At 45.5% G+C, this 1153433-nt stretch overlaps 3 protein-coding genes across 5 annotated transcripts; 1 reads left to right on the top strand and 2 right to left on the bottom strand.

Moving 5' to 3' along the window:
* Window positions 1-48157: 48157 nt before the first annotated feature.
* Window positions 48158-186750, bottom strand: LOC144753536 (uncharacterized). 2 transcript variants are annotated; one of them, XM_078641201.1, is made up of 5 exons: window positions 186467-186704; window positions 184653-184779; window positions 158528-158638; window positions 123774-124067; window positions 48158-49054 (listed from the first exon to the last, which is right to left on the bottom strand). In XM_078641201.1, exons 1-5 carry the CDS (start codon window positions 186506-186508, stop codon window positions 48363-48365), a joined length of 1266 nt encoding a protein of 421 aa, XP_078497327.1. In that variant the 5' UTR covers window positions 186509-186704; the 3' UTR covers window positions 48158-48362. The 2 variants fall into 2 exon arrangements, with proteins under 2 accessions (XP_078497327.1, XP_078497319.1); XM_078641193.1 differs by lacking the exon at window positions 48158-49054 and adding an exon at window positions 120402-122315 and having other exon boundaries at window positions 186467-186750.
* A 45748-nt stretch (window positions 186751-232498) lies between these two features.
* Window positions 232499-865480, bottom strand: LOC144753527 (guanylyl cyclase C-like). Its single transcript, XM_078641183.1, has 28 exons — window positions 865252-865480; window positions 816749-816861; window positions 806349-806416; window positions 763001-763216; window positions 730944-731065; window positions 713760-713856; window positions 680417-680534; window positions 610568-610703; window positions 606483-606568; window positions 588490-588601; window positions 560578-560659; window positions 515506-515611; window positions 506183-506245; window positions 480385-480456; window positions 479219-479323; window positions 433372-433458; window positions 430850-430982; window positions 420346-420483; window positions 413592-413680; window positions 401157-401248; window positions 379037-379183; window positions 377345-377537; window positions 294652-294826; window positions 286670-286768; window positions 285591-285685; window positions 255556-255632; window positions 240141-241835; window positions 232499-232951 (listed from the first exon to the last, which is right to left on the bottom strand). The coding sequence occupies exons 1-27, from the start codon at window positions 865454-865456 to the stop codon at window positions 241661-241663; spliced, it is 3201 nt and encodes a 1066-aa protein (XP_078497309.1). The 5' UTR covers window positions 865457-865480; the 3' UTR covers window positions 232499-232951; window positions 240141-241660.
* Window positions 865481-1061468: 195988 nt separating this feature from the next.
* ADAT3 (adenosine deaminase tRNA specific 3) lies at window positions 1061469-1102747 on the top strand. 2 transcript variants are annotated; one of them, XM_078641176.1, is made up of 2 exons: window positions 1061469-1061667; window positions 1100818-1102747. In XM_078641176.1, the coding sequence occupies exon 2, from the start codon at window positions 1100823-1100825 to the stop codon at window positions 1101918-1101920; it is 1098 nt and encodes a 365-aa protein (XP_078497302.1). In that variant the 5' UTR covers window positions 1061469-1061667; window positions 1100818-1100822; the 3' UTR covers window positions 1101921-1102747. The 2 variants fall into 2 exon arrangements, with proteins under 2 accessions (XP_078497302.1, XP_078497305.1); XM_078641179.1 differs by lacking the exon at window positions 1061469-1061667 and adding an exon at window positions 1083300-1083366.
* Window positions 1102748-1153433: the final 50686 nt, after the last annotated feature.

The raw sequence follows: 1153433 nt of genomic DNA, 5'->3' as shown, positions 1-1153433 counted from the left end.
TCTTCTCTGACTGTTGTATTCCCTAAAAGGGGAGAGTCTGAGAGGAGTGAAGGCCCTGCTAAAATTGCGGCTATCTGTTGATCTGTGAATGCTAGACAGATCTTATCCATAGTCTAAACTGTTCATATATTGGTATTATGTGCAATGGGAACCACCACAAAGGCCAGGTGTAGTGACGTGTTATGGAGCTTATTATAAAACCAGGGACCCCTATTCTCGGCAAGAACAAATGCTCTCACGCTGAGCCGCCATTCACACTATGTCTATCAACAAGGAGCTTAGAGGGAAAATATGGTCATAGGCCGCCCTTGACTCAACATCCAATTTCCACAAAAATGACCTTCACCCAAGGGCACTGACTAATTTATGTTTTTAATGGTGTACCGTATGTCTCAAGCCATTACAACTGAACTCCCCTCTTTTAATTGATGGGGTAGGAGGTACATCCACATTGTGCCATATTTAAAACTTGCCCGAACTCTTTTGTAAAACAACAGTTGTGAGACAACCAACAACACACACCCAAGTGTCAGACTCAGACAAAGGAAAAAAGTGTGTGTGAGCGAGATGGCACCTCGCGGGTGCACCACCAACGGGAACCTGGCAGGTACTCACCAGGATTGCCCTGATCTCATCATTGACACCATCAAGCTCGAAAGAATATGTGTCCAATAAACAAACAAGAAATGTGTTTGTGAATACGTGCAGTGTGGGTAGACAACGGATAACAAATATGAAGTCAAAACAACATACAGACCCCAAACAACACGGATATCAAATTTTAAATTTGTCTCCTTCGTGTTGGTTGTGGGTACTTAAAAAAGTGAGTGTGGCTACTACTTATCCAACCATACTCTACTTGCCGACATGTTTCATTGCCACTCACATTTTTGGCAATTTCTTCAGGGCGTTACATATTTTAAGCCACTGCATTGGACATACATCGTCTTCACAACTGTGAAATAAAAAACAAACAAAACACACACAGTTGTCAACCTGCCTTATAAAATGCTAAACGTTTGGCATGTCCCAATTGCACATACCTCCACAGTATTTACCCTCGATCAGCCACCTTGTCTCGTACCAGCTGAGAGGACGAAACCCTCGTGTATTTCTTAAATACCTCCAGGCGTGAGTCACCTTTCCTCCCCTTCGGTTATTTTCACTGCAGGGGGTTGAAATGTACCAAGATTACATGCATATTTTATGTTTCTCCTTTCCACATTTCTGAGAGTATGTTTCTTTTTCTACTGTTAGTTACATGCTAAATGTATCTCATTTCCTACTGCGGAGGTTACGTTTCTGTACCAACGAAAACTTCCCTTTTCCCTTTTCATGGCCTGACCCCTTGGTATCGCAAGTATTGGCTTAATCAAATGGCTTTTCTTACTTCGATGTTTACCCATCTTTACAGTCCTTTACACAGAAAAGTCATTCTATATCCTTTTCATGGTTAAACACCTTTGCACCACAAAACAAGTGTTTGATTTATCAAATAACATCAACCCCTGGTGCGGAACTGACTCCCTTGTGTCCCGGGATTTTATTCTCCAACCCAAATATCGGACCCTGTACGCCTTACAGATAGGAAGAGAGACAGCCGGCGTTTCCTCAGCCGATGTAACTCCCTGGTAAACTTCTTCCTCTATTTACACCTCGCGTACTGACGTCATGGCGTAATCTCGCGGGACCCAACGTGGATCCACGTACCAGTTTTGGGCGCCATCTTAGAATGGGGCTAACGTTCAAGTTTAGTATGTTATGTGCCCATATTCCTGTGCAAAACATATCGCAAATTATGGCACTCCATTTCTGGTTTATAAAAAAGATACTTTCATTACACAGGCCATGACCAATATACTTAAGATATAAATCCTTTCAAGCCCAAAAGTGCAAATGTATTCTGTGGTAACCAGAGGGGACAGTCGAATTTCCAATACATTGAGTAAAAATCAAAATCAAAGGGACACCCACCCCTTTAATTAGAATATTGTTCAGATACATGTAATTTCAGAACGCTATGCAAACAGGATTTTTTATCAAAATGTTTGAGGCATGACAACAAATTACCACTACCTTCTACACATATATTCAGAATACCTTCCATATGCAACCTTTATGTTTTATGCAGAATTTTATATGAGCCCGATGATTCAGAAGCTATAGGGCAATCAATGGCCATCAGTACGTGGGCCTAGTTATACAGAAACTGTAAGGCTTCATACACCAAATTTAGGAAGCAACAGGGGGTATCACGCTTATACACCTTCACTTATGGAAAATAAGTATTCCTAACCCAGAATTCAAGCTCGATATGCCCACTTTCCAGCTCTATACCTCGGGGCAGCCAAAGTCTAAGTTATATTAATGTACTGTGTTCCATCCCAGTAATTCGTTAAGCCCTGTTCTTTCACTTTTTTCCTGAAAAACCCATCTTGCCTCTTTAGTGATAAGCAACCGTTCTACTGTTCTAGAATCTATTGTCACTTTCTCTAGAACAACCCACTTAAATGTGTGCTTGTTGCTATGGCAGTGTTGCACCAATTTCGTAGACAGTTTCCCTGCCCTTATTGTACTCAAATGTTCTTGAATTCGCGTTTTTATTTTGCGTGTGGTAAGTCCAATATATTGTAAACCACATTCGCAGTCTAGCCTGTATACCACATTAGTGGTATTACAGTTGCTGAAATGTCTTAGACTCCATTCTTTACCAGATTGTAACGTTACACTTGTCACCTTAGATGTTATAGGACAGACAGAGCATGACCCGCACAGATAGTGTCCCATAGGGACCGTGCTATTCCTTGTTACATTGCAAACTTGTGGGCGGGTATGGACCAATTTATCTTTAAGGTTGCCTGCACGCTTGAAAGCGAACCTGGGTGGCAACATTTTAAAGTCTTTATTTGACAACAACGACCAGTGCTTACGAATAGATTGCCTTATTTTCGTAGCCAATGGGTCGAACGTCATCACCACCGGAAGGCAGTCCTCCTTTTCCCAACGGTTAACTTCCAAGAGTGCACTTCTGGGTGTATTTAGAGCTCTCTTTTTTGCTTGTTTAATAATTTTTGCAGGGTAATTTCTTTGTTCAAATTTGTCAGACAGATCCTGTGTCTGCTCCTTATATATGTCTGTAGTAGAACAGTTTCTGCGGTATCTAAGAAACTGCCCCACGGCAGGTTGTCCCTGAGTGCCCTTGGGTGGTACGAGTCGTATGACAACAGAGAATTCCTATCGGTGGGTTTCTGATGAGGAAGAAGTTTACCGGCGAGTTACATCGGTTGAGGAAACGCCGGCTGTCCCTCTTCCTATCGGTAAGGCGTACGGGGTCCGATATTCGGGTTGGAGAATAGAATCGCGGGACACAAGGGAGTCAGTTCCGCACCAGGGGTTGATGGTATTTGATAAATCAAACACTTGTTTTGTGGTGCAAAGGTGTTTACCAAGAAAAGGATATAGAATGGCTTTTCTGTGTAAAGGACTGTAAAGATGGGTAAACATCGAAGTAAGAAAAGCCATTTGATTAAGCCAATACTTGCGGTACCAGGGGGTCAGGCCATGAAAAGGGAAAAGGGAAGTTTTCGTTGGTAAAGAAACGTAACCTCAGCAGTAGGAAATGAGATACATTTAGCATGTAACTAACAGTAGAGAGAGAAAGATACTCTCAGAAATGTGGAAAGGAGAAACATAAAATATGCATGTAATCTTGGTACATTTCAACCCCCTGCAGGGAAAATAACCGAAGGGGAGGAAAGGTGACTCACGCCTGGAGTTATTTAAGAAATACACGAGGGTTTCGTCCTCTCAGCTGGTACGAGACAAGGTGGCTGATCGAGGGTAAATACTGTGGAGTTATGTGCAATTGGGACATGCCAAACGTTTAGCATTTTATAAGGCAGGTTGACAACTGTGTGTGTTTTGTTTGTTTTTTATTTCACAGTTGTGAAGATGATGTATGTCCAATGCAGTGGCTTAAAATATGTAACGCCCTGAAGAAATTGCCAAAAATGTGAGTGGCAATGAAACATGTCGGCACGTAGAGTATGGTTGGATAAGTAGTAGCCACACTCACTTTTTTAAGTACCCACAACCAACACGAAGGAGACAGAATAAAATTTGATATCCGTGTTGTTTGGGGTCTGTATGTTGTTTTGACTTCATATTTGTTATCCGTTGTCTACCCACACTGCACGTATTCACAAACACATTTCTTGTTTGTTTATTGGACACATTTTCTTTCGAGCTTGATGGTGCCAATGATGAGATCAGGGCAATCCTGGTGAGTACCTGCCAGGTTCCCATTGGTGGTGTGCCCGTGAGGCGCCATCTCGCTCACACACACTTTTTTCCTTTGTCTGAGTCTGACACTTGGGTGTGTGTTGTTGGTTGTCTCACAACTGTTGTTTTACAAAAGGGATCAGGCAAGTTTTAAATATGGCACAATGTGGATGTACCTCCTACCCTATCAATTAAAAGAGGGGAGTTCAGTTGTAATGGCTTGCGACATACGGTACACCATTGAAAACATAAATTAATCAGTGCCCTTGGGTCTAGGTCATTTTTGTGGAAATTGGATGTTGATTGGAGGGCGACCTATGACCATATTTTCCCTCTAAGATCCTTGTTGATATACATAGTGTGAACGGGGGCTCAGCCGTGAGAGCATTTGTTCTTGCTGAGAATAGGGGTCCCTGGTTTTATAATAAGTTCCATAACACGTCACTCACTACACCTGGCCTTTGTGGTGGTTCCCATTGCACATAATACCAATATATGAACAGTTTAGACTATGGATAAGAACTGTCTAGCATTCACAGATCAACAGATAGCTGCAATTTTAGCAGGGCCTTCACTCTTCTCAGTCTCTCCCCTTTTAGGGAATACAACAGTCAGAGAAGAGTGGGAAAAATTGAGCAATTTGAAGAAGAAGCAAGTGAGGATAGCCCTACATGGGGCATTAATGTCTGAATATTACACAGCAGGAGCCGCACCAGCAAGCCTTCTTGTGAGAATAGAACCTAGAATTTTTTTAGATGACAAAAAATTCAGGTTGGATTGGAGCTACATAGCCAACAAATGCACCAGGGATTGGCTAATTCTTATTATTAGTACTGCTCAACGTTTGAGCGAGGAACTATTGAAGGAAATCCTAGAACTTGAAGAGAGTATCAGTCACGATAACACCTTCACGAATGCTAAAGAACACCGTAGCAGAATACAGGAAGACCTAAACGAATATAAGAATTATATGATAAATCAAAACATCAAGGGGCTCCAGAGAAATCTACAAAAATACTCACACGAGTGGGCTTTCTCCTACGTTACTGACTCACACTATCAGTCAGGTCCAGAACAATCCAATCAGGGTGGGCAACGTAGAGGGTGGAGTGGTAGACAGCAACAGAAACGCCCCCCTCAAACTGGACATTTGATAACACATCCCGTGAGGACGAGCAGGACAGGCCTCAAACTAACAGAGTAAAGTTTAATCCCCAAGAACAAAACAACGCTGACCTAGGGACTTTGTTGCGCTCTTCTTTAGGGCAGGGCCAAGGTGCCAACAGGGGGACAGGACAAGTAGGAAGAGGAAGGGGGCGTGGCAACCGTCCTCCCCCCCCCAATGGCAGACCTACTCCCCGCGACAGACCCAGAGCAGAGGCAGACAACCGCTGTGAACAGCATTGTGGTAAATTTGTCAGATTACACCTTGTCAGAAAGTGAGGAACGAGTTCTAAACAAAGGACTAGGTTTTGTCCCTACCCCCACACATGACTCTTTTAAGTGTAGAGTTGAGTTTTTGAAACAGTACGAAAGATTAAATTGAAAAAGTTTTTTGCTAACCAACCACGGGAAAACCAGGGTGGGTTCAATACCAATCTTAGAAAACCTTCTACCTTTCTGCCACCGAGTGGATCGGTTGGTCCAGAAATTGTTGTTTTTGAATCCAAGGTCTTGCAAGACATTGAATTACTAGAAACAAAAGAAAGGAATACTAATTACAAAAATATGTCCAGACAGGATTGGGAAGCTGTGAAAAGCTTGCAGAACCATAAAGATTTGACTATAAAAAGTGCCGATAAGGGTGGTGCGGTAGTTGTGTTGAACACCTGTGATTATGAGACAGAAGTTTTCCGGCTACTTAATATCCGGGCAAACTACCAGCCATATATCAAAGACCCCACCCCTGAATTACTCACAATCATAATAGAAATGGTTGGAGAGGCGAGAGAGAAGAAGTGGATCTCCTCTAAGGAGGCGGAGTTCCTGGTGAATACCAACCCCAGAACTCCCGCGTTCTACATTTTGCCAAAAATACATAAGCCGGCCCGGCTTCCGCCGGGCAGGCCGATTGTGTCTGGCATACAATCGGTTCTCGATCAGTTGTCGCAGTTCGCAGATTACTTTCTGCGAGAATCTGTTGTAACACAAAAATTGTTTGTGAAGGATACTATGGACATCCTAAATGTAGTAAAGGATATGGCATTTGATCCGTCTGAGGAGATTTTAGTGACCATTGATGTTGAATCTCTGTATTCCTGCATTCCCTAGGACGCTGCGTTGGTAGCAGCAGCGCGTGCCCTGGGTGTGCAGGAATGGTTTTATGATGCACCCCAAACCTTTGTTCTGCAATGCATTGAATTAGCCCTAATAAGAAACTTTTTCAGTTATACGGACAAACTGTTCCTGCAGACCACTGGGACCTCTATGGCGGCTACGATGGCGCCCTGTCTGGCCTGCAGATATGTGGGCCAGTTTGAAGAGCACGTGGTCTACCCCTCCACCAATCCCTTCAAAGACCAGGTGCGTCTTTGGAGGAGATATATACACGACGTGCTCTGCGTCTGGACTGGAGAAGAGTCCAGCCTACTGGAATTTCTAAACTGGCTTAATATGCAGGATGACAGCCTTCGTTTTACTTGGTCCTACAGCCGGGACGCTGCAGTCTATCTGGACTTGGACATCAAAGCCAGCGAGAGTGGCCTGATGACAAGTGTCCATCAGAAACCCACCAATAGGAATTCTCTGTTGTCATACGGCTCGTACCACCCAAGGGCACTCAGGGACAACCTGCCGGTGGGGCAGTTTCTTAGATACCGCAGAAACTGTTCTACTACAGACATATATTTTATTATTTATTATTTTATTTATTTAAACTTATAACGCGCAACAGCTACCCGCAGTGGGTTTCCCGGCGCCAGGGACAGACTCAAGAAGAGAAAAAAAGGACAGGTACACTAACTAGTTTATATGAGCCCTCACAACCTACTGACAAAGCCAGGTTTTGAGACCCTTACGGAATCGAAACAAGTTAGTCTCTGTCTTTAGGGCCATAGGTAGAGCATTCCAGGATTTGGGACCTAAGTGGGAGAAGGACCGACCGCCCATCTTTACTAGTCTAAATCGCGGAATAATGAAATCACCATTCTCTGAGGATCTTAAGGTACGACTTGGCTTGTATGGTTGGACTAGGCTCTGTAAATATTTTGGAGCCGAGCCTTGTCTAATTTTAAAGAGATAGCACATAGCTTTGAATTTAATACGGCTCGGGATCCTGAGCCAGTGTAGATCGCAGAGTGCATGGGAGGCAGATGTTCTCCTCAGAACATTGCTAAGAAGTCGGGCAGCCGCGTTTTGTACAACTTGAAGTTTATTATTAGTTGTCGAGTCTGCTCCGAGATAAAGAACATTGCCATAGTCCGGAGGGAAAACAACTAAAGCCTGGACTACAGTTCTCTGGGTGGAAGGGGGCAACATCCATAAACATTTTTGTAACCATCTCAAAGTAGCAAAACAAATGGACGCCACTTTAGTGGCCTGCTGCCTCATTGAGAGCTTTTCATCAATGAGAAAACCGAGATTGCGTACTACAGCAACAGGCTGGGGAGTAGACCCCATATCACTGGGCCAGTGCTGGGGGCCCCAGAGATCTTTGTTCTTGCCTAGTATCACAACCTCGGTCTTGTCCCCGTTTAGTTTGAGGAAATGACTCTGCATCCACTAGGCAACTCGTGTCAAGCCTAGCTTCAAGGCTGAAGTTTTATTGCAGTCACTACTAGAGAGGGAAAAAACAATTTGGGTATCATCGGCGTAGGAGAATAAAGTGAGCCCAGCGTCCTCCACAATAGTGGCCAGGGGTCTAACGTTGATGTTGAATAATAGAGGACTAAGTATAGACCCCTGGGGCACGCCATACGCCGATGGACAAATTGCAGATGCAGCTTTTTCAGAAAAGACCTGGAAGGTACGCCCACTTAAGAAGGAGGCAATCCAGTCCAGCGCAGGACCATCTACTCCCAGGGACCGAAGAGATGCAAGAAGAATGGAATGGGACACAGTATCGAACGCAGCACTCAAATCCAAAGGGTGAGTGCAGATGTTTCACCGCGATCGATACCGTGTCGCAAACTCTCGTGACTCCTAGGAGTGTGGTTTCAGTGGAGTAGTGCGCTCGGAAACCGGACTGGGAAGAATGTAAAAACCCCAAACTCTCAACAAGATGACTTAACTGTATATTAACATGCCTTTACAGGACTTTGGAAAAGAGAGGCAACAAGGAGATAGGTCTAAAGTTGGACAAGTTGGACACATCCGCTCCTGCCTTCTTGAGGAGAGGAACAACCATCGCATGTTTCCATTCCTGCAGAACATAGGACTCAGATAGGGATGAGTTAAGAAGTTTCATCAGTACACGACGAGAGCTAAGATCCAGTAGTTTCAATACTTTAGCAGGTAAAGGATCACGTGGGGAGCCAGATCTGATGCTGTTCAGACAAGAGGAAAAGGAGGCATCGTCAAACAGTTGCCATTCCGTGAGCTTCACAGCTAAAAATGGTGATTTCTCTAAAGTCAGTACAGAGCCTCACAATGAATCATCAACCATAGTAGAGGGGCTTAGGGAATCATAAATACGTTCTACCTTGGCAATAAAAAATTCAGCTATGGAATTACATTGAACTTCATCCAATGCAGGGGGGACCGGGGTCGTATCTGCTCCTGTTAGTTTCTTTACCACAGAAAAAAGTGTACGGGGACAGTTTTGGGCATGCGTCACCGTGTTAACAGTGTGGGCTGCTCTCGCCATTTTACATTGTTTATGGTACTCTTTTAGAGCTTCCTTGAAAGCTACTTTACGGGAGCTGGAGTAAGAACGTCTCCATTTCCTTTCGAGGGCCTTGCAATTAGCCCTCAGGAGCTTCAAGTCATTAGAGAACCATGGCACAGGAGGACGATGAGACAAAGAATGATTAGGAGTCAGGGGAAGGAGTTTGTCAACGGCGGCACTTAGCCATTGGGATACTAACGTGTTCGACTCCGATACAGGCATATCAGTGCCCGGGAGAGTGTCACATAGGTGCTGGTTAAACTTCGTGATGTCAAGTTTACTCCACCGACGTATATGCTCGTCCCTTCCATTACAGCCCTTGGCCATAATCTTGGTAAGAGGCAAGGAAAAGTGGACAGCATAATGGTCCGACCTTTCCAAAGGACGGGCATTCAGTGAGCACTCAAATGGAAGATTGGAAAGAATAGGGTCCAACAAATGCCCAGCAGAATGAGAGGGCCCAGAATTGCACAATGAGATGTTAAGGGCTTCCAGATCTGATAAGAAGTGTTTACTAACGGTGCAAAGAGGATCTTCTAAATGAAGATTGAGATCACCAAGGATGGTGAAATTTGCAGCCCTCAGGGATAGTGGGGCAACTCTTTCGGGAAAGGAAGTCGTCCAAGTGTTGGAGTTACCAGGAGGACGATAGACCAGGAGACCTGACAAGGTAAACTGAGGGCTAATCGCTAATTTGAAAAGCGCAGCTTCACATCCAGGCAAGGAAAAGGTTTCAAACTTACAGCTATAACTGGATTTGAAGATTATCGCGATACCCCCTCCTTTGCCAGTATCTCTATCCTTCCTTACCATGACATAGTCATTGGGAATGGCCATGGCAATATCTGGTCCGGAGCTCTCATGGAGCCAGGTCTCAGTAAGGAAGATGGCGTCCGGCCTCTCATCAACTATAAAGTCGTAGATATTATTTTTATGTTTGGGAATAGACCTACAATTTATGCTCCAAAACTGGAGTTTGGGGCATGTAGAAAGAGTTTTAGTGGTCCTCGGTCTGCCACGCATATGTGTTCGTTTCATCGCCTTGCATCTGGTCATTTTCCCCGTAGAAAAACCACAGCCATGACAATTAAAGTTATGAGCTGGCAGAACACAAGATGTACAATTAGTATAAGGAGAGGGTCTGAAAGATTTTAGTTCCTCACCAGTATACTTACGTACAATAGTTCGATGGATGAATGCGTCCGGAGTCAGAGTAGGGGTTATGGCCCCTGGGCCCGTCGAAGCGCGGACGGGCGCAGACGGGCAGGACTCTGGTTCGACTCCGGCGCGAATGCTGCGCGACCGCTGCGCGTTACCACTGCGCGTGTCCATGACAGGTTTATGTAGGGGCCTCGCGATCACGCCAGAGCACTCACAAGATGGCGCCGCCAGACGTCCCTAGCTACCCCCAAAATGGCTGCCAAAAACTAATGTACCGGCCAGGGACCCGCTAAAACAGCGGTGGTAATGCCAAATTATAGTGCAGGTATGCGCTATTAATCTTATTAAAATCAGGGGTTAAGAAATTATTTTTAAACGAAAATATGCACAAAACAGGAAAGTTTTAAAATACAATAGCTTTGCAGAGGTTAACTCGCCCAGAGCGCAAGTAGCACAAATGCGCGGCGTAACATAAGGGTACCTTGTCCAAGTATAAGGAGCAGACACAGGCTCTGTCTGACAAATTGGAACAAAGAAATTACCCTGCAAAAATCATTAAACAAGCAAAAAAGATAGCTCTAAATACACCCAGAAGTGCACTCTTGGAAGTTAACCATCGGGAAAAGGAGGACTGCCTTCCGGTGGTGATGACGTTCGACCCATTGGCTACGAAAATAAGGCAATCTATTCGTAAGCACTGGTCGTTGTTGTCAAATAAAGACTTTAAAATGCCGCCACCCAGGTTCGCTTTCAAGCGTGCAAGCAACCTTAAAGATAAATTGGTCCATACCCGCCCACAAGTTTGCAATGTAACCTATGGGACACTATCTGTGCGGGTCATGCGCTGTCTGTCCTATAACATCTAAGGTGACAAGTGTAACATTACAATCAGGTAAAGAATGGAGTCTGAGACATTTCAGCAACTGTAATACCACTAATGTGGTATACAGGCTAGACTGCGAATGTGGTTTACAATATATTGGACTTACCACACGCAAAATAAAAACGCGAATTCAAGAACATTTGAGTACAATAAGGGAAGGGAAACGGTCTACGAAATTGGTGCAACACTGCCATAGCAACAAGCACACATTTAAGTGGGTTGTTCTAGAGAAAGTGACAGGAGATTCTAGATCAGTAGAACGGTTGCTTATCACTAAGGAGGTGAGATGGATTTTTCAGGAAAAAAGTGAAAGAACAGGGCTTAACGAATTACTGGAATGGAACAAAGTACATTAATATAACTTAGACTTTGGCTGCCCCGAGGTATAGCGCTGGAAAGTGGGCATATCGAGCTTGAATTCTGGGTTAGGAATACTTCTTTTCCATAAGTGAAGGTGTATAAGCGTGATACCCCCTGTTGCTTCCTAAATTTGGTGTATGAAGCCTTACAGTTTCTGTATAACTAGGCCCACGTACTGATGGCCATTGATTGCCCTATAGCTTCTGAATCATCGGCCTCATATAAAATTCTGCATAAAACATAAAGGTTGCATATGGAAGGTATTCTGAATATATGTGTAGAAGGTAGTGGTAATTTGTTGTCATGCCTCAAACATTTTGATAAAAAATCCTGTTTGCATAGCATTCTGAAATTACATGCATCTGAACAATATTCTAATTAAAGGGGTGGGTGTCCCTTTGATTTTGATTTTTACTCAATCTATTGGAAATTTGACTGTCCCCTCTGGTTACCACAGAATATATTTGCACTTTTGGGCTTGAAAGGATTTATATCTTAAGTATATTGGTCATGGCCTGTGTAATGAAAGTATCTTTTTTATAAACCAGAAATGGTGTGCCATAATTCGCGATATGTTTTGCACAGGAATATGGGCACATAACATACTAAACTTGAACGTTAACCCCATTCCAAGATGGCGCCCAAAACGGGTACGTGGATCCACGTTGGATCCCGCGAGATTACGCCATGACGTCAGTACGCGAGATGTAAATAGAGGAAGAAGTTTACCGGGGAGTTACATCGGCTGAGGAAACGCCGGCTGTCCCTCTTCCTATCGGTAAGGCGTACGGGGTCCGATATTCTGGTTGGAGAATAGAATCCCGGGACACAAGGGAGTCAGTTCCGCACCAGGGGTTGATGTTATTTGATAAATCAAACACTTGTTTTGTGGTGCAAAGGTGTTTAACCGTGAAAAGGATATAGAATGACTTTTCTGTGTAAAGGACTGTAAAGATGGGTAAACATCGAAGTAAGAAAAGCCATTTGATTAAGCCAATACTTGCGGTACCAGGGGGTCAGGCCATGAAAAGGGAAAAGGAAAGTTTTCGTTGGTAAAGAAACGTAACCTCCGCAGTAGGAAATGAGATACATTTAGCATGTAACTAACAGTAGAAAAAGAAATATACTCTCAGAAATGTGGAAAGGAGAAACATAAAATATGCATGTAATCTTGGTACATTTCAACCCCCTGCAGTGAAAATAACCGAATGGGAGGAAAGGTGACTCACGCCTGGAGTTATTTAAGAAATACACGAGGGTTTCGTCCTCTCAGCTGGTACGAGACAAGGTGGCTGATCGAGGGTAAATACTGTGGAGTTATGGGCAATTGGGACATGCCAAACGTTTAGCATTTTATAAGGCAGGTTGACAACTGTGTGTGTTTTGTTTGTTTTTTATTTCACAGTTGTGAAGACGATGTATGTCCAATGCAGTGGCTTAAAATATGTAACGCCCTGAAGAAATTGCCAAAAATTCGAGTGGCAATAGAACATGTCGGCAAGTAGAGTATGGTTGGATAAGTAGTAGCCACACACACTTTTTTAAGTACTCACAACCAACACGAAGGAGACAGAATACAATTTTATATCCGTGTTGTTTGGGGTCTCTATGTTGTTTTGACTTCATATTTGTTATCCGTTGTCTACCCACACTGCACGTATTCACAAACACATTTCTTGTTTGTTTATTGGACACATATTCTTTCGAACTTGATGGTGCCAATGATGAGATCAGGGCAATGCTGGTGAGTACCTGCCAGGTTCCCGTTGGTGGTGCGCCCGTGAGGCGCCATCTCGCTCACACACACTTTTTTCCTTTGTCTGAGTCTGACACTTGGCTGTGTGTTGTTGGTTGTCTCACAACTGTTGTTTTACAAAAGGGATCGGGCAAGCTTTAAATATGGCACAATGTGGATGTACCTCCTACCCCATCAATTAAAAGAGGGGAGTTCAGTTGTAATGGCTTGCGACATACGATACACCATTAAAAACATAAATTAGTCAGTGCCCTTGGGTCTAGGTCATTTTTGTGGAAATTGGATGTTGAGTGGAGGGCGACCTATGACCATATTTTCCCTCTAAGCTCCTTGTTGATAGACATAGTGTGAACGGCGGCTCAGCCGTGAGAGCATTTGTTCTTGCCGAGAATAGGGGTCCCTGGTTTTATAATAAGCTCCATAACACGTCACTACACCTGGCCTTTGTGGTGGTTCCCATTGCACATAATACCAATATATGAACAGTTTAGACTGTGGATAAGAACTGTCTAGCATTCACAGATCAACAGATAGCCGCAATTTTAGCAGGGCCTTCACTCCTCTCAGACTCTCCCCTTTTAGGGAATACAACAGTCAGAGAAGAGTGGGAAAAATTGAGCAATTTGAAGAAGAAGCAAGTGAGGATAGCCCTACATGGGGCATTAATGTCCGAATATTACACAGCAGGAGCCGCACCAGCAAGCCTTCTTGTGAGAATAGAACCTAGAATTTTTTTAGATGACAAAAAAAATTCAGGTTGGATTGGAGCTACATAGCCAACAAATGCACCAGGGATTGGCTAATTCTTATTATTAGTACTGCTCAACGTTTGAGCGAGGAACTATTGAAGGAAATCCTAAAACTTGAAGAGAGTATCAGTTGCGATAACACCTTCACGAATGCTAAAAAACACCTTAGCAGAATACAGGAAGACCTAAACGAATATAAGAATTCTATGATAAATCAAAAGATCAAGGGGTTCCAGAGAAATCTACAAAAATACTCACACGAGTGGGCTTTCCCCTACGTTACTCACTCACACTATCAGTCAGGTCCAGAACAATCCAATCAGGGTGGGCAACGTAGAGGGTGGAGTGGTAGACAGCAACAGAAACGCACCCCCTCCAACTGGACATTTGATAACACATCCAGTGAGCGCGAGCAGGACAGGCCTCAAACTAACAGAGTAAGGTTTAATCCCCAAGAACAAAACAACGCTGACCTGGGGACTTTGTTGCGCTCTTTTTTAGGGCAGGGCCAATGTGCCAACAGGGGGACAGGACAAGTAGGAAGAGGAAGGGGGCGTGGCAACTGTCCTCCCCCCAATGGCAGACCTACTCCCCACGACAGACCCGGAGCAGAGGCAGACAACCGCTGTTAACAGCATTGTGGTAAATTTGTCAGATTACACCTTGTCAGAAAGTGAGGAACGAGTTCTAAACAAAGGACTAGGTTTTGTCCCTACCCCCACACATGACTCTTTTACGTGTAGAGTTGTGTTTTTTGAAACAGTACGAAAGATTAAATTGAAAAAGTTTTTTGCTAACCAACCACGGGAAAACCAGGGTGGGTTCAATACCAATCTTAGAAAACCTACCTTTCTGCCACCGAGTGGATCGGTTGGTCCAGAAATTGTTGTTTTTTAATCAAAGGTCTTGCAAGACATTGAATTACTAGAAACAAAAGAAAGGAATACTAATTACAAAAATATGTCCAGACAGGATTGGGAAGCTGTGAAAAGCTTGCAGAACAATAAAGATTTGACTATAAAAAGTGCCGATAAGGGTGGTGCGGTAGTTGTTTTGAACACCTGTGATTATGGGACAGACGTTTTCCGGCTACTTAATATCCGAGCAAACTACCAGCCATTAAACAAAGACCCCACCCCTGAATTACTCACAATCATAAAAGAAATGGTGGGAGAGGCGAGAGAGAAGTGGATCTCCTCTAAGGAGGCGGAGTTCCCAGTGAATACCAACCCCAGAACTCCAGCGTTCTACATTTTGCCAAAAATACATAAGCCTACCCGGCTTCCGCCGGACAGGCCGATTGTGTCTGGCATACAACCGGTTCTCGAACCATTGTCGCAGTTCGCAGATTACTTTCTGCGAGAATCTGTTGTAACACAAAAATCGTTTGTGAAGGATACTATGGACATCCTAAATGTAATATAGGATATGGCATTTGATCCGTCTGAGGAGATTTTAGTGACCATTGATGTTGAATCTCTGTAATCCTGCATTCCCCAGGACGCTGCGTTGGTGGCAGCAGCGCGTGCCCTGGGTGTGCAGGAATGGTTTTATGATGCACCCCAAACCTTTGTTCTGCAATGCATTGAATTAGCCCTAACAAGAAACTTTTTCAGTTATAAGGGCAAACTGTTCCTGCAGCCCACTGGGACCTCTATAGGGGCTACGATGGCGCCCAGTCCGGCCTGCATATATGTGGGCCAGTTTGAAGAGCACATGGTCTACCCCTCCACCAATCCCTTCAAAGACCAGGTGCGTCTTTGGAGGAGATATATAGACGACGTGCTCTGCGTCTGGACTGGAGAAGAGTCCAGCCTACTGGAATTTCTAAACTGGATTAATATGCAGGACCACAGCCTTCGTTTTACTTGGTCCTACAGCCGGGATGCTGCAGTCTATCTGGACCTGGACATCAAAGCCAGCGAGGGTGGCCTGATGACAAGTGTCCATCAGAAACCCACCGATAGGAATTCTCTGTTGTCATACGACTCGTACCACCCAAGGGCACTCAGGGACAACCTGCCGGTGGGGCAGTTTCTTAGATACCGCAGAAACTGTTCTACTACAGACATATATAAGGAGCAGACACAGGCTCTGTCTGACAAATTGGAACAAAGAAATTACCCTGCAAAAATCATTAAACAAGCAAAAAAGAGAGCTCTAAATACACCCAGAAGTGCACTCTTGGAAGTTAACCATCGGGAAAAGGAGGACTGCCTTCCGGTGGTGATGACGTTCGACCCATTGGCTACGAAAATAAGGCAATCTATTCGTAAGGACTAGTCGTTGTTGTCAAATAAAGACTTTAAAATGCCGCCACCCAGGTTCGCTTTCAAGCGTGCAAGCAACCTTAAAGATAAATTGGTCCATACCCGCCCACAAGTTTGCAATGTAACAAGGAATAGCACGGTCCCTATGGGACACTATCCGTGCGGGTCATGCTCTGTCTGTCCTATAACATCTAAGGTGACAAGTGTAACGTTACAATAAGGTAAAAAATGGAGTCTGAGACATTTCAGCAACTGTAATACCACTAATGTGGTATACAGGCTAGACTGCGAATGTGGTTTACAATATATTGGACTTACCACACGCAAAATAAAAACGCGAATTCAAGAACATTTGAGTACAATAAGGGCAGGGAAACTGTCTACGAAATTGGTGCAACACTGCCATAGCAACAAGCACACATTTAAGTGGGTTGTTCTAGAGAAAGTGACAGGAGATTCTAGATCAGTAGAACGGTTGCTTATCACTAAGGAGGCGAGATGGATTTTTCAGGAAAAAAGTGAAAGAACAGGGATTAACGAATTACTGGAATGGAACAAAGTACATTAATATAACTTAGACTTTGGCTACCCTGAGGTATAGAGTTGGAAAGTGGGCATATCGAGCTTGAATTCTGGGTTAGGAATACTTCTTTTCCATAAGTGAAGGTTTATAAGCGTGATACCCCCTGTTGCTTCCTAAATTTGGTGTATGAAGCCTTACAGTTTCTGTATAACTAGGCCCACGTACTGATGGCCATTGATTGCCCTATAGCTTCTGAATCATCGGGCTCATATAAAATTCTGCATAAAACATAAAGGTTGCATATGGAAGGTATTCTGAATATATGTGTAGAAGGTAGTGGTAATTTGTTGTCATGCCTCAAACATTTTGATAAAAAATCCTGTTTGCATAGCGTTCTGAAATTACATGTATCTGAACAATATTCTAATTAAAGGGGTGGGTGTCCCTTTGATTTTGATTTTTACTCAATCTATTGGAAATTCGACTGTCCCCTCTGGTTACCACAGAATACATTTGCACTTTTGGGCTTGAAAGGATTTATATCTTAAGTATATTGGTCATGGCCTGTGTAATGAAAGTATCTTTTTTATAAACCAGAAATGGAGTGCCATAATTCGCGATATGTTTTGCACAGGAATATGGGCACATAACATACTAAACTTGAACGTTAGCCCCATTCCAAGATGGCGCCCAAAACGGGTACGTGGATCCACGTTGGGTCCCGCGAGATTACGCCATGACGTCAGTACGCGAGGTGTAAATAGAGGAAGAAGTTTACCGGGGACTTACATCGGCTGAGGAAACGCCGGCTGTCCCTCTTCCTATCGGTAAGGCGTACGGGGTCCGATATTTGGGTTGGAGAATAGAATCCCGGGACACAAGGGAGTCAGTTCCGCACCAGGGGTTGATGTTATTTGATAAATCAAACACTTGTTTTGTGGTGCAAAGGTGTTTAACCATGAAAAGGATATAAAATGGCTTTTCTGTATAAAGGACTATAAAGATGGGTAAACATCGAAGTAAGAAAAGCCATTTGATTAAGCCAATACTTGCGGTACCAGGGGTTCAGGCCATGAAAAGGGAAAAGGGAAGTTTTCGTTCGTAAAGAAACGTAACCTCCGCAGTAGGAAATGAGATACATTTAGCATGTAACTAACAGTAGAAAAAGAAAGATACTCTCAGAAATGTGGAAAGGAGAAACATAAAATATGCATGTAATCTTGGTACATTTCAACCCCCTGCAGTGAAAATAACCGAAGGGGAGGAAAGGTGACTCACGCCTGGAGTTATTTAAGAAATACACAAGGGTTTCGTCCTCTCAGCTGGTACGAGACAAGGTGGCTGATCGAGGGTAAATACTGTGGAGTTATGTGCAATTGGGACATGCCAAACGTTTAGCATTTTATAAGGTAGGTTGACAACTGTGTGTGTTTTGTTTGTTTTTTATTTCACAGTTGTGAAGACGATGTATGTCCAATGCAGTGGCTTAAAATATGTAACGCCCTGAAGAAATTGCCAAAAATTTGAGTGGCAATGAAACATGTCGGCAAGTAGAGTATGGTTGGATAAGTAGTAGCCACACTCACTTATTTTAAGTACCCACATCTAACACGAAGGAGACAGAATAAAATTTGATATCCGTGTTGTTTGGGGTTTGTATGTTGTTTTGACTTCATATTTGTTATCCGTTGTCTACCCACACTGCACGTATTCACAAACACATTTCTTGTTTGTTTATTGGACACATATTCTTTTGAGCTTGATGGTGCCAATGATGAGATCAGGGCAATCCTGGTGAGTACCTGCCAGGTTCCCGTTGGTGGTGCGCCCGTGAGGCGCCATCTCGCTCACACACACTGTTTTCCTTTGTCTGAGTCTGACACTTGGCTGTGTGTTGTTGGTTGTCTCACAACTGTTGTTTTACAAAAGGGATCGGGCAAGTTTAAAAAAAGGCACAATGTGGATGTACCTCCTACCTCATCAATTAAAAGAGGGGAGTTCAGTTGTAATGGCTTGCGACATACGGTACACCATTAAAAACATAAATTAGTCAGTCCCCTTGGGTCTAGGTCATTTTTGTGGAAATTGGATGTTGAGTGGAGGGCGACCTATGACCATATTTTCCCTCTAAGCTCCTTGTTGATAGACCTGTACAGTGACCAACAAATACCATGCCAGCATCTGAGACATGAGAGTGGCGGACACACACAGTGCCAGTACCTGAAACAGGAGAGGGCACAACTGACACAGTGCTACTACATGAGGCATGACAGCGAACAACAGACACAGTGCCACTATCTGACACATGAGAGTGAACTGCAGCTGACCCACTAGGACCGCTGAAATGATGAGCCACAGGGCTGTATGGGCCAGGAGGCAGGGGGGGTCGGGGAGCTGGGGACAGCTGTACTGGAGCGACATTGGGGTGGTCAGGTGTCAATGGTGTGTGTCTACGTTTCTTAGGGATATGTAAGGGCACCCTGGACATGACTGCACTGGTAAGTGGTGCGGCCTCATCTGAAACATCACCCATCAAAGGTGGATCATGTGCTGGTGGGGGTCTGCTCTCTGGGGACGTGCTGGACCCTGCTTGACGTTTGCTGTGGGCCTGCCTTCTGCCCTCTGCATCATGTGTAATGGGGGATGCAACAACAGTGTACTCCTTCCCTGCTTCTGCGGGGCGTGGATGGGAGTAGAGGCCTGGGGGGACTCCACCGCTGACACATGTGTTTTACGTTCCTTCAACAACATCAGCCTCAGGGCAGCCAGGGGTGATGTATGCCTGTCCTTGATGGAGCTCGTGTCTATGGGAGAACCCTTGGCCCTGGGTGTGCCTTGGCCGAAGGAGGTGTCCTGTCTCTGGAATGTCCCTGATCCCTGGGCGATGCCCTGTCCCTGGGAGCAGACTTGTCCATTGTAGTGTACCTGTCCTTTGAAGCGTCCTTGTCCTTGGGAGTGTCCCTGCTCCTGGGAGTTGCCCTTTCCTTTGAAGCGACCTTGTCCTTGGGAGTGTCCCTGCTCTTGGGAATTGCCCTTTCCTTTGAAGTGTCCTTGTCCTTGGGAGTGTCCCTGCTCTTGGGAGGTGGCCTTTTTTTGTAGTGTCCTTGTCCTTGGGAGTGTCCCTGCTCTTGGGAGGTGGCCTTTCCTTTGTAGGGTCCTTGTCCTTGGGAGTGTCCCTGCTCTTGGGAGGTGCCCTTTCCTTTGAAGCGTCCTTGTCCTTGGGAGTGTCCCTGCTCTTGGAAGGTGCCCTTTCCTTTGAAGCGTCCTTGTCCTTGAGAGTCTCCCTGCTCTTGGGAGGTGCCCTTTCCTTTGAAGCGTCCTTGTCCTTGGGAGTGTCCCTGGACTTGGGAGGTGCCCTTGCCTTGGGAGTACCTTTTGTGGGGGATGCCTGTGTAACATGTGAATTCATTTTCCCCCAACCACCCCTTGAGGATCCTGTGTGTCAACTCCAGTGTAGCACACGTCGTCTTCGGTGAAAGATTTCCCTGTCCTAGGGGATGGTGTCTGTGCCCTCCGTGCCCTGCCTTGCTGCCTGTGGCTGCTTCCAGTGCAATAACCTGAAAATGAGGCCTGGTCTGAAATTTCACTCTCCCCTGAGACATCAAAAGGTGTGGATGGGGGAACAGAAGTAGCACCCTGTCGATGAGACTGTAGAATGGCTGAAGACGCAGTGTTTGCTAATAACTGAACTGTTCTGTGGAGACCAGCAACATCGCCATGCATCCCTTCCATGAATGCCACCACCTGCCCCAACTTCCTATCGTGGTCTTGGAATGCATTGATCATGTTGGTCTGCCCTACACACAGCTGTCGCAGCAGATCAACAGCCTCAGCACAAAGTGCACTTTGTGTCACAGGGGCAGGGGCTACGGTGCCTGCGCCGAAGGCAACTCTGCTCCCCCTACTCTGGCGAGCACGAGTAGTACTTGTTGCAGTTGGTGGCAGTGTGGGCCCTGTGTGCTGTGTCCCGACTGAAGGTGTTGATTGCCCACTCCCTGTCTGTGACAACAGTGCTGACTCACCAACACTGTCTGAAGATGATGACAATGGTGTTTCCACATGTGAGTCCTCAGGGACGGATCTGTCCCCCTCTCCTGGGCTGCCCTCTTCAGTGTCAGTCTGCGTGTGTGTGATCTCGGATCCGGATGCATTGCCACAACTCATCTCCGTCGTCTGTGGGTCAGTGCCCTCTGCCAAAGCTGAAAGAGAGAGAGAAAAGAGGTTTACCTAAGTGCCACACTCACGTCCTGAAGGTTTCAAAATCACAACTTTCCTTACAGTCGAATAACATGTAGCACCCATCCTGCACACAACCCACCCCTACCAGACATCCTCATATCAAAGAACCGGGGGTGGCTGTGAAACATGTACATCATACAAACAGGGCAAGTGCATGCAGACCACCACACAGGTCATGCCATGGGACCACAGACCTCAACGGCATGTCCTGGAACCCTCAACTACAAAGCAACTGGTATGTCCACCTGGCGGACATGGATGCTACCGCTCACTCCGCTAATGGCACCAACATGCAATTGCAGCAAAACAAACGCACCACGGATGTCACTACTGTGTCTGAGCACCAATACATGCATGCACTCACAAGTCACAGACACATACAGTCTGCTTATCGCTAGTTTGCTGTTGATCCCCTCTCAGCCGGGCGGACAGGTCAGGATGCGTCACAGCAATGATACGGTGCATTAGAGGGGTCATGGTGCATCGGGCAAGAAGGGTTGATCTTGGAATCATCCCCAGTGTCATCTCCACAACATTCTTGCTGAGCCTGAATATGTCGTCCCAGCGCTTGTGGCAGTGTGTGTGTGTCGTCTATTGCACACCCCCTACTGCCCGTACGTCACGTGCTATGGTCCTCCACACGGCCTTGCGAAGGTGCAGCTTGACCTACCATGATGGGAGACAAGAGGGGAACGTCAGTGGACAGTTTGACATTCACAAACATCGTAGAAACACGTCAAGCTTGCAGAAGCCAGGAGTCAGTGACCACCTCATGCCCACCAACATGTTCCCCACTGCACTTACCACCTGTCCGGGGGCACCGTAGAGCCGTTCATAGTGGCTGAGCACACCGTCCACAAGGACATCCAGCTCTGCTGCGGATGAGACCGGATCTCTCGCACTCTCTGCATTGCAAGGTCCAGGACTGTGGCACTACAGCAGCAGTTGTTGGTTAGCTCAGCAGCAGCAGGTCGAGGTGATGGTCGCAGGCAGCAGTTGTTGGATAGCTCAGCAGCAGCAGGTCGAGGTGATGGTCGCAGGCAGCAGTTGTTGGATAGCTCAGCAGCCGCAGGTCGAGGTGATGATCGCAGGCAGCAGTGGCTGAAAGCAGTGAATGTGTGCTGCAGAAATTCACACATATATAGGGCCCTGAGCTCATATCAGTGGCACACATCTGCAGCAATTGGTTTTCCCTGAATGCCTCATTCAAAAAGAGCCAATGACTAGCCCTGGTGTGGCGGTGCACGGCTTCCGCTATTTTTGAATGCGCATACGCGCCCCGCGTTACCTGTTTCCATTGGCTACATGTGCACGGACTGTCAGGGTCACACACCGACAATTGCATGTGCGCACTACCGCGACGCGGTGCATCATTTGAAAAATAATCAATCACTGGCGTCGCTATGGCGGTGCACGCATTCCGCGGGGGCGGAGCAGACTAACAAATACATTTGAATATGCAATTCCGAAATGGCAGTTGATACCCCCCTTAAAGTCACATTGCAGCACCCACCGCAGACCGCCGGTCCTGGCCGCTCACCCACCGCCAGCACCCGGCGGTGGGTGACCGGCCACGACCGGCGGTGTGTGACTGGCCAGGACCTGCCGTGGGTGACCGGCCAGGACCGGCGGTGGGTGACCGGCCAGCACCTGGCGGTGGGTGACCGGCCAGCACCCGGCGGTGGGTGACCGGCCAGGGCCATCCATGCCATGGTGACCTCAATGGCCAGGCCGCTCACCCACCGCCAGCACCCGGCGGTGGGTGACCGGCCAGGACCGGCGGTGTGTGACCGGCCAGGACTGGCAGTGGGTGACCGGCCAGGACTGGCGGTGGGTGACCGGCCAGCACCCGGCGGTGGGTGACCAGCCAGGGCCATCCATGCCATGGTGACCTCAATGCACAGGCCGCTCACCCACTGCCAGCACCCGGTGGTGGGTGACCGGCCAGGACCGGCGGTGTGTGACCGGCCAGCACCCGGCGGTGGGTGACCAGCCAGGGCCATCCATGCCATGGTGACCTCAATGCACAGGCCACTCACCCACCGCCAGCACCCGGCGGTGGGTGACCGGCCAGGACCGGCGGTGTGTGACCGGCCAGGACCGGCGGTGGGTGACCGGCCAGCACCCAGCGGTGGGTGACCGGCCAGGGCCATCCATGCCATGGTGACCTCAATGCACAGGCCGCTCACCCACCGCCAGCACCCGGCAGTGGGTGACCGGCTAGGACTCGCGGTGTGTGACCGGCCAGGACCGGCGGTGTGTGACCGGCCAGCACCTGGCGGTGGGTGACTGGCCAGGACCGGCAGTGGGTGACCGGCCAGGACCGGCGGTGTGTGACCGGCCAAGACCAGCGGTGGGTGACCGGCGGTGGGTGACCGGCCAGGACCGGTGGTGGGTGACCGGCCAGGACCGGCAGTGTGTGACCGGCCAGCACTCGGCGGTGGGTGACCGGCCAGGACCAGCGGTGGGTGACCGGCCAGGACCGGCGGTGGGTGACCGGCCAGGACCGGCGGTGTGTGACCGGCCAGGACCGGCGGTGGGTGACCGGCCAGGACCGGCGGTGTGTGACCGGCCAGCACCCGGCGGTGGGTGACCGGCCAGGGCCATCCATGCCATGGTGACCTCAATGCACAGGCCGTTCACCCACCGCCAGCACCCGGCGGTGGGTGACCGGCCAGGACCGCCGGTGTGTGACCGCTCAGCACCCGGCGGTGGGTGACCGGCCAGGACTGGCGGTCTGCGGTGGGTGCTGCAATGTGACTGTAAGGGGGGGTATCAACTGCCATTTCGAATTGCATATTCAAAAGTATGTGTTAGCCTGCACCGCCCCCGCGGAATGTGTGCACCGCCATAGCGACGCCACTGAGTGATTATTTTCAAATGATGCACCGTCGCGGTAGTACGCACATGCGTTTTGCGGGGTGTGACCATGATGGTCCTTGACCATACAACATATGTCATGCACAATTGCAGGATCAACGATCAACTTCTGTGTTGGTGGAAGGCGTCCACACATGGCGTATGTACACACACTGCATGTCTCCGCACACATGTAATGTTGATAGTTGTACATGTGTGTTGGGACATGTCCAGAATGCTGCAAGAATTATAATGTGAAGTCAATGGCCCGTGGCCACGTGTGTCTTTCATGTCCATTTTTTGCATGTGTGTTCATACTATTGACCTTGCCAGTGGTTAACAAAGGCTATTGATGTGCACTCACGTTGCGTTGGCGGACACACGTTTCCATTTGTACACATCTACACAGTACATCAAGGGTGTCTAACCACATTCAGAAGCTGTTGTGAGTGTGTGGTTTGTGTGTGCAAGTAACAATGATGGGGGTATACATGCATTCTGTATATGCGTATGTGTGTTGGCTGTTGTGTGCCCCAGCATTGTAGGTGGGGTCATGGGTGCATGAAGACAAGGAGGGTGTGTTCCATGTTCGTGTTGTGTGTGCACGTGCATGTGTGTCTGTGGTGACGCTTGTCCACATTTGGGCCCTCAGTCATGTGTTTTTGGCAGTTCTTTCGACATGTGTGCACTTTACATTGGACATGTTTGCACACATGATGTTTTTTGTGGGTGAACATTGTGTGTAGTTATCTGTATTGCCTTATATATTGGTCACGTCACACATATAATCATTGTCTGCAACATGTCCTATTTGCATTGTGTTGGTCAAGATGTGATAGTGTGGCACAGCTATGCGTTGTTGGTCAATTGACATCTGCTACCATCTACTCCCCCACAGGAGGGCTCCAAATGTGCATCGACCATACACTGTGCTGGAGGACATGGTTGACGAGGAGGTGATCCGCAAATTCCGGCTTGATCGACGTAGATTGCAGGAGCTTGTAGCCCAATTGTCACCTCATCTGCAGCCATGCAGGACATATCCAGGAGCTATTACACCCACAGCAAAGGTGATGGCGGCACTTCACTTCTTTGCAACTGGTACTTTCCAGTACACAGTTGGACATGCCGGGGAGATGTCACAATCCATGTTCAGCATGGTACTGCGGGATGTTCTGAATGCCATGATGCTTTACAAGGATGATTACATCCATTTTCCACGGCCAGCAGAGTTGGCAGCAGTCAAAGGGGACTTCTATGCCCTGGCCCAGATACCACAAGTAGTGGGTTCCATTGATGGCACACATATTGGTCTCATTCCACCCCAGGCACGTGAACCTGTATATCGCAATCGAAAGCACTACCATTCGATCAACGTGCAAGTGGTGTGCCTGGCTGACAACATCATCTCCCATGTGTGTGCCAGATTTCCAGGCTCCGCACAGGACTCACACATCCTGCGGAGCAGCATTGTCCCCCAACTGATGGCTAATCTGCGTCCAGAACGTGCGTGGCTTGTAGGTGAGTATGCTGTGAGGACAATTGTGTTGTACGTGTGGCATGGTGTTCCCACCAATCCTGGTAATGATATTTGTGTCGGTCATCCCCCCACCTAGGCGGCTCTGCGTACCCAAACCGGCCGTGGCTGCTGAGCCCCATACGGAATCCTACTACCCCTGGTGAAATGCGTTATAATGATGCCCATGGGAGGAAATGTCGAGTAGTGGAACGTACTTTTGGACTGCTGAAGTCTAGGTTTCGCTGCCTGGATAAAACCGGAGGGGCCCTGCCATACTCACCAGCCAAAGTATGCAAAATCGTGATTGCCTGCTGCATGCTCCACAACCTGGCCTTGCGCAATAACATTGAACTGATCATGGACCCTGAAGACCAACAGGTTGCTCCGCCTCCCATCCCACCCATGTCCACTAATGAGGATAGTGGTGAGGAAGAAGGTGTGGACCAGAGGCGTCAGCTCATTGATCGCTATTTTCCTTGAATGTGAGTAACTACCTCTTGTGCATCTAGACAATGCGTGATGTATGTTTGCTGGTGGAGTGTGGATGTGGTGTGTCTATGCTGCCTGTTCTGGTATGTTCTGTTTGCAAATGTGTGTGGTAGATGGTGACAATGCAAAGCTCCCTGATGTGTGTCCTGTGATCCACTTAATTGGTGATGAGTGTGGTTTGTGGGATGTTGCAGTACAGTGTGTTGTGATGGGTGTGAATCACTTTCCTTACCTGTGTTTGTTGTTCTCTCATTATCCCTAGGTCACTCCCACAGAGGCATGATTCTCAACAACATTGATCCCTGCACCTGGTAACGACAAATTCTAAGACAATCATGTGATTAAAACATGGAGGTCACACAGCATTGAGTGTTTACGTGATGTTTATTAACAGGTTGTGGATTGATGTTTGTGCATATTTACAATTAGGTGTTGGGGGGGAAGTGAGAGTTGAAGGTCATGGCAAATGAAAACACTGTGGGGACACCACATTGTGTGATGTCCACCTAGTCCAACAGACGTGTGCCAATGCTTGGCATTGTGGGGCAGGATAGTTCGCAGGGTGAATGGCAGGCTCAAAGAAGGGTGAAGTCAGTTGCGGCCCCTCTTCGACCGGGTAGATGGGGCATTTCCATTGCTCTCAGCTGATCCAGCCTCGGACGGCCCCTCCGTCTTGGAGCCGGAGCGGAGACAGCTGTGGGTGCAGGTTGGTCAGGGGCCACCTCCCTGTCCGTGGCCTCAGGTGTGGGTGGCGGTGGTGTTGGTGACCTGTCCCGCTGGGCACTTGGGTGAGGGGGTGGTGGTGTGGCGCGGGATAACCAATCCCTCCACAGAGCAGTTTGCTGGCCCATGAGGTCCACAATTTGCCCAATGCGAGTGTCAATGGATCGCAACAGCTGGCTGCTCTCTTGCGAGTCTTGGTGGGCCCGATCGGCATGTGCCTGCGACCGCTCATAGGAGGCATGGACTCTGGCGATGGCTTCCAGGGTCTCGGCCCCAGGATGGGGTGGGTCTCCTTCCCGACCTCGCCTAACAACTGCACTCCTGGTTGTGAGCTGTGGCCTCACCTGTGTCTTCTCCCGTCCACTCTCCCTGCTTGCCTGGGATGTTGATGGCCCATCATCGGGCGATGGGTCAGGCAGGGTGGCACAGGCAGGAGTGGTGGTGGAGGTGGTGGTGGTGGTAGCTGCACAGCTCACAATGGCAGGTGTTGGTGTAGTGACACAGGCCAAGGTGGTGGAGGCCGAGTCTGCTTGGGCCAGCATCGTCCTCTGCACCCAAGCTGTCAATGGGATCGTCCCCAGAGAGTCCGGGCTGTGAGGGGGCGGCTGGTGCTGGCGGTTGCTGCTTTCGCCGGTCAAGTTGCGATCACCTGCGGAACAAGATTTTCAGAATCAATGCTGTGGACATGACATGTTTTTGGTACCAACATTAGAAATCACTATGGAATCAGGACATGGTTGTTGTTGTCATCATGTTGTTGTGGTTGACAGTACAGGGCAACATGGTGGCGTGGAGGTGGGAAGGCAATACTTGGATATGTGTGGTCCTGTCCTGCTATTGGATGTTCCCCCTGTGAAGATGTCTATCTATCTGTCAGTTTGCAGGAGGAGATGCACTGGTCAGCAAATGGTGGGCGGACTCAATCTTGCTCTGGGATGAGACATGGGGGCCTGTGGGGAGTTGTAGTGCTGGTCTCTCACACCCCCCAACCCCCACCCCCTCCATGTGGACATGGGGGCCTGTGGGGAGTTGTAGTGCTGGTCTCTCATACCCCCCAACCCCCACCACCCTCCCTGTGGACATGGGGGCCTGTGTGGAGTTGTAGTGCTGGTCTCTCACACCCCCCAACCCCCACCACCCTCCCTGTGGACATGGGGGCCTGTGGGGAGTTGTAGTGCTGGTCTCTCACACCCCCACCCACTTCTCACACACCCCCACCACCCTCCCTGTGGACATGGGGGCCTGTAGGGAGTTGCAGTGCTGGTCTCTCACTCCCCCCATCCACCTCTCACACACACCCCACCACCCTTCCTCTGGACATGGGGGCCTGTGTGGAGTTGTAGTGCTGGTCTCTCACACACCCCAACCCCCACCACCCTCCCTGTGGACATGGGGCCTGTGGGGAGTTATAGTGCTGGTCTCTCACACCCCCAACCCCCACCACCCTCCCTGTGGACATGGGGGCCTGTGGGGAGTTCTAGTGCTTGTCTCTCACACCCCCCCAACCCCCACCACCCTCCCTGTGGACATGGGGGCCTGTGGGGAGTTGTAGTGCTGGTCTCTCACACACCTCAACCCCCACCACCCTCCCTGTGGACATTGGGGCCTGTGTAGAGTTGTAGTGCTGGTCTCTCACACCCCCCAACCCCCACCACCCTCCCTGTGGACATGGGGGCCTGTGGGGAGTTGTAGTGCTGGTCTCTCACAACCCCATCCACCTCTCACACACACCCCACCACCCTCCCTGTGGACATGGGGGCCTGTGGGGAGTTGTAGTGCTGGTCTCTCACACCCCCCACCCACCTCTCACACACACCCCACCACCCTCCCTGTCGACATGGGGGCCTGTTGGGAGTTGTGGTGCTGGCTGCTTTGACAACATGCAAGGCTGGGAACGTAGGAGGCAACATTTGTGTTTGGTCATGGTGGGTGCATTTGAGCCCAGGACTTCACATTTGGGTGATTATGTGGCCCACAAGCATGGATTGGAGCCTGGGAGATGTGTCTTGGCAGTTGTGCAAGGCAGACCATGGCAGTGTGATAGTGGTCATTGGTTTGTACTTACCAGCCTCTAGTCCCTCTTCGATTCCTTCCAAGCTTTCAGGGTGCAGTATGCCCAGCACCTTCTCCTCCCATTCTGCATATGGTATGGGCTCCGGGGGAGTGCCGCCGCCAGTGTGGTGTGCCCGCAGGTGGTTCTTGGCCCTGATGCCTTTCACCCTTGTGTTGAGGTCGTGCCACCGCCTCTGGATCTCGTGTTTGGTGCGTGGCACGGTCCCTGACGCATTGACTCTGGTCACTATCCTGTCCCACATGTTGTTTTTGGTTGCCAAGGTGGTCTGCTGGACTAGGGTACCGAAGAGATGTGGTTCGACATGGATGATTTCATCCACCATGACCTTCAACTCACTGTCTGTGAACTTGGGATTTTTCTTTGGTGCCATGGTGTGTGATGTGCAAGGTGTTGGTGGGGTGGGGTGGGGTGGGATGTGCAGGTGTGTGGTGTGTAGGGATGGTGTGTTTGTGTGGTGGGTGTGTCTGTGTGCAGGCTGTATGTGTGTTTTTGTGTGTCTGCTGTTAGTGGTATTCTGCCTCTTGCTTGCAGCTATGCTGTGATGCAAAGGAGTTTGGTTGTGGGAGGGATCCATTTTATAGTCTGTGTGGTGGTTGTGTCCCAATGGTTGTTGCCAGTCAGGTGTTCTGTGGGTGTGGTGACTTGGGTGCATTTTTCGGTGCTGGGGGGGGTGTCATTGGGGCGTGTAGTTGCTGGGGGTGGGTGTTTCAGGTGGGTGGGTGTCCTGTTAAGTGTGTTTTCTATTTACTTCCGTCTGCCATTTTGTAATCGGTTTGACGCCAGGGATGGTGTTTGTGTGGTCCTTCCGCAGTCATGCTCCGTTTGTAGATGCATTGTTTCCTCTGCGGTAGAGGAAGGTGGTGAGTGCCATTGGAATGGCGGCGTTATCCTAATCGCGCGGCCGGAGCCTCCGCAGGTATGGTGGCGGTTGTGCCTGTTCCCGCGGTCATGTTCGTCCGCGGCGGATGGTGTTTCTTTGGTACCGTCCTCTTGCGGCGGTCTTTGGTGTGCTCCGTCCGCTGCGGACGGTGTTTGATGTGATCCGTCCACCTCGGTCGGAGTTTCTTGACATTATTATCCTAATCGCAACCGCGGATTATCCGCGGTGCGGTCTGGAGTGTTTTTGCCACGACAATGGCGGACGGGACACATTTCCGTCCGCCATCCTAATAGGCCCCAAAGTGTGCAGTCCAAAGTTTCAGAAATGCTTTCTTTCGTTTGAGGACATCCACAAACAACTTAGTAGTTGATTAATTATATGGCAAAACGAAGTCGCCCAGAGTCACCCAGAAAGTTCCCGAAAGTTGATTGTTGTGTTGAAAGGGCCTTTTCTGATAGATACACCTGCCTGGGGATTCCTCACCTTTTGAATAACCCCGATGCCAGCATTCCACTGAAATTCTTTTCTTCGCTTAGGGGCGTCATAAGAGCAGGGCTTAGTTTGTGACTCCATTTTGCTGTGATAATTTTGCTTTCTCCTCTTCTTCGTGTTGCAGTGAGAATGGCTACTACGAAGAAATCGTGTTTCAAGCCCTGCAGGGAGTGTGGAGGCCATATGTCCATTACAGATCCCCACGATAACTATCTTTGGTGTCTTTCTTCCGACCACAACATCGAAGGGTGTTGGTGCTGTCGGAAGATGAACCCAAAGGAGCTGAAAGAACGTGAGGCCAAACTATTCATGGCTCGTGCAAAAATAGAGAAGAGGGTTCGAAAGCGATTGAAGTCGTCGACCTTGCATACTTCAAAGTTGAAGAAGCATAAGAAGTTGAACAGAAGATATAGACCACAACGTCGTTCTTCGAAGGGCAGGGCTTCGAGATCAGCCTCTCCCATACAGCGGCGTTGTGAAAAAGACTATCTCTCCGTCTCCTTCTCCGCAGATGACTCCGGCCCACTCTCCGGTGCCCTGGGATTCTCTGGCGCCCAGAGGCTCACCGGCATCCAGGAATCTCCGGATCTCCTGTTCCTACAGCTTCACCTGTGCGCGCACTGATGTCTCCTGCTCCGCAGCCTTAGCCCCTCGAACACCTTTGGAGGGATCCAGACCAGGGGAATTCCGATCTGTATGCTCCTTTGCCAGGACCAGGATCGTATCCTTTGCATTTCCTTAATGCAATGTTTGGCATGTTTGCCATGGCAACCTACCCTACCGGTGCGCCTTCTGGCCTCGTGGGTCCGTTTGCCGTTAATTTGGGCATTCCCCAGCAGTATGTTCAGGCACCTTTCGTGCCTTTTATGCCAAAGGATCCATCTTGGCAGTTCCCGGCACCGCTGTTTTCGACTCCAATACTTCACTCACCGTCGCCGTCTGGTGTTGTGCCAGTGTCGTCCCAGATTTGATCGGCGCCTTTGCCCACTTTGGAAGGTCCTACTTTGACGCCGGTGCCGTTATCACCGGCGCTTCGGCTGATGCCGCCAATCTGGAAGCAGCGTTCCAGGAGGGAAGTGCAAAGACTGCTGGAGGAAGATGAGTACCAGCAAGAGCAGGAGGAAAGGAGATTCTCGACTCCGTAGACGAATTCAAAGGTCTGCGTGAGGCTAGTGGCCTTGATACATCCCCAAGGCTTTACCTTCACAGGATGAAGCTCCTTATCACTTGGTCATCAGAAAAGCTGCTGAATTGTTGGACCTTCAGTTGCCCTCAGCTGAGGTAAAGTCAAATATTCTAACTGAAGTGTTAAATTCTCCTTCCTCTTCAAATGAGCCTCTGCTGCCTTTCAATGAGGCATTGCCGGAACCAATAATGGCGGTGTGGCACAAACCCTTGTCTGCCCCTGCAGTTACTAGATCAGTGGCAAGAAGGTTTAGACCACCTCCTGGTGACCCAGCTTTCCTTTCTGCCCATCCATCTCCAGAAAGCTTGGTGGTTCAGGCTTCTTGTTCCAAACAGTCAACTGGATCCTTCCCTACCACCCCGGGGAATAGGGACTCGTAGAAGTTAGAGCAGTCGGCCAAAAAGGTGTTTTCCTCAGCAAGTGTGGCTCTGTAGTCAACGAACGCCACATGTTTGCTAGGAAGGTACAATCATGCTCTAATGGACTCTGTCAAGCAATAGGCTCCTAAACCTCCTGAAGATGATTGTGTTCATTTTCTTGAGGAACTTTCATATTCACAAGCAACAGCCCGCCAGGTCATCCAGTCGGGTTTGGACACAGCGGACTCGGTTGCCAGAGTCATGGGTTCCTCGAGTGCTACTAGAAGGCATGCCTGGCTTAGATCGTCAGGTTTCTACCCTTCGATTGGTCAAGGTTATTTGGTACCAAGGAGGACTCTGCGCTGCAGCGGTTCAAGGACAGTAGGGCTACTGCAAGATCCTTGGGCCTGCAGTCCCAGCCCAGGAGCTCAGGATACAAAAGGTATCGGGCTTTAGGAAGGCGGCTTCCTTTCTAGGCCGTCAGCAGCCTCAGCAACAGCAGAACCCTCTGTGTAGGTCGCACAGAGGTAAGGGTAGAGGCAGTCGTCAGGGATCTTCTCAAAAGCAGTCTTCCTCCTTCCCTGTCCCCACCACTGGTACCACAGGAAAGCAGCTCTAGATGCCCCATCTCGAAGCATGCTGGTCCTGTAGGGGTCGCGTGTCCCATTTTCTACAAGATTGTAAATCGGTTACCTCAGACCGTTGGGTTTTGAATCTTGTGGAAAATGGGTATGGCCTAACTTTTCAAGAGTTTCCACCTCCTTACCCTCCTTGCCAGGGCTGGTGTTCAGAGGGCCATTTGCTGCTTCTGCAGCAGGAAGTTCTTGCCTTACTACAGAAAGGTGCGATAGAGGTGGTTCCATAGCAGGAAAGGGGACAGGGATGTTACTCCCGTTATTTCCTGATTCCCAAAAAGGACGGCCGGCTAAGACCAATCCTGGACTTCAGGGTTTTGAATTTTTACCTCAGGCAGGAAAAGTTCAAGATGTTGACCTTAGCTCAGGTTCTTTTGGCGCTGCAACAGGAAGACTGGATGGTGTTGATCGACTTACAGGATACATATTTCCACATTCCTATTCTGAAGTCGCAACAGAAGTATCTCTGGTTTAGGGTTGGGTCCAACATCACCAGTTTGCAATCCTCCCGTTCGGTCTCACAAAGGTGATGGTGGTGGTGGCAGCACATCTCAGAAGGTCGAGATTCCTGTTTTCCCCTTTGTGGACGACTGGCTGCTCAAAGCAAAGTCACCAGAGATGGTGTTGCGTCACTTGCAGGCAACAATGCAATTGTTGCTCAACTTGGGTTTCTTGATAAATGTGCACAAATCTCACCTGGTGCCCTCTCAGCGCAGCCTGTTCATAAGGGCAGTACTGGACACTACTGTGGGGTCGATTCCGATTCGGGAAAAAACGCTCCGAATAGCCGTTCGGAGCGTTTTTCCCATACGAATCGTACCCTGCAACGTCCCGCGTACATACGACGAAGTACGATTCGTACCAGGAGCCGGACTCTGTACGAATCGTACAGAAGACCGTACGACTCGAATCCCCGTACGAGTCTCCGTCGGAACCTGCTGTACGCGACATCTGTACGGCTCGCGGCTGGTTTTTACGACCCAGCAAGTACGATACGTGTCGGGTACGCACCGTACGACCCTTTTTTACGGTAGCCGAAAACAGACGTAAAAGCAGAGTTCGCACCGAAACAGGTATGGAACGCCCCCCGGGTATGGCGCGTACCCCCCATGATCGCAGGGGTACGCGCCGTACCCCTGCGATCATGGGGTGTACGTGCCGCTCACCCAGCGTACATGGGGTACGCACCGTACCCCATGTACGCTGGGTTTACGGCGCGTACACCCCAGGATCGCTGGGGTACGGCGCGTACCCCTGCGATCATGGGGGGTACAAGCTGTACGGTGTGTATGTGATTGTGCGCTTTTCCGTACGAATCGCCCTTACCTGACGTGGTCCGTACGACTCGCGTCCTGATACCCCGGTCCGGATCGTACTCGTCGGGTCGTACGGCGTGTGTACGAGTCGTACGGAGACAGCTCCGGATGCAAATCGTACGGACGGTAATTTTACCGGATCGGAATCGGCCCCTGTATGTTGAGCTTTTCCGCCACCGCAGAGGATTCTCGACATTCAGGAGATGATTCCTTTGTTTCCCGATGGAGCGGTTGTTCCAGTCCTGAAGGTCCTATGCCTGCTCGGTCTGTTCGCTTCCTGCATTCTGTTGGTCAGCCATGCATGCTGGCACATGAGGGCGCTCCAGTGGTGACTCCGCAGGCAGTGGTATCAGCACAATGGAGATCTCGGGAAGGTCAGAATCTTTAGAGACACTGTAGTGGAGCTGACTTGGTTGAGTGTGCAGGGCAACCGGTCTCAAGGAAAGTCCTTTCATCCTACTCCACTGGTGGCCACAGTGATCACGGATGCCTCCACATCTGGGGATCTGGAGATCAAAGGTCTTTTGTCTCCAGAGAAAAGGTTGCTTCACATCAACCTTTTGAAATTGTGGGCAATATGTCTGGCTCTCAATGCTTTCCTTCCCTCCCTTCGCGGTCAGTCGGTTCAAGTCCTGACGGACAACACTACCACAATGTGGTACATAAACAAACAGGGAGGGGTAGGGTTGTATTGTCTCTGCACAGAGGCTCTGGTCCTGGGCTCAGGGCCATCAGATTTGTGTGATGGCAAATCATCTGACAGGGGTGCTAAATGGGAGTGTGGCCAGTCTCAGTCGGCATTTTTTGGCCTATCATGAGTGGCTGCTTCATTCAGAGGTGGTCTGGCACATTTTCAGGATGTGGGGGTTTCCTTGGGTGGACCTTTTTTCCACTCTGGAGCACGCACACTGCCCGTTGTTCTGCAGCCTTCAGTATCCGATGCAAGGAGTGTTGGGGGACGTGTTTCAATTGAATTGGAGTTCCCAACTCCTTTACGCGTTTCCTTCCATACCCTTGATTCCTTGGGTACTGAGGACGATTCGCCAAGACCGGGTCCAAGTCATATTGATCGCTCCAGATTGGCCAAGGTGGGTGTGGTACACAGATCTACTTCTCCTCTCGTCGCACCCTCCGCTCTGTCTCCCTTTCAGAGCAGACCGCCTCTCGCATTCACAGGGGCAGGTTCTATACCCTCACCTCCAAAGCTTGCACCTTCATGCCTGAAGATTGAACGGGGCAACCGGAGTTCTTTCTCTCTCCCACCGGATGTGGTGAATGTTATTTTATCGTCCAGGAGACACTCCACTAAATCTATTCATTCCTCTAGGTGGTCCAAGTTTGTGAAATGGTGTGGAGAGAAGTCTGTTGATCCTTTGAAAGCCCACTTGTCTGACATTCTAGGATTTTCACTTTCTTTGGCCCAGCAGGGTTGTGCTGTGGCTACAGTAAAAGGCTTTTTGTCGGCCTTCCTCTGTTTGCCAGACCAGTCATCTTTATTTAAGTCTCCCATTCTTATGAGGTTCATTAAGGGACTCACCAATAAGTTTCCTCCCACTGCCTTCGTTATGCCACAGTGGGATTTGAATGTAGTGATTACTTTTTTGATGGGTTCTCCTTTTGAGCCTCTTCATAGTTGTCCGTTGAGGCTTCTTTCTTTTAAGATGGTCTTTCTGATCGTCATTACCTCAGCCAGGAGGGTAAATGAGCTTCAGGCTCTTAGTTCTAAACCTCTGTTCTTAACCATTCATGCAGAAAAGATGGTTCCCATGATGAGGGCTGCATTCCTGCCTTAGGTGGTTATTCCTTTCCATTTAGGACAGTCTATTACTATACCTACCCTCTATCCTCCACCTCACCCTTCTAAAGAGGAGGAGAGACTTCATCATCTGGACCTAAGAGGGCTGTCAGCTTCTACCTGGACGGAACCAGGGACCTACGGCGGGATGATCAACTCTTCGTGGGCTACATCTGATGAATGAAAGGCAAAGCTGTCCACAAACGAACACTCTGCTGGTTGATCATCTTGTGTATCAGGATCCGCTACGCCCTGGCCAAGTAGGAGCCTCCTGAAGTTATTCAAGCTCATTCCACCAGAGCTAAGTCTTCTTCTTCTGCTTTGGCTTGGGGTGTTTCTGTTGTAGACATCTGTAAGGCAGCAACATGGGCCTCCCTCCACACCTAGGTGAAGCATTACTGGTTGGATTTGGAGGTTTGGATGGAAGGCCATTTTGCACGCTCTGTACTGAAGGATTTTTTGGTATAGGCAGGTGGACACCCTCCTCTGGGAGAGGGACAGCTTGGGGATTCAATTCACAAGGTGAGGAATCCACAGGCAGATTTATCCATCAGAAGAACAATTGCTTACCTTTGGTGATGCTTTTTCTGGTGGATACAGTATCTATCTGCGGATTCTTCACTGACATACCCACCTCCCTGTTGTCCTCCTACATATACCAAAAAAGTTCTGTCTGTCTGACGTCATTTTCTATTTGTCATTATTATGCATACAGTTTGTTGCTAGAAAATGTTTTGGTTATTGGTTTTCCTTTCTACATATGTATATACTATATGTATTTGTATATATATTAGGTATACTGGGTATACTTGTGTTATGTTGTCGGTCTGCCTGTTCGCCTTTAAGGCACAGAAAAAACAGGTGGAACTGATGTCGGCACGCCGACGAGGTCTTCTTATGGCTCTGGTGATGTCATACAGAGTCACGAGCAGAGCCGTGCTATTCTGACGTCCTCATCGACATGGGAGAGCTAAAAAAATAATTTCCATGGAATGCTGGTGCAGGGGTAATTCAAAAGGTGAGGAATCCACAGACAGATACTGTATCCACCAGAAAAAGCGTTACAGAAGGTAAGTAACTTGTTCATTTCGTACCAAATATTTAGTGAGGTTGCTGCCCAGCAACTTACATGAATTCAAACTTGAGAGCTTTGGGCACACCATCCTTCTATGTTGATCGCACAAGTGTCTCTTTTATCTTATAGTATGATTACTCCAAAGCCAAAATTCTAATACGGGAATGTCAACAATGTCTTTTTTAATGGATCTCTGGGTTTAGGACAAGATGGTTTTTGAATACTGGGAACAACTCAATGTTCAGTCTCAGAAATCATCACACGTAGAGTAGAATTTTCTGCCCTGGTCATTTTGGATTTGAGCTGACAACACCTTTTTCTCCGAAGCTCCACGGAACTTTGTGTCAACTGTGGGCTTTGAAATATCATTCTACACTCAGTCCTACTTTAGCTCCCACTTCTTCTTCTGTCCACCTCTGCTTAGGCACTAGGTAATTTTGAGAGCTTCCTTAGAGCAACGCTTCTTTCTTTTGATTCTAGGTGAGTGTCCTTCCCCAAAAGAACTCTGGAGGCAGATAGCTTCATCTAAGTTTGCCTCTTTATGCCATGGCACTGTTTAACTTGGATGGTTTTTCCCCTTTCCTGTGTCCCCAACCCAGAGGGGGAGTCTTTGATGCTCACACAATTTGATATAACACTTGTAATCTGTCTTTTGGTAAATTCTCTTGGATCTTCCCCTGCTGCTGTCTGTGGTCCTTACTTGCGTTGTTACTCTACCCACTTCTGCGGCGAAAGGTACCTGAAGTCTGTTCTTGACAAGTTGGGGTTTCTTTTCCATTTTGGTGTGGGCCATAGGCTGACTTTGCCCAACACCAGTTTTACATAGAGCTGCCTCCTTCTTCTCATGTTCGTATAAAAAATTAACAGAATTATGCTCACTGGACTATCAGTAGATGAACATACAATGGTCAACCAAACAGGTTGTTCCCCATCTTCTTCGTTGTGATTATGACCTTTTCCAAGAGCTCAATCAATGTATGTAATATCGAAGTTAGTAATATCGATATCAAATATATCGATGTTACTAATATCAATATCTATATTATTGTTATGTATTTTATTATGTATTTAATATGTATGTGTTATATGTTTTTTGTTGAGTATTTTACTTGTTTTAAATCATATGTATACTATTTTTATATGTTAATAATGTTTTTTAAGTCAATTTTGTTTTAGTACCGGAGCGGGTTGTGGGTGTATAGGGGAATAGGGTGGAAAGTAATTTAATTATACTAAATTAATTATACATTTTTAGGAATCGTTGGACAGAATATCAACCCTAAGGTAAGTAATATCGATTTTTTTTATATCAATGTATGTAATATCGAAGTTAGTAATATTGATATCAAATATATCGATGTTACTAATATCAATATCTATATTATTGTTATGTATTTTATTATGTATTTAATATGTATGTGTTATATGTTTTTTGTTAAGTATTCTACTTTTTTTAAATTATATGTATACTATTTTTATATGTTAATAATGTTTTTTAAGTCAATTTTGTTTTAGTACTGGAGCGGGTTGTGGGTGTATAGGGGAATAGGGTGGAAAGTAATTTAATTATACTAAATTAATTATACATTTTTAGGAATTATAAATTATTTTAAATTCATTTTTGCATTTAAGTTCTGTAGCGGGTTGTGGGTTTATTTTAATTGTAATTATGTAATGAGTTATTTTCATTTATTGGTATTGATAATTATTTAATGTTTAATTAATTATTAATTGGTAATAAAAAATGTAATTGGTAATTAATTTTTTTATTGGTAATTATTTTTTTAATTGGTAATTAATTTTGATTAAATGATTAATTGGTAATTATATTAAGCGTATTAATTTATTAATAGTGTGTTGTGAGGTTATAGTTTAATAGGGTGGGAAGTAATTTAATTGTAATTAAGTAAATTAGTGTTGAGTATTTATTATTATATTATTGTAAATCAATTAATAATTGGTAATAAATGTTTAATAATTATGTTATTTTTTCAATGAATTGGTAATTAAATTTTCTTTTTTTAAATGTATTTGTGCTAATCAATAAATTATTGTCAATTCATTATTAATTGCTAAATGTTTTTAATAGTTATTGTTTTTGCTATTTATATTTTTTATTATTTATTTTATTTTTATGTGTTAAGATATTTTTAATAATTTTTATGAAATTATATTTATTTTAATTGTTGACTAATTATTAATTGGTAATCATTTTTTAATTATTTTTTGGTATTGTTAATTTGTTGTAAATGAATCATTAAATTGTTATTTTTTACAGAAAAAATATTATTTTTAATATTAGTAAGTTGTTTTGACCCCTATGTTATCCAACACTTTCCCTACTGTTGCACCCTCTGGAGTTGGAATAGTAATTTTTACCCCTACGCTATCCAACACTTTCCCTACTGTTGCACCCTCTGGAGTTGGATAAGTAATTTTAACCCCTACGCTATCCAACACCTATTGTTATAGTTAATTTAGTGTGTAATTTATTTTAAATTATTTTTTAAACTTAGTTATATATAATTTTAACCACTACGCTATCCAACACTTTCCCTACTGTTGCACCCTCTGGAGTTGGAATAGTAATTTTAACCCCTACGCTATCCAACACCTATTGTTTTAGTTGACTTAGTGTGTAATTTATTTTACATTATTTTTTAAACTTTGTTATATATAATTTTGATATTTTTATTTATATTATTGTTGTATGTGTATGTATGTATTTATAAATTATGAAAAAATGTTTAGCAATTGATAAGTTATTAGAGTAATTAATTGTAAATAGTATATATTATATATATGTTTCTTTTTTTATATGTATTATTTATAATGTTAAATATATTTTTAAGTATGTTTGTTATTTATATGTATTATTTATTTAACTTTATATTATTTTTAAACATAAAAAAACGATATTTTTTACAACTATATTTTTTACAATTATATATTTTTTTCGATATTTTTACACTTACCTTAATGTAGATTCTGCCTATGATATTTTTGATGTCGATATTTCCAACGTTGATATTCTGTCAGTGATTCGTTTCAGGATATCACCCCATATTAGCCAGGCTAGCTTGACTCCAGTGGCCTGAAGAACACAGGACCCACGTCTGGGCATACCCGTCCCACTCGGGGTAACAAATGCAATAAGACCGATTTGCATATGGCTGGGTTCAAACTGGAATGGCATGGGGAGTAAAAAAAAGAATAGATTTAGGCACAGATCTCTGTACTGGGGTGAATATATGACACTGTTTTACATTCTGTCTATCAATTGTTCTTTTTGCATTTGTCACCCCAAGTGGGATGGGTATGCCCAGACGTGGGTCATGTGCACTCCATGCCACTGGAGTCAAGGTAGCCTGGCTGATGAAGGGTGAAACCCCGAAAGTGTTCCCAGGATGCTTGTTTCCAGTACAGGGAGGACCTGGCCTGGCAGTTCAGACTGGACTCTTTCCATAGGGAGCAAGGTCAAGACTGATTTGCATATGGCTGCGTTCAAACTGGAATGGCATGGGGAGCAAAACAACGAGAGATTCAGGCCCAGATCTCTGTACTGGTGTGAATGTATCCATCCATCCATCCATCCATGTATGACATTGTTCTGCATTCTGTCTCTCAATTGTTCTTTTTGAAGATATCAAGCACAGGCACCCCTCGCACCAACATAGTGGTAGCAGCCTTAGACCTAGTGGAATGGGCTCTGAGGGCTTTTGGAGTCTGCTTCTTATACTGTGCACATCGGATCTCAATGCAGAAGACTATCCACCTTGACAAGGTCCAGTTCTGCACAAGCTTTCCTTTCTTTACTTCATAGATCCCTTCAAAAAGTAGATCTACTCAATGGTCTTTGGTATGATCCTTGGTATGATCAATGTAAAAAATCAAGGCCCTTTGGGGGTCCAATCAATGGAGGTCTTCTCCTATATCAAGGGGGCCAGGGGGAGGAATGTATGCTAGTAGATTGGTTCTTTTCCCAATGCGGAAAGGAGTTATAATTTAAGATGGTTAGAAGACTGCCCGATCCTTAACATGGTATTAGTGTGACAGTCTCCAAATTCAGGAGATGCAGCGAGCAGCTATGGACAGGCTCCAAAAGCATACATATGAGGTATGTTAAGACCAAGTTAAGGTCCTCTGTGGCATCACAAATGGCTTGGAAGGGAACATGTGTCAAACGTTTAATAAATCTCATGACAATAGGGGATCTAAACAAGGAAGTCTGACAAACCTAGAGCGGAAAGGGCAGACAAATGACCTTTCCAATGTCCACTGTAAGACCTTGCTGGGCTAAAGACAAAAAACACAAGGACATCCCACAGCTTTCCCTGTAAGAGGTCAGTGTCCCAGCCTTCACACCAGGCTACAAAGTGCCCCAGGCATAAATAGATTTTGTGGAGGGAAGTTTACAGGCAAGGATGACATCTACCACTTCAGGTGGCAGATCGAAAGAGTTCATTGTCGCTATTCAACCTCCAAGCACGGAGTTGTAAGTTGCATAGATCCAGTGAAGGATCCTACACCCTGCTGTTGCGACGAAAGAGCTTCCTGAAGTGGCGGCCTGATCAGAGAAAAGATGCTTATGCACAGGATATCAGTGTGCTACACTATCATGACTCAATGTAAAACCACCAGGATGAATTGGGCCCAGTCATTCTTGATTTTCGTTAGAAGTTGAAGCAGGAGAGGTAGTAGCAGGAAGGTTAACAGGAATTCTCTGTCACATTTCAGCTGGCATGTATCTCATTATAAGTGTTCTGGGAGCAGAAACTTGAACGCACAAAATTGTTAACATAGTGTATTCTCAACAGAGGAAATAAGATCTAGCCAGATCTCTCCGCATCAGTATAAGACGCACTGCGCCAACTCGGAGATGTAGACGCCACTCATTACCTGCCAGACTACATCTGCTGAGTTAGTCCACTCAGGCATTCAGAGACCCGGCGAGGTGGCTGGTGACCAGGAAGATGTCTTGGTGGTTGAGCCAGATCCCAAGAGGCAAAGCCTTTTGGCACAAGATTCAGGACCCTACAACACCCTTGTTACATAGCAATGGTGGTGTTCGTGATTCACTCACCTCCCCTTGACGGGACGGCAGGAAGGCCTTCGGAGTCAGATGAATAGCCCGTAGCTCCAAAAAGTTGATGTGGAACTGGCCCTCCACTGGAGACCAGAGGTCCAACAGCAATGCATCCGTCACCACTCTTAGTACTGGGAATGGAAAGGAAAGCTGCCTGCTGCAGGACAGATTGTGACCAGTCAGTCACGACTGCAGATATTGAGGCATCTCCTACGAGACCTGGATGGTGAATAGGAGCCTTGAAGCTGAGTCCATTGCGATTTCAAGTTCCACTACATGGCTCGCAAGTACCACCTAGCGTAGTTAAGAAGGAAGATGCACAATGCTCAGAGACTAAGCTCACTCAGAGCCACCCTCACCTTGAACCAGGTCTATGCCTGAATTATCTGGATCATAGCTCAAGTTTCCCAGATTCGTTGCAGTGAAGGAAAAGCATTGAACTCCACTATGTCCAGGATTGCCCACGGAATTAAAGCATCTGTGATAGAATTAGGTGGGGTTTTGTCTTGTTTATGACAAACCTAGTTCTTTAATTGGGATAAAAAAAGGTGTGCTGGAGTCTATAAAAGGGGCATGCTTAAAGAAGCATAATCAGGGAGCCTTTTTCAAAGCAATGTGTTCTATCTTCTTAAGGGTGTGGCTTCAACGTGTTAATTAAAATCATGTGCTTCTCACAGCATGCCATCTGACTGGTATTTAGGTTCAACTTCGTGAGTTTTCTGTTATTGCATTCAGATATGTCACAACAAACGTATATATGTAAAATAAGCAAGATCTTTTGGCTTTGCCAGTGCTTGTTAGCAGATTCAGATAAATGAATAACAACGATTGTGTTGTGAATAACTAGTATTGAAAATGTTTCAATTCTTCAAATACGAGACTGTGGATTAAACATGACTGAGGTCTGTAAAATGGGTAGTGGCCTTTAAAATGTAATGTCTGTTCTGCCCTTCATGCTACTTTCTTCTGAAGTTGCTCACCCTGTTAGACACTTAGGGCCCGATGTAGGTAAATTAGATTTACCGATTCACAAATACCGAATTTTACCGATTCGATATTCATGAATCGGTAAATCTAATGTAGGTCATTTTTCGGTAAAAAAATACCGAATCGGTAGGATTCGGTATTTACCGATTCTGTAATTACAGAATCGGTATTTGTCATTGATTCCTATGGGCCTTGAAGCCCATAGGATTCAATGGCAAATACCGATTCGGTAATTACAGAATCTGTATAATTACCGAATTGCCAAGGGGGACAGGGTGTCACTTTGACACCCTGTTGCACCCCTGTATGTGGCTTGTGTGCCATGTGACACACATACATGCCCTTAGGGCATGTATGTGTGCCACATTGCACAGGTGTACATGCACAGATGTGCATGTACACTAGAATTCGTTATTTACCATGCAATTGTATTACATGGTACATAACGAATCGGTAATGGCCTGTGGCACTGTTTTCTGTGCCACCTACATCTGTATTTACCGATTCGGTAAATTTACCGATTCGGTATTTTACAGAACCGGTAAACTTACCGAATCTTTAAATATACCGATTCTGTATATTTTGAGGCCCCTACATCTACATTAGCAAATACCGGTCGGTAACGGCCGAAATCGGCCGTTACCGACCGGTATTTGCCGACCTACATCTGGCCCTTAGACTATATTCCTACCAACATCTTTCTGAAATCCTCCATCTGCATATCTCACACTTCATCTCGTTATTCTTCAGCACCGTCTTTTCACTTTCTCCTTCTGCACTGCTTTTTATATCCTTCACTTAATCACCCCCTCAACTCACAACCAATCCACTTGCCTGTAAATAATGCATTTTTATTTCCTTTGACACTGACATATTTACACAGCTGTGTACCTCCTTCACACACTTTCCCACATACAGTTGGCACCTTAATCTGTGCGCCCTGAAGAGAGGCCATGGATTGGATGTGCATGTAGTCTGCATATCTTTATGACCAACTAACAGGCAATGTGAGAAACTCGCACTGACTTCAGCCTCAACTTTAGAGCTCTCAATCACATGCGGTCGTTACTACCCATCCACAACCTGAACTTACTCAGACACCTGGTGGAGACTCATCTGAAAGTGTGCTCTACACAGAAGTCATACGTTGCTTGAAAAAAACCTACTGAAACTTCTTGAAAAAGGCAAATAATTCTACGGAATGCAAGATGAAATAAAGCATGTGAAATGCAATGAGGGACTGCACCACGGCCAAGGAGTACATTACAGATTTTTACAGTCATTGCTGAGATTTTGTGCCATGAATATAGATCCCAATAGGCAGGACCCAATCCACTCAAAGCTATTGATAAACCCCAATGATGTGAACAGTCTTCAGAACCCTGTTAAGCAGAAATTGTGAGCGTTTATTCCTCCTTTCTAATATTTTCATTCAATCCCATCAAAGGGCAGATTTTCCTCATTAATTAAAGATACCACAGTGCCAGTTGGTTTGTGTGAGCGGAGTTCTTTTTATTGATGTTAACACATGTTTTCATCCATTTTTTGCTCATTTTTCATTTATCTTCAGCACCCTGTCCTCGAGGTATTGGAATATACGAACTCCTGAACTCCGGAGATGGGAAGCAACCACCTCTGTCATTTTTGTTTTTATATGTTCTTAAGTGGAGTCTACCTTCTTTCCGAAGAAGAGAGACCCATCAACGCTCATACCCATAAGTGATACCTGTACACAGCCAAAGAATGTGATGGAGCTCATCCAGGTTTGTCTACAGAGGGCAGCCCTTGTCACCGCCTGCACTACCAATGTAGTCCGTGGTATTCACACCGACACTGATAACACACTCGGCTGTGTACTGCTCATCATGCATTGTCGGTGCCAGAGTGGTACTAAAATCCTCTGGGACTACGGAAAACATCTTGCAGGCCATGCTCCAAAAGGCATGTATGTATCAGCGCAGATAGACTGTGATCACGTATCACAGAGCCAGGCTGGCAACAGAAAATATAAGTTTGCCAAAGGGCGCAAATCTTTTGATGAATTCTCCATTCATAGGATTGGTCAGAAATTAATTGAGGTTCAACTTACTGGTCGAGGCCTGTACAAAGAGACTCTGGAAAGGAGTGCTTCGTGAGACAATCCGGATCACCAGGCATCGGCCTTTGCCATCAAGTCACCTGCCGGTTAACAGGCAGGCAAGAACTTGGTTTTGACCAGTTAGCCATTAGGGTATCTTTGAGGGCATCACTAAATGGGAGTAAGGACTCAGATGCTGCTGGCACAGGCTGCAGATTTTTATGTCAAAACATGTGTCTTGGTCTCAGCAAAGGTAGTATAATTCAAGTAACCTGGCTGGCTTTTATATCACCACTGAGAGCGATGCACTTTTTTTCTGTTGGTGAGCTATGGGGGAGAAAAGCTCTGTCTCACTGGAGGTGTCAAATCCACTTCCGTTCTGTAAACCTGTGTCAAGCCTACTGTGGTTCTGTATAAGGTATCATCAGTAATGAGAAGGGAGCAAGCCATCCTCCTCACCACCATCTTCATCATCATCAATATCCTGGGCTAATCCATGGAATGGCACAGAATCAGAGCCAAAACGATCATGATGCCTCTGCAAATAGCTGCGAAGTGGTAGAGGCATAGATTTAGAGTCGGGAGCACGACAACTGGTTGCGCTATATATAATTTTATAGTGCCACATCGGTCAAGCTAAAGCCACTGTCAATATGGGATCCAAATTGGATATCAGCACAAGGTCATTCTCTAGCATTGGTGGGCTTGGGATTAGAATTGGGGTGGTGGGAACCAGTGTCGATCCCTGGGTCAGAGTGATAATCTGTTTGTATGGGCCCGGTAACATGGAGTAAGGGAACAATGTCAGGAAGGAACCCACTTGTGGTAATCCAAATGATACCCCGGTGATTCTGTGGGGCTAGAAGGCGCACGGTGGAAGCTAGAAGGGCGCTGAAAATTTGCAGCATGGCTTCTTGGAAGGCCTCAGTCTGGAAGGCCTGAGTATCAGGAAACTCAGGTGCATTGGGACTAACTGTGGAATTAGTTCTGTGCTGATGACCTCGTTGGAGTGAGCCTACCATCATGAGGCTCTCCCGCGTTCCCTTTGGATTGAGAGTGGTGGCATTGAGTTGAGTCCCGCTTTTGTTTTTATTTTGGTTGCTTGTGGTTGGACTGTGACTCAATTGATGATTTCAAGCAGGAAGTGGAGTAGTCGCCAGAACGGTCTTTTGACCAGGCCTGTGAAATGCAGCAGGATCTGCCCATACTGCTGTGTTCTTGTGTTCAGCAATGTGTAACTTCGACCCCCAATCTTGAAAAACCATTCGGTCCATTTATCACAAGAGGTAGAGTTCTACAAAAAGCCCAGGCACCGTAGGCACACCTCGTGTGGGTCTGTGACTGAAATCTGCTTCCTGCAGTTGCGGCACAGCTTCAATCCTGTTGCGTTAGTTGGGTGCATCACTCTGTAGTACACTATGGAAAAAGTTTGTGAGTCGTTGGAAGACCGAAAAGTCAGCAGTGGAGCTCCATATCGGATTTGGAAGGCGTGGAAAGAATGGAACAGATGACAACATTCGGGGGTGGCACTTAAATGCAGCTCTGCCCCATCACTTCTGCAGAGGTATGGAGTCAGTGCAGAGCCGCAGGAACACTGCTACAAAATTCCCTGGATCCAGTCTGGCGTCTGTGGGCTCTAAGGTGAGGAATGTATGGTTAAAAAGACCAATCCAAAACCCACATTTTCAACCAAACAAGTCCTGAAGAGGAATAATCCAGGCGCTCAGGAGCACAGCTGGCTTGGGCCCAACAGACAAACATTCAATGCCCAACTTAAAGACATGCAATTCTTGGCCCAAATGAAGGGCCCCTTGAGTACTGCAAACAGAATATGCACCAAAACTATGCACTGACACATTAACCTTGGCGACTCATTATTTCAAGCATGTGAATAAAATACAAGAACTGCAGAAATGTGACCCCAGCCACCAACATCAACATTATGAGGAACCCTTTATCCCGTTCACAATGTTAATCTCCTAAACAGCGCAGGAAACAATTCAGTTATGCTTTGAACACTATACAGTAGGTAAACATAAATATTCAACATGCCTATGATCTAAGACATATCTGTTTCATTATTTTTAACTCCTATGCAAATTTGTAGGTCTATAATTTGGCTCTTGGATAACCAACTGATCTTTGCTGTATTTTGTGATCCTATTCACCTCTCCTACCACCTCTTCACATTTTCTCATTTTTTCTATCAATCACGCATGAACCCAATCAAATATCTCAGCCTAAGCACCCAATTTATATACTGGCGGGAAGAAAACTCCATTCGGTAGCGACAGAGTTTCCCTCTCTGCCATCATAGTGGCCTAATTTAATTTCTGACTGACTTGGCCATGGCGGGGACTACTTCGTTTTCACCGCCCACAAGTTTGCACGGCCAATTTAGATGGGTGGACATTTAGCGACTTTTTTACTGTTCCTTGCCGCCAGGCACAACCAGGCGGTAAGGGACAGTACATGCTATGCCGGCCATTGGAGAAGGTGAGGGATGCATTATTTACTTTCTTTACAAAAAGAAAATCCTGTTTTAGGATTTTCTTTTTGTAAAGAAAAATAAATTACTCGGTGTCCTGCTGGCGCAGCTCCGTAGTACAGAGTAAAATGAATTGACAGGAACCGGCAGTTCCTGGCAATGCTTTTGTGAATGACCCCCTACTTTCTTGTCATTTATAAACGAGGCAGTCGGCCTCTCCACCATATGAACAGAGTAATTTACTCTGTCCCCATGGTGGTATGGTGGGCTGCCCGCTGTGATTTAAATCAGGCCCTAAGTTCCTAACATTGGATAGCTCTCTGCAATACCATGCTCCGAAGAAACCTTGTGGTAGTGTGCAGCGCTTTTACAAACCTCTTAAATATAAAAAAAAACGAATTTGTGGCTTCCACCATCCATAGGACTCTCTTTCCTAGAAATCTTGATTTTAGTAGTATTGGTATGAGGTGAATGCTTTCCTCCAGTCCTAGTGCTGTGCTGCTCCAACTACTTCATATTTAGAGACTTTGCAAACTCCTCTCCATTTATGCGGGCAAACTCTGCTTCAGCACCTAAGATAGAGTTCTGCTTCCTCCTTTAGTAGCCTTCAACGCACATCTTCTCCTTCTAGCTAAAGCTATCAGCCTTGCCACCATTAAGCTCATCAAACCTCTTAGCGACACCCACCTTTTCTTACTACAGCCAAGTCGGGAGGCTCACCAAAAAACACATCACACTCTACTAAATCTTCATCCTAGAACTTAAGTGAGCACATGTCACCTAAACCCCTAGCTCTCGAAGTCTCACCTGATAGGCCCCTAGACAAATGCTGCACTCTGCTAGTGCAATATCTACCTTTCATTAAGCCACCCTGAGCTCAATTAAATTGTGGGTGCTTCATACTTTTTGCATTTCTCCGATGGAATAGCCTCCTTGCCTAACTTGGAACTAAATCCTCCCTTGCTGCTTTTAAGTCAGTTTTTGTAATGTTCATATATCTCCATTATCAAGACCCAGCCCAGTTGACCAAACGCACGGTGCCCAACTCTAATCAAATGATAGTGTATATATTAATCAGTCAACAATCTTATGTTTTAATACTGTCAAGATAATCACTTGTCACAACACCGTATGCAACCACACTGCCACCAACTAACCAATGTACTGACCTTAATACTGTGTACAGTAAATTTTTTAACAGTTCACACTTAAAATAGAAAATAAAATACAAAACCATGGGATAAGGATCTCTCTATGACTGAAACACTATAGTATTCAGTCTATTTCTAATATATGTAGCTCACTGTTTTGTTGTGCCTTGCTATGTGTTTTTTGGTGTCCTAAACGAGTGTCCTTTCTACTAAAGCGTTTTCCACACACATTGCACGGATATGGTTTTTCCCCAGTATGCCTTTTTTGGTGCCTGTGCAAAGCTCCAAGTTGATTGAAGCTTTCTCCACATATTTCACAGTGAAAAGGTCTTTCTCCAGTATGTACTCTCTCATGCTTTATAAGACTTGATATTGATGTAAACTTTTTTCCACACACAGCACAAGGGTGTCTTTTTACTCTGGGTGGTTGCCGACACACACGATAGCTGATCGTTGGGTCCGTTGTTTCATTTTGTGGTTCACAATTCTGCAGTGGGCTTGATTCGAATGGAGCAATGTCATTTATTACTCTCTTGTCAGGTATATAGAACGGTTCTGATCTCTGCACGAAGGGCGTTGTCTGACATGCGTTGAAAGAAGTATGTTCAGTACTATCAATTTGCCAATGTGCAGGTGTCTCTACACTCATTTCACACTTGCTTCCATGTTGCATGTAGGTAGCAGAAATTCCTCTCTCTTGTTCCATATTGGTTACATTTACTTCGCTTTTTTTGGTCGTGGATTTGCAAAGACTTCCTGCAACATGATGCTTTAAAGAAATGCCCCCTTTTCTCTTTCCGTTCTTGTACCGATTACCTGCAGGAATGAAATTAAGGAATATTATACGTTTTTAACAAGAGGAAATGTGCACAGATACAATATTTTCACATTAAGCAGTGAGTACTGTCCAGCAGACCTACAACAACTGCTAAGTTTCCCAAGTTCATGCGTGTTGTGCTGCTCCAGTCCAGAATTTCCCCCCTGAATTCTGGTACTTGTAGTCCTGTTTTATAATGAAAAACCTGGACTGGTGCAGGACATTATGCACGGACCTGAGAAACTTGGCAGGGTTACAGGGAGTCGATTGCATAATACAATATGACAGATTCGGGTGCAGGTCTTGCAATCTCATGCCTGAGATCAGGGACAGAAAGGCCGATTGATGCTGTGAGGTGACACAATGAGGACACTGAATGACTGTGTGTAAGAAGATATCAGGCCTTGGTCCTGCTTGAATTGGAACAATTCAGCCCGAACAACCAGGCTAGGGCCACGATGAACGAAAACACAAGTAAGCCTATACCAATTTTTCCCAATTTGGGCTTCATCAGTACACTGCAGCTCGAGTTCTCTGGCACGGTGAGCATGGGACCCATGCATAGGCGTAACCGTTGCAATTACAGCTTCTCACTGAGAACAGCAAAAAAGTGATGTGTAGAATGTTTGGATTGGTATCAGCCACTGAGAATTACTCGGGTTACATTCCAGTCAATCTCTTTTTTTCCCACCTTGCCAGAATGAAAATAGCCACATTCAAATCAGCACTCGACCTGCTCAAACATGAACAGAATATTCCAATCTGCCAGCCCAGCTCCCAACTGAATAGGAACACAAGCCGCCATGGGGGATTAACAGTGCTATTGAATGTTGGCAAAAACAGCATCTTTTCGAGATGATTTTCGTATTACATCTGATAAGAAAATTGCTTCATATCTTTACCCCAGGAGTTAAGAAACAACCAATATAGAGAAATTGTAAAGCCAAAGAAACAATACAGGAGCATGTGGTCAGCAAGCAAATTAACATAACTATTTCACTGTAGGCCATTAATGAAATTAGACCTACAGTCTGAGGCAATGCATTTTTGAAGACCAAACACTTAGTTTTAATGACACTTTATGTACAAATCTCATTAATAAAGTGTTTGTGAGTTTCCAATAAGAAGGAAGGCAGGTGTAGAGGAGAAGTGTTGGAGGAAGGAGCAAGTGGGTGCATGGGAGGGGCAATTATTGAGAGACTGAGGATAATTTAGTAGGGAGAAGGCTGTGTGAGTGTGTGGGGCGTAACGTTTTAATGAGAAAAGTCTCAGAGTGCATCTGAGATAGAGAGAGACATCAGTTTGTAACAATAATGCGTGAGAAGATGCAACCAGAAGATAGAAGAATGAAATTTGTGAGCAAAGAAAGAATGAGAGAAGGTACCCCTCTTCCTGAGTTTTTTCTCAACCTTGAGTTTTCCATATTTTACTCACTTTTCTGCACCACTTACGTGAAGCACCAAGTCTTGAACAGATGCACACATCAAGTGCTTGACACAATGGCTGCTTCAGTTTCCTTTCTTTGAGTTGTGCCAGAAGAGTTACCGTTCTTCTTCAAACCAGCTGTATAAGTGTGAAAGTAGTAGGTATCTTGTAGAAGGATCATGGACCGGCGGACTGGCCGGCACGACTAACTCTAATGTTTCTCTCCCCTACTAGGTTGTGTAAGCACCCACTTTCTGGGGGGGGCTAATTTTCAAGGATAATCAGCTTCTGTGCATGACCAAGGGCATAGGACGTGTGGCTGGCTAGGAGCTTAAAACTAATTGGCTCCGCAAGCCCAGGCTCCAGCAGGTAGGACAAAAGCCAGCCAGGCATAAAACTCTTCTAGCGCACAAAGAAAAGGAAGCAGCCAATGTAAAAGGAATAGAATAGTAGCCCGTTTGAACCAAGCACTAAACATCGATGAAACCACAGCTGAAAAGAACTTGGAAGTGGTCCATCTCCTGCCTATTTGGTTGGAGAAAAAAAAAACGGGGGCAATAATATAGACTAAAATCGTAATACTCAAAGAAAAAAAGATTTGACTGCATTGTGAAGCAGTGTTATGGTATAATTTAGAGCTTTTTATACTGAGAAACAGTATATAGGTGAAGACAGGAACAGGAAGACTACAGTACAGGAAATTGAGGCCTTAGATTAGTTTATGGAATTAGCACGCAATGAATTGTGGGAACAGCTACCTTGGATTATGCTGCCATGCTCATAATGCATCTAGGCGGTTTCACAACATGGCACCCATCCAGTATGTCCCTTCCGGTTCTCGCTGCCACTTACTGGTTCCTACAACCTTTTCATCCCAGAGTCCATGGGGTTCCACTGGGAGTGGTGTTATTGTAACCAGGTAGGGCACAACTTTGCGGTTAATACAACAGTTTTACTCCAAAGGCTGAATCCATCAGGGAGTGTCATAGATGGACGGTACTGTAAAATATTATCTACAGCTAACAGCACACATCTACAGTGTAAACTTTGTTGATGTTGCTGCTAGTAATAAATTTAGATAAAACCTCAAACATACCACTTGTTTTTTTGCTGAAGCTTCTGTATACATCACCCAACCATTCAATAGTTTATTTCAAGAGCCCATACCCATGAAACAATTACACAATCATCATATCCAAAAACAAGTTTTTAAAACAATGACTAAATCTTGTAACACACTAGGTTCAGCAGTATATAAAATATGGTAAGGTGATCCATAAAATCACTCAGAAATGTAGTTCATTTCAGACCCCATTTCATGTTCCTAATATCATATTGTAAAAGTTCGTACTAAGAAAAATCAGATGCAGTGGGTCCTAGGACTATTAAAAAAGTGCAACATACGTGGAGCAAGGTCATTCTCATAGTACTTTAGAGTATTCAAAAAAAGTCCTCACATATTTCTACTACAAGAGCAGAAAGAATGGTAATAAGGGTTAATGTTAAACACTTATCTCTAACTGTCAATGCCAGATGTATAAACTGTGATTTACCATAAGGTCTATGGTGCCGGATTTAACTGTGCAGAAAGCTCCCATAAATGTCCTAATTCTTATGTGATCAAAAAGTAGGACATTTAATTTAATTCTGAGTTTAGTAGAAGATAGACACAGCACAAAGCGGGCTTCTGTTTACTCAGTTTTATTGCAATGTTGTCAAAATAAGTTTGAAATTCACTTGTAAGCATGAGTTGCTAATGGCAAAGGATCTAATCTAAACTTTGGATACAAACCTTTACCAAATTTGAGCTCAATGTTACCTAAACATATTTCAAATCATAGTGTACATTTAAAATTTTAAAGGAAATTCCAGAAGGCCACATAGTGGCGCCTCCAGTAGCGCACCATTATCCACATATTGCCAATAGGTTATTTTTAGAGAGGCAAAATGATGAAGAGGTAATCTTATTAGGATTATTCCTATATGGCGATATGTTTAGTCTCTTAAACGTTTGGCCTGTGGCCCAAAAAATAACAAATTATATGCTTTCCCAGATTGTCAGAACCTTTAAATGAGGCGCATCATATAGTTCTGTTGCTACATGTGACTAAAATTAGGCCCATTATAATAAGGGTCTTAACTTTGCATTAGGGTCTAGATTCTGGATCCTTATATACAGAACGGATAGAATTAAAATGTTCGGAAAAAGCGATGTACAACTACTTTCAAAGTATTCCTGTACATTCCTGTAAATTCCTGTACATTTCAAAGTATCCATGTTCAGAACACTACAAAGGTAAGACTCTTAAAGTGTGACAGCTTTCTGGTGTCTATAAACCTCCATAAGGGATTTTAAAAAAAGCTAGGGTTCCAGCCTTCTGGCAAATCACCAAGTAGCATTTTCCCTATGGATAGCTATATGAATACTCTTATCAACTGTTTAGACCAGGAACCATTTGCTGCCAATAACATGCCCAAATACTCAAAATCATTGACACTTCTTAATCTGACATCCTCCAAAAATAAAGTATATTGCAGGATCTCTGAGGCTTAAACACCTTATATTTTGTTTTTGCTGCCTTAAAAGAAAAGCCCTGATTCAAGTAGGGTGACTCGCCTGATTTCTGGATCATTACTGAGTCTACTGCATTGTGAATGGAAAAGTGACCCCAGGTATCATCAGCCATAACTTTACAATTTATATCTCGTACTTCATTATCGAGCATTTAACCCCAAAAGTTAATGAGTACACAACAATACGCGTTGGATACATATCTCATGCATTTGGTGCGTTTCAGGTGTATTAATGATAAAAACCTCTATGAGCTATCATGTGTCAAATATTTTTGGTGTCTTTAGCCCAGCTGAGGTAAGTTCATCAACTATTGTATCTTACATTGTACCTTTTGGGATTTCAAAATTGTTTTATTAGATTTACATGCTTTTATTGTCCTTATTATTTGCCTAGGAGCAGAAAACTGCATTTCACCTGCTTTCAGCTTTTATTATGCTTCATTATGTGTACTTTCCCATTTCATGGGCTGGGATACCGAATGGAACCTAGATGCCTTTATCTCCAGAAAGGAAGGGTCATGGAAGGACTTGGAAGGAACGGATTCCACAAAGTGGACTCCAGTGTTGTAGATGAGAGGTAAAGACTCAGATTTCATTATTGTGTCACATTTAATTCTTCTTCGGTTGTTAGCTAATTGAAATTAAGCCCTTTTTGGGGAAAATAGGAGGTAGAATTGATGATAACAAAATGCTCAGCATTTAGAATTAGAGAGTGCAGTTCATGGTTGCGCTCTGGTCTTATATCATAAAAAAGATACAGATGTATTGACTACTCATCCTTCTTGTATGTAGGTTTAGGTATTACATCAGAAATGGTACGTCCGTTACAGGGAGGAAGGCAGTCCGTAATATTAGATTGCATCAACTCGAGCAGCATTCATTTGGGTGATGCCCGAGAATTTGTCTTCTTACTCCTGGAATACAGTTAATGGTTTGAAAATTAAATTTAAATCTTCAGCCATCAGTACCAGTGTGGCAGAATCTCGGTCCAAAAGTGTGCCAGGTGTCAAAATAGTTTGAAATTCTTGGGCCTTCCAGTTATTGATAATGTAAATATCATAAATGGTGAATAGAGAACACAAGGTCCCTCTTGAAAAATTACATTTACACACTATGGTCTGGACTACATGTCTCAATCGCTTGTATTAAAGAATTTAGATTAACCTTAACGCAGATAGTATTTCCTCTAAAGGGGCGATCTTTATTAACAGAGAAAGCTTCAGCACTATAGTTAGTACAGCTCTTTATAAAACTAAATGTAGTAGCCCAAGTCTCCTGGAAGACACAAGTGTAGCAACTGTTAAAAAATGCCAGCCATTCAAGAACATTTAGCTTTTATGGGAGACCAGCAACATTCCACAAAAGGATTGCAATAAGAGACAGTCAGACACCTCTTTCTAAAGAATTTCTCCAATAAACTCTCTAGAAGAAGCTTTAGACACCAATGGTGGGGTGTGGCAGGAGGTATTGAGGGTATACAGCCAATCTACTTCCTCAAGATAAAGAAGAGCTCCTGTATTTTCATGTGAAAAACAGGGCCAGCTAAGGTCATTCTCAGATTATGTAAATTAGAAAGGCTAGGATTCTGTGTCAATGAGCTTTTTACTTGTGGTCTAAAAGTGAAGCAGATTTTAGCTTAGCTGAATACTAGACTCATCTGAAGGAATCGCTCTTGCATCAAGTGTTAACAAGCCACCTCTTATCACTAGGCCGTCTGCCATTAGATCTCTATAATTACAGTATTCAAGATCAGATGAGACATATGGTATTAGTGATGTCAGATTTATTCACTGAATAGCAGTGTCTCACACTTCAGACGCAACGTTTGGCCTTATTTATAAGCGAGCTTTGGTTTTTCATCTTTCCTTGAGGTAATTTAGTCCACTCAGCAATATGAACTGAAAACCTCAAGACTTCTTCCATTTAAAAAAGTCCCCATTCAGGAACTATATCCCATAGGCTAACTACTGAGTTGATTTCAACCATTAAATAGTATAATATTATGGGGCGGGGTAGATTTAATGAATTCTATCCATCCATCCGCCTATCCGCTTGCACAACTTTGTCTTTCAATAGCATGTAGTACTAAGGGTGATTTCATAAGGACTTTCTCAGAATTTCCACCAACACTGGGATGAATATTATGCAGGTTCAGATTACAGTTACTATACTAGTAATCTCAGGTCCACTAGGAGAAGCATATTTAGTTATCTGTTTGGTAAAGATATTTTTCTAGGGGACACCTGCATCTGCTACCATTACGTAATACTTACTATACTATTTTCCTTATTCTATGGAGTTTACTCTTATCACGAGATTTTTATGAATTTGGCATTTAAGAACTGAAAAGCTCCCTGGTGGGTATGTTTGCAGGGTAATTTTTGGTACCTTCTGTCAGGCAGTTGCCAATCATTGTTAGCTGATAGGAAGAATTTGCTTCAAAGGCTCAAATTTCAAAGTGATTCCTATAATTCACAGTTGATACATTTGTTAAGCCTGATCGTTCTGAATTCTCGTGTAGAAATGTATGAGAATCAAAGGTTGTATTTTTTTAGAGTTTAAATTAGACCGGAGTTGATTATACTAAGTTTGCTAAGCTGCTTTCTCAGTGGTTTAATATCTTCTTTCATCTATAGCTCCTTTAGTTCTTCAATCTCTTTTCTTACAAATCTAGTTGGTCCTTCTAAATAGGTGCTGGGGCATTTCATTTGAACTTGAAAGGGCACCGAGAGGTACTCTACCTCATCCAATAAGGTGATTAATGTGGATAGGTGAAACTCAAAACATCTGGGTGGCCTTTTCAAATTATTACCCAGTAAAACGCATACAATTATACTTAAGAAAGTGGGTGACAACAGAAGGCTTGTCTCAATTTAAAGGTGGTGTCAAGTATGTAGTAACAGATGATACTAAGTCAGTGCGTTCAAAAGGTGCCTCACACTTGTGTGAAGATTGCGCTTCATATGCTACACGTATTTCTTCTGCACAATATACATTCAGCAATGTACAATACATGAGCTTTGATTTGAAGACACTCTGCCATCTTGCCTGCTAAGGTGAAAATGTTTTATTTTATTGAATTGACCGTTTCCCTTATCAATAAACATAAATTAATGAATAGTATATGGCGGTACATGTGTCGAACATTGAAATATACTGTTCACTGCATACCACAGTTACAACTGATATTGCTCTTTTCAGATTGTTACTTATAAAAGAGGCTAGCAAGTGGAAGAGAAACGAAACATCCAATCAGTGTATTGCGACCTGCAAGTATATTCAATATGCACTTTTCACTAACAGAATATCTGTGTTTTAAACGGTTTACCTTGATGCATTACAGAAATAATGGATACCTATTAAACACCGCTCACACCAACCATCCAGTCAAAGTACAAGTCTATGAAGGCATCTCAAGATACCAATTTACCACCATAATAAAAAAATGTGATGATCTATTGAATTGGCTTTCATCTGGAATAAAAATGCCTTCAATTGAAGTTTTTATATAATGCTAGAGTTATGAGATCCATCATGGTGTCATACAGTCTGAGGCGATATGATGAGGGGTGGTGCTTCAAGAAATGTAAAATAAGATTATTCAGTGTAAGCACAATATCCATGCAGACCAAGAAATATGTGAATAAGGTCATGCAGAGGCACTGAGGTCTGTTTGGCCTGGAGGTGTGGGAGAGTGCTAAATGCGATCATGCAGAACTGCCATGAGGTATGTGTAAACTGAGGTAGAGAGTGAAGAGAGAGCTGAGATCATGAAATGCCGCCATGAGGAGCTAATTAAGAAATGCGGGCATGGCTTGAGGTCTGTAAAAACTGGGCAAAGTATAAAATGAGGCCACAGGCCTGCCATGATGTGTGGATTAGGACATCCACAGTGCAAACCGAGGGGAGCATCAAATGCCAGCCTGTTTTTAAGTGCTGGCGGATCCAACTCTGATACAGTAGTCATCTGACCCCAGCCTGATGCTGTCTACCACTTTCAAGTTGGTAGTTTCATGCTACTCATTTTAAAATTAGTCAACCATGGTGAGAACATGTGCCTGGGATTTTAATTGTGTCCCCTTTTGGTGCTTAGCTGTTAATTTTGTTTTATCAGGAAAGTGGTCTTATCAATACTCAAGCAAATACATATACATGAGGCAGATACATCAACATTATGCTACTTACCATACTGGCTAAAAAGACCACACCCAGTGTATGGGAATGGCTAGAGGGGATGAAAACTTCTATAGAATTATTACAGTCTTTGCAGCAGTTCTGACTTGCGTAATAGTATTTGGGATGCGCCTTAGGGGTGGTGTCATTCCTTATCTGCAGCTTGGATCCTTGATTTTTCAGTTTCAATGTCCAAGGAAAAGTACTTGGAATCTTTCCAGAGTGGCTGGATGTGCTCTGGTGTTGATGAGCCCTAAAGTCAGGAACTTTAATTAGGGGCAGTGTGGATGGCAAATACTACCCTAATACAGTTTGCAACCCTAGAGATTTACGATTGGAGATTCTAATTGTAAAAAAAGACGATCTGAACATGGGTTTAGCCTTTCTAAGGATGTGCTGAAAAAGGTTGAGGACTCAATTCCCTCAGAATGTTCTTCTCATACATCATTTGCTACCTTCTAAAGGAAACTGAAGAAGCTTTAGGCTACAAATCCATCCTAGGGGCAATTTAATGTTGGCCCTTACCTTGATAATCTTACTATCTCTTCTATGGGTACAAATTGGCATTTGTTTCCTAAAGCACCCCCCACCCAAACTGAAAACTCCATTCCTTTAAAGGCCAATTGCTATATCACCTATTACTTCTAGGACACTTCTGTAGATGGGTAAATGATACAGGCTACACTCGTTGAGTTTAAAAAAAATAAAAGAAAGAATCACTCAAAATGTGCTTTCAATACATATCCCTTACATCATCAAGGTGGGGGCCTACAGCCAAATGGCTGATGACGTAAAAAATAAAATAAAAAAAGAGACACTAAAACAACAAAAAGGCAGCATTCCGAACCCAACCACTATAGCGGAATAATGCACAGCATTTGAAACCAGAAACTCTTCACGCTGCAAAAATACCCCTACTGGTAAGTACCAATTTCGTTATGAGCAAATGGAGGTATTATGAATCTATTTGCTAACTTATTGTTTACAGATAATTACTGTTCTTAAAGCTATAGCTGCTTCACTTATCCATATTGTGGTTGTCACTATTGTAGATGGAATATTCTTGTATATCGATATTTCGAGCATGATATAGTGACTCCCATCCTCAACCTATTCAGGTGTGAATAAAGCTTAGAATCAATGATAGACTGAATATTAATGAGTGTGGGTGCAACCTCTGCGTTTCCGCTTTTCTTAAATTATGCATGTAGAGTACTCAAGTATTCCCTCTTCTATGAATTATGTGTAGAGAGAACTTAAACTGAGGACAGGCCGAGGCGTGGTAAAAGGCTCCATATTGTCTTGCCTCTTGTTTAACATGTATGTGTGTCCACTTGCCTAAGATGTTACAGACCACTGCCATGGTTTCAGCTGGTCATTGACAACACCTTGAGTAGGACTCGGGGTGAAATATAGGCAGCACATTATAAGTGGATTAACAAAGTATTAGTTAGAATGTGATGACCTTAAAGCCAAGGTCCTGCTAATGAGATTAGATCAGTACATGGCCTTTTCACTGAGCTATGTTCCTAGGACAAGCTTCTGGGTCAGTGCCAAGAATGTGAACTTCACTTGAGCTGAAAAGTAAATTCTCCTCCCCTCTAAAAAAATCTATTAATAAAGTCTGTTGTTTGCAGAAGCAAAACACTATGGGGTCGATTCCGATTCGGGAAAAAATGCTCCGAATAGCCGCTCGGAGCGTTTTTCCCGTACGAATCGTACCCTGCAACGTCCCGCGTACGTATGTTGAAGTACGATTCACACCAGGAGCCAGACTCCGTACGAATCATACAGAGACCGTACGACTTGAATCCCTGTACGAGTCTCCGTCGGAACCCGCTGTATGCGACATCTGTACGGCATGCGGCTGGTTTTTACAACCCAGCAAGTACGATACGTGTCGGGTACGCACCGTACGACCCTTTCTTTACGGGAGCTGAAAACAGCCGTAAAAGCAGAGTTTGCGCCGAAACAGGTACGGAACGTCCCCCCACGGGTACGAGCGTATCCCCCATGATCGTAGGGGTACGGTGCGTACCCCAGCGATCATGGGGTGTACGCACCGTACCCCATGTACGCTGGGTGTACGCACCGTATCCCGTGTTTGCTGGGTGTACGCACCGTTCCCCATGTTCGCTGGGTGTACGGACAGTACCCCCGCGATCATGGGGTGTACGGACCGTACGGTGTGTATGTGATTGTGTGCTTTACCTTACGAATCGCCCTTACCTGACGTGGACCGTACGAATCGCGTCCTGATGCCCCGGTCCGGATTGTACCTGTCGGGTCGTACGGAGTGTGTACGAGTCATACGGAGAGGGCTCCGGATACGATTCGTACGGACGTTTTTTTACGGGATCGGAATCGACCCCTAAATACATTTTTGGGCTTGAAAAATTAACTGAGGTAAAATTGGGATGACAGACCATGTAGGACCACTTGGAGGCTCATGAGCCTCATTACATAAGTGCCTTCAGGATGCCATGGGCATTTGTACCCATTTCGTTCTTCCATGAACCACTTCTAACAGAAGGGAGTGCAAAAACCTGTGTGGCCCCTTATGCAATAATGGTCATGGAGGTGCCCCTTTTGTACTTTGATAATATCATAGAGGTGTTCCTCCTTGGCATGGGTGCATAGCCCATTGCATTGGAAGGAATGGGATTGCTTCTACAAGTCAGAAAGACCTAGTTCTGCACACTAAAGCCATACATGTTATAAAACAGATGTAGCACTGACCACCCAAAGCTCTTCTAAACAACAAAATTATGGATTAATTGTACTCAAGAACCTGTCTTTATGAGCTCAAGCACAATTGTAAACAATCTTGATAACCTTTGCACAGGAAAATTTAAAAAATGTATTATGAGATGAAATAGAATCCCAGTTACTGGTTTAAACAGACATTTGAGACAGACAGATTACCAAATTGTCATCAATTAAACAAATACCCATAAACACCCTCCTTCAAATCAGAACCTCCATGAAGCCCTCTTCATACGTTGAGAACCCCATCCGTATAAACCTGTAAAAGGCCTCAGAACATTACTCCATAATCTTGAGGGAAATCAACATCTTTCTTGGCAAAGATGTACTGCCCTACTCTGTCAAGCCTAGACAGATTACACTCCTACTGAAAATAAATGTGGTCACTTATGACTTCCAAAATCTGAGTAGGAATGTTTCAGCCTTTTTTGCAGCCACTTAGGGAAATAGGCTTTCACCAGGGCTATTATCTGTGCTCCAGGAATATTAATTTAGTGACGCAGTCTCTAGTCCTTTCCCTATTATTTCAGGACATATACATGAACTTATAGTACTAATTCCAGTGTCTTCATCTATTTTGTGGGGTAATTTTACACGTCATAAGAATCAATGGATGACCACATGCAAACCTAGTTTTTGACTGCATGGTTTTCAGCTGTTTCTTCAAACTGCTGATGCACTGACTCCTCGCATTACTCCCTCCCATTACTTCAAACAGACCATCGGGGGAGTCTGACTAGATAGCTAGTCATGCCCCGGCTGGACAATTGTAGCACCATCTACCAAAGTCTTCCCAAAATCCTCTTTATTAGGCAACAAAGGCTGCAAAACTAGGCATCCAGAATGAGCATTAACCTACACAAACAAGCCCACATCAACCCTCTGAAAGTAGTACTTCATCGGCTACCAGACGAATCCAGGATCAAATTCTACATACTCTGCATCATCCACAAAGTGTTCTCGTAAAAAGGGCATATTACTACAGAATTTAGATCCTTGCTACAGCTTAGCTAGAAATTTTCTCTCACTGGCTTTTGATCTGATACAGTAACAGAAATTCCAGTACGTGAACCACATAGACGGATCCATGGGAGTAGAAGGTCGAAGACGAAGGAATGACCCTCAACCCTTCCTTGAGATCTGAACCATATCACATGTTTTAGGAAACTCCTGAAAACCGAACGTTTGAACTTGCTTTTAACAGCCCTTTGAAGCAACTAAAACAAGGACAACAAAACATTAGCCTATGTAATTGGATGCATCATGCACCTATAACATTTCAGATTTGTCGCTGTTTCTATCCCCTTCTACACTCAAAAGAAAAAGACAGGTTACATTTGGAGCATTACAAAACTCCCAAATCTATAAATACATTTTGTTTACTTTTGTAATTTGAAGAACCATAACAATTCTTTTGCATTCTGAAAATCCTTTTGCTTTGATACTGAAAGGTACATTTTTGATGCTACTATTATTGATGCAACAGTTTATTTTCATTTTCAAAAAGAAAATCAGTAATACTTTAAAAGTGCATGAGGAAATGATCATAGGCGTTATAATTTTGAACCTTCGATATAAGACCCAATGTTGCGATACAGTCATGAAAAGCCTTCTTATTACTTAATAGCTTCATGGACAGTTATGCTTGTACCATAATTTACTGCGCTTTCTGGCTTGATTGTGGCAGAATCAGCTTTGCCTGCTCACATGCTCTCCAAGTGTAACACTCTAAACTCAAAAGTGTTGCGCTAATCCCAGGGAAAGAAATTTTAGCAGGGCACTTGTATTATTGTTGCTGTTTGGCAAAAAGTATTTGCATCTCTGGAGGACACACTATGCATGGGTGCCTGAACAAAAATTGAGAAACTACATTTACATAGAGGCCAAAGAACTCTAAAAATATTTGGAAATGTCAGCGGCTGTCTTGAAGATCACAAGTATACGTTTTTGTATCGTCAAGAGCATCCTTGCTAAGTAATCAAGATACTTTGGTGTTGTAGCCAGGACCTTGTTACCAGACCACGTGAAAAACTTGGAGATTGTTTCCATTTGAAAAGTATCACTGGCAGCTGAGAATGAAAGCAGAAGAGAATTCTACGGTATTAAGTGGATTTAGGCTATACATTTAAATTGTTTAAAGCACTGTTTCAGAGATAACCTCGAAAGGATGTAAACTTTACACTTTTGTTATACATCTGGATTCTAAGAAACGTAAGGAACGGAAAAGATCCTCGTTATCTTTAAAGACTGCTGATATTTTAGATGCATTTGTTTAAATGAGAGATAGTGGAATGTGTTTAGGAAAGTGATTCATGTTGAGCAGTAAGAACTACATACCCCTTAGGAATGTTGGTTTATATTTCAGTTGAAGAAGCAATGTTGAAAATATAGCAGAACCTGAGCGCGTGTACTTGCAAAAACATGAGATAGTGGTCTTTACCACAAAAAAGAGTGATGTTGTAGTGGAGTGCACGTGTTACAAGGCCTGTTACATTAGCTTTCCTTAGAGACTCCTAGACTGTAAGTGCTTGTACAGGTTCTGGCAGGTAGTTCACAAAACCTTATTTCACTATAACAGGCATCTGTGTATATTTCTATTGCATTATGGATTTGAGCTGTTAACTGCTGACTCTTACCTCTTTGGCAGAGGCTGATGTAAAGGCTCTGTATTACAGACATGTTCTCCTTACACTGTCTGCATTTCCTACCACATTGTTGTGATGATTACCAGACCCCACTGCCAACCCATCTGTTGGTGTACCAAAGATTTCGCAAAGATAGCTTCCTTTCCATAAAAGACAGTGATTTAATGTAGATTTTGTTTAAGTCAAAAGCTATAAATCAGTTTCTTACCAATTGTTCAAAGCTTTTCACTTCTCATGTTTCACCCACTGCTGGGCATTAACTAGCATGGTTAATACCAACTGAAGTTTTTTATGTAAAATTTTAAATAACATTATATTACCAACATATGGAATTTTTAATCTAGACCTGCCCAGATATAGGCTCCACAACACTGAGTGAAACTACGTAATCAAGGTAACTAAATGTAGTGTTAGGATAGCAAATCTAGATTTTCTTATGTATGGTTACCTGGGTACCGCAACAATGTAGTGGAAGTCTATGTGTAGGCAAATATTCTTGCCCTCGCAAGTTTTATATTCAACCAACAGAACAGAACCTCACTCCATAGAACTATGCTAATACAACAATGTATAAAACTGGCTTTGTCAAATGAAGGTGAATTATTCATAATATTAGGGGTTTATTATGCATTTGCCCTCTTAATCTTTGTGTACAAAAAATAAAAATAAAATGCATACAGCATAGTAGAGAGCGAAAAGTTATATAAATACAAAAAGTGGATAACCAAACCTAGAGATTTTTCAGAAATGTGTTTATCAATGGGACTTGTATCAGAACTCTGGACCCCTGAGCTTGGGATATATATGAATTGAAGACTATGACGTGGAAAGGTGTATTCATTCACACATGCTATTCAATGTAAGGGTGGCATCTCTGGGATAAACAAAGGCTGCAAAGGTTAAAAAAAATTCACTGAAAAAACTTTACATCCAAAAGCTTGCCCGGAAGGGTGTCTGCCGGGCCTGTACTATCGCACAGTACAACCTTATGGAAAATCAAAAGAGTAGGACCATCCTGGGAGTTAGAAACATCTGTGGCAGGACTTTATTGCCTTTAGTCTGACAATCTGTGAGCACTCAGGAGTATATCTTTTAGGCAATAAATCTGAATATCACTCAGTAAATCCCAGATGCAGACAAAGTGTGCATTCCAACGTTTCAGAAATGCTTCCTTTCATTTGAAGACACCCACAAACAACTTTTAAGTCGATTAATTCTATGGCACAACAAAGTAGACTCAAGTCGTGGGGAAAAATGTTGAAAGTTGATTTTTGTGTGCCTTATTTAGCATTAGATATTGTGGGAAGTTGATGCCCAGCACCTCTCAAGGGTACAGTCTTGAGTGCTCTTCTATGCTGATCCTGTGGACATCTTGTATATCCTATACTTGCTCAACAGCGAATCCTCATATCAAGCAATGCCAACAACTTATTCCTTAAGGCTTCTCTGGGTTCAGGCTGAGGTGGTTTTGGAATATTGATATTTACTATACATTGTGTCTCAGAAATCATTGTACTGAGAATAGAATTTTCTTTCGTGGTAATGTTGGATTTGGGCAGAAAAGCATCCTCTTTTGTCTACATCCCTTTAGGTCCTTTGAGGGCTTTGAATTGTCATTCTTCCTGCTGTCATATTGCAGCTCACCCTTCTGCCCCTTGTCATCTTACTGACAGCAATGCTTCCTTCTGTTGATTCTGGAAGAGTTACCTTCACCAGGAGATTTCTAGAGGCAGTTAGCTTCATCTGAGTGTGCCTTTTTATGCCTTGATATAACACTACTAATCTGTCCTTTGGTTCGTCCATTGGGATCTTCTCCTTCTGATGTCTTGAGTCCTTTCTTTTGATTCCTTGCTCAACCAGCTTCGGGCCTAAAGTCACCTATTTTTGTGTATATACGCATTGGACATAGGCTGTCTTTGCCCATAATACTTACCTTCCCCAAGTATTAGAACATGATTTGATAAGAAAAAGATGTAGCTTTCTTTGGATACTTATGATAGAGCAAGATTTCGCATATTACGCGACTTGCTTGAGTCATGAACCTCGAATCTGTTATAACCCGGTAACAAAATTGTATGTTGTACTAATTTCCTTTATTTTTTTGAATGCGCGTGTATCTTAGTGATGCTTGCCTATGTGTTTTACTAATACGATTAATCTGTGTCCTTAAAATGGCCGCCGTTTGGAATATTGCTTCTGCGCATGCGTTAGTCACACTCGCGTGACGTGACGTAGTTGTAATTCTGGAGGGAAAGGGTGCGCATGCGTAATAGCCACAAGATGGCTGCTTATGTATTAACGTGGTGAAGCTCGTTCAGATGCTCTCGTGTTATTGTGTATTGCACTAATATAAACCCGCATAGTATATTTTTACAGTGAAGAAACCTAAAGTACAAAATCATGATATGCAGTAAGGAATATGCTACTTACCAGTATGCATCTGTTCTTGGCATAGAGAGCTGCAGAGTGGTACATTTATGAATAGATCGCCATCTGGTGTTGGGCTCGGATGATTGCACTTGTTTTTCTTCTGGAGAAGTCTTTGTCGTCATCGATGACTCCTCCTCTTGGTGTTAGTGCGCATGGGCATCGGCTCCATCCTTAGATTGTTTTGTCATAGTAGGGTTAGATGGAGTAGTGTAGTAGAACACATAAAGATATGCCCATGTAAGTGTATCTAAATAAGATAATGTTGGGACAGACACAGGTTTCCGGGGAGGCAGGGAGGGCATGTACCACTCTGCAGCCCTCTATGCCAAGAACAGATGCATACTGGTAAGTAGCATATTCCGTTCGAGGCATATGGGCTGCAGATGGTACATTTATGAATAGATTGTACAGCAGTTACCTCCCTAGCGGTGGTCACCAGTGTCTGTCGCAACTGTTTGAAATAGAGTTTTTAATACAGCTTGGCCCACTCTGGCTTGTTGTGTAGCCTGCACATCAACACAGTAGTGCTTTGTGAATGTATGTGGTGTAGACCAAGTTGCTGCTCTACATATGCCATCTAGGGGAATGTTCCCTAAGAATGCCATAGATGCTCCTAGCTTCCGTGTAGAATGAGCTCTAGGAGGAACAGTTAATGTTCTCTTTGCTTTAATGTAACATATTTGTATACATCTTACAATCCATCTAGCGATGCCCGCTTTAGAGATAGGATTGCCCTTATGTGTTGGGGAAAATGCTACAAATAGTTGTTTAGTTTTCCTGAAGTTTTGTGTCCTTTCTATGTAGTACAAAATGGCTCTTTTGACATCTAGTGTATGTAGGGCCTTTTCTGCTACCGTCTGTGGCTTTGGAAAAAAGACTGGTAGTTCCACCGGCTGGTTGATGTGGAATGCTGAAATTACTTTAGGCAAGAATTTTGGGTTTGTTCTAAGAACCACTTTATTCTGGTGCAACTGTAGGAATGGTTCTTGTATTGTCAATGCCTGTAATTCACTTACTCTCCTGAGTGAGGTAATGGCTATAAGGAAAGCCACCTTCCATGTAAGGAATTGTATCTCGCACCTATGCATAGGTTCGAAAGGTGGTCCCATTAGTCTGGTGAGTACTACGTTGAGGTTCCAGACCGGGGAAGGTGGTAATCTTGGTGGAATGACTCTTTTAAGGCCTTCCATAAAGGCTTTTATCGCTGGCACTCTGAACAGGGATATATGCTGCCTGTTTTGTAGGTACGCTGCTATAGCTGCTAGATGTACTCTGATAGATGTGTACGCGAGATTACATTGCTGTAAGTGTAGTAAGTAGCAAATAATCTCCCTTGTTGATACGTCCAGAGGGTTGATATTATTAGTTGTACAGTGTATAGCAAACCTCTTCCACTTAGCTGCATAGCATGCTCTGGTGGTGGGACGTCTCGCTTGTTTAATTATCTCCATGCAATTTGGGGGTAGATCTAAGTACCCAAATTCTAGGATTTCAGGAGCCAGATCGCTAGGTTCAGTTGTGTGGGATCTGGGTGCATTATTTCTCCATGGTTCTGTGTAAGGTGCATGGGTAGAATTCTTAGCTTTTGGTGTGGCACTTGTGAGAGTTGCAGGAGCGTGGTGAACCACGGTTGTCGTGCCCACGTGGGTGCTACTAGTATCATGGTCATTGAGTGTTGTTGCAGCTTTCTGACCACTAATGGGATTAGTGGGAGAAGGGGAAAAGCGTATGCAAATTTGTTGGACCAATTTATCCATAACGCATTGCCCTGCGACAGGTGGTGTGGGTACCTGGACGCGAAGCTTTGGCATTTTGCGTTCTGATGAGTGGCAAAGAGGTCTATCTCTGGTTGTCCCCATCTTTGGAAGAATGGCTGCAGTATTTGTTGGTGCAGTTCCCATTCGTGTATTTGTTCCGACTGTCTGCTTAAGATGTCTGCTATCTGGTTTTGGACTCCTGGTAGGTGTTCGGCTAACAGATAGATGTTTTGAGGAATGGCCCATCTCCAAATTTCCTGTGCTAGTCTGGATAGTTGGAGAGAGTGCGTCCCCCCCTGTTTTTGAATATAATACATTGCTGTCATGTTGTCTGTTCTGATCAGGACTGCTTTGTTGGTAACATGTATTTGGAAGGCTTTCAATGCTAGAAACACTGCTAGTAGTTCTAGATGATTGATGTGCAGTCTTCTTTCCTGCACACTCCACCTTCCTTGTACTGTGTATTTCTCCATATGTGCTCCCCATCCCGTGAGCGATGCGTCCGCTGTTATTGTCACCTGTGGAATTGGTTCTAGGAACGACCGCCCCTTTGCAATGTTTGTTGTGTTCCACCACTTCTGAGAGCGGTGTGTGCGGTCGTCTACCAACACCAGATCTGTAATCTGTCCTTGAGCCTGATTCCACTGTGTCGCTAAACATTCTTGTAGCGGACGCATTTGTAGTTTGGCATATGGTATTAGCAGTATGCAGGATGACATCATCCCTAATAGCTGCATGAACACCCTTGCTGTTAGTGAGTGTTGTGGTTGGAATCTTTGAATGATTGTAAGCATTGTTTGGATCCTGACTGGATTGGGGTATACTTTGGCTTTTTCTGTGTCTATAGTAGCCCCCAGATATTGTTGAACCTTGCTTGGTTGCAGGTGTGACTTTGTGTAGTTCACCGTGAACCCTAGCTGGTGTAGCAGCTGAATTGTCTTTTGTGTGTTCTGAAGACATTCCTCTTGTGACTTGGCTTTTATTAGCCAGTCGTCCAAGTAGGGGAAGACATGTATTTGTTGTCTTCTTAGGTGAGCTGCCACCGCTGCTAGGCATTTTGTGAACACCCTTGGTGCCGTTGTGACACCGAACGGAAGGACCTTGAACTGATAATGTTGTCCTTCTACCACAAACCTGAGGTATTTCCTGTGGGCTTTGTGAATGGGGATATGAAAGTAAGCGTCTTTTAGATCCAGTGTAGAAAGAAAGTCCCCTTTCTTCAGTAAAGGAAGTACTTGTTGGAGCGTGACCATGTGGAAATGTTCCGAATTTATGTATGCGTTGTGAGGTCTTAGGTCCAGTATTGGCCTTAGAGACCCGTCCTTTTTGGGAATTAGGAAGTATAGGGAGTATACTCCTGTTCCTTGTTGGTGCTGTGGAACCTTCTCTATGGCATGCTTTTCTAGCAGGGATAGTACTTCTTGTTTTAACAGTGTCAGGTGATCTTGTTTCATTGGACGCTGTTTGGGGGGGATGTTTGGTGGGGTAGCTGTGAGTTCTAGGCAATAACCATGTTGGATAATTTGTCTCACCCACCTGTCTGATGTGATGTTTTCCCAGACAGGTAGGAACTGTGATAGGCGTCCCCCGACCGGTGTTATATGGTCTGGGGGGAGCTGTATGAAGTCACTGCTTTGGGGTTGGAGAGTTGCGGTTGTTGTTGTTTCCGCGACCTCTACCCTTGTTGTTGTTACCTCTGTAACCACCTCTAGAATTACCTCTGGGTGATGTAGGAGTAAAAGAGGTTTGTTGCTGGCTTGTACCTGTATTTTTTGATCCTCCTCTATAGGTGGACCTACGAAAGGAACACCTTTGTGTCGGCTGTTGCAATGCTCCCATTGATTTAGCCGTTTCCGTATCCTTTTTCATCTTTTCTAAGGCCTCATCTGTCCCTGTGCCGAAAAGTGTTTTCTCATCAAAAGGTTGGTTCAGTAATGATGTTTGTACTTCTTGTTTGAACCCTGAAACCCTAAGCCATGCATGTCTCCTTAACATGATGCTTGTGTTTATAGATCTTGCTGCAGTGTCTGCCGCGTCTAGGGCGCACTTGATTGAAGTGTTAGTAATTAACTTCCCTTCCTGTATGAGTTGATCTGCCCTCTTTTGATGTTCTTTAGGGAGATGTGTGATGAGTTTTTCTAATTCATCATAATGCACTCTGTCATACCTTGCAAGTAGTGCTTGTGTATTAGCTATGCGCCAGCTGTTTGCCGCTTGAGATGCTACTCTCTTGCCAGAGGCATCTATTAGCTTAGACTCTTTGTCAGGAGGTGGAGCTTCTCCTGTAGATAAAGAGTTTGCTCTCTTACGAGCGTTTGTGACCACTAGTGAGTCTAGAGGAATTTGTCCTTTAATGAATATTGGGTCTTTTGGAGCTGCTCTATATTTCTTATCAATTCTTGGGTTCAGTACCCTAGCCCTCACTGGGTCTTTGAATATCTCTGATGTGTGATTGAGAAGGCCCTTAAGCATTGGTAGTGTTCCTGATGTTCTTTGTGCAGCAGGTAGTGTTTCTAATAAGAAATCCTCTATTTGAGGTTCTGCATGTAGCTCTACCTTGTGGTATTTTGCTGCTCTATTAATGAGTTGCGCAAAACCAGTATTATCATCAGGAGGTGAAGGTTTTGACGGATACAATTCAGGGTCGTTATCGTTATCTGACCCTACATTGTACTGTTCCCATGGGTCTGCCTCCTCTGGGATTGTGTCTTCATCATCCCCAAGATGTTCTCCCTCCCCTGTGTCACTTTCTACATCTGTTGTAGGTGTAGATGGTCGTGTGGGAGGAATAGTTGGCCTATTGTGAGGAAGAGGAGAAGAGGGTGTGTCTCTAGGTTGTGGAGAATGGGGGGGAGTTGTATTTGTCCCCATTGTTCTCTTCTTCGGAGGAGTTTTTTCGTCCGACTGTTCATTCTTCCTCTTTTTAGGTAGTTCTGTGACTACCTTGCCAGTTTGTGGATCAATAAACAGAGTCTTTTGTTTAGGATCGGTTTTATATTCCTGTGTCGGTACCGCAGTTTTCGGGTCCGAAAGGTGTTTTTTCTTCTGACTGTCCATTTGTATTTTCGGCACCGAGATTTTATTCGGATCCGATGTTTTCGGTGTCGAGGATGTCCTCGGTGTCGAGGGTGTTTTCGACGTCGAAACGTGTTTCGGTGTCGACATGGACTGTTTCGACTTCGAGCTTTCCTTGACATGGAGCTTCGGTGTCGATGTGGGTCGTTTATCGGAACCACCATGATGGGAGACCGAGTGTTTCGGTTTCGGTTTCGTTGCCGGGCCCGAAGGCGGGGCGTCGGAAACTTTTTTCGTTTGTCTGACCGGGCTCGAGGGCGGGGTCGACACCGTGCGGGGTCTGTTCTTTGGTAAAGGGACGTCGTCACTCACGGTTTGCTGGACGTCGATTTCTTCGACGTCGGACTCGTCCGCTTCTGACCCCGCTTCGTCGACCTCCTCTTCCTCCTCTTCTGGGTGCTGGTCCTCGAACAGCTCCGGGATTGCTTGTGACTGCATTCTCGATACCTCGTGTCTTCGGGCTCGACGGTTTCTAATCGTCGATTTTGAGGAAAATGCTGCACAGGCCTCACAGTCCCTGGATTCGTGTTCAGGGGACAAGCAGAGGTTGCACACCTCGTGTAGGTCCTTGTGTGGGAACTTAGCACCACACGTTGGACATTTTTTGAATGGAGTCCTTTCCATGGACTCCGGGCTGGACTACGTCGAGCTGGTCTTCTCGTAGTCGTCGTTCTTCGAAACGCGTCGAGATGGAAGTGAAGTCGCGTTCGATAACAATACCGTCGAATTGGAAAGGGTTACGTGCCGAATATAACCTTCTTTATCGAAGTCGGTCCGGAGCGCTTCGATCCTCATCCGAACCCGATGGCGGAAAAAAACAATCTAAGGATGGAGCCGATGCCCATGCGCACTAACACCAAGAGGAGGAGTCATCGATGACGACAAAGACTTCTCCAGAAGAAAAACAAGTGCAATCATCCGAGCCCAACACCAGATGGCGATCTATTCATAAATGTACCATCTGCAGCCCATATGCCTCGAACATTCATTTATTTCTATGTTTTAATTTGTTTTCGCTTACTTTTCATGTACCGCGATAAATGGGGGGTCTGAATGAGCCGAGAACCATCTTGAAGGTCCCTTCTGCGCATGTCGCGCAGCCAGGGAGAAATGTCCTTGAGCAGTGGAACTCAGCCAGCTGGCAGCCACAGTCAAGATGCTCCTGCGAAAGCCACCTCTGACCTAGGAGGATGGAGCAGAATTTGTTCTTCGTTTGTAACAATTGTAATTCTTCATTGTGTTCTGTGAAACTTTTCGTGGGAACCCCAATCCTGCTAGGCGGATCCCTAGAATGTAAATTTGGGCTTACAATAGTCTGTTCTGATTGGTGTGTTAACCTAGCCTACTTTGGGACCAATCAAAATTGTGGATTCTGACACTTTGCAACATTGGGGGGTGGTACACTGACCCGAAAACAGTATATCTAGCCTAGGTTCAGCTAGAGAAATTGTCCGACTTGTCTGAATAGCTGACCTGTCACTGACCCAACGCACTCAATAGGTGACTGAATTTACAGAGCGCTGCGGAGCACTCTGACCGAAATTGACCATAGACTTTAAGGGTTTTACTAAACCTTAAGTGCTGGCGGAGCACTTTGCTGGGGAGTTCGCTAACCCAATCGGGGTTCTGACTGATAGCTGCAGAGAGGGTGGAGCGCAGGCGTTGCTTCCAAACTGCGGGTGCTGGTCGTGCCTTGGTGGTCCTGTCCTGATCCTAATCTGGGTTTCCTGTCCTGTCCTGGGGTGTCCATTCTGCACCTGCTGTCCCATTGATGACTGCTATTCCTTGGGGTATTTCCTGTCCTTGACTGATCCGTGGCCAGGGTTGGTTTTCACACCATTCTAGGTAAATATATAGATAGGGCTGAGAACTCTATACTGCACCTTTCTATTTTCTGTCTTTGCTTCAATAAAGACATACCTTTGCACATGTTATAATTTCCATGTTTTTCGCAATCTACTATATGAATGACCATTGCATTTTTCATAGCATGTTCCTATGTTACCCTACCTTTTAGAGCACAATTCTCTCCATACTGTTTATGAATTTAGATGTGGTTCATAGTTTCTCCTGAATTCTATTCTTGCAATAATAATATTAGAATTATAGCGTGTTCCACTTCTCACCCTTCCGATAGATGTATAGGGTTCCTAATTTTCCACTCGTTTCCATGAAGTACGTCCCAATAGTATAATTCTAGTACATGCAATAAGTTTGCTCATTTATTGATGTCTATTCTTGAGTTTCAGTTTTAAGTCTACTTAGCGTGTTCCCTGTCGCACTATTTACAAAAATTTTAATGATTGCCCTTACACTTTTCTTGTATGGTTATGTTCTTTTTGTTATCTTGATTATCGATTGCCTTTTAACTGTAAGCCTAATGCTCTCAGAAACTGATTTCTAGATAAAACCTTTAAAACTTCTCAGTTGTCCGTGGTCATTTTATGAATATCAAAGGTATTTTAAAGTTGGGTTTTGTATTTTGTCTACCTTTCTTCACAGCTAGCTCCCTGATCCATTGTGGTCATAGGTACCCGTAACGGTGGATTGGTAAGTCGGGTACATTAGAATACAATAGGAAGGAATCAGGGTTCCTGATGGTAGATTTGTGAGGTCGCCTGATTAATGTATATGGTGATTTGAAATCTATGGGCCCGAAATCTATATGGTGAAATTGTTGGTCGGGTGACCCACGATCTCTATCAGTAATTTTCTGGTAGCAGAGGTAATGGTTAGGGACTAGTTAAAGTTAGGTAGGACTAGTTAAGCTAGATAGGTTGGATGCTGCTAAGTTTTTATAACATTTTATTGCTGCTAAAAATAAACGTTTTCGTGGCTTGATCACCCACGTGAAATGTTTGCTTTGAAAAATTATGAAATGTTTTAAAGTGTTTTTCTTATTATTGTACTGATATATGTATTAACCCACTCGTTAGTAAAACGTTAAATGTTTGTCTGGAATCCCCGGGGAATTGTATAGCGAGTGGTGAAGAGAATCCACTTGCTTTGAGGTCACTTACTCCAGGAAGGTTAGTGCAGGTTAGGTAAAACTGGAAGCACTAACTAGGGTTTTTTCTGAATATATGTTTGAATAAATGATTGCTACGAGATCATTGGCAAAACTTCTCTCGTGATCTAACCTAGTAAGAGTCACAGTGGAAGGAGTAGCAGGTTCGTCGGAGCTTGAGTGATAGCAAAGGGGTTCGCTGGTGAAACGTTGGACTTAGAATATATCCCAGAAAAGTGGATGAGTCTAAGGAAGTAACGGGTTCCCTAATGCTTGAGTGAAGGGTAGGCAGAAGAGATCTATCCGTAGTGTGTGAAAAGTAAATGGAAGTAGTTTACTTGCAGTGAAACAAATCTTTTCTGTCTAGACACTTGAGTACAGTGGCGAATGTGTATTCGTTGTTAAATAACCAAGCACTAGCACTTTAGAAAGAAATAAAGTTTCCGTTACCTTGTGAAGGAGGGAGTCAGTTGCGAGGCTGCTCTGACGTCACTCCGTGCCGTGCTGGGATTGGTAGACGCAGCGGGTGTGTAGCGGAGCTGGAATTGTAAAGGAGGGGTGAGTGCCGAAGCGTGAGAACCTGTCTCACGAAAGGCCGCGCACCCATTGGTCGAGATTATTTGAATTCGTGCATTTCATTGGTCGCACGAAAATAAGAGACGCACTAGGATTGGGGGTGATTTTGTAAACAGAGTCACTCGAAGAAATCGTATGTGGCATTCGTACAGACCGCATACTAGACCTGATCCGCGACATTTAGGGTTTGAGAACGATCAGTGGAAAGGTCATAAAACTGACATTATGTACGGAAACAAGAGAAAATTATCTCTTGTAAACAAAGTAAAGAATTATTTCAAAAAGGACAAACCGATTAGAACCAGAGAAGGTGTTGTCATTCCGCCACCGAATACTCCCGCATCTTTCATGATGTTTGATAAAGGGTACCACTCGTGTGTATGGTTGGAAAATTGGGTGGAGTACACGAAAGATGACGGAGTATTTGCTTTTCCGTTAGAAGGTACATTTAATGGCAGAATTCTATTTAATTTGAGAACCCGAATGAATGACTTACATCCCAGACCTAGACTAACACAATACGAAGCACTAGAGGAATGGGAAATCGAAGCTTTTGAAAGGGATAAGCCCCAGATGGATAAAGGGTTGACTAAATTGTATCCGAAACTAAAACAAGAGACCCGTGACAAAAAGATGAAACAGTGGAGACAGAATATGATAGTAGAAGGACTGTTTCCAATGATGCCAGTGGGTGGTCCTCCTGGGGGGGAAAAGAAGACAGAAAAGTGCAAACATTGGGTGCCTATTGGAGAATCGGATGATGAATTATTAGATGACCTGTTTATGAGAAGTCCGCCTCCTTACAATGAAAGAAATAGACCTTCCAGTGAGGGGGATAATTCTCGAAGACCTCCTCTCCAGGAAGAGGCCATATCTGCCAGTGTGGGAGGGGGTTGCTTCATACCTCCCTATACCGAGAGTTTAGGTCCCGTAGATGCAAGGGATATTTATCCAAGAATGCCAGCTAGTGGGGACGTAAGATACTCCAGTGAAAGAGACTTTTGCTCTAGATCTCCCTATGAAGATGAGGCAAGACCATCCAGTTCAGGAATGCCGTTCCTAAACCCTCCATATGAGGAAGAACCAAGATCCCTAGGCACAGGTACTTTACCCCCAAGACCTAGTTATGGTGAAGGACCCAGAGAGACACCTCCCACTGCCCCGAGTTGTGCTCCAACTTTAACCCCACAAATATTACATGACAATTCAGTCGAAAGGATATTGGAGGACAGAGAACGAGAGGCACTAGTTAAGCAGAGAGCTGAAATAATTCAGAGGATTTCTCAGTTAAATGCAAGTCCCGAGTCTTTAACAATCCCGGTTACTATTGGACCAGTGGTTCCATTGTATGGGGATCGACAGGGAAGTCCAAGAACTCCAGTTATTACCCCAGTTGTAGCCCAACCGAGATCAGAGCCCTTAATTGTAGATGACTTAACAAGTGAATGTGAGTCTGAAGTTTCACTAATGGATCTGCCCATTAGGGAACCAGGAAAAAGGATGCAGAAAAGACATAATCCTTTCAATGCGAGGGAGATTCAAATGGAATGAACTTCGGGTACTAAGAGTGTCACGGTAGTAACTCCTGAAGAAATTGAGAGATGGAGTCGAGAATTAGAAAAACAAACTCTTCAGTCGAAACCTCTAGATCTCTACAAACTGAGAGTAGAAATAGAAGAACTTATGGCAGGAAATGTAGGATTAGATCGATTAAATACCTACACAGAAGAAGAGCTGTTGTTTATCTGCAAGAGCCTTACTCGAAATGCCAGGGTACTCCATGAAAAACTAACTGACACTGCAGCTAGTATGGGAATAGATATCTCGAAATCAAAACCTTTGCAAAAACCGTACAGAGCAGATTTCTCAGACAAGGATCTGGAAAACCTGAACATGTCAGGGAAGAAGGCACAGGTCAAAGAGTTATTGACAGTATTACAGAAATGGGGAGATGTGGACAGGTGGAAAGCCAGGTGGGCCAAAAAGAAAGAGGAGGCTAGATCTAAACAAGTGACTCCTCAATTTGTTCTAAAGGAAGCTGATAAACCAGAACAGTTATGTCCTATGCGTGAAGTGCCAGGTGGAAAATACGTACATGTTCCATGGTCCAGACAGGATATTGTGTCCTTTACAAATGATTTCCCAAAATTACGAGAAAAGCCTGTGGACTGGTACAGGCAGGTGGAAAGGTTTGTAAAGGTTCAAAAATGCCTGTGGAAAGATTTGGATGGGTTCTTTGATATTGTGGTTCCGGTAGACTTATGGACCGAGTGTAAAATAGCCATAGCTTGGCCTAGTGAGGAGTATCCGAGGGACTCTAGAACAGGGGAACCCTCTAAAGAAGTGATGAGAAAATATGAACAAGTAATTCAACATTTGAAGCTAAAAGTGCCCGCAAAGGAAACTGATTGGACAAAAATAGATAGAACCACGCAGGAAAGGGACGAGACTGTGCACTCCTTTTATGAAAGACTGTTACAGGTGTTTAAAACATACAGCAGCATAGATAACATCGAGATGAAGGATATGACACACTTCATTTACAGGTTTGTAAACGGTTTAAGACCCGAAATTTGTCAGTGGATTAAAGATAATAAAATATGTTGGCAGTCTAAGAAGATAGATGAGGTCCTACGGTATGCCAAATACTGTGAGGACGAGATGGCAGATAAGAAAAAGGCACTCAAGGAAAAGGTGATGTGGGCACAAGTAAAGCTCGCAGAACAGCCGGAAAAGCAATTAAGTAAATTGAGTAAGAGTACCCAAAATCAAGGCCCTGGGAGTGGGGGAAAGCCCAAAGTAAAAATGAGCAGAGAAGAAGCTAAAAAGAAATTTCCCTGCCACCAGTGCGGGGAAATTGGACATTGGCGAGACGAGTGTCCATATTTACAGCATGATAATACCCAAACCCTTGATTTAATTCCACAGACGCAGAATGAACAAGCATTTGCAATGCAATAAGTCTCGCATTAGGAAAGTTTGAGCTATTGGTATTGTAAATGACAAATATTTTATTTATGTGTTGGTTTTGAAAATAGTGAAAATTAATAGCTTTGTCATTTACAATGCCAATAGTTTTAACTTTCGCAAACGTGACACCTATAGCATTTGTAATGCAATATGTGTTGTATTTACATGACTTAGATGTATTAATATTACAATTGAAAATGGCTTTTAATTTTTTTAATAATTAATACTTAAATAAAGGTTATTGTAATTTATAATGGCAATAGCTTAAACTTTTGTAAATAACTTTTAATTTCAAAGTATTTTTATTGAGTTTTGAGTTTTAAAACAGAAAAAACAGGCAGGGCATAGCAATGAACAATCAGCAGGCAAGCTAGGCAGGCGAGACAGACGGACACGTCTTCTCTAATAAGCATTAGGTGAGCAGTATGATCATGCCCAGATGGAGATGCGTTGCCCGGAGATCGAGAGCGGCCCCTAGTTGGAGCAACAAATAAAAAAAGCCAGTCCTGAATACCCGCCTCCCCCCCTAACACCCAACTCGAACGCCCTCCCCCCACCCCACCAGTACACCATTTTTCATAGGAATCGTGTGAGCTACAGCTAATCTAAGTGTATCAAGGTATCCCAGGTCGCGTTTGGTCCACCATGCAGTCTGTAAGGCGTAGGATGCGAAGGTATTTCGGGCAAGTGATTTCATGGAATTCCCTGGAGAGCAACGTCAGGAGCGGTTGCCAAGTAGTTCGGAATGAGTCAGATGTGTGTGTGAGCGTTGCCTGAATCCGTTCCATACCTAACGTGAACCACAACTTGTGTAGCCAGCCAGTGTGGGTAGGTGGGATAGTGGAGCCCCAGAGCGACAAGATGTGTTGTGACGCTGCCTGCATAGCGATGCCCATCTGTTTGCCGCGGGCTGATCTCAGGGGGAATGTAAGCGCATTAGGGAGCCCTAGGAGTGTGTATGCTGGGAAGCGTGGGATCTCAGTGTCGAACGTGGAGTCAATGTCGTCCAGGACAACTTTCCAGTACTCTTGCAAGGCGGGACATTCCCACAGGAGGTGGGTCAGTGTGCCCCGGCTGCCGCATCCTCTCCAACACAGCGCGCTTCGGGTCGGGTTGCTTTGATTGAGTCTCGCTGGGGTAAGGTGCCAGTAGATAGCCAATTTTATCGCCGATTCCCTGGCTTTGGTATTGCGGGTAGTGTGGGCGGCCCTGTAGTATATGTGGGTCCAGTCTACGGGGGAGAGAGGTCTTCCGAGCTCGGCTTCCCATCGCCGCTGTCCAGCAGTTTTAGCAGGGTCGGCAGCAGGGGAGAGCATCCGATACAGGTCTGAGATAAGATGTTTATCTGAGTCCTTGGACACAAGCCAGCGTTCGAACGGCGTCATTTGCCGGCCGACCAAAGGGGCAACGTCCGGCTGCAAGAGCCAGTGGCGGATTTGGAAATATTGAAACCTGTGAGGTTTATCCACTCCATAGTCTCGCGAAATGTCGGCTAGAGAAAGGAACCCCTCCACATCAAAAAGGTGCCCAGCCGATCGGCAAGGCGTGTCACGCCATTGCAGGTAAGCTCGAGTGTCCGTGCCGGGCGGGAATGCGGGGTTATCAAAGAGCGGTGTAAGCGGGGATGGGAAGGTCGTGAGGCCCCTTTTGACCGCTACCATATCCCAGGTCGCCATAGTGGTTCGGGTGATAGGGGAGCGGAGGAGATAACGCGGTCTGTGCTGGCGAGCAAGAAACGGTATCTTCTACAGGGAGGTCTGTGCCATGGCCCTGTCCTGAAAGAGCCATCTCTTCTCTGATTCGGGCCGGTACCACTCCACTAGATATCGAACTTGCGAGGCCTGGAAGTATTGCAGCAGGTTTGGGATTCCGAGGCCGCCCTCGTCAACAGTCCTGTGCGCAACTCGTTGATGCAGTCTGGCGCGTTTCTTCTCCCACACAAATTGGTGAATATCGTGTTGGAGGTCAGCTAGCATTCCCCGTGGCGGGGACACCGGGAGGGTCTGAAAGATGTATAGTATCTTGGGTAGGACCGACATCTTTACCGCCGCGATCCTGCCAAGTAAGGAGAGGGGCTGCGTTGACCAGTGCGCAAGATCGGCCCGGATCTGGGATGATAAAGTAGAGTAATTGTGATTGACTGTCGAGATCGTGGAGGAGGTCAGGGTGATCCCTAGGTATGGAAGCCGATTGGTGGACCGCAATTGGCATCCGAAGGTAGGAGATGGGTTATTAGGAAGAGCATGGCAGCCAAGGGGCAGTATCAGGGACTTCCCCTGGTTAACCTTGAAACCTGATACCGCGCCGAACTGTTCCAACTCCTCCAGAAACGCCGGTATGGAGCTAGATGGGCGGTCCAAAGCGGCGATTATGTCGTCCGCGTACAGTCCTATCACGTGGGGTTCGTTGCCGAAAGACATTCCCGTGATGTGAGGATTGTCGCGGATTTTCTGCGCTAAAAGCTCCACATATAGAGCAAATAAGAGGGGTGAGAGAGGACATCCCTGGCCGGTACCTCTCTGTATCTCGAAGGGGTCTGACTTGAGGCCACCCAGCCGGACACGGGCCAAGGGACGGTGGTAGCAGCTCGCGATCCAGGCCTGAAACCGGTCGCCCAGGTGATAGCGCCGTAGTACAGCACGTAAATAGGTCCAGTCGACACGGTCGAAAGCCTTCTCTGCATCGATGGCTAATAGGGCAGAATCTGAGACCTGAAAATGAGCTTTGTCCACTAGGTGCAGGAGTCTTTTGGTGTTGTCACTGCACTGGCGGTTTGGGACAAAGCCCGATTGGTCTGGTTCGAGGATGCCCGGGAGGCAGGGACCCAGGCGAGCCGCCAGTACCCCCGTAAACAGCTTCAGGTCTAGATTAAGTAAGGAGATGGGGCGGAACGCAGAGCAATGCGTCGGGGGTTTGCCCGGCTTAGGCAGGACCACGATGTCGGCAGCAAGCATATCGGGCGGGATGGAGCTCGGGCCTTCAAAGGAATTAAACAGCCTGGCGAGGATAGGCGCCAGGACTTGGCCAAAGGACTTATAAAAGCCCGACGAAAAGCCGTCAGGGCCCGGGGATTTAAGCGGACGGAGGTGCGCAATGGCAGCGAGGATCTCGTCGGTGCGAATGGGGGCATCTAGGGCTTCCGCGCTCGCCGAACACAATGGCGTGATATCGGCAGATTGCAAATAAGTGTCAATAGCTGTTGGTGATGTCTTATCCGCGCTGTATAGAGAAGCGTAGAAGGAGCGAAAGGCTGAGGCTATCTGAGCGTCCTCAGTAACTGCATCGCCGGCGTCGTCCAGTAGCGTCGTGATTTTGGAGCGTTGGAGTTTGGCTTTCAAGGCGCTGGCCAGGAGCCGGCCAGTGCGGTTACCCCCCACGTAATACGTGTGACGGAGGCGAAGAGCAGCAAATTCTGCCCTGTCGGTGTCGAGGCTAGCCAGCTGAGCCCAGGCAGCCTTAAGCTGGCACCAAATTCTCGGGGCACCGGTGCGGCTGTGAACTCTCTCCAACTCCGCTACTTTGTCGGAGAGGTCGCCCCTCTTTTCTTTGCGAAGTTTGGCATCCGCAGCTGAAATTGCAATCAGCTCCCCTGTAGGAAGGTGGCTACCTGACTATGGATACCCCTGATTTTTTGCCTGTGTTTAGCTGTTTAGCTGTTTTTTTTTACTTAGTTGACCTGGTTCCCTGCTAATCAGGGCCCCAGGCCATCTGCTCTCTCTGTAAAATGGATTCCATGTACCCTAGGTACATACCACAATTGGAAATGGACTCCTTGTCAGCCCCTGTATAATGCACGAAACATAAGAAACGAAACTCTGGACCCTTGGACCTCCTACTCAACGTGGAAGCCCGAAGAATCTCCCTTGTGGTCAAGGAGTGACCACCCTGTGCAAACAGGCACCATCCAGCCCTCGACGTCTACTTTATTGCAGTTCCCGCCGGAACTCGAGCGACAGAGATCGACGAGATCAAGCTTGCCTGCCTTCCAACAGCCCGATCCACAGTCCCTGCAGAGCTGAGACCCGTGGAGGCGACCGGAAGCGTGGGGCACGCCATCTTGAATTGACCACGAGACGCTGACCGTGCAGCCCACGAGTGACCCTCGAAGCTGTACACCGGGGTTTGAGAAGCCCCCACCCTGAGCCACTCTTGCACCGAAGTTCAGCCCTCCACACTCGACGAGTGCTGCGTGGGGCCCTTCTGCTCCATTTGGCTCAACGCGTTGGCCCGGTCACTTGCCAGCTGGCTAGTGGTCCCTGGGCCGACGAAACTACGAATACGACTTGTGATTCTGGTGACCCCAGACTTGCACCAGCTCCCCTGAAAAGGAGCCCCCACTCTGACCCTCCTGGTTCGAGTGAGAAGCAATCTCCCGGTTCCGCGTGGATTGCTCTTGCCAAGTGTTGTTTGCTCCAAACTTGAAGCCGACTGCACCGACGGTGAGAGCCTTCGTGGGACAGATCGTGACCCGCTTCTGGACGTCGCAGATGCCCCAGAGCCCACGTGACAGCGGAGAGAAGCTCCTCGACGACCACCTGATTGCGCCCGACATTGCCTGGTTCCGTCCTGGTTCCACCCTGGTCACTGCTGAGTGACCCAGACTCTGTCCCCTCTGCTTTCAGGTACTCTTCGACTTGAGTCCACCCTTGGACTCCACCGGACACTTCACTTTCACCCCGCCGGCAGCCCTTTCAGCTTCAAGCACCAAGAGCCTGCATGACGAAACCCGACTCAACTTCGACCCTGTGCACCCGCTTCCTGTGGGTGAGGTAACTTTGCTCCGCCGGTGTTCCCACACTGGTACACATCTCTAGGGTCTGTGTCTTAAGTTTTGTTCCTCTAGGTTCAGCGGAAGTGTCCTTAAACTCTAACTTTACAACTTTTACGCACCATTGGTTAACATTGGTGCATGCGTGCGCTTTCCGCACTGCTCCCGAATCCCGTGGGCCGTTCCCGACTTCAGCATTGCTTGTCCCGACTGCTCCCAGCGATTCCCTAGGCCCAACCACTGTTCGAGTGGCATCTCTTATACCACTTGTTTAGTATATGGTTTGAGTGGCCACCCGCCCTCATCCATAATTGTGCAACTTTGTATGTTTAAACTGTGCTTTTGATTTAACGCTTGTGCCCCTTTATTCATAAAGAATACTGGGGATTGTTTTTAGTAATAAATACATATATTTGTATAATATATACTTGTGTGGTGTCCTTTCATTTGATATTACAGGATTGTATGTGGTAAAACAGCTCGCTTAACACGACCTCTTAAGTTAAGCCTTTAGGCTGCTTAGTCCATGCTACCCCTAGGATAGCTTGTCTAATAAGGTTGACTTACAACCAGACACCATAAGGGATTGTTTGGTCTGATAACAGGTGGTTCCAGAATTGGAAACATCACCTATCAGGCCAACTTCTCACATCCCCCCTAACGACAGCCTTCAAGGCTCCCCACAAGGACGACACCGACACACCAGGGGTGTCGTTGATGGCCAAGTAGTCTGATATGCATTTATGAAGCTGGTGGGCTACCGCCGGCTTCTGTAAGAGGGTTTCATTAAGCCTCCACGACCCCGGAGTGCGCGGCGACCTGGGCACGCTAAGCGTCAGTTCCACTGCCTTATGGTCGGAGAGGGCTGCCGGGACAATTGACACTGTGGCAATGTGGGGAATGAGGCCCGATGAGCCCAGGAAGTGGTCTATGCGTGCGTAAGTGTGGTGTACGTGTGAGTAAAATGTGTACTGCGTTGTGAGTGGGTGTGCATGTCTCCACAGGTCTGAGATGTCTCTATCATGCAGCCAAGTGATGCCCTTCTGCGAAATCGCCCCGGTGTCCCCATAGCGGCGCCCTGACCTATCCTTGTCGGTATCCATGACGAGGTTGAGGTCCCCCCCTAGGAGCATGTGGGTGTGAGGTGCTTGAAGCGTTTCTGAGATTGCGGATAGCAAGAAGGATTCCTGACCTGTGTTGGGGGAATAGATGGAGCCTATCGCGTAAGTGGTGTTGCTTATCTGGAAAGTATGGGCTAGAAGGCGTCCTTTAATTTCCCCTATTTTGGCCCCTACCTTGCCTTTGAAGCGCCGTGATATGAGTATAGCCACCCCAGCCTTCTTTGATGGGAGAGAGGAGAAGAGTTGCTGTGGGAAAGCGCGGGAGCGCAGCCGGTGCCAGTCCTTAGCCAAGAGGTGGGTTTCTTGCAGCAGGCAGACATCGGCTTCAGAGTTCTCTAGGTAGGAGATGATAGCCCTGCGCTTAATCGGATTGTTGAGTCCCTTGACATTAAGAGACAGGATTTTGAGTGTATCAGCCATCACTGAGGCACGTGGGGGCGAACGGGCTCAGTAGTGCAAGACGCTGCGCAGTGATGGAAAATGTAGGCAATCCCTGGTGTGTGCAATGATCCCATGGCGTACTGGTCCCCCCCAACAGTCCCCCCCCCCCCCCCAGGGCCACCCTAACCCCAACAGAGTGGACCAGCCCAACCTCCCTCAAGTATTGAACCCCCAACCCCCAAACCCCCCGCCCCCTCCCAGAACGATCCCCCCAACAGAAACTGGTAAAAGTCTCGGGCCTAGTCGTGCAGGGCACAGGTCCGTAGAAAGTCAATGAGAGGGGTACCATGGCTGCAGCCCAGTTGGCAGCTCCCCGGCCCAGACCCCAGTCAGACCATGTGCGAGTGAAAGAACACCCTCAAAAAGGCCAATGTTCTACAGATCAGGCGCTGTGTTATCTGCCACTTCCTGTACTGCTGCTTCACGTTCCTGGGCGACTGTGGCTGGGTCTGGTTTCGGGATAGGTCTCGGCGTTCTCCTCCTGCGGACCGTCTGCCAGCCATCTCTCGTAGGGCGAGACGGGTCCTCCTGTGACCGGGACGGAGAGGCGTCTCTGGAGGGTGAGCTTTCCGGCATTTCGATCCCCAGTAGAGAGCAGGTGTCACGAAGTGATCTGAGCTGGTGAAGAGAGCCGTTCCACTTGAAGATCAGACGGAACGGGTGACCCCAGGAGTAGGGTATCCCAGCATCTCGCAGGAAGTTCGTTGCGGGCCGGAAAGATTTGCGCTTTTGTAGTGTGATGTTAGAAAGATCTTGAAAAAGGGCTACAGGGACATCTCGAAATCTGATGGGTTGCGCTTTCCTGGCTTCACGAAGGATGCGTTCCTTCAGGGGAAAGTCCGGGAGGAACGCCAGAATGTCCGGAGGTGGTGCAGGTGCTCTGCATGCCATGCCTACCCTGTGAGCCCTGTCAATGCGGATTTCAAAGTCGCTCGGCTCACCCAGAATGTCTCTGAACAGGTCTTGGAGGTAATTGGTCACATTGTCCTTTTCAGCTTTCAATGGAACACCCCTGACCCGTATGTTATTCCGCCTGGAGCGGTTCTCCAAGTCTTCGGAGTGCGATTGTAGATCCACCTGCTGATCCTGAAGTCGCAGGATGTCCTGCTGGAGTCTCTCCACCTCCCCACTGCGGGAATGATCAGCGTCCTCCAGAGAGGCCACCCGCTCCCCCAGGCCATCAATGTCACGACGGATTTCGCGCTGCTCCCCCGCCAGGTCCTGTTTCAAAGTCTGAAAGTCTTCCCGCAGCGTGTTGAAAAGGGAGGCCAGGAAGGTTTTAGTGATTGGAGCGGAATCGTCGTCCGGCGCTTGGGGGCTCGCGGGAGGCTTCGGGGACGGCTGTGGTTGGCCTTTGTCCCCTTTCGACGCCGCTTTGTGCATGAGTTCCACCACATTCCGGGTCCCTTTGCGATTAGAGTGCGTCATGATGTTCAGAGAAGGGTAAGGGGTCCATTCGACGGGCGTCTTCAGGGGCTGTCGAGTGATCGCCCAGCCACGGGTGCGAGGCCAATCGTGAGGGGCAGCGGGGGACGCGGAGCCGGCCCGGGGCCAATGCGAATGGTCAGGCTCGGCGTTCCGGGAGGAGGATCCGCAGGCCGTTCCAGGGGCGGCGAACTGGGGCAAGAGTTCTTCGTGGGGGGCTGCAAAGGCGGTGCTCGGAGTGCGTAGCAGCTAGCAAGGCAGCGATGATAGCGGGGATCAGGTCACTCGGGCTGGGGCCAACGCGCTGCGCCGAGGGAAGTTGTGCTCGGTGGAGGGAGGGCGGTGCAAACTCAGGAAGAGCGCCCAGACGCTAGGCCAAAGAGCAGCGCAGAAGGCCTCCGTCGGACTACCAGCAGGAGGACGGTCCCTCAGGTTAGACGTCGCAGAGAGGTCCCAGTGTCTGAGTGGGGGACCCCGGTGGCTGATAGGTGGCAGGCAGCGGGCAGAAAGCCGGAGTCTATGGCCCGGTACAGCGTTTGGCAGGACTGCGTCCCCGGCCGCCGCAGCCGTGGGTCACCCACCAGGGAGTGCAGGGGGGGGGGAGAGCACTCGGTGGTCCAGATCGCAGGGCGCAGCTCACCTTGTGCCTCCCGTCCAGGAGACTGTGTCCAATTCGGGGAGATGCGGCTAGGTGGAGTCCTCCGTCGCCGGTGCTCTTTCTCCGTTGGTAGGCCAGGGGGTGGGGAGGCTCCGGGGGATGCCCGGTGGCGGGCTGTCTTCGCCCCGTGTGATGCCCACCGTGGAGGACGTGATGGGCGGCGATCCCTCCGGCCGCCCAGCAGGCCCACGCCGGGGCGCAGAGTAGTCAGAGGCCCCCAGCGGGGCTCGCAGGAAGCGGAAGGGCCGGTGTGAGGAGGCTTCAGCGCAGTTGGGGCTCCCCCGCCGGGGGCCGGAGGTGCAGGGTGGAGGGTGGTGTGTCTTGGGGGGCGGGCGACCGGTGCCCCGCCCGGGGCGAGTCTCTGTGGGGGCGGCGGGAATGGTCTTGCGCTACCGTCCGGTAGGCCCACGCCGGGGCCTAGATTGTGCAGAAGGCCTCCGTCGGACTGTCCAAGGTCCCAAGGGGGCGGAGCTGCCTATCCCGGCGCGCTTCTCCGTGGGGGCAGCCGATGAGGTGGAGGAGGACCAGTGGGTATACGGGGCAGACGGTCAGGTTTCCGCGTGGGGGAAGCTCCCGCAGGCCCGCTAGGAGGAGGCCCGGGTGGTCGCCTGAAGGCCCGCGCCGGGGCCTGTAGTTGTCGGTCGGCCGCCGGCTGAGCCCGTTGTGCCCGGAGGAGGCCGGGAGTGCAGATCTTCCGGGCTATCCGCTGCTAGGCGTCCGGATCGCCCCTCTGTAGCTCGCCGCCTGCCTGTAGGGCTCTCCGGCCCACCGTCCGCAGCCGCTGAGGTGAGGTAGTGCGGCGGAAGGGCTCTAACCTTCGTCGCCAGCACACAGGCCGCGTCAGTGGCGGGAGAAGCGGGGCGCCAACGGTCGTCGGCGCAGAGAAACCCGTCTGGCGATCCTCTAAGTGAGCAGGGTCGTTGTGCGCTGGGTCCGTGCACTCGGGTACAGCCGGAGGCCGCCCGATCGGTTGTGTCTTCCGGTCTCTCGACCAGGCCCGGCGCCGGGGTCTCGCTTGGCGCCCTCCCGCCGGGAGGGCCGGTAGCGGGTGTGTCTGGCACCTTCTTCTGCATCCGGGCACGGGTCTGAGAGTCGGGGCGATCCGCGGACTGCGTCCGCCCAGGAGTGCAGTCGGAGGGCTCCGGTTCGGCACTCTCCTCAGGACTGAGTCCTACAGGTGTCCAGGCTAGGCCCAATGCCGGGGCCTCAGGTAGTGGAGTCCGGCCGGGGCCGCAGGTGGTGCTCGGGCCCGTCGGACCCGTCGATCACCCAGGGTCAGCTTGTCCGCTGCGTCGGCGGTCCAGTTGGCTCTCAAGGTCCCTGGCGAGGCAGAATCCCACCCTGGTGGTGCGTCATCAGACCGCAGCTTCCGCTGGGCAGCTCGGCGCCGCCATTGCGCCGGTCCCGCAGGTCTGGCTTTTACGCTGCAAAGGCGCCCGCTGCCGCCGCTGAAGTCGGCTAAGAGTGCGCCGCTACTTGGCACAGCCCCTCCGTAGTAGTGTGAAGGAGTTACCGGGGGGTTTTGCAGCTATTACTCGGGATTTTCAGGGCTAGGGCCGGGGAGCCACGCGAAACACGTCCGCTCAAGCCGCCATCTTAGCCACGCCCCCCGACCTAAACTCGTAAATAACTTTTGGGAAGGTTATGTTCATTGTATTTTATCATGATGAAAATCCAGGAACAGCAGTGAAATATTAACACCTTTTTGTGATATTTATAATAAAGCTTGAAACATTGACAGAACATATTAGAACCAGTTGTTGTTGAATAGTTGCACAGAGTGATGTGGGGCGTTCCGTGGTGCTGAGTGATGCTGTGGCCTTCAGTGGTGGCGAGTGATGCTGTGGCCTTCAGTGGTGGCGAGTGATGCTGTGGCCTTCAGTGGTGGCGAGTGATGCTGTGGCCTTCAGTGGTGGCGAGTGATGCTGTGGCCTTCAGTGGTGGCGAGTGATGCTGTGGCCTTCAGTGGTGGCGAGTGATGCTGTGGCCTTCAGTGGTGGCGAGTGATGCTGTGGCATTCAGTGGTGCTGAGTGATGCTGTGGCATTCAGTGGTGCTGAGTGATGCTGTGGCATTCAGTGGTGCTGAGTGATGCTGTGGCATTCAGTGGTGCTGAGTGGTGCTGTGGCATTCAGTGGTGCTGAGTGGTGCTGTGGCATTCAGTGGTGCTGTGGCGTTGAGTGGTGCTGAGTGATGCTGTGGCCTTCAGTGGTGCTGAGTGATGCTGTGGCCTTCAGTGGTGCTGAGTGATGCTGTGGCCTTCAGTGGTGCTGAGTGATGCTGTGGCATTCAGTGGTGCTGAGTGATGCTGTGGCATTCAGTGGTGCTGAGTGATGCTGTGGCATTCAGTGGTGCTGAGTGATGCTGTGGCATTCAGTGGTGCTGAGTGATGCTGTGGCATTCAGTGGTGCTGTGGCGTTGAGTGGTGCAGAGTGATGCTGTGGCGTTGAGTGATGCTGTGGCGTTGAGTGATGCTGTGGCATTGAGTGATGCTGTGGCATTGAGTGATGCTGTGGCATTGAGTGATGCTGTGGCGTTGAGTGATGCTGTGGCATTGAGTGATGCTGTGGCATTGAGTGATGCTGTGGCATTGAGTGATGCTGTGGCATTGAATAATGCTGTGACGTTGAGGGATGCTGTGCGCTGAGTGGTGCTGTGGCATTGAGTGGTGCTGTGGCATTGAGTGGTGCTGTGGCATTGAGTGGTGCTGTGGCATTGAGTGGTGCTGTGACATTGAGTGGTGCTCTGGCATTGAGGGGTGCGGTGGTAATCAGTGGCACTGAGTGATGCTGTGGCATTGAGTGGTGCTGTGGCGTTGAGTGGTGCTGTGGCGTTGAGTGGTGCTGTGGCGTTGAGGGGTGCTTTGGCATTGAGGGGTGCTGTGGCAATCAGTGGCGCTGAGTGATGCTGTGGCGCTGAGTGATGCTGTGGCGTTGAGTGGTGCTGAGGCGTTGAGTGGTCTGTGGTGGTGAGTGGTGCTGTCGCGTTGAGTGGTGCTGTGGCGTTGAGTGGTGCTGTCGCGTTGAGTGGTGCTGTGGCGTTGAGTGGTGCGGTGGCAATCAGTGGCACTGAGTGATGCTGTGGCGTTGAGTGGTGCTGTGGCGTTGAGTGGTGCTGTGGCGTTGAGGGGTGCTGTGGCGTTGAGGGGTGCTGTGGCATTGAGGGGTGCTGTGGCAATCAGTGGCGCTGAGGGATGCTGTGGCGTTGAGTGGTGCTGAGGCGTTGAGTGGTCTGTGGCGTTGAGTGGTGCTGTGGCGTTGAGTGGTGCTGTGGCGTTGAGTGGTGCTGTGGCGTTGAATGGTGCTGTGGCGTTGAGTGGTGCTGTGGCGTTGAGTGGTGCTGTGGCGTTGAGTGGTGCTGTGGCGTTGAGTGGTGCTGTGGCGTTGAGTGGTGCTGTGGCATTGAGTGGTGCTGTGGCATTGAGGGGTGCAGTGGCATTCAGTGGTGCTGAGTGATTCTGTGGTGCTGAGTGATGCTGTGGCGCTGAGTGATGCTGTGGCGTTGAGTGGTGCTGTGATGTTGAGTGGTGCTGTGGTGTTGAGTGGTGCTGTGGTGTTGAGTGGTGCTGTGGTGTGGCGTTGAGTGGTGCTGTGGCGTTGAGTGGTGCTGTGGCATTGAGTGGTGCTGTGGTGTTGAGTGGTGCTGTGGTGTTGAGTGGTGCTGTGGTGTTGAGTGGTGCTGTGGTGTGGCGTTGAGTGGTGCTGTGGCGTTGAGTGGTGCTGTGGCATTGAGTGGTGCTGTGGCGTTGAGTGGTGCTGTGGCGTTGAGTGGTGCTGTGGCGTTGAGTGGTGCTGTGGCGTTGAATGGTGCTGTGGCGTTGAATGGTGCTGTGGCGTTGAGTGGTGCTGTGGCGTTGAGTGGTGCTGTGGCGTTGAGTGGTGCTGTGGCATTGAGTGGTGCTGTGGCATTGAGGGGTGCAGTGGCATTCAGTGGTGCTGAGTGATTCTGTGGTGCTGAGTGATGCTGTGGCGCTGAGTGATGCTGTGGCGTTGAGTGGTGCTGTGATGTTGAGTGGTGCTGTGGTGTTGAGTGGTGCTGTGGTGTTGAGTGGTGCTGTGGTGTGGCGTTGAGTGGTGCTGTGGCGTTGAGTGGTGCTGTGGCATTGAGTGGTGCTGTGGCGTTGAGTGGTGCTGTGGCGTTGAGTGGTGCTGTGGCGTTGAGTGGTGCTGTGGCGTTGAATGGTGCTGTGGCGTTGAGTGGTGCTGTGGTGTTGAGTGGTGCTGTGGCGTTGAGTGGTGCTGTGGTGTGGCGTTGAGTGGTGCTGTGGCGTTGAGTGGTGCTGTGGCATTGAGTGGTGCTGTGGCGTTGAGTGGTGCTGTGGCGTTGAGTGGTGCTGTGGCGTTGAGTGGTGCTGTGGCGTTGAATGGTGCTGTGGCGTTGAGTGGTGCTGAGTGATGAGTGATCACTGTCTGCATATGTGCTTTTAACGCAGGATGGCCCTACGCACGCCTTGGAACCTAGAAAGAAATCCCTGGGTGTCCTTGGGAGTTACTTTATTTTCAAGGCACCGGTTGCCTAGTGAATAAATACCCCTTCGTACCATAAACGAAAACATCTGTGCCGCCCAGATGTGGGGCTGCAGGTAATGTAAGCGAGTGAAAAGTGGAGCTGCAGATGTATCGGAGGGAAGTGCTGGTGTAGTGGCAATTGGCTCGGATTAGAGCAAGAAATGCACAAAGCAGGACGTGAAAACCACGTCTGTTTATCTCGGGCCGCATTCCCGTCCGCGAGCGCTTTGGTTTTCACACAGAAGCCGCAGTGAGCGCTTGTAATAGGCGGGTCAGTCAGTAGGGAGCGCTCGTCATAAAAGTGGCCGCACGTAGCGCGGAACCGCTAAGAAAATGTGTTTATCATGAGCCGGTTGTATGTTTTTAACTCAAACGGAGAGGTTTCCCTACTGACCTTCTGCACAACCAGCCCCTCCTCTGCCTCCCGCCCTTCCACAGCGGGTGTCACTTCCAAGTTTAAAAAAAAGGAATGTAGAGGATTTTTTGGGGGGCGTGAAGCAGTTTTATATAGCACAAACTCGACCCGAAGGTATTGAAGCGCTTTACATAAGCACCAGTTATCTTACAGTCATTTTTGGTAGGCTTGGGGAGATAAGTGATTTGCCAATTTTCACAAGATGTTGAGCCAATCCCGAGACTCAAACCTGGTCCCACAGCTGCAATGTTGGCCACTCTGGCCCTTACGCCACATCCAGTCACGCCTCAATCTACAGCCCGTACACGACCTGAGGCATGAAAATCTCCGGCATGTAAGTCGTGCAACAAACGCCATTTAAATAAATGCTAAAGTCTCTTCAAAAATCAAAAACATTTATTCCGTTGGGGAAGCATATCACAAACTCTGAGAAGCATTAATTAAAAATGTGACATTTTAAACATGAAGTTCGAAACACTCATGATGTCCGACTAGACGATAATGACATTAGTGAACTAAGAAGTCAGTTGTTATGCTGACTATATGGCATAGATTTTTTTTTTCAGTTGCCATTGGAAATATAAACAGTATATGTTCATCATACAAATATCATCATACAAAAAAGATGGGAAAAAAATCAAATGGTACATTTTAAGACAAAGCGAACAGGAAAAGGAGAGAACAAAGAACATTAAAATATAGAAATCACACCTATAGGCAACACTATAATAAATTAAACCAAACAGGAGAGGTTTTTGAACAGCACACTTCCAGTATGCATGTCTTTTAAGGGGCTTTCGTTCAATAATTAAGAAAAACAAGTCGGATGGGGGTGAGGGGAGAAGGGGAGCGCTCGCGAGGAAGGAGGGGCTGTTCTGCTGGAGACGGCTGTAGAGTAGACGGAGGGAGATGGCTTCTGGAGGTGCCGTGAGTACGGGTGCCTGAAAGGGAAAGAGAACACGAAAAACAAGTCGGATGGGGGTGGGGGCGGGGAGCGGGGGAGAAGGGGAGTGAGCAAGTGGGAGGGAGGCGCTGGTGAAGCGTCGCGCTGCAAGAGCCTGGTGGGGGGGGGCGGGGTGCCAGCGAGTGGGAGGGAGGAAAGGAGCATATGGGGATGGGGTGTGAGTGAGGGGGAGCAGAAGCCTTTGATGGTGGTGTGCAAGGCCAAGCGCGCGCCGGGGGAAGCTTCATGCTCCAGTACACAACATGCATTGTGAGAAATCCGCTTGGTCAAGAGAGTTTGTTCTAACACAATAGGTTTCAAGTAATAAATTACTCCACCTAAAAAACAATACATATATTGGGAAATATCAACCCATCGTCTTTAACAGCTGCCCTATGTCCGCCCAAGACTATAAAGCAGTGTGCTGAGAAAACAGTTCAGCAGATGACAAAAATCACCCATTGTTCTTTTGATACAAGTTTGAGCTCAGTATCCTCAAGACAACATGGGAGCCACCCATCATCCAACGGCACAACTAGATTCCAAGTAACCAGCCATTTACAGATCAATCTGTAACATATGCACAGGTGACTATCAGGCTGGATGCAGACCCAATAGGAAGCTCGCTGAGGTGCACGATAATCAGACAGGTTAAGCATCACATCTTTAGTATCCATCAGGTTGTCTGCTTAACATGAAACTATCTGTTTGGTGTCATTTGGGGAGATCCAAAGCTCCACCCTTCTTCCCGCAGCCATGGTGCTAGTGGCTTGATTGCGAGTGAAAACAAGAGGGTGATAGAGAGAATCCCTGACGTATACACCTTCAAATTCTGAACGAGGTAGAATATGTGGAGTCCTGTTTTCACTCTAGGCATCGTCTCTGTGTACAGTAACTTATCCATTGTTCCATACGTCAACTAAAACCAAACTTCCCCCACACCAAACCTCAGTTCAGAGATTTAAAAGCCTGCTCTTAATCTAAGGCCAAAGCGGTACAAAAGGGGGTGGTAAAAAAGGGGGTGGTGATGGACGGAGCATCTGAACCAATCAAACACTCACACCCAGTCAAAAGATCTGGGTTTGATCCATCACCGTTCTTTAGCCCACTCTGCCACCCCAGTTCAGATATGTCTATATGCAAATCAGTCTGACCCTGTGCCTCATGGGAACAGTCCAGCCTGAACTGCCAAGCCTTGCCTTCCCTGGACCGGAAACAAGCTTCCGAGGACCGGTTTCTGGCATTACAGCCGTCTTCTAAGGCCAGGCACAGAGAGCCCAGTGCGTGGCGTGGGGCATGTTCAAGTATCATTAACAATCACCCTGGAATAATCCCACCCTGGTCTACGTGTGTTAAGTTTCAGAAGTTCATGGTCTGTATGTGGCTATTTCTTTTTTGTGACAGAGGTGGAATCATCCAAACACAAACGTGCAGGTACATATTCCAAGCAAAAAAACTGTTGGACATGTTTTAGATCCCGGCAGGCAGGTCAGAGCAGGTCTTTTTCTGTATAAACAGTGAAAAGTTAATGGGACGCAACCTTTACAGTCCCCAACAAAACACCCCTTCAGCGCATGTACCTCAGTTAAACAATATTAATGAACGGTCTCACTAGGAACGTCTGTAAGATTTATATGAAACTCGTAAATAATTCACATATAAAAACAGATGTACAATCTGCATCGAGGAAACGATGATATCAACAAAGCGTTAATTCCTAAAAAGAAAACCCAATATAAAAGTAACAAGCATTAGAAATGAAATCGGGCTCGGATTTATTTGAGTTTGAGCTAATGGCATTGTAAATGGTAATGTATTTTTGCTAAGTGTTATGGAGTGTGTTAATGTGGTGGTGGTGGTAGTGGTAGTACTGGTGGTGGTGGTACTGGTAGTACTGGCGGTGGTGGTAGTACTGTTGGTGGTGGTAGTGGTAGTACCGGTGGCTGTAGTAGTGGTAGTACTGGTGACTGTAGTAGTGGTAGTACTGGTGGTGGTAGTACTGGTAGTACTGATGGTGGTAGTACTGGTGGTGGTGGTGGTACTGGTAGTACTGGTGGTACTGGTAGTACTGGTGGTGGTGGTACTAGTAGTACTGCTTGTGGTGGTACTGGTAGTGGTAGTAGTGGTAGTACTGGAGGTGGTGGTACTGGTAGTGGTAGTACTGTTGGTGGTAGTAGTGGTGGTGGTAGTACTGGTAGTGGTGGTACTGGTGGTGGTGGTACTGGTAGCAGTAGCATTGGTGGTGGTGGTACTGCTGCCCGTAATACTGGTAGTGGTAGTATTGGTGGTGGTGGTACTGGTGGTGGTAGTACTGGTGGTGATAGTGGTACTGGTTGTGGTAGTACTGGTACTGGTAGTACTGGTGGTGGTGGTAGTACTGTTGGTGGTGGTAGTGGTAGTACTGGTGGCTGTAGTTGTGGTAGTACTGGTGGCTGTAGTAGTGGTAGTACTGGTGGTGGTAGTACTGGTAGTACTGATGGCGGTAGTACTGGTGGTGGTGGTACTGGTAGTGGTAGTACTGGTGGTGGTGGTACTGGTAGTACTGGTGGTGATGGTACTGGTAGTGGTAGTAGTGGCAGTACTGGAGGTGGTGGTACTGGTAGTGGTAGTACTGTTGGTGGTAGTACTGGTGGTGGTAGTACTGGTAGTGGTGGTACTGGTGGTGGTGGTACTGGTATTGGGAGTACTGGTGGTGGTGGTACTGGTACCAGTAGCATTGGTGGTGGTGGTACTGCTGCCCGTAATACTGGTAGTGGTAGTACTGGTGGTGGTAGTACTGGTGGTGGTAGTGGTACTGGTTGTGGTAGTACTTGTACTGGTAGTACTGGTGGTGGTGGTAGTACTGTTGGTGGTGGTAGTGGTAGTACTGGTGGCTGTAGTAGTGGTAGTACTGGTGGTGGTAGTACTGGTATTACTGACGGTGGTAGTACTGGTAGTACTGGTGGTGGTGGTGGTACTGGTAGTGGTAGTACTGGTGGTGGTGGTACTGGTAGCTGTAGTAGTGGTAGTACTGGTGGGGGTAGTACTGGTATTACTGACGGTGGTAGTACTGGTAGTACTGGTGGTGGTGGTACTGGTAGTGGTAGTACTGGTGGTGGTGGTACTGGTGGTGGTGGTACTGGTAGAGGTAGTAGTGGTAGTACTGGAGGTGGTGGTAGTGGTAGTACTGTTGGTGGTAGTACTGGTGGTGGTAGTACTGGTAGTGGTGGTACTGGTAGCGGGAGTACTGGTGGTGGTGGTACTGGTAGCAGTAGCATTGGTGGTGGTGGTACTACTGCCCGTAATACTGGTAGTGGTAGTACTGGTGGTGGTGGTACTGGTGGTGGTAGTGGTACTGGTTGTGGTAGTACTGGTACTGGTAGTACTGGTGGTGGTGGTAGTACTGTTGGTGGTGGTAGTACTGGTGGCTGTAGTAGTGGTAGTACTGGTGGCTGTAGTAGTGGTGGTACTGGTGGTGGTGGTACTGGTGGTGGTAGTGGTACTGGTTGTGGTAGTACTGGTACTGGTAGTACTGGTGGTGGTGGTAGTACTGTTGGTGGTGGTAGTACTGGTGGCTGTAGTAGTGGTAGTACTGATGGCTGTAGTAGTGGTAGTACTGGTGGTGGTAGTACTGGTAGTACTGATGGTGGTAGTACTGGTATTACTGGTGGTGGTGGTACTGGTAGTGGTAGTACTGGTGGTGGTGGTACTGGTAGTGGTAGTACTGGTGGTGGTGGTACTGGTAGTACAGGTGGTGGTGGTAGTGGTAGTAGTGGTAGTACTGGAGGTGGTGGTACTGGTAGTGGTAGTACTGTTGGTGGTAGTACTGTTGGTGGTAGTACTGGTAGTGGTGGTTCTGGTAGCGAGAGTACTGGTGGTGGTGGTACTGGTAGCAGTAGCATTGGTGGCGGTGGTACTGCTGCCGGTAATACTGGTAGTGGTAGTACTGGTGGTGGTGGTACTGGTGGTGGTAGTACTGGTGGTGGTAGTACTGGTGGTGGTAGTGGTACTTGTTGTGGTAGTACTGGTACTGGTAGTACTGGTGGTGGTGGTAGTACTGTTGGTGGTGGTAGTGGTAGTACTGGTGGCTGTAGTAGTGGTAGTACTGGTGGTGGTAGTACTGGTAGTACTGATGGTGGTAGTACTGGTAGTACTGGTGGTGGTGGTGGTACTGGTAGTGGTAGTACTGGTGGTGGTGGTACTGGTAGTACTGGTGGTGGTGGTACTGGTAGTAGTGGTAGTACTGGAGGTGGTGGTACTGGTAGCGGGAGTAGTGCTGGTGGTGGTACTGGTAGCAGTAGCATTGGTGGTGGTGGTACTGCTGCCCGTAATACTGGTAGTAGTAGTACTGGTGGTGGTGGTACTGGTGGTGGTAGTACTGGTGGTGGTAGTGGTACTGGTTGTGGTAGTACTGGTACTGGTAGTACTGGTGGTGGTGGTAGTACTGTTGGTGGTGGTAGTGGTAGTACTGGTGGCTGTAGTAGTGGTAGTACTGGTGGCTGTAGTAGTGGTAGTACTGGTGGCGGTAGTACTGGTAGTACTGATGGTGGTAGTACTGGTGGTGGTGGTGGTACTGGTAGTGGTAGTACTGGTGGTGGTGGTACTGGTAGTGATAGTACTGGTGGTGGTGGTACTGGTAGTACAGGTGGTGGTGGTGGTACTGGTAGTGGTAGTACTGGTGGTGGTGGTACTGGTAGTACAGGTGGTGGTGGTGGTACTGGTAGTGGTAGTACTGGTGGTGGTGGTACTCGTAGTACTGGTGATACTGGTAGAGGTAGTAGTGGTAGTACTGGAGGTGGTGGTACTGGTAGTGGTAGTACTGTTGGTGGTAGTACTGGTGGTGGTAGTACTGGTAGTGGTGGTACTGGTGGTGGTGGTACTGGTAGCGGGAGTACTGGTGGTGGTGGTACTGCTAGCAGTAGCATTGGTGGTGGTGGTACTGCTGCCCGTAATACTGGTAGTGGTAGTACTGGTGGTGGTGGTACTGGTGGTGGTAGTACTGGTGGTGGTAGTGGTACTAGTTGTGGTAGTACTGGTACTGGTAGTACTGTTGGTGGTGGTAGTACTGTTGGTGGTGGTAGTGGTAGTACTGGTAGCTGTAGTAGTGGTAGTACTGGTGGTGGTAGTACTGGTAGTACTCATGGTGGTAGTACTGGTAGTACTGGTGGTCGTGGTGGTACTGGTAGTGGTAGTACTGGTGGTGGTGGTACTGGTAGTACTGGTGGTGGTGGTACTGGTAGTGGTAGTAGTGGTAGTATTAGAGGTGGTGGTACTGGTAGTGGTAGTACTGTTGGTGGTAGTACTGGTGGTGGTAGTACTGGTAGTGGTGGTACTGGTGGTGGTGGTACTGGTAGCGGGAGTACTGGTGGTGGTGGTGGTACTGGTAGCAGTAGCATTGGTGGTGGTGGTACTGCTGCCCGTAATACTGGTAGTGGTAGTACTGGTGGTGGTGGTACTGGTGGTGGTAGTACTGGTGGTGGTAGTGGTACTGGTTGTGGTAGTACTGGTACTGGTAGTACTGGTGGTGGTGGTAGTACTGTTGGTGGTGGTAGTGGTAGTACTGGTGGCTGTAGTAGTGGTAGTACTGGTGGCTGTAGTAGTGGTAGTACTGGTGGTGTTAGTACTGGTAGTACTGATGGTGGTAGTACTGGTAGTACTGGTGGTGGTACTGGTAGTGGTAGTACTGGTGGTGGTGGTACTGGTAGTGATAGTACTGGTGGTGGTGGTACTGGTAGTGGTGGTACTGGTAGTGATAGTACTGGTAGTACTGGAGGTGGTGGTACTGTTGGTGGTAGTACTGTTGGTGGTAGTACTGTTGGTGGTAGTACTGGTGGTGGTAGTACTGGTAGTGGTGGTACTGGTGGTGGTGGTACTGGTAGCGGGAGTACTGGTGGTGGTGGTGGTACTGGTAGCAGTAGCATTGGTGGTGGTGGTACTGCTGCCCGTAATACTGGTAGTGGTAGTACTGGTGGTGGTGGTACTGGTGGTGGTAGTACTGGTGGTGGTAGTGGTACTGGTTGTGGTAGTACTGGTACTGGTAGTACTGTTGGTGGTGGTAGTACTGTTGGTGGTGGTAGTGGTAGTACTGGTGGCTGTAGTAGTGGTAGTACTGGTGGTGGTAGTACTGGTAGTACTGATGGTGGTAGTACTGGTAGCACTGGTGGTGGTGGTGGTACTGGTAGTGGTAGTACTGGTGGTGGTGGTACTGGTAGTGGTAGTAGTGGTAGTATTAGAGGTGGTGGTACTGGTAGTGGTAGTACTGTTGGTGGTAGTACTGGTGGTGGTAGTACTGGTAGTGGTGGTACTGGTGGTGGTGGTACTGGTAGCGGGAGTACTGGTGGTGGTGGTGGTACTGGTAGCAGTAGCATTGGTGGTGGTGGTACTGCTGCCCGTAATACTGGTAGTGGTAGTACTGGTGGTGGTGGTACTGGTGGTGGTAGTACTGGTGGTGGTAGTGGTACTGGTTGTGGTAGTACTGGTACTGGTAGTACTGGTGGTAGTACTGTTGGTGGTGGTAGTGGTAGTACTGGTGGCTGTAGTAGTGGTAGTACTGGTGGCTGTAGTAGTGGTAGTACTGGTGGTGTTAGTACTGGTAGTACTGATGGTGGTAGTACTGGTGGTGGTGGTGGTACTGGTAGTGGTAGTACTGGTGGTGGTGGTACTGGTAGTGATAGTACTGGTGGTGGTGGTACTGGTAGTGGTGGTACTGGTAGTGGTAGTAGTGGTAGTACTGGAGGTGGTGGTACTGTTGGTGGTAGTACTGTTGGTGGTAGTACTGGTGGTGGTAGTACTGGTAGTGGTGGTACTGGTGGTGGTGGTACTGGTAGCGGGAGTAGTGGTGGTGATGGTACTGATAGCAGTAGCATTGGTGGTGGTGGTACTGCTGCCCGTAATACTGGTGGTGGTAGTACTGGTGGTGGTAGTGGTACTGGTTGTGGTAGTACTGGTGGTGGTGGTAGTACTGTTGGTGGTGGTAGTGGTAGTACTGGTGGCTGTAGTAGTGGTAGTACTGGTGGCTGTAATAGTGGTAGTACTGGTGGTGGTAGTACTGGTAGTACTGATGGTGGTAGTACTGGTAGTACTGGTGGTGGTGGTGGCACTGGTAGTGGTAGTACTGGTGGTGGTGGTACTGGTAGTACTGGTGGTGGTGGTACTGGTAGCAGTAGCATTGGTGGTGGTGGTACTGCTGCCCGTAATACTGGTGGTGGTACTGGTGGTGGTAGTACTGGTGGTGGCAGTGGTACTGGTTGTGGTAGTACTGGTACTGGTAGTACTGGTGGTGGTGGTAGTACTGTTGGTGGTGGTAGTGGTAGTACTGGTGGCTGTAGTAGTGGTAGTACTGGTGGCTGTAGTAGTGGTAGTACTGGTGGTGGTAGTACTGGTATTACTGATGGTGGTAGTAATGGTAGTACTGGTGGTGGTGGTGGTACTGGTAGTGGTAGTACTGGTGGTGGTGGTACTGGTAGTACTGGTGGTGGTGGTAGTGGTAGTACTGGAGGTGGTGGTACTGGTAGTGGTAGTACTGTTGGTGGTAGTACTGGTGGTGGTGGTACTGGTAGTGGTGGTACTGGTAGTGGTGGTATTGGTAGCGGGAGTACTGGTGGTGGTGGTACTGATAGCAGTAGCATTGGTGGTGGTGGTACTGCTGCCCGTAATACTGGTAGTGGTAGTACTGGTGGTGGTGGTACTGGTGGTGGTAGTACTGGTGGTGGTAGTGGTACTGGTTGTGGTAGTACTGGTACTGGTAGTACTGGTGGTAGTACTGTTGGTGGTGGTAGTGGTAGTACTGGTGGCTGTAGTAGTGGTAGTACTGGTGGCTGTAGTAGTGGTAGTACTGGTGGTGTTAGTACTGGTAGTACTGATGGTGGTAGTACTGGTAGTACTGGTGGTGGTGGTGGTACTGGTAGTGGTAGTACTGGTGGTGGTGGTACTGGTAGTGATAGTACTGGTGGTGGTGGTAGTGGTAGTGGTGGTACTGGTAGTGGTAGTAGTGGTAGTACTGGAGGTGGTGGTACTGTTGGTGGTAGTACTGTTGGTGGTAGTACTGGTGGTGGTAGTACTGGTAGTGGTGGTACTGGTATTACTGATGGTGGTAGTAATGGTAGTACTGGTGGTGGTGGTAGTACTGTTGGTGGTGGTAGTGGTAGTACTGGTGGCTGTAGTAGTGGTAGTACTGGTGGCTGTAGTAGTGGTAGTACTGGTGGCTGTAGTAGTGGTAGTACTGGTGGTGGTAGTACTGGTATTACTGATGGTGGTAGTAATGGTAGTACTGGTGGTGGTGGTGGTACTGGTAGTGGTAGTACTGGTGGTGGTGGTACTGGTAGTACTGGTGGTGGTGGTAGTGGTAGTACTGGAGGTGGTGGTACTGGTAGTGGTAGTACTGTTGGTGGTAGTACTGGTGGTGGTGGTACTGGTAGTGGTGGTACTGGTGGTGGTGGTATTGGTAGCGGGAGTACTGGTGGTGGTGGTACTGGTAGCAGTAGCATTGGTGGTGGTGGTACTGCTGCCCGTAATACTGGTAGTGGTAGTACTGGTGGTGGTGGTACTGGTGGTGGTAGTGGTACTGGTTGTGGTAGTACTGGTACTCGTAGTACTGGTGGTGGTGGTAGTACTGTTGGTGGTGGTAGTGGTAGTACTGGTGGCTGTACTAGTGGTAGTACTGGTGGCTGTAGTAGTGGTAGTACTGGTGGTGTTAGTACTGGTAGTACTGATGGTGGTAGTACTGGTAGTACTGGTGGTGGTGGTGGTACTGGTAGTGGTAGTACTGGTGGTGGTGGTACTGGTAGTGATAGTACTGGTGGTGGTGGTACTGGTAGTACTGGTGGTGGTGGTACTGGTAGTGGTAGTAGTGGTAGTACTGGAGGTAGTGGTACTGGTAGTACTGTTGCTGGTAGTACTGGTGGTGGTAGTACTGGTAGTGGTGGTGCTGGTGGTGGTGGTACTGGTAGCGGGAGTACTGGTGGTGATGGTACTGGTAGCAGTAGCATTGGTGGTGGTGGTACTGCTGCCCGTAATACTGGGAGTGGTAGTACTGGTGGTGGTGGTGCTGGTGGTGGTAGTACTGGTGGTGGTAGTGGTACTGGTTGTGGTAGTACTGGTACTGGTAGTACTGGTGGTAGTACTGTTGGTGGTGGTAGTGGTAGTACTGGTGGCTGTAGTAGTGGTAGTACTGGTGGCTGTAGTAGTGGTAGTACTGGTGGTGTTAGTACTGGTAGTACTGATGGTGGTAGTACTGGTGGTGGTGGTGGTACTGGTAGTGGTAGCACTGGTGGTGGTGGTGGTACTGGTAGTGGTAGTACTGGTGGTGGTGGTACTGGTAGTGGTAGTAGTGGTAGTATTAGAGGTGGTGGTACTGGTAGTGGTAGTACTGTTGGTGGTAGTACTGGTGGTGGTAGTACTGGTAGTGGTGGTACTGGTGGTGGTGGTACTGGTAGCGGGAGTACTGGTGGTGGTGGTGGTACTGGTAGCAGTAGCATTGGTGGTGGTGGTACTGCTGCCCGTAATACTGGTAGTGGTAGTACTGGTGGTGGTGGTACTGGTGGTGGTAGTACTGGTGGTGGTAGTGGTACTGGTTGTGGTAGTACTGGTACTGGTAGTACTGGTGGTAGTACTGTTGGTGGTGGTAGTGGTAGTACTGGTGGCTGTAGTAGTGGTAGTACTGGTGGCTGTAGTAGTGGTAGTACTGGTGGTGTTAGTACTGGTAGTACTGATGGTGGTAGTACTGGTGGTGGTGGTGGTACTGGTAGTGGTAGTACTGGTGGTGGTGGTACTGGTAGTGATAGTACTGGTGGTGGTGGTACTGGTAGTGGTGGTACTGGTAGTGGTAGTAGTGGTAGTACTGGAGGTGGTGGTACTGTTGGTGGTAGTACTGTTGGTGGTAGTACTGGTGGTGGTAGTACTGGTAGTGGTGGTACTGGTGGTGGTGGTACTGGTAGCGGGAGTAGTGGTGGTGATGGTACTGATAGCAGTAGCATTGGTGGTGGTGGTACTGCTGCCCGTAATACTGGTGGTGGTAGTACTGGTGGTGGTAGTGGTACTGGTTGTGGTAGTACTGGTGGTGGTGGTAGTACTGTTGGTGGTGGTAGTGGTAGTACTGGTGGCTGTAGTAGTGGTAGTACTGGTGGCTGTAATAGTGGTAGTACTGGTGGTGGTAGTACTGGTAGTACTGATGGTGGTAGTACTGGTAGTACTGGTGGTGGTGGTGGCACTGGTAGTGGTAGTACTGGTGGTGGTGGTACTGGTAGTACTGGTGGTGGTGGTACTGGTAGCAGTAGCATTGGTGGTGGTGGTACTGCTGCCCGTAATACTGGTGGTGGTACTGGTGGTGGTAGTACTGGTGGTGGCAGTGGTACTGGTTGTGGTAGTACTGGTACTGGTAGTACTGGTGGTGGTGGTAGTACTGTTGGTGGTGGTAGTGGTAGTACTGGTGGCTGTAGTAGTGGTAGTACTGGTGGCTGTAGTAGTGGTAGTACTGGTGGTGGTAGTACTGGTATTACTGATGGTGGTAGTAATGGTAGTACTGGTGGTGGTGGTGGTACTGGTAGTGGTAGTACTGGTGGTGGTGGTACTGGTAGTACTGGTGGTGGTGGTGGTAGTGGTAGTACTGGAGGTGGTGGTACTGGTAGTGGTAGTACTGTTGGTGGTAGTACTGGTGGTGGTGGTACTGGTAGTGGTGGTACTGGTAGTGGTGGTATTGGTAGCGGGAGTACTGGTGGTGGTGGTACTGATAGCAGTAGCATTGGTGGTGGTGGTACTGCTGCCCGTAATACTGGTAGTGGTAGTACTGGTGGTGGTGGTACTGGTGGTGGTAGTACTGGTGGTGGTAGTGGTACTGGTTGTGGTAGTACTGGTACTGGTAGTACTGGTGGTAGTACTGTTGGTGGTGGTAGTGGTAGTACTGGTGGCTGTAGTAGTGGTAGTACTGGTGGCTGTAGTAGTGGTAGTACTGGTGGTGTTAGTACTGGTAGTACTGATGGTGGTAGTACTGGTAGTACTGGTGGTGGTGGTGGTACTGGTAGTGGTAGTACTGGTGGTGGTGGTACTGGTAGTGATAGTACTGGTGGTGGTGGTAGTGGTAGTGGTGGTACTGGTAGTGGTAGTAGTGGTAGTACTGGAGGTGGTGGTACTGTTGGTGGTAGTACTGTTGGTGGTAGTACTGGTGGTGGTAGTACTGGTAGTGGTGGTACTGGTATTACTGATGGTGGTAGTAATGGTAGTACTGGTGGTGGTGGTAGTACTGTTGGTGGTGGTAGTGGTAGTACTGGTGGCTGTAGTAGTGGTAGTACTGGTGGCTGTAGTAGTGGTAGTACTGGTGGTGGTAGTACTGGTATTACTGATGGTGGTAGTAATGGTAGTACTGGTGGTGGTGGTGGTACTGGTAGTGGTAGTACTGGTGGTGGTGGTACTGGTAGTACTGGTGGTGGTGGTAGTGGTAGTACTGGAGGTGGTGGTACTGGTAGTGGTAGTACTGTTGGTGGTAGTACTGGTGGTGGTGGTACTGGTAGTGGTGGTACTGGTGGTGGTGGTATTGGTAGCGGGAGTACTGGTGGTGGTGGTACTGGTAGCAGTAGCATTGGTGGTGGTGGTACTGCTGCCCGTAATACTGGTAGTGGTAGTACTGGTGGTGGTGGTACTGGTGGTGGTAGTGGTACTGGTTGTGGTAGTACTGGTACTCGTAGTACTGGTGGTGGTGGTAGTACTGTTGGTGGTGGTAGTGGTAGTACTGGTGGCTGTACTAGTGGTAGTACTGGTGGCTGTAGTAGTGGTAGTACTGGTGGTGTTAGTACTGGTAGTACTGATGGTGGTAGTACTGGTAGTACTGGTGGTGGTGGTGGTACTGGTAGTGGTAGTACTGGTGGTGGTGGTACTGGTAGTGATAGTACTGGTGGTGGTGGTACTGGTAGTACTGGTGGTGGTGGTACTGGTAGTGGTAGTAGTGGTAGTACTGGAGGTAGTGGTACTGGTAGTACTGTTGCTGGTAGTACTGGTGGTGGTAGTACTGGTAGTGGTGGTGCTGGTGGTGGTGGTACTGGTAGCGGGAGTACTGGTGGTGATGGTACTGGTAGCAGTAGCATTGGTGGTGGTGGTACTGCTGCCCGTAATACTGGGAGTGGTAGTACTGGTGGTGGTGGTGCTGGTGGTGGTAGTACTGGTGGTGGTAGTGGTACTGGTTGTGGTAGTACTGGTACTGGTAGTACTGTTGGTGGTGGTAGTACTGTTGGTGGTGGTAGTGGTAGTACTGGTGGCTGTAGTAGTGGTAGTACTGGTGGCTGTAATAGTGGTAGTACTGGTGGTGGTAGTACTGGTAGTACTGATGGTGGTAGTACTGGTAGTACTGGTGGTGGTGGTGGTACTGGTAGTGGTAGTACTGGTGGTGGTGGTACTGGTAGCAGTAGCATTGGTGGTGGTGGTACTGCTGCCCGTAATACTTGTAGTGGTAGTACTGGTGGTGGTGGTACTGGTGGTGTTGGTACTGGTGGTGGTAGTACTGGTGGTGGTAGTTGTACTGGTTGTGGTAGTACTGGTACTGGTAGTACTGGTGGTGGTGGTAGTACTGTTGGTGGTGGTAGTGGTAGTACTGGTGGCTGTAGTAGTGGTAGTACTGGTGGCTGTAGTAGTGATAGTACTGGTGGTGGTAGTACTGGTATTACTGATGGTGGTAGTACTGGTAGTACTGGTGGTGGTACTGGTAGTGGTAGTGCTGGTGGTGGTGATACCGGTAGTACTGGTGGTGGTGGTACTGGTAGTGGTAGTAGTGGTAGTACTGGAGGTGGTGGTACTGGTGTTGGTAGTACTGGTAGTGGTGGTACTGGTGGTGGTGGTACTGGTAGCGGGAGTACTGGTGGTGGTGGTACTGGTAGCAGTAGCATTGGTGGTTGTGGTACTGCTGCCCGTAATACTGGTAGTGGTAGTACTGGTGGTGGTAGTACTGGTGGTGGTAGTGGTACTGGTTGTGGTAGTACTGGTACTGGTAGTACTGGTGGTGGTGGTAGTACTGTTGGTGGTGGTAGTACTGTTGGTGGTGGTAGTGGTAGTACTGGTGGCTGTAGTAGTGGTAGTACTGGTGGTGGTAGTGCTGGTAGTACTGATGGTGGTAGTACTGGTAGTACTGGTGGTGGTGGTGGTACTGGTAGTGGTAGTACTGGTGGTGGTGGTACGGTAGTACTGGTGGTGGTGGTACTGGTAGTGGTAGTAGTGGTAGTACTGGAGGTGGTGGTACAGGTAGTGGTAGTACTGTTGGTGGTAGTACTGGTGGTGGTAGTACTGGTGGTGGTACTGGTGGTGGTGGTACTGGTAGCGGGAGTACTGGTGGTGGTGGTACTGGTAGCAGTAGCATTGGTGCTGGTGGTACTGCTGCCCGTAATACTGGTAGTGGTAGTACTGGTGGTGGTGGTACTGGTGGTGGTAGTACTGGTGGTGGTAGTGGTACTGGTTCTGGTAGTACTGGTGGTAGTACTGTTGGTGGTGGTAGTACTGGTGGCTGTAGTAGTGGTAGTACTGGTGGCTGTAGTAGTGGTAGTAGTGGTGGCTGTAGTAGTGATAGTACTGGTGGTGGTAGTACTGGTAGTACTGATGGTGGTAGTACTGGTAGTACTGGTGGTGGTGGTGGTGGTACTGGTAGTGGTAGTACTGGTGGTGTTGGTACTGGTAGTGGTAGTACTGGTGGTGGTAGTACTGGTGGTAGTGGTACTGGTAGTGGTAGTACTGGAGGTCGTGGTACTGTTGGTGGTAGTACTGTTGGTGGTAGTACTGGTGGTGGTAGTACTGGTAGTGGTGGCACTGTTGGTGGTGGTACTGGTAGCGGGAGTACTGGTGGTGGTGGTACTGGTAGCAGTATCATTGGTGGTGGTGGTACTGCTGGCCGTAATACTGGTAGTGGTAGTACTGGTGGTGGTGGTACTGGTGGTGGTAGTACTGGTGGTGGTGGTACTGATGGTGGTAGTACTGGTAGTACTGGTGGTGGTAGTACTGGTGGTGGTAGTACTGGTGGTAGTGGTATTGGTAGTGGTAGTACTGGAGGTCGTGGTACTGGTAGTACTGGTGATGGTAGTACTGGTAGTGGTGGTACTGGTGGTCGTGGTACTGGTAGTACTGGTGGTGGTAGTACTGGTAGTGGTGGTACTGGTGGTCGTGGTACTGGTAGTACTGGTGGTGGTAGTACTGGTAGTGGTGGTACTGGTGGTCGTGGTACTGGTAGTACTGGTGGTGGTGGTAGTTACAGTTTGTAAGAACCAGAAGTGATTTAAAGGGTTTACATCATATTTGTAAAAACATAACGTGCGGCAATAAACACCTAAAACTGTTTATAGGGCAGTCCTTCTAAGTCAGTTAATGGCTCTTCGAGCTTGGAAGGGTTTGAGCACATCTTAACGCAAGCCTTTGTGAGCACATTTTAGCCCAAGTGGAAGAGAGTCCAAATCTCTATTAAATTCATGACATCATGTATGATTGTAAAATTGCAGAGGACAACCGCGTTCACTACGGAAGGCCCAGGTCTGCAATCCGATTGCAGAAATCCATTAAGGATGAACATCAAGGGCTGGCTGCGGCCGCTGCTCTAGATTTTTTCCATTATGTAGATAGAAAGCTATGAAGCACACAGCGTCACGGAAAGTAATAAATTAATGCTCTATTGAATTAAGAAGTATGAGAGGAAAGGACAGCAGTACATGGACGGCTCCGCGCAGGAGGAATCGGTCACGAACTCTGCATCCTACCATTGAGTTTTTTCTCTATCAACGAAAACACGCACTATAAAATGCAAATCCGTTCCCATTATTACCAGTCTTAATGCTGCTTACTCTTTCCGGGTTCGTCCTTTTTGAAAAAGAGGAATATTACGCCACGCCAGAGATCAGAGCAGAAAAACGCATTTCAACATCAACAACGAGCCCTAACCAGAGAGACAGGAGATTGGGAACGCGCGCGGCCGGCTCCGATCGCTTTCCTGAGCGTGCGTGTGCCAGTCTCCTGGGAAGCAGACCCGGCAACTATAGTATCGCGCCTGCGCGATGCGCATATGGCTTCGCCATATGCATCGCAGGCGCGAGACCTAAAAACCAAGAAAGACCCAGCAGCAGGTAAAAACAATCCAAGTGCCCCGAGCGCCAAAACCGAATATTAAGGGAAAATCACCGCAGGGTGACGACATAGAAATCTGGGGAGGCAATGAGAACAGAAATGCAGCAACTTCGCAGTATTTATTAAATGACACTTTCTCTGTGATGACCAGTACTGACGGGGCCTGAGAGGGGAGGACGAGGAGTGTGTACTTGGCGCCTCCTTGCCGGTAGACCAGTCAGGGCCATACATTGAAGGAAAGGTTGATGGAAACGATGTCACCTTTCTATTGGACACTGGTGCTACCCGTTCTACTGTGAGAACAGCGGACGTTCCAAACCTACCCCTCTCGGGAGAAGCGATCCAGGTAGTAGGTGTATCTAATCAATTGATTAGTACCCCAGTTACTGAGCCCATGGAGATTACAATAGGGAACTTTAAAGAAATGCATAGATTTGTCGTTTGTGACACTAGTCCAGTAAACTTACTGGGACGTGATTTGTTGTGCAAAAGGAACTGTACGATCTTTTGCACACCAAAGGGCGTCGAAATTCAGACCCCAGACGAAGATGGCATCTACAAGTTAATGTTAATCAGACCTGACTCAGAAATTAAACGAATGACTATACAAGACTTACCTGAAGAACTTCAACAGACAGTGAAACCAGAAGTATGGGACTTTACTGGAAAGGATGTAGGATTAATGGCAAATGTAGATCCCATACAAATAGCCATGAAAGAAAATGCAGTTTACCCCAATACCAAGCCTTACAGAATGAGTGCCGAAGTGAGAGCAGGAGTTGCCATTGAAATACAGAAATTGTTAGAAGCAAACATCATACAAGAAGTGATGAGCAGCCCGTGTAATTCCCCCATAATTGGAATCAAGAAACCTAGTGGCAAGTACAGAGTAGTACAGGACCTGAGAAAGGTAAACAAGATCGTTGTTCCTTGCTGTCCTATTGTCCCGAACACCGCAGTGATCCTGTATCAGATTCCTTGGGATGCTGAGTGGTTCACTGTGATAGACCTATGTCATGCATTCTTTTCGATCCCATTGCATCCAGACAGCAAATTTCTTTTCTCATTTGCTTTCAATAGTCACGTGTACCTTTGGAATAGGGTCCCCCAAGGGTATACCGAAAGTCCCTCTATCTTTAATCAGATCCTGAAAAAGTGCCTTGAATCCTTAGTTTTACCTGGAAACTCTGTTTTGGTGCAGTATATTGACGACCTCTTGGTGGCGTCTAAAAGTCATAGAGAGTGTGTGATTGATACCATTGCCTTACTGAATCACCTAGGTGAAAAGGGACATAAAGTGGCCCCTGAAAAATTGCAGTTCTGTTCAAAATCAGTGAAATATCTGGGGCACCAGATCGAAAAAGGCATCAGAAAAGTCACTTCAGAGAGAGTCAGAATAATTCAAAAGATGCAGTTACCCCGTACTCAGAAAGAGATCAGAATGTTCCTTGGGGTTGTAGGTTACTGCAGGCAATGGATTGTGGGATTCGCAGTCCTAGCAAAGCCTTTGATAAAAATGACAAAGAAAGGAGCAAAGGACCCAGTTGAATGGGATGATGAAAGCTTAACAGCATTTACTAAATTACGAGATTGTCTGTGTACAGCCCCTGCTTTAGGCATGCCTGACTATTCTAAGGAGTTTGCCCTGTTCTGTGACACACGAGACAATTGTGCATTGTCAGTCTTAACCCAGGAGCATGGGTTGATTAGGCGCCCAGTGGCATATTTTTCTGCCTCTTTGGATCCAGTGGCTGCTGGATTACCTGGGTGTCTGAAAGCGGTAGCTGCCACTTGCACGAGCTTAGAGCAGAGTGAATCCATTGTAATGGGACATCCTGTAACTGTGTATGTTCCACATACAGTTGTAATTTTACTGACCCGAACCAAGACTCAGTATCTCACCCCTAGTCGGCTGACTAAATACGAGAGGATTCTCGTGGGTGCTGCAAATGTAGTTATTACTCGGTGTAATATCCTGAACCCAGCCACCCTACTCCCTGACTCAATGATTGTAGAAGATGAAGGAGAGAACGAGCATGACTGCATTGACCTGACAGAATTCAGTACTAAACCCCGCCCAGACATTAAGGAAACACCTTTGCCTGTACATGATGAGGATTTCTTTGTGGATGGCTCATGTATGAGACACGAACTTGTAGGCCTAAGCGCTGCTTATGCTGTAGTCTCTTTAGACAGCATTAAAGAAGCATCATGTTTATTTGGAGTAAAGTCTGCACAAGTAGCCGAATTGATAGCATTGATAAGAGCTTGCAAATTGGGAAAAGACAAAAGAATAACAGTGTATACTGACAGTCAGTACTGTTATGGGGTTGCGCATGACTTTGGCCAATTATGGCTACAAAGAGAATTCCTGACTTCATCAGGTACCCCCATTCGGAATGGAAGGGTTGTACAAAATTTACTGGAAGCAATCCAATTACCAAAAGAATTAGCAGTGGTCAAATGTGTTGCCCATAAAAAAGGCCTTGACGCTGTATCTTTGGGAAATGATTTTGCTGATCAAGTGGCAAAACAGTGTGCTAAAGATCGCATGTCCATAAATATCAAACTGGGAGGGACTGGAAACAGCTGCCAACTTATGGTGTTTGAAGAAGTGCCTACCTGGGATGAGGTGAGAGATTGGCAGCATGCTACGCCATTGAAAGAGCAAGAAAGGTGGAGAAAACTTGGTTGTCGACCAAGAAGTGAGGATGGTGTCATTGTGGGCCCAAATGGTATGCCTGTGTTACCTAGACAACTGCTTGCCTCTATGGCCAGATTGATACATGGAAATTCACACACTGGTAGGGATGCCATGGTTCTGGTGTTTCAGCAAACCTGGTATAATCCAAAGTTCAGGAAGGTAGCAGAATCACTCTGCCAGAGGTGCTTAACATGTCAGCAGTTCAACGCTGGTAAAAGAACAGTAGTTGAACTGGGGAAAATTGGAAAATCAGGGGGTCCCTTTGTGAGAATACAGATTGACTTCATCACCATGCCTCGTTGTGAGGGAAAAAGATATGCCCTTGTCATTGTCTGCCTGTTTTCAAAATGGGTGGAAGCTTACCCTGCCACACAGAATGATGCCATAACCGTAGCCAAATTGTTACTACGAGAACTAATACCTAGGTTCGGGGTTCCAGTCACTATTGAATCAGATAGAGGAAAACATTTTCAGAATAAGGTATTCGATCAGCTCTGTAAAGCATTTGGAATCACACAAAAGCTGCACTGTGCATATCGTCCAGAGGCTTCTGGAGTAGTAGAGCAAATAAATGGCACTATAAAATCGAGATTAGCAAAAATGTGTGACTCTACTGGCATGAACTGGATAACTGCCTTGCCTCTTGTACTGATGGGACTCAAAAGTATTCCAGACCGAAAAACAGGCCTAGGCCCCCATGAGATCCTGATGGGAAGAGTGATGAGACAAGCATGGGTACCAGGATACAAACTGTTAAGCATTACTGATGATTTGGTACTTGAGTACTGCAAGCAACTGGGTGACCAAGTGCGTTCTATCTCTCGCCAGATTGGGGAAGACGCCGTCGCCGACCCGACAACTCCAGTTCACAAGTTGGTTCCTGGTGACTGGGTTAGAATCAAGAAGCATACTCGTTCAAGTTGCCTTGCACCGAGGTGGGGAGAAAAGCGCCAGATAATACTGGTGACCACGACAGCAGTGAAGTGTGCAGGCGTTCCCAAGTGGATCCATGCCAGCCATACACAGAAAGTAGTTCCAGACGAGGAACCTGGAGCTGAAGGTTGTCCAGCTGAGGGGTCTGCAGACGCCGGTCCTGAAGTAGCTGATGACGAACAGCCGAGCACCAGCCAAGATGATTGGATACCCATAATCGACCTAACTGAAGACCCAATCAGAACAAGAGAGCGAACCCAAGAGGATAGAGAGTGGAATAGAGAGGAAGAGATAGGCACAGGCGAAGACCCTCAGATCATTGAGATTCACGTCAAATCTGAGGAAGAAGAGGAAGGTCAGACAGGGACAGAACAAGTGATCGATACTCCTCCACTAACTCCTGAAATTGAAAAGGGACAGACTAGAACTAGTACAAAAGTTAGAGCAGAAGAAAATCAAGAGATCGAAGTGCTTGAACAGGATCAGATAGAATTAGAAGAACGTGTTCAGGACACAGAAACAGAGACACTCGAAAGCCAAAACCAAAATTCACCTGAACCAGGCCAGCTTAGTAACCAGGCAGAAGAAATAGATACAAGACCTGGGACTAGTCAGACAGGAAGGGAAGAGACAGAAGCGGAAGTGCCACAGACAAACGAGAATAAAAGAGCGTTAGAAGAAAGCCAAATCACAGTGCCAACTAAAAGACTCAAGAAAAAGAAACATATCGCACCAAGATACATTAAAAGACTGAGACTGAGAATAAAAACAGTAGAAGAAAAACTTGCAGAAAGAAGGAAAAGTCCTCGAATTGCAGAACAAACTGGAGAAAGCTCCAAAAGAAGGAGTGATCGAATAAAAAGACTGAACGAAAAATACCAAGATCCTGAATGGACATTTTTAATTTTGGAAGATTTTGAGGATCTTGATATAACTGACGAAAGTGACGGAGAACCGATTGCTGATCAGTCTACAGAAGAAGAAGACAAATTAACCTGAAGTTGCGCAGAGTAAGCTAACTGTGCAAAGTTACAAAGAGGGGTTGAGAAATCTTCTTCTGAACGAAAATGTCTGATTCAAACGTGAATGGAAGGCCTAGACGCAGTTGTTGCAAAACATGCTGCCGAGTATGTATATGTAGCATAGTTATAGTGATAATAATTTGGATAGGACTAACAGTTTTCATTCCTTATATGGTAAGCAAAAATACTAATATTGACCCTACTCAGACTGTGACTACTGACACTGAAGAACTGACAACACGAAGTGTAGAAAGACGTGAAAAGGCACTCAGACAAACAAAACGAGACTTAGAAGCATCAGATGAGGAAGGACTACATTATCATGGAGTTAGAAACCAGACACAGTTAAATGTTTTCGCTAATCTTTTAGTGCACTATGTAGAAACTATGGAAATAGAAGACTGCTATGTCTGCATGAAGCTACCTACTTCTGTAGCTGAAGGCGTGACTTATCATCACCTACCTTTGACCTATGGAATTTCCTGTAGCATTTTAGCTAGTTTATTTTACAAAAGAGGACCGTTACAGTACTATTATTCTAACTCAGACGTGATATTTTCTGAACTTCCCATACGTGGAAATTTGAATCCTGTACATACTAAAAGTGACGTTACACGTTATATGGGAGAATACTTTCTGACAATAGGTACTATAGACTTAAATGAAGCACACAGAGATAACTTGACCTGTTCATTACATGAACAAGAAAAAATATTTTTAAACATGGCAGAGAAAAGAAGGGAGAGTTTCCAAAGAAAAGCTAATAACAAAAGACAGAAAACTCCTAAATGGGCTGAAAACATGGAAGGCACCTCAAATGGTGGGAGTGGTCCTGCTTTGTTGCTGGATTTCGAAAGGAAAGGGAAACTTTGTCTTCATCGCGAGAAGACTAGTTATTATAATAACATTTTCATTGGTTCCAGTCAATGTGAACACAATTACAAGGTAATTGGAGGTTGGGGTTTCAAAAATGGGTCAGAATCTGTGTTTCCCGGAATTTATTATATATGTGGAAACAAGGCTTATTTCAAATTGCCGGATCACTGGTATGGAAGCTGCTACTTTGGCATTGTCTTCCCGAAAATATACCATGTGAAGGAAATAGCTGGAAGCAATGAAAACACTAATGGCATTAGTGCGTAGTAGAAGAGAAAGCATAGGTGAAATAATGGGTAGTATTTTTAGTGCACTGATACCTGGAGTGGGAGTGGTTCTGAACACACACAGAATTTGCAAATTGTCCACAATAGTGGATGTGCTGTCTACTGACACAGCTCATGGATTCTTACTGGTCAACACTGAAATGGTTGCGATCAGATCAATGGTTTTGCAGAACAGACTTGCGCTTGACACCTTATTAGCAAAAGAGGGCGGAGTCTGCCGGATGCTGAAGGCGCAACATTGTTGCACTTACATACCGGACAAAAGTGTACAGATTAAAAGATAAGTGAAAAACATTACTAATTACGAAAAGGAACTCAAACCACTGGAGGTTGACAGTGCCTGGAAGAGACTTGTTGATGGTCTCTCCAATGTAGGTCATTGGTTTGCTAATTTAGGTAGAAGTTTATTGTTTAAGGTGCTGATGCCAATTGGAGTGATAGGTCTCATCATTCTCCTCATATTCATCTGTTGCAAATGTCGCAAAAACACAAAGAAATACACGGTGGATAGAAGGAGTGTGAAACGGAGTGTGGATGAGCTTGAATTGGAAGAAATGAATAATCAAATTTACAAAAAGGTGAAAAATTCTCACCCTAGCAAAGATGTGAAAGAGAAATTGAATCGCTTGTTGGAAGAGATTGAGATGCATAAAGTGTGAGAAAAGTTGGCATCTGGTTCCATTTTTATTTGTGATGATAGTAAATATCATCAAAGAGGGGATTGATAGAGCAAGATGTATGTTGTACTAATTTTCCTTTATTTTTTTGAATGCGCGTGTATCTTAGTGATGCTTGCCTATGTGTTTTACTAATATGATTAATCAGTGTCCTTAAAATGGCCGCCGTTTGGAATATTGCTTCTGCGCATGCGTTAGTCACACTCACGTGACGTGACGTAGTTGTAATTCTGGAGGGAAAGGGTGCGCATGCGTAATAGCCACAAGATGGCTGCTTATGTATTAACGTGGTGAAGCTCGTGCAGATGCTGTCGTGTTATTGTGTATTGCACTAATATAAACCCGCATAGTATATTTTTACAGTGAAGAAACCTAAAGTACAAAATCATGATATGCAGTAAATTCATTTATTTCTATGTTTTAATTTGTTTTCGCTTACTTTTCATGTACCGCGATAAATGGGGGGTCTGAATGAGCCGAGAACCATCTTGAAGGTCCCTTCTGCGCATGTCGCGCAGCCAGGGAGAAATGTCCTTGAGCAGTGGAACTCAGCCAGCTGGCAGCCACAGTCAAGATGCTCCTGCGAAAGCCACCTCTGACCTAGGAGGATGGAGCAGAATTTGTTCTTCGTTTGTAACAATTGTAATTCTTCATTGTATTCTGTGAAACTTTTCGTGGGAACCCCAATCCTGCTAGGCGGATCCCTAGAATGTAAATTTGGGCTTACAATAGTCTGTTCTGATTGGTGTGTTAACCTAGCCTACTTTGGGACCAATCGAAATTGTGGATTCTGACACTTTGCAACATTGGGGGGTGGTACACTGACCCCAAAACAGTATATCTAGCCTAGGTTCAGCTAGAGAAATTGTCCGACTTGTCTGAATAGCTGACCTGTCACTGACCCAACGCACTCAATAGGTGACTGAATTTACAGAGCGCTGCGGAGCACTCTGACCGAAATTGACCATAGACTTTAAGGGTTTTACTAAACCTTAAGTGCTGGCGGAGCACTTTGCTGGGGAGTTCGCTAACCCAATCGGGGTTCTGACTGATAGCTGCAGAGAGGGTGGAGCGCAGGCGTTGCTTCCAAACTGCGGGTGCTGGTTGTGCCTTGGTGGTCCTGTCCTGATCCTAATCTGGGTTTCCTGTCCTGTCCTGGGGTGTCCATTCTGCACCTGCTGTCCCATTGATGACTGCTATTCCTTGGGGTATTTCCTGTCCTTGACTGATCCGTGGCCAGGGTTGGTTTTCACACCATTCTAGGTAAATATATAGATAGGGCTGAGAACTCTATACTGCACCTTTCTATTTTCTGTCTTTGCTTCAATAAAGACATACCTTTGCACATGTTATAATTTCCATGTTTTTCGCAATCTACTATATGAATGACCATTGCATTTTTCATAGCATGTTCCTATGTTACCCTACTTTTTAGAGCACAATTCTCTCCATACTGTTTATGAATTTAGATGTGGTTCATAGTTTCTCCTGAATTCTATTCTTGCAATAATAATATTAGAATTATAGCGTGTTCCACTTCTCACCCTTCCGATAGATGTATAGGGTTCCTAATTTTCCACTCGTTTCCATGAAGTACGTCCCAATAGTATAATTCTAGTACATGCAATAAGTTTGCTTATTTATTGATGTCTATTCTTGAGTTTCAGTTTTAAGTCTACTTAGCGTGTTCCCTGTCGCACTATTTACAAAAATTTTAATGATTGCCCTTACACTTTTCTTGTATGGTTATGTTCTTTTTGTTATCTTGATTATCGATTGCCTTTTAACTGTAAGCCTAATGCTCTCAGAAACTGATTTCTAGATAAAACCTTTAAAACTTCTCAGTTGTCCGTGGTCATTTTATGAATAACAAAGGTATTTTAAAGTTGGGTTTTGTATTTTGTCTACCTTTCTTCACAGCTAGCTCCCTGATCCATTGTGGTCATAGGTACCCGTAACGGTGGATTGGTAAGTCGGGTACATTAGAATACAATAGGAAGGAATCAGGGTTGCTGATGGTAGATTTGTGAGGTCGCCTGATTAATGTATATGGTGATTTGAAATCTATGGGCCCGAAATCTATATGGTGAAATTGTTGGTCGGGTGACCCACGATCTCTATCACTTACATGAAGCTCCAACACAAGTTATTTCTTACAGCTGTTACCATTTTTTGTAGCCCTGTTTCTGTGTACTGCTAGGTGGAATCAAGCGACTCAAAGCTGACCCCATACCGCTCGCAATGTAATGGAGGGAAGCCGCATATAAGCAATACCCATGGAAGTTTCCTTTTTCATGCCTTCAGACACAGGTGAATAAATGTTGAAAACACTGTGTTGATAACTTGGGGCATGTTTTTTTGCAGCTGAAAAAGAGCCCACTACACAGAATCGGAATGTGAGAGGACAACGAGGAATATGTGAAGAAAGAATGTTACTGAAGATTAGTAGCTTGTTCTTTTGACGGATACCTATAACTGCAGATTCTCGCCTTAGAATATATCCCAAGGCAGAGGTTCTGTGGAGTGGGTTCAGATCAAACACATTGCAGAATTGAGAAGGTGAAAACATTATTGCGTTCTGACCTAGCTGTCAAGGCAGTACTGCTTTGTGAAGAATAAGTTACTTACCATTGGTAAACCTCTTTCTAGTGGATACTCTATCCAACCATAGTTTCCTCACCTTGTGAATATTCCTCCCCAGAGCAGGTCTGTGTGCCAGCTCTCCTCTCGCTGCCTTAAGCATTAGTGCTTCTTCCTTGGATTGGCCCTCTGTGTTCTTGCAACCTTCCTGACTTTGTTCCTGCGCATTGATATTGTTTGTTGCCCATCTGCGCCCAGTGCCAGGAACCCTGGTTCTACCACCCCGCACAGCAGCACTGCTGCAGTCCTTCGAGCCCTGGATCCTGGATGCATCAACAACTGCTGCTGTGCATCTCCACACATCACCAGAGGACCGTTCTCCTGCTAGCACTGCCACTTCACCTGCAACACCGAAGCAAACAACAGCGCCAGAGACGCCACAAACACGACTGCATCCACCACGCCGACCAGGACCGAAACGGAACAACTTCAGTGCCTTCTACACAACGCATGATCGCTCAGCAAACATGACACAAAGATCTGGGACACAATGTTATCCCTCACCCCGGGATGAAATCTTCCTCACTGAGAACTGGCTGAACCCCACCTCCGCGCCGGCCATCACCACCCCTGAAGGCTAAAAGATAACAGACAGGGACCGAACCAACAAACATGAAGGTGGAATCGCCATCACCTACAAGGACACCATCCACTGCATGACATCCTCAGACAACTTGACCCCGAAGAAAAAGCACCTCAACTTCCAACTCCACACAGATGGAAAAAGCTCCATCAGTGGCACCCTCGCTTACAGGTTACCAGACCCAAGCACCAGTTTCTGCAAGGCCATCCTCGACCTCATCGCCCTGGTCGCCATCTACTCCGAACACTACATCTTCCTTGGGGATCTCAACTTCCACCTTGAGGATCGCAGTGAAACCAACACAACCAACCTCCTGGAATGCTTGAACAACATTCGCCTCAAGCAACTTGTCACCGAGCCTACCCACATTGCAGGACACATGCTCAACCCCATTTTAATGCCCAGTGACAGAGTAAAGCACAACCACGTCTCACAGCTCTCCTGGTCTGACCACTACGGCCTCCACTTCACCATCCTAGGACCTAATAACACAGGCAAAATGTTCATTGCCGTCTGAAGATGTTCTATGCTGTAATCTGGTGATGCAAGCCAGAGTTCAACAGCCAGTTGTCGATGTAGAGAAAGACTGGTACACGCAACCTCCGTAGGGACATTGCCATCACTGACATCATTTTCGTGAACACCTTAGGGGCACTGGTAAAAAGGTGACCACAAAATGCTCCATGAGTCCTGCGGGTACAACGCCAACATCCAGGCTCCAGGGTACAGGGCAGCCATGACCTGGGCCAGAGTGAGCATCCTGAATGTGTCCTTCCAAAGGAAGGTGTTTAGAGGGCAGAGATCTAAAATAGGGTGAAAGACTGCATCCTTCTTTGGCACAAAGAAGTAGCGGAAGTTAAACCCAGTTCCTACTTCTAAGGCCAGAACCCTCTCTATGGGTCCTTTAAACAAAGGTGCCAGCAGTTTATGCTACAAAACTAACGTGTGATCGTCCGTTAGACGTGCTGATGGGTGTCAAAGGGGTGGTGGGGGGGGGGGGGGAGAAGAAAGAAATGTGCGTTAGTCCTGGTGGACATGTTTGGTGGACCTATTCTTCTGTAATGATGTCTCACCAGCGTATGAGGAAACATCAAGAGACACTCTTGGAGGAAATTATGACAGCCATTGAATGGCATGTCAATCAAGGAAGCCTGGACATTCCCTGATAAGTCTGTACCCCTCATCCAAGCATGGTGCCAAGCCACCACATTCTTGCCCTTTGCCACACCTAAACAACTGGTTGTGTCCAGACCAGACCAAATAACAAATGTTGCTGAATCCCGGCCATCCTGGATGGTTTGGGCTAAAGACGCCCATAGGTCTTCCGGAAAAGCCAGTATGATCTGATCTCCCATGTACCACAAAGTATGAGTGTATCGACCCAGGATGCAGCTAGCATTGAGATATGGTAAAGCAAGGATGGCAGAAGAGAACATACGCATGCCAAAGGTTTAGATGTGTTTGGATTTGCGGTCAGGAGGGGCCATGAGCAAGGCATCAGGTGTTTACTCTGCTTGTGGATGTCTGTACCATTGTGGATATCTGTACCACTAAACTCTCCAGTATTGGGTGTTAAGCCAGGAAGTCAGGGTTGCCTAGCACTGGTATGTGGTGAGGAGCTACCTGCCATTTGAATGGGGGCTCCAAACATGGTTTTTCTCAAGAGGGTATCCAGGCTGGAGAATCTCTGTGAGGAGGTTGGTCATTACGTCCATGGGAGGGAGCTGCAAGTCCAAGAACTCTGCAGCCCGTTGCATAACAATGGCGAAAGAAGACCTCTACTCTGTGGCAAGACCTGGGGCAGTGACCAGTCCAGTTTCTGGGAAGGTCCAGACCACTGGCATCCTGCGTTTCTGCGTGCATACTGTGGGACAAATTTCTTATTACAGTAATTATTGTCGGAATCAACCCCAGTGCTGATGTATTGTATGAGTTTGGCCATGTGGTAAAGGCAATTAGTCAGAGTCGAAGTGTTGGCTATTGGCTGTGCTTCTGTGAGATCTAAACTTGGCCTTGAATGAGGAGGATTGGAGGCCTGTTCAGAACTAGAAATCGCTATATAGATGAAGGATCCTCTTCTGGCAGCATCAGTGTCGATTTTACGGGAGCCAGTGTAGGGAGCTGGAACCGAAGTTGGCACCGAAGCCCCAGCAGAACCCACAGCAGGTTCAAGAGGCACAGAAGCCACAGAGGGTAAAGTCACAAGTGGGACCATGACTGGAGGCATCTGTGAATCCTTGAGGGCTGAAGGCACACCAGAGCTACCCAGAAGCAAGCCAGATATTCACAACATGGCCTCCCTAATGGCCTCAATGAGCTGCAACGCTGCTAATGGCAATTTGGGTTGCATCAGGTCCAAAATCGAAATGTGGCACGTTGAGGCCCTCGTTCCATCTCTGGAGTTCAAGAATGGTGGGAATGGGCAATTCATGTTTGAACTTTTTGTACTTCTTCTTTCACTTAACCAAAGGCATTGATTGCAATGAGGGTGTGCTGCTGGAATGACTTGGACCGGTCATGGTGTGGAGTCTTCGATGTTTGGTGACGTACTGTTTTGCCTTGTAATCCAGTATGGCCTTCGAGTTCATTTGGTAATCACAAACCTCGGATTCAAGTTTCAACCCCTAGGTACCAAAGGCGTACCTCTTGGGGAAAATCCATAGACATCTGTTTGCGACAGCCCCTACAAGCTTTAAGCCTTGACGTTTTGTGAGGCGGCATATTGCCTTCGCACAATGGTAAAAATACTCAAAGATGAGAGGGGTAGAGCTCTGGATCCGGGTCTGAAGGCGTGAAAAGAAAGCAAATGACGTCAGTGCACCTGGGTGGCGCTTACATGCAGACTCGCTCGTAACTTTCCAGAATGACATTGGTGCGGAAATGTACGATGCCACCTACCAGATAGGTATCTTAGGAGTACCCACTTTATTTTATAAATGTATTTAATTTTATTGTATGTGTTCATGACTATTGCAAAATGGTAGAAGAATACTATTCCTTTGTATTCACTGTACTGCTGGTTCTATATCTCTGCTACTGTGTTACAGTTGTAGCAGCGCACTTATTTTACATGAGAAGAACAACGGTACAATACATTCTTATTGTAAACATGCTCGACTGTTTCTTCTGTGTATCTCTCGGAGAGCGAAACAAGCAAGCACGAGTGACAGGGTAAAAATAGTATATTGTTTCCACGAGTCTGAGGTTATTATGTTCTGAAGTTGCCAAAAACTAATCTCTCTGATAACAGGAGATTCTAGTGGCACTGCGAGCTAGCTAATGCGAAAACATAGGCTGACATATTCGGTGGGGATGTACAGAGTCAGTTTGCCACCAAGCCCACAGTATATGTTAACCGTAAATAGCATAGGTCCTGAATGAAAGGGTACTATCGGAACTACACTACAGCGGTTTGCCTGAAAAATTTAGCAAGGCCGAAGGACAAATGTCTTTTTACAGTGACAAAACAGAAGGGCGCCCAACAGCTTAACCTGGTGGGAGGGTTCAGTGCCCTGGGCACCAGACCAGGCTTAAACTAGCCCCAGCATCCGTCACAAATTTCGTGGAGGGGCATCTTTGGTAAGGATTTAGGTAAAAGATCAAAAGTAGTTAATTGCAGCTGCATAATCTCCATACATGAATTTGTAAGTTGCGTGGATTCAAGTAGGGAACCCCACTCTGCTGCTCAGACAGGAGGTCTTCCAAAAGTGGTTGCCTTATCACAGGACATATTTTAATGTTCAAGAGTTCTGGGGAGCACACTATCCTGTGGAGCCACTAGGATAAATCTGTCCCAGTCGTCTTTGATCTACAGAAGAGATAGTAGAGGGAAGAGGTACAGGAGTCTCTTGTCACACTTCATCTGGAATAAATCTTTTTATGAGTGTTCATGTGGAAACTCCAATGCACAAAATTGTTGATAATGTGTCCTTGACAGTAGTGACCTTCGTGTCTTCTCACTGGCGTCAGAGTGGGAAGTGTGTTTGCGCTTGGACTTTGACTTGATCAAGGATTTCAAACAGGAACTGGAGGAGTCATGGGTACAGCCACCTGGACCAGGATGGGGCCTGAAAATTTGAGCGGGAGCAGGCTCTGCACAAAGACCATGACTTCCAGTATTCGGAAAAGTATGACTTTGCCTCCTAGTCTTGTACTGCTTTTGGGTGCAATTATCACGCAAATCAACCCAGGCATGAAAGGAACACCTCATGTGGGTTTGTGATTGAAATATGTTTCCTGCAGTCGCAACACAGTTTGAATCCTGTGAGTATGTTGGAGACATAATTTCCTGGCAAATTCTGGAGCAAAGCTCCTTATCAACATTGGAAGGTGAGCACTTAAATAAAGGAACTGATGTGAGCGCACAAAGGTGGGTGCCGCTTAAATTTGGCCAGCTTTGTAATTTGCTGGGCACTATGAAGTAAGTGCGGAGCTGCATGACGCCAAATAGCAGCACGCAGGAGCATTGCTACAACAGTCTTTGGATCCATTTAAACACCCGGGGATATTCTAATGTGAAGAATCTGCGTTTAAAGGTATCCATCCAAAACCCACCTTTTCAACCAGCCAAGTCTTGTCATGAGAACCCAAGAGCATGGTAGAACAGCAGGTATATGCCCAGAAGAAAAGTATTCATTGGTCATCTAAAAGACAACCAATTCCGGGACCAAATAAAGAGCCTCTTGAGTACTGCCAACAGAATACATGTCAATCCTTCACAGACATACTACCTTTGATGACTTCAACTATGTAGAAATGGAGCCCCATCTGCCAACTTCAACATTATGAGCAACTTGGAAATCGTTCACAATGGAGGTCTTCAAGAGTATCAGGAAAAAATACAGTTATGCAGTTATACAGGAAAAAATGTAAACAATCAAAATATATGTAATTTCAGCCATATCTGTTTAATGATGTTAATTCCTATCCAAATTTCTAGATTATGTGTATTCGCCCTGGGATACCCAATGTCACCAGATCTTTGCTATGTTTGATGATGTTCAGTCTCCCCTACCACCTCTTCACATATTTTCTCATGTTTTCCATCCATTACGCATGAAACCATTTTAAAATCGGAGACTTTCAAAGTTTTCTGACATTGGATTGCTCTTCACTAGACAATACTCTGAAGAACCTAGTGACTGTGTGTACTGCATTTACAGACTTCGTAAATATAACATGTAAAACACAAATCAAATTCCTGGCCTCCACTACCCCCAGTCCGCTCCTTGCTTCGATGTCTTTTTCAAATCATATGGTTACTCTTCCTCCAAAACGAATCTAGGCATATAATTTATTTCAGTATGAAGCAGCCAGTCTCCTCCAACTCTCATTCTGGGCGGCTTCAACTACTCATATATGGAAGGTTTACAAACATCCCTTCTTTTGTGTGGGCAAATCCTGCTGCAACACACAAGGTCGTGTCCTGCAACACCCTCCTCTTTTAGCAAGTTTCAACACACAATTTAGTCTTAGCTAAAACTATCAGCTCTTCAAATGTCTTAGTGACACAAGCATGTTTTCGTACTGCTTCCAGATCAGAAGGCTCACCCCAAAACACAGGACACTCTACAAAATCCTCATCTTAAAACTTGGAAAGCATGCCACCTCAACCCCTAGCTCTCAAAGCCTCACCAGATAGGCCCCCATACAAATGCTGTGCTCTTCTAAAGCCACTGTCTAGCTTTTATTAAGCCGCCCTGAGCCCAATCAAATTTTGAGTCCTTCAAACTTTGTGCATGTCCCACTGGAATAGCCTTCTTGCCAAATTTGGAACTGAATTATTCCTCTCTGCTTTTAAGTCAGTTCGTAATGTCCACGTCTCCGTGATAAAGACTCAGAACAGATCTCCAAACTCACTGTGCTCGACTCTGACCACATAATATCATGTACACATTAATCAGTCAATAAACATGTTTTCTTACTGTCCAGATATCAGTACACACTCTCGCAACACCTTATGCAACCACTGTGCCATCTACAACCAAATGTACCGACCTTGATACTATGTAAAGTACTTCCTTTAAGAGTTCACATTTAGAATACAAAATAAAATACTAACACATGGGATCAGCATCCCTAGGAATGAAATACTGTAGTAGTCAGGCTATTTCCAATATATGAAGGTCACTGCTTTGTTGGGTCTTACTATGTATTTTTTGGTGTCCTAAAAGAGTGTCCTTTCTACTGAATCGTTTTCCACACACATTGCACGGATATGGTCTTTCCCCTGTATGCCTTTTTTCGTGCCTTTGCAAAGCTCCAAGTTGATTAAAGCTTTCTCCACATATGGTGCAATGAAAAGGTCTTTCACCAGTATGTACTCGTTCATGCTTTATAAGATTTGATATTGATGTAAAGCTTTTTCCGCAAACAGTGCATGCATGTCTTTTTACTCTAGGTGGTTGCCGACGCCCAGGATAGTTGATCGTTCGGACTATTTTATCATTATTAGAAGTATAAGGTTCGCAACACTGCAGTGGGTTTGATTTGCATGGAGTAATGTCATTTCTCACTTTCCTCTCAGATACATTGTGTGCATCTGATCTCTGTACGGAGGGAGCCGCCTGACATATGTTGAAAAGAGTATGTTCAGTACTATCAATTTGCCAATGTGCAGGTGTCTCTACACTCATTTCACAGTCACTTCCAGATTGCACGTGGCTTGCAGAAATTCTTCTGTCTTGGTCAATATAGGCTACATTTAGTTCGCTTTTTTTCGATGCAAATTTGCATAGGCTTGTTGCAATATGATGCTTTAAAGAAATGCCCCCTGTTCGCTTTCCATTCTTGTTGCGATTACCTGCAGATATGAAATTAATGAACACTATAAGTTTTTTACAAGTGGAAATCTGCACAGTTACAATACTTTCACACTGAGTATTGGGTAGTGTTCTCCAGCACTACAAAATGGGGTTGATTATGTAATACATCATGGACGACAGAATAGCCAATGTACGCTGGGAAGTGAGTCAATGAGGGCCTTGCATAGCTGAGCCTAAGAAGACAACATTGAGAAAACTAAAAAGTGATAGGTGAAATGCCTGAACCAATCTGAGTCCCTGTAAAACTTTTGTGGCAATAGAAGGGCAGATGGTCTGCTGCCAAACGAACTTCATTATTTCACTGCACTCCATTAATGAAATTAGACTTATAGTCCGAGGGAATCCATTGTATAAGACCCAACACTTACTTTTCATTCACACTTTATGAACCAATCTAACTAATAAAGTATTATATGTTCCCCTTAATAAGTGCATTAATTTCACGGTTGCACACGAGCAGAGGTGTAAGAGAATTGCTATTTTATACGACCACGGACCACCCATTACAAATGGGTAATACTAATGTATTCACTGTCTGAGAGCTTTAACGTTATTGACCGAATACTCATGATAAGAGTCACATTTTGCTCCAACTGCTATTTTGAAGCGAGCAGTGCCTCCGAGATGTTTCCACTCCTAAGTCAAATGCTGTGAAGACCTGATGAAGTCAGGAAGAAGGCAGACTTGTTTATGCCAATATTGAAAAAGAGAAGACAGATTGCAAAATAGGCAGACATCAGCTCTGAGCTGGACTTAGTAGACATGTTTCAATGCCACGGTCTAGTGGAATGGTGTGATAATGAATATTACTGCTCGCAGAAAAACAGGTCTATAACAAATTTCTTAAACATGCTTTCAAGAGGGCTGTACAATTAAGTAAATCACTTAGAAGAAGCATTTGTAGTTAAGAAAGTCTACATAGTTATTGTTCCCACTGAAAACAAAAGACACAATGTGTTATTGGAACCTCAATTTTCTTGAGGTACCCATTCCAAAATGCTCATATAAGGAAAATGACTACTTGTGTTGGCATGACTCAATGTTTTAACGTCCAAATTACCTTATATATAGTTGATGTTGTTCCAACAACTGTCTTACAATCGTCTCAGGTTCCTCACCTGTCTCCTCCACAGCTACAGTGCACCAACCGCCATCCTCCAGTTTTGTTTCAAAGTCTCCTATGGAGGAACTACAAACCTTGATGTGCTTGAAAGGTTTACAATAATCCGCTCTGTGCTGTAAGAGTTTATTGGCCTTAGTTCACTATCTAAACCTCGACACATGGCTCCAGTGAGCACTGTTACTGACACACACAACAGTAGGTCTAGGAGGCCAAGGACCAGTAATAGAATTATTTAGACAGCAAGAAACTCCATGGCAGATGTCTCAGTAGATATTGTATCATTGTGACCCTCTGCATGGGATGGATTACTCACCTAAACTGTTAGAGCTTTCCCCTCTCGGATAGTCTTCAATGCCAACTGGAGAGGTCTCTTCCTCTTCCTTAATACCGGTAAATGCAACCGGGGGTTTAAGCTCCAGATATTCACTTCTCTGGTACTCTTGGCTGCCAATGGGATAAGTCTCTCCCTCTTCATTAATACCAATTGGTGAAACTGCTGGTTTAACCTCTGGTCTTTCACCTCTCTGGAACTCCTGGGCACCCATATGATCGCTCTCTCCCTCTTCATCAATAACGATTGATGTAAGTAGTGGTTTAACATCAGGCGCTGTTATGAAAAAAAAAAAAAATATTCGTACTTGTATGACAAACAAAAGCAAAATAAAACATAATGATAAAGAACTACACACAAGTAAGATAAAAACAGCAACTGCTTTTTTCACCATGGAATTCCCCTCGAATGTTTTTAGACCTTAAGTCTGCATAAATTAAAAAACCTATTCACATTTTCTCTACCAATTCACAGTTTTTCCTTTATGGGAGAGCATGGTAAATTGCTCAGTCAATCATGCAACCTACATAGGTTGTGTTCACCATTAAACCAATCTCAGAGTAAATCATAAAAAGTGTAACTAATTACACTGTCAAAAAGAGCAGAAGACATTTGATGTACACTCAAAATAATACCATGTTAACCATTGGCTACATCAACCAGTAAACCAGTTATGAAAAATTAGAGTATACCTGTGTCCAGAGTGTGAATTTTTTTGCCATTTGCCAATATGCTAGGGGAGACATTAAAATCGTTATAACACCTGTCTGGAGGGAAAGGACAGGTGGGTGCTGGCGTGCTGGCTGATGGACGCATGGCATGGAGTTCAGATTACCCAGCCCAGGATCAAAGAAATAACCTCTGCGCTTCTGTGCTGTGCCCACCTGCAAAACTGAGGAGCAGCACCTCACATCACGAGGGGGAATGGGGCATCAATGCTTCTGTGACGCCCATGACAGACTGTGCTACACTATGGTCCCTGAAAGCAGAATTCAGCCTGGCTGCAACAGTAGCTGCTGGGGAGCCTGTGGTTGTGGCCTTGCCATTGTAGGAAACTGCCACTCTGTACAGTGTACTACAATTAAGTACACTATGTAGAGAGTGTGAGAAATCCCCAAAAGGTAGGTAGAGGTAAAAGTAGATAATACCAACTCTCTTTTTGTGGTAGTGTGGGCGAGCAGTTAGGAATATCAGAAGGTAATGTTAAGCATTTGTCGTACTCTTAGAGGCAATAAATGAGACACACACTCAAGAATAAATCAGAGACCAATTTACAAAAATATATCCATTTTATATAAATATCAGGACCATAAACACAGTTCAAGGATAAAAACTTTCAGAGTTATGAATTTTCAAAAAGTTTGATAAATATATATCACTTCTATGCGCAATTACGCACCATAGGAAACAATGGGGAAAAAGCAGAATACGGCATAGAAATTCAGGCAATACTTTCACGAAGGTCACACAGGTAAGTACGGTGGGTCTCTTTAGAGGGAGAAGGTCGCAAGGGCCTGGGACTATAGGAGCAGGTCTGGTTGGTCGGTGCTGGGGCCGGTGGGACCAGGTGCAGAGTAAACAAGTCAGCAGGAGTCGTGCGTCTTGAGGTCTTCGCAGTCAGGAGCAAGCATCTTGCAGAGGCCATCTCGGGACAGCTGGGCCACCCAAGAAGCGGGTCTTGGGTGCCTCGACATCCCTCGATGGGTGCTTGCTTCTGGTACTTCAGGAGTCCAGAGTGGACTCTTTTGCTCTGTGTTTGCCATTGGGGGTCTGGTACCCCAGTATTGGTGTGCTGCGGCTCCGGTAGGTCCTGGTGCCACAAACTTGGCAGGGAAGCAGATCTGATCCACCAGAGCTATTGTACCTTTTCTCGCTTCAGTACTGTGTTGAGGTTGTCGGGGAGCAGCACACTGACAAACCAGACTTCAGGAGTTTGGTGCCTGTGGTGTGCCGGGGAGTGATACCTTCACTCCAAGGGAGCTTTACAGCGATTACTCAAAGACTGGAGGAGCTCTGGGGTTCTTGAAGTCCTTTCAGGTTTCAGGACACAGCAGCAGCAGCTGTCAAGTTTTGAGAGCAGCAGGCAGGGTTTAGCACCTTTTTCTGCTGCAGCAGGGCTTACGTTCTCGAGCAGCAAGTCTTCTTTGTCCTGGTCTTCTCTTATCCGTCAAATCTGATGTTCAGGTCTTAGGGAGCCACCTAAATACTGAATTTAGGGATGTTACAAGGGGAGACAGGTAGTAGCCAATAGGCTACTTACCTCTAGGTTGTCAATACCGTCTAGCGACCACTTCCTGTGGGAAAAGGCATTACCCTAGCCTTCATATGAGGTTTTCCAACCATCTCAGGATGGTGGAATTTCAGGAGGTTCATATTGCCTGCCCCGTCGTAAAAGGTAGTGCAGGCTAAGGAGGGACCCTCCGCCTATTCTAACTGATTTTCCCATCTTTCCTCCCACCAAAAGTGAAGCAGGAAAGGGGGTTCGGCCTCCCCCACTATCTGGAGGTTCCTGGATTGGATAGCAATGGCGGCATTGCCTTTGAAGCTTTCTGCCCAGGAAGGCCATCCTGTCCTGGAGGAGATGTGAAGCACCTACGCCCAGAGCAAGCTTTTGTCTCTGCCCTCTGAGAGCGCTGGCTCTCAACCTATGAAGTCAGAAACATGTCTTGTAGTGGCAGGCTGGCAAAACAAGTGAGGAACCACACCAGTGCTTGCTAGGGTTTCAGGGGACCCTCTGAAAGGGTCTCCTCTGTGAATGTATTAAAAAATCCAACATTGGCATCAGTGAGGATTTATTAAGACAAGATGTTTTTTTACCAAACACCTTAGAAATCAGTGAAGTTATCATGGAGCTAGGAAACTTGTGTATCCAGCCCAAGTATTTTTTATGGCATCTCTGTGCATTTGCAACATCTCAGAATGGGCTGGACATTATAGGGGCTTATCAGCTCATACGGATATGCCCATAAATAGGATATAGGGCACCCAGCCTTAGGGCTAAAGGCCTGCAGTAGGGGTGACTTACATATATCCTATGCAGTGAATGGGAGCCATGGCACACAGGGCTGTATGCCATGTTGACTTTTCGGATTTCTCTGCACCAAGACACACAGCCTGCAATGGCAGAGTGCATAGCCTTCGTGAGGGGAGGATGCGATGCCACAATAAGTGCTGCAGCCCCAGTGGACCCTCTTCAGTACCCATGCCGTTGTTACCAGGGGTACCATTTACTAGGGACTTACAGGGGTAACAGAAGTGGTGCCAAATGTGGTAGATTTTTAGTGGAAGAGGACTGGTACTGGGAACCTGGACAGCAGGGACCCAGTACTCTACAGCTGAACTTGCATCAAAGCCAGGCAAAATGTGGGGGACTATTGCAACAGAAACCCACTTTCCTACACAGTCTGGGCCAACAGAAAAACCGGAGGAGCGGAGATTTGGAGGAAGGACGGGAGACACGGCTGAGAGGAGGTGAGCTCTGTTCGCTCTTGCTTGTTTCCTAGCAGATGCTGAAGCTAAGCGGTAGTCAGTCAGAAGGCTCCTGTGCATTGGAGACCGTGACTTGTGATATTATAGCGAGGGTCACTATGGTTGTATTCTGATGATGTATTGGTGGGCTGGGGAGGTCTCTATGTCTTGTAGCTTCTGGTGTATTTCCCTTCGAGCGCCCACTAGTTGCCCAATCGCCGCTCCACGTACTACCATCTTCATGGCATCCCAAACTACTAAATTCGTAGAAGCCGTGTCCCAGTTTTCAACAAAGTATTTGCCCAGTGTCTCGGACAAGGACGCCATGAAGAGGCCATCTTCAAGTAGGGGCGGGTCTAAGCGCCACGTGGGGACCGGGGTAGGTACCTTACCCCAAAGAAGGGTGGACGTCTGGGGCCTATGATCCGAAAATGTTTTTGCCAAATACTCCGGATTTTCAATTCTGGACAACAGCTGTTCAGAACAAAAGGAATCGGTCGACCCTGGTGTGGAGCATGTGTATGTGGGAGTAATGAGAGTATTCCCTATCCTCGGGGTGGAAGGAGCTCCAGACATCCCGCAAGCCCCACCCCGCTGCCCATGTACGAAAGAGCTCCGTCAATCTAGCGACCCCGCCACCTGTAGAGGGGAATGTGATCTGTCATGATCCAGATCCATGATCATATTCCAATCTCCACCCAATATCCAGGGGGCAGTGGTCCAGTCTGCTAACGCCAGTCCCACTCTCTGCAAAAATGTATCCTGATCCAAATTCGGGGCATAGATACACCCCAGCACTACTGGTGAGCCATCTAGCGTACCCTTCACTAATATGTACCGTCCCTGATCATCCACCCTCCTTTCTACCTCCAGGAACGGTGTGCCATGTCTAATCCAGATGGTTGCGCCTCTAGAGATAGCAGAGTATGTCGTGGACAAGATCGTGCCCCTCCATTTTTTCCTCAATTTAAGGGCCTCTGATGTAGTAAGGTGGGATTCCTGGAGAAAAGCTATCTGAGTGTGGTTCTCAGCAGGAACACGTATATCCTGTGTCTCTTCTGAACCGCTCCAGCCCTCTCACATTCCACATCGTGATCCCATACTTCCCCTTCTTATCAGCCATAGTCAAAAGTGTGCCTACTCTGCAACCTCCACCGCCCACCAGCCAGAGCCCTACTTAACAACCGCCAGGAGAGTACCCACCCCCACCTATAATGCAATAAAGAACCAAAACGGCGCAGCTATAGAACCAAGCTGGGCCCAACAATTGAACAAGTCTCGAAAGGACCAAAAAGTCAGTGCGTTCGCCATCGGGGGGTTGGCCGAGCACCATGTCAGTCTTCACTTGCAGCCCAGCGGGCTCCGCCAGCTCTACGGCATACTGTTCTTGGGGCAATGTTACCAATGTGTAACAGGGGAAATAAGTCCCTGACCACCCGTGTTTCACATTCTTAACAAGTTTCATCCGTTCTCGACCAGGTGTAGCAACAGGATATTGACAAGGGCATCAGTATCAGCATCAGCCACCCCTATGAGGTCTATCTCCCTCCCCAGACCCAACAGCAGTCACCGTACATTACATTATCAAATAATAGAAAAATACAGTACGGTTTGCAGTCCGTTCAGCTACTTCCGGTCAAGACTTCGTTCTCGCAGTTATCCATCACCTCATCAGCTGTGCGGGGCGTTACAGTGGGGAATAGGAGTACGCTATGGTCCGAGTCCGAGTGAACCGTACTATCCTCAGAGTCCGTCGTGATCTTCTTGGGGTTCTCTCGGAAGGACCCTGCCATCGCCAAAGTGTCCAGTTGCGTCTCCTTCTGCTGTTCACGTGATGGTCCGCACCTCCGTCCACTACGTCTCGACCTGGGGGGCCTCTTCTCCTTCGTGTTCTGGGTGTCACTCGATTCCGCTGCGTGCAGTCCCTGTGAGGGTCCTTGGCTCCCGTCCATTCCCATCACTTCCAGCCACTCCTCGACGTCCGCCGGGCTCTCAAAGAAGTGGGTTTTCCCATCGTGCATGATTTTGAGACGGGCCGGAAACAACAGTGCGTATTTGAGGTTGGCCTTTTGCAGTTTCCGTTTCACCTCCAAATAGGACGATCTTTGCTTTTGAACCATGTTGGTGTAGTCCGGGTAGAGGGAAATTTTCTGATTGTCATACTGAATGAGGGCCTTCTCCCTAGCCTTTTGCAGCTGTATATCCCTGTCCCGGTAGTTCAGAATTCTCACTATAACTGGGCGTGGGGGCCGTCCAGCAACAGGATTCTATGCGCTCTCTCCACGCAGAAATGAGGTGACAAACCCTCGTCTGCCACATGGTCCCGAAACCATTGTTTCATAAAGTCTGCAGCTCGAGTCCCCTCGCAGCGTGACAGACGACTCTTGACCATACATTATCATTGACCTAGGCTAATGATTGGCTACAAAGCTCTTTTCAAGGCTCATGCCCTCCAACATTTTCCCTGTTTGTTATGAAAAATATTCTGAGTCTCCTTCATGAGACTTGCACAAGTTTAATAATAATAATAATATATAATAATAAATAATAATAATAATAATAAGCCTGTATTTGTGAAGCGCAAACTAATCACCCCTAAGGGTCTTAAGAATCTGGGGGCCGTCGGGGAGATTAAGCTTAGAGTCACATGGTGCTGGGCTGACCTGTCGCCGGGGATCTAACCGCGAGTCCCGTGTTCCGCCCTAGCCGCTGCGCCACACCTCTTCCCAGAAACCAGAAACATGCCAGGCCTGGGGAGATATTAATTTCGTTAATTCTGGATGATAGGGTCTTTCTTCCAAAGTCACTGAATCCTCCAAATCCCCTCTCTGTACTCTCATTCCATCTTCAGACTCCTGTATCCTTAACACATTTGGTCATTAGATGTATAACAGGAACTCAGATTTTGAAAAAGAGTGCTATAGTATTGCGACATACATGTCTTGTGTTTGCAGTACATTTCCTTCCTCGTCTTTAAGTACCATTATCTGTTCCCTGTCATCTAAATTGTTATCAATTAGGCTAACAGACGACTGGGTTTAACCCAGTCTGCACGTTATTTAACTGACACCACTCTGTAATCCAATTTATATATGTTATTTGTGAGTTCATGGTGTCACTCCTTGGCCTGCATCAGTGTTTCACATAACTGTGTGTCTGTGACCACCCTCCTATTGAGTTGGGCTATTTCCCTTTCAAGAGCACTGATTCTGTGTCTTAGGCCAAACTTCACCCCATATAATGTTTTCATGCACATTCCACAAATGTACACCTTGAAGGTATCCCATTCTATTCAGGTGTTATTTTTTAGGCTTCATTCAGTTTGAAATATTGTCTGATGTGTAAATGTATTGTTTCCCTGTACACCCAGAGTCTAGGGCCTCAATGCTCAGCTACTAAGTCGGGATGCATGGTCTATCCTATCCCCATAGAAACACAGCCAGTTCCTGTGTATGGTTTGGCACAATTTTTACCAGGTATTCTGTTCTAATCAAAACACACCAGGTGCTCTGAGTATAGTATCAGATTGGATCTTCAGTGTATTTATGGACTTTCAAATACTGTGTGTATTTCCTTTGCACCTGGTGTGCTAGCCACCAGGTATCCTGCAAGTGCTATTGTGCCAGCCAGGCAGCTAGCGCATCTGAGGCTCTTGCTGTGCTTGTATTAGGAATCAGTCGAAAGGCTCAATCTAATGCCCTATACACTACTAAAGTCTCCACCCCAGATAGATGATGTATGGATTCTGTATGTCATCTGCTGCTGTAATGAGTGAAAAAGTCTTCATGTATTGAGTTGGGTGCATACATACTAACCAGAAGCAGAGATTTTGCATTCAAATAGCCATTTACAAACACATATCTGCCCTCAGGGTCAATGTCAACTTGTTGCATTTCGTATGGTGTCCCCATCCATCACCCCCACCTTGAGGGATAAGCCCCTACCCTTTCAGTGGTACTTCTGCTGTGCTCCGAAATGTTCCCATTTTCTTTAAGTAGGTACTGCTGTCTGTTTTTCCTAGTGCATTTTACTCCCTCCGATTTTTGTCAGCAAGGAAGCAGAAGGCGAGTAGACACAAAGATAAGGAAAAGATTGTTGTTGCCCAAGTTAATGAGCTGCAAACTTTAATCCAAAAGAAAAAGAGTGGCAATGCCCTTCATCAATAAATCCTTCAATCAGTTCAGGTTCCAGAGGTTCATCTCGGTATGCTATCGCCAGAGTCTGCATACATTCATGGCCAGATAAGTACACGGTGCCTAGAATGTGCAGTCCAGAACCTATGTTTCCATTCATAACTCACCGTATGCTATGGCTCCCACATATTGCTTAGATTTATTTGGGGAAAGTCTGTGGAGGGCGGGATTCATTCAAGCAGTCACTGCCTGAGATCTATTGACTTTTTATTATACCGTTAGCCTCTAGTCCGCTGTGTGCTCCCCTTACTTAAGGTTCAGGTGCTCAGTAGTGCATACTGTTCCTGCTAGCTCATGTCCTTTCTAAGCAGGTAGTAGGGGGAGAGCTGCAGGACAATTCTCTACTATTGTGGCAAAGGCAGGAGGCAAATTTCTCCTGCCCCCCACTGGCTAAGCTGCAATAACTGAGGCCTTGCCTGCACCACTTACTAAAACTTTGATCCAGGTTTCAGGCTTGGGGGCATCCACTTACATAACCGCCTCTCTGGAGAGAATTTATAGCTCCCACAGTGAGCACCACCTCTGCCTTGCTTGAAAATGTGTAGGGCCTGGTCCCTGATACATCTCTCTGGCCACTTACACCGTACTCAGATAAGGGCATGGCTTTGCCCCAGTGAGTATATCTGTCTCATGCCCAGCCGGTCCATTTCCCTCCTTTGCCACACGCTCGTCCCTCAACTAGGCCACACTCCTCTCTTTCACTGCCACGGGTCCACGGAACCTCCAGGTCACCGTTGAGGATTCCACAAACAATACTGGCGCAATCAAAGCCCTGCTGATGGAGTTGGCCACGCCTGCAGTGCTCAGAGATGGCAGGATTAACTGCTTTGGTGCTAAAGCTCTGGTCCAACAAATCTAGTAGGCCATGTTGCTCAAGCCACTCTGAACATAAGGTAACTATCAACTTACGACTTCTACTGCCCTTCTCTGCGAATGGGGCACTTTCTTCAAGAAGTAAGTTAAGCTTTGTCTCTCGAGATGTATTCAGCCTACTGATATATTGTAGATCCAGGTATAGCCAGTCATTGGTATAATTTGGGGAAAGTAGGTTGTACATCTCTTAATCACCAACAGTGTAGTGTTTACCCCTATTCTGCCACTCACTTGCTCTTTGTGTTCCTTTAAACTGCATGACAGTTGGCCATTTGTGAACGCCCTTCGGGCAAATAGCCCCCTTAAGGCCACTAATCATCGTGCTAATACTCTATGGATTCAGGCAGCATTAGTAAACACTTGTTATCTTCATAAAAATACACTACACATATTTGTGCTTCTTAGGGAGGAATATTTGGATAAACTTTTCATCACTGAGACATGGAGGAGTGACCGTAATGCTCAGGATATTGTTCCTGCTGTCACTGCGAGCTATTTAATCGCACACCATGATAGAGTGGGTAAGATGGGTGGGGGCGTAACATTAATCTCTAAACGCTCTCCTAAACCTCTTTTGAGACTCCTGAACTCTGCAGGGCTGAATCCTTGGGCTTTTGTTTTTCTCCTTTAGGTTACAAATCTATGTCTAGAATACTAATTTATTGTCCTCCTGGTCTGGCTACCATTGTTTTGTACTAATTCGATGACTGTCTGGCCAGTTACCTGTTAAAATATAAAATTTTCTCTGTACTGGATGTTCTGAACATTCATTTGGACAAGTAAGAGGACCATCATGCCTCCCTTCTCTTGGAAATTATGTCAGCTTTAAACCTAAAGCAGTTTATGAATAAACCTATCCACTTTGCAGGTCATCTGCTTGATCCAATCTCTTTCAATGGCTTTACCAAGGTTGTAGAGGTTTTCAGCAACACCTGGTCGGATCATTCTACAGTGTATTTCTGATGGTCATTGGAGCATGGCCCCAGATGCAGAAGGCCTAACTCTGCACTTCCTTATCATAACTGGGCCACGGTTAAGACTGAGGAAACCATCTCTATCTTTAATAACACTGCTCCGATGTTCTCTGTTAATAATAAAGCAGATGCACTGGTACTTAAAGCCTGGCTAGGTAATATGGCCGACCAGGTGGCACCCATTAGATCATGTTTGGGTGGTCAGCGACAGCCAGCATCGCTGCATTGCATTGCTGCATTAATTTAAGCTGAGGAGCTTAAATTAATGCAGCAATATTCCAAAAAGCTCGAGCGAGCTTGACGCAAGCTTTATCTGTCTGTGGATAAGGAGCGCTACAAACAGGAGCTATCTGTTTATCACCGAGGCATATAAAATGCCCAAGCAAAGTACTTTACTAATTAAATTGTTCTACCTAAAGAGGTCTTTAAAATCACTAAGCAGTTTACCAACCCCCACACTCTCTCTCAGCACCTGGAAGCCTCACCGAATCTCTGTTCTCAACTCTCTGGCTTTTTTTAGAACATGATTCTGGGCACTGTTAGGTCCTTGTAAGCTGCTGGTACTAACAATAGCATTGACTCTTATAGTTCAGATGGTCGAGGAGTATCCACTGCCACTAATAGCAGTGAGCCAGTATGTTCTCTAAATCAGCCCTGGACAGTTCCTCTTCTATGTTCTTGCTTCCTTATAGAGTTTTTCCCATTTCATAGGACGATTCTGATCATGCCTTTAGAGCCTGTAAGTAGGGGTTCCCAGACAACCCCTGCCCTCTCCAAATCTTGGGTGCTAATGCGGAGGCCATATACTCTACCTGAATGTGTTGATAAACAACTCATTGAGCCAAGCCTTTGTTCCTAGTTGCTGGAAGAACGCCAGATTGGTTCCACTGCTCAAAAAACCTTCGGCAGATAAGTCCGTCCAGGCCAACTACAGGCAGATTTCCCCGTTACCAGCCTTTTCTAAGATCCTCGAAAAATTCATCAACATCCAACTTTCCAGCTACCTTGATGCTAACCAGTTGCTGCACCCTTGACAATCGGGCTTTCGCCCTGGAAACCTCACGGAGTCTGCTTTGGTTGAGGTCTCAGACACTATTAAAATGGCTGTGGACAATGGGAAGAAAATAGCCATGCTGCTTTTAGACCTTTCAGCTGCATTTGAAACGGACTCTCATCCTATCCTAATGCAACGCTTGCGGGACATCAAGTTGGGTGGGGCCGCCCTAGCCTGGCTGCGTTCCTTTTTATCAAACCGAGGTCATTGTTGCCATAATTTGTGACAGACTGCAAGTCCATTGTTCCCCAGGGCTCTGCCTTGAGTCAGTCTTTGTTCAATGTCTACACGCCCCCTTTGGCAGTCCTGGTGGAATCCTTTGGAGTGCAGATCATCTCTTACTCGGACGATATGCAGATTATTCTATGGGACGTGAACAACTCTGGTGCCCAATGCAGATTTGAAGCGTCTGTCAGCAGTGTTTGAATGGATGTGCCAGAGTAACCTCTTGTGTAATTAGAACAAAACAGAGGTACTGGATTTGGTCCCATCCCTCCCAACCCCCACCCCTTTGTGGGGTGATGACTTTTGGCCTAATTCTGCTACCTGTCCTTAAACTATGGTGGTTAAGAACCTGGGAGTGAAGTTCAATAGTAACCAGTCCTTTAATCCACAAGTGGAGAGCACAGTTGGCATCTGCTTTGGCCTTCTCTGGTTTTTGAGGAGGGCTTTGTTCCTTCTTCCTGCTTCTTGTCGGAAGATGGTAGTCTATGCCCTCATAACATCTCTGCTGCACTACGCTAATGCATTATACTGGGTTTCTCCCTGTACCAAATTAAGAGACTTCAGCTGGCGCAGAATGCTGCAGCCAGGTTGCTGCTCAACATTTTAATGAACATTTCTGTTCAACGCCATCTTAAGGAGATATATTGGCTTCCCATACGGGTGAGAGTGAAGTTTAAGGGACTGGTGCTTGCCCATAGAGCTTTCTATGGTATAGGCCATAAATACCTATCCAAGCGGCTCCCCTGTTATCATCCTTCCAGAACGCTTTGTATGGCTAATGCATTGCTGGCTGTTGTGCCTAAGATGAGGTGGAAGAGATGGGAAGGCACTTCCTTCTCGGCTCCTGCAAGCTGGAATGCCCTTCCCTTGTATCTTTGTGCTACCAAGGATGTGGACTCTTAAACGTAGCCTGAAAACCTGGCTTTTTAATGATGCCAATTTGTTTTGTCTATCTAGTGGCAAGACCAGGGACCTATTGCACCTGTAGCGCGATACTCTATAGAGTAGCTACGCACTTTACAAACACTATTTGATCGGATTTGATTAGTGGGGAAACATTTAGCATTCCCTGAACTGCGTCTAAATCAGATAACATTAAGGCCTCTAGCATATGATAGTACTAGCATTGATAAATAGGCTGAGGATTTCAGTCTGGTTGTATATTGACTGGTGGTGCTTTTGTAATCTTACAGCATGACAGAGACCTGGAGTGTGCTGAAAACAGCCTCAGGACTGGAGTCCGGCATCAGAGCCGGGGCCAGTGCCATCACATTTAGGACTGGTGTTTCACATGTAGGACTGGTGTGAACGCAGAAGCCAGAGTGCAAGTGTGAATCTGGCATCACAATGAACCCTTGAATGGATTTCATAGGGTCGGTTGATGCTGAGTAAGGGCCTGCCAGCAGAAGTCCAACAAGAACCCCTTGCAGCTCCATGGGGCCTAGAGGCAACGCAGAGAGAGCCTGAAGCCTGAAAGAAGCCTGGGCTCCTTGAAGGCTGCTCTTTGCTGCAAAGTCTATGATGAACTGGGAATTTGGCGCTGAGACCAGTTGCAGGACTGGATCAGAGTAAGAAGACGCTTATGAGGTATGATCTTTCAATCGATGCCCTTGGGGCTCCTCGCTTGACTGAGTGCTGAAATTGGGCCATATCCTGCTTAGGTTTCTTTCGCTTACGGCACATCTTTGACATTTTGGAAGACTTCAGGTAGAAACTGGACTTCATGTGGGACTGTGGTCTTGGATGAGATCCCATGCTGCCTTGCAATGGGACACATTTTTCGATTGTGGCCTCATCTTATGTTCGGCAATGTAGAATTCCACCTCTTGCTTCCAGATTGCCTTAGGATGCATGAAGGAAGATTTATCACGACTTTGGGCCTGATTCTGATGCAGTTAGGAAGGCCTCCTAGTGACATTTGCTCTGTCCAAATCGTAACGTGTCTTTCTGACTGATTCGGATAGGTTTCCGACCGACTGAGTACGATGGGAGTTAGGAATATCCCAATCCGAACCTGATGGCATTCATGATGATCAAGCTGTACGGAGCAGAATCGTACATCTCTACAGGATGTGTTTCTGAACGACCAATAACAATGCTGGATTTAGACAGCATTTCTGAATCATGCCGTCCAAATCGAATCAACAGTCGGAATTAGACTTTACGGGCCCCCATGCACCCTAAGCCTTCCTAATCGGGCCCGTGGGGATATCCATGGGTCCCCCTTACCAGCCAAGCACAGTGTGGCAGGCATCAGGGGGTGCCTGATTTTCCCCAGCCACCCCTTTCTTCAATGGGAGCCTATGCATTTGGTCGAACATAGGCTCCCATTGAAGTCAATGCGAGCCCAACCAAATCATATCTGGAATCATCCGGATGAATCTTACTCGGTTGGTCGGACTATCCCGATCCGAATTGGTCGGAAACCATTCCCAAACCATATTGGGTCGGAATGATTTCCTAACCACCTCGGAATCGGGCCCTTAGAGTTGTGACCGATGTCTAAGCACCAAAGACATACATTGTATGGGTTTGTAACAGAAATCTGCTTCCCGTAGTCACAGCACAACTTAAATCTTGTCCTTTTTTAAGGAGGCCAGGTAGGTAGTAATCTGGTATATCTCTGAAGGAATGAACATGGATCTAAAACCTGATACAATGTGTGTCATTGGTAGATCTAGCTTAGGTAGGTATAAAAAAAGTGACGGTAAAAGATCATCTTGTGCCAAATGTTGTTTTGTCAGTTTATGTAACCATCCTTGTAGTGCCTTAGTTAGCAGCATCTGAATGTTGTGGATAGTTTCCATCTCATGATCATGTACTAGTTGTGCAAACCCTCCTGCATGCAACTTCTACAATGTTTTGTTCATATTACCGCCCACGATTACGCACTAACCACCTTTGTTTTTTTTTATACAAATCATGGGACCATTTCATCATGTCCTCAGAGCCTCTTTTTTGATTTCACACCTCAAATATTGGAAATCTAAACCAATTCTTGTTGCATGATTCTTTCAAAGATTTCAATATTTTTTGATATACTGACAATTCCAAAGTGCTTTACGGTTCCCAAAAAATCAGTTCATCAATAGGTTTTCCTTCTGGCTTAGAGAGCAAGAACTTGAATCTTCTGCTTTTTGCTTTTTTACTCCTCCTTCATGGCTTTTTGTACTAATGTCTAAAGAAAGATATTCCATTTGTGCGAACAAAGTCCTGTCATTTTTTATGTATCTTGTGTTCTTTTTAGTTGAATGATTTTTGTAAACCTCAGCCTAGTTGTAAACACATTCACTCTTAAGGTTTTATGCATCTTGTGTAAATGTATGTAATTTAATGTATTGAATTTCTTTCTTGTACTGGTCTGGTTTCAAAGTGTTGGTTGGTTTTATCGATTTTTTTTTAGATTTGTTTTTCAATAGCCTCTTTAATTCGGAGTGTGAGTGTATCTAATATATAAAGAAAACAGAAAGTAAACCACGATGACCTGGAAGAACAATGGTAATATCAGACTGGGTATGTTTATAGTACTACAGAAAAAACACTCCCATCTTGCTTAGGCAAAAGAAAGGAGGTTGTGCCCCCCCAACATGTATCACACTTATTGTTCAGAGGCATACCGCTTGGTACCCTCGGTGTCCTCTTGCATGCCTGCAACCAGCTGCCTACGCCACTTCCGGAGGAGATGAGCAGTCCAACTACCTTTGACAATGTTGCAGACTAGAGAGCACTCCTCCAAAATGAGAGGAGGCAGACCCCTACAGTAGCGCAGCCAGTTGAGATGCAACCACAGAGGATCCTAGCAGGTCTCCCCACTCCAAAACCCAATGCATTTGCAAAGTAGAGGTAGGGGTTGGGTGAATAAATGAGCATGGTGCACCGAAATCCCAACAGTGAGTGAACATTTCAACCTGTAGAAAACTGTTGCAACTGGAAAATTCGTTGGAGGAGTATGTAATGCTTTAGTGTGGTCAATTTTAGAAAAAGGTGATGCGACGTGAAACAAGAGTTAAGATGAAATGTAAAATCATTTTCAGATGACTGAAATTAATTGAAGTCTATTGATGAATGAATACTATGTTCCAAAAAATATACAGAAATGTTAGTGTAATGTTAATCTTGGAAAACTCTGAAGGTTTTGAAAAGAAAAATCAATCACAATCAGATAACGAAAAGAGTAGTGAAGAAATTAAAGAATTGTTCCTCCTTTATTCGGGACAAGGTTTCTGACATTTCTTTTCACCGTGCTTTAATATGGGGAGGGCAGTCTCATTGTAACCAGTTTAAAATACAGGGAAGAGAGTGTGCGCCATTCTCCAAATATACCTCATTGCTACTTTTCTAGGTGCCTTTCAAGACAACAGGAAATAAAGTGTCAAGTAATTTCAGGATCCAAACATTGGATACAATTGCAGCAAAGCAACATTAACTTTACAATTACACTTTTGTGCACTTCCAACCTTCAATGCAAAAAACTACAGGTTGTCGAGGGGGTCTGATCAGCAAGTGCACTACTACTGCAAGAGTTTACGTGTAGCCTGTACAAATTATTTCACAGAAAGTGAGGTATCATGATCTGTGATCAATTGAGTCTGCTGAGACTAACAATGGTTGCAAAAGAGGAGATACTCTAAAACGGACCTCTTCCACTATCCGAGAAAGTGCATGCCTGGTAATAAACTCATCATTTACCTCAGCTGCGCACACTCTGCATTGCGCCATTTCACAAAACTCAATCATCTCTCCCCTCTTGTTCATCGTCTACATACTGGCCATGCCCAACCAGATAAGATAATTCAATCTCACATGTTATAGTTATGCAGGTGACACACAAATTATCCTGAAGCTGGAAAACCTTTCTGACCTGATGCAGATGCATCTAAACGAGACGAGAGCCTTCTTGCAATGGATGAATGGGTGATGACCAACGATCCTAAACTCGACAAAAATTGAGATAATGACCTGTGTACAATGAGACATCTACCAATTTACACCAACATGGCCCAAAAACTGGAGGCTCTAACAGCAACACTAAAGGAAGTAAAAAAAAATTCTTTGACTTATCAGGGACTCATAATTATTCTTGACCATATAGGTTGATGAAACGATGAGGATAACTTTCTGCACAATGCAAATGCTAAGACTTATCTTCTCTCCCTAGTTTATCACCAGAAGCTACAGGTCTTTCTCACTCACCCTTTTAATAATGTACTTTTTTTAACCCTAATTGCTCGCTGATTCACACTACAACATTTACAGGATCCCAAACTCTGCACCAAGACTGCTATTAATCCTAAAACCAATTGAACACAAGAGATCAGAATTCCAAGCAAAACAGTACCTGTCAGTAGTGAGATGCTCTGCCTTTAAGGCAGAGGCAATCGATGGAAAGGCTTGCAATAATCACAAACGAAACTCCAACAAATATTACTAGAATAGTACATATGCTTAAGACTGGTATCACAACTCATCGTTCCTTCGTATAAGGGAAAGACCATCAATGAAACAACATTTTCAGTGCAGACAAAATCTAAAGAAACTTCTTGACAGCCTAAATAAGAAATATACAGTGGCAGCTAAAGGTTTGTAGAGGATGAAAACCGGTATCTTCCCAAAAGGAGGATCTATGACAATTGGATCCCCTGACATAACGGATAAAATTCATGGCTGGAACAGAACATCCTGCCCAAGACTGCCTGAAGGTCACAGTAACACCACAAATGGGCTCTATGATGGCCAACTGCAATTGATGCAGGCTGTTTGGAATGTCCTCTACCATGACTGTTGTTAATCAGTGCTGCTCGGTGACAGGTGTACTTGATCGGAAGTCCTGATAGCCAAATATCACAGAAATCACAACTAGACGGCACCAAAGCCGAATGATATCAGTACATGCTGCACAACAGTTATACCTCCTCTGTGCTCCTGATATAACACTTCTGGGCCCATTGACTGTTATTTTACAAGACTAGATCTAATTTAGGACACATAATATGGTCATAAAATAATAATAATAATACAATAATACAGATGCTTGTAGAGCGTGAACAGCTACCTCAGATGAGGTGTCCCGGCGCTAGCGAGTCCAACGGCCCAGGGCGAGTAGACAGGGGGAGTTCAAGATTATTGCATAAAGAGCCAGGTTTTTAGAAGCTTCCTAAAACTAGCTTCTGTAGTGGCAGATTGGATGGCAGGGGGCAAAATATTCCATAGCTTAGCAGTGCCAGCAGAGAAGGACCTGCCTCCAAGTCTAGCTTTCCTCACACGTGGAGTGGTTAGCTTGAGCAGGGAGTTTGAGCGGAGCTCTCGTTTTTGGTGGTAACGGGGAAGTCGAAGTTTTAGATAGTTGGGACACGTGCCTTTTAGTGCTCTGAAAGCCAGGGTAAGCACCTTGAACTTAATTCTGCCTGCTACTGGCAGCCAATGCAGCTCGTGCAGATGCGGAGAGATATGCTGCCTAAAAGGGATATGTTTTATCAATCTCGCAGCCGCATTCTGCACGATCTGTAAGCGTTGCACCGCATAACTGGGCAGACCGAGAAAGAGGCCATTGGAATAGTCAAGGCGAGATGTGATTGTTGCATGAACAACCGTTTTTCGACACTCGACTGGTAGCAGGGGCAAAAATTTACGTACATTTCTGAGCTTGTGTAGGCAACCAGCGGTAAGCTGTTGTATGTGCGGCAGGAAAGACAAATTCTCATCCCATCTTACTCCTAGGTTTTTTGCATGCGTCCCAGGAGATGGGGCAGAGCCCATTTCCGTTGGCCACCAAAGGTCCGGAGGGGGGTGTTTGAGTTTTCCAAAGAATAACACCTCTGTTTTGCTCGCGTTCATTTTGAGTTTATTAGTGTTCATCCATTTGGCCACGTCACGAAGACAGCCCTTGATTTTACTAAAAGCTGTCTCTGACGTGTCTGTAAAGGGGAAGACCAATTGAGTGTCATCCGCGTATGATATAGCCTTGACCCCCCATTTAGCAATCAAGGTGAAGAGCGGGGCCAGATAGACATTAAACAGCAGAGGGCTGAGTGCTGACCCCTGTGGGGCACCACACCTGAGGCTTTTAGGTTCAGAGGAGAAGGGGCCCAGAGCCACTTTCTGGGACCGATCTGTAAGGTAGGAGTGTAGCCAGTTAAGTGCTTTGTCTCCAAGGCCAATGTCCTTAAGTCGAATCAGCAGTCTGCTGTGATCTACCGTGTCAAAAGCGGCGGATAGATCCAGGAGCACCAGCATAGCTGATGCCCCTGAATCTAAGGACCACCTGATTGACTCGGCCACCTCAATGAGGGCCGTCTCGGTGCTAACGCCGGCCCTAAAGCCGGATTGAGTTTCGTGTAGGGCACCGCTTTCTTCAACAAAGCTGTTAAGCTGCCGTTGGATTAATTTTTCGAGCATTTTGCCAGGGGCTGCCAAAAGGGAGATGGGTCGGAGATTGCTCAGGTCATCCGGCGCACCTTGGGGTTTTTTTTTTAGCGGGAGAAGAGTGGCCTGTTTCCAGCACTCCGGGAACATACCTGTAGTGATGGACGTGTTCCATATATGTAAGAGGGGAACTGCGATTTCGTCAGACATTAATTTCCACAGTTTAGGTGGGCAAGGATCATCAGGTGCCCCCGATTTGCATTTTTTTATTTCTTTCAATGCCTCGGAGAGGGTGATGGGCTGAAATTGATTTAAGGAGGAAGCGGATGGCTCGGAAACTCCGGGCTCAGCCATAAATGTCGGCTCGGGGTTAGTAAAGGTGTCATATACTTTTAATATTTTGGTGTCAAAGAAATCGGAGATGGTTTCACAGAGTCTTGCGGATGGGATAATATCCGTTTCGATGGCTCTTGGCTTAAAAAAAGATTTAACAATCTTAAAAACCTCCTTACTCGATTGTTCCGCCTGCTGGATGGAGGTTGCAAAAAAGATTTTTTTTAGCTTTTTTTATAGATAAATGTTAGGCATGGAGGGCTTTTTTATAACTGGTTTTGGCTGTATCGCCATAATTCGCTCGCCAAAGGCGCTCCAGTTTTTTGCATTTACTTTTTTCGGCCATCAGCTCAGGGGAGAACCACGGGGCAGAGGGAGATTCTCTGCGTGACGTAGCGATTCTGGCCGGAGCGATAGAGTCTACTACATTGCCAATCCACACGTTCAATGATACAGCATCGGAATTAGCATCCGAGGTAAGGGGAAGGGAGTTAGCTCGGAGTGCCTGGCAGAGAGTGTCCGTTGTTAAATTATCCCATTTTCTTCGCACATAGGAGCGTTTCCCTGTGATCTGAGACTGGGAGGAGATTGAAATGGACAGAGTGATTAAGTAGTGATCGGACCAAAGCAGTGGTATCGGCGAATTAGCTTTTGTGTTTGATATGTTGGAAAAGAAAAGGTCCAGCATATGCCCCGCCCGATGCGTAGGGCCTACAATAGCTTGAGTTAGATTGGCCGATTGCAGGGTAGAAATGAGGTGAGTGGCCTGTGGACAGTCAAGATTGTCGGCGTGAAGATTAAAATCACCGGCTACGATATAATGCGGGTGGGCTAGGGAGTTTAGGACTATAAAGTCCATAAGCTCACTCAAAGATGATGCCGGGCAGTCCGGGGGTCTATAAATAATTAGGCCTGTAAGGGACAGTTGGGGAGTAATTTGAAGGCAGAAGTGTAACCCCTCTGTACCTGGGAAAGTAGTAGGAGTGGAAGACAGCAATGTGTATTTTTCGTTGTAGATGAAAGCCACTCCTCCACCTCTACGGCCTTCCTTTCTATTAGAAAAGCTCAATTTAAAACCTGGTGGGATTGCTAGTGAGATGGATGCCATGTTGTCCTCATTAAGCCAAGTCTCCGTAAGGCACAAGGCGTCCCAATTAGAATCCGCTATAAGTAAGCATAAATCATCAGCATGCTTGGGAAGGGATCTGCAGTTCAGTAGACCGATCCTAAGTTGGGTAGAGGAGGTAGTGCGAGATGGTTTACTTGTTTTTATGAGAGGTGGAACTATTTGGGGAGAGACAGTGCCAAGCGACTTTAGGCAGTGTGGGCAATGAGGCGGAAGATCCTGAGTCATCAGATTGAGCTCAGGCAATTGACAGGGAGTGGCGGCGTTCAGAGACTGTAGCTCCGCACTAGACCAAATAATCCTGTGATTGTGTGAATGGACACGGACAGCATGGCTGGCGCTGGACGCGATCCGGTCGCGGACCACTAATCTACCTAAATCAAACCACTGTGAGAAAACCACCACCAGTCCACCTAAAGCAAACCAATTCAAACCAAAGAGGACATGCATGAAAACATTTACCACATGTGGCTGGGATTCAGGAGGACTTTAACAAATCCACCACTGCATGTTCCACCCTAATCCCTAACCGTGTTTAAAACTGTGCATTACTCATATAGAGAATATCTGTAATACACACCAATGACTATGAATTCTATCCTATCTCTAGCTTTATGTCTCGTCAGAAGCTCATAATTTACTATCTAGAGGGCCTAACTGCTCTATACAGCAAGGAGGTGGACTGAAAACCCACAGTAATCACAATAAACCAAACATGGGATTTTCAAATTATAACAGCTCTCTAATTATAACCTTAGCACACCCTAATTATAACCTGAGTGCACCCTATTTGTCTTTAATCACACCGGCAAGTGCAGCGACCCAAGACATACCATACAAGTACCACATCCCTCATGCACACCAACGAATTGCTTCCCATATAAGCTCATAGCAAACACAACACCCACTGACCTCAGACTCCTCAGCACTGAATATGAGGCTGCTGTAGAGTCAGAAGAAGGTGACAGGACAGACCATTGGAACATAGACATAGCATTGTAAAAGAGCCGGGCCTGCGAATCCCGAGAAAATGTTCACATTGTGGTCCAGTTCCAGACTGGGTGTGAGACGGCTATGGAAGTTCTAAGGCGTGCGGTGCCCAAGGGAGCAAAGGTTGAGATGCAAGTTTTAGAAATTAACAAGTAGAAGCAGAAGGACCTCCTATGCTAATGTAGCAACTCTGCTCATCCTATATGCTCCTTTATTGTTTCACATTCATAAATAGTAGAGGTGGATGAGTTGATATGTCATAGAATTTAGTACCTGGACACCTGTGTGTAAACCTCAGCTTACATCTTGATCAATTACACAAATCACTATCTCCGATGCCTCCACTTTCCCATCTTTCGCGTACTGGGACCACCTACAGGCAATTCAGCGCTCAGTAGGCTCTAATCAAGAAAACAAAGAAAGTATAGGAGGCCCCCTGATGTGAAGATTCAGGGACCAGGGGAATAAGCTAAAAAAGGTGGAGATGTCCCAAACAACGAAAATCCCCCGTGGGGTTGAAATATGGGAAATTCTAACACCCACTGCACTATTTTACTGCACAACCACCAAGTGTGTATCTAAAGTCCTGTATCAATACGCAACATTTCTGTAAGACCTAAACAAAATGACAGTACAGCTTCTTAAAGTACTACAAGAGATAAATTTTGCATAAAATTGCACATGATTTTATTACATTTGATGGTTAAAAAACATTTTTTACTATTATCAAGTAATATCTGGAGAAATTACAAAAAATCGGTACACAGTATACAATATATTGCACAAATAAATTAAAATGGTTCAAAGGAGCAATAGTCTGTGGAGACTATCCAATAAACGAACAATTAAAAATATTCTTGAAAGTAAAAGTCGACGCGGCGTTTCGGTTAAAAACCTTCTTCAGGACAGTTTCTATAAGAAAACACAAAATTACTTAAGCAATACTAACAACATACGTGCAATGTCTTTAAACGGGTATAAACAATCTGACTGTTGTGCACTCGCATATCGAGAAAACTCTATGCAAAAAGAAGCTCTATGCTCACAAAGTACCTCCCTGATCATTGTTATTGTCTAGGTTTTGTCAAAAGAGCACTATGTCATGCATAAATGGTAGAATGACTGTACAGGAGCAGCCAACTAGATGGAATCTAAAGATTTAAACAAGTCTCGGCGTGCCGGGAATGCTTTTAATTCAAAACAGCAGAACCCCAGACGCTGTGATCGGAGGAGCAGGGAGGCAGGTCCTTTTTCTTACGGTAAGCACACGATGGATGGTGTGTCAGCAAGGCGGTTTCCGAGTTTTAGATAGTTAATGCCTTCAGGTTCTTGAGAGAGGATATATTAGCCTGTAACAATGTTAGATTGTCAAATTTTGTTAACGGGCTATTCGATCATTAGGCGGTATGCTATTGGCAGTTTCTTTAGCTGTAGTATTCTTATGGACGCATAACTGTAATTACTGAGTATGAGTCTACTCTGGCGAAATAAACGAGTAGTTCTTAATACTCTAATGATGAGATCGATACAGAGATAGATAATAGCGTCAACGGCTCAAATGAATGAGTATAGTTAGTAATACAAGCGTATATTGATTGTAAGACAAGACACAATTAGTAGTTTCTTATTGGTAGTAAAATAAATAAAGATTAAGAGCTAACAGGGAATTATTCATATCTCTACATAAGTTTCTAGATACCGTGAGGATCTCCCGATATCTAGCAAGAGCTGACGAGGCATATCTAGCACGCGGCTACAGGGATTGACGGAGCTCCCTTTCTTGGTGAGTCTTAAAGGAGAAGTACGACCCATTAAGACCTGCATGTGCAGATGTACAAGAGTCATGTGAGCCTCTTTTTTTCACAGAATGAATACTAGTAACACTAATAACAATCGGTGGCCCCTCTGACGCAGCACGGACTCAACTGATCTGTTTATAAGGTATATCCCTATGCAATTGTGATTAAATGAATAGGATAGGAGCATAACCATGTATGATATATGAGATGAATTCAAAAATACTCCTTTGTTTTTTCGATTCTATAGACACTATCAAGCACAACTAGATCCAGCTCTATCATTTGGGCAAGTTGTCGTCTTAAGTGTGGACCTATATCAGGACCCCATTTTAATACTTGATCTCAGTTATCAATAACCTGAGTATGACACAGAAATTCTGTTTTGAGGTAAGAGAGCCTTACCTTATTGATTACATTCTCCTCTTTTTAATTGCGTATTAGCACCTTATTTTTGCGTGCTATTTTTAAATGAGTTTTCTTGATAGTGTGATATCCCACTTGTCTACTGGCACAACCATCAATATAAAATAAAGGATGTATTCCTTATATTTGAGTAGTCTGCACAAATAGATTCCATCTAGTTGGCTGCTCCTGTACAGTCATTCTACCATTTATGCATGACATAGTGCTCTTTTGACAAAACCTAGACAATAACAATGATCAGGGAGGTACTTTGTGAGCATAGAGCTTCTTTTTGCATAGAGTTTTCTCGATATGCGAGTGCACAACAGTCAGATTGTTTATACCTGTTTAAAGACATCGCACGTATGTTGTTAGTATTGCTTAAGTAATTTTGTGTTTTCTTATAGAAACTGTCCTGAAGAAGGTTTTTAACCGAAACGCCGCGTCGACTTTTGCTTTCAAGAATATTTTTAATTGTTCGTTTATTGGATAGTCTCCACAGACTATTGCTCCTTTGAACCATTTTAATTTATTTGTGCAATATATTGTATACTGTGTACCGATTTTTTGTAATTTCTCTGGATATTACTTGATAATAGTAAAAAATCTTTTTTAACCATCAAATGTAATAAAATCATGTGCAACTTTATGCAAAATGTATCTCTTGTAGTACTTTAAGAAGCTGTGAATGTTCATATTTACTGTCAATTTGTTTAGGTCTTACAGAAATGTTGCGTATTGATACAAGACTTTAGATACACACTTGGTGGTTGTGCAGTAAAATAGTGCAGTGGGTGTTAGAATTTTCAATTTTTCTATTCAAGAAACACCTGCTTTCTATGTTCACATTTCATTATGGCTGCATAGATGGGAGCTGAATTGAAAGAATTTCTGGTCTATTATATTGGCCACACTGGCATAGCAATAAACATGTCAACGATATAATAAGCATCCTCTCACAGGAATCCAACTTAAACATTTCACTGGAAAGCATAAGACCACATGGATATTGCTGAGATATACAAAAGGAAACATGTAATTTCCCTACTGCAAAATGAGTCTCTTAAGAGATATGCATTGTTAATTGCTGGGGCACTCATCATGAGAAAGGGTTATCTTCAGAAAGATTTTGTAAAAAGAGAGATGTTTTTTATAAAAACTATCATGATACATGATGGTGGAATCATTAAGGACATGGGCAGATAAATATTCTGTTGCTGAAAAAATAGTATTTTCTGCCATTTCGGCATATCAGCTACAAATAAAAGGTTTGCAGTGAATAATAACTGCCATTGGAGAGGGAAGAAAGCCACATCTAATACTTAGTAGAATGTCTAAAGCATCTGGTGTGGCTTGCTGCAACACTCCTTTCAAACGTGCTCACATCTGCACATGAGCCGCAATACAAGCTCCTTACCATATTTGGAGTCTGTGGTCCTCGTCAGGAGTAAAAAAATCAAATAAAGCAACGCCGTAGCACAATATTTGTTGGAACAATGAATGAATAGAGTGGCAGAAAAATTATGACAGCCAAAAGATAAAGTCTGGGTGTCCAGACATGAGTCAATAATCATTTGGATAGTTGTGCATAATTGTTGATGCCTGCAGTGTAAGTTTGGGAGACGTGTTCTCACGGGGAAAGGACAGCAATGATGACAATACTGCTTTTGCATCCCACAACGGTCACTCAGAAGAAGATACTTGCTTGTACTTAGGCAGTGGAGAAGTTCAAACCTCATGTTTGGGGTAAGGAATTTAATTTACACACAGATCAAAGACCTCTGTTATATATTCTGAATAGTTGTAATATTAATTACACTAAGACAAAGAATAGGTTGATACGTCTGAGTTCCAAACTATTGGAGATTTAATTTGAAATGGAACATATAATGGGGGAGAAAAATAAAAAAGTGGATTGCCTTTCTAGTTTGTCTATTTCTGATGATACCAAAAAACAATGGAGAATAAAGAGGACAGTTGATGTTTGGTTACTAGCGTATATTTGTCTGAGAACAAGCATATAAATGAAACAGAATGGAGAGATGAAATTACCAAAGATATTGAACTGATGAAAGTTATGGAATTTGTTGTTAAAGGATGGCCTCTTGAGAATTCTTTATCACAACACATTCAACCCTATAGTAAGCTTGAGAATGAGCTTTCAATAGAGAATGGTTTTCTTATTAGAGGAGACAAACTAGTACCACTGTGTAGTATTAGAAGATGATTACTTGAGATTAGCCATGAAGGGCATCTGGGTATGACGTCAAATAAAAGGAGATTAAGGGTATGTTATTGGTGTTCGGCTATGGACAAAGCTGTCGAGTATGGATTGAAAAATGTGTAGTTTGTCGTACTAATTATAAGGAGTTACCATGTAGGAAACCTCCAATAAGACAAGTTGGATGCCCGAGAAAGTTTGGGAACAAAGAGTGTAGATTTTCTTGGACCTTATCATGTTCTATCATTTTAACAGAAATAGGTAATTGTGTTGCCGGATTATGTTTCAAAATGGCTGGAAGTGAAGTTTGTGGGAGAACCAAACACCAAGCCATGATACAGTTTCTAACAGATGTGTTTTCTAGAGGAGGATGTCCTTTTGAACTTTTTTCTGATAATGGAGTGCACTTAATTTCAGGTGAGATTACAGAATTTCTTGAGGTTGCCGGTATGAAACACAAAGATGTCGGGTGTGTCATCTCCAGAGTAACTGTCATGCTAAAAGGATGGAAAGATTGGTATCAGAGTGCATCAGAGGAGCTTTTTTTGTTTGGGATTTTATGTGGCAGACTCTTTGCACGTAGTGTTATGGACATTACGCAACACTCCTCATAGTGCTAATGGGATCACGTTGTTTGGGTCTCTGAAGGGGTCGCATGGCTAGTGACAAGTTAATCCCTATTTAGTTATGTAGGATGAAAGGCAAGTTGGAAGTTGTGTCAGAACGTACTCAGCGTAGAACACTTGCAAATGTCAGAAATAAAAAGATTAAAAAGTCAGATAAAAATGGTAAAATGGTGAAAAAGGGAATTTGAAATATGGACCTGTTAACCGCATCGCTGTGGCAGCTTTTCCCGCTGTACGCGGTAATTTTGAAAATACCGCGTTACATGACGAGCTCAGCTCGTCATGAGCGCATGGCAGGTTACGCTCATGACGAGCTGAGCTCGTCATCAGCCTGGAAAGGGTTAAAGAAATTGATGAAGTGAGTGCTGACCGGTGTACTGTCATGTTAATCAATGGACAATGGTGGAATTGTGAATGTGTCATGACAGTAGATGTAAGTCAGGAGAAAGAAAATATTGAATGTGGAGTTGAGGAGAAAAGAGATGCAAACTTTTCATCAAAATTGAGTATGCATAGAGAAGAAGGCTGGGGTCATCCTCCCAGTGAAAGACAATTACATAGCATATTCAAGGATGTTGTTATGTCTAGGAAGTGAGACAGTAAAATATTTCCCAAAAGCTTTGTTACATTTTGATGTGCTCCTATTGTCTTGATGTACCAATCTGTGATAATGACAAGTTCAAGGACTTTATTATACATTTTGAAATGAAGAAGAAACTATGCATTATACATTTTGAGGTCATAAAATGTTTTAACATATTATATAATAGGTCAATCGAGCGGTTATTCTTTATATAGTGATTTAAACAAGTTTTGTTACAGTTATGTGAAAAACTGTAAGTGTGGTATGATGTAGTTTTATCTGAGTGGCTTAACATATCAAAATTCTCAGTGTGTGTGAGACATCAAAAATTCTGGAATGATGAGCTCGGAGGGGAGAGAAGTGACAGATGGAACTGGATAGTACTCCGTTGTGCTGCTGCCCCTTTTACTCTATTAATACAAATAACCATTACTTTCAGCTGAAGTAAATCTGGTGAAGATAATTTAATTCGGAAGCCGGCTAAGCTTGCAAGTTTAAAAAACATTTTTATTGTGATACACAAGTATAGGTGCTTTGCAGATGTTTCTCATAGGCTATCAATGTGGACGTGTCTGTGCGTCAATTGTTTCTAAAAGCATTTTTTTAAATGAGTTTAACGTTACAGCTCTGCCGCTGCAGTTAAGTCTGTAATCTTGCCAATTAATGTTGCAGAGGCTTCATGCATCAGAATCACGAGGGACAAGGTCTGGTTGGAAGATTATGTCTAAAACACATTTTATAATTGGCTCAAAGGTGTTTTAAATGATGCCTTTCGGTGGAATGTTTGTCAGAGGTGAATGGCCATGTTTCAAATGCTTTCTATTTTAATACCTGTCCATGTTGCCAAAGAATTGCCTACTTTCATATATCAACTTGACCTGTGGGTCCCACGAGTATATCAAGGTGGCTCAAGCCATATGTAAAGCTTTTTGCCTGGACTTTTTGTCTTACAGTCTCCTGCGCTGGGGTTGCACTTGTTTCACTATGGTTCCCGTTGCCAACTGCGGACTCTGGGGTCATGGGTTCCACCAAAAGGGATTACTAGCCACTCAGGAAATTGGATCCTGGGACTGATTTAAAAGAAATAAAACCCAGACCTGCATTCAAGATATAAAATAGGTAAGTAATATAAAAAAAAACGAACGAGTAGTAAAAAAAAAAATACCAATACAATGGGTGGGGGGCAATGTTTCTTTACCACCAAGTAACCAAATTTTACACTGTCAGTAAATAAAGCATTAGACAGAAGATTGTAAATGTCACCAATGTTTTCCTAAATGCACCCACTGTCATTCTGCACACAGAGCTATATATAACTGCGTCCCTGTTTGGATCATTTGAAATGGTCCCTTGTCAAAGACCCACCCAGACTAGAAATATTGCACGGATCCTTTCCAGCATTCGATTGCTTTGAAAAATATTGTTGCTTCTTTGACTAAGTGAAATGTCTCCCTGCTTAGTAAAGACAATTCTAGATAGGGCTGGCTCACGGTATTTGAGTGCGGAAAGTATAAACATCCTGCCTCTGGGGTATTTTTATCAAGACACACGGTCCATGCAAATGCCGAGGGTTGTTAGCAATCGTGTACCACAAGCTCAGGGGATATATGACTATTCTGTCCCAACTTTTAATAGATTCGAATTGTTTAACAATCTGGAGGATATTGATTGACTGGGTCTAGCGTCCCAGCCAACCAACGCCTCCTCACGATTGGTTCAGGAAAGTAGTAGCAATTGAGTGTATAACTCCCGTGGTAGGGGACGCAGAGTGTCCCACTGCAGCAGCCTGGGCAGTCTGGTCACACTGGGGTCCTGTGTCATCGACATGGCCCCACCCTGTATTATCAGTGATAATGTTCTACCCTTTTCCACGCTAATTTCTGATTTAGGCCTCCCATTAAGTACACCTTTGGAGCCTTCCGCAGTTCTCAAAATAGCATCCTGGAACGTTGCAGGGCTTAGAAGTAAATTAGTCTCTACGGAATGGACCACATTTATTGAGGAACAGGATATCATATTTTTTCAAGAAACCTGGGCAGTGGACAAGGTGTTCTTTGAGGGATATATTAACTTTTCTAAACCAGCAGTTCAGGGAGAAAGGGGTAGACCGAAGGGTGGCTTGTCAATCTGGATTAGGCAGTCCCTCTCCCACAATCTAGAGGAGATTGTTATTGATTCACGGGACATTCTTATTCTCAAGCTATCCTATGGCAGTACCCAGGACATTGTATTTATTAATGTTTATTCTAGGGGTCTGCAAGACGGGAAGTCATCTGATACAGTAGACCTCTTAGATGTTTTTTTAACTCAACACAGAGAGAATAGTAACATTATAATCGCAGGGGATTTTAATTGCACTTACGAACCACTTGATTGTGAGGATATGAATCTTAGCTTTGAGGAGAACGACCAGTGGTGAATTCTACCGCTGGATCTTTCTCCCATAAAAAAGTGGACCAGAGCAGCTCTCCAGCTAAAAGCTCTGTGCCTAGAACATGGGTTAAGAGCAGCCAATGGCCACACGAAGTCCCACAAGTTTGGGGCCCCAACATTTAGCAATGGGCATCGTTCTAGTCGTATAGACTATTTTATTATCAATATGGAACTTTGGCCAGAATTGCTTGATATGATGGTGGTTGCCCGGCCTGAGAGTGACCACAACCCACTCTTAGTTTCAATGCGAGCTATTGCCCTTAAAAATCTGGTAGGACCGCAAAATAGTCTGGATTTCGTAGAAGGCCACCTGACCAATGACACCAGACGTCTTAAATGGTGCAAGGTAGCACTTGACCCAGAGAAGTTGCAAGCTATGAGTAACCTTGTAGCTAATTACATTGTTACCCTTCAGGTAAAGGCTGAATTGGGGGTGGCTAGGGATGGAGTTGCACAAACACACAAGCATCTTTTTAATCAATTGAAAGTTTTTTTATCACACACACACACAACTTAAAAGGTCCAGTATCATCTGTGTGCAAAGCAGCATTGTGGTATAACTCCAAATGTCGGGCTGCTTACAAATCATTGGTTGCCGCAATTAGGAGTAAGAACCAGGCCTCTATAAGAGAGAAGCGGCAGGGTTACAAGGTAGCAAAATTCAAGGCGAAGCGGGAATGGGATGAGCCCCATTAGGCGTAACTTCTCCTCGTATGCTCTGGAAGGGATATGACACAATTTTGGCACTTGGTGAAATGGGGGAGTGGGGACCCTGGTAAAGCTCCCACCAACCATGTGGAACCGGATCAGTGGATTTGTCACTTCAAATGTCAATTTGCTATTAACTCGGGCACTCAGGACACCTTTGTTGTGCCATCATCCTCTCCTCCACTTAGTATCTCCAGTAAGGAGGTAGAAGTAGCCCTCCTTAAAGTTCCCAAAGGAAGGGATCCGGGTCTAGACTGTATTCCTGCAGACCTTTCTGTACAAGATCTGGCATCCTGGGCAAAATATATCCAACTTTTAATGAATGCCATTGATCATGAGGGAGCAATTCCAAGTTCCTGGGCTGGTGCTGTCACCCTTCTCATTTTTAAAAAGGGGGACCGCTCACTACCAGGAAATTATAGACCTATTGGCCTGATCGATTGCATTCAGAAAGTTGTGGCTAGAGTGATACTAGGGAGAATACAGGCATGGATGGACGATTGCCACATCCTATCAGACCTACAAGCTGGCTTCCGACAATGTATCAGTACAGTGGATCAGGTGTTAAGGTTCATTCTCATCTATTGGCGTACTGTTACTCTGGGGAGAGGTTCCATCTACGCAGCATTTGTGGACCTTAGGTCTGCATTTGACCTAGTCCTGCGCTCCAAACTGTGGCATAGCCTTTTAAATTTGGATATGCCATTGGAGATTTTTTTCTTTTGTCGTTAAATTGCATACAGACACCTATGCCCAGGTTAGGTGGGATAGAGCAGGTCACACCACCGACAAGTTCCCAGTCGAGAAGGGTGTTAGGCAGGGGTGCGTCCTTGCACCCACTCTATTTTCCATCTATATAAATGGGGTATTGAAATATTTTGAAAACTGCCCAACTGATGCCCCCAGCTTAGGTGGAAAAAAGATTCCACTCCTAATGTTTGCCGATGACACCCTTATCGTATCCAAAACAAGACAGGGTCTCCAACGTGCCCTGACAAGATTCGAAGAGTTCTGTGAGGATCATGACCTCGTTGTCAATGTTGACAAAACGAGTTTTATGGTCCTCCAGAACTCCTTTAAACACATCGGTGAAGTTAGGATGCAGGAAGGTGTTCTGTAGCAAACAGAGACTTTTTCATATCTTGGGGTAACCCTTGACAAAAAGATGAGTTGGAAGCCCCAAATCGACTGTCTCATGGTTAGACATGCCCAACTCTCGGGTGTGTTGCTTAGGGAGCATAGTCGCTCCTATACCAAACCCGTGGCCCCAGTACTGCAGATTTACAATTCTAAATTCAGTGCCGCAATTTTGTATGGTTCGGAGTTGTGGGCGCATGCGAATCTGGAAGCGCTGGTGGTAGCACAAAACAAATTTTTAAGATTTTTAAAGGGTTTGCCGCAATCAACCCCCCTAATTCCTCGCTATATGGACCTGGGGTGTCACTTCATAAGAGATGTTGCCCGTTATAGATCAGTATTATACTGGAGAAGACTCTAGGTGACTATGCGTTGGCCGTGCGGGAAATTCGGGATATGGATGTGAACAATAAAATAGAGTGGTTCAGGGGTGTCAAAAATATTCTCAGTGAGTTGGGATTGAACCGGTTGTGGACCTCCCCAGAGGGAAGTGTCTTTCCTTCTAAAACAGAGCTAAGGACAGCCTATTGGCACTGAATCTATTCCCGACAGTATACATCTTCAAGTAGTCCTACATTGTCAAGCACCTTCCTATATATTAAATCCGAACCTAATTATGAACAGTACTGGGATTTAATCTACTCAACTCATGATCGTAAATTATTCCATCAGTTTAGAGTCGGTACTTTACCCACCAAGGTCTTCACTTCTAAGTGGTCTAACTTGTATGCCAGCAATAGTAAATGTCCTTTTTGCCCAGATAGGGATGAAACGGTGGGCCATATGTTATTTGCATGTTCAGCGTATCACAACCCGAGGAGATACTGGCTAAAACCCCTGTGTACTTTTATGGGGACCAGGGTCCACAATGAGGCATTCAGATTATTTAAATCCGCAGTGGATGGCCCTTATGTGATTGCCCTAGATAAGTTTTTGGGCTGGGTGTGGGTGATTCGCTGGTCTGCAGGGAGGCGTACGTAATTTTCCTCCGCCTTTCTTCCCGTTTTAATATGTGCCACTTGCTTGTATATGAATTTTAATGTATTGTTCGATGCTCTTTTTAAGGTGAACTGTTCTTGGTCCACTATATAGGTGGGTTTTAGTGTTGCATTCAATTATTTATAGTTTTACCAAAGTTTATTATAGGATTCAGCCACAGTCGGGTGTATCGGAATAGTGTAAGTCTATTGATGATTTTTAGACCCTGTGTTTGTACTGTGTTGACTTTTGTGATTTTTTTAAATCGAAATAAAGTTTATAAATGAAATGAAATGCAATGGGTTTTTTTTAATGGATGAGTAAATAAAAGGCTTTGGCAACGAGCATTCATGTTTAGATGTTGAAAGCATAGGAGATATTAAAGTAAATAGATTGCTAGAGTACCACTAGACAAGTGGTAGAGTCCTTAAACAAGTCAGCAGGAGTTATTCTAAGAAGAGCCCTAACAATCCCTGAAAAAAAAACGGAAGGAGAAAGACTTTGCTTTTTTGAGGTGGCTTCCAGACCAATAAACGGGGGCAGGCCACCAAAGATTACCGTAAACATACCACACCCTGCCTCAAGTAGCCTTCTTTCACAGGATTAAGGATTTGGCTGTTGAAGATGTGGATGCTGTGGCTACCCCTGAAAACATGGTATCCAAACCAACCTCATGTCTTAAGTTGTAATATGGGAAATGCCATTCTCATTCAACCCAACCGACTTCAATGTTTCAGCATTGGTTTCCATTTTTCCAATATCTTCATCCGTATTAGATGAAAATAGAGAAGAACTGGAGAGCTATAGGTCAACATTTTCTGTAGTAAATTAATTTTGGTGGAAGTAAGCAGTCATAGAGCCTGTTTCATTATAACTTATGGGAATTGTTATGAGCTACCAATTCCATCAAATCTTTTGAAACAACGATAACCCGATCCAGTGTCATAATCCAATCCTTTGGAATCTCCTTCAAAACCTTGCTTTAATTTCTAGGAAGAAAATCCATGAACACTCCAGAAAGACCCATACAGCACATCTAATAGAAGCTCAGGAGCACTGTGGAACTTGCTTCACAGAGGGACACCGATGCTGTCTAGCAGACCTAGTTAGTCAGAAAATCCCCGAACTTATTCCTTTTGAGGAGCCAACAAAGTCAACAATTTGTCTGGAGGGGTATTATTTAGGACAGAGAATAAGGGGTGTGACCTGTGATTTTTTCTGGCTTAGGAGCCCTCAAGAATATCTCGTTCCAGGTGCAGAGGCTGACTTCTATCCTTACATCAATGGCGGAGAAAGCCTTAGCAGTGAATGTCATGGAAAACTATGCCTAAACACCAAAACAGATAGTCGGAAAATACCTAGACACTGTATGGGCAGATGCTGATGGGAAGTGTACATGATGGAAATCACATATTTTACCTAAGGGATCTTTTTCAAAGTCATAAATGGCCGAACAGTTTTAGAAGCAGATAAATACCTCCCATGGCATTTCTGCTGTGGTGGGAACCTGAAACAGAAGGTTCTTGTTTTAGTCCCTGGAAACTACAGCTTGACCCTCACACATGCTCGCTATCTTTCAGTTTCCTATGTGGACTCTCATGACATATGCGGTTCTCAGTGGTGTGCGACTCTGAAAGACAAAAGCCATGAACTGAGTGTTCATCCTCTCAAAATTTCTACTGTTATATAAAGCATAGGGGCCAAAAGTGCGGCTGAGAAAAAAATTATTCAAGAGAAAAGTACAAAACAGAATTCTCCAATCAAATTGCTAACACAAAGTTGTTCAGTGAAGCAAAACTTTTTTTTTTAACTTTATTTACCAGTTTCAATAATAAACACAATATCATTACCAGCTCAAAAGACAATAAAATTTGCACCATTACACTTTATTCGACAGATGTGTCTGTAACACGTGAGACATAGCTCTGAATGTCTTTTTCGTTCTTTGCTCAACATTACGTTGTATACATAGTAATACGCCCTGATTAAGTAGAGTCTTGCCATCATACGCTTGTATCGCAGTGAAATCACATTCCAGAAGTTGTGTACTCGCTAAAATTTGTGTATCCCTGTTTGGTGTGTGAAGAAATAGTGTGTCAATGTTTAGCCAATACCCGCAGGCACAATCCCGCTATGTGGCCGCATGTGAGATTGTGATTGTGTTGTGGCTGTGTATTGTTTAAAAGGACCCCAGATATCCCGGGGACGAGATTTACAGGGCAACGTAGACGCATAGAGAGCATAATTGTACTGGCAATATGCGAGACTGCGCAAGCAGTCCTTGCATGTGGTTCCGCCCTCTGCCCCCATTGGAGTGCAATCACCCTTTTTTCCAACAGCAGCCCCAACGCTGTGAACCTTCAGACCGGTTTGGGGATGTTGAGAACATATCCCAGTAAAGCTATGGCCAGTGCAGGGTCTATGTCAAAATCTACCATGTCCCCCAATGTGTGGAATATTTCGGTCCAGAATTTACCTATTTTGGGACAAGTCCGTGCCAGGTGTGCAAAGTCTGCACGTGGGGCTCTACATTTAAGGCAGCAGTGGGGTCTGTCCGGGTTATTTTGTGTGACAGTTAAGGCGTGATGAAGATTCGCTGTAAGATTTTGAAGTGGAGAAGCAGTGATGTAAAACTTCACACTTGTGTCCTTTACAGAAAACATTTACCTAAGACAGGTAAAGCTATGCTCAGAGATGCTCAGTTTATCTAGAATAAACATTACCTGCCTACCTGACACTTAGGTGCAGTCTGGAAATTGAAGTTTATAGATCCTTAAACAGGCAGTGTAATACTTACAGCACCACTCCCTAATTTGTAATTTTGTTCTTGTGCATAAATATAGATACACTCTTCAGGCAACTGTATTTTAGTACTAAAATGCAAACTACACTTGGCTCTACAAAAAAGACAGAAAACGCTGTTTTCTGAACAAAATCCTTTTTTTTTTTTTTTTAAATGATCATTTTATATGACAAAATGCGCTCTGGGAACTAATGCAAGAGATCTCCTAAAGTAATCTTTTCAACATCAAAGAAAATTTCACATAGAAGAACGAGGCCCAATTCATTCCGAAGTACAGAATGACTTGGTTCCAATATTATTTCCTTCAGTATTACTTGAAATATTACCCCCCGCCCCATAGAATTGGCAGGTGGCGCAAATAGTGCATCTTAGACAATGTGAAATAAGAAGAGGAAACCCGGCTATTTCTCTTGAATATTCAAAGATCTCGCCTGCCCCTTCCACTCACCTGAAAAAGGATTAACTCTGTCTCCTTCGTACAAGTCTTGAATGTCTTGAGGACACAGGCCTTCCTTTTTTTTTGGTTTTAAGGAAAAGACAGAGGTCGCAATCAAAGGACCTATGATGATAAAGAACACCAACATTAGAAAAAGGTATTGTTAAAATACCAAATATACCTGTAGTTATTGGGAGACTTATAGCGGTTTCATTGCTATTATTTGAAACACAAATTTTACCAAGGTCGTGCATAAAGTAAAGTAGTTGGAAGGTATAGAATAATAATATCAGAATACAACTACATATTGAGATATATACAATCAACTTTCTCCTGACAGCTGTTACTCCAATGCCTTAAGTAATTGTTTGAGATACTGAGTTAAATTGCTATCTGTGAAAAAAGAGATGTTTGTGCATGAAAATAGCGAAATTAATAGCTATATCATTTACAATGCCAATAGTTAAAACTTTCGCAAATTTGACACCTATAGCATTTGTAATGCAATATGTGCTGTATTTACGCGACTTAGATGTATTGATATTACAAATAACAATGGCTTTTAATTTTTCTAATAATTAATACTTAAATAAAAGTTATTGTAATTTATAATGGAGATAGCTTAAACTTTTGTAAATAACTTTTGTGAAGATTATGTTCAGTGTATTTTATTGTGATGAAAATCCAAGAACAGAAGTGAAATATTAACATCTTTTTGTGACATTTGTAATAAAGCTTGAAACATTGAGCGAACATATTTGAAGCAGTTGTTGAATGGTTGCACAGATTGACGCGGTGGTGGCGCTGAGTGATGCTGTGGCATTCAGTGATGCTGTGGTAGTGCATAGTGATGTTGTGGTGCCCCTGAGTGATGCTGTAGTGGTGCTGAGTGATGCTGTGGTGGTGCGATAGATAGAGTGAGTGCGATAGATAGAGTGACGGCAATAGATAGATAGAGGGAGGGCGATAGAGTGAGGGCAACAGATAGATAGAGGGAGGGCGATAGATAGAGTGAGTGAGTGCGATAGATAGAGTGAGGGCAACAGATAGATAGAGGGAGGGCGATAGAGGGAGGACGATGGATAGAGTGAGGGCGATAGATAGAGTGAGGGCGATAGATAGATAGACAGAGTAAGGGCGATCGATAGATAGACAGAGTGAGGGCGATCGATAGATAGATAGATAGATAGAGTGAGTGCGATAGATAGGCAGATAGAGTGAGGGCGATCGATAGATAGACAGAGAGTGAGGGCGATACATAGACAGATAGATAGAGTGAGGGCGATAGATAGAGTGAGGGTGATAGATAGAGTGAGGGCGATAGATAGATTGAGGGAGATAGATAGATAGAAAGATGGAGTGAGAGCGATAGAGTGAGGGTGATAGATAGATAGAGTGAGGGCGATAGATAGATTGAGGGAGATAGATAGATAGAAAGATAGAGTGAGAGCGATAGAGTGAGAGTGATAGGTAGATAGAGTGAGGGCGATAGGTAGATAGAGTGAGGGCGATAGGTAGATAGAGTGAGGGTCGATAGATGGATAGAGTGAGCGCGATAGATAGAGTGAGGGCGATAGGTAGCTAGAGTGAGGGTGATAGATTGATAGAGTGAGGGCGATAGATTGATAGAGTGAGGGCGATAGATAGAGTGAGGGCGATAGATAGAGTGAGGGGCGATAGATAGAGTGAGGGGCGATAGATAGAGTGAGGGCGATAGATAGAGTGAGGGGCGATAGATAGAGTGAGGGGCGATAGATAGAGTGAGGGAGTTAGATAGATAGAGTGAGGGTGATAGATAGATAGATGGATAGATAGAGTGAGGGCGATAGATAGATAGAGTGAGGGCGATAGATAGAAAGATAGACAGATAGATAGATAGATAGTGTCATTATGTGGCGTGTAATTATGCGGCACAGAGTGGTATTTGGAGTGTATGTTGCATTGAGCGCAGTGTGAAGATGTAGCATATAATTATGTGGAACTGAGTGGTATTTGGAGTGTCTGTTGCATTGTAATTATGTAGCATATAATTATGTGGCACTGAGTGGTATTGTTTGGAGTGTGTGTTGCATTTAGTATAGTAATTATGTGGTGTGTAATTATGTGGCACTGAGTGGGATTTGAAGTGCATGTTGCATCGAGTGCAGTGTAATTATGTGGCGTGAAATTGTGCGGCACTGAGTGGTATTTGGAGTGTATGTTGCATTGAGTGCAGTGTAATTATGTGGTGTGTAATTATGTGGCACTGAGTGGTATTTGGAGTGTATGTTTCATTGAGAGCAGTGTAATTATGTGGCGTGTAATTATGTGGTATTGTGTGGAGTGTATGTTGTATTCAGTAGAGTGAAATTATGTGGCGTGTAATTATGAGGCACTGAGTGGTATTTGGAGTGTGTGTTGCATTGAGTAAAGATGACATCCACGTTGGGCTCTCTCTACCTTCCGTAGGTAAGAAATAAATGATTGAATTTGTCCAAGAAAGTTACAAACTACTAAATTCAATCCTTGCTGTATTTGTGTAGCGTCACTGAATTATAAGTACTGTATATGTGCGATGTTTATTTCATGTCTTGGCAAATGGGTTTAGGTTGGGGACTTGACCACGCCAGTACACAACATCCCAGCACAACAGAGCCTTCAACATTTAGACATTTATAATAGTCTTGCTAGGTATTGCCAATACTTTTCCTAGGTTTTCCTTTTATAACAAATGCGTAAAGTAACATATTGAATAATAAAAAAAGGCACACCAAGTATTAGATTGTTTATCGGCACTTAATAATATATGGGGTTTTTTCCACTTCAGAAGACTTAAAGGGTTAGACAGCTCGGCCAAGTTATAACCATCTCAGCTGCATGTCCATGGGCAGGCGCTTAACCCACCATCCTGCCTACAATGTGTCTAATCTAGCACACCCAGTGGGAATTTAGGGTCCTTCCACCAGAGCCATGTCGACTACCTGGGCCATGGCTTCAAAGAGCTATGTTGCAGATTTGCAATGTAGCGCCATGGGTGTCTTGTTCTACTTCTATCATGCATGACTGCCCAGAGGTGGGTTAACCTCATGCACTGGGGTTTGGCTACATAGTGCAGCAGGTTACCTTGACCTCTTATAGTCTTCTTATATCAGTTTCAATAAATCACGTATGTTCTGGCTTTCTAGTGATTTAGGTAAACAAATTGGCTAGCTAGCATTTGGCAAGTAAATTCTGGCTGTCTGGATGGGTCAGTGAGCTGAGCACTTCCTGTCGAGGGCTGTGATTAACTAGAAAGTTTGCATCCCGGCAAAGCCCACTCTACCCCCCCCCCCCCCCACCCCCAGAGGTCAGAAATATGAGCACCAACTTCGATTGAGTATTATTAATTATGTATGCAATATGTTCTATTTAAAGTGCTTTGGATAGAAGATCGATAATAATATTGCATTAATATACACATGATTATGTATGGGATGGGATGACTAAGATTACGATAAAAAAATGCCTTAATACTTGCTGGTGATCTAATTGCTCCAACTCACTGTTTGGAGTTTTGTAGCCAATCAAAGACTGTGCAGGCACTGCTCTGCTGTGGGAGGAGCTTATGAAAAGCAAGATGCTACATTTAGGTATTAAAGAAGGTGCAGCTGAGAGCCTGCCTCGTCAGATAGACTCCCATTGTGAATGGGTAAGGGTTGGGAACAATAAATCAGAGTAATGAGATTAACGGAAAATAATCGAGGCATTACAGTATGACGTGTTCAGGGGATAAGGAGTGCTTTCTGGCAGCCTGACTCCTCACACCGGTTGTAAATTTGGTAATCAGAAGTAAATGCAACGGAGTGGTCAGACCAGACACAAGGGCTGATGTCTATTAGACTAGCCCGTGGTTGCGAGGTCCAAATGAGGTCCAGGATGTGACCTTTGGTGTGAGTGGGGCCATCGACCAGTTGATGGACCCCCACCAAGCTCAATAATGTCTCGAATTGGCAGGCCAGGGGCTCTTTTGGTATTTTATCCCAGTGATAGTTGAAGTCCCCAACCACAAGCAGTCATTGATACCGTGTGCAGAGGTCAGAAATAATCTCCGAAAGGAGATCTTTGAAGCAAAGGGTTGACAGCGGGGGACGATACACTACCAAAAGCAGAAGGCAGGAGTTTTGGAATAAGATTTTAACCCCAAGAATGTCTGCATTATCAATATTCTCTGCCACTATTTTGATAACCATTAACTGCTTCTTAAAGAAGATGGCCACACTCCCTCCTCTTGTTTTATCTCCACGGTTATGCCACAGGACATCAAAATCTCCTGGTAGTGCTGCGATAATGTCTGGGACTGAAGTGTCCCCTAACCAGGTTTCTGTGAGTGCCAAAAGTTATATGTCCCCATCCTGAAGGAGTGAAAAGACTTCAAGGTATTGTTTTTGTAGGGAGCGTGTATTAAGATTCGCCATCTTCAACCTTGGCTGGCTTTTAGATGCAATGTTTTTGTGGTGTAATGGAGGTGGGATTGTATGTCTGTCCCCTCCATTTTCCCCTCAATATTTTTTCCTCCCTTAGCTTAGCTATAATGTTGCTGCTCAGAGCATATTTCCCTGAGGTTAAGGACTGTAGTTCTTTCGCAGAGTACGTCAACAATTGGCATGGGGTCCTGGCCCCTGGGCTCGGTCGGCGCACCTGCTGCGCGCGTCCGCTACAGCGTGGCAAGTTAGGTGCTCCCATTCCGCCCGCCAGCCACGGCCTCTTATCCACGGGCTATCTGGACGAACCCACTAGGAAAGCCACATGATTGAACTTATCTTCAGCAGCCCAAATATGCTTGACATAAACACTCCATAACCTTTAGTTAGGATGAACACTTTTTAGCTACATTTAGAAACACAGGAAATACAATAAAAAAAAGTTGAAATCAGCTGGGCAAGAGAGAAGTTATTCCAACTCGCCACTCACACGCCTAGTCAAAAAGCCACAAATTAAACAGACCCTCCAGGATTTTGCGATTTCGCAATTTGCTGCGAAATCAGCACATTTGAAAATATGCAGCGATTTTTACAAAAGTGCCCGCGAAATTGAAGGAATGCGTCTGGAATAGATTATTATCATATGAAATACCACAAAAAGACCTGCACAGTTGCTCAAAGCTGCGTGCACACCGAAAAAACGTGAAGTCACGGTTCTCTCAACCTTTCTTGACTGCCTCAGCTCCTTGCTATTATTAGACCGCTGTTCTTGGGGAAAAGTTGGTGCTTTCGGGTGCGCAGGTGCTCTAATTCCATTAATAGATGGTCTAAAGCCAGACACAGGAAGTATTGATCTTCAAGATTCTGTAACTCATTCTTTTGAGTTTTGGTCTGTGGTGGCGTTGATGTAACTGGTACACTCTATTTAATTTTTAATATCAGGAAAGTGATTCCGAGGCCTTTTGGGCGGCCTGGCCATGAAATTGATAAAGCTACTAAAATACGTGTACTTCAATTAAATGCTCTAATCCATGTTGTGTGTAAGCGGATGTGCCGAGGAGAGTGCACATTGACAGAAAGAGGAACCGTCACACTTTATCTCTCATCAGTTAGCGTTAGCACACCCTTCGAGATGTAAACCTCCAGTGTTAGGATTAAAATGGCTGTTCTTACGGAGTCAAAAATGAGCTTTCAGCACCTCCAGCTGGAAGCGGAGGAAGACGAAACAGCTCAGTTGTTCTCTTCATACTATCACGGGGGAAGGGGTGGGATAAAAGGTGGAAGCGGCTCGTGACGAGGAGCTGCACTTTTGCATTTTATATGGAAAGTATCTTTTTGACACACTTGCCTACATGGACGCGCATCAAAAGAAGTGTCTTTGGCTATCAGTATGAAATAAATACTCTCTTCTCCAGGAAAGCACCTGTCACCTTTCTGACAACATGCTTGTACTTGCTCCGACTCCTATGGCAGCTGGTGGTACCGGATGAGTACTGGAAGAGAAAACACCATAAAGGGAAATAATGTCTGTAGATGTTTAAAAGAGATAAGACGAAGGTTGAAAAAAGAACTTTCAGTCGCTTAGATGCTGTACGTTACATAGGTTTGCCTGGAGTATGTGAAATCTTATGTGTGTGTCATGCATGCACCCAACATGGCTATATCTGTTATCATACAAGGAGCCAACTTCCAGCGTAACCACCTCCTGTGACCATAACCAGTTCTAAACAACTACTCCAGTCAAAAATAAATTTTTCCAGCATAACATTGTATGTACTAGGGGTATGGAGAGAGTCTGACTCCAATAAAGTTTCTTGTAATCTGGGTCTTAAAGTAGACAGGACAAACGTGGCAAAGTTAAGGGGAATGTCATGTCCTTTAGGACAGTCCCACCATGTACATATCAATGACATACATTTTGTCCCATCCACACGACATAACGGTCCTAACACATGTGACCTTTTACCTAGTAGCTTACTTCTGTCTCTACGGCATCAGGCTCTTGGTGCCCTATCTTAATCCATGTACCTGACGTACATAAACATGTCCCCAGGCACGGTAGATTTATTCTGTATAAGGTTCACCACTTTTTTCATCCATGACCAACAGCCAGCTGTGCATGATCATGTTCGTTTTAAAATGGATTAGCAGAGGATTAGCAAATGTTTTCAAAACATATTGATTCTAGAAGAAACCCTGGAGTGACCACTGTAGTATATAAGACCCTTACTCTCCCTTAAACAGAGAGACTCTGCAGGCTGATCCTTCGAGAGGTAGAGACCTGACAACCCTTGAGGGGTGCCATCCTCGACGCAGAGATGGGTCCTTCATTCAAAACCATCAGGTGAGGGATCAGCACTTCCCCGGGAGATTCTTGGCTCCATTAGGATATATCCTAATATTTACATACACAGGCTTTACCTACATATCTCGGTTAGTACATTTAGGTAGGCTGCACACCGTAGGAAATGAAATGAAAGTGGGTTTTGTAAAGCGCATTACTACCCGAAGGCCTCTTAGCGCTGGTATTGGAGTAGGCCAATGGTATTGTTTTATTTAATCTGTTTATATTCATCTTAGTAGCACTATGGAAGAAATGTATTTACTATTTATGATATTGGTGCTAGCGATCACATTTGACTCTTCCTGTCTTTTGATTGTCGCAGCGAATAGGTTTCAAACTATACTGATGCTTGATCAATAAATAATTACTGAAACCGTTCCAATCGTCATTCTATGAATATTCTGAGAAAAGTAAACACGAGTGATTGAGCGAAAGATACCGTATTGTTTTCCACAATACCTGAGGAATCAGGGATGTCATATGCAGTGGTTGCCAGAAACTACCCATACCACTGTAGAACACAGGGGGGTGGTAGTGGCACCGTAGAGCTAGCTGGTCTAACGGCTGACTCATGCTGTGGGGGTGTCCAGAGTCTGTCTGCACACCAAGCCCTCAGTTTAGGTCATCCAAAACGCGCAGGTCCTGGGGGATCCTAAGAACTACATGACAAGAGCAAAAAATCCCACCTTGGGCTGAAAAATAGAAAAAGCCTCTACAATGGTGTATGTTGGCCGAAAATTGGATGTACGAAGGGCAGACGGAAATGGAAGAATATGTAGGGGGCTTAGCAACCCTCCAGATATATATTATAATACTATCTTCATTAGTAGGATTGTATGGGGACATGCGTTGTTGATGGAGCAACCTCCATTGGGCACAGATTTGTCTAGAAAAGCCCAGTGAATAATCCACGGTCCATCGTGTCATAAATATACAACTACTGCATGATTTGAATAAATTAATACTCAACCAGATAGAGATTGCTATGATATAAAGCGGTGTTTGCTGTTACCTGTTTAAATGGTCTCCGTCTGGATTACAACAATAATAATACAAAAAGATTATATATTTATAAAACAGAAGCGTTGACCATTTTAAAAATGGAGTAGTGAAAAATACAGTGGTAGGTGCATTAACCGTACAACTATGAATGTTATGAAGGCAATTAAAAAAGGTTCAGTGAGTGTACTTTTCAGGGGAACATATTTATGAAAATTAAATTATTTATGGTGTTTTAAAACTAAATGCTGACCAGATGGGATTTTGCAAAGATGCACTACAGGTACATTAACGATTTGTAGAAACTAGATTATTAGTTGGGGAGGTTGTGAGCCCTTTCCAAGCAGTCAGTCCAAAATCTTGTCAGGTTCAATGCACAAGTTCCATAAATAAACCTTTCCTCAACCCCTGGTAGTAATGGCATAGAACAGACATTCTTAATTTAAAAAAAAGTGTGCAAAGTATTTAGCACTACAAATATAATTAATAGTTACAAAAAAACAATAAATTAAAAATCACACAACCAATTTCTAGAAATTGAACAAAATGTCATTAGAAAAGTTATGCCAAAAAGATTATAATCCAATAAGGGGAACCAGAGGTATGAATGTAAAAAATGTTTAGGACAAAAAGCACCAAAAAACGTAAAGCGTCCATTATAGGTACCTGTTCAGGGTGGAACATGACCTAGGTGTGATTTCAGGCTGATAGCTATGAAGCGTGGGTCAGATGCACCAAATGGGTCATTGAGTGAACAATATTACCTTCTTAGACTCTGAAATGGAATTCCGAATCCTCCAGCTTGGTAAGGTTGAAGGCTGTATCTGGCAAACTCCTCTAGAAGCTGGATAGCCACTGGATGAGTTGGCCTGGTGGGATATGCTCAGAGAGGGAAAATTCCAATTTTGAGCCTGTAATACTTGTGTCGGGCAAATACTTGATGTCCCATTGCCCAGTCAAGATTCTTACCTTTGTACTTAATCTCTTTTTTGAAGTTCATAATCCTTTAGCAGGGCAAGCCTGAAGCTATATCTTATGGAATCCTCTCAAAATCAGACACATTTGCTGCAAGGTCCAGCTGAAGCGCTGGAGGACTTAGAAGTCTAAAAAAATGTAAGTTCCCCCCATTTCAGATTTTCGGGAGCAATTTATGTTTGTCTCTACTAAAGCTCGCAGGGCCTCAGGGACATCACTTAGAAGCCAGGAATCACCGTGGCAGACACCACCAACAGGGTCCAGTTCCTACTGGTCCCACCAGGAAAATGTTTTACCACACCTTCAGGGGTATATAATTAATATTGTCCAATGCCCAGTACATTTTGTTTGGGGATCAAAGACAAGTTATAATGCTTATTTTGTACACTGGACAAGTAAGCCTAACCCACTGCAGCACAACCCCCTTGACTGCCAGTTTACAGTACAACAGTATGGATCTGTGATCAGTGAAAGACACTGCCTGCCACAAAGACAAGATGTGTATCCATATATTTAAGTAGTTTGAACTAGTACATATGAATCATTATTACAAAAAGACTTTACTATGAAGGTGAGTGCTCTAAAGAAATGCAGTGAGATGACCCAGCACCATTAACAGTGGTTCTGGTGTAAAAAAGTTTACAAATGCTTGCAAAATTTTATAATCTCTAGCTACTTTTATTGTTCCTAGATTGCTCCCTGATTTAAAGTAAATGCATTCAGAAGCATGAAGGCAAAACTACTTTTAAAATAACATGTACACAAAAAAATCCAATCTGTAAAAAGGATTTGCTAAACTATCTTGCAACTTTAAAAGCAATTTCTCTGAGGCATCATTTAGTAACACGTATTTGGTTCATGCCATTTTTTTGTTTGAAAGAAAGCTCCTTTGGTGCATTTGCAGGTATATGTCCTTGCATTGGTGTTGATTTAAAATGTTCAGGAATTCCCAAGAATTTATAAAAGTAGACCTGGAAAACTATTTTGCTATGAGTTTTCTCATGAGTAATTGTGCACAAGTATATTTGTCAATTGAAAATTCACTTCCCACAATGAAGAATGTTTTACCCCTGCTGTTGTCAGGAGGAAATTACTAACCTTTCCCAATGATTGTGGAGACTGGATAGTAGTTGGTGGATTTCCTTAAACATGTCGTTTTGTGGGTGTGCATAGACTCACATGGCATTCAAACCCAGAAACAACCACTTATTGCTTACTTCCTACCCCTTCCGACCCAATTAAGAGTTGCACAATGCTGGCAATGTTCTAAATCCACAGAGCTACAAACCAGTACCATACAGTAAAACCCTATCAATTTTATTTTTTATTTATTTCTTTATAAAGTTTTATATAGCGCAAACTTGATCCCGAAGGATATCAGAGCTCTTTACAATTTGAGGCAAAGGTAACAAATCAGAACATTAGTCTAACATTGGGAATCTAATGGGCATTGAATGATACTGCATGTCTTCCTTTTTGATGTGAATGACATAGGATTGTTAATGTTTCATTTTTTGTTTCCTTTTATTCATTTATGAATGAGAATGATCCTATTTCCTTTTCCCTACTATGCCTCTTTGTTTAACTGATCACCATCCAACTACCCAGTGACAGAACCAGCCACCAGCCAAGCCCACTAACCAACAAGGCAAATTACACAATTTATGAGCCAAGAAAACGACTTGACTAGCATTTAGGGCAATGGCCCCAATCCATCAGCAGAGCGTTCAAGATAACCAATGTCAGGTATGAGTGGAATGCTGACTTGACTCCTGCTTTGTACATTACATTCTAGTACTAGGAATTTCAAATGCATTTGTGTATGTAGAAGACTGCAAAGTAAAAACCAAATTGAAGAATCTCACGCCTGCCATGGAGCCACCTTAGAGTCCTCATCCGCCAGGGCCTTGCAATTACGAGTTTATGCCCACGGAATGACTAATAACCTTGCAGACCTGGTTTTATTGAGGGGGATTATGCACAGTATTCCTCTTTCCGTGGGTATTATCACTCACATTTGCCACTTCCTCTGGGCATGTTGTAAATGGGAGTGGGAGGCTGCTGTCGATCAAGGGGGAGAATGACAGATGGTGGAGGATAGCAGTGGAGACTGCAGTCTGGCAGGGAGGAGCACTTCACTCTCCACACGTGCTCTGGTTGAGGGTTGGTTGGAGCAGGAAAATTGGTCCATGCTACAATGCAAAAGCTTCAAAGCGATTTTACTGCCCAGTAAAATCAAGTCTGTTATCGCTCCAGGAAAATCTGAGTGCTGGAACAACAGCCCATTCATGAGTGAGCAGAGAAGAATCCCAATACAGGAATTGAGTTCCGCTCAGCTCGGATTCAGGCCTTTGCAGATTTGCAGAAAGCAGCAAAATCAGAATCTAGCTGGAATCCAAACCAGGAGACTCAAAGAAGCTGTTTTCAGATATCTTATATAATGAGAATACTACTATAGTTTGTCGTCCCCCTGCCTGGCACAAAAAGGCACAATATTCTTTTTAGGTCTCGCCTGGCGTTGCAGTGTGCATGCATTGATCTCGCCATGCGAGGGCTTCTTGGAATGAATATGGTTCCAGAAGTCGTGTTTCCGCTCCGCCTGCAATTTTCATTGGCGTGCGTCGTTTGTCGTCAGTGATTATTCAGAACATACTTTGTTGATTGTACTTTGTTGGTTTTTAGTCCCTCCTGGTTGCTACCCTGTACTCTTTTGGCCCCGCCCACCGGGACTGGATCTTTTACTGGCAGCATGACACTCTCTCCTTCATTGGTCAGTGTAAGCACTTTGTTTTTTCATTAAGGAAAAAGCCTTTCCGCGATGGCGACATCGCGCTTTCAATTAAAGTGAAAGCGCGATGCAAATGTAAACAAGCGGTTGCCTTTGCGCGATGTCGAGAGCTTGTTTTAAGTGTATTCATCTTTAAAAACCACTGAGTAATGTTATGATGTTTCAATTAAAAAAAAGCAGATTTCAGGGAGTGCGATCATGCTTCTCCTCAGTGTGAGGAAGATGTTGACGTTTTCATCGCCTGTCGCTGCATCCAGAAGTGTCCTTTCTGACAGCCTTGACAAACGGCACCTTCTGTTGTCTTGATTGGAAGCTTTTGTGTGCGCACATCTGACGTGACATCTGGGCCCTGGACAGGAGGCCGGAGCTGGTGGGGGAGGGGTCATGGGATGCTTCATGACCAGCACATGGCCGCGCAGGCAGGACGGAGTGATGTCTGTGGGGCCTCGAGCGCACTGGACCTGTTCTGTGAGTCCAGCTCGGATGCAACACTCCCGGCAGCACTGTCACTCGCCGTCTTCGGTCCACATGCCCTTTCCGTCCGAGGATCCACGGTCTTCTATTGGTCTGTCAAGTCAATCTTTGCCTGGACTGGATGATCGACTTTCGGCATCTCTTTTCCAGTGTTATTTTAAGGATTTTTGTGGCTTGGGAAAGATAATTTATTTTAGGGGCATGGGGCTGTTCCAAACAAATTCACATTTTATTATCCATTTTCTTCTATTTCGGGCCCACGCGCTGTTAAACAAACTTGTATTAATTGGGTCATACATAAACAGTTAAAATAGGTCTTGCCAGAGGATCCTAACACCCTTAACCTTATACTTGGGAAAGCTGGACAGGTGTGCAGAAAGAAGAGAGCTGTTAAGATATATTGGTAAGGGGGGGAGAGGGGGGCTTAAATTGTCCCCTGGGCATTTGCCCGCTTTGTCCATGCCTTAAAAGTCCCTGCTCTCTTCAAAACATTAATCGGTCTATGTGTCTATGTGTCTGTCCACAAAGATCAACTTTCTCCCAGTCTTCCTAGTAATAAAAATGAATCTGGCTGCTTGTCTGTCTAAAATTACTTGCATTCTTTCTCTCTCTACATAAAATAAATCGTTCCTTCTGTCCAAAATGCTGTGTTTTTCGTCTTGGGTTATAACAAGCGCTGACAACGCTAATATATCTTGGTGAGTCTAGGGAAATGAGCAGTCCCCTCCTCATCAACCATACTAAACTGGTTCTGTGACGAGTTTCTCCTCTCACTGGTCTGCCACCAAACTGTCTATAATGTACGCTGGTGCCAGGCCTCACTTACTACTTAGCTATGAAAAGGCAGGCTTCATGCACCCTGATCACTTTCAAGTTAATGACGTTGCTGAACCCTTCCCAAATGCCCTTCCTGAGAGAGGATGAGTCACAAACCTCACACCCAGTTCTTCCTGCCAAAAGGTTCAAGCCGTTGATTCTGCTCTGGGAAAAGTTTTCACATCTCACTAAGAGGAAAGCACTGAAGTGGACAGCTGCTGTCAAACTAATGCTAATAAGCATAATCAAGCTTCAGGCAGGCAAAGTCTAACCTTTTAAAAGTGACCTACTAAATGTTTATGAAAAATCCAGCTTCACTATTGTATTAGATTTTAAAAATATTAAAACAGTGACTCAATCATTACTGTAACTTATCCCAAACCAAAATTAAGAAAAATAGAATTTTAATTGCACTTTACTTTTCCTCACAGGATAACCTACAGCCCTGAATTCTAACTATAACCTCTGGGGGCTGTCACTGTATGAATATGCCAGCAAGAAATGATTACATGTTCCTCTTTTAAAAACGAAGTACCCTACCTTGTGGCCTACAAGGTCAACTTAGAGATGACATATTTCTTTTGACACATTTGCATGCTGTTTTAATAGCAACAACAGCCAGGCTACACATGTAGGCCTGAAGCTATGTTTTTCATGGTCAGCCTAGTGGATGGCACAGCATTTGCTTGAATCTACAGGTGACATTTACCTTTTCAGGCCACTGGTGTATTTCTCTGCACCATCTACTATGGCCTTAAGGAAAAGTTAAATATGCCAACTGGGGATTAGCCAATTTTAACACATTTAGGTGTCAGCCCGAAAACACTGGGAACTTGACAGTTAGTACCCCAGTGTGCAGCGTTAAAAAACCAGCAGTAACCGTCAGTAACAAATGGGGATGACCACAGCATGGTGTACATTTATTCTGACGTTTTCAATAAGTGTGCATTTAAAGGAGTGGCTCATTGTGGGATTAAAGGTGCTAGACATGTAGGTGTATCTGGGCAGTTGGTCCCATAGGACTCTTGCAGTACCAAACATTTTTAAATTAGGGCCTCCTACTTGGCCGAGCGAGCATTTTCTCCCACCAGCGATTTCGATACCAGAGGACTCATCCCATGGTACCGAGCAATTTGACTGGCTGGCCACAACAATGAAATAAATGTAGTAGCTGCCATTACAAGACTCTCAGACTTGGTCCCCAAGTCCTACAAAAGTTTGAAAAATAGAGTATAAAGGGACAGGGTAGGGAGACCTCAGCCCCCAATAAACAACTCCAGAAGGTAAATTTCGGGTTGGGGTACAGAGGTACTCCTGCAGGACCCTGAGTGGCGTTCCCATGAGCAAATGCTGTAGTCGCAAGGGAGCCACAGCTCAAGCTTCAATCCCATGGTATCGCTGTACCATGCAACTTCACAGTGAAAGCTTGCGCAGTACCGCTGTACCATGGAGGTGAAGATTGCATTGTGGGTGCGGCAGGATTAATGCAGTACCCCCCAAAAAAGAGAGATGAGAAAGCATGTTGAGTGACTGTGGGTGGGTTGGGTGCCTAGTGGGGCGTGTGCTGCGGGGGGGGGGGGGGAATCGGGCACTCAGTGGGTGATGAGTGCCAGCTGTGGGGTGCTCAGTGGGGCGGTTAGGCTATCTGACCAGGCCGTGTGCAGAAATCCCTGAAGCCGATCTCCGACTGTGCACAACTAAAGGCCATGCGCAGCAGGAATTGGCCGCTGGGCTTAGGCTTTATTTAACCAGGCCTTACTACCAACCTCCCATCGAGTACCCAATCCCTTGCTGCGCACAGCCAAAGACCCGATGCCAGGTCCTTTGGACAAGCCCTTGTTGCGCCGAGTCAGCGGTCTCCAGAGTCAAATCAAAGTTGAGTCCATTGGACCACATCATTGAGCCCTGAGATTAATGTTTCCAGATGGTAGATCCACCACTATTCAGAATACAGAAGCTTCTTTTCAATATTGGAAGGCCCTTTCTCAATGACTGCCCATTCAAGATCTTTATCGGAGTGACCCATTTCCAAAAACTGTCCCACAAGCCTTGTGGTTGTCTTCTTACATCTTATGGTGCTCCTGTGTTCATTGATCCTGATCTTCACTTTACGGGTCATCGTCCCCATATATCTCAAGTCACATGGGAGTGTGATCATGTACAATAGGTTTGTAGAACACAGTTGCTAAAGTTCTTAAGTAAAATGTCCATAATAAGAAGGGGGAGAGGATATCGCCCTACTCCAGCCTCCCTGTTCAATCACTGAATATCACATAAAGGAGAAGGAAAAGGAAGAAGTGTACAAAAATGTGTATACTTAGAAAACACTGGCACCTGTACAATGTGGAAAAACTGCCCTCACTCACAAAATTGTGGCATGCTTCATCATAGAGTGAGCTACAGACACCTTTGCGCAGACCAACACCTAGGGTGGAGCAACAGGGAGGGGAAGACAATACAAACAATGAGATATTTTGGGATCATCAAAGAAAAAATGCAGATAGTGAAGGTTAAAACTAGCACAGATGTACCTAATGCCAAATTTATTCTGGGGCCATCTGGCTAGATTAAAAAACGAGAAGGATGGAGGTGAAAGGAGAAAATTAAGATTCCTTCACCCCTCCTTTACTGCCAAAGTATCTACATGTTTCTGCTGCAGAAGGTGTGCTCATAAAGAAGAGGTCACTCGGCATTCATCAGGACACTTCGGGACCCATAAAGGGAGGCCCCTCTGATCCTACCTCCGGTATCTGTGGAGAGTGCTCATAGTCATGCAGAGATACCTTGAACAACACACAAATCGTACTCTGAAATACAAAATGAGAAATAAAAAACATTCACTCATGTGCCCAAAGACACAACTGTTGAAAGGTTATAGGAAGACGTATTTCCTACCCCTACTGTGCCAACAAACAACACTCACCATACATACAAGCGCCACAAAGGAATTTATAGACCTCAGTGCAAGCTACATAATCCAGTTTGGACACAAACACACAAATGTGCAAAATCTACACATCCGCAATACCCATATGGCATGTTTCAGGGATTCATCCATTTAAAAACATCCAAATAACACGGTTGTTTCACAAAAGTCAAGGGGGACTCACATAGTTTCATAGATAAATGTTCTAGAACTGGCAAGGTGTGGGGGTGACCCCCTGTAGTCACACTCTGAAGGAGAAACAAACACTTATGTACATATATACTTGATGGCATTTGTATGCTAAATCACTTGTATGGTATCGATATGGAGACGGAAAAATGGTAGATAGTCTCCTGAGCACTCCAGCTTGACTTTCCGAAATGCCCGAAAGAACATGGTGATCATGATCAGAAATAACAGGTTAAGAACGGAAAATATTCCCGTTTATGATAAACGGCCTCCAACAGAGCCATGCGGAAGAAAAAAGGTCTAGAACCCATAGCGTGTTGCAAGGTGATCTACGGTAGCCAAGGGTCATGCCTTGGGTCTTTTATGTACCAATTTGTCCTTAAGGGACTTTCCCCGTTTAAAGGAGAGCATTGGTTTTTCAAATTTAGAGAGCCAGAGGCTAGCATTTGCCAGTGCTTGTTAACACTTTTTTTGTATCATGTCATAATGGATCCCATACATGGTTACACAAATTAAGCTGTCTTTTTTTGAGTTTTAACAAGTTTGTAACAATTGGTCTCTTTGTCTATTTAAAGCCCTTTTCGCTGCTCAATCGATTATCTTTGTGGGGTATTGTTTTTCCCAAAGTTTATTAGTTAATAAATCTTCATGTTATTTGAATCCCATATGTTGTGAACTAAGCTGATCCTGTAATGACAAACATCTGTTGTGACTGGCATGGCAGTTTTTGAAGAGACACTCTTCAAAGATGTGTACTCCTCTCAGGGATACCTTGTATTTGATCTCCTATAACCTCTGAAGTGGGATTTGTGATAAAACAGTACAACAGTAAATAGTGGCCGGTTTGTAACTGTTACTTCCATGACCCTGAGCAATCCTTTGTGCTGACAAACTACTATTGCGACTGTCATAGCCTGTTTTTTTTAACAGACACTCTTTAAAGACATTGAGGAAAAGTGTTCTTCTGATCAGCATCATTTGTACCGGGACTCCATTGCTTTTTCATTGCCATCTCGTGTCAAACACTTCCACACGACCCACCTGGTCATTTCTGCTGATGCCTGAGGAAATTCTAACTGACACGACAAAAAACATCTTGCAGCCTGCATTTCTGCCCAGGAACTGTCGCACACCCGACTCCCCCTGTTCTTTGCAGTTCAACTGAAAGCCACGAGACACTCACACCCTGAGTAAATGATTTATTTTCCATCTCCTGCTCCCAGCCTGGTAAACATCCTTGACACCGTGATCAGGTTATCTGGACAATGGTCTGACTGCTGGCCCTTGATCAGGGTGATTAAACAATGACTTGAAAGATCAGGCTTTGATCAAGGCAATTGAACAATGACCTGAAAGAATGAGCCTTGATCAAAGCCGAGTGAACAATGATTTGTGTACAAAGCCTTGACCAGGTCACCATCTACAAACATCGTCTGGATCTGGTTATCAACTGCAAACACTGCCCTGATTAAACAATGAACTAACAGCCAAAAGACTGAAGTGAAAAAGTATAAAAGGCTTGTAAGCTGCAGAGTGAAGCAGCAGCCTCCTCTGTCTTGTCTCTGACTAGCTTGGGACTCTGTACCATAGCCCGGGCTATTGAATAAATCTGGGTTCCTCCTGCAGACGAAGGCTCCTGTGTCTCCTTTTACTAAGTATGGAAGGTATGGAAGACTTGGGCGGTTCCCCCGCCGCCAAGACCCAGTAAGTGGGTTTAATCGGTTCTTCAATATTTCCATCTTCCAACGCTCCCATATATTCTACTCATCCTATATTTAATCTCTTAACCCCACCAGGAGGGAAGTGTGCTGGAATAGTACAGATACTTTTTCCAGCAAAACTGCAACCAGCTCCTCATATACTACAAACCCTATGAACCGTCGCAATACGCCATGATGCACATGCTTGAACGCGCCCATACAGTGAACTCCCTTAATTACGGCTCAGAACGGAAGTCGGCGTCCACTATACAGAAGACCGAGGTGAGCTCCTTGAGAAAGTAAGTACTTTTCTGCACATTCACCTTCTCCAGGTTTGGAGTCTTTTCCAAGGAGCTTATATATAAACAGTCCACATAATTGTTTTTGGTGTCTGTCTTCTGATTAAGACTGAAACATCTGCACTTGTGCCACCGGTATTATATATCTCAAACCGATTGTAGTAAGCTAGCTCTTTATATGATACATCAGAATGAGATATATTGTGTAAAGAGTCCAGGGGTTCCCTTATGAGTGAACATGGGGCTTACGATGGAAATCCCAAGATGTTCTATTAGGGCGTAGTGTGGTCAAGCAGCCTTAGACTTAACACAGAGGAGTGCAAGATATCTGAAAATATACGCAATGGTGAATAAATGAGACACACGACTCAAAAAGATGATCCATATCAATTTATAAAAATAGCAAGTATCTTTATATATTTTTTGGCTTCCGAAGAAAATGATTCAGGTAAGTACATTTATAAATAAGAATATTTTTCTGTTCAAAAAGTCGACACTGCAATTTTTGAGTTCTGCAATGTTAACCTAGTGGAGGAAAGTCATATGCTGTTTATGGGTTCTTGTCAGCTACATAGGGGGTTCTTGTAAGCGATATAGGGGACCCTTCTCCAGAAGTTAAAATGAGAGGTGGGCAAGGTCCAAGGCAACACCATCAGAACACGACCAGCAGCACTAGGGCGACCAGGTGTTGAGGTGCCAGAGTCAGATGTCCAATGTTATCCAATGGAGAACGGTTGCGGTAGAAAGAGGCTGCAAGCGGTACTGTGTGACCAGTTCGGTGAAACCAACGAGTGGCTTTGGTTCTTGCGGTGTTTGGGGGCAATGTTGGTCCTCTTCTCCTCGGGGCGGGGCATCCAGGTGCAGATGGTCTTTCGGGAGTCCGGTTTCTCTGTCCAGCAACACTCGTGGTTGAGAAGTCCTGTCAACAGAGGCTCAATGCAATGTCGGGAAGTTCACGAGGAGCCGGAGTCCTATTGGTCTGTTTTTGGCTGTCTAAAGGATGAAGGGAACAGTTCTGCTGTCCATCTGGAGGTCTTGGTTCCTGGACGTAGGCTGGCAGGTCTACCTGGCTTTGGATACTCAGCAGCTGCAGAAGAAGTCGACTTTTGGTTCAATAGGTGAAGAGAGCAGGCAGGTCGGCAGTGGTGCCAGGTCAGTTACAGGGTCTTCTGTTCTTGCTGTGCGACTCTTCTCGTCCATCTTCTTTCTTCAAGTCATCAGGATCTGCTTTACTGGTGCCAAGGGCTCCCCTAAATTCTCAATTATGGGGTGTTAGGAGAGTGGAGGGTAATAGCCAATGGGCTCCTGGCCCTTGGAGTCACTATGCCCCCTACATCACCACTTATTATGGGAAGTGGGCATAACCCTGTCCCAGAATTCCCAAGTATGCCATCACAAAGATGGATACTTCAAGAAATGTGTGCCCACCACAGTTTAGCCCAGCTTAGAGGAGGTACTAGTCTGGGGGTGGCACACCTACCTAACTAGCTAACCGTGTCTCGGGTGGTAGAAACCATTCAGGGACCACCCCAGTGGCTGATAGGCTTTCAGGGGGCACCTCTAAGGTGCCCTCTGGGGGCATGTATTGGTAAATCCATCACTGTAATCATTGTGGGTTTACCAATACAAGATGATTGACACCAAACATCTGTATCTACAGTGAAGCCATGCTGTAGCTGGAGTACTTGTTTCCCCTAGTGTCCAGCACATGTTTTAAAATGGCTTCCCTAATCACTTGTACTGGCAGTAATATGATTGACCAGCACAGGGGCATATCAGCTAATGCAGGCATGCCCTCACATGTAATATTCTGCTAACCTTATAGGGGACTGCTCTCTTCCCTTCCCTTGCACAGCTCCGCCAAGTAGCTGCTGCCCCCCCTGGTGCTGGGGACCCTCAGATCAGGAGTTTGAGGCCCTCCTCAACCCACAGGCTCCCCCTCGCACCTCATCCCTGGTGGTATAGTGGTAGAGCATCACTGCTCTACTGCTGGGTAGCCTTTCTGGCTCTCTCTTTTTCCTGCTTTTCCTGCTTTTTGCCTTTTTCTCTACTTTTGCCCTTTTGCCTTTTTCTGTCCCTTTTGCGGTCTTGCTTCAGCGATCCCCTACAGCCCTGCCCCCCTCCAGTGACTCTTCCAGCTGCCACGTATCCCGCCTTCCAGCCCCCCTTCACACTACTTAATGGCGGCCGCACAGCGGGCGCACGAAAGGCAAGCATGTCTGCACCCATTGCCGCCTTGACTGATCCCAGCACCACGGACCCTGGTTCTCCGACCTTCCACTTATATGACACCAGCACCCTCCTCGCCCTCAACACAGGACACCACACCGCCTGCCACCTAGCATCACCGAAGGACACCCAAGGACCCTTCTCCTGCCGGTGCAGCCACACCTTCGTCCACACCAATGTGCTAGCTCCTCCAAAAGCACACCCGACCGGCTCAACTGCATCCTCCTCAACACACACTCCCTCCACAAACGTGCCACAGAAATCTGGGACCTCCTCGACGCCACCTCTCTCGACATTGCCTTCTTCACGGAAATCTGGACCAACCCCTGCTGTGGTCTGAACATCGCCACCGCCATCCCTGACGGTTACAAAATCACCCGCAAGGACTGCATCGACAAACCAGGAAGAGGCATCAACATCGTCCACAAGAACACCCTCCGCTTGACCACTCACTCGAACGACCCAACAACAACCATGGAACACCTCCATTTCCAGATCCAGACCAACCCCAACACTACCATCTGCGGCACCCTCTTCTAAAGGCATTCTGGCCCCCGCCCGCCCTTCACCGACGCCATCGTAGACCTCATCGCACCAAAGGCTGTCGCATCCACCGATTACATCCTGCTCGGCAACCTCAACTTCCACCTGGACATCCCCAGAGACCAGAACACCCCAACCCTTCTGGAGAACCTCAGCAACATCGGACTCAGCAGCTAATCAATGCTCTGACCCACACAGCTGGACACACGCTGGACACATGCTCGACCCAGTCTTCTCCACCAACAGGAACATCACCTACAGCCACACCACCGAACTCCTCTGGACCCACCACCACTGCATGCACTTCGCCTTCATCACTCCCACCATTCACCACCACCTTCACCACCCCTCCCCCCGACATCCACATAAACCATCACCTCAGCATGCAACATTCACCAAAGGATCTTCAACTAGGCCGACACTCTGGCACCCCTCAAGAAGGCACCAGGCAGGCTACACTCCAAGAAAACAAGCTGGTTCACTCCCGCCCTCCACGAATCCGGACGCACCTGCAGACGACTCGAGAAGAGATGGAGGAACAACAAAACACCGGAAACCGGCGCAACCCTCCAATCCACCATTAACGCATACAACCTCCTCCTCAAAACCACAAAGGAAACGGCCCTCCAAAAGACAATCAACGCACACAACAGCAAATAACTCTTTGCCGTCGCCAAGGAGTTTGCCAACAGCGAGATCACTGACATCTCACCCTCCCAAGACCTCTGCAACAAACTTGGCGCCTTCTTCCACCACGAGATCAGGCAAATCTACAACAGCTTCGACAACCAAGACCCTGTCACAACACCAGTCACCACCGCACGCAACCTCACCGCACCCTAACAGACCCTGCGTAACTAGACTCTGCTTACCACAGATGACACATCAATACCATGAAAAGCATCCACTCCGGAGCCCCATTGGACCCATGCCCGTATCACATCTTCCATACAGCAGCCACCTTCCTCGCCCTAGAGCTTCGCTGCGCCATCAACTGCTCTATTGAATCTGTCACCTTCCCCGATGACTGGAAACACGCCGAGATCAACCCCTGCCGAAGAAGCCTTCTACCGACCAAACAGTCCTCTAGAACTTCAGACCCATCACACTCCTCCCCTTCCTGGTCAAGGTCATCGAGGAAGCCATCAACGCCCAACTCTCCGAGCTCATCAAAGAGAATGAGGTCCTGGAGATCTCTCAATCCAGCTTCCGAAGTAACCACAGCACTGAGACCGCACTACTCCCCACCACTGAAGACATCTGCTCTTTCCTCGACCAGGGCAAAACCGCAGCCTTCATCCTACTGGACCTCTCAGCTGGATACAGTTTCCCACGGCACCCTACTCATGAGACTCCACGATGCCAGCATCCGCGGCAAGGCCCTGGACTTGATCCCCTCCTTCTTAACCGGCTGAACACAGCGAGTCAGGCTGTTTTCCTTCCTCTCAGAGCCTTCAGACATCAGCTGTGGAGGGCCCCAGGGCTCCTCCCTGAGCCCCATCCTCTTCAACGTCTACATGGCCACCCACGCGGCCATCGCCAGAAACCACGGACTCAACATTGTCTCCAACGCCAAAGACATGCAGCTGATACTCTCACTCACCAATGAACCCACAGACGCCAGAATCAACTTTCACCGCAATGAAGGCCGTTACCACCTGAATGAAAGACAGCTGCCTCAAGCTCAGCCTAAACAAGACTGAAGTACTCATCCTGAGAGCCGCCCCCTCACCCTGGGACTACACCTAGTGGCCTGCCGCACTGGGAGCCCCTCCCACCACCACGGACCATGCATGCAACCTCAACATCATACTGGACTCCTCGCTTATAATGAACCGTCATACCAACGCCGTTACCTCATCCTGCTTCCACACGCTCCGCCTGCTTCCAAAGACATTCAGAAGGATCCCCACAGAATCTAGATGACGGTCACCCACGCACTCATCACCAGTAGACTCGAATACAGCAATGCACTCTACGCCGCCGTCACCCAGAAAAAGCAAAGGAAATTCAGAATGTGCAAAATGTCACAGTTAGGCTGGTTCTCAACATCCTCCGCCGCAGCCACATAACACAACATCTCTGACAACTCCATTGGCTCCCAGTCAAAAACAGAATCACCTTCAAGCTCCTCACACATGCATACAAAGCTCTCCATGATGTAGGACCAGCATATCTGAACCACCGCCTCTCATTCCACTTACCTGCCAGACACCTTCACTCTCACTCTGCCCAACGTGCCCAGGCCACTGTCCCACGGATTCAAAAGACCAGAACCGGAGGAGGATCTTTCTCCAACCCTGCCGCCAAGACCTGGAACACCATGCCCCTCCTCCTCAGGCAATCCCCATAGCTGACCCAATTCAGGAAGGATCTCAAGACCTGGCTCTTCGACGGAACCTCCATGCCCAGACGGACCCGCAGCCCCCTCAGTGCCTTGAGACCCACACAGGTGAGTAGCCGCGCTTTAAAATCTCCCGATAGATTGATTGATTGAATATTCAGCATCCAGCCTTAGGGCTGTCAGGCCTGTTGTAGGGGTGACTTATAAATATTACATGCAGTGTTAGGGGTCATGGCACACAGGGATGTGTGACATGTCATGCTTTCACTTTAGTCTCCACCGAGACAAGAAGCCTGTGATAGCATGCCTGCATGTGCTTGGTGAGCGGTCCATTAGGGTGGCACAATTTGAGCTGCCCTTAGGGACACTCTTTAGTACCAAAGGCCCTCGGTACCAAGGGTACCATTTACTAGAGACTTACAGAGGGTGCTAAAGGTTTTGCCAACTGGGGGAAACAATTTTACTGTTTATGGAAAGAGCTCTGGCTCCGGGGACCTGGTTAGCAGGAACCAAGTGCCCTTCTAGTTGAAATCACATCAGTTACCAGGAAAAATGTGGGGCTGGCCATGTCAAAAAGGGCTAGTTTCCTACACTGAGCATTAAACAAGCAATTTACTTTACCACTGTCTATTTGTATACAGTGGTTTAAATAGCGGTTCAATATATACAACATGTCCTACCAGCCAATACCATTTAATATACACGCTATTCTAAAAACTTTGGGATGTGTTACTCGGTCCATTTGCATGCAGTGTTTTAACAAGTCATCTAACACAGGTTTCGTTTTTTCCTACTACAGTATTATTACCTGCTCTGAAAGTCTACCGGGATAGTGCATCAAAACTTACGGTTGTACATTATTAAAAAATCTCAAAACATATTGCAAAACAAATTACAAGCTTTGATGCCCTCATCTAACTTTAGGAGAGCCTTACTATTTACCAACATTAATTAACACAAAGGAAGATGACATTTTTAATGATTTGCCCTTATAACTATTTTTATTTGATAAACAGTGTGGCACCTGTGAAGGCACCCCCTAATATAACCATGATGGCCAGAAGTACCCCGGAATTGGGTAAATACCAAAAAAGCAAAGTATGAATGCATGTTCTCACCTGCTTGTAAAGACACACATATTATGTCTCATAATATGAACGTAGACACAAAAAACACGCAATATGTTTGTGGATTTGCTGTGCACACGAGTGGGTTAAGTAAGTTGTGATTGTTTTTATTTCGGGAATATGTCATCAACATGAATTGGAATAATTTACGGATGGTTATATGCACTTCACTAAGATTTTTTATGTATTCTTTTGGTTTTTTGTAGCATCACCTGAAGTTGCTTATTGTGACCACAAAAGTTAATTTTGAAAGCATCGCGCCTCATTCACATGCATGGAATGTATGCATTAGTTAGGCAGGGAGATCCCAATCCCTGAAGAAGACCGTGACCTGTAGAGTCCTAAGATACCGGACATAATGTGTTGGCAACCATATGTGGATAGGTGAATCATATCTCTTCTCCATTTGCCCACTTACACCATTTTGTTAAGGATACCAAGTTTACCCGAAAATTAAAATAAATCCCTTGGGTTTACCCTTAGGCATTCTTACTTTTCACCTGGACTCCTGCTACCGTCCTGATAGAGTGTCTAAGAATTCCTGTTAAGGTTAAGTCCACCAGAGTGGTACTGACCTACTCTGCACACTGAAGGTGTCAAGGATGAAGCATGTGACCTCTCCAACATCTCGCTTGATCCCCTCAGGTGACCTTAACAGCACTTTGTAGTATAGGTTATTCACTACTCGAGCACCAGTTGTGATATATATGTGCACTCTGCAACTCAGACACATGCACACGGAGTTAGACTGAGGGACCTGATCATGCACACCATCATAATACAAGTAGCATGTTAGGATTTATGGAAGAAGGATTCTACAAGAAATATGTTAAAATAAATGACAAAGAGATAATAAATAAAAACTATAAAAAATGTTTGACCAGAAAAGTCACATTATATTTTAAAGGTAGGTCTACATTTCCATTAAAACACTGTGGAAATCACTGAACGGATACATGGCTTGGTTCTGACTCAACCATATAAAACGAATGAAATTCCCAAGTTAAGGTTGATGGCGTCAACCGGACCTCGTGCCACCCTCTTTCAGTAATATATCCAATGTTGCTGTACTATGGGAATCACGTGGATCTTGGCCTTTGCACTGCAGTAATAACTGTGTGAATGTGTGTTTATCCGTACAGTTTCTCCAAATAAGTTAGCGAACAAAATGTATTTTCATGGTCATGGCACATACAGTACACATTCAGATATGCAGAGTGTAATGTGCTATTTATTATCACGGTTAACCAATTAATTGCGGCGGCAATTCCGTTGCGGAGTGGGTGGGGCCACGTCGGCCATTGGACGTGCAGAGTACTACGGAGGTAGTGCTCGTGACATCCGACAAACGCATGGAAGGGGCTAAGTGTGGGGTAGGGTCCAGGGTCAAAAACAGGCGAAACTTTGAGTGGGTCATCATGATGCCCCTCAACAATGGTAATAAACAGCATATTATACTCAGCAGAGCTGCATGCATGTTTATGCTATGCTGTACTATTTTTTGAGAGGCAATAGTTATAAACAAAAGTATGTAGCCATGCACAAGATGTTAAATTCATGCATTGAAATAGAATCACAATAACTACGCTACAAGGCCCAATTTTCATCTTCTGCCAACTGATTGTAGAATGGAATCTCTGAGATAATAAGCACAGTTTTTAAGGTCAGTTTTGCTGTACTGCGATAATAGTGAGGGATTTTGTCCTTTGAAGTGTAACAATAAAACAGTTTAAATGTAGTTTGCAATATAGTTTTTCTAATTAATGCGTTATTTGGCCAAATTTATTTTCACTGGCATGGTATATTATGTGCATAAAAATGTAAATATGCAAGTACATACAAAGTTATTGTTGTCAAGAGAATTCTAAAAACAGTGATTAGGCAAAACAATGTTAATGTTAAATAAAATATATGCATGTATAAATTTAGAACAAAATAACTTCACCCAAAGCAATCAAGACTTGATGGATTTCCTTCATCACATTTCTGTAAAGATCTTTCTGCCAACGCTGTAAAAGCTTCCACTCCTCCTCAGAAAAACGGGCAACAACATCACAAAATGTGACAGGATCCTGAAACACAAAATGTGACAACAGATTTAGCATACTCTTCCCTTTGTTCTCTACATTGTTTTGATGAATTAATTTAACGTCTGTAATCATGTTTCTTTTGTCTCCGTTCAAAGATCCCTGACACCCTTTGAGACCAGAAAGTGCTTGACAATTTTGTTTTTTAAACAGTGCTCATTACATGCTAGTTGGAAAACTGCAACGAAACTTGAAGAGGTTTCACACTCTACTATGAAAAAGCCTGAGTGAACAAGATCAGTTACTGCACTTATTTGTATTGTACTGTATTTATTTATGTAGTCAATAAAAACCATTACACAATCATTCATTCCTTACATTTCACAAAATGTGATTTATTAGTGGGGTCCTGACTAGTCTTTTAAAGCGGACCTAAAAACTCTAATTTAAAACCAATATAAAAATTTAATTAAAGCAGTTCTTGTGAGGCCTTGATTCGAATGGTTGTTCTTTAAAAACTAGCCACACTGAGTGTGGCCATTTTCCTCAGGTCTTTGTGTGGTCCCGTTATTTAAAGTGCTACTGTGCTGAGGTACATTTTAATTTGAATGTCTTCCTTTGCGTTGTCCCAGGGTTTAAAGTGCGCTGTCTTTGTTCTTTTGTTTAATCGCTCTTACAACACTAATTTCTATTGATGGACCTATTCGTGTGGGCAATGCATTCCTGGTGGAGCAAAATATAACTTTACCTTCCTCCTCTGGTAATGGTGTCAGGAAAGAAATTGGCTGTTTATTTTTATATTTTTAGCAAGGTGGTGTAGGTTGGGGGCTCTCCACGGTAGGTCTACAGCAATAGTGCATATTTTTTCTATCAAATCGAAATTATTCTGTTTAGTACTGTTTTTTCCTTTGGTATGTGTTCACTGTGTCACCATACTTTCGCTTTTTCTGCAGATATGGAAACTCTATAAATGTTCTGCTATCAGAATAAATCATGATATAGTATACACGATTGATAACTTCAGTAGAATTAAGTTACCATGTGCAATACGACCTCAGCATAGCTGTCAAACTTCAAACGCTATGTCACAAGGGTCATAAAATTTCCAGTACTGGTGTAACACCATAAACAAGGTGTACGCAACACGATGGTGTGAGGGGAGGGGAGGGGGTGATTTGTCGGAAGAGTAGACTTGCCTTTGTAGGAAGCATATAGGTGCAGTGATACTTATATTGTGTCTTAGGTCGCAGCTCTTAGCAATGTAATGGAAGAAAGACTCGTAAAAGTTACATGCGTTCAGATCATATAACTAGATGGCACCTACTATTTGGACAGCTCGTCCAGTGTTAAGTTTATAGTGTTTTATTTGGCCTCATATGCTTCTTGGGGCAATCAGACCATCCACTTTGTAAATCTTGTCTCTTTATTTTTGTGATTCTAAATCACACGGACTGGGCCAAAGGGCAACAGGGAGCTTTACAAGATAATAGTCACCAAACAATCACATCAAGAATACATTAGAGATGTAACCTTTAGGGGGGGAGTGAGTGATGAGATAAATTCAGGAGTAAGTGGGAGATAAAGTTCCCAGACAGTTGCTGCGCCCAGAGAGGATGGACCGAGATAGGGCAGAGATTCGTCTGGATGGACTGCATTACAGTTTATGTTCTGCATACCCCGGCAGTCGAGTACTCTAGCAAACACCGAGACCCTCTACAGGATATTTACTCACCTCATCTGCCTCCTGCCTAGACAACTGGTTTGTAGCAGCCATTATGACAAGCAGCGTCTCCCCGAACAGCCAGGACAGGCAGGAGGCTCCTTTTTTATTATTATTAATTAAAATCTACTTGTTAAAAAAAATTGTGTCTCTGGCAGCGCAGAGGCCTCTACGGTTACACTTAAAAATCCAGGGCATGCGCACAAAGGAGACACATTTGCGTGCTAGTTAAACCTTTTTGATCATGCTTGTTTCATGGACACTGCCTGCATACACAGAGCAATATGAGGCCAGTCGGAAGCTGGCGCTCTCGTTAAGACACTGCTCGCCTGCGCATGCTCACGGTGACGGTGGCTCTTCTCAGATCGATGCTCTGGATCATCGTCAGCTCGGTGTGCCACTGGCTCGGCCTGCGGAGGTCGAGGTTTCCTGCTACGACCGGGACGTCAAACAGCGAGTAGGCCACCAGCCATTGGAGCGCTTTATTTGAGAGCACCAGACTACGTTACAAAACGGTGGATGCATTTATGTTATTTTAATGCACGGGGGGACTAAGTGAATTGCGCAGAATCACAGGACGTCGCGCCAACGCGGAGCACTCGAGCCCTCCTTCCCCAACGTAACAGCCCTGTACCTTAGGCCACGTCTCCCCAACGTCAATGAGAAGTAGACGAGCCAACAAATTAACAGGGCGAGCAAGACTGTACAATTGCCCCTTGGTTCAGCCCCCCACTCCTCAAGGGGAGGGGGATAGTGGCTGGACCGGGGGTCTTAGTAGAGACCACCCCCGAGGAGTAGAACCCGGACAGTAGTGGGTGAGGATAAGGGAATGGAGGCAGGGAAGGAGCTGGACCAGCAGAGACTCTACAGATAAATGATGAAGAGGCAGGTCTGGTATTGGAACAGCATAGTTAGTTGGAACATGTTAGGAAATAGGATACATGGAGGGAATAATAGCTGACTAGACAGTGAATGTAAATCTGAAATGATAACCAAGAACATATGTGAACAAGAAAAAACCAAGACCATGAGAATGTATTACTGTTACCAAAATGCAAATACAATGTGTTTAAAAAAAAAAAAAAAGGGCAGGTTTGGGGGGGGGGGGGGGGGGGGGGAGTTATTTTTATTGATATATTATTTTCTCACATCTATGTATACCAAGTTTATACTGGAATAAAGCGTTTTAACGATTCATTATTTACCTTTCTGTGTTTTTGTTCTACTCAATAGAGTGTAAAACCGTGTGGGTCGTAGGGCACTCTTACGTGTCCAGGGCTGCAACCAGAGCTCACAACAGTGGGTGGAATGCTGCATTCCTGTTTGAACGTACAAGTGTGAAATGGTTTGGAAAGGCAGGGTTACAGTGGAGAGAATTGGACAGTGTCATTCAAGCATGTCGCACCCACTCAAAGGACCCAGATGTTTTAGTAATTCGTCTAGGGTGAAATGACCTCCCAGTGATGGGGAAGTGTTATCTACTACACATGTTAAAAAAAATCTCAGCAATTTAGCCAGGAGCATGGATGCCACAGAAGTTATATGGTCTGAAATCATTCCCAGAAGGGTATAGGCTGGTGCTTGCTCCCAAACGGGCATAGAGTTGTCAAGGAGGAGGCTAAACAGCCTCTTGGGCAAATTTCTGTGCGGGGCAGGTTTAAACAGAATTATGCATAGCCTAATTAACTTGCGGCAGCCACACTATTACAATGCAGATGGGGTGTACCTATCTGATACTAAGACAGACATCCTGCTACGGAATATACAGGCAGCATTGAATGCAAGGGGCTGTTGGTAGTTTTAAAGAATTGGCCCGTGGGGGGGATTCGCTGGCAGCGAAAGCTCCCAGCGAGGCATGGCAGAACTTAAAAAGCGATCCAACAAGAAATAAAACAGGTTGGAAAATGGGAACAGGCCACAAACGGGACAGTCAGGACCCAGGGGGGTACTGGCAAGCGCCCCCAATGGCCTTGTTTAGGGGAACCGGAAGCAAAGAATTAAGTAGACAATTAAGGGCAGAACCTGTGACAGGGAAATAGTTGGGTACCGGGTCTTCGCAGAGATGGGTGGGGGGGAACGTTCACCCAGGGTCTGCTGGGCTGGAAGCACATATGTTTGCCACGTAACAAAAGTTTGATAACACGGAAAAAAGTAACCCGGTCGGGTTGGAAGCGAGCGCTTACCCAGAAGGAGATGCGGGGACACCGGAAGTGAAAGGTCACCCGGCCGGGTCGGAAGCAGATGCTTACCCGGGGCGTGTGTGGACACTGGAAGTGAAAAGGTCATCCGGTTGGGTTTGAAGCAGATGCTTAACCAAGGGGAGTGTGTGGATACCGGAAGTAAAATAGTTACCCGGTTGGGGTGGAAGCAGATGCTTGCTCGGTGTGAAAGTGAAAGGTTGCATCCCGAGGTGATAAGTCAAATGGACCGGCACTGAATGTAGGGCACAATACTTAGCTTGTGGGTCAAGGACACAGGCTTGCCTAATAAATAAATGTGTTTAAAGTTTAAAGGATCGCTTGTAAGTTGGAAAATGCGTATTAAACTGCGGCCTCATTTCTTCCATAAAACTGAATTTGGTGTGGTCTGAATATAATGGGATGCGGGTGGGGTGACTAAGTGGGGGGTGGGGTGCCGCTGCTATGGTCTGGCTTGGCTAGAAGACAGTGAGTGGCCTGGCTTGGCCTGTGCACGAACTGAGCAATGAGAAAGTTTGGCTTGTAAATAGTGCAATAAACGTAACAAACAACGGCAAACCCAATAGGTCTCTCCCTTAATGTTTTTTCTATTTTTGTTATACAGTCGTGTGTGTGTGTATTGACTGTATGTGTTCTTATTATATAGTTTTTATTGGTGTGCACAATAATTAATGCCAGATGAATGTTGTGAGTTTGTAAATAATGCGACCCAACAAATCTTTTTTTGTTTGTTTTGATTGCATATAAAAATATTTTGAACTGTAACTTATTAAATCTTTTTAAAGCTGTAAAATATTGTATTTACAATTTTGAATTTTATTTAAAAATTTCAATAACCCAATATATCACTTAAGCGCACAAGGCAAGCTCAACAGAAAAATGCTACACAATAGTGGACGTGAAATAATAATTAATACAACACACCACGTTTCTGATATAAATAAACCCTTTAAGATATACATCGAAAAATGTAAAGGAAAGCCTCACTGTTTTTAGATGACAGTAAAACACTTTCTGATATGGAAATACATAAATAAGGAGGGCTGCCTTTCATTTTCTAAAAAGCAGATTTATAACATAATGTAAAAGTAAACAAATACATTATTATAATGCACCACCGTGCCTCGAAATAAAACAATGAGTAGCAACTGATTTGTGAAAGTTGTGTTTTAATTGGCTACGGTTAACATAGCCTTTAGGCTACCTTTAGCACCCAAGCTGATTGTTAATTTATCCGCACCTTTTTTGGGTAGAAGAGACAAGGGTGCTCCAAGGAGTCTGGAATGGCATGAGAGGGTTGAATAGTTTCGAAAGGAGACAACTACTCTATACTAAAGAAAAAATTAGTATAGCAGTAAAGATTACGACTTTTTTTTTACTTGCTGGATATGTGGATTTTTTTAATACGTAGACATTGAGAGCCGGATTACGAGTTTGGTGGACAAGGTTACTCTGCAACAAACATGGCGGATATCCCGTCCACCAAATTACCATTCCATTTAATCCTTTGGAATTTGTAATATGGCGGACAGGATATCTGTCAGATTTGTGACAGAGTATCCCATTTGCTACAATCGTAATCAGCCCCTGAGTGTTTTGCCGTATATAACAGGATGGGAAGCCCTTAGAGACTGGAACTTAGGGCTTGATTACGATGGTGATGAAACCGCCACTGACAGTCTGTCAGTGGTGGTTTCACCCACTGTGTGCATGTTTTACGCCCGTAACATTACAATGGATGAGTCTTTGGTGGTCAAGAAGACAGACCTTCATGGTTCCGATGGGCTCAAGGAGCCCGTAAGACAGTCGGAGGGGATCATATCCCTACAATGGCACCGCCGTAGGGATTATGATGTCCCTGTCCGCCTGACTTTTTCATGGCGGGTAACCCGCCATGAAAAGGCAGGCGGAAAAAGACCTTGGGGGCCCATAGCGGCCCCCCCCTTCCCTCCTGCATACCTGATTTGGGCACTGGGGGGAACTTATGGTGCCCCCTAGATATCCCTGCACCTTGTGGCAGACCCCACATGGCGCTTGCCAGGTAGTGCAGTGATATGTTACATGTCCTATTTTTAGACTGCTGTGGGTGCTGCAGCCAGCAGCATCCCCTGCAATGTAAAATATAGGTATTCAGAGCGCTGTGGTGGCGGTCACTTTGTAATTACCTCTGAGGGACCACCGGCTTGTAGGCGGGCGGTCCTACTCCCCGATACAATATCCGTCCGCCATTGTAATCAGCCCCACAGTTCTCAAGCTGGCAAGTTTGATGTAGCTATTACAATACATCTGCTGTTCTTTACCTACAGACGTCTTTTTTGCAAGTTTAAAAAATCGCTAAAAGACATGCTAATTTATAGATTCTGAAAAAGCAGATCAATTACAAACAGTTGTCAGCAAAAGCTTTATGAATTAGCAAACCGTGCAAGACATGCATTAACCCTAAACAAAGAGGGCATGCAAGAGATAGAGAGAAAGAGTGAAAGGGAGAGGCAATGAGAGACAGGAGAGATTTAAGTGGGACGGATTGGAGGGGACAATATGTTTTGGATTTGAGTGGGGCAGATTGGAGTGGAGCAGACTGTTTTGGATTGGAGTAAGGCGGATTGCATTGGGGTGGATTGGAGTGGGGCAGTTTGGAGAAGGGCACATTGAAGTGCGGCGGATTGAAGTGTAGTGAATTGTTTTGGATTGAGTGGGGTTTATTGGAATTGGGTGGATTGGAGTAGGCGGATTGTTTTGGATTGCATTGGGCAGATTGGAGTGGGGACAATGTTTGGATTGGAGTGGGGCGGATTGGAGTGGGGTAGATTGCTTTGGATTGGAGTGAGGCAGATTTTTGGAGATTGGATTGGGGCTGATTGTTTTGGAGTGGGGCAGATTGTTCTAGATTGCTGTGGGGCAGATTGGAGTGGGCCAAATGTTCTGGATTGGAGTTGGGCAGACTGTTTTGAATTGGAGTGGGGAAGATTGAAGTGAGGCAGATTGGATTGCGGCAGATTGGAGTGGGGTGGATTGGAGTGTAGTAGATTGTTTTAGATTGAGTGGGGCATATTGGAGTGGGGTGGATTGGAATGGGCCAGATTGGAGTGTGGCAGATTATTTTGGACTGAGTGGAGCATTTTGTAAGGGGGTGGAATGGAGCGGGGCAGATTAGAGTGTGGGGGGATTGGTGTGGGCAGGTTGTTTTGGATTGCATTGGGCAGATTGAAGTGGGGAGAATATTTTTGATTGGAGGGGGCAGATTGTTTTGGATTGGAATGGGGCAGATTGGAATCAGGCGAATTATCATTGTGGCGATTTACGAGTAGGGGGAATTATCAGTGAGGAGAATTGGAGTGGGGCAATTTGTTTTGGAATAGAGTGGGGAATATTGGAGTGGGGCAGTTTGTTTTGGATTTGAGCGGGGCACATTTTTGGGGATTGGAGTGGGGTAGATTGTTTTGGATTGCAGTGCGGCAGATTGGAGTGGGTAGATGTTTTGGATTTGAGTGGGGCAGATTGGAGTTGAGCAGACTGTTTTGAATTAGAGTGGGGCATATTGAGGAGGAGTGGGGCGGAGTGGAGTAGATTGTTTTGGATTGAGTGGGGAATATTGTACTGGGGCGAATTAGAGTGGGGTGGATTGGAATGTGGCAGATTGGTGTGTGGCAGATTGGAGTGTAGCAGATTCTTTTGGACAGGGTGGAGCATATTGGAAAGGGGAGGATTGGAGTGGCACAGATTAGAGTGTAGGAGTATATTCTGTGGGGTTGCAATGCCGCCAGACGTCTATTAACTGCCAGTGCTCCAGCCATTCGTGCAGCGCCCTCTCAGAACCGTGGGTGCCCCTGGGAGGGGAGGAAATGAGCGGCCCAGCGGCCCAGCGCTGGATCAACAACACAGTTAAAATCTCCACCTATTAACCATGGTAATCCATGGCAACAGGATCATTTATTAGATAAGGTGTCAAAAATGTGGCTTGGTCAGAGTTCGGTGCATATATTGAGCCCGAGAGTATACGTCGTCCGTCCAGACAGCCTTTCACTAGGACGTAATATCCTCTACATTTATGAAAATTTTAACCCATAATAAAGCCCCCGTGCATATGCAGAATGGCCATTGGCAAAAATCTCCCCCCGCCAACGTCTTTGGAGTCTGGTTATTTTGGGGAGTTTCAAGTGTCTTTCTTGCAGGAAGGCGATATGGGCAGAATGGCGCTTAAGGTATGAGTAAATAGAATATCTGCTCGCAGGTGTGGGAATGCCTCTGACATTCCAAGTGTATATATAGTATATATTAGTGGAGATCATTAGTATATCGGGAGATGATCTTGGGTTGCGCTAAATTGATAGTTTGCATGTCGGCATGTGCCTGGCGCAGGTAGGGGAACCTTCTCAATTGCAGACTCACACATACTACATGACAGAAGAACGTAGTTAAATAATAAAAAAAGAAACAATAGTCAACAGACTGCAGTAATTCCATAAAGGCGGGTGTACAATAAGCATCTGTCTAAACCGTGAACCAAACCATTACACCTCAGTCGGCGAGTTGGGGCACGCCCTTAGGTTGGCAGGGGGATGTGGTGCAGGGAGTGTAGTCCCCCAGTATGTAATGTATCGAGCACGGTCAGGTAACTCACATGCCCCACCCCGGTCCGCATATCGGCTTCTGCATAGGAGCAGAGCTCGACCCTTAGGGGGGGACAAATGCAAGAGAGTTGTGGGATACGCATTACACAAGGACTAGATTCTTCTTCTGTTAAACATTGCAGACTGATGTTCACTGTAATGTACTCATTTAGCTACTTGCATGTCCTCGGGGTCCGGCCAGGGATAAACATCAGGCCGCACAGTCCCCTTCCAATCATATGATGTTATCTGCTGTTTGTGAGGTTACTTCAGGTGTCCAGGGGAACCCAAGAAGGAATAAGTGGCATTAACAGAGTCCTCGTCACTGCCACGTTCTGCGGGGCTATCACTAGATTCCTCAAACTGCAGAGGATCCCCCAATGTAGCCATCGTTTGCAGTGCCCTACGTTGGTCCAGTAACATTTGCTCTATGCCAGGTACTTGTCCCAATTTCGATTCATGCTTTCTGTGTCATCTCCCTTGGTGAAGTCCATGAGATTCTATAACCTGCGTTTCTCCATGAAGCCTGGGAGATGCAGGTACTTAGCTCAAGTTTACAGAGTCCAACCACTCCCAGGCCACAGTGGGGGTATCGAAGGAGTGTGTCTTTCCATGTGCCACAATTCTCAGAAGTGCTGGTAACAACAAGGAATATTTGAGATCAAGATTGCGTAGACGGCGCTTCACCACTTGGAATCAGTTCCTTTGTTTTTGCACTGCAATGGTGTAATCTGGGAAGAGCATAACGTGGGCTTTGTCCACTTGTATAGACTGAAGTTTACGAGCTTCCCAAAATATTGAGTCTCTGTCTTTATAGTGTAGAAAGCGAAACAGAAAAGGCCTCAGACTTGAGCCCAGTGGGGGAGCTTTCGCCGGAACTCTTTGCGCCCTCTCTACCGAAAAGTATTGCAACAGTGCCTCTGGCCGGAACATATCGCAAATCCATCTCTCAACATAATTAGTGGCGCCCTTTCCTTCCATTCCCTCCGGCAGTCCCACCACTCGTATATTATTTCATCTGGAGCGTCCCTCCACATCATCCAGTCTGTGCTCGAGGGCATGCACCCGGCACATTAGTTCCCAGAGGGAGGTCTTTGCTTCATGGGTTTTGGGGACTACTGCCCCCAAAATATCCTCCATTGAACAAGTCTTGTCTGCCAACTTATGATGGTCCGCGTGCAGCAAGTGAAGATCCATTACTGAAGCATCAATTTTGTTCTCCAGCAGGGACCTTGTCTGTTCCAATGACGTCCTCAGCCTTTCCACGGGCGCAAATACTGCATTCAGTTTGCTGACCATTGAGTTGGTTAGCTCCATGTCTGCAGGTTTGTCTAGTGAAGTTTGCAGGGTCTGAGCGGGCCAGTCCCAGAGAGCAGGAGGCCCACCGCACCAGACATGGAAAACCATCTCTGACATCTGAACAGGAGAATACTGCTCAAGGGTCCTGCTGTTAGTCACAACCCAGTCAGACGCTGTGTCTTCGCTAGAGCTGCAGTGATTTGGGAGCGCAGAGTACAGCTCAGCTCCAGCAGGTGGCACCACTAGAAATATTTGAGGAGGAAGGGCATCAGCGCCGATTTATGGCTGCAAACATTGAAGGGTCCACTCAATGGTGCCTTTCGAGTAGCAGTGGGCTGGTTGTGAGAGTGGTTTCTTATAATAAAGGTGTCTGTACTATGGGAGCGTGTGTCCCAAGTGCTTCGGCATATTGTCACACTAATTTGGCTTTGAAACTTCCGGATGCTCTTATAGGTTTCTGTTGGACCTATAGTCCTTATGTATGATCCTAGTCCTGCTGGGAATGAACTCATGGGATTCATTTATAAAGATAGTTTTTTTATTGTCTCAGAAAATTTCTGTGTGGAATTTAATCAAAACAAGAAGATTTATAATTAAAAAGCAGAACATATCTGTCATAATCAAATTGAAGAACAACTTCTATTGCCTGATCATAGCTGTCATAACACTCAATTTCGCCAAACTGAGTTTTTTTTTTGTCATTGTGCAAAAATACAGAATATATATATATATATGCCAACCAATTCCCGCTACTTCCGACCACACTTGTGCTTCGGCGAAGAAGGAACTCGGACCACCACAGCAATTTCAGGCAAGATGTAAGTTTATTCGCGTTCCTCACACAGCCTACAACGACGCGTTTCGGGCTTCCAGAGCCCTTGATCACATATATATATATATATATGTTCGGCTTGCACCTTGATCACGAAGGCATACATGATCAAGGCGCAAGCCGAAACGCGTTGTGTTGTGGTGGACGAATAAATTCAATTCGATATTTACTATCCGTGTGACAAAAACCACCTCTTTGTCACTGATGTTTGAAGTAAATTTTAGGTTGGCATACCTAAAATTTACTTCAAACATCAGTGACAAAGAGGTGGACTTTTTAGATGTGAAAATCTATATAGAAGCGGGGAGAATCAACACAAAGCTACACAGAAAGGCCACAGCAGGCAACTCTACGCTTCATGCGTCAAGTGCCCACCCTCAACATTTAATCAAAAGCATACCTTACGGGGAACTACTAAGAATAAAATGAATATGTAGCACCCCAAACCAACAGGAGGCATGTACACGAGAGGCACTTGAGAGATTTAGACAAAGGGGTTACTGTATATCCACCCTTAATCAAGCCCTTACCAAAGTCACTATGAGGCCCAGGGAAACACTTCTAGCATCTACCAGCACAACTGTAAACAACATCAAGGAAACCAACACATCTAGGCTCATCCTTACATTCAATAAACAACATCGCCAAATCCGATCTATCATTAATCGGAACTGGCCGATTATATTGACGGATGCAGTTCTAGCCCCTGATTTACCTAGTACGCCAACCATTACATTCCGTAAAGGGATGTCAATCAAATCCCAAATTGTGCGCAGCAACCCAAAAACAGTTAAAAGTAAAAAAACTACCTGGCTACAAGCCAGACAAGGTTTCTGTAAATGCTCATCCTGCAGGGCGTGTAGATTTGGCATTTCCACCACCAAATACAAAACTCCCTTCAGTCCCAATGAGATCAAAATCCAAGGTAATTTCAACTGCAAATCCGAGTACGCTGTATATGTTATGACATGCACCTGTGGCCTCAGATATGTGGGCAGCACAAAGCTACAGGTGCATGTCAGAATCCTGCAACACCTCAGGGCAATCGTGAATAACGATACAGCGTACCCGGTCGCCAGGCACTTTAAAGCAGTGCACGGCAATGATCTCAAATACCTTCAGTATTTTGTAATTGCTGCTATTCCTGAAAATCCTAGAGGAGGTAACAGGGAAAGGGCCTTAAGACAACTTGAATCCAAAATCATTTTAGAACTAGACAGCAAGTCCCCGAAAGGGCTGAATGATAGAGAGGACCTCCACAACTTTTTATAAAGCCATTTCACCAGCAAAATCTAAGAATTTAAACTATAGAGACTTGATCCTATAGTCACTGTAATAAATATCTTCTTCCCTGCCCCCCCTTTTTTTTATTCTGTTTTAATATGTATATTAACTTTTTAATATATATATCTTTTAAAATAAACTCTACATATGAAAAACATTTCTTTCATTGTTATAGAACATTTGCACATTCTGCACTAATCACAATTTTTGCACTGTCTAGGCACTTTTTTCGCTCGGGTAATACTTGATATGTATTGGATTATCCAATTATTTGCACAAAGCGATGTTTTGCACATACTGAATTTATTCAGGTATCAATCAATCCTAGTACTGTAGTGAATTTGTAATAATACTTGTAATATTCGCTAAATCAAATTTTTTAACAAATATGGTATTGATGTATGTATTGATTGATATGCAACACCTTTGTACCAATTCAAATATTTTATGATGAAATGTATTATTCTATCATACACTCGGTTTTCAAAATTTATGAAACTGTAGGATTTTAAATTCACAACCTTTATGTACTGTATGGATTTTAGCATTCTCGCAGGCAATTAACATAATCAAGTTTCTCCCGCACAATAGATCTATTTGGGATGACAAAAAGACATTGTTTTATTCCATGTCTTAAAAACAAAAAGTGCTGTCAGTATATCTTCTATGTCTATAGTATCACACAGAGGTGTAAGCATCACACGGCATAAAAATAGTAAGCGTACTGCGCTTCCGCCAGTGATCAAGGATACACCGTTATCCGAAACGCGTCTGACGAGGCTTCTAATAAATCAAGACCTGCCAAACACGCAAATTGGTGTCCGTTTCCATTTCTCCAAAGCATCGCCGGCTGGTGTGCAAGGGACGACTTGGGAAAGCAACTTTCTGGGTATTATCCCGCGGAAGTTGGTTGATTCCGCTAACGGACCCCCTCTCCCGGAAGAGGCAGCCGCCCGCAACCCACATTGGACTCCTATCCTGTAAGGATAAATGTATATATTGGTGTTTAAGAAATAGGTAATACAGAGCCCCAAGTAAAGTAATCATAACCAAACATGTAGAGAGAAGTGACAATGAAGTGACTTATAAGAAAATAAAACACATTAACAGAGCTTATTGTTATATACACGGACGTCTAAATGCTTATTTAACAATAGAAAATAAGCGACCAGATTGTTTTCTGGTGCTGATGTCTAGAGACTGTCATTTTGTCTGTGACAATAAAAACTCTCTTTATAAATGTGTTCCAGGTCTACAGAAATGAGGGTGCCAGAAAGAGGAGTAGATAACCTGGGGATGCAATTTGTCCCATTGGTCACAATGAATGCAAGCTCACCGTGTGCAGCAAGTGCAGACCCTACGTATGATCCTAGGCCTGTTGGGACTGAAAGAGTGCCTGCTTCTACAGAAGTGAGGGTACGTGAAAGAGTAGTAGATAACCGAAGGATGTGATTTGTCCAGTTGGTCCCAATGAATGTGAGCTCACCAGTGAGTGCAGACCCTTCTATAGTACAGAATGGATTCAGCTCTATAAGGTCTTTTCTTGAACTGGCAGGTATGGATTCCCCTGTTTTGGAAACTCTCCCGAATGTACTAAATAGTACACCCCAAGACAGCACTGCACAAAAAAGAACTTCTGAGAGTCAACATTTATTTCACATCCAGGATTTAATTAGTATGATGATACAACAACATTTAATTTGTTGGCAGAATAAGTCTGTCAATGAAATTCTGCCTTACGCAAAGTATTGTTTTGACGAAATAGAGATGAAGCACAACAAGTTGAAGGCTCAGTTGATGGTAGCATAGATGAAGGCTGTTCAAATGGACTCCAGTGCAACAAAGAAAGGGAAGTGATTTTTCCCATAGATCCCAAGTTTGAAGTTGATGTTGCACTTTAAAGAAGGCAAACCCATGTCACTGTTGTAACAAGTTGGGGCCTTGGAAGAGCGAATGTCGCTTTAATCCTGCAAATCAAGAACAGAATGGAGGTTTTAATCAACCCCAGGGTAATATTATGCAATCCCAGAATGTGGCCAAATCGCAGTACTATGATGCAAGTACCACAGCCCGATGCCACAGCACGCTTAAATACTGCCTGTTTTAATCCGAACAAAGATGTGAGTGGAAATCAGAATATGTGTCATCATAATGGCCCATACCAACAGTTTCCCGTATTTGACACATTTAATGAGTATGGCTCAAATCAGTTCTTATGACTGTGCCTGAGGGGAGAGGAAGTCTGTACGATGGGCGCAGTCTTAGAGGTGGACTAGAGAGGACAATACCTTGATACTGATGTAGATGGCCATAACGTCACTTTCCTGATTGACACTGGTGCTACCTGCTGTACTGTGAGAACAGCTGAGGTTTCAAACCTACCCCACTTGGGAAAAACAATCAAAGTTGTAGCAGTTGAAAATAAATGATTGTCAAACCCCCTTACTAAATACGTGCCTCTGAAGATAGGAACATTTGAAGATAGTCTACTATTTGTGGCATGCGATCTAGTCCTGTGTGCCTGTTAGGACTTGATTTGCTGTGAAAGTTAAGTTGCACCATCTATTGTACACCAAAGGGGATTGAGCTTTAGACAAACAATGAGGATATTGCCTTTAAATTGGCAATCCAGAACTTGTGCGTCTCACTTTTCCCCATGTTGACAATGGAAAACCTACTGTTAGGTCTCAGAGATACAGTGAGAGACTAAGGGGGTCATTAGGATGGCGGATTTCCTGCATACTCCGGGCCGGCGGAAGCCACCGCCGGCCCGGAGTATGCGGGAAATCCGCCGAGGAGGCCTGAAAGACCCACCGCCAAATCAGGATGGCTGGTGGGTCTCCCAATCCGTCCGCCGCTTTTCCACCGTGGTCGGAAGGCGACCACGGCGGAAAAGCAATAACATGGCTGGCGGTGTCTATCAGACACCGCCAGCCATATTAGGATGCAGGGTGAGTCATGCTTTTCCGCGGCGGCTTTTCCGCCGTGGAAAAGCATACGGACAGTCACTTTGGGGGCCCGTTGCGGGCCCCCTGGGTGAAGGTTGCGTGGGGGGTGCACATGGGGGGTACCTATGGTACCCCCCTGCCCTTGCGTGCACGAAGCGGCAGGCACCACGCGGTGCCTGCCGCTTTGTGCATGCAAATGCACACCTTTCGTTTTTTGCATTGCGGCGGATGCTGCTTCAAGCAGCATCCGCCGCAATGTAAAACATACAGGATGTGACCGCCAGGGTGGCGGTCACATCCTACTTGCTATGGAGGGACCGCCGCTGCCCATGCGGACGGTCCCTCAAACTCAGGGGTGGCGGACGGACGCAAGTCCGTCCGCCATCCTAATGACCCCCTAAGTTTGGGCTTTTTTCTGGAACGGACATCGGATTGCATCCGAGGGGTTGAACCAGTCTGTATCCAAGTTAAGCCAAATGCCAAATACCCGATAACACCACAGTATAACCTGATGCCTGAGACACTTACTGGAGTTACACCTGTGATTTAGACTATGATTGAGCAATGCATTTTGAAAGAGATCCTGGGTAGTCCATGTAACTCACTCATCATGGGCTTGTAGAAGCCGAGCGGTAAGTACCGCATAGTGCAGGATCTCCGTAAAATCAATAACATAGTGGTTCCTTGTTGTCCCATGGTACCAAATCCACCTGTGATATTGTTTCAGATCCCATGCGAGGCTGAATGGTTCACTGACATTGACCTTTGTCAGCCTTCTCTTCTTGCCCTCCATGAGGAAAGTCAATTTGAGTTTGCTTTCCGACTGGGAAATCGTGTTTTAATGCCGTACCGTGTCCCACAAGGGTATGCAGGTAGTCCTTTCATTTTCAACCAGATCTTGAAGAAGAATCTAGAATCTCCGGTCATGCCCTGTAATTCTGTCCTGGTCCAGTATATCGATTACCTTTTGGTTGCATCCAACACTCTGCCTATAAACCTGATACAATTGTCCTACTTAACCATTTGGCTGAGAATGGACATAAAGTGTCCCCAAGCAGGTTGCTGTATGACAGAACATTTTGGGAAAGGTGCGGGAAAGGTGTCACAAGAAAGAATCTGAGCTTTGGCACTATTCTAATATTATTTGTTTGTTTTTTCAGCCAACAGTGCGTTGCCTTGTGGCGCTTGTAGTTTTGCTTCTAACAGTTTAATTATGGTCTCAGAGCCCTAGGATACATAGGACTGTCAGCTAAAATGGCAGAACTGGCTTGAGATATTACACAATATAAACCCACTTGTAAGCTACGATTTAACAGTTTATTAAGTCACCTTCTCCTTTCGTGTAGTTCCCACTAATCCGTAGAACCTGCTCGTTTGTTTGGACAACATAAACTTTGGTTGAGGTGACTAGACTGATTCAGGGCACCCCTGCAGGATATGTTGGCCTAGAGACCAGCTAGCTCACAGTGCCACCGTAAGCCCCCTAAACTTACCAGGGAGCGAATGGTTTCTGGCAACCACTGAACATGACAACCCTGACCCCTCAGGAATTGAGGAAACAGATCAGAAATGTTTGCTCAGTCACTTGTGCTTACTTGTGCGCAAAGAAATATATAGAATACACAGTGGGACGTTTTCAATGTATTTATCAAACCAACGGTGTTCTTGTATACAATACATGTGCTGTGATAATCAGTAGGCAGAAGCAGATGAAAGTGATTACAAGCACCAAAAGCGTAAATAGTAGTTCTACCATCGTGCTAAAACAGTGTATATATGCAGGCATATAAACAAGGCAGTAATCAGGAGTACTTCTACTATGCAAAACTCTACCCTAAGTTTGTGTGGGTGTAGAGCCAAGAATTCCCAGAGGAACAATCTAACCCCATTACCTGTCAGGAGAGAATGTAGGAGCCTGTCTTGGTCATGAACTGGCGAACCCTTCACAGAGATGTCAGACCACTGCATAGTGAAGTTTCAGCATGCAGGGACCCTCGGTGTCAGCTGAAGTGCCTCCTCCTCTACTAATCTTTTGGGGTGCTCTTTATTTATATTAGAAAGCAGCCTTGTGATGTGCGTATAGATTAGTGATGTTATGAATATGTAGATGTTATGTTATGTTATGTTATGTTAGGAAGAATTTATAAAGCTCGCGGACACCAAAGGTTTCATGGTGCTGATCAGATGAATGTTGATGGGGCGGGCCAAGATTAGTAAGGTTGCACAAAGAGCCATGTCTTCAAGGCCCTTCTGAAGCATTGCAAGTTGTCACAGTTCCTAATTGGGGATGGGAGTGAATTCCAGAGCCTCGGTGCCAGGTAAGAGAACCTTCGTCCACCCTGCCTTTTTAGTTTGATGGTGGGGGTGGTGAGGAGATGATGGTGAGCAGATCGGAGGTTACGTGTGGGGGCATATTTGGTAATCCGATTTTTCAGAAATTTTGGACTCGTGCAGTGCAGTGTTTTAAATACTATGCATCCTGTTTTAAACGTGGCACGATGTACTATGGGCAGCCAGTGTATTTTGATCAGAATAGGCCTGGCCGATTGCCATTTCGGCTGCTTGAAGAGCAGTCTTGCTGCCTGGTTCTGGACCATTTTTGGCAGTTAAGCAGGCCCTAGGGAAGGCCAGTGTACAGTGAATTGGAGAAGTCCAGGCGTGACAGTACCAGGGCAATGATCACTTGAACCAGGGCTGGATAGGATAGTAAGTGTGAAATGTTTCTGATTTTGCGCAGTTGAAAAAGGCTGGTGGAAACCACGCTGCCCACCTGTCCTCTCATAGTGAGATCGGAGTCTATAGTTACCCCATGACTCTTCACGGAAGGCGAGGGCGCTGGGGAAGGACCTAATTCGGCCGGCCAGAAATGGGGTCCCCAATAAGTGGAACTCTTCCCAGGTAACACCAGCTCTGTCTTACCGAGGTTGAGCTTCAATTGGTTTGCATCCATCCAGTGCTTGATGTGACACATTGTAGATTGGAATTTGGTAGGAGACTCCAGCGAGAATACAAGCTGGAGATCGTCTCGTAATTGAAGACCGTGATTCCCCTGATTTTGAGAGAGTGAATCAGAGGCCTGATGTAGAGGTTGAATAATAGTGGGGACAGGGAGGAGCCCTGTGGGACCCCACAGGATGTGGATCGATTTGGGGCAGTGAAGTTCCCAAGACGTACTGCCTGAGTTCTATCCGTCAGAAAGGATTTTAACCACTGAGAGGCAGCGCCCCGTATGCCAGCTTGTTCAACACGGTTCAATAAGATGGTATGGTCAACTGTGTCGAACGCTGCCGATAAATCCAGGAGCACCAGGGCTTGCGGAGTTCCTGAGTCAGCGTTAGCCCTTAGGGTGTCCATCACTGCCAAAATAACTGATTCGGTGGAATGAGACGGGCGGAAACCAGCTTGGTTAGGCTTCAAGTAATCTGTTTCCTCAATAAACTTAGAGAGGTAGCTAGTCACACGGGCCTCCAGAATTTTAGCAAAGAATGGAAGGATTGAAATAGAGCGATAATTGGAGAGGTTAGAGGGGTCAGTTCCGGATTTTTTAAGGAGAGGGACTAAGGTGGCATTTTTAAAAGCTCTAGGTACTTCTCCCTTACTTAAAGAGTTGTTAGATAGCACTGTGACCCTGTGGGTGAAGATAGAACAACTTTTGTACATAGTACGTAGAAGGGCCTTTTACAGGATGTTTGAGGCATCATAAAATGTGCAAAGCTAGATGTGTAAACAAAGCAGTTTCATAGAAACAAATCTAACATTGTTGTGACACAAATATGTGAAAAGGGTCGATACATAAAACCTATTTAAAAGCCAGAAGGACATAATAAAGTAAACTAATAAAAGTTTTATAAAACTCTTAAAATCATCTAAAAGCAAGCTTCCCTTTAAAATATTCATAAAAAGGCCTAACAAAAGTCACTATACTATTTGAAATCCCAAGCACTCAGAAAGCAATGGTGCTTAGAAAAATAAAGCAAAGAGCTGTTTTGATTCATTTTGTTTTAAAAAAAAGGCCACATGGTTTCCACCACACAGAAAAGCTAAATTGTTTATATGTTCCGCGTGACAGATGTAACATTGCTGTTGCCTACAATCACAGATGACGGTCCCAGAGGTGCACCTTGAAGCACGTTTATGGAGCAAAGGTGATTCCATCCAGTTCCCACAGCAGCCACTGAGAAAGGAACTGCACTCTGTAAACGTATTGTAGAGCTGGTGTCCAGTTCACTAGTAGCCAAAGCATCCCAGGGTGGCTCAAAGAATGCATTCATCAGCAATGGAATACGCTGGGAACAACAATGCCCATGGGCCTTTAAGGGGTCCACCAGCACTTCAAAGTCCAGAGGTGCAACTGATTGTGATCCTATGCATAGATTTATTACACATTTGTGGCTGCAAAGCAGGCAGTTGAATCCACCTTGTACACGGTAACGCCAAACAGGCCTGAAGGACAAGAACCAGTGCTCATTTAGTTCTCAAAGCCGAGGTGTGCTAAAGCAGTGTACCATGCGCTCACGGCATCGCAGCACAACCAGTGCTGTCTCCATCTTGGGTTGAACTGGGACGCCCATTTCTAAAATTAAAATCAGGATTCTCGTCACAAATAGCAGGTCAAATTTTTGGTGCTTGTAAACCAGAGATGTATCCATGAAGCAACAAAGTATGTGTTTTTCAGCCAAAGATAGAGGGCATACACCCGTATCTTAAAATGGAGAGGCAGTGGGGGCAGCTCGAGTTCACTTGAATCTGATGAGTAGTCATCATAATGCACGAAGTAGCCACACGTGTATTGCACGGTAAGCTCCTCCTTGCAGTTCTTCTGCTTCAAGCGTTCCACTGCACCGCACGTTCATAAATCAGCTGGCCTTATCAATCCCGTGGTTTCAAGCGATCTGGCTAATTTACTTCGCCTTCTCACTCAGTTGCAGCGTTCACTCAGTTGTTATCACCACACTCCTTCTAATTCCTCCAGGTTTTGACCCCTAGCACTTAACTTTCCGCCTGGCATCTGCCACAGACACCTTGTTGATAAGGAAATTCTCTGGACACTTTTATGTTCTTACTATTCTCTGTCTGCTTTTTTCCAAATTGTTTACAGGCAAAAATCATTTTCTCAGGCATGTAAAGATTATGTCCTGATGATGATCCCAGTATTTCCCTTACAGGATTGAAACGTCATCGACTCACTGTACACCCCATACACAATCTAATTTGATATTCAAGATTAACGGTGTCGTTCTTTAATCTTACTTGTCTTATTTTCTGTACAACATACAAGCCTTCTGCCCTGCCTGGCCGTTGTTTTTTTGTTTTTGTGTTAAATTTATTGCATTGGATGCAGGACTGTGTCCCACTTTATTGTTTATTCTCGAAACTTTAAATCATTACATTTTTACTGTCCAGCTGGACAGAATCAATATAGTTCTAACTTGAGTCTATATTTATCTCTTTTCTTGCATTTTCTTGTCAGGGACTACTGTTCTTGTAACTTAAGTCAAGCTATTTTGGGCAGCTCAGCAGGTTTTGTAGAACTGGGAGATGACTTGATCTGTGACATATTCACATAGACGTTGTCAATTTTCTGAATTGATATTTCTGTACTTGTTGATTATACAGTTGTAGCTGTTTCAACAGGAAGAAGTAGTACTTCATTGTTGTTTACAGCTTCTTTTTGGAAAGGGGAATCTTCTGTAGTTATTAAAGCTTCCATCTGAACTTCATGAATGTCAGCGAGAGGAGTGCAGCGGCTACCCAGGAGCCCACGCAGCCTACTGTTGAGAATCGGCCATATAGTGTGGTTTGATCAGATCAATGGAGACAACCTTTTGTGTCTGCGACCGGCAAGAGGAGAAAGAAGTACAGTTCTGGTACCTTCAACAGCCAGGACAGCTCCGAATTCTTTCTTGTCCACAATTGTTTCCCTGATCAGGTCCCCAATCTTCGGGACCCGGGCAGTTCTTGCCGGTATGACCGTCACTTCTCCAGTGGCGGTGCATTTTTTTGGGACATTCCTCTGAGCGTCTCAGAATTCATTGAGTTCCTGTAAAACAGCCAAACGTTCAGTGATGTCAAATGGTGTTTACGCCACCACTGTGCTAACATTGTCAGGGTCTGGCACCCTCATTCTCACATCGAACAAGAGTTCATAAGGAGTATAATGGATCTTCGTGGCATTTTATTGAGTGCCCACTGGACCCCATATTGGTGATTGAACCAAGTGCCACCTGAACTTAATACCCTTGCTGTTAAGGACTGCTTTAAGTGACAGTTTTTCCTCTCAAGCACGGAATTTCATTCAGGATGGTAGGGGGAAAGAGTACTGCAAGGCCACACCCAAACTTCCCATGGCTTCTTTGTAAGCCCAAAAGCTAAACGCCAGGCCTTGGCTGAAATGTTGTGTGCCAATTGTATTTACGCAAACACAAACTTTATTGCTTGATTTGAAAAACCTTTGCAAGTTACAAAAGATAAAAAATATTTAAAAGCATACATATGTAAAAAATGGAGTGCGAATTCCAGTCCAGTGTAAATAAAAGTAGCAAATATTATGCTGATGGAAGGCCAATTGCAAATGTCCAGATGAAGTATCGCAGTTCCTTTATAACAGTTTGAGCGTCAGCCGAGAACTGTGGCCAAACCCACAGGAATCTGGAGCATGAATCCACTGCCACCAAGATGTACTTGTAAGCCCCATCTGAATGTAAGGGGCCGCAGTGATCCAAATAAACAACTGCCAGAGGCTTGTCTGATATCAAAAGAGATGTCTGAGGTGGATGTGCTATAGTGAAGCCTTTCATCTGCTGGCAGATGTTGTATTTCAGGACAAAGCCCATGGTCTGTGTTGTCAGACCAGACCACTAATAGTTCTGCTTCAGTAGCGAAACTGTAGCTGTAACCCCTGTGTATGCGGAATCCAGACCCTCTTGTGCAGCTAGTATTAATCTTAATCTGCAACCTGATAGTACTCTATCCCGCACTCCTGGAACCTGAGCATAAGAAATGTTCTGTGCATCTAACTTGTAGGAGTACTTGAGTGGAAAACCTTTTTTTGCAGGTGGGTGTTGTTGTAAGCCGCACTGACAGCCACCATGATGTCTGTCTAATCTTGTATTCAAATGAGTGATTGCAGCAACGGCAGCAGTACGGACTGTTGCCTTAGCAGCTTTATCAGCCATAGAATTCCCTTCAACGTGAACTCCAACACACTGATGACTCAATGTATGGATAATATGAGACGTGGCAAGCATTCTTTCAGCTTCACCACCTGTTTCCAAAGCAGCTTGTGCTTGTTGTGCAACCCTTGGAATCTCGAAACTCTTTCTGGCCCCAATAGTGAAGGTATTCATTAGAGGACTGGACACAGTAGTATGACTCACACACTATAAGAGTAAGGAATTCTGGATCAGTACTTTCTAGTGCCAGTATCAGGGCTTTGAGTTCTGCCAGCTGCACTGTACAGTCCCTTAGAGACTGAGTGTGTGTTTTTTCAGGTCGGAACTTTCTGTCATGCATGCGCCCCTTTACAATTGTGCAAGCTGCAGAATATTGGTGTTGTGTCCCTACAGCAGGCTGAGCAGATCCATCAGTATAAAATATGTATTCACATCAATCAAGAGGCATTATTTCATTCGGCAGAGGATATTCTTGTTCGTACTGCAGGAATGCTTGTGTTTGTAATGTAGAATCGAATCTGTAGTCTACACCCATTGAATCCATCCTGGATGTAATGCTTTGGAATTTGGAACGCTTGCTTTAGTAACGGCCTCTAAGGTTGTTACCGGGGTAACAATAATTATGCACTTACCCTGAGCTAGTGCTCTCTCTCCCACTACAGCAGTCTGTGCCTCTGTGAGAAATTTCTCAGTGGGTGCAAAACACATTTCAGCGTTTGTGTACATATACGTGACTTGTATGTAATAGGTAACGTATCACCTTCATTGAAAATGATATAGGTGTACCCGGTTGGCCCAGCGACTACGCGGATCACTAGATTAGTTGTGCTTACACGTGTGTGAAAATGTTTGGAAGCTATCATGATAGCTTGTATGGAACGTAAAATGATTGTGTGTTCCTGTGTCCAATGGTTGATTGAAAAATCTGGTCCGAATAAATCGTAGAAAGGTTTTACTCATTTAGCGTTACCCAAAATGTATATACTACAGGAGGTTGGAGCAGTGTGCATTTTTCTAAAAAATGTACTGCCAGGTTTTTGCCTACAATTGACAACTTGTATCCCATGAACAGGACATTGAGATGAGCAATTTTAGATTTTTTTTAATTAAATTTGTAACCCAGGTGAGCGAACCCAAGAATGATGTGATTCACTCTAGCCAAATGTTCCATCAATTCATTGCCTGTCAGATAAATATCATCTATATAGGATAATGCCTCCTCATCAAAAATTTGAAGAAACTTTGTTACCCCGACTCTTCCTATACCATGAGGTAAATAGCAAAATTGACACTGTGAACCTAGCAATGAAAATGCAGTCAAATATCTAATTCCAGGCGCTATATTCTGAGAAAAAAAACCATTTGAGATATTTAGTGATGTTTTGTATTTTATCAGGACAATGTTATTTATTAGTGCGGCACGATGTGCATTTTTTACTGCAAATGTGCATGTTGAAGTGTTCAAATGTCTGTAGTCTAAGACTAAATGGTATGAATTGTATGGTTTCATTACAGGAAACAAGGGATTATTCATGCGTGAGGTACAATTTTCTATTACACCTGGTATTCGAGTTGTTCTAGGATTTCCCTAACTTGTTTGTTAGCCTTGTGCTTTATTGGGTATTGTCTATGCGGTTGAGGAACTGGTGTTAATGGGATTTGGTGATGAGGAGAATCATCATCCCACCCAACATGATTTCGATAAAATGCAGGAGGCTAGCACTAATGCCCACTCCTTGGCATATGAATGTTTAACTGATTTTGGAACAAGGTCTGAGAAAGCAGGTAACATTACCATTTCTCCCAGTGGGCACTACATTACGAACTAAGGTGGCCAATCCTTTTCAGCCAAGAGAATGTCATAAATATATGTCAGGTACTCCCAAAAGAGAGCTTTGATATTCCTGGGTATGCTCCTGGATATGTCCCCCTCCATTTGGAGTGTTATTTTATATAAACGATGTGGGAAACTTACCCTTGTATCAGGTGTTTCTACCGTGATATGCTCATTCAGCGCTACTACCACCAGATAATCCATCAGGTTCTGGTGAGCTATTGTGATTTCTGCCGCACTGTCCAGCAGTAGTCTGGGCATATTTTATTTGAATCCCTGCTACTTTCTTCTTTTTGAATTGAGGTTTTTGAGTCTTTGGTTTGTCCTCTGTAAGGATGTCGTTTGAAGTGCGAAGTGTTTCCATTTTTGGCTTCACGCTCTCTTCTGATCTGCACTCTGACCGCTCACCTCTCTCCGAACGTGTATTGGATGAATCCTGAAAGGAACAAGAGGAACGTGTATCAGTATCCTGATATCTGTCAGGCTTTCTAATATTATTGTGGTTACTTAAATGATATTTTTTGTTAGTGGTCTCCTGCTGAGGAGACCCACCTCGTGCTTATTGATTTGTTTATTGTCCCATGTCTTCTTGGAAGAATCAGGTGCTTGCTTAGAGTTATCCATTCTCAGAATTACTCTTAACCTGTGGTATTTCAGGTCTGGCACACAAGTGTTGTGCCTATCGTAGCATAGGTTTCATCGATAATTGTGGGTAATTCCCACTCCTGCTGTGCAGGAGTGAATTCCCTCAGGCATTCATTTATGACCAAAGCTGCTGCTTCCCCTTTTATGTTACTTATCATAAACATTAATACTGCGGCAACATTGCCCATCAGTTTAATCCCTAAGTCCAGGGCAAGTCCTGCCCTGTTCTCATTGCGTACTTGTTTCAGTACCTCAGGAAAAACTGCTATTGAAGGGATACCATAAGTTCTGGTGTAAACTGCAGCAAAGACTGTGCCCCAAGTGGCACAATATTCCACTGGGGGAGCCATCCCCAGTGGCATACTAATTGTTAATATCTGGTGTTTAGCCTGCAGTCCCGTTTGGGAAAAAATGCTTAAAGATGACTTGATTTCTGTGCTATCCAGAACGGAATTTCCTCCTGACCTTTCCCATAAAGCCAGTCAGAATTTGAGGGCTGATACCTTGTGATGAAGAGAAGCATGATGAACCTTACGTGATGCCCCGACAGTGGAACACTTTCCCCCTTACCGCTCTCCATCTCCCCTTCTGTATTCACAGACGCTTTCTGAGGAACACTGCGCCTTTAATACAATAGCACTTCCTGGTTGCGTGCGAGGGTCAGCTGACCTACTGAGGCTTAAAGTGGAAGTCCCCGAAGAAGCGGCATTCTCGTGGGGACCCTCGGAGGTATTGGAGCCGGAGCAGGAGAAACAGCTTGTGGAGACCTTCGCGATTTCACCTTGGAGCAGCCTGGAATCTTTGACACAGGAAGAGGAGTCAGCAAGGGAAAGAAGAGTGTTCCCGATACCGGAGATTACTGGCGGTGCAACAGACAGGCAGCCAGACCCTAGCTGGCAACACGCGGAATCCCGTCGCAGCCCCGGAGGGTCGTGGCTGTACAAGGTACAGGGTCGCTTTGGACGAGTCTGGGGGCGTATTGCAAACAGTCCCAAGGGAGGGAGTGCCAGCTAATAGAGAAACCTAACCCAACCGGCGTTGTCAGCAGCCTTCCGACATTGTGCATGTAAAAACACTGGTGACGGTTTTTGGTGAATATTCCTTGCACTCCCATGCTTCCCGCGTCAATAACAGAAGGTAAATCACCTTCCTGACAACTCCTTAGTTCTTTTCCCTTTATCCTGTGGTGTACCCGGCCTCGTGGGAGAGAAAGAAGCACATCATATCTGAGTCCATCTACCTGTGTAGGAGAGAAGAACAGGAAGCCGGAATCCCAGGACTACAATTCCAAGAATTCCCCTGTTTGATCTATCTGATTAAAAATCGCATAGTTAAAAATCTATCTGCTGCCTGGTCTGCTTCTCCACCGCGCCACACGTGGTGTCAGAAGTGGGATCATTAGTTCGCCTCATCATGAAAAATGTAATTCAGTAATTGATCCGCGGCCAGGAAAAATTAGAATGGGCAGTGGAAAAACAAGTGAATTCCGCCCAAGCAGACCGGGAACTATTAAAGGACAGTCTGGCAAATCAGGCAGAACAAATGTTGAAGGTAGAAGTCGATCGCCTAGAGTTGACCACGCAGTTACAGATAAGAGCTGGGACGGTCCTAATATCTCCCTACAAAAGTATAGTGCAGGAGAGGATCTGGACGCATTTTTACTGAACTTTGAAAGAGCAGCAAGGGCGTCAGGGTGGCCCGAAGCTAAGTGGCCTTTTTCCTAGCTCCCCTTCTCACAGGCGAAGCACAAGCCGCAAATCAAGTTGCCAACCCTATTGGGCATACACCATATTACGAAATCAAGAAGATAATTCTAGGCCACATGGGGATGGACACAGAAGCCTACAGGGTCCTTTTTCGGAAGGAAAGAGGTTCGACATCTGATAGCCCAAAGACCTTATATTTCAAGCTAAAAGCCGCTGCAGATAAGTGGTTAAAACCTCAGACCCACTCTAAGGACGAAATCAGTGCAATGATATACTAAGAGCAGTTTATTGATGTCCTCCCCTTCCCCATCCAACGTTGGCTTAAACAACACAAGCATCTGAGCCCCGAACAAGCGGTAGAAATGGCCACTACATTTTACAGGGCTCATACCTCAGGCTTTACCATGGGATATAGAGAAATCCAGTCATCAAACCCCTTATCCGAGAAAACCAGAAAAGAAGCCAGTGAAATCCATACCAGACCCTGGGAAATCCAAACCATTCCGCTTAGAACCACCCCCTCTGAGGAATCCTCAATGTTTTGAGTGCGGTGAATGGGGACATATCGCACGGAATTGTCCACGGAAGAAACCCCAGGAGGAGCCAATGGATATTGGTTGCATTCCGCGTTCCATCCTGTATACTGCAGAAATGGGACCCAGTTTTCATGTAAGTGTGCAGGTACAGGGAGTACGGGTAAAAGCATTACTCGACTTGGGGTGTCGACAATCTGTGGTACTCCATTCCATTGTGGCCCCTATCAGATGCGTAAATGGGGATGTTAGGGTGTACCCTGTAACACAGGTCCCGATCACACTTCCGAATGGGCAGGCCAAACTTGGGGTGGTACCGTCCTTTCCTGAACAAATGATTATGGGGCAAGATAATCCATCCTTTTTGCTTATGTTAAAAGATAAAGTGCATACTCTTAAGACCATAGCACCAGTATCAGCAGCTTTATTAACACAGGGCCCCTAGTTGTCCGACAAGAGTTTCAGATACACCCAGAAAAACGACCCGACTCTCCAGCATGCCTGGGAGTATGCCCGACAAACAGACCCTCCGGCCAATCCTACTTTTTCCCTATTCATGATAAAACAAACTGCTGTATAGGGTTGGGAAACAGGCGGACACACGTCGTGTGAGAGGGTCAGCTGACCTACTGAGGCTTAAAGTGGAAGACGCCGAAGAAGCGACATTCTCGTGGGGACCCTCAGAGTTATTGGAGCCGGAGCAGGAGAAACAGCTCGTGGAGACCTTCGCGATTTCACCTTGGAGCAGCCTGGAATCTTTGACACAGGAAGAGGAGTCGGCAACGGAAAGAAGAGTGTCCCCGGGACCCTAGCTGGCAACACGTGGAATTCTGCCACGGCCCCGGAGGGTCGTGGCTGTACAAGGTACAGGGTCATTTTGGACGAGTCTGGGGGCGTATTGCAGACAGTCCCAAGGGAGGGGGTGCCAGCGAATAGAGAAACCTAACCCAACCGGCGTTGTCAGCAGCCTTCCGACATTGTGCATGTAAAAACACTGGTGAGGGTTTTTGCTGAATATTCCATGCACTTACCTGCTTCCCGCGTCAATAACAGAAGGTAAATCACCTTCCTGACAACTCCTTAATTCTTTTCCCTTTTTCCTGTGGTGTACCCGGCCTCGTGGGAGAGAAAGGAGCCCATCATACCTGAGTCCATCTACCTGTGTAGGAGAGAAGAACAGGAAGCCGGAAACCCAGGACTACAATTCCCAGAATTCCGTTTGATCAATCTGATTAAAAATTGCATAGTTAAAAATCTATCTGCTGTCCTGGTCTGCTTCTCCACCGCGCCAGATACCTGTGGCAGCCAATTCGGGTTTTGCAGCCTCAGCCATCCACACAGGGTTAACTATGAGTGTTAGCATAATGTACTGTATGAGATTTCTATAACTGTTTACTAGATCTTTGTATAGTGTTGTTATTTCTGCTGCATCTAAATCATCAAGATTAGGATGTGGTGTATAAGTCACTCCTTTACTGAGCGGACTGAGTCTCACATTTTGTGTGGTACGGGGGAGGGCGCCTTTAAACCAACTTATGTGTTCTTGGCAAGTTAATGGAATTTTTGTGTCCACATATGGAAAGTATTCCTCTGGTGTTTAATCTTCAATGTAAGTGTGAAACAATTGTATACATGCATCCGCAGCCGGGAACTTAACCCAAGAACAGGATACCTCTGTTCTGAATACTTTGTGTGCCTCAATCACGAAGGTAACATCCCCACCCTTTGCCAGGATGTCGTGATGTAATAATTTCATAGTAACTACATGTCTGCAATTCTCTGTAATCTCCCCTTGCACTTTTGGTTGCGGAAGAGGGCGCTAAAATTGGCTCTTAACGCAGATGAAACTCAGCTGATTTTTACATATGATAAAGGAATCAACTTTGACGGGGCAATGATTAGGTGTTGCCTCACAAAGGCTTTTAATTGGCTTAACCAGTTCGCTGCTAGGCCTTTTCCGCCTGTGCTAAGCCTTTTTTTGGCTATTTGGGGTAATTTGCGCTTGTGCCCCTGTAACCTTTTGACCACATAAGGTATCCGCGGCAAATTTGCGTCCTTTTCTTCCAACATTATGGGGATTCTAAAGGTACCCAGGGTTTGAGGATTCTCCTGGAGGGGACCCAGAAATTAGCCAAAATCTAGCTATTTTTTGGGGGGGAAATGGGAAAAAAGTGCTGCAAATGAAAGTGTCTGTTTTTTCCCTGCAAATGGTATCAACAAAGGGTTTGTGGGGATGAAATAACAATTTTCCCAGTTTTCAGGGACTGACAGCATTTTTTCAGACAACCAATATGTTTTACACAGTTTTGGCATTTAACTGGGACATAGGTTATTTTTTGCTATTTTTGTAATTTCAACCTTCTTCCAGTTAATGTAGAAATGGGTATGAAAGCAATAATGGATCCTGGAAAGCTATACATTTTAGAAAATTATACAAAATTCAGAATTCAGCAAGGGGTCATTTGTGTAGCTCCTTCAAGGTTTCTTTGTAGAAACTAACAGTTGAAAATAGGAACATTTGAAAATGAGTTGAAAAAAACAGTGTGCCAAAGTTTTCAACTGTAACTTCTTCTAATTATGACAAATGTTTAGAAGCAATATACCGTTACATCTGCTGGATCTTTCTGGTTGTGGGGATATATAGGACTTGTAGGTTCACCAAGAACCCGACGAACCCAGAGCCAATAACTGAGCAGTGTTTTGCAATGTTTTTTTATTATGTACCTGGTATGTAGCAATTCATTTGGAAAAATATATACAGTGAAAAATTGGGATGAAAGACACCTGTATATTTCGAAAATTGGAACAAAATATAGAGTTTAGAAACAGTAGCTATTTGCACATTTCCGAAATTGTGAATACCCATACTAGCATGAGAATTATAGGACATTTTTCAAAGTGACTTCTTTTTTTCACATTGTCTTTCAGTTGGAAGGCAGAAATGCATCAAAAGTCAATAGGTAATAACAGTTGCTCTACAATTCTGTGTTACCATAAGTCTCCCGATAAAAATGGTACCTCACCTTTGTGGGTAGGCCTAGTGCCTGCAATAGGAAACGGCTCAAAATGCAATGTGGATACACCACATTTTCACAGTGAAAACGGACCCTTTTTTTGCAAAGTGCCTAGCTGTAGATTTTGAAGCCTAGCTCTGCCGGCACCCAGGGAGACCTAGCAAACCGTTATATTTTTCAAAGCTAGACACCGAGGGGAATCCAGGATGGGGTGACTTGTCTGGCTCTCACCAGGTTCTATTACCCAGAATCCCTTGCAAAGCTCAAACTTGGTAAAAAAACCTAATTTTCGTCACATTTCTGTGGTGGAAAGTTCTTGAATCTGCGTGGATACACAAAATGAGGTATCATTTTACTCGGGAGATCAAGGGGAACACCAGGTGGTAGGACATTTGTGCCAGTACAGTGATCCCACACAAAAATGTGTAGAAAAAGTGCTTTTTCTCAGCTGATGTTTGCAGGGGATTTTGGGTAGGGAAACGTTGGGGGATCCACGCAAGCCATAACTCACTGGACTCCCCAGAATGTCTAGTTTTCAGAAATGTGTGAGTTTGGTAGGTTTCCCTAGATGGCTGCGAGCCCGGTGCCAAAAAAACAGGACCCCCCTGCAAAACCAGGTGGTTTTGTGATAGGTAATTTTGAAGTCTCCACAGTACTATTTGCGCCATTTCCTGTTGCAGCCAATGTGCCTACCCACACAAGTGAGGTACCATTTATATCAGGAGACCTGGGGGAACGCTAAGTAGCAGGGAATTTGTCTCAGCCCGGTGATCCCACAACATTCCCACACAGAAAAGTGAGGAAAATTTGATATTTTTCAGCAACATTTGAAGTTTGCAGGGGATTCTGGTTAGGAAAACGCGGGAGGATACACACAAGCCATACCTCCCTGGACTCTCCAGGGTGTCTAGTTTTCATAAATGTGTGGGTTTGGTAGGATTCCCTAGATGGTCATTGGGCCCGGGCCAAAAACCCAGGTGCCCCCGCTGCAAAAGCAGGTGGTTTTGTGATAGGTAATTTTGATGTCTCCACAATAAGTTTTTGGCCCTTGCCGGTCGCGGGTACTTGACCCACCCACATGAGGGAGGTATCATTTTTATCGGAAGACTTTGGGAAATGCGGAGTGGGTGAAATTTTGTGGATCCACGCAGATTTCAGAACTTTCCATCATAGAAATGTGAGGAAAATGTGTTTTTCTTGGCAAAGTTTGAGGTTTGCAAGGGATTTTGGGTAAGAGAACCTGGTGAGAGCCGCACAAGTCACCCATCCTGGATTCCCCTGGGTGTCTAGTTTTCAAAAATGTATAGGTTTGCTTGGTTTTCCTAGGTGCCGGCAGAGCTAGGGTTCAACATTTCCAGCTAGGCACTTTGCACAAAAGGGTCAATTTTCACTGTGAAAATGTGGTAAGTTCACGTAGCGTCTTGTGCCATTTCCTGTCACGGGCACTAGGCCTATCCACACTATCCACACAAGTGAGGTACCATTTTTCTCAGGAGACTTTGGGGAGTGTAGGGTGGGAGGAATTGTGTGGATCCACACAGATTCCAGAACTTTACATCACAGAAATGTGAGGAAATTGTGTTGTTTTTTTACAAAGTTTGAGGTTTGTAAGGCATTCTGGTAAGAGAAACAGGTGAGAGCCACACAGGTCAACCCATCCTGGATTTCTCTGGGTGTCTAGTTTTCAGAAATGTGTAGGTTTGCTAGGTTTCCTTGGGTGCCAGCTGCGCTAGGACCCAAAATCCACAGGTGGGCACATTCTGAAAAAAAGTCTGTGCCTAGTGGGCTTTCTGCCGCCCTAGGGAGGTAGAACTTCGGGGGCTATTGCCTTGATATGCCCCCAAGGAGGGCAGACAGACTGTGGCTATTTTTTTTGGATGGGTGGGGACATCGGGATGCCCATTCTTGGCAGCCCCCACTCCTATGTTTAAAAAAGTCTGCATAATCACTGGCGCCTCGTGGGCTCTCTGCCAGGGGCTACTGCTTCTTGGGGGGGGGCATAAAGACTGTAGCATCTTTTTGGGGCTGTGGAGGCATTGGCATACCCATTCTGGGTAGCTCCCATCCCAGAATTTTGATTTTTCTTTACCCCTTGTGCCTAGTGGGCTTTCTGCCCCCATGAGTGGGCAGATAAGGGGCTATTGCCCCCATCTGCCTCCAGGGGGCAGAAATACTGTAGCATTTCTTTTTTGGGGTAGGGGCAGTGGCATGCCAATCCTGGGCAGCCCCCACACAAATGTATATAAAAAAATCCCAGGTGCCTTTCTGAGAAACACCACCCCGTACATGCCATTCTGAGCAGCCCCTACCCCGAACTTTGGGGGGAAAAATCCCTGGTGCCTAGGGAGCTTTCTGACCCCGGGGGGCAGATAAGGGGCTATTGCCCCGTCTGCCTCCCAGGGGGCAGATAGACTGTAGCATTTCTTTTTTGGGGTAGGGGCAGTGGCATGCCAATCCTGGGCATCCCCCACACAAATGTATATAAAAAAAATCCCAGGTGCCTTGTGGGCTTTCTGCCCCCCGGGGGCAGATAAGGGGCAACTGCCCCCATCTGCCTCCTGGGGGGCAGAAAGACCGTGGAATTTTTTTGGAGGGGCATTGGCATGCCCATTCTGAGCAACACCTGCCCGTACATTGGAAAAATAAAAATCCCTGGTGCCTAGTGGGCTTTCTGCCCCCCGGGGGCAGATAAGGGGCTGTTGCCCCATGTGCCTCCAAGGGGGTGAAGAAAGACTGTAGCATCTTTTTTGGGGTGGGGGCTTTGGCATGCCGGTTCTGGGCAGCCCCCACCCCTGGCCTATAAAATGAATCCCTGGCATCTAGGGTGCTTTCTGCCCGGGGCAGATTGGGGGCTACTGCCATGATACGCCCCCCGGGGGGGCAGAAAGGCTGTCTGGCAACATGGAGCAAAGGCCCTTGCCCAAGCGGCCGCTCCCCCCTCCCTGGTGAATAGTGGGTGGATCCCTGCTAGGGTATCGCCCTCCTGGGGTGATCCCCAAGCAGTGATCCACTAGGGAAGGGTACCATTGGAAAGGGGAGATTCTCCATTTTCCAACGATACCTCTCCCAAGTGTTTTGGTGCTTGGGGCTGAGATAGCCCCACAAGCCCCGAACCATTGAAACTGAAACAAAATTTCAGTTTTGTTTTCAATGTAATGGCGACAGCGCGCCATGCACGCGATCGTCAGTACAGTGAAAATCAGCAAAGGGGCCCCCCCAAAAAATGGAAATCCATCTGCTGTTTTCAGCAGAGGTATTTAGTGCCCCTGTCCTCATGACGGAATGGTTCCGTCATGAGGACAGGAGCACTGGTGCTCATGACGGAACCATTCCGTCATGAGCACCAAGGGGTTAAGATAAATCAGCTGAAGTGTAACCCAGACAAAAAAATTTCTTTGGACAACCAGAAACGTACAACTGAGCTCATATTGGCCAAAAGATCTGTCGCCCCTGCCCACGGCAAAGGAGAAGTCAAAAATTTAGGAATTGTAATAGACAATGCACTCTCCATGCGCTCTCAGATCCAAAATCTAACTGCCGCTTGCTTTGGGATACTCCGCATGTTTAAAAAATTCCTGCCGCTGCTATCGCTTGACAGCAGAAAGATTGTAGTGCAGGCTCTGATGTCATCAAAACTCGATTATGTAAACAGTTTGTACCTCGGTCTTTCCAAATGTCTTATCCAGCGCCTACAAGTGGTGCAAAACGCGGCGGCCAGAGCCATCACGAGGACCAAACCCAGATCAAGTATGACCCCCATTTTAAAGTAGCTACATTGGCTATGCATGAAGGAACGGAATGATTTCAAACCGATGATCATCTTTTAAAAGCTTTTTACCGCTTAGGTGCCGGCTACCTGAATAAGCGTGTTAATCACTACATTCCATCTAGATCCGTAAGATCTACAAACGCTAACCTGGTCATTGTGCCCAAAATATGCCGTGCCCCCATGGGAAGCAGATCCTTTGGCTTTCTAGGCACACAGATGTGGAACAGCCTCCCTGAACCTCTGAGACTAACCACAGACATGCTATCCTTCAGGAAGAATCTTAAAACCTAGCTTTTTAAAAACAAATTGGTAACTTTTTTCGCATTTCTTTCGGCTGCCATGCACCAGGACATTTTAGTTTGAGTAGCTGCGCACTATATAAATACACTATTTCATTTCATTTAGAGAAGCTACTTCTTCTCTACCGGCTTTTCCGTTTATGGACATTGTTTGAAGAGAGAAGGATTTTAGTAAATGACTTTATCGAAATAAGGTTTGCAGTTTATCAGAAATGTGTCTCCTACAAGCTTGAATAACCTACAGCCAATACATAGGGTATACCTACTTAGCTGAGGCGAATTTTCCTTCCCAGCATGGAAGTCCCTGGTTTGGAGGTGAGTAGGTTTTTTTGAGAAAAGCATAACTGATCTACTCACCTAGACCGTTAAATAAGAACCCAACCAACGTTAGCGGTGCCATGTCATGTAGTTCCCGCTAATCTGTAAGACCTGCACATTTGTTGAACAACATAAACTTTGGGTGAGATGCCTAGACTGATACCAGGCACCCCCGCAGGATATATGGGCCTATAGATCAGAAAGCTCCTAGTGCCACCATAATCCCCCCTAACCTCAACAGGGAGCAAATGGTTTCTGGCAACTGACGAACATGACAACATTGACCCCTCAGGGATAGAGGAAATAGATCAGAACCCTTCGCTCAGTCACTCGTGCTCAGAGAATACACAGTGGGACGTTTTCAATATATTTATTGAACCAACGTCATTCTTGTATAAAATGCAAGTGCTGCGATGATCAGTAGACAGAAGCAGATGAACGTGATTACAAGCTCCAAAAGCATGAGAAGTAGATACAGTTCTACCATGGTGTTAAACAGTGTATATATATGTAGGCACATAAACAAGGCAGTAATCAGGCATAATCCTACTATGCAAAACCCTACTTTAAGTGTACCTAGAGTGTGTGTGGGTGTAGAGCTTAGAATCCCCCCAAGGGACGATCCAACCCCATTACCTGGCAGGAGAGAATGTAGGAGCTCGTCTTAGGCACAAACTGGACACCTACTCATAGAGATGTCAGACAGCTGAGTGGTGAAGTCTCTGCATGCAGAGACCCTCTGTATCAGCTAAAGTGCCTCCTCTACTAATGTGTTGGGGTGCTCTTTATTTATAATAGAAAGCAGCCTTGCGATGTGTGTACTGATTAGTGATGTTATGGATATGTAGATTGCCCTGTCGCCTCGTGGGTGAAAATAGTACGACTTTTGTACATAGTACATAGAAGGGCCTTGTACGGGATGTTCGGGGCATCATAAAAATGTTGTGCGAAACTAGATGTTTAAACAAAGTAGTTTCAGAGAAACTAATCCAACATTGTCGTGCACACAAATATGTGCAAAAGGTCATGGTGGAAATGTTATAGTGAAAAATAGGACAATGTAAGAAATGATCCGCTACGCTACATGGGCCTAACCGGGGCACATAACACTCCATTTCAAAACTGCTTGTTTCATGCCTAAAATCAAAAGTAAACTTTGTTTACTTATGTTGAGTTCACTCTTTTACACATGCACATCTTGCATTAAAAGAGTAATTCTGGGTTTCACAGCGATTGGGCACCCTGAACCGAACTAAAGGGTTCCATAAATGGGACCTAATCGGGATCTCCCATATCAGAGATCTGTGGGGGTCTGAAGGAGTCGTGTCCTTTGCCTCCCTTCAACACACATACGAGCTTGCACAGACAGAATATTTTAGATACCTGCAGGTCAGGCATTCCCAACAATCCAACATCCCACCAGGGACCATGCCCCCGGACGCGTCCCCCATGGAGGACAGACTGCTTGATGGCCACCTGCCCGAGCACGCCATTTCACTCACATATAAAAAGATTGTCAATCACTCCCCTGACACACTGCAACCCCTTAAAGGGAAGTGGGAGGCGGAAGGGTTAGAAATAGATGAGGAGGAGTGGAGGACTGCTCTAGCATCCCCTGGGGAGGTGGCCATTTCGGCTAGACTTAGGCTCATTCAGCTTAAAATTTTCCACCGAGTGTACATCTCAGAGACTAGACTGCAACTGATGGGTCGCAGTGAGAACGGCCTTTGTAGGAGGGGATGTGGAGGGAGGGGATGTTCTTCCATATACTGTGGGATTGCCCAGTGCTCCAGCCCTATTGGCACATAACTTCATAGGTGCATGCAGGTAGTGTGGGAGGCGTAGCTACGAGTGGAGGCGAAGAGATGCATCCTGAACATTTGGGAGCCCACGGATCTACCGCCCCGTGGGAGGATCTGGGCCACACTGGGTTTCGCAGTCGCAAAGAGAAATATAGCCAGGCTATGGGGGGCAAGGGAACCGCCGAAACTAGGAGCGTGGAAAAAGGACATGGACTGGTGCATGCTCCAGGAGAAGACAGTATACGTAGCCAGGGGGTATCCCCGTAAATGGTCTGGAATATGGTTTGCATGGAATGAGTACAGGGGCTATATATGTGAGCCCCCCCAAAGTGCCCCAATTGACGAACCGCTCGCATTATAAAATGTATTAACACTGCAATGCGATTATTACTGTGAAATGTACATTGCTGAAACGCCCTGAAACCTGAAGATATAATATGTGTTGAAATGCCTAAATGTGACAATCACCACTGTTTTCTGTTTTTCTAAAATAAAAATATTTAAATAAAAAAAAAAAAGAGTCATTGGCAATGTGGATAGATTTTTCTTTTGTGCAGTGGAATGTTTTATACCAAGCTTAATAACACAATAAAGGTACAACATGGACAGCAGTGCAACCTTCTGGAAAACAAAGAATAAGTAAAGGACAGGCGGCAGTTGCAGAAGGACATCACACAATTCTCTCACACATACAGGACAAGCACCACTGAGTGGCCATTATTCGAGTTAGTGAACCACACTCTTCTGCTGTGATAATTTTATTACTGACTCAAGTCACTTTCTTTTTTTTCCTATGTAAGCCAATATTTTTATAGATGGAGCAACATTATGGCCTATACAACTACACACAAAAGATATTACTGTACAGTGTGCATCCTGGACTGAATTATTTTAAGGTGCTTGCAATATGATGATCATGGAAAAGGAGGCAGAGGGTAGAAAAATAATTATGAAAAGAAAGGACGGTAGTGGTGTATCCAAATTGGAAAAAACCGCACATTCACACTTTGTAGTAAGATAGATTACAGTGCTGGATTAATGATAAATCTTTAGTGTTCAAAGACGGAGTGCTACATAGTCCACAGTCTCCCACTACCAAGAGAGACTGATGACAATCAAAGATTGGCATTCACAAAGCTACAGAAAAGTGGTCAAAGGGAGCACATTCCTAAAATACTGCTGTACAGAAAAAGACTAATAGGTCTATCTTGTAATTAAGCAACACTTGAACTATAGTTGATCTATAGTTTCAACATTTGGACGGGACAAATAAGCGGGAAAGTTAAATTTTTTTCTTTTTTCTTTATAGAAGATCCAAAAAAAGGTAGAGTTGAAAAGAAACAGCCGACACGTGTTTCGTCAGTACTGTATGTTAGTACTCTGACTTTTTCAAGGCAATGTGAATGAGGTTAGCGCGTTACATCCGAGGTATTGCCATGTCCCAGTCAGGAGATGTAAGAGCGGCCATAATAGTTAGCATTAAGGTCAAGCAAGCAGTTGTAAGGGACAAGAGTCCATATAATCCGATGATATCTCCTGAGGCAAATGTGATGGGCTGTCAACTAGTGTAACATAAGAGCGTTCCCCTAAGATTGTGAGGGCAACAAGTCTCAACAAAAAATGAGTCATAAGAGAAGGGGTTGTGAGGAGACCATATATAAAGTAAGATGGTTTAGTGTCCCAGTCAAGCACAGCTCGAAAGAACCTAAAATTTAACTGTTCAAAATAAGCGACGCCCCTCCAATAGCATGAAGAAAGATATCACGAGTAATATCGAGTTTATACCACGTAAAAGGTTGGATGGTAATGTACCACAATCAGTAACATCAAGAGAACCTGAATTTGGCCTCGGATTCCGTTATTACGTGGAATCTTTCATTACGCGACCGCTCCCCGACTGTTGTGGGGTTGGGCTCTAGCGTGCTGTAATTGTCGGTGAGGGACGTCGCTCACTCTAGTGGCCAAATTCAGGTTCTCTTGATGTTACTGATTGTGGTACTTTACCATCCAACCTTTTACGTGGTATAAACTCGATATTACTCGTGATATCTTTCTTCATGCTATTGGAGGGGCGTCGCTTATTTTGAACAGTTACATTTTAGGATCTTTCGAGCTGTGCTTGACTGGGACACTAAACCATCTTACTTTAATATATGGTCTCCTCACAACCCCTTCTCTTATGACTCATTTTTTGTTGAGACTTGTTGCCCACACAATCTTAGGGGAACGCTCTTATGTTACACTAGTTGACAGCCCATCACATTTGCCTCAGGAGATATCATCGGATTATATCGACTCTTGTCCCTTACAACTGCTTGCTCGACCTTAATGCTAACTATTATGGTCGCTCTTACATCTCCTGACTGGGACATGGCAATACCTCGGATGTAACGCGCTAACCTCGTTCACATTGCCTTGAAAAAGTCAGAGTACTAACATACAGTACTGACGAAACACGTGTCGGCTGTTTCTTTCCAACTCTACCTTTTTTGGATCTTCTAATACAGAAAAAAGAAAAAATTGAACTTTCCCGCTTATTTGTCCCATCCAAATGTTGAAACTATAGATCAACTATAGTTCCAGTGTTGCTTAATTACAAGATAGACCTATTAGTCTTTTTCTGTACAGCAGTATTTTAGGAATGTTCTCCCTTTGACCACTTTTCTGTAGCTTTGTAGAAAAATAATTGTCCAGGGTCGCACAGTTTGGTCAAGCTGAGAAGCTGTGACTGAAACGAGAGTCTCTGGGTCAGGACCCTCCAACTATTTTTTTATCTGGGACCAACAAATGCTTCTGACTAGACTAATTATGTTATGCAAGTATATTCAAAATATAATTAGTTTTTTTTATAAGACTGGCCAACAGCAGTGGAAACACTACTCTTCAAAGAACAGCTTACACCTTGAGCAGAAACTGGGAAAGCATCCCTCCTTCAGAGGAATGGTTTAGATAGGATGCCATTAGCACAAGTTTTTCCTTTCACTGCATAGGTACAAATTGGGCAGAAACAGTGCACGCTTCCCTCCATCAGAGGACAGCTATAGATAGGGTACCATCAGCACAAGTTGTTCTCATCACAGGACTGGTGCAAATTGGACTGTAGCAGTGCAAGCCTTACTTTCTCAAAGAACAGGGACTGCATGAAAAGAGGAGCGCAAGCTTCCCTCTCCAACTGAAGGCAACACATGCAATGATCCAATTCCCAAAGAAGGACTCCAACAGAGTACATTAGTAGAAGCTTTTATCACTCACAGATCATGTACAGTAAAGGCATTAATGGCGTGTGAGTTACAGGCATATCTGCTGAGTTCATGCTTCCCACAATGAGAGGAATGTATTGGTGGATGAATGAGTGAATATGCAAGTTCTGACACTATTCTCACTTAGGTAATTTTCAGAGTGAGCCTCCTGAAAGTCCTGTTACTGTCACTTGGAGACCTGCTGTTAGCGTTGTTTGTTTGGTGTTCCATGTATTGAGAAGTAGTCATTACTAACTAGGGGCCATATGTATCAACACATTTTCCCATAGACACAGAATGGGCAAAACCCTTTGATACATCTGGCCCTAGGTCACTGTTTATTCAGAGCAGCCCGGCCACAGCCTATGTAAGGATGCTCTAGACAGGCCCACGGGTGCCACCATGTTTGAAAAGGTTTTGAATGCGTGTGAATTAGATGCTGTGGAACGCCATCTTCGGAGCGGCACCTGTTCAAAATGTTCAGTGCCGCCAGTGGTCTTGTTTCACTGAGAGCTTGGTCATTCTGTGCGAACGCACCAGAGCTGTTCTTAGCTGACAATTAGGGCATATGTTCAGGGGCATATCGATCAACTGGGCATCAGTTGCAGTGGCAATTGGGGCCCTCGGCACGTCAATTGTGGGTTAATTTTGCTATCCAAATTATGGTTGGGGGTCCATAATCTTTGCTTGCCTGAATGTCCATTGGTAAAGCAGTGAAAGTGGTAAACACATGCAATGTTTTTAGGTCTCGCGACCTATCGATGCGCGCATGCGCATCGAGCGGAGCGAGAATTCAAGTGGCGAAAATTCTCGTGAAACCACCAGCTTTTTGCTGGCGTTTTCATCAAGTTCACGTGAACCACGTGTTCAAACATGAACGCGCATCAGCCTCCCTCCATTTGCCGCACAGCACATCAAAGGGCTTCGCCCAGCGTGCGCTCTGCGGCTTCTCGGCTTCTCCTCCCCTAATTACGCCGCACACAGCCTTCCTTGCATTTCTCCTCCCCCTCCCCAGCCAGCTTCCCCCAGGCTGTGTTCCCTCATCCCTCGCACCCCCTCCTCCTTCAGCTTTTTATCGAACAGGTTTTCTCAAGCTGTTCAGTTTTGCCTCTCGCTTCCTGCTTTTGTTTCTCCACCTCTACGTTCTGAAAGATTTATTTTTAACTTCCGGCACCCTGCTTATTTCACGGGACAGCCCAGACCATCGTTTATTTGTTTGTGTGTTTTTTTAACCATGACTGACCTTTTAGTTCTGCTCAGTCTCCGGGCTCTTCCTCCTGACGCTGCTTTCGGTTCTGAAGGAACATGTGTGCAGACTACAGATCAGAGCCATCTGGCCCCCGCCCCCTCCCCTAGCTCCCCCCGCCCGAGGCAGCTTCCCCTGCACAGCTACCCCCAGGCCGTGTTCCCTCATCCCTCGCACCCCCTCCTCCTTCAGCTTTTTATCGAACAGGTTTTCTCAAGCTGTTCAGTTTTGCCTCTCGCTTCCTGCTTTTGTTTCTCCACCTCTACGTTTTGAAAGATTTATTTTTAACTTCCGGCACCCTGCTTATTTCACGGGACAGCCCAGACCATCGTTTATTTGTTTGTGTGTTTTTTTAACCATGACTGACCTTTTAGTTCTGCTCAGTCTCCGGGCTCTTCCTCCTGACGCTGCTTTTGGTTCTGAAGGAACACGTGTGCAGACTACAGATCAGAGCCAACTGGCCCCCGCCCCCTCCCCTAGCTCCCCCCGCCCGAGGCAGCTTCCCCTGCACAGACCTGCTCTCCGAGGTTCAATTATTGATCCTGTTTCCGGTGCCTGTGTGTGTCTCAGCTTTACTCTGAAAGTGGGAATTGACTGAACGTGAGAAAAACACACACAGCTACTGCTGCCTTGGAAGACTGCCAAAAGGCGCTTATGCTGGCCCCGAACTTGCATTTCTGCATTTTCTATTCTAGTCTTTTAGTTTCACTTTCAGCAACGCGCACGACAGCAGGGCCAGAAGACTTCTTTTTTTGTGCCTATTTATATAGCGCCAACTCGACCCGAAGGTATTGGAGTGCCTTACATGGGCCCCGTATTTGCTTTACACATTTAGGCACGGGGAGATGAAGTGATATGCCCAGAATTTGACCACAATTTGCGTATTTCGTAAAGTTTAAACTGTTGAGGGTAGGGGGAGTTAAACGCCTTTGTAAATCGAGGACTGGACCTGCAAACTGATGTAGTAACACTTCTCAACAGGAAATCTGAGAGGCTTAAAAAAACAAGCATTGGCATTGCCAATAGGTCTCGCTTGTGGGACCTTATAAGTATTTAGTTTTGCAGCACAATATCCTTGTTGCATAATCGGATATTGTGCTGCAAAACTAAATACTTATAAGGTCCCACAAGCGAGACCTATTGGCAATGCCAATGCTTGTTTTATTGGTAAACTTGACCTTGTATGTAATTGCCAATGCAAAAATAGCAGTACAGAGAGCTACAGTGAGTATGTGCACAGTGTCTGAGCAGGTAGTTAAAAGCTACGAATAGAGATGATTTCACTCCAGGGGAGGGGCGGCGGTTCACCTCACATCCACAGGTGCAGCAGCTCATACATTTGCTTCTCAGCACCTGTGGGAGTAACTTTATAAGTATGCTTGTCAGGGGGATGAGACAGGCTCCTGCAGCCCCTACAGGGTGGTGGGGAGAGGAAGGCAGGTATGGCACCAGTCAGATTAAAGATTATGAACATCTGCAAGATACAGGAGTCTCAGGGGTCCCTCACCACTTTCGGTGACGGCATCAATTTGTGTTACATCACTGGTGCTTGTCTTCAGTAACTCTATAATGGTTCTGTATGTACTTGTCATACTGTATACCTGGCTGTTTTGTGTCATTTTGTGTTCATGCCACATATGTGTGTTTTTTATGTCTTTTCGCGTGTCTTACCATATGTGAGTGTGTAATACATTGGGTGCCTTTTTGTGTGCATGTCGGTGTGCATGGGTGAGCGGGTGTGTATGTTTAAATGGTTGTGTTTGTGTGTTAAAGTGTGTCAGATTGTCTTAATTTCTGAATTAGTGTGTGTCCATGCATTTATCCAACTGATATGGCAAACTACCGACCCATATCCCTCCTCCCGGGGATTAGCAAGATTACCGAGAAACTGGTGAATAGTCAACTCTCCCGATTCCTCGAGACAAATAACATCCTACGGCAATCCCAAACCGGGTTCCGTCCGGGACACGGTACAGACACCGCCCTTCTTGCCGTCATCGAGGAAGCAAGGCGCATTCTAGACTCAGGAGGATCAGTGGCAGTGATCCTCCTGGATCTGAGTGCCGCCTTCGACACGGTCAACCACCGTGTCCTCCTCCATCGGTTGGCGACAGCAGGGCTCACCGGGATGGCACTCAGCTGGATAGAGTCCTTTCTCACCGGACGCACGTTCCAGGTCTGGGACGGTGAATACCACTCATCCACACTTCCACTCACCAGCGGGGTTCCTCAGGGCTCCTCCCTGAGCCCCACGCTTTTCAACGTGTATATGGCCCCTTTGGAAGATGTGGTATCACCATTCGGGATAAAAATCGTGAGCTACGCTGACGACACACAATTGGTCGTCTCCCTATCCCAACTAGACGACCACCCAGACAAATTACCAAACTGTCTCACCGAAATTCACGGGTGGATGTGCGAATCGTCATTGAAACTTAACGGTTCCAAAACCGAAGTGATGCTCATGGGCAAACAATGGGCGACCATCCCCCCGGCGATCTGGCCAGACGTGTTCGGGAAAATCCCCACCCCGAAACACGAAATCAAGACCCTCGGAGTCTGGCTAGAACCCGATCTCTCAATGAAGACCCAAGCGGCCAAAACGGCCGGGACCTGTCTTGGGCTTCTGCGGACTATCCGCAAAATCTTCCCCCTTCTACCGCCCGTGTCCAGGAAACTTCTAGTTCAGGGCCTCATAATGTCACGGTTAGACTATAGCAATATGGTCTACCTGGGTGCGCCGGAAGCTACCTTAGAGAGACTGCAAAGAGCCCAGAATGCAGCAGCTCGCCTAATCATGAGCGTACCTCCCAGAGTATCCGCCAAACCCGCTATTAAGGCTCTGCACTGGCTCCCAGTCCGCCAAAGGGTGAAATTTAAAGCCATGTGCACGGCCCATAAACTAATCAATGGCTCGGGACCTGCGATTCTCAGCGGCTTGGTCACCCCTTACATAGCACCGAGAGCTCTACGGTCTGAGAACGAGCACCTGGCCAATATCCCCAAATTCAAGAGGACACGTACCGGAGGCCGACGTTTCTCTGTAAAAGCGTCCACTGGTTGGAACTCCCTCCCACGCTCCCTCAGACTGGAGCCCAATTACCTGACGTTCAGGAAAAAACTTAAAACCCTCCTGTTTCCTAAATAAACCCTTCTCCCTTATCCCCCTCAGCAGGATTTAATCTCTATAGCGCGGGGATGCCCTCGGGTCACCAGGCGCTTTATAAGTTGCTAAAATAAAATAAATAAATTTATATATTCCATGGCGTGTCTTTTTGTCTGTGCAGTCCTGTTTACGTATGCACGTGTTTATCTATTAAAGATGGCATGTCCATTTAGTGGCAGCTCGCTGTCAAACTGATTTGAAAAGTCATGTTATGCCGCGGGAAATTGTGGGATGGCATTCAGCTCAATGCTAGTAGGACAGTATCCGGAGAGATGAGAAGCTTACACAGACATATCAGTATGTGACAAGCTATAAAAACAGAAAATACTGGCCTTTGGGCGTTGATTAAAACATGCTTTTAAATAATCTTGTAAAAAACACTTTTGCTGTTTCTAAGCGCTATAAAGGTTTGTATACAGTGTAAGAAATTGGTGTAGTAGTTGAGAGGGATGAGAACCCATCTCACATAATAATGACTACTCCTTATCAGGGTGAACTACAAAAATGGCTACATAAACCTGTGCTTAACTCTTTCTAGTGGCTGGGCAAAAAGCGGTCATGCCTAATGTAGTGGCAATGTGTAAAGTATTTATGAAGTATTCAAACAGTAATAAAATGAATAAACAGCATAAGAAAAATCTCAACCCAATTCAGAAAAAGAGAGTACATTTAAATAAATAAAATGGCACAAAACAAGAAAAATCCAATAAGTAGTACCAGCGATATGAATGGTTAAAGGTTGAATGATTAAAGTTTGAATTAAAAATAGTGCCAGAAAGCACAAAGTGGCAAACGTGGTTATCTGGCCGTGCATCACAGGCAAATGTTAAGGCTGACTGATATGGAGCACGGGTTGGATACAGGGACCAGGTTCGTTCCAGTGAAAAGTTTACCTTCTGAATCAAAATCTTTGAAGGAGAAAAAGTGGTCATCAGCGAGTCATTGGCAGGGTAATCTGTAAACTTAATCTGCAAAAGAGCTAGACAATGGCAGGTTGCTGAAGAGCGGGTCCGGGTGCGGTTGTTGACAGCAGCAGGAAAGATCTGAACAGGTGAAGTCCCAGGCTATGCCCAGGTCGGCCTCAACATCAAGTTACTGCTTGGCGTCGGTCTCAATAAAGCCCTCTATGCGTTCGGACTTAGAAACTTGTCTGGAAGTCATATCTTCAACGGGGCAAACAGCATGTTGAGTCTGACCAGTGATCTGATGTCTATGACTTCTGCTTGAAGGTGCACCCACTTACCTGACGGTTTTCTGGAGAAAAAGTAGGCAAAATGTGTCTAAGTTCCAGCTTTTGCAGTTTGGTCAGAAGGAGTAAACTCTAACACCAGCCAAGGGTCCAGGACCTGGGGAAAACACTTGGAGGTTAGGACTCACTTTAACAGAGTCTAGCAGCAGGGTTTAGGGCAGGTCCAGTTGAAACTTGTCAGCTAGGCATATGCAGAGCGAGAGCCCTTTGGAAGCTTGTCTGTAACTCAAACAAGTGGTCGTTCAGATTCTTCACACCGCAGGGCAGCCCTTCTGATTTTCCACAGGTCTGCTCTCTCACCCTTTTATGATTCAATTGATGTGGATTATCACTACCCATTTTCTCTATAATCAAATGTATGCCTACAATTCTCACAACAATCATGCTCCTAATTTGTCAGAATGCTATCATAAACCAACATAAGGAACATTGTGGGCATCAGTTATTATCTGTGTTTTAATGCAGACAAGGCACAGATTCTTCATTTAGGGTTAACAAAATAACAATCTTTACATGGCTAGATGGAGTCAGTCCACGCCCAAACTCAGAAAGACCCATCTTAAATCTGAGGCCTATTTTTGATTCGGTCTTACATTTGAACCGCATCTTGCTGTCATGGTGAAGGCTCCATATTATCATGTTTGCAACACATCTGAGATTGCCCGTTTCTTGAGTTCTGCTAATCATGTTCTGAGGATTCAGGCAGTTGCCTCATTACTAGCAGTTCAGAATAGGGCCAATCGTTTAATACAAGGTCTTAAAATATAGGACCATATTTCTAAATATTGTGCTCACCTTGGCTGGCTAGATATGAAAGGTTTAATGAAGATTAGCGTGCTCTATTTGGCATGCAAATCATTTTGGGGTCAGTCTCCAAATTACTTGGCCAATTATTTTCTGTTTCAATATCCTAAGAAGATATTACGCTCCGCCCCGAAAATGTTTGTTTCTATATGACAGAACTTCAAACTGGACAGTAAATGTCTCAAAAGTTGTACCAGAATATCATATACCAAAATATCATTTGACAGAAATATTGTCACCTAAATACAATTTACAAAAATATTTTTCCATGGTGTTAGTTATAGAAATTCTGCACCCAATGGTGTGATATTTTTGTAAACAATATTTAGAAGACAATAATTCTGTCAGATTGTATTTTTTCTAACGATATCCTGACATACAGCTGTTTTTCCTCTTGAGTGGACTAATCCAATAATCCTTAAGAATTGAAGGTATTTTGTTTCGTCAAGAGTAACAAAACACCATGAAATTAGGAGGGCGTAAAATTGTCAAAGGATGCTCATTTATAACAAATTTCAAACAATCTAATTTTATGTATAAAGTCTTATGGACTGAGAATTGACACAAACGTTACAGAAGACTTACAGACATTTTTATCATTCTGGTACAAAATTATAGACTGTTGTTTTAACATGTGGTCCGGTCCATCCTTGCTCCCTTTGAAGAAGACAGTAATAAAAATGGAAAAAAGACTGTTACTTGTGGTAGAGGAAGTCTCACAGACAATAGGTAGATTTAACTAGATATTTGGACGTAAGGTGCGTGATTTTAACGTTAAGATACAGAAGGCTTACTAATCATTTGTAAAAACACTTGAAGATGTGAGATGGTAACTCTAAATGCGATGTTCATGTGGTCCCTCTCTGGTGCCTTGAAGTAGTCATCTATAGAAGCAGTCTGTTCCATCTGTGTGACTTTATTAGAAATAAGTTTGTATGTTGGGCACCACTAAAAGGCAGATTTGGTTTAGTAAGATATTTAGGATATAGTTATGTGCCTAATCTGCACTGTTAGGAGCAAATGAACTTCTAAGTCTTTGTTAGGAGTCTGGAAGGGAAATAACCCCTGAAGGATACTGCACCCCTTAATTTAAGTATTACCAAAATCAAAGATTTTTGGGTGGACATCTTCCACCTGTTGAAAGCAGGCAGAAAATATCGCCTCAGAAGTCTCTGGTATCGGGAACCACATGTAGCAAAGATTTTTGTATTTCTGGGTCTGCATAGATAGTTCTTATTCCATGGCCGCAAAATCGGTGCTACCCAGTAACTGGGAGGTGGGAGGGAAGAGGTTGAGAATTAATATCTCTGGCCCAGTCTAATTACCCCGCACCTCCCAATAAAGGCTTTTTTGACAAAAATAGATACTCTCTGTCAGAGAATTAAACTTGAAACATGAGAAATCAGAGCACAATGTGGTTATAACAAAGCTCTAAAATCAATATGCAGTACAACTGTGCGATATCAGTAACTCACCCCTTGTACCAATATGTGGTGGGCAGTGTGGCTTTAGTGACTGAGCTGTCTAATCAAAATGTACTGAAAATGTGAGCTTTAGCGATCACGTTTTCTAACATGTATCTAAAGTAACGTAAATGACCAACTTCAATATTCACTATGTGAACAGAGAATTGAGGTGCATTATCTGGGATTTTAAATCAGTTTTTGTTCGGCAAATTGAGCACCAATGCCTTAAATACATTATCAAAATCTGGTGAGAAGGCAAGACTTCAGTAACTGAGCTCAGGCATCCATTTTTTAACAGAATTGATTGCTCTAATAATGTAGTGCTATATTTAGTATGAGATAAGGCAGTGAATTTTCATTTGAAGAGATCTATAATAAATATTAGAGTAAGACTTCAGTAACTGAGCTAGTATAGGATTGTGAAGTATCAGTGACTGAACTCTAAAATCAAGGTCACTGGAATTATGCAATTCTGCAGATGCAGATTTTTCTCACAATTAAGGATTTACCACATTTGCCTCATAATCCATCATCTGTTGCATAATCTAAAGATTTAAACAAAAACAAATAGTTTCTAGCTCAAATAGTTAATAAAAACTTGGCAACACTTGTTCCAGTGCAATGGAAGGCCCTTTTAATAGGTTATTGCTGAATATGGTTATTAAATGTATACTAATAAGGTGATTATTTTGCCATACAGTGATACCATGTATAAAAATGATAAGATAGTGAATTAATAGTATTAAAAAGTGTGCCACATTACACCAGATAATTTGCTTTTTCTTGTTACGTAACATAATTTAGTCAACCCTCCTGCGTAATTTGCTCTTTCTCTGCAGCATAATTCCAGTGGTCCGTTTTTAATAATCAATATGTGGTGAAATAATGAAGCACTAGAGTTATTATTCTAGAAATGTTTTTGTATATGGGATTGAACTTTTAGTGATTGACAAGTGGGGGAGGTTGTGGTGAGCAAGCTTTATAGTAAGTGATTGAGACTTCGGGCCTGATTTAGATCTCGGCGGATGGATACTCTGTTACAACAGTGACAGATATCCCATCAACTGAAATATAAATCCCAATATATCCTTTTTTTTTTTTAAATTTGTTTTATTGTTGCATCAAAGTATACGGTACAGTGTAAATAAGCCGCTGACGTGGCCTCAACATTCAGCCATGCGTGCAACGTGTTTTTTGTTTATACATCTGGTACAAATATATAGTTCCTCCAGTAATCAGTACATATTGAGCAATCATGTTTGCAGGTTAGGAGGCAGTGAGCCTGCATAGCCAGGAGGATAGTGAATGATTACAGGAATATAAAGTCCCGTCTCGAGGGCGTTGGATCGGGGTCTGTACAGCCCATATAATGGTGCTACCAGAAAACGGGGGGGGACAAAACTGTGGGGGGGAAGCATGTGGGCACTAGCGTGGACGAAATACCGGTGAAGGGCGCCGGGGAGGGGGGGGGGGGCCCAAGGAGCTATTCAGCTTGCACTTAAGAAGGGTGGGAAGTCAATCAGGATGCATCAGGAACCCACCCCGGGGAGGGGGACACCAGACAGGCGTCAACGGTCTTCTCGGGCCGGGGGGGGGGGGGAGTAGGTGGGTCACCCACTTGCGTGGACTGTCGGAAACTGTAGAGGAGCATGGCCCATTCCATGGATATGGGAAATTTACGCGCACCCCTGGCTTCTTCTTCTCTAAGGGCATCTTCTTCCGCCGCCGTCGTCCATTTACTGACCGCCCCCGTCCATGCTGCTATAGGGGGACCTTCCGGGGATCGCCAGCGCATGGCTATGCATCTGTTCGCTAGCAGGAGCGCTAAGGACACGAAGCGTCTATGTACCGGGGCTTTCTTAGGGACATGAAAGATGCCTAACGCGCTAGATTCCCAGGTGGATAGTGTAGTGAGACCTGTCAGTTCTGATAGTGTGTTGTGTACCGCTCGCCAAAAGGGGTGAAGGTCGGGACAGCTCCAGAACATGTGGCGAAAGTCTGCAGCAGGGGAGCAGCATCTGGGGCACAGGAATGGCGTGGAGGGATAGAACTTCTGCAATCGCGCTGGGGTGAGGTACGCCCTGTGTAGGATATAGTATTGGATGTTCTTGAAGCGGGCGTTCCTAGAGACGCGCTTTGGGGCTTCGAGCGCTTTAGTCCACTCCGAGTCGTGTAGCGCGCGACCTATGTCCTCCTCCCATGTAGCCCGCAAGGTCGTCAGGGGTGCGTGTGAGAGTTCCCGGATGGATTTATACAGCCAGGTGACTAAGTGGCGTCCCACCCCCATACGTAGGACAGCGTGTATTACTGGATGCGTGTCTGGCTCGCCAGTACGGAGGTTAAAATGGGGCTGGTATCCGTCAATCAGCTGTTGATATCTGAGAAATTGGCCCGGGGGGAGCCCGTATTCAGTGGTCAGGCGGTCAAGTGATTTTAACTGGCCTCCCTCAAAGAGCGACTCCAGATCCGTGATGCCACATTGCGACCATGCGGTGAAGCACGTAGCCGTGAAGTAGGAGTCTTGCCTGGGGCTGCCTATCAATGGCAACAACGGGGAGTACGGAGGTCTATTGGGGGACATTCGGTGGATCCGCATCATGCACCGGCGCGCTATCGCCACTTGGAGGGGATACGTGTGCCACGGCTTGGTGCCCGGGAGAAGAAGACGGGTGAGTTCCGGGGTTGCGATTCTGCCGGTCGAGGTGACAGTCTCCTGAGGGTAACGATCCGCTGTCCAGTATGACAGCCATTGGAGTTGTGCCGCGAGGAAATATGACTCAAAGGACGGAACTCCGAGTCCTCCCATCGTCGTGGGAAGCTGGAGGGTTTTTAGGGCGACCCTATGGCGCCCCTCGCCCCAAATAAGGGTCCCCAGGAGGGAGTCTACATCGCGGAAGAAGGATCTGGGTGGAATCACCGGCAGATTCGTGAAGTGGTAAAGGAGTCGGGGAGCATTACCATTTTGGCCAGAGCTATCCTTCCTATCGGGGCCAGTGGGAGTTTATTCCAGAAAGCGACCGCCGGGCGCAGGCTGGCAAGTGCCTTGCGGTGGTTCCCCTCGAAAAGGTCAGCTGGGGAATCGTACAAGCGGACACCGAGGTACCGGGGGGCTTCCGCAGACCATGAGAGGTTATGCGCTCCGAGCCCGACTTCCCGGGGGGGTAGGCTCGGGTGTAAGGGGTAAACTGTGGACTTGTCCCAGTTCACCTGTAGTCCCGAGGCCTCTGCGAAGTCCGCCAGCGTCACCCCTATAGAGGTCAGGTCCGTATCGATGTCTCGGACGTATATGAGAAGATCATCTGCGTACATGGATACGCAGTGCGTGCTGTCCGCAAGTGGGATGCCCCAGTCCACACCTTCCTGACAGAGCCGAACCGCCAGCGGTTCGACTGCTAGCGCAAATAAGAGAGGCGACAGGGGGCACCCTTGCCTTGTGCCTCGTCGGACTGCGAACGCCGGTGATATACGTTTCCCGATACGCACCCGTGTGGTCAAGTCGGTATACAAGAGGCGTGTGTACGCTATTAGCGTCGGGCCGATATTTAGGCGCTGCAAGACTGAGAAGAGATAGGGCCAGGTGAGGGTGTCAAACGCCTTCTCCAGGTCCATAATGAGGCAGGCGGCGCGGGGGAATCTGCCACGTACCTGGTCTTGAACGTGGATGATTCGGCGGAGGTTCTGGGAGGTGTTCCTCCCCGGAACAAAGCCGCATTGGTTGGGGTGGACCAGCGGGCGTATGACTTGCGCATAACGATCAGCCAGAATTTCCCCCAGGATTTTACAGTCGGCCGACAGGAGCGTGATGGGGCGATACGACCCCATGTGGAGTGGATCTCTGTGGGGTTTGGGGAAGGTGACAATCACGGATTCCCGCAGTGACTGGGGTAACCTCCCCAGATGAAGAGACGCCCCGAACACCCGTGACAAATGGGGGACCACTAGGGGAGAGAATGTCGAGTAGTACTCCAGCGGGAAGCCGTCCAGTCCCGGCGCTTTATTCCGGGACATGGCACGAATTGCCTGGGTGATGTCAGAGGGTTTTATCCTGGCGTCCAGGGCACGTTTGTCTACATCCGATATTGCGGGCAGTGTCAGTGGATCCAAAAAACGTTCCACAGAGAATGGGGAGTATTGGGCTGGGGTCCCGTACACTTGTGTATAGTGACGTTAGAACGCTAGGAGGATCTCGGCCTGCGAGCGCACCAGTACACCGTCTAGATCGACAATATCCGTGATTGGCCTGATTTCGGTATCCTGCCTCGCCATCCAGGCCAGTAGTGCTCCAGTTTTGTCTCTGTCCTTATGCACCCTAGAGGCGTAAGCCCTAAAATTGTATCTTCGGAGGTCAGCGCAGGCAGTCTGATACTTCGTCTTAGCCTTGGCCGTGAGCGCGGCGTGTTCCATCGAGTCGTCAGGCCGTTTAGTGAGCGCGGCCAGAGACTGTTCTGTAGCTCGGAGCGTCCGTTCCAAGGTGCGTCGGACTCCCACCACCTGCTTGATGCATTCTCCCCGCGCCACCACCTTAAACGCGTCCCATTCCACCAGTACCGACGATGCCGTGTTTGTGTTATGTGTAAAGTAGTCGCGGATGCTGGTTTCGTGTGTGTCTCTGAATACTGGATCTGAAAGGCAGTCCCTAGGGAGGCGCCAGGTGGGGACAGGCGGGTGTGGGGGGCGCCAGGTTAGACGGATGATGTGAGCGTCATGATCCGAGAGGATCCGACCTAGGTAATCTGTGGATGTGATCTTAGGGAGGATTGGTGCAGAGCAGAGGAAACGGTCCAGACGGACCCTGAGGTTATGTGGAATCGAGTGGAAGGAGTAAATGCGAGCCAGTGGGTGCAGGTGTCGCCATGCGCCAGTGATTGCCCAGTGCGTGGTCCATGCCCTGAAGAGTGCTGCCTGTCGGGGAGCCGGGGAGTGTGCGGGGGGAGGATGCGAGCGGTCCAGGGCGGGGTCCAGTGTGCAATTAAAGTCACCTCCCAATACCCACGGAACTGTAGAGAACTGGGCTAGAACGCCCGTGAGGTGGTCCCAAAATTTATCCTGGTCCGTGTTGGGGGCGTAAATGCTACCAAGGAGTATACCCTGGCCATCGAGTATTCCCTCTAGAAACGCATACCTGCCCTCTCTATCCACCACCCGCCGGAGCTCTCGGAAGGGTGTACCTGGCCTGACCCAAATTAACACGCCGCGCGCAAACGCTGAATAGTGAGTGGCACAGAGGGTCCCTCGCCATTTGACCTGCAAGCGAGTGAGTTCGGTAGTGTTCATGTGTGTCTCCTGCAAAAATGCAATACTGGCTGACATACGTCTAATGTATGAGTAAACAGAGTAGCGTTTGCTGGGCGTGTGTAGGCCTCGCACATTCAGTGTAAGGACATTAATGTCTGAACGTGAGTCTGCCATTCGTACGGTGTCGTGAGTGGGAGAGGGACCCCCCTGCAACCCCCGTCGGCCGCCAGTGTGTATGTGTCACGTGTACTCCTAGTGCGCCAAGCTTCCACAATCATGGGGGAGGGACTAAGGGAATTAACAACAGATAGAACCTTGGGTGGGAAACAGTCCCAATACTGAGGATATCTCACCGGGGGTGGCATATCCAAACTAGTGTCCCACTAGGGGAGAAAAATACAACGGATAACAGCGGGGGCGGCAGCATGTGTCGCTGCTGGGCCTGTGCGCGGGTCGGGCTCTTGTAGGAGAAGCGTCTATCGCTCGCAAGCGCTCACAGTTATTAGACAAAGCAGTCTAGGCTCCTAGACGTCGCGCAATACAATAGGCCACCATGAGAAGGATATAATAGTGGAAAGTTCATCCATCATGAAGAGGTGCCAGGTCGGTCGGCCAGGGTAGCTTCCAAGGTGTGCGCCGTAACAAGGGGGGAGGAGATTGGTCCAATCCCCGACATTGTTCCGTCACTGTCCCGGTCTTTCTCAGGGGTGAACAGGTGCGGTCGACCCTCCAGATCCGACGCTATGGGTGACGTGTGCAGTTCGGTCACCACTCTCAAGGCATCTCGTCGCTCCTGCATGATCTGCGTGAGGTCGGGTGAGCCCGTGGGGGATGATGTCTGGCTTTTGGGGCGGCCTGATCGAGTACGGCTCGTACCTCGTCGTCTGGGGCGTCTGAAGTCGTTGTTGCGAGCTCTCTGGGGCCCAGGATTAGGGATTATTGGGCAGTGAAACTCAGTCCAATCCTGTGCTTCCTCCGCCGTGTTGAAAAAGAGGGCTTTCCCCTTGTGCAGTACTTTCAGGTGGGCCGGGAACAGCAGGGAATATTGAAGATCATTTGCGCGGAGACGCCTCTTGACGTCTAGGTAGGTGGAGCGCTGGAGTTGGATCTCTCGGGCATAGTCCGGGAACACCATAACGTGCTGATCTTCCACTTGGAGGGGGCCCCCCGTTCGGGCCGCACGAAGCACCGCATCGCGGTCTCGGAAATGCAAGAATTTAGCCAGCATGGGTCGTGGAGGGAGGCCCGGCTTGGGTGCCCGGGCCGGAACCCTATGGGCTCTTTCAATGGAAAAATATGCCGACCTTTCCGCCTCCGGTGTGAAAGATTTGGTCCAGAGCTCCATGTATGTCAGAGGGTCCGAGTTCTCAATCCCTTCCGGCAAGCCCAGAACGCGGATGTTACAGCGTCTCGAGCGCCCTTCCAGGTCCACTGTGCGTTCCTCGAGGGCCGCCACGCGGTGCAGGACCTCCTTCAGTGCCGCCTCTTGTGTTTTCACCGCAGGCTGTAGTTCAGTCACAATCCGTTCTCCGTCTTTCACTCTGTCCGCCAACTTGCGATGGTCGTCGCGGATTAAACTGATGTCCGTTGTCAGGACACCCAATCTCTCTTCCATTGATAGGCGGGACAATTCAATTGCCGCCAACACCTGATCCAACTTTGCCGACAGTGTGGGGTCGGTTTGCGACGCGTTGGCTTGCGTCCATGTTCTCGTTTGCGGCATTCTCTCGGGGGCCGTCTCGGGCACAGCCGTCGTCTGCGTGGGCCTCGTTTTCCCCATGAGTGCGGTCAGAGACGGGGAGGGCCCGGGCCTCCGTGCACCCCGTAGTCAGCCGGCCACCTTTCCTCTGCGTATCCGGGTAGGCAGTAGCTCGATGCAGGTCGGGCTTCTAGTCCCACTTGGTCCCGGGGCAATCACTGTCTTCCTTTTAGGGGACCCCCGCTAGTTCGGGGCGCGAAGAGCAATTTGTGGCTGCAAGGGGGTGACAGCCCTGGCGTCAGGAGATACGCATCAGAGGGGCATTGCTCCCACAGTCCAGGCTTCTCCAGAAATAGGGTGCTTGTAAGTAAGGTCGGGCTCCGCCCCCTCAGGCGACCCCGGGGATCGAGGAGCAGGCGAGCAGGGATCGGGGGGCGGGGGCTCGGGTTGATGAGCGACCCCGGTGTGGTGTGTTCTGCCTCGGGGTCAGTGGAGCATCATGTCTGCAGGGAGGAGTCCATGCCAATCAGGGCGTCCTGGTCCCTGCGGGCGCCATCTTAGGGCCAGGCACCCGGGTCCACCGGGCCACGCGATGCAGCAGGAGCTTTCTGGCTCCCCCCCCCCCTGAGCAAGGGCCAACGCCGTCCACGACCCCTCGGCGGGCCCCAGCGGGGACAGGAGGCCGCCGGGGCGCTGGCGCCGAGACTCACAGGAGGAGAGGGGGGGGGGGAGGAGGGGCCGACACCCACCGCCTCCAGGTGGGATCGAGGCCGTCCGGGGGGTCCCAGCGTCACATAGGCGGTACCTCCGTTAGTGTCTCCTGGTCCGCGGCGGCGGGCTGAGCAGTGCTGGGGTAGGCTCCCGGTCACGCAGGAGCGCCGATGCAGTGATCCCTCGGGACAGCGGCCGCCATCTTGTGCGCCGGACCGCTCCCGCTATAGCTAGTCCGGCTCGGTCCAGGAGCCCGTGAGGCGGTCACTCCGCTCCCCGCTGGGGCACCGGGGCCGCCAGCCGTCCTCCCCGCCGAGGGCCGCCGCCCCGGGGACAGGTCCTCAGTGGCGTCCACCGCAGGCAGAAGGAGCCGCGCCCGCCATCTTGGACACTCGGCGCCCGGCTCCGGCGTCGATGAGGGACGGGACGGTGTCCGACGCTCGTCCGCAGCCCCCGCAGCTCAGCCAGAGGACGTTCACCGCAGGTATGCTTCAATGGGGTGATTTTTGTAGGCTGAGGCTCCCAGCGATCTCAGGAAGTGGGCACGATGCTAGCCCGATCGCGGAGCCTCAGCAGGACACAGCCGCCATCGTGGCTTGCCTAGCCACGCCCCCCAATCCCAATATATCCTATGAGATTTATATTTCGGCAGACCAGATATCCTTCAGCTTTCAGACGGAGTAACCCATCTGTTGAGATCTAAGTCAGTTATTTCTAAAGACAGTGGTCCCTAGACAAGGGTTAATGTGAGTAAACAATAAATATAGACCCAATCAGTAATATTTTTTACTGTTGTCCAGCCGGACAGTTTTTTTTTTAATATGCAGCTGCTTAAATATATACAAAATAAAGCAAGAAACAATTAAAGTGGGGCACAAGCCTGTATCCAACTTATTGGGAAGGACGTACAACATGAAAACAGAAAGGCTCAGTAAATTGTTTGTATGGGGCACATTTTGATATGACAAACAAATTATAGTCGAGACACCATTACACAAATCAGGCCCTTAGTGACTGAGCTTTATCATCAGAAGGTGGGAAGAGGCAGAGGCTCCCTTGACTAAGTCCAAGTTCTATAAGTGATAAGAGGGTGAGGTTTCAGGTATTGGACTCTACAATATTTCTTTTAGATGGTCAGGCTCCAGTGACTGACCTCTGTTGTCAATAAGTTTAAAGCTGATAAATCCTCAGTAACTAAGTATTGCATTAACATACAAGACACAGTGAGACTTCAGAGAATCACCTCTATAATTAAAATGTTGCATCATTCTGAGGCTCCTATAACTGAGTTCTCTACACAGAGAAGTGCCACTGTGTGTCACATGATATTAGCTCCCTTCACACGGTCACTGGGTGAGTAGCCGATTTCACACAGTGGTAGGAAAGGCCAGCTGGAACCCACTGCAGAGAATGTATTTCCAGATCATCTGATTCAAGACTCTGAGCAGTCGATGTCCATTAATGGGTGTGAAAACACCTCTAGACATCGGCAGCAGACTCAGAAAGTTTTATTTACCATGGTGTGTGGAAAATTTGGGGAGAGGTTAGAGGGAGGCCGCAGAAGTAGTGCCTCTCAATGCACTTTTAGGATGAATACACGCCCTTCTAGGTCCCCTTCCCCTCTCACATTGAGAAATTTCTTTTGAAGTTGGCAGATTGGGGAAGGAGAGAAGTCAGTGAATGGTCACTGTATTCAAAATGTGGTAAGAAGACATGTAGTGACTAAACTCTGTGGTCAATGTGAGACAGTGAAACATGGTGCACTTTACTCCCTTTGCATTATGTTTGTAAAGTTTCAACCTGCACTGGCTGACTGCTGGTCTCAACATGTCATAACAGGGTGAGCTTTCAGTAACTGAGCTCTATATTACATATGTGGGAAGAGTGTAAAATAACAGTGGCTTAATTTCTGAACAGTCTATAATTTCAGTTTTGTAAATTGAACATGCTTCAGTCTCTACTATGCCATTCTCTCATTTATGATAGCACAATGTACTTCTACAATTAGAGCTCACATTAATATAAAGTAAAACAACTATGGCTAGTTTCGCCCCAAACATGTTTGATTTCTCCTCCAGTTTAAGCGTATCTTGGCTACTCTAGATGACCAGCCCCCTCAGCTTTAATCTCACAGATAAGTGCTTGAATTGTCTTCTGTGTCCAGTTGAAGGTATTCCAGGGTGCCCCTTCTATAGCTTGCAACGCGGAGTGGCTCTTGCGCCCTGAAGCCTTCCTTCTCTCGCTTCTTCAGTGACTCTGCGATCTTCTCAGCAAATTCAGCCTGAAGACGCTGTTGATTTTCACTGAAAATGAAACCAAAGCATTCTTTTATCACATATGATTTATATTTTTTACCTCGAAACTTGACATGGCACGATACAATTGTTCAGGGACATCATTCACAATAAAACAATAAACATTTAAAATAGTTAGAAACAACTGTAAAACATTGGGTGTCCAATATTAATGAACACTACTCAACATAGTTGATGGTGGTACCAATAAATGTATACTTAAATATATCTGACGCCTTAGATTTTGGCATATAAAGAATATCTTCTCTGACAGGGAGCTATGACAGATGCTGTACGAGCCAGGTGATCAATTTTAAACTGTAGCTTAGCCTCAGAAAAGAGCACATGCAATTTCTCAGTGACCACAAGCATATTGGCAACTTTCTGGCTGCGAACAGGTTTCAGCATGAGTTTCCCTCATTGCTTGGAATCACCATCGGCCAGGATGGGTGCATCATAAAGAGAACTGATCCATTTCTCAAGCATCGGAGTGGAACATAGTTGACCTAACTGAGTGATCAATAATCCCTTTCGTCAGCAGGACCACAACAGAATTATTTCCTCAACCTCCAGAAGAAGGTTGTAATCAAACGAAATATTCTGACTATACAGCAGAGGGCGACCCAGTTCCTGACAAATGCCTCTCACTTCATTAGAGGGTTTTACATTGGCAGACACATGTCAACCTCCGCTGGTGGGTTGAATTATACCCCACAACAACTTTAATCTTACTCCTGGGAGACTAAATAAAGTCTCAGAAGGTCAATCTAGGCAATCGCTTTATATAATAGATATTTTCCCTCTGCACATTCGCCTCACACCTGACAAACTTTAGGGAGTGGCATCACCCTCAGGAACAAACACCATTCAAAGGAAAAAAGGAATCCCCAAAGAACTCCCCATTCTTGATCTGCTCAACTGTAGCTCACACCCAAATCAAAGTGATTGGTGAAGGAGAGGCCCGAGGATGAAGCATGCCACTTAACTGGAGGGTGAGGGCCTTCGTCCTGATACAACGAGGTGCATGTTCTCATTATGTCCTCTTTTTCCCCTTGAATAGACTGTCAGTCTTATTGTGTGCAGTAATTTGAGTGGGACGTTAAGCTGACTGTATTTGTGAACCCACGGACCTCCATGGCACTTGCATCATTAAGACTACAATGCAAGTCAAAGTCAATGGCCCAATGTACAAAGCCATTTAGCATTTCTTAACGGGCCGAATCGCTATTTCAGCCTGTTAAGAAATGCTAAATGGCCTTTTCAGATGTACAAAGGGTAAAAAAACATCGCAATTTGCTATTTCAACACTGTAGAAGATTTAGGAATTGCAAATAGTGATTACCGATTCGCGATTACTCAAGCACATGTACAAAGCATTACCTAAATGCTAATAGGGCATTTAGGAAATGCAATTACCTTCAACTTCAAGTCAATGTTAACCATGTGCAAAATAATATGCATTAAAAATGCATTTTTTTTATTTTAACATGCAAATTGTGCATTTAGGAAATGCAATTGCCATCAACTTCAAGTCGATTGTAACCATGTGCAAAAGGATATAATGCATTAAAATGCATTTTTTTATTGTAACATGCAAATTGTGCATTTAGGAAATGCAATTACCATCAACCTTAAGTCAATGGTAACCATGTTCAAAAGAATATAATGCATTAAAAATGCATTTTGTTTATATGACATGAAGTGCACATATGCCCCTAGGGCGTGTGTGCACTTACACTTGCACTAGGAAATTCGGGGTGCTTCCAGGGGGAGTTTAGGCCCAGAGGCACCCATGGCTCTGCGTTTCTTAAATTGCGATTTCCTATTAGCACATTGCAATTTAAGAAATGCAAACCATTTCCTATTTCGCCCATAGGCGGGAATGCAATGGCATTTCCTATTTCCGATAACCTAATAGCGACTCCTAATCTGTAGGAATTGCTATTAGGGAATCACACATTTTGTGCATATTCCTTTGCATTTCTTATATAGTGATTCTTACAGAGTTGCCATTTAAGAAATGCAAACAGGAACCTTAGTACAGCTGGCTCAATATTACATATGTGGCCATTGCACAAGACCTTTGGAATTGTGCTGTATCTCACCATGGGCCAATGCCCTGTATCTGTAGCTCTAACCCTGAAGAATATGGCTTCATGTATCCAAGTCATTGCCCACTGACCACAGATAGTTGACCTTCCTATGGGCCTCTGGTAAGTACATGGGAAACTTTGTAAAACCACTGTTGTTGAATGAAGACTTACTAATCCCAATAAATGCAGCTTGAAAAATGAGTAGAAATGTTGAGCTTGTTTGCCATCACAGTACTGACAGCTGGAAGCCACACCTTTTCCCTAGTGAGCTTCTTTGTGGTCTGAAACCGGTGTCACTCTTGTGTGCTGGTTTGATGATCACAGTTACCTTAAGGCCTTGGGTTCGACTAGTTGTGCTCCTCAGAAAATGACTGTGAGTTCATTCATGTAACTTTACGTTGAATGAATCTTGACATTATTTACACACCTCTATTTCTGGGATGTATCACTGTAAGTGTTTCCTGCAGGGAAGATTTACCAGAAAGCTAAGTTGATGGGCTACAACACTGATGTACTCTCTGGCCATGAAACGTTTGAAAAGATGTGTGGGTCACAAGTGCCCATAGCCTGTATTTCTGAATTGATCTCCGGTTCCTGATGGTTCCATCAGGAGATATTTGAATTTGTGGTTTTATAATACTCAAAGCCCATGCAGTGCCCTATGACTTCAAACGTAGTTCATTATTATTGGCATGGTGAGCCATCATCCTGTTCAAATGGCTCAGACCCCCGTCCACAAATGCCCAGATGCCTTGTATCAGTGCTCTGAAATTGGCATGCCTAATTTTGTAGTAGGAGCCCCTGGATGATGATGTAGCCACCCATCATTGTTCTATTTTTCCCTCCGTAGTCAAGGTATAGGGCGAAACCGGTCCTAGGTTGCTTGTGTTCGGGGTGGACTGTTACCAAAAGGAACAGGGTCAAGACTGATTTGCATATGTGTGGGTCTAAACTGAGGTGGCATGGTGAGCAGAAGAACAATGACTTGCAGTGCTACACCAAGCTAATGCCAGTGGTTAGATTTATTACAAGCAACCTCCTATCACCTTTTGTGTGTTTCATGTACCTCTCTAAGTGGCATGGATATGCCCAGATGTGGTTCCCATGCTCACTGTGTCATTGGAATCAAGCTGTACCTAGCTGGTGAGCCCATAACTAGGGCGAAACCGATCTGGGTTGATTGTGTTCCGGTTCGGGGAGAACCTGGCTTGGCAGTTCGAGCCAGACTGTTCCAGTGAGGATTTGGGTGCATTATATGACATGGCTGTGTGGCCTTATTGTGGAATACACTCACAAAAACTGTCTTGGGTCCACTCAGGCTCATGTGTATCACCTTTGCTGGGCTGCTCTGGCTTCGAGCAGCAAAACGTTTGACAAAGGAACTTAGTGTAAAACATTTAACAGCACCAAACAACAGAATAAAACACAATGTATAAAAAGAGAGCATATTATTATGAAATTTTAGAGGCCTTGATCATAAAAATCCACTGGAAGGTTCCAGAGATATGAATTTTTAAAGCATTTAATAACTTTTAATGCAGGGGTCTCCAACCTTTTATGTAATGAGACCTACTTCTGATCAGTTAAAATCTTCGTGAACTACTGTAGGCCAAGTAACTTGCACATTCTTACAGATATCCCTTAGCCCAGCTTCATTAACTTTAAACCTAATGTCCATGGAGCACGATACTATGGTTTGAACAAAATACTGTGACTAGAGGTACTATGATAGGGCTGCCATGTACATCAGTGAGTACATGGTCTGTGGGGATGTATGAATATGTGTGTGAATGAATGGGATATATGTGTATGGGTAACTGGGAGCCACTGCTCTTAGAGCAGTGAAAGAGGGAAAAATAAAACCAAGCGTTATTATCATTTTATTTTTGGTTGCTGCGGGGCTGGTTTAAGGTGGGGCAGACTGGTGGCTCAGAGAGGAGGAGTGGAGTACGCACACTAAGGGGCGATTAAAATGTCGGTCAGAAAGCCTCCGACCATTGGTCGGAGGCTTTCCAACTGACGTCGTCGTTTTCCACTCCGACCACCAAATTACAATGTAGGCGATCGGATTTGAAACCAGCCCGTCATTCCGGCTGGATTCCCACAGGCTCAGAGAGCCTGTCTGCTAGTCAGAGACTGGTCCGTAATCCGATTGGATGATGTTTCTGCCATTGGGATTATGATGCTCGGTTTCTGACAGGCTTTCCATGCTGGGCTTTTCAACATGGAAAGCCTGTCGGAAAGCGTCTTTGCCGCCCTGTTCATCCCTGCCATGCGGTGCAGGAATGAACACAACCACCCATTTCCCTATGGGAGCTTGTGCTACAGCCGGTTTCCATAGGGAAATGTGAGTATGTGACAAAACCATGTACAGTCTCATCGTAATTAGGTCCGGAGACGGGAGGTCGGTCCCGATTCTGGGATGAAGCCGGTCAGAGGCAACTCCGACCGTCATTATAATTGGCCCGTAAGTGCGCATGAATGCTTGGCCAGCCAAAACTGCCGGCCAAGCAGTCATGCTTGCTTTGCATACTCCCCACCAGGTTGTAATGGACAGCCTGATATGGAATATGCACAAGCTCCCTGTCCCGATCTGAGCACCGATCCAGGGCACTCAGACCAATTACAATGCTACATTGCAGCTTTGCGATTGGCCAAGGGGAGCCTGTGTCCCTGGGTGCTTCATCCGGACTGGTGTCAGGAAGAGCGGAGGAGAGATGGGGCTGGCAGAAAAGGTAAGTGCATTTTTTGTTTGTATTTTCAGACACTCCTTTGTCCCCATCACGATTCCCTACTAGCCGCCACGGCTGAGAGCGTATGTCACATGTACTTGTGGCACAGGTCATTCCTTTCACCATATGGGGCATCATTACAAGTACAACACAAACCATTTTTAAATGGGATAAATTTAAAATGCAGAAAAATGTCCAGCAAAGATTTTCATAATAAGGAACATTTTTCTGCACTTGATGGAACATTTTTCTGCACTTCAAATTTCTCCCATTTAAAAAAATTGGCTATTTTTTCAGTTATAATTATGGCAGACTTGACAGTGTGACTATCAGCCACTGGGAGCAAGATGCCAACTGTCTGTAAATGAGACACTTTGAAATGGGAGAAAATTCAACTGAAGAGTTAACTTAATCATTAAGTAAACTCTTCAATTTAGTTTTGTCTCATTCAGAAATATTATTTGGTTCTCATGCTCCAATATTGAGTTGAGAACAACTTTTATTTAACAGTTAAAGACCTCAGTGCATCAATTCTGAACCTCTGTGACCCACATAGGTCATAATTCTGAGTGGAGCACTGCTCATTATTGGTTTTTTTAAAAATGTATTTTATTTTAAAAGTTTCATATAGCGCTAGCTCGACCCGTGGGTATCAGAGCCATACACACAGTAAAAACAGAACAAAATTGCATTACATAGTAGGAAGGCAGTAAGAAAGCAAAACAGAGATAAAAAATACAACATGAAAAATAGGTAAACAGTGCAGGGGAGAGAGAGAAAACAAACAAAGTTGGCTAACACAGTCCGTTCACTAACTATCCTTGAATGTCAAGAGAGAGAGGAGTCAACTCGGATATTGAAGTTTAGGTTCGTTGGCGTTGGCTGGGAAAGTATTTGTTGAGGAGATGGAGTTTCAGGTCCCTTTTGAAACAGGAGTAGGAGGGGTTGCATCTGAGGACTCTAGGGAGAGCGTTCCACATCCTGGGAGCGTTGCTAGAAAATGATGGGTACTGAGTGGTTTTCTTTTTCAGTTTCAGAGGGATAAGAAGGAGTGAGCTGGAGCTTCTCAGAGTTCTGGATTTTCCTGCTCTTACCAGTTTGTTGTTTAGGTAGCTGGGGGACTGAGAGTGAAGAGTTTTGTGTGTGATGCATTAACAGGCTCTGCTATCAGCAGCCTTATAATAATGTAAAATAAACATAGCCTTTCCTTTACTTTAAAAGGAAAACACAACACTTATTTATTGCAGTTCTTAGTTAAAATGAACTCAAGGCTAGGAGCTACTCTGAAGGTTATTGAGAGCTACTGGGAATGGTCAACAAAAAGTTTGTTCAGCAACTCCAGCCCATGTTGAGTGACTACATCTGACAGGGCGGTGGTCTAGGAGGCGAGGAAGGTTAATTTGGACAGTTACCTGTCCACCAGAGTCTTTTGCAGTCCTGTTCCAGCCTTTAAGAAATGACCACTATAGACGACAATGGAATTGTCCTGATGCTGGGAATGCAAGAGGGAAAGATGCTTAACCGCATGCGCGCTAGCGGTTTTCCCGCTGCGCGCTGCGTTTTTGAAAAAGCCGCTTTACATGACGAGCTCAGCTCGTCATCAGCGTGCGAGCGGCGTAACTCATGACGAGCTCGTCATGAGCGCCAAAGTGGTTAAAGATGCTCCTGGTGCTGTGCGGTTGAATGAGGTGAGTTGTCCTCGATCCACGGGGGCGACTTTTACCATGGAACTTGGGCTCCCATGACGTCTTCTTTGTGACAGTAAAAGGCCAGCTGTGGCTAGGCTCTTAATCTCGTGACACAGCAGTCACAGCAAAAATGCTTGGTGGGGGCTAGTGTCCCTTTTGGTTGACAAATCCGGGCTCTGATAGTACTCCCGGGTTCAGTGGACTTGGGTACAACTTTTGACCATTGTGGATAGGTCACTTTGGGTGCCTAGCGGACGGTAGCAGCAAAATGTCTGCGGTGGCTACCAACTTCCTATTTTGGGCTTCTTCAGCTCTTTTGTCCCTGGAGCTGGTTCCAGGGGCGCAGCTGACTGATCCTTGTAGTCACTGCTTCTATCTGGGGCTGGGATCAACTTTTCCCCGAGTCAGGAACCACAGGCGCAGTACAAAATTTACTAGCCCAAAGTGCAGCAGGTAAAATCCTTCCGATGGTGCAGCCTCTCTTCGTGCAGCTACAAAGGCAGCAGGGCAGTCCTTATTTGGTCTTCTCTCCAAATGCAATGTGTAATAAGTTCCAGGGTGCCAGGCATGCCCATTTTATCCTGGGAAAGTGCACCCAGGGGACAACAATGGACTAGCAATTCCCCTCCTCTTCAGTGACAACGTTTTGGTGATGTGTGGCCCTTGAAAATCCCAGAGTGCAATATTCTTGCCACTCTTAAGATGTCGAGACCTTCTCTTAACTACGAGGAGCTATGTAGCTACTTAAGGGCTACACGCCCATGGGAAAACCGCTTTGGGGATGGGTTTTCTCTCTCTGTCCATGTCTCCAATTTGTTGGCATGAACAAAAGGTAGCCTGCTCGGTAGTGTTATCTTCAGCAGGCCTTAAAAGGCCACTTCCCCTTTGAAGCTCGCCTTTTGGGCTAACACCCTGAGTGGCCTGCCTGGAAGAGGTCACACCTAACTCTGTGTAAACTGCCTTTGTTCCTAAGCCTGGGAGTCGTTCACATGTCTCCTCAGGGGGCCAGAAAGCTCTGTGTGTGCTAAAGCCTGTGTGAGGCCACTGGACTAGCTTGGGCACAGATGCCTCAGTGCACATTCCGAGTTGAGAACAAGCAGATAGCAGTCCAAATGGGAGCAAAAAGGGGGCAGCTGCAAAAAGCCTGTGACCTCACGCAACCCCTCCCCCTCAGCTAATACGCCTGGGAGACCTCAAACCAATTGGGGAGTTTCCCTGACCATTCAGCGAGGAAGGATGTAGGAAATTGGCTGTCCTATTGCAGGGCTTACTCTGCCGTACATATATTCCTCCCGGGGAACTGACCTACCTCTACTTTGACAGGACACATCCTAAACTAGACTTTAGCTAACACTCTGCCTTTTCCACCCTTGTCTTTTACTTTGGGTGTGGAGATACCTACCTCCTCTAACCCGACCGTAGCTATGGCAACACCTAGCTAACACAAAGATGTTATCCAGCACTGCAGTAACCCCACCATAACCTACAGGGTCAGGGGGCCTACTTTGCTTCTTGTCATGGGGTCTGACCCCCATGCTACAGACAAGGCTGCCTTAAAAGCAAACATCCAGCAGAGGCTACTGACAGATGTCAGTGCCCAGAACCACACCCTTAGCTTTCCACTAGCAGGTGGATGGGCTATTTTGGGGATGCTTTGGGTTCTTGGAGCCTCTCTATTGTTTCAGAGTGGGGGGCTACCACCTCATGTGGTAGACACCCTTCGTACACCCTTTCTTCTGCCAGCTCAGGGGTGACACCTTGTTGGTGAGCCATTGTCTGACTCTTCAGGACTTCTTGGGAACAGGATAGACCTTCCAGTGCCAACTTTGGCGTTCTCCCTTACTGGGATGGATTCCCTTGGCTCCCTGAGTCTCTTGTTAAGAGTTGCCTACCTTTCTTCTTTTTGCCTTTCTTCTGAGGCCTAAGTCTCCTATTCTTAGGGACAGGACCGTTAGGATCCTTTGGAGAGGCAGTGCCCTGGGCAACTGCCCCCTCTAGGCTCAGGCCAAACTCTGGGAGGTCATTTCCTAGGAGGCAATCTAGGGGAGGTCAGGACTGACTACCACCCTATGACAGCTAAGGGTACCCCCTATCTCTAGGGTCGCTTAGGCCACAGGAGGTCTGATAGTGACCTACCCTGGGATAGCCCTTACTCTCCTGGAAAATACTGGTCTCGGGACAACAACCTGTTCGCCAATATGGTTTGACTGGAAGATATATGTCTCTCAGGGCAGTGACTGGGATCCCATTCACCTTGATGTGGTGAAAGTCTTTACTACCACCCTCAGGAGTCACCAATTCAACATCAGGGCCCTTTCCCCAGTTAAAAGCTACCAGGATATCCTCATCAGAGGAATCCTGCTCAAAGGCTACACTGGCTAAACCAGCGGTAACCTTTGTCTTGGTACAGACTGCATCCCCTCTGTAGTGCTTTGTTTTATGACAGTCAAAGCAAGGTCTACTGTCAAAAACCTTTTTTAACCCTGGGCCCCCAATACTCTGGTTGCTTGATTTTCTCTTTCTCAGGGTTCTGGGTCTCTGAGTCAAGTTCCAGCCTTTAGGAAATGACTGCCGTAGAGAACAATTGAGTGGTTCTGATGCTGGGTATGCAGCTCAAGGATGATCAAAGATGCTCCTGCTGCTGTGCAGTCGACAGGGGTGAGTTGTGGTGGAGTTCTAGGTCCACGAGTGAGGTAGGTTGACTTTGGCCATGAAACTCTGGGTCCTATGACATCCTCTTTGCGACAGTAAAGCGGGGCAACCGATCTCACGACAGAGCGGTTACAGCGAAAATCCTTGGTGGGGGCTATTGTCCCTCTTGGTTGACTAATCCAGTCTCTAATGATACTCGCCCACTCTCTGGTTGTGAGGATTGTCTTTGTTTTTTGCACTGGTTCTTGACCCTTCTTGCCTTTTTGCATTGTATCAGGTTCCTATTGCCTTTAGCGTTTCATTGCGTCAGAAATGTTTTTACATTTAGTACTGCTTTGCACTTGGCTATCACTATCTTCTGCACGTCTCTGTACCAGGTTGTCACTGCCTTTAGTGTTGTCATACTGCATGAATGAAGGCTCTGTGTTAGGCTGTAGAAAGAGGAAAAAGCCTCTCAGAAATGTTTTTTTGCAGGAAGGTGCCCCTTCTGCACAAAAACAACTCTGCCTTCAACACAGGAGCCCATGCACCATTGTGCAAGGGTGCCTGCGTTGGCAGTAGGCTGCTAAAACGACACAAGTGCAGGAGGAAAGGACAGGAATGTGCCCTATTGGATAAACACAGCACATTCCTGCACTTACCATGTGAAGGAGGACAGCGCAGCAAGTTGACGTGCTGCGCTGCCCTGCACCACAGCGATAATAAATACGGCCCTAAGACTTTAATACCAACCCTAGCTTTTTAGTGTGTTAGGATGTCCACACAATAGTATTTGGTGAAGTGTTAACCACATAGCTGCCTTATAGATGTCAGCAATATGGATGTTCCATTGGCTCCTTTTTTCGGATGGAATGTGGCTTTGACGGGGCAGGCAAGGGTCTCTTAGCTTTGAGGTACTTTCTCTGGATGTGCTTGCCAGACCACCTAGCTAGCCTGTTTCGATAGAGGACAGCCCTTGTGAGATTTGCAAAAGCAAAAAAGAGTTACTGAGTCTTGCAAAAGGGTTTGATTGTATCAATGTAGTACATGGTGGCAAGTTTAACATCAAGTGAGTGTAAAGCCCTTTCGGATACCGAATCTGGTTGGGGGAAGAAACCTGGGAGCTCTATTGTTTGATTAAGGTGGAAAGGAGATGCCACTTTGGAAAGTAAACTGGGATCAGTTCTAAGTACAGCCATGTCATTGTGTACTTGGAAGAAAGGCTCTTTTAGTGTGAGGGCGTGTAGCTCCTTAATGCACGTTGAGGAAGTAAAAGCAACCAGGAAGGCAATTTTCCATTAAAGGAAGTGTAGGGATCACAAGTGCACGGGTTCAAAAGTAGGGCCCATAAGTCTAGTGAGGACCACATTAAGGGTTCAAACTGGGGCAGGTAGAACTCTTGGTGGGATGATGCTTTTGAGACCTTCCATAAAAGCCTATATGACAGGGATCCTGAATAGTGAAGAGTGTTCTCTGCTCTGCGTCTATTGTGCAATAGCAGCCAAATTAAGGCATATAGAGATGTAGTCAATGCCTTCGAAGAAAAACTAGTCGCAAACGTCCAAGCCCAACACTAAATGACAGAAATATACAGAGAACGTGTATTACACCTGCTATGACCAAATCATTCCTGCACTCCCTGTATAATAGGAAAGGGCTAGGGAACCTTCAGCACGTTACCTTAGCAGTGATCAAGATGTGTGGATGGCCATAGCTGTCATAGGTCGGAGAAAGGCAAGGACTCAGAAGAAACTTCCATGGGTGAGGGTTATGTTAGGAGATGTATTGATTCTCCATTGAGTCGGCAACGGTTCCTGAGCTGGGACTGCATAGCTATTCTCACTCTGGGAGACATTCTAGGGGGCAGAGAGATTTGAGGGATTTCACTCAACTCTTGGAGGAATATGAACTACACCCCAACCAATATTACAGATATCTGTATCTTAAGGATGTAACAGACACTTAAGAAGAGGACTAGACATAAATTCCTAAAGAGATCCCTTTGAAAGAAGGATTTTAAGGGAAGCATTGTGGAAGGATGTGGTTTCAAAAATCTATAAAACACTTACTGACAACACTCCAGATAGCTTGCAAAAGCTTAGGGAGAGATGGCAAGACCTAGTTGGGCTTGAAGAAAAGGACTCTGATGATGCAATAAGACACCCAAGAGAAGTTTTGATCCCCTCCAATTTCAGTTTGATTCAACTCAAAATATTATACAGAGCTTATTATCACATGATGACATTGACCCCTACAGGAACTGGCCTCAAACGTAAAAAAGAAAATGGTACTGTTGCACCCAGCTTATGGGAATGCAAAAAAGGTCAGGAAAGAGGTAGGGGAAGAGATATCAGCGGTGGAGGGCAAATTGATCCAACTGGTGCTAAAGTAGGTCATTATGGAGATTCTAGAAAAAAAGGGCTTAACAAGATAAAAAATCATATTATGTTACATTGGGGTCATGGTGGCCAAACACAGCATTATGAGATACCATGGAAGCTACACTACCCCCACCTTGGAACAAAAAGCATTGGGAAATAGCTAAAAGGGGAAAGAGGATGCTTAGGAAATCACCACAAGACAGAGGGCTTGGATGAAACATTTGGGGTTAGTGGACGATTAAAGAGCTGGGGAGGAACTGAGACAACCTATGAGCTGATTCCCCAAGACTAAGTGTATGCATTGGAAGTAGCAGCCAAGTGATAATCAGAGGACAGGATTACATGCTAAGGACTGCAGAGATGTAGGAATCATGAACACAATTCTGTGGAAGAAGGAGCACATGAGAGCTTAATTTGTCTGGTAATCTTCAAGATAACAAGCTTGCCAGTGACACAATTGTGTATTGTTGTGGTACGAAATGAAAAATCAATAAGAAGTGTAAAAAAAACACCATTTCAAACTTTGCAGCATCCACTGTTGGCAGCAACGCCACCATTACCAGCAACACTACCACCATCACCGTGAACACCACCACTTATACTACAAACATTGTTATGACAATTAGCACCGCAGCACTATCTTTACTTTCATAAGCATTACCATCCCCACTTCCCACCATTATGCACAAGCACAGCTATCAGTATTACCACAAAAATGATTTAGCAAAAGCATTACCAGAATCACCATTCACACCACCACCACCATAACCAGCACCATTACTATTTTTCAGCTATAAACATCATTGCCGAACGACCACATATGGTGTTAACACGCACACATACTTAGTACTGACACTGGTGGAAAATAAACAGCAACTAAACATGTGCCAAGTAATAGCAAACGTGCACACATGCTCCAATCAGCATGTCGGCTATACACTAACAGGACATTGGAAGGGATACCACCACCACTCAATAGAATAAAACAAACTATAATGGAGGTTTAAAGCAGTGACAGGGTCGGGAAGGGGGTGATATGTGGACAGGGTAAGCACTGGGAGGTGCCATGTAGCAAGCAGATATGGGACGGGGGAGGTGGGGGAAACAGACAGCAGTAACAAAGGGAAAAGCAGTGACGGAGAGGGGGTGATCTGTGAAGGAGGCATGAGGGCGGGTTAGAGTAGAGGGAGCTGGTAAAAGAACGATCACTGTATAGAGTGCTGAAAAAGAAAGAAAAATGTAGGTCCTAAAATGGTCGTAAACACTGGAACTGTGGATCATTAGAAGTACTTGGTCCATGCTCTGAGGGGAGGGCTAAACACAAGAAGAGGCATGACCATGCATGCAGGGAAACATAATGACAAAGAATATAAGACACACAATGGAGCGAGTCAATGGGAAGCCTGTGGGCTGAAGCCCACAGATTAAACACAACATGTCTCTTCTAGACAGCATATGCACGGTCTAGCCGAAACCTAAACAGATCTAAACATATTGGCTTCTTCAATCTTTGTTTCTTTGGTCTCATGAGTGCTCACCTACTTATTTTAAATAACCGGCAGAGTGAGCTGGGCATTTATTTTACTTAAACAATAGAAATAATGATGGTGAGTTTTCCCTAAAGACAGCGTTTTTCTAAATTCTATGAGCAAAAAAAGAGAAAGGTAAAAACTTGTTGTGTAATATAGTAAAGTCAAAGCTCTTGTTCATCTAAAAAAATCAAAAACCAGCACAACCTCTGTGTGGTTAGTCCACGTCTAAACTAGTGAGCTAGACCAGGGGTTTGGTTATGGCACCATCTGGAGTATCCGTGTGTAATGTGGAGTTCTTTAGTCCGTTGATGGAGCTGACTCAGTAGTTCATCCTTTTGAGGTACCAGGCGGATGTGGCACCCTCAAATCGACTTTTAAATACCAACCTACAACAATATTAACTTGCAGTCAGCAGATGTCAGTAGATGTGACGTTAAGATAGTAAATCTCTCCCCTCTGTGGCCAAGTGGCTTACCTGATCGACATTGTACTAGTTGATATCTTGTTGTCTAAATAGTTCAAGGTCAATATGTGTGTATTCAAAATGTTCGCACACAACCAGAAGGTAAATGTAAAAAAATCAATTGTTATTATTGGTTTACTTTGAGCTGTGATGTCTGCAGAACATTGAACTCTCTGGATTCACAAGGCACACCATTGATCTCTACTTACATTGAAGGTGGTGTCGGCAGATTGTACTCCTTGTCCTTCTCTCCGGTGAGCCAATAAGTAGTCTCCAGTCCTTTTCCCTGGAAGAAACGAAATTGACACATATAAAGGAAGATGCAATAGACACAGTTATAGATCTTGTCACTGTTCCCCCATATATATGCACTGACGTTCCAACTTATAGGATTCCTTATTGTAGTTTAATTATCTTGGGGATCCTTTTCCTAAACTTGTCGATCCTCCTCCATCATGCAGGAGGAAGAGGACCCCCAAGAAATCTAATTTTCCTTTTTTATTTTACAAGTAGGTGTGTAATTGTAACTCTTGTCCATGAGGTGGTGTCCCTAGTTACAGTTCCCATGTAGACCTTGTCTTATGTGTAAGCATATCTCCCATATATCATGTATGACACCTGTAGGAGGCAGGGAGGTAGCCTCAGAGTGTGTGATTGGGGTGCAACTTGCCCTAAATCAATGCTATATGATAGTTGGGTCTCGAGGCCTTAAGTCGGTTCTTCTATGTCTGTATTTGTTTTTGTCATTGTCTTCAATCAATCAATCTCATTGTCTTGATTTCGCTAAGTTTCAACTTGTTAATTTGTTGGATCAGGAAGTTAAATATATGTAGTAACTGGCTTTCCAAAAAGGTAGCAAATTTGCATGTATAGTGGCATTTCTTGAATAAGTGAAAAATGACTACTTTTTAGAATTCACAAACATTGCCAGTTGTAGTCTGTGCCAGTTTTGCAGGCATACTATTGGCAATCAAACACCCAAAAAGTGATGGGAGAAATACTTGTAAATAGTCTAACCACTGGCAATCACTCAGGTTGGCATTCACTCACTGTGTCACTCTAGAGAAAGGGTCTGCTATAGGGTTTGGGAAACAGAGTAAAGGCAGACAGGTTGGTGGAGCACTTTACGTCTGCCACCCTGCTTTTACTCTGCCCACCAAATTTAGAGATATCCGCCGACCCCTGGACATGACTACATTATGATAGGCACCGTCCTCGAAGCAGTTCCTGTCACTGTAAGAAAAGTTTGACAGATGGCTCGGTCATCATCATCAACTTTATTTGATCAGTTTCCGTACCAATCATAAAAGTTCCAATAACAAAATGGAATACACATTTACAAGGTATTAGGTCAATAGGAACAGCTTTTAAAATAATAAAACCAACTTTAAAAGAAAAAAGATAAAAATAAATAATTCATTATAAACAGGTGTGCAATTTCCTAGTCTTTACAGAATACGTTAAAACGATCTAATAAAGCAATCAAAGTAATTCATTTTCATTAATGTGCATTTTCCTAGTCTTTAGAGAAAGGCATAAAAACGGCACCACAAAGTAACAGACCAGATGATCAGGCAACATTCTTAGGAAAAACAGACCCAGACAACATTGTTTAAATTTATAATTGCACATGATAGGAAGTAAAAAAAAAAATCAGGTAATCAATATAATATTTACAAAAGTAGAATATGTGAAAATCAGATTGCGGGGAGACGCCGTCGCAGGGACAACAAGATAGGGCCTGGGGAGAAACATTATTTGTTGGGTAGCCCAGCATACAGGGGATAAGTTTTAATCGAAACCGAGTTAAAATGAATCTGTGACGTGGATTTTTCACAGTCGACATATAAGTCGATTGTCCCGCTGTAAACTGCGGGCCATCAAGATGTGCTTGAACAGTATATTTGCTACTATTGGTTTTGAACCTGTTTTTACCCATGAGGGATAGGAAACGTGTTTTTATAATTTTTCTCCATATACTCAAAGCAATTACTTAGTGTTTCATATAAGGTTCCCAATCCCAGAGCAAATACAATCTTTTGTATATACATGATCCAAGGGATCCTCTGTACATGTTCTAATGTAAAGCAATCAATGATGAACTGCTTTGTCAAGTTAATGGATTCCCTTTGCCATATAGAATGCCAATAGAGGATTGGCGCCATTCCTATCTGATCAGCTATGTAGGGGACATCCAGTTCAAGGTGGCAGTTAAAATTTGAACAACTATGAGGAAGGCCCACCATTGTTTTCCAGAAGGCATCTTCTGTCGTTTGTATGGCCACTGAATTAGCATGGCGACATACTCCGGCTCCATAGGAGGCTACCGAAGAGGATTTTGCTTGGTATACTTTTTTTACAATATCAATATGTTTTGATCCAAGTTTATTTGTTGAAGAAAGTATAGCGTTGTTACATTTTTCAAGGTTCAGCCCTCTGGTATTCACCATTGGGGACAATGTGGCCATCCTGTCAAATGTCATCCCTAGATAGGAGAACTTGTCTGTCTGTGCAATTTTGTGCCTCGCAATATGAAAGGTACAGGCATTCTTAGGTTTAGAACCTGTCACTAAGATGGACTTCGCCTTGTTGGTTTTAAGGTCCAAGTTTCCTATAAAAAGAACATATGATTCTATCAGCTTCTGGAGTGCTATGCCTGTGCATGCGATTAAAACCGCATCATCAGCATCAAGGAGTATTGGAATGCGGACTTTATTCATAGAGGGAACATCCAGGGTCGAGGCCAAAAGGGGAGCCTCAACTCCATTTGTGTATAAAGAAAACAGGAAAGATGCGAGGACACACCCTTGATGTACCCCCCTGGTAATAGGAAACCATCTTGTACACTCTCCCTGCCTTCCATATCGGACACAAGCTGCATCCTTCGAATATAGCTGTCTAATGAAGGAGATGATTGCCTCATCAACGCCCATCTCCCCTATAATCCTCCGTAGATGACAATGGGCAATGCTATCAAAGGCTGCAGATAGGTCCATGAAAGTCAGGTAGACGTTGCCTTGTTTTGCTTGTGTTTATTTAGCGACAAGCAGGATCAGGTTTAAGCATTGACCATGGGTACCTTTACCCTTCCTGAAGCCATATTGCGAAGGAATCAGGACCTTGTTTACAGTTGCCCATTCCTCCAGCCTATTTAGTAGTACTCTGCCCATGTGTTTGGCAGTGCTGTCCAGGGGAGCTTGCTGTCAAACTTTTCTAAAGATTTTTTAACGTTTAAAAACAAACTTCCAAAGTGGGAGTTTTAAAAAAAAAGTATATATATATATATATATATATATATATATATATATATGTATATCACTCCCAGCATTCCCTTATCACCTCCAGTCATATATTTATATATATATATATATATATATATATGACCCCCACACCATGGCCCCCCGTTTAATTAGTAGATGAGCCCCGGGAAGTAGTGGTTCCAGGGGCGCAGATGGGTGCCATGTGGCCACCCCGCATAATTAAAAACAAAAACCTCAGGGAGGTGGTGGTCCCCAGGGTTTAATTAAACCCCTATTAGGGGGGCCACCGTGCATCTTTAAAAAGTTGCCTCTGATCCGTGGGTCCACCCGTGAATTCATGGCATAATTCAATTTTAAAAAACTTTTGAGCCCTCATCCATATATGGAGGTCAGGGTATTCCTACCCGCCTCTTTTCTTTATTTGTGGGGCTCAGCTTCAAGCTGAGTCCCAAGATGGCTGCCAACTCTTCCTGGTTGAAGTGTGGGCAGCCAATCAAACTACAGTACAATCAGCAAGTCCACTGCAAGGACTCGCATTCCAAGATCTCTATATTTTTTCAACTTAAATATCTCTGAAACTACTGAACGGATTTACACCAGCATCTAGCTTTCTGCCAAATTTGGTGGAATTCCATTCAGCGGTTCGGGCTGTAGTAGGGTTCAAAAACGGAATACTCCCCATAAACATAACATGGGGAAAACGTTTTTATGAGACTACCATTTTTCTCGGCCCATATATATATATATATATATATATATATATATATATATATATATATATATATATATATATATATATATATATATATATATATATATATATATATATATATATATATATATTATATTATATATATATATATATATATATATATATATATATATATATATATATATATATATATATATATATATATATATATATATATATATATATATATATATATATATATATATATATATATATATATATATATATATATATATATATATATATATATATATATATATATATATATATATATATATATATATATATATATATATATATATATATATATATATATATATATATATATATATATATATATATATATATATATATATATATATATATATATATATATATATATATATATCCTGAATGCTGTAGTGGGTTATTGCAAGAATAAACCGGATGGTGGTTTACTGTCGAGTGCGTCCTCAATGCTTCCGGGCGTTTGGTGAAGAATTGGTGGACACGGCTGCCCTGCCGTGGAGGACGGCACCATCTCCGCAGTGAGGAGAGGCTGCGGCTTGGAACTGTGTCCAGGCTGGTGAAGCACCACAGTAAGCGGCATTAGTCTGCCTGCCGCAGCACTCTGGACCCTACCAAGGGAGTAAGAAATGTCTTAATATATGCAGATGTTTCCATGGAACCTACTAACGGTTTGATTTCTTGCTCTTTCAGGACTACAAGTCTCAGCATGCAGTGAAGGACTAACAAGCACGAAGCGAGACCCACTGGGGGTCAGCATGCCGGAAATGGATAAAAAAGAGCCCTCCATGATCCGTCTGTGACTGAAGCAGCCTATGAGTGAGAGGCGTTGGCCTCGAAACCCGTCAGACGATAAAGAAATTAACTTCTGGAGTGCTGTAGTGGGTTGTTGCAAGAATAAACCGGATGGTGGTTTACTGTCGAGTGCATCCTCAATGCTTTCGGGCGTTTGGTGAAATATATATATATATATATATATATATATATATATATGGCTTGAGCTTGAAAGGATCCCAGGGAGCCCACCCCCGGGGCTGAATACTTGAAGCAAGAGGGGCTATGCGGTTCCCCTCCCTGAGCCATTAATGTCCCTATCCCCCTGGGCCTGCTCAGATGCCAAAAATGTTTTTTTTTGGTGGTGGGGGGGTATTTTATATAGTGCGAACTTGACCCGAAGGTATCAGAGCAAACATAAATTTTTTAGGCACGGGGAGATTAAGTGATTTGCCCAGAATCACAGGATGTTGAGCATCCCTGCCAAGACTCGAACCTGGTTTCCAACTTGGAGGGTCGACCACTCTAGCCGTTAGGTCACATCCTCTATGTCGCAGTGAAACCTATGTTTGCGCTCCCTTGGCAGGAGCATTTTCAATATTCTCACCAAGCGGAGGAGAAGACCAAATCCGCTACCAGCTGGTGGGAGCTTCAAAAATGCTCCCACCTGCTGCCACCGGATTTTTGATCTGTTTCCCTGACTGTAGTGAAGCGGGCAGGGAAACAGATCAAAAGACTGATCCAGCTCAGAAAGAAGGCAAAAAGCTGTGTGCAGCTGCAGGTTTGCTGTATGAGGCCTGGCCACTGGCAGAACCCTGCATCCAACTCGCCGCCAAGCACAGTGGGGGTTGCATTTACGTCTGGCAAATAAATATTACTTTACGTTAAAAAAAACTAGAAATCGACTGGAAAAAAACAAAGGTTAAAGTTGTGTTATGGTTAGGTGTGATAAAAAACCTGTTTAAAAATACCATAGAGAGGAGGAGCTTGGCGGGCATCCGAGATGGCCGCGTGAGCACAGCGCTCCCCGGACCCCCGCCACTCCCGGCGTGATATCCTGAACATATCCTGACTCTTTACGAGGATTTATGTAGAGGACGCTGAGCTGATTGCCCTGGAACTTTTGTAATTTGATTTGGACCCGGGGTGCCGGAGTTACGGTGATTCGAACTTTCGGGCTCCGCCCTCGAGGTACGCCCGGGACTGGGTGAGGCTCTGTGGCCGTCTTGGAGTTGAACAACAGCGGCAGGGGGATTCGACTTGTGGGTCCCCCTCCTAAGTTTCGGTTTCGTTTCTGCCTCAGACTGAGACATCTGGCAGGGGAGTCTGGCCTGGGCTGGGTCCGGGGTACGAGACGGCTGTCGGACCTTTGGCTGGCTTATTCTCCTATCTGACTGGCCATATACTAGTGGTACCCTAACGGCGGCCCTTTGGTCCCGAAGCCCTACTTTCCTGTGGCCATTCCATCGAGCCTGGTAAATCTCCTGGTGACGCAGTTCCAGCATGGCGGGCAGAGGGGACCGAGAGACTCGGAAGACCAAGACGCCCCTGCGTGGGGGCCCGGTCCAGTCTAACGTTATGGACCGTTACACCCATTCGAAAGGCTCCCCCGGAGCCGCCCTGCCCGGATCAAGTACTGCTGACCACATTGTGGACGCGTCAACGGAGCCGTCCTTGCAGGACATCATGGGCGCCATTTCTGGCATGAAGGAGACGATAGGCCAACAATATGAAGCTTTGGCCCACAAAATCGACACCGTGGCCATTGATGTGAACTTGATTCGAGCCGACCTATCGAAAACCAATGAGAAGGTGAAGTCATTGGATCTCAAGTCATCCAGCCTCACGGCAGACGTCTCGGAGATACAGACGGAGATCGGCAACCTCCGTAGGGTGAACGATTTCATGACCCGGCGCTTGGGGGACTTTGAGAACAGGGCACGTCGCTGTAATGTGCGCGTGGTCGGCGTTCCGGAGAATCCAGAACCTCACTCTGTTGATCTCCTTGTTGAGGACTTGATCCAGAACTACCTCTCTCCGTCTGGTCTGAGTAAATTTTTCGCAGTGGAGCGTGCCCATCGTGTTCCGGGGGGCCAGGGTAAGCCAGGTGCCCCGCCGAGACCTATTGTTGCGAAACTCTTCCATTATAGGGATCGGGACGCTATCCTGCAAGCATCACGTGTGAAGGGCCCTGTGGCCTTTGAGAACGCCACGGTGAACTTTTATCCGGACTTTTCTCAACAGGTCCAGAAACAGCGTATGGGCTTCCGTGGTGTCAAGAAACGTCTCCGGGACATGGGGTTACGCTACGCTATGCTTTTTCCGACCAGGCTGCGCGTTGAGTACAATGACCGAACCTTCTTTTTTGATCGGCCTGATTCTGTGAATGACTGGCTGGACTCTCTGCCTGACCGACCTCCTGCGACTGAGTCCGCTGCCCACCCGGGTGGTGCTGAGGGTGGTGTGGAGAGCTGAACAATTCGTCTACACCTGGGCCCTCGTATAGAGTAAACTCTTCAGGGACTCTATGCCTCAGTGCCTCTACTGTTTGTGTGTTCTCCTCATTATCTGTCTTGCTCAGGGTGGCGGGTGGGCCAGAGCCTTTCCTCCTCTGGGGTCTTTTTGTAGAATGGGGGTTCTTGGGCGACAGGCACACTGCATGTTGGGGTGGCTTTTTAGCATTTTGCAGGGGTGCAGGGTGGGGGGTGTTTTTTCGATTGTTGGGGGGTGGGTGGTTGGGACGTTCGATGTTTGTGTGTTATGTTCTCAAGGCGACTCAATCTTGCTTCTGATGTTTTTTGTGTCATGCTCATTGCAGAGGGGTTTCGGCGTTGCTGTGTGGGATGGGGGGTAGCGGGTTGAGGTTTGTTTCGTGGAATGTTAATGGTCTGGGAGATCGCATTAAGCGGAGTGTGGTGTTAAAATGTTTACGCCGTTTATCTCCAGATGTTGTTTTTCTACAGGAGACGCATTTGGTGGGCAATACTTGTTGTGCGATGAATAGGTGGGGATATCGCCTTGCCGCACATTCGGGGTTTACCACGGGTTCCAGGGGGGTGGGTATCCTTGTTCGGGCTTCCCTCCCCCTAGCTATTGATGATGTGATCCTTGATGATCGGGGGCGTTATGCTGTCCTCGTGGGTCGTTATGAGGGTCGTACCCTCTCCTTGTTTACTGTTTATGTGCCCCCCGGCCTACAGACCTCTACCTTTTCCGATTTGGGCAGTGTGTTGTTAAACCTCCCTGACAGTACTCTCTTTATTGCAGGTGACTTTAATTCTGTGATCTCCGGTCTACACGATCGTTACCCCCCTAGGGATACTCCTTCGGCCCAACAGTGGCTGGGTGGGTTTTTGGACACGTTTGGCTTGGTGGATTGCTGGAGGCTTCTGCATCCTACCCAGCTCCAATACACTTTCCATTCGGGGGCCCATGGGAGTCTGTCTAGACTGGATTATTTCCTGATGCCCGCGGCGCAGACGCCGGCGGTGCATGAGATCAGACACCTCCCCCGGGGCATCTCCGATCATTCTCCGCTCTGGCTTTGTTTTGGGATTGGGGTGGAAGCGACGGGTCGAGTGGCTCCTATTAACCCCTGGTACCTTACCTCCCCTGAGACCCGCAACCTTTTGACTAAGTCTTTGGATGCCTATTTTTTAGACAACGAGGGGTCCGTTTCCTCTGCGGTATCCCTATGGGAGGCCTTTAAGACGGTGATTCGTGGGCAGGCCCTATCCCTTATTGCTGAATCCAAGAAGGCTAGGAATCGGGAGGTGGTGGACCTTGAGAGAGAGATTGCGGAGAGGGAGGCCGACTTAGAGTCGGATGTCACATCTGATAAACTCCACGCCCTGAGTCTGAAACAATTTGCTTATAAGTCCTTGGTCACGGATGCGGCTAAACTGATGTTTCGGGAACAGCAGGGTCGTCTGTATGATGTGGGGGACAAAGCGGGTAAATTGTTGGCGTGGTTGGATAAGAAAGAGAGAGCGAATCGTGTGGTGCCTGTGATTCAGTCGTCGAATGGTGTCGAAGTGACGGACCCGGTTGGAATAGTTGAATGTTTTGCGGAGTATTTTCGTGTGGTTTATACCCCTGTGTCTGGACGGGATGTGGCTGACTCTCGCCTTTTGTTGCGCGATATAGCTTTGCCCAGTGTTTCCGATTTAGACCGTGTCTCGTTGGAGTCCCCTTTTACTACGGATGAGATAGCGACTGCCATTCGCTCGCTCCGTTCGGGCAAGGCCTTGGGCCCGAATGGGTTGCCAATTGAACTGTACAAGCTACGCCCTGACAGGGTAGCGCCCTATCTTTGTGCCATGTTTTTGGAGTCCCGGGAACGGGGTATTCTCCCGTATGACCAGCGTCTGGCTACGATAGTCGTAATTCCCAAAGACGGGAAACCGCGGGACCTTTGTTCGTCTTATAGGCCCATTTCCCTGTTAAATGTTGAGCCTAAGGTCCTGGCTAAGCTTCCTGGCGACCCGCCTCTTGACGGTCATTAGTGGCTTGGTTCATCCGGATCAATGCGGATTTATCCCACATCGCAACACGGCTCTTAACCTACGTCGTCTCCACGGTGCTGTTGCGAGGGCGGGGCTTCTGACGGAGCCGGCCATTTTGGCCTCGTTAGACGCCTCGATGGCCTTTGACACTGTAGAGTGGCCCTATCTTTGGGCGGCTCTCGGAAAATTTGGTTTTGGACCTGAGTTTATTGGTTGGGTGAAGTTGTTGTACGTTGAACCCTTAGCGCAAGTAGTGGTGAATGGTAGAGTTTCTGTCCCCTTCTGTCTTGGTAGGGGGACCCGTCAGGGTTGCCCCTTATCTCCATTGCTTTTCGCGCTTGCCTTGGAACCGTTAGCTGCGTGGCTTCGATGGGAGCCTTCACTCAAAGGGATCCGTTGGTCACCGGACTTTGAGGACCGCGTCTCACTTTACGCGGATGACATTCTTCTATATCTTACCTCCCCGCGTAAATCTTTAAATGTCTTATTTGATGTTCTTACTTCGTTTGGTGCTAACTCGGGCCTTGTTATTAATTGGGCTAAGTCCTGTGTGTATGTTCTTTCGGGTGTTTTGCCCCCTTTGCCGGACAGATTTCCTATCCAGGTAGTCAAGTCTGGCTTCAAGTATTTGGGGATTTTTATTACCCTGGACCCCTCACTCCGGTTTGAGCGTAATCTCCTCCCCCCGCTTCTTAGACTGCGACTGGATGTGGCCCGTTGGCGTAAGCTACCCCTCTCTCCTCTGGGTAGGGCAGCTCTTTTTAAAATGATGTCCTTGCCGCGGTTCCTCTACGCACTTCAAAATTCTTATGACGACATTCCCGCTACCTATTTCCGAGAGATCGAGAGTCTGCAAAGGCAACTGATTTGGGACGGGCGTCCACGTATAGCCCTTGCGAAACTTACCATCCCTTGGTATGACGGGGGCATGGCGCTCCACGACATCAAGAGATATTACTGGGCTGCCCAGCTATCTGCCATTAACCACGCGATGTATTCGCCGGGTCGCGATCCGGCCTTCGAGATGGATAGGTTCCAACTGCCGGGAGGGGATTTTAATAGAGCGCTTTATTCTAGATCGGCCGGGCGCCATCTTACGGGCCCGTCCAGGACCGCAGTCAATGTGTGGCGCACCGCGAATGTGAGTTTGGGGTGGGAGAATCGACTGACACTGGCGACTCCGCTTTATGCTTCTGAACGTTTGGGGTGTCTCTGGTCTACTAAGGGCTTTGAACGCTGGGATATGATTGGGATTTGTAAGGTGGGTGATGTCTGTGTGAAAGGTAGCGTGAAGTCATTCCAGGGCCTTAAGGCAGAATATGACTTGAGTGATAGAGAGTTTTTCCGGTATCTGCAGGTCCGGCATGCCCTGGCCTCAGTTCTGACTCCTGATGTGGCCCTGCCCGAGTCCTCCCCCCTTGAAGATCGTATACTAGATGGACACCTGCCCGACAGCACTATCTCCCTGATTTACAAAAAATTGATTCATAGTCGCGCTGATTTGTTGGTCCGACTCAGGGAGATGTGGGTCGGTGACGGATTGGAATTAGATGACGAAGACTGGCAGTCGGCACTCTCCTCTCCGAAAGAGGTCGCCATTCCTGCCCGTCTTCGTTTGGTGCAACTTAAGATCCTCCACCGGGTGTATGTGACTGGTCCGCGTCTGGTTGTAATGGGTTTTTCCCCGGATGGCTTGTGTAAGCGTGGCTGTGGGATGAGCGCTACCTTTATGCATATACTTTGGGAGTGCCCTGTGGTAGCAGCCTACTGGGTGGATGTACTTGCGGTAATGACTGTTGTGACTGGTGTTACCCTGCGGCCTGAGGCCCGACGATGCCTGCTGAACGTGTGGGAACCCTCCGATTACTCTGTGGCCCAGACTAGATGGGCGACCTTGGGTTACATGGTCGCGAAGCGTGACATTGCGCAACTCTGGGGCGCATCCAGACCTCCAGACGTTTCGGTGTGGGAGGATAACATGGACTGGTCCATGTTCCGAGAGAAGACCGTCTATGTGGCTATGGGCAGACCCAGGGCATGGACGAAAATTTGGGGTCAATGGAATGCATATCGTGGAGAAATTTGTACCCCTCCCTTGGTTGACGCCTCCGATGTTACCCTGTCTCCCTAGGCTGATGTTCCCGAAATTTTTCATTCTGTTTTAGGAATTTCCTGTCCTCCCTGCTTCCCCCCCCCCCCGGCTTTGCCGAGTCTCATTGATTTACTTTTGTTTTCCTGATTAGTGGCCTTCCCCTCTGCCATTCGGGCTGACTTGATTGCTGCATTCGCCTTGTTTGGTGTTCGTTATTTTAATGTTTAATACAGAAAATTGTTGTGTCCTGTCCTATGTTTGGAGCAATATTTACTCTATGATTTCGGCCTGGCCACGGAAATGATTGTTTATTTCATGTGTTGCGCTTTGCGAATTAGCGGCCACCCCGTGTGGTTGTAGGCCCATCTTTGTACTTTTTATCTGATTGCTCAATAAAAGTTAAAAAAAAAAAAAAATACCATAGAAATTCACTGAAAACAACAAAAAACAAAGGTTGAAGTAACGTTATAGTTAGGTGAATTTGTCAGTGACAACATTAACGTTGTGAACTAAACAAAAACTCAGAAATTCACCAGTTACTGCTAACTATAACTTGAGCCCCTGACATTGACTGCTTATAATCTCACATATGACATCCCTCATTACATGTTCTATGACACCATTTATGACATCATTGATGATATCTCAAATGACATCATTGATGACATCACTGATCACATCATCCAATGACCGTGCTAGTTTGTTTCATAATTTACATAATGGCGAGCAACTACCATATTACTTTTCCACCTATTTTTGTACAGCCAAAGTACAAAAATATTGAATCAAAAATATCGATGTAAAAAATATAGTTAGTCAAAATATCGAATTTTTTTAAATGCTTTAAATTTATTAAAAATTAATGAAATAATAAATATAATTAACTTAAACATACTTAAAATACTTAAATAACCTTAAAATTAATAAATAATTAATGTAAGTACAAAAATAAATAATACAAATCGATTTGTTAATACATACATATATATATATATATATATATATATATATATATATATATATACGTAATATTAATAAAAAATTTACAATCTTTTTACCGTAGGATATGGGAAAGGGTAAAATTTACTATTACCACTCCAGTGAATGCAACAGTAGGGAAAGCGTTGGATAGCGTAGGGGTAAAAATTACTATTCCCACTCCAGAAAGTGCAACAGTAGGGAAAGCGTTGGATGGCGGGAGGGTTAAAATTACTATTCACACTCCAGAGAGTGCAACAGTAGGGAAAGTGTTGGATAGCGTAGGGGTAAAAATTACTGTTAGAAATGGGATTTCCAGTTGGCTGAGGCTTGCGCCAAAGCCAGGCAGAAACCACCACTCTAGTCAGGGCAAGGGAGTTACACGCCAAAGATAACCCCTGCTCACCCCTAGGCAACGTGACACGAGCAGTAAGGCTGATCCCCGGGGTAATGTAAGATAAGTATTTGCGCACGAACCCACCAGCAACAACATCCCAGGCCCCCCACAAAAGGAACTCCACACAAGGTATATGTAAAAATAGCCTTTGTATTGCAAAACACATTCGATAATAAACACACACTTTACAATGTGCCAGGGGCAAGGGCAGAATTTACAGGGGTAAATTCAGCAAGTCCACTGCAAGGACTCGCATTCCAAGATCTCTATATTTTTTCAACTTCAATATCTCTGAAACTACTGAACGGATTTACACCAGCATCTAGCTTTCTGCCAAATTTGGTGGAATTCCATTCAGCGGTTCGGGCTGTAGTAGGGTTCAAAAACGGAATACTCCCCATAAACATAACATGGGGAAAACGTTTTTTTGAGACTACCATTTTTCTCGGCCCCTGCTTGACGGATTACCCTGAAACGTTCAGCACAACAACTGAACCAAAAAGGGGAACAAAAGTTATTGGCAAAACAAAAAAACGCTTTTCCTGTGGAAACTTTGGTCCTAACCATAACTACCTACCAACTAAAGCCAGTAAGTAACATATTTATATATATATATATATATATAAATATATATATATATCCTGAATGCTGTAGTGGGTTATTGCAAGAATAAACCGGATGGTGGTTTACTGTCGAATGGGTCCTCAATGCTTTTGGGCGTTTGGTGAAGAATTGATGGACACGGCTGCCCTGCCGTTGAGGATGGCACCATCTCCGCAGTGAGGAGAGGCTGCGACTTGGAACTGTGTCCTGGCCGGTGGTGCAGCACAGTAAGCGGCATTAGTCTGTCCACCTCAGCACTGTGGACCCAACCAAGGGAGCAAAAAATGTCTTAATATATGCAGATGTTTCCATGAAACCTACTAAATGTTTGATTTCTTGCTCTTTCAGGACTACAAGTCCCAGCATGCAGTGAAGGACTAACAAGCACAAAGCGAGGCCCATTGGGGGTCGGCATGCCGGAAATGGATAAAAAAGAGCCCTCCATGATTTATCTGTGACTGAAGCAGCCTGTAAGAGGCGTTGGCCTCGAAACGATCAGGCGAATAAGGAATGTAACTTCTGGAGTTCTGTAGTGGGTTGTTGCAAGAATAAACTGGATGGTGGTTTACTGTCGAGTGCGTCCTCAATGCTTCCGGGCGTTTGGTGAAGAATTGGTGGACACGGCTGCCCTGTCGTGGAGGACGGCACCATCTCCGCAGTGAGGAGAGGCTGCGGCTTGGAACTGTGTCCAGGCTGGTGAAGCACCACAGTAAGCGGCATTAGTCTGCCTGCCGCAGCACTCTGGACCCTACCAAGGGAGTAAGAAATGTCTTAATATATGCAGATGTTTCCATGGAACCTACTAACGGTTTGATTTCTTGCTCTTTCAGGACTACAAGTCTCAGCATGCAGTGAAGGACTAACAAGCACGAAGCGAGACCCACTGGGGGTCAGCATGCCGGAAATGGATAAAAAAGAGCCCTCCATGATCCGTCTGTGACTGAAGCAGCCTATGAGTGAGAGGCGTTGGCCTCGAAACGCGTCAGACGATAAAGAAATTAACTTCTGGAGTGCTGTAGTGGGTTGTTGCAAGAATAAACCGGATGGTGGTTTACTGTCGAGTGCATCCTCAATGCTTTCAGGCGTTTGGTGAAATATATATATATATATATATATATATATATGGCTTGAGCTTGAAAGGATCCCAGGGAGCCCACCCCCGGGGCTGAATACTTGAAGCAAGAGGGGCTATGCGGTTCCCCTCCCTGAGCCATTAATGTCCCTATCCCCCTGGGCCTGCTCAGATGCCAAAAATGTTTTTTTTTGGTGGTGGGGGGGGGTATTTTATATAGTGCGAACTTGACCCGAAGGTATCAGAGCAAACATAAATGTTTTAGGCACGGGGAGATTAAGTGATTTGCCCAGAATCACAGGATGTTGAGCATCCCTGCCAAGACTCGAACCTGGTTCTCCAACTTGGAGGGTCGACCGCTCTAGCCGTTAGGTCACATCCTCTATGTCGCAGTGAAACCTATGTTTGCGCTCCCTTTGCAGGAGCATTTTCAATATTCTCACCAAGCGGAGGAGAAGACCAAATCCGCTACCAGCTGGTGGGCGCTTCAAAAATGCTCCCACCTGCTGCCACCGGATTTTTGATCTGTTTCCCTGACTGTAGTGAAGCGGGCAGGGAAACAGATCAAAAGACTGATCCAGCTCAGAAAGAAGGCAAAAAGCTGTGTGCAGCTGCAGGTTTGCTGTATGAGGCCTGGCCACTGGCAGAACCCTGCATCCAACTCGCCGCCAAGCACAGTGGGGGTTGCATTTACGTCTGGCAAATAAATATTACTTTACGTTAAAAAAAACTACAAATCGACTGGAAAAAAACAAAGGTTAAAGTTGTGTTATGGTTAGGTGTGATAAAAAAACCTGTTTAAAAATACCATAGAAATTCACTGAAAACAACAAAAAACAAAGGTTGAAGTAACGTTATAGTTAGGTGAATTTGTCAGTGACAACATTAACGTTGTGAACTAAACAAAAACTCAGAAATTCACCAGTTACTGCTAACTATAACTTGCGCCCCTGACATTGACTGCTTATAATCTCACATATGACATCCCTCATTACATGTTCTATGACACCATTTATGACATCATTGATGATATCTCAAATGACATCATTGATGACATCACTGATCACATCATCCAATGAGCGTGCTAGTTTGTTTCATAATTTACATAATGGCGAGCAACTACCATATTACTTTTCCACCTATTTTTGTACAGCCAAAGTACAAAAATATCGAATCAAAAATATCGATGTAAAAAATATAGTTAGTCAAAATATCGAATTTTTTTAAATGCTTTAAATTTATTAAAAATTAATGAAATAATAAATATAATTAACTTAAACATACTTAAAATACTTAAATAACCTTAAAATTAATAAATAATTAATGTAAGTACAAAAATAAATAATACAAATCGATTTGTTAATACATACATACATATATATATATATATATATATATATATATATATATATATATATACGTAATATTAATAAAATAATTACAATCTTTTTACCGTAGGATATGGGAAAGGGTAAAATTTACTATTACCACTCCAGTGAATGCAACAGTAGGGAAAGCGTTGTATAGCGTAGGGGTAAAAATTACTATTCCCACTCCAAAGAGCGCAACAGTAGAGAAAGCGTTGGATAGCGTAGGGGTAAAAATTACTATTCCAACTCCAGAGAGTGCAACAGTAGGGAAAACGTTGGATAGCGGCAGGGTAAAATTTACTATTCCCACTCCAAAGAGTACAACTTTAGGGAAAGCATTGGATAGCGTAGGGGTAAAAATTACTATTCCCACTCCAGTGAGTGCAACAGTAGCGAAAGCGTTTGATAGCGTACGGGTAAACATTTCTATTCCCACTCCAGAGAGTGCAACAGTAGGGAAAGCGTTGGATAGCGGGAGGGTTAAAATTACTATTCACACTCCAGAGAGTGCAACAGTAGGGAAAGTGTTGGATAGCGTAGGGGTAAAAATTACTGTTAGAAATGGGATTTCCAGTTGGCTGAGGCTTGCGCCAAAGCCAGGCAGAAACCACCACTCTAGTCAGGGCAAGGGAGTTACACGCCAAAGATAACCCCTGCTCACCCTCTAGGCAACGTGACACGAGCAGTAAGGCTGATCCCCGGGTAATGTAAGATAAGTATTTGCGCACGAACCCACCAGCAACAACATCCCAGGCCCCCCACAAAAGGAACTCCATACAAGGTATATGCAAAAATAGCCTTTGTATTGCAAAACACATTCGATAATAAACACACACTTTACAATGTGCCAGGGGCACGGGCAGAATTTACAGGGGGTTATATACATGGGACAGGGCCACCTGGACCACTGTCAGGAATAAGCACTTTTAGAACATAGAACATATAATAACTGGCGGCGGATATGGACCGTACCTTCCGTTCTGGTAGCGCGGGATAATGCGAGTGATCTCCTCAGTAGGCCTGAGCGGGCAGTGGCGACCCGCGCACTACAAGCATTTGGTTGGCGCGACCAAGGTGTGGGGTTCAGAGGAGGAGGGGGGCAGGGTGCGGGCGGCCCAGTGAAGCGGACGCGGCTCAGAGGAGAGCGGCGCGGCTCGAGGCATGAGGGCGGCCCAGGCACAAGCTGCCGAGGTGCAGGATGCGGGCGGCCCAAGCGGAGCAGAGCACGGCTTCACAAGGAGTGGTGCGGCTCTTGGCGGGGGCGGCTAGGCACGAGTTGCAGGGGAGTGAGCAAGGCACACTTCAGGCGAGGCCCCAGCGGCCCAAGGAGATCAGACAAGTCCCAGCAATTTGTCAGGGAAGGCACAATAGAGTCCACTGGTCCTGGGACTCTGGTCAGGGGGCAAGCTCAGTATCAGGCCCTTGGAGATAGTTAAGCACCAAATAATCATTTAGCACACAACCAGTAATCACTGGTAAGAAGTAAGTACCACCTACGCAACCCTAACCACCTTAGGAGAATGTCACGCAGGGAACCAGGACCTCACTAGCAACACCTGTACTAGGAAGAACAACCACCTAAGTATCACTATACATTTAGGGGTATAAACATGAGAACATTACACATGATGCATCACAACATTCAGAGGTGTAGGAGAAGAAAACACATGATGCATAAACATACATTCAGCGGTGTAAGGAAAGCAACTTTGTACATGATGCATAAAAACACATTCAGAGGTACCAGAACACAGGGTGCGCAAAACATACAACACATAGTACATTTCCTAGCACCCTAAGCATTAGCGCATGAATCATAATAGCATATAAATCACATTTAGCGCAGAAATCATATTTAGCACATAACTCACATCAAGGTCCAGGTTGCGCCACTGCGCCAAAACCTAAACGTGGCAGCTGCCCACTTCTTGCTGGGCAGCTGAGGACAGGGACAGAACAGGACCTAAACGCTGCAGCTGGCAATAAGTGCTGCGCAGCTGGGGAAGGCCAAGGTTAGGGAGGAAGGAGTGCGACTCACTCCTGAGTCCAAAGTACAAGTCCCTAGGAGGAAAGAAAACCTAAACGGTGCAGCTGCCCACTAATTGCTGGGCAGCTGGGAAACAACAACACTGCGACAGGGCCCTCACTGGCCCCTAGAACCAAAACTGCGCCAAAGGTTTGGAGCCACCTGCCTCTGAAATAAACATGTGCGTTGGAGCCCTCTGGCTCTAGGAACTACTGTGCCCCCAAAAGGTAGGATCCCTCTGGGCTCTTTAGAACAATACATGTGCCCTCTGGCTGCGCAAAACTGAGCCATCTGGCTCTAACAATAACTTGTCCCCCAGTCCCTCGTGGGGAGTGTAAAAATCAACGGGGCCTCGTGGGAACCCGCAGGCTCTGCAAAATGTCACCTGGTGGAACATGGCTGCACATCAGTGAAGTCACGCACGGGCTCTAGGGGATACACGGGCCCCCAGGACCCCCCACGCGGCCCTTGAAATGAAGGGGGGCATCAGATGAGCGGCCTGTAACGGCGGGTCCATTCATTCAGTCAAAGAAACACTTGTGCCACTCTGGAGCGGCCCGCTTTCCTGGCGGGACCGCTCCTACTCTGCCTCTCCCCACCCGGACCCCCTGGCTGCACTCACGGGCTTGGTGGGGGGGGGGGGTTTCAGGCAGACGTCCTTCACCGGCAGCGGCACACGGGGCTCTTCCTACTCATGGGAGCCCCGCCCGACAGTGCCTTGGTTCACCTGACCCCCCATCTCGGGACCGGGTCTTAGAGGCGAGCCCTCCAGGCTCGGGCGGCTTCTCCTTCTCGGCGGCGGCGGGCGGGACTTCCTGTAAGCAAGCGGAAGTCCCTTCCCACTCCAGGCGCCCGGCCGCCTGACTTCCCGTTTTCGCGGCCATTTTTTTAACGCGGCTCGGGCCGCGGCTTTGATTTTTGGCCAGAAAGGAGGGGTGGGCACCCTCGGTACTAAAATAAAGCATAGAAGCGAGGTGGGCACTCGCTAAGGCACCCATAAACGGGGTGGGCACCCATGTATAAAAATAATCCAATACCAATAAAGACGCAGGGTGGCACCTGCGCACTCGGGGCAGACAAAGGGCAGGAGCGCTTCCCTCAGAGGGAAAACGACAGCGCTCTGCCCAGAAATGGAAAATAATGTGCTCTCAAGGCGCTGGGGGCACAGACAGCACCAGGGCCCTAAGGAAGGACCCCTTAGGCAACTAGGGCCCCAGCAACACGATCCTCCGAGGTAAAGAAGGAATCCTGGGGTAGGGAAAGCAGAGCAGGCAGCTCCTAACAAAGAAAAAGTCCTCCAGTCGCCCCAGGCAAGGCAGAAGGGTCCAAAAGAAGTCCATCAGCAATCCAGGGGCTGGGCAGGGCCCAGGGAGGCAAGCCTTCCCCTGGTCCCCAGCAGCAGCACGCCCCTGGTAGATTCAAGTGTCAGAACAAGAACATTTTACAAGAGGTCACAGCCTCTTTTTATACACAAAAATCCCTTTGTCTAAAGGTGCAGGGTGGGGGCAAAACCAGGCGCAGCTGGTTTGGGAGCACTCTTGATGGGCTCAGCCCCTCTTACTATTCACTGGCCATGCTGGGGTCATTAGACGCACCACAGGGGGCGGAGCCAGCATTGTGTGGGGAAACCCAGCCCTATTCAGGTCCCAGGTGCACTCCTCCCCAGCCATCAGCATGCTAATCTCAACACTCACCACCGGGGCAGACCCATCCTGACTCCTGGAGCCAGGCTCACCAGCCAGCTCCAGCCAATCACACGCCAGACACAAATTACACAACCATGCCCACTTCTAGAAGTGGCACTTCCACACTAGACACAATCACGCCGCATACATCATTGCACAGCATTTAATCACACGAGTCCGCACATACCAAACTCGCACCTGCACTCCCCACGCATCAGGAACTACCAGGGACACACACATTCCCCATGCATTCCTATGGGAGGGCAGGCAAATCTCACACGCGCACTCAGAGCACACGTACTTTACACTGCGCCACAGTGTCAAAGTGTGCAAAGACCAGAAATCACCACAATTATTTAATAATACCAGGCAAAAAGTTCAGGGGTAAACCTGTCAGAAGGGCCAAGTCCAACACAACCCCCTTCCAGCCAAAATGCAGGGCAGGCCAATCACCACTGTGATGGACTTCCCTGCTTTGGGCGATAGAACACGGACGCGGGCCCGCACTGCAGAGACACCCTCCGGATCTACGCCCTGTTGTTCCACAAGACAAACACATACTTTAAAAAAAAACAGGCCCAACCAGGCTACCCCACGGTACTCCTTAGTTGTCCACGGCCAGGACCAGGCCCTAGGCCACCCAGATACCACTGGTCCTTGCCAATCAACAGAGTGGGGGGTAGTAACCCCTGGCCTACAATAGCCATTCTCCACCCTCCTTCTCAGTGTAGTTCCAAACTACCACTGAGCCTCCAACCTAGGGTCCGCACCCTCAGGCTGACCAGAGGTCACGGGCAAGAATGCCCCACCCTACCTCTACTTCTGGGGTTGCGCACTCTCCCAGGAGAAGCACCCTCCAGAACACAACTCTCCCACCAGTTCGGGACCTCACTCCCTCAGCAGCAGTGACTGCAGTCAGACCAGCACAAGAAAGGTTTAGTGAGGCGTTGCACTTTGCGGGTTGCCAGATGCGGCGCAAGCGGCGGCTCATGGAACGCGTCGAGACGGGGACGGCGAGCGGCATAGGCTGCGTGGCCGAATGCAGACGCGGCTCAGTGCGGTGCCTACAGGACACCAGGGTGGTCATGACGGGGTCACAGCTCCCTTAACTGGTCTACCACCTGAGATTCAGATTCACCGGTTGCACAGGGGTCAGAGGCGAGGTTTCCCTCCCTCTGTACCCCCTTCCAGAGTTCTGTACCCTCCCACTGTAGAACAGGGTTCATCCACTTAAGGTAGGCCCCACCTGCTCTCAGGGTAGTACCACAACACTCAGCCAAGAACCTTAAAGATCCCTGCTAGGCCTGTACCACCCCTTCCTGGAAACACAGGGTCTCTTCACTTAAGATGAGCCCCACCTGTGTTCACAGGGGTACCCCTAGAAGACAAACCGGCCAGGACACTGGCTACAGTCGCCCTGCCGTCCAGGACAGGCAAACACTTGAACCTGTCTCCCCAAACTAGGGAAGCTACCCTTTGGTTAGATGCCTGGCGCACCAGGACTTCTACAAGTTGAAAACAAAAATCTAAGACTTTTTCCTCTCCTTCAGCAGCAAGGCAACCACTGCAGGCCAATCCTCCAGGTCAGGGACAGTACTCCTCCATACAGCTTACCCGGTTCCTTCTCTTCAGGTAGAAGTTCCTTCTTGTAACTTCAGGACACTGCTTACAGTTGCCCTTACGTCCAGATCCGGTAACACCGGCTACTGGCTCCCCAACCTGGTCAGATGCCTGGCGCACCAGGACTTCTTTGAGGGTGACACAATTAATGTGTTGTGTACAAGTCTGCCAGACACTCAGGACATAAGTGGCATCACCATGGTCACTCCCCGGCGACACAACCCTTCTGGCTGGCCCCTGACCCACTGGTTCTTCCACTGGGGAGTCTATCCCCCTCGCACCCCTCCATCTGGACTTCTGCACCCTCCCAACTGGAGCGGTACTGCCAGACAACATAACTACTAGAGCCCTGCTTACAGGCGCTCCACGTTCTCTCCACACTGGGAGAGCCCCCTCAAAGGACGCTCTATACGGACATGCTAGGCTCCCTCACCTGGTGTTCCCAAAAAAAACACCCAGACTACGGAGACCGGGCTTGTGCTCCTCTGAGCCACTTCCACCACCGGGCTGGAAGACCAGAACTTTCCTTAGGGTCACTCCCCAACAAATAACACAATGGCATAGGGGCAGGGGAAACTCCCTTGACCTTCAAGCCCACCCGTGAAATCCAACACATATCCATTTATTCAGCAAGCTCCCCATTCCAGAGAACTCAAACCACTTGTTCAGTGCACCACAACATTCATCCCCCCCCCCAGACTAGTAAGGCAGTTTTTACAGCCCCTGATTTCTCAACCTGACCACACGTGACACAGGTACCATGACTCTGGAAACGGGACGGGGAATACATGCACTGGACACACTTATGCTGCCACCACTGGATCCCACCCTTCCTGGGGAATCCAGAAAACTTACACTGCACTTAGGGGACAATCTACCCTCCCGAGCTAGGGACACCTAACTCACAGTGCTCAAGAAACACATTTCCCAAGAAATGACATTTAGAACAAATTTAAAAACAATAATCCCTTTCATATGACTATCTAAAATGCAGAGTTTTGTAGTGGAGCCAGTTGTCGCTGTGGTACTGCGCAAACACAAATCCAGATCCCTTCCGCTGCTTCCAGTGTTAGAAATGGGAAAGCGTTGGATAGCGTAGGGGTAAAAATTACTATTCCCACTCCAAAGAGTGCAACAGTAGAGAAAGCGTTGGATAGCGTAGGGGTAAAAATTACTATTCCAACTCCAGAGAGTGCAACAGTAGGGAAAACATTGGATAGCGGCAGGGTAAAATTTACTATTCCCACTCCAAAGAGTGCAACAGTAGGGAAAGCATTGGATAGCATAGGGGTAACAATTACTATTCCCACTCGAGAGAATGCAACAGTAGGGAAAGCGTTGGATAGCGTAGGGGTAAAAATGACTATTCCCACTCCAGTGAGTGCAACAGTAGGGAAAGCGTTTGATAGCGTACGGGTAAACATTTCTATTCCCACTCCAGAGAGTCCAACAGTAGGGAAAGAGTTGGATAGCGGGAGAGTTAAAATTACTATTCCCACTCCAAAGAGTGCAACAGTAGGGAAGGCATTGGATAGCGTAGGGGTAAAAATTACTATTCCCACTCCAGAAAGTGCAACAGTAGGGAAAGCATTGGATGGCGGGAGGGTTAAAATTACTATTCACACTCCAGAGAGTGCAACAGTAGGGAAAGTGTTGGATAGCGTAGGGGTAAAAATTACTGTTAGAAATGGGATTTCCAGTTGGCTGAGGCTTGCGCCAAAGCCAGGCCGAAACCACCACTCTAGTCAGGGCAAGGGAGTTACACGCCAAAGATACCCCCTGCTCACCCTCTAGGCAACGTGACACGAGCAGTAAGGCTGATCCCCGGGGTAATGTAAGTTAAGTATTTGCGCACGAACCCACCAGCAACAACATCCCATGCCCCCCACAAAAGGAACTCCACACAAGGTATATGTAAAAATAGCCTTTGTATTACAAAACACATTAGATAATAAACACACACTTTACAATGTGCCAGGGGCACGGGCAGAATTTACAGGGGGTTATATACATGGGACAGGGCCACCTGGACCACTGTCAGGAATAAGCACTTTTAGAACATAGAACATATAATAACTGGCGGCGGATACGGACCGTACCTTCTGTTCTGGTTGCGCGGGATAATGCGAGTGATCTCCTCAGTAGGCCTGAGCGGGCAGTGGTGATCCGCGCACTACAAGCATTTGGTTGGGGCGACCAAGGTGTGGGGTTCAGAGGAGGAGGGGGGCAGGGTGCGAGCGGCCCAGTGAAGCGGACGCGGCTCAGAGGAGAGCGGCGCGGCTCGAGGCATGAGGGCGGCCCAGGCACAAGCTGTCGAGGTGCAGGATGCGGGCGGCCCAAGCGGAGCAGAGCACGGCTTCACAAGGAAGGGTGCGGCTCTTGGCGGGGGCGGCTAGGCACAAGTTGCAGGGGAGTGAGCAAGGCACACTTCAGGCGAGGCCCCAGCGGCCCAAGGAGATCAGACAAGTCCCAGCAATTTGTCAGGGAAGGCACAATAGAGTCCACTGGTCCTGGGACTCTGGTCAGGGGGCAAGCTCAGTATCAGGCCCTTGGAGATAGTTAAGCACCAAATAATCATTTAGCACACAACCAGTAATCACTGGTAAGAAGTAAGTACCACCTACGCAACCCTAACCACCTTAGGAGAATGTCACACAGGGAACCAGGACCTCACTGGCAACACCTGTACTAGGAAGAACAACCACCTAAGTATCAATATACATTTAGGGGTATAAACATGAGAACATTACACATGATGCATCACAACATTCAGAGGTGTAGGAGAAGAAAACACATGATGCATAAACATACATTCAGCGGTGTAAGGAAAGCAACTTTGTACATGATGCATAAAAACACATTCAGAGGTACCAGAACACAGGGTGCGCAAAACATACAACACATAGTACATTTCCTAGCACCCTAAGCATTAGCGCATGATTCATAATAGCATATAAATCACATTTAGCGCAGAAATCATATTTAGCACATAACTCACATCAAGGTCCAGGTTGCGCCACTGCGCCAAAACCTAAACGTGGCAGCTGCCCACTTCTTGCTGGGCAGCTGAGGACAGGGACAGAACAGGGCCTAAACGCTGCAGCTGGCAATAAGTGCTGCGCAGCTGGGGAAGGCCAAGGTTAGGGAGGAAGGAGTGCGACTCACTCCTGAGTCCAAAGTACAAGTCCCTAGGAGGAAAGAAAACCTAAACGGTGCAGCTGCCCACTAATTGCTGGGCAGCTGGGAAACAACAACACTGCGACAGGGCCCTCACTGGCCCCTGGAACCAAAACTGCGCCAAAGGTTTGGAGCCACCGGGCTCTGAAATAAACATGTGCGTTGGAGCCCTCTGGCTCTAGGAACTACTGTGCCCCCAAAAGGTTGGAGCCCTCTGGGCTCTTTAGAACAATACATGTGCCCTCTGGCTGCGCAAAACTGAGCCATCTGGCTCTAACAATAACGTGTCCCCCAGTCCCTCGTGGGGACTCTAAAAATCAACGGGGCCTCGTGGGAGCCCGCAGGCTCTGCAAAATATCTCCCCTGGTGGAACATGGCTGCACATCGGTGGAGCCACGCACGGGCTCTAGGGGAGACATGGGGCCCCCGGGACCCCAAGACCCCCCACGTGGCCCTTGAAATGAAGGGGGGCATCAGGTGAGCAGCCTGTAATGGCGGGTCCGCTTATTCAGTCAAAGAAACACTTGTGCCACTCTGGAGCGGCCCGCTCTCCTGGCAGGACCGCTCCTACTCTGCCTCTCCCCACCCGGACCCCCTGGCTGCACTCACCGGCTTGGGGGGGAGGGGGCGGAGGCAGACGTCCTTCACCGGCAGCGGCACACGGGGCTCTCCTTACTCATGGGAGCCCCGCCTGACAGTGCCTTGGTTCACCCGGTCCCCCATCTCGGCACCGGGTCTTAGAGGCAAGCCCTCCAGTCTCGGGTGGCTTCTCCTTCTCGGCCGCGGCGGGCGGGACTTCCTGTAAGCGAGCGGAAGTCCCGCCCCGCTCCAGGCGCCCGGCCGCCTGACTTCCCGTTTTCACGGCCATTTTTTTAACGCGGCTCGGGCCGCGGCGGTGATTCTCGGCCAGAAAGGAGGGGTGGGCACCCTCGGTACTAAAATAAAGCATAGAAGCGAGGTGGGCACTCGCTAAGGCACCCATAAACGGGGTGGGCACCCGTGTATAAAAATAATCCAATACCAATAAAGACGCAGGGTGGCACCTGCGCACTCGGGGCACAAAAAGGGCAGGAGCGCTTCCCTCAGAGGGAAAACAACAGCGCTCTGCCCAGAAATGGAAAACAAAGCGCTCTCAAGGCGCTGGGGGCACAGACAGCACCAGGACCCTAAGGAAGGACCCCTTAGGCAACTAGGGCCCAGGCAACAAGGTCCTCCTAGGTAAAGGAGGAATCCTGGGGTATGGAAAGCAGAGCAGGCAGCTCCTAACAAAGAAAAAGTCCTCCAGTCCCCCCAGGCAAGGCAGAAGGGTCCAAAAGAAGTCCATCAGCAATCCAGGGGCTGGGCAGGGCCCAGGGAGGCAAGCCTTCCCCTGGTCCCCAGCAGCAGCACGCCCCTGGTAGATTCAAGTGTCAGAAAAAGAACATTTTACAAGAGGTCACAGCCTCTTTTTATACACAAAAATCCCTTTGTCTAAAGGTGCAGGGTGGGTGCAAAACCAGGCGCAGCTGGTTTGGGAGCATTCTTGAAGGGCTCAGCCCCTCTTACTATTCACTGGCCATGCTAGGGTCATTAGACGCACCACTGGGGGTGGAGCCAGCATTGTGTGGGGAAAGCCCAGCCCTATTCAGGTCCCAGGTTCACTCCTCCCCAGCCATCAGCATGTTAATCTCACCACTCACCACCGGGGCAGACCCATCCTGACTCCTGGAGCCAGGCTCACCAGCCAGCTCCAGCCAATCACACGCCAGACACAAATTACACAACCATGCCCACTTCTAGAAGTGGCACTTCCACACTAGACACAATCACGCCGCATACATCATTGCGCAGCATTTAATCACACGAGTCCGCACATACCAAACTCGCACCTGCACTCCCCACGCATCAGGAACTACCAGGGACGCACACATTCCCCATGCATTCCTATGGGAGGGCAGGCAAATCTCACACACGCACTCAGAGCGCACGCACTTTACACTGCGCCACAGTGTCAAAGTGCGCAAAGACCCGAAATCACCACAATTATTTAATAATACCAGGCAAAAAGTTCAGGGGTGAACCTGCCAGAAGGGCCAAGTCCAACAATTACTATTCCCACTCCAGTGAGTGCCACAGTAGGGAAAGCGTTGGATAGCGTAGGGGTAAACATTACTATTCCCACTCCAGAGAGTGCAACAGTAGGGAAAGCGTTGGATAGCGTAGGGGTAAAAATTACTATTCCCACTCCAAAGAGTGCAAGAGTAGGGACATTTTTGGATAGCGTAGGGGTAAAAATTACTATTCCCACTCCAAAGAGTGCAACAGTAGGGAAAGCATTGGATAGCATAGAGGTAAAAATGACTATTCCCACTCCAGTGAGTGCAACAGTAAAGAAAGCGTTGGATAGCGTAGGGGTAAAAATTACTATTCACACTCCAGAGAGTGCAACAGTTGGGAAAGTAAATACTTCATATATGAATAAAAATAACTTAAATGTTAATCCCAAATACAAATTAATTAAAAATAATTAACAATTTTATATAATATAATAATTAATCAATTAAAAATAGAAGAACAAAAAATTATTACAAATAATTACCAATTAATACAAATTATTTACCAATTAACAATTAAAAATTATTAAAAATTACAACAAAACACCAATAAATAAATAACAATATTTAATTATTTACAATTAAATTACTTCCCACCCTATTCCCCTATAAACCCACAACCCGCTACAGAAAATAAATTAATAACATTAACATAAATATTAATTAAACTATTAATTACAATTAATTACCAATTATATTTTAATTAATTACCAATTAAAAATTTAAATATCAATGAATTCAAAATAAATAGCAATAAATACATTTAAAAATGTAAATAATTATATTTAAATTACTTCCCACCCTATTCCCCTATAAACCCACAACCCGCTACAGAAAATACATTAATAAAATTAACATAACTATCAATTAATCAATTAATTAAAATAATTACCAATTAATTATTAATTAACAATTAATTCAAAATAAATACCAATAAATAAATTAACATATTTAATTAATTATAATTAAATTACTTCCCACCCTATTCCCCTATAAACCCACAACCCGCTACAGAATTATATTACGCAAAAATTAAATACCATAAAATTAATTAATTAAAATAAATTATAAAATAAATATACACTTTTCACACATACACTAACGTAAAAATACTTAAAAAAATGAATATTAACCTACTTACCTCAAATTCAATATTTTTGTTGTCTATATTCTGTCCATTCTATATTTTTGTTGTCTATATTCTGTCATTCTATATTTTTGTTTTCTATATTCTGTCCATTTATTATTTTGTCCATTCTATATTTTTGATTCGATATTAATGCTATTCTATTCGATATTTTTGTAGTCTATATTTTGTCCTTTCGATATTGTGTCCATTCTATATTTTTAACTCGATATAAATGTAACTCGATATTAAAAACTCGATATTTTGAGTGTATACCCCAGCCAAGCATATTACAAGTTTCCTCTTCACTGCGCTTTTTATGGCGGTTCTACCGCCATGAAAACAGTGGCGGAGGGGAAACAGGCCCCCAGTGCTTCACGCCCTGTGGATGCACAAAGGGGGGCGTGCAGGCACACCAGTTCCTGCACGGCATGGACTTTTCAGTCCACGCCATCCAGGAACTGTTTTTGGCATTCCAATTTCGGTCCCTATTTTCAGGGCACTGCTGAGGAAACATCAATAACAAAGCCCGCCAGACAGGAGGAAACTCAAAATCTGGCGGGTGGTCTGACCATGGCTTTGGCAGTGTGGCAGCAGGGTGGACCTACCGCTGTACCACCAAAGTCATAATCTGGCTCTACGTATTGTAAGCACCCTTTAGTTATTAGGCAGAATTGTGTCAGTATGACAATTTCTATGTAACATAGAAGACTGTGTGCACCAGGTATAAGACAATGTCCATGTGCTTTTTTTGCTTCATAAAATGGGCATCTGTAAAGTGTTCACCTCAGTATGAAGGCTGTAGGTAGTATGACCTTTAGAACCTTCAGACCTTAGTTATTGTAAGAGAACAGTCTCTCATTGGACAAGTACAGCATAGCGTGTACACCATGCTTAGTTTTAATACTCTGTGGTGTATTTCTCATGAGAGTTTCACTGTTGGTAAACAGTGTGGTACAGAGTAAACTTTCGCAATAGTGTAAGCAGTGCTAACAGAACCTATTTCCTACTTATATCCACTTCCTCTCCCAATATAGTGTCAGTGACTGTCATGGGTTTGATACAGGTAAAGAGTGTCCGTAGTATGACATTAGTTATGTAACAGGGCTTTGAGAATCTGGAGAATCCTGGGTTTTCCATGAACTGTTGTGTACAGATTGAACACAGTGTGCAGAATAGGGTACCCCCTTCATAGTCAACATGAATTTGGTACCCAAAAAGTATATGGTATAGGGTCAATGTTGCAAATAACACAAGCTTGCTTTACCTATGGGGTTTGTATGGATGATAGCATTAAAGAGGCTTAATATTATTCTGAGCTATTTTGCATTTACTTTCATAGCTCGAATGGCATTCCTGGTTACAGAGCAATGTGTACAAAAGAAGTTTGGATGACGTAATTAGTGATGTCATCAATGATGCCATTTGAGATGTCATCAGTGATGTCATAAATGATGTCAGAACATGTCATAAGTGATGTCATATGTGAGATCATAAGCAGTGCATGGTAGGGCGCAAGTTATAGTCAGCACTTATAACTATAACTGGTGAATTTCTGTTGTCACTGACAAATCCACCTAACTATAATGTTACTTTAACCTTTGATTTTCTCAGTGAATATATATATAAACCACCCCTTTTTGGGGGGTTGGCTGCCCCAGCCTGCTATTTTATAGTGCTTTTTTATATTGTGCTGTTGTATATTTTTGGGGCAACCACTCCAAATTCTCCTTCTTTGTAAAAAGAACACCCTTTCCTCACATCACCTCAGCCCCCCCCTTGAACCATCACAAACCATTTCCCCCTATATCTGTATGCAACCCTTAACCCTAAAATAGCACCCATTACCTCCCTTTAACACGACATATCCCTTAACTCTAAAATCACCCTTACCCTTCTTTACCTGTATTCACCCCTTAACCCTAAAATCACCGTTACCCCCTTTACCTCTACCAACACGTCAACCCTAAAATCACCATTACCCCCTTTACATCTACCCACCCCTTAACTCTGAAATCATACTTAGCCCCTTTACCTCTACCCACCCCTAAACTCCAAAAATAACTCTTACCCCTTTTACCTCTACCCAACTCAAAACCCTAAAATGACCCTTTCTCCCTTTACCTTTACAAACCCTTTACCTTAAAATCCCTCTTACTCTCCTTTACTTCTTATCACATCTAAACCTTAAAATTACCCTTACCCATTTTTTCACTACAAATCCCTTAACCCTAAACAACCCTTTACCTGGGGAGTAAAGACTTAGCAGTAAATGCACATGAATAGTAAAGGATGAGGAGTAAAGGCTCTACAAACTAAAAACTGTGGAGTAAAGATTGCATACCTTTCTATGTACCTGTTCTGTAATGAATGTTACATGTAGGCAGGACTTCCCTCTTTCACCTGTTTTACCTGTAGGAAGGCTTTCAACCGTCTTGTAGGTGCTCGCTATCGCATTTGGGTTTCCCCCAGAGGTGTGTAAACTGTCTTATGTGTCTGATCTACAGTTGTTTTCCCGACTCTCTGGCATGCTATCTGAGGTATGCTGTCTTTCTTTTGAGTATGTTTTGTGAATGGATGGCTGCCTTTTGAGTTGCATACCTATACTTAGGTTTATCCTCTCTCATATGCGCTATGCAGTTAGTAGATAGATAGATATCCTCTCTTATATGTGTTACATAGATAAAAAAAATTAATTCCCATTTTTACCTTCAGATAGGTCTCTCCTCTCATCTCATACTGGAACTTGCATTCTGTCCTCTGCAAGATGTCAATGGTTGACTTGCTGACATGAATCCGTAGAGCTGAAAATGAAACATGCATCACAATTAACTTGCTTTCCAATGTTCAGTCTCCAAGCACTTATCTCAGAGTGCTTCCCTTTAGCTCACTTTTTATATAATAGGATCCTTATTTTTATCAAGAAGGTTAGGTAAGGAACGAGGATCAGATTTATTCACCAGAATTAAAAAAGAATTGAATCAACTTGTCTCTATATTCCACGGGATAAACTGAAATCAAATGATTCCATCTTTCATTTCTACCGCCTGAGATCATTGTCACCCTACACTTAAAATGTGGATCTTGCTGTCTTCCTGTGCCTTGAGGTTCAGATATTCTAACTGGCCACCCTACAACAAATTATCACACCAATTTGAAATCACAATATTTCAGATTGTTGTTTCGGACTATGACATAGCGTCCAGTGTAGAGAGGCAGGAAGGGCATCTTGTGGTGTTCCATGATGTCTGGTACACCTTGGCAGGATTAGACTCCTATAATGGCCAAGTAAAAGAAATGTGCCACGGTATGAAAAAATATCAGCTGTCTGCTAGTCTTCACTGTAGAGTTTCTGTGACTATTTGGCTTGCCTCTGGAATAGTATCTAGGGAAAGTAAAGTGTTAGTACCACACCAGGAGAACTGTGAAAGGAAAACATGTTCAGTTAGCAACAAAGGAAGCAAATGAGGGCACCAGTAAATGGACTTAGGCAGATAAATGTGGACTACTGGTGAGGAGATGAAATACATTTTATGTTAGTTAGGAAATCAAGAAACTAAAATCTAAACTCAATATGACGTGGTAGTGCTTTCAATAGATGTATGGTAACAAATTCTTCTCTCCATCCCCAGGATTTCTCACTGCTGTCTAACCTCCTCAATGCATCCTAGGTAGATCATGTCCCGTTTTGCTCTTTGAATTGTCAAACTCAGAAAGTCAGTACACTATAAATTAGAATGCATCTGTAGGTGTACGCATGTCAGTGCAAGGCAGAAGAATGTGCTTACGCAGACCAGTTGATTCCATCCTTGAGGCTGTGTTCACAGTATCGCCAAATAAACAATAGCGTGGCATCTTGATCCCAACTACACCAGCTGCACATGGGCCTGATAGAGAAAAGGACAATCAAAGTATGTTAGAAGATCAAACAAAGAATGAGGAAGAACCAAACAAACTTACTGCTGCTTCAGCCACAGGCGCTTTTAGAATATATGCCAAGGATGAGTCAGTTTTGAAATAGCTTTAGATGATATTTCTCACAGCATCTTCTAACAGAACCAAACAATCTGATTCTGTTCAGGGGCATGTTCTTGTAGCTCACTATAAATTAGTTTGTGGGCATTGCTTCTGTTAGTCATGAAATTGTGAAGAAGGCACTGGATGGGAATCATAGTTTAATCTTGTAAATAGATGATTGAGAAAATGAGAAGAGGCAAGCTTGCAATCCATACAAATGTATTGTTTCCATAAAGTAAAGCCGTGGGAAGACATTAATCTTTATTTTGCATGAAAATTAGAGTTCCAATCCCCCTGTCCCTGCTGAAGTAAGCTCTGTCTGCTTCTCTAAGGCTCTGGTGGAGAATCATAATTGAGACCAACTGGAATGCGAGGTAACCAAGCCACCGAGATACCAATTTTAAACAACAATACCTGCTGAAGGTATTGCTGAGTAGACAATGACTGCCCCTAATGTGAAGAACCGTCATTAAATTAGTGGGAAAGTGGTGTGGGTGAACTACCAAACTTCAAAGACACTAGTGCCATTGAACAGAATCCACTCCATTCACTAACAGAATGTGAAGTGGAAGATGGCTTATATACAACCATTAAGGGAGCTGACAGGAAAGACCATAACATTTGAAAATCTTGTACAGCGTAGAATCCCAGAAACAGGCCTGTGAAAAGATATCTTAGTATCTCAGATGGGCATGTAGCCCAGGAAGACTAAGATGACAGAGCGAGGGAGGATGCCCACTACATTACTAGTTGGAAAATGTTTAAGGTAGGATGGAAGATTCCGCCCGGGTGGGTGCATGCCCTTTTACATAACAATCAAGTTTTCTCAGTTTATACTCTTCTGTAATGAGTTCATTCCACACTTTATCCTTGTTTCAAGAATGATATTTTATTTCAAATTTCTTTGTATTTCTTTATTTCATTCTCCTTTGAATAAACCATATCATAATTGCTTCATGGTCTTTTTAGATTACCCAATGCATTTCAGGGCTTGAATATGACCCTTCCTCAGGGGTCTAGGTAGGAAAGAAACAGAAACTTAATGAGCTAGCCTCATGCAAATGTATATTATTTTCATACACATGTATACTAGACATAGGATTCACTTATATACAATTACATACATCTTCGTAGCTAATAGTTATCAAACGTAGTCTTCTTTACATACATAGTCTCAGGTTAGTGGCCAAAGTGAGAATTTCACTCGTAGGATTATCGAACTGTGGTGTGAATCTTACAATCATAATGGTAAAAAGAGTCATCAGGTTAACTGATCGTGGATAAGCCGAATCGTAAAGATATAGCTGCATATAATCAATATATTTGTGGTCTGGTGTATCGGAGGTGGGAGCTATGGCGTGCTAATAGGTGCCGAACTGAATCAAGGGTTCGAAGTCGCTGATAATAATAGTGCAACCAAAATACAAACAAAGTGGATTCTGACTGGGCTGGGGAGTTCATAAGTATTAAATACTTTAAACCGCTAAAGGTAGACTTACTATCCAAAGAAGCTTAGTCGGGTTCGGCGTTCTCCCGTTCTCCCGTCATGCGCGGTCTCGAGATTCCAGTGACCAATAGGAATCGGTTTGTTAGAAATGTGTTGATATCGGCTATCAAAAAGTGGTTTCTATTGGGCGGGAAGGTATCATGTGATCGCGATGTGATCGAGGAAGTCAAAAATGTAATATAACTAGAATGATTGACATGATCCTAGTCTTAGACTAGTGCGGTACATTAATATCACCATGTGTATGAAAATAGCGAAAAATATAAATATAAATGTGGCGAAAAATATAAATGCCGAAAGGATTAAATGGCGAGCAGAATTAAAAAGTGGATCAAAATTATACATTGAATATTAAAAGTATGGGTGTGTATGGAGTGTGACTCCTTTATATGTTCACGAAGAGAAATTGTCGGCCATCTTGGGTGAGGATTGATTCAGTTATACTACCTGTCTAGGTTATGCAGGTTTACAAATACATTCATTTATAACAGTATTTACAAAAAACACGCTAATTCAATTCTGTCGTTGAATCCTTGGGGACAAAGAATCCCCATCTTCCGTATCCAATAATATTCAGCTCTAAGTCTTTGTTTATAAGGATCTGTGTCTCACTGTATGTTTATTACTTTCAAAACGGTAAATCTGAGTTGCGCAATATTATGACTCATTTCTTGCCAGTGTGTAGCTACAGTGGATTTCAGATTCTTCAAACGTGTATTGCTTTTATGTTCTGTAATTCTTATTTTTATTTTCCTTTCTGTTTGGCCTACATATAGTTTTCCACATGGGCATTTTATTCCATAAATAACTTTTTGGTGTCACATGTGCTGGAATGTAGCAAAGCGATTTTTTGTCCCGTCATTTGATGAGTAAATATTTGACCTTAAATTACATTATTGCAGTGAGTGCAATTTTCACATCTTTGCATTCCCTTGTATACTTCCTTTGTGTTTTCCTTTTTTTGGTTGGTTAATAGTTCTTTTATGTTTTTCGATCTGTGATAAGCAAAGGTTATTCGTTCTGCAAATAAAGGTTTCAAATCAGTTTCTTGAGTAATCAATGACCAGTGATTCTTCATTATTCTGGTGATTTGTTTAGCTTGTGAGTGATTTTATTCAAAAGATACATAGACGATATCTTTATACTGTGGAAAGGAGACAAACATAAACTCGTGGAAAATATTGAAAAATTGAATACAAGACATGAACGTATCAAATTCACACATCAAATTGACAACCAACAACTAGCGTTTTTAGATGTCTTGATCACCATTGAAAACAATAAAATAAAAACCAATGTTTACACAAAAAGTACAGACCGAAACAGCTGTTTACACTTTGGTAGTTTTCATCACTACTCTCTCAAAAAGCACTTACCCACATCACAATTTATTGGACAAAAAAGAATCACTTCAGATCCCAATGATGTTTCAACTACTATTGACAATCATATCCAAAAATATCTAAAACGAGGATACCCCAGAGAAATGCTAGAAGAATCCAAAAAGAAAGTAATGGTTATGAATAGAGATGACTTACTAAAAGGCAAAATTAAATCTGACTCCAAACTTACAGTATGCATATTAAAACATTCAACACAAGCTAAACAAATCACCAGAATAATGAAGAATCACTGGTCATTGATTACTCAAGAACCTGATTTGAAACCTTTATTCGCAGAACGAATAACCTTTGCTTATCACAGATCGAAAAACATAAAAGAACTATTAACCAACCAAAAAAAGAAAAACACAAAGGAAGTATACAAGGGAATGCAAAGATGTGAAAATTGCACCCACTGCAATAATGTAAATCAAGGTCAAATATTTACTCATCCAATGACGGGACAAAAAATCGTTTTGCTACATTCCAGCACATGTGACACCAAAAACGTTATTTATGGAATAAAATGCCCATGTGGAAGACTATATGTAGGCCAAACAGAAAGGAAAATAAAAATAAGAATTACAGAACATAAAAGCAATATACGTTTGAAGAATCTGAAATCTGCTGTAGCTACACACTGGCAAGAAAGGAGTCATAATATTGCGCAACTCAGATTTACAGTTTTGGAAGTAATACACATACAGAGAGACACAGATCCTCATAAACAAAGACCCTAGAGCTGAATATTATTGGATACGGAAGATGGGGAGTCTTTGTCCCCAAGGACTCAATGTCAGAATTGAATTATCATGTTTTTTGTAAATACTGTTATAAATGAATGTATTTGTAAACCTGCATAACCTACACAGGTAGTATAACTGAATCGATCCTCACCCAAGATGGCCGACAATTTCTCTTCGTGAACATATAAAGGAGTCACACTCCATACACACCCATTCTTTTAATATTCAATGTATAATTTTGATCCACTTTTTAATTCTGCTCGCCATTTAATCCTTTCGGCATTTATATTTTTCGCCACATTTATATTTTTCCCCACATTTATATTTATATTTTTCGCTATTTCAATACACATGCTGATATTAATGTACCACACTAGTCTTAGAATAGGATCATGTAATCATTCTAGGTATATTACATTGTTGACTTCCTCGATCACATTGCGATCACATGATACCTTCCGCCCAATAGAAACCACTTTTTGATAGCCGATATCAACCCATTTCTAACAAACCGATTCCTATTGGTCACTGGAATCTCGAGACCGCGCATGACGGGAGAATGCCGAACCCGACTAAGCTTTTTTTGATAGTAAGTCTACCTTTAGCGGTTTAAAGTATTTAATACTTATGAACCCCCCACCCCAGTCAGAATCCACTTTGTTTGTATTTTGGTTGCACTATTATTATCAGCGACTTCGAACCCTTGATTCAGTTCGGCACCTATTAGCACGCCATAGCTCCCACCTCCGATACACCAGACCACAAATTTATTGATTATATGTAGCTATATCTTTACGATTCGCTTATCCACGATCAGTTAACCTGATGACTCTTTTTACCATTATGATTGTAAGATTCACACCACAGTTCGATAATCCTTCGAGTGAAATTCTCACTTTGGCCACTAACCTGAGACTATGTATGTAAAGAAGACTACGTTTGATAACTATTAGCTACGAAGATGTATGTAATTGTATATAAGTGAATCCTATGTCTAGTATACGTGTGTATGAAAATAATATACATTTGCATGAGGCTAGCTCATTAAATTTCTGTTTCTTTCCTACCTAGACCCCTGAGGAAGGGTCATATTCAAGACCCGAAATGCAGTGGGTAATCTAAAAAGACCATGAAGCAATAATGATATGGTTTATTCAAAGGAGAATGAAATAAAGAAATACAAAGAAATATGAAATAAAATATCATTCTTGAAACAAGGATAAAGTGTGGAATGAACTCATTACAGAAGAGTATAAACTGAGAAAACTTGATTGTCATGTAAAAGTGCACACACCCACCAGGGCGGAATCTTCCATCCTACCTTAACCAGCTTTAATTAGAGTGCTTCCAGACAAAGCACTGGGATGAAGTAGCACGAAACCTACACAGATAAATAAGAGTACTATAGAATTAATAGAGTGCACCAACGGACTTTCAATTTGTTTCTAGTTAGAAAATGGCCCTCTCTGTAGGGTCACCCCCAAACCTTTTGCCTTCCTCTCCTACTTTTGCTGAATTAATGTTTGTTGGCCTCAGGACTCTGTGCACTTTACCACTGCTAACAAGTGCTAAAGGTCTTGTGCTCTCTCCCTAAAGCACAGTATAATTGCTTTACACCTGTTTGGCATATTTCATTTACTTGTAAGTCCCTTGTAGAGTGGTATACCATGTACACAGGGCATGTAAATCAAATGCTACCCATGGGTCTGCAGCACATATTGTGCTACCCACCTAAGTAGCACTCTAGAACTTGTCTGAGGCCAGTCATTGTAGCCTGACTGCAATGTCACATTTCTATGTCAACTTGGCATTTAAAACCCCTTGCCAAGGCTTAAACTCCCCTTTTGTTACATATTAGTCTCCCCTAAGGTAGCCCTAGGTAGTCCATAGGTCAATGTGCAGTGTAATTAAAAGGTAGGACATGTACTTTTAAATTTTACATGTTCTGGCAGTGAAAAACTCCCAAATTTATTTTTCACTACTGTGAGGCCTACCGCTTCCATATGATCACATTGGGGATTTCTTATTACATTTAATAAGCTGTAATTCCTAATTTATACCACGTTTGGTACCTATGCATTTGTTATGATAAACCTTCTTTAATGGTAAAGTCAAATGCATCCTTACAAGTTTGCAGATACCACTTTTAGAAAGTTGGCATTTTCCTAACCCTTGTGCCAGCGGCTTGCTTTAGGTCACATGACTGGGTGCAGCTGACAGACTTTGTGAATTCCCTCCAGACATTCACACACTAGTGGGATTAGCTGAGCCTTAATGGGCCATCAATTGGCAGGATGGGGATGGGCAGAGCTGAGCACAGTCCCACTTGCACCTAAATAGGCTGTGGTCAGCCTCCTCACAATAGACCTAATGACCCTATATTGCAAAAAGAACAATTGATGGACAGAATGCAGAACAATGTCATACATTCACCCCAGTACAGAGATCTGGTCCTAAATCCATCGTTTTTTGCTCACCATGCCATTCCAGTTACGACCCAGCCATATGCAAATCAGTCAGGACCCTGCGCCCAATGGGAACAGTCCAGCCCAAACTGCCAGGCCAGGTCCTCCTTGGACTGGAAGCAAGCATCCTAGGACCGGTATCAAGCTTTCAGCCCTCATCAGCCACAATAGCTTGACTCCAGTGGCATGGAGAGCACGGGACCCAAGTCTGGGCATACCCATCCCAATCGGGGTGACACATGCAAAAAGAACAATTGATGGACGGAATGCAGAACAATGTCATACATTCACCCCAGTACAGTGATCTGGGCCTAAATCCGTCGGTTTTTTTCTCACCATGCCATTCCAGTTTGGACCCAGCCATATGCAAATCAGTCTTGACCCTGCACCCAATGGCAACAGTCCAGCCCGAACTGCCAGGCCAGCTCCACCCTGGACTGGAAACACGCATCCTGGGACCAGTTTCAGGGTATCTCACCCTTCTTCAGCCAGGCTAGCTTGAATCCAGTGGCACAGTGAGCAAGGGACCCACGTCTGGGAATACCAATCCCACTTAGGGCGAAAAGTGTTACAGCAAAAAAAAATGATGGACGGAATGCTTGCATTTGGTTTTAATAGTAATTTCTCCTCAGACCTTTGCAGGATCGTCTCTTCTCCTAAAATGAAATATGAACTACGAATGTCATATATGTGTAATGGGACTAATGCAGGTTACCTTTTCGTACTTTGTCATTTTGCAGTGTGTAAAATTTAAAACTTTTGTTACAACAATAAAAATATATTTTTTAAAAAGACCTTTGCAGGAGTAAAGCCATACCTACAGCCCCTAAACATGACTAACCCTTTTACAGGCACAAAACAGCAACAAGCGAAGAAGGGGCATATTGTCAAGAGATATATCGCCGCTTTTCGGCACATAGCACCGAAAAAGCGGCGATTATTTTATCTCAATATTATCAAGGCGTTGCTAACATACATTAGCGCATGTTAGCAGCAGATTTTGTAATGCATCTCATGAAAGCGATAGCTATCGCTAATGAGAGGCAAAGTAGTCTTTCCCTCCTAAGACAACATGAGAAATGATTGCAAAACCAACATTGCGCTTTAACAACGCGGCCCCTGAACAGCGAAGCAATAACAAAAGGTGGGCTAAGCCCCCATTATCGCATGATTCTAACGCCTGCAAAAAACCTGACTTAGCCTTATTGACTATGGGAGGTGGATTGTATGGTTAAGTACACACTATCGTATCAGCGATCATTTCTATTATCGCTGCTCAGTTATCTCTGGATTTCTCACGATAATGGGTGCTTTCGCCACTATCGCTGGATTTCTTATCGATTTTGAGATGAGAGTTGATAATACCGAGCTTTCACGCCGATGATATCCAGAGATAGCAGGCGATAGGAAAAACAGCGCTAAGCGCCCTTTGCTATAATTATCGCAACTCGTTGGTAACATGCCCCAAAAAGTAGGACCTCACCAAGGGGTAATAAAACAGACCATGCTTTACAAAGTCAAGATGGTTAATGTCTAGTAAGATTGTAGAGTGTAATTGTTCCAGTCAAGACTGTCAATTGGTGTTTCTTCTGAGATACTTTATAGGGTGCTACTAAGTGTCCCCCCCTCTCCCATGATCATATCCCCTCATACCAGAGTGAATCCCGATGCGTATCCACACCGGCAGTCCTGGCAGGTGCTGGAGCTGGAAGGTTCCCATAAAGCTGAGGATGTCCAGTGCCATACGGCAGATATCCACTGCGTGCCGGTTGCCGTTCCTATCTGGTAGTCCACTGGCCACCATGTAGGCATCTCCGATGGTCTCCACCTGAGGACGTAATACAGATGGTATAGCACACAGGGTTTAACATGATATGATCAGGAAATCGTTAAACACATAAAAATGTATCACTCTAAAGAGTAGTTGCTATAGTGACCTGAATCATCATTGTAATTTTTTTAAATATCCTCGCTTTGTGTTCTTTTTTACCTGAAAATAGAAATGATTGGTGTTCCATGTCCTTGGGACCTGCCCTGCTGCTAGCAAAAAATCCAGATGTGGATAAGGTGCAGCTTAGAGGCTTTGTTTAACTATATTTGCCTTGACATGGATCATTTACACGATGCTTTATGAAAAGGGTATGCATTTTGGCAATCTAATTGGGATATTTAGTTAGCCCTTTAAGGGCATCTTGAGAATTTGCAAGCATAGCTTGGGGGTACATTTTAGGTATAATACAAGATCTGTGTAAATTATTAAAGTATTTGATAAGTATTTTAAAAAGTTATGTTATGGGAAAAATGTAAGTCAAGATACATTGAAAGCTGTATTTAAACACGTTTTTTAAGGCAGGGTAGTCAACCAGAAGAGGAGCTGTAAGTCACACCCATTGAATGTTAAGACATGTTACATGAAGAATGTCAAGCATTAAGCAGTCGACTTAATCCTATTTACCATACAAAATAAATCCTACATGAGAAAACTTTGACTCCATATCAACAATCACATTGACGCCTTGCTAGAAACCACAAAGACGGTTTTCTAAAAGGACTGTCACCCACATAATCAATGTGGCATGCTTCATCATAGAGTCCATCATCAAATGTAACAATGCATCTGGATGAACTCAGTCTTGTTCAATGATCTCTTGATAGTGTTGGGCAAAAGGGATCTTCAAAGAAAGTGTGCTAAAACTACCCATCAAGACTGTTTAATTACTGTTGTCCCCTGGCAAGCCTGGAGAGGACTGGCACTTCTGCATCTGTAGGTCTACATGTTATCCGCACCCGTCGGGGTCATACGGCCTTCTTCAGGACCAAACATCCCTAATAGTTCAGAGGGCGGTGGAAACCTGTGATGTTTCATTGATTGAAAGTAATTGAGTCATGAATACATGCACACACACACACACATGCATACATATGTTCCCAATGGAGAAGGCCAGGTCGTTTTTCCTGGTAGGGTTTTTCTGTGGTCCCTTTGGTGGCAAAAGATGTCTGTCCTTGTAGCCAAACCATCCAACTGCTTGCTGTACTTATTGTGTCTCCTTGCACCTTTGAATTCTTTTAAAAGCAGTCACATAGAACAAGAGCTGTGATTTGTAGACTTTGTGGGGCATATTTACTGGCCCCTTGCACGGCCTTTTAAAAAAGATATCTTTTAAATATGACATCATTGAAAACATCTGCTTGTCTACCAGGATTGAATTCACAGTGCCTACATTAAATAATTTCCCCAACAGATCCCTCTACCCCGCTTTCCTTCTCTTGATGGTACATAATAAACTGTCAGCTACCAACCCGGTACGATGTCATCGGGAAATGGTATTCCAGCCCTAAAAACAATCTAACAGTGTATCTCACACATACCATGCAGCACATGCACCAGGTAGGCCTGGATCACATCGAAGTTGGAAAAGGGTAATAGGTAGCATGCTTCATTCGAACTTCCTCGTCCACTTCCCATTCCGACATATCCTTGGGGAGACGACACCAGCTATCTGATAGGGATATGTCTTTTTTCAAGGAAGAGACCCAACATCAGGAACTTCCTAATTAGTTTCTTGTTAGTGGGAGGGGGGATCAGGCCTAGCAAAACATTATGAAGTTTCACTTGTATGTCCCAACCAGTGGCCTATATCTTTCCAGTACTGTTCCAAGGAGGGACATTGCCTCACTATGTGCAAAAAATCCGCTATGGGGTGTCTAAAGCGAGTATGTAAGTGGCCAAGTTCCTAAGGCAACTTGGGCTGTAGGGTGCATAGCTATATAGGAATTACATAATTTATGAATCATTTGCAACAATGATTATTCGTTCCAATCAAAATTATTTCTTTTTATTCTTGTCTTTACATATTTTTCGGAAAAAAATGCAATTTAAAGCATTGCACGCAAAAAGTGTTTTTTTTCTCAATTCAATTATTAAACAGCATTCTCTATATGTGTTAACAATAATTATATAATGACAATATTTAGAGAACCGACGCCCAATGCATTTCGGGACAAACTGTCCCTTCATCAGGGGCAATTAACCATCAGACTTCAAATAAAACACCCCTTGAGGCACCGCAAGGCCAACCAAGACCTTTACGAGATGTATACGGACCTCCTGACTTCAATGATAAATGACAATGCAGCAAATGTTTGTCCCCGGTATTTCTGCTACCCGACGTGCTTAGTCTCCAGTCACAATTCCAAATAAATTAGCGAGGGCATTCAGCTGAGCGGCCGTTGTAAACGTTATGTTGGAGTTTTGGGGTTAGATAGGCCTGGTGTGTGTAGTTAAATTAGATCAATGTAAATAATGCTTTGAGCTGACTGTTTGGACTCCAGCATATATTTATTCCCATATCCGATTGGATAATGTTTCCCCCATGGCTGCCGCCAATCTGGCGTGGCCTTTTAAAAAAAAAATATTTATTTTATTAGGTTTTTGAAAGTACCACGTGGGCGAGGGCCCGACATAATCCACAGGAAGGCAAAGTAATACAGGGTTACCAGACATGGAAATATCAATGGGAACAGTTCGTATACATAACAAAAGAGAATAAACTGAAAACTGCACGCAGACTTTCCCACCCCATCCACATTGGCAAGCAAATTTCAATACCTGCATATACCAAAAAAGATAAAACAATACTTTGTACATTGTGGTCTGTGTACTTTTACGGGGATTGTGCTGGAAGTGGAGGAAGGTCAATGCCCCGGTATGTAGCCCATCAAGACCATATTTTTCTATGTTTTTTAGGGCCACCCCTTGCTTGAAAAAACGCCATCTCTGCACCCATGCATTTGTCTAGCACTCTTTGCCACTTTCCTATTGTCGGTGCAGAAGTACCCTTCCATAATTGAGCAATATCACGTTTGGCGATTGTGGGGGGAGAAAGAGTAGGTGTTGCTTATATCGGTTCCTACCTATGTCTTCTGCACTATGAAGTAAAAACAGTAGGCATCGCGCGGAAGGACCCAGGACAGCACCTCTTTAAGGCACGTTGACACCCTAAGCCAGAAGGGCTGTAAAGCCACACAGCTCCATACCGTATGGAGAAATATCCCCTCCTCTCTGTGACAGCGTAAGCACTGAGGGGAAGCCACAACTCCCATCTTCCAAAGACGAAGACAAGTGTAATAAACGCAATGAACATACTTAAACTGAATAAGACGGTATCTAGACAAGGACTAGCTATCGTCTCCGCCCAGTCATCGTCCGTCAGGTCTGGGATGTCATCCTGCCACATCTGCCTCGTTCTATGTAGGGTCGTGTTGGAGTGCGTCGTCAGCATCTGGTATATCTGTCTTATTTTGTGTGCACCTAGATCACCCATAAAAAGGCGGCCTTCTAGCAGATGAAATTCAGGGAGGTCGGTCATGTTTGCAAGTTTGGCGGTCTAAGCACGACGTAGTTGGAGGTACCTATAGAACTGGGTTTTATGGAGATGGAACTCCTCCTGCAGTCGCTGAAATTATTTAAGGACGGTGCCCTGCATATTGTCCCCCAGAGTGGAAATACCAATCAGGTCCTATTGGCGGAACCCTTTCAGTGCGACCACCTGATGTAAATAATTACCGTACCATAAGGGCGTCGCCTGCTTCAGCCGCATGCGCCATCCCATTCGCCAAACTGTATACCGCCACAACCTGATCGTTGTTCGGCTGGCGTGTGGTAAAAAGTAGAGACTGTGCGCTGTAGAGTAATTTCAAAAGGGGAGTCCTCCCCATGGCAGCATGTTCTAATGTGAACGCTGGGTCCGTAGGTGAATTATACCACCAGTCGTTAATGATTAACAGATGAGCCACCACGCAGTAGGAGTATACGTCTGCAGCAGCGATGCCTCCACAATCGGTGGATTACGCACAGGTCTGAAGTGTCACTCGAATCGCCCCTCCCCCCCATGAAAGTTTCATATGTATGGCATTAATTTGCGCAATAATATCAAGAAAGGACTAGCTTAGTTGTGTTGGCGAGACTCAGAGGGTACGTCTGTGGGCAAACCATTTGGTTTGGTCATGAAGCCCTCACCCACCAACCTAGTTGGTGGCATGCTTCCTCATCAGGCCCACCACAGTGACACCGAATGTGTCCCGGGTGTGCTGCGACTCCAGATTACTGAGGAGCTGGTATACTTACTGAGTGTGCTGTGATAAGTGGGTGTGAACGTGATGTTAAAAGCTATGCAGGTGGTCCCAGTTCCCGAGGGTATAAGGATAATTTTAATATCTGGGCCCCTGCTAGCAGATAAAAAGGCAAATGGACGTTGTGGAGTGAATTATGAGCTCCTACGTCCTATGTGGTCTACATGTTTCAGCCAGGCCTTTTGTTTACAACTGGCTTTCCTCAGGACCAATGAGTATGTGTGGGTGATAAAGTAAATAAACTATATTAAGTGGTTGGTGTGTGTTAAAAAAGTGTCGCACTCGCTAAGGTGCTATACGTGTTAGAGGGGGATTCCCTCTGCTTTACTGTACATATAACATAGAGACACAAACAGACATACAAGGTAGAGCCAATGAGAATTGTATTTTTGTAACACAACATGTCGCCGGCTTCTAAGGTGCGTGAATGACCTAGAGCGGCAGGTAGAACGTGGCCATGAGGATTTGCATGGCAGGTGTGATTATAGCGTTATTTTACAGCGTAGTGGCGGTGGTGGGCTAAACAGTGATGCGAGCGTAGCGTGAGGTGCAGGTAAGTATAATACATAATTCCTCACACTTGCTATTTGCTGTCACCTGGCAGGGAGAGAAGACCCTAGGCATTGTAAAAAGGCATAGGTTAGGGCTGAACCTGTGGAAGAAAGATACTGCTGCTTATGCAATTGGTGTCCACTAGACCAAAGAAAAATCCACGGCCGACAGGCAACACGATCTTAAACGCATGGGGCCTACCTAAAATAACAGGCCACCAACCCTGTAACAACTGTAGTGTCTGTCATTTGACCACCCCTTCCAAGACACTGTCCCTGGAAAACGGCAAAACCTGGATACAACGCCAGTTTACCAATTGTAACTCATCCAATCTTGTGTACCTCATCACATGCCGGTGTGGTCTCAGATACATTGGCATGACCACCCGAAAAGTCAGAACCAGGATGACTGAACACAGAAGCACCATGCGCTGTGGTAAAAACATCAGTAAACTGACACAACACTTCCTCACCCAAAATCACACCCCAAATGACTTTACATGGACAGTGATTGAACAATTCGCAGTATCTGACTGTAATGAGAAAACTCTTCTCACCAAAGAACAGCGCTGGATATACCGCCTCTCTACACATATAGAGGGGCTTAATGATTCCATTCCGTGGAATGCGCTGTCAAACTAACCATCCCCTTGTTCCATTCCTAGACTCGCTCTGACTCGTGGTCTGTCCCAAGTCTGTACTATTTTTAATCCCCTCTAATCTCGTTTTAACTCTTATTTTTAAATTCACCATCCAGTCCCCATCACGATTGGCATATAGGCCTATCCTTTTACTTGACCGCAACATGGTTAGTTACTCCCTAGCGCTGCCATCACCACTGAACCGCACTAGCACGTATTGCGCAAGCGCACCAGCACAGAGTCTATACTCCGCGCATGCGCGAAACCAGCATTGACCGCTACCAGCACTTGTCTAGCACACATGCGCAGTACGGGAGATGACTCCATGCTTTCTGCGCGACCACACCCTCTATTTCCTGCCCCAGGTGCTACGAATGAAACAGGCTATTTAAAGCCGTCCTCGAAGCTCTAAACTCTCACTCGGGACACCGGAGCAGGACGATAGGTCGCAGGAGCACGCAGATCGGCAATTCCGTGAGTAACCATGCTGATTCACCTCTACGATCTGGTAAGCAGCAGTATCTTTCTTCCACAGGTTCAGCCCTAACCTATGCCTTTTTACAATGCCTAGGGTCTTCTCTCCCTGCCAGGTGACCCAGGAGGCTTTAACAGCAAATAGCAAGTGTGAGGAATTATGTATTATACTTACCTGCACCTCACGCTACGCTCGCATCGCTGTTTAGCCCACCACCGCCACTACGCTGTAAAATAACGCTATAATCACACCTGCCATGCAAATCCTCATGGCCACGTTCTACCTGCCGCTCTAGGTCGTTCACGCACATTAGAAGCCGGCAACATGTTGTGTTACAAAAATACAATTCTCATTGGCTCTACCTTGTATGTCTGTTTGTGTCTCTATGTTATATGTATTGGTCCTGAGGAAAGCCAGTTGTAAACAAAAGGCCTGGCTGAAACATGTAGACCACATAGGACGTAGGAGCTCATAATTCACTCCACAACGTCCATTTGCCTTTTTATCTGCTAGCAGGGGCCCAGATATTAAAATTATCCTTATACCCTCGGGAACTGGGACCACCTGCATAGCTTTTAACATCACGTTCACACCCACTTATCACAGCACACTCAGTAAGTATACCAGCTCCTCAGTAATCTGGAGTCGCAGCACACCCGGGACACATTCGGTGTCACTGTGGTGGGCCCGATGATGAAGCATGCCACCAACTAGGTTGGTGGGTGAGGGCTTCATGACCAAACCAAATGGTTTGCCCACAGACGTACCCTCTGAGTCTCGCCAACACAACTAAGCTAGTCCTTTCTTGATATTACTGCATATAAACCAGGGGATCCGGACTAGCCTATCTAGTCCTCTCTCTCCATTTTGATTTGCTGATTAATTTGCGCAAACCACACCCGCGGTATATGATATGTGAAATTCTGAAGACGGTAGAGAACCCTGGGGAGAGAGACCATTTTAAAAATGGCAGACCGTCCATATAACAAGAGAGGTAGGGAAGACCAGATAGCTGACTCATCGCGAAGGTTGGTGAAGAGCGGATTTATGTTGCGTGCCCACGAAATCTGAGGACAGGAGGACACAAATACTCCCAAATTTTAAAAACCTTCCGTGGTGTGTTTTAACTGGGATGCCCAAGTGCCTCTGCCCTGATGGCCACAGACTGGAAACAGCGCTGATTAGCAGGGTTAGTGTGGATCCAAGAGGTCTGGCCGATGACCTGGAGGAACTGCAGAATACGTGGGCCTGAGATCCAAGGGTCGGTCCTAAAAAACAGGACATTATCTGCGTATAGCGCAATATGGTCCGGCTGAGAGCGTGGCCAGTCAAAGCCTCTGAGTGATGAATCCCCACGAACCCACGCCACTAGGGGCTCCACCGCCAAGGCAAAGAGGAGAGGGGACAGGGAGCAGCCCTGCCATGTGCCTCGACCAATAGGGAAGAAGGGAGAACGATGGCCAGCGATATGCACAGTAGGCGCACGTATGCTAGAAAACGTGGACCGAAATTAATCACTTCTAGGAGTTGGAAGAGGTACTCCCAGCTGAAGGCCTTATCTATATCTGCCAAGAGTAAGGCGGCATGGCATCCCAGCTCCGGGGCCAAAGCCATAGCATTGTGAACCCGGCGGATGTTATGTCGGGTGGCCCGATGTGGCATAAAGCCAGATTGGTCCAAATATACTAGATCCTGAATGCATGACCGCAAGCAGTCCGGCAAGACTTTCCCCATTAATTTTGATTCGAAGTTGATTAGGGAGATAGGGCGGTATGAGGACGGATCCTCTGGTGGACGGCCGGGCTTTAAAAAGAGGACAATTTCAGCTTGACGCCAGTCCCGAGGCAGTAGCCGCTCCTCAAGGGCCTTGTGGATCGTTCCCAATAAATGTGGGTCCAGCGTGGTCATATGGGAGCGAAGGAACTCCACAGGGAACCCGTTAGGACCCGGATCCCGACCTGGACGCATCACGTTTACTGCGGCTGTTAGTTGGTCTATTGTAATGGGGGGCGTCTAATTGGTCTTTTATCTGATCTGATAGCTGTTGAGGGGGGATATCCCGTAGGAACTCTGTGATGAGATCTCCTGAGATCTGTTCCCTCTGGCTATACAGCATGGAAAAATGACGTGCAAATTCCTCCACCACCTCCGTGGGGACTGTACGAAAGGCACCATCACTAACCCTGATGGGTGGAACTATGGCCGGGCCATGCCCGGCTTGACATAATCTCTGCAGCATTTTACTGGATTTTTCCCCCACTGGTATATCCAATGTTGAGATGCCAACCATATTTCTATCGCCTCCTCTGTAAGGTGATAGTGTGGCTACTGCTGTGCAAGGGACAGATTTCTCAGAAGAGTCGGAGTGGGCTCTAACAAGTATTTCGCTTCCAAGGAAATGCACTGGGCCTATAGTTCGGACCTATGAGTGGAGCGCTTGTGCTTGTCGTTAGTCCTATAACTAATGTCCACCCCCCTAATAGTAGTTTTCAGGGCCTCCCAGAGGGTTACTTCAGAGGGGGAGGAGTCAACATTTAGGGTAAGATAATCGTGAATCGCAGTGTGGAGACACTCCTGGTAATCAAGATCCCGCAGATGCCACGGGGACATCCGCCATCTGAGGGGGGCTTTTGAAAATTTAAGAGCAGTGTCACAGTGACTGGTGAATGATCTGATAACCCTCTCGGAAGATACGAGACCTGGGAAAACCTGTGGACATAGCTCCGTGGTGTGAACAGGTAGTCTAATCGAGACATAGAGCCATGTACCGCTGACATGTATGTGTAGCCTATCTTGGTGGGATGGTATTCCCGCAATAGATCCGCCCAACCCAGTACCCCTGTAAGCGATGATAATTTAGAGGTACCTGTGGGGGGAACCGACCCCGATCCCCGTCTCCTATCGATTGGCATCATAATGTCATTCCAATCGCCACCTAAAAGGGACAGAGCCTCTGGGAGTTGGTCCCACAGACGTGTCAGTCCTTCCACAAACGCAGTCCCAAGGGGCTGGGGCGTATATACACTGCCCAGCATGAGCGGTTCACCAGAAAGCGTTCCCGTCAGGAGAACGTATCTACCCCCAGGGTCCACCCAAGGTTTAGTATGGATGAAGGGGACATGAGCATGAATAAGAATAGCGGTCCCACAGGAGCCCCGAGTGAAACCTGCATGAAATACCTGTTGGAATCCGAACCTAGTTAGACATGGAGCCTTATTGCCTAGGAGATGAGTCTCCAGCAATAGAAGAATGTCGGCCCCATATAGTTTAGCTTGCCTGAGGACAGCCCCCCGTTTGACCTTGTTGAGCAGCCCACGGACTTTCAACGTCTCCACCGTCAGTTTACTGGTATGGGAAACCGTTGCCTGATGGGCCATATATCTAGTCTGGGTCTAAGAGTAATGGTCTGCCAAGTGAAGAATGGGATGTGTGTCTGCCTGTATAAACAACAAAAAACGTAACTCTACATTCCTGAACCCCCCCTTCAGTATCCCCCCTCCCGATACTGCCAAGAACTAGGAGCATCTGTCACAGTGAGTGGCACCCCAAGACCCAAACAATGGATCCCAAGGCCCCGCTTCCAATGGATCCTAACCACCCCAAAGATTGTGTGGGCTTTTGATACAATCTTCGGGAAATCTATCCTAAGGGTCTGGTAAGCCCCTTGCACTGCTGTTGTGTCACTTTTTGTGACGCAACGGCAGCGCAAACCACCAAATCATATTTAGGAGGCCATGCAAAGCCACTTTGTGTTGCATTGTATGGTCTCATGGATATGGAGTAAGGCAACGCAGCGCAGTGCAAATCAATGCGTTTCCTTACTCTGTGCTAGTGTTCCATCAGTGCTGCGGTTGGTGTTCCCATGCAATACCCATGTATTTTGAGGCATCTCCAGATTTACAAAGCCATGTAAATCTGGGGATGCGCCAAAACCTTACTCCTCCCTGGGGGAGGTACAGCAAGGAGAAATATATTTATTTCTCCTAGTTCTTTCCTCCCAGGATTGTTTTTGTGCAGGAAGGTGCCCGTTCCTGCACAAAAACAATCCTGCATGCAATGCAGGCTACCTTGCACTATGGCGCTCGGCAGCCGAAGCGGCCCCACCCTAGGGAAAGGACCAGAATGCATCGTTTGCATTATATACAGCACATTCCTGTCCTTTCACTTTGACGCAAGACAGCATACCAAGGTGATTTGCTGTGCTGCCCTGCGTGAAATCCCCATAAATATGCCTGAATGTTAAGATGTCTTACATGAATTATGCCAAGCATTATGCAGCCACCAAAGGAATTTGTTAGAATTAGCTGATGATAAGATACAGTGTCAGTTGTTGAAATTTCATCTAGAGACATGAGATTTGCTAAGATGTAGTCCGTTCAGTTCAGTTCATAAACTTTATTCGGGTGCCTCAGTACCCATAAAAGCACAAAGTCATTATAAACACAAAAGAATACTCTGTCGGTTAAAAACATAACAATATAAAATTACATACCGAATCTTGCATGATTATTAGTATTTCTTAAAAACCGCCTGTTAAAAATAATTTTGCTCAAATTTTTCAATTATCTCAGGAGGCTCACAGATCCAGCATAGACTTGTGTGTTCTGATAGCTATTCTAAGAAAAGTGCATGTGAGAAAGATCAAATCTGTATCATCCAGGGTTACTATACACATGTAGGCCTCGTCCAGACTAATAGGACGTCTCTTTTTAAAATAAGAGTTTAAAAGCTGCATGGAGTATTTTATATAATACTTACAGAAAAATAGAAAATGTATAATTGATTGACCACTCCTCCCGTCACACGGGCATGGTGTTTGGTTAAGATTGGGGTGGTAACCAAAAGGAAAACAAAGTGCAAATCTGAAAGGTTCCAGTTCTAAACCGGCATATTAAACTCCTCTCCTAATGACTCATAGGTAAAGTCAGATATATATGCAGGGGGTAGCAAAGCTGTTCAATAGACATATAGTAGCGCACAGATGTTTTCCCAGATTCGAAAGCGATCCTCTCTTTATTATATAAAGAGTAAAAAGCATTTTGCAGTTCCTTTTTGGGCACTGCTTCAGCAGTGCTAGGGTCTAGAAAAATATGTTCATTATTAATACTGCGCAAGCTTTGTTGCACACCTCTTAACCATGGGATTTCCATCCCTTTGTCGCACTTTAAGCAATCGCTAATGATCTGACGGGTGAGGGAAGTCGCTTGGTTTTTCCACACTGAGAGCCAAAAAAGAGCTGGACGAGCACGAATAAAATCAGATATGAAGTTAATATTAAGATCCTTGTGGCATATATATTGGGGGGTCGAGATTGGGACCCCCAACAGTTTCCTACAGAACCAGTTTTCTTCCTGTTGGATACATGAACTTTTTGCTATGCCCCAAATCTCAGCACCATATGTGGCCACCGGGATACACTGTAGTGTATACATTTTCTGAATTGCTAAAATGGCCCCGGTGGTCTTGGGGCGAGGAAGGTTCAGGATCGAGTTGCTGGCCTTTGAGAACTTGCTCCTGGAGTGAGCTAAGTGCTCCCTCCAGGAGCCGTTCGCAGCAAAGACCAACCCCAGATAAACAAATGAACGTGTACAGATCAATTTTTGACTGCCTACTGTAATATAACCTATCTCTCGCTTCCCTGGTCCACTGCACATTAAAAAGGATTTCTTAAAATTGACACGCAGGTCTAACCCATCCATATACTTATTAAAATTTTGGACCAAAATACGCAGAGAATTAGGGGTGCGGCTTATAAGGACCGCATCATCTGCGTATAAAAGTACGGGGATAGGTTTCCCATTAATTATGGGGACATCTTGGGTGGCTGTTTTCATAAAACTATTCAGCCCATTAATATAAATGATGAAGAGAAGGGGGGCAAGGACACAGCCCTGTCTGACCCCCCTTCCTACATCAATTGCCCCTGAAACCTCCCCTCCCATACCGATCTTCACCTCTGCCTGGAGATCTTTATGAAGATACGCTAGAAAGTGTACCAACGGCTCATCCAGCCCGCCTGCCAGAAGGATTGTCTACAGCTTCGCCCTGTTAAAAAGGTCGAAAGCTGTGGACAAATCCATAAATACCATATAATCGGTGACCTCCGTGCAATGGTGTATTTCCAATAACCAAATTAAGGTTAAGGCATTGTTCGACTGTTCCCACCTTGCTCCGGAAGCCTAACTGCCATGGTTCTAAAATATAATTTTCCTCTGTCTAGGTTAAAATTTTGTTATACAGAACTCTCCCCAATATTTTTAGGGTGTTGTCTATTAGGGATATAGGTCTGTAATTATACGTCTGGGACCTGTCTCCTTTCTTAAAGATCGGTACTATAATACTCTTGGCCCATGTGACGGGTAAATTAGCAAGAGTCAGACTATTAAAAACATTCAGAAGCAATGGGGCCCAGAAGTCGGGGATCCATTTAATTAAGTCAATTGGGAACCCGCCTGGTCCCGGGGCTTTGTTCCCTAAACTCTGCTGAATGGCCTCCTGTACTTCTGAAATAGTTATCTCTATGGGGGCTAAGATGCCAGGTACATACATTTCTGCCCCCGATAATGGGGTGGCATATATTTCTGAGAAATGGTTTACCCAGGCAACACTAGAAATATTACAACTGATCGGGGTTGATAACTGGCCCATTGATCGAAGATCCTTTACTGCTGCCCAAAAAATGTTGCCTTTTTTTGTACTGGCCGCCTCAGAGAGAGTTTCCCAGCGTTCAGTCAGGAGGGCCTTCTTTCTGTTTGCAATTGCCACAATATATTCCTTTCTGGCCAGTTGTACGTCCGTTGCACACCTCGGATTGACTGATAGTGCCCTACGTAGGTTTCTATTTGCCAGTGTGCATTCATGGTCGAACCTTGGGCTACTTTCTGCTTGGGGTGCCGGTTTTGATAATAGTGTTTCTACGGCTTGCCATTAATTGGTAAAATCCTGGATTATCTCTGTCTGTGGGGATTGCAGTGACAGGCAGGAATCAATAGGATGCATGTTGCCCTTGATTAATTCCCTAAATACTTTACCACTATCAACCCCCTTCCAGTGTAATCTTAACTTATCAATCGATGGCTTCAGATTAGAAGCTCCGCATTCAATCTGGAATGCGGGTCTTGGGGTGGAATTCATCAATATTCTGATAGGGTTATGATCCCCATGGTGCGATGGAATGACTTCTGCTGCTTTTAATTGATCTTCAAGTAAAGGAGAAATAAAAACAAAGTCTATCGAGGAGCAACAGCCCCTACCCCTGAATGTTGGTTGCATATGGTCAGTTGTGTTTGGCCCGCCCACCAGATCCAAAACATTACCCAGGTTATATGATCTTAGGAGCAGAGCAAGTTCGGCACCCCTACGAGCTGATTGCCCGGATAGCCCGACCCTCCATCGAGCCCCCTGCTAATGATTTTCGCATTAAAATCACCCCCCAACAGAACCCCTATTGGGTCCCCCTTATTGGACTGTGTATCCAAATTTGAAATAAAGTCAAAGAGCCCAATACATTTTCCATTTGGGACAGAGCGAAAATCATTATTGTAAAAATTCACCAAATAAAAACAAACTCGCATTTTGAAAAGCACAGCTTGATAATTTTGGCTGCGGGTTGGAATGACCTTAAAACTCCCGCCAGCAGCCACGTTAATCCCTATAAATAGGCCCCCCAAAGGTCTGCCTATCTTGGGTGTTAAGGCTATCACACTAAAACAGTGGAACCCTTCGATGTACAGCTCTTCTGTGGCCCAGGTTTCCTGGAACATGACAACGTCATGTTTCTTTATCAAGCTTAGCCAATCTTGGTCTTCAATCCTTGATCGTAGTCCCCCCACGTTCCAGCTTAGGACACTTAAGTCAGCCCCACTGCTACCTCTGGGTATGGCTGTCCTGTCTGTAGTTTTGTTGGGTATAAGGTTTGTGCCTGACATTACCCCTTCAAGGACTTGTATGTTGAGTGCCGGAGGTGATAGTCAGTCCTTACTGTCTAGGTTGGAGAGTGCATGGAACCTATTAATTGTTGGCGCATATGTTTCAGAGCTCCTTATTGGTAATACTAAAGGTTTATAAAAGTAGCCCAAGGGAAGTGCACTAATGTCTGTTGTGGCGGCGAATGTCTGTTCTCTGATGGATAATAGACGGAGGACCATTTGTGGTCTGCAAAAATTGAGAACAATACAGTCGCCTTCAATGCTCTTATTCGATTGGCCAACCCACCCCACTCTCCTGACCATGGCCAACCCACCCCACTCTCCTGACCATGATTATTTCATCAATTAGATGGGGATCAAAGTTTTTATGATGCCACCTGGAGGGGTCTCTCAGTAAGATCAGTATTGGACGCAAAACCAACCCCTTGCCTCCCACATGATGCGCATAGGTTAGTTGGAGGAATAACCATAGGGGTGATGGTACTTAATGGTTGCGTCTCACTATTGTGACTGACCGCTACAGTTGGTATGGATTTAGTTACAATGGTGACATCATTATTCAACTTTCCCCCATTTAACTCGTCCAAAGATAAATTAAGAAGCAACAATCTCCGCCAGAGCAAGTCAAATTTTTTGACAAGCTCCTCCCTTATGCAGTCCAGTCTTGATTCGAGCCCTTCCATTTTAATTCATCTTTGGCCACGGCAGAAGTTCCCAGTGAATGGAAGCTTGCAGCGGTCAAGCCTCTCCAGAAAAAGGCTTTGCCTGACCCGACCACTCTTTCCAACCTGCGTCCTATTTCCCTGCTCCCTCTGGTGTTTAAACTGACGGAAAAGTAAGTTAATAACCAGCTTACGAATTTTCTGGAGGAGAATGACATCTTGCACCCTAACCAATCAGGGTTCCGCTCGAAACATTCCACCAAATCAGCCCTGCTGTTTACGGCAGAGACCCTATGAATGGCTGTGGATCAGGGAAAGAAGGCCGTCTTGATTTTACTCGATCTATCGGCGGCCTTCGATACGGTCTCACACACCATCTTAGTGGACCGTTTAGTTAACGCAGGAATAGGAGGAGTGGCATTGGCGTGGTTCAGAAATGTTCTCAACAATAGGCGCCAAGTCACGGTACTGGGCCAGTTTCAATCTGAAGCTACGGTCCTCAGCTCAGGGGTCCCCCAGGGCTCCAGTTTGAGCCCTGTACTCTTTAATCTGTACATGGTGCCCCTGATTGCGCTAATCGCTTCCTATCAGATTAGCACAATATCGTATGCTGATGACACACAGCTTATTCTGGTCCTGGATAGGGAACTGCCTGGGGCCGAGGAAAACCTGAAAAATTGCCTAACGGCCACATTTGAGTGGATGAATAACAATCACCTCAAGTGTAACTCCGGTAAGACGGAAATTCTGCCGTTCGGCTCTCAAAATCTGTTTTCCCCGAAAGACTGGTGGCCTGACGATGCTGAAGCCCCTCCAAATACTATCTCTTCTGCTCGAAATTTGGGCATTAAATTCGATGACCAGCTGTCTTTTAAACAACAAGCGGTGGCCGTGGCCGGCACTTGTTTCTATATTATTAGATCTACTTTTTTTTAAAAACTTTTTTCCACACTATAATTATGGGGGATTTTAATATTCATCCTTGTAGGCTTTCCTGTCACATAGAAGATACTGATTGTCCCACTTCAGCCCACTACCAACACTTCGAACACAGCCCTAAAGGTCACGCACTGGAAAATCTTTTATCTAGTGTGGATCTTTACGAACCGGGGTTCAATGAAAATTGCGACCGTGTCATGACATACAGCGCTAGAAACTCCGAATCCATAATTGATTATATTTTTGTTTCCCCTGGTTTATTAAGTTTGGTTTTCTTTTACAACGCAGTTGTGGCTGCGTTCAGTGACCACAACCCAGTCATCCTTGAGCTCGCTAACTCCGTTGGCTTACTCAAGGAGGATATAACTAAAATGACTGAGTTGGCTGTGCGGTCCACGGACCATGGTAGAAGGGTGAAGTGGTCTAAAGTAGTTCCAGCTGAGTTCTTTAATAATTTAACATGTAAAGCCCGCAAAGAATTGGATATCTGTCAAGACAACTCAAAACAGGGGGAAGAAGTAATTACCGCCTTTGCCACCATGTGTGCTTTAGTTTCTGAAGAACTAACGGCCAAATCCAGAAAGAAGGCACAACCACTTAAGGGTTGGTTTGATAGGTCTTGCTCAAAAGCACACAGCTGCCTCCTGGAAGAACTAAAAAAATCACCAAGGGATAGGGGGGAAGTTGCCAGACTAAGAAAAGAATACAATAACATCATCCATGCACGCAAAGACGCACTCAAAAAGGACGCTTGGGCCTCACTAATGGAAAAGGCAACTTTAAGAGACAGCGCTAGCTTCTGGGCCATTATAAACAATCCACTTTTTTCCGGAGAAGCAAACGATAACCTGGAGGCCAATATTAGTGAGGAGGACTGGTTAGCGCATTTCAAAATCATCTATGGGAGCGATCATGTATGCGAAACACCTACTTTACTCACAACCAACTCACCCAAGCCAGCACTCTCCTTCACTACGGAAGAAGTAGTAAAGGCCATAACCAACACCGTAGGGAAGAAAGCGCCAGGCCCGGATGGTGTCCCTGCCGATATGTACAAGGCCAACGCCCCCTTCTGGGCTAACATCTTGACCAACGTTTTCAATGCTGCCACGAATCACAGTTTCCCTGTCTCCTGGTCACATGCTACCACCATACCTATCTTCAAGAAAGGCCAAAGGGGAGACCCAAGGTGTTACCGCCCCATTTCACTTATTGACTCGTCGTTTAAAATTCTGGGGAAAGTGATACTGGCAAGGATTGATGAGTGGGCTGTCAATAACAATATCTTATCTAACGCCCAATATGGGTTTCGAAGGGGAAGAGGGACGGAGGATCAGTGCCTCAACTTACATTTGATCCTGGGTAAATACACAGTGGCATCCAGTGGATCAATCTACCTAGGGTTCATGGATTTGTCCACAGCCTTCGACCTAGTGAATAGGTCCAGGCTGTGGGAAATCCTTTTGGACCTGGGGATGGATCATTCCTTGGTTCATTTTCTGGCTGAGGCACATCGGGATCTAGAAGCCTCCATCAGGATGACACAGGAGGGAGCCTGCACTGCTGGCTTCAAGTCCACTAGAGGGGTGCGACAGGGGTGCATCCTCGCCCCAATGTTATTTACATTATATATAAACCACCTTGAATCCACATTGGAGTTGGCAACATTAGACGTCCCGCGTTTTGGTGGACTGTCCACCCCGGTCCTCCTCTACGCGGATGACGCCGTGCTTGTGGCACGCACTCCCCTTGGGCTACAAAGATTACTGGCAGCCTTCGATACCTTTATGACCTCCCTTGATTTAAAAATTAACATAGACAAGTCACATGTCATGTCAGTGGGTGGGAGAAAGAATAAGAATTTGAAGACTTTTTTTTGTGCCAATACACCGATTTCTAGCGTAAAAACTTTCACCTATTTGGGGGTAGTTTATGACGACAAGGGCACGTGGGCACCCCAAATAACGGTCAAAATTAACGCTATGAAAAGATCAGCAGCTGCTATTGTCGGTTTTTCAAAACGTCTGGGTGGCAAACCCACAGAAGCAATGCTAGCACTTTACAGAGTGAAATCTATTGCAGTAGCAAGGTACGGGGCTTCCATTTGGGGTTATACCAACAATGTAGAAGCAATCCAGGTTGAAGAAAACAGGTTTTTACGTATGCTGTTAGGTTTGCCACAATCCACAGCCACCTTTTCCGTTCATACGGAATTAGGCCAGGGGTATATAAGTGACACTATTAAACAGTCCCCAATTTTGATGTGGTTAAAAACGTGGCTGAACTTTAACTTACTTCTGAACCACACAATTATGAGGGACTGCTTACTCTTGGACAACATGAAAAATATCCCGTGGCTTGCATACATCAAAAATACCCTAAGCTCCCTGGGCCGCCCAGATCTATTCTACAAACCGGACTGCATTGTTAAAGATGACCTGGAATGGTTCAACGTGTCTTTTATTAAAATGAGAGAAATGGAGCGGGAGAACTGTGAGCTTGTGAAACCCACTGTGAGGGAGCACTATATTTCTAAGTCTACACTGGCCATTGAACCTTACTTAACGGTAGTGTCATTTCCGTTACATCGCTGGTTATTAACTAAACTAAGACTTAACCAGATTCACTTCCTGTTAAATGACTCTAAGGTGTGGGCTAAGCCCGAGGATTTACCTGTCTGCAAATGTGATAGTTACTCTCTGCAGGACACTATACACTTTATGTTTTTTTGTAGTATTTATACCCTGCCTAGGAAAAAGTATATTGTTCCGTTGCTTAAAAATAAGGGGTTTGTTCAAGCCAAACCTGCTCTATTTTATCTAAAAAAATTAGATTCACCACTAACAATGTTCAGTGTCGCAAATTTCCTGGTAGCTGCCTTTCGCCTTAAAAAACGTACCGGAAACAGTTAATATAACAACATTGGCGACAATTTATGGAATCATTGAAAAATTGCTGCATTTTTTAAAAAACTTGTAAATATTTTAACTGTTCAATTTTAACAGCGACATCAATCCAATGTAACCGTACCCCCTGATTATGCATTTTGTACTTGTGTGCTTTTTATGGTTTGTTATGAACCGAAATAAAGTTGTTTTGAACTTGAACTATATTATTAGATCCTTGAGGAAGTTTTTTGATCTTCTTCCCTTGTCAGCAAGATAAACAGTGGCAGTTGTTCTGATAACATCCAGACTGGACTACTGCAACGGCCTGTATGCGGGAGCAAATAAGTCCGTTCTCCACAGGCTGCAGATGGTCCAGCATGCAACTGCCCGTTTGGTGTTACGCTGGCCTCGCAAGTCATCTGCCTCGGCCGCGCTTAAGGCGCTTCATTGGTTACCGATCTGTAAACTGATCCTGTTTAAGATTCTTCTGATTAGCTCTCCAACAGCAAGGGCCTAGATACTTGTCCAATGGCTTCAAACGTTATCAGCCCATGCGCTGCCTGAGGTCTGCAAATCAGAACCTGTTGGTAACACCTAGATTTAAGCTGGCGACCAAAGGTGGTAAATCTCTTTTTTTCCTGGGTGCCAAGGCCTGGAATAAACTCCCGCCGCAGCTTCGATTGATGTCCAATGAGAGCCACTTTAGAAAGGCACTTAAAACTTGGATGTTTTCCCTTACTGACGCCGCTTGCAGAGCACTGGTGTAAAGTATATTGTAACTAAGTTCGCCTCCATTCCCCCCAACCTATTCCACCTGGGTTGGCGTTAAGCGCCAAGATACTCCTTGGAGTGGTAGTAGCGCTATAAAAGTGTACATTACATTACATACATTACATTACATTACATTACATTACATTACATTAATGTCCAGGGTTGCAGTACCCATATCTGCCACATAGCGGCCATGCTCTAGGCTGTCTTCTGTCTGTGTAGCAACAGAATTTGTATTCACAGTCTCAGCCACTTCTAAACTGCTACTGAGAGCTCCTTTGTTGGCATTTTTAGGTCTCGTAGAGAGACCTATTGCTGCTAAACCAGAAAAAAAATTCTAACAGGCGGATTTCTAACAGTTCACAAGAATAGAATCACGTGACAAGCTCCTTATGCACGAGCTTGCCCGAGCCTTCCCCCTGCCAGCAGCATTTCTCCTGCACTCGGCCCACCCCCCTCCCTCTCCATATGGTGGGCTCTGCCTCAGGCCAGCATCTCTCCTCCCATAATTATTCACTGCAGGGCCTGCGTCTCGTCACCTTTCCTCCCCCTGCGAGCAGCATTTCTCCTGCACTCGGCCCACCCCCCTCCCTCCTTGTATTACACGCACTATTCTCCAAATCATGAATACGCGATCCAGGCTCACACGAGTTAAATGCTGCACAGACAGTAATCTGCCAAAGATCACAGGGCGTGACTAGCAGTTTATCCATCACTTGAGCTCAAAGCATCGGAACCACAATAACGGGGTCTTGTATTCACTAGGGCTCCCGTATTACACTCTCAATCTAAAGCTTATAAACGCATTGAGGCAGCGTTATTCACTTTTATAGTGGATTTTCGTATGGAGTTGACTTGTGCATTATATACGTTTGTGGAAAATGCATCACGCCCGCGCACAAGCCCTTAATTCATAGCCGAGCACGCAAACAGACACAGCGCCTATTAATTTACTTATTTTTACGTGCACCGAAGACTCACTTGCTTTCTGAGTCCCCTTTGTGACTTGTTTACCAGTATGTGTCCAGCTCCAGGCTGAGCGCTCGAGGACAGTAAACTCGGCCCACCCCCCTCCCTCTCCATATGGTGGGCTCTGCCTCAGGCCAGCATCTCTCCTCCTATAATTATTCACTGCAGGGCCTGCGTCTCGTCACCCTTCCTCCCCCTGCCAGCAGCATTTCTCCTGCACTCGGCCCACCCCCCTCCCTCTCCATATGGTGCGCTCTGCCTCAGGCCAGCATGTCTAAGGGCTGGGGACGGTCCCACCCCACCGCACGTCCCCACGTGACTTGTTGACATATGGCCACTCATGCAAGCAGATGCCGCCACTAGCCTGACTAGTGCATTATGTACGTTTGTGGAAAATGCATCACGCCCGCCCACAAGCCCTTAATTCATACCCGAGCACGCTAACAGACACAGCGCCTATTTATTTACTTATTTTTACGTGCACCGAAGACTCACTTGCTTTCTGAGTCCCCTTTGTGACTTGTTTACCAGGATGTGTCCAGCTCCAGGCTGAGCGCTCGAGGACAGTAAACAGATGCAGTCACTCTATGGCTAGAGGGAAAACTTTTACAAGGCGCACGCCGCACAAATATTGTGAAAGGAGAGAGAAGTATCCTTGTATTACACGCACTATTCTCCAAATCAAGAATACGCGATCCAGGCTTACACGAGTTAAATGCTGCACAGACAGTAATCTGCCAAAGATCACAGGGCGTGACTAGCAGTTTATCCATCACTTGAGCTCAAAGCATCGGAACCACAATAACGGGGTCTTGTATTAACTAGGGCTCCCGTATTACACTCTCAATCTAAAGCTTATAAACGCATTGAGGCAGCGTTATTCACTTTTATAGTGGATTTTCGTATGGAGTGTTTACAATCTTAGTTTGTGTGATAAGGACAGTTTACTCGAGCGAAGGGGCAATATCTTTTATTTGTTTGTAATGGAGTAGATAAACTTACCAAAACACTACGCAAGGCAGCCTTCTATCGATCAATTACACTCCAAAATTAATTTAGAAGATGCAGTCACGCAATCTCATTGAGAAATACCCACCTATACTACCTCTTGAGATTCTTAGCACGAGATGTTTCATTTTCCAAGGGCAAGGTAGCTGTAAACATTACTTTGTCACCAAAAACAGTTACAGCGCAATTTTTTTTAGCAAGACTCGCATTTCTAATCCCCCCTGCATCAGCCTCCCACAGGCTTCCCTCCCCATGACTTCAAAGGCTCCCCCAGCGTGCGCTCGGCCGGCCTCTGGCATTTCTCCTCCTCTAATTATTCACTTCACTTTGGCCGCCAGGCCCTGACTCACTTGTTTGTGCATGGAAGGTCGGTTTTCCCACACTAGTATCTACATGACATTGTGTGTTGTATAAACATATATGTGAACTTCCAGAGCCCCAACTGTTGTAGGAAACGGGTATATCGAAGATCTATCCTGAAAAGACCGCTTGTCCTTGATTAGAAGTTGGTGAAGGAGCCCCTTGTTCTTAAACCGCTAATAAGCACCTGATTTCGCTTAGGCACAGAAGTGGCTCCTAGAGGTAGTTTTTCCCTCTTCAGTATCCCTCTGCTTCTTGACATGTGCTCCAAAAGTAAGTGGCATCTTCCAAGCATATAGAAGAGGTCTCTTTGCTTCTATCAGGATCGCCGCATTCTCCTCGGTCGTTCCCCCCTGAACTCGAGAAATATAGCATAGCAAAGCATAGCATAACAAAACACAACCTAGCATAGCATAACAAAACACAACACAACATAGCATAACAAAACAAAGCTTAGCATAGCATAACAAAACACAACATAGCATAGCATAACAAAACACAACACAACATAGCATAACAAAACAAAGCTTAGCATAGCATAACAAAACATAGCATAACAAAACATAGCATAGCATAATAAAACACAACAAAACATAGCAGAGCATAACAAAGCATAGCAGACCAAAACAGCATAGCATAAAAAAACATAGCATAGCAAAACACAACAAAACATAGCATAGCATAACAAAACAAAGCATAACAAAACAAAGCATAGCATAACATAACAAAACATAGCATAACAAAACATAGCATAACAAAACATAGCATAACAAAACATAGCATAACATAACAAAACATAGCATAACAAAACACAACAACACATAGCATAACAAAACACAACAAAACAGCATAGCTTAACAAAGCACAACAAAACATAGCATGGCTTAACAAAACATAACAAAACATATAATAGCATAGCAAAACACAGCATAGCATACCAAACACAGCAAAACATAGCATAGCATAACAAAACATAGCATAGCAAAACAAAGCATAGCATAATAAAAAACAACAAAGCATAGCATAGCATAACAGAACATAGCATAACAAAGCATAGCAGAGCAAAACATAGCATAACAAAACATAGCATAGCATAACAAAGCATAGCCTAGCAAACACAACAAAACAGCATAGCATAACAAAACATAGTCAAGGGGGGTGGGGCACGCCGCGGACATGCACAACGTGTTTACCTTATTGCATCATGGTAAATGAAGTTTTCATGGTTGCTTGCTTCAGATAAGTGAAGTTTCATGGCCAGTGCCCATATTCCAAGTAAAGTTTCATGGCCAGTGCCCGTATCCCTATACACGTGTTTCGAAATTCCTTTCTCTTCAGTAGGGAAAAAGTTCATAGGTTCTTGTGCATGCTGCCGTCATCTTATCAGGATTATTTATTACCACTCTCAGCATGCAGCATGCAGCATGCAGCATGCACAAGAACCTATGAACTTTTTCCCTACTGAAGAGAAAGGAATTTCGAAACACGTGTGTAGGGATACGGGCACTGGCCATGAAACTTTACTTGGAATATGGGCACTGGCCGTGAAACTTCACTTATCTGAAGCAAGCAACCATGAAAACTTCATTTACCATGATGCAATAAGGTAAACACGTTGTGCATCTCCGCGGCGTGCCCCACCCCCCCTTGACAACAAAACATAGCATAGCATAACAAAACAAAGCATAGGATAGCAAAACTAAACATAGCATAGCATAACAAAACAAAGCATAGGATAGCAAAACAAAACATAGCATAGCATAACATAAAAAAACATAGCATAACAAAACACAACAAAACAGCATAGCTTAACAAAACAAAACATAGCATGGCTGAACAAAACATAACAAAACATAATAGCATAGCAAAACACAGCATAGCATACCAACACAACAAAACATAGCATAGCATAACAAAACATAGCATAGCAAAACAAAGCATAGCATAATAAAATACAACAAAACATAGCATAGCATAACAAAGCATAGCAGAACAAAACATAGCATAGCATAACAAAGCATAGCATAGCATAACAAAACATAGCATAGCAAAACATAGCATAGCATAACAAAACATAGCATAGCATAACAAAACAGCATAGCATAGCATAACAAAACAAAACATAGGATAGCAAAACAAAACATAGCATAGCATACAGCATCACTCAGCACCACCACAGCATCACTCAGTGGCACCACAACATCACTGATCTCCACCACAGCATCAATCTGTGCAACCATTCAACAACAACTGGTTCAAATATGTTATCTCAATGTTTCAAGCTTTATTACAAATGTAACAAAAAGATGTTAATATTTGACATATGTTCTTGGATTTTCGTCACAATAAAGATACACTGAACATAATCTTCACAAATGTTATTTACAAAAGTTTAAGCTATTGCCATTATAAATTACAATAACTTTTATTTAAGTATTAATTATTTAAAAAATTAAAAACCATTGTTATTTGTAATACCAATACATGTAAGTCACGTAAATATAACACATATTGCATTACAAATGCTATAGGTGTCACATTTGCGAAAGTTATAACTATTGGCATGGTAAATGACAAAGCTATTAATTTCACTATTTTCAAAAACAAACTTAAATAAAAAAATTGTCATTTACAATACCAATAGCTCAAACTTTCCTAATACGAGACCTATTGCATTGCAAATGCTTGTTAGCTTTCTGTTTGGGCTTAGTATAAGTTGTTTTAGCAGCGTTTTTCTTCCCTTTGGCTGATGGAGCAACTGACGTGTGGCCTTTGGCAGTTTTTCGAGCGCTCCCCTGGGTGTTGGTAGAGGGTGCGCTTGAGTTAAGAGGGGCCTGGGGTGGTGAGGATTGCAAAGGTGGGCTCGGGGTACTAGGTCCTGCTATCGCCGGAAATGTTTTTAGAGTGGCCGGTGTATTGGGTTCAACTTGGCCCCCCATTGACAAACGTGATTGTAAGGCAGCAGGGTCTAGGGACAGTCTCCTCTCTGTCATCTGGATCTCGTGCATGAGTACTGACTCTGCCCTTAGGATAAAATCGTCCAAAGTTCCAGCTACCCCTCTCCGCTTACTCATTGTAGGACAGGGAAGGCTTAAAAACCCAGAAATGGTAATTCTGACTTTCAAACTGCACAATCACAATCACTGGTGGCAGAGCACTCACGTTGTCTTGCTCTTTGGTGTTCCTGCTTTGGCCGCAGAACCTAATGGGGCGGCCCTGCCCAGCCTCCTTTGGCCTCTGACGGCCTTAGATGGGCCCGCCCTTGGCCAGGTGCCGCCCGCGCGCGTCCCGCGCCGCTGGGCTCGATGTTCCTTATGAGCGCCTCCTGGCGCTTCTCTAGCGCGGTGGCATCATGCGCGTCACGAAGGTTGCCGGGAAGTGTAGTCCGCTGACTCGTGGCGGTGGCGGCTCCCCCAGGACCCCCGGTAAGCAGCAAAAGCAGTTCAGCAGGTAAGAGCTTAACGAGGCTTCGCGAGGTTGTGTCCTTTGGAAGTAGTAGTTGCAATGTCCGGAAGAGTGTGGCACAATTGCTTGACATGCGACGCCGTCTCTCTGTAAGGCAGTGGCTGCAGGCTCACTTAGGCCACTGCGCCCGCGGTAATTTGGGTTTGCCGGCCGCCTCAATTAATAGTCACCCTCCAGGCTCAGCAGGCCAGTGAGTCCCGGGGCTGGGTTGTCCAGTCACGGTGACACGCAGACTCTGCCCTAGCGGTCGCTGCAACCTGGGAGGGTCACTCACTCTTCTCTGGCTCCATCAGGTCTCTGGCATTATTCAATCGAGGAGGCTGATAGCGCCTGGGGGAACCGGTGAGAGCTGTGCTTGCGGCAGGCAGCGCGACTCTGCAAGCGCCATATTTAAATAAATTAGCGGAGCAGCACAGATAAGATGTAGTCGTCTTTTAGGGTACTGAACTCTTATGAAAATAATTCATCTCATACATATGGGTTTCTAAATCTCCATTGTATAATTTTGATTTGTTGATGTGATAATGAGTTTAAAACAATTATAAATATTTGTGATCCTGCATTTTGGAGAAAAGTGGAAAGCAGCAATATCTGCATTGTGGGGCAGTATGGACATGCTGGGGTATTCTGGATCCTGGTATATGTTTTTATTGTGAAAAGTGTGTAAAGTGGGGAACTAAAGCGGGAAACATCTGATTTAAAAGGGTACCTCTTGGCCTCATTTTTAGTTTGGTAAAGCAGGAGCTCCTGGCCAGCTCTACTGTCTGACACCTTTTTTTTTTTTTAACTTTATTTTTGTCATTTTGTGAAGATAAGCAAACAATAACATCCCCCCAATTGGCATCAAGAACATCATATATGTACATCGACTGACTCATTAAGGCACGGTAAGCAGGCCGAGAGCCACACTGAGATACATAGTTACCCAAGATACATTGTAAAGAAGCAGACAACAGATAACATTCTGTAACCATGGGGCTAGGCCCTACTCTTCACCCCACCTCCACCGTGGCTCCAGAAGCGTCCCCATCCTCCTCTTCAGTGCCCGAGCCCCTTGGTGAGAATAGCTCTCCACCCGTTCCGTCTGAAACACTCTGGGAGGCATGTTCCAAGACCCCTATCGTGGCACACATCACATGCCAGGCCAACAGGTCCTCCTGCAGCTTCTCGTCCCTCCTACTGCTCTGCATATGTGTCTCCTCCGCTAGGGACCACTCCCGCACGTCACTCAGCCGCCTAGGAATCTCCGGGGCCCTCTGGCCCATCCAAGTAATCGCCACCCCACGCCTGGCCAGCACTAGCATCAATTGCATCAATGTATAAGCCAACTTTCGTTTCTTCGGTTTAGGTACCAATGCCAACAAACAGTGTAAAGGTGTCAAGGTGATACAGATCCCTGTCGTGGTACTAATGTGCTCCACCACCCTCCCCCAAAAAGACTTGACCATCGGGCACCCCCAGGCCAGGTGTCGGAACCCCGCTCCCCCCGCGCCACATCTGGGACATACATCGCTCCTACCCAGGGAATAACGTTGCAACAAGATCGGAGAGAGATATGTGCGGTGCAGGAAATTGAAGTGGATCAACTTGAAGCGCGCATTACACGAAACTTTCCTCGTCAGGGCCCCTATACGCGTGTGTTGACCCTGCTCTAGCGGGGCGCCCAAATCCGCTTCCCAGGCCGCCCACGCCGGTGGGACCAGCGGAGCAGAATCCCTACGCATGGCCGCATACAGCAGGGAAATAAGACGATTCCCTCTGCCACAAGTCAATAAGATGTTCAGGGTATGAGTTACTGAGGGAATCTCTGGATACTGCGTCCAGAGTGACCGCACCATCTCTCGGAATCCCTGGTAATGCAGGTACTGACCCCTACCCAGGGCAAACACCTCCTCCGCCTGTTCAAATGTCAAAAAGGTGTCAGCTGGATATAGATCTCCCAAGGTCTCACAGCCACCCTCCCGCCAGGCTCGAAAGAACATCTGTTGCTCCATCAATACCACCAGAGCCAGGATCCAAAGCGGCAAGTCCCTATGGAAGGGTGCCGCTCGGAGCACCCTTTCAGCGAAGCGGTGCCAAACGTTCGCCTTCTGTCTCACTATGTAGGGCAGAGTCTCGCTTGCTCCCCTACCTTTCATCAACGCCACCCGAAGCTCCTGCACAATCACCCTACCCGCCAGTAGCTGCGTTTCCCAGATCTCCGAATCTGTAAACCATCTGGCGGCCGGCAGCAGCTGCGCCGCATAATAGTACAGATCAAAGCGCGGGCCTCCAGGCCACCCTCATCATAGGTTCTCACCACCGTGTGGAGGGCTACCCGACTGCGCCTGTTCACCCAAAGTAGGGACGTAAGGAGCATATTCAGTGTACGAAAGACCCTAGGAGGGAGGGCGCACAGCGTATTTTCTAATATATAAAGTGTCGTAGGCAGCATCACCATCTTAGCAACAGCTAGTCGGCCTATGAGAGACAGCGGGAGGGTGTTCCAAAAGGTCACGGAGCGCTGTAGGGACTGGAGCACCCTATCAATATTGCAAGCCAGGGATCTCTCCTCCGTAGGCGCCACTTGTATCCCCAAGTAACGAAAACTATCCAATTCCCAACGGAGTCCAAGCTCCGGCAATTCGTCCCTGGGCACCGACCCGAACCCCGACAATGGATAAATCGGAGACTTATTTCTGTTTAGTCGCAGTCCCGACGCATTTCCAAACCGATCCAACTGACTGAGCAACACCGGGAGCGCCTCCATAGGGGCCCGCAGATAAAACAAAGCATCATCTGCATACAAGGAGACAATGCTACACGTGTCCCCCACTTGTATGCCCCATTGCGACATCTCCAGTCGGATCCGGACTGCCAAAGGCTCTATCGCTAGAGCAAAGAGGAGTGGTGAAAGGGGACACCCCTGTCGTGTACCCCGTCCCAACTGCCACTCCTCCGAACGCGCTGTTCCCAGTCGCACCCGGGCTCTGGGGGAGCTGTACAAAATACGGACCCAGCGGCAAAAGTTCGGACCCAGGCCCACCATGCGGAGAACCTCCTGCAAGTAAGCCCAGTCCACGGTGTCGAATGTCTTGGCTAGATCTACCGTCTGGTCCTCCAACCCCTTAACCTCATGAATAATATGGTTCAAACGCCTCAGGTTCATGGCGGTATTACGCCCTGGTATAAAACCGCATTGGTCCGGATGGACCAACTGCGCCATATGCGGGGCCAGCTGGGTGGCCAATAACTTAGTCAAAATGTTTGCATCAGTATTGATCATGCTAATGGGGCGGTACGCTGAGGGGTCAAGCTTGTCCCCCCCCTGGTTTAAGGAGCATATAAATTTCACCACTGGACATGCTCCGCGGGAGAGATCCAGCCTCGAAACTCTTGGCATAGACCTGCACCAAAAGACGCTCCACTGTGTCTCCGTACTCCCGGTAAAACTCCGGTGGGAAGCCATCACTACCCGGCGCCTTAGCGCGTGGCAGGCGGACTAAGGCTGCCCTCACCTCATCTGCCGTCAGAGCTGCATCGAGGTCCTTCTGCGCGTCTACAGACATAGAAGGGAGGGTCAGCCCCTGCAAATAGGGGGAATAAGAGGCCTCAGAGACGTCCGGGTCCGCAGTATACACCTGTTCAAGGTGGGCTCTAAGAACCGCGAGAAGTGCCCCTTCTTAGTGGACCACTGTCCCACGGGCGTCCCGTAGAGCCACAATGTGTTCCGGGTTCTGCTCTCTGCGAACGATCCAGACCAGCAGACGCCCCGATTTGTCTCCTTCTCTATGAAGCCTCTGCCTATATTGGCCAAGGGTGTACTTATCCAGACGGTCTAAAATGTCATGGACCTTCCCCTGTGCCACGCGTTCGTCCACTCGCTGTAGGTCGTCAGGAGGCCCCGCAGTCTGGACACGCAAAAGTCCCTCCTCAGCCGTCCGCAAGTCCTCGAGAAGCTGTTTCCGGACTCCGTACGTCAATCCCATACACGCTCCCCTTACCACCGCCTTCAGAGCCTCCCATTTAGTAGCCAACGGCAAGTCTCCCACCCCCCAATTAAGGTCCACATAGTCCGTCAGGGCCTTCTCAACATGTGCCCTACCCACGGAGTCACGGAGGATATCCACCGGAAACCTCCAAGTACGGGGGCGGGAAATCGAATCTCCCCATAGCATCAGGCAAACCACCGGGGAGTGGTCGGACAGGAAGCGCGCCTGGTGCGTTACTTTCATAGTCATGCTGCTCTCTGCATTGGCTACCAGCACTCTATCGAGGCGACAGTGCATGTTGTGTGTGGGCGAAAAGCAGGTATAGATATGCAACATCGGATTGGCCAGCCGCCAGATATCGACGGCACCTATTCTCCATAACCTCGTGAAGCCGCAGTGTCATTCGGGGCTTCGTGCCCTCCCTTGGCGGAGACCTATCAAGAACCGGATCCAGCACACAGTTAAAGTCACCTAACCAAAAAAGGGGCGCTCCCAGGTCATCAATCAGAACATCCTGTAGAGCAGGAAAAAAACCTGGATCATCCACATTCGGGGCATAGGTATTCAGAAGGGTAACATCTTTACCATCCAGCTTAGCTCTAATGAATAAATACCTACCCTGAATGTCCGCCTCCACATATTGTACTGCGAAGGGGACCCCGGGAGCCACCCAAATCAGTACCCCTCTAGCATAGGAAGAATAAGAGGAGTAGAACATCTGGCCCGCCACTTCTTACCCAGCTTCTGCGCCCCCTCCTCAGTGAGATGAGTCTCCTGAAGGCAGGCTATCGCAACACCATGCCTACGGAGCTAAGACAGCACTCTGTATCGTTTCATACAAGTACCTAGCCCCCTCACATTCCAGCTCACTAATTTGTGACCAATTGTCTCCTATGTGTCCCGCCCCCCTTACTACATACTCAGTGTACCTCCAGTCACATGCCCGACGTGTCATACATGCGATGCCTACAACATTCCCAAACAACAGCCCCCCTCCAACCCCAACCCCACCCACGAGCAATATACTAGCAACAACCAAACCTGCCGACATGTCCTTCCCATGCTGGTGCCAGGACGTACACATCTTCCCCATCAGTCCCCCTCGCTACCCCCACCCACAAAAGCCAACAAGACAACCACCCCCCCACTCAACTCCCCACCAGACCGCCCAATAGGACCTAAAAGAGAACACCACACCGACCCAACTTTGAAGGAGTGCGGTAAGCGCCCAACCCCCCGACCCCAACCGCCCCGATCATCAGCATCATTCAGGGCCCCCCCTCTAACGACAAGAGCCCCCTTACTGTTCACCAACGATCAAGTATCATGGTCCAGAGTCCAGCATTCTATATAGCGCCAGGGCCCCTCTTCACGACAGTCCCTCCGGCACCTGCCCCTGCACTCCAGCCATCTCCGGGATCGCTGCACTAGTCGGGGAAACCACCTCCACAGTATGCTGCAACGTGTCCGGCACAAGGATCTCCCCAGGGGAGGAAGGTCGAGACTCCGCAGGCACTTGGTCCGATTCCGCCGGGTCCATGCGAAGGGAACCATCCTCTCCCACTGTGACTCGGACGCCCTCCACACTCTCATCTGTACGGGACCCTCGACGTCGTCTCCGACTGCGTTGCCTCCTCGGCCTGGTCCCCCACGTGCTGATGGCTCCTCCCCGTTCTCCAGGAGTGAGGGCATCCCCCCCGAATCTTGAGCCATTCCCAAACCTCCGCGGGAGCTTCAAAGAAATGTGCCTTCCCTTGGGAAATGACCTTCAGCTTCGCTGGGTAGAGCAGCATATACTGCAGATGCATCTCCCTGAGATTTTGTTAGACTGCCAAAAAAGACTTGCCCTGCTCCTGAGCCCATTGTGTGTAGTCTGGAGAAATGGACACCCTGGCATTCTCAAAGGTAAGGTCCTTAGATTCCCTTGCCGCTCTAAGGATGCAGTCTCTGTCGCGGTAGTTTAGGATTTTGGCAATGAGGGCTCGCGGAGGAACTCCAGGCGGTGGGGGAGGGACCAACGCCCTATGGGCCCTTTCTATCACAAAGACATCGGACAGTCCCTCAGGGCACAGAACCGTACGAATCCAGTTCTCAAGGAAGCGTTCCGGGTGGCCTGCCTCCGCTCGTTCCGGAATGCCCAGCACGAGTATGTTACTGCGACGCTCTCTCCCCTCCGCGTCTTCCGCTCTCCGCTCCAGGGCCTCCGTCGTGGCAGTAAGCTGTGAGACCGTTTTCTTGAGGGACTCTACCTCTCCCTGCAGTTGAGTAATATTCCCCTCTGCATCCCTGAACTTGTCAGCCACTTTGCACAGGTCAGTCCGCAGGAGGTTCACGTCGATGGACACCGTCTCGATCTGACGCTCCAAGGCCGAGTGGGACCCCTGTATGGCCTTCAACAATTCCGCCCTTGAGGGCTCCTCGGGTGCTGGATCCCCCTCCCCCTGCCCAAACTGACGCGCGAGTCTCTGTGAGGGGAGCCTCTGCGTAGTGTATTGTGTTATGGTGTTGGGCTGCGCAGCCCTAGGCGTTTTATCCTTACGCATCATGAAGGCCGACCAAGCACCGTCCAGGCGGTCCCAGCATCCTCCCTGGACCCCCGGGTCAACAAGCCTTTGAATGTCCCTCCTGCGTCGGGCTCCAGGCGCCTCGGCCCACAGTAGTCAAAGCCAGGCCTTCCACTGTCAGAGTATGTCCCAGCCAGTTCCCAGTGTTCGGCTCCTGGGATACCCGTGTGTGGAATACAATTGGACACCCCCAGGGACTGACTGCCACGCGCTGCACCGCGGCCTCCAGGTGCTGCCCACAGAGGTATTCACTCCCCCGGTTGCAGCTCCGGACTGGGCACAGGCCGTCCCTCCTCTCAGCAACCAGGCCGCCGTCCTCCATCACCGCTTCCACGTCTGGGGGGGAGGCCCGATGACAGAGGGCCTCCCGGTCACACGCAGCAGACAGTTCACTGCGGTAGGCCCTATCCCCGGCAGCAGTCGCAAGTGGCCCTGTCCCGTCCGGACAGGCCCCCACCTCACCTCTAGGCCTGGCGATGCAGCGAAGGAATGGGGAATGGGCCCCACGCAGCCAGCAGGCCCCCACACCAGTCCGGCGCTCCGATCACCTCGGAGGGCCCCGATGACTGACCCCTCAGGCTAGGCCCCAGCTCCCGGTCATAGCAACCGGCCCAGGCGGCGTCTCACAGGTTAGCCCGTCACTCAGCCGCAATTCGCTGCTCTTCTTCCCACGGGGTCCCCGATGGCAGTGGGACCTCCGGTAGGCCCTCGTCCGCGGGCCGCCACTCCAGGTCCAAGCACCGGCCTCAATTAATGTAGGCCTCGTCGCTACGGCCCCTCGGTCTAGGCCCAAGCTCCCGGGCATAGCACCCGGCCCAGGCGTCGTCTCTCCGGGCAGTCCGTCACTCAGGCCGCAATTCCCTGCTCCTCTTCCCACGGGGTCCCCGATGGCAGCGGGACCGCCGGTAGGCCCTCGTCCGCGGGCCACCCTTCCAGGTCCAAGCCCCGGCCTCAATCAGTGTAGGCCTCGTCGCGAGGCGGGCAGGCCTCCTCCTCCACTGCGGGACGATCCAGAATCGGCCAGGACAGTTCCACGGGCCCCCTGTGGGCAGAAGGCCCCGGCACCACTCCAGAGCCCTAGGTACAGCGGGGGGGCCCGATGACAGCGGGTCCCCCAGGATTGCTGAGGTCCGATGTGCGGGGCTAGGCCGCCGCCCCCGGCCCCCAGTAGTCACAGGACCAGTGCAGGCAGGTCAGGCGAAGGGCCCCTCAGATCCGGTCGGCAGCCTCCTCGAAACGGGACAGGGGTGAGCCCAGTGCAGTCCGGATTCGTGGGCACCACGAAAACTCGCCGGCGGGCACTCAAAGGATCATTAAATCAGGATATAAGCAGCGGCCGGCAGGGAGCCGAAGGAGCTCACGCCCTGTCGGCCATGCTGCTTGGCCACGCCCCCCTACTGTCTGACACCTTTAAACTAGTGACCTGTCCACCAGAGTGCCACCAGTTGGAAGTGGAAATAACGCCCCCCCCTCCATTTAAGAAAAAGCTGCAGCCACAGCTATTCCATGCCCAAATCTGCCCTGCAAAGCATAGCAGCCGAAGGCAGGGAAAAGGAAATATGGTTTCCACATGTGGGTAAAAACACACTCCTTGCATATCAGAGTTATTGTTCTTTAGCTCACTGAAAAATACTCCAACTTTGAGAGGGGGTTGCAAAGGCCCACCCACCCTACGCCCCTTGTGTGGCTCTTCAGTCTGTTCCTTGAGACAAAGTTCCCCAAGATACTGAAAACAAGTAACTTTATTCTTAAAATATTCAACAGGACTTTTTTGCCCTGATTATCCTCACAAAGGGATGTATGACAGAACAACGCGTACCGTTACAATGCGTACATTTACGATGCAGGTTTAACAACGCAAGTCGTTACGACTTGCGTTGGGGGGCGCTGGATAGTGAATAGTTTAATTTACTATTCCAACTCCAGTCCCCGTGAATAGTAGGGAAGGTGTTGGATAGTAAATAAACTATCCCCTATCCTAGAGCGCCCTCCAGCGAAAGTCGTAACGACTTTCGTTGTAAATCCTGCGTTGTAACGGTACCGCTGTAAAGGATGTTTCCCTCACAAAGTAGAAACAGTACTAGCTTTCGTCGTGTTTAGACTCGACTATGCAGATTGGCCCAATACGGTACTTCCGGATTATCAGTCAGCCTATTAAGGCATCAATAAAAATTAAACTGACAGATATTATTGGTCTTAAAGAAGTGGGAACATATTACTTCGGAGCTCGTATTTACTTGTTATCAGTGGAAATGAGAATTCAATGTATGGTTTTATACCTTGTGCACAGGACATTGTTCAAAAGCAATTCGTTCTTGCTGAGAGAGAAGTTGAAACCTCACTTCTCGATGAGAAGCTAATGATCTCTTAATTTGAACCTCCTAACTGTCCAAGTGTGCAGGCTAAATTACTCAGGAATTAAACATTTTCCAACCCAAGTATTGAACACTCTACCTGTGCAACCCCAGACACTGTTAAATCAGTTTAAATTCGGAAATGTTACAAAAAATAGGGCCTGATTTAGACTTTGGCGAACAGGTACTCCGTCACAAACCATGACTACTTCCTTTCAGTGGCGGCTGGAGACATTTGAAAGTAGTGAGGCTTAAAACAATAGTGGGACTTCACTGCGACGAGCGAGCGTGAAAAAGAGTGGGCAAATGGTGTATTTTCAAGCAAACCATAAGGTGTGAAGAACAGCTCAGACAATATACCATACACTGTTGGTTATATGTACATTTATTTACACATGTGTTTCACCTGCATCACCCCTTTTCCCACACACGTCTTTAAAATTCTCACTACGCAAAACACAAGTGCTCTAAGCACCTCATCATATACCAAGCACCGAAGCACGTTCTATGCCCACAGGTGTTCTAATCTATTAAACATACCTGCCACACTGGTGTTATACTTCCTTTGCATTATACACACACAGGCGTTCTAACACTTATGATGCACCGCACAGCTGCTTTATGGCTCATAACCATACATCACAGGCATTCCAGGTCACTCACCATTATGCTTCCCAAGCAGATTATGGCCTCTAAATGTTCTTATAATTTCCTCTACTGAAATACCTCAAACCCAAATTCATATAATCATCGTTTCAGCATACATACGGTTAATTATTTCACTTTCATCGATTCCCACGTTAAGATAACTCCCTCAGAGGTGTGAGGACATCGCAGTGACGCATCAAATTATGATTCCTTTCAATAGTGACCATTTACCCAGGCATAATAGAGGATGGGCCAGAGCCAAGATTAGGAGGCCCGGTGTATTTGCAAATGAAAGGATTAGCCATACAAATACATGCACTATGTTGAATACCTATTGCTGTCCGACTCTGGTGCAAAAAGATTATCTGGTAAATCAGAAGAATTTACTTGAAATGTCAACCGAAATACCAACTGTAAACCTCCTTCATCCTGCATTAGCCTTTCAAGCATTTTGGATATTTTAATAGCTTAACCAAACTGAGACGAAGGAAAGGTGGGACTATCACTATTTTTAAAAACATACTTTAACCAACGACGAAGGACTACTGTTAACTCACGTACGGTGATTCCTGCTGAGATTGTGATCAGCATGTTTGAACGGAGCCAGTGTGGGGATCAATACTAATAAACCTTGGTTCATGCATGATATGGAAAAACATATAAACCTAAGGCAATCAAGAAAATAATACGAATGTGCTAACCCTCCACCACATGTTATATGCCCTAAGATAAAACATAAAGATTGAAGTGTACACAGACTATCGCCAATAATATAAGAAAGCATAAATGCAGTTAATGTAAATGTTAGGACACTCAACCTACTCGCCAAATCAGCGCTATAAACTCTTACATTATATATCTCCTCATTGTCAGTCGTGGCTCGCGGGGGGGGGGGGGGCGCTGGTGGGGGGTGGGGGGGAGCGGGTTGGTAAATATAAAAAGGAAAACGTACTCAGCCGGTCCGCACCACCTCTGCTCCCCTTGACGCCTTCACGTCGGCACTGGAATGGACTGGCAGCCCCTCTCAGCCAATCCTGGCACTGCCAGCAGCGTCAGGATTGGCTTAGGGCACGGTTATTCTTCGCCCGCCACCTGCCCATTAGGAGACCGAAGGGCTCCTAATGGGCATGCGCAAACAAGTGAAAACACGAGTGCGCATGACTGGGCAAGGGCAAAAAATGTGCCCTCTGTCCCCACTCATGCGCACTTGTCTTGTGCTGCTGCCTGTTGCCCCCCACTGGTCTAACAATCATGTCAGTCAACATGACGCCAGACCGCCCACCCCCTTCAGACTCTGAAGGGGTGGGCGGTCCGACGTCATGCTGACTGACATGATTGTAAGTTCTCCCTCGGCGTCTTTGAACTTAAGTAAACTGATTCAGTTTACTTAAGTTCAGAGATGCCGAGTGTGCTGCGGGCGTGGGGGCACGCCGGCCTGCTTCCTTTTCATCTTATTTACAAGAACATTATATCATAATGCTTGTTTGTCTGCCCTCCCCGCTTTTAACGTTTTTTTCGATTATCCTGAAAAGTTCATCATGGTGCATAACGCCTACGGATTCCTATTATGGGAGCAACTAAAAACCGTCATTTTATGAACAGTGTCCACTTTTTATCCTTTTTTTATTTTTTTATTTAAACGATGCCTGGCTATTGCCAATCTAAACAAAGCACATTATAAGGTGCCTTTCCATGTCTATGTGGAACTGGCCGAATAGCAGTTTCGTTTTTGCTCTCTGCAGCAGAAAGTTAGCACGTCTTATTGGCACTGTTCCAAGTTATCCTATATATCACAGAATCTTTGCCTGCATAGGATGGGCTTGGTGTTCCCTGCAGGCAGGGGCCTAGTTACCATTTGTAGAGCAGGTGCGGTGGCACTGGGCCCCAGACACCTAAGGGGCCACTGAACACTGATAAGTGCAGTAGAGGCCGGTCTGTAGGCGAGTGGCAGGGTTGGGGGGACAGACAATGGGAAGGTGGTGGTGGGGGGGAACGGACAACGAAGACACCATTTAAATAAATTGGGAAAAAATAACTTACCTGCCCCCGACGCTCTTCTGCTCCATTGTCTGCGCTGCAGGACACAGGCTCCCGGTGTCCCATATGGCCAATCGCGCGATGCTCTCATGCTTGAAAGCAGCATCAGGGTTGGCCTGAGCGCCCTGAATTTGTGCTCCCGGAGAGACTGGGAGCCTGTGCTTAATTGTCTACAGCAACGGAGCTGGGTTGGAGACAGCTCAGTGCGCATGTCGGTTTGGCTGGCCTGAGACGGCTGCCCAAACCGGCACGCGCACTGATAGCAGTGCCCATCACTCTCTCACAATGGCCCTGCCCCAACACTCGTCAGCCCTTAGAGTATGAAAAATAAAACCTGCTTTATTATCGTTTTATTTTACAATTTTGAGGCTGGCGGGGTGTGACGCTCCTCCGGCATAGCGGAGGAGCCGCCAATTGATAAGTTCTTTATTTTAATACCCCAACAGCCCTTAAATGGGCCAGTTTTCATGCTTACACCAGGGCCCATGGCATCCTTGCTACACTACTAGCTGCAGGTATGTTTGCAGACCTTACAGGCGAGACATGGACTCCCTCCGGCACTCCTTCCTGCTAAATTATGAGTCCTTCATGCTGGAGCAGATTGCTGACTTGGGAACTGTGGTCAAAGTGTGTAAAATAAGTATGGGAGCTGTGATCTTGAGAACAATGAGGTGGGGTCAGACACTTAGTTAAAACAATTGTAGTGTAGTTCCTATTATCCCAATAGGCTCTGCGCATTGGAATAATACCTTCAATAGTATAGGCCTAGACCGGACGTTAACTAGGTCTACTACTGTCGATATTAGACTTAAAGTTTTGGGTTTGCCAGCTAGCTCAGAGTTCACTAGAAACTTTCTCGAATGTTCAGGAAGGAATTAACTTCCCTGATTAGACAAGAAGGGATTTAGTTTCTGACAACCATAGAACATGACAACTTTGCTCTCCCCTAATCAAGAGTGTATCTCGAGAGTCGTGTGAACAAAAGGCAATTTATTTTACTCAGTCAGTACGTGCATTCTTAGTCTTATCAGATTGTAGAGAAAAGGAAGAGACGGGCGTGTTCAATAAAAGATGTTATTTATTGATCAGTCTCTTTTCTCGTACAAGAGAAATGGATCGATATTATTGCAATACTTATAGTTAAGTAAAGTGCATACATTAAAAGCAGAAGTATAAAATAATACTGTAAAAACATTGATATGGTTTCTAAGCCATATGAAGGTTTAAAATGAATAAAATATATTACATACACATATACATTTGGCTAATCGTACTCAACTGGTGTTTCTAGCTACGCCTACCCCGTGTACCTGACCTAAGCCTAATACGTGGGCGGGAATAGAAAGTTACAGTTTAAGTTAAGTTTGTTTTTGCCAAGTGACTGACTAAAGAATTCTCTGTGAGGGGTTATTCAGTTCTGTACCTGGAAGTTAGGATGAATGAGTGATGGTATCTCTCGTCTCTGGTCTCGATATTCTAGGCTGCCTGCGAGGGCTACCCGGAAACGCCGGTGCTGGATTTCTCGGCAGGAGAAAGCAGCTGCTCTCAGCGCGTCAGGAAGGCGGGGCTGCGCCAGCGGGGTCTGCTCTGCTCTGGGCTTCGGCAAGTATGGCTGCTCCGTCTCGTCACCACCGCGTGTGTTTGCATAGGGCAATATCGGTAATATTTATACCTTTAAGGTGCCGAGATTGACGTAAGGATGGACATAGATACGTCAATAAGGATGTCATACGACCAGGTCGTTAGCACATTCTTTTGCTGAAGTTCTCGGTGAAATCAAAACAATGGCCGCAGGGTTTTTCCCAGGTCTGTCATAGGTTTGATTTGTTATGAGAACTCCGTATGCCTTATCAGGGGCTGGAGGAATATCGCTTGTCTAATTAGATCGCAAGCGTTATGACCTAATCAGATAACACATTCCTGTGCCGTAGTGTGGCTACGTCAGATAACGGTATCTGCATCATGGGGGTTTGCTGCCTCATGGGCTGACTGCTAGTTAACTTGTTAGTTTGCTAACCAGAATAGGGTCAGGAATAGGGGGATCGATTCAGAACCTATAGGAATACATCACACCCACTCCACGCTAACTATGGTCATATTTACTAAACTATGCATAGTAAAACATAGTACAACATACTATAGAGTAGTGTGTATACCTTACCACCCCAAAATACATAAATGCATTTTGAAATTTACAAATATACGGAAAAATTGCAGTCATATGTATTGTATGCACTCAAGCTGTAGAATAATGCTAAAGTAATCACGCATTTGTATACATTATTGCTATTCGGTATATGAGAATTTACACATGAAATGGCTCTTAATACAGAAAAAAAAGTTTGAGACCATTTCATCACAGAATAAAATATTCATGAACATGCCAGCGGGCAGCTAAAGTCTATAAGCTATCTAAGTTTAGAAATCTTAGTTCTCTAAGAATAGTTCTTACTTTAAGCAGAAGATAGTGTCCCGAAAAATATGCAAAAATATTTTGGGGCTGCTGAAAAAATTGCTGTCCGTGAACTGGAGGGAAAATTGTTCATGTTACTTTATTATTAAAGTTGAAGGCCAAATTCAGGGAACGCCGTGTACGAGTTTGTTCAAAAGTCTCTATTTCTGTTCTGGTGAGAACATCATATCATTTAGGCTTTCGAAAAAGTTGTCAACAGCTTCCTGGGAGAGTTCCACTAACTCGGAAATAGGTGTAACCATGCATTCGTGCGCATGATTGTCTCCATTGACATTCTGATTTGGATTGCTGACAGAAGGTCGTACCTGATCGATGCTGCTTTCATCTTGAACTTCACTACCCCTTAATCGTAGTGGTGAAGCTTCCACGAATGCCGTCATCAGGATTGGTAGCCTTTGAGGGCAGCACAAAGCATGAACCTTGATTGGGCTCAACAATGTTTCTGCATCCATTGGCGCATCCGATTGTAGCGTCAGACAGGTGTCTAACACGCATTCTTCTCCGCATAGCAGGCACCTTAATACAGGTAAAACACATCGTTGCCACATTGGTCGAAATGATAGAAACCAAGTCATGTTCAGGTCTCTAAGCCGGGATAGTCCCAGGATTCTTGATATCCGGTCCCGGTATCCAATGGCTAGGATTGTTTCTTCCCTTGTCGCAGGTGTTCTGTCTGTGACATGGTTTGCCATAACGAAATATAAGGACTAGGAATAGGATTCCTGCAATCAGTCCTAAAATGAGGGGAAGTCCGCCAAAAATCGAATGGACGAAATCTGGAAAAATACCCAGTATGGCTTTGAATGGTGTTAATGCCATCGAAAATACTGTCTTAAATACTTTTGAGACACCGCTGGTATCAGAAATATTTAAGATTTCATTCAGGATTTCTGCGAAATGTATGGGGAATTAGTTGATAACAATGAATGTATCTCTGCAGTCGTCCTTGCGACTTGGAGATCATACGTTTCTTTTGATGACGTGAGCCTTGTCGGCGTCTGTAGAAGCACTGTTTTCATTCTGCTTAAAGTATCTATTCGAATAGAAGTAATTTTCAAGTTGGGCCATGCCCTTGCCTCCCTGTCTGGAAAGGAGCTGGGGAACAATGAGTGTCCACAGCACTTGACCTTCGCAGTCGTAGTTACGAGATAAGGAGTCCCGGGCATAAGACTACAACATCTGCGATCTACAATTAGAATGTAACTCCCTTATAGAGTCTTTGAAAGAATGGTTCAATCTCTGTTGCAGGTGCGCCTTGCTGGTGACATGAAAGGTTATTTGAGTTCCCTTCACAGGCTCCATGCAAACTAATTCCGTTACACAGAAGTGTACCGCTTAGTGACATTGCACAATTATTGCCACTAAGAAACACTTTCTGTCCTTTATTACTGACACATGCATGTGAATAGGGCAGGTTCCATGTTGTTTTTATGTACCCTTTTCCTAATTTTTCATACATGCCAGCCTGTATATATTTTTGGCAGTATTGAAACCTGAAGGTTGATATTGGAATATTAATTATCCCATGTATTATCCATTCACTGACAGGTCGTTCTGACATTGTCACTGGTAATCTCTCAAGTTTCTCAATGCTCAGGATTGTATAATCAGCTCCCTTTTGGGCCATACTGATTTGTCTATCAGTAAGGTTAAAGATATGGAATAGTGACGTTGTGTTGATTAAACGCCAAGGCACATAGCCTGAACGCAGATTTTGTAACGTCCAGCCAAGCTGTACAATAGAACGCAATTGAGACTGAACGTGTTGTAGCAACAGTAAGTCTTGCGATAATATGTCGATTGCTGAAGACACAATGCTGTCCAGAGAAAAAATTCTGAAGGACAGAGTCATTAACCCATTGTCCACTACAGAAAGTGATTTTTCCAAATTAATACGGTCAATTTCCCGTATTCTCTCTGCTGTTTCAATTTGAGTAACCTTCCAGGCCTCATTGTATGCTGCATATACAGAGGCTGCTATGAAACGCTTTTGACGCTGTTTGCGTGGTCCCATAGTGAAATCACGCAAGTCAGCACCATCAGTAAGTAAAGTTAGGTGTTGCTTAATTTCTGCCAGTGTGGAAGTTTGTAGCCATTGAAGGCATAATTTGCCCACACTGTAGGTGGTTATTATCCCTGGGTGATGTCTTTGAGGATATCTAGGGTCTGGCCTGGTCATTTTGAACCCCTGTGTTTTGTTCAGGAATCTGTCTTGACAGTTATTAGTATCTGTGGGCCAGATCAACCACTGTTTCCAATCTGGATGTGTTCTGTTTTGGTTTAATACAAAGTTTACGTCTATCTCTTCTTCTGAAGAACTATTGGTGTTCATTGTTGGTTTTGGAATAGACGGTTTATTTAAGTCTTTGATTTTGGCTAGGCCAAGACAGGTGGTTTGTTGAACAGTGTCATTTAAAAATATAATTTGTTCTGGGATCATGCAGGCTCTAAACAAAGATTCTATACCCTGTACTTGCCATTCTTTTGTGCCCCAAACACTTTTCAATTCAACATTTTTGTCCCAATAATCAAAACCAAAAGTATTCATTTGTTCAAAGAAGGAATCTGAATATATCAATTTTGTGTTGGTTATCATGGTCTTTGTCCCTGTCTTATTTGACAATTTGAAATAAAATGTTTCAGCATTACTTATGTTAAAACCTGAAAAATATGAATATTTGTCGTAAACGGTTCTTGAGCTCCCTTTTGGAGGTGTTGCACAATGTTCCCATTGATTATAATTTAAAACATTTCTAGGTTGTGCAGATCTATGTAGAAAATGGTTACCATAGTGGTTATAACAGTACATACTATCATAATTTGTAGAACCCTGCAAATAATCATGTTTGGTAAATTTAGCAGACATTACTAAGTCAGACATCATATTATTAATGCTTTCGAAGTCCCAATCATCAGCAAATGAGCTCGGTTTTACAAAGTCACTCAAAGAGATCTTAATTTGGTGTGGATATTTCAGGATCTCAACCGGACCATAAATTTCGTAGTCAGTGTTGTCCCATGCTACCCCACCCGGTATAGGATTGGCTGTGAAGTTGGCTGAAGAAAGTTCTCTTTTCTCGACGTGTGAAGATGTGTGTGGTTTGAGGATCAAGTTGATTTTCTGACTTGCTGTGTCCATTTTAGCATATTTTCCCTCAATGAAGCGTCCCAAAGTTGTGGTATATAAATAAATAATACCGGATCTAGGTTTGACTAGGCATAGCAATAACAGATAGCTCAATAAATAAGAGTCAAGATTCGAGGTAGTAGGAGTTTGCAGGTTTATTACAGCATAAGGACAGGAACAGGACAACCTGCATAGGAATAGGATGGCAGGGCCCGGCAGCTGCCGGGGCTGGATCTGGGATGAGCGCGCTAGCATTTAATAACAATACGCAAGTATATATAGTAAAACAGTTGCATTACAGTACATATGATAGGCGGAGCGGTGGGTGGAGCAAAGGGTGTGACGCGTAGCAGTCGCGAAAGCTAAGGGTGAAAGTAGGTGTAACAGGGCGTATATATAGACATGTGATGCAAACGTAACAGAATATGTCATGAATGGGGCGGAAACATGGAGGGGGCTACCTAAGGAGCCGGGACCTCTAACCTAATGGTGTGCGCAAACTAGCAATGACGTGTTACTAGGAGAAGCTGGGGGCTACGAACTCTGTGCTAGGAGCAGAGACTGAAGTCTGGAGAGTCAGGGCGACATGTACCTAAACAGTATCTAGTATCTGATGTTTAGAGAACATGTTGATATAAACTAGAAGTCAGGAGGAGAAAGGCTAACAGACTCTAAGACTGGTGCATGCATTATTCTACATGTAGTGCGTGATGAAGAATATTAAATGACCATTAATACAGTATTTCTCTTACATGGAGACGTAAAGGCTAGACTATGACGGTAACTATTGATGCGATTCAGTAGCTTTAGGAATGCAGAGAAGGAGGACTGGACTGATAACTAGAATCATAACATACTCTTGGCAGACTCAGAGGCAGAGCCAGGCTGAACCGGGCACTGCGAGGCAGGAAGTAAGTGAAGGGTCAGGAACACAGGTGGGGGCCGTGTCGCTCCTCAGCGAGGGCTTCAGGAGACAGGAGCTGAATCTGGCGTCCGGGCCCTTTTGAGGCCTAGGAACGGGGACTTTACAATGAAATAACGTGCACACTGAGAGACGTGGCAACGTAGCTTTACATAGGCCTGATATTCGTATCATTCACGAGAACTGGAAACAGGCATACTAAAGGTGGACACAACTATAATTGCGTCTTTAATCGAACATGGGGAATACATATGCATATTAATCATGCACACATAACATATGATGGAGGACGCGTAGGGACACAGAACATGGCAAAATTTACTTTTCCACATTCCCTCCTTGTCACTACGTTTCCATCAGGAAACATCAATATTCATGATACCATCTATCATTTCATGCAGTATCATTTGCTCGTCTCGAATTGTCTTGGAACGGGATTTAGAACGGGGCTTGGGACTAGGAATACAAGAGGTAGCACAAATGCCGCAAATCGCAGGGCCACATTGTATACAGAGGCAGCAACTGAATATGGTCGCTACTGCAATACCTAGAAAGGACAAGACTTTCCACCCCCAGGCGGAAATTATATTCCAGAACCAACCGGACCATGTCCAGGTGCCTGGATCTTGGTGTATCAGATGGGCAATTTTATGGAGTCTGGTTATAGCTGAATAAACAGACGGCGCGTTGTTTGGAATGAAAATGCAGCAACTAGATCCGATGACTCTACATGCCCCGCCCCTATCGGCCAGTATGACGTCAAGGACGAGACGATTCTGGAGCACGACAAATCTCATAGCAGATTGCTCTTCGGTTAAGTTACCTAGAGCAGAGGCAGTCTCATTTACTACAGCTTCAAGGGTTCTGGTTAACCTACGGATTAGCTTACTATTCTGGACAGGTCCTATAAAGAAGAAGAAACCTCTATTGAAATCTGTATACTGTTCTAGAGCAGTTTCAGTATAATCGACAATTGGGGACTCGATCTCCCTTCTATGTCTAATGTGTACTAGATGTGTATTTCTATGATAATCGGATGGGGCTAGGAAAACAGGTGGCAGTAGGAAGGCAATGTAACAGGTTCCATCCCAATCGAGGGGCAGACGAACATATGCAGTCTGACCACAAATAAAATAAGAATGACGTGAGGCTTTGAAAATAGATTTCCCACTGTCACTATACTTGACAATAGTAGTACAATCACTATGCCCTACTAGTACGGAACCATTATTTCGGACACATAATTCGCCTTTGACTGGTAGTACTGAAATAGCAGGTAAGTCTGGAGTAGTATCAGACTGAACATTCAGGACCATAAAATTCGAAGAATAATTACCTAAATTGTAAACTTCATTTTCTAGATCTAACCCTGTTCTGTGGGGAAGACCTTGCTTGTCTGGGAAACATGTACTGTTAAGAAAAGACATATCTGTTGAGGATGACGTTAACGTGGACCATGCTCCACACGAACCATTATGTGAAAATGGATAAGGAAAGAGTGGCAGAACTCCCTTCGGTGTCTGGAAAGGGGGGAGTCGACCACACACCCAACAATTAGTGGCATTGCTGGTCTGGTGTGAATAATGTAACATGCGGATAAAAGAATTGTTACGCATAGCGAGGCGGTAAGAGAGTTCATGAGGAGGCAGATCACTAAACGGGTGCTCTACTGTAACATTAGAAGACTTATTTACATGAGAAACTGGAAAATACAGATAAAATGCATAACTGGTGCAGGAAATCATAATGCTGAGAAATAATATGAAACTTAGAAAAACGATACATCGGATTGAGTTTTGACTAACTCTCTCACTATGGGGGTCTATTTTATACATGTCAGAAACCGGTCTAACCGTTTCACCTAGGGGAGGACTTAGACAATCAAACTGGCTGACTTATTTTACTAGACCTTAACTTTTTCTTATACTCCTGTTGCGGAGTTGTCTCTAACAGGGAGGGTGCGGTATCATTGTCTTTTGCGGGACAGTCCTTAAGAATAGTACTTTGGCAGTCCTTGAAATGCTCGGAAATGTTCTTTGAAACTGGTTTCAATCCATAAAACTTCTTGATGTGCGATAGATGCACCCAGCCTTTGCGTCCCTCCAACTTCACGGCTGTACGGGTGGCCAGGAGGACCTGTCGGGTCTCCTTCCAGCGAGGCTCCAGCGGACTTGAACGATCGAAATTTCGCACTAGGACCATGGATCCGGGAACGATTTCATGCGGTGCCACCTCGGTATTGTCTGGAAATGCGGCGGCAACCTGTGAACGACAAGAGTTGAGGGCAGACATCAAGGAAGCTAGGTAATCTGTCAGCATATTACTTGAAACATCGGTAATACTTCGGGGTCTAGGTGTACCCCACATGTTAGGGGGGCGGCCGAAAACGACCTCGTACGGGGACAGACCTGATCTGGAATGTGCGACCATGCGCATATAAAACAGGGCAACTGGCAGAGCTATTAGCCAGTCCACGCCTTTCTCTTGACATACTTTGGCGATGCGAATTTTCAGGGTCTGATTATGTCTCTCTACGAGACCGGCTGCTTCAGGATGGCGTACACAATGGAACTTCCACTGGTACCCTAACAAAAGGGACACGTGTTTCATTAGCTCGGATGAGAATGGCTGGCCGTTATCAGAATACACGACTCTAGGGAGTCCATAACGTGGGAAGAATTCACGAACCAACTGCTTGGCAGTGGTCGTGGCTGTGTAATCTGGGACTGGATATGCCTCTGTCCACCTGGACAAAGCGCATACAACTACAAGGACATACTTGAAACCTCAACATCGCTCCATCTGAATGTAATCCATCTGGAGGACTTCAAAAGGGTGGTCAGGGGGCTGGAATCCACCTTGTTCCACCGGGACACTTTTACCTGGATTGAACTGACAACATATCATACAGGTACGGACTTTCTGCTTGGCTGCAGCTCGTAAATGCTTGTTGAACCAAATGTTCTGGATACTGTCTAACATAGCTTTTTCTCCTAAATGTGCTGGACTATGTGCGGTATTAACAATGACTTGAACCATAGAGTCGGGGAGAAACCATGTGGTTTTACCCTTCGTTAACCATCCTTGATCTGTCTGGACCCCTCCTTGTTCGGACCATTTCTTGATTTCATCGGGAGTAGCATGTAACTGGATATCTATGACATCTTGAGTAGGGTCCTTAACTGTCATACATGTAGTCTGATCTGGAGTATGTGTCTGTGTCGGGTTAACTAACATGTCTGGAGTCTGTGCTGTAAGCTTGGCTGTGCGATCTGCCAGATCATTACCTTGAGAAATAGTGTCAGTAACTTTCGTATGTGCTTTGCACTTCATGATAGCAATGGATGTCGGTAAATGTATGGCATCTAACAGAGCCTGAATAAGGAGACCATGCTGAATCTTGGTTCCATGAGAAGTCATGAAACCTCTCTCCTGCCAGAGCACTCCAAAGTCGTTTACAACTCCAAATGCGTAACGTGAATCGGTGTAAACATTAACTTTCAGGTTCTTGGCGTGTATGCAGGCTTGAGTCAGAGCAACTAGCTCTGCTGCTTGAGCAGACAGGGTGTCAATACGGTGTGTTTCAATAACTTCAGTGTCAGTAGTCACTGCATACGCAGCTACTAGTTCTCCTGTACTTGTTCTCATGCATGAACCATCCACATAAAGTGTCAGGTCGGAATTTGGTAATGGAATATCTGTCCGATCTTGTCTTGGCTTTGTCGTAATGTTAACTACTTCCACACAGTCGTGTGTGGCAGGATTTGGATTAACTGATGGTAACAGTGTAGCAGGATTTAGAACGTTGCAGCGTCTGATTTCTATGTGTGGCTGGAACAGTGTCAATTCATAACCTGTTAAACGTGCAATTGTCAAGTGCTGAGTTTGTGTTCGGTTTAAAAGAACTTCCACAGAGTGTGGAACTTGTACTGTCAGGGAGTGTCCTAAGACTATGGAATCACTTTGTCTGATAGCTAGTGCTGTGGCTGCAACTGACTTGAGGCACGCAGGCAGAGCCTGGGCTACAGGATCTAATGTGCTCGAAAAATAAGCACAAGGCTTGTATTGTCCTGCTTGATCTTGTGTGAGAACAGATAATGCTGTACCTTCACGTTCAGTAACGAAAAGTGTAAAAGGCTTACTGTAGTTCGGTGTAGCTAGGACTGGAGCTTGGCATAGGGCTTTCTTTAACTCATTGAAACTAAGTGTATGTTCAGATGTCCAAGGGAGGACAGTCAATACGGCTGCCTCCTGGGTCGTTAACTGTATCAGTGGCTTAGCTAGAAATGCATACTGAGGAATCCATTGTCTGCAATAAGAAGTGAGGCCGATAAAAGCACGTACCTCCTTCTGGGTCTTGGGCTGAGGAAGACTCGCTATTAACTGGATACGGTCTGGTGTCAACTGCCTACCCCTCTTGGACAGCAAGTGGCCTAAGTAGATTACTTGCTGGACACAGAATTGAAGCTTCGAAGGGGACACCTTGTGCCCCTTCTCGGCTAGGAAATACAAGACTGTAAGTGATGCTCGCTCGCAAGCACGTTCAGAACGGGCTGTGATCAGTAGATCATCGACATACTGGAGCAGGGCAGTGTCAGTTGGCATGTGAATGTTGTCTAGTTGTCTCTTAAGTGCTTGACTGTAAATACTAGGACTTTCTGTGAAACCTTGAGGAGCTCGTGTGAACATATAGCTCCTTCCATTTAAACAAAATCCGAAAAGAAACTGGCTGTCTGGATGAATAGGGACACTGAAAAACGCGTTCTTGAGGTCTATGACTGTGAAAAATGAGGCTTCGGAATCAATGGCTGTCAATAGGGAAGAGATATCTGGGACAACTGGGTACTGGGGAATAATACATTTATTAAGTTCTCGAAGGTCAATCACTAATCGATATACTGGAGGTCCATTTGGATCAGTACGTTTCATGACTGGAATGATCGGAGAATTACATACATTGGAGTCAGTTTCTACAACTACTCCTTGAGCCATAAGCTCGTCAACAATTTTGGATAAGGCTGCTACAGCCTCAGGTGGCAATCTGTACTGTCTGATTCGTGGTAACACTACACCTGGCTTGAGAGTCACACGATGGGGTGTGATTTGCATAAAGCCAACATCAGTTGGACCTCGCGCCCATAGATGCTGCGGAACATTAGACAATCTCGGATCAAAATCTCGTAATACATAGTGACCCTTGAAGTCACGTAGGAACAATCGTATTCCCTCTGGGGAACAGCATATAACTGCACCTAACTCTTTCAGTGTCTTAATGCCTAATAAATTTTCTGGACATGACTTCGTAAGTAACAGATCAGTAGTGCGGGACAGTGGACCTACTTCTAGAGTAACTGGCTTTGAAATTTCATTTACGATAGGTTTTCCTGAAAATCCAAGGGAAACATTTCTAGAGCCTGAGAGCGGAGCCCCTGGAACTTCGGCGTGACTTATAGTGGTCCTACTTGCCCCTGTATCAATCAGAAACTTTCTGTCTTTCCCTAGTACTTGACTGTGAACATAGGGACCTTCTTGATCTACAGGTATCTCGATGAGAGGCAAGCCTACCTCCCTCTCTAGGCTGTTTCATGAATATGGCTGATACTCTGGATACTCGGACTGGGCATACTGGTACATCTGCTGTGTAACATGCTGTGTTGCAGCGATGGGCTGCGGTACAGTAACTGTCTGTGGTGCATTCTGTGGCTGAATAGTCTGTGAAACTTGTTCATGTCTAGGCGGACGTGGTCTTTCTTTAGTCTTACCGGTGGCTATGTTGTGTTTCAGAACTGCACACTCGTTTATAAAATGACCTGGCTGTTTACAATAATTGCAGTTCCCTTTAACGGGAGCTGCAGGGTGACTGGCTTGATTCGGACCCCTCTTCTGACTGTCTTGAGGAACAGATTGTGCAACTAGTACTTTCATTTTCGTGTCTTTCATACGTTTTCTCTCATGTTCTTGCTCTTCTCTGATTCTATTCTGGTGATATTGAAGCATCTGTAACATCTGGGACGGGGTATTAGCTTGCCAGGTACTTTCGACTTTCAAGACTCGATTTTTAACTGGTGGACTTGAATTCTCGACTAATTTAGTAACAAAAAGGTGAGGGTATGACTCGCTACTTGTCTTGAGGCCACTGTTGATGCTAAAACATTTCTCAAATCTAGAATAATAATCACTAATATCTTCATCTTGTTTCTGTTTACAGGCTGAGATTGCATCCCAGTCTTCCTTTTTAGTGGTTAATAATCTGGGCAAAACTTGAATCAATAATTCTGGTAATTCTTTACATTTATCTCCAAGACCGGTACCTGGTACTCGTGCCTTATCTTCAGCTTCGAGAACTGCCCAATCGATCTTTTTCTCTCCCACCTCCCAATCTTTTTCCTTGAGTTTTTCATATACCCCTGCGGGCAATAGGACTTTTAACATTTTAATAATGTCTGGATACGTGTATTCTCCCATACGGAGCATGTCCTTTAATTCTCGGTGGAACCCTGCTGGATCTTTATCATGACAGGGAATTAATTTTTTCATCTCTAAGAGTTCCATCTTTGTAATCGGGGTGTAAACAAACACTCGTTGCATTTCACCATCTGTTGTCCTAACTGGGTGTACTTCTCGTAACGGATTCTGTCTGTCTATGTAAAAGGGCTTATTTTCTGGGGGTGGGACATGAACAAAATGCGGGTTCAGAAACATACTATATTTGTGGCGCTGTTCTAGAATGTCACTAATTAAATCGGTACCTAAACCTTTCCATTTATACTGGAGTAACTCGTTCAGGACATCATGTAACGGACCTGGATCAGAATGTTGACCCTCATACAATGTAATGAGGTGCTGGATCATATACATACCCACCAGTCGTTGCTTGGCTGGGGGCAATTTCAGAAACATTTGTGCCACTATTTCGTCTGGAAAAGTGGTAGAATCAGTAATCCATCGGACTGCTGATCGGACTAGTTCTTGTTCATGCATAGTACTTAACTCGCTATAACCGATTCGTGATTTCAGAATATGGTCGGTAGCTTGAAATACTTGTTCTAGAGAACCTTGTTCTGGTGTTGGACGATGGAAAGTTGACTTGTGTTCTAGGCGTAAATGTCGGTCTGGAAATCTAGATTTTCCTACATACGCTATTCTGGCGGGATTCTCGTCCTCTACCTCTTCCGCAGAGTCATTTTCTTTCTCGCTTACTTGTGCTGCTTTACGTTGGTCATGTAACCTTATTATTTCCTTACGAATTTTCTTATACATACTCTCTATACTACTGATAGTCTTGTGCTTACCCTCGGCTATATTATCACTCCACTTTGTCAGGACTTTCATTTCGGCTTGATTTTTGGTCTGATAATCTTGTTCTCGTATTAAACAATTAATCAGAAACTTTAATAGCATGAGCTGGATCTCAACTTTTCTTTGGCACATGACGTCACTAATACTTTCTGGATCATCCCCTGTACGAATGAAACGATATATTCTGTCTAGATCCTCCTTCATATTCGGTAAAGTGACTAGGTACTCGGTCACCTTTCTCACGCGTAATGAATATAGAACCATATTATCCTCGCCTGGGACTGGATCATAGCCACATTCGGTAAGGGTTTTTCTTATTTCTGCAACAGACTGATACCTGGGCGTACGCTGTGACGCTTGTGCATGTAATTCGGCTAACGTTAAACGCTTGTGTGGCGGCGGGGTTCCTGGAGGACCTCCCCCTGCGGCCCCTAAACTAGAGTCGTCTACTGATGCTCTTCGTGCTGGCAGAGTGGGAAGTTGAAATGCGGGCTGAACTTGTAGGACGGGCTGGACCGGGGGTGCCGTAGCAGGTACTGCGGTGTCTGGAGGAGCGGGAAGTGCCTGATTTACAGGGACTGGCGGAGCGGGATTTGCATATTCTGGGACTGTGTCGTCCAAATAGGACGAAATGAAAATATCAGCTGCGGTCGGTTTGTGACGTAGCTTGGTCGGAACTAGTGGTGGCGGAAAGTTACTGGATGCCTCCGGGGTCGCTTTTGGCAAGCCCTCGGCAAGAAGAGGATACATACCCTTAATAAGAGCATGCCTCTGTCTGTCTGACTGTTCGGCTTTAACTCGTTCACCTATCTCGATTAATTCTTTTTCTTGTGCTCGCTCTAAGGATTCTCTACTTAATTCAGACTTTCTGATTTCTTTTTCGGTTCTTTTATGAGATTCTTTGCGCCATAACTCAATGGCATCTTTCTGTGACTGTCTGGCTTTCTTTTTCCATAATGCCTCTTCTACTCTCATGATGCACTCGGCATCCCACGTACCTGATGCGGGCCATCTATACTTTTCCTCTAACTGTTTGGTATACTCTACCCATAAATCTAGATACAATATGGCGCTTATGCCATGTTTCTGATACATAAAATGACCTGGACTGTCCCTAGGCGGGACAGGAACTGCTGCTTCTAGCAGACCTTTTCTGGTTCTTAACTGACGCAGTTTTGAAAATAGCGGCATGACTGAACTATAATCTGGACACAATACAATACACAATAAACACGATAATTACTTCACACTCATACCACGACATTAAAGTACATGAAGAACATTTAAAATAACAGTTCGAACAGAATACTTCCTGGAATACGGAAAACAGAATACATGAATTTTCTCGAGAACAGAACTGACTAGAACAGGAACTAGATGCACTGCTAAAACAGTACTAAACTTACCGGTCTCATAAAGAGACACGTCAGGACCCGCATCCACCGAAGTGGACACTTCGTTTTGTGGGTCTGTGTACCACCAACCCACGGACCAGAGTCAATTAGATTGACCCTGTCTAGATACTACCCCAGTAATGGTACTCACCGGGCAGCAAGAACGGAAGGCCTCAGACTGGACGGGACTGCTTCGACGCCGGACGGACGAACTTCGGACTTCTGTTACGGGTGGGCCTCCGGATACCTCGGACCTTGGACTCTCGGCTTGGGCTCTGGTCGGGACTCGCCGCGTTCCTCCACCGCCTCGTCTGGATGCTGGACCGCCACCTCCGTCTCCTCCGTGGGCCTGAGGGATACTTGAAGCAGAAATATCTGCCGGTGCACGATATGGTTCCGTCACGGCTGCAGAGGGTCAGGGGGCCGGCGTGGCTTCACCGGCGCGTGGGGAAAGGGCAAGTCCCTGTTCGGGCGCCATTATGTGGTATATAAATAAATAATACCGGATCTAGGTTTGACTAGGCATAGCAATAACAGATAGCTCAATAAATAAGAGTCAAGATTCGAGGTAGTAGGAGTTTGCAGGTTTATTACAGCATAAGGACAGGAACAGGACAACCTGCATAGGAATAGGATGGCAGGGCCCGGCAGCTGCCGGGGCTGGATCTGGGATGAGCGCGCTAGCATTTAATAACAATACGCAAGTATATATAGTAAAACAGTTGCATTACAGTACATATGATAGGCGGAGCGGTGGGTGGAGCAAAGGGTGTGACGCGTAGCAGTCGCGAAAGATAAGGGTGAAAGTAGGTGTAACAGGGCGTATATATAGACATGTGATGCAAACGTAACAGAATATGTCATGAATGGGGCGGAAACATGGAGGGGGCTACCTAAGGAGCCGGGACCTCTAACCTAATGGTGCGCGCAAACTAGCAATGACGTGTTACTAGGAGAAGCTGGGGGCTACGAACTCTGTGCTAGGAGCAGAGACTGAAGTCTGGAGAGTCAGGGCGACATGTACCTAAACAGTATCTAGTATCTGATGTTTAGAGAACATGTTGATATAAACTAGAAGTCAGGAGGGGAAAGGCTAACAGACTCTAAGACTGGTGCATGCATTATTCTACATGTAGTGCGTGATGAAGAATATTAAATGACCATTAATACAGTATTTCTCTTACATGGAGACGTAAAGGCTAGACTATGACGGTAACTATTGATGCGATTCAGTAGCTTTAGGAATGCAGAGAAGGAGGACTGGACTGATAACTAGAATCATAACATACTCTTGGCAGACTCAGAGGCAGAGCCAGGCTGAACCGGGCACTGCGAGGCAGGAAGTAAGTGAAGGGTCAGGAACACAGGTGGGGGCCGTGTCGCTCCTCAGCGAGGGCTTCAGGAGACAGGAGCTGAATCTGGCGTCCGGGCCCTTTTGAGGCCTAGGAACGGGGACTTTACAATGAAATAACGTGCACACTGAGAGACGTGGCAACGTAGCTTTACATAGGCCTGATATTCGTATCATTCACGAGAACTGGAAACAGGCATACTAAAGGTGGACACAACTATAATTGCGTCTTTAATCGAACATGGGGAATACATATGCATATTAATCATGCACACATAACATATGATGGAGGACGCGTAGGGACACAGAACATGGCAAAATTTACTTTTCCACAAAGTTAGTATCATGATGAGCCAAAGTATGAGGATAAATGCACCAAAACCCACCCAAAATTCGATCCATGGAGAAATCAGATATGTTTCTTTCAGTTTTTTCAAAAGTTCTTTAGCTTTATCTTTAAAGGTTTTTGATGATGGCTGTGTCTTTGATTCACTGAAGCCTTCAGAGGAATCATTGAAGTTTATGAAGTAGCCGGATGCAGTTCTGTCAATAGTTCCAATTGCTTCAGGATTAATGTTTCTTGCATTTTCACTTGGTACTTCATTGTAGATTGGTGTGTCTCTGCTAAATGTTTTTATTTGGGTTTTCAGAGGTCTAAGTTCCATTGCATTGTTGCATAGTCCTTGTTGTTCTTCTGTAGGCGTTTCGAATGTGATGAGCCTCTTAGTTAGGACCTCTGTACTGGTAGCAAACCTTGGTGTTCTGCTACTTATTGGGAGTCCACTTGGCCTACTATTTGTTATTGGCCACATGATTGTGGTTTTACCAGGTCGATGGATACAACTCGGTTCTCCTTTTTACCAGCAAGTGGCGGTAGTACAACTGATCTTGTCCCGTTGACAGACAAGACAGGAACTGCTTTTCTGTAAGAAGGCCCAAATTCCTTCTTTACCGCGATCTTTTCTCTGACTAGATCCCCGACTTTTGGAATCCAGACAGGTCTTGCTGGGACAGGTGGTGGTTCTTCAGTGGTTGTTGGCTGTTGTTTCAACTTTATGTTGCTCAGGTCTTTTCTTGTTTTGTTTAAGTCCTGCAAAATAGCCAAACGGTCTTTGATATCAAAGCTTTTTTCTTTCACCACTGAAGTCTGACTATCAAGGTCAGAGATCAACATCCTAGTTCCAAATAATAATTCGTACGGACTGAATCCCCTCAGAGAATTTCTTGGCAAGTTATTTAGACTATGTTGGACACTTATTAGATGTTTGACCCACCCAGCTCCCGAACCTAATATCGTTTCTGTTATAGATAGCTTTATGCCTTGGTTTTTTCTTTACACCATCCTGTATCCCTCAGGAAGGAAGTGAGAAGATTCCCGCTGTGCTATGCTCATTTGGCCATGTTTCCCCTCAGGCTGGAGGGCTAGAGTGAAAACAATGGTCAAACGTAGCATGCTCTTAGCGTATATGCCATTTAGACTCGCAAATCTTTGTATAACAGTCCAGACGTCAGCCGAGTGCTGGTGATCTACAGTATAAGTGGAAACTAGCCTGTATATGTTAATCACAAGCCTTGCTTTTTACTCTTGATTTTTTCTGGAGTGAAACGACGAGGTATTACACTGTTTCTTTCCCCACTGCGATTTCTGTTGCAGTTTGGGCAGTTTTTCACAAACATGGTGTGATGCAGGCTCATGCCTGGCCACCAGTACCGTGATTGTAATTCTTCCAGAGAATCTTTTAGTTTGAGGTGTCTGAGACCCTCGCCCATATGTGCGTCTGCGATTAACACGTTTCTCCTGTCCATGTTTGGAATCACTCTATCCCCCACTCCAGGGATTCGAGCAAAAGGGACGGAGTTTGCATCGATTATGTATGTATAATTGAGTGGGTAGTTGATCGGTAGCGCTGAGCAGTCGCCTTTTGATGACGTTTTTACCGCCAGCACTGTTTCACCGTCAATGTATTTTAATGTACGCTTTTTTCGAACTACGGGAGCTGATTTAGTTGCTACCGCTGTGGCTGTGTCAGCCAATGAATTCCCTGCAACGTGAACGCCATCACGCTGATGACTCAGTGAGTGTGTCACGTGAGTCCTTGGTAGTTCTTTCTGTAAAAGAGCTATTTGTTCCCAGAGCATTTTCTGCTTTATTGGTGCATCTGTGTCATCTTTGTAACCGTTTTGAATCCATGTCTGCAAATCGTTGTTATATGAATTGACGCAGTAATATGAATCTGACACTATAAGTGTCGGGAATTCGCGATCCGCATTATCTAGCGCCATTTTCAAAGCTAATATTTCAGTTTGTTGTTCTGAATTAGTTTCTACTGAGTGTGTTTTTGTTAATAGAGGTCTTAGTTTACCTCCGCGCCACACTTCTTTTGTAATCCCACATGTGGGGTTGTATGCTTGTTCTCCCCAAACGGAGGGTTGAGCATGTCCGTCTGTATAGATTACACAGGCGTAATGTCGTAAAGGCAGAATGTCGATTGGCAGAGGGAATGTTCTTTCATATTCTAGATTTTTTAGTTCCTCTAGTTCTGGATCAAAGTAGTAGTATACTTTGTCCGTTGTGATTGAATTCACCCATTGTATCCATTCCGGATTCAATGTCGTTGTTGGTAAATTACATGGGGTTGTTAATGCCTCAAAGGCTGGTTCTGCTGTTCTGACTGTGATGTGTCTACCGTCCGCTTGATCTTTTTCTCTAGCTATTGCGGTTTGAACTGCATGAACAATTTTTTCTTTGTTGCTGAATTTCTGTTCAGCTTCTGTGTACAAGTGTGATTTGAATGCAATTGGTACCTTTTCTCCCTCATTAGAGGTCAGGTATGTGAATCCGCATCTTCCTGGGATGACTCGAATCACGAGATTGCGTGTGTTATCACGTGTTTCTAATTTTGTTTTAATTAGCATGTCTGTTTGTAAGGATCTCAGAATTTCTGTGTGTATTTGAGTCCAATTGGATCTTTTAAAATCTGGTTTTATCAGATCATAAAGGGGTTTGACCCTTTCTGCGTAATTTGCAATGTATGTTCTTCCGAAATTTAGGAAGCCTAGAATTGACTGTAGGTTTTTTAGTGTTCTAGGTGCTTGGAGTACGGCACATTTTTCTAGAAAATTGTCAGCCAGGCTTTTGCCTTCACTTGATAATTCATATCCTAGGAACAGGACTTTCAGATGGGCAATTCTGGATTTTTTAAAGTTGAATTTGTAACCCTCTGCTGCGAACCCAAGTATTATGGTGTTCACTCTCTTCAAGTGAGTCTCCAAGTCATCATCTGTTAAGTATATGTCGTCGACATACGATAATGCTTCGTCGTCATATATTTGTAGTAATTCTGTTACTCTCGCTGAGAATACTCCCGGGCTGTTCTTGTACCCCTGGGCTAACCGACAGAATCGCTTTTGAGTGCCATTTATTGAGAATGCAGACAAATATCTGCTCTCTGGTGCCATGTTTTGACAAAAGAATCCATTAGAGATGTCTAAGGTTGTTTTGTATTTTTTGCGCACTATGTTATTCATTAGTGCAGCACTATGCGAGTTTTGCACTGCAAAAGTTTTGCAACATGAGTTAAGGTGTCGGTAATCCAAAACTAGACGATATGAATTGTCTGGTTTGGAGACCGGAAACAAAGGGTTGTTCATTTGTGAGGTGCAAGTTTCAATCACCCCCTGGTATTCTAGCTGATCTAGAATTTCTTTTACCTGTTTTTTAGCTTCTTGCTTAATTGGGTACTGCCTTTGTGCAGTAGGTTGTGATTTTAACTGGATTTTGTGAGGAGGAGAGTCCTCATCCCATCCTACGTGATTTTTATATAAAGCAGGAGCTAGAGCTACTGCCCACTTTCTAGCAAGTGTGTATTTTTTATGAATTGGGATGTGATTTGAGAAGGCAGGCATAATTATTTCTTCGCCATGAGGGCACTCCCTGACAAACTCTGGTGGCCAGTCTTTTTCAGCTAGAAGGATGTCATAGCCCTTGGAGAGATTATCCCAAAACAGTCCCCTTATTTTTCTAGTCTTATCCCCCTCTATACGTAATGTTATTTCGTATATTTTGTGAGGTTTGCTAACTCTGGTGTCTGCAGTTTCCACTTGAAGATATTCATTCGTGTCCACTGTCTCCAGATGATTCATAAGGACTTTGCGAGCTATGCTCACTTCTGCTGCGCTGTCTAGCATTGTCTGAGCCCATTCTCCGTTTTTCAGTTGTGTCCTCAGTATTCTCGGCATTGTTAACTACCTTGATACTGGCTACCTTCTTTTTTGGAAATTGTAATTTCTTTTTTAGCTGAGCAGGTTCCTTGTCTTTGGACTTGGCGTGCTCTTCTCTTTGTTCTGATCGTCCTCTTCTTTCCGATTTCTGCGAGGAAGTCTGAAAAGATTGAGAGGGACGTGTATCAATGTCTTGATATCTATCAGGCTTTTTTATATTATCCCTATTTCTAAGGTTATATCTTTTCCCAGAGGGGTCACTCTGGGGTGACCTGTGTCTTTGGTTCGGAGATTTTTCTCTTCGCCTAGGAGACCTTCCTCTGGACTGGAATTTCTTTTCTTTAGGATTGGATTGTTTGTTTCCATCCCAGCTCTTTTTCTGTGATGTTGAATTATTATTAAAAAATATTTTTTCAGGACTTTCAATCAGTTGTGGTTTTACTGGTATTCCACCTAAACTATCTCTACCTAGTTCCTCATAGGATTTTTCTATGATTCTGGCAATTTCAGCTGGTTGGTCTGCTATATCTGTCTCCTTTAACCTCTGGCGGATCGCCACGTTTCCTGCTTCACCTTTTATGTTGGCTAATAATATAGCCGAGACCTGCTTGAAGTCTTTTAGTAATTTCATACTAAGAGTTAAAGCGGGTTCTGGACCGTATTCGTCTTGAATTTGTTTTAGCACATCTGGTATTACCGAAATGGATGGAACACCGTGCGTTTTTGTGTAGATGGAAGCAAAGACTGTACCCCAAGTGTCACAGTCCTCAATGTGTGGTGCGATTCCCATTGGAAGACAGATAGTCAGAATCCTGTGTTTTTCTAATGGGGTGGTGTCAGGAAACACCGCCTCTATTTGGGTGATTTTCTGTGCCAACCAGAATGGTATTTGTTCCCGTTTAGCCGGTACTTTACCTAGGCAGGATTGTATGTTCTGTGGTGTAATTTTATTTGTGTTCCCCTGGTGAGGGGTCAGCTGTGGAATTTTAATCGCTGGTTGAATTGTTGAAGTCCGCATCACATACTGGACTAATTGTCTGTGTATTTTTATTAATTGTTTTAGCTGTGTTAAAAGGTTTGCTGCAGACATCCCATCGATGTCTGGATGTGGTGTGTATCCGGCTAGGACCGGCCACGTTGCTCCTGGTCTACCTAAAGGACCGAGCCTGGTGATGTGATTATTATGTTTTAGGGCGCCATCAAATAAGAGCAGGTGCTCTTGAAATTTGAGTGGTACTTCCACCTCCTCGAAAGGAGTGTACGTTTCAGGAGGTTCCTCTATTTTGTAATAGTGGAAGTACTTTGTTACAGCATTTGCTGCTGGAAAATGTATCCATGAATAGTATACCTCTGTCTGCCGATATTCGTGTGCCTCAATTACGAATATGACTGTACCACCTCTAGGTGTCAGTCCATTTTCTATAAGTTTTAAGGTTATAGATTTCCTTTTGATGACCGGGATGAGTATTATCTCCGGGTCTACATTTTGTAGTGCAGTATCAGCTTCTGCTATGTCAGCTGCTAATCTAACTGCCTCTCTTTCTTCATCACTGTCTACCATTTTACCGACAGGATGGTTATTTTGTTTGTTTGCAGATCAGGTTTCTTATGGAAACAAGGATTAGATGCACAATATTTTGGAACGGTTTATCCTTCAACGTTGACTAAACCAAGTACCATACATAGGAGTTTCCTCCTGCGAGGTTTGGCGGATATTACCTTTCACCCACTCCAGACGTCTTTGGAGTATTATGGGGAAAAAGGGGTCTGAGTGAGAAAGCACGACTGAGTTACTCTAAATGTCTTACGTTAGTTTTATCGCCCTTTCCAAACGCGTTGGGCGCCATGTAGTGTAGTTCCTATTATCCCAATAGGCTCTGCGCATTGGAATAATACCTTCAATAGTATAGGCCTAGACCAGACGTTAACTAGGTCTACTACTGTCGATATTAGACTTAAAGTTTTGGGTTTGCCAGCTAGCTCAGAGTTCACTAGAAACTTTCTCGAATGTTCAGGAAGGAATTAACTTCCCTGATTAGACAAGAAGGGATTTAGTTTCTGACAACCATAGAACATGACAACTTTGCTCTCCCCTAATCAAGAGTGTATCTCGAGAGTCGTGTGAACAAAAGGCAATTTATTTTACTCAGTCAGTACGTGCATTCTTAGTCTCATCAGATTGTAGAGAAAAGGAAGAGACGGGCGTGTTCAATAAAAGATGTTATTTATTGATCAGTCTCTTTTCTCGTACAAGAGAAATGGATCGATATTATTGCAATACTTATAGTTAAGTAAAGTGCATACATTAAAAGCAGAAGTATAAAATAATACTGTAAAAACATTGATATGGTTTCTAAGCCATATGAAGGTTTAAAATGAATAAAATATATTACATACACATATACATTTGGCTAATCGTACTCAACTGGTGTTTCTAGCTACGCCTACCCCGTGTACCTGACCTAAGCCTAATACGTGGGCGGGAATAGAAAGTTACAGTTTAAGTTAAGTTTGTTTTTGCCAAGTGACTGACTAAAGAATTCTCTGTGAGGGGTTATTCAGTTCTGTACCTGGAAGTTAGGATGAATGAGTGATGGTATCTCTCGTCTCTGGTCTCGATATTCTAGGCTGCCTGCGAGGGCTACCCGGAAACGCCGGTGCTGGATTTCTCGGCAGGAGAAAGCAGCTGCTCTCAGCGCGTCAGGAAGGCGGGGCTGCGCCAGCGGGGTCTGCTCTGCTCTGGGCTTCGGCAAGTATGGCTGCTCCGTCTCGTCACCACCGCGTGTGTTTGCATAGGGCAATATCGGTAATATTTATACCTTTAAGGTGCCGAGATTGACGTAAGGATGGACATAGATACGTCAATAAGGATGTCATACGACCAGGTCGTTAGCACATTCTTTTGCTGAAGTTCTCGGTGAAATCAAAACAATGGCCGCAGGGTTTTTCCCAGGTCTGTCATAGGTTTGATTTGTTATGAGAACTCCGTATGCCTTATCAGGGGCTGGAGGAATATCGCTTGTCTAATTAGATCGCAAGCGTTATGACCTAATCAGATAACACGTTCCTGTGCCGTAGTGTGGCTACGTCAGATAACGGTATCTGCATCATGGGGGTTTGCTGCCTCATGGGCTGACTGCTAGTTAACTTGTTAGTTTGCTAACCAGAATAGGGTCAGGAATAGGGGGATCGATTCAGAACCTATAGGAATACATCACACAATCTAAGTGAAGTTCAGCTCTGCAATAACATGAGGAGGGTAAAATAGGACAAGGTAGTTTCTAGTGAAACAACACTAATTGACATAAGGGTATCAGTCTCAGAGACTCTTGATGAGATACGAGTAATTACAACACAGCCTAAGATAAATGAGAGAATAACCAAGCTCCTTGAGGGTCTGTTTAGTAAAACAAGCACCTTCTTCTTAAAACCGGCTAATAGTTCAACTAACTCGAAAAGTAAAGACATTAGTTGGTATAATAAGGATTGTAGGGCAGCCTATAAGTCATTAGCGGCAGCCATTAATTTGAAGGATTACACTGCAGTTAAGCGTGTCCAGTATGAATACAAATTAGCACAAAATAAATCCAAAAAGAGATTGCGATGAACAGAGGTGGGCAGACCTCTACCAGGCTAGTAAGGAAAGTAATTCCCAGTCTTTTTGGCTTAAGGTAAAATGGGGAAGAGGGGGACAGGCTCCCACGCTGCATAATTACGTAGATCCGGAGAAGTGAGTTTCCCACTTTGCTACGTAATTTGCCTTGGAGTCAGGAGGTGAACTCGAGGCTACTTATATCACCTCATTTTCTGGTTCAGTGTTAGAATTTGATATAGGGGAAGTCAAATTAGCTTTGAGTTCAGTTGCTAATGGCAGAGCACCCGGCCCGATGGTGTACCGGCGGATCTGTTCAAGAATGATAAAGTAATCTGGCAACAAAATATTCTCCTCTTAGTGAATGCTATAGCGAGTGGGGCAGCTATCCCATATTCATGGAAGGGTGCAGAGATCCTGCCAATGTTCCAAAAGGGAGATCGCTCGTGCCCAGGCAATTACAGACCTATCAGTCTCATTGATGCCATTCAAAAGATCATGGGCAGAATGTTACTAAACAGAATGCAAGACTGGATCGATGATAATAAGACATTAACCCCATGACAGGCAGGATTTAGATCTAACGTGAGCACAATAGACCATAATAATAATAATAATATAATAATTTTATTTTTGCATAGTTACTTAAAACCATTGCAATACAAGAATAGGCTAAGAATAGAGAAAATAAAAGTACAGTTCCAATAGACCAGGTCTTTCGGATTGTTTTGATTTATTGGCTTGTCGTTGTATCGGCTGGTGGCACCATTTATGCAGCCTTTGTGGACTTAAAATCCGCCTTTGATCCGGTTTCGGAGTAAACTTTGGAGGGTATGTAAAGATTTGGGCATGCCGGCAGAAATGTTATTTGCTGTAAAGCAATTACATACAGGACATTTTGCCCAAGTACGCTGGAGCACCCAGGGCAACAAAACTGGTCCATTTCCAGTATTGTAAAGGAGTGCGTCAAGGGTGCGTTCTGGCATCGACCCTATTTTCATTATTTATCAATGGTGTTGTAGATAATTTTCCTGCATTCCCAACTGATGCACCATCCCTTGCAGGTGTCAAAATCCCTATACTTATGTTTGCAGATGACACCCTGATTATTTCTAAAACCCAGAGTGGTCTGCAGAGGACCTTACTAAGATTCGAAGAGTTCTGTAAAGATTGAGGGTTGGAGATCAATGCAGAAAAAACTGCATTGCACTCCATTTAGAAGGGGGCTTCTAAATGGAGAACTGCTGGAGCAGACTGATGTTTTTAATTATCTGGGGATCACGTTGGGGAATAGACTTAATTGGAATTACCAGACAAACACCCTGGCCCTAAAGCATAGTCAATTAGCGGGTGCTTTGATGAAGGAATTTAAAACCTCCCATACTCAGCCTATGCACCCCCTGCTTAAGATATATAACACTAAAGAATTAGCCGCTGTCACATATGGTGCGGAATTATGGGGTTTTAGTGATATAAAGCCACTAGTCTTAGCACAGAACAAATTTGTGAGAAGTGTTATTGGACTGCCACGGAGCACACCCTTAAAACCAGTCTTCCATGACCTGGGTTGTGGTAGACTGGAAGAGGTTGCTAAGTTTGGTCCAATAGCGTACTGGCGGAGACTATGGACAACCCCTGAGCTGTCTCAATATGCAGCTGCTTTCAAAGATGTGTGGGCCTTAGACACCTCATGTAAGATCAAGCGGCTACAATCTTTGAAAACGACACTGGCCAGTATGGGTATGAGACACCTGTGGGAGGAGCCAGAAACCCATCAATTTACCCCCAAAAGAGAGATGAAAAGACTATACTGGTCTATGGTAATAAATAATAACATCACCACCTCAGAGTCCACATCATTGATGGGCGAATATATAGAGAGTTTAAGCCCCGCCACAATATGAGCAGTATTGGGAAGTTATCACTAAACCCAGGGATAGAAGTTTATATTTTCAATTCACGGTAAGCACACTACCCCTAAATGCATTCACATGTAAGTGGAACAGTGATAATGATAGTCTGTGTAAGATGTGTTTGGAGCATGACGAAAACTATTCACACATTCTATTTGTCTGTCCGGAATATCGGGAAACAACCGTTACAACGCAACTATTACAACAAATGTCTTTTACAACGCAACTATTACAACGCAGGATCCATTACAACGAACTACTATTACAACGCATTTTTTTACATCGCAGATGCCTTTACAACGCATGCCATTACAACGTAAGTATTGGTAAGTATATAATTATATTAAAAATGTTATAGGTTTGGGTTTTTGGGTACAGGGGTATATTTAGGGTTTAGGGCTAGGTTTGGGTTTTTGGGTACAGGGGTATTTTTAGGGTTCAGTGCTAGGTTTGGGTTTTTGGGTACAGGGGTATTTTTAGGGTTCAGGGCTAGGTTTGGGTTTTTGGGTACAGGGGTATTTTTAGGGTTCAGGGCTAGGTTTGGGTTTATGGGTACAGGGGTATTTTTAGGGTTCAGGGCTAGGTTTGGGTTTTTGGGTACAGGGGTATTTTTAGGGTTCAGGGCTAGGTTTGGGTTTTTGGGCACAGGGGTATTTTTAGGGTTCAGGGCTAGGTTTGGGTTTATGGGTACAGGGGTATTTTAAGTGTTCAGGGCTAGGTTTGGGTTTTTGGGTACAGGGGTATTTTTAGGGTTCAGGGTTAGGTTTGGGTTTTTGGGTAAAGGGGTATTTTTAGGGTTCAGGGCTAGGTTTGGGTTTTGGGGTAAAGGGGTATTTTTAGGGTTCATGGCTAGGTTTGGGTTTTAAATAAAATTAAATTAAAATTAAATTAAATTAAATTATATTCATTTTAATTACTTACATTTTTAAAAATATTATATACTTAACAATACTTACGTTGTAATGGTATGCGTTGTAAAAGCATCTGCGATGTAAAAAAATGCGTTGTAATGGTAGTTCGTTGTAATGGATCCTGCGTTGTAAAAATTGCGTTGTAAAGGTATGCGTGCTAAAAGTATGCGTTGTAACGTCATACATCCGGAATATCAGGCTCCACGTAACAAATGGTTGCGTCCACTATGTAAAAACGTGGGCGTGAGGAGCAGTGCCATTGCGCTGAGAATATTGCAGACTGACACTGGTTCCCAGAGTGTAGTTGCTGTTGCTAAATTCTTAAGTTGCTCATGGTCAATCCGGGAAAGAAAAATGGCAGAAACAGGTTTGAACACTCTAGTTTACCTAAATCGGAGTTCGTAAAGCAAAAAAACAAGAATGTACAATGCAATAGGTTTCGCATTTACGTGAGTTTGAGCTATTGACAGTGCAAATAACAATGCCTTTTTTTTTAAACATAAATAAAAGGCATTGTTATTTACAATGTCAATAGCTCAGACTTGTGTCAATGCGAGACCTATTGCATTGCAAATGCTTGTTTTCATTGGAGTGATTCCACCACAAGGGGAACTGACTGCTGAAAGTGACAGATGGGAAGGGCGCGGCGAAAGGTGGGGGAAGGGCATGGAAGAAACAGGTGGGGGGGACGGAGACAGGTGGGGAGCAAGGACAAGCAACATGTGCATATCAACTAAGATTCGGGGACTTAAACACGAAATGTTCACTACTGGGCTATGGAGAGCATTAAAATACCACTAGGGCAGAGACTAGTGAATTAGACTGGGGGGGGGGGTGCGTAGCTAGGAAAACATCTGGAGGAGGTGAAACTGTCATGTGGGGGAAGGCACTGAACATACGATATGATTCTGCACTTATTCCATGTCACCAGCTGCCACATAACCACTTCCAGAGCTTTCATTGAATAACGTGATGCATTATGGGAGTTGTAGTCCTTTTTTCTATGAATAAACAAATTGTATACTAATCTACCAGAATGCAGAAGAAAAAAATTCAAAGAAAGCCTAACTCTGGAATATTTGGTCAAATGGTAATCCTAGATGGGCGGGGGGGCATTAATGAGGCAGATGGACGAGGGTGGGGGGAGGCGAGGGAGCTGCGTTACCTTCCAAACTGGCAGGACCTGTTTCTGTCGGGGAGGCACAGATATCCATTTACCTTGCTTTCAGCCCCATGGCCCTTGTTTTCAGGTGCTTGGGAGTGGGGAGCTCGGTGGGGGCGTTGTGGGGGTGCCGATGAATGAGGCACTGTGAAAGGAGAGGGTAGATCCGATATCTCTCCCTCTTTGTCCTTGGTTGGCAGCCCCCCAGGGGAAGCACAGCCGGGAGCGGTTCCTCCATCCAGACCTCTGATGCCCTCCCCCCCTCCTGCCCAGGAGGAGGGAGGGGGAACCTGCCGCGGGGTTAAGGAGACCCAACCTTCTTTCACAAACCCTAAAATAACCACCCTTCCCCCTCCCCCACCAAGGTGAAATGGTTGCAGGGATAGATCTGCCCGCGTGGGAACATGAAGGGTACAGAGAAAGGTGCGCTCCGGAGGGAGAAGGCAGCTCTGCAGTTCCCCTGTTCAGATTCTCTTTGTTTGAAGGGGGAGGTATGTGGGCAGCTGGAGTGAGGTGGGTGGAGGGGTAGGAAGCTGGCATCGGTCCCCATCAGCAGCAGAAGCGGCTCCTCTTCCCTCCCTTCCTCTTTCCTGTCCCTCCCTTTCCTCCCCCCCTTTGTTTCCATCACTGCAGAGCCTACAGTGGGAATAGGCGATGGCCAGTGAAACAGCGTCCAGGTGCAGTAAACAGAAATCAAAAGCTGGCGCTATCACAGAGAGGGCACTGCGTGACTGGGGGTTGACAGGTCAGTGTAGAGATGGCTGTGTGTGCTGTCCGTGCATACCTGGTGTAGGGTCTTATCGTTATTCACACCCCTAAAGTATAGTAACCATAAGCACAAATAATTGAATGTGTATTCTAGCCGATGCATGATTTTATTTCCTTACTGTGCACGAACCAACTTTCAAATGCCATAGGATACATCCGGACACCTCTGAATAAACTAATCAGGGAGAAGGGTCGTTATCCCGGAACTAACAAGTGTCGAATGTTAGTTAACAAGGTTCGGCCGTGAAACCAAAACCACGGTTGTAGCGCAGGAGACGCTGTCGCCGTGCTCGTGCACGTTGGCTGTCCCTGCGCTAGCTGTGATCTGTGATGAGAAGACACGCCGGAAGACACGCCGAGCCGAGGTACGGGATGTGTGTGTGAGCGCCGGAGTCTGAAAACGCTACATTGAGCAAAAAGTCAGAAAAGGCAAAACCTTTTTTCCTCATGAATGTTGTTTAAACCAGTTTTATCCGGTATTAAACCTTCCCAGCAATGGCCCCAGAGCCGTCAACCCAGGCGAAAACAAGTAGAAGACCCCCAAACAGCCAAAAAGCAAAAGTACAGGTGATTAAAGTTTTAATTATATTAACTTGTGCAAAACAAAGAAAGACAGAAACACAGGAATAAAAGTCAATAAGTACGAAAAAGAAAATGTCTGAATTCATTGGCTCATTTTCAGGCCTCGGTGTCAGGGAAGAAGAGTTCGTCCTCATACTCTGCGAAATCATCAGGCAGGAATAGGTCAGTGTCACCTAACGCAGAAGAAATTCCCTCATCTAAGTTGCTGTCCTCCTCGTCTTCTTGCGTCGTGCGATCTGGTACTTTGAAATCTGGTGGTATGAGGTGCTCATTCATCTTGATCATTGTCAATATCTCCACATTTTTGGGCGAGAGGCGGGTCCGTTTGCAAGTTACAATGCCCCCAGCAGCACTGAAAACACGTTCAGAAGACACACTTGCGAGTGGGCAAGACAAGTAATGTATAGCCAGGCGGGAGATCTCTGGCCACAATTCTTTTTTCCCATGCCAATACGCCAATGGGTCAGCATTAACATAGACCTCTGTTAAGTCATTCAGATAGTCCTGCACCATCGACTCAAAGTTCTCCACGTTTCCTCCACTTTGCTGAATTTTCGCTCGGACCTTTTCAGAACCATAACCAATCTCAGCTAGCCAATCCTCTTCATCACCCGATATTTCTGTTGTGTCTGGTGCAGATGATGCGGTTGCCGGTGTCTTTAACGGCTGAGAGGTCACTTCTGCCACAGCCACAGGTGCAGAAGTGGAGTCTTCTGACTGGGGATGGCCTGCTGATGCTGATGTACTGCCTTTTCCTTCAATTTGCTTCCGTTCTCTTTCAAACCTGATGGCTGACCAGGCTACCCAACGTTTGTACTTTGTAGCATCTTCATCACTAAAAGGAAATAATGCAGAGCCTGCCAGCGCCTTTTTGTAGCGTGGATGCAGAATAGTAGCACAAATGTAATGCTGTTCTGAGTGGATCTTTTGAAGACGTTCATCGCCACGTAGACGCTCTAATAATTTCTCCGCCAAATGAAAAGCGTCTTGCTTTTCTTTATCGTTTTGAAACTTTGAAGACACCGCCTTCAGTTTGTGCTCCAGCATGCGCAACAATGGGATAGCTTTTCCCAAATTACAGTCCTCCCTGCTGACTGCACGCGTGAAGAACTCAAAAGGACGAAGCATGTCTGTCAGGCTTTTAACTAGCTCCCATTGCGCCGCATTTAACCTCAGGTCCTCCTTCACAGCTGTACCCATTGTTAAGAAATACTGATCGAGTACAACAAACAGCTCATACAGACGCTCAAGCATGTAGAAGGTTGAGTTCCAACGTGTTGGCACCTCCTGGATGAGTGTTTTTACTGGCATTCGACGTTCATGTAGCAGGCTCCTCAGATGCTTCCGGGCCTTAAAAGAATGGCTGAAATGGTTGCACATTTTTCGGCAGGTGACCACTAACTGGCATGCTGGACTTTCTTTCTCCAAGAATTTTTTAACAACCAGGTTTATACAGTGCGCCAAACACGGCACTCTGAAATAGTCACCCAGTTCCATGGCCTTAACTACATTGGCGCCATTATCCGTGGAAACATAACCAATGGCGCGTTTTTTTGGAGACAGCCAGTGAAAGACCTTTGTGTTGAACTCATTCAAAATGTTTTCTGCTGTATGACGTCTCTCCAAGCCAAACATGGCTAGTGTTGCATGTTTCCGAGCAGCTTTAAAAACTTGGTCCAGGTCAGCACCTGCGTTTAGCTTTGCTTTAACCCCTGAAAAAGAGACCCAGTGTGCAGTGATGCACATGTAATCAGTGCCTGCGCCACTGGTCCACATGTCTGTTGTGAGATGTATAATGTGAACAGCACTCTTCTGCAAAGCTGCCCCAATCACCTCCAGCACATCTTCATGTAGTGCTGGAACCGCAACTCGGGCAAAATAGTACCGGCTAGGAACCTTCCATTTAGGGCAGAGCGCTGCCACTAATTCGAGAAAACCAACCCCTTCGACAAAAGAAAAAGGGAGAAGATCCAGCGCTAGCATTTTAGCCAGCTTAGTGTTATACAGACGCACCATTGGGTGGTTGCGGTCATATGGCGCGTCTGAAAACAACATTGTTTTAACGTTGCCCTGGACCATTTTACGGGACGATGATGACTTCTTCGACCCAGTTACGCTCGCTGATGAACTTTTTCGCATTGGTGTCTCACTCTGTCCCACACTCTTAGTGTGGCTCCCAGGGGTACTGGGTGTAAGTGAAGTGTCGTCCTCCTCGTCATCATCATCAGATGGAACATCAACGTTTTCTCGACTTGCAATTCGGGCTTCCTTGATCTGCTTTAGGTGCGCAAACCATTGGACAGCGTGCTGTCTCTCAAGATGACCTCTCTGGCCTCTAGTCCCATAGTTGGTACCAAGCTTACCACGACTAACTGCAAGCTTACAAATGGCTATGTTTTCCCTTTTTGTGGAAACACTAAAGAAGTCCCAAACTGCGGACTTGAAATGTCTGTGGGGGCCGGAGGAGGCGATACTGGTGGTGGCCGTGCTGCTAATGCCAGATGAAGTGGAGGATGTGTATTGCTGAACTTTACTATGTTGTGCACTTTCACCACGACTAATTGAGGTCGAGGTGGATGGAGGTCCCTTCTGGCGAGTAAGAAATATGGAAGCGGTACGTTGTGGTGTACTAGTTAACATCAATGATTCTGGTGTTCCCATTGCCTCCTCGTCGACTTCATCATCACGCTCAGCAGCTTGTCGGGCTAGGGTCAAAATGTCTGTTTGCTGCATGCCCGCTGGGGCTTCAGTGACGTTAGTGATGATGACTGCGTCGTCGTCGTGAGAGTCTTCAGCAGCAGGAGTATACGCCACTTCTTGTTGAGCGTCATCATCACACTCCATAACTTTGAGAGTTTCGACGACCTTCCTTTTACGCTTAGCTACCTTTGTCAGATCATGGTGTGCCTCCTCAACCTCACACTCAGACGGCAGTGGTGCTGGTTCCCAAGTAAGATCCATATCATCAGAAGGAGGTGGGCTTGAAGAAGATGTAGACACCAACACCCTTGATCTTTTCCTTGCTCGGGATGTGGACGACAATGAATGATCATCAGGAGGAGTGGCTTCCTCGAATGATACCTCGGCTTGATTCTCGATTTCCAGATGTGCCCCTACTTCTGGAGGAACAACTATTGTGGCCACTTGTTGTGCCCCTCCATGCACCTCTGCTTGCTCCTCTCCTTGCGCCGCCTCTCCTTCCACATGTACTTGGGCTTGTACTTGCACATGTGATTGTTGTTGCGGCTGTGGTTGTTCAACACTCGTCAGATGAGTTACAACAACCTGTGTAGAGCTCCAAGAAGAACTGCAGAGCACTCGAGAAAACCTGGCGCAGAGACCCAACACCGGACAACATGACTGCCCTCAAGCTCGCCACCCGAAAACACCACCAGCTGATCCGCGCCACCAAGAAAACCGCATTCAAGGAACGACTGGACAACAACGCACACAACAGCAAGGAACTCTTCAACATCGTGAAAGAGCTCTCCAACCCCAACGCCGGAAACAACGACATCACCCCTTCGCAAGACCTCTGCAACTCCCTCGCCTCCTACTTCCACAACAAGATCGCGGACATACACAACAGCTTCAGCACTCAACCAACGCACGCCACGACCGAACCACCGCCCCCCACCACCACCCTCCGCGCCTGGACCCCGATCAGCACCGAAGACACCATCCGCACGATGAACTCCATCCACTCCGGATCTCCGACAGACCCCTGCCCTCACCACGTCGTCAACAAGGCCGACGCTGTCATCGCACCCCACCTGCGGGACATCATCAACACCTCCTTCAACACCGCCACCTTCCCGGAGAGCTGGAAGCACGCCGAACTCAGCGCTCTACTCAAGAAACCATCAGCAGACCCTACCGACCTCAAGAACTACCGCCCCATCTCGCTGCTCCCGTTTCCGGCCAAAGTCATCGAGAAGACCGTCAACAAGCAACTGGCCGCCTTCCTCGAGACGAACGGCTCCCTCTACCTCTCACAGTCTGGCTTCCGGGCCAACCACATCACCGAGACCACCCTGATCGCAGCTACAGATGACATCCGAGCCTTGCTCGACAACGGAGAAACAGCGGCCCTCATCCTCCTGGACCTCTCCGCGGCCTTCGACACTGTCTGCCACCGTACCCTAGTACAGCGCCTCCGCAACGTCGGAATCCAGGAGAAGGCACTGGAGTGGATCACCTCCTTCCTCGCCGGAAGGACACAGAGAGTCCCCCTCCCCCCGTTCAGATCGGAGGCCACCGAAGTCATCTGCGGCGTTCCTCAAGGCTCCTCGCTCAGCCCAACTCTCTTCAACGTCTACATGAGCCCCCTCGCAGACATCGCACGCCAGCACAACCTGAACATCATCTCCTACGCCGACGACACCCAGCTGATCCTCTCCCTCACCAACGACCCCGCCAGAGCCAACCTGCACGAAGGGATGACAGACGTAGCCAAATGGATGTCGAACAGCCGCCTGAAACTGAACTCGGACAAGACGGAAGTCCTCATCCTGGGATCCTCACCCTCCGCCTGGGACGACTCCTGGTGGCCCCCCGCCCTGGGCAGCGCACCCAAACCAACTGACCACGCACGCAACCTGGGCTTCATCCTGGACTCCACCCTCTCTATGACCAGACAAGTCAACGCCGTCTCCTCGTCGTGCTTCAACATCCTGCGAATACTACGCAAGATCTTCCGATGGATCCCCACCGAGACCAGGAAGACGGTCACCCAGGCCCTCGTCACCAGCCGTCTGGACTACCGTAACTCCCTCTACGCCGGAACCACCGCCAAACTCCAGAAGAAACTCCAGCGGATCCAGAACACCTCAGCACGACTCATCCTGGACATCCCCCGCCGCAGCCACATCTCCGGACACCTGAGAGACCTGCACTGGCTCCCGGTCAACAAGAGAATCACCTTCCGGCTCCTCACCCACGCACACAAAGCCCTACACAACCAAGGACCAGGATACCTCAACAGCCGCCTCAACTTCTACGCTCCCACGCGCCAGCTTCGATTGACCAGCCACGCCCTCGCCGCCGTCCCCCGCATCCGAAGAGCCACCACAGGAGGAAGGTCCTTCTCCTACCTGGCCGCCAAGACTTGGAACTCCCTTCCGACCCACCTCCGCCTGACCCAGGACCACCTCGCCTTCAGGAAGCAGCTCAAGACCTGGCTGTTCGAGCAGTAGCGGACCCCCCCCCCCCCGAGCGCCTTGAGACCCTCCGGGTGAGTAGTGCGCTATACAAATGCTCTGATTGATTGATTGATTGTGTTGATTCTTGAGGCACATTGCTGCTACTTTCTTGCGATGAGCCAACATCACTGGTCGATGGTGATTGAACAACTATACTGGCTGCCTCTGCAGCACTCAAGGGCTTGGACCTAAGTTGGCGTGGTTGTGGTGGTGGCACTGAGCCCAATGGAGCGGAGGTGCTGCTCCCAGCTTGGTCCCCAGCAGACCCCGCTGCTGCAGCTGGCGTACTTTTTTTTCCCCAAAAAATGTGGCGGTCGTCATCACACCAGTCTCCTTGGTAAGTGGCGCCACTTGCTTCTTCTGCTCCTTACTGGCAACTTTCTTGCTAGAGGAGCTACGGGCAACTTTTTTTGGGGCCATCTTCTTCAGATGTCAATCTGAACAGCAGGCCGCAGTTGCACAAGTTGCAGAGTTGTCTGTGGCCACACGTGACGTTGTGCTGCACACACCACAGCAGGACTTCTTCCTGGCACTGGTGGTTCTCTTGTGCACCTACAAGCAATGGAAGACAGAGGAACATCAGTTATACACCCCAAAAAGTCGAAAAAACACACAAAAATCATCACAATCCCAGCCCATCCATGGCCTCAATGGTGTTTAAATCCAAGAAGACACCCCACAGAAAGACTAGGCCCATGCAGCACTCACTACCCCTGGGTATAATGGATGAAAGCTAGGCAAAATAAGTGCAGGCCTCAGACACTGCCTCTCTTCAAAATTGGCCCCTTGCACCCCAAGCACATGTTGCCTGTACCAGCACTCAAGATGGCCACCACCACCCACATGGCCAGTCCAAATCAACAGTACACCCCAAAAAAACCGAAAAACACACAAAAAGCACCACAATCCAATGCCATCCAGGATGTTTACATTAAAAAGACCCCACAGGCAGACTCAGTCCATGCACCACTCACTACCCCTGGGCAAAAGGCCCCACCAGCAGCCCCAAAAAAACGACAAAAAACACAAAATTCAGCACAATCCCAGCCCATCCATGGCCTCAATGGCGTTTAAATTCAAGAAGACACCCCACAGAAAGACTAGGCCCATGCAACACTCACCACCCCTGGGCAAAGGGCCCCACCAGCAGCCCCAAAAAAACGACAAAAAACACAAAATTCATCACAATCCCAGCCCATCCATGGCCTCAATGATGTTTAAATTCAAGAAGACACCCCACACAAAGACTAGGCCCATGCAACACTCACCACCCCTGGGCAAAGGGCCCCACCAGCAGCCCCAAAAAATCGACAAAAAACACAAAATTCAGCACAATCCCAGCCCATCCATGGCCTCAATGGTGTTTAAATTCAAGAAGACACCCCACAGAAACACTAGGCCCATGCAGCACTCACTACCCCTGGGCATAATGGATGAAAGCTAGGCAAAATAAGTGCAGGCCTCAGACACTGCCTCTCTTCAAAATGGCCCCTTGCACCCCAAGCACATGTTGCCTGTACCAGCAGCACTCAAGATGGCCACCACCACCAACCACATGGCCAGTCCACATCAACAGTACACCCCAAAATAAAACGAAAAACACACAAAAATCACCACAATCCAATGCCATCCAGGATGTTTACATTAAAGAGAGTGAGACCCCACAAGCAGACTCAGTCCATGCACCACCACCCCTGGGCAAAGGGCCCCACCAGCAGCCCCAAAAAAACCACAAAAAACACAAAATTCAGCACAATCCCAGACCATCCATGGCCTGAATGGTGTTTAAATTCAAGAAGACACCCCACAGAAAGACTAGGCCCATGCAACACTCACTACCCCTGGGCAAAGGGCCCCACCAGCAGCCCCCAAAAAACGACAAAAAACACAAAATTCAGCACAATCCCAGCCCATCCATGGCCTCAATGATGTTTAAATTCAAGAAGACACCCCACACAAACACTAGGCCCATGCAACACTCACCACCCCTGGGCAAAGGGCCCCACCAGCAGCCCCAAAAAAATGACAAAAAACACATAATTCAGCACAATCCCAGCCCATCCATGGCCTGAATGGTGTTTAAATTCAAGAAGACACCCCACAGAAAGAGTAGGCCCATGCAACACTCACTACCCCTGGGCATAATGGATGAAAAGTAGGCAAAATAAGTGCAGGCCTCAGACACTGCCTCTCTTCAAAATGGCCCCTTGCACCCCAAGCACATGTTGCCTGTACCAGCACTCAAGATGGCCACCACCACCACCCACATGGCCAGTCCAAATCAACAGTACACCCCAAAAAAAAACGAAAAACACACAAAAATCAGCACAATCCCAGCCCATCCATGGCCTGAATGGTGTTTAAATTCAAGAAGACACCCCACGGAAAGATTAGGCCCATGCAACACTCACTACCCCTGGGCATAATGGATGAAAAGTAGGCAAAATAAGTGCAGGCCTCAGACACTGCCTCTCTTCAAAATGGCCCCTTGCACCCCAAGCACATGTTGCCTGTACCAGCACTCAAGAGGGCCACCACCACCACCCACATGGCCAGTCCAAATCAACAGTACACCCCAAAAAAAACGAAAATCACACAAAAATCACCACAATCCAATGCCATCCAGGATGTTTACATTAAAGAGAGTGAGACCCCACAGGCAGACTCAGTCCATGCACCACTCACTACCCCTGGGCAAAAGGCCCCAACAGCAGCCCAAAAAAAACGACAAAAAACACAAAATTCAGCACAATCCCAGCCCATCCATGGCCTCAATGGTGTTTAAATTCAAAAAGACACCCCACAGAAAGACTAGGCCCATGCAACACTCACCACCCCTGGGCAAAGGGCCCCAACAGCAGCCCCAAAAAAACCGACAAAAAACACAAAATTCAGCACAATCCCAGCCCATCCATGGCCTCAATGGTGTTTAAATTCAAGAAGACACCCCACAGAAACACTAGGCCCATGCACCACTCACTACCCCTGGGCATAATGGATGAAAGCTAGGCAAAATAAGTGCAGGCCTCAGACACTGCCTCTCTTCAAAATGGCCCCTTGCACCCCAAGCACATGTTGCCTGTACCAGCACTCAAGATGGCCACCATCACCCACATGGCCAGTCCAAATCAACAGTACACCCCCAAAAAAAAACAAAAAACACACAAAAAGCACCACAATCCAATGCCATCCAGGATGTTTATATTAAAAAGACCCCACAGGCAGACTCAGTCCATGCACCACTCACTACCCCTGGGCAAAAGGCCCCAACAGCAGCCCCAAAAAATCAACAAAAACACAAAATTCAGCACAATCCCAGCCCATCCATGGCCTCAATGTTTAAATTCAACAAAACAGTTGTATCATGCACCCATAACCAACCCTGGTCCTACTGGATACTGTGGCTACCCACAATATATTTTATTTAATTTTCTGAAAAAGTTCCAAAATTGTAGTTGCAGCAACTGTAATGCCCCAAACAAACTTACTTGTGAAAGTTGATTTCTAATCCAAAAGTGATCCAAAGAAAGTCAAAAAGGCCTCAAATCCAAATATCCAGCAGCACCCACAAAAAGTAATCCTTCCAGGTCAAGGTCCAAATGAAAGTGACCAGCACATGAAGAAAGCACTGGGAGGAGCCTGCTGGACAGGAACAAGAAGTTGGAGACTGTGGGGCACTTCCTTCCCCCCCCCCCCAAAATGGACTCCTTGCAAAAAAAAAGTGCATGCAAATGTCAACCTGAGGAGTGATTCTGATAAAAATCATCATTTTCTGAAGGTTTATGCTGTTTGCTGGTGGATTTCTTGTGCAGAATTGCAAAATCGCTATTTCGCGAGTGCGAGATTGTTCCTGCCCGCCGCACCTACGTGTTCGCAATTGCGAACTCTCGCGATGCGTGCTGTGCAAGGTAAGGTGGCAAGCCACGATTACGTATTCGCGGGCGCCAACTCCCGCGGGATCCCGCAGCAAGATCCAAAATGGTGCAGCACTCGCAAAATATCGAGCAAAACAACTCGGCAAACGCTGAATGACGGAGAGTGAACGCCGTGCGCCACGCCGCGCGCCGCAATATTGTATCACCAAGCAAAAAAATCCGCCGCGTGCGAATTGACGGATTTTCGGCAAATTCGCGAGAGTTCGCGGATTGCGAATTTACCGAAAATCCGCAAAATCCGCGAGCGGAACGAATTTTACGCCCATGCTTAATCCTCTATCCTAGGAACCCCATTCTGTGTTATAAGAATATAGTCTATTCGTGAATACGAGTCGTGAGAAGCGGAATAGAATGTATAATCTCTGTCTGTGGGATTCTGCAATCTCCACGCATCAATGAGATGGAAGCGCTTGCATAGGTTAATAAAAGCTTTATGTGATTTGCTCGGCCTGAATGGACATCGGGAGTCCCTATCTAGGATAGGGTCCATGGTAAAGTTGAAGTCCCCAGCTAAAATATGTACGGCCGACGTATGTCCTTTTTTAACGCAATTACGAACTTCAGATCAATCTGTTTTATTAATCATCATTTTTTAATGTATGGATTTTAATTAATGGATTTTTTCTCTTTTTAACATGATTGATATCTTTTTTATAAGCACACATTGTATATAGATTGTAGCATCTTATGGAAGGTTAAATGCTCCTTTTATTGTACATTGTCTTTTATGATCTTAATTGATCGAAATAAAGATTGACTTGACAATCTAAATGTTCGGGATCTATTTTATTGGCCTTTTATCAATAGGTAGCTGCACATGTCAAGTAAATTTTTCTGCTAGGAAAGCTCAGTTGATTAATGCAATCACTTGAGACTTTTCTGTGGGTTGCCATGGGGTCACTGATCAAAATCCTGACTGGCGTTTTGGGGAATAGTAACGTGTATTTTAAGTATTCTGAGGGCCCAGACTGTGACAGAGAGCACTGTAAAGATGTATGCCAGGTGTTTAAACAGTATATTACACACAGTAGAAGGTGGTCTGTCACAGTTTACATTTTTTATTGCATACAGTGTGAAACAAGATGCTTGCAGTATAATATAGGCTACCACAAAAAGTGCAGAAAGATCCAGGCCCAGATTTATCTTTTTTTTTTTTTTTAAACAAAGTTTTATAAGATGAGTGCATTACAGTACATTATCGAGCATAACACCACACACAGTTTTGTTGCAACAGAATGAGTCACATACCTGTAGGCATACCAAGCCTAATATTATTCTACCGTGTACAGCCTTTGAGGTACAATGCGGTATGGGTGTAGCTGACATCCATTCAAATAGTACTGTGTCCGCATGCCGCTTTGCATTCGATTTTTAGAGAAAAAAAAAGAAAACAAGAACCAACAACCACCCCCTCCCGCCGCCCCCCCCCCCCCGAGGCTCAGTGAATAAGTAAGCATACAACATTATACATAGTCCATGTCCTAGTTTCCTGCCCTAGTGTCTGCCTGCCAGCTATGCACTTTCCCACCTGTGACCCATCAATCAGAAATCCTGGGCCTAGGTTGTAGGGCCTGCCTGACTACATACTTGCGCGTTGAGGTAGATGTGGAGTTCAGAACGGGTGATTCTATTAATAAGGACAATAGTTAATTTTTGTCGCCAAACCCATTGAGATCCATATTAGCACTACTATACTATGTTTTCGAAAGGCCCAGTCTGGTGACTTGAGAGGAGGTGAGAAATACTAAGCATATTCCTTATATCGGCGATATGTTATATATGTCACAATCCACGGTGGTGGTTTGCCTTCACTATCAGACACATCTCCTTGAGAGTGGCAATCATAGCATATCATCATGTTGGTCTACTGCATAGTTTAGAACGGTCCCTCTCTGCAGCTGAGTAACAAAGCATTTACTATTGCCAATATTCTTGTTGTCGACCAGTTCAAGGAGGCATTACTTTCTCAACCAAAACCTAGTCTGGCTATCTTAGTAGATCTGGTGTTTCCTTAAAAAATATGGGTGCCCGCAAAAATGTGTGCAGCTTTGTGTCACTTGCGTGACATAGCCCCGGTATGAAATCTTAGAAAATCAGGCTCTATATCTGGTACTTGGAAATGAATCTAAAGAGGAGCAGTTATCTTAACTCCAACACTGCGACCGTCAGTGAAGAATCATTAAAGGGCCAAAATCAGCAGGCCAATAGGAGGGGTTTCAAAAAAGTCCAAACTTCCCGCCAACAACCAGGATCTATGTCCTCTCTGTGTTAAGCTTTAGCCAGTGGTGGTTCATCTAGTCCCTAACCTTCAGCAAACACTCCAGGAGAAAGTGGTCATTGTAAGAGCCACCAGAAAGCCTCAACAAAGTCTGAGTGTTCTCCCTGTAAAATGAGGATTTTAGGCCACATGAACAGATCAGGGCCTTAAAAAACAAAGTGATGGGGGGAATGCTTGTATTAATCTCAGCCACTGGCGATTGCTTAAGCCACAGTCCCATCCATTATTTTTCTCTCACCATGCCACCTCATTTTAGATCCAGCCATATGCAAATTAGTCCGGACCTTGCTCCAATGGGAACAGTCCAGCCCGAACAGCAGGGATAGGTCCTCCCTGAGCCAGAGCACAAGCAACCCAAAACCGGTTTCAACATAGTTAGGGCTCATTAGCCAAGTATAGCTTGGTCCCAGTGGCACAGTGAGCACAGGACTCACATCTGGGACAGATTGTTGCATACTTTTGGCTAATGCATAATTTTTATACATTTAAGAGTCTTTAAATTCTAAGATGATTACTTCTTTTAAAAATACCTCTCCTTCAAATTCTCTATCAGTGTTAATTGTGTAAGAATAGGCCCTTTCCAGCACTTGAACGAATGTAGGTATTAGTTTAAAATGTATTCTACTCAGGGAGAGGCTGAAGCTCAGCAGCCCTTCTAACCAGAACTGGCAAAGCCAATGTCTGCCTTAAAGCGGTTGAGTTACTTGCTTTGCTCATGCTCGTTGGCACTGCCATGACAATGCACGCATCAAAGCACTAGCACAAACCGGCAATTATAGAATAGGTTTTCAGTTAAAGAATTCAACACTTCTAAATACCCATATGTCAAATACCAAGCTGCCTAGTCTTGATTCCACCTCATGCCTCTTTTCCACCACCCCACAGTTACTCTCTCCTAATCTCACACTTGCTGGTTCTTTTTTATCCCTGTCTTTTCTCTTTGCCACTGTTTCCAACCTTTCCTTCGTCCTTTTTTCACCCTTTTCTGCCTCTCTCTCTTGCTGTGAGTCAATGTCTAATGATGAAAAATAAGTTCCAGTACACCAGCAACCGCCATCATAAATTAAGCATTGCACTAATTTATTTATTTATTTGTAAAGCTCCTGAATCACCCCCGAAAGGGTATCTCTGCGCTGTGGTGGTGCTGCAGCAGCCGTAAGACGGAAGATGTTAAAATAATGCAGTTTTAAGGAACCTTCTGAATTGGAGGTGATCAGAGCATTGCCGTAGATGCATAGGAAGCTAGGTGAAAGAAAGCTTTCCCACCCAGTCGCGAATTCTTGAACCGCGGTACGATAAGCAGAGATTTGGTACCTGAGCGGAGAGACCTGGAAGGTAGGTACTGGTTGAATTTTCTTGCAAGATAACTGGGGCCTTTGCCATTCAAGGCCTTGTGTACAATACAACAGATTTTACGTACCAGGAGCCAGTAAAGTTGTTGAAGGAGGGGAAGGGAAGCAGTTCTAGAGGGGGCGTTCATGACAAGGTGTGCTGAAGTATTTTGAACCACCTCTAGTCTGCTTAACGAGGCCTCATTAGCTGAGACCAGAAGAGCATTGCAGTAGGCCAAGCAGCTTAGTACTAATGCCTGGTTGAGAGTTTTCCATGTGGACATCGGGAGGAAGGTGAAAACTCGCCGTAGTAAGCCAAGTACATGAAAGCAGTAGGCAGCAGTGGTTGCAGTGTGCTCTTTCATGGTCAAATCCTGATGTAGGCGTATGCCGAGGTTCTCCATAGGCCACCAATCTGGAGACCACAGCAGTGTTGCATCTCCAAACAGCATAATCTCAGTCTTCCCTGAGTTTAGCTGGAGGAAATTGTTCCTCATCCAGCTAGCTATGGCTATCATACCTTCCGAGAAGGAAGACTGGGCATTAGAGGTGGATTTGTTGAATGAGAATAAAAGCTGAGTGTCGTCAGCGTATGAGATTGGTATGAAGCCTAATGTTCTGAGTACGTCCGCAAGAGGGGCCACATAAATATTGAATAAAGTGGGACTGAGACAGGAGCCCTGAGGTACTCCCTTAGTCAGTCCCATGGTGTTTGAGCGGAAGGGACCCATGTTAATAGTCTGAGTGCGGAGGGAGAGAAAACTCGCCATCCACCTGAGCGCCAGTCCTCGGAGTCCGATTTCTTTGAGTCTCCTGAGTAGGATCGGATGGGAGACCGTGTCGAAAGCAGCTGATAGATCCAGCAGCACGAGAAGTACTGCTTGTCCACAGTCCAGGGACTGGCTGATGTTGTCGCTAACAGCAATCAAAGCCGACACAGTGCTGTGGCTAGCCCTGAATACGGATTGCGATGAATCATGGCATCCCATGGATTTGACATGGTCAGATAGACGTTTGTTGATGTATTTTTCCAATATCTTACTCAGGAGGGGAAGAAGAGAGATAGGACGAAAATTGGATAAATCATCCATTGGGGCACTGATGTTCTTGTGGATAGGAATAACTTGTGCCGCCTTCCATTCCGCTGGGAGATGTCCCTCTCTCAATGAGAGATTGAGAATTGAGCAAATGTGCTGTGATAGGTGTTTGGAGAGCATAGTGGAAATTTTGGCTGGAATAATATCCAGCAGGGAACCTGATTTTACTGTAAATAACAGTGATTCCACCCCATTGTTGGTGAGAGGAGGGAAGTTTTCCAACAGCTGCGCCTTAATTATGGTGGAAGGACAACAGGATGCCAGAGCCTACTCCGGTTTCCCGGCTGCGATGATTTTATCATAGATCAGCTCAATTTTCTGTGTAAAGTGTGGTGCAATTCTGTCACAGAGTGCTTGAGAGGGAGCTTCCTCATTATTGCAGCCTTTTGGATTGGTAAAGGATTTAAGGATTTGGAATAAGACTTTAGGGGCTTTCCCTGCCTGACTGAGCTGTAGCGTGATATGAGCTCTATGAGTTATTTTTATATTTTTGGGGTATCGGGTCAGGGCAGTCTTATGTTTCTCTTCATCCTGGCCATTGTGGGAGCAGCGCCAGTGTCTTTCCAGAGTCTTACATCCCCGTTTTTCCATCCGTAGATCGGGCGAGAACAAGGTAGTCTGGGGCCGCCTAGGCATGCTAAGGTAATGTTTCAAAGGGGCTAAATAATCAATGGCTGTTTTTATAATGGAATTGTATCGAGCCAGGCATTCCTCTACATTATCATACTGCATGTTCCAAGAGGTTGGAATCATGTCCTGAAATAGGTTTGGGTGATTCTGTGCCATTCTCAGTGAAGATGTTGAGAAGCAGGCGGGGGTATATTGCCCCCCAGGGCCTAAAATATGGAGGTCAATTAGTGTGTGGTCCGTCCAAGTAAGTGGGCAAGGGGGTTCGCAGAGGAGATTGGGAGAATTGGTGAGGATCAAATCTAATATATGTCCTGCTATATGTGTGGGGCCATCATTGATCTTATCAAGTTTTAAGGCGTCTAGGTCAGCCAGGAGCATAGAGGCATCTTTATTAGTGGAGCACTCACTATGTACATTCAAATCTCCCAGAAGTAAGAAATTCTTGGTGGACATGTCATGAGGGGCTATTAATTCCATAAGCTGGAGCGAGAAATTGGAGATGGGGCCGGGAGGACGATAGACGAGAGCACCTTTCCAACTGTATTCTGATAGCAGGTCCATCCTGAAAACTAAGATTTCAATCTTTTCGTGGCACTGTTGCTCGAGTATTGAGACTTTAATGACATCTTTATGAATAATTGCTATCCCTCCACCCACTTTGGACTGTCTATCTAGCCTTTGGATGTGGTATCCCTCCGTGAGTGCCACTGCAATAGCAGGGGTGGAGCTAGGTTTGAGTCAGGTTTCCATCAGGAAACCTATATCCGGGTTCCAAGAGGAAAGTAGATCCCAGACCTCTACTGCATGCTTTGGTAAGGATCTAACACTACTTAAGAAACCCTTCCAACTGTGAGTAGGATTGCTCACAGGATGCTTTAAGGCAGTTTGGGAGTGGGTGGTTACTAGAGGGGGGGCTGTTCCCCTGGCCGTGGTCAGAGGCCCTGGGAGCACAGTACTTATGTTCCGGTCTTATGCTTTGGAACTGGCAAGACTACATGTGAAGGGCCCCTCCATAACCGGAGTACCCTAGATTGATCATGTTGGTTGGAAGAGCAGATCAACAGCTTGCCTCATCTGATATCGAGGAGATCCTGACTAGAATATGTACGTTTCTGTCTGATTTTCTGCTCGACTCCAGGACAGGCAGGGGGCCTGGCGACGGCTGGGCGCAGACGGGCGCAGACGGGCTTGACTTTGGCGCGCCTGATGCACGCAGGGGCTGCGCGTTGTGTGCAACATGTAGTTTTATAGTGGCAGTGAGAAGCTACTCCTCTGACCTCCCACGTAGCCTGGAAGTGCCCTACAATTGTTTCCGCTGTCTCCCTCCACGCAAACGGGAACTCCTGCGGTGGACCAGGGAGTAGTGCGGAATGCGAGAGATGCGGCCCAAGCAGTGGGAAAGAAACAGAGAGAAGAGGAATGTAGGGAAACAGTTAAACTGCTCTGAAGCATGCAAATAGTGCAAAGAGCGTTTTTAAAATAAAATTGACAGCCATGTTAGCAGCCTTACTCCAGTGCGTCCACTAATATCCAGATAAGTGGAGCATACCCACCAGGACTGGGAATCAGATCACCTTACTCATGCAATATATTAACAAGCAACAATTACTGAGAGGGGTGGTGCTCATGTCTGTGTAAAAGCTCACACAAGTGCCAGGTCAGGGTGATCCACTTTGGTTCCAGACTCAACTTTGGTGATTTCCAATGAACAAAGCTGAAACAATACTTTCGGGTCTTTTTGAAAAACTCACAAACACACACATACACACAAACACCCACCCTCATGCTGGCAGTACCTTGTAGACGTCATGGTGATCCAAGATGTAATCAAAGTTTTTGTAAACGCCGTTGAGCATGTCCACCACTTCCATGGGCATGCTGTACTTGCAGATAGTGGTGAAGCCCACAATGTCGCTGAAGTAAATGGTGACTTCCTCAAAGAGCTCTGGTTCCACCCTTCCCGTCTCCTTCAGAGACTTCACCACTGGCCTTCGGAATGCAAAACACAAAAAATCTTTGAGTGTGGTGCGGTCCAATATGCAAAGCAGTTTAAAAAGCAAGGATGGGTGAGAACTCCAAAAATGGAATGAGGAAAACATTGTCTGCAGTGAAGAACAATGCAGAATGTAATGCTGAACTATTTACAGAGGGCACGCAAAGCACTAGAACAGAACCTATGAGGGCTCATTATTACTACGTAGTTCAAATAACTCATGGTAGTGACATTAATTCTTCTGCAGGGTGAAGATTAACACACAATGTGAATGAATACTATTCTATATGGTGCCTTTATAAAAAAGAAATGAAAGAAAACTCTAATCGCCAGTAGACACTAAGGGCCTCATATACAATGAGACTGCGCCACGGGAGCATCACTTTTTGCTACACTCTGGTGGCGCAGGGGCCTGCTCCATATTTACCAGGCAGCACTATCCTACTTTGCTTGGCTTAATGCAGCCTTGTAAATATTGTTCCATTTAACACAGTTTTATGCGGTAAAGGGACGTGCAATGGGTGTTGCTATGGGCGTTCCCAGCAACATCCATGGCTTTTTGACACTGCCCCAAATTTACGAGGAATCGTACCTCTGAGGCAGCCCCAAAAACATACGCCTCCCCAGGGAAGGTGTAAGGGAGGCGCAAAGAGGAGAAATACCTATATTTCTCCTCATGTTTCCTTTTTCTATGTGTGCTGCATTCTACAGCACACATAGAAAGAGGAAAAAGCCTTTTGTGATTGCTTTTGTGCACAAAACAATCACCCCTGCAACACCATGGCGCAAAGGTTCCTGCGTTGGCGCATGGCTGCCAATTGTGCGCCATTGCAGGTTAAAAGGACAGGAATGGCCATATCTGATAGATATGGAACATTCCTGCCCTTTTCTTTTGCCGTAAGGCAGCGCAGCAGGAATGCCTGTGATTTTACCCTACTGTAAAATCTTATGAATAAGGCCCTAAGAAAGTAAATGTTCTGTACTTCCCTCACCGGCAGGTAACTTTCAGCTATGTCTCCAACAAGTGTCTTTACCATTGATGATCCTACTGAAGCAGTAGTTAATTTGTTCCTGGAACTGTATGTGGTGGACACAGCACCTTTCTATTGCGCCCAGGGACTTTATTTTCATCATCAGACATTGGCCCAGAACAAGAAAGAGAAAGGCAGAAAAGAGCAACAGTAGTAGAACTAGAAAGATCAGTAAAAGCGACAAAGGGAGAAAACAGAGAATAAAACAACCAGCAAAAGTGGGATAAAGAGACAGGATGTGTAGCATGGTGGTAGAAGTAGGCATGGGGTGGGTTCCTAAGAACATCTTTCAGCCCATGAACCAATTTATTTAAAAATTAGGCTCAGACTGATGGCGAGGGGAAAAAGATAAACTCTATTAACTCAGTAGGAGAAGGCAAAGCTTACACTGGGTGAAAGCTCCTGGTTAGGGGAGTCTTACATAAATGTATACCGTATATCATATGACAGACAGTTGAACCTACCCTGGAAGCAGCATGAAGTTCAGGCGGTCGGCGCGGTCCCTCTCCGCCTTGAACAGCTCAGTCCGCTCCTCCACCAGGTGCTCCAGGTTCCTGGAGTAGAGCTGCAGTCGTCTGATCAGGGTGTCCATGTAGCTCTCATTGGTCTGACTGCGGAGGTTACAGCAGATGTGAGATTATTTGGTAGCAAAGGGCACATGTAGGAGGCGCGTAGGACTAGTTGCTGATGTGTACCGCAAATTGGCGAAACCACTATGATACTCTCCTGGGTAAAGTAAAGCTGAGCTACTATACTTGTCAGGGAATCACCCAGAAAAATTCCATGCAGAAGCATGACCAGTGAGGTGCAGATATGTACCATTATGCGTTAAGAAAGATAAGGGTGTTGGGGTCTTTCTTGAGTTAAACAACAGTGAAAATCGTATTGAAAACGATGAGTTACCTACCAAAATGATCCACGAATATTTCACTGCAGGATGTATGCCAACGCATTCTGTGTGAAGGTATTTGTCCAATGGTGAAATTATGATGCTATTTTGCCCTTACCCCGTTATCTTTCTCTCTGCTGCTTAGCGCTCTTCAGTGTTGTTGTGGAAAAACAGTGTGGGGCATATTTACGAGGGCCTTGTGTCATGCTTGCATCATGCAACACTGTACATGCACAACACAATTCTCAAAGCGACATTTATGAAGCCACGCAAAGCCACTTTGCGTGGCTTCGAATGGCTTCTTAAATATGGAGTATGCAACGTAGCGCAAATCGATGTGTTGCATTACTCTGTGCAAGAGATGCGTTCCATGGGCGCTGCAGTTGGTGTTCCACACGCAAATACCATTTTCTTTACACATTCCCAGATTTACCAACCCTAATTATAGGCCTTCCCAGGGGAGGTGTAACGAGGAGAAATATATTTCTCCTCCTTTTTTCCTCTTTTTATGTCTGCTGCATTCTGTATGGACAGTATGGACAATAATATCACTAAGGGAGAGCTACCATATCTGACCTGAAAAAGATGCCCTTAACATAGGAACATTGTCTTACCCCATTCACATGTGCAACAGGTCAAGCTACAACCTGAGCAATGTTGCCATCTCTAGGGATTTGGAAGCACTGACCTACTGGAAAAAGAGAAGCAACATCTTTGGCCTCACTGTAATCAAAATAAATCGATCAGTAGGGTCTTGATACAACATCCCCAGATGTAGGGGTGTTTATTCCGCACCCGGGACTTAATCAGGAGTCCTATTGGGTACATGGTGCAGAATCTACGGGATACTGGTTTGAACCCTGGACCTCCCCTAACTAATGAAGAATTAACTGCTATACTGAAGATAGCTGGTAGTAAAGAGCCTTCTCATTATTTATCTCACAGAGTAGCAAAGTGTATGCACTGGCTGTGGATGCCAAAACTGTTTAGGGGACATAGGCTGGAGTAGACACGTAGATATCCAAAACAACCCCTTTACCTCTCTGATTGTTAGAGGAGGGAGTCTGTCTACATGGTATGTCATGGCACAGCAGCAGACTTGATGTAGGGATTCAATTTACAAGGGATGATCTTGAAACACCAAAACCTCCATATTGAAGGACGTGACTTCATCAGGAGGCTATGAATCCATTGCTGCTTCAATATAGAATGATATCTCTGCAAGAGAAACTATGACATCATTGCTGTCTTTATGTAGAAAGTGACATCTGCATGGGAGGGCATTGGACCACTACTTCCAGGGCATGGGAAAGGTTGTTTGTATTACAGGTCATCAGACCACTGCTGACTTGGAATAGATGTCTGCATGGGTAGTTGTGGCACCCCTTACTGGCTTGAAAGAGAAGGACTTCCCGATATGAGAGGGATGACACCCACAGTATTTGAATAGGAAGGCATGTCTGCATTGGATGCTATGGCTATCGCCTTTGCAAAGGAGGAAATGTCTACATGTGAAGCCATACCTACGGCATCCTGTGCAGAGGACAGCATGGCTTCATGCGAGGCCTTTACACTGATGTAGTCTCCATATTGGACATTTAGGTGGCATGGGTGGCAATGAACCACTGCAGACCTGGTGCAGGAAGTTCAGTCTGAAAAATCAGTCATGATGCCACTGTTCCACCAAGTTAGGAGATAGCTGCATTGAAGAAAGTGACACTACTACAGCATGGATAGCAAGCCGTCTGAATGAGAGGATCTTGACAATGATGTCACCTCAGCTTAGGAGGGCATATCAGCGTGGCAGTCCCATGACACCACTGCAACCTCTACATAAAAGATCATTGGCGGCTGGTGACATTTGAAAGTGGCAGTGCGAAAAAGTTTAGTATGACATTTATATAGTGAGCGACGCGAGCAAGCTTAATGGACAAACGTGGGGTCCAGGCTGGGTCCTACTCCAAAGAAAAAATTGAAAAAAAGATTTGCAAATAGTGCATTTTAAAGCAAATTAATTTAGTGATAAAGCAAGGCTTATAAAGCAGTGGGAATGTATAGTCTTGAAATATTAAACACATTTAAAACTGCCCTGTATTTTACTGCATTAATATGTTCAACAGTTACTGTGATGTGCAAATTGTACAATGCAACAACTTCAGCCTTTTAAAGTGTGTGCTTGCCCAGTGTCTTGCAATGCATGCAGCATCAGCTTTGGAAGAAAATGCTATAAGCAGGCTTTGGGAAAGATCAGACTCACAGCTGCTGGTTGCAATCAGCCATATAGAAATATGTGACGAAAGGTCTTCAAGCAGGATCACAAATGTGGGGGCTCTCTAAAAGGGAACATGTAAAATACATTTCTGTGATTACCATAGTGTGCTACTCAACCAGTATTTTGGTGGTTTCTCACTGAGATGTAATTACATTCAGATATATAACACATATAACACAACTGACCTACACCTAAAACCTGTCAGTACGATTGGTTTTGTCAGTGGTTGTTAGCTGTTTAAGATAAATGAGTGACAACAAGGATTTGTAATAAATAATTAACCTTCAAAATGTGTAATTTCTGAAATTTCAATAGTATTGAGGCTTGTGGAAGGAGTTTTGGCCTTCTGTTATGTGAATTTTATATTAGATGTATATGTCCTTTTTCTCTGCACATCTTCAACCACCTCTCTTTCCTCTTCAGCACCCTCATTTCACTCTTTCCCAAATGCACTACCTCACATCTCGCTCACTTCACCACTTCCAAACATACACTGCACTCACTCACTCACATTAAAGCTATTTATTTCCCTTTGCTTTTGCCCTGTAAATATTTTGCAATCTGTGCACCCCATCACACACATTTTCACAGCATTGCAATTACAGCTGGAATACGATGACATGACCATCGTTGTGTGTGCTCTGCGGAGAGGCAAATCTACTGAGAAGCATTTTGATTTGACTTCAGCGCCAGCGTCAGCATCAGAGCTCGCAATCAAAGCCCCTCATAAACACCTGGCACGGCTCAAAGTATGAACGGAAAAATACAGAAACAACATGATTAAATAGCTAACTCTTTAGGAAGGCAAGATTAAGTAAAACTTGAAAAAAAGAGGAACTAAACTGTTCACATGCATTTCCTTAACATTTTTAACACTCACTCACTGTTCATAAATCAATCCATGTTTTTGGCATTAATGTCATCGAGGACATGAAGATAGGGCCAGTTTTAATGTTATACAGCAGATAACTATCTACTGTGAGCACATATCTCTCGCTTTGTGCTTGTCTCGGATATTTGGATCAACTTCACAAGGGAACAGGGGCCAGATGTACGACCATTTGTTGCGCTTGCAAATGGGAAATCGTCCCATTTGCAACCGCAAAATAAGTCTGCCCTATTTTGCGACCTCTTACTGACTCGCAAAATAGTGTTTGCGACTTGCTATTAGGAAGGGGCATGCTAAAGGCGTCCCTTCCTAATTGCAACTCACACTTCAATGTAAGATTGTTTTGCGGCCAAAAACACTCACAGTTTACCACCCATTTCAAATGGGGACCCCTTCCCCTTTGAGACTGCCATTGAAAATATTTTTTAAGAGCAGGCAGTGATCTCATGATGAGAAGCATAAATGAGGCGTTTAACGATATAGCTGTGGTTTACGAAGAGTGCTATCTGGGCATCTTGTAATTTGGTGTTATTTCACATATAACATACATTCTGAGTCCCAGAATATCTGGGTGCAGATCTACAAAGATTTGAGGAAATGCAGCAAGAAAACTAGCTGTGTTGTCTTAAATGGAGAGGGCAGGAATGCCCCATAACAAAAACAATCCTCTGAGGGATTTTCCTCTTTCTATGTGTGCTGCAGAAATGCCTCAGGGCTGAATGCAGCACACTAGAAAGATTAAATAATGAGGAAAGATAATTCTCCTTGTTACACTTCTCTTGGGAAGGAGTAGAACTTTGATGCATTCCCAGGTTTACCAGTGTTAGTTAATCTGGGAATGCGCCAAAATACATGGGTGGATGTGTGTCAACCCCCATGCTCCACCAATGGAAAGATTTCCCAGCACAGAATAATGCAAGGCAGTGACTTGCGCTGCCTCGTTTACACCAGATTTACAATACCATGCAGAGCCACGCGAGGTCGCTCGGTGTGGCATAGTAAATCTGATTTAAGAGCTGGTGTTGCCTTGCACTCCCTTGCATGTCACAAGGGAAACACAAGCTCTTAATAAATTGGGCCCAAGATTTTATCAGGTGATGGAAAAACAGATCCCTAATCCAGGGCACTTGTAAATTGTAATCACCAATTTACAAGGGTTTGTCTGCCATGAAAGCTGTAGCACCACTTCTGCCTCGACTCAGACAATGATGTCTGAATGGGAGGCGTAACATTCCTACCACCTCGACTCAGAAGGATATTCCCCCTGCTGTTAAACATGGGGGGAAATAATTTAGAAAACCAACATTCTTGTCACAAGTGATCCCTGTCCAACACTTTCCTGCTGCATCATTAAAAATAGCAATCTGATTGTTACACCACAGAAGAGGCTGTTTGTGAAGTATGAACTAAAACATTGTAATGTTGAGGGGTGCTTCATTGAAGACCATGGAGTGAAAAAAGACCAATTATGGCAGGTATATGTAATCTGCTTCAGCCTTCTAATGCTTGTCTTTCTGTTTCTTCCTTTTTAGTTTATACCATTCTACCATTAGTGGGTGGAAATATATAATTGCATTTTTTTTTTATTCTTTATTGACAAGCAGGTCAAGGTGATCAACAAATACAATTTTAACAAAACATATAATATAAAATAACGGTACAGATCAAAATTACAAATAAAGTAATGCCAGACTCTTTGCATTACACATCCTTCAAATGTAGCCATAAGACAGAACAGAGAGCAAATGGATAAATGATATATAATCCTGTATCAACAATGACAAAATGGAAAAACACAGATATATTCCCTGAGGCCTACTACTATTAGTGTCTTCTGTAGTCATGTACTATTCTAAAAAGGTGCCCCAAATTTTAACAAACTTCCTGGCTGCTTTTATCCCCCGGTTCCTTGCAATTGAGCCGTCCATAGTATAGATTTCATTAACTAACGCCCACCATTCCATTGTATGAGGAGGGTTCGGGGAGATCCAAGCTCTCGCAATAACCAATCTAGCACTGGTCAGAAGTATATTTAACAAATCTGTGTTGGTAGTGCTAGAGGGATATATAGCAAGTAAAGTTGAGGCAGCTGATAATGCAGAACTAATCACTTTTTTTTATATAAAATGTTTTCTATTACCGACCAATACCCTGTTAATACCGGACATGTATAGATCATATGTACAATATCTGCAGCCACCAGCCCACACTTAGGGCATTTAGTACGGTCGCTGCTCAGATTGTTTTGTGCCCATTTGGAAATTCTCAGTGGTGTATAGTATAAATGAGATATTGTTCTGTACGATTGAAGCATTAGACTAGATGAATGAGTCACTTTATTAATGTTTACTAAAGCGGCTGTAATATTCTGAGTTGTCACATTAAATCCTAATATGGAAGTCCATTTTATCGCTAAACGAGGAGCTTCATCCAGCTTGTTTTGATTTAAACCAGTGGCGGTGCGTCCATGGGGGGCGTTGGGGCGTTGCCCCACTAGCCATGGACGACCGCGCAACATGTAAATGTAAATGTAAATGTAGTTGAGCTTATATAGCGCACAGCTACCCGCAGTGGGTGTCCCGGCGCTTGCTTAGGGAACCCTTCCTGGTATTCCCCTGTGAGATATCAGGGTATCCACAAGGTGAAAGTCAGGCATCCCGTCGCGAGGGGCCGTTGTGGAGATTAAGCAAGCTGTTGCCCAGAGTTGCAGAGTGTGAACCCGTGAGTAGAGGAGGCACCGGGGCGAGAATTATCGAGTCCGTGGAATTTTTTTTAGCCCAAGACCCGCCGGGGCGGGGAATTGAACCCTGGTCCAGGACCGATCTCAGATTCCGGGTCTGCCGCCTCTAACCCCTGAGCCACACTTCTCCACATGCATGCATGCATGATTTAAAATCATAGGATTTTGTGAAATAAATCATCGCGCTATCGTCTCCGGGACAAGCCCGACGGAATCGGGCAGCGCATAGGAAGTGGGCCGTCGGGGGCGGGACTGCGACATAGAGTGTTAGCAGAACAGCGGAGTAACTGCAGGCCAGTCAAAATACTGAGGACTGCTGGATTTCACATGCGCAGTGTGTACTACAGTAACTGTACACACTGCGCATGTGAAATCCAGGAGTCCTCAATATTTTGACTGGCCCGCGCATGCGTACAGTGGTCCCTCCCTCCCCTAACCACTAAGAGACACAGGCAGGGACCCGGGGCCCTGGTCTCATCATGGGCAGATAGCATCCTGCTCGTAGGCCAATCCTGGCGCAGTGGCGCTGTTAACGCTGCGCCAGGATTGGCTGATGCAGCAGGATGGTGCCGCACTTAAGTGAAAGTAAAAGTAGTCACTAGAGTCAGAGAGTCTGTCTGAGAGAGTCCGAGAGTGACTCGTCGTCGTGTGACACTGTGTGTGTGCCACTGCCTACGGACGGTCCCCGTCACCACCACCACCGCGACACCGCGTCCTCCACCGTAAGTTTTTTACTATGCGAGGTGGGGGCCTCCTGACCTGACGACCTCTGCCATCCCTCCCTAACCAGTGCCAGGCTTGCTTCCTAATCCTATCCTCTACCGTACCGTCCGTCAATGTTGCTGCTTGAACTTTAAAAAGGGCAGGAAACTTGACGGGTTTTTTTCAAAGCGCTTTAATTGCTCCTTTAAATGGGCTAAGTAGCGCTTCTTTCTTAACATTGAGCACGTGACCGTTTTCAGAGCTTCAATATATTCCAGGGCGGCTACCGAACTTTAATCCTGCCTGGTTATCCTCGCTCCCAGTACAGGGCTCGCAGCTGCTCTCCGCACACATCGGTATCCTTAAATCCTTAAATTCACACCCTTGCCTTTCTTCTTGTGTAGCACACGAATGCGCTAGAGTATAGGCTATCAAAATTATGCTCTGCAGTGTGCCCTTTGACCCTGCCCCCATCGCCTTGCAAGTCCCAGTTCATTCTAAGAGCACCCCCGTCTCAGCCCAAGCCCACAGCTCCAGGTCCTACAGCCAGTGACAGCTCCCCCCACCCCACCCTCCTCATCATCATCTCCATCGACAGCATCCCTATCCCCCCTCACCATAGTGACTGCACCCCTGCCCATAAAAACTTCAGTGACTGCATCACTTCACCATCACCCTAATACCTGCATCGCTCCCTCTCTCCCCCTCCCGCGCCCCACTGACTGCATCTATGCTCACTATCGCCCCCAGTGACTGTATCCCTTTCAGCCATCACCACACGACTGCATCCCTGACCAGAGAGAGCACCGGGCATTAATAATCGGATCAACCCCTGTCAGAGAGACTTGAGATTTAAGCGCCTATTTCCCCCAATCCTTCTTCCACAAGGCAATCCTTCCTTCTGTTATGTCATGTTATTGTAAAAGAGATATGCCTAGAACTGCATTGCCAACTGTGTGTCCTTAGATTGCTGCCTGTGGCAAACATTGCCATTAATCTAAAGTGGTCAGCCTAGGTCCACAACCTCCTTATTGGCTGAGTTAATTTCTAGCCACTTCACGATGGCATGCCGCTAACTCCTTTAATCCATCACCATTATGAGCCCCAGAGCAAAGCAGCATAGAATTCAGTTTACTGTGTGGGCAATATAAAATATGCTTTGGTATTCTTGCTGTGTTTGTTTTTATTTTCAGCATTTATTGTATTTCTGTAACTTGGAGCAAGCCATATTTGGAATTTGATCTTTTTGGTAAGAGAGCTATGTGGGTACGTGTTTATTTGGTAGGAAGCTGAAAAACAGTTTGCCATTTAGAAGGAAGATTGCTTCTTTTATGATATGTCATGTTATTTGTGTACAATAAAATCTGTTTTGGCAAACATTTTGCTATAAGTACTTTATAAATGTACCGTTTTGCATGAAGAATAACAAAGGACCACTCCTATCTTTCTCTCAACCCTACAGCTAGCTTACCCAGGAGGTGTTTTGCAGAGGGCAATGGGAAGTGTGCACATAGAGGGTTTCTTACTGCACGTGGAGAAATTAAATTAGAGGGTACATTGGTGTGTACTACGTTTGTGGCACGTTTCCAGGCAAGTTTTCAACCTAGTGATTTTCCCAGTCACATGCACACAGCTGTGTACTGATCTGGTGCCTTCCTTTCCCCTTTGGTGATGTTATCATTTGGGCTTGTCAATCACGGTTTGGGGTACTTTTCGACTATTTTGGCTGTGCACATGCTACTGTTGGATTATCTACATGCCACTTTACTATCTGGCATCTTGGATTTGGACTAAGTTCCATTTGGTAAACTATCTTCACACTATTTCGCTGTCAGCCATCTTGATTGTGTTAAGTTTCATTACACAGAATATCCTCACTCTGTTTCCTTGTCAGCCATTTTGGATTGGCCTGTATTGTTTACTTTAAATATAATTGCATTGGATTTCCATAAGCACTAGTGTATCTTCACAGCCTTTGATCTGCAGGCATTTTCAGCTGCTTCATCTTTTGCTTCTGCTGCTTATGCTTCAAGATGGCTTTCACTCATCACTTAGTTTAAATCTCGCCATTTTCACAGCATCCTATAAAACCACATGTGAAGTGGAAGTCATGGATATGTACCTGTTGAAATGTTTCTGGGCATAGATGGTGAAGATTTTGAAACCAATCACAAGGCAGCATTACTTTTCTGCCACCTCGGTCAAGAAAGACAACACATCTTTGACAATCTTCCCATTGTGAATGCTCCATGTGGATTATCCGGTGATTGGGACAAGTATGCCAAAAGCATTGGCAGACTTGAAAGGAACTTTTCTGAAGAACCTTAAACGTTAAAATTTCTTCAAGAGGAGGTAAAGCCCAGAGGAAACTGTAGAAGAGTACACTGAGGCATTTTGCTTCTACAAACTATTTTGGGGTTTCTTCTGCAGCTTGCTCTAGTCAGAGAGAGTACTGGGGCATTAATACTCGGATCAACCCCTAGGCAGCTCTGGCCAGAGAGAGCACCAAACACTAAGACGTGGATCAACCCCTATCCTGCTCTAGTCAGAGAGAGCATGTCAATAAGCAGGAAAGGAAGGTCCGAGGCCAGGTATTTGCTCTGTTTAAGAACCTTTGCCTCAAACCTTTCAATCGCTTGCTGCCTTGCATCATTGGTAAGGTAGTTCAGTGGGCCTACTGCTGAGACTTATGGCTGATAAAAATTTCGGGGGGGAGCTAATTTTTCGGCCATAGGCAGAGGCCTCGTTAACACATACATGGTCTTTTAAAGACCTGTGAAGTGTTAGGGTGCGGCTGGCAGTGGCAGCTCAAAAACTGTCTGCTCGGGAAGATGTCTCAGCCGGGCTGACACACACAGGGGGGGGCGTTGAGCACAATGGCCGTTGCACGCCTGGTGGGCACAGAGGAAGAACATGTGGGTAATGTGTGAAACTTGAGTGAATGAAACAGTAGAAGGTGACACCGAGCTTCTCACATTTAGCTAAAAATCAGAAGCCCGGACATTACACTAGCAGAAAGGGTCATCATGTTATCCCCAAGTGCAACTGGGAAACAAAATACTGCACGGCGCAGTGGGGGGGGGGGAGGGTTCGGGGGTTTGATGACTGGAGATTAAATTCATCCTCTGTACGTTCCTATTTAGTGGGATAAGAAATGCTGTCCTGGTTTTTCTGGCATAGGGTGCAGAATTTAGATACAAAAAGTAAATATGTTGAATGGTGATAGTTTGTGACCTGTTTAGTTGGTTCATTTGTTGTTTGCAGCTTAAATAAAAACAATCTGTGGGGTTCTCAGCATTGTATCTTGAAGTCTGTTATGAAGCTCTGTGGTTATACTGATAGGGTGACCAACCGTCCGTAAATTTCACGGACAGTCCGTAATTTGGACCTCACGTCCGTTGTCCGTGAGGAAACATTTTACGGACGCCTTTTGTCTGTAATTTTGGCCATCACAGGGAGCAGCACTGCTCCCCTGTGAGAGGCCTCACCTTCCTGATGGGGCGCCTCGCGCTCCTCCTTGAGCAAAAGAGCAGCCCCTCCCCGCCCATTGTCATTCTGTATGGGGCTGATTGCCACACACAGAATGTCAATGGGGCAGTCTGGGCTGGTAAATCATGTGGTGGCCTCCTCATGCCTCGGTGTACAGCAGGGCGTTCTGTAAAATAAAAGGCAAAACGCTAATGCTGCAACTTTAGCAACGTGAGAAAACAGTGTATATAAAGAAGCCTGTAAAATAAGTTAAAAAGAACGGGTTATCGTTCTTTCACTGTCTCATCATTTTTTAACTCAAATATTTTCAATATTATATCCAACAAAGCCATGGTTGCTCCTTTTTTTTTATTTTAAGCAACTAACAACCATTGACAAAGCCAATAGTCCTGGTTTTTGTTGGTGTAATGATACTTGCTGTACTATATATCTGGATGCAATGACAGAAACAACATAATACCAGTAGGGCGGAACACTACGCTAGCGCTGATTTTTAACCTAGGTGTTTTAAACTATGCCCTTAATTACATCGAACACCCCCTTTGAAGAGACCCCCCAGTTTTTTCCACCACTTCAAGCCCTGGAAACAACACCATGTCACAGTCACCTCACTTCCTGGCACTGTGCATCATGTGTGACTCATGACTTCTACGTTTTCAGACTGCCTATGTGCAGGGGCATAGTGAACTTTCCCCCACCCCACCCCACCCCTTGCTTTAGGAACTACAGCGAGGGTGAAGTTCTTCATGGGCCTCTTCTGTCTGCAACTCTGTAGACAAAGGCTCAGCTCATAATGTGAAAAGGTGGGTGAGTAAATAAGTGAAGGAATGTGTGAATGGCTGGATGGATGACTGAAAGGATGAATGGATGAATGAAAGGGTGAATGGATAGGTAAAAGAAAGGATGGATGGGTGAGTGAAAGTATGGGTGAGGGAAAAGGTAAATAGATGGATGTATTGGTGGAAGGGTAGATGGGTGGGTAAAAGGGTGGATGGGTGTATGAAAGGATGGATGGATGAGTGAAAGCTTAGATAATGGGCGAGTGAATGGGTGGATAGATGAGTGAAAGGAAGGATTGATTGAATTGATAAGTGAAATGGTGAATGTATGGATTGGTGAGTGAAAGGGGTAGATGGACAAAAGGATGAATAGATGAGTGAAGAAGTGAAAGGGTGGATGGATGAGAGAACGGATGGATGAGTGAAAGGATGGATGAGTAATAGGATCAATGGATGGAATAAATGAATGGATGAGTAGATGGATGGGTGGATGATGGATGGATGGATGGATAAGTGAAAGGGGGATGGAGAGAGAAAGGGGTAGATGGACAAAAGGATGAATAGATGAGTGAAGAAGTGAAAGGGTGGATGGATGAGAGAACGGATGGATGGATGAGTGAAAGGATGGATGAGTAATAGGATCAACGGATGGAATAAATGAATGGATGAGTAGATGGGTGGGTGGGTGATGGATGGATGGATTTTTATTTATTTGAACTTATAGTGCGCAACAGCTACCCGCAATGGGTTTCCCGGCGCCAGGGATAGACAAAAGTAGAAAGAGAAGACACAACAACAGTACAATGAACCAGCTAGAGCGACAGGACACATCTATTGGAAGAGCAAGGTCTTAAGTTTTTTCCGAAAGCAGAATAAGTCGGTCTCTAATTTTATGGCGATAGGTAGTGCGTTCCAGGATTTGGGACCTAGATGGGAGAAAGACCGACCCCCCATTTTTACAAGTTTGAATCTAGGAAAAATGGATGGATAAGTGAAAGGGGGATGGAGAGAGAAAGGTTGGATGAATGACTGAAAGGGTGAATGGGTGGAAGGATAAGTAACTGGGTGGATGGATGAGTAAGTGAATGAATGAATGGCTGGATGGGTGAAAGGGTAAATGGCTGGATGAATAAGTGAATAGATGGATGGGTGAAAGAGTGGATGGGTGAAAGAGTGGATGGATGACTGTATGGATGGATGACTGAAAGGGTGGATGGAGGGATGGATGAGTGTAATGATGGATGGAAGGATATATGGTGGATAGGTTTGCAAATTGTTGAATATGTTTGGATATAAATGGGCACATAGATGAAAGGACAGAATGAATGGTGAAAGACTGAATAATAGATAAAAGAATGATTACACCTTGTAGCACCCATTATCTTAAGTAGCATTTCCTATACATTGACTTTCACGTTAATATGAGTCATTGTCTCTATATAATGTGTGTGATGTAACACACTCTGACACCCTGCCCTACATAATTGGGATGAGTAACACTATAAGAGAAATTAAATACACATGAGAGACGGTCTAAGTGAAGATGAGGGGCACTATTGAAGTGTGATAGCAAGGCAGGACTGGCCGGACCGGGCATCTGGTGTTTCCCTGGGAGGCTGGAAAGGAGGGGGAGCGGTTTTTTTACTGGGGGCTGGCACTGCAAAGTTCCTTATATATCCAGTAGTTTTCAATCAACAATAAAAGCGGCTTCACTTATATTCAGGTGTGGTTCACCATTGCCTGGTGATTAATGTACCTGCTGGAGCGAGATGCGAATTTTGAATTGTCTAAGGCAGCAAGCTGCAGCCATACTGAAAAACCGTGAAGTGCACGATTGTAATATAAACCTATTTTGACTTGTACTTAGATGGTTGTCTATTTACTTACATATATACTATTGCGCGACCACCTCTGACGTATCTGTAAAACTTACCTTTTGTCCCGAAGTTTTGTCCTGAATTTTGACCTTTTGTCCTCAATTTTTGTCCTGAATTTTGACCCTTTGTCCTGAATTTTTACACTCACCGTCCTGAATTTGCACCTATGCCAGTTGGTCACCCTATATACTGAATAAGCAGCTACCTATGTTATATGACAGCTCTTTAATAATGTAATACCTGCACTTTCACAATTGCTTTATTAACCTTCCTGCTTTCTCAAATTTGCTTGAAAATGCACCATTTTTCCACTATTTTTTCAAAATTTTCTCGGGGGGAAATTCCCCCGAACCCTCCTTAGAGGGTTCAGGCTCGCTCGCTACGCTCGCTCGCTACGGTGCAGTATGATTATCAGTTTCCGTCTCACCACTTTCAAATGTCACCAGCCGCCACTGATTTAAACACTTATATCCCATACTAATTAATGATTTCCGATTTGCTGAATAAAAACAACTCAATAAATCTGAGCTACTTACAGATATCAAGTTCATCTTACGAATTAAACAGTCCCTTATTTGAATATACTTAAAACGCATCATTTCCGGTAATTTAAACAAAAGTTTCAAAGTTTCAAATTGTAAGAAGCCACTTGAACCATGTAAGTCTCCCAGTTTTAGAATACCATATTTAGCCCAATCTCGTCCAGTATTATCACTAAAAATCCCTGGAAGTCCAGGATTACCCCAAAGTAACAGGTCAGTGTGAAAAAAAGAAGTCTCACAATTAATCATAATCATATTCCAGATACGTACTGCATCCCGTGCGGTCTTGAATTTTACACGTTTAAAATATTTCGGGTCCTGCACTTTTGCCAAAAATTGTTTTGCCTCTCTGCCAAGCATAAATTGATGAAAAAAAAATTGCTTAGAACTAGTAAACAGACTACGAAGCCGGTTCAAAAAAGAAGCAAAAAAGTAGGCTCTAAAATCAGGGAAGTTAAGACCCCCTTTTTCCAATGGTAATTTCAGAATTGCCATCGATCTTCGAGGTTTCATATAGCCCCACAAAAAGCTATTAATAATGCTGTCCAACTTTTTAAAAAGCAAATTATTAACGCGCAGAGGAATACAACGAAAAAGATATAAGAATTAAGGCAAGATATTCATTTTAATCAAATTCAATCGTCCCAACAGGTTAAGCGGAATCTTATGCCTTTTTTTAAAAGAGCTGCCACTTCTTTCAATAAAGGTTCATAGTTTAATAAGTTTATATCCGAGATCTTTGAAGAAATTTTAACCCCTAAATAAGCCGCAGCCAAACAATATCCTGGAACTTGAGGATTGGACTGGTAATTCATTATAACTTGCGTTTTATTCATGTTAAGTTTGTAACCTGCAATAGCCCCAAAATTATTAGCTTCTTCTGAGATCCCTACCAGTGCTTCTACCACATTAGTAGTGTAAATGGCTAAATCATCGGCATAAGCAGTGATTTTCAAAGTTTTGTCTTCATGATGATTTTTATAGTATGTTACAAACTGATCCATTATTTGTACTGGCTGAGTATATGATATATTATGAGGGCCTTTAATGGATTTGACTAATGTTGTAGCTCGGTCATCTGCCACCTTGTAAGCCAGGGCCTTTCCTACCTTATCCCCACATTCATATTGTGCCAATTTATATTTAAGCAGCTTTCGACTATTATTTTCCCTTAAAGCACATTTAAGGGTCGAGCGTGCAGTCACTAGTTTAGTTTCTAATTGTTCAATATCTTGCGCCCCCAAACCACCAGCTCTCAAATTGTCGGCTAATTGTTTTTCCAACTGCAAAATACCATTTATTACAATCTTATCCTTTTTCCTTTGTTCTGCGTTTTGTTTATATACATACTGTTGCACGAGCCCCCTGATAGAGGTTTTACAAGCGTCCCAGACTGATAAAAGTGATGCACTTCCTAAATTGATTTCAATAAATTCTTTAATATGCGCCTTCAGCGTTCCGACAAAAACTACATCTGCCAATATATATCTAGGAAAGGTAAACAGTCTAACTTCCGGGACCCTTTGTATTATACTGAATGACAATAAAATTGGATTGTGGTCCGACGAGACCTTTGGAAAGATCTCCATGCGTCCAACCTCAATAACCTCATCTGATGCCCACGCCAAGTCTATTCGTGAATACAGTTTGTGGGGTGAGGAGTAAAACGTATAGCCAGGTTGATCTGGATACAAGTTCCTCCATACATCTTTTACATTGTGTATCCGAGCTAGTTCTAATATCGCCGCCCTAGTTTTACGCATGCGTCTAAATAGACCTCTCTTAGTCACATCCTGTTCATAGTTTAGCACGCAGTTATAATCCCCCATCATAATAAGTTCCCCCTCCCACGAGAGCAATTCAATATTTAACCAATCAAAGATGCGCGGGTCATCAATATTTGGCCCGTTTATGGCACAAAAAACAAATTTACGGTTCTCAACCTGCATTTGAGTAATGGCCCACCGGCCTCCATTGTCCGAAGCAGTTTTAATCACTGCCCCCATGGTTGCTTTTTTTTCAAGATTGCAACTCCCCTAATGGGAGCGTTAAAAGTAGTGCACACCACCACCTCGTATCCCAGTTGACTCAGTATTTTCTTGTCTTTAAAGCAAATATGCGTTTCCGTTAACATAATTAAATGTGGATCATACATTTTAAGTTCCTCATACACCATGCGCCTTTTGTTCTTGTTATTCAAGCCCAAAACATTCCAAGCTAAACACCTAAATTGCAACATTATAAATTCTTAATAAAACAAAACGTTCTGCACCTCTCATTAATTGCCATAACATTCCCTGTCTACAGTTTCTAACGTTAACCACCTGTCCTTTTCTTTTTCTCCCCCCCCAGCCTCCCCCCATACCTGCCCCAGGGACAGCACCCTCAATTCTTCTCCTGAGCCTCCCTCGAGGCCCCATGAATCCCTCCCCCCTGTACCTACCCGGAAGCCTCCCTCTATCTTCTGCTGCCGTTTGAGGGGCAGCCAGTCAGAGAGGATTCTCCTAGAACCCCATCCCTCTGTATTATTCTCATACAAAAAGAACAAATAAAGCGCCTATAACCCATTTAAGAGTGTAAACATACCCAAAAACTAAAAAAACATTTTTGTCAATTCTTGATGTCTATAACATCCATGATAGCTTAGTCCTGTGAATCTTGTTTTCTTTTCCCCACTCTTTTTCTTTTTTCCCAATATGTTTTCCTCCCCCCCCCCTTAATTACGTTTAAGAATCCATTTTAGAAAGATATTGTTCCGCCTCTTTAATATCGTGAAAAAAGTGAGTGTGTCCGGACTTTATAACTTTGAGGCGGGCAGGCTCTTGAAGATAAACCGTTGCTCCACGAGACTTAAAGGGATCGATTATTTTACGTAGCCCCCACCTTTTATCCATAGTAGCCTTGCTGAGGTCTGATTTTACAAAGAAAGTCAGATTATCAATTGTCACTGGGGTGTTTGATCTAGCTTTGATAGAAACAGCTTGTTGCAGCAAAAAATTACCAAAGTAAATTAAAAAAGGCCGTGGATATTTGCTTTCTTGAGATCTCGGAATGATAGGGAGTCTATGTGCCCGTTGAATTTGAGAGTCCCAGTCCCAGTCAGACAGATCCGGGAATGCCCTCTGTAGCATTTTTACAATGTATGCCCTTGCATCTGCTCCCTCCGATCCTTCGGGTATTCGAAAAAGTCTCAAATTTTGGCGTCTTTGCCTGTTTTCCAAATCTTCCACTTTGTTCTGCAAACTCTCTATTTCATCATTGTGTCGATCTGAAGTGACAGTAGTAGTGGCTAAGGTTTCCTCCACATCTACTACTCTTTGCTGTAGTTCTTCTATTTCTTTTGTTACTCCACTCAATTTACTAGTGACTTCCTGAAGGCAACTGTGTATTTTGCTATTGTCTTCCCTTAGTTTTGAAAACTGTTCTTGTACATCTTGGCGATGGTCCATTAATGTTTTCAAAATTAAATCCAGAGATGAGGCGTTAGCAGAAGTCGATATATTAGTAGGAAACGGCGGAGGTGAAATAGAAATGTTAGATGGTACCATTACCTCACTATGGGGAGATGTAGAGACGAGTGATTTATCGTTTTGACTCAATGTAATGGGTCCAGTAATGTCCTCCCTTGGGTTCAAAATTGGTAGTGTATTCACAGGAGCAGGTGAAGCCGGAGACGCAGGAGGAGTCGCTGTGGTAGGCGAATTATCCACATCTAGTCCTATTAGATCAGAACTCTCGGGTAGAACAACTTGCGAGTTTTTTAAATTAGTTTTGAAGATTTTCCCTGCAGTATGATTATTTTCGGGTACATCTAATGGCAGATTTTTCGGCTCTCTTTTTTTTTTTTGAACCCACTTACTCAGCGGGCTCTGCTCAGCAATCAATTTCCCTCCACTAATAGTAGGTATTAAGGAAGTTAATAAGGCAGCAGGGTTCATATTCTTCCCTCCTTTTTTTGCTTTGTTTTTTGCTTTGCCTCTTTTTTTTAAAACAGAGGATCTGCTAGACTTTAGAGTGCGCTGAGTTGTATTCAGTATCTTTGTCTGCATCATCAGTGTCCCCTCCTTCCACCAATTCCTCATATTCCTCGTCATCAATGTTAGCCTCCGGAAGTATCTCAGTCTCATCCTTTCTATCCTTAATCTAGAAACAACAATGGTCCCCAAGAGTATATAAATTCAGAATCAGATAAACAATAGCCCACAATGGGAACTATATTGGCCACTGTCCAGCCGGACAGGGTAGTTTATTTTTTACAATGAAACAAATATTGGGGTGTGGAAGGGCACAGTCCTGTACCGTTCTTAGGAACAAACAGGGAGAGTTTTTAGGCAAGAAGTAGCATGATTGGCCACTTGTAATTCAGTAGACATTGAAAGTAGTGCCAATAAAAGTGCTAGACACAGCGTAAATCAGACATAATAGTAGGGCTGTGAAAACACTTAAAACAAGTCGACGTTTCGATCCCTTATGCTCAACGTTGCGGGATCATCATCAGGACTAACAATACATACATTTGCTTGCCTGGTATAAACATTTAAACACACAACCGCCTATTAGAAGAAAGATTAAAGAGGAAGGTTGGGAAACAAAAGAAAGAAATATGCATGAACCCACTTAATTGTACTCTGAAAAAACTGACGCTGCACAGTATTCGGAACCGACTTATCGTGTTCGTTAAATCCATGCAAGTGGTATCATTAGCCTTGGAACACGTGATTGTTGCAGTCTGTGTCTGTAGCCTTGAGTCACACAAGTGGTGAGGTAAGTGACATGTGTGTGTGAAAGATAACGCTTTACTTTGATTACTGGGATCAGCAAAATTACTTAAATATACATATACTTAAATATACATCAATATTACTAAGCCATTTCCACACAGCGTCCGCATTTATTCAGCATTTAAGGGCACTCGTGTCCGCTTTTGTATCATGCACATTCGTGCTCACACATTCACCACCTCTTAGAGTGACCGCTTACCCATATGGGTCGGGGGGTTTTCAGGGAATTTTAGTTAGTTGAGATAGGTCCTCGTTTTGATAATCTCCTGAGTAGTGGGGGGTGAAAAAATATAAGCGATATATAAGCGCTGCGGGTTCATTTTATTAAATTAAAAGATCACATGCAGCAGCAGAGGCTATTACCTGTTTAATACAGGTAGTTCCGTTATGTCCACCTCATTTCCATTAGGACGGAATTTTCTATGGGATAAATACAAGGGCAGCTTTCAGTGAGGGGATTGGCAAAGGAGACCGGAGTTTTAGAGAAGGAAAGCGAGCTTACTCCTTTGCCAATCCCCTCACTGAAAGCTGCCCTTGTATTTATCCCATAGAAAATTCCGTCCTAATGGAAATGAGGTGGACATAACGGAACTGTATTAAACAGGTAATAGCCTCCGCTGCTGCATGTGATCTTTTAATTTAATAAAATGAACCCGCAGCGCTTATATATCGCTTATATTTTTTCATCCCCCACTACTCAGGAGATTATCAAAACGAGGACCTATCTCAACTAACTAAAATTCCCTGAAAACCCCCCCGACCCATATGGGTAAGCGGTCACTCTAAGAGGTGGTGAATGTGTGAGCACGAATGTGCATGATACAAAAGCGGACACGAGTGCCCTTAAATGCTGAATAAATGCGGACGCTGTGTGGAAATGGCTTAGTAATATTGATGTATATTTAAGTATATGTATATTTAAGTAATTTTGCTGATCCCAGTAATCAAAGTAAAGCGTTATCTTTCACACACACATGTCACTTACCTCACCACTTGTGTGACTCAAGGCTACAGACACAGACTGCAACAATCACGTGTTCCAAGGCTAATGATACCACTTGCATGGATTTAACGAACACGATAAGTCGGTTCCGAATACTGTGCAGCGTCAGTTTTTTCAGAGTACAATTAAGTGGGTTCATGCATATTTCTTTCTTTTGTTTCCCAACCTTCCTCTTTAATCTTTCTTCTAATAGGCGGTTGTGTGTTTAAATGTTTATACCAGGCAAGCAAATGTATGTATTGTTAGTCCTGATGATGATCCCGCAACATTGAGCATAAGGGATCGAAACGTCGACTTGTTTTAAGTGTTTTCACAGCCCTACTATTATGTCTGATTTACGCTGTGTCTAGCACTTTTATTGGCACTACTTTCAATGTCTACTGAATTACAAGTGGCCAATCATGCTCCTTCTTGCCTAAAAACTCTCCCTGTTTGTTCCTAAGAACGGTACAGGACTGTGCCCTTCCACACCCCAATATTTGTTTCATTGTAAAAAATAAACTACCCTGTCCGGCTGGACAGTGGCCAATATAGTTCCCATTGTGGGATATTGTTTATCTGATTCTGAATTTATATACTCTTGGGGACCATTGTTGTTTCTAGATTAAAGCTACCCACGGTCCCCGGACAACCGATTGGGTTCCCTTGTTGTTACATACATCCTTTCTATCCTTGTCATCACAAAGTTTATCAGCCTGGCTATTGGTTCTCTCATCCGCTCTTTCCTCGGCTAGGGTCGGTTCTGTGATTTGTGGAGCTAGTGTAGAGGTTTCAGTTAAGTTGTCTAGAATAATCTGATCAGTTAGAACCAACTTATTCAATCCAGGATCATTGATATTGTTGCTAAGCGTAGTCTTATCTACAGACATTTCAGCAAACGCCACTACACCTTCGTCTGTATCCTTTTGTTTGTCTTTTTTTTAGTAGTTGCTGTTACTGTTGTGATATTGCCCTTTGGAGTATTTAGGACTATTGAAGGAGGTGGAGGTGGAGTGGTTAGTTGTTTGCCCATTGGTTTCTCCCTCAGTCGAGTAATCCTTGCTTTTACTGCTGGTGAAATCGGTTTGAGTGTTGGTAAACACACCTCGTCCGCTCCTCCCTTCACGGGGGTACCCCTACCTACTTTGGCTTTAGTAAGCTTAGGCGCCATGAGCACTGTTTCTCTCCCTACTCCCTTCTCCCGGCAGTGGGCATCTCTTTTTCCCCCCCTCTGTCTTATCCAATAGCTCTGCCTTGTAAATATCAGAATTGCCAACAATGGCAGTGCAGTGCGGTGCAACAATATAACAATATAGAGTAGTAGTGTTGTTTAGTATTAATAGTATTGTGATTGTATGGCCTAGTATGTCCAGTTTGTGACTCTCAATATGCAGTTTTCAGGCCCAGACTTCAAAGACTTCAAAGACTTCAAAGACTCGGACTCAGACTGACCCCAAATTCACCAAATCTTTCCCAAGCTCCAACAGCGAAATTGCCTTTTTTAAGTATCAGAGCCGCAGTAACAGTAACAGTAACGATGCAATGCAACAATATCACTTTGCAACTCACAGTTTCTCATTTCACTGTTCACACTTCGCAGTCTCACGGGTTCACAGTTTCAGTTTTACAGTCCTGAATCCCCGGTTCTTATCCCCCGACTCACAGCTCTCAGCAATTCCCAGCTCCCCTGGCTCACGGCGCCCGGCTCCCAGTTCCCGGCTCGAAGCTCCCTCCTCCTACCTTCTGACTCGACTCTCGATCTTAATCCTGCTTGCAATGACACCGGCACCAGCCACCAAACACGCCGTCAAGTTTTCAACGGAGTTGCAGAGCTGCGGAATCTCTCCAAGTTTCTCCGAGCCCTGAGCCCACGAGCCACGAGCCACCTGAGCCTCAAAAAAGTCCTGAATTTACCCAACGTTCAGTGCTTTTCAGTGCTTTTCAATTATATTGAAGCGTAAAGAACTTTTGTGTAGCGTCTCGCAGCACCACGCCTCACACAACGGCCAGCGCCCAGCGCCTCGCCGTTCCAAAAAATGCTTCAGCTGCAGCGCGTTAGTTTTTTGCTCATACTGCTCATACTGCTTCTGCTGTTGCTGCTAGTATATAATTCTCTTCTCAGTGGTTGGCAGACATCAAACATTAGAGCATCGAGGCTTCTCAGTGCTGCAACGAGCTGTAGTTTATAGTGATCAACACAGCTTTTCCACGACATCAGCCATCGTCGGTACCGTCGAGGGCAGGGTCCTAACAGGGGCATCCTCTCTGTGGCGACTCTACACCGCCATCTTGCTTCCGGAAATATATAATTGCATTTTTGCTTTTCTGTCTCAGACTACACCAGTTGTTAAAGGCCCTTTCCTTTATCATAGGACCTCACACTGGCTCTGGCCTGTAACTCAAGCAGAGGGCCTTTAACACATGGTATAGCCCTTTACAGCAGGCTATAATGCTATAGTACAAGAATGACGAACCACATTATGACCTCAATTAAATAAAAAATGCTGCACAAATTTGAATAAACATTTGTTAATAATGAACACTTGTAATCTATAGAGATACTATTTATGCACCAGTTGCTTTTTCATTTGTATATTTTCTAATCCTCACTGGATTTCTATCACAGATTTAGGTTCCCTCACCTGAATATTTTGGCCAGGGTATTCTCAATCTTTTTGAAGTCTGGCCTCCTCTCAGGATCCTCCTCCCAGCAGCTCTTCACCAGCAGGTAGACCTAGATGCACAATAGCAAGGATTAGTGCAATAAAACAATGAGGACTTTGACTATAGAGAAGATACACCCCAGCAGCACTATGTTTTTGTTTAGACATAGCCCATAAAAATCCTGCAGAAACAGAATATGAGACACGCTTTTAATACTTTTTTATCAAGACACCTGAATCCAATTGAGCTAAGCCAAAATGTATCAAACTGTTTACGGTTGTAAAAACTGCAATTCACAAAATCACATGCTTTGTGACTGCAAAAAGCAAGTTGCAATATACAAAGAAAACAGTACAACTTTCCAATTTCCAAAATGCTCTTTGTTATTTTCTTACTCGCAAATGTACCTTTGGGCTGATTGGAATGTGTTACTAGGAGAGTGTATGAAAAGAGTGACACTCTTAACAACCTGTTGACCTGATACCAATTCCCTTAAAGTGATGGTATCCTACTTGTAGAGTGGAACCCCACACCCTGAAGGACAGCTTTTACCTTGAGAACATGTGTGTTGAGCATCATGAGAGTAGACACTGATTCAAGTGACCACTGCAGGCTCCATCCAATGTAATTTCCTGAATGGCAATTTTTTTAAGGTATCAAAGAATGCAGATGGAAGTCAGATAGCCCCCACAGACCTCCGTCTCTGCATTTACAGTCATTTGAGAAGAGATTCATACTACTGGGGCAGGAATTCTTGCAACTCCCTTTGAATTCTGGTTTTGTGCCACAATTAATAAGCACACCAGTCGCAGCACAGAGCTCAGGGCAGTTACAGTGAAGTACGTGTGCTAAACACGGATTGCTTGAGATCCGACTTACAAATATCGGGGGCTTTCTGACATTAGCACGAGGGAAAATGCTCAGTTCAAATTTTGTGTAGCTTGCACATTGAAGAAAAGTATAGATAATCTATATGTATGATTTCCTATCTGTGATGCTTTTAGAGTTGAGCTATGGATTTACCCTGCTTGACATTATGAATTTAGACTCATGATTAATGAGTGTTGTCAACGGACTGGGTAAAAACCTAAGAGGGCCAATGATGTATGACAGAAATCTAATGTGACAGAACCAGAGCAGATTCCCAACACCATCTCCACATAAAAAATCTTGGAAAATCTATCATGCAAAAAAGGTTTTTGTGGATTGGATCATAGTCTGTGCCCGTGCAGCAATGCATTCTTGCTAATATGATGCTCAAAGTTTCAAACACTTTTCCAAATCAGGTACTCTTCTAGATGTGGCTCGGTCAAAGAGCTAGGAGGATGTCATGGATCTATTCCCGCTTAGTATCAGAGAGGAAATATTTCAGGAGCCCCCACAGTTCTACCAAGGAGCTTTCACAGGCAGTATACCCCTTCAAACCAATCAACCATTGCAACTGCCCATGAGGAGCTCAGAACCAATTCTACTTCATTTTGAGGGAAGCCAGCCAACAATACTGATGGAGAAGGGAATACTCAAGAAGAAGGGTTGGCTTGTTTTCTTAACTATAAACATAAAAGCAGAGAGCCACCTTGGACTGATCACTGTGAATGGTTGAAAGTTAGGATTACATTTAGGTTGGGAACCTGGAATGGATAGGCACCCTAGGATATGATCACACCATGTCTCCTAAGCTAAAGGATCTTATATTGGAATCTGCAAATTACTTATAATCTGCTGTAGCAATAAGTAGGTGTTGATATGCAGTCTGATTAATGGACTTGATTGCTGAGATTTTACAACGGGCTACAATGAAAGTGGAGATTATTGAAGGTAAGATGCATGGACAGATGTACAACAAAAGTGAGATGTAACCACTGAGTAATGTAATGAGGTATTATTGGAAAATTCTGCAAGTATCATTCATTCACTAGGTCCAATGATTCTTAAGGAATCATTGAAGATTTTGTTTGATCAACCAATTTGGACTCTTGCTCTGTCCATCATTGTGTGGTTTATAACATATGAACTTAAAAGTTTATAATTTCAAAACATGTCATGAACCTTGCCTTGAATGTAGCTGCTAATTGAGTTCCCCTGTGTTTGATGATCCTTTTTAGGAAAATCATGGATATGAGATTTGATCCAAAAATATTCCTAATAAATCTAAGGCTGTTCGGAGTTTCTCTGAGGAAATTAACTTTCTACGTTTTATGAAATAATCTAGTACCACTAACATAGTAGTAACTCTGTCTAAATTTGGTTGTTTGACTATAAAATCCATAGAGACTATTGTCCATGGTTGTTGTGGGGTTATCTGTGGATGTAAATGGCTGACAAGTCTTGTATGATTACATCCGGCGTGGGAACGTATGATGCATTGCTGAATGTTATTACTTACAGATGTCTGTGGATTAACTAATACATTTCATTATTTTGATCATCCTTCCTCTTCTGGGATGTACTCCAATGAGTGAATCATGGCACTTCAGTAATGACTGTTGTTGGCTATCTTTTTCAGGTAAATTCAGGAAGTGTCCCCTAATTAGCAACGTACTCTCTAGTTTACTTAATTTGGGTTCTTAGTGAATTCTTTGTCCTACAGCTACATTTCAGTGGGCTTACCCCAGAAGGTTGGAATCTAGATCTAGCCTTCATATGTGGCTCAGAGCATGCAAGGAGGTGTTGAAGCCGGTAGAGTTCCCTTTGTCTGAAGCAGTACAGTGACTGCTTTACCATGCCAATCAGGCATTCACATAATTCATGGGCTTGTGATACAGTAGATTCTTTTGAGCCATCCATAACATCTCCAGATGAATGGCTAATACTAAATAGTACCTCCATCTCCTTTATTCCTAACATTCTCAATCTTAGATTGTGTAGTTGTGCAATGTAACCATTAACATTCTGAAAAAGTAAACCAAAGGGGGAACAGCATCTATTTCTGAACTTCCCTGAAACAAAATGGCTGCCAAAAGCATAAAAACAGCATCTGTTTTTACAACAAAGGGCTACAGGATTTCTCAGTCTGAGGGTTAAAGTTAAAGTATTCTCTGAAGTTTGTAAACGTGTGCATGTTCCCATTGACAGCTAAAGAACTCTCCTATTCTTGTCAACTTTGTAATAAGGTAATTAATGAATTGACATAAATGGGGAGCCCTAAAAATCATTGCACGTTTGACGGAAGTAGGCACAGCCATTCTTCAACTGCTCTTTCTTTTAACATGCCCATACTAATGCCTTCTCCAGAGATGTGAAAACCCAAAAAGGTTATATGTATAACTTCAAACACATACTTGGCAGTGTTTGCATGGAGAGTGTTGTCTCAGTACTTTAGATTATTGACCATGTAAATGACTATGTATATGTCCAGTAAGTCACAAAAGATGTCACCGACAAAGTATTGGAAAGCAATAGGAGGACTGCATAACTCAAAAGGCTTTACAAAATATTTGAAATGGCTGTAGCTAGTACTGAATGCCCTCTTCAACTGATCGACCTCTGTGATTCTTACCAAACTGCTGTCTCTGCTGAGATCTGGTATTGGGACAATCTTGGCATTTCCAATCTGATCAAAAAAAACAGAAATGAGAGGTGGAGCGTATTGGTCATTTAAGGTTATTGAATTCAATTTGTAGTAGTCGATATGAGGGCAATATTCTCCTTCTGGCAATGTTGATTATTGAATGAAACATTTTCCAGATAGTCCTTCAAAAACTGCTGCAAATCTTTCTCTTTCTTCATGAATCAAGGGTTGATTCTTGGCTTCTGGACTAAGTCAATAAATGAAAAAATTTCCAGATGGAGTAAACTCAATCAGGTCCCTTCTTTCGAAAACATCCTAGAGACTTCATATGCAACAGGTAGTAAGTAAATATTGACACTTTCCAATTCTTCCAGTTCCTCAGGATTGTTCAGTTATGCCTGAAGTGCAAAACAAGGTAATGTAGGTGACTTCTAGGCCTCTCAATGAGGGTTGCGCTGAGTCTGATGTATCTGGAAGAAAATATATTTGTTGGCACTGTCACTCTATCTGGGGGTTATGAAGGCTTAACCATGTTGTGTCACCCGGGGACTACAGAAACAGTTAAGCACTGATAATACCAAATTGGAAGGATTTCAAGTGTCCATTTTACACCACCATAAATAAGCAGTGGTTTTGTTTCAAGATGGATATCACCCACAATTAAAGGGGTACCAATTGTCCTTTTATGGTATTCTTCTCCAACATAGGAAAGTGAAGAAGCTTCTGAAAGTTCTGGTCCATTAAGCACTCTGAAGTCTCAGAAGGGTACTCCTTGGTGATGTTTGTAACAACGGTATGTAATTGAGTTGTTTTGTTCACACGCTGTTCTTTTAATGGTATGCTTAGCTTACATTGTCATTCTCATTTCAGGAGTATAGACAGTCCTGTCTTATGATCCTTTTCTTCCACCGTGAGAGGTTTACGTTTATTACCAATCTGAACTGGTTCTTCTGTACACAGAGCTATATCTGTATTCACGTTTTTGCAGGCTGCGGTGTCTCAGCTATGATTCAATTTGCAAAGTCAAATTGAATAGTTCTGGAGCCATAGTGGGTCAGTTAACCATCAGGGATAGAATGTCCTTCAATTAGTCTTTCAGCCCTTGGTAAAAAGCTGCAGCAGCAGCATTGTCTTTTGATGAAACCTTAGATACAAGTTGCTGGAAACTAATAATTTGTGCTTCTAATTCCTTATTGGCTGGTTTTAGAGGCTGTAAACCAGTGTGATAACCTGTGAAATCTGGCACTTCCTATAGAAGAGATTAAAGGCCAAAATTTGATGGCCATGAGCTATGCATCAGAATTAAAGGGGTAGCAGAAGCAATTGCATCTGTTGGTTAGATAGGATCACATTCAGGAGATATGATGTAGCTGGCACTGTGTGACAAAAGCCTGAAAAAATCAGATCATCTGAATATTTATCTGGTGGGGCAAAAAGGATGTTATGAATGAAGGACCCACCACTTGTGAGACACATGGATTTACGGCTCTTAAATCATCCATTGAACCAGTATATACAGAGGAAGACCTGTCTGCTAAATTGGAAGGACAAATCCTGTTGAGGTAGCACACATTAATTGATTCCATAAAAATACTTTTTCTTGCCGGGTAGTAGTAAATTCCTCCTGGGAATATGGCTCTCAATCCTAAAAGTTTCATTTGCCTCATTCAGAGGTGCTGAAAGTGTTTCCCATGGCAGAGCCACAGCCAGCTATGCTGTCGGAAAACACCCTTATGGGCACACAACCTGCAGCTGACATGGTAGGCCTTCCAATGGCTTGTGAGCCATGTTTTTCTTATGTGGGACACCCTTGTGCTATGAGGGTGTGTAATTTTTAAACAAGTGTAATCTCGCATAAAACACCAATTATTGGGCTATGCGCATCATGGCTAATTTCAATTTTCCTTCTGCCGAGTGCATTATTTTCATTTGCAGGAGTCATGGTTCGATCAGAAAATATCTCACAGGAAATGTAAAACTGGATGTATAACAAGGTGGCATGGACTAAATTTGTATAATTTCACAACTACATAGACCTCCATAACTACTAAAAGCTTATGAACCTGAATACACTGCAATAATGAGACAGAGACCTTATATGACATTGATAATTTACGTAAAGAATCTCTCTGCATCTGGGGGCCAGTAGGGACTCCATAGCCCAGCACCAATTTTACCAGAGAGGTGCCGTCGCTTGTCCTGCCATGCCCCGCCTGCCACTCCAAGCACTCAAAAACACTCCAGCCCTCCCATGGCACAGAAAAACGTACGGAATCTCGCCACAGCTCGGGCCAGTGGAAACTTTATAACCCAGCACCAACTGTGCCAGGAGAGGCACCGTCAGTTACCCTGCCTTACCCCGCCTGTCGCTCCAAGCCCTCAAAAGTGCTCCAGCCTTTCCGCGGTCCGGGACGGACATGGGCCAAGCCCGGGCCCAACTTCGCCCGTCATCTCCCAGAAGAGGCTGGGCTTGGCCACCTCTCTGATATCGGCTCTTTCTGGAAGGTATGTGTGACTGTACCATTGTTGTTGGAGCAAAATAATAGTGCTCAGTCTCTGGTGGACCTCTTGTATTCCTGGTTCCCTATTTAATTCAGAGCTGGACAACTAATTTATGTTGCTATCTTATACAAAATAGGAAATAGGGAAAAGAAAGGCACCTGAATCTGCTATGGGGGCTTTGCTTTAAAATAAATCAATTGCATCTACTAGCAATTTTAAATCCTGCACCCACCCCATCATCTACATGACCAAGCTCTCAAGAGAAAACTCTAACTGGAATCTTTATGAAGCATTGTGGGAAATTGCGGAATTTGGTTTGCCCCCAAGCAGGTAAGCTGACAACTTCTACAATTGGTTGTGTAATAACTGCTCCTCTCCAAATAGAAATTGGTACTGGTGATCCGAATGTAGAGACGGTTTCTTATGAACTTGCAGTCCTCTGTACTAATCGGTACTCTGTTTTGGATGCAGAGGAATCCGAGACCACATGCCAGTCCCCATGCCAGTCAAATCTCTCTAGAGACCTCTTGTCTCCCCTTAAAAACACTGACCATCTTCCCTTAGTGGTCTCGGACATAGTCAAGCTTGTGAGTGTCCTAAAGGCAAACTTTGAGGAGCTTAAGGTCTTAGCTCAAAACTGGCAGGTCAATTTGCCACAATAGTTCAACTACTCCAGCAGCTAGTCACGGACTACCCTCAACCTTAGCCTACTTTAAACCAGCAGTTAACAACTGTGTTAAATGGCCAGAATTCGCAACCATTTTACAGTGGTGCAGGTGTGATGCTGAAGAATCCACCTGCGTCCACCATGGGTCCACAATGTCACCTAGCAGATCCCTTTTTCATCCTACCTCACATATAAGAACGTCCTGTGAGAGAATTGGGGCAGAGCTTACTGAACAAGTCCAGGCTACTCGTCCAACCTGGCCTGCAGCTTCCAAAGAGCATCTTATTCAGAACCCCCCCACCTCCCAGAGAACCCTCCATAAGTGTATTTCATTCCTCTCTATGGATGTCCAGGGCAACCCTGGTTGGGTCTATAGTGGTGCACAATGCTCTAAGATTACAGCAAGGTGCCAGTATGGATCACGAATCCTTAACAAACAAAGTGATCCATTGACTGTGTTCTGTTCACAAATGAATATAAATTATACTCCAAGACATTGTAACACGCCTGGAGAGGGGCTCGACAACATTTAAATGTTTCTTTTTACTCAAGTCATGGCAGATGATCTAGTTGCATTGGAGGATGGTGCATGTGTCCTGGTCTTCTTTAACCAGACGCTTTTGACATTGTTGACCACAAAATACCACTCAACACTCCTTCCGCATGTATGGGCTTCACTAACTCTGTATTCAAATAGTATGCCACATCTCTCCAAAAGATAACAGTATGTCTAAATGGGCTTTTCCAAGTCTCCTCCGCAGTATGGGAAATGGTCTAAAGACAGTGTTACTCCCTCCAAAAGTCCTTTCTGTGCAACAAATTACATAGTACCTGTTATTTGCTCCTGTTTCGATTTGCATTAGTATTCTATGCAAAGCTAAGTAGTTCTACTTTGAGTGACTTCAGTTGATCTGGCACAGAATCCTAGGGCAATTTGTGCCTCAATCCCCTGGTTACACCCACTTTGCATAGATTAGCACGGGATGCTTGCTGTGCGACAGAATGCAGTTTCAGCACTGTGCAAATTGATCGATGCTGTCCATTGCACCCATCTGTGCCACTTAGGAGTCCTTTGCATCAGGCGGGCGCCAGAGCTAAACTTTAGTCGGTCTAAGCCCTTGAACAATACTTTTTAAGTTTCAAAAATAAGTTTATTCAAGAACAGCAGTTAATCAACAATACTTCGTACAAAGAATCAGTTGAAGAAAAAACAATACTTTATCGCAAGCACAAACGTAGTGAAAGCTGAGATTGAAAGAACTATTTTTTTTAATTAAGGGGGTTCTGGCGTGGAGTTTATAATGGAAAAATCACAACTGAAAGTATCAGAATGCAAGAGCGGATGAAATGATTGGATGAAGTCTTCACATCTAACGTGGGACAACTGTGCAAGGCAGGATGAGATGTCTGAACCTGTACCATGGCAGGTGCCATCTTTGCTCCCTTCTAGTAGCTTAGACACATATGGCCATATTTATGGCAAAGTAACGCAACACAGTGCAGCAAGTCACTGCGGCACTGAGCTGCATTACAGGGAAAGGGCAGGAATGCACTGTTTTTAGAAGAATACAGCTCATTCCTGCCTTTATCCCTGCACTAGAGCCGTTTTGGCTGCCTAGCGCCAATGCAGGCACCCTTGCACTATGGTGAAAAGTTGCCAGTGTTGTATGCAGGATTGTTTTTGTGAAGGATGGGGCACCTGCATGGCCTGGATTTTTCTTTTCTTTCCTCTCTGGCTTTACCTAAAGGCTGGGCAGTCATAGGTCTAACCTCCACCTTCCTGCCTTGTCCAGGAGTGTGAGAAAATGTTTTGATCTGCACATGGGCAGCTACATTCTGCCCTCCCGTTGCCCATCCCCTCAGCCACGTGGCCTTGCTTTATGGCTAGGAGTGGTTCTTGCTCTATGAAACACCCCTCTATTTACTATTACCCAACAGCAGAAGGGTGAGATTTTTTGCCCACATTTCCCCCTAAGGGCAGTGGGTGCTTACTAGTCCCTACGCTAGATTGCCAAAATATGTGGGAATTTTCTCCCCATTCCTCCTTTCTTATTCATTGGCGACCAACCAGTGGTTAAAAAAAGAGGAAAAGTCAACAGCTAGCTCTTCAGCTCTCCTGAAGCCTGAGGCAGGCCACGAATGACAAAGGCAGCTGACAACTGCCTCTGCACCCTGCTCACAACAGCATACTAGGGTGACTACCTTGCTTGGAGGTAATTTAAATTAATCAATCAAGCTGGATTTGTATAGTGTGGCTAATCACCCGCGAGGGTATCTAGGCGCTTAGAGCAATGCTGCTGGTGGATCAATTTCTGGACAATGTCTGTAAAAATGTGATACAAAGGGTCAAAATTCAAGGCAAAAAGTCAGATCTAGGGACACATCTGGGAAGGTCAGGCAATAATATAAAATTCTGTAAATAGAGAGCCAACTCAAGTACAAGTCAAAATATTTGTTAATACTTTGGCTTGTATAATAGCAGTTTTGTGCCACTCTGGCATTTCTCCTATGAGCAACAGGCTGAGGGGCTACTTCCAGAGTACGATGGGCTGCCATAACGCAGCCATGCCGCAATAACACCACTTTCGGCCTCCAAAGAGTGTAGGGCTGATTTGATTTTTGTTTTCAGGTCTGGCACTACTGATATAGGAGCAATATTTCCCCTGTTGTGTATACTCACTGCCTGTGGTAGATTACACTATGCTGTTCAACATACTGTATCGACAGTTCCACATTCAATCATGTCCTGTCAAAAATAATTAGGTAAATAACACCCCCACCAAATACATTTTAAATGCAACGCATTTTAGAAAACGCGCATTTCTTGCATTCGTACCTTGTACTCCTTTCATTCTCTCGCTCTCCCCTTGACTTTTCTCTATTATTTTGTCATAATTTATTTCCTTCTCTATATTGCACTATTTGTTTTTCACTTTCTACTTTTTCTCTCAACACACTTAACCATCCATTTCCCTTACTGTTCTCTCTTTCCTGTTTTCTTTTTCCCCACATCCTTCTTTATTGTGTCCTCCACTGTCTTATTTACATAAGTGTCCTCCTCCTTCTGTCTTATCTTCTATCAATTCTCCTGTTTTCTTTGCCTTCACTATCTTCTTTTTCTTACTCATTTATTTGTTCTCTACTTCTACTTATTTCTTGTGTGTTATTTCTCATTGAATTCCTTTTCTAACCCCTCTTCTGTCCCTTCTTAAGGGACAGCTCAGCTGTCAGCAAGGGCAAGTGTTATCAATTTGATGAAATACATATTGCATGGTCTTTGGCTCCCACCCAAAACGTTTCTCAGTCTCACCCCATGCTGTTGGCTATTTGGTATATCATTCCGCATTCTAGGAAGTGCATCCATTGGCTCATTTTCTGACAGACCCCCAATATTAGCTCCCTCCTCAGGGGCACAACTCTTGAGGCTTGACATACAAGCATCATATTTGGATCCATCCTCTCCAGGATCTCCACACAATGTCTCTCACCCAGACTCTCTGATTGTTCCAGATCATTGAGCCCAGACAGATTTCAGGGATCCAGCCTCCTCAGAAATCACACGCCTATTAGTGATATCAGGGACTTTCAACCAGATTCTGACCACACTGTCCATCTTGCCCCCCATTGTTGTGTGAAACTAACAATTATAGTGTTCACACTAGGCCACATCAACACTGCTTCCTTAAACGGACAACGTGAGTATGCAGTTTCATCTTAAGGATTTTGGGGGCCCTGAGTAAGAACATTTTGGGTGCCCCAGGTTGGAACAACTTGGAACTGTATTGCCCATTTTCAGCTAAGTCAAGTCCTATATTACTGAACAATATTGAATTATACATGAAAGCCTGAGATACAGAAATACACATAAGTGAGTTAGAGGGGGCCATGGAAGGTCAGGGCTCTAGGCTTTTACCCACTTTCCCCGCGTCTCTATCCGTATGCACAAAAGACTGCACACACTCTATGAATACTACCCTTCAATAGCTAATAATGACCTTGTCACTGCATTCAGCTGCCCATTCTCTGTAGGGAGGTACCACACCACACTATTGATGACTACTGATACTGGGGACACTCTTTCTTGCAAGCATCTAGTTTGGCTTTGATGCCAGTTCTACAGGAGGGTTATATAATCTGTGTACATTCATGCCTTTCTATTCTGCTTTGTTGAGCCTCAAAACCACCTTTGTTTATCTGACAATGAAACACTCACAAGGTGGCAGTCTGCCATACTCAGAAATGTGATTGCAACACCCTCTATTGCAGCAGAGCAAAACAAAAGGAATACAGCCAAGGCTCTGTGGTATCGCAGGGTCCCACGCCCATGTAGGGCACATAGACACAATGATAGTGCCCCCATTTTGTGTGTCCAATCTCACGAACTAGGTATGAAGCTCTCCCTTTGCTTCTTTCAGGCATTGCCACCCCAATTCTCCGTGCAAAGCGGTCTGTCCGGTTTAGACTAGGTATATCGAAGCCCGAATATCGACGGGACCAAATATTGTTATAGTAAAATCGAATGACAAAATAGCGAAAAGTCGTTTTCTATAATTAACTCCACGTGTACTTACTATTGTGATATATATATATATATATATATATATATATATATATCTTCAAGGCAGGTAGATGTGGAGTTAGGAATAGTAAATCCTTACTTTCTCTGTGTACCTCCTGTTTGATATTTTGTCTCTCAATATTGTTGTACCAATATTCTGTCTAGTAGGTATTCGGGAAACAATTATCTGCCCCAGAAGTGTCCACCACCTACAATGGGATGTGAAGCAGTAACTAGTGAGATATGCCTTGTCACTCTAAATTGCACTCAAGTCCACTGCAGTATTATTGTGTGGTTAACAAATGATCACTAACTAGAAAAAACAAAGGAGTACGGTAATGGTTCAGGTCTATGGGAAATAAATAACATACAGAACCTCCCCAGTGTTGCCCAGCAACTCACCAATGCAGATGGTAGCCCTCTGTGATCATTTGCAACACCCACTGCCTTTCAAGGATCTGAGGGTCAGGGTCAAGCAATCCTCTCCATCTGCTACACCAGATGGGATCCTCAACTCAGAATAATCGCTCCATCCCGCTTTTTATACCCACCGAGTCCTTTGTATTAGGTGGGATGCCCTGCATTAACAGGGTAGTCGTGTCCCCCCCTCTGGTGGACAATGTCAATGTCAGGCCAATATCAGGTCCCTTTCACCACTGCCAGTAATGGCAGAGCAGGTCTACCCCATGGCAGCACCCTCGTGTGCAGCTCTTCTTTGTTCTGGGACCAGCTCACAACTCCAAACTCCTTGAATCTTCTACCTTAACCCTTTCACACATGCAGACTGCCTGTCCAGGGGTTATAGGCCTCCACCCTTGTATCTTGCATCAACCTCACTACTTAGAGAAGGTAGATTGATTAGTTCATATCATGTCTCTAAGCGGGTGCCTACTTGTAAGGAAGGCAACCCTATCCAAAGTAAAATTGCTCAGACTGATGTTGAGCAGACCATTATTTTTTTACAAAAGCAACTATCTTGTCCATCAGAAGCACATCCATAATGAAGAAGAGTGTCCAACAGGCCATTTCTCCAGGTTGTAGATTAATATTTCCTATATATTGCTGAAAGCTCCTCTGGTAGGGCACCACAATGTTTACAAGTATCTATAGTTGCTGGATCAATTCTGCACCTTTTATTCGTCAGTTGAAGCCTACTATGCAACTTTGATCCTCACCTCTAGTTCCTCGTTCTGCACCGATTCCATGCTCAGATCTGGGCGAAAAGGAAGGAGATCCTTTGCATGATGAACTCGACACATTTTTTCTATAGAGATGGGAAAGAAATGGGTCAACATGCTTACTTTTGTTTCACAATTGAAAATACATCTTATTCAGAAGGGTGGACTGCATGTTGTCATCGCCTAAAGGCTTTAGAAATCATATTTGGAACCTAAACAAGAAGTAGGCCAGACTGATTTTCTTTTTTTATGTTGCTTTCTAAATATTTATCTTTAACCTTGCGGGAGAAGTAAACCCCTGTTGGGTACTTGCTGATGCACTTTATGCATTCAGCACTTCATATCTATACAGAGGTAACCTTCCAATGCCACCACCTTTTGATGCATGACTAATGCAGCTATTACACTTGTTGTCTCTCACTCAAAGCTTAGGCACAACAACGGATGTCTTGCCTTACTACATTCCTTGGGAATATGGTTCTCTCTACAAGCCTGCTTATCTTTGAGAAAGTAAGGAGGTCCTTATAATTGTTTGAACAAGAGATAGTGACTTACTGGTATGAAGGCCAAGAAGGTCTCTCGGGTAAATGTGTAGGCATGTATCTATTCTGTTAGATAAGTGATAGAGTCACAGCCAGTGCTTGATTTGAACAGCTGGCTCTCATATTTGGGGACCTGCACTTCTCTTTCTTCATCAGACATTAACTGAAAGCAAGACAGGGAAAAACACACAAAGCAGAAAGACGGAGGGAGAAAAAAAGACACACAAAAAATCACAAGGGGAGAAAGCAGTAACTTGCGAGAGCGAGGCAAAGGCATACCTGTCAACTCACACGGGGCCACAGTGTGACACACGATATCGGCTCCCATCACATAGTCTCCAGGTGAGGAGCCGATATCACACGGTGGCAGGGAAAAGAAACTGAAAACCACTATAAATAGTGGTTGTCCCAGTGATGACTGCCAAAGAGTAGCACGGGTGGGACGGAGATTGAAAAATAAATTAAAATAAACTTACCTTGCTGCTGGATTGCCGCCTCTCCTTGCATCGTCCTCTAAAGCAGGAAGCACAGGCACTCTCCCCTAAGCAATGTAGCATTGTGATTGGTCTGAGCTCTGCAGATTTGCACATGCAAAGTGCGCAGGACTGTTTGGCCGGCCAAACCATCATGCTCACTTAAGTGCCCACCGTTCCTCCCCTTGCTGGCTGTGACAACAGCCAAGCCCCACACCGCCCCATAAAGATGCATGAAAAAGAGAAAATTCAATGATAATGACGTAGTGTTACTATCATTTTATTTTTCCTTTTTCCACTGCAAAAAATGCAGAGGAGCCGCCACTGGGTTTCCCGGCTCATTTTTCGAGGCTTTGCACTGCCCTCATCCACTAAGGGGTGTGAAAATACCCCAGGACAAGGGCACCAACCTCAGCAAGCTTTTTTTGGGGGGGTGGGGCTTGGGGTATCGGTGGGGTTCAAAGGCCCCACACCCTTCACGGCTCTGCCCCCTCCTCACCCAGTGAGATTGTTCTTCAAGTTGGCAGGGAAACAAAGGGGCAGCGAGTGTCTGGTAGTTGATCACAGAGGCATGAGGTAGATTTAAGACTACAGAGCCTTATTAATTTGCACGCCGACATTTAATTGCACCGGCCGCAGGGTAGTGAGTAGCAGTGCAGGCTTTAGGGTGGTACCACTGGTGCTACCACACCGGCACCAAGTTTGCAAGGGCACCATTTGCGCTGTTTCTGAAATTAGTGCCATTGTCTGTCTTTCGTGTGCATGATGTCACCAGTTCTGGTCATCAAGACCGACAAAAGCGCTCACAGATGGCATCCAGCCGGATACGAATTGTTTTATATTAACATCTGGCCAGAAAGCCACATCTTATTTGAATTATGCACTGCAATGAGTGTGTTGGTGCTACTCGTATCTCCCTCCTTCCTTTAAAGACCTCCTCCAAGCCGAGGGAACCAGCTTCACACTACATACAGTTAACATCCACTGGCCACTCAGCTTCGGACCACAAGTGAGCGCCGCACTCACTCGTGGTCCAGGACTCACACTAGCGCAGAGCACAGCACTGGCACTACAGCAGGCAAGGCAACTGTGGTTCAGCAGCACGTACGTTTATATCATGACTAGTGCTGAGTACAGTGCTGCTCTGACAAGTCTTCTGTCCTTTGATGTTACCCTGGCAGCATTTATGGCACATGTGAAATGCATGAGAGTGTTTGTAGTGTATCAACAAAGAAGGATACACTGTTCACCAGGGAGGAGACGAATATGTGAACCAAACACAAATCCCCCTTTTGGAACGAAAACCCTCACACACCCAGCAAGCTAGGTCTCATGCTTCATCATATGGGTTTTGCTCCTCGTCAAACTGGCGCTGCAATGTCTGACAGGCACCCATAAAGGGGCTCTTTACCGGAGATCTTTTCTTCCTGCCAGTTGGTGCATGTGGGTATGAGGGCTCTAGTGATGGTGTAGACGTGAGAGGTGGGTGAACATTAAAAAAGGTTAGGTAATCCACTGGAGCTATTTAAGGATGTGGTTATCTACCTTAATAAAAACAGTGAGGTGAAGATACACCCTGGTGCAATGATCCAGGCGTGTAAGTTCTACCTACAGGTCGACATGTTTCATTCTCTTAAAGCAATTCGTCAGGACCAGGTGAAAAACAACAGTGCTACACGCTCTGGTAGGGGACAATACTACCATCCACAGGATACTCAAGTGCAGGCCGATAGGTCCTGCTTCATCCTAATGGGACCCTATTAGGAACTATCATATGCGTCAACAATATTCTCTCGCGTTATAGGCACCTGGATGGTAGGTACCCTGTCCGCAGAACGAACCACACCCAAAGACCTACCCACACGGAGTCAGGAGGACAGAGAAGCCGGAGCCATGAGAGTGTGTGTAGTGTGCCTTACTGACCATGACACTGCCAGAGCCAATTAGCCAAAGGACCATCAAGCACAGATCCAAATGCACTTCTCATTCACATAGGGGAACCCTGCATGAATAGTGGTACTTCTCGGGGGCTGCCATTTACAGCGTCTGCCAGAGTTGAAAGTGACAACTGAAAAAACAAGTGTCCCGAGTACATTTTGGTCTTTTGGAATGTAGAAGTTGTGCAACAATGAACATTAAGGTAATACAGCGTTGACTAACATTGGAAACTTTGTTTGTTTCTGACCCTTCCCCAGCTCACCTGTAAACCACCCCATTTCCCTGCAGGGCAGCAATCTGTGCCCTCTGCGCCAGTATGGGTTTCCAGTGCTGCTATCTTCCTGAGTAATACGTGCTGGGAATTATGGTTTGTTGAGTGAAAGGATGTGAAGTTAAAAATAAATCCCTACTGCGGGCCATTGCAGCAGAGTGAATCATTGTAAGGCCTAGCTATAGCTCTTGGAACATCTGTTTATTTGTGTGGTGTAATAAGACAAAGGGTAATCCCTTTTGAAGTTGCGTGACTACGTGTGCTACGATGTGCCCTTAGGTACCTGTATTACATCATTCTTTGTGTGTGTGACTCTATGATTATGCAAATCAGTGTTTATGTATGTTTGTGAGGAATGTATGACATTACAATGCATACATTTACAACACATGCCTTTACAACACAGTGTTTACACCACAACATCCCTTACAATGCATACATTTACATCAAATGCCTTTAAAACAAATTTTCTAAAACTACATTTACAACGCATTCCATTACATCGCATTATACCTTTACAACGCATACCATTACATTGCATTTAAGGTAAGTGTTGGATAGTGTGGGGTCAAAATTACCATTCTAACCCCAGGGGGTGCAACTGTAGGGTAAGTGTTGGATAGTGTAGGGGTAAAAATTACTATTCTAACTCCAGGGGGTGAAACAGTAGGGTAAGTGTTGGATAGTGTAGGGGTACTATGCGTTGTAATGTTATGCGATGTAATGACATGCGATGTAATGCCTGTGTTGTAGTGTCATGGGTTGCAATGTCATGTGTTGTAGTGCCATGCAAGGGCATGGTTGCGTTGTATTGACATGCGTTGTAAAGGATGTTGCAATGTAATGACTGCGTTGTAAATATAGTGCAATGTGATGACTGTGTTGTAAAGGTTGTTTACCGTTTGTGAGACATGTGTCTGTATGTAGAACTTTATATCTGAGTGCACTGTGTGCCATAAAATCGGTGAGAACAGCCAGTTTATTTGTTCAGAGGCTTACAAAACTCATCCTGAGTTTATGGTGTTTATGAAAATGTTGAAAACATCACTTACCTTATTGGATTTGACACAACCCTTTAATCTACAGTGCTTGAAAGCTTGTTTGGTGGCTTCCGTGCTACACATGCCTACGGTTACGTTTGATGGTGAAGTATATATTACATGTCCGGCTGTGTAAAATACTGTACCAGTGCATCAGAATAGGCCTCTCTGTATAACTGTACGCTTGTATGTGAGTGCATAACTCTGGATGAGATTGCTGGTGTGAGTGCTTGCAAACGCAATTGATTTTCTTTGCAGTTTAATTGGTGGACGCACTTAATTATCCTGTTTAGTGCATACCATTGTGAGTAGAGAACTTTCCCAGATTACCTTCTTTACATTTCTTCACTCAGAGATAATGAGAATGGGGAAAGTGATTTGCCACAGCTGTGCCAATCATTGTCATTTTATTCAATGTGTGTTTTGAAATGCTTTGGCATCCTACATTGCGGTGAGTAGCACTAAATGTGTGAGAGGGTCTAGAAAGTGATAAGGGGCAACGTTGGAGAGTGGCAGTGCGGGGATCCTTGGAGAAGAACATCATAGGGGGCGCGAATAAAGTTTGTTGCACCGGGCGCCACCAATGCTAAGGTCGACCCTGGTAGGAAGAGCTTTGGGCACCGGCACTCATTCTTTTACACACCAACCACTGGGCATAGCAGTGACCACTGACTTATTATTTTATACTTTTGATACAAAACCCAAGGCAATCACATGCTGAAAACAGAAAGCAGGAAAAAAACAACTCCTGACCCCTCCAAACGAATGTATGATGTCACAACGCAAACATTTACAACGCATGCCTATACAACGTAGTTTTTACATCGCAACATCCATTACAATGCATGATTTTACATTGCATGCTATCACAACGCATACCATTACAAAGCATATTACTTTTAGGGCAACAGTAGGGTAAGTGTTGGATAGTGTAGTGGTAAAAATTACTATTCACACTCCAGTGAGTGCAACAGTAGGTTAAGTGTTGGATAGTGTAGGGGTAAAAATTACTATTCCCACTACAGTGAGTGCAACACAAGGGTAAGTGCTGGATAGTGTAGGGGTAAAAATTACTATTTCCACTCCAGTGAGTGAAACAGTAGGGTAAGTGTAGGATTGTGTAGATGGAAAATGTACTATTCCCCATTACTTACCTTATATTGCATTGTAATGGCATGTGTTGTAGTGACATGCGTTGTAATGACATTTGTTGTAGTGACATGCAATGTAATGGCTGCGTTGTAATGGCATGCAATGTAAAGGATGTTTTGTTGTAATGACTGCGTTGTAAAGGTAGTGCGTTGTAATGACTGCGTTGTAAAGGTTGTTTCCTTTCCAAACATCAGAATTATAACAATCGATGGGTCAGCCTTCGTATTTGTAGCAAAAACGGTGGCATACTATAATGCCAAACTTATCCAGCCTGATCTGCATTTCGGTCAGTGGTAATCAATTATGAGCGCGCATTATTGCCGTACTTGTGGTGCTGGTGATAGAAATCAAAAGAGAGAAGGGTACGAAGTTCCTTGGTGGTATATTAACCACCCTGTATATATACTCTAGGTAGTGAGGAGGTGGGGAATTCCTCCTATCGGAACTAAGGCCCTCACACACCCAGCAAGCTAGGTGTCATGCTTCATCATATGGGTCTGCTCCTCGTCGGGCCGGCGCTGCAATGCCCAATGGGCACCCATAAAGGGGCTCTTCATCGGAGATCTTCTGTTCCTTGCCGTATAGGTGCCGTGGGTGTGAGGGGCCTAAGTGAATGTAGATGTGAAAAGTGGGTATTAAAACAGGTGAGGGAGTCCTCTATGGTAAACTTTATTCTGATAGGGTCCCAACCTGGTTAAAAAGGAGAAAGGGGAGGGGGGGCTGTTTTGGTATAATGTGACAAAAATCGCGCTCATCCCCCAGATGGTCAACATGTTTCTCGCCTCAGGTTGTCAAAAGTGATCAATGGAGATTCTTCAGGACCGAGTGAATGATAAAAACTATCTACAATGGGTGACAAGGTGCAATGCTACCTACCACTTACTGTTCCCACGGGATAGTTACCTGAAGGGAAGGAAGCCAACCTATTCAAGGTATCTAGTTGTGCCTCATCAGTAGCAGCGCAGTATTAAGACACAGAATGTAGTGTCTCTGCTCCCGCTTGGAGCCTCGTGGCAGACCTACCCGCTCCGCTGCAACCAGGAAAGGTGATGGAAGGGAATGTGTGAATTTAATAATATTACCAGGAATGGCACAAGGAATATCAGCACCACAAGCAAATTTCTCCCACTCAATCTACAGCTCCTGCTTTTGCTGCCCCTGAAGTGTGGTGCCCTAAGGAGACTGCAAAGACATGTCTTATGATACCACTTTGTTCATTTGAAAAGAAGCAATTAACATGCATTCATTTCTTAAACCAATCATGCTCCTTTGAGCATGACCAGAAAATCTATCCACGTAACTGGGCACTAAATGAAAGTTGCTGATTATGGTTACCTTTTGGGTCTCGACAGCATTCGGTGTAGAAGGTTTCCTTGCGCTGGATGATCTCTTGAGCAATGATTCCATAGCTGTAGACGTCGCCTTTCTGAGACACTCCTTCCTGACGAAGGTGCTCAGGAGCCACCCACAGGTCTGGGGAGAGAAAAAAGAGAGGGAAAGATGTTCAGCTTAGGGAAACATTCACCCCTGGTTCTGAAATATTCAGCATATGGATTTTTCAAACAAGCTTTTAATGGTCAACTATCATCCAACATATGTATCAATTGACCAATCTCTCAACTAAATGACATCACCCAATAACATTATCCCATCCAGCCCCTCATTAGATTGAAAGCAGCCAACATAAAGATTTCCAGGACAATCTCTGAGTGAGCATAGGTCAAATCTGTCAAAGGAAAGAGATGACCCAACATAAGTATCAGCAACCCAAATTATTAGTGGAAGATCAACTAACATGACCATATCCTGGTCAAGGACTCCCCAAATAAGCCATTATTGACCTCAGATTGTCTACCAAATGGATCTCATGGGCAAGCTCTGGGTAGATGAAGATGTCTAAACATAAGTATCACCTAGATATCACAAAACACCCTGATCTTCTGGGCAGTTTTCTGTGGATGAAGATCACCAAACATTAGGATGTCTAGAACAACATATCTATGGCAAGAGACCCCTAAAAGAAGTATTCCCAGGCAATATCCTAGAGGATTAAGATCACCCAACAAAACAATCTCCAAAACAAGAGCTCTTTGGATGAGGCAGCTAAATTACCTCACATCGTTCACCTTAAGCCCTCCTTTCAATTACGTCATTTGAACAAAATCACAGGGGCAGAAGATGTTGCATCACGAGCTATATAACCCTAGTGGATTAACAAGACATTACATAAAACCACTGTTAACTTCAAAGGCAGGTCATTGTAGATTTATTTTTATAAACTAGTTTTAACTGAACACTCAAAGCTGCATCATGTTAACAGTCACTAATAATATGCATATGTGCAGTACTAAAGATAGCAACATAATGCTTTTATGATTTTTTCCTTATAGAAATCGAATAAAGCTTAGTTTGATTTGATCATAATGCAGTCAGTCTTACATTTTACAAAACCAATGGTCATTAGTTAAATCCCACAGGTGGTAAGGATGTACTAAAGGACTGATAATGCACCCCACATATTCCTCTAGTATTTCTATTAAATGCACCACAAACATCCAATGAACTTAATGGAGCCAGCTCGCCCCACAGGACACCACCTCCGCCATGACCTCGGACCACTCAGGTGCACCAATTGACCCATGCCCTCACCACATCTTCAACCTAGGCAAAGCCAGAATCTGCCACGTACTCACCATCTTATTCAACACCTCAATTGATACGGCCATCTTCCCCAAGAACTACAAACAAGCAGAAGTCAACACCCTACTAAGGAAACCATTGTCATACCTCAGCGAAATCAACAACTATCAACCGATCTCCCTGCTCCAATTCCCGGCTAAAGTATTAGAAAACGCCATCATCCAAAAAAACTCTCCTCATATCTGGAATGGAATCTCCTACTCAACTCCTCCCAATGTGGCTTCTGCAGCAACCATAGCACAGAGACAGTCTACCGATGACATTTAAGCCCTAATCAACCAATGAGAGTCTGCGGCTCTGATCCTGCTAGACCTCTCAGCAGCTATCGATATGTCTCCCTCCACGCACTCATAAGAAGGTTGAACAACATAGGCATTCAAGGAACTGCTCTCCGCTGGATTGCCTCTTTCCTCACAAGAAGAACTCAAAAAGTCTGCCTTCCCCCCTTCAGCTCCGAATACATGAAATCATCTGTGAAATACCACATAGATCCTTGCTCAGCCCCACCCTCATCAACACATACATGACACCTCTGACCAGTATCATCAAAACCCACGGACTCAACATTATAGCCTACACCACCAACACCCAAGCCATCCTCTCCCTCTCCGAAGATACCAGCAATACCAAGACCAACTTCCAGAACTGCATGAAGCTCAACATGGACAAGACAGAGTAAAAGATCTTCGGAAACAAAAGCTCCCCAAGGGACACCTTACTGATGGCCCTGAGAACTCGGACTTTCTCCTACCCCCAATGACCAAACTAGGAACCTAGGCATCATTCTGGACAACAAACTAACCATGATGACTCAGATCAACTCCGTCTCCTCCTCCCGCTTCTTCATTCTCTGCATGCTTGGGAAGATATTCAAATGGCTACCCCAAAGCTCAAGACACACCATCACTCAGACCCTCATCTACAGCTGACTGGACTACGGCAATGCTCTTCACGCAGGGATTGCAGCTAACTACTACAGATCATAAAGAACATCACATCCAGACTCGTTCTAGATCTCCCTAGATAAACCCACATCACCTCCTACCTCAGGGAACTCCACTATCTCCCTGTTCAGAACAGATGCCAGTTCATGCTCCTGACCCATGCATACATGGCCCTACACAACTGTGGACCCTCCAACTTGAATCAACGCATGAACTTCCATCAGCTCAGCAGATGCCTCCACTCTCCTTCCCTTTCTCTAACCTTCACTCCCCGCATCTGAAGTAGCAGATGCAGAGTTCTCTCCATCTCCTACCTAGCAGCGAAGACATGCAACCTGCTACTCTATCGTCTCCGGGCCTCCCCATCTTATCCAGAGTTCCAAATGTCCCTGGAGACCTGGCTATTCAGCTAATCAACTGGACCCTGTCATCGCCTGGATACCCTCACGGATGACAAGAAACACTCTACAAATCTGATAAAAAATTTTTTTTTAACTCTTTTTATTAGTGATAAAACATAAACAAACAGGCAATAAAAGGCAATACAGCTGGATATGTGTTCAAGGAGGGTGGAAAGCGCATCACAACTTAATACAAATCGTCAGTGCAAAGGGGGGGCAGGGGGGAAAGCAGAGTCATAATACGTTGGGGCTTAGACAACACTAGGAATGTCGGGTCAGGGGGAAAGAGGAACATCCAGAATATCGGTGAGGGGAGGTGTACATATATCACCCCGGTATGAGTTCCATTGGCCCCAGATTTTACCCCACTTCCTAGGTCTGTCGCGTGCCACATACACCATTTTCTCTCTAAACATACACCAATCCATGTTCTCCTTCCATGCCGAAACAGTGGGCGGTCTCTGGCAACCCCACAACTGTGCAATATCTGTCTTGGCGACCATATTCCCAAGGGTCGCCCACTGAGTCTGCGCCACATCATAATCAGTCAGTTCCCAAACATTCAGCAAACAACGCCTGGCTTCGGGCAGCAGCGTAACACCCGTGACCTCCTCCATCACTGCATGCACTCGACTCCAAAACACTACCACTTCCGGATACTCCCAAATTATGTGGAGGAAAGTACCAGTTAAACCGCATCCACGCTTACACAACCCATTCACAGAATAACCCATACGAATCAGGCGAGGGCCAGTCACATAGATCCGATGCAGGATCTTAAGCTGCACGAGTCGGAGACAGGCCGGAATCGCGACCTCCTTGGGTGAGGATATCGCCGACTGCCAGTCCTCATCATCCAACTCTAGACCGTCGCTGGTCCTATCTGAGGTGCACCAACAGCTCAACACGATCGTTAATCAATTTCTTATATATCAAAGAAATAGTGCTGTCTGGAACATATCCGTCAAGCACCCGTTCTTCGAGTGGGGATGATTCCGGGATAGGAACACCTGCAGGAAAAACCGAACTCAACACGTGGCGGATCTGTACATAACGGAAGAACTCCTTGTCACGCAGCTCATATTCTACCTTCAACTCCTCAAAGGTCTAAATCCTACCTTTGGCCCAAATATCACTCACCCTACAAATACCGATCATATCCCACTTCTCAAAGCCTTTTGTCCTCCACAGGCTACCCAGTCTTTCAGACGCATAGAGCGGAGTTGCCCGGGTCTGTCGATCCGTCCATCCCATTGCCGCATTTGCACCCTGCCACACTTGCACCGCTATCTTAGTAGGACCCGAAAGTTTCCCTCCAGCAGATTTGGAATAAAACGCCCTGTTATAATCTCCACCCGGTAGCTGCCACTTATCCATCTCAAATGCAGGGTTTAACGCAGGACCGTACATTCCATGATTGATCGCTCCCAACTGGGAGGCCCAATAGTATCGCCTAATATCCGGAAGTGCGATACCGCCGTCATACCAGGGAAGCGTCAGCTTGGCGAGGGCAATACGCGGACGCCCACCCCATATCAACCGCCTCTGCAGACTTTCCACCTCCCGGAAATAGCTCGCCGGAATGACATCAAATGTGTTCTGAAGCGCGTATAAAAACTACGCCAAAGACATCATTTTGAAAAGAGCTGCACGCCCGAGGGGGGACAATGGCAGTCTGCGCCAGGCCACAATGTCAGATTTTAACCGTTGGAGCGGAGGAAGCAGATTACGATCGTAACGGACAACTGGGTCTAATGTAATAAAGACCCCCAAATACTTAAATCCCATCTGCGTCACCTGTATGGGGCAACCGCGCGGCAAAGAAGGAGTGTCACCCGAGAGTACGTAAACACAGGACTTGGTCCAATTAATCACAAGGACGGAGTTCCTCCGAAACGAGTTCAGCACATCAAACAGTACAATCAACTACTTTCGAGGCGACGTGAGATACAACAAGATATCGTCTGCATAGAGTGATATTCGATCCTCAAAGTCTGGGGTCCACTGAATACCCCTCATCGATGGCTCCCACTGCAGCCAAGCAGCCAGGGGTTCCAAGGAAAGGGCGAAAAGAAGTGGGGATAACGGACACCCCTGCCGCGTGCCCCTCCCCAGAACAAAGGACTTAGAAACCCAACCATTCACCACAATCTGAGCCAATGGTTCCTCATACAAAAGTTTTACCCAGCCGATGAAACAAGGACCAAAACCAAACTTTGCAAGAGCAGCCCAGAGATATGGCCATTCCACTGTATCAAAGGCCATCGTAGCATCCAAGGAAGCCAAGATGGCCGGTTCACGCAGTGACGCTGCTCTCGCAAGGACGCCATGCAGGCGCCGCAAGTTCAATGCTGTATCACAATGTGGAATAAAACCAGATTGATCCGGATGGATCAGGTCACCGATCACCTTTATCAAGCAGTTTGCCAGCAATTTTGCGAGGATCTTGGGCTCCGCATTTAGGAGCGAAATAGGCCTATAGGATGCGCAACGATCCCGCGGCTTCCCTTCCTTATGAATCACAACAATGGTCGCAAGTCGCTGATCACGGGGAAGGGAGCCGATGTCTCGCGATTCCAGGAATATATCACGAAGATACGGCGCCATTTTGTCAGGACTCAGCTTATAAAGCTCAATGGGGAGACCATTAGGGCCCATAGCTTTTCCCGAACGGACGGAATGAATAGCAATTGCTACCTCGTCAACGGAAAGTGCTGCGTCCATCAGATCCCTATCTGAATCCGATAGGCAAGGCAACGCAATGTCTCGTAACAGCAGATGTGAGTCTTCCTCTGGTCTATCGGAAACTGGGGAATACACATTTCGAAAATGTTCAGCAAAACACTCCACAATCTCAACAGGATTAGTCACTCGCACTCCATCAGCTCTCTCAACCACAGGAACCACACGACTCGCCCTCTCCTTTCTGTCTAACCAAGCAATCAGTTTCCCAGCCTTGTCTCCCACATCATATAGCGGTCCCTGCTGCTCTCTACTCATAACTCTAGCAGCGTCCGTTACCAACGCCCTATAATCAAGTTGTTTGAGACCGAGGACATGAACCTTATCATGAGTGATACCCAACTCCAAATCCCCTTCCAGCTCAGCTATTTCGGTCTCGAGGCGGACCACCGCCTCCTTTTTGCATTTCTTAGCGCCAGCGATTGACGATAGCACCTGTCCACAGATAACCGTCTTGAAAGCCTCCCACAGCAAAACAGAAGAGGACACAGACCCCACATTCTCAGCAAAATAGCGATCCAGAGACTTGACCAACTCTGCCCGGGTTTTGGGGTTACGGAGATACCAAGGATTGATCGGGCCACTCGACCCTCAGCTCCCATCTTCGTGTCCATCAAAAGCCACAGTGGGGAGTGATCTGAAATACCCCTGGCCAGGTGTCTAACTTCCCTAACCGAAGAGGCCTGTGCCGCTGGCAGCAAGACATAGTCAAGTCTAGAGAGACTACCGTGAGCACCAGAGTGGAAGGTGTATTGCGCCTGTCCCGGATGCCGCAGCCTCCAACAATCTACCAGTCCCAACGTCTCCAGAAAGCCACCCAACCAAGACTGTGATCTCGTGAGGTCCCTGGGGGGGTAGCGGTCCTCCCTACTGGAGACGACACAGTTGAAATCTCCACCCATCACCAGAATGCCCTCCGGAAGCCCCAGAACTACTCTCCCCAAATCAGCGAAGGTCGTAGTCTGCAGACCAGGTGGGACATATACAGCAAGCAGTGAGACAGTCTTCCCCTCCCATCTACCAGTGAGAGCAGCATAGCGGCCCTTGTCGTCAAGGATTATGTCGTCTACCTCCAGGGGGAGGGAGCTCCTAACTAGGATACCCACCCCCCTAGAACCAGTAGTGAATCCGGAGTGTGCAACAAGACGATATCCTCGCCGATTCATAGCATGGCATGTGTTTCCGATCAGATGTGTCTCCTGCAGTAACACTACATCAGGGGAGAGGCGTCTCAGTAGCTGCAACACTACCCCACATTTTATCCTATCCCCCAACCCGTTAACATTCCAGCACAATAACTTCAACCCCCTACCCCCATCCCGGAAGTAAATGCAGAATCCACTCCACAGCGAACACAGCACCCAGATCCAGAAGTAAAACAATGCGTTGCCTTGAAACAAAATGAGACACACCCAAACCCCCCCACCCCCAACAAATACCTGAAACACCCCCCCCACCCTGCACCCCTGCGTTAGACTCAAAAGCCACCCCAACCTGCAGTGTGCCTGTCGCCCTAACATTAAACTAGTCTACAAAAAGAAACCAGGAGGAGGAAAGAGACCCACTCCCCCCGCCACCTCTGGGTATCCCACCATAAGTAACGTAAGTGTAAAACTCATCGAACCACAGCTGCCAGTTATGCACAATGTCCGGAAACCAGAAACCACTTCTCATTCTTGTTCCAACGGGCCACCTTCAGCTCCTCCAGAATGTTCCGAGCGATCGCGCTGCATAGGCAATGTATCAAGCCAGTCACTCACTCTCTCAGGGCAGTCAAAAAAAACGTCCGATCCTCGTATTCAACACGCAGCCGAGTTGGGAAAAGCATCGCGTATTTCATACCCATGTCTCTCAGTCGTCGCTTCACCCCCTGAAACTTCATCCTTTGTTTCTGAACGAACTGGGTGAAATCTGGGTAGAAGTTCACCATAGTGTTTTCAAACTTCGTGGGGCCGCCCACCCGTGATGCCTGCAGGATAGCGTCTCTATCTCTGAAGTTAAAAATTCTGGCGATGATAGGCCGCGGAGTGGCGCCCAGCTTCGGCTTCCCACCCGGCACTCTGTGTGCATGTTCCACCGCAAAGAAGTTGCTCAGGCCTTTGGGGGCGAGATGATTTAGGATGAGGTCCTCCACAAGGAGATCTGCGGCTGGTTCTTCCGATTTTTCAGGGACCCCAATAATACGTACGTTATTGCGCCTGGCCCGGCTTTCAAAATCCTCCAGCCGGCGAGCAAAGAGATCATTGGAGGATCGCAGGTTGCGAACCTCCATCTGTAAATCGGACACATCAGTCGTAAGGCTGGAGGTCTTCAAATCTAAGGATTTGACCTTTTCGTTAGTCTTTGATAAGTCCACCCTGATCAAATTGACGTCGATTGCCACAGTGTCAAGCTTTAGGGCCTGAGCCTCATATTGTTGGCCAATGGAGGTCTTCATACTAGCAATGGCACCCATGACATCATGCAGGGTCAAATCATCCACCGCGGCTGAGCCGTCACCCGCCTCTTCCAGAGACCTACTCGCACCACCGGGGGACCCCTTAGGATGAATATAGTGATCCATGATATTCGATTGAATAGTACCCCCCCGGTGAATGGTCTTGGTCTTTCGTTTCTCGCTATCGGGTTTGCCCGCCATATTGGGTGTTTTGCCCCGGAGGGGCCTTTGAGACCTGGTAAAAATGACTCCTCACGATTCACCCACCGGGATCTCCAAAAGTGAGTTCAGCAGGATATCCCACGACCAGAAACAATCAGCAGCTGGCACACGGTGAAGTTGCGGGGTCAGGCTGCATCCCGGACTGCCAGTGCGGTCTTGAGATCGGAGGAGGCTGAGGAACTAAAAACGAAACCGAAAGCTAATTCCAAAGTTGTGAGCAGGACCCCGTAGGCCGTTGTTGTTCGACAACTGCCTGGGCACCACAGTGACTCGAGCCCCAGGTAGTTCCATGGAGCAGGCCGCAAAAGTTCAAAGTATCGTAGTTGCGGTTCCCGGAGTCCAAATCGATTTCTGAAAGCAGCTATTATATCAGCTGGGTTGCGTCTTCAATAACCCGTCGTCGTGATCAGGATAAAATTCAGGATAGATGCTGGAGGTGGCGAGGATCTCGGGAACTCTGTGCTCACGCGGCCATCTTGGTTGCGCGCGAAGCTCCTCCCCTACAAATCTGATAATTAATGGCACCAAGTTCCATTATTTTTAGATACAGCTTTTTTTAATGTAAGGACGGTATTGGAAATGGAGAAATGATACACTGAGTACTGTCATAACTTATTTATTTATTTTGTATAGTTTCATATACTGGACCTCAGTCATGTCAGAGGAATGAATATTGAAAGGAAGGTCAGCAATTATATATATAATATAAGAGTAGAGAGAGTGATGGAGGTAATAGGTCAGGCAAGCCACCTTGAGCACACATCAAACCTCTGTCGGAAGCCAGGGAAGCATCATATGCCACTAGTTATGATTCCATTTTTCTGCAGTCGATTGTAACCAGTTGTCGTACAGCTGTATAACTACCCTAAAGATTTAATAATGCTGTAACAAAAACGAAGAGCACAACCCTCTCTGTTACTGTGTATGAAAAGTCAGTTGAAAGACCTTTTCAGTTCTTCTTTTGATTGATTATCTGTACAAGTCTCTCAATCGTATATGCCTCCTATAAAATACCATTAAGTCAAAGTGCATCTGAATATATTTAGGCTGCCTGGAGGTAAGGAAAATATATTTCAACAACCAATCAAAATAAAAAGAGAGCTACTGGATACTTGTCGTAAGCATTAACTAGTCATCGACTTAAATGTTCATTTAAAAGTGACTGATACATTCAGTATACATTGTTTAAAGAGCATCCAGGTTTTATTTTCTTCAGAAAACATTTTAGTATTTTTAATTGATGTATTTATTCTTGACTTGTAATAGTACATTTTAAAGGCTATCCCTTCACAATAAAGTACACTGTTTTTGAGAATATTTTCAGTTTTTTGGATTCTGTACTATTGTTGGGACACCCTAATGAAATTAAATACATGTGACTGAAATCCGAAACAGATCGACCTTTGCAATTTGTCTGAAATGGATCTCACTTTTGTACAGGTTCACAAATGAAAAAGTAATCCAGAAGGGTCTTGACCAACATAAGAAGGATCATCATATTAAAACTCACAAGCCTCTCAGAGAAAGAAAGTTAAACATTTTGTGAATGGCCTTTCGTCCCTGTGCTTTACCATACTTGAGCTTACCATCTACAATCAGGACTGTAGGAGGTCATCATTTACTCAGTCCATGTTGGCCTTAGTACTTGAGAATCTCTGACCAAGTTGTGGTACTAATACATATCCTCCAGTATACTTCTGAACTCATTCCCCTCAAACAGGTTCATTGGTACTGAAATTCAAACAAACTACCAGCTATGGGCCTTGTTAGGATATCAGTCAGACTGCCATTGACAGGCCATCAGTGGCAGTCCATCCAACATCCAAAGCATCGGTTCGACCGCTGGATTACGATGCCGGTGGTCAGAGCGATGATGTCAGAGGGACCAACCGCCGGCTCCGATAGGATCAAGGCTCCCGTCTCGGTGTCAGTCGCAGGCATATTCCCTACAATGGAGGCGGTGCCTGCGGAGGCACCGCCGTAGAGATTAGGGTGTCCCTTTCGGATAGCCTTTCCATGTCTGCCTTTCTGGTATGGAAAAGCTGTCGGAAAGTGACTTTGGGGCCCCTAGCAGGGCCCATGTCCCCCTAGGCCTCCGCTGTGTGGCCTGGGGGCACATGTGGTGCCCTCCAAACATCTATGCACTGTGAGCCAGGCATCACATAGTGCCTGGCACATAGATGTTTAGAAACATACTCTTTACAATTGCAGCTTGTGCTGTGGCCCTTTTCCGGGCCGCAGCACCAGTCACAATGGTAAAGGCTATGTTTCCGACCTCCATAAAATTGCGAGTGGAACCGCTGACTACCTGTCAGGCGGTTCCACTCCCGAAACGAAGTCGGTTGGACGCGCGTCCGACCGACATCGTAATAAGGCCCTATGTTTTGAGTTACCTCTTCTCCAGGGCAGAATAGTGTTGCAGCCAAAATCTGTGATCTTCACCACCATGCGGCTGTCCACCACACAGTTTGTGGACTTAAGACGTCCATGGACCTCAGTTTTACTGGAGTGAAGGTAGGACATGCCCTGTGTGGGGAAGAGAGAGTGGCATACTTTATTAGTTTATGCACTTGTCTTTCAGATCAAGCGACAATTTTTTTTTCAATCAACAAGAAAACCATAACATTTTATGCTTTAAAAAAATACACAAAGTACATTTGTAGGTTCACAGTAAATCTAAATGAAACAATTTTACATAGATATTGGAATTGTACGTGACCAATGTATTCCGATAAAAAAGTGAACTTTTATTTCAAAATGATCTATCTTCTTTTAAAATGTTAATAATAACATTATCACATCAAATGTATCTGACTTGTCAGGAATTGTTTTTTGATTTAAAATCTTGCAACAGAATAACGTTTCACTGATTAATGATTCAGGGACTCATAGTCTTGAATACTACGTGGAATTCTGCAATTCCTTAATAAAAACTTGTCCCTATTTCCTTCATAATCGGTGACTTGTGACACACCCCGTCCCCAGTAATAAAGAAATGATGTCTGAGGTTTCAATGCCTGCTGCAAGAGCCAGCCGTCCAGGTGTAAGGTAGGTCAGATCACGGAACATTTTTAAATTAGCTGTTTAAAGAATGAAAACAAAATGTTGCTTTTCTTTCATCTGCTCTGTTTTTTTAGCTGTACAGTTACAAGCTGAAAGTAGATATGTATGGCAACTTGTTCATTTATTGCACTCCTTGAGGAATTAGAGAAAAATTAGAATGTTCTGCATGATTATTCTGCACTTTTGTTTTTTAACTAACCTGTATTAAACTGCCTCTAATATATTTTTGCAACAAATATCTAACAGCTTTTTGATGAGTTTAATTTAGCACTAGAGACTATTTATTCTTCATGTTTGTAAACATGGCTTCCTCTTTCATAAGAAAGACTTACGCACTAAGGATTTAAGTTTTTTTGTGGGAAAGGTGATGGTGTAAGCATATATTTTAAGGAATAAAGTACCCCCTGCTGTACATAATAGGGATATTGCAAGTCGACTCAGAGTTCCTTAACCTTATAAATGAACTCAGCCTTTGGCCTTGTTCCTCAATATGCTATCCCATATTTTACATTTTCAATATGTCAGTTATTGAAATCACCTTTAACCCCTTCCGTGCTCAATGGCCGACGGGAGCACTAGCTCCCTAGTGCTGCTGTCGGCCAATGGCCAATGGAGCCCCGCCCACCTAATAGAACGCCCGCACTGCACTGAAATAACAGCTTGACTCCAGTGGCGTAGTGAGCAAGGGAACCACGTCTGGGCATACCCTTCCCACATAGGGTGAACAGCAAAACAAACAAGATGATGGACGGAATGTTGCACAATGGTAAACATTCACCCCCAGTCACAGATCTGCGTTTAATCCATAGTTATTTTGCTCACCTAGCTACCCCAGTTCAGACATGGCCATATGCAAATTAGTCTTGGCCCTGTGCCTCAAGCTATCCTGGCTGAAGACGGCTGATAGCCAGAAACCGGTCCTAGGATGCTTGATTCCGGTCCAGGGTAGAGATGGCTTGGCAGTTCGGGCTGGACTGTTCCCATGAGGCACAGGGTCAAGACTGATTTGCATATGGCCATGTCTGAACTGGGGGGGCTTGGTGAGCAAAATAACGTTGGATTAAACCCAGATCTGTGACTGGGGGTGAATGTTTTGCCATTGTGCAACATTCCGTCCATCTTCTTGTGTATTTTGCTGTTCACCCTATATGGGAATGGTATGCCCAGATGTGGGTCCTGTGCTCACTAAGCCACTGGAGTCAAGCTATCCTGGCTGAAGACGGCTGATAGCCAGAAACCGGTCCTAGGATGCTTGATTCCAGTCCAGGGTAGAGATGGCTTGGCAGTTCGGGCTGGACTGTTCCCATGAGGCACAGGGTCAAGACTGATTTGCATATGGCCATGTCGGAACTGGGGTGGCTTGGTGAGCAAAATGACGATGGATTAAACCCAGATCTGTGACTGGGGGTGAATGTTTTGCCATTGTGCAACATTCCGCCCATCATCTTGTGTGTTATGATAAAGCATGTCACGATAAAGTGACTGAGGCGTCTAATCCAATATCTTTGGCTATCCAGGAGTTACATGGAAAAACCTTTCTTCCTATGATAGGATCAATTTTCTTCCTCTCTCTTCAAATATTCCAGTTGCTTTCGTGTGTGACACAGTCCAGTAATATAACAGAAGTCTGTTTGCTATTCACTGTTTTTCAACTAATGGTATGGACAAGCAGATCCCCTGAAAAAGGCAGTTTTGCTTCAGGATTTTCTTCCTCTTGATGCAAAGAGAAAAAACTGAATTCTGGCCCAGTCTTAATTGGAACCAGTATCTGTAAGCAGAAGGCATGAGAGTCATGACATATTAATGTTGCTGACCCTTCCATTTCTCTCTCTATCTCTTAGTCTTTGCTTACCTTGGCAATGTCGTACAACACCGATATTTTAAACTCCCAGTCCATGAAGGTGCCATCAGGATAAGATATTTTATCGTTCAGGACATCCTAAGAGGTGAGAAAAAACAGTTGAAGGTAACCGAATAAGAACCGTTCTTCTCATGCAATATAACATGACTGGTTCTTTTCTCCAATGTATGTAACAATAACCCTGCTGGAACATAGAAAAGTCTCAAAAGGGGGATGACTTTCCATATGGTGGCTGCACAATAATAAAAAGTACATAAATGTGTGAAAGGTAATGTTTTGTTATATGTGAGCAATAAAGGGTATGTAACACCGTTTTTAAAGGAAGAGAGGTAACTGTGTGTTGGGGCTGGTAACTCACCAGGGATTTGTTTTTAAATAAAATGCATTCAAGGTCCATTTTTGTTCTGTTTGTGTTTTTCCTGACTGGAAGTTTAACCTGAAAAATACAGACAGGCTATACCAGCTGTTCCCTTTTTTATGAAACCAGTAGGATGAGAAAACACTGCATGGTATTAAAAATAATATTCTTGAGCTGAGGCTGAGATTCCACGTGGAAGTTAAAAACATGCTTTTAGGAAAACATTACCCACAGTTTCTAAACATACACCTTTTTCGACAAAGTCTACATGAGCCTCTGATAGGTTACCTTTTCAGCTAGGTTTATACTATACAAATTCCACATACATACAAACATACTGATGGATTGTGCTTACAGAAGGGATCTTGCATGGTGAGGGCAATGATAATAATGTGTCCATGGTAAAGGCATTACTCTTTTCACAGAAGAATCATTTCGGTGCTGCAGGAGACAGCAAATTGCGCTAGCTGCCTTGGCCTAGCTGTCGGCAGCCAGTTGTCTAAATATCAGAGAGAAGCCTTGGCTTAGCAGGCACAGAGCATGACAGTAGACACTGAGGCTGGAGATTAACTATGACCAGATGAGAGGAGACTGCATGAAAGTTTGATAGATAAAGCTGTCAACTGGCTTAGTTTGAGAAGGTATTTCTGGATTTTTCGTTTTTGATCACCTGGATTTTGACCTTTTACTATGGGAGAGCCTCATAACCTGTGACTCACACACAATAAACTCATGGTAAAAAGGGACTGGACGTGTTTACTGCCAGTTTCCACTTTTTCAGATAAGGCCACTGAGACGCAGCAAGGAAAAGAGGCCCTTGGCTGGTTACACATGAACACGTGTGCACACGTGAGAGTGCTGCACGTGCAAGACTCCTGTTGTGCGCAACCCAAGAACTGCGCACAGGTAGCCTGGAGCAGAAGAGACTGTACATAGTTGGGTGGTGATCGGGAATAGGCCTTACAATGTGGGTGTACACATGTAGGGAAAGTTGGTGTGTTTTACTGTCTTGACTGTAGTGACACTTCATTATACTTCTATGGGAAAAGCTGCCTTGGGCAAAGCTCCAGTTCCCTGGGGTCCACAGACTCCAGGGTCGCACCAATGTATATAGTAGTCTGCATGAAAATAACAATTCTGTGCCGTTCAAAAGTCTGTCTGTACAGCTTTTGGGTCATAGATGTAAGGTCCAATTCCTGCTGAAACTACCTGATTCATATGATGATATTGTTACTAACTGAGCATGCTGAAAGGGGTGGTCAAAACAAGGCCATCAATGCAAGGTCCAATTCTGGTTGAAACTATCTGATTCACATGATGATTTTGTTACTACCTGAACATGCGACTAACACTTTGTAATCTGTCTGGAATTTCATATCTATGGTAATTGTAATGGATTTTAATCAGTTTTTAGCTTGATAACATTTTATATTATGAACTGCTTATTTTTAAATGTTGAATGATACTTTTTGTGCTTTTATGATTTAATACTTTAATTGAATAAAGCAAATATTGATTGATTGATTGATTGATTGATTGACTCATTTTCTAATACTTAGCTGGTAGGACAGCTTCACACTCACCGGATCACTGACATAATATAGAATGCCAAAATATCGACCTACCAAAATATCGAGGTAAAAATATAGAATACCAAAATATCGACCTCCTATCTCCAAACGGGTAAGTACAAAAATATTGAATCAAAAATATCGATGTAAAAAATATAGATAGTCAAAATATCGATTTTTTTTTAAATGCTTTAAATGAATTAAAAATTAATGAAATAATAAATATAATTAACTTAAGCATACTTAAAATACTTAAATACCCTTAAAATTAATAAATAATTAATGTAAGTAAAGAAAAACATACACATTGATTTGTTAATACATATATATATATATAAACATAATATTAATTAAAAAATTACAATATTTTTACCGTAGGATAGCGGAAAGGGTAAAATTTACTATTACCACTCCAGTGAGTGCAACAGTAGGGAAAGCGTTGGATAGCGTAGGGGTAAAAATTACTATTCCCACTCCAGAGAGTGCAACAGTAGGGAAAGCGTTGGATAGCGTAGGGGTAAAAATTACTATTCCCACTCCAGAGAGTGCAACAGTAGGGAAAGCGTTGGATAGCATAGAGGTAGAAATTACTATTCCCACTCCAGAGAGTGCAACAGTAGGGAAAGCGTTGGATAGCGTAGGGGTAAAAATTACTATTCCAGCTCCAGAGAGTGCAACAGTAGGGAAAGCGTTGGATAGCGTAGGGGTAAAAATTACTATTCCAACTCCAGAGAGTGCAACAGTAGGGAAAGCGTTGGATAGCGTAGGGGTAAAATTTACTATTCCCACTCCAGAGAGTGCAACAGTAGGGAAAGCGTTGGATAGCGTAGAGGTACAAATTACTATTCCCAGTCCAGAGAGTGCAACAGTAGGGAAAGCATTGGATAGCTTAGGGGTAAAAATTACTATTCCAACTCCAGAGTGTGCAACAGTAGGGAAAGCGCTGGATAGCGTAGGGGTAAAAATTACTATTCCCACTCCAGAGAGTGCAACAGTAGGGAAAGCGTTGGATAGCGTAGAGGTAAAAATTACTATTCCCACTCCAGAGAGTGCAACAGTAGGGAAAGCGATGGATAGCGTAGGGGTAAAAATTACTATTCCAACTCCAGAGAGTGCAACAGTAGGGAAAGCGTTGGATAGCGTAGAGGTAACAATTACTATTCCCACTCCAGAGAGTGCAACAGTAGGGAAAGCGTTGGATAGCGTAGGGGTAAAAATTACTATTTCAGCTCCAGAGAGTGCAACAGTAGGGAAAGCGTTGGATAGCGTAGGGGTGAAAATTACTATTCCAACTCCAGAGAGTGCAACAGTAGGGAAAGCGTTGGATAGCGTAGGGGTAAAATTTACTATTCCCACTCCAGAGAGTGCAACAGTAGGGAAAGTGTTGGATAGCGTAGAGGTACAAATTACTATTCCCAGTCCAGAGAGTGCAACAGTAGGGAAAGCATTGGATAGCTTAGGGGTAAAAATTACTATTCCAACTCCAGAGTGTGCCACAGTAGGGAAAGCGCTGGATAGCGTAGGGGTAAAAATTACTATTCCCACTCCAGAGAGTGCAACAGTAGGGAAAGCGTTGGATAGCGTAGAGGTAAAAATTACTATTCCCACTCCAGAGAGTGCAACAGTAGGGAAAGCGATGGATAGCGTAGGGGTAAAAATTACTATTCCAACTCCAGAGAGTGCAACAGTAGGGAAAGCGTTGGATAGCGTAGGGGTAAAAATTACTATTCCAACTCCAGAGAGTGCAACAGTAGGGAAAGCGTTGGATAGCGTAGGGGTAAAAATTACTATTCCAACTCCAGAGAGTGCAACAGTAGGGGAAGCTCTGGATAGCGTAGGGGTAAAAATTACTATTCCCACTCCACAGAGTGCAACAGTAGGGAAAGCGTTGGATAGCGTAGGGGTAAAAATTACTATTCCCACTCCAGAGAGTGCAACAGTAGGGAAAGCGTTGGATAGCGTAGGGGTAAAAATTACTATTCCAACTCCAGAGAGTGCAATAGTAGGGAAAGCGTTGGATAGCGTAGGGGTAAAAATTACTATTCCCACTCCAGAGAGTGCAACAGTAGGGAAAGCGTTGGATAGCGTAGGGCTAAAAATTACTATTCCCACTCCAGAGAGTGCAACAGTAGGTTAAGCATTGGATAGCAGGAGGGTAAAAATTACTATTCCCAGTCCAGTGAGTGCAACAGTAGGGAAAGTAAATACTTCATATATAAATAAAAATAAAATAAATAATAATACCAATACAAATGAATTAAAATACTTAACACTTTTATATAATATATTAATTAATCAATTAAAAATAAAAATAAAAATTAATTAATAAAAATAATTACCTACTAATACAAATTATTTACCAATTAACAATAAATTAATTAACAATTAGAAAATAATTAAAAATTTGATAACATTAAAAAAAAAATAGAATTACTTACAATTAAATTACTCCCCACCATATTCCCCTATAAACCCACAACCCACTACAGAAAATAAATTAATCAAATTAACATAATTATCAATTAATAAATTAATTAAAATAATAACCAATTATATTTTAATGAATTACCAATTAATAATTAATTATTAATTATTTCAAAATAAATACCAATAAATAAATTAACATATTTAATTAATTCTAATTAAATTACTTCCCACCCTATTCCCCTATAAACCCACAACCCGCTACAGAAAATAAATTACTAAAATTAACATAATTATCAATTACTCAATTAATTAAAAATAAAAACCAATTATATTTTAATTAATTACCAATTCATAATTAATTAACAATTAATTCAAAATAAATACCAATTACATATTTAATTAATTATAATTAAATTACTTCCCACCGTATTCCCCTATAAACCAACAACCCGCTACAGAATTATATTACGCCAAAATTAAATACCATAAAAATAATTAATTAATATAAATAATAAAATAAATATACACTTTTCAAACATATACTAACATAAAAAACACATTAAAAATTTATATTAACTTACCTCAAATTCGATATTTTTGTAGTCTATATTCTGTCCATTCTATATTTTTGTATTCTATATTCTGTCCATTCTATATTTTTGTAGTCTATATTCTGTCCATTCGATATTATGGGTAATAACAACAAGAGAGAAAGGGCAAGAATCGGCACTCCTATACCCCAATCAATTTAGTAAGCAACAACAAAGGAGTGACTAAGTGAAAAAACTAAATAAACCAAATGGTAATCAAAACAAAAATGTTGTGATGTCCATCATTATTACTCCATACTAGGCATAGGGTAGCGTGCATAGAAATCATACACACAACCACAGATACCTGCCTGGAGTATTTTATAGCTGTCTCCCCGTGAATACCCCTAGTCCCCCTTCACAGGAGGACACCTCATATGGGAAATACTAACCCAAGAATATCATAGGAGGGAAGAGAAAGATCCCTTCTTTTTATGAAGGACCCTCACTCACCACTAATTGGTGACATGCTTCATCACTGGGTCCCCGCTAGGGTGACCGAATGCCCCCACCAGCGTGCTACAACGCCTGATTACAGCGGAGCGGGATGTGGTGAGTGTAACAGTGCCCAAATTAGAGTGTGATAATAACTATGTGCAAGGTATTTAAAAAATCAACGGTTGTAACCTTTACAAAAATCTTTAATAATGGCCAACCTGCATTGGATTAAAAACAAGGTGAACGGACTGTCAAGGTTCTAAGCTACGGAACCTGAGTTCTGTTAGATATCAAAAATCGGTCAACATGTTTCTGCTGCTTAAAGTGCAATTAGGCTCTCACGATGGATTTTGTATTGAGGGCTGTCAATCTTCATATGTTACAGTTGTGCAGAAAATCTGGTTCTTGAATAGTGCAGTTTCACTAAGATGTTATGCACAATCTCACTCAGTCCTCGCCCCACTTCAAGAGCGGTATGAATAATGCGTATTTGTTAGTACCAGGAAAGTGAAAGCATGGATATCTGGTGGTAGCAGCTATTTCCACAACCAGGGGCAAAGCAAAACCTTAGACAATAACGTAGATAATTTTGAGACATTCACAGTAATATCATGATTCTTGTAACAGTGTTACTCTGACAGTACCACAAATTTAAACTTCCAATAACACCAGAATCTGTGTTTTTTCATGTTTTCCCAATTTCTAAAGTTGAAAAGGGAGCACTATGTTTTTTTTCTCTGTAATAACTGGCATGGACTTACCCTGCAATAAAGCGACATCACCATGTTTTTTTATATGTTAAGATAACATTTTGGGAAATTCAAAAATGTGTTAAATGCATGATGTTGGATCTGGCTCTCTCTGCGGGTTCCCCACCAACCTTTACGCTCCACTTTTTTTACTGAGTTTATTGTTGTTGGCATTAGAACTATATGAAATTTACCACTGCTACCCCGTGCTAGAGTGTTTGTGCTCTCTTCCCTAAAACAAGGTTTAATAGGTTTAGACCCAATTGGCATATTTAATACACTTGTAAGCCCCATGTAGGGTGGTATACCATATACACAGGGCCTGTAAATTAAATGCTACTTGTGGGATTGGAGCACTTATTGTGCCACTCATTTGACTAGCACCCTCAAACATGTCTTAGGCCTGCCATTGCAGAAGTGTGGCTCAGTGGTTAGAGGCGGCAGACCCGGAATCTGAGATCGACCGTGGACCAGGGTTCGATTCCCCGCCTCGGCGGGTCTCGGGCTCATAAATTCCACGGTCTCGACAATTCTCGCTCCGGTGCCTACTCGATTCACGGGGTCACACTCTGCGACTCTGGGCAATAGCTTGCTTAATCTCCACATCGGCCCCTCGCGGCGGGATGCCTGGCTTTCACCTTGTGGATACCCTGCCGGGGTTTCTCACAGGGGAATACCAGGACGGGTTCCCTAAGCAAGCGCGGAGATGCCCCAGGGTAAGTCCTGCGCTATATAAGTTTCATACATTTACATTTACATTGCAGCTTGAGTGCAGTTTCAAACTGCCATGTCGACTTGGCATTAAAATCACTTAGCCAAGCCTTACACTCCGATTTTACATGTCACACCTAAATTAGGCCTAGGTAGCCCACAGGACAGAGTGCAGTGTAATTAACAGGATGGACATTTAATTTTAAGTTTTACATGACTTGGTGGTGAAAAACGTTCAAATTCAATTTTCACTACTATGAGGCCTACCCCTATTTTTCATTACAATATTAAAAATATCACTTTTAGAAAGCTGGCATTTTTCTGCCCTTATCCCTTTGTGCCTGCAGCCTGTCTTGGGTCACATGACTGGGTGTGGCTGACAGTTAGACTTTGTGAATTTCTCTCAGACAGTCACACATTCATAGAATTATATGTGCCTCAATGGGTCATCTGCTGCAGGATGAGGATGGGGACAAAGCTAAGCACAGCCCCACTTGCAACTGAATAGCCTTTGCTCTGCCTTCTTCTTACAAAGAGTCTAACAACACTGTATTGTCACTGCAGCCAGCTTGAGCCAGGGCAGGAGAGTCATGAAATTCCATGCACTTCAAAGAACCTTTTGAGAAGCTTCTCCCACCTTCCGGAAGAAGAGCATCAGGGTATAAAAATAGGACCTTCAGACCTTCTCTTCAGGACATTGCTGGACCCGCGGAAGAGCTCAGAGGACTGCCTGCTACTGTGACCGGCTGTGCACTCTGTCAGACTACTGTTGTACCTGGAAGGACTACATTTCTGCCTATAACCTGCCTTGAACCCCCGGAGGCCAGCCCTTCTGTTGAGCCCTGCATCTTCACCTGTACCCAGGACTACCAGAAGTGACTCCAAGGGCTAGTTTGCTGGCCTACTGTTCAGAGCCACAGGGCATAAAAGCCCTTGACTATCTTCAACTCATACCTGGACCCAGCCGGAGTGGTTCCTGAACCTCCAAGAGGTGTACAACTAGTCCTGGACTCTTGTTTGTGATGTTGATGGTGCCCAGATGGACAAAAAACAAAACCGAGGGCCATTTGGGGACCCGGACCCACCGGTTCGCCTCCCCACCCGAGATGTATAGCCATCAGATTGACTTTGCAGCTTCTCCCCGTACATTCTTCTTCACAGCAGCAAATCCTTTTCAGCGGTCCTTCACCAGAGGGGTAACCAACCTCATGGAACTGTCTTTTGCCAGAACTCTCTGCCTCGTCCCACTGGAGATTTTCGACATCCATTTGGGTGACTTAGTCCAAATGTAGAAGTCTTCACCGCGGCTTTGACCCAAGGCCATCCAATGAAGAATGCTCCCGCGTCGAACACCTCCTGCTGCCTTCACCCGCTGAATTTAACCTTCTCAGATATTTTTTCGCAGACTTTCTTCTAAGTCCGAAGATAAGCGCTGACTGGGCCCAGTCCACTTCTTGTATCCAAACTGCGCTCCTTCAAGGTCGGCGATATTTTTGCACGACTAGAGGTCCATGGTAGGTGCTTTGGTATTTTAGGCGCTAGTTTTCATTCATTACTTTCAAAATTAAAAACTTCAGTTCTACTGATTGAATTGTTGTCATTTTATTGTTAAATGATTCATTAAAATGTACTCTATTTTTCTAAACTAGTTTGGGATTTTTCTTGTGTTGTGTTTTCACTTTACTACTGTTTGTGTGCTGCATAAATACTTTACACATTGCTTCTATGTTAAGCCTGGCTGCTGTATGTGCCAAACTATCCAGGGTTAAGCATATGTTAGTTTAGTGACTTTTCGTGGTTCACCCTGTAAGGGACAGTGGCTATTGCTTCACCAGGGCTCACACCCCTGTCAACCAACAACCCAACGTCTCACACTTGAAATGCATGACATTCTATTTATTAAGCATTTACCACAATGTGTACACTGTTGACAAATACTAGATGAGGGCCTTAACGTCAAAGTGGCTGGACAACATGTATTTATCTTTTTCGTGTCTCAACATGCATGCGTGGTGGACAGACATATCTGTCACCTCTATGTTGGGGTCGTAATCTGTGCTCTTAGGGAACCTGGTACAATTTGTTGGCCTAAACTGACTGAACAATATCAGTGTCAATAAAACCTCATTAGGAACGTACTAAAAAGAGAAGATGGGAGAACCTGAGCACAGCTCAGAAATTGGATCAGTATCCCCGAGATTCAGAGTGAAGCTTCGAGTTCCCTGGAATGATAAAGCCATATGTATAGTTTCAATCTGGCTCTGCGGATCTGCATCTTTTCTAAGTTAAGTCTTCAAAATTAAGCAGGCTTTGATCCCTTACAAGAATGGCAGTCTTAGAGACTAACATGGATCCCAAAGCACACATGGAAGCTAGTTGCAATAGGTACTTACTTTCGAAAAGAGTGCAGATTCAGGAGTAGAACTCAAGCATATTCACTAACCCACCCAAAAGGGAAGGCAGGGCTGGCTAAAGATGTGGGCTGTTCCATTTCAAAACAATGTTATGATAATTGATGCCCCTACAAATAAAGATAATCAAGTGTTTGCTTCACGTACAACTCCACTGAGAATACACTGCTTGCTATGGTACATACCGAAAAAGGTTCTAATCAGTCTTAAAGGCCAAACGCATGTTGGTCAGACTGCCATAGATAAGCTCAGTTGTTTTATTCCAACAAGGTTTAACAAGCCTTCTACTATAACACAGAGGCCCATCATTTTACAACACAATATATGAAGATTATTGGTTTTGCAGATTAGATGCACCTCAAACAATGCTAGAGTATACCCTATTTTGGCATGTTGGGTCAATAACTTGTCAGGCAGGACATGAGATGCAGGTGGTTTTGCAAAGTAATACAACAGAGTATGCAAACAAAATGGTTCGAAACTAAGGGTATAAATTGGACTGTGGTCCCAGGTTTTTTTTAAGGATCTCTTCTTCTTGAGATAACTATTATATTATTCACCTGACTATTTTACATAGAAAGTTATCTGCTTGCTTCTACCACACTTACAGGAAAGGAAAGGATGAAACAATCACCAAACCTGCTGTAAGGATGGTGTACTAAATGTTTGATCTACTATTAAAAAGACCTATTTGTTTCATTGTCGCCTGACTGAAACTAGATCTGATAATTAGGTATTACAGAAGTCTGTCTTAAGCCTAGGTACATGGGCCTGGTGGACACATTAGTTCTTCTTTCATGTAGGTTGTTAGATCCACGAGGGAACAGTGGCAGGAGCTTTGCTTTTACTCACACTGCATTAATAACCAAAGGTTGAGGATTTAGCTCAACACCTATTTTGAACATCTAGCTATGGAAAAAAAACCTGGTTACAATGCCTTTTTTGTTAAGCATTAATTACTGAGGTCAGGGGCTAGAAGACAGTTTTCTAGATTTTCTGCTAACTACCTCAAGGCATTACAAAGGTACTCCAACAGAGCAGTAGTGCTATGCAATATTAATGTATGTATTTAAAGAACAGCCCATCACCCTCATTAGCCCTACCCATATGATTCTGGAAATGCTGGACTTACATCATATATGACAAGCTGTGCACATTAGCGGGCATCAACTAGACCAGAGACAGCCCATCATTACAGGCGACCCACAACTCCCATCACTTTTATTCAAAGCAGGATGAGTGAAAGGCCACGCTGACCAACACTCACCATGTCAGGGTCAAGCAACCAGGTGCTTTACATATGTTAATGCGCAGACACCTGGCATTCTAAATCAAGTTTTGCTAGGCTTAAGATCTCACAGGTCTGGGAGCAGTGACATCATTAGCCCAGCAAAGCCCTTTAAGGATCCTTCCTATCATGATGAGGGGTAAGATCACTGATAACCCCAGGCGCTACATGTTGAAGGTCTGAAGGGCCTAGTGATTGTCTATCAGTGACTCTCACATCACCATTTCCTAACTTGTCACAGAGCAAGGTGGGCTCTGTAGGTCAAATGATGCCCACACACTCAGTGATGAGTTAGGGAAGTCCTCCTCTCGTTTGATAACCTGTATCCTGCTTTCCCTCCGGAAGCCTCCATATTCAGGTTAAAGTTCTTCTCTCTTACACAACCCGCTGATCATGTCATCACTGCTGTGACCCAGTAAGTGACTTAATGAAAGTTTGGGTGCTTTTGTGTATGAATATATGTGTTTTTGCATGAGTGCGAGTGTGTGCATGTATGTGCTTGTGAGTGGGTGTGTGTGAGTGTGTGTATGCGTTCATGTGTGCTTGTGAACGGATGGTATACATATGTGCGTGCATGCTTGTGAATGGGTGGGTGTGAGCATGTGCGCTAACGTGCTTGTGAATGGATGGTGGGAGTATGCGTGCATGTTTGCATTTGTGAATGGCTGGCTGTGAGTATGTGGATGCGTGTGTGCTTTAAATGGATAGGGGTGAGTGTGTGCACATGTGGATGCTTGGAAGTGAGAATACGCTGTGGGCCTGATCCATTACTTCTGCAGGTTACCAATCACCACTGAACTTGAATGGGTGATAAGATAGAAAGTACATTTATCGCTAATACAACAAACATTTGCAATGCAATCTTTCTCATTTTTGTGAAACCTAGACCTATTGGCGTTGTAATTTGTATTGTATTTTACTAGAGAAGTCTAGAGGACTAAGAGTGAGGAATTACCACTGGGAAGAGAGACACAGCTGCAGCACTGCCTAGAGGACTTAGAATGAGGAATTGCCACTGGGACTACAGAAGCAGCTGCAGCGCTGCCTATATGTCTTAATATGTGGGAATTACCAATAGGACCAAAGAAGCAGCGGAAGCACTGTCTAGAGGACTTAGAATGAGGAATTACTGATGAGACCAGAGAAGCAGCTAGCAGCATTGTCTAGAGGTCTTAAAATGAGGAATTACCAAGGGGACCTGAGAAGCAGCTAGCAGCACTGCCTAGAGGACTAAGAATGATGAATTACCACTGGGAGCATAGGCACATCTGTAGCACTGCCTAGAGAATTAAAAATGTGGGAATTACCAACGGGACCAGAGAAGCAGCTAGTAGCACTGTCTAGAGGACTAAGAATATGGAATGACCACTGTGACCAGAAAACTAGCTACCAGCACTGTCTAGAGGACTATGAATGATAAATTACAACTGGGAATGGAGATGCCCCAGCAGCACTGCCTAGAGGACAGAGAATGGGGAATTACCACTGGGACCAGAGAAGCAGCTACCAGCACTGCCTCGAGGACTTAGAATTAGGAATTACTGACAGACCAGAGAAGCAGCTAGCAGCACTGCCTAGAAGACTTAGAAGGAGGAATTACAGACAGGACCAGAGAAGCAGCGAGCAGCACTGCCTAGAAGACTTAGAATGAAGAATTACAGATGGGACCAAAGATGCTACTAGCAGAACTGTCTAGAAGACTTAGAATGTCCCGATCCATGTAGGGGACCATCCCCTACCCCAATAGGTGCACATACCAGTGTTTTTGTGACATTACTATACAGAAGGAATATAGGGCCTCATTTACTACAAAATGACGCAGAGTTGCGCAGCAAGCCATTGTGCAGCACTGAGCTGCGTCATTTTAAAAGGACAGGGATGCGTCATATTAACAACAATGTGAGGCATCCATGTACTTTCCTCTGTGCTGCTGTGCAATTAGCTGCCATGCGCCAGCACAGGCACCCTTGCATCATGTTGCAAGGGTGCCTGCGTTGCGGGGATGATTGTTTTTTCACAGGAAAATAAACATGACACAAACAGTGGTCACGTTTACAAAATGTGAAGAGTTAACAAATAATTTTTGTCATTGGCTAATAGGCTTTGAATTAGTGCGTCAAAGTTGTTTTAAATAAAACAGAAAAAGGATTTTTTTACCACAAAAAGTGCACATTAACAAATAATGTTTGTCATCAGCTAATAGGCTTTGAACTAGCGTGGGAAAGTTGTTTTTTAAAAAACTGAAAAAAAACATTTTAGCTACAAAAAGAGCACAATATACTATAAGTCTTTTGCGGTTATCCTGCCTTAATCTCGATTATACTTTTAGCTGTTTTAATCTATTTTTAGCCCTAATTCTTTTTACCCTTATGCTTCGTTGTGTTTTGCTATTTTGCACCAGTTCTGTGAAATACCTGTGTGGGAAACACCTTTGTGGGAAATATAATTAGCAGATTGTGCCACCTACGTTTGCCGACTTTCCGCGCACTTCGTTTGCGCTCTCTTTAGTTTTTCTCACCAGGTTCCAGCCCTGTTCCCCCACGGCTGTGTGTCATTTGCGCGCGGAGGGCGTCGTAAAGCCATCAGGCCAGCCACACTATTTAAACTCATGCCGTGGTGGACGTGCACAGGGGGCGCACATCTGGCGCGCCAAAGGCAAGCCCATCTGCGCCCGTCTGCATCCGGCCCGGAGCCAGGCGCCAAAACCCCTGCCCATTTTTCTCTACAACCCCGTTTCACCTATTCCTCTCAGGCTGTTTTAAGACTCAAACCCACCCCTAACACTTGCTCTGTCAGGTCAAGGTTCCAGATACATGCATTATGCATTGCACTAACTTCCAATTTGATAACATTTTTACCTCTCACCCACGGACAGGGCCCCACCCTCTGTCTGGTATGGATGCCTCCTATACTCCGGTATGCTTTAAGACCATCTCTTGTCCTCCCAAGGAATTTCGCTGTTTTAGCCTTAATTGTAGCTCCCTTCCTAAACATCAGCTACACCTATTTCATTTCCTCGTTGACACTGATCCTGATGTGGTTTTTAGGTCTCGTGACCTACAATGCGCGCAAGCGCATTGAGGGAGCGAGAATTCAAGTGCTCAAAATCCTCGTGAAACCACGGGCTTCGTTCCTGCGGTTTTCTTGAAGTTCATGTGAATCACGTGAGCAAACAAGCACGCGTATTCACGGCCGCACAGCACATCAAAGGGCTTCGCCCAGCGTGCGCTCTGCGGCTTCTCCTCCCCTAAGGCTTCTCCTCCCCTAAATAATCATGGCTGGCTGGCCGGCCGGCAGGCCGGCCCCCACACACCATCCCTCTCCGCTCTCTCCCCCACGGATTGCCCATGTACGTCTGGCAAGACCGCCGAGAAAACATCATGTGGCAGGCAATGTGCATTAAGGTAATGTCTTCATTCTCCTCCCCCCGTGCTTAGGTAGAGTTCCCGTTTTGTAACACTGAGGCTTGCACTTCATTACTTGCAAGTCGAATAACAGACATCCGGAACAACTAAGCTGCTTCCCCAACTCAGTGCTGTAAAGATGTGCTTCAGAAATAAGTGAACTGATAAATACATAAGTGCGCCGCAATAATTAGCAAAAATACAAGGCCGAACATGTGACAAATGCTTCTGTAACATTCACACGGTTCAGAAACCAGATGCAGAAATGAAGCCCGCTTAACGCCTTCATTCTCTCTTACGGTCCGGGATTTTCATTTCTCCATGTGTGATGTAAAGCGCTGAGCTGCCCAAGTGGCGATGTTGGCGCTACATAGCTCCCGTAATAAATAAATAAATATATCCTGGTGGCCCGGGCCTGGCAAAGATACGACGGGTAACGGAATGAAGTGCATTGATTCATCGAGTTTAAAAAGGGTTGACGTAACAGATTGATTGTGCTTTTTGAATTTTAAGTGTGAGCTTGCACCAGTAATGAACTTAGGCATGTGTAAGGTAAGCGTTGCGTACATTGTCTCAGCATACGGGCGCGTTTTATGTGCATACTGTACATATGCCTACGTTTCATGGAAAAGGCGGGTCTCTTAGGAAAGAGCTGCAGGAATATAATCAGCAAGAACAGAGCCAAGGTGTTCATCACGCCAGGCAAAATACGACCTTGCCGCTGGAGCGCTCTTCAACCACTAAAGGGCAGTTTTCGGGCCTTTTCTTCATGCATAGCGCCACCACGCGGTGGTGCGCCGAGGATGCTGCCTTAACTAGCCTCAAGGGAGTGCCAGTCACGGTATCGTGAACATTTCTTACGCCAGGCACGCTCAGATGCATAATTTACCATGTGTAACGTACTCATCCCCTCACCCCTCTCCTGGCGTTGCCAATAGGTCTCGCAGTAGGAAAGTTGGAGCTATTACAATTGCAAATAACAATGCATTTTTTTTTTTCATTTTAAAAACATAAAGGGCTTTGTCATTTACAAAACCAATAGCTCCAACTTTCCTACTGCGAGACCTATTGGCAACGCCAGTGCTTGTTTAAACAGAAACCTGGCTTCATGATGGGTGCTTGCTAGATGTGATCACAGCACTCCCTAAGAACTTTGTGCTGCTAGGTATCAACAGACCTCAGAAAACTGGTGGTGGTATTGCCATTGTGTTTAAAAAACTTTATAATTGTAAAATTAAGGAATTCATGATTCCAAACTGTGAAGCCTTGCTTTTTCTATTCCTTTCTCTCCAAAATTTTCCTTCTCAGGTGCTCTTATCCATCGCCCCCCTGGGCCACTTAACAACTGGGGCTCTATCCTTGCCGGATCACTAACCCTCCATGTTCTTCGGTGTCAAATTTCTCAGTGCTCTGCGATTTAAATTTTCATCTTGATGATCCTAATAACAAATCAGCAATAACCCTCATTGATGATCTGAAGATCCTGAGCCTTTCGCTTATTAATTCCCTACCCACTCATTCAGCGGGGCATCACCTGGGCTCTATTTTCTGTAATCTACTAACTTTATGTATGGCACCTCCTATTCAACTTGGTTGGTCTGACCAATTTGCTGTTCCTTTCTCCATCAAATCTTCCCCGGTCCCTTTTTTCGACCTTCTGTCACGCCAAAATGGAGGAACTTTTCTAAACTCGATATGAAGGCGCTCAATAAGCATCTCTCGATTACAATCCCTACTATTACATCTCGACCGGACCTGGATCAAGTCTTGGTACATCACTGGCTGTCGGAGGCTACTGATTCTACTCTTCCTCTCTCCGCCAAACCCCAACTTAGAGTGCTCCCCCCTGCTCCGTGGTTTACGGACTCTCTCAAACTCGATAAAAACACTTCAAAGTCTTGGAGAGACAGTGGAGAAAGCACTACGCACCAGAGGCAAAGGTTGCCTATCTGGAGGCGCTAAAAAAATACCATGTTCTATGCAGATCAGCACATGCTTCCTACTATACTGACAAGATTATGAAGACCCAAAACTGTCAGAAAACTCTATTCAAAGTTGTGAAAGAACTTTCCGCATCTAGCACGTTTCTGCCGTCTCCTTCACTCTCGCTACATCAATGTAACAAACTTGTGCTGTTCTTCCACAATAAAGTAGTCTATCCACCGTCAGCTTGACTCTGATCCTTCCCTTTAAGACAACCTTATCTTCACTAACACTCCATTCTCTGCTCAGAGCAACACTGTCTCCCAGGTCTCCTCATCTGTTGAGTCTCGTCAAATTAGGGCCTGGCTTCCATTGAACTTTATTTCTCTTCAATGTTTTCGGGAACCCTCAAGTCCGGCTCTCCTTTTGATCCTCTCCCTCCTTCCAAGCACAAACTTTTGGACAGGTCTGTCCTTGGCGTGATTCTTACGCTCCTCAAAACTTCTTTAAGCCTAGGGCAGGTGCCCCGGAATTGGAAACACGCTCTGGTGCTCCCTTTGCTGTAAAAGACTGGTCTTGACACCCTCACATTACCGTCCTATATCTCTCCTTTCAACCTTTTCCAAAGTCTTGGAAAGACCCATCAATTCCCAACTCTCCTCACATGTGGCATTGCACAAGTTATTCCATCCCTTACAGTTGGGTTTTCGTCCTGGGCTTAGTACCACATCGGCTCTGCTTGGTGTTATGGAATATTTTAGGCAGCAGCTTGACTGTGGTGGTACGGCAGTGCTCATCTTACTGGATTTGAGTGTGGCCTTCGACACAGTCTCACACTCCATCCTGGTGGATCGTCTTGAAGCCTCTGGCATTGTAGGAGTGACCTTGCAGTGGCTGATCTCTTTTTTAAAGGATCACTCATTCCAAGTCTTCTCTCATACCACTATATCAAACTCAGTAGCTTTAACATCAGGAGTACCGTTGGGCTCGATACTGAGTCGTCTGCTTTTTAATCTTTATGTTGCCCTTTGGCGGACATTGCAGAAAAGTCTGGGTTGACCATTTTCTCTTAAGCAGATGATACTCAGATCATTTTCTCGCTTTCTTCTGCTCAGCATCAATACCCTTCATTGCTCCAGCTTGGACTGCGTAATATTTCTTTGTGGATGTCCAGTAATGCTTTAAAGCTGAACAGCTCTAAAACTGAGGTCCTTATTCTGGGAAATAATCCTGAACTCTGAGGAGCTAGCCATTGGCCTGCCTCTCTGCGGCCTTTAACTGCTCTGGTCCCGAAGGCTAAGAACTTGGGTTTTATCATTGATAATAAGCTCTCTCTCAGAGCCCAAGTGTCTAGAGTTACAGCAACTTGCTTTGCGGTTCTGAAGTGGCTAAAAAAATCCTTTGGTTAATTCCACCCGAAGCCCAAAGAACTGTATTGCAGGCATAGGTGATCTCCAGACTTGACTATGGCAATGTATTGTACTTGGGCTCAGCTAAGTACCCCGATCCCCGTCTTCAGCTTATTCAAAATGCGGCTGCTTGCCTGCTTTTTAGGTTGCCTCAACACGCCTCTGTCGCCCCTCTGCTCCATCAACTTCATTGGCTCAAGGTAAACAAACGCATTGAGTTCAAGGCTCCATGTTACATTTTTCGATCTATGCATGGCTTGGCACCCTCGAACATAAAAAACCTTGTCAAACCTTACCTACCCACCCGCCAATTGAGATCGGTCAGCCTTTCTCTTTTCTCTGTTCCCAGAGTGCGGCTGACCCGCATAAGAGGCCGCTCATTCTCCTACCTTGGACCTAAACTGTGGAATTCTCTTCCTTTGGAACTTAGGATCTGTCAGTCACTTTTAGCCTTCCTTAAAAAGTTAAAGACCTGTCTTTATAATCAAGTTTAGTTCCTTTGCTCCACTGTAACTTTGCATGTCCTGCTTAGCACCGGGAAACCCTGTTGGGCATCTGTGCGCTTTATAAATCTTTAAAATAAATAAATAAATAAAATATGGTAGTAAAAACAGTGGCATTAGCGTACAATACATCGCATAGGGTTATGGAACTAGAGACCAAAAAGGAACATTCTTTACAAAATGCTGCAGCCTGCACAGAAATAAAATAGTGCGTAAACACAAAGGTAAAAACCCTTTAAAGAAACGATTCACGTAATGGACCTATACTCCGGGGGAGGAGCGTGACCTGAAAATGTGGGACAAATAAAGGTCATAAACCAATCAAAAGCAAGCTTTTACGAATGACACACACTTGAATGAATCACCAGCAAGGGGCGGAATTAAAGCCCACATGCGAACACAGCATGCTTCGCAGAGCTCAATATGCTCTGCCTAGGCTCGACCTAAAAAAGATGATCTCCACCAAGAACCTTAAGTTGTAGTTCTTCACATAAATAAATGAATTTCTTGCCATGTGAGAGGGAAAGGCACAAGATCAGAAAGGATCAAATCACATTTCCACCAATAACCTTCTACCAGTCTGGCTTCTGTCCAAATACGGTATAGAAACTGCTATCCTACTGATAATAGAAGATGAAGAAGATACCTGCCTTTTATTACGTCTCAAACTCTCAGCAATGTTTGACACACTTGATTATTCCTCACTTCTTCAAATCCTGAAAGCTAGAATGGGAGTAAAAGGAATTGTCTTAAAGTGCTTTAAATCATTTTTCACCTCAAGATCTCAGTTTGTAAAAGTGAAGTATGTTATATCAGATACACACCCAATAAGACTTAGTATTCCAATAGGCAAGATTTTCTCCCACTACTTTTTTGACCTACACGTAAAATCTCTTACTTTAATACTTCAAGATACATCTATTAACCTGCAACAATATACTAATGATTCCTAGCTTTACCTTCATGTCTCACCCCCACTAGCATAACAAACTTGAAAATCGTCATAGATAAAGTAACCAAATGGATATATTCACGTTCTCTAAAACTTAATCCGACCAAAAGTGAATTCCTTTGCCATTCTCAAATGACTATTCTCCTCCAATGCAGAAATGGCTAAATTCTTTACATCCACTTGGGATTTCACTTCTTTCTTTAGTTTCACATGTGAAATTACCTTGGCTTGATTATCAACAAAAATCTAAATCTGGACAGTCACGTTGCCATACCAACCAACGAAGCCTCTTATCAATAACACCTACAAAGGAAACTAAAGCCATCAATCACCCATTCAGACTTCAGAAACATAGTACTGTCTGTCACTAATGCTTATGCACCTCGATAAAGGAAATACAGTTATGGCAGGTGTTAGACCTGTCAGCCCTAGGGTGGTCTTTCCCTATTTTTTTCGCCCTTGCCTCATTTTTCCCACCTTCTTTTTTTTGTTGGCCCTTAGGTATCCGGGCACCTTTCCATGGCCAATTCATATTAGGGTGCAGGTGCTCTCTACTCCAAATATGGCTGCCACTGGCCCTTGCTACTGCAGCGTGGTCTTTTTCTAGTAGCACCCTAGTTGCCAGGAGCTGGCTGGGACCCCAAACATTGTTGCAATGCCAGCCTGCCATCGGCTGCCCATAGATAGAGTGGGGAAGCTCCTGGAACCTTCCAGAAGAAAGGCGGAGATTATTTTTGCCGCCTTAGAGAGTCGTCACCTGACCTGGGCATATATAAGGAAGGGAGGGAAACTTTTTTAGTCAGTTGGGGCATCACTGACCTGGGGGACCCACGCAGGGGATTTAGGCGGTAGGGCCTAGTCAGGGACCTATGCCACTGGGAGTGACAGGGCTGGGGTGCTGCCTCCCAAGTAGAGTGAGGAACCCTGAGCTAGCCCACTGATCTGGCCCAGCGGGAGGGGAACCCAGGGACCATCTACAGTGACCTGCTGACCAGCCCTCAACTCAAACCCCCCCTCGAGAACCTGCTATCTCCTAAGGGCGGCAGAACAACCAAGCGCCGAGAAGACTCCTTTCTTGTGTTACCAGGACTACTGGGGATCAGCCAGGTACTGTGCTGTGCCACTTCTGCCCCCACTCTGTCTTCATCTAGGCCTGCACTGTCCTGCCTTGCCCCCATGCCTAACTGCCTGGACTGCCTGCTAAGCGCTTCCCCTACTTAGCGCTAGCCTCCTGAACTGCTTGTCCTGCTAATTCGAACTGTGCCCCCTCCAGCGCCCCCCTCTGTGCCTGGAGAGCGCTGGATCCCTGCCTCCTGGTGCCTGCTGAGCGCTCCCGTCCTTGCACTCGAACTCTATATGGTTGTGCCCCCAAGGCGCTATACGTATCAAGCGCCCTCCTGCCTGCCAGCTGCGGGCCCCCCAAAGTGTTGTGCCAGGGAGCGCTGCCAGGGAGATCTCACCGCTGCGGCCCGGGAGTCCATGGGGCCTCCGCGACATCGTCGCGACGCGCCGCCCTTTCGCGGAGCCTGCACCGGCGTCCTTGCCCCTCGGCGGCCCTCGGAGCCAGGAGAGGGCCGCCGCATCGTGAACTACCGGTAGGCCGCTCTAGGCCTCACTAGGCCCGACGAGGCCGGGAACCACCATCACGGGACGGGGGCCGACGGTCGCATCACTAGGCCGCGCCGCGCATTGATTGGCCGCGTGGCTGAGCCCCTGGCAAGCGAGCCGCGGATTGGCTCTGGGGCTCGGCACACGCTGTTGCGGCCCTGCCATAGGCCCAAGTCACCCCGCCCCTTCACTGACGTGCTGGACTGGTCCCGAGGCCGTAGGAGACTACGGGAGGCCCGGGACCGGCCTTTCAGCAGTGCAGGGCCCCTAGAGATCTTCACCGGCCTGGAGAGAGCGAATCAGTGGGCCAGTCACCGGAGGGCTCTCTGAGAGGAAGGAGAGCCCTCCCCTTCTGAAACCGCCGCAAGGGCCGAGAAGGCCGAAGATTTAAGGTAACCTCTGGGAGGAGGAGGGCGGCAAACTCGCATGGACGCGGGGCCTCCAGGGTGCCAGAAGGAGGCTCCGGGAATGGCCCTCCCCCCGGGAGAACTAAGACTGGGCCCCGTGAGCCCGAATTGGGCCCCTTTGAGCACTGGACCGGGGCCAGGGCCCCTCAAAACACTGTGAGGGTACACCGGAAGAGTTAGCCCCTGCCTGGGGGTTCAATGATATGTATAATCCTGCCTGGTGCGAAGGTTGATCTACATCAGGAAGTGGTTACTCCTGCTCAAAGAAACTGGTTTACTCCTACCTAAGGAGAGGGTTATTGCTCACAAAATCAGATGTTGCCTGGTTTCCTTAGGCACTGCGTATTCTTGCATTGATAAAATGCTCTGCATTTGCCCAATGAAATGGTCTATTTTCGCCTACTGAACTCGTTGATGCTGTAGTAATGACCCTTGATTTCATTTAATGCACAGTTTATTCCTGCTTGAGAAAATGCTTATTCTTGCATACAAAGTTCTTTCCCTGCCTAGTGGGAGGTGACCTGCTTCCTAATGAAAAAGTGGTACTGCCAGGTTTCTTAAATACCCCCAGTTATCTACTAGGCTGTGCCTTTGATGAAAGGTTTATAGAGAACTGCTATATTGATTGTTGACTTACCCCCTTTACTACTGCAATGAAATGGTTCCTGAAATGTGCCGCAGTGATGATGAAATGTTCCCTTTGCCCTCATGATGAATTGCACTATTTAATTCTTGATGCCTTGATTATTGAGTACCCTGCATTTTATTCTAGATAAAAAGCTAATGTTTTAATTCAACGCAACTGGTGTGGTCTAAGTCCTTGCGTGCACTTATTGTCTCAGTGGATGCGTGTGCTGTGTAGTCACTAAACACCTAAGCTTTCGGGTCCCTACCTGCTCGAGCCAGGCTACCCCAGGGGACCTGGTGACCTCAGTTCCTACATTGGTGCCGAGCGGTGGGATTCAGGACCTGTGACTATACAGCACCCTCCAGTGAGACGGAGTGCACCGCAATTAGACTGGACACCTATCGTGACTACAAGCTTGCTCAATTGACCCCCCACTGTCTAGCCTGCAGAGTGTGTAGGGACCTGTGTTGACCCAGCATTGTTACCTACGTCCTAGCATCTTTCCTTGATTTTATCTGCGTCCCCACCTGGCAAAATGGAGTTCCAGCTAGCCGATCTGGAGGAGTACACAGTGGTGCAGCTTAGGGAATTTCGTCAGGGGAAGGGGGTGCCGGTTGGGCGGAGAGCCGCAAAGGAAGAACTCCGTACCGCCTTGAGGGCATGGGTAAGGGCCCACCCAGGGGAGAGAGGGGATGGGGAACAGGAGGGATAGGTCACACAAGGGGAGGCGGGCCTTCCAGAAGACCCAGGCCTGCTCAACATTGATATGTCTGACAATATGTGCCAGGAAGACGTTCCGGGGCAGGGAGTAGTGTATCTAGGGGGAGTGCGTCGTCGCAGGAGTATGAGGACAGGAGGGAGGAGAGGCGATTGAAGTGGGAGCTTGCCAAGCTAGAGCACGAAAGGGAGAGAGAAAGGGAAGATAAGAAGCTTGCTTTGGAGAGAGAAAGATTAGCTATGGAAGAAAGGAAATTGGCGCACGAGCTCCAGCTGAAAGAAATGGAGCTGCTAGCATTGCAGTTGGGTGCGCCAGGAAGTCCTAATGGTGGCAGCGTACCAGGGGCTCAGCAGGAGCCCAGATTCTGGTTACCCAAGGAGGTGATAGAGAGCTACACGAAGGGGGATGACATTGTTAGGTGGTTGGAGGCGTATGAAGTGGCCTTGACCGCCCATGGGGTGCCCGAGAAACATTGGGGAGGTGGCCTGTACAGTTATATACCTCCCGACGTCAGGGACACCCTCCTGTACTTGGATATGGCAGACCAGTTCACGTATTCCCCCATGAAGGAGGCGCTCATTAAAAAGTTTGGCCTCAACCCCGAAAGGTACCGCCAGAAGTTCAGTGGCAGCCATAAGCTGTCCACGCAGTATTGGGTGGATTTTTTTGACTATGCCCGTAAGGCTCTGGATGGTTGGGTGCGTGGCAGCGAGGTGCATGATTATGAGGGCCTGTACAATCTTTTTTTGAGAGAGCACCTCTTGGATAAATGTTTTCCGGAGCTGCGCCAACATCTGGTGGACCGCAAGCTGACTGATCCCCGGGAGCTCGAGGAGGAGGCAGATACTTGGGTTAGCACCCGGGTGTCACACAAGGGCCCCGGGGGAGATGGCCCGAAAGGCGGACAGGGCATCCCCCAGAAGAAAGAGGGGGGAGATAAAAAGAAGGAGTTCTCACAAGGCCCACAAACTAGACAGTTTGGGAGAGGAGTAGGTACCCCACCTCAGTCCAGTTCCCCAAAACCCACTTACCCTGACAAGAGTCAGCAGCCAAAAGTGGTCCGGTGCTATGAGTGCGGAGAGGTCGAACACTACAAGGGAGATGCCCAGTGTCGCAAACGACCCCCAGCCCCCACTAGTGGCAAGAGTCCCGGGGTGGCTAGTGTAGCGCTTGGGATGGAGCTGCCCCTAGATAGGGAAGGGGAGTGGACAGGCCTGACCCTGGTATCACTTGGGGATAGAGAGATGGTCCCAGTGACGCCCTTACCATTGAATACTGCTAAGTACCAGCAGAGGGTGAAGGTCAATGGGGAGGAGGTGGACGCTCTGAGGGACACAGGTGCCAGCATGACCACCGTATTGAGGTGGCTGGTGTCCCCTGAGCAGGTAGTACCTGATGTGTTTCATCCGGCCGTGTTGGCTGACGGCAGTATGAGCTACTATCCCGTGGCTCAGGTTCCCTTTGAGTGGGGAGGAGTTCGAGGCCCGTTGAGAGTTGCGATAAGCCCTGCCTTGCCTGTGGACTGTCTGCTAGGTAATGACCTGGAACATACCGCCTGGAAGGAAGTGGAGTTTAAGGCCCACACTGAGATGCTGGGGTTACCAGGGTGGACTTGCGTGGTCACGCGGTCCATGGCTGCCCGGCAAGAAGCTCAACCCGGGTTGGAGCCTGAGACAACGGCCCAACCCAATTCTGGTCGTGAAGAGGAGAGTGTTGTGGAGGACACACCCCGTGTGATGGATGGGGAGCCCGCGGTGGTGCCCCCGTAGTCCGTGGAGGTGGATGTCGTTCCCGTGGGGGACTTGCCGACCCTTGCCGAGTGGCATGTGGAAGGAGGGCCTACCCGGGAGGAATTCTGTCGGGCGCAGAAGAAGTGCCCCACGCTTGAAGGCATGCGGCGACAGGCCGAAGCCCAAGCGACTGATCAGGAGACCGGCAATTTTCACGTGTACTGGGAGGATGGCCTCCTTTGCAGTGAGCCTAAGGTTCCGGTGCATGGATCCTCGAGGGCCTTAGTGGTCCCCCAATGCTACCGGGCCTTTTTGTTGGAATTGGCGCATGAGATACCTTTTGGCTGGACACCTGGGCCAGGACAAGACCTTTGCAAGGCTAGTCCCACATTTTTATTGGCCCAGGATGAGAGTTGCCTCTGACACCTATTGCAAGACCTGCAAACTTGCCAGGCCAGTGGCAAGACGGGGACCAAAGTGAAGGCCCCATTGGAACCACTCCCGGTGGTCGGGACCCCTTTCGAGCGGGTCGGAATCGACATCGTTGGGCCGTTGGACCCTCCGACCTCTGCGGGACATCGGTTCATCTTGGTGTTGGTGGACCACGCCACTCGGTACCCGGAGGCCATCCCTCTGAGAACCGTTACTGCACCTGTGGTGGCGCGGGCCCTGATGGGGATATTTACCCGAGTGGGATTCCCCAAGGTCGTGGTGTCGGACAGGGGCACAAATTTCATGTCGGCCTACATGCAGGCCATGTGGAAGGAGTGCGGAGTGACCTATTGGTTCTCCACTCCTTACCACCCCCAGACTAACGGGCTCGTAGAGCGCTTCAACAAGACCTTGAAGGGGATGATCCGGAGCCTGCCAGAGGACTTGAGGTGGAAATGGGACATCCTCCTCCCTTGCCTGCTGTTTTCATACCGCAAGGTACCACAGAAGGGAGTCGGGTTCAGCCCCTTCGAACTGCTCTATGGCCATCCCGATAGGGGGCCCCTCAGTCTTGTCAAGGAGGGGTGGGAGAAGACTTCGAAGAAGCTTCCCCGTGATGTCGTCAGCTACATGCTGGCATTCCGCAGCCAGATGGCCAAGCCGTGGAAGGAAGCCTCAGACAACTTGGAGGCTAGCCAAGCCGTCATGAAGGAGTGGCCGCAACGCTCGGACGGTGGAGTTGGACGCTGGACAGAAGGTGTGGGTCATGGAGCCTGTGGAGCTTAGTGCCCTCCAGGACCGGTGGACTGGTCCGTACAAGATTGTGGAGCGTCGAGGCCAGACCACCTACGTCGTGGATTTGAAGACTCCCCGTCAGCCCCATCGGGTGCTCCACGTCAACCGCCTGAAGCCTCACTATGAGCGATCGGAGCTGGCTCTCCTCATGGTGACAGATGGGAGCGAGGAGGAGGAGAGTGAACCTCTTCCTGACCTTCTGGCGGCAATGGAGAAGGATGGTTCAGTGGAGGGAGTTGTCCTCTCCCCATCCTTGACCCCAGAGCAACAGAGGGACTGCCGCCAGGTATTGGCGCAGCACGCCTCGTTGTTCTCCCTCATGCATGGAATTACACATCTGTGTATCCATGATGTGGACACAGGGGACAGTCCGCCAGTAAAAACCAAGTCTTACCGGCTGTCCGAGAAAATGAAGAACAGCATCCAGGGTGAGGTGGCCAAATTGCTGGAGCTGGGGGTGATCGAACCCTCCAGCAGCCCGTGGGCTAGTCCGGTCATGCTGGTGCCGAAAGCGGCCCCACCGGGCACCACACCAGAACTTCGGTTCTGTGTGGACTATCGGGGGTTGAACTCTGTCACCAAGACAGACGCTCACCCGATCCCACGGGCAGATGAGCTGATTGACCGGCTGGGAGCAGCCAAGTACCTCAGCACCATCAACTTGACATCAGGGTACTGGCAGATTGCCATGGCCGATGGAGCGAAGGAGAAGACAGCGTTCTCCACCCCGAGGGTCACTTCCAATTCAGAGTGATGCCCTTCGGGCTCAGGAATGCTCCGGCCACCTTCCAGCGGTTGGTGAACCAGGTGCTATCTGGCCTGGAGTCCTTCTCAGCGGCGTACCTGGATGACATAGCTGTCTTCAGTTATTAAAGACAACAGAGGTCCTCAGGACATTTTTAAATGAACAGAAAAAGATGAAATTACAAACCACAATCGGTACTATAATCAAATTTCCAAACCCAGCCGGGTGAGGAAATGTTTAATTTAAGATCAAACGGAATTGGGTTGACCTGGAGAGGGTCAAATACAAACATTTAGATAGGGCACAATCCTGTACCTATCCTACGAGGGAGAAAAACATAGTAGAAGAATTAAGTAAGAAAAGAAGAAGGTTTTTTCAGGCAAGAGGTTTGGAGCCAACTGTCGCTTGCAAATTATTAATCAATTCAAACAAGTTTCGACATACAGTATTTACAGAATAACATACAATTGAATTTCCTGTAATACTGTTCAAGCGTCAACGTTTCGATCCCCTGGCTCCTAATGAACCGGGATCATCATCAGGACTATTTTAATCATTGCCTGTTTTTTTACGAATGCCTGTGGGAGTGAAAGGGGGGAAAAAATAAAGAGACAACATAAGGCATCCGCCCAGTGTAGTAAGAACATAGAAACAGTTATCGTAGCGAGAATTATGTGGATGGTTCCGAGGCCATAGCATATATGTCAAGGTACAGGTTTATGTGGCAGGTCTGTAACGTAATCATGCGAGTAGAAAAAAACGCCCGGTGAACAAAAGGTTTAAAAGGTCGACCTGGTCAGTGTGAGTGGTCCGCCGAAATGATTAGCTTTATCGTGATCAAGCGGTGAAGGTAGTGAGGTCCGTGAGCTAATGGGTGATTGTTGGGGTATTCAGATGATCCAGTCAGTGGCCATTGGGTGGCGCCAGAGACGGGGGAATCATTTGTTGTGTGCGTGCGTTAGAGGTGCCCGTGGGGTGGTTAGGTTAAATAAAAACTGTTTGGCACATGGGTGGCGTCAGAGACGGGGGATTCGTTTGTGGTGTGCGTGCGTCACATGTGAAACGAGGTGCCCGTGGGGTGGTTAGGTAAAATAAATTAAAACTGTTTGGCACATGGGCTGTTTCACAGTTGGTATGGGTGAGTGGGAATATTACTCGACTTGTAACATTCGTTCTCCGAAGTGGGTCGGTGGGTAATAGAACATTCCCCTCATGCAACCACCCGGATTCGGTCAGGGGCATCACTAACCTGCCGAGCAACGTGCTTGGTCCAGGTCAGGCGCCTTTGTAGGTGATCAGGGTACCGAGAGTGTACGAGTACCTAGAACAACGAAATTAAAGGGGTCAAGGACGAAGTGGTACCGGGTGTGGTCCCTCGTCTAGGGTCCCGGGGCTAATAATTACCTGGTCAGGGTCGAGGTTAATTTTGCCTCGCGGTCGAGTAGTCCTTAGTGGTGTTATTCGGGGGTGGGAAGTGCGTCCTTAGATATGGAGCCGTGTTGATTCGGCACCCGAGAAGCTGCAATAGAAAGTTTACAAATGGGGGGGTCAGCAGAGAGGTCCCGGGGGGAGGTGCTCGACCCGCCCAAGGGTGCCGGGGCTAAGAATGACCTGGTCAGGATCGAGGTTAGATTTGCCTCGCGGTCGAGTAGTCCTTGGTGGTGTTACTCGGGGGTGGGGAGTGCGTCCTTAGTTATGGAGCCGTGTTGATTCGGCACCCGAGAAGCTGCAATAGAAAGTTTACAAATGGGGGGGTCAGCAGAGAGGTCCCGGGGGGAGGTGCTCGACCCGCCCAAGGGTGCCGGGGCTAAGAATGACCTGGTCAGGATCGAGGTTAGATTTGCCTCGCGGTCGAGTAGTCCTTGGTGGTGTTACTCGGGGGTGGGGAGTGCGTCCTTAGTTATGGAGCCGTGTTGATTCGGCACCCGAGAAGCTGCAATAGAAAGTTAACAAACGAGGGGGTCAGCAGAGTGGTTCCAGGGTGAGGTGCTCGACCCGCCCAAGGGCTGGTGCTTACCTTGAGTAGCCGTGTAAACCGCGGTGGGTTGACGGTGGAGACTAGGTGGTCTCTCTCCGCATCCCTTCCAGCGACGATCCGCTGTTCGGGTGTTGTGGACTGGCTCACCAGAGCTTATAGCTAGTGGTGGAACAAAAATAGAGGGAGGACTAGCCACCCGAGGATTCTCTAGTCGCCATTTTGGAATGGGCATGAGCCGCCGAGTGGAGGAAGGGCTCGCCCTGTATGATTGACAGAGTCAAGGGCCATTTTGGAGTGGTCAGATCTGTGAATCAGGGTATTTTGGGGATGACGTGATAGTGATTGGGTGACGTGGACGGGTCATTTATGATGACGTGATCGTGATAAAAATAGGTGAACAGGCAAGTGGGTTTGAAGAAAAATTCTTCGTGGTGATGCAACGTGCTCCCAAAGTTCAGAAGACCGCCCTGTGGAGCCCTGTCTTTAAGCACATCTGAGTGTTAATACAATCTAGTATGTACATGCCCAATTGTCAATGCTTGAATTTATACACAATATAAAATCCAAACGCACTCCAGAAATACATAATTAGTGCGATGAAATCGATTATTCATGTTAGAGGTGAAGCCTCTGGCAGTTCATCCATTTTTCAATGTTGTTATTTACAGAATGCAGACAGTATTGCAGAGTGGTGAGGACAGGCCATAACCGACTCAGAGGAGGGAGGTCCAGTCCTCTGTCCGATTTAGTCCATTGCGGGTAGAGTCGAGCAATATTATGCATTTCAATTCTTCTTTGTTTAGGAGACTAGCCATGCTGCCTCCTCTTTGGGGTAGTTTCAGTGCCTTTAGTACTGTCCAGCGGATGTCATCCTCGTCATGGTTTGCATCAGTGAAGTGTTCTACCAGCGGAGCGTTCGGTGTCTTGCATCTAATGCGGCTTCTGTGCTGGCAAATACGTGTCTTGATTTTTTGTGACGTTTGACCCACATAAACATTTTTACATGGGCATTGAATAAGATAAACAACATTATTGGTGTTACAGTTTGTTAGAGTATTACATCTGAAAGTAATGCTGTTAAACTCTAGTGTTTTGCCTTCAATGGTTAGATTACACACAATACAACCCCCACATTTGACATGTCCAACAATGGGGGACAGACCCCATCTAGCTTCAAGAGTGGAGGGTTGGTCAGAACACGACAGGGCTGCTCTGACCAAATGGTCCTTTAGATTCTTACTTTTTTTTAAAGCAAAGAGAGGGCGCTCGATCTCAAGGATGCCTGCATTGAGCACAGGCCAGTGTTGTAGGATCACTTTCCTCAGTTTATTAGACAAGGGGGAGAAAGTTGTTACGCATGCTATCCTATCCTGATCTTTCTTTGGGTTTGGTACCAGTAGTGTTTCTCGGGGACGGTACCATGCTCTTTTCAAAGCGTTTTTTACAATTTTCCTAGGGTAACCCCTATCTTTAAGTTTGTTGGCAAGGATGGCACTCTCTTTGAAATAGTCTTCCCTGTTTGAGCAATTTCTCCTAATTCGAAGAAATTGAGAGAAAGGTAGCAAATCTCTCAGGGCCCTGGGGTGATTACTGGTGTAATCCAACAGCGTATTCCTCTCAGTGGGCTTTCTGAATAAGCGTGTTAGGAGTTCACCTTCATGGCGGAAAATTGTTAGGTCCAGGAAGTTTATAGAAAACTTATCAGATGAGGATGTGAAGTTCAAGCCCGAACAGTTGTTGTTCATCCAGTGCATAAAATGGCGTAGAACATTGACGTCGAAGCTCCATAGAATGAAGATGTCATCAATGTATCTACGCCACATGATGATACCGGCGAAGAAGGGGTTGGATGGTGTCAAAATAACCTGCCTTTCTATTTCATCCATGAATAGTATGGCCAAATTTGGAGCGAAAATTGCGCCCATGGCAGTCCCCTTTATTTGTTGATAAAAGAGGCCCTTGAATGAAAAGAAGTTTCTGGTAAGGCAGAGTTCCAATAGCTGGCAAATGAATGTAGTAGGTACAGCATGGGGGCGTGGGCGTGTGTCTAGGATCTTCTGTATGACCTGAAGTGCAGCAATCTGCGGTATATTAGTATACAGAGACTCCACGTCCATGGTACACAAGGTGTCAGTGGTGGGGTTAAAAGGATGATGTTCGATCAAATTTATCATGGACATGGAATCTCGTACATAGCAGGCTGTTGGCGGGACAAAGACTTTAATAAAGAAGTCAACAAATGCCCCTAGTGGTTCCAAAATTGAACCGCATGCAGATAAAATGGGGCGTCCTGGTGGTGTGGTAATATTCTTATGTACTTTAGGCAGTGTATATATTACAGGGGTCCTGGCGCTTTTTACATTTAAGTAGTTAAATTCCTTCTTAGTCAGGAAGCCCTTTTCTACTGCATCCAGTGTGACCTTCCGTATTAGCTCCTGAATTTCTTTGGTGGGATTAGATGCTAACCTGAGGTAATGATCTTTATTGTCCAGCTGTCTTTGGATTTCTGCTGTGTATGAATCACGGTCTTGTATAACAATTCCACCGCCCTTGTCTGCGCTTTTAATGACTATCGAGTCATTAGTTTTAAGGGAACTGATGGCTTGTTTCTCCTTAAATGTGATGTTGTAGGGTATGAATTTCCTTTGTTGTTGTAAGTTTGAGAGGTCTTTAAGGACCAGTTTCTCAAACGTCATCACCTCTGATGGTAACATTCCTGCAGATGGTAGAAAGGTTGAGGGTGGGCGGAAAGGGGTATGTGCCTTAATTTCAGATGAGGGATGGATCTGAAAAAATGCCTTCAGTCTGATGCGTCTGAAGAAGCGTAGGAGTTCAGTCTGGACCTCCACAAAGTTAGGTGCTATTGTCGGAACAAAGGTGAGGCCCTTCTTAAGGAGGGAGAGTTCATCCATTCCAAAATGGCGACTAGAGAATCCTCGGGTGGCTAGTCCTCCCTCTATTTTTGTTCCACCACTAGCTATAAGCTCTGGTGAGCCAGTCCACAACACCCGAACAGCGGATCGTCGCTGGAAGAGATGTGGAGAGAGACCACCGAGTCTCCACCGTCAACCCACCGCGGTTTACACGGCTACTCAAGGTAAGCACCAGCCCTTGGGCGGGTCGAGCACCTCACCCTGGGACCACTCTGCTGACCCCCCCGTTTGTTAACTTTCTATTGCAGCTTCTCGGGTGCCGAATCAACACGGCTCCATAACTAAGGACGCACTCCCCACCCCCGAGTAACACCACCAAGGACTACTCGACCGCGAGGCAAATCTAACCTCGATCCTGACCAGGTAATTCTTAGCCCCGGCACCCTTGGGCGGGTCGAGCACCTCCCCCCGGGACCTCTCTGCTGACCCCCCCATTTGTTAACTTTCTATTGCAGCTTCTCGGGTGCCGAATCAACACGGCTCCATATCTAAGGACGCACTTCCCACCCCCGAGTAACACCACTAAGGACTACTCGACCGCGAGGCAAAATTAACCTCGACCCTGACCAGGTAATTATTAGCCCCGGGACCCTATACGAGGGACCACACCCGGTACCACTTCGTCCTTGACCCCTTTAATTTCGTTGTTCTAGGTACTCGTACACTCTCGGTACCCTGATCACCTACGAAGGCGCCTGACCTGGACCAAGCACGTTGCTCGGCAGGTTAGTGATGCCCCTGACCGAATCCGGGTGGTTGCATGAGGCGAATGTTCTATTACCCACCGACCCACTTCGGAGAACGAATGTTACAAGTCGAGTAATATTCCCACTCACCCATACCAACTGTGGAAACAGCCCATGTGCCAAACAGTTTTAATTTATTTTACCTAACCACCCCACGGGCACCTCGTTTCACATGTGACGCACGCACACCACAAACGAATCCCCCGTCTCTGATGCCACCCATGTGCCAAACAGTTTTTATTCAACCTAACCACCCCACGGGCACCTCTAACGCACGCACACAACAAATGAATCCCCCGTCTCTGGCGCCACCCAATGGCCACTGACTGGATCATCTGAATACCCCAACAATCACCCATTAGCTCACGGACTTCACTACCTTCACCGCTTGATCACGATAAAGCTAATCATTTCGGCGGACCACTCACACTGACCAGGTCGACCTTTTAAACCTTTTGTTCACCGGGCGTTTTTTTCTACTCGCATGATTACGTTACAGACCTGCCACATAAACCTGTACCTTGACATATATGCTATGGCCTCGGAACCATCCACATAATTCTCGCTACGATAACTGTTTCTATGTTCTTACTATACTGGGCGGATGCCTTATGTTGTCTCTTTATTTTTTCCCCCCCTTTCACTCCCACAGGCATTCGTAAAAAAACAGGCAATGATTAAAATAGTCCTGATGATGATCCCGGTTCATTAGGAGCCAGGGGATCAAAACGTTGACGCTTGAACAGTATTACAGGAAATTCAATTGTATGTTATTCTGTAAATACTGTATGTCGAAACTTGTTTGAATTGATTAATAATTTGCAAGCGACAGTTGGCTCCAAACCTCTTGCCTGAAAAAACCTTCTTCTTTTCTTACTTAATTTTTCTACTATGTTTTTCTCCCTCGTAGGATAGGTACAGGATTGCGCCCTATCTAAATGTTTGTATTTGACCCTCTCCAGGTCAACCCAATTCCGTTTGATCTTAAATTAAACATTTCCTCACCCGGCTGGGTTTGGAAATTTGATTATAGTACCGATTGTGGTCTGTAATTTCATCTTTTTTCTGTTCATTTAAAAATTTCCTGAGGACCTCTGTTGTCTTTAATAGTTGATCACCCATGGTCCAAAGGTACTTTTTGGGTTCCCTTGTTTATATGAAATTGACCTGAGCGCAAACGCTGGTTTGCAAGGGTTTACATTCTGTCCAAACTCTCTTGTTTGGGTTCCCTAGTACTCATTTCCTTACTTCTCTACCCTGACACTCTACTTACACGGAGAAATCCAACTCCTTTCTTCTCCTCTTTGGCGAGGCAATTATGTCATTTTTAGCTCCTTTATACACAGACGATTATATTAAACATCTATGTTCTGGCCCTTCCTTGCTTTCAGATAACTCGGATATCCCCAACCAGACCAATAGTTCAATACCAGAACAACTAGAGAAACTAAGGAAGAAGCAAGTCCGATTACAACTAATGATATTGATGCTGACGGACTACCTCAAGGCAGACGTGATCCCCTTAGGCCTCCAGGTCCGGAATATACCAGGCATCTTTACGGACAACCCTAAATACATATCAAACTTCAGTTACATAGGGACTACCTGCTCCCGCCACTGGTTGGTATTAGGTATCGACATAGCTACCGAAACGTTAAAATCTTTAGAGGTAGAAATCGCGGACATCCTCAAACAAATAGAGGATTCCAATGATACAACAGAGAGCAAAAAACTCATAGAACAGGTGGACAAGACTGTGGCAGACTTTTATAGAATCGAACAAAACAAAAAATCAAACAAGGTCAAAAAAGACATAAAATCTTACAATATTGAAGTGACTTATCCCTATCTGCATAAAGACTTCTATACTAACAGGTCATATACTAATCCTCAACACATCAGACCGTGGGGAAGATTTAATAGGCGACAGAACCTGGTGGGCTTTTCTGATACTTCTGCCGAATCCTCTGATAACTCAGACGCAGGCGAAGGCTCTAGCACCTCAAGACGGGGAGGGGGGGCACACCAAAGTTCCATTCCTTTTTTACAGAGGGGCCAACAAGAACCGCCACAACGTGCGCGGGTCAAAAAAAAACAAAGATGGTTCAACCCTCCGGGGGAGCGGAGAACCAGGAACAATTACTACCAATGGTAACACCTGGCCCCGCACAAACTGACACGATTCCCATCTTTAATCTCACTAGTTACTTGCTAGCTGAGGATGAACTCTCCCTCCTTAAGAAGGGCCTCACCTTTGTTCCGACAATAGCACCTAACTTTATGGAGGTCCAGACTGAACTCCTACGCTTCTTCAGACGCATCAGACTGAAGGCATTTTTTCAGATCCATCCCTCATCTGAAATTAAGGCATATACCCCTTTCCGCCCACCCTCAACCTTTCTACCATCTGCAGGAATGTTACCATCAGAGGTGATGACGTTTGAGAAACTGGTCCTTAAAGACCTCTCAAAATTACAACAACAAAGGAAATTTATACCCTACAACATCACATTTAAGGAGAAACAAGCCATCAGTTCCCTTAAAACTAATGACTCGATAGTCATTAAAAGCGCAGACAAGGGCGGTGGAATTGTTATACAAGACCGTGATTCATACACAGCAGAAATCCAAAGACAGCTGGACAATAAAGATCATTACCTCAGGTTAGCATCTAATCCCACCAAAGAAATTCAGGAGCTAATACGGAAGGTCACACTGAATGCAGTAGAAGAGGGCTTCCTGACTAAGAAGGAATTTAACTACTTAAACGTAAAAAGCCCCAGGACCCCTGTAATATATACACTGCCTAAAGTACATAAGAATATTACCACACCACCAGGACGCCCCATTGTATCTGCATGCGGTTCAATTTTGGAACCACTAGGGGCATTTGTTGACTTCTTTATTAAAGTCTTTGTCCCGCCAACAGCCTGCTATGTACGAGATTCCATGTCCATGATAAATTTGATCGAACATCATCCTTTTAACCCCACCACTGACACCTTGTGTACCATGGACGTGGAGTCTCTGTATACTAATATACCGCAGATTGCTGCACTTCAGGTCATACAGAAGATCCTAGACACACGCCCACGCCCCCATGCTGTACCTACTACATTCATTTGCCAGCTATTGGAACTCTGCCTTACCAGAAACTTCTTTTCATTCAAGGGCCTCTTTTATCAACAAATAAAGGGGACTGCCATGGGCGCAATTTTTGCTCCAAATTTGGCCATACTATTCATGGATGAAATAGAAAGGCAGGTTATTTTGACACCATCCAACCCCTTCTTCGCCGGTATCATCATGTGGCGTAGATACATTGATGACATCTTCATGCTATGGAGCTTCGACGTCAATGTTCTACGCCATTTTATGCACTGGATGAACAACAACTGTTCGGGCTTGAACTTCACATCCTCATCTGATAAGTTTTCTATAAACTTCCTGGACCTAACAATTTTCCACCATGAAGGTGAACTCCTAACACGCTTATTCAGAAAGCCCACTGAGAGGAATACGCTGTTGGATTACACCAGTAATCACCCCAGGGCCCTGAGAGATTCGCTACCTTTCTCTCAATTTCTTTGAATTAGGAGAGATTGCTCAAACAGGGAAGACTATTTCAAAGAGAGTGCCATCCTTGCCAACAAACTTAAAGATAGGGGTTACCCTAGGAAAATTGTAAAAAACGCTTTGAAAAGAGCATGGTACCATCCCCGAGAAACACTACTGGTACCAAACCCAAAGAAAGATCAGGATAGGATAGCATGCGTAACAACTTTCTCCCCCTTGTCTAATAAACTGAGGAAAATGATCCTACAACACTGGCCTGTGCTCAATGCAGGCATCCTTGAGATCGAGCGCCCTCTCTTTGCTTTAAAAAAAAGTAAGAATCTAAAGGACCATTTGGTCAGAGCAGCCCTCCCGTGTCCTGACCAACCCTCCACTCTTGAAGCTAGATGGGGTCTGTCCCCCATTGTTGGACATGTCAAATGTGGGGCGTTGTATTGTGTGTAATCTAACCATTGAAGGCAAAACACTAGAGTTTAACAGCATTACTTTCAGATGTAATACTCTAACAAACTGTAACACCAATAATGTTGTTTATCTTATTCAACGCCCATGTAAAAAAGTTTATGTGGGTCAAACGTCACAAAAAATCAAGACACGTATTTGCCAGCACAGAAGCCGCATTAGATGCAAGACACCGAACGCTCCGCTGGTAGAACACTTCACTGATGCAAACCATGACAAGGATGACATCCGCTGGACAGTACTAAAGGCACTGAAACTACCCCAAAGAGGAGGCAGCATGGCTAGTCTCCTAAACAAAGAAGAATTGAATTGCATAATATTGCTGGACTCTATCCGCAATGGACTAAATCGGACAGAGGACTGGACCTCCCTCCTCTGAGTCGGTTATGGCCTGTCCTCACCACTCTGCAATACTGTCTGCATTCTGTAAATAACAACATTGAAAAATGGATGAACTGCCAGAGGCTTCACCTCTAACATGAATAATCGATTTCATCGCACTAATTATGTATTTCTGGAGTGCGTTTGGATTTTATATTGAGTATAAATTCAAGCATTGACAATTGGGCATGTACATACTAGATTGTATTAACACTCGGATGTGCTTAAAGACAGGGCTCCACAGGGCGGTCTTCTGAACTTTGGGAGCACGTTGCATCACCACGAAGAATTTTTCTTCAAACCCACTAGCCCGTTCACCTATTTTTATCACGATCACGTCATCATAAATGACCCGTCCACGTCTCCCAATCACTATCACGTCATTCCCAAAATACCCTGATTCACAGATCTGACCACTCCAAAATGGCCCTTGACTCTGTCAATCATACAGGGCGAGCCCTTCCTCCACTCGGCGGCTCATGCCCATTCCAAAATGGCGACTAGAGAATCCTCGGGTGGCTAGTCCTCCCTCTATTTTTGTTCCACCACTAGCTATAAGCTCTGGTGAGCCAGTCCACAACACCCGAACAGCGGATCGTCGCTGGAAGAGATGCGGAGAGAGACCACCGAGTCTCCACCGTCAACCCACCGCGGTTTACACAGCTACTCAAGGTAAGCACCAGCCCTTGGGCGGGTCGAGCACCTCACCCTGGGACCACTCTGCTGACCCCTCCCCGTTTGTTAACTTTCTATTGCAGCTTCTCGGGTGCCGAATCAACACGGCTCCATAACTAAGGACGCACTCCCCACCCCCGAGTAACACCAGCAAGGACTACTCGACCGCGAGGCAAATCTAACCTCGATCCTGACCAGGTAATTCTTAGCCCCGGCACCCTTGGGCGGGTCGAGCACCTCCCCCCGGGACCTCTCTGCTGACCCCCCCATTTGTTAACTTTCTATTGCAGCTTCTCGGGTGCCGAATCAACACGGCTCCATATCTAAGGACGCACTTCCCACCCCCGGGTAACACCACTAAGGACTACTCGACCGCGAGGCAAAATTAACCTCGACCCTGACCAGGTAATTATTAGCCCCGGGACCCTAGACGAGGGACCACACCCGGTACCACTTCGTCCTTGACCCCTTTAATTCCGTTGTTCTAGGTACTCGTACACTCTCGGTACCCTGATCACCTACGAAGGCGCCTGACCTGGACCAAGCACGTTGCTCGGCAGGTTAGTGATGCCCCTGACCGAATCCGGGTGGTTGCATGAGGCGAATGTTCTATTACCCACCGACCCACTTCGGAGAACCAATGTTACAAGTCGAGTAATATTCCCACTCACCCATACCAACTGTGAAACAGCCCATGTGCCAAACAGTTTTAATTTATTTTACCTAACCACCCCACGGGCACCTCGTTTCACATGTGACGCACGCGCACCACAAACGAATCCCCCGTCTCTGATGCCACCCATGTGCCAAACAGTTTTTATTCTACCTAACCACCCCACGGGCACCTCTAACGCACGCACACAACAAATGAATCCCCCGTCTCTGGCGCCACCCAATGGCCACTGACTGGATCATCTGAATACCCCAACAATCACCCATTAGCTCACGGACTTCACTACCTTCACCGCTTGATCACGATAAAGCTAATCATTTCGGCGGACCACTCACACTGACCAGGTCGACCTTTTAAACCTTTTGTTCACCGGGCGTTTTTTTCTACTCGCATGATTACGTTACAGACCTGCCACATAAACCTGTACCTTGACATATATGCTATGGCCTCGGAACCATCCACATAATTCTCGCTACGATAACGGTTTCTATGTTCTTACTATACTGGGCGGATGCCTTATGTTGTCTCTTTATTTTTTCCCCCCTTTCACTCCCACAGGTATTCGTAAAAAAACAGGCAATGATTAAAATAGTCCTGATGATGATCCCGGTTCATTAGGAGCCAGGGGATCGAAACGTTGACGCTTGAACAGTATTACAGGAAATTCAATTGTATGTTATTCTGTAAATACTGTATGTCGAAACTTGTTTGAATTGATTAATAATTTGCAAGCGACAGTTGGCTCCAAACCTCTTGCCTGAAAAAACCTTCTTCTTTTCTTACTTAATTCTTCTACTATGTTTTTCTCCCTCGTAGGATAGGTACAGGATTGTGCCCTATCTAAATGTTTGTATTTGACCCTCTCCAGGTCAACCCAATTCCGTTTGATCTTAAATTAAACATTTCCTCACCCGGCTGGGTTTGGAAATTTGATTATAGTACCGATTGTGGTCTGTAATTTCATCTTTTTCTGTTCATTTAAAAATTTCCTGAGGACCTCTGTTGTCTTTAATAGTTGATCACCCATGGTCCAAAGGTACTTTTTGGGTTCCCTTGTTTATATGAAATATAGCTGTCTTCTGTAGCACCTGGGAGGACCATCTGCAGCATCCCCAGGAGGTGCTGCAGGCTTTGCAACGTGCTGGCCTCACCATCAAGGCTAGCAAGTGCCAGATTGGACAGGGATCTGTCGTCTACCTGGGACACCGGGTGGGCGGGGGTAAGGTGCAACCCCTCCATGCCAAAATTGAGACCATCAGGGCCTGGGATCCCCCCAAGACCCAAACTGAGGTCCGAGCCTTCCTCGGCCTCACTGGATACTACCGCAGGTTCGTCAAGGGATATGGCACCATCGTGGCCCCCTTGACCGAGTTGACGTCCAAAAAGCAGCCACGCAAGGTGATCTGGACGGCTGCTTGCCAAGAGGCATTTGAAACACTGAAGCGCGCGATGTGCACCGCTCCGGTGCTGGCCACTCCGGACTTCCTGAAAGAATTCATCATGCAGACGGATGCCTCAGGGCATGGCGTAGGCGCTCTGCTATCGCAACTCAACGACGACGGCCAAGATCAACCTGTGGCCTTCATCTCCAGAAGACTCCTCTCTCGGGAACGGCGATGGAGTACCATCGAGCGGGAAGCCTTCGCTGTGGTCTGGGCCTTGAAGAAGTTGAGGCCATACCTTTTTGGCTCTCACTTACTGATTCAAACTGACCACCGACCCCTTCGCTGGCTCATGCAGATGAGAGGCGAAAATCCCAAGTTACTAAGGTGGTCCATTTCCCTACAGGGGATGGACTTTAGGGTGGAACATCACCACGCCAATGCTGACGGTCTCTCCCGGTTTTTCCGCCTTAGTGACGAGAACTCCCTAGAGGTTGGGTAGCTCTCCCCTCTTTCAGCTGGGGGGGAAGCATGTTAGACCTGTCAGCCCTAGGGTGGTCTTTCCCTATTTTTTTCGCCCTTGCCTCATTTTTCCCACCTTCTTTTTCTTGTTGGCCCTTAGGTCTCCGGGCCCCTTTCCATGGCCAATCCATGTTAGGGTGCAGGTGCTCTCCACTCCAAATATGGCTGCCACTGGCCCCTGCTACTGCAGCGTGGTCCTTTTCTAGTAGCACCCTAGTTTCCAGGAGCTGGCTGGGACCCCAAACATTGTTGCAATGCCAGCCTGCCATCGCCTGCCCATAGAAAGAGTGGGGAAGCTCCTGGAACCTTCCAGACAAAAGGCGGAGCCTATTTGTGCCGCCTTAGAGAGTGGTCACCTGACCTGGGCATATATAAGGAAGGTAGGGAAACATTTTTAGTCAGTTGGGGCATCACTGACCTGGGGGACCCACGCAGGAGATTTAGGCGGTAGGGCCTAGTCAGGGACCTATGCCACTGGGAGTGACAGGGCTGAGGTGCTTCCTCCCAAGTAGAGTGAGAAACCCTGACCTAGCCCACTGATCTGGCCCGGCGGGAGGGGAACCCAGGGACCATCTACAGTGACCTGCTGACCAGCCCTCAACTCAAACCCCCCCCCCCCCCCCTCAAGAACCTGCTATCTCCTAAGGGCGCCAGAACAACCAAGCGCCGAGAAAACTCCTCTCTTGTGTTACCAGGACTACTGGGGATCAGCCAGGTACTGTGCTGTGCCACTTCTGCTCCCCCTATGTCTTCATCTAGGCCTGCACTGTCCTGCCTTGCCCCCATGCCTAACTGCCTGGACTGCCTGCTAAGCGCTTCCCCTACTTAGCGCTAGCCTCCTGAACTGCTTGTCCTGCTAATTCGAACTGTGCCCCCTCCAGCGCCCCCCTCTGTGCCTGGAGAGCGCTAGATCCCTGCCTCCTGGTGCCTGCCGAGCGCTCCCGTCCTCGCGCTCGAACTCTATATGGTTGTGCCCCCGAGGCGCTATACGTATCAAGCGCCCTCCTGCCTGCCAGCTGCGGGCCCCCCAAAGTGTTGTTCCAGGGAGCGCTGCCGGGGAAATCTCACCTCTGCTGCCCGGGAGTCCGTGGGGCCTCCGCGACATCGTCGCAACGCGCCGCCCTTTCGCGGAGCCTGCACTGGTGTCCTTGCCCCTCGGCGGCCCTCGGAGCCAGGAGAGGGCCGCCGCATCGTGAAACACCGGTAGGCCGCTCTAGGCCTCACTAGGCCCGACGAGGCCGGGAACCACCATCACGGGACGGGGCCGATGGCCGCGTCACTAGGCCACGCCCCCACCGCGCATTGATTACCCGCGTGGCTGAGCCCCTGGCAAGCGAGCCGCGGATTGGCTCTGGGGCTCGGCACACGCTGTTGCGGCCCTGCCATTGGCCCAAGTCACCGCGCCCCTTCCCTGACGTGCTGGACTGGTCCCGAGACCGGAGGAGACTACGGGAGGCCCGGGACTGGCCTTTCAGCAGCGCGGGGCCCCTAGAGATCTTCACCAGCCTGGAGAGAGAGAATCAGTGGGCCAGTCACCGGAGGGCTCTCTGAGAGGAACGAGAGCCCTCCCCTTCTGAAACAGCCGCAAGGGCCGAGAAGGCCGAAGATTTAAGGTAACCTCTGGGGGGAGGAGGGTGGCAAACTCGCATGGACGCGGGGCCTCCAGGGTGCCAGAAGGAGGCCCCGGGAACGCCCCTCCCCTCGGGAGAACTAAGACTGGGCCCCGTGAGCCTGAATTGGGCCCCTTTGAGCACTGGACCGGGGCCAGGGCCCCTCAAAATACTGTGAGGGCACACCGGAAGCGTTAGCCCCTGCCTGGGGGTTCAATGAAATGTATAATCCTGCCTGGTGCGAAGTTTGATCTACATCAGGAAGTGGTTACTCCTGCTCAAAGAAACTGGTTTACTCCTATCTAAGGAGAGGGTTATTGTTCACATAATCAGATGTTGCCTGGTTTCCTTAGGCACTGCGTATTCTTGCCTTGATAAAATGCTCTGCATTTGCCCAATGAAATGGTCTATTTTCGCCTACTGAACTGGTTGATGCGGTGGTAATGACCCTTGATTTCATTTAATGCACAGTTTATTCCTGCTTGAGAAAATGCTTATTCTTGCATACAAAGTTCTTTCCCTGCCTAGTGGGAGGTGACCTGCTTCCTAATGAAAAAGTGGTACTGCCAGGTTTCTTAAATACCCCCAGTTATCTACTAGGCTGTGCCTTTGATGAAAGGTTTATAGAGAACTGCTATATTGATTGTTGACTTACCCCCTTTACTACTGCAATGAAATGGTTCCTGAAATGTGCCGCAGTGATGATGAAATGTTCCCTTTGCCATCATGATGAAATGCACTATTGAATTCTTGATGCCTTGATTATTGAGTACCCTGCATTTTATTCTAGATAAAAGCTAATGTTTTATTAATTCAACGCAACCGGTGTGGTCTAAGTCCTTGCGTGCACTTATTGTCTCAGTGGATGCGTGTGCTGTGTAGTCACTAAACACCTAAGCTTTCGGGTGCCTACCTGCTCGAGCCAGGCTACCCCAGGGGAACTGGTGACCCTAGTTCCTACAGCAGGCCTCCAAAATCTTCAACTGTTCCTCTCCGGAGCTATACTGCATGCTGCTGCCTGGCTCTCTACAGGCACCAATCATTTCTCCAACCTTGCAGGTCCTTCACATGGGCTGAAACTGTACTGGTGGAAAGAGAAGTTTGAGTGTTGGGAAATGAGGCAGGGATGGAGGTGAGAGAAGTAATGAAGCATTACTTGAAAGAGTAACCTCAAGGAAAAGATGCAAAGCAGAGAGTTGGGAGCAGGATAGAAGGTAGGTAGACTAGACAGTATGAATGAATGGGCAAAGAAAGGAAATCAAAGTACAATTCTTGATAAGCGTAGGAAAAACACTATACACTAATAACCACCGATTTTTTCAAGATTTGGAAACAATGAAAGTACCCACCGGAATTTACAACAAAAATAAAATATAACGAGAAAGCCTAGACTTGAGTTTTTCATGATAGATTCCTCTGTACCCAGTAACAAATTTCACTGTGGTATCAGTAGTTACATAATTATGCTAGAGCAGAGACGTCATTGTATCAAAGGAAATGCATTACTGTGTCTACAGGGGAGGTGACATGATTGTACCAGACTGAATACGTTATTGAGTTACAACAAACATATCATTTCACTAAGGGCAGGGACATCATTGGACCATGGCAGAGGCATGATTTGACCACACATGAGTAGTTATTAAGGAACAGCAGGACATTATTGTGTCACTGGAAAGAAGTGATTATGCCACAGAAGAGACATTTCAGAAACAAAAATGAGGACATTATTGGGGCAAATAGAAGGAATGATTTGCCACAGCAGAGTTATTATTGTGCCACATACTGGAATCAGTGGTCCCAGAAATGTGACAGGGCTGCACAATCTGAAATGATAATGCCCTAGCAGAGATTTAATTGGGGTACACAAGGGAAGTGAAAACGCTAGAAGCACAGACATCGGGGCAATCAAGGGAAGAGATAATACCACAGCACAGACATCAGTGAGGCACACAACAGAAGTAATACTTCTACAGCAGAGACATCATGGATACACTAGAAAAGTAAAGGGGCTATCACATTATTAGGTCTCACCATAAAATTATTGTCCTAAACCAGATATGTAACTGGGCCACACACAGAAAATCATCCCCCAGCATATATACAAATGAGTTATGCAAAGCAGGTGATTCTTCTAAAACTTAACTTTATTGGGCCAGGAAAAGGAAGTGATTGTTCCACACGAGAGACATTACTAGGATATGGCAGAAATATGACCCTCTTACTGGAGATACGATTTGAGCAGTAACATATACGCCTTTTTTAAATGCTACAATATGTTTACATTATTACTGATTCCTTTGACACCAGGATTGCGTTTTGGCCCCACTTTTATTTTCACTATTTATTACCCAAGTTGACGCAACACTAAGACAGATACCTGCGGATGCCCAATTGATAGACGGAAAAGTTGTACCAATTTTGTTATATGCAGATGATGCTGTTTTATTATCACGTACCCCAATAGGCCTCCAGCGACTTATCAATAATTTTGTATTGTTTATTAATGGGAGAAATCTTTTAATTAACAAATCAAAGACCTTTGTTAAGACGTGTGGGAAGAAAGCCAAGTCAACTAGGACATTTTTTGTAGATAACACTAAAGTGCAATCGGTCAAAATGTTTTTGCTACTTGGGTGTAGCATTCGCAGGGAACGGGAAATGGTCACACACACACAAAAATGTGCGCTATAAAATGAGCAGGAATACTAATAGTATTTTCAGATTTTCTACAAAACTGGTGGACCGAAGACTAAAAGATATGGTGGCCTTTTATAATGCTAGGTGTGAATTCTCTGCATTATATGGGGCAGGAGTTTGGGGTAATCATTGTGAAAAAAAACTCCAGCATGATGAAAATACTTTTCTCAAACGTTTGCTGGGTGTACCAACATCGGCTTCCACTGAATTAATACATCAGGAAGTGGGAATCAACTACATTTCCGACTTAGCTGCCCTACGCCCCTTGCTATTATGGCTATCTATTTGGTCCAAAAATGAAACCCTATTTACGCAGTCTATTATCAAAGATTGCCTGAAGCTGGACCATTGTTCCCGCATCGCCTGGCTAAGATTCATCCACCATTGGTACAGTCTTTTGTTTAATTGTAACATCCTTGTGGAGCCAGAGTATGCAGCCTCGATAACAAAAAAGGAGCTAAAAGTAATTTTCTTAGCTCATAAAAGGGAGGCTCGAGGGAGACTGATTGGGGAACAATCTACCCTTGTATTTTATTAGCAATTAAATCTTAGAAATGGCTTCCAGGCATACTTAACTGAAGTGAAAAGAATTTCCCATCGCTTCGTAGTGACACGACTTAGGTTAGGAATTGTTCACCACCTTGTGGCTTTTCCGACTATGAAAAAAAGTACTAATTCTGTATGTGATAACACATCCAATCAAAGCTGCTGTCATTTCTTAATGTTTTGCAAATGTTATTCTTTTATAAGTGAGTTTTATCTGAAACCTATCTTTTTCAAATATAATGTTTGGTCCACTAAAAATGCTATGAAGTTAATGTTTTCTCTGTAAGGCCCAGATATTTGTTTTTATGTTGCATCTTACATTTTAAAATGCATAGCTGCTAGGAAATCTATCGTCCTCTGAGTTGATACATTTTCTAGCCATGATTTAACCAATTAAGATAGTACGTTAGCACTTTATACATTTTGGGTGAAAGTCTTTGTTTATGTGTCTTACACTTAATAACTTATATGGTAAAACAGAAGGTATAATGCTATAATTTTACTAAATTTAGTATCAATAGCACATGGCACTTTTTGCTAAATTTGCACGAAATGCATATTGTTGGCATATGGCACTTTATTGCGAAATGTGCACATAATGTGCCAATTGATAGCACATGTCACTTTGGAAAACTTGTACGAAATGTGAATTAACTATACAAGGTACTGTATTGCGACATTTGCACATTATGTAATATAGAGAGCATTCAGCACTTATTTACGATTTTGCACGAATCCTATTAACCTATGTTATAGATAAAGCCTCTCAGGTTGTTTAGAAATATTTGTGAATTTAATGTGGGCTGACAATAATATTATTGTATTTTAATGATTGCTTATATGGTTCTACTTTACAAATCGAATAAAGCTTTGAAACTGAACTGAAACTGACACCAGGATTCAAACTGCAAATTAGGCAATGGATAATGAAAAGAATGAGACGCCCATCCTTATGAATACTACATTGCAATAAAGTAATAGTCCACCTGCTCTCTCGGAACCTAGCTTTCCCTCCAATCACAAGTTGACTGTATCTTTTGCCTTTGAGGTGGTACAGCACTCCTTTTCCATTTGGCTAGATACGCACTACACAAATACCAAATAGGTACATAAACACAAGTAAAATGGCAACATACTCTCCCAGGCATAGTTCAGAGAACATTGAATTGCAAACCATAGACTTTCTATAATTTAGCCTCCTCTGAGCATTATCCGTGCAGAGAATTACTCAGGGGCTTTCACTCTTAGAAGCTAAATTCAAACCTGCCAATCCAGATGTGTGACTGTCGGTGTTCTTCTACATGTGAATGTTATCTCCAACTAAAAGTAAGGAATGAGTCCTACTAAAAGTAGAGGATGTCTCACCTGCCAACTGAAGTCTGCAACAGTTCATGAGATATTGCCATGACACTGGAGACTGGATAGTGAGGTCTTAACCCAGAAAAAGCTGTTGTTGCTTGCAACCTCTGTAGTAGCTCATGGGAATGTAGCATATTCAGACAGAAGAGTGGCAGAGCATTTACTAACACCGAAGGATCCATCTACTGCTGCATACACCCTCTGCATGCGCCCATGACTAGGCCTGTATGAGATTACTATTGGGCCCACCAAAACTGTGAAATAGCAAATTTTGCAAAATGCTTTTTGAACAGAAAATGTCTGATTCAAACAAATTCCTCTAGGAGCTGTTCCCTTCTCTTCGTTTTCATGCCTTTTGCAAGCAAGATATGCCCTTGCATTCAATGTTCACGTGAGATGCAGCAAAATGACTTTTGCATAAATTACTTGAACATTTGATAACAACCTGCCATTGCACACACCCCTTCCTGTAAGATGGCATCATGTGTCAGTCCTTACCCGGAGGGAGCCCCTGTCACAGTACTCAATCACAGCAAAGATCATGGCATCCATCTTCACTGTTCCATAGAACTTGGTCAAGTTGTAGTAGTCAATCTGCAAAATCTACAGAACAAGAAACCAAAATTTGAAAATTAGGAACTTTCTACAGCAGCAAAACTGATAAACTCTTGGGCTAAACATGTTGTTATAGGGAAACATCTATTACAATGCAGGCATTACAACGTAGTGCCTTTACAACGCAGTCCGTACCACAACTGTGACATTACCAGAGTTCCATTACAACGCAAGTCATTACAACAACTATCTTTAGGGAATGTGGTGTTGGACTGGTGTTGGATTGTAAGTCCAACACCTTCCCTACTGATACACTTACTAGAGTTGGAATAGTAATTTTAACTATTACAAAGTCCAGTGGTACCCTAAAGCAAGTCGTTGTAATGACTTGCTTTGTAATGGAACTCATGGTAAGTACACAGTCGTGGTATTGACAGCATTGCTAAGCCACGCATGGTTTTAGCATTCATTGTAACAGATGCTATTCGTCGTTATAGTCTGGAAACTGAACAACTCCTCACATATTTGAAGGTCTGAAGTTGTTCCTGCCAATAATACTTGAAAGTGGAATCGTTTGGGATTCATAATTTCACAGTACCAAAATATAGCTTCAGGAAGCACGGCAAAAGTATGTGAAAAGTATTATTGAGAGTGATATGTTGTAACTTATGAACTGCAAGTAACTGAGGAATGTCTGAGACAAAAGAAGTAACTTACTGAGCTATCTACATAAACTACACGTCTGTGATCTTCATGGTACACCTTGTGTTTTGCAGCAGACACCTTAACCCTGTTCTACTTTTCTACATTTTTTTGTCAAAACTGTTATTAGACAAACTCCATCAAGGGCATTAACACTAGAGTTAGCTTGGCATTATTATGATTGTGTTTTGATTTCCTTGTTCCAAGTCAATTCAATATGGAACTCATTGGTGTGATTGCCTTGCATGGCACTTGTAGGTGGCTAGGTCAACCTAATGAGACTTTTTGCCTAAAAGTATAGGATTTCATGGGTGTCTTAACAGGCAATTTTAAGGTATGTGTTCTGTATTAAGCCCAGCCATGTGACCCCATTTCCTAACTAAGACCAAAGCAAGGCTTTTGTTTACCTTATTGAGGGCGATCTTCTGCCTCTCTGTAAAGTTACCATCATTGTGTTTCAGGTCCTTCAAAATAATGACCTGAAAAAAGTGAACATAAGATGAGTCAATGAGGTACAGTGTTCGTCATCGAATGCCCTCTAAGATTATCAACATAGGTTCCTAGGAGAACATGTACATTGGAGAACCCACCAAGGCACACCTGGCCATCTGATCCATTAGAAAATACAGTCACAGGAATAGGAGGACGAGACATGAGAACAAGGCTTAGGACAATCTTGTGAACAGGAATTGAAGGTACAGAAAAGGAAACTAGAATAATAGTGACAAGAAAAGGGCCGAAGAAATTGAACCAAGAAGGACAGAGAGGGGTGATAATGTTGCAACAAAACTATTGTTGGGAAAGGAGAAGAGATCCAAAGAAAGAGAATGAAAGAAAGAGAAAAGATGAGTGCATGAGAAAGAAGGAAGAAAGAGCCAAAAAAAGTAAAGAGATGAGATAGTGAGAAAACTGAGAAAGAGAGTAAGAAAGAACAAAAAAGGGACTAAAAAGAACTTACGAAAGACCCAGAGAGTGAGTTAGTGTTAGCAACATAGACTGACAATAACCAAAAATCATTTTCTTCATAATTAGTTCCCTTAGCAGAATGTAAGGTATAAGTGGAAATAAAAAGGTCGTTAGGATGACACAAATATCAGTAATCTAATGTGGGCTGGTATGAACACATTTTTCAGCGCCTCTTTTTAGCAGAGAACAACCTAACAAAGATTTGGAATCGCTATCTTGTAGTACGTGGGGATCATGGGAGGGCTGCTGATAAATCCTGATGCCAGAGAGAAGAGTTGCCCCCTTTCTAAGAGACAAACATCACATTTAATACTACAATGTATACCTATGTGTGAGGAGGTCTCCGCAGAAGGAGGCAGAGATCTCTACACATAAAAGAGGATAGGTGGAGGTGTAGACCTCGCATGAAGGTTAATGAATACCATTTTGTGGTATGTTAGTAGTACTATGGTATTGCTAGTAACATACGACAAAATGCAGTTTGTGAACAGGATCCCTGCGATTATATTATTCTGATGTTTGTCGAATGTGTTAAAAAACAGGTCACGTCCATCATGGGAGAACGCTTAGCCAAGAGACCATATCTAGCACAATAGAAAACGTGTAGATCAAGCACTGGCTACAGTGGTAACAGAAAGGCTTCATCAGACAGTCTCATTTGGCAATGGAAGATGAATGAGAAGGTCTTTAGAGACCTGCTTTGAGGTAAAGTATTAAGGGAAGGCCCATGAAGATATTACCTGGGATATGGTTGTGATGCAGTAAAAGCTTTCATTAGAGGAGATAGTTGTGCGCATCACTCCCATTGGTATTTTAGAGAAACAAAAGACAGACGATGTAGAAACACAAATGTCCGAGTAGGAGGTATAACATTAATCCAGTTCTTCTTCTAGAATGTATAGAGTTGACAGCGGTGGGGTTGGGAGGGTGGTGGTTTGAAGCCGTGCTAATAGGCAGCTTGACTGAAATTAAATCAATACAAGACCAAATTCAAATTATGCAGTACTTTATTTGCCATTATAATTTTAAAGATTTTTCGTTTGAACACACAATAACTCTGACTGGGCAAAGGTTTTGCCTTGTTAAGGCCAATTTATTACCCAAGTACAGAACTCAGCAACTGAAAAGTGACTAGTTAATCTTTCCGAAGGATCTGCCACTGCACATCACCACACATGGCACCTTTTTGGAATTTTTGATCTATGCTGAGTGTGGTAAAACTATAACAATAATGAAAAATACCACAGCCATTGAATCGCATAATGACCCTGCTAATGGGTAATGCAATAAATAACCTGCTGGGCATAAAGCAACTTTACTATGATATGAGGTAAAAGGTGATAGATTCTCAGTATAGTAGCTAAAAGCTGCCCTTGCACATAGCCATATAAAGTGATCAGAGATAATACTTGCATGAATAATTCTTCATCTTTTGAAAGTGAAATGTCTTCGAACCTTATTCTTCAGCTCTATACCAATCACAATTATATGATTCTGTGAAACAAGATAAGGTATGTACTGCAATCTCTCACATGTCTGACAACAAAGCCCAATCAAATCCAGACTCATTAAGCTGCGACAAGCTGATGATACTGTCTATTTACCCTTGAATGTAGATGATAAGGCTCGCCAATTATCAATCGTGAAAGATCTTTCTTATGCTGGATGAGTAGAAGGCATTTGATAAGGTTAACTATGGGTTTGTTCAGAATACTACCTACTGGAAGGTCAGTTTAAAAATGCATGGAGGTGCTGATGAAATGTGTAAATTATACCATTGTATTAGGAACATAAGAGCAGGGTCAGGACTGATTTGCACAAGGCTGGGTCCTAACTGGGGTGGCATGGTAGGCAACAAATGAGGGATTGTGATATGGCCAGAATGATTGCCAGTGGCTGAGATTAATTCAAGCATGCGACCCATCACCCTATTTTTGATGCCCTAAGTATGCTGGGTATGCCCAGACGTGAGTCCCATGCTCACTTTGCCAATGGAACCAAGCTATACCTGGCTGATGACAATTATAAGGGCAAACTCAGTCCTGTGATGCTTGTGCCATGGCTCAGGAAGGATCTGGCCTGGCAGGACGGGCTTGAATATTCCCACTGGAAAATGGTCAAGTCTGATTTGCATATGGTGGGGTCCAAAATGAGGTGACATGGTGGGCGAAAACAATGCATTGGGAGGCAGCCCAGAGCAGTTGCCAGTGGCTGACTTTGATTTAAACATTCTATGCATCATCTAATTTTTAAAGCCCTGTGGGTGATGGGTATACCTAGACGTGTGTCTTATGCTCACTGTGCCACTGGGACTATTCTATACCGGGCTGATGAGCCATAATAAAGGCCAAATCAGTCTTGGGTTGCTTGTGTTTCGGTGTAGGGAGGACCTGGCCTTGCTGTTCGGGCTGGACTGTTCGCATTGGAGCAGGGTCAGGGCTGGTTTGCATATGGCTGGGTCTAAACTGAGGTGGCATGGTAGGTGAAAAATGATGCATTGGTATTCAGCCCAGGGTGCTTGCCGGTTGCTGAGATTAATTTAAGTATTCTATCCATCATCTTGTTTTTGCACGGACGTTGGCCCCATGCGCACTGTGCCAATAGAACCAAGTTATACCTGGTTGATGACCCATAATGAGTGCAAAGTAGCCCTGGGTTGCTTGTGATTCGGTTCAAGGAGGACCTGGCCTGGCAGCTCTCCTGGACTGTTCACATTGGAGCAAGGTCAAGACTGATTTGGATATGGCTGAGTCCAAACTGAGGAAGCGTGGTTGGCGAAAAACGATTGATTGCCAGTGGCTGAGATTAATTCAAGAATTCCATCCATCACTTTGTTTTTGATGCCCCCATTTGTATTAGAAACAACATTTCCTGTAGAAACAATTTCCAGATACTTAAGTTCATATATATATATATATATAGGGGTGGAAAGATAAAGCATTTTCACTAATTATGCAATTCATTGCCTCCATTAAATAGGACTAGACTAGGCCCTTCATACAATGAAGTAACCCAGTGGGCAGAGCTTTTACTGCACAAGATCATTATGATCAAGGGCCCATATGTTATTGAAAAATTAGTTGTTAACTCCCAACATGGGTTTATTCCAGGCAAGGGGACTACTCAACATACAAGGCAGGTAATAACTTTTTTCGATGCAGCTGGCACCCCAGGAGACTCTATGGCAGCGATTTTTTTAGACGCTGAAAAAGCTTTTGATAGAGTCTCCTGGGAGTACCTATGGGGGGTACTGAGGTGGAATGGCATTGGCAATAAATACATTAAATTAATTCAGACGCTTTATAAAAATCCCACAGCCAGAATTAGGGTGTGTAGGGGGCACTCTGTAGGAATTAGTATTGAAAGAGGAACAAGGCAGGGTTGTCCGTCATCACCCCTTTTATTTGCTCTATATTTGGATCCTTTCTTGCGGCGCTTAGAATTGAACTGCAGGATTCCTAGGATGAGTCTGAACGGTTGTGAAGCCAAAACACTGGCATACGCGGACGATGTGGCTATTTTAACCCCTTATCCGGAGGAGGCGATTGTGGAAATAGAGAATGAGGCAGAACTGTTTGGGCGAGTTTCTGGATATAGCTTGAATAAAGCTAAGACCCAAATAGTCTGCAACCAATATGTACAATATGGTGGAGATACTAGGATGGTAAAATCTGCAGCTTATTTGGGGGTGGAAATATCTGCGGATTTAGATACAGTAGTGCAGAATAATGTCGCTCCCTTATTAGTGAAGGTAAAATTGGATCTGGAACGGCTTAACAATCTACACTTGTCTTTGGTTGGGTGTACAAATGCGATAAAAATGCTCATACTTCCAAAATTTCTGTATTATTTTAGGGCAATTCCGCTATTTTTTGAAGCAAAATGGTTTCTGGCATTAGAAGGAATTCTTAACAAATTCATTTGGGCCCATGGCAAAACACGGAGGGCGTATCGATATATGACACTCCCTAGAGAAAGAGGTGGTTGGGGGGCACCCGATTTCAAATTGTACTACTGGTCTGCGGCTATTCAATGTATGCAAGGCTTACTAGGGGGGGGTGAAGATCCAAGGGTAAGGGATTTGTCCTCAAGAATATATAAGGTTGTACTTGGGGAAGAGGTGGACAATTGCTTTATATCCTGTGTAGAATATGGGCATTTTAAAAGGACTAGATACAAAACGGTGGAGGCAGGAGTTAAGATATGGACGGCATTTATGAAAAAAGTTGGATTAGGAAGGTTTAATCGATACACCAGGTTGTTTAAGAACAGGTCATTCCCAAACGAGGTATTTGGGGACATAGTAATGGAAAGATGGATGCAAAAGGGGGTAATAAGTATTGCAGATCTTCGTGGACTGGAGGGTTTAGTTACTTTTTTAGAATTGAGCACTAAGTTTGGGTTGAATAATAAGGATATCTTTAAATATCTGCAAATTAGAAGTTTTTTGGGGAACAAGCAAGGTGGATCGGTTGGGTACAATAAAGTTGAGATTATGGAAAAAATAAGAGTAGGGGGGGATTGCTCAATAAGAAGCCTATATGCTAGCTTTGTATGTGGTATGCAGGATGATATGGATAAATATAGCAAGAAGTGGGCAGGAAAACTAGAAGGGGATCTAGGGTGGTTTCAGGACTCTTTGGATTTGGGGCGCACAGTTCTTTGCTCAGCGTCTCTACAGTCGCAACACTACAAAACCATATATTCCCTATACTATACTCCAGCAAGGATAGCAAAGTGGGGGGGGGACAGAAGGAATAACATGCCCGAGATGTAATTTAGGAGAGGCTGACATAATACATATGTTCGCGCTCTGTCCACAGCTACACACATTGCTATGGAACCTGGAACACTTCTTAGAGGTTTCACTAAAGATTAAGCTGGAACTTAAGCCAGTACACATACTCTTAGGAATTGTACCAGAAGAAGGGGAAGGGCACCAAGAGTGTGTATTTCTAGCTATGGCAGTATATAGATTATGCATCGCTAGGGCATGGTTAGATCTTAATCCTCCTACACTACAAGTATGGTTGGCTAGTTTGTTGTCCTTATATAACCTGGAAAAGGCAATATATGCAAGGAAAGGTAGGAGGGGAAGGGAAAGAGGGCTGCGGATTTGGAAGCCAATAGCAGATTGGCGTAGTGGGATAGGATAGGATGCATACACATGAAGGATATACCTTGAAGAAACTAAAAACTTAGACTGGTATTTGATGTCAAAATGTTTTTCAAGAATGAATCTTATAAGCTGTGTATGTACTATACTTTGCTTCTCTTTTTTCTTTTTTTGGTTGTTTTTGTTCTTGGGTATAAATGAATGTATTTAATATTACTCTGTACTATGTTCCGGTTATTATTGTGCTGAGTCTGAAAGGAAAAAAATAAAATATATTTAAAAAAAAAAAAAAAGGGCCCATATGTTCTGTCACAACTGAGTTTTAGTATGAGGCTTAGAGGCAATGGAAGACGTCATAATTTGGCATAAATATGTTACTCCATGCGTTGTCAACAAAGTTGGGAAAAATTCCACCCAGGGATTATTCTTTGACTCTTGCCACTGAGACAGGATGTTCAAGAGATGACCTTTTCAATGAGTCCTTTCCTGTGTTCGATAAGTTCATTTCAAAGAACCAATGCAGGTCAATCTTGCCTATCCAGGCCTGATTCGTGACAGATTTTGCTTTAAATTGCAAATTTAGGTAAAGTGGGTATGTTTCTAAATACAGAGAACTGAATTTCCTCAAAGCTTGTATGGTTCTAAAGTGAAAAGTCTTGAAACTATGTGATAACGAAGACATTAACTTAGTTGTATTTACTTGTGGCACAGGGTCAGCTGATGAACTTTATACGGTTGTAATATAGTTGCATAATGCAAAAGTTAGTGAAGTACCTTCCTCTTTACCATGGACAAATGATAACATGGGACCCTAATGAAACCAAGCTCATTGATAACTATAGGAGGAAGGTTAAACAGAGGTAAATTAACCATGAACTAGCTGTTGTTGTGTGTCGATTTAGATACCGTATATAGGTTTCCCGATGTATGCCCTTATATAGGCACAATTCACATTGGCCTTATTTAGGCATAGAAATCCAACCCTTATTTAGGCATTATCCATGCTAACCAAATACAGGCATGGCCACCTGCATCCTTCCATCCACGTCACGAGTTCTTGGAAAACCAGACTCTTAAGCCTTTAGGACTTCCCCTTGTTTGGATTATTGATTTCTCAAGAACTCATTTATTATGCATGAACATCTATTCCTTAGGGGTTCATTCATGACGTTCCTCTGCCCGACTTTTACGTCAATACCGGCATTTCTAAACACCTTCAAGGTATAAATATACCCTCACTTGCCATGGCAAGTCACGGCTGCATACATTGACAGCTCGCCACGGCAAGTTCGGAAGGAAGTCAAGACCCTCCGGAAGCACTGACCAGACGCTGTCATCCTCCTTGCAGAGAATCCAGCTCCAGTGTTTCTGACCCCCCTTGCAGGGTGTTAGAGATTGAGACCCGGAAAGAGATTCCAACCGCTCTCATTGAGGAAAATTGAATTTTGCCTTGTCATGTGTGCCTACGTGTTCCCCATCCTATGTAATATGTGCATGATCGATATGCATATATCCCCCTATGATCGATTAAAGACGCAATTCTAGTAGTGTCCAACTTTAGTATGCCAGTTTCCAGTTCTTGTGAGAGCAACGAGTATTAGGCCTATGTTGCCCACGTTTTACATTATGCACGTTAATTCATCGTATTGTCCCCGTTTCTAGGCCTCAAAGGGCCTGAGCACCAGATTCTAGCTCCAGTCTCCTGAAACCACTCCGAGGAGCGATGCAGCCCCCACCTGCATCCCTGACCCTTCGCTTACTTCCTGCAGCGCGGTGCCCGGCCTGGCTCTGCCTGCCTGTCTGCCAAGAATATGTTATGCTTCTAGTTATCAGTTCAGCTCTCCGTCTTCACATTCCTAAGCTAACGAACCGCATAAACATCTCCAGTTATAGTCTAGTCTTCCTGTCTCCATGCAAGAGAATTACTGTATTAATATTCCATAGAAGATTCATAGCACACGCAATACACGAAGAATATATGCATGCACCAGTCTTAGTGTCCCGTAGCCTTTGCTCTGATAACTTTTAGATTCTATCAACATGTACTCCAAACACAAGATACCAGATATGCTATAGGTACATGTCGTCCTGACATCACAGACTTTCGTCTCCTCTTCTAGTGCAGAAGTCAGAGCCCCCAGTTCTCCCAGTCACACGTCATAGCCCGTTTGCGCGCACCACTAGGTTAAAGGTTCCAGCTGCCCAGGTAGCCCCCTTCATGTATCCACCCATTTATGACACTTCTGTGACGTTCTCATCACATGTCTTTGTGCACGCCTTCTTTTCACGCCCATGTGTTCTTATCTTACGTTTTGTCACTTGTTACGCCTACTGTATGTAATGTAATTGTAACGTTTTACTATATATACCTTGTACTGTTAATGAGACGTGGCAGCTGCCAGTCCATGCCATTCTATTTCAGGCTGTTCCGATCCTGTCCCTTCCCTTATGCCTGATTAAAGCCTGTTAGACTCAGATTCCACGGATCTTGCCTCTTATTTATTGAGCTATCTGTTTTCATTTAATGTATTCAAAAATAGTATCGGTAATTAATTATTTATTTACCACATAATGGCGCCCGAATAGGGACGAGCCCCTTCCCCACGCGCCGGCGATGTAACGCAGGCCCCCTGACCCTTCTACAGCCGTGACGGAACTCTCCCGTGCACGTGCAGATATTTCTGCGTCATCAAGTCTCCCTCAGGCCCACGGAGGAGACGGAGACTGCGGTCCGGCATCCAGACGAGGCGGTGAGGAATGTGGTTCGTCCCGACCAGAGCCCAAGCCGAGAGAGCAAGGTCCGAGGTATCCGGAGGCCCACCTGTTTCTGAAGTCCAAAGTTCGTAGTCCGACGTCGTAGCAGTCCAGTAGCAGTCCAGTCCAGTCCGAGGCCTTCAGTTTCTGCTTCCCGGTGAGTACCGTTGCGGGGGAAGTATCTAGACAGGTTCATTAGTTTGTTCCTGGTCCGATGGGTTTGGGTACACAGATCCAGTCCGAAGTATTCACCTAGGTGGATACGGTATGACGTGTCTCTTTATGAGACCGGTATGTTCTGTACTGTTTTAGCAGTGCATCCAGTAATTCTAGTAAGTCCGTTCTCGAGAAATTCAAGTATTATGTTTTCAATGTATCAGGTAGTATTCTGTTCGAACTGTTATTAATGTATTTCTATGTCGTGGTATGAGTGATTTGTTTGCCATTCCATTACTGTGATTATTGTGTATTGTGTTTAGTTTAAGTACGACCCGATTATGCCTCTATTTTCGAAATTACGTCAGATCAAAACCAGAAAAGGGTTACTCGAAGAATCAGTTCCTGTCCCTCCTAGGGACAGTCCTGGACATTTTATGTATCACAAGCATGGCTTAAATGCCATATTATATCTAGACTTATGGGTGGATTACACAAAGGATCTTGAAGAGAAATATAGATGGCCTGTAACAGGTACATGGGATGCCGAGTGCATCATGCGAGTAGAAGAAGCATTATGGAAAAAGAAAGCTAGACAGTCTCAGAAAGATGCCATCGAGTTATGGCGCAAAGAATCTCATAAAAGAACCGAAAAAGAATTCAGAAAAGCAGAGTTGAGTAGGGAATCCTCAGAAAAAGCCCAAGAAAGGGAACTTCTAGAAGAAGGTGAACGAGTTAGAGCAGAACAGTCAGACAGACAGAGAAATGCCCTTATTAAAGGTATGTATCCTCTTCTTGCCGAGGGCTTGCCGAAGGCAACCCCGGAAGCACCCTGTAATTTACCGCCACCATTGGTCCCGATTGAGCTACGTCATAAACCGACTGCAGCTGAAATTTTTCTTTCGTCCTACTTGGACGATACAGTCCCAGAATATGCAAATCCTATTCCGCCTGCTCACCCGCAGCACCCTGTTAATAATGTAATTCCTGTTCCTCCAGCCACTGGTCCCGGGGACCACGTTAATGTGCCAGTACCCCCGGACCAGCCCACATTAAGTGTGCCCGTTTTGCCAGCCACTCTACCAGCACGTACAGTATTAACTGACGATTCCAGTTCAGGAGGTGCGGGGGGAGGTGCTCCTATCACCCCGCCTCAAGTAAGACGACTGACGCCGCGAGAAGCAGCGTTACAGCGTACGCCAAAAGTGGCTACATACGCAGACCTCAAGCGACTTCTTACTGACTGTATATATGATCCAGTTCCAGGCGAAGATCACATGGTATTATATTCAGTACGTTTAAGACGGGTTGCCAACTTTTTGGCCACCCTGCCAGACATGAAAGAACATCTAGACAGAATATATCATTTTGTCCGTACAGGAGAAAATCCAGGAAGTATTCACGAAGCTATGGCACACAGGAAAGCCGAGATTCAAAATATGATTTTACAGTTCTTGATTAACTGTTTAATAAGAGAGCAAGATTATCCTGATAAAGACCAAGACGAGATGAAAGGCCTGACTAGGTGGAGTGACAATATAGCCGAGGGAAAACACAAGTCACAAGGTAGTATAGAAAGTATGTACAGGAAAATTCGTAAGGAAATTATAAGAATACACCAGAAAGAGGAAGCAAGAAGAACAACCGAGAAAGAGAATGACTCTTCCAGTGAAGAGGTAGATAGCGAGAATCCCGCCAGAATAGCGTATGTAGGTAGAACTAGACTTTCCGACCGACATTCACGTCTAGATTACAAGAAAGTTTTTCCTCCTCCCGTACCAGAACAGTGTTCTCTTGAACAAGTATTCCAGGCCACCGATAAAATTCTGAAATCACGAATAGGTTATAGTGAGCTTAGTACCATGCATGAACAAGAACTAGCCCGATCAGCAGTACGATGGACTAGTGATTCTACCACGTTTCCAGATGAAATAGTGGCCCAAACGTTTCTGAAACTGCCCCCAGCCGAGCAACGTCTGGTGGGTATGTATATGATCCAGCACCTCATTACATTGTATGAGGATCAGCATTCTGATCCAGGTCCTTTACATGATGTACTGAACGAGTTACTCCTAAACAGATGGAAAGGTCTAGGTACCGATTTAATTAGTGTCATTTTAGAACAGCGCCACAAATACAGAACGTTCCTGAATCCACATTTTGTTCCTGTTCCACCCCCAGAAAGGAAATCATTCTACATAGATAGACAGAATCCGTTGCGAGAAGTACATCCAGTTAAGGGAGAGGGGGGTGATCTAGAACGAGTATTTGTTTACACCCCTATCACGAAAATAGAACTTCTAGAAATGAAAAAGTTAATACCCTGTCACGATAAAGATCCAGCAGGGTTCCACCGTGAACTAAAGGACATGCTCCGTATGGGAGAATACACGTATCCTGATATCATTAAAATGTTAAAGGTCCTGTTGCCTGCGGGCATATATGAAAAACTTAAAGAAAAAGAATGGGAGGTGGGAGAGAAAAAGATAGATTGGACCGCATTAGAGACTGAAGATAACACACGAGTTCCAGGTACCGGTCTTGGGGAAAAAGCTAAAGTATTGCCCGAGTTATTGATACAAGTCCTGCCAAGATTACTAGCCACGAAAAAGGAAGACTGGGATGCCATCTCAGCCTGTAAACAGAAACAAGACGAAGACACTAGTGATTTCTATTCTAGATTTGAGAAATGTTTCATTATTAATAGTGGTCTGAAAACAAGTAGTGAATCGTATCCACATCTTTTTGTTACCAAACTAGTTGAGAATTCTTTACCACAAGTTAAAAATCGAGTACTGAAAGTCGAAAGTACCTGGCAAGCTAATACTACGTCACAAATGCTCCAGATGCTCCAGTATCACCAGAACAGAATCAGGGAGGAGCAGGAACATGAAAGGAGACGTATGAAAGACACGAAAATGAAAGTACTAGTTGCACAGTCTGTTCCACAAGACAGTCAGAAAAGGGGTCCGAATCAAGCTAGTCATCCTGCAGCTCCCGTTAAAGGGACATGCAATTATTGTAAACAGCCAGGTCAATATATAAACGAATGTGCAGTTCTGAAACACAACATAGCTACTGGTAAAACGAAAGAGAGACCACGTCCGCCTAGACAAGAACAGGTTCCGCAGAATGCTCAGACACCGCAGAACGCACAACAGACAGTTACAGTACCGCAGCCTATAGCTGCCACACAGCACGTTACACAGCAGATGTACCAGTATGCACAGTCAGAATATCCAGATTACCAGCAGTATTCATGAAACAGCCTAGAGAGGGAGGTTGGCTTGCCTCTCATCGAGATACCTGTAGATCAAGAGGGTCCCTATGTGCACAGTCAAGTATTAGGGAAAGACAGAAAGTTTCTGATTGATACAGGGGCAAGTAGGACTACCATCAGTCATGACGAGGTTCCAGGGGCTCCACTCTCAGGCTCTAGAAATGTTTCCCTTGGATTTTCAGGAAAGCCTATTATTAATGAAATATCAAAACCAGTTTCCCTAGAAGTTGGTCCATTGTCCCGAACTACAGACTTGTTACTTACGAAATCATGTCCAGAGAATTTACTAGGCATTAAGACTCTGAAAGAATTAGGAGCAGTTATATGCTGTTCCCCAGAAGGAGTACGATTGGTTTTGCGCGATTTTAAAGGTCATTATGTATTACGTGATTTTGATCCAAGATTATTGAATGTACCACAGCATTTATGGGCGCAAGGTCCAACTGATGTAGGTTGTATGCACATTACACCCTATCGTGTCACTCTGAAACAAGGTGTTGTATTACCACGAATCAGACAGTACAAATTGCCACCTGAGGCTGTAGCAGCCTTATCCAAAATTATTGACGAGCTCATTGCTCAAGGAGTAATTGTAGAAACTGACTCCAATGTATGTAATTCTCCTATCATTCCGATTCTGAAACGTACTGATCCCAATGCACCTCCAGTTTATCGATTAGTGATTGACCTTCGAGAACTTAATAAATGTATCATACCCCAGTACCCAGTGGTTCCAGACATTTCTTCCCTATTGACTGCCATTGATTCCGAAGCTACGTTCTTTACTGTTATTGATCTCAAGAACGCATTCTTTAGTGTCCCCATTCATCCAGACAGCCAGTTTCTTTTCGGATTCTGTTTAAATGGAAGGAGCTATAAATTTACACGAGCTCCTCAAGGTTTCACAGAAAGTCCTAGTATTTACAGTCAAGCACTTAAAAGACAACTAGACAATATTCATATGCCAACTGACACTGCCCTGCTCCAGTATGTCGATGATCTACTGATCACAGCCCGTTCTGAACGTGACTGCGAACGTGCGTCACTTACAGTCTTGTATTTCCTGGCCGAGATGGGGCACAAGGTGTCCCCTTCCAAATTGCAATTCTGTGTCCAGCAAGTGGTCTACCTAGGACACTTACTGTCCAAGAGGGGTAGGCAGTTGACACCTGACCGTATCCAGTTAATAGCACATCTTCCACAGCCCAAGACACAAAAGGAGGTACGAGCTTTTATCGGCCTCACTTCATACTGCAGACAATGGATTCCTCAGTACGCATATCTAGCCAAGCCACTGATACAGTTAACGACACAGGAGGCAGCCGTATCGACTGTCCTCCCTTGGACCCAAGAACATACACTTGTTTTCAATGAGTTAAAGAAAGCTTTATGCCAAGCACCTGTTCTAGCAACACCGAACTACAGTAAGCCTTTTACACTTTTTGTCACTGAACGTGATGGTACTGCATTATCTGTTCTCACACAAGATCAAGCAGGACAATACAAGCCCTGTGCTTATTTCTCTAGCACATTAGATCCGGTGGCCCAGGCTCTGCCTGCGTGCCTCAAGTCAGTTGCAGCCACAGCTCTAGCTATCAGACAAAGTGATTCCATAGTGTTAGGACACTCCCTGACAGTACAGGTTCCACACTCCGTGGAAGTTCTTTTAAACCGAACACAGACTCAGCACTTGACAATTGCACGTTTAACAGGATATGAACTGACATTGTTCCAGCCACACATAGAAATCAGACGCTGCAACATTTTAAATCCCGCTACACTGTTACCTTCAGTTACTTCAAATCCTGCCACACATGACTGTGTGGAAGTTGTTAACACCATGACAAAGCCAAGACAAGACTTGACCGACATTGCATTACCTGATCCCGACCTGACACTTTATGTGGATGGTTCATGTATGAGAACAAGTACAGGAGAACTAGTAGCCGCGTATGCAGTGACTACTGAAACTGAAGTTATAGAAACACATCGTATTGACACCCTGTCTGCTCAAGCAGCAGAGCTCGTCGCTCTGACCCAAGCCTGCATACGAGCGAAGAACCTGAAAGTAAATATATACACAGATTCACGTTATGCATTCGGAGTCGTACACGACTTTGGAGTGCTCTGGCAAGAAAGAGGTTTTATGACTTCTCATGGAACCAAGATTCAGCATGGCCCCCTCATTCAAGCTCTGTTAGATGCAATACATTTACCGACAGCTATCGCTATCATGAAGTGCAAGGCACATACGAAAGTCACTGACATTATTTCCCAGGGTAACGACCTGGCAGATCGAACAGCCAAGCTTACAGCTCAGACTCCAGACATTCCAGTTAACACGACACAGACAGACATTCCAGATCAGACTACTTGCATGACAGTTAAGGACCCTACACAAGACGTCCTAGATATACAGTCACATGCTACTCCCGATGAAATCAAGAAATGGTCTGAACAAGGAGGGGTCCAGACAGATCAAGGATGGTTGACGAAGGGAAAAGCCACATGGTTTCTCCCCGACTCTATGGTTCAAGTCATTATTAACACCGCACATAGTCCAGCACACTTGGGAGAAAAAGCCATGATAGACAGTATTCAGAACCTCTGGTTTAACAAGCATTTACGAGCAGCAGCCAAGCAGAAAGTGTGTACCTGTATGATATGTTGTCAGTTCAATCCAGGTAAAGGTGTCCCGGTGGAACAAGGTGGATTCCATCCTCCTGACCACCCTTTTGAAGTCCTCCAGATGGATTATATTCAGATGGATCGATGTCGAGGTTTCAAGTATGTCCTTGTAGTTGTATGCGCTTTGTCCAGATGGACAGAAGCATATCCAGTCCCAGATTACACTGCCGCGACCACTGCCAGGCAGTTGGTTCGTGAGTATTTCCCCCGTTATGGATTACCTAGGGTCGTGTATTCAGATAACGGCCAGCCATTCTCATCTGAACTCATGAAACAAGTATCCCTTCTGTTAGGGTACCAGTGGAAGTTCCACTGTGTACGACATCCTGAAGCAGCTGGTCTCGTAGAGAGACATAATCAGACTCTGAAAATCCGCATTGCCAAAGTATGCGCAGAAAAAGGCGTAGATTGGATGGTAGCACTGCCAGTTGCTCTTTTTTATATGAGAATGGTTGCTCACTCCCGTTCAGGTCTGTCTCCTTATGAGGTAGTGTTCGGTCGTCCCCCAAACATGTGGGGTACACCTAGACCACGTAAAATAACTGATGTTGACAGTAATATGCTGACAGATTACCTGGCTTCCTTGATGTCTGCACTACTCTCTTGTCGTTCACAGGTTGCCGCTGCTTTTCCAGACAACACTCAAGTGAAACCGCACGAGGTCATACCAGGCGACCTCGTTCTGGTTCGTAATTTTGATCGTTCAAGTCCGCTGGAGCCCCGTTGGAAAGAACCAAGACTCGTCCTGCTAACAACAAGGACGGCTATCACGATCGAAGGTCGCAAGGGGTGGTTGCACTCCAGTCATGTGAAGCGATTTCATGGACTTCGGCCAAAAACTTTTTTCAAAGACTGCCCCGTTCTCAAGGACTGCCCAGATACTGACTTTAAACTTCCCCTGTTAGAGAAAACTCCGCAGCAGGAGTATAAAGAAAAACTGAGGTCTAGTAAGTCAGCCAGTTTAATTGTCTAAGTCCCTCTCGGGTGAAACGGTTAGACAGGTTCCTGACATGTATGAGATAGACCCACACAGTGAGAGAGTTAGTCAAAACTCTAAGAGAATACGCTATTGTAAGAACCTTCGAAGTAGATGCATTGTTACTCTATTTTTCATGTTATTTATGAGTCTTATGGTTACCTGCATAAGTTATGCCTTACATCTATGTTTTCCTATTAATTCACATGTACATATGTTTTCTAATGATACAGTAGAGCACACTTTTAGTGAACTGCCTCCTCACGAGTTATCCTATCGTCTTGCCATGCGCAATAATACTTTTATCCGAATGTTACACTATTCACACCAGACCAGCAATGCCACTAGTTGTTGGGTGTGTGGTCGACTCCCCCCTTTCCAGACACCGAAGGGAGTTCTGCCACTTTTTCCCTATCCGTTTTCACACAATGGTTCATGTGGAGCATGGTCCACGTTAACGTCATCCTCAAATGATATATCCCTTCTGAATAGAATATGTTTCCCAGATAAGGAAGGTCTTTCCCATAGAACAGGGTTAGATCTAGAAAATGAAGTATATGATCTAGGTAATTATTCCTCGAATTTCATGGTTTTGAATGTTCAGTCCGAGACTACTCCAGATTTGCCTGCTATTACAGTCCTACCAGTGAAAGGCGAATTATGTGTCCGAAAGAATGGTTCAGTACATATAGGACACAGTGATTGTAATACTGTGGTCCAGTATAGTGACAGTGGGAAATCTACTTTCAAGGCCTCACGTCATTCATATTTTGTGTGTGGTCAGACCGCATATGTTCGTCTGCCCCTAGATTGGGATGGAACATGTTACATTGCCTTCCTACTGCCACCAGTTTTTCTAGCCCCATCCGATTATCACAGAAACACACATCTAGTACACGTTAGACATAGAAGGGAGATCGAGTCCCCAATTGTCGATCAAACTGAAACTGCCTTAGAACAATATCAAGACTTCAATAAAGGTTTCTTCTTCTTCATAGGTCCTGTCCAGAATAGTAAGCTAATACGTAGGCTAACCAGAACCCTTGAAGCAGTAGTGAATGAGACTACTTCCGCTCTAGGTAACTTAACTGAAGAACAATCTGCTATGAGATTTGTTGTGCTCCAAAATCGTCTCGTCCTTGACGTCATACTGGCCGATAGGGGCGGAGCTTGTAGAGTCATCGGATCTAGTTGCTGCATTTTCATTCCTAATAACGCACCGTCTGTTTATTCAGCTATAACCAGACTTCATAAAATTGCCCATCAGTTACACCAGAATCCAGGCACCTGGACATGGTCCGGTTGGCTCTGGAGTATAATATCTGCCTGGGGATGGAAAGTATTGTCATTCCTGGGTATAGCAGTAATGATTATATTCAGTTGCTGTCTCTGTTTACAATGTGGCCCTGCGATTTGCGGCTTGTGTGCTACCTCTTGTATTCCTAGTCCAAAGTCCCGTTCCAAGAAAATTCGAGACGAGCAAATGATGCTATATGAACAGATAGATGGTATCATGAATATTGATGTTTCCTGATGGAAACGTAGGGCACAAGGAGGGAATGAGGAAAATTGAATTATGCCTTGTCATGTGTGCCTACGTGTTCCCCATCCTATGTAATATGTGCATGATCGATATGCATATATCCCCCTATGATCGATTAAAGACGCAATTCTAGTAGTGTCCAACTTTAGTATGCCAGTTTCCAGTTCTTGTGAGAGCAACGAGTATTAGGCCTATGTTGCCCACGTTTTACATTATGCACGTTAATTCATCGTATTGTCCCCGTTTCTAGGCCTCAAAGGGCCTGAGCACCAGATTCAAGCTCCAGTCTCCTGAAACCACTCCGAGGAGCGATGCAGCCCCCACCTGCATCCCTGACCCTTCGCTTACTTCCTGCCGCGCAGCGCGGTGCCCGGCCTGGCTCTGCCTGCCTGTCTGCCAAGAATATGTTATGCTTCTAGTTATCAGTTCAGCTCTCCGTCTTCACATTCCTAAGCTAACGAACCGCATAAACATCTCCAGTTATAGTCTAGTCTTCCTGTCTCCATGCAAGAGAATTACTGTATTAATATTCCATAGAAGATTCATAGCACACGCAATACACGAAGAATATATGCATGCACCAGTCTTAGTGTCCCGTAGCCTTTGCTCTGATAACTTTTAGATTCTATCAACATGTACTCCAAACACAAGATACCAGATATGCTATAGGTACATGTCGTCCTGACATCACAGACTTTCGTCTCCTCTTCTAGTGCAGAAGTCAGAGCCCCCAGTTCTCCCAGTCACACGTCATAGCCCGTTTGCGCGCACCACTAGGTTAAAGGTTCCAGCTGCCCAGGTAGCCCCCTTCATGTATCCACCCATTTATGACACTTCTGTGACGTTCTCATCACATGTCTTTGTGCACGCCTTCTTTTCACGCCCATGTGTTCTTATCTTACGTTTTGTCACTTGTTACGCCTACTGTATGTAATGTAATTGTAACGTTTTACTATATATACCTTGTACTGTTAATGAGACGTGGCAGCTGCCAGTCCATGCCATTCTATTTCAGGCTGTTCCGATCCTGTCCCTTCCCTTATGCCTGATTAAAGCCTGTTAGACTCAGATTCCACGGATCTTGCCTCTTATTTATTGAGCTATCTGTTTTCATTTAATGTATTCAAAAATAGTATCGGTAATTAATTATTTATTTACCACATCATTCTAAAGTATGGAGCAGACTAGAACCTAGAGGGTCTTTTGGCAAATCTTGGCAACACCAATCCAAATTATAGCTAAACTAGACTATAGAAAAACAGCACCTACTTCTTACCTCGTACTACACTTAGGTTAGGTACACTGCTGTAGAACTAGCTGGGAGCACCAGATGAGTATTCACATTTTAGCCTGTGTTATTTATGTATGTATTTTTATGAATATATGTCATAGCTACAAACCATGCTATTGCAGTATTATTTTATCTTACTACGAACGCTGTACGTATTATACTTCGCATTCTGTCTTACGATTGTAGCAGTTCATATCTCTTGCACAAGAAATAAGATTGTTCAGTAAACCCCTTTTATTGAAACGACCGTCTACCTATTTCTATGTAAACTCTGTAGAAACGAAGCATGCACGATTGACTGAGTAAAACTGTTATCTATTGTTTCCACGATTCTGAGACTGTTCCGATTCTAAAGGGAAACAAAGTTGTCATGTTTATGCGGTTGTCAGAAACTAATCCCTTCTTGTTTATTCGAGAAGTTTCTCGTGACCTCTGAGTTAGGTGGCACACACAAGTAATTAAGTTTAATGTACTCGATAGAGGCATACTGACCTCAGTCCTATGCCACAACTATAGTGTATATTATTCCAATGCACAGAGCCTATCAGGGATATAAGAACTACACTACACTGTGTCTTAATCAGCATCCTTTACCAAAGATCACTATATATGCTTTATCAAATTAGAGTTTAGACTCTACATCCATACCATCTATTTGGAGATAATTTGAGGGTTCTCCTTTTTAAAGAGGGTGTAAAATTGGACTTTTCCAGAAATCTGAGACTGAGGTTGTATTGAATAAGATTTGAACAGGGGAATCCGTACCCCACCTCACCCTGATCAATAGACATTATATTGGAATTCAAGGTGACGCCATCAAGTGGAGCGCCTCCTTCCTCATCGGAAGAACCCAGAGAGTCTGGCTACTACCGTTCACCTCGGAACCCAAGAACATCATCTGCGGCATTCTTCAAGGCTTATCCCTCTACTCACTCTGTTGAACACCTACGTGCCCCCCCCCCCCGGCCAGCATTATCAGAGCCCATGGATTAATCCGTTCCATCCCTAGGAGAAAATGGTTACAACCTCAGCTGTGGTGCTGGTGTGCTCAGGACGTTACCATTATGTCCTCGGCACACCAATGGGAAATCACTCTGCTGAGGGATTTCCTTTTCATTTTTTTGCTTTTGGAGGTGGAGAAGAGTTTTCCCAACCTCCTGAGGCATTTAATTTTTTTCAATGTAATGACGATCGTGCACATGATGCGCTGACGTAATTACAGTGAAAATGAAACTGAAATGAGCTGATCGTCTCATTTCAGTTTCACTGTTTTGGTGCTCGTGGGGCTAGTGAAATCCCCCGAGCACCGAAACACACGGGAGGGGTATCGTTAGAAAGGGTAGAATCTCCCCTTTTCAATGGTACCCTTCCCAATTGGATTTCTGCTTGCGGATCACCGCAGGGGGGTGATCCCCAAGCAGAGATCCACCACTAGACACCGGGGGGCAGCCCCTTGGGCAGGGACCTTTGCTCCCCCCCCAACTATTTTGGGCACTTGGGGCAGAAAGCACACTAGGCACCAGAGATTATTTTTATTTGTGTATATATAGGGGTGAGGGCTGCCCAAATGGGCATGCCAATGTCCCCACCCTCCAATAAACAACAGGGACAGTCTTCACACCCGGAATGGGAATTCCAGTGCCCCCAAACAAATAGTCACAGTCTTTCTGCCCCGCTGGCGAGCACATGAGTTCAATAACGCCCTATCCCCCCCCTCCCCATGGAGGCAGAAAACCTACAAGGAACCAGGGATTTTTTAATGTAAATTTAGGGGTGTGGACTGCCCTGAAGGGGCATTGTATTGCCCTCACCCCACCCACAAATAGGCACAGTCTTTGGGGCAAAAACCCACTAGGAACCAGGGATTACATTTCTATGACAATGCAGGGTTGGGGGCTGAACACAATGGGCATGCTAATGTCCCCACCCTTCAAAAAATATAGCCAGAGTCTTCCTGCCCTCGGGGCGAGGGGCAGAAAGACAACTTAGCAACAGGGAGTATTTTCTTTAGCCAGAGTAGACATAAGGATGCCCAGTATGGGTATGTCAATGCTCCCATCCCACATAAAAACGAATGGACAGAATGTCTGCCCTGCCTGGTGGGAATATGGGGGCAATACCTCCAATCTGCCCTCCTCTGTTTGGCAGAAAGCCCACTAGGAAGCCAGTGACTTTTTTTTTGTTAGTAGTTCAGGGGCGGGGACTGTCCAGAACGGGGATGCCAATGCCCCTACCCCCTCCAAAAATAGCCACAGTCTTTCTGCCCCCGGGGGGGGGGAGAAGGGGGGCAGAAAACCAACTAGACACCAGAGATATGTTTATCTGCATGTCAGGGAGCGGACTCTTAGGCAAGGGTCGCTCCCCTTTTTTTGTGCACACATTTTGGCCCTTTCTTCCCCCTTTGGGGCCAGATCAGCAATATATTTAGGCTCATCTGCCCACAAGGGGGCAGAAAACCACTAGACACTAGCGAAAGTTTTTGTGTATGTGAACTGGAGCTCCGCTGATGGTCTGTGTGTACTGGCGTTTGGCTGGCTGGGCGTCTGTGTGGACTGGCACTTAGCTGGCAGTGTGTGTGGACCCGTGCTTGGCTATCAGTGCACGTGGACTGTCACTTGGCTAGTGGTCTGCGTGGATGGTACATGTCTAGTGGTGTGCATGGACTGTCGTTTAGCTAGCGATGACTTTGGATGGCGCTTGGCTGGTGGTGGGTGCGGATGCCGCTTGGGTGGCGGTGTGACTTGCATGGATCCTCCAATGTTTTATTAACCAGAATCCCCAGCAAACCTACATTTTTCTAAAAACTCACACTTTCCTCACATTTCTGTGTGGAAAAGTTGTGGAATCACCGCCTCAGCACACACTTCCCACCACCCAGCGTTCCCCTTGGTCTCCTGATAAAAGAGGTACCTCACTGGTGTGGATGCTCAAAGCAGATAACCTAAAATGAAATAATGAGGGAGAACCAAATTGGGTCCAAAAAGGTAGTTTTAGACTGACTCTGCTTGGGGCACCCACACAAGTGAGGTATCATTTTCATTGGGAGACTGAGGGTAATGCTGGGTGGTAGGAAACGTGTGCTGGCGTGGTCATCTCACAACCTTCCCACACAGAAGTGTGAGTAAAATGTGTCTTTTTAGCTACATTGGAGGTTTTCAGGGGATTCTGGGTAAGAAAACATTGGGAGACTCACGCAAGCCACTGTGTTAGCGGATTTGGAGATGCAGTTGGAGACGTTCTGGAAGGCTAGTGCGTGGTTGGTGGTGGGGTCCGGTCTGGTGGAGTTGAAGGTGGTGGTCCATTGGGCCTCGGTGACTCTGCTATGCTGGGGATCGCGGGTTTGGTGGTGGGTGTCAGTGAGCTTGCCATGGTAAAGTGGATGATGCTGTGGTATATCCAGGTTAGCTCAGTTACATGAGAGAACTTGATTCTGTTACTGGCTGTGAAGAACGCATCCAAAGTTTGTTCTGCTCTGTGTACGGGGCTGGTGACCAGCTGTTTGAGGCCGATGATCCTCACGCTCTCCTGGAGGATTGCAGAATTAGTGTTGTTGGGGTAGTCAAGGTGGTAGCTGAGGTCTCGAAGAAAGATGTAGTGTTTGGGGTCGATTGCCAGGGGGGGAGATAAAGCTGGCGATGGCGTTGTAGAAGCTCGGGCGGGGGACTGGGGGTCTGTAGGTGAGGGTCCCTCTGATGTTAGTTTTAGTGTCTATTCTGATTTAGAATTTGAGATGTTACATGATAGAAGAGATGTTGTCTGCGGAGGTGGCACATTGGAGGGTGTCTTTGTGGATGATGGCGATACCTCCCCTGTGCTTGTTGGGGCAGTCTGTGTGTATCATCTTGTAGCCGTGGGGCGTTGCAGTCGTGACATCGATGAGGGGATGAGCAGGAAACCGACAGACCTCAGTCCAGAATGCTGATCCTCGCTGCAGCAAGCCTCGGCACATCTGTTCGGAAAACAGAGTAAGCTAACCCTTAAGACCCTCTCCCTACCTCACAGTATCAAAAGGGGCTGATATTATGACAGGGCAGATCCCCGGGGTGCAGGGTCAGGCAGGATCCTAGTTCGGTTTTTAGGAGCACCCCCAAAACATGTGTCATGCCATTTGCAACATTGCCACGGCCTACAGGTTATGGGTGTCAAAAATTACTGCTAGTGTCCCAGGACCAGCATTTTGTCATGATTGTCTCCCTCACAAAAGACACAGTTGTCCTCCCTTATGCCAATAATTATTTCCAATGAACATTTGTTCACAGTTGACCCATATGCCAATGTCAATAATTAACTCTGATATGTCTGTTTCAGTATTTTAACATAGATGCCCAATATGCCAAGAATTGCCTCTAGTACGCCAGTGCAATATTTTGTCTTGGGTGTCCCATATGCCAAGTATTACCTCTAGTATGCCACTGCAAAAGTTTGTCACAGGTGCCTGTCACCCTATGTACTGCCTCCAGTATACCAGCACCAGCATTTAGCCGTGGTTTCCTTTGCAAGTCAAGATTAGATTAGATTAGATTTAGTATGCCAAGGCCAATGGTAGACTCACAAACAAAGCACTGCTTTCTCACTCATGCGCACATATTAACTCATTCGTACTGGTTCTCACTTATACTCATTCATTCTTGGCATCTTGCACTCATTCAATCTCACTCTTTTGCACTCACTCTTACTCTCAGATATTCTTACTCATGCCTTCTTCCTCACTCACACTGGTGTGCACTCTGTTACTCTCACATTCTCATTCTCAATCAGTATCAATTATTCTCATTTGAATATCTAATTTCCATCCACACTTACTTGCACTAATTCTTACTGTCAGTCATTCTCACTCACTCTAACTCATTCACTCTCATTTACTACTTGTGTCTCTAATATACTAACTTTCACTTACTCACACATGCTCACACATAAGCATGCTCTCTCTCACAAAAATTACACTTTCTCCGGCATGCATTCAACATACATTTAAGAGCTTTTTTTTACTTACCTCAGTTACCATCAAAGGTACTGTGCAGTCTCCCAGTTCTCCATTTTTATTAAACATATACTGAATAATAAATTGTTATATACTAATAATATAATAAACTAGGATTGATAAGCCAATAGGTCTGTCGGTGGCTGCCATCCTTTTGACTTTGTCAAACTTTATTGTTGAGGAAGCTGCTGGGACCCTCCTCAAGCTAAAAAAAATACCTAAAACAAAAATGTATTTGTATTCTGAAAAACACACAATGTCCCTGGCACTGAAAGGAGCTAGTTTATGCGTATGGGTAAACTCATTGTGAAAGGTCAGAATAACGGCTCTCACATTGAAGTTCGCCAATGGCTGAAGTCTGCTGACCATTGATCCATGTGATAGGCTGTGGAAGCTGGAAGAAAAATGAATATGACACAATAGCAAACTAATAGACTCGTCGAAAGTCCATAAAAGTGAGTATTAAACACTTAATTTTTGTAAATCAAAAGGCCTGCACGAACACCAGACTTATGAATGTGCAGGAAAAGGGGTCACTGGAGCACCAACACCCTTAAAGGCAAGCTGCCTAAGTGTTTCTAGCCCTGATTTTGCCGCCTCTGAAATGGGTCACAATGCAGTGCCAGGGGATTCAAAGGATAACCTGGGGTCACAACTGCAACCCCTGGCAGCCCCTAAATGACATTCATCTCAACCATCACACCACTATTGCTCTGGCATCTCCTGGAAAGTTATAGTCTACCCTGGCCAATCCCAAGCCTGAGGTACAAGGGGTCCTCCTCCTACTCCTCTCTCCAAGTGCAAGAGTAGAATTACTCCGGAGAGCCCTTTCATGCAGAAAATGCAAGTTAAGTCCTGTATATAGTTAGATCTGTAGCGGTTAGCTGCTTCATTTGTTGTTTTGAATGGAACATGGGCACCCTGGCCAGTCTAGTGAGATTCTAAGCACCTTAACCTTGCTGACCTTCGATGAACTTAGTGGGAGAATATGTCCTGTTCTAGTTCTTTCCAATGGATATTGACACTTTTGGTAATTGTAAGGTCTCTATTGAACCATTGAGCTGAATGGCAACTACAGACTGTCCTTGGGGAAGTCCAGATATTAAATATAATATAGATAGGATTCTCTCATTGAGGGTGTGGTGGTGATATTTTGTTTTCCTGATATTACTAACAATAGATGTATATTTACTGTTTGGGGAGATCTCCATCACGCTATATACGATCACTTTTATTATTGATTTGTTCAATGAACCGTTTTAATTCTCTAGCAAACAAATCTAATTAAAGTTGTTACAAAAAAACTAACATTGAGAGTTACTGATTCTTCGCTGCGGTACCCTTCCTAGAAACACAAGAGATGACCCACAAGGGTGGGGAACATGCTCCCACCTTTATAGTCCAAATACAGACACATATGTGATTTAGGGTCTGGTCTTTAAAGTTCATGTTGGGGTTGACAGCACCTTAATAGCGCTCTCTTCTCTGCACTCCCCTTTGTTAAAGGTACAGTATGCCAAGCAGGATTGTCTCTGGTTTTGAGTGGTCCACAACACAGGCCAAGGGAGCTCACACCTAGCTGTCTGCCTCCACGGAAATATGCAACACAAAGGTTAAAAAGACTAAGCCTTGCTCACTGATAGAATCCCTGGTAGTGCCAACATTATCAGTACCACTATCTTCCTGACAAATAGCCCAGGCTCCTCTGGCTAGTAACTCTTCCTCAACCTAGGGACCTTTGATGTGCACAGAAGATGCTCTGCTACTCTCTCTTGAGTGTGTGTGTTCCACCATGCCCTCTGAATATCAGCAATACACTTCTCCTGTCTGGGGTTTGCAGTCCTCACCTCTCCATCGTCTGCATACCCTGTACTTCCAAAATGGAACCCAGAAGTCTCCATCTTATGTACCATCCACAGGCACACACATGCATCTCAGCATCCACATGCAAGTATCACGAGCTGCCCAAGCATGCACACACAAGTATCATGCTCTGACCGGTGCTGCAAACAATCCTTGCAGGCAAAGTGTAAGTTAATTACACAGACTTTATACGAGTAGGCCAGTTAGCCCCTCTCCTGTGATACAGGTGAAAATGCCTGCTACTCATTCTACTGAATACAAAAATGGGTATGCTGCCACCACCGTACTCATGTCACTTAACTCCAGGTAAGGGCAGTAGCCCCCTACATTCAGGAGGGTAGCACATGGTGCACCCATCCCAATCTAAACAAACTGCAAGACAGTCCTAGGTTATGGCACACACGCATTGTCCGTGTTCACTCATGACCAAAAATCAGTACCAGGGATCCAGATATTGTTGCAGATAGGCTTTAGAGAGACAGAGTGAAGGAAACAAGAAGACAAGTGGGTGGGAGCTAGAAATCCCGAGATAGACCTACATTCGCAGAGAAGTAAGGTCTGACTGGAAAAAGACTAGTGAGTTTAGCTTACCTTTTTGTCATATTTGCCTCTTCTGAGCCTCTGAGCCGTGTCCCGTCTCTTATCATCGTCAATCTAAAAGAACAGAACATATTATTACATTTCTATCTTCACACGGTCCCTGGAATTGCCCACTCATTTATTGCTTGCAATATAGACATAAAGAAATGGCATTTTGGGTGCCAAGACTTCAATTTAGGAGGTATCACCATTTTCAGGATATTTCAGTGACCCAGATACAATTCAATGTTCTTGCAGTGATTTCCTTGATCTGAGCAGTACTGATAAAAAAGATACTGTCAACACATTTATTCTATGGCACGATGAAGTAGACAAGGCATCCTTAAAGGAATAAATTAACCGTTTCACTGAACATGTTTCCTAAGTAGACACGAATACTAGTTTTTTCTTTTAAAATCATCTTTCTTGGTGTTTTCCCAGGCTATACATAATACAATCTGCAAGTTTTATTATACAAAACAGTTCAGTGACATTTACACATTGGACGCTTGGTGGGGAACTTGGCGTGTTGGTGTCATTAAAAAAAGAGAACCATATCTAATCTTTTGTACATGTCTATGTATATTGTCCACTTTTTAATCAGCAAATAGAAAACAACTGACTTTTCTTTTCGTTTTGCGTCTATGCTTTCACACCAACCAATTCACAATGAACACAAACTATGCGATCTCAACTAACCCATATGTACTATAGGATTTGGGTCTTATATGAGCCAGGGTGGCTGTTTATGTGTATGCTTTTCGGAGGACAGCGGGAGCAGTGAAGAGAAGGAGGAGGGTGTGGGGAAGAGAGAGAGGGCAAGGGGGGAGGACATTACGCCCATCGCGCTTTCTCATGCTCAAGAGAGCTGGAGACCTAGTCAAGTTAAGCCTGACCTTGTCTGGATAGGTGCCCTTCTTGCACGCTGGTATATGTTAGTATGGTATTGCTATTGCCAAACATGGGAAACCCACTCATCCTTGGGAGGAACTAGGTGCATTCAGTTTGCCTTCCACAAACGACAAGTACTCCTGCCATTGCATGGGTTTGGTCTATGGGGGGTCTCAGGGTGCCTTCAGCGTTTGTGTTGTGTGCTCTGCCACCAATGCCTTTCGAAGATCCAATAACCAGACGCACGTGTTGGGAGCTGTGCTCGATTTCCAGGACATGGCTATTCTTCATTTTGTTAATGCCAAAGCCAGGTCTAGGAATTTATTGATTTTTTTTCACGCTGCAGTACGCTTGGTGACGCCAAGTAAGAAGTGTAGGCCTTGCACTGGGATTATAGTGTTGGTTGCTTCCACTAGGGTTGCCGCGATCTCGCTCAAGGAGGTCCCAAGGCAGGGGCACGACCACACCATGTGGAGAAACTTTGCATCCGTACCTGAGCATCGAGGGCATATGTCGACCAATGTAGGATACATGCAGGCCAGTCTGCGCGGTGTTAAGTATGTGTGGTATAAATAATTAAACTGCGTACATTTTAGTCTGGCATTCGTGGATGTAATTTTGAGATACCCTATACACTGCGCTCACTGCTTATCACTCATGGTGGTTGATAACTCAGAATCCCAATACTCATGGAGCTTTGCCAATTGGGGGCTAGGACCAGGCTTAAGGGAGTTATATCTCGCTGTCACCGCATGTCTGTCCATTCCATGTGTAAGCAAAGTCGGCAGCACCTGTGATATTTCCGGCTCTGTCGCGACGTTCCCCCATGTTTGGTTGAATTGCCGCGCCAGTAGTGTATAAAGTATAAAAGTACCCTGTGTGATACCGAAGTCCTCTATCAGCCCTTCAAGGTTCTGTAGCTGTGCATCCACAAATAAGTCACCCCAGCTGTCCAATGCTACCCCTGACCAGGACTCTAATTCCGGGCGGTCATGACAAGCATTTGCACCGGGTAGGATCTTGAGTGGTAGCATAGGTGCATATGGTGATGCCTGGTTTTTAGCCATCACATGTCTTAGCCAGCTATGCCTGGCTGTCGTCATTAGCAGGCTACCTTGCCTTTTTTTGTATCGGAGTAGTAGAGTCCAATATCCATTCTATTATAGCTGTACATCTTAAGCGAATTGCCCAGCTGGACATCTCTGTCACCTGGGCACTCTCTAGCCATCTCATTGGCCACTGGAGTTGTGCGGCAGCGTAATAGTACTCATAGTTTGGTGCCCCCAATCACTTGTCTGTGAGTGGCAGGTTCAATTTACAAGTGCCACTCGAGACCTGGAGCTTCCCCATATAAGCACCACCAGAAGCACCTCCAGTTTCTTAAATATACTCCGAGGCAGCCTGTTTGGGAGAGCAGTAAAAAAGTAGAGAAGCTTTGGGAGAAGCAGCTTTTTGGCAATGGTCACTCTTCCCATAGGGGACAGGGGGAGACTGCGCCAGAACGGCAGCGTTGCCCGCGCTCTGGATACTGCCTTACCCAGGTTCCCATCCATGAGGTCTGCGCTTGAGTGGTAGATCTGCATGCCGAGATACTTGAAGGTGTCAAATTCCAATGACAGTGGAGTCCTGTGCATGCCCTCCCTTCGATCCAGTGGGATCGCTTTCATGGGAAAAACTACTGACTTAGGCCAGTTAACCCGAAGGCCTGAGGCCTGCGCGTGGGCATCCAGTAGTGTCATCAGACCCTGCAATACATTCCCCCCACCAAGGTAGACCTGTGCAACATCCGCTTATAGCGAAATTATATGCCACTGCCTATCTGCATGGATACCCCAGTCCAACACCTGTTATCGCAGTTTGCATGCTAAGGGCTCCATAGCAAATGCAAATAGGATAGGCGACAGGGGGCAGCCCTGTCTGGAGCCTCGCTCAATGACAAACTGTGGGGTTATGTTGCGACCTGTTCTTACTCATGCCTGCAGGTTAGTGTATAGTATATGCACCCAGCGCAAGTATGTGGGTCCAATGCCAAATTTGACCAGCACTTCCAGCAGATACTGCCACCCTAGGGTGTGAAATGTCTTTTCAATGTTCAAGGCTGCAACCAGGTGGTGTCAGCCTCTGCCTGGGCCCAGTCCAGTAGCCTGAACAGCCGACGAAGGTTCAATCCGGTACTCCTCCCCGGGATAAAGCCGTTTTGATCCTCATGTACCAGAAGGGATGCCGTTTCTATAAGCCTATTAGCCAACACCTTCCCCAATATTTTATAGTCGGCATTTAATAAAGACAGGGGTCGATATGATGGCATCCGCAGCGGATCCCTACCTGGTTTAGGCAGTACTACTAACAGTGCTTCTCTTAGGGATGCTGGGAGCTCTCCTCTGTCATAAGCATCCTTATAAACGTTCAGTAACTGGGGCACACGTTTTTCATAGTATGTAGAGTAGAACTCTGATGGCCAGCCATCAGTGCTAACTGCTTAATGGCATCTAATATTTAGTCCTCTGTAATAGGTTCCTTTAGCAAGAGTCATGTTGGGGTTTTGTGACCTGCCGAAGCTGCACTGGTGCCAAGAAGTGCTGTATGCAGGGGAGGTTATCAGCTACTGGCACCCTGTACAAAGTTGTGTAGTATTTATAGAATGAGTCATTAATTGCTGCCTGTGTGTTTACTAGCACTCCTTCGTAGGGGTGATGCAAAACCCTTGATAAATATGCCCCTCGCTTATTTAAAGAAGCCTTTCATCTGTAAACTATTACAACAGTGCCTCTTTCGGCTTTTACTATTGTTACCTTTTAGCACCAAGAAACCTTAAGGAGCATGTATGCTGCATAAATAATATTAACATAACATAGCATAACATAACATTTCTATTCCCACACCTACTGCTGCCATAAATGACAGACTTGACCTTAAATCAGTTTGCTCTGGAGATATTGTCACATATATGTTAACATTCCCATGCATACTGTAGCTCCAAGAAGACATATCACAATATGTCAACAATATATGGGTGAGAGATGTGAAATTCTATGTCAGGACCGGAGGTGAGGATTATGCTATTCTTCTTTCACTGGCAGCCATTTAAAGTCAAAGTAAAATAACTACCATTCCCATGGAACATTAGGAATACAACAGTTCAAAACAATAGAGAGTCCATGGATAGAGCGTCCCACCCATCTGCACAATCATGGGGCTCCAGGCTCCTTATAGTTCTCTGTTACTGTCCATTCCCCCTCTTTCTTCGCTGCTCGCAGCCAGTTAAGTCAGCTTTATTACTCTCTGCTTGTATTTATAGACTGTTCTGATCTACTTGATAATTTTGTTGTATGCCTTCGGGCGACCATTGTTTACATGGTATACGCTCTCTCGAGCTGCCCTTTTCCCGCGTTGCCTTTGGTGCAGGTCTCACTGTCTGTCACAGCCGAGCATGGACCTGCACGTCAAGCAATTTCACCGCTGATGCGCATCCATCCCGGTTTTGCCACTATTTTGACCGCTTTGTAATTCCTTTTATTTGACTGCTTCGTCATTCCTTTGCAGGTATTTCATAGCAAGTCACCCGCTACTTGGGTTGAAGAGACTCTGGCTGTGGGAGCACCTGAGCTGAGCTCCCTAACTGCTGCGTATCTCGGTGCGAGGCGAGGCGGTGCACTCCTCACACCGCGTGAGTGCCTGTGCGCACCCTCAACCCGTGACGCGTGAGCTCTGGATTCCGCGCATGCCGCGCATTCCTGAATCCGAGCCAGCGCTGCGGGGAGCCTTGTTCGCCTGTCTCTGAATGCCCATTCCCGGGTCTGAATTTCCTGCCATTAGGCAGTGTTTTCTTCCTTGTTTACACGCCCCCGCTTAGGGCCTGCTTACACACGGGTCTGTATTCTGCCATTAGGCAGGTTTCTTCAGTGTTTCACACCCCGGGGGTCTGTATTATTAGGCCACCTTACGCTTGCTCAGAGTCTGTAGTGCTGACCCTACTGAACTACTGGGACCCTTGTTAGGAAGGCTGCCCTTCCACTTTTAGCACCAAGGCTGTGGTGTCCCAGGGCTGCCAGCCCACCCATCCGCGAACACTGACCGCCCCAAGTTGCGGCTGACACACAGCCCCCCCCTACCTGACACCACCCGTCTACCATACTTACCTGGTACAGGGTTACCTATTCCAACACTGTGGAGTCCTACCAGGATGACTAGGTGCAGGAGGACTCACTGCGCTACAGTGGGACGACAATTTCTATGATACAGTAGATGCATCCATCCACTAGGCGGTCGCAGAAGCCATGACACCCCTTGAGAATCGTCTGTCCTGCCAGATCGCACAAGCCTGTGAGAAGCTGTCTAATGCCACCCAGGCCTTGCCGGCCAACCCCACTTCTGACGAACCACAAACTGACAACCAGCCTCCACCTGCCAAGCGTTCCCGAGACACTGGGTTAGATAGGGGTGCCTTAGACCGCCTCTAGCAGGCGTTTCTAGCTAGTACTTTCCTGCCAGTGCACCACACTGACCCAGTCAGGAGACAGGAGATTCCAACAAACAGGATTCATGAAGCGTCCTTGCTGGCTGATCTCGAGCGACGAAAGAGAGGGAATGGACAGTAACAGAGGACTACACTGAGCCATGATTGGTGCAGATGGGCTCTATCCATGGACTCTATTGTTTCGAACTGTTGTATTCCCAATGTTCTATGGAAATGGTAGTTGTTTTACTTTGACTTTAAATGGCTGCTATTCAATAAAGTGAAGAAAGAATAGCATAATCCTGGCCTCCGAATCCTTAATCGAATTGAAACGTTCCGTTACGATATCTAGGAGATTTTTCATTCTCTGCACTATGCTGTACTTGAGTTGGTACTGGATCAGGAAACAATCGGTGTGCCATACAACCATAACAACTCCCCCAAAGACTGTAGCTCCAGGGACATTGCATTAGGTCAATATGTGTTCACAGGTATTCTGGTGATCTTTTCAGCCAGAAAGTAGGTTTCTCACACAGATCAGTGCTCCAAGGACACACATTACAATGGGTTAATACATTACATTAAAGAACTCTGGTGACCTTGACAAGCTAGGTATTAGCATCTCCACAAATGCTGCAGCTCTAAAGAACACATTACAATAGGTTAATAGGTGGCATGAAAGTACTCCAACAAACCTATGGTGCATTCATTAGCATTCTCACGTGTAGTTGGGACAGTCAGCCTCATTCCCAGAGAGAAAGTAGAATAGTGTAGTACCTGCTATGCACTATTGTAGGCACTTTATGCTGGAAATACCTTCGGTTCATTTTAGTCAATTTAGTGGTTCTTTTATTGACCTCAGGCGGTTGGCAGACTATGTAAATTACACAAACATTACACACCTACACTACATATAGTTTGAAAAGGCCCAGGGGAGATCCCAAAAGGTCCAGTTCGATAACTATGTATTTTCCACTTCCAATCTCTTATGCAGTGTTCACCGTTGCTCAGCCATGTCCCTTCTTTATAATTTGTACTTGTTACCCTATCGAAAACTCTTCGACAATTGTGGATCACGGCATACCTATACGCCGATGGCATGCAACTGACATTTAACTCACATGATAGTCTTCCTTATACCTCTTCAGGGGTAAATGCTATCATGGTAATCGTTACGCAATGGATGGAAAGAAACCTTTAAAAACATAATCCCTTGAAATCAGAAATCCTTCTCGTCTATGACAGATGTCAACCTCTGGACTGTCATCTTTGGTCTTCTGACCTTTGCCACTGCCCTAGCCCGGTAGAGGAAGTTCATGATTTCGCAATTATCCTAGACTCTTAATTCAATTGTTAGGCCTAAATTTATAAAGTCATCAGTATATGCAGTCTTCAGATAAGACTACTGAGGAGGATAACGCCACTTCTGTCCAAACCTCACAAGATTATAGTGGCAAACACATTTTGCACAGTCAAGACTAGATTATAGTAATTCCCTTTACTTAGGGCTGCCATTAAAGGAGCTAAATCGAGTTCAAAAGATTCAGAATTCCCTAGTGAAAGTGATTTTTAACTTGAGGAAATTCAGTCTCACAACAAATTAAAATGCTACATTGAATACCAATTATGAAACAAGCCTCTCAAGAATTTCTGTGGCATAGCATCTTCCTTCCTCTCGACTACATTCAGAATATATGTCATCAACAGACCGCTAAAATCTAGCAACAAGGCTCTCCTAGTCATTCCATCCTTCAAATACACCGGATTGGAAGGCAGATCTTTCAAAGTTCAGGAAGCCTGACTCTGGAACTCAATGCCACCCGACATTCGGGGCATACCTGGCATGTTAAAATTCAGAAAGGCGCTGAAAAGGTCGCTATTTACCAATTACACCCATCTTTGCAGGCTTCAATTAAGTTTTCTCGAAGACTCCACCTATGTGCGAGTGTAAAGAGACTCCTTAGTGAGAGTGATAGCTGCACTGACTACAAATATCCAAATAACACAAGATAATGGACAAATCTCTTTATTAGGTGCAATAACCCACTGAGCAACATGATTTTCTTCTAAAATGTTCCCTTTACTCAGGTACTTTGTCCCCCTGCATAGGTTGCCTGACATGCTAAACTTTGAGCCATGAAAAGTACATAATAGACATTTTGCAGTTAGTCAAAGAGTAACACATAATGAGAATTCGCAGTTGAAGATGATTTGTGGCCATTAAACCCCTCCAATACCCCATCCCCAATATCCTATAGTAAATATTGCAATTTCTATAGCGACTTTCCCTGCCACAAAGAATGTGAGAAACTGGAATTAAAATAACACCTCTAAAAGTGATGCAGATTCGGTTTAATCCTCTATCAGTCCTTGAAGTGTTGGCGTTTCCTTATGATTGCCGAATGGTGACTGGCTATTTTTTTAATTTTTTTACTGGAAGCCTTTGAATATGTGCATTTCATTTGTACATAACATGAGTCCCCATTCCGAGTTATGTAGATGGTGTCACCAAAGCGGACACTACCCATAGTTTTATCAGGTGCACAGGGGCGGCTCTAGGCTCATGGCGGCCCTGGGCAGGGAGCGTAGGTAGGGGGCCCCTGAAGATGGGGTCCGGGCGGGGCGGAGCGCGGAGACCAGTGAAGGAGGGGGGGGTCAGGGTGTTTGAAAGTGGAACAGAGCCGGAGGCCGCCAAATCCCTGCCAGGGGCTGCCACGCAAATATGTATCCATCCTAAGAGGATTAGTATATTAAGGATATATATTGGCGTGGTGGGGTTTGGTGGCCCTGTGCAAGTGCACGGCTTGCACATGCCGAAGGTCGCCACTGAGGTGCATTCCTGCACCCGGTAAAACCACATGATTTTCTTTACATATTTTCCAGCTGCTTAAAGGAGGTGATAAAATTGTGCAGAAAAGGGCCCAGAATCTCAGGTTAACATGGGATAATGCATATACTATTTCCAGGTCCTGAATGTTATTCCCCAGTCTGCACCCAGCAACCTGTAAGAGCTAGTAACTGGGGAGGAGACACTGGCCAGAACTGGTAGATCTTTTCGCAGTTTCTCCCCTTCTAATTACTGGCCATCTAGTCATGGGGACCCCGGGTAATCATACATCGGTTAGTTTAATGAGACTATCTGACTATAAATATAAAATTATTGATATTTCTGCATCGTTTAAAAGTATGTTGAATACAGCACATGAGGATCTATTGGATTGTTTTTCTTATGAATTATTGCGATTGCATGATTAAAATACTTGAATCCTATTGTATACTTAATTTATATCTACAGTCACGCATGCTATGAACATAATATTTTTGACATATGAATGAAACTAAAAAGTGTTTCCCTTTAGAAACGTCACCCACTGTGGTCAGTCTACAGTGGATAAGGTGAATTCTGTCTCTAATTACTATTGGAAGAGGTAGTCTTTCTCTGTTAAACAACTATCAGGTGCTTCTATCTTGAGGAGGTCCCTGATGATGAGTAGGCTAAACTAGGGTGATGCATTTTCTTCACCCAGTGAATACCAACACCCCTAGGTGCATTTTACCAGCTTCTGTAAATACTGCATATTCTGAGTCGAAACTCAGAAAATTGAGATTTCATTCAAAACATTTGTGCTCACTACACATTTCCTTATGGATCAGAAATTTTACCCATATTTCCTCTTCTTAATTGTCAGTCTGCTTGTCCTACAAAGGGAAAACTGCGGGGGGTTTGTTAATTATCGCTTTACACACAATTGAGATCCCTGCACACACTTCAAGGATTGCATCTTGGGCTCCAACCTTAATCAACGATTTGCATTTATATATTTCTGCTGAAGTTAACAATGTGAAACAATGTGAAATACTGCTCGAGGTGCAAACATTTTGATAGGTGGTATTTTACTGCTCTGTAAGTCTGCTAGGACCTACTAAGAGGCTGCTTCATTTTGATTGGTCTTGCTGTGGACCCAACTAGAGGCTCACCCGGGCATACCTTGAGGCTGATGTGGCTGGTCTCATTGGTGTCCAGAGGAAGGATCTTATCGCTTGGAATGTGGGTCCACTTCTTCAGGCGCAGCTGACTGTCCTTGCGGTACTTTCTGTCTCCAAGAAAAAGAAAATAAGTGTCACTGAGAGGGTAGAGAGAGGGCCAAACTGTGGGCTTCCTGACTACTCTGGTAGGGGAGTAAGGCACTAAAGGGGAGATTTACAAGCATTTTGCAATGGGTTAGCATCACAAAGGGACACTGACTAGCTTGTTTTGCACTGGAAAGCTCCCTCAAAGTAGTGCAAAGCAGCGCGAAGCACTGCTTTACGTTACTTAGTGCAGAGGGGGCGTTACATGGATGGTACATGGGCGTTCCCATGCTACCACCCATGCCCTTTGACGCAAAACCATATTTACAAAGATTTGTAGACATGGTTTTGCGCCAAAAGTTAAGGCTCCTTCAAAGAAGGTGCCAAAAGAAGAGATGCTTTCATTTCTCCATGCTTTTCCAACTCAGCAGTGTCTAGGCATAGTATTTTGTTCAAAAAGGGTACCCTTCCTGTACAAAACCTATGCTATGCTCATGCACACAACCTAGCGCTATGGCGCTAAGGATTGTGCATGGCACACGGCTGCTGAAATCAGGGGCGGGGTAGGGAAAGTGGAAGACGAGAGCTGTATCTCTGAAGACATGGCGCTCTCCACTTCCTCCCTGTTGCACAACAGAGCACAGCCTCGCTGGGGGCTGCGCTGCATTGCGTGACTTTTTTAAAAATTTCCCCCTTAGGGACTCATGGACAGGACACCAAAGGAGTGCCGGTGGAAACCCATTTAGTCTGCAGCCAGATCCCGGTCCCATATGCGTTGAGTATTCTGCCAAGGAGGCATGCTTTTCACATGGGAATCTTTCCTGACTGCATGGAAGATGGGCATCTAGAGGGTAAACAACCCTGGGGCTTATTTACAAGCATATGAAAAACAAAAATCCGAGATATCGGATAGAGAACCTAGCTGGTAGAGTTGATTACGATCAGTGATAGATGTAATCATGAAAGAAAAAATGTCCTTTCTTGAGTCCCCTCACTCAGTGGAGTTTCCTCACGGTGACATGCTTCATCATTGGGGCCATCCCAACCCGCTGCGGGGTGAGGCGTGCTGCGACTTGCGAAATACGTAGGAGCACTTAAAGTGAGGAACTATGTGTGGTGCAGTGACATGTGAGGGTGGAGTGGTGTGAATTAAAAATACCCAACTAGTGGGCGGAATTACTTTATTCATGCTTCTAGTCGATATATTAAAAACAGGGCGGGTATCTAGGTGTTCCTGGTTTTTAATGAGTCAGGAGCCCTAGAAGAGTGCCAACATGTTTCGAGCTGTACCCCTAAGCTCTTCATCAGGACTCCACAGAGACCAGCCCCGTGTGTACCACTCCTAAGTGCAGTGAGAAAAAATGCCTATCAATGAGCATTCAATTAAACTTTATACATACGACATAACAAGTATTCAGTCGTTATGTTTCGTTAGGCTGTGCTGAGCCTCATGGTCAGATCGGGGAAAAGAAGGCCCGCAAAATATTTGTCAGGATTCACTGCTCGCCTTTAAACCTACTCGGTGTCCCACGAGACTGGCAAAATGTTTCTTGTCTTATTTGGTGAGTATCTCATGCGGCCATCTTGCGTAGCCACCATTAGACTTTTTACAGTATTTATGGCATGCAATGTACACATAAATAAACAGACTCGGGCTGATATACAAAAGGATTTATGAGTACAGGAAGTAGTATTGTAGTAGTAGTCTTTTATGTACTCTCACATGCCTTTATGAATTGGTTACAAAATGTAGACTTCCCTATTAGTAAAAGTGCCCAAAAGTCCAGTCCTTTCTTTTATGAATATTTCAATTTTATTTGTGTTTTAGAAGTTTAGGGAAAAAAGAAGATAACTACCGAAGTCCCCTTTTACATGGCATTCTAAATCGGCCCAATGTACTTTCTCATTGTCACTGATCCATGAAGGGTGCAGAAGCATGACATTTATTATAACTATGTGCAGTTGGCACACCCTGTGGGCACACTGCGGGCATATTTCCAAGTCCCCCGCCCCACCACAACATCACTTAATGTGGCTTAAAACTGCCTTGTAAATAAGGCCCCTTTCACGCTGTGTTTAGCGTGCAAGGGAGGGAAATGTGTGTTGCGATGGGCGTTCCACCACAACACTCATTAATTTTGATGCTGTCCCCTATTTACAAGGGCAGCGTAAACAGGAGGCAGCACCAAAATTAATACCAGGAAACCTGGACATAAATAGGCAAAAAGAGGAGAAATGTTTTATTTCTCCTCGTTTTTGCTGTTTCCATATGTGTTGCCTTGTGCAGCATATATAGAAACAGCAAATTGCCTATAATTGTTTATCTGCAGAAAGGCCCCCTTTCTGCACATTAAAAATCATTTTTTTTTAAAATGCCGGATTGCAACTTCTATGTGTGCGCATTAAGCAGCACACATAGAAGGTACGAAACAGCATTTAAGATTGTTTATGTGCAGGAAGGGATACCTTCATGCACATAAACAATCCTTCCCCTCAAAGAAGGCACTCTTGCTCCATGGGGCAAGGGTGCCTCATGGCTTAGAGATGCAATGCTGGGTGCTCAGGGACAGGGCGCTAAGGCAAGGATTCACGCGATAGCGTGACCTTGCTAATAGGGCAATACAATTATCGCCGCTTTCCGGACGAAAACGGACGCTAAAGCGGCGATAATTGTCTTGATGATATGTCCCTTAGATCTTAACATTAAACACCGCCCCAGAAATGGAAGGGCAGCACTAACCTATTACACTGACACTCGGGTGGGGGTGACAAGTTGTAACTACTTTACTAGCCAAATGTTCTTGCGACTGACCTCAGATGCAGGCAGAAGGCTTAGGCTGCCTCGAGCCACCCCCCACTGCAATCATTTTGGTTTGGCAGCAGTGGCCGGTTAGTTCAGGCAGCCTGCCCGTGTCCTCTCCTGGCAGACACTGCAACCAAACCGACGTTCATTGAGTGAAGGCAGTCATTCACAGGTCATGACTCCGACGACATCCTGCACTGCACTCTCCTGACCGGGCTCGGCTATATTGAATCGTCCGCGGGCGGCCGGCCTGTGTTAGCAGTAGTCAGTCTGCACTGCTCGGGTCAGCACCTGGCCACTGCGAGCAGAGCCGGGAGTGCCATAATGATTGTAGCTGGCGGCCTACATAGTCCTGGACCCCGCAGCGCTCTGTCTAGTAGGAGACAGGACATGTAGTCCCTCTGCGGTGCCACAGCCAATGTACTAAACAGCCTGATATTCTCAGTAGTAGCTAGTTGGCATTCTACCAGGCCAGACGTGACATCAGGCTGTCTTCGAGCTCAGCTGCCTCAAGTGACTCAGCTGAGCAGGCAGCATGGCGCTGTGGGATTTGAATAACCATAATACATTGTAACGCTGACTGTGAACTTCTTCGCGCGGCATTAGTTCTCAGCATGCAGTCCTGCCAAGTGCCATGGAGCACGCCAAGCCTGCGTGAGCAGCCGCCTGCCAGCTGCCACACAGGTTTGTAGCGTTCAGTTCCAGAAAGTTACCATGCAAACATGCTTAACAATGCATTTCAGTGCGGTGATGCGGAGCACCACACTTAAATGCATGTGTCTAACGCCTTGGCAGGATCGGTGCCTGCTTTTCTAATGTGACTAAGCGTGTCGTTAGCCTTCTTGGCTTAACAACACGTTTCACCACTTTATTGTAAATATGCCCCTGTGTGCCTTAGTAGGTATTTGCATTTCAAACCAAAGATGGGCCCAAAGTAGGCTCCTTTGCTTTGTTTTTCTCTGCCCATGCTGTTCCGATGGCTGTCCCCACATTTTGGCATAAATGCATTTCCAGAGCTCTCCCGTTTTGGAAATTCTCAGGAAGCAGAACAAATTAGCATATTGCATTACACCACAGAAAGTGATGTAATTTACCTCTTGATGACAAAGACAACAGGAGAAGTATTGTCAGTGGAATGACGAAAAAGGTCATAAATGTCAAATAAATAAAATACCACCAAACCCTGCTAAAGTGGTCGGGTGCCTTCCAGGACTAGGCGGCGCACTTAGAAGTTGTTTGCTGAAACCTAAGCGTGATCATTTCACAATGTGAAGCAACGCATGGGCAAATATTTGAGAATTACACCAAGGTTCTGATGCTGAATGTTCTGAGAGTAAGATTGGTCACACTCGGAGTTTATAGACAAACGAGGGGCTGACTCATACATGCTAACGTTTAGTAGTGGAAAGGAAGGTGATTTAGAAAATAAAACCGGGGGAATTTAATTTTCTCATTTACTTGCATTTAAGTGGAGTATGTTTTCCGCCTCAGAAATGTGAATTAAAGCTTTTTTGGCTTGAAATATCGGGAGCTCTGCCACGCATGAATTATTTGAATATTTGTGATATTATGATTATTCAACAGATTTCAATTGTTGTCCTTCTCTGGAGTGTGGTTTACTTTGGTAGTGTTCCTTGTTCCAATGAGAAGGCTTTAAAGATAAGCAGTGTTTGCTTCTGGGTCTGATTATTATCTTGGCAGATGGTATATCATGTCCGCCGTATTACAAGCTCCTCAGGATATATTGGAACTTGTAATATGGCGGACGGGATATCTATTTGTGACGAAGTATTTCATCCACCAAGATCATAATCAGGTCCTCTGCCTTCGTCACCTTAAGAGCAGCGGCGACTTCTCCACTAAGGCGGAGAAGCGTCGCCCTACTTCTCAAAAGGAAAAATAAAATGATATTAATGTATTGCTATTATCATTTTAGTTTTCCTATTGTTGGCTCTCGGGCGGGGCTGGCCAGAGCAAGGGTAGGAGTGGTTTACACGTCCTAAGTGCGCACGACTGCTTGGCCGGGCCTCTTGGTGTCAGCAAAAAAGCCATCTGATTACCTACTCTGAATAGGATGGTGGATGGATGGCTAACTTCCGACGGCCCATACTACATCGGGGAATATGCCAGCGGCGGAGCCGGAGTATGCTCAGACTTTAACATACTTTTGGTCTGCCCACTTCTCAATGAGAGAGTACTCTGTCATCGCTGTGACTGAGAGTCCTCTCTTCAAAACTCTAGATCAGAGCTTTAGAGCCAAACGGCCATTTGTCATTGTAAGAAAACAGGCTTTATGCAGGTGTCACCCCACTTTTTTCCCCCATTTGGACCACAATGCTGATGTTTTTTTATTCTGAAAGAGCACTGGAAGCTGCTAACCAAGCCCTGTTGCCTGTGCTCTCTCACTAAAACTGATACATGTAAACAGGTAACCCCATTTAGCAAGAGCTTTAACCTGCTTATAAGTCCCTGGTAAGTGGTACCCAGGGCATGGGAGTTAAAGGGGTCCACAGGGCCTGCAGCACTGATTGTGCCAGCATGAGTGTCCCAAGTAAACAGATGTATGTATGTATGTATGTATTTTAATGCTTATTAAGCGCAGCTGTCACCCAGCGGGTATCCTGGCGCTGAGATCAGTTCCACCATCTGGTCTACAATTTATTCTGCTCTAGGGAAGAGATAGGTTTTAAGGTCCCTTTTAAATAAAATCAAGTTTTGTCTGCTCCTCAGTGTTAAAGGTAGAGTGTTCCACATTGTGGCGGCCGTAAAACTGAAGGCGCGGCCGCCCATTTTCACTCTGTTTATTCTTGGGATTTTCACTAAGAAAGCTGAGGCGGATCTCAGGGGTCTGGCAGCCTGATACCACGAAAAGAGGTTTTGCAGTGGTATTGGTCCTTGACCATGCAGAGCTCCAAAAATCAGGCATAAAGCCTTATAGGAGATCCTCTGCTGGACCGGTAACCAATGTAAGACTGCCAGAGCTCCGGCAGAAGAGGCCGAGCGAGGCAAGGACAGGGCTAGTTTAGCCGCCATCTTTTGAACCCTTTGTAATTTAAGGATCAAGACCTTTGGGGCTCCTAGAAGTAGTGCGTTGCAGTAGTCTAACCTACTGAGAATGGTACTACGCACTACTTCTACTCTGGCTTCCCGCGGGAGAAGCGGCAGTATCTTCCGTAGAGCACGGAGCAGGCCCATACATGTCCCAACAGTTCTGTTCACCGAGACGTCCAATTGCAGGTTCGACTCGAACATGACTCCCAGATTGCGGGCCGAGTCTGCCGCCTCCACCGAGCCTGGAATGGAACTAGGCCAGAAGTCTTCCGGCAATGGGCGAGGGAGTCGGTCTGAAGAGCAGTGCAATATCTCCGTCTTTGCGCCATTGAATTGGAGTGAGTTGGCTTGCAACCACTCTGCTGTGGCCGACATACACTGATGGAAAGTGTCCCTCGACACTGCCTCTGAACCCTCAAAAGAAAAAATCAATTGGGTATCATCGGCATAATTGATGACTTGAATACCGAAAGACCTTATAAGTTGTATCAGGGGCCGGAGGTACAGATTAAAGAGAATCGGACTTATCGCCGACCCCTGGGGGACACCCTGGTTCACCTGGCGTATGGCAGAGCGGAAAGGTGGTAGTGTTACTGCCTGTTGTCTGTTATCCAGATATGATGATAACCAGGCTAGTGCCGAGCCCGTTATTCCCGCATTACAGAGACGGCCCAAAAGGACCTCATGGTTCACCGTGTCGAACGCGGCCGACATGTCAAGCAGTACTAAAAATGCTGACTTGCCCCTGTCGACACGCGTTCGCAGATCATTCAACACGGTAACCAAAGCAGTCTCAGTACTGTGGCCCGGTCTGAAGCCAAATTGAGCTACATCCAGACTGGAGTTGGATTCCAGGAAGTTGGCCAAGGCTCTCGTAACCCACTTCTCTAAGATCTTTATCGCGAATGGTAACAGCGAAATAGGCCTATAATTGGCTGGACAGAGGGGGTCCAAAGTAGCCTTTTTTAGCAAAGGTGTTACAATTGCTAACTTCCAGCAGTCTGGTACAGATGCAGTAGCTAACGATTGGCAACAGATTGAGTGGAGCGGGGGAAACAGCTCGCCCTGGAAGGCCTTCCAGATCTTGTGCGGCATGGGATCAAGAGGAGAGCCAGATGATACACAGTTAGCCAGAGCACAAAACTCCTCCAACGAGGGTATTGGAAAGCTCGGCAGCTGACAGGCAAACTCCTTGTTGACAGCAGTAATGCCATTGCAGACTGCGGGAGCAATGCAAACTGCTCGAACTCGGCTTTCCGCCCTTACCATGTGTGGCAAAGTCAAAGCACTAATTTTAATATATGTTAATTGCAAGCTTTTATGCCCCTAAAATTGCCACTTTCTATTAAGGGCTAGTATAAGTGATCAAGGGGCCATAGGATAACACAGCTGCCACTCGGGCATTCCCAAGGTTGCCAGCTCCGTTATGGTCCCACTGAAATATGTCCTATTTGATATCAAACAACTTGTCTCATCACCCCTGACATGATTATTTTCATGTCGGATTCGATGTGACATGCACACAGGTTGCTACCTTAGAGGAAGACTGATTCCCTCAAACCCCTCTGAGAGCCAAAGGCAACTCCAGACTCCCCTGGACTGATTGCACTATTCACCTGCACTCTGCAGGTATAAACAACATCCCAGAACCAAACAATTGCTGGCCATCGAGCCCTCTGAGGGATCGCCCACAAGTAGATGATCTAGTGCATTGTGGGAAACGTAGTCCTGACCTCAAGCACATTTCATAGGGCTACCACTTTCCCCCCAGACCTCCGGATGTCAAAATATCTTCAAGCTGAGCTTACCACTGCCAAGGCTTGTTGGTGGCCAGCCCTGCTACCACTACCTTCACTCAGCGCTCCAACCCAAGGGAACTCCACAGCACCTTCAGCTGACCCCCTCAGTGGCCCCATTGTTGACGTTTTGCATCCGTTTTCTTGCCAGCACTGTATGAGCGGTAAAACCAGCTCCTCCTTCAGCACAAGGGACGGCCAGAGCATCTCTGCATCTGAGCCCTTCGAGTTAGGTAAAATTCAACTGACTGTTGTGGTCTGGTCCTGGGACCTGAATCACCTTATCCCCCACGGGGTTCCACGCAACTCAACCTGAAAGGGACAGATTGTAACTAGCGCTTTTTACTATTGATTGCAATACTAAAGCTCTGCAGTATTGACTTGCACTGATTTATTGTTCCTTCTAAAATCCATACCTCCAGGTACACACACCTGATTGTCTTCATTTTGGTGTTTACATTTATATACAAATCTGCTTTCTTTTTATAAATTGAAGTTGGATTTCTTTCACGTCATGTCAATTACTCATCGCCCATGTTGGTACTCTGAAATGCTTAACACATGTTCTTCTAGTAAAGTCTGACTGCTCTGTTCCACACTACCAAGACTGAACTAAGGACTTATTATTGTGAAACCAAGGACCACCTTTTAGGTATCATGCAAGTATTACATAATTAAGCCTAACCAGCCTCACTGCGTAATACTCCACTTTCCTACAGTCAGTACACCCTGTAACTCAAAGACTACCTAAACATGACGGAGAATTATTCTATCACATTGCTGAAATCCCTCAGTATGTGAGTAGGTGGGCAAAGTTGGAGCCAGAGGGATCACCTGGCTATAAGTGTGTGCCTGCCCACCCCTTAGGGAGGCTGGTGGTATGACAGACTGTGAGCCTTATCTGCCTTCTTCCAGATACTGGCCAACTACATTAAAGTGTTCCACTTCTCCTTAGTTGAAGTGGCAGAGAGCCTCTTTACCTCTTGATAAATGGATAGACCAAGCACCACATGGGTACACTGGCACTGAGGCACACAGCTCCCTCTTCCAGTCACCATGTACTCACAATGTCTGATCTCAGAAGATGACACTTGAGCCGGAAGCCTGGGAACCCTCGACCATGGACTGTCAAACCAATAAGTAAGTAGTGGAGAGGTGGAAAGGTGAGCAGGAGCCCAAAGTTATATGATGCTCACTGTGAACTGTTGTGTGCTTGCATGCAGTACAAGTGTGTTTGTTTGTGTGTGTGTGTTTGAGTGCAGGTGTATATGTACATGTTTACATATGTGTGAGCGAGTGTGAAGATTGGCTCTTGCAGTGGTGGCTCGTAGGGAACGGTGCTGGGGGGCAGAGTCAGGGGGGCAGAAAAAAATACAAAAGTATTACCTGTGAACGCCGCTGCCTCTCCTCCGTCCTCTTCTCTCAGTAAGAAAGCACTCAGGTTCCCAGACTCTCCCAGCCAATCACAACACTGCCTTACAGCAGCGTTGTGATTGGTCTGAGCGCCGTGGTTCGGTGCTCAAGGAGGGATTGGGAGCCTGTGCGTGTTTTCCACCCAGGCTGTACAATACAGCCGGTGGAGAACATGCACAGTGTGCATGATAGTTTGGTCGGCCCAAGACAGCCGGCCAGAGTGTCATTGGTACTTATGGTGCAGCCACCACTCCTCCCTCTGATGGCGTCGCGCATGCCCAGCCCCGCCCTGCCCCACCGTAACATGGAGCTTAAAGGTAGACTAAAAATACAATAATAATAACGTTCTGTTATTATCATTTTATTTTTACTTTGCTCAGTTCTTAGAGCAGTGGGGCAGCGGTCCTCCACCTCAGCGGAGGAGCCGCCCCTGGGCTCTTGGCATTTTTGGTGGTAATACGTGGCATTTTAGGACTAATCATAGTAGGATAGTGCCCTTTGAGGGCAAAATGCTGTTCCCGCCATATTTGTGGTAGTTCCTAGCATTGTGTGGCCTCTCATGATGTATTTGTGGCCATTCGTAACATTTTGGGGACGTTTGTGGCTGGATGGTGCACACTGAGGGCTAAATGCTAGTCCTGAAACATTTGTATTATTCTTGGAGTGTTTGAGCCTATATCACTGTTAGCCACCATGCTAACAGTGAAGGTCATTACTGGCATATTGAGGCATCCATGCCTTGACATTTGGGATACATTGGCATGTAAGGCAGAGTTTATCAACTCGTGGGAGTAGTAAACGTGAGTACTTGATGCCAATGATACATTGAGGTGTGAACAATGAACTTGCCTTTACTAAAAAGGAAAAGGTGGTATTTGAGGACTCAAATGTGTATTTTTTCATGAAAATGCTAAACCGTTATTTGTGGTAATCATGTTTTTGTTGCCGAAAAGAAAAGCATTTATTCAATATCAAATGTATGCATTTTCATGATAATTAGTGACAAAATTACCGTATCTCCAAAAATATTTCTGAATGATAATAGTTCCCACTATCGAGAACATTTGATCTCTGTATCCTCAGTGATGGCACTTCTGCATGAGTCTGTAAAATCTGTATGTATTGCCTGAGATTGTAAGGATAGTTGTATTTTTTGTTTTTCCGCCTCCCCTTCCAAGGAGAGATTCTTTTTTATTACACATGATGTAGAATGTATTTGGAAGGGGCAGGTTGGGAAAATGAAAGGAAATGAAAAGTAGAATTGTAGATTTATGTTATGGTAATTGATAGTCCACAACAAAAGCATGTCCTGCACTTTATTTTGCTTATGACTTTTCGGACATTTGTTTATGATAACTGTGGGGAAGAAATGCACTATTTTAACAACCATTTTCTTAAATTATCTTAACGCAGGCGAACCAGAAACACTTCTGAGGATGGCCAGGCTGAGCTGGCAGACCATGAAAGTAGTGAATTCGCTCATGAGTGCGTCTTAGCAAATTTCTGGGAAAATGTACTGTTAAATGTGCTATTACAACACATTTTGTAAGCTAATCTGGGGAAGAGAGCGAGTCGAGAAATCCAAGGCATATGTTACAATCCACAATTTTCAAAGAGCTCCGCACGCCACTGAACTTTATACTAATAAACAATCCAGTATTCAGTCAAAATATCGAGTTTGAAATGTCAACTTACACTAATATCGAGTTTTAAATATTGTGACAGAAATATCGACAGCAAGAATATCGTGGTCAAGAATATCGACTACAGGGTAAGAAATATCGAATTTAAAAATATAGAGGTCATTAATATAGTTTGCAAAAATATAGTTGTTTAAAATATCGATTTTTAAATTAGTATTATGTATTTTAGTATATATTTAAAATGCATGTGATGTATTTTTATATAAGAATTGTTTATGTTTGTAAATTTTGCGGTTTTTTTGTTCGGTAGTGGGTTGTGAGTTTATAGAGGAATAGGGTGGGAAGTAATTTAAGTATACTAAATGAATGAATATATTTATTTATTAATATCTTTTTAATTGAGATTTCATCATGTTAATTATGTTTTTAATTTTTTGGGTAAATTTAAGGAGCGGGTTGTGGGGTTTATAGGGGTAAAGTGTGGGAAGTAAGTTATTTTTAATTAATTATTAATTTGTTGTTAATTAATTCTAATTACTTAATTGACAATTAATTATGGTGATTGTGTAATTAATTTTAGGTGTGGATTGTGGTTTTTTTAGGGGTGAAGGGTGGGAAGTAATTTATTTTTAATGACTTAATGATTAGTTGATAATATTAATTAATTGATGAATCATGGTAATTGTGTAATTAATGTTAGGTTCGGGTTGTGGAGTTTATAGGGGTAAAGGGTGGGAAGTAATTTATTTTGAATTCATTAATAATTAGTGGTTAATTAATTAATTGACAATTAATTATAGTTATTGTGTATTTAATTTTAGGTGCAGGTAGTGGGGTTTATAGGGGTAAAGGGTGGGAAGTAATTTGCTTTTATTTATTAATAATTAGCTGTTAATTAATATTGATTACATAATTGACAGTTGATTATGGTAATTGTGTAATTAATTTTAGGTTCGGTTTGTGGGGTTTTTTAGGGGTAAAGGTTGGGAAGTAATTTATTTTTAATTAATTAATGATTAGCTGATAATTATTAATTAATTGATAACTAATTAGTGTCATTATTTAATTATTTTTTGTGTGTGGGCTTTGGGTTTATAGGGGTGAAGGGTGGGGAGTAAATAAATGTTACTTACTTTATAATTAGTTGTTAAATATTATTAATTATTTAATTGAAAAAGGTTTTTAATTGTGTAATACATTTGTTCACAGTTGAATTTTAGGAGTGGGTTGTGGGGGTTATAGGTGTAAAGGGTGGTAAGTTAAGGACATTTTATGTGCTTTCATTTGTTTTTTAATTAATAATATTTGTTTAATTGATAATTATTTATGTTAATTATGCAAATACATTTTTTTATTTTCGTTGTGAGTTGTGTGGTGTTATGGAGAGTAAGTAAATAGAATACATTTATGTAATTAATGTTCTTGTTAATAAATAATTTCTACAGAAAAATATTTATTTGTTTGAAAAATATTTTTTAATTTGATTAGATATAATATTTGTAGGTATTTGTGATATGTATTTAACATTACAATATGTTTTTTATATTAAATATATTTTTATTTTTAACATATTTATATTCGTGTCGTAAGCGGGCTCACTTGGCAGTTTGTGTTCCATGCGCAGAAGCGCGTCTTCGAGCCGTTACCGGCTCGCTCTGTTTTTGCACAACGCGCTGGAGTGCGTCTTCGTGCCTTCAAGGTCCGCTCGTACAACGCGCTGGAGCGCGTTTCTCTGCATTTACTGGGCTTGCCTCACCTGTAAGGGGAAACACGCTGGAGCACGTCTGCAAACTTCCGTTAAGGCCCCCCCCCCTGACTTCCAGCAACAAGCTGAAGTGCTTCCATGAGCCAGACCTCCGCTTGGACATAACGTCCTCGTTTTTGGGGGCTTTTTCAAAGATCCAGTGGGAAGCGCTGCAGCCCCAACTAATGAGCCATTGAGAGGCTCGGATTTCCCTGTCTGTTTTCCTTTCACACAAATACATCCTCAGACTGCCGCACTGAAAAAAGTAAGGCTTGGAGGAAGTCCCATACTTCATTTTGTTTATCTAAAGGTACGCAGGAAAAGCATACCTCTCCACTTTTCATTGCATTGCCAGTTCTTTGGATTTATGTACTTCAGTACCGAAGAGAATATTCACAGCTAAGTACACCGTCCACGACTGGAAGAGGCTGTGCTGGGCAATCCCTCTTGGCTGTATCTCTCCGCTGGTTCTCAGTATCTATTGCCTATGGCCACCCAGACAATCAGGACTTGTGGTCATTGAGGGAGGTAGCATTGACTCCCTTTTTTTCCCTTTTTTTTCTGCTGTTCCGCATACTACTTTGGCCAGAACTATCCTCATAACCCTCATATAGACTCATATAGACTCTTGCTGGGGACCGTGGTGGAAACGCTGGACTAATGTTACGAGTAGCCTTACACTCGGGGTTACACATCTGTTTCTTTTGCACTTATTTATTTGTGACACTGTATTGGCACCACATTCTTAAAAAAAAAGAAAAAATAAGTTATGGGGAGGCGAAAGCTACAAACCGCCTCTGCAGGAGCAAAGGTTAGCTCCAATGCTACCGTTACGACACTGGACTCTTTTCTGCTGAGGGCGGCAGCTGTAATTGACAAGGAGATCGAGTTAGTGAATAGACGCCTTTCTAGGTCACCATCCAACAGCTTGTATCCAACACCTGTCGTACCCCTGGCAGAGGCTATCACTGAACCCCTGAGTTCATCCATCTGTTCTGGGTCACGTGACGGCTCTCACGCGAATGATGGGTTACTTTCTTTGCCGGAAGCCCCCCTTAAGGCTACGCACAGGCCTCTTTCTCCCGTTATCATAATAGAAAACAAGGAGAGTAGTGTTCCTCACTCTTTATAAGGGAAAGATGGTAACTTTACAAAAAAACATGTGGATACAAATCTAGCTCCTTGTAGTGAGAGCTCTCAACTGCCTGCAAAGGGGACTCCTAGACAAAGCGTGGGCACTAAAAGGAAACTCAAAACTATTGGGGGCAAAGCGAAGAAATCGAAATCTAACCCTGTCACCAAGCCCACGCATCTGTGCCAGTAACTACGAATGTAGATCCTTCGGTAGTATCAGAAGCCTTTAAAACTATAATGACTAGTTTATTGGGCACCAAGCTGGGCCCCATCCTTTAGAGGATAACAATGATTGAGAAATGCTTAGCAGTGCATAATCGGTCTGATCAACTTGCAATCCCAGGCATTCTTAGTGATAATTTAGGACCCAGTATAGTAACTGTAACGGATTCAGGTTTACGTACACGCTAATGCCCACAGATCACCAACAGGGAACAGCCACGTACCCAGTGTCCGATGAATCACGCAGCTCGGGGGGAGGCAGTCATACCGAGTGAAAGTCAGGTAACCAGTAGGGTTCTGCCTGTACATCAGCATGGGCTAGACCCACAACCTATTGGTGGTCGGCAAGTGGACCTGCAGGGGCACCCAGTGGAGAAATCACAGTGCTTACCAGTTATTCATCTCTCACCTGAATCGACACCCTATGTAGTGATCCTTGGGAATGTGCCGCCGCTCCCACCGGGTATTAATGAGGATTTTAGCCAGCTTAAAAATAAAGTACTTCACTGGTTATCTAACGATACCACAGTGGGTTTAAGGGCGGAACGAAATATCATCATGGTGTGCCGAGTTAGCTGGATAGGATGCTCGTGGAAATCTGGAAGGGGTGACTGTGTTATTGTGAATTTTAACAGATCATATCTAGCTGAAAGAATTCTATCTAGGTATTTTCATTTTGGCCCACTGAAGCAAGTGGTCTGTAGTACAGGCTCTATCGTTGTTTTTTTTTAATAAAACAGATACACAAAGGTACATTTTAGGGACTAGCAATATGGATGCTCCCCAAGACAGGTGGATTAAAAAACCTTATGCGGTAAAAGATCAATGGTTTCCACTAGCAGCACGCAGTCTAAACCAGTCAATAGGGCACTACTCTGCCCCTTCCCTAGAGTTATCTAATAGATATTCTACGCTATCAAGGCTGGAGTAGTGCGACTGACTACATAACCCTGTAAAGTCCTCTGTAGAGATAAAGTCCAGCCCCAGCAGAAGGCTCCAATTGTGCAAAGTGTGGTGGCCCCCGCGTATTTAACAACAATGTTTTGTCGTGGAACATTGCAGGTCTGGCAGATAAGTTTCAGGACCCCATTTGGCAGCAGTTTGTCAAACAATTCTCCATGATTTGTTTCCAGGAAACTTGGTTGGTGAACTGCAATTTATTTTTGGAGGGATTCAAGGCCTTCTTTGTCCCAGCCTCTTCGTCGGCATGTGGTAGAGCTAAGGGTGGTATGGTTATTTACATATCTTTGGCTGCGCACTGCCAGATTCAGATCATCCCATCTTCAAGTTTGAGTCTTCAAACTATGGTATTGAAGATGGGGATTACCAGTATGGGCCTGATTAACTTTTACAACGCGACGACAAGTACCCAGGGGGAATGTAACATCACCCAGCTGGGTTCCTACATAAGGCAGTCCTGTGGTTCCTTATCATATAATCTAATGGTGGTGGACGATTTTAACATCCACCCTTGTGGAGATCCAAGATACACAAGTATGGCTGATCTGGGCTGCCCCCGAATGCTAGGATTTCACTTTGAACACTCCACTCAGGGGTAATTATTGAACAACTTATTCAATTAATTTGATCTAATGTCACTAATGTCACTTTCTGTCCCACGTAAAAAAATAACTTTTCCTTCTTTTAATGGGAGAGGTAGCGGATCTTTAATAGATAAAATTTTTATTTCATCTACCCTTCAGTCTTTGTTTTGTGGGTTTACTATTATGGATAGTGTTTACAGCGACCATAATCCACTCTGTGTGCAACTGAGTGGCCCACTTTTATTTAAAAAAAATCTAGGGTGGTGTTACCGGGCACGCTAAGACCAACAGACGGTAGGCGCTGTCTTAAATGGTCACAGGTCTCCCCTGATGCCTTTTATGGTGTGGTAAGAGATTCCTGTGCTGCTGAACTAGCTCTCTGTATCTTGCCGGGTACTTCATCGAGGGATGTCCTCAGCGCCTTTAATGTCATCACCATTACGGTAGGGGAACTTTTAAGTGCTCCTGCACGTAAGGTAGCCATCCAACTCCCAGATGGTTTGACTCATCTTGTTCTCAGGCGGCGCAGAAGCTGAGGGAGGCCTTGAATGTTACTCCTAGAAACCATCTACAGATACTTGCCTGTCATAAGGAATATAAACAAGTACTGGCCATATGCACGGGTGTCTTGAAGGAGGAGGCATGGAGGGAGTTGTTTGAGATGAGCACACTTGGGAACAGCTCAAGGTTCTGGGGTATTATCAATAGACCGCTTTTTGAGAAAGATACAGGGGGTGACTTAGGCTCCCACATCACTGAGGAAGAATGGGTGTCCCATTTTCAATCTATGTTTAAGGGCCCTACCGATCAAACTCTTCAGGCAGACAGGGTCCTTAATATCGCCTCTGTGGTTTTCGAGCAGAAAGAGGTTAAGGCTGGGATTGCTGGCATGTCAAGTAACAAGGCACCAGACCCGGACGGCATCCCACCAGACCGCTTCAAATCGGATCCATTCTTTTGGGTACTGGTTCTTGTGGCTGTGCTTAACGCTGCAGCTAGGGACAGCTGCCCTGATTCCTGGGACACTTCAACTATTGTGCCAGTGTTTAAGAAGGGGAACCGCAGTAGCACCTTTTGCTACAGGCTGATCTCCCTTCTTGACTCAGTGGTAAAGGTTGTGGGTGGGGTGTTATTAGAAAGATTATCTTCCTGGGCAGAGGAGCACAAGATAATCTCTGGTATTCGATATGGGTTTCGCCCAGGGCGGTCAACCGTGGCCCAATGCCTCAATCTTTACATGATTGCTCGCCCAGGTACGATCTACATGGCCTTCATGGACCTTACATCCGCGTTTGATTGTGTCAACCGGGTCAAACTGTGGCAGTCCATGAGGACCATGGGGGTGGAGGGCAATATCGTTAACTTCTTAGAGGATCTGCACAGGGCCACCAAGGCCAATGTTTGATATGCCCAGGATCTTCATGTCTCTAGGGATTTTAACATCGGGAGAGGGGTACTGCAAGGCTGCATTTTGGCCCCTTTTTTGTTTGACCTCTATATAAATGATCTGGATAGAGTATTGGCTGATACAGGGGCAGATTTTCCGTATGTAGGGTTACTGGGTCTCCCTGTCCTACTATATGCGGACGATGCAGTCCTTATAGCCAGAACCGCTAGGGGCCTTCAATCCCTGCTTGATACCTTCCTACATTTTATGGGGGCCTGACATTTAGCAATAAATAACGCGAAATCCTATATACTGCAGGTAGGGATGCAGCCTAAGAAAAAGTTTCTCTTTACAGTAGGTCCCAAGAAGGTCCCTCTGACGACTGCCTTTACATATTTGGAGGTTTTATTGGACGATCGTTTGAAGTGGAGGCTTCTTATCCAAAAGAAAAAGGGGAGCTTACAAGGGTAAATGCGGCTATTTTCAACTTTGCTGCAAAGTTGGGCAAGCGCCCAGTTGCAGCCCTGCTGAAAGTCTATCAGGCCAAACGTGTAGCTACAGCTTGCTATGGTAGTGAAAATTGGGGGCATACTACAACAGATACGTTGCAGGTGGTTGAGAACACTTTTTTAAAGCGCTTGTTGGGCGTCCCAAGCGGTTTTTCGAACTTGGTGGCTCATGAGGAATTGGGGGTGCCTTTTTTATGTGACACCTTGGCTATGCGCCCCTAGTGGCTCAAGTGTTGGCTGAATAAGGATTTAGCGATCAGCCAGCAGATTATAACCAAATGTATGAGTCTTGACCACATCTCTTGTATACCATGGCTGAAATATATTAAAAGTTGTTTTGAAGAGTTGGGGCGCCCTGAACTTTTCTTAAAGCCTGATTCTATTGCACAAAAGGATGTGGAGTTTGTCAAGAATGCTTTTAGCAGTCTAAGGTAACTAGAAAGAGACGAGCTAGAAGTGCAAAAACCTAGGGGATCATTAGGATGATGGGCGGACTTTGTCCGCCTGCCATCCTGTCGGTATTCGGGACCGGCCCCATAAGGGCGGGGGTCCCGTGGGGGGTATTAGGATGTGCCCGCCACAGTGGTGGGCACATCCTGCATTTTTAGCATCGTGGTGGGCGGTGCTCTCTGCACCGCCCGCCACAATGCTAAAAATGCATTTCAGCATTTGCATTTAAAAAGCGTCAGGCACCGCGCGGTGCCTGCCGCTTTGTAAATGCAAATGAAGGGGGGTACCACAGGTACCCCCCGTGTGCACCCCCCACCTATACTTCACTCTGGGGGCCCGCAGGGGGCCACCAGAGTGAAAACCGCATGCCTTTCCTTGGCAGCATCGCCGCCGCGGAAAGGCACCTAAATACAACAATCATAATATGGCTAGCGGTGTCTGATAGACACCGCCACCATATTATTCCTTTTCCGCCCCAGCCGCAAGGCGACCGGGGCGGAAAAGCGGCGGACGGTCTTTCCGTCCGCCGAGGTCCCCCCCGCCATACTAATATGGCGGGGGGGAAACGAGTGTGGATGTCGGGCAGATTGCCCCGCCAGGCTGGCGGTGGCTACCGCCAGCCTGGCGGGGGCAATCCGCCCGACATCCTAATGGGCCCCTAAGTGTTCGCAAATTCCTGTTGCTAAAAACAAACCCATCCACGGAGCCTTATCTCCTAGGGTCACTGTCTACATATGAGCGTTTTTAATTGTCCAGGTTTCGTCTGGATTTTTTCCATTTGTTACTCGCTGTTCCGAAAGGGTGCAGTAGAGGACAGGTGTTATCACCCTGTGGCTGCGATGGAATGTCTCCACAGGATCTGCAACACTTCATGTTCTTTTGTAAATTTTAAGAGGTACCCCGGAGATATTTTTTACTCCCCCTTTTAAAGAAGCTGATTTTTAACCAGGTTCGCCCAGCGCTTCTGTATCTGCAATTGTTGAAGGCTGACAGTATCTTATTCATAGTGGGTTATTTGAAATCTTCGGTTAGAACCAGGTCCTGTCTGGACAATTAGCAACCCTTTTTGGTAGAAGGTACTCTCTGTTTTAATGTTTAGAATATGAGTCATACTAACGGGGCCTTTTTTTCCTCTTTTATTGATATGAACTGTATTTTGTATGTCATTTTATTGTATCATGTTTTAAATGAAATTTGGAGGTTTTTGAAACGTTTATGGTTTTCTGTACGTGAAACCGGATAAAGTCGATTTGATTTGATTAACAGATTTATATTTTGTATTTTATTTTTTAAAAGATATTTTTATTTTGTTGATGATATTTTGAACTTACTGGAGTGAGAATAGTAAATTTGACCCCTCTGAAATCCAACACTTTCCCTATTGATGCAATAATTGGAGTGGGAATAGTACATTTTGGCCCTCTGCTATCCAACACTTTCCCTACTGTTGCACTCACTGGGGTGGGAATAGTAATTTTTACCCCTCTGCTATCCAACACTTTCCCTACTGTTGCACTCATTGGTGTGGGAATAGTAAATTGTATCCCTCCGCTATCCAACACTTTCCCTACTGTTGCACTCACTGGAGTGGGAATAGTAGTTTTTACCCCTCCGCTATCCAACACTTTCCCCGCTGTTGCACTCATTGGAGTGGGAATACTAAATGTTATCCTTCCGCTATCCAACACTGTCCCTTCTGTTGCACTCACTGGAGTGGGAATAGTAGTTTTTACCCCTTCGCTATCCAACACTTTCCCTGCTGTTGCATTCACTGGAGTGACAAATTTAAGTGTAAAGATTTTTAAATAGTTTAATATTTTCATCTATAATAGAATGTTTTTTAAATAGATTTTAAGTTATTGGTATATATATATATATGGACATCAAGGCCATTTTAAACCGGACACTCTGCGTCCAGCCCTGCGCAGCAAGTTTACATCTGGACTGAATTCGATTCCACCCCCACATATTATCAGTGACAGCAAGGTGATTTCTGGGAGTTGTGGTTTCTACACTACTCCCGCGGCTATTTTGGTCATGTGATGGGGAGGTGCCATAGCTCCCGCCCATGGGAGTGTGCAGGACTGTTAAGGACTCAGGTGGGGCAGCACCTTGATTTCACAGCGGCATCCGACGAAGGCTCAAGGGAGCCGAAATGCATCATGCCACATGCTGTTCCATTAAAGCGGCTCCAATGAATTCCCCTGTGTGGCCTCTACCTTTCGTGATTGGAGGGGTTTTGGGTATATATATATATATATATATATATTACCTACTGGCGGTCGCCAGTAGGTATATATAGTTAGGATTTTTTCTCTATGGGATTTTTGAGAATTCTATGTCTAATAACTTTGGCGTTTATGGACGGAATTGGCTGAAATTTTCAGGAAAATGGAAAATTTTGTTTCTGAGCAGCCCCTGAAAATTTGGGGGGGGTTTGTCAAGGGGGGGCCGAGAAAAAAGGGGGGTCCCAAAACGCGTTTTTCCCATGTTAATTTCCATAGGGCGGTTGGCCTCACTTTTAGCCCGAACGGCTGAATGGATTTGCACGAAACTTGGCAAAATTGTAGGGACTGGTAGCCCGATGTGCCTTTGCTAGGTCTCAATATATGTGCTCCAGTGGATTTTGAGAAATTAACGTTCAAAAAAAGATATATATCTGTTACAGAGCTCCGGGCAGCGCTCCGCTTCGCGTACTTTTCGCGTTACGGAGCTTTGCGAAGCGAAGCTGATTGGTTCTCCGGCGTCTGTAAACATTCCAAACAGTCCGTAGCGGCCGCCATCTTGTCTCTCGGTAGGATCGAGAGACAAGAGGAGGCCAAAGCGAAGGGGCAAATGACCATAAGGGGGCATAGTAGATCCTCCCTGACCCCCTAGGTTTGATGTGGAGGCTTTAAAAGGGCTCCGCGGGGCAAAAAATAAATAAATTAATTAAAAAATCGGTTTTTTTGGCTGGGGTGCGCCCGGTTCGCGTAACGGGAAGCGGACTGGGGAGCGAACTACAAGGAAACAAGAATGATTGACTTTTAACTTATTGTATGCTTATAGACTTTTTTTTTTCTTTTTTTTCTGCTGAGTGACGTCTCGGCCTATCTCCACGGGATGCAGTCCCTACCATCTCGGCGTTTAAGCCCAGGGGGACCGGTAGTGTGGGAGAGATAACGTCTGTTAACGTTCGATTCGAAGGAAATCAGGAAGTGTTGATAAACATTGTCTGCGCCATCTTGCCTTTTTTCAAATGCCACACTTTTGTCGTGCACGGCCGCCATTTTAGATGCCTTGACCAGACCCACTCTCTGCACGCTGTCGATCCTTAGCATGGCTCCCCACCCTCGCAAGCATCTCCCCCAGGCACTGGTCACCCCCGCTCTCTGTCTTATGCATGGGCAATAAACCTCCCCTCATCTGCGCTGCTCTTCCCTGAGAATCACACCCTGTGCCCGCCCGACACCTCCCTTTCGCCCTATTCACTACCGCACCCTCTGACACTCCTTTTCCTCTGTGTCCGATTGTCCAGGCCGGTCCCAGGCTATCAGCTAGCCCTGCAGATGTAGTTTATGGCCCCAGCTGTAAAGAATCACCCCTCTTCAAAGGAGTTACAGTAGATCAAGGCCCCCACACGATGAGATCCGTCACACCACACGCGTTCCTACTATCTGAAAACCATCCTGTATTGTGATTGGGGAGGGGACCGAGCCTGAAGCGGAAGATTCCAGGGATGCCTCTTTGTACATCAAAGTTTTTACAATTATGTGTCACATTAAAAATATATAGCACTCCAACAAAGTAGTAGGATTATAAAACTTTAATAACTTATAAATATATACAACGCAACAAAAACAGTAAAAAAGGAAAAAAGAAGCAACAATGGTCAGTAGCTGTGTTTTGTGCGAATAGTCCCAAGGCAGCACAACGTGCTGAGTTCTGGACGGCACCCAGGTGATGTTGCCTGGGTGCCGCACTGGTTTTGGGTATCCTACAATGCAGCTCCGAAAAACGGCGTGGGGCGTCCCGGGGGGTGGCTCGTCAGTAGCGGTCTGTTGTGCGAATAGTCCCAAGGCAGCAGAACGCGCTGAGATGTGGATGGCACCCAGGTGATGTCAAGTAAGTTGCCGCACTGGTTTTGGTATCCTACAATGCTGCTCCGAATAACGGCGTGGGGCGCCCGGGGGGGGGGTGAGGCGGCGTGAACGGGCCTCCCCAGGTGGAGGCTCGTCTGCTGTAGTGGGGCGCCCCTTTACCGTTTCAGTTGCCATTCCGCTCGCTTTTGGTACACTGTGCCAAAATCCGCCATTCAGCTGAGTTGCGCCCACTCTTGCGGTGCAGCGATAGGCGGCTGCCACAGGACTCTCAAAATGGCGGCAGGCTCTTTCCTTTTTGGGCCTGGTCCACTGAAATGGCCCTGGGACACCTTGCAAATCGGACGCTTGTCTGCTAGGTCTTGGACCCCATTCTCGAAAGCGTCCCCTCAGCCTTGAAGATTCTACAAAAGTCTTGGGGGCCCCCGACTCCTGCAGGCTTCCGGTGGGGAGCGGCTGCCATGATTGCTCGCGGAATGACCACGGCGGAGCCACGAGATGGTGGTGCTTTCATGCTGACGCCAGCTTCAGTCTGAAACATCCAGAAACAAGGTGGAGCTTTCATCGTTTGGGAAAAAAAAAAAGTTTTCATCCAATGAAAAGTGTTATTTTTAGGTCATATGATCAAGCCTTCCATCATTAGGAAACCAAAAGTAAAATGAACCAATGAAAAGTTTTATAAACAAGTCACATGACCTGTTATGCGGCATAGGGTATAAAAAGCGTAGAAAATCCGTTGGCACGTGAGGCGGCGTCAGTAGCGGACCGATGTGCGAATAGGCCGAAGGCAGCACAACGCGCCAAGATCCGGATGGCACCGAGGTGGGGTCCAGCAAGTTGCCGCACTGGTGTGGCCATCCTACAATGCTGCGCCGAAAGTCGGCGTGGGGCGCCCCGTTGGCCTGTGAGTTCGCGTCAGTAGCGGACCAATGTGCGAATAGGCCGAAGGCAGCACAACGCGCCAAGATCCGGATGGCACCGAGGTGGTGTCCACCAAGTTGCCGCACTGGTGTGGCCATCCTACAATGCTGCGCCGAAAGTCAGCGTGGGGTGCCCCGTTGGCCTGTGAGGTGGCGTCAGTAGCGGACCGATGTGCGAATAGGCCGAAGGCAGCACAACGCGCCAAGATCCGGATGGCACCGAGGTGGGGTCCAGCAAGTTGCCGCACTGGTGTGGCCATCCTACAATGCTGCGCCGAAAGTCGGCGTGGGGCGCCCCGTTGGCCTGTGAGTTCGCGTCAGTAGCGGACCGATGTGCGAATAGGCCGAAGGCAGCACAACGCGCCAAGATCCGGATGGCACCGAGGTGGGGTCCAGCAAGTTGCCGCACTGGTGTGGCCATCCTACAATGCTGCGCCGAAAGTCGGCGTGGGGTGCCCCGTTGGCCTGTGAGGTGGCGTCAGTAGCGGACTGATGTGCGAATAGGCCGAAGGCAGCACAACGCGCCAAGATCCGGATGGCACCGAGGTGGTGTCCAGCAAGTTGCCGCACTGGTGTGGCCATCCTACAATGCTGCGCCGAATGTCGGCGTGGGGCGCCCCGTTGGCCTGTGAGCTGGCGTCAGTAGCGGACCGATGTGCGAATAGGGCCAAAGGCAGCGCAACGCGCCAAGATCCGGATGGCACCGAGGTGGGGTCCAGCAAGTTGCCGCACTGGTGTGGCCATCCTACAATGCTGCGCCGAAAGTCGGCGTGGGGCGCTCCGTTGGCCTGTGAGTTCCCGTCAGTCAGTGGGGGTTGTTTGAGGATCTGACTGCATTGGAAAGCAATGTGATGCTGTGCGTTGCCCCCAAGATGAAGGTTCCTCGGCTGCAGTGGGGCGCCCCTTGGTGTTTCACTCGCTATGCAGCTGAGTTGCGTGCGCACTTGCGGCGAATAGGCCGAAGGCAGCACAACAATATTTTCGAAATGGAAGACACCACAAGGCGCTGAGATTCGGTTGGCACCGAGGTGGTGTCTAGCAAGTTGCCGCACTGGTGTGGCCATCCTACAATGCTGCTCCGAATAACGGCGTGGGGTGCCCGAAGGGGGGGGGAGGCGGCGTGAACGGGCCCCCCCAGGTGGAGGCTCGTCTGCTGTAGTGGGGCGCCCCTTTACCGTTTCAGTTGCCATTCAGCTGAGTTTCGGCCGCTCTTGATGCTACAGCGACAGGCGGCTGCAACAGGACTCTCAAAATGGCGGCCTGTTCTTTGGATTTGGGCCTGGTCCACTAAAATGGCCCTGGGACACCTTAGAACTCGGACGCTCGAATTTTTTTTCCTTTCCTCTACATGCAAAAAAGGTAAATGCCCGGTACGTTACCTGCCTCATCTGCCACGATGTACTCTCCAGAGGAACCGAAAAAATATATAGTTATGGTAACTATACCATGCATCGTCATATGGAGAGGTGGCACCGATTAATTATAGTGCTGCACAAAAGAGAGATTTGGAGGAGAACCCCCGACTTGCCAGTACATTCACCAAAGAAGTGGCACTGACAGCATCAGAGGCAAGGGAAACGGTCCCAAATATTTAGAAGAACTTTGGAAAGATTAAAATGACATGTTTAGATTGTGGCAAATTAATTTCATGTGGACAGATGAGTGTTACTCTAATAAATACAGCATATGAACATCATCATAGTCGATGGTTGGTGGAGACATTTTGACTATATCCTGGACCTGCCCGTCCTCGCCCAAAATGGCGCCGGAATAAATGGGACTCGTAACTCCTTGTTGTGTACTGGTTGCACAACCTTGATATCACGAGATACGTATGCAGTTTTGAAGCACATGGCGGGCGGGGACGAGAATTGATTGAATATTTCGACATCCCTATTGATATTAAGTTCTGATGTGTTATTGATTACTGTACTATTGAAAGTTCGAATTAACGTCACCCATGGTACTTGCCCGCAAATGTATATCTAGATAATTTTATTGTAACTGGCCCTGTCGTATTTTAATTATAAAATGTACGTCCACCGATTCCGCAACTGTTAGACACCTTAGTTCTTGCAACCTAATGGCCCGCCCGTTACGTTCCTCTACAGTGTAAATGTCTACTCATCATATACGATTACAGTTTGCTCCGTGGCCGGCCCCACGTGGTTATAGGCCCGTATTTGTATACTGACATTTTCACAATAAAGGTTTTTAAAAGAAAACATGGTAGTAGTATTTACATTGGTAAAGTTTTTAATAATAGTCACTGTTTTAGAATCAGTAAAAGGCAAGTGAAATAAAGCAGTCCAATTACATGAAGGGTAAAAGGTATAATACGCAGGAACGCAGTAAAGATAAATGGTCAAGGGCTGTTGTGTTTTCTACTCCTGCAACATAAAGTGATCGATAAGAATCTGATATTCAGGCGTATCGGCGACTAAGACAGCAGGCCGAGCCTCTTTTGCTCAACGGCTCCGTCATGGGACGAAGAAACGCCCTTTTTCTCGAAAAAGGAATATATTTTACTTGCAGGAAAGTTGTAAATTTTCCGGGAAAGTACATTAGCCTGGAACATTATAACATATGTTCAAGAAAAAATAATGTTCGAAAGTAATAAAAAGCATAATTTTTAGGTCATATGACCAAGCCTTTCATCATTAGAATAAGAAAAGTAAAATGAACCAGTGAAAAGTTTTATTAACAAGTCACATGACCTGTTATGCTTACGTTACGCGCTGCGCGCCGCGCCCCGGATCGCTTCCGGGAAGCTGCGCTTCGCGCACCGGAGCACTTCCGGATGCGCTAACGCGGCGCGTCATATGACGCATTACGCGACAACGCAGGTCCAGAATATAGTCAAAATGTCTCCACCAACCAGCGGTCGGAACACAACCCCTTTCAGCAGGCTAAATAGTTCTGTTAAATGACAACAGAAGGGACAGGCAACAAGAACCATCAGTCAAAGAGGGGAGGACAAGTTCTTCTCTACCGGGTCACGTTGGGGCGCTACCGGAACTGATCGAATTGGTAGTCTACAGTGTTTCTGGATGTTTCAGACTGAAGCTGGCGTCAGCATGAGAGCACCACCATCTCGTAGCTCCGTCGTGGCCATTCCACGAGCAATCATGGCAGCCGCTCCCCACCAGAAGCCTGCGGGAGTCGGGGGCCCCCAAGACTTTTGTAGAATCTTCAAGGCTGAGGGGACGCTTTCGAGAATGGAGCCCAAGCTCTAGCAGACAAGCGTCTGAGTTCCAAGGTGTCGCAGGGCCATTTTAGTGGACCACGCCCAAATCTGAAGAGCCGGCTGCCATTTTGAGAGTCCTGTGGCAGCCGCCTATCGCTGCACCGCAAGAGCGGGAGCAACTCAACTACATGGTGAGCGAGACGCTGTAGTCGAAAGAGCGGGCGGTAAACAGCTGAATAGCGGAAGAGGCACAGTGTAGCAAAAGCGGGCGGAATGGCAACTGAAACGGTAAAGGGGCGCCCCACTACAGCGTGTCTTAGGTGAAACGGATTGTGGGACAAGGTCAAGAATGGCAGAGTCACCAAAAGGCAAAAAGTTCCGCTTGACCCCGGGAGCCAGCCACCTATGTCGGGGCGATCTCAGGCCACACCAGGGCAACACGACTTGGGGAGGGGGCCGGAGCCAAGCGCCCCCTCCGAGTCCGCGCCATCACACCGTCCCTCGGGGGCCTCCGTCAAGCGGTTCAGGGTGGCACCGCATCACATTGTTTTCAAATGCAGTCACGTCCTCAAACAGCCCCCACTTACATTGAGAATAGTGAAGCTGTAGCAAGTGCAAATAAGCTTCAGACAGTGTTACAAGCACTCCTCAAAACTTTGAACTATCAGAGTGCATGAGTTTCATGCTCGATCGATTGAGCTAGCCAGATCGGGCAACAAAAAGTATAAAATAGTTATGTAAATAGTTATTTAATAAAATGTTTTACCCTGTTACTTTGCTGGTGTGTTGTATATATTTGTAATATTTGCATAGAGTTTATCGTTATTTTGGGCGGGGTGGGTGGCGGAGCCGAGCTGTCTTGCAGCCATCATGGTGTGGAGCTCAGTTCATCTCACTAGTTTTGTATTTCTCATGAGGGGTTGTTCCTAATGTTTCTATTTTAGCGAGGTCAAAAAGAGATCCCATTAGTGGCCTACTGATTTTGCTCGATTCCTTTTGTTTTTTACACGATTTTTCACTATCTGCAAAGACTAAACAGAGTATTGCGACTCTGTGCTTGTTTGTAAATAGAGAATGAACCAAAGAGAACCAATTCTAAAACAGTAAATGCTTGGATAACAATCAATCAAATGGAGAGAGAAGCAGGCACGATGGATTACAACGGGGGCAAAGGCCTGCGTTAACTACCCTTCACTATCTGCAAAGAGAGAGTACTCCTAATAGAAATGAGGGGGAGGGGGGGGCAGCATTCAAAGCAGATCATTGTGCATAAACACGAAAATGTTTTTACTTACCATGTACTTGACATTCGACAGCTTATGATATTTGCTATTAAAAAACCATTGAAATTCACTGAAAAAACCATAGGTTAGAGACCATATATAGTTAGGAATTAGCATTTAAAAAACCTTGAAAATTCACTGAAAAAACCATAGGTTATAGACCATATATAGTTAAGAATTAGCATTTAAAAAACCTTATTTTACTCACACAAACCATTGAAATTCCATATATAGTTAGTTGCACTAACTATATATCGCGCACCCGCAATCCACTGCTGATGATGTCACATATTACATCATTCATGACATGGTCAGTGACATCACTGATGACATCACTGATGACATCTCAAATGACATCACTGATGACATCACTGATGACATCTCATTTGACATCATTCTTGTGCTAATATGATAAACCTCTTCAGACTCTAATATAACCTTAGATACACTCAGTGTATACAGACACTCACACACTGTCACTCATCCATGGAGTTACTCACACACCTAGTCAGTCATGCAAAGAAACAATCTCACCTCCATTTCCTCAACTATACAGTTATACACACCTTACTTATTCAAACATATACTAACACATATTTACTCTCTTATACAATCCCTGATACAAGTTCACAATGATCCATACAGCCACTCACACATTCAGTGGCTCTCATGCACAGTTATTTATATATGCCAACTCTCACATGTACTGTGTTTTACATATGTACTTACTATGACATGTAGCATTGAGATATCCATTCACTCATCAATACACTCATGCACACAGTCAACCGCCCATGTAGCTGTTTCCACATGCACTCTTGAACTCATACACCTAGTGAATCAACTGCTCACACATCTATGCACAGAGTCACACACCTCCCAGCCACCCCCACACAAACTCAATCTCCCATACAAATACTTGGGCAACCAAGCAATAACACATATAACCTCTCGTATAGCTAATGATCAACACATGCAGCAGTTTACATCACAACAGACATACTGATGCACATATTCAGACAGTTTAGTCACTAACCCATGCATTTAGTACGACACATTTATTCACTCACTCATACAGTCAGTCACGCACCTACTAAATCCTTCATCCAGACACTTATACATCCACTCATTCTTCAATAAATCAAACATATTTAAACTTTACAGAAACACACAGTCACTGGATGATGTCATCAGTGATGTCATTTGAGATGTCATCAGTGATGTCATCAGTGATGTCATTTGAGATGTTATCAGTGATGTCATTTGAGATGTCATCAGTGATGTAATCAGTGATGTCATTTGAGATGTCAGTGTGTGAGTGTCTGTATACACTGAGTGTATCTAAGGTTATATTAGAGTCTGAAGAGGTTTATCGTATTAGCACAAGAATGATGTCAAATGAGATGTCATCAGTGATGTCATCAGTGATGTCATTTGAGATGTCATCAGTGATGTCATCAGTGATGTCACTGACCATGTCATGAATGATGTAATATGTGACATGATCAGCAGTGGATTGCGGGTGCGCGATATATAGTTAGTGCAACTAACTATATATGGAATTTCAATGGTTTTGTGTGAGTAAAATAAGGTTTTTTAAATGCTAATTCCTAACTTTATATGGTCTATAACCTATGGTTTTTTCAGTGAATTTTCAAGGTTTTTTAAATGCTAATTCCTAACTATATATGGTCTCTAACCTATGGTTTTTTCAGTGAATATATATATATATATATATATATATATACATATATATATATATATATATAGTTAGGATTGATTTCCATAGGGAAATCGCAACATTCTATTGGGAATAACTTTGGCGCCGGTTGAGGAATCTGCCTGAATTTTTCAGCAACTTTGCCTGTTGGGGGGGATCCGTGAAGCGGGGGCCGAGATAAAAGGGGGGTCCCATAACGTGTTTTCCCCATGTTAATTTCCATAGGGCGGTCGGTTTCACTTTTAGCTCGAACGGCTGAATGGATTTCCACCAAACTTGGCAAAATTGTAGGGACTGGTAGCCCGATGTGCCTTTGCTATGTCTCAAGATATGTGCTCCAGAGGATTTTGAGTAATTTAGGTTCCCAAAAATTTATATATCTATAGCCGCGCCCCGGTACGCGCACCGGGGAGCGCCACGGGACTGGCGCACGAAAAGCTGATTGGCTCTCGGGTGTCTGTAAACATTCGAAACAGTCCGCAGCGGCCGCCATCTTGTGTCTCGGTAGGATTGAGACACAAGAGGTGGCAAAAAACAAAGGGGGAAATTACCAAAAGGGGGCAGGGTAGACCCCCCCTGACCCCTAGGTTTGATGTGGGGGTCATAAAAGGGTCCCGCGGGACAAACATTTTTTTTATTTTTTTTCGATTTTCGCGGGGGGAGCGCCCGGTACGCGTACCGGGGACCGTACCATGGGGAATAAAGAATGACAGTTTTTCCAAAAATTTTGCATTTTTATATAAATTGGAGGTAGTTCTGAAAATAACTTTTTTTTTTATTCTTTTTGTTGTTTTATATTTCTTTATTGTTTTTTGAATTTTTTTTACTTTTTTTGGCTTTTCTTAACAATTTTATATTTTTTTGTAGTTTTTCTTGGGGTCAAACAAAACACAGGGAATTGCAAACAGCTCAACTGGAGCAAAGTGATGCTTTGCTCACCATATGAAATTGTTTTGTTGCAATATTTGCAAACAAATTTAAAATCTCCAAATTTAGTTTGGACATTAGGGACCATCTCCCTAGCCTCTGCATCCAATAGAGTGGGTTGATTGGAGGCGCTTGAAGAAGAAGGATGGGAAGGGTTCTTGGTCAGTTCCCTGACCTCTGCTGCCGAATAATTGTTCGGGTGCTTCCTCTGCATATGTCTTATCATCGTGTGGTTCCCAAAAGAATACTTCTTCTTTGGGTTCCCTCTTGACAGTTCTTGGCCACAGATGAGGCAAGTCACCTTAGCTGCATTCACCTTTTTTGCACCCCTTGGCATCTTGTAAAAGTTCCAAATAAAATGTTCTTTGGGTCTGTATGGGGGATTGTCCTCAGGCAGAAAGTCCCTCTCCACCTCCTCCTCTTCGTCCTCCTCTTCTTGTTGACCACCAATGTGGTCTTGTGGTGGTCCTTGTGGTGGTGGTGGAGGTGGTGGTGGTGCAGATGCACCTGCAGCTGCTACTAGTGAAGCCATTTCTCAGAGAATGAATGCAGGTCTTCTTCACTCAAAAGTGAAAATGAGGAAAAAAGGTGGGGTCTTTCAACATTTAGAAACCAAAAGTGTTCTGAACCAATCAAAAGTGTTATTTTCAGGTCACAAGGCCCGACGCGCTTACGCTACGCGCCCCGGGGCGCGCCCGTAGTCGCGCTCCGGGCCGCGCCCGGGGGTGCGTAGCATAGGCGCGTTAGGACGTTGCGCGATCGTATGCGCTCGCGTGCTTCCGGGTGCGCTTACGCAGTGCGTCATATGACGCATCACGCGGTTACGCGAAACGTCACAATGTTGTTTTCGTTCGCGGGAATAGCGCTCCCGGGACGATCCCCGGTACGCGCCCTGGGGCGCGCCGTAATATTGCGCTTACCCGTGCGTTCACCGGTACGCGCCCCGGGAGCACCCCGGGGTTAAAAATATATATATATTTTTAAATTAACATATTTATACAATATAAAATTCGTTATAAAATGTTTTACTTTTTACACCTATAGAGATTTGCTATTAAAAAACCATTGAAATTCACTGAAAAAACCATAGGTTTCACACCAGTTATAGTTAGGAATTAGCATTTAAAAAACCTATTAAATTCACTGAAAAAAACATAGGTTTCACACCAGTTATAGTTAGGAATTAGCATTTAAAAAACCTATTATATTCACTGAAAAAACCATAGGTTTCACACCAGTTATAGTTAGCTGGAAATTTTACTGGCATAAAACCAATGAAATTCCCACGTTATAGTTAGTTGGACTCACTATAACTTGTGCGTGCAATGCACTGCTGATGACGTCACATATTACATCACTCATGACATGGTCAGTGACATCACTCATGACATCACTGATGACACCATCCAGTAAATGTGTGTCTTTCTGAAAAATAAATATTAGTGAGTAATGTTTAAATATTTAAATATATGTATTAGTGTTTCACTTTGTGTATAAGTGGCTGCATGGGTTGGTGAGTAGCTACATGTGTATGCATATGGGTTATTAGATGTTTTTCTTAGTATCAGTATGAGTGTTTGTATGGTTTGCTGGGGGTATTACTTAGCACGTAGATGCATGAATGACTGACTCTCTCTTTGTATGTGTTTTGAAGACAGCATATGTGCAGGACTGTATGGGTGGATGAGTGTGTGTTACTACATATGTTTTAATCTAGTGTATGTGAATATTGATGTATATAAGTGAGTATATCTGAGAGTAAGAGATTGTAAGAGTTCCTATTTAAATTAGTATGTGTTTCTATAAGTGATTGTTTAAGAGAGTAAGTATGTGTAAGTTACCTTAGAAGTAAGGTGGTAGTGTATATATATATTCACTGAAAAAACCATAGGTTTGACACCAGTTATAGTTAGCTGCAAATTTTACTCGCATAAAACCATTGAAATTCCCACGTTATAGTTAGTTGGACTCACTATAACTTGCGCGTGCAATGCACTGCTGATGACGTCACATATTACATCACTCATGACATGGTCAGTGACATCACTCATGACATCACTGATGACACCATCCTTGTGACCGAGTGACAGGCCTCCGTCACTGTAATATAACCCTTGAAACAAATATTCAAAACTAGAAACTAAAATTTTCAAAAAAATTGAGATACCCATACCAGTTACAACAACCAATCCAGTAATTCCACCATTTATATACACATCCACAAATTCACTAACAGTTCTATGTAGTCACTCATACATATACTCACTCATCATATGTAGTGATACACCTATACATCCTGTTACACACCGGCAGTCATCCAAAAGTTACTCACACACATACTCACACATGCAAAAAAACTATTGAACATCCATTTATTTGCATATACAGCTATACACACACTACCACCTTACTTCTAAGGAAACTTACACATACTTACTCTCTTAAACAATCACTTATAGAAACACATGCTTATTTAAACAGGAACTCTTACAATCTCTTACTCTCACATATACTCACTTATATACATCAATATTCACATATACTAGATTAAAACATATGTACTTACTGATAATGACACTAGTGAGACAGTGATTCACTCACCAACACACACATATACACACTCATCCACTCATACAGTCCTGCACAAATGCTGTCTTCAAAACACATACAGAGAGTCAGTCATTCATGCATCTATGTGCTAAGTAATACCCCCACCAAACCATACAGACACTCATACTGATACTAAAAAAAAACATATAATAACCCATATACATACACATGTAGCTACTCACCAACCCATGCAGCCACTTATACACAAAGTGAAACACTAATATATATATTTAAATATTTAAACATTACTCACTAATATATGTATTCACTAAGATACACTTAATAAGCCAGTTAACCAATCAATTGTTTTTTTAAAACATCCATTTAGACACTTATTTAAACATTTATTCTTCCATCAACTTTTACATATACATATATAAAACATATTTATTTTTCAGAAAGACACACATTCACTGGATGGTGTCATCAGTGATGTCATGAGTGATGTCACTGACCATGTCATGAGTGATGTGATGTGACGTCATCAGCAGTGCATTGCACGCGCAAGTTATAGTGAGTCCAACTAACTATAACGTGGGAATTTCAATGGTTTTATGCGAGTAAAATTTGCAGCTAACTATAACTGGTGTCAAACCTATGGTTTTTCAGTGAATATATATATTTGTTCGATTTTTATACAATTTTAAAATTATAAAATACATTAAACTTATTAGTTGAATAATTGTTTTTAAAGTAAATATTTATATATATATGTAATTATATGTGTGTTTAACTTTTTTAAATTAAGTGTATTTGTTATATTTATTAAAATGTAAATTAAATCTCATTTGTTTTTCAATTCATTTTATTCTTTAATATATTTATTATTTATGAATATATTTTATATAACTATAATAAACAATATTTTGTACAACTATATTTATGACATCAATATTTCCCCCCGATATTTTTGGACTTAACATTATGTAATAGGATGCAGATATTTTTGACATCGATATTTTGGTCACGATATTTTTGGTATGGGTATATTTTGGGTGTCGATATTTTGTCAGTGTATCAAACAATCCATAACAAGTACACCTAGATAAACATGGCTTTATCCCCTGTATATGGAAATAATCACTTAGCAAACATTCAGCAATATGCAGTCCCACATTATGTTCCAAAGAGAAAGAGTCCATTCTTTATTTCCAGCCAAGGGTTGCACTTCCACACATCAAGTAGGCCAACTGGCCTGTGGCGAATAGAGTGGCTAGTTTGGTAGCAAGGAGAGCTTCTTAGCTTTGACAAGTGGCAGTGAGGAAAAAGTAGCAGGTTGGAACAGCTGCACCGTGGTTGCCAGTGGATGATAAGCCGACAGAGCTATCGCCACAGAGAGTATGTGTACAGGAGGTTGGGGGCTACGTGCAGCAGGCTGCCACCCAATCACAGCTTTATTCTACGTACTTGGTGCTCCTATTACTGCACCCCTCTCTGTGCAATACCAGAAGGAGCAGAGAGAGATGCAAGGTGACAGAAAACGTGGTTCTCCCCTCAGCATAGACAAGGGTCCATATGTGCAAACCCACACAGAGTTCTTCTAAGCGCTAACTTCTTACGTAAATACAGCCAAAAGGGCATGTATTTACGTGCACTGGGCTGCAAGTATGAGCAAGCAAATATACCCCCAAAGGCTCAGCTAATGAGGAGGAAGGGGGCTTGAAGATGACTGATATACCCACATCAAAAGCAAAAAATCATCCTTCTTCTGCTCCGCCCTTGACAACGCCAAAAACCGCTCCAAAGAACTCTTTACCATCATCAGGAATCAAACTTCCATCCCTAAGGCATCCAACATAGTAGCATCGAAGACCCTGTGCAAAAACTTTGCTAGTTTCTTCAATGAAAAAATCGCCAAAATTGATCGCTCATTCAGCACGAATCCTTCACCCAACCTCAACACCCTTGTAATCCCATCTATCCGTTGGTCTTCCTTCCAGCCGATTAAGGAAGAATTGATAAGCAATCTTATCGCTGCCGCTAAACCATCATCTCATTCCCTCGATCAACTGCCCTCGAGACTGACAAAGGATATGAAACTCACTCTAGCCCCAATCTGGGCCAAGATCATCAACAGCTCCTTGAAAGAGGGCTTCATCCCCGACTGCCTCAAACTAGGACAAGTCACTCCTCTTCTAAAAAAACCTGGCCTTGATCTCACTGACCTGAACAACTTCCGCCCGGTCTCAAACCTTCCGTTCCTAGCCAAAATTCTGGAAAGATGCGTGCTTGCACAATTAACCCAACATCTGGAGATTTCCAATCTATTGGACCCGCACCAATCAGGGTTCAGGAAGGGCTGCAGCACCGAAACCGCAATCCTAAATGTCCTAGATGATCTGCACATGTCACTCGACTCCAACCAATGCAGCCTTCTTATCCTCCTTGACCTCTCGGCTGCATTCGACACCGTGGATCATTCCCTCTTACTTAATGCCCTCCGAGAGAGAGCGGGCATCGAAAAGACAGTCTTAAAATGGTTCTCCTCTTTTCTGAACAACCGCACCCAAAAAATAAAGATCAACAGCTTCGAATCTGACCCCCTCCCCGTCAGCAGAGGAGTCCCCCAAGGGTCAGTACTCTCTCCACAACTCTTCAACATCTACATGGAACCCCTCACTTCACTCCTAAGGAACTCCAACATCCCATTCCACCTCTACGCAGATGACACCCAACTACATTTGAAAACCACCTCGATAGCAGACATTCACAGACTAAATGCGACACTCATGAAGGTCCAACAGTGGCTCACAGCCAACCACCTCAAACTGAATGAAGAAAAAACAGAAGTTCTCCTAATATCGAACAAAGATGAAAACCCACAAATAGTGGAATGGCTCAAAGCCTTAAATGCTCTCAATGTCTCTCTGACACCAACAAACTCCGCAAAATCCTTAGGAATCACCCTCGACTCCAAACTGGACATGAACAAACACATCTCTAATACCGCCAAAAGCGCATTCCTGAACCTGAAACTTCTACACAAGATCAAACCCTTCCTCCCCCTCAAAGACCTGAAACAGGCCACCCAGGCACTTGTGCTTTCCAGAATAGACTATGGCATCGCAGTGCTGACGGGAACGGCCAAGACGCACCTGGAACCACTCACCTCCACCCTCAACGCAGCAGCAAGAATGGTCACAGGAACAAAGAAATTTGACCACATCTCCCCAGCACTCAAAGAACTGAAATGGCTCCCGATTGTCCAAAGAGCCAACTTCCGCACAGCCTGCCTCACTCATAAAGCCCTACATACAGGCAAACCGGAATACCTGGCTTCTAAACTCAAAAGGGCGGGTCAGTCCAGGAACCTCAGAAGCTCCAGCACACTTTTACTCATCCCTCTGAAATCACAGAAGCGAAAAACATCTAATAAATCCTTTGCGGGGAATGCCCCCAGAATCTGGAACTCCATCCCCCCTCATATCAGAATGACTGCCTCCTTCCCGCAATTCAAATCGCTACTCAAAGCCTTCTTCCTTGAACACTCTGGTGCCTAAGATGACCCTCATACGGGACAATGGTAGTCAGCTTTCTAGCGGAACCTTGAACAATTTGATTCTCGCCAGATCACCATCCCTTACTCCGCTCAAGTTACTGTTGCACGGACTCTATTTCCTGCTTGTTGTTGTTCTATGTATATTTGCTATGAAGCGCTCTGATACCTCTGGGTCCAGCTAGCGCTATACAAAACTTCAATAAATAAATAAATAAATATTGCTGAGCCACTAACTGCCCCACGTGCTGCCTTTCTGTGCACCTAACCTGCAGCCCTCTAGACCCTCATCCCTCCTGCAGTGGACCGTGGTGTTGTCACAGGAATATCTGGGGGCTCTGCAGACACAGAACAGTATGAAAGGGGGAGCTCCTGCCTATGGTGCCCTATGTGGCATTTACTGTAAATAACATATGACGGGACATAGCTAGAGAAATGACATCAACTGTCAAGTGATAGGGTGTAGCTGGTGTAATATCCGCAGCGGTCTAGTCGCTGCACGTACACGCATCCCCACATCCGCAGGCCAGGCGTGGCCTGCGGGGTTGAATAAAAGGAGGACGTTCGCTCGTGAACGTCACTTCCGACTGGCAGACAGTGTAGGAGTGGTTTGTCGGCCAGCGCATAACCTGCCCCCGCGCTGCATCATAGGCCAAGGCAAGGCCCAAATCACCCCAGCATTGTAGGGCACAACATTGGCGACGAGCGGAGGGAGCCCAACCCTCGCCCGTGCACTGGCGACTACAATGGAGCAACCTGCTCCCTCATGCGGTGCCCACCGTGTGTCCCTTGGCCGCTGGTGCAGCCTGGCCGGCCCGCCTGCCCTTCCCTACCCCTCCACGCCCGGCTGCTGGGGACCCCTGCAGCTGACCGAGGCATGCGGCGCAGCGGTGTGCGGCATCGGACCGGTAACGCGACTAGTTGCCGTATCCCACGCATCCCGCGTGAGCCGCGGATCCGCGCGACACCCTGCCGATGCTCACGCATTGCGCGTGAGGCATGGAAAAGTACTGTGGGCGTCTCCATCTGCGCCCTGGAGGGAGTATAAGCCACATTCCGGCTTGGGAAGGACCCCAGCCGCGACCTTGACCCTCTTCACGCCACGGGACTTCTGGAGGACGCTCGACGGAGCCGAGGTAGGCCGCCCGCTGCCACGTGGCATCACCAAACCAGCGCCTCAAGGGAAGCAATCAGTAAGGGCGCGCAAGAACCCGCAGAGCCGTAAAAGGGAAATAGATAAGAAAAGAAAAGAAAAGGAAGGTTATCCTGATGGGCTGCCATCATGGGGGACGAAGATACACCTGCTGCCACCATTAACATTCTGTTTCAACACGCGGTGTCTGGGGTATTGGCACCGTTCAGTGAAATGGAAGACCCATCCACAGCGTCGCCACGGTGGAAGATATGGCTCGAGAGACTGGAAAATTACTTCGTAGTCACGAGAGAGACAGACAAAGCAGTGAAAATGTCGCTCTTACTACACTATGCAGGAGATGAGATATTCAGACTCTTCAAACACCTGCCCAACACGGGGCCGGCAGATAACTATGACGCTGCAGTGGCGGCCCTCAACGGTCATTTTGACCCACAACTGAATCTGGACTTTGAAGTTTTTCAAATTGGGACAGGCACGTCAGAGGGAAGGTGAGACCATGGATCAGTTCTATGCCCGCGTACGGGAGCTGGCCAGCTCCTGTACTGACGAAGACCAACCGAAAGCCATAAGGAGACAGATCATACAAGGGTGTCGAGACAAGACACTGAGAGGATCGATATTACGCAAACCAGGGATCTCACTGGAGGACATTTTAATCCTAGCCAGGTCTCATGACCTCTCGAATGTCAGGGCCACCGCTATGGAGCAAGCACTCCACAAACCGCAAACAAAAGCAGAATCCATCAAAACGGAGAGGGCAGATGCGGTAAGGACCCAGCAACGTGAACCACACCAGAAAGGATATCGGAGAGACCCGCCCCGGACGCGGTGCGGATATTGTGGACACGAGCCCCACGCGGCCAAGGATTGCCCAGCTCAGGGAAAAACCTGTTTGAACTGCGGAATTCCAAATCATTTCGCAACAGTGTGCCGAAGAAAGAACACGTCAAAATCCTTCAGGAAGCCGCGGACGCCAACCAAAGCCATTCGGCAGCTGTCCCTAGCCGAATCATCGTCACCAAAGACAGAGAGACACCTACCCAGAGTGGGTGACGATTCAGAATCCGAGGATGAGGAGACCTACATCGTCTCGTTCGCGCGAGAACTCAAACAGCGGCGGCGACCGCAGCCCACGTGCATTGTACAGATGGCGGGAAATGAAGTCAAGGCGATAATCGACACCGGAGCCACTGTGAATGTAATGGGTCTGCAACAATTCAGGAAACTACGCCCACGGCCCCAGATACTACCATCCAAGACAAGGATATTTGCTTATGGAGCAGATACACCACTACCCCTCAAAGGAAAAATCACGATACCCATCCAGGCCGACGAGTCAGAGGTAATGGCGACAATTCACATAATCAACAGAGAGGCTGACACATTGCTAAGTAGTCACACGGCTGAAGACCTGAAACTGATAGCGTTTGCCAACCACATCAGAGAGCACCAGGTAAATGAGCTACTGGGACGATTCCCCGAACTCTTCCGAGGCTTGGGCTGTATAAAATGTGAACCAATCAAGCTGCACATAGACAGGTCGGTCACTCCCACTGCCCTGCGACACCGCCGGATACCTTTTCACCTACGTCCACTGGTAGAGAAAGAACTTGAAAAGTTAGAAAGCAGGGCGTCATAGAAAAGATCACAGGACCCACCCCGTGGGTATAACCGATGGTGATTGTAGAGAAGCCCAAGCAACCGGGTGAAATACGCCTGTGAATCGACATGCGGTTACCAAATGCTGCAATACGGAGAGAGAGACACCTGACCCCCACGATGGATGACATCTTTGCTGACGTGAACGGGTCAAAGTGGTTTTCGAAGATTGATTTGAACGCTGGGTACCACCAGCTGCCATTAGCGGAGGAGAGCAGGTTCATTACCACGTTCAGCACCCATCTTGGCCTACGACGGTATAAGCGCTTGAACTTTGGTATTTCCTCAGCGGCGGAGGTGTTTCAAAACACCATCAGAGAACTCCTTTCTGGTTTGCCTGGGGTAATAAATGTCAGTGACGACATCCTGATACACTCCGCCACCGCATCGGAACATCACAAGCACCTTCGGGATGTCTTGAAGAGACTGAGTGCCCATGGGGCAACCCTCCACAAGGAAAAGTGTCAATTTTTCCAACCATCCATCGAGTTCTTTGGATACGTTTTCAACCAGGAGGGTATCCAGGTAGACCCAAGGAAGTCCAAAGCCATCAAGGATGCCCTAGCGCCAAAATCCCCGACGGAAATCCGAAGCTTCCTCGGGATGGCCACGTACTGTGGCCGATTCATACCGGGCCTGGCAACTCGGAGTGAACCTCTACGAGCGCTGACCAAGTCAGATGCCATCTGGCAGTGGGGCCCGAAGGAAGACGAGGCATTTCAGGGAATCACAGACGCTCTCCTGGAGAAGGCCACCCTCTCATACTTTGACCCCACGAAGCGTACGGAGGTGATAGTGGTCGCCAGCCAAGTAGGCCTTGGAGCGGTTTTGACCCAAGAACATGAACCCGGCCAGTGGATGGTGCTAGCATTCGCCAGTAAGGCCCTCACTCCAACTGAAACCAGGTACGCCCAGATCGAGAGGGAGGCCCTGGCCATCAAATGGGCCTGTGGCCACTTTCACCTATACCTGCGAGGACACTCCTTTGTCATGGTCACTGACCACCAACCATTAGTGCCCCTCTTCAAAGGGACAGCTCCACACCCGCCACCTCGCATAGAACGGTGGGTGATCCAGCTCCAACCATATGAGATGGAAGTCGTATATCGGCCGGGGGCCAAAAACCCTGCAGATTTCTTATCATGACACCCGTCTACACCAGCACCAGAGGCAGAAGACGACGATTGTGAGGAATTTGCCCAGTGGGTAGCGCTCACGTCGTGCCCCCAAAGCATGACGATAGAGGAAGTGAAGGAAGCAGCCTCCAACGAAAACATCTATCTGAGGTCGCTGCAGGCGGTTCGAGAAGGGTCGTGGGCTGACTACCTCTGCCCACCCAACTCCTGGTCAGCGGGAGACAGAGAGTCGCTCACGAAGATGTGGCGGATCCGGCATGAACTGAGCGCTACCGAAGAAGGGGTGCTGTTGAGAGGATCACGTCTGGTCATTCCCCAGAGCCTGAGACACAGAGCCGTGCAACTGGCCCATGGGGGCCACCAGGGGACGACGAAAATGAAGACACGAATGAGGGAAAAGGTATGGTTCCCGGAGCTAGAGAGCATGGTGGAGGAATATGTGAGGAACAGCATGGCCTGTCAGCTGACCAGTGACCCTGAAAGACCAGTACCCGTAATCACTGAAGAAGCCTGTACTTCTCCCTGGACCAAGATCAGCATAGACTTTGGGAGTTTCCCAGGGGAAGGACACACATTAGTGGCCATCGACGCTTACTCGATGTACCCACTAGTGGAGAAGGTGGCGTCCACGGCATTTTCACACGTGGGGCCGGCACTAGAGAAGATATTCTCCATGTTTGGGTATCCATCAGAGGTACGGAGTGACAATGGACCACCCTTCCAAGGGGCTGATTTTGCCATGTTTCTTCGACAAAGGGGGATCCAGCACCGCCGCATCACGCCCCAATGGCCCCAAGCGAATGGGGACGTTGAAAGATTTATGCGGACCTTAAACAAAGTATTCCGGATAGCAGTGGTGGAGCAGGCTGACCCGGAGCAGAGGCTACACGAATTCCTACGGGAGTACAGGAGCACCCCTCACTGCACCACCCAGAGCAGCCCATGGGCCCTTATGTTTCAAGGACCACGAAGAGACCTTCTTCCCAGTGCCCCGGGGTGGACACCAACCCCAAGTGCCATTGGTGAATCTCAAGAACGGAGGCGCGAAGGGAACCAACGAGCTAGCTGTTGCAGAAAAGCCATCCCCAGAAGGGTAAGCCCGGGAACCCGGGTGCTCATTCGGAACAGACGTCCAGGGGGAAAATTCCAAACCCGATACGAGCCGGGCTCCTGGACGGTCACATCTACAAGAGGAACCATAGTCACAGCACAGAAAGGAGGTGAGAAAGTATCCAGGAACACCTCCTGGTTCAAAGCCATTCTGCCAAGGGACAGACAACCATCTGAGGAAGGCGAAAGGGAAACCGACTCAAACGTGGCCGCAGCGCCCGAAGAAGAAGAAGATAACCTAATGGTCGGGAGCCAGGCAGAAGGACACGAACCAGCACTAGTATCTCCAACACCTCCCGTCATGGCCAGAAACATGCGCCAAGATGCCGAAAGCGGTAGGACCAGTTCCCAGCGTTACAGCCTGCGGCCCAACCCACCACCAAGTCAGAGACTGAGAGACTGCCTGCTGAAACCTTGAAGCTGGTGACAATGGACTCGCAAGTACCTGGACAGTTGTGTTTTCAAATGTTTGCATTACGAGACTGTTTTGTTCGTTCAAATTATATAGTTGGATAGGGATGTAATATCCGCAGCGGTCTAGTCGCTGCACGTACACGCATCCCCACATCCGCAGGCCAGGCGTGGCCTGCGGGGTTGAATAAAAGGAGGACGTTCGCTCGTGAACGTCACTTCCGACTGGCAGACAGTGTTGGAGTGGTTTGTCGGCCAGCGCGTAACCTGCCCCCGCGCTGCATCATAGGCCAAGGCAAGGCCCAAATCACCCCAGCATTTTAGGGCACAACAGCTGGGAACATGATGGCATTGGCTTGTCGTATATTTGACACCTAGGAACAAAATGGCATCGACTGGTACATTAAGGAGAACATCGTGCAACATGATGACAATGACTGGGAAAATAATGGCATGAGGACAACGACAAGCGCATAAGACGAACTAAGATGTGCTACAAATGAAAGAATAGTATTTGGAATATAACATTTTTGTAATTGATGGAAATACCAACCTTATAATACTGGACAAGATGTGTGCATTCCAAAAATATTTAAAGGGATTTTTTATAGTGAATTGTTGACATTGATTAATGATGTTATATCATAATTCCATTGGTGGTACTGGTAGTGAGCCCTTTCCTCCAGATATGATGGTTAATTTTCATCTATATTTGCGACACTTGGCCCTACACCTTGCACTGTTTGTCTGGATTTGGCATTAAACTGCAAACTTCCTTGGTTTAATGTAATTCTTCTGGGATAGTGCCTCCTGATTAGCAGCGTCTAGGAAACCCTGTACACACAACGACCTCGCTCGTACAAGAACAACACATTTTCAGAAGACTTGGGGGGATATATACAAGGAAGTGGAGGAGAGAGGTGTTAGCCTTCCTGGCTTAACGCCTCTCTCCTCCACATCTGAAATGCAAGGCTGCACCATATTTACAAGAATGTGGTGCAGCCTTGCGTTTCCCCCTACAATGGCGCTAAATTTAACAACTTAACGCCACCGCAGGCACCCTTGCACCAGAGTACAAGGGTGTCTAGATGCAGGGGAGGATTGTTTATGTGTAGGAAGGTGTCCCTTACTGCACATAAACAATCCTAAAATGCCATTCTGTCACATTCTTGTGTGCTGCTTCATGCAGCACACATGAAAGTGACAACATTGATTTTTTTTAAGTTTGTTTATGTACAGGAAGGGACACATTCCAACACATAAACAAACAATGGCATTTTGCTTTTCCCACTTGTACAGCACAAGGCAGCACACATGGAAAAATCAAAAACGAGGAGAAATAATGCATTTCTCCTCGTTTCGCCAACTTAAGAGCAGTTTTTACCTGGTCTTAATTTTGGCGCCGCCTCCTTTGCACACCACCCTTGTACATAGGGGGCAGCATCAAAATTAATGGGTGTTTCGGTGGAACGCCCACCGCAATATACACTGTCCACCCCTTTCACGCTAAGCATAGCGTGAAAGGGGGCCTTATGTACAAGGCATCGTTAAGCCACGTTAAGTGACTTAACACTGCCTTGTACATAAGGTGCAGCCCCTATCGTCACCACAACGTCACTATAGGTGACATAGTGGTGGTTATAGGGGCTTGTACATATGCCCCATACTCTGGTAGAGTACTGCACATCCTCTACGTCTGTCATAGTAGGGTAGGAGCATTCTCAATTTAATTTTTTTCCACCGACATCTAGAATATCCTAGCATGTATAAATCAGAATCATTTAGAGAAACCCCGGCTGTCCAAACCTCAATAAAGTCATTGAGTGTGGCTTTCACACAGGTGAGGTAACGTTCGCAACTTCTACCCCATCCCCTCAAATAGTGGTACCTACCGCCTCCAGGTTGACGCCTATCCCAAAAATGTCCGACTCTTGCTATGAGGCAGCAGCTCAATAAGGAGTGAAGTAGGGTGGGAACATGGGGACAGGTGCCAGGAACCTTCCTCCAGAGCCCCCCAAGGGTCCACCTAATTAAAGACTTTGCTGAAGTCTCGTTATGGAAAGAATGAGGCATTCTGGCATGGCTGTGGGCTAATATCCGGAGCTGATCATACTCTTGGGACGATGACGAAGTTGAATAATTTCTGATGCCCCAGAAGTCACCGACCCGGATTAGCAGCTCGAACACTGGTGACTTGCAGATCAACACGCTCTATGCTGCCCACACAAGAATCAGAGAGTCTGCCTACTGATGACTCGTTGCCAATCTCTGCACCTCACAGCCGCTGAGCATGGCTTGAGCCCTGGGTATCTATCTGCACCTGAACCCTAACTAGTCCATACTAGTGGGCTTATTTACAAAAAAATGATGATGAGCGGCGCAGTAAGCCATTTTGCTGCGCCAAGATGCTTCATTTTAAAAGCACAGGGATGTGTCGTATTTACAACAATATGACGCTACCTGTGCTTGCCTCTGTGCTGGTGCACAAGTGCCTACCATGCTCTAATGCAGGTACCCTTGCACCCTGGTGGAAGAGTGCCTGCAAGGCGTGGATGATTGTTTTTGTGTAGAAAGGGATACCTTCCTGCACAAAAACAGACACCTTCCTGCAAAAAAACAATCACAAGAGGTGTTTTCCTCTTTCTATGTGTTCTGCAGAATCCAGAATGCATAGAAAGAGGTAAAAAAAGAGGAGAAATAAATGTATTTACTCCTGGTTGCGTCTTCTTGCGCCTCCTCTGTGGAGGCGTAGGATTCTGACGCATTCCCAGGTTTACGAAATGTTGTAAATCTGTGAATGTGGCAGAATCAATGGGTGTTGAGTGGGAACACCCACAGCAACACCTATGGCACGCCTCTTTCACGCCAAGTGATGCGTGAAAAGGAGCCGTATTTATAAGGCCATGAAAAGCCATGGAGGGTGGTTATTCGTGGCTTGAAAATATGGAGAAGCCCATTGCGCTGCTCGTGCGTCAATAAAAGTGACGCACCAGTGGGACAATGGGCCTGTAAATAAGTCTCTATGTATTCACTGAGTTGCTGAGGGTCGCGTCTAACCTCAAGAAGGGGGCTTTGCTCCAACCATTAGTTAGATTATATTACCTTATTCTTACTTACTGACCGAAGACACACAGATGTACTTCCTCCTGGGCCTTTTAACAGTGGCTTGCCCAGTGTCCTGCAACACAGTGTACCTGACACAATCATATCTACAATTAACACACAGCTCCCGTACATAGTAAGTGAGGCAGTCCTCCACCGCATCAACGTTTTTTTGTAGCCTGCAAATTGTGTTACAAAAAGGGTGGGCATGTTTTTTAAAGGCCCCGGGTACAGTCGCTTTGCAATAGTAATGTAATATTTTGTCAGTACCCCTTAAGAAATGCATGTAAAATTTTTGTTTTTTATTTCTGTGTAATTGAAAGCTGAATTTCTACTACGGGTCTGCAGGTAGCACACATGACATGGGTCTGGTTGGCAACTTTGGGCATGCATTCCTGCCTCTGAGCAGCAGCAAACAATGATGTCTGAGGTTACTGACAAATATTTCATATGTTAACTCTAATTGAGTACAGTAAACCCGAGCTCGCTTATCATACCTTAGCACCAACAAGGCAACGACGAGCACAAATATCACTGTAATTGTCAAAGTAAAGATGGCAATCGTCAGTATGTGAGGTCCTGAAAAGGAGAAAGAACAAACTGTGAGCATCGTAGGAATACAGTGAGTCTAAAGAAAGGTCTGAAGCATCATCTCACATAAACATTAGAGTCACAACATAACTCCTTGCTCCTGCTGGTGTTACCTATATAGGGACCATAAGATTAGCTTCTGAAATATCATCACTGCTGAGTTAATGCTAGAAAATGTACTTATCAGCTTGCCCTCCGTGCTGGAAACCAGTAACGAAGGTGCTCATTATGATGGCGGGAGGACCGCCACCGCCGGGCCGGAGGAGGCGATCCTCCCTCTGTCACAATGAGATTTACCCACCGCCAAATTAGGATGGCGGTGGGTATCACGATGGACGCAAAGTCCGTCCGACGCTTTTCCGCCGGTGGCAATCGCACCGATGTGACCATTTCCTGTTTGGACTCGTACCTGTACTGTGTTGCCGCCCAATCTGTGAGTAAAAACGCCGTCTTCACTCGCAGCCTCCCTGTGTCCCAGGAGGGATTGACCGCCCCGCCGCTTTCCTACATCTTGCAGCACCCGCTTCGCGGGTGCCGCTGCGCGGCGTGTGGCGTGGGGTCGAGGCTGCTGGAGTGCTCGTGAGACGGAGTAGGGAGGAGAGAGCACCGGGATCCAACTGAGGGCGCGTGCTGCAGGGACTCTCAAGACCAGGAGTCCCTGCGCCGCACAGGTGTGCACGGCCGCGCCCCCAGTAAGACACGCCCCCCGGCTGACCAGAACTCTTAAGCAGGAAGACACCCTGTTTGACGTGTGACCATTTCCTGTTTGGACTCGTACCTGTACTGTGTTGCCGCCCAATCTGTGAGTAAAAACGCCGTCTTCACTCGCAGCCTCCCTGTGTCCCAGGAGGGATTGACCGCCCCGCCGCTTTCCTACATCTTGCAGCACCCGCTTCGCGGGTGCCGCTGCGCGGCGTGTGGCGTGGGGTCGAGGCTGCTGGAGTGCTCGTGAGACGGAGTAGGGAGGAGAGAGCACCGGGATCCAACTGAGGGCGCGTGCTGCAGGGACTCTCAAGACCAGGAGTCCCTGCGCCGCACAGGTGTGCACGGCCGCGCCCCCAGTAAGACACGCCCCCGGCTGCAACGCCCTCCTATTAAGAACAGCGCCCTATCGCGTAGCGGGACGCGAGCGGGACGCCGAGCGAAGCCCGGGCAAAGGGCGGGCCCTCTGTGGCCCTCAGAGGCCAGAAGAGGCCAGGGCTGGGCCACCCCTCTAAAGTCGCATCCCGCATTTTGTATATCAGGCTATCACCTGGACTTACTGGTACTAGTCAAACTTATTTACGCACTTGTGGCTACAGACTATGAGGAAGACCGCTAAGAAGCCCAAGATGCCCATTCTTAGATCAAGCACAAAAACGAACACGGTCCCGCCCCCGCCCCCGCCTTTACCAACTCTAACCGCCATCGACATAATGCTTAAACAAACCATAGGGGCGGTATCTAATGCCATCGCAAATACAGAAAGAAGAATGTCCCTACCACCTGTGACAATCATCCAGGAAACCCAGGAATCCCTCATCAATTTATCTGAGACCTCCCGAGAGCTGGCAGAGGAATTTGATACTAGCCTGCCCCTCTCGCCTTCTTCTTTCGTCGAACTACCTTGTGCCCAGGCGCCTGCCGAAATCAGTAGTGAGAGATCTGGCGCACAAACAAACAACCATAATAATAACGCTTATAGTACAGAGAAAATCTCGCACAAGGAAGGCTCTAAACGCGGGGGCAAAAAAGGATCATCAAAAACGAGAAACCATAATCTGGTAACGCCCATAAACCCATCTACACCGGGAATACCCTGTTGGATTACCAACATGGTGGCTGACCTCAAATCGGACCTTGAGCATTCCATCACTGTGCTGCTAAAACCCCTCATAGCCAAAATAGACAGATTAACATCACTCGTAAATAACAGGGGGAATGGCCTAAAAACCCATTTAGCGCAAGAAGGTGGTCCAACAAAACAGAATGATGCCATATCTAAAAGCTTAACCAAAGATAAGGCCTCCACAATTCCTGACGTGGCAGCAAAGATCTCCAATAGAGGCCCCCAAAAAAGTATCAAAGACACGCAAAAGGCTGCTACCACACCGAACACAGGTAAAAGCAATAAACAAATAACCACGGAAAACAACAAATTACCCCCGGGACCCTCCCATACATTGGAAGGAAATAAAGCTCAAACCCCCAAAGTGATCCCAAAGATCAATCCGACTCCATCCACAACAACTACCAAAGATAATAAAACAGCTACTCGCTTCAGGACAATTAACCTCCCGCCCGAAGCATTGCCCTTTGTAGTTGTCCTAACCGGAGTTCCATCTTTAAGGGAGGGCCAACGGGAATCACAAGTAGAACTGAAAAACAAATGTGCACAGTGGTTACAAACACACAGACCCCTGCCCCCAAATATCCATGGGGAAATCCTATCTGTAAGAAGGGGGGAGTGGATTGGCAAAGGCATCAAGTCCATAGCAGGGGACATAATCACGGTAAATTTTAGAGATATGGCAGCAGTCAATTTTATCTGTAACGCCCCCCCCCCCCCCCCGAGCTATACCCGCTCACAAATTCATCCGGTTCATCTATCTTACTTTTACCCCTTCGCATTCCAAAGTTCAAGGCAGAGCAACAGACCACCACCGACCAACATACCTCACATGGGCCCCCAATATGGACCTCCTCAATGGCAAAGACCAAACTTTGTCATGCCAAATTACGATTCCTCCCTAATGCAGTATGCACACTGGAATAGGTTCAGCACACTTGAACAGGTGGACTGACAGGGACGGGATAATCAATCCCCTAGGAGCTTAAAGTGGAAGGAGGTAAGCCCACCATCAACAGGAAGGAGAAAGGGGGTAGACAACGGACCAGAACTGGTGTCCGGTAAAGGAAGCAGTATCAAACCGCCGAACACAAGTCGGGGAAAAGTAGAGGGGACAAACCCCCCAAAACATGGGACAATTAACAAACAGAGCAGACCAGTTGCCCCCAGCAGATTAGCTGCTCCCAGTTCTATATATCCCAGCCTTGTCACCCCAATGGAAGCGGGAAAACACGCAACACTTCCATCAGGAGACCCAAAAGGAACCCCAAAGGAAAGGACCCAAGCAAACCTACGAGTGGTATCCTGGAATATCGCAGGATTAGCGGCCAAATTCGAATCACAGGACTGGCTTAGCTACATAGACAAATTCCACATTATATGCCTGCAAGAAACCTGGGCTACCGAATTAAACGATTACAGCTTGGAAGGCTACAAAAGCTTCTTTGTTCCAGCTAAAAAAGTAACTTCCGGGAGAGCTATTGGGGGACTCGCCATATATGTCAACTTAGACATTAAGGGCACCTGGTCTAACATCAAATGGGCCTCACACTATCTCCAAGTACTAAGGTTCACCTCACCAAGATTAACCTTTTTTCTAGTTAATTGGTACAATGCTCCTGCAACGACGGAGAAGGGAATAGCTGTAATTGAACTAGAAGAATGCCTAAGTAATTTGAATCGTTTAAATAAGACACCAAACCTCCCAAGCTTAATATTAACGGGAGATTTTAACTGCCATTTATGTGACAAATTAAAACCCTTCAATAAAGACTGGTCTAGATGCACTTTAATGAAAGGCCCACATTTTGCACATTTAAAAGAGGGATGGGATTTAGAGAGACTAACGAAAAGGCATAACCTAATTCAAACTCTAGACCTCGTGGTACTGGGCGAAAAAGGAGAACTCACCCCAACGTACAAAGGAAGAGGTTGCCACTCCTACATTGATTTTATTCTAGTCTCCCCCATTCTAAAAAGAAACATCAGCAACACTATAATCGAGGCCAGCAGCTTTAGTGATCATAACCCGGTCATTATAACAATTGAAGGTTTTGATTTTAACCCGTGTCCAAAGAGATCTGACATCATGGAAAAAGCAGTGGACCAGGGAAGAAGAATTAAATGGGCCAAAATTGATGGGGACAGATTTTATAAAACATTATTAACAGAGGCCCAGCTGCAATAGATAAATGTCTAGACCCAAGTGTGTGTGGTGCTCAGGTGGTCAGGGCATTCGAAGAAATTGCACAACACGTAAATAATTCCCTAAAGGCTACTGGGTCTAACAAAATGCCCTCAAATCCTCGCTGGTTCGATTCGATTTGCACCAAGGCGCTCAAAAAACTGAAGGTAAGCCTCCACTCTAAACCAAGGGACAAGATCATGGTGGCACAGAACAGAGCTGAATATAAAGAAGCTCTGAAGAAACGTAAGCAAAGCCTACAAAACCAGGCCTGGGAGGACTTAAGGGATGCTGCCGAAAGGAAAGACTCTGTAAGCTTCTGGAAAGTGATTAACTCCCCATGTTTCCAGGATCAAGGGGCACCAAAAATCATGAACATCATCTTGCCGGAGCAATGGCAGACCCACTTTCAGAGTCTATATAATCAATCAAGTCACCTAACCCTGGAGGATGTACCGAGGGATCATCAGCCGGCCAAGTTAGACTTCTCTCTGAAAGAAGTCGAAATGGGAATAACTGGGCTCAGTAAAAATAAGGCGCCGGGTCCGGATGGAATTCCACCAGACCTATACTTAAGCAGACCCGATCTGTGGGCGCCGTTGCTTACTAGGGTACTAAATGAGGCAGTGGTGGCAGGACTGCCTCAGTCCTGGTCAACGGCGACCATAGTACTAATCTACAAGAAAGGGAACCGAGATGACCCGCAATGCTACCGACCCATTTCGCTCATAGATGTGACAGCAAAGGTATTAGGGCGTGTCATCTTACAGCGACTGCAAGACTGGGCCGAGGAGCATCAAGTCCTTTCGGAAATGCAATATGGCTTCAGGAAAGGCAGATCTACCACCGATCAATGCCTAAACTTATATCTCCTGACAGCCAAATATACCATCGCCGGGAAGGGGTCCATTCACATGGGATTTATGGACCTTTCAGCGGCGTTCGATCGTGTAAACAGGAGAAAGCTATGGTCCATGCTATCAGAATTAGGAGTGGATCAACCGCTAGTTGACACCCTGCAAAACCTCCACCGGAACACCACCGCAAGTGTGAGGTACAACCAAGAGGGTAAAAAGACCGATCCCTTCACTTGCACGAGTGGAGTAAGGCAGGGATGTATCCTCGCGCCCTTTCTTTTTTCCATCTATATCAACTCGCTGGAAAAAGATCTCCTTAAACTCAAGGTGGACTCACCCCAAATTGGTCATCGTGCTGTACCTGTACTACTCTACGCCAATGACGCGGTTTTGCTTGCCAGAACTCCCCTAGGACTGCAGAAACTGATTGATGGGTTCGTCATGTTCATGGATAAACTGGACCTGGCAACTAACTTGGAAAAATCTTACATCATGTCATCAGGGCAACCCACAAAAGGGTCTTTTACCTATCATATCGGGTCGCACAAAATAGACCAGGTCAAGACCTTTTCATACCTGGGGGTACTATTTGACCACCATCTCACTTTTAAACCCCTGGTAGAAAAGCATTCCATGGAACTGGCAGCCTCAGTAGGAGCCATTATGGGGTACGGGCAAAGATTAGGAAAATGGTCTCCGTAACAAATATTGAACTTGTATAGGTCAATCTGCTGTGCGAAAGTATCCTATGGTGCAGAAGTGTGGGGCTTCCTGGATAATAAAGTACAGCAGATCCAGATAGAAGAAAATAAATTCCTGAGGAGAATCCTGAAAGTCCCCCAGAGCGTATCGGCCCACATCATCCATGAAGAAGTAGGAGAAACCTTCATAGAAGACAGGATTAAAATTAAACCCCTCCTGGCATGGGTTAAAGTATGGACCAACCCAGAGGCGTCCCTAAGAAGACAAATCATAGGGGACTGCCTCAAAAGAGACAAAGGTGAAACCATTCCCTGGCTGAAATACGTTAAGAAATCTCTAGTTGAAATTGATTGCACTAACCTCTTTACATCCCCAGACTCCATAACACCAGAGAGCAAGACCCTGATGAAAAAACTCTTTTCAGCACAGCTCAAGTCGTCAAGGGCAGAAAAAGAAAACCATAAACCCACTAATCTTTTTATAATGAACTTACAGTGAAGCATGGCATGGAACCTTATTTAAGGGTCATGTTTAACGCCCAGGATCGCTTCGTCATGACACGTTTCAGAATTAACATGCTTCATCACCTCCTTGCGGTCCCGGCTGGGTTTACTCACACAGTGGAGGAGAAGGGTACCTGCGGCTGCGACCACAGGTCTCCGCAGGATACCCTTCACTTTGTTTTACTGTGTCCTTTTTATACTATGCCAAGACGCAAGTTCCTGGTGGGGATTTTGAAAGACCTAAAGTTTAAACATGCAAGATTGGCCTTGAGGTTCTTACAGGAAGCGGAGGATGCTTACACCCTTTTTTGCACCACAAACTTTATCCGAATGGCAATAAGACTGAGGAATACTAGAGAAACTGGCCCCTAACATCATTTGTCCCCTTGAACATTTATATTTATAATCCCCTGGTCTTTTTAGAGTGTCAGATAATTTTAACATTCATATTTCTCTATGAAAAATGTATTGACGTTTAAAAAAAAAAAAATTGTGTGTACTTTGTACTTGTGCTTTTCTGGTGTCTTTTTAAGAACCGAATAAAGATTACAAATGAAATGCGTGGCGGGCGGAAAAGGGCCACTAATATGGTGGTGGTGCCTAGCAGGCACCGTCCACTATATTAGGATGTGCCCTGGTAGAGGCCTTTCCATGGCGGCGATGCCGCCATGGAGAGGCTGGTGGGGATTGGGTTTGGAAGCCCGTTGAGGGCCCCCTTTGTGTGGGGGGAGGGCGTAGGTGCACTAGGGGTACCCATGGTAACCCCTACATTTCCATGCACACGGTGGCAGGCACCGCTTGGTGCCGCCACGTTGTACATGGAAATGCACATCGTGGCATTTTAACATTGCGAACGGTGCTGCAGCCAGCAGCTAGCAGCACTGTCCTCAATGTTAAAAGGCAAGGATGCGCCCGCCATAATGGCGGGTGCATCCTAATTGGGCAGGTGGGACTGTTGAAAATTAGTACGTTTTGGTGAACATTATCTGCGCCATCTTGCCTCTTCCCCTGATGCCACACTTTTGTCGTGCGCGCCCGCCATTTTTTTAAGATGCCCCGATCAGAGCGAACCCTTTTGCATGCTGCTGGCCCCTGACATAGCCCTTCGCCTTCACTAAACCCGCACGCTGACCACCCCCTGCTTGCACCTGCCTTGAGTCATAAACCCCTCTTCGGCGCTGCTCTGCCCCAGGCCCTCATCCTGTTCCCAGCGCGACACCTCCCTGCTTCCCTTTCATGATCTCCGGCCCTCAGATGCAAACCCCCTTTTTCCCTGTGTGCCCGTTTTGTCTTCCCCGTTCCCAGGCCGACACCCAGCTCTGCCGATACCATTCCTTGCCCCTCCCCGTACAATAGAAAGCTTCCCCCATCAAAGGATCCCCGGGTTGATCAAAGCCCCCACTCCATGAGATCCGATCAAACCCCCCACATTCCGTGAATCGGCGGAATATCCAGCTGCGTGATACTCATCACCTGTTGTGACTAGGGTGGGGACTTCAACTGTAAATGTGTGTGGGAACGGGCCCAAAGGGGGATCTGAGGATGTCTTTCTGTACATCAAAGTATCGACGAGAATATGTTACATGCAATAAAAAGATAAACTTGTGTATAAGAGGCCAGGCCTCAGGGATGCAGTTAGAGCACCTCAGAACGATACCTTCTGTCCGTTTCGTTGTGTTCTCCTCCGGAGAGAATAAAAACCTTGTTTCCTGCTTTCCTGTCTCCAGCGCCTGCCTCTTCATTGATTAAATAACTAGAGGGTCACAGAGGCAATACCGCCGGGCAAATATCGATTGCCCCAGACCCGCCTCAGGTTTTTACAATTGGCGTCCCAAGCGTGGGGCCCATCAGCGACTCGTGGATCCAGTGGGAGAGGTCCCGACGACAGAGTGAACGACTGCAACGATCGGGAGAGCTCTTGCCCAATAGACCCTCGTCTGGCAGCCGATCATCCGAACTTCACTAGTTCCGAACAGACCTCTCTCGAGTGATCTACGGTCCTGACTGGGGACCATCAGGAGTGCCGTGAGAAATACGAGAAAAAGAGGACGATCGGGCGCTGGATTCGGAAGACAAGAAACTGTCCACATGGTCCGGGTAAGGTCGTGTAATCACGACAAGTTGCGAAATGATTGCTTGATTGCTTGATTGTTTAAAAATACTAGTATTGCTCTTTTTATTTATTTGGAGATTCACTGTCTACAAACGGAGAAACAACGGGCTCTCTCTTTGCAAGCAGTGGAGGATAGGTAGGGCAGCAGCCGTGCTTATTTTTTCTCCCCCACTCAATAATTACTTGAAACTGAACTGTTGTTCGCAAAACTATTGTTTCCTGGAGATTCCCTGTCTGCAAACAGGGAAGAGACCACCCTTTTTGCAGATAGTGAAAAGGGTAGGTAACGCAGATCTTTGCGGACCTACTCATTCTCCCCATTGTTATTTATTGGTCTTTTTATTATTTTTGATCCATGAGGTATTCACTGCCTGCAAACAACGTTGAATAGAAATATTCTGTCCGGTCTTTGCACCTAGTGATAAGATAGGCAGTGCTGACTTTTTAGTCCCTCGTTACGAGCCGTCATGTCTGTCTTCTCCCCACTGATTAATAGCCTGTTTAGCCCGGACCGAGTATTAGAGGTGGACCATATAGCTCCACTAGAAGGCACCCCTAATAAGGACATGTTCATAAACTATGGATTAGTCACCATAGCCTATAATAAATTGTGGCACAGGTATACCGAAGATAGTCAAGACAAACAGTGGCCACTGGCAGGATCCTTTGACCTTGATAAAATAGAAACGTTAGAAATAGCCCTTCGAAATAATAAGACAACGCCAATTATGCTCGACAGTCTCGGTATGTGGCGCAGAGAGGCTATGCAACGACAGAGAAAAGACGAGGACAAACCAAATAGAGAAATATACCGACAGGACAACCCCAGGACATCGCTACCCACAACTTATCCCCCGACACTATGCAAAAGACGACCAGACTTAGGGCCAGCCCAATGCGCTTTTTGTAGGTATGTCGGACACTGGAAAGCCCAATGCCCGACTCTACTGAGCGTGAGTAAAGGCAAAGGGCCGACAGGAACGACAGACCGGCAGTACAAGAAAAAGCGCGAGACAAAGAAGAACCCGACTTACATAGACAGACCAGACAGAACCACCACGTTTGATTATGCCCGATGGCACAGATTTCGCCAGGACAATTTCAGCGGCATGCTCAAGTTCTCCTAGGTCGGGCAACGTCAAGACGGGAACCCAGCCTCGTTTCAAATTCACAGACGGAAAGAGATAATTATGACCAATAACTGTTTTATATTCGTCTTGGGTCTTTGTATGTCGTACTTGTACTGTCCCCCCCCGTCTGAGTTTGTGTGTATGTAATGTACAAATCTGCGTCATCCCTCTACACGTGTTTCCGTGTTACTCAACCTCTGTTAGCAGAAACTTAGCATAAAAACAACCTGAAAAGAAAGAAATGGTAAAACAAAATCCGTAGACCATTAATGAACTTGAACTTTTAATTTAACACAACAAACAAGGAATAATAACGGTAAACTGTAGAAAATGAAAGTCAAACAGAACATTCGCCCCCCCCCCCCCTCATTCTGGAACCTTCCAAAGTAGGGCAGGGTTACGGCTACGCCCAACCAACGGCAACCCATATAAGGCGGGCCCGGCCGCCAACTCTTGGTCAGGAAATCTTAACGTATGGGGGAGCCGGAGGAGAGGCAGGAGCCAGCAGCCGGGGCAGTTGTAGGTAGTCCCGCCACATGTCTCCTCAGCCAGCCGCAACGGGCCTGGATAGACTTAAGTAGTCCCGCCACATGTCCAGAGGAGAACGAGGCACCTTTTTTTTCCTTTTCTCTTCCGTAACAGCCGCAGCAGCTCTGGACGGCGGGATGTCCTGCACGTACCTCCACAACAATTTGTCCAAGTTGGGCTGGGAGGGAGAGGCGACGCGGACGAGCCTCTCCCACCTCCACCGATAGGAGGTCTCCCAGCCCCCGGCCCGACGCCGAACACCCCCAGTCAGGCGATGGTGCCAATACTTCCACAGCACCGAACACACCATGGTGGCACCCCAGTACTTGCGCAGCACTGAACGTGCAATGGTGGCCATATTTTCGGAACACCAAACCTGCAATGACTGCACTGATACTCGTGCCGCGCCGAATGCGCGCCACAGGTGGCCATACTCCCACAGCACTGAGCACAGGACTTGGGGAACACCGGATGTGGAGAGACCTTCATGCGGGGCGATGAAAAGGAGCGGCATGGAGTGCACCGGGAGAAGGAGACGATGCGGACGAGTCTCCCTCGCCCCCCCCCCCAGGTGGGGGCATCACAGCTGCACCCCAGCTGAACGTCCCGCTTTCACACAACAGGGACCTCTTCCGTTCACTCCGAAGGATCTCTCCCACTCTTGCAAACTCGACGAGAGTGGCCCCTGTAGGGCCTCAAAATGGCGTCTGGGTCCGCTGGAAGGCGGGCCCCGGCCACTAGAGTAACTTTGACCAGCAATATAACTCGAACATTTGCCCCTTGGAGCACGAGCCCCCATCTCCGACAGCATCTCCGCAGCCTTGAAGATCCTACAAAGGTCCCCGGCGGAACCTTCGGCCTTTGCAGGCTTCCGGTAAGGGACGGCTGCCTTGATCGACAACGAAACAAACATGACATTGCCACTCCTTCTGTTAGCATGAATTCTAGAACTGCCGAAAAGGACTCTGGTCCAAACTGCCAGTAATGGGAAACATTTCCCCCTGATGCTGCTTCCGGACTGAGCCGGCCCCGCCCAAAATGGCGCTGGTATCAATCGGAACTTACGAACACCTCGTGGTGTTCCTTCGCACTAATATAAACTTGATGTTCTAAGATTTTATATGATCCTTTGTACACTTGGCTAGAAAAGACAAGGAGAACTCACTCGACGAACAGTATGAAAGGATCCCCGTTACAAATGTTGATTACAAATGTACAATGTATTATATTTTTATAACTGATGCAAACCTCATTTACGACGCTCACGTACGGTATGCATATAGGAAATCTGATTACCACTATTATGATTATGCTTCTAAATTATGAAAATAAATGCCCCCGAACCCCCAGCCAATTAATAGACGTTTTAGTCTCTTACAAATGAATGAGTAAAACTTTCCGATGTTTTTATTGCTGCAAACGACACCCCCCCACTGTACGCACTTTAGCCATTGCCACGACCGGCCAAATACGACCGCACCCTCATAATCCTCATGCTGAAATGATTTTGCAAAATAAAGTTTTTGAAACTATGGACGGGTATTGCATGCTTTATTTTAAAAATGTGGGGTCGGTGGGAAAGTTCTTTTCTGTGCACCCTACTCTGCTCTCTCTTTAAGGTTAAAAGAAGATGGTTGCCCAGCCCTGGAGGACGGATCAGATTGACAACACGACACTCCGCCTTCAAAGTACGCGACTGACTCATGAACTCTCGCGTAGAGGAAGACCTTGACTTCCAAGGATGGGTAAAACGAACGGTGTAAATGAGGGAATGTAAAAGGAGGGTGAAATGAAATAACGTAAATGTGATAAAGTACAACGTTCCAAAGTATCAGGGAACGGAGCTGACCCAAGAACCGAAGAACCTTAGAACGCCACAGCATTGAGAGAGGTTTAAGGATCCCGATAGTGAGATACATCCTTTGACTAGATACCTCGCACTAAGCACCTCCGGTTACCTTTTTACGTTTCCCCGCACACGACCTATATGGACACACTACCCCCCTCGACTCCAGAAACCATATCCCCGGGGACCCTGCCCCGAGGAGGAAAGACGAGTAAGAGGTAAGTAAAAGACTTATGAACCCATGTGTTTGAATATGCGCGAATGCTGTCTCCCCCACCCCCTTTTTCCTCCCTCTGCAGGTTACATCAGAGATTACAGCCGAGGTGTGGCGAAGATCTGAAGCCTTGCCATGTCTAATACACGAAGCGGACTAGCGCCGCAAGGTGGTGTCTAAGCACGCCTGCAAACTACTCACGTATCGAACAAACCCGGAGAATTAGCGCAACCTGATAAAAAGTGATCACCCTTAAACCAGACCGGACGAATGAACCCATGTCACGTATGATGCGAAACTGTGAGGGAATGTGTGTGTGTGACTGAGGCGTCGACCCAACTGGTCGAAGGACCGAGAATGCGAGAAGTGCGACAAAATGGTACCTCCTTTCTTCTTTCCTTTTTCTCAAGGCACGTCCCCTCTACCCTGTCTAATGCTCAAACTGCATGATTACAAGATTCTAACGCAGACCCGTGAATGCCCTTTACTGTGTAATGCACTAAATAGCCTTTCTTGAATACACCGCCACCCTCTCTGTTGCACGTGTACTATTTAGCCTGCCGTTGCACTCTCTCTCTCTCTCTCTCTCTCTCTCTCTCTCTCTCTCTCCCTCTATTTTTGCACTCCCACTCCTCCGAGTGATTAGCCCCGAAATTGGCAGACTGCCACCCCTAGCACACCACCTAATTGGCTTCAAATACCGTCAGTATTTGCACAAAAACTTGTCTTTAATACAATCACCCTGAAGCCGCGTCATTACCTCTCCTTTTCCGCTAGAAGTCAATGAACCGAGGTTGGGCCGTAAGGGAAAGGACAGGTAAGACGACAGAGGTTCCCTAATCTGACCCGAAATAAGGGAACTACCTGTCAACGGCTCCTATGGTATAAAACAAGGACCTCAGAATACGCGACCCTCCCCTCCCCGAATTGTCGCAATACCCAAACCAGAAAAATGATCACCCCTGTTACCCCCCTGTATCAGCCGCCCAAAAACTGGAATTATGAAACTACCCCTCATTTCCGGTTGTAAGAGATGGGTCGATTTATGCCCTCACCACAAGTTTCCTATGTCCCTGGTTGTTCCCCATAAAACCCCTGTCCCTCCTAATTAAGTAATCGGGCTGTAAAAGGTTACGTAGGATCCAGAGTGATGTTTTACAAGGTTAACGGACTAGTCCAAGGTAAAGAAATCATCGAAATGAACCCCGTAGTAGTTGAAAGGCAGGATGCATCGATAGAAAGGAAATGTTTAGCCATGTTCGTCTCTCAGCAAAATACCTGTGTAGTACTATGTTGACGACTCACAGTACCCTTTGTAAATGTAAAACTCTAGAGAACGGCATATCTTTGCCAGGTTCGTCTCACGAAGGTGGGTCACTATCAGATGAACTGTCGTGACTGTAATAAATAATTGTAAAGGAAAGTCATAGTAAATCCAACAGGCCCGTCACCGGTCATTCATATGCCAGTTGTGAGCACTAATATAACGGGCATTTTTCATTCTTTGCCTGGAGCTGGGAGAGAAATAGACTTTTTGATTATCTTCATCTGCAAAATCTCTAAAGACTGTCTTTTCAAACTTGTTTAAGGGTACTACTGTTGGAGGAGAGAAGGACCGGATGTGGGAGCACGAGGCCTGACTACAGACTAAGGAACACCTGCGACATTAGCCAAGGCGAGACCACGACAGAAAAGAGCTGCAGGACGAGGCACTGTTTTCGACAACATGAGAAGAAAGGGTCGACCTGATGCCCCTGCTCGATGTCCAGTGTCTGTCGACAAGTCCCCGCTCTCTGAATTCGGTCACACGCCCGCCTATTTGAAGTCTCTCGTTCCCCTAGTTTGTTCCTAATTTGGCCTTGCTCCATCCCCCTTTTCCTCTGACCTACCCTATGGACTGTTTCGTACACTCTTCTTCCCTCTGAACTTTCTGACAATCACTTCAAAGGACACAGGGCGAAAAGGACCTTTCCGACCAGAAACGCAAGGAAAGGGTCGTGCCCTGCAACGCAGAACTTAGAACAGAGCTGGACTTGTAGCTCCACCGCCGGTGCTCAACAGCGCCAACGAAAGGCAACAAAGAATGATGAGAACTCGTTAAAACTTCGAACATTTGACATCCCCAATCGCCGTTTCTGCTAGACCTCATTTCTCTCCCAGCCGCCATCGTATTGATCATGCTCCAATCCGAACCTGATATATATGTAATAACCTGCCAGTATGAAATATGCTTGCTGCTCTCGCTACAGAATCGTTTTTGTATTGCATTCCTATGACTTTCCTGCTAAACAAATTGATCAAAGTTTATCAAATAGGCCCACCTCCTAAAAACTAGAAATGTTAAAATGTATTGTTTACAACTCTTTTCCTCTAGGGTTCCTACCGTTTTCTTTCTCATGCCCACCACAATAGAACCGAGTAGAAAATGAACCAGCAAGATGTCTTGAATATGTTAAAGGGAGGACTGTTGAAAATTAGTACGTTTTGGTGAACATTATCTGCGCCATCTTGCCTCTTCCCCTGATGCCACACTTTTGTCGTGCGCGCCCGCCATTTTTTTAAGATGCCCCGATCAGAGCGAACCCTTTTGCATGCTGCTGGCCCCTGACATAGCCCTTCGCCTTCACTAAACCCGCACGCTGACCACCCCCTGCTTGCACCTGCCTTGAGTCATAAACCCCTCTTCGGCGCTGCTCTGCCCCAGGCCCTCATCCTGTTCCCAGCGCGACACCTCCCTGCTTCCCTTTCATGATCTCCGGCCCTCAGATGCAAACCCCCTTTTTCCCTGTGTGCCCGTTTTGTCTTCCCCGTTCCCAGGCCGACACCCAGCTCTGCCGATACCATTCCTTGCCCCTCCCCGTACAATAGAAAGCTTCCCCCATCAAAGGATCCCCGGGTTGATCAAAGCCCCCACTCCATGAGATCCGATCAAACCCCCCACATTCCGTGAATCGGCGGAATATCCAGCTGCGTGATACTCATCACCTGTTGTGACTAGGGTGGGGACTTCAACTGTAAATGTGTGTGGGAACGGGCCCAAAGGGGGATCTGAGGATGTCTTTCTGTACATCAAAGTATCGACGAGAATATGTTACATGCAATAAAAAGATAAACTTGTGTATAAGAGGCCAGGCCTCAGGGATGCAGTTAGAGCACCTCAGAACGATACCTTCTGTCCGTTTCGTTGTGTTCTCCTCCGGAGAGAATAAAAACCTTGTTTCCTGCTTTCCTGTCTCCAGCGCCTGCCTCTTCATTGATTAAATAACTAGAGGGTCACAGAGGCAATACCGCCGGGCAAATATCGATTGCCCCAGACCCGCCTCAGGTTTTTACAGGACCGCCGCACGTCTGGCAGGCAGTCCCAGCACCACTATGATTTATTTATTTATTTATTGGCATTTGTAAAGCGCAACATATACCCTGGGGTGTCTTGTCGCTGATTAATTTGCCAGCTTGATGTTAATTAAGCTGCCTTGCTCAGACCTCTGTTCTATACCGAGAACTTATTTATTGAACAGCCAGGTTTTCAGTTTTTTGCGGAATTGGAGCAGTGTGGGACATGCTCTGATGTCCTGGGGTAGAGTATTCCAGAGTTTGGAAGCTACTACCACGAACCGTCGGTCTCCCCAATTCACTGTTCTGGTGCGAGGTACCGTTAGTTGGTTGGTGTTGGTGGAGCGCAACTGGCGTGTAGGTTGGTAAGGACGTAGATGGTCTATAAGGAACTGCGGGCCCTGTTTATTTAGTGCCTTGTAAACAATGCACTGTGATTTAAATCTGGCTCTGTTCTGAATCGTCAGCCAGTGTAATTTTGTTATTGCGTCCGAGAGAGGAGCAAACTTAGGGATTCCCAGAATAAGACGAGCTGCCGCATTTTGTATGGTCTGCAGTTTTTTTATGACTCTAACTTGCGAGTTGATAAAAAGTCCATTACAGTAGTCTAGGGATGTCAGGACTAATGAACTCACCAGTGTTTTAATGGCAGTTGTAGGGAGATAAGGACTTATTTTTCGAATCATGCGAAGTTTGTGATGGGTTGTGGAGGCCACTTTGTTAGCATGGTCCATGAAATTTAAATGGTCATCGAAAAGTATTCCTAAGTTTCTTACTTTAGTCACCGGTTTGGGGGGGGGCACCAAACGTTTGGGGCCACCACGAGGCGGGCCATTCCGGTGAGAGTTGTCCAAAAATCATTACCTCGGTTTTTTCAGAGTTAAGTTTTAGGCAGTTAACTGCCATCCACTCGCCTATTTCCGTCAATCCTCTCTGGAATCGTTTAGCTACCTCTTCTCCATCACCTCTTATTGCCATAACCAATTGAGTGTCATCCGCGTAGGAGGTTAGGCTCATCCCATGTGCCTTGATGACATTGGCCAAGTCCGACACATAGATATTAAAAAGTGTCGGACTCAGGGATGAGCCTTGAGGTACACCGCACGGTTGTGACAACTTAACAGATTGGTAAGGGCCAAGAGTGACGGCCTGCGTTCTCTCAGAGAGAAAGGAAGCGATCAGAGCTCTTGCCGTAGAGGAGATGCCCATCTTCCCGACACGGTCGACCAGAATACTGTGGTCGACCGTGTCGAAAGCTGCTGAGAGGTCCAGCAGTACCAACACTGCTGTACCGCCTTGATCTCTTATTATTCTTACATCATCGGATGCTTTAATAAGGGCGGTTTCGGTCCCATGGTATTTCCGAAAACCATACTGAGTGTCGTCTAGCATCTTATGAGTTTCAATATACTCAGATAATTGTATGTTCATGGCCTTTTCCACCACTTTGGCCATGAACGGGAGACTGGCAATAGGTCGATAGTTTTTTAGTTCTAACTTATCTGCTCCTGATTTCTTGAGCAGTGGTTTGAGGAGTGTGGTTTTTAGATTAAGGGGGTATATCCCTGAGAGCAGGATGGAGTTGCAGACTTGTGTCAAGATTGGTATAATCGAATCCATCACCGGTAAGAGCGCCGACAGTGGGCAAGGATCCAGCTTGGATCCAGTTTTGACTGTCGACACAATTTTTAATACCTGATCCTCTGTTAATGGAATAAAATTAGTGAAGGATGATGTTACTATTGGTTTTGAAACCTCCTGGATAATGTTGGGGACCTTGGTGTGCGTGGTTTTAGCCATGAAAGATTGATAAATATCATCCACCTTAGTAAAGAAGAAGTTAGCCAAGGCATCGCACATGTCTTGGGTTGGAGGTGGGGTCAGATCGGGGGTGTTACCCGAGAGCGTTTTAGTTATATCATATAACTTTTTGCTAGAGTTTTTTGCCTGCTCAATTTGCATCATGTAGTACTCTTTTTTTGCCTTTATAATCATGGCTTTATATATTGCCAAGGCATCCTTGTATTTAGTTTTGCTTGTTGGATTGTAAGTCTTTCTCCATTGTCTTTCCCAGTGTCTGTTCTGTTGTTTTTGTGCTTTTAGTTCATCCGTGTACCATGGTGCGGTAGGGGTGGACCTGTTCTTAGATAGTTTCTTGATGGGGGCTAACGAATTCATGGCATGTCCCAACCAGTCGTGGAGTTGTTGTACGGCCAGGTTGGGGTTAGCCGATATTAGCGGACAAGTATCGTCCAGGTGCTTTTTTAGGTCCAACTGGTTGACATTGTGCCATGCTTTAAAAGATGTAGACTGGGGGAGAGTAGTAGTTTTAGCTGGGCTTTTATCCATAACCAAGGTACAGAAAACCGCATAGTGATCTGTCCATGGCATCGGAAGGATATCGCGTACATGGAGCCCCTGGACACTTGAGAATATAGCATCTAGAATGTGTCCAGCTTGATGAGTAGGTGATGTAACCAACTGATGTAACCCCAGGACTTCCATGTCCGTGATGAGAGCTTGAGTCTCCTTATGGTTAGTGTCGTCTAGGTGGAAGTTCAGATCACCTAATACTGTAATCGAGTCCTCTAGTGCCAGAGATTCCAGGTGTGTACTAATGCTCGTTAAAAAGCCAGTTTTGACTCCTGGGGGCCTGTATATAAGAAGCCCTTTAAAGTTGAAGTGTGGGCTAAGTTTGATTGAGAACATCAAGGCCTCGCACGAGATGTCCTGTATTTGGGTCACTGTTACCTCCAGATTTTCTCTGGCTATGATGGCGATCCCTCCACCTTTCTGTCTAGGCCTATCTTGTCTATAGGCTTTGTAACCTGTAGGTGTGGCAATGACCACGTCCGGATCGGACGAGTCGTCTGTCCAGGTCTCTGTGATGAAAAGTATGTCTAGCTTAGAATCTGTTATCAGGTCGGCGATCTCCTGGCTATGTTTACATAGGGACCGTGCATTAATGAGGGCTATGGCAACATTATTAGATTTAGGGTGTTGTTTTGGGAGGTTCTTCTCGCCTTGACTCGATATCGTAAAGTGGCAGTGAGGACAACATTTTTCGACTCTGTTAGGCGTTTTACAGAAATCAAATGTGGTACAGGCATGGTTCATTGGTATTCTCAGATTAAGGAGGACGTCCTTTGGGTAAACCATAGTGGGATCTTTAGGAATTGGGCCAGGGGTCGTGGCCCTCGGCCCGGTCCCGGCACAGACGGGCGCAGACGGGCGCAGACGGGCTTGCCTTTGGCGCGCCGCTGGCGCGCCCGCTGCGCGGACGGGATGGTGCCATGTTTTTATTCGTAATTGGGCAGAGGAGGGTGGGAGGGTTCTATCCACTGCAGCGCTGACCTTCCCTCACCAAGATGGCGCCTCGGGTGGGTCAGGTGAGGTCAGGGCGCCTGTTAGCAGCGCGCTTTGCCTGGCGACTACAGGAAACCTCTGGTGAAGTAATCTCACCCACGAGGTAATGTGACGTTAAAAAAGCACTTTTTAAAATATTTTACAATTCCTAAAATCCTCGTTTGTAAATCAGCGACGAGATGTAGAATTAATCAGTATTAGCAGGTATAGGAAGATTCCCCCGGCTTTCCGCCTCAGGGGAGAACAAGAGCAAATTACCTTATCCGACCCTGTCCCTGCCTTAAGTATCCTGGGAGGGCGGGAGGGTTCTATTCACTGCAGCGCTGACCTTCCCTCACCAAGATGGCGCCTCGGGAGGGTCAGGTGAGGTCAGGGCGCCTGTTAGCAGCGCGCTTTGCCTGGCGACTACAGGAAACCTCTGGTGAAGTAATCTCACCCTTGGGTAATGTGACGTTAAAAAAGCACTTTTTAAAATATTTTACAATTCTTAAAATCCTCGTTTGTAAATCAGCGACGAGATGTAGAATTAATCAGTATTAGCAGGTATAGGAAGATTCCCCCGGCTTTCCGCCTCAGGGGAGAACAAGAGCAAATTACCTTTTCCGACCCTGTCCCTGCCTTAAGTATCCTGGGAGGGCGGGAGGGTTCTATCCACTGCAGCGCTGACCTTCCCTCACCAAGATGGCGCCTCGGGAGGGTCAGGTGAGGTCAGGGCGCCTGTTAGCAGCGCGCTTTGCCTGGCGACTACAGGAAACCTCTGGTGAAGTAATCTCACCCACGAGGTAATGTGACGTTAAAAAAGCACTTTTTAAAATATTTTACAATTCCTAAAAACCTCGTTTGTAAATCAGCGACGAGATGTAGAATTAATCAGTATTAGCAGGTATAGGAAGATTCCCCCAGCTTTCCGCCTCAGGGGAGAACAAGAGCAAATGTCCTCCCACCATCATAATGAGCCGCTAACTTCTCCGTTCCAACTGGAACACAGTTGAAGGGTTTGTGAATATATGACTGCGGTGCAAACACCAATGCACTCTAGGGGCTGTATTATACAAGTGCCCCGGGGGCGCAACAGGTGTTTTTTCACCCACTTTCCTTGCCCCAGAGGCACTTTGGTATTATAGAAGGGGCCACAGACTCTTGTGCGGCCCCTTCTGTAATACCAATAGCGCTGGCACACATAAAGCGCCAGCGCTGTCTTCACAGGGCATTCCCTCATTTGCATGGGGGTGTGGCCCCATGCAAATGAGGGAATCCCTTTGCCTCTGCGGCTGCGCTGTATTACAGATGTGCGTGCAGAGGCAAAGAAGCTCTCAGGAGGCGCACTGACAGTAGGCCACCTAAAAGGTGGCCCACTGTCCGTGGTCCCCCTGATGGCAGCCCTCTGGAGGGGGCAAATATATTTTCAAAACTGTCACCCAAAACAGCGCAGCAGGCAAAAAGGCTGCACTGTGTTAATTGACAGAGAGGGAGCAGGACAGCGCCATATCTACAGAGATATGGCTCTCTCCTTTCCTGTCCCTAGTGCAGGCGCTGTTTTCAGCTGACGTACGTTTGGCACACACCTTTAGTGCCATATCGCTAGGGTGCGGCCTGAGCCCACGATAGGGTACAAAATACTATTCCCAGACATTTTTTCTACTTTGTATGTGTGCTGCACAGTGCAGCACGCATGGAAAGTCGGAAAAGAAAGGAGAAATTAAAACATTTCTCCTTTTAACGCCTCCTTTGAAATGGCGTTAACTTTTGGTGCTGAACCCTGTCTACTATTATTTGTAGATAGGGCTTTGCGTCAAAAGGCATAGGTGGTTGCATGGAAACGCCCATCTACCACCCATGTAACGCCCCCTTGGCGCTAAGTAACGAAAAGCAGTGCTTCGTGCTGCTGTGCGTTACATTTAGGGAACTTTTCAACGCAAAAGAAGTTTTGCCCTAGAAAGTAAATTGGGAGAAAAACAATGTGTGCTGGTTAGTGTCACTTTTGTGAATCTAACTCAGCACAAAATGTTTGTAAATCTATCCCCATGTGTGGTATAAAATTAGGATCAAAGCGGGATAAGGAATACTGAACAAATATTAATGTGGACAGTAAAAATAAAATGAGTTGAGATGTGTCTATGTGCACAGTTTTGAAAAGCAATGAAAAGTTCAAAGAAATAAAGTGACAGAAAGAGGAGGAACAAGTTGTTTCTCTACGAGCCCGGAGGACAAGGAAAGCAAATGTTATGACAGGGGCCTCTAAAGCACACTGCTTTACCAGTATCGCTTACAATAGCATATTAATTGTAATGACAAACAGTAGCAACCAAAGTGCAAAACTGGTGACCACCCTGTCATCTCATGAGCATGATCCAGAAACAAAGTACAATCATTGACCGGTACATAAATTCTAACAATGTCATCTGCTGCACATCCCATCAGTCACAGTTCAAGTATCTTCTTCAGTATCAGTTGTATTGTCTACTGATAGGGACACCGTGAGTTACAAGTGGACTCCTTCATGGCTCACATGACTATGAGATAGGTATGTTCTAGCTCGGTCTGTGAGAAATTTTAATTACGCTTGTGAAATTTCCAAATTTCAATTTGTCTAGGTTAAGCCTAGCGTATTATGCGTAAATTCCTAAAATTTATAATTCCACAATATTACATAATTTTTGCATGAGGGTGATTGGTTTTAACAGAAAATGTCTTGCCAAGATACATTTTAAACTTGAAACACTCTCCTGCCAGTATGTTGCATGACTTTTTTATACATGACAATCCAACGCATGAAGTTTTCTTGCAAGATGCCGGCAAACCACATTTGATGGAAATTTGCTCCAATGCACCTTATTTTTGCAACTTTTTACAAAAGTTCACAAAAAGAATGGCACTACCTCTATTTCTAACAAATGTATCCTGGGGGCTCGAACTCCTGCAACCCACGACAAGTTCAGAGAGGACCTTGCTTGACAGTTCGAGCTGGACTATTACTATTGGAGGAGGACCATGGCTGATTTGCATATTTGTGGGTCTTCTTTAAGGTGCCACCGTAGGCAAAATACGATGAACTTGGATGTGGCCTGACTAATTAGTATTGGCTGAGAGAAATTCAAGTATTCTCTATATGCAACGGTTATGTCTAGAGGTGGAATCCTTGCTCGCCGTGCTTTTGGAACCAAGCTGCACCTGACTGAGGAGGCCCAAAAAGGCTGAAACCAGTCTTGAGTTTCTTGTTGAGCAGCTGAGAGAGGACCTCGTTTGGCATTATGAGCAGAATTGCCCCCATTGGAGCAGGACCGAGGCTGATTTGCATATGACTGGGTCTAATCTGAGGTGGCATGGGAGGCAAAAAAACGATGGACTGGAATGTGGCCTAAGTAATTACCAGTGGCTGAGAATAATTCAAGCATTTCATCATCACTATTTTGGATTCTTCATGAGGAGTATTAAGTCACTTTGAAAGTAATGTTGTTTCTACAAGTATTTTTTAAGATACATCGGATAGTCCCTGTCCAATATAATGATCTGTAACTCATCTTGTGCTGAGTAACTGTGTCAAACACTTATTGAACCTACAATATCTTAGTAATGACTTATTGTTTGCCAACATCCTAGATTGTATAGGCAGTATCAGTTCACAGGTGACTGCATAGAGTACAATTGATACCAAAAAAAGAGTAGAAAGAGATTAATTTTAATGTGCCCTAAAAATGAACTACATTTCTTTATCAAGTCCCAAGCTAGGGACGAAACGCGTCATGGCTGCCCCATCTAGTTTGTACCTGTAAATAAAATAGACTGAAGGAATTGCATCTGCTGTGGTCCGTGCTCTTCATTGTAACCTGTGAAAGGAACTACGAAGCCGAAGAGTTTCGCTCAATTCTTTACATATATATATATATATACGATGTGCAATGAGTGTCTTTGTTTGAACTGAATTACATCATCCCAGCATAAGTTACATAGTGGATCGACACATTCTGCCAAGTGATGGGTCTTAATCCAAAATGAATCACATTTACATGTCAAGATCAGTCATACGACGACTCAGTACAAGTAGGAAATATTGAATCCCTCATAGAAGTCATAGATGATATTGTGCATATTTCCAAAATGTATATGCGTTTTCGGAGGTTGAGATGGTTGTCTTGGACTGAACCAAAGGGCTTGGAGCTTTTAATAATGGCGGGTTTGTAATTAGTGCTTCCGGTTTTATGGTATTTATTTTTTTGACATTTCCGTCTGTATTTATCCATATTTATTTTTTGTCAATGTTGTCTGTATTCATCCATATTTATTATGGGTTTTGTGAAACACATAAAGCTGAAACTGGTATATTTCCACATTTATTTAACCAATAAATATGCAGTTATGTTTGAAAGCCTACCAGGATTCAGAGATATGAACACCCGCAGAAAATAAAACAATGCACTTATACAAAAATATGCATATTTCAGTATGTCTTGTGCATATATACTGCTATAAAAGTCTCTTTACTAAAATTCCTTTCTTTTTTAACCCCCCTTACCTATCAATCCACACAGCTATTGGCCTGGCAGTCATGGCAAAGTGTATTTAGAATCACTCAAAAAGCACCCGATTTTCGTTTTTATCCACATTTAAAAATAAATACAAACAAGAAAATAAATAGTTTTCTATCTGTATTTATCTGTAAAAATCAGCACAAACGGAAAACAGGGGGCCTTAGTTGTAATCAAGGATGTTTGCGCAGAAATATTGGAAAGGTTAGCAGAAATGGGCAGGAGGAGTTCAGTTTTAAGGGGATTGAGTTTCAGTGGGTACCAATTAATCTTGTCCTGGATGTCAGCCAGCGTTTCAGCTAGGTGAGAGATAGCTTCCAGTGTGGAGACTCCAAGATAAAAGTTAACTGTCATCAACTTTTAGATCAGGCGCTATGATGGAATTACTTGGTAGACAAAAGGGGATCTAGTACTGGTTGAAGAGTGGGCGGGATAGTATTGAATGTTGAGGAACTCCAGGATGTGGGAGTGCAGCATCAGAGAGAGGAGGCTATCTTGATTTACTATGATCAATTGGTGAGGTATGAGGTGAATCAGTGCAATACCTTACCCACTATATCCATGCAAACCTTCAAAATTTCTAGTGGGGTACCATGACTCACTAAATCTAGTTTGAAGTAGATTTGACAATTTAAAACAAAATGTGGGTCAATTTTTGGTGGGGTGACTTTGAGCTTTGATGTAAGTGGTCCTAACTTCGGAAATATGTTAATTACACTTACTTCTGTCACTGCAGAGATTTTCAAATTTGAATGTATGTGATTTTGGACACGCCCACATTAGTTGAGATATTTCTCTTTCCTTGGGGTATTAAGGGGAAGAATATCTGGTTTTGACCTCTTTTTCTTTAACCATTAAAATGATCGGACTGCATCTCATTATATTGAGCTGTTTGATCGCTGGTCTCCTGATTGACACAAGTGGATGGAATTTGGAAGTTATGCGAGAGACTGGGTTTGGTCAGGTTTAGGTTTTTGGAGGAAACCGGTCCCAGAATGCTTCTTTCCAGTCCAGGGAAGACATGGTTTGGCACTTCGAGTTGGACTGTTCCCATGAGGCACAGGGTCAAGACTGATTTGCATATAGCTGTGTCTGAACTGGGGTGGTGAAGTGAGCTAAAGAACGATGATGGATTCAACCCATATCTGTGACTGGGGGTGAGTGTTTGAAAAGTTTCAGCGCTTCGTCCATCATCTCCTTTTGTTTGCTTTGTTCACCCTAGGTTGGCAGGGTATGCCCAGACGGGGGTCCCTTGCTCACTTTGCCACTGGATTCATGCTAGCCTGGCTGATGAGGGCTGTTAGCCCGAAACCGGTCCCAGGATGCTTGTTTCCGGTCCAGGGAAGACATGGCTTGGCAGTTCGGGCAGGTCTGTTCCCATGAGGCACAGGGTCAAGACTGATATGCATATAGTTGTGTCTGAACTGGAGTGGCGAAGTGAGCTCAAGAACGATGATGGATTCAACCCAGATCTGTGACTGGGGGTGAGTGTCTGAAAAGTCTCAGCGCTCTGTCCATCATTTCCTTGTGTTTGCTTTGTTCGCCCTAAGTTGGCAGGGTATGCCCAGACGTGGGACCCTTGCTCGCTTTGCCACTGGATTCATGCTAGCCTGGCTGATGAGGGCTGTTACCCAGAAACCGGTCCCAGGATGCTTGTTTCCGGTCCAGGGAAGACATGGCTTGGCAGTTCGGGCTGGACTGTTCCCATGAGTGACTGATTTGCATATAGCTGTGTCTCAACTGGGGTGGCGAAGTGAGCTGAAAGTGTCAGCGCTGTGTCCATCATCTCCTTGTGTTTGCTTAGGTTTTTGGTGTCATAGCCCCAAGTCATCACAGGTTTGGGCAGATGTTCTTAGTTTCCAAAGTGCAAACAAAAAAGGCATTTGGGAGTGAGTTTGACCTGTTTCAACAGAAGCATCAATAGTCCACCATGAAGCTACCCTTTTTCCACAATTGCCATGGGTGAGTTTCAATGTTAAATCAAGTCATTGTTTAGTAGGAAAGTGGGTAGGTGGTAGCAGCGCAGACTGAACTCTCCTGGAACTAAGTTATTTTTCGATTGAATCAGCTGAGCAGCAGCATGTTTAATGCATTGATCGGTGGAAAGGTGGTTAACTGCTGAAGGGTGAAAAATGATGTGAATTTAGGAGGATGTGTGGAGGTCTACACAAGTTCCACCACAGTAGCCAGGTTCGGTGAGGAGGAAGGAGGCCCTGAGGTGGATGGACATGATTCTGAGGCTTAGCAGTCACACCCAGTTACAAGGGTAGGGACGGATATTCAGGAGAGTAAGTATAACAAGCCGTTATTCCTACTGTATTTATTGTTTTCACAATGGCCCCTTTTCATGTAAGTACTCCTGTTTCATGACATGTCTGATATGTTGACTCACTTACTCAGATTAATTATTGGTACAATGTTTGCATGACAAGATAAATAAATAAATCTCTTTAAAAAAAGTTCTACCACCGGACACTGGAGTTTCAAAAAACGATGATCTAACAATGTCTCCTAAATAGAGGGGTCTTATCAGGTAGTTTTCTGTAGATGTGAAAGATGCAGAGGTTACCTCATACAACGTACTGAGGAGAACTAAGGCATAACTGTACATAAAAACATTTGGCATTTCTTCGCTCTATATCTGAAATACACTAATGTCTACTGAAGAAGTCAGAGGGCATCCCACAATGACAATTAAAGACCAGTAATCATCCCAGAATCCACACGAAATATGTGATACCAGGGCTCCTCTGGTGGTACTAAATGAGTAACAGGAGGGGTTCTTGCTGACACCTGCTGAAGGAATTAGGCTGGATTTGATAGTTTTAACCTAACACCTCTAGCTGCGTCTGACCACGCCTCTCAAACAGGTCACAAAGCGGTTTGTAGTACCAGCTAAATGACTAGCGGAGTGTCTGATGACAACTAATGAAGAGGTCAAGAGACATCTGATAGCAGTAACTGACTATATATAGTGGTGTCTGACCATTCCCATTGAGGAAACAAGGGTGTATTCCATAATACCAACAAAGAGAAAGAATAGACCTGATTTGCATGAACCTGCGCTCTTCAACGCACAGGGATGAAACTTCTATACACCAAAGGCATTCCTTTGACCGCCTTAGTGTTACTTCGTCACAAAGGTACTGGACTGTCCTACTTCATTAGGAACGGAGTGGTATGAGCACAGTAGGCTACTGGTATGTGGACGGGCAACTACGGAAGTTTCACGAGCTGATGGAAGATTACACCCTCAACATTTTCTGCTTTACTGCAAGGTGGCTGCTGCAGTTCGAGGAGCATAGGGGTGGTGAATGTTTGAACCAGCTGAACTTGCCTATCTGAAGGATATCTGCCCAATGTCAGTCCAGTCGTGGGTGATCAATCTCCTTTATAGATCCCTTTTCTCCCAGGCTAAATGGGAGCTATTTTGCCTTCGAGAGTGACGGTCCTCTGGCATGAGCCTGGAACTATCAGGTGATGAATGTGCAAACATCCTGACCAAAACCCCTCACAATCCCAGCAATGCGCAAATCAAGCTGATTCAATGTTATCACCCACATAGGGTGTACCTAACCACTAAAGAGATTAATAGTTTGTTCCCAAGAGCGCAAGCGGTCTGTCCGACATAGCAGCTGGAGGGGCTGGACTTCTACCATATGAGTTGAGACTACCATTCCTCACACCTTACTGAGAAACAATGCTAAACCTTGTTAACTTTGCAACAGCATGACACTTCAACAGGACCCCAACAGTCTGTCTCCTGGGGTTGTTCGCCAAGCCCAAAGCTAAGTTGAATACTGCTAAATTTGCTGACTTGGTCTTTGTCCTACCCGGGGGCACTTATCCATGTTATGGAAATCCCCCAAGGGACCCTCCCTGCAGGGATAGAGGCGGGAGTTGTCCAAATGTCTGACTGAAAGGGGTTTTATTGAGGGGGGGCTCATTGAGGGTGGAGATTCTTAGAGGTTGTTGCAGCTCACGCGTACACAAGCGTGGGGCCAGAGACTTCAAGATTGCTCGCCCATTGCCGAAGACAGCAGGTTAATGTCCCACTGAGAAGGGATTTCCTCGGACGCGGATGAGGCGATGGACCCCAACGCACGGGCTTAGGCTCCCTCGCCTCAATACAATGCTTCTAAGCCGATGCCACAACAGGTGTACACCTGACCTCACTACACCCTCTTCCCACCACACCACACTGACAATACAACTAAGTTTGAAATAGCCTCTCCATGGCAGTTTTGATCATGTTTTTTATTTTACTTAGTTGCTGTTCAACTGGGTCTCTCCCCTCCTCTTCCGCCGCCTTCTCCAGTTGATTTCTTAGTTGTAGCTCATGTACTTTGTTTGCACCAATCATTAAGATGACACCCTTGATTGTGGATCGACCTTTCTGCCATGTATAAATAATGCCTGATTACGCAACCTTCTATTGCAGGGATACCACTGGCAGCTTTTCTGTACTGTGTGCTAACAGTCTGTGAAACACTGTTCCAATAGTACGGCTGCAAGTTATACATACATTTTCAATAAAACATGGTATAAAAAACTTTTTTTAAAACAGAGAAAGAATAGACGCGTAAACAGGACTAATAGAAAAAAATAAAAAATTGAAAATGGCAGAATCTTTACATGCTGAAACGTGTGTGCACAGGCTGTACATACAGCGTTTGGAAAAATTCACCTGTGTCTGGAAGGTCGTTTGGAAGTCGATGGTTCTTCCAGACGAAGGACGGACTGTCATCCAACACTGTTGTTGTGTTCCTACTGGTGTCAAACTGCAGAAGGGGGGTGTACTGTAAGGAGGAAAAGCATCATCATTTACAGTAACAAGCCGCTCCAGTGCCCTCTCTCTATCTTAAAGTTTAGGAGCCAGATGGAGTCAATTTCAGGTGCCCACTAGCCTCTCAAAGGTCCTCGACACACAAGATGGTTGTAAATATTAAACAAGCATGGATTGGAGAGTCAACAAATTCACATAGAAGTAAAAGAATCAAAAGCATTTGATATGCAAGTATATTTCATGCAAGTTAGGATTTTCTCAATAGTGAAGAAAGCAATGTAACCGCAAATTTCAATGTTCGATGCTGCATAAAATACTAATATTGTATTTACTGCCCTCTCTGGAGTGCCACAAACAGAACATGCACATTATAAGTGGCTATCGCTAGGGCATATGGTGCACACTACTTAATACTAAGCATTCATTTACAAATATGCACAAGTAAGCAGGTGGAAATACCTATGATGACACCCACCTACTGTCCACACTCCTGGTGAGCCCTGAACCCTAAGACCATGATACCCCCACACAGCAGACACAATAGAAGGGGTTGTACTTATCAAAAAGGCAGACCTCCTGGCTTCGTCAGGGTGTCATCACATTCATAAAAGCGGGTGTGCATTATAACAGACCAATTCAATATCAGTAAAACTACAAGTGATGATACCATCTTCCAATGACAATCAGAACGTGTAATGACTCATTGTTAATTTAGTGATAATCAAGAAAATATTCCCATAATCTTCATTAAAATCTATAAAACACCAATATACATTTTATCATTATCAATAAAGCACTACCATTTCAATAAAACATGAGCATGAATATTCTTACACTTTTGAAATGCTGTAAGCTCAGCCTTAATAACTACCAACAGGTGCCAGATGCGCCCGCCCCGCTTGCAGCCTCCGAAAAAAAGCCCAAGCTCTAGAAATGTTTGAAACTGTACGAATTCTCTCCTAGGGTCACACATTTACCCCTCTCCCCAAGTGACTATGGATGGCTTAGAAAAAATGTTCAGATGTGTTCCTGTGGTGCACAGACACACTCCTGGAAGCCACACAAACATGTAGGAACATACTTGTGATGCCCCACTCTCCCTTTGGCACCACAAGTGGAATATGTAAATTATAAATAACCCTCACAAGGGCTTATGGGGTGCTCAAGGCCCTAGCTGATAATAGCTCGGCTGCAGCCCCTTGATGCGGGGAAAGTTTATTTTTGTTTTTTTATTTACTCTGGGATTGGTGCACTGGTCCCACGTGGGGAACGTACATCATTGTTTTTTTGGGGGCTGCTTGGGAGCCCAAAGCCTCCACGACTACTGCCGAATCCCCACATAAAAGGAAACACTCATCCCGCATGCAGGGGGTTGGGAGATTAGAGGCCTGGTGCTTCCAGTCCCCGACAAACATGGAAGGGCTACGAGAAGTAGAGCCTTGCTAATGTAGTTCTTGATCCCCGGGGAGTTAGGGGATGCTAGGGGCAGATATTGAAGTAGCGTGGCGTCGCTCGCTTGCGCTTCCATTGCTCCTTGGATGGTGGAGGCAGCGGCTCCCAGGAACTAAAATACAGATGGGGAGGAAGCTCCACACACGCATGGACATTGCAAAAAATACCAGGAATAGCGGAAAAGACAATACACACAGTTGACCCCATGATGACATCAATGGAAGTGACATCATATGACCTTTGAGCTTGTTGACATAACAACATGTGACACCATGGGATCTTTGAACCTGACATCATAGAAGTTAAAGACAGCAATGAGTGCGATTTGAAACATTAAGTACAAAATGGATAAAAGTTTCTTAAAGAGGAAATGGCATATTTTAGTTAACACACAAATATTAATTAGGCTGCTACTCTAAAATGCTGGGAGTGCAGCCATCGTGTGTCAGAGAAACAACAGTCACATTTAAAGGTGGAACCATCATGTATCAGATACAATTGCATGCCCAAATCATAACTTCAAAAGCCAAATCACTGCCACAAAAGCATCTGCAATTGCAAGTTTCACACAGAACCACAAATCAAGAACAGCATGAACTCTCGCACTGCAAGCTTCCCTCTCACACACAGAGTGAATGCAGAATAGGCAGCAGCAGTGCCAGCACCCAAACTGGGGTCCAGGCTAAGCCTAGCATATTATGTAGGAAGGCCTAGGTTTCAAACTACAGAAAACTACAAACCACAAACTTACTGCTACTGTTTGTGGATGGAATCGAAACAAGCAACATGCCTCAAACACCTCAGAATAGACCTTTGGAGAAAGCAAAGTTACTTATTACCTATCCACATTTTATTGGGGGAAATATCTTGCAACTTGAACTGAACAGTTTCCGTTCCCATCTCTGTCAACCTACAAGGATTACTTGCCATATGGCAGATCAACACTGCTTCCTCAAATAAGACACAGCCTCCTTCCCCAATTACTGAACATTCTTGTGCCCACAGGCCATTTTAGAGGGGCTGGGTATGAAAATATGAGAACTATAATTATCACTCTTGCCCTACAAGTATTCAAGGAATATCATTATGCAGTGTTTGCCTAATTTCCTGCCTCACTTTCTCAGTTTCAGGCTATAAAGGCCTTTGATTATGTGGTGCAACAAGAGATTTCTTGTTCCACCCCATGCCGTCCATTGACCGTGCCAAGCTCATGAGCTAACGTATCACAGGATAGTACGTGTCCTTGGACCACTGAAATTTCAAAGTATTTTTGTTGGAAAATGAGGCATTAGTTGTGAGACCTGCACAAGTGATGGGTCTACATTTGTCCTTCTCTGGGAACCAAACACCCTATTGTAGAGCTTGACTCTCAGAGGGTAGCGTTGCAGAGCAGTCCAAGGCCTGGTCAAGAGAGGTGGTATGGGCTAGTAATCACCATTTCTTCCTGTTCTCCTCACCAGTCACTTATTACATTTGCTTCCTTTTATTCTGGTGCCTGACTTATAGCTATGTACCCAGTAAGACTGCCAGCTCTGACCTGCAGTAGCCCATCTCCTCCCTCCTGTGACACAGACAGGCCTCAGGGAAACCCCAGGGATACCTTACAAGCCCTTGTAATCTGTCACTCGAGATTGACATGGCAGAATGCTAATCATTGCCCCTCATCTTCCACACGCTGGGCATAGACTTGGCGCTATAGCTTGTAAGAAGGAGAGGGGTTCTCAATTTCTAGCAAAGGTGGGGATCACCGACCGTAGGGCCGCATGTATCATTATTTCAAATAGCGATTACCTAATTGCGATTCACAGCGAATCGCAATTAGGTAATTGCTAATTAAATACATGAAACTCCATGAGTTTTGTTTAGCGTTTCCTAATGGGTCGCAATTTGACCTACCTCATTAATATTAATGAGGCACGTCGCAACTTGCAACCCATTAGGAATCGCTAAAATCATAGGGATGGTGGCCTGCTGGGGTCAGCAGACCACCTGTCTGTGATTGTTTTTAAATAAAACAATCAGTTTTTTTTTTTTTAATGCAGCCCGTTTTTCTTAAAGGAAAATAGGTTGCATTTAAAAAAGAAAAAGGAAAAAAATTTAATTTTTATTTTTCAAGAGCAGGCAGTGGTCGGTGGGACCACTGCACGCTCTGAAAAAACATTTTTATGAACATTCACAAAGGGGAACTGGTCCCTTGGGGGCCCCTTCCCATTTGTGAATGGGTTACCACCAACTTGAAGTAGGTGGAAAAAAGCGGATATTTACCTACTGCATATTGGCCACAAAACCTTCCTACATATGCTGCGGTTCAGTATTAGGAAGGGATGCCCTAAACACGCCCCTTCCTAATACTGAATTGGTATGCATTCACGATTCTAGATTGCTATTCGGTACCATGTTACCAAATCAGAAATTGGAATTCATACATACCAAAATGCATTTTACAGCTCACAAATAACCTGATTGGTAAAATTCATGATACATGTGGCCCTTAATTCTTTAGAAGAGAGTTACTCCTGGGTGATAGCGGCACTGAGTACCAGGAAGTTAACATGTAAAGCTGTCTTTGACTAACTAATCGACCATCTTGGTAAGCATCATCATTTCTCTCATTTAATGCAACTGGCTCGATTCTGCCTAAGAGCATCATTTCGAGGATGGGCTAAGTCATCTCCATTGCACCAACAGAGGGCAGCCTTAGACCAAAATATGTTCAAATGTTCTTTCAGTGCACATTACTCCATGTTATTACTTAACATTTAACATATCTACAAAATACTAACAGCATCTTTCTCTTGCTGCTTCACTGTCTGTCACAGCATTAACAACTACTACATGTCTGTTCACGTGTTAAAAAACGGTCAATAAAGAACGCAGTGCATACTCAGCCTTTCATGCTCCCTCTAGGAGTTGCACCCGGACTTAGGGCCATATGAATCAACAACCTGATTTGCGATTCTCAAATAGCGATTTTTTAGAAATCGCTATTTGAGAATCACGAATAGGGATGTATGTACAAAATCGAGGGAGGGAGGGAGGCCCATAGGAATGAATGGGAAGTTATTCTCAATTTGCAATTCGCAATTTGAGAATCGCAAATTGAGAATAATTTCAAGGGTGCAGGGGTGTCCAAAGGACACCCTGTTGCACCCCTGAAATAAGCATGGAAGCACATGTGGTGCACATACGCTTCACATTGCACTTTGAAAAATGCAAAAAAGTGCATTTTTCATGGAATTCGCAAATTACCACCAACTTGAAGTTGGTGGTAATTTGCGATTCATTAGGGCCAATTTGCATTTTTTTATGCTTCTTACATTGCATTTAAGGAATCGCAAAATTTGAGATTCCTTAAATGCAATTGCAAAATAAGGATTCGCAAATTTAGCGATTCCTTATTTTGCACGCAGATTTCTTTGCTACATACCATTTAGCACTAATGCGTTTGCAAATGCCGAACGCTTGATATATATGGCCCTTAGTCACTGGCTTTATATCTTAGCAGAAAAGGCTGAATAGACAAATAAGGGGAGTATTCTAGATTGTTTAGGGGACAGTTACTTGGCAGAGCTAGGGGGAGGTTAAGGTTGCTGCTTGTACCTCCCTTGGTGATCCAGTACCATTAATCCTGATTTAAATTACGTATGATTGGACTCATATTTTACAACCCTGTAGGGGTTCCAGACCATAAGGTCTTTTGTCCCTGTCGCCAACACTTCCGCCAAACACTCTTCTTTTCCTGAGCCTAGATTTGACTGTACCAAGGCCTGATTCTACTCGTTTTTGGGATTTCAACATTCATGGGACAGCACAGATGCGCCTCATTATGTCTGAGTGAGATGAATCTCTCTGCCATTCCTAATCCATGTAGAGCCTACCTTCTGTCACCTCTTTACACTATGTCACTGCGGCTGTGGGCCCATGTGAAGTCAACACTCTCTTTCGCCCTTCTTTTCTGGGGTACGCACTTCTCTGTAGGATGGGAAGGCGTCCCTCCCTCCAGGGCCTACTGGATGTGATATGCATCTCTCCCTTCTGTGAGAAGTCCTTACTTCCCAATCAAAGGCTCGGGGGAGCTACCTAGGTCTCGTGCCGATGGAGAGAATGGACTGGGGTCCTTCCATACGCACTCAGAAATCATTCTCCCTTCATTTTTCTGTCCGCCCTTCAGCCAGTCAGTCTCCTGTCATTTACCGGGAGCAAATTGAAGGCGTAGCGCCAAGAGGGATCATACACGTTCTCCGCAAAGTCCGTGCTTCTGGGGTCCCCCTCCCACCTGCAGTGATTTAATGTCCCGAGGGCAAACACAGCGGCTCCGGGCATGGCTCTACGAGTCCAGAGGGCCCTCCCATGACTGCTGAGGGAGGGGCCCAGGCTTGGCTCTGAACTGCATCCCAGGCCGTCGCCTCGGAAGGAAGGTTCCAGCTCCAAACACTAACAAGATAGGTCGTCAGGGAAGTGGTTGTTACCAGCCTGGACACCCTATTGTGACGTCACAGGCACGCAGCCCTGCGTGCTGTGTCACATGATCAGCCTACTGTAAACCTACATCTCCAGCGCACTCAGGGCAGATTTACGTTTCCTGGCGCATCCCTGCAAATCAGCAGGGATGCACCAAGAAAGATGCGTGATGCAAGTTTACCCCTGCGCCATCACAGATGCGCCACATTTATAATGCGGCGCATCATGGCACAAGGATAAACAGATGTGTGTTGCATCTGCAGGCGTAAGGTTGGCGCAGTGCTGGAGTTGTGTCGCAGGCGCGACGCAACTTCAGCACTGTTCCAACCCTGCCTATGAACAACATGGTACGTCAAGCCTTACGCCTGCTTCAAGCAGGGGCAAGGTTTGACGCAGCAGCATCGGAAAAGTGACTGAGTGAAATCTTGTAGATTTCACTCAAGCACTTTTCAAAGGCGTTCCTGAGACGGAACGCCTCCCCTGCACCGTAGCGCCCACATGAAACCTGACGCAGGTTTCATGTGGGACAGGGCTTTACAGCGTGACACATCTCCCTAAATGCGTCACGTTGTAAATAGGGCGCAACATGGCTCATGGTTTATGCCGCAGATGCGTCACAGAAATGACGCAACCGCGGCGCAAATGAGGTGCAAGAGGCTTGTAAATCTGCCCCTCAGTCTTGCACACACATTACAAAGTACAATATTACACAGGAAAGTCACAGGCCAGCTGTAGCCCACCTGGCATTGCAAATGGATACACACCCTGGTAACATGCTGTACAAATACCCCTTAAAATAGGAAACTGTGGGACCAGCTAGAAAATCCTACTGGTTTCCATGATCCTTAGGCTCCTAGGAAAAGCCCAGGATGCATTGTAGTGAAGGGGATCTTGGAAATTCTCCAAGGGTGAGGGGTTACTCTTGCTCACCAGGTATAGGGTCTACCTGGAGGCTCTAAAGACCTCATGTTACAGCAGCGACATGACCATGCCGGAGAAATCTGCCATTGCCTGCTTTGCCCTACATTGGTCTGGGTGCCACTGTAATACAGAAGCAATGCCAGAGGTGGCTGTGGTAGACAGTAGAAAGGTGGTGGCAGGATTAGGCCTATGTGGAGGTGTGGACTGTTTTAGGACTAGTATGCCCATATGTATAATTTATTCTGACGCAGGTCAGATACTGAACCTGTGCAAATAGGTACTCCCTTTTGCTTTTAGATTTGGTTTTAAAATGCAGTGGTGTTTAAGACTAAGCATTTTATATCTCTGTATCAGATTTTTCACATATAGGAGCTTCTCATGTTACCTGATTTACCGGAAACATTCTTAACTTACGTCTAAAATACTCCCTTGAACAAGCAATAAGACATATCAATTCAGGACTGAGATGTTGTAGGTAATGTCCTCTGAAGCTCTATGATGGAATCCGGTGGCATCATTTACATTCCTTTTCATGTGAAGGGAAGCTATTGTAGTTGGTCTGTATTTATCTATCCCTGGTAAGAAGGGTAGCTGGTTTCTTAGGTGTTTCGAAAGTGACATTTTGTGGCCTGGCCTCATTTTATTCAATTTGATGTATAATCAAATGCAAGCTTGCGCCCCTTTAAGAGAGACCGATGTATCCTCCCTACTGGTCCCAGTGGATCAGTATATTCCTGTATAAGTGAAACCTGGCTTCACCTCCTTCCTTTCCTATGGCTCTCAGTCCACCAGGATAGAGCTAGATAAGTGAACCCTGCTGTAGGTCTCACTGCAGACAGTTCTAGTTGTCTGGAAGACCTCACTGTATCATTTCTTTAAAAAAACTCCAAAATGCAGAGCAAAATAGAGAGTGAACTTTGGATAAGGCCCCTACAGCCATTCATTTTTATGAGTTTTTCAAGGTTTGCCATTGCTTGGAAGGGCTGTCCTTGGAGGACATGGAATGTTATGGATGCTTACATTATCTCATTTGTGTACCAATTAGATGTTTTAGACTGCAAATTCAACATGATGTGTAACTTATAATTTAGAGTGAATGTTTGTTCTTTTATGTATTTACTTCGATGATGTAACAATATTATAATTCGCCTATGTGTGGTTCTTTTGTTTAGAACGTGTGTGTTGTCTTGATGCCATAGCTTGTTGCAATGACACAATGTGTTTCACAAATCACCCGTGCCATTTAATTTGCTTCACTGTACTCTCATAATACAATTTTTTTTTGGGGGGGGGGGGGATCCAGGGGATATAGCGTTTTTCATAGATACAAAAATAATAATGCTCCCATGTCAAAAGTACCTACTATGCAGCTTAACTTTGCTAACGTGGACCTTTCAGCCAGGGGCAAGACACACAAACGTGAAATACTATTATCTGACGCTTCCACTAACTAAAAAGCAAGACCTATAATCTTTGACAATGTTTATGTCCCTCTTCCTGTCCTACTCTCAGCTAATCAGGACAAAGCTGCATAAGTGAAACCTTGGGTCTATGACCTCCAGTGTTGCAAAAGACTCTCTTTTTGAGAGAGATGCTGAAGTAACTGCACCTGTATAAGGTTGTAATTATGCACGACTGTCTACGCCTATTTTAGTGCACAGAGTACCGTAAGCCCATAGAATGTGCATAAACGTGCTCACTACAGTGGATGGCTGTGCATCTTCTCAAATACCAGCAAAGATGCAGGTCTTAGAATTAGCAGGATGGCACTGGAACCTGTTAGCCCAGTCTTTGCCCCAACAACTAACTTAGCTGGAGAGTCCAAATGCCTCTCGGGCTTTGTCAGCAAGATCTTATGGATCCATCCTGGACTCCGGACTATCCATAGTTCAGCAGCATCAAATCCAGGAATCTGTGTTTGACTTTATAGTCACAGGTTCCAATTCTGGTGAATTCACCCAACCTTTCATCCTTCTCAGAGGGAAACATCGGTTACATCGCAGTGTTTACACCGCAATACCTTTACAACGCGGGTATTACAACGCAAGTCATTACAATGACTTGCGCTGGATGGCGCTCTAACCTAAGGAATAGTGTGATTTACTATTCCAACATCTTCCCTTTTGACGCTGCCTCAGATTTACAAGGAGGTGTAAATCTGAGGCAATGCCAAAGACTAATGCTATGCAAGAGCAGGCATTACAAAGGCAAAACGAAGAGAAATACTTTTATTTCTCCTCATTTTTGCTTTTTCTATGTGTGCTGCAACCTTCCTGCACATAAACAATCATTTACTGCAACACAGGCACACTTGCACTATGGTGCAACGGTGCCTGCCTTGTCACTAGGCAGCTAATTTTAGTGCTAGAGCTAGGGAAAATGCAGGGATTTGCAGTATTCTTGTGAATATAGCACATCACTGCGTTTTGAAGATGACGGAGCGCGGCGCTGCCAAATTTGGTGCAGCTCCGCACTCATAATTTATTCTAAACTTCTGCTTCTTGACAACATGAAGGTTCTGGCTAAAGCAATCCAATAATTGGCTCTTTTCAGAGGTTTCCCCAAACAGTCATCAATATCAATTATCTGATTAATGTCAGGTTCTATTTTCAATCAATCAATGCTTCACCCTACTCATTCCTTTATATATCTAAAGAGTGTGTCCAAACCTGGCTGGGGACAGTCCAAGTCAATTATTACAAAAGGCCTCTTAACCCCTTGGCCACGGTGGTAATTACGTCGCGGCGCAGGGGGGTAGCGCGGCGCCGCCGTGCTCGTGACGGAACCACCCCGTCATGAGCCACGGGCGAGATGTGCTCATGACGGCGTGGTTCCGTCACGACTCCGCCCACTCACTAATTCGCCCGCACAGGGGGAATCAGTGCCGAGTGGTCGGAGCGGGCGCAGCATGACAGAACCACGCCGTCATGAGCACAAGCCGCCCGTAGCTCATTACGGCGTGGTTCCGTCATGAGCAGGGAAGAGGTTAAGCCCAAAGGGCCTATTAACGAGAGTTAACAGCCATATTGGAGTTATAAAATCCACAGGAACACCACAAATCTGCTTAGTTGTACACAAAGAGATTTTGACGTATGAATGCAAATAACGTTTTTGGTTGAAACTCTGGCGTAAAATAAGGAATTATGAGGGGAATCACATCCCAGAATTACACATCCCCCTGGTATGTCTTCATGTCTCATGGGAACGTCGGGTTTCCACGTGTAAGCTCGTCTCCAGGAGTTACCTGAACCACCCCTCCCCATGTATCGGTAACTCCCGGAGGGTAGGGGGTAGATTTAATGGGGGTCAACAGTGTCATAACGATAAATCATGGGGGGCCCTGCATAATGTGATGAGGGGCCCTTGAGTCTCCGACATCCCACAGGCATTCAATTGCCTTAGGTTGATTAGGGCCCCCTGAAGGGTTGGGTCATCCCTGAAGGGTCGGTGATCCTCGCACTTCAGGGGCCTGCATTACTCCCCTGCAGGTTATTCATACTGAGGCCAAAGTATCTTTATGTGGAAACTGATTAATTTGAGTTGGTGGTTTCCAGTGCTCAACACCAGCACTTAATTGTCAACACCGGCACTTGCTCCAGTCTGCCATATGGTGGTGCTATTTATCTAATTTGGAGATGAGCACAACAGTTGTTTATTAATGCAATATATATTAAAAATGACTAATACCTGCCATACAAGCCATTCTTATAGCTTTGGGAGCCTGCAATAGTTTGAATTATCACACTTGTAGGAGTGTGATGGTTAGTACTTGTGTTTGTAGTGTTGTTGGCAGTACCGGCAGGGGCAATGGCTGTTGCAAGCTGCAGTGCCTCCTGGTGGGGCCCTGGCACTTATTCTTTTTGCAAATTAAGCACTGTGTACAAATAAGTAAACTCTTAAATCTCACCTCTCTGTTAAAGTGGAAACGGGTGCAATGCATGCCTCCACATAAAAAATAAGCCCATATCTCTTTGGTGTCTGATAGAGTGTTCATGAAAATGATGTTCATGGCACACAAAGACAGCATGCATTCATTATTGATGGTCGAACTGTAAAAAAGTCTGAAACGTATGCATGTCTCCTCTACAAAAATGCACATGATGGTGCAGTTCGCCATCTCCTCCGGGGTGATATAGAGTACGAACATCTGATCAGTGCCTCTCGAAGTATAAAAGTACGTCTGCTTCACCTAGATTGTGCCGGCACCTGTTTCGCTCCTGTCAGTGTATGTAAGGATGTGTCCCTTATGATGTGTTCACACCATGGGCCGTATTACGCATTTTCATTGTTTGCGCCCAGTGCACCTTTTAAAAGGTACGCTGGGTGCAAACAATGAAAATACACCATATTTCGATGAATGCACTGCCCCAGTGCAGCCGCGAACTTGCACTGCCCTGGGTGCAGCGCATTCATGTAAAAACATGGAGCGGTTGCTCTGTGTTTTCACAGTGCAGGTGGCAACCCGCCTGCCTTTTTGAAGTTAGTGTCGGCACCCGCCTGCAAGGGGTCGCTGAGGGGTCCATAGGACCCCTTTTCCCACCTCCACCTTTTCCCACCTCCAAAGTGCTGCTCTCAGGGAGCACACTCACAGTGCACCACCTTCTAGGTGGTGCACCGTGAATGCGCACGTTGAGACCTCCCCACAGACAGCCCAGAAGGACATCCGGGGTACCGACGGACAGCGCGGTGCTCCGTTTTACCTGCGCTGTGGCCAGGTGAGGTGGGGCAACTTTTTCCTACGATATAGGAGAATTTCAGGTGATATAAAAAAAACTTTTTTGTTTCACTTGTTTTATTTTCACCTAGCAGTAGCATTAGTCATGGTCCTGAAGAAGCAGTAGGAGACCCCTGGGCCCCGTTGTAACTGCAGAAACATGTCGACCCAACATCTATCCTAGTAGTCATTTGTTTACACTACTATGCACTGTTTTTAGCTTTGGGAATGAATAGGTACCTATTAAAATACTTATTACCTCTTCATTACCCGATTTTATAAGGTTTCACACCAGTCACTTATTATTTTCACTTTTTGAGCACTGCTAGTCAGATTACCAATTGATATTGAGACACACGACACTTGCATTAGGACGTACTCGAGAGATTAGGCTGAGGTTTGCCAAATCCTCCGAGGGTACAACCACTTACCTTCATGACGAAGGATCCCAAATGATGCAGGGTGGTACAGGTCGGAAATCTGATGGGAAAATTTTTTCTCCTTGAGAAAGTACCCTAGGTTTGATTTCGCTGTTGTACCTCTATCTTTTAGGTCACGCTCTTTCAGATACACAGTTAGTTCATTTCTCTTTGTGACCCATTGCTACTTGTTGTTGGTAGATGCGCACGTTGAGAGCCTCTTTTCCTCTGCGCCTGCTTGTCTAATATGGCGCGGGAGCAGAGGCAAAGGAAGTCCCTCATTTGCATAGGGCACAGACCTATGCAAATGAGGGGACACCCCCTGACGGTAGTGCTGCCGCTTTAAGTGCGCCAGCGCTATTGGTATTACTGAAGGGACGCACAAGCGTCTGTAATACCAACGTGGCGCGGGGGAGCAACAAGTGGGCGCAAACGCCTGATGTGCCCTCGGGGCACTTACTGTAATACAGCCCCATATGTTTCTGAAAGGAGAACCCCAAGTTACTCTTAACAGTTCTCAGTGGCAAAGCCAGAATGTCGTGGGCTCTAGTAAAAAAGAAAGGAAATGCCCCCACTAACCACTTTTGAACTGTAGAATACAGCAATGCTCATGGTTCAGAAGGCCCCTCTGCCTTCAGCTCACTTGGTTCTCTCTGAGAAAGGGATTTCCCTGCTACACTAGTTATCCAAGGAGCCCCAAATGCGGTGTCCCAAGGACTCAGGGAAGCAGACGAGGAAGCACCTCTTGAGTTGGTCTGAAAATTCTGATGGATGGGAGAGTAGTCCTGCACCTCTCTTTAAAGTTGACAAGATTCATAGGAGCCTGCGTGTCATCACTCACACAGCTATGGGTCTGCCAGTGTTCTGTGAAGGTCTGGTCACCTTATAGAAGACCTGTACTGACTTGCATTGTAGGGTAGCTCCCTGGAAAGGTAAAGTATTTTCTTGAGCCCATAATATGGAAAATGTCTAGGTCAAGAGGAGGCCTTACTTTTTACTTTTTTAAAGACTTTATTTACCATGTTGGTACGTGTCAAAACATTTCAGGATAGAAGTTCACTGCCAGCATCAGTACAATTGAAATAACAATCGAAAATCTCGCTGGTTAATATTATACATTGGACACGTCATGTGACTTGCAGAATAAAGGGCTCAGCAAAACACCTAAACACAGTCCCATAGGTCCTCCTCAGTTGTCTACATAGAGAAGGTGCTAGGAGAAATACATAGCTAGTAGCAAGATGCGTGTAATGAGAGGAGGCCTTACTTAAAAGTATATAGTCATGGAAACTGGACAGGACACTAGGCCCTGATAGGCTCCCCATGCCATCACTAAAAGACAACAGACTAGTCAAGCCTCTTGTTCAGAGATTCTCGAGGTGAGGTTGTGTTGAGACACTCGCCCTTCCAGGGGGTTGAATGTGACCAGTGGTAATCACCATGTGGATGGAATGGCACAAACAGCACTGCATAGTTTGTGCACACTTTTAGTATTCTTTCAGAGAAAGCACTATGTTCCTGCTCTGCTCTCTGTAGGCCTATAGGCCTACTTCTAAGCTTGAAGAGCACTTCCACTTAAAAGAGCTTCGCTGAGATTTCAGTCGCATGATTGCCATTATCCAGCTCAACGGGGAAGCCCAGCACCATCTGTCTTCTACATACAGCATGTGCTACTGTGAATGCTACCTTGCAACCCCAGAATGCATCATGCTGCAGATCAACCAAGGGTAGTAATATTTTTTCTAATCTCATCTTGTGCCAGGGAAAACGTAGCCTCTTTTATTAGGAGCAGTGGGGACAGGTCATCCACATTGGAAGGGATTCCCTACATCCAATCATGTGAAGATCAGTCTGTTTCCTCTCAAAGAGAGCACACATACTTGTTTGATGTCTATCTAAGTGTGCTTCAGTGTGAAGCGCATTAATGTCTCTATTCTTCCAAAGAGTGTGTTGTGCTTGAGTGTTATCTGTTGAAGAGAACATGATGGTGGGTAAGGAAACAGGCTTTTCGCAGGTTTTCTCCAACTTATTGCCCCCGTTTGGACTATTAACTGCTGTTTTTTTTTACTCTGAGAGTGCACTGAGGCCTGCTAACCAGACCTGAGTGCCAGTGTTCTGACCCATTACCAAAGTTATGTTGAATTGGCTATACCCAATAGGCAAGTGCTCATTTATTTATATATAATCCCTAGTATTGGTACCCAGGGTCCCAAGAGCATGTAAGGCAGAGTTTCCACCCAGGGCTGCAGCATTGTTTGTAACACAATGAGTGTGGCAAATGACAAAATGAGTACCAGCCTGCCACTGCAGACTGGAAGAGCAGGGTGTATACTGCTTGTTTGACTTTGCCATTAAAACCTCTACATTATCAGATATGGTTGTACAATCCAAGTTGGAGTCGCCAAACTTTTTCAAACTATACAAAGGTTTTCAAAACTTTTGTTGATCAATGCTTGTTTGCTGTTGGATTTAAAAGTATTTATTTCTCCTAAAATGTGTATCTCTTAAACCCTACGGTGGATTTTGATGATCAAGGACTCTACAAACTCATATAAATATGCTCTATTTTTATAATTTGTTGTTGTGTCTCTTTCTTGTTGTTTGGTTGTCTTATTCCATTGCTTGGTGCTGTTAAATGCTCTATACAATGTTCATTTGCTAAGCCTTGCTGCTCAAAGCCACAGCTACCCAAGGTTGAGGTAAAGGTTTGCAAACAAGCCTGACTGAAACCAAGACAGTTTTTGCCAGTGTATTGTACGATAAGGCCCCACATCCATATCATATAATACACCCAAATCCTCACATGGTGGATTTCATAAACACCTCTGTTCTGCTACTAGGAGCAGAAGCCATGATGTTCAACATCAAAATCAGGAATGTGTTAGCCTTTCCTGGTCTGCTTCTCTACAGACAGCCTGGACCCAAATCCCCATTTTTGCAAGCACTACAGTCCATGCTAGAATTGTGCTTAGACTCCCCCATGCTCACCATATTAGGGGACTTCAATTTTCACCTTGAATGTAGTGATGATGCTTATACTTTTGTGTTGATAGACACTCTGAAAGCCTATGGCCTTACTCAGATAGTCTTACAACCAACTCATAAGGCACTTCACATGCTGGATGGGATCTTTACGAACAACTCCTTTATGAGTATTGATAAAATTCCCCCACTTACATGGTACGACCATAAGGCAATTTTCTTTAACCTACCTGAGGGGCCAAATAAAGACCCGCCACTGCCACCTCTGCCCACAACCAAAGTTCGGCCCTGGCGGAACATCCGGCTGGAGGTGCTCCAGCATAGCAATGTATTTGCCCCAGATCAAGCATTGTTTGATAAAATTGCCTCTTTCTTTCAGTCAATGGTTCAAGTAATATATCAGGAATTAGAGAGCCAGAGCCCTGACACCCCCCTTTCAGGCCACACCTACAGAAGACATGACATCCAACACCTGCTATCTAACCAGCTTCTCCTCCTTGACACCCGACAGCGTAAATTACCTATTACTGGCTTTCAAGTCTGGATCTCCAACCGACCCATGTCCGCCGGACATCATTCATGGTGCCTCTAACAAAGTCAGTACCCTACTTGACCCCCTTCTAAACAATGTTAATAACACTGGTGTCTTCCCGACTTCCTGGAGCAATCCAATAATTGGGGTCCAGATATTTTAATACTGCATAAAAGTCACTCCAGAGCAGAGTTGTTAACGGCCGCCTGTAATTTCAGCTGCTGATTTACTGAGCAGACTGACAGGCGTAATTAAAGGTCTATCATTGAGTTCCTGCCACTGGAGTGACTTTTATGCAGTATTAAAATATCTGGACCCCAATTATTGGATTGCTCCAAACCTGTAGCTGTTGGAAGTTGGAAACTTTATCCATATGCTAATTCAATGATGAATTGGCCGGCAGTATTACAAGATACTGTACGCTCAAAGTAATTCTTGTCCTGAATATGACCGCGTAGTTTCCATGCGGTTGAAACGCCGTCGACGCTTTTTGTGGCCATAATTCATAAAGGACACATTATTTGGTCTATGTTGTTCCTTCCTGTATTGATAACGTTTGTCTGTTAGCCACTAGTTTGGCATGTGAATTGTATGTTTTTGTTTTGCCAACTCCTTTTTGAGCGCTATTGTTCTTTTTTGAACTTTTTTAATGAAAAATATTTATATAATAAATTATAACTGTCTTTGAAAATTTGTCAATGTGTATATATAGGCTTCTTCTTCCTTATTCAGCGTTTGATCCTAATGTTTAGTGTTTCAGTGTTAATTGTGATCTCTTTTTTACCTGAACCTGCTGTTAGGTGTAACAATTTACCGTCCCTGGTTCAGGGTAGTTGGACAGCCCCTCTAGTCTGTCAATGAAAGTCTTGGAAAAGGCCATTAAGGTAGAGCTCATGGACTACCTAAATTACAACAACCTTCTAGACCCTACACAACATGGCTTCCATTCGGGCCACTCAACGGAATCTACATTAATCATGGCCATGAAGGAAATCAGATGGCAATGGGGCAGCAGGCCTATCCTGATCCTACTTGACCTATTAGCCGCATTCGATACTGTTAATCACACTGTACTTACGCGACGGCTAGAGGCAGTAGGAATCATCGGAGGCACGGCGCTCACCCTTCTCACCTCCTTCCTCTCTGCTAGAGAACAGAGGGAGTGCTGGGACACCCTAGAATCAGGCAAATTTTATCTCCCTGGCGGAGTTCCGCAAGGCATAGCACTCTCTCCAACATTGGTCAATATTTATGTGACCTCATTGGCTAAACTAATCAGGGACCATGGCTTTTTGTTAGTATCGTATGCTGACGATACTCAAATTATTATCACCATTGCTTCAATGGCTGACTCGGTGGCGGACAGTTATCATAGCTAGTCTTGGCCACTTCATCAAATGGATGCATAAGAATTACTTAAAACTAAACACGGATAAGACAGAGGTCATGGAATTTGGAAATGGTCCTCCTATCTGGACCCAAGCATGGTGGCCAGCAGTGGCTTGGGCCTGTCCTGTCCCTGCCCTATGTCACATTCAGCTCAATTTCTCCAGGCAGATCAATCAGCTGACATCAGTGTGTCATTTTCTTCTAAAAAGGCTTCGGAAAATCCTACCTTTGCTACCCGTGGATTTGAGAAAAATGGTTGGGATGGCTCTTATTCTCTCCCGCCTAGACTATTGTAACGCCTTGTACTTAGGTGTTGACAAACGCCAGCTGATGAAACTTCAATCCCTACAGAATGCAGTGGCATGCACCCTTCTAAATATCCCAAAATATAGTCCTATCCCGGGCGCAATCAGAGACCTGCACTCGCTCCCAGTTAACCAGAGAACTCAGTTTAAGGCACTGTGCCTGGCTCATAATGCCCTTTATGGGAGGTGGGGGGGGGGGGCTATGACTACTACAAGCTATTCCAATTGCATGCCCCCTGAAGGATGTTAAGATCTGCCAATAAAGCCCTGGTTCACGTCCCCAGAGTCAAGAAGACCAGATGGAGAAGCAGATGTCTATCTTTCTAGGCATCTAAGCTTTGGAATGAGCGTCCACTCAATATTAGGCTGTTATCAGCTAGATCACAGTTTAGGAGTCAAGTGAAAACCTGGCTCTTCCCTCCCCAACATTGATCAAGCTCCTCCTGACTTCGCCTCTGTCCTGCTCTCCACAGCGCCAAGACGTCTCGGCATTCGTGCACTCTATAAGCCTGTACTTTACTTTACTTACCTTCTTGCTGCAGAGCGGGACACAGACGCAAACTTGGTTGGTGCCTGTCGTACTATAGAGTGCACTCCTACCCAGTTGGTGTCTGCCAAACTATACAAGAAGGATCTTCTTCTTGCCTCTACCAGACTTTTATATTATACCTGATTGGTGTCTGTCAAAAAGTACATGCAATCACAGAGTGTGCTCATACCTGATTGGTGTCTGTTGAGGTATACAAGAGCGTCAGGTTCCAGTCTCGGTCTCCAGCATTGTCCAGGATCAGAGGCCCCCAAACACCTAAGAAACGGAAACAGTGATGTGAGTACAAGGCAGCATCAATCTTAGGGCCGGACTGGCCTTCTATTCCATCGGGCACTTCCATGGTGGGCTGGAGCCACTGGAGGCCAATTTTGAAAGCCCAGGTCGCTGCTGGTGCATGTGTCAATTATCACAACTTACTGAGATTAACTGCAGCAGGTAAAGGGGGTGTCAATAGAGATGTAGAGATGTCAGAGAGGTGTGAGAGTAGATGGATGGAAAGAGAGAAGTGCGAAGAGAGGAATGGAGGCAGGGCTGATTTGACCATTTTTACCAGTGGTGCTTTTGGTTCCACAGCGTAAACATAAACAAACTGCAACAGCCGCAACTTAGCAACATTGCTGCAACCTATGTTCTACTGGTGAATGAATGAAGCTTTATATAAGTGGTGTTTTAGCCCTTGAGCACTGAGGATATGAGTGAGGAGAAGATGTCATATTCTGCTACGGTGTTTCTGAAGTGAAAGCTGCCAGTGCAGGGGTCTGCCATACTCTGCTCTCCCGTTCAATTGTGCTGTCTCTTCCCAAGACAAAAAGTTGTTTAAAAAACGATTTTCACTTTCTGGGTTTACTGTCTATGCCTGTGGTTGTTACAGTTACAATTTGTAGTTTTAGCCTGCCTGTAATTGCATATTTTATCACCTGTGTTGTGTTTTAAATTTGTGGTTTTCCCTGCCCATGATTGCCTCCATTTAGTGTGTTGAATTGTGGGATTTGCAGTCCAACCTCTGTAGTTTGTCCCTCTCATTCCTTGGTGACAAATCTGTCTTCCCTCCAAATTTCTCCTTTGCTCTGGGCTTAGACCTGTGTGCTAAATCCGTGCACCCCCAGCCACCATTTTGTGTTCACAAGCCAGTGAGGCCAGCCCCTCTGCCTCCCCCCCCCCCCCCCCAGCAACAGGGATTTTCTACATCAGAGGGTGTTTCCGTGAGCTGTTTAAACTGTATCTACTGGGGCCTGTGCACTTTGTTTTGTTTGGCTAGCAGGGGGAGTAAAGCTTTATTCAAACAGTATTGTTAGATTTAGAGTTAGTGAAGCCTTTACCTGCAGAAGTCCAAAGTTGTGGATTGAGCCTGTCTGTCTCCTAGGAGATTCTGAACAGGAGAAGTAGCTTCCAACTCCCTGGCCAGCAAACCTTGTCTGAGGTCGCTGGGACCTTATATGGTCTGCTAGTGGTTGGCACATGTGTACACCGATTGGTGGTTGTATCTGGTGTTTCTATTGGATTAGGGTTAATGTCCTCATTGGTTGGGTATTTAAGGGTTCTGATTGGTTTCTCGGTCTGTGATTCAATCATTGTAGGGTTGGGACTAGGACTAGGGTTAGGACTTCTATTGGAAGTAGGGGCTAGGGCTTCCTATGTTATTGGTTGCTGGGAGTAGGGTGGGACTAGGGCTAGGGTTAGACCTTTAATTGGAAGTAGCTATTTAGGGCTTCTGGTGTGATTGGTTGTTGGTCCAGTTGTGGGACTAAGAGTAGGGTTAGGCTTTCTATTGGAAGTAGGGACTAGGGCTACCTGTACCATTGGCTGCTTGGACTTGGGTTGGGACTAGTGGTAGGGCAGGCCGACCTGCTGTAATTACACCTAACAGTCCACCTTTTATCACTAACAAACATATAATGATCTTTCCATCAGTTGTAAAACAAACACCCTCCTCTCCCTTCTACCATAATAACACTAACACACACACTGCACACCACCACACTTTGTAACTCTTGAAACAAACCTGTGTAAGATAAACACTCTCACCTCTACTTCATTCCCTCCTACACACAACATACACTCTACTCATAAACACATCACCACCCCCTCAACGTCACAACCTCCTCCCACAAACAATACTACACAACCAAATCCAGTGCATGAAACATATACATCAGCACCCCTTTTCACTACACCTCAAAAGCAAAACATATCACACACCAGCACAAGATCTTCAGAGCGCAACACCTCATAATACTTACCATCCAAAACCCCATACCACTACTATGATCGCCAAAATAGCGCTTTCTAGACTCTCTCCTGCTCTACCCCTCCTTGCATTATTTGACACCTCTTTTTACTACACCGATCCCCTAAAACAAACCTTTCTAAACTCTCCCCTCTGACTCCTTCCCTCCAAAACTCCTTTTTACTCACCCAAAAGCCTCTTCCTACTGCTAAGACCTAAAAAATAAAAAATAAAATCCTTCACTCTTTTATCCCTCCACTATCCTTTTCAATCAAAATTAACAGACTAACATGTTCACTTCTCAAGTTCCATATTCCATATTCAACTATACTAATATACTGCCCAAATAACTGAATAACATATCTACTACTCAAATTACTTCATATTTATACTATTCTAATTTTCAACACTAATCCTTTATGGGTTCCGGAGTGGCGTGCTACTCGCCAGAAAAGCGCTTCAACACCCATCAGGGGTAACAAGTGTTATATGAATGCAAATCTTTCTTCCCCTTTTATCCCTCTGCTATCCTTCTCACTCCAAGTAACAGACTAATATCAACCACTGAAATTACCTCATATTTCACCATATTAATTCACCACTAATCCTTTATAGGCTTCCTGAATAGTGTGCGTCAACAAGCGAGCGATAAATAAATACAAACCTTTGTCCTCCTCAATCCTTCTGCTATCATTCCAAATCCAAATAACTGACTAACCTATCCACCACTTAAAATGTACTTGCATGTTTCACTATACTAATTCAACACTAATCCTCTATGGGTCCCGGAGTAGCGTGCTACCCGCCGAAAAAGTGCTTTGAAGCCTCGTCAGGGGTAGTAAGCGCTATATAAATGCAATTACAATACAATATTAAAATAGAGCTAAAGAGTATCTGTCAGCTCCTCCTGTAGAGGAGGTGTGCCCTCTTGTGGTGAAGAGTTAGATTACAGCATAGACCTGATATCCTATAACATAGTATCCTGTGGCTTCAATTGTGAGAACTTGAAGTTACAGTCAAGAGGATAGTTATAGGCGCGTCTACAATAGAAAGAGAAGTGCAATTGCGCCCTTTAGTGGAAAAATGATGGATTACATCTACCTAATTTGTATGGCTCCTCATTTAAAGGTGCTTTGCAGTACATGTGAACAATCCAAAAACTGCTGTATATAGCTCACAAATCCTCAAACAAAATAACAAATTACATGAACTGTCCTCCAGTGGTCAGAAGTGCAGGTACAAATGATATAAGATCTCACTCTGCTGTAAGAGTAAGAGACTATGCTTTATTTACTGTCACTTTGAAGTGGGAATATCATTTACAGATAGATGATGCCCCCACTCTCCCAGCACCATCGTTCCTCCATAGATCATTGTGTAAAGTCCAACCCACATTTATAAGTGATGAATCTATGTGCTTTTTTCCAACTATACTTTTGAATTATTGTTTGTCTGAATCCTTTTCCTTTGAAAACAACTTAAATTTTCTTGACCTTTTTTGCATTTTGCTTTCTTTTGTTCTTGTTCCCCCTTCTCTTTCCTCCACTGCCCCCCCTCCTCTCTGCATCCTTTGCTCCTTAATGATGTGCTGCTGTATCTGACATTATTTCTTCTTCAAAAGTAGTTTTTAGCTACCAATGGCACTTGTCAGAATGGTAGCTGTGCCAGCATTTTTCTACTAAAAATGTTTGGATCAATCTGTGTTCCTGTCAGTTGTGCCTGTCGAATTGGGAGTGGGACACACGCGTATTTAAATCAGAAATCTCTGATACTTCTGTGGTTTTGGTGTCCACAAAATATATATTGACAAGCGGCTGTCTAACCCAGGATGGCTTCTTGGACCAGGCAACGGACTTTACAGTATATCAACTGCATGGTGGTTGGTTGGTTGTGGAGGCAGGGGAAAATCGGGCAGATTGAGCAAAATAAATCTGCTCCAGTAAGCCATGCCACTGGTACCCCTGCCGTCCCTCTCATCTGTTCCTTGGTGTCTCTGAAAACCCTTGTGCTTCGCCCGATCACCTCACCTTCTATAGATAGGTTACGAAACTGATTAAGGAAGGCCTCAGGTGTGATCTGGACGTTGTTTTCCAAAAGGTTCTGAAGCACAAATCCAAAGAGCAGGACACTCTCCAGGTACCCCAAGACGTAGTCATTCTGGAGCTGCAAGAGAAGAAATCTGGTGAGCAAAAACTTGGGGTTGGGGCTCAGTACAAATTGCAACTATATTCAAAACGCCACAGGACACTGTAGTTCTTCGCCCATAACATGTCCAAAACCATCTGGAGAACATTTTTTTTCCATATATTTTTTTTGCATTTTAACAGGGCATACCATTACCATCTGGTCTTCTGTAGATGCGACAAATAAGGAACTCTCCCCAACTCCCCCCAACTGCTCTCCATGATTTTCTGAACCATCCGGAGAATATATGGTAATTGGCGGGTGACAGGGGTGTTCATTACAACTGTTGACCTCTTTCTGCTGAGAAGGCTTCTAATTTTACCTTTACATTTTTAATAAATGTGCGTTGTCATCAAATGTAGAATCATATATTTAATTCATCTAATCATATACTTAATGTCACAGAAGATGTTACCAAAGCCAGAGTTCTAAAGCCTGGCCTACGATTTTAGGGTGAGAAGACAAAAATCTGAACTTGGTTTTCAATGGAAATCACATACTTTGCCCAAAGCTTCAGCTGTCACCCCTGGGATTTGGACAGAAGAAGCTGTCCTCTGGGTTTTGCGCAAAAGACAATGGAGAGCCTTCTTTTAAGGATCTCAAAGCACTACTCCATGCCAGACTCACTGGCCTCCCTGCTCTGGCTACCTGTCAAACAGAGGACCCAGTTTAATGTTTTAAAGTCCTCTGTATGGCCCACTGAGCTTTACACAATAAGGGCCTCGGCTGCTACAACACCTGATAAAGCCTCATGTCCCCAACAGGACTCTGCGACCTGCTGCTTCACGTCAACTGGTGACACCGAAAGTCCAGACGGTGAAAAGTGGTGGTCAGTCTTTTGCTTTTGTCGTCCCTAGACTATGGAATTCCTTGCCTGTCAGGATACGCAAGATGGAAGAGGAACCAAGGGGCTTATTTACAAGCCCCTTGCGCCGTCCATGCGTCACTTTTAGTATGAAAAACTGTGACATACCGACAACGCAAGGGGCTTGTGAATAATCCCCCAGGTTTCTGAAAGTAATTGAAATCCTTGTTATTTCTCTAACTCGAGGGTGAAATAGGGTCTGAACATTTTCCTTAGTGTTCGGAGGCCTGTTCGAGTAGCTGTACGCTTTAACAATGCATGGAATAGTATAGAACTGTGGCGGTTGCCCCTCAAAGGGCGGAGGAGCGTCGCCCTGCCTGCTGCTAGCACAGCAGGCACATTTCAATAAAATGATGGTAATTTACATTACCAATTGCAGACTAGAGGCTGCCAGTGGGGTCTAAAGTGCGCATGTCAGATTGGCCGATTGTCATCCAACGGCCTGTCCGACATGCGCACTTCTAACCGCACCAATCCCTGCAGTGATAAACTGCCCTGGGATTGCAGGCATAGGCCCCTAGGCTCAAGGGGAGCACTGGGTTAGCCTGCTCAAACCAATTGTGGCGCTTCTCTAATGCCGAGAGAAGCGCCAGGATTGGTTAGGTTCACGTTGCTTTGGTGCTTGGCTATTCAGAGCACTGAGTCAGGTTTTATACGTTGGAGAGGAGTTGATAAGGACTTCAATTTCCTGATTAGGGTTGCGGCGGTTCTTTTTTGACGTCGAGGATCACTGGATTGCGCTTGGTGCAGCAGTCTTGTCCTAAAATGGTGGATATCCCGGAAGATGCGGACTTCAACTCGTTGTGGGAGCAGCGCGAGAGCCCGGAGGACCGGCAGAGCCAGTGCAACAAAGGTGGCGGCGTGATGTAAGTAAAAACAGAAGGTAGATTTAAGGGTGTGGGTTATGTCCAGTTTAATGGTGCAGCCTGCAGGCTACAGAACTGCTGGGTAACCCGAAAGGTGAGTGTGAATACCTTGTTTACAGCACAGCAAGAGCTTTCCATTAGCTATCCATCTCGTAGGATCTAAGAGCCGTAATTCGAAATTTTAATAATAATTTTTTTTCTTTCTTAAAAGCACATAGATTGCATCTGAAAGTCATTAGAACAGTGGTTCCCAAACTTTTGACTCCTGAGGACCCCCATTGAGTCACCACTGGAAGCCGGGGACCCCCAAGCAATTTGTATGAGTTAAATTTCAAACATTATAAGAGTAATTCAAAAAAAATACACACGTGTACACACAACAAATACTCAAAGTACTAAGGATTTTGGGGCCAGATGGACGACCATTTCATTTAGCGCCTCGCAATTGGCGACACATTGCGAGTGGCAAATTGCGAGTCGCTAAATGAAATGTACAACAGTGTGTTTAACACTGTTTGGGATTCCCAATGGGGTCGCAAATTGCGAGGTTCATTAATATTAATGAGCCTCTCGCAATTTGCGAGCCCATTGGGAATGCCAGCCCTCCCAGCGATGGTGACCTGCTGGGCTCTGCAGGCCACCATGTCTCGAGCTGCTTTTAAATAAAGCTGATTTAAAAAAAAAAATGTAGCCTGTTTACCATGCATTAAAAAAAGAAAGAAAATTAAACGTTTTCGTTTCATTCTCTAAGGGCAGGCAGCGGTCCCTGGGACCACTGCCTGACCTTAAAAAATAATTTTGCATGCATTTGCACAGGGGAACGGGTCCCCTGGGGACCACTTCCCATTTGCGAATGCATTACCATCTACTTGAAGTAGGTGTTAATTGTGACTGTTTTGCGACCGCAAAACATTTGTACATGGTTTTGAGACTCGCTATTTGGAAGGGAATGCCCCTTCCAAATAGCAAGTTGCAAAACCTATTTAGAGAGTCGCAAACAAATTGCGACTCGCTAAATAGGCTATGTACATGACCCAATAGGTTTTTGCATGCGCAAATGGGTTCGCGAACCCGTTCGCGCATATAGAAACAGATCGTACATCTGTCCCTTAGTATCTTATATTGAAGTAATAGCCCCTCAGTCACATGTATTTCATTTCTTTTATAGCATCTCTCATACCATTGTAGGATGTCAGAGCACTTTACATCACACACATATAGAGACATTAAATTATACATGTAAATCAGTGTGTATATAAAATGTTTAAAGAGTGCTTGGTCTGGAAAAGCACAAACTCAGGATTCAGAACATAACACAGTGGCTAGCATTGACTTTAACATTAAAAATGTATTTCCACCCAAATATATCATTTTAGCAGCATCAGGTTAATCAATAACTGGGACAAAATATAAGTTACTAACTGGTACCCTGCAGTTTGCAAGCAGCTCTTTGATGACAATTTATAGGTCCCTCTGCTAGATTGCGATTGTCACTTATGAAGTGCACAGTAACAAAAGAAACTCTGTGACAAAAGCAGTAACCACGAACCTAGGCACATAAAATACTGCTTTTTAAGATGCATGTTACTTGTTCTTAGCAGTAGGCACAATAACCCTCTGTGCTACATTAGTTAAATTAAAGCTGCCACTGAACAAAACTCTCCTCGCTCTCCATCAGGTACATTAATCACTGGCATTCTCTTGACACTTTTATTGTTGCTGGAAAGCTGCTAATTATACAAGAAACGTTTCTGTGCTTTTAAAACTGTTGCCTACGGACCCCCTGGGAATGTGTCACGGACCCCTGGGGGTCCGCGGACCACAGTTTGGGAAACACTGCATTAGAACATGCACGTTCTCTCTGTCCTCTAATGGCACCTCTGCTCGACTAATTTGTCGTCGGTTATCCAGTCTGTGAAATGAAAACTGCTTGGGTCAGACCCTCAGGCAAATATGTTACACTCCATCAAGTATTCCTCACAACACGGTAAACATTCTCATTTCTCACTTTGTGCATCTTGAGTGCATTTCGCTCTGTTCCACAGTTGTGAGATTGCCAGGAGAGGGTACGTTCCGCTGTGTACAATGCACATCCTCTTAAAAGACTCCTCTGACTTTTCAGAGGCCTTTACACGTCTGTGGATTAATTGCGCTGCATGAATGTAACTATGGACAGCTGGAGCGCTATAGTGCACTGTGGCTGAGTGAGTGGAAAGGGAAATAATGGATGTACGGCATTACGATGCGTACTTTTACAACGCGTGCCGTCACAACGCGGTTTTTTCAAAGCAAGTCGTTACCACGACTTGCGTTGGAGGGGATGCGGACTTAGGAATTTTTTAACTTACTATTCCGACACCAGCCTACGTACAGTAGGGAAGGTGTTGGATAGTAAATTAAAAAATTCCTTGTCCTACAGCGCCCTCCAGCGCAAGTCGTGGTAACGACTTGCGTTGAAAAGACCGCGTTGTAACGGCACGGCAGTGTGACAGCTGTGTCGTAAAGGCTGTTCACCGGAAATAATAGGAGGGGGAGAGAAAGAGAGCGAATGAGTAAGAGAACAGGCAAAAGCATTTATTCACTAAAATGACTTCCCACTTCTTTCAACCTTCGCCCCTCAAAAACCTCCTATTTGTTACCTGGGAACAAAAAACATGGGTTGGGAGCCGAAAATTCAGAAAAGTAAACATGTCTCTATCTGATCACAAGGAATGGATGCCTCAAGCATTGGTTTGCGTTTAGCACCCTGATCCATTCTGGGATTTGTAGTCCTGTTACACTTTAGTTGATTCATTAGAACTAATCCATTTGAAAAATTAACATTTGTAGAAGAAAATCTCAGGATGCAGCACTGTATTCTTTGTCACATAGACTCTACTGGTACTTTGGCTCTAACAGCCCTGCAGCAATATTTGAATGACTGTTTCTCTATTTGAAAGTGTGTTTTTTCCACTTTGCGCCATCTATGCCTAATTTATCACTATAGGACGAGGAAGCAAAAGACACATATATGATGGATGGAATGCAGAGCAAATCAAACATTCACCCCAGTTAACAACAAACCTGGGTTAAATCCATCCTTCTTTTGCTCATCATGCCACCCCAGTTTAGACCCAACCATATGCAAATCAGTCTTGACCCTGTGCCTCATGGGAAAAGACCAGCCCGAACTGCCAAGCCAGGTCCTCCCCGGTCCGAAACAAGCATTCTGGGACCGATTTTGGGGCATCACCCCTCATCAGATAGGCTAGCTTTAATCTAGTGGCACAGAGAGCCCAGGACCTCGCGCACTTTGGGCAAGAAAGCAAAAGACACACAGATGATGGACGGAATGCAGAGCAAATCAAACATTCACTCCCAATCAGAAAATCTGGGTTAAATGTATTGTTCTTTTGCTCACCATGCCACCCCAGTTTATACCCAGCCATATGTAAATCAGTCTTGACCCTGTGCCTCACGGGAACAGTCCAGCCCAAACTACCAAGCTATGTTCTCCCCAAACCGGAAACAAGCATCCTGGGACTGGTTTTTAAGGCATCACCCCTCATCAGCCAGGCTAGCTTGAACCCAGTGGCACAGTGAGACCAGGTCCCACGTCTGGGCATCCCAGGCGCACTGAGGCGGGAAAGCAAAAGACAGACATATGATGGGCGGAATGGCAACATTTATAATTGGCCTAAGTCTAGCAATATTTACATTTGGGCAAAGTTCTATAAAAAAGAAGACATGCTAAAATACACAAATATTCTTCACAAAAGACTAACACCCAACAGAATAAATCTTATGGCCTGATTATGACTACGGCGGTCCGACTGCCATATTATGAGCATGGCCATTGGACTGCCATAGGACCTCTGCTACCACCAGGGAACCTTAATCCCTGGTGGTCTTGCAGCTGTCTGTCACTCGCATTATGCTGGTGGTGCCGCTTCGGTACCACCATGCATATTACGAATTTCATGGCGGTGAGCTCGCCAAGAAAACTGTGGCAGTGAGGAAACTAAGGGGACTGGTGCAATAGGGCCATGGGGATGCATGCAAGGGGTGAACATGGTGTGTCCCACTGTATGCATGCAGCCCCAGTATCTTCATGGCACGGACTTAACAGTCCATGCCATGAAGGAACTTGCTTTGGCATTCCCATTGCAGTGCCTTTCTAAGGCTCACTGCCTGGAACTGCCAAAACACTTCCCACCAGACCAGGAGAAAACTCCTAATCTGGCGAGCAGTCTCAGTACAGCTGTGGCAGCGGGGCACTGGTATGGCAGCCCGCTGCCACACCGCCAACGTCATAATCAGGCCCCTAGTTCTCAATGTTTCTTCAAAACCAATATCTGACTGTTTGAACTTAGTACTACAAAGGGGCTATCGTTTGCAATTAGATATGATTCTAATCTAATTGAGACATAGATACAAGTATATACATTTACCAGAAAACTTCAAGGGTAGGCTATTTTCTCAAACCCAGGTAATCTTGCCATCAAGGATTATGGCACTTGTAGTACCAAAGGTGTGATATACCTTTTGAAATGTTTGTAAGTAATAAGGAACACAAATAAAGGTTTACTGACAGCTCGAAAATACATTTCCATCATCAAAAATGTACAAAATAGCAGAATAAATATCTCATAAAACAACAATTGATTAATTAAGGAATGGTACAAATGAATACAATCTATTACATAAATTATGAAAATAGGTACATTACACCACAACATCTTCCACTATACCTCAATTTACTATAGTTGTGCTAAAAATATTTGCCTAAAAGACCATGCCACATAGAGAATTTTAGAGACTGCCACCACACCACAACCACCGATGAAGAATCAGTCTTGCAAATTTCAAGTGTGTTTACTCAATTTGTAAGAGATAAACACCTCCAGAAGGGAGCAATCCACCTGTGCCTAGGAGTTTCACACAAATCAAACATATTAGGTCTGTATAAGAGATTAATGGTGTAGCAACACTTTATGGAAGCAGGACAGGTAAGGTTTCAAATTTGTGAACTTGTTAAATCCTCACAGAGAGGTGAGTACTTTATGAGAATATAGCTACAGAGAGTGGTTTGGTGTATATTTAAATTACAAACCTTTTGCCCTAATGGAAAAAATGAAATAATGAATTTGAATTAATTTCTTTAAAATTGTTTAGAACTTGTCAGAACTACTATGGAAAAGAAATAAAGATTTGGGTACAGGTCACAGGTGTAAGAAAAACTATTTAATTTGCAAATGATTTGGATGAAGGACTAAGGTATGGTTTGCAAGAACATGGAAGAGAGGAATGAAGTTATTGGAATTTTTAGATAGGAAAGGGAATGTGATGTGGAAACTATGAATTACAAAAAACAAGAGAGGCTGTATGCTATGACCTAGTGTGAGAGATAGTAGAAATTGTAAAGATATACCAGATTTAGAATATTATATTTCCCTGCATTGAACCTTATTTGAATTTGAAACAGCACTAAAAATGGATCAACACCTTCCACTCCAATCACAGCAAACTAGAGCACATTGGTTCAATAGTTTCATTGACACGTTATGATAATTTGTGGATTGCCATAAGATCCTCTCCCTCCCATTTCTGCTCAACCTTTACTGGATGATATTGATGCACGTTCTGGAAAATTAGCATATCCACTTTTTGAGGGATGTAGATGACCCCCAAATTCTCAACAATTTAGAGAAGAATTAACATACTCACCCTAACATTACCAATGACCTTGAATGTATGTATGATGGTATAAAATAAATTGTCCTTTACCTGAATGGAGCCAAAACTGAAATACTAACAATCAGTGGAACCTATATCATGGATAAGGTACCTGAATACCACATTCAAAATATTGTTTGATCAGACTATCTGGACAAAATATTATGAGTACAAAAATATCATAAGACATTATATCAGTTGTGAGTGCATTGTTTCTTGTCTTTATTAATAATATCAATGTTTCAAATATTTTTACAGACATATCATGGTATTCAAATAGTTGTAATGCTATAATGTTTAGCAATAATTGTTTTGTTATGTTATATTTTTGTTATATATTATTTTTGTTGTAACCTTGCAATGTTTGATTATTTTTTGGTTGTGGGTATTTTGGAAATTAGGGTGTTGTGTTTTATTGAAAGATTTTGTTTTATTATTATTATTATTTGTATATACAATTATACAATGATGAAATTTGTTTTTATTTCGTGTGTATAAATCAAAATGTATTGATACATTGCAGGTTATAGAGTACATTGGGGGAGTGATAGTTTTTTAATATTATAGTAATATCAGGAATTTCTAGGGGTTCTAATATAATGTTTCTTTTTTAATAACGGGTTACTTTTGAAGGGTGTGTATTTGGGTGGCTGGTGTTTTTATGACCAATTTGAAATAGTTGTATTAATTTGAAAATATTAAATGACCCTTTTTCTTAACTTTAACTAGCATAGCCACAAATCCTGTATTTATTCAATTGTGGGAGTTTATGTATTTTAAGCAGCACCATTTTAATGTATTCTTCAAATGAGGAACTGAAGGTTTATCAGTGGCTTAGATGGATAGCATTTTAGTGTGAAATAAAACAGTTATTACTTATATGCTTGTGATGGTTTTTAAGGGTTGTGTTTATTGTTTTAATTTAAAATATATTAAAAATAGGGTACATTTGTTTGGAGTGCTGAAATTTAGATTTTAGTTGAGAATCTACATTTTCTTGAAGATATGTAAGATTTTATGTGTTTCATTAATTCTAATTGAATGTGTAGATGGGTTTGTGATTTATTCACATTAGCAAATGTAATGTTTAGGAGTTTGTTTTAAATTAAAAATATATCATATTTGAACCACACATTTTATATTTTATAAAAAAGTATGTCTGAAATAAAAATTATATTTGAATACCCACAGCACCAAATCTCAGACCTAACCAATGTTTGTTAGACTAGGAGTTAAATAGTGATTCTCTCCATTCCTTAATTTAGGCACTTTCCCCAATGTTTGAGAGACGGGAGAATTAATAATCAATCTTGCCCCCTTTATTTAGGCAATTCCCTAATTTTTGTTGAGTTGCAGCTAACATAGTACATCGATTCCCTTTCATTCATGCATTTTCACAAATTTTATTTGGATTGGAGTTAAAATAGTAAAATAGTGAATTCACCCCACCACTCCAATGTCATTCCAGTACAATATTAATTGAGGTATATGCAAAAATAAAAAGGTGATTTTTTTCTAACTCCATCCCAAGAAACATTGAGCAAAGTGCATAACTGAAGGGGGGTGCAGGGTTATACCATTCTAATTTCAATGCAACAAAAATATTGGAAACGGAAATTTAAGAACTTTCCACAATTTATGCTTGTTCAGTTCTGCACTTTTCTCAATTACAGCAGTATATAACATCTCTCCCAAAATCAGTACATTCCTAAAGTATATTTCACCACTTTATCTATGCACTTTCTCCAATGTTAGTAGAAACAGAGTTAGAATAGTAAATCAGATGCCCTTCATTATCCACTTCCCCGATTGTTGTTGAATTGATTGAACTAAGAAATGAGTAAAAGCAACCCTTGACATAGTGTTTTGCTCTAATTAGAGCTCTTCATAGAGGTATAGCTTTGTCCAGACACAAGGGAGCCCCCAGTTTAAGTCAAAATAATAACCTTTCAGGCATAGAGTGACGCATATGTATGCAAAAAAAGAAGCAGAGAACTTTGGGTAGTTCTCAAGTTTAGGTGGAAAGTAGTTCCCGTATAGAGCACTCTCAACACCAGCGACACTCTAGATCTGCTCAGCTCACCTCAAAAGTCTGCTTTTCTATCAAACTCTTTAAGCATAGGATTAGCACAGTGCCATCCATGCTGAGATAGAAAGGGACAACGTCTTTCGCCATTTCTACAGCAAAGTCTTTAAACATAGGACTAGCCCAGTGCTGTCCATGCCAAGCTGTAAAATGACAAAAGCCATTTACCACTCCAGGCACAGTATTACAGCTTTGAATTGGTAAAATACCAATTCAAGCCAACCTGAAATGAGTAATACTGGGTGTCTGGACAAAGCTTTACCTCTCTGAAGAGCTCTAATTAGAGTGAAACGCTGTGGCAGAGGTTGCTTTTACTCAAAGGGGGGAACGTGGTCTTGTGGGGCATCAATCTGTACGCAAAAAAGGCAAATAGACAGCTTACTCCCTCAAGGAACTACATGAGATCTAGTAAGGGTGCATATGATGAGGCTACAAATTCTTATTACAGCAGAATTGACCACTGGAGACATCAAGACATACTGGGGAAGGAGGAGTATAGGTCCCTCTACAAGAAACATCCAACGGCACCATGTTTTTACATGCTGCCAAAAATTCACAAAGACAAGGTCAACCCACCTGGAAGACCCATTGTGTCTGCTATTGGGAGCCTAATAGAGAACACATCCATCTTTCTGAATGCTTTCCCTTTTCCATATGTCCTCAGCTTCCCCTCCTATTGCAGAGGCATCACTGATTTTATCAACAAGATTGAGGGAATTACATGGCAAGAAAACTTGTGGTTGGTAACAATTGATGTAGTGTCTTTGTACACGTTTATCAAACACAAGGATGGCATCAATGCTTGCAAGCACTTCTTCAGAGACCAATCTATCTTTCTGTATGAACAATCATGTATGCTAATTGACATGCTGACATTTTGCCTTGACAACAATTTCTTCCTTTTTGAGGACAGGTGGTATAAGCAAGTGGTCGGTACCGCTATGGGAAGCAGCTTTGCGCCAAGTTATGCCTGTATGTTTTTGGGATGGTGGGAGGAGAAGTTGGTTTGGACTGACGTGAATGAACATCTAACTAGGCACATTGTGTTTTGGACCCAATATATCGACAACATCTTTATGATATGGGGTGGTACCAGAGCAGACTTGGATAAGTTGTTGAACATGCTAGGGGACAATAAGGTGAATCTCCGTTTCACGCATAATTATGATCAGCAGGAGATGGATTTTCTGGATGTATGTGTACAGGTCAGGGATGGCGTTGTGTCAACCAATTTATACAGAAAGGCAACTGCAGGAAACAGTCTTCTGCATGCCAAGAGCTACCACCCCCTAAGTGGAGTATTCCATATGGAGAGCTAATAAGGGTCAAGCGCAACTGCAATACTGATGTAGGTTACCAGAAAGAGCAGAATACCATGCTGCACAGATTCAGGAAGAGAGGTTATCCCGAGAGAATAGCAAGTGAGAAAGCAGCCTCCCAGGACAGAGCGGCCCTATTGGTAAAAAGACCGGGTACCAGGGAAGAAACGATGATATCAGAATGATAACGGACTTTAACATTGTGGCAATGGCCAGTCGGGAAACTTTTAAGTAACACTGTCACATTGTTAAAAATTATCCAGTGATAGGAGCTAAGGTCAGTTGGTATCTAATGGTCACGTATAGAAAAGCACGATCCCTTAAGGACATGCTTGTCAACAGTTATATGGGCACAACTAAACAGCAAAGTTGGATACAGCAGCATAAGGGTTTTTTTAAATGTGGAAAGTGCAAGGCCTGTAGCACAAGCAAAAACAGAAAAACATACCCATTACCAACTGGGAAAACTGGGAACATAACCAAGTTCATAAACTGTAACACTGACTACTGTGTATATGCTATAATATGTCCTTGTGAGAAAATGTACATAGGGAGTACCATCTTCCCTGTGAAGAAAATAATTTTGGAGCATATTAGAGCAGTCAGGAATGGGGATCTGAGCTACTCTACTGCACGACACTGGCTGAGATACCATGATAATGTGGAAAAGTAAATTTTGCCATGTTCTGTGTCCCTACGCTTCATCCATCATATGTTATGTGTGCATGACCAATATGCATATGTTATTCCCCATGCCTGATTAATGACGCAATTCCAGTTGTGTCCACCTCTAGTATGCTATTTTCCAGTCTTCGTGAATACTACGAATATCAGGCCTATGTAAAGTAATGTTGCCACGTTTCTTAGTGTGCACGTTATTCCATTATAAAATCCCCGTTTCTAGGCCTCAAAAGGGCCCAGACCACAGATTCAGCTCCTGTCTCCTGAAAGCCTCGCTAAGGAGCGATACAGCCCCCACCTGTATCCTCGACCCTTCACTTACTTCCTGCCTCGCAGTGCCCGGTGCAGCTTGGCTCTGCCTCTGAGTCTGCCAAAAGTATGTTATAGTTCCAGTTATCAGTTCAGTCCTCCTCCTCTGCATTCCTAAGCTACTGAACTGCATCAATAGTTTCCGTCATTGTCTAGCCTTCTCGTCTCCATGTTAGAGAAATACTGTATTTAATGGTCATTTAATATTCTTCATCACGCACTACATGTAGAATAATGCATGGTCCAGTCTTAGAATCAAGTTAGCTTTTCCCCTCATGACTTCTAGTTTATATCAACATGTTCCCTAAACATCAGATACCAGATAGGGTTTAGGTACATGTCGCTCCGACCCTTCAGACTCTAGTCTCTGCTCCTAGCACAGAGTTCATAGCCCCCAGCTTCTCCTAGTAACACGTCGTTGCCAGTTTTCGCGCACCATTAGGTTAGAGGTCCCGGCTCCTTAGGTAGCCCCCTCCAAAGTTTCCGCCCATTCATGACATATTCTGTTACGTTTGCACCACATGTCTATGTATACGCCCAGTTACACCTATTTTTACTGTTATCTTTCGCGACTGCTACGCGTCACGCCTTCTGCTCCACCCACTGCTACGCCTACTGCAATGTAATGCTATGTGTTTGCGCTATGTATATAAGTCAATGTTTTGTTATTGAATGTTAGCGCGCTCATCCCAGACCCAGCCCCGGCAGCTGCCGGGCCTTATTGTCCTATTCCCATGCAGGTTGTCCTGATCCTGTCCTTATGCTGTAATAAACCTGCAGAAACTCCTACTACCTCGAATCTTGACTCTTATTTTATTGAGCTATCTGTTATGCTATAAGTCTAGTCAAAAATAGGGTATTATTTATTTATTTACCACATAATGGCGCCCGAACAGGGACTTGCCCTTTCCCCACGCGTCGGTGAAGCCACGCCGACCCCCTGACCCTCTGCAGTCGTGACGGAACCATACCGTGCACTGGCAGATATTTCTGCTCCAAGTATCCCTCAGGCCCACGGAGGAGACGGAGGAGGCGGTCCAGCATCCAAACGAGACGGTGGAGGAACGCGGCGAGTCCCGACCAGAGCCCAAGCCGAGAGTCCAAGGTCCGAGGTATCCGGAGGCCCACCCGTAACTGAAGTCCGAAGTCCGAAGTCCGTCGTAGTCCAGTCCCGTTCGAGGCCTTCCGTTCCGTGCTGCCCGGTGAGTACCATTGCTGGGGTAGTATCTAGACAGGACCAATCTAAATTGACTCCTGGTCCGTGGGTTGGTGGTACCCAAGCCCACAAACGAAGTGTTCACCTAGGTGGATACGGGTCTTGATGCGTTCCTTTTTGGGACCGGTATGTTCCGTACTGTTACAGCAGTGCATCCAGTAACTCTAGTCTGTTCCGTTCTCGAGAATTCTGTTCTGTTTCTGTTTTCAGTATTTTCAGGTAGTATTCTGTTCGAACTGTTATGTTATGATATTGTTTAATGTATTTCCAATGTCGTGGTATGCCTGAATTGTTTTCCCAATTGTTATTGTTTTTCGTGTATTGTATTGTGTTCCGATTCAAGTTTAGAATGCCGCTCTTTTCCAAGTTACGTCAGTTAAAAACTAGAAAGGGTCTGTTAGAGGAAGCAGTTCCTGTCCCGCCTAGGGACAGTCCAGGTCATTTTATGTATCAGAAACATGGCATAAGCGCCATAATGTATCTAGATTTATGGGTAGAGTATACCAAACAGTTAGAAGAAAAGTATAGATGGCCCGTATCGGGTACATGGGATGCCGAATGTATCATGCGAGTAGAAGAAGCATTATGGAAAAAGAAAGCCAGACAGTCACAGAAAGATGCCATCGAGTTATGGCGCAAGGAAGCTCATAAAAGAACGGAAAAGGAAGTCAGAAAGTCAGAGTTAAGTAGAGAATCCCAAGAACGAGCCCAAGAAAGAGAATTAATCGAGATAGGTGAGCAAGTCAAAGCCGAACAGTCAGACAGACAGAGGCATGCCCTTATTAAGGGTATGTATCCTCTCCTTGCCGAAGGCCTGCCAAAAGCGACCCCAGAGGCACCCAGTAATTTCCCGCCGCCATTAATTCCGACCAAGCTACGTCACAAACCGACCGCAGCTGATATTTTTATTTCGTCCTATTTGGACGACGCAGTCCCCGAATATGCAAATCCTGTTCGTGCTCCGCCAGTCCCTGTAAATCAGGCACTTCCCGCTCCTCCAGACACCGGAGTACCTGTTACGGTACCCCCGGTCCAGCCTACAGTTCCATTTCCCACTCTGCCAGGACGTAGAGCCTCAGTAGACGACTCCAGTTTAGGGGCCGCAGGAGGAGCTACTCCTCAAACCCCGCCGCCACACAAGCGTTTATCGGCACTCGAATTGCATGCTCAAGCATCACAGCGTACTCCTAAAAGTAATAAGTCTGTCACAGAAATCAGGCAAGCCCTTAACGAATGTGTCTATGATCCAGTTCCAGGCGAATATACTATGGTTTTATATTCCTTACGTGTAAGGAGAGTGACCGAGTATCTAGTCACCTTGCCGAATATGAAAGAAGATCTAGACAGAATATATCGTTTCATCCGTACAGGGGATGATCCAGAAAGTATTGGCGAAATTATGTCTCAAAGGAAAGCCGAGATTCAGCTCATGATATTAAAGTTCCTGATCAATTGTTTAATAAGAGAACAAGATTACCCGTCCAAAGATCCGGCCGAAATGAGAATCCTGACAAGGTGGAGTGATAATATAGCCGAGGGTAAGCACAAGACCGTCAGTGCCATGGAGAGTATGTACAAGAAAATTCGTAAAGAAATAATAAGGTTACACGACCAGCGTAAAGCAGCACAAGTAAGCGAGAAAGAAAGTATCTCTGATCCTGAAGAGGAAGAGAACGAGAATCCCGCCAGAATAGCGTATGTAGGAAAATCCAGATTTCCAGATCGCCATTTACGTCTAGAACCCAAGTCTATTTTTCAACATCTAGCACCAGAACAAGGTTCCCTAGAACAAGTATTTCAAGCTACCGATCACATTCTGAAATCACGAGTCGGTTACAGTGAACTAAGTACTATGCATGAACAAGAACTAGCCCGATCAGCAGTCCGATGGATTACTGATTCTACCACTTTTCCAGACGAAATAGTGGCACAAATGTTTCTGAAATTGCCCCCAGCCGAGCAACGACTGGTGGGTATGTATATGATCCAGCACCTCATTACTCTGTATGAGGGTCAACATTCTGATCCAGGCCCGTTGCACGATATCCTGAACGAGTTACTCCAGTATAGATGGAGAGGTCTAGGTACCGATTTAATAAGTGTCATTCTAGAACAGCGTCACAAGTATAGAACGTTCCTGAACCCGCATTTTGTTCATGTCTCACCCCCAGAAAGTAAATCATTCTACATAGACAGACAGAATCCGTTACGAGAAGTCCACCCAGTCCAAGGGGCGGGTGGCGTAATGCAACGAGTGTTTGTATACACTCCAATATCAAAGATGGAACTTCTTGAAATGAAGAAATTAATTCCCTGTCATGACAAAGATCCAGCAGGGTTCCATAGAGAATTAAAAGACATGCTCCGTATGGGAGAATACACTTACCCAGATATCATTAAAATGTTAAAGGTCCTGTTACCCGCAGGGGTGTATGAAAAGTTAAAGGAAAAAGAATGGGAGGTGGGAGAGAAAAAGATCGATTGGGCAGCTCTAGAAGCTGAAGACAAGGCACGAGTACCAGGTACCGGTCTTGGAGATAAATGTAAAGATTTACCAGAATTATTGATTCAAGTTTTACCCAGATTATTGACAACTAGGAAAGAAGACTGGGATGCAATCTCAGCCTGTAAACAGAAGCAAGACGAGGATATTAGTGATTTTTATTCTAGATTTGAAAAATGTTTCAGTATCAACAGTGGTCTCAAGACAAGTAGTGAGTCATACCCTCATCTTTTCGTCACCAAATTAGTCGAGAATTCAAGTCCACAAATTAAAAACCGAGTTTTGAAAGTCGAAAGCACCTGGCAAGCTAATACTCCGTCCCAGATGCTCCAGATGCTCCAGTATCACCAGAATAGAATCAGGGAAGAGCAAGAACACGAGAGAAAACGTATGAAAGACACGAAAATGAAAGTGCTAATTGCACAATCTATTCCTCAAGACAGTCAGAAGAGGGGTCCGAATCAAGCCAGTCATCCTGCAGCTCCCGTTAAAGGGAACTGCAATTATTGTAAACAGCCAGGTCATTTTATAAACGAGTGTGCAGTTCTGAAACACAACATAGCTACTGGTAAGACTAAAGAAAGACCACGTCCGCCGAGACAAGAACAAGTTTCACAGACTCCTCAGTCACAGAATGCACCACAGACAGTTACAGTACCGCAGCCCATTGCTGCAACACAGCATGTCACATCACAGATGTACCAGTATGCACAGTCCGAGTATCCAGAGTACCAGTCATATTCATGAAACAGCCTAGAGAGGGAGGTAGGCTTGCCTCTCATCGAGATACCTGTAGATCAAGAGGGTCCCTATGTACACAGTCAAGTATTAGGGAAAGACAGAAAGTTTTTGATCGATACAGGGGCAAGTAGGACCACAATTAGTCATGCCGAAGTTCCAGGGGCTCCGCTCTCAGGCTCAAGAAATGTTTCCCTTGGATTTTCAGGAAAACCCATTGTTAATGAGATATCTAAGCCAGTTACTCTAGAAGTAGGTCCATTGTCCCGCACTACTGACCTGTTACTTACTAAGTCATGTCCAGAAAATCTATTAGGTATTAAGACACTGAAAGAGTTAGGTGCAGTTATTTGCTGTTCCCCAGAGGGAATACGTCTGTTCCTACGTGACTTTAAGGGTCACTATGTGTTACGAGATTTTGATTCAAGATTGTCTAATGTTCCACAGCATTTATGGGCGCAAGGTCCAACTGATGTAGGTTACATGCAAATCACACCCCATCGTGTGACTCTCAAACCAGGTGTAGTGTTACCCCGAATCAGACAGTACAGATTGCCACCTGAGGCTGTAGTAGCCTTATCCAAAATTATTGACGAGCTCATGGCTCAAGGAGTAGTTGTAGAAACTGACTCCAATGTATGCAATTCTCCGATCATTCCAGTCATGAAACGTACTGATCCGAATGCACCCCCAGTATATCGATTAGTGATTGATTTGCGAGAGCTTAATAAATGTATCATTCCTCAGTACCCAGTTGTTCCAGACATCTCTTCCCTGTTAACAGCCATTGATTCCGAAGCCATGTTTTTCACTGTCATAGACCTCAAGAATGCATTTTTTAGTGTTCCAATTCATCCAGACAGCCAGTTTCTTTTTGGATTTTGTTTAAATGGAAGGAGCTATATGTTCACACGCGCTCCTCAAGGTTTCACAGAAAGCCCTAGTATTTACAGTCAAGCACTCAAGAGACAACTAGACAATATTCACATGCCAACTGACACTGCCCTGCTCCAGTATGTCGATGATCTACTGATCACAGCCCGTTCTGAACGTGCTTGCGAGCGAGCATCACTTACAGTTCTGTATTTTCTAGCCGAGATGGGGCACAAGGTGTCACCTTCGAAGCTTCAATTCTGTGTCCAGCAAGTGGTATACTTAGGACACTTGCTGTCCAAGAGGGGTAGGCAGTTGACACCAGACCGTATCCAGCTAATAGCGAGTCTTCCCCAGCCCAGAACCCAGAAGGAGGTACGTGCCTTTATCGGCCTTACTTCTTATTGTAGACAATGGATTCCCCAGTATGCATTTCTAGCCAAGCCACTGATACAGTTAACGACACAGGAGGCAGCCGTATCGACTGTCCTCCCTTGGACATCTGACCATACACTTAGTTTTAACGAGTTAAAGAAAGCCCTATGTCAAGCTCCAGTTCTAGCTACACCGAACTACAGTAAGCCTTTTACACTTTTCGTTACTGAACGGGAAGGTACAGCATTATCTGTTCTCACACAAGATCAAGCAGGTCAATACAAGCCCTGTGCTTATTTTTCGAGCACATTAGATCCAGTCGCCCAGGCGTTGCCTGCGTGCCTCAAGTCAGTTGCAGCCACAGCACTAGCTATCAGACAAAGTGATTCCATAGTTTTAGGACATTCCCTGACAGTACAAGTCCCGCATTCAGTAGAAGTTCTTTTAAACCGAACACAAACTCAGCACTTGACAATTGCACGTTTAACAGGTTATGAATTGACACTGTTCCAGCCACACATAGAAATCAGACGCTGCAACGTTCTGAATCCTGCTACACTGTTACCATCAGTTAGTGCAAATCCAGACCCACATGACTGTGTGGAAGTAGTTAACATTACGACAAAGCCAAGACAAGACCTGACAGACATTCCGTTACCAGATCCTGACCTGACACTTTATGTGGATGGTTCATGTATGAGAACTAGTACAGGAGAACTAGTCGCCGCGTATGCAGTGACTACCGACACTGAAGTTATTGAAACACACCGTATTGATACCCTGTCCGCTCAAGCAGCAGAGCTAGTCGCTCTGACACAAGCCTGTATACATGCCAAGAACCTGAAAGTTAATGTTTACACAGATTCACGTTACGCATTCGGAGTTGTACACGACTTCGGAGTGCTCTGGCAGGAGAGAGGTTTCATGACTTCTCATGGAACCAAGATTCAGCATGGTCTCCTTATTCAAGCCCTGTTAGATGCCATACATTTACCGACATCTATTGCTATCATGAAATGCAAAGCACATACGAAAGTCACTGACATTATTTCCCAAGGTAATGATCTAGCAGACCGTACAGCCAAGCTTACAGCACAGACTCCAGACATTCCAGCAAACATGACACATACTCCAGATCCGATTACATGCATGACAGTTAAGGACCCTACACAAGATGTCATAGATATACAGTTACATGCTACTCCCGATGAAATCAAGAAATGGTCCGAACAAGGAGGGGTCCAGACAGATCAAGGATGGTTAACGAAGGGTAGAGCCACATGGTTTCTCCCCGATTCTATGGTTCAAGTCATTATCAATACCGCACATAGTCCAGCACATTTAGGAGAAAAAGCTATGTTAGACAGTATCCAGAACATTTGGTTCAACAAGCATTTACGAGCTGCAGCCAAGCAGAAAGTCCGTACCTGTATGATATGTTGTCAGTTTAATCCAGGTAAAAGTGTCCCGGTGGAACAAGGTGGTTTCCAGCCCCCTGACCACCCTTTTGAGGTCCTCCAGATGGATTATATTCAGATGGAGCGATGTCGAGGTTTCAAGTATGTCCTTGTAGTTGTATGCGCTTTGTCCAGGTGGACAGAAGCATATCCAGTCCCAGATTACACAGCCGCGACCACTGCCAAGCAGTTGGTTCGTGAATTTTTCCCTAGATACGGACTCCCTAGAGTCGTATATTCTGATAACGGCCAGCCATTCTCATCTGAACTCATGAAACACGTTTCCCTGTTGTTAGGGTACCAGTGGAAGTTTCATTGTGTACGCCATCCAGAAGCAGCTGGACTAGTCGAAAGGCATAATCAGACTCTGAAAATCCGCATTGCAAAAGTCTGTAAGGACAAAGGTGTGGACTGGTTAATAGCTCTGCCAGTCGCTTTATTTTATATGCGTATGGTCGCACATTCCAGATCAGGTCTGTCCCCGTATGAGGTCGTATTCAGCCGCCCCCCTAACATGTGGGGTACTCCTAGACCCCGAAGTATTACCGATGTTTCATGTAATATGCTGACAGATTACCTAGCTTCCTTGATGTCTGCCCTCAACTCATGTCGTTCACAGGTTGCCGCCGCATTTCCAGACAATACTGAGGTGGCACCGCACGAGATCGTTCCAGGCTCCCTTGTGATGATCAGAAATTTTGACAGATCAAGTCCGCTGGAACCACGTTGGAAGGAGCCACGTCAGGTCCTCTTGACCACCCGAACTGCCGTCAAGTTGGAAGGCAGGAAGGGGTGGGTCCACCTTTCTCATGTAAAACTTTTCAAAGGATTGAAACCAGCGTCTAAAAACATTTTCCAGGATTCGAAAGACTGCCAAAATATTGCTCTTAAGGACTGTCCCGCACAAGACATTATTACAACCCCTCCCTTGTTAGAGAAAACTCCGCAGCAGGAGTATAAGCTCAAATTAAGGTCTAGTAAAATAAGTCAGTCAGTTTGATTGTATAAGTCCTCCCCTAGGTGAAACGGTTAAATTGTTTCTGACATGTATAAAATAGACCCCCATAGTGAGAGAGTCAGTCGAAGTTCACTTCAATGTATCGTTTTTCTGAGTTTCATATTATTTCTCAGCATAATGATTTCCTGCACCAGCTACGCACTTTTCCTGTGTTTTCCAGTTCCTCATGTAAATATGTCTGCTAATGCTACAGTAGAGCACACGTTTAGTGATCTGCCTCCTCACGAATATTCTTACCGCCTCGCTATGCGCAACAACACATTTATCCGTATGTTACATTATTCACACCAGACCAGCAATGCTACTAATTGTTGGGTGTGTGGTCGACTTCCCCCTTTTCAGACACCGAAGGGAGTTCTGCCACTTTTTCCTTATCCATTCTCACACAATGGTTCGTGTGGAGCATGGTCCACGTTAACGTCATCCTCAACAGATATGTCTTTTCTTAACAGTACATGTTTTCCAGACAAGCAAGGTCTCCCCCACAGAACAGGTTTAGATCTAGAAAATGAAGTATATAATTTAGGTAATTATTCGTCGAATTTCATGGTCCTGAATGTTCAGTCTGATACTACTCCAGACTTACCTGCTATTTCAGTACTACCTGTCAAAGGCGAATTATGTGTCCGTAGTTATGGTTCTGTACGCATAGGTCATAGTGAATGTACTACTGTTGTCAAATATAGTGACAGTGGGAAATCTATTTTCAAAGCTTCACGTCATTCTTATTTTATTTGTGGTCAAACTGCATATGTCCGTCTGCCCCTCGATTGGGAGGGAACCTGTTACATTGCTTTCCTACTGCCACCTGTTTTTCTAGCCCCATCTGATTATCACAGAAACACACATCTAGTACACATTAGACATAGAAGGGAGTCCCCAATTGTCGATTATACTGAAACTACTCTAGAACAGTATACAGATTTCAATAAAGGTTTCTTCTTCTTTGTAGGACCTGTCCAGAATAGTAAACTGATCCGTAGGTTAACAAGAACCCTTGAAGCTGTAGTTAATGAGACTGCCTCTGCTCTAGGTAACCTAACCGAAGAACAATCTGCTATGAGATTTGTCGTTTTGCAAAATCGTCTCGTCCTTGACGTCATACTGGCCGATAGGGGCGGGGCCTGTAGAGTCATCGGATCTAGTTGCTGCATTTTCATTCCAAATAACGCGCCGTCTGTTTATTCAGCTATAACCAGACTCCATAAAATTGCCCATCTGTTACATCAAGATCCAGGCACCTGGACATGGTCCGGTTGGTTCTGGAATATAATTTCCGCATGGGGATGGAAAGTCCTGTCCTTTTTAGGTATTGCAGTAGCGATTATATTTAGCTGCTGCCTCTGTATACAATGTGGCCCTGCGATTTGCAGCATGTGTGCTACCTCTTGTATTCCTAGTCCCAAGCCCCGTTCTAAATCCTGTTCCAAGACAATTCGAGACGAGCAAATGGTACTGTATGAAATGATAGATGGTATCATGAAAATTGATGTTTCCTGATGGAAACGTAGTGACAAGGAGGGAATGTGGAAAAGTAAATTTTGCCATGTTCTGTGTCCCTACGCTTCATCCATCATATGTTATGTGTGCATGACCAATATGCATATGTTATTCCCCATGCCTGATTAATGACGCAATTCCAGTTGTGTCCACCTCTAGTATGCTATTTTCCAGTCTTCGTGAATACTACGAATATCAGGCCTATGTAAAGTAATGTTGCCACGTTTCTTAGTGTGCACGTTATTCCATTATAAAATCCCCGTTTCTAGGCCTCAAAAGGGCCCAGACCACAGATTCAGCTCCTGTCTCCTGAAAGCCTCGCTAAGGAGCGATACAGCCCCCACCTGTATCCTCGACCCTTCACTTACTTCCTGCCTCGCAGTGCCCGGTGCAGCTTGGCTCTGCCTCTGAGTCTGCCAAAAGTATGTTATAGTTCCAGTTATCAGTTCAGTCCTCCTCCTCTGCATTCCTAAGCTACTGAACTGCATCAATAGTTTCCGTCATTGTCTAGCCTTCTCGTCTCCATGTTAGAGAAATACTGTATTTAATGGTCATTTAATATTCTTCATCACGCACTACATGTAGAATAATGCATGGTCCAGTCTTAGAATCAAGTTAGCTTTTCCCCTCATGACTTCTAGTTTATATCAACATGTTCCCTAAACATCAGATACCAGATAGGGTTTAGGTACATGTCGCTCCGACCCTTCAGACTCTAGTCTCTGCTCCTAGCACAGAGTTCATAGCCCCCAGCTTCTCCTAGTAACACGTCGTTGCCAGTTTTCGCGCACCATTAGGTTAGAGGTCCCGGCTCCTTAGGTAGCCCCCTCCAAAGTTTCCGCCCATTCATGACATATTCTGTTACGTTTGCACCACATGTCTATGTATACGCCCAGTTACACCTATTTTTACTGTTATCTTTCGCGACTGCTACGCGTCACGCCTTCTGCTCCACCCACTGCTACGCCTACTGCAATGTAATGCTATGTGTTTGCGCTATGTATATAAGTCAATGTTTTGTTATTGAATGTTAGCGCGCTCATCCCAGACCCAGCCCCGGCAGCTGCCGGGCCTTATTGTCCTATTCCCATGCAGGTTGTCCTGATCCTGTCCTTATGCTGTAATAAACCTGCAGAAACACCTACTACCTCGAATCTTGACTCTTATTTTATTGAGCTATCTGTTATGCTATAAGTCTAGTCAAAAATAGGGTATTATTTATTTATTTACCACAATAAGAACGCTAACAGTGTATCTTTCTTTGGTGTTGAGAAGATGGCAGCAAGCCCTAGAGGGGGTGACCATGAGAAACAACTGAGGGTCCTGGATTCAAAGTACATCATACTCCTCGACACTAATAACCCCTTCGGTCTGAACGAAGATGAGGAATTTTTTGTCCAGATAGGATGAGTACAACTTCTGACTTATTGACTTTCTCCTACTTTCATGGTGATACATGATTTCTCTGTTTATACTGTTTCTCGGGGCGGGCTCTCTACCTTGACACAGTATCAGCAGGTTGGAAAACTTCACAGGAAGCACAGCCTGCCTTAATTCCCAAACCTGGGTTGATATACACTGTTATCTTACTATTTCATATCTCCTGACTCCCTCTGGCTGATGGCCGCTGACCTCTTACATGATAGCATGTCATCCTGCTTCCCTTGTTTCCTCCCCTTTTTTGTTGTTTTATTTGTATTTTTTTTAAACTCTTTTTATTAAACACATAGAAATAATAGACAATAATTGCACTGAGTCGCCAGTCTGCACAATAAATCAGTTCACATCCTCCTGAAACATGAAAAAATCAACAATAATAGCGACATTTGGGTTTAAGGATCTTCCAACACTTCTGAATCATCCGGTGATGTCGGGGGAGTGCATATGTCGCCTCTGTTGGCATTCCAGGGTCCCCAGATCTTCCCCCATTTCTTGGGTCTACCCTTTGCCACATACACAGCCCGCTCTCGAAACATGCACCAATCCAAATCATCCATCCATTTCCCAACCGCCGGCAGCTGAGCCGCACCCCACAACTGAGCTATGTTACGCTTCGCTGTGCTACATGCCATCGTTGCCCACACCTTCCCATGAGAAGTAAGATCAGTCGGGTCCCAAACATTCAAAAGACAACGCCTTGCTTCCAACTCAAATCTCACTCCCCACACCTCTCTCACCTTGATATAAACAGCCGACCAATATGTCTGAACATGGGCGCACTCCCACAAAACATGGAAAAAGGTTCCCAACTCACCACACCCTCTCCTGCACTCTCCGCTGTCAGCCAATCCCATTCGCACCAACCGAGGGCCAGTCACATAACTGCGATGTAGAATTTTTAGTTGAACCAGGCGAAGCCTCATCTGGACAGCCACAACCCGCGGAGAGGCCACCGCCTCCCTCCAGTCCTCGTCCTCAAATAGCAAACGTCTGCCGTCCATTGATCCCTCAGGGCCACCAAAGGGTCCCCTGCATGATTAACTAGCTTCCTATAAATCAAAGAGATCGCTTTCGTCGGGAGATAACCATCGAGCACCCTATCCTCAAGCGGGGAGGCCTCCGGGGGGCATCCCTACAAGGGGAATGTTGGCCAGCAGCGCATGCCGAACCTGAAGATAACAGAACCTCTCACTCTCGTGCATCTGATACCGTTCTTGCAGGGTCTCGAAGGGGAGGATACCAGCATACAACGCACTAGTGAGTTCTCCCCCAGGTGCCTGACCACGGTCCATAATATAACCGGGGTCGAGCGGTGGCCCATAAATAGCTTGATTAACCGCCGCAAGCTGTGACGCCCAATAATACCTCCTGATGTTGGGTAAGCCAATCCCGCCATCGTACCACGGTAATTTCAACTTCGCATACGCTAAGCGGGGTCTCCCTTCCCAGAGAAGTTGCCTCTGAAGAGACTCGATCTCCTTGAAATACGACGGAGGAACTGGGTCCATAGAGTTCTGGAGCGCATACAAAAAACGCGGGAGAGCCATAATTTTGAACAATACTGCCCGACCAAGAAGAGATAGGGTCAGCGCCCTCCAGCGATCAACATCCCGCCGAAGCCGAACCAACGGGGGCAACAAATTATTGGAATATCTAATCCATGGGTCTAGTGATATAAAAATGACTAAATATTTCAAGCCTACAGTTTCCAGCCTGACCGGGCAGTGCAGGGGGACGTCTGGGGGCTCCCCACTCAAAACGAACAAGACCGACTTAGTCCAATTAATAGCAAAGCCTGAATATCTACTGAACACCTCCAAAACATCAAAAATGCCATAAGCGATGTCCGGGGAGGTCAAATACAACAAAATATCGTCTGCATAGAGAGATATCTTATCCTCCCAATCTGATGTCCACCAAAGACCCCTAATCGACCTGTCCCACCGGACCCAGGCCGCGAGCGGCTCAAGCGCCAAGACAAAGAGCAGAGGGGAAAGAGGACATCCCTGCCTGGTGCCTCTCCCCAACACAAAATCCGCCGACCTGTGGTTTTTCACGACTACTCGGGCCAGAGGGTCTGAATACAAGAGGTGAACCCAAGAAATAAATTCCGGGCCCACCCCCAACTTACCCAGGGCAGCAAAAAGATAGGGCCACTCCACCCTGTCAAAGGCCATGGTGGCATCCAGGGAGAGCAATACCGTCGGCACGTGTATCTGTGACACCCCGCCAACATCCCCATGCAATCGTTGCAAATTAAGAGCCGTGTTCTGGCGGGGCATAAAGCCCGATTGGTCCGGATGAACCAGTGTGGTAATCACCTTGACCAGGCGGTTTGCCAACAGTTTCGCCAAAATTTTGGGTTCAGCATTCAACAAAGAAATCGGCCGATAGGACGAACACTCAGTTTTCGGCTTGCCCTCCTTATGAAGGACAATAATATTAGCCACTCGCTGGTCATATGGAAGCCGACCCCTCTCCCTACTGTCCAAAAACATATCCTTCAAAAAGGAAGCCAGCTTGTTCGCATTGACCTTGTATAGTTCAATCGGGAGCCCATTCGGGCCCGACGCTTTACCAGAGCGAACCCCCCTAATTGCCTGAGCCACCTCGTCATTAGTAAGGGGGGAATCAAGAAAGCCCCTGTCATCATCCGAAAGAGCGGGCATCAGAAAGTCCCTAATCATTTCTGAGTTCTCAGCCTCTGAATACAGACACTCAGCTGCATAGATCCCCTCATAATAATCAGCAAAGACGTCCACAATTTCCTGCGGGTCTGTGACCCTATCCGCACCAGGGGACTGAAGCACCAGGAGCAGTCGCGACGACCAGTCTCCCTTCTCCAACCAAGCTCTCAATTTTCCCGTCTTGTCTCCATGCTCATAAATCCTACTTTGAGTGTCCAGCAGCTGTGATCTAAAATTATCACGGGCCAGTGACCGGTATCCATCTGTAAGAAGACTCAAGCGATGCAAACCCCTCCGGCGTGGACGCACGCGATACTTCCAACTGCAACACATGCAAATCCGATTCCACCCTATCCATCTCAGCACGCGCTTCCCTTTTCTTGCCCGAGATAAACGACAGCAACTCCCCCCGTTTTATAAGCCTCCCATAGGGAGCATGCAGAGGACACAAAGTCAACGTTCTCCTGGAAATACCTGTCCGCCACCCGCACTATCTCTCTCTTAGCTCCGGGGTCCCGAAACCTCCAAGCGCATATCGGGGCAACATGCTTTGTCGTTTTATTTTTAATTTTTCACCTTCGGCTTACCCTCCACAATATCCGTAGCTATCCCCTCCTAACAGGACCCCACCTTCACTTTTGAGTTTAGTACTTTTTTGCTTAAGGGTCATTTTGTGGGATGCACCCTGTCTCCAATAAGGATGACCTGTTCTCTCTTTATTTTTTAGGACCAGAAGATGTGGCCGAATCCAATCTGGGTCGGAAAGCACTCCGACCGGGCCGGATCCAGGGTGTTTTCTGACCGATCCGGACTCCTGCAGTCCGACCGAGCGAGTACGATGCGTCCGTATGCTGTCGGACTCGGTTCGGTCAGACTCCCATAGAAGTCAATGGGTGCCGGTCATACGACGCGTACATGGGCTCCCATTGACTGAATGGGTACGTCGCAGACAAGTGCGCCCCCTACAGTGGGTACACGTCGGTGCCATCCGCACCGTACTTGCTTGTGTTGTAGAGACCCATGGGCCTCCCCCTGTGTCCGAGTCATAAGGCTGTGGGTAACAGGGGGTCCGATGCAGACCCCGAAGTCCGACTCCGAGAGCTATTGCAACTCGATCCGGCTGTCCGATTCGAGCATCGTACTAGCTCGGTCGTGAAACGTCTCCATTGCGTGCCACGGTTTGCTTGTGACCGAATCGTACGGAGCGGGTCGGACCCAGAAACGATTCCGACAGAGATTTCACGCTTGTTCGCATCGTACTTCGACGTCCGGACCTGTGTACGACTCGGACGGAAATCCAGCCTCCGAATCGGATCCCCTAATGCCGACCCGATTCGGTGCCCTTCCGACCGAGATCAAAATCGGCCCTGATGTGTTGAACTTTGTGAATTTGTTTATACTTGGGCTGAAACTTCACTTAGTCAAGAAAAGGCCACTTGGCCATCACAAAGTGTAGCCACAGGGCATGAATAAGATTAAATAACGCTGTTGAATTGCAGGGTTTAACGTGGACCACAGGAGACGGCGACCCATTTATAAAATGTGTTCTACTAAGTCTATGCAATTGCCATATGCCACTCTATATGTTTGTGTTTTTTTATATTTTCTTACTATCACGTGATTTAGTGGCTAAAGGTTTTATCTGAAGTCAGATTAGATAATTTTGTAATAATATGTTGAAAAAAGTTCATTTTATTTAAATGCGTTAAATCCCAGATCGGCTCTGTAACTTTACTCCAGCAGAAAGTCTTTCTTTTGAATGAGAAACTGGGAACAATACGCATAGTATGTTTTCCATGTTTATACATCGTGACTAAATCACTAAGGTCCTTTTTCTATGTTGTATATACACTTTATATGGTGATCACAAACTGTGAAATTTTGGCTTGTAAAGAAGATCGTCTGATCGAAACGCGTCACCAATAACATATATTATTTACACTGACCCTGGAGTGCAAATCTTATTTCCTGGTGAGGGAAGTGCTCACGGGAGTTTTCTTGAATTTACAGCCGGGATCCAACACCTGGAGTCCGACCCACCCTGAGTGGAGAGGAGCTTTCTTTATATATATACTAGCAGCCCGTCCCGACGTTGTCCGGGGTTGAAAATGTATGTGTGTAATATTTGTAATGCTCAAGTGTAATTTAATTTGCCTTCTGTGTGTTTGTACGTTTTGATTTTGAATGATTTCCTGGCGTGAGTGAGCGTTTTCGATGGCTGGTTTGAGTAGCTGCGCATTGCCTGTATTTGTATCTCCTTGGTTGTGTGTTGTTTTTGATTGTAAGGTATTTGTTGACATTAGAGGGGTGTTTTTGTGAGCGGTGGTTTGAGTGCCTGCGTGTTGTTGTTCTATTTATGTTTTTAGTTTTGTGTCCCGGTGAGTGTGTGAATGTGCGTTAGCGAGGGGTTTTTTCGTTGCCTGTGCGTTGTCGTTCTATTAGCGAGGGCTTCTTTGACTGCGTGTGCGTTGCCCGTATCTGTAGTTCCTTCGCTGTGTGTGCGTGCTGATTGTGAATGTTTTTCCGGCATGAATGTGCGTGCGTGATGATGTGGAATATTTGCCTTGGTCGGTGTAGCTGTGCGACGGAGCCGTTTATTGTAAATCGCAAAGGGCCCAAAACAGAGTGAAAGTTTGACGTTATGGCAGTTCGTCAATGTTTCCGGACGGCGCTTTTTTTTCTTCTTTTCTTCCTTGTATTCGGTGACACGTCCAATCATCAGAAAGGTATGTTTGTGCGTGATTGGTGTTGGTAGGCGTGCCCCTTTTTATGCTAATTAATAGTACGCGGCGATTAACAGGGCCATTCGGTGACGCCTCCAATCATGATAAAGGTATGTTGGTGCGGGATTGGTGTTGGTAGCCGTGCCCCTTTTTATGCTAATCAATAGTACGTGGCGATTAACAGGGCCATATGATTAACGTTGCGCATGAGTTGGGGCTTGCATATTGTTGTTAGTAATTGGATATTTAGTTGTGCCTACTTGGATATTTACTTGTGCCTATGTCGAAAGTTGCGCTTGAAGCCGCGGCGCTTCATTTGTAGTAGGCGCCGATTGGGCTTCATTTGTAGTACGCGCCCATTTACCCGCCCATATGATTGACGCCCACGATACACCCACATTGATTGATTGTAGTGTGGCCATTTGTAGTAGTTGCCGATTTGTAGTACGCGCCCCTTTACCGGCCCATATGATTGACGCCCACGATACGCCCACATTGATTGATTGTAGTACATTTACTACACCATTATGCCATGCCGAGGACATTTACTATAGCATAACGCCCCACAACCACGCCCACGACACGCCCACACCCACTGCTGTTAAGGTGGTGAAGTAGGAGCTTGATGAGACGCCACACGCCACAGCATAAGGCCCAAAACCACGCACACGACACGCCCACTGGAGTGAAGGTGGCGAACTTGGAGCTTGATGAGACGCCACACACCACGCCCCCATGCCCCACGATCACACCCACAACACGCCCACTGGAGTTTAACACGCCCACAAGGGACTACTTTACCCCCCTATGTTCTTTGACCTTTCCAATGTATATGGTGGCCAGCTGTATAGCCTATGTCCATCTGCTGAACCTACCCTTTACAATGGTGTATTGGGTGTTGTGATTGGTGCTGTACTTCTTGAGTTTACCCGCCTCAAAGGTTCCCAGTTCTCTCTTTATAATAGTAGTGTGTACATATATATATATATATATTCACTGAAAAAACCATAGGTTATAGACCATATATAGTTAGGAATTAGCATTTACAAAACCTTGAAAATTCACTGAAAAAACCATAGGTTATAGACCATATATAGTTAGGAATTAGCATTTAAAAAACCTTATTTTACTCACACAAAACCATTGAAATTCCATATATAGTTAGTTGCACTAACTATATATCGCGCACCCGCAATCCACTGCTGATCTTGTCACATATTACATCATTCATGACATGGTCAGTGACATCACTGATGACATCACTGATGACATCTCAAATGACATCACTGATGAGATCACTGATGACGTCATCCAGTGACTGTGTGTTTCTGTGAAGTTTAAATATGTTTTACATATTGAAGAATGAGTAGATGTATAAGTGTCTGGACGAAGGATTTAGTAGGTGCATGACTGAATGTATGAGTGAGTGATTAAATGTGTCTCACTGAGTGCATGGGTTAGTGACTAAACTGTCTTAATTTGTGCATCATTATGTCTGTTGTTCTGTAAACTGCTGCATGTGTTGATCATTAGCTATACGAGAGGCTATATGTGTTATTAATTGGTTGCCCAAGTATTTCTATGGCAGATTGAGTTTGTGTGGGGGTGGCTGGAAGGTGTGTGACTCTATGCATAGATGTGTGAGCAGTTTATTCACTAGGTGTATGAGTTCAAGACTGCATGTGGAAACAGCTACATGGGCAGTTGACTGTGTGCATGAGTGTATTGATGAGTGAATGGATATCTCAATGCTACATGTCATAGTAAGTACATATGTTAAACACAGTACATGTGAGAGTTGGCATATATAAATAACTGTGCATGAGAGCCACTGAATGAGTGAGTGGTTGTATCGATCATTGTGAACTTGTATCAGGGATTGTATAAGAGAGTAAATATGTGTTAGTATATGTTTCAATAAGTAAGGTGTGTTTAACTGTATAGTTGAAGAAATGGAGGTGAGATTGTTTCTTTGCATGACTGACTGGGTGTGTGAGTAACTCCATGGATGAGTGGCAGTGTGTGAGTGTCTGTATACACTGAGTGTATCTAAGGTTATATTAGAGTCTGAAGAGGTTTATCGTATTAGCACAAGAATGATGTCAAATGAGATGTCATCAGTGATGTCATCAGTGATGTCATTTGAGATGTCATCAGTGATGTCATCAGTGATGTCACTGACCATGTCATGAATGATGTAATATGTGACATGATCAGCAGTGGATTGCGGGTGCGCGATATATAGTTAGTGCAACTAACTATATATGGAATTTCAATGGTTTTGTGTGAGTAAAATAAGGTTTTTTAAATGCTAATTCCTAACTATATATGGTCTATAACCTATGTTTTTTTCAGTGAATTTTCAAGGTTTTGTAAATGCTAATTCCTAACTATATATGGTCTATAACCTATGGTTTTTTCAGTGAATTTCAATGGTTTTTTAATAGCAAATATCATAAGCTGTCGAATGTCAAGTACGTGGTAAGTGAAAACATTTTCGTGTTTATGCACACTGATCTGCTTTGAATGGTGCCCCCCCCCCCTCATTTCTATTAGGAGTACTCTCTCTTTGCAGATAGTGAAAGGTAGTTAACGCAGGCCTTTGCCCCCGTTGTAATCCGTCGTGCCTGCTTCTCTCTCCATTTGATTGATTGTTATCCAAGTATTTACTATTTTAGAATTAGTTCTCTTTGGTTCATTCTCTATTTACAAACAAACACAGAGTCGCAATACTCTGTTTAGTCTTTGCAGATAACGAAAAATCGTGTAAAAAAAAAGAAAAGGAATCGAGCAAAATCAGTAGGCCACTAATGGGATCTCTTTTTGACCTCGCTAAAATAGAAACATTAGGAACAACCCCTCATGACAAATACAAAACTAGTGAGATGAACTGAACTCCACACAATGATGGCTGCAAAACAGCTCGGCTCCGCCACCCACCCCGCCCAAAATAACGATAAAGAGCGGCTGCCATGATTGGTTGCGGAATGGCCACGACGGAGCTACGAAATGGTGCTGCTCTCATGCTAACCCCAGCTTCAGTCTGAAACATCCAGAAACACTGTAGACTACCAATTCGATCAGTTCCGGTAGCGCCCCAATGTAACCCGGTAGAGAAGAACTAGCCCTCCCCTCTTTGACTGATGGTTCTTGTTGCCTGTCCCTTCTGTTGTCATTTAACAGAACTATTTAGCCTGCTGAAAGGGGTTGTGTTTCGACCGCTGGTTGGTGGAGACATTTTGACTATATTCTGGACCTGCGTTGTCGCGTAATGCGTCATATGACGCGCCGCGTTAGCGCATCCGGAAGTCATCCGGGGCGCGCAGCGCGTAACGTAAGCATAACAAGTCATGTGACTTGTTAATAAAACTTTTCATTGGTTCATTTTACTTTTCTTATTCTAATGATGAAAGCCTTGGTCATATCACCTAAAAATTACGCTTTTAATTACTTCCGAACATTATTTTTTCTTAAATATATGTTATAATGTTCCAGGCTAATGTACTTTCCCGGAAATTTTACAACTGTCCTGCAAGTAAAATATATTCTTTTTTCGAGAAAAAGAGCGTTTCTTCGTCCCATGACGGAGCCGTTGAGCAAAAGAGGGTCGACCTGCTGTCTTAGTCGCCGATACGCCTGAATATGAGATTCTTATCGATCACTTTATGTTGCAGGAATAGAAAACACAACAGCCCTTGACCATTTATCTTTACTGCGTTCCTTCGTATTATACCTTTTACCCTTCATGTAATTGGTCTGCTTTATTTCACTTGCCTTTTAATGATTCTAAAACAGTGACTATTATTAAAAACTTTACCAATGTATATACTACTACCATGTTTTCTTTTAAAAACCTTTATTGTGAAAATTTCATTATACAAATACGAGCCTATAACCACGTGGGCCTGCCACGGAGCAAACTGTAATCGTATATGATGAATAGACATTTACACTGTAGAGGAACGTAACGGGCGGGCCATTAGGTTGCAAGAACTAAGGTGTCTAACAGTTACGGAATCGGTGGACGTACATTTTATAATTAAAATACGACAGGGCCAGTTACAATAAAATTATCTAGATATACATTTGCGGGCAAGTACCATGGGTGACGTTAATTCGAACTTTCAACAGTACAGTAATCAATAACACATCAGAACTTAATATCAATAGGGATGTCGAAATATTCAATCAATTCTCGTCCCCGCCCGCCATGTGCTTCAAAACTGCATACGTATCTCGTGATTTCAAGGTTCTGCAACCAGTACACAACAAGGAGTTACGAGTCCCATTTATTCCGGCGCCATTTTGGGCGAGGACGGGCAGGTCCAGGATATAGTCAAAATGTCTCTACCAACCATCGACTATGATGATGTTCATATGCTGTATTTATTAGAGTAACACTCATCTGTCCACATGAAATTAATTTACCACAATCTAAACATGTCATTTTAATCTTTCCAAAGTTCTTCTAAATATTTGGGACCGTTTCCCTTGCCTCTGAAGCTCTCAGTGCCACTTCTTTGATGAATGTACTAGCAGGTAAGGGGTTCTCCTCCAAATCTCTCTTTTATGCAGCACTATAATTAATTGGTGCCACCTCTCCATATGACGATGCATGGTATAGTTACCACAACTATATTTTTTTTCGGTTCCTCTGGAGAGTTCATCGTGGCAGATGAAGCGTGTAACGTACCGGGCATTTACCTTTTTTTGCATGTACAGGAAAGGAAAAAAAAATCGAGCGTCCAAGTTCTAAGGTGTCCCAGGGCCATTTTAGTGGACCAGGCCCAAATCCAAAGAACAGGCCGCCATTTTGAGAGTCCTCTTGCAGCCGCCTGTCGCTGTAGCATCAAGAGCAGCCGAAACTCAGCTGAATGGCAACTGAAACGGTAAATGGGCGCCCCACTACATTTCAGCATTGTAGGATGACCACACCAGTACAGCAACTTGCTAGACATCACCTCGGTGCCATCCGGATCTCGGCGCCCCACTGCAGATGAAGTGCCTCTCAACTATGAAACCACCACGGTGACATCCGGATCTTGGCGCGTTGTGCTGCCTTCGGCCTATTCGCACATCGGTCCGCTACTGACGCCATCTCACAGGCTAATGGGGTGACCCACGCCGAGTTTCAGCATTGTAGGATGACCACACCAACTTGCTAGACATCACCTCGGTGCCATCCGAATCTTGGCATCTCAACGCCTAGTGGTATCTTCCATACAGAAAATATTGTTACGCTGCCTTTGGCCCCATTCGCACATCAGTCCGCAACTTAGACATCACCTCGGTGCCATCCGGATCTTGGCATCTCAGCGCCTTGTGGTGTCAGTCAGAAAATATTGCTGCGCTGCCTTTGGCCCCATTCGCACATCAGTCCGCTACTGACACCATCTCACAGGCCAATAGGGCGCCCCACGCCGACTTTTACCATTGTACGATGGCCACACCAGTGGCACAACTTGCTAGACATCACCTCGGTGCCATCCGAATCTTGGCATCTCAACGCCTAGTGGTATCTTCCATACAGAAAATCTTGTTACGCTACCTTTGGCCCCATTCGCACATCGGTCCGCAACTTAGACATCACCTCGGTGCCATCCGGATCTTGGCATCTCAGCGCCTTGTGGTGTCTTCTACTCCGAAAATATTGTAGAAAATATTGTTGCGCTGCCTTTGGCCCCATTCACACATCAGTCCGCTACTGACACCATCTCACAGGCCAACAGGGCGCCCCACGCCGACTTTTACCATTGTACGATGGCCACACCAGTGCCACAACTTGCTAGACACCACCTCGGTGCCATCCGGATCTTGGCATCTCAGCGCCTTGTGGTGTCTTCAAATCAGAAAATATTGTTGCGCTGCCTTTGGCCCCATTCGCACATCGGTCCGCTACTGACGCCATCTCACAGGCCAACGGGGCGCCCCACGCCGACTTTCAACATTGTAGGATGGCCACAGAAGTGCGACAACTTGCTACACACCACCTCGGTGCCATCCGGATCTTGGAATCTCAGCGCCTAGTGGTGTCTTCTATTCCGAAAATATTGTTGCGCTGCCTTCGGCCCCATTCACACATCGGTCCGCTACTGACGCCATCTCACAGTCCAACGGGGCGCCCCACGCCGACTTTCAGCATTGTAGGATGGCCACACCAGTGCGGCAACTTACTAGACACCACCTCGGTGCCATCCGGATCTTGGCGCGTTGTGCTGCCTTCGGCCTATTCGCACATCGGTCCGCTACTGACGCAAACTCACAGGCCAACGGGGCGCCCCACGCCGACTTTCAGCATTGTTGGATGGCCACACCAGTGCGGCAACTTACTAGACACCACCTCGGTGCCATCCGGATCTTGGCGCGTTGTGCTGCCTTCGGCCTATTCGCACATCGGTCCGCTACTGACGCAAACTCACAGGCCAACGGGGCGCCCCACGCCGACTTTCAGCATTGTTGGATGGCCACACCAGTGCGGCAACTTACTAGACACCACCTCGGTGCCATCCGGATCTTGGCGCGTTGTGCTGCCTTCGGCCTATTCGCACATCGGTCCGCTACTGACGCAAACTCACAGGCCAACGGGGCGCCCCACGCCGACTTTCAGCATTGTAGGATGGCCACACCAGTGCTACAACTTGCTGGACACCACCTCGGTGCCATCCGGATCTTGGCGCATTGTGTTGCCTTCGGCCTATTCGCACATCGGTCCGCTACTGACGCCGCCTCACGTGCCAACGGGGCGCCCCACGCCGACTTTCAGCATTGTAGGATGGCCACACCAGTGCTGCAACTTGCTGGACACCACCTCGGTGCCATCCGGATCTTGGCGCGTTGTGTTGCCTTCGGCCTATTCGCACATCGGTCCGCTACTGACGCCGCCTCACGTGCCAACGGGGCGCCCCACGCCGACTTTCAGCATTGTAGGATGGCCACACCAGTGCTGCAACTTGCTGGACACCACCTCGGTGCCATCCGGATCTTGGCGCGTTGTGTTGCCTTCGGCCTATTCGCACATCGGTCCGCTACTGACGCCGCCTCACGTGCCAACGTATTTTCTCCGCATTTTACACCCTATGCCGCATAACAGGTCATGTGACTTGTTTATAAAACTTTTCATTGGTTCATTTTACTTTTGGTTTCCTAATGATGGAAGGCTTGATCATGTGACCTAAAAACAACACTTTTCATTGGATGAAAACTTTTTTTTTTCCCAAACGATGAAAGCCCCACCTTGTTTCTGGATGTTTCAGACTGAAGCTGGCGTCAGCATGAGAGCACCACCATCTCGTAGCTCAGTCGTGGTCATTCCGCGAGCAATCATGGCAGCCGCTCCCCACCAGAAGCCTGCAGGAGTCGGAGCCCCCAAAACTTTTGATGAATTCTCAAGGCGGAGGGGACGCTTTCGAGAATGGGGTCCAAGACCTAGCAGACAAGCGTCCGATTTCCAAGGTGTCCCAGGGCCATTTCAGTGGACCAGGCCCAAAAAGGAAACAGCCTGCCGCCATTTTGAGAGTCCTGTGACAGCCGCCTATCGCTGCACCGCAAGAGTGGGCGCAACTCAGCTGAATTGCGGCTTTTGACACAGTGGACCAAAAACGGACGGAATGGCAACTGAAACGGTAAAGGGGCGCCCCACTACAACAGATGACACTCCACCTGGAGAGGCCCGTTCACGCCGCCTCCCCCGGGGCGCCCCGCGCCGTTATTCGGAGCAGCATTGTAGGATACCAAAACCAGTGCGGCAACTTACTGGACATCACCTTGGTGCCATCGTTCTGCTGCCTTGGAACTATTCGCGCAACAGTTTGCTACTGATGACCCACCCCCCCGCGACGCCCCATGCCGTTATTTGCTGGGTGGCAACTTACTAGACATCACTTTAGTGTCATCTAGATTTCAGCGCGTTCTGCTGCCTTGGAACTATTCGCACAACAGTTTGCTACTGATGACCCACCCCCCGCGACGCCCCACGCCGGAAATCTGGACGTTGTGCTGCGTTGGGACTATTCGCACAGCCGACCGCTACTTCGTTGTTTTTCCCTAAAAATGTTTATATGTTATTACTATTTTTGTTTTCTTGTATATATTTATAAATTATTAAAGTTTTATAATCTTACTACTTTGTCGGAGTGCTATATATTTTTAATGTGACACATAATTGTAAAAACTTTGATGTACAAACAGTCATCCCTGGAATCTTCCGCTTCAGGCTCGGTCCCCTCCCCAATCACAATACAGGATGGTTTTCAGATAATAGCAACGCTTCTGCTGTGACGGATCTCATCGAGTGTGGGCCTTGATCTACTATAACTCCTTTGAAGAGGGGTGATTCTTTACAGCTGTGGCCATAAACTACATCTGCAGGGCTAGCTGATACCCTAGGACCAGCCTGGACAATCGGACACAGAGGAAAAGGAGTGTCAGAGGGTGCGGTAGTGAATAGGGCGAAAGGGAGGTGTCGGGCGGGCACAGGGTGTGATTCTCAGGGAAGAGCAGCGCAGATGGGGGGAGGTTTATTACCCATGCATAAGACAGAGAGCGGGGGTGACCACTGCCTGGGGGAGATGCTTGCGAGGGTGGAGAGCCATGCTAAGGATCGACAGCGTGCACAGAGTGGGTCTGGTCAAGGCATCTAAAATGGCTGCCGTGCACGACAAAAGTGTGGCATTTGAAAAAAGACAAGATGGCGCAGACAATGTTTTTCAACACTTCCTGATTTCCTTCGAATCGAACGTTAACAGACGTTGGGGCATATTACCAAAGTTAAGCGATATTTATCCCTAACGATGCTTAGCAACGATTTTTTTACCGTCAGAAATTATCGCAGATAAACCTTGCTATTATCAAGGTTTATCGGAAATACGATAAAAAACGACCGCAATGCATTAATATCGCTGAAAACTCAGCGATATTCATGCATTACCGAGCTAATGCTCTTAGCCATGTTATCCACCTCCCATTGGATAACATGGCTAAGAACTGCTCAGGGCAGGTGGTAGCTTTTGGAGATATTCGCGCTTATCTCGAATATTTCCAAAAGTTGATAATAGGAGATAGTGATGTTAGCGACTGTTTCCAGTCGCTAACATCTTGGCATGCCCACTTTGCATGTCATTAGTGATAAATATCACTCACATGCAAAGTGGGGCCCAAGATGGTCGCTATATTCTACTAGCCGTCGCTAACTGGTGTTAGCAACAGCTAGGTAATACACATACAATTTTATCTCCGCGAAGCGGAGCGCTGTTACAGATATATATCTTGTTTCTGAACGTTAATTTCTCAAAATGCACTGAAGCACATATATTGAGACCTAGCAAAGGCACATCGGGCTACCAGTCCCTACAATTTTGCCAAGTTTCGTGCAAATCCATTCAGCTGTTCGATCCTACCGAGAGACAAGATGGCGGCCGCTACGGACTGTTTGGAATGTTTACAGACACCGGAGAGCCAATCAGCTTCGCTTCGCAAAGCTCCGTAACGCGAAAAGTACGCGAAGCGGTGCGCTGTTACAGATATATATCTTTTTTTGAACGTTAATTTCTCAAAATCCACTGGAGCACATATATTGAGATCTAGCAAAGGCACATCGGGCTACCAGTCCCTACAATTTTGCCAAGTTTCGTGCAAATCCATTCAGCTGTTCGATTATTATTATTTTTATTTTTTTTGCCCCGCGGGGCCCTTTTAAAACCTCCACATCAAACCTAGGGGGTGAGCGACAATGTACTATGCCCCCTTATGGTCATTTGCCCCTTCGCTTTGGCCTCCTCTTGTCTCTCGATCCTACCGAGAGACAAGATGGCGGCCGCTACGGACTGTTTGGAATGTTGACAGACGCCGGAGAACCAATCAGCTTCGCTTCACAAAGCTCCGTTGCGCGTAAAGTACGCGTCCTGGGACGCTGCCAGGTCCGCTGTTACAGATATATATCTTTTTTTAAACGTTAATTTCTCAAAATCCACTGGAGCACATATATTGAGACCTACAAAAGGCACATCGGGCTACCAGTCCCTACAATTTTGCCAAGTTTCGTGCAAATCCATTCAGCCGTTCGGGCTAAAAGTGAGGCCAACCGCCCTATGGAAAACTCAATGTTAAAAACACGTTTTGGGACCCCCCTTTTTTCTCGGCCCCCCCTTGACGAACCCCCCCCCAAATTTTCAAGGGCTGCTCAGAAACAAAATGTGCCATTTTCCTGAAAATTTCAGCCAATTCCGTCCACAAACGCCAAAGTTATTAGACATAGAATTTTCAAAAAACCCATAGAGAAAAAATCCTAACTATATATACCTACTGGCGACCGCCAGTAGGTAATATATATATATATATATATTTTTTTTTTCTCCCAAATGCCCTGAGCTTTGCAAAGGTCACACAAAGCAGCTCTTTACCATCCGGTTTAGAAGCCTCGAGGCTGCTTGCAGTTTTTTGGATCCATTTCTTTTCTTGATTCCTTGCTTAGTTCCCCGACGCGTTTCGAGGCAGAACGCCTCTTCCTCTTGGGGGCTGCACAGAAAAAATGAATGCCTCACCAGTTTTGTCTCACTGATTGTTTTATTGAGAACATCGCCTCCATGGGCGTTGCACACAGTTGCCCAATGGCATGATGGTCCGTGTAGTTCTTGGGGTGAGTATTATATATAAAAGTTCATTTGAAAGTTCATTGTCTCTGTGTTTTTGTTAAAGCTTATTATATCCTTAAGTAGGCTGGATTTCAAAAGCTGCAGGCTTCGTTTTGCCTAGAGCTACATGCTTTCACGGAAGAAAGGGTTTCCTTCCTAGCCTTTCCATATAGTTATCGGAAATGGTGCTCTTCTGCCACGGCCAGGACTGCCGTGTGCTTAATCTTCCTCCCAAATGCCCTGAGCTTTGCAAAGGTCACACAAAGCAGCTCTTTACCATCCGGTTTAGAAGCCTCGAGGCTGCTTGCAGTTTTTTGGATCCATTTCTTTTCTTGATTCCTAGCTTGGAGGCATTGTTCTCAATAAAACAATCAGTGAGACAAAACTGGTGAGGCATTCATTTTTTCTGTGCAGCCCCCAAGAGGAAGAGGCGTTCTGCCTCGAAACGCGTCGGGGAATTAAGCAAGGAATCAAGAAAAGAAATGGATCCAAAAAACTGCAAGCAGCCTCGAGGCTTCTAAACCGGATGGTAAAGAGCTGCTTTGTGTGACCTTTGCAAAGCTCAGGGCATTTGGGAGGAAAAAAAAAAAAAAAAAATATATATATATATATATATATATATATATATATATATGTATATGACGCTCCAAATCCTCCCAAAACTCCAAAGAAAGGATAAAACAGCACTCGGAGGGCAAAATGTTGCCAACACGCTAGATTTTATTCAGCGGAGAGGCACACACAGACGCGTTTCGGCGTGCTGCCTTCGTCAGTGTGTGTTACACTGCGTTTAGTGTCGACATGTTTTTTAAACATCATTTTGCCAAACTCACATTCGGGACATCAACAAAGAAAAGGGACTCATACCACAGACAAAATAGGGGCGGCCATCTTACAGTGTTGACTGCGGTTATTAAGACAGAATCATCACCATATATGTGAATAACATAGAACCCACAGATGGGTAATTACCCTATTCTGATTGCGGTATATATAGTATACATATTCCAAAATGGAAAAGATAATCAAGCCGTGGATCGGCTAATGTCCCTTATCAAATAAATCGATACAGTCCATCAAATTATAAGACTTCAAGTTCGATAACATTCCATTAGAAGTTACTTATAAATAAAATTAGAGGGTTCATAAGGCTGGATGCTATATGCGTGGCGGCAGGTAGTACAATTTGACAAAATACAGGAAAAATTATCTATAGTTATAGATATAATAATTCATCTCTGTAAAAAAGTAATCATCCAACAATCACTTGAACAAATCACTTGAAAAATAATAATGCATCATATTTCAGTTCATACCAATGAGGTTTGATAATTCCAATTTCTAGTGGCTTTCTTTCAGATGATATAGATACACACAAATCACAGTTATCTAAATTGAATTGCCATATCTTCAAAGACACATTGTTAGTGAAGGGACTTATATATATCATGTGATCCCGTTACAGATTTTTGATCCCAAGGTGTCATCAGATAATAAAACAGCATATCTCTCACTGAAAACTCAACAATATATGTACACATAGCACTATTCTTCATCTGACAGATTTTTACTATCTCATATGCTAGTGTGGGGCCTCTTTATTGCAGATCCAGTGTCAATCAGATAGGTCTTATCACAGCTATATCAGACTGATATGACATATTGGATCTTCTTGTTATTGTTAGGGATTAGAGTTAATTTATTTCCCCAAGTGAAAGGCCATCTCCTCCCCACTATTTAGACCTTTCGGAAATTTTGTTGAAAGATCTACGATGTATCTAGATTCTAATCTCCTTAACCTACGTAGACGATCACCACCACGTATATTGGGAGGCACAATGTCCAGACCGAAGTATTGGAGTTTACTGCGGTCCTGCTTATGGGTCTCCGCAAAGTGGCGAGCCACAGGATAAGCCTGGTCCACTTTGTCAATGGCTCTTAGGTGCTCAAGTATTCTTAGCTTGAGCTCCTTGATCGTACTCCCAATGTAGCGTAAGCCACATGGGCACTGTAGACAATAGACGGTATACTGCGTGCTACAGAAGATGAATTTGTTAATGCTCATTTTTCTACCTGTGTCAGCTATGATGTACGAAAGGACAGGTTTGCTACCAGCGCAAGCTTTGCAGCGGCCGCAGGGGTAAAAGCCTTTTTGGTCCCTCAAGGTATTAATTCTCTGAGGCAATTTCTCAAAGTGGCTGGTCACTAGCATGTCGCCTATTGATCTAGCTTTACTGAAAGTTAGGAGAGGATGGGTCGGTAGGTCTTCTTTAAGCACATTGTCCGTTAGGAGAATGTGCCAATTCTTTTTTAGCATCTTTCTTAGATTCTCGGCCCCTGATGAATAGGGAGTTATTACTCTGAATTTTCCTGTGTTGTTACCCGTTTCCCCTCTGTGTCTACCCCGTTCAGGATTAGTAGTCAAAAGGGTATGTCTTTCAATTTTCCTTACTCTATTTAGGGTGTTACTTAGTAGTTTTTCTCCGTATCCCCTGATCTTAAACCGGGATACGCACTCCGAAGCAGCCGCTTCGAAGTCAGCCTCTCTAGAGCAGTTTCTGCGAAGCCTAAGTAGTTCCCCATAGGGGATACTTTTGATCAGTTGGGGAGGGTGGCTACTGCTGGCAAAGAGTGTAGAATTGCCAGCAGTTTCTTTTCTGAATAAGCTGTATAGCCTATGTCCATCTGCTGAACCTACCCTTTACAATGGTGTATTGGGTGTTGTGATTGGTGCTGTACTTCTTGAGTTTACCCGCCTCAAAGGTTCCCAGTTCTCTCTTTATAATAGTAGTGTGTATATATATATATATATATATATATATATATATATATATATATATATATATATATACACACACACACACACACACACACACACACTCGTACCTTGTCAATATGATAGCCTTCACTACTTTGGCCACAATGTTTTGGCTCCACCATGTGTCTCCCTTGATGTTCTGATGGAAACTACCTGGGCAGTAGGTCTCTCAGAGATCAGTGCACTTACCCTAGATGGGAAACAGGCTACATCTAACTTATGTTAAAGCCTTTGCTCCATATACACAAAAAAGGGAAAGGAATAGTAAGATGGCTATCCTTAGTCGTGTCACATTCTGCAAACACAAATACTGGAGAAACTGTAAAGCTCCTATTTTGTGTTTTGGAGGAAACCACCAAACTTGTGTTTAAGTGGAAACTCAACACTGCTGTGGGCTTTGGGCGATAAATCCAAACTCTGCTTTGAACTTTGGATGAAAATACAAGACTCTCCTATCGATTTTCCTAGAAACACAAACACTTCTCTTCTGTTTTGGATGAGGACCCAAAACTCTGTTTCTTGTTCAATCAATCAATCATGGGTTTGTTGAGCACAACCACTCTCCCGTAATGGGAGGTGGGGGGGAGGGGTTTAGGATGGATACAGCAAGTGCTGTTCTTAGAGCTTAATGGAAGCACCAAACTCTGCTCTGGAAGTTGGATGAGAGGCGGTGGTTGGCATTGATTCGATGGTTAAGCAGCAGTTTCTTGCTCCCTTTCATCATTAAGATTTTCCGCTCAACTGAGCAGTAGATGGTCTGATTTTAGCTTGGAAATAATATGGTGGCCTAAGTTTCACCATATGAGCCTGTGTAGACTTTACCACCCTGTAATGAAGATGAGTGTAGGTGAATGAGTCTCATCTGACAGTTCAGAAAAACAGGAATCAGTAAATAGGTATAGTGGGACCTGGCGCATCACCTGCAGAGAAGAATGTTAGGCTGGACACTCATTCCAGCCTACACACACCAGCAAGAACAGTGTCTTTCACCACACACAGTGCCAAACAAGAAAACAAGAAAACACCTGCTTAATCCGAGCTACAAAGCAAAATTAATTGAATAGCAAACAACCTCTAGGCTCTTTGTAGCCAGGAGGTTCGAGGAGCCAAGCAAGACTGAATGGCTATCACAGATGGCACGCTGAGTTCAGGGAGATGGTGGGAAACAAAGAAAAGAGACAGACATCTGGGATATTGGTTTAGGTGCAGTGATCTAGCAATAGCAAGCACTGCTCCCTTGACAGAAGTCTGTTCCTCCATGAGCCAAGAGAGGAGACAATTATGTGAGTCCCTGCTATAACGGAAGAAGGAAAATAAATGTTCCTATGGTTCTAACAATCTGCAGCAGAATGGCAGAATGCAACCTGGGTACCAAAAACAGCTTTCTTCATCGGTGGAGGCTTGAGCTAGAAGGAGGCTGGTTCCTTGTTTTCTGGGATGAAGAGGCTGGAGCAGAAGGCAGCCCATCACAATCTTATGGAGATTCTGTTCTCCCTAGACTTAGACACTCTTCAGGCTTTGTGGTGGTAAGCCTCAATGCCCACAATGCTCACAAGCACACATCTCTACATATACGCTATAGGATTGGCAGTATCTTTAGCCAGTTTATGAAGTATGCAGATCTCAGGCCCAAGGGGCTCTGAACTCAACACAGGCAGTTCTCATCATCCAGGTGCCATGTTCTCAAAGATGTCAGTCATCGGACACTGCAAGCAAAATCAGGCTATCTCATACCATTTCCTTGTCAGCATAAGTGACTGCGAGGCCTATCCGGTCTAAGTCTCATTTAGTCAAGCTACCAGCAGAGTCACTACTCTCATTAGTGATCAGGTCACTCTATCTGTAAAGTGTGAGCGAGAGAAAGATAGGGAGGTAGAGAGGGTGAGCCTGAGTTAATAAGGAATAACGACTGGCACAAAACTTGGGGAAGCTAAGAAACATGACTGTGCCCGTGTCTGAGCCAGTTAGATCCCTCACGCTTGCCAAGAGTTAAAGCCCTGCACAAGGGATACCCAGTGCCAGTGCCACTGGGAGAGGAGCGAGGAGCAAGGACTCCAATTCCCAGCCTCCCCAGGCCACCATCATCGTTGCCGCGCCCGGAGGCACATAAATGGAATATACAGCTCACGTGGCGCGGGCCGCACTGGGTGAAGCCGATCTGGACTGCATCACGGAACCTGAATGTACTGCCCCAGGACTCCAGAGCCTTCTGACGCTTTCGGGTGGAACAGGTCTGGCTTATCTTAGGAAATAGTGATCTCTCCAGCTTTCCTTACACTCACATCCTGCAACTTGGTGTTTTTTGTGCTGTTCCTAATGGACTGGTTGGCTCGATTCCTTCATCTCCTTTACCCTCAACCCAGCCCTGAACCTTTGCTTGTCCTTGTGCGAATTGTTCAGATTTCCACAACCTCGCTGTCTTCATTAAGACACTTTGTCTGTGGAGGGCGACTGCTGGGCTGATTCAGTCAATTTTAAAGTGACTAAGGGCCATATGTATCATTGAATTCGCATTCGCAAAGGCCGAAATTCGCAGAATTTCAGCCTTTGCGAATGCGAATTCGCAAAATGGTATGTATGTATGCAAAATCATTACAAATCAAGGAATCGGAAAAAATGTGATTCCTTTTTTTGCGAAAATGGCCAATCTGCGATTTTCCTGCAATTCCCTACTTTTACGAGTTCTTAGTTTGCGATTTTCACAAACGGAAAATCGCAAAAGTAGGTAATCACAGGAACATCGCAGATTGGCCATTTTCGCAAAATAAGGAATCGCAATGGTATGTATGAAAAAATCGCAATTAGCGATTTTCGGAAAATCGCAATTTGCAGAATAGCAATTACCACCAAGTAGGAGCAGGTGGTAACCAGGTGCAAACTATTTAAGCAGCAACAGAATTCCACAAACTTGTTACCAAAATAACGGGGCTTTACCTGATAGCTAGGAGGATGCGTCTGAGAGCTGCTGCACAGAGGAGGAGACGCCAGGAGAAGATATTCCGTTTGTGCGTCAGCATCTCCCAGCGCCTTGAGGAGGAGCTCTACACCCACTACAGGCTGGATGAAGACAGCATTAATGATTTAATAGCGGACCTCTGACCCTACCTTGAACACCCCACATGCAGGACAAATGCCATCTCCACTGAAATCCAGGTCCTGTGTTCAATACACGTTGGCCTCAGGAAGTTTTCAGGATGTGATTGCCTCAGCAGGAGGGGTGTCACAAAGTGCCCTTTCGCGATTCTTCCATGCCTTTATAGATGCCATGGTTCAGAGGATGCAACATCACATTTACTTCCCCAGCACCCCACAGGCACTAGCCCAGACAAAGCAGGACTTTTACCAAATCTCTCAATTTCCACACGTGATAGGATGCATAGATGGCACACATGTTGCTATATCCCCCCCCCCTCAAGCAATTAGTACATCTTCAGGAACCAGAAATGCTACCACTCACTGAACATTCAGGTGGTGTGTGATGCCAAACACATCATGACTGACATAGTAGCAAAGTATCCTGGCAGCACACATGACGCATTCATCTTCCGTCACAGTGGGCTATACCGTAGACTCTCAAGAGGGGCGTTTGGCGAGCGATACCTACTTGGTAAATACCGTTAGACATAGGGTACATATGTACTAACTACTATGTGCAGTTCACTGACTAACCATTTACATTTCAACCCACAGGTGACAGTGCATATGCAGTCCGGGATTTCATCTTTACTCCCTACCTTAATCCCATCAATACTAGAGAACGCAGATACAACAGGGCACACATCGCAACCAGCGGCACCATCGAACGGACCTTTGGGATCCTGAAAAGCAGATTTTGGTGCCTCCATAAAAGAGGAGGTGCACTCCAATACAGCCCCAATATGTGTTGCAAAATAGTGGTAGCATGTGCCATGCTGCATAATATTGCCACAAGAAAAGGCACACCAGTGGAGCTGAGTGACTCAGGATCCTCTGACATGGAGGGGCCTGGACCAGGACGTATGCTAGCTTGTGTAGCTGTTACAGCAGATGGGCGCCAGAGGCGTGATGAGATTGCGCGCAACTATTTTTAGGTAAGGAAAAATGACACAATGCCAGATCTTGTAAGTGTGAATGTGGATTTTAATCCTTACATGCAGTAAAAATAATAACACAAAACGTTCAGGCAAAGTAGTTATACTACATATGTTTGGCACATGTTTCAGTCACAGTGCTATTAAGAACATAGGAGTGAGTTCAAAGTTCGATGTTGCACAGCGTGATGCTAATTGGAAGGTGTATGCCTATTGTTCCGGCCACTACGGCGCCTCTCCAAGATGGGTGGTGGGGTGGTGCTGCTCCGACCTGACTGCACGTCCTCCTCACTTGGAGTTAGAACTCCAGGCCCTGTTGTGCGTACTGCCCTCAGCTCATCAACAGCAGTTGTAACTTGCAAATGTGCATTTGCAATATCCTGTGTGGCATGTTTAAACTGGTGATGCATCTCGATGCTGCGCCTGGCCTAGATACGTGTGGCAGAGGCCAAGCGGTTAATGGCCCGGGTATAACGATCTTGGCGTTGCAACGCTCTGCGCCTAGCGGCACGCTCTGCGCGCTATTCCTCACATACCGCCTGCATGCCATCCCACAGTTCATTCCTCAATCCCCTGAAGCCTGCCCTCACTTCTCTTTGTAACAGTTTCATGTTTTTGGCTTGCAGGCGCTGCACCTGCAACATATTGAGTTTGAGCCCGGCAAACACAGAATCTTCGCCTCGACCTTCATCATTGATAGTCATGCGCTGTCTGCGCCTGGCACATGATGGTCTGGTGCATGGACCTCTTGCTGTGGCTGTGTGGTATCATTTATCAAATTCCCAACACTATCATCTGCCTCATCCTCCAATGGTGGTAGTGGTCTCACAATGTGTCTCCTCTGTTTCTTGTGAGTGGTCACGGCGCTGTCCTCCCCATCAGTGTGCTCATCATGGCCGGCATCTCCTGAGTCTGCACCTTCATTGACTGTACCACTGCCTGTTGGCTGTGTTGAAGATGGTGCTGTGGACAGAACAGCACACATTAATTTACTGTACTCACTTGCACTGTGTAAATAAATTCTTTTCACAGTTTGGGTTTACATTGGTTCATTGTTTCCCTTTCCTGACCTGCAGATTCTGTTTGACTTGTTTGGCTGAAAATGTTCAACTTTTTTTTCCATGTGACTACATCTCCCATAATGCATTGCTGTGTCTGCCTGTGTCCCTGCTCTGGACTACCTATCTTTTTTCCTGCCCCTAGGTCACTGCTGGGGGGTGTTGGGGGGTGTAAGGAGTGTGAGGGCATGCTTCTTACCTTTTCCAGATGCTGGTTGATCAGAGCTGTCCAGATCAGCCACTCCTCCCACACTCTCTGGTTGCAGTGTCCCCTCCACCAGTTCCTCAAGGGGTGTAGAGTCCGAAACAGAAGAGGTACCACCACCGGTTTGCTTAGACTGCTCCAGCCTGGCAGCCAGCTTCTCTTTTGAGCGCAGGCGCAGGTAATACCAGCGCTTTCTGAGGTCCTCCACACTCCGGGGTATCACCCCCACAGCATTCACCTTTTGCTGGATGTCCTCCCAAATTCGCCTTTTACGGCTCTCTGGCACCTTCAGGGATTTTTTCCCAAACAAAATTTCATGGTTTGACACCATTTGTTCTATCAAAGGCCCCAGTTCAGCTTCAGAACATTTTTGCTTCCTTTTCCTGGAGCATTCACCCTCCTGCTGCTGGGATTCCTGACTGGGCGTGTCTCCACTCTCTGCCATGTTGCTTCAGGAGCACAGTTCACTCTCCCAAACACACCTTCACTCTGCCTCTGACTCAGAAACTCAGGTGCAGCATGGGTAGTCAGTCACTTCCTGGTTGTGATGTCATCATGCTGCACCAGAGTTCCTGATTGGCTGCTTTGCGAAATTCGCAAAATTGCGATTTTTTTCCCGTTAAGTAATCGCAAAAATTGCGATTTATCCGTTAAAAAATCACAGATTTTGCGATTCCTTGAGGTTAAGGAATCGCACATGGACATTTCGCAAAAAAATAACGATTTATAAGGAATTGCTATTTATTTGCGATTTCTTTCATACATACCGATTTGCGATTCTGAATTTGCGATTCCGTAAAAATCGCAAATAAGGAATCGCAAATCGGTTCCTTCATACATATGGCCCTAAGCATTTTAACAATGTGTAAAAGTAGGGGGGTGCCTTGACCAACAAGTAAAGAACTCCTGAACACGGTAAGCACCATGGACGCTTTCTTGCAGCATGCTGTTGAAGTTCTGGACAAAGAGATCGAATTGGCTGTCAGACGATTATCTCGCTCACCTTCCCACTCACCCTCCCCTACTGGTTTCCTCTGCTGCCCTACAAGCTGGCTCTCAAACCCAGCTACAGTCCCATCAAGTAGGTTTGGCGGACATGTCTTAAGACCAGGCTGGGGGTATAGTTCTACTCTCACCAGTCGTTGCCATACGGGTTGGTGCCCAGTCATCAGCCTTTAGGTCAGGCCCTGGTGTGACTCCTGGCAACGGGTTGGGCTAAGGAGGCACAAAGAAAAAGTGCCCCTCGTTGGAGGGCCCTTGCAACCGCAGAAAGAATACTGGACTACAGTCAACTTCAGCAGTACACTAAGTAGTGCCTAACCTAGATGCTATCTTGTTAGATATGCTCGAAGCACCCTGTGTCAGCACTTGATACTAAATTCGACCCCATCCTACTTCGACTCTCTGCGCTGGAAAAAAATCATGTCTGCTATGATAGCCTCCTTGCAAAGGGACCGCGCTCCTCTTGCCATATGTTTCCTGCCCACAAAGACTATGAGCTCAGACACCATCTCCAGTCCTAGTGGGAGTGGCACGGGGATGGAGTTAGAGCAGTGTCTATTATGCCGCAGTCTAGTCACGTGGCAGCATCTACAATGGCATCAACCATGACCAGGATTGACCCTCAGGATCGACCAGCCATTTGTAAGGGGGAGAGTACCCTGAACCCAGTCTCTTCTCAGTTTCGCCAACTTCAAGACTTTAAAGTGGGCGGATTGTACAGTTCTGATGATAAGTGGGAGGGTGGGAAGCCACGCCCCCTGGGGACATGAATAACTATTCCCCCATCTAGGCTCTGTTCACCTCCCACCCGAGTCCTCTCCGCTTGTTGTGGTGTTAGCTAATGTCCCGAGCCTTGATCCCGGGACCAAGGACGTTTTTTTTCAGCTGAAGAACAAGGTGGTGCACTGGCTTAATTCCAACATTGGCCCTGGGCCTTTGGTAGAAAACCAAATACTTATGGTGCGCCGGACACAGTCGGTGGGTAGCACCAAGGAATCCTGGTCTGGTATTGCGTTATTATTAATTTTAACAACTCTGTCACGGTAAACCGAATTTTAAGTATGGTTGTGCAGTTTAACTATAGGTGCTGGAACTCAGCAATCTTGGTACTCCCGCTGGGATACTTTTATAGACCCAATCATAATCAATCAGGGTCTGAGCGCAAGCGGCTTCAAGAGGTGGGCCATAGGTGCCGTACAGAGGGGATTACAGGTGTAAGCACAGCAAATAGGTTTACTCCTCTGAGCTCACTGGAAGATTGTGATTGACAGCGCGTGGGTCCTTCGGACCCTGTGGCATCTGTAGCACAGGGAAATGTACTGGCCCTGGAACAGGTATTGAGTGTGAATAGAGGGTGCAAATTTCTCTCCTGGAACATCACGGGGCTGGCGAGTACTATCAAGAACTCTGAATGGTTGTCCCTTGTTAGGAGTTTCGATGTGATATGCCTCCAGGAAACTTGGGCGGTAGAGAACCATTAAGAGAACCATTATCACCTGGATGGCTATACAACCCTCTTTGTGCCAGCCACCCCGTCCAGGCTAGGGAGAGCTAAGGGGGGGGGGTTTATCACCTTTGTCTCACTAGCTGTCCTCTGGATCTCCGTTACATCACTATATGTGTCCCCCAATTTACATGTGATGTTGTAGTCTAGTGGAAAGAGCAAGCTCCTTTTGGTAAATTTTAATAACTGGGAGTTACACACCTGGATGAGGGTAACATAACTCATCTGGGGTCTGTAATTTGGGATAGTATCTTGAAAGGTCAGAGTTACCACAAATTTTTTTTAACAAGGGACTTTAATATTCATATGTGTGGGGACATCAGGCAAGGAGTAGTGGAAGCTATGGACTGTGATCAACAAGCAGGCCTACACATGGAACATACACCCCAGGGTATTGAACTTATCTCCATTCTGCTTGAATTTGATGTAACATCGGTCATGAATAAGCTGCCCCCGGGGAAAACAGACATTACAACCACCGTTATTGGGAGAGGGTGTGAGATATTCACCTTTGTATCTACTCCTTTTTATTCCTTGGTTACTGATTTTTCTGCCAAGGCGAGTGAATGTAGTGACCACAACCCCATTTGTGTTTCAACAGGATTCTTCAGAGCACACAGACATATCAAGGTGGGTGGGGGGGAAGGAGTCCCTTTTAAAGTGGTGGAAGCGGGAAGGAGTATAAAGTGGGAGTGTATTGTCTCAGAGCTACTTCACGAGTCCCTTTTAACTTAGTGTCGCAGAGAGTTTGCCATCTGTCTTGATGGTGAGGAAAGTGCCTCGGAAACATGTCTACTATCAGAGGGAAGTTACTACGGGCCCCTAAAAGGGGCCGTTAAGCAACTAGATCAAATATGGTTTTACTCGGCGTGTTCCCAGGCTTCCAGGTACTTGAGACAGGCCGTGGGTGTTAAGACCCGAGATCTGGTGGCGATCAAAGGCCTACGTAGAGCATACAAAGCCGCTCTAGCAACTCGCAAGTGTGCCCTGAACGAGGAGGCCTGGACTGATTTTGTGGAGGCATGCACACTACGTAATAGCTCAAAGTTCTGGGGCATTATCAATAGCCCACTTCTATCTGGAGATAATGTTAATCTACTGGAAGCCCAAATTACAGAGGACGACTGGATACATCACTTTGGGGGTATTTTTCAGTCGGACACCCAGCCAACTGAAGGGCAGGAAAGGGTGAAAGGCAAGGCGGAACTTGTTTTCACCACACAAGAGGTGAGAGCCGGTATTCTAGGACTGTCTAAAAATAAGGCCCCTGGGCCAGACGGGATCCCACCAGATATCTACATCGCTCATGTAGAAACCTGGGTGCCTGTCTACACAGCTGTTATTAATGCTACAGTCCAGGTTGGCCACCCAGATTCTTGGGCCTTATCGAATATAGTCTGGATATTCAAAAAGGGAGATCGGGACAGCACCCTTTGCTATAGGCCCATTTCTCTTCTGGACTCTGTGGTGAAGGTGGTGGGTAGCATGGTACTAGACAGACTTGTATCCTGGGCTGATGAAAACAACTTTTTAGCCGCGATTCAATATGGCTTTCACCCAGGTCATTCCACTGTGGAACAATGTTTAAATCTGTACATGGTTCTGAACAAGTACACTGTGGCTCGTTCCAGTCCCATATACTTAGCCTTCATGGACCTGTCCTCAGCATCTGACTGTGTCAATAAGTCCAAGGTGTGGCAGTTGATGTCCTCCATTGGCATTGACAGTAACATCATTTTATTTTGGGGCGATTTTCACTGAGAATCAACAATGGTAGTCCGTTATTTAAAGGACCTGAAAGTGTCCTGTCAGTTTGACATTAAGAGAGGGGTGCGCCAGGGGTGCATATTAGCACCCTTTCTTTTTATTCTATATATTAACTCCCTAGAGAAGGCCCTTTTGGCCACAAATGCTAATTGTCCTCAGGTAGGCAAGCGTAGCCTGCCAGTCCTCTTATACTTGGACAACGCGGTCCTCTTGGTGAGGTTAGCCAGGGGTCTACAACTCTTACTGAATTATTTTGCCTCTTCATGGAGGACCTGGACCTGTCGGTTAATCACACCAAGTCGTTCATCATGCAGCTGGGACCTCGTAAAGCCAAACATTCTACTTTCAAACTCGGACTCTCGTCAATACCCAAGACCAATGTTTTCTCCTACTTGGGAGTAGTGTTTGACGACTCCCTGAGTTGGTGCCCCTTGCTTAACCGGAAGAAAGGGGACCTAGTGAAAGCTTCTGCAGCCATTTTTAACTTTGCCAGAAGAGTGGGAGGGAAAACAATAGAGGCTCTTTCGAAGATCTATCAAGCCAAATGTATTTCAAAGGCCTGTTATGGTAGCGAGATATGGGGCCACATTGGGGTGGGGCCCTGCAAAGCGTTGAAAATTCTTTCTTGCAACGGACCCTTTCCGTCCCACAAAGGACCCCGTCCTATGTAGTGCACAAAGAGTTGGGGATGCCTTTACTCTCAGATGAACTGGCCTTCCGTCCCCTGGCTTTGTGGCTTAAGGTCTGGGCTAAGCAAGAAATACACCTAGCAAATACGTCCTACGGGACTGTCTTTCTCTTGACCATGTCTCGCGCATCCAATGGCTCCAGTATATAAGATAGGCCTCTTCAGGCTAGGTAGAGCAGAACTATTTGCTAACCCTGAGCGAGCGCATATGTAAGATGGAACTTGCTTGGGCCAAGAGTGTTTTTAAAGAAGGAGCCGCTGTGAAAGAGAGGAAAAAGAGCTGTGTAAGCCTAGTGTGCGTAAGTACATTGTGTTAAAAACTGTGCCAACAACCGAACCATATCGTTTAGGGCTTAAAAGCATTCATGATCGTATTTTTTACTGACGCAGTTTCGGCTTGACCTCTTCCATTACCTTTTGGCACACCCTCATGGCTCACACAGAGGTCAGTGCATCATGCCCTGTGGCTGTGATGGTGAGTCTCCTCAGGACATGATGCACTTTTTAATGTTTTGTAGTTTTTATGCTGTTCCTCGAAAGTTATTTATTATTCCCTTTTTCAAAAAAGCAGGTTTTAGGAGGGTGAGACCAGCGTTTATCTTTTTATAACTCCTCTCTAATGATACTGTTTTGTACACGCTTAATTTTTTATGGGTCGCTGTCAGACTCAGGTTAAGCTGCAATTAATTTCTGTATCGTAATTCATGTATTTTTATCTTGTTTTTAGATTAACTTTGACGTATCATATTTGTCAATTTGTAACCTGGTAGATGTTTTACTGATGTCTGTATGACTTTTATGGTTTCATTCATAAAACCGAATAAAGTTTGTTGATGAAGATGACTGGCACACAAAACTCTGGTGTGACATATGGGTGAAGACAGCAAAAAACAGCAAATTCCTTGGTGGATGTTGGACTGATGCACTAATCTCTGTTCTAGAAATGTAATGGACACACCAGACTCTACTCTGGGTTTGAGAAACCATACAGTGCTCTGAGTTTAGGGAAGAGATGCCAAACTCTACGGTAGGCTTGGTCTGGAAAAACCCCTTCTCTGGAGTTTGGGATAAATCCACCAAACTCTGCTCTGAGATTTGGATGGAAGAAAGAACTGCTTTGGTGCTTAAGTAAAAACGTCAATCTTTTCTTTGGGCTTCGAATGGAAAAAACACATGCTGCTCTGAGATTTGAATGTAAACTCCACTCAGACCTTTGTCTGAAGTCACCAAACTCTTGATCTGGGCTTTGTTCAGAAAGAACAGTCTCTGCTCTAGGCCTTTCTACTGTCACCAAACTCTGGCTGTCATTTGGGTGGACCTCTCCCTCATGGACAAAATACCTAGTACCCGGATCAAGTTCAATGCCTACATGTCTGAAATTGCCCACTGAATGAAGACCAATTGTCTTATGCTGAACACTGACATGATCCAAATCATGATCTTTGAGAAGAGCACTTCACTGTGGCACTCCACCTGGTGGACAACAACGCTATGACAGATGCCCACTACTCACTCTAGGAACCTCGGGATCGCCATTGACAGAAAACTCGCCATGAGGGCCCAAATCAACACCGTCACCACCACGTTTCCATACCTTGAAGCTACTTAGGGAGATTTTCAAATGACTCCCAATCAGCACCCCGAAAACTGTCACACATGCGCTTGTCACAATCAAGCAGGACTACAGGAATGCCCTTGGAGCAGTGTAATTTTGATCCCATCATGAGATACTATAGGAGTGCATCATAATCATAATGTGGAGGAGTGTGGCTCAATGGTTAGAGCGGCAGACCCTGATGCAGAGTTCTGGCCAGGGACCAGGGTTCGATTCCCGCCTCGGCGGGGTCTCGGGCTCAATTTCCTCGGACTTGTTAATTCTCGCCTCGTGCCTATTCTAGTCACGGGTCCCACGCTGCAACTCTGGGCAATAGCTTGCTTAGCCTCCACACCGGCCCCAACAGCACTAAGGATGTCTGGGGGTGCCCAGGAGTGGACACTTCACAGGGAAAGCCAGGAGGGGTTCCACAGCGGTATGAGTATCAGCGCCAGGAAGCCGTATAGGCGACACCGCAAGGTGACCATCTGGTGACAATGTGCTTTATAAGTACCATGACATGACAATCATGCGCAGTCAGCACTCAAATATATTATATGTGCTTAATGTTACTAAGAAAAGATGGAAAAAAAAATAAAAAATTTATGAGACTAATAACTGTATGCATATCAATCAATCAATCAATCATAGCATTTATATAGCGCGCTATTCACCCGGAGGGGTCTCAAGGCGCTGGGGGGGGGGGGTCTGCTACTGCTCGAAGAGCCAGGTCTTGAGTTGCTTCCTGAAGGATAGATGGTCCTGGGTCAGCCGGAGGTGGATGGGGAGGGAGTTCCATGTCTTGGCTGCCAGGTAGGAGAAGGACCTTCCTCCGGTGGTGGCTCTGCGGATGCGTGGAACGGCGGCGAGGGCGAGGCTGGTGGATCGTAGCTGGCGGGTGGGAGTGTAGAAGGTCAGGCGGCTGTTGAGGTACCTGGGGCCCAGGTCGTGGAGAGCCTTGTGTGCATGGGTGAGGAGTCTGAACGTGATCCTCTTGCTGACGGGGAGCCAGTGCAGGTCTCTCAGGTGTCCGGAGATGTGGCTGTGTCGGGGGATGTCCAGGATGAGTCGTGCAGAGGCGTTCTGGATGCGTTGGAGTTTTTTCTGAAGTTTGGCTGTGGTTCCGGCGTAGAGGGTGTTTCCGTAGTCCAGTCGGCTGGTGACGAGTGCCTGGGTGACCGTCTTCCTGGTTTCGGTGGGGATCCACCGGAAGATCTTTCGGAGCATACGCAGGGTGTTGAAGCACGACGACGAGACGGCGTTGACTTGTCTGAGAGAGAGGGAGGAGTGCAGGATGAAGCCCAGGTTGCGTGTGTGGTCCGTTGGCTTGGGAGCGGTGCCCAGGGCAGGGGGGCACCAGGAGTCATCCCAGACGGAGGGCGATGATCCCAGGATGGGGACTTCCATCTTGTCTGAGTTCAGTTTCAGGCGGCTGTTCTTCATCCACTCGGCGGCGTCTTTCATCCCTTCGTGTAGGCTGGTTCTGGCGGTGGTGGGGTCGTTGGTAAGGGAGTGGATCAGCTGGGTGTCGTCGGCGTAGGAGATGATGTTGAGGTTGTGTTGGCGTGCGATGGCTGCGAGGGAGCTCATGTAGACATTGAAGAGGGTGGGGCTGAGTGATGATCCTTGTGGTACGCCGCCGATGACTTCGGTGGCCTCGGATCTGAATGGGGGGAGGCGGACTCTCTGGGTTCTTCCGGTGAGGAACGAGATGATCCACTCCAGTGCCTTCTCTTGGATTCCGATGTTGTTGAGGCGCTGCACGGCAGACCGTGTCGAACGCTGCGGAGAGGTCCAGGAGGATGAGGGCCACTGTTTCTCCGTTGTCGAGCAGGGATCTGATGTCGTCTGTGGCTGCGATGAGGGTGGTCTTGGTGCTGTGGTTGGCTCGGAAGCCGGACTGCAAGTGGTCGTGGGATCCTTTCATCTCGAGGAAGGCGGCAAGCTGTCTGTTGACGGTCTTCTCGATGACCTTGGCAGGAAAAGGGAGGCGAGAGATGGGACGGTAGTTCTTGAGGTCGGTGGGGTCCGCTGTAGGTTTCTTCAGGAGGGCGCTGAGCTCGGTGTGCTTCCAGCTCTCCGGGAAGGTGGCGGTGTTGAAGGAGGAGTTGATGATGTCCCGGAGTTGAGGTGCGATGATGGAGTCGGCTTTGTTGAAGACGTGGTGGGGGCAGGGGTCGGTTGGTGATCCGGAGTGGATGGTGTTCATCATGCGGGTGGTGTCTTCGGTGCTGACCGGGGTCCAGGCGCGGAGGGTGGTGGTGGGGGGCGTTGGCTCGGTGGTTGGGTGCATGGTCTGTGCGCCGAAGCTGTTGTGTATGTCGGCGATCTTGCTGTGAAAGAACGAGGCGAGTGAGTCGCAGAGGTCTTGCGAGGGAGTGATGTCGTTGTTTCCAGCGCTTGGGTTGGAGACCTCTTTGACGATGCTGAAGAGTTCCTTGCTGTTGTGGGCGTTGTTGTCCAGTCGTTCCTTGAATGCTGTCTTCTTGGTGGTGCGGATCAGCTGGTGGTGTTTGCGGGTGGCGTGCTTGCGGGCAGTCATGTTGTCTGTGGTCTGGTTGTTGCTCCAGGCTTTCTCGAGGGTACGGCAGTTCTTCTTGGAGTTCTTGAGTTCGTCGGTGAACCAGGAGGCTTTCTTGCTGCCGGGTCTGCTGGGAGGGGTCTTCAGTGGTGCAAGGTTGTCAGCGCAGTTGGTGATCCACTGTGTGAGGTTGCTGGCTGGCATGACTGATAAAGGTTTTTGTAATATTTACATATTAATGTGTTAGGGGAAGTTAACGTTTATATGTGTCTCATTGTGAAGTTAACAAACAGGATGTATATGTGTAGATTCATGTTTTAACATTTATACGCATAACAAACAATTATATCCATGTGTGTGTATTGAAATAACATCTCATGCTTCTTTGCAATTTATTAATGCATTTAGAAGCTGCGTTTGTTATTTGTGTAGAAATGTGCACGTATTTGTAACCCTTTGCACTGCTAAATTGACATGAGTTTGGGCCTTGAGAACCATTCAGTTCAAGATCATGTTTAAAGCCTAACATTTAATTTGTATTTAACCTTCAACTTCGAATATATTTGCTTGTATTTTTGTTTACACTGCAGGTGTGGCCAAGCCTTATTAGTTAGCATAAAAATGTTTTGTTTTCATTAGATAGAAAGGTATGAGAAGACAAAGGTTGGCAAGGAGAAACACGACAACAAGTAAGGTGGCGAGTTTCCATGGAAGAGGAGAAGAATGACCATGGACGAATGAAGTTGCAACTGATCGATGAGGGAAAGGTGGTGCAAGTATCAATTTTTTGCTGGAATCATTGAAAAGGACTAGAGAAAGTACTGTGGGATTGTCACCATGAATGCATCTAATATCTTATGCTGTAACTTGGTGAGGGTCAGAGAGACATTTTAGGAGTTCAGGGGAGCAGAACTATGCTTCTGCTTGTGTGGCTTTATGCTATGTGCCCCATGGTTGGAGTGCCTTCCACTGAAGAATCCGACAGCTGACACCTTTGAAATTTCACCTTTATTCAATGCTTCTTAGTTTAGAGCTATCCCTATAAGGTAGAGTAGGGAGAGATAATGTGCTTGTGCTTACCTTTGAGAATCATTTGATGCAGTTTAATACTCAATTCTTTTTCCTATTATTTGCAATGTCCTTATAGAACTAGTCAGCTGCTTTGTGCTGTATAGGGTGAATCTCTTTAGGAGATTTTAACTCATTTTGTTTGTTTTATAATTCTATATGATAATGTTGAGGCTGGTCTCTATCGATTTGCTTCTAAATTTATAATTAAATCTTACTAATCTCAGATTTAGTTATCAAGTGGATTATAGTGTGACCAAATTAGTTACAGTGCATTGAGATTCAGGGCCTCATTTATGAAGTTTTGGGGCAGGGCAGGAATCTGCCATATCTATAAGATGCTGTACATTCCTGCCCTTTTATCCTGCACTAGTGCACAATGGGTTGCCAACGCAGGCACCCTTTACCATGGTGCAAAGGTGCCTGTGTTGCGTGGCTGATTGATTGTGTGCAGGAAGGCGCACCTTCCTGCACAAAATCGACCAAGGTAAAAACGAGGTGATATGAAAACATTTCTCCTTTTTACATCTCCCTAACACAAACCCTGGGCTGGCATTAGATTCTGACGCATTCCCAGAGTTTATGACTTCTTGCAATTCTGGGAATACTTCAGATTGCATGAGTGTTTCATGGGGAACACCCACAGCAACACGTATGGAACGCCTCTTTCACTCAGTGTTCTACATGTAAGGGGCACATATTTACAAGGCCATGAATATATGGCCTTGTAAATATGCTGTGGCCCATTGCGCAACAAGAATGTAAAAAAAAGCGAAGTGCTGGTGGTGCAAAAGTGCTGCAAGGGGCCGCATAAATGAGCCCCTCAATTGTGATTGTTTTCTCCCTCTTACCTCTCAAGCTGGTAGAAAGACCATCTGGTTGAAGATAAATGTTTTAGTGGGCTCTCACCCTCTATGCCAGGATCAACAAAAAACTCATCAGAAGGCTGCAGAACACTCAGAACTTGGTGGCAAGAATCTCTACTAACATCTCACGCTGCACTCACATCACACCACACCTGAAGAAGCTCCACTGGCCCCCGTACACAAACAAGCACAATTCAAACTCCTCACCTACACTTTCAATACACTACCAAGCACTGGCTTAGCATACCTCAACAATGGAATCTGCTTTCGCAAATCTTCTAGATATTTCTGCTCATCCGCACTCCTAATTCCACACATCTCACGCATACAGACAACAAAATCTGGTAGTCACGCATTCTCCTACATCACTCCTAAAGTGTGGGATGTACTCCTCCTCACTTCTTGAATTCCGCAAGAAGCTGAAGACCTGGCTTTTCAAGTAGGTGCACTAGGCCCTACCGTTGCCTAAACTTCTTACTCGGCCCGGGCAGAATTTTAATTACGCCAAAGTAATCGGAGTAATTTTAGTAATTCAGAATAAGTCTTTGATGCAAAATTAACGATAATAACTCAATTATGCCCACTTGCATAATTAAAAGTAGTTTGATTGACAAAATCCTACCACAAAGGCACATTCAGTGAATAAAAGCAGCTTCTCTCACTACTATTTATGTTCTGTTACATTTATTGCTTTTTTGTTAGCTAAAAATGCATCATTGTGGGGGCGTGGCTTGGATGCCGCGCAAGATGGCCGGCTGATCGCGGAGCTCCGCCGAACCGGGACATCTTCTTGCTGTTTCTGGATGTTGCGGGACTGGTTGCTCATGCAGCCTCCTTCTTTGAGCGTCGGAACCCACCGGGATTTGCATGGTGGTTCCTAGACGCTTCTTGCTGCCATTTTTCTATCATTTCACGACGTGAGTGTTGCACCTCACACAGCCTCACGGAGTCGCCATTTCATGATGCACCGAGGCTGATTAGAAAGCCGCGGCTTCCACTTGTTATGCCGGCGCTTCTTTGAAGGCTTGTTTTCTGCTGCACCTGGACCTCCAGTGATGACCACGATGCCATTCTCTACTTTCTGCTGCTAATGGAGCCTCCCCCATGGTTTTTTACCGCTTCTGTCCTTCTGTGGTGAGCGTTTCCATTTACTTCACGATGACATCTTTCTTTTAGCTGCTTTCTCCTGCCAGCCAGCACCATCTTCCTTCATCATTTATAGGGGCATTTTTCTAATAGCGTTTGCCTACCTGGTGGACCTTAATTCATCCTTGCTTTGTATGTTGCCCTGGCTAAATGGACCCTTCTCAGTTACTACTATAATAATTGTTACGGCTGCAACTTCTTATCTCTGCTGCTGTCAGTTCCTCCCTGTGGCAACCCCTGATGTTTGACAACATCTGTAAGGTGCACAAGGTGTGCGCTTCCGCCATTCCACGCCTCACCTGCTGCCTCACATTGCTGTCTTGCGCATCACCATTTCAAGCTTCACCTGTTGCCAGTCATTACCGCCTTCTACTACGCTTCAAAGTTGCATAATGTGTTGGCCCCCCTTCACTTGTTTTCTTTTTTAGTGTATTTCCCTGGAGTTGCTGTTTCTCCTACCCACAAGTCTCAACATTACTTCAACAGAGTTGTCTTTATTACTTCATGACTATACATTTCGATCATTTTTTCCCTCATGGTCAGGCTGCGCAAACCAAAATTTGTTTTTGCTCCTTCCACGGGTGCCTCAGGGTGTCCCTCTAAGGATTTGGGTGCGTCCACCTCAAATACAACAATGGCTGCCTCTGCTCCTCATCGTTCCTCCACTGTGCAGGCCTCTTCAAATAAATCTTCATCTCCTGCGTCCTCTTCTAAATGATTAAAGCAGGATCCTCCCTCGCCAGATAAGTCTTCCTCTTCTTCCTCTATAGATTTGATTTAAGAGGAAATTCGCGCTTTGCGCCCTTTCATTGAGGAGACGAGTAAGGACATGCAACTCTTAAAGGACAAATGGTCAGCCATGGACGTCCGGATCTCCTCAATTGAACAGCACGTTCCTGACATACAATCCAATTCCCAACGTATTGCTTCCTTGGAAAAGACGGTTGTCTCTCTTCAACAGCATACAGAGGACTTGGAAAATCGTAATAGGAGGAACAACCTACGTATTTATGGCCTTCCTGAGTCTCTCGAGGGGGATGATCCAGTCACCTTCTTCACCTCCTTTCTTCCAAAGCTTCTGGACATGCCACCATCTACCTCCATCAGTATTCAGAGAGCTCACAGACTTGGCCCGCGTACTGCTTCTTCTACAAAACCCCGTGGTGTCATCATCCTTTTCCTGAAATGTACTGATCTTCTCTCGGTCCTTGCTGCGGCTAGGGACAAACGTCATGTTTCCTGGCTAGGTCAGCGTGTATTTCTGACCCAAGATGTTTCTAATGCCACGGCTTCCAGACGGAAAGAGTTCCTTTCTCTTCGACCCTCTTTGCGCTCCCTTGGGGCACGTTATGGCTTGTTCCACCCCTGCATTTTTAGAGTTACACACCAAAACAAAACTTGGACATTTCAAGACCCTGGTGAACTCCGGAACTTTATCCTTTTGCAGAACAACGGTGGAATGGAGACCTCTTCTTCTTCTTCTAGTGGCTGAACAAGTTTGAGGAGCTCTTTGACTCAATTGTCTTTGATTCAGTTGTTGGCTGTTCCTTGATTCTTCTTTTTATCTCTAATCTGTGGATATCTTTTCGTTGGTTTATTATTCATTTTAAATTGCTTCGTGCTCTCCTATGCTTCTATTTGGCTTCTTTTTATTTTGTTCTACTCTCTTTTCTTTAGTGTTTTATTATCTCGCAGCTTTAGTTTTGTACCCATTATATATTGTATTGTTTCGTTTTTGTCTTTGGCACTAATTTTCTCTTTTTCTTCTCTCCCGCAGATTTGTACCCTATTGTTCCCTTCATCTTGTGACATTCCTTTTGTGGTTCTGTGATGTCCCGGTGCAGTTGTGTCTCTGCTCTACGTTTGGTTCGTCTTGTTAAGCATCACTACTTCCCCGTCTTCCCCTTGTATTTCCCTCTCAGGTATGTTTTTTGCAGTCATCCTTATGGATTTGTGCTGTCTCCTCTGTCCTTTTTCTCTATGTCTTTTCCCTGATGCTATCTCCTTTCCTCTACCCCGTCTCTTCCCTTCCCCCTCTTGTATTAATTTTTCCTTTCTTCTCTTTTCCAATTTTTCAATGTTTTGCTCATTAGTATTTGCTTGTTTTTTTGCACTATGTTTAAGTAATATGTTTCCATTGTTAATGCATTCAGAGTCGTTAAATTTCAACTGTTTACTCTGTTTTAATATTTAAAGTTGTTTCATGGAATGTGAAAGGTTTTAATAATCCTATTAAGCGGCAGAAAGTACTATCTCACCTCTCCTCATATAACCCTGACATTGCTCTTATCCAAGAGACCCACCTCTCTGATGTTGAATCTCTAAAGTTGAAAAGACAATGGGTTGGTACTGTGTTATTCTCTCCGGCCCCCCATAAAAAGAATGGAGTTGCCATTTTGATCCACAAACGACTCAAATGCAAGGTTGTACTAGAAGAAAAAGACGATAAAGGACGTTGGGTATTAGCTAAATTACTTATCAATGCAATTCCTATTACCTTGTTTAATGTTTATGGCCCCACACACTTTGACTCTTCCTTTTGGCCCACAATCACTTCCAAATGCATCCAACATAAAGATGATTGTTTCCTTCTAGGTGGCGATTGTAATCAGGTAGTTGACCCCTTCTTGGATCGTAAATCCTCTGTCCGCTTCACCCCACATAAGCCCCATAAACAGTTCTTGGATACTATTGCACAGGCCCACCTGGTTGATTCTTGGAGACTCACTCATCCAGACACTTTAGATTTCTCTTTCTTCTCTCCCCCACATGCTTCCTTCTCTCGTCTGGACTATATTTTTCCTTCCTCTTCTCTATCCCAAAATCTTTTATCTTCCTCTATCGAACCGATTGTCATTTCAGATCATTCTCCTATTGTTACAGACTTTGACCTCCTTCCCCCTCTTCCTAAATCATCTCGTTGGCGTTTTAATTCCTCCTTACTAACTGACCCTAATTTCTCTACATCCTTCCGCTCTTTTACTACTGAATTCTTTCAGCTCAACTCTGACCCTCATCTCTCTCCACATGTTTTATGGGATTCTTTCAAAGCTACAGCCCGGGGATTCATTATTGACTTTGTTTCTAAGAGGAAAAAGAAATTTCTCCATAAGCGTACTGTTGCTTTAGTGCATATTAAATCCTTGGAACATCGGTTTTATACTTCTTCCCCCAAACATATGCCTTCTGAACTCCTTCAAGCTAAAATTGCCTTTAATAAACTTACCACTGATTCGGCTTCCTCCTTTCTTCTTCGTAGCAGCGCTCGCTACTATGGGGGTCGTAACGAATCGGGCAAATTACTTGCTAATTACCTCAAGTCGCGGAAAGAACGTACTTTCATAGATTCCATCTATTCCCCTTCTAATGTTCTCCTGCACACCGATAAGGATATTTTGAACCAATTTCAATCTTTTTATAAATCTTTGTATACTCCCGAAAATCCCCCTTCACCTACTCTTCTTCAATCCTACTTCGATAATTTGCCTAAACCTGATGCGTCCCAACTTCACTTCTCAGACATCGAAACAGATTTTACCCTACATGAAGTTTCCACTGCATTGTCTTCCCTTACCAAAGGAAAAACTCCAGGTTCCGATGACTTTCCGGTTGAATTTTATTTACACTTTTCTGATCTTCTTTTACCCAAACTTCTCTCTATCTTCCAGTCTTTTTGCTCTACTGGTCTTGCCCAAGGTTCATTTCAGGATGCCACTATCTGTCTTATCCCTAAGGAAGGTCGCGATCCGAAATTCTGTAAAAATTACCGCCCTATCTCTTTGGTTAATGTTGACTATAAACTTTATGCTAAACTGTTAGCCATACGTCTTGACCCCTTCATGTCATCCCTCATTGGGTAGGAACAATGCGGATTTGTTAAAGGTCGTCTCCCATCAGATAATTCCAGATTGTTCCTCAATGTTTTAAATAAAGCCTCTTCTCTTTCTATCCCTCTAGCAGCTATCTCTGTAGATGCTGAAAAAGCCTTCGATAGAGTTGATTGGTCTTTCCTACTTGCTTCCCTAAAATGGCATGGTTTTGGTCCCAAATTCATTTAGTTTATTTCTTTAATTTATTCTACTCCCAAAGCTTCAGTCCTGGTAAATGGTCAGCTTACTTCATCTTTCACACTTCAACGTGGAGTTCGTCAAGGTTGCCCTCTTTCCCCACTTCTTTTTATTTTAGCTCTTGAGCCCTTTCTGTCCTCTATTCGTAACAATTCTTTGATTTCTGGTTTTCCATACTGAGATCAACAATTAAAATTATCCGCTTATGCTGATGATATTCTTTTATTTATTTCTGATCCAGTTTCTTCTGTCCCCTCTTTGTTAGCTGAGTTTGAGAAGTTTTCTCTTGTTTCTGGATATAAAATCAATTCCGACAAGACCGAAATTCTTCCCTTGACTAAATATTGTCTCCCACACTTCTTTACCTCCACAGGCTTCGCTTGGAATAGTAATAAGATAAAGTATCTTGGAATTCTTTTTACTAACTCTATCTCCTCCTCCATTAAACTTAATATGAAAGCAGTCATCTTTAGAATTGAGCGATTGCTATCCTCTTGGAATCCTCTCTTTCTTTCCTGGTGGGGTCGTCTTGACTCTGTCAAGATGATGATCGCACCTATTCTGATTTATTTGCTCTCTATGCTTCCTGTCCACATCCCAGCCACTTACTTTCACCGCATTGACTCTATTATATCCAAATTTCTGTGGAAAAACAAAAAACCTCGTATATCTTTAGCGATTCTTCGCAAACCTAAATCAACTGGAGGAATTAATTTTCCAAACTTTCAGCTCTATCACAAATCCTTCTCTCTTCGTCAGGCTTCCCGATTGCTCTCGTCAGAGTTATGTCCTTTTTCTCCTCTTTGGCTTCATGTTGAACGTTCTTTATTATTACCCTTTTCATTTCAGGATGTTCTTCGCTTTACTTCTAAGTCTCCTTATACTATCCCTCCTCTGTTCATTCATTCAATCTTTATTTCGGCCATATGGCCATAAAAGATATGCAGCAACAGTAAAACATGTACTATCATGATAAAATCCACAACAATAACAAAGCAGCACATGCTATACACTATAAAATCATTCCTGAATATTAAACTACCAGAGTTACATTTTAAAAAACAAATACAAATTTGGGATTAACTCGAGGCCTGTGATTTCAAAATGCGAGTGCGGGTATGCCAGACATTAGTGAGGAATTTTGCCAGTACAAACACAGTTAAACTCGAAGCATCGGTTTTTAAAATTCTATACATTGGCAGGTACTCTCTACAACCAAAGTTCCTTATAAGTGGTAAAAGCCAGTACTGCCTAGCTTTCATATAGGTTGGACAAAACAGGGCCACGTGTAGATCACTCTCCTCCGCATAAGAGCATGTCGGACACTGCTTAGAAAGGGGCGGGGTTGTCCAGGAGCTGGTAAAAGATCTGAAGGGCAATGTTCCATATCTCCATTGGAGAAACAGCTTCCTGGCCAACACGGGTGACATAGCGTCCAAGACCCTTTCCAGCCTGTAAGAGTCCTTGCTCAGCATGAATACAGATGTTAATGATCCCTCCTTCTGGCCGTCCATGGCGGATGATAATTTCTGGTCGTGGAAGACCTTAACCAAAGTTCTGCGTGGGATGCTTAATGAGGCGTTTGCGGGGTCGGACCAGAGATCGGGGAACCCCAATGTTGTGCATGATTTTTGGATGTATTTTACCCAGGGGATTTGTGAAGCTTTGGGATGGGTTAGAAGTTCACTCAGTTCTGCCCTATAGGCAGATAGTTTTTCACTACTCCACAGTCTTTGCCAGAAGACTATGGGTCTGAGACCTATTTCATCAGCTATTGGTCTCAGTCCCAGATCCAGCCTCAGAGGAAGGAGCGGGGTGCTGGCCGGAAGTGCAACTATCTGTCTAATGAAATGGTTCTCAGTTGCCGACAAACTACGAATTGATGTGTGTCCCCACAATTCCGCCCCATACATAGTGGCGCCCCTAGCCTGTGCTTTATAAATCTGTATGAGCGGTCCCAAAGGCCGGTATGTCGAGCTCTTCATCATCCGCACAATACCCCCAGTGGTCTGCACTAATTTGAGGTTAGCTCTAGTCTGATGTGGCCCCCATGACATAGTCTCATTCAAGGTTACACCTAGATATTCAAAGGTGGAGACTCTCTCAAGCCTTGATGCTCCCAATAGTGGGTTTGGGCGCAATTTCTGACCAGGATACAGGACCATAAATTTTGTTTTTGTGGCGTTGATTTCTAGACCCCTATCTGTACAAAAAGCCACAAAAGAGTCAAGGATACGCTGAATCCCCATTGGGGTTTTGGACAGGAGCAGGGTGTCGTCTGCAAACATAATTGCAGGCACCCTGCTGCCGTTCAACTTTGGGGCATCAGTGTTTTCAGTACCATTCAAGTGGGCGATTACCCCGTTGACAAAGAGGCAGAACAGGGTCGGTGCAAGCACGCAGCCCTGCCTAACCCCCCTGTCAATGGGGAATCGGTCCGTCAGTTCCCCAGACTTCCCACACCTCACTCGGGCATAATTGTTGTAATGTAATCTCTGTAAGATTATCAAAATGTCCGCAGGTACACCCATCTCTGACAGGACACTCCAAAGTTTACCTCTGGGCACCAAGTCGAAGGCGGCCCTTAAATCCACAAATATTGTGTATAAACTGCCGCCATCGAATATCGCTGCCCTCCAATAGATCATATTTAATCTAAAAACCTGGTCCACTGTTGAAACCCCCTTTCTGAATCCTGCCTGAAAGGGGCTAAGGGCACCCGTTTCTTCCTCCCACTCCTGCAGTCAATTCAGCAATACCCTACCAAGCAACTTTTGTGGAACATCAATTAGGCTGATTGGTCTATAGTTGGCTGGAAGCAGGGGCGAGCCCTTCTTATATATAGGAACCACCTCTGCCCCCAGCCAAGTGCTTGGAACCTCCATGCCGCTCAAAACTCCGTTAAACAGAGCAGCAAGGTAGGGGGTCCAGACGTCGGGTTCCTGCTTGAACAAGTCCCCAGGTAGGCCGTCCAATCCTGGCGCCTTGCCCGATGTCAGACCTGCTATTGCTGCCCTAACCTCTCCCACTGTTATTGGTTCTCCCTCATATACTGCCTGGCCACCCCCGGCATCATTCGTGGTTTCTCCCAACTCAGAGCTGTAAAGGGATTGGAAGTGGATCTGCCATACCCCTGGTGCGATGTTAGGCTCGATAGCTGAGTGGAGATTCCCCGACCCCCCATTCACCACTCTCCAGAACGTCCTGTGGTCTCCTTTCACAAGAGAATTGTTCAAATATACTTCTTCTCTTTTGAAGCCTTTACTTTCCCCATTGATCATTTCTCGTGAGTCTTTTCTACTTTCACCCATTTGGTACAACTCGCTTATCCTTTTGCATAATAGACCCATTTCCTGGTCCTCTTGGAGATCGAAAGGTATTATTTGGGTTCATCATCTCTTTGATGGCTCTTCACCTTGCTCCTTTCCTCAATTTCAGTTACAGTTTCACTGCCCTCGTTCCTTTGCTCAGAAATATTATATCCTTATGGAAATTCTCCTTGATCGCTATTACTCTCTCCCTTCTTCAGAAATAACTCCCTCTCCTTCCCCTCTTCTTTCCATACTATCCACTGTTCCTAAAGCCTTTCTTATCTATCGTTTTTCTCTGCTCCTAACCCTGACCGCCCCAAATTTAAGATAGAATTATCCTGGGAGAAGGAGTTGGCTTGTTTCTGGTCTATCTCTCTCTGGGATAAATTATGGATTAAAACTTTGAAGACCTCTCGCTCTGCATCCCTTACTCAGTCCATCTTTTTCTTCTATCATAGACTTTATCTTTCTCCTCTTTCCCTGTCTCGTTTCCTTTCTTCTTCCTTCCTGCTGGACATGCAATACCCCTGAAGCTGATCTCTTTCACCTTTTCTTCCTTTGTCCCTCTGTTCAAGTTTTCTGGAAACAAGTTTGGTCTCGCATCTCACAAATCTTTACACTCTCTGTTCCCTATTCCAATTCCCTTATCTTTCTAGGAAGTCTTTCAGACTCTTTGGATCTTCCTCCACATTCATTGGGTCTCCTTGATCTCATGCTAGCCCACGCTTTTCAACACATTGCCTCCAACTGGAAGTCCCTTACAAATCTTTCCATTCGTGGTTGGGGGAATCTCCTCTGTAACTCCCACAGACTTGATGTTGCCTTTGCCTCCTCTTGTAAACCTCCTCGCAATGTTGAGCTTTATTGGTTACCCCTTACTTTGTATTTAGATCAGTCTGTCAACAAAGGTTATACTCCACTTTCCTCTGACAATTGTAAGCCCCCTTGAACATATGTGCTTCTGCCTGCAGTTTTTGTTCTCTAAATTTCACAGTTTTGGTTTTTCACGAATGTTATAATTTTACTCCTACTTTTAATTATTATGCATTTGTTTTTGCTTTTTCTTGCCGATACCTGTTTATTCCTATAATTACGTATATATATATATATGATTGCTGTTAACAGGATTTTTATTCCCTCTCTTCCCTCCCTTCTTTCCTCCCCCCCTAAAAAATTAGAAAATGCTTGGATTTTTCTTTGTGTCATCAGTAGTTTAATATTCATTGTCATTTCTTATTTTCTCTTACTCATTTTGTTCCTACTGATGTCACCTTGCTGTTTTTATATCCTGTTGATTCAATAAAGCTTTCAAACTCAAAAAAAAAAATGCATCATTGTGTCAATCTTTAACACAGGGGTGCATTTTGCAATCAGAAACTTGTGCAAAATGCTGGGAGTATGTAGGTGGAAAATCCTACCCCAATTGGGCATCTAGCGAGCGGCTGCTTCATGTTTTGTTGCATTTAATGTGTTTGTTTTTTTAGAGCAATATGCCTCCTCACGTCCAATTTTGATGCAAGGGGGCATTTTTGCGCAAAGGAAAATAGCGCTAAAGGCAGAATTACTCTTCTCACAGAATTCCATGGAAACTCACAGAATATTTTGATAATTCCACATGATTATGCTTTATGGTATTACGCGAGTTGCGTCAACCCTCGCATCTACTAAGCACCAGGACACCCTCCTGGGTGAGAGTGTGCTCTACACATCTGTATAACATAACATAACATAAAGGTCAGAACTGTGCTTTGGGCCTTGGATTGAAACACCAAGGGGCATATTCACAAGGACGGAGTTAAATTTATCGCCACTTTAACGGTAGGAAACTGCCGCTAAAGCGGCGTTAATGGGCATGATAATAGGCTCTTGAGAATTCCAGAGAATTCCAATAGAAACCCAAGTTTACACCAGAACATGGGCTTCTATTGGAATTCTCTGAAATTCTTAAGAGCCTATTATCAAACCCAATATCGCCACTTAAGCGGCAGTTTTCTGCTGCTTAAGCGGCGATAATTTTAGCTCCGTCCTTGTAAATATGCCCCAAATCATTCTGGGCTTTAGAGGGAATCATCAAGCACTGCTCTGGGCATTGCATGTCAACACCAAACCCTGCAACATACTTTCAATAGAAGCATTGAATTCAAATATTGGCTCGGGTTGGAGCTACACTACTCAGCTCTGATCTTTAAATAAAAACACCGAATCCTGAGCACTGGAAGAAAACACCAAACTCTGCAATGGCCTTTGGAAAGAAAGACCAATCTCTGCTGAAGTCTTTAAGTGAAGACACCAAGAATGGTGGATACAAACACCAAACCTGTCAGCTTGCATTTGTTCTAAAAGCCAAACTCTGCTCTGCACTCTGGACAGAAATACCTAACGCCTCAAGTGAAAATTCTATTGAGGAACGCTGTAAGTGCCGAACACACACCATTGCGAAACCAGCACACTCTTTGAGACAAATCTTGTGCTCATACAGGTTCCTACTCACCTCGAACCACAATAGGCGGGGTTATAAGAACATCTCGCCTACGTTATTGTACCATATACCTAATGAGGATGTGGTCAGTTGGCTAGACTGACGACTTTGGTGCTGGAAACCAGAGTTCGAGCCTCGGGGTCACGTCCACATCCTGTGATTCTGGGCAAATCAAATACTCTCCATGTGCCTGAATGTGTAATGTAAATACGGTGCTCATGTAAAGCGCTCCAATACCTTTGGCTCGAGTTCGCGCTATATAATTATGCAAAAAAAAAATGGTATGTCTCGGAATATTGTGACCTAACTATCATCTGCGAAAACATAGCATTCTAAATATTGTTCGCAAAAATATTGCCCCATTCGCGTTAATAACACATCTATAACCAAACCAAAAGCAATTTGTTTATGTGAGACAATATTTTTGTTATTGATGTTCTGAAATGCAATCCACTTAATAGGGGACCTCATTTCGATTGGGAGGACCGTGGAAAATATGGAGCGACGGTGGTACGTATTGCCTACTTACCATTAATGTATGTTCTGCGGTAAGCTCGAGAGAACTAGAGTTCGATTTTGGTGGCATTGTCAGGACCAGCACGTTCTGCATGGAGGTATAAGAGGTCTTGTTCTTGAAGTAGTCCTCGCTGGAGAAGGAAGAAAATTGGAGAATTAGGAAACTGGATAGGGCCAGATTCGTCACGAGATTAAAACACCCCATTCATTTATTTATACAGAATACCACTGCAGAGCAGAGTAAAACTTGAACGATTACCTCATCACATAGCCCCAGCTTCACAAGCCAAGCACACTGCAGGCCACAAATGTAAGTAAAATCCACTTTTGATCGTATACTGCACTATTTCTAAACACATCGATTTGTATCTAACATATAGAAAACTGGCTAGCGCCTATTGCTTTAACATGTTTATACAAAGACTGTAGGTTAATGGGTTTCCCCGAAATTTGTATTTTCTGGGGTGTAACATAGGATTACTTTTATACATTTGTCTGGCAGCTAGCAAGGTCTGACCGAACTTCCCCAAGTCTGTGCATGCATTGAACCAAGAAAGTTCTGTCTCAGGGAGAGAGGACAGAGCAATAACAAATGTATATAGCGTGTAAACTACACGAATTCACACAATTGTCAGCTGTGTAAGGAACACAGTAATGAGATTTGGACGTGGTCATGGCGCCTAAAAAATGGTGCGAAATACATTGTTTTCACCACTCTGGGACATATTTATTTCAAATGTGACACAGTACAGCTCAGCAAGTCAGCTTGCTGCACTGCGTTACAATGAAAGGGCAGGAATGCACCGTATTTATCACAATACGGCAAATTCCTGCCTTTTTCCAGGGCTGGTGCACAATGTGCTACCTAGCGCCAACGCAGGCACCATTGCACCATGGCACAAGGGCGGATGAATTGCATGCAGGATTGTTTTTGTGCAGGAAGGGACCCCTTACTGCATAAAAACAATCCCCAGAAGCATTTTCATCTTTCTATGTTTGCTGCAGAATTCAGCACACTAGAAAGAGGAAATAACAAGTAGAAATGAAGGTATTTCTCCTTGTTACGCCTCCTCTGGGAAGGCGTAGTATTTAGGAGCATTCTCAGGTCTGCCAGTAATGGTAAATCTGGGAAAGCGCCAAAATTCATGGGTTTTGCATGAGAACACCAAAGCAGCACCATGGAACATCTCCCTGGGGGAGAGTAACGCAACGCAGCGATTTGCACTATGTTGCATTATTCTGGCCAAATCAAGCCACTGCTTGGCTTGATGAATCGCATTTCAAGGGTTGTGTGGCTTTTGCACTACACAACATGGTGCAAAAGGGATGCAACCTGTGCTAAATATGGCCCTCAGTTTCTAGGAATGCCAGAATCATGTTAATTCACTACAAATATATTGCATATATCTTCCCCCACAGCTGATGCACAAGATAAAGTTTACACGGATATATGGCCATACTGTACTACTGAAGTGGACACTTTTATATGTGATTGTCCACCTGCATTGGTGGGAGGTAGTTGGGATATTAAATGAACTGACAGGATGGAATATATAGGTGACATCCCAGGTGTGTCTAATGGGTGATATACACCTGTCATATGGCTTGTACTTTCTCCAGTAAAACTGTGCGTTTGGACTGGTGCAAGACTGATTCTGAACACCCTTTAGGATATGCTGGCCTATACTCCGGCTAGCTCACATTGCACTCTCTGCAACCATAACCCTACAGGGTAACTAATGCTTGGGCAACCGCAGAACACGACACCCCTGATCCATCAAGGAAATCGTGGTAACAGATCTAGAACCCTTTTGCTCAGCCACCTATGCTTACCCAAAGAGATACACAAGAAATACATAACATGCAGTTTCGTTATTTTTTGAAGCATTGTAATTCTTGAGTAAAATATTTGCACTGCAATGATTAATAGAAGGAAACAGAATAATGTTATTAGCATTACAAGCATGGTGAAAAAGATGAATAACTCAACCATTTTGCAGATTACAGAAAACTATATGCTTGCATGCAAGTACTGTAATTTAGTGTATTCGTACCTAATGCATTCTACCCTATCGTGTCTAAGGTGAGGGGATGTGCCGAATCTGTGTCGGGTGGTTTAACTCCCCTTTATCTGTGAGCAAGTATGAGCAAGCTGCCCATCTTGGTGTAGAGGAGGACAAAATCCCTCACATGAGTGGACAGGAATCAGCTGCGCTGGAATTCCAGCATAGACGACCTCTCAGTGCCAGCGAAATGCTACTCTGAATAAACAAACACTTTATGGCATATATATATTAACATCATCCATGATCTCAAGCCGAAGCTCTAGTTAGACTGCAATTGTTTATTCTATTATGATAGCTTAGTCACTCAGCAGCCAAAAGCAAATAACAACATCTTATGTGCTGAACTTAGCCCTTGTTCAGATTGTTCAAGATGGTCTGCTATAGTGCCTATGAAATAGTTTTGTAAGCAAACTGAATTGGAGGAATATTATCCTGTATATGTGTATGCATGCAGATTAATGTGTGTCAAATGTTATCGTCTTAAAGGGGAGAGAGAAGACAATATAAGAACGTGAACATGTAAAGATGGCATTTCTTAACCAGGCCTAATGCCTCCACCTGACACCTACTTCGTGGACGAACGACAAAACCAAGCTATCTAATTATAATGCTAAACCCACATAAAAGCATTAAAAAACTCTTAAAACTATAAAAAGGTACACTACACGCTTTGAGAATAAAAGCATACAGAAAGCCATATTTAGAAAGTCTAAAAGCATTTTTTTTTTAAATACATTAAAAGTCGTGCATAAAACTGGCAGATTGTTTATGTGTTTCAAGAAGTAGATGAAACATTGCTGCTCTCAAGTTGAACGCGGCAGGAGCGATGAGATGCATAGTGCACATTCTCAGTAAAGCGATAGACATGAAATGGATAAATGCCAAAACTAAAGAATACTTATTTACCAGATGCCCACGCAGACCCCGCATATACATGGTCCCGAAAATTCACAAGTCATTGCTAGACCCTCCCTTGAGACCAATTGTCTAGGGATGTGGTTCGATTCATGACTCACTGGGACGCTATTTGGATACCTTTCTCCAGCCCAAAGTACAATCTTGCCCCACGTACATACAGGACACCACCCATCTACTCAACATCTTAAGAGATGTCCCTGTCCCACCCGATGGGCCAGTTTGGCTGAGTACAGTGGATGTTGTTTCACTGTACACCTCCATTCCCCACCTGGAGGGGATAGAGGCCATCGAATGGGCATTATTGAGAACCGATAACATCAGAGCCAACCGCATTTTTTACTTGAACTACTGCACTTTTGTCTATTCCACAGTTATTTTCAATGGCAAGGACGGTTTTTCCTACAGTCCAATGGCACATCAATGGGCTTTTCTGGAGCCCCCATCTATGCAAACATTTTCATCATACGAGCATGAGCATATTCTGACACAACCCCATTGGACTATGAACCTGATTGTGTTCAAATGCTATATTGATGATATTCTCATCATATGGCAAGGTTCGCGTTCTGACCTTGAGAACAATATCCTACAGCTAAGTTCAATCAACCCACGAATTCAATTCACTCACCACATTGACTCTCAGCAAATCTCCTTTTTGAATGTTCTGTTAACAATATCCAATGGTGCCATTGAGACTTCCATCTTCACCAAACCCACAGACCGCAACAATGCTCTTGCTTACCATAGTTTCCACCCATGGTCACTAAAACGTCATCTACCCTACTCACAGTTTTTGCAAATCAAACGCATCAACTCCAACCGTTGAAGACTTCAGAATACATGATATTGTGTTCCATTGATTACTGAATAGTGTTAATGATGTATTACTTTTTGACAAGTGTCAATTACTCTCCAGGTAGTGACCTGGATATATTTTCACTTTAAGTATAAAGGCATAGCAGGGCCTTTTCCCCTGGTGCACGCTAACAGATGATTGGAAAACTTTAACAAGCATTTCCCCACTAATGTTTGAGTTAGTTTACTGAGTGCATCTTTGGCTGCGCTTACTTTAAAAACAAGATACAGGCATTAAGGTTTCACCATAGAACGCAAACAGCTCGAAGTGTCTGTAGCCTTCAACTCAGTAACATTATAGCTCTAATCTGCAATTGCCCATGTAGTACAGAAGACATGTAACTCCTCATGATGGCAATTGCAGACAACACTATGTTACCCAAAGAGTACATTCTTGTAAATAGAGTAGTCATACCATTATCTACTATTGCAAGAACCCTTTCCAAATTTGCCCTGTCCATTTTGCCCAATCTGTCAACAGCTTCCTGCTGCAAAATTTTCCACACTTCATTGTATATTGCATACAGAAAACGCTTTTGATATGGTCTTCGAGGACCTAGTAAAAAGTCCTGTAATACCATGTCATCAGAAAGAAGGATCAAGCGTTGTTTCACCTGAGACAACATTGAGATTGTTACACAATCAAGGCACTGTAAATTGCCACCCCTGAGTATTTTGTCTGCATATATCTTAGATCGGGCCAACTGATCTTAAACCCTTTGGTCTCGCACAGAAAACGAGCCTGACAACTGTTAGTAGCTAATGGCCACACTAACCATTCCCTCTGATTGGTGTCTGAAGAATTGTATGAGTCATTAGAAGCATAATGCCTGTTTCCTCCATGTAATTTGTGAGTCACTGCTAGTTTGCAAACCAGGGGCTAGATATCCAGCACCTAGTTTTAAATAAGTTAATATACCCACCTGGTTATATCCCCCAATGAAGCGTATAAAGAACCAGTCAAATTAATGTACTATTAATTTAGCAATACTGCCTAATACCATGAACATACACCAAGCCATATGTTCATGGATGTTGAAAATGTAATACTATATTTTATGTATTAAGCCGGCACTGTTAAACTATCTCATCACTGTAACTACCATAGTCAGGAGGAAGTATTGTTGGGGTTTCTTTCAATGTTTCAGACTATTGTACTGTTATAAGGACATGAAACAATTACTCTGTAACGATGTGTTAAAAAATACGAGAGTGGAAATGTTTTTTATTAAGAATTACTGGACAGGCAATAGGTATCACCCATCACAATGGAATGACAATGTGAAAAACAACAGCTATTGGCAAAGCAAATAGGCCTCGCCTGTGAGGTTTATTGGCTTTGTACATTTATTTCTAGCCAAGCCTGCTGTGCAATGTCTGAAAGTTAGTTAAAAAAGCACTATGGCGCTGTAGCGCTCCCCATGACAGCGTGCTTTTTTTTACTTTCACCCATGTTGCACAGCAGCTACTGTACAAAATGGCTGTTTTTTTTTTTAAGCGATATGAAGCAGCCAACATTTACCGTGTCATAGCTCTTTCATTTCCTTTGCTTTCAGTCATGTTGCACGCAGGCTGCTCTGCTGTGCAACATGACTAAAGAAAACATGACAAAGCCTATAGATTGTGAATAGTCAAGACATATTGGCTTTGTCAATCATTTTTTTATTAGTTAACCTTGCTATGAGAATTAACTTAGCTTCTACCCACAGGAAGAAGTCATCAAGGGGCAATGTCCATGTTAACATAGCACAGCAGGAGCATTGTGAACAAAGTCCATTTTCACCTTCTACTGAAGGTGACAGATTCCAAAGTTTCTAAGAGGCAATCTGGAGGGGTTGCTGCACCTCCCGCACTCACCCCCCAACACATTGGACACACTTTGGTGGTGCACCAGGCCATCGTGGGGCCACCACAAGCAAAAGAAAATGTAGCCCTTGTAGGGAATGATGGGAAGCTCTTTCAACATCTCGCTCCTCTCTTTATTTTCTTTGGCCTTGCGTCTCAACATTTTTTTTCATTTTCATTTTTTATCATCCCAGCCCAGGCACCTGTGCCCACCAGGCACGGGGTTCTGAATTGCAATGGGTCAGTGTGGACACTGCCACCTGCCCCAGCTGGCTGCCCATGAGGCTGGCACTGCTGGTTGTCAGCATGCAAACCGGCACCAAGTTTCTCCCCGCCTGCTCCTGTGGACTGGATGTTCTATGGCGGTGGGCACCCTGGTCCCATCAAACACAGGCTTGGGGAACAGGTGCAGCGAACCACCTTGAGGGTGGGAGGTGGCAGCAATCCCCCTTTCTGATTTCTGTCATGTCCTTGGAGATGGGGTTTCCAGAACGTAACTACTGCAGTGGGGCCCAGGGGATGAGACCCTGGACGCTGGTCCCATGTACGCCTCATCCTCAAATCAATCAACAATAGGGATGTGATGATCCCTGAAGGCTTGACTCCTCTTGGGGTGTTTGTGGAGTTAGTGTCAGAGTGCTATGCACCTATTTTCTTTCATGTCTGTTTGTCAAGGGACAAAACCTTCCCCAGAAACATCTGTGGCCCTAGAATGCTGATTTTCATCACCCTTGGCTTGTTTTGAATCTGGCAGCAACCTAGTCACCAGGAGCATCTTCAGGCCTACGGGCCACTAAAGAAGTACTTTTCGTACTTTTCATGGGGAGCTGGAGTTTCTGGCTCACTGAGTCAGACCTGGGCTATGCCTGGCTCCTAGTGCTCTTCTCCTGCTGGTGGTAGTATCTTACACAGCCCCTCCATAACCAATCAGCAAAACACACTGCCAGCCACACTCCTGGTCCCCGAGACTCCTGGGTATGTGAAGTGCACCAGTGTGCTAGTCAATTCCAGTGCCAATCCACAGAGGTCCTAGGGGAACTCCAGTGCCACTGGCCATGGAGAGAACCATCCTAGTCCTGGGAGTCAGCTGGATTCAAAGTCCCAACCTCCATCCTTGCAGAGCATCAGGTGGCTTCTCCTTCCAATTGGGCATCCTTTTACTATCATCGCACACAGGTCCAGGATCTTTTCAGCAGTCTCTACCTTGTGCAAGAGTTTTTAAGCAGGGGTGGATGGTTTTAGGGGTCGGGCACCCCTAGCCAATTATAGGATGCTACCTCACCCCTCCACCCCTGTCCCAACCCTCCTGTACAGCATTCTGGGACAATCCAAAAATAATGACTTCCAGTTGTTTCGGGTAAGAGTTTTTTTTGAGAACCCCAGCAGCAGCATCTTTATCTTAGAAAGTGGACACTGTTGGTTAGAACACTTAGTCCAAATACTGTGAACTTAGCATGAGTGAGACTCTGATAGTGAGACTCGTTCACAGTCAAAGTCTAAAAGAAGGGTGCTCAATTGTAAAAAAAATTCCCGAGGGCTCAATGTGCTGAATCCATTTGCTACACCAACAATTCCTTTTGAAATGTTTGGCTTGCTTGTTTGAAAGTATTTATATTTGTCATGGCAAATTGAAAGCACTAGTGTGTATCACTTTCTCTATATTTAGTTAAAGGGTGTGCCTTCAAGCCCCACTGAACTTCTTTACATTGCTAGCAGTTTTTATTATTTTATAGAATCAATGTATTATGCATGTCATTCTGAAGGGCCAACAAAACATGTGGGAGAAGGTCAGCATTCAAATGTTTGAAAAGCATTGGTCTAATAGGATTTGAGGAAACGTGTGGTTTCAACGTGAATTCCAGGAAATGTCAAGTGAAAGCAGATGTGAACCCGCCGAGTGTATTTAAAAGATCACGAAGAAAAGATATCAATTGGGATACATAGAATTGAATGAAGCAATCTAAAAACGAAATTTTCCGTACTAGTTTTTATTTAAAAAATCAAGAATTATAAATGGGCTCAATACTAAGTACTAAGAATGGAGGTTGATTGTAGCACCATACAGATTTCCTAACAATATATTTTGAAAGGAGAAAGATATTGTTGATGCTTTCCTCAGTGAAAGAGAATCGAATAACAGGAAGAATATATCTAAATTTCTACTGTGGTCTCCTATGCAGATGACACACAGTTAGTAGTCACATTATTGGACAACTCTGCACAGGACGCTCTCAAATTTAAAGATGATTTAACAGCTATTGCGGACTGGATGTCATCATTATAAACGTTATCCGGTTATTATTAATAAAAACAACCATAAAAGTACAATCAAAATTGCAGCATTAAAAAACATTATTCATTGCTAAATTAATTTCCGCAGTCTAAAAACATTTTTAAAAAAGTCAAAAATAGATGCAATTGTTAAAATAGTATCTAATTTCTGCATTTCTAAAAATACGGGGCGGCACCGATTTACTTCCATAGACTTCAGTATGGGCACAATCAATCTCTTCCGTGGCAGTGTATAAAACTTACAAAAGAATAAAATATGTATAACTGATTGTTCAGAAAGCTCGTCACAGGTGAATTTACCCAGGTGTCGTGTCCAATTATTCATATCAGGGAAGCTGAAGATTCTAAAAATTATGTTTAACCTGAAGCGTGTTAATAAGAACCTTTCGCAATCACTCATATATAAAGTTGTGTATGGTTGAGGATTGCTAGAGGTCATTATTAGTTGATGAGCAATTACTGTCTTTTTCTTCAATTCGTCATTGGATCTGATCTCTTCCAAATACTTCATACCTTGGTGTTTAAGCTCTTTTCTAGGGATGTGACACATTGAGAGACGGATCGTCATAGTACTCTAGACAGCTCAATTAAAAAAAATATTTTTTTACATATGAAAGCCATCCTATCCTGCTCGCATGTTCTAAACTTATCGCATCCTTTAGGATAGTGCGATTCAGGGCACACTCCTCGGTGGTCCAAATCCTGTGCCACAACAATATCGGCTGGACCTTGATGATATCTTCAATATATGATAAACCAAGTTCCATATGGCAAAAATATGTTGAAACACTCTCTGGTACACCTAGGAGATATCTCAGAAACATATTTTCTGCCAATTGGAAACACTTCACGTTGGCATATCCCCATATGCCTACACCATAGACAGCAGTTGATACACACGTTGCACTATACATTTTTATAAGCTGTCTAATTGGCTTTTTGCCTATCTTTTTCGATTTTTTTTAAAGCCATTATGGCTTTACAGAACATCAATCTTCTTGATTATATTGCATTTGAGCACAGTCCAGATTCTTCAAACAATATGCCTAAGTATGGGAAAGTGGGGGTGAAGTCCAAGGGACTTGAATTAATATACATAGTTTTTTTCCGTTTATTAGCCCCAGGACCACAATTCATACAGAACGTCTTGGTGCAGTTCATTTTTAGGTCCAGATTTGTCATATAAGTGTGAAAGGATGTTATCATTTTTTGCAGAGCGAGGGGGGTCCTGCCCATTATGACCGCGTCATCCACGTACAGGAGTGCAGGGATTGATCTTTTTGCTACCATAGGCATGTCCCTGCACTCCTGAAGTAAGGTATTTTCCAGGTCATTAATGTAAACTAAAAATAAGAAGGGAGCAAGGACGCACCCTTCCCTATGCCAAATGATCTAGTGCACTCCCCGTTTTTGCCATAACGGACTGTTGCCGTGGCACCAGAATAGAGGTCCCTGAGAAAATAAATTATTTTTCCATCCACCACCAAATTTTCTAATATCAACAACAATTTACTGTGTGTGACGCAATCAAACGCTGACGTTAGGTCAACAAAAGTAAAAAAGATGCGTTCAGTCTTGGTATATTTTTCTTGTAGGATGAATAGGTTAAGCTCCTGATCTACAGTACTTAAGCCTTTTCGAAACCCATACTGAAGATCACTAATGGTTGAATTTTCGTCCGCCCAGCTTTGTAATCTGCTTAAAATTACTCTCCCAAAGATTTTTATGGATGAATCCAATAGTGAGATCGGGCGATAGCATGCACAGGATTACCTATCTCCCTTCTTAAAAATGGGAACGATAATAGATTTAAACCATGATGGACTTAAGCCCCTCTCAGAGGTAGCATTAAATAGTTGTGTTAAGATAGGGCCCCACAGGTCTGTATTATTTTTAAACAGATCAGCTGGTACTCCGTCTGGGCCTGCCGCTTTCCCTCCCTGTCTTGCTTTTATGCTTGAAATCACCTCTTCCACAGTTATATCCAAATTGGATTTCCTGGTCAAACCCTCTGCCCTCTCTACCGCAGTCATTGTAGAGTGTATTTGATGCTACACAGGTAATACACTATACAATTTGGCATAATGATTTACCCAACCACCTCAGGAATTGCTATTTCAATTCGTGCCTTGGTGTTATCGTTAGAAAATGGGGCATTCACCGCTTTCCAAAAGGCGGTTATATCCTTACTCTGTGAAGCCTCACAAAGTGCATCCCAGGCATCCATTTTAATATCTGCTTTCCTTTTTTTCAGCGTTATATTATGTATTTTCCGCAACTCCCTGATAAGTATAAGATCACGCGGGACAGCATTCAAGGCACGCTTAAGTTTAGAGTGGGCCTTCGTACATGCTGTATCGAACCAACTCACAGTTTTTTCCTTACGGTTTCTCTGTTCGACCCATAAACTATCCTTGATGTATGTAGCAATCAATAAAAAAATTAATAATACACTGGCTATCTGAATTTTCATCCAGGCAAGCCATAATGCTGGTTAGGCATTTTGTAATCAACTTGCATATAAAATCTTCCGGGATTACCTTACTCCATTTTAAAGAGTATCCGTTTTGTCTGCTCATAATTACATCCGGGACGGTCTGCCTGATCGTATTATCTCCCCCAGAATCAAAGTGTGGATCTAATATCTCCATAGTTAGCGGGTGATGATCACTGAGTGCTATGTTAAGGGTATTACAGGTTTTAATCTGCCGTCCATATCTAACAGGAAATAAAATAAAATCAATTATTGTGGCGGCACCCCTGCCATTAAATGTCGGGACAAATGAGGACTCCTTTGACAAATTTCATTGGTGAAACCCAAGTCGCATGAGAGTACAATATCATTTAAAAGTTCCCCGCAAGTAGTGTGCTCAAAATGGGTTAGGCTGGTATCCTGATCTAGCATAATTCCACAGGCACCCTGTTGTCCCCTTTTACAGATGGAGCAATTAAAATCCACTCCCCATATGACAATTACTTCTTTGGTACTTATTTCCATCACATATTTTATGGCAGCACCCAGTGTTTTCACTATTCCTTCAATCCTATCCACCGGGATATTATTATAGAAGTTGACAATTATCAGACACAGTGATTTATTAATATGAATCTTAACCATGTGATAATATCTATTGTTCAACACTAGATCAATTCTCTCACATTTGAGCTGATTTGATATATACGTGCACAGGCCCCCCTTTGCCCTACCATGTATTGAATTTATTGCTGGTGTAAATAATGTTTTAAATCCACAGATGGCAGGCCTCTGTTACCCATGTTTCTTGGAGACTTAAAATATTGTAGTTATTTATGGTATCAATCCATAAGCTGTTTGTCAGTTTTGTTTTTAGGCCCGCAACATTCCAAAAGATTATTCGCCATCCTTTCTCATTAACTGGTGGATCATTGGAGTTAGCCAGACCTTTCATCATTAACAATTCCCTTTGTGGGTTCTTTACTATAGGATGTCTCTTAAGGACGTCCAATTCTACATGATTACATTCGACTGTCTCCTCCGTGGGGTTGACAGAGATAGTATACTCCTTAGTTTCACTGGGTCTCTTCCCTCCTATGACATCTCTCATATGGGTGTCTTGTTCATCATGATTATATTCAACTGGACCCTCTCTGGGAACTTTCGTTAGACTAGTTGCCCGATCATGTACTCTTTCAGGCAGGTTTGGTATATGTTGATCCGTAGCTGCCTCTGTGATGAGTCAGTCCACCCCCTATAAACCTGAGAATGTGTCAAATCGGTTAGAAGTAGGTATACTGAATCTGAGGCCAGCTACGCTATTCCCATTTGAGTTTCCAGGTCGATGCCTATTTGCTGGTATAAATGTAGATGGGGTAGAAATGGCTTAAGTCACACATATATATACCTCCATCTCCTCTTTGATACTTCCAATCTTGAATGTAGCTAATTACTCTACTGTCCCTAAAGTTTACAATGATTGAGTCCCCCCGTGAGTCTTTTACTCTGTGCCCCACCCAACTTACTCTCCGTAGATGCAGGATTTTACCATCTATATTTGGCGGAAGTGGTCTGTTCTTATTTAACCAGTATGTTACTTTGTTCTTCAATTCCTGGTACCCTTCTACTTTCTCATCATTCAGCTCAGGGACACCAGATAGGACTACAACGTGAGGAGCTGCCTCTGGCGGCAAGTCGATGCGTTGTAACATTCTCTTTGGTTTTAAGTCATCTGCTCGTTCCCCACCTGTATGTCCCAATTTATTGGCCTGTCCTACAACTCCTGGCTCCCCAGCCACTCGAGTGCCATTTCCAATTTTCGGGAGGGCCGATGTATTCACAAGTAGTGGGATAGTCATATTATTGGATTCATTCGATAGAACGTTCCTAGTAATTATATTCTGTATTTGTGTGTTGTCTGACAATTTCTTTAATAGTTCGGTATTTGCTGTTATTACTTGCTCTATAGTTCCCAAATTCGTTTTACTCTTTCCACAAGTGGCACTAACAGGGACTTCACTAGATGTTCGATATTCTCCATTAGGTCTTGAGTAAATTGGGGCGGGGAGTGTTGGGGCTCTAGCAATTTTTCTTCTATATCTCCTAGGGGTTCTTTTGAGGGGCTGGTATGGTTCAATGCAGAATTATTACCTAGATCCGGGTGAGATTGTATCAAAGGATCTTTTGCTGTTCTGAGTGTTTTGGTTGTTTTTGCTGTTTTTGCCCACCTGCCCTTATGACTATCCCCCCCACGTTTTCTTATTAGTACAGAGCTTTTCCTTTGGCCTTGATTTTGCACATTGCTTTTGCTAGTGGGCTTCTGTGGGACACATGGAGCAGACTCTTCGGGAGTAACCTCTAGGACTGATTCAGTGCTTAAGTCACCTCTAGTCGTCTCCCTATTTAGTTCCGGAGGTGCTACCAATGTTTGCGACTGTGGGTGATTCCTAGTTGCCTTGCTAACATCTTCATCTATACTATATTTCGTTGGAGTAATGGCTGACTGTATCAGTCCCAAAGAGGAACGTTTGTTATAAAGGGGGTCTAATGACAGGCGGCGTTCAGTTATCTCTATCTCACGTTCTAAGACTGAGGCAGCCCTGATTATAAACTGATCTAACGTCCCTGTAATACTCCCGCCCACTGTTGCTTTCCTACCTTTCCCTGAACGTGAATTCATTTCCCCTATCTATATATTCCAAGATGTTTATCCAATTACAAAATCCTGTGGCACATACTAATAACAGTATAAAGTCCAAACTTATAAGAGTCAAGAGGGTGGGCTTACTAATAGTAAGAAGGAAAAGTCTTACTCGAATGTCCTCTTCGTAGGTGTAAAGGGGTTGGCCCAGCCCAGCCTCCTTGGTCTCTGACGGGCACAGACGGGCCCGCCCTTGGCCCGGGCTTCGACCACACGTGTCCCGCGCCGCGGGAGGTGCAACGATGTTTTTAGCGCCTCCGGGCACGCTGGAGAATGAAGTTCCCAAACTCCTAAGCGGCAAAGATGTCACGGTGGCGGCGAGTTGGTGCTCCTCCGGTCCTGATGGCAGCCCTGAAGAGCCCCCAATGGCAGCTTGCAGCAGGTAGGGATTCGGCAGCAAAGCAAGGTTGTCCCGCGCCGCGGGAGGTGCTGCGATGTTTTACGCGCCTCCGGGCGCTTTCTGTGACGCGTTCCTGTGTGCGACCCAGTGGCACGCTGGGGAATGAAGTTCCCAGATCCCTAAGCGGCAAAGATGTCGCAGTGGCGGCGAGTCGGTGCTCCTCCGGTCCTGATGACAGCCCTGAAGAGCCCCCAATGGCAGCTTGCAGCAGGTAGGGATTCGGCAGCAAAGCAAGGTTGTCAGCTATTGCGGACGGGATGTCATCTAACTGTCTTCAATTGAAGGCCAGCAAATGTGAGATTTTGGTGGTTGGAAAAAAAAACATCTATGGAGTGAGCACTGGTGACCGCCCACCCTGGGTGATTGGGTTGACTCTGCATTGACCTTTCATTGACTTTCAGGCTCAAACCAAGCGGCAGCTGGAGTCTGCTTCAACCTCTTGCGTGGTCTTAAACCTCTATAAGGCTTTTTCGATGCTAACACCCGTCAGGTTATTATCCAGGCCACTGTACTATCCAGGCTTGATTATGCCAGCTTTCTGTACCTAGGGGCTAACAGAGCTCAGATACATCACCGACAAAGGGCACAAAACGCTGCCATGTGGATGCTCCTCAGCCTGTCGAGAACCTGCTCTATTTCTAACTTCGTTAGCAAACTATACTGGCTTCCAGTAGAGAAACCTATCAACTGCCAAGCCCTCTGTATCTCCCACAGAATTCTGAATGCCCAATCCCCCAATATCTTAGCTGCTCTTCTCAAGCCCTACACACCCACCCGCCAGTTCCTCGGGTAAAGAGAGCAAGGGTAGGAGGGCGCTCTTTTCTCCTTCTTGCCCCTAAACCTTGGAATTACCTCCCTGTGAGCATCAGAAGCATTAAAAATCATGTGTCATTCCGAAAAGTGATCAAAACATGCTTCTTTCCCAAGTAATCTGCTTCCCTTTCATTTGCCCTTTATGCCCTGCTGTTTGTTTGAATTCAGCGCTGGGACGCACCTTTGCCGGGGCAGCCATGCGCTTTATAAAAACATAACAAAGGAGGATTAAAACTTAACCAAAGCTGTGAAAATTAAGGAGAATCAATTTAAATATAGAGATTGTTTCGTGTTCTTAATATCATTGTTTGTCCTGAAGAAGGTGGAGTCAATAGTAAATACCACTGAAATGCTGCATCAACAATTTTTTTGTTGCTAAGAAATATGGATTTAATGTTATATTGTACAATCAGTTTTCCTTCTTTTGGTTTAAAAAAAAAAGAATTATTGTTGTATTTTAATATTGTGCTATAGATGAAGAGTTAGAAGGTGAGACAACCTTTACAACACAGTCATTACATCGCACTACCTTTACAACCCAGTCATTACATCGCAACATCCTTTACATCGCATGTCATTACAATGCAGCCATTACATCGCATGTCACTACAGCGCATGTCATTACAACGAATGTCTCTACAAAGCAGACATTACATCGCAAGTCATTACAGCGCATACCATTACATTGCATAGTACCCTTACACAATCCAACACTTTTCCAACTGTTGCACTCACCGGAGTTAGAATAGTAATTTTTACCCCTACACTATCCAACACTCACCCTACTGTTGCACTGTCGAACACTTACCCTACTGTTGAACTCACTGGAGTTAGAATAGTAATTATTACCCCTACACTATCCAACACTTTCCTTAAATGCGATGTAATGGTATGTGTTGTAATGGTATGCGTTGTAATGGTATGCGTTGTAATGGTATAATGCGATGTAATGGAATGTGTTGTAAAGGTAGTTTCTAAAAATATGATGTGAAAGAATGCGTTGTAAAGGATGTTGCGATGTAAAAACTGCATTGTAAAGGCATGCATTGTAAACGTATGCATTTTAACATCATACATTTGTTAGACGTGTATTAAATTGAAAAGTGATATCCTTGAGAAAAATACACTCTAGAGAATTTTTATATATGATGAAACAAAAAAGTCCTTTATGACTTTGTCTTTTATATGTTACAACATGAAAAATTATTTTTACATGAATACAGGTTTCACTGTTTAGTGTTGAATTTTTGAAGAACAGTGAGGGATATAGATTTTCTCTCTCGATTGATATTAAGCCTGAATGATGGTTAAAAGTTGATGTATGATGGTGGAGAAAAGGGAGATTTTTTTCATTAGTGTTTCCATGCAACTCCCATGGTTTTTGATGCATTCCCAGATTTGCAAGAACTTGTAAACCTCAGAATGTGCAAAAATGTTACACCTTCCCAGGGGAGGCATAACTAGGAGAAATCTCTCTATTTGTCCTCGTTTCTTCCTCTATGTGTGCTGCAAAGAAAGAGGAATATGATTCCCAGGATTGTTTTTGTGCATGAAGGTGCTCCTTCCTGTACAAAACCAATCCAGGTTACAAGACAGGCACCCCAAGTGTGCCTGCATTGGAGCTAGGCAGCCAAAAGGGTGCCAGCACAGGGGAATGGACAGGAGTGTGCTGTATTGCCTTAAATACAATGCATTTCTGCCCTTTCCCTGTCACGCAGTGCAGCACAGCATAGTGACTTGCAGCACTGCTCTGCGTGACTTCCTCATAAATTAGCCCCTTTCTCTTTAACCCTCATCAACTGCAGTGGTGTAACACATAATATGACAAAGAGCTTCTGAGACTCCCGGACCTCACAGATATTCATAGGCCTTAGGCTGAATGGGGGCCCCAGTGCCGCAGAGTCTGCAAGGGCCTGCGTTTTGCCCATGATTAACCCTGTAGCCTCTGTACTGTTCCCTACATATGTGCATGAATCGGCTTTCTTTAGTTTGTAGTTATGAAGGCTACAATGCCATACATTGTAAGCTTTGAGGTGCACACAAGAACAATGAGATATTGGGCAAAATGTACAAACCTTTTCCGTTGGGTTTTCGTAATCTTTTTTATTAGATTAACTTTTTCTACAGTGCTGCTTTGTGTTACTCTGCGTCAAAGGGATATTACATCGGTGGTACATGGACATATCCATGCTGCCATCCATGCTTTTTGATGCAAAACCCTATCTACTAGCAATAGCAGACAACGTTTTGCATCAAACAAATAACACTACTTTGAAGCAGCCATTAAATGGAGAAATACATTTCTTTTTCCTCTCTTTTCTGACTTTGCATGTCTGCTGCACTGTATGGTGCAAATGTGTATGGGTGGTGCTCAGCAGCCTGAATGTACACCGGTGCTAGGAAGAGGAAAGTGCCATATTTCCAACGATATGGCACTTTCCTAATCCCCCCCCTTCACAAAGCACAGCACAGTAACTTTGGGTGCTGCAATGCGTTGCGTCACAGATTCGTAAATCTCGCCCCTTGTGCCGAGGAGAAGAGGAGCGCAAATAAAGCTTTATAGCCATACATGGGCTACAGGCAGCATTTTTCACATAGGCATCGAAGCAGTATGGAAACTTGTGAAGGGCGTTTCAATGCAGGATTATTGGCTCGGCCTCAACGGTGCAAAAACTAAAATCCTGCTCCTGGTTGTCTGACCCAGCGCAATCCGCCTGCAAGAACACAACCGAACCGAAGACCCTGCAATGCATCCTCCTCAACGTCCGATCCCTCCACAAAAATGCCACCGAAATCTAGGACCTCCTCGACAGCACTACCCTGGACGTAGCATTCTTTACCGAAACCTGGACCAACACCACCTCGGGACTGGACATCGCCATTGCCATTTCCCTTCCCCAAGGATACAAGATCACCAGGAAGGACCGCCCCATCCGCCCTGCAGGAGGAATCGCCATCGTCCACAAATCCACCCTCCGCCTGAGCACACTTCCTGACGAGCCCACAGACCTGATGGAACACCTTCACTTCAAGATAATGGCCAGCTCTACCTCCACCCTCCATGTGGAGAAGTGTGGCTCAATGGTTAGAGCGGCAGACCCTGATGCAGAGGTCTAGCCCGGGACCAGGGTTCAATTCCCCGCCTCGGCGGGTCTTGGGCTCAAAAATTCCACAGACCTGATAATTCTCGCCTCGGTGCCTATTCCAATCATAGAGTCCCACTCTGCAACTCTGGGCAATAGCTTGCTTAATCTCCACAACGGCCTCCACAATGCTAAGGATGCCTGGCCTCCACCTTGGGGGTGCCCAGGAGTGGACACCTCACAGGGAAAGCCAGGATGGGTTCCACAGCGGTATTCGTACAAGTGCCTTGAGACCCTTGCGGGTGAGTAGTGCACTATACAAGTATCAATTTACATTTACATTTACACCTACCGACCTCCTGGACCACACAGACTTTTCGCCAACTCCATCATGGACATCATCTCCCCGCATGCCATCGTGTCCACCAACTACACCCTACTGGGAGACCTCAACTTCCACCTCGACAACTAACTGGACCCCAGCACCACATTCCTCCTGGACAACCTCCACAACATTGGACTCCACCAGATTGTGACCGAACCCACTCACTCAGCAGGACACACCCTCGACCCCCTCTTCATAACAGGAAAATCCATCACCTTCAGCCACACCATCATATTCCCATGGACTGACCATCAATGCATCCACTTCACCTTCAGAACCCCCACTATCCACAGACACCAGCACCTGCTCCCAGGAAGAAACTGGACCAGAATCACAGACGACCAGCTAACCTCATCACTCAGCAACTCCCCCCCAACCATCGTGGGAAACCACAACGCCAACACAGCAGCCCAAACCCTGCACAGACGGGTCTTCGACAGCGGCAACACCATAGGCCACCATAGCCCCCTCAAGAAAAACAACAACAGCCACGCCAAGAAAGCTAGATGGTTCACCACCAAACTTCGAGAGTCCAGACACACTTGCCGCCGCCTCGAAAAGGCCTGGAGGAACACCAAATCCACAGAAGCCCACAACAACTTCAGAGCCACCTCCAACGCCACCACCAACTCATCAGAAAACGAGGAAAAAAGCGATTAAAGACAGAATCTCCACTCATGCGCACAACAGCAAATAACTCTTCAACATCATCAAGGAGTTCGCCCAACCCACCAGCGAATCCACCAACAACCCTCCCTCCCAAAACCTCTGAGACAAACTCAGCACCTTTTTCCACCACAAAATCGAGAGCGTCTACGACAACTTTAACGAAGACAACCAACACACTGAACCCTCACCAATCACCCGACACCTTGAAGCCAGCGATCGACAACTGGACAGCTCTCACCACCGAAGACACACTGAAGATGATGAAGTCAATCCACTCCGGGGCCCCCACGGACCCCTGCCCCACCACATTTTCAACAGAGCCGCTGACACCATCGCACCCATGCTCTGCCACACCATCAACCGCTCCCTGGCAATCGCCTCTTTCCTGACGACTGGAAACACACTGAGATCAACCCCCTCCTGAAGAAACCCTCGGCGGACCCCACCGACCTAAAAAATGACAGACCCATCTCCCTGCTCTCGTTAGCAGCGAAAGTCATTGAGAAAGCCATCAACAGCCAACTTGCCACATTCATCGAAGAGCACAACATCCCAATCTGGCTTCAGAAAAAACCACAGTATGGAAACCGCCCTCCTTGCCGCAACAGACGACATCTGTACCTTACTGGACAAAGGAGAAACAGCAGTCCTCGTCCTCCTCGACCTCTCAGCGGCGTTCGAAACAGTCTCTCACCGCACCCTAATACGCAGACTCCACGACGCAGGGATCCAAGACAAGGCCCTCGACTGGATCCGCTCCGTCCTCTCTTGCACAGCGCAGCGGGTCAGACTCCCCCCTTTTCTCTAAGACCCAACACCTACCGCCTCCAGAGTCTCCCAGGGGTCCTCCCTCAGCACTAAGCTTTACAACGTCTAAATGGCTCTGCTCGCCCCCATTGTCAGAACCTACAGACTCAACATTGTGTCATACGCACTCGACACCCAACTCATCCTCTCCCTATCGAACAAACCTAACACCGCCAGACACAACTTTCGAGAAGGCACGGAAGCCATAGCCAAATGGATGAAAAACAGCTGCCTACAACTAAACACAAACAAAACAGAAGTACTCATCAAGGGCCCAAACCCAGATGCCTGGAACAACACCTGGTGGCCCCTCGCCCTCGGAAGCCCACCCACCCCCACGGATCACGCACGCAACCTGGGAATCATCCTAGACTGAAAGCTCAAAATGGACCGCCAGATCAACTCTGTCTCGTCCTCCTGCTTCCACACCCTCTGTCTCCTATGTAAGACCTTCAAATGGATCCCCCTCGAACACAGAAAGACCGTCACTCATGCCCTGGTCACCAGCAGGCTCGACTACGGCAACGCACTCTATGCCGGAATAAACAAAAACCTCACCCGCAAGCTACAGAACATCCACACATCGCAAGACTGGTCCTCAACCTGCCAAGCCACAGCCAGCACCTGCGCACACTCCACTGGCTTCCCATCGAAGCTAGAGTCACCTTCAAGATGCTAACCCACGCTCACAAGGCCCTCCACGACACCGGACCAGCATACCTGAACAGCCAACTCAAATTCCAAGCACCCCAAAGGACCCTACGATCAGCCCAGCTCTCCTATGCCGTGGTCCCCCAACCCAGAAAGACCAGATTGGGAGGCCGCTCCTTTTCCTTCCACGCGGCCAGTGCCTGGATTGACCTCCCTCTCCACCTCAGACAGATAACACCGCTCCCCATCTTCGCAAGAAACCTCAAAACCTGGCTCTTCAACAGACCCCCTTCTTGATGGAGTGGAACCTGTGAACACCCCCAGCGCCTTGAGACCCTTACGGGTGAGTAGTGGTGCCTAACAAACATCTGATTTGATTTGGTTGTCAGTACTGCCAGCTTCCTGTTACCTCGGCCTAACATACTGGGCACACCGCCTCAACTCCCCCATCTCTTGTGAATCAGGCATACAACTTATAGTTAATGTATGAAATAAAATGTAGAAGGCAAGCTATCACCCAAACAGGGCATCTTGTCATTGGGGGCTTGACCACCAGAAGAAGAGTGAGAGATGAAGTACTTATCCTGAAATAGCCAGGTTTTCTGAAAACGGACTTCTTTTTGAGGTGGCGTAAAACAGCGGACAGGGATTTACAGATTCCAGCACTGAGAAAATTAAAGGAGCGTCCTCCCACTCGCTCATGTCTGGTTTTGGGAATGTGTAGCAGATAGGAGTTGGTGGACCTTAGAGCTGTGGGAAGAATATAGGGGTTCCTCCGGCATCCTAGGTATTGAGGTCTGATTTTGTTTAAGATGTGAAAGACCATACAGCCTGACTGGGCACCTATGTAGATTGGTAGTTGGATATTGAATGCCATAATGGTGCGTTCAGAGCAAGGTGTGCCACTACATTTTCGATTCTTTGTGAGCATTGCATACTGTAGTTCATGAACCCAAATATAGGGAGTTTGGTTAGTCTAATCCTGAAGTCACTAATGCATGAACAATGGCCTTCCTGGAAAAATCGGAGAGAAGAGGAAGACATTTTTTAGCATTCTCAAGATGGCAAAACAGGATTTTGCCATAAAGGCAATTTGGCCCTGCAATGAGAGATTGGAGTCTAACCAAACCCTAGGATTCTGGTGCTTTCAGAAGGGGCCGACTCAATTCAGTTGGCCACCATTCATTGGACCAAACGGGCATGCTTTTTCCAAACCGTAAGATCTCAATTTTACCACAATCGCATTTTAAATAATTTCTGTTCATTGATTTGGTTACCTCTGATAGAAAAGATTAAAAGGAGGTGCATGTGATGGTTCAATTATCTACAATGGATACAATGGATATAATCAGCTGTGTATCATCCACATAAGAAATGATTTGAAATCCAGAGGACTTGACCTCGTTCAAAGTCTTGGGCATTGAAGTACGGAAGACAGACCGACTGAAACCTCTGTGCCAGAAAGTAGGCAGGTCAATTCAAGGCTAGGCTACAGTCACCAATGTTCTTGAGACTTTGCAATAACATATACTACAAGACTTTGACAAAGGCAGTCAACAGGTCTAACAGTTGCTAACATACCATGATCCAACAGGGCTCTCAGATATTCCATGACTGCCAGAAGGGCCGTTTCTGTACAGTGGGTGGGTCTGAGGCCCCCACTGAGTGGAATCGAAGAATATTATTGGTTTCAAGATGGTGCTTGGTTCGCTTTTTCTACAGTTTTGACAGGTAGCTGTAGTAAGGAGATAAGATGATCATTTTTTGGGTTAACAAGTGGTCTGTAGCATGCTTCCATGCTGGTGGAACTATAGCTGTAGTTGGGGAGAGTTCGCGGAGGTGTCAGAGAGGTGGCCCAATAGTGTGCCTAATAGAGCCATAATCTAAGGAGGGCACATGTCTTTTGGAGAGCAAAATCTACAAGCTTGTGAAGTGAAAGCAGTGTCCTCCAAGGTAATCAGGGGGTACTTCCCTAAAGGGGGACTAAGTTAGGTTGCCATTAGTACCTACCCAGAATCAGGGGATGAGGGTCCCAAAGATCTGGCATCAATCTTTATTATTTTATTATGGAAAAAGTTTGCAAGCTTGTTGCATCAGTCCTGGGGTGGTAGGATTCACTGATTTCAGGCCTCAGAGCGAAAGGATTTGCTCACAATATCAAACAATTCTCCTGCCCCATTATTAGAAGAATCTATTCTAATGGGCAAATGGGAGTCGTGGATTGAGCAAAGCTGTTTGTGGTATTTTATTAGCGCTAGTTTAAAATCCATTTTGTCCTGCAGGAGATTTTTGTGTCTCCAAATCCGCTTGAGTGCCTTTTATTTCTTTTTTTCCTGAGAGGGGAAGCCTCTGAATGCCAAAGGGTGGAGGCTCAATGGTGTTGCTTGCGCGAGCAGAAAAAGGAGACTATCTGATCGAGTGCCTCACCTATCCATCTATGAAAATCGATGATTCACATCACTGAATCAGAGACATCATCATCATCATCATCAACTTTATTCGATCAGTTTGCATACCAATCATAAAAGTTCAAATAACAAAATAAGGTATTAGATCAATAGGAACAGCTTTTACGAGAATAAAATCAACTTTAAAAGACAAAAGGTAAAAGGAAATTATTCATTATAAACAGGTGTGTAAGTTCCAAGTCTCTAGAAAATACGTTAAAATGAACGGATAAAACAATCATAGTAATTCATTTTGGTCACAAGTGCATTTTCCTTGTCTTTAGAGACAGGCATACAAACTTAACCACACAGTAACAGACCAGATGATCAGGCAACATTCTTAGGAAAAACAGACCCAGTCAACATTGTTTAAATTTATACTTGCGCATGATTGGAAGTAAAAGAGAATTCCAGTGCTCAATATTTGAAGACGATTCAGAAAAGGTGGTGGTGATGGACAGAGCATCTGAGTTAAACAGAACACTCATACCCAGTCAAAAGATCAGGGCTTGATCCATCACCGTTTTTTAGCTCACTGCACCATCCCAGCTCAGAACCCGGCTATATGCAAATTAGTCTGACCCTGACCCAGTGCATCATGGGAACAGGGCAGACCAAACTACCAAGCCAATTCTTTACTGGAAAGGAAACAAGCTTCCGGGGACGGGTTTCTGGCATTGCAGCCGTCTTCGGCCCGGCTTGCTTGAATCCTGATGGTGCAGTGAGCAAGGGACTCATGTCTGAGCATACCCTGCCACTCCTATAGTGGCCAAAACGATTCAGAAAAGGGGGTGGTGATGGACAGAGCATCTGAGTTAAACAGAACACTCATACCCAGTCAAAAGATCAGGGCTTGATCCATCACCGTTTTTTAGCTCACTGCACCATCCCATCTCAGAACCCAGCTATATGCAAATTAGTCTGACCCTGGCCCAGTGCATCATGGGAACAGGGCAGACCAAACTACCAAGCCAAATCTTTACTGGAAAGGAAACAAGCTTCCGGGGACCGGTTTCTGGCATTGCAGCCGTCTTCGGCCCGGCTTACTTGAATCCTGATGGTGCAGTGAGCAAGGCACTCATGTCTGAGCATACCCTGCCACTTCTATAGTGGCCAAAACGATTCAGAAAAGGGGGTGGTGATGGACAGAGCATCTGAGTTAAACTGAACACTCATACCTAGTCAAAAGATCAGGGCTTGATCCATCACCGTTTTTTAGCTCACTGCACCATCCCAGCTCAGAACCCGGCTATATGCAAATTAGTCTGACCCTGGCCCAGTGCATCATGGGAACAGGGCAGACCAAACTACCAAGCCAATTCTTTACTGGAAAGGAAACAAGCTTCCGCGGACCGGTTTCTGGCATTGCAGCCGTCTTCGGCCCGGCTTGCTTGAATCCTGATGGTGCAGTGAGCAAGGGACTCATGTCTGAGCATACCCTGCCACTCCTATAGTGGCCAAAACGATTCAGAAAAGGGGGTGGTGATGGACAGAGCATCTGAGTTAAACAGAACACTCATACCCAGTCAAAAGATCAGGGCTTGATCCATCACTGTTTTTTAGCTCACTGCACCATCCCAGCTCAGAACCCAGCTATATGCAAATTAGTCCGGCCCTGGCCCAGTGCATCATGTGAACAGGGCAGACCAAACTACCAAGCCACTTCTTTACTGGAAAGGAAACAAGCTTCCGGGGACCGGTTTCTGGCATTGCAGCCGTCTTCTGCCCGGCTTGCTTGAATCCTGATGGTGCAGTGAGCAAGGGACTCATGTCTGAGCATACCCTGCCACTCCTATAGTGGCCAAAACGATTCAGAAAAGGGGGTGGTGATGGACAGAGCATCTGAGTTAAACAGAACACTCATACCCAGTCAAAAGATCAGGGCTTGATCCATCACCGTTTTTTTAGCTCACTGCACCATCCCATCTCAGAACCCGGCTATATGCAAATTAGTCTGACCCTGGCCCAGTGCATCATGGGAACATGGCAGACCAAACTACCAAGCCAAATCTTTACTGGAAAGGAAACAAGCTTCCGGGGACCGGTTTCTGGCATTGCAGCCGTCTTCGGCCCGGCTTGCTTGAATCCTGATGGTGCAGTGAGCAAGGCACTCATGTCTGAGCATACCCTGCCACTCCTATAGTGGCCAAAACGATTCAGAAAAAGGGGTGGTGATGGACAGAGCATCTGAGTTAAACTGAACACTCATACCTAGTCAAAAGATCAGGGCTTGATCCATCACCGTTTTTTAGCTCACTGCACCATCCCAGCTCAGAACCCGGCTATATGCAAATTAGTCTGACCCTGGCCCAGTGCATCATGGGAACAGGGCAGACCAAACTACCAAGCAAATTCTTTACTGGAAAGGAAACAAGCTTCCGGGGACCGGTTTCTGGCATTGCAGCCGTCTTCGGCCCGGCTTGCTTGAATCCTGATGTGCAGTGAGCAAGGGACTCATGTCTGAGCATACCCTGCCACTCCTATAGTGGCCAAAACGATTCAGAAAAGGGGGTGGTGATGGACAGAGCATCTGAGTTAAACAGAACACTCATACCCAGTCAAAAGATCAGGGCTTGATCCATCACCGTTTTTTAGCTCACTTCACCATCCCAGCTCAGAACCCGGCTATATGCAAATTAGTATGACCCTGGCCCAGTGCATCATGGGAACAGGGCAGACCAAACTACCAAGCCAATTCTTTACTGGAAAGGAAACAAGCTTCCGGGGAACGGTTTCTGGCATTGCAGCCGTCTTCGGCCCGGCTTGCTTGAATCCTGATGGTGCAGTGAGCAAGGGACTCATGTCTGAGCATACCCTGCCACTCCTATAGTGGCCAAAACGATTCAGAAAAGGGGGTGGTGATGGACAGAGCATCTGAGTTAAACAGAACACTCATACCCAGTCAAAAGATCAGGGCTTGATCCATCACCGTTTTTTAGCTCACTGCACGATCCCAGCTCAGAACCCGGTTATATGCAAATTAGTCTGATCCTGGCCCAGTGCATCATGGGAACAGGGCAGACCAAACTACCAAGCCAATTCTTTACTGGAAAGGAAACAAGCTTCCGGGGAACGGTTTCTGGCATTGCAGCCGTCTTCGGCCCGGCTTGCTTGAATCCTGATGGTGCAGTGAGCAAGGGACTCATGTCTGAGCATACCCTGCCACTCCTATAGTGGCCAAAACGATTCAGAAAAGGGGGTGGGGATGGACAGAGCATCTGAGTTAAACAGAACACTCATACCCAGTCAAAAGATCAGGGCTTGATCCATCACCGTTTTTTAGCTCACTGCACCATCCCAGCTCAGAACCTGGCTATATGCAAATTAGTCTGACCCTGGCCAGTGCATCATGGGAACAGGGCAGACCAAACTACCAAGCCACTTCTTTACTGGAAAGGAAACAAGCTTCCGGGGACCGGTTTCTGGCATTGCAGCCATCTTCGGCCCGGCTTGCTTGAATCCTGATGGTGCAGTGAGCAAGGGACTCATGTCTGAGCATACCCTGCCACTCCTATAGTGGCCAAAACGATTCAGTAAAGGGGGTGGTGATGGACAGAGCATCTGAGTTAAACAGAACACTCATACCCAGTCAAAAGATCAGGGCTTGATCCATCACCGTTTTTTAGCTCACTGCACCATCCCAGCTCAGAACTCGGCTATATGCAAATTAGTCTGACCCTCGCCCAGTGCATCATGGGAACAGGGCAGACCAAACTACCAAGCCAATTCATCACTGGAAAGGAAACAAGCTTCCGGGGACCGGTTTCTGGCATTGCAGCCGTCTTCGGCCCGGCTTGCTTGAATCCTGATGGTGCAGTGAGCAAGGGACTCATGTCTGAGCATACCCTGCCACTCCTATAGTGGCCAAAACGATTCAGAAAAGGGGGTGGTGATGGACAGTGTATCTGAGTTAAACAGAACACTCATACCCAGTCAAAAGATCAGGGCTTGATCCATCACCGTTTTTTAGCTCACTGCACCATCCCAGCTCAGAACCCGGCTATATGCAAATTAGTCTGACCCTGGCCCACTGCATCATGGGAACAGGGACAGACTAATTTGCATGTAGCCAGGTTCTGAACTGGGATGGTGCAGTGAGCTAAAAAACGGTGATGGATCAAGCCCTGATCTTTTGACTGGGTAGGAGTGTTCTGCTTAATTCAGATACTCTGTCCATCACCACCCCCCTTTTTGAATCGTTTTGGCCACCACAAGCGTGGAAGGGTATGCTCAGATGTGAGTCCCTTGCTCACTGCACCATCAGGATTCAAGCAAGCCGGGCCGAAGACGGCTGTAATGCCAGAAACCGGTCCCTGGAAGCTTGTTTCCTTTCCAGTAAAGAATTGGCTTGGTAGTTTGGTCTGCCCTGTTCCCATGATGCACTGGGCCAGGGACAGACTAATTTGCATGTAGCCAGGTTCTGAACTGGGATGGTGCAGTGAGCTAAAAAACGGTGATGGATCAAGCCCTGATCTTTTGACTGGGTAGGAGTGTTCTGCTTAATTCAGATACTCTGTCCATCACCACCCCCCTTTTTGAATCGTTTTGGCCACCACAAGCGTGGAAGGGTATGCTCAGATGTGAGTCCCTTGCTCACTGCACCATCAGGATTCAAGCAAGCCGGGCCGAAGACGGCTGTAATGCCAGAAACCGGTCCCCGGAAGCTTGTTTCCTTTCCAGTAAAGAATTGGCTTGGTAGTTTGGTCTGCCCTGTTCCCATGATGCACTGGGCCAGGGGCAGACTAATTTGCATGTAGCCAGGTTCTGAACTGGGATGGTGCAGTGAGCTAAAAAACGCTGATGGATCAAGCCCTGATCTTTTGACTGGGTAGGAGTGTTCTGCTTAATTCAGATACTCTGTCCATCACCACCCCCCTTTTTGAATAAATATTTGAAGACGACACTCAACGCAGCAGCGAGAATGGTCTCCGGAATTAAGAAATTTGAGCACATCTCTCCAGCCCTTAGAGAACTCAGATGGCTCCCAGTGGAGTTGCGAGCCAGTTTCATAACAGCCTGCATCACGCACAAAGCCCTGCACACAGGCAAACCAGAATACCTGGCCGCCAAGCTCACCAGGGCAGGCCAGTCCAGGAACCTCAGGAGCTCCAGCTCTCTACTACTCATCCCTCCGAAAACGGGCAAGCACAGACCCTCAGCCAAATCCTTTGCTGGTAACGCTCCTAAAATCTGGAGCTCCATTCCTCCCCACATCAGAATAATACCCTTGTTTTCAAAATTCAAGAGGCTACTCAAAGTGTTCTTCCTCGACCGTACTCGAGGGAACTGTCTCTCCAGTTTTTCTAAAACTTTGAGTTTGACAACACAGTCGCAACTCAAGATTCCCTCTGGGTACAATCATTTAGATGACCTATTCTGTACAATTGAACATTTGCTAACTACTGTATATGATGTACATGTTGTGAAGCGCTCTGATACTAGCGCTATACAAAACTACTAAAATAAATAAATAAATATTTACAAAAGAAGAATATGTATAAATCAGATTGCGGGGAGACACCGTCGCAGGTTCAACAAGATAGGGCTTGGTGAGAAAAGGTATTTGATGGGTAGCCCAGCATACACGGTATAAGATTCAATCGAATCTGTGTTAAAATGAATCTGTGACATGGATTTTTCACCATTGACAGATAAGTTGATTGTCCCACTGTACACTGCAGGCCATCAAGATGAGCTTGAACCGTATATTTGCTACTATTGGTTTTGTGCCTATTTTTACCCATGAGGGATCGGAAACAAGTTTTTATATATTTTTTTTATATACTCAAGCAATTACTATTTCATATAAGGTTCCCAATCCCAGATCAAATAAAATCCTTTTTATAAACATGATCCGAGTGATCCAGAAGGCATCTTCTGTCCTTTGTCATCCGGCTCCATAAGAGGCTACCGAAGAGGATTTTGCCTGGTATCATTTTTTTTACAATATCCATCTGTTTCGATCCTAGTTTTTTTGAAAAAGAAAGTATTGCGTTGTTACTTTTTTCAAGCATCAGTCCTCTGTTATTCACCATTGGGGACCATCTGGCCATCCTGTCATAGATATGGCCTAGATAGGAGAACGTGGGTGTCTGTGCAATTTTTCACCCCGCAATATGAAAGGTTCAGGCTTTTTTAGTTTAGAACCTGTCACTAATAAAAAGACTTAGCCTCATTGGTTTTAAGGTCCAATTTTTCCATACAAAGAACATATGATTCTATCAGCTTCTGGAGTGGTATGCCTGTTTGTGTGATTAAAACCGCATCATCAGCATAAAGGAGTATTGGAATGCAGACTTTATTCATAGAGGGAACGTCCAGGGTCAAGGCCAAAAGGGAAACAGGAAAGGGGAGAGGACACACCCCTGACGTACCCCCCTAGTAATAGGAAACCATGCTGTACACTCTCCCTGCCTTCCATATCGGATACAAGCTGCAGCCTTCGAATATAACTGTTTAATGAAGGAGATGATTACCTCATCGACGCCCATCTCCCTCATATTCCTCCATAGATGACAATGGGCAATGCTATCAAAGGCTGTAGATAGGTCCATGAAAGCCAGGAAGAGGTTGCCTTTCTGTGCTTGGGTGTATTTAGCAACAAGTAGGCTCAGGTTTAAGCATTTATCCTGGGTACCTTTACCCTTTCTGAAGCCATAGTGAGACGGAATCAGGACCTTGTTTACAGTTGCCCATTCCTCCAGCCTATTTAGTAGTACTCTGCCCATGAGTTTGGCAGTACTGTCCAGGAGCGAAATGGCCCTATAGCTTTTAGGGTTGGATTTATTGGCCTTTTTAAAAACAGGTATTAAAATGGACTTCTGCCATGACTCCGGTGGGCCAGTAATCACTATTGCGTTAAAAACATTAGTGAGAAATGGGCCCCAAAGATCAGGGTTTTCAATAAAGAGATCAATCGGGGTTTCATCCGGTCCCGGAACCTTGTTACTACCACACTGGGAAAAGGCGTCTTTAATCTAAGTTAAAGGCAAGTAGAGGGTTGGTGATAAATGTATATTTTTTTGGGGGGGGGGGGGGTAAAAGCATTCCTTGTGTCTTTCCTTCAATTATTTTTGTAAAATGAACTACCCAGGATCCCTCATCCACACAACTGTCCAGATTGGGATACGTTGGTGGCTTAAGGAATGGGGCATTAATTACTGCCCAAAAATCCCTAGAGGTCTTCGAGACAGAGGTGTGATATGATTGTTCCCACGATTCTTTCCATAATATATTCAGGCTGTTCTTTCTTGCTATTTTATATTGGTGTTGAGCAAACTTAACCTCTACTGCATCTCTTGTGTCCCTCGTCAGGCACTGATTTAGAATTGCTAACGATTTTGTGCAGTGTTGGTCGAACCAACCCTGTGACTTTTTGTTTGCGCTCCGCCAGTTTTTGTTAGATTGTTTCTAACCTCTTCCAGAATCATCTCAAAAGCTGCTCCCACTCCAGCAGGCTCACTATGTATATTAAGGCAGGTCATAATTTAATTTTGCTTAATTGCTACAATTGTGGGGATCAACTCTTCTTTATTACTTTTCCCCCACTTCATGATGATCCCATTTGTCCTCGCTTTAGTGAGGGTTACTTGTATAGTCTGTTTGGCGGCAATCCCTTCCTAGAACCATTGGCATGATATGTTGGCATGATCACGAACCCCAAAAAATGTGTTTTAATATCTCGAAAGGTACATTTTAAAGATGCTGACACTATTAAAAAACCAATGGTAGAACCATTGGAGGTAGAGCCAAAGGTTTTTTGGAGCTGACCTGTGATATCAGAAAAAGGATTCATGATCTCTAGATCCCTGGTGATATTAAGTGTGTCACCATCGGGATTGTGTGAAAAATGGGAAGATCTGTCTCCGGTCTCAACCGCTAAACCACATGTCATGTTTGATGAAAGATAGCAGCTATGTACATTAAAATCACCCACCCATAAAACACTTGGGACATTCTTGTGGTTGTTAAGGTATTACATTTTCGTTCAAGTACATCCACAATCTTATGCATCTCAAACCCAAAATTATTGTTAAAATAATTTATACCAAGTACAGTGCTACCGCCTGGGCCTTTAAGATCCAATATGTTATAATATGGAGAGTCATTGTGGGAAGATAGTACTTCAAATCTTAGAGTGTTTTTATAAGTGTCAGTATGCCGCCCCTTGCTTGGCCCGAATTTGATGAAATACCCAGAGTGTAGAATGAGCGGTAACCGTATAAATAAATGGGACCTGTTTCCCAAGTTTCTTGAAGGAAAATAAGATCAAAGGAAGTGATATACTTGTTCCATTCCTGGTCTGTCAACTTCTGGCCAAGACCTGCAATGTTCCATGTAATGGTTGAAAGTCTGTCATCACTCCTCTGAGTCATTAAAGATCTCAATCTTATTAAGTGCATCTGCAAAGTCCAAATCCACTTTAGACCAAGCACCGTAGAGTCGACTTGGTTGTGGGAGCGGGTTCCTGAAGGAATCTAACCACCCAAAAAAAAGAATGATGGAATGATCCAACCAGTGAAAAGGAGAGGGAGAGTAACATGTTAAGGATATTAAATTGGTAAAGATATGGTCCAGCAAAGGGCCCACGTTGAGTAGGAGGTTGAATGATCTGCTCTTGTCTGATGACATAAACAAAGTCTCTAAAATTATTAAGATCTGTTAAAATGGTATGGTTGGTCTATTGAGGGGCTAAAGGGGTTGTTCAGGCAATAACATTTTCCAAGGGTCCTGGTGGAGGGTAAATGAGCTAGCCCATAAAATGAGAAATTGTTAAGATTAAGTGAAAACATCTGCTGGGGCCAGGTCTAGAAGAGCGATAGTTATACAGGTGATTTGATTGGAGTGGATGATGGCTATGCCCCTACTCTAGACATACTAGACCTATTAACAGGATTGATTGCAACAACTTGCTGGAACAGCCTGCCAGAGTGCTATTTGATAGCAAGTTATTGTCCATTCCACACACAAGAGTGGTTTACAGTGTACGTTTTCCCGCCATCTACAGTTGCTTAAAAGGGGATTCTACCATTGATTTAGTGCTCTCAAAAAATTAAATACCTTCAACCAATTCCTTTAACAGTGCATTCACTGGCCTCTCCAAAGTACCTCTCTCAATACTATGCAACCCACTTTGCAGGTCACTTGTTGTTTGGCCTAACAAAATAAAATGCTAGCAAGCAGGCCTTGAAATACTGCCACTGGCATTCTGTGAAAAAACATCAACTTTTAAAGCTCTCTCTCTTGTACGCATGGAGGTCAATGGCTGTTTATCGAAAATCGGATTGTCTTCCGGAATCAGTAGATGAAGTGGGCTTCCTTCATCTTTACAGGTGGATTACTGGTTCCCACCACCAGAGTCCTGCTTTTGCATTATTTGTCTCTTATATGTCTCCTACTGCAAAGCACTGTGAGGCTCCTGTATACTGGTTATGAGAGCTTTACAAAACCCCATATAAAATAAATACAATATAAACTGCTTCCAGGTGGACAGAGAAGCCACACAAAGAACTTTGTTATGGTGCTCCTCATGTGAATAACCGTATCACTGCAAACCCAGAGAAGCCAGTGTGTCAAATTAATTACCGTACTGTTAAATATTAAAGTGAACACAAGTCTTACACTTTCTATAAAGTCCTACCATAACACAACATTCAAATTTTTGGGTACCATTTAAGTATTATTGTTATCTGCAGCACACATAGAAAGAGGAAAATACCTCAGGGGATTGTTTTTGTTCAGGAAGGTGTCTCTTCCTGCACAAAATCAATCCTGCTTACACTGCAGGCACCCTTGCACCTGCATTTGCCCTATGCAGCACGTTCTGCGCTAGCGCTGGGAAAAGACAGGAATGTGTAGTATTATGTTAAATACGGCACAGCCCTGCCCTTTCTGTGTCCCGTAGTGCAACACAGCTAGGTGTCTTGTATCCATTTTTGGAGTTAGTGGAATAAGAGCAAAGAGGTTATTATCTAAGGATAAAGGGCCAGATATAGGAAGGCTATTACCGGTTGGTAATGGCCGAAATTAACGAATTTCGGCCTTTACCGACCGGTAATAGGCTTTCCGGATGTACGGGGAGCCGAAATTAAGGATTCGGTAATTTACCGAATCGGTAATTTAAGGAATCAGTAAATTACCGATTTCTTAACCTTTTCCATGCTAATGACAAGGTGAACTCGTCATGAGGCACACTGGAGCTGTGCTCATGACAAGGTCAACTCGTCATGTAGAATGGGATCTTGGAAATTTCAGCACCCAGCGGGAATTGCCTTAGCATCCAAGGTGTTAAATACCGATTCGGTAAATTACGGAATTCCTAATGTACGGAAGACTTAAATGAGTGCTTATCCCATGTTAGGATTCGTTATTTACCACCAACTACAAGTTGGTGGTAAATAACGAAAAGAAAAAAAAAGCAATTTTATGCAAATTGCTTCAGTACCATGTTGCAGACATACATGCCCTTAGGGCATGTGTGTCTGCAACATGTGCACCCATACACAATTGAGGGGTGCAACAGGGTGTCAAAGTGACACCCTGCCACCCTTCAATGTTTTCCCCCTTTTACCGAATCAGTATTTACTGATTCGGTAATTTCCATTCATTCCTATGGGCCTTCAAGCCGATAGGAAAGAATGGCAATTACTGAATCAGTAAATACCGATTCGGTAAATACCGATTTTTACAGATTCGGTAAAACTTACCGAAAAATGACCTACATACTCTTTACCTATTCTTAAATACCGAATCGGGAAAATTCGGTATTTAAGAATAGGTAAATAGTATTTACCTACATCTGGCCCTATGTTTTAAAATGTAATTAATTGTGTCTGCCGCTTATTGACGAATGGAGAACCCGCACATAAGTAGATAATAATATTTCAGCAGAGGAAACCTTTGTTAATCATAAATGAAATAAGAATGCAGAAAAAACAAATCGATTACTTACTTAAACATATCAATCAGAATGATGACAATTTCTGAAGAAACTTTGTTTACTTCCAAGATATTTCTGAGATTCTCAGGGTTTCCACACAAGAGTATCACTGGGGAGAAAAAAGAAAACATGTAACATACAGGTTGGGGAGAATAGAAAGGAGAGTGGTAACACCTAACTCAGGATGTTGCATAGGCGCTAGAAATCAAAGACAGTGACATGAAGAAATAATACAAATCCTATACGTCCACCATCCTACTTTAGGATGGCCGCCACGTAATTGTAATTGGGTACTCCGTTCCCATGTATTCTCCCTGCCAGGTACAATTGTGTTTGTAAATTACAAGAGACAGGGCCAATAAACGTAATGCGACAGTACGTACACAAACACACCATTTGTATGTCTGACACTACTCGTGACAGAGCCTGCGAAAACACAGAATCTACATATTTGACACTACTAGTAACAGAACCTACAGAGACACAACATTTAAGTATCTGACAAGACTAGCAGTGGAGTATAGGCAAACACACCACTCTATCTGACTCTAAGGGCCTGATTACGAGTTGAGTGAATATTTTTTGTCCCTGATATATAACGATACCACGGGTATGATATTTATTGGGTACGATAAATAACACCTATTACGAGTTAGTGGGGAATAACATGCAGATTTGGGGGTTTAACGCTCTAAATTCCACATGATACGGTAAATTCCAATACGTTTTCTCCTGTTTGCTGAAATTTAACAAAGGTTACGTTATTTAATGCATCTGATAAATATCGGATGTGTTAAATACCTTCAAACTCATAATTCCGACCCATGCATAAACAGGGGTTAACGCATGGGTCGGAATATTATGAGCAACTCGTAATCAGGCCCTTAGAGTCTCGAAGCCAACACGAAAACAGCGTGCATGTATTTGACCATTTTAGCATCAGATCCTAAACAAACACACTTTGCAAATATCTGATATTACTACCAAAAGCCGCATCCAAATGTCTGACACTACAGGCATCAAATCCTACACAAACACACCTTCCCACTATCTGACACTACTACTGTCAGACCAGGCGCGGTTCGTCCATTGGGGCGTGGGGGCGTAGCCCCCCTGCCCGACGCCGCCCGCAGCTCCCTCATGACAATCATGTCAATGAATCAACATGACGTCAGACCGCCGGGCGGGCGTCATGTTGATTGATTGACATGATTGTACAGGCGGCAACACAAGTACGCATGCGTGGGGACGGAGGGTGAATTTTTACCCGTGCCCACGCATGCGCACTTGTGTATTTGCGGCCTTGCGCATGCCCATCAGGAGCCCTAATGGGCGTGCTGCGGGCAAGAAGGTACCTGTGCCCTGGCGCCAGGATTGGCCAGGGGCGCTGGGAGCCTGTGACGTGTGGGGAAGAGAGCCCAGAGGTGGTGCGGACCGGGACCGGCAGCAAGGTAAGAGTGTGTGTTTTTCTTTTATTTTAAAGTGTTTAGTGCGAGCGTGCGTGTATGCATGAATGTTTGGTGGAGAGTGTTGTGAATGGATGTGTTTGTGTGTATGCGTGTGTGAATACATTTCTTTGAGTGGTGTGTATGTGGGTGGGGGGGGTCGCCGCCGGCCTGAGTGGCCTGGGGCCCGCACTTGCAAATCAGTTTGCGCCTCACCACTGTAAAATGCCACCAGCCGCCCCTGTGTCAGACCCAACACAACACGTCTTCCAAACATTTGAAAATATTTGCATCAACACATACACAAGCACACCATCCGAATATCTGATGTTTCTAGCAATAAAGCCTACTCAAAGACAATGTTCAATTATCTGACTCTGCTAGTGTCAGAGTCTGGGATTAAGCTCAGGAACGCCCTCACATCAGGCTTCTCCATGTCTCCCTCTGCGTAGGTGGATAATATAAACAAGCATTTACAATGCAATAGGTCTCGCAGAATTAAAGTTTGAGTTTTTGGCATTGTGTATGACAATGCGTTGCATAACATTTTTAGCAAACTTTGAATTGGTGAGCAGTGACATTGAGTGCTCGATAAATTCTTTTAGTGTGTGCAAGAGTATGCTGTTCTTGAAAGCAGTGTGGTAGAGAGTGCAGGAATTTGGGTGACATGAGCAATGTGGATGGGGTGAGAATACAGGAGTGAGTGTAACTCGACAAAATGTGTTTAATTGCATACCAGTGAGATATGGAAAGCTCTGATGATGAACCGCAGGCACGGGCTCACAGCTGCTATTATTCACACAGCTCTGATGATGCACCTCAGGCACGGGCTCACAGCTGTTATTATTCACACAGCTCTGATGATGCACCTCACGTACGGGGCTTACACAGTTATTATTCACACAGCTCTGATGATGCACCTTACGCACGGGCTCACAGCTGTTATTATTCACACAGCTCTGCTGATGTACCTCACGCACGGGGCTGACGCAGTTATTATTTACACAGCTCAGATGATGCACCTCACGCACGCGGCTTATGCAGTTATTATTTATATAGCTCTAATGATGCACCTCACGCACGGGGCTGACGCTTCCTGAAAGTGCCTGTATTTCTGAGCCTCCCTTGAAACTCGAAAGAGAGGCAAATAAAGCATTTGCTAATGAGAATATGAAGGAAAGGTTTGCGCTCTAATCACGGCCACAAGAAATCAACAAAAACGCAAAGCCAAGTCATCTGGGCATTTAGGGACTGATGCTTCAGCAAGAGGGTCTGACTCAGAGATTCATAAACAGAAAAGAGATCTAGCACAATGAGATGATAAATGCCACTAATTTGTAATGTTCTTAACAAGTTTTACTTTAGCAAACAATTTAATTCTATACCAAGATGTGAAACAACTCTGATTTATTTATGTTCAACAATCCCAGGTCTTCCACAAATGCTGGACAGTGGCAAGACAACTCTCTATATTGCAATACAAACAATCAGGGAGACAGTCCATGGACTCCTTAGCCCTATGCCCTTTGCACCGGAGTGTGAGAGGTATGAAGGTGGCTGCTTGTGGTACAGGTCTCTCTCTCTCTGGGGTGCTAGACTGCCCACTGCAAGATGGCCGCTATGCCGGTTGGCGATACAATATCAGCAAAATATTATGCAATTTGCGCTGAAGGGGACTATAATGAGAGGTAGCTGATGGGCATTACAGGAGCAAGCTATTGCAGAGACCCGAAGTTACTCGGAGCAAGAAATCACAGGGGATCTGAGGCAGTGGTCCGCAGGGAGGTTGCTCTTGGCTTGTCCAGCTCCTGTGCAGTGACGTGCCTGCACTGTGCTTGATCCATCGAGAAAAGAGGATTACGCAGCTCTGGTGGGTGGTGGAGAGACAGAGTGAGAACTAGGTTGAGAAGCCTGCATCCTGCGACCCGGGAGCTTAAGTGGGTTGGAGGTTGCAGGGTGCCGACACAGCCCTCTCTTGCAAACACGGTGGCAGCAGCCGACTGTTCGACGATGACACTGAGTCAAACCTCAGTGTTAAGTACTGTTGAATATTACTGCGCTAAAGTCACTACCTGGACAAGCCCTCTGGCAGGGACTACAGTGAAGCACGATCACTTCAGAAGACATCACTGATTTTTCTCCCACCTAAAATAAACTGCAGGACATCGACTGGCCAGGCATTGTGGCTACTCACCAGACACCCGGCTAAACTACAACTAGGCAATCTCAGACCTTGGCAGCTATGCAACAGTGGTTGTAATTTTAGGTGTCTAAAATGAAGGGTACTCACCACACGCCCCCAGCGATTCCCTCAACGACCTAGAGAACAAGACGTGAGCGAAACTGAAACCTTCCGTGGGGCGGGACTTCCGTCTTCGGAAGCCCACGCACGCGCCCACGGAGTGCATGGCCAAACAAGCAGTGCTGGTGACGTGGGGCTCCCATGCCCGAGGGAGAGCCCCGCGGAGGCTTCAGAACTCTACAATGGCGGTAAGTGGGGCTTAGTTGTAGGGGGGAGGGGGGATGCGCTTGTGTGTGTGTGTGTGTGTGTGTGTGTGTGTGCGCACCTGTGTGTGTGTGCGGTGGCGGCAGGGGGGGGAGGGGGGCCTCTGTATGTGTGTGCGCGTGCGTGTCTGTAGGTGTGCTCGTGTGTGTGTCTCTGTGTGTGCGCATGCGTAAGCAGGGGGAGGTGTGGCTGTGTGGTATAGCTTTCCAGGAGAGGAGACAGGAGCTGGGCACAGCGAGCGCGTTCACGTGCGCGTGGCCCGCTCAATTCCGACTCTTGAAGAAGCGCGCGGCCAGCTCCTGTCTCCTCTCCTGGAAAGCAGAGTCGCTGACAATAGGTTCTCTGGCGAGACCGCCATTCGCGCGGTTAACGCCACGAGACCTAAAAACGAGGAGGGTGTCTGCTCTGTGATTTGAATTGGGATATCAGCAGAGTAAAAACAGTGAGCTGAATAACAGTACAGCTCAAATAAGAACCATTAATAGCGTTTTATATTTACTTGACTTTATCTTGGTTATTTAGTGTAAAAGAACTGCACAGTACCCCTGCTCGCGACAAGGATCCATGTCTATCAAACCAACATATGTTCAGATAAGCCAGTTTTGTGGGGAACATAACTACTCAATTCACATGTGTACAGGTATTGTCTTTCTTTTTTCCGGCTTATACAGCCTGAGCTATGACTCAGCCCGAGTTGACTTTTATGATTGATATATGATTGATATAAGAATAGCATGTATGTTACTTGAAATACTTTTGGAGCTCACCCTGATGTTACACAGCTCCGGCGCCCACTAGGGGATGTCTCCTCTTTTAAATGTTCTTGATGCTCTGTTTCTGTACAGTCTGCCTTGCATAGTGGATGACTATTCCACTGTCAATAAACAGAAATTCTCGTTCTGTATTTCACACATCTCACAACAACACAATGGCCTTAGGGATACCTGTGCATAAAGCAGCACACATAGAAGTTGCAAATCGCCATTACAGATTGTTTATGTCCCTTCCTGCAGGAAGGGACACCTTCCTGCACATGAACAGTCATTTCCCACAATGCAGGCACCCATGCACCATGGTTCTAGGGTACCTGCGTTGTTGCTAGGCAGCTAAATTTAGCACCAGCGCAGGGGGAACCACAGGTGTGCGCCACATTCTTTTGAATATGATGCGTCCCTGCGTTTTCAGAATCTCAGAGTGCAGCATTTTTAACTTAATGCCGCGCTCTGCCATTCTTTTGTAATTATGCCCCTCAGAATTCACCAGTCAGTATGGAAGTATATGTACAACTTGACCTCATGAGCAAAGTCGCTACCTAGGAAGGCCCTTTGGCAAACATTTGAAGTCCTGTCATCACACCAAAATCTAGAACTGGAAGTGCTGGGACCCCACAGTGACTTGGAGGTATCACCTGTGAGCAGACAGGATTGGCACATGAAGCTTGGTGCCATGGAGACCTAACCATTCCCCTGGCTCAGGAGCAGCATCTTGTACATCGGATGTATGACGTTACTCCGCATACCGTTACAACTACCTACCATTACAACGCGACCATTACAACGCATACCATTACAACGCATAGCGCTTTGGGGTGCTGGATAGTGGTAAGTATAATTTACTATTCTAACTCCAGTCCCCGTGGACCCTAGGGAAGGTGTTGGATAGTAAATTATACCATTCCCTATCCTATAGCGCCCCCCAGCGCAATGCGTTGTAATGGTATGCGTTATAAAAGTAGCGTTGTAATGGTAGTGCGGAGTAACGAATGCGTTGTAACAGGTGCATACCTGTACATCTATTGCCAAATGAAAGAGTCACGAAACTTAGGTGTAGGATGGGTCTGAGACCCCTGCTCTTTATGGGGCCAAGAACTAAAGAGGTCTTTGATAAACAGTGCAAGGACTTCCAACTTCAAGGCATGTGCAGGAGAGGGCATCTGGCAGAGGGAGGGGGTTATATGGTGGAGAGCAGAGAAAGGGAACGGTATAACTGTTACAGATAAACTGGAACTCATAGCACTTGACTGCGATCTTCAAATTCGCTGTAACGTAAATGACCCTGCTCCCCAAAAGCATTTGATAGAATTGGAGTACCCAAAGAGGTACTGAGGCATCAGATTCAGTGGAAGATGGAAAAGATTGGAAGGTGTTGCAATTTATGGAGCGTGCATTCCTTAGGTCCACCCGTAACATGTTAAGAGCAATATAGTTGCTGGGGGGTGCCTGAGCTAGCAGGGAAATGTGCCGTTGCAATGAGGATTGCCTTCTTGAGGAGCCCCAGAGACAACATTGCTGTTGGTGGAACTGTTTCACTGGGGAGGCCACACCAGCAAGCATGCCTTATGAAGGCTGTTCTTAATACTCTCCAGGAAGGAGTCAGTCTTCTCGACAAAAAAAGTGTCTTAAGAAGGAGGGGTCTGCCCATTAAGATAACCGACGGGTATAGATTTTGCAGATGCAGTTCAAAACATGCCAATCAGGAGTTCGGCGGATGCAGCCTCACATGGCTGGTCACAGATTTTGCAGATGCAGTCCCACATTGGCTGATCAGGAATGTTGAATATATAGTGCCACAAAGTAAGAAATGTGTCAGATGGTGCCCTCCGTGGGCTGATTGGCAACACCCCATCACAGCAGTGACTGGGCCATGACAATCACATTGCAGTGAAGTCACGGTTTCCACCTGGAACAGTTGGGAAAGTCTCTCTCCACCAGTCCGCTTCTTCTGGGCAACCTACTGCCACTGGAGACGCCCTGGACAACGCTCCTTCCAGGACAGTCTTTTCTCCTGCAGCGTAGGCAAGCACCTTCCCTCTCTCATCACTTGGCAGGCTTCTACGCATCTCATGACAGGTACACAGCTTCTCCAGCTTATCCAACTTCTGTGAGATTGGATGCTACACAAACACTAGCCCAGATAGCACTGCAGCCCTATAACTACTCCTTAGCAATAGAAGACTTTATACTGGGACGAAGTGGGGTTGTTGGGACCCTCTTTTATACACAATTGACAGACAGGTGATATGGATTCACTGTCTAAAACTCTAGAACTGGTTTAGTGTAGGTATTTTTTCAAGTGTCCTTTCCAAGCTGTTGTCCAAACACAACCTTCGTATAGAGTAACACTTGACACAGTAGGTGTGCCTTCACCTTGGAGCACCCACACCAGAGCCTTAATGAGTTGTGAGGTTTCTGCAACTCAAAAGGAGCAATTGGGGAAAAAAAGGGCAGGCTTCACTCTGAAGGCTTCCTCACATTTCACAATAGAGACTGCAGATCCCATCCCTCAACCAAAAGGCAGTGCTCAGGAGGTAATCAACAGCTTCATGCTAACCAAAAGCCCTCATAGAATAACTAAAAAATAATAGCTGTGTCCGTCACTTCACTTCAGTGTCTAGATGTCCTTCCTGCAGACACAGGAATGCTAAAAATACACTTTTGCTATCTAGGAGCACAGTCCTCACCCCCCATCTTGTGCAAGGCCAGGCACGGGGCATCCAAAATGGATTCCATTGACCACCATTATTCCTGCTCATTCAAGCACACCATGCAAGTACCACACAGGCTACAGATGTCAACATGCTTTATACGTTCTCTGAATGTTTGTTCGAGGGAACTGGACAAAAGCATTGGAGCAGAACTTTTCCCAAATTGGCCAGTAGACCTCCACGCTGTTGATCCAGTTTAAAGGTGTGGCTTAACCATAGTAAGAAGAACTGCTTAGCGCTAGAGACTACATCGGTGCAATATATGGCGAGAAGGCTTTATTTGCGCAATACTTTTTAAAAACTCACGTTGTTTGGTTCTTTGTTCACTGAGCTCTTTTTAAAAATCACTTCGCCGCTTCCCCGGTCCACCGCTGACTTCTGTCAGATTGTTGTGGAGGGAGGTCGGGTTGCAGAGGTCGCCGGAAGTGAGTAGACTTCCCGCTCGCATTTGGGGCAGTTCGCGCTCTAGTGGTCCGGGGCTGGACTACAAAAGGGACGAACCTGCAGTCACTCTGCCTTAACCATAGTAAGAAGAACTGCTTAGCGCTAGAGACTACATCGGTGCAATATATGGCGAGAAGGCTTTATTTGCGCAATACTTTTGAAAAACTCACGTTGTTTGGTTCTTTGTTCACTTAGCTCTTTTTAAAAATCACTTCGCCGCTTCCCCGGTCCACCGCTGACTTCTGTCAGATTGTTGTGGAGGGCGGTCGGGTTGCAGAGGTCGCCGGAATGTGAGTAGACTTCCCAGTATACATCCGGGTCAGTCAGACGGCCCTCAGGTATATAAGGAGATGGCTACCAGGGAGCGCAGCGGCCGTGCGCAGCTGGCGTGCCGACGGTGCGCCAAAGGTACGCCAAAGGTAAGCCCGTCTGCGCCCGTCTGCGTTCTGGCCGGGCGCAGGGCCAGAAATGCTGCACCACCGCCCAACACTATAAAATATAGTAGGGAGGAGCTTCTATCATTACACACTAGCAGCTCCTATGCCTGTCAGCACTTACTGGACTTATCCCTATGGAAGGGCCCTGTTAGCTGTTGGGAATGTAAGAGAACCTTTCCTTTCTCACAAATCTCTGCACTCACAGTTGGCTGTAAATATTTGAAAGGGGGTTTAATTAATGCAAGATCCATGTCTAAACATGCATTGCACATCTATGATCTAATAACTGAAGACGATATAGACTGTCTTTTTATCACGGAAATGTGGCTTAAATCATGGTGTAATCCCGACATAGTTCATGCCCTACCGCCAGGATATCATATACAAAGGGTGGATAGAGGGGAAAAACGGGGTGGAGGAGTGGCTATTATCCATAAGGACTCCTTGAACTGCGCCATGGTTGAATTTCAGGATCTTAAAGGGGCCGAAGGGATGGGCTTTCACATCAAGGTCAATGACACCTTCACGTTGCAGGTGCTCTGATCTATCGCCCCCCCTGGTCCTCACAAGGAATTTCTGGAGAGTATTGGGGATGCACTTAGCAACCTGGCACTCCGTTTCTCCAATTTTTCAGTACTTGGGGACATAAACATCCATCTGGACTCCCCCACAGACCCGGCAGCTATCTCATTTAGAGATACTATGGAGGTACTAGGTTTTGTAACACTCACTATGAATACCACTCATAGGGCAGGACACATTCTTGATTGTATTTGCTCCAATCTTGCCACACTTAAAGTCAAGCACCCCAGAATCCAGACATAGTCAGATCATGCTTTGGTGCCTTTCAACCTCTCACTGGATGGGAATGTGAGGGGCAAGCAGTCTGGAAAGAGCACTCAGGCTAGAAAGGAGGGATGGAAAGCAATCATTTGCCACCCGGAATTGAACTCGATGGCTAGTGATTGTAGGCCCCCATGATAGAAAACCCGGAAATAGACAATAACACCTTCAGGGAGTGGATGTCTCGGCTCAAAGCCAAAGCGGGCCCTGCTAAGGCCAGGATTAGGCCTGTCCATAGGAGATTATCTGCCCCCTGGTTTGACCAGTCACTAAAAATAAAACAAGGAGAGGTACGCAGAACCGAACGCAGATGGCGGAAAGATTATCATGAGGAGGAACGCTGTAATTATAAAACTGCTAGGAGCGCTTACCACGCTCTTATCAAACGAGCAAAAATCTAATTTTACACTACAGCAATAGAAACGGCCAACAATAAACAAAAGGCTATCTTTAAGATAGTAAATGGCTTTAACAACCCCAAAATATTAGTGCAGGAAATCCCACCCTCTGAAAACCTCTGTAAAACAATCGCAGACTTCTTTGAGCAAAAAGTACAGGGCCTTACAAAGGATTTTGCAGCTCCTGTTAAAGAGTTAGGGGAAGTTAGCAAAACGGGGAATTGTCTGGCGGACCATTTGGAGATTTTTCGGCCGATTAGTCTGGAGGAGACACACCGGGCAATACTGGCAACCAAATCAGGGTCACCGTTTGATCCATGCTCCCCCTCGCTCTTATATACACTCGTTAACATTGTCAACCCTGAAATTAATATTATTATAAATGCATCACTGGCCACGGCCAGCATCAATTCAGAATGGAAACTGGCGGCGGTCAAACCACTGCAAAAAAAACAGCTACCCGACCCCACCACACTGTCCAACCTTCGACCAATTTCACTGCTTCCTGTGTTATGTAAGATAACAGAGTCTTTTGTAAACAAACAAATTACCAAGTTCTTGGAAGATAATGAGGCCTGGCACCCAAATCAATCAGGTTTTAGAGCACAGCATTCCACCGAGCCAGCCCTCCTGTTTACCACCGACACCATCCGAATGGCCTTGGACCGGGGTAAGAAAGCTGTCCTGATCCTGTTGGATCTGTCAGCAGCTTTCGACACGGTCTCACATACCATCTTGATTGACAGGCTAGCAACATCTGGCATAACTGGAAAGGTCCTGGAATGGATTAAGAACTTTTTAAGTGGCAGGCGGCAGGTGATCACCTTGGGGGACTTTTGTTCGAAGGAAAAGCCACTCACGACTGGAGTACCGCAAGGGTCCAGTCTTAATCCGACACTTTTTAATGTGTACACCACCCCTCTGATCAGGTTGATATCGTCTTTTGGCATTGATGTGGTTGCATATGCCGACGATACCCAACTGATCCTAGTCCTTGATAAAGACACTCAGGACTGGGAAAAAAATCTTAAATGTTGCCTGACAACAACATTTGACTGGATGGGGAAGAACCATTTGAAATGTAACACGTGCAAAACGGAGATCATGCCAATAGGTCCACAAAATGACTTTGTCCCTGGATTATGGTGGCCGGAGAATGCAGAGGTACCGCCTCACACCACCAATGCGGCTCGTAATCTAGGTATTAAGTTTGACATCGCTCTGTCTTTCAAGCAACAGGCATTGACAGTGGCAGGGACCTGTTTCAATGTCATCAAGGGACTAAAAAAATTATTCGACCTACTTCCTTTGGCAGCTAGGAAAATGGTAACGGTCGCCCTCGTGACATCGAGGCTAGATTACTGTAAAAGCCTATACGCAGGGACTAATAAAGTAGTTACGCACAAACTCCAGATGGTGCAACACGCAGCAGCCAGGCTGGTGTTGAAATGGCCAAAGAAATCCTCGGCATCACCCGCATTAAACACCTTGCACTGGCTACCAATAATCAAACCGGTCCTTTTTAAGATCCTGGTTATTACCTTTAGAGCTTTCCACTCTCAAGGGCCAAAGTACCTACGGGGCAGGTTTTTTAGGTATCACCCCGTGCGTACTTTGCGGTCCTCCAATGCCAATCTGTTGTTAGTCCCCCCTTTTAGACTCAGTACAAGGGGTGGCAAATCGCTACCAGTACTAGGGTCAAAAGCCTGGAACATACTCCCCCCTCACCTTCGGGCTCTTGAGCGAGAAGCGGAATTCCGAAAGGCACTGAAAACGTGGATTTTTTTATTTGCCTGACACATGTGCTAGAGCACTTGTATGATAGTCTGGAAGAATCATTGTAAGCAGCCTGACCAGTGTTTGGATCTTCCTGGTAAGTAGTGGCGCCTAAACGCTCCTTGGAGCGACAGCTGCGCGGTATAAATACGACATTACATTACACAAATGATCCTTAAAACAATATATGCTGCCGCCACCGGTCTATGTGATATAACCAATGGCAGAAAAAGTACTCCTCTATCTGAAATGAGGTCATGCTTGGTGCACACCTCCAGGTCACAGAACAAAACCAGACCTCAACAAACATGTCCAGGCCTAGACACGAGCTAGATTAGCATGACTCCAGGGCCAAAAATTAAAAGTCACGATAACAGATACTTGCAGTTGAGTACTCAGGGTTGGGGTACTTGCCCATTTAAATCATACCTCAACTAATGGTACTCGTTCTAATGTGCACTGTTGCAAATAAAAATGTTAACATACTTAGTTGTTTGTATTCATGATAAATTAGTATTTATTTAAAAAAAATTCAAATCCTCATAAAACATATACACATACACAAATTCAAATCAAATTAAAAAATGACGTAATTCGTTACAATGGACCATAAAGGTTTAACATGTGCACATAATACTTTAAAGAGGATTTTCATATCCAGTTTATATAGTAATTTGAATAAAATCACTAAAACTCCAGATTACATAGATTGTAGGCACTTTGCAATTTACAAAGAAAACTAATTCTACATGCTCAATACCCTGGACTATAGGCTTTAATATCCATAGTCAAATTTCATCAATATCAATAATTATTATATATAAAAAATAAAAAATACAAATCAAAACATCAGTTTATCTATTGTGACTCATAACGTTTTATTATTGACATGGCCATTCTAAAATAGTTAGAGACAGCAGTGCAAATAGGAACGGTAGACAAAGAGTGTAAAATTATTAAAACAATCCATGTAGGTACAGGGGCGGATTTCTCTCAAATGTGGGATTAAGAATTGTGCCCCCTGCTCTTTGTAAAGGGGGCAAAACAGCATAAAGTGCAAAGTGCACTGCACTGCTAAATTGTCACATGGGCAAGCGGTGAGTTTGTCAACCCATCCTGACTGTGTGGGGTATGCCACTAAAAAGTGCAAAGTGCTTAGGTGAAGTCTGGTCATAAAAAATTGAGTCTGTGCATTAATAGTAAAGGGTAAGTAAAATTGCTGTTGTGTCGGGGACAGACCTAGGTGGCATTACGCTTGCAAATACTGGCAGTGCAGAATTGCCTCAGAGTAGTGTGCTTCTTTTTTGATGGTTTTCGCATTTGTATGGATGCTAGCACGATTATCATAGTAGTGCCCCAGACCAATTACGTTGAATTTTTCTCTCACAAATCGAAGCCGTGGGAATCGCCAAAGCATTATCAAGGTTGATACAATCCTTGATGACTTCCCTACACAAATTATTTCCTAGAAATGTCAGAAATATACATTCACCCTTCTTTCTGTTCACATCACAGAATTAAAGTCTTTCAATTATTTAGGTGCAAATGTTCTGTTCTTCCATGCCCAATGCATTTCAGGACATGCGTCCCATCATCATGGGCCAAATTCAATGTAGAAACTGGAACTGCACTCCAATTCGTTATGGAGATGAACATGATCTGAAATAAATGTGAAACCTCAAAGTCCAAGTTAAATATTGAAAAAGTAAATGCTTGTTTCTAAAACGCTTTAGTTTGAAGATTACGACGACTGAAAAATTACAATTCCAGTGTCGATCTCCATAACGAATTGGAGTCCAGTTCTGGTTTCTACATTGAATTTGGCCATCATTTTAATTTGGTCACCTTCGGCTACAATGGCACCCGAAACATTTCCAAAAGGTATAAGCAACAATCCCTCCTCATGCTGATAATTTATGAGGAAGGTAGGACCTCCCCACCCGAAATAGCTGGTTTTGTATGCATTTCCTTCTTAATTTGGCACCATCTATTGGTGATGCCTTAATATTTCTGTCTTACTTCACCTATGGAAGCACTGGCTCTTTTGGCAAGAAGGTCTATATAAAAGATAAATTGTTAATATATAGGGATGTTAGACCTGGCACCTTTCCGTGGGTCTCCCTTCCATTTTTTGCTGTTGCCTCAAGTGGTTTTGCTGGTGTTAGATGCTTTGGGCACTGTGCCACTGCTGTCCAGTGCCACAGTGCAAGTGCTCCCTATTGTAAATTGATTTATGGATTAGTGGTGACATGATTGGCTGATTTGGTTTACTGATCAGACCCTGGTACAGTGCACTGAGTGTGCCCAGGGCTTGTAAACCAAATGCTGCTAGTGGGCTTGCAGCACTGGTTGTGCCACCCACAGAAGCAGCCTGTAAAAGTGTGTCTCAGGTCTGCCATTGCAGAGCCTACGTGCAGTCTGGTACTGCCATGCTGACTGGGCAAGTGCACCCACTTGCCAGTCCCTAAACCTTCTCTTTTCTTCATATCAAACACCCCTATGGTAGGCCCAAGGGCAGGGTGCATTGTAAGTATACGGTAGGACAAGCCCTGATGTGTGTGGCATGTCTTAATAGTACATTACAGCCATTTTCGTTGTTCACTATTGCAAGACTACCTATTCCTCCTAGGCCAGAATGGTCAGTTAGATTATTACATTTTATAATCCTAACTGACTCAGTGAACTAGGTAGAAGTATGCCTGAACTCTGAATGATAAAATGCATCTGTTAGTAAAGTTGGTTTTAACATTTTGTGTTTGAAAATACCACTTTTAGAAAGTAGGTCTTTTCTTGTCTAACCAAGTCTGCCTCTGCTATGTTGTGTATTCCTTGTCCGGAGTTTGAGTGACAGGAGCTGGGGGATTCCAGGAGACAGGGTGAGTCAGCCCAGTGGTGAATAGAGAGATCTGCATCTAGATGAGAGGAAGGAGTTGCACCTGGGACCTGAATAGGACTGTGCCTTCCCTCCACAAGGATGGCTCCACCTCCTGTGGTGCGTCTGATGTCTCTGCCCTGCACTGTGAAAGGAAAGAAGGAGTCATGTAAACAGACTGCTCCAGGACTGACCAGAACTGGTTTGAACTAGGCAAAGGCCCCTCTGCCCTCAGAGGACAAAGGATTTTGGAGTATAAGTACTGGGACCCTGATCCCAAGAAATTAGATCACTTTTGGACAAGAAGAAGAAACCTTTGCTGAGGAGTGGAACCAGAGAGACTGAGGAGAGACTTCCCTAAGCTGAAGTGATGCTTGGGGAATTGGCCTGCAGTGGTTGCCTGACTGCCAAAGAAAGGAGAGAGGAACTTTGTGTACTTTTCATCAACTCAAGGACCTCCAGCTGAAGTCTCAGGGACAACAGACTTCACCCACCCGCTCCCCAAGAGTTCTCTGGAAGTGCCTGCAGTTGAGCTGGACTTTTTGAGGACTTGCGTGTCCCAAGGAGCTGGAAGCGCGACTCAAGAACAGGAAGCGTGTCGCCGAACTGCCGCTGCTGCTTCACAACATGAAGCACCTCGTATCGCCGGAGAGGAGGATCGATGTCACAGCAGACGCTGCCGCATCACCGGGAAGCGTGTCGCAGGAGAAGAGGATCAACGTCGCATCAGACGCCGACGCATCTCCGAGAAGCGTGTCGCAGGGCCTGTCGCGGCTTATGGCCGGAGAAGAGGATTGATGTTGCAGCAGACGCCGCTGCATCACCGGGAAGAGTGTCACAGGGCCTGTCGCGGCTCGCATTGTTGTCGAAGCAACTCGCATCGCCAGGAGAAAGGATCGACATCGCAGAAGACGCCGACGCATTACTGGGAAGCGTGTTGGAGGGCCAGTTGCGGCTCGCATCGTGTAAAGCATCTCGCATCGCCGGAGAAGAGGATCAACATCGTAGCAAACGCCGCCGCATCACCGGGTAGCGTGTCGCATAAAGAAGAAAGCGCCATCTTTATATCTTTGCACCAGATCTTCAACGCATCACCGTCCTTGCGTGTCAGGGACTACCGCATCACCTTTCTTGAAACACTTTCGTTGCCCTGCGTGTCGCATCTTAAGGTACATTGACTCAAAGTGCCGAATTTTAAGAGCTAAGGAGAACTAAGCTAATTCTACCATTTTAAGTACAGTATTGTGGATTTGTGTCGTTTGTATTCTTGTGTTAAATCTATATAAAAGATACTTATTTTTGATATAAGACCTGTGTGGTGTCCATCTGTAGTGTTGTCACTTGATTACTGTATGTGTTCACAAATGCTTTACACACTGCCTCTGAGATAAGCCTGTCTGCTCGTGCCAAGCTACCAAGGGGGTGAGCAGGGGTTATTTTAGGAGTGTACCTCCTTACCCTGACTAGAGACAAGGGTCTCTATTTGTCACAAGTACCTACCCGTGTCAACTAGAGACCCCCAAATCTAACAAGGGAGAATGGATGAGTGCATAAACAAAGCTTTCCGGTATGCAATCGTGGTGGTTGTACCATATGTAGCAGATTTGCATATTTCTTTGCCCAAAACCCATGTATTATGCATGTGGGCACACCGCTAACATGCCAAGTGAAATATCATTGATACACCCATATTTTAACCCTACTTATCTAGACTTCTACCACAAATGGTCTAGAGCTGGAATTAGAAAGTTAAATGATCCTAAGTTGAGAACATATATGGTGTGCTAGTTACATGGAACAGAGGGTCATATTTACAAGCACCTGTCCCTACAGGAACGTCACTGTGGCGATAGGGGCTTCGCCTTATTTACAAGGCTGCATTACCTGGCTTAACGCCTCTTTGTAAATAAGGCACACTTTCACTATACTTAGTGTGAAAGGGGTTGGCAATGTGTACTGCAGTGGGAATTTTCGCTGCAACACCCATTGATTTTGATGCTACCCCCTATTTACAGGGGTGCCAAAACCTCGTCCCACTCTGGCATTGTGCAGCACACATAGAAATAGTGAATTGCCATGAATGATTGCAGCACACTTACGGGGAAATTTACTAAGATTTTGCATTGTGTTTTCGTCACAAAAGTGGCGCAAATTGGCACAAACTTTTTTACAATTTACTTTCCAGCGTTAAACTTGTCTAGTGCTGGAATTAACAGAGTAGTAACGTGAAGCCGAGCTGCTTTGCATTACTCTGCGTCATGGGGGCGTTCCAAGGGTGGAGCATGGGCATTCCCATGCAACCACCCAATGTTTCTCACTCTAAACCCAATTTACTAAGTAAAGTAGATTGGGTTTAGCGTGAGAAAACTGCACCCTTTTCAAGAAGGCGCAAGGAAGGAGAAATACTTTCATTTCTCCTTCTTTTTTCGACTTTGCATGCATTTCGAATAGGGTGCTCTCCTCCTCTCTCCTTTTCATGTAGGGCAGCGATGCATCTACACCTGCCGCAATGCTCTACGTGAAAAGTATGTAAATCTTCCCCATAGGAGTTGCAAATTGGCATTCTGGATTGTTTACATGCAGGAAGGGACACCTTCCCGCTCATAAGCAATCATTCCCTCAACGTAGGCACCCTTGCATTATGTTGCAAGGGTTTCTGCGTTGGCGCTAGGCACCTGAATTTACCACCAGCGCAGGCGGAGGTGCACTGTATTATTGTAAATACTGTGCATCCCTGCGTTTCTACAGTGAATGAGTGCGGTGTTAGAAATTTTGGAGCTAACCTGTGCTCTGCCACTTCCTTATACATATGCCCCAGAGTTTCTATACGTTCAAGGGGGTAGGCAAAGTAAGGGACAGACGTAGGGCCAGACAGAATAATCTGGTATATATAGTGTTTTAACCTTGAATGTTCACTCTCTGGATGCGTGAAAATATGGGGGATACAGAAAGGCTGGAACCTTGGAACTCATCTTCGACCTAGGCACTTACCGTTGCTTTTACGTTCTGGGGCTGAAAGTATCTTCGTAAAATGTTCCTCCGTTCTCAAAACCTCCTTGAAATTCAACGCTTTCTTGAAATGGCCGATATCAGCTTCCAAGGCGTTGATGTACCTGAAAAAACGAACCCGGTGTCAGTCAATCAGAGTGCAGCTATGTAGGGAACCTACAAAAGTGCAACACTAAAAGGAGCAGGACTGCAACCTACCGACAGGTTAGTGGTGATAAAGCGAAGAGCGGGGCTAACAACAGGACTTGGATACAGGAAACCATGAGACGGCAATAAGGTAAATAAACACAGTGCTGTAATGTAGGCTACAGTATAGAAATAAACTACCAGTAGCGGCTCCTGGAGGGAGTGCTGCTGAGCGGTGGCGCGGGGAGGGGCCGGGTGGGGGTAGTAAAAGCAATTTAATTTGTTTTTATTTATTTATTTCTTTGCCTAAATCCGATCGGCTTTATGCCGGTGTGTACTACCCCCACCCTGCCCCTCCCCCGCCCCACCCCACCCCACCGCCCCGCAGCACTCCCTCCAGGAACCAATATGTAGGAAAAGACAACACTGTGATAAAGGAAATAAAAGAAGCACAAGAAAGGAATCAGCAGAAATGTAACAGGAAACAGCAGGGTTTCAGCATAGGGAAACAAAAAGACTGCGATGTAGGAACCACAATACAGGAATCATCAGGAAAACAACACAAGAAACAGCAGGGCTGCAATGTAGTAAATAGCTGTTCCATACACAGGTGACAGCAGGACTGCAATACAGGAAGCAACAGGACTGCAATATTGGAAACCAAAGAATCACAACACATTAACCAGCAGTACTGCAATGAAGGAAACAACATAACTACAATACAGACAATAGCAATACCATATAAAGGTAAACACAGGACTGCAAAATATGAAACAGAAAGACTGCAATATAGGAAAACCATAGCTTTAATATAGGAAACATCAGGACAGCAATATAGGAAACAGTGGGGTTGCCATATAGGAAACAGCTGGATTGCCACATAGGAAATAGAATTAAAGCTCTACATGAATCTATAGAACTGCAATATATAAAATAGCAGGACTGCAAACTGGGAAACAAAAGGACTGCGATTAAGGGCACAGCAAGATCTCAATATAGAATCAGTGGGACTGCAACAAAGGAAACAGCGGATCTGCAATGTAGGAAAAACGAGCACTGAAATATAGGCAAAAACAGGCCTGCAATTTAGAAAACCAATGAGGTGTTAGCTAGGACACCGAAGGCCTTCAAGTTAGGACTCAGAATACTGTATTATAGGAAACGTCCCTACTGCACTATAGGAAACAACAAGGTTCATTGTTAGGGGACAGTAGTACTGCAATCCAGGAAACTGCATCGGTGCAATATAAAGAATGACAGGACCAACATTCAGGAAACTTCAGTACTGCAGAAGAGAAAACAGCGGCGCGCAATAGAGGCAGGTGCAGGACTGCCAAATAGAAAAGGCGGGAGTGTAAAATGTAGGAAATTACAATGCTGGCTGTCGGGAAAGCAAGGGTGAAATGCAAAAAACAGCTTAGCAGCCGGATTTCAATGTACGGCATAGCAGTACTGCAATGTAGACAGCAGCACGCCTGCAATTGTGAAAAGGGCAGGATTGGGGCTGTATGCAGCTGCGGCCCGTGCAGGTAAGAACAGTGGGGTAGCAGGGCCGTGTGAGGGGGGGGATTTCGACTGACAACCACGAGGGTAAATTCAAACAATTAATTTTCCCTTGTTGTCATCTGTCGAAATACCCTCCCACCCGGCCCTACCGCTCTTACCTGCACGTGTGGCGGCTGGCTGCAAGACTGGGCATATCAGCGCTGCAATATAAGAAAAAGAATGATGGCAATGTATAAAGAAAAAAGCTTTATGTTTGGATATTAGAGTGCTGCAATATATAAAATATCAGTGCTGCAGGTGAAAAGAAAAGTACTGACAAAGTCATTCAGTCTGGTGTTGACTGCCAGCTTTTTTGGCTTTGTCAGGGTTTGTTTTGTTTTGTAATGGTTTTTGCAAAACATTCTTTATGAGGCAGCTGCTGGGCCCTCATCAATCCTAATAAAACACGGACTGAAAGTTAAAAAAAATGAGGGGTCTCAAGAAGGAATCATTGCCATAGTAGCCTTTGGCGCTTACGGGAACTACTTTGTGTTTGGATGCGCTCCTTGTAAAAGGGCAGAATGCTGTCACTCACAACAAAGTTAGCCAATCGTTGAAGTGGGCTGACCCATTGTCCCATACTGTATGCTGTAGTGGGAAAATGTGAAGGTCACAATAATTGACCAATGGGGGCAGAAGGTTGGCAGAAAACCCCTGTATGTAAATTTAGTATACATACAATTTTAGGAAAATCAAAAGGTCTTATCTAATTCCAGACCAAGACCAACGAATAGGTTACAATAAGGACTGCAATATAGTAAAGACAAGACTGTAAAAATAGGAAATCTCAAGGCTCACATTAGGAAACATCAAGGCCACACTACAGAAACAGCATGGTTACAGGCTAGGAAACAGATTAGAAGGCAGCAGAACTGCAACATGGGCAACAGCACACCTACAGTACTAGAAACATCCGGTGGTTCTCAGTCTAGAAGCCTGCACTGCTGCTGTTTGAGAAACAACAGGGTTGCAGGAGGGGAAACAACAGGAATGCAATAAAAACAAGCATAAATGTAACACATGAAAAACCAATAACACAATATTAGAAACAGAAGGACTGCAAGACAGCAAACAATGTATCTGCAATATAGAAAAGAGTATGACCGCAATGCAGACAAAATTAGTATCGCAAGATGGGAAACAGAAAAATTGCAATAAAGAAACAACAGAAACAACAGGTCTGCAATGTCAGAAAGTGCAGAATTGCAATATGAAACAGAGCACAATTGCACCATAAGAAGCATCATTATTACAATATACGAAGCAACAGGATGGTAATGTAGAAACTAGGAGACCTGTTAAGACAGGACACAGCAGGACTGCTGTAGGATGGGAAATTGCAGTGCTGCAATAAAGGAAATAGTTGTACTGCGGTGGGGGAGGGGCTTTTGAAAACAGTAAGCGTACTATACAGGAAACAGCAGAGCAGCAGTTTAGGGGCTGGGGTACAAAGCCTTTTGACTTTAGCAGGGTTTGTGACTGCAGAATGTTTTTTCTAAATCTACTAAACACATTTTGTGATTTGGTAACATGATACAGAATCACAAAATGGGTTTGTCAACTCTCAAACTTAAAAAAAATATCTTTTCTTTTTAAGTGATGCCCAGTTTTATTTAGTTATCACAGACATGATGGTCAGCTGACCCTAGCAGGCAATCTACCTTGTGATGGTATCCAATTGTAGAGATTAGCAATTTTGTGGAATTACTTATACCTACAAAAATTGTTTCATAACATTCTTTTCCATTTTCCAGAAGTCAATGCACAATTTGCAACCACTTTTTGCAAATGGTAATTTCATACACCAAGTCAGGCCTTAATTTCCCTATTTAGATATTTGTTGATAATTGTTAGAGACCTGGCCTCTAAAAGGGGTTATCTCTAGACTTTTTGCTTTTTGGCATCACATTTTTGACCGATTTTTCATTGACATTAGGACTCTACCACTGCTGATCGATGCTACAGTACATATGCTCTCTGTGTAAATTGTGATTCTGACTTGTTGTCCAGGATTGGCATACTTGATTTTCTGGTAAGTCCCTAGTAAAGTGCACTGAGTGTGCCAGGGCCTGTAAATCAAATGATACTAGTGGGCCTGCACACTGATTGTGCCAACCACACCAGTAGTCTTTCAAATTTGTCTCAGACCTGCCATTGCAGTGTCTGCACACACAATCTCAGACTGCCATGTTGACCTGGCAAGTGCACCCACTTGCCAGGCCCTAACCTTCCCTTTTCTTACATGTAAGGCAACCCTAAGGTAGAGCCAAGATGCCCTAATTGGTAGGGTGCAATGTATGTGAAAGGTAGGACATGAACTGGTGTTACATGTCCTTATAGTGAAATACTGTGTATTTTATTTTTCACTGTTGAAAGGCTGTCTGTCCCATAGGCTATCATTGGAGATGCACTGTAACATTTTCCATATGTAACTTTCAATTTGGAACAGCTGGAGATTTGGAGTATAGGATCTCTGAACTCAAAATTTAATGACACACCTTTAATAAAAGTGGTTTTTAAACTGTGTGTTTGAAAATTCCACTTTTAGAAAGTGGGAATTTTCTTGATTAACCCTCCTGTGTGCCTCTGTCTGTTTGTGTATTTACTATCTGCTTTGGGAGTGACAGACACTGGGGATGTGCATTCTCTCTAGACAGTAACAAGGGGGGTTGAGTTGTGTCCTGCGTTTCCTGGGCAACTCATAACCAGGCTGAATAGTCCCCCTTGCATTTGGAGTGCTGAAGGGAGTTTTCATTAGCACCTGAATAGGCTATGTCTGCTCTACACAAAGCTGTGTCCACCTCTTGTAGTGACGCTGGACCAGGGAGGACAGAACTGTTTTTTACTGAGCTTGGAGACTCTTGCAAAGAAGACTACAAAGAGGAAATGTGGTATAAATATTAGACCTTAATAGAGCGACAAATTGTATCCTACATGGGATACCTCCTAGGAGTGAAATGTAAACCGCCTGTCGTATGCACTCAGATATTATTCAGTGCTATTGGTGAGACTAGATTATAGAGGAAATGTGAACCAAGTAACATGTTCTTGTGAAATTAACACTGATTTAATGTGAAACTTAACAAATGATTCATATAATTGTACTGACCACGTATGACCAATGTAACACACTGATATAGGGCTCATTAGTGATGTGACGCATTGACACTTTAAATGTATTTTGAATGTTTGTTAGGCTAATGATGTAGTTACTATAGACGTGCTAATATAGTTTAGTGAATGTTTCTATTGAACATGTTAATGACTTTAAACAAATACTAAATGTGAATTACATGGTACAATTATTATTTGTAGGCCTAAATCCGCAGCATGTTTGGAATGTTCTCGTTTCTGAAATTAATGCTTAAATTCCCATGCGAGTCTTGTACAATGTTACTAGTTTCCATATTTTGCATTGCAACTTGACAAATGCTTTGTTAGTGAAAGGTAAGGGTATTATTTTCATTAGGGAGTAGAGGAATGAAGTGGAATGAAGGAGTTACAGTTAGCTAGGACTGGCAAAGATAAGGTGAAGGGAGGTGTGTTCACCAAGGAGAAGGAGAAGAGACCAAGGACGAACTGTTGCAGAGGGGCTTACACGAAGAAGGCCATGAAAGGAATCGACGTCATGGAAAATTTGTGGCTGAAGCTTACCGTAGAGTACCAGTGAGGAAAGCATTATGAGACATTTGCTGAATACAATTTTGAATATATGATTTATTGGAGACATATGCCCATTTTCCATCTTGCCTTTTCAACAGATAGCACCTATTTTGCTTCTGTCCTGCTTGTGGCTTTATGCTGCTTGACCCATCTGATGGTGGAGTGACGTCTTAGGAAGGCTCTCACTGCTGACACATTTTCCTCTTTCAAACCTTTTGCTTAAATGCTAAATTAAGGATGCCACTTCTAGAGTTAGAATAGGGATAGCTAGAAATAACTGTTTTTTTCCAAAGAAGTGCTGATGAAGGGGAACCTTAACTCTTGCTTTCTGATTATATGCATAATAGTAATTGAACTAGTTGTTCTTTTCTTGCTGCACCGAGTGAAACTCTTCAAGAGATTTGGATTTCTTCTGTTTCCTCTGTATCTTTATACTCTAATGCTGAGATTCGTATATGTCCAACTATTTTTGAATTTTTATTGAATCTTGACTATCCTTCATTTGGTTGTTGACCGGAGTTATTGTGTAGCCATATTGAGCTACATTGTATTTTAAACTGATTTACACATTTTTGCTCCCCTTTACACTTTCATGCTGCTAAAAAGAACCATCGGAGGATCGACATCGGAGGAGTACTGAGCAAATGAGCCCAGGCCCTTTCAACCTGAAACACTAGAACTTTAGATCACTTCTGGAATGAAGAGGAACCTCTGCCAAGGAGAAGAGCTGAAGAGCTGTATGGAGGAGTACTGTGTGCTGCTTGTTTGGGTTGAACTGCAGTTGCTGCTTCTACCAAAGGGAGCACAAAGACTGGAACTTTTGCTGTGAACCTGCTTATGAAGAATTTCCAAGAGCTTGTGTATGCTTGCCTTATGTTCTGACGTCTCAGGGACACAAACACCTCACCACCAGCATCCTTGAACTCCACTTTTGACACTCCACCGCCACACGGCCAAAGAATCAACACAGCACCTGAAATATCGAGTCCTGTGCACCGGTCTCCAAAGTTTGTGATCACTGCACCAACTGCACCGCAGGCCCTGCTGTACGGCTGAAAGAATCAACACCCATTGGCCTGTGACTGAAGAAACTGATGCAGCGCCTGCTTGCCGCCACGACATCGACCTCCAGCAAGTCTTGAATTTGCACACACCATACCTGTGCTACAAATTTTTCAACGCATAACCCACAGACCAGAACCATCTTGAAATTAGTGCATTACTTCCATCTACAGTCAGGATTAGATGTTTCATTTCTCCTGCGTGCAGCAGAACTGTTCCATTGCTTCCCCAAGGAGATAGGAACTGACACATCACTGACACATCACTGTGTTCTCCTCTGCGGCTGTTTCGCCTTGTGGAGTTAGATGCAATTGAGGTAGTTTGTGTAAAAGGCACGCATCCATAGTTTTCTATAGACAGAATTGCTTGAAACCTATTAAAACTCGTTTTTTCCCCAGAGTTTTATATAGCGCAAACCACACCCGCAGGTATCAGAGCGCTTTACATAAGCACCAGTTACCTTACAGATGGACACATTCATTTTTGTCAGGCACAGGGAGATTAAGTGATTTACCCAGAATCACAGAATGTTGAGTGTCACTGCTGAGACTCAAACCCAGTTCCCCAGCTCCGAGGTTGACGGCCCTAGCCATTAGGCCACATTCTCTCTATTTTGCATTGTGTATGTTGGATTTTTGTTGTTTGGTCTTGTTTGGTTTAGATAAAGATACTTTATTTTTCTAAACTGGGGTAGTGTCCACTTGTAGTGTTTTCACTGCGGTACTGTGTACTTGGGTACAAATACTTAACACGTTGCCTGTGTAATAAGCCTGTCTGCTGGTGCCAAGCTACCAAGGGGGTGAGCAGGGTTTATCTAAATTGTGTAACTCCCTTATCCTGACTAGTAGCAATTGTCCCAACTTGGACAAGGTGCATATCTCTTTTAACTAGAGACCCCCCTTGCTAACAATAGTAAAATCATTCCTATGCTGCTTCTAAGATCAAACAATCTAGTCTGGGAGCCCGGGGACTAACAGGAAGAGAACGAAAGAGGCAGAAAGAAGGGGAAAGGACGAAGGAGGGTACCAAGCTGCAAAACACATCAGAGGTGGAGAGGCTAGGTTAATATTCATTGAAGTTTTTGATAATAAGATTCATTTTATTGTTTAAGCTAATAAAGTCAGAATCTAATCTAAGTTTATTTAGGAGGTCACTCAATAACTGAGCTTCTTAGTAACAAAAAATAGAGCCATCAAATTATGTTCTCTTTATGTTATATAGGCAGACTTGGGCAGTGTTGTTTGATCTCCGTCATCTTGAAAGTCGGCAGTAGGTAATTTGTTACTAGATGTAGTTCTTGCTGGTTTTCCAGAAAGCACGATGGAACGGCTTTTACTCCACAGATAGGTAGAGTAGTGTTGGCCATAACCAGCCTCATTCAACCAGTCACACGTGTGTGTAGCAGAAATAATAATTCCTTAATGCAGAACGAGGTCACAGCAGCAGGATCGGAAAGTCACTACCTCAGATAGTGAGATCAGGAAAGGCCTTCAGATCCTGAGAGCTCTGGACAGTATACTTATTATTATTTTATTTATACATTTTGCAAGAATACAAAAAGAACAAAAATACAAATCTCAATCGTAGACGGAAATGAAAGAGCAGGTCACATAAATGATACGCTATCCAGCGTCAGACTGTAAAATTATAAAGAGGGTAATGGCACAGTGGGGTGTAATTCTGTGAATTGTGTGTGTGTGAAGGCACCCTGGGTGGCGAAAGCCGGGGCTGTTATTTGAATTTGAAACGCGACCTAAGCAGAGTTATTTGCTTCATAGGAATTTTTAAAAATATATTGAGACTGCTTTTAATATGTGAATGTCCATTTTTTAACTATTAGTAAAATACTTCTGTGTCTTTTTCTGATTGCACATTTGCACCTCATCGCCCTACCTCTCCCTGTTTTTCCTCGCCGAGCCGATCTTAGGGCTGGTGCGAGTCAGGAGAGGGCGCCATCTTGGGGGGGAAGGCAGGCCGAGCGCTCTAGTTGCTGGCTGCCTCCCGCCCTCCCACACTATTTAGGAGTTTCCTTTTCTCGCGCGCACACAGATTGAATTGTGTGTGTGTGAAGGCACCCTGGGTAGCGAAAGCCGGGGCTGCTATTTGAATTTGAAACGCGACCTAAGCAGAGTTACTTGCTTCATAGGAATTTTTAAAAATATATTGAGACTGCTTTTAATATGTGAATGTCCATTTTTTAACTATTAGTAAAATACTTCTGTGTCTTTTTCTGATTGCACATTTGCACCTCAGCTCGCCGTACCTCTCCCTGTTTTTCCTCGCCGAGCCGATCTTAGGGGTGGTGCGAGTCAGGAGCGGGCGCCATCTTGGGGGGGAAGGCAGGCCGAGCGCTCTAGTTGCTGGCTGCCTCCCGCCCTCCCACACTATTTAGGAGTTTCCTTTTCTCGCGCGCACACAGATTGAATTGTGTGTGTGTGAAGGCACCCTGGGTGGCGAAAACCGGGGCTGTTATTTGAATTTGAAACGCGACCTAGGCAGAGTTACTTGCTTCATAGGAATGGCCTGAGATTACTATCCAAAATCTACAAGAAATTGTTAGGAAACTAAAATCGGGCTCCCCGGTAGATCCTCTCCCTGTGTCAATACTCAAGAAACTTGACACTAGGCACTTGTCTTTAATCTGTAAAATCTTAAACCAGTCCCTTGTCTCTGCCACTGTCCCTATATCATGGAAACATGCTAAGGTCACACCATTGTTGAAGAAACCTACGGCTGACCCTAAAGTTCTGGGTAACTTTCGCCCGATCTCCTTGTTACCCGCATTTTCCAAACTTTTGGAAAAACATGTTTATTACCATCTGGCCCACTACTTAGAGATAAATGACATCTTCCACTCCTCTCAGTCGGGCTTCCGACCCGGTTACTCAACCGAGACTACCTTGCTGGGGGTCGTAGAACATCTGCGGAGCTTAGTTGACAAGGGACTCACTGCTGCACTGATATTACTTGATCTCAGTGCAGCATTTGATACCATCTCGCACAGTATCCTGCTCAACTCCCTTTTTGATGTTGGCATAAGGGGAATTGCTCTTGAGTGGCTAACCTCTTTTTTAGATCAGCGCTCTTTCCAAATTAATTCTAACATAGGCACCTCTGGTGTCTATCAGTCCCCTTATGGTGTCCCCCCGGGCTCGGTGCCTAGCCCCCTGCTTTTTAACTTATATGTGGCCCCTCTTGCCCGTATCGCCGAAAATGAAGGCCTAACCATGTTTAGTTACGCTGACGATTCGCAAATAATCTTCTCTTTGTCCAGTACAAACAAGGACTTACCTTCGCCCCTGAAATCTGGCCTTGCCAAAATCGCAACCTGGATGCGGACCAATCTGTTGAAACTTAACAGAGAAAAAACAGAGGTTCTAATCTTTGGCCCCAGCCATGATCTATGGAATGCCTCCCACTGGCCATCCAGCATGGGCCCTCTTTCCATCCCATGTGACCAAGTCCGGAACCTAGGTATAACTATCGATAAAGGACTTACGATGCAGCCTCAAGTTGGAAAACTTACTGCCATGTGTTTTGTAATCCTGAGATGGCTCCGTAAGATTATATGGATGCTCCTGGAAGACACCAAGAAATCTGTAGTCAATGCCCTAATTACCTCTAGGCTTGACTACGGGAATGTCCTTTACCTAGGGGCAACCCAAGCTGTAATGAAACGACTGCAGCGTGTACAATATGCTGCGGCCCGTCAATTGCGCAAGTGCCATAGAAGAGAACACATGTCGGAACACCTAAAAATTTTGCATTGGCTTAAAATTGAGAGCAGAGTAAAATTTAAGACTCTCTGTTTCATGCATAAGATAAAATTTGGTTCTGCCCCAAGATACCTAAAATCCCTAGTTCATGTCTATCTTCCCACTCGGCATCTCAGATCCTTTTCTCAGGGCCTCTTTAATGTGCCTAAGGTCCGGCTTTCCAGAATGGGAGGCAGGTCCTTTTCCTACCTAGGTCCTAAGTTATGGAATTCCCCCCCCTAAAATTGCGCACTGAAACTAATCTCGTTACTTTCCGTAGATCCCTGAAAACCTGGCTGTTCAACCAGTAAACCTGGCCTGGCTATCATCTCCCTCCCCTCCTTTCCTGCACTCAATCTCTCTACCAGCGCCGGGAAACCCTTCTTGGGTAGCTGTAGCGCTATACAAATCAAATAAATAAATAAAATAAAATAAATAAATTCTCAACAGCGAATAATATATCTCTTCCCAGGGCAAGTCGGACCAGGGGGATAACCAAACATGTCTCCCGTTCATGGAATGGGGAATGTCAACCATGTCACAATACCTGTACATCAAATATGTATTAAACAATAAAGAAATACAAACATTAGTCATCCCGCATTTCAGCCTCTCCCCGGTGTGACTCCTGATATTGTGTAAATTGACCCCAAAAACTTAATGGTCGGGAACATGGTGGAAGCAGCTCATTGTAGACGTCCAACTGAGTGTTACAATACACCATATCTTTTGCCCATTCAGCCAGTGTTGGTATAGGCCCTCACATCCATCTCATTGCAAGCCTACGCTTAGCTCAAAGTAAGCCCATAGTGATCAGTTTGCGCACTTTTTTCTGCAGAGGTTTCGTGTAGCCTAGCAGCACTAATAACGGATCAGGTGTGCTAGATATGCCCAAAATCTCAGTCAGCGTTGGAAAGATGTGACTCCAAAAATCAGCAACAGGGGGGCACTGCCATGCCAGATGGTAAAAACCAGCTCGCGGTATGTCACAGCGCTCGCAGCCATCTGATTCACACAACCCATATCTATGTAGGCATTGTGGTGTATAATAAACCCTATTCAAAAACGCGCCAGCGTATGTCTGCCATACAGAGAGACATTACGAGTGACCTTGCAACAATAAAACCACATATCATCCGGACGTTGGTTCCCAATATCAGCCTGCCAGGCTAAACGGGCCTTAGAGTATGGAGATATCTTGGTCTGTAATGCCGAAGCATATAGTTTAGAGACTAATTTATTAGGGGACAGGCAGCGGAGTAGGATGTATAGAGGAGGAGTTTCCATAGGTTCCGCCAACTCATCTCCCAACACCGCCCGGAGAGCAAGCTTTGTTCTGAAGAACTGAAACTGTGTTAACGCAGAAGGTGTCTCCTTATTCACTATTGCGTCATCCCAGGTAACCATTCTGCCGTTTGTAAAGAGATCGCCCATCTCAGACATACCTAGACTTTGCAATGATCAGAGCATGCCTCTTTCTGAGCTAAAAGCGTACCTGTGTCAAAACTCAGTTCACATACGAGGCGAATACAATTCAGCTCCAGCGACATCACAAGGAGGACATGCCATGCATGTACCACTGAATTCAGAACCCCGCAGCGCCTGTTTGGGGCTTTGGTTAAGAGCCAATGTAATGGCTCAGGTGCAGTGGCAACCCTCTCTATATGTGGAAGATTCCGGGGACCATGAACCCAGGCATGTGCGTGTGACACCTGTGCGACCAGGTAATAGAGATCAAAATTTGGAGCACACAAACCACCAGCAGAGCATGGCAACATGAGAGTATCCAGCAAGACCCGCGGCATTTTGCCCGCCCAAGCTAGTCTAGACATCAATACACATAATTCCTTAAACATGTGACGAGGAACCACTATAGGAATATTCATGAAAAGAAAGAGAAAGCAGGGTAACACCACCATCTTCATCAAGGAGACTCTCCCCACCAGCGAGAGCAGGAGACAAATCCAGCAATCGACATCATCACTCAACTTGGCAATTGCTCTACCATAATTTGCTCGGATCACGAGGTCGGCATCTGAATGGACTTGAATCCCCAAGTAGCGGACCGGGTCAGAGGTCCACTACAAATGGTAATCTAACTGTGTGGGAGTCGTGCAAGGAGTCAAAGGGAAAATCAACAATTTGGCCCAATTGATTTTTAACCCTGATAGCCCACCATATCACAGCACCTCACGAATAACAGTGGAGAGATGTACTTCTGGGTTTCTAATGTAAAAAAGCATGTTGTCCGCGTAGACTGACACTATTAAATTATAGTTAGGGAAGCGGAGGCCCCTATGGCCATGATATCCTTGCAGTGCTCTCAACCAGGGTTCAGCAGCTAAAGCATATAATAGCGGGGACAAGGGACAGCCCTGTCTAGTGCCCCGTGAAATAAAAACAGGATCAGAAACCATATCTCCAACATGGACTCGAGCTACTGGCTAATTATAAAGTACCGCAACCAATTGCAAAAAGCATCACCGACCCCCATGCGATGCAGCACAATGTAAAAAAAAGACCATTCAATAGAATCAAATGCCTGTTCGGCATCTAAGAAGACCGCCGCAGCAGGGACTTCTGGGGGGGTATGCTGAAGGGCCCCAAATACCGTCCAGAGATTATGCGAGGGTGAACGGCCCTGAATGAACCCTGCCTGCTCAGAACCAATCAACTGAGGAAGCAGCGGGGAGAGAGGATTAGCTAGAATCTTAGCAAAGATCTTAGTGTCTACATTCAGCAAAGATAGCAGACTATAGGAGGTGCACTTTTGCTGGTCCTTATCTGGTTTCAATAAAGTAATGATCAGGGCCTCCCATATGGTCTGTGGCATGACCCCGTCAGCCCCCATCTCCAGGAACAATGTGGCCTAATGGGGAATCAACAGATCACTATAGGCTTTATAAAATGCCACTGTGAGCCCATCCTGACTAGGAGCACTACCCTCCCTCATCGAGTTCAGCACTAATCGTATTCCTGAGTGTTCAATGGGGTGCATCAAAAACTCCCTGTGCCAGTTTTGAAACCTGGGCAACTCGATATACTCCAGATAGCATCACTGGTGGAGACTTTTGAGCTATATAGCTCTTGATAGTCATTCCAGAACTGATTAGCGATATCTACCGGATCCGTCCAAGCAGAACCATCAGCGCCTGACAAAATGGGCACGCCACTGGATTCCAGCCTATGTTTAGCCATTGCTGCTATAACCGAGCCAGGTCGATCTGCCTCACCATATGATCTAGCTGTAGCATATTTGCCCATATGTTTTACCTCACTGTCTGCTTCGGCATTAAACTCGTCTATTGTGGATTTCAGGAGTTTGTGTAATTGTGGAGAGGTCTCCCGTGTCAGCTCTTCCTCCAAAGCAGCTATCGGATTTCTAAAAGTTCTAGTCTATCTCGTATTGACCGAAGGACTCCCGCATGTTTACTGATGGCTATGCTCCTAATATAAGCCTTAAATGATTCCCAAACTGTAGCAAAAGAATCTACTGTGCCAATATTAATCATAACAAATTCTGAGATTGCCTCATTTTTTTCTGCTTTAAAAACTGTGTCTAACAGCGAATAGGGAGGGAACCACCATAAGAAGGGAGGAGGCCCTCGCGGAGGTATGGAAAGAGTAAATAAAATAGGTGAGAGATCAGAGAACGTTCGAGCTAGTACTGCACAATCCTATACCCTGGGAATTAAGGCTAGCGAGATGAACCAGTTATCTATGCATGTGTGTATATGTCATGGGGTGCCGAATAGTGTGTAAACGCCCCTTTAGCATTTGAGCGAGTACTCCACACGTCCACCATTTGCAGTTGTACAGAGATATCAACAATCGCTCTGGCAGCAGCCAATGGGGTTCTCATTGGTCCCTTAGAGCGGTCTGGCATTGGATCCAAAACACCGTTGAAGTCCCCACCCCACACCATCGATAGTGGGGAATGCACCTTAATAGCCTGAAAAAGGGATTGATAGAACTGCGGATCATCAGAATTCGGGCCATAGGAGTTTACTACAAGTAGATCCATAAAGGAATTATACCAGCGGGCAATGACATATCGACCAGAAGGGTCCGCTTCACAACATTCAATCCGGAGCTTCGCTCTGGGGTTAACCCAGGTCATATCGCCCCTAGAGTGAGAGGTGAAGCAGGCGGCATGGTAAACCCCCAAAGTACGACTCCCCGTCAACAGACTGCAGCTCGGATGTAGGTGCGTCTCCTGCAGTAAAGCTATATCCACCTCCTTTCTCTTTAAATAAGCCCGAATTTTGCACACCATTCTATGGTCATTAAGACATCTAACGTTTCACGTCAAGAGCTTCAAACGTTTTCTATGATCCATATTGTTGTATAATCAGCATATAAAGTGGGCAAGTGTCTGCATAGTACCCACCACCAAGTGACTGAACCACCATCCAATTCAAGGAGCAAAAACACAACATGTGACCTGCAAAATAAGGATTATCATATAAAATCAAAATAAATCCCCACATTGCCACCCCACCTCCACGGCATGCATACCCCAACTGTGCAGAGGCGACGAACACCCATCCCTGTTTCAAAAAGGACACAACCACCACACATAATAAAAAACACAAACATCAAACCCCAGGACAACATCAACAATGGGTAATGCTTTGGGGCGGATGTTACCCAGCCATCTCAAACTTCACCATCCTCCGCCATACCACCTTTAAGCACACAATAAAGCTTCACTTTTAAAGGAGAAACCTCTGAGCGGGACCAGCTCAATCTACATTTCTGCAATATCGTACACTAATGACACCTTACTGAGCAACAGTCCTGTAAATGTAAAAGCTTTCCATCCTTAGTGATTAAGCCCACTCAGCAACCAGGGAAATCTGGGTAGCGTCAGCTCAATAAGCAGTTCTGCAAAGTACAAAGGGAGAACCAGAGTGATCTTCCTCCTCTGAACTCCACTCAGTCATTCTCATCAAGATTATGGGCGAGGCATGACCGCCAGCATCTTCACCATGGTCCTTCCTGCGCTTGCCAGCCACCTTCCAGGTTTTGAGAGCCTTTTGCAGGGTCTGCGGATCTGTGAAAATTCTGGGTTTGCCATCAAAGGGAACTTTTAGGCGCACAGGGTACAGCACGGCATACTCGATTTGGTGATCTCTCAACTTGCGCTTTAAGGGGTACAAATTGTCTCTGGGGTTCCTGCACATTGATAATAAAGTCAGGAAAAAGGGAAAGAGAGGAATCCTCATAGTTCAATGTGCCCAGTTCTCTCGCCCTGCGTAATGCTGCATCTCTGTCACGGTAGTTGAGAAGCTTAGCTATAATCGGACGTGGGGGAGCGCCAGGCTGAGGTCTTGGGCCCAGAGAACGGTCCCCCCTCTCTACCACAAACATAGCAGAAAAAACTTCAGCGCCCAGCAGTGTTTTAAGAAGTTGTTCAGCAAAAAGTTCCATGTGGTCCGTAGCTGTTGATTCTGGTAGGCCTGTGATGCAGAGGTTACACCGCCTCGACCTCAACTCTAAATCTTCTGCCCTGTTCTGCAGTGCTACCAGAGCATTCTTGACTCGTCGCTGGGCCTTAGTGGTGTCAGTTTGGGTTTCTTCTGTTTCAGTAATGCGGAGCTCTGCCATTCTGTCCATCCTGCAGGCCAACGTGTCGATTTTAGCATCTATAGCCGTCAGACCGTGCTGCATGGATGTGATTATTTGTTTAATGTCACTCACAGGGTCCTCCGCTGGTTTTTCAGCATTCGCCGAATCCGCAGTATCCTCTTGACGCATCGATGTACACTGCTCGAAATTGAGCTTCGGTTGGGACTTATCTGGTTTGCCCATGTTTGCGCTGTTGGTATGTGCAACCGCCTCAGTAAGTGTATGCCAAGGACCGTGCCCCCCTGCGCACCAGAACGGCAGGGCGTGCTCTATGCGGCCCGTTTAGACCACGACGCGCTAGTAGGACAATGGGCACGGGGGGGAGGGGTAGAATCGCCGGCAGCGTTGTCCCTCAGCAGGTATCACCAAACAGAATGTCCGCCTCCCAGTTACACAGCAGTTACGGCGCCAACAGAGCTCAATCCCACAAACAGAGCCGCCAGGTCCCTACCTGTAGGCAGGAGCCCAATGTGAGGAAACTGGAGACCCAGCTCTGACAACAGCAGGGACTATCGCAGCACACCAGCACGGAGCAGGCGTCTCAGTGTCACAGGATTATGCGGGCAACAGCGGGGGTCTCATTTGCAGCAAATCCGCAGAGCTGCAGTGTAGGCAGCAGGAGCGAGTCTGCCATGCTATAATCACTCACCTGGCCCGCGGCCCACAGCTTCCGGGAGCGCTCGGCTCACCGTCCTATCCACGGCATTTAGGATCATCGCCTCGACCCTCCACGAAGCCGCAATTCCAGTGAGGGATCGCTGAAGGCCCACAGCACACTCACCGATTGTGTAAGCAGCTGGCTCACACAGGGCTCCGCAGCACGCACGCCGGCCAAGTCTTAAGGCCGCAAGCTGATGCAAGAACCGGCGGCCCAGTTCTCCCTGCCTAGTGTCACTAGGCAGGGTTGGGATGCCTTGATAGCTGTAGCGGGAGGCCGGGACCTCTTCAACAGGCTTTCCGCTCCCCTGCAGTGTACGAGAAGCTGCAAATTATGCCGGATTGTGTTCTGGGTAAAATACTTGTGGCAATGGAAGGGGACCATGCAGCATGGCTTTCTGTACACATATGTCCCTGTCTATGAGGGAGGCTACAGAATTCAAAAGAATGAAAGGGTCCGCATGGAGATGCTACCATGGCAGCTATTCCTGGAAGGGTAAAATTGGTTAACAATGTGGTTGCCAGATGACTTTGTGCCCTGGAGGGTAGAAATATTCTCAGGTGTGTTGGGGGCAAAAGGTTTCAGCGAACACTTTAAATGACAAGTGTGCACAGAACACTCACTAGACTCCTGGAATGAGTGGAAACATAGCATTGCTTTCTTAGAATTTTTCCCAGCAGCCTTTGAAATGAGTCTTCTCTGGTGAGGAAGTGACCAACGAAAAGTGACGTTCATGGTGGACAGTGATGCAATTTTGGGGGTAATCAACAATATGATGACTGCACCCTCCTGTGGTAGTATTTGAATAGGAAGCAGAGTGGAGACCAATGCAATGACATGACAACCTCTCAGCCATCAGGTCATCATTATTCAACCTGTCTCGTACATGCTCAGTGAGAGTAATCTTTTCCTCATGCAAAGATTTCCACCTCTCACTACTACACAGTGGGCTGGATGTTCAAACATTTTGCGCTGTGTTTGTGTCACAAATGTGATGCAGACCAGCACAAAATGTTTTTTTCTGTTATTTACTTTTCTCTGAAAAATTGCCTAAAAGTAACGCAAAGCAGCACGAAGGGCCAAGGAGACGTTACATGTGTGGTACATTGGAGTTCCTATGAACGCCTGTTAACCACAAAAGAGATTGTGCTACAAAAGTATTGTAGCAAGAATATTATCAATAAAAACATTGTGTCCCATTCCCCTTTCCTTATTGGTGTTTGCTTTGTTGATCTCGCCGTGGGACGATACTGTGCTACAATATTTCTTTTTCTGAGAAGTAAACATTTTCTACACCATAAACCTTGCATATTCTGTACCTTATGGGTATTCTTCTGTACCCTATTTATTTCAACCATATTGTTTTTGGCATGGCGAGCTAGACGTGAGTTAGAGCATCTCCTGCCCCCGTGAGCTGAAATCCTTCCCATATCCTGGTGGATTAGTGTCCATCCCCGCACGAGAGGGGGTTGAAACCTCCCCTGGTCCCGTGTTGCTGAATCGTATATAGATCGGTTTTCGGCGGACCTAGAAACCAGTCTTCTTCCCTGGGGTGAAGGCGACCGCACTCTCGACCAAATGTCGGCGCGGCTGAAGTCGGCCTGATTGCCTGCTGCTGGCCGCCTGTGCTAGGTTGGCCCCCGCCGCGCAGACCAGTGCAGAGAGGCTGCCGGCGGCCCGACGATTCTGCTATACTGCGGAGAGCCCCTGGGGATCATGGAGCTGGAGGTGAGGCCCCACAGACGCCTGCTAGTTGCTGCCTAGGGAGGTGCTCGGGGGCAGATCGTACGCGACCCCCGGGGCTTCAGAGGGCCGTGGTGGGCCGATGTTGACGGAGCTCCTCCCGACGGCGTCAGTGCCTGTAGTGGCTTGATCCACGGACCGGATCACAATATCTACTGATCCTTCACGAGGGACCCCTTTGGGAGGAGGCAAGGGCCTTGCGCCTCAAGGTTACCCGGATGACGAAACTGGTGTGGAGGGGCCGGCGGAGCGAGGGGTCCATAGGGATCGATATGCTGGGGGAGTGTGCCCGAACACCTTGTGGGACTGGTGCTGCTGACAGCGACCGAAGGCACGCGGCTTGTGGACACGGGACCTGAGGGGGCCGACCCCGGCCGGTTCTGGCAGTGCACCCGCTTGGGGAGGACGGTAGGCGACCCCGTAAGTTGCATGTGGCCAGACTGCTGATTGCAGGGGCGTGGGTCTCTGTGTGTGGAGGAGCTGCTGAGGGAGGCTAATTCCTGTGCTCCTGAGACGGCCTGTGCTGGCGGATGCCGCCTTGGTGACTGATGCGGGGACCACCATAAGTGCACGATAAGGAGACACGAGGGCCACAGCTGGACCCCTGCTAGACGGCGACTCCCGCGGCGACCTGGGTGGCCGTGGGGCCTGGGGTGGAGTGCCCAGTGGACTTCTTCTCCGGGGAACGCCAGACTGACCGGCGGGCTGAGAGTGGTGAGCTGCCCACGCATATACCTCCCAGGCCTGACCTGGCCTACGACAGAGTTCAGTGTCAGGGGTAGCGGTGTGGTGACTTTTGGCAGGACCATACTGGAGATGGGGAGAGACAGACTCATTAGTGGAGCACAAATGAACAAAATTATGCAGTACACGGTACCAGGGCCGCCATCGTTGGAGCACATCAGGCCGAATCCAGAGCAGGGACTGCCGCAGGGATCAGTGGCCCAAGATAAGGCTGACATCCTAGAGGCCATTAGAGACTCGTGAGCGGCACTGGAATAAAAAATGGATGGCACAGTTATGGACATAAATCACCTGCGCCTGGACCTACAGAAGGTGGCAGACCGTGTCACTACCACGGAGGGAGACCTGACCTCCCTGCAGACGGAGGACCAGCATTTCCAAGCGACGGTGTCCGCACTTCAAGAAAATACCTCTTGCCTTGAGGATGGGGCAGAGGATGCTGAAGGGCGCTCAAGAAAGAACAACCTCCACTTCTTTTCCGGAGAAGGCAGAGGGTCCGGCGGCGGTCTTATTTTTGGAGGAACTGATCGGTGCCGCCCTCCCGGGTCTTCGACTCTCCAAGATGTTCGCGGTGGAACGGGCCCACCGCTCCCTTGGTCCCCCCCGAAACCAGGGGTGCCGCCTAGGACTCTGATCGCACGCTTGTTTAATTTTAGGGACCAGGACACGATCCTGCAGTTAATCCGCAAGAATGGTTCCCCAGGTTCGAAAACCATGAGATCCATATTTACCCGGATTACACCCAAAAAGTGCAGGACCTACCGAACGATTTTCTAAGGGTCAAGCAGAGACTGCGATCTTAAAATACAGCCTGATTTTCCGGGCTCGGCTCCGAGTACAATACAATGACAGGGTCCACTTTTTCAATACCCCGCAAGAGGCCGTGGAATGGATGGATTTGTTGGGCCTGGCGGGGCCCCCCCAGATTGCTCAGAGGGACGCATCGGTGCACCGACGGCCAGAGCGGTGCTCCACTCACCTGAACTGCAGCCAGGTGGAGTGATGCATTATTCTCCTGCCTACTAGTGTTTTGGAGGATATTGAGTATGACCTGAATTTCACAGGTGATATGAATTTTTATTTTTAATTATTGCAGTAGCAAAAAAAACACACCGGTCCTGAAGAAAGCAGTAGCGTAGTTTATTTGCCATAAATGCTGAAACATGTCGACCCCTCCTGCAAACAGATATTTTGTTAAATCTGTTGGTTTCTCATATTGTTTTTAATGTTGGAAGAATTGAGAGACACTATTAAAAATTTCAATTTCTACTCACTTCTATCCAATTTTATATACCTCACACCTTCACTTTATACTCTTGCACTGCAAATCAGTTACCCTTTTAAAGATATGAGATTGTTGGTATCACCCATTTAAACATACATCTACCAATGGTTGATTGTCTGTCACAATAACATCCAGTGACAGGCAGCAAATATAACAGGTCCACAAGCAGGCGTCCCTGGTACACTGAGGGAGACAAAACAGGACGCCTACTGGTGCGCCTGATCAGGGATGAGACTCAGCCCACCCCAATACTAGCCCTTAGGTCCGCACAGGGTCGGGTGGTCTATACCCAGCAGGAGACAAACATGGTCTTTGCCACACACCTCCAAAAAATATATTCCGAGCCCACTGCTGCCCCACAGGCTCTGGAGGCTCACCTTGCCGAGGTGGACCTGCCTTGCCTTGACCCGGATAGTCAGGAGTCCCTGGGGGCGCCATTTCGGGGAGAGGAGGTGAGAGCGGCGATCGCGCATTTGAAGACGGCTAGGTCCCCTGGCGCAGAAGGCCTGGCGGTGGAGCTCTATAAAGAATTCGGGGGAGCCCTGGTTCCTAGGCTCCTGGATATCATCCTGGAAGCTGGGGAGACGGGTATACTACCTGCCTCCATGCGTGAAGCGCTGATTGTGATGATCCCCAAGCCGGGGAAAGATCCCCTGCTCCCAGCCTCCTATAGGCCGATCTCCATGATCAATGTCGATCTGAAGATCATAAATCAGGTTTTGGCGAACAGACTGCTTCCGTATCTTAGACGTCTCTTGCATGACGACCAGTCTGGTTTTAGTACAGGTAGGAATACGCTGCGGAATATCCGTCACCTGGCCCACGTCATGCAATCCCTAGAGGATGGAGCTGAGCAGAATACACTGGTATTCCTGGATTCGCTCAGGTGGGAATAACTGTGGCAAGTGCTGCTGAAAATGGGGATCGGTGAGGGGTTTGTGAATTGGGTGAAACTCCTTTATACTCGGCTGATGTCGAGGGCCCGTACGGGACGTTATGTCTCGGTTGCCATTTCAACAGCAAGGGGGACGTGGCAGGGGTGTCCACTTTCCCCCTTGCTGTTTGCCCTGGCGATGGAGCCATTGGCATGCCATCTTAGTGGGGTCCTCCAGGGGTGGGGTATTCGAGTTGAAGCCATGGAACATATTATATCACTGTATGCGAACGACGCGCTGGTGTACCTGCGGGAGCCAGCCCATTCACTTCTGATATTGATGGCCGATTTGCCGATTTGCCCAGGTTTCTGGACTGTGTGTCAACAGGGCCAAATCCCAACTGTACCTGGTGGGGTCAGAGGCTGACCGGGATGGAGTCCAACTCCCCGAGGTGGGGATCCCCTGGGTTCCCGATGTGTTGCGTTATCTCGGGATCTGTATAAGTAGGGACAGGGAAGTTTTTTACCAGCATCATATGGGGAGGATCCTCAGAGGTCTCTGAGGCAGCATTGATTTCTGGTATACGCTTCCTTGCTCACTGAAGGGGAAGATTGCCCTTATTAAAATGGTGGTATTACCCCGATGCCTTTACACAATGAAAGGCTCCTTCTTTGAACTCTCGCACCCGGTTTTCAAGGAGCTTGATTCGCTGCTCCTGCAATTACTTTGGAATGGCAAATGCTGTTGGGTGAGCCTGGAGGTCATGAAACGCACCTGGGGTAGAGGGGGCTTAGAAATCCCTGATCTGGAACTTTATTTTGTTGCGTCTCAATTACAGAACGCAGTGGCTTGGCTTGACACGGACCTCTCATGGGAACGTTCGCTTCTAGCCAACACTTATGGGGACCGACAGCTGGGCGCACTTTTATGGTACTCGGGTAGAAACCAGAAGCAATGCCCCTCACTAGGCGGATTGTTGGCAACCATCTGGGCCAGGGTGGTTAAGCGAGTTATCAAGGTGAGACCATTAGCCCCAGAGGCGGACTTTTGGCTGATGCTGCCTTTTGTGCACATAGAGCGCGTCATGTCTACTGACAAATGGAAGGCGGACGGCTGACTTATGCTATCGCATCTCTACCCAGAACAGCGGTTCATTACGTACCAGGAAGCAATGGACTCCTTTGAGTTAGCACAAGGGCAATTCCTGCAATATGCCAAAATAGCGGCAACGGCACACAGCTATGGCCTACATTCCCGGATGACCCGGAGCACACACACATCCTGGTCACAATGTTTACCATGGTGGGAGGGTGGAAACTTGTCACACACTTGTATAAGGCTTTAAGGGAGGGCAGGACAGGTACACCTCTCAAGGTGGAAGGTAGATGGCAAGAGGTGAGCCCGCAGGAGAGTACGCCGTGGGAGTGGGAGAAGATACATGAGGGATTGCCCAAGGAGGCGGTCTCCAATAAATTTAAACAGATACAAAACAATATGGTTCACATGACATACCTGTCACCCAAACGCCTACACACCATTGACAGTTTGAGAGACCCGAGTTGCCCCAGATGCCACTATGACCGGGCAGATTTCGCACACATGGTTTGGTCATGTCCGACGATCCAGGGATTTTGGATAGCAATCCTGGAGGACCTGCATAGGATAACAGGGTGGAGGGTTGGCTTGGAGGTGTGCACTTGTATCCTTGGAATGATTCCCCGAGACCCTAAACGCAAAACCAGTAGGAAGTTCCTGGTATTGGGACTGGTGACGGCTAGACGGCGAATAGCAATCCATTGGCTGACACAACAGGGGCCACTAATAGCAAGCTGGAAAGTGGAACTGAAGGAATGGGCATTGGCGGAGGAGGGGGACATAAGTAGTACTAGGAGGGATGCCAAACTCCCGGAGGTGTTGCAGGCATGGGGGTTAATGGTCCAAGAGATAGGGGGAAGTTCCCCTAGTTCTACACAGACGGTGGCCACTGGAGATAATCACGAGGGAACGGAGTCCCCCTTACAAGGGGAGAGTCGGGAGGAACCCCCAAATTGACGGGATGTTTGCTGGACCACGAGATGGGTGGACCCGGTGGTGGGGTTTGGGCGGGGTGGGATTATTTACAAGTTATATTGATTAATAATGATAAATGTTCTTGCTGATTGATGGTTTTTGATGGTTTAATACTCACTTCAGAATGTGTTGCTTATTGTTCGGGGTGGTCCATGAGATGTAACTGTTTACATATACAAAGTATGTCAGAAAAATGCAATAAAGAAAATTAAAAAAATATATTGTTTTTATTTACTTCTGTTTTAAAACAATAAAAAAAAGTTTAACATATTGTGAAGGTATCCAAATATAAATATAGATTTACTATTCTAACTCCGCATCTATGCAGCCTGAACATATATGTTGTCATAGTGCGTATATGTTGAATTAAGTATAGTAAGTTTGAAGTTACTCATACATATTTATCTTTATAATATTTTTGTTCTTAATATTGTTGCTATATTTCTGTAGCACAATATTTAGGATTAAATAATACTCTGATATTTGTAAAGCGCAAACTAATCACCCCTAAGGGTCTCAACGCATATGGGGCCATCGGGGAGATTAAGTAAGCTATTGCCCAGAGTCACATGCTGCTGGGCTGAGCTGCCGCCGGCGATCGAACCGTAAGCCCTGTGCTCCGGAGTCAGCAGTCCTGGCCACTGCGCCACACCTCTCGCACGATATGCCAGTGGTAAAGCCTGTAAAGGTTAATGATAAAACAACTGGAAATTGAAGTTGGGGAAATGATCAAGGAGGGCATTACAACAAAGTATTGTAGCTTGATTTTTTTCAGAGGGTTAGGGGAACTGAGATGATGTTAAATGAAATGAAATGAAAGTGGGTTTTGTAGAGCGCATTACTACCCGAAGGCCTTGTAGCGCTGTAATGCATATCTCTGGAAGTCTACTGATTTACTTAGAAAAAAGGAAAGGTTTAAGAGTTTTGCGGAATTTTAGAAGATTAGGCTCACTACGGAGCGTGGATGGTAGAGAGTTCCAAGTCGTGGCAGCATTCAGGGAGAAAGAGCGTCCGCCCCACCTGGCCCGTTTGATCTTGCGTGTTGTTGCCAGATAGGCCGTGCTGGAACGCAGTGATCTTTGGGGATGGTAAGGGGTGGCTAAGGAACAGATCATTGCGGGGGCGTTTTTCCACTTGGCCTTATGCATTATGCACATAGCCTTGAATTTTACTCTGGCTTGGATGGGCAGCCAGTGTAGATTTCTCAGGGCAGCGGTGCCAGAATGAGGGACAGGCCTAGCAGTAGACGTGCTGCTGCGTTCTGAGTGACTTGCAGATTTTTAAGTGTGCTGGTCGGTGCACCCAGATATAAAGCATTCCCATAGTCGAGACGGGACAGGATGATGGCCTGGACCATTATCCTGCGGGCCTGGAAAGGGAGAAGTGGTAGGATTTTCCGCAACATTCGCATCAGCCCGAAGCAGGTGGCGGAGAGTATTGTGGCTTGCTGGTTAAAGCTAAGGGTATCATCCAGCCACATGCCCAAGCTTTTGATTTTCTTTTTTGGCTCTGGGGGGGGAGCCCATACAGGGTGGCCATTGTAGAGTTGGTCTAGGGCCGACTGTGTTCCCCAGGAACATCAGTTCAGTTTTGTCCCCGTTAAGTTTTAAATGGGAAGAGGCCATCCATTTTGTGACTGCTACTAGGCAGCTGTTCAGGTTAGAAGGGGTGTGTCCTGGCTGATTGAGGGCCACCACAAGCTGGGTGTCGTCAGCGTAGGTCACGATTTCAAAACCAAAAGGGTGAACGACCTCCGCTAATGGTTGCATGTAAATGTTAAAAAGTGTGGGGCTCAGGGAGGAGCCCTGAGGCACACCTTGATTGAGAGGCCAAGTTTTGGAATGAATGTCACCCTCCACCACCTGGAAAGTTCGATTTTCCAAAAAAGACTGTAGCCACGAGATGGCGCTTCCCGTCACTCCAAGCTGTTTTAATCGGGAGATAAGGATGTTACTGTTCACGGTATCAAAGGCGGCACTTAGGTCCAACAGCATGATTGCTGTGGTGCCGCCTTGATCCATGTGCTTGCGGGCTAGTTATGTGGCAGTCAATAATGCCGCCTCTGTCCCCAATTGTGGGCAAAAGCCAGCTTGAGAATCATGGAGCAGATGGTTGGCTTCCAGATAGAGCATAAGGCTGGTGTTGATATGTTTCTCAAGCAGCTTACCTACCCAAGGAAGAAGTGAGATGGGGCGGTAATTGGTCATTTTTTCTGGGTCAAGGTTTTTTTTTTTAACAAAGCCCTAACTTGTGCACATTTCCAGGTTTCTGGTACTCTCCCTGTAGTGATTGACATATTTACAATATTTAAAATCGCTGGTCTAATGGTATCCGCGACTTTCAGGAGATGGCGTGGGGGAGCAGGGTCTGAAGGGGAGCCTGATGTAACTTTCAACATAAGAGTATTTAGCGAGTTTTCTTCAAGCAGTGGGAATTCAGCTAGCTGGCAGACCGTGGTTGGGGGAAGGGTATCTGTTCCCGCTGGGTGTTGGCTGACCGGGTCGAATGATGAGGAAATGGCTTGGATTTTTTGATAGAAGTACTCTGCCTGTCTGTCGCAGCGAGTCTGGGCTTCACGGGGGTCCTGCAAAATTGGGGGGGGGTGCTGATCAGGGATTTTGCTATCCGGAAAAGTTCCCTCGGGGAATTGGCAGACGTTGTAATTTTTTCCTCGTAAAATAAAGCCTGTGTCAGTGTAATTTCAGCTTTATATTTTTTGATTGCCTCTCGGTGGCTGCTTCTGTCCTGTGCCTTGAGAGTGCGTCTCCAAGTTCTCTCTAACTTCCGGCAGTTTTGTTTTAGCTCGGGGGTAAACCAAGGTGATTTTTTGGACTTGGTTTTCGCTTTAAGGGGTTTCTGAGGCACGATTGTGTCTAAGGTGGTCTGTAGCCAATTGACATAATGGATGTAAAGTGTGTCTACGTCAACCCCAATCTGCCGAGGGGTAGTGGAAAGGGAATCTGCCCACTGGTCTGTGGATAGTTTCGCTCAGTCCCTCCCTCTTAATATGGCTCGAGGGGGCGCAAAGGGGGGGCTAGGAATGTGCCAGAGTAGTGGGACCTAAAATGATCGGTCCATGGGAGGGGGACTGGGTTCCCAGTCTTAAGTCTGTGATCATTGCTTAGGACTGCATCTAGCAGGTGACCTTTGTTGTGCGTAGGTTCAAAACCCTTCTGAACAATTTGTAGGGCTGCAAGATTGTTTGAAAAGATGGTAGCTTGCGGATCCATAGGATCGTCTAAATGAATATTTATGTCACCTAGGACCGTAAAATGAGGCAGAGAGACGGCTGATTCAGCGACCTTAGAGGGAAGGAGGTTCATAAAATCTCCCATTTGGCCTGGGGGGCGGTAGATAAGTAGGCCAGAAAAGGTTAAGGTAAGGGATAGGTCAAGTGCAAAGTTCATACTTTCGCAATTAGGAATTGTCGCAGAGCTAGTTCTGCATTGGTAACAATCCTTAAAAAGTATGCCTAATCCTCCTCCTCTGCCCTCTACCCTGTCGACCCTGTGTAATCCGTATCCCTTCTGTAATATGGCGGCAATGTCTGGGTCAGCTTCTTCCCTTAACCAGGTTTCCGTTAAGAATACTGCGTCAGGGTTAATATCCTCGAGGAGGATAGACATTTCCACCGCGTGTTTGGTCAGAGAGCGACAGTTTAGAAGAAACATTTTAAAAGGGGGTTCGACAGTCTCGAACTGCTCCAGTGTGGGCCGTAGTGCGTATTGACAGTGGGGGCACTTTTTCACAGATGAATTAGGATGTATGGAATGGCGACAGGAAGCCTCTAAATGGCATATGTTTTTTTAGTAGGTCAGGAGCATACCTTATCAAAGTGGGCAGATCCTCAATAGATTGAGCAGGGGGCCTGGTCCCTGGGCGCTGCAGGGCAGGGACGGCCGCAGACGGGCTTGCCTTTGGCGCGCCGCCGGCGCGCCCGCTGCGCGGACGGGATGGTCTACCATTTTTATTCATGTTTGAAGGAGGTTGGAGGAGGGTGGGAGGGAGGAACAACTAGAGCGCCAGCCTTACCCTTCACAAGATGGCGGCAAGGTGGATCGAGTGAGTTAGTTGCCAGTGCCTAGTAACAGCAGCGCTGTGGCAGGGTAGGTCAATGAACAGCCTCGGAGCGACGCAAGTCTCGCGCCGAGGTGAGGAATGATAATTAAAAATTGCAGGCTAAAATATTTACAATTTTTAAAAGCGTTATTTTTAATTCAATAACGAGCGATCAATGGGTTTTTAGGTAATTCAACAGGAAAGAGCAGAGAACCCCCGGCTTCCGCCTCAGGGGAGAAGTATGCAATACAACGCGGAACTCTAGTCACACCCTTAGGTATCCTGGGAGGGCGGGAGGGAGGAACAACTAGAGCGCCAGCCTTACCCTTCACAAGATGGCGGCAAGGTGGATCGAGTGAGTTAGTTGCCAGCGCCTAGTAACAGCAGCGCTGTGGCAGGGTAGGTCAATGAACAGCCTCGGAGCGACGCAAGTCCCGCGCCGAGGTGAGGAATGATAATTAAAAATTGCAGGCTAAAATATTTACAATTTTTAAAAGTGTTATTTTTAATTCAATAACGAGCGATCACTGGGTTTTTAGGTAATTCAACAGGAAAGAGCAGAGAACCCCCGGCTTCCGCCTCAGGGGAGAAGTATGCAATACAATGCGGAACTCTAGTCACACCCTTAAGTATCCTGGGAGGGCGGGAGGGAGGAACAACTAGAGCGCCAGCCTTACCCTTCACAAGATGGCGGCAAGGTGGATCGAGTGAGTTAGTTGCCAGCGCCTAGTAACAGCAGCGCTGTGGCAGGGTAGGTCAATGAACAGCCTCGGAGCGACGCAAGTCTCGCGCCGAGGTGAGGAATGATAATTAAAAATTGCAGGCTAAAATATTTACAATTTTTAAAAGCGTTATTTTTAATTCAATAACGAGCGATCAATGGGTTTTTAGGTAATTCAACAGGAAAGAGCAGAGAACCCCCGGCCTCCGCCTCAGGGGAGAAGTATGCAATACAACGCGGAACTCTAGTCACACCCTTAAGTATCCTGGGAGGGCGGGAGGGAGGAACAACTAGAGCGCCAGCCTTACCCTTCACAAGATGGCGGCAAGGTGGATCGAGTGAGTTAGTTGCCAGCGCCTAGTAACAGCAGCGCTGTGGCAGGGTAGGTCAATGAACAGCCTCGGAGCGACGCAAGTCTCGCGCCGAGGTGAGGAATGATAATTAAAAATTGCAGGCTAAAATATTTACAATTTTTAAAAGCGTTATTTTTAATTCAATAACGAGCGATCAATGGGTTTTTAGGTAATTCAACAGGAAAGAGCAGAGAACCCCCGGCTTCCGCCTCAGGGGAGAAGTATGCAATACAACGCGGAACTCTAGTCACACCCTTAAGTATCCTGGGAGGGCGGGAGGGAGGAACAACTAGAGCGCCAGCCTTACCCTTCACAAGATGGCGGCAAGGTGGATCGAGTGAGTTAGTTGCCAGCGCCTAGTAACAGCAGCGCTGTGGCAGGGTAGGTCAATGAACAGCCTCGGAGCGACGCAAGTCCCGCGCCGAGGTGAGGAATGATAATTAAAAATTGCAGGCTAAAATATTTACAATTTTTAAAAGTGTTATTTTTAATTCAATAACGAGCGATCAATGGGTTTTTAGGTAATTCAACAGGAAAGAGCAGAGAACCCCCGGCTTCCGCCTCAGGGGAGAAGTATGCAATACAACGCGGAACTCTAGTCACACCCTTAAGTATCCTGGGAGGGCGGGAGGGAGGAACAACTAGAGCGCCAGCCTTACCCTTCACAAGATGGCGGCAAGGTGGATCGAGTGAGTTAGTTGCCAGCGCCTAGTAACAGCAGCGCTGTGGCAGGGTAGGTCAATGAACAGCCTCGGAGCGACGCAAGTCTCGCGCCGAGGTGAGGAATGATAATTAAAAATTGCAGGCTAAAATATTTACAATTTTTAAAAGCGTTATTTTTAATTCAATAACGAGCGATCAATGGGTTTTTAGGTAATTCAACAGGAAAGAGCAGAGAACCCCCGGCTTCTGCCTCAGGGGAGAATAATTAAAGAGAATTTTAGAGTGTACAACAGGAGCCAAGTGTGCTTATATTGGCTTGTCCTGCTTCTACCTAAAGGTGATCTTTAGTGCCTTTAACCAGAGTGTCTGGACAATCTGCTACCCAAGGAGCAGCAGCTGCACATACGAAAACTCTTACTGCACACCAGGAAGCCGAGGACCTCAGTTTAGAAGAACAAAGTGGACATTGGGTGAAGCTGCTGTTTAGGTGACTGTGGGTTTGTGAATTGGATCTTGTGAATAACAGTGGAGCAGGTTAAATGACTGTGTAGCTATGGGGCAGGGACAGCAACCATAGGCTAGAGGTCAAAAGACTTTTGGGTAACGGGGTCACCATATGCAGGTCAAAGGTTGCTGGGGATAATGGGGCTGTGATTCAGGTTGCAGTAAGGGTACAGTAGGGTGCAGTTTAGATGACTGTAGTAAGCAGTGAGCCACGGAATAGAAGACATAGCGGCTGTGGGACAGAGCATATGGCGTCCGCAAATTTAGTAGGATGGCTGTGGAGCTTTGGGGCTGAGCCAGTGATTTAAGATTAAACAACTGTATGGCTGCGTGGGTCGGAGGCAGCCACTCTAAAGCTAGAAGAGTGAGAAACTTTTTATTAGTGGGCAACGGGCCAGTGAAAGGTCTGAGCAATTGTGGGTCTAGGGACAGGGCCTGTATGTTTAAGGATTTTAAGGCTGATGACCTTGCATCAGACAGCAGAGGATATCAGTTTAGAGAACTATGTAGGAATATCTGGTCACAAAATACAGGTCATTAATTGTCACTTGTGTTTTTGTGACCAGTAAATATTTTTAAGAACCGACCTATGTATTAAGGAGTCAGTTCCTAAACACTTTATTGTAGTGGTTCGCAATCTGACCTACCTCAGGAATAGGTCACGAAAAGTGACTCCCTACAATTGCAGGCCATCACAGGGATGATGGCCTGTTGGGGCTAAAAGACCACCATGTCTGTGATTGGTTTTAAATAAATCAAACTTTTTTTTGTTATTACTGCAGCCCATTTTCTTTGAAGGAAATGGGACTACATTTGAAAAGAAAGTGTTTTTTTGTGTGAAGACTTTAAAAGTTTGCAGAGGTCCTGTGCACCACTGCCAGCACCTAAAGAAACTTGTTTTTAATGCACAAAGGGGTGCCTTGGAACCCCTTCCCTTTTGCGAGTGCATTAACACCTCCTTTGAGGTGTCGGTAAATGTTCAATGTTTTGAAACTCATAAAACATTAACAGATAAGATACCGAGTTGGTATTTGGATAGAACGGCAGCGAAATGCCCCTTCAATATCCATTCAGATTCCTATTTTAGTAATCACCTTTGTGACTCATAAAATGGAATTAGTACATAGGAAAAAGCATTTTCATGATCACTGATATGAATCTGAATGTTTAACAACTGCTAAAACTCTTTGTTAATCTGGCCCTATGTGCTTTGCTACAAAGGGCTGTGGGCTTTAGGCTGAATGACTAAGGTGATGTAGGTCAAGATGCAACAGGACATAGGTTAGAGAACTAGGGGGCATATTTAGGAGAAAATATAAGGTCAAGTAGGTAGATCAAGATGCAAGAGTACATAGGTTAGAGAACTAGGGGGCATATTTATGAGAAAATATCGGAGCGCAGAGCTGTGCCAAATATTGCAGTGCCATGCTCTGACATTTTCAAAACTCAGGGATGCGCCATATTCAAAAGAATATGGCGCACCTCTGTGTTTTCCCTAGAGCTGGCGCAAAATTTAGCTGCCTAGCCCCAAAGCATGCACCTTGCACCATAATGCAAGGGTGCCTGCGTTGCAGGGAATGATTGTCTATGTGCAGGAAGGTCTCCCTTTATTACTTCTATGTGTGTTGCATTCTTCAGCACACATAGAAGTAGTAAATAGTCATTATTTAATTATTGTTTATGTGTAGATAAACAGCCATTAATGGTATTTTGATCTTTCTATGTGTGTCACAGAATGCAGCATACATAGAAAAAGCAAAAACGAGGAGAAATAAAAGTTGGTCTCATCATTTTGCCATTCTAACACCTGTTGTTGAGTGGCATTAGTTTTTGGTGCTGCCTCTGGTTTACACCTCCTTGTAAATCTGGAGCAGCATCAAAAGCAATGGGTGTTGCGGTGGAACCCATTGCATGCCCCTTTCATGATAAGTGATGCGTGTAAAGGGGCCTTATTTACAAGGAGTCGCTAAGCCATGAAAAGTGGCTTAACACCACTTTGTGAATATGGATAAGGGCGTATCGCCACCAGAACGTCACTAAAATGACGTTCTGGTGACAATAGCCCCTTGTAAATATGCCTGTATGTGTCAAGAGGCAGGGGATGCAGATTAAATGAAGCCTATCAGTATGGGGCCCTTAAAGGCACAGATTAGAGCGTCACAGTCACACAAATACCTTCAAGTAGTATGGATACCGCCAGTTCATATTTTCTATAGCAAGATAGGTTAATCTGAGGAAAGCCAATGAGCCTTAAGTATTACATCTCTTGAGGAAAACAGAAAGGTGATGCGTGGAATGCCTGACTTCGCCACTGGTAATTACTCAGGGCCACATTCTAGTCCATTGTTTTATATGCTCACTATGTCACTCCAGACAAAATCTATCAATCACTGTTGGGCCTGCTCCAACAGAAACAGTCCAGCTGGAACTGCCATGCCAGATTCCCTCTAGACAGGAGTACAAGCAAACTCAGACTGATTTCTTCCAACACAAACACCCCTGGCAAACTTCCTCCCTTTCTATCCTCTCCCCTTAAAAAGCGGAGGCCATACTGGCTCTAAAACCATGGCTGAGGTTCTCACCACATGCAATCCTCCGTGTTGTCGGGCTTCTTGTAAATGTAGATGGACTCCCACGTGTGGGGCTTTACTGAGTGGTCGCTGAACTTCCAGAGATCGTGAAAGAAGGACGTCAGTTTTCTGGCTGGGGTCATGACTCGGGTGAGGTTAGTAAGGAAGTCACAGGACAATCCGAAGCTTCCGGCTGAGATCATGGGCACCCCTTTGTTAGCGTTAAGCCTAATGAGAGGAACGAAAGTAAAGTTTAGGGAACTTGATGGTTACGGAATGGCTGTCACAGAACCTGGGATCACAGAAGAAAGCAGTGCATTGAGGGAAAAAATAAGCTTAGTTAGCCCCTGAGTCACAACAGTGACAGGATTCTGAAGGACCAACCTCCAGAGATTGAACAATCTTCACTGTGCATCACCCCATTGAAATGATCCCCATGCTTTCACTGTCCCCATCTCAGAAGCATGGGCTGCATTATCTCTGTGTCACTCTCCACAGAACAGTCATATTACAAGTGAGGTCCCAACCCTTGCCCCACACTGCTTCGAGGTTCCATGGTTGACCTTCAAATTCCCTAAGCTGACTCAGCACCACAAATGTTTTTATTTTATTTTCTTGCTTACTGCGTTTAAATAGCTGGAAGAAGTCAGCATCTAGACACATGATGCGGGATGAGCAGATCTGCACCCTTATGCCAATCCAATTGAATCTTACAGCTGAACATCTGTGTAAAACTGTGACACCCTATCAAATCAAACAGTCATACAGGTGTTTAACAGCATGCACCTTACATGATGGCTGTGGGGATCTGTATAAGCGGCTGCCTTTCTTCCAGAGGGAGTTGGCAGCAGTTTTGCAGTTATTCCAGCACCTCTGCCTGCCCCATAACCTCTGGTGATTTGCAGCTTCTTGGGGTGCCATGGGGTATCTGGAAAGTCAATCACTCTCTTCTCTTGCCGGACGGGAAACACTTAGGTTTGTCCAGAAGGGACGCTTATTTTTCCATGTCGGTCATTCCAGGTTCCTGCTATTTTATAGTCCTACACCCAGGACGGTAGGTCAGATTTATAAGCAGAGCACAGGATTATATACTGCTGTCTGTCATGAGACAGGTGTGTTGGGTTGAGTAATGTGCTATTGGTAAGTGGCAGACAAAAGCATGGTATTGCATATCATGTCTCTAAATGTGGCTATAGAAATTGCAAGATCTATTCAACACTCCGAGAAATTTATAAAAGAAATAAGAGGAAATGATAAAGGAGACGTATTTAGTGTTCCAACAGATGGAGACAAACAAAAAAAAAATCCACACAAAAGAATGAAAATCGTACTAAAAATGATTGGAAATTTAGAAATACAAAAAACGAAAAGAGGAACAATCAATGGGCTTGTTTCAGATGTGGAAGTCAAAGTCATTTGGCAAATTTCAAAATGTGTCCAGCTATTGATAAAATAAGCTCTAAGTGCAACAGGAAAGGTCATTTCAGCAAATTTTGCAAAACTGTTAATAAGAAAGTAAATGTTCAAGATTGTGATGATTATGAATGTTCGTATGAAAATGATATCAAAACTGTCATTAATATTTGTAGCAGTGAGGGTGTTAGTAGATTTCCATCCTGTGACATAACTATTGATGATCTCAAACTGAAGGTTTTGGTTGACTCATGTGCATGGTATACTATAATTGGTCTTGATGTAGTCAAAAGTAATTGGCCTGAAAAGGAATTATCTAAACCTGGTATTACACCTGGTGGTTACTCAGGGCACAAAATTGACTTCGTTGGTTTCTTTTGGGGCAATTTAATGTTTGCAGGTCGCTCAACTTTAGGGAAAATGTATGTAGCTAAATCAGGACAATCTCTTTTGGGATGGCCACACCAAGAACAACTAGGAATTAGACTTGATCCTAGGGCTGATCCTCCTGTTTACGCTATTGATTCTGTTAATACTGCAGAAAGCGACCATAACAGTATTTTACATCAATTAAAGTTAAAGTTTCCTGATGTTTTAAGTGGGAAACTGGGAGAATAGAGTGAGAAATGTTCCTGTCTCCTACAGAGATAAACTCAAAATCCTACTTAAAGACTTATAAGAAAACAATATTATTCAACCTATTGAATCATCACCATGGGTTTCTCAGATTGTGATTTCAGTTAAATCTAATGGCGAGCTTAGATTATGCGTGGACCTTCGCAGTCTCAATAATGCAATTTTGGTTGATGCTCATCCATTGCCAAATCTACATGAGATAGTTTCCACGTTAGCAGGTGCACAGGTATTCTCGTGTATTGATTTGGCTAATGGGTACCATCAAGTAGTTTTGGATGAAGAATCAAAGAATCTTACTGCTTTTATCACACCGGAAGGTCTTTTTAGATACAAACTCATGCCTTTTGGCCTTGCAAGTGCGGTATCAGTGTTCCAAAGGCTGATGAAAGAGACTCTTGAAGGTTTAACTGGTGCCATCGCCTTTCAAGACGATATACTTGTATTTGGGAAAAATGTTGAGGAACACGATGAGAACTTAAAGGGAGTAATATCGGCATTATTTGTTAAAGGACTTACCCTACGTCAGAGCAATGGAGGTAGAGTATTCAGGGCACACCATCAGTGGGATGGGAATCAAACCCAAGCACAAACATGTAGAAAGCATTCTTAACGCACCTGTACCTTCTTCTAAGGAACAATTAGTAGCTTTTTTAGGTCTAATTGAATTTTATCTAAAATTTATACCCAATTCTTTTAGATGCCTTGTAAAGAAAAATGCAACATTTTTATGGTCTTGTGATATGACAAAAGCATTTTAAATTTTTAAAAAGTTTATAGTGGATGCTCCATGCTTGAAACCTTTTGTACCTGGTAAAAGATATATCATTATGGTTGATGCAAGCAACACAGGATTAGGTGTTGTTCTCATGCAAAGAGATTATGGGAAAGAATGGATAATAGCGTATGCGTCAAGAGCATTAAGAGATGCTGAGAAACATTACTCAGTTATCGAAAGAGAATACTTAGCATGTGTTTGTGGGGCACAAAATTTACCATAAAAACAGATCATAAACCTCTTATTTACATGATGGCACCAAGCGGAGGGCGAACAATGTCTGCATGTCTCGCTAGATTAGCATCAGGAGTGCAGTCATTCCAATATCAAATTGAATATGTACAAGGTAAAATGAATACTCATGCAGGTTGTATGTCTAGGTTACATTCTTCCATTCATGATCATATAGAGGATGAAGAATGCGAGGTTGCTTTAACCTCTCATGATGTAAACTTAATATGTGGTGAACAAATGAATTTATGTGAAAAATCTTGGTTACAAGAAATGGAGAAAATGGAGAATTAACAAATGTTAAAAAGTATATTTTGCCAGGCTGGCCTGAGCAAAGAAAAGTGTCTGGCGACATGATGAGTTACTTAAAAGTACAAGATGAGTTAGCAGTTAAGAATGGGTTACTTATGAGGGGAGATAAATTCATTCCTCCTCATTCATTGAGAAATATAATCATTGGAATTGCACAAGAAGGCTATTTAGGCATTTCTTTTACAAGGAAACGCATAAGAGAATCCTTTTGGTGGCCAGGAATTGATGTAAGTGTGGAACATTTTGTACGTATTTGTACAAAGTGCGCCAATAGTGATAAATCTGCTGTAGCTTTACGTTCTGAACCCTGTCCAGTGGAATATCCATCTAGTCCATGGCGAAAACTTGGTCTTGACATTATTGGACCTTTTGGTGTTCTATCTGTTCAGGAGAAATTTGGAATTGTTTTAATTAACTATTTTTCAAAATGGTCAGAAGTTAAAATGGTAAAAGATGTCACGTCCAACAATGTAATAGAGTTTTTAGATGATGTATTTTGCAGAGAAGGGATTCCAGAAGAGGTGGTTACCGATAATGGACCACAATTTATTAGTAAAGAAATTGAATGTTTTTTTCAGAAGTGTGGTATTGTGCGTAAGAAAATTGCTGTTTTCCACCCAGTGGCAAATGGTCAAGTCGAGCGATTTAACCAGGTGGTAAAGGAAGCTATTCAACTTTCTGTAAGGGGTGATTTGAATTGGTGTAATGCATTAAAATCCATGGTGCTGTCATATAGAACTTCACCTAATTCTGTTACTTTAGTTAGCCCGTTTGAGCTTTTAAGAGGACGCCAACCAAGTACTAAACTTACTTCATGGTGGTTGAAAAAGAATCTGAATGAAGGCAGCCATTTTTCTAATGTTGATTAAAATTTAGTTAGTTGCAGAGTAAATGCATACAAAGAAAAAATTGAAAAAATGGAAAAGAAACAAGGGTCTATAAATAAACAAGAAATTTCAATTGGAAATTTAGTTTATATAAAAAAAGGAGGGAGTTTTAAAAGGATCTCCGAGTTGGTCATAACCGAAAAGAGTTGTGGAAGTTTTCAAACATGCTGTCAGGGTAGAAGGAGGCAGTGTATGGAATTTGAATAGGGTCTATATATTTAAAGGAAAGAGATTTTCAGAGTGTGAAAGTGACAGCAATGTATTTTTGAATATCACATTACACAATGATGAATGTCAAGCACCTAATGTTTCTGGTGTTTCTTCTACAAGAGATGTTAGAGCTCATCACTTACCTGCAAGGTACAAAGACTATGTTATGAATTAAATATTTTGCAGAGAAGAAATATGTCATAAATTAGTTAATTGGTAAAATGTATTTTCTATTCAAGCTATATATATATATACATATATATATATTTGTTGTATTTTGTTTGTTTGTTTAATTTATAAGGGGGGAAGGTGTGTTGGGTTGAGTAATGTGCTATTGGTACGTGACAGACGCATGGTATTGCATATCATGTCTCGTGTCTGTCTCGTGTTGTGTGAAGAGTGTTCTGTGATGGTGTTCGGGTGCTAGCATCTTTCAAGATGGAATGGGGGTTGGAGGTGATGGAGCGAGGTTCAGAATGATATTTTGTTCTGACTTGCAAAGTTAAACTTTCATAATATTATAACCGTATTAATAAGCATGAAATGAAATGTACTAATCAACTTAGTTTAAAATGCATACACGACATAAGGGACTAACATATATGCTTTATGTTGCAACTGCAAGTACGTGAAAAATAATAAACTAACCTTGTCTATTGTCTTTGTCAATATTAAATGCGGCTGTTTAATTAATGGCATGTGCTTATTTCGTGTGCTTATGTTATGTCTTTATGTGGCATAAGTTCGAGGAGGATCCTGTGGCCTAAAAGAAGAAAGTAAATATAAATGCTGCTTTATGTGCACAGCTAGGTAACATAAATTAATGGGTTAACATTTAGCAAAGGGGTGGGTAACAGAATGGGTTTCAATACTTTAATTAATTAATGTCTTGTGTTTGTTTGAATACTAGTTTCCAAGGGAGAGGCTTAAGGCCTAGCGTTTTAAAGATGGTGTTGTCGAGTCCTGTCCAGAGAAAGCAAGAGCCCTACATGGAAACTTTTATCACGTTGAAAATATTTGCAAAGCCAATTGAAAATTGTATTATACGTGCTCTTGGAAGAACTAAATCAAGGACGGGAACTGGCAAAGATTGCCAAGCTAAGGAAGTCACGGCCTGTGACTTATAAAATGTTTCGTTTTGAGGAAGCTGCGTGACTTGAGAATAAGAGACAATGGACTCTAAGAAAAGTCTGATCTAGGCTTCGAGAAAGGTGATGACGCCATATGAGCTGACATCAGTCAGCCAATAAGAACACTGGATGGCAGGAGAAAAATATACTTTTTGGTGAGATTAGCTAGACAGAAAGGTATAAAAATTGCCCCCATGGGCAGGAGGGCGCTTCTTGCTTTCCGATTCCTGAAGGGCGTGACGTGCTGAAGGACTTGTTGGCGCACGTAAGGATAATAGACTTTAATGACTTTTCCTTTTAGGTGGAGCGAGTTTTAGACAGGGAAAATAGAACTTAGGGGATGGAAACTGTTTATTTTACTTAGATCATACTAACTGATTTTGCTTTGAATTGCCAGTCTAATATGCTTTTCCTCGAATAAGCTGCTAATAAATTGCTAATAAATAAAGATTTAATCAAAATGCTCTTTCTTTGAATAAATAATTAATAAATAAGATTTTGAAACGACAAGCTGGTCTTGTTTATTCATGATCTTGTTACCATCAGTTGATCCATTTGCCTTAGTGACTTAATTAAATGATAAATGTTTTAAAACCATGGTAAGAAATGATAAACTGCAGTTGTATATAAAAGTGTAAATAGTTTTGTAAAAATTTCTGATTAATTAGGTCACATGATTCAGTCGCTCAGAAATTGTCTCGTTAGTTTATGGGCCTTGGTAAAGTGATTCTTGATTAATGGTGAGTATTGTGGAGTTAGGTAGTGTTGGTGAGACAGTTTTTCATTAGGAGCGCTGGATCAAATTCTTGGTAGCAGAGTTACGGTTACTATGGTAACGGACATGCTACATGGTAGTTACATAGGAATGTTGACTAAAACATGTTAAGTCTGTCCAGTTGTTATATGTAGGCGAAAGGTTTTTTCCAGCAGTGTGAAAATTTCTAGTCGTGCCGGCAAGAGTAGTGTGACAAGTGAAGTTACACAGTGCATTTGTTCTGTTTCAAAATAGTGGTATTGTCATATATCACTAGTGTTGTGGTCGTACAGCACAAGTTTAGGGATTTTAGGTGTGCAAGGTAGAATGTATAGTGAGGATTGTGTATGAAATTGTAGCTTTCGAGTACAGGGACAACTGTCCTGCTTTAAAACTCAATGTGAAAAGAGTAATAGAATTTATCTTAGCTTGAGTGAAGGGTAGGGTAGCGTAGTTTATTCTTACTGGTGAGTGAGGATTTCTATGGTTGGTTAAAGTCCTACCAAGATTCATGTATGTATGGTTGGGGGATACTTCCCGTTTGAAAGTGCGTAAATGATTTTGTAATATACGATCAAGTCAAACTTTTAATTGTCACTTTAAGTGCATTCAGAGGGAAATGAGTTTGTTATTACCAGCTAGAAGGGTAGAGTAAAGTAAAGCTACTTACTTTATCACCGAATGAATATTCTGTGAAAATAGCGTTGTCTATTTCACACAAAAGAATACTTGAATGACTGTAAAAAACTATCACTTTATTTTAGCGAAACAGACAAATGGTTTGTTTTTCTGTGGTTACTAACTGAATTCTATTGAAAAGAATTGTAAAAAATGGCGCTGTGAAAATATTTTGTAAAGGAGGGGTGAGGTTACGGAGAGACTCTCTCTATGCCCGAAGCTGCAGCGGCAGTGTATGTCACGCTGTGATTGACTAGCATACGTCACAGTATCTGTGCACTGATTGGTTCATGTGACTTGACAAGCTTGCAGCTGATTGGCTCTTGCAGAATAGCAGTAATTATATTGGTTGAGCAAGGTAGTGACGTAGCTTAACCTGAATAGCTTGTTGGTGAGTTTCGCGCACGGATTGGTTGGGTTTGCGGAACAACCAGGAAACATTTACGATCTATTCCGAAGTAAAAGGATTTGTTTATAAACATGAGTTATTACTATATGAAAGAGGAAAAGAAGCTTACATGGCTTCAGAAATTGAAAAATATTTTTAAACCTGATAAGAAAATTGAAACGCGAGGTGGAAGATTAATTCATAAGTACAAAACACCCGCAGCTTATATGTTAGGTGAATATGGTTATCATACTTGCCTTTGGATAGAGAATTGGATGGAATATGCCAAAGCTGATGGTGTATTAGCATGGCCAGAAGATGGGTCATTTAATATTAAGGTTTTGAAAAACTTAAGAGAAAAAATGATGAGTCTTGTACCAAAGCCTAGACCTACTCAATTTGAGGCTTTAGCGGAATGGGAGGATGAGATGTTTGAATTAGAACGAGAAAACAGAGGTGTAACAAGAGGTACCAGATTAGACATTAACAGGGAAACTCATGAGGATAGAATGCGTTGATGGAGACGTGCTGACATGTGTGATGGTCAGTATCCAACTAGATTTAGTGAGGCAACTAGTCAAAATAATGCTCAAAAGAAAAGTAATAATGTAGAAGAGAGTGAATTAGAAGAGCCAGTTTTAGAAGAGATTTATATTACAAAACATAAACTGTCACCTTATCAACCAGTTCATTTTCTTCCCCAAGAGATCCTCCAGGAACTTCTCCAAGTGCTCCTCCTAGAGAAATTATTGATGAGACACCACCCAGATTAAATCAGAATAATGTACAAACTCCTGAAAGAGTAGAAACCAGAACTAATTCCAGTATATCTGGGGAAAATAGAAATTATCCTGAAACTCCAGTCCAGATAAATGAATTCCCAAGAAATGTAACAAGAACAGAAAGATGTGAGGAAACACCAAATACTTCAGAATATATTCGATCAAAAGATGAATTAATACAGCAGTTAACTAAAAGTATGGAAGCAGTAACGGTACCAGTAACGATTGGTCCTGTTCAACCAGTTTTTGATCAAAGGGAAGTTAGACATTCAGCTTTAACTGTTCCATTAAATGCAGAAATCCAGAAAGTGGCTGAAAAATCTTACTCAGATTATTCTGAAATTCACCGAGAGAAAACAATGATGCCTGATTTAACTTTTAATCAAAGTCCAACATGTAGAACACCAACTGGTGCAGAATCTGATGCTGGTTCTCCAGAAAAGAGCATTAATAAAATAGATTCAACGCAAACCCCGAAAACTTCAGAATTTAAATTACTTGATGTGGCAAAATTAAAAGCAGATTTAGAGGAATTAATTATTGCCACAATTGGACCTGACAATTTAAAGCTATATCAGGATGATGAATTATTTTTCATTTGTCAAAGTATTCAATGGAAAACGAACATGAAATATGATCAATTAGAAGAACTAGCAGTTGAATTAGAAGTTGATTTGAGTAGACAGAAAAATTTGGGAAAAAGTTACAGAGTGGATTTCACTGAAAGAGACATTGAGAACCTGAATACTACGGGAAGAATAAATCATATAAAAGAATTGAATGTGTATCTAAAAAGATTAGGAGATTTAAGTAAATGGAGAATTAAATGGACAAAGAAAAGAGAGGAAGAAAGACGAGAAAGAGGTGAAGTAGCAAATCAGTTCCCAATGAGAGAAATAGCTGGTGGTGGGTATGTGCATGTTCCTTGGACAAGACAGGACATTTTATTGTTCACTAATGATTTCCCCCGGCTGAGAGAAAAACCTGTGGAATGGTATCGACAGGTGGACAGGTTTATTAAGGTTTCAAAGGTTCTGTGGATTGATCTTGATGGATTCTTTGACATTGTTGTTCCATCGGATCTTTGGACAGAATGTAACATTTCTGTAAGTTGGCCCAAAGAAGAACCTGCTCGAGATATAATAACAGGTGCTCCATCATCAGATGTTATGGATCTGTACGATAAAGTAATTGTGTGGTTGAAAAACAAGATTGCCCCAAAAGAAGTTGATTGGGTTAAAATAGACAGAACAAATCAAGAGCCAAAAGAATCAGTACATTCATTTTATGAAAGATTTCTGCTGGTATTTAAACAATACAGTGGCTATGAAAAATTAAGTGAAAAGGATATGAGCCACTTCATATATAGGTTTGTTTATGGTTTAAGACCTGAAATTGGCAAAATGATTAGAAATGGAATTGTTGGTTGGCAATCACTATCAGTTGATGATATTTTGAGAAAAGCAAAATACTGTAGTGATGAAATAGATGCCAAGCAAAAGAAGCTAAAAGAAAAAGCTGTGTGGGCACAAGTAAAAGTGGCTGAACAACAAATTGCAAATTTGGAAAACAAAAATGTTAATCAGAATCAGGGTAAATTTAAAGGTAATTTTAATAAGCCAAGATTGATGGGTAATATTGAAGAGTTAAAGCAAAAACTCCCATGTTTTAATTGTGGTGAAATTGGACACTGGAAGCGTGAATGTAAAAATCCACCCAGAAATTTTAAAAATGCATCATTAAATCCAAAGATGCAGAATGAGATAAATCTGCAGCAACAGCTACAGCGACAGGTAGTGAATCAGTAGAGTCAGATTCCACAACCGCCACTTCCAAACTGTGTGAATGTGCAGCGATACAGTACCGAAACAGGATTCTGCGGAGGTGAACAGGTAAACAGACCGCAAAGAGTGAATGTGCCAAATGTTTCTCAACAATATTTGATGAAAGAAAATGGAGGGAGTGATTCTGATGATTACTTATGACGGTGCCTGAGAGAGGAGGAAGAGTGTGTGCTTGGAGCCACTCTTGAGGTAGATCAGCCTGGTCAATTTGTTAATGGTAAAGTGAATGATGTAGAAATCACTTTTCTAGTGGACACTGGTGCTACCCGTTCTACTGTTAGATCAGTGGAAATAGAAAACCTGCCTCTCTGGGGACACTATCCAAGTAGTTGGCGTAGCTAATCAACAAATTAAAACAGATTTAACAGAACCAGTCGAAGTTGAAATTGGTCAATTTAAATACAAACATAGATTTGTAGTTTGTAACAGCAGTCCTGTAAACTTGTTAGGAAGGGACATACTCTGTAAGATGAATTGCAAAATATATTGTTCACCGGATGGTATTGAGCTTCAAACACAAGAAGATGATGGGCTTTATAAGTTAACAATGTTAATGGTTGAAGCAGAGGAAAGTAAATTATTTCCTGCATTTCATAAAGATAATCTTCCAGAAGAATTAAAAGAGACAGTCAATGCTAAAATGTGGGATTTGACAGGAAATGATATGGGTTTGATGAAAAATGTAGATCCAGTTAAAATTACAGTGAAACAAGGAGTAGATTTTCCAAACATTCCTCAGTATAAAATGAAAGCAGAAACTATTGAAGGTGTCATACCTGTTATTGACAAATTCATAAAACAAGGTGTACTAAAAGAAATTGAGAGTAGTCCATGTAATTCACCGATTTTGGGGATTAAAAAGCCAAACGGAACTTTCAGGATTGTTCAAGACCTGAGAAAGGTTAATCAGATAGATGTTCCATGTTGCCCTGTTGTTCCAAACCCAGCTGTAATTCTTTATCAGATTCCGCATGATGCAGAATGGTATACAGTTATTGACCTTTGTAATGCATTCTTTACTGTTCCATTGCATCCAGATAGCCAGCAAATTTTTGCGTTCAGGTTCCAAGAGCGTATATTAGCATGGTGTCGTATCCCTCAAGGGTATACAGAGAGTCCATCTATCTTTAATCAGTTGCTAAAGAAATCTTTGGAGAATTTAGATTTGCCTGGAAAATCAACATTAGTGCAGTATATTGATGACCTCCTTGTGGCTGCAAAAACACGAGATAACTGTGTAACAGATACAATTACTTTGTTAAATCATCTGGCAGATGAGGGACATAAAGTGTCTCCTGCAAAATTACTGTTTTGCAAACAGGAGGTAAAATATCTTGGTCACAGAATTGCAAAAGGAATCAGGCAAGTAACAATGGAGAGAATAAAAATGATTCAGGGAATGCAACCTCCAAAAACGCAAAAACAGGTCAGGATATTTCTAGGTATGGTTGGTTATTGTCACCAATGGATTAGTGGATTTTCAGTAATTGCAAAACCACTGCAGAGATTAACAAAAGCAGACATAAAAGACCCGATTACCCTAACAGAAATTGAGTTAGAAGCTTTTGAGCAGTTAAAGAAAAGTTTGTGTGAGGCACCTGCATTAGGTATGCCAGACTATGAGAAGGACTTTGAGCTGTATTGCAGCGAAAGGGAAGGATGTGCATTATCAGTTCTAATCCAAAGACACGGAAAACTGAGAAAGCCAATAGCCTATTTCTCAGCAGTTCTTGATCCAGTTGCAAAAGCATTACCAGGCTGCTTGAAAGCAGTGGCTGCAACAAGTGTAAGCCTTGAACAGAGTGAGGGAATTATAATGGGATTTCCTGTAAAAGTTTATGTACCCCAGTCAGTCGAAATTCTTCTTACAAGAAGCAAAACACAGCATTTGACAAGTAACAGGTTAACCAAATATGAAAAAGTTATTCTGGGATCAGATAACGTCTCGATTGTGGGATGTGTGAATTTAAATCCTTCCACAATATTGCCTGATGGTACTGTAACTGAAATCAGAAATGAGAATGACATTGATCATGATTGTTTGGATGTTTTAGAATATTGCACCAAACCCAGGCAGGACATTAAAGATGTCCCATTACCTGAATCAGATTTTGTTTACTTTGTTGATGGATCATGCTTGAGAACAGATGAAGGTTTTCTGAGAACAGCATATTCTGTCTGCACAGTTGCAGATGTAGTTGAAGCTTCCTGTCTCGAAGGAATTCGTTCAGCTCAAGTGGCAGAATTGATTGCTTTGATTCGTGCTTGTGAAAGAGCAAAAGAGTTAAAAATTACCATAGTGACTGATAGTCAGTATGGATATGGCGTAGTCCATGACTATGGCCAGCTCTGGTCTCAAAGAGGTTACTTAACTTCTGCGGGAACTCCAATAAGGAATGCTAAATTGGGTACACAGTCAAAATATCGAGTCAATAATATCGATTTGCACTAATATCGAGTTTGCAAAATCGAAGGTATGAAATATCGATGTAGTAAATATCGTTGTGAAAAATATCGATTTGAATGTATAGTAAATAATATCGAGATAAGTAATGTCGATTATAGAAATATCTATATATATAATGTAGAAATGTCAAAATATCGACATTTAAAAATATATGTGTTTAATATATTATTAATAATAAATGCTAAATACATTTGCTATAATGTTTAATTATAGTATAAAATATTTATATAATGTATTATATATTTTAGGAGCGGGATGTTGGGTTTATTGGGGATAAGGGTGGGGAGTGTATTAAAAATATAAATATAAAAAATAATAATTAGAAAAAAAATTCATATAAATTAGATTTCGAAATTTAAAATTTGAAATATGAAAATAGAAATTTGAAATGATCTAAAAATTTTAGGAGCGGGATGTTGGGTTTATAGGAGATAAGGGTGGGGAGTGTATTAAAAATATAAATTTTAAAAATATTATTTAGAATTTTTTTTACATATAAATTAGAATTCGAAATTAAATATTTGTAATATGAAATATGAAATTCGAAAATATATTAAAAAAAAATTAGGAGCGGGATGTTGTGTTTTTAGGGGATAACGGTGGGGAGTGTATTAAATATATAAATAAAATAAATAATAATGTAAAAAAATATCATATAAAATAGATATCGAAATTTAAAATTTGAATTATGAAATTTAAAATGTGAAATTAGATATTTGAAAATCTATAAAACTTTTAGGAGCTGGATGTTGGCTTTATAGGGGATAAGGGTGGGGAGTGTATTAAAAATATAAATATAAAAAATATAATTTTGAAAAAAGTTTTCATAGAAATTAGATTTCAAATTTAAATAATTGAAATATGAAATATGAAAATATAAATTATATAAAAATGTTAGGAGCGGGATGTTGGGTTTATAGGGGATAAGGGTGGGGAGTGTATTAAATATATAAATAAAATAAAAAATTAATGTAATAAAAAATTTCATATACAATAGATTTCGAAATGTAAATTTTGAATAATGAAAAATAAAATTTGAAAAATGAAATTAGAATTTTGAAAATCTAAAACATTTTTATGAGTGCGATGTTGGCTTTATATGGGATAAGGGTGGGGAGTGTATTAAAAATATACAATTAAAATATAATAATTTGAAAAATTTTTCATTGACATCTGAAATCAAATTTTAAAAATTGAAAAATGACATTAGAAATTAGAAAAATGTTAAAATTTGTTGGAGTGGGATGTTGGGTTTATAGGGGATAAGCGTGGGGAGTGAATAAAAAATCTATAAATAAAAATATATTTTAGGACATTTATAAATATTTTTTTGAATTTTGAAATAAAATTTTAGATTTTGAATTTTCAAAAATCAAATATCTAATTTGAAATTATCAAATAAATATTAAAATTTCACAGTGGGATTTTGTGTTAAATGGGATAAGGGTGGGGAGTGGTTACAATATTTATATAGAGATGTTAATATTTAGTCAAATAATACTATAGAAATATGAATATACATTTAAAATTTAGAATTTGGAATTTGAAAATTGAAATTAGAACTACAAATAAATGTTTATGAGTGGAATGTTGCTTTTATAGGGGATACGGGTGGGGAGTTTATAACAAAAATCTACATAGTTAGAGTTCCCAGCACCTACGCTAATTAAATGTAGATTGGAGTTGGAATAGTAAATTAAATAGGTTCAGTGTCCACCAGCTACCCTAATTAAATGTAGATTGGAGTTGGAATAGTAAATTAAATAGGTTCAGTGTCCAGCACCTACCCTAATTAAATGTAGATTGGAGTTGGAATAGTAAAATAAATAGGTTCAGTGTCCAGCACCTACCCAAATTAAATGTAGATTGGAGTTGGAATAGTAAATTAAATAGGTTCAGTGTCCAGCACCTACCCTAATTTAATGTAGATTGGAGTTGAATTAGTAAATTAAATAGGTTCAGTGTCCAGCACCTACCCTAATTAAATGTAGTTTGGAGTTGGAATAGTAAATTAAATAGGTTCAGTGTCCAGCACCTACCCAAATTAAATGTAGATTGGAGTTGGAGTAGTAAATTAAATAGGTTCAGTGTCCAGCACCTACCATAAGTAAATGTAGATTGGAGTTGGAATAGTAAATTAAATAGGTTCAGTGTCCAGCACCTACCCTAATTAAATGTAGATTGGAGTTGGAATAGTAAATTAAATGGGTTCAGTGTCCAGCACCTACCCTAATTAAATGTAGATTGGAGTTGGAATAGTAAATTAAATAGGTTCAGTGTCCAGCACCTACCCTAATTAAATGTAGATTGGATTAGGAATAGTAAATTAAATAGGTTCAGTGTCCAGCACCTACCCTAATTAAATGTAGTTTGGAGTTGGAATAGTAAATTAAATAGGTTCAGTGTCCAGCACCTACCCTCATTAAATGTAGATTGGAGTTGGAATAGTAAATTAAGTAGGTTCAGTGTCCAGCACCTACCCTAATTAAATGTAAATTGGAGTTGGAATAGTAAATTAAATAGGTTCAGTGTCCAGCACCTACCCTAATTAAATGTAGATTGGAGTTGGAATAGTAAATTAAATAGGTTCAGTGTCCAGCACCTACCCTAATTAAATGTAGTTTGGAGTTGGAATCGTAAATTAAATAGGTTCAGTGTCCAGCACCTACCCTAATTAAATGTAGATTGGAGTTGGAATAGTTAATTAAATAGGTTCAGTGTCCAGCACCTACCCTAATTAAATGTAGATTGGAGTTGGAATAGTAAATTAAATAGGTTCAGTGTCCAGCACCTACTCAAATTAAATGTAGATTGGAGTTGGAGTAGTAAATTAAATAGGTCCAGTGTCCAGCACCTACCCTAATTAAATGTATATTGGAGTTGGAATAGTTAATTAAATAGGTTCATTGTCCAGCACCTACCCTAATTAAATGTAGATTGGAGTTGGCATAGTAATTTAAATAGGTTCAGTGTCCAGCACCTACCCAAATTAAATGTAGATTGGAGTTGGAATAGTAAATTAAATAGGTTCAGTGTCCAGCACCTACCCTAATTAGATGTAGATTGGAGTTGGAATAGTTAATTAAATAGGTTCATTGTCCAGCACCTACCCTAATTAAATGTAGATTGGAGTTGGAATAGTAATTTAAATAGGTTCAGTGTCCAGCACCTACCCAAATTAAATGTAGATTGGAGTTGGAATAGTAAATTAAATAGGTTCAGTGTCCAGCACCTACCCTAATTAAATGTAGATTGGAGTTGGAATAGTAAATTAAATAGGTTCAGTGTCCAGCACCTACCCTAATTAAATGTAGATTGGAGTTGGAATAGTAAATTAAATAGGTTCAGTGTCCAGCACTTACCCTAATTAAATGTATATTGGAGTTGGAATAGTTAATTAAATAAGTTCATTGTCCAGCAACTACCCTAATTAAATGTAGATTGGAGTTGGAATAGTAAATTAAATGGGTTCAGTGTCCAGCAACTACCCTAATTAAATGTAGATTGGAGTTCCAATAGTAAATTAAATAGGTTCAGTGTCCAGCACCTACCCTAATTAAATGTAGATTGGAGTTGGAATAGTAAATTAAATAGGTTCAGTGTCCTGCACCTACTCTAATTAAATGTAGATAGGAGTTTGAATAGTTAATTTAATAGGTTAAGTGTTTAGTATTAATTAAAAATTTCTTTATATTGGATTTGGATTAGTAAATGTTTTATGTTCAGTGTCCAGCATCTACTTAAATAAATTGTAGATTTATGTGTGAATAATAAATTGATAACAATAGTTCATTATATATGTAAAAAATTATAAGATCTATATATATATAGTTAAAAATATTTTGATTTTATATATTGGTAGTCATTATTTAATAATGGGTAGTAGACAAAAATGACACAGTTTTAAACAAAAATGTTCTTTATTTGTTCATATAGTACATAAAGCAAATAATACATGTTTAATTGATGATTTTATACAATGTAAACAAATAAATAAATCTAAATTGTCACAAAAATTTTTGATTTTGGATACTTTTCCAGTAAAGTACATTTTTGGTATATGTAAATAATATAGTAAATGAGAAAACATTGAACAATATAATATATAGAGTATATATATTTTAAGAGAAATTACAATAAATCAAAATTGTTATTAAATGACATAGTAATACATTTGTAACATATAAATGTGAACTTCAACATATGTTATATATGTAGATATATTTTCAAATAACAACATAGATATTAATTATTGTTAATATCATAAATGTATTTTTTAATTTTTTTAAAAATAATACCTGTTATATATTTTGCATTTATTAATATTAATTTTATAATATTAATATTAATACATTAAAAATATTAGTAATTTTTTTTATATAAATACTGGAAAAAAACTTTTATTTTAACACATTGTGTTTTTCTTTATTATAACATTAAATATTAAACTATATTAATAATTAATGTTATTATAAAAAAATAATATAAGAATAATATTGTTATAGAAAAAATATTAATACATAGCATAAATGTACAAAAATAATTGATACAGTTTTAACAATTTTCTACTAGTAAAACAAATTTATTTGACATTTATTTCACTATTATTTTGATAATACTATCATTTGGGTCTTTTATTTTGTAACCGCTCTTAGTCTTTTTAGGTCATTTTAGAAGATTCAAGCTCGCGGTTGGAAGCTACTCCACGTCTGAGAAGGTAAGAGTGGTATTTGTTATATTTTAACAAATTTAAGTACAATTTGAAGGTAGTAGTTTGTTATTTATTGTTGGTGGACTACTATGTTAGGGTTAACTTCGTATGTAGTTGGTTATTAACCTTTTTACGTTTTCTTAGCGTCCCGGGAGGAACATGGCGGCAGGCTGACGCCTGTTGCGAGAGCTCCGTGTCCAGGGAGGCTTCTCTCGAAAACTTAGGCGGAGATGACGGCACCTAACGGTGAGCAGAAAATGTGAAATCGCGCTTTTAACAGTGGCGCAGTGCTAACGCACACTTTCTTTTCCCCTACCTTGTTTTTTCTTTCTTTTACGAGGAGGGGGGTTTCACTTATCGAGGCGGGTGTGCCTGTGCCTGCATCTTATCCGCACTAGGACCCTGTGATCTACATCGGCAATGGTCAGGATCTGCAAGCAAGCCTGCCTGTTTGGAGACGCTGGTGCTGACGCTGTCTCTGTCTCTGCTTTCGTGGTTTCAACTCGGATCCACGCTGCGGAGGGGCTGAAGGTCGGGCAGGGAGAGGAATACAGAGCCGGCTGGAATCGAGCGCGGCTGTCAGAAGTCAGAAGAGGCCGAGGAGACCGGACCTGCTTGTGGAAAAGGTCGAGGTGGTTTCTAGCCCGTGTGTACCTCAGTGCTCCCTTATGTTGTGATTCCAGCAGCAACAGCAACAACAGTAAACGGTCAGTGAAGGGGGCATCGGGGCATAAGCTGGGGTCTGAGCTCCTAACTCAAGGAGGTGGCGCTTATTTAGTAAGAGTTAATCCCCCCTGGGTGGTGTCTGGGGAGCCCGGGTGCGCTGGTTGTACCGATCAAGTAGATAATGCAGATACTGTAGACACTGCCATAGCTACCTGGTACTCGGTGCAGTATGAGGGGATGGACCTGGGCGCAATTTCATTCTCTACACAATCACACCCCCCTTGCCCTCGCCCACAAGCAGATACAGCTGGCAATACAGTGGGAGCGAGGTGCGACACCCGGCTACATACACACCCTGCGCTCCCTGCACCAGCAACCCAGGTGGCACCTGGCAGAAACAGATACCAGCTCTGGTCCTATCTTGAGCAACAAAAGTCCGAGGGTGGGTACCAGAGTGTGTCTAAAGCAACAGCAACACCACTCACCCCAAAGAAAAAAGGGAGGAAGGATAAAGAGAAAAGGGACCGACCCGGGAGAACAGGCGAGTCCCAACAAAAAAAAACTGCCTGGCACGCTCCCGCCAAAACCCCCACCCTCTCTAAAGGCATATTTCAAAATTATGGAGCAAGTTGTCGACCCTAAGGGGGAAAAAACACCCTCTCCGTTCCTCTGCCTCCGTGCCCAACAATTTGGTTAGTACCTCAAACGTTAAACCCACTACTGAACTCAATGGGTCTCAGTCGGGCAGCAGGTACACTGTATTAGCTGATATGGAGGATTCAGTGGACATAGCGGATATAGAGGACCAGATGGAAAACGAACAAGAAAATCAAACAACTACGGCGGGGCTGGTTTCAGCTATTAGTCATGAGGAGATGCCTGCAGTAAGAAGGGTGGAAGTGGTGAAAGCTCATGGTTCAGCAGAAGAGGTAACAGGGGTTAAGATCCCCGATGGAGGCCTCTCACAGCTTGAGGCACTCCTCTTCAACCTTAGAGGGGATCTACTGTCCAAATTTGATACCTCAGAAGCAAACCAAAAGAACATACAAGATCAGTGCGCTAACTTGGAGACTAAATTAGACGATGTTTGTAAACGGACTACTGTGTTGGAAGAAGATGTCTCTTTGCTCACAGGGGCTTCCAAGAGGCATGAAAGGGATATCGAGACCCTTAGAGCTCAGAATAGGGCACTCCAGATGGACGTAGAAAGGCTAGAAATCCACTCTAGAAGGAACAACCTGAAGTTCTTAAAGATTCCGGAAGGCGTGGAAAATGGGGACGTAAAGGGTTTGGTGTGTAAGCTCCTCAGGGAGGGAGTGCTCAAAGACGGTCCTGAGATAGACTTAGAATCAGAAATACAGAGGGCGCACAGAGACCCTTTTAGGCGCCACGCCGACAGAGCCGCCCCGAGGAAAATCTTAGTTAATTTCCATACATTTACTGTAAAGGAGCTGATTCTGAGCAAGGCATTGTCAGATAAAACCCTCCAAATAGGCTCAGCTCACTACCTCATCCGCTCTGATGTGGGGAGGGTTACGGCCCAACGACAATGGGAACTGGGTAATCGGATGCCAGATTTAAAAAGTATGGGCGCTCAGGTGCAGATGAAATTTCCGGCCTTCTTGAGGGTGGTATGGAGAAATAAAACACATAACTTCACTTCCCCCGAAGAAGTGGACACCTTCTTAACTTTAATGCGAGATAGTTCCCATTAAGTATATAAAAGTTATCCAAGGGCAGGCAGAAGCGATCAACAATGTAAAGTTCCCCACACAATGTTAGAACATAAGTTCAGGGAAATAGTGGGTGTTGATCAAATGTCACAAAGGATCAAAGGATCTTAGGGCTCTAAGTATCATAGCTTATCCTTACGGCTCTTGCCCCTATTATCCCCCCCGGAGTAGTATAAAAAAAAAAAAAAAGGAAAAAAAAAACATCACACATATCGGTGGGAAAATAAATTAAAAAAAAGAAAAAAAGGGAGCGGGGGAGGAAAAAAAAAAAATGAATTTTTTAATAAAGTAGATAAACAAATAAATACATAATTTTTGCACAAAAAAGGGTAAGCTGAGCTTATCCATATAGGTATACACATTTAAAGTAGAATCACATTTTTGGTGCCTACCTTTTGTTATTTTTGGAGGGAGTATCCGACTGGGTACGGAGAGCTCTCACATGGCGACATGATCGCCAAAACAGGTATGGGGGGGGTTCCTCAGGGGAGGTGGGTGGGAAGCTGGGGGGTGGCAAGGTTGAAAAATGGAAAAAATTATCCTCATATATATAACAGAACACTATACTTACTGGGTGCTGGGTACGCGCCTTTTTCTCTAGAAATCGGTTCTTATGGCCAATATGACACATAAGTTAAAAGTTTTTAGTTGGAATGTAAATGGATTGAGGGATAGGAGAAAGGTACACAGGGTAACAGATTATTTATACAATTCAGGAGCACACATTTGCCTACTGGAGGAGACACACCTAGAGAAAGCAGAATGTAAGACGGCATTTAAAAAATGTAGGTGGATCCAGGATATTCTCTGTTCTGAACAAAGTGGTAGCACAAGAGGGGTGGCTATATTAATCAGAGCTAATGCAGGGATTAGGGTATCGAGGTGCGAAACGGACCATTCTGGGAGATGGTTGGTGGCTTCGTTAACAACAGGACAAACTCCCCTCACCTGTGCAGTTTATTATGGGCCTAATCAGGACGCGCCAGGGGCCCTCACGAAACTAAAAAACAGCCTAGTAGAGACGGACGGACCGGTAATTATAGGGGGTGATTTTAATCTGATATTTGATAAAGATCTAGATCGAACCTCCAAAGTTAGATTCACTCCTCCCCAAAAGTCCAGACTGGAACTCAAAGAACATTATGAGGGATTTTAACCTCATAGATATCTGGAGGCTCAAAAACACAGGGAAAAGGGAATATTCTTTTTATAGCAGAAGACATGGTCATCACTCAAGGATAGATTTTTTTCTACTCGATAAAACCCTTTTCTCGGCAGTAGACACCATATCTTACGCCCCGGCTATCCTGTCCGATCATTCTGCTGTCGAGATAGTAATTCGACTTAAACAGCAGATCCAGCAGAGAAGGTGGACCTTAGACAGAACACTCCTTCTGGAAGAGGCAGTTAAGCAAGATCTGGCAACTCAGTCAGAAGAGTTTTTTAGGACTAATGTTGGGTCAGCAAGCAAACAGATAGTCTGGGAAACATATAAAGTCTTCATAAGAGGCTGGTTGAGCACCCTGACGATTAGGAGGAATAAGCTTTCAAGAAAGAAGAAGGAAGACCAACTTGTGAGACTTAAATTAAAGGAACAGGAACTCCAGAAGGCTTCCTTAGGCCAGTTAGAGACTAGACTCACTCTACAAAAAGAACTCGATATCCTACGGGCGGAATATCAAGCAGAGCTAGACAGAACCTTGAAGCACAGGTGGGATGCGAGTAAACTCCAATCCTTCTCATACGGGGAGATATGTGGTCGCCTCCTGGCGTGGAAGACCCGAGTGGATAAAACTAGGAATCAGATCGATAGCTTATCCAAGGCCAGTACAGGGGAAACCACATACGATGATGATCTCATTAGAGAGGAAGTCAAAACCCATATGCAATCCCTGTATAGCACTACTCTGCCCCAGAGTGGACGGCAGGCTGGAAACTGGTTAAGATAAGTCCAGCTCCCCGAATTATCAGAGGCAGACAGATCTTTCCTTAGCTCCGAGATAAGGGAAGGAGAGGTAAGGGCTCAGATCTTAAAAATGGTTAATGGCAAAGCGGCAGGTCCCGATGGGCTTCCGGTAGAGCTATACAGGACCGTTATAGATCAAATTGGTATAAGCTTAACGATATTATTTAATGAAATCCTGCTACGGGGAGAGCTGGCTCCTAAGTCTTGGGCGGAGGCCACAGTCACTCTAATACTGAAACAGAATAAAGATCCTCGCAAGGCAGAGTGGTAAAGACCTATCTCTCTACTAAATGTAGATTATAAGATCTTCGCAGGGGTATTAGCAACAAGACTGGCCAAGACAATCAAATCCATTGTCCACTGTGACCAAAGGGGGTTTATCCCTGAGCGGCAACTCAATGAATTAACTTTCCAAGTCATTGCTGCAATAGATGTCGCCATTGAGAAAAAGCTGCCCCTGACTATTGTAGCTGTTGATGCTGCTAAAGCATTCGACCTGGTAGAGTGGGAATATCTATGGCTGGCTCTGGCAAAATTTGGTTTTCCCGTAATTTTATAACCGCGATTAAATCCCTATACCATGCACCACTAGCTAAAATTTTAGTCAATGGCTCTCTCACAGATCAGATATGTATAGCTCGAGGAACCAGACAGGGCTGTCCCCTATCCCCTCTTTTATTTGACTTGTATATTGAGCCTTTTGTTTGCTTACTTAGATCGGACCCTCTTATTAAATCATTTAAGATTGCTGACCTGGAATTAAAATTTGCACTTTATGCTGACGACCTGTTGATGTACACCTCAAACCCGGGAGCAGCCATTCCTAGACTAATACAACTAGCAGAAAGTTTTGGCGAGATCTCTGGGTATTCAATCAACAAGGATAAAACTGAGATCATGGAATGGAATCAGGGGGTAGCCACGGCAGGTTGTAGGACAAAAATGAGATATCTGGGAGTACACCTAGTCAAAAAAATTGAAGACATCCCAAAAGTCAATCTGGACAGGGTTATAAAAGATACTACAGCCCTACTCCATCGCTGGTCATCTCTCCCATTAAATATCTTTGGGCGGGTGAACCTACTCAAAATGATTATCCTCCCTAAGATCACATTTCTATTTAATTCAATACCCTTATCCTTTCCCTTGATAACAATTAAGAAGCTACAAGGGAAATTGGGATCCTTTATCTGGAACACGAAAGCCCCTCGAAGAGCTTGGAAGAAGCTTAGAAGAAGCTTAAAGACTGGAGGATTAGCCTTCCCTGACCTACACATCTACTGCCATGCCTTTCACTTCAAACATTTTAGACTTATGGCCGGCAAAACTGACCAAACCTCCATGGGTTTATTATTTCTAGCACTATTGCAGGATATCCCCCAGGGACAGGACTCTTTCTTGTTTAAGTTTGGGGACCCAAAATTCTTCAAGAAGGTCAGGCTTAGGACTCTGGGGACCGCGATCAGAAACTGAGTATTTGTCAGGAAGAGGCTTAATATCCCCTACTATGCAGAGCAGGCCCCGATATGGGATTCCCCTGGGACACCAGCCTGTCTTGACGACCAACTGTCTCGACCATTGAAGGCAGCAGGACTGGAACACTGGGGGGACCTACAGGAAGGAACCCAGCTCCTGACATGGGACGCTCTCTCCAATTTGACAGAGGGATCACTCACCAGGTTCAAGTACTGTCACGATTTCCCCGACCGCTGGTAAATCACTGCCTGCTCTTTTTTATGGAACGGGTTGGGAAACTACAAATCCCATGATCCTTTGCTCTGCGCGCTGCTATGACGCGGTGCGACTAAGGGATTAATATGGCGTCTTACGGTGGACGCGCTGCCGATTATTCTGTTTGCTGAGAGAGAGTCTTAGCGTGTGTCCTGGTTTCGTGCTGGAGGTTCTTCGGAGATCGGCGGCGGTAAGCGTTGGTCCGTTTGGTTTGGATCGAGGTTACCGAGGTGGGGCTTAGGAAGCGCCCATTACGAGCGCTGTACTTTAGCGCTAGTGGCTTGTGAGTCTTGGATTAACCTGGTGGGGCTTAGGAAGCGCCTGCATCTGAACGGTCCCCAGGATTCTTGGCACCCGTTTTCTGGATTAACCTGGTGGGGCTTAGGAAACGCCCATATCGTGAACTGCCAACCAAGTCTCAGGTTTTCCATTACGGAGTGTGGTGCTTAAGAGTGTGAATTACTTTGTTGGAACCTGGTGTTCGTGTATTAGTTATACTAATAACTTCAGGGAGCGTCTTGCTCCGGTTTGTGCAGGACACCTGGGCTTAGGTGCCGCAGAACCAATCATTGCACAGTACTGACATATTAGCGCTTACAGAGAAGGATCTGTAAAGACGCTTTGTTTGTTTTGCTTTATGCTGGGCTTATGATTTACTACCTTTTTGCTCATTTGATCAACAACCTGCTTAGGGAATGTATGCCATAACTTGGGGTTGACTCTCTCTCTGCAATACCCCAGGAACATTCGTTTCTTACATTTCCTCGGAGGGGGAACATTTGGTTATGATCTGCAGTAAATGAGAATTCTTGTCCTTCCTTTTTGTTCTGGGCAGAGTTGGGTTATCTTCATCCTACGTCTGGGTAGGTGTCCTTTCAGTTTCAATAACCATAAGGTCCAGCTCAAAGGAAGGGAGGGAACAAGGGGGGTTTTCTAATGTTCTCTTTATTCTATCTTCTAGCAGCAGAACCAGGGGATTTAGAAGCCGCCCTTTAGATCGTTCCTTTGTTTATACAGACCTGTAGGAAGCAGGTGAGACAGCATGTGGTATATTGATTAGCCTGTTTTCTAGCTTAGGGTTATAGGTGCACTTATCCCTTGCTTCTGTACTTACAGGTCGCGGTTCCAGTTGCCCAGCTGTTCCCCTCCGGACCTATATTTTTCCCCCGCTTGATCTCCTTAACAGTCTGTGACATTTTACAGTCAGACTTGGGATGATCTAAAGGTGGGCCCCCTTATAGCATCAATCCAATCCTGAGGAGCAACCACGACAGACCTGACAGAATAATCGGCCTAAGAATATTTGCTCCTCCCGGTTGGGTTGATACAAGGGATGGCTACTTTAGAGGAGGTACTAACCGCATTAGGCTTAGTTCAGGCAGAATTAGCCGCCTCCCGCCAGGAAACGGCCGCGTTGCAAGCACGGATGGATGCTATGCAGCGGAACCCGTTTGATGCAGGGAACCCTGCCCCTCAGGCTACCTCAGTGGTGGTAGAAATGCCATCCCCTGTTCCCTTAGCACCCCCGGAACGGTTTATGGGAGATAGAAAGAAGGTGCAGGTGTTCATGACACAGGTGATGATGCATTTCACCTGTAAGCCCAAATGTTTCCTTACCAATCAATCAAGGGTTTCCTTTCTCATTTCCTATTTAGGGGGAGAAGCAGCTCAGTGGGCGGTCCCTATTGTCAGGAATAATGATGGCATCCTGTATGATTGGGACTTGTTTCGTGCCGAATTTGAAAAAACTTTTGATAGGAGAGCTGAAACCTTCTCCGCTGATAAGGAGTTGCTTGTTCTTAAGCAAGGCAATTCCGATTTAGTGACCTATCTGAACCATTTTAGGAGATTAATCGCTGAAACTGATTGGCCTGAAGCCAAACAGATGGTTCTGTTCTACCAAGGGCTCACAGACAATCTAAAAGACGTCATAGCACAAGTTGAACCCCAGCCTACCACATGTGCGGCCTTCATTGATTTGGCCTTACGCTTGGATCACAGATTGAGAGAGAGAAAAGGGGAGACTGGAAGAAAAGACAGACCTCTGGTGTTTGGGGAGAAACCAACTAGTGGGGATAAAGCCGAAGGAAAACCAGAACCCATGGACATTGGAGTGGTGAGAGCTTCCCTCACAGCAAGTGAAAGAGAACATCGCCGCAAATATGGGCTGTGTCTGTACTATGGGAAAAAAGGTCATTTCCTACGAGAATGTCCTGTGAAACCGAAAGGAGGACGCTATCGTGCAGGACAAGGAGTAGTATCCACAGTTGACAAGGGGTCGGAAAACTCCGAAGCTTGAGTCCTAAGGAAGGGAGGGACTCAAGTGCACATTTCATCCCTTCAATAACAGAAGAGGACCGAGTGGGAAACCAGCTGTTCTTTGTGGACATCGAATTATGGATCGATCAAAACCCTAAGCAAGTCCGTGCCATGGTAGACTCCGGAGCGACAGGTTGCTTTATGGATTTGACAGAAGCCCGGAAGTTGGGTGTAACTCCATTGGATAAAACTGTCTTTGAAGATGTGTTTGCAGTAGACGGTCATGTGTTAGAATCCGGTCCTATCACCCAACATACCCCGGAGTACGAGATGTGGTATGGGGGTTATCACATGGAGCAGCTTTCATTTAACCTCATCCAGGCCCCTACCTATGGAATAATATTAGGACTCCCTTGGCTGAAGAAACACGAACCCACTATAACATGGAAAGAACAGACTTTGGACTTCACCTCCTCGTATTGCCAAGACCACTGCATCAAGGAGAATCCCAGGCCCTCAAGGGTACTAGCGATGACACACACAGTCTCTACAGCCGCTGAAAAAGAGGTGGAGCTACCTCGATGCTACCAGGAGTATGAGGAGGTGTTCAGTAAGGGGAAAGCGGAAGTACTACCCCCGCATAGAGAATATGACTGCTGCATTGATTTAACACCAGGGTCAGTTATTCCGTGTGGCAGAATCTATGCGTTGTCACAACCCGAAACAAAACATCTTCGGGAATATTTGGATAACCTTCTTGCTTTGGGATTCATCAGACCATCAAGGTCTCCAGCGGCTTCCCCGCTTTTCTTCATTCCAAAGGCCAATGGGGAATTACGCTGCTGTATTAACTACAGGGCGTTAAATGCCATAACAACCAAGAACCAATATCCACTCCCATTGATACCAGTGTTATTGGAGCAAGTGAGATCAGCTAAAATTTACACGAAGTTGGACCTGAGGGGAGCCTACCATTTAGTACGCATCAGATCCGGCGATGAATGGAAGACAGCGTTTAAAACGAGGTATGGGCTCTTTGAGTACCTGGTGATGCCCTTTGGGCTATGCAACGCCCCTGCCTCCTTCCAATTTTTCCTCAATGAGGTATTGCGAGACTACTTAGATATATTCGTAGTAGTCTACATTGATGACATTTTAATATACTCGGATGATGAACCAGAACATGAAAAACATGTGAGTCAAGTGCTTGAGGCCTTACGGAAAAACCAACTGTACTGCAAACTAACGAAATGTGAGTTTCATGTCACAACGGTGGAATTCCTGGGAGTCATGCTCACTCCATCAGGGCAGATAATGGCTGAAAGGAAGGTACGGGCCATTGTGGAGTGGCCACGACCCAACACGGTTAAGGATATCCAGAAACTCCTAGGTTTTGCTAACTTCTATCGGAGGTTCATCTCGCACTTTTCAGATTTGGTAACACCTCTCACAAGATTAACCCGGAAGAACACCCCTTTTGTATGGGGAGTCGACGAGCAAACTGCATTTGATCGGTTGAAAACCGCGTTCACGTCGGCCCCAATATTGGTCCATGCTGACCCAAACCTCCCCTTCGTGGTAGAGGCTGATGCATCAGAACTAGTGGTGGGAGCAGTTCTTTCGCAAAGGAGTGAGGACACCGGTCATCTACATCCCATCGCCTTCATGTCTCGCAAGTTAAATCCTGCAGAACGCAACTACACTATTGCGGAGAAGGAATTGCTAGCAATTAAAGACGCCTTCACGGAGTGGAGGCATTGGCTGATGGGCGCCTCGCACCAAATCACAGTTTATACCGACCACCGTAATTTGCAGTTTATGCGTGCCGCACGCCATCTCACCCCCAGACAGTTGAGATGGATGCTCTTCTTTTCTGAATTCCGTTTTGTGGTTACCTTTCGTCCGGGATGTGACAACCGGAAAGCTGATGCTCTCTCCCGTCAAGAAAGTCACCCAGCATTGATGGAGTCTCCCGAAACCAGCATCATCGAACCCCGACAGGTGGTAGGGGTGATCCACACGGAAGAATTTCTCCACAAGGTCAAAAGAGGCATTCAGACCTTTGCGTGGAAAACATGGATACGTTTACACCCGGAATGGAGAATTCGTCAAGGGTTGCTGAGGAAGGGGTCTCAGTTGCTTCTCCCCACACTTGCATTGAGACAACAAGTTTTTAAGTGGTGTCACAATCTACCATGTGCAGGACACACTGGAGGAAAGAAAACTTTGGAAAAAATGCTACGCACCTATTGGTGGCCCTCCATAAGGCAGGATGTGTTTGCTTGGGTTCAACGATGTGAAGTATGTTCGCAGGCTAAAAGCGATCATCTACCAGCACAAGGGCTGTTACAAACGATGCCCACGCCTGTGAGTCCTTGGGAGAGTGTTTCAGTTGATTTCGTGGTGGGACTCCCTAAAGATCAAGGGATGACTGCAATAGTAGTAGTCGTGGACTTCTTGACCAAGATGGGCCACTTCATTGCCTGTAAAGGGGTTCCCACAGCTAGTCAATTAGCCCATTTGCTGCTCATTCATGTCATTCGGTTGCATGGCTTGCCCAAAGTTGTTGTTTCCGATAGAGGGGCACAATTCACCGCAAACTTTTGGAGGGTCTGGTGTGATCGATTGGGTATTGCCTCTTCTTTGTCCACCAGCTTTCATCCGCAAACGGATGGGCAGACCGAGAGGTTAAACCAGACCCTCAAGCAATACCTGAGGTGTTTTGTTGATACCACTACGGAGGCATGGGTGGATTGGTTGTGGTCTGCTGAGGTGGCATATAATGATGCAGTTCATTCCTCTACTTTGTACACCCCGTTTTTCTGTACGTATGGGTTTCATCCCAGATTCGCCCCCTTGAGTGTGCCGGTCGCTGACGCTCCAATCCCACAGTTACAGTCCAGATTAGTGCAGTTGCGGAAAACAGTGTTGCAGGCTAGAAGGAACCTTGAAAAGGCGAAACTAAGGTACAAAAACCAGGCTGATAAACACCGTAGGCACTGTCCTGAGTACATGAAAGGGGATTGGGTGTGGTTGTCCACTCGGAACATCCGTTTCAAACGGTACAGTGTTTTCAACCCTCGGTTCATTGGTCCTTACCAGGTGATTCGCCATGTCAACCCTGTGGCGGTGAAATTGAAACTCCCCTCACATTTTCGGATACACCCTGTGTTCCATGTCTCGCTGCTCAAGCCGGCTCGGGGTCCTGGTGCTACGGCCCCTGCACCTGTGAGGATTGAGCAGGACTTTGAATACGAGGTGCGGAGCATTCTGGACGCTCGTAAGGTGAGAGGGAAACTCCAGTACTTGGTATCCTGGAAGGGATATGGTCCAGAGGAGGACTCTTGGGAACCTGTTGGTGCTATTCATGCTCCTAGACTGGTGCGGAGGTTCCATTTGTCGCATCCTGGTAAACCTGGTGGCAATCAGTGAATGTCGTGAGAGGGGGTGTACTGTCACGATTTCCCCGACCGCTGGTAAATCACTGCCTGCTCTTTTCTATGGAACGGGTTGGGAAACTACAAATCCCATGATCCTTTGCTCGGCGCGCTGCTATGACGCTGTGCGACTAAGGGATTAATATGGCGTCTTACGGTGGACGCGCTGCCGATTATTCCTGTTTGCTGAGAGAGAGTCTTAGCGTGTGTCCTGGTTTCGTGCTGGAGGTTCTTCGGAGATCGGCGGCGGTAAGCGTTGGTCCGTTTGGTTTGGATCGAGGTTACCGAGGTGGGGCTTAGGAAGCGCCCATTACGAGCGCTGTACTTTAGCGCTAGTGGCTTGTGAGTCTTGGATTAACCTGGTGGGGCTTAGGAAGCGCCTGCATCTGAACGGTCCCCAGGATTCTTGGCACCCGTTTTCTGGATTAACCTGGTGGGGCTTAGGAAACGCCCATATCGTGAACTGCCAACCAAGTCTCAGGTTTTCCATTACGGAGTGTGGTGCTTAAGAGTGTGAATTACTTTGTTGGAACCTGGTGTTCGTGTATTAGTTATACTAATAACTTCAGGGAGCGTCTTGCTCCGGTTTGTGCAGGACACCTGGGCTTAGGTGCCGCAGAACCAATCATTGCACAGTACTGACATATTAGCGCCTACAGAGAAGGATCTGTAAAGACGCTTTGTTTGTTTTGCTTTATGCTGGGCTTATGATTTACTACCTTTTTGCTCATTTGATCAACAACCTGCTTAGGGAATGTATGCCATAACTTGGGGTTGACTCTCTCTCTGCAATACCCCAGGAACATTCGTTTCTTACATTTCCTCGGAGGGGGAACATTTGGTTATGATCTGCAGTAAATGAGAATTCTTGTCCTTCCTTTTTGTTCTGGGCAGAGTTGGGTTATCTTCATCCTACGTCTGGGTAGGTGTCCTTTCAGTTTCAATAACCATAAGGTCCAGCTCAAAGGAAGGGAGGGAACAAGGGGGGTTTTCTAATGTTCTCTTTATTCTATCTTCTAGCAGCAGAACCAGGGGATTTAGAAGCCGCCCTTTAGATCGTTCCTTTGTTTATACAGACCTGTAGGAAGCAGGTGAGACAGCATGTGGTATATTGATTAGCCTGTTTTCTAGCTTAGGGTTATAGGTGCACTTATCCCTTGCTTCTGTACTTACAGGTCGCGGTTCCAGTTGCCCAGCTGTTCCCCTCCGGACCTATATTTTTCCCCCGCTTGATCTCCTTAACAGTCTGTGACATTTTACAGTCAGACTTGGGATGATCTAGAGGTGGGCCCCCTTATAGCATCAATCCAATCCTGAGGAGCAACCACGACAGACCTGACAAGTACTACCAGCTGTCTGGTTGGTGGTCAACCAGAAGGGAGGGCAACAAAACCCCAAACCCAAGATTCGACGCTGTAACTAGAAGAGGAAGGTGGAAGAGTCAAATTGCATACTGGTATACATCGATGCTTGAGGAGGAGGATGTAACTGAACCTGAACTGGAAAAACTCTGGATGAATAAGCTAAGTACGGATATTATTAACATTAGAGACTGGTGGCTTGACTCCGTTGCTATTCTACATTCAGTAGTTAAACCCGCAACGTTAAAAAGAAATCATCTATATACTATGTATCGGGTTTATATAACTCCTAAGAAATTAGTGAAGATCACCAAGCTAGAGCATTGTTGCCCGAGATGTAGCTATCCGGAAGCTGACGATGTTCACATGTTTGCTGACTGTCCCGAATTGAAAGGTTACTGGGAGAAAATCACCGATTTCCTGGGAGAGGTTCTAGGGGTCCCCTTGGTAATAACTACAACTACCATCCTGACGGGGCTGGGTATGGGCTATAACATCAATGACCCCTCTACAAAACTTGTCTTTTATGTCATCCTCCTTGCAAGGCGAGAAATATGTAGAGCTTGGAAGGACATAGCCCCCCCACCTTCCCATGCTGCTTACGACAAATCATCCTTACCAGTAGGTCCGACTTGGCATGCGATCCCACAAGTTTGGTTAGAATCTGGGTGGCCCTCGAGGCATGGTAACACAGTTGATTGGTTTTCCAATGATTTATTTGGAGCCTTGCCGGTTCCCTTGACTCCAAAGTAGCACGGGGCACCAGTAAAACTGTGAAACGGAGTATGGATGGGAAAGCAGTGGCTACTTGAGGGAGTAGGTTCACCTACCCCGCTTTTGGTCATGCATAACAACAAGGGCCGGATCAGGACGACCAAACAGCGCAAAGGTTACCAGTTTCCCATCAAGACTTCCAATAATGGTATATGAGGATTACCAAAAAAAAAGAAAGAAAAAAAAGAAAAAAGAAAATAAAAGAAAAAGAAAAAAAATATTAGTAACATTTTTTATATAAATACTGGAAAAAAACTTTTATTTTAACATTGTGTTTTTCTTTATCATAACATTAAATATTAAACTATATTAATAATTAATGTTATTATAAAAAAATAATATAAGAATAATATTGTTATAGAAAAAATATTAATACATAGCATAAATGTACAAAAATAATTGATACAGTTTTAACAATTTTCTACTAGTAAAACAAATTTATTTGACATTTATTTCACTATTATTTTGATAATACTATCATTTGGGTCTTTTATTTTGTAACCGCTCTTAGTCTTTTTAGGTCATTTTAGAAGATTCAAGCTTGCGGTTGGAAGCTACTCCACGTCTGAGAAGGTAAGAGTGGTATTTGTTATATTTTAACAAATTTAAGTACATTTTGAAGGTAGTAGTTTGTTATTTATTGTTGGTGGACTACTATGTTAGGGTTAACTTCGTATGTAGTTGGTTATTAACGTTTTTACGTTTTCTTAGCGTTTTCTCAGTAACGGCCTTGGAGTTCTTGTGTTTGTGGCTTGTTATTTATTTTTGGTTAGATATATGTATGTTCTAGTTATTAATAATGTATTATTCTACGTTTTATGTGGGTGGGAATGTTTATTTTTCTCTTGTAGGTTTTTGGAAACAGCCTTTTCCGTTTCCGAGCAGTTACGTTTTTTTTTTAAGAAGTGCATTTCAGTTGTTGTAACTGATATGTGTTTTACACTTCGTTTATTTTTAGGGTTTCCTGGAGCGTTTATTTAAATTTTGTACCATTTTCGGGTTTTTGATGGATTCAGAATTATCGAAATATTGGGATTTCAGATGTATTTTGAACAGTTGTATTTTTGCATTTTATTGAGCCACTTTTTTTTTATGCTGTGGATTTATTACTACATGGATTGTTATGGATCATTGGATTTGCTAATTACGTTGTTGCGAAAAGGTAAAAGCATTTATAATATTAAAATTTGTGGGTTGGGAAATGTTCTATTTTAAAACTATTTATGTTGAGTTAGATATTTTTTTTGCCTAAAAATTTATAAATATTTATAATTATTAGACAAAAAAAATATCTTATAATTTGTGAATAAGATGTTTTTGCTAACATTTAAGGCATTTTTTAGATGTCCAGAATTATTTTAGGGTTAGTGTTTTGGCTATCATTTTTAAGTATTCTAGTCCTCTTGTTGTGGGGTAAAGTTGTACTTGTTGTTGTAAATATTGGTACATTTGGGCTGTTTGTCTTAATAGTTTGGGCTTTAATTGTAAAACAGATTGCTCCATTCTTAATTCTTGGAAACTTTGTTCTTTTTGTATTGTTGTTTGGAGTTTGTGTAGTGTAGGAGTTGTTCGGCCAGTTGAAGATAGAAATGCATTATGCCAACCCTCCACTGCGTTGTTTGTCTTGGCTTCTTGGTTTAGGGTTGGTAGATATACATTCCACAAAGGAATTAGGAATTTAGGTTGTCGTCTGTGGCCTGACCTGTCTAGTCTCCCCACCCAGGTGTCCTCAAAATAATCCAAAAGTGGAGCCAATTTTTGTTCATTTTGTGTATAGAAAGGACTTTCTATTAAAAGGTTATAGTGTTCAGCCACATCGGTGATTGGCACGTATGCTAGGGCAATGAGGTGTTTTATTTGGTATGCAAATGTAATATTGGTTGCATATTCAACACTAAGGGGCACATTACGATGGTGGATTTTCCGCATCCTCCGGGCCGGCGGAAGCCACCGCCGTCCCGGAGGATGCGGAAAATCCTCTGCGGACCCATCCAAGACCCACCGCCACATTAGGATGGCTGGTGGGTCCTGGTTTCTGTCCGCTGCTTTTCTGCCGCGGTTGGCTTACAACCGCGGCGGAAAAGGCCTAATATGGTGGCGGTGTCTCTCAGACATCGCCAGACATATTAGGATGGCTGTTATAACATGCTTTTCCGCGGCGGATTCTCCGCCGAGGAAAAGCATGTGGATCTTCACCTCGGGGGCCTGTAGCGAGCCCCCTGGGTGAAGGGGGGTGGGGGGAGCACATGGGGGTACCTATGGTACCCCACTGCCTTTGCGTGCACGAAGCGGCAGGCACCGCGCGGTGCCTGCCGCTTTGTGCATGCAAATGCACTGCTTTCTTTTTTTACATTGCAGTGGGTGCTGCTTCAAGTAGCACCCGCCGCAATGTAAAAAATACAGGATGTGACCGCCAGGGTGGCGGTCACATCCTAATTGCCATGGAGGGACCGCCGCTGCCCATGCGGACGGTCCCTCTTACACAGGGGTGGCGGACGGACGCAAGTCCGTCCGCCATCATAATAGGGCCCTAAGTGTTAATTTTTGCAAATGTCTCCATAGACATTGGTTAAAATGGAAGTAACATCCTTGTATGGATGTGTGGGGATATGTTTTAAGGATAGAATTTATCATTGCTTGTTCAAAGTCTATTACAATATTTCTGTGTATGTAGAAGTTTGTTTGTTTGGTAACAAAGAATAGATGAATGGTATGCAGGTATTATGGAATTGCCCATGTATAGTATATAATTGATAGAATGGTTTAGGGCATATGCTAAAAGTGCCATCCATCATCCATGTTTGACTATCTGTTAATTTTTTTAGGTTGTTGTTTGTAGCAAACATTATTATCCTTTTATCTTTGTTGTTGTTGTCGTGGAAGATAAAAGATTCATCATTATGAGTTATGGTAAGCTCAGGTGGAATTATGACCTCTTCAAAAGTTTTAGGTGTTGCTATTGTTGATCTACTAGATTTTTTGGTTCTAGCTATGGTTCTTTTTTATAGCAGCTATAGTTGGTAACTGACCTATTGCCTCTCTAGGTACTCTAGGTATTAATTCCTTAAGTATTACACTTGTTGGTAGGTCAGAGGTGCTGCTTAGTTCCTTAATATTTTCAAGAGTAGATCTAACCTCTATTTCTGAGAGATTAGGTGGATGGTTATGTTCAGTGTTATTAATTACACTAGTTTCTCTGGTTGTTGCACGGCCACAGCATTTGTTAGAGTAATACTTTGTACATTTCCAGTTAACGTTAAGGTCTTTTTGTTTTTCTTGAGTATAAGTATACCCCATATAGCATAACAAAAATTTTCCTTTTTGAGATGTTATAAATCTTGCATCTTCTGTCATTGTTGGTTTCTTAAATCTAGAAAAGGTGTATTAAATAATATTAGAAACAGTAGTTTTTATTAGAAGAGTAATTAATTAAGTATGTAACATTTGTGGGTACTTACCTATTGTAAAGTAGTAGATTTTAAAAGTAGATGTATTTGTTGCTTGATGCTTTAATAGATTTTAGTGGTCTGTGGAAAGAAAATGAAGCATATTTTAGTGAATGTTTATATGTGTATTTTTATAACACATTTGGTAAGGTACTATGTTTTATTAAGAAAAAGTTTAGTACATTTAATCTGATGTAGATATAAGTTTAAAAAAATACCTGTTTTAAATTTAAATAAAGTCAAGTATTAACATTTTGAGTGTTTAAAAGACAAATATTAGTACTTGGGCATGTGTTCTATGCTTACCTAGTTTTAAATTTTAGTTGTTGATGGTAGAATCTTTGTTGTTATGTTGCAGCTTTAATTTTTAAAGGTATCTGTGGAAAAAAATAATGGTATGATGAATATTTTGTTTAGTATTTATAATAGAAGTAGCTTTTTTTAAAACAAGCATTTCACATTTTCAGTATTTAAAACATGAGTTTAATAAAAAAAAAATTGACATTTAAGTAGGAGTTTATGAGATAGTTATAACATTTTTACTACTGAATTAGCATTTCCTTAGTGTTTAAAGAAGACATTTAATAGACTTACTTTTTAGCTTTGTTGTTGTAGTTTTCTAGAAAATGTTCATCTGTTTGTTAACGTTGATTCTGTTTAGGATATATGAAGAGATAGATAGAAAAGCTGTTTTAGATATTTACAATGAACCGCAGGTTGCATTTAATGTAACATTTTATCCAGAAACATAAGATTACTTACTTTTTGTTGATTTGTAGTATTTTCGTATAAGAAGAATCTTTAGGGTAGTAGAAATATGTGCTGTTTTCCTTGAAGCTGAATAATTTCTGCTGGTTTTTGAGTCTTAATTTTAAGTCTTTATATAGGGTATGTTTAATTAGTGTTTGTTTGTGATTGGTTAGAAACCTAGAAAAGAGTTTCTATTGGTTAGTTTGAATTTTTTTCATTTAAATCTAGTTTGCTGAATGTGAAATGTTTACCCAGAGAATTAGTGTATTAGTAAGTATTTTATAAATAATAGAATTAAATAGTATAGCTTAAACATTTTTATAATATTAAAATAAATATGTGTATATATTACAAATGTTAGTATTAATTGTTTGTATAGATTTAGTAATTTATTATAATTATTTTAGAGAGATATATTTATTTAATAGTGTTTAGTATGTATATACCTAGTTATATGGGTATAATGTTAATTTATTTAATGTGTATAATGTTTCTAAAAATTGTTAGAATAATTTTGAGAAGTCGATATTTAGATAATGTCGATATTTTTGATGTCTATATTTTGGTAATCGATGTTTTTGTATTGTGGTATATATAATAATGACTGTCGATATTATTGATTTCGATATAAGTGTGGTCGAAATTTGTGTAGTCGAGATTTTTGTATAGCGATATAGTTAGATCGATGTTTTAGTAATTTTATAAATAAGTATAGGGTGTCGATGTCATTGTAATCTATATTTAAGACACGATATTTGTGTAGGTCGATTTTAGTGAAATCGAAATTTTGTCAGTGATTCGCTAAATTGATCAAAAGATTGATCTATGGCATTCAGCTACCAGAAAAAATCGCTGTTGTGAAATGTGCAGCGCACAAAAAGGGCGATGATTACATAACAAAGGGTAATGCCTATGCAGATGAAATAGCCAAGTATTGCGCGAAGAATAATTTTTCAATCAATCGGGAAAAAGACAATGAACATGTTTTGAACTCACTTATGCTAACATCTGTAGTTGAGACATGGCAAGGAGTAAAAGATTTACAAAATGAAGCAGATGATGAGGAAAAAGACACATGGTTAAAAGCAGGTTGCAGACAGCGAGAAGAAGTTGAGATTTGGGTTTACAAAGATGACAGACCAGTAATGCCAAATAGCATGATTGCAGACATGGCTAGAATGTATCATGGTCCAGGTCATATTGGAAGGGATTCAATGATTAGATTGTTTAAACAAACATGGTACAACCCAAAGTTCAGAATAATTGCAGAATCTTTTTGTCAGAGATGCTTGATCTGTCAACAGATGAACCCAAACAGGAAAACAGTTGTGAGTATGGGAACCATAGGACGGGAGGGTGGTCCTTTTACCAGGTTGCAAATGGATTTCATTGACATGCCACCTCATAACAAGTTAAGATATGTCTTAGTGATAATCTGTTTGTTTTCAAGATGGGTGGAAGCGTTCCCAACACATCACAATGATTCAGTTACTGTTGTAAATTTGCTTTTAAGGGAGATCATACCTAGGTACGGTTTTCCAGTGACTATTGAAACTGAACGTGGAACACATTTTGAAAACAGACTATTACAGATGATTTGTGAAGCATTGAATATAAAACAAAAGCTGCACTGTGCCTATAGACCAGAAGCATCAGGTGTTGTTGAGCAAGTAAATGGTACAATCAAGAATAGAATAGCTAAAATGTGTCTAGCTACAGGAATGAAGTGGACAGATGCACTTCCACTTGTTGTCATGTCTCTGAGAAGTACTCCTGATAAAAAAGACAGGTCTAAGCCCTCATGAAATTGTCATGGGCAGAGTCATGAGACAAGCATTTGTACCAGTAGGTAAATTAATGAGTATAAATGATAGCGTCATTTTGGAATACTGCAGGAACCTTTCTGATGTTGTGACTTCTGTGTTCCATCAGGTGGGAACTGAAGTGATAACAAGAGAAAAGGAGCAAGCTCATGATCTGTTACAAGGAGACTGGGTGAGGACAAAAGTACACCGGAGAAGAAACTGCCTAGTACCCAGGTGGCAAAAGGCAAGACAGGTTATAGTTGTCACAACAAATGCAGTAAAGTGCAGAGGTTTGAAAAGGTGGATTCATGCTAGTCACACCATTCGTGTGCCACCACCTGAAAATCCTGACGAAGGTGACACTACAACTGATTCAGACTCTGAAGAAGAACCTGAAAGAGATCCAGATTCTGAAGATCGACAAGGAAGTTGACATCTGGAAAATTCAAATGCGAATGAGGCATTGAATGAAGATAACTAAGAAATTGTGACACTAGATTCTGAAAATGATGAAGATCTGCTAGAAAAAGAGGCAGAAAAGGAGTCTGTAAAAGAAATTGTTCAAGATCAGGAGAATATTGAAAAGCAGATCGGAAGCTCTGGAAGAAGGAACGAAAATTCTGAAACTGGGAAGTTGGAAGTAATTCAAGAAGAAGACGAGTTACCGAGTACCAGCTATAAGGATGATGTTCCTAACAGAGTGAAACTGCCGAGTAAAGAAGAACCTAAATTTAGATTTGAAATCTCAGAAACTGAATCAGATAAAAGTGATGAAGAATCTGAAATAAGAAATTTTAGGAAAAGAGCTTTGAGAGAAGAGTGTAATTTGTCTGAACCAAAGAAGAAGTTATTTGGAAAAGGAGATAATTGGCCTAATGAAAACGGAAATCTAAAATTCAAATTGGTGAACAGATCAAAAGAACAAATTAACGAAGTCTCAAGTCAGAAGAGTGATTCTGAAAAGATAAATCAAGCAGGAAAGAAAATAGAAGTAATTAGCAATAGAGCAAAGAGAGTAGTAAAACCTAATCAAAAGTACAAGTCCCCTGAGTGGACTTACATAATTATCCCACCAGTCGTGGAAGTAAATAGTAGTAGCCAGGAACATTTAGATGACATAAGTGACAACGATTGAATTTGATTCCATTTAAATTTATTTTTGGCATAAGGCTGAAGAAATTGTGTTAGGTGACACAAGGTCGAAGAAATTGTGTTATCTGGAAAAACACATTGATGTAAGACGCAAGGTCGAAGAAAAGCTGTTAGAAAGTAGGGTTTTCTTTAAAAAACAAAAAAAATTAAAATAGGGGGTATAGTAATTTTTTATTTTTAAATTTTTGTTTTTTTTGTAAGGCTCTTGTTCTGAGTAAAAGATGCCTTCTGTTAACAATAACTCAAGATGTTCCATCTTTAGCAGATGTTGCAAAATGTCTTCTATTTGTGTGATTCTAATAATCTTACTCTGGTTAATTTTAGCTCTCATTTTTCCTTTTGGAGTTGACAAGGAGTTGTACAAAGCTAACATGACAAGTAAAGCTATGGCTAAACAAGATAATCATGGTGCAGCAGGCAAAGCTAACAGAGTTATTGATCATAAACCAGAGATCCACCAAGATAGATCTGTTGGTGATTTTTCTAGTAATACTTTTTAAAGACTTTTATCTGAATATGTTAAGGTTATGGATGTCAAAGATTGTTATATTTGTGTGAAATTGCCCGCTTCTGTTTCGGAGGGGGTGACTTATAACATGCTTCCCCTTACTTATGGCATTACTTGCAGTGTGATAGCTAGTTTCTTTTATCAAACAGGTCGTTTAGAGTACTATTATTCGAATTATGATGAAATCTTTGCAAATTTAAAAATTGATAAAAGCTTGAATAAACATAAACATGCTAAGCAGATGAGGGAATTTTTCATTGTAACTAATGAACGGACCTATGAGTATGCTTTTAGAAACAATTTAACTTGTAAGTTGAGAACTGAAGAAAAATCCTTTTTTAATCTGGTTGAAGAGAGGAGGGCAATTTATAAAAGAAACGAAATGCTGAAACAAACCAAATCTAAGTTTTGGCAGATTGAGGATGAAAAGCTTAATGGTAGAATAGAGAATGTTGCTATTCACATAGATAAACCTGTTAGTGGAAAGCTTTGTATTAGAAGAGATAACATGCTTTTTGACAATTATTTTGTAGATGCTAGTCAATGTGAAGATACTTATCAAATTTTAGGTGGATGGTGATTCAAAGGTGGCAAGGATCCAATTTTTCCTGGAATTTATTTTGTGTGTGAGGACAAAGCCTACTACAATCTCCCAGACCACTGGTATGGGACTTGCTATATTGGTTTAGTTTTTCCAAAAAATTTTCATGTTGACAGAAATGCAAAGGGTTCATTTGAAATCAGCAATCATCTGAATAAATTCAAAAGAGAAAGTTTTTCAGAAATTTTGGGAGATATTTTTGGTGCAGTAATACCTTTGGTGGGTATAACCCTGAATGCAGTTAAAATCAGAAAATTGTCCACAATTGTTGACAGATTGTCTACTGATACTGCTAGTGGTTTCCAATTAGTGGATACTGAACTTATTGCCATGAGATCTATGGTAATGCAGAACCGTCTTGCTCTTGATATTCTGCTAGCTAAAGAGGGAGGAGTTTGTGGAATATTACATGTCCAGCATTGCTGCACATATATTCCTGACAAGAGTCAGAATATTGAAATGTACATTAAAAATATTACTGAGTTACACACAGAAATAGAACCTTTAGAAGATGAAGATTTTTCAGAACGTTTGAGCAAAAGATTTGCAGCAATTAAAACCTGGTTTCAAGAGATTGGTAGTTCAATTTTAGGCAAAATACTGACTCCTTTATTAGTTATAGTCTTTGTGATACTTTTGTTAAAAATTAGTTGCATGTTACACAAGAGAAAGAAATATCTAAGGAAGAAGAAGAGGATTTATAAGCTCAGAAAGGAACAAGAAAAGGAAATAGAACTAGAAGAGTTTCGTAGAACACAATACGAGAGTTACAAGCAGACAGCAGAATGAACACTATAGAAACACTAATACAGTGAATGTCAAAACATGTTCAAGGGTTAAAATTTTGCTAAAAATTTTAGGTGTAGTTTGGTGATTTTGAAATCACCAGATGAGGGAGTTGATGGAGCGAGGTTCAGAATGATATTTTGTTCTGACTCGCAAAGTTAAACTTTCATAATATTATAACCGTATTAATAAGCATGAAATAAAATGTACTCATCAACTTAGTTTAAAATGCATACACGACATAAGGGACAAACATACATGCTTTATGTTGCAACTGCAAGTACATGAAAAATAATAAATTAACCTTGTCTATTGTCTTTGTCAATATTAAATGCGGCTGTTTAATTAATGGCATGTGCTTATTTCGTGTGCTTATGTTATGTCTTTTTGTCTTTATGTGGCATAAGTTTGAGGAGGATCCTGTGGCCTAAAAGAAGAAAGTAAATATAAATGCTGCTTTATGTGCACAGCTAGGTAACATAAATTAATGGGTTAACATTTAGCAAAGGGGTGGGCAACAGAATGGGTTTCAATACTTTAATTAATTAATGTCTTGTTTTTGTTTGAATACTAGTTTCCAAGGGAGAGGCTTAAGGCCTAGCGTTTTAAAGATGGTGTTGTCGAGTCCTGTCCAGAGAAAGCAAGAGCCCTGCATGGAAATTTTTATCACGTTGAAAATATTTGCAAACCCAATTGAAAATTGTATTATACGTGCTCTTGGAAAAACTAAATCAAGGACGGGAACCGGCAAAGATTGCCAAGCTAAGGAAGTCACGGCCTGTGACTTATAAAATGTTTCATTTTGAGGAATCTGCGTGACTTGAGAATAAGAGACAATGGACTCTAAGAAAAGTCTGATCTAGGCTTCGAGAAAGGTGATGACGCCATATGAGCTGACATCAGTCAGCCAATAAGAACACTAGATGGCAGGAGAAAAATATACTTTTTAGTGAGATTAGCTAGACAGAAAGGTATAAAAATTGCCCCCATGGGCAGGAGGGCGCTTCTTGCTTTCCGAATTCCTGAAGGGCGTGACGTGCTGAAGGACTTGTTGGCGCACGTAAGGATAATAGACTTTAATGACTTTTCCTTTTAGGTGGAGCGAGTTTTAGACAGGGAAAATAGAACTTAGGGGATGGAAACTGTTTATTTTACTTAGATCATGCTAACTGATTTTGCTTTGAATTGCCAGTCTAATATGCTTTTCCTCGAATAAGCTGCTAATAAATTGCTAATAAATAAAGATTTAATCAAAATGCTCTTTCTTTGAATAAATAATAAATAAGAATTTGAAACCACAAGCTGGTCTTGTTTATTCATGGCCTTGTTACCATCAGTTGATCCATTTGCCTTAGTGACTTAATTAAATGATAAATGTTTTAAAACCATGGTAAGAAATGATAAACTGCAGTTGTATATAAAAGTGTAAATAGTTTTGTAAAAATTTCTGATTAATTAGGTCACATGATTCAGTCGCTCAGAAATTGTCTCGTTAGTTTATGGGCCTTGGTAAAGTGATTCTTGAATAATGGTGATTATTGTGGAGTTAAGTAGTGTTGGTGAGACAGTTTTTCATTAGGAGCGCTGGATCAGAGGCTATGCGGAGAGAGAATCTTCATTAAGTATTGAACTGTGGATCTGACAAGACCTTGAATGCTGATTAAATCCCTCAGAACTGTTTTCCTGCCTCTGTGACTTTTTTCACAAGGTACGTACCTGTTTATTATTGCAGCAACTGTACGTCATTGCAGCCAAAAGTGAATTCAGGTCACTTTCCTGGGAGGACGCGAGGCCCTGGCGCACGTCAAAGAAGCTCTGCGTGGTTACGTTTTTAGACTGAGACCTGGCCTCGAGCAGGCCCAGATTAGGGCAAGGAGTACCAGTGCTTAATTCGTAAAATATTAAGTGCAGGGGCCCAAAGCTTTCCCCAGAACCCCGTGGCTGACGCTGCCGAATGCTGGGGTTGCTCATGCCATGGGTGCCTAGTCTGGATTCCACCTCATACCTTTTTCACTCGCCACCATACAGTCTCTGCCTATTTTCTCACCTTTCTTTTTCTTCCAAGCGTTCTCCATTTACTATCGTTTTCTGTCTTTCTTTTCGTCCTCATTCCCAACTTTCTAAATTTCTCTTTCCTGTTCAGGGTCAAAGTGTGATAATAAAAAATAATTGCAGGACCCCCAAAAAATAGTGCCGGACCTGCAACCACCCGCTCAAATTAAGTACTGTGCAACCCTCACAGTTAGAAACATAGACGTGGACGGAGAAACGGAGCAGAGTAAGTACTAGTCCCTGAATGGTTTCAAGATTCCGGTGACTGTGATGAAATAATGAGACTGTTCCACGGGGAGGAGTTGAGCTCGTGCCCACTGGACTGAACCACTTTTGTACACCAGGGGATCTGTCTTAATAGTTGCCCAGGGAAAAGAAGCGCCCACAGATGCTTTAAAGTATCCTTTAAAGAGAAAGGCAATACTGCTCTCTGTGCCTTCTATAGACTTGGAGACCAAGCTGGTGCTACGACCAAGAAGTCTGAAGGGTGACTAGAACAGGACCTTTCTGGGTTTTTGATGGGCTTCTTTCCACTGCACCCCCACTGTGCGGCCTTCAAATGTGGCTTTAAGGCGCCCAGCCCAGTATGTGTATCAGTGTCTGAATGAAACACTCCATTTCGGTTTAGTATTGTTGCCTCCTATCAGACGCAGAATCCAGCTCTAGAGTTTCTGAAACCGCTATACAAACTCCCCAAGAGGCACAAGGACAATCCCATTAGCAGACATCCGCCATCCCTAGGTCAGACACCTCTCAGTAAGGACAGTGACCAGAAAGGTCATCTTCACTAGCCTGCCTTAGCATATATTGCCCTCCACTTACTATAAAAGAAAAGCATTTATCTTTGTACAAATACCAGAAGTTACCTAAACCCTTCACCAACACTGGATGTGAAAAGATGGCTCAACAAGGGACACATATTAACTCTCAAATAAAATCCATTGAAGAAGGTTGAATTTAGCAAAGAGGAAACGTATTTTTGAGGTATAACATCCTACTGCTTTTTGGGTTGTGCACTTTCATCTTCTCCAAAAGGGTACACTGTAGGACGGGTGATCTGTCCATCTTTGTTTACATACTAGTGACTGACGTCCAAAATATACTCTGGTACTTACGTCAGCATCTGATAAGTGGCAAATGAACAGGTGGGACCGAGGATGATGCAGCCCAGTCTGTCAGACCTCTGTGAAAGGAAAAAAAATGTAATTCTCAGAAATTGCATTTGTGTGTTACAAAAAGTACACAGTGTCAGCAAGTCCAATTTATTTATTTTATTTTTATTTATATTTGGCTTCATGTATCACAGGCTATGCCCCCATAGGCATCAGAGTGCCGAAGAACGAGAGAAGGTAGTATTTTTAATCCAGGTGCAATTTTTATACTGATGTTGTTATAATATAGCCTTATAACCCGTCATAGTGGGCTATACAGGCCATTAATGACCTGCTCCAGTGTTCACTGGCGAGGACCTTTAACAAATGAGCAGGACTTTAATGCGGTATAGCTCAGCTACAGAGGGCTGTAAGTCTTTTAGAAAACTCTGTTACTAGAGGGCAGAATGTTCTAACAAATAAAACAAAGGCCCAAAAGGAGGAATTGAAATCCCAGCACCGTGAGGCCTTTTATTCACAGCAACAGCTGTGAACGACATTGGAATGTTGGAGCTCTGGGCTTCTAACCGCCATTAGAATCTAGGAGCATTCCACTGTCTTCATTGGAGCGCCCAACATTCCAATGTTCTAATACATATTACAAAATGAATATTTAGAACATGAGAACAATATTGAGTGGCAGGTCCACAGAGGAGAGAGAGGGTAAAAATCTGTAGGTCTGGCTCTCAGTAGCATGATAGGGTTTCAACAGCAGTCACTCTTGAAGAATCTATTTAGCATTATGACATGTAATGGGTATATGAGTCAGGTCACTCTTCTGTCACTCTTAAGTGGACCCTAGCAAACAAAGTCTGAAACCTGGGTGGCATTTCCAACTCTAGATAACAATGGGAATATGCCATTTACAAGTTGGATATTAATCTATTATCTCAGCTCAACTTAATTTGTATGACAAATGTCTACAATATTGTAAGTATCCACGTAGGAGTGTGCTATCTGTCCACAAACCACTTCAGCATGTATAAACATCTTATGTAAACTCTAAACACACAACAAATGTAACCTCCATATATAAGGAATTGCTCAATAAATGTGCATGAGATGCTGTAGGAAATTAGGATCTACTTTAACCCCTTCCACGCTCATGACGAGCTGGGCTCGTCATGAGGTAGCCTCCTCGCACGCTCATGACGAGCCCAGCTCGTCATGAAACATGGGAATGAGTAAATCCCAGCACAGGAGGGGAAAATGCATAGCATCGATGTGGTTAATGGGTACCCCCATTTTTTTGCCTGGGGCTATGCTGTTTCTGACTAGTTTGACTGGGATCCTGCTAATCAGGACCACAGTCTCTGTACTTTCTCCCCTAAATTGGATGGTAAGTACCTAGGTACATCCCAGATTGGCTACTGGCATGGTACTGAGGTACCCAGGGCATACGTGCACCGGGGGTTCCCCCTGGGCTGAAGCATGCACTATGCCACACCTGGGAGACCACACAAACTGATAATACAGGCCTGCCATTGCAGCCTGTGTAAGCTGGTGCTAGCACCACTTGCAAAAAATAGTTTTTTCTATATCTGAGGTCACTGCACTTAAAACCTATAAGTCACCCCTAAAGCAGGCCTTTTCAATCCTCACAGCAGGGTGCCCGGTTCTAAGTGCTCGGGTGCCCCTGCATGAGCAGGACACCCCTACAACCTTCGGAGTCCATTCTACCGGGTTGTAAGTGCCTCAGCCATAATGATATATAGAGTGGCAATGTGTCACTATGCGATGACCATCTCTAAACTGGCAGTAATGAACCCTGTCATTTTTGGTATCAAACATGTTGGAATCATACCCCGAACACTATAACTGGTGTGGGAGGTATGATCACATGCACTGTAAATCCCCTCCAGGAGGCCCTCAGTGCTCCCGGTACCAGTCTTCCAGAACCAGACAGCAAGCTAGGGTTGCTGCTGGCCAGAGACATGATTCTGCCCTCCTGCTGCTGAGCCAAGCTCGAGCAGGGAAAGGTAGAACATTAGATATCCTGCCAGAGGGAGGTGTGACCACCTCCCAGACAGGGTTTAGTTTATTGGGACAGAGTGGGGGTGTTTGCCAGTGCCACTGAGACTGCTTGAAGGCAACACTTGGTGCCTTCCTTGCATACTCCAGTTCAAACCAGTTCAGGGAGCTGTTGGCTCCCGCTCTGGCGCGAGACTGGACAAAGGACATGAGAGTATCCTCCCCACTTTCCAGCCACTCCTCTGGGAGAGACCCCTGAATCATCCCAACCCTTTCCTTAGGGTACTTAAGGGATTACCTGTGGGTAGGTCCCTAGATTCGTTGTGGGATTTGATTCTGATTCAACTCTGCGTCATCTTCAACCGTCGGGACACTGTGTCAGACTGACAGCATTGAACTTTGCTTTGGGAAACCGAGACTGCAACCAGGAAGACTTTGTCTGCTCCGAGTCTCAACAACCTGCAAGTCAGCTGCATCAACCATGTCCGTGCTCCATACAGGTCTCTCATAGGGTCTGTGGACATCCAAGGCATCCGAAGGAATCTCCCTTGGAGTGAAAGAGTCACTCCTCTGCATTTGCAGGCACCACAACGTAGCTGATCGGTTTGCTGATCCCGGGCTCCTACCGACTCCAACAGGTTCAGTAACACAGGTGGGGGTTCTGCAACTCCCTCAAGGCCTGCCCTGTCTTCAGACCGAGCGTTGCCTGGCCATTGCTAAGGCTGGGCGACACTTGCCTCCAGAGATCTTCGGGTCCTTTCAAGGGTCCTCTTTGAATCCAATTGGCTCCCCTGTTTGCTTGGAGTCTGCTCCGACTCACTTGCACTTGGTGAGTCCCTTGGACCTTGCTGGTCCCGACTTTGCCCCTTTTTCGCTTGCCATGTTGTTTTCAGTTGCCAAGGCTTGTTGGTGCTCCCGACAGACACCGACCCCTCAGACTCTCGACTTCCGACGTGGGACAGCTCATGATCGGTTCCTGATCTTCCACATCGTCACCTGGTCTGCACAGCTGCAGCTCCAGGGTCATCGTCAACTCTCCTACATCTCCTGACATCGGTGGGCGTTCGTCTCCTGTGCCTCCTGGGCACTCTTGGGTGGTACAGACGCTTTTCCCTCCGCTTGCAGGTACTTTTGCCCTGAATCCACCTTTGGGTTCCACCGGACACTTTCACCTTCTTCAACAGCGACAACTTCCTGAAGTCCTCCATTAAGTTTGACTGCGGTTCCGGACACCACTTCACACCTGTGCACCCAGTTTCTCTGGTGTGGGTATCCTGGTTCCTAAGGTATCCATGGATGGAGTGGTTCTCCAAACTTTTGTCTTCCACTGGGTCTCTTCAGGTCCACTGGAAAGGGTCCTTCTTCTTCAAAATTGTAACCACGACTTACCCATTGACAAGAACAAAGCACGCAGTTGTGTTCCCACTCTGCACACGGCCTCTGAGGGGTTCCTGGTTACTTACCTGGGGTGGTTCCTTGGGTCCCCAGCACTTCTACATCTTCTGGGTATAGTCTTGACTTGGGTCAAGGTTCTCAACTCACTATATTAGTATATGGTTTGGTCCACACCCCCCCCCCAAGTGACCACTGTGTATATCATGCTGCTCACCTGTTTTCTGCGCAAAGTATTGTGTATATCTCCAGTTAGGAGAACTTTGTATGTGATAGTGATATTCTTATAATAAAAACTAATTTTTATAAATATACTATGGTTTCTTTTCACTTAATCTATACTAATCAGATTACGTTCTGGTAAAACAAGCTACTTTACACTCCTTCTGGTCTAAGCCTGAATGCTGCTCTCCACAGCTACCACTTAAAGACCTGTCTAAGACCACTAAAATAACCATAAGGGTTGTATGAATTCGTGCAGGGTGCTATACTTACATAAGTGAGGACCATATACTAAGCCAGCTTCTCACAGATGCATATTGTAAAATGCATGAATGATTGAAAACAACATGATAAACTGTGTGATAACTTGTGTATGACTAAATCACTAACAGTTGGCTTCCATGGAGTAGCGTGACACCTGTCTTCAAAGTGCTACAACTCCTCATCAGAAATAGTAAGAGCTATATAAATATTCATACGGATGGAGCAAGATGGAGAAACAAATTTCTGTGTACTCCTTGTAAAATCACACTTCCATAATCATAACTTGAACTAATTGAGTGATGTGTGAAATTAACCAACCTAGAATAAAAATCGCACCTACACAGACATACGTGGGAACTAATTTTGCCTATGTTGCCATCATAATTAACTAATTATGTGATTCTGTCGTGTCCTAAAGTAATAAGCAGCTTTGAAATAATGCAGCATAAATGTGCTTTTTGTTTACGTATTTTGTGGCAAAACGTGAAGGCAGGTGAGCATATTATGCCTAAATGTTGCTTATTTCGCTAGGTAACTACTAATAGGGAAAACCTTAGTACGGGGGAGGTAAACGAGTTAGATTTCCAAAATTAACGTTCGTTTGTGTTTGTTTCTATGATAGTTCCCATTCTGGCCTGTGAGGCCATAGCTGTTTTATTGAACTGCGAATAGAAGATGAACTGAGCATGCACAGCCAAAGTCCGAGTTCGAATGCGAGCTATTTGTGCCTGATGTGAATGCAGTTCAAAGACGGTGTGGCCTGAAAGTCCAGATAGCTGCCAAAAAGGATGAGCACAATGGTTCTGAACGTGAGAAGATTCCATGAAGTTGCTAATTGAGAACGTGACTACGCCGGACATGGCTTAAACAAAGAACCTTTTAAAATTTAGCTGACGGAAGAAAAAAAATGAATATTGTAATGATGAGGTGATGCTCATACACCCCAAATTGTCCGAACTTGAATTTAGGCTGAAAATTACTCTTTTAGATAGATAGAGCTAGTGAAAAAGGTATAAAAAGTGCTGGTTTTACTGAGGGAAAAACTAATTTTCGATTTCCTCCAGAAATGCTGCTGCTATGCTGATTTTCCTGAGATGTAAGACTCTGAATAATTTTCTATTTTCCTTGAATGAGAGATGTACTTTAGTTGAGGGTTTTAATTAAGGACGTTAGGAGAATAAAATGAATTTTGGGAACTATCTGTCTTTTGCTAGTACTTGCAGTTCTGAAATCTAAATAAAATGTCTATTTCTGAATTTTGAATTTTCTAAAAATAAATGAAAATAACTGTTTGAGATAAAACTCTTATTCCTTTAAATCTTGTTTTTGAATAAAGAAATAAAGTGAATAAACTTTTAGACATGCTAAATTTGCTTTTAATAAAAATTAGAAAAATGGAGAATTAAGCTGGTCTTGAGTTTTCCTACGCCTAATTTTTTTACTAGCAGATTCGTCGACCACAGTGGTGGCGTGTCTAAAGAAATCTTGTGTTAATAAAAACCATGGTAAACTAATTTAAACTGCAGATATAAAATAGTATAAATATCCAGTTTTAGTTTAGACACTCCGCTATGATACTGCAGCTCTCCTTTGAATCTCTCCAATCCATGAAGTAGGATGGAAGTGTTTTTGTGAGTGACTCGCAGTGTTATGGGCCCCACTAATGAGTACATGTATGATTTTGTACTTCAGGGAAAGGTGACATGGTTTAGAAATTATTTCCGGAGTAGCGCTGCAGCAATACCATACCATACTATACATATCATACCATATTTTAAATATTAAGGTCATAAGTTCCAATGGAAAACATGTTACTTGAGATCCTAACAAGTTTCCCACTGGAACTAGTGACTTTCAGTAGGTGGAGCAGCCCCTTTGCATAGGTCATGACACTACAAAGCCATTGAAAGTGTTTCCCCAACTCTCCATGTGAGACATAAGGGGCAGTTACCCACCAATCATCAGCCCCTTTGCCAACCGGGAAAGAAAAATGGCAGTCCCCAGGGCAGCAGAAGAGGTGCTTCTTTCACAGCGTATCAAGTGGGGTACTAGTTTTAGCAGTAGAGGTGGGAGAACACTGTGTGGTAGGAATTTTTAGCATTCTCAGAGTTTCTGGAACTTTCCTCAAAGAAATATGAGGAACATGTGTGATTTTGGCCAACGTTTGAGGTTTACAGGGCATTTTGGGCAACCTTGGAATCTCCTGGGTGTCACACTTACTTCACTAAATCCAATCCATGGACTTTATACACTGAACCCACTGAATGTCACCTTGGGGCATTATCCCTTCTCAGTACCAACCATCAGTTGGGCACTATGCTCACTCAATACCATACATGGACATTGTACTCTCTCAATACCAACAATCACTGGATTTCCCGACTCAATGTCACCTTTTGACATTAAACAGTCTCAGTGCCAACCAAAAATGGGACCCTAGACTCACCTAATACCAATCCTAGGCACTATACTCTCTAAATACTAACCATCACTGAGACAACAGACTAACTCAATAGCATCCATGGACTTTATACTGTCTGAAAACCAGACACCAGTGATGCTGTAGTCATCTGGATTCAATATTGTTGCGGGTCATTATTCATAACTCGATATCGTGTGGGAACACTCTTCATCACACTATGTTGGCCTGCTGGATTTAGAAGACTGCTGTTCAAGTTGAAGAAGACTCATGACAGCCAGCCACAGTCAGATTTGTCATTTGCTCCCTGTGCTCATACATACCCAGAGTGTTGGGTGGCAGGGTCCTCCTGACATCTAAGAGCTAAACACACTTCCCTGGAAAGAACTAAGCAAGAGAGTGGCCTCTCGCAGCACTCCTAAGAGCACCGGAGGCCTGCGCTTTCTCTAACCTAGCTGTTAAAGACAGGTTAGAGAACTTCAAAATGCGCATGTCTGGATTGGCAAAGAGACGTGCGCAATTTAAGATGCATAGCTCTCTGCTGCTGCCACTTGGCAGCACTGGTCCCGCCCCGTCCTGACACTTGGTTCAGGATGAGTTGCTGAAATAAACTGGTAATAAATTAACTCTATTACCGTTTTATTTTTAAGCTCTGCGGCTTGTGTGGCGACGCTCCTCCGCTGAAATGGAGGAGCCGCCCCTGCTATTGGGCTCGTACACTGCTGGTTTACATCATGCAGTACTTAAAAAAAAATAGCACAAGTGTAACTTCGCATTTATCAACTGTGTTAATAATTGTGAAGCTTTATCTGGTGCCAATCCAGAACTCATTTTCTATACAGCTTAGGCCTTGATTGCTCTACCCCAGATTCTAAGGTAAGCCAAGGTATCTTTGTTTAGCCTATGTATTCCTAGTAACTATCACGTTAGTCAAGTTTGCTAGCAGTGCCCCCTTTGGGATGGTGTCTACACTGGCTATTCTATCTCACTGGGCATTTCTCTGGTGGGCTCTAGCATCTGGAGCAGTGCTGAATTTGGGCAGGTGGTTGCCTGTGAGAGCCATCAGCACTCATTTTTGGAAACCGGCAGTTATTTTTCTACATCTGACATAGACTAAGAGCAAGGTGCACAGAAGACAGAAAGAGGAAGAGAAACACATGAAAGCCGTCAAAATGGGAACAAACAGGAACCTGCGAGAGAGGGATAAGGATAAAAGGTGTACCTGGAAGCAGCAGCGGCTCTTCCAGCAAGGTGGAGGAGCGTCACCCCACTGCTCTTAGAGCAGTGCAACATGCAAAATTAAAATGATAATAACACATTGTTATTATCATTTTATTTTCTGCACAGAGCCAGGTCGTGGAGGGAAGGGGCGGGGCTGGGCTGGTTCATAGGAGGAGGAGGAGTGGTACGGGTACTACGAAGTGCCAGTTGTAGCTGGTGCAGGTAAGCGCGGTTGGGCGCGGTGAGCGGGACGTGGGAAGTCGACAGACAATGGGAGAGGGGAAAAAATAAAACCACTTATCTTGAACTCGGCAATGCGGCGAGCGCAAGCTCCGTGGTTTAATTATTTATTTTATTTTATTTCCCCTATCCCGTCGTCTGTCGACTTCCCACCTGCCATCCCACCCCATCACGCTTACCTGCACCTGCCGCGACTGATGAGTGCGTATGATGATTTGACCCGTCGTCTTGGGTCGCTCAAATGTCATGGGCACTTGGCATTTCCCCAGCCGGCTGTGCTGCACAGCCGGGAGGAGAACTGGGCACTGCCTGAGTGGCCAAACAGGCCGATCAGCCAATCACGAAGCTGCTATCATGCTTGTGACAGCAGTGTTGTGATTGGCTTAGGGGATCCTGGGTAAGCATGGGCGGAAAATCCGTTCCGCTCGCGGATTTTGCGAATTTTCGGTAAATTCGCGATCCGCGAACTCCCGCGAATTTGCCGAGAATTCGCAAATCCGCGAGCGGTAGATTCCGGGGGCAAAAGTTGAAACCTGGCTGGCCTGTTGTAACGGTTTTACGATGGCGCCGGCAAGCTGCCAGCGCCATCCTAAAATAGTTACTAAGTTAGCTTCAACAGGAAGCTCTAATAGATAAAATAAAGCAGGTGCTCGAGCACCTGCTTTATTTTATCTATTAGAGCTTCCTGTTGAAGCTAATTTAGTAACTATTTTAGGATGGCGTTGGCAGCTTGCCGGCGCCATCGTAAAATAGTTACAACAGGCCCTTCCTGTGACTTCAGTGACTCATTCATCAGCCCAAAAACAATCGTGAGCGTCGTCGAGGCTGGGCATGTGTGCCTTCTTCCCAAATCTACCGTCGAAAATCAGCTGTGCCTGTGATGCTGGATAGAGGCCTTTGCATCCTTAACTTTCACGAGCGCAATCCTCGTGCTGTTCCTGTGGCCAGGAGCTGAAGGGACCCCTGCACCGCTCGGGGCGATTGCATAGTAACACACACATGGTCGCTGGAACTAGTAGAAGCTGAAATTCAGTGACTCATTCATCAGCCCAAAAACAATTGTGAGCGTCGTCGAGGCTGGGCATGTGTGCCTTCTTCCCAAATCTACCGTCGAAAATCGGCTGTGCATGATTGTGCACTCGCATGGAAGCCCCCCCCACACACTCGCAGTGTGCACCGTCTTCCCGCCATTGACCCACTATGATGGACAGCTCACCCAAGGGACCCCTGCGTCCCTCGGGGCGATTGCATAGTAACACACACATGGTCGCTGGAACTAGTTGAAGCTCAAAATCAGTGACTCATTCAGCACTGCAGCAGGGCAAATCCGCGGATCCGCAAATCCGCCGATTTTGCGGATCCACGATCCGCAAATCCGCGGATCGTGGATCCGCAAAATCCGCCCATGCCTAATCCTGGGCGCTTCCTGCTGCCCGGAGGCAAGAGAAAGAGGGCGGAGGAGAGGCGGCGGCCGCAACCAGGTAAGTTATTCTTTTGTTTATCTCTCCACTACCTCCCTCCCCCCCACCGCTACCCCAGTTCCTTAGCAGCCACCACTGTCTGAAAGTGGATTAAAGATGCACAAGAGGGATTCAAGACTGCACATTAGGCGTGACAACTTTTAATCAGAGATGTTTTAATGCATGGGCAAAGTGGGCAATTATCTTCCTTCCAAGTGGCTCCCTGGGAAAGTGAACCTTCTCTCCATTTGACGTCTGCTATTCTAGTTTCTGTCTATACCTCTCTCCAACTCTGCCTACCTCTGTCTGCCTATGCTATGTCATTTTAAAGATTTTTGGGCTCCCAGGAAAGGCATATTTCACCTGTTTTTGTGTGACCCTGTTAAAGATTAAAACAATTTAGTGTTGTTTGGCATCATATAGACTTGAATTAGCAGAACATGTTTTAATAAAATGCTAAAGTGTTCTGTATAGGGGCCTCAAAATTTGTTTTGCCAAGGGTCCCCCAAAATCCTTAAAATGGCACTGCTTCTAATAGCGCTGACACTCATTCTTTTACAAACGAAGCACTGGTCTTTAGGCCACTTCTGGCACCTCGACCACTTTTAATTGCAGCAGGCACACTAGGGGTCATTGTAGAGAGGGAAAGGAAAAAGAGTTGACTAAAAAAGAGTGGAAGGAAAGAGGAAAAGAGGCCAAAGCGAGGAGAGAAGAGAGATAAGGATCAAGATAGAAAATTGATGGATCGAAAGAGAGATCGAACGAGGAAGAAAAAGCCAGGGATGGTGTGAATTGTTTTTTCCATGCCCGTTTTTGATTCCTAGTCCGGCCATTTATCTGTTAGCACACATGCCTATTGCAAGACCCATTCCTATTTCAGGGATGTGAAATAGACTGAGGACTGGTGGTATGCAGGCTAAAACCAGAATAGTCAATGGATGCAATTGCCAGAGGGTACCAGACACACAAACAAGCTACTTAGACCTCAGAAGATGCCTGTGCCTGTTGCTGGTGCATTAGACTTTCTAAATCCCCTTGACCATGACACTGTCTGAGTCCCAAGCCTGGGACACTGCACAATGATTGGAATAAATTGTTTAATGATAATATGTCCTACTCTCTCTGGTCCACACATCAGTGGCACTTCAGTTGCCACTACCAACCCTATCACTTACGGAGAGGTCCTTGAGCTGTTCCACGCCCTCACAAGTGGTGGAGACGCATCCTTTAGACGCATAGATGGAGATGTCGAAGCCATGGTAGGAGGCGTTTAAGCTGATATTTCTTCCTAGATGGAAACAGAAATGAGAATGGGATTAGAGTAAAGAGTTCAGAGGAGTTCATAAATAGGTGTGAGCGTAATCGGTGTGAATCTGGAGAAATTAAACATAGTTTTAAGAGATGCCAAACCTCACATTAAAAGTTACTCAAGTTAACTTAGGAGACTGGTTTGAACAGAAAATGATTTTCAATGAGACGCTTTCTGAGTAAACCAGTCTCCCGTGGACCAAATTCATGCAAAATTGGACACCCTTTGGTTAGCTAGAAATTTGGGAATTACACAGGATTATGCCCAAGTGATAAAAATTAGAAATAGATTTACTCATAACCAAATTTTTTTTATATCAAATCCCTTAGTGTAGGGGACAGTACCAGGGTGAAACTTGTGTTACTGTGTGTATTGGTCAAATCTGTGATTCCCCAGTCGGGCTCCCTGAGGTGTATTGGATCATTTTAATTTAAGTAAAGAGGATCTAAACAGGCAGGAGCAAACTCCTACAGTGAAACAGATTAAAATACAAACCAGGTGAACACCTGCAATAAGAATGTGCACAATAGCAATCCTTGCTTAGTGTCAGTTTCATTTGTTCTTTGTGTATTTGTTATGATTTAAGTTCTCGTAAAATAGACATTTTGAGAACTTGGGATCTTTGTCCTTTTTTCCCCAAAATGTGGTGATCAGACACAGCTCAAGCTTGCACATGTTGCTCTATCAACGGTTGTAATAGGTTACACGTTAAAAATGGCATTGTTTCCCACTTATAAATGCCCTCCCACTACCACCACATCAACACGAGACATAGTGCCCACACCGCCATGCGCTCCCCCCGCTAGCAAAACACACTTACATTTCCCAACAGAAACTCATGAGACATGTTTATGGGAAAGAACTGCTGCAGGTTTATTGCATACAACACAGTTATGGTATGACGTTCGTTATGGTGGGTCATCTTACAGGCGATCCAAAGCAGGCAGCCCCTCGCTGTCCCGCTTGCCTAAGGAGCCATCTTTGCACGGCGAGACGATGCTCTGACTGTGCCTTTATTCCACTTTTGTTATACTCACGCCCCGCCCCCCCTGTTAGGGCGGGGCGATGTGGCACACCCCCGGTCGGTTCAGGCCCCCCGACTGCCCGAAGGACTAACGGGGCGCCGTCGCGGTTTCCCGGAACCTCCTTCGGCTCCAGGTCCTTGGCTCAGGCACCCTTACTGTGCCAGGCAGAGGTACCCTTACTGTACCCTTCTGCCGCAGAGGTACCCTTACTGTCCGTCTGCTTCCAGATCGCCCTGTACTCCGCCAAAGCTCTGGAGGAGGCCCCTGTCGATGACAGAGCCCCCCACCAAACATGCTACTTACAACCTGCCGCTAACAAAGCCTCTTGTACGTCTAGGAGGAAAATATCCATACCCAACCCAGACACGTGCACCCCGACGCTCTCGATATAACAATCAGTTCTTTTTTGATGAGAGCGTGCCTAATCAACCCCAATTCCCGTTTTTTCATGAACTTCTGCGTGGACCTGTTGACCCTCCTGCGGGACTGTTCTATTGCCATCTGTGAACGTGCGCCCCTCCATGCTTTGCGGGGGACAATTTCATGACCAGAATGACTCAGTAGCTCCTAGCCTTTTCGTTAAGCAGCCACGCCCTTCTGTATGGCCTGAATCAGGGACCTCCTCCCTACTGCGGCCAGATCGATCCCTCCTAAGTGTATAATGAGAATATTGGGAGGACCGGCATGTACTATCAGGCATTGTTCAAGCTCATTTCCCAGCTGGCCCCATCCCATACCAGGAAAACCCAACCACCGAATTTGTGTCCTTGCGAAAACCAAATTCCCTCTATTGGAAGTCGCCCATCGTTCCAGCCTGGGAACGTAAGAATGGCCCATCACCCACATGCAACAGTCCGCTGCGAAGAGACAAGACAGTTTTCCAGAAGTCATTCCTTTGCTCGCCTAAAGTCTAGTTACTTGACTCTTTCTCACTCCGTAAACATGAAAGGGGGTTACTTCAAATTAACCTATTAGTCCCATTTCCTGGTTTCGCTTACTATGCAATAAGGTAGCTGTTTTCCTTCGGAAATGGGATACAAGGGCTCGGTGGGTGATAATTTGCATGATTTTAGTTGGTGCCAGTGGAAACCAGTGATATTGGTACCAGGAAGCAAAAGTGCTGGGAATGTGAAAATTCCCTGCCGCAAAATAGTTTTCTTGCTGTGTGAGCACAGCATCAGAAGTAATTATGACAATGGAGTTACAGTCTATTGTCCTTCCAGTTTTATGTTGTACAATGGTATAATTGCTAAAGGCCTTTCCAAGTTTGGTGTACAGAAAATCTCTTTCTGGCTCTTCCAGAAGTCGTCTCCTTGTTTGCCTGGGGTCTAAATACTTAACTTTTCCTCACTCTGTGACTTAGGCTGTTATTTGAACATGTCATATTTGTTCACCTTCCTTGCTGTTTGCTTAATGAGCAATTCGTTCGCTGTTTTCATCCGGAATTAGTATACGGGGGATCGTATTCCTTGTACCTGTGTTTAGTACTCTTACGTAACTTGCACATGTCACTTTTCTCTTGAAACACACTGTTCGCTACCTCGCAACTGTTGTTTGCCTTTGCTACTTGCACAAGTGCCACCATTGCCTCCATAACGTTTGTTCATGTGCCGGAGTGTCTCTCATATATTGCAGTATTTCACCTCTAATTGTATGCTTTTTCTCTTGCAACCTGCACACTTGTCATTTTTTTCTTTTCCCCCTGTAATGCACTGTTTGCTACCTCATCTATTTTGTTAGCTCACAATTGTCACTTTTGCCACATGTAACTTACGTCTGCTTTTGCAAGTTTTTACCTGTCATTTACTGTTCCTGATGTGTAGCGCTCACACGCCCCCGGGCGAGGTTCGCGCTATATAAAACGCATAAATAAAATAATTTAATAAAGCAAATGAAGGAATGCCCCAGCTCAGGATGGCGTGTTCACCGCCAAGCATGCATAATTCATTTTACGGTGAGGGCCAGAAAAGTGGCTGTGACTCCTGCTAGAGCACTTGGTGTTCAGGCTCCTAACTAACTGTCATAGCTGAAACATATGTGCGCTGAAACAACTAATCTATCGTGGCTGAACATCTGAGCGCTAAAACAATTTCCTTGTCTTCTCTGTAGGGGGCTGTCCTGCGCCTGCAGGGGTGGTCTGAATAATGATGAAACCTGATATGGTAAACATTCTTATTTAACATGGTCCCTGTGGTGAGCACCTTGGCACATCACTGGTCATATATGGTGCTGACTCAGCAGTTTAAACGCCGCTTGGTATGCTTTTTTCCATGTTTTTTGATCATTTGCATTTGCCACTCGACCAGTTTCAGGCTATATAACTTGGACGGTGCAGACTAAACAATGATTGCAGGACTGAGGCTCGTTGTTTGCAGGTCAGGCAGAGCAGGGCAGCGCAACTGTACAAACAATATTGTGAAAAAACCTCTTGCCAGCTCGATAATTTAATGTCACATATTGTACAATATCAAAGCTGACCCACTGAACAATCTGTTTCTAGTGGGTCTGCCTATCTTAAATTAAGCGCTACGGAAAGTAATGCAATTCTGCAACCGGTGATACATGTTCCTGAATATGATTCCAAATTTAGAAGGACCAAGTTCATTCTGCCATTTCTGCTTTACTACTCACTTACTATGCGACGGTGGTGACGAATATGATATTCATATATAGGGCATGCGCACTCCACGAGGGCCTAATCCAACTCCTCAAAGATGGGTAATGCGAGTATTATGCTATAGACATGTTATTGGCAGTTAGAGAATACTCGCTCACCATAGGCTTCCTGGCGCACAAAGCGCCTGTCCACGGTCAACCATGACAATCATTCCAGCGATTGTTTACACGGAGCAACTCCCAACTCTCTTATAACAATGAGAGTATCACTCTTCCATTTGCCAATTGTTATCATTCCCTGACCCATGAATAACTGTTACCTATATTTCGTGGGGGAAACGCACTGCATAAAACAAAATAATAATGATATATTCCCCATCCCTATTACTCTAGCTATCAATCAGTAGCACGGAAAGGTTGCATGGTCTGGCTTATGTTTCTATTGCTATTAACGATCACCTCGTTTGTGTCGATGGTCCCCGACTGCGGGTTACGCGAGAAACTCTCGTTTTCCTTACTGACCAATCTCCGTGAAAACCCGTGATCACCTGGTCCGAATGTTGTTATATTTTGGAAAGCAGCACACAACGTGCTACGACATCAACTTGGAGAGCAGTTACTCATAAAGCCTAGCTACACGGGACTTGTGACATGTCAGGCCGCAGCATTGTGCATTAGTCTATGAAATAGCATGCACTTTTACCCGTAGGCGTCAGCGCTCTACACAATAGGACCCGTTGTATTACAACAGGACGTGTTTAGTTCCAGTTCCAAATGAAAGTTAAATAGGCTGGTAGCAGGCTGTGTTATAACATAGGCGCATGCTCAGCTTCGGGCGTCTTGGCGTTAACTTAAATAACAGACGAGACACATTTTAGAGGGAAATTAGGTCCCTTGAAAACCATTGGGAATCTTAAGAATTAACTGAGAGAATTGTTTTCATACTAGCATGAAGACCGTGGCCCCTTACCGTCAGGACATCTCGCCCTTACCCGCCCTCGGTAGGGCGGTACACTCAACACTTTGTTCCAACCTGACTCCCTGCATCGATCATGCAAGGGCGTGCGCGACCATTGGTTAGGCTGCATTCACAGGGCATAGCTCGAATGGGAAGGCACCCACACCCTTCGCGATCGGACTTCCGTGATTTCCATTCGGGCATCCGGCAGACACCACACTGGCGGCATTCAAACTACATTGCGTGCCATCAGGGTTACAAGTCCCCCCGTGCTAACGTGGCCAGAGTACACTCCTGTGGTTCATTGGTTGTACACAGCGCATGCCAGTAACTCTCGCGTTAAGCAGCGCTTACGTTACATACAGTGTCCTATTCTACTGGACTCCATGTCCGGCAACGGCCCTCGGTACGAGTGACCCTCCCTCAATAATACCCGCTAACATCCCCACTGCACCGCACAACTTTTATTTTGTTATTAATTCTGATCGAATGCGATATTATATAGCGCGATCTATACTCGAACGTATTCTACTGCACTCAATTACGTATCCCCACTGCACCGCACGACTTTTATTTTGTTATTAATTCTTATTATATAGCGCGATCTTTACTCGAACGTATTCTACTGCACTCAATTACGTCCGACGTCTGCGATGATACCCGTTATCATCCCCACCGCACAGCACGGCTTACTCTTTTTATCTATTGATATTGCACGCAATTTTATATAGCGCGACCTCTTCCCAAACCTGGAGGCATGCAGGTCGTTGTAAAGGACTGCTTAAATGCCTATTGCGGAGATTAGCAGGAAAATATTCCAGGCTTGTTGAGGTAAGACATGTAGGACCAGACATATTAGCTTTGCCAATGCTTGTTTACAAATGGAATTTGGTATTCGTTTTAGAAGAAGACAGGGACATGACTTATTAGAAGAGTTTGGCAGCATGTGCGCCTGCTGATTTATTTGCCGCAGATCACTAAAATTCTCCATTGATCGAAATTTCCGAATGCGAGCGATAATCCTGTCGAGTTTCGATAGGTCAGAGGTCACAGCATGACATAGCTGCAGCAGAGACATATCGCATCAGGTAGATCCGCTGCCTTCAGATAGATCGGCATTCCTATCAAACGTTTAGCAAAGTTTAGGCCTAAAAGCGAGCACGCTGCAGGCTCCTAGGGTTATGCTATTTTATTATAAGGGCAACGAAAGTTCCTGCAGATGGGGAAAAGTGCTGGATACAGGTTCAAATGGACGCTAAGGCCTTGATATGGGTTAGGCGTAATGCATTACCGAATGCCTGGGTAAAGTATTCGTACATTTAACGGCCCACGCGTTGTTTGCGCTACACATTGCACACAATAATTATCCCATAGGAAAATTAATGTATGCGGTAATTAAAAACTCACTTATATGTATCACAGAAGTGGTGTTTCTGCACTGACTGCTGCTTATCTTTTCCTGATATATCACCCATACCAAATTATCAAGATGCGAAACCATAATCCCGTGAATTGTGCATTCCCTATAGGGTTGTTACTACCTTTTACTCATTTAGGTTAGTAGGCACTCATAATATTAAAACGTTGCCAGGTAGTGAGACAAAACAATCTTGAACTCTGTCTGGAGCTGGGGCACAACAACGCGTAGAATCCCAGACTTCTCTAAGGTGGTGCCGTGCTGTCCATCGTCACCCCTGTAGCAGAAGGGATGTTTATAGAGACATAACAGCTGACTTTGACAAACAGTTCACCTGGGATATATATAACTCATCATGCATCTAACCTCATTCTGCATTTGAATGGAAGCATACATGAACATTTGGGCCATGCCTTAGTTGCTTCAGCTGCAATGTCCGAGACATTCGAAACATTAGGGGATGAACCGCGTGCGCTTCCCACAGAGCGCCTAACAAAGGGGGGGTTGGAACGAAGGACCGATAATGGCGGTCGCATTTATGGCGCCAACACAGTCCCCCCGCCAATGCAACATGATCGCCCATAGTTCAAGGCCGCCTAGCGCAGAAACCGTCAAGCATCGACCAAAACTATTTAGAGGCAGCGGCGGTTTGGTGCCAGTAGCGCCGTGAATGGCTTTCGGGACACGCACAGAAAGCAGCAGACAACGGGCCACAAGGGCAGACAGGTGAACTGCAGATGCTATGGTGGGCTCTCTGAAGTAGTTAGCCAACCATTTTAACTGGGCTGAAGCTTTAGGCCATATCGCAATGGAAATCTATGTTCTAACTAGCTTTTATTTAGTTTTGAAACTATATTGATTTTAATCAACGCAGGGTTATTAGCCCTCTTCAGAGTGCAAGATGGACTTTCTGGACTGGTTTCCTTACATAAGAATTCACTTAAATATATACGCTTGGTCTCATTATTGCTGCCCCCACAAATATCGTACATGATATATTGCACATTTGACTCGTAATTTGTATTTCGGTACAAATTAAATGATACCACATGAAGCACAGCTAATGAAGGGCCTGATTTGTGTGAGGCACGTACGCTGCTCCCGGTTAGAGGCAGCGGCGGTTTGGTGCCAGTAGCGCCGTGAATGGCTTTCTTACACCCGCCGAACGCATATACCGAACATCAAGCGTGTCTCAGCTGAAGTGGCGACTGGATATCAGCCTGACCGGGAAACATGTTTCCTCTGAATTTATAAAAGATCAGGGTGCTAAGGGAGCTCGGTGAGGCCTCTGAGCGCTATCGTGTGCAACCAGACATTCGCTCAATAAGACACACGAGTTAGAGTCTGAACTAACATGTTTCCGCGAAAAAGCGGAAGACATCGGAAGCATCGAGGGGAAGAACAACTTCCGGCTACAACCACCTACACATGGATTCTCCCGGCGGAATCGGGGCACGCGGCCAATCCGTTGAATTTAAAAAGGTGCGGCTAGGCCCGTGCGGCACTGGGGGCTGGTTTCCTCATACCCGCGAATGTCCGCCCGGCTCGTGACCCGCCCCCACTAACCCCCCCCCCCGCGGACGATACCACAGGGCCCCGTACAACCTGGTCATGCCCAGGGACGAGGCCGGGGGGAGGCTAGTTGGGAGCCCATACCGTGCTTGATACCGACGATCCGACGGCGCGAACCGGCACAACAGCGCAGAGCCGGGGGAGCCACATGGACGTGAAAGAGGCCGAGCACTGGCGCCAGAGACCTAAATACCCGAGGGGCGCCCCTCCTCCCAAGTGGGCCCTCCCCTTGTTATGATCTGGAGGTGGGCGCCAGGAGGGGCGTGACAGAGCTGGGCTCGCGTGTCGTGTGGGACTAGGGCGCTGCCCCGCCCATGCTCCCCTGTGGGTCGCGCGGACAGCGGCAAAAACCCACATAGGATCTAAAACAGGTCAAGATTAGGCGGATTGTGCATAGAGAATTTACAAAAACACACCAGTGCCCTCCACTCCTTTCACGTTTGTCATTCCTTTTATGACTACCTTTATTTTGCGAGTGTTTTTTTTATTTTTTTACCATCGCTGTAGAAACAAGACAGGGATGGTATTTCCAAGAAGGGAATTGTACCGGACTCTGCAGTTATCTAGTGCGATACATTTCCCAATGCTGGCAGGTCAAACCTGCTGAAATGTACCGGGAAAAATATCCGGCAAAACTACAGGGACATGCAGAAAGACACCGAATCCCGTATGTTATGCCCCATTTTTGAGTTTCAACTCAGAATAGGAGGTATTTACGGGACTCATTAAATACGTCACTGGGTGTGTCGATGTTTAACAGGCCCGATAAATGTCTCACGCCCCTCCACCACACTGTGGGTTGAGGCACACCACATATGGTGCCTCCCTCCACAGTGGCCGCCACTTTTCCACAACCACTGTCCCTGGCATTGTAAAGATCTCTTGTTTATACCACGTTCTGGAAACACAGTGACATTTGAAGACAGCTGCTTTCCTTGCCGGGTCCAGATCTAAACCACATAACATGCACTTGTAAATATTTTGATGTGCATTAAAATTAGTAAAAAGTAACATTACAGGAAATAAGCCAAGCGTTGTCCGGGAGCCGTATCCGCTCGGGTGTTGCAAGGCATGTGTGTAAATATTGTCTCGGCAGATGGCTGGCTCGCTTGTGTTTTATTGGTTTCTGCTACTGCCCTGTCCGTATCCTCAGCTCTTCATATTGACATATTGGAAATCCTCAGTGGAGCTAAACTTCTCCAGGAATCATAACTCTGGGCACCAAGAGAGGGCAGTACTACTGCCACTCCCTTAGCTGTTGACACAAATGTGTGCCGCAAGACCCCTTTCTATTTCTATTCTCCTTGGCATTTCTTTTTTTTTTGATTTCTGAAATTTTTTATTGTATATAAAAAATATATATTTACATGGACAAGGCTTATACATGAGTGGAAGAAGAAAGTAGGTGGAGGAAGAGAAAGAAAAGGGAAGAAGGAAGAGGGAGAGAGAGAGGGGGGGGCGGTAGTCCGTATTCTTGAGGTTGTTCGATGGCTCGGTATTCCAAAGTTCGGATTCCATTGTACATGATCCAAGGGGCAGCTTGACGTTTTGTCATGTCTCTGTGTTCGCCCGTATCTTGCCCGTATCTTGCCCCCCGCCCCGGGCCCGAGGGGAACAGTAAAGAGATATAGTAGGAGTTGAGAGGTGTGCAGGGCATTTTGTTAACGCATAGGTTCCAGCGTGTGCCTTCAGTTACATCTTGTTCAAACGCCTATGGCGGCTTATGTGATGATAGGTAGAGGTCTAAGGACCCCCACATGGTTGACTGCTTGTGCGTTTTCGGTGTGTGTTTCGCTGTGATGTTGTCTGCCCCCCTTAGGAACGTGACCCAGTTGAGCCATGCTTGGGGTGCCGCTTTTGATGTGTCCTTCCAGTTAGTTAGGACTATTTTAACTGCGGCTGTCAGCAGAAGGTCAATGAGGTCACGATCCTCTGTAGTTGTGATGGTCTGGGATGTGAAGCCTAGGGCTAGGCTTGCGAAGTCTATCTGTATGTCTATACCTGTGATCTCATGGATGAGTGTTCTGATTCTTCCCCAAAAGTCCTTTATTTTTGGGCACTTGAGCAGGAGGTGTTCTAAGTCTCCCCTCTCCTTGTCGCAGTTCCAGCATACATCGCTGTCTCTAATACCCAGGGTGGCCAGTCGGGCCGATGTCCAGTATGCCTTGTGTACTAGCCAAAATTTCGTCTGGTTTAGTGTCGCCGTTACCTTTTTCCTAGTTGTGGATCTCCACAGCTCGGCTTTCTCCCCCTCCCTTAGTTCTTCCCCTGCTGTCTCCCCCCAGAAGTTTGTGACTTTGTCATTAAGTTTGGTGTTTTTGGGGCGGAGGACCTTGTATAGAAGTGCTACCTGGTGCCCTAGTGTGTTTAGGCTGGCAGCGAGCTGTATTATCGATGGTATCTGGCTGTTGAGGTTCGCCTTCCATATTGCGACTTTTATCTTCAGGAAGTTGTAAAGTTCTATGCTGTGTAGGTTGTGGTTCCCCTTTAAGGTGTCAAACGTTATGTCCGCGCCTCTGTCCTGGAGGTCTTTGGCTACGGAGATACCTTGGCTGTACCATTCGTGCATGTCTAGAACCTTACCCCTGTACTTAAGGGTGGGGTTGTGCCAGATGGATTCAAAAGGACCCCCCCTGATGCTCGTGTTTAATAGTTTGTCTACCTTCAGGAGGGCTCGTTTTGTGTTTCTCAGGACTGGGTTGTCTTTAATTGCTGGGTGTCGGGTAGCTGTGAGGAGGGTGATGGGCTTCATGCCTTTTAGTAGCCCTTGTTCAAGTGATAGCCATGCTGGGGTGTAGTCCTGTCTTGGGTCTAGCCAGTGCAGTCCCTGTCTAGCTATGCACGCTTCGTGGAAAAGTTTGAAGTTTGTCATGTTTAGACCACCCTGCTCTTTTGATAGTCTGAGCTTGTGTAGGCTAATTCTGGGCTTTTTCCCTTTCCATAAGAAGTTGTTCAGTATTTTGTCTACCCTTTTGTGGAAGTCCTCTGTGTTGGTTAGTGGGAGCATGGTTAGCATATAGTTCACCATCGGTGTGAGCATCATTTTTATTGTTTCTACCCTTCCCCACCATGTTGTGAATTTGGGGGACCACCCGTCTACTTTGTCCTTAATCTTCTGTATTGTCGCTTGCTCATTGTGTTCTAGTGTTGTTCTTAGGTCTCTCTCAAAAAGGATGCCTAGATACTTAATGGGTTTCTGCTGCCACGTTAGGTCTGACGTTCCTAGTACTGTGCTTGTTGTGTGGATGCTCAGAGGTTTGCACTCTGATTTGTCCTTGTTGAGTTTGTACCCTGAGACCTGGGCGTACTTCTCGATGGTGTCTGTCAGTGCTTTGATGGATCTTTCTGGGTTTTCTGTCATTATTAAAACATCGTCAGCATATGCTGCTAGCTTGAAGTTCTCCCCCCCTATCGGGACCCCTGCTATGTCGTCGTTCGTTCTTATCATTGTGAGGAGCGGTTCTATTGCCAGTAGGAAGAGGCCAGGTGAGAGTGGACAGCCTTGTCTTGTACCCCTGCCTAAGTTTAGTATGTTTGAGGTGCCGCCGTTTACTACCACCCTTGCTTTGGGGCTACTGTACAGCGCCATCACCATCCTCCTGTAGTTTGGTCCTAGCCCGAACTTCCCCATGCAGCGGTCTAGAAAGGGCCATGAGACTCTGTCAAAAGCCTTTTCGGCATCCAGGGCTATCATCACAGCCGCTTTGCTGCTATTGGCTGAGTGGTTAATTATATGGCATAGTAGTCTGGTGTTATCGTGGGACATTCGGTTTTTGAGATATCCAACCTGGGAGTTGTGTATGAGCTTGGGAAGATATGTGTTGAGTCTATTGGCCAGTATTTTTGCGTATATCTTGCAGTCTACATTTATGAGTGAGATCGGCCTAAAGTTCTTCGCCTCTGTTGTGTCCTTCCCTTCCTTTGGTATGACAATTATGTTTGCCTCAGCCATTGAGGGGGTCATGCGTCCTTTGAGGATGCAATCCTCAAATACCTGTTTCATTGTGGGTTGGAGCGTGTTGAGGTATTGCTTGTAAAAGCCTGCCGTGAATCTGTCTGGTCCTGGTGCTTTGTTGTCTTTTAGACCGGCCGTAGCTTTCCTTATCTCTTCTTCCGTTACAGCTAGCTCTAGGGTGTCTCGTTCTCGGTCTGTTAGTGTGGGTGTGGATATGTCTCTCAGAAGTTCCTCGCCCCCGTCCTCTTTTAGCGCCTCGTCTCTTGTGTATAGGCCCTCATAGAAGTCCCTGAAGACCTCTAGGATGTCCTTGTTGGCCGTTTGGGCCTTGTTATGTTTGTCTCTGATTGCCCCTATTGTATGCTGTTTTTGTTTCCCCCTTAGATAGGTTGCTAGGTTTTTCCCCGCTTTGTTTGCAGTGCATAGATTAACCGATTTGTATTTGGTAATCCAGGTCCCTGCTCTCTCGCTCAGTATTCTGTTGAGCTCATACTTTCGCCTGGTCAGGTTTGTGAGTGTGTTGTTGTCTTCTAATCTAGCAATGTGGCTGGTCTCTAGTGCTTTGATCTCTTTCTCAAGTTCGGCTATTCTCTTGTTCCTTGTTTTGTTCATTTTGCCCTTGATTGACATGACTGTACCCCGTATAGTGGCTTTTAGAGCATCCCATAGTACCTCTCTGGGTGTCTCTGGTGTATCATTGATTGACAGGTATTCTGTAATTGCCTTCTCTATCTCTGACTTCGCTGAAGTGTGTTGGAGAAGGCTGTCGTCGAATCGCCACCTGCGGGTTGGCTTTTCGTTGTGTCTGCCTGATAGGGATAGGCTTATGTGTGCGTGATCTGATATTGTTGTGGGTCCTATTTCTGTGTGGTCTATGAGGTGGGTGTGTGTTTCTGACATTAGTATATAGTCTATTCGGCTGTAGGAGTTGTGAGGGTTAGAGTAGAACGTGTACTCTCTGGCGTCTGGGTTACTTAAGCGCCATGGGTCCTTCACTCTCAGTTTGGAGCATAGATTCTTAAGGATGTTAGGGCTAGCTGTTGAGTGGCGTCTGCTGGGGTGCTTATCAATCGCTGGGTCAAGAACTTGATTCATGTCCCCCGCGATGATCAGCAGGTCGTCCAGTGGTAGGGTGTGTAACTGGGCCCCTACCCCCTCCCAAAATTGTTTACCCTCGCTGTTAGGGCCGTATATGTTCGCGACGTGGTAGGTCTCTCCTGCTCTCCTGAGACTGGTTACCAGTGTCCTGCCTTGGGTGTCTGCTTGATAGTTAACTACTTCTAGGTTCGAGTTTTTGCTAATTATTGTTACTACCCCATTCTTCTTGTTCTGTGCTGGAGATCCCACCACCTCCCCTATCCAGTTGGCTCTCAGTCTTGTGATGTCTGCCTCTTCTAGTCTTGTTTCTTGGAGTACATATATGTCGCTTTTAAGTTTCCTGAGATGCTCAAGCACCTTCCGCCTTTTCACCGGGCTGTTGAGGCCTTTGACATTTAGGGACACTATTTTGATGTCTGACGCTATGCTATTCTGGCTATTGTGCGTCATTAATGCTTCTTTGCGTTCGCTGTGCCAGTGGCTCTTCTCTAGGTGCTTTTGTTCTCAGTGTTGTAAGTCTTTTCGTGTCTCTATGCGTGCGTTTGCTCCTACTAGATGTGAGTGTAGTGAGAAGGAAATGGAAATGGAAGATGAAGAGAAGAAAAAGATAGTCAGTAAGCCCATGTATAGAACCTCCCTCCCCTCTCCCCCCCGCCCCGCTCCCCCCCTCCCTCCTTCCCGCCCCCCACCCTCCCTTACTTGCTAAATGGGTGTGCGACGACAAAGTTCCTCTGCTCGCATCATCCCTGAGGTAGAGTTTGTTTCCTTTCTTTGGCTGTTGGTGCGCCTCTGTGCATGGGTCTGCTGCTCGGCTGCTTGTCTGTCTCTTGCACGGGCCCCCTTTTACCTTGGTGTTGTGTAGAGAGGTAGAAATGATGTTCTGTGTTTCCTTGCTGGAGTTCTCTGTACGTCCTTTACTCCGATTGTTCGCTCACGTCTGGTGAGGCACTTCTTTTCGCTGCTCCTGGGCTTTTGTTTTCTTCCATCTCTTCCACTGGCGGCCCTTGCAGGTATCGCCTTAGATCAGCTGGGCATTCAAAGAACATTGTTTTCCATTTGTCTGTCACTTTGAACCTGGTAGGGCTCACGAAACTGAAAGTGGCGCCTCTTTTACGCAGTGTTTCTCTGAGGGCTAGGAATCCCTTTCTTAGCTCTACCGTTGGCTTCGAGTAGTCTTGGGTCAGCACTATCTTGTTGCCTGCCCACGCCAGGTTTTGGTTCTTCCTGGCGAAAGCGAAAATAGCTTCTGTTTGGCTTAGTCTTAGTGGGTTGCATATTATTGCTCTTGGACCCCTGCCAGTGGTTGGTTTGCCCGATGGTACTCTGTAGGCCTTTTGTATCTCGAAGCCTCTCTCAAAAGTGATGCCTGTGAGTTTGGGGATCATCTCCTCAAGCATGGCAGCGCACGAGCCTGCCTTGTCCTCTGCTCCCTCTGGTACGCCCAGGATCCTAACGTTGCCTCTTCTTGCTCTGTCATCTTTTTCTGCTAACTGTTTTTGTATGGCTCTTGTGGCTGTTTGCAGTTCTGTTATGGCCTTGGTGTTCTTACTTGTATCATCTTCTGCCGAGCTTATTCTGCTTTCTGCAGCTTCCATTCTCGTGTTTGTTCTGTGGAGGTCCGCTCTTATGGCCGCCATCTCCAGTTGCATGTTCTCCACCTTGAGTTTCGTCTCTCTCCCAACTTCATTGCCTTCGTTTATTCTTTTTAAGATGGTTTCCAGCGTGATTGTCTCGCCTCGCGTCTTTGAGGGGGAGCCTTGGTTGTCCATTTTTGGCTTTTTTTGCTCACCCAACATCTTCCCCTCGTTGCCTGGCATTGTACCGATGCCTCTTCTTGATAGGATGTTGACCAACCGGCCCCCTGCTTGGACCACCTTTGGTAAGTTCGTTGACTTTGGCTCAGGTGAGTGGGTAACTTGCAGTCTGTATCTGCTTGGCTCTCTGATGTGTCTCGTTCTCGTCTTAGCTTTAGGCCCTGCCAGCGTGTGCTTTGTCTCGTTCACGGCTTTTTAGGCCGCTGCTTCTTACTTCCACCGTCTTCCCGCGTCTCCGCGTGTGAGTTTAGGTGCCGTTCCAATGGGTCTTGGTGCCAGCCCCCGTTTTGCGTGGTCGAACCTTGTGTTTCTAGTGCCGGCTCGCCCTGCGCTCCATTCTCCTTGGCATTTCTAAATGGACCAATGAAGACCAAAACCAGGAAAGTCAACGGATGCAATGGCCAGAGGTACCAGATACAAAGAGGCCATGGCGCCAGCTAGTGCACAGCAGTGACTTTATGGCCCACAAACAAGCTCTGGTGGAACAGGGAGGCAGGAAGAGAGAGGCTGAGAAGCCCAGCTGTCCCCGGATGCAATGGCGCCACATTTTCTCCCACTCACGTGGTCGGCTGAGGGTTAAACAGTTCCTGCCTGTCAAAAGGCATTCACCAGGCATCCAGGCATGGGGGGGGGGGCACCTGCTGAGGTTTAGGCAGTGTGCCTCGCAGCCATGAACACTTCTGTCACAGAAGGGGAGGTGATGAGATTTTCTGTCAGCCCCCCCCGTCCCCCCCCGTACCAGTACTGCTGTACCATGGGTATCAGGTAGGCTGCACAGAGGCCAAAGGTGTTGGGAAGAATGGTGCCAAATGTACCTGAGAACCACTGCATCTATTCGGGCACCACGGCGGCCAGGGCACAACTATTGCAAGCCACAAGCCCTCCGCTCTCATGTCAAATGTCAAGGCAAGCCTCATTGTTTATGAAATGGGGATGGCAGGGGGCTACTGCCAACAAGGTTCTGGGATCGAAGGTCCCAAGGGCCACACCTTAAAGCAGTGGCGTAACATAAGACCCCGCAGACCCCGCAGTGCCAGGGAGGGAGACCCCCTCTGTTTACTTTGTAGGTGGGGGGCTCGTTTCGTTTTGCCACTGCCTTAAAGCCTGGTTGATTCATCCAAATGCACCATGTAATTATGAGCCTTATTGTCTCCACTCATGACCTAGTGGCTATGGAGTCATTTCCTGCCAGATTTAGACAAGTGGCTAGGGCTCAAGGAACCTTGCGGAGCCTCGAAAAAACGGTGGAAAGATAGCTCAGGCGCTCATGTGAGATGTGGTGCCCTGCAGGACAGGAGTGGAACCTTGCAGCACACCAGGAAGGGATATGGGTGACCTCTACAATAGCGTAGTCCCTAGAACAAGGCTAACATGAATCAGGGTAGGCCCAGTTCCATGATCATAAATATTGTCGGTGAGAAAATTGGAATGGTTTCTAGACCTCCATTCATTCTTTAAATTGGTTGGTTTTTTTGAGGAGCCAAGATGGCGATCGGAACAGTCGCATAAACGCCTCGCTCCGTGATCCTTTCCTCCCAGCCATCTATCCTGTCTTTAATCCTGTTTGGGGCGTTCCGAATTTGGTCACCGGGGAAGAGCCTTCACTTACCGTCTGTTTCCGGGGCTCCGGCGTGCAGTGGTTTCTGCGTTCTGCCCTTGTCGTCCTGCCGGCCTTCCCGGCCCTGACGCCGGGGCCTCGAGTGCAGTGTCTGCCCGGAGGTGTTCGGAGCGCCGGCGGTCCGGACCCGGTGGAGAGACCCAATGGTGGGAGCCTGAGAGCCGCGGGCCAGAGAGACTGGAGCGGACCCACCCCCGATAGTGGGCCGCCCCACATGCCCGATTTCCTGCCGGACCGGAGAGAGAAACCGTGTTGTCCGGCGCCCCTTGGGAGAGACGCCCACTCCTGTTGCTTGTCCCGCCTGGGATCCGGTGCTGGGCTCCCCGAGAGTTGTGGGGAGCACACCCTTTCTTCTGGTGACTCTCCTTTCTCCGCTGAGCGCCATCCGCCGCGGATCTACTGTGTGTCCTGGGGCCTCCGGCACTCATGGTGGACTTGGAGGCGGACGAGATAATGGCGGCGGGCGATGTACTCAAGATGGCGGATGGCCTCTCAGAGTGTCTTCCTCCTGGAACCAGGGACGTTGCTCCATTTGCTCTCCCCGGCCCTTGCTTGTTTTGGGCGGCCCCTACAAGGAGTTCTGTCTTGCTTGCCCTGGCTGCTCTACGGATCGACCTGTCCTTGCAATGCCGGGACTTGGAGTTGCGGATCGCCGCCATGGTTGCTCCGCCATTTTGTGATGCTGTGTCGTCTCCCCGAATTGGTTTCGTTGAGCCTCCTCCAGCTGCTGTGCTGGACTCTCCTGATGGTTGCTCGATTCTATGGGATCAAGTGGACTTGAAACCGATGCTGCAGTGTTTCCTACGTCCTGATTTTTTTGCTTCGTGCTGGACGGCCCTGACTTTGTACTTGACCACGTGGATATTTGGTGTACTTTTGCATTCTGACTGCAGCCGTATTTTCCTGGCTGCTCCTTGGTGGCCGGGACGCTGTTCCTCGAGGATTCCACTTGTTTTCCCTGACTGGTATGAGCCCACTGTATCGTACTGTTTCTTGGCCATGCCGGGGTCTGGCAGTTCTGCTCTTCGTAGAAGTGGACAGGGGTGATCTTGCCTGGGTGCCTGCGGGACTTTCGTTTTGTAGATGGCATCTCCGGGCTTCATTATTTGGACAGTTTCTGTCTCCATCCTATGTGGGGGCTTTTCTCGGTGTCCTTTTTGACCTCGATTGTTGATCCTTTGTTGCGGGTGGGGAGGTGTTCTGCTTTCCGATCGCCGGCTCCTCTCCCCTCTCTCTCCTTTTTTCTCTTCTTTTCTCTTTTTCTCCTTTTCTTTCTCCGTTATTTCTCCCTTTCTCTTTTCTTCTATCTTTCGGGTTTTCTGGGGCGACAGGCACGCTGTTTAGTGGGGTAGGCCATAGCCATTACAGTGATGTAGGGTGGGAGGGGTGTTTGTTGTTTTAGCTTGTTTTGTTCTATGGTCCCTTTCTGCTTCCTTTCTAGGGGGTGGGCTATGTCCCTTTTTCTTCCTCCTTCGTTTTGCAAGTGTCTGCACTTTATTCTTTTCGGGGCGGGTGGGCTGTCTATGTGGCGTCCTATTTAATTGTTTGCTACGATTTGTCCTTGATTTTTGACCCCTTTGATGGGCATAGGATGTCTTTGGGATTTGCCCTACTATGGTTACCTGATTGCGTGGGGGGCTATATCCCTCCCGTCCCTCCCCCCTTCTCTTCTGTCTATGTTGCATGGCGCACTGGTAGATATGGCTGCTACCTCCTCTATGAATATAAAATGGAACCTTTCTTATCCTGGCGCCTACTGTGCTGCGACTTTATTTCACGTCTATATTGTATTCAGTTTGCCATGCGCATTGTTGTTGCTCCTTTTTTGCCTCTCCTGCTTTTGCGGCCGGCCCCTGTGGTTGTAGGCCTGCGCTTGTACTGATACGCATCTTTCAATAAAGGTTTTTAAAAAAAAATAAAAAAAATTGGTTGGTTTAACTGACATTACAGTGAAACTCTAAAAAGGGCATACATTATCCATGGGGCGAGCCGCCCGAAACCTATGTAATTCAGCGTTGGTAACTATGTTACTACTGGTAATTCCAAATCGTTGACCACACCTTTAATTCCTGCAGCAATACCTAGCTTTAATGATACCACTTGATGTGGGTGAATGCTGTTTCTCTCAGACCTGACCCTTATACAACCAAAAAGTTCCTTCTTTGTGTACTCACGACCTCGTATTCAAACATGGCCCTCAAATCTTAATGGCCTGAGTTTTACACCAGCTGAAGTTCCTTCAGCAAAATCTCTGGGCTTCACTCTGGATCGGGACAGCACCATGATGTCACATACATCTGAGCAAGCCAAAACTGTCCAATTTCAGCTCCATCTTTTAAAGAAACTGAACCCATCCACTCCATCTGAAGACTTCAGATCCACCATCCAAGCACAGGTCTTCTCATATGCTGATGGGTGTAATACCTTTCTACAACTGCCTGAACAACAACACACTCACTCTTCCCAGATCCACACACACACATCTACCCACCTTGTCAGAGAAGCCAAGAAGTCAGATCGCTTAATTCCCATGCTGAGATCTCTCTACTAGCACGTCCTGGAGGTGAAAATCTATTTCAAGTTTGAATGCTTAACCTATAAAGCCCTTCATTTTCATTTGGGAAGAACTTCATACCTAAAAGACAAACTGCTACTCACTGAAGGACATGCAAACACCAGGAATAAATCTGGCCTTCTGTTAGAGATCCCACAAGTAAAGAAAATCAAAACTCTGAACCAAGACCTCTCTTGTCCAGCTTTTAAAATTTGGAATATTATCCCTAAAGATCCAAGACTGAACAAACTGAAGACATACCAATCTAAAATGTATGCATGATTGCCTGAGGTTCTGGCTCTCACTCAGAAGATTCTTAAACCTATCTGTGAACTCCATGTCCTCCTATCTTCACTCAATATCTATGCTCAGTGTCTGTACCTAATTACTTTATGAATTCCCCCCTTTCTGCTGACTTTAATAAAATTGGTATACCTCACAATTCGTTTTATTTCCTGTTCATTGTAAATCTCTCCATTGCCAACGTGGATTGATCTCTACCATATTAAGATATTCAATAAATAACATATTACCACTGAAAGGCATTGCCTCCATATTGACAGGCAAATTGTTTTATTTATTTATTTGAAAAGTTTTATATAGCTCTGGCTAGACCCGGAGGTATCAGAGCGCTTTACATGAGGACAAGCATTGTTACAAAGCATAGTTGCAAGTTACATAGTTACAAGTTACACAGTTTCAGAGCATAGTTACACGTTGCTGGAGCGTAGTTACATGCGTTAAAAACCTATACATGAAGGAAAAAGCAGGCAAGAGGAGAGATTCAGTGGAGAGGGGATAGGAGCATGGGAGGTAGACAGAGAATGAAAGAGGGAAAGAGGTTGGGGAGGGTGAAAGAAACACATACCGGGAGACGAGCAAAAACAGTTGTGTATGAAAGTTCTGTTCTTTTTCAAAGGTGTAGTTCTGACTGGACATTGAAGTATTGAGTGTACTTCATTGTGCCATTAAGAATCTGAGTTCCAGACCCTCTCCCACCTCCTGGAGTGACATTTGATAGCAGTTGTAAAAGGCAGAATCCATCACAGACAAAGCTCAACAGCCTCTGACTACCCCATGATCAACAGAAGGGCATCACACCTCGTGCCACTGCAGATTAATATGCATGCCAAGCTCCCGCAGGACCAGCTGTGAAGCCTGGCACAGGGTTTCCTAAGCTTGCTGATAAGAGACAAATGTTCAAAGCAGCCACAGGGATCAAGCCAAAGGCTGCACCCAACATAAACAAACATTTACTGCTAACGCACACAGGCTACCTCCAGTCAAATCAACCTAAATAATTCACAGACATTGCTGGTTCCTATCTGGAGGGAAGGGCAATTTAAACAAAATAAAGTGAAACTCAAAGTTGACATCCTGCCGATAAAAATATGTCAAACATGGGGGTTTGTTCTAAAAAAAGAGACTGGACGTGATTATCAGGAGTATTTCCTATATTTGCTTAATTCACTGCATTGTAGACTCATAATCGTCTCTAAATAAGAATATTTAAATACTTTTTTCTGTATGTTCCAAAGAACATACATACAGATCTCAGTGGTCTGGACTATGATTGGTCCTATTGGAAGCTCTTAAGAATGATTATTCTGTTTAATGTGCCCCCCCCTCCCCAAGAGTGGGATGAAGGGCCACCTGCTACCCATAATTGTGGTCCACAGCTGCCTAGCATCCTATGCCAACACAAGGTGCCAGCAAGATGATGCAAGGCATGCATGACTCTTCACTACATGCCCAATGACATGACTGTGCATGTAATATGCGGTGATGTCAGCCATCTTGCCTTTCCTGCAGAGGATGAATTGTGGGCATAGACGAGTTGCAGAAGAACAGAAGAAGGATGTCCAAGAGAAGAAGCCCATGCAGAAAGACTATAGAGAGCACCCAGGAGCTGTGGTAACACCGGGGATGAGGGTGCAGAAGATCCAAAGCAGATCTTATCTGGGTTTTTAATGAAGCGCGTGCAAAGAGTTACCCAGTCACCTTTTACAATTTCAAGGTACCCCAGAGCTATCACTGTTGTGCTCTGTTAATGCAGAAGCACCCACAGTGAACCAATAGTTGTATTTTTTCATAGCTGTTGTATGTCGGGTGCAGGGTTTTCATACTTTCCGGTCACCCGTCCTCTCTTACATTCACCCTCATTCGCCATCTCTCTCTCTCTCTATCTCAAACTCATCCTCTCTTGCACTCATCCAGTTTTTCCTCACTCTCTCTGGTAGTCAGCTGATTTTATACCCAGTCTCTTCTGTACTTACTCAGTTACTCCTACACTTGTCCACCCTGAATTTACCCAAACTACACTCACTCTCTCTTGTACTCTGGCACATGCTCATTCATGTATTCACTGTGCACTTACATCTACTCACTCTACCATTCACTCATTCAACGTGCAAAGTTTCTTATAAACCTTGGGGCATATTTACCAAGCAGTTGCGTCGCCCTTGCGCCACACATTGGGGCGAAAGAGCAATGTAACTACTAAGTAAGAATCACCAAGCCACGCAAGGCCATCTTGCGTGGCCTTGCATGGCTTGATAAATCTAGAGTAACGAAACGCATCGCAAATCGCTGCATTGCATTACATTACTCTGCCCCAGCGAGACGTTCCATGAGTGGAGCATGGGTGTTCCCGCACATCCAACCATGTTTTGCTGCATTCCCAGATTTACCATTACTGTTAGACTTGGGAATGCATCAAAATGCTGTGCCTCCCTAGGTGAGGAATAATGAGGAGACATATCTTGTTTTCTCCTTGTTACTTCTTCTTTCCATGCGTGCTGCATTCTGCAGCAAACATAGAAAGAGGAAAATGCCTCAGAGGATTGCTTTTGTGCAGGAAGGTGTCCCTTCCTGCACAAAAACAACCTTGCTTACAATGCAGACACCCTTTCACCATGGTGCAAGGATGCCTGCATTGGTGGCTTGCTGCACTGCATGATTGTTTGATAAATGTGCCCCTGTGTCTTTAAATATAAATGTACTTCAGCATTATTCTTGAAATAAAGACAGCAGGCACACCCAAGAAAGGGAGCTCAGACAATCTTCACTCAGGGGTGTCGATAAGTGAAGTGAATGGACGTTTGGGATATGTCTTCCCATGATGTTTTAGAGGGAAATTGGCTCTGCAAGGAAGGATTATTTGTCTATATCAAGATCGTTGCCGTTTCCAGGAGCTTAACTGTTAACTCTACATTCTATTCCTGAGGTCTGCACAGATACATTTACAAGCCCTTCAATGAGCTGTTCCAACCAGACCTGTAATCCAGTCTTCGGCATTTGACTACACTGTTCTTGGGAAAGTCACTTTGGGGCATATTTTTGTGGGTTTTGTGAAGCCCTTGCTGTGCAACTACTAAGTCAGATTTATCAAGCTATGCAAGGCCGCCTAGCGTGGGTGCTCCCAAGCATTGATTTGGGTACATTTCCAAATTTACAATTACAATTAGTGGTACACCTGGGAATGCATCAAAAGGCTATGCCTGCCCAGGTGAGGCGTAACAAGGAAAAATATCTTTATTTCTCCTCGTTACTTCCTTTTTCAATGTGTGCTACATTCTGCATCACACATAGGAAGAGTAAAATGCCACACAGGATTGATTTTGTGCAGGAAATTGTCCCTTCCTTCACAAAAGCAATGCTTCTTACAACCCAGGCACCCTTGCACCATGGAGCAAGGGTGCCTGAGTTGGCACTAGGCAGCACATGGTGCGCCAGCACAGGAAAAGACAGGAATGCGCTTTATATTGCTAGATACAGCGCATTCCAGTCCTTTCCCTATCATGCAGCGCAGCAAAGTGACTTGCTGCGCTGTGTGATATCTTAATTAATATGAACCTTTTTGCCCTATTTACAACCTTCAAGTGAAAGGAATTGAAATGTAGTCCTGTTGGGTTACCTTAATGTCTGGAGTAAATTGTCATATTTTCTGTGCTCTGCAAATAATCCCGGGAGTACTCTTGGAAGAATACACTATCATTGAGTTCCAAGAGTACCCCCGTGTACAAAATTACAACATGCATCATTTCCAAGAAGTGGAAAAGTCTACATAAGGATAACGGCAGAAAAGTGTATTTGCACTCTGTTGACTCTAGGTTTGTTTTCTTCATCAGCAAAACACTTCTCCTTGTCGAGAAACGCCTTCATCTACTCAGGGGTGTCTCCTTTGTTTGAGGGGAGGAGTATCGCCCCACAAACAAAAGCCCCATGTCAGAGCTGAAAAATAAAATGGCAATAAAGTTTCTTTATTACAATTTTATTTTTCAGCAACCGTCCCATCCCGAACTGAGTGTGAGGACGGGGCAAGGCCATTGGTGCTGAGTGGCAACAGATAGTTTTGTGCTCTCAAGTTTGAAATGCGCATGGATCTTTGGATGGCCATCTTGCGATGGCCAGCCAATCGTGCACATTTTAAACCTCTCTAACTTAGCTGTCTTAGAAAGCAAACGGCTTGGGAATCGGGTGCCTGTCTGCCTCTAGAAGAGGAGGATTGAGGATGACACTGCGCTAGTAAAAAAAGTAAGTGCCTTTTTTTTTAAATTTTTTATGTGCACCCTTCCCGCCCTACCACCTTTGGGACATGCCAGCCGCCACTGCTTCTATTGGTATTAAGCACACTAATGACTAGTGAGGTAAGGTGCAACAATTCAAGTATTCCTTCTATTGCCCCCTCATCTCTTTCCTCCTTGTCTCTGCATAAACACGTGAGGTGTCTCCGCCTCACGCAGTTATGACTGGGATGAGGAGGACATCGAATCTGGGTAATCAAGTTTACCGGTAAGTAATGGACTCATTACTTGTTTTTACAAATGTGGTACGCTAACACTACCTCTCAGAAGGGCTATTATAATGTTTTAAAGACCATTATTTCTCAATTTAAATGTTATAATTTTATTGGGACTGTATCACAACTTCTATGCAAGACTGCTGCACAGCCAATGTGATAGAGGTACAAAGGGTGCGAGATGGATGTATGAGAGGAAGGAAGATGTGAACATGAGAGAGCGCAAAGGAACAAAGTGACAGAGAGGGAGAGGCAGATAAAGAAAGAAGAGGGAGGCTTGTACATGGTCCTTCAGAAATGTGATTGGCCCCATATGTTTTCAAGCGTCCAATTGTGAACTAATTTCTTAAACAAATAAAGGTAAAAAAAACTAAAAATTTACCTGTTAACTGATCTTTTAAGTCCTATTATGTTCTTTCTGTCTGCACATTGTTTCCTAGGAAATCACTTAATAATGGCATTCCACCCTTGTCTAGTCTAGGATGCATCCTTGCTGAGAAACCTTGGTACTGTCCTAATAAATGTATGGCAGGCCTGACTAGAAGGAAGGATATCGACTGCTTGATACAAGGAAACATCAGCTTCAGCCTCACTCTCTAAAAAACAGGACTTCAACCCTACAAGTAAATCATTTCCATTTCTAGTACAGGCAGGAGTCCCCCTTGTGGAAGATAGCCACAGTGCAGAAAAGAAGGGTCTAATCAGGATTTGCCTGAGCATGTTTGTCCAGGAAGGCTTAGCCACCCAGATAGGTCCGCCATTATTAATCTATGCAATGACCACGTTACTTGTGATGAAGAGGAGGATTTCTGTTTTTCTTCTCAGTTGGGATCGCTTCAGCAGTCAAATGGGATGCCGCATGCTACAGGCAGATAAAGAGAGGCTGGCATGTGCAGGCTTCTGAATTTAACTTGTTAACCACCAATCATCACCAGAGTCTTCGGGACAGGCCTTTTGCCTGGCCAGCCACTGCCAGTATGACTGGGAATGGAGATGAAGCCCATAGCCAGCCTTAAGGCCTAAACTGGGCTCATTGGGCGCTTTCTCTATGGCCTACCATGTGCCCCACCTTCTTTTCTTATTCACATTCAATTTTCGTTAGAGCTACTGTAAAATGTCAGTAGTTGAAATTCCACATTATTTTGAAACCTTTTTGTAAGATGTCATGCATTAATGACAAATCTAACTTTAGTTGGCATAACTTTCACACAGGTCTGCTTTTACCCCCACCTTTAGTGTTGACTGATGCTTGGGATCAAATGTAGTCTCAACAAACATCAATTGTAAAGCCATTACTCATATATAAATATCGGTCATTCCCTAAACTCCCTTTTTCCCCAAAGAGACCGTGGGGCAGATTTACAAGCCCCGTACGCCACATTTGCGCCGCTGTTGTGTCACTTTTATGATGCGATACAAAAGGGGATGATGGACGGGGCGTTTGAGCAAATCAAACACTCACCCCAGTCAACTGATCTGGGTTTAATCCATCACCATTCTTTAGCCCACTCAGCCACCCCAGTTCAGACATGGCCATATGCAAATCAGTCTGACCCTGTGCCTCATGGGAACAGTCCAGCCCGAACTGCCAAGCCATGTCTTCCCTGGACCGGAAACAAGCATCCTGGGACCGGTTTCGGATTCATAATCCTCATCAGCCAGGCTATCTTGAATCCAGTGGCCAAGTGAGCAAGGGACTCACGTCTGAGCATAGCCTGCCACACTTAGGGCGAACAAAGCGATACAAAAGGGGATGATGGACGGAGCGTTTGTAAATCTGCTCCCTAGTGCCTACATTCTGTTTACTTTTTATCAATGATCCACCCCCAATATGCTTTACGACGTGCCACTTACCAATTGTTTTTCAAAAACATTTTTGGGGTGGGTCGGGATGGCTGGTACACTAAACTTTCCTCTAGATTCACTGTAAAGCTGCACTTAGGAATTCTAGTGAATTTACCACTGATACAGACTAAGGGGCCGATTTATCAAGGTTTTCACGTAACGCAGCAAAACACCTAGCTGTGCTGCGATGCGTGAAAGGGAGTGGGCACGATTGCGCCATATTTACCATTATCTGGTGCATTCCTGTCCTCCCCTTGTGCTGGTGTGCAATGTGCTGACTTATGCCTTTGATATAGGCAGGATTGTTTTGTGCAGGATGGGGCATCTTCCAGCACAAAAACAATCCTCAGAGGCATTTTTCTCTTTCTATGTATGCTGCTGAATGCAGTACACTTATCAAGAGAAAACAATGAAGAAAAATAAAGATTTTTGTCCTTGTTGTGCCTCTGGTGGGAAGGTGTACAGTTTTGAAGCAATCCTAGGTCTACCAGTGTTGGAAAATCTGAGAGTGCGAATACCTCGCACTCGCCATTCATAGCAGCTCACTTCATCTCTGCAACTTACACATCTTCTACCACCCTCCAGGCTCCAACGAGTCTTTTACTGATCATCTCTTGGAAATCATCACAACTAAGATTTCCTCCAATGCCAAAGAGATTTTCCTGGGTGATTTTAACCTGCACTGGAATGACAGTAAAGATCCCCACGTCAACGCTATTAAAAATCTACTAACTCACCAAGCTCTAACTCAAGCCTGCTCTCAGCCAACTCACTCAAAAGGGGCCATCCTTCACTGGATCATTTCTAAGGAATCCTCAGTCAAGCTCATCTCCATAGACCCGTGTGACTGGTCTGACCACCACTCCATCTCCTTCATCTTACCCGGGACCCGCAAGACTAAGTCACCGCAACCGGTGGTCCCCAAACGATGGACCAGAGACACTAAAAACTTTAACCTTATGGAAATGGAGGCTCGCTGCAAATCTGACCTCCCCCCGCACATTACCTCAGCCAGCGACCTAAATGAGCATTACTCGTCAACTATATCGATCATTCTGGACGACCTTGCCCCTCTGAAGTTAAAAAGAACACAAGTCAAAGACAGGAGCCCCTGGTTCACTGGTCCCCTCAACAGGGAGAGGAGGTCCTTACGACAATGCGAAAAAATATGGAGACAACACCCCTCTGAGTCACATCTTAAACTGCTCCGCGACAACAAGCACATCCTCAATTCCAAAAAAGAATACTTCAGATCTGAACTGAGCAACGCCAATAATAGACCCCGTAAACTCTTTGAACTGGTCAAACACCAATCCAACAAACTAGCTAAAACACTGAAAGAATCTCCGATATCTCTAATATCGTCAGAGGAATTCTCCTCTTTCTTCGCTGATAAATTCACGGCTTTAGGAATTGAACTCAGTATCGCCTCCTACTCACATCCTCTTCCGGACCCGCACCTTTTACCCGCTCCTCCCCCTCTGGTCTCGCCTAAAAACCAAGCCCGCTGGTCTGACTTCGAATATTATAACGAAGACTCCATCTCCAAAATCCTCTCCACCCTAAAACCTAACGATCAATTCAATGACCCACTTCTTTGCTGGACTGCAATAATAAATGCCTCTCTACAACAGGGATCGATCCCGGACTCCTTGAAAGCCGGCCAAGTCTTCCCTATTCTAAAAAAAACATCCCTGGATCCATCCTCCCCTGTCAATTTCAGACCCATCTCCAATATCCCACTACTAGCCAAAGTACTTGAGAAATGTGTACAGCAACAACTAAGTCAGCACATCAATAACTTCCACCTACTTGATGACTGCCAATCTGGGTTCAGACCGGGGCACCGCACGGAAACCACTATGCTCCACATTGTGGATGATGCCCTTCAAGCTCTAGACCAAGTCAAGATCTGACTCTTAATCCTCCTAGAACTCTCCTCCTCATTCGACACCGTCAACCACGATAAACTTCTTGAACGCCTTAATCTCAGGATGGGTCTGGACGGTGCGGTCTTAGAATGGTTCAGATCCTTCCTCCATAATCGTTCCCAGTGATTCCTCATCAACGGCAACCTATCAGCTCCCACCCCGGTCACGGTTGGAGTCTCCCAAGGATCAACCCTGTCCCCCACCCTCTTTAATCTTTACCGAAAGCCTCTCACCGAAGTTCTTCGTACCGCTAACATCTCATACCACATGTACGCGGACGATACCCAAATATACATCAAGATCTCTTCGCTTGAGGAGATCCTCTCCCTGAACGAGACCCTGAAATTGACTGTCCAATGGCTAGCCACTAACCAACCAAAACTTAACGCAAAAAAAACGAATTTCTCCTAATCTCCCCCTTAAAGCCAACCCCGAGATTCAGTTGTGGATGTAAATGTAAATGTGTAAATGTAAATGTAGTTGAGCTTATATAGCGCACAGCTACCCGCAGTGGGTTTCCCGGCGCTTGCTTAGGGAACCCGTCCTGATATTCCCCTGTGAGATAGCAGGGTATCCACAAGGTGAAAGTCAGGCATCCCGCCGCGAGGGGCCGTTGTGGAGATTAAGCAAGCTATTGCCCAGAGTCACAGAGTGTGCACCCGTGAGTCGAGGAGGCACCGGGGCGAGAATTATCGAGTCCGTGGAATTTTTAGCCCAAGACCCGCCGAGGCGGGGAATTGAACCCTGGTCCAAGACCGATCTCAGCTTCCGGGTCTGCTGCCTCTAACCCCTGAGCCACACTTCTCCACGCCAAGGCCATTACAGCCCTAAACTGCCCGCCGACCATTGTGGACTCTGCCAAATCCCTGGGCATAATCCTAGACTGCAACTTGAACATGCGGGACCACATCAACTCAATGGCTAAAGCAGCTAGATTCCACCTAAGCTACCTCTGGAAACTGAAACCTTTCATTGAGGCTACAGACTTAAAAATGGCAGTTCAAGCTCTAGTCATCTGCAGACTGGAATATGGTTGCTCCACCCTCACTGGTCTACCCAAGATCTCCCTAGCACCCTTAAAAGCTTGCCACAACGCAGCCGCCAACTACTCACCGGCACCAAGAAATTCGACCCCATCACTCCTCATCTGAAAGTACTAAACTGGCTCCACCTAGAGGCCAGAATCCAACTGAAACTGGCATGCATCACACACAAGGCTCTTCATTCTAACTCCCCTGCTTATCTGGCACAAAACTAGTGGTATCTGGGGGAAGCAGAAATTCCCGGTCCGCCAGCACCCTTGTACTCCAACACGCCTTTTTTCAGACAAAAAGAACCTATAATAGGGCATTCACCGAGGCAGCACCCAGAATCTCGGAACTCTTTCCCACCCGCCATCCGAAGAATCCCTTCTCTAGCACGCTTCAAGAAGGAGGCCAAAACCTTCCTCATGGGTAAATTCCTTGCCTAATGACCACCATGCCTGACCACAAATCTGAAGTTTCTAAGACTATCGTTCTTCTCAGATCACCAATCCCTCCCGCAGAGAATCTACGGGGCTTTTAATTTCTTTACTAAATCTATTTTTGATTGCAATATTACCTTGTTATCCCCATTATCCCATGTTCCCCACACCCCTGCCTCTCCACACCCCTTTGTACAGTTTCTGTATACTTCTGCACATTGACTTTGTTTGTACTCTGTGATAATTCCTGTAAAGCGCTCTGATACCCTCACGGGTCATGTTCGTGCTCTATAAAACTCTAAAAATAAAAAATATAAAAATACCCCACGCACAGCCCTTGACTTGCCAGTGTAGGGCTGGCCTTCGGGCCAAGGGGGCCCAATCCCAAGGCATTTTTTCTTAAAGGGGAGGGTGGCGAGTGGCATCCTGACCCAAACCACCTCAGGTCCTGGGAACCCTATTCCCCAGAGCTAAACAATATTTGTAAAGGGCAGGGGGCACGTGGCCACTTCCCCAAGCCAAAAGGGGCCACGGGGACCCCATGCCCCAACGTCTTTACGGGGTGGGGGAGCTCGGCCCCCTGTCCCCGAGCAAATAGTAGACTCAGGGATCCCAATCCCCAGGTCAAAAACATATATGCTAGGGGGAGGGGAGGGAGCGCACAGACCCTTACCCAAGCCAATACTGACCTTGGAGACGCTATCCCACACGGTCAACGTATATATATCAAGGGTAGGGGGAACCCTGCCCCTCTCCCTGAGCCTGAATAGGTCCCTGGGCTGAATTCCAATAAAAGGAGAAAGGGCACCGCATGCCCCACCCCCAGGCTTAATAGGGCCTAGGGACCTAATACCCAAGGCCAAACTCCAATAACAGGGGAGGCGCCCCACCCATTTTTTCACAGATGTAGCCCTGGGGGATGGGGTCCCTGGGGCCTAATAAGGCTCAGGAAGAGGTCCACACAGCCACCCTTTCCCTGTTATTATGCATTTTGACCCTGGGGAATGGGGTCTCCTGGGCTTCATAAGGCGTGGGGAGAGAGGCCACGCACCAACTTTCTTCATTTTATACCTCTGTTTTTTTTTAAGAAGCTCAGGAGCCCTCATTTTTGTGTTTTTTGCTGCTGATTCATGGATGCTTTTGGAATTTGCCGGACAGTTGAAAAAAAATGTTTTGACCCCAGGCGATGTTTTTCTGGGACCCCACCACCAGGCCTAGGGGCCATGGAATCACTGTACTGTCTTGTTATGTATTTTTTTACCTTCTTTGTTAGGACTCAGAACTCAGTCCCAAGTCCTAACATACCTGCAGGCTCATCATTGTGGATGGGGTAGCAGCAAATCAGATCCCTCTAAGAGATCTGCGGCTTCACAGATCATCTGAGGCGTGATATATACAGATTTGTCTAGCAATATTTGCTCAAAAACTACTCAACAGATTCACACCAAATCATAAAAAGCACTCTTTCTAGACCAAAATCTAGCTTTCTGCCAAATTTGATGTAAATGCATTCATAGGTTTAGACTGTATCTGTGTCATGGACAGGGAAATAAAGTGAATTGCTCCCACCGTGGGGTGGGCGCAAAGCCGGCTCCTACTGCACCCGCGTCAGTGCTGGCAGGGGAGCCGACGGGACTGAACATGCCCAGGGATCCCGCTGCAGCCCCCAACAAGGAAGCAGCTGTGTAGTGCCACCTCTCTTCATCCATTTGGCCCATTGCGATTCACATTTTGCTTTCACCAATTTGCTTCCACTCACTGCAGCATACGGCATGGGGTAATAGATCAGCGTACTTAGGTCACTGCTTAACTTCACTTTGAGTGACTGCATTTTGCTTGTTTACAAGGAGCACATCAGCACTCCGGGTAGTTCTCTTCAGTGCCAGTATTTTTGTTTTTACTTTGCTATTTCTTTATTTTTTTAGTGTTGCTGGGTTGATAGCAGAAGCCTTTGAACTGAGCAAAGGGCACATTCCAGCTTTATAATTTCTTGTCTTTGCCAATGCTGTTGTAAATTCCTTTTGAATGGCCTTTGTTAATCTGAATATTGCTATTTCACAGCATAACATATTGTGTTTCTGGACTTGGTATTCACCAAAGGTTCTTTAATAAACTTTACCCTGGAAGAAAAGCAAACGATGGAATGGGATTTTTTTTAACCTATTCCACCGTCTATTGACTTCCACCACCCGTGCCCCCCACCCCCACTCCGCCCCACCACGCCTACCTGCAGGGGCTGCAACTGTCTTGCACCTACTCTTCAACTCATTGTCTCTTGCACACCTCCACCCTTGTACTCAACATCTCCTGCATACACTTACTCTTCAACTCACAGTCTCTTACACACACACCCACTCTTCAACTCATAGTCTCTTGCACACTCCCACTCTTGTACTCACCATCTGTTGCTCACACCCTCTCTTCAACTCACAGCCTCTTGCTCGCACCCACTCTCAACTCTTAGGTGCTTCACACTTCCACTCTTGAACTCAACATTTCTTGCACACACCTACTCTTCAACTCACAGTCTCCTGCACACACACACTTTTCAACGCATAGCCTGCACATTTCCACTCTTGTACTCGCCATCTCTTACACACACCTGCTCTTCCACGTATAGCCTCTTGCACACACCCACTCTTGTAATCACCATCTCTTGTACACACCCACGCTTCAACTCATAGTCTTTTGCACACATCCACTCTTGTACTTTCCATCTGTTGCACACATCCACTCTTCAATTTACAGTCTCTTGCAAACTTACACTTTTGTACTCACCATATCTTGCTCACACCAACTCTTCACCTCCTGCCTATTGAACATACCCACTCTTCAAATCATAGTGTCTTCCACCCACCCATTCAACCCACAGTCTCTTTCACACTTCCAATCTTGTAGTCACCATCTCTTGCTCACACCCACTGTTCAACCTACAGTCTCTTTCACACTTCCACTCTTGTACTCACCATCTCGTGCACACAAACACTCTCCAACTCATAATCTCTTGCACATACAAACTCCTCAACTCACCATCTCTTGCACATATCCAGTCAGGCACTCACCATCTCGTGTAAACACCCAGTCTTGTACTCTCCATCTCTTGCACACATCCACTCTTGTACACACCATCTTTTGCACACATCCACTCTTGTACTCACCATTTCTTGCACACACCCACTCTTCAACTCACAGTCTCCTGCACACACCTGATGGAGCAAGGACTCGTAGAAAAGAGACTTGCTCTGAAGCAATCCGCTCCTTTAACTCACTAAAAAGTTATTAAAATTGTTTTTTGTAAAACCAATGCTCATCACACGAATACGCAGGTTAGTGAAGCTTGCTTATGTGTTTACTAATGATAATAACATGAACAGACTAAAACTGCTTTGAACGGGAAATCTTTATTGTGCATGCATCAACTGCATCGACGCAGTATGACGAGATATCGCTTGGAGGGAAATTCTTGCGCATGAGCAGAAGACACTAAAATGGAATCTTGAAGATTCACGCGCATGGCATTTGCTTGCTTGAACTAAATAGAGTGGTGTTTACTAAAGCTAATGCAGGGATAAGTCTAATAAAATAACTGGGAAAGAGTAGAGGTGGGTGGTATAGAGTGAAACCATTTATTTTTTAAAGTAACATCTGTCTTTCTGACTTTATCACTAGTGTGTATTTGTGCCTCTCATGTATAACTGAAGTAAGCTAAGTTACATGACGACTGCGCATGACTACTGAAAGTTAACCCAGGATGATGACTCGGAGGTTACAGAAAGCCAAGGTCGCAAGGTGTCCTAGCCTGGGAACGGACGGTGAAAAGTTCAACGAATGTGGACTTGTATTTAGACTGTATACAATTTTGTTGCAAATAAATGTGAAAGCGGGTATGAAAGAAAATTATTAATAAAAATTAAGGGGATGGGTTTGTGAACAATGGACAAACCGATTTAGATGCCATGTAAGCATGGTGTGATGATCTCCACCCCCTTGCCTGACCAATTAGATTTTGTATTTTTACGATATTGAAACTTTAGAGGGTATTACATGAAGAACGAAAGGTATAATTGAGATAGCCTTAGTTAGGTAGCGCGATTTGGGATGCTGTTGCTGCGGGAGGTGCTGTTGCTGGGAAAGATGCTGGGAGACGCTGACGAAGAGACGAATACAGAACCTTCTATCCTAATTTAATTGAGTTGGATAAGAAGATCGTGGAAGAATCTCGAGGAGGAAGAGTGTGTCAGAGAGGGGTGCTACGCAATCATCGGTATTCTAGAGAGGTCATCTATCCTGTCCTGAAGTCTTTGTCGCCTGATCTATCCCAGGGGACCCTTACCAGCCCTTTGGCCAGGGGGTTGGTCTTCACACCATTCTTGGTAATTATATGGTAACACTATTTGCAGATGTTCTTTTCTCTCTATCCTCTCCCTTTCTGAGCATTGATCATTGCATGAGTCCAATGTATTTGTTTGATGAATTAATTGAATTTTCTCTCCTAAGATTGATGGTGACTGCACTGTGTATTTCAGATGGTTCACATGCATTTGAAATTTAGATTTAAAACTTTCCCGAGTCTGTGGTTATTTACATTGAATACAAAATAAGTTAGAATATGTCATTTTCACCATCAACTACTTCAACTAATGGTCTATCGACCAGAGGAAAGAACTTTTTGGTCAGTGAAAGGTTAGTTAGGAGTATTGAATAACTAATCCTGAAATTTGTGGGAAGTATAAACTTTGATTCCAGCGGTGTACTCAAATTGTGTTTGTGTGTTTATGGGCCCTGGTTAGTATATAGTAGTGGAGTATCTGTTGTTGGTACGCCACTGGATCACACCCACTTTTCAAATCATAGTCTCTTGCACACTTCCACTCTTGTACTCAACATCTCTTACACACAACTACTCTTCCACTCACAGTTTCTTGCACACATCCACTCTTGTACTCACCATCTCTTGCACACACCCACTCTTCAACTCATAGTCTTTTGCACATATCCACTCTTGTACCCTCAATCTCTTGCACACATCCACTCTTCAATTTTACAATCTTTTGCACACATCCACTATTGTATTCACCATCTCTTGCACTCACCTGCTCTTCAACTCACTCTCTTTCACACACCCACTCTTCAACTCATATTCTCTTTCACACATCCACTCTTGTACTCACCATCTCTTGCTCACAACTACTCTTCAACTCACAGACAATTGCACATACCCACTCGTCATCTCACAGACAATTGCACATACCCACTCGTCAACTCACAGTCTCTTTCACACTTCCAATTTTGTACTCACCAACTCTTGCTCACACCCACTGCTCAACTCACAGTCTCTTTCACACTTCCACTCTTGAACTCACCATCTCTTGCTCATACCCACTCTTCAACTTACAGTCTCTTGCACACACCCATTCTTCAACTCATTGTCTCCTAAACACACCCATACTTGTACTCACCATCTCTTGCATACACTTACTCTTCAACTCACAGTCTCTTGCACACACCCACTCTTCAACTCACAGTCTCTTTCAACTTTCAATCTTGTACTCACCATCTCTTGCTCACACCTATGTTCAACTCACAGTCTCTTTCACACTTCCACTCTTGTACTCACCATCTCTTGTTCACACCCACTCTTCAACTCAGTCTCTTGCACATACACACTCCTCAACTGACCATCTCTTGAACACATCATGTCATGCACTCAACAGCTTGTGCACACAGGCAATCTTGTACTGTCCATCTCTTGCACACATCCACTCTTCAACTTACAGTCTCTTGCACACACACACCCACTGTTCGACTCATAGTCTCATTCACACTTCCATTCTTGTACTCAGCATCTATAGCACTCACCTGCGCTTCAACTCATAGTTACTTGCACACCACCACTCTTCAACTCATAGTTATTGCACACTTCCGCTCTTGCACTCACCAGCTCTTGCTCACACCCACTGTTCAACTCACAGTCTCTTTGACACTTCCACTCTTGTACTCACCATCTCTTGCACACACCCACTTTTCAACTCATAAACTCTTACACAAACACATTCCTCAACTCACCATCTCTTGCACACATCCAGTCATGCACTCACCATCTTGTGCACTCACCCAGTCTTGTACTCTCCATCTTTTGCACACATCCACTCTTCAACTTACAGTCTTTGCCCACACCCACTCTTGTACTCGCCATCTTTTGCACACATCCACTTTTGTACTCAGCATCTCTTGCACTCACCTGCACTTCAACTCATAGTTTCTTGCACACACCCACTCCTCAACTCATAGTCTCTTGTACACTTCCAATCTTATACTCACCATCTCTTGCTCACATCCAGTCAGGCACTCACCATCTCGTGCAAACAACCAGTCTTGTACTCTCCATCTCTTGCACACATCCACTCTTCAACTTACAGTCTCCTGCACACGTCCACTCTTGTACACATCATCTTTTGCACACGTCCACTCTTGTACTCACCATCTCTTGCTCACACCCACTCTTCAACTCACAGACAATTGCACATACCCACTCTTCAACTCATATTCTCTTGCACCCACCCACTTTTCAACTCACTGTCTCTTTCACACTTCCAATTTTTTACTCACCATCTCTTGCTCACACCCACTGTTCAACACACAGTCTCTTTCACACTTCCACTCTTGAACTCATCATCTCTTGCTCACACCCACTCTTCAACTCACAGTCTCTTGCACACACGCACTCTTCAACTCATTGTCTTGTGAACACCTCCACAATTGTACTCAACATCTCTTGCTCACATCCAGTCAGGCACTCACCATCTCGTGCAAACAACCAGTCTTGTACTCTCCATCTCTTGCACACATCCACTCTTCAACTTACAGTCTCCTGCACACGTCCACTCTTGTACACATCATCTTTTGCACACGTCCACTCTTGTACTCACCATCTCTTGCTCACACCCACTCTTCAACTCACAGACAATTGCACATACCCACTCTTCAACTCATATTCTCTTGCACCCACCCACTTTTCAACTCACTGTCTCTTTCACACTTCCAATTTTTTACTCACCATCTCTTGCTCACACCCACTCTTCAACTCATAATCTCTTGCACACTCCCACTCTTGTACTCACCATCTCTTGCTCACACCCTCTCTTCAACTCACAGCCTCTTGCTCGCACCCACTCTCAACTCTTAGGTGCTTCACACTTCCACTCTTGAACTCAACATTTCTTGCACTCACCTACTCTTCAACTCACAGTCTCCTGCACACACACACTTTTCAACGCATAGCCTGCACATTTCCACTCTTGTACTCGCCATCTCTTACACACACCTGCTCTTCCACGTATAGCCTCTTGCACACACCCACTCTTGTAATCACCATCTCTTGTACACACCCACGCTTCAACTCATAGTCTTTTGCACACATCCACTCTTGTACTTTCCATCTGTTGCACACATCCACTCTTCAATTTACAGTCTCTTGCAAACATACACTTTTGTACTCACCATATCTTGCTCACACCAACTCTTCACCTCCTGCCTATTGAACATACCCACTCTTCAAATCATAGTGTCTTCCACCCACCCATTCAACCCACAGTCTCTTTCACACTTCCAATCTTGTAGTCACCATCTCTTGCTCACACCCACTGTTCAACCTACAGTCTCTTTCACACTTCCACTCTTGTACTCACCATCTCTTGCACACAAACACTCTCCAACTCATAATCTCTTGCACATACAAACTCCTCAACTCACCATCTCTTGCACATATCCAGTCAGGCACTCACCATCTCGTGTAAACACCCAGTCTTGTACTCTCCATCTCTTGCACACATCCACTGTTGAACTTACAGTCTCTTGCACACATCCACTCTTGTACACACCATCTTTTGCACACATCCACTCTTGTACTCACCATTTCTTGCACACACCCACTCTTCAACTCACAGTCTCCTGCACACACCTGATGGAGCAAGGACTCGTAGAAAAGAGACTTGCTCTGAAGCAATCCGCTCCTTTAACTCACTAAAAAGTTATTAAAATTGTTTTTTGTAAAACCAATGCTCACCACACGAATACGCAGGTTAGTGAAGCTTGCTTATGTGTTTACTAATGATAATAACATGAACAGACTAAAACTGCTTTGAACGGGAAATCTTTATTGTGCATGCGTCAACTGCATCGACGCAGTATGACGAGATATCGCTTGGAGGGAAATTCTTGCGCATGAGCAGAAGACACTAAAATGGAATCTTGAAGATTCACGCGCATGGCATTTGCTTGCTTGAACTAAATAGAGTGGTGTTTACTAAAGCTAACGCAGGGATAAGTCTAATAAAATAACTGGGAAAGAGTAGAGGTGGGTGGTATACAGTGAAACCATTTATTTTTTAAAGTAACATCTGTCTTTCTGACTTTATCACTAGTGTGTATTTGTGCCTCTCATGTATAACTGAAGTAAGCTAAGTTACATGACGACTGCGCATGACTACTGAAAGTTAACCCAGGATGATGACTCGGAGGTTACAGAAAGCCAAGGTCGCAAGGTGTCCTAGCCTGGGAACGGACGGTGAAAAGTTCAACGAATGTGGACTTGTATTTAGACTGTATACAATTTTGTTGCAAATAAATGTGAAAGCGGGTATGAAAGAAAATTATTAATAAAAATTAAGGGGATGGGTTTGTGAACAATGGGCAAACCGATTTAGATGCCATGTAAGCATGGTGTGATGATCTCCACCCCCTTGCCTGACCAATTAGTTTTCGTATTTTTACGATATTGAAACTTTAGAGGGTATTACATGAAGAACGAAAGGTATAATTGAGATAGCCTTAGTTAGTTAGTTAGCGCGATTTGGGATGCTGTTGCTGCGGGAGGTGCTGTTGCTGGGAAAGATGCTGGGAGACGCTGACGAAGAGCCGAATACAGAACCTTCTATCCTAATTTAATTGAGTTGGATAAGAAGATCGTGGAAGAATCTCGAGGAGGAAGAGTGTGTCAGAGAGGGGTGCTACGCAATCATCGGTATTCTAGAGAGGTCATCTATCCTGTCCTGAAGTCTTTGTCGCCTGATCTATCCCAGGGGACCCTTACCAGCCCTTTGGCCAGGGGGTTGGTCTTCACACCATTCTTGGTAATTATATGGTAACACTATTTGCAGATGTTCTTTTCTCTCTATCCTCTCCCTTTCTGAGCATTGATCATTGCATGAGTCCAATGTATTTGTTTGATGAATTAATTGAATTTTCTCTCCTAAGATTGATGGTGACTGCACTGTGTATTTCAGATGGTTCACATGCATTTGAAATTTAGATTTAAAACTTTCCCGAGTCTGTGGTTATTTACATTGAATACAAAATAAGTTAGAATATGTCATTTTCACCATCAACTACTTCAACTAATGGTCTATCGACCAGAGGAAAGAACTTTTTGGTCAGTGAAAGGTTAGTTAGGAGTATTGAATAACTAATCCTGAAATTTGTGGGAAGTATAAACTTTGATTCCAGCGGTGTACTCAAATTGTGTTTGTGTGTTTATGGGCCCTGGTTAGTATATAGTAGTGGAGTATCTGTTGTTGGTACGCCACTGGATCACACCCACTTTTCAACTCATAGTCTCTTGCACACTTCCACTCTTGTACTCAACATCTCTTACACACAACTACTCTTCCACTCACAGTTTCTTGCACACATCCACTCTTGTACTCACCATCTCTTGCACACACCCACTCTTCAACTCATAGTCTTTTGCACATATCCACTCTTGTACCCTCAATCTCTTGCACACATCCACTCTTCAATTTTACAATCTTTTGCACACATCCACTCTTGTATTCACCATCTCTTGCACTCACCTGCTCTTCAACTCACTCTCTTTCACACACCCACTCTTCAACTCATATTCTCTTTCACACATCCACTCTTGTACTCACCATCTCTTGCTCACAACTACTCTTCAACTCACAGACAATTGCACATACCCACTCGTCATCTCACAGACAATTGCACATACCCACTCGTCAACTCACAGTCTCTTTCACACTTCCAATTTTGTACTCACCAACTCTTGCTCACACCCACTGCTCAACTCACAGTCTCTTTCACACTTCCACTCTTGAACTCACCATCTCTTGCTCATACCCACTCTTCAACTTACAGTCTCTTGCACACACCCATTCTTCAACTCATTGTCTCCTGAACACACCCATACTTGTACTCACCATCTCTTGCATACGCTTACTCTTCAACTCACAGTCTCTTGCACACACCCACTCTTCAACTCACAGTCTCTTTCACACTTTCAATCTTGTACTCACCATCTCTTGCTCACACCTATGTTCAACTCACAGTCTCTTTCACACTTCCACTCTTGTACTCACCATCTCTTGTTCACACCCACTCTTCAACTCAGTCTCTTGCACATACACACTCCTCAACTGACCATCTCTTGAACACATCATGTCATGCACTCAACAGCTTGTGCACACACGCAATCTTGTACTGTCCATCTCTTGCACACATCCACTCTTCAACTTACAGTCTCTTGCACACACACACCCACTGTTCGACTCATAGTCTCATTCACACTTCCATTCTTGTACTCAGCATCTCTAGCACTCACCTGCGCTTCAACTCATAGTTACTTGCACACCACCACTCTTCAACTCATAGTCTATTGCACACTTCCGCTCTTGCACTCACCAGCTCTTGCTCACACCCACTGTTCAACTCACAGTCTCTTTGACACTTCCACTCTTGTACTCACCATCTCTTGCACACACCCACTTTTCAACTCATAAACTCTTACACAAACACATTCCTCAACTCACCATCTCTTGCACACATCCAGTCATGCACTCACCATCTTGTGCACTCACCCAGTCTTGTACTCTCCATCTTTTGCACACATCCACTCTTCAACTTACAGTCTTTGCCCACACCCACTCTTGTACTCGCCATCTTTTGCACACATCCACTTTTGTACTCAGCATCTCTTGCACTCACCTGCACTTCAACTCATAGTTTCTTGCACACACCCACTCCTCAACTCATAGTCTCTTGTACACTTCCAATCTTATACTCACCATCTCTTGCTCACATCCAGTCAGGCACTCACCATCTCGTGCAAACAACCAGTCTTGTACTCTCCATCTCTTGCACACATCCACTCTTCAACTTACAGTCTCCTGCACACGTCCACTCTTGTACACATCATCTTTTGCACACGTCCACTCTTGTACTCACCATCTCTTGCTCACACCCACTCTTCAACTCACAGACAATTGCACATACCCACTCTTCAACTCATATTCTCTTGCACCCACCCACTTTTCAACTCACTGTCTCTTTCACACTTCCAATTTTTTACTCACCATCTCTTGCTCACACCCACTGTTCAACACACAGTCTCTTTCACACTTCCACTCTTGAACTCATCATCTCTTGCTCACACCCACTCTTCAACTCACAGTCTCTTGCACACACGCACTCTTCAACTCATTGTCTTGTGAACTCCTCCACAATTGTACTCAACATCTCTTGCATACACTTACTCTTCAACTCACAGTCTCTTGCACACACCCACTATTCAAATCCCAGTCTCTTTCACACTTTCAATCTTGTACTCACCATCTCTTGCTCACACCCACTCTTCAACTGATAGTCTCTTGCACATACACACTCCTCAGCTCGCCATCTTTTCCAAACATCCACTCATGCGCTCACCAGCTTGTGCACACACCCAGTCTTGTACTGTCCATCGCTTGCACACATCTATTCTTCAACTTACAGTCTCTTGCACACATCCACTCTTGTACTCACCATCTTTTGCACAGACCCACTGTTCAACTCAGTCTCTTTCACACTTCCACTCTTCTACTCAGCATCTCTTGCACTCAGCTGCACTTCAACTCATAGTTACTTGCACACATCCAGTCTTCAACTCATAGTCTATTGCACACTTCCACTCTTGAACTCACCATCTCTTGCTCACACCCACTCTTTAACTTACAGTCTCTTGCACACACCCATTCTTCAACTCATTGTCTCGTGAACACACCCACACTTGTACTCACCATCTCTTGCATACGCTTACTCTTCAACTCACAGTCTCTTGCACACACCCACTCTTCAACTCACAGTCTCTTTCACACTTTGAATCTTGTACTCACCATCTCTTGCTCACACCTACTGTTCAACTCACAGTCTCTTTCACACTTCCATTCTTGTACTCACCATCTCTTGTTCACACCCACTCTTCAACTCAGTCTCTTGCACATACACACTCCTCCACTGACCATCTCTTGAACACATCATGTCATGCACTCACCAGCTTGTACACACATGCAATCTTGTACTGTCCATCTCTTGCACACATCCACTCTTCAACTTACAGTCTCTTGCACACACACACCCACTGTTGGACTCATAGTCTCATTCACACTTCCATTCTTGTACTCAGCATCTCTAGCACACACCCACTGTTCAACTCACAGTCTCTTTCACACTTCCACTCTTGTACTCACCATCTCTTGCACACACCCACTTTTCAACTAATAAACTCTTACACAAACACATTCCTCAACTCACCATCTCTTGCACACATCCAGTCATGCACTCACCATCTTGTGCACTCACCCAGTCTTGTACTCTCCATCTTTTGCACACATCCACTCTTCAACTTACAGTCTTTGCCCACACCCACTCTTGTACTCGCCATCTTATGCACACATCCACTTTTGTACTCAGCATCTCTTGCACTCACCTGCACTTCAACTCATAGTTTCTTGCACACACCCACTCCTCAACTCATAATCTCTTGTACACTTCCAATCTTATACTCACCATCTCTTGCTCACATCCAGTCAGGCACTCACCATCTCGTGCAAACAACCAGTCTTGTACTCTCCATCTCTTGCACACATCCACTCTTCAACTTACAGTCTCTTGCACACGTCCACTCTTGTACACATCATCTTTTGCACACGTCCACTCTTGTACTCACCATTTCTTGCTCACACCCACTCTTCAACTCACAGACAATTGCACATACCCCCTCTTCAACTCATATTCTCTTGCACACCCCCACTTTTCAACTCACTGTCTCTTTCACACTTCCAATTTTTTACTCATCCTCTCTTGCTCACACCCACTCTTCAACTCACAGTCTCTTGCACACACGCACTCTTCAACTCATTATCTAGTGAACACCTCCACACTTGTACTCAACATCTCCTGCATACGCTTACTCTTCAACTCACAGTCTCTTGCACACACCCACTCTTCAAATCCCAGTCTCTTTCACACTTTCAATATTGTACTCACCATCTCTTGCTCACACCTATTGTTCAACTCAGTCTCTTTCACAATTCCACTCTTGTACTCAACATCTCTTGTTCACACCCACTCTTCAACTTAGTCTCTTGCACATACACACTCCTCAACTGACCATCTCTTGAACACATCCAGTCATGCACTCACCAGCTTGTGCACACACCCAATCTTGTACTGTCCATCTCTTGCACACATCCACTCTTCAACTTACAGTCTCTTGCACACATCCACTCTTGTACTCACAATCTTTTTGCGCACACACACTGTTCAACTCACAGTCTCTTTCACACTTCCACTCTTCTACTCAGCATTGCTTGCACTCACCTGCACTTCAACTCATAGTTACTTGCACACATCCAGTCTTCAACTCATAGTTTATTGCACACTTCCGCTCTTGTACTCATCAGCACTTGCTCACACCCAATGTTGAACTCAGTCTCTTTCACACTTCCACTCTTGTACTCACCATCTCTTGCACACACCCACTCTTCAAATCACTATCTCTTGCACACATCCAGTCATGCACTCACCATCTCGTGCACACACCCAGTCTTGTACTCACCATCTTTTGCACACATCCACTCTTGTACTCAGCATCTCTTGCACTCGCCTGCACTTCAATGCATAGGTTCTTGCACACACCCCAATCTTCAACTCATAGTCTCTTGTACTCACCATCTCTTGTGCACACCCCCTCTTCAACTCACAGTCTCTTGCACACACCCACTCTTCAATTATAAGACACTTTCACACTTCCACTCTTGTACTCACCATTTCTGATAGATACATCTGCCTTGTGGATTCCTCACCTTGTGAATATCCCCCTTACGCCAGCAACGTTCGGAAAATTCTTCGTAGCACAAAACCACTTTTCAACTCACAGTCTCCTGATCACACTCACTTTTCAATCCATAGTCTCTTGCACACTTCCACTCTTGTATTCACCATCTCTTACACCCACTTGCTCTTCCACTCATAGTCTCTTGCACATATCCACTCTTGTACTCACCATCTCTTGCACACATCAACTCTACAACTCAAGGCCTTTAGCACACACCCACTCTTGTACTCTCCATCTCATGCACACATCCACTCTTCAATTTTACAGTCTCTTGCACATATCCACTCTTGTACTCATCATCTTTTGCCCACATCCACTCTTGTACTCACCATCTCTTGCACACATCCACTATTCAATTTTATAGTCTCTTGCACATATCCACTCTTGTACCCCTTATCTTTTGCACACATCCACTCTTGTACTCACCAGCTCTTGCACTCATCTGGTCTTCAACTCAGTCTCTTTCACACACTCACTCTTCAACTCATATTCTCTTGCACACACCCACTGTTCAACTCACAGTCTCTGTCACACTTTCACTTGTGTACTCACCATCTCTTACACACAGCTGCTCTTACACTCATAGTCTCTTGCACACATCCACTTTTGTACTAACTATCTCTTGCACACACACACACTCTTCAACTCATAGTCTTTTGCACACATCCACTCTTGTACTCACCATCTCTTGCACTCACCTTGTCTTCAACTTAGTCTCTTATACACACACCCACTATTCAACTAATAATCTCTATCACACTTCCAATTTTGTACTCACCATCTCTTGCTCAAACCCACTGTTCAACTCACAGTCTCCTTCATACTTCCACTCTTGAACTCACCATAGCTTGCTCACTCCCACTCTTCAACTCACAGTCTCTTGCACACACCCACTCAACTCATTGTCTCGTGAACACATCCACACTTGCACTCACCATCTCTTGCTCACACCCACTCTTCCACTCACTACCTTTTGCCCACACCCACTGTTCAACTCACAGTCTCTTTCACACTTCCACTCTTGTACTCAGCATCTCTTGCACTCACCTGCGCTTCAAATCATAGTTACTTGGACACACCCAGCTTTTCAACTCACAGTCTCTTGCACACTTCCACACTTCCACACTTCCACTCTTGTACTCACCATCTCTTACACACACCTGATCTTCCACTCATTGTCTCCTGCACACATCCACTCGTGTACCCACCATCTTTTGCACACACTCACTCTTCAACTCATAGTCTGTTCCACACATCCACTCTTGTACTCTCCATCTCTGGCACACATCCACTCTTCAATTTTACAGTCTCTTGCACACATCCACTCTTGTACTCATCATCTTTTGCACACATCCACTCTTGTACTCACATCTCTTGCACTCACTTGGTCTTCAACTCAGTCTCTTTCACACACCCACTATTCAACTTATTGTCTCTATCACACTTCCAATGTTGTACTCACCATATCTTGCTCTCACCCACTGTTCAGCTCACAGTCTCTTTCATACTTCCACTCTTGAACTCACCATAGCTTGCTCACACCCACTCTTCAACTCATTGTCTCGTGAACACATCTACACTTGCACTCACCATCTCTTGCTCATACCCACTCTTCCACTCACCACCTTTTGCACACACCCACTGTTCAACTCACAGTTTCTTTCACACTTCCACTCTTCTACTCACCATCTCTTACACACATCTGATCTTCCACTCATAGTCTCTTGCACACATCTACTCTTGTACTCACCATCTTTTGCACACACCCACTCTTCAACTCATAGTCTTTTGCACACATCCACTCTTGTACTCTCCATCTCTGGCACACTTCCACTCTTCAATTTTACAGTCTCTTGCACACATCCACACATCCACTCTTGTACTCTTCATCTTTTGCAAACATCCACTCTTGTACTCACATTGCTTGCTCATACCCACTCTTCAACTCACAGACAAACGCACATACCCACTCTTCGACTCATAGTCTCTTGCAAGCACCTACTCTTCAACTCACAATCTCTGTCACACTTCCACTCTTGTACTCACCATCTCTTACGCACACCTGCTCTTCCACTCATAGTCTCTTGCACACATCCACTCTTGTACCCAACATCTATTGTACACGCCCACTGTTCAACTCACAGTCTATTTCACACTTCCACTCTTCTACTCACCATATCTTGCACACACCCTCTCTTCAACTCAAATATCTTGCTCATACACACTCCTCAGCTCACCATCTCTTGCACACATCATCTCGTGCACACACCCAGTCTTGTACTCTCCACCTCTTGCACACATCCACTCTTCAACTTACAGTCTCTTGCACACATGCACTCTTGTACTCACCATTTTTTGCACACATCCACTCTTGTACTCAGCATCTCTTGCACTCACCTGCACTTCAACTCATAGTTTCTTGCACACATCCACTCTTCAACTCATAGTCTCTTGCACGCTTCCACTCTTGTACTCACCATCTCTTGCTCACACCCACTCTTCTACTCACCATCTTTTGCAGTAACCCACTGTTCAACTCACAGTCTCTTTCACACTTACACTCTTGTACACCGCATCTCTTGCACTCACCTGCGCTTCAACTCATTTTTAATTGCACACATCCACTCTTCAACTTATAGTCTATTGCACACTTCCACTCTTGTACTCACCAGCTCTTGCTGACACCCACTGTTCAACTCACTGTCTCTTGCACACTTCCACTCTTGTGCTCACCGTCTCTTGCACATACACACTCCTCAATTCAGCGCCTCTTGAACACATCAAGTCATGCACTCACCGTCTCTTGCACACATCCAGTCATGCACTCACCATCTTGTGCACACATCCAGTCCTGAACTCACCATATCTTGCATACACTTACTCATCAACACACAGTCTCTTGCACACACCCACTCTTCAACTCATAGTCTCTTGCACACTTCTACTCTTGTACTCACCAGCTTTTCTACACACCCAATCTTCAACTCAGTCTCTTTCACACTTCCACTCTTGTACTCACCATCTCTTGCTAACGCCCACTCTTCCACTCACCACCTTTTGCAGACACCCAATGTTCAACTCACAGTCTCTTTTACACTTACACTCTTGTACTCAGCATCTCTTGCACTCACCTGCGCTTCAACTCATAGTTACTTGCACACATCCACTCTTCAACTTATTGTCTATTGCACACTTCCACTATTGTACTCATCAGCTCTTGCTCACACCCACTGTTCAATTCACTGTCTCTTTCACACTTCCACTCTTGTTCTCACCATCTCTTGCGCCTCTTGAACACATCAAGTCATGCACTCACCGTCTCTTGCACACATCCAGTTATGCACTCACCATCTGGTGCACACATCCAGTCATGCACTCACCATCTTGTGCACACATCCAGTCTTGAACTCACCATATCTTGCATACACTTACTCACAGTGGCGATTCCTCCATGGGGGCGTTTGGGCGCCACTCCCCCTGCTTTCTCGCCGTGCGAGAAGGCAGAAACAAATGGTAGTTATTGCCGTAGTATAACTACCATTTGTGATTTGTTTCTGCCTTCTCGCACGTCCAGAAAGCAGAACACTTCCTGGTTTAGAGTGAGTGGGTGCGTTACTCGAGGGCAGGGGGGAGTGGCTTGCCCACTGTTGTTAATATTGACTGTTTGGGCAGCCTGAGGCCGCCCAAACAGACAGTATTAACAACAGTGGGAAAGCCACTCCCCCAAGCCACTCCGCCCTGCCCTCGAGTAACGCACCCACTCACTCTCCCTGTTCTCTCTGTGCAGCATACAGAGAGAAAATGACGTAGCCTGGGGCAGCCGGCCGCACCAATCAAAAACGCGGCGGTGGAGTGGAGGGGAGGGAGGCTGCCTGCCGCGCCGCCTTCCTGATGACGTGCTGCAGGACGTTGAAGACTTCTTGAAGTTGAAAACGATGACGGCGGGAATCGGGACGGGTCTCCGGACGGTAAGTTTATTTTTTTTAATTTTATATATATTTGTGGCCTCTGGCCTGTTTCTAAAATGTATGTCCTTCTGGCACATGGGGTGGGGTGACGGTGAACAGTGGGGTGACGGGGAACTATGGGGTGACTGGCACCTGTGATGTTCTGATAGGAGACCACAGCAGTCGGAATTGACCTACGCGCAATTATGTGGGCGGATTGTCCGATTTCCATAATGAGTCAGTCCTAAGCCTTTAAATATAATTCCTGTGACGGTTTTAACCACGTTGGACTCCTTGTAATGACCCTGTTAGCAGTACTAGCTGGAAGGCGCGCTACACGGCATGATGGCTCTGATCAGGCATGAAAAGATTTTATAGGAAAAGTTCAGAGCTCCCCCAAGAGAACCCCACTTGCGCTGTAGAATACAGTTTTATTGACAGTTTTCTGAAAAGTATAAACGGCTGGGATACACAGAGTCTGTGAGTGAAAAACGCTGTACCCCAAAACTGAACACACAGAAGGAACCTCTGTGCTTGCGTCATAGGGTATACCCTTCTCTTTCACTTGTTTACTGTTTGGTATCTTTATTTAGGGGAATGGGTTTTTAGGCACACAGAGTGCACGAGGGCAAGGAACTGTGGGGATCAGTACGCTCTAGAAGGAGCTTGGGAAGGCTGAGCTCCTAGATCTGCTCGATGCTCCTGGGGGCTTGGGCTAGTGGGGGCTGTGACTGAGATAGATTTTCAGCTATGTTAGGAAGGGATGCTGAGATCGCTTTGATTGCTTTCAGTTGGTTGTAGTTACAAAAAAATAGCTCGTGAAAGGCTCTGACGAATAGGGGCGTTTTACTCTGGATGGTGAAGCCATGATTGAGGGGAGCCGTACTGTGGGCAGGTGGTGAAGGGGTTCTCCATTGTGTGTGCAGTAGGTAGATGTAGTGTGTGCTGCCTCCAACTGCCGTGCCCTCGAGGCGTGTGCTCTCATTTTCTGGTAAGATTGTGCATGGGCCTGCTTGTCTTCTGTCTTTATATGTGGGTGCAATGTGTTCCACTAGGTGTGTGCAGGATGTGGTGCCAGGAATTTTCACTATGCAATCTCGGTGTACAAGATGCTCGTGCCTGCGCAGTGAGGCCTTTTCTACATGTGGTACTGTGCGAGCGATGCAGTACGACAATAATGTTACGCCCCCCCCCCACTTTCAAATGTCACCAGCCGCCACTGCTTACTCATCAACACACAGTCTCTTGCACACACCCACTATTCAACTCAAAGTCTCTTGCACACTTCCACTCTTGTACACAGCATTTATTGCACTCACCTGCGCTTCAACTCATAATCTCTTGCACATACACACTCCTCAACTCACCATCTCTTGCACACACCCAGTCATGCACTCGCCCGCTCGTGCACACACCCACTCTTGGACACAGGTTGCTCATCATGGTACCGTTTTTCTTGGCCCGTGGCTATCCATCGTCTCTCCAGCGCACGCACTGTTGGCCCTACAAACCTTTCTCTCGAGCAAAGCCTGCCTTACACCTCCGATGCCCCGGGACTGGCCAGTCAGTCGCAGACTCAGTACCTTGCTCCGTCAGCCTTCGGTTCACGATCTCCATCCCCAGCTCGATGGCCGGCTGCACGGTGTGCAAGGTCCAATCCGACTCATTGTCATCCAGAATCACCACGTTGAGTGTCACCAGGCCGTTCTCCGGGCAACGACCCTCTGCGGGGGGCAGCAGGAACAGGAGGGGGACGCAGAGCCATGGGAGCGGTCCTCCCGGGTCCATGTCCACTGAGATCTGTGGCTCGCCACCTCCTACGCAAGATGCAAAACTCCAGAAAAGGGGAGCGGCCGAGGTGGGGTGGAGGATGGGACACCATATGAAAGAAAAGGAGAAGTGGTCCCGTCCAGGGATCGATACAACTTCCCTTTTGTTCCATCTCTGCTCACCCTTCTGCGCCTGAAGCCCTCTGTGTCAACAGCCACCTGGAGCCGGTGCCCAAAGGTCGCGAGATGCTCTGTTTGCGCACAGAAAGGTAAGTCGTAAAACCAGACACGATATTCACACCTCACATGATAAGGATGCGGAGAACGGAGGAGGGCTCCTGAGAGACTGGGAGAGGAGTGGAGTAAATAAAGGCTCACGTGAATAAGGCGACACCTAAATGAAGTAGTTACGTAATTACACATCACCGTCATTTATTTCTATTATTCATTTATGTTCCCCTGTATAGCACAGCACTTGGCTGGTGCTGTGTCGAGGGTCTGTTGGTGCTGTTTCAAAAGTATGTGATTTGTGATTCCTCACAATGTTCAAATAAGGTTCACAGCAATAACTGGCCAGCCTCCATTTTAAGTGGGCCTGAAGACGGTGAAACATTTACTACCCCAGGTAAATATAATTAATGAGGGCTGAGGGATTTAATGGGGCCCAAATTACTACTGTGGGGTTGAATTTGGAGTTGAACAATAATTATTGCACCCTTGTTTTACCCCTGACAGACTGGGGTGGCTCAAACCTATCGACATTTATCGGTGGTGAAGGACTGGAAGAGGGTAAATAATGCGGAATGTGAGATACAAATGTTATGATTTTTAAAAAATACATTTGTTAATGTTTAATAACAAATGTATTTTTAAAAACGTTGTTGTTCTCAGTAGAGAACTAAATCAAATAAATTAAACTTGAGCTTGGGTAGTTTATGATTCCCTTCCAAGTAAAACACTCAGAGTATGAGGTATTTCTGACTCCGAGTAAATACCTGAGTGTGAAGTCTTTGCTCATGGTACAGGATGTAACCCCTTGATCGTAAGCAGGACTAAAGTGGCCATTGTGAGGAAGGTGGCAAGGTCTTAATTACCAGAAAAGTACAGCCCAAGAACCTATCTCACAGTACCATGGAAAACAGGATGGTGAAGCCTTCAACAAATGTGTGGGCTTTCTTGAAAGGCTACAACAATGTATGTTGAGCTCTTCCAAACCCCTTTGGTCATGGGGCAGGCATATCCGACCCTTCTCAAAGCCTTCGTCCACAAACATATCACCCAAGGCTCTAGAAAAACATGTAAAAGCGACAACTTCTGAAAACCTGGCTCCAAAGATTCAAACTGAAATGTTATTGGTACTAAAGAATTCATCACAGAAAATACATTTTAAAAATGAGGAGCACGGCCTCTACGTGAAACCATTCCAGTGTATGTAGCTGGGAAAAGGTAGAACACCTTCCTAAGATTCTTCAGTTTTATTGTATCACTCGGTTGTTCAAAATGTTATAATAAGGAACTTAACATTTCAATAACGTCATTTTTTTTATTCAACCTCTACCACTGGAGAATGGGCTAGATCCAGTAGAAGATTTTGTACTGTTAATTTGAGTGAAAAGTTGAAGCAAGCAAATAGAAAGAATAGAACAACAAGTAGCGGAAACCAAAGTGATCGTGAAAATAGTATGAGCTTCAGGGGAACTAAAGGCCACAGAGATGGATTGTTGTTAACACCAAATACTTGCAAATAGGAAGACACGCCACTGAGCGGAGCAGAGAGAGTGCAGGTGATAGGCAGACTGAGGCCCAGTCACAAGAAGTGTTGAAGTGAGGATGGTATTCTCAGCACCTTACAAACATTAGCCGAGGATGGGGTTATTGCCAGGTGGGATAAATGCCCCCTACTCCAAGCTAGCTGTTTCATCAAGAGGCAGAACCAGCATTTTCTGCACCAACTTCTGCACGATCCACCTTTTCCTGGCTCTTTCACCAGGTTTTGACTGGCGTACGTGGTGGGATGGTGAATTACATATTACTTAAGGTAAGTACTGCACACTGGGGTAAAAACCTCATAAAGTAGTCACTGCACAACTTGAAATCCCAATCCCTGGGCAACCTCCTGTCTGTGCACGGATAGGAACGTTGCTTAACAAAAAGTTTTAAGACCTTATATTGTGGTCTGACCACGAGTGTGCCAGTTTGGGGGTCGATATTTCGCCCCAGCAGGTAAAAAGCTGATACCCCGGGGTTTACCAGTTGAGGGAAATTGCCATTATTACATGTCCCCCAAGAAATGTATAATTAGAGGCAGATGTTGATGCTTTCTGAACCAAAATTCATATGTAACATTAATTACCACACATTGAGCCCTGGTGCATTTCGAATTGTGATTAATTTTGACAGGCTTGACCTACCCAAATTACCTTGAGAAAATAATGCGTGGGATATTTTACTGGCCGTGCGACTTGTAAACAGGAACTTACAAGAAACATTTCGGGAAAATGCCGGTCATTTCGATTTAAATGTATTTTTATTGACATGACAATACAATCTAACGCTTACAAAGTTAGTATAGGAACACAGGACACCTGGGTGTTAACAGAAGGTGTGCACATAAATAAACACGTACAGACACAGCTTGACCATAAACATACTCATATATACTATTATTCGGCTATTCTTCCTATTTAGAAATACCATTATCAGCCTGATTCATGTACGGGCCGTTTTGCGTGGCCCTAATAGCGAATCATAGCGACTCGCTATTGAGGACACGCAAAACGGCATTCATGTAGGAATTGCTAAATCAATAGCGATTCCTACATGTTCTCTATTTGCGAGTAGCAATTTGCTACTCGCAAAAAAAGGAATAACTCCCCATTCATTCCTATGGGCCAAAAGGCCCATAGGAATGAATGGGGAGTATCCCTTATTTGCGAGTAGCAATTTGCTACTCGCAAATCAGATAGCGATTTCAAGGGTGCCAGGGGTGTCCAAAGGACACCCTGTAGCACCCCTAAAATGCACATTTGAACAGGTGTTGCGCACACACATGTCCAAAGGACATGTGTGTGTGCAACATGCAACTTAGAAAAATGCTTTTAAAAGCATTTTTCTATGTTTTTGCTATTTACCGAGAGGTCTGACCTCTCGGTAAATAGCGGCCCAATTTTGCTAAGTCGCAATTTTTGCAAGTGTCATGAATAGCATTTAAGGAATCTCTAATAGAGATTCCTTAAATGCTAATCCTCGCATATTTGCTAATTCCTCATTAGCGATTTTTGCATTTGGGATTGTGAATCCCAAATGCCAAAATTGCACTCGCAAAAGGCAAGATTCTGAGAATCTTGCCCTTTGCGAGTGCAATTTTGCTTCATGAATCAGGCTGTATGTTCCTGAGATCATATATATGCAAATCACCCTATTATTCAATATTAAATATTAATTAGGTCAAAACACAAACATCTGTTTCGTAGACATGCGTTGACGTCATATTCCATTGATGGATGGGTGAATGGATTTATCGTCTGTCAGCTATTTTCCTTGTCTCCCTCTCCAGTTCAGCTGGGTGCAAAGGATACACTGTTGGGTTCATGGGCAGGGCCACTTGAATTATGCAGCTCTGATTACATTATGAGACAAGGCAAAGTTTGTGGCATAATGCAGCACATTCTGCTATACGTACTATATTGTTTTTTAACACACAATATGCAGCAGATAGTGATTTAGGTGCCAATTACGTTAAATCTAAAATTAAGCAGAAAATTAAAAAAAGAAACTATTCCAGGGGTCCTAGTTATGGGCCATATGAGTCTGTTCTCCTGTTTGCCTGGACATGTTTCAATCACTAGTTTACAATTATTGAGCCTGCACACGGCAAGGGTCTGTGTGGTGGAATGTCAAGAAAGGTGAAGTGGTCCGTGGAACTGCCTTTTCAGGGATCTAGAACAGTAAACATTGGTCTTTATCTTTACCTCGTCTTGTGAGCCAGGACGTCCACAGTTCCAATGTTATCTTGTTCTCTGGAGCTGCCTGTTTCTTTCAGAACTGTTTTCCCGGTGACCATCTGCACCAGGCGAAAGAGCTGCGTCTTGGATTTGTGGGTAGATGCATCATTGTTCCCGTTTGCGATTTCTAAATTGTGAAAATTAAGGAATCGCAATTTAGAAATCGCAAACGGCAAAGCATCAAAAATTCGCAATTTTTTTTGCGATTCGGTATTTTTCCTTAATTGCGATTCACAATTGCGAATCACAATTAAGGAAAAGCCTTCCCATTTATTCCTATGGGCCTTTAATGGGAAGGCATTCACATTTTGCGAATTTCAAATTGCGATTCGCAAAATGTGAATGCAATTTCAAGGGTGCAGGGGGGGTTCCAAAGAACCCCTCCCTGCACCCCTGAAATGTAACTTTAAATGCAATTTACACACACACATGCCCAAGGGCATGTGTGTGTGTAAATTAAAATGCAATTTGTGCATATTTGAAAGTTTAAGGTAAATTAGCATGAAGTTCAACTTCATGCTATTTTACCCCTTCCAAATTGCGAATTCGCAATTTAAAAATAATCATGCATTGCATTTAAGAAATCTCAAATTGCGATTTCTTAAATGCAATCGCAATTTTAGAAATCGCAACATGGTTGCGATTCCTAACATTGCGAAATGCATGATGCATTCCAAATTAGTGATTTGCATTCGCAAACGGCCGAAAATTGCGATTCGCACCGTTTGCAAATGCAATTCTGTTTGATGCATCTAGGCATTGGTTTCCACGGGGCTGAGCCTCGGTCATTGCGGATATGAGGTTTATGCAGTTACCGCCTTTAAACCAGGGACTGACTTTCCCAGCGCTGTACCCAGCCCAGACCTTCATCCGCCCACCGGAACCGGTGAAAGAAGGATCAAATATGCTTACAGAGAGCCCACTAGCGCGCCCCCCAGTTGTGGATATCGCAAGATACTCGAGAAACTACAAATGCTCAGCCAATTCCATTTTAAACAGAAGGGCATTTTGTTCGAGCACTCTGAAAATAGATGGAAATGGATGCACGGTTCTGGTGGCCTAACTATGATTCAGCGGCGGTAATGAGTTAGACCGATACATACAGCTGTGTATGGTCTTGTGTAGACGTCAGCAAGAACCTTCTGTCAGAAATAAGTCCCAGATTACGAGTGACACGGAGTGGGTTGGCGATAATTACCTCGCGGAGTAAAATCCAATGTTTCAGGTTTTCAGATTTTCGTGTGACGTAAATACCACCTACTTTTAATTGTACCCTAAAATAGTACACGACTTGCAGTTTTTGGTGCATTCTGCACCACAATCTGCACGTTACTATTTCCCAGGCAGTGACATTTACACGGGGGACGTGGGGGAGGAGTAGGATTTATTACACCTGGGCCTTATTTATGAAGGCCTTGCGCCGCCGGTGCGTCACTTTTAAAATGGGAAAAAGTGACGCACCAGTGGCGCAAGGCCTTCATAAATAAGGCCCCTGGTAATTATGTAAAATCCGCAAAACCTTGCACAAACCCGAGTATACACAGGGACTGGAAACATCTAGGGCACTCATAATAAGCCCCCAAGTATAATTGTACGTAATACTACTATAGGAAGTTCTGTCTCCCTCTTTCACCTCATGTTACTGAATTTCTTAGTTTGACCTCCAAGTATTTCGGGGTCACATCCATGGAATTCACCAAAATGCCAGGGGTAGCGAAAGTGACATCGCACGCCCTTTGACCTCCAGTTTCACTCACACACATACTTACACATACAAACAAATTCACTTATAAACACACTAACCCACAAGCACGCACACAACATTTAAAAGTATTTTTTACTCACCTCAGCTGCCATGGAAGGGAATATTACAGTTTATTGTACTCAATTCTTATTACACTATTAGCGAATGATATATTTTATTTATTCACTATTAGTGTAATACAAAATTGACAGATAATAAAGAGAATGGAGCCCCAACTGCACCTGTGTTCCTGGCACTGAATTGGCCACCTTTGAGGCCAGGGGTCGCAAAGGCTCAAGCCAGGGGTCGCAGCTGCGACCCCCTGGCGACCCCTAAATGACGTCCATGGTCACATCTCAGAGATATTTAGATCTGTTTAAACCTGTGTTTTTTCTGAGTATATTCATCACTGCATGTTGTTCATGTTTGGTGATTACAGGGGTATTTCCAATCTATGTACGTATTTATTTGCACGTTGTCTATATATTGACTGTTTTATAGCTGTGCCATGCTTTATCTCACTCCGCCCCAATCACATGCTGTGGGGATTGGCTTTTTATGTTCGCCTTGCACTATTTCAAGTAATCTAGAGGCTTAAGAGTCCTGAGTTGCCTATCAGGGGTTTGTAGCTGTGTAGGCTGGGTTGCCATGGAGCTCGGGTATTATCACCATTGGATGGTTGTTGGGGCGGAAATGTACCTTAAATGGCTTTGGAGAGCATGCACCTCTGCTCTGAGTGTCTAATGTAGGCAGCGTGGTTATTTTCGATTCCTGGCTTCAGCATACACAATTATGCCTATGTGTTGAGGGCCCACTATGACAAGGATTGCGACCTAGAGCTGGGTTTTCTGGTCTGGAATTATTATAATATGCTATGTGCATCCTTGTAGGACGCTGGCTCCCTATATAGAGCATTACAATGACATACACTGTGCAGAGTGCAGTGGGTCCCCAATAGGTGTGCAGAGGTAAAAGCAGATAATTCTAATGCTCTTTTTGTGGCAGTGTGGGCGAGCAGTTAGGCTTATCAGAGGGCAGTGCTAAGCATTTGTTGTCACACACAGAGGCAATAAATGAGACACAGACTTCACAATTAATCTGAGAGCAATTAGGAAAATAAACTCGTATTTTTATATATATTTTTAGAAACCAAGAACTTTGTTCAACAGTTAATAATTGCTTTGTAGGTCGATTGTCAACCAAATGCACCTCAAGACACAAATGCTTACAGGTTTTAAGCAACAGTGGTCAATACCATCAGGCAGAGACCACTGCGGTCAGGGGGAAGAAAGCATGGGGTTAGGTAGCAGAGTACCAGCAACACATTTACCATCTTGGTCGATTGAAAAACACTCCGTCAGAGAGTTTTGGGGGGCAGGGGAGTCAGAGTTTTGGAAGTCCCAAGGCTCGGGTGCAGCAGGCAGTTCAGTGTTACCTGGTTCGGAGGGGCCGGAGGTCTTGGGATGCAGAATTGGTTCTTCACCGATGTCGTTCAGCAGTCGACGCCACTAGGAAACGGGTACAGTTTCCAGCATCCGGCATAGGTACTGTGAGGATCCCTCAGGCTGGTGGATGCATGGTAGTGGTTGGTTATCAGTCTGGTGGCCAACAAGCCTTGGCTGTTGCAACTTTTTGTTGGTGGGATGAATCGCGTCGACACGGTCTGTGCCGGTCTTCACTCCAGTGGTCTTTACCAGCGGTGTGCCGGGAATTAGTGCCACTATTCCAAAGGGAGGTCCCAGGCAATTGGCGAAGGCTGGCAGGGCTCTGGGGTTCTTGGAGGCTGCACAGATTTCAGGTAGGGATGGCAGGCCACAGTTTTTTAAAAACATACTTTATTGATTGTCCCCATGCACAAAGCTTTGTACAATTCTTGGTACCTAAGGATGTCAATTAACCCTGCAGGGTTAAGGCATAAGTAAGTTTCTCCATGCGTACATCTACAAACAGAATAAAAACCACAAGTTAATGTGACAGTGTATATGCTAGTACTCAGTACGTACAATGTATCATATTCAGGCAGATATACTGCAACTACAGTTAAACAGCTGAACTACCCCAGCCCTCACACCCACCCTCCCTCCTGGCTCACCCCAAAGTTGGCCTGTGCGGGCCCAGAATATAACTGTCAAAATGGTATCTTCATGCTAAATCATTTGGAATATGGGCAATCCTCCACAACCAGCCTTGCCCCTAGTAGGCAACAGGACGCCAGCTACAGTTTCGAATTTGGGGTGGGTTATGGTGTGTTATGGGTTAAGGAGTCAATGGCTTTAAAACCTTCCAGCATTAAGTCCCACTACATGGAGATAGGCATTTTCCGTAAACCTCTGTATTCTTCCCTACGAATAGCTGCACTCTCCGCTCTTCCCCATTTTATCATCTCTTCCTGCCAACTATGCACTGTGGGGGAAAGGCTGATTACCACCTCATAGTAATGGAGCGCTTTGCGATAGGGCTGGCAGGCCACAGTTGTTGAATCTTTTTCCAGTTGGCAGTGTGGCATGCCGGTTTCTTACACAGCAGGGCTCAGTTCCTCATTCAGCAGCACTTATTCTTCCTTTGTCTTCTTTTGGTCCATGGACTTTCAAGTCAAGGTTTCGGACAGCCACCTACATACTGAATTTAGGGGCATTACAAGGGGAGACAGGAAGAAGCCAATGGGCTACTTACCTTTAGGGTGTGTACACCCTGTAGTGACTACATCCTGTGGGAAGAGGCACTATCCTAGCCCTTATTGTAGCTTTTCTCACCATCCTAAGATGTTAAAATTTCAGGAGAGGGGTTCACCTCGCCTCCGCTGCCCTAGGGGTGGAGCAACTGAGGAGGAACCCTCCTCCTCTTCGAACTAATTTGCAATCTTTCCTCCCACCAAAAGGGGAGCAGGAAGGGGGCTTGGCCTCCACCACTATCTGGGGGTTCCTGGGCTGGGTATCAAAGGCATCATCGACTTTGAAGCTTCCCGCCAGGAAAGGTCCTCCTGTCCTGGAGGAGGTGTGAAAACACCCATGACCAGAGCAGGTATTGTTTCTGTCCTCTGAGAGTGCTGGCTCTGCCCCATGAAGTCAGAAACATGTCTGGTGGCGGCAGGCTGGCATAAACCAACTAGAGACCCCACTAGTGTTTGGTTAGGTTTCAGGGGACCCTATAAAAGGGTCTCCTGTGTGAATTTATTAATAAATCCAACACTGGCATCAGTGAGGATTTTTTTAAGACAAGACGTTTGGTACTAAACATCTTAGAAGTCATTGAAGCCATCATGGAGCTAGGAACCTCATGCTAATGAGTATCCAGCCCATGTATTCTTTATGGCTTCCCTGTTCACTTACAATATCACAAAATGGATTGGACATTGTAGGGGCATATTTGCTCATGCTGATATGCCCACACACAAAGTATAGTGCACCCTACCTTAGGGCTAAAGGCCTGCAGTAGAGGCGGCTTTCCTATATCGTATGCAGTGTAGGGGTGGCATTGCACACAGGGTTTTGTGCCATGTCGAATCTTCAGATCTTCCTACACCAAGACATGCAGCCTGCAGTGGCAGTAGTGTGTAGCCTTGGTGAGGGGGCCCAGGGGGTGTCACAACCAGTGCTGCAGCCCCAGTAAGCTCTCTTCAGTACCCATGCCCTAGGCCTGGTAGGCTGCCTCCACCATCCACTGTGTGCATTATGTGTATGTTGCAGATCCAAAATGGACTGCAGTGCGCCCACAGTCACTCATGGCACGCATCCTCTTTGTTCAACGGCTGTTTCAATTTTGATTTATGGGAATTTATTTCTAGCACTTTCTCTCATCTAAACCTCCAGGACGGTGGCGCATTTAAGAGAGGGCAACTCTGCATCTAATAAAAAATTGCAAATCAATTAAGTTAGTGCATCTCATCATCAAATGCACCCCCAGGCCCTCGCCCTTATGCATTCGTGAATAGGCCTAGATCACTGGACTGACCTCTTATGCAACGAACAATGCAGCTCAACTAGGGTAGGACTCCCCCTCAACACTGAGGCCAACACTGAGGCAATCCTGGAGACACCTGATGAAGTGAAAGAGAAAACCTTAGGGGCCCTGAGAATATTAAGGGGAAAGATAAATTGGGGATTGGCCGAATGGAACCCCTGGGGCAGAATCTATTGCCTGACCCTAAGATGGCCGCTACAGTGCTCCTTTTCCTCGATGAGCTACTACTCTTGGACAAAAATCGGACCTCGATCAGACCTCGAGCATATTCCACGTCTGGCTCTTTAGCTGCTACAGTGTAGATCAAAATTGGCGCCCAACACATATTAATTTACTGATCTTCACCTACTACCATCAACATTGGCTGCATAGGGGCAGCAGTCTCCCAGGCTACTGAACCAATGACCCAACTCGCATTTCCCATTCTAAAGTGAGGGTATTTTTCTAGCAGCCTGTCTGTCTCTAAAATGGCCTCTATAAGTGTGCCCTTGTCTAAAGCACTCCTACTCCTCTTGTTAGGTATGGATCCAGTATTTATGCCCTGTAGTCTCAGAGACCCCTCTGTGAGAGTTCACAGCGACAAGGGAGTCACATATAGTGGAGGACTGGGAAAGATCCACTTACTGCTGGGAGCCGTCTCATACCCAGCCAGACAGAGTGTCCCCGTGGCCAAAGCACTCCTCGCCCCTTGTTGGGGAGGGATCCAGCATTTATGCCCTGGAGTCTCAGGGACCCTGCTGATAGAGTCCACTGCGACAAGGAAATCACACATAACGGAGGACTGGAAATGATCCCCTTACTGCTGGGAGCTGTCACCTACCCAGCCGGATGTCAGACACTGTTACTTCCTCATCTCCACGCTGTGTCTCCCACCCCTCCCCCACCTCTTCCCTCCTTCATTTTACCTCCCCTATTCCTCTCCTCTATCCCCTGAATTACTCTCCCCCTGCCTGCTTTGTTTATCCTTATGTCTAAGCTATGCTTTTGTAACTCATGTAACAATGCTCCAGCAACTGATGTAACTGTGTAACTATGTTTTGAAACAATGTTCTTCCTAATGTAAACCTCCGGGTCTAGCCAGCGCTATATAAAACTTTTCAAATAAATACCAGAGGTACCCTTTACTAGGGACTTACAGGGACGGTTGAAGTTGTGCCAATCATGGTACAGTGTTTTGGGAAAGACATCTGGTACTGGGGACCTGTTTAGAGGGACCCAGTGCATGTACAGTTTGAAATGACATAAGGCAAAAAATGGGGCTAACCATGCAAAAAGAGGCACTTTCCTACAATCCTTCATTAAACGAGTGTGTCTAACGTCATCACGGGGTGCTGAGGACTGACAGCAGTGGCAACAACATATTGCAGGAGTTGTATTGACCTTTTCACCTATACCCTCGTAGAGCGAGCTAATAAGTGGCCTCTCCTGTTTTAAATAGTGTGCCATTCCCTATAATTAGAACCTTTGCTACATCTATATGTGAGGGGATGGTGCATGTAGGAATGAACAATATACATTTTGGAGGATAAGCATGGAGGGTTTACTTATTTATTTGAAAAGTTTTATATAGCGCTGCCTAGACCCGGAGGTATCAGAGTGCTTTACATTAGGAAGAACATTGTTTCAGAACATAGTTACACAGTTACATCAGCTTCTGGAGCGTAGTTACAAAAGCATAGCTTAGACATAAGGATAAACAAAGCAGGCAGGGGGAGAGTAATTCAGGGGATAGAGGAGAGGAATAGGGGAGGTAAAATGAAATAGGGAAGAGGTGGGGGAGGGGTGGGAGACACAGCGTAGAGATGAGGAAGTAACAGTGTCTGACATCCGGCTGGGTGGGTGACAGCTCCCAGTGGTAAAGGGATCTTTTCCAGTCCTCCGTTATGTGTGATTTCCTTGTCGCAGTGGACTCTATCAGCAGGGTCTCGGAGACTCCAGGGCATAAATGCTGGATCCCTCCCCAACAAGGGGAAAGGAGTGCTTTGGCCACGGGGACACTCTGAAGAATGAAGCAGGAAAGAGGTGGGGGGTAGGAAACCCAGCGGAAAAACAGTGTCCAACGTCTGGCTGGGTATGAGACGGCTCCCAGCAGTAAGGGGATCTTTCCCAGTCCTCCGCTATGTGTGACTCCCTTGTCGCTGTGAACTCTCGCAGAGGGGTCTCTGAGACTACAGGGCATAAATGCTGGATCCACCCCCAACAAGAGGAGTAGGAGTGCTTTAGACAAGGGCACACTTATGGAGGCCATTTTAGGGACAGACGGGCTGATAGAGAAATACCCTCACTTTAGAAGGGGGAATGCGAGTTGGGTCATTGGTTCAGTAGCCTGGGAGACTGCTGCCCCTATGCAGCCAATGTTGATGGTAGTAGGTGAAGATCAGTAAATTAATGTGTTGGGCGCCAATTTTGATCTACACTTTAGCAGCTAAAGAGCCGTATGGGGGATATGCTCGAGATCTGGTCGAGGTCCGATTTTGGTCCAAGGGTAGTAGCTCATCGAGGAAAAGGAGCACTGTAGCGGCCATCTTGGGGTCAAGCAGGAGGTTCTGTCCCAGGGGTTCCATTCGGCCAATACCCATTTTCATCTTTCCCCTTAGTATTCTCAGGGGCCCTAAGGTATTCTCTTTCGCTTCATCAGGTGTCTCCAGGATTGCCTCAGTGTTGAGGGGGAGTCCTACCCTAGTGGTCCTGCATTGTTCGTTGCATAAGAGGCCAGTCAAGTGATCTAGGCCTATTCACGAATGTGCAAGGGCAAGGGCTTGGGGGTGCATTTGATGATGAGATGCACTAACTTAATTGATCTGCAATTTTGTATTAGATGCAGAGTTGCCCCCTCTTAAATGCGCCACCGTCCTGGAGGTTTAGATGAGAGAGAGTGCTCGAAATAAATTCCCATAAATCAAAATTGAAACAGCCGTTGAACAAAGAGGATGAGTGCCATGAGTGACTGTGGGCGCACTGCAGTCCATTTTGGATCTGCAACATACACATAATGCACACAGTGGATGGTGGAGGCAGCCTACCAGACTGCAAAAGTGAAATGAAAGACCCCTCTAAATCATTCCTGAGGCCTTTGATGCAACACCGGACTGGACTGCTAGGTGTGGAGGATGGGAGACACTGGATGTATAGGAACTGCTCTTGAACCCTTGCTTCCCCGTTGCTCCCCAGAAGTATTACCCACAACAGGTTCAGAGGTAACCGAATAAGGAAGAGTCTCTCTCTCGTTTGTGCCTTTGTCTTGGTTGTCTTTGACAGGGAGCTCCCAGACCTGTCCCTAACAATTGACACTAGAGAACAAGGCTGTGGTTTGACCAGTCTGGAAGGAATACTTAACAAGCATTAAAAATGCAATAGGTCTCGCCTTTTTTAAGTTAAAGCCATTTGCTTTGCTATAAAATAACATTAGCAAAGCAAATGGCTTTAACTTAATCAAAGACGAGACCTGTTGCATTTTCAATGCTCGTTTTGTTTACTTACTGTATCTCGATTCTTTATTGTTTTTTTCAAAAGAGGAAAATAACAAAAAACGGCATGTAGATATCCTAACACAGACTTGAAGTGTAAGGACAGGCTTAAAAACCCAGCATGCGAAGTGATGTGGACTGGAAGGTTAAGACTGGCTGGGAGTAGGGGAGGGGGTCTCATGTCAACCAGCTTTTTACAAAATAAACATTAACTGCACAAGATGAGAAGTAGTGGTGAAACCAATAGTTGTAGAGTGGGGGTCCATGTGCACTGAACTTGCTTGACCACACAATGATCTTGGGCGATTCAAACCTTGATAGTGCCTAGAAACAGGCAGAACGCAGCATCAAGCGCTCATAGAGCCGAAAGACGCGTGTCAAGGTCCCCTAGGCGCATGTCAGTGTCCCAGGGCACAAAGGACCTTTCACTTCACACGTTTCTCTGTGCCAGGACCAGCAGAGGTTGGGGAGTGACTGAGGACAGGCAGCTGGGAGCAGAACCCACATGGCAGGGCTCAGCGCCGAGCAGACCCTGTGACGGGGCCTCCCAAGTCATGTCCCCCAGCTTGTGATATGGTGAATGCCAGGAATGCAGCAGCATCTGGTTCTTATCACACACGGAGCGGGTATCCAGAGCAGTGATGAGAGGCTGCCTAGGGGTAGGCCAGGTGGGAGAACAGCACGGCGCACGCATGCGCGCATTCACTGGGTGCACTTCTGAGGGGTCTGGAAACACTGTCCAACTGGGGAGCACACCGCGGCGCACGCATGCGCGCATTCACGGGGTGCACTGCTGAAGGGCCTGCAAACACTGTCCATATGGGGATCACGGCGCACGCATGCGTGCATTAATGGGGTGCACTGTCCGAGGGTATGGAAACACTATCCATATGGGAGGCACGCATGCGTGCATTCACGGTGTGCACTGTTCCAGGGTCTGGATACTGTCCATATGGGGACCACACAGCAGCGCACGCATGCATTCACGGAGTGCACTGCTGAAGGGTCTGGAAACACTTGAGTGCAAGTTGTGAGAGAGCGTGCACGGAGAGCTCGTAGAAATAACGCGCGTGCACAGATCATGTGTAATACTTGGTTTGTGTGAAGGGTGTCATCTTGTGTAATGAGTCGGGGATCGCTGGGGGAACTTGCACTCCAAGGGCACGTGTGGCAAGTGCAAGTTGTGAGAGATCATGCACGGCGAGCTCGTAGAAATACCAAGCGTGCATAGACCGTGTGTAATACTGGGTTTGTGTGAAAGGTGTCTGGCTGCACGGAGCCCGGGAACAAAGATGGCGTTGGCCTGTCCACATAGGCCGTCCTAAAAGTGGACAAGGAGGGAACCAAGAAGCCACATTTCCAATCACGTGCAATAGTTTACCATAAACGATGACGCAAGCCAGTGGGAAACATGGGCGGGGCTTCAAGTCAAGTCAGAATCTGTATCAATTCCAAAAGGCTCTCGCATGGCAAGGGCAGCGCATGCATGCTGCTAACACCAGGCTAGACCTAGAAATACCTCAAACCAGTCCCAGTGGAATCTAAAATATGTGTCGGTAAACTGAGTATAAGCACTGAGCAGAAACAGGATTCTGAAAGTTCCATTACCTGCTGCCTTGTGCCACCTTGAAGAAAGGAACCCTCTGACTGATGAGGTAAGTGTGGGAAGTTTTTCCAGTGCAAGAGGAAATGAGCAGACATAGTGCATACCGAAAGAGGGGATCACAAGCCAATCCTCTCTTTCTTATCTTCTCAGAGTGTGACTACAGGGATCGCCCACCCCCACTGCCTTATGCAGCCTAACTAAAACCTAGGACATGTAGGTCAAAGGATAGACATTTTTTATCTACACTCATGTGTGCATGCTGAACACTGTTTATCATTCTGTTTTTCCTTATATTGTGTGAACTTTTAAACATATTTAAATGTATAAACATGTATAGGGTGAACCATGTTATTGTGATTGAGGGGTGACCACACATGTTTGCATGCCTTGTTGCACACGATTAGCATGTTGATCAAAAGCATGAAAAAACAGAATGTAAGGGGGCGAAAAACTTTCTCTAACATAAACATAACCATATTTCCTCTTTTCAATTCAGAGACCATAAAGAGGAAAAGGTCCATTATAGTCTGAATGCGTCATGTGTTTTGCTTGATCTAACCAGTTTAGAGACGGAAATACCAACCACGAATCGTAGAGATTCAATATAGTTCTTTCTTCTGAAAAAAGCCTACTGAACCTTGTTGGCATACTATAGGCTTAAAGATGTCGACCTATTGATGTTTTGGGTCATCATACCCCCGAAACATCTCACTGTTTTTATCTCAGCCAAAGGACCTTTATATTGAAAGGAGCTCGGATCCGGAAGGCAATTTTAATTCACTGATATTACCTCATTCTTAGAATAAGAGCTCTGCTTACAAACTGCGTTGAGCCCACCGACTCACACTAGGTGTAGTGGGTGAGAATCTGATGATGAAGCATGCCACATGTGGTACCTGTGGGTGAGGATCCTACAAAAATATCCAAGTGATGCCAGCGTTGCACTAATTCCCTTTGATTTCCTGGTTTGAATTGTAACTTTACTAATGTGTTAATAAACATTCATGGTTGGCAATCTTACTCCTATCTGTTATTACTGTAGAGTAAAATCTGCTTCACTGTTATTGATATGCTAAATAATTGATGAGCCTCAGTTCGAGACCAATATCCATTAGAAGAGGTATTGCGGAGTTTCTAATTTGCACCAAGTTTTTGCAGTAAAAATACCATCCTTTTCTCTCGCTATCATCTCCTGGCAGCGGTGTGCACACATTCAGAGTACTGCTCTGGCCTTTACTAGTATTGCCTAATGGGATATGCCTGCACTTCAAGACTTAACCCCTTGGATGCGTGTGAAATTCGGACGGCACCCGGCCGTCCGACGCACACGCCACCCGTAGCGTAGGACAGCCGGGAGCCGTCTGACGCATCCAAAGGGTTAAAGGTAGTTTATACGTCTAAGCTTCGAGGAGACCACAATAATTGTAACTGAGACAGGAACAGCTAGAAAGATACCATAAAAGATATTCTCACTAACTGTGTGGTTTAATTTCACGTTGAACTTGTAGTAATACATGCTGGCTCTCTACATGTATATTTCTCCAGAGATAATTATGTGGCTATAATTCCATCTGCATTTTCATGTGCAGTATTTAGCTGTGCCTTGTGTTTAGAGTAAATCTTTCCGTCAAAGTAAAGGGGTGTACTCAGGGTCAGATTTACTAGTTAGTTTGTTACGCAGCGCAGTGCAGCAGCCGCAAATGCTGCACCGTGGTGCCAGAGAAGGAGAGATCACAAGAGCGCCATATTTACAAAACGAACTCACTCTCCTCCCCTCTCCCTAACACCAGTGCAGAAATGTGCACCCGTGCAACATGGACATACCTTTGCACCATAGTGCAAGGGTGTCTACGTGAGTCTAGTATAGGTTTTGCACTAGAAGGATACCCTTGAAGTACAAAATACTATGCTTAGACAAACTTTAACCCTTTTCCCACTTTGTATGCATGCTGTACAGAGCAGTCGGAAAAGAAATGAGAAATAAAAACATTTCATTTCTCTTTCATGGCGCCTATCTGAATTTTTTAAGTATATTGTGCTTATATTGGGCTAAGCATCAGAAACCTTGGGTGGTTGCATGGGAACGCCCATGCACCATGGATGGTACACCACCTTAGCGCTAACTAATGCAAAGCAGTGCATTTGTGTTACTTTCAAATGATTTTCCAACGCAAAACAGGTTTTACGCTGGAAAGTTGATATGTGAAAAAAGTCTTTGCGCCGTTTTCCATCATAAGCATAACATCTAAGTAAATAGACCCCTCAGTGTTCAGTTTTAGATGCACCAGGAAGGTAAGTCTCAGGAATGCAGAGGTAAAAGGACTGCCATTTTAACGATTTTGGCCAGTAACCTATGATTTCTCTGGGAATTCTGAAAAAATCACACATTGGTTGTATGTCACAATATCCAAGTCAGGAATATCGACCTGTACCTCTCTTGACTACACAATATTGACTACAAATATATTGTCACGGTAAGAGCACACAGAGAAACCCGACTATTCGTAACTTCACAACTTCTGAAATCAGCAATATGTTGGCGGATGTTACTGTCGAGTCAACATAAGTGCAGGTCTTAATTCTAACTTCGATAAAAAGGTAGCACACTGTTTGCGGGTTTGCAGTCGTTTCTTGAGTCTCGCCTCCTCCTCAGCTAGGTTTCGAATAATTGTGTCCAGAATTTAAGACTAGTCCAGATAAATAACTTATGGTTTAAATCTTTTTTTTAAATTTTGACAAAAGGAAGGAAACAGAGCTCAATACTCCATAGAGTCAGTGCATAAGAGACAACAAAGTCGCAATAAGTATTGTTACCCACAGGTAAAAGCGTGGAGCGTGCTCCCATAAGATAACAAGAAAGAAGGACATAACAAACCCTCCCCAACCTCCCCCGTCCTCCCACCCCCCTCCCCTCGTCCACCAGGAGCAACAAAAAGAAAGGATTGAAAAGGGGGAAATAAGAGGGGACCTGTTGAAGCTCAACATCATGTCTTACGGCTGGTTTTGGGATTAGAGCTTGGAATCTGTGTGTCTGGAAGGCGGAGGAGTCGAAGATACCGAGGGCACGTGAGCTCCTGGAATTCTGAGACCAGTAGGGTGAGGAAGGGCCGCCACAGTTCGGGGAACTCAGACGCTCTGCCCGCTAGTGTAAGAGTGAGTTTCTCCATGCCCAACACCGTCCACAAACGTTGGAGCCAGCCCGTATGTGCCAGGAGTTGGGTGGATCGCCAGTGTATGAGAATGTTTTGTGTAGCCGCACCCAGAGCGATGGTGATCAATCGACCCCTCCTCGATTTAAGAGGGTATGTCAGGGGATTGGGCAGTCCCAGGAGGATATAGGCGGAAAAGCGTGTGATTTGTGTCTCGAAGTGGGAGTCAATTTCGTCAAGGATTTGGATCCAGTATGGCTGTATACATGTGCAACTCCATAGTACGTGCTCCAGGGTGCCCACCTCCCCAACTCCCTCCAGCAAAGATCGCTCCGACGAGAGTCAAAATGGTGAATGCGTTCAGGTGTGTAATACCAGTAAGTGGCAATCTTAGTTAGGGTCTCTGTGAGACCCATGTGGTATGCTGAGTGCTTTGCCCTGTGATAGATGCTCTCCCATTCTTTGTGAGTCAGTGTTCTCCCCAGATCTCTTTCCCATCTGGTGCGGCCTGCGTTACATGTGTGCGTAATGTTAGATAGCAGCATTGTATAAAGATCAGAGATAATTTTCTTGTCAGAGGAGTGCGTTACGAGCCATTTTTCGTATGGGGTCAAGAGGCGCTGTGCTTGTGGTCTAATGGTGGGATGCAGTGCCCAGTGTCTATCTTGTAGGTATGACAAACGCTCTGTTTCCGCTAGGCCGTAATCCTGCTTAATCCGTGAAAATGGGATTATGCCATCCATGTCAAAAAGGTGGCCCAGCGATCTGCAGGGAGAGGAGCGCCATGCCCTAAAGGCATGAGGAAACGTACCAGGTTGGAACTCAGGGTTATCAAATAACGGTGTGAGGGGTGAGGGGAAAGTGGTCAGCTGGCTAGAGACATTAGTATGGTCCCAGGAATCCAATATGGTACTCATGACATAAGAAGTGTAGAGGTTAGGGGGTCTGTGTTGCTTGTGAAGGAAGGGTACCCCTTGCAGCGGTCTGCCCACCACCGCCTGGTCCTGAAACAGCAGCCGTTGCCACTCTACAAGATATCTAAGTTGGGTGGCTTGGAAATACAACTGGAGGTCAGGTACTCCCACTCCCCCCCTCTCTGGTGGGAGAACCGCTACCTGATGGAGAAATCGAGGTTTGCGCCCCTGCCAGATGAATCTCAACAGTTCCGCCTGAGTCTGCTGGAGCCAGCCCTTGGGGGGTCGAAGTGGAAGTGTCTGAAAGAGGTACAGGATTTGGGGAAGAATGGACATTTTAACAGCCGCAATCTGTCCCAACCAGGACATCGGGCAGTGTTTCCATCTACGAAGCGTTTTACTTATGCGAGTGCGGAGGTTAGAATAGTTAAGCTCGGCGGTGGCCAGAATAGTGGGAGCTAACTGTAGACCCAAATAAGGTATTGCTTCTGACGCCCAGAACACCGGGTGTTCGTCCTGCAAATGGGTGAGAGTGTTTTCAGAAAGGGAGATATTAAGGGCCATGGATTTGTCCATGTTAATCTTGAATCCAGATCCCTGTGCAAAACCAGGCAGTTCAACGAAGAAAGCACTTAGAGTCGTGATCGGGTTAGAGAGGGAAAGTAAAATGTCATCTGCATAGAGGCTCACCGTGTGAACATCTCCCCCAAATTTAATTCCAGATATAAGAGGGTGCTGCTGTATCCTAAGCGCTAGGGGTTCCATGTATAGTGCAAAAAGAAGGGGTGACAGGGGGCAGCCCTGCCTAGTCCCCCTCTCAATAGGAAGCCGCGTGGACGTATTCCCGTTGACCCGCACCGTTGCCATAGGGGAGCGGTAACAGTTCAAAATCCGGGTCCGCAGCTTTTCACCAAAGCCGGCAGCCATCAATACCATCTCCAGGTACGGCCAGTGCACCCTGTCAAAGGCCTTTTCGGCGTCGCTGGCCAGGAGCATATATTAACCCTGGGTGCGAGATGCCCGCTCGATCAGGTGCAGAATACGTTTGTGTTTGGTGTTATCACTGGTCTGCCTCTGAGGGATAAAGCCCGCCTGGTCTGGCTCAATCAACTGAGCCATGTATGGGGCTAATCGGGCAGCTATGATGCTAGTGTATAATTTAATATCAATATTTAAAAGGGAGATGGGCCTGTAAGCACCGCAAGTTGATTTAACTTTCCCCGGTTTTGTAATAACTACTATGGCCGCCTCCAGCATTTCCCCCAGAATGGCTCCCGTTTGTTTAAAGGCGTTAAACAAGGCTGTCAAGATGGGAGCCAGTTGGCTGCAAAATGCCCTGTAAAAGGCAGCCGTGTAGCCATCAGGGCCTGGCGATTTACCCAATTTGAGGCGAGAGATTGCGGAGATGACCTCTTCCGTCTGGATAGGCCTATCAAGGTGATCAGCCTGGGCCTGCTACAGAGCTGGCATCTGGGCTTTGTCTATGTAGTCAGCACTAACCTCGGCATCCAGAGGCTCCACCCTATAGAGATCGGCGTAAAAGTCCCAAAACGTTTTGGCTATGATCCCGTCATCTGTTACCGACTCACCACTCTGAGTCTGAATGGCATGGTGCCTCTGTCTAGTCTCCCGCAGTTTGCTGGCCAAAAGGTGGCCACACCTGTCTCCCCCGTGTATTAGGAGTGACGGAGCCTGAGAGCTGCATATTCAGCCCTGTCCTGGTCTATGGCAGCAAGGTGCTTGCGTTCCACGCAGAGTTGGCGCCAAGCACGGGATGCACCAGTACGTTGGTGCATCTGTTCAAGTTCAGAAACTCTTTGTGTGAGCTCCGCACGCTTTTGGTTCCATTGCTTGTTTTGGGCCGATGATATGGCAATGAATACCCCTCTTAGGACCGCCTTAAGAGTCCCCCATTGCGTCGCCAAAGTAGTGTCAGGATTAGCGTTGCGGGTGAGGATGTCTGTGATGACTTTCTGTATCTGTTCAGTGACCGAGGCGTGGTGGAGCAGCGTGACGCGGAGGCGCCAGTGTTTGGGAGGTTGCGCTACAGGCAATTGAAAGGTGGCCAGGACCGGGGAGTGGTCGGAGAGAGAGGCTGTCAGTATTTCAGCATTTAGTGCGAGAGCCTGGAGCGAGGAAGAGTAGAGAAAATAGTCGAGCCTTGCATATGTTTTGTGTGCTCCTGAATAAAAAGTGTAGCTGCGAGTGTGTGGGTGGAAGTGTCGCCAAAGATCAGATAACCCCATGTCCTGGAGATGGGCTCGTCCCATAGATGTGAGTACCCCTGCCTGGTGTGTTCTCTGGCAGGAGCGGTCCTTGTCATTAGCGAAAACAATGTTAAGGTCTCCCCCAACAGTAAATGGCAATCCGTGGAGACGGCTGCCTCACTAAGTGCTTGCAGGAGGAACCTGTTCTGTCCATCGTTAGGTGCGTATATGGAACCCACTACAAACGTCGCCCCCCCTACAGCGAACTGATATGTGAGTAGTCGACCCTTTAACTCAGCCTCCTTCTGGAGAACCCTGCCTGCAAAGGTGCGGGAGACCAGGATGGCTACCCCTGCAGATTTGGATGCGGTGGAGGAAAACATCTGTGTCGGGAAAGCCCTGGATTTCAGTCTGTGGTGGTCCCTGGGAAGGAGATGCATCGCCTGGAGGAGGCATATGTCCACCCCGGAGTGCTCTAAATAGTTAAGGACCACTCTGCTCTTGATAGGATTGTTCCATCCACGGAGATTAAGGGTGAGGACCTTAAGTATGTCATGCAGCGTCATGGGAGCGGTGGTCGAATCACAATGCAATACGTCGTGTACGGGTTGGCAGTGTGTTGACGTCGGTCGGGCGGCCTGAAAAAGCGGGAGCTAAAGGAATTCCAGGGATCATGAAGGGAAGGTGGACAAGGGAACCCACAACCAGAAAAACCCCAAAACAATACAATCAGAGGAATAACTTCAACTACAACAGAGGGAAAGGGAACATGGAGAAGGGACAAGTTCCAAAAATAATGTCCGCCATCTTGGATTTTCCAGGAGGTCGTCAGCGCGGGGCTCGTAGTGTGACCAGAAGGCGGGGTCCGGCTCCCGTGCCATCCCCGGAAGGTAGAGAGGTCGTTGCGATCAAGGAAAGTCTCAGTTAGTCACTCAGATGTCTGATTGTCCCGGCCAGGGCCTCCGCCGCAGAAGCCAGAGCGTCTTGTTGACCCTTCGCTATATCTGCCTCATTAGGTTTCTGGGCCCGGCGGCGTCGGCCCTGGCGCTGCCACCCGAAGGGCGAGATCCTAGGCTCCGAGGTAGTGCTTCGTTGGTCGTCGTCGTCGCTTGGGACTGTCAATGCCAGGAGTTGGCAAGATTCAGTAAGCGAGCGCAGCTGATGGAGCCTGCCATTAAGACTGAATATGAGGCAAAATGGATGTGCCCATGAGTACTGAATGCCTTGTTGCCTAAGGTGCTCAGTCACTGGGCGGAATTGCCAGCGGCGCAGCAAAGTGATCAGAGCTAAGTCCTGGTACAGTACCGGGGAGTGGCCTTTGTACGAAATCGGATGTAAAGATCTTGCCTTGGAGAGAATGTCTTCCTTAGTTTTAAAGTCTTCCACGCATACTAGGATATCTACCGGGAAAGCGTTGGGTGCACGTGGTGGGCCCTCGCGGTGGGCCCTCACGGTGCCCGTGTCATCCGGAACCGCTAGGATATGACGAAAGAGACCCACCGTGAAGGTGAAAAGATCCTTGGTGTTGTCTGAGGCTTACACTCCCCTAATCCTGATGTTGTGTCTGCGCAACCTGTTTTCTAGGTCCTCGATGTGCACTTGCGTGTCCACCTGCTGATCCTGTAGGCGGAGTATCGCCTGTTGGAGCATGTTGATTTCGGTCGTGTTGGCGTCGCCTTTGTCTTCAAGTGTAGCAACTTGTTCCCCCACTTCGTCGACGTCCTTGCAAATCTCCTTTATTTCTGCTGTGAAGTCTGCTTTCACCGTTTGCAAATCAGTTCTCAGAGTGTTGAAAAGCGATTCCAAAAAGGCCTTTGTGATAGGTTTGTCGCCCATGTTAGGGGACTGCTGAGGGGACGCCATTTTAGTGGAGGCAGACGTCAGATTAGGAATAGAGTGAGCTCTGCCAAAGATATCTTTCAGGGGTTTTGGCTTCCTCGTTCTAGCCGAGGATATACTCTTGTAGGATCTGGGGTGTAGGCCGTCCAGAGGGAGCTCCACGGGTCGCAGGAGCAGCTAAGCATCTTCCCCGGTAGCGCTTGGCCTAATCTACCCCTTCTCTGTCTTAGAGCTAGGTCCGGCTCCTCGTGGTGTCAAGGGGAGACCTGCCGTGTTGCACGTGTTCTAGGGTACTGCTCAAGGGGTAGAAGTGCGCCCGCTTATGGAAGCGTAATGGGGTGGTCGGAAGCAGCTCAATGCGGGGGTCCATGTATTGCGTGCAGACAACAGTGGCAGGAGTGGTTAGTAAGGGTCCCCCTCAGCGTGTCCGCGCCAGTCCCAGCCCTGGGCGTCCAGGCCAAAGCACCTCGCCGATCCGGGACTGTCTACAGCAGAGTTCTTTAATCTGTGGGGCGCGCCCCCCTGGGGGGCGCAACACCATCTCAGGGGGGGCGCGCACTCCTCTGTAAATCTCACCTTTGTCCTCTACTGATTGAAGACACAAATGGCAGAGTGGAGCTGCAGGGGCCCGAAGAAGGGGTGAAAACCATTAAAGCCTCATTAACAAGAAAAAGGTATTTTAAAGACCTGTGAAATACTCAAGGCTGTGTGCACAGGAAGCTGTCTCATCCAGGCTGCCACACACTGGGTTTGGGGGGGGGCTATCCTGGTTAAGTCCTACAGCTGAAATGCTTTAGCTGCAGTGGGAGGCAAGGAGCCCCCTTTTCTAAAACTGAAAGCAACTATTTCAGAGCAGAGGAGACTCCTTGCCTCACACTGCAGATTAAATTAATGTCTGTTACTTGCTTTCAGTTTTAACAGAGAAGGCTTCCTACCTCCCACTGCAGCTGAAGCATTTCAGCTCTAGGAATTTAACCCCGTCCAGGGAGGGACAGCTCTTCCCAGAAAGGCGACAATGTTCACCGGGCTAAAAGGGCTTTAAGTTGCCAAAAGACAAATCCCAGTCAGTTTTTTAAACAGCCTGCAAATTGCTTCTCTTGACACTAAATATGGGTTATAAAGAAGTATGTATTCATTTATGATGTGACTTTTCTGTCTTTATTCCCTTTTATTATCAGTCATATCATTCAGGCAGCCCTAAAACACAATTTAAAGTGCTCTCTATTTATATTTGCTGTTCAGAGTATGCACAGATAAGTGCTGAAAATAGAGCTTTAGGTGACTGCCTATTTTTGTCCCACCTGGGACATCAAAATAATTAGCTGGCAACCCTAATCATAAAACTGGAAATTTGTTGCAAGATCAGCCCAGTATTTATTTCCTCCACACTCGATACCTGGTTAATACCATAATTGCAATAGCAATAGTTTAACATATCTGAACCCTGCGCTGCCGTCAATAGCATGCTGAGTTACTGCAAGTGTCTGGGAATGCACCCTGCCTTCAGACAACTTGCTCCTCATTCTCGCCCTTCACTTTCATGCTCACCCTGCACTCACAGCGATCACAATTCCCTCATACTGACCCCCATGCACTCACACCATTCACCCTGCACTCAGTGATCACTCTGCTCTCGCAATGCACTTCTGAGGTTTTCCCTGTACCTCAACCTGTAGTCACACAAGAACACTACACACCCTGCACTCATGTGACACTTCACACACCTGTCCCCCTCACTGCTCAATCTGCAATCTCACTTAAACAAGCCCATCACTAACCATGCATTCATTAGTCCTACTCTGCACTAACATGCACACCCAAATTCATATGGTCACCTCAGTCACCCTGCAGTCACGCCACTTACCCTACTCTCACACTGTTGCATACCTCACTGTGTACTCACATGAGCATTCCTGCCACCCTCACAACACAGAGCACAGAGCACAATGTGCCTGCTACAAAGATGGTGTACCATGCAGATCAAAGAACTGAGGGGCATATGTTCAAGGAAGTTGCGGAGTGAGGCGTTACCAGTCATGGGTTAAAGCCTCTCTCCGCCACTTCAGAAACGGAAGGCTGCACCATATTTACAACAATATGGTGCAGCCTTGCGTTTCCCCTGCGCTGGCGCTACACTTAGCAGTGTGGCGCCAATGCAGACACCATTGCACCATAGTGCAAGGGTGTCTGGGTGCAGGGAAAATATTGTTTATGTTCAGGAGGGGGACTGCCTCAAGAGAGAGTTCCCAAAAAAGACTAGAATAGCCCTTGGTTTGGTCCCCTCCTTGACCGTGTGTCTCAAGGTAAACGGTGTCTTGTGGACTCGTAGTTCTTGTTGCCATTGCCAGTCTGAAAGCTCCAGGAATGCTTGCTGAAAGAGATCTAAAATATAGTCTCTGATATCTGTTCCTTCCTTAAACTTAGGGATTCCCAGAATCCTCAGGTTATTTCACTGTTGTCTATTTTCATAGTCCTCCAATTTCCATTGGATATCTGTGATCTGCTTTTCTTGTTCCTTGGAATGCGTAAGCTTATCAGCTACCTCGGTCTCTACATTGTTAATTCAGGTTTCAAGTTCCATCATGCACTCCCCTATTGTGTTGCAGGTTTTAGTCTGTTTTTGCAATATGGTGCAATGGTGTCTGCATTGACGCTACACTGCTTAGTGTAGCGCCAATGCAGACACCATTGCACCATAGTGCAAGGGTGTCTGGGTGCAGGGAAAATATTGTTTATGTTCAGGAGGAGGACCTTCCTGTACATAAACAATCTTTAAATGCCATTTGTCTCACTTCCATGTGTGCTGCTTAATGCAGCACACACAGAAATCACAACATGGATTTTTTTTTAAAGAGTACAAATACAAGGCATTTTGCTTTTTCCATGTGTGCTGCACAAGGCAGCACACATGGATGAATCAAAAATGAGGAGAAATAATGCATTTCTCCTAGTTTCGCCAGCTTAAGACCAGGTTTTCCCTGTTCTTAATTTTAACGCTGCCTCACTTTTACACTGCCCTTGTAAATAGGGCGCAACATCAAAATCAGTGCCTGTTGCAGTGGAACGCCCACTGCAACAACCACTGCCCACCCTTTCATGCTAAGCATAGTATGAAAGAGGGCCTTATTTACAAGGCAGCGTTAAGCCAAGTTAAGTGGCTTAACTCTGCCGCGTAAATACGGCAATGCCCCTATTACCACCACAGCGTCGTAAAAAGTGACGGTGTGGTGTCTATAGGTGCTTTTACAACTGCCCCTGAGTATGATGAAACTATGAGTAGCACTATAAAAAAAATTATATGTTTGCCAGAAAGGTGCTATAGAGAGATGAGGTGCATTGTTGGTGAGTGGTAGTGAGGGAATTCATGGAGAAGGAGGAAACACTCATTGTTTTGAACATTATTTGCCAGATATGGCCAGGGATATGTGGGTGGTGGTCGATTATGTAGTGTTCATCATAAACAAAAGGAATCCACAGGGTGGAAGGTGGTTGCTACCACAATGGTGGGGAGCAACCTGGGTTGTTAGAATACCCCTCACACACCAACAGGCCCCTTGGTGTCATGCTTCATCATCGGGGTCTTCGCAAAACCTCTACGGAATGCGGCGTGCTACGACTTCACGGCTACGCAGGAGCACTTTTAGGTGAACTATGTGTTTGGTGTGTGTGGGTAAAACAATGTGAGTGGTGAGGTGAAGGTGAAAAATTAAAAAATACCTGGCACGTGAGTACAGAAAAATTTATTAAGTCTCCGGCTGGTATTATTAAAAGAGTGCTGTGATGGTTGTGGTCTACTAATTAGGGTAACCCAACCATGTCAGTGCGTCGACATGTTTCGGAGTTTGAAGAACTCCTTCTTCAGGACGAGGATATGCACTACTTATCCCCACCTTACTCACATGTGTGTAGATATAAAAGTGTGCTCTACAAAAAAGATATGGTGAAAATGTACCTATCTATGTTTAAAATGAGGTCCGTTGCGCCCAATTGGCGATTCAAGACACTTATGGAAAGAGGTTTACATGGCCTCATGAGCCACAGCGTGTAGGAGGGGTCCGTTCTACCAGATGAGGCAACGGTTACTTTCAGGGCTTCCTGACTTCCTCCCTCTTGACGCGGCTCCGACGAGTGGATTCCTTTTGTTTATGATAATTACTAGGGGAGACAGAATCCACATCTTCCTCTCCCTCTCCCTCTTTTGTTAAGGATCGATTATGTAGTGTACCATATTCCAGAAATTTCTGTCAGGTGGTGGGGGGGCCCGACATTTAAAAAAATTCAGCTGGGGGGGCTCAACCTTCAAAAGTTTGAAGACCTCTGGTCTACAGTGTTGCGGGTTCTGGCAGGGGATGACGCCGCCCGTCTCGGGGAGTCCAGGCAGGGATTGCGACCCGCCACTGAAAGGCCCGGCTCCTTTGTCTACGGGGCAGGCATGCAGTTGTCTCAGAGCGCGAGGAGATGCTCGCCTTGGAGAGCCGGTTGCTTCCGCCGATGTCGGCCGGTGCCACAGGCGCTCAACACACCCAGGGGGTCCCTACCACCTTGCGCCGCCCCTCTCTCAGGGGTAAGTCCCGTATTCCACTCCGGTGTGCAGCAAATGAGGCCTGGGCCCTCCCCGGGCTTGGTTCCGTGGGCAGCAATCTGCACTCCTCTGCTCCCAGCGTGGGGTAGGCCTGCCCCACCTCGCCCCTCGCTAAGGTAGGGTGCCAGGAATGCAGCAGGGGCCCCCCTCTTTGATGGCAGTATCAGTTGTGCGCTCAACGCCTCCCGCTTCACGGAGGGTGCACCTCGCCTGTTTCTGGTAGCTCCCCCTCCGACCGCCTTCTAACTGCGCCACCAATGCTTCCTAGGGTGTTGGGGCTGGGGATTTGTCTTAGCCTGAATGCCGTCACAGGAGTGGGGGCAGGGAAGCCTCACCTCCGCACCGCCGACCACGGTGGAGTCAGCCTCGGCAACTAGGGCGCTCGACCAGCGCGTCACTGTCGTCTGCCTGCTATCTGCGCCACCAATGCTTCCCAGGGTGTGGGGCCAAGGACTTATCCTGGCTTTAACGCTGGCGGTCCGCAATGGCGCCGGGCTCCGGTCACCTTCACTGGAGCGGGGGCAGGGAAGCATCACCTCCGTACCGCCGACCGCAGCGTAGTCAGCCTCGGCAACTAGGGTGTCTTTCTTGAACACTCTACCATGAATGTCTTACCATGTACATCCTTCCGCCTTATTTTATTTAATTGCAGTGCTTCTACCAGCCTTCTCCTGTTTACTTCTCACTATCCTATTGTTTCTTTCTCTGTGTTCTAGTGTCACTGTTTCTCTGGCCTACTGCGCGAGCCAGCATTTCTCTGTCCTGATATTTGCATCAATGTCTCTCTGTCTCAGCAATCAGTGCATGTCAGAATGTCGAAGTCCTAAATATCGTTCACAAAAGCATAGTCCTATTGGGTGTAGATTTCTATTATTAAATCCAATAGGGCAATATTTTTGTTAAAGACATTTAGGCAGGGTCGTAGCTTCTAATGGCGCAGCAGGTGCAGTGGCACTAGGGCATAGATGCCCGAGGGGCCCACTAAACCCTAATTATTTCTTTTTTTTTTTTTTTTTGACGTAAGACTTTATTTACATCTGCTAATTTTACACAGCGTGTGCCTACAACCCAGAGGCCGGCTGCCAAACTTTTGATACTTTTCTAGAAAATACAGTTTCATCTAGCCGTCCATTTATGATGCAAAGCAATTTAACGATCTTACAGCAGATAACCGGACAAATCTTATGCATAATCCAAGTCCATCTTAGTTTTTTATGTTAAAACCATAACTCAACTTATGACTCGATAGATCCAGTAGGCCACATACAGTTCAGCACTCCCAGTTCTAGACTCTACAGCGGCAAGCTAATCTCAGCACTTCTTTCGCGTCTCACAGTCTTCAGGGCCCCTTATGATCAGCTAAGCTCCGCACCTACCCTCGTGTTACTACCCCACCAGTGCCGCTATCCCACTAAATTAGTCATTTAATCCACATCTTCTTCATCGTCTGAGCTATCTACGTCCTCTTCTGGTAGCGGTTCACATAGATCCCCCCGGTATCGATTCCATGGCAGCCACACTCCATTCCACTTCCGAGGATTGGTCCTCTGTTTGTATACTGCACGCTCAATCACCAGTATCATATCCATATTTCTACACCATTGCGTCTGGGTCGGTGCTTCCGCCGCCCCCCATTTCAGCGCTATATCCCGTTTGGCCACCATAATACCTATAGTGGCCCATTGCTGTCCCTGGTGCGTCAGGTCATTCGGCCCCCATACATTCAGCAGGCATACTCCTGGTAAACCCTAATTATTGCTGTATTTTATAATGCAACCAGCAGCCAGGGGCCCATTTCCTTCCTTGTCCATTATGACAGATGTGGCACTGGCTATGCTGCTGTATTTAGGAAACAATATTTAGAACAGTGTTCTGCTTATTATATTGTGGTCACACTGCCAGCAAAGATCGCCCATGTCTGGCTATCCTAGCATCCATGTTAGTGTCTCCTTGGTCCTGTGGCAGGAGTCCTCGAGGCCTAATGTGCATGCCAGTGTCACCATGTACCAGTCAGAATGCCTGTGTGTACCTGGTCTAACACCACTGTTAGTGCTTTGGGTCACAGCATTAGTGGAATTACTGTTCAGCATTAGGTTGATCCTTGTTCCAGTGCATTCACTATTTCAGTGTTTGTGTGTCCTCTATTGCAGTATCTGGGATTTTATTGTCTTCTTGTATTCCAGGTTTCAACATTATTGTCTTTGGGTCTCAGTAGGGGAGTATTCACTGCCTAAGTGTCCCTGCCTCAGCCTACCTGTATACTGTCTCCCTGCACTTTTTGTGCAGGAAGTTAACATGATGTGTTTGTTGCAGTAAAGTGATATGTTGAAGGTGATCAAGTGTTAATATCCACTATGCTGGAGTTTTATTCTCCCAGTGTTGTTTATAACAACACAAGGCACTTAAAAGTCAAGGGGCGTGCAAGTACGACTCACACTTCCTGACTACAAAGATGGAGTATATAAACTACAGAGTAAAGAACCAGCACCGTTTACTTAGTCCTGTTCTTTTTTTTAATAAATAAGGTATTAATGGCGCCTCAAATGGAAAAATGAATTGCAAACAACTCATTATCAGTGCAACAGGAAGGGGGCGTGGTAACACGTCAAGATGGCGGTAGCACTTTGATAGTGCTCCCGACCCCTCCGTCATCCGCGTTGCAATCCGCTCCCATCCGTGCCCCCACAGAACTCCACTGCTTCCTCACCGTATCTGCAGGGGACGGGAGTTCCCTATGTGCCACTTTCTGGACAGAGCGGCCTGCTCTGGGGCAAATCCGCCAGGGCGCCTATCTATGAGAGCCCATGATGGCGACGCCCGGCACGCGGACCCCATGTCCCTGACTCTGGTTTCCTGCGTTGGCACCCCCGCCGTAGGCTTGGCGGCCCTCCGGAGCTCGAACACCGCTGGCGTGCACTTTGTCCACCAAATCAGTGATCCTCACATCGCCACACGCCTTGCTGCCGGTGCGGGCGCCCGCCCCCTCCCCCCTGCCTAACCGTGCTTCACCATCCACGATCCGGCTGCAGGGTGAGGTGAGCGGCGCTGGATCTCGCCTCCTGCAGCCTCTATATCGGCCGTCGAATCGAGCGGCAGGGGCTGTGACGCTGGCTGCCTGCTGCTCCACCGCGGCTTGGGCCTGACCCTGGCATGGTCTCCAGATTGCTGCGGAGGGATAGCCCGGCGCTTGTGGTAAATAAATAAATTACCGGTACTATTTTTCTATGCATTAAATGAAAAGGATAGCTCAATAAATGAGAGGCAGAGTCCGTGGTATCTGAGTCATACGGGCTTTAATTAAGTGGCTCGAGCCAATGGACATCGGGTTCCATCACCTACTAAGGCTCAGGAAGGGACAATCTCAACATTTCATTAACATCATACAATATATATAGTAAAACAGTACAGTTGCATTGAATACAGTAGGCGTAACAAGTGACAAACGAAAGATAAGAACATATGGGCGTGAAAGAAGGCGTGCACAGGGCGTACACGGAGGTGTGTGATGTAGACGTCACAGAAGTGTCATAGGTGGGTGGAAACATGGAGGGGGTTTCATGGGCAGCTGGAACCTTTAACCTACTGGTGCGCGCAAAACGAGTCATGACGTGTAACTGGGGAGAGCTGGGGGCCGCTGACTTCTAGCACTAGTAGAGGAGACTGAAGTCTGGGATGTCAGAACGACCTGTACCTATAGCGTATCTGATATCTTGTGTTTAGAGTACATGTTGCTTGATTCTAAAAGTCATCAGGGCAAAGACTACTTGTCACTAAAGGCTAGTGTATGCATATATTTCTTCATGTATTGCATGGACTATGGATCTTCTATGGATACTAATTCAGTAATTTACTTGCATGGAGACAGAAAGACTAGACTGTAGATGGATATGTTTATGCGGTTCGTTAGCTAGGAATGTGAATCCGGGGAGCTGAACAGATAACTGTAGGCATAACATATTCTTGGCAGGCAGACCAGGCCAAGCCGGGCACCGCGTTGCTTGGCAGGAAGTAAGTGAAGGGTCAGGGATGCGGGCGGGGCTGCATCTCTCGGAGTGTTTCAGGAGGCTTGAGGCCTGGATCTTGTATCCGGGCCCTGCTGAGCCTTAGAAACGGGTGCATCTCGATGATTTAACGTGCACCATGTAAATACATTGGCAATATAGGCCTAAAAGCCTAATTCAGGTTGCTTTCACGAAGGACTGGATAACTGAATATTAACGTTGGACGCAACTGTAAATGCGTCTTTATTATCGGCCATGGAGGGAAAATGCATAGCGATCATGCACATATATTACATGTTGGGGAACACGTAGGGACACATAACAGGACAAAATTCAATTTTCCTCACGCTCCCCGTAGAGAATACTGCTTCCGCCCACGCCTCGGCCTATGGAGCTGGCCCTCCCAGCGCTGTCCCCTTATGCTCCAGAGGCCTGGGGAGTGTAGGATTCACCGAGTCGCTCCTACTTCGCCTATCCTGGAACCTGTGGTTCTGACCCTAGTGTTCTTGGGTCTCCCTGGTCAGTGACGTGGCTGAAGCGACGGCCAACACTGTTTCCCAGCTCTCTGCTCCAGGCCCGGTGGTCGCTGTCTGCTGTGAGGCGGTGGGTGAGTGCTGGACATCGGTGACAGGGGTTGGTGGGGGTTCCCTGGCCCAGGCCCCCCTCCCCCCGAGCTGCGCTTGACTGTTGGCACCCCGTCTTGTCCCTGAGTGTCGTCAAGGCCTTCTCTCCGGGCCTGGACGGTCCTGCCTGTTGCACAAGCAGTCACGGCATTCCGGTTGTTTCCTTTTTGAAGTTGTAATGTCCCAATTCCCCCCCATGAACCAGACAGCACGTGCACCATGTAAATACATTGGCAATATAGGCCTAAAAGCCTATTTCAGGTTGCTTTCACGAAGGACTGGATAACTGACATATTAACGTTGGACGCAACTGTAAATGCGTCTTTATTATCGGCCATGGAGGGAAAATGCATAGCGATCATGCACATATATTACATGTTGGGGAACACGTAGGGACACATAACAGGACAAAATTCAATTTTCCTCATTCCCTCCTTGTTCCCTACGTTCCCTTCAGGAAACATCAATATTCATGAGACCATCTATCTGTTCATACAGCATCATTTGCTCGTCTTTTCTCATTTGGGAATGGGACTGTGGACGTGGAATACAAGATGTAGCGCACAAGCCGCAAATCGCTGGGCCACATTGTAAACAGAAACAACAACTAAATATGATCATTACTACTATTCCCAGGAATGACAGTACTTTCCATCCCCATGCAGATATTACACTCCAGAGCCAGCCGGACCAAGTCCAGGTGCCTGGATTCTGGTGTAGCTGATGAGCTATTTTATGAAGTCTAGTTATTGCTGAATACACAGACGGTGCGTTATTAGGAATGAAAACGCAACAACTAGATCCGATGACTCTACAAGCTCCGCCCCTATCGGCCAGTATGACGTCAAGAACAAGGCGGTTCTGAAGAACAACAAATCTCATAGCAGACTGCTCTTCTGTTAAGTTACCTAGGGCGGAAGTAGTCTCATTCACTACTGCTTCAAGGGTTCTGGTTAACCTGCGTATTAATTTACTATTCTGGACAGGACCTATGAAGAAAAAGAAACCTTTATTGAAATCCGTATACTGTTCCAATGCAGTTTCAGTCTGATCGACAATTGGGGACTCGATCTCCCTTCTATGTCTAACGTGTACTAGATGTGTATTTCGGTGATAATCGGACGGGGCTAGGAAAACTGGTGGCAGTAGGAATGCAATGTAACATGTTCCATCCCAATCTAGGGGCAAACGTACATAAGCGGTCTGACCACATATAAAATAGGAATGACGTGAAGCTTTGAAAGTAGACTTCCCATTGTCACTGTACTCGACCACAGTAGTACAATCACTGTGTCCTAGGTGTACTGAACCATTCTTTCTAACACATAATTCGCCTTTTACTGGTAGAACTGTTATAGAAGGCAAGTCTGAATTAGTCTCGGACTGAACATTCAAAACCATGAGGTTAGAGGAAAAATTACCTAGATCATATACTTCATTTTCTAGATCTAACCCTGTCCTATGGGGAAGACCGTCCTTGTCTGGGAAACAGGTCTGATTCATAACTGTATTCAGAAGGGACTTATCGTCTAAAGATGACGTTAATGTAAACCATGCTCCACACGAACCATTGTGTGAAAACGGATAGGGAAAAAGTGGCAGAGCTCCCTTCACTGTCTGGTAAGGGGGGAGTCGACCACATACCCAGCAATTAGTGGCATTGCTGGTCTGGTGCGAATAGTGTAACATACGAATAAAAGTATTGTTGCGCATTGCAAGTCGATAGGATAACTCGTGAGGGGGTAGTTCACTAAATGTGTGCTCTACTGTATCATTAGAGGAAAGGTGTACATGTGAACCAAGAGGAGGAAAGAACACGTGTAACATACAACTTATACATGTGATCGTAAGACTCAGAATAAACATAAACAATAATGTAACGATACATCTACTTCGGAGACTTTTACAATATTTCATTTTCTTGAAGTTTCGTCTATCTCTCTCACTATGTGGGTCTATCTCATACATGTCAGAAACCTGTCTAACCGCTTCACCCGAGGGGGACTTAAACAATTAAACGCTGTCTGACTTACTAGACCTCAATTTGACTTTATACTCCTGCTGCGGAGTTTTCTCTAACAGGGGAAGTTTAGAGTCAGTATCGGGGCAGTCCTTGAAAAAAGTCTTTGGACGCAGTCCATGGAAACGCTTGATGTGACTGGAATGGAGCCAGCCTTTTCTTCCTTCTAGCTTTACGGCGGTCCTTGTGGTCATCAGAACGAGTTTTGGCTCCTTCCAGCGGGGCTCCAGAGGACTTGAGCGATCGAAGTTCCGAACCAATACGAGATCTCCGGGAACGACCTCGTGTGGTTTCACCTGGGTGTTGTCCGGAAAGGCAGCCGCGACCTGTGAACGACAAGAGAGTAGTGCAGACATCAAGGAAGCTAGGTAATCTGTCAGCATGTTACTGTCAACATCGGTGATTTTACGAGGCATAGGTGTACCCCACATGTTCGGGGGACGACCGAAAACGACTTCGTAGGGTGACAAACCAGATCTGGAGTGAGCGACCATTCGCATATAGAAGAGGGCAACCGGCAGGGCTACCATCCAATCTACACCTTTTTCGGCACAGACCTTCGCTAGTCGTGTTTTCAGAGTTTGATTGTGTCGCTTGACGAGGCCAGCTGCCTCGGGGTGTCGTACGCAGTGGAATTTCCACTGGTACCCTAACAGAAGTGATACCTGTTTCATGAGTTCGGACGAGAATGGCTGTCCGTTATCTGAATACACGACACGGGGTAAACCGTATCGAGGGAAAAACTCACGTACCAACTGCTTGGCAGTGGTCACGGCAGTATAATCTGGGACTGGATATGCTTCTGTCCATCTGGACAAAGCGCATACAACTACTAGGACATACTTGAATCCTCGACATCGATCCATCTGGATATAATCCATCTGGAGGACTTCAAAAGGATGGTCAGGAGGATGGAATCCACCTTGTTCCACGGGGACACCTTTACCTGGATTGAACTGACAACAGATCATGCAGGTACGCACTTTCTGCTTCGCTGCTGCTCGTAAATGCTTGTTAAACCAGAGGTTCTGGATGCTGTCTAACATGGCTTTTTCTCCTAAGTGTGCTGGACTGTGTGCTGTATTAATGATGACTTGAACCATAGAGTCGGGGAGAAACCATGTGGCTTTTCCCTTCGTCAACCATCCCTGATCTGTCTGGACCCCTCCTTGTTCAGACCATTTCTTGATTTCGTCTGGAGTAGCATGTGTCTGTATGTCTAGTACGTCTTGTGTAGGATCCTTGACTGTCATGCAAGTCGTCAGGACTGGAACGTCTGTCTTTATTGTGTCAGCTGGAATGTCTGGAGTCTGAGCTGTAAGCTTGGCTGTTCGATCTGCCAGATCGTTACCCTGGGAAATGGTGTCAGTGACTTTCGTATGTGCTTTGCACTTCATAATGGCTATAGCTGTAGGTAAATGTATTGCTTCTAACAGAGCTTGAATGAGGGGGCCATGCTGAATCTTGGCTCCATGAGAGGTCATAAAACCTCTTTCTTGCCAGAGGACTCCAAAGTCGTGAACGACTCCGAATGCATAACGTGAATCTGTATATATGTTTACCTTCAGGTTCTTGGCTCGTATGCAGGCTTGGGTCAGAGCGATGAGCTCTGCTGCTTGGGCAGACAGGGTATCAATACGGTGTGTTTCTATAACTTCAGTTTCAGTAGTCACTGCATATGCTGCAACTAACTCTCCTGTACTTGTTCTCATACATGAACCATCCACATAAAGTGTCAGGTCTGGGTCAGGTAATGCAATGTCCGTCAAGTCTTGTCTTGGCTTCGTCATGGTGTTAATAACTTCCACACAGTCATGTGCGGCAGGATTTGAGGTAATCGAGGGTAACAGTGTAGCAGGATTCAATATGTTACAGCGTCTGATTTCTATGTGTGGCTGAAACAGTGTCAGTTCATATCCTGTCAATCGAGCTATAGTCAAGTGCTGAGTCTGTGTTCGGTTTAAAAGAACTTCCACGGAGTGTGGAACCTGTACTGTCAGGGAGTGTCCTAACACTATAGAATCACTTTGTCTGATAGCTAAAGCTGTGGCTGCAACTGATTTGAGGCACGCAGGCAAAGCCTGGGCTACTGGATCCAATGTGCTAGAAAAATAAGCACAAGGCTTGTGTTGTCCTGCTTGATCTTGTGTGAGAACTGATAATGCTGTACCATCACGTTCAGTGACAAAAAGTGTAAAAGGTTTGCTGTAGTTTGGTGTCGCTAAAACAGGAGCTTGACATAAAGTTTTCTTTAATTCTTCGAAAACAAGTGTATGTTCCTGGGTCCAAGGGAGGACAGTCGATGTCGCTGCCTCCTGTGTTGTCAACTGTATCAGTGGCTTGGCTAGATATGCGTACTGAGGAATCCATTGTCTACAGTAAGAAGTGAGGCCGATAAATGCTCGTACCTCCTTCTGTGTCTTGGGCTGTGGAAGATGTGCAATTAACTGGATACGGTCAGGTGTCAACTGTCTACCCCTCTTGGACAGCAAGTGTCCAAGGTATACCACTTGCTGGACACAGAATTGTAGTTTCGAAGGGGACACCTTGTGCCCCATTTCTGCCAGAAAATACAAGACTGTCAGTGACGCACGTTCGCAGTCACGTTCTGTATGGGCAGTGATCAATAGGTCATCGACGTACTGGAGCAGGGCAGTGTCAGTTGGCATGTGAATACTGTCTAGTTGTCGTTTCAGTGCTTGACTGTAAATACTAGGACTTTCTGTAAACCCTTGAGGTGCACGCGTAAATTTATAACTTCTTCCATTTAAACAGAATCCGAAAAGGAACTGGCTGTCTGGATGGATGGGGACACTAAAGAAGGCGTTCTTGAGATCGATAACAGTAAAGAACGCTGCTTCGGAATCAATGGCAGTCAATAGAGAAGAGATATCTGGAACCACTGGGTACTGGGGTATGATACATTTATTAAGTTCTCGAAGGTCAATCACTAGTCGATAAACTGGAGGTGCATTTGGGTCAGTACGTTTAAGGATCGGAATGATAGGAGAATTACATACATTGGAGTCAGTTTCTACAACCACTCCTTGAGCAATGAGCTCGTCAATAATTTTCGATAAGGCTGCTACAGCCTCAGGTGGTAACTTGTATTGTCGGATTCGTGGTAGTACAATTCCTTGTTTCAGAGTGACACGATATGGTGTAATGTGCATACAACCTACATCAGTAGGGCCTTGCGCCCATAAATGCTGTGGTACATTCAGTAATCTTGGATCAAAATCTCTTAACACATAATGTCCTTTAAAATCACGTAAAAACAATCTCACTCCTTCCGGAGAACAACAAATCACTGCACCTAGTTCTTTCAATGTTTTAATACCAAGTAAGTTTTCTGGACATGATTTCGTAAGTAACAAGTCTGTAGTTCGGGACAATGGACCAACTTCTAGGGAAACTGGTTTCGATATTTCATTAACAATAGGCTTTCCTGAAAATCCCAGGGAAACATTTCTTGAGCCTGAGAGAGGAGCCCCTGGAACCTCGTCATGACTGATGGTAGTCCTACTTGCCCCTGTATCAATCAGAAATTTTCTGTCCTTCCCTAATACCTGGCTGTGTACATAGGGACCCTCTTGATCTACAGGAACCTCGATGAGAGGCAAGCCAACCTCTCTCTCTAGGCTGTTTCATGAATACTGCTGATATTCCGGATAATCTGACTGTGCGTACTGGTACATCTGCTGTGTAACGTGTTGTGTGGCAGCTATAGGCTGCGGTACTGTAACTGTCTGTTGTGCGTTCTGCGGTGGTTGCGTATTTTGCGGAACATGTTCCTGTCTAGGAGGACGCGATCTCTCTTTCGTCTTACCAGTAGCTATGTTGTGTTTCAGAACAGCACATTCGTTTATATAGTGACCTGGCTGTTTACAGTAATTGCATGTCCCTTTAACGGGAGCTGCAGAATGACTGATCTGAGTCGTACCCCTCTTCTGACTATCCACTGGAACAGACTGTGCCACTAGTACTTTCATTTTCGTGTCTTTCATACGTCTCCTTTCGTGTTCTTGCTCTTCCCTGATTCGGTTCTGGTGATACTGTAACATTTGTAACATTTGGGACGGGGTATTAGCTTGCCAAGTACTCTCGACTTTCAGTACTCGATTTTTAACTTGTGGCAAAGAATTCTCTACTAATTTGGTAACAAAAAGATGTGGATACGACTCACTACTTGTTTTCAAGCCGCTATTAATAATGAAACATTTCTCAAATCTGAAATAAAAATCACTAGTGTCTTCGTCTTGTTTTTGTTTACAGGCTGAGATGGCATCCCAGTCTTCCTTTTTCGTGGTTAGTAATCTTGGCAAGACTTGTATTAACAGCTCGGGTAATGCTTTGGCTTTTTCCCCAAGACCAGTACCAGGAACTCGTGTTTTATCTTCGTCTTCTAATTCTGCCCAGTCAATCTTTTTCTCTCCCACCTCCCATTCTTTTTCTTTAAGTTTCTCATATATGCCCGCAGGCAACAGGACCTTTAACATTTTAATGATATCGGGATACGTGTATTCTCCCATGCGGAGCATGTCTTTTAATTCACGGTGGAACCCTGCTGGATCTTTATCGTGACAGGGCACTAACTTTTTCATTTCCAGTAGTTCTATTTTCGTTAAAGGGGTGTAAACAAATACTCGTTCGAGTGCACCTCCCGTTCCCTTAACAGGATGCACTTCTCGCAAAGGATTCTGTCTATCTATGTAAAATGTCTTCCTTACTGGGGGTGGAACAGGAACGAAATGTGGAGTCAGGAACGTTCTGTATTTATGGCGTTGTTCTAAAATGACATTAATCAAATCGGTACCTAGGCCTTTCCACCGGTTTAGGAGTAACTCGTCCAATACATTATATAAGGGACCTGGGTCAGAATGCTGACTTTCGTACAGTGTAATGAGGTGCTGGATCATGTACATACCCACCAGTCGCTGTTCGTCTGGTGGAAGATTCAGAAACGTTTGGGCCACTACTTCGTCTTTAAATGTGCTGGAATTATTAGTCCATTGAACTGCTGATCGGGCTAGTTCCTGTTCATGCATGGTACTAAGCTCACTGTAACCTATACGTTGTCTCAGGACTCTATCGGTAGCTTGAAATAAATGCTCAAGAGAACACTGTTCTGGTACGGGAGGAAGAAAAGTTTTCTTACATTCTAGGCGTGTGGATCTGTCAAAAGGTCTCGTCCTAGCTACGTACGCTATTCTATCTAGATTGCCTGTGTCTGCATCTTCGTCTGAAGTATCATTCTCTTTCTCGGGTTCTCTCGTTGCTTTCTCCCTTTCGTGTATGCCTAGGATTTCTTTACGAATCTTTCTATACATAGTTTCTATACAACTTTGTTTACTGTGTTTTCCGTCTGCTATGTTGTCACTCCATCTCGTCAGGACTTTCATCTCGTCTTTATTTTTACCAGGCTGGTCTTGTTCTCTTATTAAACAATTTATCAAAAACTGCAAGAGCATATTTTGAGTCTCGACTTTCCTGTGTGCCATAGCCTCGTGAATACTTTCTGGTCTTTCTCCTGTTCTAATGAAATGATATCTGTTGTCTAAATGTTCCCCCATTCCAGGTAAGAGAGTCAAATAGCTTGCAACTCGTCGTAGACGTACGGAATATAATATCATGTGATCTTCGCCTGGTACTGGTTCATATCTACAATCAGTAAGGTACTGTTTGGGGGCTGCGTATGTAGCCACTTTTGGCGTGCGCTGTAATGCTACGTCTCTTAGCGTCATTCGTTTTGCTTGAGGCGGGGTGATAGGGATACCTCCCCCTGCTCCTCCGGAACTAGAATCGTCAACTAATACTGGATGTGCGGTCGCTGGTAATGTAACTGGTAAAGTAGACATACGTAATGTGGGTTGGTCCTGGGTTACTGGCAGATTAAAAGGATTCCCGGGACCAGTGGCTGGAGGAACAGTAATTGTGTTATCAACAGGGTTTTGAGGTTGAGCAGGCGGGGGAGGACGCGGATTTGTATATTCTGGTACAGTATCGTCTAAATAGGAGAAAGGAAAATTTCAGCTGCGGTCGGTTTATGACGTAGCTTAGTTGGGAACAATGGTGGCGGTAAATTACAGGGTACTTCCGGGGTCGCCTTAGGCAGGCCCTCGGCGAGAAGGGGATACATGCCTTTAATAAGGGCATTTCTTTGTCTGTCTAACTGTTCTGCTCTTACTCGTTCACCTTCTTCTAGTAGTTCCCTTTCTTGGGCTTTTTCTGATGATTCTCTACTTAGTTCTGCTTTTCTGATTTCTTTTTCTGTTCTTTTATGCGATTCTTTACGCCACAATTCTATGGCGTCTTTCTGGGATTGTCTGGCTTTCTTTTTCCATAATGCTTCCTCTACTCTCATGATGCACTCAGCATCCCAGGTTCCTGAAACAGGCCATCTATATTTCTCTTCCAGATTTTTGGTATAATCTACCCATAAGTCTAAGTACAATATGGCATCTAAGCCATGTTTATGATACATGAAATGTCCGGGACTGTCCCTAGGTGGGACAGGAACTGATTCTTCGAGTATCCCTTTTCTGGTTCCTATCTGACGTAACTTTGAAAACAGAGGCATATTTGAACGTACTCGAACTTGAACACAATACACAATGAACACAGTAATGAATAGCAAAACAAATCATTCATACCACAACATCAAAAACACATTAAAAACAGTTCGAACAGATACTACCTAGTACACTGAAAACATAATACTGGAAATCTCGAGAGACTATACTAGAAAAACAGAATTACTGGATGCACTGCTAAAACAGTACAGAACATACCGGTCTCATGAAGAGACACGTCATACCGTATCCACCTAGGTGAACACGTCGGACCGGATCTGTGTACCCAAACCCGTCTGGACCGGGCACAAATTAATGAACCCGTCTAGATGCGTTCCCAGCAACGGTACTCACCGGGAAGCAAAACTGAAGGCCTCGGAAACTCGACTGGACTGGACTGCTACGACGTCTGGTTACTGCTACGCACTACGCATGCGCTTCGGGCTTCGGAAACAGGTGGGCCTCCGGATACCTCGGACCTTGCTCTCTCGGCTTGGGCTCTGGTCGGGACTCCCCGCATTCCTCACCGCCTCGTCTGGATGCTGGACCGCAGTCTCCGTCTCCTCCGTGGGCCTGAGGGAGTTTAGCAGGAAAACCTGCAGGTGCGCAGAAGGGGTCCGTCACGGCTGTAGAAGGGGTCAGGGGGCCTGCGTTACATCGCCGGCGCGTGGGGAAAGGGGACGTCCCTATTCGGGCGCCATTATGTGGTAAATAAATAAATTACCGGTACTATTTTTCTATGCATTAAATGAAAAGGATAGCTCAATAAATGAGAGGCAGAGTCCGTGGTATCTGAGTCATACGGGCTTTAATTAAGTGGCTCGAGCCAATGGACATCGGGTTCCATCACCTACTAAGGCTCAGGAAGGGACAATCTCAACATTTCATTAACATCATACAATATATATAGTAAAACAGTACAGTTGCATTGAATACAGTAGGCGTAACACGTGACAAACGAAAGATAAGAACATATGGGCATGAAAGAAGGCGTGCACAGGGCGTACACGGAGGTGTGTGATGTAGACGTCACAGAAGTGTCATAGGTGGGTGGAAACATGGAGGGGGTTTCATGGGCAGCTGGAACCTTTAACCTACTGGTGCGCGCAAAACGAGTCATGACGTGTAACTGGGGAGAGCTGGGGGCCGCTGACTTCTAGCACTAGTAGAGGAGACTGAAGTCTGGGATGTCAGAACGACCTGTACCTATAGCGTATCTGATATCTTGTGTTTAGAGTACATGTTGCTTGATTCTAAAAGTCATCAGGGCAAAGACTACTTGTCACTAAAGGCTAGTGTATGCATATATTTCTTCATGTATTGCATGGACTATGGATCTTCTATGGATACTAATTCAGTAATTTACTTGCATGGAGACAGAAAGACTAGACTGTAGATGGATATGTTTATGCGGTTCGTTAGCTAGGAATGTGAATCCGGGGAGCTGAACAGATAACTGTAGGCATAACATATTCTTGGCAGGCAGACCAGGCCAAGCCGGGCACCGCGTTGCTTGGCAGGAAGTAAGTGAAGGGTCAGGGATGCGGGCAGGGCTGCATCTCTCGGAGTGTTTCAGGAGGCTTGAGGCCTGGATCTTGTATCCGGGCCCTGCTGAGCCTTAGAAACGGGTGCATCTCGATGATTTAACGTGCACCATGTAAATACATTGGCAATATAGGCCTAAAAGCCTAATTCAGGTTGCTTTCACGAAGGACTGGATAACTGACATATTAACGTTGGACGCAACTGTAAATACGTCTTTATTATCGGCCATGGAGGGAAAATGCATAGCGATCATGCACATATATTACATGTTGGGGAACACGTAGGGACACATAACAGGACAAAATTCAATTTTCCTCACGCTCCCCGTAGAGAATACTGCTTCCGCCCACGCCTCGGCCTATGGAGCTGGCCCTCCCAGCGCTGTCCCCGTATGCTCCAGAGGCCTGGGGAGTGTAGGATTCACCGAATCGCTCCTACTTCGCCTATCCTGGAACCTGTGGTTCTGACCCTAGTGTTCTTGGGTCTCCCTGGTCAGTGACGTGGCTGAAGCGACGGCCAACACTGTTTCCCAGCTCTCTGCTCCAGGCCCGGTGGTCGCTGTCTGCTGTGAGGCGGTGGGTGAGTGCTGGACATCGGTGACAGGGGTTGGTGGGGGTTCCCTGGCCCAGGCCCCCCTCCCCCCGAGCTGCGCTTGACTGTTGGCACCCCGTCTTGTCCCTGAGTGTCGTCAAGGCCTTCTCTCCGGGCCTGGACGGTCCTGCCTGTTGCACAAGCAGTCACGGCATTCCGGTTGTTTCCTTTTTGAAGTTGTAATGTCCCAATTCCCCCCCATGAACCAGACAGCCCAACAAGGAAATAAACACTTGATGAACCAACTGATCCGCAAGGGAAAGGGGAAGTGGAGAGAGAAACAAACAAACACTGGATCTTCGTCTTTAGGGATCCAAAAGGTTTCTCTAGGTGAAGTGCTCTGGACCTTCCTTGATCAAACTTCCAATGTTGTGAATTTGACCTGATATAACAACAATACCCAGACATAATTCCGTATTCTGATGGCTCATCAGTTGTAAAAAACATTCATTTGTTATTCCTCATTTCTCAAAACATACCTAAAGTCTGAAGATCCATGCAATCACTTCTATGGTTTGACAGGTGACTCTGAATAGGCTCTACCACAAGAGTTTTACCACCTTAAATGACATAAAACACTTTCAGTTTTCTAAAAGGTTCCCCCAAGTGTTGAACTGGTTAATAAGTGTTAGTTTTTAGAACAATGAACTTTCACACGAACTTCGTACCTTCATACCATTAAGTAGAGCCTTCTATAATGGTGTTCTGTGAAAACAAAAAAGAAAGAAACAACAATAACACCCAAGGGTTCTGGAATGTTGAAAAATAACTTACTTTTTGTTGAATAGCTTAAACAATATCTACTTAAACCTAGTGAGTCCTTTATACAATATTGTGGATTCTAAACAATTGTGTGCTGCAGTTATGTCTTAACAATATTTATGTCCCAACAGTAATAAATTACAGCCCAGTGTTTAATATCAGCAAGTCCTAAATAAACATCAATGTCTGAATATCAAGTTCTTTGTCCAAATATCAAGACCTTTGTGCAATGTTTTTAAATCACTTTGGATTCAGATGCAAATTGTTCTTGAAAGTCTTAATTGTCTTACCAGCATTCGTCGCTTCTCTTGCCAGCGTCCGATTACCTGGTAACTGACTTTTTTCCCTTGTTTTTATTCAGGTCCACCGGAAGTAGTCCTGGTCTTAACCGGAACCTCTGAAGACGATATCCTGGAAGGAGGTTCCGGCTCCCAGCAACGTGGAAAGATGTCCGGAGTCCCGGGGAGCAGGTAAGGGAGAGCGGGAGAATGCAGGGAATAACCGGAGAAGGAAGGCGGGCTGAAGAGGAAGGCGCTGCTCCGAATGCAGGCTGACCGCGGAGATAGGCAGGGAAGTGCAGGAGGAGGGAGGCGGGAGGACGAGGAAAGCGCTGTTCTGGGTGCAGGCTGACCGCGGGAAAGGGCCGGAAAGCCGCAGGATGAGAGAAGCAGGATTCTCTCAATGAAGGGATTTACCGGCTGAAAACTGGATCCGAAACGCTTGTGGTGATGCATCGTATCCAAATGAAGCGAAGCGCCCTTTCTCTCCAAGGCGCGTCTTTTATACCTGCTACACAGAGCGTCCCCAGCACATTTGCATGCGCCTCACGTGGAATCTCAACAGTCGTTTGACAGTTTGTTCACGTGGGGCAGGTGGCAGGATTCAGAAAGCAACAAACACTGCTAGCCACAAGTGTACCTTGAAACAAAAGTTAACAAGCATTGCTAACTAAAAAGACCTTTTTTAAAACAATCTCATAATTACAACACCCCTGATGTCTAACAGTATTCTAAGAAGGGTCATGCTCAGGAGAGTGCAGCAAATGAACCCTTAACAGTTCCTCCCCCCAAAGGCCGTCTCACAGGGCGTGGTTTCTCCGGGTGAAGAGCATGAAATGACCTCACTGATCTTGTGGTGTGCATAATATTTTCTGGCTCCCAAGATCTTTCAGATGGATCATATCCTTTCCTATCGAGTAAGTAGTAAAGACGACCACCAATACGTTTTGAATCTAGAACCTTTTTGACTTCGTACTCTAGGTGATCGCCTACTACGATTGGTGGAGGATCCTTATCTGGTCATGTGGCCGGGTCATGGGGTTTTAGGAGGGAGACATGAAACACTGGATGGATAGAATAATCCTTGGGAAGAACAAATTTAACAGAGACTGGATTCACAATTTTTTCAATAGGGATTGGTCCTATGTATATTGGTTTCAATTTTTTGGGACGTTCAATTTGAATATTTCTTGTTGATAACCAGACTAGATCTCCCTCCTTGTATGGCGGGGTTGGTAGTCTATGTTTGTCTGCTGAGTCTTTCATTCTTAATTTGTTCTTAGCTAAGTTCTTTTTAACTTGTTCCTGGAACGTCTGTAACTTAGATAGCCTTTCTGTAACTGCCGGCATAATTTCCCCTTTTTAGGGAAATATTACTAGAATGGAACGTGGATGCTGACCTGTTAGAAAATAAAAGGGTGAGCAACCCAGGGCTGCATGTGTGGTATTATTGTATGAAAACTCCGCCCAGGGTAGGACCTCATCCCAATTAGTGGATATGGTAGAAACCAGGCAACGTAAACCTTGTTCAAGATACTGATTCACCTTTTCTGTTTGCCCATCGGTCTGGGGGTGAAAAGCAGATGATAAGGCTAGTTCTAACCCTAATTGTTTACAGAGTGGATTCCAGAATTTCTAAATGAATTGAGGGCCTCTGTCCAAAACGATTTTACTTGGGAGGCCATGAAGCTTAACTACATTAACCAAAAATATTTCACTGAATTCAGTTGCTGATGGTAATTTAGGCAACGGGATGAAATGTCCCATTTTTGATAGTAAATTTACTACTACCAAAATTGTAGTGAAACCATTAGATTTGGGTAAGTCTGTAATAAAATCTAGACTTATTGTATGCCAGGGACTTGGAGGAATAGCCATTGGTTGTAGAAGACCCGTTGGAGCAGTATGTAGGGCCTTTTCTCGTGCACAGACTGGACAACCCTTAACGTATTGTTGTACATCTGTTGTTATGTTTTCCCACCAAAAATGTCTTTGACAATGTTCTAGAGTTTTATTGATCCCTGGATGGGCTGCTGTGGCCAGATCGGGATTCCAACTCAACACTTGTAAACACATTTCTTTTTCAGGAACAAATATTTTATCCTTATGGAGGAAAAGAAAACACGGATTGAATTGTGTTTCTGAGATAGCCATTGTTGATGATCCAGAGTTTAAACTTTCTTTTGAATTTGACTTAAAAAGACATCTGGGTGGATTACCGCTACTATTCTTTCTGCAGGAATAATGCTTTGTGTTTTGTCAACTTCATCATTCTGTTTGTCACATACCAAACTTGAAAGTGTATCTGACAGAAGCTGTTTTGAACCTGGGCAATATGTGATCAAAAAATCGAATTCGTTAAAAAAGTGCAACCAGCGCATTTGTCTGGGTGTAAAAGCTTTTATAGTGGAATAGAACTGTAAGTTTTTATGATTGGAGAAGATTGTAATGGTGTGATTAGCTCCCAGGAGATGATGTCTCCATTCCTGGAAAACTGTTTTTATAGCCAACATTCACGTTCAGCAATGGTGTAGTTTTGTTCTGCCGCTAAAAGCTGACGTGAGAAAAAAGTTATCGGATGTTCCGTACTACATCCTTTTGCAATAACACGCTTCCCAAGGCTGTTTGTGAGACGTCCGCCTCGACAAAAAATGGTCTTTCTGGATCAGGATGAATTAGGATGGGTGCCGAGGTGAAAGCCTTTTTCAGACTTGAAAACGCTTGTTCAGCCACCGAAGTCCATTGGAATTTTTTTTTCCTTCATCAACAACTGTGTAATCGGTGTTACTATTTCAGAAAATTATTTTGAGATAAACCGTCTATAGAAGTTAGCAAATCCCAAAACCCTTTGTGTGTCTTTTACTGATGTTGAAGCTGGCCAATTCAAAATAGCTTCCACCTTTCTAGGGTCCATAATGATTCCCTTGGGGGACAACCAATAGCCTAAGAATTCAACCTTAGGGGTATTAAAAACACATTTTTCTAACTTTACAAATAAGGAGTTGTCTCTTAGTTTTTGTAGGACTGATCGGACATGATGTACATGGTCTTCACAATTCTTAGGATAGATCAAAATATTGTCTATGTACGCAATCACACAGACGTCCAGAAGATTGCAATACTTCATTTATGAAGTATTGAAACGCAGCTGGGGCATTGCATAATCCAAAAGGCATGACCGTATATTCGAACAAACCAAATTTGGTGCGAAAATCCGCCTTAACACGGATAAGGTGATAAGCGCCTCGCAAATCCAATTTGGTGTAGATATTGGAGCCTTTTACCTGATTAAGTAGCACTGGAATTAATGGTAGAGGATACCTATTTTTTACTGTTGCCTTATTGATAGCGCCATAATCGATGCACACTCTCAAATTGCCTAACTTCTTTGCTACGAAGAAGAGCGGCGAAGAGACTGGTGATGTTGAGTGTCGAATGAATCCAATTTCCAACAGCTCATCCAAGTACGATCGCAAATACTGATTTTCTGGCTCGGTTAACACGTAAATCCTACTACAAGGTAGCGTTGCTCCAGGGATTAAATCAATTCTACAGTCGTAGACTCTGTGGGGTGGTAATTTAGTAGCCTTAACTGGGTCAAACACATCAGAAAAATCTCGATAATCACTAGGTAAGTTTACAATTTCCTGATTCAATGCGGCACAAAATAGAGGCATAACCGGATCCTTGGTTTCTTGGTAACAATGAAGTCTACAGTGAGATGAGTCCAAGGTTACAGTACGTTTGACCCAATCGATTTTGGGGTTATGGAGTTCAAGCCAAGGAATTCCAAGAATCACCCCAAAAGTGGGTGTGTCAATGAGATCGAATATGGTATTTTCTGTATGACCGTTATCAGCGACTAGAGTCAAAGGTGTGGTGTTAAACCTTACTAAACCAGAAGACAAGGCTGACCCGTCCACTGCCCGTACTGGCTCAGGTTCTCTCTTAGGGACTTGAGTTAACTGTAACTTTTGCGCTAATCCTATATCAAAAAAGTTGCCTGTGGCACCTGAATCAATTAAGACGGGTATGCTGTGCCTCTGTTGAGTGGACAAAATTAAAATCACTCTCACGGTGAAGTGTCTAGGAATATGGTTTGTTACATTAGTTGCATATTGAGAGCTCTTTTGAACAATGCATCCCGGAGAAACGACCTCATCTTTCTCCGAGGAAACTAGTTTCCCGACTCCTGAGATACATCTCCAACTACAGCTAACGTTTTTGTTTTTAGCAGGTTTTGCAGGACATTCCCTAGCAAAATGACCAGATTTCCCACAATAAAGACATAGGTTCCCCTTTCGTCTTCGTTCTTTTTCCTCGAGTGATAGAGGACCTTTCACTCCTACTATCTGCATTGGCTCTGCAAGTGAACTCTTATCCTCACTTTCCTTTCTTTCTGTTTTAAAATGTAAATTTCTAATATCCCCTCTGAGTCTTTCGCTTTTCCTTTCTCCCAGTCTATGATCCAATTTGACCACTAAATCTTGAAATTGAGCAAAATCCTCTGGCAAATTGACGATATGGGCCAAAGAGTCCTTCAAGTCATCCATAAGCCCCCTGTAAAAAAGTGATACCCTCTTCTTCTCGGGCCAATGGGTTTCGGCCAACAGTCTGTTAAAGTTGGTGACATAGGATATCAGGTCTTTTGACCCTTGACGCAGTGTCATGCCTCAAGCCCCCTCCCAGTGCGCTAGCCCTTTAATTGTGCACTATAAAGGTATCCTTAACCCAGGGAGCGACGCTTCACGTTCTAGCGTCTAGCTCCGTTGGGTTCGTTTCTGTGCCTGACTTCCTGTGCCTGACTTCCGGTTTTTCCTCCGTCCTGGCGTTCTCCCGCAGTGAGATTGACTTCGGCTCTGTTGGTTCGGTTAAGAACCTTTGCGGGCCGCCTCTCTCGTTCACAAAGCGCCTCTCCACCGCGCTTGTGCAATTTGACACGTTCCGTGTCATTTCCCTATTTTGGCTGCTGTGCAGTGTTCTATATCCCGCCCGGCGGCCGGGTTTGACTCCGCCATCCGGCGGGATTTCCTCTCCCTACCTTTGCCTCTTTGCTGCTCCGCTTGTCAGCTGGGCTTGTGCTCCGCTGGCGAGCCGGGCTTCCTCCCTCTGTTGTTGGCCTCGTTTACCGCTCCGCTTGTCAGCCGGGTTTTGCTCCGCTGACGGGCCGGGCACACCTTCACCCTTCCTTCTTCCTACCACACCGGATTTGCTCCGCTGCCAGCCGGGTTCTGCTCCGTTGGCGGCCGGGTTGTTACAGGTGTGCTGCCCTTAGTTAGTTAGGGCTTTTCCTTATCCCTTCACACACCACTTACTTTTGGGGGTTATTCAGCCCTGGTGATTTCTTCACCTCATTGGACTTGATATCTTGCGTGGACCAGAGAGGAATGGGCTACAGCTACATGTTCCAGAAACACGGTAACAGCGCATCCTTGCGCTGCACATTGTAATTGGTATCAGTACTACTGTATTGCAGTGTATGATTCTCTGTTTTGTTTGTTGTAGATGTTGTTTCCACTATCCAGGATATGACAACCGAATTCTTATGTTCAATTAATCCTTTGGGGTGTACTTCGTGGCAGTTAAGACAGAAGATCAGAGTGAGCAGTATATCTTGTTAGTCACACCATATACAAGTATACTTTAGGTCATTCAACTTATGAAGGTATTGTCTTCTTCACTACAGCTCCAGTTATATCCCTGTCCAGAGGTCCTCTCATATCCACTCAGGAACATTCATATACAAGTAGCTAGGTATGAAAGGTTATGTTGTATAATTGGGAATGTGATTGTCCTCTTCAGATGTAAGAATATAACCCTTTGCATTACAGTCTCTCTTGATTGCCAAGCCCACAAGAAGGTTGAGACGACCAGTCTGAAGACCCTCAACACCCACTTGTTACCCCCAACCTTTCCTTGTTTTTTCCCCCTGTTTTCCCCTGTTTTGCCTCCTGTGCTCTAGTGCTTGATAGAGTCGGAAGGCTACAGGGGAAGGCTGCGGATTATACTTCGGATTCCTGACGCTCCTGCAGAATCATCGTGTATCCTTTACAGAACGTGAAGCCCAAGAGGTTCGTTCTGCCCGAGCGTCATGGATCTCGAAGCGGTCACATTGGCGGATGTGGCAGGTATGTTAGGTAACCTGCAGGTTGAGACTCAGACATTGATGGCCAGAATGGACACCCTGCAGAGACAGCAGGCTTCTGGTGCTACAGGAGGAGGGACATCGGTTGTGCAGGTGACCACTCCACATTCAATACCTCTGGCACCCCCTGAGCGTTTTGCAGGAGAAACAGCGCGATGCGCGGCTTTCCTTAGTCAATGCCAACTACACTTCTCTTGCAAGGCTCAATGTTTTCCCTCTGATCAGGCTAAGGTTGCTTTTGTAATATCGTACCTCAGTGGTTCTGCGGCTGATTGGGCTATTCCCTTAGTAGACAGAGATGACCCCCTGCTACATAACTATGCAGCATTTCGACGAGAATTCCGTAAGCTCTTCGATCGACACATGTATACACATTCTGCCGATACCGAATTGTTAGAATTGAGACAGGGTACTCAGGATCTGGTGGCCTATATTACCAAATTCCGCCGGTTGGTGATTGAGTCTGACTGGCCGGAAGAAAAACGAAGTACCATGTTCTACAGGGGGTTGCGGGAGGAACTGAAAGACGCCTTGTCCCAGATAGTCGATCTTCCTACCTCCTGTAATGCTCTCATAGATTTGGTAGTGATGATAGACCATCGTTTGCATGAAAGAAAGAAAGAGAAAGGGAAGCATGAGTATCGGTATGTTGCTCTGAAGGAGAAAAAGAGTGCCCCAGAAAAAGCCACGGAAGACAGCGAACCCATGCAGATAGGCATAGTCCGAGGCCCTCTGACTTCCGAGGAAAGACAGAGAAGAAGAACTCTTCGGTTATGTTTGTATTGTGGGAAAGCGGGTCATTTCCTAAGAGAATGCCCAGTTAAACCCGCTCAGTCCAAGGTGTCGGGAAACTAGTCAGCCTGAGTTCTTGTGAGACGAGGAACTCAGGTAGGTCTGGATCAACAGTCTCTTCTTCCGATTATACTTACGCTCCTACTAACCATTTGTACATATCAGCATATCTCACACAAGGCACTCTTGGTTTACATGTTTTGATAATGGTGGACTCTGGGGCTTCTGGAAACTACATGGACAGAGAATGGGCTAGGGAGAATATGATAACCGACACTAAAAAGGTGATTGCCAGTAATGTCACTACCATAGATGGCAGTCCCCTTCTTTCTGGTCCAGTTACTCATCACACCAACCCGATGCACATGGTTATAGCACCTGATCATCATGAGGATTTAATGTTTGATTTAATCAGTTCCCCACAGTTCCCGGTGCTTCTGGGTATCCCATGGTTAAGAATGCAAAATCCTGTCATCAATTGGGAAACATCCACTATATCCTTTCCTCCGGTGGCTCTGGGGCCTGTTGTAGGGGTTTCTAATAGAGAGGCACACACAGCCGCGGAATGTAAGGAGGTCTGTCCTGTTCTACCATCCTGTTACCGTGAATTGCAAGCAGTCTTTGATGTACAGGAAGCGGAGGTTCTTCCGCCGCACCGCGTCTATGACTGCCGTATTGATCTCGAGGCAGGAGCCAGAATACCCTGTAGCAGAGTGTATGCACTCACTGAGAAGGAGAATGTATATTTACGAGAATATCTCGACTCGATGCTTGAGAAGGGATTCATCAGACCATCGCGATCCCCAGCCTCTTCGTCCTTGTTTTTTATACCTAAACGGGAAGGGGGCCTGCGATGTTGTATCGATTACAGGAAGCTCAATGAAGTGACTATAAAAAACCGTTATCCTCTTCCTCTCATAGCCTCCCTCCTTGACAGAATTCGCAATGCCCAATATTTCACCAAGTTGGACTTGCGGGGCGCTTATCACCTGGTACGAGTCAAGGAGGGAGACGAGTGGAAGACGGCGTTCTGCACCAAGTATGGTCTCTTCGAGTACCTTGTAATGCCCTTTGGGCTCTGTAATGCCCCAGCGGCATTTCAATTCTTCATAAATGAAGTTTTGAAAGACATTCTTGATGATTACGTAATCGCCTACATTGATGACCTGCTGATCTTTTCCTCTACTTTGGAGATACACCAACAGCATGTCCGTAACGTGTTAGAACGGTTACTTAACAATCAATTGTATTGCAAGTTGGAAAAATGTACTTTTCACACGCAGGAGGTTCCTTTCCTGGGATACATCGTTTCCCCTAGTGGCCTGCGCATGGATCCCTCCAAGGTGGAGGCTGTTTTGGCATGGCCGGCTCTGCGGACAATCAAAGAAGTCCAGAGTTTTATAGGGCTGGCCAATTTCTATAGGAGATTCATTCGCAATTTCTCGGATTTGGTATCGCCCATTACTTCTTTGTTGAAAAAGGGGGTTCCTTTCGTCTGGTCCGGTGAGGCAGAGCGTTCCTTCCAGATGCTAAAGAATGCTTTCACCAGTGCCCCGGTGCTACATCATCCCGACCCTGCTCTGCCCTTTGTGGTGGAGGTAGACGCCTCGCAAGTGGCAGTGGGAGGTGTTCTATCTCAGGCGGATGCAGTGTCCGGTGAGTGTCATCCAGTGGCCTATTACTCTCATAAACTCTCCCCTGCGGAATACAATTATGCGGTAGGGGACAAGGAACTTCTGGCTATCAAGAAGGCATTCGAAGAGTGGCGGCAGTATCTCCTAGGTGCTAGACATCCCGCGGTAGTATACACCGATCATCGCAACCTCCAATATCTTAAGTCAGCAAAGGCACTTTCCATGAGGCAACTGCGTTGGGCTCAGTTCTTTAGTGAGTTCGACTTCACTGTCCAGTACAGACCAGGCAGACGTAATGGAAAGGCAGATGCCCTTTCGCGGTTGGGTTTTGATACGCCTACAGATCCCATTGAGCCTACACCGATTATCCCTAGAATGAATATTGTAGGAGGAACTAGGTCAGAGGATGAATTCCTGACACAAGTCAAGTGTAGTCAAGTGTCAGCAGACATGCAGGCTATAGTGGGTTCGCAAGACACGTCCAAGAAGGGAGACCTTGTGTGTGTGCAAGGGGCAGTGGTTATACCGACAAAGAACCTCCAAGAACAGGTCATGCAGTGGTATCATACACATCCCATAGCGGGTCATCCAGGGATTAAGAAAACCATTAGCACTGTGCGTGACCGTTATTGGTGGCCTACTATGTTGGCAGACATAGAACACTTTGTTAAGACCTGCTATGTGTGTGCACAAACTAAGGTTTCTCGCCTCAACCCTGTAGGCCTTCTCATGCCATTACCTTCTCCTCCTGGTCCCTGGCATACGGTGTCCCTTGATTTTATAGTAGAACTACCGCTCACCAAGGCAAAGAACAATACGTTGCTGGTGGTGGTGGATATGTTCACCAAAATGGCTCATTTTGTACCGTTACAACGTCTACCCACAGCAGTTGAATTAGCCTCCATATATATGCAACACATAGTGAGACTTCATGGTTTCCCTTCTGCTTTGGTCTCCGACAGAGGAGCCCAATTTGTGTCACGGTTCTGGAAGAGTTTGTGTTCTTTGCTCCAGATAGACGTCCGTCTGTCCTCGAGTCACCATCCACAGTCAGATGGACAGACGGAGAGAGTCAATCAGTGTTTTGAGCAATACATAAGGAATCAGGTGTTGCAGTCTCCGGTGGACTGGGATGAATTGGTTTGGGTAGCAGAAATCTCATATAACAACAGCACACACTCCTCTATCAAGGTCTCTCCATTCTTTTGCTTGTATGGATATCACCCTAAGTTGCTGCCCTCTGGTTGTTATTTGGACTGTCCAACCCCTGCTGCTGCAGATAGAGTAGAGATGTTGCTTGAAATACAGAGGAAGGCATTGGAGAGTCTAGAGATGGCCAAGGTGAGGTACACAGAGGGGGCGAATCTACACAGAAGATTAGAACCCATATACACACCAGGAGATGAGGTTTGGCTTTCCACCAAATACATTACTCTTGGAGGTCCACGCAAGTTCAATCCCAAATACATAGGTGCCTATAAGGTGGACAAAATAATCAATCCCGTTGCCATAAGATTGCAACTTCCGCCTTCATTCAGGATTCATCCGGTATTTCATGTTTCCCTAATAAAGCCGGTTGAGCCCGGGACTACCCTGCCAGCAAAACCTACTCCGTTCACTCTGCAGGACTCGGAGGAATACGAGGTCGAGACTATCCTAGATTCCCGTAGAGGGAGGGGTACGGTCCAGTATTTGGTTCATTGGAAGGGATACGGTGTGGAAGAGCGTACATGGGAACCCTTTTCCAATGTCCATGCTCCCAGACTGTTAAGGGCGTTCCATAAAAGATACCCTGACAAGCCAAGACCAGGTGGGGGTGTTGTGGGGGGAGTGTACTGTCATGCCTCAAGCCCCCTCCCAGTGCGCTAGCCCTTTAATTGTGCGCTATAAAGGTATCCTTAACCCAGGGAGCGACGCTTCACGTTCTAGCGTCTAGCTCCGTTGGGTTCGTTTCTGTGCCTGACTTCCTGTGCCTGACTTCCGGTTTTTCCTCCGTCCTGGCGTTCTCCCGCAGTGAGATTGACTTCGGCTCTGTTGGTTCGGTTAAGAACCTTTGCGGGCCGCCTCTCTCGTTCACAAAGCGCCTCTCCACCGCGCTTGTGCAATTTGACACGTTCCGTGTCATTTCCCTATTTTGGCTGCTGTGCAGTGTTCTATATCCCGCCCGGCGGCCGGGTTTGACTCCGCCATCCGGCGGGATTTCCTCTCCCTACCTTTGCCTCTTTGCTGCTCCGCTTGTCAGCTGGGCTTGTGCTCCGCTGGCGAGCCGGGCTTCCTCCCTCTGTTGTTGGCCTCGTTTACCGCTCCGCTTGTCAGCCGGGTTTTGCTCCGCTGACGGGCCGGGCACACCTTCACCCTTCCTTCTTCCTACCACACCGGATTTGCTCCGCTGCCAGCCGGGTTCTGCTCCGTTGGCGGCCGGGTTGTTACAGGTGTGCTGCCCTTAGTTAGTTAGGGCTTTTCCTTATCCCTTCACACACCACTTACTTTTGGGGGTTATTCAGCCCTGGTGATTTCTTCACCTCATTGGACTTGATATCTTGCGTGGACCAGAGAGGAATGGGCTACAGCTACATGTTCCAGAAACACGGTAACAGCGCATCCTTGCGCTGCACATTGTAATTGGTACTACTGTATTGCAGTGTATGATTCTCTGTTTTGTTTGTTGTAGATGTTGTTTCCACTATCCAGGATATGACAACCGAATTCTTATGTTCAATTAATCCTTTGGGGTGTACTTCGTGGCAGTTAAGACAGAAGATCAGAGTGAGCAGTATATCTTGTTAGTCACACCATATACAAGTATACTTTAGGTCATTCAACTTATGAAGGTATTGTCTTCTTCACTACAGCTCCAGTTATATCCCTGTCCAGAGGTCCTCTCATATCCATTCAGGAACATTCATATACAAGTAGCTAGGTATGAAAGGTTATGTTGTATAATTGGGAATCTGATTGTCCTCTTCAGATGTAAGAATATAACCCTTTGCATTACAGTCTCTCTTGATTGCCAAGCCCACAAGAAGGTTGAGACGACCAGTCTGAAGACCCTCAACACCCACTTGTTACCCCCAACCTTTCCTTGTTTTTTCCCCCTGTTTTCCCCTGTTTTGCCTCCTGTGCTCTAGTGCTTGATAGAGTCGGAAGGCTACAGGGGAAGGCTGCGGATTATACTTCGGATTCCTGACGCTCCTGCAGAATCATCGTGTATCCTTTACACGCAGGTTTAGGAGTTCATTATCAGATGCTTGTATGAATGTGTGTTTAGCGAAGAGATTGGACATGGCAATTTTAAAATTACGTAAATTATGTAGAATAGGATCATTGCTATCTACTAAGGGCATGGCCCAAGTTGCTGCCACCCCTCCAAGGTAGGAGATTATAAAGGCCACTTTAGAGGTGTCTGTCGTAAAAATCTGAGGCTTGCACACAAAGTGCAACTGACACTGGCTCCTAAATGTCGTATATCTATTACAATCCCCTGTGAATCTCTCTGGGTTGGCTAAAGGAATAGGACTAGGGGTAACTACAGTGACTTGTACCGGTTGATCAGTAGACTGGCCTGAGGTAGTTCGAGCTTGAAAAGCCATGTCACCAAATTTTGAAGGAGTTAGAATAGGTTTTCCTTCTGTTGTAGATTCTCTCCAAGTGGTAAACCCAGTCCTAGTTTTATCTACTTCCTGACAAAGGGATGTATTCTCTAAACGCAACTCTTCCATTTCTTGATTGAGTTTGTGCACAAGTTGAGTCATCTGAGTGATATCCATTGAGACAACTTAGACGATTACAAAATCTGTTGCGCAAACAGTCACGGCGTTCCGGTTGTACTCCCAATTCCCCCATGAACCAGCCAGCCCAACAAGGAAATGAACACTTGATGAACCAACTGATCCGCAAGGGAAAAGGGAAGTGGAGAGAGAAATAAACAAACACTGGATCTTCGTCTTGAGGGATCCAAAAGGTTTCTCTAGGTGAAGTGCTCCGGACCTTCCTTGATCAAACTTCCAATGTTGTGAATTTGACCTGATATAACAACAATACCCAGACACAATCAGTATTCTGAGGGTTCATCAGTTGCAAAAGACATTCTTTTGTTATTCCTCATTTCTCAAAACATAACTAAAGTCTGAAGATCCATGCAATCACTTCTATGGTTTAACAGGTGACTCTGAATAGGCTCTACCACAAGATTTTTACCACCTTAAATGACATAAAATACTTTCAGTTTTCTAAAAGGTTCCCCCAAGTGTTGAACTGGTTAATAAGTGTTAGTTTTTAGAAAAATGAACTTTCACACGAACTTCATACCTTCATACCATTAAGTAGAGCCTTCTATAATGGGGTTCTGTGAAGACAAAAAAGAAAGAAACAACAACAACACCCCAAGGTTTCTGTAATGTTGAAAAATAACTTACTTTTTGTTGAATAGCTTAAACACTATCTACTTAAACCTAGTGAGTCCTTTTTACTATATTGTGAATTCTAAACAATTGTGTGCTGCAGTTATGTCTTAACAATAGTTATGTCCCAACAGTAATAAATTACAGCACAGTGTTTAATATCAGCAAGTCCTAAATAAACATCAATGTCTGAATATCAAGTTCTTTGTCCAAATATCAAGACCTTTGTGCAATGTTTTTAAATCACTTCGGATTCAGATGCAAATTGTTCTTGAAAGTCTTAATTGTCTTACCAGCATTCAACGCTTCTCGCGCAAGCGTCCGATTACCTGGTAACTGATGTATTACCTTTGTTTATTCAGGTCCACCGGAAGTAATCCTGGTCTTAACCGGAAACCTCCGAAGACGATATCCTGGAAGGAGGTTCCGGCTCCCAGCAACGTGGAAAGATGTCCGGAGTCCCGGGGAGCAGGTAAGGGAGAGCGGGAGAATGAAGGGAATAACCGGAGAAGGAAGGCGGGCTGAAAAGGAAGGTGCTACTCCGAATGCAGGCTGACCGCGGAGATAGGCAGGGAAGAGCGGGAGGAGGGAGGCGGGAGGATGAGGAAAGCGCTGTTCTGGGTGCAGGCTGACCGCGGGAAAGGGCAGGAAAGCCACAGGGTGAGAGAAGCAGTATTCTCTCAATAAAGGGATTTACCGGCTGAAAACTGGATCCGAAACGCTCGTGGTGATGCGTCGTATCCAAATGAAGCGAAGTGCCCTTTCTTTCCAAGGCGCAATTTGTATACCTACTACACAGAGCGTCCCCAGCACATTTGCATGCGCCTCACATGGAATCCCAACAGTCGTTTGACGGTTTGTTCACGTGGGACAGGTGGTAGGATTCAGAAAGCAACAAATACTGCTAGCCAGAAGTGTACCTAGAAACAAAAGTTAACAAGGATTGCTAACTACAAAGACCTTTTTTAAAACAATCTCCTAATTACAACACCCCTTATGTCTAACAGTATTCTCAGGAGGGTCATGCTCAGGAGAGTCCGGCAAATGAACCCTTAACACTGCCTCCCCCCGACTGGTGCAACAACTCTTTGCTCCTGCCTGGCCTCCACATACCTGTGCCACCGCTGCACCAGTGAATGCGACGCCACCTCCCTAGCAGTTTTGGGCCCGGGGGTGGCTTCCCCCTACCCAACAGGTTCAACCCTAGGCAGCGGAGCCCTCTGTGTCTGTGCCCTGACCCGGGATAACGCCTGGGGCTGACACCTGCCGCCTGCGCTCGGCCGCACACTTCGAGTGACGTGGGGTGCCTCGTGGATCCGCTGTTGCCATCCTATATCGGTCGCAGAAACCGGGCGGCAGGACACGGGGAACATCCTTTACAACGGAACTGTTACAACGCGGTACTGTTACAACGCAGGATTTACAACGAAAGTCGTTACAACGACTTTCGCTGGAGGGCGCTCTAGGATAGGGAATAGTTTAATTTACTAACCAACACCTTCCCTAATATCCACGAGGACTGGAGTTGGAATAGTAAATTAAACTATTCACTATCCAGCGCCCCCAACGCAAGTCGTTGTAACAACTTGCGTTGTAAAACCTGCGTCGTAACGGTACGTGTTGTAACGGTACGAGTTGTACCGTCATACATCCCAGGACACCTTCTCTCCATCTCCTTGCTGCTTGGCGCCTCGGCCCTGGAGCAGTCCTAGTCCGCTCCTTGACCGCACAGCTCCCACCTCTACTTCTGGCTGGTGGCCCCCACAGCTGTCTCTGCCTTTCCTGCACACCACGGAGGTGGGGTGGGTTTGGCCGCCCTTATCAAGCGGTGAGGTGTCCGCGGATCGGGTGCCCCATCCCCCCAGCCTCCCTTTGACCTGGTGGTGCTCACCCCCGGCGGCTGCGGGGAGCCCCTGCTGAATTAGCTGTCGCCTCGGGCAGCGAGAGGCGATATTCACGTCTCTTTTGTGCCTGCGCCCTTTGAGACCCTGAGCTTCTGCCAGAGTGGACCTGGCGCCCTGGCCCGAGTATCGACAGCTTGGGCGCTCAACGTGGTCAAGACCGCCTGCCCTTAAACCTACCATCTATGTCGGGGGGGACGCCTGGGTCCGGCACCGTTGGCCAGGATTGGCAGAGACCGCGCTCCTAAAACACCTACACAGCAAACTCAAACCCAAATGGACCAGTTCACCACTGCAGACCAGAGCCTGCTGAGGGGGCCATCCGGCGGCCCATCCCTTGCTGGGGGATACCTTTTGACTATCCTGCAGGCAATTGGCACCTCCCAGGCCTCAGTGGAGAGTGATGTGGCCCTTATCCATCAGGACCTCCGCAACGCCATGGTGAGATTGTCAGTAGCGGAGTAACGCCTCTCTACCGCTGAGGACGACCTGGGCCAGCTGAAGATTTAAGTAGCCCGCCTACAGACTCAGACATCAGAGTTGCGCCACCGGGCTGAGGATGCTGAGAACCGTTTGCGGCGGAACAACCTGCGCCTAATAGGATTTCCTGAAAATGTTGAACAGGGGCGCACAGACGCCTTCGTGGAGGCCTGGATCAAGTTGTGGATCCCCAAAGATGCTCTCTCACCATGGTTCGTAATCGTACGCGCACACCACTCCATGGCAGCCAAGCCTCCCACCGCGTCCTATTATCATCGGATCCTCAACTTTTGAGACAGAGACGCTATCCTGAAGGATGCCCGAGTTCATGGTCCCCTGAAGTATCAGAACAGTACCATAATGGCTTTCCCGGACTACACAAGGGACGTCCAGGCCCAACGTTGCACATACAACGAGGTTAAACAGAAACTCCGTGACCTGGGCCTGCACTATGGGCTCCTCTACCAGGCCTGCCTTAGAGTTATTTTTCAAGGCAAGGCACTCTTCTTTGACACACCACAGGCAGCATGAACCTAGCTCACGGAGAAGCGGCCTCTGCGGCCCAACCCACATCTTCTCCTTCCTTGCCGGTCCCTTCCCTGCAACATCCACCTCCTCCCAAACAACATCAGAGGTGCAACCGGCCCCGTAAGAAGGGGGAGTGACGAGAGGACCACTCGCAATCACCCGGGGCTGAGTCCCACTCGCAGATCACTTCTGAGGCCCCTCCAAATCTGGAAGACCTCAGCCGAGCCAGTTCAATGATAAACTTGCACCAAGAACATGACCCTGAAGTACCAAAAAATAATTACCACCCAAATAGGGCCATCACTTACTAATAGCCCCTATACCAATTACCAATAATCAGTCAGTTGGCAGTGTAGAAGGTTCAATCGTTTATTACAACAAACAAACTCTGACAGAGGAGCTCCTTGCGACCTAACCCCGCGAGGTCCGCCAAGAAGACTGCTGGCACATTATCAGCGAATCACATATATACTGTTGCATTTCGAAACCGTTACCTAAGATGGAAAAGTACAGGCTCGTACAGGTTGATGCAAAGGAAAGACCATATATGGAACACAAAACCCTCCTCAGTATAGTTCACCGCATTATAGCAAGGTTGAGAGGGTGACTCCCTCCTGCTAACTCCGAGAGAATCCGCACAGCGCTACCCTGGAATGTGCTTACCCAACCTACCCCCAACTATAACCTTGACAGGCCTAACGTGCAGAAGCAGCAGGTTGCTACAGTTGTCAGGTTGCTACAGTTGTACTATTTCACAGGGGAACGCATTTCGGCTGTGGAAATGGAAGGGTTTCGTTAGTGCTGGAAGCGGACTAGGCCACAAAATGGCGCCGGTCGGGTCAAGCTGTGTTTGCGTATAACAAGGAAAACGTGCAATGAAGTGTACATGAATCCCTAATGCATGCTTATTAGTGTCCAAATCTCTATATCTGTATATTAGCTACACCACGCTAATTACTAACGGTAACTACATGTTTTATTAGGCCTGAATCGAGTTCTGGTTCCTCAAACCCTCCTTTTAGCGTGATGTAGCTAACTAATGGGAAGTACTAATCCTGGAAGACTTACTCATCAATGGCCATCAGTTCACGAATCTCCTGTTGCAGCATCTGAGTCTTAGAGGAGACAAAAGAGGGGGTGAACTTGGCCGTCACTTTCGTGGCACAGTAAGAGCAGCAAGCCGGTCCACACTGCATACAGAGGCAACAAGTAAAAAGGATACCGGCTGCTCCAGCGACAATCATCAATAATTTCCAACCCCAGGTTGACAAGAGCCCCCAGAACCAACTAGAGAGTGACCAGGACCCATTCTCAGTGTGCATTTCCGCTTCTATGCGATGCAATTTTTGGATAGCCAAATGGACGGTGGGGGCGGAGTCAGGAAAGTAAACACTGCAGGAGCTGCCGATCACTCGACATGCTCCTCCTCGATCAGCCAAGATGACGTCAAGAACCATCGGTTCTGGAGCAAAACGAGTCTCGTGGCCTGAAGCTCTACAGTGATATTGGTCATGATATCGGTGGTGATATTAATGACATTTTCCACTATTCTAGACAATCGTCTTATTTCCCTACTGTTGGGATTCAGGGGCAGCGGGTGCCTTCTGTCTAGGTCCCGTCCTCCGGTCTTTCCCTGTGTACCAAGTGCATGCATGAATTTATGGACGCTCCCTTGGGGTTGCTTTAAAAGGGCCTGCCTCTGGGAAACCGGTGCTTGGTTTCTTTGATGGTCCCTTGCCTTGGGATTTCCTGTTCCTGTTTTCTTCCCTTGCTCTTTCCTGAGAGAGGTCTACGGCTGTTGTCCTCTGGAGGGCTGTTTGCTGATTCCCCTTTTTTGCCCACCTTCCCTTATCTGTTTCTTATCCTACCCCTTTTTGTTGCTTTTCTTGACGTCAGTTAGGACCTTTTGTTAACTAGAGACGCCAGCGATCACGCGGCTGCGTGTTCCATTAAGTGCTATGCGTCTCTTTTACTTCCTGGGTTTTTGTAGTCAACCGCCTCGTTGTGCTCCATTTGGGTGGTTTCACGAAGGGGCTGAACAACGGCCGTTTTTTGTGCCACCTTCGTGTTTTTAAATCCAAGGGTTTTTTTTGGGTGTTCTTCTAGTCTTGTGGAAATCTTTTTTCCCCCTTCCTGGCCCCTACCTTGCCCTTATCTTGTTTACGCCACTTCCCCTTTTTGCTGCTCTCAATATCCTGCCTAGAGGGTGTGGCTGGTCTGGGTTACCGGGCGGAGCTTTGATACCGGTAAACGTCTTCCCCCGGTGTTTGTTAACGCTACTCCTCAGCAGTGACTAGGGTAAGCGGGGAAGTTGGTGGGTTTGTGTGCGTACTTCGTACACAGTAGGTGGGTTCGGTGTGTGTAATCTTGTTCCGCTTTTTGTCTTTAAGGTCCCGGCTGGGGTCGAGTGGTCTGCTGCTGGGGGATCTGAGGAGACATGCCGCGTTACCCAAGACCTTGAGTTTCCCTGTTTTGTTTACCCACCCTCTCCCTGCGTCATGGTTTTCCATCACCTGGAGTTATACTTGTGGGTGAGGGAGAGCTACGGTGGGGGTAGGGGATTGGGACATTCTTCACTCCTGCGGTGTCGGGCTGGTTGGCAGGCGGAACACCTACTATTAAAAATCGGCCCCCAGAAAGGGACCAATCCTTTTGTAAAGTCTGTAAACTGTTGCAAGGAGGTGTCAGTCTGATCAACCTCAGTCATGTCAAGCTGTCTTCGCTGTCTATTGGAAACTGCTTTGGCGCTATGAAACTGGTGCGTTTTATGGTAATCTGATGGTGCTATGTACACGGGGGGTACAAAAAGGACAGGTAACACTGCCCCGACCATCCTCTTGGTAACCAAGTATAAGCATTTTCCCCACAAACAAAATACACATTTGGTGGGGTCAACAATGGAGGGCTGCTGAAGCTCTTCATCCTATAAGTATAATTGCAGATGCTATTTCCAACCTGAACATGTCCCATACCCTGTACACAAAAGTCGGAAGAAGTATTCAAAATAGGGACGGGCATGACGCGTTCACTAGTGACATTTCTGGCAACAAAATGCTGGAAGTTCTGAGAATGATTGAAATTTGCAAAGTCATACAGTTCGTCCTGTAACCAAGTACTGTTTTCATTATCAGTATATAAATTCATGCAAGCATCTGGATCCACTGATCCCTCCCACCCATTTCCAACTGGGTCGAATCCCTGGTGTGTTTCGATGTAAGCTAGGATCATATCATAATCCTTCTCAGTATATTGTTTGGGGTTTTCCACATAATGATTATACATAGCAGAGAACATTTGAAACCATGCTTCACAGCTACCTAAGTCGGACAAGGGCAGAGAGAGAAATAAGTCATGTTTATGCATAACTGATGGCAAGAGCCCACAAACCCAACAATCGGTCATATTGGTAGTACTGTGGGTTTGGTGGAGCATTTCTACAAATACATTCTTGGCATAAGTCTGACGGTGTCTTTCTTTATGTGGAACTAGGGTGAGCATCAAGTGCTCAGGTGGGGCAATGGTAGAAGGCATCATAGCTTGCATAGGGTACTTATACTAAATATATATATATAAACACCCATAAAGATGGGTAATATAACAGTTATTACTAACACAAAAGCAATTTTTACACGCATGGTCTAAGTAGAAAACATTGGCTCATAAAACGGTAAATATTGTGGTGCAATGGGACGTTCTTCTTCAAGTACAATACGACCAAAAGGGTACATTCCTAACTAAAAGTCCAAAACTAAACTCGGGCACAGCAGTCCGTCCTGCCAGAGGGATCTTCTCCCTGTGTCCGTCAGAGTCTCACAGGCAGACTCCTATTGTTCATCTCAAGAAAACAACACACCGTTCCCGAGGAAATCTGTTGCACAACCTGTCCGTGTACAAGAGTTAGTCTTTCTTTCTGAACAGAGCACCACAACAAAGTTCCAGCTCTCAACGGGTTCAGTCCAGTGTCTCGCTCAGTACCTCAGACTTGGAATCTAGCAAGGCCCTTTCTACTCAAGTCTTTCCTTATCTCCTAACAGTAGTGTCTGAGGCACCGTGATGCTTTCTTGGCCGTAGGTTGGTGGAGAAGTGTGGCTCAATGGTTAGAGCGGCAGACCCTGATGCAGAGGTCTAGCCCGGGACCAGGGTTCAATTCCCCGCCTCGGCGGGTCTTGGGCTCAAAAATTCCACGGACCTGATAATTCTCGCCTCGGTGCCTATTCCAATCATGGAGTCCCACTCTGCAACTCTGGGCAATAGCTTGCTTAATCGCCACAACGGCCCCCACAACGCTAAGGATGCCTGGCCTCCACCTTGGGGGTGCCCAGGAGTGGACACCTCACAGGGAAAGCCAGGATGGGTTCCACAGCGGTATTCGTACAAGCGCCTTGAGACCCTTGCGGCTGAGTAGTGCGCTATACAAGTATCCATTTTTTAGGTTGTATTGCACATGACCCGGAGTTTCCTGATCAGAAAATAGCAAGGAAAGCACTTTTCCTTCATCGGAGCGTCCGCTCGTTGGGATATTCACAACAGGATTAAGGGCACTTTCGGATGCAGCTGAGACCGGTTCGCCCGATCCGTCACTCCTTCTTCTTGCCTTTTCTTTGTTTCGCAGGCGTCGGAAAAAGGGACAAATGCAGTGGCTCTCTCAGTTTCCTGGGTCAAGATCTCACCAGATTGCAGCTGATCATAAGGAAGCGGAAGTGGCAGTTTTTTCAGATGGGAGGCATGAATACAGTGCTTCCTCCCATCCACCTTTACCGCCGTCCGCGTAGCAAGCAGGATTTGGTGTGGCTCGGACCACCTCGGGGCCAAGCTGGTATCTCGCTCGTATTTCTTGATCAGCACCCACTGGCCAGGTTCCAATCGGTGTCCGGGGCCCTCTGGCGGAGGCTGCAGTACAGATGCTACCTGCTGATGAATAGAACGGAGGTCTTTAGTTAAAGTGTACAGGTAATCGATCAACATAGGGTATTCAATATCGGCAAAAGATCGTGGCTAGGTACCCCAAATATGTTAGCCGGTCACCCAAAGATAATCTCATAGGGAGAGAGACCAGAACGGGAATGATGGGTAACTCTCAATGACATGAGAGCTAAGGGTAGGGTGTCAGGCCATTTTAAACCAGTACTTTCTTGGATTTTAGCCATCTTAAGCTTCAAAATCCCATTATATTTCTTCACCAGCCCTGCTGACTGGGGGTGTCGGGCTGCATGGAATTTCTGTAGTATTAGTAAGCCAATACAGCTGTGTTTAACAAGGGCCCCATGAAAGTGCCCCCCATTTTCCGACCAAATCAAACGGGGCAAGCCAAAGCGTGGTATAAACTCTTTGATAAGAGCCTTTGCTGTAGCCAGAGCAGTGTTCTCTTTAGTTGGGTAGGCCTCAACCCATTTACTGAAGGCACAAACCACTACTAAAATGTATTTCAAGTTGTTGACGCGCTCCATGTGGGATATAATCCATCTGGAGTACTTCAAATGGTAAACTTCCACTCAAAACACTTTCTGCTTTCCCCGGATTATGCTGCATCCATTTAGCCGCCTGATCCGCTACAGCTTCTTTCTCACCATATTCCAAGGAGGCTCTCGTGAATAATCATCTAGCTTTCATACCTCCATGCTCCTCTAACAGTGTGCGCTCCCTATCTTCGGGGGTCGTACCAGCTGATTGAGAGGTCCAAATGGGACTCGGGGCTGCTAGGACCACCCGAGGAGTTACAGAGGGTTGTCGTACGTCAGGGGGAAGGGCAGCCGTGTCTCTCGATGAGGTCGGAGTGGCACAATTTGTACCTAGGAAAATGAGAGACACGTCTGCTGCCGGTGCGGAGGCCAAAGGAGCTGTGTCCGGTCGAAAAGGCAGAGCGGGATATACACGCTGAGGCGCATACAGGTTGGGGGCCGCACATTCAACAAATCCTCTATTTCATCTTCCGCTTCATTTCGAGTCACATAACTTTTATCTACTTGTAACCTAAACTGTCTGTCTGTATACTCAATGTTTTGCTCGGTCTTATTTTTATCATGAGCAATGGCTTTCTGAGTTACAGTCTGCCCTTGCTGTATCTTCATTAATTTCTCAGACCGTATGCGTCTCCGTTTCGCTTCTTTCTGCCATTTGTTAAGTGTATCAAACATGGATTGCCTGCTTTGTTTAGCGAACAGACGTTCCTGCAGATACTGGATCTTTTTCTCATCAAAAGATCCCGTCTTTGGCCACTGGAGTTCTACATTGTCTTTGGTGTACTTGTTCCACAATGTATTAAATAAAAGAGGTCCAATACCATGCTTACAATACATATCATGGCTAGGAGTTCCCTCCGGAGGGGCTGGTTGGCTTTCATCCAGCCTTGTACCTCCTTGGCCAATACAGCTAAAGCACAGCTTACTGAAACACGGCATTGTTCTTTTTCTCGACTGATAGCTGAAAAGGAAAGGTATTATTCACAACACTCTCAGACACATGGCCATGTTTTGCACTCAAATCCACTCTCGCAATCTTATACTAACAAAGAGATTTACAGTTTCACATTGACATAAAACAGCACAACAAACGTTGTTTTCAGACAAGAGGTGGAGCCCGTCGACTCCCACCTATGGAGAACTCTTTCCAAATCTCAAAAGACCCAAAAGAAATCAAACAGACTGCCTAGAGATAGCCACACAGGTTCCTCTAAACCACAGACCGACCTACGGACCATCCGACAGCATTCATGGTTCACCTCCCGAACTATTCCAGCCAAGCCCGCTTTTTCAAGCGCCGCTCCAGATATGTCCGAGTGCTACCCAATCTCAGCCGCCGCCGTTTCCGAGAGCAGTCCGGCCGAGTGTAAACCTGTCCCACAAGTTACACCAAGGCGTCTGGTCCCAATCTCTAGTTATTTCCAAAATCCAAAACAGGAGCGTCTGCCCGTGCAGCCTCACTACTGCCCCGTCAGTCCCCCCTTTTCAAGTTCTCCGTGACCAAAAGTCACTAAATTCCAAATTCCAAATTCAAATCCAAAGGATATCCAAAATGAGACAAGACGTATCACTCACCTGGTGCACTCAGGTTCGATTGAGCCTTACCCACTGCCAGTTCCAGTGGACCAACATGGTCCGGTTTCGGGTTACAACCGAAGGACTCCAGCGTGGGGTCACTAGCAGCTGGGGCTCTCTCTCGATTGGGAGAGCGGAGCGGACCCTAATTCTTCGGTCGATCCTTCCCCCCCGATCAAGATCACCCTTTTCAATGTCCCGTCTTTCTGATTACAGAGGAACGACCCCAACGCGGAGTCCCGGCAGAGTCGCCAACTGAGGTACTGTTCTGCTTGGGTTCTCAGATTAGATAGAACCAGCTCATCAGAGCCTTACTAACCCAGCCAGAACGTTACCCTCTGCCCCTCCCTAGGACCTATTCACAACAGGTATCTACCCCCTAAGGACAGGGAATTCCTAAGATGCATACCATGTACCTCCTATAATATTAGCAATCAGTGGCCTCGCGGTCCCATTTGAACCCAGACCTCTCTACCCAGACGGCAGTATCAGAATCGGCGATCTCGCGGTCCCATACGAACCCAGACCTCTCTACCCAGACGGCAGTATCAGAATCGGCGATCTCGCGGTCCCATACGAACCCAGATCTCTCTACCCAGACGGCAGTATCAGAATCGGCGATCTCGCGGTCCCATTCGAACCCAGACCTCTCTACCCAGACGGCAGTATCAGAATCGGCGATCTCGCGGTCCCATTCGAACCCAGACCTCTCTACCCAGACGGCAGTATCAGAATCGGCGATCTCGCGGTCCCATACGAACCCAGACCTCTCTACCCAGACGACAGTATCAGAATCGGCGGCCTCGCGGTCCCATTCTAACCCAGACCTCTCTACCCAGACGGCAGTATCAGAATCGGCAATCTCGCGGTCCCATACGAACCCAGATCTCTCTACCCAGACGGCAGTATCAGAATCGGCGGCCTCGCGGTCCCATTCGAACCCAGACCTCTCTACCCAGGCGGCAGTATCAGAATCGGCGATCTCGCGGTCCCATACGAACCCAGATCTCTCTACCCAGACGGCAGTATCAGAATCGGCGGCCTCGCGGTCCCATTCAAACCCAGACCTCTCTACCCAGACGGCAGTATCAGAATCGGCGATCTCGCGGTCCCATACGAACCCAGATCTCTCTACCCAGACGGCAGTATCAGAATCGGCAGCCTCGCGGTCCCATTCGAACCCAGACCTCTCTACCCAGACGGCAGTATCAGAATCGGCGATCTCGCGGTCCCATACGAACCCAGATCTCTCTACCCAGACGGCAGTATCAGAATCGGCGGCCTCGCGGTCCCATTCGAACCCAGACCTCTCTACCCAGACGGCAGTATCAGAATCGGCGATCTCGCGGTCCCATACGAACCCAGATCTCTCTACCCAGACGGCAGTATCAGAATCGGCGATCTCGCGGTCCCATACGAACCCAGATCTCTCTACCCAGACGGCAGTATCAGAATCAGCGATCTCGCGGTCTCATACAGACCCAGACAACCTACCCAGACGGCAGCTTATCCTATGATTACCATTATATAAAGGGATCGATCTCACTATTCATCAGGGTCATAGAACTACAATGTCCCGGATCACACAACGGTTGCCAATTTAGATAATGTACAGCATGGTTGTTAATTCAAGGGGCTCCTCTCTCCCTTATTCAGTTACCACTTACCTGATCAGGGTTAGCATCTGTTCACATAGCAGCATCTGACTAGAAGAATAGGTTACCCTCTCATACAAGAACACACGGTACATGTCGGTTCACTAAGAACTGGGGTACTTTATTTCCCGTTACGATAAACAAACATATAACACCATACTACAACACATAGCCTGCAAAGAAAAGTAAAAGATTAGGTTGTACACTCTAATAAGAAAGGGTCGACATCACCTTATTAACATGCAGTCCACACTCAGCAGTCATCTAGGTTCCCTTCTCGTCTGGGCCTTGGCTCGTCTTGAAGTCACACCTCCGCAATCACGGGTACACGGCTGCACCGCTATGCGCTGTTCCCTTCACCCTTCTCCAAGCCCCTGGGACCTTCCTCTCATCGGCTACTCTCCTTCCCTGGCTGTTCTGCTAGGAGAGTATCTGTTTCTCGATTCTTCTCCGCTTTTAGAATGGTGTCTGTCTTCCCTGGAATAAGTAATAGGTTTGCTACTAACGGCTAGATGCCGCCTACGAACTGACTGCACAACTATCTCGGGCTTTCACTAATATAGAAGCGTGTTTCTTCATGGAAAATTCCAGCCAGTAACCTGCCGCCCACCAAATTCTTGTACCTCCCCGTACCAAGGACACGTTCCCAGCCGGCCGGCCTGATGTTGTGTCTTTGGCACGAAGAAAAATACAATCCTTCGACAAGGGCCGGCCTGAACCGGTTCTCTCCAAGCGAACAACACCTCGTAACTAAAACATTACACTTGACCTAGAAGCATCCCAAGCTGCCGGGGCAGAAAGAAAGATGGAGTCTCTCCCGTTTGAGGCCTACCAGGCCCGAATTCAGCATAACTCCATGGAAAGTATAATAATACCCTAACTAAAGGACGGATTATCCCTGATACTAGCGAATCTATCCCCCAGCCTATAGGTATAAGCTCTAATCTAGGGAGGAGGATGCAGAATTATATCAAAGTGCCTCGTAAATAGGCTCTATCCACTACTCTGACCCTTGCACTGGAATGATAAGAGACTGAAGTCACCATCAATCACCTTTCCTCAAAAGAGGGCCGGGAAAATTGAGCAGAACAGGTACCGAAAAAATAATTACCACCCAAATAGGGCCATCACTTACTAATAGCCCCTATACCAATTACCAATAATCAGTCAAACAGAACTAACATCTGTGGAAGAATAATAGGAAACAAAACTAACTGATCTATGTCTAATACCAGGTTTGCAGTATTGAAGTAGAGAAGGAATACACTGAATAAAGCAACAGATAGCAATCAGAATGCTAATAGTAATCAAAATCCCCCCTAATATTTGACGCAACATATGTAAATCAGGTAGCCAATTAAAGAGCCAGTCAAACCAGCCCTGGTCAATGTGTTTTCTAACCTCTTCCGTCAAGTCATGAAGTTTGTCAATATGAGCCTGAATGGATTTTGTATGGTCAGACAGGTTAAAACAACAAAGACCCTCAAAATCAGAACAATCATGTCCATGTTTAAGCAAAAGATAATCAATAGCCGCCCGGTTCTGCAAGATAGCTCTACGTTCACCCTGGGCGTCTAATAGTATGTCAGACAAAATCGTAGAAGTATGAATAATGGATTTTACCATCCAGCAGGCCATTTTCCCAATAGACTTGGCATTATAGACCGCCAAGGCAGGAACACCAACAATTGAGAAAGCTAAGCTAAGGTATTCAGATTTGGAATATAAATGCATAGACGAATCACAGTCCTCCTGTAACATTACAGCATCTCGGATCACACGGGAATTAGCATGAGGATGTGAGGAGAACATCAACAAACTCAGTCTGGTAATGGCACAAGGGCCTCCGGAAATGTTCGCGGGAATATATGGCCAGGATGTATTACCACAAGAGAAGAGCCAACCAGAGGGTAGCAGCATTGTACGGTAATGACTGGGGGTCACCACTAAACTCTTACAAGTCATATTATTTTGAACAGAGATACATAATTTCGGTGATCTTCGGAAGCACAAAGTCCTTTCATGAGCTGTGAATGATGTAGCACCTTTCAATTTTAAACGCACACACTCAGAAATAGCATTGGGATCACAAGTAAGAAAGAAGCATAAATCACCCTGCGTGATATTATAAGTTATTATCTGGGACTGGATCAAGGGTGTCGAATCGGACAACTCAGTACATAAAGGGCAGTATTCATGTGTAGCAACGTCTCCCAAAAGGACATTAGGACGGGCATTCGATACATTGAAAATATGGGCCAAGGTCTCTAATGAAGCAGGGACAGCAACTAAACAAGTCGCTAGAATGTCAGTCACCGAACGCATCGGTGTTAAACAAAAATGAGGGGCATTAGTCACTCGCTTGGCCAAAGTAGTCCAAAAGTTCGATGATGAATCCCACGCAGCAAAGGAACGCGGCATCCGGGTTCTCAAATCAGCCCGGGTTGATGGGTTCCCTCCTCTCCCGTCATAGCAGTCCAAAAGGAGTCCAACGCCGACACATCCTGCAGCAACAGTCCAGAGAATGATCTGAAAGAAAATCAAAGACAGGCATTATTCATTCTCGTAGGTAACATTTGTCAGCTGGGACAGCTTCCCAGCTATCTTTCCCTGGTCTCATGACTAGAACAGTATTATCATGACCGGTTGCAATAATCTCAGCTTGTTCAGGGGGATTCTTAGGCGATTGCACCCAAACTCTAGCCCCAGGATTATCCGTGGAGCCGAATCCGTTTTGTCCTCGTACAGTTAGCAACGTTGGGGCAGTGCCTTTTGTGATCTCACCACTGAAAACAGGCATTATCAACAATTGAGCAATTCGGTCAGTTTTATGAATCGGCAAATCAACCTCACTGCTATTCAGCAGGAGCACCTTAATCTCTCCCTGATAGTCACTGTCAATGACTCCTCCGAGTACTTGAACACCTTTCACAGCCAGCCCCGATCTAGGGGCGATTAATCCAAAATTTCCAGTGGGTATACAGACACCAACACCGGTTTCAATGATGACTCGATCTTTACTCTTCATAATAGTATCATTCATGGCATGCAGGTCTAGACCTGCCGACCCCGGGGTCGCTCTGCATGGAGCCAGTGCTCCGGGGGTAATTTCCCAGTATATCACAGTGTCGCCAATTTGATTGGGCTTTGCATCGACATTTGGAGGAAACAAACGCATCAATGGAGATTCAGCATTTAGAAAGGGACGATTATTCAAAATTAACAAGGCCTGAAATAAATAGTCTCTCCAATTCCTATAGCGGTCGCCGGTTAACTTACACAGTTGATGTTTCAGCAAACCGTTCATCCGCTCGATGAGGCCCGAGGCCTGAGGATAATATGGTATATGAAACACCCATTCAATATTATTCTCCACACAAAATTCCTGTACCAATCTTCCACGAAAATGGGATGCATTATCAGATTGAATTTGGAAGGGGACACCATAATAAAGCATAATCAATTCCAATGTCTTAATTGTATTCACTTGGGTAGCTTGTTTACAGGGGAGGGCCACTAACAGGCCACTGTATGTATCCACAATGGTGCAAATGTATTGACAATTTTTACTCATAGGAAGTGGACCAATATAATCAATTTGCCAAATTTGAGCGGGCAGTTTCCCGCGATGTAAATGACCTTTAACAATTTGAGGCACTTTCCGCTGTCTAGCATGCTGACAAATGGGACAATGCAAAATAATGTCTTTGATTAAATCTAAAGGAATATAAATTCCTCGATCAGCAGCCCACCTGCTAGTGGCTTTCTCTCCATAATGTCCTGCTTTCTGGTGGGCCCATTTCGCCAATCCTTCCATATCAGAATCCTGCATGTCCACCATTGCCTCAGCAATTTTAGATTGTTCATCTGCAATATTATGAAAAAATTTGTCAAGGGAGTCTATTGGGGTATGAGCATCCACGTGAAAGATTGTAACAGTACGTTGCGGGAGCATTTCCCAAATCTCTTGCCATAATTCTTTCCCCCACAGTTCTTTTGAATGCAATTCCCAATTATGGGAATGCCAAGTCGGTAACCAAACTGCCAATCCATTGGCAGTAGACCAGGAATCAGTAAAAATATGACATGTGCCAGGTAACTCTTGCTTCAGAACTTGATAAACAGCATAAAGCTCAGCAAATTGGCTGCTCTTTCCCTCACCAGTTGTACTCAGCAACTTTTGTGTGATCGGATTATAGGACACTGCCTTCCAATGTCGTTTTGTCCCTATGAACCTTGCCGAACCATCAGTAAACCAAACGTGGTTTCTATCCTCCGGGGACAAATCATCAAATGGCTTACCCCACTTGACAGGGGATTCCTGTACTAAAGGTACGGAGCATTCACTCTCCGTTTCAACCGATGGTGCCCGCGCCACCTGCTCATGCAAAGATGCAACTCCCTTTGGTCCCACACGTGCCCTGTCCTGTATGTACCATTTCCATTTAATCACACTCGCCTCCTGAGCGTGTCCAATTCTGTGAGTTTTGGGCGAACTCAAAACCCACTGCATGATAGGAATTTCAGGTCGCAAGACCACATCATGTCCCAAAGTTAATTGCTCGGTATCCACCAGAGCCCAATAACATGCAAGCAACTGTTTCTCAAAAGGTGTATAACGCTCACCAGCATCGGGTAACTTCTTAGTCCAAAAACCTAACGGTACTTTACTTCTGCCTTGTTTCTGCCACAAACTCCAATTTGCATAAAGGCCTTGTACAGACACATTCAAATCCACATCACCATCGCACACAGGCCATAAATCCAAGGCATACTGAATCGCTTCTTTTGCCAAACTAAACGCATCTTGCTGTGGTTTACCCCATTCAAACGCATTCTTTTTACGAGTGACTCGATACAAGGGGGCCAATATTTGACTCAAATGAGGAATATGCTGGCGCCAAAAACCAAATAAGCCGATGAAGCTTTGGGCTTCTTTCCTATTCCTCGGAACTGCAAAATCAAGAATCTTTTGTTTTACTTGTGGAATCACTTCTCTGTGACCTTCATGCCAATTAATACCCAAAAATTTTACAGTCTGGGATGGACCTTGTAATTTATCCGGGTTGATTTCCCAACCTTTCTCACGCAAACACTCAAGGATTTTATCTAATTGGGTTTGAACTTCATCTTGTGTTTCACCTTGAATCAGAACATCATAAATATAATGACATATCTGAATTTTCGAATGTACAGGTACCTCAGCCAAATGCTCTGCCACCAGCCGGTGACATATCGTAGGACTATGCACATAGCCCTGGGGAAGACTTCTAAACGTCATTTGACGTCCGTTCCATGTAAAACTGAATTGTTCCTGGCATTCAGGGGCAATCGGGATTGAAAAGAAAGCATTAGCAATATCAATGGACGCATACCATGTACCTGGATGCTTTTGAATTCTTTCAATTAAAGTAATGATATCCGGTACTGCGACAGTCAAAGGGGGCGTATACTTATTCAATTCTCGATAATCAACAGTCATGCGCCAGGAGTTATCACTCTTACGCACGGGCCAAACAGGATTATTCCAGGCAGAAGTAACCGGAGTTATAACTCCTGCATCCACCAAATCCTGAATAGTGGTACTAATTTCTTCATGACCACCTGGAATACGATACTGCTTCTGGCAAACCACTTTTGTCGCTTGGGGAATCTTTATGGGGGGCATTCTTAAACGACCAACCCGTACGGGTCTGGACGATACATAATGTTTAGTTCCAAATTGATAACATCCATCATCCAAATGTAAAGTCATTCCTTTCAAAATGTCAATTCCAATGATATACTCTACGAGGGGCACGACTAATACAGAATATTCTTTTCTAGGAATTCTGCCTATTCTCATTTCAATTGTAGTTTGTACTGCAGGAGTTTCCTTTCCACCTAAACCAGTAATTGTAAAAAATTGGCCTTTAAATTTCTTTGATTTTCCATGAATAAGAGTGGCCTCCGCTCCTGTATCTACCAATGCTCGGGCCCTTTGAATATTACGATGTCTCCAAAAAATTTCAATATCTACATAGGGTCTATTATCTCGGTGAGCCCATCTGTGTACGGGAGCTTGACCTACTTCCTAGTCATTTTTACTGCGTTCTATCATCCAGGACAAATCAGGATAAAGGTTCTCACGTTTCTCAGGTATCAATATATCATGTTCATATCCATCTCCCTTACGAAATGGATTCCTGTCCTCCGCATTATACTGTGAATTTCGATCGGAAAATCTGTGTCGATCCTCCCTCCTCCTCAACTCAGGGGACTGATCCCTTTCATCTCTACGTCGGCTGTTACCATAATCATCTCTCCCCCTTTCTCTCTCCCCCTCTCTCTCTCTCTTCCATGACGAGGGGACGCATCACGTACATATCGTCGATCATCACGACGATCAGAACGCACACGTCGGTTGTCATCACCGCTGTCATCAGAATACTCACGATCACACTCATTCGTCCGCACACGCCGGGCACCCTCCTTTCGGTCTAAACCGCGTTTGCGAAACAAGTCCCACAAACGAGAAGTAGTTTCACCATCAATATCCTCCTTCCTCACACCATCAGCCAAAAGTGCCATAAACATGTCACGTCTAGTAAGCTTATTGTCTCCAGGAGTACGAGTGTCAGGCCGAGACTGACGGTCAGGTTTAAACCAATCACCCAACTCACCGAGCTGGCGCACAGATTCCAGTACCATAGACAACGCATTACCAGTCTGATTGATCAATAAGGTCATCATGACCTGCTTATAAGCAACCGGGGAAGAATGAATAATACGATTCCGCACAGAAGACGTTAACAAACCATCAAGCAATCTGTCAGCAGTACTCAGAAAAATCGCAGTTTTCATCACCTCCTCTTTGAGACGTTGTGCAGCATCGCGCAATGTATACCACGGCTTGTCATTCACAGGCCAGTCAGATTCAGTAGGGTACTTTTGATTACACCCCTCAGTCGCCAACTGAAGCAAACTGATTTGACCACCACCATTATAATTACGAAAATAATCTTGTACAGTAGAATCCGAACTCAAAGAACAGAATTTCAAAGAATCGCCAGCATCCAACATAATGCCAGCAGCGCCCAGTTCATAAAGGCGCACCATCCACGTAAGCAAGGTCTCACCAGCGCGCTGTCGAAATCGCTGCAAAATATCACTAATTTCCTGTTGAGTAAAATCCTCCAAAGAATCCAAAGGAATACCGTTCGGATTACCGGGAGCCTGCTGCAACTTTCTACGAAAAACAGGATGTGCAGAGACCGCAGGAAGAGCACCAGAAGGAGCCTGATCAGTAAACCTAGGAGAACAATCCGTATGAGAAGTATCAACAGAATGCAAAGAGCGATCGCAGTCGCGGGACTCAACATCTGTAGCACAAGAAGCAGATTTAAAAGCCCGTCCAGAGCGAGAAGACTCGCGATTGTTAGACCCCTCATCCGAGGAACGAGAATCACTCGAATTCCAGATATTACCATCCCATTCATCAGGATTCCAATCTAGTCCGGCTTTCGCCACGACCATTCGCACTTTCCGTTTAGAAACGTGACCCCGACGATTCTTGTATTTATAACGTGCAATCCGCACAGCCGCCCTTTCGGCGATAGTCTGATACGTCTCAAGCTTGTCGGCAAGCAATTTATTTTGACACGGCAACAAAGTATGATCATTCTGAATTTCAACAAACTTCCGTTCCATGTCTACATGCTCCTTCTGCAATTTCAACAACCTCTCATGTACAAGTCTGTACGCAGACAAGACAATCCAACCACTGCGTCCCAAAATAGGAAGCTCATCACCCTTCGCAACTGGCGCCTTCTGCAAACAGGAAATCACAACATCCGGCTCCGCCAGCCCCAGACAAGAATTCCAACTTTCACTCAAACCAGTAGAATCAGCCCACTCGCGGGCCAAGGCCTCATAAGGCGTAGAATCCCAGCCGGGAATATCAACAGGCAACTTAAAAACAGATTTCGACATTCTCAAAAACATTTTGACAAAACAAAACTACACACACAAAATAGAAAAAGAATACACAAACGAAAGCACGTACACGCCGAGGACAAATAGAAAGACAACAACGACGCACACAGGTTTCGTAAACGGTTCGTGACGCCAAATGTTCTGCTTGGGTTCTCAGATTAGATAGAACCAGCTCATCAGAGCCTTACTAACCCAGCCAGAACGTTACCCTCTGCCCCTCCCTAGGACCTATTCACAACAGGTATCTACCCCCTAAGGACAGGGAATTCCTAAGATGCATACCATGTACCTCCTATAATATTAGCAATCAGTGGCCTCGCTGTCCCATTCGAACCCAGACCTCTCTACCCAGACGGCAGTATCAGAATCGGCGATCTCGCAGTCCCATACGAACCCAGACCTCTCTACCCAGACGGCAGTATCAGAATCGGCGATCTCGCGGTCCCATTCGAACCCAGACCTCTCTACCCAGACGGCAGTATCAGAATCAGCGATCTCGCGGTCCCATACGAACCCAGACCTCTCTACCCAGACGGCAGTATCAGAATCGGCGGCCTCGCGGTCCCATTCGAACCCAGACCTCTCTACCCAGACGGCAGTATCAGAATCGGCGATCTCGCGGTCCCATACGAACCCAGATCTCTCTACCCAGACGGCAGTATCAGAATCGGCGGCCTCGCGGTCCCATTCGAACCCAGACCTCTCTACCCAGGCGGCAGTATCAGAATCGGCGATCTCGCGGTCCCATACGAACCCAGATCTCTCTACCCAGACGGCAGTATCAGAATCGGCGGCCTCGCGGTCCCATTCGAACCCAGACCTCTCTACCCAGACGGCAGTATCAGAATCGGCGAGCTCGCGGTCCCATACGAACCCAGATCTCTCTACCCAGACGGCAGTATCAGAATCGGCGATCTCGCGGTCCCATACGAACCCAGATCTCTCTACCCAGACGGCAGTATCAGAATCGGCGATCTCGCGGTCTCATACAGACCCAGACAACCTACCCAGACGGCAGCTTATCCTATGATTACCATTATATAAAGGGATCGATCTCACTATTCATCAGGGTCATAGAACTACAATGTCCCGGATCACACAACGGTTGCCAATTTAGATAATGTACAGCATGGTTGTTAATTCAAGGGGCTCCTCTCTCCCTTATTCAGTTACCACTTACCTGATCAGGGTTAGCATCTGTTCACATAGCAGCATCTGACTAGAAGAATAGGTTACCCTCTCATACAAGAACACACGGTACATGTCGGTTCACTAAGAACTGGGGTACTTTATTTCCCGTTACGATAAACAAACATATAACACCATACTACAACACATAGCCTGCAAAGAAAAGTAAAAGATTAGGTTGTACACTCTAATAAGAAAGGGTCGACATCACCTTATTAACATGCAGTCCACACTCAGCAGTCATCTAGGTTCCCTTCTCGTCTGGGCCTTGGCTCGTCTTGAAGTCACACCTCCGCAATCACGGGTACACGGCTGCACCGCTATGCGCTGTTCCCTTCACCCTTCTCCAAGCCCCTGGGACCTTCCTCTCATCGGCTACTCTCCTTCCCTGGCTGTTCTGCTAGGAGAGTATCTGTTTCTCGATTCTTCTCCGCTTTTAGAATGGTGTCTGTCTTCCCTGGAATAAGTAATAGGTTTGCTACTAACGGCTAGATGCCGCCTACGAACTGACTGCACAACTATCTCGGGCTTTCACTAATATAGAAGCGTGTTTCTTCATGGAAAATTCCAGCCAGTAACCTGCCGCCCACCAAATTCTTGTACCTCCCCGTACCAAGGACACGTTCCCAGCCGGCCGGCCTGATGTTGTGTCTTCGGCATGAAGAAAAATACAATCCTTCGACAAGGAACCGGTTCTCTCCAAGCGAACAACACCTTGTAACTAAAACATTACACTTGACCTAGAAGCATCCCAAGCTGCCGGGGCAGAAAGAAAGATGGAGTCTCTCCCGTTTGAGGCCTACCAGGCCCGAATTCAGCATAACTCCATGGAAAGTATAATAATACCCTAACTAAAGGACGGATTATCCCTGATACTAGCGAATCTATCCCCCAGCCTATAGGTATAAGCTCTAATCTAGGGAGGAGGATGCAGAATTATATCAAAGTGCCTCGTAAATAGGCTCTATCCACTACTCTGACCCTTGCACTGGAATGATAAGAGACTGAAGTCACCATCAATCACCTTTCCTCAAAAGAGGGCCGGGAAAATCGAGCAGAACAGGTACCGAAAAAATAATTACCACCCAAATAGGGCCATCACTTACTAATAGCCCCTATACCAATTACCAATAATCAGTCAGTTGGCAGTGTAGAAGGTTCAATCGTTTATTACAACAAACAAACTCTGACAGAGGAGCTCCTTGCGACCTAACCCCATGAGGTCCGCCAAGAAGACTGCTGGCACATTATCAGCGAATCACATATATACTGTTGCATTTCGAAACCGTTACCTAAGATGGAAAAGTACAGGCTGGTACAGGTTGGTGCAAAGGAAAGACCATATATGGAACACAAAACCCTCCTCAGTATAGTTCACCTCATTATAGCAAGGTCGAGAGGGTGACTCCCTCCTGCTAACTCCGAGAGAGTCCGCACAGCGCTACCCTGGAATGTGCTTACCCAACCTACCCCCACCTATAACCTTGACAGGCCTAACTTGCAGAAGCAGCAGGTTTCTACAGTTGTCAGGTTGCTACAGTTGTACTATTTCACAGGGGAACGCATTTCGGCTATGGAAATGGAAGGGTTTCATTAGTGCTGGAAGCGGGCTAGGCCACAAAATGGCGCCGGTCGGGTCAAGCTGTGTTTGCGTGTAACAAGGAAAACGTGCAATGAAGTGTACATGAATCCCTAAGCAGTTATGTGTGCAGGCCTATTAGTGTCCAAATCTCTATATCTGTATATTAGCTACACCACGCTAATTACTAACGGTAACTACATGTTTTATTAGGCCTGAATCGAGTTCTGGTTCCTCAACCCTGCCTCGACGCTGCGCCCGACCCTCTCAGACTCAGACCTATCCTGAAGTCCCATGTTCCGAGAGTCTGGGGAAGATGCCTGAATCTGACAGTGGGGGCTCATAGAAGTGAAGCACAACCAAAAGTTCTGGGGCTCGTGGCAGTAATATTCAACTATTGATATTGAGTTATCCGTCTATATGGAGGGGTCCTTCGCCATTGCCACGACTTTCCCTACTAACAGTTTTAGTGTTGCTTCCTGTTCTTGAATTGGGCGACAGATGCTTCAGGTTTGGAAGTGTTGGGAGGGGGTTGGAGATGGGGGGGTTGCTGCCCTCCGTCTTCTGTTTGTTCTGACTCCGTTTGAGTCACGGTTCACAGCTTTGTTCAAACTGATGCCTTTTTGTTTTTATGACAGCCTATTGCACATACATACACGCTCCAACGACAGGGGACACATCATCCTGCGCCAGCCCCATCTTTCTGTCTGGACCGCGATGTCCCATCTCGCTCGAGGCCTTGACCCTCCAGCTCTTCTCTCCCCATGCCAGCCGCTTTCCAGATGCCCGTACATGGTAGGCCCCTACACATCTTGTTGTTGAACGTCAATGGGTTACTAGACTGCATCAAAAGCACTGCCGTCCTCAGGAGCGCCCAACACCAGTCTCCTGACATGCTCCTCCTCCAGGAGACACACCTCCTGGGGACCCAAGGTGCTATCTCCTTACTTAACCCTGGGAAGACACCAGGGCCTGATGATTTCCCACAGGAATATTATGCGATATACCACGATGTATTGTCCCTCACCTGGTCGACCTCTTTCAACATGTGGTAGAGACGGGCTCTTCCCCCAGAGACTGATGTTGCCACCATTGTGGTCATTCCGAAAACTCAACTGCCCTCCCTTTCTTGCGCGGACTACCACCCGATCTCTCTCATCAACACTGAAATAAAAGTGTTCGCTACTGCGTTGGCGCAGCGTCTTCGCCCCTTGCTGCATGAATTGATCCACCCGGATCAGTGTGGCTTCATGCCCGCTCGCGGCACCCGTCATTCTATACAACGCCTCCATCTCGCTTGGAGTGGTCTCTCAACCTCACACCCCTGGTCGCGAAAGCCAAATCCAACCTTAAGCGTTGGCAGTCCCTCCTACTTAACCCCCTGCGTAGAGGAGCGCTTTTTAAAATGATGATCCTCCCCTGTTTTTTATACATCCTTCAAAACATCACTTTTCATCTCCCAGGTAGCTGGTTACTGTGAGTTTGCCGGAGTACTTACTAAGTTCCTGAGAGGGAATGGGAGACCACGAATGGCCTTGACCCACTGTCGAATACCTTCCTTTGATGGCGGTGACCAACATTCACCTCTACTACCTGGCTACCTGAATCATTGTCGTCCACGACTGGTTCGCTGGAGGCTGGTCCAATCCGGCCTACTGGACCAACTCAGACCTATGGATTTACCGCGGATTCTAGCTCACCTGTACGGGACCCCTAGTCTGCAGAACATCCCACATGTCACCAGAGTGGTCCTAACGGCCTGGTGCTCTGCTCTGCGCTACATGCAATGGGACAAGAAAATCACTCAACACACGCCTCTGTGGCATGGTATGTGGCTGTGTGACGTATCGGCTCTCCGAGGGTTCCAGGAGTGGGATCAGATTGGGATTACACTCCTTGAGGACATCTGGGTGGGGGACCACATTTGGGCCTTCACTGACCTGCATCAGTGCTATTCCCTTCTCCTTACTCAATTTTATAAATATCTGCAACTTCATCTTGCCCTTATTACACATGTTTCACCAGGCGCCTCACTCCCTGAATTCAGTCCGTTGGAAGCCCAAGTCATGATGGGCAACCTGGGTAAAAGGGGAGTGTTGCGGATATACCGCTCACTTGCGAACAATGGCCCTACCACCTTAGATGCGCTGCGAACCCGCTGATAGGGATGGGTCGGCCCCATGGAGGAGGCAAATTGGCGAGATGCCCTGATGGCACCCAAAACCCTGACGTCCTCCTCTAAACTACGCCTCATTCAGCCTAACTACCTCCACACGGCATATCTTACCCTTGCATGCCTACACAGTGCGAGCCTGCGCCCCCTCATCAGATTGCACACGTTGTGGTCAGGCTCAGGCTGATTTCTACCACATGATCTAGCAATGCCCTGGTCTCATCTCCTTCTGGGAGGGTTTAGAATCTGAACCCATGTACACTCTGGGGTGGCAGGTCCCACACAATCCCTTACGCCTCATCCTAGGGGTATTTGATGGCTTGGATGGTTCTTGAGCCGACGAGCGTTTCTTGGGTACAGCTGTGGCAGTGGCCAAACGAGATATCGCAGCGGCCTGGTCACAGCCCAAGCCTCCCACTGTACGTAAATGGCGCCAAGGGGTGGACTGGTGCGCGGCCCAAGAGGAACCCCTCTTTGAAGCCCGAGGCTGCCCTGAAAAGTTTGAGCAGGTATGGAGCAAATGATTGAACTTGCTGGGTTGAACTTTATCTGGTTTCCAGATGGTATTGTTGCTCTTTTTCTTCATACAAGAGGGCTAATTCAATGGTTATATACTCAGATCGGGCCTCCTGCTGTCTGCTGATGATGGACATTGATGTATCGTACACCCTTTCTGCTGTCTTCCTATGTTTTGATTCTACAAATGCTAATAAAATTGATTATCCAAAAAAAAAGTGCTTCAGGACCCCAGATGTATGAAGTTTGCCCTTGGAATTACTAACACCACAACTATCTGTAATTCTAGAGTGCAAAATTAACATGGAACCATGCATAATCCAATTTGGAATGGGAACAAACACTGGAACTGAGTGGTCTTACACAGATTTCCATGTCATTCCCAAATTTCTGGCTATTTTGTGTTGAGAAATTCCTATCGGCTTTACTTGGAAAACTCATCCACGGAAACCCCTAAAATACATCCGCAAGTGCTAATGTGGATTGTGAAATTGCAATATAAACTGTAATTCCACACTCGGCCAGTAACTTCTGATGCTGATTGAACTGAAAGGTACATGCTAGTCGGAATGCGTGCCTAAGCTTTGTCAATACTTGTGCATGTACTCACACCATTAAAGCAGTGTTGTACTCCATTGTATGCCCAGGCAAGTCTTACTAATGCGGTGAAATTGTCGACGGCCGGTGTCTAAATGGTATCTTTGTATTCTTTTTAAAGCAGCGCAGCACGTCATGCTTTAGCTTTAACAATGGCGGCCGCAAACCTTTCTTTTGGTATGTGTTGCTCGCCAAAATCTTTGTTTTTAATATTATAGTTTTTTTAAAGCAGGGCGGCACACCACGCTTCAGTTTTAACAATGACAGGCATGCACCTTTCTTTTGTTATGCGCTGTTTGGCAAAATCATAACAAAAAATATTATAGGTTTTTAATAGTAGAACGGCACGCTGCACTTAATCATCATCAATGGCAGCCATGCACCTTTCTTTTAGTTTGCGCAGCTCGCCCAATTGCATTGTTTAATATCATATTTTTTTCCAACAAGCGTTCGCCACTCTTAATCTTGAAAAATAGCGCTGCGCGCCTGTTTTTTCTTTGGCGCGGCATCTCAACCAACTTTTTACATATCTTTCACAAAAGTGCTGATCCTGAGAACCGACACGTCACAGTACAGGATTAAACTTTATGTGATTAACATCCCGCAGCCCTCTCCGTACATGCTATAAAGCAAGCAGAGACAATGGCGGCCATGCGCGCCTTTCTTTTAGTTTGTGCGGCTCGCCCAACAGTATTTTTTATTAAATATTTTTTAAACAAGCGCAAAACGAGACGCTTGGGATGGAGGGGGCAAGCCACACCGAGACCAATTTTGTGTGTGTAAAAGGCTGCTTTATTGAAATAGGCGCATATCACAATTTATTAACACTGGCAACTGCCTTACAAAACTAAAACCTCACTATACATCAATTACCTGACCCCATGTTCCCCCCCACCCCTACGATCCCCACATCAGAACCCCCACCCTGCAAGATACATTACATAACAGTAATATTACACAATCTTACACAATATAGCATTTACAAATTCTAACGTCCCATGACCCAAACCACTTCCTGCCTTTATGCAACTGTAACTAACAAACCTCTAATCTAAAACGTAGCCTACCTGGTTACCCTTTCCCTGCTCCTGTTCACAAACTCCTCACACTTAACAAAAAACTACAGCCAAACTTGGCCAACTTTCAACAACCCCACCACCCAGGAAAAGGCGGGAGAGCAGGCAGAAACGCCGCCTCCCCATTTTCCTGTCCCCCCTGCCTCCTAGGTCTGAACCGCATTCAATATCTGTGCACCTCCAACAACCTGGCCAGGACTTCCCTAAGTTCTAATAAGTACAAATCCATGCGCAGCCTGGATAAATGGACCCCATCACCCCTGAAAAAATCCGGCGTATCTTATTTGATGTCCCTGTGAGTAATCCTAGAAAACCCTACCTGGCGACAAAAGTGCACCATCTCCGTGTTTAGCTTCCTCCTGGCCTTATCCACTGCCCCTGGATTCACCGCTCCTCTCCATACCCTACGAGGCACAAATTCCGTGCAAAGGACAGCACACCCAGACCACTGCCGCCTGATCAAATCCAAATCACGTTTCATGCATCTAATCAGTGCCAACCCAGTTTCCTTCACCATGTAAATTTCACCGAGATTAATGACCAACAAATCGGGGCACTTACCAGCCACCAAAATTCCATTCAAAACCTGTAGCAACTCCTTCCAACGCATACCCCTCTTCCCCCTCCAACAAACGGTAAACATTTCTTTATTAAAGCCAAGATTCTCCTCGAAATAGCTGGCGCGGGCCTGGACCTGTGCCCACATCACAAAGGAATGTCCCACAATCCAAATGGGCATCTCCCTGGCGAGAGGACTTGAAACGAGAAACATGAATGAACAATGGGAAAACCACCTAACGGCGTCACAATACCACAGATGCGCTGCGCACATAACGCTGATAACAGTCAGAGGACCACCTACCCAAATTCATGATGTCTCCCCGCCCCCAACCCCGATTGCTCGCTTCTGATGCTGCCCCAATTCGAAATGAATGTGTCCCAAAACCTTTCCAGTTAATCCCCAGCCCAGTCAGCGCCTTCCTCAGTACTGCCAAGAGCTGGGAATCTTTCACCCCCGCTCGTCTGAATGTCTGAAAACTAACACAAGCGTATCCGGGGTCTAGGACCTCCACCCCTCACCCCACCGGCACCGGCAAGTCAGCTGCGGCACGGCAGCTTGCAAAGAAACCCATATACCCCCACCCCTCTGATCCGTCTTAGATTTCCTAAGCCATAAGCTTACCCTATCCCCCCTAAGTGAGACCTCACTCCATAACAGCCCCTCTTCAGCTTTTGAACCCAATAGTTCAGAGACCCTAAAGGCCCCAAAGAATTTCCATGATATCAATGTGGAGAAAAGACAAACTTCCGAAACGTCCCTGTATATCCCCGGCAGCGTCTGCAAAACTCTCACCAAGAGCTCCCAAGACGGGGGGTTCCTCACCCGGGACGCCCAGCAACATTCCCTGGCCCACCCTTCCAGCATGCGCATTCCGATTCCCCCCCCTCGGATGGCGCATAACCCCACAGGAACTTCTCAATGAAAGCAATCCCTGGCAATTTACCCGCTATTGTCACCTTCGTAAGACCCCTCTCAAACAGATCCAAAATAAACTGAATTATATCTTCCCTCCGGCGCTCCGGTGAATCTCGCTGCTTAGCACCCGAGCTCTAAAATTCCTCCCATGCCGTCCCGTATAATGCCTTTGTAGATTTTACCAGAGAACCTAAAACCAGCTGCAACATCCTGTGTTGCCTACGTACCACAAATGCTGCGTCATACTTGTCGGGGTCCTGTCAGCGTCCTTGGCTAGCCCACGGAATCTCCCCCACTGTGAACGAGACAAAGCATCGGCTATGTCATTGTCCACCCCTGGCACATGTACTGCGCGAAAGGCAATATCATGCCGTAAGCAGCCCAACACAAACACCCTCAGCAGTTTCAAGACTTGTTCATCCCTAGCGGATTGGCGGTTCACAGTTTCCACTACCTCCATGTTGTCAATTCTGAACGTTACCTTTTTGTGTGCCAGCTGTTCCCCCGTAGTGTGACAGCCACCACCACAAGGAAGAACTACAGAAAGGCTATACTCCTTCCCCCTCCTGCCCACTCTGGGTGCCACTGCTCTGCACACCAGTTACAGTGACAGTACAGACCAAAACCCTCGCTACCTGCCGCATCAGAAAAGATTTGCACATCCCAAACCATGTCACACTCCTGCATCAGTGGGATGCCATTGAAGTTCTGTAAGAAAAATTGCCACATTCTCAGGTCTTCCTTCACCCCGGCCGACAAACGTACATGATGATGCGGAGGTCTCTGTCCTGCTAGTGTAAAACGTCCTCCCTACTCTCACCACTCTACAAGCAAAGTTAAGGTGACCCAATAGCACCTGAATCTCCGTGACCATGACCTTGTGTTTCAACAACATTGTCGCCAGCAGCCCCAACATTTGCTGGTTTTTGTCCACCGAAAGGCGTGCTTCCATAACCTGAGAGTCCAACTCAATTCCCAAAAAGGACAGAGCCGTACAGGGCCCCATAGTTTTTTCCGGTGCCAACGGCACGCCCAGTTCCCCCATGATCTCATTGAAACTGTCCAGCGCCTTCTGGCAGTCCGTGGAGTCTGAGGTGCCCACAAAGAAAAAGTCATCCAGGTAGTGTGTTACTCCTTGGTGACCCGTACGTTCCGAAAACAACCATTGCAGGAACGTGCTGAAACATTCAAAATGTGCACAAGACATAGAACAGCCCATCGGTAATGCTTTGTCCACGTACCAGTGACCGTTGAATTGGATACCCAAAAGGTTACAATCCTCTGGATGGACTGGAAGCAGCCGCAAAGCCGACTTTATGTCACACTTTGCCATCATCGCTGTTGCGCCTGTGGTCACTACCAGTGACACTACGTCAACTGATGAATATGACACTGTGGCCTCAAGCTCATCAATGAAATCATTCACTGAGCACCCTTCAGGCCACGACAAATGCTGTATTAGGCAGAACAGCCCCTGCTCTTTCTTTGGCACCACTCCAATGGGTGACACAATCCAAGTTTTTGGAGGCCAATCCTCAAAGGGTCCCGCCATGCGGCCTCACACACTTCCTTATCCAATTTCTCCTGAACTATGTCCGGGTGCTCTTTTGCTGACTTCAAATTGCCTGCCCACCGTCTAGTCCTAGGTCCGTCGTACCCCAGTCGAAAACCCTCCAGAAACCCCTACCTCAAACGTTCTGCAGCCTCCACGTCAATATACCCTTGCAGGGCTGCAACCAAGTTGTCAACTCTAACTGGCGTACAAGCCTTTTGGCCCAGGCCCCTTAGCCCCTCGCCCGCCAGCGAGTGGTTGCTGTTGCTGATTCCCTGACCTAAACCCCCGCCTGCCACTGCTGGTTCCCCTGTTGTTGTCCCTGTCCTTCCCCCAACAGTTGACCAATGCATGCCTGCTTCCACACCCTGAGCAGTCATGTCAAAACCTGCAGTACACCCGACTGCACAAACCCTTGTTGTAGTCCCAGCAGGCCCCTCTGGATCCCGCTTGTCCCCTTAACTCCGTTCCCCCCACCCCATCTCAGGTGGGGCGCCCCTGAAAGGGCCGATAAACGAGCGGTAGCCCGCTGGCCATAAAAGTGGTCTTCCTTGACCCGGCTAGCCCCAACGTATGCTGCCACAAGTCCGTGTCCAGCTCACTCCATTTCACCTCAGAGTCCCACACCATGCGTGCCCGACACTCTCCATCATATTGTGCCCATGCGTAACCGCCCCCAGTGATCTGGGCCTTCCTAATCACATCCATGTACTTAAACATGGCCACCGACCTCTCAGGGAATTTCTCACGCTGGCATAAATAAGAAATGCTGCTTTCCAATTTTCAATCATCAAAGGCACCTTCGGCCTTTTAGCCAACTCATATTCCTCCTTTTTGGACCCCTCTTTCACCCTGACTTCCTATGTAGGAGCTTGAGGATCTCAACATATTCACCCTTCCAGATACGTTCCTTAGTCGTCGCCATTAAATGCACACACAATGGTTTTGTGACACCCATGTATGGTAAACGTTTTATCTTCAACGCTTTACTTTCTAGTTTCGTCTCCGTTTCCCCCATCATTACCTCTACCGTCACTTTATTGTCAGTCTCATTGCCCTCCTTGCTCCCGGACACTTTACCTGCGCCCTCTGCTGACCCCTTACCTTGGGTTACCTACCTCAACCATCACTCTGTTGTCAGTCTCGCTGCCCCCTTTACCTCCGGACGCCTTACCTGCGCCCTCTACCGACCCCTTACCTGGGTCATCCGTCCCTATTCCCACATCCCTCACATACGTCCCTTTGCTCAACCTACCCCCTGCCCCCAGTCCCCCACACCCCCACGCCTACTGACACAATTGAAGGGCCCCATGTTGCCTGTTTACCTGGGGCTAAGGATTCTGCTCGTCGCTCCCTTGTCCGTCTTGCCCAGGGGGCCGACCTGTCCTCTCAGCTCGATGTCCGACCCGTGGGCTCCGCCTGGCGTCGTGACACCTGAAAAAACTATGCACACCATTACTCGGCCCTCCTCTCCCTCGCCTTCTCCTTCTCTCAACTCTCCCTCCTCCATGCTATCCTCCTCATAGTTCAGTTCCTCCTCCCTAGAACAACCCCATCTCACAGTCGGGGGGGCAGACTGCACCCTCCTAAGATCACTTAAAATGACTTTCTCGACGCTCCTCCTCCTGCAGTGTCCCCCGGACGGACCGTTGTGGTCCAGTGGGTGGTGGGGCTGGCGAGCCCGCTTTTGGCCTACTTCTGCCAGCCGCGACAGGCTCCCCTGTGGGTACCGGGCATGCCGCCCGAGGCTCAACCCTCCCTTCTCCTTGGCGCCACCGGGTCGCTCCCAGCCCCACCAAGTCTGGCGCCCACGTCGCTCTGCCACCTGCAAAAGAAAAGCATGGTCTGGTGTGCTGGGCCCCACTGTCCCATCCCAGCTAGCCGCCCAAGCCCGCCCCACCACACTAAGGTCTACCCCCTCCTCACTGTCCCCTAGATCCACCTCCTCCTCACTCCACTCTAATGCTGCCGCACCCTGCCATCTGACCCGCTTGGCCCCACCTCTTCACCCGAAAACCCTCATCCAGCTCCCCCGATACACCCCTGCAAACACCCTCTGACTTGAGCCTCTCTTCCACACCCTTCGAGGTTGGGGTCCCAACTCACCCGTGTCCCACTGCCAAACCGCCCTCCCCCGCGTGCCCCCTACCTTCTCTGCCCAGGAATCAAAAATGTCTAGCCCTTCCCAGTCTTTCTCACTCTCCCCCAATTCATACAACAAGGGAGACACCCCCCTCCCCCACAGCCCCCACCTCACTCCCCCCGCTACCTCAATGACCATTTCCATCCCCCCATCCTGCCCCCAATGGGGGTGCCCCAACGCCACCTGCCCGGGGTCCTCCAGTGCCCTCCAGCCTGCCTCTCTTCCCACCCGCTGCTCTGAACCCCGCCCAAACCCCTGCTGCCCCGGGGCCCGCCCTTCCACCCGGTCTCCTTCCCACCTGTGGCCTCTGCCCCCACTAGCAGGCGGGGCCCTTAGCGGCTGGACCGCACTGCCAATATCCCGTGGGGCCGCTCTTTTTCCATATGAGAGACCCTATCCTCCTTATACCTCGGCGGGAAGACGTAGGCCGCACTCCCCTGCCGGGACACCTTCTTGCCCCCTCGAGGCCCAGACGCGAACGCCGGGGCCTCATCTTCCACATCCTTCCGGAGCATCTCTTTGCCCTGTACACTCAGGCCGCTCTCTGCACCCCTGAGCGGCCCTTCTACACAGGTGACCCCAGCGGGGAGACATGAACCGCGGTCCCCCGCTGGGCCTTACTGCCTTTTACCGAAAGTGCATCCGCCCCCCCCTCGTCCCCCTGAGCCCCAGACGTCTCTCCCAGGGCCACGCTCATGCCATCCGCGTGGCCTTGCACACTCACCTTACTCCGCACTGCCTTCCGGGGGGCGAACAAGTCGCGACTGCGGCCGCCACCCCTGCCTACGTGTGCCTCACGGGGCGCACTCCGCCTGAGGCCTCTGGCAGCAATAAATCTATCCGGTCAGCCTCGCTAAGGGGGCGTATCACTTCCAACACCAGGTAGTCTTCCCCAGCCATCTTAACACCAGCAAATGTCGCAAGCAACAAAATATAACAGTGACTGTCAAACCAACACTATCACTACAGCTAGAGGCCCTGTCAAAAACCTAAACTAAGCAGCGCTCCTAGCCACCAGGTCAACAAACCTAAAATGGTGGCTGTGGAAGCGCGAAAAAACCCTAAATACCCTTGGGTTATATTTCAAAAATTGGGCTACAATTGGGCTAATTCCAATGTAGCCCAAGGACCCAAAATGGATGCTCCCGGCCAGCCCCTCCCCATCCCAATCTGCCCGGGAGCAGACCGCGCAGTGCTCGGCAGTCCCCAACACCCCCTTGTTTTGGTTTGCCAAAGGATCAGCAATACATGTCATGCTTCATTTTAAAGCATGGTCCTTTCTGTGGGGTTTGTTTCCACTTCATTTATTCTCCCCATGCCTTCCCCAACAACACTTCCCGCCCTGGCGTCTGTATGTCATCCTGAAATGGCCGCAGACATGTCAAACAGTCTGTGTAAAGGGCGGCAGCTACATTCTAAAAGTAGGTGAGTTACTCATTAAGTAACAGCACTTCTCTTCAGCATGTTTGTTTTTATTTCCGCCCTCTCCTCATTGCGGCGCACAGCGCTGCTTCCACTTCATTTAATCTCCCCCTGACTTCTCCAACAACACTTCTCACCCCAGAGTGTGCATGTTATTGTGAAATAGCCGCAAGTGTGTCCAGCTCTCTTTATAAATAGCAGCAACTACTTGCTATATCTAATTACATTATTAATTAAATAGGAGCATTACTCTTCCGCATATTTGCTTTTTATTTCCGTCCTCTTCAGGTTCTCTAGCGCTACAAGGTCATACTAATAGCAATAGCGCTATGCAAATATAATCACTCCACTGCAAATTTAAAAAAACGTTGTCAACACCAACAACTCTAACTTTTACAAATTCGAGACCGATTGCATTGTCAAATGCTTGTTTAAACTGCTTTATACATTTTTTACTTTCAATTCTCTGAATATTTGACAATGCAATACGACTATGGCCTAGTAGGTCCTCCAGCTAGCACTACTGGAATAAAAAACAGTTCTGGCAACTTTAAAAAAAAATCTGCACCAGCAGTAAGCATTACAAAGTCTCTTTGTTAGTATTTGTCATCGAATCATTGCAAGAACTGGAAAGCCAGCAAAACATGAAAGCCAAATAACTAGAATTCGCCTCACCCAACCAATATTCAGTAACAATGCTCCAATCGTAGGTCAGTCCCTCAAGTCTAGTATGAGCAGCCGTTCTGCGCAGGCATGAGCCATTGAGGGTCCGATGTAGGAGCCCTAATACCGGTCGGAAACGGCCGATTTCGGCCGTTTCCGACCGGTATTAGGGTTTTCTAATGTAGGAGCATGCTTTACAGAATCGGTATTTTACCGAATCTGTATTTACAGATTCGGTAAAATTACCGAATCGGTAAATACAGACTCGGTAAAAATACCGATTCTGTAAAAGCACATGTAGGTAGCACATCTTTGAGTGCCGCAGGCCTTTCAGATTCGGTATTTTACCACCCAATCCAATTGGGTGTTAAAATACCGAATTCAGGTGTGCATGCACATGTGTGCATGCACACCTAGCCATGTGACAGACAGACATGCCCTTAGGGCATGTCTGTGTGCCACATGGCGCACATGCCTATTTTTGGGGTGCCAGAGGGTGTCAAAGTGACACCCCCTGTACCCTTGCAAAATTCGGTATTTACCGATTCTGTAATTACAGAATCGGTATTGCCCATTGAATCCTATGGGCTTCAAGGCCCATAGGAATCAATGGGCAATACCGATTCAGTATTTACAGATTCGGTAAATACCGAATCTTAACGATTCGGTATTTACAGAATCTGTAATACCTACATCTCCCCCCTTCATATTTACCGACTCTTAAATACCGAATCGGTAAAATTCGGTATTTAAGAGTCGGTAAATATGAATTACCTACATCTGGCCCTGAGTGTCTTATCACTATCAATGACATAATCTCCTTCCTCTGGTGGGCACAGCCTAGGCCAGCGAGAGTGTCCCAGGGTCACTGTTCCATCGCTCAGCGAAAGCTCCTAATAAGGTAGCCTAATTGTCGGCCATTGTTCTTCTATGCATATCCTTCTGCTCCTCCAATCTCAGTGCTTATTTTTCCAATTCTGCTTTCCACCTGATATGCGGTGAACAATTGCGATTGCTCTTTTGGCAATGACCAATTCCAGATTAATTAATCTGGAGCGTGTTTTCCAAGACTCCATCCTGGGGTCCAGCCGTAACATACATGTCCCAAGCTCCTAATGGTGTGTATGATTCGTTGATCGTTCTACGTCCTCTATAACCTGGCGCCAAATGTCAGTTATGGTTGGGCATGCCCAGAACATATGTATAAAGTCTGCATCTACTATAGAGCAGCTGGGGTAGGGCTAATCCCCTGAGCATCTGGTGAGTTGGGATGATGGCCATATCTGTATAGGCATAGCTTCATGCTGTTGCAGCAGCACAGTCCACTTGGAGACAATTGGATGATGACGTAGCCGCTTGGACTGCTTGGGCACAACTTCACAATGCTATTACAGTGCTGGCTCCTCAACAGCAGAGGCTTTGCTCCAATTATTCGAGCACAGAGGTCACTTCATTTTTCTGGGTAGACAGACCTTCAAGTTCTGGGGTCAGTTGCTTCTGGGTCACCCTGGACAATCATACCTGCTGCAAGGCAGGCACTTCAGTTAAGGGAGACATCCTTTTCCTACCAGGTCAGACTCCAGGTGATGTTCTCTCACCTCTGAAAAGCTGGCTGTCAGGCAGACACCAGCTATGGTTGCATAGCAGTCCTCTGAGTACTCTGTGGAGCACTCCTTCCTTGGTCAAAGAGATTTTAGAGGAAGAAAAAAAAGTAGGTGAGAGAAAGTAAACGGAATGTGGATTCTCTGCTCTTCCTGATTCAAGCTGGGATCTTTGTTCTTTCTTTCAGCCTCCCAAGGCTATTCCCCAAACACAAGTTCACATTCACATCCAACAACAAACAATTGGATTTCCTCGATTTAACAATCTTTATTGAAGGAGGAAGAATGGAGACCAAAACATACACCAAACCTCCGGCAAAGAATAGCCTCCTGTCCTACAAAAGTTATCACCCGAAAGCCCTACGGGACAATTTGCCATATAGCCAATTCCTGAGATTAAAAAGTAATTGCAGTAAAGACAGTGATTATAAACTGCAAGCACAGGAACTGAGCCGCAAACTAAAAGCCAGAGACTATACACCTACCACAATATCTAAGTGCCGTAAGAGAGCAAAACACCAGCCAAGAGAGTGCCTCCTACAATCAAATGCAAAAGAGCCTACCCCTGATCTAGTCACATGTGTCACTACATACTGCCCAGCGACATATGATATACAAAAACTGGTCAATAAAAATTGGCGGATCCTCGCAACTGGCAAATACAATTGGCCAAAACCCAGATTTGCTAACAAACGGACAAAAAACTTCAAGGACTTGCTAGTCCACACACGACCAGTGAAGAAAAAGAAATCTACGCAAAGGAGAAATCTGAACATGGTGCCTGTCACTGGCCACTACCCGTGTGGAACCTGCCTAGTATGTAAACTTACAACTTCATCCAAAACACTACAGCTAACAGAGTCCCTGAACTGGACACAACGGCAACATACAAACTGTAACTCCACCCATGTAATATATATGATATGTTGCCCATGTGACAAAAAGTACATAGGAATGACCTGTAGGAAAATAAAAATGAGAATTGGAGAACATAAGAGCAATATCAGACTGAAGAAGAACACCACGAAATTATGTTCCCACTTCATCAAAGTTGGCCATAACTGTGAAGACTTGAGGTGGACAGTATTAGAAAGGTTGTACGACATTACAACGCATGGTTTTACCACGCTTGCCTTTACATCGCAGTTTTTACAACGAATGCTGTTACAACGCATAGCGTTAAGGGGTGTTGGATAGTGAATAGTTTAATTTACTATTCCAACTCCAGTCCCCGTGGATAGTAGGGAAGGTGTTGGACAGTAAATTAAATCTATTCCCTATCCTAGAGCGCCCCCCAGAGCTATGCGTTGTAATGACATGTGTTGTAACAGTTGCGTCGTAAAGGCACTGCGTTGTAAAAGTTGCGTTGTAAAGGATGTTTACCATTAGAAATGCTCACGGACAAGACCATGAATACTGAGAAGATACTGTTTGAGAAAGAGCAGAGATGGGTGAACCGTCTACAAACACACCTATCGGTACTAAATGACAATATACCGTGGCATCAATTTGCATAAAAATCTGAGATTTTCAAAGATAATGAACCACTTTCAAGTACTCACACACCATTACAACCTCAGGCGGTAGCCACATTAGCGTTGAGATCCACCAGTCATCAGAGAAAGACCACGTAACACCACCCTATTAGCCAAAAAATTTTGATTGAAATTAATCTCAACTTTGTGAATGAACAATATAGGAACTACTATCTGTAGTCTATTCCCCCGTGACCATGGTAATAACTAACTGGAGCACATCTCTTGCTGACCATGTTTTTTACGAACCTGTGTCAACATTCACTACTTTATTATGTTACCTTTATAGAGGGACTATTTCACCACCTTCTGAGGGAGAAAGGTAGCATTACTATTAATATCGCTAAATTGTGTAGACTCGAAGCATGTATGCACTACCGCTTTTACTACCACTATTTGTTCAACACATAACGTATGTTGAGTAACCCCCTCTACAAATATGCAATTATACGTAGACCCAGAGTATGGAACACCACAAGTTAAACCACACTCAGTGACACCTATACTAGCCTTACAGCCACATACTGAGTGCTGAGTTTCTTGAGAATTGTCATCTTCTACTGTACTTCGTACATAGGAGAGGTCAATTACTGGTATGTATATGCGGCTAAACAAAGATCCTAACCTTAGCTAATTACAGCCTTTAATTCGACACACCTTAAGGTTTTTTGCATTTCAATAAAATACTACACATAGTCTGCTTTCTACTCTTGACATTTCAAATAGGAACCAGAAACGGGTCTCCGGCGTCCGGGGGCAGAGCCAGCACAAGACGTGGAGTCCGTTCCACATGTGGGTAAGAATGACGCCCTCCGAAAACACTTTCAGCGGCTTCATCGAGCGGTAAGATCAATGCCCTTGTAACCGTTGGTTTTTCCGCTTTCATTAGCTCGTGACCAAAGAGTCCCAACGCACCTGTTGAAGCGGCAAGTTTTCCATAACCAGGTAATACTTTATGTGTCCCCCCTGAATAACTTTCACTACTATAAAGGCTTAATAATGTAATAATGATTTAGCGTTATCGATAACGCTTCACACCGAATGCACGTTGACATAAATAGCTTTTATTATCCTGCCGAGGTTCAAAGAACTATGAACGTATTAGTGCATTTCACAAAGTTGTGCCCTGAATGCTAATGCAAACAACATTTGTTACCATGACGAAGCTCAACGAGCCATAACCACCACGCAAATAGGCCACATAACAGAGAGTGCGAAGTTATTTTGATAAACATAGAATTTATTCCCAACAGTATACCAGCTTATCGTTGCAACATAGACAGAGACTTAACTATTCGGACCAAAACACGCAGTGGGACCATGCAACCTGTGTGTACTTTTGTAATTAAGAGATTTCGTTTCGGTTGTCTGCGGGCGCGAGTCGACAGTGGTCGGGCAGCATTTTTGGTGCTGCTCGACATGTCGGCCGCGTTCGACACGGTCAGCCATCCCACCTTGATCTCTAGGCTGGAAGAATGCGGGGTTACAGACAGAGCTAGGGATTGGTTAATCTCCTATTTGGACTGCCGTCAGCAAAGGGTCTCGTTACCCCCCTTCAGTTCAGAGGAGCGGAGAGTGGGACAAGGTGTTCCCCAGGGCTCTGCCATCAGCCCAATACTTTTTAATATCTACCTCCGCCCTCTAGTCCAGATCATTAAATCCTTTGGTATCTCCGCATTCAACTATGCGGATGATACCCAGCTGGTCTTTTCGCTGGAGGGTCAGGATGCAGTCACATTGGAGACTTTCCACCGGTGTATGCAGGCGACAGCAGAATGGCTCCGTCTGAACTCACTACAGTTCAACGGTACCAAGACGGAGGTTTTACACTGCTCTACAGATCGAGTTCCTCGCGACTTGCCGGACGATTTTTGGCCTCCGTCCTTTTCTGAGACGGTGTCAGCCGCACAATCTGCGCGCAACTTGGGCGTTATTTTTGGGCCCAACCTGCAGCTAGATCTACATGTAAACAAGACCACTTCCACATGTATGATGCTTATCCGTATGCTGCGTAAGGTCTTACCCCTTCTCCCGGAGCAGGCCAGGCCAGAAGTAGTGCGTTGTACCATCCTAAGTCGACTTGACTATTGCAACGCACTGCTTCTGGAGGCCCCGGTAACACTTCTGAGCAAGCTGCAAAGGGTGCAGAACATCGCTGCTAAACTTGCCCTTTCTCGCCCTTATCATAGTTCTTCTACGACAGCGCTGCAAGAACTCCATTGGCTGCCGGTCTATCTGCGGGTTCGTTATAAAGCAGCTTGTATGGTGTTCAGGGCTATTCATGGCCTGGGCCCTATTCCTCTGCGACGAATGTTCGCCTGGTATTGTCCACCTCGAGCCTTACGCTCCTCGACGTCCAGACTACGGATAGTTCCGCGCTTCCAGAGAGTGAGAATGGGTGGCCGCTCGTTCAGAGTAGCGGCGGCCAAACTTTGGAACTCTCTGCCAATATCCTTGAGAAGCCTTGAAGATCTTCTGGCCTTCAGAAAGGCTCTGAAACCCATCTCTTTCCCAGGATGGGTTGAGTTACTGTTTCCGCTGGATTATGGGTCAAAGCGCCAGGATGCCCTTGGTGGTGACAGGTTGCGCTATACAAGTATGCTACAATACAATACAATTGTAGCGCAGACTTTATTGGTCCTTAGTGTGACTACCCTTCTGAATGTAGTGCTTAATACTGGCACACCTCTATTGCAAAATCTTAAAATGTAGATTTTATACAATGCTGAACCTGCACCCCTTTATACATATGAATGTTGTGTTTCTTTCACTTTAGGAAACCTGAGCAAGCTAGAAATTAAGTGTTAAAATTAACACTAATGAATACTTCACAAGTTGTGTAAGTAATTAACATTGTTGTTTGTCTTGTCTGTCCTGACGAATGCTCCGTAGACCCGGCTGGGCGGAATGGAGCAGAAACATGTCGACCTTATCAACCATGTGGTATACAGAGATCCATTAACTTGATCCCTAGCTATACCCACCATTTTTTAAATTACAAAACCTCACCTTTTTATATTAAAGATTTTTGTGGTGGAATTTTGTTTTTAAACACAACTCCCTTTACCTCTTTCTCTTTGGGGGTGCCCCTCTGTTTCTGGACACTACTATCTAAACCAGAGGTTGCCTCGGGTTGAGGCTGGCATACAGCACAAATTTGGACACCCAATAATAATGCCTTAACGCGTATGTGGGGCGGAAAAAAGATGTACACCGCACAATTAACATAGCATTTATGAGGGTGATTCAAGCTAACTTATGGTTATATAGTTACAAGTGTCCATTCTCCCACATGATTATTTGATTACTGAGACTGGGGAACTGAATGGACCAGAAATCCTCCTCCCTACCTGGTGATTACGATATTCCCCAAACACAGCCATTTTGTAGAGTGATGCTCCTCACAGCAGGGTAGTCTCCAGCGTGGAGTATGCACAACAGAGGCAAAAAGAGAGGTGAGATTCTGCACCAAGCTATCACACAACAGCCACGCTAATAAGTGATCAGAAGCGAGTCAAAAGGCTGGCCTCTTGTAAAGGACCGTTCACACTTCGAACTGAAAGACTGTAGTAACAAATTTATCCCCCACAATGTCCCAAATGGGAGTGACCAGGAAGTCCAATCAGCAGTCTCTGTCTCCTCTTTTCCCACTTCCTTGGCTAGATCTCCTGCCTCCTGCTTGAGGAATATCAGCAGTACAGTTCTACTGTCTGGGAAAGGCACTCCACCTCCACCGAATGATTATGAACAGATCATTCCAAAATTGAACCTATAAACCTCCATTACTCTGGTTCACTGATACACACAATGTATATACCACATAGACCACACACGCACACTTATAACATACACTTTGGACGTTGGCTCTAGGATCTGAGTTAGCACATAGAATCAGAACTTTACATTAGCATTCCAGATGGCATCCACTCTAGTGACAAAGATAAAAAGATCTGGTCACAACTACTGGTTCACACAACGTGGTACACATATGTACTTGTTTTTTTCTTTCACTATTTTTTCTTTCAGTGATTTAAATGTGGAGATTCTGAATTCTCACTGTTTTCTGGAACCCATCCTTTCAATTTCAGTTTCTTCCTTGTTATTTTTCACCCATTTAGTGTTGGTTATAGATTGCATTGTAAAAAGCCGCTGGCAGCTTTAAGACAAATACACAGAGGAAAAGGTTTTACAGTAAAATGAACTCAGCTCTTTCAAAATAACTTTTTTCTCCATTGCCTCTGAAAGTCCTGCAACATAGCATAATATCCCGCTGCCAAGGGCTATGCAGACTTTTAAAGACTCAACACCCAAGCAATATGACGGGACCACAACCAAAGGGCTCTAATGAGGGAAAGGGCCTTTAATGACTGGTATAACCTCAGACAAAATGGATATAATCCTATTAGAACATTTCACACCAGGAGAGTAAAATATTTTAAATGAAATAAGGTCTAATATAAGAACAAACATTGGAATGTCAGAGCAGAAGGTCTACACCAGCAATTATTAGCCCTATGGCACTCTGTTGTCTTCGGTGAGGCGCCCAATATTCCAGTGTTATGATGGGCCATTATTGCCTACTATGGCCATATAACTGATTATAGGCCTGAGCCCAAGGCAAAGGCCTATAACGAAAGAAAGGGTGTTTAACGAGTAGTGTAGCTGGAGGCAGAAAGGCAATAGGGCATATGTAGGTAGGCGTTTGCGATTCGCAAACGCCAAAATTCGGCGATTTTCGGCGTTTGCGAATCGCAAACGGTGCTTTGGTATGTAGGTGCACACTAGCAAAATAAGGAATCGCAAAAATTGCGATTCCTTATTTTGCTCAAGCATTTAAGGAATCGCAATTTTGCGATTCCTTAAATGCTATGTAGGAGGGAATTTTAAAATGCGATTTTGGCTTAAGGAATCGCAAAATACCACCTACTCCAAGTAGATGGTATTTTGCGATTTCCTTTCAAAATGCATTTTTTTTTTAATTCAAAGTGCCATGTGGCGCACAGACATGCCCTTAGGGCATGTATGTTCGCCACATGTACTCAGAGGCACATTCCAGGGGTGCTAATCATTCAAAGTGGAATTAAACTAAACATTTCACAGAGATGCAACCGTGATAGAAAATATTCACATGGACATATTATTCTTTAGTTTTTCATTTATTTTCATTTTCATACTTTAGACTTGAAAAAAACATTTTTTTACATTTTTTAGTATTTTCAGACATAAAGCAAAACATGTTTTTAATTCAGTGCTAGAAACTCATTATTAACAGTGATAAATTGATTTTGAACCCCACATAAAAGCTCCACAGTGCTATCAATCTCTATATCACTCAATCCATCTCATTCATTCCAATACCACACATACTCATACCAGTAACACAGTATAATAAAAAACAACAAAAGACATCAATGCAACTGAGAATCCCACATGATTATTAGTAGATGAATTATCACGTATTTCCCTTGATATATTATATATCACTCCTTCTTTTGGTTCTCGTTCCTTCTTTGTTTCATAGTAGAGGGGTCCCAGATGCATAGGGCCTACGTACGTTTCGGTGAACTATTTAATTTACATCACCTTCATCAGGGCCAAACATATACATAGACATACAAATATTAAAATGATGGGGTTCTTCACATTTATAGAGTCAAAGAACCGCTTGGCAAGATGCAGTTTCCTATTTTGCTTTCAGGTTTTTATTTTATGATGACGGACCGTGTTTTTGTACGAGACAGCAGTACGGATCTCTCAAGCTGCAACTGTAATACAGTACAGGACAAAGCAAGTTAAATAGAGCTGACTTCAGATTCAAAACGATTAGAAGAAGATAGAAAATTATTGTCAACAACTGGGGAGCAGACCTCCAAGGACTAATCTTTTAAAGATAAATGGCATAACAGATCTACTCAGCTCTCCATCTATACTTGAACAGACCTTAGCAATTCTTCATATAAACAATGTGAGGATGTCAGATAACGGCTAAGAGCATCATAAAATAAAAACCTGAAAGCAAAATAGGAAACTGCATCTTGCCAAGCGGTTCTTTGACTCTATAAATGGGAAGAACCCCATCATTTTAATATTTGTATGTCTATGTATATGTTTGGCCCTGGTGAAGGTGATGTAAATTAAATAGTTCACCGAAACGTACGTAGGCCCTATGCATCTGGATGTATGACATTACAACGCATGCTTTTACATCGCATGCTTTTACAACGCATACCATTACAACGCATAATGCTTTTAGGCGCTGGATAGTGAATTGTTTAATTTACTATTCCAACTCCAGTCCCCGTGGATAGTAGGGAAGGTGTTGGATAGTACATTAAACACATTCCCTATCCTAGAGCGTCCCCCAGCACAATTCGTTGTAATGGTTTGCGTTGTAAAAGTTGCGTCGTAAAGGCACTGCGTGGTAAAAGTTGCGTTGTAAAGGATGTTTGCCATGCATCTGGGACCCCTGTACTATGAAACAAAGAAGGAACGAGAACCAAAAGAAGGAGTGATATATAATATATCAAGGGAAATACGTGATAATTCATCTACTAATAATCATGTGGGATTCTCAGTTGCATTGATGTCTTTTGTTGTTTTTTATTATACTGTGTTACTGGTATGAGTATGTGTGGTATTGGAATGAATGAGGTGGATTGAGTGATATAGAGATTGATAGCACTGTGGAGCTTTTATGTGGGGTTCAAAATCAATGTATCACTGTTAATAATGAGTTTCTAGCACTGAATTAAAAAAATGTTTTGCTTTATGTTTGAAAATACTAAAAAATGTCAAAAAATGTTTTTTTCAAGTCTTAAGTATGAAAATGAAAATAAATGAAAAACTAAAGAATAATATGTCCATGTGAATATTTTCTATCACGGTTGCATCTCTGAAATGTTTAGATTAATTCCACTTTGAATGATTAACAGGTCAGATTAGAGGTTTTGCATATGTATTTGTTGTTTATTTCTCCCCCTCTAGACCTACAAAGCAAATTTGGGAGTACCCTTATTATAAACTTTTACATTCCAGGGGTGCAACAGGTGTCCTTTGGAAACCCTGGCACCCTTGGAATTGCGATTCTCAAATTGCGATTTTTTCATAGAAAATTGCAATTTGAGAATGTATCCCCATTCATTCCTATGGGCCTCTTAGCCCATAGGAATGAATGGGACACTCATTCCTTAATTGCTTAATTAAGGAATGTTAGAGATTCGCAAAAAAATTGCGAATTTTTACCTACATTCCATTTGCTATTCTCAAATAGCGATTCCTTAAAAATCGCTATTTGGGAATCGCAAAATGGAAATTACCTACATATGCCCCATGAATACTATCAAAACAGGTACCTTCTGAGGGTAGAATTAGCTAAGTTAAATGGGAGGAAACAGAAAGGAAAGCATTGGGATGTTGGCACAGAAGGTTTATACCAACCATTATTGGCCCGCAGCCATTCCATTGTGTTTGATGGCGATCCAAACATTCAAACGTTATAAATTAGTGCCATTACTGCTCTTTATTATCCTCCGTTCAGTTATGGACCTGAGCCACAGGTGAGGTATAGCATTGCGAGAGGGTAATAAACACATATTATGACCATTAGCAACCTCCTTTAACTTTACCGAGAAAGAAGTCCAATCATACAAAAACTGTAGAAAAATGTAACGTTTTTAAAATGTTCACATTTTTTTGAGTGACGGGTTCCTTCTCAGGAAAAGCAATAGAAGGAGCTCAGACAGCCACCTATAAACCACCAGTTGCTTCAGAAGAGGCCACAGGACAATGGAGCCATTTTTAAAAAACGTATTCAAGTAAGAGACAGCCCTTGTTCCTGTAGCGCTCCCAGAGCCCCAGAGGGAAGTTGGGAGCTCGAAGCACAGAATGCAGAGTTTTTGGGCATTTAAGGGCTTTAACTGGGTTGGGTACCGCTGTCTCTCAGACCCAGCAAATAATTAAAAAGTAACTTTGAAACTGTTTCTTCAGGCCCTATATTCATGTCTGCAAATTATTTACAAAAAGTACACAGATTGATTTAAAAATTATGAATGTAATCATCCTTAGGGTAATTCAAGAAAGTGATGCAGTCCATGTTTATATTTGACATATTTTAAGTCCCTAAGAATACTTGTTTTCCAGGTGTTTTGTTTATGTAGTTTGTTTGGCTTACAAATATGAGCCTTTGTTAGAAATGTGCCCTTTTTTATAGGGTCACTCCATTTTTTTCCTTTTGGTTGAACATTATTTTTGCTGTTTATAGACCTCTGTGTACTTTACCCCTGATAACCGATGGTATTAGGTGCTTGTATTCCTCCTTTCAACATAATGAAATTGACATACCCCTGATTGTCATATTCAGCTCACCTTTAGGGCCCTAATATATGGTAGCCAGCCCCCAGTGGCCTCAACTTTGATCTTGGTGATTTTAAATAAAACCCTTTTAATTAGAATCCATGTGCATATGCATGCAAATAGCCTCCATTTTATAGCTTCACTAGGCACCACATGGCACGTATGCAAGTGCTAGTTTACTTGTTCACCTAACACATATGCCACACAGGCATTTTGAGATAAGGACCATGAGATACGCCTGTTATGTATAGATTGCATCCCTGTACATATTTATCACTTCTCTTGTTTTGTTTTGTTTTTTCCCCCCAGGTTATCAACCTGAACACGTGGTATGTAAGTTACACATTACTACATAGTGTAGATAGCATTCGTTGTTGATCCTGAAGAAGTGCCTCGATCCTCCTGACACACATGGCACGAAACATGTTGATTTACTGTGAGTAGGTTTCAGACAGCTAGATACATTGCCTGTAGCTCACTGCCACTCTCTGCACAGTTTTATTCAGGCAGTCTACCTTCTGAATAAAATATTGTTAGGACTGACTGACCTGTTTTAACTCACCTCCTTCCCCCACACATCTACACACACATTAGGCCTCTTACCCCCACTGCACCCACCAGCAGGAACAAAAGATCCCCTCCAAAGAGCCCCGTACTGGGTGCCCTTCAGGTATTGCAGCGCCGACCTGATGAGGGGCAGGCTCATATGATGAAGCATGACACCTAGCTTGCTAGGTGTGTGAGAGCCCTAGTTCCAACTAAGGGAATCCCCCTTCTTCTACAGTGTAGGTCAAGTCATAACCCACATTCCCTTCAGTATCTCTCCGTCCCTTCACTCACCACATAGAGGAACTCCATACCCCTCCTGCACACCCTGTAAGGTAAATGTCACCAGTGGGCAGCAGCAATTATTGTACCACCCACTGCATTGACAATGTAAATATTACTGCAGGCCTTCCACCAGTAGCCTGGCTGTTCAGGTTTACACTGCAAATGTGACCAGTCAAAATAACCCCATTTGACAGGCCTGAGCACCTCCTTCTTAATATTTATAAGTCACCTCTAAGTAAGCCTTACTGCACATTAAGTCAATGTGCATTACATGTAAAAGTAGGACATGTAAAGGTTAATGTTAAACATGTCCTTACAATGACTAGCACCTCATCGTTTTTTTCACAGTAGCGGGGTTGGCTGTTCCATAGACAACTTTGGGATACATTAATAAGTTTAATAAATGTTTTCTCTGCCTAGGAAACTGCTAGAGAAATATTTAAAGAGCTTTTTTAATACTTAAACAAAATCCAATTTAATGAAAACATTGGATTTTGTTTAACTACTACAGAAAATGTACTTAAAGAAAAGTTACTTTATGCCTGCCTAAAACCTATAGAGGCCTTTCTGTAAGTATTCAACTGTCGCTTTGCAGCTTGATGGCTCACTTTGGTGAGGTGTAGACTGCTACCAGAACAGGGACAATGGGCCTTAAGTGTGGGGAGTAGTTGTCTTCCCCCTGACAGGATGGCATGGGACCTGTGCCCAGACCCTTGGTACAATTCAAAGTTGCCTCCTCTGTCACATGCAGATGTAGCTCACACCTGGGCCTGCTTTTCCCTTTATCTTTATGGTCAGTTAGAGACCACACCCAGTGGGAGGGAGAACTGCCCCAGAACTGGTTTAGAGTGACCACCAGGGTGGGGGTGTGAGCACAACTTTGATATTAAAATGACACGTCCTGGTTGACTCTCACATCCTGCTTGACAGGTCTGCTGCGGTGTTAATATGACACTTGGGGCCTTCCCTGTCACAGGCAAATGTTAGCTGACAATGGGCATGACCTTTCTTTTGGCCTGCCAGCCTGTCAGGCCCCAATCATAATAGGACTATATTTGACATTACAGTGTCACAGCCTGTTTAACTGACAGTTGGGTTTACATGTAACATTTGGGACACACTTCGAAGGAGGGAGGCAGAATGCCAAAACACTTTGTGTATATCTATTGTCTCGTTGCTGAAAGCCCAGCTTTGATTTTAGCACACGTCTGAATCTGAGTTTGCTGGAGGCACAGGGACTGCCTAAAACTCGATTTTAGTGTTAGATGTGGGAAGACACCAGGATTACCATAGTAGAGGGTGGTTGTTCATGACAAGGCAAGATTGCTGGCTCTGGTTTGAGGTCGAAGGCAGTGCAAGTTTCTACCGTGCCTGCCAGTGGTTCACAAAGGGATGGCAAGTTCATCCAATCTTTGCCAAGTCGACTGAGAGTACAGAGTGATGGCGGTTTATGTGGCAATTTTAATTTTGATTATTCAACAATGAAGTGTATGAAGGTGGTACCCAGCCACTGAAATATTGACAGTGTAAAAGGAAAACAAAAACCTGTGTTTACAGTGGGAAAGAGAGAGTAAGAGTGTGAGAAAGAAAGAAAAAGAATGAGAGAGAGAAGGGAATGGTGATGGGGAGGTGACACACAGAAGTACATGCTGAAGGACAGACTGAAAAGACAGTCACAAAGAGGAAGGATATAATATGGGATGTACAAATGGGGGATTTGAGAAAGCTGTTTGGAGATGTGTCTACCAGAGTGAGAAACTGCAGAGGCAAATTATGTGAATGAGAAAACGGAAGTGACATGATATCCTGTAGATCACTACCCCTTTCATGGCCAACATGTTAAATTTGCAATCTTGTGTTCAGAATTGAAGCAATTTCAAAACGATATTAGAATGGTAACTCAGTACTAACAATAAATGTGTTGTCATTACAAAACATGCATTAAAAAAGCCAATAGGTCTGGCTTGCTTTTGGTCTATTTTCATTGTTGTGTGACATGGCTGGATGCAGTAACAGAAAACTTACAGAAGTACCCAATTACTGGTCAGATGTCAAACTGGGGGGAAAAGCAAAGGATTTAAACTCACAGGATTTGAGCCATGGCCTTAATTATATAGGCCACACTTCTTGGGAAGTTTTGTTTAGTTGTGCTTCTTTGACCATGCCCCTTTTAGAAGGCCCAAACCTCTTTCATCCACGTTAAAGTAATAAACAGTTGTAGTCTGCAAACGGAGCATTCTCGTTGGCTGTCCAGCTCTCAACATTCCATCCAGGGAGCTTATATTTTCTTAGTTCTTCTTGAGAACTTTCTGAACATCCTATGGTGTTTTACCAAGATATTTTAAAAATTGTGCTGTAATGTACACTATTTTGACTCCGTTTTTAGGTCAAAGCCTACCAGACAGTGCAACTGTCTGATTGCTAAAGACTTCTTGGGGACATTCTGAAAGCTGACCTAAGAATACATTCTACCCATTGCTTACCATTGGCTATGTGGTTTGTAACTCACATTTGCTTGCTTTCTATTTGTTGGCTTTATTTATTTTTTGGGGTTGTCCAGTATGTATTTGTCCCTCCCAGAGAATATAGCCTGTTTCCAATATTCTTTCACAAGTGTCCACTTAAGTAAACAAAGCGATACAAAAGAGGATGATAGACGGAGCGTTTGAGCAAATCAAACACTCACCCCCAGTCAACTGATCTGGGTTTAATCCATCACCATTCTTTAGCTCACTCGGCCACCCCAGTTCAGACATGGCTATATGCAAATCAGTCTGACCCTGTGCCTCATGGGAACAGTCCAGCCCGAACTGCCAAGCCATGTCTTCCCTGGACCGGAAACAAGCATCCTGGGACCGGTTTCGGATTCATAATCCTCATCAGCCAGGCTATCTTGAATACAGTGGCCAAGTGAGCAAGGGACTCACGTCCGAGCATACCCTGCCACACTAAGGGCGAACAAAGCGATACAAAAGGGGATGATGGACGGAGCGTTTGAGCAAATCAAACACTCACCTCCAGTCAACTGATCTGGGTTTAAACCATCACCATTCTTTAGCTCACTCGGCCACCCCAGTTCAGACATGGCTATATGCAAATCAGTCTGACCCTGTGCCTCATGGGAACAGTCCAGCCCGAACTGCCAAGCCATGTCTTCCCTGGACCGGAAACAAGCATCCTGGGACCGGTTTCAGATTAATAATCCTCAACAGCCAGGCTATCTTGAATCCAGTGGCCAAGTGAGTAAGGGACTCACGTCTGAGCATACCCTGCCACACTAAGGGCGAACAAAGCGATACAAAAGAGGATGATGGACGGAGCATTTGAGCAAATCAACCACTCACCCCCAGTCAACTGATCTGGGTTTAATCCATCACCATTCTTTAGCTCACTCGGCCACCCCAGTTCAGACATGGCTATATGCAAATCAGTCTGACCCTGTGCCTCATGGGAACAGTCCAGCCCGAACTGCCAAGCCATGTCTTCCCTGGACCGGAAACAAGCATCCTGGGACCGGTTTCGGATTCATAATCCTCATCAGCCAGGCTATCTTGAATCCAGTGGCCAAGTGAGCAAGGGACTCACGTCTGAGCATACCCTGCCACACTAAGGGCGAACAAAGCGATACAAAAGGGCATGGTGGACGGAGCGTTTGAGCAAATCAAACACTCACCCCCAGTCAACTGATCTGGGTTTAATCCATCACCATTCTTTAGCTCACTCGGCCACCCCAGTTCAGACATGGCTATATGCAAATCAGTCTGACCCTGTGCCTCATGGGAACAGTCCAGCCCGAACTGCCAAGCCATGTCTTTCCTGGACCGGAAACAAGCATCCTGGGACCGGTTTCGGATTCATAATCCTCATCAGCCAGGCTATTTTGAATCCAGTGGCCAAGTGGGCAAGGGACTCACGTCTGAGCATACCCTGCCACACTAAGGGCGAACAAAGAGATACAAAAGGGGATGATGGACGGAGCGTTTGAGCAAATCAAACACTCACCCCAGTAAACTGATCTGGGTTTAATCCATCACCATTCTTTAGCTCACTCGGCCACCCCAGTTCAGACATGGCTAGATGCAAATCAGTCTGACCCTGTGCCTCATGGGAACAGTCCAGCCCGAACTGCCAAGCCATGTCTTCCCTGGACCGGAAACAAGCATCCTGGGACCGGTTTCGGATTCATAATCCTCATCAGCCAGGCTATCTTGAATCCAGTGGCCAAGTGGGCAAGGGACTCACGTCTGAGCATACCCTGCCACACTAAGGGCGAACAAAGAGATACAAAAGGGGATGATGGACGGAGCGTTTGAGCAAATCAAACCCTCACCCCAGTAAACTGATCTGGGTTTAATCCATCACCATTCTTTAGCTCACTCGGCCACCCCAGTTCAGACATGGCTAGATGCAAATCAGTCTGACCCTGTGCCTCATGGGAACAGTCCAGCCCGAACTGCCAAGCCATGTCTTCCCTGGACCAGAAATAAGCATCCTGGGACCGGTTTCGGATTCATAATCCTCATCAGCCAGGCTATCTTGAATCCAGTGGCCAAGTGAGCAAGGGACTCACGTCTGAGCATACCCTGCCACACTATTACTATTACTATCACTTAAGTAAACAGGCCTTTAAATGTTGCTCTTATCTTATCACATTTGCTGTGCATTCAAAAACATATGTCAAATATCCGGCTCTGCCTTACGAGGGAGATTTATCTGAAAATTAGGGTGTGTGAAAAGAAAGGCTTTTTTCTAGCACACAACAACCTTTAAATGTCTGTAAATGAACTGTACAGATTTATCAAAATATATCAGAATTAGGAAAGCACAAATGAGGCATTTCTTTTGTAATTCTATTGTGTGCTTGAAACAAACATTCAAATCAATACACTAGGTGATGCAATGTCCACACATTATTGTTTGTGCACTGTATAGTTTTGTCAATAAAAATTATTGTCTGTACAAATGTAATGATCATTTCAATTGAAAATGTGTTATCTGGAAAGACAGTGCACTACCACACCATGCATTCTCCGCTCTATGCTACTTCACTCTAAAACTCTTTACTCCACTCTATGCCGCTCTACTCCATCCTACCTTACTCTACCCCTCCACCCTACACCACTCCACTCTACAACACTCCACTCTGACACACTACTCTACTCCACTCTATGACACTTCTCTTTACATCACTCTACTCCACTCAATGCCACAACACTCTACGACATTCTACGCCACTCTTATCTAAGCCAATCTATGTCACTTTAAGCCACTCCACTCTACAATACTGTGCACCACTTCACTGTATGCCTCTCTACAACACTCCACTCTATGCCACTCCACTCTCCCTTCTATGACACTCCACTCTATGCCACTCTACTACACTCACACCACTTTACTCCGCTCTTCAACACTCTACACCATACAACTCCACTCCACTCTACGTCACTCCACTGTATGCCACTGCACTCTATAACAAATTTACTCCATTTTGCTCCACTCCATGCTGTGCCACTAGACAATGCTCTAGTCTACACCACTCCACTCTACGTCACTCCACTATATGCCACCTCACTCTATGACAAATTACTCAATTTTACTCCAATCCATGCTGTGCCACTATATTATTATTATTATTATTTGGAATCTTATATAGCGCGTAATATGATATATGATAATATGATGCTCTACTCTACACCCCTCCACTCTACGTCACTCCACTATGTGCCACTGCACTCTATGACGAATTTGCTCCATTTTACTACACTCCATGCTATGCCACTATACGATGCTCTACTCCACACCCCTCTACTTTACGTCACTCAATTCTATGACAGTCTACTCCACTTCACTCCATGCCACTCCACTCTATGATACTGTACTCCACCCTCTGACACTCTGTGCCACTCCACTCTATGACACTATGCCACTTAACTCTAGGCCACTCTACTATACTCTACACCACTCCACTCTACGACACTCTATGCCACTCCACTCTACTCCATTTTACTCCACTCTATGTCTCTCCACATCACTCCACTCTATGCTATGCCACTCCACTCTTCTCTACTCTTTACTCCACTCTATACCCCACATCTCTACGACCCTCTGTTCTACAACACTCCACTCAACATTATTCTACGCCCCTCCCCTCTACGACACTCCACTCTATGGCCCTCTATTCCAACCTTCGACACTCTACACCCCTCCACTCTATGAAACTTTACTCCGGTCCACTCTATGTCCCCTCACTCAATGCCACTCTACAATACTCTACACCACTCTATGGCCTTCCACAGCACTGTAGGCCACTCCATCCTATGCTACTCTACTCTTCTCTGTGGCATTCTACTCTACACCACTCAATGATACTCTACTCCACCCAACTCTATGACATGCTACTCCACTCCACATCACTCTTTTCTATTCCAGTCTACGCCATACCACTCTATGCCACTCCACTTTATGACACTCTACTCCACCCTACTCTTTTCCACTCTATGCCCCTCCACTCCATGTCACTAGACTCCTCTCTACACCATTCTACTCTATTTTACTCCACCTACTCCACAATATTCTACTCTAGTCCACTCCACAACAACTCCACTCATCAATGCTCTACACCACTCCAATCCATGACAGTTTACTCTACTCTATAACACTCCACACCACTCTCCTCTGCACCACTAACTTTTAGCCATGCTGAAAGGCAGCAATGCGGGTGTACAACATGGTAAAGACACATCGGCAAAGCCAATAGCTCTGGCATTGGCAATACCTATTGGCTTTGCCAATGCTTTTTCAAAAAATGTTCTTTATAGGCAAATGCTGCCCCATACTCACTAAAAAGGGAAAGGCTTGCTTGCAATGTGGAGCCAGATAATATATGTTTGCCAGGGCTGATTTGGTTATCAGGTGGGCTCTGCCTAGAACATGGTGACAGCAAGATTTATTTAGAGGAGATTTATGAGTGTTACATACACACCTGTATCTGTTCCCAAATCAGGATCATCGCCTTATAAAGCAGTCTGCGTTAGGTACACATTAACATGCCAATGTCAAGCTAACTTCCTCTTTTTTGAAGTAAGGCAGATATTCCCCTTTTGAAAATCATGACTCGAGCTCCCTCTACTGTTGATCTTTATAGAAATAAATGGCATGAGCACAGAGGTGCCAATGTAAAACAACTTTTTAGGTCTCGCGACCTATCGATGCGCGCATGCGCATCGAGCGGAGCGAGAATTCATGTCGGCAAAATCCTGTTCAAACCAAGGGCTTTCAGCCCCGCGGTTTTCTTGCAGTTCACGTGAATCACGTGACCAAACATGCACGAGCATTCACGGCCAGGGCTTCTCCTCCCCTAGCAGCACTCCTCCCACACCAGCAACTCCCCCCTCCCACACCAGCACCTCCCCTCTCTCTCCCCGCAAACACAGCCTTGCCGTAGCAGCACTCCTCCCACACCAGCACCTCCCCTCTCTCTCCCCGCAAACACAGCCTTTCCTTTCATTTCTCCTCCTCCTCCCCCTCCCCAGCCCGTAGCAGCACTCCTCCTTTTGCCTTTTCCCATCACCTCACCTATTTTATTTAAAACGCTTCCACCTCAGTCTCGTGCTTTCTGTGACGTTGTATGTTTATCTGTCTCTTGCCATGTTCCTCCTCAGCGTCTGTCTGTCTTTCACTGTCTCTGTTGCTTTGTCTCTGTCTATATGTCCACCTCTCACTGTCTCTGTTCGCTTATCTGTATAGCCTGTCTCGCTGCCCTTGTCTCGCTCTGTCTCTGTCTATCCCTGTCTATGCTTGCATACCTATCTATGCCTGTCCCTGTCTTACTGTCCGTGTCTCGCTCTCTCTGTCACTATACATGACTTTCTATGTCAATCACCCTCCCACAGGCTTCCCCAGCGCTGCCCCGCCCCCTGCTTCACGGCCAGGCCATCTGTTCCCTGCCAGACACGCGCATCGGCAGCATTTCTCCAGCACAAGGGGCTGAAAAATAAAATATCTTTCACGGCAGCAAAGGCTTCACGCCTCCCCAAAGACTGCAGTCTCCTGAAAGACCTAGAAATATCACAATGGCGCTAACTGAAAATAATTGAAGGTTTTGTGAGCATTTAATGCAACAGCACGGGCAAAACGAAGCCTTACATAACTAAAAAAACGGACAGCAAACCAATGAACTAATAAAAACGAAGAAGTCCAAATTTCGAATGCATCACTGAGAAAATTATTTTCTTTAGTGGCTCAGAAATGTATACTAGCATGAACACGAGTGAGGAACGTAACAATACCTTACTACCAACAACAATGTAACAATATCGCATTAGTGAAATATTTAGAGATCATGAAACACATTAAAAACCATACCGAAAGGTTTTGTTGACGCCATAATAATTCTGACAACTACCTCATCTCATAGAGCCCTTTTTTATCAATTAAATGCTAGGACAGGAAAATAAACATAATATCTACTTAGAGTTTGATGAAGAAATCTATGCCCACTGTATTGCTAGTCAGATCTCATTTTTAAATTAAATAGTGCTGGATCTTTTGTCTTCTATTTTATACACAACAAAAAAAATGTTTTTTAAGAGTGGGACTTGATAAATCTTTAGTGCATTTAAAATGCTTTTTTAGACTCTACTTCAAATAGGCTGTGTGTTGGGTGTAAAAGGATAAGAAGCCGAAGAGTTTCTTGCCAAAAATGTGATGCTCCTACTAATAGCAATGCACTGCAAAGAAAGCACTCCCTCGCCGGTGGAGTTGTACACTAAACACCTAGTAATAGCATGAGGACGGGATCGAAATAAGCCCCTGAAACATTCTACATGTAGTAACAAAAGGTGCACCAGGCAGCATTTCTCCAGCACAAGGCTCGCAAAAGGCTCTCCTCCCTCCCCACATCAAATGCATCAATCACCCTCCCACAGGCTTCCCCAGCGCTGCCCCGCCCCCTGCTTCACGGCCAGGCCATCTGTTCCCTGCCAGACCTCTCACACCTCCGTCACAGCATGTCGCCTTCTCTTCTCTCTGCTCTCCCCTCAGGCGCCGTGACATACTTCAAAGGCTTATCACTTCACACCATGCAACCAGAGCACTTCAGTTGGTGTGCAGCCCCCCTCCCAGCACTGCCTTGTTACTCTCGGCAGCCGTGACTCCCTAAACACTTTTTATTTATATTTAATTAGCAGCAGCAGCATTTCATATAATGTGTTTCCAGCCTGAGATATTTGTCGCAGCCGTGACTCCCTAAACACTTTTTATATTTAATTAGCAGCAGCAGCATTTCATATAATGTGTTTCCAGCATGAGATATTCGTCGCTTTTTGATCCTCGCGCCTTTTCCCTTTCAGTTTGAAGGCTCGAGGTCTCCTTCACGCTTCACTACTCACAGCGTATTTATTTTACATTAGAGACTCGTGCTGCTCTTCGTGCTGCCCTTCGCGCTCCACTGCTCGCAGAATATTTACGTTTGGCTGGCTTAGCTGATGCACACACACGCAACACCACACACACGCAACACCACTCACCCACGCAACGCCACTCACCCAAGCAACACCACTCACACACGCAACGCAACTCACTCACGCAACGCCACTCATCCACGCAATGCCACTTATCCACCCAACGCCACTCATCCACGCAACGCCACTCATCCACGCAACGCCACTCACCCACGCAACGCCACTCACCCACGCAACACCACTCACACATGCAACGCCACTCACCCATGCAACGCCACTCACTCACTCACGCAAAGCCACTCACACCCACGCAGTGCCACTTTCACCCACACAGCACCACTTTCAGACACGCAACGCCACTCACACCCACGCAACGCCACTCACACCCACGCAAGCCCACTATCACCCACGCAATGCCACACTCACCCACGCAACGCCACACTCACCCACGCAACACCACTCACCCAAGCAACACCACTCACACACGCAACACCACTCATCCACGCAATGCCACTCATCCACGCAACGCCACTCACCCACGCAACGCCACTCACCCTCGCAACGCCACTCACCCACGCAACGCCACTCACCCACGCAACAACACTCACACATGCAACGCCACTCACCCACGCAACGCCACTCACTCAAAGCAACACCACTCACACACGCAACGCAACTCACTCACGCAACGCCACTCACCCACGCAACGCCACTCACACACGCAACCCCACTCATCCACGCAACCCCACTCATCCACGCAACGCCACTCACACATGCAACGCCACTCACACATGCAACGCCACTCACACATGCAACGCCACTCACACATGCAACGCCACTCACCCACGCAAAGCCACTCACCCACGCAACGCCACTCACCCACGCAACAACACTCACACATGCAACGCCACTCACCCACACAACACCACTCACCCACACAACGCCACTCACCCACGCAATGCCACTCACTCAAAGCCACTCACACCCACGCAGTGCCACTTTCACCCACACTGTGCAGTGCACAATAGGTCTCGCAGTAGGAAAGTTGGAGCTATTGGTTTTGTAAATGACAAAGCCCTTTATGTTTTTAAAATGAAAACAAAAATAAAAGGCATTGTTATTTGCAATTGTAATAGCTCCAACTTTCCTACTGCGAGACCTATTGGCAACGCCAATGCTTGTTAACCTCTTCACCGTAGCACGAAATCCACCGCGGCGCGGGGGCGGGAGGGGGGTGGGGTCGGTGGTGAGCGCGGCGCTTCCATGCTCGTGCCGTCATTAGTCACGGGCGGCGTGTGCTCATGATTCCGTGGTTCCTTCACGGCCCTGCCCGCTCACTAATTCTATGGCAGGACCGGAGGCGAGGGTTATGCATTTCTTTCTTCACACTTTATAGACAGCAGATTCAAAGAAACGTAAAACAAAACACTACAAAACTACAACTCCCATGAACACCGGGAGTAACCATGGCGACCAACAGTCCAATGAAGGCACATGCCGACAATCTATATATTGTAATCAGCAGCATAGTCCTTCCTCTTTCTTCACTGCTGCTTCGTCAGTTAAGTCCCTTCATGCCTTTTTCCTCACTTCAGGGGGTTGATTTAGGGCTTCTGGCGTGTAGTCGCTTGTACTTTGTTGTTTTGGCTGGGACTGAGTTTCGCGCTGTGAGTGCTTTCTTTTGTGGAAACTTGTTGTCAATTTCTGATCGTGCTGCAGGCTTCTGGCCTGAGCACGTAAATTTCTGTGTCCCGTGCGGGTGCACTAGGTGGCGCTGTTTCGTGCCTCTATCGCGCTTCTACGATCCTCGGAGCTGCTCAAAGCACTCCTGTGGATCGTGTGCGCTTGGGGAAGGTGAGCGTTCTGCGCTCGTGCCTCCTTCTCCCCCAACCCTCGCCTGACACCACTCTGCAGTTGCTATTGATGGGCTTAGCCTGCTGATTGTGTTAGCGCGTCAGAAGTGCACACGGCAACCTAGGACCCCTGTCACTGCACTTCTTACTGTAAAGGAGCACGAGCGAGGGGGCGCCTACCATAATACACAGGCGTGTTTTTGTGCATTGTGCTCCTGCCCTCCATTGATATGTCGTCCCAAGGGGACCATGATTATGCGCCCTTGCATTCCTCTGAGGAGGACAAGGCCCCCCCACAGTGCCTTCCTGCAGGGGTGGATAAGCTTCCTTCCCAAGCCATTGCGCAGGCTCTGGCCCCCCTGCAGGACAGCATTGACAGGTTGTCTGCCCATGTCTTCAAAGGCACGTGGATTTTGGGGGGCGGGCGGGCTGGACCTAGTGGGGTGACCCCTGCACGCCCGCGGAAAGCCCATAAGCGTGACGCGGGGCACCTTGAGGGCTTCACTCGACTAACTGAAGTCTTTCTCAAAAGTGCGCGAAAAGATCCACCCTGTCGGGAGGAGTGACCCGGGTTGACGAGGTCGCCACAGATTTTGCCCCGACAAGGGGTTCCCTGACATGGGGGAGGGCCAGTGTGAAGATGATGAGGGCTCCTCAGAAGAGACACAGGAGTCGGGCCGGTTTTGGCGCCACAATCCTCCTACTCTGAGACCGGGGACACTGAGGGCGCTTCTGACATGTTTGACCCTACAGGGATCTTCAGGCCTCGCTCCACAGAGTGGGTTTGGGCAAAAAGATGGCAGAGTACATTGGTAGTAAGATTAGACAGCCACTCTCTCAGGAGCTGAGGGCCCGCCTTAGATCAGAATGCCGTCGTCCTTCACTACCCGATAAGGTCACAGCTACGCCAGAGATAGACCCAAAACTGCAGGTTTCTCCAGTTCGAGTGGAGGGGGCAGATTTTTGAATTCCGGACCCTGCCGTTCGGCCTTTCGTCAGCACCTTGGTGCTTTAAAAAGCTCCTCAAGCCGGTAGTGGAACACTTGCGCACCATGGGCATAAGATTGATAATCTACTTAGACGACATCCTGCTGATGGATCAGTCTCGGGAGCGACTGGTATCCCATCTGACTACCACCATCACTCTGCTCCAGGGTTTGGGGTTCACCATGAACTAGGAGCAGTCTGAGTTGGTTCCTTAGCAGAGCATGATTTTCCTGGGCTTCAGGATCAACACGAGCTGAGCTGGCCAAGTATTTTTGGCACTATTGCCTCCACCGCCAGATATCAGTGATAGCGGATTATCTTCCCGGGTCGCAGAACTCGGTGGCAGATTGGAATTCCAGACACTTCAAGGATGCTAGAGACTGGAGACTGGACCCAGCGGTTTTCCAAGCGCTGATTGCGCTTTGGGGTGCGTGTCAGGTGGATTTGTTTGCATCCAGATGGAACGCCCAGTTACCCCGATATTTCAGCTGGAGACCGGATCCAGGGGCAGAAGCAGTAGATGCCTTCCTTCAGGATTGGTTGATGGTTCTGGCGTATGCCTTCCCTCCTTCTCCTTCATTCAGAGGGTGGCGGCGCAGGTGCGGCACCAGAAAGCTTCGATCATCTTGATCACTCCGATCTGGCGGTCCCAGCCGTGGTTCTCCTCTCTCCTAGAATTGGCTTGTGATGCCCCGGTTCGTCTTCCATCCTATGATCGGATACTGGTGGACCCTCCTGGGCCAGCATCACCCTTTGATTCTCCAGGGCCATCTTCGCCTCATGTCGAGGAGGATTTCAGGCGACGCTGGCAGGACGTCAAACTTTCGCAAGAGGCTGAGTTCCTTATCCAGCAAGCCTGGGCCCCAGGTACCATTAGGAGGTACAGGTCGGCCTGGAGGAGATGGGTACGTTGGTGTGTGGGGAGACACCTGGATCCCGTGGGTGCCGGAGTTACAGATATAGTGGACTTGCTAGCGCAGCTTTTTCAGGAAGGGCTTTCATATTGTACCATCAATTCTTTCAGGTCAGCTATTTCGGTGGGTCATGCGCCGGTGGATAACTGTCCTGTGGGGGAACACCCCTGAGTGTATAAGTTGCTCAAGGGTGTCAGGATATCTCGTCCTCCGGAACCTCGTTGCGCTGATCTGTGGGACGTCAATCTGGTACTACGCCGGCTGTCATCTTGGCAGGACAACCAATATTTGTCAAGGAAGGAGATTTCAGCAGAGCTTGCCATGCTTCTCTGCCTCGTCTCCTGTAAGAGAGTGTCGGACGTGAGGGCTTTGGATATCTTGGCTAGGGTCTTTACCCCGGAGGGAGTTACATTCAATATTTCGCGGAGGACAAAAATGAGTATCAGGTTGGTATCATATCCAGCTTTTCCTGAGTCCCCAAAATTGTGTGTGGTCAGATGCCTCAAGGCCTATGAGGACATGACTTTGGGGGTGCGACCTCCGGGAGAAAGGCAAATTCTGATTGCCCTTAAGAAGCCTTTCAAGGCGGTGTCATCTCCTACCATTGCTAGGTGGGTTAGATGGATTATGACAGAGGCCGGCATCGACACTAGCGAGTTTGGGGCTCATTCTACCAGAGGGCCTATGGCTTCCAAAGCTGTCCAGGTTGGGGGCAGATTGGAAGATATCATGAACCCGGTGGATTGGTCTTCCGATTCCACTTTTAAAAAGTTTTAGTTCAAGCCAATCCATGGGGCTGCTACTCTGGTGGTAAGTAAGCTTTGAACATGCATAATCCTCGCCTCCGGTCCTGCCATAGAATGAAATATTTCCTAGTTTACACGAAGGAAAGTTTCAATACTATTAAGGACGCGGAGGCGAGGATTATACCCCCCAGGCATACTCTTTGGTTGCCTCCCGCCCTTGGGGGGTTTGGATTCTATCAGTTGATGAATTGTAGAGGTAGTTTGACATTTTTGGCTTACCAGGGAGTAATATATTTATATATATTCAGACTACAGCTGTTCTTTTATGCCTAGTTTTGATAGCGTATTGTATCTACTTTTGTCATCTGTTTACAATTTGGTTTTTCTTAGCCTTGAACTGTGTTTCATGGGTGCTGATATCATTTAGATGTTATTATACCAGTGTCTAGGTGAATAAAATGCCTTAAGTATTGACTGTTTTGGCCTTTCGCTAAGATTTGTTTAGGGGAAAGGTAGTTCATTTCTTCATCTTCTGCCTAGGATCGGATTCCAAGGCGGATTGATTAACATCGGGCTTAACTTCCTTCAGCGCAGAAAGAGGAAGCACTATGCTGCTGATTAGAATATATAGATTGTTGGAATGTGCCTTCATTGGACTGTTGGTTGCCATGGTTACTCCTGGTGTTCATGGGAGTTGTAGTTTTGTAGTGTTTTGTTTTACATTTCTTTGAATATGCTGTCAATAAAGTGTGAAGAAAGAAATGCATAATCCTCGCCTCCGCGTCCTTAATAGAATTGAAGCTTTCCTTCGCACAGGCGGGGAATTAACGCCGCGTGGGAGGAGCGGCAGACGCATGACGGAACCACGCCGCCCGTGACTCATGACGGCGTGGTTCCGTCATGCACACGCAAGGGGTTAAAGGATAGCAGGTTTTGGCTGGAAAAAAGAGCAGCATTTGTTGACAGTTGTGCATTACACGACAGAACACGACATAAAAACATAACACAGATTAGCAAACAACAAAAATCGTAACGGCTCGACAAAACTAAACTGTCAACACAGAATGCAACACAAAACAGAGATTATTGCACAACGACACAGCATAAGAAGGCGGCTGAGAATGGCTGCCCACGTGCTCATCATCTCCAGACTCGAGCAGGCAACGCCAACCTCTCCGGCCTGCCTGCTAAAATCTTGCTGCCCATGCTAGCCTCAAATCAGAAAGGAACACATCGCCTCCATTCTGAGGACCCTTTACTGACATCATCTTGTAGAGCGTCACAATGAGTTTACAATCTGCTCCCTCACACTAAAAGCACTTCTCTCAGCAAAACAAGTTATCTTAGTCGGTTCGCTGGTCCTCCTCAACCTTTCAGGCAGCATGAGAAAATTCCAGGGCCAACAACAGCTTATTGATTTTGGAAATACTCAATTTTTGCACCACTTGAGCTCTAGAACAATTCTTCTCTGGCTCTGCTGCAGCTGCGTGGCAAACTCTCCCTCTGCAGATGTGATTAGCACAAGAGTTTTACGAAATTTACGTAATCCAAGTTGGTTAGTGCAATTTATCATTGGGAAATTGTCCGCTTGAGAAAACATGTCATGATAGTTATTAATAATAAGTCCTTATCCAGGCTTTGTCAAGCAAGAGCCATTGGACTACTGTGAGGAGCTAGAAGTGTGAGATGATTAAAGTCTACTGAGATCATCCTTGGCTTATGGGCTCTGGTTTACAAGGTTTTTTTCCCATGAGGGGCTCTCACATTGAGACACGAAACAGCCTAGCTTCTCTGACTTGGACATCCTTCAAATTCTAAGGATTTTGATGCCTTCATCAGTGCTCAATTTGTGAAAGAATAATAAATGCAGGGACCTATACCTTTTCTTAGGAGCCCGCCGCTAAAGCTGCTGGAAGCTAAGGTTGATGAATACCAAGGCTACTTAGTATTCATTCCACCTTGTGATGTGGAGAAGGTATTCAGGCCTTGATTACAAGGTCCTTTTTAATTCCAAAATGTCTGGTAGATATTCATACAGGAGCTGTTTAGAGAGTGATGAAGGAAGAGATTACTTATCCTTTTGTTATTTATTTATTGAGTTTATAAAGCGCTACAGCTACGCAAGCGGGTTTCCCGGCGCTGATTGTCACAAGTAACCTGACACCCAAGAAAAGTAAGAATCTACTGGTTGAAGAGCCAGGTTTTAACAGCTCTTCGAAAGCAAACATAATTGACCTCCGCACGGACAGCCAGCGGGAGGGAGTTCCACAGTTTGGGTCCCAAGTTGGCAAATGCACCGCCCCCCATTCTGGACAACCTATACTTAGGAGCACAGAATAAGTGTTGAGAGGAAGAACAGAGCAAACGGGAAGGAGAATAGGGCTTAACAAGCGACTGAAGATAGAGGGGAGCCACACCCATCTTAATCTTGTGCATGTAGCATAGCGCCTTGAACTTTATACGGCTTTCCACACGGAGCCAATGAAGTTCCCTCAGGCGTTCAGTAATGTGGTTAGATTTACGACATCCACAAAGGAGTCGCGCAGCCGCATTTTGTACCAATGGGAGACGGCGGGTGACCGCCTTGGTGGACCCCAGATAGAGTACGTTGCCATAGTCCAATCTGGAGGTCACCAAGGCGTCAACCACAGATCTCTGGGTGTCCGAGGGGAGCATCCAAAACATTTTTCCAAGCCACCGTAAGATGGTGAAACAGGTGGCAGAGACTCTGTTGGCTTGGTCTCTCATAGATAGCCCCCTATCAATAATCACTCCAAGGTTACGTACATACGCAGACGGAACTGGCAGTGCACCCATAGCTGAAGGCCAGTGACACGGACTCCAAAGGTCAGGTTTATTGCCCAAAACCAAAACGTCCGTCTTCCCACCATTTAATTTAAGGAAATTCCTATTCTTCCAGTTTGCTATATCGCTAAGTCCAATTTCCAGGGGAGAAGGCAAGGTAGAGTCAGTTTGGGATAGGGAAAAAACAATCTGTGAATCATCAGCATAAGTAAATAAATTAGGACCGGCCCTTTGAGCAATATGAGCTAAAGGAGTGACGTAGAGATTAAACAAAAGAGGACTAAGAATGGAACCCTGGGGTACACCGTGTGGGGATAGATAAACTTTAGAAGTGGAAGGGTGAGAAAAAATGTGGAAAGTCCGGTCTTTAAGAAAAGACGAGAACCAATCCAAAGCCTTGCCACTGATACCCAGGTGTGCGAGGGATCTGATGAGTATACTGTGTGATATAGTATCAAATTCTGCACTGAGATCGAGCAATATCAGTGCAGCAGTTTCCCCTCGATCCAGATGTAAACGTAGATTTTCTGTCACACCTAAAAGAGTGGTCTCCGTAGAGAATCTCGGGCGAAAGCCAGACTGAGAGGGATGTAGGAAATTGTTAAGCGCCACATACTGAGATAGATGCGTGTGGATATGTCTCTCCAAAACTTTGGAATAAATAGGCAACAGAGAGATGGGACGATAGTTTGAAGAAACATTAGGGTCCATGGTGGGCTTTTTCAAGAGTGGTGTCACCATTGCATGTTTCCAACAGCTTGGGACAGTTGCCGTATTCAGGGAGTGGTTTTGCAGAGTGCAAATAATAGAAAGCAGGGGGGGCTCCAAAGATCGTAGAATGGAAACAGGTACCGGGTCTATAGGCGAGCCCGACTTAACTTTACCCAAAATCTCTGAAAGAGTGGAGGGGAGAAGGTCTGGCCAGGACAAAAGTGAAGCTGAAGTCGGAGTGTGAAGAATCACTTCAGCAACAGCAGGGGGCAAGTTGGCAGAGATGTTACTGATGTTACCAGCTCCCTGCGCAGTAATGTCCAGATGGATATTCTCAATCTTAGAGATGAAATACTGAGCGAGCTCGTCACATTTATCATTGGATAAGGGAGGAAGTATGGCCGTAGTTTTAGAGCGAGCAAGCTCCTTGACAACACTAAACAGTGTTTTAGATTTATTAGAAGCTTCAGAAATCATCTTATTCACATAGCTAGCCCTAGTCTGGGCACAGGCTTTGTGGTATTGCTTCAGTTCAGTTTTATAGATGAGACAAGCAGAGGGGGAATAATCTCTTCTCCAAACCCGTTCGAGTTTCTTACAGCGGGATTTATCAGTTTGAAGTGACTCATTATACCAAGGGGCAGGAGTTATGTGAGTTAATTTTCTCTTCAAAACTGAAGGAAAACAAATATCAATGGCTTCAGAAAACCAGACATTCACGGCACTGGCCGCAGATTCGGTTACTTCTAAGTCGAGGCGACTAAACGGTGGATGGTCAGCGAGGACCTCGTTTAAAACACCTGAGTCCAGTTTTTTCCAGTCTCTCTTCAGTATGTTTCCAGAGGCTTTGCTATTGGTAGGTGCAACAGTATACACGACTGAGAATTTAATTAAATAGTGGTCTGACCAGGAAACTGGTAGGGATAAGGAGCAGTGTAACTGGGGCATATTAGAAAAGATGGGATCAAGTAAATGACCACCACAATGGGTTGGGCCTTTGTTATGTAGGGTGAGATTCATAGCAGCCAAATCATCAATTAAAGTATTACTCAGGCTATTTGTGGGATCTTCCAAATGCACATTAAGATCACCCACCACAAGAAAATTGCTGGAGGATGAGAGCACCGAGCTTAAGTAATCAGTAAACGAGGCCAGCCATGTATTAGCCAGACCAGGAGGCCGATAGACTAGTAGGCCAGTAAGAGTCGTCTTAGGGTACAAAGCGAGCTTAAAATGGGCTGCCTCGCAATTGTCTAAAACAACAGAATCGAGTTGGCATTGATAGGAATTTTTAAATATAATAGCCACACCGCCCCCAGTTTTTCTGGGGCGGTCACACCTGACAATGGCATAGCCAGTGGGAAGTGCTTCTGCCACATCAGGACCGGAGCCGGGATGAAGCCAAGTTTCAGTGATAAAAAGGCCATCGGGGATTCGTCTGTGAGGAGATCGAAAATCTCGCGTCTATGTTTCGGTAAAGAGCGGCAGTTCAAACTGAAAAATGTGTAACCCAAGGAGGGGGAGGTAGAATACCTCTGCATGAGGCTACAACAGAGCTGCGGAACATCAAGAGAGAATGTGCAGTGTGGGCACTCATGCGAAAGCTGATCAAACTCACCAAACATAGGAGAAGTATGAGTATGATTATGTATGGCTCTTATAGAGAACCTCTAATGTTTATTTTAGTTTCTGAAAGTCATAACTCCTCACTATGAAATACAACAGTGGAATACAAAGCTGGTTATCAATTGTTGTGATGTCATTAAGGTCTTCCAGGCCAGGTGACAGAGCTCTCTGACAGTGAGTCATCACAGGTGTGATACTGCCTGCACCAAGGCACTGAGTAATTTACATAAAGCACTAAAGGAAAGGCCAAGAAACAAAGCTCTGGTCATCTCCCTCCATTCGCATTATAAAGAATGTAGACGGGATAGACTCAAAGCCCTAAAGGAGGATGCCTGGGACAAACTAAAACTAGCCTCAGATTTAAAAAGCTCCAAAGAATGCTGGGCTATAGTTAATACACCATTCCTGAGTCAAGATATAGGACCCTCCCTAAGTGCCAAAGTGGGAGAGTACGGTTCGGTGGATCAGTACACCGATATATTTGGGCTAGTATCAGACAGGGAAATCTTAGCTGATGATGTCCTAACTTATGATAAGGGTACTGGCAACACTCCCAGGATGTGGAATACTCTACCTAAAGTCCTCAGATGCAACCCCTCCTTCTCCTGCTTCAAAAGGGACCTGAAACTCCATCTCCTTGACATGTATTTTCCTGACCAACGTCAACTAACCTAGACTTCAATATCCGAGTTTACTCCTCTCTCTTGACATTCAAGGATAGTTGGTGACCGGACTGTGTAAACCACCTTATTTTTCATGCTGTATTTGCCTGCCTACTATGTAATGCAATTTCCGTCTGTTTTTTTTTTTTACAGTGCGTATGTAAATCGCTCTGATACCTACGGGTCAAGCTAGCGCTATATAAAACTTTTAAAATAAAAATAAAGTACTTTGATTGTTTTTTCCTTGGCAGAGGTAAAAATGGCCTGATACAATGCAGTAGCTCCAAGGCCCCAAGTCCGAATGGGGCCCAATTGATTTCTTTTTCGACTATCCAGAACTTTGGATTTCATTCTTAACAAACTTTTTTAATGCAATTGCTATAGTTGGCCCCCCTGCTTCATGGAAAACTACAATTATCGTTCCAATACATAAGAAAGGGGATACATCAGTGCCCAAAAACTACAGGCCTATTTCACTCTTGGATAGAACAGTTAAATTAATGGGCCATCTGCTGTTAAATAGACTAGCGAAATGGGCTGTAGATAAAAATATATTAATACCGGTGCAATATGGTTTTAAAAAAGGGATGGGGACTTTGGATAAGTGTTTAAACCTGAATTTAATTACAGCTAAGTACACCCACATTAAAAAAGGAAATGTTTTATGGTTTTTATGGCGTTTATGGATCTTTCCGCAGCTTTTTTTTTTTTTTTTTTTCCAAAACCTTTATTGTGCATTTAAGAAGACAATATACGGGCCCACAACCAACCGGCTGGCCACAAAAACGTGAAGGCACTTGCGCATACAATATGGCGACACAGTAATATATCATAACTCCAAGCGAGCATCAAAGACCACAGCTTAGTTCAACATGATACCGTGACGAAGGAGCAAAGAAGGTAGATTTTAAACATTTTTCGTAGCAACAATAAAGGTCAGCATTGCACTTGCAGATCAATAATATAAAATATAGAAGCAGAACGCTGAGTCCGTGTAGGCGTAACGGCAACAGATTGACAAATCAGTCTGACAGTCCTAGCCCAAAAGTCAAGCTTCCCCCGGCGGTACGGCGGCCAAGGTACGTGTATCTAAAGTAACAGCAGGAGCAATCGAATCATCGCATGCCGCCACCCGCCCGCATTAGTCCCACACACGGACCCAAAGAAAAGAAAAGAAAGACAAAAGAAAAAGAAACAAAGGCACCATAGAAACTAAAACCCATAAACTAAGGACCCCACTCCCACCCCCCACCCTACACGCATGCGGAGGCTACGGCCTACCCCCCCCCCCAGCAGTGTGTCTGTCGCCCAGCAATCCCGAAATGTAGAATAGGAAGAGAAGAAAGAAAAAGGAGAGGGTTAGGAAAGAACCTAAATTATGAGAGCAAGAAAGGAACATCCCGATCTAAAACTCCCATAGAGCACCGAAACCCGAAGGAGGGCCAGAACCAATTATTCCCAGACTCCACAGCCCGCACGAAAACTATACCCCACCCAAAAGGATCAACAACAGGACAAATTAATACAACCTGAGGTGGGGAAAAGAAACATTTAAAACAGCGCATTCAAACATAATAGAAAGCGTCCCAATCCGAATCATCGCCCGTAGAACAGACAAAGTCAGTGAGAAGAAAACCTTCAGCCCTGGCCCGAACGTCGAAAGCCCATCAAACATGGCCACCGCTGGGAGCCCACCGAAGGCAGAACAAAAGGACAAGATGGCCGCCCCCAACGAAGAAGACGCAGGAGAAGATGAAGTGAAAGTCTCCATTTTACAATATGTCCAGTGTCCAAGAATACCATCGTCCCCGTATGCACAGGATAAAAAACAGTCCACCACCTTAGAGAAATGCCTTTAGAGGGAAAGGCGGCCAGGAGGGTCAGCAGCCGAGAAGGCGGTGATGAAGGCAATGGGGACAAAAGCAACGGCAGAGTCACAAGTCTCGAAGTGGGGGGAGACAATGTAACAGCAGCTCCATCAACCGACTGATACAATTCGTTGTTGCCAGGAGTCATCCATTGTACCGGACAGGCATGTAGAAACATATTATCCATTTCAGGAGAGATCGGAAGTAGTAGGGAGCCGGATCGCGTCAGGCGCCCCGGGGCAGAAATGGCGTCGTTAATCTTCCAACCCAGCTGCTGGGTGCATCGAAGCCATGTGTCCCATAAGCCGGCGAGCGCTGCCAGGATATCGCCATGAGTCAAATCCCGCTGCGGCTCCAAGCGGTCCATGGCGTAGGTTGTTGCCGTCGGGCCGTCACCACTCTCAAGACCAGGCAGGATAGCACCCCCGGGAGATAAGGGGGCATTCATCAGCCCATCCCGGAAAACCAGCGTCAGTACCTTATCGCCGATGAAACCCCAGTGAGAGGGGGAGGGCGACACAAACCCCGGGGGAAAGGTCGGGGTGCAGGTAGAGACACTGCTCGTAGCACGGAGTGGTGCTTCAGGCGAGGAGGGCGACCCTAGGCAGGAAGGATGTTCAAAAATGGAGGCAGCTCAGCTCGTCAGCAGAGGGACAATGGGAGGCATTACGAGAGGGGAATCCCACCTCGGCAGTGTACAATACAGCCCAGAGGGAATCCGCCACTTCCGCGAAGGATACACATCATCTCTTACTGCAGCCGGCAGCAGCACCGCAAACAACAGGGCATCCCCATATCGTCTCTCCGACGTCGGTGAGGCAGCGTCCAGCGGCGGCGGCAGACAGAGGGTCCAGGGACAACCATGGAAGAAATGCGGCGCGTCCAGATCTCCGCAATAACAGCAGGCAGAGACTTCGGAGGAACGCGAGCGTTGTCAGCGCGTTTCAATCTCCGTTTTACCGCATCACAGGCATAGGAAAAGAGGCAGGATAGCGATGCAGGAGTGAAAGGCTCGCGGAGCCGGGCGCTTACACGACCGCCCCGACGGCCATCTTGGCTCCTCCCCCGTTTCCGCAGCTTTTGATTCTGTTTCACATAACAAATTATGGAACATTTTGAAAGAAATGGGTGTGGATGACAATAAAATATTCTTCATTCGCCATCTATACTCCCAGTCTTCTGCGTGTGTTAGATACGGTAGCCAGAGTGAATGCACAAGATCTTTTCCTATTCTAAGGGTTGTCAGGCAGGGGTGCGTATTAGCCCCCTTTCTGTTCTCACTCTATCCCAACGGCGTAGAAACAGTAGTGGATCATGACACAACTGATGTCCCCATGGTAAACAAAAAACGGATCCTCATCCTGTTATATGCAGACGCCGCCAATTTGGTAGCTTGGACTGGCTTAATCTTGCAAACATTAATTAATAATTATGTGTCCAATATGGCTGCACTAGATCTTCAGGTTAATGAATCCAAAACCTATGTTTTAATTGTGGGGAAACAACCCAAAAGATTATCATTGTTTTTTATTTCTTCTCGGAAAATTGAAATTACTAAAACCTTTTTATACCTGGGTGTACTTTTTAGTAGTTCGGGGACGTGGTCAAACATGATAGAGAACAGACGTAATGCACTAGAAAAGAGCCCTGTGGCTATATTTTTTTTTTTTTAAAAGCTGGGTACAAAGCCACTGGAACCCATTAAAAAGATTTATTCTGCCAAAGCTATTGCATCAGCTACATACAGTGGCGGGATATGGGGAATAACTAAAGCAGATGCAATACAACAGAAAGAAGATAAATTATTATCCCTCCCAAAAGGCTGTTCAAATTACACTATGCATTAAGAGTTGAATGTCCTGTATATAGATTTAATATTTATTGCTCTGGTCCTACTCTGGAAATCAATCTGGAGGAGGAATACAGTGGGACTAACCCAAAATATTATAAGAGACTGTTTAAGCCTTGAGCAGGCGCACAAGGTACCATAGCTTTGTTATGTAAAGGATACTCTGTCAACATTGGGCTTTGAATCTTTATTTTATGAGCCACTTAGCTGCTTGAATGTCCCAAAAGCTGAAATTAAGTCACGCTTGAAAGTGTATAGGTCTAATGAAAGGCATGCACTTAACTGCAATAAAACCACGGTAATATTATATTTGGCCCCCCCCCATTCTTGGAGAAGCTAACTCAAGCACTCTAAGGCCCACCCTGACCTCGGGACGTGAATGTAAAAACAGTGAAAAATGTGCATGAAGGAAGAGCGAACTCCTCCTCAGGTACTCCTGGATTAGGAAACCTCACAAAATAGTGTATATGCACTTGGATGGTGGGTCAGTTACACACCATGGATCTCGGGAGGGGGGTGGTGGCATAATTTGCACACCGCCCTCAACGCCAGGCACCCTCTCGGAACCTGCATACACCCTCGCAAACCGGATCCTGAAGATCCGGTTTGCGAGGGTGTATGCAGGGTGTATGCAGGTTCCGAGAGGCCTTAGAGTGCTCATACCGCCAGGGTTTAGTACACCTTTTTGTCCTGATGAATGCCTGGTAAATTTACACCGTTTTAAGGCAGAAACATGTTGACTGACTATTAACCTTCTGGAAATAACCAAACAATTTATTTGGACTATTTTCCTACACTGTTTTTATCTATGTCCTAGTGATCAAACAATAAACATTTTTTGGAGACACTTAAGACATTTTAACCATCACTATCACCGCTAATTAACTCACTCCACGTCTATTTCACAAAACCCGCTCTGCAGTAGATCTGGCGTCGAAGCACACTGAGGAGGCCCTCGGCCTCTCCAGTGGGGCCCAATGATGAAGCATGTCACCAACCAGGTTGGTGAGTGAGGGCTTTCTAAACTGACCTGAGTGGGGTCAGATTCATTCTCCTTTTGCTCCATTTGTTCTTTGCACAATGGACAGTAGACCACTCACTGAGTGCTGATGTCACAGACACTTCTCAAAAGTTCAAATGCAAAATCAAGAAGTACGCCGATGGACGTCGGAGAGCCCTAGAAACAGTCTTCAATGAAGGTGACACAGAATTGGTAACGCAGAAGCGAAAGTGGTAAACAGACACTCCAATTGCTGCTAATACTCTGAGGGTTGTGAAGTGCAAAGGAGACACAGTGACGGCCTGTCCATCACACAGGACTAGCCAGACTTTAAGCAACTACCTATGTGATCGTCAGTTCCAGCACTTATAAATGAGACTGCCCAGCTTAACAGTTCAGATCAAGCTTCTGAACCTATGCCATCGATGCATGAACAGAATGCATCTCAACCACTTCATGCCACTGGCTCACTAGTGCGAGTGCCTCGACAACTTGTTGAAGAAATATAAGGTAACTGTTGTTTGTACTTTTTATTTAACAAGGGGGAGATGTGGTGTCATGAGACTGTGTGTGATAGGACCCTTGCAGTTCTGGGCAGATTCCACATAGGAAGTATGTAACTTGCTGGGAGGTGATATGGTGTGATTATTAACGGTTATGAGGTACTCAAGATTTCGCAGACAAACTGGCAAATCATTACACTGACAAAGCAGACATGTTGAGCTCGTACTTAAACAGAGACAAAGCGCCAACACTAACCCTTTGACTAAACAACAATACAAGAATACTCTAACCCAGCCTCTCCGTTGCTTCAAACACATCTCACACGATGAATTTATGACCCTGGTCAAAGCAAGCAGACCTGCCGGCAGCCCTTCTGACCCGTGTCCAGAACAAACTTTCAAGATAATTCTTTTAACAACCTCTGCTCCCACTCCAGTAAGAGGAATCATCAATAATTCCCTAACTACTGGAATATTTCCAGAAGAACTCAAAAAGTAATACATACGCCCTTTACTGAAGAAAACAAACTTGGACCGGCTGAACCCTGACAACTACAGACCCATTACAAATTGACCTTTACTGGGCAAACTGATAGAAAGAGCAGCGTTCACCCAGATGTCACAACTCTTTGAAGAGAATGACATACTTTCAGACTTCCAAACAGGTTTCCATCTGGGAAGTGGCACAGAATCTGCCCTCCTTGCCATCTGAGATGACCTGAAGAACACAGTAGACCGCAACGGGATTGCTGCACTTCTCCTTTTGGACCTCTCGGCTGCCTTTGACAGGGTTGACCATGACACTCAGAAACAAAGACTCTATGAAGCTGGCATAGAGGGGACTGCTCTAGACTGGATTGCATCCTACCTTCGAAACAGAACAAATGTCATGCATACCCAACCTTTCTCATCCAAACGTACTCCAAAAAAGCAGGGTCCCTCAAGGCTCTATGATCTCGCCCATGCATTTCAACATCTTCATGAAGTAAGATGACACACAAATACTCCTTCAACTGGAATGCCCCAAAGATATTGGAAACTCACCAATTTTCAGTTGTCTCAGAGCCGTGGATCAGTGGATGACTTGGAGCCACCTCAAATTGAATGCTTCAAAAACGGAAACACTCACGTGTGGCAATTGGAAACATTATGACACGCTTGCCGCCTGGCCTGATGAACTGGGATCACCACCTAAAGTATCGAAGGGAGTAAGAAACCTCAGAATGACCCAGAACTCCAAGCTGTCGATGAATGCCCAAGTGGACAAACTAGCAAGATCAAGCTTTGTCACTATAAAAACGCTGCGACGAATTGTCCCTCATTTGGGATTTCCACACAAGGTCCAAGCTACCATCTCCCTTGTTCTGTCCAAACTCGATTACGCCAAAAGACTCTACCACAGATCACCTCTAACGACCATGAAAAGACTACAACGGATTCATAACTCGGCTTCCAGACTACTGTAGCATATCAAACCGCGAGACCACATCTCACCTGGCTTGGAAGCCCTGCATTGGTTACCGGTTGCCAGAAGATCCACGTTCAAGCTGCTTATTATCACCCACAAAGCAATACATGGACTGGGACCGCTCTTCATCAGAAATAAAATCACCAAACACATTCAACAAAGGAACCTCCACTCTAAAATTGCACCTCGCCTCAAAATCCCAACATAGAAGCAAAAACACATGGGTGGCAAATCCTTCTCTGTTCAAGCAGCCAAACTATGGAACTCTTTACCCGCCAACATAAGATCTACGGACAGCCACCTTATCTTCAGAAAACTGCTCAAGAATTGGCTCTTCTCCACATAAGCACTATACGCAAACAGACATTTAAAGCATATCCCCCTGTACATAATCATTTATTTATACTATAAATATGTACCTATCTTGTGTATTGCTTTGTATAAACATGTAGAATAATTATGTTTAAAAAAAGTACAAAAATTAAATTACATTTAAGTACAAAAAACACGAAAACCGGAGTTTATCTGGTGCATCTTTGGTCCATATGTACTTCTTCCATTGTGCATCTATGTACCTTCCATATACTTGGATCTGTGTCCTTGCTACTTTCCTCCTGTAAAGCACATCCAATGCACTACCCTATTTCTCATCCTGTACCTCTATCAATATATTCAATCCCCTTTATGCACCTATATACTTTCAATGTACTTATGGATCTATATATTTATCACTTTCTTCTAATTCAGCATATCCAATGCAGTGCCCTATTTCTCACCCTATACTTCTCTCAATATATCTTCTAACCCAACTTTCTGACTCATCTCAAACTTCTTTCTACTACTCTTTCCAATGCACTACCCTGTTTCTCACCCTATACATCTATCACTATATCCTCTACACCCACTCTCTCATTTATCCCAAACCCCACACCACTACTATGATCCACAAAATAATCCTTTCTAGACTCTCCCTTACTCTACCCCTCCTTTGCTACCTCTATTATTATACCGATCCCCATAACAAACCTTTCTAAACTCTACCCTCTGACTCTTCCCCTCCACAACCCCTTTTTACTCACCCAAAAGCCTCCTCCTACTGCTATGCCCCCCCCCAAAAAAAATTAAAATCCTTCACTCTCCCATCTCTCCACTATTCGTTTCAATCAAAATACCAGACTAACATGTTCACTTGTCAAATTTCATATTCCACTATAGTAATTCACCACTAATCCTGTATGGGTCCCAGAGTAGTGTGCTACTCGCCCAAAAAGCGCTTCAACACCTCATCAGAGCTAAGCAAGCATTATATAAATGCAAAACTGTTTCCCTCTTCTATCCCTCAGCTACCTTTCTCTATCCAAATGAATAACACATCCACCACTCAAACTACTTTCATATTTCACCCTACTAATTTTCAACACTAATACTTTATGCGTTCCGGAGTAGCGTGCTACTCGCCAATAAAGCACTTCAACACCCCATCAGGGTTACAAGCGCTATATAAATGCAAACCTTTTCCCTTTTCTACCCCTCCCCAACCCTTCTCAATCCTAATAACTGACTAACATATCCACCATTCAAATTACTTTCATATTTCACTATACTAATTCAACATTAATCCTTATGGGTTCCAGAGTAGCGTGCTACTCACCCCCAAAAAAAACTAAAACGCTTCAAACCCCATCAGGGGTAGCAGGCGCTATATAAATACAAACCTCTTACCCTCTTCTGTCCTGCTGCTACCCTTCTCTATCCAAATAACTGAGTAACATATCCACCACTCAAATTACTTCATATTTCACTATACTCATTTTCAACACTAATCCTTTTATGGCATGCTACTGGCCAGAAAAACGCTTCAACACCCCTTCAGGGGTAACAAGCGCTATATGAATGCAAACTTTCTCCCCCTTCTATCCCTCCGCTATCCTTCTCACTCCAAATAATTGACTAATATCTACCACTCAAATTACTTTCATATTTCACAATACTAATTCACCACTAATGCTTTATGGGTTTCCGGAGTAGCGTGCTACTGCCCATCAGGAGTAACAAGCGCTATATAAATACAAACCTCTTTTCCTCTTCTATTCCTCGGCTACCCTTACGAATCCAAATAACTTACTAACCTAGCCACCACTTTAATTACTTTCATATTTCACTATATGTTATGTTATGTTATATAACGCTTGTATAGCGCATGGCTACCTCAACAACGAGGCGTCCCAGCTCTTGCAGACAGGCCCAATTACATAACAACCGTAGGGAAGCGGCAGAATATCAGATCACCACAGAGCCCTAAATGGAGGAAAACAGCCAGGTTTTTACTTGTTTTCGAAAATGTAGGTGATTTGTAGTGGAGCGCACACCTAGAGGGATAGAGTTCCAGAGTTTTGGGGCCAAGAACTTAAAAGATCGGCCGCCAGCTCTGCACCTCCGGATCTTGATAGTACCGGCAAGGGAAAGGTCCGCAGACCGGAGTGCACGCTGCGGAGCATAAAAAGAACAGATTCCTTGCAAGATTTGAGGACCTAAACAATGCAACATTCTATGGATAACACACAGGGTTTTAAATTGAATGCGCTGTTTAACGGGCAGCCAATGGAGTTTACGTAGGACCTGAGAGGTGTGGCAACATTTTGGCAGGCCGAACAAAGTACGGGCTGCAGCGTTCTGAGCTCTTTGCAGTCTATTGACGACTGTCAGATTGGACCCGAGCATTAAAACATTACAATAGTCTAGATGGGATAAGACCATAGCTTGGACAATTGTCTGACGGATGGAAGGTTCAAAGAAGCCGAGAATAGGTTTCAAAGAGCGCAGGCGACCATAACAAGTACCAGCTACTCTCTTCGCATGGGAATCCAGGGTGAGTGCGTCATCTAAAATCACACCCAGATTCTTAACTTCCCTCTTGGGCGTAGGAGGGGTGCCCAATGTAGGGGGCCACCACCGCTCATCCCACTTTTGAGTGTCCAAGCCAACAAGGAGGACTTCAGTCTTGGAAGAATTCAACTGAAGGCAGTTCTCCGTTAGCCAGCTGGAAATGGCCAGGATATCCTCTTGGAATTTGGCTTGATCTCCCACGGTGTCATTAGAAAAGGTAAAGATCAGTTGTGTATCGTCCGCATAGGATATTAGTTTGATGTTACGTTCCCTGGCCAATGTGGCCAGGGGGCGGACATACACGTTAAACAGCGTGGGGCTGAGGGCAGAGCCCTGTGGGACACCGCAGCCTAATGGAAAACTGCCGGATGAGTACGGGGGGGCATGAACCTGGAAGGAGCGGTCGGATAGAAATTACACGAACCAATCCAGAGCTTCATCTCTGACACCTATCTCCCATAGTCTCCTAACTAGGATCCCATGGGAGATGGTGTCAAACGCCGCACTCAAATCCAGCAGCACCACAGCTGAGGTGCCACCCTTGTCCTGTGCCACCCTTAGATGTTCTGTAACGGCCAGTAAGGCTGACTCCGTATACTAATTCAATACTAATCCTTTATGGGTCCCGGAGTAGCTTGCTACTCACCGAAAAAGCGCTTCAACGCCTTGTATGGGGTAGTAAGCGCTATATAAATGCAATTACAATACAATACAATCAGAGAACTATGTGTGATTGTATGTGGAGGAAAAAAAACATACAATCCAGAGCTTCATGTGTGAAGTATTCATTTGTATGCTCTCGGGATGGGGAGCACGCTAAAATGACTGTTGTGTCCTGCGAGCACGTTCTAGTGTCTCGACAGACACAGAGTTGGTGGAGTGGGCACACTTGCACCCCACACAAATCCCTCACAGGCGTCATGAGTGACGTGACCCTGCTAATAAAAGGGACCGGGTGCACGTGCTCGTGGCCAGTTAACTAACGAAGTACAGTGTGTCTGTGTCATAACTCCGTTAGTATGTGGGCCCTGTGCCCACAACTCAACATTGGCGAGGAGAGTGGGATCTGGCCCCGCGCATACCTGAGGTGCTGACTCTCTATTCCTGAGAGGGGAATGAGTTGCTGTCATAGAAGGCAACCCCGCACCTACTGGGAGCAAGTGGGCAAGATCATGCTCCCCGCATGCAGCAGCCTGCTATGCTGACCAGCCCTGAGTTGGGAGAGATAAATCTAATCATGCCCCACAGTTCGGGAGTCCCATTGCCACCCGCCTTATGAGTAGCAACATGTATAAGAGTGATGCAAGGCAGCGGGTGGATGAGCCCACGAACACCCCAGCGGTACGAGAGGGCGTAAGACTAGTTGTGCTCCACACCTGTAATTGTAATTGTTATTTTAATTTATAAAGCTCATTATCACCCAGAGGTCTCTAAGCGCTGTATAGAGGGTGCACCTGAGCCAGAAAGAGTGAGCGGATGGCTGCTTAAATATTGCCCCAAGCCTCTAAGAAAAGCAGCGTCTTCAGCTTCTTCCTAAATGGAAAGAGATTTGCTTCCTTGCGAAGGTTTGCTGGGAGGCTTTTCCACACCTGGGGAATTGATCTCGAGAACGCTCTCCCGCCCATAGAGGACAGGTTGAAGTGGGGGCATACCAGTAGGTTGGCCTCTGCAGACCGAAGCGCCCTCCTGGGGACATAGTTGGTTAGGTGGTCCTTGATGTATCTTGGGGCTTGGCCATACAAGGTTTTATGTGTAATGCAGAGACCTTTGAACTTGATTCTCTGCCTGACCGGTATCCAGTGTAAGTCATGTAGTAGAGGCCTGGCATGTGCCCGTCTTGTTTTTTTTAAAATCAATCTGGCTGTGTCATTCATGACAACCTGTAGTCTGGCCAGTAGTTGTGTTGGGATGCCAGAGTACAGAGAATTGCCATAGTCCAGATGCGACAGAATCAAGGCTGAGACCGCCCGTCTAAGAGTGCCAGAGGTGTGGAGTGGGGACAGTTTTTGCAGCTGTCTCAGCAGTCTGTCACAAGTTCTGACGACTGCTGACACCTGTTGTGCCATGGATAGCTTGGCATCGATCTTGATGCCCAGGCTTTTCACTGCCACAGCTGGTTCTGGAAAAGGCCCAAGTTCCTTGGGCCAGAAGAGGTTGTTCCAAGGGTTGGAGGCTGTGGTGACCGCCAGTACCTCTGTTTTATCGGGGTTTATCTTTAGAGAGTTTGCCGCCATCCAGTTGACAGTGAATTTTAGAATGATTTGCATTTTTAGGTGAGCTGATGGTGAACTGTCAATCTGGACAATGATTTGGGTATCATCGGCGTAGTTATAGATCCGACACTCCATCTGATTCAATGCAGAGATATGGGGCTGTAAATAAGCGTTGAAAAGAAGAGGCGAGAGTGCTGAGCCCTGAGGTACTCCGCATGAAAGGGTGGCCGGATTGGACACCAGGTCGGCTAGCTGGAGTCTCTGTGAACGGTCTTTGAGAAAGGAGGTGAGCCAGGCAAGCTCTGTGCCCTGGATTCCCAGGTCCGTAATCCGCGACAATAGTTGGTCATGATTGACCGTGTCAAATGCCGCGGATAGGTCTAACAATACCAGGGCACATGGCATTTTTTTATCAGCCTGGGTCTCAGATCCTCCAGTACGGAAAGAATGACTAATTCTGTGCTGTGATGGGCCCTGAAGCCGGCCTGATTTGATTCTAGGAGGTGATTATCTTCAAGGTGGTGAGAAAGAAACTGTAGAACGTGCTGTTCAAGTATTTTGGCCAGAAAAGGCAGCTGTGAAATTGGCCTAAAATTTTTCAGTTTTGTGGTGTCTGCGCCCGATTTCTTTAAGAGCGGGATAAAAGGGCCTCCTTGAAACTGCCCTGATTCTAGGGATTGATTAAGGAGAGAGAGCACCTCATCCTCAATTCCCGGAAAGACCATTTTGAAAATCTTTGGTGGATAGGGGTCCGCCGGTGAGCCTGATTTCACCTGGACCGTAAGCGTGGTCAGGGACTCCTTAGTGAGTAGTGGCAGGGCAGTTAGGGGTTTAGTGAACATCAGGAGTGGAACGGTAGGGCATATAGGACAGGGAAGCGTTGGCATGCAATGTATTTCTGTCAGAAGGTCCTTTATTTTCCCCAAAAAGAAGGACTGGAATTTGTGACAGTCTTCCTGACTAAAGGAGGGTTTTTGCCCCTTGTCCTTTCTTAATTCATTCAGGACCCGAAGGTTTCTTTCTGAGGATTGACTGCTGCTGCAATCTTAGTCTCGTAGAATTCCGCCTTTCGTGAAATAATGGCCTTCTTATAGGAGGCGGAGAATAATACATAGGCTGTCTGGGCGCTGGGTTCGTAAGCTTTGCGCCAGGCTCTCTCGCACTAGCGAAGTGCTTGTTTCAGTACCCTGAGTGCCTCGTTGAACCAAGGTGCCCCTTTCCGTTTGTTCACGATTCTGGCCCCTACGAGTTGGTGCCACGACATCAATGGCATCCTTGATCCTTCGTGAATGGGCGGCACTATCAACTTCTAAATTTCCCTTCAATGATGGAGATGTGCCAAGGAGGAATAGGGTGGGTACTAAAACATCTGCATTAATCTTGTTCCAGCTCCGCAGTACTTTCCACTCTGGCCGAGCATTAGCCGCTCCTTTGGGAGTGGGGAGTCGGCCCTGGATTAGATGATGGATGGTCCAACCAGGAGCAAGGGGAGATGACAATGGGGCTGGACAGTGGTTGAGATGACCAAACCAGATCAAGTGTGTGGCCCTTCTCATGCGTCGGACCCACCACCATTTGGCATAGTTCTAGAGAGAGGAGGACCTCTTCCAGCAGCTTTGCCTGGCTGTCTTTCGGGGAGTTATCCCAGTGGAAATTAAAGTCCCCCATCACCACCACTCCTTGATAGCGAGAGCGTAGACCGTGGACTAATTCCAGGAAGGGTTCCATGAACCCCGGCGGCGTGCGTGGTGGCCGATAGACAATTAGTATTACAAAACAGTCCGTTGGGGAACAAAACTTAACCCCCAGCACATCAGCACCCTCAATGCTTTCTGCACAGAGGGTTTCTGTCTTGAGTGAGCAGTTGTGGAGAATAGCAACTCCCCCCCCCCCTTTCGAGCTACTAGATCTGTTGTGGTGGATAGCTGCGAAATGTGGTGGGATTGAGGACTCTTCCAACCACGTTTCCGTGATACCTAGAATGTCCATGTTATCCTCTTGGAAGAGCGTAAAGGCCTCAAGGCTGTGCTTCTGTAATGAGCAGGTGTTGAGCAGGGCAAAGCTACACCCTTGCGAACTCGCCGGCCTTGCCGGCCGAGGGGGATGTGTGATGTAGTTTATACTTGTGGCGATTGCTTGTGGTTTTAGCAGCCCTTTCCTCCTGAGTTTGTCTGTAAGTGAGTTATGCAGCGGTGGCCCTCTATAGCTTAAAGACAGCAGCTCCTTCTTGGAGTATGTCTGGCGAGGACCAGGGGTCCTGGGCCCGGCAGGGCGCGGATGGGCGCAGACAAGCTTGCCTGAAGCGCCCGCGCTTGCTCAGGCATTGATTATATGCCCATGACTCCTCCCACCCACCACTCAGCCCTGCTGTGCAGCGGCTGCCTGTTCCGAACACTAGACCGTGACACTGCGGGAAGTGCAAAAAGCGGAAGTGAGGGGGCGCTGGGAGCAAGATGCGGGGATTTCAGGTTTCAATATACAGATTTAAAGGTAACAGTTTTTTTAAAAGACTTTCAAAAGTACAGCGTTAAAAATTAGCAGCGTTTCCTTAATTACAAGCTCAGCAGCGTTTTCAAGCAGCCCACCGTGAAACTAAGTTCGGCCCTCTAATCAGAGCGCTTGCTCAGACAGTAATCATATATATGTGACTCCTCCCACCCACCACTCAGCCCTGCTGTGCGGCGGCTGCCTGTTCCGAACACTAGACCGTGACACTGCGGGAAGTGCAAAAAGCGGAAGTGAGGGGGCGCTGGGAGCGAGATGCAGGGTACCAGGTTTCAATACACAGATTTAAAGGTAACAGCTTTTTTAAAAAGACTTTCAAAAGTACAGCGTTAAAAATTAGCAGTGTTTCCTTAATAACAAGATCAGCGGCGTTTTCAAGCAGCCCACCGTGAAACTAGGTGCGGCCCTATAATCAGCCCGCTAGCTCAGACAGTGATTATATGCCCGTGACTCCTCCCACCCACCACTCAGCCCTGCTGTGCAGCGGCTGCCTGTTCCAAGCAATAGACCGTGACACTCCGGGAAGTGCAAAAAGCGGAAGTGAGGGGGCGCTGGGAGCGGGATGCGGGGATTCCGGGTTTCAATACACAGATTTAAAGGTAACAGTTTTTTTAAAAAGACATTCAAAAGTACAGCATTAAAAATTAGCAGTGTTTCCTTAATTACAAGCTCAGCGGCGTTTTCAAGCAGCCCACCGTGAAACTAGGTGCGGCCCTCTAATCAGCGCACTTGCTGAGACAGTGATTATATGACCGTGACTCCTCCCACCCACCACTCAGCCCTGCTGTGCAGCGGCTGCCTGTTCCGAATACTAGACTGTGATACTGCGGGAAGTGCAAAAAGCGGATGTGAGGGGGCGCTGGGAGCGAGATGCGGGTATTCCAGGTTTCAATACACAGATTTAAAGGTAACAGTTTTTTAAAAAAGACTTTCAAAAGTACAGCGTTAAAAATTAGCAGCGTTTCCTTAATTACAAGCTCAGCTGAGTTTTCAAGCAGCCCACCGTGAAACTAGGTGCGGTCACAAGTTGCCCCTGCCTGCCACCATTCGCCTCCGCAAGTCTGAAGTGCGGTGAAGCTAAGGCAGGGCAGCGCTGGCCGGCAAGTGCAAGGAGGTTACACTAGTGCTGAGTTACCACCTCTTACACAGCATGCCTCATGCCGGTTTTCTACAGCGGGCGGTGAGAGGAAGAACAGCCTGCAGCGCTGTGACCATTGCAATGGCCCTGTAGATGCAGAAAAGCACCCAATAGCCGCACCGCTGCCCCATGGAGAAAGCAGTCTCTGCCGCTAAAGAGAACAGCCCCACAATCCTCACATTCAAACAAGGAATGGAAAGATGGCTCCTGCACCTCTTTCCTCTGCCCACAGAGTGCTGGCGCAGCTAACAGGACGGACAGCAGCGAGGAAAAGCAATTAGCACGTCTCGTGAGTGGAGATACTGCACCCAGGAGAAATGGCAGTGCGCTCTACGATCCTCTAACAGCGCCCGCATCGTCAGGCACACCCCGCCATACAAGCAGAAGCTGTCTGTGTGCTAAGAGGTAACGTGTGGTAAAGGAAGCCACCACTTACCGGAGTCCCTCCATGCGGCCACCCCTACCAAGGCTCAGGTAATGAGCTCTCCAGCACTGCGTGCCCTCACCCGCATGAACAACCTTAGCTAAAGTGCAGTAATAGCGACAATGTCACAGGAAGCATAATGGCCAGCAGTCACACAAAGAACAAGCATTTACAATGCAATGGTTTCGCCTTTGGAAAAGTTAGAGCTATTGGCATTGTAAATGACAAATTTTGTATTTATGTGTTGGTTTTGAAAACAGATAAATAAATGGCATTGTCATTTACATTGCCATTAGCTTAATCTCTCGCAAATGTGAGACCTATTGTACCCTACGGAAGAGCTCAGCAGACAGCAATTGCTACCACACACACGCACCCAGAGCCACACACACACACACACCCAGAGCCACACACACCCAGAGCCACACACACACACCCAGAGCCACACACACACACACACCCACCCAGAGCCACACACACACCCACACACCCAGAGCCAAACACACACCCACACACCCAGAGCCACACACACACCCAGAGCCGCCACACACACACCCACACAGCCAGAGCCATACACACACACACACCCAGAGCCACACACACCCCCAGAGCCACACACACCCACACACCCAAAGCCACACACACACCGACACACCCAGAGCCACACACACACACACACCCAGAGCCACACACACCCAGAGCCACACACACACACACCCAGAGCCACACTCACACCCAGAGCCACACACACACACACACACCCAGAGCCACACACACACACACACACACCAAGAGCCACACACACACCCACACACCCAGAGCCACACACACACCCACACACCCAGAGCCACACTTATACACCCAGAGACACACAGACACACACACACACCCCCAGAGCCACACACACACACCCATAGACACACACACACACACACACACAGAGCCCCAGAGCCACACATACACCCACACACCCAGAGCCACACACCCACACACCCAGAGCCACACACACCCACACACCCAGAGCCACACACACACCCACACACCCAGAGCCCCCCCCCCACACACACACACACACCCAGAGCCACACACACACACACCCAGAGCCACACACATACACACACACACCCAGAGCCACACACACAAAAACGTCCCTAGTTACAGTTTAACCGGCTTGTATATGGCTTTGTACTAATGGAATATGTTAATGTAACAACTCACGGTATGATGTTTCATTGGGTTCTCTGCTCGTGATGCATAATTCTGTCATCAGTAAAGTTACCGGAGCGTTCAAAATACCGCGATCAAAATTTCGCGATATCGTAAAGAACTACAGTGTAGTGTAGTTCCTATATTTCCAATAGGCTCTGCGCATTGGAATAATATAAACAGCAGTGTAGACGTAGGACTGAGGTCATCTAGGTCTCTACTGACTATATTAGACTTAAGCTTTGCCAGCTAGCTCAGAGGTCACTAGAAACTTTCTCGAATAAACGAGGAGGAGTTTAACCTCCCTGGATAGACAAGAAGGGATTAGCTTCTGACAACCATCAAACATGACAACTTTGCTCCCTCAGAATAAGAGTGTATCTCTAGAGTCGTGTGAAAACAATAGACAGCTATTTCACTCAGTCAAGTGTGCATACTTAGTTTCACCAGAGTGCAGAGAAAAGAGAGACGGGCGTTTTCAATAAAAAGGTGTTATTTATTGAGCAGTCTTCTTTCTCATGCAAGAGAAAAGAATTGCCACGATTGTAATACTCGTAGTAAAGTAAAGTGCGTACAGTAAAAGGAGGATTATAAAATAATACTGTAAAAGCATTGATATGGATTCTTAGCCATATGATACTTTAAAATAGATAAAATATATACATACTTATATACATTGACTAACGTACTCAACTGGTGCTTCTAAATACGCCTACCCTGGTGTACCTGACCTAAGCCTAATACGTGGGAAGGAGTAAGTAAGTAGCAGTTTAAGTTAAGTTGGTTTTGCCAAGAATCTGACTCAAGAATTCTCTCTATGGTTTTAGTCAGCTCCGTACCTGGGTAATTAGAAAGCAGGAGGTCTTGTATCTCTGTCTCAGGACTCGATATCCCAGTAACCCGCGAAGGTATCTGGAAACACCGGAGCTGGATTTCTCGGCAGGAGAAAAGACAGCGTCTCTCAGTGCGTCAAAAGAGGAGGGGCAGCGTCCGTGGGCTCTCGCATCAGCTGGGCTCTCGGGCAAGTAGATAGCTGCTCTGCTCCAAAACCACCACTGTGTGTTTGCTTAAGGCAACGTTGGTACATTTATACCTGAAAGGTGCCGGGTTTGACGTAAGGTTGGACATAAGACGTCAATAAAGATGTCACTAAGAACTGGCCGTTCTTACAGTGTTTTACAGGAGTTCTAGGATGAAATCAAAACAAAAGCAAGGGGGATTTCCCAGGTTGCTGGAGGTTTGGTTTGTTTAGAGAACTCGTTGTGCTTTCTAGGAGGCAGGGGAAGTAGCCTTGCTTAATGTGACAGCATGTGCTACGACAGAATATGGATATGATTACTATGCTGTTGTAGGGATATTATTGATTATAACCGGACAAGGGCATAAAATAGAAATATCGATTTAGGTTCCTAGATAAAAACACAATACCCAATGTCCATCATTACTAAAACTAAGCAATAGTAAACATTTAAAGGTGTATGTGTATTCCAACCCACCCCAAAATACATTTTTTGCATTTGAAATGGTGTATGCAAAATACATGAAAATGATATTGGTACTGTACGCTTTTCAAGCAGTGTAATCATTCAGTTAAAACGATGCATACATATGATTAGCTGAACGATGTGCGAAATTTACACATGAAATGGCTCTTAATACAGAAAAGAAGGTCGAGACCATTCCATCACATATAAATACAGTTGCTGTAAATGTGCTAGAGGCTGAGGTAATATATTGTCTCTAGAGTTCCTAAAAATAGAAGCTCTGTTCTCTAAGAATAGTTCTACTTCAAGCAGAGTACATGTGCCAGAAAAAAGGAAATATTTTGGAATTGGGAAAAAATAATTTCGTTTTCAGGGGAGAGAGAAAAAATATATAGTTCCAAATATTTTCAGTAGCTTTTGTTTATCAAAGCCGAAGGCCGAATTCAGAGTTCACGGAACGCTGTGTACTAGTTTGCTTAAAAGTTATTCTTTTTGTTCAGGGGAGAACATCATTTCAGACAGACTTTCAAAAAAGTGGTCGACCGCTTCAGGTGAAAGTTCGACCAAGTTGGAAAATGCCGCAACTGTGCAGTCGTGAAAATGATTGCTATCATCGATGTCAGGATCAGCAATGCTCACAGAAGGTCGTACCTGGGTGATGTTGCTTTCATTTCGTACTTCACTACCCCCTAATCGTAGTGGTGAAGTTTCAACTAATGCCGTCATCAGAATGGGTAGCCGCTGGGGACAACACGATGCATGAGCCGTTACAGGACTTAGCAAAGTATCTGTATCCAATGGTACTGCTGATGGTAGTGTAAGACAGGCGTCCAACACGCATTCTTGTCCGCATAGCATACATCGAAGCACAGGTAAGATGCAATTCTGCCAGATGGGTCTGAATGAAATAAACCAGGTCATATTCAGATCTCTTAGCCGGGCTAATCCGAGGACTTTAGTTATGCGGTCCCGATAGCGAATAGCTAGGATCGTTTCTTCCATCGTTGCTGGAGTCTTGTCTGCGACTTGGCTTACCATATCGAAGCAGAAGTATCAAAAATAAAATGCCTGTTACGAGTCCCAATAGAAGTGGTAGGCCGCCAAAGACAGAATGGGCAAAATTAGGAAAAATGCCCAGAACTGTTTTGAAGGGTGTTAACAGTCCCGAAAAAATTGTCTTAAATATATGTGGGATACCACTGGTATAAGACATATTTAGGATTTGGCTTAGCATTTCTGCGAAATGCACGGGGCTGTTGATAAAAGGCTATGTATCTCTGCCGTTGTCCTTGCAACTTGCAGATCATACGTTTCTGTTGATGACGTCAAGGGCACAGTTGTCTTTAAAAGAACAGACTTTATTCTGCTTAAAGTATCAATTCGAATAGAAGAGATATTCAAAAAGGGCCAAATTTTCGCCTCCCTGTCTGGAGTGCTGTTTGGATACAATACTTGCATACAGCAAGTGACCATGGAACTAACGCTCATGAGATAAGCTTTTCCTGGCACCATGCCACAACATCTGTGGTCCTCTATTAGAATATAGCTCCCGTTAGAAAGCCGTCTAAAGAATGGCTCTATTCGAGTTGCAGGTGTGCCATGCTAGTGACATGAAAGGTTATTTGAAGTCCCCCTCACAGGCCCCATGCAAGTTAATACCTTGACACAGAAGTATACCACTTAGTGAGCGTTTACAATTGTTACCACTAAGAAATACATTCTGTTCCTTTTCACTATAACATGTGTGTGTGTAAGGTAATTTCCATGATGACTTAATGTACCCTTTACCCAACCTTTCATACTGGCCTGCTGGTATATACTCTTGACCATATTTAAATTGGAAAGTTGTTATCGGAATTGTTATTTTTCCGTGTATTATCCATTCAATGACAGGTCTTTCTGACATTGTTAATGGTAATCTCTCAAGTTTTTCAATGCTCAGAATCGTATAGTCTGCTCCTTTTTGTGCCAAACTGATTTGTGTATCAGTAAGGTTAAAGATAGAGAATAATGACGTTGTGTTGATTAAACCCCAGGGCACGTAGCCTGAACGCAGATTTTGCAACGTCCAGCCAAGCTGTACAATGGAACGCAATTGGGACTGACCGTGTTGTAACATTAGTATGTCCTGCTCTATTATATCAATAGCAGATGATACAATACTGTCCAGTGAATATATTCTGGAAGACAGAGTCATTAACCCATTGTCCACAACAGAAAGTGATTTTTCCAAATTAATACGATCAATTTCTCGTATTTTTTCTGCTGTTTCAATTTGCATTACTTTCCAAGCTTCGTTGTACGCAGCGTATATACCGGCCGCTATGAAACGTTTTTGACGCTGTTTGCGTGGTCCCATTATGAAATCACGCAAGTCAGCACCCTCTTTAAGTAAAGTCAAGTGTTGCTTAATTTATGCCAATGTGGATGTCTGTAGCCATTCGAGGCAGAGTTTTCCTACATTGTATGTTGTAACTAGCCCTGGATGTTGTCTCTGGGTGTATCTAGGGTCTGGCCTGGTCAATTTGAATCCCTGTATTTTGTTCAGGAATCTATCTTGACAGTTATTTGTGTCTGTGGGCCAGATGAACCATTTTTTCCAATCAGGATGTGTTCTGTTTTGGTTAAAAATATGGGATACATCTATCTCAACATCTATAGTGCTATTACTGTCAGGTGTTGGCTTTGGAATAGACGGTTTCTTTAAATCTTTTATCTTGGCTAGACCAAGACAGGTTGTCTGTTGAATGGTGTCATTCAAGAAAATAATTTGTTCTGGGATCATGCAGGCTCTAAATAATGCTTCTATACCTTGGACGTGCCAATCTTTGGTACCCCAGATGGTTTTTGTTTCAATGTTGTTTTTCCAAAAATCAAAACCAAATGTAGTCATTTTTTCATAAAATGTTTCAGAATAGATTAATTTAGTGTTTGTCAGCATTGTTTTCATTCCTGTCTTATTTAACAATTTGTAATAAAACGTTTCTGCATCACTTGTGTTAAACCCTGAGAAGTATGGGAATTTCTCGTAAAATGTTTTCGAACTACCTTTTGGTGGAGTTGCACAATGTTCCCATTGATTATAATTAAAAACATTTCTAGGCTGAGCAGACTTATGCAAATAGTGATGTGCAAAGTGGTTGTAGCAGTACATTTCTTCATAATTCGATGAACCCTGCAAGTAATCATGTTCTGTAAATTTTGCTGACATTACTAAATCTGACATCATATCATTAATACTTTCAAAGTCCCAATCATCAGAGAATGTACTCGGTTTTACAAAGTCACTTAATGAAACCTTAAACTGGTGTGGATATTTCAAGAGCTCGACCCGGGCCATAGATTCCGTAATCAGTTTTGTCCCAAGCTACCCCACTGGGTATTGGATTGGCTGTGACATTCACTGGTGATAGTTCTCTTTTCTCGATGTGAGATGACTTGTGTGGCTTTAGGACCAAGTTGATGTTCTGACTTGCTGTGTCCATTGTACTGTATTTTCCCTCAATTAATTTTCCCAAACAAAGAACCATGATGAGCCAAAGCAGGAGGAAAAGTACACCTAACACAATCCAAAATTCAATCCATGGAGAAATCAGATAGGTTTCTTTGAGTTGATGAAAGAGTTCTGTTGCTTTGTCTTTAAAAGTTTTTGTTGTTGCCTGTTCTTCAGGCTCGCTTGGATCCTCAGAAAAATCAGCGAAATTGATGAAGTAGCCAGATGCAGTTCTGTCAATTGTAGGAATCGCTTCTGGATTTTTATTTGCTTTTGGAATTTTCTTTGTTTCATTAGCATAGTCTGAGGCTACATCGTTGTAGACGGGTGTTTCTTGACGAACTGTTGCAATTTGGGTTTCAAGAGGCACAAGTTCCATGGCATTGTTGCATAGTCCTTTTTTATTTACTGCAGGTCTATCAAATGTGATTAGTCTCTCAGTTTGAACCTCTTGTATTGTAGCAGGTTTTGGTGTTCTGCTACTTCTTGGTAGTCCACTGGGCCTACTACTTATTATTGGCCACATGATTGTGGTTTTACCAGGTCGATGGATACAACTCGGTTCTCCTTTTTACCAGCAAGGGGCGGTAGTACAACTGATCTTGTTCCGCTGACAGCTAAGACAGGTACTGCTTTTCTGTAAGAAGGCCCAAATTCCTTCTTCACCGCGATCTTCTCTCTGACCTGATCCCCAATCTTTGGAATCCAGACAGGCCTTGCTGGGACTGGTGGTTTATCATCAGTGGCTGTTGGCAGCCGTTTTAAATTTATGTTGCTGAGGTCTTTTCTTGTTTCATTTAAGTCCTGTAAAATAGCCAAACGACCTTTGGACCCACCCATCACCCGAACCTAATAACCTCGCCGTTATAGATTGCTTTATGTCTCGGTTTTTTCTTTCCACAATCCCATTTCCCTCAGGATGGAAGGGACCAGAGTACCGCAAAGCAATGCCCATGCTGGTCATGGCCTCCTTATAAGCTCCAGAGCTAAAAGCAGGACCCTGGTCAGAATGTAGCATGCCAATTGCGTATGTGCCGATATAGACTCGCAAATCTTTTATAACAGTTCTGGCGTCAGCCGAGCGCTGGGGTCTACATTTTAAGTGAATCTAGTCTTAAATGATATACATTGGGACGCATTTTTCCTGTTTGATTTTGCGTATAGATCGCCTTATGCTTTCTAATAGGGGTCCTGGCAATACTCCGGCCGGTTCGCCACTGCGATCTCTGTTGCAATTTTGACAGCTCATTGCAAATTTGTAGTTGTGCAGGCTCATCCCCGGCCACCAGTATTCTGATTGTAATTCTTTCAGAGATTCATTGATCTTCTGGTGCCTTAGACCTAATCCCATGTGTGCTTCTTGAATCAAGAAGATTCTCCTGTTCGTGTTTGGAATTACTCTATCCCCCACACCAGGGATTCGAGCACAAGGAACAGAGTTTGCATCGATTATGTATGTATAATTGAGTGGATAGTTCACGGGTAATGCTGCACAGTCGCCTTTTGAAGACGTTTTTACCGCCAGCATGGTTTCCCCGTCTATGTATTTTTCTGAACGCTTTTTTGTGGCTACGGAAGCCGGTTTAGTTGCTTCCGCTGTGGCTGTGTCAGCCAATAAATTCCCTGCAACGTGAACGCCATCACTTTGATGACTCAGTGTATGTATCACGTGAGTCTTTTGTAGTTCTTTCTGCAAAAGAACTACCTGTTCCCAAAGCTTCTTATGCTTTATTGTGGCACCTGTGTCATCTTTGTAATCGTTTTGAACCCAGTTCTGCAAGTCAATATTGTAAGACTTGACGCAGGAATGCGAATCGCACACTATTAGTGTCGGGAATTCGCGATCGGCAATATCGAGCGCCACTTTTAAAGCTAATAAATCAGTTTGTTGACCTGAATTGTCTTTTACGGATTGAGACATAGTTACCAGTGGTCTCAATTTACCTCCGTGCCACCGGTTTTTAACAACCGAGCACGTAGCATTGTAAGCTTGCTTTCCCCAAACTGAGGGTTGAGCAGATCCGTCTGTATATATTACACAGGCGTAAAGTTGTATGGGCAGAATTTCGATTGGCAGAGGATATTCTTTTTCATATGTTAGATATTTTAATTTTTTCATTTCCGGGTCAAAATAGTATTTCACTTTTTCTGTAGCAAGAGAATTTTCCCATTGTATCCATTTTGGATCTAATGCCACGGAAGTCAAATTGCGTGGGCTTGTTAACGCCTCGAAGGCTGATTCTGCTGTTAAAACAGTAATCTGTCTGCCTTGGGTTTGGTCTCTTTCTTTTGCTACAGCAGTTTGAACCGCATTTACAATGTTTTCCGTAAGACTGAATGTTTTTTCAGCTTGTGTGTACAAGTGTGATTTGTATGCTATTGGTACCGTTTCTCCCTCATTAGAGGTCAGGTACGTGAATCGGCATCTTCCTGGGATGACTCGGATTACAAGGTTGCGTGAGGGAGAGGTGTGGCGCCGCGGCCAGGGCGACTGACGCTGGAATCTGGGGACCACGGTTCGATCCCCGGCTCCGGCGGCAGGTTAGCCCAGCACCATGTGACTCTGGGCAATAGCTCGCTTAATCTTCCCGACGGCCCCCAGCGCCTAGAGACCCTTACGGGTGATTGTACGCTTTACAAATGTGGACTTTACTTTACTTTATCGCAAGTTTGCAATTTTGTTTTAGGTAACATGTCTGTTTGCAATGATCTCAAAATTTCTGTGTGTTTTTGAGTCCAATTGATTGGTTTGAAATCAGGTTTTATTAGTTCATAGAGAGGTTTAACCCTCTCTGCATAGTTTAAAATGTAAGTTCTTCCGAAATTCAGGAAACCTAGTATTGATTGTAAGTTCTTCAGCGATTTAGGAGCTTGGAGTACAGCGCACTTCTCTAAGAAATTGTCTGCTAGGCTTTTGCCTTCACTTGATAATTCATATCCTAAAAACAGGGCAGTTGGATGGGCAATTCGTGACTTTTTAAAGTTGAATTTGTAACCCTCTGCTGCGAACCCAAGTATTATGGTGTTCACTCTTTTCAAGTGAGTATCCAAGTCGTCATCTGTTAGATAGATGTCATCGACATAAGATAATGCTTCATCATCATATATTTGTAGTAACTCTGTTACCCTCGCTGAGAATAATCCTGGGCTATTCTTGAATCCCTATGGGAGTCGACAGAAATTTTTTCTGCGACCCCATTATTGAGAAAGCGGTCAAATACCTGCATTCAGGTGCTATATTTTGACAAAAGAATCCATTAGAGATGTCTAATGTTGTTTTGTATTTTTTGCGCACGATGTTATTCATTACTGCTGCACTGTGTGAGTTTTGTACTGCAAATGTCTTGCAACATGAGTTAAGGTGTCTGTAGTCCAAAACTAGACGATATGAATCGTCTGGTTTGGAGACAGGATTGTTCATTTGTGAGGTGCATGTTTCAATCACCCCTTGGTATTCAAGTTGATCTAAGATCTCCCTGACTTGTTTTTTAGCTTCTTGCTTAATTGGGTACTGCCTTTGCGCAGTTGGTTGACATTTTAACTGGATTTTGTGAGGAGGAGAGTCCTCATCCCATCCTACATGATTTTTATATAATGCAGGAGCTTGGGCTACTGCCCATTTTCTTGCAAGTGTATATTTTTATGAATTGGAATATGATTTGAGAAGGCAGGCATAATCATTTCTTCGCCATGAGGGCACTCCCTGAGCAAACTCTGGTGGCCAGTCTTTCTCAGCTAAAAGGATGTCATAGCCTTTGGAGAGGTTATCCCAAAATAGACCCCTTACTTTCCTAGTCTTATCTCCCTCTATACGTAATGTTATTTAGTATATTTTATGAGGTTTGCTAAATCTGGTATCTGCAGTTTCCACCGGAATGTATTAATTCGTGTCCACTGTCTCCAGATGATTCATCAGGATCTTGCGAGCTATGGTCACTTCTGCTGCGCTGTCTAGCATTGTCTGGGCCCACTCTCCGTTTTTCAGTTGTGTCCTCAGTATCCTCGGCATGTTTGATTATTTTAATACTGGCTACCTTCTTAATTGGAAATTGTAATTTTTTACTTTGAGCAGGTTCCTTGTCTTTGGACTTGACGTGCTCTTCCCTGTGTTCTGACCGTCCTCTTCTTTCCGATTTCTGCGAGGAAGTCTGAAAAGATCGAGAGGGACGTGTATCAATATCTTGATATCTATCAGGTTTCTTCAAATTATCCCTATTTCTTTTTTTCAGAACAATATTTTATTGTGCTGTTGAAGAGTTACATAAGACATACAGCGTCCCGAGCCCGGGGAGGCTGCGAGCATGAAGGCAAAAATCACATTGTAAGACAATTCAAACAGCCATTTAAACACAAAAACTAACCCTAAGACCCTCCTCCCAGCACCCCCCTAGTCTCCCACCCGAATTCCCCCTTACCCCACCCCCTGCACAGCGTCGAATCAGTCTATACGTAGAACATAGCAAATTAGATGAAGCGTGTATCCCTCCTCACATGGGTTCAATATCCAAATGTCTTTCACCCGGTTCATCCCGTGCCGGCGGCTCCAGCCATAATCCCCTGTACTCAGCCCACCTCTTCCAAATTTTGTAGTGTTTCCTGGGGCAACCCCTGGCCTCAAATATCGGGCGTTCCAGGCCCATAGAATAATCCAGTCCCCTCTTCCACCCACCCAACAGGGGGGCTTTGGGGTCTTTCCAGGCACGGGCCACGTCCCTCTTGGCCACCACAAGACCCAACAACAACAAGTGGCGTTTGTAAACATTTCCTCCCACCTGTTCCAGGACATGAAGGAGGCCTAATTTTGGCGTACGAGGGAGGTCCCAGCCCAGTACCTCCGATAAGCAGTTCCACACTCCCGTCCAGAACTTCTGCAGACCATCACACGCCCAGACAGTATGTAGGAATGTACCCGTCTCACTGCCACACCTCAAACAGACAGGAGACGCAATCAAGCCCGCCTTCCATAGCCTTTCCCTGGTGTAGTATGCTCTGTGCAAGTATTTGAACTGAATAAATCGTAGCCGTACTGCAATGGCCGCTCCTCTGGGAGCCTCAAGTGCCTCCCTCCAGTCTTCTTCCTCAAATGCCCCCAGTTCGTGTTCCCACTTGGCCCGCAGAGGGTCTAGGGGGGTCGAGCAGTTTGTAACTAACGTTTGATATATAGACGAGATTCTCTTGCACTCCAATTCTCACATGAATACCTTCGCCTCCAGGGAGCTAAACTCGGGCAGCGAGTCCAGACCTACTAGGGTAGGGGCAAAAGCGTGACGGAACTGCAGATATTAAAAAAATTGGGTCTGGGGCATGTCATACTCCTCGCGTAGTTCCTGGAATGACTTAAGAGTCGTGCCCCTGACCACATGACCCACGGCCGAGATGCCGATCGCATCCCAGCCACGGAAACCCTGCAGGGACAGCAACTCCGGCAACTGCCCATTCCGCCACAACAGGGTCTCCCTCGTCAACGTATTCCACCATCCCATTCTGCGGAGCGCACCGCTCCATATGTAGAATACGGTTTGCGTGACCTCAGGGAACCTCCTCCTCTTGACAGCCGAATACAGTATCGTATGTAACGTGTCGGGGTCCATCAGGAATCGCTCCAGGCGTAGGTAGGGTCACTCCGCTCCCCATACCACCATTCATTCAGCACCAAGAGGTGAGAAGCCTGATAGTAGGACAGAACATCTGACGTTGCTAGCCCGCCGCAATATGTGGACAAAAAGCATGTGCGGAGCGCCACTCTCGCCACTCCCCCAGCCCAGAGGAAAGTACTAAGTGCTGAGTTCACCAGCTTGAACCACCGCGGTGGTATAGGGTATGGGTGGTTTTGTAGCTGATATATAAGGCGCGGGAGGGCCACCATCTTAAAGATGGCCGAGCGGCCATAGACGTTCAGGGGCATGCGGGACCACGTAGTCATGTCTGATCGGATACGCTCCCATACCAGCACTACATTGCGCGCCCAGGAGACTCCCCGTATGTCCGTCAGAAATATCCCCAAGTACTTAAGTCCGCCTATCGCTTCCTGTAGCGCCCCAACCCAGGGCCCTAATTCTCGGCGCTCCCCCAACACCCACAGCTGTGATTTGCGCAGGTTCAGGTGAAGGCCCGACACCTCTCCGAAGATACGCATGATGTCAAGGACTCGTGGTCCAGATCTGTTCAGGTCTGTAAGAAAAAAGAGGACATCATCAGCATATAGTGCAATTCTGTCGGAGGGTCCCCCAGTCCACTCAATGCCCCGCATCTGTGCGTCTATTCGGACCCACGCCGCCATTGGCTCCATGGCCAGGGCAAATAAATATGGTGAGAGGGGGCAACCCTGTCTGGGGCCTCTACCGATAGGGAATGTAGCAGACACTGCCCCAGCCACTCTCACCGATGCCGTGAGATCTGTGTACAACAGTTGAATATAGGACAGGAAGCGGGGCCCCAGGTTTAACCAGGACAGAAGTGCACGGAGGTAGACCCAGCTCACTGAGTCGAAGGCCCTGTCTATGTCGGCCAGTAACAGGGCCGCTGGTATCCCAGCTGTTCGGACCGCCTCTATCACCACCTGCGCACGCCGAATATTGTGGCTCGTCGCCCTGTGAGGCATAAATCCGGCCTGGTCCGGGTGCACGAGTGCCATGATGTACGGGAGGAGGCGATTGGCTAATGCCTTTGCCAGAATTTTTGCTTCAGTGTTCAGTAGCGATATCGGTCGATAGGACTCGGGTCGGTCCGGAGGCCTTCCCGGTTTGCAGAAGACCACTATTTCAGCGTGCCGCCAGTCTCTCGGAAGTTGGCCACGATCTCTGGCTTCTTCCAACGCTCTACCATAGTAGGAACCCAGTTGGAGGTGAAATTTCTTAAAAAATTCACAGGGGAATCCGTTGGGTCCAGGGGCTTTGCCCGTGTTCAGTTCTCCGAGGGCCGTACCCAGCTCCTCCGCCGATAAGGGAAGGTCAAGTACATCTCGCTCCTCGTCCGAGAGCGATCGTGGCGGGAGATCAGCCAGGAACTTATCCACGTCACTCGGCGAAAGGAGTTCCCGAGGGGCGTACTGGGCCTCATAATACCGTGCAAACGTGGCCGCTAGGGCCGACGGGGCTGTCATGGGCTCAACCGTCTCGTCTCGCAGACAAGGTTGAGACTGCGCGTGAAAAGTGCTTTGACATAGTCTATAGAGCATCGAGCTGGACTTATCGCTCCATTGGTAAATCCGACTCTGAGTCGCCAACCACAACTGTCGAGCCTCGTCTAGCTGCAAAGAGGCATAAGACTGTTGCATCAGCAGAAGACGTCTCACTTCTTCCTCACTCCCGCCTGCACTGCATCTATTTTCTTGGTCTCTAACAAGGTCAGCCGCCAGAGCCAAATCTTCCCTACGCTTCCTGCGGTCGGCCGCACACCAAGCAATATCCACACCGCGCAGCGTGGGCTTCAGGGCCTCCCAAAGGGTCATGGCATCCATGTCAGGGTGATCATTATCGCTCCAATAGTGAGCAATCGCCTCTCTCATATGGGACTGATAGGGTTCCTGCTGTAAGTGCCATGTGGAAAGACGCCACCTGAATGGCTGCCTTCTCCTGTCTAGGTGGAGGTCTAAGACAACAGGGGAGTGATCCGACAGACCCCGTGGTAAGATTTGTGTGGTATCGACCCAGGCCTGGGGAACAAATAAATAATCAATCCTAGAAAAGGACTTGTGCACCGGTGAGACGTAGGTGTATTCGCGGTGTTGAGCATGTTGATGTCGCCACGTGTCTACCCACCCCATGCCTCTCACCATGCCATCTAGTTTAGTAGGTGTGTCCGATACCACCTCCCCCCCTAGCCTGTGTCGGTCCATTCGAACATTCATCACATCATTCCAGTCCCCGCCAATGACTGCCATAACATTCGGGATCTCAGCCCATACTCCAAACAACTTTTCTATAAGGGCACATTGCAGCGGGGGTGGAGCATACACACTCCCAAAGACGATCTGTTCCGTTCCTATCTTGCCCTGGATGAACACATACCTGCCCTGCGGGTCAGCCCACTGAGTTTCATGGGTATAGGACAGTCTACGATGCACTAGTATAGCCACTCCCCGGGAACCTCCCACAAATCCCGCATGAAATACTTGGTGATAGCCATATCTCTGAAGGCTAAGGGTCTTGGAACCCAAGAGGTGGGTCTCCTGTAGTAGCAACACATCGGCCTTGTCTCTCTTCCCTTGGCGTAGGACTGCCCCTCTTTTGATTCTATCTAGCATCCTCCACACATTCCAGCTCACAACGCGCAGCAAAGCCCTCTGCAGGCTCAATTCGGGAGTTTTAGCCACCATCTAGGGATAAGGAGTCAGGTAATCCATGCGGTAGAGGCCACACACACTCATCTTGCATTGACAGGATCCAGGAAAGCACTGTGCAGTAAAACGCGTCCCCGCTCCCCACACCCCTCGGAGCACCCACCCAACTGCCCCGCATTTCCACAACCCCCCCCACAACATTCCCCCCCTCCCCCATCTTCTATGCTGCCCACAACTCTCCCCCCACCCCCCGCCCCATACCTCAGTAACATTGAAGTACCTGTCGCGGTATAGACAGTCACTAGCCCCCAACGGGAGGCCAATGACCCACTATGCCAATGGATCCCAACCAACTGTCCACCCAATCCCAACTAACCCTTAACCCAACTAACTACTCTACTGTTAGGGGTGATGTCCGCCCACTCACGGGCATCCCCTAACCTGCGTCTCGTCCTCATTATTGTGGGCGTGAGTCATATAGGTTGTCGCCAGGCCACTCGGTCAAGTGGCACGTTCGGCAGGATCCGGAGATCGTTGTAGCCGGTCCAGGGAGACACACAGTGGATCTAGGGCAATACGTATCTTCATGGCCCCGGCGCCGGAGCCTCATCCGCAGCGTTGCCCCCCGACGCCCCATCTCTGGGCGGGCGGTTCCTCTGCGAGCGTGCCCTCCAGTTACTCCTGCTGCGTGACCTCCTAGGGGTCCTCGGGGGTCCGGTCGCTGAGGAGGAGTCAGAGTCTCTGCTCGGGGGGGTATGAACCTTGACCCTCACTGTCTCATCAGTCCATTCAAAGACCTCCTCCGGGGTGTTGAAGAACTGTGTCTTAGACTGGAACACCCCTCGCAGGCGGGCCGGGTAGAGCAAAGCATATTGAATTTTTAGTTCTCTCAAACGTGCCTTCGCATCAGTAAAGGATTGGCGCTGTTGCTGCACCAATTTAGTATAATCGGGGAAAATCAGTATTTTGTGGTTGTCGTACATTACCGGTTCCTTATCCCTCGCTTGCTTCAGTATGGTGTCGCGGTCGTGGTAATTGAGGAGTTTGGCAATGACCGGACGGGGGCGAGCTCCAGTCGGCGGCTTCAGGAGAAGAGCGCGATGAGCCCGCTCAATAATGAAACATCTCGACAGAGAGTCCGGAGGAAGCCACCCCTCTAGCCACTGTGTGAGGAATGCCTCCATATTGCCCTTCTCACAGTCCTCCGGAAAGCCCACGAATCGCAGGTTGTTCCTTCGCGCCCGTCCTTCAGCGTCTTCGGCCCGGCGCGCCAGTCCCTTCTGTATCCCCTCCATAGCCGCCACTTTCCTCTTTAGGACTACCACATCGTCCTCCACATCCGTGATTCTGGCTTCAGTTTCCGTTATGCGGGCCACTGCGTTGCGTAGATCCTGACGGAGCAGCGTGACATCGGCCCCAACTGCCCCAATTTTAGCGTCTAGAGTGTCTCTTGACTGCGTTATGGCCGCCAAGAGGGCCGCGTTGTCCGGATTCGTCACCGGTCCCGGTGGGCCTCCAGACGCTCCGGCCCCTCCACTCGGTCCTGTAAATTTATCTATGGGGCCTTGTTTCGTAGTGCCTCCGCTATTGCCGCCCCGCATCATCGTGGATGAGAGTCCGTGGCACAATGTCCCAACAACTGTATGCACCTGCCCACCTCCGGTGCAGGGCCCCCGGATAGCGGTGCAGCCCAAAAGCGTGTAGCACCTCCCCACGTCACCAAACACAGCGGCGGGGTACAGTGCGTAGTACTGGCAAGAGGCTCCGATCTAGATGTGTCCCAACAAGGGGCCCCCACAACGGGGTCGACTAGGCCCACTCAAACACTCCCCCTGGACCCTGGCGCAGATGGACACCGGTCCTCGTCCAATGCAGCAAAGGACAGATCTGGGCGCCGGGGGTATATCACACGAGCCCCACGGGCTCGCCTTCAAGTGTCCCTTGCAAGAATCAGGCACGTAGTGGCCGGTGATGGAGGGGGGAGGGGGTCTCTCAAGCGGAGCGGCGCCACCGATAGAGGGGGGGGGTGATCCGAGCCCTTCAGGTCCCCCAAGGCTCCAGGCCCCCCCGCGGTCCGAGCTGACCGCCGAGCGGGAGCCCCTCGTCGTCAATGGAGACCCCCCCTCTGCAACGCCGCCCAGCTCCCAGCAGCCGCTTACCCCCGATACTCCGGCGATCCAACTGTCGGGCCAGCCCCAGGGTCTCTCTGCTGTCCTCGGTGTCCCTCTGTGCCGCCGGGGGCCGGGCCAGGATCAGTAGCCGACCCAGGTGACACCGCACTTCCAGTCGGGCCCCCACTGGACTCGGGGATCCAGGGACCCGGCTCCGGCGCGCGGCGCAAGCCACACAGCGTCAGGGCCCGCTCCGCTGCAGCGCTCACACTGCGGACTCGCAGATCCGCTGCCGGAGAACTCCCTCCACTGCCGAGGATGGAATGTAGGGCCGGGGGATCCGTGCCCCAGGGAGCACCTGCCTCAGACTCGGTCGGGCAACTGTCCGGTCGCGGAAAGCCGGTCCAGGTCTCGAAGTCGCCCCCAGCGCCGCCGCACTTCCGGCCAGACCTCACAGAACTCGAGGTCCCGGCTCCAGCGCTCGATGAAGGCCCCACTGCTCCGGGCCGTGTGCCGCCGGTATATTAGTCCGGTGCACGCTCAAATAGCGACCGGAGCTCACTCCCACGTAATGGCCAAGGAGGGTTTGAGCAGGGAGTCCGCAGGTCAGGGCGATGCAGGAGAAAATTGAAGGATATTGAGACGGCGGGAAGGAGCTCACCTAAGCCACGTCCGCCATGCTAGCCGCCTCGGCCACGCCCTTTAAATTATCCCTATTTCTAAGGTTGTATCTTTTCTCAGAGGGCTCCCTCTGGGGAGACTTGTGTCCTTGTTCCGGAGATCTTTCTCTCCGTCGAGGAGACCTTCCTCTGGACTGGAATCTTTTTTCTTTGGGAGTGGATTGTTTATTTCCATCCCAGCTCTTTTTTGGAGTGTTTAGATTATTTTAATAAATATCTTTTCAGGATTTTCAGTTAGTTGGGGTTTTACTGGTTTCCCACCCAAACTATCTCCTCCTAGTTCTTCATAGGATTTTTCAATGATTCTGGCAAGTTCAACTGGTTGCTCTGCTTTATCTGTTTCTTTCAATTTCTGGCGGATCGCCACAGATGCTGCTTCTCCTTTTATGTTGGCTAATAATATAGCCGAGACCTGCTTGAAGTCTTTCAGTAATTTCATACCCAGAGTTAAAGCAGGTTCTGGACCGTATTCATTTTGAATCTGTCTTAGCACATCTGGAATTACCGCCATGGACGGAACACCATGTGTTTTTGTGAAAATGGAAGCAAAGACTGTGCCCCAAGTGTCACAGTCCTCCACATGTGGTGCGATCCCCATTGGAAGACAGATAGTTACAATTCCCTGTTTCTCAGTAGGGGTAGTTCTGGAAATACTGCCTCTATTTGAGTTATTTTTTGTGCTAACCAGAATGGAATTTGTTCCCGTTTTGCGGGTACTTTACCCAGACATGATTGTATGTTCTGTGGTGTAATTTTGTTTGTGTTCCCCTGATGAGGGGTCAGCTGTGGAATGTTAATAACTGGTTGGATTGTTGAAGTCCGCATTACATATTGGACTAATTGTCTATGTATTTTAATTAGTACTTTTAGCTGGGCTAAAAGTTCTGGTACTGACATTTTTTCAATGTCTGGATGTGGTGTGTAGCTGGCTAGAACCAGCCACGTTGCTCCTGGTCTACCTAGTGGACCGAGCCTGGTGATGTGATTATTATGTTCATGGGCGGCTTTAAACCAGAGCAGTTGCTCTTCGTATTTTAATGGGATTTCAACCTCCTCGAAAGGAGTGTATTCATCCGGAGGTTCCTCTATTTTGCAATAGTGGAATTTGTGTGTGACAGCGTTTGCTGCTGGAAAGTTTATCCATGAATAGAATACCTCTGTCTGCCGATATTCATGGGCCTCAATTACGAATACGACTATTCCACCTCTTGGTGTTAGTCCATTTTCTATAAGTTTAAGAGCTATAGTTTTTCTTATGTTGACCGGAATGATTATAGCATTCGGGTCATTCTGTAGGAGACTCGTGTCATCCTCTAGGAGTTGAGCTGCTATTCTAGCTGTCTCCCTTTCTTCTTCGTTTTCCCCCATTTTACTGGCAGAAATGTTTTTGTTGCAGATCAAGTTTCAAGGAAACAAAGATTAGGTGCACAATATTTTGGAACACTGTATCCTTCAACGTTGACTAACCCAAAAACTATACATAGGAATCTCTTCCTACTAAGTTCCGGCTGATTTTAACCTTTTACCCACTCCAGACGTCTTTTGGAGTATTTACGGGAAAAAAGGGTCTGTGTGAAAAAGCACGACTGAGTTACTCTAACGTCTTGCGTTAGATTTATCGCCTTGCCCCACGTGGGCGCCATGTAGTGTAGTTCCTATATTCCCAATAGGCTCTGCGCATTGGAATAATATAAACAGCAGTGTAGACGTAGGACTGAGGTCATCTAGGTCTCTACTTACTATATTAGACTTAAGGTTTGCCAGGTAGCTCAGACGTCACTAGAAACTTTCTCGAATAAACGAGGAGGAGTTTAACCTCCCTGGATAGACAAGAAGGGATTAGCTTCTGACAACCATAAAACATGACAACTTTGCTCCCTCAGAATAAGAGTGTATCTCTAGAGTCGTGTGAAAACAATAGACAGCTATTTCACTCAGTCAAGTGTGCATACTTAGTTTCACCAGAATACAGAGAAAAGAGAGACGGGCGTTTTCAATAAAAAGGTGTTATTTATTGAGCAGTCTTCTTTCTCATGCAAGACAAATGAATTGCCACGATTGTAATACTCGTAGTAAAGTAAAGTGCGTACAGTAAAAGGAGGATTATTAAATAATACTGTAAAAGCATTGATATGGTTTCTTAGCCATATGATACTTTAAAATAGATAAAATATATACATACTTATATACATTGACTAACGTACTCAACTGGTGCTTCTAAATACGCCTACCCCGGTGTACCTGACCTAAGCCTAATACGTGGGAAGGAGTAAGTAAGTAGCAGTTTAAGTTAAGTTGGTTTTGCCAAGAATCTGACTCAAGAATTCTCTCTAAGGTTTTAGTCAGCTCCGTACCTGGGTAATTAGAAAGCAGGAGGTCTTGTATCGCTCTCTCAGGACTCGATATCCCTGTAACCCGCGAAGGTATCTGGAAACACCGGAGCTGGATTTCTCGGCAGGAGAAAAGACAGCGTCTCTCTCAGTGCGTCAAAAGAGGAGGGGCAGCGTCTGTGGGCTCTCGCATCAGCTGGGCTCTCTGGCAAGTAGATAGCTGCTCTGCTCCAAAACCACCACCGTGTGTTTGCTTAAGGCAACGTTGGTATATTTATACCTGAAAGGTGCCGGGTTTGATGTAAGGTTGGACATAAGACGTCAATAAAGATGTCACTAAGAACTGGCCGTTCTTACAGTGTTTTACAGGAGTTCTAGGATGAAATCAAAACAAAAGCAAGGGGGATTTCCCAGGTTGCTGGAGGTTTGGTTTGCTAAGAGAACTCGTTGTGCTTTCTAGGAGGCAGGGGAAGTAGCCTTGCTTAATGTGACAGCATGTGCTACGACTGAATATGGATATGATTACTATGCCATTGTAGGGATATTATTGATTATAACCGGACAAGGGCATAAAATAGAAATATCGAGTTAGGTTCCTAGATAAAAACACAATAACAGGATGACGTCATCATTATTCCTCCTGTAGTTCATTCTGCATGCCCTGAATATATTTCATAAATGATTTGAAACTAGTCACAAAATGTAGGAAAAGTAATTAAATGGCCAGTGTTATTAAAGCCGATTGTATATCACCCAGATCCGACACGTATCCCTTGTTAGAACGCTATCGAGAAATGCATGAAAAAAGGGGGGAAACTACAAAATGACGGCACTGTAAGTATGCGGGGACGACGAAAAAAACAAGCATTACGGGCAGAGCTCACTCTCCTGCGGGATACAGAGCAGGGGCTGAAATCACTCTCCACCGGGCGCCATCTTCAAAGAAATGCCCAAAACAAACCTTGGCGAAAATAAAAAAAATAACATCTGCCCACCGCCTGTTTTATGCCAAGCAAGATGAAATAAATGTGGCCCGATAACACGATATTTAATCCACATATACTAAATAGAACTGCATCGACATATTACGACAGTGAAGATGTCAAATCATGAACACAGAACAGCACAACCGCATGAGACAACACTTCATACCGTGTCACATAATATGCGATGTATTACTATTGTTGACGAGTGGGATGCAATGTCAGCCACTCCAGGCTTTCGCACTCCCACACAACAAAGTTAATTAATGTGAATACACAGTATTTTACACTCAGTGCATCTATATATATTCCACAAATGCATGCATCTAGACACACAAAACAGACAAAAGTCTAACATGCAGCACCCGTGATATTTGCTCCAGACCCTGTGATAGCTGGGGGTGCACAGAACTCACCAGCTCTTGCCGGAGCCACTCCAGCGCCTGGCCCAGGGTGGCGAAGCCCCGGGTGTTCGTCAGTGGCACGTCCTCCGCCTGTGTGGGGGCTCGGCGGGGGCACGGTAGGTTCGAGCGAGCATGGAGGAGGTTGTTTACTAATGCGAGCTAGACCAGCCTCTGCTGAGTGCGCAGGAAGGTCACCGGAACGAGCCAGCGTGTGCAAGGGACAGTGCGTCGGTGTGAATAGGCAGTGTATGTTTTACTGAAGCGTGTATGGCATAAACAGAGGTTCTACACACGCGAAGAAGCAAGAAAATGTAAACGAGGTTGCATGCAATAAAACGTGTGCACTGCAAGTTTGCGGGGACGGCGAAAAAAACAAGCATTACGGGCAGAGCTCACTCTCCTGCGGGATACAGAGCAGGGGCTCAAATCACTCTCCACCGGGCGCCATCTTCAAAGAAATGCCCAAAACAAACCTTGGCGAAAAAAAAAATAACATCCGCCCACCGCCGCAATGACGATCGCAAGGGGGCGGGATGAGTAAAAATCGCCGGAATGCCCACGAATCTGCTCCGGCAATGACGGACAGATCTCTCTTCCAATGGCTAGCCTCCATTTATTGAGCTAGCCAATGGAAGAGAGAGGCGGGACAAAGCCACATACTGTTGTAACATAAGATTTCGCCTGCGCGAACGGTGCTGCGCAGCGGATCGCCAGGCGAAACCTAATGACCATGCACAATGTCAGGCGCCATTAGCACTCGATGCATGCCTGCTGGACAGAAGCATAAGAGGCAGCACGTGGGCAAGCATCATCCCTGGTCGTAACTCTGCTCCATGGTTTACTGAAACCCTCAGGAAAAGCAGGAGTGCCTGCAAACGATTAGAGAGAATGTGGCGAACCCAGTTTGATTATAAGGATAAAGCCATCTATAAGCAAGCTCTGAAAGCTTATTTTAATGATGTGCGCACTGAGAAGAAAAACGTATTTACCTTAAAAATAAAAGGTGCTGCTAATAAAAGCAAAGAAATGTTTTAAATCGTTAAGGATCTTTCATCCCCCAGTGCAGTGAACAAGGCATTTATCCCCACCTCCAGTTGGGTTCATCAGATGGTGGTTTGTTTCCATGACAAAATCTACTTGATTCAACAGTCATTTGCCTCTATGGGCACAGCTGAAACTGGTGAGATGTGGAGTGCATATGCCCTGCCTTAGGGGGTTAGTTATTCACTTACCCAATTTCCCCCCATTTCTCTCGACATCATGGTAACCCTGAAGTCAGGTTCTCCTTCTGAACCCTGCCCAGCAAAGATCCTGAAGAATATCGCGGAAGCCATAAATTCTGCGGTTTACTTAGTTCTTAATACTTCGCTCGGACAGGGAATGGTACCCAGCTGTTGGAAAAAGGCAAAAATTGTTCCCTTCCTAAAGAAACCCACAGCGGATCCTGTGGTCGCATCCATTTATAGGCCCATATCCCGCTGCCCTTCTTCTCAAAGGTCCTAGAGAAGTATGTTAACTCTGTGCTAACAGATTATATAGAAGAAAACCATGTGCTTCATGACAGTCAGTCAGGCTATAGATCCTCTCTTAGCACTGAAACAGCCCTACTGGAGGTTTCGGAAACTATTAAAAAACAGATGGACAAAGGGGGCAGTGCGGTGCTGATACTGCTGGATTCATCCGCAGCCTTTGACACCATGCCCCACGACCGGCTCTTGTGCAGGTTATGTGGCATTGAGGGCACGGTGTACAAATGGTTTGCCTCTTTTCTGACTGAGCGGCAGAAGGAATTCTGGTCTCCGCCCTTAACAGCTGCAATTCCTCCAATGCAAGTGGAAGACCTGCAGGTGGCTATTTTGAGTCCTAAATCTTTTTTTTTTTTTAAATATTTATTTTTATTATTTTCAGCTCAGGCAGTATACATTACAGTATCATGAAACGAGAAAAGAAAGAAGTAAGGAGACAAAATTCCAAAAATCATGAGTGTTACAGGCTTCAACATATAGGGTCAGATGTAGGTCACCAAATACCGGTCGGTAACGGCCGATTTCGGCCATTACCGACCGGTATTTGGTGATTGCGATGTAGGGGGCCTATATTTTACAGAATCGGTAAATGTACCGATTCGGTAAATTTACAGATTCTGTAAAATACCGATTCGGTATATTTACCGAATCGGTAAATCTACATGTAGGTGGCACTGGAAACAGTGCCACAGGCCCCTAAGAATTCGTTATTTACCATGTAATACTATTGCATGGTAAATACCGAATTCCTGTGTACATGCACATCTGTGCATGTACACCTGTGCTATGTGGCACACATACATGGCCTGAGGGCATGTATGTGTGTCACATGGCACACAAGCCTGGTTCAGGGGTGCAACAGGGTGTCAAAGTGACACCCTGTCCCCCTTGTCAATTCGGTAATTTTACCGAATCGGTATTTACCGATTCGGTAATTGCAATAGGTTCCTATGGGCCTCAAGGCCCATAGGAATCAATGGCAATTACCGAATACCTACATAGCATTTACCGATTTGTAAATACAGAATCAGTAAAATTCGGTATTTATGAATCGGTAAATACTAATTACCTACATCGGGCCTATAGTGTGTTTCTGTCTAATGTAATGCAACAGCAACATACAACATAGCAGGCAAGCAGTTCTATGAAGGTACGTCATAACATTGGTTGCTCACATTTCATGAGCAATATGAAGAGGGTCGAGTCAAAAATATCATTTGTACAATTCAGTAGACATATAAGCCAGTCCCATAGATAATACGTCAGGGCCCAACATTGAAGGTGATCTAGCAGTAATGTCGAGGTAGGGAAGTTTTATGTGGTGGTGCAGTGTATTAAGGGAGTGTCATATATCTGCGCCAATGATGGGGGCGGTATCCAAGAGGAGGAACCATACAGCACATTTAAGCAGAGGCTTCTAGAGGGGCATTGTGTGACCCATCTGTATCCCGTAGAAGAAGGTAACTTTGTAGTGGGCCCCAAATATCTTTGGGTCTAGAGGCTAGTGGAAGTGTCTCAGCATAGATAGTGGACTGTTCCTAACAGTAGAGCAAATCACCCAGCCAAGTCTTGAATTTCGGAGCCCTCCCTCTGCCCCATCGACATGCCACTCTGCGTTTTGCCATTAAGAGAGACAAAGCCAGAAATGTACGATATGATTTGGGTATCTGCTCAGTATAACTTAAGAGCCCCACTCGCGGGTCTCTCACAAATGTGCCACCCGTCATTTTTTCAAGTGCCCCATGAATCTGCTCCCAGTATTCCTGCACCCTTGGGCAGTCCTACGCTAAGTGGAGAAAGTCAGCACCTGGTCACCCACACCTTTCACAGCGATCGTTGTCAGATAAGTGGAACCTGAACTTTTTGGATGGGGTGTAGTACAGGCGATGTAAAAGTTTGTAGTGTATGACACGTAGCCTGCAGCTAGCATATATTGTTTAGGTTTGAATACAGCAGTACGGCCATTGGTCATCAGTGATTTCCTCTCCGAGCTCTGCGGCTCAATGCACTTGTGACAGGTTTGAAACACCCGCTCGCTGCATGCATATGTTGTTATATAACCTCGACACCAAGTGCTTACCATCCGTGAATCCCAACATCAAGTGTAGGGCTGCGAGATTTAAGGGCTCCTGTGGGAAATCAGGGAGAACTAAACGCATCCCTTGTCGCAATCGAACATACAAAAAAAGGTCCAGAGGTGAAAGCCGAATGTCGTGAAAGAAGTGATCTGAAGAGCGAAATACGCCTTTGTGGAACATGTCACCCCATTTAGAGACTTTAACCCGTTTGCATAACTTATGAAAGCTTTTTCCTTGCAGCAGTGGTATATCAGGGTGATAAGTGAAGGGCAGATTTGAGGAGTATAAAATGGGAGCGTCAAGTATATCTATAATGCGGTGCCAGGCATCTACAGTACCTGTAACTGTAGTAGGCGGTGTTGCGCGCTTCCTAGCAGGGGCATGTATAAGACCGGACAGCGGAATGGGGTCCGCACGCCAGTCCTCCGTAGCAACCTGCGGCATATATCTGGGGGGTAAATCCAATAATATGCATAGTGCGCTTGTGCACTGAGGAAATAGACCTCGGAGTCTGGTATGTCAAAGCCACCCTGAGCATAGGGCCGTGTTAATATGGACCACTGAAGACGTGGTTGCTTCCCTCCCATAAAAGATGCAACAATTTAGTGCGTAGGGTTTTAAAGAAGTAAGGGCCAGGATGATAAGGTGCATTCATGAAGAGATATAAAAAGTGTGGGAGCACAACCATTTTAATGAGCGAAGCCCGACCCACAAACGAAAGGGGGAGGGATATCCACTGGGTGACGTTATCAGCCAGTTTCATAACGGATGTGCCATAATTGAGCAGTATGGTGGCCTCTCTGTCTCCAGACAGCTGTATACCCAGATAAGGTAGGTCAGTGCCACACCATTCCAGTGGGAAGTCCAGCGCAAATTGATCAACCACAGGTGTTAAAGGAAAAAACTGGGATTTACCCCAGTTGATGTAAATCCCGGAGAACCTACCGAACACGAGGAATTCCCGCAAGATAGGGTTCACATTTTGTTGAGGATCTCTGATATATAATGTGATGTCGTCTGCGTAATGGGATATTACAATTTGGCGCTTTCCACTACGGAACGCCCGATCACGATCATGTTGACGAAGTTTAGATCCCAGCGGTTCGACCGCTACAGCGAAAAGAAGTGGGGATAATGGGCACCCCTGTTGCGTGCCCCTCGTAATGGGAAACGTGGGAGAGAGATGCCCATTGATCAATACCCTAGCGGTAGGTTGCTGATATAACAGCTTAATCCAAGAGATAAACAGATTAGGGAATCCCATGCGTTGTAAAACTTCAAATAAATAATCCCACTCCACTGAGTCAAACGCCTTAGTGGCGTCTAAAAAAACAGCGGCTAGAGGGAAATCAGGTGCAACATTTTGTAATAGGGAAAACAGAGAACGGAGATTGTGAGTCGTGGCTCTACCGGGAAGGAATTCTGATTGGTTGGGAAGTATGAGTTTATCCATTAGGAGGGTTAACCTATTAGCCAGTACTTTGGCCAATATTTTTATATCACAATTTATGAGTGAAAGCGGCCTATACGAATCACAAGTCTCTGGGGCCTTCCCTGGCTTCAAAAGAGAAGTGATTAACGCCTCTCGCATTGAAAGGGGGAGCATACCCCTTTCAACGGATTCTTCATAGATTTCCTTAAGAACTGGAGCCATGATGTCTATATAGTGCTTATAGAACTCGGTGGGGATGCCATCCATACCAGGCGCTTTCCCATTTTTTATTTGCGTAATCGCGACTCTGATTTCATCCAACTCAAATGGGAGACATAAGAACTTCCTTTGCGTGTCACTTAACCACCCGAGTGCGACGTCCCCCAAAAAGCCATCCATGTCTAGTGATCCACTACGCTGCGTGGTGTATAAGGTGTGATAATGTGTGGTAAAGGTATTGAGTATGTTATTTGTGTTTCGAAAGATGGTTTCCCCTTTGATTTCTAGGATATGAGTGGAAAAACGTGGTCGCCTGATTATTTCGGCCAGAGCTTTTCCCGGCCGTTCACTCTCTCCATATCTCCGGGCTACCCAGTATCGTCCCTTAAATTTAGTTTCACGCGCCGCAGTGTCCTCATATTCCGATAGCCTCTCCCAGAAATCTGTCTGTACCTGCCCCACCTCCCCAGTTCCCATCCGTACCTCCAGCGCTCTGAGATCCCGCTCCAGTACCCGGAGCCTATTCTGTATATCCCTGAGGACGCCAAAACTTTTTGCAATACAATACCCCCTAATTGTGACCTTAAAGGCCTCCCAGATAACCTCCACATTGTCCACCGAGCCTTTGTTTCTTATAAAAAATCTTGTATCTCTTCCCCCAGCTCACAATGAAATACTGTGTCCAACAGAGCAGTAGGCTGCAGCCGCTAGCTCGGCCTAGGCGTATGGCATCCTGGGATTGTGAGTATGAGCTTCATAGGGCAGTGATCAGAAAAGGTCCTAGCAAGATGAAGCACCTTCTGAATAGCCTGACCTAGTCCCCTGGAGAGTAGACAGTAGTCCAGTTGAGCACACGTCACAGCATGCGCTGTGAAGTGTGTGCCTTCCTTGACCTGTGGGTGGGTATAGGCCAGCTATCTATCAGACCCCCCTCTGTAAGCATGCCCTGTAGGGACGCCTGGGAGTTAGTGTAATGCTGCGGCGCGGTGTTGGACTGATCCAGGACGGGACTAAGGGCAACGTTAAAATCTCCACACCATATGATATGTGTGGATCCTATACTCACAACTTTACCCAAAATTATATTTTAAAATCAGGTGCATCGACATTGGGGCCGTAGCACTTAGCTATAGTTACAGAATCTCCACCCAGTCGACCCCATATTATCACGTAAAATCTGCCTGTGCCTCCTTGAATCTCCCAGGCCTCTGACGTGCCAGTACATTATATTTACTTGGCTTTTACCCCCCTTGTGCTCCATAACTTTGTGCGATATAAGAACTGTTAGAGCACCGTACCATACAGTACGAAAATCTAATAGCATGAGAAACACATTGAAAAAGAGAAAGCCATGAGTTTCGCCTGTCATCGTATGTGTCAACCCGAACCCCTACCACCCCCACCCACTGAAGCATCCCAATCATGCCAGTTCCATACATCCCACCCCTCTCCCTGATTCCCAGTAACCAAACTGGTACTACAAATTTAGGGGTCAAGGACCAGGTCTCGTGCGAGACTACTTAGGGATCACCCACGGGGGAAAAACAACAACTAGATGGTCCACAATTAACCACTCGCCATTCGGGGAATGCCTGTGAGGTCAAGCATGTCCCGTAGTAGGCCTCGAGGGTGCCTGGTCGTCTGCAAACGTCATGCCCCCACAGAGAGAATCTTTTGTCCGTTCCATTAGGGGCCCCAGCGTGCTATGGAGCATATGTGGATGATACACTCCAGTCCGGCGCAGGGCAATATCCATTCACAATGGCAAGTGACCTGCTGACTGCCCAACTGCTGACTTAGCTATCAGTCTGATGTTGGTGACTGTGACCTCGGCGAGCCCTCCTGTGTGGAGGATGCGGCCTTCTGTTTTTGGATCTGCTTCAGAAATTCTTCAACCTGTTGGGGCTAGGCCTAAAACATTTGTTTGCCCTGATATCTAACCCGAAGACGTGCAGGATAAAGGAGAGCGTACTCAATTTGGGCCTGCCACAATTTTTGTTTCACCTGCAGGAATTTGCGCCGCTTCTCTTGTACATGTCTGGTAAAGTCCGGATACATGGTGAAGGGCACCCCTTCAAAGTGTAGCTGCTTCTTTTCTCTCTCTACCTTAAGGGCCACATCGCGATCCCTATAGTTCAATAATCTCGCGATGATGGGTCTGGGGGTACTGCCCGGCAGCGGTTTTGCTCCAAGTGAATGATGGGCTCTTTCGACGATAAAGTGAGGGGATAACAGTTCCACACCCACCAGATACACCAACAGTTCTTCAATATACTCTTCCATCTTGCCCGTGTTGGCACTTTCCGGTATGCCCAGCACGCAAAAATTATTCCTCCGGCTTCGTGCTTCAATGTCCTAATTTTTTGCGGCTAAGATTTTAAGCAACTTGTCCATCTGCGTGACAGAGGTGTGGAGGCTGTTTGTGTTATCCTCAGTCTCCAGTATGTGGTGCTCAGCTTCTTTAAGTCCCGTCTCGTGGCTATAAAGCTTGTGGACCATCGCATCCATGCGGGTAGTTAGAGTATCCATCTTGTCCGCCACATTTGCAAATCCCTGTCGCACTTCCTGTAGGATTAAAAGGAATATTGATGAAAGGAGCACCCAAATTGATCACGATTAACAGTCCATGTTGAAGTCCATATTCATTTAATCAATGATAATGGTTCAGTTTCCAACATAAGCGTTCAATATATCACAAGAAAACAATTCAGTCCAATATTCCAAATTCAGTCATGAATATGTGTTGTCTCAATATTTCTTGTTACAAAACAATCAACAGCCTACGCGTTTCGACCCTAACGGGACATCATCAGGGCTGATTAGGGGAAATTGTTTCTCATGTATTTTTGAGAAGATTATCAAAAAGCGATCAAAAAACCTTGGTATCAATCTTTGCTTATAGAGCATTTAGAGTCGTCTTCTATTCCTTAATACATGGAGGTCAGCGTGGTAGTGACTACTTCTTATTCGACCAGAAGTTCACACAGAATTTAAAAAGCCTAGGTGTCAATCTTTGCTTATGAAGCAGTTAGTCACCTTCAATTCCTTAGTACAAGAAGGAAGGTCAGCATAAGTCTGGTTATTTCATATTAGACCAGAAATTCACACAAAATCTTCAAAAACGATATCAGTAGAGACGGCCAAATATACGGCTACGGCATCAGCGGGTCATAATAAACCTGTGGCTTCCTGTAGGATTGCCTGCATACCATCACTTGGGACAGGCTGCGGGTCCTGCGAAGAGCACTCTGCGCCATTATCCACCTCCCTGGTCTGTTGTCGCAGGCCCTTCTTTGCGTCAAACGTGAGTCCCGGCTGGCGCGTATCTGGCTTGCCCATGGTGGCGCCTCGTTAGTGTACACCGAATGCGCACCGAAGATAGGATCAAGAGCGCCGATTGCAGGAGGGGGGGGGGGGGCAACCAGCGATGTGTGTTCAGCGTATCCGTTGGTATGCCAACAAGGATGTGTAGTACTGGCAGTCAGTAGTCTGTCTTATGAAACCCTGCTCCCCTCCAGGCACACCTGTGAGTCCCAGGGGATGTAAGAAAGTCGATATTGCAGTAGTGTGCTCCTCCCTCTGCAGTGATATTCCCTGGCCAGCAGCCCGAATGTCTCCTCTTCAGCCCTCAACCCCCGGGTATAGGGTAATGATGTAGCGCTGTATGATAGAACTGCGCTTCCTCAAATGGCAGTGCTCCTTATGGCAAACGTTCCCCTGTCATGTAATGTTCAAAAGGTGCGTGCGCCGTATAGCCCCCACCTATGGCCGAGCAACCACCCGTGTGGGATCTCAGGCCTATTGTCCGCTGCGCCTCACATCTGCGCTCCACAGCGTCGCTGCATAATAATAGAGGCCCTCCGTATCGCCTATATAGGCATGCCAGCGCCACCACAAAGGCACTCACCACTCCTCCGATGCGATCAGTCCAGCGCCACGGCCGAGACACCACGTGGGCGCCGCAACACTTGCGTGCCAATTATACCCGCCTGGCAGCACCGTTGTGACTTCCTGCGTCGGAGCTTCTTCAGACTCTGTGTGCTGTTGCCCTAGACATCGGGCTCCGCTCGCCGCTGTAAGTCAGGGCAAATATCTGCATAGAGACATGGATAAATGTAGAATGCCTGCGCCAGGCTGCGGGAGCCTCACACCATGGCGGCCATTCCGCATGTGCGCCACCTAGAGCCCCCCTTGAGTCCTACAATCTTTAATATTTATGTGGCCCCACTTGCACGCCTGGCTGAGTCACACAGAGCGAAGATTATTTCTTATGCCGACAAAACACTCAACTACTGTTCACGTGTGACAAAAGGGGCGGCGAACTTTTGTGGAATGGAGATAAATGGATCTCTAACGGAGGTCTTTTCTTGGATGCAACTTAACGAACTTAAGTGTAATCCAGAAAAATCTGAATTTTATTTTTGTCTGCCCCCCCATGTGCTGACTGCAGTTTATGGTGGCCTTGCGACATGTCCCCTCCCTCGGCCCCAGTCAGCACAGTAAAAAACTTGGGAGTTCAGTTCGACACCAGTCTAGTGATGAAGTCCCAAATCCAAGCTTCTGTTGGCACTTGTATTGGATTGATAAGAATGGTAAAAAAAACGTTGTCCCTCTACTCCCAGTGGAATCCCGTAAGACCGTAGTGCAAGCCCTAATTACATCTAGGCTGGACTACATAAATATCTTGTATCTGGGGCTTCCAGAATATTTGCTTAATTGACTGCAGGATGTGAAGAACGCCGCAGCCAGAGCTATTCTTATGGTAAACCCCAGAATGCGCATGTCACCCTACCTGGAGGCGCTGCACTGGTTCCCGGTGAGAAAGAGGATATCCAGTTTAAGGCCTTAGTGCTTGCTTATCGAGCCTTCTATGATACGGGTGCATTTTACCCGAGAAGTAGGATCCAACGCTATCAGCCTCAACAGATCTTAAGGTCCTCTGGACAATCCCTTACGGAGATTCCCAAGTTCACTTGATCTCGGATAGGAGGACGTTCCTTTCAGGTTCAAGCGGCTCACCTGTGAAACGACTTGCCTCTACATCTCAGATTGTCTCAGGACTTGCTGTTTTTTTAGGAAACAACTCAAAACATGGCTGTTTCAACAATAACACTATGGTTGGTGGGGCGGGGTTCTTCTGTTACGGTTTTGGTGATTAGCGCCGGGACACTCTATGTGAGTATCCACGCGCTTTATGAATACCCAATTTCATTTCATTTCATTTCAAAACAGCGCAAGCATGCCAGACATCAGTGAGAGGCACTAGCTTACCCGGGTGTGACCTTACCAAGTGTGCAGAGAAAATGCAAGAGCACCAATAGACCCCAAAGTGACATCTGCCCAGACAAGCGTCAAGCTGGCAAGGACACGCAGGAACAAGGCGGTACTGACTGTCACCTCTCAGCAAAATACAGAAAGAGACTGACATACCCCGTAGGGAGGCGCTAAAAACTTGGAACTAAACACGAGCAGCAACGTCGACAAGAGCCATCATCAGCAAGATTAGACGATCAAGCAACGGCTCAAGGGAGTGTTCCCCGCCAAAAGCACAAGAAAGACTGTAGCAGAGAGCGCGCCACCAGTGGCGGCCCAACGCCACCACAAGTGAGAAGAGAGCACCACACGCCCCTGGTGGTGAACGACCACCGCAAGGAGGAAGAGCAGGCACACCCGGTGCCAGAAGAGGGCGCCCAAGAAAAGATGGAGCATGCGCAGTCCGAAGTGAGTGACAAATGCACCCAGAAGCGCACCATCATGGGTAAATGCCCAGGCGGGAAGGAGACCTCTCTAAAGAAAAGAAGCACTACTGTAGACAGCAAGGAGATCTACATTTTCCCAGCAGCATTGGAGCCCCGAGTGGGCCAAATACAACACAGTGTCCTCCCACACACTGCCTCAAAATGGAGTCGTTGGTGACCCAAGACAGGCAAGAGGAGAGTCGCACACTACCACAGCTCCCTACTGCTCGTGGAAGTCATTCCCAGAAGAGGGAACACACGGAGTAGGAGCTTCAAGAAGCTGCCTGAAGAAGGAGCACCCAAGACGAGTGGCTGCTCACCACACAGCAAATAAGAGCAACAGAAGTCTCGACCGCTTGGTCCAGAGACCATTGAAGTTGATAGGCCCCGTTGGCCTTGTTGGGACATGGTGCATTTCACTGCACCCGGAGAAGAAGCAAATAAGAAGGATGACAATCCTGTCACCTGGAAGAGCCGGACAAACATAGGTGCACCAAGGAAACAAGAGGAGAAGCACGAGGACTCATAGCGCCACAAGCTAAGAGCACACCCAGAGACACCAGACAGCTACCAAGGCGGACCGCCGTCCCTGGCGACAGCCCCAAAGGAGAACCGAATGTAAGCCACAGCAAGTGCACCCAACGCTTTACAGTGCGACCGTCCAGCCCCGAGTGTTGGCAGTAGAAGTCAGATGGCGTCCCTGCTCTTGGCCACAAATGCCAGAGATGAAAGAACAGCTTTAGCAAGGCAAAGACAGGCAGCTGCGAAGTCCCTCCAAATACATCCCCTCCTAGTTGACCATCACCACCTATCATCCAGCCCAATGGCAACTACATCATCAGTGCCATCTGTATGACACCGCACTCAGCAAGAGACGTGAAAGTGTGACCGGAGGGTCTACACCAAGAATCGGACTAACGGCCAAGTTCAGAAGGGGAAGTCGTGAGTGGCCGGGCCAGACAATGAAAAGAACCCGAGAGACATCAGGAATGAATCCAAAGGGAAGGGGTGACAATCAGAAAAGGAACAGGCGACCGCACAGCGGGAGACCAAGAGTAAGCCGCAGGCCTGCGCGAACAGAGTCTCATGCCTCATGTTCCAGAGAATCCACCGGCGACCGCACACCGGGAGACCAAGAGTAAGCCGCAAGCCTACGCAAACCGAGTCTCATGCCTCATGTTTTGCAGCGTGTTCATCACGTCACTGTCACCAACGTCCTGGTCGCCCACGAAGTCCAAGCACACGGATGTAATTGCCTCTCCGTGGGAAATGGAGGTACCTGGCCACCCTCTGCCTCAGGTGATCGACTCAAGACTGAAGGCCTGCAATCATCAAGGCAAGTCATCACCAGCCATTGCTCAGATTCACCACATGCGTGGCAATGCTATCAGGCAGTCCTCATCAAGTGCGTCAAAAGAATCCATCTTGAATACCAATGGATTGGAGTCCTACACGGTTGCCAAACTAGCTGACAAGCAAAACCAGAAGCCACCCGCTGACGTGGCTTACACCTGAACTGCGGCAGCGAGAGCAGGTATTAACCAAGACACATCCACTACTGAGTTTTGTGCAAGCGACTGGCTACTGGCTCCTCGGCGGTTTTGCAGCTGCCCCCAGTCGGCACACATGCAGCCCCAGTGCAGCCTACAAGCAGTCCTGTGGCAAACCCGACAAAGTGTCTCCCCAGGTGGGAGAGTTGTAAGAGACATTGCCCCACCGACAGGTCAATGGATACAGCAAAATAGTCTAACAGAGACTTCAGGCGATCCTGCAACACTCCCGTGAACTTTCACCATGGACTCCAACCATGCTCTTGACGCATCCAGTTACTGAACTGTTGTTACCCACCACATACAATACTCATTGTCAGCAAAGGGAAGCCACCTGGGACCAAAGGGCATGTCTCCACCGGCATGTTACTAGAGTGCAGCTGACATCTCCAAGCAAGTGTTCATGTCATGAACCGCCCGGGTTAAATGATGAGTGCCTGTCGATATTGTCCTGCCACAGTCGGAGTCACCAGTCCTGGTCTGCTGTTTTCCGGATGCCTGACCAGAGAAGCTGATGGACCCTATGGTGTATATTTGTTGTTGTTTATCCCTACAGGTTGGACTAGTGAGCCTTCGTTTTTTACATAAAAATTTGGGAGGAATGTTGTGTCCTGCGAGCACGTTCTAGTGTCTCGACAGACATAAAGTTGGTAACGATTCCCCCTGGGGGAGTGGGCACACTTGCTCCCCCACACGCATCCCTCACTGGCGTCACAAGTAACGTGAGCCTGCTAATAAAAGGGCCTGGGTGCACGTGCTTGTGGCCAGTTAACTAACTACGTACAGTGTCTTTGTCATAACCAGGGCTTTAAGTGAAAAAACTGGGGGTCTCTCAAAGAGGCATGGCCAGTGTAATTAGGGGCGTGGCTTTAAAACACTTACACTAAAAATCTGTGTTTAGCATAGTGTGCCTCCCGATTTGTATTTTGCTGTTTCTGTCATTGCATCCAGATATGTGATACAAGTAACATCATACCTACAACAAGTAAGGACTATTGGTTTTGTCAATGGTTATTCGTTGCATGAGATAAATAAGCTGCAACTATGGCTTGTTACATATAACATTGAAAAAGCTTCCAATTAAAGCCCTGATGACCCTACCACTTTGTTGCTGCTCTTCCCTCTATGCCTCACCTGGCGATTGAACATGGTTACATGCGCCCCACTCCTAGCACCGCCTACATCACCATCTCTCCGGTCCCTAGGCACACTGCAGCTACCACTGTTCAATGCACAGTTAGAGCATGGCATGACCTAGCTAAATTGACCAATTGCACACCACTATATTCTCCTCTCCTTCCCGTTCACGAGCGACAAGACCACCCAGTTACACAGGAGGGTGGATGTCGACAGCTCCTCCATAAACTCTCTATACATCCCTGGGGACACCTATATACTGATGGGAAATTTAGCACTAGCGAGGAATTCTTAAAGACGTCGACCCTACTCCCTTAGACCGCTTTTATTACATCAGACTCCGGCAAGACACGAAAACTGCTACACCTTCTTTTCCTCTAGAACCCCCAGTGATGCCCTCGCTACATGTCCTGCTACAACAAGATGCCCCTGAGAATGTACTGTCGAAACTGTATCGCACCGTTCAAACCAATAGAGAATATGACCCACCACTGGCCCAGGGCAGGTGAGAATCAGAACTCGGTCACCCCCTAACAGATGAGCAATGGTCATACTGCTGTGCACAGACGGGTGAAATTTCCTCTAACAACAGATTTAGGATGATACACTATAAATACCTACATCGCTTATATTACACACCAACGAGACTGCACAAGGTGAAATTACGTGACAATGATCGCTGTGACCGATGTGGTAGGGAGGGTGCTGATTTTCGTCACATAGCCTGGGACTGTCCGCCCATACAACGTTACTGGGAGGAAGTGCTTGCTGCACTAAATATCATGACTGGCTTGCACGTCCCTACTGACCCACTCACTGCCCTACTAGGGTATACCGAAACCATTGCTGCTAAAATACGGAAATACACCTCCATGGCACTATTACTTGCTAAACGGAAAATGGCATGCAGGTGGGGGAGGGGGAGAGCGCTGAAATTTAAGGACTGTTATATACAGGGAGTTAGGTCCATATGTAAAATTGAGCGCTCTGATGTTTTGTCGCCAGCACTTGGAAGTAGAGCCCTTAAACTAAGGATAACGGAACTTAAAACGCTCCAAACTGGTCCCGAGCTGTCCCGGTCTGAAGCCGCTCCAAGCAGTGAAAATACGTGGCCTGAAGCTCAGGTCCTGCACTGCGCTGAACCGCGCTGAACTGTTCTTGATTTGCTTCAATGTAAAACCACCTTGTGCAGTGAAAATACGTTGGCCAGAGCACAGGCTCGCAATTGGCACCGGTGGGCACGTCACAAGACCTCCTAGAAATTACCTTGGATGCCCAATGCAACTTGCTCAAGAAACCACTGCAGGGACCACATAAAATAACTGAACCCCGTCAACTGAAACCCTAACAAACTGCGACGACTCTTGTAAGGAAAAATCATACAGCCCTGATGAGAACACGTTAATTAATATTCCGAGTTCGAAACACGTCGGCCAAATGGAGATAAGCACTGTTGAATGACTGAAACATTGATTTAGTCTGTTCATTTTTGACTAATATTGTGCATGTGATTGATTCATCTTTTCTCCACTTGATTTCTTCTTAATTGTTTTCTTCATTCCTTGATTGGAATTGTATCAAAAATATGGATACTGTGGTAATGTATATATGATATTGAACAAATGTGGATATCGTGCAAATGTACATATGAAATGTTTTGATTTATGTTTGATGTAGTAGTGTTGTAATTTTGTATAGTCATTGTTTGAATAATTGTTTGTACATGTGTTCTGCCTGGTTTTTCTGATTAGATAGGACCAGCTCACCAGAGCCTTACCAACTCAGCCAGAACGTTACCACCTCCCCCTCCCTAGGGCCTATTTACAAGGTTTTCAACATATATCTACCACCTAAGGACAGGGAATTCCTAAGATACATACCCAGACCTCTTATAATATCAGCAATTGGCGGCCTCGCGGTCCCATTCGAACCCAGACCTCTCTACCCAGACGGCAGTATCAGAATCGGCGGCCTCGCGGTCCCATTCGAACCCAGACCTCTCTACCCAGACGGCAGTATCAGAATCGGCGATCTCGCGGTCTCATACAGACCCAGACAACCTACCCAGACGGCAGCATATCCTATGATTACCATTACATAAAGGGATCGGTCTAACTATTCATCAGGGGTATAGTACTACAATATTCTGGATCACACAATAGTTGCCAAATTAGATGATGTACAACCTATCCTTCAATCCAAGAGCTCCTCTCTCCCTTATTCAGTTATCACTTACCTGATCAGGGGTAGCATCTGTTCACAGTAACATCTGACTAGAAGAACAGGTTACCTTTTCATACAAGAATAAGAAGCACACTGGTTCACTATGCAAAGGTTATTATCAAATATAAGCTCTCCTCTACCCCCTTGCTCAGACCCACATGGACGGGAGATGCATCCGTTCACCTGCACCTGACTAGAAGAAAGGTTAGCCTCACTAATAATAATAATTTCTGCACAATGGTTCACTAAGAACTGGGGTATCTTTATTACACAACAATAACAACATTAGCAACACATAATAGACACATACACAGATCTGCAGGGTCTCTGTAAAGACCACATCCACATCTAACTAACAGGGACTGTAAATAGACTGCACACCGCTGAAAGGAAAAGGATTAGTAATAATGTTTCATGGGCACTAACATAACAGGACAGATATCACCTGATTAGTATGGAGTCTTGTTCTAGCTGTCATCTGGATTCCTCCCTCGTCTGTGATTCTCCTCTGCACTCTTGGACATGCATCTGCGCTGATCACTCTGCACTGGACACCTCTCCCCCACGAACTGTCTCCGCCTTCCAGCTTCAGTCTAATTGTTTCTGCCGCTCTGATAACCGTTCGCTCCACTAGCTTCTTCATTCTGTCTGATTATCTCTGTTCAAATGTCCAATTCACTCCAGCTGCTCTCACAGATTAGTATAATTCACTCTCTTCCAAAAGGCATCACCTCAGACTCCAGCTGATCACAACTCCTCCGGATAAGTAACTACTTCTAACTGCTGTCTTCAGCTCCAAACATTGCTTCATCTCTCTCTGTTCAGAACACCATCTACTCACAACTGCTTCTAGTTTCTCTCTCTCTGGTTCCAGCTCACTGGCTGTCTGTCTTCCCTCTGTTCCAGGCATCCACTGTCTCTTCTCCCCTGCTCCATCTCCTCTCCTTCTGCACTCTAACGCTCTCCGTTCCAATCCACGACTGCACTCCTTCCAACCCAAAGTCCTTCTCCCGGACTCCGCCTCTGCACTTCACTAATATGGAATGCTGTCTCCTCATGGAAAGTTCCAGGCATCAGCCTCCCGCCCTCCAAATTCTTGCACCTCCCCGTACCAAGGACACATCCCCAGCCGGCCGGCCCGATGTTGTGTCTTCAGCACGAAGAAAAATACAATCCTTCGACAAGGGCCGGCCTGAACCGGTTCTCTCCAAGCGAACAACACCTCATAACTAAAACATTACCTTTACCCTGCAAGCATCTCAGTCTGCAGGGACAGAAAGCAAAATGGAGTCTCTGTAGTTCTGGGCCTTGTAGGCCTGAGAAGGATGAAATAACACTTAGCTCTACCAGAGTACCTACACAAACCATACCAATATGTAATATGAAGTCAAGACAACAGGATCCACCCTCTACTATAGGTAGAATCATGAAAGGACACATAATTATGTCAAAGCCAATAGGCAATAGATGGATTAGAGTCAACAATAAGGGATCTATCATCATATTAAGCAGCTATCCTCTAGTTTATGCTTCTAGATATGGCAAAAAGGCCTTAAAAGGACCAACACAAGGCAAGAATAGAGATTCAGGATGGTAGCAAGCTTAAAGTCACCATCACTCATAAATAGAGCCCAAAAATCGAGCAGAACAACATGGTATGTCTTTTTCGTAAAAACTATCTTTCTAACTAAAAATAAATAATTCATACGGTATAAATAAATAATACCAGACAAATCTTCAATCAAAAGGTGATTTGTTACTCCAATTAAGGAGATGTTGTAAACTATATGTACGGCCAGCACTGCATTTTTTCAAAAATTGAAATTTAAGGACTGGCTCCAGGACCTAATATACTGCCAGGAGCAACTACACACTTATGCAGAACTCCAACCCCCCTCATCGCGCCCACAAGACATATGGGGCCCGTTGCAAACCTATTTACTGGAACACGCCGCAGATCATAGCACGGAATCCTCATAACGCGTATCACCTACTCCCTGATGGTCTCCCCCGGCACAACACCCACCTGTCCTGTACCAACAGATTTGGGACGATGTATGTCATAGCTATAATATTTATGGGCCGAACCATCTCCTCAACATGATCATGAATGTTTCCCTTTCTTGCTTCACATGTGACACACAAGTGGAATTGGTTATTTTCTTTTACAAGATGCCTTAGTTGTTTATTAACGTTATTAATAATATATACGTCTGCAATGATGGTTCTGCCTTCATAGCCCAACACTCCCACTAACGTGGCCAGCCCAATGGGGTTGTAGGCAGCTTGCTGTGTACTCCCCTACCCCCGAAACACATCTGTTTTATATAATTGTACTGTCGCTTTGCCGGCCGAGATATGGTTGTAGGCAGTATGCGGTAATGTGTGACGTCTGTTGGTCTTTAATAAAGGTTTTTGAAACTTTAAAAAAAAAATTGCTGATCTTGCTTTTCAGAAAGAGAAGGGAAATCCAGAAAGAAAATTACTGCTTAAAGGATTTCCCTTCCCCAACAAAGCTCACCTGGCATGACGTCATGCTGTAACTTCTCCACTAGTGAGAAGTGAGGGCAGCGCACATCGATGTGCTTTCTGTCTCCAAAAGGGTCTCTATCGGGCTGTTTTGCACCCTGGCACTTTCACTGACCATAAGCCCCTTATTTTCATGCTAAATGGTAACGGCACAGGCAAAGTTTCAGCTAGGTTGGTAAGAATCCTTTCTAAATTGCATGAGTATAACTTCTCTATGAAATACTTACCTGGTGGCAAGAATGGACGGGCAGATTGTCTCTCGAGGATGCCCATTGATTATACTTCATCTACAGTCCATGATGAAGTGGAGTGCGTGGTGGCCCTCATTGATGACATGTTGATTAAGAACTCTTCAGTGTCTAAAGATTCATGGTTATCTGCACTTGCTGAAGACACTCTTCTTCAAAGTGTCATGTCTTATATCAAATCAGGTTGGCCACATGAGAGAAACCTCCCTGCTAATAGTAATCCCTTTGCACAGGTTTCTGATGGGTTATCCATTGTCAATGAATGTTTACTTTGTCATTATTCCTTGGTTCCTCCTATCAAACTCAGACACCTACTATTCAAGAAAAGTCATGAAGGACATATGGGTGTGTCAGCCACCATTCGAAATTTAAAACAATTTTACTGGTGGCCAGGTCTTGAGTCTCAGGTAAGAATGTGGATCCCTGATTGCAACACCTGTCTTATCTCTGATAAACATTGGAGAACATTTGTACCTAACATTCACATGGTTCCATTACCTGACTCACCCTGGGAAAAAGTTGCTTAAGATTTTGCAGGCCCATTTAACCTCCTTCCTGCAAGTAAAAGACATCTTTTAGTTTTGATTGATTATTTTTCAAAATGGGTCTATTTTGATTTTGTATCTGTTGCTGACACCAATGCTGTTATCAAATTTTTGAAAAGCATTTTTGACATTGGAGGTCCGCCAAGACAAATTGTGACAGATAATGGCACACAATTTAGATCTCATCAAATGTTAAGATTTCTTCAAAATTTGCAGATTAAAAATCTCACTGTAGCGCTCTATTCTCCTTCCTCAAATGGTCTAGTTGAACGCATCAACAGATTCTTGAAAGAAGGGGTTCAGACTGCTTTATCTGCTGGCTTTCAAGTTGAAGAATTTTTAAAACAAAAACGTTGGACTTACCATAACACTCTTCACAGTACCACAGGCATATTCCCTTTCAAGTTACTGCGCAACAGAGTTGCAAGTTTGAATCTTTGTCCTCATTGGGTTAAAGACATGACTAATAGCAGTGTTTGTCATGAAGTTGATTTGCAAAAAATTCAGGATGTTCTAAAATGTAAACACGGTGCTATTTCTTTGTATCATCATGATTCAAAGAACACAAAAGAAATTTTGTTTTCTGTTGGTGATTGGGTTCTGATTAGAAAACCCAACAGAATTAAGAAAGGAGAGTCCAGATTCACATTACCTGTCAGGGTCATTCAAGTTGCTAAGAGTGCTGCTTTATTAAAAGGAAGGGGGTGGTGGAACAGAGGGAATCTGGTTAAAATTACCAATAATCAAGCTTTAAAGATCATTTCTGCTAAAAAGAAAGGTTTTTACGCTTCAGACTTGGATGGAGTAAACTCTGGCATGGATTTCTTTTGTGACAATTCATCTTCGACTATTTTGGACAGAGACTTTACTTCATCTAGAGATTCAGTGTCCAATGAGTGTCCTACTGTTATGAGTCCAAATACCACTTCATGTCACCATTCCTCACATTACAATCATCATCCAACGTTCCTTCTTCACCTGTTGCTTCTCAAAGACCACATTGCAATGCTTCAGTTCCTCAAAAATTCAAAGATTATTTATTTAATCTAGTCACTTTACTAAATATTGGAAATATGATTGTAACAGCTCATTGTTCAACTTTTTCTATTGTTAATTCACATTTTTCTTATTTATTGTAATCGCATTTCTTTTCTTTATTTTGTTTAATAAAGGGGGATGATGTTAAGGTAACAAGTTGCTCTCTCTCCTTTACGAGCAACTTGTTATTCATGTGTACATGCTTCTTTCCCTTGAGCGTCTCCCCGCGCTCTGTTGTCATTCAATTTGCCTTTCGTTCTGCTGTTCTCGCCGTGGCTGCCTGCAACTGTTCATTCAGGCAGTTACGACGAGGATGATGGAGCGACCGGATGTGGGCTTGATGTACTTGCAAGCTGAAATAAAAACTTGTACCTTTAAGTGCAAAGTTTCCAGGGTATTATTACAATCTCCACAACTATCTGTGCCAGGGCTCCAAACAGAGCCCAATAGAGACCTGTTTCGAGGCCATTTGTTCTCAAATAGGTCGCACCTGGTGGGGCAGCTCCAACGGTATTACATCATAGATAAGACAGCATGGACAGAGGCAAAGAAGCAGCTGAACTGTTTGATAGTCTAGCAAGGGGAGAGACTGTAATAACCTCTTTAGCGAGTGGCAACACGAACAAAAAGAAAGAGGGATTGAGGGACACATTTGTGAAATTTGAGAAATTACGAATTTCAGAAAACTCTAAATGGTGGGATGGAGCCACCCTTGAGCAATATATACGGCTCAAAAGAATACCTAGGGCACTCCGTTCCCAAATACTGCCAACTTACGATGACCTCGACGAGGATCTCCTATTGTCTTGGGAGAAAGAACTGACCTCTATTTCAAATAATTTAATGAATATCCTCATAGAAAACGCATCACATAAGGTAAAAAAACTACAAGAAGAAATTGCATAGGTTGAACTAGAAATAAAAGAGCTGGATCTAAAAGAGGCTACTGAAAAAATTATGAGATACTAAAAGAGGTACTTAATAAACACCAGTCAGACATCAAGCAGCGAAAAGCCCGTAAGATCAAAAGGGATGAAATAGATTACAAACAAGGTAGAATATTTACTGTCGCTAGAAAATATGATCACCTGGTGGACAAAGGTACCAAAGAGGGAGGAAATCCCACACAGAATATGACCCCTGTGAGCTCAAACTCCACATCACTTGAGACACTACCCAGTGAAAGCGATACGGATGGGGCATCAGTTGGCAGCAATCAGGACACTGGTTTTTTAAGAGAGGTCAAAATGATCAAACGGGGAAACAGAAAACAACCAAGACGAAAGGAAAATATAATAAGGAAACAAGGAGGGGAAAGAGAGGGGGGAACAGAGCAGGACAAACAAGGCATGAGACTAAGATCATGGAAGAAATAGGACAGTTACCCACTAACATGAAGGGAGTGGAAGTAGTCAACCTTAGTGACCATGTTTTGGCCAATGATATGATTTCTGTATTAGAGAGAGGTATGGGATTTTGCCCCAAAGAGCAGGGGATCTATACAACTCTATGATTGACCTGTTTAAATTCACAATAAATCTAAAACTAAAAAAAAGTTTGATTGTAACCCTACACCGAATAAATGTATGAATATTGATGTGTGTGATGTGCCTCATAATGTTCAACAACTAGATACCTCTGACACCATCAATTAGACAAGCAACTCATTGCCCATACGATTTTTTTATTACAGTTGGGATATATGCATTTATATTTTTTCTTTTTTCTTATTCAATTAGCAAAACAACCGTACCCATCATTGGGCTTATTCGACCCAATTATTCTCAATATGTACAGTTAAACAAAGCAATGTGCTCAGTGATTATGTACAGTGAGAAAAGCTTAAACATATAGTGATTTATACATTCAAAACAGGTGCGTCAAACAAAGAAAATCAAACAAAGAAAAATTCTTCAAAGGTACATATATAGATATGAATTTTGCGTTCAAAAGAGGGGCGGAGCTAGCTCGCAACCGAGATGGCTGCTTGAGCCGAGAGCTCCCTCGCCGCCATTGCCATCCTGTTCAATATCCTTACAATAGCGGTGATCTAAGACCCTCATTTGGCCGATTCCCTCCACCGGAATACCTGAGGCAGCTGCGGAGCGATTTTTGTGCTCCTGCGCGGACGGGAAGCACCGAGGCGGACTGCGGGGCCTAGGAACAGCGTGAGCCGGGGGACGCCGGGCCTGGCGGCGAACCGCAAATATCCAACGGGGCCCCTGGGAAGGAGTCCCTCTACCGCTGGGATTCAATTCACCCGATGTGTGGAGGCAGAGAAACGCCGCTCCGGGACTGTCCCCTGGCGACTGACTGGCAGGTGGAGAGAGCAGGCGGGAGAGCGCCCCCGGAACACCCGGGCCGCGGCAGAACTACGCCACGCGAGTCCCCGGCCTCGGCTGGGCCTGCTGGTAGACTGCTGAGTGGCGGGGCTCGCCGAACAACATCGCGGCGCCGGGAACGGAGTACGCCCCCCTCCCCCGACAGTGACTTTGTCTCGCCCAGCCCTCTCGGAGCACAGCTACTCAACATAAGGTGGCACCTGGCGACGCTAGGAGCAGAACTGGCACCGGACGTTACCGTCTGCCGGGTGCCTGTGGAGCGGATCATTGAGCAGGGTGACTGCCCCCCACCCCCCCCGAGAGCCTGGGACCCCGCGAAGCGGCGGAGGAACTACCGGGGGCCTGGAGAAGACGAGACTGCGCCACTGTGAAAGGTACGAGGCGGGGACAGACTCAGGGGACACATCACTGAGGTGAGAGGGGCTGGCCGAGGCCGCGTGGGGTCTCACAATGCCCGGACTGAGAAAAGGCACTCGTTCCCGCACGGCTGGGCCTGCAGGTAGGCCGCTGTGTGATCAGGCTCAGGGACCTGCATAGCGGCGCCGAAAACGGAGTGCGCCCCCCCCCAGATAGTGGCTTTGCCTCGCTTGGACCCCCGGGACACGACTGCTCAGCATTTGGAGACACCTTGCGTCGTTGGGAGTCCCTCCTCCCTGCCGGCACGACAGAGTAGACCAGCGCCAGGCGTTACCGGTTGCCGGGGGACTGCAGAGAGACTTGTTGCGCAGGGGGACTGCCCACCCCCCCCGCGCGTAACTAGGGACCCCGCGAGCCTGGGGACCACGAGGAGCGGCGGAGAAATTACCAAAGGCCCGGAGAAAACTTGATTGCGCCCTAGCAAAAGGTACAGTGGCGGGGACGGACCCGGGGGGCACTTCACTGAGACGAGAAGGGCTGACCGCGCCAGGACTGCGAAGAGGAGCTCGATCCCGTGAGGCTCTGGTGGGCGCCACCCTGGGCCCCACTCAGCGGTACGGACTTTCACGTGTTGGGCCCCTGCGCCTCTGACGACGGCGAAGGAAGTAGAGGCTGGAGGCTGCAAGGATTCTTGTTCAAATCAGATTGGGGGTCGCTCCACTCGGGTCGGCTTGGTTCTCTACTGAGGAAGACCCCTCCCTATCCTAGCCCGGACGGCGCGACTTGCGGAGAGCAGCGGGGACGACTGCAGCAGGCTCCTGAGACCCCCGAATCTCTTACCTCATAGGTATTGAGAATTACTAGGCAGACATGGGGCGCCCAGACAGGACCCAACCTAAATTGACCTTTGATAACAAAAAGTCCAAATCCAGTGACACCCTCTCGGAGACAAACACTACCGGGGCTGAGACTTTGGCGGAAGGAGCCCCGACAGAACCAGATCTCCGTAGCATCCTACTGGCCATGGAAAAAAACTTACAAGGTGGAATCGCATCCCTAGGTACGAAGATGGACGCTCTCACGTACCGCATGGATCGGATGGTGGAGCGATTGGACAAACACGCCGAACGTCTCGACATATCGGAGCGACGTATAGGGGAGGTGGAAGAGACGCAAACCACCTTAGACTCCGACCATAAGCAGCTTGGCAGGGTGATGCAACTCCTACAAGACAAGACAGAGGATTTGGAGGCGTGGTCCCGAAGATGTAATATACGCATCACAGGCCTGCCGGAGACCACACAAACGGGGAATATGGAGCTGTTTGTTGAGGCTCTGCTAAAGAAACTGTTAGGTGACACAGCCTTTTCGGGGATGTTTGTCATTGAGAGAGCACATCGTACTCTGGGACCGAGGCCTAAACCTGGAGCTCCCCCACGCCCCATCATAGCAAGCTCCTCAACTACAGAGACCGAGACACGGCATTGAGGCTTGCTAGAGAAAAACAGCCACTGACTTATGAAGGCTCTACACTCTCTCTCTTCCCCGACTTCACCGCGAGGGTACAGGAGGCGAGGCGACAGTTTGTACCCATGAAACGGCAGCTGCGTGAGTTGGGTGCTGATTACGTCATGTTGTACCCGGCCAAACTACGGGTCAACAGACAGGGGAAGTCTTTGATATTTACGGACCCGAGAGCTCTACAGAAAGCACTGAAGGAGTGGAAGAAGGAGGGAAGGCACACAGCGGAGTCCGGACAACCTGCAGACTCTGCCGAGGGCTCCTTGGATGAACAGGACTAACGCGGCGTCCTACGATCGGCAGGGACGACAAGTCCGTTATATGGTATTAAGACTGAGTAAAGTGTAGCCTCGAGAATTGGGACCTGACCCTTTTCGCCTTGTTTGCTGTTCTTGACGACCCTCCGGCCCCTGCCCAGGACCGATGCTTTGCCTTTGTGGAGACTGCAGACTTGAGGGGAAGGAGAGGGGTGGGACACATTAAATGGCGCGGTCAATGCCAGTTACGGAGTAGGGGCACACACAGCTTTGGAGAGGAGAGAACACTGTTCCTATGGGGGGCTGGGGTCCCTGCGCTGCCGCGCCTACTACAGACACTCTACAATGTGATGGACCACTGGCCTGGAACTGATTACGCTAAACTGACACTGAACAACAAACGATTGGTTGAGAGGGGGACTGCCGAGTCATATCGTCAGATATTGTGTTTAGATGTTCCTCATTGACTAGGATGCATCGCAGTAATCGAGGTCACTTGCTATTTACTTTATTTGCATTTAGGAGACGGGGGCGGGACGCAGCAGCAAGTCACATCGTGAGACTTTTCTCTAGATCTACTGTTGGCCAGCTACCTACGCCCCAGCGTGTAATACACACACATTGAGGGATCTTCCTGGTTAGGGGACCCCTCTACTTTTTCACTTTTCTTTTCTTTTCATTATGGATGTTTGGATTCATGGGGAGGGGGAAGGGGAAGGGGAGTGTTTTGTGATTTTGCAGGGTTTTGTTGTGGGATTGAGGATGGGTGGGTGTCACGGTTCGCGGCGTTGCCGCGACCGGCCATTCCCGCATACACACACGGGAGGCCGAAATACTCACTTCCGGCCGGAAGTCGAGTACCCGGTCTAGTCCCGGGCAGCAGAGCACCGAAGCACTTCTGGGGGAAAATGCATAACCAGCGCGTTTCCCGCCGGCTTGGTGCTTCGGATTCCGAATTCCCGCTTGTCAAGACCTGCTTGTCCAGTTCGGAGACGAGCCGCGCTGGAGCGCTGCTCGGCTGTCACGTCAGCCGCCCTTAGGAGCCCTCTTAATCCTCGGCTGACATTACAGAGGCAAGCCGCACTGGAGCGCTACTTTGCCTCTAGACTGCGCCATTAAGGAGCGCTTGTTTGTTCCTTCTCCTGGGGGTTCCAGGAAAGTGCTTGTTTTTTGTTTTCTTAACCCCTGATGCGCAGGAGCGCCTTGAGGAGGTTTGTGGACCTGGATTGTGTTTTGGGGTTTTATACTTACGGTTTCTCACCGCGCAGGAGCGCTAAAGGGAAACAACTCAGCCTACAGACTTGGGTTTCTTATCAGGGATGCCACAGGTTGAGTGATTGCTTACCGTTTTCAGCTACACGCGCAGGAGCGCTTTCTTTTTGTTTTAGCTTGGGCGAAACGCGCAGGAGCGCTTTCTTTAGTTTTGAACTTGGCGGTAACGCGCAGGAGCGCCTTACCTTCGCTATTCACAGCCGGAGCTGTTCTCATCTGGGGACCTTCCTTCCCGGGAGCATTGGTGAGTCCTCAAGGGGTGCCACGGTCTGTGTGTGTATGTGCGGGGGGTGGTTCCTTTTCGGGTCTGATCTATCTTCTTTGGTTTCCAGTTGACACCGGGACGCCCCGCCAGCTCCACGCCATCCTAAACCCTACACCCTGGCTCCCATCCCTGCGTCCATCTCATCCCTGCTGGGTATTGTCTTCCACGAGGGTCAGGTGGGTACAGGGACGGGTGCTCTTGTCGTCTCTGCGGAATCGCGTCACAAGCAAAGGTAAGACTTGTGGGGCACCTTGACAGAATCCGAAGCCCACGGTAACAATTCCGCCCAGACGACATGGGCGACCCGGAGGTCACTCTGCAAGATATCGCAGTCATGCTGGCTGCCATGCAAACAGAGAACCTCGCCTTGCGCCAGGACATAACGGCCCTACAGGATCAAATGGCAGCCGGGGTCACTAATCCTTGGGGTACTACTCCCAGCCCCAGAGGTAGACAAGACGGCCTGTTGAGACAACCAACGTTCACCTTTGGGGGGCCCTCCGCTGCCACCAACCAAGACACAGCCATCCAGGTTGTCACTCCCCATCCTGTACAGTTGGCACCACCCGAACGCTTCTACGGTGATAGCACTAAGTATGAAATATTCATACATCAATGTCAACTGCATTTCATGGCCAGGATCGCGGCTTTTCCTGATGATGCCTCCAAGGTCGCCTACATACTGTCATACATGGGCGGGGATGCTGCTCAATGGTCCATTTCCTTGGTCGAGAACGACGATCCCATGCTTAACCACCTGCCAACGTTTAAGGAAACCATGCGGCGTATGTTCGCTCGCCATACCTTGGTGCAGGCCGCAGACAACGAGTTGCTCAGCCTCAAACAAGGCAACCAGGACTTGCTCCATTACATCACCATGTTCAACAGGCTGGTCATCGAGGCCCACTGGCCAGAGGACAAGAAGGTATCTGTGTTCTATCGGGGGTTAAGGGATGACCTGAAGGACCTCATCTCGCAGTATCCTGATCCGCCCGAAGCTATAGGCCCTTTCATTGACATGGTGGTGAAAATGAATTTCCGACTACAGGAAAGAAAGACCGACAGGGGAAAAGGCAACGACAACCGTCTCTTGCCCATTGGGGACAAGGGCATCGAGAAAGCCAAAGAGGAAACTGCTCCCTAGGGAGAAGCGTCCGAACCCATGCAGATCGGAGGCATAAGAGGACCCTTGACCAGTCAAGAAAGGGAAAAAAGGAGGAAGCAGAACCAGTGCCTATATTGCGGTAAAAGCGGCCACTTCGTGAGGGAATGCCCTGCTAAGCCATCCAGACCGCGAGGCAGAAGGCTGTACGCGTTGCCCATCAGCAAGGGCGACAAGACGGGAAACGAGACAACCCAGTAGACATGGGGATCCGTCCTCTGGGTTCTTCGTCTTGTACATCTGCGATCCCTGTGGTATACGACGGTAGTCATCACGTCGGCATGGACGTGTCCTTACGGAATCTGGTGGGCCAAACCTGGGTGGTGACCTCCATGTTGGATTCCGGGGCGACAGGCTGCTTCATCGATACAGCGTTTTCCCGCGCCTTGGGCATTGACATAGTGACGAAGGCCCAACCCGAACCTGTCAAGGCTGTTGATGGAACGGACCTAACTTCCGGCCCTATCCGACACCGAACAGAGACAATGACGATGTCCTTCTCTAACAACCACACCGAGTCCATTAGTTTTTACGTCATAGACGCCAATCAGTTTAAGGTGATCTTGGGTTTGCCGTGGTTGGTGAAGCACAATCCCCGCATCGATTGGGTGACCAGAACCATCCACCTAGAATCGGAGCACTGCTGCAGCACCTGTTACGCAAAGGTCGACCTGTCAGGCCCTCGTTTCATACAGGCACACTCGTTGCCTGTAGTAGGCATGGGAATGGTTTCCCAAAGAACCATACCAAAAGAGTATCTGGACCTAGCGGAAGTGTTCGACAAGAAGGGAGCCAACACCCTGCCACCCCACCGGTCATTCGACTGCCGCATAGACCTGATTCCCGGCTCCACCTTGCCATGCAGCAGGATTTACTCGCTCACGGAAAAGGAGAACATACACCTCCGCTCCTATCTGGACGAATACCTGGACAACGGTTTTATTCGTCACTCCAGATCTCCGGTTTCCTCTCCTCTTTTCTTCGTGTCGAAGAAGGAAGGGGATCTGAGGACCTGTATAGACTTTTGCGCAATGAACTCCATCACTGTAAAAAAACGGTACCCGCTACCGTTAATCTCCAATCTCTTGGACCAGGTCAAGAACGCCACCATATACACGAAACTGGACCTACGGGGTGCTTACCACCTTGTCAGAGTGCGGAAGGGTGACGAATGGAAGACCGCCTTCCGGACGAAGTTCGGCCTGTTCGAATATCAGGTCATGCCTTTCGGACTCTGCAACGCCCCCGCCGCATTCCAGTTCTTCATTGATGAAGTGTTGAGAGACTTCATCGACGTCTTTTGTATCGTCTACATTGACGACATCTTGATTTACTCTCAGACCACCGGAGAGCACGTACAACACGTGCGTTCCGTCCTGCAGCAATTGGAGAAACACCGTCTGTACGTGAAGTTGGAGAAGAGCGTGTTTCACGTCACATCTGTTGAGTTCCTGGGGCACGTCATCACTCCGGCGGGCATCCAAATTGACAAAAAAAAAGTAGAAGCCATCCTGTCTTGGCCTACACCGGAGTCCGTGAAAGGCGTCCAAAGGTTCCTCGGTTTTCCAACTATTACCGTCGTTTCATCACCGGATTCTCCAAGATGGTGGCTTCCATCACACGTTTGCTGCGCAAGGGGGTTCGTTTTGGTTGGGACCAAAAAGCAGACGACGCCTTCCAGGAACTAAAGAGACGGTTTACCGTGGCCCCAGTTCTGGTGCACACCGACACCGAGCAACCCTTCATAGTAGAGGCAGACGCCTCTAGGGACGCCATAGGCGGAGTGCTCTCACAACGAAACATCGAGACGGGACAACTGCATCCTGTGGCCTTTTACTCCAAGAAACTCCAACCCGCTGAACGCAACTACACCGTGTCTCATCGGGAACTCTTAGCCATCAAGACCGCGTTTGAGGAATGGCGTCACTTCCTGAAGGACTCAAAACACAAGGTGACCATCTACACAGACCACAGAAACCTGCAGTTTCTACGATCAGCACGTGCCCTCACAGCCCGCCAGCTCCGATGGACCCTATTCTTCAACGAGTACGACTTCGTGATCACGTTCCGGCCAGGGAAAGACAACGCCAAGGCTGATGCGCTGTCGCGGCTGGCTGAATCCGAAGAAGACGCCGAAGACCACGAGCCTGTCTCCATCTTACCGGAGAAACACTTCCAGGGCATAGTTGCTTCTGTGGATTCCGTCGGCCAGGCAGAACCAGACAAGAAACGGTCCAATCCCGTTGTTCCGATAGGGGACGAAGAAGGCGGGACAAGCGGGAGCGGTGCACGGCGCTTAGGAGACCAAAAAAATCTTCCAGGGGTACCCGAACAGAAGAAGGCCCTTTACTCGTGTCGCGATCATGTCCTCTCCGGCCATCCTGGTTACCACAAAACGCTCGATCTCGTGCGAAGGCTGTTTTGGTGGCCAACGATGGTGACCGATACAAAGAAACACGTGACGAACTGCGCAGTTTGCCTGCTCGGCAAGAACAGATCCGAACCATCGGTTGACCTTTTGCAGTCCATTCCTGTGCCTCCTTTTCCATGGCATACCATCTCCATGGATTTCGTGGTTGAGCTCCCGCTCACCAAGACTGGTCACACCACGGTTCTCACAATAGTGGACCACCTCACCAAGATGGCACATTTCGTTCCCTTGAAGAAACTGCCCATGGCGGCTGAACTGGCCTTGATCTTCGTACAGGAGGTGGTTCGCCTCCATGGCATCCCGTCTGTGGTCATAACGGATCGGGGATCGCAATTTGTGTCCCGTTTCTGGAAGGAGGTATGCAGGATACTCGAGATGGACGTACGTCTCTCCTCAGCGTACCACCCCCAGACCGATGGTCAAGCCGAAAGAACAAATCACACCATGGAACAGTACCTCCGCTGTTTGCTGCTTACGGTCGAGAAGGAATGGTCCGAAGTGCTATGGATGGCAGAGTACGCGTACAACAACAGCAAGCATTCGGCCATCGGCATGTCCCCCTTCTTTTGCCTCCCGTCATCCCCGCACTTCGGCATGGGAGGAGCCTCTGGATAGCCGCCTGCCCACCGTGCGATCTTATCATGAGACACTACGCGAACTCTGGCAACAGGCACGGTTCGAGCTGGCCAAGGCGAAAGACACCTACAAGGAGCATGCTGACGCTCACAGACAAAAAGAACCCGCTTATCGCACAGGTGATAGTGTGTGGCTTTCTATTCGGCACCTGAATGTGCATGGGCCCAAGAAGCTGTTGCCTCGTTTTGTGGGTCCCTTTGTTATAGAGAAGGTGGTCAACCCTGTGGCCATGAAACTGTCGCTTCCTCCGCACATGAAGATCCATCCGGTCTTCCATGTCTCCCTTCCGCGGGCGGTCCAGTCTGGCGGCTCCCTTCCGTCTCCCCCTTCTCCGGTGGTGGTGGAGGGCCATGTTGAGTATGAGGTCAGGGCTATCTTGGGGTCCCGTCGTACCAGGGGCAAGCTGTTCTACCTTGTGGACTGGAAGGGGTACGGTCCCGATGAACGGTCCTGGGAGCCCTTGTCCCATGTGCGCCATGCTACTGTTATGGTTCATGCTTTCCATCTGAGTCATCCCCTGTGCCCTCGCCCTGTCCCTCTTTTCTGATTTCTGAGGGAGGTTTGGGGGGGGTTCTGTTCTGGGGGGGGGGTGCTGTCACATTTCGCGGCGTTGCCGCGACCGGCCATTCCCGCATACACACACGGGAGGCCAAAATACTCACTTCCGGCCGAAAGTCGAGTACCCGTTCTAGTCCCGGGCAGCAGAGCACCGAAGCACTTCCAGGGGAAAACGCATAACCAGCGCGTTTCCCGCCGGCTTGGTGCTTCGGATTCCGGATTCCCGCTTGCCAAGACCTGCCTGTCCAGTTCGGAGACGAGCCGCGCTGGAGTGCTGCTCGGCTGTCACGTCAGCCGCCCTTAGGAGCCCTCTTAATCCTCGGCTGACATTACGGAGGCAAGCCGCGCTGGAGCGCTACTTTGCCTCTAGACTGCGCCATTAAGGAGCACTTGTTTGTTCCTTCTCCTGGGGGTTCCAGGAAAGTGCCCGTTTTTTGTTTTCTTAACCCCTGATGCGCAGGAGCGCCTTGAGGGGGTTTGTGGACCTGGATTGTGTTTTGGGGTTTTATACTTACGGTTTCTCACCGCGCAGGAGCGCTAAAGGGAAACAACTCAGCCTACAGACTTGGGTTTCTTATCAGGGATGCCACAGGTTGAGTGATTGCTTACCGTTTTCAGCTAAACGCGCAGGAGCGCTTTCTTTTTGTTTTAGCTTGGGCGAAACGCGCAGGAGCGCTTTCTTTAGTTTTGAACTTGGCGGTAACGCGCAGGAGCGCCTTACCTTCGCTATTCACAGCCGGAGCTGTTCTCATCTGGGGACCTTCCTTCCCGGGAGCATTGGTGAGTCCTCAAGGGGTGCCAAGGTCTGTGTGTGTATGTGGGGGGTGGTTCCTTTTCGGGTCTGATACAGTCTCTGATCTATCTTCTTTGGTTTCCAGTTGACACCGGACGCCCCGCCAGTTCCACGCCATCCTTAACCCTACACCCTGGCTCCCATCCCTGCGTCCATCTCATCCCTGCTGGGTATTGTCTTCCATGAGGGTCAGGTGGGTACAGGGACGGGTGCTCTTGTCGTCTCTGCGGAATCGCGTCACAAGCAAAGGTACGACTTGTGGGGCACCTTGACAGTGGGTGGAGGGATCGCGGCCGAGTTGGGGAATGGCAAGCGTGGGCGGGACAGGGGGGGTATTGCATAATCTATTCCCAGAATGGACAACGGGGGTGGGGGGGTGGTTTTCTTTCAGGTTAAATGAGAGTCTTGCAAGCGCGGACATGACAGACCGACACCACCAAGCACTAGCATGAAATACAACACTTAGCAATACATATGCACTGTTTCACCCGACTTGACTCAACAAGAACGGGATACTGACACGATTACCTTACTGACTTGGAATGTAAGAGGCCTGAATGACCACCGTAAGGTCAGACGTGCACTACAATATCTCTCTAGGCATGCAATAGATATAGCACTACTACAAGAGACCCATTTGCGACCTGATAGCCCGACATTACTGTATAGGGGCCTCTCTAATAATATCCACGCAGCCGGGTTTACCTCCCACGCCAGAGGCGTATTGACCTGGGTGAACCCTAAAGCATCATTGACACTGACCCCGCTTGCCACCGACGGAGAGGGGCGCTACGTCATCACAAAATGTACTGGTAAGGGGATGACTCTGCACCTAGTTATCACTTACGGTCACAACTTTGACTGCCCCGCCTTTTATTTGACGCTGGCTTCTAAGGTGCGGGACCTTTGTAGGGGATATGTCCTATGGGGGGGCGACTTAAAGATGGTTCGACACCCTCCACTCGATGGATCGGACGGCCCTGATAGACGTCCTTCAGCCTCTGCCAGAGTGCTGGAGGCTGAGATGATGCGCCTGGGATTGCAGGACGTATGGAGGACTTGGCACCCGAATCAGGGAGGATACACACACTATTCGGCCCCACACGATATCCACACTCGTATCGACTATTGGTTGATAGCCTCCCATCTCCTCGCTCGGGTACAGTCGTGTATAACACTGCCACACACCTATTCCGACCACTCCCCGGTCTTACTGACTCTTAGAGCTGCTGCGGGACGCCCCCCTCCTTTCTCTTGGCGCTTTCCTCCGTACTCGTTAGTGGACGCAGCCTTTCGGGAAGAATTAGCCGCCGCTATCGAAGAGTTCTTCGACAAGAACGTCGGATCGGTCGACTCCTTTTTGACGGTCTGGGAGGCCTTCAAAGCGTTTATACGCAGAGTAGCCATATCTAAACATGCGGGCGTTCCTAAATCAATCAGGGAACGCCTGTCGCTGCTAGAAACTAAGCTCAAGGACACTGAGCGGAGGCGCCTGCATGACTCTAGTGCAGAGCTGCTCAGAGAATTGGCTCAAACGATCCGTGAATACCACGAGGAAGCGGATGCAGAGGTGAAATATTTGGGAAAGTACGCCATCGCGAGGTCCTATGGTGAGGGAGAGCGACCAGGGACGGTACTGGCGCAAATGGCATGACAACGGAAACGCAACGCGACGGTACCCGAGATGAGGGCACCCCAGACTGGGGAGCTGTTGCCAGACATACAGGTTGCAACCCGCTTTCAGGATTTTTATGAGTCACTGTATACTTCCAGGGGCCCAATTCCGGAAGAGCGTATTCTCGATTATCTCATGCACATACAGCTCCAGTGGCTATCTAACACGCACCGCGAGTTTTTGGTTCGACCGTTCGAGAGAGAGGAGATTGTCTGGGCACTGTCATCCATGCGGGCTGGAAGTGCACCGGGCTGTGACGGCCTGACGGTGGTATTCTATAAAGCGTTCTGTGACCTATTGATCCCCAGATTACTGACGCTGGTTGAGCAGATTGCGGAGGCGGGCGACATGCCGCCCACGATGTGAGAAACAATCATAGTGGCTATTTTAAAACCTGGGAAACCCCCGGAGGACTGCGCGTCGTACCGACCGATCTCATTACTGAACGTCGACGCAAAGATCTTCGCGAAAATTGTCGCTAACCGTTGGTACCCAAGCTTGAGGCCCCGGAACAAACAGGGTTTGTCCCCAATAGCAACCTCAACTACAATTTGAGGACTGTGTTTGCGGCGTTTCAACACACACGTCAGGAAATCCCGGCGGTAGCGGTTTTCCTGGATATGGAAAAGGCCTTTGATTCCGTCGAGTGGCCCTTCCTTAGGATTGTACTGAGCCGCATGGGAGTAGGCGAACTATTTCTTCAACTGCTAAACATGCTTTATACCTCTCCCTCAGCCCGGGTCCGCATAGGCTCTCTCACGACTGAGCCTTTCAATATTGGCAGAGACACCAGGCAGGGATGCCCACTCTCGCCTCTACTGTACGCTCTGGCTGCGGAACCCTTAGCCTGCGCGTTGCGCGTATTCCATGGCCATCGTGGCATTCGTTTCCCTGGGTATAACCTAATAGTGTCTACGTACGCGGATGATATCCTTCTATACGTGCGGCATCCGGAGACCAACCTTTCGACAGTGCTACGGGAGATGGTACTATTCAGCTCGATGTCGGGGATCCACGTGAACTCGGTCCGCTACTTGGGAATTAAGCTTCATACGGACTCGGAGGTGGTCCTTCAAGAGAATTATAGGGTAGCAGTTTCCAAGCTGGAAGTTGATGTGGACAAATGGGTGAAGCTCCCATTATCGCTGCTAGGTCACATTTCACTATTAAAAATGATCGTACTACCTCGCTTTCTGTTCTTATTCAGTAATATACCCATGGTCCTCTCTGGCACGTTTTTCTGACAGCTCCATACTCTGGTGCTGCGGCTTATTTGGGCTGGGAAGCAACCTAGGGTAGCGTGGGACATACTTGTTCGCCTGTTTGAGGACGGTGGTTTGAACGCCCCAGACTTGGAGCTCTACTACAGCGCTGCGCAGGGCGCACACGCATATGGCTGGATCCATGGGCCGACTGATACGCCGCACTTGCGCATAGAATCGATCGTAGCTGACCCGACCCCTTTGCCGGCACTGCTGTCCCGTCCTAGGGACCGACGGACGGGCATTATTGACTCTCTGAATGCTGTGACACATGCCTGGTTTCACCTTATGGATGCACAAGCTTGCTCGTTGCTATACGCCCCAGCTGCATTGTTATACTGGTGTTCGTGGCTCCACCCCTGTAAGGACAGGGGAGTGGTGTCTGCCCTGGCCAAACTGAACATTAATAGTGTGGGCGACCTCTTCGCAGGAGGTAGAGCGCGAACCTGGGAGGAAATAGACCTGGAGGACGCCCCTGGGACGCTCCTATCGCGGTTTCAGTTCCATAGAGTCAGACATGCCTTGAAGGAACTGCTGGGAGAAGACATGACTGAACCCCAGGTAGTCTTAGCATATGATTTTATTATAAACGCTAAGTCTCCGTCTAAAATGATCACAAACTTAAATCACATAACACTCGCGGAACGGACGGCGGACTACGCAAAACCTCGCTTAGCGTGGCAGACCAACTTGGAAACTGAACTCCCGGAGGATAAGTGGCGTTACTGCTGCACAAATGTTAAGAGAGTGTTGCTGAATGGCCGACACCGCTTGATGCATTTTAAATTACTAAATAGGGTTTATTACACTCCCGAGCGGCTGTTTAGATATGGAATGAGGGAGAGCCCTGGATGTGAAAGATGCAGGGAGCAGTCTGCAGATTTTTTGCACTTAGCCTGGCTCTGCCTGAAAATTGCGGATTTTTGGTCTATGAAAACGAGAGGAAGCTGGAGGACCGGTGGGTGATGAGTGTTGTTGCCTGTCAGTCATGTCAGTTGTATGGGAAGCAGTGTATTATTTTCTAACATCTATATCAGTACTAGAAAGCGATTGCGTTGCCCTCTAAATGTACGTGCCGACTCTAAGACTCTTGATTGTATGTTCTTGAAATACCAATAAAGAAAAATAAAAAATAAAACATTTTTAAACTTTGCGTTCAAAAATAGTCATATGATGGCCTAAATGAAATGAGTGAAATCAGCCATATAATATGATGTCCACACACATTCATATAAAACCAGTATGGACTCCACACTGCATCGTCAAAACACCGCTTTGAAAACACACTCCATTTGAGGAAAAGAAAAGAAAGACATGATACCTAGTTTTGATCTCTACCTCAAAGTTCAACCTCCAAAACTATCCAGATTGCCACATTTCACAAGGTAATGGGTGCCGAGGGTCTTTAAACACACCCGAGAACAAGACAGGAGGATCGAACCCCCATTCAAGTGTACATGGGATTTGCCTGTTCCAAAATGGCCGACAATCAGACACAGTCAGGCAAATAGGGAAACACCGTCATGCAGCGGCAGTGACGCGACAGCGTAACAAATGTGGAAACAGAAGCCGGACGGTTGAATATGCACAAGCTACCGGAAAAAGAAGGAGAGACCACCAGTACGCTTGGAAGAATCAGCGCTAGTTCCACGACCACCCGAGGCAACTGGAGGGAGCATGCTGCCCCTCCCAGGCTGAAAGAAACGGACTGCAGAGAACAACAAAGAAACAAGGTATGTCCTGGCAAATTAGATGACCCCACCTGCATGCTTCGCACTGCACCGGTTTCCCTCTGCTAAGGATGCTAACATGCTCACCAGGTGCTGGAAACGCTCAGATAACTGCACAAAAAGAAGAGGTGTGCTCCATTTTCGGGCCGTCCCATGCTCTCCCCACGGCAAGCCTGCAATTCTATGTCAGGACAGGAGGCTCCAATTATGCTTTCTCATTTCTTTAATGAAATGCTCAGCAGCCAATAAAAATACCAAAAACTACATTTCCCATGAACATTAGGGAATGACCATAGAGACTACAGTATAAAGGGTCCCAACATTAGTCCTTCTTCCTCTTTCTTTGCTGCTCCGCAGCCAGTTAAGTTTCTTTACCTTTATTCTCATGCTTTTGCTGAATTTAATGTGGTATTGTTGTGACTTGCACTTGCCTTTGTATTCCGCTGCTTTGTCTTTCTGACGCGCGGTTCTTGTGCATGCTTGGAGCATGCCGGTTTCGATTTCGTCTTTGCCGGTTAATTTAAAACAGGTTCTTCGTCCATTGCGGCGTGTCCCTTGGGAGCGTGTGTTCGCCTCCCTGCGCCTGGCCGTTGGTGCCCGGTTGCCTTTGGTGGAGCGGGAGTTGGTTTGCCGGCTCGCGAGGGGAGCGCGAGCGCTCTCGAGCCGGAGTTCACAGGCGGCAGTTCGCGCATGCGCGCTGCAATATTTCCGGCTTTGGGGTTTCTCCACACGCCGGTTGAGTGAAGGGACGTTCTTTCGAGCGCTCACGCCCACAACTTGTGAACTTTCGACCCTGTTGACGCCGGTGCTCAGAAAAGACCATTGGTTGTATTCTTTTATGCATAGGCTCTGCCTAGAGTGTTTTTTGGACTGTGCAGGCTTTTGCTCCCTCCACATTTGAATTGGTATTGAGTACAGGTTTAGGCCTGCTCTTTCATAAGCCTGCTGTGGGGTTTCACACTCCCCCCTTGACTTGTGTTTTGACACTCCATATTATTGTGGTCATCTAGTGGGCTCTGAATATTGCATTTGTGTACAATGGCAGACTATTATGACGCAGATGATGACTACTATTATGGGGATGAGGATGACGGCTCTATGGAACACCATTTGGTGGAGGAATTGGACAAGGGAGTCCAACAGTCGGTTAATAAAGCACTGGTACGTGCAAATAATCCTCTAAAGCGTCATTTAACAATGTATGCGCAGCAACAGGGATGGCTGCCCCCTTCTAAAAAATCCACGAAGTCACCTGTCAATCCCCATAAATCAGACTTCCAGAGACTGGCCAAGACTTTGCCGGCTGCGCCTTCCAGTGCTTCTGTTCCTCACGATACTGATTCGGACAATGTTCACTCTTCCACGTCTTCCAGACCATGCATCTCCCCCGCCTAAAAAGCGTGTCCGTAAGGAGCATTTTGTGGACGCTCCGGAACGTCCTTCGGTGCTCACATTTGAGCCAGCGGACATTTTACATCCAAATTCGTCTTCATGGTTGCCTTCGCCTGCTGTTGCAGCCTACATTCAGGCACATATTCGGCAGCCTTTTGAGGCTTCGGTCCGTGCACGACTCCACTCGGAATGTCCGAGGCCCGACCTCGCTGACCATTTGGCTGAGACACCGGAGGTCGACCCTATGATGGTCACATATTTGAAGAAATATGCTAAGGACCCGAAAAAGGGCCTTGACCGTTCGTGGCGGTCTTGTCAGGACAAGATGTTGGACATGCTTGGGCCTCTTACCAAGATCCTTGATCTAGGCTTTCAGGCGAAGGAGGCCTCTGCTCTTGTGGACCCAGACGAGTTGATCGAATGGGCGCAAAGGACAATCTGCCAATTGGGTAATGCCAATTGCGCTGTGTCTGCTGAATGACGCAGGTCGATTCTGTTGAAATTGGATCCAAAGCTGTCCGAGCTGGCAACTTCGGAGTCTGGTCCTGACGCGCAAGGTCTCTTATTTGGACAGCCTTTCTTGAAAGAGCTTACTAAGTTTGTTTCAACTTTCAGTGGCATTCACAAAGCTCAAGCGTCCTTGCGCCGGGCTATGCGTCCGGTTTTTGCCAAGGCCGGACGTGGTCGTGGACGCTCGTTCGGCCGTGGCTCCGCTCAACAGTCCAACCGAGGTAATCCCTCTCATCGTGGTGGAGCACACGACTCAGGATACTCCACCAGGGCTAACTTCTATCCTTCCCGCATGGGGAAGGGACAATATGGTAAAGGTCGATCCGGAGGACAACAAGGACACTACCAGGATTCAAACTCAGCAGGTGAGCCTGATTCATGCTTGCGATGTGATGTTGGGGGGTCGGATACAGTTTTTTCTCGAAAACTGGCGCATGATCTCCAACGATGCATGGGTGCTAGAAACAGTACAAGGTTTCAAGATAAAGTTCTATCACCCTGTGCGTCAGACCCGTCCTCCCCCTTGTTTAAGTTTTTCCCTTCAAGATCGAGCTTGCCTCTCCGAGGAAATAAATGTTCTTCTCCAAAAAGGGGCGATTCTTCCAACCGTCCGTCATCCGACGGGGTTTGCCAGCTCAGTCTTTCTGGTCGAGAAGAAGGGAGGCGGATCTCGTCTGGTTCTCAACCTGAAAGACTTCAACAGTGGGGTGGTTTACCGACACTTCAAAATGGAGGGCATCCATCTCTTGCGGGATCTCCTGCGCGAGGGGGACTGGATGGTGCGCCTGGATCTCAAAGACGCGTATCTGTCGATACCGATCTTCAAACCTCATTGTCGGTTTCTCCAGTTTCAATGGCGAGGAGTTTGGTACGAATATCAAGTTCTCCCGTTCGGCCTTTCGTCGGCACCGTGGTGCTTCACGAAACTGCTGAGGTCAGTTGTGGAACATCTGCGAGCTCGGGGTGTCCGACTGATAATTTATTTGGACGATATTCTCCTTATGGCGGATTGTCCGATCCGGCTTCTGCTTCATCTGCAGTGGTCCATCGATCTTTTGCAATCTCTCGGGTTTCTGATCAATATTCGAAATCAGTTTTGACTCCCACTCAGTCTATAGATTTCCTGGGTTTTCAGATAGACTCTGTTTCTTGCCAGCTCCTCTTGCCCAGACAAAAAATTCGTTACATCAAGAGGGAATTGACGTCTATTATTTCCAGACAGACTGTGTCACTGAGATCGTTGGCTCGTGTGGTCGGTCTGTTAGCATCTTCGATTCAGGCGATCTTTCCGGGTCCCCTACATTACAGAGCAATGCAGCGTCTGAAGATACATCATCTCCGGAAAGGTCTCGGGTACTCCGATCAGATTCCTCTGTCGGAGGACGTGAAGTGGGAGATGCAGTGGTGGCTAGACCACATGGAGGCCTGGAATGGTCGAGCCCTATTTGGTGCGTCGCCGGAACTGGTGATAGAATCCGATGCCAGTCAATGGGGTTGGGGAGCCCGTTGCGGACCTGTCTCGACGGGAGGTCGTTGGTACCCTCAGGAATTGTCACTCCACATAAATTGTCTGGAACTCCTAGCGGGTTCATTTGCGATCAAGTGTTTCTCTCCGCGTCAAACCAGTTGCTGCATTCTTCTCCGGATGGACAACGTGTCCGCAGTCCGATATGTCAACAAGCTGGGCGGGACTCGGTCCAAGGTGTTGGCGGAAATAGCCAAGGATTTTTGGCATTTTTGTCTGCAGCAGAGGATCACTGTTATTGCGGAGAATCTTCCAGGTCGCAACAATCAAGTTGCGGATTGGCACTCCAGACATCTTCGGGATTTCAGCGACTGGAGGCTTCATCCTCGAGTGTTCCGTTCCATTGTTCGGCGTTGGGGTCAGTGTCGCATAGACCTGTTTGCCTCTCGCCTCAACACTCAACTTCCAATGTTTTACAGTTGGAGACCGGATCCGCTAGCACTAGCCACGGATGCTTTTCTTCAGCATTGGCCGTCGACTCTGTGCTATGCGTTTCCCCCGTTCATGATGCTTCCCAGAGTTCTGGCTTACGCCAAAAGATTTCGAGCGGATCTGATTCTGATTGCTCCGCTCTGGAGGGCTCAAGCGTGGTTCCCGGTTCTCCTGGAAATGTGTTGCGAACCACCTCTCCTTCTTCCCCAGAAGTGGAATCTTTTGCTGGATCCTCTCGAAGATCCGCATCCCCTGATTCTGTCAGGCTCTCTCCAGTTGCTGGTGTGGCGAATCTCGGGGATCGCTGGACAATCCCGGGCATTTCTAGCGACGCTTCCAAATTCATTAGTGAGGCATGGTCTCCCAATACTCACAAACGATACAAAGGTGCTTGGAAGCAGTGGTGTGATTGGTGTGTTCAACGGGAAGTTGATCCCGTTTCAGCGGATGTTTGTTTGATCATTAATTTTTTGGCGTCTCTGGCTTCTTCGGGTCTGGCTTATAGGACGGTCAATAATTTTCGTTCCGCTATTTCAGCTGGCCACGTCCAAATTGATGGCAAGCCGGCTGGGGAACACCCCTTCATTTCCAAATTGCTTAAAGGTATTCGTCTCTCGAAGCCTCCCACTTCTAAGTATGTCTCTTGATGGGACGTCTCCATTGTCCTGCGGTTCTTGAAGGCCTGGACTTCCAATTCGTTTTTGTCCCGTAAACAATTGTCCGCTAAGTTGACCATGTTGTTGTGTCTTCTATCTTGTAAACGTGTATCGGATGTCCGCGCTTTGGATCTTGCGGGTCGCAGTTTCACACCTGACGGTGTTTCTTTTCAAATTTCCAGACGGACTAAGTGTAATACTACTCTCATTACTTATCCGTCTTTTCCTGCACATCCCAACCTTTGTGTTGTGCAATGTCTGAAGGATTATGAGGTGAGTACTGCTTCTTTGCATTCAGACATGCAGGGTCAATTGTTAATTGCCTTACAGAAACCATTTCGCCCTGTCACTCCTGCTACTCTGGCGCGCTGGGTGCATTGGCTTATGTCCGAAGCGGGCATTGATGTATCTGTGTTTGGTGCACATTCTGCCCGTGGAGCAATGGCTTCTAAGGCCTTTTCCATGGGTGTTACTCTTTTTGACATTATGAAGGCCGCAGATTGGTCTTCTGATTCAGTTTTCAAAACATTTTATTACAAGCCGATTGATAGTGTTGCTTCTGTGGTGGTGGAACAGCTTTAAACAAGCATAATCGGAGCCTCCTGTCCTGACATAGAATTCAAAATTTGCAAACGTACGTGACAAGAATTTTCAATTCTATTAAGGACAAGGAGGCGAGGATTATCCCACCCATTGTATTTGATTTGCATTGTTCTTTTCTGCAATCTATTTTGATGTGATTGTCAATCTATTATTCCTTGTTCTTTCCCCCCCTGGATTACTTTTGATTCTCTTGCATTATTTGGATGTTACGGCTCTATATCTCTTTCAGGTTCAGATCCGAAGTAGAGTTTGCCGACTTCCTCCTGCGGTTCATCATTCTCCTGGTTCACGGACCCAGAGTTCTTCTACTGCCTGCTTCCAGATCCTTTGGTTTTCTGCGGCGTGTTTGGAGTTGTTGTTATTATTCTACATTGGATTGTATTTTGACCTTGAACTGTTTCCACAACAAAGAAAGAGGAAGAAGGACTAATGTTGGGACCCTTTATACTGTAGTCTCTATGGTCATTCCCTAATGTTCATGGGAAATGTAGTTTTTGGTATTTTTATTGGCTGCTGAGCATTTCATTAAAGAAATGAGAAAGCATAATCCTCGCCTCCTTGTCCTTAATAGAATTGAAAATTCTTGTCACGTATGTTTGCAAATTTTGAATTCAGCTGCATGATGCCCCATTCATCCCGGGCATGGTTCAGATTCCCTCCTAGAAACACCACGTCCCCCGCATGCTCCACGAGCAATCTTGATAAAACAGTTAGTTCACGAGATACAACAACCTGACAACTAACACGTTTGCCCTGTTCTCCTTTTTTCCCCCTCCTGCAGCTCACACCACAGTCAAGAGTACAGGACTCCATAATTTGGATTCCATGTGGCAACATACAAAGCATCGCGGTATTTGCTAAATTCCCGGACATCGGAGATTAGTTTCTCCATAAACACTTCCCTAATAACTGATATTGATGCCAATATCTGTTGTTTTTTAAATCTATATAGGTACACAAGTCCTGTTTTGAACATCCACCTTCCCTGATGAAGACCTTCATAAAAAGAAGTGCCATTTAGAAGGTCGAAACGCGTTGGCCCATTCTGAGAGAGGTCCTTGGACGAACCGAGCATAAAGTAGATCCCAAACTGGACTAAACCAGCATCAAACTTAGGGTCTGTCCTTCTCTTGTGTTCTGAGAAACTTCCCTGACCTCCCCCCTGGCGAGAAAGAGCACTAATACCTTGAGGACAGTACAAAGTAGCAATCTGCCCTTGCCCTTGCCTAGAATTTAATAGGACTATTTTTGAACGCAAAGTTCATCTCTATATATGTACCTTTGAAGAATTTTTCTTTGATTTTCTTTGTTTGATGCACCTGTTTTGAATGTATAAAGCACTATATGTTTAAGCTTTTCTCACTGTACATAATCACTGAACACATTGCTTTGTTTAACTCTACATATAGAGAATAATTGGGTCGAATATGCCCAATGATGGGTACGGTTGTTTTGCTAATTGAATAAGAAAAAAGAAAAAATATAAATGCATATATCCCAACGGTAATTAAAAAATCGTATGGGCAATGAGTTGCTAGTCTAATTGATGGTGTCAAAGGTATCTAGCTGTTGCACATATGTACTTTGATTCCAGCCTCTGTCCAGTCCTTAATTGAATCAATCCCCTTTGTTAGTATTGTGCCTCATAATGTTGTCACAATACAGTACATAAGAGATACTGAATTATTGTTTTCTATTGCTGACGATGATAGAGACCATATGACAATAGATGCATTGCTTTGGGAATATGATATCGAACCAGATACCGCTATATCTAGTGGGTAAAAAATAAATCTAGGTGGACACCGACATTACCATGTGGTAACCGTGTGGATATGTTTCACAAACTAGTCACTGAGGATATGTATAATCACCTACAACATGAGAAAAGACATAGAACAGGGTCTGCTGACAACCTGACTGTGAATGAACGTAGGGCACTTATAGATCTGAGCAAACTGCCCAATGTTACCATCAAGGAGGCTGACAAGGATGGTAACATTGTGGTAATGAACACCAAGGACTACAACAAAGGAGTCATCTCACAACTTGAAGACTATACTTGTTATGAAAAACTTAACGATAACCCTATAGGACCATTGACTATCCTCATCAACACACACTTAAGGGAATGGCTGAATAGTGGGATGATTAACCAGGATGAATACTTGTATCTTAAAGTGGATAAGCCTAGATTCCCATATATTTACGCACTTCCCAAGATAGACAAGAACCTACATTCACCTCCCGGCAGACCCATATTCTCTAGTATAGGAGGCCCAACGGAAAAACTCTCACAGTATGTGGACACATTTCTGCAACCTCTGGTACGGAACTCACCAGCATATATTAGGGATACTACGCATATCCTTAGCATCCTAGCGGATGTGCCAGGGGAGGAGGGCATGATACTGGTGACACTTACCAGCATATATTAGGGATACTAAGCATATCCTTAGCATCCTAGCGGATGTGCCAGGGGAGGAAGGCATGATACTGGTGACACTAGATGTCACCTCCCTTTATACTAATATCAGGACAGATCTGGGTATAAAGGCAGCTAGGAAATTCCTTAACAAGAGACCGGCAACACAGTGGGCCACACAGAGATGATCATTAAAATGATGGAATTGATATTAGGAAACAATGTATTCCTCTTTGACTCAAGATGGTACAGACAGAAACAGGGCGTGGCTATGGTCTCCATGTTCCCCTCCTTCTTACGCCAACCTGCTCATGGGTGGCTTGGAGGAGGAGTGGATCTGGGGCCCAGGAGGCACGCCATTGAATGAGTCCATTATCTATTGGGGACATTATATCGACGACTGCTTTATGATCTGGGCAGGAGACCTGATCAACCTAACCCGTTTTTGTGAATATCTCAACTCCAATAATATGGGAATCCATCTAACCTATACTATTAGTACTGCTCAGATTGAGTTTCTAGATTTGACACTCTTTATTGAAAATGGTCGAATACAGAGTAAACTGTACCGCAAACCCACATCATGCAATGCAGTATTGCATGCTGGTAGCTCCCATCCGAGACATCAAATTGAATCTATCCCCTTTGGTGAATTAACCCGGGCAAGAAGGAATTGCAGCAAAGACAGTGATTTCATTGATTGTAAGAACAATATGAAATTGAGATTTAAAGCTGCAGGGTATAGCACACACACTATCAAAGAAGCTGAACGCAAAATCACCACTATGGTGAGGAGCGACACGCTAAAAGACAGACATGACAAACGCCAAGACATTGCACAGGTTAGACTGATCACTGACTACAATGATGCAGCAGTTAGATTAAGAAATAGCATGAAAAAACATTGGAGGATACTGAGCAATGACAAAACACTGAGTAAATATATCACTAAATATCCACTGATAACCTACATGCGCGGTAGAAATATCAAGTCCTGGATCAGTCCCAGCTACCCTAAACAAATAGAAAGAACACCAGATTGGCTGACACAGAGATGTGTTGGCTTTTACAGATTCGGAGGTTGCAAGATATGTCCTCTGGCTATGACTAACACTAAGTCATTCCATAGTCACATGGAAAATGAGTTTAAGATCAGACAGATGATTAACTGCAATAGCCGCTTTGTGATCTATATGATCAAATGCAAATGTGGCAGTTTCTACATAGGCAGCACAATCAGAACATTAAAAGAAAGGATTTATGAACACCTGAGGGCAATAAGACATAACGATACCAGATATGTAACTGCGTCCCATGTAAATTACTGCATTGCCCATGGTGCCGACAAATCGATCCAATTCTGTGGAATCGTTCGGACTATGAGCGACCCAAGGGGTGGCAACCATGAATTATACTTGAGGCGTAGAGAGGCCCTATGGATTATGAAAATGCAGGCGGTGGAACATGGGATGAACTCCGATCATGAATTACACTACTTCCTGGGTGAATAATTAGGAATACGAGATACTGTGATGTCAGCTTACTATTATCCTAATTATCATTTAAGGAAATGTGACTGAAATTTGAATACTGCACTGTCGCTACTACCATTTAAAGCACTAAAGGGGATCACTCTGCAATTCATGTTGTGTCCTATTGAAAAGCAATGTAAGAGAAAGGCAATGCCTGCAAGACAGTACAGGAATGCACTATGCAAATATAATACGGGGAATATAACCTACTTTCCTTGGTTGTTGAGTCAACAGTATGTGTATTGATCTAACCTGGTTATTACACGCTGTACTATGGTTATTACTTTGTTAATTACGGGATTTGCATTACATGTACAGACAGACCATCTGATCTTAATGTTAGATATAACTCAATATGGATATTTTACAAATAATTAATGTCATGGGACATTATTCTAGTACGTCATGATAAATTGCAATAATAATGTTATAAACGTACCTCCATTGTCTACACTATTCTCCTATCATTAATCTTTACCTCCGCTACATGCTCTTTCCTGTTGGTCGCAATATACGAAACCATATCATTAATGGCACACTGAAATACCTATTCCTTTTCGCCTCACTCACGTCCTTAAAACTATGCACGCACATTAATTAGGACATCGTGTAATATTACACTTTCGGACAGCACATAATTAAATCGAAAAAAATGGAATCGGATTTGTTTAGATAATATGGAGATTGATGGTCGTGGACACGGCCCAAAATATGCTTAATGTGGACTATTAATAATTATTGAATCGAGTTACTTTCTCTTCAAATTTCTAATAAGGCTCCACTTAATATATGGGGCTTCATACTAACATTAATATATTTCCGGGTATCATTACCCCGGATGGCCATTTACACTCATGCAATATGGAGGAGTTTACTATACCGGCAAATCGGGTGTAACGGTCTAGCTCTTGAACTGATTGCACTCTTTTACGGTGCTTCTGGCATCCGGCTTTGCACTCTCGGCCATACGAAGTTAACGAGTGAGGAACTCAGGTGAAGCCGAACACAGGTAAGGAATGGCATTAGTGTAGAGATAGCTCTTTTTACGCGCTTCTTTTTAAGGACGTATCCTACCTTCGGATACTAACAACAGTGTCCGTTTGTTTTTTCAATTTGCCACTTAGGCATCCAAGTATGGACATTAATACAGTCCATGTCGTAGCACGGATACCGAATCGTGCCATTTGGAAATAAAGGAAATAAAAGATTATTTGAGCACGCACAAATATCGTGCGTGTACTTTGGGGTAAGCTTAATTTCAGTTTTTTATATCCCCGCACACGGTACTAATTGGGAAGGTGAAGCCCTCTTTAGCTTAATCACCAGAAAGCACGAGATTAGAGTCACATACCCCCAAGCCAGAAGTTGCTGTGTGTCACCGGATATGAGCACATATCGCATATAAAGCACAATTGATACCTAACATGTATGATGCAAGGGCTAATTTAACCCTTATAGGCTAACAAAGTACCCATCATTTTTTCACAGAATATTGTGTATTGCAGAAGATCGACGTTCAAGATTACGTTTTCTCACCCAGCCGATCTTAGGCTGGGACGAAATTATAACCAGCCAGAAGGTATGTTCATTGCCTCCTGGTTAATGAACAATATCAGTTTTGGGATAATTATCAGCTATTAAAAATGGTTTGTTGGACCGGGCCCTTATGGCAGGTCCACCCCTGAAGTTTTGCTTGTTAAATGTGACCTGGGGATGGTGATTTCCACTCTGAGTGCGTGTAGATGAGAGAAGCCTGCCTCCCATAGGAATGCATGGGGAATGTGTGTGTCCCTGATAGTTCCTGGTGCGTGAGGGGTACAGGCTCGAGTCTGGTATGTATGGACTCGTGTGATTGAATGCTACAAAATGATGTATGCGGCATGTGTGTGTCTAGAAGGGAAGTGCCACTTCTAGACATTGGTGTGTGTGTGCAGTAGGTGTGCTGGCGCGTGATTGGCTGAAGCCGGCTGGGGAGCCTGGCTCCAGGAGTCTGTGTGGGTCTGCCCCGGTGGTGAGTGGAGAGATTAGCATGCTGATGTGAGGGAGGGGCTGTGCCTGTATCCTGTATGGGGCTGGGCTTTCCCCCACAATGCTGGCTCCGCCCCCCTGGGGTGCGTCTGATGACCTGTCCTGCCTGGTGAATGAAAGGGGTGGTTGGGGAAAACAAGATACTCGCAAAACCAGCTGCGACTGGTTTCTCCCCCACCCAGCACCTTTAGACAAAGGAATTGCATGTATAAAAAGAGGCTGTGACCTCTTCTAAAAGGTTCTTGTTTCCAACTTGAATCTACCAGGGGCTGCTGCTGCCTGGGCCCAGGGTTGGCTTGCCTCCCTGGGCCCTGCCCTGCTCCTGGACTCCTGTGGACTTTCTCTTCTAGGAACTGCTGTACTCCAACTGAGGCCCTGGACCCCTGAAGGACTTTGCTATTTTCTCCTAGTGCTTGGGAGCGCTTTTCTTTGACCCCTAGCGCTTGGGGAGCGCTGTATTCCTGATCTAGCGCTGGGAAGCGCTGGTCCTGGCCCTCTAGCGCTTGGGAGCGCTACATTCCTTTGGCGAGCGCTGGGAGCGCTTTATTCAACGAGCCGGTGCCCACCCGGCATTTACCCCATGCTCAGGAAGATTCCTGAGTCTCAGCGAGTGCCTACCTCGCTTTATTGCCTGCCGTTATGTCATTCTTCGAGGGAGCCGATCCCTCGTTATTCACCCCAGTTCACCGCCGCCGCCCGGGACCCTCGTGACGTCATCCCCGGGCCGCGCTGGTATTGGTTGCCGGCCCGGGATTCCCCCGTCACGTCATTCCCCAGGCCGCGCCGTGATTGGCTGCCGGCCCGAGGAGAAGGGAGAGGCCGGCCGATGGAACTCGTCGAAGCAGGAGCGGCGGGAGCCTACTCCGCGCTCCTGCCTTGCCCCCGAGAAACTGCCGACTCCCCCCGGGGCTCCCGAGAGTGAGGGAGAGCCCCGGGGAGCGAAAGGAAGCCAGCGCAGCAACAGAGACCGGCGCCCCCAGTCCGGTGAGTGCTGCAGTGCGTGAGGGAGAGGAGGGGCGTCGGGCACATTGCCGGTGCTCGCCCCTCCCCTCGAGTGAATCCCCGGTTGTGCCCCGAGGCCTGTGGGGCCCCCAGTGATGCCGGGTCCCCCGAGGGGGACCCGCCTGCCTACAACTTCAACCCTGAGCCCCGAGAGGCTCCGTCATGGCCCGTGGGGCCACCAGTGATGCCGGGTCCCCCGAGTGGGACCCCGCCTGCCATACCTTGACCCCAGAGCCCCGAGAGGCTCCACCTTTGGCCTCGAGCCCCGAGAGGCTCCCAGATGGCCTAGTTGTTCTCGAGCCCCTAGAGGCTCCTTCATGGCGCTCATTCCTCCTGAGCCGTCGAGGCTCCCCCCCCTGCCCCTTTGCTCCGAGCCTGCGAGGCTCCAACGTGTTGCCCTCTTCAGATACAGCTGCCCAGCACTTCGTGGGCAGCTGCCACGTGTAGGTTTCTTCGTGGCTACCTGCAGCCTGTCCTGACATTGAGACATTGGGGGGTCCTAGCCCCAGAACGGCCAGTTGGCCTGTTGGAAATTATTGGTGAATGTTTATGTGTACCCTGAGAGTATTCTCTGTTGCCCCTCTAAAAGTGATCGTGATGTGTTAGGTGCCTTGCCATTCCTTCCCTCCTAAATATCCTAGGTCTCAGGTATGTGGCTTCTGGTTAGAGTGAGTTCTACTGCTAGTTCTATTGAGTTCCAGGTTGTCATGTGTTCTAATGCTAGCTCCTGGTGGTTATGTGTTCTAGTACTAGTTCGAGGAAGCTCCCAGATGTTATGTGTCCTAAATGCCAGTTCCATCATGTGCACAGTCCTTACAGTGGTTCCCAGACCCTGTCCTGTATATACTCCCTTGTAAACCCTGCCCGTGCCCCTGGCACCTTGTAAATTGTGTATTTATCCCTCAGTATGTCTTTCAATACAAAGTCTATTTTTCATATATATCTTGTGTGGAGTTCCTTTTGTGGGAGGCCCGGAAGGTTGTTGCTGGGGGTGCGTGCGCAAATGCTTTACACATGACCTCCGAGATAGGCCTGACTGCTCGTGCCAAGCTACCAAGGGGGTGAGCAGGGGTTGTCTTGGCGGGTGACTTCCCTACCCTAACTGGAAATGGTGATTTCTGTCTGGCCTTGGTGCAATCCTCCGCCAGCCAGGGATCCCATTTCTAACATGGTTACACCTTGCTACCCTCTTTAGGCAATCCAAGAGAAGTTGAATTTCACAAGGTAGGCCTGAGCTTCCCTGCTCGGTTTGTATTTGGCTAGAGGACACAGCTGGGTGTCATTTATTTTATTTATTTGAAAGGTTTTATATAGCGCTGGCTAGATCCGGAGGTATCAGAGGGCTTTACATGCGTATCAGACCATAGTTGCAGGTTACATCGTTACAAAGGTTATACAGTTATTAGAGCATAGCTACATAGTTACATGTTCAGTCGAGACAAACAATAAGGGCGTATGCGTAAGGGAAAAGTGTGATCTCACTTATATAACGATGTGCTTACCCCCTCCCACACATTTTACCACCAGCACTATGGTTTTATTTGTGACTTTCTTGATTTGTTGCTTATATTTTCAACCATTTCCTTTAATTTTTGGAGCTCAGTTTTTCAGGCTCTGGCCTATTCCTGTCCCTCACCCTTCCCTATTGACTACATCTACGTGGTGGTGGTGGGATATGTGATTATTTATCGCATGTTTAGATTGTTAAAGCATGGAATATGCTACTGTTATATTACAGTAATAATGTCCGAGAAATTGTGGGATTACATTATGTTTTCTGTACACTTTTCCCAGCCCTGAAGAAGTCGTGGGTCCAGCCACGGCCGGCAATGGGAGTACCTGCAGGGCGGTGACGTGGGGAGGGTAGTAATGTATGGATTACAGAGTTTTACAGTTAAGTAAACATTTAAATAAATAAAAACAAATTTTGCTGCGCGCACTGCCTCCCGTTTGGTGATGCAGTGCACTCAACGAAATTCGTTGTATTTATTTAAATGTTTAATTACCTGGGACGCTCCGTAATCCATACATCACTAACCCCCACCCTGCCCCTCCCCACGGCACTGCCCTGCAGGTACTCCCACTCCCCACGGCTGCGTGAGTCCTTTTCCAAAGGACGAAACACATGTTGGCGGGAATCCGAGCAAGATTCTAACATTAAAACATCGTGTCAAACTATTGTGATCATTTTGTAACTTTAAAGTTTTTTTTACATGTAAAAATCTATATTTTGGTATGATAGGGATCTGCATGCCCGTTTCGAGACCCCCTTTAACAAAAACTGCTGGTGCTCAGACCCCTTGAGACCCGGGCCACCTAAAGCCCTGGTCATAACTCTGTTAGTATGTGGGCCCTGGGCCCAAAACGCAACAGTGACTAGAGTGCGTCGGAGAATAGAGATACTACCGTGGTAGCAGCTCGTTGAGAGCGCGCGAATGGTATCTAGCTGTGGGTGCAGGAGGGCCGGCCTGACATGATCGGCAATTAAGGGCTGCACTCGTAAAATACTACCTGCAGCGGGGAGAAGAAGGCGGACTACGCTAGTTGTACACGACCGGTACCGCACGGCGTCTGTGCTATTCATTCGCACCGCAAGTCTTGTCGTGGCACCGCCGTTTCCCAAAATACATCGCACTGCAGATGAGCAGGGCATTAGTGGGCTGGGTCCTGTGTTCTATAAACCAGGTGCTGAGACGGGTCCCTGTCAGGCTCTTCATTTTGCCCTCCGTGTAAAAAAAAGTTAAAAAAACAAAAATGTACATGACCGGCAGTACCAGACATCCTCGGCCTTCCAAGAGGCTCCTTTGTTGTTTGATATTTAGCAGAAGTCCACTGGGGGCAGAAGGGGAGGAGGACCGAATTAAGGCGCAAATGTAACACCGAATCGTGCCGCTCGCAGCCGGGGACTTGTGCTACTCACTCGTGCTTGGAAACCCTTTTTTAGCCTTCCACAACCTGCCCTATCTGGAGCCTCAGTTGCGAGGACCTTGAGGCGGAAATCGACGGAGCTGATGGGGCAGGGACTGGGAGACCCAGGGGGCTTTGCGCAGCACCATCCAGCGCACCTGGTGTCTCTTCCCCGCCCCCAACTTCCCTGTGGCACTTAACGGCTCGCGGCCCCCGCTCCGCGGGAGCCGCTCGCAGCCGGGGACTTGTGCTACTCACTCGTGCTTGGAAACCCTTTTTTAGCCTTCCACAACCTGCCCTATCTGGAGCCTCAGTTGCGAGGACCTTGAGGCGGAAATCGACGGAGCTGACGGGGCAGGGACTGCGAGACCCAGGGGGCTTTGCGCAGCACCATCCAGCGCACCTGGTGTCTCTTCCCCGCCCCCAACTCCTACATCTTACCCATCAATCCCCGCGCTCGCGGGACTCGCGCGCGGAGCAAAGCGCGGGGCGAAGACCGGGCAAAGAGCGGGCTGTTTGAGGCCGTTCGAGGACTGGAGAGACTGGACTGGGCCACTCCCTTTTACAAGTTCTTTTTAAATGTATTATTTATTCTGCAATTTTAACGCCCTGTCAGTTTGTCCCCTCCCATATATTATGGTGGTGACCAGAGGAAAGAAGACAATGGCCACAGGGAGTGTGGGTAAATTGTTAGGCCCAATGGATGATTTTATTACCAAAGCCAACACTTTATTGACCAAAGCATTTCGTTAATAGAGAAAAGGGTTTCTTTAGATTTAGAATTTGCCAAAAGATCCTCTCTGGGCAACCTGGCAGAAGCTAGAACTCCTGCTCCGGGCAGCAATAAAGAAGGATCGAGGGTGCTTGGTGAGGGGAGACGTAGTTTGCCTAACAACGTAGACCTGTCAGTATCTGAGCTCGCAGGTTCACTACTGAGCTCCGATCTAGAAAAAACTCCTGAGTTACTTCCCCAAACCCCCATACAAATGTCATCTTTGGAGAGAATTCAAGCTAGGGGACGGAGAGAAGGTGCAATTAGCAAAAGGAAGATCGACCAGAAAATCCCTCCCCTCACGACGGAACATCCCCTCAGTACCCCTCAGCCCCCTCCCCCAAGATCAGATCAACACACCATTATTGCTTTGATACATCAGGACGACCAGCAATCCTCCGCCCCTCTGACTATAGACTCACCAATTCTTTTATCTACTGATAGGGGATCGACAGACTGCGACAACACAGCCCTTTTAAATAAGATTGCCGACCTCCTTAAGTTATTCTTACAACCAGTAGAACAAAAGTTAGCAAAGTTAGAGAGTCAGATGTCCAAACTAATCAATTTCTCACATAATAATCAATCGGTCGTCCCCCAGTTAAGAGGGGGAACTAACCCACCCAAGCAGCCCCCCCCCCCGACACCTCTAGGCGCCATTTCGAAACTCGCCATCCCCCAAAAGAACGCACCACAGGTCATTACACCCACAGCACCGACCCCTACTCCAACATCCCTAGTAATGTCTACCACGAGCACACCAAATCCAACTAACAATGTAGTAACCACATTGACCCAGGGTAACGCCTTGCCACTAACTTCCTTATTGCAGCCAGGGGCAAAAAACAAAGCAGCATCTAAAACGCCGGCACCCAATTTTTTCCCTCAACCAACTAAAAGAAACGTTCCCAGATGTCCCGTAGAGGCTAGAATTCCTGCAGATCTGCCCCCAGAGGCCTCACCATACGTAGCGATCATGACTGGTGTCCCTGAGCTAGTCCCCCATAACGTAGAACCTCCTTGGTCTCTGAAAAACAAGGTACAACATTGGTTACAGACAAATCGTCCCATGCCACCAAATTGGCATGGAAGGATCTCTTCGGTACGTAGGACCCCATGGGTGGGTAAAGGCAGAAAATTGTTTCCAGGGGACTGCATTGTCATTACCTTCGAAGATCCCCGGGTAGCAGAGTACATCTGCTCCTGGGATCAAACAAACGTAAATGGGGGAATTGGCATCAAACCACTGTCCTTTTTTTACCCTGCAAGACAACCTAATAGTAACAACTTTTTTGAGGACCTCGCTTTCCCCTGGGTAGAACCACCCCCTCGTCAGGCCGCATTCTACGATCCTAGACAATATGGGGCCCCCCGTCATCGTGAGTATGACAATCCCTGGCAGCTAGCAGGACCACGTCTCCAGGGAGGAAATTGGGAACAATGGGGATCACATCCGCAGAGGACGGTCCACAGAGAACCGCCCCGGTGGGACCCTTGGCATAACATCCCGCTGACCAATAGATTCAGCGTAGTAGAAATGGTTGATTGACCATCAACGGACGTGGACCACATTGATCCCAATCTATCACACTCCCCGCCCATAACAAAAAATACCATGCCGAATACAGAGTCAGTAAATGTAAAAAACGACCCATCTCCCATACCCCTCCTTTTTTGGAACGTGGCGGGTCTACGCCCAAAGATCGAGGATGGGACGGCTTCGAACTTTCTAGAACAAGGGGAAATAATTTGCCTTCAAGAGACTTGGTCCACAATAGAGCTACATCTCCTGGGCTACAAAACTTATTTCTCCCCAGCCACCCGCAGCACAATAGGTAGGCCCAAGGGAGGGTTAATAACGTATATTGCAAACACACTTAACCATCTAAAAGTGTCCAATATCTTCACTGACCCTAATTGCCAGATCCTCTCCCTGTCTCTCGCAAACAAGGACACTATCCTCCTAGTAAATTTTTATAATAATCTAGAGGAGGACGAATTTCTGACCCTTGTCAGCAACATTCAGGTGAGAATAAGATGTCTCTATCAGTTGAAGGACTGCCCCGGAACGATTCACCTCCTATGGGGAGGGGATTTCAACCTCCACTCATGCCCTGTAGCTAATTCCCAACGCTGTGGATTTGTGGATGAACACGAGGCTCCATTAGCCCATTTTATCCATAACAAATCGGGGAATACAATGAACAACTAGTTATCCGATTTGGATCTGGTTATTGCTAACTGCCCAAATCTGGGAAAAAACCTCTTCCACCCGACCTACGTGGGCAGAGGTCACCAAACGACAGTTGACTACATTTTCCTGTCCCCGGGACTGCTACCGATAGCTAAAGCCTTTCAGGTTATTCCCACCCCATTGAGCGATCATTCTGCGCTGAAATTGGACCTCCACCTAACTGAGCATAAACCCCAAAACACCGAAATAGCTAACACTCTCGCCCAAAACAGGTTAGAACTGGGGAAAAAGAATGGCTACTCAATAAAATGGGAAAAAATTAACCCCAACGGAATCATAAAAAAATTGGTGGACCGGGCGTACCCAAATATAATTAAATGTTTGGACCTTTCGGCCACCAACAAAGAGGTTCTGAACAACTTTACAGAAATCCTAGAGATAACCAAGGGACTGCTCACGGCTAAACCTTCAACCAAACACGGCACCGAGAAAGGGTGGTTTAACCACAATTGCACCAGAGCTCTATCGGAATTAAAATCTGCCTTACACAATAAACCGAGAGATGTGGGCCAGATCCAATTTCTTAGACGCCAATATACTCGAGAACGCAAGCTAAGAACCCAAGAACTGAAAGAGAAACTCTGGGAAGATCTACACAAGAGCGCACTCTCCAAAAAAAAATGAGGCCTTTTGGCGAACGGTTAGAGCCCCCTATCTCACAGATAATAACTCTCCTAGGATTGAGGTGGCCATAGATGAGGATACTTGGGTGGCCCACTTCAGAAAGATCTTTAAAGCCGAAGTGAGCACAGATGGGATAACGAATTCCCTTACAAAGGTAAAATACCCAATTCTGTTATCTTTCGACATCCCTGATATATTACTGGCCTTGGAAAAAAGCAAGACTGGGAAAGCCCCAGCCCCTGATGGCGTCCCAGTGGACCTCTTTAAATCCAACTTGGACCTTTGGGCGCCCATTCTCACAAGAGTGTGCACGGCCGCGGCCAGTGAGGGAGTGCTAGACTCTTGGACTAAGTCTATCATGGTCCCCATCTTTAAGAAAGGGGACCGCCAGGATGTGAAGTGCTATCGCCCCATCTCACTGTTGGACTCGCTTGGCAAAGTGGTGGGGAGAGTCATCCTAGAGAGACTTCAGCAGTGGGGCGAGGAAAGAGGCATTATATCCGATCTCCAGTTTGGTTTTCGAGAAGGCTTTGGGACGGTAGAGCAGGCCCTCAACCTTAGCCTGATAATGGGTAAATACATGCAGGCAAAGAAGAATAAGGTGTATATGGTCTATGTGGATCTGTCCGCTGCGTTTGATTGCGTTTCGCATTCAAAACTGTGGACAGTTCTAAGCCAAATGGAAGTGGATCCCCCCCTATTGGACTTCCTGAGAGAGTTCTACTCTGGAGCCTCTGCAAGAGTTCGCTTTGGGAGGAAGGGCGAGCTGACGGCATCGTTTGGAGTGGAGCGTGGGGTCAGGCAGGGTTGCGTCCTGGCCCCCTTCCTCTTCTCACTCTATACCAACGGCTTAGAGGAGGGCATGCTGAGGGGGCCCAGGACCTCCCACGTGTAGAGCAGCGCTTGATTCCAGCCCTGCTCTACGCGGACGATGCAGTCATCCTCGCGCGAGCTCCCTGAATAGATACACAACCTTTATGAGTCATCTGGGCCTAAAAGTGAACGTAAAAAAACGTTTGTCATGATTTCTGGGGGCGTGAAAAAAGGCGTAAAAGAGATATATCTCGACAATCAGAAACTCAAGACCACCTCCCAATATCCATACCTTGGGATCATGATAGATGATAGGTTGACATGGAAACCAGCAGTGGAGACAAGATGCCATTTGTTCAAAAGATCGATAGCGGCCCTAAAGAGTTTTTCACAGAGGTTGGGGAGGAGGGCTCCAGTGGAGTTACTGAAAATTTATAACGCCAAGTGCCAGGCCATTGCTCTTTACGGAGCAGGAGTGTGGGGTCATATGGACATTAGAGCCCTTCAGGTAATAGAAAACACCTTTTTAAGATTTCTTCTAACCACACCAAAAGGCACGTCGACCTATGCCTCCCATATGGAATTGGGAATTCCCTACTTAGAGGACTTAATCAAAATTCAACCATTGATGTTGTGGCGGCGCATTTGGTCATCTGATAAAAATGCGCTAACTCAGTCAATTGTCGCTGACACAATGTCGCTTGATCAGTCCTCAAAGGTAAAGTGGCTCAGCTATATTAGAAATTTCCTTAAAGACCTCGGCCTTGAGAATTACTACCTGCAACCAGAGTCTGTAACTGGCATGTCGAAGAAGGGCCTGAAACAACAAGCCCTTCATCACTTAGAAATATTGAGACTGACATCTGAGGCACCAAAACCATCAGTTATCCATGCGAACTTGGTGCAGACAACCTGTGGTATTCAACCGTATCTAACCTTGCAGATTAAAACATACGAGAGAATGCTGATGACCAGACTTAGACTGGATACATTTTTTAGATTGGTCGCCTTCCCTCTGAATAAAGGCTGGGATCTAAGTTTGCCCCCTTGTCCCTGCGATGGGAAATCTCCCCAGACTAATATACATGTGATCATGTTCTGTAAGTTTTACCATCCACACAGAAAAATATGGTTACTCCCCACATTTAGACGTTGGGGCCTTAGACAATGCCGACCAGCATTCTTTCGATTGCTAACGTTAGAATCTGAAGATGTTTGTTATGCTGTCCTCAATTTTCTAAAATGCATTATGAAACACAGAAAAAATCTGTAAAACATCTTTCTGCAAATGTAACAATGATGAAATTTTACTATTTTAATATTTTTTGTATATTTTCTCATCGCATATTCTTCTTGTATGTAATTCTTTGGAATTTATAATTTGAATTTCTGTATTTGACGTAAATTGTATCGATTGCTCTTTTATGGTTTTTCTTGTGAAAAACCGAATAAAGATATTATTATTATTATTATAACAGTGACTAGAGTTATTACGCGGATTACAGAATCTCATGTATTGATAATAGTATTAATGGGATTGCCCCCTTAAAACGCCTGACCACTCGTATTTCTAAGAAAGTGGCAGACGATTATGTAAATGTAATTACAATACAATAATACATTGTGCCTGGAGCTATCACTCCTTGACTGTCGGACATGGGAAACACCCCTTATTGATATCACGCCGGCCCAGCCTGAGCAACACGAATTTGAGCAGCTCCCAAAAGGACCTGCCTAACTGTCTGTGGTGAAAAAGTCCCGTGACACATTCGAAGTCCAACCATCACTAGTTCTAAGCGACCGGGGATCCCATTACACACTGCCCCTCTCTCACATCTAAGAAAGAAAGGCGGGTGGCGGTCTCGGAAAACTACTACTATCAGCCGAGATACCACACAATATATGAACTAACTCAGTACCAGTGAGCGATACACATCCTCTCTGTAGGAGGACTGGTGGACTGCTTGGATTAGGACATGTGCAGACTTCATAGCCAATCAGCGCTTAGAAAATCGGACGAAGCGCAAGGATTGGCGGAGGTGGGTCAGTGCTCCAATGATAAGCCTCCTCACATATTAACAGCACAGCACGCCTACTGCCGATGACTCCCAGAATAGTGTTAGCTGGTTGGTTGTTTTGATCCCGGAAGTGCTAAAAATACGGACAACTAACTTCCTTTGAAACATGAAAAACGGACGGAGATTAGGCTGATTTTACAGATATATTTGTAAGTAGGGGTAACGTGTAACCTATTTGCAGTAGGGAGTGGGCAGTTGCAGAGGTTCGTATATGTTAAAGTTTCCGTAAGGCAATAAAGACGTTCACAGTGTACAACTTCGTTCTTTGGGGAAGTTTATTGGAAAATGAACTAAATTGAGTTGCCTGGGCATCGTTCGTTGTAACACATTCTAGATAGAAATGAGAATTGTGAGCAGGATAGTGAAGCAAAAATACGCAGTTTTACAGAGGAAGTAGGATCAGCATTTCAAAAAAATGTACAAGAAATGTTATCTTCAGTGGGCAAGCTTAATTCTCATTAAAGAATGTAGATTTTTACATATATATTTACATACATTCCGTAAAATGAAATATTGTCTGGTTGTTGATTTGGGGTAGGTTACTAAACGCCCATGCCTATTCAGTAAGAGACAGTTGATACATGACAACATTTGGGAACATATACTTAAATGACAAATATTATGTTTCCTATGTACGATGAATCGTTATCCCTAGCCATTAATTGATTGTTGACTGGGAAAGTTTGCAGTGAAAGCCAGTAAGTGCTATACTAATGGTAGTTACATTATACTGTTGCCATGCATAGCTGCCAAGGTTTCAGATTGCTATGTGTGATGTTTTCATAATTTCAGTGTAGTTATGAGTGACATTTCACAACTATGAGGGACACTTTTTCGCACGCAAAATCAAGCAATGAAGACGAGGGAAACATATACATTTCATAAATTACACCCATTTGAGCAAGGAAACTCCAAGAAGATCTTAAAACTGCTCAAAAGCACCAGAAACGATCTCTCTGTCCACGTGGGACTGGCCCAATAGGAAGGATGTGTGAGGGACCAACATAAACAAGTTACTCAGGGAGACATGTTGGCGGCCGAAGTGTCACACAGTCTCAGGTGACTCGCACGTGCACAGGCTGTCGAGCACCATTTTGCATTATCCTCACAGGCTGAGGCCGGTGCAGTAATCTCCCATACAACGTAGCCGACAGCTTAAGACCAAAAAAAACAGTAAAGGAGGGGACAGAAACACACACCTGGTCACTGCCCGGGCCATGGCCGGTAGCTAGTTGACTTTTCGCTATTCTCATTCTTTTAGCACTAAAGTTACTGAGAAGTGACTTTGCATAACATATTGCCCAGTTTTGAACATGCTGTAGATTACAGGCTCTTCATTAAGACACCCCATGCCATTCACTGCAAATTATGTATGTACCTTTATAGAAAAAAACCGAGAACGGAGAGGCGAGGGAGGCAATGGGAGTAGGGAGAGGGGTGCGAGATAAGGTTGACAAAAGGAGGAGAGAGGGAAATAGATAGAAAAAAGAAGGGGCATAGGTGAGATTGGAGGTGAGAGAGGGACAAAAGCAGAAACGGAAGGGGAGTAGCAAAGGGAGGGTATGACAGGTAAGTAGAAATAGAGGCAAAAGGAGGATTTGTGATAGGGAGGTAGAAAAGGAGGAGGAAGAGGTTGAGAAAGAAAAGAACTGAGACAGAAGAGAGGTTCGAAAAGAGATGGAATAGGGTTGTGAGAGGCGAGAGGAAGACAGAGACAATAGGAAGGTAAGAAATATGGGAGAGGAAGGAGGAAATGGGAGGCACTGAAGCGAAGCGATCCAAGTGACTGAGAGGAAAGAAGAAAGGCAGAAGAGACAGGAAGAAGATGGAAGGTAGGAATGATCAAGAGAAGATGAAAGAAGAGGGAAAACGAGAGAAAGGGAACGTGAGAGAGTAAAGGGAGGAACATGGGGCGTATAATGAGTAGAGGAGGGTGGGAGGTGAAACTGCAGAGGAAGGCGATAACAATGGGACAGAGGAAGGAAAGGATGGAGAAAGAGGAGGGAGAGAAGGTATCAAGAGTTTCCTGGCCTGTAACTACAACAGAAGGATGGATAAGGTCTGTTCTCTTTTGGACAACAGCTTAGGGGCTTGCTTTATAGGTAGGCGGCAATCAAATTGTCACAAATTGATGAGGATCTTTCAATTAAACAGCAGGTCAGTGCAGTGACCTCGGCCTGCTTCCTGAAACTGTGTTGGATAAAATAGATTAGAAAGTTCATCAGATGAGAGGCCCTGGTCCAAGTAATTATGGCCTTGATTATGTCAAGAATTGGCTACGTAAGCTCTCTCTAGCTGGACCTCACGAAATCCCTTTTGCTCAAACTTCAGCTAATTCAGAATCAGGCCACCATGCTGATAATAATTCACCTTCCCAGAGGGGGCTCCATCTCGCGGGTGACCAAGGAACTTCACTGGTTGCCTATCGCGCTGAGAGCCAGGTTCAAGGTATGCTGTATGACGTTTAAGGCGTTGCATATGAGCTGCCCAGCCTTTGTGAAAGCTTGGATCATAAAATACTGTCCAACAAGATAACTTAGATCCAGCTCCCTCCACTACCCGCTTACCCCCAACTATAAAAAACACAGGATGGGAGGTTGCAGGTTCTCTGTCACGGCCCGTCGAGATTGGAATTCTCTCCCCCTGATCTAACCGCTTTCAAGAAACATCTTAAAACCTGGCTCTTGCACAACTATTTGTGCCTTAGAGTCCTGTCATACATGTTCCTCTAGCGCTGGTAGACTCCTGTCTGAGTAGCCATGCGCTATACAAGATCCTTTCCTTCAATAATTCATAGAGAAACACTTTACATTAGAAAGCGATATGGTCAATAGTTCTCCTTGTGACACTTTTAAGTGTGTCACCAGTTATTGTATGATGTCAGTCCATGCTGCTGTAATTGAATCAATTAAAATATTTTTTTTAATGATGTATGTGTTATTTCTGTACACCCATTTATTGTATGCTGCTGTGATTGATCCAGTGGATGTTTTTTGATATCTGTATTACTACTGTATTCTTTTTTGGCTGTTTTTATTGATCTCTATTATTATTGTATTCATTTATGGCTGTTCAAGCTGAATAAAGATGTATTGAATGAATGGATAGATTAATGAGTCAAACTAGCAATGTGGTACCTCGACAAATCTTCACCCTCTGTAACTGTAGAACTCCAAAGGGTTAAAGTAAACCTGGGATGTAAAAACAATTTATCTGAAAAAATGTATACAGCAAATAAAATTAACGCATGAATGTCCCTCTTCTAGTTGCGTCTATGTCTTCTTATGGCCATTCGGATCAGAGCTTTTTAAACTATTAGTTTTCAGCTGTAGTGAGCTTAAACATTGTTTTTTTTGTTTGTTTGATAGGTTTAAACTGGGACATGTAGAATCATCAGAAATCCTGTGAGTTACTGTTAATCAGTCTTTAAGTCGAGAGGGTCATTTATTAGCAGTGTAGAAGCGGATCATATGTACTACCAGTAGTCTAAACAGATTTAATACTAAGCATGCAAGGAGGGCAGTTGGTCCAGTATTAACAGCCCTTTTTAGTAAGTTAACTGTGTTGCTTTTATACTGAGCAGCTACATTTCACAACATCAGATATCGTGGACGTAGCAATTGTGTTCTTACAACTTTTTAATTTATGTCTTTCAGCTCCACAACATTTAATTGTTTTGGAGTGGTGGTTAATAGTAACGTTGACTGTAGCAGGCTAATCTATTTTAAGGTACTACAATCAGTGGTGTAAAGCACATGCGAATACCATAAAAAAACTAAAGTAGAATCACGTTTTTAATACTTCTTCCCAATTCGATGGTTGTAATTGTCAAAATTTGTGATCAAAGCATGTGAAACTATAGCTATAAGTAGGCGCCTGTGAGGCTTGTGGTGTACTACATGGTATGGTTGTGCGACCTTACAATGTAATACACTCACAAAACCATCTTGGGTCCAGTCAGACTTGTTAGTAAAACTTTAAGCTCAACCATGGTTAGCTGTGGCTTCGAACAGCAAGGCTTAAAAAAAAGGAACAAGTGTAAAACATTTAATAGGACCAAACGGCAAAATAAGAATGTCACGCAACACCAACTTCTAGTCGGGATCAGCCCAGTACAGTCAGACTTGTTTGTAAAACTTCTAGCTCATCCATGGGTAGCTGTGGCTTTGAACATCAAGGTTTAAACATACAAACTAGTGTAAAGCATTTATAAGCATAAAACAACAACATTTTAAAGTCAAGCTACACCAATTTTTTAAAATAGATTATATTTTTATGAATTTTTAGACACCAAGATGAGCATAATGCACCTGAGGGTTCTAGAGACATAGATTTCTAAATTAGACGTAAACCTAAACTTTTTAGTCCCAAGGGCAAACAAGCATTGGTAACCCTAAAGTTTGGAACCTTATGAAAAGTTTGAACGAGTTGTGTTTGGCTACTCTGGCCCGAGTAGGGATGCAAATTCCTTCAGGAAGAAGGTTGGGGGTGGGGGTAATAAGGAGTATTTGGACAGTTACCTGGTCAACAAAGCAGTCTCAAGTCCAGTTCCACACTTTACATCAAGACTGCCATAGATTTCATTAGAGTGGTCCTGATGCGTGGAATGCAGGATGCTGAAAGATGCTTTGGGTGCTGTGTAGTTGATGTTGATGTCTCCTTGGGGTTATTTCTCTGTCCATGGATAAGGTGGGTGACTTTGGCCACTGGAGTCAAAGTCCTTCGAAGTCCTCTTTGAGCCAGTAGAAGGCCAACTCAAATGTATCCATAGGATAACAGTGATGTATATTAATCACAAAAGAGAACAAGCACTGGCGTTGCCAATAGGTCTCGCAGTAGGAAAGTTGGAGCTATTGGTTTTGTAAATGACAAAGCCCTTTATGTTTTTAAAATGAAAATAAAAATAAAAGGCATTGTTATTTGCAATTGTAATAGCTCCAAATGTCATTTTTCTGTATACATCGACCAATAATGTATGTAAACGCCAAACAATATAAATAAAGTTAAAATATATATATATATATATATATATATATATATATATATATATATATATATATATATATAAATTCTTGCCAAATGATTACAATTATTATTCTGAAAAATCGCATAAATTTAAATGTGTTGCACCAGTTCACTACCGTGTAAAACATCACTCTTAGCAAATCCCACCAGAAACCGACTAACTGCTAACAAGTTAACCATTTAAAGCATGGCAATATTATAGTAATCCTCAACTAATCGTTGTCTTATGGCTCTTCAATTTCTTAACCTACCAGCCACGGTGACTCGTGCAATGTGTTGCACCAGTTCACTACCGTGTAAAACATCACTCTTAGCAAATCCCACCAGAAACCGACTAACTGCTAACAAGTTAACCATTTAAAGCATGGCAATATTATAGTAATCCTCAACTAATCGTTGTCTTATGGCTCTTCAATTTCTTAACCTACCAGCCACGGTGACTCGTGCTTCGGTAGACTATCAGAACACCTCTAGCCCAGTAAGTATCCTTTTAAAATACCGTAAGATTAAGTACGGGCTACTTGGGTGCCTTGTTTCCCGCTAGTTGCTATCATGTCACGTTGGTTGTCTGTATGGCGCTTAACAGGCCACCCCTAAAGCACTACACAGAGATAGGAGAGACAATGAGGCGACATATGAGGGAAAGGGATTATGGAGGACGCGGCGCGCGGCAGGGTGGGAAGGAGAGGCAAAAGAAGAGGTGGGGGCAGGATGAGAAGGAAAGTGGCGAGCAAGATGAGGTAAAAAGGTACAAGGAATAGGACGCAGTTAGTCAGTGCCCATCACCTGCGCAGCTTGAAAACAAGACTTTCTATGGAGACCGGTTATCTGCAGCCACGATCTCCGACATACAAGACCGGCCACAGAGTTCGAAGGAGTATGTACACACAATGCTTACAAATTCACAACATACTGCGGGAACTTTCCATTGACTTTACTTCACACAGATTATTTCTGTTACATGTGTTGCGATTCAGTCCGACATTTCCTGTTCAGCAGCAGCTTATCCCCCTGCCCGACCCACCCACACACACACACACACACACACACACACACACACTCACTCCTCAGTCAGTCTGAGTGACCATAGGTGTCTGGCACTGGTGCGAGTGTGTTCAGCTAGATCTGGCCACACTGGTGTAGGACAGCGCTCCGGGGAGGAAGGAGAGCATGCTAATTAATCACGTGTTGTGCAGGCACTGGGGGCTGGGAAGACAAACCGGTCTAGAGCAGTGTTTCTTAACACAGGGGCAGAGGGAGGCACAAGGGCACACATGGGGGTCTGCAAATTAATTATATAAACAAGCATGGCCGCTAAAGTGAAAGCGGACGCTGCTGCAAATTAATTAAACAATAAAAAAGCGTGGCCACTTAACTGAAAGCGGACCGTGAAGCATGCAAATTAGTTAAGTAAAGAAGCGCGCCGCTAAAGTGAAAGCGGACACCGCAGCAAATAAAACAAGTTCTGCGACTATACAAAAAATTCAGCAAAACAAAAAAAAAAAAATGAATGGGGTCGGTTTGAAAAAACGTTGAAAGATTTTATGAAGCAGTGTATGGCATAGTTACTAGGTGATGTCAGTTCCCGAACAGTTACGAAGCATTGACATAGCAAACAGGGATCGGTTTAATGTGCTAATGCAGACCGTTACCACATTCGAGCAAAACACGCAGGAACAGAGGCGTAGACAGAGAGGGCTTTAGTTATAAAGTAGTTCGTCATGCACTTCCATGCAAGTGCCTAATACAAGTGAAAACAACACGTACCTGATAATGCAGAGCGGCGGCCGGGAAACTGAAAGTACGGCCGGCCTGCGGCCGGCCATGATTCAATTAGGGGAGGAGAAGCCGCAGAGCGCACGCTGGGCGAAGCCCTTTGATGTGCTCTGCGGCCGTGAATGCGCGTGCTTGTTTTGTCACGTGATTCACGTGAACTCTAAGAAAACCGCAGCGCAAGAAGCCCTTGGTTTGACGAGGATTTCGAGCACTTGAATTCTCGATCCCTCAATGCGCTTGCGTGCATTGTAGGTCACGAGACCTAAAAAAGGGAAGAAGCACACAGGAGATCCTATTTATATGAAAATATATTGTATTTTATATGTCAGAAATCAATTCAAGGGGATACATCAAATAGTGAATAGTAAGCAAAATGTCATAAACAGATGTATAAACAAATCAACAAATCAGTTCATAACAGGACATCCGCTCCTAAACATAAAAACGAGCAACTAAGTCCATTAATGTACAAAAGTTACTCTTAAGAACATAAATTGCTTGGGAGATGATGATAAAAGTCGACGTTTCGGTCTTTGTTGCAGTTGTCTATGAGACCATCATCAGGACAATTGTGTATTGCAGAGAAAGCCCCCTGTATAGATACAATGTGATAGTATCGACAATAAGTTTCTTGTATCCATTAAACATGATGATATATTAAACATATAGATATTTCAAAAAGGATAACCGTGTGCGAAACACCAAAGTGGTGTTATTTAACAATCTTCAAAACATAACGTCAATTTTACCCAGTGCAAAAGACTCTTAATACATCAAATGATAAGCAAGTTGTTGCTGGGCATTCTTTAAGGTATGGCATCAATTTTTTAAGTGACTAGGCAACCCAGATCAGTATCACCACCAGCTCCCATTATACTACTTGGAAAAAACAAACTTACTTAGAAAGATTTGATGGAGGTGGAATTGCTAAGTTCATATAGCTAATGGGTGGAAGTGAATAACCGCAGAGATCTGCCGGATAAAAAGCAAAATATTGTATAAAATTATATCGTACAAATGTCAACCGACTCATTATCAGGTTAGGAGACATCGTACCTGCAGAGTTCTTAAAAACAGTGTTGATTAAATCAAGCCAGCAATCCGACACCAATGAAGGAGAGCTCTTCAAATGGAAAGTAGTCCGTGACACTTAGAACAAATTAAAACAGTGACTAAAGATTTCTTTTGTCAATTGAGAAAAAAGTCAAGATACGACTGGAGCAAGACTACCAAGTTATATTAAATACAACCGCGAGTCTAGAGTGACATACAAAATAGTCGTCGTGGCATTGCTCCTGCATAGGAGATATTTATAACAAGGCTCAACTTACTATGCAGAGGGCTAATAAGGGAAACATGCTTGCTATTGAAAAAGGACTCCAATGCATGTTTGAAACATAGCGCATGCAAGAAAACCGCGTTCTACAAAGAGCAATTATAGTCTTGTTAAATCATACCACTATTCAAGGTGCTTAGGGATGATTACTGGTCAGCCGATAAACACAGGTCACATTTATGAAAACCCGTTCATTCAACTCGTTGGTTTTTTTAAAAAGCACAGTGACAAAAACCAAAGCGGCCTATATTTTGATGGTTTTGAGCTGGCGAAGAACAGTTGTAAGCAGCATGTTAACAGCCGGTCAGGTGTCACGGGCATGGTATCTATATAGAGATAACACATAATCATTGCCGAAGCTGATAATGTCAACCGTACGGCACAAGAAACATATTATTCAACTGTATCGGGATGTTAACAAAACAGATATCCTCTATGTTTTGACCGACAAATTCAATATATGAATTAATTACATAAGCGTCATGCACCTCGCAATCCGAAAGGCAAGATAATGGTGAAGTCATGGAGGGGCTGGAAGCGTGTAGATTACTTACATTAACGGCTTCCGCAGCACACCGATAGCGATCCAGCAACCAAAAAGTATTTTTCGGGATGTGGAAAGCGACGGCGGCTGTATCTTTTAAGGACCCTGACTCGGAAGTAAAACAAATCTTAACAAAGTCAAAGACGGACTGAAAGAGCACTGTCTATGGTTAGTGTTTGGCCATGTTTGTCAAATGATCTAATCAACATTGTGGCGGCCATCTTGGAAGGTCAAGGGTAATAGTAGATGGGTATATTAGGCGATGGTGGTGATAACAGCCGTAATGTAAGGTAGCTAAGTCACTTAGCACCCCGAATTACATATTTTATGAAAAAGTAGCTGTGGGCATATATGATTTTAACATAAAACATCTGAGAAAATTGATAAGATAACCAATGGATTCATACAATCAGGTGGTTCTGTCATATACTTGTAAACATAAAAATGTCTCGAAATGAAATGTCCATTGATGCCAAATTGTTATCTTAAACAATACATAACTGCAACTACCGAAAAAGAACAGTTACAAACCCATAAATAGAGTCATTCATTAACCCCTTGCATGCTCATGACGGAACGGTTCCGTCATCAGCGTCGGTGCTCCGGTGCTGATGACGGAACATTTCCGTCATGAGCCAATACGGTTTTAAACCCTTCAGCACTGCAGCGAAATTCGCGCAGCACTGAAGGGGTTAATGTAGTAACATTGGTAGACGAACAGCATGCATTATTCAAAACATAACTATTTTTAGCTGATTTGTCATAAAAATCAATTTACCAACATATCGATATTCAAACAACTTGGTACATGAATTTATTCCTACACGGGAATTTTCAAAAGAAGTAAACATTCGAGATGAAATGAGTGTGCAGCTTATTTCTCTTAAAGCTCTAATACTACAGCTGGTAAGACGCAACTTCAGTCTCCAGGTTTTAAGGTACATTTTAAGTCAGGCTGTCGGTCAAAACATGAGCATATCTGTTTTGTTAACATCCCGATACAGTTGAATAATATGTTTCTTGTGCCGTATGGTTGACATTATCAGCTTCGGCAATGATTATGTGCTGGCTTGATTTAATCAACACTGTTTTCATGAACCCTGCAGGTACGATGTCTCCTGACCTGATAATGAGTCGGTTGACATTTGTACGATATAATTTTATACAATATTTTGCTTTTTATCCGACAGATCTCTGCGGTTATTCACTTCCACCCATTAGCTATATGAACTTAGCAATTCCACCTCCAGCAAATCTTTCTAAGTAAGTTTGTTTTTTCCAAATAGTATAATGGGAGCTGGTGGTGATACTGATCTGGGTTGCCTAGTCACTTAAAAAATTGATGCCATACCTTAAAGAATGAACAGCAACAACTTGCTTATCATTTGATGTATTAAGAGTCTTTTGCGCCAGGTAAAATTGACGTTATGTTTTGAAGATTGTTAAATAACACCACTTTGGTGTTTCGCACACCGTTATCCTTTTTGAAATATCTATATGTTTAAGATATCATCATGTTTAATTTATACAAGAAACTAATTGTCGATACTATCACATTGTATCTAGACAGGGGGCTTTCTCTGCAATACACAATTGTCCTGATGATGGTCTCATAGACAACTGCAACAAAGACCGAAACGTCGACTTTTATCATCATCTCCCAAGCAATTTATGTTCTTAAGAGTAACTTTTGTACATTAATGGACTTAGTTGCTCGTTTTTATGTTTAGGAGCTGATGTCCTGTTATGAACTAATTTGTTGATTTGTTTATACATCTGTTTATGACATTTTGCTTACTATTCACTATTTGATGTATCCCCTTGAATTGATTTCTGACATATAACATACAATATATTTTCATATAAATAGAATCTCCCGTGTGCTTCTTCCCTTTTTTTTTGTGTGATTAATATATATCACTATTATCCTATGGATACATTTGAGTTGGATTGCTGACAACGAACTCCAAGACTCACGCTAGCAAATAAATTGAATCAATATACAAATAAAATCCCTTGTAGTCAATCTTTACCCTGTACGGAATAGCAGACTGACCCTTGGAGTCACAACTTCTGTCTGGGGTTCAGGAGAAACTTTTCCTCAAGCCAGGTGACACAGGCACAGTTCTTTGCTAACCCAAACCGCAGCAGGTGCAATCCAGCGGTTGGTGCAGCCTTTCTTGCCAAGCCCCAGGGGCAGCAGAGCAGTCCTTTTTACATCCTCTTTCCAGTCCAGATGTGATTTGAGGTTCAGGGTGGCATATTACTGCCCAGAAAGTGCCCTGGGGGATGATGCAGTCACTATCCAATGGCCTACCAGGATCCCACCTGCCCTGTGATTCTTTCCAGCTATGTATGACATGTAGTAATCCCAGATGTCACTATTCTGCCGACTCTCAAGATGACTGAACCCTCCCTTGGATGTTAGGAGCGTGGTAGCCCACCCTAGAGGTTTGGCTACCTGTGGGCTGCACACCCACATGCAAACCGGTTTTGCCACTGGTTTTCCCCTTTCTGTTCCCGTTGTCTGCCTGTCTACCTGAACAAAGGGGGAGCTCCTCTCGAGTGCGGTTGCCCACAAGACAGCTTCTCCTTTGAAGTTTGCCTTTTGGGCCAACACCTCGTGTGGCTTCCGGAGTTGGGGAGGTAACACCTTCCTCTGCAGCAGGCCTCTATTGTCCCTGAGCCTGGGAGTCATTCAAACTACTCTCTGGGAGGGCAGAAGGCAGCAACAGTGAAGGCCACCAGATAAACTGGGCAGCAGAGTGGCAACTTTCTAAAAGATGCCTTTCCCCAAAAGTGACATTAAATTAGACTTGGGCATCAAGTTGGGTTTCATGCAATTATTAATTTGATACCTTGAAGTTCCCACTTTAGCAGTCCTATTCACAAGTTAGCCGGACTGAGAGGTCAGCCAGTATCTCTGTACTAGCCAATGAGGCTGCTAACTTTACTACAGCAAAAATGGCAATTTGGGAGTTATTGCAGTTAGAACACGTTAAAGTATATGTCCTTGATAATATACAGCTCCCTGCCTTAGGGCTCGATAGGTCTTCCTTAATGGAGACTCACATATATTGTAAAGGGAAGAAAGGGGTGGGGGCTTTGCCATTGGTTTAAATTACAAATTCGAACTAGCAGTTTTAAAACTGCTCTTGCAGGCTGCAGTGGCATGCTGGGAACCCTTTTGACTTTGCCACATCCAGGGTGGCAAAATCTGTCCTGCAGTCATGGGCGGACACTAACTTACATGCTCTGGATACCATATACTGGAACTTATAGGTAAGTCAGCTTATGCCAATTGGGGGTTTCTAATTCAACATACATTTTGTAATGATTAGAACACTGACACTGGGATCTGGTTAAAAGGTCAGAGTGAGCTTTCAGAGCCGAAAAGCCTGCTTCAGTATAAAACTTTGGGGGTGATCATACAAAAAGAGGCCTTTCTTTACAGCGCTTCCAAACAAAAAATTGTTCATTAACTTAAAACAATTGAACATGCAAGTCAAATTGGAAGCTAGGCAGCAATCTTTCATTTGTGACCCAGCAGAATTGTAATTGTAGTCTTATTTAACAATCAAACCTGAAAACATTAACAAACGATGGAAACCGTTGGTTCTGACGGTGCTATCTTCCTAATCTGCAATTTATGGGATCATGATGCAGTACTAAAAAGGAAAATCGCTGTAATTTAGGTATGAAGACAGTTGTGTGTGTGTGTGTATAGTGTCTTTGTCCAAATTACTTATTGCCAATGTGTATTTTAAATAACATGTGGGCCATCAGAGAAGCAGCAATGGCTCATGTATCCTATAACTATCTGCCATAAAATTAGGCCAGATTGGTGCGTCTTCTAATTCTAATGTCATAATTAATTCTGTTTGTGATATTCTGTTATTGGTATGGAGGTAATGCAGAGTGATAGACACTAAATCAAGGATTATTGGGAGAATGAAGTCAAGTAACGATATGGGATTGTGCCAGTTTGTGCAAATTATGAATTTGTAAATTATGTTTTGAATCGTTAAAAATGTGGTAGCGTTTTTGTAATTGTGTAAGAAAGTAGGTAGCAGCCTTGTGCTATGCTTTCGATACATAAGCATTTGTTTTTTTAAATTCTTTTTATTGTAATAAAACACCAGCAGATAGACACAGTACAGAGGTTCATTCAAAGTTGCAAATTCTACATCAGGGTGTCACAGGATAATCAATACATACAAGTGAATAGGTACTTCACGGGGAGGGGGGGGGTCTTCTAGAACGGCATTTCTGGGTGGCATACAAATTTCTCCTCTATGGCTATTCCAGGGCCCCCAGACCAGTGACCACTTTCGAGGGCATCCCCTCGCAAGGTATGTTGTTTTCTCCCTAAACATACACCAATCTAAATTGTTTTCCCACGCTTCCAGGGTGGGAGGTTGCTCTGCTCCCCACAATTGGGCTATATTCCTTTTGGCTAACATGGACCCCAGAGTGGCCCATTGCGTCTGTGAGGTGTTTCAGTGGGCTCCCAAATATTCAAGAGGCACCTCCTGGCCTCTGGTGTCAGGGAGACCCCCAATACCTTATGTAGTGTGTCATGTATTTTGGGCCTGTAAGTGGTAAAGTGTGAGCACTCCCAGATGATATGCATAAAGGTACATGCGAGACCACATTGTTGTTTGCATAGCCCCGTGTCCGACAATCCCATGCGTACCTGTCGGGGTCCCATAATGTAAATCCTATGTAGAATCTTAAGCTGGACTAATTTCAGGCGAGCTGGGATGGCAACTTGCCTTGGGGCTGACACTGAAGTCTGCCAATCTTCGTCATCCATCTTTACCCCATTTTGTACCCATTTGTCCCTCAACGCCTCAAGGGGATCTGCTTTGTGATTAATTCTTTTTTTATATATTAAGGAGATCGTTTTTTTCGGGAAGGTGGCCATCGAGTATTCTATCCTCCAAAGATGAAGCCTCTAGGGGCTCCACCCCCCGGGCAATGTTGAAAGAAGCGAGTGCCGGACTTGCACATAGCAGAAGTATTCAGCATTTGTTAGTTCATATTCCTCCTGCATTTCCTCTAAGGATTTAATCCTCCCCTTCCCCATGATATCCCTGACAGTGGAGATACCTATAAGGTCCCACTTGTCGAAACCTTTTGTCCTCCAGAGCTTACCGAGTATATCGGAGTCCCAGAGCGGGGTGGCCATGGTCAATTTGTCTCTCCAACCCAGGGAACCCGTGGCGTTGTGCCAAATCTGAACTGCATGTTTTGTTGGCCCTGTTAATGCCAGTTTCTTCAGTCGGTAATACAGGGCCCTGCTATACCTACCCCCGGGGAGAAGCCACCTATCCATGGCATATCCGGGGTCATCGACTCGACCATATGTACCGTGGTTAATCTCGGCCAGCTGAGAGGCCCAATAGTATCTTCGATATCCGGGAGACTAATACCCCCATCATACCAACTAAGTGTTAGTTTATTCAGAGCTATTCGGGCCTGCCATCCCCTAGTAGACTCTGCTCAATCTCACGGAAATAGCCAGCTGGCAAAACATCCAAGGTATTCTGCAAGGCATAGAGAAAACGAGGCAGAGCCATAATTTTAAAGAGGGATGCCCTACCTAGCAACGAAAGAGGAAGCTTCCTCCAGTTGGCGATATCACTCTTGAGCCTTTGCGAGGGGGTGTTGGCGGGGGGGAGATTCCAGGCATACCTAACCGAGGGATCCAGAGAGATGAAGACTCCCAGATACCTGAACCCTTCCGTGTTGACCTGTATAGGGCAGTTTCATGGAGGGATAGGGGGGTCTCCCCTCCAAACAAACAGTAAGGATTTCTCCCAATTGATCGAGAATATTTGCCAAAAGAGGCCAGGACATTGAGGACCACAATAAGAGATCTACGGGGGGAGGTCAGGTAAGGCATAATATCATCTGCATAGAGAGATATGCGATCCTCCCATCCGTGGGACCACCGCATGCCCCTGAACATTGGTTCCCAACGTATCCAGGCAAGAGGCTCCAGCGCCAGAGAAAAGAGAAGGTGGGACAGCGGGCAACCCTGACTGGTGCCCCGACCAAGCAAGAACGGAGTAGAGACTCTGTTGTTTACCACTACTTGGGCGAGTGGTTCCGAGTACAATAGCCGCACCCACCTGATGAATTCGGGACCAAACCCAAATTTGGCCAGAACAGCCCACAGATAAAGCCATTCAATCGTGTCGAAGGCCATTGTTGCGTCAAGCGATGCCGTTATGGCTGGCTCCCGCCGAGTGTGGACTCTGTCTATCACCCCGTGCAGTCTATGCAAGTTAAGGGCTGTATTCCTGTGGGGCATAAAGCCCGATTGATCGGGGTGCACCAGGTTGCTGATCACTTTCACCAGTCTATTTGCTAGGAGCGTGGCTAGGATCTTCGGTTCAGCATTCAAGAGAGAGATAGGTCCGTACGAGGTACAGTGTGTTTTAGTCTTGCCTTCCTTATGAATCAAGACCACAGTAGCAACTCTCTGTTCCCTGGGTAATATCCCTTTGTCTCTAGATTCCACAAACATAGCTTTCAGATAAGGTGCTAGTTTGTCCGGTTTGAGTTTGTAGAGTTCGATAGGAAGCCCATTGGGGCCTAGCGCCGTACCAGAATTTAATGAACAGATTGCTTGGGCAATCTCGTCCGCTGCTAGTGGGCTATCCATATAATCACGATCTTCAGGGGAAAGACATGGGAGTTGAATGTCACGGAGTAATACCTGTGAGTCAGTTTCTGAGTGAGGGGAGACCGATGTGTAAACTGTCTGAAAGTGGTCTGCAAACGTATCCACTATGTCCTGCGGTTCGTAAGCGATACCTCTCCTCCTGTTAGGAGCTCCGGGACAAGACGGCTTGCCCATTCTCTCTTGTCCAGCCATGCAATAAGCTTCCCAGCCTTCTCTCCTAGGTCATAGAGCCTGCGCTGTTGTTCCCTATTAAGAGCCTTAGCCCTATCAGTGACCAGCTCCTTGTAGTCCTGTTGTTTCAGGCTCAACAAATGAAGTTTGGCCTGCGTTGCCCCAGATTCCAACTCTCCCTCCAACCTACTGATTTCAGTCTCCAGCTTCACCACCTCCCTCTGCTTCTCCCTTTTAGAGCCTGCTATCAAAGACAGAGCCTGACCCCTGACAACAGTTTTGAAGACCTCCCACAGGGACTGGGAAGAGGATACCGACCCCACATTATCGGTGAAGTGGTCATCTAACGTTGCAATGAGGTGTTTGTGAATTTTGGGATTACGCAGATACCAAGGATTGATGGGGACCACCCTCCCTGCAGTGCACTGAGTTACAACTATGTGGACCCACAGCGGAGAGTAATCTGAGATGCCTCTGGCTAAGTGGGTGACGTCTGTTATGTAGTATGTTTGTGCGGCGGGGACTAGACAGTAGTCCAGTCGCGAGAGACTGTGGTGTGCCCCGAGTGGAATGTATACTGCTTTTGATCCGGGTGAAGCAACCTCCAACTATCAACCAGGCCCATTGCATCCACGAAATCCGGTAGCCATCGCTCCACCCGGTCTCCCGTGGGGGATGTCTGTCCACCATACCTGAGACGACTGCGTTAAATTCGCCTCCCAGGATTAAAAGTCCCTCATGGACAGTGAGTAGGACTGCCCCCAAATCGGCAAATGTCGTACCTTGTAGCCCTGGAGGAACATAGATAGATAGGAATGTTATGTGTCGACCTTCCCACATGCCCGTAACTCCAGTGTATCTGCCTCTCCCGTCCTCCCACGTGGAAGTCACAGCCAATGGAAACGCGAGCATTTGTTGTTTTGATTGAAAAACAATTAGGTTTAGGGTGACAGCGGAGATGTGAGCATCTCCCTGCTCGGTGAGAGCATTTCTGACATCTGTGATGGCATTCTTGTTTATATAAGAGCTGATACTTTCTTTTACGCAGACAATGTTACTTGTGCTCACGCATATTTTGAAAGACTGCCACCTTCTGTAAGAGGATCTGCATGTAAATGTTCAGGCAATGTTTGCATGTGCAGTATTGCCCATTTAGGTGGAAGAGGTTAGTACGCGTTTGGGGACCGGACCTGTATCATTGTCTGTTTCCTACTTTGTGTATCTAATACTTTAATAATAATATATTTTTTTTAAATGCTTAAAATGTTTCTGCCTAAGCCAAATCCAGTAGCAAACTGGAAAAAACGTTTTCCTTCTGCTTCACATAACTGCATCTCAGGCTTGGGTACAGACGTAACAACTACCCTCTCTCCTAAATCACTTCCTGTTTTAGGGGGCTAGGATAGAAAGGTGCACTGTAAGAGTACAGGGGGGCTGCATTAGACAAAACGAAGAGCGAAATGATCCATAAGCTGCTTTTAGGATCACTTGTGGATGTTAAAATAAAGATGAAAACAAAGACAATACAAATGGACTGAAATGTACTTTGTTTGGTGCACCTCCTTTTGTTGAAATTTGGTCCACAGGAAGGTATTTGTATGCATGTTTTATTTACTCTTTCATACCCGCTCTTGGTAGTACCTTGCACGGTGTTAGATGAATGGAGAGTGTACGTGCACATGGTACACTTGGCGAGGAAAACTACCCAGAACAGAGTTTACAAAAAATATGGGCATTAATACGGAACTAATGAAGGGCCTACCGTCCGGTCTATGACGAAAGAGGGTCTTTAATAAAATACTTTGGAGAGCTGATAGGAAAGAAATGGAAGACATGAACTAGTGTGAATTTGGACAGATGCCTAGATTAAGTGCCCATGTCAGTCATAGTGTGCACATCCACATAATTTGATTTCAGAGGGTTTTAAGGTCTGCATGTTGATAAATTATTTATATTCTAGGAACAAGGTGTATAATCTGTAATCAGTGCTTTATCTGTGTTGCCAGTTCTGAGTTTCATCACTTTTCTGTGTGCTTTTCCTCTCTTATTTGCAGACAAGATGCCACCTTCCCAAGACGATGAATATGTTCCAACAGGGCCAAGATGCAAACGGCGGAGATCATCTGATTCAGGGTGCTTCTCTTGGAAGATCCTGCCAGTGCTTTCAGAGGAGGAATGCCAAGGTGTGGAGCTTCTCCCAGCCTATGCAGCTCCAATTCTTTGCAAGAAAGAAACCTCCCGCCTGGTAAAGGAGGTGTCAGCCATCCATCCACTGCCTGGACTTCAACACCTAAAGAGGGTGCGTGCTTGTAAAGAGGAGCCTCGCCAACATGATCTAGAAATATTAATATGCCTTGCAAGCCCCTTGCAGAAAGACGAAAGTGCTCTGCTCTTGCCTGAACTTCTTCCTAATATTAAAGTGGATTGCTGTAGTCTTGGTGAGCCCTTTGTTGTGCATGTGCCTGCCAGGCCTCCACTGACTAGGCCTCAGTTTAGAGAATCCACTTCTCACTGGCCTACATCTTTTCATGAAAATAAGCATGTGACCAAGGCCCTTGATGGACAGCTATTCTCCCGAGAGGAGAAAAGCAGGATGCAGAAGTACATGGAGCAGGCCATACAGGCCGCAAGAAGCGGGGCAGCAATAGGTATGAAGGCAGTGGGGGCCGTTGTTGTCAACTCGAGCACTGGGGAAGTGATTGCTGTGGGACATGACTGTAGACAAGGGTGTAACCCCCTGTTGCATGCGTCCATAGTGGGAATTGATTTGGTGTCTCATGCACAAGGTGGAGGGGTGTACAGCTATGATGTTTACCCAGATTGTAAATTCTCTATATCACCTAATGACAATGAATGCACAAAGATAGAGCCAGTAAATTCTCCCAATGGTCTCCAGCACACTTCAGAGGGGCTTCCTTATATATGCACAGGCTTTGATTTGTATGTTACCCGGGAGCCATGTACCATGTGTGCTATGGCGCTACTACATTCAAGGATCCAGCGGGTCTTTTATGGTGCTCCATCACCCGATGGAGCTCTTGGATCAAAGTATCGAATCCATTCCAGGAAGGACTTGAACCATCACTTTGATGTTTTCCGAGGGATCCTGGAAGACCAGTGCAGAGAGCTTGGAAATGATTGTCAGCTGGTTTCATAACGTCTGCCTGGGCTGAGGTGACACAATAAGCAAATTCTTCCGGTGTTCCACTGGCCAATGCTTGGATATCACCATCCTTTCTCTTGGATGAGATGACAGAGAAATTAAATCTAACTTTGAATTGACATTAAGACATAACAAGGATTTAACTCTTACCTGGAACTTGAATAATGGGGAGAGTCCTAGAGCAGGCACCTCGTACTACATCTTGAGATTCCTAAGCAAGAAACGATATCACAGAATTTTACCATTCACCTTGTACGATAGCTTCATTAATGATCTTGAGGCTAAGCTTGGAATGGATCCGCAACCAAGACTTAAATCCTGTCCACGCTTTAAACCCTTCCATGCTGCCACGATTCTGCTCCTGTGCTGAAGATTTCAGCGCAGGTGCGGTCATGACGGCCCCCAGCCGTCATCAGCACACGAGCACTGTAGTGCATGACGGCTGGGGGCCGTCATCAGCATGCAAGGGGTTAAATTGTGTTGTTGCTTTCTGCAGTATGAGTAACAATGTTCACATTACCTCACCCTTCCACTTGATAAGGAATTACAAGACAGATCCCACAACTTCTACTCGAGAAGCTGGTGAAAGCATTACAGGATTTCTCCCGTGAGAACAAGTGCAGAAGATCTTGCTTTACTTCATTGGGAAGAGCTATAGGCAAGAAATCAAAGTTCCTCCTGTACAGCAAACTGGGATCTGCAACCAAATCCGTTAGCTCCCTTAGGATATCCCACTGTTCTTTATTCCCACATCGCACATGGACTGTGACTCACTTCTTTTTTTGAAGCCCTGTTGTGCAGTAAATCTTTCTACAAACACAGTTTGGGTCACTTATTTATTTATTTACACAATGTTCTTGGCTGCGCGCAGTCCGATATAGATGTTGGAGTCTAGTGTTTTACTTCATACGGAATATTGCAAGGATTCTTTCATGGGGCAGACTGTGCTGCTGCGCTGTACCACACTTATGTCAGTGCAATAGACTGCACTAAGAACCTGGGTTAGTGAACTGCTGTAGAATATTCACACACCACTAGAACAGCATATAGAAGGATACTGGGTCTACAAAGTACACTAGAAGTTGAATCCGTGAGATGCAATGTAGAAGGAGCTTGGCTGAAGTAGTGTATACATGAAAATTAAGGGGGACTGTACGAGGAGACTTGGTGCATTCATTGGTGGTTATACATATCAGTAATGGAAGGGGGCTGCAGCTAGAGATTGGGTGCAGTATTATGCACGCCTGTGAAGAATGTTTGCAATAGAGTATAGACACTAGTGGGGGGATGGTGGTACTGGCAGTGGGGTGTGGGGGTTTAGCAGGAGACTCGGCACAGTAGAATATCTACACTACTGGGGGATGGCAGTTATATAGAAGAAGACTGGGTGCGACAGAAGATGCATGTTGATGGGCAAGGACCTGTAGCAGGAGATTCGGCGCAAATGAGTATACATGGCAGCGGGTCAACTAGCCAGAGAATGGGGGCAGTATAGACTACATCCCAATGGCTGTACTCTAACAGAAGATTGGGTGCAGAAGAGTGCTGTGCACTGTAGCAGGTGACTTAATTCAATATGCAGCTGGTATACATGTGTGTGGGAGGTAACAAGCGACTGAGTTCAGTAAAGTACACTGCCCAATACGTTGAATTGTAGCAGGGGAGTATATAAATTATGGCACTGCACTCCAGAATAGACTGGTTGCATTTGAGTTTACACTCCAGTGAAAGGGTAGCTGCTGTAGCATACTGGTGCAGTAGAGTACATACCTAAGTAGGGTAGACTATAACAGGAAACTGAGTTCAGTAAAACAGAGTGTAGAAGTAAATTAGTTGCTGTATACACATCACTAGAGTAAAGGGTAGCAGCAGGCTGGGTCCAGAAAAGCTTACACAGAAGTGCTGTAGGCTTGTAGACTGGATCAGTGAGCTGTCATTTGAATAAGATGGCATGCATTTTGCAGACGTTTTTCAGGTTTTTTTTGCTTACCGCAATATTTTACCACCCTTCTTCAGTTTTGTCAGTAGAATAGTGAAACGTGGATATGCTAATGTTTAAAGCCCTCTAAATTGAGGTAATTAATAGCCATTTACTGGCCATTTTTGCAGTGTATTGGCGTGTTCATTGTAATCACTACTCTTTCACTGTCCTGGAACAGAAGTATGAGGCTGAAGCCTTGTTGGGGCGTGGAAGCACCAGCAAACCATTTTGCAATGTGAATTTTAGGTGAACAAACGACGATATCAAGGGAGCAGGTGAAGTGGTGAAGTGGTGGAGTGATAAATTAAATGAGAAAGTGTGATTGTTGGTCAGTTGTGGAAGACTGCATTGTTATCTGTCCCCAAAGTAAGCAAAGTCATCAGCCTGGATTCCTAATAGAGTGAAGAGAAGGGAGTATGGGATAATGCCCCTTCTGCTGTGCATAATAAGGGTATTGTAAGTCTTGTTCCTTGATCATAGAGAGGAATAAATCTGAAAGCAGTTTGTTTATGAGGTTATAGAACTAAAGTATCCAATCCTGCCAAGAACCACACATCAGGCGTAAGACTAAAGCATTTCAGTGTGGTGCTCCGCATCAACGCACTGAAATGCATTGTCACTCATTATAGGCATAGCGCTTCAGCTGTCACTCAAGCCGTTAGCGATGCCTAAAACCGTGTTAAACTGGAGAGGCAGGGCAGGGGCTGCTCCCGCAGGCTTGGAGCTCGCTCACTGAGCTACTAGTAGCAGAAACACTGATTTAGGTGCAGCGAGGACAGACTGGAGTACGTCACGTGACATGCTGCTGCAAGTTAACTTGTGGGAGGTGCTGGGCTACTTTGCAGCAAATCATCGCGGTGCGGCAGTGCTGCCTGCTCACACTGCCGACCGCCGTCTGAGCTGCAGTAAAGAGCTGAGAGGAGAGTGGCCATTGCAGCAGCAGTGGCAAGGACGGTCACTGGCCTGGACAGGCCTGGCCGAGAGAAAACTCACTCAGGAGGCGGGCGGCAATCAGTAATTGTGTGGTGGCTCACGGCCTGAGCTTGACTGCCCGCAAGTGAAGTTTGAAATGTAAGAGAGACAAAGTGGTACAGTACAGTGCAGCCACCCGAGTGTGTGTGTCTTTAATTACTAAATTTCTTCAGGCAGTGCACGATCAGCAGCTGCCTGCAGTCACTGGGTGCCGGTCGGATTGTAGTAATGGCCTGACCGTGATCTGTCATGTCCAAGAACAAACCTGTTAGTTTCAGCCGTGAAGTGAGTATCAAGGAAAGGTTGGTGGACAATAACGCCATTGTTTTTCTTAATTTGAAATAGAGTGGAAAAGTCGACATTCAATTTATGAATCTTACTTTGTTTTGTTTTAGTAATTTTCTGCCTTGTTCCCAGATTGAATCTTTTTTTCCAGCGGCCCCTTCCCTGTGCTCGAAGGTTTAATTGTACATTATGACTATTTTGCATCATTTGTTTCCCTTTTTCACAATTATTTTTCAAAACTGGGCATGTTTTTGTCTTACCTGTTTATATGGCCTTTAACATGTCAGTTATTTGTAATCCAGCGGTACTGGCTTCTGGAGGTTAGCCACCCAGATCTGAGAAAAACCTGACAACCTATGGTGAAAAAAATACCACTGGTACGTTATCTTGTAGATTTGGCACTTCCCCCATGAATTTGTGTTATGGTATTGGCTATTTATAGAGCGCACGTTCACCGGAAGGTCTCTTGGCGCTAGGTAACTAGAGGTCATAAACCCTTGTTACTGGTAAGCCTGTCTAAACAGCAAGTCTTCAGGAGTTGCCTAAATTTAGTATAGTTGGAGGACTGCCTCATCTCCAGGGGGAGAGAATTCCAAGCTCGAGGGGTCGTGACAGAGAACCTGCAACCCCCCATCCTATGTTTTTTATAGTTGGGGGTAAGCAGGTAGGGAGTGAGCTGGATCTAAGTTACCTTGTTGGACAGTATTTTACGATCCAAGCTTTTACATAGGCTGGGCAGCTCATATGTAACGTCTTAAACGTCATACAGCATACCTTGAACCTGGCTCTCAGCGCGATAGGCAACCAGTGAAGGTCCTTGGTCACTCGCGAGATGGAGCCCCCTCTGGGCAGGTGAACTATCAGCCTGGTGGCCTGATTCTGAATTAGCTGAAGTTTGAACAAAAGGGATTTCATGAGGTCCAGATAGAGAGAGCTTGCATAGCCAATTCTGGACATAACCAAGGCCATAATTACTTGGACCAGGGCCTCCCGCCTGATGAACTTTCTAATCTCTTTTTATCCAACACATTTTCAGAAGCAGGCCGAGGTCACTGCACTGGCCTGCTGTTTAATTGAAAGATCCTCATCAATTTGTGACAACTTGATTGCCGCCTACCTCTAAACCAAGCCCCTACGCTGCTGACCAAAAGAGTACAGACGTATCCATCCTTCTGTTGTAGTTACAGGCCAGGAAACTCTTGATACCTTATCTCCCTCCTCTTTCTCCACCCTTCCTTCCTCTGTCCCATTGTTATCGCCTTCCTCTGCAGTTTCACCTCCCACCCTCCTCTACTCATTATACGCCCCATCCTCCTCCCTTTACTCTCTCACTTTCCCTTTCTCTCGTTTTCCCTCTTCTTTCATCTTCTTTTGATCATTCTTACCTTCCATCTTCTCCCTGTCTCTTCTGCCTTTCTTCTTTCCTCCCAGTCACTTTGATCGCTTTGCTTCAGTGCCTCCCATTTCCTCCTTCCTCTCCCATATTTCTTACCTTCCCTTTGTGCCTTCCTCTCACCTCTCACAACCCTATTCCATCTCTTTTCTAACCTCTCTTCTGTCTCAGTTCTTTTCTTTCTCAACCTCCTCCTCCTCCTTTTCTACCTCCCTATCACAAATCCTCCTTTTGCCTCTATTTCTACTTACCTGTCATACCCTCCCTTTGTTACTCCCTCTTTTCCCCTTCCATTTCTGCTTTTGTCCCCCGCTCTTTCCTCCAATCTCACCTATGCCCTTTCTTTTTTCTATCTATTTCCCTCTCCTCCTTTTGTCAACCTCCTTACCTCTCACCCCTCTCCCTACTCCCATTGCCTCCCTTGCGTCTCCCTTCTCGTTTTTTTTCTATAAAGGTACATACATAATTTGCAGTGAATGCCATGGGGTGTCTTAATAAAGAGCCTGTAATCTACAGCATGTTCAAAACTGGGCAATTTGTTATGCAAAGGCACTTCTCTGTGACTTTAGTGCTAAAAGAATGAGAATAGCTAACCGTCAACTAGCTACCGGCCGCGGCCCGGGCGGTGACCAGGCATGTGCGAGTCACCTGAGACTGTGTGATACTTCGGCCGCCAACCTGTCTCCTTAAGTAACTTTTTTATGTTGGGCCCTCACACATCCTTGCTATTGTGCCAGTTCCACGGGGACAGAAAGATTATTTCTGGTGCTTTTTAGCAGTTTTAAGATCTTCTTGGAGTTTATCCTTGCTCAAATGGGTGTAATTTCTGATATTTATGTTTCCCTCATCTTCATTGCTTGATTTTGCGTGCGAAAAAGTGTCACTCATAGTCGTGAAATGTCACTCATAACTACACTGAAATTATGAAAACGTCACACACAGCAATCTGAAACCTTGGCAGCTATGAGTATCATTTGAACTCATTAGCCAAGAAACCGCCGGTGTACGCGCGCTTTTACAAATAATTTTAAACTCAAACTCATTGAAGAGAGTTCTTTACTCTTTGTAGTACATGATCACGCCATTAATTTCTCACCAAGAGCTTAAGTCATTGGTATCTTGCTCCTCATTCATATGAATGAACATGGTTCCAAATATGTAGAATGTGTTGCGATGTCTGTATTGCACAATTAAGCTAGTCAAAATACAGTTAACAAAATGCGCAAACATCCGTGTTCAGTGTAGGGCTCTTTAAAAAAAATAAACTATCGTTATGTGGCAACACAAAGACCAATTCATGCTTTCCTGTACTGCTTTATTACCCTATAAAAATAAATGTTACTGTTCTGCTAATGAATGTTCCTTTCAGTACAGCAGTACAAATGAAAGGAAAAGCTGTTTTTAATGTTCGTTCGTTAAAAAGCAGATATACTGTTGCTCCATGACCTGCCTTTCACATTGTCTCCTGACTTTAGCAGCAGGCATTAAGGCGTAATAACTCAACTGTAATAACTTATTGCAGTTGGACACTCGCTTCATGTTCTTAACAGTAGTTACATCACAACTAGACTGTAATGTGAAGATTAGAGACTCATTTACAGACCACTTTAGCTGCCTGGCGATAGCCATTGTCATCCCACAACGTTTTCATACATTTACAGAAAGGGGATTTTGGACAGCCACTGGAAGCAGCAGGCTAGCTGGCTTTAGGCATTGGTTCACAAGGCTGATGTCAGCCCCATGACTTTCACAGATGTAAACATCTGAGAAGTAGTGCCTCCCATGCCATGCAGAGTTTTCTACTAGTCCCTCTCCCACGGATTTAAGTAGGATGAAAAAACTAGGGGGTCTCTCAAAGGGGCATGGCCAATGTAATTAAGGGCGTGGCATAAAATCACGTAAGCTAAACATCTGTACTCACCATAGTCTGCCGCCTGACTTGTATTTTGCTGTTTCTGTTATTGCATCCGATGTATGATACAAGTAACATCATACCTACAAGAAGTCAGGACTATTGGCTTTGCCAATGGTTGTTAGTTGCATACGATGAATAAGCAGCAACTATGGCTTGTAATATAATATTGAAAAAGCTTCTAATTAAAGCCATGGTGACAACATAACGATGTTGTTGCTCTAGAGTTTCAAAAAGAAGGGAAATCCAGAGGGGAAAGGACTCTCTTTAAAGGTAGGGTGACCAGGCGTCCCGGATTTGCCAGGATGGTCCCAGTTTTTCACCAGCTGTCCCGGCAGATTTCAAGAAATTTAGCTCAAGTCCCGGTTTTTAGAGAGGGTCGACTGAAAACGGCGGAGGTTCTTTTCCATGTTTTACAAAGCATGGATAGTTAGCAATTGTTTTAAAAAGCTATTTAATTAACAGGCAAGCTACTGGGTTTAAAAACTGCATTTTATTTATGTTTTTACTTCCTGTTCTGTAATTTTCTGTTGAAGAGCGCTGTCATTCCATATGCTCGCTAGAAGTAAATTGCAGTCCTTCTATTTTTGTGAAATGTCCCGGTTTTTGGCTTTAAAATTCTATGGCAGGATGGAGGCTCCGATTATGCGTTCTCATTTCTTTACTGAAATTACAGCAGCCAATCAGAACACAGTAAAGAAAACAGAAACTACATTACCCATGAATACTCTGGGTAACCATAGAGAATACACGCTATAAAAGGTATCATAGAGGACAACACTTCCTCTTTCTTTGCTGCTCCGTAGCCAGTTAAGTGTTTTTAGGTTTCGTCTATTATCATTCGCTTGCGAATGTAATAGGCGAAAATTCAAGTGCTCAATCGACTCGTGAAACCACTGCAGTTTTCTCACAGTGCATGTGAGTCACGGCGGGTCACGTGACCACACAAGCACGCGCACCTCAGGCCGGCATTTCTCCTCCCCTAATTACCGGCCGGCACATCAAAGGCTGCTGCTCCCCATGCGTCTTGTCACCCGCCTAATTACCGGCCGGCACATCAAAGGCTGCTGCGCCCCATGCGTCTTGTCACCCGCCTCCGCAATGCCGAGAAAACACAAACCCAGTACTGACTGAAGCACTCCTGTCTCTTCTCGGTGGACTCCCTCCCAATTTTGCACAATCTACTTACCAATGGAGCTAGAAAATCAAAACAACACTGCAATCGTCGAGTTGGAAGGCCTGCAGTACGTTCTGCGGCCACAATATACGCTCTACATAAAAATATTATGTTTTTCACGATCAGTGTGTTCCTAAATGATGCCACCATTATCGACATTCACGATACAATCAGAACAGCCAAAGTAAACCAAGCAAAGATGGCTGGAAATGTTGCTTTTACGAGCCCGACTTTTCTTTCTTTTATCGTAAAAATGTCAACATCACAACAACAAAGACTTTTTCTGCTCGGTGAATACTTTTATAAACACATCATACACATGTTGTACTTTTTGTGGTTTGTTAGTAATATAAAAGGAAAGGAGCTTGTTGAAATTGCCTGCTTTCACATGTAAAGTGTCTATACCATTACACTTACAGTGTAAACAAAGCAAAATAATGAAATGCAACTTCTCCCTCATTTTCTGGTGTACAATTTCAGTTTTAAACACATGATGCTTACGCTATTAGTATGACATAAGCACATGGCGCTGTAACTTTCAGCTTGACCCTGATGCGAGGGGCAACAAAGTTTACCGTCTCCGTCGAAACTGCTGATGGAGGAAATGACTTCCTTCGTCAGGATAAGTGGTACTGGAATGCAACTTCTGGGTGCTGTCTGTGTGGGTTCTCCACTGTATCCTCGCTGGTTATCGTGAATTCCTTCTTTTTCTCTACTTCTTTTTCTCTAACACTATTCACGTTTCCTCTGGAGGCACTCTGAGACAAGTGGCATGCGATGCCGAATAAATCACCAATAAATGAAATATGAGGGAGCTGAATCCCTTTACAATACTGAGCACCTCTGTCAAAGAGGTCAGAGTTTAGCAAACCAAAACGTGCTCTTTAAATGTAAAGAGTAACCTACTTAACCACGGCTGGAGTCCCAATCACTAACTCAAATAGATCTCAACAATTCGACACATTTCCAATTCTAGCATCCATTTAGGAAGATAAAAGATGAATCGCCCCACAGCTTGCTTAACCCGGTTCCATGTCCGAGTGCTCGGGTGTTTCACCTCATGGTGGAGACTGGACTCCCGGCAAGGATGCTGGAGGCTTCAATCCATGGCGCCGGTGACAATCAGCCGCTGCACAAAAGAGCCTGCTGGGCACCAATTAGAACTCTCTGCAGGGGGGACCATGGCAATAAAGGGCAGAAAGGCATTTGGACCAACGCAGATTCCCGCGCAGCGCTTCTAAGCAACGGTTTCACTTTCTTTTCAATGTTTGAAAAAAGATACACAGTCCATCAAAATGCAGTATTCTATAGTGAAAAATGAAAAATCTCCCTCCCTTACAACATTTTAAAAGCGTTTTCCTCACCCACTTAGAGCCCTACTTACCTCCAGAAGACTCCAAAATAAAATTAGTTATGAAGGAAAATACGCAGTAATATTTCAGCCATTTCATGTCCTTAACCCATCACGCAGCAGTAGAATTCGATTTCCAACCAGAGAGCGGTGACATCATAATTGGCGATTTCTCCAATGAGCTCCACGTGTTCATGGGCCCTTCCAACCACATTCTTTATTGACTAGGGAAAATAGTGCAATTTTAAATTAGCTACTGCCAACATTTGTCAAGCTTAACTGCAACGGTTGGCTAGCTAACAATTATTCTACAAACATTTTTAAATGGTGAAAGCAATCCCTCTGTTTTTATGAATCTCCAATAAATGAAAACAACAAACATCTGCAATTATTGGTTTTGTAAATGACATTTTATATTTATATATCGTTATTGGCATTGTCAATAACAATATATAAATATAAAATGTAATTTACAAAACCAATAGCTCCAACTTTCCAAATGCGAAACCTATTGGCAACGCCAGTGCTTGTTTCTCTTTGCCTTTGTATTTGCTTTATGCTTTGTTAACTTATTGGCTTTGCTTGTTGTACCTTTCATGCGCGCACCACTTTGTATGCAATTACCATCTTTGCTTCGGCTTTAAGCGCTTCGGCTCGTTGTGCTGTCGGCGGTTTGGTTCTTGCGGCCGCCGGTTTCGGACGCGTTGTGCCCGCGCCTGTTCTGCAGTGGAGTGGGAGTTTGGGGGCGCGGGACTGCGCGCGGAGCTCGCGCGTCTCTCTCTCTAGGCTGCAGGCGTCTGTCCGCGCATGCGCGGCTGTTTATTTACATATCGCTTCCGTGTTTCCTCACGGAGCTTCATCTCGGAGCAGCGTTTCTCCACGATATTAGCCCACAGCCTACTAGCCTATTGCCCCCGTCTACGCCCATATATATATAGATTATTTGGGCCGCATAATACAGAATAGGCTCTGCCTAGAGTGGCTTCATGTTCATCAAGCCCTCCCTCCACTTTTAATCAGACCCCCCAGGATATAGCGGCATGGATTAGCAAATTTAGAGGCACAAAAATGGAAATTTAGCGGCACGACTATGGAAATTTAGCGGCAATTTAGCAGCATTTTATTTGGCGGTTTTTCCTACAACAAACACAGATATCTTAGTTATTTTAGTTATTTAACAACATGAAGCTATGTATATTTGGTTTATTTACAATGTAGACACTTTGTTCGGCTTCAAGGCGTCATATAGGACATAAACATGTTAATTAATAAATGCCCCAAAAGCAATCCCCCCAGGGCCCGCCGCACCCTATGGCTCTTCCTACGCTTGAAGATACCAAGGATGCAGGCCTCTCACATGGTGTCAGTAAGCTCAGTGACCTCTTGCAACATGTTATGGACAGAATTGTTATAAGAGGATAGGCATAGGCAGGATTACAACATATGCTGTAAATCAGCAGAAGCCTCTCCCTAGTGTTACCCTTTTTATATCGCTGTTCTTAATCACCTTGGCTAGGAGTTCAAGGCAGAGTACATGCGAAAGCAGTCACAGGGGACACCCTTTTAAGGTACCCTTACCAATATTCACCCCATTCGTTGGGAATCTATTGACCCTAATCCTTGCCTGTGGTGAGTGGTACTCTGCCAACAACATAATTTTCTTTAAAGTGTTTTTATTGGCGTTTCCATACACAAAGATAGCATTACATGTAGTTTGTAATATTCGGAAACAGTATATAACTACATTTCAAGGGGTTGCTGAGCAATAGCATATATGCAGGTCGGTGAATTAACTGATACAGCCAATAGAACATCTCTGAACTAGATGATAATAGTAAGTACACTTAGCAGTTATGTGTCAATATGCCAATCCGGTTAACAATGGTGACACCCTTGAACTGGGGACGGGAAATGGCGATTCGGACTTAGTGATAGGTGGAACCATATATATATATATATATATATATATAGGATGCTAGAGTATGGCCAGAATGAAGTTCCAACTGTGCGGTGGTTGGCATCATGTGTTAGGTCGAGAGGCAGGGCTGGGTTTCAGCAACTCTGGACTAGAACGATGAGTTGCTATATATCATGGGATGGACTGAGGCCACGGACAATCGCAAGCGGAAACCTATGAGGTTATTAGTATGGACAAGACCTGACCTTCCGAGGGGTAACAGGAGGATGGCAGATGGAGTGCACGCAGTGCTGCTGCTTATACTGGTGTTCACAGGGCAAAGCATCATTTTGGGTGAGTTGCTGGAGTTGGTCGAGGAGAGCATTCCAGGCTTTTTATGAAAGTGCCGGACTTCTTCATAGCGCATTGCCTCTTCCTTCCCCCATTTCTGCATCGTGCCATGCCATGCATGCGTGGGGCTCATTCTGCTCTCTGTCTACGTTATCCCGCTGATACACGGGAACTCGCGGCATTTTTACAAAAGTTTCTTACTCCTGATACTTAAATGGTCCGTTGAGTGCAAGACCACAGCGCAAGTCAATCCAAGTGCTTACAGATATGGCATCCTGGTGCTGAATAAATAAGATAAAACAACACTTCGGCTACCTGAACATCATTACTCCATATCCCACAGAAATTTGAAAGGAAATGGGCCCGGACACGCTACGCTCGGCCCCTGACTCATTCACACAAGAGGGACTCGCACGTTTCAACAATGTGTGTATCCACGTGACACTGGAATGGGGATTATATTTTGCTTTTACAACACTAATTGTTTCTATCCTTATTGTCTGGAAATAGAACGTAATGACCCTGAGGCCGGAGTTATGTTTGGTATTGTTGACACTGATGTGCAAAATCAATAAAATGTTATTTAGGGGGGGACCGCACAGACGACTGAATGCTTAAATATCCTTCTAGGTGCGTGGCTGCTTGTTCCCCACCCACTTCTGACTGACCACGCCAACATCTAGAAATTCAAACGTGTGAAGAGTAGTGCAGTCAAAAGTAAAAGGAATATGTAGTAGAGAGTTATCTTCATTTAACAAAAATGTTGCTAACACAAGTGTGGATATGGTGTAATGGGGCAAGAACTCAGCTAGCTGTACACCCTGTATCTGCGATACCGATATGCGGTAGCCAGCGTACACTACAACACCAATTCAGCAGGAGAAAGGAAGCGGTCATGATGACACGTTCAAGCGCATGCACTGATAACACCATATTATTCTTGTCGACTAAAACGTGGAGCTTCTGAGAGTAGATGCAGGCTGGTTAAACCGTGGAAGTCGCATGCCAAAAAAAACCACTGATTCCAAGGAAACCTGGAATACTGCGCTTACACACTGCAGAAGCGAATACAACAAATACTTGCAGTGTCACTGTCAATGACCCCATTTCTGACCTATGGCCAAAGGCTAAAATTAAGAGATAAAGACGACGGTTTTCCATGTGTTCAGAATGTCGAAGGCCACAATCTCTCGTGCGCGTGTGAAAGCTTACACTTTCACCTAATCTTTTTTCGCGGGCACTTATGTAAAAATCGCGCCATTTTTATAAAAGTGCCGATTTCGCAGGCACTTTTGTAAAAAATCGCGGCATTTTTACAAAAGTGCCGATTTCGCGGCAAATCGCGAAATCCTAGAGGGTCTGTTTAATCATTTGTTTGCGCTGTCCGGTTTTTACCTCCATTTTGTGAGGCTTGCTTTGGGGTTTCCACTCCCCCTGATTTTGCCTTTGGCTGTCAATATTGTTTTTCCTTCCTCAAGTGGGCATATTTACAACTTGTTGTTTGTATCATGGGAGATTATTATGAGGAAGAAGGCTATTACTATGATGAGGAGCCCTCTGGCTCTGTGGAACATGATTTGCTGGAGCAGGCGTTGGTCCATGCCATTGCTCCTTTGAAACGTCATCTTTCAGAGTATGCGACGCAACAGGGTTGGTTGCCTCCGTCTTCAGGATGCTCTAAGAAATCTCCCAAGAATCCGCACCATTCGGATTTCGCTAAGTTGGCTAAGTCTCTATTTTCTGCGCAGACTTCTAGTAGGTCTTCCAAGTCTGTACGCTCGTCACCAGACTCTCCAGCTGATAGTGGGGATACCACTTCTGATTCTTCTTCCTCTGGTCCGGTGAATCCTCCTCCTTCCAAAAAGGCTCGTAAGGAGCATTTTGTGGACGCTCCTTCCACTCCCCAGCTGCTTACTTTTGACCCTTCGGACATAATCCACCCCAATTCCTCTTCTTGACTTCCCTCTCTTGAGGTGGCTGAATATGTACTGACTCATATTCGCCAGCCTTTCGATAGGGATGTACGGGCCTGACTGCGGTCGGAATGTCCGCGTCCGGACCTCTCTGACAAGCTGGCTGATACTCCTGAGGTAGACCCAACCATGGTGACGCATCTCAAAAAATATGCTAAAGATCCCAAGAAAGGGTTGAACAGAGCCTGGCGTTCCTGTCAGGATAAGATGTTGGATCTTCTGGGTCCATTGACGAAGATTTTGGACTTGGGCTTTTGAGCCAAAGAGTCTGGTGCTGTCATTAACCCTGATGAGTTGGTGGGATGGTCCCAGAGAGCCATCTGTTTGCTAGGTAACGCGAATTGTGCGATTTCCTGTGAGCGCCGACGCTCAATTCTTTTCAAGCTTGACCCCAAACTCACAGATTTGGCCTTCTCTGAATCTGGATCTCAGGCTCAGGGTTTGTTGTTTGGGCATCCTTTCCTCAAGGAATTAACAAAATTTGTGGCCACTTTCAGTGGGCTTGACAAAGCGCAGTCTTCCCTTAGGCGGGCCTTTCGCCTGGTTTTTGAAAGGGCCGGACGACGGGGATGTTCGTTCGGCCGAGGGTCCAACCAGCAAAATCAGCGTGGTTCTCAGTCCCAGAGAGGTGGTGGACAGGATTCCTACAACTCCAACAAGTCCAACTTCTATTCCTCCCGCAAGGGGAGGGGACAATTCAAGAAAGGAGGCTACGGTGGAAACCAAGGAGGTCGTCATGACTCCTCTAACTCAGGTGGGTTTGATTCTAGCCTTGGAGGTTGTCTTGGGGGCAGGATAAGTTTTTTTTCTCCACAATTGGCAATTGATCTCGAGCGATGCCTGGGTGTTGGAGACGGTGCAAGTTTACAGAATAGAATTCTACAGTCACCCTCTCCAACCCCACCTGCCTATGCCCCTTGTTTTTTCCCAACAAGATCAGGAGTTCATTTCCGCCGAAATCGAGTCTGTTTTGGCCAAAGGGGCCATAGTACAGACCTCTCTTCACCCACTAGGTTTCGTGAGCAATGTTTTTCTGGTTCAGAAAAAGGGAGGCGGTTCTCGGTTGGTCCTCGATCTAAAAGAGTTCAACGGCGGAGTAGTGTACCGTCATTTCAAGATGGAGGGCATCCATCTTCCAAGGGACCTTCTTCAGGAAGGGGACTGGATGGTCTGTCTAGACCTGAAAGATGCTCATCTGTTGGTTCCGATTCACAGCCCTCATCGGCGTTGCCTCCAGTTCCAGTGGCTCGGGACTTGGTAGGAGTACACTGTTCTCCCCTTTGGCCTCTCGTCCGCTCCGTGGTGCTTCACGAAGCTTTTGCGGCCGGTGATGGAGTCCTTGCGAGCCCGCGGGGTTCGCCTGATTGTGTAACTCGATGATATTCTCATCATGGCACAATGCCCTCTTCTCTTACAGACTCATTTGAATTGGTCGATAGATCTGTTACAATCACTAGGGTTTCTTGTGAATCCTCTGAAGTCAGCTTTCGTTCCCTCTCAGTCAATGGACTTCCTCGGGTTTTCGGATCGACTCGGTCTAATGTCAACTCCTTTTGCCCGGTCAGAATATCAGATCCATCAAGAGGGAGTTGAGGTTTGTCTTGTCCAGACAGAGTGTTTCTTTGAGATCAGTGGCTCGGATTGTAGGTCTGCTGTCCTCTTCAATCCAAGCGATCTTCCCAGGTCCGTTGCATTATCGTGCTCTTCAACTTCTCAGGATCAGGCATCTCCAGAAGGGCCTCAGTTATTCGGATCACGTTCCTCTGACATAGGATGCGAGATGTGAGATGTTATGGTGGCTGGAGCACATGGAATCTTGGAACGGCCGTGCTCTGTTCGAGAAATCCCCAGATGTGGTGATAGAGACCGATGCCAGCCTGTGGGGTTGGGGAGCCCGGTGCGGCCCTGTCTTGACGGGGGGTCGTTGGTCCCAGAAGGAATTGTCTCTTCACATCAATTGCTTGGAGCTGCTGGCAGGCTCTGTTGCGATTCGTTGTCTGGCCCGCAAGCGACGAATTGTTGCATACTACTCCACATGGACAATGTCTCAGCAGTCCGGTATGTCAACAAGTTTGGGGGGGGACCAGGTCCAAACTTCTAGCGGAGATTGCGAAAGATTTCTGGCATCTTTGTCTGCAACGTCAGATCACTGTTATTGCAGAGTACCTTCCGGGTCGCGACAATCAAATAGGCGATTGGAACTCTCGCCATCTGAAAGACATCAGCGATTGGAGGCTTCATCCTCGTGCCTTCCGGGTTCTGTCCCGGATTTGGGGGCATTGTCACATCGACGTGTTTGCCTCTCGCCTCAACAAACAACTTCCCCAGTTTTACAGTTGGCGTCCGGATCCCGAGGCTCTGGCCACGGATGCGTTTCTCCAGGCCAGGCCTCCTCTCCTATGTTATGCCTTCCCCCCCTTATGATGATTCCCAGAGTCTTTGCCTGCACGAAACTCTTTCAGTCGGAGCTCATTCTGATCACTCCTCTTTGGAGGGCTCAGGCTTGGTTTCCAGTTCTTCTGGAGAGGAGTTGTTCGACGCCGCTCCTTCTTCCCCACAGGTGGAACCTGTTGCTGGACCCTCTACTCGAACCTCACCCCCTTGTTCTATCGGGTCAACTCCATCTTGTGGCATGGAGGATTTCGGGGGACGCTGGCAAATCCCAGGCTTATCTAGCGATGCTGCCAATTTTATCAGCGAGGCTTGGGCCCCCAACACACACAAACGTTATGCGTCAGCTTGGAAACGGTGGTGTGATTGGTTTTACACAACGGGCGGTGGATCCCGCTTCAGCGGATATCACTTTGATTATCAATTTTCTGGCCTCCATTGCTTCGTCTGGTCTGGCTTATAGACATTGTCAATAATTTTTGTTCTGCCATTTCAGCTGGGCATGTTTCTATCGATGGCAAACCTGCTGGGGAGCATCCTTTGATTTCAAAATTGCTCAGAGGCATTCGGATGGTAAAACTTCCTTGTCCTAAATATGTGGCTTTATGGGATGTGTCTGTTGTTTTGCGTTTCTTGGACTCCTGGCCTTCCAACTCTTTGTTGACCCGCAAACAACTTTCAGCTAAATTGACAATGTTACTGTGTCTGGTTTCATGCAAACGGGTTTCCGATGTTCGGGTGCTTGGACCTTGCTGGTCGTACGTTCTCGTCTGAGGGTGTTACCTTTGTTGTCTCCAGACGCACTAAATGCAATACGTCTTCCGTGACTTATCCTTCTTTTCCACATAATCCACAACTGTGTGTGGTTCAATGCATTAAAGATTATGAGGTAAGTACTGCACCTTTTAGATAAGATTTACATGGTCAGTTGTCGATTGCTTTGCAAAAGCCTTTCAAACCTGTGACTCCTGCTACGTTGGCGAGATGGGTGCGTTGGCTAATACTGGAAGCTGGCATTGATGTTTCCCTCTTTGGTGTGCATTCTGCACGGGGGCAATGACTTCTAAAGCTTTTTCTATGGGTGTCGGTCTACGTGATATCATGAAGGCAGCGGATTGGTCTTCTGATTCTGTGTTTACGACCTTTTATTTCAAGCCTATTGTTGATATTGCTTCTGTTGTGGTGGCTAAGCTTTGAACAAGCATAATCGGAGCCTCCGCCCTGCCATAGAATTAAAAATTTGCTAACATTCGTGACAAGAATTTTCAATTCTATTAAGGACAGGAGGCGAAGATTATCCCACCCTTGTTCTATGTCTGCATATCTACTGTTGATTGCTTTTTGCTTTGTATGCAATTGTACTATACTATGTTTTATGATGCTCTTTACAGTATTTGTCCCGTCCCCCCTCCCCCCCCCCATCTTTGGTATCCTCTTTGCTTGTGGGTATAGTGTATTACGGCTCTACTTTGCTTTTCAGGTTCTGATCCTAAATGAAGTTCTTGCTGCGCGTTCTCTGTTACCTGAGGACTGTGGTTCGCCCAGGAGGATTTTCAGCTTCTTCGCTTCTGCCTCCCGGTGGTCTGTTCCTCGTGATGTTCTTCATGGATCCTTTGTTCAGTTGGGACTTTGACCTTTTGTTGTTGAACTGTTTATGGACAAAGAAAGAGGAAGTGTTGTCCTCTACGATACTTTTTATAGCGTGTATTCTCTATGGTTACCAAGGGTATTCATGGGTAATGTAGTTTCTGTTTTCCTTACTGTGTTCTGATTGGCTGCTGTAATTTCAGTAAAGAAATGAGAAAGCATAATCTTCGCCTCCTGTCCTTAATAGAATTGAAAATTCTTGTCACGAATGTTAGCAATTTTTTTATTCTGGTCACCCTATTTAAAGGATTTCCCTTCCCCCTAAAACCCTCACCTGGCATGACGTCATGCCGTAACTTCTCCCCTAGTGAGAAGTGAGCAGTGTGAGCACGCGCACATCGATGTGCCTGCTGTCACTGCAGTCCGAAAAAAACAGACCACCTGTGCCGGGGCAAAAAACAGGGCCCGATAGAGACCCGTTTCGAGGACTCCTTTAAACAAGCATTTGCAATGCAATAGGTCTCGCAGTTGTGAGAGTTGAAGCTATTGTCATTGTAAATGGCAATGCCTTTTATTTACGTGTTGGTTTTTAAAACCTAAATAAAAGGCAATGTCATTTACAATGCCAATAGCCTAATCTCTCGCAAATGTGAGACCTATTGCATCGCAAATGCTTGATCTTATTGCTGGGAGGGGAAAAGAAACACAGATGGGAGAGAGCGATCGTGTTAGAACCGAGAAGGAACAGGGATGGGAGGTCACGCAAGAACCAGGAGGGTGGCGGTTGGGGGTAAGGTAGCGCTTTATTAAAAAAAAGAAATTGTACTTGATAGTACCGGATGGTCAGAGGAGGGACACTAATTAAATGTATTTAATCTGTGCTTAGTCCATGCTCCACGAAAGCTTATCAAGTGATGCATGGTAAGCGCTGCCCAATTAGAAGGTAGCAAAGAAGAGTGAAAACGCTGCAGATAAATGGTAAGTAATGGGCTTGTTTCCAGCTCATTATAGAACACGAGTCTCACGAGAGTACATGCGCTAGCCCATGCTCACGCACGCGAGACAAAAAAATGGTATCCTGGAAGTGGACAAAGGTATGGGCGGCCTGGAACACTTATAGAGGGGACATATGCAAGCCTATTACTGACAAAGATCATGATGACTGATGATGCTGAATCAGGGGATGATTAATCGGGTGGGGATCGGGTCGTTGTATCTCAGATTATTATTGCATACCAGAAATGAGAATGCGCAGTGGTACAGTCATTGCTGGATTTACTGTATTGAAGATAATGTGGACTTTCTTATATGTGAAGACAGCTGTTCTTTTCTATGTTGTAAAACTAATAAAACATGTTTAAAAAAAAATGGTATCCACATAGAGCAAAACAAGCCGGGAGCGTAAGTTATGGTGTCCATTACGAACATAATTGGTAAACTTAAGAGCTTTCTCAGTTTCATTTCGCTAGACCATTACTACCTTTTTATCTATGTGTTTGTGTGAATACAGATACGAACTCGAAATTACCATGCTTTTGCAAATATTACACAAGGTATTCTCCTACACCAAACGTAACTATCGTGTCTTCAAAAATAAAATATGTGAAGATGCTGGAAAACACGTTCTACTGCAGCACTATTTAGCATAATTTAGATGTTGGAAATATCAAAAGATAAGTCTATTCTTTTGACGAAGCCTGCAGGAGTTTGTTTCGACACCGTTTAAGAATTCAGAAGTTCCATTTGATTGTTCCCCTTCTTTGGTTACAGAAGTCAAATTAATACCTTTTGCTACTAAAGAATACTTTTGCATGCTTACAATTCCGTTTTAAATGTGTTTTGGTTCAATGAATACTAAACTTTCACTGACACAGGAAAGCGGACAGTTTTTTCTGAGAAAAGGTTAGGCAAAATTCTAAGGGTAATACGTACCTGGGCTGATTTCATTGCACCACCTTCCATTTCAGTACTGGGTGCACTTTAAAAGCTTATATCACATCCATCGACCACAACACTCTTCAAATTCTTCTACAGTCCAACCTTCAGTTGGTTCTCTTAATCCTGGACCAAAATAACCTATTACACAACATTATCTGTGGCAGTCTCTAGGCCGCTAGAAAGCTTAATCCATTCGACCGCTGATAGCTGTCAACAAACTTAAAAATGTAACCAATTGAATGTGATGGGAAAAAGTATGAAAGATTAATACAACATCAGCTTGGCAGTGGAAAAGGAAAAGAAGTTCTCAAAAAAAGCATCTATTGATAAGTTTGTCTTTTTTTTTTCTTCTTCAATTTGCCCATAGTCAGGCCTTATATACAACGTACCCTGATGTAGCCGAACCGACGGAATGCATCACAGTCTAGGCAAAACTAATGCCAATTTAGAAGCATGGGACCACTGGTCATATGCCACATTATTTAGTGTCATGAATGCCTCCATTATATTTCACTCATGAACTAAAGGCAAACGCCATTATATTACTGTAGACCATTAAAAATAGCAGAAATTCACAACCAACAGGGATTCCGTTTTCTGCTCAAAGTTAAAACTAAAAAATAAAATACAAAGAGATGCAAGAAATACTAAACAGTTATACTGCTGCAAGAAAAAACAAGGACACATTCATGTTTTTGTTGGCACAGGGAGATTATTTGCCCAGAATCACAGGGCGTTGCGCCGACGCACTCTCAAAACCCGTAGGGCAGTTCCCGAGTCGGGAACTCTAGTTGTCACATCCTCATGCAGTCCATGTGGAGTCAAAATGGCCACCAAAGCGTGATGTATCCACGTTCATGCATTACTAGGCATGGGAGCGCATAAGACATGAGGCTTTGCAGGCCGTTCTGGCTTTTTAATAAATTGCCGTCTTGGAGCTCTAAATGGAAAAAAACCAAAAGACACGGAGACGTTCCTTCTGAAGAAAGGAAGTACCCAACAGCAACTTGCTAATGCCAGAAGCTCAAAAAAGAATAACGAAGTTTGTTAGATAAAACTACAAGGGCAGGATAGGAAACGAATGTGAAGCAACAAAAGCCAGGAAAGAGAGGCTTGGGGAGCAAGAGGAGGGGGGTGTAAAGTGTAGGTTTGATTAAGAAACCAGCGATGCACGCTCTGTGCTGAGGGAGGGGGAGGGCCAGTAAATGAAGGGGGCGGAGAGGAGCCTGTGAGAACTCGCGGCGGAGATCAAAGGAAGGGTGGGAGGGACATTGGCGAGCGAGCATATGGGGGGTGAGGGGGTGTGCAGCCTGGTGAGCTGAATGCGTGTGGCAGCAGAGGCGCAGCGCGCGTGCACGAAGTGTCTGGTGGCAAATGGAAGCTGTGCACAATGCGCGTGGTTGTGCTCACATGCACTGTACCCGATCCGCACTTTGGGTGCACTTTTGAAAACCTTACTTTAATCTCGCCAAAGCATCCCTAACAGGATGGCTTCAGCGAGACCTAAAAACTGCCAGTGCTCAGCTCCGCTGAGACCTGGCCCACTTAAAGCCGTGCTCTCAACATGGTGCTCCATCGGGTTGTAACTTGCATACGTACCGCGCAATCCTCTCTATGCATGCTTCTAGGCTCCATCATGCAGCTCCACTTGCTCCCACCAGGCTGGCCCTTTCCTTGTGTTTTCCTTCTGCGCACCCTGTTGCTGCTATACTGCCCTGCTCCATGTGTGCAAAGCAGGTCAATTTATGTAGCTCCTGCTCAGGCAACAAGTCGGGGTAGACGGCATACACCCTCCCCACGCCAAGAATTTGGACTAATTAAAGATCGCGCAGAGGGCATGACAAAGGCTGAAAAAGCATTTGAAGCCTGCTATGTGTCTGCCCTGTGATTGTTTTCTTGTCATGCGCAATGTCAGAAGCACAAAATAAACTAGCAGGAAGAACATCGAAAACTGCCCACCCTGAGATTCTCCCAGCATGCTGCATGCCCGGAAGCCAGTAGATCATTTTTTGTTGCAGTCCATTTAAAAAGATGAGTTGCCAGAATTAGGCCTGTTTGTTCCTGAGCCCCTACACATGGCTTAGCCCTCCTGCATGCTGCCTTCCATTGGATCTGAAGTACACGTTGTACCCAAAGGAGGTTGCTGGGGGAGAGTAGTCTGCTGTATCCAGGTCTTCAAACCAGCTCTTAGTAAGCATTAGAATCCTAGCCTGGCTTCATCCCATCCAACTGCAAAGGACATACTGTGTCTTACATTTGGCAAAAATTCTACTTCTGTGATCCTGCATTCTGGGCGTACAGTCTGATTCCAAGGAAACGTTTCCGACTCCAAAGGCTTGGACCAAAGTACCATTACATTCACCCAGGCTCTAGCCTTGTTTTCAAACCCTAGCCTCTCCTTGCAAGTAATTCATGCAACACAATATGCAAAGTCTCTTTAAATAAAATAACGTGTGTTTTGTTAAAATGCAGAAATGTTATACCATAGTATTTCTAATAATATCACTACATTGACAGGAATTTATGAAAAATAATAGTTGGAATTTAGTCTGAACTTGGAAACATTCAAGCACCCTGTAAGAAATGGGTTATTGGCTGAGAGGGACAGAAGCCTCATTCAAGCAACAATCACTCTCCTTGTCAGGGTGAACCACAAAGGTCACTGAATTAACATTTACTTAACCCTCTGGTAGCTTGGCACAAAAGCATTCAGGCATAACTTAGAGACAATGTGTATGACTTTATGCAGCACACAAACAGCAATAAAGTGACAACGCAACACAAGAAAAATCCCAAACCAATTTAGAAAAATAGAGTACATTTTAATAAATAAAACGATGCTAGAACAATCAAAACCCAATCAGTAGGACCAGAGATACAGAATTTCAAACGTTTTGGTAAAAGCATAACGCCAAGAAATAGAAAGCACCACTCCCGATTATCTGGTCGCTCTATAACGGGGAAAGTCACAAGTTCAGGCCGACCACAATGGAGCGTGGTTTGGATACAGGGACCAGGTTAGTCCCACTGAAGAGTTACCTTCCCGAATCCAGCATGAAGAATTCCATTCGTGTTGGCGGATACTGCGAGGAGGAGGCTTTCATCGAGAAGAACATGTCCAGCATTGTGGACAGTCGTTGCCATAGTGCTAAGAGGCGGTCACTGCTGGAGCTTCGTGTTAGTTGATCATCGCTAATGGTCACTGTTGGCGCAAAGGACAGGTCTCACATTGTCGGTCGGCGCAGAGTGCAGGTTCCACCGGAGCTTCCCATTGGCCTTAGTCGTGGGCCACAGAGTTTTTGTGCGAAAGGGCCCATTTGAGGATGCGAAGAGCCCAAACAACCGGATTTTCAACTTTTGCTTCAGGAGTAGCTCTCACTGATGCCGGCCAAGTGTTGATGACCTGAGGTGTGCAAGCAGGTCCAGGCAAGTCCAGTTGGTGCTGGTGAGCTGGGCAGTTGCAGGGGGACCCCTGGAAGCCTGTGTCCCTATAGCTCACACCAGAGGTCAGGCAACTGATAATTGGGGACACTGGGTGAGCCTGGGATAAAAGCAAGCAGGTACAATCTCCCTTCTTCAGACAGCATGCAGTAGGTCAGCCCTTTCGGGCTGCAGGGCAATCCTTTTGAACCTTCCACAGGTCCAGAAGTGTGTTGAAGTGTTTTTCTGGAGGTGCACTATTTATACCTGGTTCCACCCTTTGTGTGGGAGAATCCTTGACCTACCTAAATACTGGTTTTGGTCAGTTCTTCCACTGGTCTTGGCTTCACGCTGTCTAGAGGGCCAAATGCAAAAGCAGCCGTCTGCTTGCTTTGTGTGCTCTGCGGGCAAGGCCCTTTGAAATGTAATTAGGGCAGGGCACTGCTTCTCCCCAGGCATCCTACCAGGAAGACTCACTCCCAGCTACACCTAGGTCTCATTGTTCACTGCCTGGGACCAATACACATTGTTGATGGGGAACCATTAACCGGCGCAGGCAGCTGGAAACTCCTAGAAAAGCCTCCGAGTTCCTGGGCAGGAGCATGCTAACTTTCTAAAGGTGCCCTTTTCAAAATTATCTTTTAAAATCCAACTTTACCATTAAGAGGATTTTAAATTACAATTAATTTGAGTGTAAACATAATTTCTCTATCTGCTCTCATCTGAAGTTAGCACTTATTATTTGAAAGAAGGTAACCATCAGTGAAAAATAACTTGACATTTTTCTGTGCCAGGACATGTAAAACTAAAGTAAATGTATCCAACCTTTAAATTCCAACCACCCTGCTCTTTATGCTGGTAGGGCTTACCATAGGGGTGACTTTTAAGTATTAAAAAGGAAGGTTTAGGCCTGGAAATAGGTTTATTTTGCCAGGTCAAAATGTCAGGTTAAAGCTACACTACAGGCATCAGTGGCAGGCCTGAGACATGTTTTATGGTTTAAATCTGTTTATTGAAATATCAGAGAACATAATACAACAAGACCTCAATCTTCTTTCCGGCATTGCAATACAGACTCCACAACAATAAAGACAATCCTACTCAATACATTCTTGGAGCTGGTCAGCTGTGTACGTCCTGTGAAGTACCAAAACCCAAAACAACATGCCCTCCCCCCACCCGCCCCCTCTGTCCACAAATCAAAAGAAGTACCCCCGCCGGTAAAAAAAAAGGGGGGAGAAAGGATAAGGATCAACAAGTCGTGGCCCTTCGTGGGCGTGTACGTTCCCTGAGTTCTGGGATTGGGGTGCCGGCCAGGCGCAGAATGTGCAGATATCGTGGGCAGCTCAGTTCTCGGAATTCCCCTGTGAGTAGTGTCAGGAAGGGCCGCCATAGCTCCGGGAATTCCTCCCCCCTACCCGCCAGCACAAGCGACAGTTTCTCCATGCCGAGCACCATCCACAGCCTATGCAGCCAGCCTGAGTGGTCCTCCAGTGTGCTAAGATGTTTTGTGTAGCCGCCCCTAGTGCAATAGCGATGAGGCGGCCTCTCCGTGATTTCAAGGGGTACATCAAGGCGTTGGGCAGCCCTAGAAGGATATATGCTGGGAATCGTGGAAGTTGGGTATCTAGGTGTGAATCTATGTCATCCAGGATAGTGTTCTAGTACTCTTGTAGGCGATCACAACTCCAAAGCAAATGTTCTAACGTACCTAGTTCCCCACATCCTCTCCAACAGCGGTCGCTAATGCGGGGGTCAAAGCGATGAAGGCGCTCAGGTGTATGGTACCAATAAGTTGCCACTTTTGTTAGGGTTTCAGTAAGGCCTGCATGATATGCGGAGCGTCTGGCTCTATGATAAATGCCTCGCCATTCTTTGGGTGTAAGGGCCCTCCCCAGCTCCCGCTCCCGCTCCCGCTCCCATCGGCACCTGCCAGCGTTGTGTATATATAGTGGTTGGTGACCAGGAGGTGTTGGTACAGGTCATAGATTAGTTTTTTGTCGGATTTGCGCGTGACTAGCCACTTCTCATACGGAGTGAGATGACGTTGCGCAACAGCTTCACCTGCGGGTGAAGCGCCCAGTGGCAAATCTGCATATAAGGCAGCCTATCACTCTCCGGAATGCCATAGTCCTCTCTCATTTGCTGGAATGAAAGGATACCGTCCAAATTAAAAAGGTGCCCTAGCGACCTGCAAGGGGAGTGCCGCCACGCTGTGAAGGCTTTGGGGTCGGGGCCGGGGGTAAAGTCGGGGTTAGCAAATAGTGGTGTCAAAGGGGAGGGAAAGGACGTCAACTCGTGATTGGTGGCGACCCGGTCCCACGCTTCCATGACCGTGCCGGTGATGTGGGATGCATATAAATTAAGGGTCCGGTGATGCTTCGGGAGGAAAGGGATCCCTTGTAGGGGCATTCCCGCCACTGCCTGGTCTTGGAAAAGCCAATTTTTGCCGGACTCCAACTGGTGCCATTCCACTAGGCTACGGAGCTGTACCGCATGAAAGTTGAGTTGTATGTCTGCTACCCCCACTCCCCCGTGTTCAGGTGGAAGCACCGCAATAGCCTGTTTGAAACGTTGGCGGCGGCCCTGCCATATGAAATGCGCCAGTTCGGACTGTGTCTGCTGGATCCAGCCCGCTGGAGGACGCAGGGGAAGTGTCTGAGATATATAGTATCTGTGGTAGGAGCGTCATTTTGGTGGCTGCTATCCTCCCCAGCCAGGAGAGGGAGTGACGTTTCCATCTCCGGAGTTCTCCACGGAGTTGTGTGCGGAGTCTGGCATAGTTAGCTTTGACGGTGGCTGGGATGAAGGGGCCCAGTAGGTGTATGAAGTACTGCATGGGTGTAAGTGTCTCCATAGATCTATAAGGCCCAGATCCCTGAGGTGTGCATGTCCGGACTTGGAAAGGGCCCCCACCTGGCCCGATCTCTGACAGGAATGGTCCGTCGTGTTATGGAAAACTAGATTGAGGTCGCCCCCCAGCAGTAAGTGTCGCTCCGTGTTGGCTGTGGCTGCTTCTAAGGCTTTCTGTAGAAAGCCCTCTTTCCCTCGTTAGGTGCGTAAATAGAGCCTACCACCAGTGTCTGGCCCGCTATGAGGAACCGGTATGCCAGCAGTCGCCCCTTTATCTCTGCCTCTTGGTTAAGTACCTTGCCCGGGAATGATCTAGACACCAGTATTGCCACCCCTGCTATTTTCTTGGAGGAGGACGAGAATAGTTGTGTGGGGAAGGCACGGGACTTAAGGCAATGTTGGTCCTTGGGTAGCAGGTGAGTCTCCTGTAGGAGGCAGAGGTCTGCTGTGGAGTGCTCCAGCAGGGATAGGAGCGCTCAGCATTTAATGGGGTTGTTCAGACCCCGTACATTAAGGGAGAGAATCGTAAGTTTGGAGTGGGTCATCGTCTTACAATCAGTGATGCAGCTGCCTTGTGTAGCGTGTGGGAAACTGAACAAAAAGAAAAAGGTGGACATGGTGCCTCCCCCCAAAAACCGCCCCCAAAACCCTGAGCTACCCCCAGGCCCCCCTCCCCCTTTCCCCAACCCGACCAACCCCCGGCCTTCGACCCCCCCCTTCCCTAACCCCAACACAGAACTCCCGAACACGAGTCATACCCCAGAACCTGAACATAGTCCCAGTCCTGCACTCGGATGGCGCAGGGCTGTGGTTAGTTACCTGTGTGGACGTGCAACCATGTCGCTCCCTGTGTCCAAATGCCCCCGGACCGTGCTTACTAGCAAATGCTAGTACGTACTCCCCCCGGAAACCACTCAATCTGAGGATGTGGTGTCTTTGGCCACCTCTTATATGGCGTTGTCCATCTCTTGATGGTATGAGCGTCCGGCTTCATGCTCACCGCTGGCGAGCGGCGTCAAGCGATTTGCTGCCAACCATCCCTGGAGGGCCGGCCCGATGGTTTCGGAAATGCACTCTCCTCCGCTTGGGTGATGTCCAACAGCGTGCTTGTCTCTTGGAGGGAGAGAAGCCGGTGCAGGGCACCGTTCCATTTAAATATCAGTCGGAAAGGGTGCCCCCAGGAGTACGGAATTTCTTTGCCTCTCAGGAAGTCCGTCGCGACCTTAAAGGCCTTGCGTTTTTGTAGCGTAATCGCAGACAAGTCCTGAAATAGGGCCACAGAATGGCCCTGGAACCGCAGGAGTTGTTTCCGCCGTGCTTCCCTGAGAATGCGTTCCTTAAGAGTGATAGAGATCGCAGGTCACCCGACCAACAATTTTACCATATACGTTTCGGGCCCATAAACTTCAATTCACCATATACATTAATCAGGTGACCTTACAACTCTACTACCAGTAACCCTGATTCCTTCCTATTTATTTCTAGTGTACCCGACTTACCAATCCACCGTTACGGGTGCCTATGACCACAATGGATCAGGGAGCTAGCTGTAAAAGAAAGGCAGGCAAAGTACAATACCGACTTTCATTTCTTCTGTATTCATCAAATAACCACAGACTATCTAGATTTCAGATTCTGAAAGCAAACAGTTCATGACCAAGAGACAATCAATGATCAAGATAACGAAGATCACATAACCATATAGAAAAAATATCAGGGCAACCATTTATGAGTCATTAGAGGGTAAGAACATGAGAAATATGCTAAGCAGATTTCAGGAATGGAATTCGAGAGTGGATAACTATAAAGGGCAAATGTATGCATGTACTAGAAATGTACTACTGGGAAATACTACAAAGGTTGAATAAAGTTTGGAAAATCCTATGCATCTATAGGTAGGGGGGGGGAATGGAACACGCTAAGTTCTAGCAACTTTACTTCAATCAGCTTGGAACAAAAGAGAAAATTATAAACCACATCTATATGTCATGAACAGTATGGAGAAAGGTGCATAAAGGAAGGGTAACATAGGAACATGCTAGAATAATAGCAATAACATATGTGCTTTCATTCAGTAGCTTTGCGAAAAGCATGGAAAATCAATTATGCACAAAGGTATGTCTTTATTAAAGCAAAGACAGGAAAATAGAAAGGTGCAGTATAGAGTTCTCAGCACTATATATTTATCTAGAATGGTGTGAAGACCAACCCTGGCCACGGATCAGTCAAGGACAGGAAATACCCCAAGGAAGGACAGTCATCAATGGGACAGCAGGTGCAGAATGGACACCCCAGGACAGGACAGGAAAACCAGATTAGGATCAGGACAGGACCACCAAGGAACGACCAGCACCCGCAGTTTGGAAGCAACACCTGCGCTCCACCCTCTCTGCAGCTATCAGTCAGAACCCCGATTGGGTTAGCGAATTTCACAGCAAAGTGCTCTGCCAGCACTTAAGGTTCAGTAAAACCTCCAGAGTCTATGGTATATTTCGGACAGAGTGCTCCGCAGCACCTCTGTATCAGTCACCTATTGAGTGCGTTGGGTCAGTGACAGGTCAGCTATTCAGACAAGTCGGACAATTTCTCTAGCTAAACCTAGGCTAGTTATACTCTTTTCGGGTCAGTGTACCACCCCCCAAATGTTGCAAGTGTCAGAATCCCCAATTTCGATTGGTCCCCAAGTAGGCTAGGTCTACACACCAATCACAATTTACGTCTACAAGCCCCTATTTGCGTTTTCTGGGACCGCCTAGCAAGTTTAGGGTTCCTATGAGAGAATTTACAGAATACAATGAAAGAATTACATATGTTGCTAATGTAATACATTTCAGCTTCTCCGGCTGGGTGAAGGTGCATCTTCCCAGGCACGTCTAGGCAGGGACCTTCAGTTGGCACTCTGTCAATGCCACCGGCAGAAGACGGGCATGCGCATTAGTGTATTTCAAGATGGAGTCCCGTGCATCCCATCAACCCTCAATATCGCGGTACATGAAAAGTAAGCGAAAAACAAATTAAAACATAGAAATAAATGATTCACTGTATACCGTGATTAGCTACTCTATACCCCTTACTTTATAATATACTATTGCGTGTATGATTAGTGCAAACAGAAAATAACACGAAAGCATCTGCGCAAGCTTCACCACGTTAGGACACAGACAGCCGTCTTAGAAGCAAATACGCAGGCGCAAAGATTCCCACCAGAACTGCAACTACGTCACGTCACGTGAGTGTGACTGACGCATGCGCAGGAGAAAACACTCCAAGCAGCGGCCATTTTTTAGGAACAAAGATTATAGAGTTAGTAAAACACATAGGCAAGCGTCGCTAGGACACCCCAAGTGTAAAATAAAAGGGAAATTAGTAAAACGTACAGGTTGAGTTACATTATTATATGTTATTCGAGGTTCATGAATTCAAGCAAGTCGCGTAATATGCAAAATCTTGCTTCATCAAGAGGAAAGTCCGGTAAAAAGGCTAGAATGTCTGCCAACGGGGCGGGTGCACGCCTCGCCAACCCAACCCTGTGCGCCCTGTTAATCCTGATCTCAAAGTCCGCTGGTTCCCCCAGTATGTCTCGGAAGAGGCTTGCAGGTACCCAGTGACGTCAGCTCCTTCCTCTTCAGTTGGAACCCCCCAGACCCGTATATTATTCCGCCGGGACCTGTTTTCCAAATCCTCTGCGTGGGCCTGCAGGTTCACTTGTTGTTCCTTCAAGCGGAGTATGTCCTGCTGCAGCTGCTCCACTTCCTCATCTCTTGCGCGGTCTGCGTCTTTGATGGTGGCCACCCTGTTCTCCGAACCCATCCACCTCCCTCCTGATCTCTCGGACCTCTCCTGCGACCTCCTGCTTCAGGGTGTGAAAGTCATCTCGGAGGGAGTTAAATAAAGTCTCTAGGAAGGATTTGGTGATGGGTACCTCGCCTTCATTTGAGTAGTTTTGCTGTCTGGATGCCCCTGGGGACGACTGACCTTTGTCTCCCTTCACTTATCCCTTACTGAACATTTCTGGGAGGGTGCGATCCCCTTTCTTTCTGTGGCCCGCCAGGATGAGTCTCCCGTTGGGGTGTACTGCGCCTCTGCTCACTCCTCACCGAACGGGTCCCCCGCCGAGTCCCTGGTGTCTGGGTGTTTGCTGCCACACGTGGGTGGGGTCTGATGTGGGCCTCTCCTCTTGGCTACTCCTGGCACCCCTCCTGTCAAGATCGCTGTGGTTATCACCCCTGCTCCGGGGATCTCGGGTGTTGCGCATCCCGTTTGATGATGGCCTGTATCGCAGGTGCGGGCCGCAACTCCCTCAAGGGTCCCCGGGCCTCTCCTCACCTCATCTTGCTGCTCTGCGTTCTGGGCCGCGGGGGCTTCCGGTCGCTACTGCGGGGGTCTGCCGGTCATGCTCCACGCGGCTGCTGGGGACCCCGGAACCATCACCGGCCACCAGTCCCTCGACTCTGTCTGCTTGGGCCCGCTGCTCCCCCGACCTGCTGAGAGTGCAAGCTGCTGCAAGGGGGTCACTCCGCCACTCCTCTGCTGCTTCTGTGGCCCCCTCCCGATCTTTGGTTGGATTAGGTCGTGGGTCAGGGGAGCGTGTGCAGGCCAGGGCACTCCCAATCGTAGGCCGCGTCCCGGCCTCGTTGTCGGTACTCACCCTCCAGCCGTTCAGCGCGCCAATGGCCGTGGGGGTGTTTTTCTGCCCTCCCTTGGTTCTTGTGGTGGCCTCCTGTAGATGTCCGATGGTGCCCTGCTATACACAGTACAGCGCAGGTGTGCCCGGGCCCTCTCGGTTGTAGGCCGCGTCTCCGGCCTCGATGGCAGTGCCACCCCCCGGGCCGCCAGGACTGCCGGCAGCCACGAGCGGGTCACCCTACCCCTCCGCAGTTGCCGGCGCGGCCCCCAGTAGGTGTCCGGTGGGGCCCGCTCTCAGAGCTGGGCGGTGCAGGTAGGCCCGGGAGCCCCGGATCCTGGGCCTCGTCCCCGGCCTCGATTGCTGCGCTCACCTCGGGCTGCCAAAGATGCACGCGGCCCGAGGGGTCACCCCGCCACTCTTTGGCCACTTCTGTTGCCCCCTGCCAATGTCCGACGGGGCCAGCTCGCAGTGCAGGGCGGCGCGGGCAGTTCTGTGCAGTCTCACTGTAGGCCGCGTCCCCGGCCTCAATTTTGGCGTTTTTCCCGCCGGGCGCGTCCCTGCCGCAGGGCCGCCCCCGGCGCTTGTAGCTGGTCGCGGCTCACCTGGGGGCAGCAGCAGGGCCGCGAGGGCCACTTTCGGGAGCCGTGGGGCCATCACCTCTTCTCTGCCTCCCCTGGGCGCCGCAGCCACGAGGTCTCCTTGGTTCTTGCCTCGGGCACACGCAGCTCCGGTCGCTGCTCTGGTGCCTGTTGCCGCCGTCGGCCTCAGTCCTCTCTCGGCAGCATCGCCCTGGAGTCGGCAGCTCCTGCCTTCCCAGCCACCAGGACGATCCTCTTCACTCTCTTACCTTAACCCCGGCGCTGCTCTATGGCGGGGGAGAAGTGCGATGTAACAGTCCGAAAAGGGCAGAAGTGGAGGAGCATCGGGGATTAGCGACCTCTCACTCCGCCATCTTGGCCACGCCCCCTCCTGAGACATGTTTTAAAGGATAGCTTAGGCGGTGGCACAGCAAGTGCACCGACCCTCTAGTAGTATTTAATTTGAATGCTCTGTGTAAATGTGGTACTATATGATAGGGACTCACTAGTAAATTAAATGTACCAATCTGGTACAATGTCAATGTTTCCATGTATTAGGGAGGAAGCACATGCATTTGTAGCACTGGTTAGCATGAGTAAAGTGAACAGTCTTAATGCCAACAATGCAAACACAAGTGTGGGGTGATAATGCCAAAAGGGCCAGGTCCATCATCCCCACCACCCTGGCAACAATGCTATTAATTAACTAAAAGGCAAGTCAGCTGTCAGGAGCACTCTATATGTGACTTGGATTCTTTTTGTACATGGGGCATTATTATTGTCTATTAAAATCAAACCCAAGAGAAAGATGTGCCTTGAATCACACTATTTGGTCAAGTGATGAAGCTGGAATTCATCGAAGGTCTTCTGCTTTCACATTGTGCAATTCAGCCATTAGAGGAGCATCACTTCATTTCTCTTGTTTTACATCATGCTATGTATTTTATTTTTGGCGCATGCGGTTAGAGCGTTGGAGGTAGGCAGATGCCACATGAAAGTCAAATGTCATGAGCACCAAATATATGAGCTATATTCTAATTATACATAGAGCAACATTGTAGTCTTTTAAATCAAGCATGAGAGATATTTGCCTAGGAACACACAATTTGGTTAAGTGGGGAAGCTGGGAAGATCCCAGGTTTTCTGCTTTCATATTCTGAAACTCACCCACTTGATGGTAATCCCTTTATTTCGACTGTTTTACATCAAAGGTTAATTATTTGCCTTTGCTTCTTGGCGCATGTGTTTAGTGCATGGTGGGCTAGATTCTTATTATACATGGGGAAACTTTATAGCATATGAAATCAAACACAAGAATTATCTGCCTATAATCGCCAATAATGGCTAAGCCTCTGGTTAGCTTACACTTGTTGCTGTATGTTTGTGAAAGTGCATAGACCAATGTATGTTTACATGCACGCTTGTCTACCTGAACCGATCGTTTCACGTTTGAGTACCAAAGATCGATGCTTACTTAATTGCCAACTTCTTAAAATTGTCTGCTTGTTTCTTCTTTCTTCCATGATGCAGCTGTGCATTTTCCCTATAAAATAAGGTCTGTGTCGTATTATACTGCCTGCTACTCCATGACCCAAATGTTTCCGTTTTGTGCCGAAGTATATAAATCAGCCTAACCACACAAAAAAAAGATTTTGAAACATTTAATATGTGCGTTACCAGTTTCCTGTCACTAAATATAGAACTGTTTTCCGTGAAAGAAATAAAATTTAATTTTTTTATAGCTCTAGGTATGGGTGGTCTTGTTCTTTGCCATTCTCACCCCGGTCTTCTGCAATGATACTGGAGAGTTTTCAATGTACTTCACCATAATACAAAAACACGGGGTAGCGTTGCTCTTAATATGATCTTAGCTCTGGCAGGATGATATAACAGAGTTATGCTATTTATGAGATGAAAGATCATGTATGCTTGCATAGGGCTGGCTCCTGCAAGATGAGGTTAAATTAAATAGATAAGCCCAGAGGTCAGTGTTACTGTAAATAGGTGGGCCTTCAGTTCACCGTGTTGACAGTATAACAACGTTGGGGTGTTCAAAGTCCTTATTAGTGAGTGTAGTCTAATATCTATCCTGTTGTTTCTACATCTCCACGCTAGTGTGTTATTCAAACTAGCAGTATTTCGTTGTGAAGGTCAATATTTTCTTGAAAGAGCTAGTTGGGACTGGAAAGGCAAGTGCTTATTTCTTGTGAGTTAACTTTACCACAATTTCATTCTCATTCCTGGACACTGGGTTTCTTGCTCTTATCTTGATGTGCAGCTTCTACCTTTTACTGTGAAATGTATGGTCCATTCTTTGTTCGAGTATTCTGGTGGTATTGATTCTAGACTGAGCTGTCCTTCAGTTGCGCTGATGAATGAAGGTGGCTTTTATATAGTTATGCCAATAATTAGAACATGAGAGATGCCTGCTGCTAAATGTGGAGGTAACAACATTTTGGTAGGCAGAATGTAGCTTGTAAAAACATAAATGCAGAGCCCGAAATGTTTTATTAGGGTCCCGTTGCTGAATGCAACAGATAACATTACCTTTTTCTTTCACTACCCTACAAACGCTTTGACTTTATCGTACTTTGGCTTTATCTTATTCTTGCAGGTTCTTTTTTCATCCTGTTTTCTTCCTTCATCACTATTTTACTCTCTCTTTCTCCTTCTTATTTCCTCCCTGGCTTTATCTCCTTGCTCTGTGTCTTGGCCTGTTGGCTAGAAATGAACCCCAATCTCCTAACATGAGTGCAGGTGCCCAGCACAGACACGTTGTGTTGGGTAGGGGATGTATGACGTTATCACGCATACTTTTACCACGCATACCATTACCACGCAATTTTTACAACGCAGGACCCTTTACCACGAATACCTTTACAACGCAATACACTACAATGCAAGTACTTTTACAACGCATACCATTACAACGTAAGTATAGGTAAGTATATAATATGTTAAAATAATGTAATTATTAATATTTTTTTTAAGTTAATAAATTATTAGTTTAATATTAAAATTTTAAATTAATTATATTAATTTTTATTTATTAATTTGTAAATATGTTAAAAATACCCCTGTACCCCAAAACCCAAACCCAGCCCTGAAATCTAAAAATACCCCTGTACCCCAAAACCCAAACCCAGCCCTGAAATCTAAAAATACCCCTGTACCCCAAAACCCAAACCCAAACCCTGAAACCTAAAAATACCCCTGTACCCCAAAACCCAAACCCAGCCCTGAAACCTAAAAATACCCCTGTACCCCAAAACCCAAACCCAGCCCTGAAACCTAAAAATACCCCTGTACCCCAAAACCCAAACCCAGCCCCGAACCCTAAAAATACCCCTTTACCCAAAAACTGAAAACTGCCCCTGAACCCTAAAAATACCCCTTTACCCAAAAACTGAAAACTGACCCTGAACCCTAAAAATACCCCTTTACCCAAAAACTGAAAACTGACCCTGAACCCTAAAAATACCCCTTTACCCAAAAACCCAAACATATAACATTTTAAAAATAATTATATACTTACCAATACTTACGTTGTAATGGTATGCGTTGTAAAGGTATATGCGTTGTAAAATCTTGCGTTGTAATGGTATGCGTGGTAAAAGTTTTTGCGTTGTAAAAGTTTCGTTGTAATGGTAGTGCGTTGTAAAAATTGCGTGGTAAACGTTGCATACCGTTGGGTAGGACTGGGTAATCCTACCTTGCATAGGAGAGATGTCTCACTTCTTGAGAGCTCCGGCAGCTGCAATCACATCTACTTAAAATGTGCTGCACATGGAATAGTACTCCTAGTAGAGTGAGCTAGTGGCAGAGATAGGTTGTTTAAAGTTCAAAATAGTTTATTAGAATTTGTGAATACATGCAATACAGTAAATATACAAAAGTGAGTACCAAATAGAAGTAATATTGGCATATAAAGAACAATAAAGACATACATTAATGATAAATCAGATACGTATTATATAACAGTAGTGAGAATTAAAACAAAAACAAGAATCTACTTATCAAATTACAATGGAATCAATACAGAGTGATATTGAAACTGAACATCATATTACTACTTTATGAAAACTCGAAGTGTGAGAAACATAGTAATCCAGTGTCTTTCAAAACAATTCTTTTTTTTATACAATGTATGGGTAGGATACAAGGAGGACGTTCTGTCACTTTATTTTGTGAATATAATTCATGCCCACCATGCAGTGCTTAATTTGAGCAGGTGCTTTCAGGTGCTCAGCACCTGCACCTCTTTCACAGGGCCGGGGCTACAATTTCTGAACCTGCAAGTGGTGGTCTCAATATTAATTGTTCAATTCAAAATAAAAGGAATAACATACATTGCATGGTGAATGGCTGTTAAATGTTGATAGGCTGGCCGGCATATGCCTTTTTCAGGCAGGCATGACTGTGTATCACCACGTTAGTGATGATGTCATCACCCTGATCACAAATCCAAGAAGTCAGCGAAAAACTATGGCTTGCATTCTATTCCCCATGTCTGCTGCACCCTGCCACTACCTGAGCCTAAACCTCCCATTGGATAATTGTAGCCGGGGACTGGCTCATGACGGAGGTGAGGCAAGGAAGCTGCAAGAGCGCATTTGGAACTTGGGTGCGAGGGCTCTTGAGGGAGAATAAATGAAAGTAAGTGTGGACTTTCCACTTGTTGCGTAGCCAAAGTATCATATTCGGCAGCCCTGCATTACTGCTATCCTCAATGTGCTTGAAGCGGCTGTGGCCCAACACAACTTTTGTGCGCCATGGCATCACCACTAGAATCGGTGCGCTGCACCCCAGCATGGTAATTGCTTAGCGTGAGTGAGTCTAGTAGGCAGCACAGCCATACTTACCGGCATTGGCAGCATTACTGCTGGGGACAATGCCTGTGCTGTAGCAGGCAGGATCACAGAAAGCTGAGCAGTGGATGCCTATGCCGTCGTCATCCCTGGACCTACAAATTACAGACAGCACTAGCAGTGACATGACCTGCTGTGCTCAAGCAGCCGCCTGTTCCGCAATAAACCCAGTCATACCACACTGATAAACATATGCAAAAAAACATTTTCATTTGGTGTACATTTTGTTTTTGCACTCGGTGTAGGTAAGAAAGTAAAACACATCATCTTCTGCTTCTTTAGGAATGACAACAGTAAAACACAGAGTTCAAAATAGCAGTGACATGTACAGGCTGATGACAGGGGGTCACAGGCAACAGCAGTGTTAGAGATGAGAGACAGCAAGAGTAAAGAGGAGAATAAACAACAAGAGAGGAGAAAGATAAAATGGAGCAAAGTAGAAGAAAAGGAGAGCAAATCAGATACAAAGAAAAAGCAGCCATGATGTGAAGAAGAAAGCATTAAGAAGAGAGAACATAGAATGAAAGAATGTGGAGGAGAGGACAGAGGAAAAAAAACAGACAAATCATAAAATGGAGACACAGCTAATCACTGCTAGAGAGTGATAGTAAAGAGCCAAGATTGAGGGGAGAGAGAGCAGAGAATTGGATAAAAGTGAAGAGAAAAAAGAGCAGGGCTAAAATGAATAGAGGGCAAGTCAGAACTCCAGGGTGTGACAAAGGTGATAGAAAACAATTAGAGAGGTGAGATGATAGACTCTTAGAGCAAAGATTTAGGGGACAGACAACAGATCAAGGTTAGAAGATAGAGACTGAGGCAGTGAGAGTGTTGAAAGTGGGGCTCACCGGACGGAGACTTGAGCGGTGGCCTCCATGGTTAAATTGTCAGCACCTGCACTTCTTTTTTTTACAAATTAAGCACTGCCACCATGTATGCGTTGAAAACAGTTTAGCATCTTTTCAATTAGACATAATAGACTTTACTGCTGAAGAAATTAAAAAGTGCTCGGTTGGATAAAGATAGTCCAGGAGCTAGAGCATGGGGTTTACATTTTGTAGTAGCGTATAAAAGTTTATCAGTTACAGTAAAAGAGTTTGCAAATAGTATCCAATACTATTTTTTTTACTTTTAAAACAAATGTATTTATCATTTTATTGAACAACATACGTAAGTTTGTGATGCATAATTTGCAGGTATACTTCTCACAGGGTCAGAAAATAAACAAGGAAACAAGCAGGATGGAACATTTATACATGAATAAATGCATTCCTTTATCTGGTATAAGTAGTGAAAATTTCGAGTCCTTTTTCTTGATTTCCCTACTTCTGTGTGCCTTCATCTCTTTGCCCGTCCAACACCTGCGTGTGTCACTAAATACTCCCACACCATCTCCAAATTCTGCAACGTCACCCCGTAGTCTTCGCGTTCTAGCTAGTGTGTCTGATGTGACTTGCAGTCGCAGATATTACCTAAAGGGTTGCCATACATCCTTGGGTCGCCATGTGGATGGCTGTAATTCTGCATAGAGTTCGCTCGTGGTGTCGCAATATATCATGCTCTTAAGCCAGCTTTTGACAGTGGGTTTCTGCCTGGTGCCAGTAGCATGGCGATTGCTATGAATCTGCATGTACTTTTGGGCAACAATTCTACGTAGTCCATCAATGCAATCAAGGGAGTTGCTGACACATGTATCGCTACCATCTGGTGTACCAAACCGTAAATTTCCTGCCAGTAGGCGCTTATTATGTCACAGGACCAGGTCATGTGGAGGAAAGATGCTGCCTGTAAATTACATTTGGGACAGTGTGTGAAGGTGGTACTCTTTAGCCTGACCATCTGCTGCGGTGTGACATAGGACCTCCTGAGCATTTTAAATTGTAATAATTTGTGTCTGTGGTTGCATGAAACTAGTTTGATTTATTTGCAACACCCTTTCCAGGTATCGTCTGTGAGTGGTTGTCCTATATCGGCAGCTTTAGGCATCTCTGACCTTGGCATCTCGCTGTGGTATCAACGCGAGGCAGGCTTTGTACAGTCTGGAAGTAATGTGTTCTCTGCCAGTGTCTGGTATTACTAATGTAAGTGGACTAAACTATACCAGTTCTAGAGGATATGTTGATACTGTGCCTCTAAGAGCACTCTGTAAACTGGTTAATACGAAATGTGGCTGCCGTGAAACGCTGGTCTTCAGTATGAACAAAAGCATGGCCTCCTGGGAAGAAGTCCCCAATAGATTCTAGTTCCAACCGAATAGTATCCAATACTTAATACCAAAATGTAAATATAACAGGCATTCATACAACATATGTTTCAGAGAACCATCATTAGCATGACAATGTTATATAGAACTATCAATTTTGTTTTAAATAGTCTAATAGGAGTACATTGGCAATTATATAAAACAAATAGATTTGATTGATATAAGGAAATGGGTAACCAACCAGATATATAAAAGAAAATGTTGCCAATTTTTAGACGAAAGGTTAGTAGATAGTTCAGCATTCCAAATTGTTCAGATATTATTTACGTGGGACTATTTGCTAGATAATACGTTTTTATATACTTTTGATGTCATGACCATAATGATAAATATTTCAGGTTAATTTAATGTCAGGTATGTTAGCAGCTGGGATAATATTACATAATTAAGAATGGTGTAACATAAAGGTTCATATTTTGGGAAATCTGTGGAAGGTGAAGCAAACTTTCATTGTAAATCAACAAATGATACAAAGGTATTATTCTGTGTTATATCGGAAAGCTAAAAGATTCCAGCAGCCAACCTTTTTTGCCAATATCTTTTTAGTCTGCTTGGAATGTGTTAATATTATTGTTTACAACATTGAATGCAAAGAGAGCTTGTTTGGTATCCCTAGTAATTGGAGATTGTGTAAGAAAAGGTTTTGTATTGGATATAGTTAGGATGGACTTTAGGGAAAAAAGGTTTAGCTAAATCCTTTTCAAGTTCAATCCATTTAGGGCGAGCACGTGAAGTAGTATTACGCATTGAGTTATCTGGTGTAATCTGTTCAGTAGTTTGTAAGAAATTAAAGGAAATTCAAATTTGTATATCTACGATTGCGAAGCCTTCGCGAATAATAATGAGATCTTGCAGAGGCCTGCAGAGCTCTGATTGGCTGCCAACACTTCAACCAGGAAGTGTTGGCAGCTATCTTGGGACTCGGCTTCAGCCAAGTCTCAAAATAAAACTGCAAAAAAAGAAAAGGGGGTAGGGTACGAATACCCTAATCCCATAGCCTTGGTCCGGGCGTCCGAGAGAGACCCTGGCAAGGCAAAAAAACAATAAAAATAAATTCATGGCAACATTTATGAATATTTGCAAATATTGCAGTGAATTTGGTAAAAATGCACATTTTCCTGGCTTCTTTGTAATGAAGCCCCTGGGTGGGCCAGGTCCTGAAGGTATGTGTTTATAATAAAAAAAAATGAGTGGGGTGCACGTGGACCCCTTCCAAGGGCTATTGTCCCAGGGACCAGCACCTCCCCTGGGCTATTTTTTATATTTAACGGGGGCTGCGCAGACACTACCCAGGGGGAAACATCCTCAAGAATGACTCTGGAACAATGAGTTCAGAAGTCACGCTAACCGAAAAACGACTTGCACGAACAACAACTTAGTCTGAACCACACATGTGCATGATTCAGGCTAAGACGTTCTAGTGTTCGTTCAGGGCGAAGTTCAGAGGAGCGTTGGACTGGAACAGGTAAGAGGGGTTTGGGTAAGTTGTAAGGGGTGGGGGGTTCGGGATAGTTTTAAGGGGCTGGGGGTTCAGGTTAACTTTAAGGGGTGGGGGTTTGGCTTAGTTTTTAGGGGCTTGGAGGGTTCATGTTAGTTTTTAGGGGGTGGGAGGGGGTCAAGTTAGTTTTTAGGTTGTGGGTGGGTTGGGGTTAGTTTTTAGGATCTTGGTGTTATATTATAGGGGGGTGGGAGGGGATAGAGTAAGTTTTTAAGGGGGTGGGGGTTCATGTTAGTTTTAGGAGAGTGGGAGGGGATTGATTTAGTTTTTAGGGGGAGGGTGGGGTTTTGTTAGTTTTTATGGGGAGTTCTTGGTTCAGTAAGTCGTGGTTCTTTACTTGGTGGTTTAGATTGGGTCGTTGTTTAGCCTTTGTGGTTTAGGCACTCGTGATTTATGAGTTAGTGGTTTAATCATACAACCCTCCCCAGGACCTGGGTGGGACCAGGGCACCCATGGACACATGGCCAAGCCCCCTCACCATTACATTTTGGGTAGGCCCCGGGTATGTGGTCACTGAGGCCGAATTCGGCCCGGGGAGACGGGCCACGTGGCCCCTTCCCCCTTCAATTAAGGCTGGGCCCGGGTCTGAAATAGGCCTGGGGAGAGGGGCCTCACAGCTCCCCTCCCCATATAGATGTGGCTAGGCCCCAGGGGATGGTGTCCCCAGGGCTGTTCTGGCACTGATGCTCATTTCACAGAAAATAAATAGTAAGCACTTACACTTTTAAACATAGCAGGTGCCCCAGTTGAAGCTCGACTTACTTAAAGGATATATGATCCTAACTGTTGGGCTTTGCAAAAGCAAAGCAAGTGACGTTTCTCAGCAATTCCATATTGAAAAACGATTTGCAATCCTTAGTGGATGTGAGAGCAGAGTCCATGGTTCTCCCTTTAAATTGCTAGGAGTATTCAAATGTGGAAATCACTTGGGTGCTTCTCCGTTTGGCCTGCACACCTTGGTAGTAGTCAAAGGTCTTCCTGCCTTTTACCAGGATGATGGACAGCTTAACAAGCGCCCCCATCTCCCCCCCCAAGAATTTCTCGCCGATTTTGGTGTGGAGTTTTTGATTCCGAGAAATATGAGGACATTTCTACCAAGCAAAGAAGCATTACTTCATATAGTTAAGAGGAAGGAAGGAAGGACCCTTGTTTGGTGGAGATTTACATATTTGTAGTGTCGTCGTCTTCTCTATAGGAGAATTCATGTTATCACATATTTCTGGCTAAAGATGCACCAGTAACAATCACATTGCCAAAACACACACAAGGTCACTGGTGGCATTTCCTGGTGTTCCATTACGAAGCTGTACTGTAGAATACACACTGGACATTTACCCAAGAAGGAAGCACTTCGTACTTAATCAGTAGAAAGAACTCCACTTGGGTAGATATTTTGTACAAAACTTTGGACTCTTGTTGGATAAATGGGCAGGTGCGGTTCCTTTGAGGCTGAGTCACTCACACAGCTACTGGCACACCCACACAGACACTCACACACCCACTCACAGATTTACTCAGACACTCATGCACCCACTCACAGACCCATACAGTCACTCACACACCCAAACAGTCACTCACACACCCACTCAGACATTCATGCACCCACTCAGACACATACACCAGCACACAGACTCATATGTCCACTCACACAGCCACTCACAGACCCACTCAGACACTCGAGCACTCACTCACAGATTGACTCACGCTCTCATGGAGGCACTTGCAAACTAACTCAAATAGTCACGCCTACTCACAGACTCACTCAAACATGCACCCACTTACAGACCCACTCCTTCATGACATGGTCAGTGACATCACTGACATCTTAAATGACATCACTGATGACATCAGCAGAAACACTCGCACACCCCTATACAACCTCACCCACACCCACTCACATACCCATTCACAGACCCATACAAGTACTCACACATCCACTCACTCATCCATGGAGCAACTCACGTACTCCTACAACCCCTCACTCTCCAAAACAGGCACTAACACATCAGCTCTCTTAGCCAAACAACCACTCAAACAGCCACTTACCCATACAGCAAACCATTCACCCACCAATATAGCCACTCACACATCCGTGGAGCCATTCACACAGCCACTCAGTCACTGATACAGCCACTCGTTCACCCAGTCACTCACACAACCACTCACCCATACAGCCTCTCAACAGAGCCATTCACACACCCACACAACCCCTTACATACCAGTTCACACAACCATACAAGTTCTCACTCACCTATACAGTCACTAATACAGACACTGATTGTACTACAACTAATCACACACCCACTCACTTACCTACACACCCATTCAGACAGCCACTCACCCATACACCTACTTACACACCCAATCATTCACCCTTAGAGCCACTCACACAGCTGAATCACTGATAAAGCCACTCACAAACCCACTAACAGACCATACAGACACTCACCCCACTCCCTCTTTTATACAGCTACTCACACACCCATCCACTCACTCAACAACACAACCACTCACAGGTATTTACTCAATACAGCCACTTACACACCCAGTTAATCAATTATACAGCCACTCACTTACCCATTCACTCACCCATACACTCACTCACTCACCAATACAGCCAATCAATAACATATACAGATACTTACACACCTACTTATTGACCAATACAGACACTCACTCGTAACCCATACATCTACTCACGCACAGCCACTCACATATTATATGTTAGAAATAGTATCCCTCATTAGTAGAACACAAACTAAACAAATGTAACTTTTGTGGTACCTTGGTATATATTTTTAACACTCATAAACGTTAAAAAAAACACTCAATTACTGGATATTGTAATCGATGATGTCACTGACCATGTCATGAGTGATGTAATAAGTGAGATCATAAGCAGTACATTGTGGGGGCATAAGTTATAGTTAGCTCATGTAACTATAACTGCTGAATTTCACTGGTTTTGTACGAGTGAAATCCGAGCCTAACCATACTGTCTCTGTAACCTTTGTTCTTTTCAGAGAAAATATATATATCCTCTCCGACGTCCGCTGTTGTGGGTGTCATGGCACTCTTAGGTGGTGCGTCCTCAATTGCGGCAGTACCACGCCACTAAATATTGTGTATCCACAAGTACTGCTCTCTCAGTACAAAACGAGTGTGACTCCTGGGTCTTAGCTCCAATGTTTCTGTATTAATTCTGTAACAGAATTGGTTTGGGCAACGCCTGACACGTTTCAGTCCTCCTGGACCCTTGTTCACTGGATATTTTGTTAATCAGTCTTTTTACAATTTTTTTACATTTTGTCATACTCTGTGGCTTTCTCCGTATAATCTGGGATTTGTAGTTTTGAAAGTGCTCATGCTGTGTCTGTGATGTGCAAATTTAGCGTGATGAAAAGTGCCTTTAAAGGTTACATCGGCAAGTAAAGCATTTCATTTCTTATTGTACATTTATCAATCTATATATTCAAATGTTTTTGAATTGAAAAAAGGTATACATTATTACGTCTTTTCAAGGTTACTGGCCTCTGCTTTCATACCTTTGATAGACATTAAGTCATTACATGTGGCCCAGATGAATCATTTTGGCCATTTAATTCCCGTTTTCTTTGCGGTGTCATTTGGTGGAAACTTTCTGGGCATTATGTTTTTTGTTTGTAGCCTTTGATTTGTTCTTTTTCCTTTTACAACCCGCCTTCTCTAGTTTGTTTCAAATTTGCAACAACATTTCTAAATGATTATATGATATATTGTGTTTCTTACTCACACCCTCCAGCGGACTTTCCTTTAAAGGAACTTACAAACCATTCACGCCATTGGCGTCTTTGTTTGGACCTTATGATTGTCGTTGTTTCTTTACAACCAGTTAATTTTCAACAATGATGTCATTCTTTTACTTATTTTAGATACACGACCAGCATTCCTGCTTGATTGATTACATGATATATCATATTTCTTAGTCATGCACTCCAGTGGGTAGTCGCATTGAGTTCTGGGCAACATCATCTGTGAACGGTTGATGGTTTTTGTTATTCATTTGCAACCCTCCAGTGGGTTACTTGTATTTATTGGAAAGGACCCTATGTTTCTTCTATTTTATTTTCAATTTATCCATCTCAAGCCGGTGGCAATTCCGTGATGCTGTGATATAACGTGACATTGAAGTACTGAGTTATTATGTGTGAAGTGATGTTAAAATTGGTTAAAATTCTGGAAAATTACTATTGCACTGTTTTTTATTTGCCCATTTACATTTTATTTCTCCTTCTGATTGTATTTGTCGATAAGCAATGTAATTTCAGTCTATCTCAGTTTATACTTGTTCTTCCCTCAAGTGGGTTGTGCCTTTGTCTTAATTTCAAGATTACTTGTTTGTCTTGATTATGAGACCTTATTTTCTTCAGGATGGATTTTACGTGTTTGAACTCAGTTTAGGCCAAAAAAGGGTCTTTCAAGTTTCTTCTCTGTGAATTTTTCTTCCATGTGTTTTCATTTTAGCCCAACATTTTCATTATTTTTTCTATCTATGGATAGAAAAATGAAGGATAATATTCAGCTAAAAGGAAAACTCTCTATTTTTTATTTTTTATTGATTTTTTGTTTTATCCCGTGGTGGTGGGAGACAGGTTAAACAAACAAACATGAATCTTACATAATTTATACATGAGAAATTATACAATAGTAATTAAAGGACATTATTAATTTGCCAGAAATTTTTCGAATGGTGTCCAATTCTTCGAAGCTGTTAAACGTCTTTTCTTACCTCTGAGCGCCTGAACAGAAGTCTCTAGTTTGAACCAGGCCAGCATCCTGGCCTTCCAATGACAGAAAGTAGGAGGTTCAGGATTTATCCAGAGCGATGTAATGCAGAGTCTGACCAAGGCCATTGCAATAAACAGAAAAGCTTGCAGATATCTTGTTCTTTCAGGGGCCATAGAATATTCATAGCCAGTAATTACCATTTCTGCAGAGATTTTAACTGAAGTTTGGGTTATCTGGGTAAGAAAAATTTCAATTTGATTGATAAAGGAGGATAACTCCGAACAGTCATAGAACATGTGAACAGAGTCTGCAGACGGAAATTTACATCTAGCGCAAAACGATCCTTTGCCCCCTCTAACAACCCCCATCTAACAAGTTTTGCAGGCGTATAATAGAGGTTAAACATAGCCATATAACTTTGTGAACGAAGGGTACCTGAAACCAAAACAGACCTAGCTAAAACCAACGGAAATTTTAAGTCAACACAAGGTACTCCAAATTTAGTCACCCACTTATTGTTCTGATCATCTAAATCATCTGGAAGTTGAGATAGAAAAAAACTGATATAGACTACCAATTTTTACTTTCCTTCTTATTAATTCAACTATAGTAATTTTATGAAACATTGTTAAGTTTACAGGGAGCTTCTTATCGAGAAAACTTCTGAATTGCAAGTATTTAAAAAAGTGGTTAGACTGCAGATGACATTTCTTCTTCAAAAAGGAAAAAGAGGCCATTTGCCCGAGATCAGCCAAGTCGCCAATCTCCTTCAAACCAAGAGATGTCCAGGTGATAGCCACCCCCTCTTGAAATATTGATGGAAGTAACCCAGAAGAGTTTAATGGGGTGTAATAATTGAGTTTAGGAATATGAAAATGACGACGAACTTTTTGCCAGACTGAGAATAACGCCCAGGATACCTTACATTTTTTTTTTTTAAATAACTCGGTACTAGGATACGAGTTAATACACCTTTTGTGGCATCTCCCAGTGATATTGAATATATTGAAGGTGACAGATGTAAGGGAAGCTCAGCAGAATCTCCTAGCAGAGGAAGGGCGAAGTGTTGGATCATAGCTGCCCAATAATAATGAATTAAATTCGGAACTGTCCAGCCCCCACGATCCTGCGGGAGACAGGTCCACTTAGCCGCCCTCCTTGGTTTACGATGTGCCCATAAAAATCGTTGACATATCCTTTCTGCTCTTTTTAAGATTAGACTAGGGATTAGAAGCGGAATGGATCTGAAAAGATATAAAAATTTAGGAAGGACAAACATTTTAAGTATATTACACCGACCGAGTAACGAAAGATGTAAATGATCCAGCCTCTCTAGTTTATTATGAAGTATATCGATATTGGGAGAATAATTCAGATCCAGGATCTGATCTACATCGGGCGAGATTTGAATACCAAGATATGTTGCCTCTGTAGTTATAGGAACATGAGAAATTGGCATAGCCGCGGAATGCAGAATTTGCGTCTTTGCAATGTTTAACTTGTAGCCCGAAATTGAGCCAAAATGGGCTGCCAGAGTCTCCAATGCAGGAAAAGATCGAGCGACATCATCAGTTAATAATACAATATCATCGGCATATGCCAATACCTTGTATTCAATCTCATGGACCCTAATAGGAGAAATAGTCTGAGATTTTTCTATCAAACATAAAAAAGGATCAATAAATAGGGCAAAAAGGAGAGGAGAACAGGGGCATCCTTGTCTGGTGCCCCTGCTGATAGGAAAATAGTGTGATTCAATACCTGAAATACGAATTTTAGCAATTGGAGATATATACAGAGCTTGTAGAGCCTGGATAAACTCCGATGTATAATCCTTCCAGCGCAGGACACCCCATAGATACCCCCAGGAGACCCTGTCGAACGCCTTCTTGGCGTTCAACAGGATCACCCCGAGGGAGGAGTTTGTGACCTTTGCCCAGTCTAACAAGACAATGACACGCCTGATGTGATCCGTCGTGTCCCTGCCGGGAATGAAACCATGCTGGCGGATGGAAACCAGGGGAAGAATTGTTTGAGTTAAACGGAGGGCCAATATCCTTGAAAAGATTTTGCTGTCGGTATTAATTAGTGCTATCGGCCGGTATGATGCCGGGTTTAATTCGTCCTTGCCTTTCTTTTTAAAGAGGACGATTGTCGACTGTCGCCAAGAATCAGGGACAGATCCGGTCTGGGCATGACGGAAAACCTCTAACATTTGCTGCTTAAATAAGTATGAGAAAGTCTTATAAAATTCAAGATGGATAAGATCCGGCCCAGCTGCTTTACCGTTGGAAAGGGATTTCATAGCAATTACAACTTCCTCCCAACTAATAGATTCTGCCAACATTTGATTCTGATCAGCTGTAACCTTCTGAGTATCCATAGATTGGAAAAATTGGTCCAGGCTAGTTTGTTGTTGTAAAGTTATATTCGAATCCTCTGTATATAGGATCAAATAAAAGTCAGCAAAAGCATTTACAACACCACTAGGTGTGTCTTGAATAATGCCAGACTGGTCCTTAACCCTGATAATCTGGTTGGCTACAGCCCTTTGTTGTAGACGTTTTGCTAGAACCTTGCCAGAATTTTCCTCCAGCTCATACATAGAAGTTCGGAATTGGAAATACTTGGTTGCTATATCTTTATAAAAGGGCTCTAGTAAATTAGACTTTGCTATAGCAACCGATTTCAGACTTGCTGCTACATCTTCCCCATACGAATATTGATACTTAGATCCAACTCAGCTTGTTGAAGCGCTGCTACTCTAGTTTTAACAATTTGCTGCTCTGTTTTCAAACGATAGGAGGCGAACCTCTTAGTTTCGCCGTGCAACGCAGCTTTAAATGTGTCCCAGACAATACCGACCGATGCGGTACGGCTATTAATTTAAAAAAACTCTGAGATCCATACAGTGAGCTGTTCCGGATAGAGTTTATCTAATAAAAGTTTCCTATCGAAAGTCCATGATCTAATTTGGTTAACAGAACGATCCCATGGGAGACTGAAAATAATGGGATTGTGATCAGATATAGTCCTAGGGTTAATTTCGATCTTAGTAGACCCTGCCCCTTGAGCAGACATAAAAACAAAATCGATACGAACCATTTTGTTATGAGGTATTGAATAGAAAGTGTAGGCCTCTTGATTTGGATAATAATAATGCCAAAGATCTATCAAACCATGTTCAATAAGGAGAATCCGGAGCGCCTTATAAACTTGAGGCTTTCGTCCGACATATGCACTATGCTTTATTATATCTAACTGACTAGGGATATTGATATTAAAATCCCCGCAAAAAAACATTGGATGGAGACAAGTGGCTAACTCTAGATTTAAATTCCTCAGGACCTGCGGGTCATCAAGGTTAGAAGCATATATCGAACATACAGAAAGCAAACGATTATTAACCAATAACTCTACAACTAATCATCTGCCTAAATTATCTTGCTTTATCCTTTTAACCCGCCCAACCCCGTTTTTTAAAATAATAGCAACACCCCTAATTGTAGAAGTTTGTCGGGTGCAGGCCACTAAATCATAACCAAAAAATCTAAGATGACCACGGCTGCTCCAAGGAATATGGGTTTCCTGCAGGCAGATTAAATCCACCTGCATCACCTGCAACATCTTTTGAAAAATCCTACATTTTTAGGGTCATTCAGTCCGCAGATATTCCAGGTTGCACATGTCAATCTATGAGCAGCCATTAAGTTTAGTTAGAAACAGATAGCCCTGAAAAAAAACATTGAACATTTTATAAAGCAAATAACTGCAATCCACCTTGTTTTTAAAGAGAAATACGAGAATTGGCATCACATTAAATACATTTGAAAAGCTCAAACGGCTGTCTGTAACCATAAGTCTGATCACCTCGGCCCACCACCAGTACACCACCCAGCAACCCACCCCAATCACCCCTCCCACCCCAACTGAACCCGCCCACCCACCACACCCCCACACCCCTAACCCCCCATATGGAGCATCAGGACCACGGTCCTTGTGATGGTTGAGTAAGCGTATCCCCACACTCCACTGATCCCACAGTTTCCCCCTATCCAAAAAAATTACGGATGACCCTAAAACATCAACTAGAAAAAGAGTTCAGGATTTTATATATACCCCTCAGGTCATCGCAAAGACAAAAAAGAAGACAAAAAACTGACGGCTGCCCTGCATCTGAAAACAAAAAAAAAATTACATTGCCTAACTCAGGCTATATTGAATCCAGGAATTCCTTAGCAGATATCTCCGACAAAAATAACTTTGTCTGGCCCTTAAAAATCACTTTTAATTTTGCCGGGAAAAGTAAAAATGCCTGGGCGCCCTTAGCCTGGAATAAAGAAATTTGCTGCCGGAGATGCCATCGGCGATCAACCGTCTCTGAACAAAAATCCGGACGGACAAAGAATTGACAGTCCTTAGCTGATCGCTTCTTATTAGGTCTGGCAAGGTCAAATATGCGTTCACGGGCGAGGAAATTATTAAAACATACCAGGATAGCACGGGGGTAGGGATTGTTAACACTAGCAGAGGTACTGGCAGAGGATTGCTTTTTTTTATTGAATGGAAAGCGAAGCGCTCTCTGAATTTCGAGGTTCCAATCCCATTGGGTGACCTCTGGAAATGCATCGGTAAAAAGCTCCACTATAAACTGCCGGACATCATCACCCTCTTTGTTTTCCTCTATCCCCAAGATCCGAAGGTTATTCCTTCTAGCCCGATTCTCAAGATCTGAAAGCTTCCATAAGATGTCTTTGCGTTGTTCTTTGACCTCTGTAACTAGATCTTTCTGCACAGCTGCAGCATCTTCAAGAGCTGAAATCCGTTCTTCAGCTTCGGCGACCCTAGTAGTAGTCTCAGAGCAGGTTTTAGTAACACGTCGAAGAGAGTTCTACATTTTGCGGCAAACCCCCTGGGTACGCATGTTCTCTTGTCTTATTGCTTCTCTGTGCATCATTGATAAGCGTGGCTCAAATCCACCCGAGTGACTTACCTCACTCGCCTATAGTTACCCAATAATAAGTCAGCCGGACAGTGGAGAAGAATAAAAAAGCAATTTTATTAGGCCACAAACTCCCATATGAGAGGGCCCCATCCACCTCACCCCTAAGAGTGCGCCGAGAGGACTGACCCATCTCATTACAGCAATACATTATAACATGGTGCAACAGAGTAAAACACGCCCATACTGGGAAAATACTGGACCCCAGAGAGGGCGAACAATGGTCTCATACAAGAAGCATCCACACCTGCAGTAGCAACATTTCTTATCTATCCCCAAGGCCACGGAGCCGAGCCTCAGCATCTCCAGCACGTGAGAACAGTTTGATAAGGGGTTTTGCTATTAGTTTCGGTCACAGTAAGCCAAGAAACAAAACTGCTGACATGTGGAATATTCCTATTCCTACGGGAGGGGTGAGAAAGTGCGACTCGCACGCAGAAAGAAGCGCTCCAAAATGGTGGCACACAGGCTAAGCTAAGGAAACTGCAAATAATGTCATACGCATAAATGAATAACTAAAAAGGGAATATAAACGTAAATGCATAAGTGAATACATCATTAGTTAGACACATTCTGCTAACTCATAAGCGTAATATATGCAATAGGTGGGGCATCGAAAACTGAAACCTATCAGACCCTCCTTTTAGCAGGATGTGGCTAACATGAGTGCAGCCTTTATTAACTAAAAAGGAGAGTCTTTACACAAAATGCTAAGGGACGGGACACTACACTAATCAAAAATATCGTCATCAATAAGCATCAACCAGTGTATATCATGAAGCTCAACGTCATTGGAAACAGGATATTGTCGTGTTGGTCTCTTAGAAACTCGTATATTGCTGGCACACATGGAACAACAAGGGGGAAGACAATAAACACATAGGCAGCAAGTCAGTAGTACACCAACAATCCCTACAATCCCCATAAAAATGTTCCAACCCCAGGAAGAGAAAATCCCCCACAACCATGTCTGTAGTGACCAGGTGCCAGTGTCCCGATGGAGTTCGGCCGCTAACCTATGGAGTTTCTGCACCGCTAAATTAACCGTGGGGGTGGAGTCAGGGATGTATACACAACAAGACATCCCGATGACGCGACAGGCTCCACCCCTATCTGCAAGGATGACGTCAAGCACCATCCTGTTCTGAATCGTAAATAATCTCATAGCCTGCATCTCAATCGTCATATTGGCTGCAATATCAGCCTCCGTATTCACTACCTTTTCCATCACCCTTGACAATCTCCGAATGGCTCTACTGTTAAAGGTAGGTCCCCAGAATGGCAGAAAACCCTTTGAAAAATCTGTCCATTGCTGCAAGGAAGTGTCTGTCTGATCTACGTCCTCAACCTGGAGAGCCCTCCTTTTACGCTGCCCAGGCATTATAGTGAACCGTCGATGAGTCTTATGATAGCCTGAGGGTGCTACATAATCAGGAGGAAGTAAATGAGCCAAATAGCAAGTTCCACTCCATCCCTCAGGCAACCACAGATATCCAGTGTCCCCACACACAAAATAAATGTTCGGGAGAGTAACTAAGGAAGGACTAAGGGGTAGGCGTATTGAAGCAGTGACATTGCAGGAACTGTTTCCAACCTTTATGGGACCTCTTCCCTGAATACAGAAAAATGGTGAAGGCCCCACAACCGCCAAGGGTACCAAGGAACGACCACTACCGTTCGTCGGTGGAGGATGTCTATAAGTCAGAGAGGAATTTAACTGGAGAAAACTCTCCCTTACTTTATCAGTGTAATTTGGTGTCATAAATCGTCCCACTTTTCTCGAACATGTCTCTATAAATGTTTGATCGAAACGTCCGTCAGTAAACAACCATCCAAGAGAAGAGGGGGGCATAGGGCGTACACGCATTGTCAGAGTCGACCCAGTACCAGGCAATCGAGCGTCCAAAGAATCAGGCTGCTGGAAATATTTCACCATACCTATTAAGGTGTACCAACCCACACAGCTATTTACAGGCGTTAGAGGGAGTGCCAGCAACCTATCTTTCTTATAGGTGGCTGAAGGGAGCAACCCACAAACCCAACAATCTGTCACATTATACACAGCATGAGCATGGTGGAGCGTCTTAATAAAAACATTGTCTCGATAGCCCTTACGCATACATTGTTCCCCATAATCAACAGTAACCATATTATGTTCGGGTAGGGCAGAAGGAGTAGGTATAAACTTATGTACGGGGTAAGCTTCATCCAAGAACACAGTATCCCAAGGATTATCAAAAAGATAATGATGAATATCACAATAACCACAATTTTTCCTTTTCGGGGCAGGGCATGCCATGGTGAATCTGGTTCTGGTCTGTGAGGAGCAGCAAAAGGCTGCTCCTCCTCTGGCATAGGACGGCCAAAAGGATACATATCACCTAACTAAAAGTCTAAAAGTAAACTAAGGGAATGTTCTAAAAAGT

The sequence above is a fragment of the Lissotriton helveticus genome, chromosome 1_1 (genome assembly GCF_964261635.1).
Source record: "Lissotriton helveticus chromosome 1_1, aLisHel1.1, whole genome shotgun sequence".
Lineage (NCBI taxonomy): Eukaryota > Metazoa > Chordata > Amphibia > Caudata > Salamandridae > Lissotriton > Lissotriton helveticus.
Note: the sequence above shows the minus strand (reverse complement) of the source record. Positions and strands in the feature narration are given on the sequence as shown.

Bases quoted from the DNA above. Each gene is read 5' to 3' on its own strand.
- LOC144753536 (XM_078641193.1), bottom strand. From the start codon at position 186,508: ATGGCTGCTACAAACCAGTTGTCTAGGCAGGAGGCAGATGAG. The intron at 158,639-184,652 runs GTGAAGTTATTT...TTATCATCATAG, and splicing joins TCAAGTCTTGATTGCTTTGG to GTCCTTTGATTGCGACCTCT. The intron at 122,316-123,773 runs GTGAGTAATCCA...TCATATCTGCAG, and splicing joins GGAAAGCTCTAACAGTTTAG to GTAATCGCAACAAGAATGGA.
- ADAT3 (XM_078641176.1), top strand. From the start codon at position 1,100,823: ATGCCACCTTCCCAAGACGATGAATATGTTCCAACAGGGCCAAGATGC.
- LOC144753527 (XM_078641183.1), bottom strand. From the start codon at position 865,456: ATGGACCCGGGAGGACCGCTCCCATGGCTCTGCGTCCCCCTCCTGTTC. The intron at 713,857-730,943 runs GTAAGTGCCTAG...TTTTCTCCCCAG, and splicing joins CCCAGAACGTAAAAGCAACG to TGATACTCTTGTGTGGAAAC. The intron at 560,660-588,489 runs GTGAATTTTTCC...TCTCCTTTTCAG, and splicing joins AAACGACCTTCCAGACACAG to GACCTCACATACTGACGATT.